The sequence below is a fragment of the Ursus arctos genome, unplaced genomic scaffold, assembly GCF_023065955.2.
Source record: "Ursus arctos isolate Adak ecotype North America unplaced genomic scaffold, UrsArc2.0 scaffold_29, whole genome shotgun sequence".
In the NCBI taxonomy this organism is placed as follows: Eukaryota; Metazoa; Chordata; class Mammalia; order Carnivora; family Ursidae; genus Ursus; species Ursus arctos.
In genome coordinates this window covers 26,906,950-28,060,382 of record NW_026622974.1, presented here as the reverse complement: position 1 = coordinate 28,060,382, position 1,153,433 = coordinate 26,906,950, and the positions used below count along the sequence as shown (strand labels likewise).

General features: G+C 39.7%; 11 protein-coding genes, 1 long non-coding RNA gene, 1 other non-coding gene and 3 pseudogenes across 24 annotated transcripts; 6 read left to right on the top strand and 10 right to left on the bottom strand.

Moving 5' to 3' along the window:
• Positions 1-61,028: 61,028 nt before the first annotated feature.
• Positions 61,029-68,114, bottom strand: LOC113261341 (protein SET-like; annotated as a pseudogene).
• A 123,331-nt stretch (positions 68,115-191,445) lies between these two features.
• On the bottom strand, positions 191,446-320,616 carry CD109 (CD109 molecule). Its single transcript, XM_026507073.4, has 33 exons — positions 320,373-320,616; positions 319,099-319,271; positions 298,705-298,733; positions 292,055-292,285; positions 285,973-286,098; positions 262,629-262,668; positions 260,057-260,141; positions 256,227-256,323; positions 255,835-255,976; positions 254,962-255,071; positions 252,214-252,438; positions 251,029-251,130; positions 250,879-250,941; positions 249,870-250,046; positions 246,706-246,858; positions 241,580-241,654; positions 241,103-241,163; positions 236,778-236,919; positions 235,753-235,870; positions 232,490-232,603; positions 230,620-230,838; positions 229,703-229,847; positions 227,188-227,364; positions 216,908-216,989; positions 214,429-214,657; positions 211,062-211,227; positions 209,351-209,541; positions 208,728-208,883; positions 207,560-207,625; positions 204,073-204,215; positions 200,306-200,453; positions 198,083-198,185; positions 191,446-196,054 (listed from the first exon to the last, which is right to left on the bottom strand). The coding sequence occupies exons 1-33, from the start codon at positions 320,444-320,446 to the stop codon at positions 195,879-195,881; spliced, it is 4,338 nt and encodes a 1,445-aa protein (XP_026362858.2). The 5' UTR covers positions 320,447-320,616; the 3' UTR covers positions 191,446-195,878.
• Positions 320,617-346,715: 26,099 nt separating this feature from the next.
• On the top strand, positions 346,716-392,097 carry SLC17A5 (solute carrier family 17 member 5). Of its 2 annotated transcripts, XM_026507078.4 has the most exons (11): positions 346,716-346,900; positions 354,027-354,223; positions 356,175-356,408; positions 359,724-359,811; positions 361,728-361,814; positions 362,825-362,943; positions 367,505-367,663; positions 371,023-371,155; positions 372,586-372,733; positions 388,822-388,912; positions 390,726-392,097. In XM_026507078.4, the coding sequence occupies exons 1-11, from the start codon at positions 346,807-346,809 to the stop codon at positions 390,861-390,863; spliced, it is 1,488 nt and encodes a 495-aa protein (XP_026362863.2). In that variant the 5' UTR covers positions 346,716-346,806; the 3' UTR covers positions 390,864-392,097. The 2 variants fall into 2 exon arrangements, with proteins under 2 accessions (XP_026362863.2, XP_044243049.2); XM_044387114.3 differs by lacking the exon at positions 354,027-354,223 and having other exon boundaries at positions 346,841-346,900.
• Positions 392,098-404,971: 12,874 nt separating this feature from the next.
• LOC113261114 (uncharacterized) lies at positions 404,972-447,391 on the bottom strand. 4 transcript variants are annotated; one of them, XR_008956204.1, is made up of 6 exons: positions 447,202-447,391; positions 437,920-438,001; positions 427,713-427,847; positions 422,605-422,722; positions 420,169-420,368; positions 404,972-408,068 (listed from the first exon to the last, which is right to left on the bottom strand). It is a non-coding gene; the product is annotated as an uncharacterized LOC113261114 (long non-coding RNA). The 4 variants fall into 4 exon arrangements; XR_008956201.1 differs by lacking the exon at positions 420,169-420,368; XR_008956202.1 differs by lacking the exons at positions 420,169-420,368; positions 422,605-422,722 and having other exon boundaries at positions 435,099-438,001.
• Positions 447,392-450,139: 2,748 nt separating this feature from the next.
• On the top strand, positions 450,140-454,605 carry EEF1A1 (eukaryotic translation elongation factor 1 alpha 1). 2 transcript variants are annotated; one of them, XM_026507080.4, is made up of 8 exons: positions 450,140-451,111; positions 452,121-452,298; positions 452,578-452,757; positions 452,875-453,171; positions 453,271-453,421; positions 453,511-453,767; positions 453,852-454,086; positions 454,184-454,605. In XM_026507080.4, exons 2-8 carry the CDS (start codon positions 452,155-452,157, stop codon positions 454,306-454,308), a joined length of 1,389 nt encoding a protein of 462 aa, XP_026362865.1. In that variant the 5' UTR covers positions 450,140-451,111; positions 452,121-452,154; the 3' UTR covers positions 454,309-454,605. The 2 variants fall into 2 exon arrangements, with proteins under 2 accessions (XP_026362865.1, XP_057159946.1); XM_057303963.1 differs by lacking the exon at positions 450,140-451,111 and having other exon boundaries at positions 451,949-452,298.
• A 13,964-nt stretch (positions 454,606-468,569) lies between these two features.
• On the bottom strand, positions 468,570-496,098 carry MTO1 (mitochondrial tRNA translation optimization 1). Of its 3 annotated transcripts, XM_057303962.1 has the most exons (13): positions 495,772-495,840; positions 492,043-492,154; positions 489,286-489,485; positions 489,088-489,205; positions 483,346-483,635; positions 481,206-481,318; positions 480,928-481,118; positions 480,562-480,692; positions 479,396-479,600; positions 479,145-479,316; positions 473,909-474,027; positions 470,235-470,395; positions 468,570-468,837 (listed from the first exon to the last, which is right to left on the bottom strand). In XM_057303962.1, exons 3-13 carry the CDS (start codon positions 489,478-489,480, stop codon positions 468,676-468,678), a joined length of 1,857 nt encoding a protein of 618 aa, XP_057159945.1. In that variant the 5' UTR covers positions 489,481-489,485; positions 492,043-492,154; positions 495,772-495,840; the 3' UTR covers positions 468,570-468,675. The 3 variants fall into 3 exon arrangements, with proteins under 3 accessions (XP_057159945.1, XP_026362866.2, XP_026362867.2); XM_026507081.4 differs by lacking the exon at positions 492,043-492,154 and having other exon boundaries at positions 495,772-496,098; XM_026507082.4 differs by lacking the exons at positions 492,043-492,154; positions 495,772-495,840 and adding an exon at positions 494,420-494,608.
• Positions 496,099-501,715: 5,617 nt separating this feature from the next.
• Positions 501,716-522,501, top strand: CGAS (cyclic GMP-AMP synthase). Of its 2 annotated transcripts, none has more exons than XM_057303986.1 (5): positions 501,716-502,443; positions 508,427-508,646; positions 514,490-514,732; positions 517,612-517,714; positions 522,445-522,501. In XM_057303986.1, exons 1-5 carry the CDS (start codon positions 501,793-501,795, stop codon positions 522,482-522,484), a joined length of 1,257 nt encoding a protein of 418 aa, XP_057159969.1. In that variant the 5' UTR covers positions 501,716-501,792; the 3' UTR covers positions 522,485-522,501. The 2 variants fall into 2 exon arrangements, with proteins under 2 accessions (XP_057159969.1, XP_026362868.2); XM_026507083.4 differs by lacking the exon at positions 522,445-522,501 and adding an exon at positions 519,209-520,749.
• LOC113261392 (small nucleolar RNA U13) lies at positions 508,952-509,055 on the bottom strand. The gene has a single exon (XR_003318374.1). It is a non-coding gene; the product is annotated as a small nucleolar RNA U13 (small nucleolar RNA).
• An 832-nt stretch (positions 522,502-523,333) lies between the features above and the next one.
• On the top strand, positions 523,334-523,880 carry LOC113261342 (sororin-like). Its single transcript, XM_044387077.3, has one exon. The coding sequence runs from the start codon at positions 523,404-523,406 to the stop codon at positions 523,767-523,769; it is 366 nt and encodes a 121-aa protein (XP_044243012.1). The 5' UTR covers positions 523,334-523,403; the 3' UTR covers positions 523,770-523,880.
• A 13,961-nt stretch (positions 523,881-537,841) lies between these two features.
• On the bottom strand, positions 537,842-553,068 carry DDX43 (DEAD-box helicase 43). Its single transcript, XM_026507085.2, has 16 exons — positions 552,819-553,068; positions 551,209-551,264; positions 549,207-549,336; positions 548,103-548,234; positions 546,603-546,684; positions 545,537-545,693; positions 544,966-545,084; positions 544,427-544,537; positions 543,896-544,037; positions 542,993-543,093; positions 541,661-541,748; positions 540,301-540,428; positions 539,773-539,882; positions 539,132-539,270; positions 538,556-538,643; positions 537,842-537,958 (listed from the first exon to the last, which is right to left on the bottom strand). The coding sequence occupies exons 1-16, from the start codon at positions 553,066-553,068 to the stop codon at positions 537,842-537,844; spliced, it is 1,950 nt and encodes a 649-aa protein (XP_026362870.1).
• Positions 553,069-579,419: 26,351 nt separating this feature from the next.
• Positions 579,420-582,447, top strand: OOEP (oocyte expressed protein). The gene is made up of 3 exons (XM_026506940.4): positions 579,420-579,689; positions 579,909-580,088; positions 580,458-582,447. The coding sequence occupies exons 1-3, from the start codon at positions 579,500-579,502 to the stop codon at positions 580,556-580,558; spliced, it is 471 nt and encodes a 156-aa protein (XP_026362725.2). The 5' UTR covers positions 579,420-579,499; the 3' UTR covers positions 580,559-582,447.
• A 1,945-nt stretch (positions 582,448-584,392) lies between these two features.
• LOC113261343 (protein FAM32A-like) lies at positions 584,393-584,851 on the bottom strand (annotated as a pseudogene).
• Positions 584,852-593,226: 8,375 nt separating this feature from the next.
• Positions 593,227-594,726, bottom strand: KHDC3L (KH domain containing 3 like, subcortical maternal complex member). Its single transcript, XM_026507509.2, has 3 exons — positions 594,558-594,726; positions 594,221-594,400; positions 593,227-593,954 (listed from the first exon to the last, which is right to left on the bottom strand). The coding sequence occupies exons 1-3, from the start codon at positions 594,724-594,726 to the stop codon at positions 593,227-593,229; spliced, it is 1,077 nt and encodes a 358-aa protein (XP_026363294.2).
• A 9,352-nt stretch (positions 594,727-604,078) lies between these two features.
• DPPA5 (developmental pluripotency associated 5) lies at positions 604,079-604,958 on the top strand. The gene is made up of 3 exons (XM_026506941.2): positions 604,079-604,190; positions 604,278-604,457; positions 604,900-604,958. Exons 1-3 carry the CDS (start codon positions 604,079-604,081, stop codon positions 604,956-604,958), a joined length of 351 nt encoding a protein of 116 aa, XP_026362726.1.
• A 54,726-nt stretch (positions 604,959-659,684) lies between these two features.
• KCNQ5 (potassium voltage-gated channel subfamily Q member 5) lies at positions 659,685-1,149,152 on the bottom strand. Of its 4 annotated transcripts, XM_044387115.3 has the most exons (15): positions 1,147,441-1,149,152; positions 827,630-827,720; positions 790,058-790,184; positions 759,879-760,054; positions 759,084-759,209; positions 748,023-748,133; positions 742,237-742,332; positions 731,606-731,700; positions 727,590-727,616; positions 722,760-722,816; positions 718,842-719,062; positions 685,590-685,698; positions 666,842-666,973; positions 664,552-664,678; positions 659,685-664,106 (listed from the first exon to the last, which is right to left on the bottom strand). In XM_044387115.3, the coding sequence occupies exons 1-15, from the start codon at positions 1,147,845-1,147,847 to the stop codon at positions 663,144-663,146; spliced, it is 2,865 nt and encodes a 954-aa protein (XP_044243050.1). In that variant the 5' UTR covers positions 1,147,848-1,149,152; the 3' UTR covers positions 659,685-663,143. The 4 variants fall into 4 exon arrangements, with proteins under 4 accessions (XP_044243050.1, XP_044243051.1, XP_057159889.1 ...); XM_044387116.3 differs by lacking the exon at positions 727,590-727,616; XM_057303906.1 differs by lacking the exons at positions 827,630-827,720; positions 1,147,441-1,149,152 and adding an exon at positions 794,846-794,899.
• Positions 1,064,910-1,065,008, bottom strand: LOC113261387 (U6 spliceosomal RNA; annotated as a pseudogene).
• Positions 1,149,153-1,153,433: the final 4,281 nt, after the last annotated feature.

Sequence of the window (1,153,433 nt, the reverse complement as noted above, 5' to 3'; positions counted from 1 at the left end):
CCTTAGAATAAATGTCCTTTACTTCACTTATTTCACCCTGCTTGGCCTAATCCACCTTAAGCAATAATAATGCCCAAGTAAATGACATGAACTGGGAGTCAAAGTACTAGTTACCGATCCAGTCATCATGGCAGCTATATCATACTAGGCAGATTTGCTTAGACCTGTGAAGACTCACTCTAGAAACTGGGATGAAGTCAATACCCTTCCCCACCCACTCAACCCCCCTCCCCGGCAAAAAAACAAACAAACAAACTGCAGAGCTGCTACTCATTAGAGGGGGTAGTTCTCCAAAAGAAATTAAGTGGTGTTGCAAACGGGAGGTATGGTGCCGGGCAGGCACCCAACATATGTGCCCCTATATACTCATATAAAATAAGTTTGTAGGGGTTTAAAACTAAGTCCAAAGGTTATGTTCATCTTTGGTTTGAGTGATATGTTAAGTCCAAACCTGCAAAAGGTCAGAGATTTTATGCTACTTTATAAGCTTACAAGTTAGCCTGCCATGGTTATACATATATACATGTGTATGTAAATGTGGATGGATGGATAGATGATAGATACATAGATAGATAGATAGATAGATAGATAGATAGATAGATAGATAGAAAGACAGACCAGGCTTCTGGATCAGAGAACAGGACATTTATTACTCACAGCAAAAAGAGCATCCAGAGTAGCATCATGCATCGGTTCCCCTCGCCCCAACTCCCACAGGGTAATACAGTGGGTACCAGATGTTCACCCACACATGCATCATGGTTCGTGCCATAAGAGAGGATCCTTCAAATTATGAGATCCATAGCTTATATAGGGTGGCTGGCACATATGCTCCTATCCCCCGCTGCTAAGAAAGAGAAAGAGAACTTCAAGACCCTGGAAGGTAAGTTAATGTCTCCCCGACCTCTAGCTTCTGAGACCTTTGCTATTCAAATATGCCCCTTGTTCAGAAAGCCCAGACCATGAAGAACTATGAGAATATACATGGAGAATTATCTTCCAAAAGGATATTAGCAAATTAATCTCCAACTCAGCAACCCTACCACTAAGTTTGGAACTGGTTCCTCAAACATCTACCACAACATTATGAATTTTATTTTAATAAATTTTTATAAGGTAAAATTTTATCCCAAAATGTTATTAAGACAAAAGCTTTGCATTTTGGTTCTAATTTACATTTCTTGCTAATTAAAATTAACATATTTTTTGTGAAATTGCTAGTTTAGGCCCTTTGCCCATCTTTCTAGTGTTCTAATTTTCATTTACCACTGATTTAGAGATTTTTAATAATCATTCCCTGGGATCCTCTGAAAGCAAAGCCTTGAGAAAAAGGTTAATGTAGGCATGGTTTATCAGGAATGTAATCCCAGAAAGTAAGGATAAGTGACAGGAGAATACATGTGGAAGAAGGAAGCATCAATACAAAGACCAGTTTTCAAGTTGCAACTGGAAGAAATCCACAGATTGTCTAAATCTTACAGAATGTGTCTCAGGAAGGAAGGAGGAAGCATTTATCTCTAGGCTTGGAGACTGGTCAAGGGTTGTCTTGCTGAGTGTGAACTCTCCCACACTTCCTGGCATTTGTGTATGCCTGAGTGTTGGACGGTTCCTCTGGGTCCCCAAACCCCAGTGTCAGCGAAGCTCCAGGGCAGGAAGAGAGAGACTTACAACATGGGCTTGGGGCGAGCCTATGTCAGAATACAGCCTCGGAGGCAGTCAAAGACAGTCCAACCACAGCCATGATTAGTCTGTGGGATGAAGCTGGAAAGAGGTACCACTGCGCACAAGAAGCATCCAGCATACCGGCGTGCCACGAAGTAGCCTATGAGGAACTTCCTTCCAGCTTCCCTGCCAATGAAACGTCTGTCCTCTACCTTCTCCTCTTGCTCCAGGTTTTAAATTAGGGCAGGAAAAATCCTCCAATAATTTCTCTGGTTTTCTACTACTAAAGTTTTAACCCAGCATCATAGATGGATCAGGAGGTTCAATTAGCATCACTTTGAATTTCTGGCACATTTCAATGGTTCCTGTGAAGCATTTCCAAAGGGCAGCATTTTATCCAAAAGATCTCCATGCCTTTGTATCTGGTAATAAACGGTACTTATCAGAGTTCATTTGTACAAGTAACAATTTTTAGAGATGCTGAATGTACTCTCAGGTAGCAATAAAGCTTCATAAATAATTTGAGAAAAGGCAAAACATGTTGTTTTTACTATTTGTGTATAAATTGGTTTCAACTTCATGATTCAAAGGGATGAAACATAAAAACGTGATTGTCATCAACAAAAACTACATATACCCATAGAATGAAGCTCTACCCTAAGCCATCCCTAATAACTCAATCAGTGGTTGGGGTCACCAAATACCTCACTACCAGAGTAAAGACCATAGTCCTTGAACTAAATTGAGAATATATTTGGAGAAGAAGAATGATGTTAAACCTGGAGTTGTCCAATTAATTCTTCTTTCATAGGGACCTTGAGAAAGCTTTAAATGTTAAGTGCAAGAATTTGCCACTGGGTAGGCAGCTTGCCTGGGACTAAATTTAAGAGGTAAGGCCCTGGACCCTTACAACAATATAATATTTTCTGTACAGAGCCAAATTTAATGAGAATTGGTGAAAATCTGTCCGGATCACACTAGCTCTGGGCTTCCCCATTAGATTCCTTCCCATTTTATAACAGTCCAAGAAAATATTGTTGCTTCCCTGGGCCCGACCTTCTTATCAGGGCATTTGGAATATAGTTCATGGGTCTGAATGAGCATGCTGAACATTTGTGGTAAATCAGGTATTTACCCACAGTCCAGACAGGTCCTTTGAGGCCAGGAATGGACTCAACTAAAGCCCTAAGCAGAACCAGAAACAGAGATGGAAAACCCCATTCTTTTCACCTGGTCATGGATATATGCCACTTAATTTTCCTTCAGCTCACTTCTTAGGTTTTCACAAATTCCTCTCTAATCCTAAATTGGGGGGGGGGGGACTTAGTCCCCACAATTACACCAGAGGAAGGCTGTTCTCGAGAAGAGCTGAGTTTCTATCCCTAACTCAGCAGCAGCACCATGACCTTCGAAGCCAGCTACCCTGACACTCCCATGCACAGAGCCGTCCACCTTCCCTGCCATTCCAAGCTGCTTTAGAAAAGTAACTAAAACAAAACAAATGACAGAAGGAAGAAACCATGTGGGAGCCTGATACTCTTTCTACTGTTGCCATCAACTCCCGGGACTTGATTTGTATCTGCTCATTTCTGTGGTGCTGACAAGAGTTGGGTACATGTGTAGGCAGAACCTAGGCTTCGAATGTAACCTATTTGTTTAAATTCACACTAACATTTAAACCACTTTAAAATGGGAAGTCTGGGGGCGCCTGGGTGGCACAGCGGTTAAGCGTCTGCCTTCAGCTCAGGGCGTGATCCTGGCGTTATGGGATCGAGCCCCACATCAGGCTCCTCCACTATGAGCCTGCTTCTTCTTCTCCCACTCCCCCTGCTTGTGTTCCCTCTCTCGCTGGCTGTTTCTATCTCTGTCAAATAAATTAATTAATTAATTAAATAAATAAAATAAAATGGGAAGTCTGCCATCTCTTGTAACATAGAGGTCTTCTGGTTTTAATGCTGTCTTGAACCAGCTTTAAGGCCCTGGTCACCCAACTCCCCTTTCTTGAGCATCAGTTGAGTCTATACCCCAACCACCCCCCCCAAACAAGTTCTCACACTCAGGCCCACCATATACTGTCACTAATCACCGCAGACCCAGGCACCAGACAACCAGGGACAGCGCTGTACCCAGAGTCAGCTGAAATTATTTAAATTAGACAATCCACGGGGAGCCATGGAAACCTAGCTACCCCACCCAACTTACCACACAAGCTGCCCAGGGTTCAAGCTGGCTGTGACCCTGTCGCTAGGTGCAGTCCCCTGTGTGGCCCCGTGCAGGAGCAGCCTTCTCTCCCTCAGCAATTATGAATAACAGAGTTGTGCCTGTCATCTATCCCAGTGGACACGTTGTTTCCTGCCCCCACAAGAATCTTTAACTCTTACCAAACATCCTTGTAGTCACACCACCAGAAACAAAGTGCAGACTTTTTCCTCATATGTTCTTAAAGAATGAAGCCTCATTTTTAAAGGAAAAACCACAATCTATTTCCATGTTCTGTGAAATATCAGGAAGGTACTAGAACCCAGCAATTTAAGACACCACATCTAAAAAGCTACTTCATCCATGCTTCAAGTCTCAACTTCCCCTTTGTAGACAAATCTTCTTAAAAAGGCACCTCATTATGTCATCTTCTGAACCTGAAGATGATGTAATGATACATTCTGTTCACATAACTTTTAATTCTTACAATACATTTTGAATTCTAAAAGTAAAAACATGAAGAACAAACAACCACATAGCCCTCTTCATTACCCCTTCCAGGAATCAGACCTTATCTCCTAAAGCCCTGCGACAGATGTCCACAGGGTTACACAGAGCTAGTATCGGACTCTGCAGGTGCTGAGTCTTTCCACTTCCCCTGAAACCTTCAGTTTTTCCACACATACTCTGTCTTGACAAAGAACCATGAGGAATAAATACTTTTTAAAAGCAACATCCTATAATAAAATGTACTAACTCATTTCTGCCTTTGGATACCATCCATGCATCATGACACTGTGCAAAATTCCCAAGTGGGGCGGGCAGCCTGTGTGGCTCACCATGTGAGGATGAAACCAAATCACCTTCCCCAGGACCACAGAGATTAAATTTAAAAGCCAAAACGTATTGGGGCGCCTGGGTGGCACAGCGGTTAAGCGTCTGCCTTCGGCTCAGGGCGTGATCCCGGCGTTATGGGATCGAGCCCCACATCAGGCTCCTCCGCTATGAGCCTGCTTCTTCCTCTCCCACTCCCCCTGCTTGTGTTCCCTCTCTCGCTGGATGTCTCTATCTCTGTCAAATAAATAAATAAAATCTTTTAAAAAATAAATAAATAAAAGCCAAAACATAAAAAGGGCTGGATGATTCATTCTTCTAGAACTTTGGGAGAAGAGCTCTCCTTTCATTTTCCCTCCTAGATACAAGGGAAAACAGCTGACCCTCTCCATAGGACTTTCTCTTTTACCAAGTCCCCACCATCCCACTGCAAATTTCTTCATTACAAAGATGTAAGTACTAGGGAACAGAGTTGCTCTGTCAGTCTGTGGTTGTCTATATTTTTAAAACTCTCAAATACAGAGTTTGGCGAAAAAAAATTTTCAGCGGGGATAATGGAATGAAAACAGTGAAAGGTAAACTTCAAACTGAAAAGCCTAAGGACTAAAGATTTGAATTTTTAAACTTTTCTTCCCCTATTAGAATGAAATTAGGGGCAATTTAAATGGTTTCCCTAGATTATTGGTGCCATTCTCATCACTCTGGTTTCCTAAGGAAAGTACAGGCAACTAAGGATTATAGTTATCTTTGCATAAACAAGGGTAGATATAAAATGCTGAGCATGATACCTGAAATATAAACACCTCTCATATTTTTTATTATTATTATTATATCACTATTACTATTACTATTATTATTTCCTCACAGGGCTTTCCCTATCCACACAAACTTCTATAAATGCTTTCTTTGGCTCAACTGTACTAATCATATCAAAAGTCCTTAGTTTTAGGTCATGGCCTTTAAGGAATTAATAGAGAAAGTATTTGCCATGTCATCTTTTTTTCTATAATTCTATAATGAAAGATAATCATTCCGGACCAAAAAAAGTATCATGAAGAAAAGTAAGTAGAAATCCTTTCCGGGGCGCCTGGGTGGCGCAGTCGTTAAGCGTCTGCCTTCGGCTCAGGGTGTGATCCCAGCGTTCTGGGATCGAGCCCCACATCGGGTTTCTCCGCTGGGAGCCTGCTTCTTCCTCTCCCACTCCCCCTGCTTGTGTTCCCTCTCTCGCTGGCTGTCTCTCTCTGTCAAATAAATAAATAAAATCTTTAAAAAAAAAAAATCCTTTCCGTCCCAATGTGTAGACATCATAGTTTTCCTTGACAACTCAAAGAAAAAAATTCATGAAAAAAATCTTTTGCACTTCTGTCTACACTTGTCAACATCTCTAAAGTTGGCAATCAATAACTCAGATGTCCCCAAAGGTATACAAATCATGGAATGTGTTTTGCACTCCCTTCTGTGTGCAAATACAGCATGTTCTGCTAACAGAAAGTCAGCTGATGACAGCAGAGCCATTAAAACATAAGTGATCTTTCATTCCAGATCTCCTTGAAATTATTTTGCCAAGGAAATGGAACTTCAGTATCCTCAAAGGTTAGGAGGGAGGACATAGAAGGGAAAAAAAGAGAAACAGAAAAATTCTTTGAATTATTATAGACCTCTCTCTTGTATTCTTGTATTCTCTATTCTATTCTTCTTGGAACACAATTGTACAAATGTACCCAGAATTGATCCTTTCTAAACTCTAGCTTACCTTAGAGTTATTAAAGAATATGTATATATTTTTTAAAGATTTTATTTATTTATTTGACAGAGAGAGAGACAGCCAGCAAGAGAGGGAACACAAGCAGGGGGAGTGGGAGAGGAAGAAGCAGGCTCCGAGCGGAGGAGCCCGATGTGGGGCTCGATCCCAGAACACCGGGATCACGCCCTGAGCCGAAGGTAGACGCTTAACCGCTGTGCTACCCAGGCACCCCAAGAATATATATTTATAGATTATAATTCAGAATGACAAAACTAGAAAATACTCTTCCTTACTAAATTGTAAAAGGCAACAAAACAGTCTATCACAGTTATCACACCCGAGAAAACTGCACTGGAAATGTTTCAAACCAAAGACTAATTATGCAAATGAACCCAATGAACAATATTAGCTTACAAATTTAGTTCAGAGCAGTCTCCCATTATTTTAATTTTGTATTCTTTAAACTTCTAATGTGGGGCTTTTCTGAAAGTTTAGCAACATAAATCTAGGGCTGTTTTACTATATAACTAACGAATATCAAGATCTCAGAAACAACCTATAGATTCCCCAAACTTATCAGAGTAACTGAGACAAGATATAATATCCTTATTATTTTAAAAGGTAGGTAATGGGAAATGATGGGAAGAGAACAACTAGAAGAACCAGAGGAGATGATTTTCCAAATTCCGGAGTTATCTAAGATGCTGACTAACAAATGTGAGATACAATTCCTAAATCATTTCAATTTACCTACTCAACTCAACAATAAATAATTATTGACTCTATGGCCTTTATACTGACTATAGTAAATACATAGGACTTTGTGTATTTCATAGGTGATAACAGAAAACCACCTTAAGTCCTTGACCAAGGAAAGCAATGAAATAAAAACAGTTCTTGTGGGATGTTTTTCTTGCCATAGTGAGCAAGGATCTGCAATGCCCGAATGAGAGATATGGAGACACAATATAGAGATTTCATAGGAAGCTTACTGCACCTGTGGAAGAGTGATGCTGTGGCTGGGGAAAGAGAGGGTGACTCCTAAATTAATCTAAACGAAAACCCAGTATTTGGCATATAATAGATGCATTTGCCAAAGAAGAAATAGTTAGAAATAGCTCTGAGATTGAGACTGGAGAATGAATTTTCATTGTTATAGTAGCATAAGCAACCAGAAATTGTTTCTTGTTTTGACCTCATTACAGAAAATTGAAACTTTCTTGTCTTGACCTCATTATAGAAAATTGAAACATTCAGGGTCACAGATCATTTTTCATCATAATTTTCTTTTGCCTTTCATGCAGAACGAAATATAGCCAGAACTTTTTGTTTCAGTCACCTCACATCATCTCACTACACATGCAATTCCTCAAACAACATTTTTTGAGAAAAGACATATATGGTTTATATATACAAACATTTAGCAAGGAACTGTGTTGTGCAAGCTTAATTTATCTTTCCATCATCGTCTCCCATTCCTCAACACCCCCAAGCACAATAAGCTCTAGACTTTCCAAGCGACTTGCCACTTCCTGAATACTTGTTCATGCCTCTGTGCGTAGCACATGATTCCAGACGATGTTCCTTCTACCAAATACTCATCCTTCTCCTGGTTCACCTGGAAAGTGCCAGCCCATTCTCCACACACAGATCACTGGTTCTTCCTCGGTGATGCTTTCCTCACATCCTTACCCCTTTCTCAATAAGAATTTTTGCTACTGAGCTTGATTAAAAACAAAAACAAAAAACCTTCAGTATACAGAGATAAAATGTCATGGTCTCGCAAGGAGCTCACAGTCTTATAGACCGACAAACATAAAAATAAGCAATTATAATACAATATGAGATGTTCCATAATAAAGGCAGAGTTTGAACAAGGTACAGTAGCAAACATAAGGGAAGAATTATTTTACTTTCTTTGTGGAAGGCAGGAAAAGTGTCCCATTAACAGTCTACACATTTTCCTAATTATAATTGCCAGGTTTTTTATAATTTGTGTGTGTGTGTGTGTGTGTGTGTGTGTGTGTGTGTGTGTCTGTCTGTGTGTCTGTGTTATCAGTTCAAGCACTCTGACAAGCAGGTGCCAAGACGGAATATAAGAAATTTATTGGGGGTAAAATTTATGAAACATAAAGAAGGTGCAGGAGTCCATAGGGACAGCTTCTATGCCTGATGCACGGCTGACATCTGTGAATGGAAAGGAGAGGGAAACAGGCCTGGGTAGGAAGAGTTTCGGACCACTGGGCAGTGCTAAGAAAGTCTTGGCCAGGCAAAAGGGGAAATCTGGCATAAAGATTACCCTTGAAGGATTCCTGCTTTAGGCAAAATGGTCGGAACTACACCCCTACCATTCTCAATCATTGACTGGGAGCTAGTTGTGGGGAGTTTGACCTCAACTCTAATACTGCTTTAGATCCCAAAAGCACGGGAATGGTTAGGTAACTGTAAGGAGCTACAGGTTCTGTCTCAAAGGGATTGCTGAGAAGTGCACCAACATGGCTATCCCAGTCTGACTTGCTAAAATGCTGAATTCTTCCAAGCCACAGATCATGTCCTGACCTATCTATATTTTCAGCACTTATTATAGTGCCTAAAACTCAATAAGTACACAACAAATGCTTGATGAAATGACATTTTTAAATGCAATACGGTGAGTTAGGCATTATGGATACAACATGTATAAAAATGTATTACTGATTTGATCATGTAAATCTTATAAAAATATAAATGACACTATCAGGTGTCAAAACCTGGGTGACACAGGAAAAAGTACAAACAGAAATTGCTACAGATCCATAGATCTTACACGGAATGGACCCGGTGGCAGTTCTAAAGGCCTGCCAAATTCCAGATTCCCAAAGACATCTGGATAGTAGACTTTTGTGATAGCTTTACAGAAATTAACTTAGGAATATGTTTGGCCCACACTAGAATAGCTCTGGAGGTTGAAAATGATACATAGATGTTCAGGGCTAAGTGTCCTGAGTGTACAGTGTCCTGCGCCTCTGCAATCGTATCGTACATCGTGCAACTTTGAAATTTATGAGATCTGACATGATCCTTGCTCATTCGAACTTAACACGTGCAACCGTGTGTCTACTGGTAAATTCCATTTGACGGTTCTATAGACCTACACCTCCATCCATCATTAAACAGTGCTGTGATTTCTCTATTGTGTATTCTGATTAGACTCACTTCCTTATGCTCATTTGAGATAATTAAATCCCAAGTGGTATATGTGTATGGCTCTCTTCAGCAATCTAAGCCTATTAGTAACATTATGCAGCTGGTAGCAACAGTGAGATTGATACAAAAACTCTGATACCTATCATAGCTACACCTCTGAGAAGAAAGTTCTGGCTAATGGAGGACAGGGGAATGAACCTGTGATGGCTAGTTGCTTTGCTGAGATGACTAAGACCTCAATACAAGTGATCCAAGGTAAAACTCTTCAGTGATGAATAAGCTGTATGCCATTAACTTTCAAATCTCTGGGTCATCTGGGTAAAAGTAATAAAAACTCCCTATGGCCCAGTAATTTCTGGACACAGTGACAAGGGATTCATTAAAACTTGGGGAATGATAGGAGGGATAACAAAGGTTGCAATCAATATAAAGATTTGTACCACCTTAACAGTCATATGATGGGCTGGGACAGTCAGAAAATGCTTGAAGAAAGAGATGAATTTCAACCTAGTTCTTAAAGACAATTCATAAAGAAGGAGGTGGGCATTATGACAAAAAAAAAAAAAAAGAGCTACAGAAATAGAAGGGAGCTTACCATGATCTAAGTATGGTAAGGAAGTCTTTGCAAAGAATGTTGATAAATTATTTGTTCATTTATTTTGTCTCTTCCAAAAAGCATTTGTGGCAGCATATTGGAATATTATATTGGGATAAAACTGTAGGGCCTTGAACTTCAGGCAACAGGATTTCTTGACCATTCCATGAAGAATGAAGAGTGTCAATCAGAATTGTGTTTGATGAATTTCCATCGTTCAGCAGAGTGTGGAATGATTAGATGTGAAGATATAATACACACACACACACATATATATATGTATATATTATGTATTATATATATGCACACACATCCATGCACATTTATATACATAAAACATTAATTTCTAAGAGGCACCTTTAAGAGGGATAAACATCTTTTCAGTCTGTATCATAAGTAAAGTAAATGTATTTGTGTGCATCTATAATACAAACAGTTTCCTTTTATGCTGTAATTTGTGAGAGTTATAAATAGCTGCATATAAAAGTAAAGTCTGGACAGAGTGGATATAAATGGGCTACAGACCAACAGCATGATGTCAAACATATGAATTTATTTATAAGGCACCGAAGTGGGTCAAAGGGACCCCAAGGAACTATACTAAGGGACACCCAGGAAATATGGTCATATTGTGACAGTTGCCAAGTTCCTTGGGATTGTTCAGTACTGCTGGAGCTGAGGATTATTGGGCCAGTAAATTTGGAGTGGTGGGTATTCATGAATCCCTGCGCCATGAGTTAAAGGCTGCTAAAAAAGATGGAATTAAAACAATGTTGGTTTGCCCTAACCCTGTAGACACGGACATGTTCAGAGGCTGCTGAATCAGTAAAGAAATTGAGCCTTTTCTGCCCCGTCTGAAGCCTGATTACTGTGTGAAACAGGCCATGAAGGCCACCCTCACCGACCAGCCCATGACCTGCACCCCCCTGCCTGAAAATACATCATGACTTTCATGAAGAACATCCTCCCTCTGGAAGCAGCTGTGTGCACGTACCGGTCCCTACCAGCACACAAGTGTATGTAACCATTTCTTGCTTAAAGAAAACAAGCCACAAACAACATTGAAGCAAAAACTGGAATCGAAGAATCTTTTTTTGGATGGCATATCATTTCTATCAGAAGTCGCTGATTAAGGTGTTTCAGTCTGATCCACATCAACATTACTGACATTCTCTGGATTCTAAACCCATGTTGGCTTTTTTTTTTAATCAACTTAAAAAAAAATGAAGTGTAAATTAACCAACTAGAATACACTCAAGAAAGCATACCTTCTTAGACCATCCTTATAATGCAGTGTCCTTATCCAATTAGTACTCTCCCAATCATTTGTGCCTTAGAAGCAAGCAACTGGCATAGATCTATAATCCAATCATTGTTTTTCAAAAGCTCAAACTCAAACAATGTACATTAAGAAATCTCTTATAAAACCATTGACATGTTCAGGTAAGAGTAAATGAAAGTGGGAAAATACATTGGAAATCGAAGAAAAATATAAGAAGTGTGAAGAGTGCGCAGGATCTGGCAACTGATTAGATGTGGAAGTTGAGCGAGAAATCAAAGACCAAAGGTTTGGGATGATGTTGATGACAGAACGGCAGTTATTTTATCAGAGGAGGAGGAGAAAGAGGAGGACATTAGTTTCCAGAATGGAATCTATGTGAAGAAGAGCAGACAGAAACAACGGACCTGAGAGAGTTTGGCCCTTAACTGCCTGGAATCTGCACCTTGAGATGAATCTGGCACCACCCAGTACACACCATCTGCTATCTGAGATGACCCACGGATTCTCTAAAGCCATTTGCAGAAATAATTTCAGATGTTTACTGCTTGCTTTAAACTTGCTTCCATTCAATCTTTTCTGTTTGTTTGTTTTGTTTTGAACTGATCCTGACTTTTGGTTCTATTCTCCATTTATATTCCTGTTTCTAAGCTAAGCACTTAACATTTATTTTTAGAGTCTCCAGTTTGACTCTTGACTCTTGAAGGATTTAACTTGAAATAACTCCTAGAAGTTCTTACTGCCCCAGAGATCTTCCTCTGTCTACAGCTCCCATCCTGGCCCATTTTTCAAGCATGCAACTGTGTCCATTCAAGCAACCATAACGAAGAAATTTTTTTTAACCTGGAGATGGCAATGTAGGAGTCCTCCCAGAGTTAAAACTGTAGGCATGAATGAGACCATCAGAGCAAACTCACAGAGATAAAAGCATTACATAACTTAAGAAAACATCCACTTTAAGGCATAAGGAGGAGAGCATGGAACGAAGTAAGCATGAAAGGAACCATCAAAAATAGTAAAATGACCAGGATATGGCAGGCGATGGAGTGTAAGGAAGGAAAGAATTTTAAGGAATAGAGAAGGACAGACACTGCGGAAATCACATACAAGAGGTTACACCGGAAGAAAGTATAGATAAACTAAACTCAAGAATTCTGGAGTGAAAACAATGTGAGAAATAGGACAAAAACTTGTGGAGAAATCAGGCACAAAAGAAGGATTTTTCCTTTCTGTGAACAGAGCATGTTTTCAGGGACGTGGTCACTGAAAGATGAAAGCTTAAAAATGAGAGAGAAGGAACAACTGATGGCACAAGCTCACAAGGTTAGCAAAGGCAAAGAAAGCAAAAAGAATCACAGCCATACTTAAGGAGGAAACAAAACAACGCAGCATCACAGAGGATGAAGAAAAAGACATTCGAAAATGGGTAAAGAGGTATTAACAGCCTCAAATGCTAGGAAAAGATGAAGAAGTCAATGTGAGAAAAGGACCCTGGGTTGCCTATTATTAAGAGACCAAACTGTGCCCTTGAAAGGAGTTTTTTCATCTGGTTGTTGGGAACAGAAGCAAGACTGCAGAAGGATAAGAAATGAAAGGTAAGAGGTAGAGGCAATACACGTAGACCACTCTTTTGAGAACTTTTGTGGGGGAAAAAAAGGCAGACAAATGGGTAATAATTCAAGAGACGCAAAAGGAAAAGATATACACGAATTCAGGGGGACTGAGTGTGTTTGCAAAGGAGAGGAAGATACCAACAGAGAAAAAGACACTAACTGCACCAAAAAGGAACAATTGCTGGACTGAGGCATGAAGAAGTTGGAAAGAAATTGAACCCAGAGCATAGGCTAAAAGATTAGTCCTAGAGGGAGGATAAACAGCTTGCCTCTGAGAAAGAACAAAAAGAAAATTCAGTGAATGCATGTACTGAGATATTTTGAGAAAGGGAGTGACTTCAAACTTAGTCCAAATTCTCCCAAAGTCTTTATGAATGGTTGTCATTAACGAATCAACTATGTCAAGTATAAATCATGCATAACAATCTTAGGTTTCATTTGAATTTTTCATGTAAACGGTTTTGTTTGATTTCTGCTTTGTGTGTGGTGCCTTGTCTCTATGCTCTATTTGCATTGGATTGAGAAAGAATAATATGCTTAAACAATTTAAATTGAGAGACTAGAGTCATAATGATGAAGCAAAAAAAAAAAAAATCACAAGATTTAGGGAATTACTCACTGCAGTAAACAAAGCCATAGGGAACAAAGGCTTTGTCTTCCTCCTAACAAAAATGAAAAAGAGGAATGATGAGTTTCGAGAATAGAAAGGAAAATGTGTTCACTGGGATAGCATTTCAGACCTGACTCCTATTTTCAGAGATGCAAGTCAAAATTCTCTGTGCGGGGCCAACCCAGGTAGTGAGAGACCTAAGAGAAGGCAGAGAAGGAAGAAGGTAGCAAGTGTGGCAAACAGATTTGTTCCATATAAAATCTTCTCTTTTTATAATCAGCTCTCCACATTCTGCAGAAAGCTGAAAGCTCTGCTTCTTAGCCCCCTTGCAGTGACGTAGGCTCTGCCGAACGGATACACATGCAAGAGACTTATATTCAGAATTGATTTAAATGGAGAAAGAGAGAGAGCACTTGAGACATAACCAGTGGGTGCTGATTAGCAGACACCTTGTGACTCTGAAATCAACAGTTCTCGAAGTGGCTCCTGGATTCCCCCATTCTCTTCCAATGGTATGTTCCTGGAGAGGCTGAGGAGCATAATACTGGAGACAGAGACTGGGACAATGGTTTCCTTGGCAGGCCAGTTCTGCCACGTTGTTCAGGGGTTCGTTCTTGGAAGTCTAGTGTAAAGCCTACCCCTCCAGCTATTCCAGGGATTTTTATAAGCACGTAAGTCTCTATGTTACATCCCTTTCTGCAAGTGGTTTCTGTTTCCTGAAACTGGAGCCTGAATGATACAACAGGGCAGAAGGAAGCAAACTACAGCCTGTGGACTTAAACTGGCCAGCCACCTGTTTTTTTTGGTTGGTTTTTTGGTTTTGTTTGGTTTGGTTTTTTTTATGGCCAAGGAGCTGGGAATAGTTTTCACATTTTTAAGTGGTTACATTTTAAATTATTATATAAGGTACAGTGGCCAGATTTGTTCAATAAAAATACTAGATGCTGAATTAGATTTATATTTCAGATAATTTTTAAATTTAAGTATGTCCCAAATATTGTAGAGGGTATACTTATACTAAAAATATATTTTATTTGGCAACCCTCATGTAAGTTCCTACATAATATCCTTGACGGGCTTTTGGCCTGCAAATTCTAAAAACCTTAATATGTGGCCTTTAGGAGGAAGACCTAACAGGGATTTGTAAACTTCTAAAATAAATGACCTCTCTGCACACACATTCATAGCTTTCCAGGGCTCCTGAACCAATTCTGTCAGTTCAGGCAACATTTAATGAGCATCTTAGTGCTTCTTTGGGAGTAAACTGGAAAAACCTGAGGTGGCCAGAACGGCTTCGGGAGACTCCTTGGTAAAGGATGCTGAGGCTGGAGGAGTCAGGCCTCAGTAACGGGACTCACTAACAGAGATCAAGGAGAAGGGGACGTTTCTCTCTGTGAGAAAGCATACGGGTTCTAATCTTGAGAGAACTAGAAACAGAATAATCTCTAGAGCAGAAACATCTCTTATGTGCTAATTTCCTGCATTCTGCCTGGATCTGGGGAGACGGCCCAGGAATCACTGTGGATCCACCAGAAAGGATGAAACCAAACACAGGAGGACCGAAAAAATGGAAAGCAGTTCATGTGTTGTGCCAATTATTAAAGTCGTAAGTTACTGTCTCTCAGCCCCATACCCACCCTTCTTTCTTCTGCCTTGTGATGCTCCATTTGGGACTCCACAAACCCCACTTCTGCTCTGTTGCCTCCTTCCCTCAGTAGGGATGCAAACCTGGAGGAGGAGAAAGGGACTTGCTCTCTCCCACCCATTTCCTGAGGATCTCCTGTCTATGTGATTCCTTCCGGCAATGCTTCCTTACCTCCTGCAACAGCACGTGAACTGAGTGTGCAACTTCCCCAGTGCTCTCCAGACCAACCCCCGATACTAGCACCAGCCAGCGGGTACCTCCCCAGGGACTTGGAATTGCAGCTCTGTGAGGCCCCTTCTCTCAGTTACTACATTTTAATGATTCCAACCGTATTAAGCTCGAATCCCCTTTAAGAGAACTGGCTGTGAGGGGCTTCACTGATGATAGCCCCAGCTGTGGCTTTTGCTGCGGCTGCATCACCACAAATGAGCTGAGGTCAAACCCCTACCCCACTCTGCCACTCTCCCCCAAGCCCTGGTCAACTGCTGCTAATGCCTGGACCCAGAGTGCTCCAAGTGCTAGCCCGTTCCTACAGGATGCAGGACTTCACTAATGGGCAACTTTGGCTGAGGACTCCTCACCATCCTGGTTGGAACTTTTTTTAAACTGCCCCATTGTCTGAGAATTTTCTGCCCTCCCTCTTTATTCATGGGTATCAGACCCATCCCAAGATCTGAAGGTTGTTTCTGCCTACTTCTGCTTGCTTCCTACTTATCCCTCATAGGTGTTTCTCCCAATACATCTCTTATACACAGAATCTCATCTTGGTGGCTGCCTCGCCAATGAACAAACACAGAAGTAATTGTAGTCGTCCAGGCAAGGGATGGTCCCAGCTTAGAGGAGGACATCAGCAGGGCACATGGAAACGAGTGGACAGCTAGGATATGTACTGACATGTATTACAATGAAAGAATGTACAACACCTGTCTGCTGTGTGATTACATGTTGAGGAAAGTGGCACGTATAACCACCTCTTGTATTACAAAACAAGGTTTCCTTTAGGATTCATAGGGGTTAATGCCTCTTTTCAAGATTTAAATCATGGGAGAGCCTAGGTGGTTCAGTCAGTTAACCATCTGCCCTCAGCTCAGGTCATGATCCCAGGTCCTGGGATCCTGCTCAGCAGGGAGCCTGCTTCTCCCTCTCCATCCTGCTCAAGCTATCTCTCTCTCTCTCTCTCTCTCTCTCTCTCTCAAATAAATCTCTAAAAAAAAAAAAAGATTTAAATCATGATAGATAATGTTCCAAAGGGAAGTTGCATCAGAGATATGCAGAGACAACATGGCCAGTTACTATACTCATATTTCTCTCCCTCATCCTTTATCATGAGTTCTTCCTTCCTGAATTATTTTGTGTGCTTTCCATTTAAACCAATTTATTTTTCATGACTCGCTTTGCTCTCAGCAACGCTTGTCATCAAGGGTCTCTCACGGTTTCATTAGCCACTCAGCTTCTGGCATACCACACACTCTGGGCTTTCTTCCTGCCACACTGGCAATGCCTCCTCAGTTTCTATTGCTGGCTGCTCCTTCTCTGTTAGACCTCGACATGTTAGAGTGGCCCTGGGCCCAACCCTCATGCTTCTTTTCCATTCATACTCACACCTCTCACCTCCTAGATTATTTCATCCAGTTCTAGGACTTCAAATACCATGAATAGGCCCATGACTCCCAAACTGATAGAAGGAACCCTGACTCCCAGACTTCCTCCTGAGCTCCAGGTTTGCTATCCAACTGCCAACTCAGCTTCTTCACTGTAGTATTTAATAGGCATTTCCAACTTAACAGACCCAGCAGGAACTTTTGACTTCCCACTAGCACTCCCCTAGATCCTTCTGCTACCCTCCTTCTTTTCAGGCTCCCCATCTCATTAAAAGCACCAATACCCAATGGATTCCCATCTTCTATAATTGCTCCCCTTCCTCCCCTCTGGACCTCCTAACCATAAACAAATCCTCACGTGTCCTGTCCGACCTAACCTCCCCTGGCACTCTCTATTCCCTTTATTAGCTTCCTTTTTCTTCAGGGAAGCTTTCACTCTACGTGCATGGATATATATTTGTTGTTTACTTGTGTCAAAACAAAACAAAAACAAGAATGTAAGCCTGTCTCTTTGTTCACCACTATTTCTCCTGGTGCCAAGAACTGTACCTGGCACATGGAAGGCACCATAAATATTTGTCAGATCAGTGAATGTTTAAGGGAATATACAAATGCATCAAGGAGAACTCCCCCCTGCTTTTAATGTTACCTCGTTTTCTCTCTTTAGGATTTACGTTCTAAAAATCACTTCTGGCTTGCAAGTGCAAGAACTTACTAATAGAGCTCCAGGTCACTGAGACTATTACTGTAACCGTCATCACTTTTAACACTGGAAACTCTTTCTGTTTGTTTGTTTTATACTTCACAAGTATCATCTGCAAATTGAACAAGTGAATAGATGCATCTCTACTTTTCAGGACGCCCCAACACTTACCAAAGGCACAGACTCCCAGCCAGCATTTTCCAATGAAATTCAAATCTCGATCAAAAAAAAAAAAAAAAAAGAAAAAACAGGGGCGCCTGGGTGGCACAGCGGTTAAGCGTCTGCCTTCGGCTCAGGGCGTGATCCCGGCGTTACGGGATCGAGCCCCACATCAGGCTCCTCGGCTATGAGCCTGCTTCTTCCTCTCCCACTCCCCCTGCTTGTGTTCCCTCTCTCGCTGGCTGTCTCTATCTCTGTCAAATAAATAAATAAAATCTTTAAAAAACAAAACAAAACAGACAGGTTCATTTCTCACATCTGTTAGTTGTCTCATAAAAGTAACCATCTCCCCATTTTCTTCTAATGGATTATTTGATGATTTCTGATCAATGTCCTGCAAACGTAAATGTTGCCAATGTTATCAGTTGTTACCAGAAGGAGTGCACCAGTCCTCATTCCTTACTTCCACCCCAGAAACCTGTACAATGTATCCTTGAAAACACTCCTTGCCAGTACATTTGGCCTCCTAACGCACATTTGATTTTTAAAAGCAAAACTACTTTTTCTGGCTCCAGTAGCTTCCTAAGCAGATGAACCTAGAAGCTATGCCATGAACTGATTGTTCCGGAGCCATTTTAAGGTAAGAAAGTCTGAAAGCAACATATAGAAGGGTCAATATGTTTTCCAACCAAATGGTTTTCCTAAAGCCTTTGGTCAAAAAGCCTATTTTTCCATTCCAAGTTTCTGGGAGTTTCTGGGGGAAACAACCTTTATCACCAAGCTATCAGAAAATCCTAGAACCCAAGGAAGAAGAAACCAGAACTGTAACCAAGAAAAATGCTTTTAAAGAAAAATCTGTTGCTCCACCTTTGAAATGGGAAGCATTCCTTATGCTACAGAAAGCAATTTACATGTTTAGCTGCTGTTGAAAATGATGGATGTCCTAACTTGTTTAAATACAACTTCCTAAATAGACAAGAATGTGTCTTTTGTAAGAGTAATTTCTCCTGTTTATCTCACACTTCCTTAAAAAAAAAAAAAAATAGTAACTCCACAGGAGCAAATTCAGATATTACAAAGATCAAATAAACTTAAAAGTAGTTTGATTCCTCAAGACAAGAATATGTAAGGTTCCTTTTAAAAAAGAAAACTATATATTTTGTAAATTAATTTCAGTTACATGTTTGAGACAGAATTTAAAAATTGAGGCTATGTCATCGCAACATAGGGAATCTTTGATTTCATTTTGGATAAAGAGGTAATTTATTTAATGTTTGATTTTTACAACAAAATTGCCTTTTTTAACCTTGCTCAGTGTCACTAGTTACTGGTCCTTACTTTGGTTCTCCTCTTGTGTGTTACCTTTTCTCTATTTTGGCCTTGTCCTACTAAGCTTGCATCTTATCATTCCTTCATTCACTCATTCAGCAATCCTCTATTGACCTTCCACAGTATGCCAGGAGCTACACTGGGTATTGGAAATATACTCATAATCAATGCCTTTGGGGTATTCATAGTCCAGTTGTTTTTTACTACAATGCCTAGAATTGAGCATCTTTGAGGAAAATGTTTGGTAAACACATATATTATATTATTTATTGCCCTGTTTCTTTCCCCTGCCAGACTGGGTGCTCTTAGAGGCAAAAAACATAAAATAGTCCTCCTGGGTCCTCATTATCTATCACAGTGCCCAGGTATATGTTAAGTGCCCAGTAAACACAGATTATGTCTTCTCACCCTAGACTTGATCAATTCCAAATGTCTCAAGAATATCAGATAAAAGACAACGGCAAAAATCAATTGTGTTTCCTCTACTGGCATCTAGAAAGGATCAAGGAGTTTTAGCTCAAATTAGAAATCATCATGACCATCCTGAAATAAATTGAAATATGAAATGGAGCTGAAGTTTGACTTGGCCTGGAATGTTATATTTCTGAGAGTAATCTGATTGTTCATAAAACCAGGTTTATAGAGGTATACTCACAGATATGTTATGGGTTTTTTAGGACTAGATAGCTCTAGATATCTAGATATCTCTAAAGGACAGAAATTTGATAGGAAACCCAAATCCCCAAATCTTTGACCAACCGTTTTACTATAGGACAAGGTCCACCAGTAAAAGAGACATCATTCATTCATCCAATCATCAGACATGTACTGAGCACTTACTGTGTTCTTGAGAATGGGCTGAAGTCGGCGTTAGATACCAGTCACTGTATTTAGTAATTTATACAATTCCAGTAAAAACTGTGCTAAATAGTTTGGCCTATTGGGCCTCCAGAGCACCAACTTCCCCTTCAGCACAAGGCTCAGACAGCAGGCAAGGAACCTGCTAGTTCTTCTCTACTTATGCTAGAGTAAGCCAACAGAGACCCAGACAAGAGCCATCCGTACACCAAAGAGCTCAGCTAGCATGCGGAGCCAGAGTATGTGAACAATCCCATTTCCCACTGGTCTTATCCTGATGCTGATTAGGAATTCCAGAAGTTGGGATATCCCGTAAATGGCAGACACCATAAAGTCTGGTATTTACCCACCAGCATGACTGGAGGGTAAAGAATGAAAGCATGTACCTCATCAAAAACTTTCTATAGTAAGTTTTTACTGATAATCCCTTATTCCTCCCACCAAAAGCACCGTGGTATTTCACTGAGAATTCCATGCTGACTCCTTTTCGGGGGCACTGGAATAAGGAAAGCGAAAAGGCTTTAAATGTACATACCCAATCGCCCACATACTACAGATACTGGAGACTAGAGCCAATGCCATTGTGCTCAGAGTCTTTTGACCAACCCAGGCCTGGCCCCAGTCTGCTGAGGCTGAGTCATAGCAGGCAGGAAGTTATAAAGCATGCTGTGTCTTCTCCTACCCACCCCTTTCCCACAGAACTTCATTTCACCGTCACCACAAGCAAGCCAGGCCATACGCTACCATCACCATGTATCTCTGTAATCAGGTTTCCCATTAAGGGAATAGCAGTTATGTTACATATATAAAGTGTCCTAATTTTCAAAAATGTACTCAGAATGTATTTGCCACTTTCTCACAAACATACTTTGGTATCAGAAAAAAACAGAATCTTCCTGTCTGGTTCTTTTACATGCTAAATTTTTCTTTCCCCATCTTTTGCCCCCCTAGCCATGATGCCACCTGTCCCACCAATGTTTTCAAGTCAATGCTGTTTGCATTTCTTAAAATGAAACCCCCTTCATCTAGTGCTGTGATTAACAGTAAGTGGCAGTGTGTAGCTTCCCCATTTCATAAAAAGATGCACTAGGATCACATGGCTTGGCAATCAGCCATCAAACAGAATAATTTCGGTTGGAAAACCAGCACAGTTTTGTTTTGTCCTTTTCCTTCTTTGTCCCTAAACCACTTCTTTGGACAGAAGATGCAAAAATTTCATTTAACCATTATTTTTCTGTTTTGTAGTTCATGGCAATTGCTCCCAAAGAGTGGAAAGTGTGTTATTTATGTCTCTTACCCAATATTTGGCATATTATTGGGACTTCTTAAATACTCTGTCATAAAGATTTTTTGAAACCTTACTATTGAAAATCCATTTTGTACCCATTTACCAAAGTAATTTAGAAATCCCAAAATCTCAACAGATTAATCAGGTATTCAAAAATCACATAAAGCTTCAGAATGTATACTCTAGTATCTTCTATGAAAATGCTTCCTGGAAATCTTTCTTTAAATAACTCCTTCCACAAAAGCCTGAAGTCTTTTTTCCAGCTTCTACAGAAGTTTCCTCTTTCTTCAAGCAAGTAGGTCTGACATGTACTCGGGACCCATAACCTTCCTTAGCCTGTGTTCTTTGGAAACACACAACTATTTCTGACTGGATTCAATCCTAACAAAACTGAAATCTTAATATTAAGAAATCAGAGTAGTTACATAGAAGACGGCTTCATGTAAGCTACTTGTAGTAAATGGTCCTATTTCTTCTCCCCAAGATTCACATTCCCTCTTTCACAAAAATTTCTGGAATTGTTTTGAAAATTTCAATGAACCCTTCGCAAAAATGCAAAATTATCGTATCTTTACAAAAAATGCTAATATTATCAATTTGAATTCAAAATTTAGTAGTACAAAGCCACTTATTCAACAAAGATGACATGACCCAAAATGTTTACACTATTATAGGCTACACTTCAGAATCATTATGGCAATAAATTAATGGTTGAAAAATAATTAAAGCCATTATTCCCATTAATAGGACACAGAATATAAAGCTAACTTTTAAGAGCTGGTTAATTACTGAAGTCAGATATAGTACTTCAGGAAAGATTCCTGTCACCTCCACACACTTCCACAAAATAACTGTCCTCTCTTTTTGTTTGTTTGCTTGCTTTTTCTTTCTTTTCTCCTTATTCTCTGGAATTACATCTAATTCAGTAGTTTCCATCCCTATGGTTTTGGCCAAAGAGAAAAGTTATTTTTTGTTGAGAAAAAACTTGCTATGGTACTTTGTTCTTCTACATGTGACCCTTACTGCCTGTTGTTTCACACTCTTTTCAAGAATGAATATAAAGCAAATAGCCCTGTGGGATAGAGATGGCTTCATCTCTCTCTTGACCACAGGGCAGGCATGCTCATTATCCATTATAGAAGATTCAAGTTCCATAAACTCAGGGTTCCAATTTTTTTTTTAAGATTTATTTGTTTATTTATTTATTTATTTATTTGACAGACAGAGAGGCAGCAAGAGAGGGAACACAAGCAGGGGGAGTGGGAGAGAGAGAAGCAGGGTCTTGGCTGAGCAGGGAGCCCGACGTGGGGCTCGATCCCAGAACGCTGGGATCATGACCTGAGCCAAAGGCAGACGCTTAACGACTAAGCTACCCAGGTGCCCCAGGGTTCCTCTTTTCTAATGCTACTCATTGCATATGCTAGTGCCCTCTGGCCCTCTTTATATTGCCCTTAGGACTCAGGGAATGGATGAAAATATGCTGATACCCATGCTGTTTATTGTGCCATGAAAATAAAGTCTTTTGTCTCTAACTCATGAGTCTCTTGTCTTCTGCCAGGATCCATGAAACTGTAACATATTAACTTTTTAGCTTGCAAGTACAGTAAAACCTAAAACCCTTCATAGTTTTTAACAGTTTTTAAAAATACTGACCCAAATAATTGCCAACTTTGTTTCTCTAAAATTTAATTTAAAAAATACAAATTTCTACCATATCCTATTACCATCTTCATATGAAAGAAAGTAGAAAAGATAGAGTCTCATAATAAAGGACAGAGCAGGAAAAATTTGGTCAAGGACTAGCAACCTCCCAGGCCAAAGCCTTGCAGGATTTTGGGCAACACATCCTACATAGTATTGCCTCAATTTCAACTCTGCATGGCCCTAAGGGATAGTGCTTCTGGAAATCCAGCAGCTTGTTAAGTAAAATCTGTTGCCTTACCTACAAACTGTGCCGCTCTCACCAGACACCTTCACATTCATGAAGGTAGTTTCCTGTAACAGTGAAGGAGGAAGACATGAAGACCACCCAAAGCTCAGGAAAGACACTGGCTTCCCCACCATAAGGTTCAGGAGTCTCTGAGATGGCAAACAAAGAGGAAAAGCTGCGGGGAGGGGGCCTCCTGCCGTCTGCTTTGTCTGCTGCAGTGGCAGAAGCAGGCAGTCATTCTGGGAAGCTGCAACGGCAGGTAGCAAAATCCCTCTGTTTCCGCCAAGTCTAACATTTGGTTCCAAAAATACAGCATCTGGAAATACTTTTTTCTTCTACTGGATGGTATTCCATACGGACAGTCACTTCAAATATATATTGAGAAGCCAAAGCTTAAAACTACATCAATATTAAGGAAGAAGGAAGAAAAAGGAAAACTTGGCAGAATTTTTTTCCTAAAATAAGCATTCTATATTCTAAATCCCTAGAAGGAAGTTTGGAACTTATCTCAGTTACTCCATCTCTCCATACGAATTGGACTTGATGGTCCCTTGGAACCAGTTAAAGAGCTCCTCAAATCAAACTAGTGTTCTTCAAATTTTGGCTATTCGGGTGAGAAAGAAGGCAAAGCTTCCTGGTGGTAGTTCAAATCCTTCTTCATTTTCCTCTGTCTCTGCTCAGAATTGTACGGATTTTGAGTCACTAATAATGAAAAATGGTAGTGAAAATATCTAATTATGATTACCAACAACTGACTTGAAAATTCTCTTTTAAAGCAGTTAACGGGGCGCCTGGGTGGCACAGCGGTTAAGCGTCTGCCTTCGGCTCAGGGCGTGATCCTGGTGTTATGGGATCGAGCCCCACATCAGGCTCCTCCGGTAGGAGCCTGCTTCCCCCTCTCCCACTCCCCCTGCTTGTGTTCCCTCTCTCACTGGCTGTCTCTATCTCTGTCGAATAAATAAATAAAATCTTTTAATAAATAAATAAATAAATAAATAAATAAATAAATAAATAAATAAATAAAGCAGTTAACAAGATTTCAGATTCTTCAGGCATTGTAACACCCATTACGTCCCATTCCCCTCAACACATCACATTTCTTATTAAAAAGAATTCTGAGCCCCACATCAACAATTTATCTACAGTTCCATTCTACACATACAGAAATACTCTTCTCAGAGGAGAATGTCTTGGTGCAGAAGTACTCCCTTCCAGCCACTGGGCTCAGTAACTCTTTCACTCTAACTGTAGTGCATGCTCATATGCTTAAAAAAAATCCCTACGAAGCTGGAAAGGGACAAAATCCCTAACCCTACTTGATGTGAAGAATAAACAAACTCTGTATTCTAAAAAATCTTGGCTGGTTAACTTGAAGGTAACTTCCTCCTTAAAAATCTTTCTTAAAGAGGAGGAAAAAAACACAGAGAAACAAGAGCTTCGCTAGGGAAGAGAAGACCTTCTCCTTAAAGTTCCAAGCTTCTCCAACATGGCTCCGTACAGAACACCCTGGGAACCTATACTCCTCAACCTTGCCTTTCCCTCTATCCCTGCTCCCACCTCCCCATCCCTGAATTCCAAGATTGCTCTCTCAGGACATTCAGCACCTGTTGTCCCCTTTGAATAATATCTCATTGTGTTCATCTTCTTCTAAAAGTCTTCCCTAATACCCAGGTTGGTTCTAGATAGTTTCACTATAAGGATCTTTGTGGCAAGCATTTCCACCACAAGCATTTTTGCTGCGTAACTAATTACCTGTAGGGCAATTTCGCCATCAAAGACAAAAAAAAAAAAAAAAAAGCTGGTTGACAGTTTGTTGGTTTCATCAATTGGCTGACAGTTTGATTTCATTTCTCCATTGACACAGTACTCTCATTTTTATATTATTAAGCCTTAGCCCTCATAATGGTCTACACAGTGGGTGCAGAGTCTTGAATTCACGTTTCCCATAGAACTTTGGAACATCTGTCAAGGGACAATATGCTAAGAAGAGTGTAGAAGGCTTTCACAACACAATACAAAGCTGAGTTATAAATACACATCCTAGTATTTGGAAATTGATACCTCTCTTAATGAAGGAAGAAAATTTAGCAAAACAAAAGAAAGAAAAAGTGAGATGCCGAACAAAACAAATCAACAAGCAAAAAAAATGGATATTATAAATGAAAGACTTTGAAGACAAGTGCTTAGGTACAATCCACAAAATAAAATCAGTTGCTTGTACAGTATGGCGATGAACCTACACATATTTTAAATGTATTCAAATATTTTGTAATTCACAAATCTTTTTAATTTTGTTATTCATTTTTCATGTTTCATAATGTCCTTTCTAACGAATGGTCCCCCTTCTTTGTGATTTTTATCTTTTACAGCAAAATTGCCCTATAGCCAACTAGTTATGCAACAAAATGTTGTGGCAAAAATACCGGACATGGCCTAGGTTCACTGTATTCCCGAGCACATTAGAGCTCTTCTATCTCCGCCTATCACAATATGTGTACGCTCTATGCTATAATTGCTGGTTGTCTTTCCTTCATTTCTACCTAAACAAAGCTCATTAAGGTTGGGGATTTTCTAGGAATTAATACAGTATGTGAAACCTTGTAATCACAAAATAGATACTTGTTTAATGAGTGAGTAAATTTTTCAAACCTTGTTTTTGCATTTCAAATCAGATAATATAAACCTGCAAGTTGAATATAGTTCTATCTAGGCTTTCAGGAGACACACAATAATCAAGTCACATAATAACCTTGCTGTACCTCAATGAAGAAACACACGGTAGCTCAGAAGGTCATTACCAATCAAAATGATAAGGCAGACTCTGATTTAACATAGTACACGACTGTCTAAGTTCAACACAGTACAGGTAGAGCAGTAAGGAACATTCTAGCACAGGATATTTTTTCTGTTCTGCAATAATATTTATACTGAAGGGAAGAGGAATTTAATTCATTTATAAACATGAGATAGTTATAAATACTTCCATAAAATATCTTCATTAATCACAGACCCTTCTTTCCAAAATATGAAAAGAATTTATTCATCTGTACTAAAGCAATTTACATAATATATTCATCATTTTATTTTTAAAAAGGGATTTACTCCTCAAAGAAAATGTGCTTAATTACGTATATATATAATTCATTTTAAAGTGAAACTGTATTTTAGAAAATATTCAATTTTAACCTAAAGTGATAGTTTAAAAGCCATATGCCTAAATGATATTTTTTATTATTCTAAAATGCTGGCAGAAGTAATACTTTTGATAAAAGCAATATTCCTCATCACTTACTGTATATTTTGTGTCTGTGGTAGAAATAATCCAATTGTCTTAACTCAGGCTGCTATCATAAATAACCATAGGCTAAGTGGCTTACAAACTATAGACATTTATCTCTCACAGTTCTTGAGACTGGGAGTCCAAGATCAGGGTGCAGCCGTGGTCGAGCTCTGGTGAGCCCAGTTTTCGGGTTGCAGATGCAGACATCTGCACGCAGCTGAGCACAGCAAGCTCTCTCTTTACTCTTAACAAGGGCACTAATCCAGGTATGAAGGCTCTGCTCTTTGACCTCATCTAATCCTAACTACCTCCCAGAGGCCACATCTCCTAATGCCATCACATTTGGAGGCAGGGTTTCAATATACGAATTTGGGGCGACGCAACCCTTCCTTCAGTCCCTAACAACAATTGTTGAGCCAAGAAACATACTTAAAACAATGAGTAACGATTAAAAGTGGTGATGGTGGTGGTGGTGAAGACAATTCCTTGCATTGGGCTTCCTGGAATGAGTAATTAGGTAGGAAGATGAAATCTGGGGCTTCACAGAGGAATGGGGACTTTATTGAGATCAGATGAGATTCAGTAAAGTGGGAAGAGAAAGAAAGTCACTCCAGGCGGTGGACGGTGGACGCTCAGAGAGCACAGCAGGAGCGGTGCAGGGAAGGCTGGGAAACCAACAAGGAGGCCAAGCGGCCCACCTGAGAGCTGGAGCGTTGGGAGTAAAACAAAGCTGGAAGCATGAACGCACGGTGTTTGGGTTCATCAGAGAGGCATCTGCAGGTTTTTAAAAGAGAAAGACATATATACGTCTTTGGTGTTTTAGAAAATGTATTTGCCTGTGGTTTACAAACAGATTATAGATGGGAAATGATGTAGGGAAGATGTTAGGGTTCAAAGCCAACGGCCAAGAAAGAATTCTTGAGACATCTTTGGTGCAATAAAATCACCTTAGAGCACAGGGACAGGACCCACGGGCATAAAGAGCTACACTGGGATCATGAGGAGTGGCCCATTATATACCTTCAAGTTGGGAGGGGGTTAGGGATAGTGTAATTCTCCAAGGAATTTTGGAAGCAAGGTTTCCAGGACCTTGAGAGGGCTAGCATTTGTTGGGGAAAGGTCACTTATTATCATGTAAAAAAACCTTAGTCATGAGACCCTTCAGATGTATATCAGTGGGCCATATGCTTGGGGGATGATTGCCAACACATATCTTGGGGAGGTTTAGAGATAAAGGAAGTTTCCAAAGGAATTTTTATACGTTAAAGTAGACTTAACAGGATCCTGGAGTGGGGGAGGGGGTCAGGCTAGAATTGCCTTTTGCCCTTAGCAAAGTATTAACATCAAGGCAGTTGAGTCCCTAGAGGACTGTCACTCTACCTCTTTCAAGGACTTGTCAATGGGCTGTAGGTAGCAAGGAAATTTAATAATTTTTCTTCTGCCTTTGTTTCCCACACCAGGAAAGACCTAAGGAAGAAAGAAGTTGTTTTTTGCAAACACACTAGAAATGAAAAAGTAGAGGGCAGATGATGGAAACATCCCAAAGGATGGCTGGAAAAGACTTAATAGTTATAGCTGGAAGGAGAAGGAGTCCGGAATGCCCACTTATCTAGATTTCTACAACAGGTCATTGACTGGTGCTTTCATCTCCACCCTTGCCAGCTGACCCCTAACACTAATCAAAAATCCCCTCCTGGGTTCATTCCCCATTACCCTCATGCCAAAGCATGGATCTCTGGCATGACCCTGAGTGATATGTTTCATGCTTATCTCTGCAGCCTCGTCTCTCCAGCCTCACTTCCGAAACTCACTGAACTCCAGCCACATCGAGGTTCCCACACATGCAGCTTCCTCTGCCTGGAATTTTGGTAACTCATTCTTGCCTTCCTGACCCAGCACCATATCTCTCTGTGTCTCTCTCACACATGAACACACACGCCGCTTCATTTGGCTAACCCCCAGTAGTCCCTGCTTTCTCAATTTGAATGTCACTTCCCTATACAAACCTCTCTCTTACCCAACTGGATAAGGCTGGCTGGTTATTTGATTCCATAACACTCTGAATTTCGGAGAACTACGCATCTCATTCATAATCACTCGTTCATCTGCTTCTCCACTAGACTGTAAGTTCCACGGGGGCAGAGTTCTTGTCTGACACTTCTACAGTTATATCCACAGTACCCAATCCAGGGCCTTGAAATACAATTTGCATATCAAAAAGGTTTATTATGTAAATTAATGAGACCCAAAGTATTATTAGTGATTGGAATGAAGTTCTGACCACAAGACTTCACCCAAAATTTAGATCTTGGGAGAGGAAGCCACCATGTAAAACACAAATAAATAACTACCAGCACTGCTACACTGGTTTCTACTCACATATAATTATCTCCTTCCTTCAGCTTCATCTCCCCAGTATTTGATTGCCTTTTATTTATAATACTCATGAATATTTTCCACCTATTACTACCTAAAGCCAAAGAAAGTAACAGTTGGCAAATCTAGCCTCTATTTTATCTCCCCTAATTACCTACATATCAAATTATTTTGAACAGTAAGACACACAAAATTGTAAAAATAAAGCATTCTGCATTTTTAATGTGCCAAAGGTTATGTTTATAAAACATATTTTTTCTTCCTATCTTGAGAGGATTTTTCTCATCTGCTATAATTCAACTTTAGATGTTATTGAAACAACCACAAGAATGATTCAGCATTTAAATGGCACCGGAAGTATCCTCCCTCCTTTGGCAAAATGCCCAAATTTTTATTTCCATTATCATGGAATTTCCTCTTTTTTATGAGGCATTGCCAACTGGGGAAATTGGCAAAGGAAAAAAAAATGCCTTTTCGCTTTGACTTTATCAAACAAGTTTCCAAACATACTAGGAGAACACTGACTGGAGTGTAAGCTGCTAGAAGAAATCGTGCTTTGTGCATGGCACAATTCAACAACTTTCTCAACAGTGACAAAAATGTTATTAAGTTGCCAACCTCAGAAAGCAATTCTCTGGCTTAACAGAACTCTCTAATGCTCTGAACCCATCTAATTAAAAAGAACTTGCAAGACTTTAACTCTCAAAAAAGAGATTATCAAAAGGCAATTCAAAGATTAAAAAGGAAAACTGGAAGAGAATGGCTGAGGCAATGGGATTTTTCCACCAAACTCTGACGTTTAACTTGGAGAAGAGAATTATTATTACCATATTGATACCACCAACATATAATTGAGTCCTTACCATATATGTGTCCTGTTTCGGTTGTTTTACATGAATGGTTTGAGTTTTTCCATCCTCAGGACCACCATATCAGCTATAAACCAGGTGTGCTATAAACAATTCCTCTTCTCAAAGAATGAAAATAAACTAAAACCACTGGATTACAGAGGAAGAGTCTAAGAGTAAGGATTGTATAATACTCACAAAAGTTGTCAGAAGTAGGGGCACCTGGGTGGCTCAGTCAGTTATACGTCTGCCTTTGGCTCAGGTCATGATCCCAGAGTCCTGGGATCAAGCCCTGCATTGGGCTCCCTGCTCAGTGGGGAACCTGCTTCTCCCTTTGCCCTTCCCCCCTGTTGTGTGCTTGCTCACTCTCTCTCTCTCTCATAAATAAATAAAATCTTTTTTTTAAAAAATTGTTAAAAGTACAGCCAAGTTCTCCTTATCCAAAGTAGTCAAGAAACAGAAACAGCTGGCTGATGAATTAGTATCCAGTTAGATCTCACATTTTAACCAGATACTACAAATGCCCAAAGATTTAGAAAATAATATAACATGCTATAACAAAAACGATATCTACTATAATCTAATCTATACTTGATTCAAACTCTCAGGATCTTTCCCAGTCCCATGACCATCACTCAAAATGTTATTAGTCATTGCTGTTTGCAAGTCAGAAGGATAAAAAGAGAGGGGTCAAGCTGCACCCACTCCAAAAGGCATCTGGAGTGTTTTGCTATTGATTAATAAGTCCCTGATCTTGATGGCAACTTATTTACTTGGTCTTTCTTACTTTTCAGATGACAGTTTAATGTCAATTCTGACTCCAAATTAAGTAGTCATGAAGCCAGGAACTGTAGATTTTAATCTTGAATCTGCTACTAACTTTGTGACCTTGAGCAGATCAAATAAGCACTTTGTAAAATAAGGAGACTGTTAAAATAATTGATCAAGGCCCCTTCTACAATAAGACTCTACAAGGGTAAGAATAGCCATTCTTAGAGCGTTCGGTTTAGAAAATCATTAATGTAACAATTAAAAAAAAAAGCTTCTAACTACCCCTCTACTGCAGGAAAAGCCAGGAACTGTAGTAGTGGAGTATTTACCTCTCCTGAAACTTCTCTAAGGGGGAAATCTGGTTGTGATATCTGATACATGAAGTTAGGCTTTACGATGAGCAAAGTCAAGACTGAAGGAGGGCTTCAGAAAGAGTTCAGGACAGGTTAGCACCATCTGACAGTACTGGGAAGCCCCAGTGCTAGCCCCCTGCCTGTCTGGACTCAGGACTGACCCACACACTCTGCCTCCACGCCTGTCTTGCTTCCAGTTCAGCACTTCTTAATCACCATCCTCATCCTGATATCTGACACTTAGACACCATTGACTAAGGCTTCAATATTCTCATCCAAGCTCCCTTGGCTCTTTAACATTTCTGCCACTCCAACCATTTGCTACTTTCTTTTCCCAAGCTAAGGTTGACAGTTTTTACTAGCCACCCTCTGCCACTAGGCCCAGACAGAAAAGAAGTGGTCTATGGAACATATTTTGGGCCAATGTTTTAAACACTCTAAAGTTAATTCATTCTTTCAACAAGCAATTATTAAGAGCCTACTGTGTGCCAGGTACTATGAATGAACAGGAAATAGTAGGTAGCAACAGGTGCTAACGTGAAATGATACGGGGTGATATTATAGGAATGTTAAAGACTACGTTGATTGGTCAGGAAAAGTCTCACTGAGGTGGAAATATTTAAGCTAAGTCCTGAATGACAGGAAGGAGGCAGCCATACAGAGAACTGGGGGTAAGGAGAAAGGTATTAATGGCAAAGGGAACTGTGATGGCAAAGGCCTTAAGACAGAAATGAGCTTGGTGAGTTGAGGAACAGAAAGAACAATGTGGGAGCGCCTGGGTGGCACAGCGGTTAAGCGTCTGCCTTCGGCTCAGGGCGTGATCCCGGCGATCTGGGATCGAGCCCCACATCAGGCTCCTCCGCTATGAACCTGTTTCTTCCTCTCCCACTCCCCCTGCTTGTGTTCCCTCTCTCGCAAGCTGTCTCTATCTCTGTCGAATAAATAAGTAAAATCTTAAAAAAAAAAAAAAAAGAAAGAAAGAAAGAACAATGTGGCCAAAACACAGGGAGAGAGCTGGAGGGAAAAGAGGAAACTAAAAAGTTACATTGAGGCAAAGAAGGGAAGTCATTGTAGGCTGGACTAAGGCGCTTGGATTTTACTCTAAGGGTAGTGGAGGTTTGAAAGCAGTGATACGACATGATAGATCTACTTTTAAAAGATGGTAAAGGAACAACAGTGGAATCCACAAGGTCCTTTAGAAGCCCATTGCAATGATCCAGGCAATACGGTACTGGTAGTCTAGACTAGGGCTGTAACTATGGAGATAGAAAAAAGTGGATATGATTTGGAGGTAGACCAAATAATTGATTTGCAAGACCAGATAATTGATTAGATATGGGCATTAAAGGAAAGATGAACCAAAGATGACCCCTAGGTTTTCAGCAACTGGGTGCACGGTCATGCCGCTTACTACGATGGGTAAGTCCGTGAAAGCAGTGATATACTGGTAAATGTTTAACAACCAGCTCTCACGAGGAAAAATCCTGATTTATGTTCAATTTCAGAATGCAAATACTCCTACCATTGCCAAATTCATGCTACAGGAATGAGAATGGCATGAATAAGAGATGGTCCCAAGTAGACTTTCAGGACCTGGGAGAAAGAGGCGTCAGCACATCACTGCTGGTAACAAGTTTTAAAGAGAAATAAAATCAAGAGGTCTGCTGAGTCTGGACTAAAGCTAAAACCCCTATTAAATATCCAAGAGTCAAGAAATTGATTGTATTTATATATGAGAACTAAGTTGCATTTTTGTAATCAAAATACCTAGACTGCAGTATCTTAATCTCTATAAAAATATCTTTCTTCTCTCTCTTCTTTCTCTGCTCTTCTTCCTGTTCTGTGTGTGTTTGCATATTTCTGTGTGTGTGTGCCTTTCTGTGTATATGCACGTGCACACATGTGGGCAGTTGTTTTCTACGCTGCTGTAATTAATTCCCAAAAATGTAGTGGCTTAATACAAATTTATTATCTTTCAGTTGTATAGGTCAGAAGACTGACATGGCTCTTGCTGGGCTAAAATCAGGTTGTCAGCAGGGTTGCATTCCTTTCTGGAAGCTCAAAGGGAGAATCAGTTCTCCTGTCTTTTCTAGTTTCTAGAGATGTCCTACATTCCTTGGCTCATGGTCCTCTTCTTCCATCTTCGAAACCATAGTAGCAGATTTAGGCCTTTTCATATTGCATCACTGACCTCCTCTTCTCCCTCTCTCTTCCAATTTTAAGGACCGTTGTGATTACACTGGACCAACCCAGACAATCCAAGATAATCTCCCCATTCTAAAGTCAGATATTAGCAACCTTATTTCCATCTGTAACCTAATTCCCCTAATCTAACATATTCACAAATTCTAGGGAATAGGATGTGGACATCTTTGGGCAGACGTTAGTCTGTCTACCACAATATGCATATATGTATGCATGTACGCATGCATGTATGTATGTATACACACACACAAGCACTATTGTGCATGTTTATGTTTGCATATCTGTACATATATGTATATATGTGTGTATATGTGTGTGTATATATATATATAGAGAGAGAGAGAAATGTGTATCTATACCTGCATATATTTCTGTAACATACAAACTTACACATTTCTTCTACTAGAATTTTTGTCCAGAAGAATCCTCTTCTACAGTAACAACTTGTATACTCTTTCAGTTTAGAAAGGCTGTAAAATCCATCATATCATCCTTACCTTGTTTCCCAAGAAGCTCAAAGTTAAATTTAAATCTCAGAGGTAATAACTTACTCATCCTAGATAATCACTATACCTATTTATCACCATCTACTTAACTTCAGATCTGTATTTGAAAGTCTTTTTTATAATGGTACTGTTATTATATTTATTTCATATTGGAAACCATCTCAAATGCATTTTTTGGAAACAGAGTAAGTTAAAAATTATACACAATAACTGGAATAACAGAAATCCCAGGAAAGCAAAATGATAGCATGATGCATTCTTTAGTCCCATGTAGACCACAACATTAAAAAACAAATCATGGAAAGCTAAAACCATAGAGTAATAAGACGCCAAGTCCCTGAAAAGGGAAAGAAGGTTCAAGCTAGCTTTCCATTTTCCATCAAGCTCTGCAGCATTCCAAGAAAATCAAAATGTGATAATCCCAGTCAGATAGAGTATCCGAAAGAAAAAAGAAAGAAAACTTTCCAGGAAGAAATGGAGCCTGAGTGGCTGGATGCTCTCACTAGGCGGAAAGCTTTGAATTGCCCCAAGCCTTGCCACTCCATAGACATTCATCGTTTCCTAATACTTCACCTGAGAGGCCCACGGGCATTTTAAAAGGTTTTAGATGAGCCACTGAGCATGAAATACTTCACACACGTAAAAAGCCCCAGTGCACCTGGAGCAGACCTACCCTCCCCTCTCCTGCATGTAGGAGATCCTGCCCCTCTGCAGGGACCCGACATGCATCAAAGAAAGGCTTATAACCAGAGGGGTCAGGAAGGAAGCCATAAATGTGTACAGAGGAAAGAAGCTCTGACTGCCACACTGCCCACCCAAGAGACGAGCTCACCTTGAAAATATCGCCTTTCAAACACAGGAGACAGAACTGAGTACAAAACCGGGCACCAAAATCTACCAGCACGTGGGCCAAATCACTTAAGTCTCAGAACCCCAGGGTCCTCATCTCTAAAAAAGAATTACTAATAAGGCCCACCGCCCCAGACTTGCTGTGATGATGAAATGCCATGGTGTACGTAAACTCCCTGGCTTACTTTCTGACACAGTAAGTGCTCCATGAACGTCAGCTTGGGTATTGATGAAAATAGCAATAAAAATTAATAATGCCCCATTTCATATGCGCATTGTACACTGGGTAGTCCAACAGAATCTGTGTGCATTCTCAAAACCAAAACTCTAGAAAGAAATCTGGTTCATAGAAAACAACATAGCGAGCATTTAATCTGCAAATGGCCTGCAGCAATAACACCCATCATTTTTTGCAGGGTATACTCTGTACCTGTTACTGGACCAAGTAATTCTTATTAAAAAAACTTACCATAATCTTTAGAACTACCTAGATTTATTAGTTTTAAACCCAAAATTACTCTTCTTATCCATAAGTAAACTGAGGTCCAGAAAAGTTAAGTACTTACCCATACAGCTAGTGAGTTGTATTTTACTCCAGGACTGTTTGAGGCCATGACTTTGTTGAGTTTATTACATTTCAAAGAGAAATGGGGAATCCTACCAAATGCCAATATTTTAAATGCTTGATCATATAGTCACCACAGGGTCTCTCCCCAGAAGAGATCTCCCCTCACTGAGGCTCATGTTCCTTACCTTGCTTCTCAAATTATGGGCCAAGCTGCCTATTTCACAGCCTCTGCCAGGTCTTCGGCTGAGTGCCCTGGGACCCAGCTCTAAAGGATCTTCCTCTGCAAATTCAGTTTTCTTGATTCCCTGAGGTCCGCCGTTGGCAGGTAGCCCAACTTCTGAATGGTGAAGACAGAGTCTTTTTAATTCCTTTCAATGATGACACCATGTTTCTCTGTCTCCTTCTTCCTTCCTAGAAAGCAATAGCACTTTAACATTGGCTAAGAACATCAGATCAGAAATTAGGCAAATTTTTCAAATCCTGGCTCCAACATATATTAAATGTGTGACCTTGGGTAATTTATTATGTAACACTTAGTTTCTCCACTTGTAGAAAGGAAGTAATAACAGTGTTTATCACACTGGTTTCTTGAAAATATTAGACAACTAAATTAAGATTAAACATATAGCCTTTAACATAATACCTGCACAAAGTTAGCATACAATATATGTAAGATATTATTATGACACTCATCACAATTTTAATGTTCAACGTCAACTTCCCTAACAGACTACAAGTGCTGTTATTTATTATAGTGTCCCTATTTCCTATCACAATGCCCAGCCCCCAGCTGGTACTTCTGCAAACCTGTGGATGGAATGAATAAAAGAATGCTGTGAATGAACCCTTTATCATGCAGATCACAAACTACTCTCACACTCCCTCAACACTCCCCCTAGTGGTGATCTGATGAATTCCCATACTTGGGGATTCCTAACCTTGTTGAAGGGCAGAGGGACATGTAGAAATATTTTTTAGGAAACTTTCTGCATAAAGTGCTGTAAGAAACCTCTGCACTATGCTCTTTCAAAACCACTTAAAGATCAACACTATTTATCTTGGCTTCTAGAGTCAGACTGCTGTTTCTTTGACAGTGATATGACACAGGCCCTGGGCCACATGGGACCCCAGGATACTCTGATTATGTAAGTATTTCCAAAGCCTTCCTTCCAAAGAGGCCTCTTATCCAAGGAGGTTTCACTATATGCTTCCCTAGGTTTTGGTGTGTCGTGGCTAATGAGTAGCCACTCTAGTGAGAGAAAATAAACCAGAAGAATAGAAAGAGGTGAAAAGAAGAGGAAGAGCTAGTGTAGATTGAGTTTGGAAACTGAATACTATAGGAAGTTTCGAGAAAGTATTATAGGGGGCTGAAGTAGCTGCCAAACAGTAATGTTTGAGGTATTGTGAGATGGATGGAGAAAGTATTTCAAGATAGTTTTCTGCATGATAAATGGAATTCACCTTTAAAATCTCTTCACTTGGCTTTGGACACATTTAAATAGCTTTTCAAAAATATTTGAGAGATCTAAGTTGTGTCTCTTTTGAATATGAACCCTTGCTAAAACTGTCCAAAAGGATCCTTTACTTTCATACACACCCAGTCAATGAACATCTATTACTATAAACGGACTATGTAGATATGGATAATTTCTCTTTTTTCATCACCCTTAACCATACATATCTTCATATGGAGCCCTGTTTATTGACTTTCTCCCTCAAAGCTGTCCTTTGAATCCATATTTGTTTCAGCTGCATTATAATGACTACTGGAAGAAGTCAATAACTCCCCAAGGATCCATTCCCTTTTAAAGTCAAATTTCCAATAAAATTGCCTTCCATGCCTCCCTTGCTGTGCCCTGTTGAATGAGTAGGCCATTGCTGGCCTCCCCCAATGTCCACAGAAGCGAGGAGTGTGAAGGTTTTAAGACTGAGTACTTCTCTCCTCTTCCACCTACTACCAGTGTAACCCTAATAAAATCACAGAAATTCTCTGGGCCTCTGAGTCTTTATTGTTGTTGTTTTTTTAATTTTGAAAAATCTGTATTGGATTTTAAATATGTATTATGCTTATAATACATTAAACATGTATTATGCTTATTGTAAAACTTTCAAACAATGTGAAATTATATAAAGTGAAATTCTGTTCTTTTCCACTTCCCACTCTCCCACTCTGATTAAAGCTACTACACATAGTTGTTATCTTTCTACACTTTTTCTATGCAAATGTGTGTGAAACAGTATATAATTTTTACAAATAAAAATGTGTATTATATTATATAGCATGTAATTTTCTTAAAAACTAGAATATACCAGACATCATATTCTACAACTTACTTTTCCATGTTTTCAAATAGAAACATGAATAGAAATAAGTTTTTGTGAGTCTTAAGTGAAATAATATATGTGAAAACACTTTGATAATTACAAGGTATTATGTAAAGATATCAAATTATTGTTACAACTAAGAGCTCTTTGTTCATGGTTTACTCTTCCTAAATTGTACTTAGGGTGACCAGTTTTCCTTTTTCCTCCTGTTTACATGAAAATAAACTTTTTCCTCAGTTCAAAAACACAATCTTTAAAACATATATAGTTTAGGGCACCTGGGTGGCTCAGTTGGTTAAATGTTTGTCTTCAGCTCAGGTCATGATCTCAAGGTCCTGGGACAGAGCACAATGTCGGGCTCCCTGCTCAGCGGGGAGTCTGCTTCTCCCTCTGCCCCTCCCCCCTGCTCATTTTCTCTCTCACAAATAAATAAAATCTTTAAAAATAATAATAATATAAAATATATATTTTTAACATCTCTAAAATAATGGCACATATTACAATCAATAGTGTGTCCTCATTTAATTTGGTAGCATTTTTTCCTATCTAATGGCATTTCAGATTTGATGCGATAGGCTTATCTCTTCTCCCCTTATTCAGTTTGACTACAAAACTGGCACCTCGGGTATACTACTCGTTTCCCTGTTCCTCCACATCTTCATCCATTAAATGGCAATAATATTTAGAAGTGTTATTATGAACAAAGTAAATAGCACAGAGCATGGCTTAAAATAGGCACTTATTAATTATAAATTTCATTCTTTCCTTTGCCCCTCTAAATTAAAATCAAAATCCTCAGGCTGATATATAAAACCCTAATCACATCACTGTAAGTCATTCTTCATCCTTCAATCAATCTGTATTACCTCCTATTCCCTAAATCTACTCTATACTTCCCCAGTCCTGTCCCCTCAAATAGTTGTCTATCAAAATCTCAGTCACCTCAATGCCAACACATGTAGAGTTTTTTCTGATATTGTCGGTGAAGATGTGATCTCTTCCATCTTTGAGTCTCCACAGCACCTTATTTGTGCTAAGTCATGCCTTCTTTTATCTTTGGCCTATCCTCACCCCCCCACCTTCTAGAAATTCCTTCAGAACATACAAGTTCTTCACCTGTGTATTCCATACATCCTATCTCACATAAATGTTCAGTACGTAACTTTTACATGGAAATTAAATTTCAACATTAATGCCTATGGTTATGAAGCATTGATGCCAGAAAATAACATTTTCAATATTTCAAACCTTGTATAGTTTCAAATGGAATTTTTATTAGTCTGGAAATATATTTAAAGAGAGCTAATAGGTAAATATTCTCTTCATTTGTACAAATCCTTATTTTAGGAAAAGGATTTTTCTACCCAGTTTTTATTTATTTTGAAGAAAAATATATAAGTTTTTCCACATGTAGAATGAGATAAGATAAATCAGTTCATCAGTTACAGTTAGTGCTTTGTCACTTCTCTTACGACAAAGCTACTTGAATATTCCTGAATGTGGCTATCCGTCTAATCTCATACACTAGAAGAATCATAAATCTTGCCCATTTAAATGAAAGCTATTAGAACTACATGCATTTTCTAACTATTAAAGATAGAAATGTAGCCCATCAGCTTCTCTTATTCAATACCAATGTGTTTTTTATGGGAAGAGTTCTTTTCATAAATAATGACACACACTCATCTTGCTAAAATTGTACAGAGAAACAGAGACCTCCAGTGGCTGAATGACTTTACACAGAGAAGTGCAAACTGTGAACAGCATGAAGCAGATGGAAAAGACATAATTGATTATTCACCCAAGGGTTCTTCAGTCTAGCCTTTCTTTCCTGCCATGCATTTTAGTACTTCATCAGTTCCCGTCCAAATGTCTAGGGAGAACTGTATTCTCAGCATCACACTAGGAAATCATTTTCCCATCCAATAGAATTTGCTTCTAGAAAGTTTACTTGATACCTCTTTTAAGTTATTTTTATTAAATTACATTACATAAATTAATTTAAATCACTATATTTTCCAATTATTTCCTATGACCTTTACTATTTAGTGTCACTACTTATAAGCACTGACGCTTAAATATATTAAAAAATTCTCAGTTGACCTTTGTTAGGTAAACTACACAGATTATATCTATGTAAGAATAAAAATACAGGCAGAGACAAATATGACAACTTTTTAATAATCCAAATTAATGGAATTAATACAAGAAAACAAGATTCTACTACAAAATATATTTCCCAAAATTTCATTACTTATATTTATTACATAATTCCATTAAGCTTAAAAGTGTTTCTGAAGAATGATTAATAAGATACATGCTTTAATAAAGTCAAAAGCAAAACATAAATATAGAATATAAATAAAGAAGGGTATTTCTGAAGGGTTTGGAATCTTTGGAGACAATAGGTTCTCAATAGTACGTTAAATGTTTATCCCAGGGGATTAAAAAAAAAAAACCCAACAGTTCATTATCCTTTGCCCTATTTATATTAGGGCCACAAAGCTCCACTAATTCAATGAATAAGGACTTGGCTAGGTGTTAAAAATACAAAGATGAATTTATTAACTTTTTAAATGTTCAAAATCAGTTTTCACCAAACACTAAAGTAGAAATTGAGATCCACCAGTCACTCAACAAAATGAAACAATGTATGTTAAATGCTTATTAAGAAAGCCCAGTTCTAGCTGAGACATTATTTCTAAGTCTGATTTTTAAAATAAAGTTGAAGAGAATGATAAAGAATGCCTTCCAAACAGTTTCTTTACAAATATTCACACAAGTTTCTTTCCCCAAATCCCCCTGCAATGAAGGTCTTCTCTCTAAACACAACTCTGAGGCTAAATGCACAGGACACAAAATAAAAAGATGTTTAGTTAATATAAGATATTAGCATAAGCACACAGAATTACATATTTGTGCATATTTATACATAAGATCAAGACACCTGAAGTCAACGCTACTCAAGACAGAGGCCATGTCTTTGCATTTACGGTCCCAGGCAAATGGCAGTCACTCAATGAATGTTCTGTCAGTGACTACATTTAATAAAGTTATATCACCCGTCTCCATCTTTCCCAAACATATCCAATGGGTAAGTCTGTTATCCTTTCCTCAAAGCAAGGGAGAAATATAATTTTTATCAAGTGAAGTATCACATTGTATAAATCTGAACTGCTGACTGGTGTCAGCAACATGGGCTACTCAGTACAGGTGAACACTGTCAAAGTATTAGAAAAGCCAATTCTTTTTTTTTTTTTTAAGATTTTATTTATTTATTTATTTGACAGAGATAGAGACAGCCAGTGAGAGAGGGAACACAAGCAGGGGGAGTGGGAGAGGAAGAAACAGGCTCATAGCAGAGGAGCCTGATGTGGGGCTCGATCCCATAACGCCGGGATCACGCCCTGAGCCGAAGGCAAACGCTTTAACCGCTGTGCCACCCAGGCGCCCCTAGAAAAGCCAATTCTTGATTCAGGGATGAAAAGGAGGAAAGAGATGGCACATTTTTAAATCCCCCTACTTGAAGGATGATGACCAAAACAAGACTGCTCTCCAGTCTTCCCAGATTTCCTTCTTGTTTTTGCCCGCTAATGGAAATACTAAGAGCACTAAAGTAAGAAAAGGGGAAACCATATGGTGGGGTAGGTAATAAGAAACCAAAATAATTCATATTCTACACAATCTATTTCTAGATGGGTGTGAGTATTTGCCCAAATAACCAACCAATTCAACAGGCAGAATGGTCAAGTCCATTGTTGCATCAATAGGGAAACAGATTTTTCCAGTGAAAAATCCTTGTAAGACTCAAATAACTCTTTGTCATTAAACGAGTTATGACTAGGGATTCAATCAAAATGTGGTTTTTCTAAAAATATCTTAGTGCTCTTAAAAATGGAAAATCATTTGCATTATTAGTTTGTTTCTTACTTCACTCTAAACTTCTTTACAGCCATACAGATTTGCTGTTTTCTTCACTATTTTGAGCTTAATAAGAATGTTTCTGTCCTTTTATGTGAGCCCAAAATGACATATTTCTGGACTCAGTAAATGGCGAATGAGAACTTGATGTCACATCTCTGAAAGACCAGGGTAGTAAACTGCTTTTCTTTTTCTTTTAATGTCCTATATCTCATACTATATCCAATCTCTCTTGGCTATTTCTAGATCTTGACATTATAAAAATATGATGTATCTAAGACTTTTCCATCACAACCTAAACATTTGGCTCATATCATATGAATGAAAAAAAAATGAAGGAAGGCCAAAAAAGAAGATACATTTATAAGAAAATATATGTAAAACATTATCAAAGAAGCCATTTCACCTTCTATTTTAAAGCACCTTGATAAAAATGCCCTACCTACCAATGTCACAAATACACATTTTTTGTGTGTGTGAAAGCACATGCAGGTATAGGGTAATATGGTTAAAACTAAGGACCAGGAGATAGAAAGACTTGTTCATTTACCAATCGTGACTTTAGATAAATTATTTAACCTCTCCCTGCTCATCTGCTGAACGGCAGAAAAAAACTACATACTTCATTATAAAAATTAAATTAAGATAATGTGGATAAAGAACTTAGTATAGTGCCTGCCCATAAGAAAAATTCGCATATAGTTATTAGTAAAGAAGTTGAAAATGCGACTTTATACATTATGTTTTAAACTGTGTCTTTTAGGGCAAATTGTTAAAGCAAGCTGCCTAGCTTTGGACAAACATGCATTACGAATGACCCAGGCCTCCCCAAAAAACCACTGAAGTGAAAAATATAGAGGATTTGAAACCTAAATGGACAAATATCACAATTCAATAGTCTTTTCCCCATTTTCCCATTCTCATCTTCTTTTTGTCTACTTTTCCCTCGACCTCCAGTGAGGAACAGTTCTCTGGGTCTCCTCCCACAACTCTGCTGATTTCTTTCTTTTTTCTTTCTTCAGCTCCTGAAATGTGGGTCCTTATGATCCAGATTTCATTCCATTTTCACCTCTGTTTACACAACTATCTCCCTCTTAGAAAATTTATTCAATCGCCTGTCTTCAGCTAACACTTCTATGAATATTCTTCCCAAATCTGAAATGCAAGTCATGTTCTCTCTTCTAAACTTCAGTTCGGCTTGTCCAGCTGCATCCTAGAGCTCTCCACCTGTCCCATTTTCACTTCCCACTTCCCTTTTCCACCCAACCAGCTACTCCTCTTGACTTCTCCATTCCTACTATGTGTGGCCATCTTCCCAGGTACCAAGAATTACAGTTCGGCATCAACTCTCATTCTTTGTTTCTTATCCTCCATACCCAAGTTTTAGATGAATTCTATAAATTCTACTTCTGTGATATCTTTCTGGATAGGTCTCTCATCTTTGTTAGCACTTCCTCTGTCTTAATTTGCTCCTTATCACCTATCATTTATGATAGGTGGAAAGGCCTCCAATGGATCTCCCTGTCCTCAAAATATTCCCCAGTCATGATCCATTTTACAGTACACTCTTCCTAATTACAATTCTCATATACAATGCACATACAGTACATCCTAATTATGTAGTTTATTACCTAAACCAACCTCTCCTTCCTAGCATTCTCAGACCTCTATGATATGGCCCATATCCTACGACCATATGTTCTCTTTCCAACATTATTTCCCACATGCTATTCTTAATAACTCCTTTACTCCAGCGCAACTGAATCACTTATTCGTTCTGATACACACTCTGAAATTTCTAATATCTCAATTTTTTCATGTTTCTTTTGCCTTGAATCCTTTCCCCTATCTCTAATGAGATCCTAACTTCCATCACACATGCATGCAAGAAATTTCTCAGGTCCTCTGAATTGCCCAAACTATCCATAATATTTTCACAATACTTTTCATTTTCTACTTTCTCGTCTAATTATTTGGGTACATGTCTTATCTTCCATATGAACTGCAAATCAATAACTGCCAGGATCTATTAATAATGCAATTTTATATTCACTATTATATCCAGCACAGGGTTTTACATATACCACATCATCCCCGATTTATTTTAATTGTCACAATAGTTAGGAAATGCCCTTCTTGACTTTGATTCTGTAAGCATAAATGTAATTGCTAGCTCAGGATCCTATTCACCTTGGACAAGAGCATAGCATCACTAGAATGTTATATGGTCTTTGCACTATCTACTGAAAATTCCTTAAAAATAAGTAGACATTGTCACAAAAATGCAGTCAACAATGCCAGTAGACATAAGCACAAACTCAGTGACAAGATAACACAAGAATAAAAAAAAATAATCCCATAATCATCTTTGCAAAAATATCTTTCTTCACAGCTCCCAGCTCCAAATGCCACTTTATTAATGGGTGGCACAGGCACCAAAAAAAAAAGGAAAATAGAAAAAGAAAAAAGTGGCACATCTTTCAAAACATATTGATTTAAGTATCTGTGATGCTGTTAGATTTTATTATTCTTAATTAAATTTATTTGCTGTGTGTTAAGTCATTTTCATTTCTGTCTAACCTCCTATTTAAGGAGGTTTTGTTCTAACATCCCATCAAAATCTAGAGGGATCACAAAATAGAGGATAAAGAAGACTGTACTTTCTTTGCCTGTCCAGTTGTACTTGTAAAATCAGAGTTTGAGGTCTATTTAAGAACTCCCAAATGAAGAAGTTAAAATTCAGTCCTTCCTAGGTGCCTCCCAGGCCTGCAGAGCTGAACTCCCAGTTCCCGGGCTCTGATAAATTACCTTACAAATTAGTGCAATCGTCTCATCATCATATTTGCAGGTTTTATTCCTTCTTTGGAACTTACAGAGATTAAAAATAAATTTCACAGTCTTCCAGCATAGTTTCCAAATTTACTGCTCTTCTTTCCTTCACATCTGACTCTAAACCAAGCCAAAGGCAGAGTCCTCCCTCCCTGGTGACGTCCCTGATCATCCATCATGCCTTGCTGATGCGATCCAGTGCCATAAGCTGTCTTCAGGGAGCTTGGGTGGCCAACAGACATGAGCCCATGAGTGAATGGAAGAAGTGCGTCTCGTGTAAGGAACGTGCAAGGGCATGTTTGCCAGATCTCCTGGGTGCTTTATGTGGATGGTTTGAGTCTCCTCCTCAAGAAAAAGAATTCAAGTTGTTTTCACCCTTCCTTTCAACATGGATTTTAAGGGCCTTAATCATTTTTTTTTTTTTTACCTAAGTTTAATTTACATGTGCTTTTTAAGACCATGATTAAAAGTCCCCCTAAAAGATCTGGTCTATAGTAGAGAGAGAAATTACCCAGATAACTCAGTTAACATCTTTTCTCCCAATCTACGTACACTTTTTGCCCTAAGCAAAAAAACTAAGCCACAGTTGAAATAAACCTCTGTTTGATTTACATCAATAATTGTTCAATTTCCATTCTACCTCTCCCACCAAAAACTCAGCTCCAAAGTGAATCTTCTTGTATTTCTTACACTGAAGCACATCCATATGCTGTTTATGAATTTTGCTTTCAAATTTCATATTTCAATAATGAAAACTAAATGTTATTTATAAAGGGTATTTTACAATATAAGGTTTTATTTGAACATTTGGTATGTGTTAATTTTATTATTGTTGTAGGATTTCTTATAATAGGCTGTTAGCTTTGCAACTAGGAGCCCTATCACAGCATTTTCCTTCATGGAAGCAACGAAGTGGCTAGATATTCTGTCCAGGCATTCAAAAGATCTTGCAAAGCATGCGACCTCTACTGGTTTTGCAGATCTTTGTCACACTGAACCTCACCCTTGAAAATAAGGAATAGGGGACTTTTATTTCTTAAAGCCGTCCCTCTTCTGCTACGCAGAGCTCTGGAAAGGAGTGGGCCAATTTGAAAGAGGAGCCAGTGACTTTCTGGAATAGAAAGGACCAGAGACCCCTTCCCTGTCCCCAACTTCCTTCCATAAAAGTCAAGATAGATTTGCGTGGCCTCAGATGCGGTGATGAAGAAGACTCCTGGAACAGAGTTAAGACAAGGGTAGAAAGGGAAGGGGCAGTGAGCAAGACCAAGGCCAAATCAGGGTGTCATCTGTACTTCCTGAGTCGTATGGCATGGTGGTCATGAAAATGTGCCTGGTGGACCTCCACCTACAGGACTACAATCAACTGAGTCCCCAACAGCCCATTCTGAAACCCATCCTTGGCATTTGTGCCAAGGCCACACCTCCCATTGGCTGCTCCCTGCCAATGGCCTATTTCTGGAAGACACAGAACTCCTTTTTTGGCTGATTTTAGTTCAAGAACTCCCCTAAAGCTTTGCCAAACCTTTTTTACACCATACAGCAATCTAAGCAGTTTTCTCTCTTTCCTTCCCTTGGGATCAGACTAGCATCAAATTCTGATGGCCCTCCCATTTCTCTCCTTTCATATAGGCATTTCTCCCTAATAAAATCCTGTGTGTGTAATTCCATTTTGACTTCTGCTTCTTGAGAGACCCAAACTAACATACAAGGTATAACCCAAAGCTGTCTTGACCTTCTTAGAACCTTCTTAGAACAACTGTGTCCTGGGAACGATTAGATTGAACCTTATAAAATTGCCAATATCCAACCATTTGTGACCTACAAAAATGACAATCCCATACAATCTCATAATTTTGACAGAGCTCTAGCACTGGGGGCCCAGCCCCACAAGGCATAGCATTTCCTTGAGCTTGATATAGGGCTTTGTACTCCCATTATTGGGAGGGCTAGAGCTGGGAGAGTAAGCCCAAGCTCTGGGCTCAGGACAACTTTGCTGCTTCCTGTTTCCCATGTTTCCCTCAGGAGACAACATGGCTGTTCTTAATCAGTTTTACCACAGGAGGAACCTCCTGTTTTCTTTGGAGTCCAGCTCTCCATCACTACTCACCTGTAAGATGAAGGGCATCAAAACTTGTCCTAATTCCACTCTCCTGGGTCAGCTTTTACCCATGGAAATGACAGAACACTGTTAGACTCTTGATATGAATCTTCAAATATATTTTACTTTCCTATCAGCAATCCATGAATGTTCCCACTGGAGACATAGAATAATATTGAAGAAGGGTATGGAAGATCATGGGACATTCTTAGTTTAAACATCTTTTCTGATGTGAAGTGAAAACTGGCATCTCATTTAAATTTGCGTTCCCATACTAATGATATTTAACATTTTCCACCAAGTTTGTTAAATAATGTACATCTCTACTCTTCAGTATAACTTCAGACTTCTTATTCTCAAAAACTCAAAGGTCATCTCTTCCTGAAGATCTCTTCAATTATTTAAATACACAGATTTTAAATAGGGCTTTTAACCGTTCTGTTTCACTCAACTCATTTGCCTCAGCCTAAGTGCTACAGTGGACTTTACATTACTATATGAAGGGATATACAGTTCTCTGTGTGTGCGTTTATACATTTATCATCAATGAACAACAGCAAGCTAATCTTCAATCTCTCAAATCATAAGAATAACTAGCATATCACAACCTCAAGCTAACTCATGACTAAATTCATTGTCTTTCTCAAATTACAACTATTCTTACTGCTTCTCACATTTTCCAGTCTGCCCTAAGAGTTTCTTATATCACTATTACCAATATGGTAATGTTACCAATATGGTAAAAAAAAAAATCCCCAATATTAAGAATTAATAGACCATTTGATTCAAGTTGGCTTCTTATATTTTCTCCATGATGATGTATGTCTTCGTGTAGAAAATTTGATACAGTGTTTTTTTAGATTAAGTAACCTAATTTATTTTCTCCAGATTGTGTATTGGAAGTTGGATGGAACACTATAAATTAGTGTGGAAAGTAATTTTGCCAAATTTCATTCCCAATCAATCTCCATCAAAATTTTATCTTTTTGCTGTTTCAATACATTCATGTGACATTTTTTAAGTTATTAAAAACTTTATTTATTTTAAAGTGTCAATGAGCATTCTGGATACCAAATCACTTTTTTTAATTTTGATGATATGAAATAAAATGAATTAAAAACACATGGAATCAATGTTCTCTAAAATATATGTGTTTTTAAAGTTTGGAGAAAGAGGGTGAGAAGAGGTGCTTGGCAGAATGTTTGGGTTTTCATAAATCCAAAATTTTTGAAAAATTGTTCCAGATGTTTGATAAACCCCTTAGTGCCCCTAAGTTTCACCCAAACCTGCTATAAATAAAGATAATTCTAAACAGCAATAAAGTGAGATTAAGGTACCATGTAATAGATTCCCAAGGAATCAAAATTAACTCTGAACCAGATTAAGCCACAGATAATAATGGACGTGTATGTGCTGCAAACACCATGGAGAAGAGGATAGTTCTACAGCATGTCTACATGAGGGAAATAGAAAAATAAAAACAGAACTATTTCACACATAAAAATCCGACAGCATCCTGGCATTTCGTCCTGGCATTCAGAAGTTCTCATTATCTTGCCCAATGGTTCTTAAAGCAGGATGATAAATCTTCCACTGAGAATATTTGGAAACTTGCAGGGCATTTTTGGTTGTCATAATGACTGGGAAGAGCTACTGGATTTTACTACCTAGCAGCCAAGGATGATTAATCTCCTACAATCCCCATAAAACGAAGAACTGTTCTTACAAGTGACCACTGTGTCCAACCAAGCTCACTCTCCCTCTCGAAACTCTGAGTTCTAGCCTCACTTAGCCTCCTATCATCTCCCTCATATCACAGCCCTTTTGCCTTTACTTTTCTTCCACTGTTTCTTTACTTGTAATCGCTTACTTCTCCTCTGCAATGACGCACATTTACGATTTTCTTCAGGAAGACACTTATCTACCTCAGGTCTTTCCTCAAGGACCAAACTCCATATTGAACTTTTATGTTCTCTTGAAATCTTTTTATAGCCTCATTATTTCATATTTTTCTCCCTGATTACATTTACTACAGGATAATTTGTATACACAGAAGCTACTGAATTTACCACTGCTGACCTTTTTTTGATCAAGATGTTTATGGTTATGTAGAGTCAGACATAGTTGAACTTCCTTATTGGCCTTTACTGAGAGAATTTTGTCACATGTGCGTATATGCGCACATGTGTATGTACATTGATTGATATGGATATAAACATAGATGCAGATATAAACATACATATTAGATACATTTCTCTAAGCAAAACACAAAACACTGTCTTCTCATTTAAGGATGACACTGAGTCCTTTAGCTAAAAGACTGGGTGAGAATTTGACTGTTGGTTCCATTCCTTAGCTAATCATTCACCTCTGATTCTGGTAGCTTTACCTCTCACTAGTTGCACCATAGCACAAAGGAATCCTTAGAGGCTCAAAGCACAGGCAGGACGAGTTAACTTGGCAAAATATGATCTGATACTTATGGGGGGAAATAATTCTCACAGACATTTGCTGGAAGATATAAACTATACATCTGGACTGTGGTAATGCCTCGGGCTGACTAAGGAGAGTTTCATCTTTCAAGCCAGTGAGAATGTATTCTGTGCTTCAAAACACAGCCTTTTGCTGGAGTTAGGAGAGAGTAAGGAGCCCAGATGAATAGCTTCGACTTTAATTTAGGGTTGATATCACTTTGTGGTGATGTTTAATACAAGCAGCATTTGTCTTATAAACATATGACTTTTGAATGACCTTGTCTCCATCACTGGAGGCTTCCTGCCCTCCTGAGCACCTGCCAAAGTGTCCCCTGGCCACTGCAGTGGCTGTCACCAAATAGAACCCACTTAGTCCCTTGCAGCCTCAACATCCCTGTAGCCTTATAGTACACACAGGATTAAAAGCTCAAAAGATTCAAGGTTTAATTTCAGAATACAAAGGAGACTTTCAACACTTTCTCATAGTCTGTGTGAAATAACTGACTATGGAAACTGGTAATATAACAATCTCTGATTAACAAAAATACCAAAAGTAGTGCTATTGCTTTTTTCTGACTATGAAAGCAATACTTTCTGGGGCCCCCGAGTGGCTCAGTGGGTTAAACTCCTGACTCTTGACTTCAGCTCAGATCATGATCTCACGAGTCATGGGATCGAGCCCCACGACAAGCTCCGGGCTCTGTGGGGAGTCTGCTTGAGATTCTCTCCCTCTGCCCAACCCTCACCCCACCTCCCCATGGGGCGCGTGTGGGCACACTCTCTCTCTAAAATAAATAATTAAATCTTAAAAGAAAAAAAAAGAAAGAAAGCAACACCTTCATTATTTTAAAATAAGAAACGCATACAGCTAACAAAATAACTACAAAATCATCTCTAATTCTACCACTTAATATTCTGGGGAACATCTGTCCAGATTTTGTATTTGTACACACACACACGTAAGTTCCAAAATGGGATTATAAAGTATACATACTGTCTTTAATATTGTTACTTATTATTGACATGTTTCCATGCCAAACACAAATAAAAAAGATGTAACTACATTTTTAAAAGCTTTTTAGTATACCACCATATTAAATGCATCATGATTTATTGAATATTGCCTATTGTCTAACATTTGAATTGTTCTCAGTATTTCACTATTACATGCAACGTTGTGATTAACATACTTACACACATATTTTGGACATTTTTCTGATCATTTATTTCTGAAGGATAAATTCTAGGAGTGGAATTACTGAATCTTATTAGAGGAGAAAAATAATATAATTTATACTGCCAAATTCATCCCCTCTCCAAAAATACCACACCAATTTACCTTGCGACCAGAAACATCTTAAATTCTGGGTTTAAAACTATTAATTTTCCCCAAAGGCAAGAGAAACAAAAGATAAAATGAATTTATGGGACTTCATCAAGATTAAAAGTTTCTACACAGCCAAGGAAACAGAAAAACTAAGAGGCAGCCCACGGAATGGGAGAATATATTTGCAAGTGACACTACAGATAAAGGACTGGTATCCAAGATCTACAAAGAACTTCTCAAACTCAATACACGAGAAACAAATAAACAAATCAAAAAATGGGCAGAAGATATGAACAGACACTTTTCCAATGAAGACATACAAATGGCTAACAGACACATGAAAAAAATGTTCAAAATCATTAGCCATCAAGGAAATTCAAATCAAAACCACACTGAGATACCACCTTACGCCAGTTAGAATGGCAAAAATAGACAAGGCAAGAAACAACAATTGTCAGAGAGGATGTGGAGAAAGGGGATCCCTCCTACATTGTTGGTGGGAATGCAAGTTGGTACAGCCACTCTGGAAAACAGTGTGGAGGTCCCTTAAAAAGTTAAAAATTGAGCTACCCTATGATTCAGCCATTGCACTACTGGGTGTTTACCCCAAAGATACAGACGTAGTGAAGAGAAGGGCCATATGCACCCCAATGTTCATAGCAGCAATGTCCACAATAGCTAAATCGTGGAAGGAGCCGAGATGCCCTTCAACAGATGACTGGATTAAGAAGTTGTGGTCCATATATACAATGGAATATTACTCAGCTATCAGAAAGAACGAGTTCTCAACATTTGCTACAACATGGACGGGACTGGAGGAGATAATGCTAAGTGAAATAAGTCAAGCAGAGAAAGACAACTATCATATGATTTCTCTCATCTATGGAACATAAGAACTAGGAAGATCGGTAGGGGAAGAAAGGGATAAAGAAAGGGGGGGTAATCAGAAGGGGGAATGAAACATGAGAGACTATGGACTATGAGAAACAAACTGAGGGCCTCAGAGGGGAGGGGGGTGGGGGAATGGGATAGACCGGTGATAGATAGTAAGGAGGGCATGTATTGCATGGTGCACTGGGTGTTATACACAACTAATGAATCATCGAGCCTTACATCGGAAACCGGGGATGTACTGTATGGTGACTAACATAATATAATAAAAAATCATTAAAAAAATAAAATAAAATAAAACTATTAATTTACGTTCTTTTGGAATATAACATACTCCCAATTTTGGAGCTGCTCGTGTGAATATTTCAGAAGTTTAAAAATTGTGATTCTGATTCATTTCTCTCTTGTTTCATCTGATTTGTTCACTTCAGGAACCAAGGACCTGGAGGAAGAGGTTTCGGGAAGGGGACTGTCATTTCTTCCTTTTTAAAGGTTTGAATTAAAACAGTTTCAGCTTTCATGGATTTGTATACAACTGGTTTTGAGAAAGATTTAATAAAAGAGTTCAAAATCTTTGGTTAAAAATACGTTTTCACACAATGCCAGGGAGAAAAGGAGAGTTGTTATTTTACGTTGCTGTCCAACAAATAGCTCTCAGGAAGAGTACACTTCACTATGATTTCAGGATAAAAGAAAAAATTGCTCTAAAGGTGTCTGACTATACATTTGAATGGTCTTTAATGAGCTGTCATTTGGGTTTTGTTTTTTTTTTTTTTTTTGAAGATTTTATTTATTTATTTGAGCAACAGAGAGAGAGCACATGAGTGGGTATGGGAGCAGCAGACTAGGCAGGGAGCCCAACGTGGGGCTCAATCCCAGGACCCCAAGATCATGACCTGAGATGAAGGCAGATGCTTAACCGACTGAGCCACCCAGGCGCCCCAATGGGCTGTCATTTGTACAGACAGATATATAAATAAAGGCAGTACCAGCAATTTAACCAGTAATTAAACTTTATTAAGGCAAAAAAAGCACTGGGTCTATATACTAAGTGAATGAGATTGTTTCAGCAGTTCTCATCATGGTAGTTTTGATAATATTAACAAGATAATGGAAACCGTGAAATTGAATATTTTCATTGCAAAGGCATAAAAGACTCTATCAGGGTGAAGCATTTTAAAGCATGATTTTCACAGAGATGGAGACAAGGGCAAGACAACAAAGGAAGGACACATTTGCTTTCTCAGTATACCGGAACAGGAACAAGCAGGTTGAGTGGTAAGGAGCCTGAGAGAATAGACAGAACAGGAAAACAAACAGAACTACACACCCAAGCCGTAAGATATGAGGTCATTCCTGGAGGCCTAATAGAACACCAGAGGCTCAGGGTATTTGATGCAGCACCAGGAAATGGAACAGAGTCACACCAGCACTCAATCTGTCACTTGCATGACAGTCTAGCAGGGGACAGTCACAGGAAAACTAAAATGGGCACTCTGGGACACATACGGACAGAGCCAGGGAGAATCACAATTTTAGGGACCATAAGAAACACTCCGCTTCCTGTTTAAGCTTGACTTAATGTTTAGAGCCATGAGGAATTTGTTTGGAAAAGGAAAAGAAGAAAGTAGCCCCATTGTTGGAAAAGGAGGTACCAGACAAACAGCTTTGTGGTCTCTAGACTGTGAAAATAGCCCTAGAAATATTTCATTTGTGTTCAACAATGGAGCATTCAACATAGCATAAAACATAACTTGATAATGTAACAGAACAGAACATAGAACTGAAATTCCTATATTTGCCAAATCAAGACTCTAATTTAGTAAAACTATTCAAAAATCAACAGAGACAAAATCATCAGCCACTACACAAACTTGGCTCCAGAGTCTGGCAATTCCTTAAACTCTCTAGATCTTAATTTTCCCACTATAAAACTAGAGAGTTGGATGTCTAAAAAAATCTTCCAATTCCATAATTATCTAATTCTACAATTCTTAGAATCAAAAAAAAAGTAAAATTAGAAACTTTTTTTCCTCACAGAATTACTTTAAGCCCCATGAAAGGAAACGTGTTTCCCATATAGCTTCTGGAAATAGAATCAGTCCCAACTCCATCCCCCACCCCTTAGGCTTAGTCACCAGCAGCTGCCAAAGCTGCAGAAAGTGGCCCAAATCCAAGGGGCTCTTTTCCTTCTAGCACAGGAGTAAGAATACTCAAGAGCATCTGGAAAGTTTGGTTAATATTGCAGTCACTTCCCAGGGTCTCATGCTGCTTCCTCATGGTAGCTAATGATAGCAACAGAATAACGTCCAGGATATTTTCCCCATCACATCCTGGGCTTCACCTGTTCTAATGGTGTGACTGGGAAACGTTTGCTTGAGGACTTAAGTGGCAGGTGACAGGTGGTGATGCTGTTTACCACATAAACATCTTTTAACAGCTAAAAAACTAATAATAATAATAATGCCTAAACTCAATCCAGGAAGAAATGTTCCATGCTAAAACTTCCTTTAAGAAAAGCAAATATTTGGTTAGCAATTGAATTATAAATGTGCCATCCAGTCTGCATCCATATGCTTAGCAACTTGTAACATTTATTCAAACCAGGCTCTTACAATCTTTGTGTAGACTACTAAAGAGATCCATTTTCCTGAAAGTTGAAAGTCATTGACTTAGAAATGATTCACTCATTCTGTAGTTGAAGGGAATCAAATCGCAAGTCGCTGGAGTGTTTGAGAAACACATTTTACTGGTTTGGAAAGAAGTTAGATCAACACTACCCCAAAAGTGATTTAAAGGGACTTTAAATCAATCCAGGAAAATGAAGGGGGCGAGCCTAGGTTGGATCCAAAAATGCTTCCTACTGACTTTCTCATTATTTCTGCAAAGCTGGCTATTAACACATAAAATCATTTCTCAGCAAGGTCAGAAAGTAGGTGACATTTTAATACAGCCCTTCTCCATCCTCCTTTCTCTGGGTTCCTTTTGCTTTCTCCACCAGACTCTAATGGTGACATATCTTATGTTCTTCTCTCATTTGTAAAAAATACAAGAAAGGATTTTATCAGCTCTTTCACAAAAAGGTAGAAATGACAAATGAGGCACAATTGTTTCTCCGTTCCTTGCTCTCAACAGAAACAAAATCATTACCAAAGAGATGAAGGACAAATGGTAGGAAGGAGTTTGCAAACAATAACTATGTAAGTAATCGCCTTCCTCTCTTAAGTATAAAATGTTCTTGTTAATGGTGTCGATAATGTGTTTGTCCACCATCCTGCTGGAAAATCAGAGGACAGTGATAGAGGTAACTTTAAAACCTAAAAGCAATTCATGGGGCGCCTGGGTGGCACAGCGGTTAAGTGTCTGCCTTCGGCTCAGGGCGTGATCCCGGCGTTATGGGATCAAGCCCCACATCAGGCTCCTCCACTATGAGCCTGCTTCTTCCTCTCTCACTCCCCTGCTTGTGTTCCCTCTCTCACTGGCTGTCTCTATCTCTGTCTAATAAATAAATAAAAAATCTTTTTAAAAATAAATAAATAAATAAAACCTAAAAGCAATCATTTCACTGCTAAAATGATATAGTATATATATATATATATATATATATATATATCTTAAAGCAGAAGTGTTAAAAAAGAGAAATTGGAGTTCACCCACTCTACCATCCAGTGTTCCTGGAAAATCTACTGAGGTTAGTAACTTCTCTTAAAACTCCAAAACAGTGATAAAAATGTGAAGAATTCGGTGATAATTAAGTTACATTCGTCATCTTATTGGCTCATACAAGAATTTATATTTTTCTCAAAAATTTTTAATTGAATAAAATGACCTAAAAGTTATTTTAGTACAAGAATCTTCAGAATGACTCTTGCAAGGAAAGAGCTGCCAAGTCCCTCACTATTAAGCTGGTGTGAGTCTGGTCTCCATAGAGCAGCAACTCAACAATACAAACGAACCACTGCCAAGTCACATGTCAGAGTTTGTAAACGCATTGCTTCAGTTGTTGTTATTTATGGTTTTCTTTGGGTTATTGTTTTCCATAACTGTTCTTAAATTTCATAGGGAGCTCTTAATGATTTTTAACATATTAAAAAGTTGAAGGAAAATAAAATAATAACTATTTAATAAAGAAACACAGGAAATACCAAATGCCATAATTTTCCTCCATGTGTTTTACTGGAGTGTTTGATCTTACTTCCATTACCACTTATACAAACATTTGCCCCTTTGCCAACACACCTGACTTTATTCTTTGCAAGCAAAGCTTTTATCCCTTACAATCTATACAATAAGGTGGCTTATCTTAAAGGTACTTCACTTTGACTTTTCCTTTTTAAAAAGTTATAAAAACTTGCAAACTTGATTTTTATAAATCGATAGTATTGTCTCATGGATTCCCACCATCATGTTAGGGATGCTTTCCCATCAGGTGTGGGAAAGAACTCTAAACCCAAGACGCCTAAAATATTTTAGATCAAGAAACACCTCTTCTTAAGAATGTGGCAAATCACTATTATTTTATAGGAAAACTAAATAACTGTTTCCAGTGAATAACATTTTAATTCCAATACTGTACAGGAATTCAGCTCAATGTTCATGATTGTTACGGATGTTTGGTAAAAGAAAGGCTTTGTTTAAACAAAACAGAGCAATCTTTAGGGTTAAAAAAAAAAATGTTCTCATACAGTTTCCAACACCTATCTTTTTTTTTTTTTTTTTTTTTTAACTCTCTGGCCCCCTTCCATACAGCTTTACTACAGATGGTGAGGCCAGAGGGAAAATGCAAGGCTTTGGCTTTGCATTTGCAAGAGAAATGTACCCAAGTTAAAACTTCTGCCTCTTCTGCTACATTACCCAAAGTGGTCTTATCTCGACCCTAGAGCAAATTTATAAGCCCAAAGGGGGGAAAAGCCAAATTTCTTAAAACCCATGTAATAGAGTGGAATACAAAGGAAATTAAGAGAGTGGAAGACGGAATCAGCATGGATGGTGGAAACAAGAATCGTCTAACTGCGAAATAACACATCTAAAATAGTATAGTGACCCTGGCAGAAGCTATTTAATTGTACATATTGAATTATTTAATGCATAATCACATCCCAGATTGTAATTTTAACTACTAAGAAAGAGCATATTTAACACATGAAGAAATCCATTTACATATGAACTGAATTTGATCTATACTGGACATGATTATTCTAATTATTTTTCATTTCCAAAAGCAATTATAAACCAGCACAAATTCAGGATAAATTAGTTCATTAAAAACAAAGACAGGTTAGGTGCTGTAGCTGGCACTATACTGCTCACGGAGTTCTGGTTCCCTTCTCCTCTTATGGTTGAAGTTGAGTGTGCCATGTGACTAGCTCAGAAAACTGCACTACTAATAGAAGGAACTCCCCAGCTTTTCCCACCTGTAAAGATGGAGCTCCAACAGTCTGGGTTCCTACGTGACTAAAATAAGTGTCTCCTCCCCCAACCTGCTTTGGACATGTAGCTTGAGCAAGAAATAAACTTTGTTGTTTTAGCTACTGAGATTTGAGGGCTGTTTTTTATTATTGCATGACCGACCTCTAATGACTAATACAGAAAAATAAAATTGATAAGAGAATCTGCCCTTTAGCATATAAATACATCCCTCTGGTAGTATAGTAGTGGTACTTGTTTTGCTGGTGTTATCTGCCAAGACTAATTCTTTGTTAAAACTAATTGGTTCTCTATGCAAAGTTTCTCTGACAGAATATTCAGGAATCAAAAATGTCTTCAATAATAATTTACTTACATACAGTAGCTACCTAATAGGTATATAATAAATAGATTTAAGAAGTTGTCTAACTAAAGGGCAATGATATTTATCTTAGCAAATGTTCCCGGGTTCATGGGTATACTGAGTCTTTAGTTATAAGTATCTACAGTATAACTTGTTATAGTCAAATCCATTTAATCTCAGGGAAAATCAATAATACATTTCTATTTAGCTCCAATAATTAAAGCAGAAGTGAATATTTCCTGCCACAGAGAACCATTTTGGAAGTGGCTTACCCTGGTCCAAACCCTAATGTTACCACTTACCCTGTGCATGGCCTTGGGCAATTGCCTAACCAGACTGCATCTTGGTTGTCCCTTTTCTGAGAGACTCCTCACAAAAGGATGTAAAAATAAGATGCTTTTAAATTATACATGAAGTGTTGAGTCCACTGCCTGACATACAGTACACTCTTAATAATACTAAATCCTGCTTCAGATATCAAAAGTGGATTTGGCTTGGAACTTTCAGTGTGCAATTTATAAAATAATTATGTGACTCTTTGTAATTACAATTTCCAGTCCTATCATTGCCACTAATGAAATGCTCTCCAAATACAGACAGTAAGCAAAATTATTTTGGTAATAAAAAATTCATAATTTTAATAAAATAATCTGACATTCATAGTTACAGAATTATCAATAAAACACCTCTCTTTCTGTTTGAATTCATCTACCAGAGAAAAAATATGGTCCCATTTAACAAGGGAACAAGGAATTAAAAAAAAAAAAAAAGCTTATTTTCAAATACACTGAAAGACTACTTGGATGCAATGTAATTCTTACAAAACGGAATTTTGATGACAGAGCCAAACGAATCCAAAGCATGTGAATTAAATTTCCCTTAAAAAATGACATATGGTTTAAAAATAAATAAATATGGGGGGATATACTGGGTACAATGAGCTTGGACTTCATTAAATGTCAAATATTTTAAAATAATTTGTGACATTTGTAAACTTAGAAGATTGTGTGCTCATCAGATATTTCCTTGGTGTTCACATACATGTTTAAATTACTTCATTTTTACCTCAGTCTCAGTAATTCCCATTTGATTTAAGCCTTAGGCCTTAACAATATGTTTATAAATTTTTAATTCACTGATAGTGTCAAATTTTGTTCTACAGCTATGAAAAGAAATTTAAAACTCAGGGTTTGTTTGTTTTTTTTTTTCCAGTCAGCTGAACATGAGAAAACTCATCATAATAGAAAGTGCTGCTAAAATAAACCTAAATGACAACAAACAGAAAGAATGTTTTGGCAAAGAATTTGACTGAAGGAAAGAACCCAACTGCACAGCTTGGAATCATGGTTGCTTTTATTGCACCAAGACATTTCTTAGAATCAGTCCCAGTTTATACAGACGTAGTGAAGAGAAGGGCCATATGCACCCCAATGTTCATAGCAGCAATGTCCACAATAGCTAAATCGTGGAAGGAGCCGAGATGCCCTTCAACAGATGACTGGATTAAGAAGCTGTGGTCCATACATACAATGGAATATTACTCAGCCATCAGAAAGAACGAGTTCTCAACATTTGCTGCAACATGGACGGCACTGGAGGAGATAATGCTAAGTGAAATAAGTCAAGCAGAGAAAGACAACTATCATATGATTTCTCTCATCTATGGAACATAAGAACTAGGAAGATCGGTAGGGGAAGAAAGGGATAAAGAAGGGGGGGTAATCAGAAGGGGGAATGAAGCATGAGAGACTATGGACTATGAGAAACAAACTGAGGGCCTCAGAGGGGAGGGAGGTGGGGGAATGGGATAGACCAGTGATGGGTAGTAAGGAGGGCACGTATTGCATGGTGCACTGGGTGTTATACGCAACTAATGAATCATCGAGCTTTACATCGGAAACTGGGGATGTACTGTATGGTGACTAACATAATATAATAAAAAATCATTAATTTAAAAAAAAAAAAAAAGAATCAGTCCCAGTTTAGAGTGCCTGGGTGGCTCGGTCAGTTGAGCATCTAACTTTTGATTTTGGCTCAGTTCATGATCTCAGGGTCATGGGACTGAGCCCCACATCAGACTCCGCATCAGCGCAGTCTGCTCGAGTTTCTCTCTACCTCTGCACCCCACCCCACGCTCGCGCGCTCTCTCTCTAAAGTAAAACAAATAAAGGGGTGCACGGCTAGCAAAGTTGATAGAGCATGAGACTCTTAGAGTAAAATAAGTAAATAAAAAAAAAAAAAAAGAATTAGTCCCAGTTTTACAATATGCCCCACCTCCATCATCTGCCTCCAGCGGTTTTATCATAGTTGGCCGGTTTTCCAAACATGAGGCATTTTAGTCACATACTGCTATTTCAAAACCCGAACAGTTAGTTCCGTACTAAAACTATCAACTTGGGTAGCATTGGGCAGGACATACACAGAGGCCCTAGTTTAAGACAGCTTTTTGAAGTTAAGCTGATCTGTCCAGGGTTAAGTTCCAGTTATGATCTGGAGTCTCTAATAGGTTCTGGGAGAAAAAAAACTCATCTATAATGACTCGTGTCATTAATACATAGAAGAGGTTAGTATACTGCATAAACAGCTATGGTGACAATTGTTATTTCTTGGCTCAGAAATAGATCTCAATCTTCCACCAGGGAACATAACAGGACATTAAGTGCAAGTTTTCTGATTTTCCGGGAACCAATGTCAAGGCCCATAGCTAAGGACCATAGGTGCTGTCTACCCCATCTTCTAGGTTCTGCAAACCTATGATTTCCCTATAAGTCCTACTAAGAAGACTAATTCAGAAATATAGCTTTACAATGAATCCTGACCTCCCATACACACTCATCAAAAAATACAAGAAAACAACTGAGAGATGAAAGTCATCTTGGCAGGGGGCATGAGGAGGGCATAGGCCTATATTTTTGGAATCCATTCCTTCTATCCTGTGACTGAGGGAAGCCAAGTGTTTCCTTTGTCCAAAGCCAAATAAAAGAATTTAGATGTGAAGACAGAGGCTCCAGTTGAATGCTTGGCCAGAAGTCTTGCCAAACAAGGGAAAAACAACATGAAAAGACAAAATGGTAGAGGAGTGGGGCACCTCAAGTCTCTGTTCAAGGAGATATGTTCTAAGTATTCCCATAGGCCCACAAGTCTGAATGCTGGTCTGGGAGGGTAGGTGAGATTGAAGGCTACAGTCCCATTGGGGCCACTGTGGTATAGAGGGGAAAGAAGGGAACACATGGTGCCTTCAGCTGGGGGTAATCCAAAGATGTGAACAAATCTCACTAGGAGTCACCAGTGCCTAGGGGTGCTACTTGCAGGTGCACCTTAGACCCACTACCCAAGCCAAGCCCTTGGGTAATAAATTCAATAGCATCTAACCCAGGGGAGGCACCAACCTCATCAAGTCAGAAGGCATTTGCCTTCTCCTCTGTGCCTTCTCCACCTCCTTTCCTCCCTAGCCCAACCCTAGCCTGCACCAGGATCAGGAAGAGATCTGTTATGAAGATAATCAATCAAGGTTTTCACTTGTGTGTGTGTGTGTGTGTGTGTATGCGTACACACATTTACTTTTATTGTAACGAAGCAACTTGTACACTTTTAACATTTAAAACTGAGCATCATCTTTCCTCTCCAGTGAAACAAAAAGAAAATTTAAAAATAAACAGGAACAAAATTACAACAGAGAACGTCAATTCCAAATAAGATCCTACAGGTTCTGCTGATTCTCCAATTGAGTGGCAGGGCTCAAGTCATCATTAGGAGAGAATTTTATTTTCAAAGTGTCATCTTAAACTGCAAGGGTGTCCATTAAACATCACAATTAAACATGCCAAAGGAGAAGCCATGTTGTCAAAATGCCCACTTAACCCACCCAAACATCTCAAACCCACCCTTTGCTGACTTTCTATAACTCCGTTTTTTAGGGTTTTTTTCCTTTTTTTAAACAACACAAAGTAGACAGGTACATGTTGGTAAATGCTAACTGTTCATATTCACATGGAGACACAGTGTAATCTCTGAGCCCAATATACAGAGAAAGGAGGAAAAAAGCTAGAATTCTATGCACTACTACATAGGGGCCTAGCACCCTCCAGCTTCCAGCAGAGCTAAGGGAGCAGGTTTTTCCTTTTTCCCAAAGAACACAGTGGTATTGATTCCATAAAGGAAGGCATAAAAATGAATTTGGAACAGAAAAGGGCAGAGATTCTTCTCCTACTGTATTCTGCTCAAGGTATTTCCCCCCAAAATAAGTTGAGAACCAACTTATTGGTATAAAGGGAGAGAAAAGAGACTTCAAAAAACAGGGCAAATGAGCACAAGAGGAGGGAAAAAAGAGAGAGAGACTGCAACTTGCTCCCAGGGACTGAAGAAAATTTAAAAAGGAAGGTTGGAATCCATCAGTGTTTCGTTAGTCATCTTTTTCTTCATCCTCCTTCATCCTCATCTCCTTGATCAGTATCTTCCAATCTTTCTTCTTCATCATCATCATCATCTTCTTCTTATCCTTCCCCTTCTTCATCATCCATATCGGGAACCAAGTAGTACTGTAATGGATTTAGCCAAATATCATCTTTGATGACCTCTCCTAACTCATCTGCACCTGCATCAGAATGGTGAGTAAACCAGGTGAGGAAACTCTCTGGTTCCTCATGCTGTCTCTTCCTGCTGTCTTTATTCTGTGTTTGACTTGAATGTTTCATCAAATCCCTTCCCGATTTCCATTTGATTTCGGTGGACTTTGAAGATGGATCACCACCCTCATTCAGATGAAATTCTCTGGGGAGAACTTTATTTTCGAAGTAAGGGTTTTCATCAAAATAAAAATCTATTCTGTAACCTGATTTAATAGCTTCAAATTCTGTCACTTCAACTCTTGTCAAATGATGCAGTGCCTCTTTGTCCTCCTCCCCAAGCAGTGCAGACACTTGTGGATGGTCGACAAATGTTGTTACCAGAAATTGGGGATTTTGGCGATCAATTCCGACCTCTTCTGAAAAACTGGTTAGTGGAGTTTGTTATAGTTCTGTTCTACTTTCAAAATCTCCTCACTGGCTTGTTTATTAAGTCTATTTCATTCAGTACTTCATCAATATGTTCAATTACTTTTTGCTGTTCTTTTTCTCCCTTAGGCAAGTGCTGAGAGAAGGATACCTTCTCTCACTTGGGGGCAGGAGACAGTCTGGGTTTCTTTGTTTAAGACTGGCATTTGGCGGCCATGTTGTGAGGAAACTCCACAAAACCAGGAGAGAGGCACGTCTGGAAGAAGCTCTGATTACTCCAGTCAAGGTTTTTAAATAAAAAGATGTAAATAGTAGACACTAGAATGAGACCATTATAATAATGTCTAGAAGAGGCTGAAAAGTTACAGAATCTAGCTTAAGATATTTTAAGAGTTTCTAGCTGATGGAAAATGTGTATAGCAGCGGGGGGGGGGGCTGTTATTAGAAAAACAAAGTGGAAGTGTTTCTGTATATACCCAAATGAATTAGGCTACTCAAAACAGTTTAATACTAATGGCTTTGTCTTCATTTTTGTGATTGACAACTGGGGAAAAAATATCTAATCCAGGAACATTTAAATTTCAGGGTACAGTAAAATCATCTGGGGCCATTTTTTTAATTGCAGTTTCCCAAGTGCCACCCTACACTCAGAGATCCAACTCAGTCAACCTGTGGCAACACCCCAGAATCTCCACTTTTAACAACTTGATCATTCAATGCTATAAATTTCCCTCTATGGACTGCTTTTACTGCATTCCACAAATTTTGATAAATCGTATATTCCATTTTTATTTAGTTTGAAAGATTTTTTAATTTCTTTTGAGATTTTTTTTCCTTTGGCACATTTTTTTTCTTTGATATTATTTAGAAGTGCATTGTTCAATCTCCAACTATTTGGAGATTGTCCAGTTATCTTTCTATTATTGATTTCTAGTCTAATACCATCATCATCTGAGAATATACATTATATGATCTCTATTCTTTTAAATAAGGTTGTGTTTTATGGCCCAGAATATGGTCTTGGTGAATGTTCCATGTGAGCTTGAGAAGAATGTGTAACGTGTTGGATGAAATAGTCTATAGATGTCAATTATCTCTGGCTGATTGATGGTGTAGTTGAGTTTAACTGTGTCCTTACTGATTTTCTGCCTGCTGGATCTGTCCATTTCTGTAGAGAGTGCTGAAGTCTCCAACTATGATTATGAATAGTGGATTCATCTATCTCTCCTTGCAGTTCTATCATTTTTTGCCTCACATAGTTCAACACTCTGTTGTTAGGCATATACACATTAAAAATTGTTATGTCTTTTTATGAAATTGACCCTTTTATCATTATGTAATACCCCTCTTTATCCCTGATCATTTTCCTTGCTCTTAATGGTAATTTGACTGTGATACTGCTAGATCAGAGGGCCACAGCTGGAAAAACATTGGCTACATTAGTTTTCTATGGCTGTTGTAACAAATTACCACAAACTTAAAAGCTTACAAACAAAAAATCTTACAGTCCAATGCAGGCTACAATCAATGTGTCTCCAATGCTATATTCCTTTCTGGAGGCTATAATGGAGAATCCATTTCCTTGCCTATTACAGTTTCTACCCACAGCCAGAAGGGACCCCTGTGATGAGACTGGGCCCACCCAGACAATTAAAAATCATCTCCTGCTCTCAAATTCCTTAACTGTAATCACATCTGTAAAGTCTCTTTGCCAAGTTAGGTGATATATTTGCAGGTTTTAGGAATTAGGATGTGAACGTTTCTGGGAGATGTCATTATTTTGCCTCCCACAGCAGCCTAATCCTATTTACTCTATGATTTAAAAAGCATTTCAAAAGTATGTTGGTAACCCTTAACCAATTTCCAATTTCCAGGTGTATCATCAGAGAAATAGTTCCAATTTCTTACCTGGGAATGTCATTTTTGACATGGCAACAGGATATTATAATAAATTTGTTAATAATGGTAACATCTTTCTTTGAGATTGGCCAGGGCTGGCTACATTTAATGGAGTCCAAAACAGCTTCCAATATCAAGGGTTCTAATTTTGATAGAACAGATGAGTACAGCCTTGAGGAGGTATTGCTGATACCAAGAAAGTGTTGATTTTTCAGGCCTGCAGTGGCCACCACTTCGCTGGTGGAGCGATCAGACAGAAAAGGTCTAATTTAGGGGAACAAAAGAAGCCAGACCTGAAAAGCACCCAGCCCAAGAACTTGAGGGAGGGGGTTACATCAAATATGTTATAGAACACAGGAAACCATTTTGAGGCTTCCAGACAATCACCCTTTGTCTGAAAGTTTCCCTTGCACAGTTAGAGTTTTTAATAGACTCTTCACGTTGTTGAGCAAACATGCGCTGCAAAGCGAAAGAGCTGTTCATTCATTCCATAAGAACTTATTAAGTACCCACATTTGTTAAGTATTTTCCATACCGAGGCAGTAAAGTAAGTGTGGACTTTAAAATCAGATTATCCAAGTTAAACCAGGCTCCAACACTTACTAAAACAAATTACCTCACTTCTCCATGCTTGGTATCACCATGTACAAAATAGGATAATAGTACTTACTTGATGAGATTAGTAGATAGAATGCTTGGAACTTCCCTGAGATAAAGCAAATACTCCAAAACATGTTAGTTTTCATGACTGCTTCAATTAGCTGCCAAGCACGGGGAACACAAACTGAGGAAGACAAATTGCTGTGCTCAGGAGCTCACCATGTGGTAGGAGAGACAGGTGACTGCAACAAGGCAGCTTACGAAGTATCATGTCAAAGTAGATACAAGACGCCCTAGAAGCACATCAACACCTGACCAGTGCAGGCAGTGGTCGCACACAGCTTCCCAGCCACCGGAGCCGCATCTCAGAAAATGAGCCAAACAAACAATGAAGGAAAGGGGCTTCCCAATGGGAATAGCATATGCAAAAGCAAAGAGGTGTGAAAACAGGCTGCGTTCAGGATGCTGGGAATAGGGCACAGTGAGTATAGGACAAGGAGCAAGCTCAAAATGGAGACTGAGGTTTGAAAGAACTTTATAAGAAGGAAAAAACAATTTGACAGGGCCAGGCCAAGTGTCACTAACACCAATAAGAGAATAGCTGATGAGTTCCCAGATAAACTCAATTTCCTCTATTTCTCACAAAGACTTTAGTTTCAAGGCTATATAAGAACTGTGTGCAAGTCTGAGTGTTTGTGCGTGAGTATGTCAGAAGCAATAGCTCTGGGGAGAAGGGTACTTTGTTTTCTGAAGCTTTGGGAACCACCTGTTTTGAGAAACAAACTGAACCGAACTCATAGTATCTGTAGTTTTTCTTCCCAGGACATAGTAACATATTTAAGAAAACATGAAAAGTCAATAGAAATTTAAAAATAGAAACAGATTTATTTTATTGCTCAGTTAATTAAATGCATCATACATGAGATAAGATATTAAAATTGAACTTTTCCTCTTCTCAACTTCTGTGGAAGACCCAAAACTGAAAATAAAGGATGTTAAAGGTCCATATATTCTAGAAAAAATGAGCCATACATCTACGGAGAATTTTCACTTAAATACAGTCCCCAAGTCTGCCCCACCCCAAATGTAGATCCTTAATTGGACACCCACATGAAGGATCTATAAGGAGAGTCTTAAATATTGACAGTGAGTTTGGTAGTACTAAATTTCTTAAAAGAGTTATCAATGTGTTGCGGTCCTTTTCCTCTTCTTAGTTTCTCCTTTTCATAAGCCAAGTAAGGAGGAGAATCAGAGACTCGCCCAGAAAACCTGACCTGTGACCTCAGGAGTTTAGAAGGCATGGAACTAGCATGTGACAGATTCCTGAAAAGTCTAATGAGAAACCGACTAGGGCATATTTGTTCCCCTTGAAAGGGATGTTACCAAAGAACCAGATGGAAGGGTAAGGTAATCCCAAAGAGGAATCTTTAAGGGAAGGAGCACCAGAAGCCAGAAGCTAAGGGATGATTGTAAGCAGCCAGGAAAAAGAGGCATGCACACCCTGTGAGGGCACTACTAGCAAGAGACCCGAGCAGCTAAAGCCTTTCAAGGGGGTCAGCATTTAGACACCTGACAGAACAGAGAGCCCCATCAGATTACAACTGCACCAGTCCAGGAAGACTTTTCAGTCCTTTTCTTCCCCTCGTCCTTCAATTCAACCCTGGAGAAGCCACAGACCACATGGGAGTCTGGGAAGAGGAGATGAACTAAAGTGGGAAAACTGTGAAGAAGACACCAAAACTTATGCTTCTGACCAAGATGTGATAACAGGGGTTTAATTTAGCCTCCCATCAATTAACAATTAAAAACCTGAATAAAATGTACAAAATTGGTCTCCAGACTTTGGACATTGGGCTACAGAGGACAGTAATCCCTGAGAGAAGGGTAAGGTGGCACCCTATGATTGCCCCATCTTGCTGACTGGAGAGTTTCCAAGCCACAGTGCAGGGAGAGAGAACCCAGGCAGAGCCCAAAAGCTCACAAAGTTAAGACAGAGAGGGGTACCTGGGAGGCCCGTTCACTTGAGCCCAGCAGCAGAGTGCTGGGGAGGACAGCGCCACACAGAGAACTTTGAAGACTTCAGTGAGTGCAGGTCAGGGAATGTGGGTGAGGAAACCACCCAAAATCGGGAAAACATCATTCAAAAGTAGCAGGAGGGAACAATCCCCAGAGCTCACCCAAGGTCTGACGTAGTTCATGCTACCACCAGCCAGAGTAAAAACATGGTAACTTATGCAGTACTGAGTATCACCTCAGAAGGACGCTGGGGGAGGGAACTGGCCCTAGACCAAAGGCTGCACTGGTTCAGCCTAACAAAGCTTTACAAAGAAGCCTCAAAAGGATCAAAATGTTTCCAAGGAACAACTCTCACAATCCAAGATGTGTTCAGAAATCAAACGGTACCCAAAATTCTCAGGCAAATGGCTTTACTGACCTCCTAAACAGCTAACCCTGTGTACCAGGCAACAGATTCACTTAGAGTACATGCGTTATTTGCTGGCACTGAGATTACTTCAAGATGGTTGAGGAATTATCTCTATTTTCCCTGTTTTCTTCTCTAGGTTTTAAAATGTGTGAACAATTTTGGCCTCTATTATCAAATAAAAGCTTCTCTTCTTCAATTTGTAATAAGAAAAAGGAGAACTCAAACTTGGCTAGAGCTGATGAGGTCACCTGAGTTGTTCTTTCCTTCCTCTTTCCTTTAGCTTTGTGTCTCCTGAGGCCACAGTAATACAGGGGACTTTTTAGAGTGTACCTGAATGCTTGGGGGACACTTATTTCTTGTAACTTTCATCTGTATATAATTTCAAACTTACAGAAAAGTTGCAAATATAGTTCAAAGACTCCTATACATTTATTATAGACTGAATTATGTTTCCCAAAATTCACATGTTGAAGCCTTAACCTCCACTGTGACAGTATTTGGATGCAGGGCCTTGAAGGACATAATTAAAGTTAAATGAGCTCATAAGAGAGGAACCACAATCTAATAGGACTGATGCCTTTATAGGAAGAGGAAGAGACACCAGAGATCTCTCTTTTCTATCCACTCACAAAAGAAAGACCATGTAAGGACACAGCAAGAAGGTGGCCATTTACAAACCAGGAAGACAGGCCACACCAGACACCGACCCTGGCTGCACCTTGATCTTGGACTTCCAGCTTCCAAAACTGTGAGAACATGTCTGTTTGTCTCGTGTAGAAACTCCAAAAGTTCAGGAAGGAGACTCTGCCTATAAATTGGCAAAAGCATGAGTAAAATAATCTAGGACAAGGGTCAATAAACTTTCCTGTAAGGAGATAGATAACAAATATTTAAGGCTTTGCAAAGTCCCATGTTGTTCTTGTCTCCTAGTGGTGGGGGGGGCGGTGGTGATGGTGGTGGTGGTGATGGTATTTAACTCTTTAAAAATGTAACAGCCGTTCACACAGCTCAAGGACCATACAAAAATAGGCCACGGGCCTGCCTGCAGACACGAACCTGAAGTAAAGAACCGCTTCCCCACTCTGGATACCACATTAGTGCATGTGTCTGGCGAAGGGAGGGATTACCACCACTTGCCCACTCAATCACCTGGCTTTCTACAGGGAGAAACATGAGGAAGTGAGGAGGCCTTCCCAGAGCATTAGCCACCCGACTTAGGAGACTGTTTCCTGTTACTGACCATCCCCTCTGCCAAGATAAAAGACAGACCCCTGGGCACACTAACAAAGACAATATGCAAAAGAGAGAAGAATAAGAAGTTTTTGGGTCTGAGCTATTTCTAGGAATAAGTAAATTAGAACGGAAGTAGAATTATGAAAATCTATTACCTTGAGCGAGAATGAATGATTTTATAAATATGTATCTGTCACTGTGGTTTATCGATGACAAAAGCTCTAGCAGCATCTTGGACCATAAGGATGATAGCCACCACGGAGACAGCAGACCCAAGATGCTGCAATGAGCTTGGATTTCTGAATTCAGAACATCGTGAAGCTGTGACATCAGCCATAGTCAGTCTGCTGCCACTGGACTTGATTTTCCTGAGTTCAAGACAATGTTATTTTGTAGTCTGAACATAAACAGTTGAAACTACCTCTGACAAATACAGTTTGAAGAACAGACTATTTTTCAAAGAACAAGGCATAATAATGCCTTCATTCCTACAAAAATTCTTTTGGAGGAGTAAACATTTTGGTTAACAAGTTTTAACAAGCCTACTGAGTAACACTTGCTTTAAATTTTTAACAAGTTTTTCTAAAGAGATTTTGAAAATTATTATTGTACTTATAGAACATTATAGTAAATGCAGGGAGCTAGGAAGTCTAGAGACCTGGGATTTATCAAGCTCAGCCTCTTAGTAGTTGTGTGAACTTGAGCAGTTCTGTTTCTTCTATAATTGGGGCAGGTACCTTAAACAGTGTGGCTTTGAAATGAATGATGGTAATTATCTTATTTGATCATCACAAGAGGCTTGGAAGCAGAAGCTGTGCCTCAGGGCCAAGGAAGGAACCCCCAAACAGAAATAAGTGTTTTAAAACAATATTACTGAACGGATGCCACTTAACCTATGCTTTACACAATCTGATATGTACTTTTTACTACAATTGTCAAATAGGTTCACAGAATCCAAGACTTCATGAAAATGGCCCCCAAAGGGGGTGGGACTTAATTAAGTACCACTGAACCCACTCTACAAAATGTATACTGTATACATTGTATTACAAAGTAGTTTATTCCTGATCATAAGCAACAGTTACAAAGAGTACCTGGTAGATTTTGACATCCACTTCCAAACTCCCCTGTTGCCAGCAAGGGAAGAGTATGATTTCTGTTCTGATCCAACTAGTTCACTCTTTCAGGCTCTGTTCCACTACTCCTCCATGTTTGCTTGATTCTCATTTCATGTGGCCTGCATTAATCAGGGGTTTTTTTGTTTGTTTGTTTTTTTGGGGTTTTTTTGCTGCCTTGATTGATTACTATTTGCGCAATGTCTTTAGTGTGCCTCTGCAAATTCTTGACCTTCACTTTCAATCCCAAGTCCTTATGGGGCACCTGGGTGGCTCAGTTGGTTAAGCATCTACGTTCGGCTCAAATCACGATCCCAGGGTCCTGGGATGGGGCCCCATGTGGGGATCCCTGCTGGGGAGTCTGCTTCTCCCTCTCCATCCGCCCCCACATTCATGATCTCTCTCTCTCGTTCTCTCTCTCTCTCAAAATAAATAAAATCTTTAAGAAAAATAAATTAAATAAATAAATCCCAAGTCCTTATCAAGTAATTGTTTCCTCTAGTGTAGTCTATACCATGCTAGACACTGCTTTTGTTTATCAACTACCAATAGACTCTTTTTGCATATCTCCGCCTGCCTCTCCCTTTCTCTCCTCATACTCTTCACCTCTTCATCTGTGACCACGAGCACAATTAGTGGTCTTTGCCACAATGTGTCCACTATTGAGTTTCAGTGATGGAAAGAATTATAAAGTCCACTTGTTTTGGGTGGGAGCGATCAGTTACAGATAGTGGTATAAACTAAATCTATATTCCCCTCACTACCTACCACTACCAAAGTTTCTGTATAACCACAAGAACATTTCCCGGGAGCAGTGGTACAAAGGTATTACTTATTAACTGCTTTGTGATACATATCATATGACCCCTATCAGTACTGGACAACCAAAAATCATGTAAGTTTATTTGTATCCTAAGTCAAATCCTCCCCACTGGCTTCTTCCTCTTGCTGTATATCCAGATGAATATATCATGTTCTCTATCAATTTCACAGTCCCAGTAGCAAAAGTCTCATTATGGCAGATAAAAGGGGAAAACTCAAGCCACGTGTGCCCTTGCTGTCTTTTCCTCTGATTTTTCTAAGTGGATGAATTTCTCCCTAGTGTTATAATATTGATGCGAAATTGATAATATTGCAAGCATATTCCATTCGTGGAACTCAAAATTGAATCATGATGACCAAGATTTTTTCCCCTGAATCAGACTTGTAATTCATTCTAAAAATCATTTTGCAATAAGAAAAAGATTAATCATCTCATATTTTTTTAAAAAGGCAACCAATGTAATCATTTAAAGTGTGTTCTGCATATATTAAAAAAAACAGATGTTGAATATGATGTTTCAGGATAAATAATGTCAAGAATATTCCTCTGCAGTATTTGATAGCTATGGGAATTTTTAAAGCACATAATGTACTGTACTAATCTTAATCTAACATGTATGTTGAACTATCACCATTTGCCAAATAAAGTACAGTTATTTACATTCGAGGAGTTCCAACAATGCATTAAGTTTCATCCTGCAATTTTCTAGATACTGTAGAGATTGTAAAATTAGATATTGTCTCTATTTCACAAAATGTAACCCAGGTTTCTTTTAATTTTGGCAAAGATAGAATTATAAGTCTCAATAAGAGTAAAATAAAACTAAACTGGGTAATTGCATAATATTAATACATCTCAGTTTCTGACTAACATAGCCTGCTAAACGTGGTACCTATTAGAAGCTTCTAAAAGATAGAAAAAAAATAAGAGTAAAATTTTTCTTTCCTTTGTGTTAGAGAATCTCCTACCTATTAGGTAGCCTCTAATATAATTAACATTTAATGCACAGTGCAAGTCCATTGACTGTGCACATATTGCATAAAATCTTACACGCAGTATATCTAATTGCCTGAACATTTAAAAGATTTATCACCTTAAACTATTTTAAAACAAATTCAATCTTATATATTCAAGTTCAGTTAATTGCAAAATCAATAGAATATAATCATAGATATCATACCTGGATTCCTATTGCTCAAGGAATATTCCTCAAATGAATATAATCCTAAAACTATATTTGATATTTTCTGATGATTCTAATGGCAATTTGGGGTCTTAAAAATGCTTCAGTGTCATCATTATGAACACTGATTATCATTATATAGTACTCTAGAGAACACGGTGGTGCTATTTATGCTCAGAGTGTTAACTTGGATCTCTAATAAATAGGAATTTAGCATATCACCTTTGAAAGAGTAACGATTTATTCTGATTAAGCACTGAAACATAATTTTTTGCTCCTCTGCTACATAAGGTGTAGAAACCTGAAGAGTGTCACCCATTACCTAACACTGAGAGAAAGCCACGTAAACTACAAAATCACTTTTTTGAACCCATCACAGAGCTGACATTTCGGGACAACCATAGGTCTCACCTGTGACAGAACACAGGAGGAAGATGAGGCTTCCATTCAAATGGGCAGAAAGAAATCAGCCAGCTTCCAATCAAAAAATGATTAAGTTCTGGGGCTCTAACGCACAGCAGTGTGATCATAGCTAATAATACTGTGCTATGTACTTGAAAGTACTAAGAGAGTAAATCTTAAATGTTCTCACCACAAAAAAGAGATGCTAATTATGTGACATGTGGGAGGTGTTAGCTAACACTACAGTGGTAACCCTGTGACAATATATAAATGTATCATGTCAATTCACTGTATACCTTAAACTTTCACAATGCTATATATGTCAATTATATATCAATAAAGCCTACAAAATGTATACCTAAAAAAAGAAATCAACCATCATTAGCATAAGCAACCACGATAGCAAAAGGAGCCACAAACATAAGGGAGTCCCCACACACCTGCAGGTTGTTTGTTTGTTTGTTTGTTTGTTTGTTTTTTAACAGTTGTTCAGTTGGTACTCACAAGAAAGACTGGAAACAGGCAAGAGACTGGAGAAGACTCCCTCTGCGGAACAGACGTGGAGGAGAGAATCAGCCACTGCTGTTGGAAGGCATGAAGCCGCGCTCCTCTGCTTGGGCCTTTCTCTTAAAGGCTTAAGCTCTGGGGAGGGGTAGTTATTGCTAGCACCTGCAGCACAACAGATGCATTGTTTCCTGAAAGGATAGAAGATGATACCTCTATCCCTGCGGGGCCGGCAGGAAACAGTCCTGAGCTCAGGATCCTGTGTCAGTACTATTAGAGGTCTCCTGCCACTGGACTAGAGCAAGAAAACCTCCTGCACAACACCTGCCAAAGACAGAAGCAGAAAATTGGCTGCTTGCCACGGGAAAGAGGTATAGTGAGAAAACTCCACCTCCAGAGTCCTAGGTATAAGTGGCCTGGCTGAGGCCGGGCCAGAACAATAAAGGACCCTCCTGCTCTGTTCCTTACCAGTCTAGGAAACACTGAGTAGCAAGCCACGGCAGTCCACCACTGTGGAAGGGTCAGAACATGGAGAAAAGCCCATCTATGGAATAAAGAACAGCTAAAAACTAAGGGTTGAAGGCACACATTGAGATAAACCTTCAGTCACCCAGATCTTCACCCTAAGCACATCATTAGAGAAATCTGAAGACTGTAGCATGCTGAAAGTAACCGAAGCCTACTATTAAAACTAAGCAACTATTGGGGCGCCTGGGTGGCACAGCGGTTAAGCGTCTGCCTTCGGCTCAGGGCGTGATCCCGGCGTTATGGGATCGAGCCCCACATCAGGCTCTTCAATTATGAGCCTGCTTCTTCCTCTCCCACTCCCCCTGCTTGTGTTCCCGCTCTCGCTGGCTGTCTCTCTCTTTCGAATAAATAAATAAAAAATCTTAAAAAAAAAAAAAAACTAAGCAACTATTAAGCCTAAACCCATTTTCTACATTAACTCCTATAACAAAATTAAATTAGAAACCAACAACAAATATATATGGAAGATCCCTGAATACATGAAATTCAAACAACAAGTTTCCAATAACCCATGAGTCAAAAAGAGGGTTACAAGAAAAACTAGAGGATACATTGCACTGAATAAAAATGAAAATCCAATATACAAAAATTGTGAGATGCTGCTAAAACAGTGCAGCTAAAAAAGAGGAAAGGTCTCCAACCAATATCTAAGTTCCCACCTTTAAAAAGAAGCTTCAAAAGAACAAATTTAACCTACGGCAAGCATAAGGAAGGAAATAATAAAGAGTAAGAGTGGATATCAATGAAATTAAAAACAGAAAAATCTATAGAGAAAATAAATGAAACCAAAATGGGTTTCTTGAAGAGATGAATAAAATTTATAAACCTCTCACCAGAATGACCAGGTTAAAAACAAAAAAGACAAAGAACAAATACCATGAGTAAAAGAAGACATTTCACTACAGACCTCACAAATATTTAAGGGATAATAAGGAATATTACAAAAAATTCTATGCCTATAAACTTAACTTACATAAAATGGACATAAGAAACAGGAAGATCGGTAGGAGAAGGAAGGGAAGAATGAAGGGGGGTAAACAGAAGGGGGAATGAGCCATGAGAGACTGTGGACTCGGGGAAACAAACTGAGGGCTTCAGAGGGGAGGGGGGTGTGGGAATGGGCTAGGCCAGTGATGGGTAGTAAGGAGGGCACGTATTGCATGGTGCACTGGGTGTTATATGCAAGTAATGAATCATGGAACACTACATCAAAAACTAAGGATATACTGTATGGTGACTAATATAACATAATAAAAAATTATTATTAAAAAAAATGGACAAATTTCTTGAAAGACACAAATTCCTGAAGTTCATTTCAGAAGAATTCCTATATTCTATAGGAGTTTATTAGTCCTAAATCTACTAAAGAATTTGAATTCATACATAAAAATTTCCAAAGAAAACCTTTAATGACAAACACTATCAAACATTTAAGGAAGGTATACAATTGTTTTCAAAAGCTCTTCCAGATTACAGAAGAAGGAGCATTTGTCAACTCATTTTATGAAGCTAACATTACCCTGATAACAAAACAGAAAAAATTATAAGAAAATTACAGATGCCTATCTCTCATGAACATAGACACAAAGATTCTCAACAAAATACTAGCAAATCAAATCCAGCAATATTTTAAAAACAAATTTCATGATCAAGTGTGGTATATCTATTGATTGGAAGACTGGGTCAACATTTTTAAAAATCAAATTAGCCAATATAATTCACCATATCAACGGACTAAGAAATAGAACCATAAGGCCAACTACATTGTTGCAGAAAAAGCATCTGACAAAATCCAACATATTTTTCTGATTAAAAAAAAAAAACTCTCAGCAAACTAAGAACAGAAGGAAGCTTTCTTAACATGATAAAGATCACCTACAAAAATATCTACAGCAACAACATACTTAATGGTGAAAGACGCTGCTTCCTCCCTAAAATCAAGAACAAGGCAAGGATATCTATTCTCACCACTTATATTCAACATCACACTAGAAGTACTAGCCAATGTAAATAAGGCAAGAAAAAGAAATAAAAGTCCAATAAAAGGAAGAAATAAAACTAACTCTATTCAAAGGCTACAAGATTATTGTCTTAGTTCATTTGGGGCCACAATAACAAAATACCACAGACTGGGTGGCTTATAAATAACAGAAATTTTTTTTCATAGTTTTAGACGCTGGAATTCCAAGATGCCAGGATGGACAGGTGAGGGCCCTCTTCTGGATCAGAGATTCCTAACTGTATCCTCACAGGGTGGAAAGGGCTAGAGATCTCTCGGAAGCCTCTTTTTTAAGAGTAGTAATCTCATTTGGGAGGGTTCCAGCCTCATGACTTAAGCACCTCACAAAAGCCCCACCTCCTGATACCATCACCTTTGGGGGTTAGGATTTCAACATATGAATTTGGGGCAGGGGGTGGAGGGAACAATCATTTCTACCATAGCAATTATCTACACAGAAAATCCCAAAGGTTCTCCAAGAACTACTGAAAGTAAAAAATGAATTTAGGAAGTTTGCAGGATATAAGGCCAGTATACAAAAATTCAACTGTATTTCTACATACCAGGAAAGAAACACTGGAAATTAAACTTTTAAAAAGGTATCATATATAATAGCACCAAGAAACATAAAATATTTAGGTGTAAATCTAGCAAAATAAGAAGATTTATATGCTGAAAACTACAAAACACTGATACATTAAAGAAGACCAAAATGAATGGAGAGATGTGCTGGGTTCAGGCTTTGGATGACTCAGAATTGTACAGATGTCAATTCTCTCTGAACTGTCCCATAGATTTAATGCAATTCTAATAAATCCCAGCAGGATATTTTTATACAAATTGACAAGTTGATTTTAAAATATATGTGGAGAGGAAGAAAAAAGATGGCAGAGGAGTAGGGGACCTTTTTACAGCTGGTCCCCTGAATCGAGCTGGATATCTACCAGACCATCCTGACCACCCACGAAATCAGCCCTAGACGCAGGAAGATACATCTGTACCTCTACAAACGAACATCTCAGGTGCTGAGTATTGAGGTACAAAGTGGGCAGCCGTGAATCTGCGCACAGATATCGGAAGATAAATGGAAGGGGGAGGGAGCTGCCCCACTCGGGCGCCAGGAAGCAGTAGCCACCTGCACTGGGGAGCAGGCCGCACTCCCAGACCAGTGTCACCCGAGACACCAGACTGAGACTGGGAGTTCCGGAGCACTCACTGAAACCAGTCTGAAACCCGGAGCTCCAGAGTGCACAAGCAACCAAACTGAAAATCGGGAGGTCAGGAGCACGCGCACAAACTAGACTGATACCAGGAGCTCGGGAGCACTTGCGACCAGACTGAAAACTGGAGCTCCCGAGCACATGCGACCAGACTGAAACAGGGAGCTTGGGAGCACACAGGAACGGGGGCGGCTGGCGATGTTAGAGGCACAAAGGACACAGACGTGCCAGCCCTGGAAGCAAGGGCTGGGGGAGCGGCTGTGGGGCGCACATCCCGGGACGCTGCAGGGTTTTTAGCAGCACTGACAGAAACAGAGTTAGAGTGGCCAGGAGAGCTCAGTGGAGAGCGGACTGAAATCTCTCTGTTCTGAGACAGAGGCTAGGATACGGCCACTGCTGCTCTGACTCTCAGAAGAGTCACAGAAAACTGCCAGGGAAAGCCACCAGGGAACAAAAGTCCGGAAATACCGGTTCACATTGTGCCCATCCCCATCCCCCCTCACAGGGGACGGAGCAACTCTACCCAAGCAGGGTTGCCTGAGTATCAGCGTGGCAGGCCCCTCCCCCAGAAGGCAGGCTGAAAAATCAAGAAGCCCATATCCCTAAGGTTCCTATAAAACAAGTGCACATTGCTTGGGTCCTGGTCAATAATTTGGGCTCTGGGCATCCCCGCAAACTCTCCTCAGCAGAATGACAAGAAGGAGGAATCCCCCCCCCAACAAAGAACTAATGGATATGGATATAACCAAACTGTCAGAAATGGAGTTCAGAGTAACAATGGTCAAGATGATGTGTAGGCTTGAAAAAAATATTAACAAGAATATAGAATCTCTAAAGGTGGAAATGAGAGTGAATCTGGCAGAAATTAAAGATGCTATGAATCAAACGCAGTCTAAACTGGATGCTCTGATGGCCAGGGTAAATGAGGGACAAGAACGAATTAGTGAACTGGAAGATGGGAAGATAGAAAAGAAGGAAAAAATGGAAACTTGGCTCAAAAAAATCCAATCTCAAGAATGTAGATTACTGGAGATTAGTGACTCAATGAAACGTTCCAATGTCAGAATCATCGGCATCCCCGAGGGGGTAGAGAAACAGAGAGGTCTAGAAGAGATATTCGAACAAATTGTAACTGAGAACTTCGCTAATCTGGCAAAGGAAACAAGCATTCATGTCCAAGAAGCGGAGAGAACCCCTCCCAAGATCAATGAGAACAGACCAACTCCATATCGCATAATAGTACAATTCACAAATTTTAGATCTAAGGATACAATCTTGAAAGCAGCCAGGGGGAAGAGAATCCTCACCTACAGAGGGAAGAACATCAGAATAATGTCAGACCTATCTACAGAGACCTGGCAAGCCAGAAAAAGCTGGCAAGATATATTCAGATATTTAAGTGAGAAGAACATGCAGCCAAGGATCCTTTATCCATCAAGGCTGTCATTCAGAATGGATAGAGAGACAAGTACCTTCCAAGACCGGCAGAAACTGAAAAAATATGTGACCACCAAGCCAACTCTACAAGAAATATTAAGGGGGGTTCTATAAAAGTAAAAAGACCCCAAGAGTGATACAGAACAGAAATTTACAATCTATAGAAACAAAGACTTCACAGGCAACATGACATCACTAAATCATATCTCTCAATAATCACTCTCAATGTGAATGGCCTAAATGCTCCCATAAAACACCACAGGGTTGCAGATTGGATAAAAAGACATGACCCGTCCATATGCTGTCTACAAGAGACTCATTTTGAACCTAAAAATACATCCAGACTGAAAGTGAAGGGATGGAGAACCATTTTTCATGCCAATTGACCTCAAAAGAAAGCTGGGGTAGCAATTCTCATATCAGACAGATTGGTTTTTAAACTAAAGACTATAGTTAGAGACACAGAGGGCACTATATTATTCTTACAGGATGTATCCAACAAGTGGATATGACAATTATAAATATCTATGCCCCCAACAGGGGAGCATTCAGATACACAAGTCAACTCTTAACCAGAATAAAAAGACACATAGATAATAATATGTTAATAGTAGGGGACCTGAACACTCTGCTCTCAGCAACAGACAGATGACCCAAGCAGAAAATCAACAAAGAAACAAGAGTTTTGAATGACATACTGGACCAGATGGACCTCATAGATATATACAGAACACTATACCCCAGAACAACGGAATACTCATTCTTTTCGAATGCACATGGAACGTTCTCCAGAATAGACCATATACTGGGTCACAAAACAGGTCTCAACTGATGCCAAAAGACTGAGATTATTCCCTACATATTTTCAGACCACAATGCTTTGAAACTGGAACTCAATCCCATGGAAAAATTTGGAAGAAACTCAAACACTTGGAAACTAAGAACCATCCTGCTTTAGAATAATTGGGTAAATCAGGGAATTAAAGATGAGCTTAAGCAATTTATGGAAGCCAATGAGAAAGAAAACACATTGGACCAAAACCTATGGGACACTGCAAAGGCAGTCCTAAGGGGAAAATACATAGCCATCCAAGCCTCACTCAAAAGAACAGAAAAATCTAAAATGCTGTTTTTATATTCTCACCTCAAGAAGCTGGAGCTGAAACAGAAGAAAAGGCCTAACCCACACACGAGAAGGCAGTTGATCAAGATTAGAGCAGAGATCAATGAATTAGAAACCAGGAGCACAGTAGAGCAGATCAACAAAACTAGAAGCTGGTTCTCCGAAAGAATAAATAAGATCGATAAGCCACTGGCCAGACTTATTCAAAAGAATAGAGAAAGGATGCAAATTAATGAAATTATGAATGAAAGGGAAGAGATCACGACTAACAATCAAGGAAATAGAAACAATCATTAGAAACTATTATCAACAACTATATGCCAATAAATTAAACAACCTGGAAGAAATGGATGCCTTCCTGGAAACCTATAAACTACCAAGTCTGAAACAGGAAGAAATTGATTATCCAAACAGACCGATTAATTATGAAGAGATTGAAGCAGTGATCAAAAACCTCCCCAAAAACAGGAGTCCAGAGCCTGACGGATTCCCCGGGGAATTCTACCAAATATTCAAAAGAGAAATAATACCTATTCATCTGAACCTGTTTCAAAAAATAGAAACAGAAGGAAAATTACCAAACTTATTCTATGAGGCCAGTATTACCTTGATCCCCAAACCAGGCAAAGACCCCATCAAAAAGGAGAATTACAGACCAATATCCCTGATGAATATGGATGCCAAAACTCTCAACAAGATCCTAGCTAATAGGATCCAACAGTACATTAAAAGGATTATCCATCATGACCAACTGGGATTCATCCCTGGGATGCAAGGGTGGTTCAACATTCGCAATCGATCAGTATGACAAATCACATCAACAAGAAAAGAGTCAAGAACCATATGATCCTTCCAATAGATGCAGAAAAAGCATTTGACAAAATACAGCATTCTTTCCTGATTAAAACCCTTCAGAGTGTAGGGATAGAGGGTACATTCCTTAATTTCATAAAAACCATCTATGAAAAGCCTACAGCGAATATCATTCTCAATGGGGAAAAGCTGAAAGCCTTTCCCTTAAGATCAGGAACACAACAAGGATGCCCACTCTTGCCATTATTATTCAACATAGTACTAGAAGTCCTTGCAACAGCAATCAGACAACAAAAAGGGATAAAAAGTATTCAAATCAGCAAAGAAGAAGTCAAACTCTCTTCGCAGATGACATGATACTCTATATGGAAAACCCAAAAGACTCCACCCCCAAATTACTAGAACTTATAGAACAATTCAGTAATGTGGCGGGATACAAAATCAATGCTTAGAAATCAGTTGCATTTCTATACACGAACAGTGAGACTGAAGAAAGAGAAATTAGTGAATCGATTCCATTTATAATAGCACCAAAAATCATATGATATCTCGGAATTAATTTAACCAGAGAGGTAAAGGATCTATATTCTAGAAACTACAGATCACTCTTGAAAGACATTGAAAAAGACACAAAAAGATGGAAAAACATTCCATGCTCATGGATCGGAAGAATAAACATAAAGTATCTATGCTACCCAGAGCAATCTACACAATCAATGCCATCCTGATCAAAATACCAATGACATTTTTCAAGGAGCTGTAACAAACAGCCCTTAAATTTGTGTGGAACCAGAAAAGACCCCGAATAGCCAAGGAAATGATGAAAAAGAAAAACAAAGCTGGGGGCATCACGTTGTCTGATTTCAAGCTATACTACAAAGCTGTGATCACAAAGACAGCATGGTACTGGCACAAAAACAGACACATAGACCAATGGAACAGAATAGACTCCAGAAATGGACTCTCGGCTCTATGGCCAACTAATCTTTGACAAAGCAGGAAAACACATCCAGTGGAAAAAAGACAGTCTCTTCAATAAATGGTGCTGGGAAAATTGGACAGCTACATGCAAAAGAATGAAACTTGACCACTCTCTCACACCATACACAAAGATAAACTCCAAGTAGATGAAAGACCTCAATGTGAGATAGGAATCCATCAGAATCATAGAGGAGAACATAGGCTGCAACCTCTTTGACATCAGCCACAGCAACTTCTTTCATGACACATCTGCAAAGGCAAGAGAAACAAAAGAAAAAATGAACTTGTGGGACTTCATCAAGATAAAAAGCTTCTGCACAGCCAAGGAAACAGTCAAAAAAACTAAGAGGCAGCCCACAGAATGGGAGGAGATATTTGCAAATGACGCTACAGATAAAAGACTGGTATCCAAGATCTATAAGGAACTTCTCAAACTCAATACATGAAAAACAAATAATCAAATCAAAGAATGGGCAGAAGACATGAACAGACACTTTTCCAATGAAGACATACAAATGGCTAACAGACACATGAAAAAAAGTTCAAAATCATTAGCCATCAGGGAAATTCATATCAAAACCACATTGAGATACCACCTTATGCCAGTTAGAATGGCAAAAATGGACAAGGCAAGAAACAACAAATGTTGGAGAGGATGTGGAGAAAGGGAATCCCTCTTACACTGTTGGTGGGATTGCAAGTTGGTACAGCCACTTTGGAAAACAGTGTGGAGGTCCCTTAAAAAGTTAAAAATAGAGCTACCCTATGATCCAGCAATTGCACTACTGGGTATTTACCCCAAAGATACAGATGTAGTGAAGAGAAGGGCCATATGCACCCCAATGTTCATAGCAGCATTGTCCACAATAGCTAAATTGTGGAAGGAGCCGAGATGCCCTTCAACAGACGAATGGATAAAGATGTGGTCCATATATACAATGGAATATTACTCAGCCATCAGAAAGAATGATTACCCAACATTTGCAGCAACATGGATGGGACTGGAGGAGATTATGCTAAGTGAAATAAGTCAAGCAGAGAAAGACAATTATCATATGGTTTCACTTATTTATGGAACATAAGAAATAGCAGGGAGATTGGTAGGAGAGGGAAGGGAAGAATGAAGGGGGGTAAACAGAAGGGGAAATGAACCATGAGAGACTGTGAACTCTGGGAAACAAACTGAGGGCTTCAGAGGGGATGGGGTGGGGGATTGGGATAGGCCAGTGATGAGTATTAAGGAGGGCACATATTGCATGGAGCGCTGGGTGTTATACGCAAACAATGAATCATGGAGCACCACAACAAAAACTAAGGATGTACTGAATGGTGACTAACATAACATAATAAAAAATTTTTAAATATAAAAAAATAGGGGCACCTGGGTGGCACAGCGGTTAAGCGTCTGCCTTTGGCTCAGGGCGTGATCCCGGCGTTATGGGATCGAGCCCCACATCAGGCTCCTCCGCTAGGAGCCTGCTTCTTCCTCTCCCACTCCCCCTGCTTGTGTTCCCTCTCTCACTGGCTGTCTCTATTTCTGTTGAATAAATAAATAAAATCTTTAAAAAAAAAATAAAAAAATAAAAATAAAGGATAATAAAAATTAAAAAATTAAAAAAATAAAAATAAAAAATAAAATGTATGTGGAAACACGAATATAGGAAGAAACTAGATATAGCCCATTGATTTTTTACAAAGGCCCAGAGGCAATTCAGTGAAAAAAAAGGAAAGTTTTTTCCACACATGGCGACTTGAAAAATCCATATACAACTGGATATTTAATAATCATGTGCAAAAAACACAGAAAAGAACCTTTGACTCACATTTCACATCTTATACAAAAATTAACTCAAAATGGACTATAGACTTAAATGTAAAACCCAAAATTACAAAACAGAGTAAAAATTTTGTGACATCAGACAGAGTCCTTAGATACAACGCTAAAAGCATGATCCATAAAGAAAAGCTGATAAACCGTATTTAGTCCAAATTTAAAATATCTGCTCTTCAAAAGATGCTGCTGAAAGAATGAAAACTATAGGAACGGAAAATAGGCTGAAGCTTGCCAAAGGCTGAGTAGCGAAAAAGATTGGCTATAAGGGGCCTAAGGGAACTTTGAGAGTGTTGGAAACATTCTATAGTTTGATTTGATGGCGGATATATGGCTGTATGCATTTGTCAAAAGTCTTAGAACTGTACACCTAAAAGAATGAATTTTACTGTATGTAAATTTTACCTCAATAAATGGTGTATATATATATATATATATATAATGTTAATATACTTCACCACCCTTGTGTTTTCTTGAGATAAATCCAGAAAAGTACTTTTTTTCTGTTTAAGAAAATCAACAAGAACAGCATGGTTTTGGCAAAATTTTGACAAGTAGACCAATAAAACAGAATAGAGAGTCAAAAAGAAGACCCACACATTTATGGAAACATGATTAAAGACAAAGTTGGCCCTATAGCACAGTACACAAAGCCTTTTTCATGAATGGTTTAGTGGCAATCTGATATAGTCATAATCTTTTTTTATGAATGGTATAGTGCCTGATATTTCTGGCAATCTGATGTAGTGGAACAAAGTGTAACTTAACTCCTACATCACACCATACACAATAATCAATTCCAGATAGATTATGCACTGAAATGAAAAAAAATAACAATAAAGTGTCAAAGAGATAACACAGACTACTATTTTTACGATTTTTGAGTCAATTATTTCTCAGGTAGGACATAAGATGTAGTAATTATGAAGGAAAAGATTGATGAATTGGGCAATATTAAAATCAGTAAATTTTGTTTATCAAAAGACACCATAAAGGAAATGAAAAAGCAAGCCACAGGCTGGTAGAAAAGCCTCACACACATATAATCAACAAAGGGCTTGTATCCATAATACATAAAAAGTTCTTTTAATTAATAAGAATAAGACAGATAACCTAATAGAAAATTGGGCAAGAGATTTCATAGGCATTTCACAAAAAGGATATCCAAATGACCACTAACCACAAAAACGTGTTCAAACTCACTAATTATTCAAGAAACCCAAGATAAAACCACAATGACACACCATTTCACACCTACCAGAATAGCTAAAATAAAGTGAATGAAAATATCATGTTTTAACTTAGATGGGAAAAATGAGGAGAGCTTGGATGGGGAGACGCATTTGCAACAATTCCCAGAAGAGATGCAAATGAAGGAGCAACAGGCCTAAACAGGCAGCCGCAGTAGAAATGGAAAGAAAGGAATGTGTGTGACAAAGCATGGAGAAGAATTGCCAGAAACTGTTAACTGATTAGATAGAAGGGGAAAGGAGAATGAGACAATAATGTTTCAAGCTAATAAGGGAAGCCTAACCACCACAGACTTCAAAGAATTTTTATCTTCTTTCATTGTAGGAAAAAGGCACCATGAATTACAACCAATACTTTCTTGGATCTTTTTCACACCAAGTTTTCTGTTGCATATGAAACAGGATGCCAGAATGATGCACATTAGAAACCCTGCATCTGCATATTTATCTAGAAAGAATAAATTACATATTGTATGTTAAGTTTTTTATCTCCATCTCCTGTTAGCATTTTTCCATATATATGCAAACACTGACAAATCATTGTCTTGTAACTCTTTTAATTTTGTCACCAAAAAAAAATTTCATCCTTTACAAAGTTTTCTAATCATGAAGACCAATAAATGACCCCACCATGTTTCTCTGTTGGACTTACATCAATTTCCCAAGAACTTATCAAGCCTAGTCAGAAAGTTTATTAGAGTCCATTCACTTAAATATTTGCAGGCTAAATTAAGATGCATCTTATTTATTTTACGGTAAGCTTTGTTTAGCATTTATCATTTAAAATTCCCAGGCCACCAAACTTCCAAAACAAGACCCAGCTGCTTTATGTCTTAAGTGAGTGGTTACTGGTCAAAGGGCATGTTTTGGAAGTCAGAAGTCTAAGTGTGAATCAGGCTGAGTCTGCCCTGGGCAAAATTTGGAAGATAGCACATGTCTTCCATTACTTGGTTTTATTTTGGTATGCTTTGTTTTGAGGAATCCCCCCACATGAAAATTTGATCCCACTTTCCCAGTCTCCCAGTGTCCATATCTTGCCCCATAATCCTTCTTCCTGCTTTGCCTTCATTACAGTCGCTCTGAGGCTGCATGCTATCATGTCTGAATGTCTCTCTCTCTTCAAAATTAACCAGTTGCCTCACACTCTTGATAGGTAACAAGTTAGATCATGGGTACGTGTTACTGTTCAACAATATCTTCTTGAACACTGCTATTGAAAACACCCGTCTTTTTCTTACATCCTTAAATAAAAGTCAGTGGTACAAAAGTTCAGGGTAAAGGATGTATTTTAAAGCAAAGATGTCTTTCAAAGTTCTCCGAATAATGGAGTGTTAATCTTTTGTCCAGTTAGCCAATAACAATGATTAGCAATATTTGTTCGTAATAATTGCCATGTAACAGGGATAAAGAAAAGAAAGAGAAGAAACAGATTTCAATAAAGGGCACAAAAAAGAGTCCATCCCAGATACTGCTCGGGATGGCTATAGGCTGAAGATGGTAGACTAATGAATGGTGACTGCAGAGAAATAAAGTAGAAAGGGGAAAAGAAAGAAGATGAAGGAAACCAAAGAACAGAAAGGGGAAAAGAAAGAAGGAAAAAACCTTAGAGCTACAGATTTATCATTTCTAACATAGAACTCTCTAATTGTCTGCTGGAAGGAAATTGCAAAAGTAAACCTTCACCTTTGTTTAAATGACAAAAGCAATTAGATGTTAATTACACAATAAATGCTCTAAGAAAGTAAATCATTTGTAAACGGAGGTGTCCCAGACCTCATTTGATGACCGAAAAATGAAGCTGGACTTCCAGAAAAAATATTTTGTCAATGACTTTTAGAAGTTGCCCCTCTGGGTTCCCTTTATTTCAGACAACCAATAAGAGATAACATATTCCAACTTCTTTTCTTGATGTTTATGCAATGGTGCATTCTTGTGAATTTCCCTGATGAAACAGTAACCATAGTAGAAAACAGATGAGCTCAGAGTGAAAATTTTTGTGTGTTTTTTACCAATACATGAATATCAATTGAAAATTATAATGGAAATTTTCCAAACTGTCCGCTATAAATAATAAGTATTCGAAACTTTTTTCCAATAAACTAAAACAAAAACTGTAATCAGTAATGTGCTGGAACCCGAAATATAATGCCAATACTTCTACAGAATCAACACATTTGAATTACCTTCATAGTTTGAATTTGGTATTCTCCAAGCCTCTGCTGTGGTGTTCAGGGCCGATATATTCTAAACTAATGGTGATGGCCTCAGGGAAGAAATTCAGCCAAGTGGACAGGGCGGGGGATTTCAGATGCAGAGCTCTGTATTCCCTAGACCCAATTCACAAAAGAGGCCAGCACTTGAGAAAGCTGCACAAAAATGCTTGTTGAAATGAAAAAAGTTAATGCAACCTCACAATTTCACCCCTACACTCTAGCCTGGACAGAAAATGTGTGGCCCTTTCTAAATCTACTCTGCTGGTAACAGCAGAAACATCAAAAGGGGGAAAGAAAGGCTTGTGTTTGGGGTTTTGTTTTGTTTTTTTGTTTGTTTGTTTGTTTGTTTGTTTTTTAATTTGACCTATTAAGAGAAACAAAATTACTGAAGTTTCAACTACACATTAATGTGGCTATGCTAACCCACACACAACCAAAAAGATGCAGCCACATTTTGGAAAGCATCGTTTTCTTTATTTTTTTCAGAGTGAGCCTGGAGCTCTGGAGTAACGTTGGTCATGAAAACAGGTATATGGAATGAATATTTACAGAAGACAAAGTGATGCAAATCACAAAACTCCACTATACTAGCAGGAAAGAAAATATCAAAAGTGAAGGAAAAATGCAAAGCAGAGGGAAAGAATAAATTGGGAATGGTAAAATAAGGGATGTTTGAAAGTGTCATTGAGATATTTTAGCATCACTCATACTATAACTAAATCTAACTGTGAAGAAAGAAACATAAACTGAGAGATTCCATCAGCAGCTCAAATTCCCTGATTTGTCCCCCAGTTTCTTCCACACTACTTTTTTATTTCTTTAAGATTTTATTTATTTATTTTGACAGAGAGAAAGACAGCACGCACATACAAGCAGGGGGAGAGGCAGAGGCAGAGCAAGAGGGAGAAGTAGGCTCCCCGCTGAGCAAGGAGCCCAAAGTGGGACTCGATCCCAGGACTCTGAGCCGACGGCAGACGCTTAATTGACTGAGTCACCCAGGTGTCCCTCTTCCAGACACTACTACAAATATGCCTGACTTTCATTAATGAGCCCAATGAATGTAAATATCAGCAATAACATCAGAGACCACGTCAAGCAAACAAACTACACAAAATAATTTCTGATTAGGAACATATTCAGGTTATATTAAAAATACACATGACCCTCTTGGATTTTTATGTGTATACTCTAACCTTTAAAATTTGCAATCTAGGCAAGCACAAATTGGTGGTCACACTCTTAAAGTTGCAAAAGTCAGAAAAGTCAGAGTCTAAAGAAAAGGCAAACATGCTGCTATTGAGCTAGGGAGCTGGGAAGAAAAGGCAAGTCAGGGGGTATATTTCAGGCAGAAAAAAACAGCAAAGAATCCTGACACATCTCTTTACATAAAAGATAGACTGTCCAGGAATATCTATGGATACTAATTACCATAGGGAGTTTGTTTCTATTTGATTCATTATTTTTATTGATAATTTGGAATTTAAAAATCAAAAATTCGTTTTTATATTTATAAAATATTCCAAATTAGATGAATTACTATCATACCGGGGGGGGGGGAATAATCAAAAAGACTTAGCCTGAAGAGAAAAATATTACTATTCGAGGATACTGAATACCATGTACAGCTTCGCATGAGGAAAAAAATGAACCATACAAATATGAGAAAGGGAAAGAGGAAACAAGTAAGAATAAATAGGCATGAGTTGAACATAAATTAATAACATGAAGCTTTTACAGAAGGAAATAATACAAAATGATGATATGCAAAGATTACTTCTAAAATATTTTGCACTATCCAGCTCCTATAACAGAAATAAAACAAGCATACCTGGGACAGCCACTATTATTTTAAAATTTTCTATATGTCCTAAAAGAATTAAACCAATAAAAATTAAAAGAGTTTTTTTAATTTGCCAAGAAGGAGAAAAAGTATTATTTGCACATGATACGGTTTCTCCCTCCTTAGGAAATTCAAGGTACTAACTGGAAAAAAACTATTGGAAATAAACAGAGAATTAAATAAGATGGAAAAAAAACCCTTCCTAAGCATGACAACAGAGGCAGAATTCACAATGAAGGACTGGCATATTTAACAAACAAAAATTTTCATGGCAAGAAAATATTTTAAAATACCTTTAAATAAATACAAAGGGAAATGACATTTGGAAAAAAAGTTCTGAAACATACATGATGAACAGTTAATAGGCTTTATTATATATACTTAATATGCTTTATATGCTTTACCATACATAGCTTAATTATATATCATATAAATATATATGATCACTATAATTAAGATAATTATTCCAATAGAACAGAACAGGAAGCATAAAGAGATGTCTAAAAATTGTCAGTGGCTGATAAATAGCAAGATGTGCAACATCAGCATTAATCAAAAAATGCAAACTTTAATAATATCGGATCATATTTTAGCTCTCCAGTTGGCAGAGTTTAAGGATTTTTTAATATCTGTTATTAGCAAAGGGCTAAAGAAAAAAAGAGATTTCTGCTGGGTATAGTTGGAAATGGTCATTGGTGTAGGCTTTCTGGAAGTAAATGTAGCAATTTATCAAAAATTTAAATGCACATACAAATTCTGACCTAGCAATTTCACTTCTTTCTATCATTAATCACATAAATACCAAGGGCATATAAACAATTTTGTTCACAACTGAAAACTGGAAAGAGCCTAGATATTCAGTAATAGGAGATGAATTAAATAAACTATGCATAGGATAGGCCAGTATTTGTTTAAATAAAAGCATGCAGTAGATAATTCTCCTGATATATTCCCATGCATTGGGGGAAAAAATGGAAGGATATTAACCAAAATGTCAACAGTAAAAATTTCCAAATTGTTTCAGGGTCTGCAGTTGTGACATGATCAAATGGCCTCTTGCTCCCTATGGAAAATGATAGAATTTTCTCTTTTGGCTTAAATATCAAGTGAGTGCTTTGTTTCTGCTTAGTCTAACTTATTGTCTTCATTGTCACAGAAAACTTCTCATTTTCTCTGAGCACCATTTTTATAAAATAAGAGTTTTGTATAATAAACTTGTATTAACTAGAATGGTTAGAATACACTTTCTTGACAACTGATCAACTAGCCCAGAGATTAGTTGGATCATGAAGGCACATATATCAATTTTATGGAAAACATACTTTTATGACTCTCGAAAGAGTCTGAGAATGGAAAAAATAATGCTAACAGCAAATCAACTTGAAGCCTGAGGGAAGCAGCCCTAAGTGGCAAGAGTGCCACATGCCCCCCAGAAGCACCAGGAGAGCAACTGTGCCTGGAGCAACAGACCCATGGTGAGCACCAGCATCAGTGACTTCCCCTCCATCTGGAAGCTCACGAGGGGTTTGAGATAAAACATGACATGTAGCTCTTCGTCATTTGCAAATGTTGCAGGCAATTAACCTGTGACATGCAAAGATATGTAATGTTACAAAAATTTGCAATCCTTTATAAAACACACACACACACAGACACACACACACACCTTCTAAGGAAAGTGTTCTAAACTTTCTCAGTGAACCACTGGACCTTTAGGAGGCAGGTGGGGATGTGGTTGGAAAGGAGAGTGGTGCTACGGGAAGGGCCATAGGTTGCCGGGCCACATCCCAGAGTTTCTTATTCGTTTGGTCTAGGGTGAGCCTTTATAACTGGCATTTTTAACAAGTTCCCAGTAATACTAATGCTGCGGGTTCTAGAGTCCAAACATAAAGAACCAGTAGACTACAGCTAAAATTATTTTCATAAGCAACAGATGAAAGAGAAGCAGAGAAAGTAAGGAGGGTCTGTAAAATTCATATGAGGAGGGAGGCTAGATAAATAAATTTTTAAAAAGAAAAAGAAATGAGGGTGGCCTTGAGAAATAATGAAAGAAATTTCAAAAAATCTTCCTTTATCCTATGTCTTAAAGTTCCCTGTCACCAACCCCTGAAGAAAATCCACATTCAATTTATTCTTCTTCAAAGCATTTGTAGTCAGATGTGGATCTTTCTGAGCTTCTTTCATTTGTCCAATATTGACTTACTGAGCCTATCATCTATGCTAAGTACTAGTCAAGGCCCTGGGGTAAAACACAGAGATCAAATCCCAGTGAACTTGAAGCTCACATTGCAAGGAAGGGAAGCAGATTATAAACTAAAAGGCCCAATGGTGTCAAGTGCTGTACAGGAAAATAAACCAGAGTAAGAGGATAGATAGTGATGGGAGGTGGGAAAGATGACTGTGCAATTTGAGACAGGATGGTCAGAGAAGACTTTAAGAGATAACATGGGAGAGGTAGCAGAAAGCCAAATAATATAAAGCCAATTAGTCCTTAGTAAGAACTTTGACTTGTACAGAGCATGAAGTAGAAAGCCATGGTATGTTTTAAGTTAGAAGGATGACTATATCACTTCTTTTCTTTTTTGGAAGGATCCCACGTACAGGGATGTATGTATGGGGAACAGACTACACTGGATCAAGGACAGAAGCGAGATTCTAGTTCGAAGGCTGCTACCATAATCCAAGTGAGAGATAATGGTGCTCACACTGGGGTAATTGCAAAGACGGTAGTAAGAAGTAGCTGGATTCTGAGTATGTTTCAAAGAGCGTGCCATCAGGATTTTCTGACAGATTGGATGTGGGATATGAAAGAAAGGAATCAAGAGTAATTTCAAGGGTTTTGGTCTGAGCAACTGGAAAATTGGAGTTGTCACACATGGATGGGGTGGCATGACTGTGGAAATAGTAGGTTCGAGGCCAGAAAAGAAGGCTATGGGGTGTGGGGCCAAGCAAGAGGTGAAGAGAAGTGGGCAGCAAAGAGATTTTAAAGCCAAGATTTAGATGAACTCACCTAGGGAGTAAAAAAAGAAATGACCCAAGGATGCAACCCTTGGAGGCCTTCTAACCTTTAAAGATTGCAAAGATGAGAACAATCCAACAAATGAGGCTGGGAAGGAGCATTTGGTAAGACAAAAAAAACCCTGGAGATGAAGGGCTCCACTACCGCCTAACCAAGAAAGTGTTTCAAGGAGAGAATGACCGGCTCTGTCCAACTCTTTAACAGGAAGGTGAGATGAGGGATAAGAATTAACCACTGAGGGGCACCTGGGTAGTGCAGTCGTTAGGCGTCTGCCTTCGGCTCAGGGCGTGATCCGGGCATTCCGGAATCGAGCCCCACATCAGGCTCCTCCGCAGGGAGCCTGCTTCTTCCTCTCCCACTCCCGCCTGCTTGTGTTCCCTCTCTCGCTGGCTGTCTCTATCTCTGTCACATAAATAAATAAATAATCTTAAAAAAAAAAAAAAAGAATTAACCACTGGATCTGACCATTTGGAAAATCACTATTGATAAGGGCGGTTTGGCTGAAATGGTGAAAACAAAACTCTAGCTGGAGTAAGTTCAAAATAAAACATAGTTCTCTTTCTCAGCATTGGGTCAACCTTTCCCAAGCCAGAAATTTAGAGTTAATCCCTGACACTGCTGTCTTCTTCATTACAATGATTTAGCAACTTCAGTATGATTCTCCTTCTGAACATCTATCTCTCTGCCCACTTCTACTCATGCCCAAGTCACCATCCAAGTCTGCATATGCAAGATCAAATGTTATTTAAGGAAGCCTTTCTGCTCACACCCCATCCAAGCATTTCTATTGCACATTCTCATAGCAATGTGCGTGTCTTCTGAGCATGTATCACTAATGGTTAATTATTTGTAGAATGCCAGTCTTCCTGATAGAGCCTAAGTGCTACCAGGGAAATCCCATCTGTATTGTTCACTACTCTGTAAACACCTAGTGTGACACATGACACAGAGTAGATGTTCCATAAATAGCTGTTGGATGAATGAACCAATGGTACCCACTGTATCCTGATGATTTAATGCCCCATCAGCCAAAGCCCAGGTTTTTTTTGTGCCGTTTATCCCAAGTCCTTCCTTCACACCCAGTTTCTGAATAAATCATACTGTCTCACATGTATCCCAAGAGAAAGTGAGCTCTCTGCTTTCTTTTTTCATTTAACAGCAATGTGTCGAGTGCCTATAATGCACCACACAAGGTGTTAGGGAGGTCACAGAAACCATCGAAACCCCCTTGCCTTCAAGGAGTGTGCAGTCCTCAAAATAACAACATGCTGTTCATCACAATAACGAGATTCCCCTACCTTACCTCTGCTCCGTATCACTGAGTTCCCAAACTTGCTGCTGCTGAGCCCTCCAGGTCCATGTTACCTGCACTCACTTCCGCTAACAGAAGATGCCTGGGTGGTACTACCTGTTAACAGTGAGTATAATCCCGGCAGAGACCAGCACAGTTTGGACCTCCAGATAGGCTAGTTGCTTCACTTTCAGATCTTCCTTCCACATATTCAAAAATCAGGCCCGGTATCTTATCTAAACATAACGGACCTTGGATTCCTGTCCTCAGTCTCCTCCCACTTGTCTTGCTTAACCACAGACCTAGCCCCGACCTTGTTGTAAAGGGAGTGGGGATGAGAGGTGGAGAGGATATCTGCTTACTTCAAATTTCTAGATACTTGGATTCTAGATAAGTGGATGTCTGCTATAAAGATACATTTGCTAAAATCTAGATAAACAGATGTGTGCTAGAAATAAAATCATATTCCTGATATGCTCACTATAGAATTTCTGTCCACACAGAAAAAATAACCTTTCAAAATTTCTACCTTCTAAAACATAGAAAGATATAAAATTCACACCCTAGGAAAAGGGACATTTTTCTAAGGTCATTCCCTTCTATACTAGTTTTTTAGAAACACACAATGGAAGGAAGAAGATTTGGTTCTCTGCAAATACATGCTTTTAAAGAGGCTGTAAAAAGAAGTCATTCATCCATAAAGGAAAAAATCAGGAATATAGGGAGCCAAAAGGGGCTATCTTCATGCTTTTTGGCAATCTTCCTTCATGGCTGGTTTTTCTACTAAAAATTAAGTATCTTTTTTTACAAAACAAAATATACTTAGAGATACTACTGTGAGTAAAAAGTGTTTGCTGATGTAATTTATAAAAGATATATCACTTTGGTTAAATGTATCCGTAACAATTAAAAGATGCTCAGTTTTCCTTCTTTTCAATAACAAGCTAACTTGAGGTAATAATTCCTTAATTAACTACTCCAGATCATCATGAGGAAGTAAGAAGCTTAGGAGCCTATTCTCCCAGTAGGTTATCAGGCAAGTGCTTTCACTAATTTAGTTTCTTTTTTTTGTTTTGTTTTGCTTAATTAAAAAATAATTAGCATTGGCTACAATTCTCAGTTTTCTCCATTACATTCCATTCATCATACTTTCCTTGGAATGATGTTCCAGCACGTGTTAAATTTTTCAAGGAAAGAAATAACACTTTTAGGAACTGATTAATTTCAAAGTGTGATTCCAATTAGAACAAAATCATTTATCCTTTTTAATCTATTGCTATAAATTATTCTATATTAAAACTGGACACATATTATTCTATATTAACATTTGAAACTTTCAGAGTCCTCCAAAACGGAAGTCTCTTGCATTGATCACTGATCTTTTCTGTTTCCCTGCCCAAGGAATGAAGGAGAATTACCCTCTTTATTAGTTAGGATTCTTTTGGTTGCAAATGTCAGAAAACCCAATCACAAATGAGTTAAGTAAAAAAGATAAAATATTTGTCTTCCCTAACTAAAAAGTCCGGAGGAGGACTTGCCTCAGGCTCTATTATGATTGATATTGTAAATGATTGTAACTACCACCTTCCTTTAACCCAGTGGTCTTATGTCTCTGCTCCTCTTTATAGCAAAACTCCTTGAAACAGTTGCCCATACTCACTAACTTCATTTCTGCGTTTCCCACGCTTTGGCGATAGTGCTGGGCATGAGAGCTATGTGTCCACCACTGAGCTGGTCACAGGAATACTCCTAGCCTTGGTCGGGGGATGAGGCCTCCTTTCTTAACACAACTATCCCCCACTTTCTAGGGTGTCCCAGCTTCTCACCACCACCAGCTTTCCTCTCCAAGATCAGGTGCAGGTGGTGAGTTAGGGGAGGATCAGGGAGAGGAAGCACCAGACACCAGGGAGAGTGTCTGGGAACAGTATGTTCACTCGGAGCAGAGTCCCCATTCCTCAGCTCCCAGGTGGTTCTTCTCCACTTCTACCCCTCCCGGGTTTTTTTTCCACATTCCTTCCTCTTGTGAGTAGTTCCTTTGCTTTCCTTTCCCTGTTCTCCAGTCCAGGCTTCTGAGAACTCAAAGAACCTCTGAATCTCCTAGTCTGACATTTCAGCTACTGGCCTTTCTCTATAAATTTCCTAGTCTTTGGGGCTGCTTCAGATGCAGATGACACTTGTCCAGAGACAAGGACTGGGGAAGGAGGAGTTGTCAGGGTACTCCTTCTGACAATGGAAGGAATATTCAAGGTAGAGATTAATACCTTGAGATATTATCCAGCCACAATTTTTATGTTGTCATTATTCTTTTGCTATTATTCCAACTGATGTTAAATTAACATTAGCATCTCCAAAAATCATACTTCCAACAACATAAGTAGAGTTGAATTTTTATTTTCCAGGGGAAAAAAAGGAGAGAGGTAAGTTTAAATTATATCCTTACCTTGGGAGAAATATCTTCAAGCCAGCATGATCCATTCAGTGGGTCATTTATCATCTTTGAACTACTAAATCCCTCACTGAAAAAATTATTCTACATTCCTGCAATAAAAAAATTATGCAGTCATTATAAGAATGAGGTAGGTCTCTATGTGCTATGATGAAACAATCTTTAAGACATTATTACATTTAGAAGAAAAAAGTATAAAATGATTTAATCCCATTTGTGCATATGCATTTTTAACATACTGCTACTTAGGGCACCTGGGTGGCTCAGTTGGTTAAGTGACTGCCTTCTGCTCAGGTCATGATCTCAGGGTCCTGGGATCAAGTCCTGCATCAGGATCCCTGCTCAGGGGGAAGCCCACTTCTCACTCTTCCACTCCCTACCCCCTGCTTGTGCTATCTCTCTCTCTCTCTCTCTCTCTCTTAAGTAAATAAATAAATAAATAAAATAATGCTACTTAAATTTTTAACATGCTTTTAAATTATGCCATCATGTATATACATGAAAAATTTCTAGAGGCATACATTAGAAACTGATGAATGGCATTACCTCCAGTGAGTGACACTGTGGCTAAGGGTTGACTAATCACTCTTAACTGTGTAGACTTGAATTGTTTGATTTTTTTTTTTACCATGTGTACATCATTTCACAATATGAAAATAAACAAGATTCAACTCTACTCAACTATATTTGAAGGTCTATGTTCCTTCAAAGCATATGCAAGTTATGTCAACAAGGGGTACAGATTTTTGCTTACAAATATTTTTTTTTAAGCGGCTCAGGCATGGGAAATTAATTCAAAATCCTGTCCTTAAATGGTCTCCTCTCCCTGCAGGGTCTCTGAGAAATACATATACACAGAGGAAAATACATGCACAGAAGGCAGTGGCCATCAAGTAAATACTTTATTGCTCTGAGTCTGCACCCCTGCAGGATGCTAAGCCATAGTAGACCACCTGGAGACTCCTTATGCCTAAGTTAGGTAAGCCTATGTAACCTGGCATCAAAACAACAAAAATGGCCTCTTTTGCCCCTTTCTGTCTCATGCCTTCAGCCAAATATGAGGTCCTCCCGCTTCAAAGCAAGGAAGGCTGATACAGAATATACCAGAAAGAAAAACTGTCAAAGCACTAGGGCATTTGCCCATGCCCAGAGCAGTGAGAGCTGATCTACAAGTCTGAGCCCAGACTGCTCTTGAGAAATAGGCCATCAACTTGGTGGCCATCAGCAGGAGGCTCCCAAGAGAGTAGGACCCCAGGATGGAGGCAGACATACCGGGTACTATTGCCCTAGCAACCGAGGACTCAGATGCCGACGCTGAGCCATCTGCAATCAAAGAATAAGGAAGACAATCCACTCCCGGTAGAAGCCAGCCCCAACTTTACTCTGTACAGAGCATTTCTTCAAGATCCAGCTGTTTGCATGGAGACACCATCTGGTTGGCAAAGTCACTTTTTAAAATGTATTCTCAAATAGTCACCAATGTATTTACCTTGATTAAACGTGTCATCTTTCATTTCAGAACTAATTTGAGTTAAATTTGGCTTGTATTCTAGAGGATGACAGATTATTTCAGTCTGGTAGAAACATTAACATTGAATAGCCAACTGACAAAAAGCATCAAATCAAATGGAACTCTGAGGACTACTTCGTTGAAATAACAACAACATCATCTTTAAGTGTTTTTCCACACAAGATAGCACTGTAATGCCCAGCCCCCAACATTATCTCACCACAAGAAAACACACACCCAAAACAGTCAGAGGTCCAGACTGTGGCAGATGTTTCAAATGTCTGTTGGGCTAATATTTGAAATACTGGTCACAGATATTTATTCATAACATCTTTAACATCCATGTATTCCAGAATTTCAAACGGTGCCTAGAACATAGTAGGCCAGCAACAAATATTTGTAGAATGAATGAATGAACATTCAAAAGTTAAGAAGTCTTAAACCAAAAGAATAGTGAACCCTGTTTATTAACAGTTTTATTCAGTTATCTCAAGCTTTTATTGTATCTCTCTTATATTGTGCTTTTGATCATCTTCAGAACTGAAAATATTTCTTGGTAAAATAACAGGCAATAATATAGACATGCTGTGTCACTCCACTCCTCCATCAACTACATATTTAAGAAATTTTGCTGCTATTTTGAATTTGCCAAAAAAAATAATATGTTTAATAACTCAGAATTGAAAACATATACAAATTTAATAAATTTGACTATTAAAATTTTTTAAAAAGAAAACATATATAAAAATATCAGTCTGAATCTTTTACACAACCCATACCTATGGATATGTCTCAACGTGTCCATTTCCCGATGACAGCTCTATTGGTTAAATAAATAAAAAAAAATTGCTTATTAAGACTGAGGAATTAGGATTCCAACTTCATGGCAATGCCTGTAGAATCAAAGACCTGATCCTAGGCCAGCGACAGCTGTAGCAAAGATGTTGATTTATTTGGGGAGGGCAATATACCAGGGCCGCCAAAGACCAAAAGCCTTGGTTGATGGATAACCCACCCAGGGTATGATCAACACAATATACTAGAAGATCATTTGAGATGTGTGTAGCTAAAAATAATGGTGATGTAATAGGCTGGGGCCAGACTATGAAGGGTGCTGTATACCAAGCTAGAAATACTGAATTTTATTCTGTTGCAATGGGAAACCATCAAGAAATTGTAAGTAACAAAATGACATGAGTTTGACCAGAAGTCAGCAAAGTGCTCAAGGCCCGAATCTGGCACACTACTCTTTATATATTATCTATGGCTGCTTTTGCTCTACAACGTTAGAGGTGAGTAGTTGCAATAGACACCAAGACTATATCACCCACAAAATCTAAAATATTTACTGTCTGGTCTTTTACAGAAAACATGTGCTGATCCCAAATTTAGACCAGTGCCTTAGAAAGAATTCTGATGGCGGAAGACAGAAAGTTAGACAGAGGCAAGGAAACAGCTTATGAGGTTCATCACTTGTGAACATTTTCAGCATTTCAGTGACTAAAAGGTGGGGCGAGGAAAAGACTTGTTTGGGAATGAAAATCTGCATTCTTACTGAATACAGCCAGTACCTTGTAAAACCTGGGGTTGAAAGAATTCTGAATAACAACTTAAAAATTATCTTCCCAAGAAGGACAGGTATCAAACTGCATGGAATGTATGTCTTTGTGTGGGTTAGAATATGAGGATGTTTTAGGCTGTTTGGTTTTTGTTTGTTTGTTGTTTTAGTTTTGCCTATTACAGCACTTGTTTTCTGGAATTATATATTCTTAGAAGCCCCTCCTCCCCATCTCCCTTCAGTCATTCATCACAATAACAAATGTTTACTGAATGCTTACTGTGTGTTTCGCGGTAGAGAATACACCGCAAGAAAAGACAAAAATCCCTGTCTCTGTGAAGCATACACTTCAGTGGAAAGAGACAAAATGAAAAAGTAAATTATATGGTATATATTAAATGGTGATAAGTGTCATGTGGAAGGAAATAAAACAAGAGTATAAGAAGTACAGTTGGTGTACAAAGGAGGAAAGAAAAGGAAAACAGCAAAGTCATGTTGGACCTTGTAGGCCTGTGCAATAATTCTGGCTTTTACCCTGAATGAGATGGAAAGGCAGTGGAAGGTTTTGAGCTGCAAAGTGACATTATCTGACATATGTTTAAAACCTCATGGTGGCTGCTGTGTGAACAGACCAAGAGGGTAAGGATAATTATAGAGACTACTTAAGGAAGCTATCGGAAAATCCAGGTGAGAGATAATGGTGACTTCAACTAAGGTAATAAGGGTGGAAGTGGTCAACAAGTGGTCAAATTCTGGGAAGAGTTTGATGGTAGATCTGAAGGGTCTTCCTGATGGATTGAGCATGAGGTATGAGAGATGAGTTAAGGGTTACTCAAAGCTTTCTGGCCACAGCAAGCTGGAAGTATGAGGTATTGTTAAATAGAATAGAGAGGACAGCTATGGGGGTTAGAAATCAGAGGCTCAAATTGGGATATTTTCATTTGAAATGTTTATGGATATCCAAATAGAGTGTAGAATAGGCAGCTGGATATAGAAATCCAGAGTTCAAGGAAAAGGTCCAGGCTGAATAAATAAATAAATAAATATATATATATATATATATATATATATATATATATATATATATATTCATATAAATTCACAGCATATACATGGTTTTTTAAATGCTGTTGGACTCAATATGATCATGGAAAAAGAGAATATAAATGAATGAAGAGAAGAGGCCAGAGTCCTGGGCATGCCAATATTAAAGGTTAGGTTGATGAGGAGGACCCAGCAATAAGAGATGGAGAATGGATCTCCATTGATAAAAAGAAAATCAAGAGAGTGTGGAGGCTGTTTTTGACCATCTGTATTGTCTAGGTTTTCTGTAATGAGCATGTAAGGCTTTAAAGGATTTTTAAAACATAAAGAATCCTTATTTAAAAAAAAAAAAAGGTATTTGTCCCATTCCCTTATTATCACAACCCAGGCCAGCGACGATAGATATATTTTAAGAGGAAATGCACTTTCCATCTTCCTAGATAAATCAAAAGGATCCAGTATTTATCCTTAGAGCAAAAGCAAATATATCAAGCCAAATATTTTAAATACTTATTTAAACCGCTAGAACTCTTTTGTTCCCTAAGACTATGCGTTAGATTTATTGGTTTGAAATCTCCCCACGACCGCAGTAATAAATAAGTAAATGCTCCGGTCTGAGTCTTCTATTTAAAGTTAGACTTCTGAGTGTTTTTTAGTTAATTACGATCAGCAGTTCCCCATAAAACTTGAGAACAGAGCTGAAGAGAACGCCAGCTTCCGGGGTCCTACCATGAGGTTTTATTTGACGTCCTTTATTATTCAAAAGAAATTTGTTTATAAAAGGAGGGATCCAAACCATCAGAAGCAACAAACAAATGCCCTGCATGGCTGAGTCTATCAGCTATCGATTCAGGAATCATTTGGAAAACTCCTTTGAAGATCCTCAGGCATCACAAATTTTGTTCAGTTCTGCTTTGCTATTTGCACCAGAAATCATGGTCTCAGGAATGGAAAATGAAGAAAATGTTCTCTGGACTGTTTAAAACACACATGCAACTGGATCCATAAGGCGAGACTGAAGTAACAGCAGCCATTTTTTGTGATGGGTTGAGAATCCCATCTATTTTAGGTTTATGCCTTGTGTAATCACCACAGTACAGCATCACTGATTTAGAAGATGGTCGGTAACATGAAGCCGTGACAACCAGCAGCTTGGTGTGAGAACAAAACCTCTAAAGAGACTGAAAACGATAACATGACTGCTTACATCCCCAACCTTCTGGAGTAGAATTTATCATCAATTCTTCACGGAAGCATTGTAAAGGCCTCTGATTATGATTACGGGAATTCAAGTTCCTTCCACATGAAGCTAAGCATGTATGATGTGGAAACATTCTTAATGCGTGTCTCCCTGGGTGAACCCTGGCATCTGAAATCCTATCCAGTACTGGGGGCTATCCCCCACAGGAAGTAAAGACAGCCCGATCTCCACAAACTTCTCCCCAGAGGTCCATAGCAACTGGGGTAGTCATATCCAAATGGTAGGCTTCTACCCACTAGTAATCTGATATTTTCCTCTCAAAAGAAATAAGAAAACTTTTGATTATCAAAAGAAACCAAAGGATTTTCATTTTCATGGTTTATTCAATAGTAATTTGAAGTTATTGATTCAGTGTACATTATAAAACTTATTTTTTTAATTATATAATTACTGGATCTACTTACAGTTCTAGGATAAAAAGAAGCCTTCAAATTGTATGTGACTTCCTGAAGATCTTCTTTCCAATAAAAATAAAGATTCTACCTACTAGTTGGTGTCTATCCAAAAAACATTAGTGTCTCATGCTCAGGGTTAAAAGAGCCAAGCTTGCTGCTTGTAGTATAATAGACTTGCTGTCAACTTCTTTCCGTTCCCTCTTTGTCAGTCCAGATGATAGCCAGTCTCTTTCTTCAAGTTCAGTTTAAAGTTCTTGTCCTCCTAGAACCATACTGTGAAGGCTCCATCTGTATAACCTTTAGTTCTGATGCTCCCACTCCCTCAATGTGCCAGTGCTCCCATTCCCAACCTCCAAACATGGAGGTCTCTACTCCATATTTTCTCCCAGCTTTCACCTCCCTTCCTATTTCACTTCATTGCCTTACCTGCTAGACCCATCTTTTGCATTGTTCTCTTGCTGCTGTCCATAACCCTCTGAACCTCTGCCCTAACCTGACAGCAAAACTCCAACCCTGGGTAACCCAACTGGTCACTCTCCCTGCACTCACACACAGGCCACTGAGCACTTCTGGAGAATAGCCCTTTTTCCTATTCATACCAAACTATTTATGATTTCTTGTTATGTTTATTCCAGGCCCTATAATTTACCACATATTATTCCTCCTACGTAAGACCCACTTTTCTTCCCCTATTCTTTGCTAACCCTACTCTTAGGTCAAGACTTGCTCAGGAATGCAGCCTTGGAGAAGCAGCTCCCGGCTCTATACATCTTAAGAAGAGGCAGTTCAGTTAGATGTTAAAGATAGAGGGAAAGTAGAGGTAATTATGGATCAAATCCTAGACGATCTGCGGGAAAATGCGATCTACAGTTAGACAACAGACTGTCTTTGAAATCAGGGATACTGCCACTTTTGTAAGAGCTTCCTTGGGTGATTTTGGTAATGAACAAGATTTGATATTTGCCAGAGTACATTTTATAGTACTTAGTACAAAACAGTTAACCCCTTTGAAACAGAGGAGACTCAGATATGGGGAATGAGCGCCTACTTAACATCGTAAATGGAGAGTAGAAAGATGAGAAGCTTACAGCTGTGATACTTGATTTTATTTAATGTGATTTCCTGAAGCAAGAGAAAGAGGAAGGGTAGAGGAATATACCAGATGGGCAAATTCTTAAATGATAAGAATGAATTTAACTGGTCAACGTTTATATAGTTTCTTTTGACAGTGATCCTTACACAAGACAGGGTACTTGCTTTTCCTATGAAATAAAATTTGAGTTCTAGTAACGATTTCTTCTTTACAAAATGCATCCCTTAAGTTTCTTTTCTATGCATACATTCGTTTAGTTGTACTGCAAGAATTCTTTAAGCCCTATTGTGTCTATGACAGATCTCTAAAGTCACATATAAAATTTCCACTGTATAAACTGGAAGAATAGCAGAGACCAGCAGCTCACCGTTAAGGCTTCCAGTTGGTACCAATCATCTGGAAATTAGTTTCTGCAGATATATCCTTAAATAGGGCCATTTTAAATGAAAATGTTAGCAGTTACCCAAGAGCAAGAATTATTTCAAATTCATAAATTGATTTTTTGACATTATGACTAGGTGTGAGAATGAAAATCAACACATATTATTCAAAATCTATATATGCATTTTAATAGCAACAATAATAGGAAAAAATGCATGGAATACCTTCATATCCCAGTCTTTAGGGGACTTATAATACAGTTGAGGACATAAGATATACAAACATAAAAAGATAATCTGAATTTTAAGATGACATAATAAGAACAAAAAATTGTATGAATCTGACAAGAATGTTAAAGCATTACAGAGGGGTCATAACTACATGCTAGGGTGGCTGCGAAAGTTGATGTTTAAATGGGGTTTTGAAAGATGAAACAATTTGCAAAAGCAGAGAGGGAAAGCATGCAATATTCAAATCAAAGGAAACTTTTTTTTAAAATGCAGGGAATATAAACTGTGTCATTTTCGGAAGCCCATAACCAGACAATTTGGCTTACACACAGAATGGAACACCTACTGCAGTCCAATCCTGTTCTAGGTGCTGGGATAGCACAGTGAAGAGGTCAAAGAAGTGAAAGGAGGCTCCACTCGCAGGGAGCTCAGAGTTCAGTGGGTAGAGGTAGACAATAAACGAGTAAACCAAAAATATAAATTTCAGATAGTGATAAGCCCTGCAAAGAATATAAAGTTTGAAAATAGAATCAAAAGTATACAGAACACAAGCTTATATCAGATGGTCAGGGAAGATCTCTGTGGGAAGACAGCATCTGAGCTGAAATTTAAATGACCAAAAGAAACCAGCCACATGAATCTCTCGGGAACCAACACTTCAGTCACAAGTGACAAGAAGCAGTCACCTGGGTGGCTTAGTTGGTTGAATGTTCGACTCTTGGTTTCAGCTCAGGTCATGAACTCAAGGTCATGGATTGAGCCCCGCATCAGGCTCCACAACTCAGTAGGGAGCCTGCCTGAAATTCTTTCTCTCTCTCTCTCTCCTCTGCCCCACTCCTAATCACATGTTCTCTCCCTCTTTCTCTCTCTCTAAAATAAATAAATCTTTTTTTTTTAAAGTGACAAGAAGGATGAAAGCCAGGGGGAAGGAACAAGCTGGCTTGTTATGAATAAAAACATCCAGCCTGCTGGAACATAGTGTGAACTAGAGAGGATGATAGCAGAAAAGGGGAGCCAAGTCATGCAGGGTCTTGGGGTCATGGTATGAGTGTAGACTTGAATCTAGGTGATATGAGGAATCACTGGAAGGTTTTAGAAGGGGAGTCTATAATCTGATATGTATGTTTTAAAGATTCCTCTTTATATGTGGAAGTTGAGATTTTGGAAGGAAAGCACAGAAACTGGAAAATGTCTAGGAGGCTACTAGCACCATCTAGTAAGAGAGATGGTAACTCATATTAGATGGAAGCAGTGGCTGTGACAGCAAATAGTCCAATTTGAACGTATTAATAGGTAACCTGAAAAGAACATGGTGATGGGTTGACCATGTCGGGTCATTAAGAAAGTGGAGGAATCCAGGATGACTTCTAACCTTTTGACCTGATGGCAGATGATGATACCATACACTGGGATGGGAAAGGCGAGGGGAGGAACAGGTGAGGGAAATGGGAATCATAGTCTTTTTGGACATATAATATATAAGACATTTATATCTAAGCTGAGATGTCAAGTAGTCTGCTGGATTTGAAAATTAAGTGTAACATGTAGGGCTACATATGAGTTAAGCAGTGTTACAAAGATAAGGGAAAGTTGATACAGATCATGCAAACCTTGAATAAATGTTGAGGATATGGGCTTTAATCTGGAGGAATAAGAAGTCACTAAGTGTTTCTATGCAGATAGTGACACAGATGTTTTAGGAAGGTTTATAAGACTGCAGGGTATAGGGCTGGAAGGTCCTAATAGAGTCTAGGGGTGGGAGAGCCCATTAGAAGGTAACTAAGGTCATCCATACTTAAGAGGATTAAAGTTATTTTCCATAGAAACATAATTCAATTGAAATACTAGCAAAAAAATGAAAAACTTTTTCTGACTATGACCTTAAGAAGGCCATAAAATTCAGATGTTTTCCCACAATTCTGCGGCATCGTCTACTGTTTTTCATCAAGTGGACTATAAACATGACAGACTCTACATGTACAGCTGATTTAGCCATTATGGTGGTCAAAATCCCTATAAAACCAGCTACCTCTGTCAAACAACCCATTGTCTGCACTCCCTCTTGCCCAGTTTTTACAACTGATCTGACCAAGGTGGTATTTCCATATACTTCAGCATGACCTGTGTGAAAGTGGACAGAGCACCCTCCCCTCACCCAGCTCACCAGGACTGATGCAGTGGCTTTTCCTGGCCAGTTAAATCTTGAGTACAGAGCTAGAAATCAGCATGTGTCCTGCCCCACAGTCTTGCCAACTCTGAACTTTTTGGTCCATCTCTTCTACCTTCCTCCCTTGTTTTCTGTCCATCTTCAAACTATGGCCCCTATTCTCTAAGTTTCTTTTTTTAAAGATTTACTTATTTATTTGAGAAAAAGAGAGAGAGAAAGAGAGAGCACTCAGAGTGAGAGGGAGAAGCAGACTCCCCGTTGAGCAGGGAGCCCGACCTACGGAGGCTTGATCCCAGGACCCTGGGATCACGACCCGAGCCAAAAGCAGACGCTTAACTGACTGAGCCACTGAGGCACCCCTATGTTTCTAAAGTGAGTAGAAAAAGAATACAGAAGATGCCCTTCTGAGTGGACTGAAGAATGATGCCAGTGGAAAAAAAGATAATAAAAATTTTTTCAGACATCTGCAAGTAGAAACAAGCTCCAAACACGGCTATTCCCCAAACATTCAGAGCAGAAATAATCCCCAATCTCCTGCAACTCAACTTTGGAGCTGGTATCATTAGGAAACACTGAAGGAATTGCAAATACCCCAATTCTGTCTCATTTTTTCGTTTCTGCATATCCACATGTTTTTTGATGCCCGTGCAGGTAAACGAACAAAAGACAGTCAAAGAAATAATTTATTTTTTTAAATGTTTATTTTGAGGGGGGATTATCAGATGGTGATTTTTTATTTTTTTATAATAATTTTTTATTATATTATGTTAGTCACCATACAGTACACCCCTAGTTTTTGATGTAAAGTTCCATGATTCATTAGTTGTGTATAACACCCAGTGCACCATGCAATACGTGCCCCCCTTAATACCCATCACCGGCCCATCCCAATCCCCCACCCCCCTTCCCTCTGAAGCCCTCAGTTTGTTTCACAGAGTCCAAAGTCTCCCATGGTTCAGTCCCCCTTCTGTTTACCCGCCTTTTCTTCTTCCCTTTAAAAGAAATAATTTAAACACATTTTCCCTAGCCCTGTGTACAACTTTTTGACAAAAAAGTTTCCATAAGTTACACATTAAAAATAATCACAAAAACCATAGGTATAGCTATATAATACTGCAAAAGTCCATTTATCTCTCTGAATGACACCTCTCTCGCCGGCAAAAGTACTATATTAATTTCACCTTCACAGAGTTTTTGACAAGATTAATATTTCTACGCTGAAAGTGGTAGAGTACTATACAAATATTATTTAATATTACATCATGAAACAGTAAAGGAAAATAGTTCAATAAGTATGGAATTTCCTATTTAGCCCCGTGAGATAAACTCCCTTTTAAATAGAAACGTAACAACACATCAGTTCAAATTATACAATTAAAATATTTATAGTTATCGAAACCTATTATCCACGTGGTAAGAGCTGTAAAATGATGCCTGACTCCTTGTATTCACAACTTCATGTAGTCCCCTTATATGTGGGTTGGACCTAGTGACTCACTTGTGAAGTCAGAAGTGACGGGACATCACTTACAAAATTAGGTTACAAAAAGACCCCTACCTATCTTGTTCACTCTCTCTTGCTCTCCAAGTGCTCGCTCTGATAGAAGCCAACTGCCATGTTCTAAATTGCCCTACGGAGAACTCAATGTGGAAAAGAACTGAGAGAGGTCTCTGGCCAGCAGCCAGCAAGGAACTGAATCCTGCCAACAATCACATGAGTGAGATTAAAAGCATATCCTTCCCCAGCAAACATCTTGACTGCATCCCGGAAAAGATCCTGAGTTGCACCCTGATTCTTGACCCAAAAAAGCTGAGAGATAATAAAACGTGTTGTTTTAAGCCATGAAGTTTTAGAGTAGTTTGTTACACAGCTATAGGTAACTAATGCAATCCATAATTAGCTGTGTCCATAGAATAAAACTGTGAGTAAAGAGATTTCAATGTTTGCACATGATGGCTTATAATTAGTTATCAATTTTCAAGTGATTTTGATTGAGAGCCCATGAGTACACGAGCAAGCAGAGCTCCTTGGAATGGAAACAGACCCGAAATGGGCTACACTGTTTTGTCAAAGGAAATTTATTCCCATCAATTTATTTTATACATGGTAATCCACAAATCTAAGCCTCATTTATAGAACAGTATCTACAGGGTCTTCTTTTACTTGGAATGGACCTTTCTGTAAAACTTTTGCCAAAACTTCTGCCAACCTCATATGTGTCACTAAGGAGCCTTTCCAATACACCAAGGCTGGTTACTTGATCTTCTCCCGATGAAATAGTCTGCTTCCTTCTACCAAAAAAATAGAATCTCATAATCATGATATTTGCATTTGCCTTTCCTGCTAGAAAAGGTAAAATTAAGCTTAGTATGGAAAAGTAAAAAAAACATAAAATTTCTGTCCTTTGAATCTCTAAAGTAGAATAAGTAGTGGATCACCTATACCCCGCGCTGGGCTAAAGACTCTGATTTGTAAACCACCAGTTGGTTTTATCAAGACGGCACGAAAATACCTTGTACCTTCATTCTCTCTTCCAATAATGAGATCATAGCTTGTCAGGAATTTCTCTGAAACGAGTATCTTTCCTCTTTGGTACCAAAAAGAGATAACGCTCATCTTCTGTCCCCCACTTGTAAGGTAAAGGAACTCACTGAAAATGTAGCTCAACACCAAAGGCAAAGCTGAGGACTCACAGAAGCAAGATAGACCACACCCATGCCTAGAATCTGAATCTACTAAAATGCCAACTTCAGTCTCCCAAGCTTTGACCAACATCTGGTGATGTATGTGGGGACCCAAATGGTATATATTATCAGAGAAGAATATAATTGACAGTATGAAGAAAGAGTGAATCTCTGCTTCGGGGAGTATCACACAACACTAAACAATATAAACCAAAGCTGTACAATTCCCAAATAATTGCCAAAATACCTTAAATTTCTGGATTTTTCTGGGAAGTATACTGTATGTCGATTTAAAGGAATTATTCCATCATTTAAGGACTAAGGAATATCTAGAGATGATTCTTTTTCATAAATGTCAATTAGGTTCCAACTGAGATGTGGATGCGACAGAATCATGCCTTTCATCAGGGCTTTTCTAACCAGACCTCCCCTCCACTCCCTGACAACGGTTTCTGTCCTAGTTTTTTCAGTATATTTTGGCTCTGGAATGTCCTTGGAGACGGATTTAAATGACAGGTTTTGGTAAGAGAAGTGACCACAGTTAATTCCTCTCCTCATTGCTACGATCACAAGCTAGAGCTGTGAATTGACCTATTTTGTTAGGAACACTTTAAGATCAAATTCTGCCCTTACTTATTTAGTAAAAGCGAATTCCTGCATTTCAACTACTACTTAAAGCTGAAGACAGTTCTGAATCACTGAGCCACCAGCACATTTTATTTGCTTCTGAGTCCACTTTAAGTTGGAGGAGCAAAAGGGTTATCAAATATTAAGGAAGGATAAATTGTATTATCTCTGGGTGGCTGCATTCTTCCTACTAAATCGATCACATATCCCAAGTTATATAAAACTTGCTGTCATTCTGAACAACCTAGTAACATTGGCTTTGATGGAGTACAGAGTACAGGGGCAGGACCAAGTCTTCGTGAGTTCCCAACCACCTAGGAAAAACCACATTCAACACGAAGTCCGATGACTCCGCTGAATTCCCATTATGGTTGTATTCATTTGCTGGAGCTGCCATAACAAAGAACCACAAACTGAGCAGCTTAGACAACATAAATTTATTGTCTCATAGTTCTGTGTCTGGAGGTCCAAAATCAAAGTATTAGCAGGACTGTGCTTCTTCTGAAGGCACTAGGGAAGGATTTGCTCCAAGCTTGTCTCCTAGCTTCTGGTAGTTTCTTGTCTTGTGGCAGCATAACTGCCTGTGTGCATGTCTGTTTCCAAATTTCCCTTTTTTAAGAACACCTGTCATATTGGATTAGGAGTCCACTCTAGTCCAGTATGACCCCATCTTAACTTAACTAATTACATCTGCATCCACCCGATTTCCAAAAAAAGGTCACATACTGGCAGTTAGAACTTCAATATATGAATTGGAGGAGAGGGGCATAATTCAACCATAACAAAAGTCACTAAGCATTTTGCTAATGAGTTATTTTGGCAAGGCTTGATAGACCACAACGGCTACTTTAGAAGGGAGATGTTGCAAGAAACATTCCTGGAAGAGAAACTGGACCTGGTAGCCAAGACAGAGGGGGAGATTTATTTACGGAGAGGTTATCTTAGTACCTCTTTAAAAGTCAGAGGTAAGCCCTGGGATGAAATTGAGTATTGAGTAGGGCCCGGGGAAATGGGGCAGAAAAGAAGAACCAGCTGACTCACAGGTTTTAGAAAAGAAATATTGGAACCACTTAATTTTTCAGATGAAGAAAATGAAGCCAGAGGCCTCAAGGCACACAATTAATCAGTAACAGAGCTAAGACTAGATACCAGATGTGCTGATACTCTGTCGTGCCCTTTTCCCGACACTATAAAGATTAGAACTGCAAAGTGAGTCCAGGACATCCAGGCTCAAAGAAAGTACCAACCCACAACATAATTACTTATCCTTCTATGTCTAGAACTCCAGGAAAAGTGGATGTCCAAGACATTCAGTACTGTTTATCCCATTTCGCCTTAGACGCAGAGTTTGGTGACGACTCATAAGGTAGCACTGCCCTCTAGAGGCCTGATGCCAGTGGCTCGCTTGCCTCTGTCTGCCCTGCCCAGGCCCCTAGCTTTGCCTGGACTCAAGAGTAGCACTGTCACCAAGAGGCCTTTCCTAAGGGGAAGCATCCAGGCCACGTTTCTCCCAGCAGCACATTCTGTACATAATTAAATACACACAGCCACCAAACAAGAAGGCAAAAGCACGTTTTCTCAGTACGTGGGAGAGTTATCCCTCACTTCACAGAAATTTTGCATCATTCATTTGAGCTCATTTATCTGGCCTCAGTTCCATAAACTGCCAGAAAATAAAAGCCAACCCCTAAATCCAAAGGAAACATCCACTTTAATTATGTACAAAATTAAAAGGAGGCCAAATTATTAAACTGCGGACACAGAAAACAGGTTGCTACAGATGCATCTCAGAGAAGGGTAATAAACTGAAAGTGGCTGAGTAAATGTGACACTTCTCAGCTTCATCCCCAGAAATCCATTAAAAAGCACCTAAGAAAGCCATTTTTTAGCTCTTGGGCTTTTTTCATTTAGCTCTAACCCTTTTCAGCATATGGTAGAAGGATAATTAAACTGGGAATCAGGAGTCTTAGACTCTACACAACCATTTCTTTGGCTAAAAAGATTAACTACTTTAACTCTCCCAAGTCTTAATTCCCTCAACTTTAAAACAGAGAGCTGCTTTAAACGATTTCAAGGACATCTGTAGCTTCGACCCTCTATAATTCCCTGAAATCAGTTCTGCTGGTCTAGCAAACCTCTATGGTCTGGAACATTCCTACTTCCACACCATACAGTGGCCTATATTATAAATGGGGTTGCCTTGGCAATGACCCAAAGAGCTAGGGCAATCAAAACGATGATGCCCAAATAATTATCTCAAATACCAAAATCATTTTTTTCCTTTTTTTAAAATTTATACCATTGGAATAAAAATAGCTTCCCCAGGAATTTGCAAACATTCAAAAACATCTTGTGCTCTTGTCTCATCCTTTTAGACCTGACAAATAAACTGCTAGGCAGCAACATTTCAGTGTAGCAAGCTTGCCACGTCCACAGCGAGCAGCTGTGACCGCTAATGGGAATCAAAAGCTCGAGCTGGTCAAACTCATAAATACTTTCCCTCAAAATTTGAGTTCATAAAGCAGAGTCAAATAATTTTATTTTCACTCAGCTATTCCCAAATTGTTTCTAAATTATTAAATTAGTGACTGCTTCCCACTGCAGCATATAGAAGCTACAAGACTGTAGGCAGTAAGTCTAATGTGCAATTCATCTTTGGGGTTATTTTTGAACAAATAAATTGAAGCCACCCAGAAATGACTCCATGTGTTACAAACAGGCGATTAATTAATTAACTTCCCCACTAGCTCTGGCAGAGCAATTTACCATGCACTTATTACCTATTAAAGACACGAAATATGTGTAAGCATTTCTGTTGATGTGGTCAGCTGTAATTCTAAAATGTTTTGTTTCTGGAACACTTACTTTCTTATATTTCCAGGGGAAATATATGCCAAACAACTAAGACCCTTTAAAGATTCTATTGCACAACCCCAAAAATGTCAGTAACCTGATAGCTCATTTTCCTGGTTGTCAAACAACAGTTCCTTATGGTTCATCTGGCAGAAATTCTAAGATTTCAATGGTAGTCCATAGGAAAAACTGAGCTGAAGGATGGAGTTATGAGTCAATGGTGACCTGGAGTTCAAATTGCAAAGAAAGAAGATATATAAATCTTGGGCTCAATCAAGACTGATGTCTAAATCCCAAGGATCAATCTGGGGGAAAGGAGCTAATATCAGAAGTCTGCAAAGTGCATCTATACTTTTAGTCTGGTTAGTGAAAACATCATGGTGCGTTGAGGTCCATTCCCTGTGAAGTTAGACGTCAGACACTGACCAGGCATATGGGGACCAGAATCCAGTATCTATCGTAGAGAGAAGTAAGAAGCTTAAATAGCTTGGTAGAAGGTCAAGGTCTTCTAGTGCCAGAGTGGAAAACTGGGGCATTCTCAGAAAAAAACCTAGGAATTGAAAATTATACCTCAGTAAGCCAGAGCTTTCACAAGAGCAGCAGATACCAGAATTAGGAAGAGTAATTCAGATACTGCTCACCCACCTACCCACCCACTCCCCCTCCTCCTTCATCCTTGGTGAGGATGGAGCTCTTGATGGCTATCTGGCTTCGTTCCCACTGTCTCGAGAACTCCACTGATGCTAGAAGATAAATCTCTTGACACTAAGCACCAAGATGGTGCCAGGGCAGGCATGAACTGTACAGCTTTATGAAAACTCTATGAATAATCCCCTCCTTTCTCTCTAACATGCAATGCCTCTTCCCTCCATCTTCCAATCCTCCAAGTTCTTCTGATGAGGTAAGTGGAGAAGAATAGAGCAAAGTGAAAATGGAGCTCATTATTAACCACCATTCAATAGCACTAGTAAGATTCCTAGTGTATTTAAGCTGAAGATTTTAAAAACTGAGTCCCAACCATTAGTTTCTAAATGAAGAAACTAAAGCACAAAGAAGGAATTGTCTGACTCAAATTCACACAGCCTGTTGGTCACAGAACCAAAACTAGAAACAAGGTGTGCCGCCTCTTAATCCAATATACATCCCACCATAAGACGTTGTCATCAAAGCAGATGGCACCAAAATAAAGTTCTGGGGAAGGTAAACACCCACTAATTTATATGAGCCTGACTGTATTCTTTTCTAATTACTGCTGTGTTGATTTTAAAAACATATCAGTCCCACACTGCATTTCATGAAATCTACAAACACACACACAGAAATAAAGGATGAATTTGGATCTGATACCTACAGAACACTCTAGGAGGAAAATGACAGAATCCTAGAATGAAATGGTGTGCAGTCAGCCTAAGAAGTCCCAGGAAGCCCAGATTTATGTGTCAGAGATGACATGTTGCCAAGCATACCCTTAGAACATGTCTGGAGCTTGAAGGACACCACTTGAAAAACAGTCCGCCAGATGCATTTTTCATATACAGCACTCATAAAGATGTGTTTCTACAACAAGCTAACATTTTTCTAATTCCCAAATGCAATGCCAAGACTTGAGGGAAAAATACAGATGCCAGCAACATATGTTGGAATGACCTGGTATATTCAGGTCAGTAAAGTAGGATCCCAGATGACTGCTCACACGAATCCTAACATAAGTGGTTGGATGAAGGAAAACTTGGTTTCCAGATGAAACACCAGTTTCAGAAGCCAAAATGATTCTATATCCCAGATGGGATATGGTGGGACACTATAGGCAAATGATGGGGAAGAAAATGCGTTTCCCTTTCTGCCATGTCACTTTAGTCATGTCAGGACCCACCCTCTGACGAGCTCGTGGCATGCATCAACTGCCTGACCAGGGCAAACTTCGGCTAATTGCAATGTGAAATATACATCAGCAATCACCAACTAAAAATTCTTGGCAAAGTAAAGTAATGCTGAATCTGTCCCCTGGATTATAATCCATACGCTCTACAATGATTATAGGAAAACAACCTATTAAGAATATTGACAATTTCAAAGTAATTTATTAGGTAACTTGCATAGGAATTTTGTTGTTGTTGTTGTTGTTGTTGTTGTTGTTGTTGTTGTTGTTGTTGTAAGGGAATACCTTCCCTGAGAAACCTAGATGCCTTGTTCACAGGGGAAAAAAATGGTGATACCAAAGAAACATTTCATCTCTTGGCTATCCATTTCTGAAATCCTGAGAAGTGAATTCCTGTGAATTCTTTTGATCTCCACTCTCTGGAACACAGGGCACCTATAAGGCAGATGCAGCCACAAATGAAAGTCACACAAATGAAAGGCAAATATGGATAAAATTAGTACTCACAACTTGCAACATATGTTGCATAAGAATTTTCTCTTTGGCCAAAGCCTGCAGACATTCTATTCTAAGGAGAGCCCAGCTCCTGTCCACTCGTATTTTTGATCAGATTTGGGGGAGCTTTGGGGTTTGGGTTTTTTGTTTTTTGTTTTAGTTTTTCCTTTTTCTTTTTTCCTGGCTGCAACTCAACAAGTATAGGGGAACTTTCATTTATTTACTGGTTCAGAGATTGTGATCTATCTCCTTCAACTTTAGTCCATTCCTGCCAAATCTATCGGCAATGGAAAAATGTCTAACGGGCACACAGAGACTTGCTGGAAGAAATAAAGTTTCACTAGTCGCTGCTCTATTTAATGTTCTACCTATTACCAAAGCACTCGGTAGTTCAATACAATCAACCCTCTATATATTATTCTAAAATGAAGATGATTCTCCTACAACAGCAGTTCTTAAACCTTGAAGTGTTTCAGACTCAGCTGAAGGACTTGCTAAAACATAGATTTCTGGGTCCTACCTCCAGAGTCCTGATTCAGGAGGTCTGAGGTGGAGTTTCAAGAATCTGCCTTTCTAACAACTTCCGAGGTGACGGGGATGCTGCTGCTTGTCCAGGGACCACACTCGGAGATCTACTCTTCTAGAATATCTTACCTGACTCTGCAGGTCATACAAACAAATCCAAAGGAGTTTAAGTGTAGATATTGAATCATACACGATGATTAGTTTCAATCTTGTTTTGTGCAAACTGTGATAATGGCATAACAAGGACTATTATATTTTTTAAATATAAGGTGTGAATTGGGGCAGGGTTTCTCTCCTGCACATTGTATGAATGTATGCACATAAGTATGTAAGCTAAGGAACTAACTTGATGATCTGGAATCCCAGATTTCAGGGGAGTACAGAACTAAAACCTTGACCTGGGAAGATTAAGGTCACCCAATGGTGCCTAATGGTGTCCTTTGCTAGCAGTCTACACTCCATTGTGGATCCATCTCATGACAGGAACCAAGTCTTAAGAGGAAGCTCCTCAGCAAGGAGAACTGAATAAGGAAAAAGACTCAGCTTAAGGAAGTTCCTATTTGCTCTTAAATTCAGTAAGGTATCCAAACTGAATATTTTCCAGATGCTGAGGGAACAAGACAAAACTCAAGGGCTTCACCATGAACAGACAAGAGACTTGGAATGAAGGAATTTGGGTATGGGCAACTGTATGGCAGCCTGTTTGGGGCTAGAATAACTCCTTATCTTAGGATAAAGGCATAACGGAGTGTGAAGCACAGTACAATTTACTGTTGCTTTTACTGGGACACAATGTTAAAAACTGTTATTTTGAGGGCTTGCTTATTTTTATTATGTTTGTAAATTTTGTGGTTATTACTGGTCCCTCCTGGCTTTTCATTTCTTTAAATTGTAGTTGCTCTTTGTATCACCTATTAGAAAAGAATTCTAGTCTCTTTTAGCTGAGTATAAAGGAAGCAAATTTTTTTTTCATAGTTAGGACAAAGAGAAAAACTGAACTATAAGGGTCAAGAACTGTAGGAATCAAAGTGATAGGTGCCACAAAGAAAAGCAACTCAGGAGGAAGGTTATAGAACACTTACATCTCACACTTGGACATTCGCCACCAGAAGGTTTCTTTACTCAATCGCCAGAGGGTTTTTGTATTTTTATACGAGCAACCCATTTGGGTGCTCTAGGCTTCCTTGTTCCAGATCAAGTACTGCCAGAGGGAAGGGTACATTTCATTGTCTCAAAATCTTAATATGTAGAGGATATGGTCAATAAATATTTGTTTAATAGCTAATTGTTCTATGTGCTGGATGTATTAGAGCAGGGCGCATAGAATTCCCCCCGCCTTCAAAGAGCTTACAGTCTAGTGGGGCGCATAAGCAAGTGAACAAACTGTTATAATGGTCTTTTATTTTTTTTTTTTTTAAAGATTTTATTTATTTATGTGACAGAGAGACAGCCAGCGAGAGAGGGAACACAGCAGGCGAGTGAGAGAGGAAGAAGCAGGCTCCTAGCGGAGGAGCCCGATGTGGGACTCGATCCCGGAATGCCGGGATCACGCCCTGAGCCGAAGGCAGACGCTTTAACGACTGCGCTACCCAGGCGCCCCTATAATGGTCTTTTAAATGCTACAATGAGAGAATGCTAGGGGGGCTAGAAAGTAAACACATGGAATACCACGTAAGCCTTTATAGAAGAAGTTCAACACAGGCTGACACCTGAAGAATAGATTGGAGAAATAGGAACTAGCCGGCCAAAAGGGTAAGGGAGAAAGAAGAGAGTGCCCAAAAGCCCAGCAGTGTGTGATACACATGAACTGAAAGGAATTTAGTATAACCAGAATGCAAAACAGTGAGGTGTTATAAGCAGAGCAACTATATACATTACTAACTAACCCAGGACACTTTGGAAATGTAATGGGGTTGCTATTAATAAACATAGTGGAACAATAATGGTTTAAACTTAGATGTATGATCACTCTAATTATGGTGCACATTAAGGAGCTTGGACTCATAAAGACATAGGAAGTCCTTGGGAGAATTACAAACAAGAACACAGCATGATCACATTTGTATTTTAGAAAGATAACTGTGGCACCTGAATAGGCTGAAGGTGCCATACTGGAAGAAGACAGAGCAACTGACGACTGTCCAATAGTTCAGCAAAAGATGATGGTTAATTAAACTAGAGAAATGCCTTTAAAAAATGGATAGTCATGGATGAATTCCAGGGTATCACGGAGGCTGACTTGAAGTCTTCTTGGGAGCTATGGAAGGTACTAATCAGGCCAGGGAGAGCACTATCAAGAAGATGTGTTTGACTTGTTTTGCCTTCAAAATCTGGCAATCCATTCCTGGTCATAACTTTAATTAAGCAACGTTGATCAGCTTATGCTTTAAATAAATGAGAATCAATCACGTTACATACTGAAAACAGAAATAACTGTATTGGTAACTTCTGAACTCCTCCAGAAGTTTAACTGATACCAAAATAAAATAATATACTTTGTATAAATTGGGAAGACTAGATGTCCCAATGTTCTAATATCAGTTTTTATTTCATTTAAATTCACCCTGGTCAATTTCAGTTAAAAATCAGTAACTCATCTTGGGTTAAGAAAAAGTTTTTTTGATACAATAAAGGAAGGATGATTCATAGAAGAAAAGATTAGTATGTTGAAGTTCATTAAATTAAGAGTTCGCCTCTTCAAGACACTGTTGGTTTTTTTAAGATTTTATTTATTTGAGAGAGAGAGTATGAGTGGGGTGAGAGGCAAAGAGGGAGAAGCACGCTCCCCCCTGAGCAGGGAGCCTGATGCGGGGCTCAATGCGGGGCTCAATTCGGGGCTCCACGAGGGTTTCGATCCCAGGACCCTGGGATCATAACCTGAGCTAAAGGCAGATGCTTAACTGACTGAGCCACCCAGGTGCAGCTTCAAAAGACATTGTTAAGCAAATGACAAGAAAAGTCGGACTTGGGGAAATGTTATTTTTTTGGGGGGGTGATGTTTTTATGTCACATACCTTATTAAAGACTTATGTTCTAAACACATATTTTTTAAAACTCTCAAAGCTCAATAATAAGAAAACAAACAATCCGATAAAAGACAAAAAATCCCAACAGAAACCTCACCAATGATGATGTATGGATGACAAATAAGGACATAAAAAGATATTTGACATCAGTAGTTGCTAGGGAAAAGAAAATTAAAACCACAAATTAAAATTGCTACACATTTATTACAATGGCTAAAATTGGACCAAAAAAAAAAAAAAAAAAAGACTGACCATAGCAAGTGTTGGCAAGGATGTGAAGAAACTAGGACTCTCATATACTACTAATGGGAATGTAAACTGATAAAATCACCTCAGAGGCAGTTTGGCAATTTTTTAAAAGTTAAGTCTTTCATATAATCCATCCATTCTACTCCTAAATAATTTATCCAAGAGAAGTGAAAATATATGTCCACAAAAGAATTTATACACAAATGTTCATGACAGCTTTATTTGCAATAATTAAAAACTGGAAAAAACACAAATGGCCATTGACAAGTAAATGTATAAACAAATTGTGGAATATCCATACAATGGAATACAACTCAACAAAAAAGGAAAGCAACAAAGTGGAAGAATCTCTAAGAAACCAGATCAAAGAAAAAAAAAAGGATAATATACAGTATGATTCCATTTATACAAAGTTCTAGAAAATACAAAATAATCTACAGTGACAGAAAGCAGATCAGTGGTTGCCTGGGGATGTGCAGGAGAGGTAAGAGGGACATATTTCGCTTTGGGGAGATGGATATATTTGTTATCTTGACTGTGGTGACAGTCTCACAAGAGTATACATATGTCAAACCTTATCAAATTTTACATTTTAAATGTCCCGTTGTTGTATGTCAATTCTACCTCAATAAAGCCATCGAAAAGAAAAAGAAAAAAAAAAAAAATCACCCAGAGTGCTGAGACTTTCTGATGCTAAAAAGAAAAGTCAGAAAGTCTTTTGTGAGATCATCAAGACATTGGAAGTGATTTATCCAAATGCTTTTACTCTTTTTTTTTTTTTTAAGATTTTATTTATTTATTTGACAGAGAGAGAGACAGCCAGAGAGAGAGGTAACGCAAGCAGGGGGAGAGGGAGAGGAAGAAGCAGGCTCCCAGCGGAGCAGGGAGCTTGATGCGGGGCTCGATCCCAGGACCCTGGGATCACGCCCTGAGCCGAAGGCAGATGCTTAACGACTGAGCCACCCAGGCACCCCTATCCAAATGCTTTTACTCCTAAATGTGAGCAGAAAGTGCAAGAAAAAGCCAGGCCAAAAACGGGCCATTAAGTAAAGTGGTCATACCTCCCAGTTTGCCAAGGATAGTTCCAATTTACACCTATTATCTGGTGTAATGATTAGTTAAACGGCCTTGCATTCTCTCAAGTGTCCTGATTTGGAAACAACAATTACAGATATTCCCCCACATTCCAAAATTCACATTACACTACTTTGCTCTTAAAAAAGACCCACATAGTACCTGTTTTCAGTAATCGAAACAAATCCGAAGAGGATTTTTGCTTTTGCAAAAACTGAAAATAACATTCAGGTTTGTGTTGCAGTGAGCCCTTAAGAGAGCTAAGGTGCGCCACAAGCATCAAGAGTGGCGCCCCCAAGCTCCTTCCCCGGGAACTACACTCAGCAGCTCAGCATCAAAGGGCCACAGCTTTGAACTGTCTGTGAGCATTTATGCTTTTCAATTTATTTTATGCATCCGTTAGCAAGATGTGTCCTAAGGTAGAAGAAAAGCCTAAGGTTTGGGGGCCTGGGGATGTTTGAGAATGTTTCCATATAAATTAATGGTAAGTGTTTCTTCACGTCACACCATTTCGACTTATAAATGGCTTCATAGGAACACTCTACTTTCAGATAACGGGGGAGCTGTTTCCAGTCACTGTACTCTTAGGCAACCTAGGAAGATGTGATCATCTTCCTGGGTATTTAAGGCAGAAAGCCAATCTGAAAATCACCAAAGTGGCTATTTTAAAAAGAATTTCAAATTAGGCTTCAGAGCATCCAGGAAGACGTTAACCAAAATAGAATTTGGTTTCCAAACTACAAACATAATAAGGAAAGCAAGACATAACTGCACGTTAAATGAAAAATCAAAATATGAACAAGAGGGTCAACAGCCATTTCTAGAATCAACAGCATGTTCATGTGTTTAGCACCCACAAAGTATCAGGACTGTGCTGAATGCTGGGAATACACATTCTGAATGAGCAGCATGCTTGTAAAGCAATCATTCAAAAACATGCACAGACTGGGCCACCTAGTTCTTAATAGTAAGATTATTTCTAATGGTGTCAGAAAGTCTTGAGGACAAGGGTAGGACTCTGCCGCAAGAATTCTCAGCTCACTGCCTTCTACTTCTTTCGAGGAACTATTTTGTTTTGGCAATATTAGACACTAAGTAAATATTTACTAAAGAACAAATTAGTTAATTAATTTGCACTCAATGTATTTTCTTGGGCTAAATTAACAGCTTTTGCCAAAGGCAAGCGTCAGCTTGCTGCCTGGACAAAGCCTCCTTATTGGGTCTACGTACAAATACAGTAATAGTTGTAATCGCACGTTTGTTGTATTCTCCTGGATATTACATCATAGCATTTGCGGGAAAATTAAAATAAATTAGACATGGAAAAAACAGATATTAAGTGTACAAAATATAATCCAGTAGTGTTGGTTAATTTGTCAGAGAGGCAGGGAGGAGATCAAATTAATGATCTGGTCTTTGATCTCTTCATATCCACCAAAAATCCTTCACAGCTGAGGACGGTAAGACATAGGTACTGCCCTTGGGTAAGGAATGCCTTCAACGCCAGGCACGCACCCCTCACTTACTGCTGAACACTCTGCCAGGAAGAAAGCTTGGATCACAGAGGTGTGTGATGCATATGTTGCTCATTTCTGTTCTCATGACATTCCAAATTTGTCTGAAGAGATGCGCTTAGTATTGTGTCAAATTCTCCTAACTCTAAAATTTCAAAAGGCTTATTTACTTAGCTATTATTAGAGATGCTCATTTTCAACTAACTAAACTAGGTATGGTTGCGAAAAATGATGACAACAAATATAAACCCTGTGATCAGTCCACATATAATAATATCTGTGCAGTAGTTTTTTAGATACAACATACATAAATGCTAAGGGATAACTCTGAATGCCATAAATTAATTGGTGGATTAATTTACCTCAAGTCTCATCCATAGTGGGGGAATTCTATGCCTCTAAAGAAGCTATGGGAGCACAGCTGAATTGGTCTCATTCATTCTGCTTAAATTAGCAGTACAAGTAGAGCTTTTCAGGTCTTCTCTGAATCTTATCACCATCCCTAGAAGACTGACCACATATGAAACATATAGAAAAGAAAAAGAAAAAATACACACAAGTAAGGTACAAGGAGCCTGGCTAAGCCAATCTAGAGGTACAAACACTAGCATGCTTTTCTCACGACTTCGGGAGGTGAGTGCACACATGGAATTGAGAGTTTTCCTATGGAATTTACAATCATCTCAAACATTCACAGCAAATACCAGGTGGAAGTGCTGATAAACATAAGACACTGTCCCCCAAGTTCTCTCAAAGAGCCCTTAGACACTGTAGACAAAACTGCATTTCCCTTCGTTGTTTTAAAAGCTAATAATTCTTCAACTTTAAACTGCGTATTTCAGTTAAGTAAGAATTTGCGTAATTTCTCCATCTCTCTAAATAATGCATCCCTTCTCACTACAATTTATTTTAATCCCCATGGTAGGTAAGAACACCATTTATGGTTTAAGAAAATTGGGGGGAATAAAAGGTCAGTCTAGAGTTAGTTGTGGTAGTGGAAAAATATCTGGCCAGTGTATTTCATGGAATGTTCTGCAATCACTTTTAAAATCTCTGGAAAGCTAACACTGAAGAACTTTATAGAAATTAAGGAGTTATTGGCAAGCCCTGTTGACTGAGACAGCTCAATGGAAATATACCAATCCCAAAATATAATCATAACTCCAATTCCCCTTTTTCTTCCTCTAGCAATCACCTGCCATCTAGTGGATGTAATGCAACCTTCATAAATCGTTTTCTCTAAAAACAAGCAGCAGTACTCATTGAATAATGTAATAATGTTTTTAAAATAAGAACAGGGGTAGGAGCTTATACCACTACACCCCCCAAAAATAAACACTTCCGGTAAGGACATAAAGGAGCCATGGTGGAGTCCTTTCTTACCAAGGCTTTCAAAAAACATAAGTTTCTTGCTTGACTAATTAAAAACCAATTCCCATTAAATTCGAGCAAAATCACACTAAGTTTTAAAATAGAATTGCTGTTGGGGTGCCTGAGTAGCTCACTTGGTTAAGCATCCGACTCCTGATTTCCCCTCAGGTCTTGATCCAGGATCCTGGGATCAAGCCCCACCCCACCTCCGGCCCCTTGAAGAGCTCCTCCCTCAGCTCCTCCCTGCTTTCAGGATTCCCTCTTCCTCTGCCCCTCCCCCCCAACACGCACACAAGCACTGCCCCCCCACCCAATAAATAAATTTAAAAAAATTGCTGTTTTCACATTTTTGTGTTATTTTTGTGCTTAGTTAAGGAATGAATTTATTTTACTTCATTTAAATTAGAAATGAATTTACAATTTTATCATTTGTGCCAAAAATCATAAAATCAGTAATTATTTATTGAGCACCTCTAATGATGTATTCTATGGGAAATACAAACACGTAAGAGATGTAAACCCAGCTCTTACATTTACAGTCTAGTCGGGGAGAAACAAATAACCCAAATGGAGTAATTAGCTACCATACTAACTACTTGGTCCAAAGTAAGAAGAGATCGGTGAGGACTGGAGTACTGGGGCAAGTATGATAGTTACACTTTAGGTGCCTTTTATTAGAGACAAATGATCAAATCCTTGGGCTTAGAGACAGTGAATATACTTTTTTATGGGAATGGGGAATTAATATCTTGACGTAAAGGAAAGGAAAATGGATCAGTAATGATACAGACGCATGAGAGTTGGCCATATATGTGAAACGGAGCTGTACTGTGCATTGATGAGTTACCACCTGAGCAAAATTTGCAACATCATGAAGATATGTATGAAGGAATTAAGTTATAGCTACTACCATCTGAGTCATTAGACCCTTCCTTATTTGCTCTCAGTTGAGCAACTACTGGCTGATTGTAAATGGAATCAAATTCCTGTAATTAGACTCTAAGAATACTCTTGCAAGCCTTCCCATTCACCAAAGAGAAGCTCCTGATTGCCAGACTCTTAAAATGTCCAGAAAGGGAAATTTGAGTTCATAGAGCCCGTGCATTAGTGAACTCCCCACCCACCCCTCCAGGTGAGGTGTTCCCTCTGCTGAAGTGTAGGGCCAGGCTTCCCTTTGCAGACTCATGCTGCTCCCTGGAGGGCCAGAATGAAGGCCCTCACCCTAATCACAGGCCACCAATGACTCTCCTGTCATTCCCCGCCACCACCACCAATGGCTTTTGTTACCTGTAACTGCTGTTGATCTCACCTTAACATGAATTTTAATGTGCTTAATATTTTAAAAGAAATTCTTAATTCTAGAGTTAAATTTTTACCTGCTCAATAAATAGAATTTACGGAAATAGAGGAGGCTATTAGCATTGCGACCATCACTAATTGTCCACTGACCAAAACAGAAATATCTAAAAATTTTAAACTAGTAGAGCAGTCTTTCTCCATCTTTACCAACAAAATCACCCCCTCCAGATACTCCAGAGGGCTGCTTGATATTTCACTCACCTATCAGCCCCAGAATCACATCAAATAGGCCATTTCAACACACATATCCACAAAGTCAGCTTCGAATCTCTAAAAGGTAATGCAGATCCCACCAGACATCCTACTTAAAAAAGTTGCTAAATCCTCATCCGGTAACAATCACCTGGGACAAGCCTGTAGTGTGACAAAGTCCGATTTATTGACTGGATACAGAAAGGGAGGGTGCTCCGGAGCAACCTTGGGATGCCACTCAACAAAACGACGGAGGGAACTGTTTTATCTGAAGTCTGACTTCTGTGAAAGATTCTGAGAAATATCTAAGGAAATAGGGGCCAGTTCTGTTCTGGTTGCTGTTTCTAGGGCAAGATTAGGAAAAACGGAGATTTAACAAGAGACTGGGTGCTGTCATGTGGTAAATACTCGATATTCCCAGTATAAAGTAGGTGTAAAAAGCCAACTTGGGAGCATCATTCAGACAAATGCATTTACTCAAAGAGGGTCATTACAGCATTTGGCAGCTGTTGCATGACCTTGGGAGAAATAACGTCTCCCGTTAGTTTTGCAACTGACTTATCTGGGTCCATACGAAGGCTGCTTTTTCTTTTTTCACTCTCTCTGTCCTACATAGACTTTTCTTCTTTCTAAGTGGACTCCTAGAAACTGGGTGTGGGGTTGACTAGAACTCTCTGTGCTATCTCTGCAACTTTTCTGTAAGTCTAAAACTACCCTACTTTTTAAGTGGCCTTTACACAGCCACTAACACATGCTTATTCAATCTTCCTACAAGCACCGCTTCACAGGAAAGTAACTCCATTTCATGTTCTAACATCTAAAAGTCTTAATTCTTCTTCATTTTCAGCCAAAATATGCTTTGTCCAAAGCTATCCTTCCAAGGTCCCAGATAGGTTTCTGCAAAACTTCATGGAATAAGTTTACTTCCTTTTCCAAAAGTTTTTTTGTTTTGTTTTGTTTTGTTTTGGGGGGGGGGGGGAGTTTTTTTTTTTTTTTTTATGATTATATCCTTCATACTCTTCTCCAAAGTAAATCTCTGCCTCAACCCCCTACTTGCCCACCTCTGGTTTCACATCCAGTTGCCAGTGGACCCTCTTTAAAGTAGGCACCCTACTGGACAGAGCACTCTGGTGTGGTCTGACCTCGTCAGTTTGGGGCATTGGTGGTAAAGTCCATACCCACATAGCCCTTTTCAGCAATAGATTGTGCTGTTGGCTCATATTGCATTTGAGGAAGTAAAATCCCCTACCTACATCTTTCCCATATGAACTGGGGTTGAGCCAGCTTTCCTCTGCACATTTCTAACAAAGCTATAGTCAGTTTATTTTTTAAGCCAAGCATAGAACTTTACTGGTAGCGTTCATCTTGTAAGTTTCTCCTACCTGTCAACACTGCAACAAAATTAAAGCAGACTAGGAATCAGAAATTCTGGGTGCAAATTCTACTTCTCTAACTACATGCAAACTTTAAGCAAGTCATTCTACCTCCGAGTCTCATTTATTTGCCATTAGTCAATCTCTAAGATCTCTTTATTTCATGCCCCTATCACACTAAAAGTCAGTCTATTGAACTATGCTTCATCTTCCTTTCTGATGAAAAAACTGACTCAGGGGGTTAATTAACTTGCCCAACACAGTATAGTTCCAAGATTCTAGCAAGCACTGTCAGGGGCTAAAGCCTGTGCTCTTTACCCACTCAAAAGAGTTCTCTTACATCACTGATCTTTCCTCTGCTTCTCCACACAAGGCTATCAAGAACCTTCTTAGCCTGGGAAAAACTGTCTGCCCCCAGGAAACCTCCACTTGCTGCCCATCCTATTCCCCCTCTACCATACACCTGCTGAAGGTCCATCTGTATCCCCTGTTCACATCTCACTGTTCACTTGTTTCTTTGTCCCCTGAAACTCAGGATTGTTTTCCTACACACCACTGAAACTGATCTCTCAGCCAGTACACCCAAGGGCCTTATCTTAGTCATTATCACCATTGACTTTTCTGAACCCACTTCCTTCTCTCCAGAGTTTCCCTAAGGTTTTTGTTTGAACTTCTCTCTTTTCCAGAAAGCTTCAACTATCATCTCTAAACAAACAGCTCCCAAATCTGCATCACTAGCTCTGACCTTCGGACATATATGACAGGATCACTAATTGTGATACTAACTTCAGATGGACTCTCCCTGTATTTTCCTTTTTTGCTATTCCAAACAGGTAGCTTGGCCCTTAGAGAATTTTGCCGTGTGGAAATGTGAAGGCCCTACTACATAGAAATTCTGTCCAATGGCTGTAGGCAGGCTTGTAGTAGCCTTTGTCCAAAGCACTATTAATAACTCAAAAGCTATAAAGCAGGTAAAAATCCACAGTGATATTTAGCAGGAGGTCAGAGTGCTAACAGGCATTTTGCCAATCTCTCATAAAAGTACAAAAATATTCTCCTTTCAGCTAGAAGAAGAGCAAGTGATAAAGCTTAAGAGGAGGTCTGGTTACCTAGATGTGTAAATAAATATGGTTTGTTTTAGGGCCGAGAACATTTTTTAAAATCCTTGTCCATTTGCATGTCATGGAAACAGTCAAAACAATCCATATGACAACCTTTTAGTGCAAACAAGAATGTGCTATACGCATTGCTGAAACAGAACAGAAACGCACCAGGAAAAAAGTGAGAGGCAAAGCTCAACTGAGGACTCACCATGTCTAAAAAAGGGAGAGAGAAAAAGTCTTCTTCATTCAATGATGTACTTATGAATACTAATTAAATGTTCTTCAATGTGTTTCATTTTGTGAAACAGATGGGAACTTTATTTGGTGTGAAAATGTAGAGATAATATGAAATAGAAGAACAAAGCTTAGAAACCCAAAGTCCCCACCACAACCACCCATTACACCCCCCCCCAAGTTGATAGTCAATAAAAAACTAAGTTTAGACAGATGTTTATAAGAGACTACAACAATTTAATTTTATAGTACAATAAAAGCTAAAGATTAAGGATTAAAATATTTCTATAATTCATCTATAAATTCTTGTATAAATCTTAGACTATTTTCTGAAGATCTTCTCATTTATATTTTCCAGACTATTCATGCCAGCATGAAGATAGGTCAGTTTAAAATCCATACCACATGTTGCAATGGAATAAGAGTTTTTTCTTTTTTTAGTTAGATCATGTATGGATTATTTGACAGCTTTTTCATTTCTCTTGAATTCATTTTTTTCATTAAGAAAACATGTTCATGGTAACAGTACCACATTAGTAAAGAATTTCCAACATCACCCTGCTGGCTTGGAATTCTTAATACCTGAGGTGGGCCTCGTTTTTCAGTTATGGGACTACGTAGACTTCAGGCTGTCAAACTGAGAGGAGTGTGTTATGTAAATGAAAATATTTTTAAACTAACCAAGTAATATCACATAGTGAAAATTACAAAAATATGGTTCTGACCGTCCTGGAGAGAGAAAACATGTTAATGGTGGTAAATTCGGGTTAGGAAAGTTAAGAAATAATTTGAAATTGCATTCAAGCAGAGAAACTAAGAAAGTGAGCAGGTGGGAACATTCAGAGAATACAAGTTGTCCCTAATATCCATCTCTCCCCTTCTTTCAGCATACTCTACTTTTTAGCTGTGCACATAGCCACCCAGAATAAATACTATATTTCAAGAAGCTAGAGGTAGCTATGCTTTCTGCTCTATCCAATGAGAATAAAGTAAAAGTTCCTGTGACAGCTTTCGGGAATCCTTAAGAAACAATTGGTATTAGTACCATCCCGCTGTTGGAATGCAGATATAATGGTTTGATCTCCATTTCAAACTACGAGGACAAGGAGCATAACCTCCTCTGAATGACAAAGCAAAAGGCTACAGGTGGGTGGGTCTTGAGAACTTTGTGGCGCCAACTGCCATACTAGCCATGGACTGCTATATTCATTCCCTAGGGCGGCCCTAACAAATTACCACAAACTGGGTGGCTTAAAACAATAGAAATTTATTCTCTCCTAGTTCTGGAGGCCAGAAGTTGGAAATCAACATGCTGGCAAAGCATGGTCCTCCCAGAGCCTCCAGCTAGCTCTTCCTAGCTTCTGGTAGTTGCTCATATTGAGGATATAGCATTTAAAACAAAATCTTCTCTCAACCCAGGAAATCTCCCCATCAAGGTAGGAGAGAAAGAAAGAATTTTATTATTGACTAAGCATTAAACCAGAATGTGATGCACATCACAGGCAATCCACTAAGAGATGACAAAAACAGAAAGCAAGCTCACACTTTAATGTAGCCAAGCAGACACAACTCATTCCATGCATGTTCTTGAGATAAACAATGACTAGTCCTCAAGTAAGAAGACTTGACAACTTCATTTGTCACACACAGTTCATCCTAGATCCACCTGGTAGCTGAGGCAGCCATCTGTTTGCAAATTGGCTTTATCCAAAGGAAAAATAAACTTCTCATATTTTTATGGCAGGAGGTGGTTTTGGAGGGAGTTGTCTACCCACCCAAGGAAACTGGGAAAAAGAGATTCTATCTTAAGGACTACATTTCAAAGAGATGGCACTCAAGTCCTTGAGAAAGACATTGCTGTGGGGCATAAAGCTGGCAAGGGGTTTATTTAGCTTTTAAAGAGATTTACATACATCTCAAAGAGATAAAGAACTTACAATTAAAAGTTTTCTGAAGTAAATACTGTAAGAAAAGGGAGGAGCGGGGAGTTTCTTTCCTTATTTTCAAATGAGGCCTCTTATTTTTAATTTATATCTGCCCTTACATTGGCAATCTTAGGCATTCCTTGGCTTGCAGACGCATCGTTCCAATCTCTGTCTCCATCCTCATTTGGCATTTCCTTGCATGTCTCCGCATCCAAATTTTCCTCTTCTTTCAAGAACTGTCAGTCATTGGATTAGGGCACACCCTAATCCAGTATGACCTCATCTTAACTTGGTCATATCCACAAAGACCCTATTTCCAAGTAAGGTTACATTCACAGGTACCAGGGGTTAGGACTTCAACATATCTTTTGGGGGGACACAACCCCTAACGATGACCTTTTCACAGAATTGTATGTTGGAGGAAAACATAACATGGTTAAGGCACCATTATTTTTTGTCTTTGTCACAAATAGTTCTCGGTTCTGGAAGAATCTGGTGACAAAATAAGGTCTTGCAGAATCCTCTACTAAACCAGGTCAGCTCCTATCCCCTGGGGTGCAGGGAACACTCTTCAGAAGGTGCCCTGGGCCACCTCTTGTGTCACTTATCCTTTACCATCCCAATCCCCATCCTAGTTACCCTTAAAGCACCAAATCGGTTTACGAAGAAAAATAAAACCTTTTAATTTCTTAATTAGCATGAAAGCCCTAATAGACATATGCTACTTGTGGCAACATTTTATAGTGAATGAGTTTCAGTCAAAATGCAATCAAGCTATCAATCAACGGGTATCAATTACTGAATGAAAATCTTGACTCTTTTTCTAGGGAAAAGCAAGTGTTGAGAGCAGGAAAGCTCTGTTTTCCAAAGGTTATATACAGAATAATACGATTAAAGCAAAAGCAATTTTTTAAAAGATAAAATGGAAAATAGATTCAAACTCCTAAAATATTTAAATATTAAAAATTTATTACTAGACCAGCCAGTGAAATCCTGAACATACTATCATAACAAAACAAAAAGCCCCCTTGTTTTGGTCCTGTGGTAATTCCAAACAGCCTGAGGCAGACTTACTCTTTGTTGCTGTAAGACTGTAGAACAAAATTCATGCCAGGGCAGAAAAGTGAAGGACTTAGAATGAAAGCAGATCTGCAGGGGTAAACTGCGCAGATCAGCCAGCAGGAGGTCGCCTGCAGCAAGCCCTGGGAGATGGAGCGTCTGAGCTGGGCTCTCTATTGCTTAAAGAAAGTCTTTTCAAAGGTCCAAATGTTTAAAGAAAAAGAATCTCAGAATTCTAGATTTACACTGGGTTAAGCATCACCTGTGTAAGGTCCAAAGCAGTACAAGCAATCCTCCAGAAATCAAATATCTCGAATGCACAGGGATGTGAGAGAGCAGGTAGGCTGGTCAACAAACCCGTGAGCAATAACACACAACATGCGATTGTGGCAGAGATGGCAAAATGAGATGCACTCCAGGTGATTTTTATTAAGTTTTTATTTAAATTCCAGTTGGTTAGCACACCATATAGTATTAGTTTCAGGTGTACAATATAGTCATTCCACACTTCCATACAACACTGGGTGTTCATCCCAACAAGTGCCCTCCTTAATCCCCATCACCCATTTCACCCATCACCCATTTCACCCATCCCCCCACCCCCTTCAAGGTAATTTTAACCTCCCTATAATATTTTCTCTCTGAAGCTCCTCATGTGTCCAGGGTCATTTTCTAACCAACAATGTTAATAGGTACCGCCATTTCCATAATAGACGTGGTACTGAAAAAAATGGCTTTGAATTCTACATTTTATTAAGCTGAATTCCATTTATTAAATTTGTTTGTTAATAAAAGAATAATATTCTAAATCATTTTGGAATGCAAACAACACCACTGTAAAATATGCGGTAAAGTACCTCCGACTTTCTTTTCTGCATAGATCTGGACGTCATACTTGCATTTTGCTCAGCAGACAAGAGACACATAAAAGCTTCTCCAAAAGAGGTATTTCACATGAAGAAATCAAAAACTCTTTATGGCAAAAATAATGAGATTGATACTAAACAACAGGGATTTTAGGGTTCTGCAAACCTCGCATTTTACTTGGATTAAAGTCTCCAGGTGTCTTATTGCAGTACCTGCTCATGCTCTCTACCTCTCAAAAAAAAAAAAAAAAATCCTGCTCCTAGAATGACTGTGAAAGGTAAAAATAATACACGAAAAACCTAAAGCTTCTAGCATGATTTCAAACATCTTGATAATGCTGAGTAAGGTCCTCAGGACACCCCTAAAATATAAAATCCCCGAAATATAAAATAAGAATCCCTGAAATATAAATTGAGAATAATCAATTTGCAAGGAATATGAAAGAAATAACTTTTACATTTCTGTAACTTGCAGAAAATATGTATAAAGGCACAAAAATGCCATCATGTAGAAAATAAGTATATTTAAGAAGACAGGAAGGACTGAATGACCTTCTTCATGCTATTAAAATACCTTCTGGTCTTGAGTTTATGGAACATCATTATTGGAAATCATGTTTATTTAAAGCATCTCTAAAATATGGATAACCATTTTAACAGAAAAGGGTACTAACACTCTATTGGAATGCCCCATGCTATTTCTGTTGCTACAAATCTTTAAGTAGGGAAAAAGAAAAATTCTTATTATGAGAGGCTACAGTGAAAATAATGAAGCACTACAGAATACATTTTCATTTACAAAAAAAGCAGGTGCTATTATACTGCATGTGGCACTGCCAAACAGGCAAAAACCTTGTTAGAAATCTTTCAGTTGTATGCTCCTTTCCAGACCACAATACTTTTAATATAAACTTAGATTTACCCATCTTGGGGACCTCTCTTTGGATGTCTAAAGGTATGCTTTTAATTCAAAGCCTTATAAAGAAAACAAAAGGAGGTGAGCCTGGGTGACTCAGTTGGTTAAGCATCCAGCTCTTGATTTTGGCTCAGATCATGATCTCAGGGTCGTGAGATTGAGCCCCCGCGTCTGGCTCTATGCTGAGTGTGGAGCCTGCTTAAGATACTCTCTCCCCTTCCCCCTGCCCCTCCCCTCCCCTCTGTCTCCCTTAAAAAAAAAAAGAAGAAAAAGAAAGAAAACAAAAGGATTGCTTGACAATTACAGAACCCACATTACTGAATGCATTGTGAATATTTTCCAAATATTTGATATTTAAGCAAATACTATAAAAGACAACAAAACAATAATATTTTATATGCCTATTAAAGCCTGGTGTTACTAATACTTTTTTTTAACATTTTATTTTTAAGTAATCTCTACACCCAACATGGAGCTTGAACTCACAACCCCAAGGTCAAGAGTCACACACTCTACCAACTGGTGGAGCCCCTGGTGTTAGTAACTCTTTATAACTAGAATATCAATGAGATCTTCATAATAAAATAAGTAAAGAATGTCCTAGACCTGTTCAGATCCTCTTCTCACATCATCCATGTCATTACCATCTTGGAAGGAGAGGTCACTGGAAACACATTTGTCAAAAAGCAAAATATCAAAAACTGGAAAAGAAGCCAAAGAAACTGCAACCTAGAGGAACTAAGCCAAGGACAAACAAAAGAGCAACAAGAGGTCAAGTGTAGGGGGTAGCCAAAAGCTAGAGGAAGTAAGGTCGAGATTAGAAACGAAGACTAGCTGGTGGTATCTGCGTGAATGCCAGTCGTGTGATAGGTATCTGTGGGTCAGCATGTAGCACTGGAATAAAGTTTGACTCCGCAAGGAGTTAAATATGCTCAGCCACCATCTTTGCCCTCAGGCTTCCTACCACCATCCAAACCCCCATACAGACAACAGAAAGAGGCTGATGCCTTCCCAACTTTATTTTTTGTACAACTGTCTTGTAGTCCAGGGCTCATTTAAGTTCAGCCAGAGGCTCCCAGATATGCCTCTTCAGTCTGCATCTCTGAGGGCCCACAAGCCCAGCTGAACCGGTTCTCTTCAAACTACTGCTCCCAGCCACTGCATCTCCTCTCTCCCTAAGGAACTCCAGGGCCAAAAGGCCACTGCCGGCAGCTCCGATTCTGGCTTCTCCACCCTGATGACTGGGAGTGGGCGGGAGATTGGGCAAGAATCTGCTGCTGGCCTGGCTGAAGGCAGTAGACCCATGAATAGGGAAGCTGAAGATCATCAGCTGTACAAATGACTTCTTGTTCCATGGAACCAAGTACAAGAATTGTCCTCTCAATCACAAAGGACTGGGGCATGGAGGTGTGACAAAGAAAAGACCCTAACCTGGCTCTACTCCCAATTACTGTCCTATGTTTCCAGATCTTGATGGCCACGGCCTAATGGCAAAAATATTTCATGGAAATATGAATTTTTCACAGGTTAGCCTGCTTTACAGTCTTTTCTTAATTATAAGTTTAGGTATAGCAGTCAATAATGATGACAATCACAAGTACTTGAACCAGGATCACAAGCCCCGTCTATAAGGAACCTCATGACTTCTGCGCATTCTAAGCTTCACTTACTTTTTTACTCCTTTCTTGGGTGGACAAGGAATACCATTTGCTTTATCCCATATGCAAAATATGTGGGTTGGAAGAACATAAACTTTCCTATCACCTCTAGGTCATTTATTCATTCAACAAAGATTTATTGAGCAGTAATAATGTCCCAAGCAATGTGCCGTGCGCTGGGGATTCAAGTCATGAATAAGTTACAAACTCATGTGTCGCTTGGGCAATATCTGGGGAGCAGCTCATTATTTTCTGGGCAACAAGCAAGGCTATATGGCATCCTGGCAGTCATTATCCTGAAGGCATTCAGTGCCTGGTGGGCTCTCCCAACTTCTCTTTTCCATCACCCCTCTTTTTTGGTAACTTGCATTTCCACACATCCCTCCCATCTCCTACCTTGACCACTGCCAGGCACTCTATTCTCACCTAGCCATACCCCAACCCTGAGCTGTTATATTTTAGTGCTCTTCTCTCTTATCCACTTTGCTGTCACACTGCATTTTTCTGTTGAACTTATTCTTCAGTCTCACTGAGTCCTCCCATATGGTTCATTCCTCCACTTACCATGTGTCTTCCCTATTTACTATAACCATCACTTAAAACATTCCTTAACTAAAACCCTAAAGTCCTTGCCATTTGCTGTTCCTTTTTGACTTTCTAGAAATACTCCAATTCTGGACCAATCCAGCTATTCATCTTCTTTCTTCCATATACAAGTTGCTAAGTACCATCAGATGAAAAGATTGCACAAATGAGCTGTGAGAGAATTTGAACACCTACATATTTATGGTCTAGAACCCCAGCTGGATTTTCAATGCTGACAGACAATCCTCTATCCTTGAGAGGCTTTTTCCATATTCTGTCTTAAGGATATTACAGATTGTTATCAGTCTAAGTAAGTATTCGGTCCTGCTACTTCTCCCTTCCTTTCCCAGTCGATGGTCTTACCTACTGCTCAAAGAAAATAAAAGTCACTAACATTAGCTGCTGTCAGTGGGTTTTCTAATTCTATCCAAGTTGATGCATATGTACAGGCAAGACAAATTGAAGGACTATCCTAATCCATGACCTTGCTCTGCATGGCCAGTGTTCAGAGTGAGAAAATCTATCCTATTTTTCCCCTTCATCTTTATACAATTGTCTTTCATTCTGTTTGTAGTGAATCCCTCACTTTATTCTATATCCCCACCCCCTCCTCCTCTTCAGGAGCCCTATCACATCTAGACTATCTCAATACTTCTTCCTCACCACTGCCTTTACTTCTCAGCCTATCTAGGAGCAAGGCCATTCTGTTTAAGACCCTCCCCTTGACCCCAAATTTCCCCCTAACTACAGTCTGTCTGTTCCTTTTCCTTCTTAGACAGTTTCTAAAAAGAGCAACCAGGAAAAAAATATTTATCGTATTTTTATCCTAATAGTACAGTAATGTCTTCATTTTAGAAACTCTGAAAAACAGAGGAAATAAAAATCACTCTCAACCAACTATACAGAGAAAACCACATTTAATATTTCGATGAAGTCCTCATCAATCATTTATATCTATCTCTACATTCCCAGCATCTAATCCTATGCCAGGTGCCCAATGCATATTTGAAGAACAAATTAATAAATAAATGAATAAACAGATGAATCAATAAACTCCTCTTATTATTAAAAGCGAGTTTTTTTTTTTTAATGATTTTTTATTATATTATGTTAGTCACCATACAGTACATCCCCGGTTTCCGCAAGTCGAGTTTTTATTGTTCAAAATTCACAACACATTCTCACTGCCAGCTGACTGTCATTCGGCCCAGTTGGAATAAATTTCTCTAACAGTCAGAACAAAGACCACCCATGGGCCTGTTGCTCTCAGAAAAAAAGAAAAAAAAAAGTCTTGTACCTCCCCTTCCTCTCAGACCTCAAAGATGGTGGAAGATGAAGCAATCCGGAGTTTGAGAGCAGTTGGGGCCTCTTCACAGTGACATATAGAGGGCTGTTTTGGGAGTAGTACAGCTCATTTCTACAAAACTCCTAGAAGAGAACCCTAGGCCTACTTGGTAGTTAATATTCTTGTCCATGATGGCCCTCAAGAAGTAGAGAGTATTGATCAGAGACTGAAGAGGGAGAATTTCATGAAACAAGACACTGTCAGGAAACTTGATTGTCACAGAATGAAATTCACTACACTAAGGAGAGTCACACATCTTAAATTTCTTGCCTTGCACTGCTCAGGGTGATTGAGCAATCACCTGTTGAAGACTAAGCATTACAAAATTCAAATGGAATAGGATACATGAAGGATTGCTTTCACCACATTAAACAGGATACCTGAAATGGCATCTTCTATTTTCCTTCCCAACGATGGCCCTGCATAAGCTGCTGAGGGTAAAGATACTAGAATGTAAAATGTTGGTTTCACAGGACACAATGAGAGGTGTGAGGTAGGAAAGGTATGCAAACCCATAAAATGGGGCTTTCCCCCCTGCTGTTAGAGATGGAGATAGAAAACAGATGGGAGAGGAGGCAGGGAACTTCTAGAAGAGTGTCAGAAGTATGAAGGGTTTGTCCCTGTTACCACTGATCATCTCCACTCCCCACTTCTGAAGCTGAGTGAAAGGTGGGGGGTTCAGAGAAGAGAGAAGTAGGTACAAGTGTGTTCCTATGAAGTTTGGGGCTCCACGGAACAGGGGGAGCTGTATTCTAAAATACCCCCAAAAAGTTTCTTCCATAAATTTGCTGTAGGAGAATCTGTTCACTTCATGTGGGCCCAAAATTCACTGAGAAAGAGCCAACAATACATCAGCAATTCATTCAGCAGAGTGGTAGGCAGCCTAGTTTTTAGGATTGGGGGGATTGGGAATGCTGCATCTAGGGGAGTTAACCTAACCCATGTCAGGAAACCATGCAGGGGTCCCAGAGGAAACCCCCAGAACACCTAATGACCACATGGTGGAGTCTATGTGGAACACCACCATCCCCTCAAAGACCCTAGCACATGGTGAAACCAAGCAGTGGGCAACAGCAGAAAAGCAAACACAGACACCAAACAGAAATGACCACCCTGTGAGACCGAGGAGATAAATCAAAACCTACCACAATGGGATTTCAAATCATGAAGTCACAACTCCTCTCAAGTATTTTACTATAAGTCTAAGTATATTAAATTGGATTAACAATTAGATTATGAAAGTTTTTTAAGCTAGTCATAAAAAATGTGATCAAATTATAAGAAGAAAACATAAGAAAACAGAACTTAAAAATCAATCCACCTGCTTATCTAGCACATTTATTGTGTTAGTTGATCATATTGCTCATTGACAGGGGTGGATAAGACAAAGTCCCCAAATTCCAGTAGGTTACTCTTCACCTTATAGCACAACCATGCATGGAAACTGCAAATAAAAACACCCTCTGCCAAAGTTAAGAATTATGTAAGAGATGCAGACAAGGGAGACATTAATCAGGTCTAATTAGCAAGGCAAAACTTTATAAAGGACATGAGAACCAAGCTGAATCTTGAAAAGGTAGCTTAGGATAGTTCTGGCACAGCCAACATACTACAGAGAAAGAATTAAAATCAAGGGGATATGATCTCACTGCTTTTAACTTCATCATGTGTCAATTTTTATGTAAATAAGTGAAAAATAATAATACAGTATAGGGTATTTTGACATTTTAGCTCCTACCACGGTTCTATACATGTTAAATAAAAAAATTTTAAAAATAAAAAAACAAAGAAAGAGAGAAAAGCAGGATAGCTGCATGTAAGGCAGAAAAGCTCTAATTCCAAGAGCATTTATAGACGGGAGTTTATTCAATTTCAAGTCCTAGAATAAAATTCTTAAAATAGGAACCATGTCAAAATATTACTATGTGTATCTATTTGTAAGTTTTTTGTGTAGGGATTAAGTATATCTTGGAAAAGAAGAGAATTTTCCTAAATGAAGCCTCTTACTCTGTATTATACCCCAACGGACTATTATAAATGCTAATGCTTGAAACATCTTAAATGAACCAAGATTATCACTGGCAAATGCACTGTGGGGACAGCTCTGGCACTAGGCAGAAGGATGAAACCAGATGATCTAATGGTGGGTCTTTTCCTGTCCAAAAATGATGAGTCTGTAAAGTGGGCAACTCATTTTTAAATGAATTAAAAAAAAAAAAAGAAAAGAAAAGCCGGAGAGAGAAGAATGAAAGTAGCTGTTTTACCATTAAAATGCAGCTACTTCGAAATGTACACAAGGGATAATTATACTCCAGTAAAGGGCAAGGGCCACAGTACTTTTTTTTTTTTCTTTTTTCCTGGGGAAGAAAAAATGGAAACATCCAAAAGCAGTCTGGTTTACATGCTGTCTGCTAACATTTCAGCTGGGATGGAGACAGGAAGGAGGCAGGTTTGGGGGAAGATTAAACCATGAAGAACATAGGAAACAAAAGAAATTCTAGGGATGTTTCTATTGTCAGTAACAGATAAATGGATTTAACTGAAAGTGAAGTTGTAAGGCTTGTTATGCAGATGAATACAGTACAAGAAATATGTTAGCCTTTTTGTATTTGAACATGGTCCATTTGAGTATTCATGGTTGAACTATTCTACAGAGAGCATTCTAGCAACAGAAGCGGTCCTGAAACAGAAGGGGACAAGGCTTAGTGCATACTGCAGCACGTATGCTGAAAATGCCCTTAAGATCAGGGGTTTGGTTTAGTTTGGTTGGTTTGGTTTGGTTTTCTACCACTTGCCTCTTTCTTAGCTATACAGTATGTAGTATGTGCAGCAACGTGACTTTTGAAGCATAATTCATCTGGAAATTTTACTCTGTCACATCTGATAGCCAATCATTTTACTACATGACCCTGAATCAGCTTCAGCAGTCACCACTCCCCCAATTTGAGGATTTATCATCCAGGCAGTACTAGTTGTCCATGCCAGTGGAGGCAGGCTCCCCTCTCAGAACTGAGGAGACTAGCCATTCCTTGCTTGAAGCTCATGTAATACTTCACCTAGGGCAGATGTCCTGCCAGGGGTGTCTATTCTTATCGAGACCCACCCCAACTGTATCCTTCGTTGCCATCAGACACACAAGTAGGGTCATATTTTATCGTGTTCTAGAAGGGAAGGATAAAGTTCGACCTAGAAGAAAATAGCTTATATACCAAAAGATTGCAAAATTTTACTAATACCATATATGTATTTACACACACACACACACACACACACACACATACCTGTATGTACCTGAGACCAAAGAAAAGAGACTATGACCTTAGATCAGGTGAATGTATTAGTACGGGTGCACTCACCTGAGAGCCTGGATTGAAGGCTGTAGCTTACACAGCTGGAAGGGGTTCCAACAGCACACTTTGTTGTTGGTTAAAACCCTCTTCTCTGGTGCTCAAAATCACAAGGTCAATCAAGTCACAATTAAGGTCTGAGTCAAAGGCTTTCTCCTGTACGAAGTCTAAGGATCCTTCTGAACCACTTCTATCACTCTTTAGCGTAACACCATGGTGACCTCTGCTCTTTATTCCCCAGGATGATGATTTTAACTTTTTAGCATCTTTAGGACAATAGGATTTCAAAGCACAGTGAAGATTTTGGTTCTATTTCTTGTTTATTTTTCCTTTAATTGACTTTCTCATCAAGTGAAGTTAAATGATCTTTCCTTAAAGCCAGACAGGTTTTTGACAGGCAACCGTGACCTATCTGTGCAATAATCCCCCATAACACATGAAAAGATTATAGCAACCTCTTCTAGCTTTGAAAATTCTGTGATCTACTGGGAGATACTTGGCAATTTCAGCTATTTCTCATTGTACTGCCTATAGAATAACATTCATTCTTTGGCACAAACAACTTTTCGCTTTGCTGCTACATTATTGTATGAACTTTTTTCCAATACATTTTGTGTGACAATGAAGGATACAAATTTAAAACCCAAGCATGTGTGGAGGTAATAATGGCATCATTATGCTGAGGTGATAATCATAAGAACTGAGGACATCTTTGCATAGCACAGTCCCTGCAAGTACAATGACAACTAGGTCATGCGTTCTTCCTATTCCTGGCAGACAACTTTTCCACATTGCATTCTAATTGCAGATATATTAAAAACAGCGAAATCTTAAAACTGTGGGAATTTTATATATATATATATATATATATAGCCTAGATACAATCTATTACCGTGTTGTTCTGCAACTTCCTTTCTCTCTGGACAATAGAGGATAGTTATTTTTATATCCAGTATACATAGATCTACACATTCTTCTAGAAAAGTATTTTGTAAAATGGATATATCAGGGCGACTGGGTGGCTCTGTCAGTTAAGTGTCCAGCTCTTGGCTTTGGCTCAGGTCATGATCTTGTGTTTGTGGGACTGAGCCCAGTGTCAGGCTCCATGCTCAAGGTCGAGTCTGCTTCAGATTCTCTCTCGCTCTCTGCCCCTCCCCCCAGCTCATGCTTGCTCTAAAATAAATAAGTAAAATATTTTTTTAAAAATGGATATATATTGGGGCGCCTGGGTGGCCCAGTCATTAAGCGTCTGCCTTCGGCTCAGGGCGTGATCCCAGAGTCCTGGGATCGAGCCCCACATCGGGCTCCCTGCTCTGCTGGGAGCCTGCTTCTTCCTTCCCACTCCCCCTGCTTGTGTTCCCTCTCTTGCTGGCTCTCTCTCTGTCAAATAAATAAATAAAATCCTTAATAAAAAAATGGATATATATTTACTTAACAATATCCAAATGTATGTGCATATGAAAAATTTCTTTTATTGTTTTAATTACAGATAACGCCAAAATGAACATCCTTATACAAATACCATATAATAAATTTTCAGAACTGAAATTACTGGTTTCAAGGATCTACATGTTTTTATTATAAATTGGTACTGCCAATTTGCCCTCCAAAGATGCTGTATTAATTTATTCTCCATCCAACAGTCTATGACAGTGTATGTTTTTCCATATGCTCACCCTATAACTATATTACTAATCTTTCAAATGTTTATCAGTCTTTAAAATGGTTACAATGAGGCAAAAGGTACTACCTCATTTTATTTTAATTTACATATTTTTCAAGCTTTTTAGCTGTTTATATTTCATCTGAATTGTCTATCTTTCATCATTTTGCTATTACACTGAAAGCTTCTTTTATGACATCTCTTTATTTTCTGCATATTAAGCCTGTGTCTTATATGTTACAAATATGTAATCCTGAATCTCTGTCAATTACTTAACATTGATTACGGTGTCATTTGCCATATTAAAGTTTCAAATTTTATACAATTAAATCCATTAAATCCATTAAATCAATATTTTTCTTTGTGGTTTTCAGTTATCTAGCTTTCATAAGTCTTCCTTATCCAAAAATTATGAAAATATTCATTTCCTACTAAATCCCTTTAAGACTAAAACATTTAACGCTATTTAGGCAATATCTTACAGGCTTTTTGTGGTATTAAGTGGTCTAATTCTCATTTACTTCTAATAGATAATTATTTTAATTTTTATAGAACTCATTAGTACTCTTTAAAATACATTTAAAATATATTTTTTAATTTCCAAATGTGTAGGTTGTTTTTTAAAATCTTTCTATGTTAGTTTTTATTTTCCTTTCCTGTGTTCAGAAAATGTAGTATGTACTATTTTTACTTTATGGAAATCACTGAAATTTTTGTGTGACTAACACACAGTCAAATCTGTTTTCTGATAAAATTACATTCTGCTTATTCTGAGTCAAGATTTTTCAAAATACTTTTTGAATTTATATTCAAAGATTTGGAAAGGATCACTCTTATAGTCTCCCTATAGTCCCAATTTAATAATTAATGGCTGAAAGTCACATCAGCTATTTTGTTATGAAAAATCCGGTGAATCTGAAAAAAATTTTATCAAACATTTTTTATCAAATCACTTATATTACTAAATTTTGTCAAATAATTTATAACCCTTCTTTGCCTATGCCTTAGTAGTAGTTTTCATGAAACCGTGTGATCTCATTGGGCAAGGTTAGTACAGTCAGAAGAACAGGGTTTCATCCCTGGCTCGCCACAAATATTACAGGTCTTTGGCAAATTATTTCACCCCCTTAAAAGTTGGTTTTATTACCTGATACGGGGAAAACACCCACACAGAATGTCTGTGGTGATGATCAATGAGAAATTTATTTTTGTACTGTTTAATGTACATTACATTCAATAACAGTTAATTGGTGACTGATTAATACTAACTGGTTAATAATGAAGACCACCCACTAGACCAGTAATCAAGATTCTTATTTAAGTGAACCCAGAGATGGCGCCTAGTTGATTTCTTCTGACTTTGTCAAAGTGACATCCTGTCACTCCCTTAATATGCTATTTTGCCAACTGATGATCAAGACAGATGAGGAATAAATAATGGGTAGCATTTTTATATCGTTCTGTTAGAATAATTTTTATGGGAGCAAGATGTCATCAAAATTACCAATCTTTACCCAAATATTGCTTTCAATATGGTATTTGGTTCCTCAATGTGTCACTAAGTCTGTGTAATGAGAGACCAACACACTTCAGATGATGAATTTCTTATAGTTCTCCCCCCAAAAATATTCTAACCACAAAAAATAAACTAGCTTCTTACACTGTCTTCTCTTTTTGAAATCGTGTTCAGTAGTCTGCATAAACTCTACTGATTCCAAACAAACACATTAAATTCAGGAACCACGTCTCACTCATCTTGTATTTCCATCCCTAAGCAGAATACTCAGTACACTGTAGAAGTCAGTGGGAATGAGCAGCATTACAGCAGCATTCAGCTTACACAAGTTTCAAGCATATGGTCTCTGGAAAAAAAGAAAGGAGGAGAAAGAGAAGGATGAGGAGAGAATTAGCAACTAAAGTGGAGGTAGTTCTTCCACCCATTCTAGCGCATATATCTATCTCTTCATCCAGAGAAAGAGAGCGAGAGAGATTTCTAAGTGAGTATGGAATGGAAGGTGTGAAATTGCTTTTACCACCATTCTCAGTTTCTGGCAACATTTCAAGGTATAAACATGTCATTGAGCTGAGTGATTTTAGCATTGAAATATTCACATTTTTCATAAAAGATGACTCCAGAGTAAAGCCAAGTATGTCATGTATTAGAAAGAAAGAAAGAAAGAAAGAAAGAAAGAAAGAAAGAAAGAAAGAAAGAAAGAAAGAAAGAGACTATTTGTTCCAATACCAGAGGAAAACTGGCTGTGCTAAACTTCATAAAAGATGTGAGCTCATCTCCAAAGTGGCATTTTCCTAAGGGCTTTTGATCTTCACGGCCTAGCTTTTCCTGTTAGTTTTAAAATCTATGCCAGCTGGCTACTTTTTTGCCCCCTCTCATGTCCATCCTACTCACATCTTCTACTGTGTTCTGCATTTCGGAGAACTACAGCTCCCAGAGTCTCTTGCCCTCCACCTTCTGGGTAGGTTTGGCCAATGGGAGGCCCTGGCAGAAGACTGGAATGCTAGAGTAGTGAAGCCAGAGTCTTTTTCTCTTTGCCTCTCTGTTTTCAGTGGTGCCACTGGCAATGGCTGTGCCTCCAGAGTGGTTCTAGCTCCCACAAGACCTTCCACCATGGTTCAGAGAACCCCAAATTTTAAGATATGGAAAACCATTTCTCCCCCTGTCCCTCTGACAAGATGGGGGGAGCAGTGTGCTATTGTTGCTGTTCTCTGGATTGCTCCCCCATCCTCTGTTTGGTTGCTGAGTTCTTTCATCCCCTATGTGACCAAAGCCTTCGTTAAATTCCCTCTGCTGAAAACCTAGATTGTTTCCTAGCTGGATTCTGACTGATAAAAAAAACCTAAGTCATGCACAAAATGAGACCACCCTGCAATTTTTATTTCTCATTATGATTATTTTGAAGTAACTGGGAAAGAATAGATACTGATCAGAAGAGTGAAGGAAAAAATGAGCGATAACACAGCAGCAGGAGTCACTCTATCTGTTTTCACTTCTGAATATCTTATAAACAAATTAGAATCTCATCTAGGAATAGGTAACCCATATGGGACCCAGATAATCTTCAAAACTGGAATGCCCAAATACGGAAATGTGCTATTTTTTAAGTCACTCATTTAATGCTAGATGATTAATTTGAATTGGACTGAAAAAGTACTATAAGCCTAACTTCCACTAAAAATTGCATGATTTTACAATTAAAGTCATTTGGCTTCTCAGAGACTCGGTTTCCTCAACTCTGTAGGCTAGGAAAATTAGGCTAGATCAGTGGTTCTTAAGTTTTTGGGGGATATCAACTCATTTGAGAATCTGATGAAAACCATGAACTCTTTTCCCTGAAAAATGGACTCAGTTACAACATTTTGCGTACCACTTCAGGGATTCTCAGACTCTTTGAAGCTCATCTGTGATTCTTCAAACAGCCCATGGACTGATGTTTTGAGCCTATGGACTAGATTCTAGATTCTCCAAAGGTCCACTTAATCATTAAGTTTTGTTAAAACAGAAATTTATTGTCTTAATTCTGGATGCTGGAAGTCTGAAAGCAAGATGTTAAGAGGGCCAAGCACCCCCTGAAATCTGTAGGGGTAACTTGCACATGAGTTTCCCTATATCAGGTCAGGAAGAGAAGACTGGAGAAAAATGACTTGAGAAGACTGCCATGGTTATCTTCATTGTTTCCTAATAGACTGGGCTGACAAAGATTTTCCCAGTCCTAAGACTTTCCCAAGTGCCTGAGATGAGATCAGCTTCTTGGAGTTATCAACTTGCTGGCAGGCACATGGAGCACAAGTGTGGAGACGCAGGCTCGCTGGGACAATGGAGCAAGGCTGCTTGCCATTGCCTGCCTAGTCTGTAAAAGGCAAGGATAGACCCCCAGGGGAGGCGCAGAATGCTAATATTTCCAAATATCAGGACAGAAACGGGAACCCAGAAATGAAGCTCAGGTTTCACTTAGCTATTCTTATATCATTCATTTAGAAAGCTCTTTCTCTGTTCCCACTCCTCCTCTCTACTCACTCCCACCCGTAGATCTCCTGGTCCCCATCTGTTTCTGAATTGCCTTCTACAGGGACAGAGAATGCCAAAATTTAATGGCAACACTTCTCTTTCCTGAAAAGCAGGCACAGTTCCGGTCAAAAAGAAAATTCTAACAATTCTAGAGAGTGTTATTCAGATAACAGAAAGAGCATTGGTTTTATATTTAAACTTGAAAAATACAGGCCTAATTCCTTTGTTTTGGCACAATAAAAATATATAATTTTAAAAGCTTTGTTTTCAAATGTAAGTTGTACAAAACAGTTGACAGTAACTATGGTGGACTTCTGAAGACCTGAGCTTTAAGTTCAGGTCTGCCATTAATTATTTGTGTGACTTCAGATAACTCAAAGCCTCAAATCATTTCTGAATTATATTCCAGCTCTAAAAGTCCTACCATTCATCTGGCATTTCTGTCTACGGCCACACCACCCTGAACGCGCCCGATCTCGTCACATCTAGCATTTATTTCTTTAAGTATGTTCTGGAAAACACTGGACCTCAGGATGTTTCTCCAAAATAAAAAATATAACTATGTAAGTAACCTTGGGAGACCCTATAAATGTCTTTCCATCTCCATCCTATCCCTTAGAGATTACCTATACGTGTCAACTTACAAACTATGAGAAGTCCTTTAAGGAAGAGAAACATGCTTAGCTTTGTCTATTTCACCATTTCCTAAAGGTACTTGGCCTCAGAAGTCTCTCAGTAAATCATACCTTTTGACAGCTCATGGAACACACTTTCAGAAATATTATCAAAATATTATCAAGTATTATCAATATTATCAAAATATTGGTGTTGGAAAATTATTCTCAAGAAACTGAAGCTATTAAAAAGTGGAAGGATTTAGAGGTTTTAGATAATGTGTAAATAAATAGGAAAAGAGCTAGCATTTTGTGACTCGAAGTCAATGTCAATCAAGATAAAGGGCTTTAAGTAAATCCCTTGATAAAGTATTTAATCAGGGTCAAGCTTTTTGAAACTGGAATGACTGGCTGGGAGGGGGAAGCACTTCTAAGAAATGACCCTGCTACCTCCCACTTTACAATTAGCAGCTAACCAAATTCTGTTTGACTGACCCCCTGCACATAATACCTTCAGACCACACAGAGCCATTTGCAAATGGGTGAGATTTTCTTAAATCGGTAGAGGCCTAGCAGGGATAGTTTCTTAGGGCTAATGTAACAAAATACCACAGACTTGGTGAATGAAAACAACAGACATTTATTATGTCACAGTTCCAGATGCTAGAAGTCTGAAATCAAGGTGCTAACAGGATCATGCTCCCTCTAAAATCTGTAGGGAAAGCTTCCATGCCACTACTTAGCATCTGATGGTCTAATGGCAACCTTTGAGGTTTCTTGGCTTGTAAGCTCCATATACTCCAATCTTCCATTTTCATATGGCATTCTCTCACCTAGAATATTATACACCTTAAATTCTATTAATTATGAGAACAACTAAGTTTATCACCTTTTTGTTCACTCAACACCTTAGATTTGTCACATTGACTTTCTCCATCTAGGAATTTTGAACAGGCATGAAAGGGATGGTAAGAAAGGGTATGGAATATTTTTCTTTTGCTATGCACCTAAGCAGCCATCATCTCAATTATATCCAATTGGGAATATTTGTGTGAGTGATGAAGTTTGTGCTGCAAAGGATCTAAAGAGAACAGAAAACTCCAAACAGCTCTCTAAACCTGTGATTTAAAGCATAGTTACAGGATATAGTCATCAGCCTACAACAGCCAACATCACTAAACAGAACCCTGTGACATAAACCACTAGGATAGGTATCATTACCACAGGGCACATGCAGAACGGCCACTGTCCTTTTGCTCGGAATGCCCTTTCCCATTTGTAGTAGTTTCCTATTGCTGCATAACAATGCCACTAACTTAGTTGGCTTAAAACAACACAAATTTATTATCTCACAGCTTCTGTAGCTCAGGAATCTAGGAATGTCATGGCTATATTCTTTGCTCAGGGTCTCACTAGGTTGAAATCAAGGTGTCTCCAGGGCTACAGTTCTCACCTGGAGTACAGGAGCCTCTTCTAAGCTCATTAGTTATTGGCAGAATTCATTTCCTTATGTTTATACAACTAGGGACCCCAACTTCCTGACTGCTGCCAGTCAGGGTCCATTCCCAGCTCCAAGAGGCCACCTTCAGGTTCTCACCACATGGCCACGATAGGCAGTTCACAACACAGATGTTTATTTTCTTCTAAGCCATCCAGAACACATCTGACTTCTTCTTCTTTAGCAGTCAAAAGAACAAAACAAAACAAAAAAACAATAAAAAAAAAAAATCACTCTGCTCCTAAAGGGCTCAGATGATTAGGTCATGCCCGCTCAGGATAATCATCCTTATAGCATAAAATAATAAAAGTGGTATCTCGCTGTAGCCACAGCTTCCACTCACAATCAAAGGGGGAGGGATTATACAAGAGTTAGGGTCATCAGGGATCATCTTAGAATTCTGTCTTCCACATCATTCAAGGTTTCTCTTCCGCATATCCTGGACATTTTTACGGCCTTGGTGTAATATATTTTAGAAGTATGAACAATGTGAAAATGCATCAGAAGCCATATATTCATCAGCAAGGAAGTGTTCAAAATGTTTCTAAAAAGTAACATGTTTCAGTTATTCAAAGTTACCTGAAAATCTATCATTTGGCTGCTGCTGTCTTTGCTGGTCTTTACCCAAAACATAATTTGAGAGGGAATAGTTTCAGAGAAATAGGTCTCACTGTCTAATTATATAACACAGCAAAAAGAGGGTGGGAGAGACGGAAGAATATTATTTATAATTTTTTTAGTTCCGAAAATACCGAGTTGTAGCTTGGGCATAAATTTAAATACAGGAGGAAGCAAATCATCTTCAGACTAAGAACATTTGGAGTCATATAAAAAGAGTTGAAAATGACAGGAAACAATCTTTGATGCATACACACATTATTGATATTTTCTTATACCTAGAAATAAACATCTATTATGCACAGTGAACATCTATAATGCCCTCATTCCATGAAACCCCACCACCAAAGTCCTCATCTCACCAGACTTCTTATTTTTCTAGTTCAAAATTCCATCTTTCAGACATTAGCCTCCCTCCCCCATCCAAAGCCCCAATATTCACAACATTTGCAAATGGAGGCTTAGCAATCGTAGGACTCAAAACCAATGACTGCAAACCCTGTAACAGACCTTTGAAACAAACAGCTCACATGAGATTAAGAAGAAGCATTAGGTGCCATCCCCGATCTTGTGAAAATGTGTCAGAGAAAAATATAATTACTCTTATTTAAAAAGATAATGATACAAATAAATACACTTTATTATATATTTGAACATTATATTTTGTTTATATCAGCAATTGCTATATAACAAAAACAAGGCTTTGGAACACCATTCTAACATACATCATTCCAAGAGAGACACTCCAGAATAATGCCTAAGGCATTTTTCCACAAAAACAGTCCACTTAGAGCACAATGGAGTATCCAAAGGAGAAGTGAAAATGTATTAGATCATACATTTGGATCTGTGATGACTAGCTGATGTTTTATTTGTGATAAAAACTTACTAAGTATATTAAATCAAGACGGGGGTTGGAAAAACATGTTTCACTTATTAGACAGACTTTGTTTCATCTGGACTCTACTTGACTGCAGGTAAAAGAATTCACAATTCATGATGGCTCAAACCATAAGGATATTTACTGATACGTGACAAGAAGTTCCAGAGGTAGGTGGTCTCAAAGTGGATTCAGCAATGACACTGACTTAGCCTCTGGCCCCTTCCACTCTTCCCATCCGTCATCCTCAGTATCACGACAATATCTTCACTCATGACTAGAATGGCTGAAACAGATCTGATATTTACCCAAGCAGGATGGAGGAGAGCAGATGGAAAGTGGCTCTCTCCCACACTGTTCTTATCAGAAAAGATCTTTCTCAGAAATCCTCTCAGTAGATGTCACCTACATCTCGATGGCCAAAAGTAACTTCCATTTCAACCAAACTGCTTCACTTTTATCCACTTTTAAAGGTACTTCCTAAAAATCTCTTGGGAAACTAAAATAGGATGGAGAAGGTTTTGCTACTAAATGCCACTGCCAAATTGAAGCTTTGTGTTCCTACCAAGAGAATGGATAGAGGTCCCCATCTACCTGAATGATTTGCTTTTCGCAGAATGAAAACAAACTGACTTCTTAAATTTGCTCCCAAATATTTGCTGCTTACTCTCTGAACATATCTTAATGAAGGGAAAGCTATGGGAGGAGAAATTGCAAGACAGCTCTGGTTCCTGCCAAGCATTAATCTAGGACAAGCTACTGGCTCCCTCCTCTAAAACCAACTCTAGAACAACTAGAGCTGAAGGGGAACACAGGGTTGCAGCAATGAATAACAAAGAAAAAGATAAGAAAATCCCAGAGACTGAAGCCGGCCATAAACTGGTTTATGTGAGAGTTGAGTGACTGAAGTCCAGGAGTCAGCAGCAAGAGAATGGGCTGCACGAAAGCCTTTTAATTCTGGTCTTGCCTTGACCCACTTTGTCTTGTTATACTCCTTTCCCAACACTGTATCCACAGGAATCGGTAGCAAACACCAGGGCCATGTGTGACCACGAGGAGGAAATATCAGGGAAGTACGCAAACCCAGTTAAGGTGAAAAGGTTTGGAAAACAGACAGTGATTGAGCACCCACCCTAAACTCCCTCAGGGCTGAAGATTATAATTCAGGAGGCTGTCTCTCCAATGCTGCTTCTCCCCAAGGGCTTCAAGATTAAGTTCCAGACCAGAGAGTGGGAGAAAGGAATTACCAACAAGGATTCTGTGACTCTTGGTTTTCTCTCTTCCCCCTTCTGTAATGTACTGGTACTGACACTGACCAGGGACTAATTCTCATCTCCCCAACATTCATTACCAGACAGAATAGAAGGCAGCCCCAGAGGAACAAGAACTCACAGGCTCGAATAGCAAACAAGACATGTGAGGAGTATAACATCTATTGTGTGTGTGTGTGTGTGAACAAACTGGAAAGCATATACCATTTGAAGTAGAATTACTGGGAAGGACAAATCAAAATTTTAATTTAAGCATACTAGATATTCTTTAGGAGATAAGTGGAGAATAAAATGAAACAAGGACAGAAATTTTTTTAAAACAGTCCAGTGCAAATCTTAGATAGGAAGATAAAATAGTCAAAATAAAGACATAGTGGATTAAGAGTAATAGAAGGCAGATATTTTAAAGATGAATTGTAGGAAGACTGGGTTGAGGAGATCCCCCAAAAGGCAGAAAAAAAATAAGATAAAAACTTAAGAGATATGGAGGGCAAAAGCAGAAGTGCAACATCCATATAATAAGAGTCTTAACCAAAGGAGACCCACAGAATGGGAGAAAATATTTGCAAATGTCGATAAAGAACTTATCGAACTCAACACCCAAAGAACAAATAATCCAATCAAGAAATGGGCAGAAGACATGAACAGACATTTCTCCAAAGAAGACATACAAATGGCCAATAGACACATGAAAAAGTGTTCAACATCATTCAGCATAAGGGAAATGCAAATCAAAACCACAATGAAATACCACCTCACACCAGTCAGAATGGCTAAAACTGACAAGTCAGGAAGTGACAGATGTTGGTGAGGATGTGGAGAAAGGGGAACCCTCCTACACTGTTGGTGGGAATGCAAGCTGGTGCAGCCACTCTGGAAAAACAGCATGGAGGTTCCCCAAAAAGTTGAAAATAGAGCTACCCTACAACCCAGGAATTGCACTACTGGATATTTACCCTAAAGATACAAATGTAGTGATCTGAAGGGACACCTGCACCCCAGTGTTCATACCAGCAATGTCCACAATAGCCAAACTGTAGAAAGAGCCCAGATGTTCATAGACAGATGAATGGATAAAGATGTGGTATATATGTATACAACAGAATACTACTCAGCCATCAAAAAAATGAAATCTTGCCATTTGCAACAACATGGATGGAACTAGAGGGTATTATGCTAAGCAAAATAAGTTAATCAGAGAAAGACAATTATCATATGATTTCACTCATATGTGCAATTTCAGAAATAAAACGGGATTATAGGAGAAGAAAGGAAAAAATAAAACAAGATGAAAACAGAGAGGGAGGCAAACCATAAGAGACTCTGAATCATAGGAAACAAACTGAGGGTTGCTGGAGGGGAGGGGGGTGGGGGAATGGGTAACTGGGTGTGGATATTAAGGAGCACAAGTGATCTAATGAGCACTGAGTGTTATATAAGACTGATGAATCACTTACCTCTACCTCTGAAATCAATAATATATGTTAATTAATTGCACTCAAATTTTTAAAAATTTAGAAAAAACTTAAAAAGTAAGTGTCTTAAAGGAGACAAAATATAAAAATGAAGGAATGAAGAAATATTGGAAAAAATAAATGGAGATAAATGTCTTAGTATTAAAGAAAGGTAAAAGATTTCATATTGGAAGCGTCAATTCTGTGCCCAACAGAAGAAACAAGAGAACCACACATTGATATGCTAAAATGAAATTAGAATATTAAAGACAGGCAAAACTTTTAAAGATTCCAGAAAAAACAGGAACAAGAATCATACTGATACTGGCCTTCTCACCAGCAGAATTAGATGAATGAAAAAACTAGTGACATTATTTCTTAAAGTACTGAAGAAGCAAAGATCTGAACCCAGAATTTTATATCCAGTCAAAATGTCATTCAAAATATTTTAGTATCACTGTTGCTGTTTCAGCAGCAGCATCATGTTTCTATCAGATGTCCCTCCTTTGTCAACTAATTTTATACCCATCCATGAACAACAGTATCTCTGTGGTAGTTGTGGGATCTGGGAGCACACTCCTAGGAGGAGTCTCACCACCTGTGCATTAGGTAAGGGGCAGGCAGACCCCAGTTGAGGCTGCAGAACCAGTCGGAGCTTGAGAACTGGCCACAGCCCCTCTCAGCTGCAGTTGGGGAAAACCAGGAAAGTGATGACTTGAGTAGACACCTACGGATGAGAGAGCCTTTGCAGAAATCCAGCCTTCCGGAGGAGAAACAACAGCATTCCAATTGAGAAAAAAAAAGTATGAGTCTGGATGCACTGGAGAGGGAAGAGGGAACTTTGCCAGCACTGCCCCTCTTCCAAGGCAGCACAGCGCAGGGCTGAACTAGCCAGAGACATCCTACTCCACAGGGGAAAGACAGAGTGGTCAGGGAATGCCCAGCTACCCAGCCCTGTGGGACACTGGCAGATAAACCTTATCTCTCCAGAACCCTGAGTATGGATGTGAGAACTCCATGACTGAGGGAAGGAAGACAAGGAAAGAGGAGGACAAGAATTTAAAGGACATTAAAGGCACACAGTTCCTGCTAACTTTCAGGACTCCAGCAGGAAGCCTGCCCACAAGCTACTGGGATAACGTCACCTGAAGATCCCTACACCTGACCTGTGGGCACCCACAATGCCCACAGAGCTAAACCCACACCTCCCCCCACTATTCAGCCAGCCCCTGTGTGCACTCCCAAGTAAACAGGAATCCCCTTAAAAAACAGGCCAGGGTCTGGGGGCAAGGAAGAATCAACAATCTTGAGCTTTAGTGTCACTTTCTGAAAAAAAAGGGGGGGGGGAGAGATTCCCAGAATCAGCCTGAAGAGTTGTGAGAACCAGAGAAGATACACAAGCTTAAAAATTCTGCAACAAGAAGAAGTGTTATATCCATATAAGGTTGGAGAAAGTCCCAGATATAAACAGGGCCAATGAAAAATATCTCCCACCCAAAGACAAGTAAAGATTTCAGGAGGTATCTGCTATTTTAAATGAGAAACTCCAAAGAACGTGAAGAAGCAAATATATCACCAGCAAAAGATAACAATAATCTTCCAGTAACTAAATTCAAAGACACAGAATTCTGCACTTAGCTGACAAGTCAAAATAGCTGTTTTGAGTAAACTCAAATTTTTCCTACGTTCTTTCCAGAAGCTGGTCAATCTTATTAATCTGTTCAAAGAACCAGCTTTTGTTTTTGTTACTATTCTCATTTTTTAATATTTGTTCTCCATTTTATTGATTTTTCTCACTGTCTTTATTATTTCTTTTGTGGTTGCTCTTTTAAGTTTACTCTGTGGCTCTTGCCACAACATCTTGAGTTGAATGGTTCACTAATTTATTTTAACCTTTCTTCTTTCTTAATAAACGTATTTAAATTTCCCTCTAAGTACTGCTTTAGTTATGTCTCACAGAGTTTGAAAAACAGGGTTTTCATTACCCATCAGTTTTAAACATTTCCTGACTTCCTTTTAAACACAAGGATAATTTGGCAACACATATTTCCAAACATGCTTTTTAAACTATTTGTTATTGATCTTTAACTTTATTGTATTACGCTAGAAGATACAGTATGCAAAATATTGATACCAAGAAATGTACTAGAGCTCAATTTACTATTTAATTTTTTAAATCCTTACAGTATGCTTGTAAAGACTGAATATTCCTGTTGAGTGAAAAGCTGTCTATATATCTAATAGTTGAGGCTCATTTTTTATATTGCTTAGGTCATAGACATTACTGTATATTTTTTCTCTGCTTGATATGTTAGCTTCAAGGAAAGTATGTTAAAATCTACCATTAAAATTGTTGATTTATCTATTCTTCTTACAGTACACTCATTCGTTGAAATATTTCTGTTATTCTTGGGGTTTTTTTCAAGTAATATTCCTCTTTGTCCACTATGATAGTTTTTATAATACATTTTAATTTTTTAGATACTATGTCATTCCATCTTTCTAATATTTATCTGTATAACATTTTATCCTTTTCAATTTTTCTGCATCTTATTTTTCATTATTTTTCTTGTATTTCTTATTGACAAAACTAATATTTTAAAAATTCAATCTAGGGGCACCTGGGTGGCTCAGTCGTTAAGCGTCTGCCTTCCGCTCAGGGCGCGATCCTGGCGTTCTGGGATCGAGCCCCACATCAGGCTCCTCTGCTGGGAGCCTGCTTCTTCCTCTCCCACTCCCCCTGCTTGTGTTCCCTCTCTCACTGGCTGTCTCTCTCTGTCAAATAAATAAATAAAATTAAAAAAAAGAAAAATTCAATCTAAAGGCCTGCCTTTTTATTTGACAAGTTTAACCATTTGCATTTATTGTAATTACTGTTATAGTCGGTCTTTTTTCTATTATCTTATTTCATATTTTCCATTAAAAATATTTTCTACTTTTGTTTCACAGAATTTTTTCTCCTTTTCGGTTGTCAGACTGATCAAGCCTTCTTCTTCTAGTTTAAAAATTATGTATTTTATTTTTATTCTGATAGTGATATTCCTTAACATAAGATTCATCCACGTTTATTAATTTCTATTGGTTTCTTAAACTTGTCACTATGTTTATCTTCCCTATTACTTGTTAGTAATCATCCATTCAAGTTCATTTGATTTTCAGTCTCTTTTCTTCTCCATCTTTCTCCAGATGTTGTTATTTTCTAGAATTTTAGTTCCTTGTTTTACTTAATAGATTTTCTTTTTCTTTTCTTAGTTTTAGATTTTTTTAAGAGGATTCTTACTTCCCATATTTCTTACAGATCTCCCGCATTTTTCTTCTTTCATTTGAAAACTCCTAAAAAATATGCAATGGGGATATCTGACTATCAAATTTTTTAGGCCTGTATGTCAGAGAATATTTTTAGGATACAAAAATATTTTTTTAAATTGAGATTTATGACATGCAACATTGTGTAAGTTAAAGAGGTACAGTGTGATTTCATACATTTATATACTGCAATATGATTACCACCATAGCATTAGCTAACACCTCTATCATGTCACCTAATTTTCATTTTTTTGTGGTGAAAATAATCAAGATCTAGTCTTTTAGCAACTTTGAAGTTTATAAAACAGTATTGTTGACTATAATCACTGTGCTGTGCATTAGATCTCCAGAACATATTTATCACTAGTTATAGGTTTCCACCTTTAAGCAACATCTCCCCAATTCCCCCAACTACAGGCCCTGGCATCTACCATTCTACTCTCAGTTTCTAACAGTTCAGCTTTATTCACACATAGTGATACCATACAGTATTTGTCTTTCTTTGACTTATTTCACTGAGCATAATGCCCTCAAGATCCATCCATGTTGTCACAAATGACAGGATTTCCTTCTTCCTTGTGGCTAATATCATTCATCCGTTGATGTATACTTAGGTTGTTTTCATGTCTTGGCTATTGTGAATAACACTGCAGTAAACATGGGAGAGCAGATATTTCTGATATCCTGCTTCCATTTCCTTCAGATATATACCCAAAAATGGGATTGCTGGATCATATGGTAGTTTATTTCCAATTTTTTGAGTAAATTCCAACTGCTTTTCACAGTAGTGGAACCAATGCACATTCCTACCAGCAGTGCACAAAGATTCTTTCTCCACATCCTTGCCAATACCTGGCGTCTCTTGTCTTTTTGATGACAGCCATTCTAACAGGTGTGAGATGATATCTCATTGTGATTTTGATTTGCATTTCCCTGATAATTAGTGATGTTGAGCACCCTTTCATGTACCTGTTGACCATCTGTATACCTTCCTTGGAAAAATGTCTATCCAGATTCTCTGCCCATTTTTAATAGGTTTAGGGGTTTTTTTCTATTAAGCTGTAGTTCTTTATATATTTTATATATTTCCCTTACCAGACTTATAGTTTGCTAATATTTTCTCCCATTCCGTAGGTTTGCCTTTATTTTTTTATAATTTCTTTTGCTGTGGAAGCATTTTGGATTCATGTAGTTCTATTTGTTTATTTTTGCTTTGTTGCTTGTACTTCTCGTGCCATATCTAAAAAATCATTGCCAAGATCAAATTCAAGTAGATCTTCCCTATTTTTCCTCCAGGATTTTTACAGTATCAGGTCTTATGTTTAAGTCTATAATCCATTTTGAGTTAATTTTTGAGAGTGGTATAAGATAAGGGTCCCATTTCATTTTTCTGTCTATGGTTATCCAGTTTTTCCAACACCATCTATTGAAGAGACTATCATTTCCCCACTGAATGTTCTTGGCTCCCTTGTCCAATACAAGTTGACTGTATATGCATGGGTTTATTTCTGAGCTCTCTATTCTATTCCATTAGTTTATGTGTCTGTCTTATACGAGTACCATACTGTTTTAATTACTAGAGCTTTTTAGTATGGTTTGAAATCAGCCTGTGTTGGCAGGTAGGGCCTCCAGCTACACCCCACAGTTGGATAAGGCTGGAGGCTATGCTACATTATCTAGTGGGGTCAATTTCTAGACTCCCTGGTCAGGTAGGGCTGCAGGCTATGCTCTGGAATTAGCTACTGTCACTGGCTGAGCTCCACTCCTGGGTGAGGCTGCAGACTGGGTGAGGCTGCAGACTGGGCTCAGCAATTGGAGCAGTACTGTAGGCTTCATTCTAAGGCTGCCCCAGGTCACTGTTTCCCTGGTCAGGCAGGGTAGGAATTTATGTTCCACAGCTGGGCAGGGTTGCTGACTTGTTTTTTTGGCCTCAATGGGGCTGTAAAATGGGCTCTGCAGCTGCCCAGAATCTCTAGCCAGCTCTTCTAGTTCACCAGGACTGGAGGGTATCCTCAGCAGTTGGGCAAAGCTGCCGACTCTCTTCCCTGTCCAAGCTGGGTCACAGAATGGGCTCCACAGCCAGGCTAGCCCACCGGCTGGGAACCTAAAACAGAGAGAAATGCTGACCAAGTTCCTTGTCCAAATGGGATCTGCAAATGGGTAAAGACACTGACTAGGATCTCTGCTCAGGTAACACCACCTGTAGAAATGTGGTCCACCAAGATCTACAACTGATTGCTGTAGCACTTCCCCACTTTTCCATCTCTGTCTGATCCCTGATGGTCCAGCCCCTGGTGATCCCTGTAAGGCAAGATCCAAATGGGCTTTCTAAGAAGCATGCAGGAGAAACTGGATGTCCATCTTGGGCTTTTACCCCTGGAGAAACCATAGGCCCAGTGGGTCCTTATCTATGTGGAGCTATGTCATCATGGGGGAGGGACAATGCAGTCAGAATGAAAACACTCTTATTGCTCCTCTAATACAGTCCTTCTTGGTCTCTGTAGTCCATGGGGTGCTCTGAAATTTTCACAAAGGTGTCTTGTCTATAGATAGCTGCTAGCAGGTCTATGAGGGAAATGATTGAGGACCACCTATTCTGTCATTTTGCTGATGTCCTATATTTTGTTAATTTAAGGAGAATGTCAGCAAATTAATAAAAATACCAATAGCCATTCATATCTGTAGGCAAATCACAAAACTATACTGCTTTGACGGGTATTGAAATGACCTTATATAAGAAATATCTCCTCAGCAACTTTGAAATTCTAGGTAAGTGCAAAAACCAACAAGGTATTTTATTACACAAAATGATAATATACAGATAACACGTACGAATGAAAAGACTGGCTTACTACATTCATTTCACTTATTCCAACAGCATCCACGTTCCATGATGTAAGATCCAAAGAAACAAAATATCGAAGGGCAACTGATAGGAGTAGGCTTTGTTCCCAGCAAGACTGGATACTGCAGCCAGGTCGGCAGGCCTGTACTAGGTCCCTGGAGTAACAACCCTGCTGACTCTATGCAGACTGACCCTGTTTACATTCCAGAAACGTTAAAACACTAAAACATGCTCATCACCTCTACCAAAATGGCTGCTGGGGGCCAGGGAGTACTTAAATGCCAGGGCTAATTTTGTATTTTTCATCCTGGTCTGAGTAATTCTAATTTTTAAAGAGGAAAGAAACTAGTTTTCTAAGAAGTTATTCCATAACAAAGAAGCATTGTAAGTCCCTTCCTTGTGTCCAGAAAAAAGTGGAGCGTGTACTTAGGCTAAATATCAGACCACATCCTGTGTCATGTGGAGTGGTATGGAGCAACGCCTGATCGCTGGCACCAAATGGTAACTCTTTGGAAATAAGTCTTATTCATTTGTCCTTTTTTAGGGGTAATTACTTTAAAATTTTAATGAAGCTATAATTCTCCAAGAAAGAAGGCCAGACCAATCTATCCTGCCAGGCAGACAAAAATGAATTCCTCAATCTACTTCTACCCTCCCTCTAAACGCACACACACACACACACACACACACCCCAAACCAGGGGAGCTGTATCAGAGCATGCTCCTGGCACAACCCCAAGCCACAAAGCACAGAGTACAGAAGGCACCAAGATTTGGGGATGCCAAACCACAACTCAGGATTTCCTTAGTTTATTCTCGTTTCTTTCTGCATTTCAGGTGGAGGCCAAAGGAAGAGCAGTCTTTAGTTGAATGCTGTTTCTAACCAGGTGCACTGTTACCAGGGTGAATCAACTCTACTTCACCTAAGTAGAAAAAATCCTTCCTTTTCCCTTAAAGTTTATAGGGAGTTTATGTTCTCTTGTAAAAAGATGAGGCAAGAATTAGAAAATCCTAATTAAAAAAAAAACCCACAACGGCAATCTTAGGCCATTTACTATCAATTTCATTTTCATTTCCTCAAATTTGTTTTTACAAAGATCAATATAATTTTTACATAAATCTTAAAATCCACAGGATTGTATGACAGGAAGAAGTCCAAATCAGGGCATTTAATAAATAAGGAAGCTGCAGAGAGACTCAAAAAGTCTTCTTTGAGGACAGAGCCAAGACTTGAACCCATATGTTCTGATCACCAGTCCAGAATTTTTTCCACTCTACAAGTTTCTTTTCTGATAATGATGCATATAAATATTTTTAAAGATTTTTTATTTATCCGTTTGAGAGAGAAAGAGAGAGAGTACCAGTAGGGGAAAGGGTCAGAGGGAGAGGGAGAACCAGACTCCCCTTTGAGCAGCAGGTTGCCGGACATGGGGCTTGATCCCAGGACCCCCAGATCATCACCTGAGACAAAGGCAGATGTTTAACTGACTGAGCCACCTAGACACCCCACATATACATATTTTTGAAGATAAATTTTTAAAGGAAATCTCATTAAACTCATCATGTTTCAATTCACAAATAATTTTGCTGAACAATTAGAACACATGTGTGTCTCCCTATAAAACCATCAAAGGTATTTACAGCTTTACTTAAATAAACACAGCAGGAATAAATGACAACTAATCAGAATTTCTTACCTGGGATTTGTACTGAACAGGCCAATTATATTTTCATTTATTTGGAGAAAAATCATCTCAATGCTTATTAACATCCGGAAACATAAGAAAAATGAAAATTCATGTTCTTAAATGGTGAATGTAGTATGTGACAGAGAAAGGAGGAAGGATCTAGTATCTAATAAAAGTGCCTTACACCTGCCCAGTGACTCTCCATGTAAGTTAAACATCATATCACATCTTCATTTGTGATGTTGTTGTCACAATCCACAATGATGCTACCGTAAGTGCTTTTCCAACTACTCCATTCATTAAACATTGCCATTATTTTGTTTATTCATTTATGGTAGATTTAAAAAGGGAAAGAGGGGTGAACTGTCAGCATCTGTAAAGGAAGCATTACCTTCTACTATCTTCTATTTCCAATTCTTCTGTTAACCTGCTTACCAAACCTAGTGTCAGTGCCAAGATTACAATCAGATAAAACTAAAAGCAATGGCCTACAGCTAGAAAGGAGAACAACAGCAATACATTCTTTGACTTAGAGGCAAGAGTTCTGATTAAAGCAAATGATTAAAAAATATCTTCAAGTTTGCCTCCAAGTTTCTCAGTCTGCTTGGACTAGCCAACTTATGTCATCAACTAGGTCCTAAATTAAAGGAAAATTCCTGTATTGACTAGACAGCTGTCTGTTCAACAATGAAAGCTGTTGGAAATTGTTTCCTATCTCAAATTCCCTCTAAGCTCTTCCTATAAATGACTGAGCTATAATCAGTTCATCAATTAACATGCCACATGATGGCTTAAAAGAATGTCCTGTTTTTTTCCTAAAGATAGGTTTTAACATGTCTGTTTATATGCACACATTAAAGACTCTCCGCTCTTTATTTCCTCTTACATCAAGCTCACAGAATTTCAGAAGGCCCTTGAGACCATCCAAGTTATGCCACGTGACAGATGAGAAAACTGAGATAAAGAGACCCTTACTTACACTGGCCCATTTTTTGTTCCCTGACATTATATTGCTTTTATCCATTCTCATTAGTAACCATAAGAATTTGCGGTCATCTAGCAGTAACATAATAGGTACTATAATAAAAATAGCTCGTTTCATTATCCTACATTAAAGTATACCTAGGTAGTTCCAATTCTTATCCAAATGGTCCAATTTTTTAAAAAGATTTATTTATTTATTTATTTATTTATTTGAGAGAGAGGGAGGGAGGGAGGGAGGCAGGGAGGGAGGGAAGGAGAGCATTAGCAGGGGGAGGGGCAAAGGGAGAGGGAGAGAGAATCCTCAAGCAGACTCCCCACTGTGTGCAGAGCCCAACTTAGGGCTTGAGCCCAAGGCCCCCAAGATCGTGACTTGAGCTGAAATCAAGAGACAGAGCTTAACTGACTGAGCCACGCAGGCACTCCCAAATGGTCCAATTTTAAAGAAATATTTGACTATAAAATTTTAAGTCAAAATATTTGGATGTCTCCTTATAACTAACTGTGATTGCATGTAATTTATTTATTTATTTATTCAACTACCACTTTTTGAATACCAGACACTATTCTAGGAGTTACAAACAAAAGTAACTCACTGAGTTTTTTACAAAAGTAGATCACTGAGATGTGAGGTAAATTTATAAAGGAATCTGTATCATTTCAACTAATGATAAGGACTGCACAGAAACAAGTAGCAATGCAACAGAAAATAATTGTTTTAGCAATGTGGAAGATGGGATAATCTTAGATTGAGTGAACAGGGAAACCCTTTCAGAAAAATGACATTTGAGCCCAGACCTAAATGACAAGATGTAGACAGAAGGAGTATTCTAGTAGAGACAGCAGGGTAGGGTTTTACCTATGAGACAGCACACATGTCCTTCTCTCTAAGTAGCTCTTCTTCAAACTCTATCTCTAGGCCTGCTTCTGGGCATTGGATAAAAGCAAATTTTGTCCTGGGAGTCTGAAAATCCTTCTACCCATCTTTTCGTTCCCTCTCTACCCTTTATGCCAAAGCTTATATCATATGGCTCTGCATGTGCCTGATCTGTGCCATATGCTATTAAGGCAGATATGGAAACTATAAATTACAGGTCAGGCTCTGGAGAAATGGAGAGTCTGATTAGGTAGAATCAGTGCACAAGTAACCGTCACAGAATCCGCAAGAGGTACATTAACCATATGGTAGAGACTAAACACGGGGCTAAGTCACATTAATATGAGTTCCTAAAAAAGGAGACACTGCCATGGATAGATAAAGGATGTATTAACCTAGGTACATTATTTTGACACTGCATTTTTTAGCCTTACCTCCCTTCCTCAAAGGCAAGAATCGTATCTCATATTTCTGTATAACTCTAAGACCCTCTTCGTGTTCTCAACATCCTGGTGGCTCTTATTTCTTATTAACTAAATAATTTTGAGTAATACTCTAACTTGCCATTATAATAAGTTATCCAAAAACTTCACCAGTTTCACATAAGAGCTATACTTGATCGTGAATAATGAGGAAGAAGGAATGACAGCATTAGGGCATAATATATTCACACTAGCATTTTTTTACAAAGTACTCACATACTATTACCTCATTAATCCTTAAAGAAACTCTTAGGTAGTCATCATTATCCCATTTTACAGAGACGGTAATTAAGGCTTAGAGAAATCCTGTGATTGCCCAAGAAAAAGGCACGCTCAGGCCTTCTTGCTCTAAGTTTGTCCTATCCACTGAATTGAACCGTGACTTACTACAACTTATCTAAGTACAATATACACAGAGTTGGTATAACATCATATAACCTTAAAAAGCAGTTACCGAGGGGCGCCTGGGTGGCACAGCGGTTAAGCGTCTGCCTTCGGCTCAGGGCGTGATCCCGGCGTTCTGGGATCGAGCCCCACATCAGGCTCCTCCACTATGAGCCTGCTTCTTCCTCTCCCACTCCCCCTGTTTGTGTTCCCTCTCTCGCTGGCTGTCTCTATCTCTGTCGAATAAAAAAAAAAAAATCTTAAAAAAAAAAAAAAGCAGTTACCGAGGGTGGATAGGAGAAAACGCATCATAAGACCTAACCAAGAAGAATCAGGATGAAACCTCAAAGGCACAGAGTCAGAGCCACAGGGACTGGCGACAGCAAACTAGCTCAGACACAGACTGAAAAGGCAGATTTTACAACTGTCCGAACCTACTTTAAGGTATCATTGACATTATCAACTGCACGAACTGAAAAGTTACCAAACATAGCTATGTCGAGTACAGTGACCATGGGCAAGGCCCTTAACTGCCCCCAAAGAGGTTTACGATCGAATGAATGAGGTGAGCTCACTGAATTCAGTTTTAGCTCCATAATTTTATGATCCATTAATGTAGCACCACTGACTGTGAGAATGTTCCCTTGGAAAAAGGAGAGTTTAAAAAAAGGTGGAAACTGTTTTTAAATGCACTCAATGTACAGGAAGTCAATAAAGCAATAGGTAACTCATAAATACTTGCGGATGCTGGGATTACACATGATCTACGTTCCTCCTCTCCTCACTCTTTCTCTTCATCGTTTTCTTTATATTCTGTATTTCAATAATGTGCATTTGTTACTTTTAAAATACAAAACACCTTTTTAAAAATGAAGGATTAAAAAATAATAAAAACAAAAATAAAAATGAAGGGTTAGTTGATGAGTATGTATGGCAATAATGGTAAGACCCTCAAGATTAGCTGGTTTTTGTGCCTCATGAAAGCTCAGACTCATCAGAGGCATCCATTTCCACCAAGAAGGCTGTCTGCCTCAAACCCAACTTCCACTCTCACATTTAAGACAAGCTTGCCCCTTGGTCTTCACTGCTTTCTGATGGAGAAGGGCAGGACTCTTCTGTCCTCACAAGGGCGGGCCATTCTGGCTCTGCCTGATCTGGACTGGGCCCACGCGCCATGGCTTGCTCTGAAAACCAAGTATCAGAGCCCCTCTCCACCTTTTTATTTTACTACAACTACTACTACTATTATCACCATTATGATTAACATTTTTGTAATAAAGTTTGTACTTGGGAGTTCAAAAAATGCTTGCAAAAAATAGCATTTCTAAGCTATTTGACGTATTTCTGCTAAAATAAATACATTGAAAAACGCAATAAGTAATAAACATGGTGATAAACTGTTTACACAAACAGCATTAAGTGGAACCCTCATGAGTGGATGGTTGAGGAGGGAGTTTAGGAAGAGAAGCTGACTGTGTAGTCTATTCCCCCTGGAAGAAGTCAAGGGCCCTGGATCCCAACTGCCTGAATGCAAACCTGCAAACCACGCACTCCAAGCATAGCGTTTAAACTTGTTTACAAGTGCCTGGTAAGGAATTGAACTTTGAAAGAGCCTTTGATGAAACTTGGCTTGGCTTTCTCAGGTCTAAGAGAGTGGCATCTGGGGTTTGTTTACGCAGAGTGGGATAAGGAGCTATTTACATTTCAAATACATATTTGCTTTTAAAAGAATCAACTTCAGATGGTTTGGAGGTTTTATTTGGAGACCCAGCCAAAGGAGCACTACCATCCTCTAGTTTTGATTGTCACAAGGCAGTGAGTGGTGTTTCCAGAGGCATCTAGTGTTTGAAAGTCACCCACAGAGCCAAATAACATGCAAGGGATAGTCACAAACAACCAAGAATTGTCCCACCCAAAATACCAGTCAAAAAAAGAAAGACACTTATGATTCCACTTGTATGAGGTACTTAGAATAGTTAAATTCATAGAGGCAGAAAGAATGATGATTGCCAGGAGGCGGGAATAGGGAAGAATAAGGAGTTATTATTTATTATTTAAATAAAACAGTTTCAGTTTTGGAAGACTAAGAGTTCTGGAGATGGAGAGTAGTAATGATCATACAACAACGTGAAGGTATTTAATACCACTGAACTGTGCCCTTAGAAATAGTTAACACGGTAAACTTACGTGTATTTTACCACAATTAAAAATAATGTTTAAAAACGCAATGGCACCTCCAATTGAGGCACACTGAATCCCAGCCCAATCCTGAATCTGCCAAAGTGGACTTAAGAGCCAAAGAACAGACTCTGTTCTCTTAATCACTTAGCACTAACCGGGGGAAGAGTTCTAGGAGTTAGCTGTCATAAAAGTCCTGAAGCCAAACAGGCTAAAGTCCCATGAAATATAAACAACGAGTGAGCACAGTTCAAATCCTTGGGAGATACATGAAGAGACTTCATTCCATTTGGTCTAAAAACTCAGAGAACACCTCACTTGGTACCAAATGTGATTATGTGTATAAAAGGTCCTTTTGAACTGTAAAACAATATATAAATAATCATACTTTTTATTCAATACAGATTCTCCATCCTGTTCCTTCAAATTAAGATATTCTACCACAAGCAGAATTGGAAGGGCTTTATCTGGCCTAAGTTTCTCAGAACACAAGAGTTACTATGTATTAGGTAGAAAACACACATTAATTCTGCATGATGGCATGCACTATCAAATTTGGTGTTTACACTTTTACAAATCAGCAAGGAAAATATGACATGCCTACAGGAAAATGGGAAGGAACTTGAACAAGCAATTTTCGAAAGATATACAAAGCAGCAGACAAATGTACGGAAAAGCACTCGATTTCATTAGTAATCCGAAAAGTGCTAATTAAATAATTAAGATAATTAGGCTGCTTGGCAAGATTGGAGATGATGTAACTGGACTGGTGGCCCTCCTCTTGCCTTCCTCCAGGTGAAAACAGAGGAAAATAAACTCCTTTTACTAAGAAAAAGCCTCTCTAGAACTGTCATCTCACAAACTGCCTTTGTATATGCAAAGAGAGAGAAAAGAGAATTAGATCCTTTCCTATTCCTGCAGTCCCTAAGGCATGGTCTGAAAACAGCAATACAAAGAATACTAACCTGCACAGAAAGAGAGTAACACGTTGCAAACTGGAAGAGAAACAATTTCTTCTTTAGTTTAGATGATCCAGTGCCTGAGAATGAAGCTTTACCTTGGGACATATGTACTTGCCGCGTTTCAACACAAGTAACAGTAAAGAAATAAGCCTGCGGTTCGCTCACCACCCACGCAAAGGCCACAAAGGCTAGAGAAAGGGACCCTCACTTACCCGGATCCACTGAGAATCTTATGCTCCACACCGTCTCGGGGAGAAGGGCGGAACTTCTTTCTTAACTACTCCCGACCAGACAGAATAGGGAAGCGCTGGATATTTGCAGGAGGAACAAAAACCGAGGAACTGAGTCTGACACCTGACAGAAAGTCTGCAGCGATTAAACAAACTTGTGACACCTCTGAGGCTTCTCATGACCACAAGCAACACGTAGCTGCCGCGCAAGTCCATGACACGCATGCGCGCAATGACCCAGTTAGCCTGAAATCAGAGTGCGCCTGCGCATAGTCGTAAATGTAAAGCGTGTGCAATGTTACGCAGAGTTCCTAGAAATCCCCGCCTATGCCCCAGGGCCCTGCGTGACTACTTTGCCCCGCAACTTTAACCTCCCATAAAAATCAGAGCCTCACATCTGCGGGGTGTGACTCAGAGCCGCTTTTTGAGTACACCGGCACCCTCTCACCCCTCGCTTGGAGTGTGTAGTCTTGCTTTGCAATACAGTTTTTCTAGTATGCTTTACTCTGGCCCTTAAATTTTTTTCTCGCAGCCAAGTGAAGAACCACCGGCTAGCGGTTGACCTCGCAGGTCCCGAGAATTCCCCGTCTCCAGTATCACTTACCTTTTGAGAAAATCTTCCAGAGTATGCTATTTTATTTTCTTCTTCCTTTGCTTAAAGTCCTTTTTATTTATTTACTTTTATTATGTTCAATTAGCCAGAATATAGTACATCATTAGTTTTTGATGTAGTGTTCAAGGATTCATTAGTTGCACATAACACCCAGAGCTCATCACCACGTGTCCCCCTTAATATCCATAAGGCAGTTAACCCATTCCCCCACCCCCCTCCCTTCTGTAACCCTCAGTTTGGTTCCCAGAGTCCAGAATCTTTCATGGTACATCCACTCTGGAAAACAGTATGGAGGTTCCTCAAGACATTAAAAATAGAGCTACCCTCAGACCCAGCAATTGCACTACTAGGTATTTACCCCAAAGATACAGACATAGTGAAAAGAAGGGGCACATGCACCCTAATGTTCATAGCAGCAATGTCCAGTATAGCCAAACTCTGCAAGGAGCCAAGATGCCCTTCAACAGATGAATGGACAAAGATGTGGTTCATATACACAATGGACTATTACTCAGCCATCAGAAAGGATAGATTCTCTTTCATTTAAAAGATTGCCTGGGCCCTTAAATACAGAAAATTGAAAACACCTGAACAACTAGTTTGGCGGTTTGGGGGAGACTGAGTCTCCACTGAAGCTTGTGCAGTAAGGAAGGGGGTCAATGATCTATCAAACAGATTGTGTCATATAGGTCCAGCCAGTAGCCAACAATAGGAAGGCCTCACCTACATTGAAAATTTTCCATTGGAAGGAACTAATCTTTTCCATTTTTGTATCTTGTTCAGCATTAGATCCAATGCCTTATCCATAAGCAACACTCAGTTCTTCCTACCTCCACTTTGATGGTAACTACCAAGTGGCATTTTCCTTTAAACAACACAAAAACTGACTCTTTTTTTCTTCCAGACATTTCACTTCTAATTGGGAGTTTAATAAATCATTTTATTAATTAAAATATTTCAATGATGGGTTACAAATGGTCCTGAGGACAAGAGTAGGAAAGTCCCCTGAAACAAAAACATCCCATTCCCATTTCTTCTGGGGTGAATTGCATGGGGCCCAATTTTGGTCAGGACACCTTACATCACTTACGGATTGTAAGGCTGTGTTTCATTAGGAGATGGCTGGGAATTTATGTCAATCTGGATTCTGGTCAGGTTCTGTAAGCCAAGTGCTGACAGCGGGTGAGACACTATATGCCCAGCTCTCCTGGAATGAAAGAAAACAGCTGTGTTTGTAGAAAACAGGTGGACATCATTAACATGTTGGCCAAATATTCATTGGATAAAAAGCAATTTCTCTCCCCTTACAGGAGGCAAAAAGATGAGTGTATCAGGGAATGCTCTTTAAATTGGAGCCTAGAAATTTGGAGAAACTCTCTTCATTACTGCCACCTCCCTGGAGTCCACAAGACTTTTAATAATGACACATCTAGTGGCTTCGGTGCCATTTAGTTTTGAGAAATAAGTGGAATTCCCTGATGTAATATTTTCCTTTATTTAAAATGTTAGCCATTTGTCAAGAGCACTGTCTTAGCACCAGATGTTTAAAACTATCTTAAGGATGGATGGTACCTCAGGCCAGGAGGGCATCTTTCAAGTACTTGAAAGGGGAAAACAGACGCACATTCCAACGCCGTACATCAGAATAACTCCAGGCATGCTAAGAATCTTCCATGACATCTGTTACAACCACTCCACTAATAAATGTCGCCTAATAAATGTTTTCCCTTTGGCCCCTTAGGTGATGCACCCTTCCTTGTCAAGAGCCATAAAGGCAGAGAGAATGGAATGGGGAGTATTGGTGAGCCCACGGTCAGGACTGCTTTGCAGGATTTTGTGTCCCACTGACCCTGTCACCTATACATTTTAATTCTTGGAAATATGCCCTTTGTCCCTGGCCTAGATTACTGGAAAGCCCTACACTCACTCCAAATAGAGCCTTTTATCTACCCCAAATCAGCCCACCTACCACATTTGCCTTTATTTTTAAAGAAAAGTTTACAACAGTTCATTTTTGGCACTCTCCAACTCAATAACAAATAATTCATTAATTAATTAAATAAATAACAAGAATAAAAACATTGCTTGTAAAGTCCAAATGCATCACCACAATATCCAGGTGAGCTACCCCCCTCCTATCCTAAATGTCTGCCCACAGGATATTAGGGTTGGATCACTAGACAGAGCTCACTTCACTGGCACTACAACACAAAGTTTGGTCTGACTGCCTCAAGCGGGCTTAGATCTCTTTAGGCATTGGTGGGCAATTGCGGCCTCAACAAAAGTGAGGTGTCCAACAACAAGACTGGCCTTCAGTAAAATGGAAGGGCAAATGGGAAGCAACATGAGTAGGGCTGTGAGCATTCTGTCAAGGACATGGGGCTTCACACTTGAATCGAAGGGTGAGTGAAATATAGGGATAAGCTGAGCCAAATGACAGGTGAGCTCTCCCAGGCAGCCTCAGCACACAGCTGCAGAGCTTACCTTTGAATTTGTGGATCGGAGGGAAATGGCAGTGGGAAGAGGGGGTAGTGCCACAGGCGTCCCAACAGAAGCCAGCGATCTACTAAGGCAGGATGGGGTAAGGATTCAGTCATTGTTAGAATAGATTCTTCCCTGGTCCTTTAGCCTGTTGTGTTTCTCAGCCAAGTCTGCAAAGCAGCTGAGTTCCATCTGTGCTACTGAGCACTCTCAAGGCTCTAGATGTAACTCTTTAGTGCTGGGACTAGGTAAGCAACACTAGACTGGCTGCACAAAATTTCATTTTGCATTTCCAAGGAGAGAGCTGTAGCATGACCAATCTCAGAGTTTGTCTATATGTCTACAGTCACCCACAGGCAAGAGCTATCAAGTAGGTTCTGAATTTAAGCACACATGAGAGAGAAGGTTTCCCCAAGAGGCCGATTTTACATGCCGAAGCAATTCCACACAAAGAGGTAGTGGAAACAGCTACTAGGGTACAGGAACAAAACGTCTACACACAAGAGAGAGGGCTAGGGCTGCCACATTGCACATTTCTATAAACTTTGCAAGAAGACAACAACATCTCAAATACCACTTTCTAAGAGCGGGGAAAAGATGGATTTTTCCCCCAAACAAAAGTGGTGAGAAATTTCTCCCAGCTGACTTTAAGTCATTGTGGTTTCCGAACAACAGGCATTAAGTGGCATCCCTGGGAAAGTAGAACCAAGTTTTTGTTAGTGTCGTTTGTTTGCTTGGTTGGTTGGTTGGTTGCTATTGCTTTGTTTTGTCTACATTCTTGGCCTCTGATACTATTGGGTTTCTTTCATGACCTTTGGCAACACTACATACCGGATTCTGGGAAAATAATTTTGCATAGGTTATTTTCTAGAGTTGTTGGGTGTAGGATCAGTACTATGAGGCCCTATCGACTCATTGGACCCTTTTTTTAAAGGAGGTTTGCCAGAGAGTTAGCATCAGAGCTTCTGAAACCCTGAACCAACTACACTCATTCATGCAAATGACACCTAGATCTAGATGTCCACACAGGGACCAAGTGTCACTTCCCTCTGTCAAAGCAAGCAAAACGCAGTGACTTACATGATGACCAAATTTGGGGAGTATGCCCAGCTCAGTCCTTTCCTTTTTTTTGGAGTAAGCTGCCTATGGACATCATCCGCTGTGCTTCTCCTCCAAAAATCAAATAGCAGGGCTTCCGGCTCTCACACTAAACTAAAATCGCAGACTTAGTCTTTGCCCGAAATCAAGATGATACCATGGTTTCTCATCTGCTGCTCCTTTGTTTTATTTGTTTGTTCAACGTGAGGGAGGGAAGGGGCGGCACTCTTTATTGAGACTCCTACTCCTCTTCCAACGTTACCTGCTAAAGCCATGCCTACTGTTGATTCTAAGCTTTTTTTTTTTTAAGATTTTATTTATTTATTTGACAGAGAGAGAGACAGCCAGCGAGAGAGGGAACACAAGCAGGGGGAGTGGGAGAGGGAAAAGCAGGCTCCCAGGGGAGGAGCCCGATGCGGGGCTCGATCCCAGAACTCTGAATCATGCCCTGAGCCGAAGGCAGACGCTTAATGACTGATCCACCCAGGCGCCCCTGATTCTAAGCTTTTTACTGAGCAGTTCCACCTTCCTGAAGAGGACTTCCTTCTCACTTTCCAATTCTTCAAGACTCTACGACTCCACACATCTTCTCAAACATTCCTACACCCAGTACCCAACCTAATTTCCACTCTGCATATTAATGCAGAGCCATTATATATGGTTTTCTCTTCTCTTCCCAGATGTTCAGTTCCTGAGCAACTGATACCTGGCTTATGTCTACTTGTAATGCCTCTATCTTTGTGGCACCGAACATAATGTATGCATGTTGAAAGTAATTGATAAATTATTTTTTTTAATAAGTGAGTACTTACTCTGCATTTCCCTAACATTTAGAAAACGCTATAAGATTTCCTTTCTATGTAACAGAATGATAATAATTTCAGACATTTGAATGTTTGGACGACAAAAGGCAAAATTTTTAGGAATATATTGCTTGTTGCAACATGTATAAATTGTGTGTAAGGAGTCAAAGGAATTACGTATTTCTACAAACTGAACCTAGGAAAATTTTTGCCATTTATTTCATATTTGTCTACTGGGCACCCACCATAAATCTAGCCCCATTCTAATAAAGGGGATGCAAAGAAAAAAGTTAGAGCCTGGCTCTCAGGGAGACCACTCTTGAGATGAGTGAGATTTCAAAGTGTGGCCCAAAGACTAACTATCTCATCAGAATCTCCCGTCATTTAACATTCAGATTCCCAGGTCCCAGAACCTACTGAATCAGAATCTCTGACTCTTATTAAACGAGTTCCCTGATGTTTTTAAGTATATTTAGAACCACTGTTGCAGAGCAAGACAGAGACGAGTAAGTGCTGTAAATGAGTTATGAACCCAATACTGAAGGAACACAAGGAGGATCTAGACTGCTTTTGTGGGGAAGCAGAGAATCTTCTGCTTGAGCAGAGGTTGATGATGGATAAAGAGTCAACCAAACTGACAAAAGGGAGAAAGTAGTTCCAACAAGCCGCAAAGCTTTTATTTTTATTTTTTTACTTTAATCTGCAATGGTTCTTACTCAAAATAAATTCACCCAACAGGATGTTGTTTTTGTGATTGTGGTGGTTGTTGTTAACACCTGCTATCTGGATAATGCAGCATTCCATTTAATTCTCACAACAACCCTCTAAGACAAGCAGGACTAATATTTTTAAATCTATTTTATAAAAATAAAAAAAACTAAGGTGAATAGCTTATCTGTCATACACCTGGCAAATGCCAGAGCCAGGACCAGAAGAACTAGTTTTCTTATCCCAATACCTGTGCCTTCTACTTCACCATGACACGCCATCTCTTCAAGAATTTATACCAACTTTAAAATACATTCTACCAACCAGCCTCCCCCTTCCAATTAGGGCTTCAAAAAGGATTTGTGCATGCTCCATTACCTATGATGTCCACCCTACCACTAAAATTCCACAGATCTGCAAAAAATTTTAAACCTCGTTAAAATGAGAGTTAAGATCACCACCAATAGACTCATTCATGAGACATTGCCCTTAGTTTCCAAGCATGTGTTTATTTTCAGGCAAAAACCATGGTCAAATTGGGAAACACCAGCTGGTGTTTCAAAATTTTGAAATATCAAAAATTAATGTTATGATTCAAGTAAGAATGCAAAGATAAAAGAAAAAGGCCACCATGACTGAATATTGTGACATGACATGATGTCATATGAATATTATTCTAATACCAGTACATTTTTAAAAGGAAAATATTTAGCTACTTGTTGAGTTGGTTCTGATTTTGAAATCATTTATTGGACTTAAGACACGGCCTTTATTATTTTGACCTACTTCAGTCCAATAAATGAATAGTACAAAAGCCAGACGCGGGTCCATCTTTCAAAGAGCATTGGTATTTGCTTCAGGTGTAAATATTTTTAATTTGTGCTAATTCTTAATAATTTAATTTGTTTCAATAAAGTGAGCTTTAAAATTGGGAGGAAGAAAGCAGGATAAGACAAATAATTTAATATGCTTTTAACTTAAGTAACTGAAAACTTTGCTTCAATTGATTCAATCAATGAGGAATTTATTATCTCACACAATAAGAAGTCAAAATACAGGGCTGATTTATTTAGCAGCTCCCTGGCATTATTAAGGTTCAGTTTCATTCCCCATTTTTGTTTAGCTCTATTTAGCAAATCACCTCATCCACAAGCAATTGGAAACCACAGTTTGCAGACATCATATTTTCAAGAGAATGGTCAGACACAGACAATCAACTGTTCCTTCTCATTTTATCGATGTGTTAAAATTTTCCCAGAAGCACTCCAACAGACTTCCTCTTTCATCTTATTGGTCAGAATTGTGTTAGATCCCCATGCCTATACGAATCATTGGCAAGAAGAAAAGGGCCTCTGTGATTGTCCTAGATTGATGGTTCTCACATGGGACTACTACTACCGAACCTCAGCATGCTTTTTTACTCTCTCCTCCCATCCCCTGCTCACATGGAACAACTAGAAATGTTTTGGAGTATTTTTAGTTGTCACAGTAACGGAAGATGCTTTGGAATTTAAACAGTGAAGATCAGGGATGTTAAATGTCCTGCAGTACATGAATTAGTCCAAAAAAACAAAGAATTAGCCTACCAAAAATGCCTAAAATATTCTCTCTCCAGCTTCAAAAATCACCAGCATTGGCCCCAGCGGCTGGATACAGAGCCTGCCTTCCCTAAAACACATAGGCCTGTGGAGGGTGGGTCCAGGGAGAAGTCAGGTTTCTGCTGGGTCAGCAGGTACCATCTGTACCTGCTGTGGAGTACAAGCTAGTAAGACCATTAGGAGAGTGAGAATACTGGAAATAAATTCAAGGTGTTCTTTCTTCCCAAGCTCTTAGGTTTGCACTTCATGTCTTCCACAGTTTTTACATGATTTGATGACGTAGGTAGAAAAGTCAATGTTCTAACTTAATGAAACAATGATCATAGTGACCTTCAAACTTAGTCCCTACAATTTTGACAAGACTGATAATTACCAGTGCCCTACTTAGTTGTGAAATAGCAAGTTACGCTCATCCCTAAATTGCTACAAAGAAAGTATATATTTTATTTACCCAGAAGTACCGACTTTTTTCCATTAGAGCAACAAAGCACTGTTGGCTATGGAATCTGGACTACACCTGCACTAAGTTGACTGACAGGAGGGGCTGCACCAGGCAGTGGGATGGGGAAGCTACACCTGGCTGGTAGAACCAGCAAATCTTGTTCTGATTTATGGAATAGGGGAACACGTCCTGAACTCTGCCAGTTCTCCTTGTTTACCTTTTCTGCTTCCGTTCTGCCTCTTGAATTGAGCCTTGGGTTATAGTGATGAAAGATCCCAATTTATGAAAATAAAATCACACTGTCTTTAAATATTTGAAGGCCGGTCACATGGAAGAGAGATAAGACATTTCTCTATGGTGCCAATGGATGGGACCAGGATAAGTAGGCGATGATTTTCTAGCAGTTTTCTAAGGATGGAATGATATAAGCCTTAGGTAAGAATGAGGATGTAAGTTTGACAATCTTTGTAAGAGAGAGTTAAAGAATTTTGGACTAGATGAAATTAAAGGTGCCAGGGGCCTTCTATTTTAGCCCAGTGATGAAGTAGCCTAAATGAAAAACTTGACTTGGGACACCAATTTCCACTCCCCACTGTCTGGTCTCATGTACTACTGTGAATTTTATCAAATATCTTCAGTCAAAATCCAAAAGATAGCAATAATTTATACCACTTTAAAGAAGTAGTACATTGTGGGCACCTGGGTGGCTCAGTGGGTTAAGCGTCTGCCTTCAGCTCAGGTCATGATCCCAGGGTCCTGGGATCAAGCCCCACATCAGGCTCCCTGCTCAGCAGAGAGTCTGTTTCTCCCTTTCTCTCTCCCTCTGCCTCTCTCCCTGCTTGTGCTCTCTCTCAAATAAATACATAAAAATCTTTCAAAAAAAAAAAAAGCATCAACTCCCATATTTGAAACATTCCCTTAGAATGTTAGATATTTCATTCCAATATATCTGTTGGAACTACAGATAGATATGTAGATATATGATACTTCTGTAAAAGTGATTAAGTGACTTTTCAGTGTTCAGGCTAGAAAAATATAACATAAAATTCATGCTCATCTGAGATGGTTGTATTAACTATTTATAAATTCATTTAGCTCTTTCCTATTTAAAAGGCATAGATCTTAAATAATATTCTCTTTTCTAAATACTCATACAATTCCAGAAGATAAAAATTATAAGTATGTTCAGGAAAAGTAGATGTGATTCATACATTACCAAAAGCAAGTATTTATTATTTAATGAAACTGACAAATATTTAGATACCAAATATTTGGTCAACACCCTTAACTATAAAAAGTATATCTGGAAGTTTCATTTATTTCTAAAATGGCATTTGTCAAAAAAGTTTTATCAACTTTAATAGAAATCCATGACATAATGCTTCAAAAATACTCTTACTGAATTCATGATTAAAAAAGAAATATAAAGTGAAATAAGTCAGTCACAAAAAGAGAGAAATATATGATTTCACTTATATGAGGTACTTAGAGCAGTCGTATTCATAGAGACAGAAAGCAGAATGGTGGTTGCCACAGGCTGGGAGAATAGGGCAGTGGGAAATTGTTGCTTAATGGGTGTAGTTTTCATTTTGCAAGATGAAAAGGCTTCTGGAGATTAGTTGCACAATGTAAATGTACTTAACACTATTCAACTATACACTTAAAAATTATTAAAATGCTAAATTATATGTGTATTTTACCACAATTAATAATTATTAAACTTTAAAAAAGAACATCTTAAAAATATGATCACCACTTCTTGTTACATTTTAAGTTATTAAAAATTTACCTTGAAAAAAATAACTAGTTCTAGTTCTAGTTTTGCGGCACCCCAGTAATACCTGTGACATGAGCTATTTAACAATCATTCACTGTATTCATGTGTTATATTTCAGAAAATATGACTGAAAGAAAAGTAGATCTAAATAAAAGAAGAGCTGCTAATACCCAATGTTCTGAAAACTTAATTTCAAAGCACATTCTATGATGAAAAAAAAAAGCACATTCTATTAAATAAATACACCTGATGTCATGGGTGTTAAAAAAAGATACAAATAATTATCCAAGTCCTTCAAAGAAGATGGAGCACAGGGGAGTCACACACTTCGTTCATGCTCTGCCAAGAGTCTGCCCCCGATATGCGCACCAGGGTTTCTCCAACTCAGCACTCCGGACGTTCAGGGCCAGATAATTCTTCATTGTGTATGATGTTCTATGCATTGTGGGATGTTTGGCAGCATCCCTGGTCACTACCCACATGGCCAATAGCCACTGGATGAAGTAGCACCTTTCCCAGTCATGAGAGGAGTTGCCAAATGTCCTTTGGAGAGGAAGGCAAAAGAAACTCCCTTTTTAAATACCAATTATCTAGACTGATTGAAAAAGAAAAAGAAAGCTATTTGCTAATTCTCTACTTTTTTCTTGATTTTACTGTTAAATATCCTGATTTTTGTTAAAAATTTCAGAACATAACGTATTATACACTTGAAATTGGCCAAGAGAGTGTATCTCAAGTTGTCACACCACCAAAAAAATAAAAAAGGAAACTATGTGAAGTAATGCATACATTAGTTAGCTTGATTGAGGCAATCAGTTCACAATGTATATGGATATCAAAAGATCACCTTAGATATAGACAACTGTATGTCTTAAGTATATACACTCATACACCCTAAATATGTACAATTTGTATGTGTCGATCATAGTTCAATAAAGCTGAGAGAAATTTTTCAGAACAAAAGTCAGATCTCAACAATTATTCAAAGTAGAATTTGTACATTGAAGTAAATGAAAATAATTCAAACTTTTATCAGTCTTCCTAAGGCCCAGCCTTCATTTTGTATCTCCTCTACTCAAAAGTCAACAATAGTTCCTGCCAAAATAGGTTCAAATTCCTAGTTCTGCATTTGAGACTCAAGACAATTTCATCAACCTTCCTTTCTACGCTTATCCTAAAAAGCTCGTGCTTGGATCAAATCCCCCTCAAAGGTACACACAGGTGTCATATTCCAATCCCAAATCCCCAAACAATAACTTTGTAGACTGAAAGGGTAATTCTTCTCCTCTTGGTTGTGTCAGTAGCCTTGCAAATCCAGCAAAGGATAAGGATAATTATAGAGATGATGAAGAAATAAATCAATCACATCATAATTATTGGGAGAGGTGGATTAAATAGTGGTGTTCATAAGTTTTGTAATTATTGTATTACTTTGTGTATATTTCATTCTTTAAAGATTTTTAAAAACACTAAACATGAACTGACATACCAAGTAGATGAACTTTATAAGCCTGATTCATAATATTTATAAGACACAAGCCTACTTTAAGTTTATAAGATAGATTATGCATTTTAAATGTATATGTCACACAGAGGAGTATAGTAGTATGTTATCTAAAGTGCATTGCTATAATATGCAAATAAAAGGAATTTTTTCATATTAGGTACTCAATAACTTTCTCTAATGACTACATAATACTTAACAGAGATTCATCTTGTTATGTTCACTTTCCCCTATATATCACAGCCCAGATTTTCAGTATTAATAGTTACACTACAAGCATTTAATTGAAAATGTCAGCTTTGAGCTGGAAATACATCTAATCAATCTAAAAAACTAGTGGGCATCATTTCCTAAAGAGGTATCAAACCCACTTTATTGAAGGCAGATGATTTGCATGAAGATATCTGCCAAGTTTAGCACTCAATCCGAATTCACAGTTTTCATTTTTGAACTAAGCTTAGTTCTTTGATGTTATACTTTGGCAGCCCTTGACGAAGCCAAGACTTCCTAACTTCTGAATCAGACTCCAAAATGGCCAAATTTAAATAATCAGGAAGGAGCCCATCATTTTTGGACCGAATAGCTTGGAAAAAGTAACCTCTGAGATTTTAAGTGTAAATTATACCCCTGCCAACTTTAAGATTCTATGTTCTGTGAGTGAAAAATATACGGATTCCATTTCTCCTTCAGAAGGAAGAGAATTTGTTTAGAATTGTGGGTTTTATCTCAGCTTAACATTTGAAAAATTGAACTAATCCTCTAGAATCTGGGTTCATCAACGAACTGTTGTGGCATGTGCTATTTAGAAGGGATATCTCATTTGGGAAGTGATCTAAATGACTCCCTTTCCTATAGAATAGAGATGGAAATATTTGCTCTAAAAGTAGAAGACATTCTCTAATTTTGGCTTACTTTACTACAGAGTTTCTCATAATTGAAATGTGTGTAGCCATTCTATTCTTTACTTTTTCCACATAAAAAGTAGAAAAACTTTACAAATTAGATGAGTAATAAAATTAAAATTAATGCACTCCAGGCAAAAATTTTACTTTACTTGCATGGAGCACTAATTTCATTTCCAAAGTTCCAAGAATTTGGAATAATTCATAATATTTCCCACTCTGATATCATTCACAAGCTCTGGGGACTAAAGAAGCCAAATATAAATTTGACAAAGAATCTTTCCTAGAACTTTAAGAACATATATTCAGTACAATAAAGACACCTGGCTGGAAAAGAATGAGATCAATTTAAGAGATGTAATATATGAGAGATTTCAGATAACCTTAAGATAATGTGACAACATATAATTTTATTTAAGAAACATGTATATGATTTATCCTTTAATTAATCTGATATAACTAATTTTTCTCATTTGGAAAGTACATAATGGTCAGTACCCTAAGCTACATAGAAAGTGACATTTATATTATAGAAATTGCTCCTTATAAAAATTTAAATAATTCAATATAGAATTTGGAACATATGCACTCAATTATGTGTGCCTTGATAGCAGCCTATATAACCTCTATTCTCTCCTTAATATATGGGATTAGGAGGCACATTATTTCTCTCTAGATGAAACCTCTAGAAGCAATATGCTTTAACATAATTACTACGGAATTGTAACCATTTCTGAAGGAAACTTTAAAAGATAAGTAGTCTATTTCTAGTACTTTAAAGGCTAATTTTATGATCTTGGTTAATAGATCTTCTATATTCTGTTGTAATATTAAGGAATCTACATGGCTTAAGATAGGGCCATCTCTACAGGTATGAACTCACCAACCTCTTCAATCATCTGCTACATCTCACAATTTTATATAAGGCAAAATGAACACTTAAGGTAGATTTGAAGGGAAAACTAATAACAAGGAGAAGCATAAGAGAAGGGTAGAATTGGAAAAGAAAAGAAAAAGCCCCACCCATTTTCTTGAAAAATATTTAGTGGACTATGATATACCAACACCTGAAAGAACCCACTGCTTCAGTGAACCTCTACCTTGTCACTCCCCCTCACCACACCACTTTGATCCTACTCAGTAATGCATTCTATGAAGCACTTTGTCCTAGATACTATTACTGCAGGTGCCAACTATAAAGGAAACAAACCCTCATCCAAGCCTCGCTGTCACACCACCTCTCTTAGGATGTCACTCTTTGGCTAACCAAACACTATTGTTATCTACGCATTTCTAATTTCACATGGAATACATACCCTTCCTTATTCATATCTGATTCCAACTTCTGGTTATATCCTGAGTATCAGGTGCAATGATAGACTTCTTATCCCTTCTTTATAATTTCAGTTACAACAGCCTTAATGGAAACGAATTCTAAACTGTTCCCCTATCACATTCACATCACCTTGAAAATCCAGAAATCTCCCCAGCCCACTAAGCAGATACCTGTTGATTGGTAGTAGATGGAAGGAAGAAAGGACAACAGGGTCAACGGACTACACCGTACAAATAAAAGCCACAAGCAAGAATATGAAAAGCATTTGCCCAGGAATTTAAAGGTGGAAACACCAAATGACAATACTAGATTCAAAAACAAAATCTGAGAAATACACATAAGCCTAAAGCAGAGATCTCCAGAGCACCCTAAGATTGATTGTGAAGGGCAATGGCAGCTAATTCACATCAGTTCTGCATTCCATGCGTTGTCATTCATGCAGATCACGCAGGTGTCTTTACTTAGCTAGAAATCACCATAAAGGAATTGTTTGGTATTCTGATATTATCCATCCTCCTCACATTTCTTGCTCACAAAAGTCAACTTTCTATGATTGTTATTTCTACTAGCTAATGTTCTTGCCTCACAGATTCATTGTTGGAAACTATAAGGCTAGTCTCTTCTCCATCAGGAAATAACCCAAAAACAACTAGGAGAATGAGAAACAGAAAGCTAAGCTCCACTTTTAATAAAATTCAGAGACTTCTATAATTTCAAAACATAATATGTGAAGATGGGCTGCCAAATGCATTAAAGGTCAAACAGAGGTATGGGAAGACACCCAGAGAGGAAGCACTTAGCTAACAATCTCAAACAAAACAAAACTATCAGAACACAAGTCTTCAGGGCCAGTAGGATGACTTGAGAGGGTATATAGTCTGTATCAAGAAGGTAGGGAGCCAGGAATCACTCATACACACCATATGTTTAGGAAGCTTTCAGGAAGTGTGGCAGAATGGAATACAGTAGGGGCAGTGCTGTGGCTTCCAATCACAGGTGGCTGTGAAGAAATAAAAGCTAAAAGAATTTACCCACACAATCTTGTATCATAAGGAATTTTACTTGCAATAAAAATCTTCTACAAGCTTAAAAAATTCTCTTCTTTCACATAACCCTCATGTAATATATTGTACAGAAAGAACTCTACTCATTATGAAGAGAAATGTAAACGGAATCATTAAACAAACTTCCCCAAATTCCACCAAAAAGTGTGTGAGAGAAAGACAGAGAGAAAGAGGGAGGAGGCTGGAGGGAAAACAGCAAAAAATAATCACAAGAAAAATATTTTCATGGAGCAGATAAAAGCAAGTTTTAAAAACTTAATAAACTACATCTGTAAAACAGGGACTCAAAGCAAAGATCCAAGAGTCCAAGTAAGACAGTTTTTATCAAAATCCCAATGACTTTTTTTTTTTTTTTTTTTGCAAAAATAGAAAAATCCATCCTAAAATCCATATGGACTCTCAAGGGACCCTGAATAGCCATAAACAATCTTGAAAGAGAACAAAATTGGAGGTCTCACACTTCCTAATTTCAAATTTACTCAAAACTGTGGTACTAGAATAAAAACAAACATATAGATAAATAGAATAGAACAGGAAGCCTAGAAATAAACCTTCACACACCTGGTCAAATTATTTTCAATAAATGTGCCAAGACTGTGCAATGAGGAAATGAGTCTTTTCAGCAAGTGGTATTAGGGAAACTGGGTACCCACATGCAAAAGAATGAAGTTGGGCTCTTACACCATACATAAGAATTAACTCAAAATGGATCAAAGACTTAAATGTAAGAGCTAAAACTCTTAGAAGAAAACATAAATGAAAAGCTTCACAACATTGTAGCTAACGATGATGTCTTAGATATGACAGTAAAAGCACAGGCAACAAAAGCAAAGTAGAGAAGATGGACTACATCAACATTTTAAACTTTTATGCCTCAAATGACACTATGGAGAGTGTGAAAAGGCAACACGTAGAATAAGAGAAAATATTTGCAAACCATATATCCAATAAGGGATTCAGAATATATGAAGAACTCCTACATCTCAAAAACACAACAAAAATCCAATTAAAAAGTGGATATTTGTATAGACATTTCTCCAAAAAAATATTTACAAATGGCCAATAAGCATGTGAAAAGATGCTCAATATCCTTAGGGAAATACAAATCAAAACCACAATGTAAAACAACTTCACACCCATTTGGATGGCTATTATCAAAATAACAGAAAATAACAAGTGTTGACAAGGATGGGGAGGAATTGGAACCTTTGGCCACTTTTGGTGGGAATGAAAAATGGTGAAGCCACTGTGGAAAATGATATGGCAATTTCTCAAAAATTTAAACATCAAATTCTCATTTAAACAGAAATGCCACTTCTGGGTATGTACCAAAAAAATCAAAAGCAAAGACTGAAACAGGTATTTGTATATCCATGTTCATGTTCATAGGAACATTATTCACAATAGCCAAAATGTGGAAGCAATTCAAGTGTCCATTGATGGATGAATGGATAAACAAAATGCAGTATAAGCATTTGATGAAATACTGTTTAGCTTTAAAAGGGAAGGAGATCCTGACACATGCTATAACATAGATGAACCTTGAAGACATTATGTACATAAATAAGTCAGTCACAAAAGGACAAACATTGATGATTCCACTTACATAAGGTTCTACAGTAGTCAAAGTCACAGAGACAGAAAGTAGATTTGTAGTTGGGGGAAGAAGAAAATGGGGAGTTACTACTTAATGGGTGCAGACTTTTCATTTAAGAAGATGAAAAAAGTCCCAGAGATGGATGGTAGCCATGACTGCCCAACAGTGTGAATGTACTTATGCCACTGAACTGTGAACTTTGTAAATGATTGAAATGGCAAATTTTATGTTTTATATACTTGACTACAATAAAAATGTGACTATTAACAAATGATCAGAAACTCAATAATTGAGCAAAAAGGCAGAGGAGTCTGTCAATGCCAAGGGTAGAGTTACAAAAATCCTAGGGAATGGGTGAGGAAAGATGGTGACTAGAACACTGGAGAGAGCTAAAAATTTCTAGTTCTCATCTCTGCCATGCTCTAGCATCTGTCTCATTATTCTCTCTCACTGAAGTCCTGGTGTATATCTCTTTTATTTAGGAGAACATCTAACTGTCTAGAATCTCTTGGTCTCAGAGCTTTGAGAAGGGACGTATTGGCCCACTTTTACCCAGTCAACTGTGAAGGCAAATGCATGTTGTGTGAATTTGGCTTCTCCCACCAATTACTTGGATATGAAAGGAGGGGTAGGAAGCTGGGACAAGGGATGGAAGGTTGCCAAAAAAGGGAAAATCACCATGAGCTGGGAGGGCAACTACATGAATGCCCATTACAAGTCCACATGCATATTTAGCTTTTCCCACTTTTCCAAATTCCTCTTCACCCCCCCCCCCGCCACGCTTACTACCACCATCCACTCTCTTCAAGGCTTTCCCACCCTTCAAGCTCACTGACCTACCCATGCATGCCTAAAGTGATATGTCTGCACTAAAGATGAATTTATCTATCCCTTTCACCAAGGGTTCTGCCTAACTCTCTGTAACTTGAAGGAACTCATTTGGCTAATACAACACTCTTAATACATGGTCTTCCTGGGATGACCTTATCTGCAGAGAACTTTCAGATATAACACTTTCTTTCTCTATGCCATTAACAAACATTTTAAAGCAGACTCTTTTCTATGTCTTCAGATCATGCCATGTGGATAAAGTAACATTGGCAAGTGAGTTTGGATCAGTTTTGACAAATCATTCACAAGGATTATTGTAAGGCCCCAAAATTTATCAATTTAAAATTATATATCCATTTATATCATTTTTCCTGAAAATATCCATCATAGTGCTATATAAATTCCATTATTGTAGTGAAAAAATAAGACTTCAAAGTAGTAAAACATGTATTATTAAATTAACTACAAAAAAAATGGTTTCCATAGGAAAAGAAACTAAAACAATACAAATCGCATAGAGGAAAGAGTTTGAGCAAATCAAAGCCAGATGATGAAAGTTGAATACTAAAGAAAGAAAGAATGGTACACAGATGGTTCAAGAGCAGAACAGAATCACCAAAACAAAATTCGGGAACAGGAGACAAAGACTATACTGGTCCCAGTTTTTTCAGAAAAGCTAACTAACTTCAGAACAACTAGGATACCAATATAAGTCAGTGGCTAAGAATGTGGGCTCTGGGGTCATAGAGTTGAATTCAAATCTCACTTTTTTTTTTTTTAAGATTTTATTTATTTATTTGACAGAGATAGAGACAGCCAGTGAGAGAGGGAACACAAGCAGGGGAGTGGGAGAGGAAGAAGCAGGCTCATAGCGGAGGAGCCTGATGTGGGGCTCGATCCCATAATGCCGGGATCACGCCCTGAGCCGAAGACAGATGCTTAACCGCTGTGCCACCCAGGCACCCCTCACTTCTTTTTAAGAAGCGATACAACACTGAGAAATTATTCAATAACCCTAAACTCATCTGTAAATGAGGGACAATAGTATTTACCCCATTTGGTCACTGGGTAGATTAAGAGGTACTAAATAATATTTCAATAAATATTTGCAGTGTCATTTGAAAATAATATTAATGAGTTAAATATAGGGAGTGACTTCCCAGGTCGCATTATTCTTGAGTTGGTATTGGAGTGATTTTTATCATTAAACTCTAGTTTTTCCTTTGGATTGCACTCCCCAAACAGGAGTAACTTTCATGTATGTGATCACACCAGAACCTAAGGGCTGTGGATTAATATCTCTGAGTTTTAATCTAGGTCCATAGGGTTTCATGAAAGTCAGGTGAATGCTACCAGATGACAGCATGGTGTAGCAGTTAGGAGCACATGCTCTGGAGCCAGAACGCTAGGATTTGAGGGAAGGCTTTCTACCTACTATTATGATATATACTTCTCCTCATTTTGTCAGCATCTCCATATGGAGTACTGTACCTATATTATAGGGCATTTGGAAGAATTATTTGACATACAACATGTAAAGAACTTAGAACAATGCCAGGCAGAAAGTAAATAGCAATCAATCCACTGTCACAAATGCCACATGCTGGCCATGGAGAGCTGTCATACAGGAAGAGGACGGATGTTACGGAAGAGCAACCAACAATCCCATACAATGATTTTGCTTTTTCACAGGAACACAGGGGGCCAATAATATCAGTTACTAAGAAATTGTCATCAGCATCTTGGTGTTTCTTTCCCACGAGATGAACTGCACTGAGGAGGAGAAAAGGGAACACCCGGAAGCTCCCGCTCAATGGCCCCTTATTTGGAATTGAGATGGTTCACTGCTTTCATGTCTAATTAACAATAGAACGGACTTGGCCTTTCAGTGTGGTGGATGAAGAGTGATGCTTCCATGTCCCCTCGCCCAATATTTCTTTCCCAAGGAGGCAATAAAAGGAGTCTCTCTCTCTCTCTCTCTCTCTCTCTCTCACACACACACACACACACACACACACACACACACACACTCCTCTAAAGCATTAATCTTGCCACAGCCTCAGGGTTTGGCTGTGGGGGTCTAGGAGAAACTTCTGCATCTGTCCCTTCAACCAATGAGCCACACAGCTCAAGATCCCAGAGTCCTTGAAAGAATTCCGCTTTCAACACAAAGCTGAAGACGATGCAATTAGTACCTGATATTGTTTAGCACTGCCTTGGGTGGAAAATAAAGAATTAGTAGAAAGCTTTTTGAACTGGTCTCTGTCTCTGGGTACCCTGAAACTTCTATCGGATTGCAGAATAAGACTTGGCCAAAAAAGTGGACACATCCCTATGTGGGGCCATGTGAAAACAACTTGGTCTCAGGAAACCTGAGTTTTGGTCCCTGCCCTGACTTTAACCCTATGACTTTAGGAATGCCACTTAACCTCTCAGAACTAGTTTTTGGTTTACTTACCTGAAAACGGCTGGGTAAAGGAGTCAATTTTGAGTTGATAATAAATATAGATAAATCACCTACTTGATTTTTTCATCCCAGTAGCTGATGGATTAGAAAGAACTTTGTCAAGGGAGAAGCTTAAGGGCAGCTCTCTGTAGCCTTTTGTGTGAAAAGAAATGCCCACAGTTTCCCTTCCACATGCCCTATTCTGGGTGTCTGATAGGACTCCATCACCCGGCAAGATGGCGATGCACAGGGCTGTCATGGACGGGGAAGGACTGGCCTTAGTGACCCTGACACTCAACTTCCGACTTTCAATGTCTCTATTTATTAAAGCTATCACTTCCACATTGGCCTCACAGAGAGGCATGGTTCTTACCCTACAGTTTAAATCACTTTTTAAATTCCCTTCAGTGCAACCAAAATAAGGCCGAAACATTTAGAAATCACTAACATCTAAAAGTTAACAGGAAGAGAATAAATGGGCAACCGGAAAATCCAGTTATGTAGTATAATTCACTCATCTTTAGCCTCCTCCCCGTCTCCCAGGCTTCCTGTGTATGGCGGAGGCCATCTTAATCCCCTCCTATCTGGGAGCATCATCAAGCAGGTCTCAATACCCCAAGTCCCACCCAAGAGAGCAAAATCCAGAGGAAGGCAAGAATTTCCTCCCTCACTCCTATTATCCATTTTCCTGTCTGAGGACACACAACTTCTGACGATGGCCCCTGGGAATGACTACGGTTCAGGGAGATGCAAACCCCATCCTAGGATCTTCTCACCAGGAAAGCTGTATAACAAACAAGCATTCACTTTAGGGAAGGGAAGAAGAGAGTAGGCGGGCGCTGTGGAGGGGAGGTCCCTTCCGTATAGTATCAAACCTGATAAAGCTCTTCCCTATTAGAAAATTTCTAGACAATTCTCTCAGGTGAGAGGGGTTTCCTGGATTCTCGTGAAACATTTTTATTCAGATAAGCTAGTTCATGATGAAAAAGAACTGTGGGAGTCTGGGGCTGTAAGTGAAGACAGGCTTTGAGAAGCTCACCAGGCAATCAAAACCCCACTACCAAGCCCGTTCTGCTATCTGTTCTATTTGTTCTTCTCCAGCTGTGATTATGAAAGCAGCAGCACGGGGAGGAGAGAAAACACTTCAAGCGCACAGCAAAAGTCAGCGGAGAAAGATAGTAATAAATACATGCTAGAGGATTAATGGAGAGTCTTTAATTCCACTAAGAGATAAAATTCCACAAACTAGGTCAAACTCGACTTGCCATAACTTATTCCCTAACCCAAAAAGGCTAGAAGAATGATAGTAGAATATGGCAATAGTATTTCTTTCTAAATTTCCAAAAGCTAATGATCTCTTCAGTTTTTTAAAATCAGGATTTGTTTTCATAAAATCAAAAAACAGGTCCTATTCTGGATATGTTTTTTACTCTAAAAATAAATTATTATGCATAAATCACATGCCAAAGAACAAAATGCATCCTAAGACATATACGGAGTAAGCAGAATATCTTAATAACTTTATTCTCTGTTTGCACAAAAAAGAGAAAAAGCTCTAGGATCCCATTTCATTTTTAGTTCACAACAGGAATTTTTAAATTAGGCAAGTTGGGGATTTTCTTTGTTCTAATCCTCTTCTGCCCCCTAGTGGCAGCATATTTTTATGTAACTTCTCCAGCTTCATTGACGCATAGTTGACAAAAATTGCATATATTTAAGATGTTCAACATGATGATTGATATATAAATAGATTGTGAAATGTTTACCACAATTAAGTTAATTGGCACATCCACTCCCTCACACAGCGACCTTTTTTGGTTTTTGTTTTGTTCACTCTACTAGAAAATTCCAAGTATACAATGCACTATTATTAAGAAAGCCACCATGTTGTACTAAAATTCCCAGAACTTATTTGTCTTATAACTGAAAAGTTGCCCTTTAACCAGTATCTCCCCATTTTCTCCACGACCAGCCCCTGGTAACCACCATTCTGCTCTCTGGTTCTGTGAGTGTGACTCTTTTTTTGCCATTAGGAATATTTGGTTGTTACATTTCTGCCATTAAAGTAACTTTGTCTTTTATACCTATTATAAACCTTAAAATCAACTTCATAAACACATTTGATTGTGTGATAAAACTTTATGGTAAAACTTCATGATCATTTTGGAACTTAAGTATTATTACAACAGCTTTTCCCAAAATACTTTCCCTGGAAAACTCTCAGAAAGATATATTCTGAGAAAAGAACATTCATGTGCTTGTCTGAAGGTTTAGAAAGCACAGAATATCATATCCTTCTCTTAGAATTCGAAATATACATTACCATATTAAAGATAAATCCTACAACTATGACACTTTTTGTGATTTCCTGAACTTTGCCATTAAACACTTTTTCCACATGAGACCTGTTGTCATTCTGTAAATTACACCTTGGGAGGTGTTGGTATATAGGCATCGTTCCCAACCCCGCTCTTTTCTCCTGAGCATGACTAGGAATTTCCCTCTTTATGATTCTTCTTCCTTTGTCATACTTATTATTCCCTATTGTGTCAACTTGAATTCATTTGAATATTTTACATCAAGTTGGCAAGGCCATTCACACTCCATACCCAGAAGTCTCATAGACTCTCAAAATCAAATCTTGCCATACTACTCAGCAGTTAAAGGGAATGAACGTCAATACATGCAACCGCTTGGATGATCTTAAGGGCTTTATGCTGAACAGGGAGAAAAACTCAAAAGGTTCCATACTATATGGTTCCCCTTATATAACATTCTCGAGATGAGACTTCTAGAGACAGAGAACAGATAAGTGGTTGCCAGGGATTAAGGAAGGAGAGAACGGTAGACTATAAAGCTACAAGAGGGAGTTCCTTCGTAGTCATGAAATGGGTCTGTATTTTGGCTGTAATAGCAGTTATTCAAATTTATTTATTTATTTTTAAAGATTTTATTTATTTATTTGACAGAGATAGAGACAGCCAGCGAGAGAGGGAACACAAGCAGGGGGAGTGGGAGAGGAAGAAGCAGGCTCACAGCAGAGGAGCCCGATGTGGGGCTCGATCCCAGAACGCCAGGATCACGCCCTGAGCCGAAGGCAGACGCTTAACCGCTGCGCCACCCAGGTGCCCCAGTTATTCAAATTTATAAGTCTTAGTCCAGTCAAGCTGCTTTAACAAAACACCATAGATTGGGTAGCTTATAAACAACAAGCATTTATTTTTCATAGTTCTGGAGGATGGAAAGTCTAAGATCAATGTGCCAGCAGATTTGCTATCTGGTAAAGGCCTGCTTCCTGTTCATACATGCCTATTTTTTCCTCTATAACCTCACACAGCTGAAGAGAACAAGGGATCTCTCGGGTCTCTCTAAAAAGGGCACTGATCCTATTCACAAGGGCTCTGCCCTCCTGACCTAATCACTTCCCAAAGGCCCCACCTCCTAAGCACTTGAAGGTTAGGTTTCAACATATGAATTTGGGGGAGACACATTCAGACCATAGCACTATAAAATGTCCTAGAATTATATGTAAAGACACATAAGAAAATAAATGCATGTAAAAAGGTCATGAAAATGAGTAAGGTCTGTAGTCCAGTTAATCGTATTGCACTGATCTATGTCCTTGCTTCGACAGTGCACTATACTGAGCACGTGACCACTGGGAAGCTGGGTGAAGGGCACACAGGACCTCTGTGTAGTATTTTACAACTTATAATTCTCTCAAAATAAAAAGTTTTTAAAAATCAAATCCTATGGTTCATACCAATGAGTTTGCTGTATGAATTCTTTTGGATTTTTGTAAATTCATCAAAATTACAAAAAAAGGGGGGGTGTAGATTACTGTATAGGAATAATTAGGTAATATGATGTTGTTATTCTTTGCACTGGCAATATTAAAAGATAAATTGAGGCATATTTTAAAATTTTAAGAGTTTATTTGCACAAAAACTTGATCCAAGTTGGGCAGCATCTAATCTAGCAGATAGAAAGGAGCTCAGGGGGCGCCTGGGTAGCTCAGTCATTAAGCATCTGCCTTTGGCTCAGGGCGTGATCCCAGGATCCTGGGATCGAGCCCCGCATCAGGCTCCTCTGCTGGGAGCCTGCTTCTTCCTCTCCCACTCCCCCTGCTTGTGTTCCCTCTCTCACTGGCTGTCTTCCTCTCTGTCAAATAAATAAATAAAATCTTTTTAAAAAAAAAAAAAAGAAAAGAAAAAAGAAAGGAGCTCAGAAGAGTTGTACAAAATGAAAGACTTTTGTAGCCAAGAGGGATCAGGAACAAAGAAATCATACTAGATTTAAAAAAAAGAAGAAAAAGCAGGTTGTTTATTGCAAGGTTATTTTTCTTTAGGGGATGGAAGGGGTCTATCATGAAGATCGCCTAACCAGTACTGACCGGGTAATTCCTGACTGACTGGTTTAAGAGTTCATTTCTTGGAGAGTCGATGCTGTAATTAAGTCTCAGTTTGGTAACATGAGGCTTAGCACAAGCAACTCCATTTGCGACCCATTGTCTTGTTTTTAACAGCAGATCACTTAGGGTCATAACGATATGTCGCTCCTCTTTGCTGGGAATGGAATCAGATAAAATGTCCCAAAATGGAATCTTTGATAAACACACACACACACACACACACACACACACACACACACACACGTGCTTTCCTTTCTCCAGTCTTTTTTCTTCATCTCAGTATATGCCTCCCCCCGCCCAGCCCCCAGTCCCTAGTTTGTAAGGCCAGACTTTTTTGATCCCTCTCTTCCTCACCCTCTACATCCAATCTATTCCAAAGTCTTCCTGATAATACCTCCAAAATATCTCAAGTCTGAATTTTAAAAATATACAGAGGGAAATGAGAATTCAAAAGACACTAAGACAATGCATCTGACAGATGGGAGAAAAACCAGGAAAGCGTGCAGACATGTAAGACGAAGGACAAAGATCCAGGAAGGAGGGTGGTCAACAACGTCAGATGCTCCTAAGACGTCAAGAAGAGAAGGAAGGAAAATGTCCATTAGATGCAGAGAAGAAGAAAGCAGATCAGTTTATTCAGAGTATCTTTTATAGAGTAAGACTGGGATTTCGTGGTTTGAAAATGGATACAAAATTACAAAGTGTCGATAATAAATATAGAGAATTCTACCCAGAAGTTTGGCTGGGACAGGAGAAGAGACAGAGCTGAGAGGGACAGAGTTTTTAATATGTGAAAGCCTCAAGATGTTTAAAAATTCTCCTGATGAAGAGACATGATTACTATTCTTTCATAGATCTTATTTCAATATATTCTGTATTTTTGATATATTCAATAATAACAACTATGATATTCATTCCTGAAATCAGTTAAAATTAAGAAGAATCAAAGCTTCTTCCTCCTGCACACTTGCACAAGGACAGCCAGAAATCAGCCAGTGCAATAACACACAGAGCCACAGTCACTCATCACTTTATAAATTAAGGTTAACTTTTTACTCAGCACTTAAAACACATGACTTCAAAACCTATAGTGTTTGGGAATCTGTCAAAATTCTCCAAATCCCTATAACTGAAATTTAGTAAGTCAAATAATGGTTATAGCCTAGAAGTCTTCCTTGTTTCTCCATCTCCTGCATTTCTTTCTATCCTTTTCCCTCTTTACTTCCTCTATCTCTAGGCCTGTATCTTTTATTTATTCACGTGGAAAAGTCCTTAACTGCGGGTTCTTCAAATTCTATTATTCAGTTAAACATTTCTGAAAATCTAGAGTGTCAAAGATAGTGCTAGATGCTGTGAGAGATAAAGCACGAGTGTGATATTATACTGTTCCTTGTAATTAGTAGCTGGGATATTGTGATTTATAAGAAAAATATATATTTGATCTTTGTCCACAGTTCCTGACTCCTGGGGGAGGGGCCCTAAACCCTTAGAATTTCTTAAGTTTAGAGAGTGAGAAAGATATCTTCCGTTATGTGAATAAATGCCTTTTAGCACACAGGGCAATGGGGCCTGGTTGCCAGTGGAGAGAATTGGAACTTTCAGTCCCACCCTCACCCCCCACCCAGGGGAGGTGAAGAGGGGCTGCAGATTGAGTTCAATCACACCAATGGTCAATGACTTAATCAATCATGCCTATGTAATAAAGCCTCCATAAAAACCCAAAAGGCCAAGGTTCTGAGAGCTGCCAGGTTAGGGAACGCACACAGGTGCTGGGAGAGCGGCAGGCCTGTGGAGGGCATGGCAGCTCCCCGCCCTTGCCCCGTATCTGGCCCTATACATCTCCTCCATCTGGCCATTCCTGAGTGTTCTAATAAACCTTGTCTAAGAAACCAGTGATCTAGTAAGTAAACAGGTTTTCTGAGTTTGGCGAGCCTGTCTAACAAATTAATTGAACCCAAGAAGGGGGCTATGGGAGCCTCCAGTTTGTAGCCTGTCAGAAGCACAAGAAACAGCCTGGGCCTGGACTGGCCACTGGCATGTGAAGGGCACAGACAGCCTCGTGGGGCTGAAGCGGGAACCCGTGCAGTCTGATGCTATTTCTGCCAGAACTGAATGGAGTTCTGGACACCCAGCCACTGTCCCAGCATAGCTTGGTGGTGTGGAGGAACTCCTGACACACACGTTGGAATTGGTGACCAGAACATTTGGTATCTGGACAAATCCACTGAGGTTCTGCGGGGATCAGGCAACGAACGGGCCTGAAAAATAAGTAATATTCTCTTCATTCCCCAAAAAAGTTAATTTTTTGCTATCTATCATATTGAGTATCTACTATTTGCCAAACTGTGTAAGTGCTGAAAGTTAAAAAATAAGGCATAATCCCTGCCCTTCAAGGAACCTGCTTCTCATTACCTCTGATACATGGAGTAGAGAAAAGATTAGGGCGTATGAGAAGTGAGCACAGGACTTTCCTAAGGTGCTGACAAAAAAGACACAGAACTAGTTTAAATTTCCCAAGAATGGAGGAAAAAATCCGATATACTTCTTTAAAATAAATGAGAAAAAATAAAACCTTCAAACCATGAGCTTTTACTTGCCCAGTTTTATTATAAAGATTTTTTTTAATTAATTTATTTATTTGACAGAGAGAGAGACAGCGAGAGAGGGAACACAAGCAGGGGGAGTGGGAGAGGGAGAACAGGCCCTGCCACTGAGCAGGGAGCCCGATGCGGGGCTCGATCCCAGGACACTGGAATCATGCCCTGAGCCAAAGGCAGACGCTTAACGACTGAGCCACCCAGGTGCCCCTTTACTTGCCCAATTTACCAAATTATCTCCTATGCTAAATAACTCCTCCTGTTGTTCAACATCTGTTAAAAAATTCCTAAGAAAACAAAATGTATAACTTGCAGAGGAAAAAGAAAAACCACTAAACCTGGAAAATCAAAGCCTTTAAAAAATAAACTGTCCATTCTCACTTGTTTAGAACGCCAGGACCTTTACTGCATAACTTTATTATTGTTGCTGGTGCCGTTCTTCATAAATCTACAGTTCGGAACCTACAGAATGCACCAAGTACATCAGGTAGCATTTATCGTAAATATGCTGATAGAGGTAGGTGATAGAGACATCAGACTGACATAGACAGTCTACGGTATGGGGTAGAAAATTCTAAAAATTAAGGTTTACAATGTAGTAAGTGAATCAAGACCAGCACGAGTAGATGCAATTAGTTCACAGTAGAGGACAATGTGATGAAATGCTACACTGTGCAGTGCAGTCCCTAAATCAGGAAAGGCAAATTCCCAGCTCAAGTGCACTGTCTCCTCCTTGTAGATATTCACAGCTAAGTCTAGATCTTGTTCCCATGGGGTTCAGAAGTGGCCTCAAAATCCCTATAGAAGCCCTCTGAGTGGTCCAAACGATGTCAGCTGGTATTCACGAGGAAATCTATTGGCCATGACTGCCATAAGGGTTTATAAAGAAGACAGTAAGTTAGCCTAGAATGGAGGCAATTCCAGCTCTCCCACCTGTGAGTGCAGGCATGGAGGGAGGAACGCCAAGAGCAGAGGGTAAATGTTGGGGGCTAGGCCATCAGCACCAAGCCCATGGGAAGGAAGCAGGAGCTAGGAAAGCCATCACCATAGTAGAATCCAAACTCAAAGTAAAGCAGTGGGTTAATTCATGCCACGATACTTATTTAGTGCCTGCTACTCGCCAGACAGAGGTCCCAGTTTTGCTCTTAAGAAGTTGTGGAGGAGGAAAAAAGCTGTAGAATGTGTGTAAGGCACTTAATCCCCCTGGCTCTTAATAATATTGGGGAGCTGTAGCAGTCTACGACTGCTGTAACAAAGTATCACAAACTAGGTGGCTTAAAACAACAGAAATGTATTGTCTCACAGTTGTGGATGCTGGAAGTCTGAAATCAAGGCAGGGCCATGTTCACCGGAAATCCTTCTGTGCCCTTCCTGGCTTCTAATGGTTTGCTGGCAATCTTGGGCATTCCTTGGCTTGTGGCCACGTAAATCCAATCTCTGCCTTTGTCGTCGTATGGCATTCTCCCAGTGTGTCTGTCTTCCCTTGGCCATCTTATTATCTTATAAGGACACGGGTCATACTAGTATAGGAGCTCTCCCTCCTCTAGTGTGACCTTATCTTACTTAATTACATCAGCTACAATCCTATTTCCAAATCAGGTCACATTCGGAGGTACTGAGGGTTAGGACTTCAACATTCTTTTTTGGGGAACACAATTCAATCTGTAAGGGGAGCTAAACTAGAAAACCTCTTGACTCTTACCATTTTTAACACTCACTGCAAAAAAAGGAATGGATCCTGTACCATTTCAGAATGACCGCCATCAGGGATCAGCCTCTGCCAAACCCCTGTAGGGACCATGTAGTCACCATCTTCTGAAATAAGGAGGTTTTATTTAATTCCTCCTGATGTTGTGCCAAAATCTACCCACTTGCAACAATTCTGCAATGTGAGCTTGCAGGTGACAGCCTTTCAGATATTTAAAGAAAGTGTTAAGAGTACACATTATTTCTTTCACCAGCTGAGCCTCCCCACACCCTGTGATGTTTCATCCTGACACCACTAGGGCCACTCTGTCTCCATATGGACTCCAGGTGTTCTTACCTTCTTAGACTGTGACCTTAGTACTGGGCACAACACCCTGAAACGTGCAGGCTATACTAGAATTAATACCTCACTTGCTGAGCAACTGGAGGCATTGGCTCCCTGGTCACTGACTCATACTTTGCTTAACCACCAAGTCTTGTACGTGTATTCTTTTTTTTTTTTAAGATTTTATTTATTTATTCGACAGAGATAGAGACAGCCAGTGAGAGAGGGAACACAAGCAGGGGGAGTGGGAGAGGAAGAAGCAGGCTCATAGCAGAAGAGCCTGATGTGGGGCTCGATCCCATAACGCCGGGATCACGCCCTGAGCCGAAGACAGACGCTTAACCGCTGTGCCACCCAGGCGCCCCTTGTACGTGTATTCTGCCATCTAATGTCTCCCTCATCCTGAAATCACGCAGTTGTCTGAACTTTTAGATCACCAGGATAACATAAAAGAGAATAAAAGCCAACTACCAATCAGAGTGGAGAAGCATCCAAAGGGTTTTCATCACTCATCCACTCTCGGGACCAGGCCCAGCAGCAGAACAGGCAGAAGACAGAAAGCTTTGGCTGGCCACCCACAAGAGACCAAGAGAAAACTGAAGACAGAAGGGAAGCTTAGTATTTGCAGACTTCTGAGAGGAGAAGTGGAGAATGTGGGAGCTTCAGGATGAAGAACAGAGATAAAAGTGGGGGGAGGAGAGAGAGAGGGACCCGAGAAAGCTGAGAGAATCCACCCACTACTTCCTCTGCTGGCAGTGTCCCTTGCAGGGACGCTGCAAAAGTCTGGGGTGATGTCTTGTGTGCCTATGCAGCGTGACCAGGTCAAGGGACACAATACCCCCATTCTGAATCTCCTTAATCTGGAGTTACCACTAGTGACTGCCAATAAATTGTTCCTTTTTTTTTTTTTTTAAGGTTTTATTTATTTGAGAGAGAGAGAGAGAGCATGAGGGGCAAAGGGTCAGAGGGAGAAGCAGACTCCCTGCTGAGCAGAGAGCCCAACGTGGGACTTGATCCTGGGACTTCAGGATCATGACCTGAGCTGAAGGCAGTTGCTTAACCAACTGAGCCACCCAGGTGCCCCCAATAAATTGTTTCTTGAACCTTCTTTAAGGTCCATTTTTACATCACCTTAGCAGAAATGATGACCCAAGCAGTGGCAGGAAGAAGAGAATCCAACAGCTCCCAAGCCAAGCACCACCTCTGGTCCGTTGTGAGAATTAAAGATAACCTCAGACTCAAAGGGACCCACCCAGAGACAACAATCCACGCCTCCATTTTCCTGTGTACACAAACTGTGCATTCTATATTTCTATATAATTTCTACATTTTTTATTGGTATATCACTTACCTCTCTGCAGATCCCACTCCAACCCAAAAGCAAAGCATAAGGAGGGAGGTGAAGCAGGTTGGTTGTCATTCCTCACTCGTGTCAAATTCCTGTAACACCATAAACCCACTCTCCGACATCTCGTTTCTCAGAGTTAAATAGGTGTAGGTAAAGGATGTGCTGTAGATGTGATTGAAACTAAAATAAAGGAACACTGATGATAATAATAGACGGGAATTTTAATTTTTTATTGATAAACCATGATTTCCTGCGGAATATATAATAGAATACAATTAACAATAACGTAACATTCTAACAGTTAAAATTTAAACTTTCGGAATCACTTTGATCAACATACGATGCTTTAATTTGGGGGAAAATAATGTTTTATTTCAACAGTATTCTTCTCATATGCAAAAGAGATTCTTAAAATAGGGGATTCAGGAAAAAAATTTTATAAACCTTCCTGTGTAGAAAATAAATTGACTCTACCAAATCAGCTGTACCCTAGTAAAAACCCAAAACAGGAAGCCGGGAAGGACCAAAATAGAGTCATATACTACTGAAGCTATCAAAGATAAATCTTAAAAATCTACAAATGGAACATGGCACTACCCTCTACCACGAATTCAATGCACCGGGCAGAAGAGTGGTAAATCGTAGCCTCATGACAACATGAGATAAAATTAATCTTAAATATGGAGCCACACGTCTATCAATATCATTCATCCCTGTTACAGAGATATGCACATACCAGTGTGTAAGCGTCCTCTGAAGTAAAAAGCTCAGAAATCATCTACAAAACATCTGTTTTCCTGGGTGACAATAACTGAAATGCAAATGACATTTTATGGAATGATATAACGTGTTTTGATGAGGCAGAGGAAAACACACTGGCTAGGAACAGTTTTGAAACAAGCCTACTCTCACTAATGCATACTTCATTAAAAATGTATATTTACTGTTCAGTTTCTGGAAGAAAGGAGGATAACAGTCCTTTATTCAAAGTAGTGATAAAAATAATTGCACCTCAGATTACTCCCAATGTAGCTTAAGATATTTACTATTCATAAATATCATTTGAATAGATGATATGAAATTTTTAAGTTCTTAAAAGTGCTATGCTTTATTGGAATCTGAAAACAAAGGAAAATGAGGAATATATCTTCTGTCTAACAGAAGTCTCTACTGAGAGTAGAATAGGTTCTGAAGCTAAGCCAAGAGCAAGTACTTACTCTAAGTATCTCAGACTTCTACTGTGCAAGAAAATGATACCCCCAAGAATATATAATGGCATTTGGACCCAAGGTTTGCCACTTGGCAAACTCAAATAAGTACTGTCTTCATCTTAAGAAACCTTGTCAAGTAGGTATTTACAACGTATTTCTACAGAAATCAGTACTAAACTTCAATGGAGCAAATGAGAAAAAAGTAAGGCTGTTACAAAAAACTCCAGTAATGATATGCCAGCAGGAAAATACCTTGTTCTAAAAATGACAAAGAAAAATGATAGCTCCAATTTTCTTTAAATGTCATAGGACAGCCAGAAATGCTGAATTAAATAATTGATTTAAAGATAATTGGTATTATATCGCCAGACTGTTTATAACTATATTTTACATATACAGAAATTAGGGCTAAGTATAACGTTTTAAAAACAATAACTATACCCAGGCTCAAAAGAATGGGAGCAGGGAGAATTATGCTACCTACAATTCTGAAGATCCCCACGTATAGGATATGATATTGCATATTTAAGTAACAAGTTGTTAGCTAATAGATGTGTATCTAGATTTTATATTAGCACAACACTCCTCAGATTATACTATACCCAAAATACTAAACCAAAGATATTATTGTTACAGTGTTTTGAAAAACATAAAGTATAATAGAGTAATACAATAAAAAAAAAAAAGCATTTTGTTAACCAGACATGTTTTTTTCTGAACTCATTGATACAGCAAACAAATTGTTAGTTGCCTTCATCGCTTTTTTAGAATTCTAACTGAAGGTGGTAGGATGGGGAAACTGAATATAAAAGTGTTGCTCTGTCTTTGAATCGTTCGGCTACGAGTGATTCAGTCTCTGGAACCACTGGCCGGTCAAAACTGCTGGTGTCTTAGCAAGGTTCCCGCTCAGTGAAAGGGAAGGGGAGATTTCCAATTAGTTCATCTCAGGAAATGAAATGGACAGCATTCTAAATGTAAGAATCTCATCATAAGCAAACATAAAGGTAAAATGGGGTTTTTTAATACGATCATTCATAGCATACGCAGAAAAGAAAATAGTCCATACTATTAATTAGTACTGCTACATGTCTTCTTTCCCTTCTGCCTGTGGCTCATCAATCGCTTTTAATGCAGCCTCACAGGTTGTAACAAAGCCAGTTCTGTTAGAAAGGTGTGAAGGAGGACGAGGACAAGGCATCGCCACAGCCTGTGCACCGTGAAGCACCACTAACTGACTTTCTCCTCCTCTTCTTCCTCCTCCACTCTTAATAAATTTATAACAAAAAGATGCATTACAAGAAAAGTTACAAAATGACTTGTTAATCTCAAAACCTGAAGTACTTCACAAAAAAGTATTCGAGTTCTAGTTTTTAAATGAGGAAATATGGCCTAAAAAAGATACAAGCTATCTTCCCTTGGCCTTTCCATTCTAGTGTCTCCCAATATACTACACTAGAAGTTCAGTATAAATTATTTGCTGAAGAATATAAGGTACCGATGGCCGGTATAAGGTTCCCTGGGCGAGGCAGGCGACGAGGCTATCCTGTGCCAACACCCTCCCCCAACTTCATCAGAAGATATTTTCATCTTAAAGAAGTCCTAGGACATAAAGTCCGAAAATACCATACCTGAAGGCCCAAACGTAACAAACACTATTTTTCGATCAGACTGTTTCAAAGGTGTAACAGAACTAGAAACTTATACCCGCTTAAGAGTAAATACAAGAAGATTATTTATTTGATATTTAACTTCTCCCTCTCCATAGACCACTCGCTGAAGATCTACTTTCTACATCTAGGTTTCAAGCTTTAAACCACTGAAATGTTGGTAACTCCTCCCTTGGTATCCAAAATATCCAAAAACAATATAGGAACATCTACTCCACTATAATTTTGTAAAATTCACTAAGATAAAAAAAAAGTTTTAAAAATTAACTTTAAAAGATATTATTTGCATCTTTTATTTTTGATGGATTTATTTTTAAACAGTTTAAATACCATAATGCAGACTTTTTGGAGCTCATGGCAATTATTTTTTCCATGTTCACTTGAGAGAAATGGCATGGAATTAAGGAGCAAAATTAAACCATTTCTAGATTTAATAAGAGATCTTTAGTTTATTTTTGATATATCTAAAATATTTCAATGTATTTAGAAGGAAAAGAAGAAAGGAAGAAGGAAGGAAAGGAAGAAAGAGAGAAAGGAAGAAAAGGAGGGGGATGGAAGGAAAGGAATTTTTCTTTAAAAGTTTCACCCAGATAAATGAGTATTACCCTTCAGAGGTTACAGGGTAACCAATTATCCAGGTGCTCAAAGTTCAGAAATCCTAAAGATCCACACAAGCGTTAGATGTCACCAGACAGCTGGCTGTCTGACGTTCCAACACCTGAGTCTAGAAGAGCTTCTATAGGACCCTGGGCAATACCCTCCCATACCTGAGGTCAGCAGTCATGTTCACTTCTCGGCCCCTGTCAAGCCCCAGCTTCTTTCCCAGGTCACAGGGAGGTCAGCCTGCGGCATCTTCAACAAGATCTTGTACCCTGGTTACTAACAACGCTGCAGCTTCTGGTCTAGGATCTTCTAGTCTGAATCCCCTGGGGCACATACTGCCATGCCCTCTGACTCTGATCCTGGAAACAGAGCCAATGTGGGGGGCTGAGGCAGTGAGAGGGAGGGCAATGCACCCAGGACTCCTTAGGGCAGTTTTCTGTACACTCCCCAAGCTCTGAATCACACATTCCCTCTCTTCTTCTCTCCAGAAGAAAAACAGGAAGGGTAAAGGCTGGGGGATGAAATTACAATTGGAGTGGGGAAAAACACACACACACACACACACACACACACACACACACACACACTTCACTAAAAAAAAAAAAAAAAAATTCACCCCCTACTAAAAAGGAAGAAGTGATATCCAATTAGGAAGGATATACTGAGACCACTGGGGGGTGAGGCAGGGCAGAGGGCTAGGATGGGTGGATGTGGGATGGGAACAGAGAGAGCTCCTCCTTCTGGTAGCTTTCTCCCAGTTCCCAGACATCTGTCTTTAATGCTAAAGCCAACACTGGTGTATAATAATGCTTAAGATCCTAGGCTCATTTCTTCTAGAAAATAAAAAGAATAGCTAATCTAAAATAACACATTTATTCTGGGGAAAACAACACCTCCATGAAACCACTCCTGAATGATTTTTAAGAGGGGGGAAATAAAGACGCACGACTGCCAAACTCTGATTTTCTGTTCTACACAGAAGTCAGAAGACATCCACGCAGCTATACATCCTAGGACCTGTTGGGCACCATCCCCCATAACCCCATAAAGAGAGGAAAAAAAAAAAAAAGTTTTTCAAAAATAGTAAAAATACTTGATCATGAAAACAAGATGTGTGACTTCTGGAAATGTCGGTGTTACATGAAGTCCTTAAAAAATGAATCACAGCCAGTGCTGCGAAGAGAACAGCAGCGTGCCACAGAGCGCGACAAGGACTGAAGCGTGATAAAGGGAGGCTGCAGCTCCTCTCTCGCAAGGACCACATCCGGGAGCGTTCCCACAGAGGTCACAAGAGGACAGCTTCACTTCCGAGTTGTAACTCCTCACCGCTTGTCTCCCTGTGCAGAGGCAGACATCAGTTTACACGGTCCCTTGTTCGGAAACATTTACTCTGCCAAACCTTAAGACCACTTCAGGACTGAGTTTCAATACTCTGAGATTTCCATTCTTCACATAATTTTATTTTACTTTACAAGAAACAACTGAAAGGCTCAGGAGGGGCCCACACTGCTAACCAAATCCAAGAGAGAAACAATGCCTTCCCTGCACTATGCCCCCCCCCCCCCCCGCCCCTACCCCCCACAGCTGGCCAGCACTGCAGGGGGCAGGGGGTGGGGGACGACCAGACCACAGCTGCAGGCTGCAGCCCCAAGCACACTCGAATCTCTTCCTGGAACAGGAAAGACTTGAAATTAAGGCTTGTTTAACCTCCTTGAGAGTTTATTTTCGAGTGTCATTTTCTATGCATTCAAGCAAAGCTCATTAGAACTACGAAAAGAGATTTACTGTGGGCTTTATTAAAAAACACAAAAATACATAGAGAAGCCTGCGTAATGCGTCTTTTGTAATGCATCTCAATGTTTTAAAATGTTGAGCATATAGCATCGAATTTTATAGTATAAGCTAATATGTTGGGGTAAATTTTATAGCATAAGCTAATATTTTTTAAAAACTATATAAAGTACCTATGGCACTAGAGTAAACTTACTATACAACATAATTTTTTATTTTTTACAATTTTTAAAAACATTTTATTTTCAAATTTCTTCATTTTTTGACATTATTATATTTTTAAATATTTTTTATCATTATATATTTTTTAATTTTAGAATCTTCAAAACTGGGTTGGTAAGGTTTTTATTATTTCTGACCTTTCCCATATTTTCCATTTGAAAATGTCCCCCTCCTAAATAAGTTGCTTTCCACAAAAAAATGTACAAAGAGTGAATCTTTTTTGTTTCTTGAATGTTCAAAATATTCTCCATTTGCTGAAGAAACATCAATTGGAGAACTTCCCAACTAGTTTGAATTCCAAAGTTGGATAACTGGGCACTACCACTGTGTCTCCACTGTGTATCTGTCCTTCCACAGAAAAGAAGGGCTGTCCTCAGTGTTACCCCCAAACCCCCCACAAGAACCTGGGTAAATGCTCTTCCCCAATTCCACCAGGAGGCTCTTCCCCAATTCCACCAGGAGGCAGATGAGAGGAACTGGCTTGTTGACTCAGAAGGAGAAAGAACTGCTGTGCTTAACCTTAATCATCAATGATACTCTGTTGAACACTACTGACGACGTGAACAAGTTCACTTTACTTTAGAGTGTAATTATCTACAACTCCCGAACACGTCAAGATGTTAACGATTCTCATGCATTCTGATGATTCTGAGCCACCAGAATAAGACTTACTACAATTACGGAGATCATACACTCACAGAATGTCACTCTGTGAGCATAGAGTAGGCCTAACCTGGGTGATCTACAAACCAGATCTCTGCTTTCACACCCTAAATTTTTAACATTTTATAGTGTGAGAAATTACCAGTAAAATTGAAGAAGCTCAAGTTATTTTCCAAAGTTATTTTTCTTGATCCGCTAAACAAAAAAACTGATACAATGTATAAATTTTAGCAAAACAACAGACTCTGCTAAACCCATCCCAGTCTCTATACTGCAAATGAGGCTCATGGTCTCTCCTGAAGAAATCCCTTTTTAAAACAGAACAGATGGAAGGGATGCTTGGGAAAGAAGCGAAACCTTGGAAACTGCACATAACCAGACTCACAGTTATGTCAGTTTTCCTTGTAAATTTTGTAATTGTTAGTTAAATACCTAAAACATGAGGAAAAACCTAAAATTATTAGGAAAAACATCACTTTTTTGTGTTCATCTGCTAAGTGCTATCATGTGACTTTTTAAAATTATCAATTATCTTTATTTAAGTGGAAAGCTCACCTCCTACACCCCACCTCCTATGCTCTCCCCAACAACGCTCCCCACACATGAGATAGGTGGCCATGAATGAATGAATGAATGAATGAATGTCTGGCTTAACTTCTGAAGTATTAGAAACTCTAGAACACACTTACTTGGTTCATAGTAATCCATGATGGACACCAAAGCATCTTGTGTATTTGAAACTTTAAAGTTTCTCACAGCAGGAATATCCACACAAATCTGGGTTTCATTTACCTTGAAAAATACAAAAAACTCTTAAGGGGTTGACAGACGATGCGTTCATGGCAAAGCAAAAGATGTTTCTTTTTGTTACCATTTAAGGAAAACAAATAGAAGCTAACATTTAGGGAGGATTTCTACCTACCCTGTATTACGGTAAGCACTTTATATAAATTATCTCATTTAACTCGCAAAATAATTCTTACAAGATAGGTAATTTCCCACTTTCATTTCACCAAAAGCAATACTGAGACTCAGAGGGGTTAAGTAAGCAGCAAGTCCAAGGATTCCTGCTTCTGGGCCCTGGTGCCTCACTCAATCCGCGTCTCAGGCGACGTACCCACCTGGGCTGCTGCTGATAGCTCACACAACCCCGTTCTCTGAAGAACTGCCCTCAGCTCCCAGGAGGAACCTCACCCTAGTGAGGTAACCCCAGGTGGGGGTTGTACCCCACAACCAAAAACTGGTATGGGGTACAAAAGGCCAGCTCCTTGCCTCCAGGAGCAGCCAAACTGGCAACTAATGTTGTTAAAGGAATCTGAGAATTGATGAATTCCTTCAAATATTCCATTACTTCCAATAGCAGTAAATGAAAAAATCAAGTTAATCAGTCAGAACATACTGAACATTCAAATTAAGATAACCATTAACAAGTACATCACATAAATAAATACATACATACATACATACAAGTACATCACAGATACGGGACATACTCCAAGAACCAATTACATTATAAATAAAAGCCTTAAACTTGTTTTTCACATTCCAAATCAAGTCCACAGTAGTCAAGCGGTATGTAATATATGAAAACTCCCGAACAGAAAAAGAAGCTAGAGACTTTGAATGAGTTTTGTTTTTTTTTTAAAGATTTTATTTATTTGACAGAGGGAGAGACAGCCAGAGAGAGGGAACACAGGCAGGGGGAGTGGAAGAGGAAGAAGCAGGCTCCCAGTGGAGGAGCCTGATGTGGGGCTTGATCCCAGGACTCTGGGATCACGCACTGAGCCGAAGGCAGATGCCTAACGACTGAGCCACCCAGGTGCCCCAAGACTTTGAATGAGTTTTAACAGAGTTTTGGCCAGAGTAGTTTTTGAAGTCCTAAAACAAATGAGAACATTCAAGAACTAATTTTTTTAAAGTATATATATTGCTAAAGCAATATATTTCTGATTCATACTTGGCAAAACTGGAATAAGAAACATAGGTATTCCCCCAACATAACATGAAATCCTAAGAACACTTAGAACTCAATTTCGATTCAACCTAAGACTTTCACATAGGTGTTGGAAAAAAAGAATAAATTATATGCCAGCAGTTTCGAGACATAACTAGTACAGTCGAGTTCTTCACTTCCATTTCTCTCACATACTCTACACGCCTTATTCTTGGATCAGTAATTTTCATACAAAGAGAAGAGTATATGAAAGTTATAAAATAATTTGTGTAAAGACCTCTGAGAATATTCTTCTATGATTTAAGCACCTAATATATTATTCATTGGAGAAATATTAACCCCTTTGGGATTTATTAAAAGCTCCACAAAAGCATTTTAAAACTCACAATTAAAGCTTTCATCATCAGAATTTAAAGAGATAATTTTAGGGATCCCTGGGTGGCTCAGTCGGTTAAGCATCTGCCTTCGGCTCAGGTCATGATCCCATGGTCCTGGGATCGAGTCCCGCAGCAGGCTCCTTGCTCAGCAGGTTGCCTGCTTCTCCCTCTGCCTGCTGCTTCCCCTGCTTGTGCTCTCTCTCTCTCAAATAATTTTTTTTTAAAAAAAGAATATTTTAGCAATTCCCTGAGGCAGAGGGGTTCTCAAACTGAGACCTGGACCAAATTTTTGAAATTACAATGTCACAGTTCCTGCATAGTTTACAGCTGGCATGAAATAAGGATTGAGTTATCAAGACTTTCATCAGGCTCGTCATTAACATCATTCTCTTTAAGTTTATTTTATAGTGATGTCTTCTTAGTGGGGACAAAAACAAGGTTGCCGTGTTAGGGTCAGTCAGGGACACAAAAAGCTGAAATAAAGACAAAGGAAATAGGCCGAGAGTAAGGCAGACCTTCCAAGACAATAAATGGCACCTTGTCACCAGTCACCTATGTGAAACTTATGTTTCACTACTTACAGAATCTAAATATAGGTTGACTTTTCCATGATCATGTTCCACTTTCCTCACGGTCTCGCTCAGAGGAATTGCGTCCGAAGGCACGGTAAAACCGCTGAGGAGGTTCACTTCCATAAGGGCCATGCCACTTCTAGCTGGGCCCAAAAACCTACAGCAGAGAGGACGGGATGGAAGGAAGAAAACCCTTTAGGAAAAACCTAAAGCTGCTGGCAAATTCTCTTCACATAAAAATTAAGACTGACAAGTGTTAGTCCAATACTTACTGTTATGTTGAAGTAAAAAAGCACTATAGAAAACTATTATAAAACTGGCAAGCCTTTCTTTACGGGTATGAAATTCTTATAATTTTCAACCACATGAGGAATAATGATTTAGCAATGCATTCACGTGACGTGAAATGCCTGCAGTGTATCAGCCTTGTGCCCACAGATTTGTAACAAGTACAACCTGGACGCCCTTTCAGTGGGCAGCCCTGTGTTCTAGGGGTGATTCCAAACTGAATCGCATTTTTCATTTTCTCAGAAGTTGACAGCCCTGAGCTTTCCAGCTGAAAGCCAGGAACTGAAAAAGAAACCGAAAAGTTGACCACTTAAGCAGCAGACCACCGCCAAGTCTTTGGCAATCTTCTCTTCATCTGGTTTTAGAAAAAGACCAAGAAGGAGAGTCCTTCCCTTTGTTCTCCAAAATGTACTTGGAGCACATTTTGTGTTTTCTTTGGCCACCTGGCGAGAATTCCAAGTCTTGGAAAATTCTGTGACACTACCTTGTTCTCTCACCCTGTTGGACACAACGTGAGCATCAAAGGATCTGGGCACCAACGGCATCTTGTCTCCTTTAAAGTAAACAGTTTTCGAAAATGAATAGGTGGCAAGAGCCTTTTGCTTGGAGCAGAAAGAGCCCAGTGTGGTTACGGAAAGGAGTCTGTCTACAACGTGAAAGGATCGGAGCACTGTTACGGGAGTTCCCGTTGTCCTTTCAGACGGCGAAAGCAAGGAGGGCTGGTAGAAGAGCTTGCTTTTGAGAGCAGCTAACCGATGGCTGCCAAACACGGCTGACTGAAAAGCCACACGGTCCCACTGCCGACGACAGCTGGCTCAGCATCGCAAACAAGTGAGAACATCTGCGGAGTGATGCACGCGGCCAAGAGAGATGCTGTTGGAAACTAGTAAGGGCAGTGCTAGCTAGAGGCGTTTGTGTCGGGGCAAACATTAAAGAGAAGAACAGCCAATCTGCTTAAATACGATGACTTTCGGGACACCATCAAACGTGCCTCGGTTGACCTGGTCTTCCTACCAGCCCGGGGCAGAATTTGTTAAATGACTACGCCACACACAGAAAACCTCGTCTGAGGTGAGTAAGGGCTTGGACCCTACGGATGGGAATAAAGCACCTAAAATACCAGCTTTTCTTTTTATTAAGGGCCACTGAAAAACTTCACTGAAAATGTTATTTGTATTCATAACGGATTTTTCTCAGAAGACCAGGAGCAGAATCCAAATCCTTTTTACCAACCGCTACTCGCACACGAAAACAGTTCCCTTCTCTAGTTTCCCCCCCATAAAGGGAAAAAGATATATATATCCTCTACCTCTCAAAGTCTATCACCCATCTGATTCCTGATGACAGGTCCAGATTTGGAACCCTATATCCTTTCATGGGCCCTTGTAAGAAATGAGGCCCCATCCTCATCTGAATCCTAGTTTCACCTGATTTTCCTCATCTGTTTCTTCAGTTGATCTCCCTAAGAGGTAAAATCCCTCTTACAGCTCCAAAGACTTTTCTTCTTTGCCCACTTCAAAACTAGAAGTTTAGACTTACTTAGAAGATTTATTTTTACGAATTTCTCTCAGTCTCCCCTCCAAACAGTAAGTTCCATGAAGACAGGGCCTGTGCCTTTTTGATCACCGTCATATTCTAACATCTGACACTATGCTTGCCACATAATGGAGACTCAACTGATATTTACCGAATGAATGAAGGAATGAGTGCGTGAATGACAAAAGCAGGGATAATAATACCACCTACTTTATAGAGTTACCATAATGATTAAATGAGATGCATGTGGAAGTGTTTGACGTAAGTTTGTGATAAATACAGCTTATTATTACTTAAAATAATAATAACAATGCTATTATTCTGGAAAAGAAACCAATCATAAACTTCATAAAGAAGAGTGGGAGTCCTACTTTCTTAGTGAAAAGGGAAGCCTTTGAAGGAATTCTGCTATCCCCCTGCTATGAGTCCAAATTGCCCAGGAAGGGAACGGATGGGACAAACACAATGACATTTTATACCAAAATCATGAACATGAAGGCCCAAGGATAGTACAGATGGTAGCAGTAATGGAGGAGATTGGATTCAAGCGATGGCTAAGAAGGTTGGCCACCTGGAGAAACACCCAACAATGACCTTGAAGAGCATCTGGCAGCTCAGTACCACGTCAGTGACTTCCAACAACAAGCCAACAACAAGCCACGTTCAACCAGAACACTAGGGGGTATTTCAAAAGAGCAGACGGCAGCTCCTCAATATCAGGGCATCTTCACAGTAACTCCCAACTTCACAGCAAATCATGCAGCGGTAAGAGGATAGACTGACAAGGAAGCAATTGTGAAGTCTCCCCGTTCAAGACCCTTCTGAAGGATTTGCTCTCAAACCTGTGTGTGCATTAGAACAACCAAGGAAGCTGAAGAAGGCAGCTTCACAGACTCTCAACCTGTGAAGTCAGCAGGTTTGAGCTGGAACCCCTTTTCCTTTTGACTTAACAAGATCCTCAGATGCTTTGGATACAGACTGAATTTAAGAATCACCTTATTAAGTACTCCCAGAAGCTAAAAGTGCCTATTTATCTAAGGTGAAGACCTTCTAAACTGGAGTATTTTAACTGTGTCTAAAAACACCATTCTCTTCATTAAACTTGCATGTTCTTATGAAGTCTTGGGTTAAAAGTTATATTTAACTAAAAGTTAAATATAAACCTGGAATATTCTTTAACAGAAAATTACTAACCAAGGAATAATGGATTTTAGAGTATTAAACATGATTGGTTAATTTAAAGTTTTCATAAATTAAGACCTACATTCTAGTAAATTTTTCTATTCAAAGTTATTATAAATATAAGAAGAACTTGTAAATCATTTTGAACACACTAATACTTAAATGTAATTAAGCAGTATTTCTAGTTTGTAATCTGAAGAGTATTAAATAACTGAAATCTTTGTTAAATGTAACTCCTTATATTTTTTTAAAGATTTTATTTATTTACTTGACAGAGAGAGAGAGAGCACAAGTAGGGGGAGCAGCAGGCAGAGGTAGAGAGAGAAGCAGGCTCCTTGCTGAGCGGGGAAGCCCGATGCAGGGCTCAATCCCAGGACCCTGGGATCATGACCTGAGCTGAAGGCAGAAGCGTAACTGACTGAGCCACCCAGGCATCCCCTGTAACTCCTTATATTGATATAGTCAGATAACTACATATATATAAATTTCCAAATCTGGGGCACCTGGGTGGCTCAGTCAGTTAAGCGTCCAACTCTTGATTTTGGCTCATGTCATGATCTCAGGATCATGAGATCAAGCCCCACCTCAGGCTCCGAGTTGAGCATGGAGCCTGCTTAGGGTTCTCTCTCTCCGTCTCCCACTGCCCCGCCCATCGCATGTGCTCTCTCTCTCTCCCTCTCTTAAATACATACATACATACATATATAAACAAATAAATCTTCAAATCTATTTTAAAAAGAGAGAGAGAAAGGGCTTAAAGCAATACCAACCTTGTGCACACATTCAAATTCAAGTGATTGGTATCATCTTTATTGTCTCTTACAGCAACGTCTAAATCAAAAGCTTCTTGGTCTTGAATAGATCTTCGTCTTCTGGAGGAACCCGAATCTTTCACATTATAAATTACATTAAACTGCAAAAAATAATAAATGAGCATAAGTAATAAGCTCGTCATAAATTATTACCAATAAATTGCCATCATTACGTATTCTGAATATTAGGCAATGATTCTCTTTGGGATAAATGCAACTAGATTTATAATCTTCGACCAAGAAAAAAAAAAAAAACTAGTTTTACCAGCTAAAAAGTATCATTGTTAACAAATACTATAGGGGTGCCTGGGTGGCTCAGTTGTTAAGCGTCTGCCTTCGGCTCAGGGCGTGATCCCAGGGTCCTGGGATTGAGCCCCATAGCAGGTTCCATGCTCCACTGGAAGCCTGCTTCTTCCTCTCCCACTCTCCCTGCTTGTGTTCCCTCTCTCGCTGGCTGTCTCTCTCTCTGTCAAATAAATAAACAAAATCTTTAAAAAAAAAAAACAAACAAACAAATACTATAAAAGTTTATAAGCAATGATTTTTAAAATTGAGAAAATTGTTAGGTGAGACTCCAGAACAGGTACAGACCTTCATGATATTCATAGGTATTGTATGGGGTTTTTTTTTCAAGGAATGTAAAACATTCTCTTTAGGGAAAAAGCGAAACTACAGCCTATTTCTTTCTTGAGATCATCCACTAATTTCTAAGCTCTGCTGCCCAACTGGTGTCATTTTTCACAAAATGGAACCTTAGAAACTCAGTAAGCTAAACCAAAACTAAAACATTTAAGAGCCCTGGTTGAACAGAAACCTGTTCAACGGCTCAGCATTCTTTCTGGTTGTACAATACTTTTAAAAGATGATAAAACGACAGATTTCAAGACAACTGGGTCTTTTTCAGCAAGTACTCTGTGCCTACCACCAGGGCAAGGTGCTGTGGGGACACTGGGCAAAGGTGAGGATAAGTTGGTTTGTTTTTCCCAAAGGGTTCCTAAGATCGGAAGCTTGGGAATATAGTCAAAATTTCCTACAACTGCCTCATGCCAAGTTGAACTGGAATCTATTTCTTCCACCTTTTTTGATGCCAAGATTCAGAAGCTTTACCATTGCTATGTAATGTTGTATTTTCTTATACTTAAATCACACACACGCGCACACATACACACACACACACACACACACACACACACACACACACCTCAGAACTAAACATCTAGTACCCTCTGTAGATTTTCACACTTTAAAAAAAGTCTTCTTTCTGGGGCACTTGGGTGGCTCAGTCGGTTAAGGGTCCGACTCTTGATTTTGGCTCAGGTCATGATCTCAGGATCAAGGAATCGAGCCCCAATTCGGGCTCTGGGCTCAGCATGGAGTCCGCTTATCCCTCTCCCTCTGCTCCCCCCCGCCACCCACCCACACACTCTATCTCTAAAATGAATAAATAAAATCTTTTTAAAAAATAAATAAAAAATAAAAATAAATCCTCTTTCTAAGCCTTCCTCTTTCAAACCTAAGAGTTCCAACTTTTTATTCTGCTACACCTAGCTCATATAATCCCTTCGTCCTCTTGATCATTCTGGTTATCTCACTCTAGGCATTCTCTAATTCTTTCTTAGCTACAATTAAAATTTTAGAATATTCTTGGAGGAGGTGAAGAACAGTTTCATATAACTGGAGAGATGGTCTCTTATTTCCATCATCCCCTTTCCAATGGCATGCAATTGTCATTTAGAGACCAACGTCATCAGGAAACAAACAAGAACTACTATATTTATCCTCTGGATCATAATTAATACTCATCTATAACTTAGTATCGGGATTAATGTGTGACCCATGAAAAGCTCAACTGCTCATTCAGCGAACTTGGAGACATCTTGCAGTTTATTTCCAACAGCTTAGCATTTTAGTTCTTAAAAGGGGCTAAGAATTTACTGCAAACCTGAGAGGTTTCTTTCCTTTATCTAGAGTGCTTACAAAAATATCAATTAAAAGAATCTCCAAACATATTCCCAGGTGTCCATCTTGTTAGCAATTTGTTTCTCCATCCTAAGAAGCGCCTGTCAGTCCCTACCTTTTGTGTTCTGCATATTGAGGCAGGTTTGGAGTAGTGAGCATTCTGACCAGTAGGAACCACATTTACTGCTGTGTCCTTCAAAGTCCAAGTAAAACTCATCTGGCTTCAGTCATTTATCTACATTTGATTTAATAAAGAATAAATTCCAGCCAATTTGGTGACTTAAGTACATATAATTTTTCAATTGTATCTAAAATATCCTGTGTATTTACATTTGGATTTGCTGTTTGCTTTGAAAGACAGCTTGGGAGTGGAAATTTTCACATGGCCTTTGTTAAGAATGACAAATATAAATTATTCACTCTTTTCTCTTTCTACCCTTTTTGTTGAATACTGTTCCTTTTAACTGTGATCATTTTTCCTTGATTTTTAAAAAAACATTTACTACTGTGTTTTGAATATTACACAAAATAATCTTAAGAATTATTTCGAAGTTTTGAAATTATATCTGACCATCTATCTGCCCTACTTAGGAAGTATACCTGTTCTTTCAACTAGAACAGTTGTACTGGTTTTTGGGAAAGTACCTTTTCTCTATAATAGCCTTTTTTTTAACTCTCTCGGTAAATCTTTCAAGGGTTTAGTTTGGTTTGTATATTCCAACCAAGCACATAACCATTTCTGGTCCTATATAAAATATTATTTTTGGTTTCCAATAAGATATGTCAAGTCCCTGTAATTTTCAATGTACTAAGACAATAACTATCCCATTCAGGATTTTACATACTACTTCCATTTTATTCTAACGCTACTGTACCATTAAGGGTAAGTTTCTTGGATTTTATTCTTATAGCAAAGCATTGAACATATCATGCTCTAATTGTTTTGTTTACTATTATATAAGATTTTCTTTTTTTAATTTAAATTCAGTTAGCCAACAATTACATAAGATTTCACATTAAAGGGACATTTCCTCTTTTCAAGTCAATTCCTTGTAATACCATGTTGACCTTCATATTGTTAGATGAATATTAAGAAGTTATAGGCAAAATCTGTTGTATTATCAAGTTACAGTAGAAACTTTACCACCATTATGATTTCTGAGCTGTATTTTCATAAAAAAGATGGGGAGTTCCCAACAGCTCACAAGAATCATATCGGAAGAATTTAATCCTAACTTCAAAAAGCATATAATACTCAAGAAATATTTTTCCAAGATTGTCAGTCCATTTGGTTGCTATCTACTGACCAGTAGTAACATCTCTAATACTTTTTATTAAAGAGAGTGATTTATCTTACCTAAGTCACAGACAGAAACCCTTAAGAATTTTATACATTATCTAAGTTACAGATTGAGCAGTACCCCAAACGAAAGGATTATTATAACAAGTCATACTGAACTAAACAAAAATGAACATTGTTACATACCTGACAAATAGCAAATCCAAAACCACTTGCGGAAATATTAACTGCAGTTGGCTGAACCACAGCAAGCTGAATAAAGATGGGAAAAGAGTGAGTAAGGCTAATCTTCCATATGCAGGTCCTTCCGGCTAGCACTAGAAACCAGTGTTACCCCTCACTAGGAGTGTAAGGCATCTGCAAAAGCTCTAAGAATTTCACAGAGCCTCACATGTCAAAAGCTAGGGGCCAACCAGGTAAGAGAGGTGAAGGCAGAGGAAGGGCCCATTCTCCATGCACCCTCATCTCTACTCTTTGAGAGAGGGGACAGGGCTGCCCTTCTAGAGGTGCGGGAAGCAAGAGAGACAAGAAACAGAAGTCCTCTCACTCCTCCCACCTCCCTTAGCGCCTAATCCTCCGGCCTTCCCGTGACACAGTGGCACATGATCACAGACTATGACTCACACTACTCCTCCTTTTTCTTTTGCCACCAGCCCTCTTCCTCAGTTTCCAGCCTTGAAGTTATCACTTTCACCCATTACTCTCAGCTTCCCCCAACGTTAACCACAGGAATAAAGTTAGGGTCGACAATAAGCCTTTATCCTATTTTAAAATAAGAATCCAAAAAAAATTTTTTAATAAAATTTTTTAAAAATTAAAAAAAAATAAAGTAAGAATCCTACTACTGATTCTATCAATTCTCCTAAGAGGACATGTGGTGCAGCTGGGAAGAACACGGTCTGAAATCGTGGGTTCAAATCCTAGCTCTACTGTTACTAGCAACACAATCTTGAGCAAGTTGCTTAACCTCTCTCAGCCTCAGTTTTATCACGTGTACGGTGGGGATGAAAGTACTTACTTTCTTTGTGTTGGTTTGAGAAGCAAATGCAATAGCACATGTAAAGAAATCTGGCACACTGCCTGCAAAGAATAGGAACTCAGCAGGTGTTCGTTCCTTTCCCAATATGGTAGAGCCCATATTTTCTCCTTTTCCAAATCTTTCCAAAGTTCCCATCCCCTCCTCTCTTCCCCAGCTCAGCAAATTCAACCAAAGGAGGGCACTCCTTCCTCCCAGTCTCTTTACAGGGCTCTAGGAACAAGTCTTTGTTGAAGTCAACAGAATGGAAATAAAACAGCATTCCAGCATAAGGAATCACCTACACGTAATTTTAAATAACCACCCCCTTGTCCACACCTCTGCCGTCTGGAGAAGAAAGCGGTTCTGTGTGTCAATCCAAAACTTTACAGGAGTTGGTGAACTGGGCCCCATCACAGTCACTTGAATGTTTGTCCCTTCTGTGTTCATTAGGGCTGCAAATTCAGATAGGGCCTTCAAGGCTACAATGGTGTCCTGTTGAGGAAAGAAAAACATGTGTGCATATAAGTATATATCCAGGTCACCAAAGAGTCTTTAAAGTTAGTAATGTTTAGGACACCTGCTATGCATTCACCCACCTTTCTTGGGAGTGAAGCTCTCCTTTATTCCTTTTTTGAATGTCCTTGACCTACAGTACAGGACAGGCTTGGAAAGTACCTGCTGACTGAAACTGACTATCTACTATATCAGTTACCCCACGTGAAAGATGGCCAACATAGAGGGGAGCTAATTTATTCCATATGCGTACCACATATGATGTTTATATCCGTGACCAGAAAAAGATTAAAATCAGTAACTTAGACCTTTGACTTACGGTAGTAAATTTTTAAATTGCCAATTTTATGAAGTCATGAAAAAAGCAACCACCTACTTTCTTTAAAAAATTACATATATATTTAAACTAGATTTCGTTTAAAAAATGAAAAACTATCATCACTCACCTGGGTAGACGCAAAACCTCCCAAGCTATTTCTCTGCCTGCTGAGCCACCGCATAATCGGGATTCCGTCAGACACCTGATACTGCAGGAAGTGTGAGAGCAGCGCATAGGCCGCAACCTCAATATCCAGGGAACGTGGCTGCCAGGACTCAGAAAGTTTAGACTCTGATGACACCCAGAATTGCATGCCTCCTGCACCAGACAAGTAAGAACAGTCTGACCAATTGAGCAAATATTACATTTTATACCATTAAATATTCCTACACTGGTCCAAGTCCTACTTGACTAGCATAAATAGAGATAAATTTCCAAATATGACCATATGTATGCCATGCAATAATATGGGTATTCACAAACACAGACACACAGGTAAACATGGACTTATAGGTCACTTTCTAAACTATTACAACTTATAAATTCTCACCCTTTTCCTTATATTTGAGGATGTTTTGATGAAAATAATTTCCCAAGGGAAATTCCACATGTTTGGCTCAAGACTAAACAGCTATAAATAAAAGAAAAACATACTATACTCCAGAAGATAATGTACATAACTTTTCTGACCAGGCCATCCTAAAAATATCTTAGGACACATTAGAAAGAACCCTGTTCTGGGAATCTGCCGTTAACCAGCCCTAATGTTCCCGGAAACCTCTCCTTTTTTTCATTATCTGAAATTTGGTGTTATGAGTTCAAAATCCAAGCCCCCAAGAAAAAAAATGAAGGACGCTGGCCAACTCAACAATCTTCCTAGAGATATTTCTGCTACCCACAGAGGAGCATCTCACTTGGAGCCCCCTCCCCCGTCTCAAATACTACCCTTTGGGTGACGATCACACTCAGGTGGAATGTGCAATAACTACCAGCTGGACAAGCAGAGCAGAAGTGTCAAGGCCTACAGTCTCCATAGAACAATCTAGTCCCCAGCACTGCAATAGGCAGTAAAGATAATAAGAACTCGATCTAAATTATTGCTAATAATAATGCAATATTTTTTAGACTATTAAAAATCTCTAAGCACTTTCAACATTTATCCCTTCTTGACTTAACAAGGCTTTGCATCAGTGGACATTACCTAAAATTATTTCTGCCCACTCATCCCCATCTCTATGTCTGTCTGTCTCTCTCTCTCTCTCACGTGTACACACACACATACACACCTGGATCCCTGACCATAGAGGCCATTTGGGAAGCAACACCTGTACTTTTTATCCTGTTGTAGCCCATTAAAACAAATAGTCATCCAACTCACTAACAGCACTTTTTGGCATTTGCATTTCTATTAATTAGCATTTTAGTTCAAATCTTGAACATTTGCTAGGTGTTACTCCCATTTAATAGTTACGAAAACTTAAGCTCATAAAAGCAAGTAGCAGCAACAAAACCCACATCTCTTCACAACCCTATGTCCTAATGACCACTCAAGGCCACCACACCAGAAACAGTATCAAAGAACTCAAAAGGTAACTGACACAGGGCAGAACATATCTAAAAGAAGGAAACACCCAAGCCCTGAAATTCTCTAGAAAACTCAGGGAAAGCAGAAGCAGCCATGTCAGACTCATCTGATCTCATCTGCATTTCATTTATCATCCCATTCAGAAGAGGGAAATGCTATCAACGTCATATCTGGCTTACAAAACTTTCTCACATAATTTGTATATTTCCTAATGCATAGCAGTCTAACAATCTCAAATGACCCCATGCATTACCTTCTTGTTCTGCTCTCCGGGTCAGCATATTCAAAGCTTCCTTGGCTTTAGGGCTCCCCACAGATGACAGCGCATAAGTTATAAGAGCTAGAGTATAATTGTCTGAAATGCCTCTATTAAATTCAGACTCCAAAAAGTTGATAGACTCTTGCACATCAATATTAGGCTTGAAAAAAACACACACATATATTTTACCATGCAAAATAACCCATTACCACACATTTAAACAAAAAGTATTTTTAAACATTCATTCAAAAAATAATTTCAGTGTCTGTTTAAGCACCTTATTTTGTCCTAGGCAATGGGACTCGATGATGATCACTGACATTTAAAGATTTGCTATTCATTTTGAAAATAATGCTGCTTTTGAAAGAAAAATGAAGGAATTATGTCTATTGAAAACTGCACCAAAAATAAGAAGATACCTAGGAATAAACCTACCCAAAGAGATGAAAAACCTGTACTCTGTAAACTATAAAACACTGATGAAAGAAACTGAAGAGAACACAAAGAAGTGGAAAAGACATTCCATACTCACATGGAGGGGAAGAACAAATATTGTTAAAAATGTCTATACTTCCCAAAGCAATCTACACATTTAGTGCAATCCCTATCAAAATACCAACAGCATTTTTCACAGAGCTATAACAAACAAGCCTAAGATTTGTATGGAACCACAAAAGACCCCGAATAGCCAAAGCAGTCTTGAAAAACAAAAGCAAAGCTGAAGGCATCACAATTCCAGACTTCAAGTTATATCACAAAACAGTAGTAATCAAAACAGTATGGTACCGGCACAAAGATAGACACACAGATCAATAGAACAGAATACAAATCCCAGAAACGAACCAACAACTACATGGTCAATTAATCTTCAACAAAGCAGGAAAGAATATCCAATAGGAAAAAGACAGTCTCTTCAACAAACACTGTTGGGAAAACTGGACAGCAACATGTAAAAGAATGAAACTGGACCACTTTCTTACATCATACACAAAAATAAATTCAAAATGGATTAAAGACCTAAATGTGAGACCTGAAACCATAAAAATCCTAAAAGAGAACATAGGCAGTAACCTCTTTGATGTCGGCCATAGCAACTTCTTTCTATATATGTTTCCTGAGGCAAGGGAAACAAAAGCAAAAATAAACTATTGAGACTACATCAAAATAAAAAGCTTCTGCACAGTGAAGGAAAGAATCAACAAAACTAAAAGGCAACCTACTGAATGGGAGAAGATATTTGCAAATGACATATCTGATAAAGGGTAGTATTCAAAATATATAAAGAACTGACTCAACTCAATACCCAAAAACCAAATAATCCCATTAAAAACAGGCAGAAGAGGGGCACCTTCCTGGCTTGGTCATGGAACGTGAACTCCTGATCTCAGGGTTGTGAGTTCAAGCTGCACACTAGGTATAGAGATTACTTAAAAATAAAAAATCTTCAAAAAAAAAAAAATGGGAGCGGTGCCTGGATGCCTCAGTTGCTTGAGTGTCCAGCTCTTGATTTTGGCCCAGGTCATGATCTTGGGGTCCTGGGATTAGGCCCCGCCTAGGGCTCTGGGCTCAGTGGGGAGTCTGCTTAAGGATTCTCTCCCTCTCCCTCTGTCCCTCCCCCTGTTCGCATGCTCTCTCTCTCAAATAAATAAATAAATCTGTAAAAAAAAAAAAAAAATGGGCAGAGGACATGAATAAACATCGTTCCAAAGAAAACATACAGATGTCCAACAAACATACGAAAAGATGCTCAACATAACTGATCATCAAGGAAATGCAAATTAAAATTACAATGAGATATCACCTCACACCTGTCAGAATGGCTAAAATCAACAACACAAGAAACAAAGGTGTTGGTGAGGATATGGAGAAAGGCATTCCCATGCCTGTTGCTGGGAATGCAAACTAATACAGCTAGAGCTACCCTAATTCAGCAATTGTACTAAGAACACAAAAATATTAATCCAAAAGGATACATGCACCCTGATGTTTACAGCAATGTTGTCTACAATAGCCAAGATATGGAAGCAGCCCAAGTGTCCTTTGACTGATGAGTGGATAAGAAGATATGCGTATGTGTACACAATGGAATGTTACTCAGCCATAAAATAGAAGGGAATCTTGCCATTTACCATGACATGGATGGAGCTAGAACGTCTTATGCTTAAGTGAAGTAAGTCAGAGAAAGACAAATACCATATGATTTCACTCAGATGTGGAATTTAAGAAATAAAACAAATGAACAAAGGGGGGGGAAGAGAGAGGCAAACCAAGATACAGACTCGTAACTACAGAGAACAAACTGATGGTTACCAGAGGGGAAGAGGGTGGGAGGATGGGTTAAATCGGTGATGGGGATTAAGGAGGGCACTTGTGATGAGCACTGGGTGATGTATGGAAGTGCTGAATCACTACGTTGTACACCTGAAACTAATACTACACTGTATGTTAACTACCTGGAATTTAAATAAAAAGAAAGAAAAGATTAAAAAAGGTTTAAAAAAAAAAAAGAAAACACTGCTTTTTCAGTTTTTATGAGTAAATAGGCACCACTCCCAAGAAGGAATAAGAAATAAAAAGTAGAACTTTTGCCAATGTTTCTACCATTGAATGTCATGAACTCAGATGAGAGCAAATTTGAGAAAAATATTATTCATATCTGATCTCAGGTGTTAAAGCTCTAAGGTCAGGGGAAAGTTTATTTTCCACATGCCTAGTACTGGACTAGGGAAACAGGAGGAACTTACTATCAAGAATGGCTGTTTTCGATCATGTGAAATGTAGTTGCCATTAAAGCAGTAAAGGCATCAATCACTGAAACAGCTCTGGAGCAAAATTAAGTTCATTAGCATAACTTTCCATGCATACTCATTCTCATCCAGACATCCATGCCCATTTAACATGATTTTTAGAGTGTGGGTATACTTTGCACTAAATTAGCAGACACTTTGCACTAAATTAGCAGACATTGTAATTGCTCCATGATAGTTTAGAAATTTAAAAAAAAATCCTTCACAACCTAAACGTTCTAGAATGCATTCCCCAATTCAAAAGAATTTTCTTAGTCCCCTAAGAAATGGACCTTTCCAATGAGAAAATATGTATTGATTTATCTTACCAATAGCAGTACAACAACATTTATATAAGAAAGCATTCTGAGTTATTTGGAAAGAGTGGGTTCATATTTCATTCTCAGATTTTAGAATATGGCCATAAATGCAAAGCAAAAAGGTGCACGAATTCAGACTTCAAATGTGATGTAAAATTGCAAAACTCTTAAATTTCCAAACACATTCTTGACTCATCAAGACCTACCTTCCTTGTGATTTCCCACCCACCATTTATTAAATTAAAGATTAAATACCTGATACTTTTTATATCCCAGGAGAGAAGTCACAATATAAGCTGTAAGCATTACTGGACTTTTATTGCCACCTTGAAGCTCACTATGGATCACTCTTCCTGGCTCCCAAAATTCACCATTGGATTTTTGACGCCCTTTGAGCCAAGTATACGTTCTGTGTAACACATTCTGATCAATATCTATGTAGGGATCAGCTTCAAGGAAACATCTTAAGACAAAAGCTGACAACCTAGGTTAATAGGGAGAAAAATTACATAAAATATACTTTAGAAAGTCCTCTAAATAACACTGAGCAAGAAAACACCAACAATAACAATATTTTCCCCCATCACAAGATTCACAAAAAGATAATCACTGAAGAAGGAACAAAGGGAAGAAAGGCAACAAAAAGACAACATAAACATCTCAGCCTAGCTTGAATTCCACTTGAATATGGCCAAGAAATTCCAGGTCAACTCCCAAAATATCAGATTTGGAAAGGAACTTAGAAATCACCTAATTCCACCCCCCCCCCACTATTTCATAAGCTGAGAATTAAATTGTCCAAGGTCATCATCTTTGGAGTGTTCTAGGTATTTACCAAGGAAGATCCCATTACACACTCGGCTCGGCCCTGAAGCCACGGATGAAGTATATATAGTTCACAGTCAAACTGTAGTACTCTTAACTAGAGAAAACGGATATTTTCTCCCCGATAAGACAGGAGTCAGAAAATTACAGCCTATGAAACAAATCTGTCTGGGCCAAATCTGGTCCTTGTGCCAAATCCAGCCCAGGGTCTGTTTACATGAGTCTCCCTTCCATCACCCACCACCTGAGAATGATTTCTAAAGGGAGAACGAAAGAAGGAAGGAAGGAAGGAAGGAAGGAAGGAAGGAAGGAAGGAAGGAAGGAAGGAAGGAAAGACAGAGAAGGAAGGGGAGAGGAAACAACATGCAACAGAGACTCTCTGTGGCCTGCAAATGCCTAACATATTTACTATATGAGCCTTTACAGAAGAAGTTTGCCAATGCCTGCTACAGAACAATAAATATTTAGGTGAAAAGATCATCAAGCAATAAAACACTGAAACCTTTCTATTTATGGATCTATATCCTGACACAGGCCAAAAGAAAATTTGAAGCAGATACATCTCATCCTATGAAATGTTTAGGTGTGATAAATATTACTAGTATTCAGTAATATCTGATCCCCTTTTGAGTATGCAGAGAAATTCACTTCTTCACCCTTTTGAAGTTAAGCATGGCCATGTGACTAGCTCTGATAATGATAAAGTGAGAAGCCATGTTGCACCCGGGCTGAAGCACCTGATTACCAGTGTTGCATGCTCCAGCCTTCTCTTTCCAGGCTGCAGTAAGCCTAGAGCCTCCTGGGGAGATGCTGGCAGCTGAGCAAGGACTACAGAGCCCCCCGCTGACCCACAGCAGAAATGCAGCATGAGCAAGAAAGAAGCTTTTGTTAATAAGCTACTGAGATTTTAGGGGATTGTTGTTACCACAGCGTGCCTTGTCTAACCTGACTGCTACAGTTAGTCAATCTTCTTCTGGGTGAAATGTGTAATTGACAATAGTGCAAAGAGAGAAAATAATCATCCAAAATCAGCCACACAGAGATTCCATTCTGGAAGAAATCTGGATGCTTATTACTTAATTCCATCACTGTTTTTCACAAAAAATAACCTTAAAGAAATTATGTTGACTGTGTTAATACAAAATTTGTATTGATCATGTCTGATTAAGAAAAGAACTACGTCGGGCTGCCTGGGTGGATCAGTTAAATGACTGACTCCTGATCTCAGGATCATGAGATTGAGCCCCATCCATGTGCACTTGGCATGGAGCCTGCTTAAGATTCACTCTTCTCCCTCTCCCTCTGCCCCTCATCCGCTGCTTGCATGCTCTGTCTCTCAGAAAAAAACAAAACAAAAAAAACAACTGTATCACAATCACTCAGTATTTCAGTATTTCTAACCAGTTTTTCTTGTCAACTGCACCATCATCATAAAGTATTTTTATTACTTTTCCCACAAAAAAAAAGATTTATAGCTTATCTTTAATAAATAAAAACATTTTACTTATTAGTGTTTTAAAACTGTATTTAAAAAGGAAAATCTCTTTTAAAGCCAGGCTATAAGAAAAGCAACCTACAAGCCTATATACATAGGGACACGTCTGTCAACCTCATGGCCATTTTGACCTAATAAGAGCCCATTCATGACAGATTTGTTCTGTTAGTAAAAACACTTACCAAGTGGGGGCCCTTGGGTGGCACAGTCAGATAAACATCGGACTCTTGGTTTCAGCTCAGGTCAGGATCTCGGGGTCTTGAGATCAAGCCCTGAGTCAGGCTCCAAGCTCAGTAAGGAGTCTGCTAAAGTTTCTCTCTCCTTCTCCCTCTGCCCTTCCCCGCACTCACTCGCACTCTCTCACTCAAATAAATAAATAAATCTTTAAAGAAACAAAAACAAAAACACACTTACCAAGTGCTCCCAGAAGGGTCATCATTCCCAAAAGCACTAAAGGAGCCATCTTCCCTCTGATAGAGAAGTTCTCTCTGATAACCTGAAGACACAAAAGTAGACAGATCATCAATGTAATCACAACTTGAAATGAATGGAAGTTTCTAATCATGACTGCATATTAAGGAAACATGAACAAAGAATGGGAAAGAATATATCAAATCAGCAACTAATTCTGAATACTTTCTATATTAAGCGCTGTGAGAAATTTTAAACACCAAGACTTTTCAAGCAGAATGTGTAAAATAAGAACTGTAAAATAACAAATTAAATTCAGAAGAATACTAAAACAGAGACAACAATTCTAGCCAGTTAAAAGGAAGCAAACCAGTCTGACTCTTGATTTTGGCTCAGGTCATGATCTCAGGGTCGTGAGATTGAGCCCTGGGTGGGGCTCCACGCTCAGTGCAGAGTCTGCTTAAGATTCTCTCTCCCTGCAGCAGCTCTTTCTGCCCATGGGTCCTGTCCCCGTGCTTTAATAAAATCACCTTTTTTTTTTTAAGATTTTATTTATTTATTTGACGAGAGAGAGAGACAGCCAGCGAGAGAGGGAACACAAGCAGGGGGAGTGGGAGAGGAAGAAGCAGGCTCCCAGCGGAGGAGCCTGATGTGGGGCTCGATCCCATCACGCCGGGATCACGCCCTGAGCCGAAGGCAGACGCTTAACGACTGAGCCACCCAGGCGCCCCAGTAAAATCACCTTTTGGCACAAAAACAAAACAAAACAAAAAGGGTGCCTGGGTGGCTCAGTCAGTTAAGCCCTGCCTTCGGCTCAGGGCATGATCCCAGGGTCCTAGGTTCGAGTCTCACATCAGGCTCCCTGCTCAGCAGGGAGTCTGCTTCTCCCTCTGACCCTCCCCCTCCTGCTCTCTTCCCCTCTCTCTCTCCCCCTCAAAAATGAATAAAATCTTTAAAAAAAGAAAAGATCTCTCTCCCTATGCCCCTCTCCCAACTCGTGCTCTAACTAAACAAATTAATAAAAATATTTAAAAGTAACCAAACTAAAGACTAAGTTTTATTTAACTCTGCAGTGTTGACTACAATAGTTTCCATGCTTAATCATCTAAAATTGTTTGCTATCTAAGAAAAATACTATCTAGAGTATCATAATTAAAGTTTAGGGCTAAAATGAAAAGAAAATATTTCCTATTTTTAGGCCAGCAACAGAAGGGGGAAATTGCTAAATAATCTAAGACAATTGCTTTAAAATTTTGGGGGGATGGCCAACTGAGGTAAACCAAAGGACCAACCAGCTTACGCACCACTCAATTCCAAATTCTCACACACACACACACACACACACACAAAGAACGCAGCAGTGGTAATGAAGTCTCACTGTAAAAGTAAACTGAGAAGGGGGTTAAGGCTCATGTAGCTGCTTTAATAAAAGCAGATGTTTCATATTTGCAAATAAATGGCTGCAAATAAGGCAGGCGTTTCATATTCACAAAGCAACGCATGCAGGTCTCAAAGACCAATGACTGAGAAATCATAGACCAAACACTACAAGAGTCACCCAACAACCCACCACAAACTAAGCTGCTAGAAATGAAATTAAAATAGCAATAATTTATCATTAGAAAGCAAGCAGAAGCAGGAGCCAAAAATTTTTCCAACTCAAGGCATTATCAGTGCTTCTCTGGTAACCAAGAACTCTTTCTGAAAATTACACGATTCTACTACACGCAGGTGACGTCACACAGTATGAACTCTGTGGCATGGTCACAGACAGCCTGGCCTCCATAAGCATTTATAAAATGTTGAATTCAATCCCTAGTAAACTCTAGGAACAAAAAAAGTTTACTTTATGAATGTCGCATTTTAGAAGCATTAATAACTGTAAGTAATTAATTCATATTTAACAGAACATGAGCATTGATGGTTTAAAGTTACCGTTAATCTGCTCTTGCCATGTCCCAAACTTTCCTCCTTGAGCCCTTCCCCAGAAACCCCAGATCTGAGTATCTGATTTAAGGTACAATAAGACAAAGCATGTAAAAAGCAAGACACTGTTTCATGGTGATGTTTAAGACCTACAGTAAAAGAAATAGAACCAACATTTAGGTGATGTCAGAATTTTGCTTTAATTTAAAAACTGAAATATTATGGTACAATAATTAAATATCCAGTCTTGATCCAACACTGACTATATGTCAGGAACAGTTCAAAGTCCTTTCAGGTATGAACTCAGGTAATTCTCACAACTCTAGGATGTAGATGCTATTTAGAGATAGCAAGATCACACAGCTGGCAGGTACTGAAGCCAGAAACTAGTGAACTTCTATGACCAGATATAGCCAAGGTCTATGTCTCTAAAGCTGCTGTTTCCTGCTAACTCACAGAGCTCCTTCAGTGGTTCATGTATGAAGTCCTCAGCACAAGCACCTTTTACATGGCAAGCCCTCAGTAAACAAGAGGTATCCCTCCATACCACGGACATGGGAAAAGGCTTTCTAACACCCAATTTTTAAGAAAACATGTAATAAATAGGACCACAAAAAATTCTTTTAAACTTTTACATGGCAAAACACACATTAGCAAAGTTAAAGGATGACAAATTAGAAGAAAATATGTGCCACATACACATAAATGGCTAATGTCCCTAATATTAACATACAAATTATATATATATACATATATATTATCACTACATAGCTATACATATACTTATATAAAGTACCTTTTAAGTTTAGAGAAAAAGAGTAAAATCCTACAAAAAGAAAATGGACAAAAGACAAGAAAATTTTCACAAATAAAACAGAGATGGACTTCAATATATGGAAAAACGTTCAACTTCTTAATAAGTGAAATGCAGGTTAAAACTACATTGACATAACATTTCTCACCCATCCTGTTAGCAAAGATTCAAAAGTGTGACCACTCATCCTGTTGGGAAGGCTGTAAGGACACCAATACCTGTTCATTGCTAGAGGGAACTCAGAAAGGTACAACTGCTGTGTAAGGGAGTGTCTATATCTTTTGACCCAATAATCCCACTTTTAAGATTCTACCCTGAAGATATCCTCCAACAATACGAAAACATGCATACAGAAGATGGTAAGATTATTCATTGCAGCATTATTTGTAATTGCAAAAATACTGGAACTACCTAACTGCCCCCAAATTGGAAACTGGTTGAGTAAACTGTAATATGCACACACAGTGGAGTCTATGCAATTGTGAAAAAAGATGAGGAATATCTCTCTGAACTCATACAGAGTGATTTCCTGGATGCACTGTTAGGTAAAAAAGGCAAAGTCTAAAAGAGTATGTATAGTATACTACCTTTTGTGTAAGAAAACAAGGAAATAAGAAAATATATATACATATGCTAATTTCTGCAGAGAGAGGGAGAGAAAGAAACTAGAAACTAATGAAGTTACCCACAAGGGGTTGGGAGAAGAGATACAAGAGGGAGAGATACCCCTTCGCATATACCTTTTAGAATAAAGTTGGACTTTTGGAAGCGTATTAATGTTCTACATATTCAAAAAAGAAAACAAACAAGAATAGAAAAAAATGATAGGTGTTATTAACACTAGTTCACTTCAACATGTTTTAGCTTTCATAAACCTTGAAAAAAACACAGCATATAATCTCTTCCTCTTTCAGAGGCAGTCAGGGTTCACAGAGAAGCAGAAAAGCTTTCAAGTGTTTACAAAGGAAATTAGCAAGAGTCCAAGACACTCTCCTTCAATTTCCAATTCAGGACTAAATCCACCAGATAGCAGAGTTTAACTGTGAACTCAATCTGACAGAGGAGGGGAGGAGAGGGGAAGGCAGGAGAGAGAGGAGAGGAAAGGGGTAAAGAGGAGAGGAGAAAGAAGACGAGAAAGCTTTCATGACCCACCATCACTATAGGAAGTGTTTCTGTAAGAAGGACCAGCTTCTAAAGACAGGACCATGTGCTTCCAAGCCCCCAAATCACGTCAACAACTGCAGCTCCAAGTGTGAGTTATTGTAAAACCAGAGAGATGAGATCATGCAGATGAGATCAGTGCTTATGGAAATTACCCCTCAAGTGGCTGACCTCCAACAGTCCTCATTAATATCAACAACTAGCACCATTCCTCTACCAGGGGCAGCCAGCCCAGAAGAGGGGGAGGACTCACAGACGATCTCCAGTTGTGCAGTGCATTTCTTGAGCTGGCTTAGGGGAAACTGAGACTCCAAACCTCCAGCTCTGCTCCCACAGCAAAACAGAGGAGAGAATTAGAACCCAGACAGAGGAACTTATATGACTCTCCCAGTGGGAATACCCTGTGAGGTTGCCTTCCTCACCTAAATCAGCCATGCATCGTTACAGACCCCTCGGCTGCTTCTCCTGCAAATCAACCGTTCCACAGGCAGTAGAGGACACCGCTGACTTGGCTGTGATGTTTACTATCAGTACAACAATTCAACATACAAGTGTAGTCACCTCAGTTGGAGACTTTTCATAATAGGTGAAAAAGGCAAAAATATGGTTTTCTCCAAAAGTTTATGAGGAAATAAGAATACTGCCCTAAGGTCATAGTTTTATGAAGAGCTCTTGAGTTAGAAAGCAATAGTACAATAGGAATTAAGAGACACTTCTGAAAATTAAAATACAGAAGAAGTCAAGAGGCTGACAGGATAATGACCCCTGAGTTGCTGTTTATAAAGGGCCAGACAAGCTATATACTTCCTGGGTCATGAATTTTCTTTGAAATAGCCATGAGTGTAAAATATTTATTTTTTGTCACAATAAAGATGAAAATACTGTTCATAGAAGCACACAGAAAAAATTCTGAACATAATTTGACTTCGTTTACCCCAAGTGTCAAAATTACATATAAATGAAAGAAGTAAAATCAGCTCCTTGTGACTCTATCACTCACTTCCTCCGGTAAAAAACCCGACAAAAATAGTTGCTGTACTAAAAGAGAAGGAGTCATCATCAATGTCCTTACTCTGTACGATATGGAATATGGAAAGTAAGAACTTACTTCCCCGGGTTTTGAGTTTTTCAGCAGTTTCACTATTGCCTCTAGCCATTCTTGTGATGACCACAGCAGCACCAGAATTCTGAAACCCATTCCTCCTGTTTTAATTTCAATGGGAAAAAATATATAATGTGTTTTCAACTAGTCTTGGTCTGAGTCTCACTTGAAAAATGGAGCCACAGGTTCCATTTTTACATATTTGAGGAAAACAAGTGGTTTAAATCCCTAACAGGATTTCCAGTCCTTATCAGAAACAGTTTTCGTTTTACGGTTCTATTTTTCTTTTTGACAGCAAAAGAGACTTTATTCAATGATGTAGCTGTTGTTTTGACCCAAAAAACAATGGGTTAGGTTACAAGGCTCCTGGGCCAAGCATGATTTAAGTAAAACAATGCCCTGTTCATAAATGACATTTAAATAATATAATCATGACTCATGCCAAAGCCATTTTAATTTCTTAAAAAATAAAAACAACTACAGTATATTTAAAGGACTTTGGCAAATGTGATAGCAAAGGAAAAAACAAAGTCTCTGAAATGAGACACTGATTTCATAATGAAAATCATTATACCAAGAAGCTTTTGTCCACGACTCTGAAATACAATTGAGTTCAGCCGGTGAAATGATGTATTTGGGGGCGTGCCATTGCGTCGACTTCCATGAGCCACTTTGCCAGCTCAGAAGGTGAGCTGAAACCACGGGCCCGTTTCCTAATTCCCAAAAAAATGCCAAGGCCAGGCAGAACCTTTAGTGTTTATTAACAATCACTGCATTGTGGAAATACTTGAGAGATGTTCTGGGCCCAATCTCCACATTAGGATGATGAACCGGAGGCCCAAAGAAATGAATATCGACAGTAATTCATTCATCCAGTCTGCATTTATGGCGGTGCTTATACAGTGATACGATAGCAAAAAGATTAAACACGGCCCCCACTGTCACGGAGCTTCCCTTCTAGTGCAGGAGACACACAGATAACAGGTAACCGAGATCCTTTTAAATAACGTGAAGTGTGGTAAAGAAAATGAAATGGAGTTCTATAAATGAGAGCTCCTAAGTGGGAAGGAGGGAAGGCCACTGGAGGGGAACACCACCTAAATGATGAGAAGGAGCAGCCATGGGAGGATCCCAGGAGAAGGAAGAGCAAGCTTAAAGCCCTCAAGTACCCCGGAGCCGGGAGTGCTCCAAGGGGAGCCACGGGGGAGCCAAGACAGGGCAGCCTCAGTGAGGAGAGAGATGGAGGCCAAGGCCAGGTCACCCACTGCAGAACCCATTACAGAATTTTAAGCAAGGAAGTGACCTGATTTTAACATTTTCAAAAGATCCGTTTTATTGGGACGCCTGGGTGGCTCAGTCGGTTAAGCATCTGCCTTCGGCTAGGGTCACGATCCCAGTGTTCTGGGATCGAGCCCCACATGGGGCTCCTTGCTCAGTGAGGAGCCTGCTTCTACCTCTGCCTGCAGCTCCCCCGCTCTCTCTCGGACAAGTAAATAAAATCTTTAAAAAAAAAAAAATCCCTTTTATTATATGTGGAGCCTGTATTGAAGGGGAATGGACACAGAAGCAGAGAGGCTTTCTAAAAGGAGGCCACTGGAGTTGTCCAGCTGAGCAATGACGGTGTGTGAGCGGAAGGATTTGCCACGGGATGGAAAGTGCGGAAGAACCTCATGTTTGTTTCTGAGGCAGATGGACAGGGTTTACTTGTTGACTGTGGACTCTAACTCCCCGGTCAGATGCTACTAACTGTATACAGTATGGCTAACAGTTACTGGGCACTTACTGTATTCAAGTGCTAAAATATCTTATTTCATCTCCAAAACAGCCCCCATGAAGTGGGTACTTTATTACATATCTTACAGGTGGGAAAACAAGACTTGGAGGAAACCAGCCCAAAGCGGGAGGCAGGATTCAGAGCCCCGGTATGACCGCCTCCACAGCTGGCACGGTAACCACGGGGTTCTCCTGTCCCCCAAGGTGGGGTTGCCTACGTCCCCGCAATAGTGATCTTCATGCCCACAGCAGCTTGCAAGACTACGTGGCCTTCAGAGAACCATGTTTTCTCTGCCCTGTGGTTCTCTGCACTTTCTAACAACTAGCAAGTGTGAAGAAGGCTCCCATACATCAAGGAGATGCAGCCCTCCCCCCCCCCCCCCCCCGGGGGACGGCTTTGAAATACTGCAGGTTGGCCCTCAGCCTGGCTAGGGCTGGCCTGAGGGACCAGCGCTCCTTTTGGGGAAAAAAAACAGACACCGGGGATTTGGAGCATTCATTATTTAGGACCTCTGCTATCCCAGAGCAAAGTACCTAGAATACAACTCAAATTATCTTTAAGGGATGATTTTATCATTTTATCATTCCTTAAATGGTTCAAACTAGAAAATTCATTCTGTCTTTTTATAGCACTAATATTTGATGAGCCAACATTACAATTCATAAAGCATATAAAACACTGAATTATGGGGTACTTTTTAAAATATTTTATATTATTTTATTAAATTATCCCAAAGAATACGTATCAAATTATAAAGCAACAGTCTAGTTCCTATCTATTTTCTACTTGAAGGCAGTCATACTGAATTTTGAATACAAGCCAGAATCTTGTTTTTAAAAGATGCAGTTAAATTATGACAATTCCAAATATTTTTCACCTCCTTAAGTATAACCATTATGGTAATGTGTAAAACCTCATTTTTCTTTTTAGCATGGCACTCACTGTACCACAGAGAGCACTCAGTACTGCTTCTTAAACCTAATTATAATAGAACTTGAAAAAAGCAGCTCTTGTATTTATATGTTTAAATATGACTAATCCACAAATATATATATGAAGGAGGATAACCTTAAATGGGCAGCTCTGTATGGAAAGTACCAATTGGTAGATCTCTGAGAATTTCAAGACCTAACCACATCCCAGGCCTGCAGGACCTGGCTCTAATCTGAGGGAAAATACACCACTCTCTCCTTCCCCACAGCAGTACTCAGTTCATACTCAGCTCTGATTCCAATCCCTGGTCTCCCTCAGTTTGTCCACTCCTGCAGCACGTGGTTCCTGACTCACAACCCCCTTCCTCCCTCTCAGCCCTTGTCTGTGCCAGTCCACCCCAGGGAGAGCTTTGGACTGTAACCAGTTCATCCTCTTGGATCCTACATCTTACAGCTCATTCTGCTCTAACCTGACACTTCAGATTCTAACGGTTGCTGTCTCCTTCCCTATAGGAGCCCATGTTCCCCCCTTACTATTTTATCAGAAGGTCCACTGAGAGCTCTTGTACACTGGCTACACTCAATCATCTTGGCCAATTACTGGACCTTTTCCATCCTAAGCTTATGGCTACTAACAACCTAAGAACGTTGCAAAGTAAACTTATCCCATTCCGATCTGAGGAAAAACATGAATTCCAGAACCAGACCACCTGGGAGTAATCATGGGTAATTTATGTAACCTCTCTGTGCCTCAGTTTCCTCATCTGTAAAATGAAAATAATATCAGTACACTCACCTCCCAGGGTTTTTGTAAGAATTAAATGAAAACATAGGACACCTGGGTGGCACAGTCAGTTAAGCTGTCTGACTCTTGGTTTCAGCTCAGGTCACGATCTCAGAGCATGAGATCAAGCCCCACATCAGGCTCCATGCTCAGCGCAGAGTCTGCTTAAGATTCTACCTCCCTGTCCCTCTGTCCCTCCCCCCATGCACACACTCAAGTGTGTTTGCGCACGCGCTCTCTCTCTCTCTCAAATAAATAAATAAACAGAGACTCTTAAGGGGGAAAAAAAGAACTAAATGAAAACATTTGTAAACCCTTTAAACAGGGTTAGTTATTACCATTATTACATAAAATTTAGTTTAGGGTAAACAAGTCCCTACATAACGAGGGAACTTGGAAGAAAAGCTCACATCAAAATAGTGTCTTTAAGCTTTCTAATTCTTAACTGTGGAAAAGTCAGCAAAACCACTAACAACTTGCCTCTATTTGCATTTAACCCATTCCTTCCAAAAAAGTAAATAAACGAAACACTTAGGAGTTGGGAAGTGTTGACTTGATTTTTAGATTATATTGAACAAGGGGTTATTTTTTTAGCATTCTGCATAAACCATTCTAATCCTCATGAGTTTGAGGGGCAGCAGGTATCCCAAATTGTGTAGACAGATAAACTCAGCCACACAGAGATTTTGCTAGAAGTCCCCTAACAAGGAAATGTAAAACCAAGACTGTAACTTTAGGGGGTTGGCTTCTGGAGTATTTAAGGAAAACAAATTTACATTATTATTATTAAAAACGTGTTTGTCTAAGTATGGACATGAAACGCATGGACTCTGGGGTCAGGCAGTGAGTTCAAATCCCAGCTCTGCCACTCCCTTGCTATTGACCCTGGGCAGGTTGATTAACTTTCTGTATCTCAGTTTCCTGATCTGTAAAAATAGGAGGGCAGCACTAACACTGTGAGCATTAAATGAGACATTAGGTTTACAGGGCTTAGAATACTGTCTGGCACATCGAAGCACTCAGCTAATGACAACTGCTGTCATTTGCAAGGGGCAGACACAACGCATATGGTGTCTGCAAACACAGGCAGCCTAAGAGTCAGGGGACAGTAACTCCCAGTGTGGCATCTTCTGAGGGACCAGCAGGGCCTCCCCATACAAACTGTGCCCTCCGAATTCCCACCTCCTTGATTTTAAGTGCACTGAGAAGGTGCCCACCCCATGACACTGCCTGCGTGTGTGTGTAGAGACTGTCTTCCCTGAGAAGAACCACCCTGACCTCCTCCGTTTCCTCAGTGGCAGAGCTGACGCCGGCGCCAACAGACCTCCACAAATGCGCGATGAATAAATGAACACTCTGCGCTGAGCATGGAGCCTGATGTGGGGCTTGATCTCATGCTCTGAGATCGTGACCTGAGCTGAAACCAAGAGTCAGACAGCTTAACTGACTGTGCCACCCAGGTGTCCTATGTTTTCATTTAATTCTTACAAAATTTCAGGTCCCTTCTTAAAATACAAACCCCTCTAGACACTAACTCCTTAACGTGTTAGCTGCAATTAGTGACAATTAGCTGCAGGAAGAATGGTGACAGCTTCCCGCGGCTTGTACTTGTAGCCCATTCCAACACCATCTAGCCCTACAGTCACACAGCAAGGATAAACTGGTCTATACTGAAATATGGTCTAGAGTAGACTCTGCCTAAACAAAAAAAAAAAAAAAAAGGAAAGGAAAGGAAAGAGAAAAAAAAGGAAAGAAATTTACAAATGAAAGTATATTTCTAAAATGCTTACCTTGCCTCATAAATGAAAGGGCTTTTTCTTTTAAGTTTTCTGTCAGTTGTCTCTTTTTAGTCAGGTAATCCAAAACATAAATATTGGGAGCAAAATTTATCATGTTCTGTTCACCACAGCCATAAGGCATCCGAATCAATGAGGCTAAGCCATTGATGGAAGAACCGAGGATATCCCCTGAAAGCACAAGAGATTCAATACATTCGGCAAATACTCAATAACCATAGCTGCTGGTGGCCAAGAGACTTCCTCTGAGTCCAGGAGGCAGCTGACGCTGAAGCAATGATCACTCCACCGCTCAGAACAGAGTACAAACTTCACGTCAAGCTTTCAGAAGACTGGTCAAGTGACTGAGAACACAGTGGCACTGAACTTGTAGATTATGGGACAAATCAGACGTTTAGCTCAGGTAAAGATGTGGCATACACCAGGCACAAAATACGTTTAAAAAATCACTCTGGAACAAAAATGTCAGGAACTGATCATTAGGAAACCATCATTTTTATATAGGAAAGAAATGTTTTATTAGTAGTATTCTTCACATAACTAGAACTTCACTCTGATTTCTTACTAATACACTACGAACACTTGAGAAATGATTTTTTTTTAAGGGCAAGGATTGTGGTATTTTTCGATGTGTTCTCTTTAGCAAAAACAAAGTAGAATTAACATGTAAAAGTATTTCAAAGAATCTCAGGATCAAAAAGGATTAGGAATATTTTTCAAAATTACTAATATAAAATTAAACAAAATGCCTGCTTAAAAGACACCTCTACCCACATTCTAACACTCTGACTCAGGGAAATAAGTAAAACTTCAGAAATACAGAGGCTGAGTTCTAATTCTGACCCCACTATGAGGGGCGCCTGGGTAGATCAGTCGGTTAAGCCTCTGCCTTAAGCGTCTGCCTTCGACTCAGGTCATGATCTCGGGGTCCTGGGAGGGAGCCCTGCATCAAGCTCCTTGCTCAGCAGGAAGTCTACTTCTCCCTCTGCTTGCTGCTCCCCCTACGTGTGCTCTCTCTCTCACACACACACACAAATAAATAAATAAAATATTTTTTTTAAAAAATCAAACCTCAAGAGTATTTCAATAACCAAACATAGACTCATTCCAGTGTAAGGAGTGATGGAATACATTTGAACTTCAAGGCTTTTCCCTTTGTGTGTATGTACATGTGCACACATGCATGTGTGTGTGTGCGTGTGTAACTGCATCCCCCCATGTGTATGCTGCACTTCCTAGCATCCCAACACTATGGGACAATTTTATTCCCCTGAGTAGAGAGCTTAGCTAATTCTTCTTAAGAAGTATACCTAAGAACTAGGAAGATCAGTAGGGGAAGAAAGGGATAAAGAAAGGGGGGGTAATCAGAAGGGGGAATGAAGCATGAGAGACTATGGACTATGAGAAACAAACTGAGGGCTTCAGAGGGGAGGGGGTGGGGGATTGGGATAGGCTGGTGATGGGTAGTAAGGAGGGCACGTATTGCATGGTGCACTGGGCGTTATACGCAACTAATGAATCATCGAACTTTACATCAGAAACCAGAGAGGTACTGTATGGTGACTAACATAATATAATAAAAAAACATTAAAAAAAAAAGAAGTATACCTAAGGCTCCCAAAAAGTCCTCTTTTGGAGGACTGGTTGGTTGAGTTATAATGGAAACCATTACACCTACAGATGAGATTTAAAAGAATCTCTGAAAAAGTGCTTTAGGTCCTGACATCTTGAAAACCTAACAAACTATTGAGATTCCTTAATCTTCATTAATCTAAACATTTCCTTCAGTTATTTGTGAAGTGCAGCTATATAAACAAATCGTTTGTGTGGAAGCTATGTTTAACAACTGATGAAAAAATATTTGGGGTTGCCAGAAAGTGACTAGGAGAGGGTGAAGTCAGTTGCTTCCCGCTGTAACCTTCTGCACAGAGAACTGCTTTAAGCAATAGTGCTCAACCTTTGGTCATCAGAAGCACTTGTGAAACCTTTTCAAAATACGCACACCCTAGCCATAGCTCAAGAAATTCTGATCGTGTAGGCTGAAAGTACAGCCCGTGTTTTTACAAAGCTCCACAGAAAATTCTGATTAGGCACCGGCGGTCAAGAGCCACAGAAGCCAGAAGCTCTGCTCTTAAAAATACTCCCTCCCTCCAGCCACGTTAGAGCGGGCACTGCTCGACAAAGAGCGGTCTATCCAGCTGAAGCATCAGCATCAACTGGGAGCTTGCTAGAAATGCGTAACCCAAGGCCCCACCCCAGGCCTATTACACCAGCATCTTCCTTTAAACGAGATCCCCACGTGATTCAAAGGCACACTGTGATTAAGAACTGATCTAGGACACATATCTGCTATTCTTTCTATTGTACTCATCAGTTGGTACCAGCTAAAAGTTTTTGCGACCTCTTCTCATTAGGACTAAATAAGAAAACACATCTATAAGTACATATATAGACACATGTAGTCATATACAAATAAATCAGTAGTGATGATGATATACTGTATTCTTACCAATTGCAGTGATCTGAACTCGTTCACTACCACTCACTGTGTTGGGAGGAAATGAGAAACTCAAAGTTTTCACGGGAGTTTGTAACTTATTGTCAGTCAAGTCTAACAAGATGGATTGTGAATACGACTTTTCTATTCCTTCAGCCTGTTGGAAGAAAAGGAACACAATTAAATTCATCTCTACTCATCTGTTTACAGAGAACTTTATGCAAATAATAAGATAAACATCTTGCCTACTGTGTCTGCAGTATGTGTACAATTAGATAAATAACTACTGGTTTTGATTCCAATGTTTACTTTCTAGTTAGAGTAAACAAAACATTTCATGAAATGGCAAATGAAATAACAAAGGAGAAAAATGCAAAGGTGATGAGAAAAACCTTCTGAGGTAAATCCTATTATTATCCAAAAAGAGATTAAATACCTTGCCCAAACTCACACTTGACAGAGCTGGGATTTGAACCCTGGCTGTCTCATCCCAGAACACAAATGCTTATCCACTAGGCTGAGCTGTCTTTTACTGCATAATACCATCTCTAAAAAAAAAAAAAAAAAAAAAAAAAAAAAATCCTACGAAATTTCTCCTAACTGTATTGAGGAACTCCAAAATTCAAAACGTACGTATCAACTTGGCATGATCTAACAGGACCCCAACGTAACGTAGTTTCTAAATGTAATTGACGGCAAAAGAGATTCGCTATACAGGCATACCATAAAGCTAACGAGGAAATTGGCAATTACTTCCAAAACATACTATATATCTTTACTTACAGATAAGAAAACAATCAGACAATACCAGGAGGGGGAGGAGATGGCCTACTAGATCTTACCAACAAATTTAACCAAGAGAAAAACCACCTTCTGTCTCCTTTTCAATTATGTATTTGTCTCATTTATTGGAAACTTCAAATATTTACCTTTACTAAAATCCTCTGGGTGACGGCATCAGAAGCAGTAGGTGAAATGGCTGTGACTGTGACAGGGATTTCCCCCAGATGTGTGGGCTTAACCGGGAAAAGAACAGTTGCCCCATCCTCACTGGGAACCAGAATGGTCTGCTGGTGTCCCGTGGCATTTATTTCATTTGAAGCCATGAGAATATCAAATTTGTCACTTTTCTCAATGATTACTTTAACCTGGAAGGAAAATTATCCAAAGTTTTATATAATAAATGTTCCTCAGGAAAGTGTTGGTTTATTACCACGTTAAGAACTGTTAAATCCCTGAGGCTCAAGACTAGAGGAAGATGAGACGGAAATGCAGCCAAGGACAGGACGAGAGAGTACCAGGGACAACTTCATTTCTCTATGCTCTCCTCCTCCACTCAGGATATGTGGGGAAAGGGCACTCTTCAGTTCCATTTCTAACATTAAACTCCCACTGACATTAAACTGTTACTATCCAAAGCCTTTGAGTGGGAAGGACGTGCCCAGAAAGGTTATTTCATGTCATGGTATTGCCACCAGCCTGGTTTAACTGCGTCATCCTATAGACGCTGGTCCCATTTAAAAAACCTAAGACAAACAGGATGAAGTGTTATTACATCCATTGAGAATCGCTGCTAAAATTATTCCAAGGAAAGAATGACGCAGACTTTAGTCCTGAAGCATATGTTGGTTGCAAACTTTTGTAAAGTATGTCAAAGTTGCCAATCTTACCAAGAAGGGCATTTATCTAGGCCTTACGCTTTATGAACTGTTTTCCATTTATTGTCTCATCTGTTTCTCAAAATATTTTCTGTAGGGATAATTATTAGTCCCATCTTATATATGAGGAAACTACTATTAACTTATTTGCTGGTATTAGAGCAGGACATTGAATCCAGGCCTTCTGATTCCAGATCTTTTGCTCTTTACAATGTATCACTGTTGACTAGGTTAAAAAGTACAATTTAGGGGCACCTGGATGGCTCAGTGTGTTAAGTGTCTGACTTCGGCTAGGGTCATGATCTCAGAGTCCTGGGATTGAGCCCCACATCGGGTGCCTGTCCCTCTCCCTCTCCCTCTGCCCCTCCCCACATTTGTGCTGTCTCTCTCTCTCAAAAAAAATAAATAAAATCTTACCCCAAAAAAATTTTTTTAAGTAGTTTACAAATAACTATTTATAAACATAGTGCTTAAAGAGATTGTGGCATTTTCATATAATGAGATTAATTATCCCTACTTACTCTGAGGGCAGAAAAAAATCAATCACTTGGTTAGTACTACACTGGGCACAACACCAACAGTGGCCTAATCCTGCCTTCCAGGGAACTGACTAACTAAGGAAACATAAAGCACATGACTCAAAAAACAAAGCCTTGTTTTGAATACATGGTATTCAAAATGGAATACACTATATAAACATGGAAACAACACATAACAGAAGGGGTGAGGAAAAGCATCCTAGTTTCAAGCCAGGTCTTGAAAGGAGTAAGTTCTTGCCAACTGCAAGGAGCACAGAACGGCAGTGAGAAGAAGCAACACCTTCTAGATGCTAGGAGGACTAGGAAAAAATACAAGGAGGCAGGAAAGAGAAAGACGTGCCTCAGAGACAGCAAGGAAGTCATGTGGCTAACGTGGAAAACCTGTGCTGGAAATGAAGAAGAGAATGTATAGATGCTAATACTATCCTTAGACATTAATAACTAGAAAAAAATCACTGACAAATTATGTTTATTTTCAGTCTCTCAGAAATGGATAAAATGTCTAGATCCCCAGATACCCAAACATTAACAACCCAACCCCTGTGTGTTTTCTCCATTCTTTCCTGAAGTGTGAATGATTAATAAAACCTTTAATATATTACCTCAGTGGCATCTTTCAAATAATTGAATATGGTTACTTCCAAAGCAAATTCTTCACCTCTGATAACAGAGTAAGGAAGATTCAAAAAAATGAAAAATGGTTGGAAGGCTTGTAGCTGGAAAGAACACAATGAATACATAGTTTATTCAAGTCAAAATGCTTCACATTTCATGCAATTAAAAGCAAATCTCACAAAACCTGTGAAGCTTATAATTCCACATAGAAATATCCACTTGCTTATCAATGGAAAACAAACAGCCAATTTATTCCAAGTCAATGACGATAAATTGATGTGATTTATGTTATTTAACATAGTAATCACTACATTTTATTAAGTGCCTACTAGGATCCAGGGACTTTATTTTTTAATCATTTTATTTTATTTTATTTTCATCATGATAAGTGTACTCCTTAATCCCTATCCCCTGTTTCTCCCATCCCTTATCCATCGCCCCTCTGGTAACCATGTTTGCTCTATAGTTAAGAGACTGTTTCCTGGTTGTCTACCTTTTTTTTCTTTGCTCATCTTTTTTTTTCTTACATTCCCCATATGAGTGAGATAACATGGTATTTGTCTTTCTCTGACTAACTTATTTGACTTAGCGTTATACTCTCTAGCTCCATCCATGTTGTTGCAAATGGCAAGATTTCATTCTTTTTATGGCTGAATAATATTCCATTGGGCATGTGTGTGTGTGTGTGTGTGTGTGTGTGTGTGCACGCGCGTGTATCTCACATCTCCTTTATCCATTCATCTATTGGCGGACACTTATTGGGCTGCTTCCATAATTTTACTATTGTTGATAATGCTGCAATAAACATGGGGGTGCATGTATCCCTCTGACTAGTGTTTTTGTATTTTGGGGGTAAATATCCAATAGTGTTACTCCTAGAGCATAGGGTAGTTCTAATTAATCTTTAGAGGAACCTCCATACTGTTTTCCACAGTGGCTACACCAATTTTCATTCCCACCAACAGTGTAAGAGGGTTCCCCTTTCTCCACATCCTCGCCAACACTTGCTGCCTCTTGCGTTTTTAATTTTAGCCATTCTGAAAGGTGTGAGGTGATACCTCACTGGAGTTTTGATTTGTATTACCCTGATGATCAATGACATTGAGCATCTTTTCATGTGTCTGTTGGCCATCTGTATTTTTTCTTGGGAGAAATGTCTGTTCATGTCTTCTGTTCGTTTTTTAATTGGATTATTTGATTTGGGGGTACAGAGTTTATCAGTTCTTTATATATTTTGGATACTAAATCTTTATCGGATATGTCATTTGCAAATCTCTTCTCCCATTCAGTAGGTTGCCTTTTAGTTTTGTTGCCTGTTTCCTTCACTGTGCAAAAACGTTTTACTTTGATGTAGTCCCAACAGTTTATAGGTACTTTACACAGATTATTTCATTTAATCCTTACAACTCCTATGAGGCAGGTTCTATGTTCATATTTTACAGAAAAGAAATCTGAAGTTCAGAGATCTCTGTAACTAGTACAAGGTCACATCACTAGTAAATGAAGGAGCCAGAAAAGGACGCCAGCATGTCTGATGCCAAAGCCAAGCTCCTCACCTACTATGCTGTAATGACTCCAGCAATCTGCTTTAGAGCCACTGGCCAGACCCAACAGCCCCTGTCTGAGACTCATGTGGAAAGTCTAGGTGATGTTCTGCTTACTACCTTCTAACATATACGTGAGCATGTACTTTCTCATTGGTGACCCAATCCTGAGACCTTGACCAAATCCTACAGGGAAGCTGAACTACTATCCTGCCTCTGAAAATAAATCATTATTAGTTTAGGCCCATGGTTGTCACTGGCCTCTAGAAGTGTGACACTGTGGGAGTGTCTTAGATTGTCACAATGACTGAAGGGTAGTGGGTGAAAGTCTGTGATGCTCAGGACAGTCCCAGACAATGAAGAACTGTCCCGTGTCCCTCATCATTCTTGAATGTCTCTTCAGACATTTCCGTAGAGTATGTGCTTGTAATGACCTGAACTTACAACCTGATTCCAACTTATATATAAACCCAAAGCATTTTTCAATACACACTGAATTTTTCACAAATACAACTATCTTGTAATCAAGAGAAGACTGCACTTTGTTTTGTTTGTAACTTTACCAAAAGTTGTTCATGGTTTCAAAGATCGACATCACCACAGGCAGTACCGCTCACGGTTGCTGAGTTGCTAAAACAGTACATGTATATCAAACTTCACTTGCAGCTGTTACACACAGGGTGGGTCTATGCATGGAGTAAATATTTAAAGAGTTATGCCTTCTGGTGCAGCTATGTCCAACCACTTATAGAGTGTAATATATACTATTTTACTACACATTGCTTTCCTTTCATTTCTCCTGAATATTTCACTTAAGGCATCATAGTGACTTTTTGAGTATACAAGTATACCATATTTTCTATGACTTTCATTCCAGATGGTAAAGACACCATGAAAGCTTACGTCAACAAAGTAGGAGAACTAAAGAAAAAACATGGAATATAATGGACTGGATTTGGCTGCCAGCAGTACATTTCATCTAAACTGATTTAATGCCTTGTTTTTCTAATACTGTGAAATAATGCAAACAGCCTGTTAACCTAGGTCCTGAAGATCATACAGGACATGGCTTCAACAGAGCAGGGGCTGCCATGGTTGCTGACTTGCCCTGAGTAGTTTTTATCTGCAGATCAATTAAAAGTACATTTGTTATTTAAAAAAAAATTATATATATATATATATATATATATATATATATATATATATATATATATACATACACACACACATATATATATATGTTATAAAAAGGGGGCTTCAGGTATGAAAGAGGTGAGAGCTACTGGTCTAAGACCAAACATGATCATTATAGTCCTCTTGCCAGCAACTGGTTTAGGAAGTAACATGCGATGCAATTTGACCAGAAATGGGAAGGCATGTCTGCTAGGGCACATCTTGAGAAGGTCTGCCCATCCTTTTCAGAGGGAATACACAGAAACTCTCTCTCTTCTGGCCTTTGGAAATAGCTAGATTCAGTCAATAATGAAGTTTTTATCCAAATCTAATCTGGACATAGCACTTTTAGGAGTTTAATACAGCTCACACTCTAAAGTATAAAACCGATGAAAAACAAAAAGGAAAAGCCAAGGACTCTCCAAACACTGATCAACATCATAAGCAATCATTTTTTGAAAATCCGTCGAAGAGTTGACACTTCCTTTGCTTTGGGCGCTTTAACATGTGCAAGCAGGTCTTTAATATACTACCTCCACTGGAGTACTCGTTAGTCCAAGACCTAAGTCTTCAGAGATCACGAAAGCTGTGGCTACCCAAGAAGTGATAGAATCAGGCACAGTAACTTCAAATTCTTGGTAAATCCTAGAACTGAAGTCAAGATAAAAATAAAAATCACAACACCAAGGACTGACGCATTTCAAACAAAAGTCAACATAACCTAAACCATTTTTAGAAGTTTTAATTTTCCAAATTATTTACATATCTAAAATTTTTTAAGTAAGCATGAAACAGCAGATCCCAAATTCTCAAGCAACAGGTCATTAATAAGGCTGTCACACTGCTTCCTGACCCATATTCCCCTAAAAGCTTTCTACACTGTTTGTAGCTTCAGAATGACCACTATTTTCATAAATTTGTATAGAGACAATAAATATCTATTTTCAAATTTAACTTGATTTATTTCTGTCAATTTGCATAAAAGTTGCCCCCTGTATCCCAATCAATGACTTTTTTTTTTTTTTTTGAGGTTTGACTTGTGTCTTATTTCAAGTTTCCATACACGGCTGACTATAAAATATGTGAAGATCTCATGATTCATCTGCTCACTCATCAGGCCGGATAGCTCAGGGTCTGTCAACTACGCTGAATCCTCCCACCACCTGCGCTCCTTCTTCCTGTGGCTCCCGGGGATGTTTGACAAGAAGGCGCAAGGTGGAGAGAGTAATTGTGAGTGCTTCCCACCCCAAAACAGTAAGTGTACTCTCAGCAATTTTCTCAAACAAGAATCATGAAACTTCAGGAAAGTTAAACACACCCTTCCTTAGAAGAGGGTCTATCTTCTCCTTAATGGTACGCTCACTGCCCCAATTTGCACGTGGCTTTATTAAACACTACATTTAAATACAATAAATATCATTCTAAAATAAAAGCCTCTTGGTCTATTTCGTGGTTCATCACAATAAGTTTGTACTTAAACATTAGAAAGAACACAAAATTTATTTAAAACAAACACTAAACAAAACAGGTATGAGCAAAGAACATGATAAATCTTTACCCCATATTGGTGTCTAGCCAAATCCAAGTCTCTGGGAAATGCTTTCTGATACGTGGATTGCTAACCGAAGAGAAGTCATGAAAATCTACCAAGTATCCTTCAGTTTCCTCCGCAAACCTCTCGGCAAATTCTACACTGTCATCTAAAAATCAACATTGACGACTGTTAGGGAAAAAGTCACATAGAGGATGTTTATAAACTTAGTCCACAGAACCGCAACACCTCTCAGCTGAATGGGACTTCAGAGTTCATCTTATTCAACCTTCTCATAAGACACCTGAGACCCACAGAAGTCAAGTGACTTACCCAAGGCTCTGAGGCCAGTTACAGCAGCACCAAACTAAAAAAAAAAAGTTCTCTGCCTGTACAACCAATACCTGAAAAACTACTTAGAGTACAGTTGCTAAAAAACAAGTTAAATCACATTTTTAAAGTTCCCTTTAATTTTGCTATTCTTTTTTCCGTTCCCTAATGATCATTATCAATGGCTACACCAGCCACAAGATGTTACAATCATCCAGTTTACAAGCTTAAAAAAAAGTCATGTTGCCATACAGACTGACACATTTCCAAAAAAAGTCAATATAACCTAAGCCATTTTAGGAAGAGTTTTAATTTTCCAAATTGTTTACATATCTAAACTTTTTAAAAATAAGCATGAAACAGTAGATCCCAAATTCTCAAGGAACAGGTCATCTAATAAGGCCGTAACACTGCATCCTGTCCCGCATTATACTAAGAGCTTTCTTTCTATTTCCATCACCTATTTCTACTTTTTTCAACTTTTCTATAAGTCTAAAATTATTTCAAAATAAAATGCAAAACAGGGGCACCTGGGTGGCTCAGACTTTAGGCATCTGCCTTCTGCTCAGGTCATGATCCTGGGGTCCTGGGATCGAGCCCTGCATCAGGCTCCCTGCTCAGCGGGGAGTTTGCTTCTCCTTTTCCCTCTACCCCCCACCCCACTCGTGTGCACTCTCTCTCTCAAATAAATAAATAAAATATTTAAAAAATAATAAAATGCAAAACAATATACTGTAGCAGTTACCAGGGATACAAAGATGAATGCAGTGAGTTCTACTCATAGAGTATGGAGGAGACAAATAGAAAATGGTAATAAACAAGGTAAGAGTGATAAGAGGCCTATATAAAATGTCTAGTGTGCACAGAATGGCTGACCTTACCCAGAACCTGGACGATGAAAATAATATGGCTGGGGGAAAAATTCATTTTGCAGGGTTGTTGTTGTTTGCTTGCACATTCCATTTTCTCTAAGTCTCCAGTTAAACAGACCCCATACAGGGGCAGGGGAAAAGTAAGCTAAGCACAAAAGTACGTCCAGAACATGACAGTGAGTATTAGGTAGTGGCATAAAATGAGAAGAGAAAGAATGGCTAGGTCCAGACATTAAAACATCACATATCCCACACTGAAGGAGCCAGATTAAACCTTTAAGCAAATTTGACCTCTTGAAGGTTTTAAAATAAATTAGAAACATGATGTAGCCCATGTTTTATAATGACAACTCTGCCATCAGTGTGAGCAATGGTTCAGAGGTGGGGGAAATGAAGGCAGGCAAAAGTTAGTTAGGAGGCCATTGCAAAGGTCAAGGAGACACTGACAAGGGCCTGAAGCCAAGCAGAGGAGAGGAAGGATAGGCTCAAGACATGATTCTGCTCTGCCTCTTGGTTGGATGACTTCTGTGTGTGCCCATGGCACGCTGTACTTCTCCCAGCCCAGTCCTAGCACACGCTTCTAATTATATGTTGTTTTGCCTCCTAGACCAAGCGGAAACCTCATTGCCCCGTACATGCTAGGCATGCAATTAATACTGTCACTGCTAAATAACTGATGACCAAACTGGATCTGAGGAATAGATAATAGGTTAATTGCAGACTTCTTAGTGCTAAACATGTACTAAGCATTTTATGTTTCCGAATTTAACCTCATAATGGACCTGTAATACCAGTAATATTAGTACTCCTATATTTTGGTGGAAAACCTGAGGCTCAGGGAGATTGACTGATTTTCCCAGGTTCATAAAGCCAGAAGTATTTGATGTCTATTCCTTTCCCAACCACCATGCTGTTCCACCTCTGACAGAAAGAAAGAAGGGAATTAAGGATGAGTTCTGGGTTTCTGATGTAGACATCTAGGTAGATGATGATTTCATTAACACAGCTTTGAAATTGTATCAATTCAAGGAATCATATATCGATAAAATTATATTAAGGAAAAGCAAGGTTTAATGAAAGAGAAGATCGTAAATTTGGTTTGTAACATGTTGAATTTAAGGTATTTGTGGGATATAGAAACAGAGGGGTAAGATAAACAGTCAAGATATCCCAGAGAAGATGTCATGGAAGGACAAGGCACTAGGAAAGAATTCTACCAAACTGGTTAACCATATGGTCCAGGCCAGGTATTGGGGGAAAGAAAAGGCAGAAGGAGCTGATAACCCAGAATAACCAGGAGAAATCAAGACCAAAGAAGATATTTGGTCTCTAGGAAGGACAAAGAAGATATTCGAAAGATTTAAGGGAATGAAGGAATACACAAGGTATATTAGGCATTTGAAATTTTAAAAGTGGAGCAGTGTTCCAGTGATAAAAATGACCTTTGGTAACTACTGATGCCACAGTGGTGATTGCAAGATAGTACACATTAGGGGCACCTGGGTGGCTCAGTCAGTTAAGCATCTGCCTTCAGCTCGGGTCATGATCCCAGGGTCCTGGGATCGAGCCCCGCATCAGAGCCTGCTTTTCCCTCTCCCTCTATCTGCTGCCCCCCCTTGCTTGTGTGTGTTCTCTCTCTCTCTGTCAAATAAACAAATAAAATCTTAAAAAAAAAAAAAAACATTAAAAATGGAGCACCATGCAACCTTTCTTAAAAAAAAAAGAAAAAAGAAAAAAGATAGTACACATTAGATGGATCAATCACAGGGACAGTCAAACCCCCAGGATGACAAGAGGAGTAAGACTCAGAATCTTTTGTGAGAGTCATCAACGTGTACAAAGGGAAGGGGAAAGCAGGGGACCTAAATGTTGATTGAAGGAACTATAATTGAAATTTTTGAGCCTCAAAGGATAAATGGCTCTTAACTGAGGGTTGCTGAATAGTGATCTTGAAGTAGTCAAGATAACACTGAACACTATGGACTTATGAACCCTGACCCAGAAGAGAAGCAGAAAAATTAAGGTCAGTCACTTGAGAAGGTTTCTAAGGACACGGAATGCTAGTACGGGTATCAAGTTTCTTCTGTTACAGGGGTAAAAAGGTAGAAGAAAGTTCTCAGGAAAGTAAAGGATATACAATAAATATTACTAACATTAGAATGAGTATTACAGTGGAAATCAGGATTTGATAAGTAAAGATCAACAAAAATAGACAAAAGCCGATACTTACAAAGAGAGAATGGAAAAAGATTGCCCAGAAGGTGTCTAGGATAGATGATTATATGAAGAAAGTAACTGTACCATATTGTCTTTAATACACAAAGATCACAATGACTTCATAAAATTTTTAAGACTATAAAATTATCTTTTTAGCTTCAGGACAGAGGCTTGGGTATCCAGTGGTGTCAAAAACCAGCCCAAAGCTGGAGAGCCTGGGGCTTAGTGTGGAGTAACTGGGAACACCTGACAGGAATAGGGAATTCAGGGATAGAAACTGTGACATTAGTACAAGGTTACCTGAAAGAAAAGAGAAGAACTTCTGGAGTCAGCCATTCTCATTTATACACTTCCTTTAGTCAAAACATTTTGATTTCTTCCTAAAAGCACATTTATTTGTAGTTGGGTGGCAGCTCTACTCAGCAATACAGGGAAATGTACAGCTGTGGCCCTTCCCAGGAAGATGAGACACACGCACGTGTGTGTGTGTGTGTGTGCGTGTGCACGTGCATGCACCAGCATACTTTATGGCATCTGGGTTATATTGTAGGTAACCATCAACATGCTAGAGGACAGAAATGTTTCAAAAATATGTCGCTCCTTTTATCTAATTCCAAAATAACAGCACAGTTTGCAATATAAATTGGAAGCATAGGATCTTCCAATATGTCTGAGAATATAACCATCTCAAAGAACTACAGACAGCAAATGGAAAGCATTCATTTCAAAAATCTAGACAGAAGCCCAGACAAACATTCCATGTCATGGCTCAGATGTACATTAAACGCCAAAGACTTTAGGATAAGAGAACAGAAAATGAAAATCATGATATCCATGTCCAACCAAAAAGTGTTCATACCTATGTAAGTAATTTTAAATACCCGAGATGAAAGACTTAAATACATTAAAAGCACATTGCCAGGTTTTACTTACAAACACCATCGATGTAATCCTTCAAAAGGTTTGCATCCGTTAATACCCAGAGGCCACATTCCTAGAAAGAATCATTTTAATTTCCTTTTAAAATAAAAGTTTAAATGCTATGTAAAATGTCACAGCAGTTTCCCATCCTCTTAACTCACTCTTGTTCATTTGTTTTTATGTAAATGTGAGGGGTTTTTTTTACTCTATCTCATTTTTTAGAATTTTACATATATACATGAGCATTCTCTCTCCCTCTCATACACAGAACAGACACACACACACTCACATGCACTTTTTCCATTTGCTTTTAAAATTGGAAGGATGATTATCTTTCCATTTCAAATTACACTTATATAACACTCTGCACTTCAGCAACACATTTAAGAAAAGTTTAACATTTCATAATTCAGATAATTAATTCTGAACGTGTTTGCAACAGCAAAAGATATTAATATCTTTTCAAATTATGTAACAAACAAAACATACCTGAAAAACTGCAAAAGAATTCATGAACATGCCTAAATAATATCCCGTGTTATAAAGTTCCAACTCATGGACCACCTAAGGAGAAGATAAAATACATGGAATGAACTGAATCATATCAACCTGTTCTGACCTCTGCCATATTTCTTGTCCGTTACTTAGATAGCACACAGCCCACAAGCTTATCTAATTTGAAAATGACACAAATGGAGGAATAAAGAATATCTGAATGCCTTGTTCATTATTCGATCATCCAAAAATACATTTCTTCTTTTAACTTACTTTTACTCTGTTCAGTAACACAGAGTCCCTAAGAAGTATACGCTTGAGGGGCACCTGGGTGGTTCAGTTGGTCAAACAGCCAACTCTTGGTTTCAGCTCAGGTCATGATCTCATGGTCCTGGGATTGACCCTTGTGCCAGGCTCCACACTCAACAGGGAGTCTGCTTGTGATTCTCTCTCTCCTTTTCCCTCTGCCCCTCCACCTGCACTCTCTCTCTCTTTCTTTCTCTCTCAAATAAATAAATAGGGGCGCCTGGGTGGCTCAGTCAGTTAAGTGTCTGCCTTCAGCTCAGGTCATGATCTCAGGATCCTAAGATCAAGCCCCAGGCTGGGATCCCTGCTTAATGGGGTGTCTGCTTCTCCCTCTCCCTTTGCCCCTCCCCCTGCTTACGTTCTCTCTCTCTCTCTCAAATAAACAAATTAAATCTTTTTTTAATAAAGAAAAAAATAAAATAAAGTATATCTTAAAAAAAAATAAAAAAAGAAGAAGTGTATGCTTAAGCTTTGCCCAGGAGGAACTTAAATGTCACCGGTTGACTAAATCAACACATAGGAGTAAGCACTGAAAACTACCCATACTTTTGACAGATAAATAAATGGGTTAAATTTGATGGTTAATATAAGTTCTGCTAAATGACAGTTAACTAAATTTTTTAAAATAACAAAAAGAGGCAATTCACAAAAAAGAAACGCAAATTATTAAGTAGAAAAACATTCAACCTCATTGATAAGCAAAGTAATGCAAATTGCAACATCAATGAGATAGCTTTTTCAATATTGAGATATTTGCATTATCACATTAGCAATGCTATTTTTTTAAGAACAGCACTCCTTGCTAGCAAGAGGGAGTAAAATAGGCTAAAAGAGTTAGTAAAGTTGGCAGCTCCTAAAAAAGCTAAACACAGATTAGAATATGACCTGGCAATTCCACTCCCATGTATATACTGAAAAGAACAGGGACGCAAAGAGATCCGTACATGCCAGCGGTTTATTGCAGCATCAGTCACAATAGCCAAAAGACAGAAACAACTTAAACGTCTATCAAGAATGGATACACAAAATGTGGTAGATACATACAATTGCATATTATGCAGCCATAAAAAGAAATAAAGTTCTAATAGGTGCTACTATGTGGATGAACCCTGAAAACCTTAAGCTAAGCGAAAGAAGGCAGACACAGAAGGACAAATTTCATGATTCCACTTACATGAAATATCTAGACTAGGCAAATTCATAAAGACAGAAGTAGATTAGAGGTTGCCAGGGGGTGGGGGGAGGGGGAAATGGAGGGTTATCACTTCATGGTTACAGAGTCTCTGTTTGGAGTGATGAAAAAGTTTTGGAAACAGATAGTGATGACGGTTGTACAACATTATGAAAGTAATTCATGCCACGGAATTGTCTTTTTTAAACGGTTAAAATGGCAAATTTTATGTCATATATATTTTACTACGATAAAAAAGTCATGAGATGATACCCTTTTTGGTAACTATTGCAAAGCGTCTCCCTTATTTACATGAGCATTAACCAGACAACTTAAGACAAAGGCAGGAATAAAAATCATGAAAGATTCTAAGTTTAAAAAACACACCACGTTTAAAATTAAACATGTGTATCCACTGTTTCCGCCATGCTGACCACCACCACCGCTACATCCCTGGTAAGCGAACATGGGGCAAGAACAGGCACCAGGAAGGAAACAACAGAATGAGAAAACATGAAATGTCATACTATCTCAACAAGCTGGCAAATACAGTCAGCCCGACTACAGGCAACGGAGCCAGAGCCAGACATCGTGCAGAGAAAAGGTGTTAGTCCCATGACTCAAACTCCACTGCGGAACACAAATGCATGCAAGATCACCTTCTGCTGACCCTCCGGCGTGAATCAATGGAATTATCCAGGAAGAAGCCTCTATCTCGAAAAGAAATTCTCCTTTTCTCAGTAGCTCAATAAAGGGGCATTGCCAAAGCTGCAGCAAAGGCTAGTGTCTGAAAATTATTCCTAGAAGATCTAGCACACTTAAGTTTTCCCAAGGTGTTCTGGGCACCACTTATAAATTTAACAATAGCAAAAGAAACCCAAAATGGTCTATGACCACAGGCTCCTGACGCCCTCCCCCAGAGCCAACTCTGGAGAAATCTGAGGGGGTAGCCTCAGGACAATCATTCTTGCATTTTCACTGCCCAAATCAGCAGCTGCAGCAGCTTACACTGCCCGCTGTCAGGAAGAAAAACCAGGTCAGCACCTCTGCCCTTGGGGTGTGAGACACTGAGGAAAACCTGTGGACAGATGGATGGACAGTCACTGTTCCTCTTGTCCTCCAGACTCTCAGGGCTGCTGGATCATAATCTCAAGAGACCGCCTCTTCTTGGTGATGCTTTTCCCTAAGAGCTTAAAAGTAAAACACTGAATAAAAGCCAGCAGCACACAGGGAGGATCAAGAGTAGTTCTCTAGTCCCTGGAGCTTGACCCCTCCCTCTCTTTAAACTCACAAGACTTATACAGATTGGAATGCGCTGTTCAGCCTTCCTCAGTAGACATTATCAGAGTAGCTGCCAACTCAACCACACCCAAAGAGCATGACTTCCATAAAAGACACCCAAGTAGACAACACACAACACGTGAAGCAAAATATTGAAAAGGCCAGTTCAAGAATTTAAAATAAACATGGTAAATATACATAAGGAGGTAAGGAAAAATATGGACAATATAAAACAAGAACAAAAGATAAGAACCAAATGAAAAATAATAGATATTAAAAAAATAATGGCTGACATAAAGAACCCAATATAAGAAATCGAAGTAGGATAGATACAACCGACAAATGATCACTGAGCAGAATCACCGGAGGTGCTGTCTCAAAGGAAAACAGAAAAGACAAAGAGATAGACAACGCAAAACAAAAGCTAGGAGATACGGAGAAAGGAAGCAGACACGCCAATCTCCGAATAACTACAGAAGAGAAAAATCTAGAGAAGAGAAAATATATGAAGAAATAACAGATGTCAATTTCCAGAATTAAAAAATGAAGGAAGAGCACAGATCGAAAGGGCAATCGATAATGACACAGAATTACAATCCTGTGCAAGAGCAACATGGTCTGGCCGGGGTTGGAGAAGGTGGTAACAGGTGAAAATGAGAGCATACGAAAATGCTTGTCTTGTTAGATAAAGATACAAATATTGGCAGCCATAAGAAACCAACAAGGATAAATAAATGTGAGTGGTTCGTGTGTTAACGGCATGTGTCATAGGAACAAAAGCAGAATGTACAACTTCAAAATCAGAAGAGCAAAATTTTATCTAACCCATTCAAAGAAGAAAAATAAATAGAGGGGGGAAAAGAAAATAATCACATTTAAAAATAGGAAATAAAGTAGAAATAAATCCTACTTAGAACAAGAATTACCACACTTGTAAATGGGTTTAATAAGCTTAAAGACATGGACTGTCAGACATTAAAAAACAAAAGCAAGGCACGTCTGGGTGGCTCATTCAGTTAGGTGTCTGCCTTTGGCTCATATCATTTCCTCAGGGTCCTGGAATCGAGCCCCACAGTCGGGGCTCCCTGCTCGGCAGGGAGTCTGCTTCTACCTCTCTCCCTGCCCCTCCCCCCCAGCTTGTGCACGCTCTCTCTCCTCTCTGTCTCAAATAAATAAATAAAAATCTTTAAAAAAAAAAAGCAAAATATAATATAACATGCTATCTACAAGATAAACTTGAAGGAAAAACTTAACAAAACTTTGAAAATAAAAAGGTGGAAAAATACACCAGCAAAGTATGAACTAAAAGAAAGCTGGGATAGCAATCTTAATCTATAACAAAATTTAATGTAAATATGTTAAAAGAGATAGAGACAAAGACAGAGATGGAGTACAAGCACTAGATAGGGGTGTGTGTGTGTGTGTGTGCGTGCGCACATGCACACATGTGTTCATACATAGGGAAACAAAAATGAAATAATATATTCAAGAATTTAGAAACCCAGAAAATGAGAGATATTACTAAATTCAGTTAAATCAAATGCAAAATGCTATAGACTTTTTAGAATAATGTGAATTTTTAAAAAGTCAAGAGAAAAAAATGATCAATTAATTTTAAAGGAGTTTTTTTAAGGGATTTTAAAAAATTAGCTTTATAGACTGAAAATTATATATAATTTTTCTCAAGTGAATTAATTTACAATAAGATGACCAAATTAGCCTAAACATGTATATCTTTCCTCCTATATGTTGTTAATCACTGTACTTAAACAATTAATGGACATAGGTTATACAATCTAGATTTCAACTGGCAATGACACACAAGGATATATCATGAACTTACAAATAAACATGAAATGATTAATGGAGAGGGGATTAGTTTATATAACACTAGATGTTCATATATTTCTTGGTTTATAAGTTTTCTGCAGATTAACATGATTTCACTCCCTCAACATGCTACAAATTCCAGATTCAATAAGACTGTAATTATATATAACCATTTGTATAACCAAAATAAAAAAGTACTTCAAAATTATCTGAAGCTCTCCTCTCCAATGTCATCCAGTCAATTTCCTAGGACTTTCTCAAGAGTCTTAAATTCAAATGCAGGATGAAAATGAGGGAAAACTCTAGATGGCATCTCTCATGTAAGACAGCAAAGACACTTCACCACATGAAGCCTCTTTCCAACATAACAACCAGAATGCAAATCCTTTTTATTTGGAAGCCTTACTGAATCCTGACATATACTTAAGAGGAACTAATGAAATTTTCTTTAGATATTTGAAGTAATGCAGTAAGGTTTCCTTTTTGCTCTTTTAACATGTATTTTTGTAAGGAAAAAAATAGCTAAACTCACATTTTCCATTGTAATATCATTTGAGACATTCATCAGATTCACGCTTTTGTCAACAGCTACAATCCCAACTGTCGAGTCTGGCTGTGTCACAGAGATCCTAAGAGAGACTTTCTCAGATGGTTCAGCATGAGCTTTACTCCAAAACAGCTTTATCTAAGAAAGGGAGAAAACAGGACCGATTTATTTGACTTTTTTAAAAGCATTACTTAGATGTCTTACCAACAGCAATTCAATCACTCAAAATCTAGCAAGGATACTGCATCTGCCTTGACTCAGGGATCATTCTAAAACCACACATAAGCCTTCTGCAGGGAAAGAAATTTTTTTAAAAAGTTTACACATGGTGTTTACAAGTCATAGGACTCCCACAGTGGTATAAATCTGATTTAGCCTTCATTTCTCTACCCCTCCTCCACCCTCACTCCATCCCATACCCCCCAGCCCACAGCCAATGCTAAAGAGAAGGCAATAGTGTCTGGGACACCTGGCGAAGGCCAGTATCCTGGAGGAGGAACAGGGAAGGGGAAAGAAACCAGTGATGCTCACATGCTGGTAACCTGAACTTAGAAGTGAGTCAAGTGAGAGCTCCCCTGGGGACTCACACAACTGCCTGGGCTGGGGGCAGGGGAATGTCTTTCCAAGGGAGGAGGTGATCAGACCAAACACTAGTTAGGACCAATGTTCTGTGTCTCCATGGCCGCCTGAACTTCCTCTGTTCATTACATTCATCAAAGCATGGTCCTAACTAATACTTCTTAAAGAGGCTCGATCATCTCAACACAGTAAAACTGAATGGCTTTGTCATGAGGCCCCATCCCACTAGGATTGTTCATCTTGTCTAGCTCTATTTCAATAGGCTGCTGCTGTACAGTGACTGTAACTCCTGACCACAATGGCCTTAATGTTCCCCTCGGCTTGACTGAACATCAGACGGGCTTCTTCCTGACCATAACCCCCTGATACTCCCTTTTCTTTCAGCAGTTACTTTAGAAAACTTGCAATTGTAAATTCTTTCTCTGCCCCTTTGAAATGTAAGTCTTCTCCCAGCCCCTTGACAGTTTTACAACCCAGGACCGTCTTTCTCAAGGACCTGGGAGCCAATCCTTTAAAATGTAATCACCAAAGAGACAGTCCCTGACGGATCTTCCCATCTCTGTGGAGGACAGGAGTCTAATTTATATGTTGCCGGTTAGCAAACACAGATGGCCTAATCACATTGACCAATCTCCCTTCGATGTCCTCCAGTACTTTTCCACAAGCTCATGCTCTGCTTAAAAGTCTCCTGCCTTTTGTTTCAGTGAAGTTGAGTTCAATCTCTTTCCCCCTACTGCAATAGTCTTGAATAAAGACTTCCCTGTTTAACTTGCCCAGTGAAATTTTTTATACCACTGTATCTAGTTTACTTTTAGTTTAAGTTTCTCCACCTATACCCAAAAGGAAGGGGAGGAGAGCAACACGTTCCAACCTTGCACTTCTCACGTTTTTTTTTAAAGATTTTATTTATTTATTCGACAGAGATAGAGACAGCCAGCAAGAGAGGGAACACAGGCAGAGGGAGTGGGAGAGGAAGAAGCAGGCTCATAACAGAGGAGCCCGATGTGGGGCTCGATCCCATAACGCCGGGATCACGCCCTGAGCCGAAGGCAGACGCCCAACCGCTGTGCCACCCAGGTGCCCCTGCACTTCTCACTCTTTACTCTGCACCTCCGAGACCCCATGGCTTCAAGATACACTTGCGTGTGGGTGATTTCTAAACCTCCATCTCTCAAGACTTCCACATCCCATCCATTTATTCCACGGTCTTTACTGAACAACAAAAAGACTCGCTAATTTTCTCTTGCTTAAATATACCCTCTTTTCAAATTTGTAGTTTCTTTGTGAGTAATGTAATAAACATACAAAAAATAAAGAAAGAGCAGTGTCTGGCTGGCTCAGTCATTAGAACACGCGACTCTTGATCTCAAGGTTGTAAGTTTGAGCCCCATGTTGGGTGGAGAGATTGCTTTAAAAAAAAGAAGGCAGAGAAAGATATATCTTTGCAAATATAGCTGAAACTATATTTCTTATCTTTCATAGCTAAGGAATTTCTTAGAATCATGCTATTTATATGCTCTGCTTCCTCAAAGCCAATGACCTCTTACACTAACTTTTTTAATACTTGGCCTCATTCTCAAAGATGTACGCCTCCTTATTTAAGCCTGACTCCTACTTTAAAATTCATCTTTGTCAGGGGATTAATGGAATCACTAGAAGTCAAAATCTGTGCTCTAAAAACAACAGAATATAGCACTCTCTTTGAAAAACTCTTCCTAAAATGAAAAACAGAAGTTCATATTCTATCTTGACAATCAAAGTTAGTTAACCATCATCAACAAAATGACTGGATAACTACTGCAACCTCTCAGAATTTTAACAAATTAAGCAAACAGAAATGCTTTCAAAGGAACTGTACTCTGCAAATCAATACTTTCAAAAATGATTATTTCATTTAAAATGAACTGAGAAGGCAGGTTTCAGTGAGAACAACGGCTCATTTTATCACACGGGAGATGATTCAATTCCAGCAGGCACTCTTGCAGCCAGGTTACTTTTCAAAGCTGGGGTTCGAGGACAAGCTATATATCTTAAGCCATAAAAAATCCCTCGTGCTCTTGGAGACAAAACTCCACACAGATCTCCACACGCAAGGTAGCCAAGCTTACTGTAAATCTGTCCTGGGTTAGTTTCCAGGCCGATGAAATGGATAAACCAAATCCAGGCTCTGCTTCCACAGATCACTGCTCCCAGCCTCCCTCCCTCCCATGCCCTTCATTTCACTCTCACGCCAATATCAGCACCACACAAATTCTATAATCGCTGCTGGAGTTCCATGCCACAGCAAGATCGACTCCACCATTTGAGAAATCCTGAAACAGCCTCACGGAATTGAGTTAAAGTCCTAAAGCCAAGAATCATAACTTACAAATAAGACCCACACTGTCCAATAATTCTGCATGTGAAAATACATCTGTAGTAACAATATGAAGAGGTTTAACCATAGTTCTGGAAATGAATATCAATTCCTAACCAATTTTGTTTAGTGATACTTTTCTAAAGAAATATTAACATTACTCAGACTTCACTAATATGAAGTTTTGTTCTAACACCGTTACCTTAAATCTTACCTTATTTTTAAAAACAAGCTGAACAGGAATTTTTAGAACATCATTTATAATTTCCCCATCATCGTCAATATAATACACAATAATACAGGCTTTTGGAGCCCAAGAATTTTCTGGTGTTAAAGAGAAGGTTGTTGAATTTTGCTTGCCTACAGCCACCAACTGTCCCCTGGATACGACCTGAAAAGAAGAGGAGAAGAGTTTCATCTTAGGCCAAAGCTAAAAAGAATCTCAATGGCAGCTACAGTCATCATAATTTTAACCATACACACAAATTGTTGACTTAAACCAACTTCAAAGCCTCTATGAATGCAAGGAAACCTCCCTGACCAACACAGAGAGGCTAAGCTAGGCAACAGAAAAGATAAGATAAAGAAATACTGGGGCGCCTGGGTGGCGCCGTCGTTAAGCGTCTGCCTTCAGCTCAGGGCGTGATCCCGGTGTTCTGGGATCGAGCCCCATATCAGGCTTTTCCGCTAGGAGCCTGCTTCTTCCTCTCCCACTCCCCCTGCTTGTGTTCCCTCTCTCACTGGCTGTCTCTCTCTGCCAAATAAATAAATAAAATCTTAAAAAAAAAAAAAAGATAAAGAAATACTGACTGAGACAACAGCTGCTTCACAGTCAAGAATCTATTTTTGAGTGGGAGGAATATACAGCACCACTGGGGAAAGCCAGGGTGAGCAAAATTCAAGGCTAGGGGTAGCAATTTTTGGGGTTTTTTTTGTTTTTTTATTTTTTTGTTTTTCTCATACTTTATAATTCTCTACAATAAACATAGATGGATTATCTCATAGAAATTTAAATTTTAAACATAATGAAAGATTTAATTATCCATCTTAAGTTGGAAATGCAAATTAGGTGAAGGAAGAAAAAAAATTTGATTGGAATATAAAAAGGGCAGGCTAAAAGATACAAGACTGAATTTTAAAAACTAGTGCTTTAGACATAAGGTAGGTATCATTCGCAATGATCCTATTAAGAGGTGATAAATTTCGATTCTGTAAGACATTACCATATAGCTTAACTCCTTCAATCGCTTGTTGCCACTAACCACCAACTCAAAAGGTGATCCCACCTAGAAAAAAAAAACGTAATTAATAAACACATATGAATGGCAAAAGAGTACAGTTATGTTGTAATTATAAGTGATTGTAAGCATTACCTTTATATTTTCTTCTCTTGTCTTTAGCTGGATGTATGTTTTACTGGGAGACTTAAACATACCGTGAACTGCCATGCTACTCACACTATTAAGAAAAGAGGCCTGTAACAGAAGAAAGGGGAGCTATAAATTGTCATCTTCAGTAACACCCTGAGAAAGGATACTATTTGTTGAACAATTCCTGAAAGGCAGATTCACTGTTCCCCAGACATTGGATCTTCACTTTATAGCTTATATTATAAAGAAAGTGACAGAAGAGGGTCTTCACCACCATAATCTAAGAGGAAAAAGCATAGTCCTAACTTATTTCAGAAAGAAAATTTCAGAAAGAAAAGTACATTATCAAGAAACACTGAGAGAGAGAGAACATGAGAAGAGAGACAATGAGAAAAGAAAAATGAGAAGAGAGAACAAAATGTGTAAGGACACCTTTCCTTCTCACCACAACACAGAGTTCATTTACAAGCAAGGAATCAGACCAACCCATGTTATCTACCAATAGTCAGAGTAAAACTCAAAGGACAAAACCTGTGGCAGGGCCAAGTAATGAAAAGAAAGATAGCAGGAATGGTTGGGGTATCTCAGATGAGCCACTGTGAGAAAGAGCTCAGCAAAGAAGTATAGATTTAAAAAATATTTTCTTCTTTCATTTCAGCTCCTGCCAAATACACTTTCAAATGATTGAAAACCAGCCTAGGCTGGGAATCTGAGAAGCTTCTTCATCATATCTTCAAAGCACTATATTTTACTGTGCTCTTCAAAATGAATTTATAAGGAAGTGTTCGGTCCACCCCTTAGCCACTGTTACTAAATTACTTTTAACACTTTCCTCCATTTTTAAAAATATAAACGTGTGTCTACTTCCTACTTCCTGTGCATTCTGACCTCTAACGGTTTGATCAAGCGCCTATCATGAGATTACAATTTTAATGATCTTGGGGCACCTGGGTGGCGCAGTCGTTAAGCGTCTGCCTTCAGCTCAGGGCGTGATCCCGGCGTTATGGGATTGAGCCCCACATCAGGCTCCTCTGCTATGAGCCTGCTTCTTCCTCTCCCACTCCCCCTGCTTGTGTTCCCTCTCTCGCTGGCTGTCTCTATCTCTGTCAAATAAATAAATAAAATCTTTAAAAAAAAAAACAATTTTAATGATCTTATTATAGTAACATGATGAGAAACAGATGGTACCTTCAACTGTAGCTCACTGGAATCATCCAGGATTGGGAATTCAATCTTTAAGATTCCATTTTGGGGGACAGTATAATTTATGATCTGGACAGCTTCTATGTCCTGGTTTCTACTGTCCCATCTGCTCCAGTGCTCAGAAGAATTTTTCTGTGTCACTGTTATAACTACGTTATTTCTTCTTTCTTCAAAAGTCAGTCGATTGCCATCGGCACGGGTTACCTTCACCTAATTGTCAGAACACAACATTTTAAAAACAGATAACAAGAAAAGCAAAGGTTTTAAGTTCAGTTGAATCCAGTCCCCACCTGTACTATTCCGATGAAACTGAACTCTCAAAAACTGTTGGCAGTACCTAACTTCCAGATGAAGTAGTCTCTCTCTAGAAGGCTTCCGACACCACTGACCGTTCCCTTCTTGATGGTATGGCTTCTCTCGCCTTCCATGGCTCCACAACAACCTTCTTTATTTCAGACCCCTCTTTCTGCATCCTCACAGTGTCCTTTTGGATTCCACCTCCCTCTCCCTAAATGTGGGAATTTGTCAAGGCCAGATTATCAGTTATCTGTGCTTCTCTTTTTCTCAAAGGTCTCCACACTCGTACTGCTTTCCTCACCTTGCTCTGGACCTCATACTCAACACCTCTAACTTCCACCTGGAGGAAATTTCTACTTACATATCCCTGTCAACTCAAATTTAGTACATCCGTAGCTGAGCAATCATCTCGCCCCTCCTATTTTTGCTAACCACAATTCTGCCAGACTTCACATCTCTCAGTTTCCCCTTCCTCTTCCCACCTCCCAAATCCAATATACACCAAGTCTTGTACTTCTTTCCTGTGTCCTCTCCACTGGCACATCCACCCCCTCGAGCTACCTCGGCACCTCACACCTGAGCTGCGGCCACCCCCCTGCACACAGCCCCATCCAGCTCCCTGGAATACCGCTTTCGCCATACGCCTCCCACATTCATAAGGCTCCTAGGCTCTTCACTGCCAGAGCATAACGTTCAAAAATACGCATGAGCTATTTAGGATCCTCGACAACTCCCCACACTTTGCCTCCTGTTTTCTTTTTTTTTTTTTTTGTAAAGATTTTATTTATTTATATGACAGAGGGAGAGACAGCCAGCGAGAGAGGGAACACAAGCAGGGGGAGAGGGAGAGGAAGAAGCAGGCTCCCATCGGAGGAGCCTGATGTGGGGCTCAATCCCAGGACTCTGGGATCACACCCTGAGCCGAAGGCAGACGCTTCACAACTGAGCCACCCAGGCGCCCCATCCCTCCTGTTTTCTCTCTCACCACTGCCAGACACAAACTCCCTGCTACAATTGTACTGATCCAGGTGAATGCACCCAAACTTGCAAAGCAGGGCGCTTGCCTTGTGTCTCAGCTCATCTTGTTCCCCATCTGCCGCCCCCACACCAAACATTTAAAATCTTACTGCTCTTGGACCCCTGACTGGCTCAGTTGGTTAAGCGTCCAACTCTTGGTTTCAGCTCAGGTCATGATCTCAGGGTCATGGGATCGAGCCCTGAGTCAGGCTCACACTGTCTGCTTGAGATTCTTTACCCCCTCCCTCCCCCTCTGCTCCTCCCCTGGCCCTCACATTCGTGCACGTGCTCTCTCTCTCTAAAATAAATAAATGAATAAAATTTTTGAAAAAATAAAATAATATCCTACCGATCTTTTAACAAATAGCTTAAATCTTCTCCTTCCATAAAGTATCCTTTAATGACCCTCATCCCTATCCCAAAGACAATTCTTCCTCCCAGACACTCATTGTTTCACTCTGCTCATTTGGAAATTACCATTTGCAGCCTCAAGGGTTTTTTCCTTACCTTTTCAAACTAAATTATACGATCATTGAAATCAGAAACTATCTAAAACTTCTCTTGAGCCACTGAATAAGAACTCAAACCCTCTTTCTTCAAACCAGAGGTCAGCAAACTATGGCAGGCAGGAAGGCCGAATCCAGTCTTTTTGTAAATAAAGTGTTATTGGAACATAGCCACCCTTACTTGTTACAAAGTAGTTAAGGCTGCTTTCAGCTACAATGGCAGAGTTAGGTAGACATCACAGAGACCATATGTCTCACAAAGCTAAAAATATTTATTATCTAGTCCTTTGCAGAAAAGTTTGCCAACCCCTGCTTTAAATAACTACAGAAATGTATGCAGGACATTAACCTCATTCTGCCTTAAGTCATACTTGTGTGTATGTTTTCTTGTCACCATCACAAAAACTGTGAATCCAGGGTAGGGACTGGGTTCTTCTTAGCTCTGTAAGCTCCACCCAGCACCCTGCCTTGTACATTGTCAAAATTCATTCAATAAGTGTTAACTCAAAAAAAAAAAAAAGAGTAAATTTGTTGATAATTTTTAATGCAACATCTTTACTAGAACTAAAATTAGTCATTATGAAAATCAAACTGAAATTGAAATTTTTTGACTAACATCTAATTCTTTCAAGTAATTTATAAAAGCTTCAATGTAGCAATCCAAATCTAACTTAAATTCCTTATTAAATAAATTTTGAGTAAAATACTTTTGTTGGAGACTATTTTTTTAAGAAAACTTACACAAAGGTCATTTGGGAACAATTCTACATACTTCATATATCTAAAGGGGAAAAGTAATCTATATACTTTGGGTTTAATTTTTTTTTTGAAAAGCACTGAAAATATTATCTGCCATTCTGTTTCATTAAACTGAACTTGCTGCTTTAGATCATTAATAAACAAGCTAACTTACAGTGGCTGTGAAGTTGAGAGATGGCTTCAAGACAGTAGCATAATCAAAAAATTCAATGATGTAATCATGTTGCTTGAAAAATACATTAGAACTTGCATTTCTTGAGATACCTGTTTTGGAAATTGCACCATTTAGAAACCAAATGTTATACTTCACCAACAGCTTCTATTCACCAAATTTTCTATCTAAGCTACTTCCTCAAGGGGTTGATGGGGCACAGAAGCCTCATTCCCACACTGGCTTGGTCATAAAGAGAGCCATACAGTTCTCTTACAGTTCTACTACACCCTCCATGGACCCCCTTCTAAGCATCATTACTGCTATGCCCACCCACAACAAGGACACTGCAGATTAAGGCCACTGATGAATCATTTTTTGCCCTTTCGAGGTTGGAGGAAATCTGTGGATAGCACCAGAAAGATCCAAGCAATTAACCTTCATTTTATTATTGAAAAATTGTCCATGAGCAGATAAGAGCTCAGAAGATGTGAAATGATTAAAAACAAACAAACAACAACAACAACAACAAAAAACAGAAGGTGGTTAGTCAGCTGAAAAGGTAGGCCTTTCCATGTAGTTTCCAGGTTGAAAAGAAAGCAGAAATGGAGAAAATTACAAATACCTATTACATGTGATTGAAGCACAGACTGGGATAGAAAATAGGTACTCCCCCCAAAAATTTAAAATTAAAATAAAGAAAGAAAAGAGGTTTCCCCTTCATAATGAAAACATTCTGCAAGTGACACTAATTAATAGTCATGACAATTTCAGAATTAAGTAGCATCTTTAGAAATGAATGTGCTAGTTATAATAAGAAAGGAGAGAGAGCAGCACCACATAAATAGCTTTACCTTCACTTCAAAGTCTACAAACCTGTAAGTGATTCTGTCACTGTGGCTAAAATTTCTACCGGCCCAGGGGAAGACAGATACATGTGCTCAGAAAGCCCTTCTGAAAAATCCATTACTTTTTTCATCTCTTCATCATTAAAAGAGAAGTTTGTAGATCCATTTATCTGTTTTGTTTAAAATAATTCAATTTTATTCTTCACTTTAGCAATTCAAATTTTAGAAATAAAATTCAAACTAAGTCACAAAAATATGATGGCTCTGGAGTATAAATGGGTAGATTCTCATTTGTCCAATTCTAGAAAACTCTTTTATTACACTCAATTCTTTGTTAATTCAGTATGAAATTTTATTTCTAGTAAAAGTATACTTAGAGTGTTTCCCCATTAGAAGGTGTAAGATCTCTGTAAAAGTTACCTTAAAATTTTTTGTAATATTTTTCTTCATGCCCCAAAAGGATAAAGGTAAAAATGTAAGTGTTACATCTCCTTTCACTGGCTTCCCGTATGTATACCTGAAAAATAGTCAATGTTGGTTTTTTTTACATTTTCAATTGATATGATCAAAATAGCACATGAAAATATTACTTTCAATAGCATACATTGGCAATCCAACTTAAAAGAATTACATTTTTAAAAATACTGTCACTGCAAATTTTTAAAACTAATCACAGCTAGGAATATCCTTAATAAATGGTGATCCTTGAAATTAAGTCTCCAAAACGAGAAGACTTTTAATTATAATACTTCAAAACAGTTCATAATACATACTTTACCTCTAACCATTTTAGATACTCAAGAGAAAATGTGATCATACTTGCAAGTGCAGCTTCCTGTCCAAAAATTATGTTGAAGTTACGAAAATGTTTTATTCCTAGAAATAAAGACTGGCCCATTAACTACATGCCCAGGACACTCTGAAGCTTTTAAACATTTTTAAATGCTAGTTGAAATTGCAATTGCCAAGGCCCATTGTGGCATGTTCCAGTATTAACCAGAAGGGTTTATCAGACCAAACACACTGGGGCACCAAATATGTTCGTGACTATCAAAAGCTGGATTTGTGCAGAAAACTGTAAAAGAAGAGTAATATTTTTATCCATAGCACCAAAATCATCTTCTTGAGTCAAATCTCATCTCTGCTGCTTTGTATTCTATGTATTATTTTATCCCCTCTCATGATGGGAAAACCGCTTCATGTGAAAAAGAGAGATTTTTCATGTGAAAAATCTCTGCAAATATTTTAGTGCCAGAAAGCCTTTTTTAAATGTGTTTCCTGGGTTCCTTCCATCTCTATTGTGTAATAAACACTCAGCCAAATGTGGAAGTCCATTTGCTCTGCACTCTATAAATCTAACAGTAAACTCTTGTTTCCTGAAACCATTAGTTGAACACAGAAACAGCCCCTCATCTGGATCAACTCAACTCAAAAGCCAATGGTAAAATATAGAACATTCCAAATTAAGGAGAATAAAACAAATACATTTCAAATGTATCACCTTCCAAACGAAAACAGTAAAGTTAGTGGAAACCCTGGTCAGCGACTTCAGCACCAAATTCATTCATTCAAACAAGGAGTCCTCAAAACTTAAGAGTTCTTGCATCTTGCTAAAGACTAAATAAATGCATAAAGATACCAGAACATTATATTTTAAAAGAGTGCTATCACATGATAGTACAAGGGGCTTGAAAATCCAGACATAATTTAATGTATTCTCAGACACAAGTATTTTTTATTTTGGTTTAAATGTGAAGCAGATTTAGCTTTCTTTGCCTCAAGCTGATTATAATAACTATGAAACAAGGATACTGACAATTATTGTCCTAAATAAATCTGGAAGCATTTGGAATAAACTAATGAAAATAATAGTTTGACAACATTTTGAAAAACAAATCAAGCATCTTCTAGTGTAGTACCATTAACAAAGCAAGGATTTTTTTTTAAATAGCCATAGCACAAAAGGTTTACAAAATGATACCTAAAAAATTGAACCTTCCAGTATAGTTCATGTTTGTCCCAACTTTTTTTCCATGTCATTTCCAAGATACAAATGTCTCAATTCATCAAACAATAAATACACTTAAATAAACCTCAGCCTAGAGAATATTTTTTTTAGATTTTACTGTCTGCAGAATTATACAGAAATAACTAGATGTGTGCTATGTTTTCTTTACAATCCTCTAGAACCCTCTGTGGTTAGTGGAAAGAGAGTCTATTATTTATTTTAATGAGGTGGGAATAGTGAGCAGATGTTCACATCAAAGCCAATAAACAAATGCAGATTTTTATTCATCTCAGTTAAAGATTTCAAAGCCAAAAAGAGACCGTTAACCTTCTTCTCTGGGAAATTTCCAGCAGTGCTCTTCACCTTCACTGTGCCTTGATGGGACAGACGGCTACTAGCAAAAGAAAAGCCCAAACTCTTTATCATCCACTCATAGGATCATCATTCTCATCAACATCTCCATCTTTTCTGGGACATAGTATTTATAGACTAGGTCTATGCCAATTTTTATAGACTGATAAAAGACTCTGCTGGTCAAAAGATTTCCTTAATCTGTTGCAAAGATATAAAGTATAAATGTAAATGTAAGCCAGCCCCCCACAACCACGTAAGCCAAATTCTTGCAACAACCTCTTAACATATATCTCCTACTGGCTCTACTTCTCCCGTGGAACCTTGACTGACACAGGTCCTAAGGAAAATGATGCCAGTACAATGTGGCAAATGCTAAAGAAATACCAGGGGCCATCACAACGGTCATGTTGTTCTCAGCCACTAGCTCAACAAATGAGAATCCAGATGAAATTGTAAGGGTTCCTTTTTTTTAAATCTAATTGGCTTTATTAAGCAATTCGTGAATCGGCAGCATCCCATCTAACAAGTAAAGAGATCCTCCTATAAGAGTTCTTATTGGACTAGCAGAGAAGAGGATGTCAGGGGAGCCACACCCCCCAAAGTTGTATATAAAACTTTCTGAAGAGTTAGCAGAGCTTAACAATCACTGTTTTAACTTATTGTAGTGAATCCCTGGCACAGCCCTGAAAACCAAAAACCAGAAGCAAAGAAGGGATCCACACACAACCTAATCCATGAAGACACTGATGGTTTGTGTGGATTTGCACTGTTTTATAAACTCTAGTCAAAGAACTCAAAATAAAACCCACACAGAAACCTTAGCCTTCAGCTAAGATCAAGGGCAGGATAATAATTACGTAAAATGTAGGCATTTATGTGTTTTCTAACCTATAAATCTATCCACAGTACCCAAATTCATATTGGAAGCCACCTCTTGGTTGAACACAGGCAGAAAACTAAGTTGGTATATAAATTGTAGACAGATTTTTGCCTTTGTGTTGCAGGGTTTTCACATTTTTTTTCCCAAATAAAATCTAAAGCAGGAGTCCCCAGAACGCTTCCACCAGGAGACTCACTGCCCATCACCTGTCACAGCCACAGACTGTCACCAAGAGAGGAATACGGCAATGAGAAAGCAGTGAGAGGGAGCCAGTGTTTATCAGCTATTACAAATAAATTCTGAAACTAAATCAATTTCAGGAACCAGAGCACAGCTATTCACATATCAAAAATGAAAGCTACATAAGATCAGTCCTGGAATAACTCCAGCCTACACTTTTGAGAACTGGTAGTACGGGACTCTCAGGATGCTTTTTACCTCTGCAAAATGAAACACTATGCTGTTCGAGCCAGTGGATCAAAATCATGAGAGCCATGACACAACTATCATACAGGTGGGCCGGAATCTCTCCGTGTACACCCGCGGAAATGACGAGGAGTGTGACCTCCTTACTCGTTTGCTAACTGCAGTAAGACTACCAAATTCCTCCCCCAAGATTCAACCTCCATTATTGACAGAAAAAAAATTAAGATCGAAGAAAAGGTAAGTAGCCTCGATCCCTGTCCACTGAATGAGGGATAAAGATACAACTTTTTTTAAAATGTGGAACAATCTATAATGTAAATCCCCTGACTAGTCTCAGAAAGATACTCATCTGTGGGAAATATTTCAGGACTGGATCAGCCTGGAAGCAGGCAGTGGACACAAAGACCTGTACAGAGATGTTCCGTGCTTAATTATTTATTACAGATATTTGTTTCCAGCTCACTGGAAACAATCTGCGTATTTTAATAAGCAGAACATGGTGCTAATATTCTGGAGTATATAATGAGCTCTTTGTCAGACAGTTTTATAACAGTATGTAGCCATAAAAAAAATGATACTTACTTTGCTATGACAGTACCATTTAAGCTCCTAGAATTCAAAGAACAATATAATGGTGTCTGCAAAGTAACTTCAAATTTGGGCAATACTGGAAAAGAGAAGCAAGAGTAAATATGTTAAAGAATCTATTTTACTATCATTTTTAGCTTAACAAAATGAAGACTAAATTATTCTAAAGAAGTCAACAATTAGTATTATTTGAACTTAGAGTCCTTAGAATCAAAAGACACATAAACACACAGATGAAAAGCACTTCATTTCACCCAAAATGAGAAACCCTTACGAGGCTGATGACTAGACAGTGACAGTGGGAACCAGTTGCTATGGACACTTGTGTCAGTGGAAGCTTCTCATCGGTAGAAGCTGTACTGTATCCAGAACCCTGAGCTAAGGCATCTGAATGGCGGGAGGCCAGGCATCACCCATTAGTGCTTCCTTATTGCTTGTTAAAATACTTCCACATCATGAGGTAAATAGTTGCTTCTAGAGCAGCCCTTTCCCTAGAGCCATTCTCCAGTGTGGTTACTAAAAGCACATCCTAGGGCCCCAAGACTCTCCTTCTGCATGGTACCATGTATGCAGTCATACAGAACCCTTATTCCTTCAGACAATCCAAGGTGAATCTGGTGACAGTCAAATGTAATGGGTTGCTATGAAGAGAAAGTTGTGTAGTAGGATTTCTAAGTTAATCACTAAGCTACGGCTACAAAGTAATGATGCTTTTCTTGTGTGACTGATTCCTGAAGGCAATCCCAAAGTTAAAAAGCCCTACTTTGGTCCGCTTTATAGAATTAAGACGTGAAATATTTTACGAATATGAACACTATTGGATATAAAGCATACCAACAGAGTAAAAATAATTTGCATCCTTCCAGTCTATTGAAATTTTTTTCTCAAACTTCACTAGCTAAAGATATAGATCAGTGTCAATACAAAGCATCTCGCCATTCAATCAACACAAGACAAGTTAAGAAGGCCAATGGGTCAACAATATAGATCAGACCTCCGGCTCCAAACCAGGCCAAAGGCCCTCAGTATGTCAGGATAGTCCTGGACAAATCTAGGACTGGAGGGCCACATGACGCACTCAGAGGTGGAATTTCCCTAGAACAAAGATTTCAAATGGCCCCTCCTCAAACATCATAGGCCGGCAATCAATTCCCCACCTCCACCATATCCAATTCAACAACATATAACCACCCAGCACCACCTCTATGAAATGAAAATAGCCTATAAAAACCTTGGCCACCTCTGATTTCCTCTAGATCAGGGCTGTCCAAAAGAAATAAAATGTGAGCCACATGTGTAATTTTAAATTTCTAGCAGCCACACTTAAAAAGTAAAAAGCAGCATGTGAAATTAATTTTTATAATATTTTATTTGATGCCATATACCTAAAATATTATCATTTCAACATGTAATCAATACAAAGAATTACTCCTAATGAGCTATTTTTCTTTCTTTCTCTCTTTTTTACCAAGTTTTCAAAATCTGATCGTTCATCCACTTAGAACACATCTCCACTTGGACTAGCCACACGTTAGGTAAGTGACTCCCAATTTGAACAACATGGTTCCAGATCAGGGGTCCGTAAGTGATAACCAGCATGAGCTAAGAATAGTTTTTACATTATTAATTCGTTGGGGCAAAAAAAATCAAAAGAATATTTTATGACATGTGAAAATTATAGGAAACTATTTCCATGTCTATAAATAAAATTTCGCTGGATCACAGCCACATTCACTTACATATTGTCGATGGCTGCTTCCTGCTACAGTACCAAAGTTGAGTAGTTACGACAGAGACATATGGCCCACAGAGCCTATATTACTATCTGGCCCTCTCTAGGAAAAAAATTTTGCTGATCCCTGTTCTAGTGGATCATGAGACTTAGAAGTGACAGTGCTCTATGAGATATGTGGACCCTGAGCCACGAAGGTGTAAACAAACTACTTTCCAGAACTTCTATTGCCTGAATGAGACACAGTGTCAAAAAGTGACACAAATCAAATAAAAAGCTCATGTGTAACCTCAAAACAGCCATCCAAATTATAACTAATAGTCAAGTCCTACACTAACAGATGAGATCCTATTCTTATCTTTCCTTCCTCTCCATCCACCAACAAAACAGGCAGGCCATGCTGTTTTTATCAATGCATGTCCAGCTGTTATATAAATGTGACACCTGCAGGAAAAGGATTTGCCCAAGTTAAAGAGACTGTCTTCACTAAAGCTGACCAAATGAAAAATATGGGAAATAACTGTTACATAAAAAGAAATTACAAAAATTAAAATATGTTAAGATCACAACAAAGTAGAAAAACAAAAAAAATATGCATAAGAGAGACCACATACTGGGACTCCTGGTGATCTGTTTCCTATATTTTTCTTTACAATCACCTTTTATATCTTTTACAAAGGAAAAAATATGTTTAGGTAGAACTGTAAGAAACACCAGGAATGTACCTTCACTAGCATTTTTACTTTAAATAACGTATCTCTTGGAAATTTCTCTTATCTCTGTGGAAAGTAACAAAAATTTTTTTTCTTTCAAAATAAACTGAAGAACTCTTACCATATTCTGAAACCTGAAATGATTGATAGTACGTCTGGTCCTATTGGGAGGAAGGAAAAAAAAGACAAGAAAACATATGAGTTATTTAGTTACTTTGCTTGCTTACTTACCTAAAAAGATTTAGGAAATTATTTTTAATTGCATTTATAATGATTTAATGAGCAAAACAGTTCATTCTAACTTGTGGAAGTTTATTTTTAGTCATCTGTGACATGAAGCCTATGAGATTTCATGAGTTTTTCTTGTTAATTCACTAACATAAAAAGGTGACCTGTCTCCATGTTTCACTGCAGGTCATGTGAACAAACTGCTTAATTTGACTTCCATCATTTGTGAAATGAAAACTAGATTAAATTAGTTTAGAAATTTATGAAGCAAGAATAACATGTGTCAAACCATAACTTCAAATTTGTTTTGAATCTCACTCTCAAAAAAACCAATGGAGAAAATAAAGTTACACATAATTCAAGTACTTAGACATAATCAAAAGTACAAAATCATCTTGGACCAACATTTTCTACCTTTCATTTTCTTGTGCAAACCTTAAAACAATACAATACATTCTACCCTATTTTAACAAACGTTATTTCCTTTTCCAAGATTAACATAAAAATATGTGGCCTATTATTATATCATTTTTTCTAATTCCCCATATTTCTGTCCCACCTAAATCCATAAGTAACATATTAAATAGAACTTCTTCGATGGGGCGCCTGGGTGGCGCAGTCGTTAAGCGTCTGCCTTCGGCTCAGGGCGTGATCCCGGCATTCCGGGATCGAGTCCCACATCGGGCTCCTCCGCTGGGAGCCTGCTTCTTCCTCTCCCACTCCCCTGTTGTGTTCCCTCTCTCACTGGCTGTCTCTCTGTCACATAAATAAATAAAATCTTTAAAAAAAAAAAAAAATAGAACTTCTTCGAAATCGCTAAGTAGCTCCACTAATAAAATTTGTATTCTACATCTGATTCCATATGTTTATCCACGCAAATACACAGATGCAGCTACAAAATATTAGGTTTTTAAAAAAATCATCCTTTCTTAATCTAAATCAACTGTACAAGTTATTTTTTAATCCTAAAAGAAGGATACAGTTCATTTCAAAGTGTAAGACAATTATGCCAACAAAATAATCGTCTAAAACTTGTCTTCGATGATATCATTTAAAGTGGATCCCAAAGAAATTGTGTTGATCAAAGTCTTAAGAATCTATGCATCTGTGGCTTCTATCTTAAATTGTTTTCGTGTCCTATATAAGAATGTTACAAATTACACGTATTCGGTTCATTTATAAATTCTAATTTGTCATCCTCAAAAATCAAATCGAGAAGGTAATCTACCTGTGTTGCCTATTTTACTTATAAACATCAGAATTCTGGTCATTGAACTAGTTTTTGCTTTATTACTGAGGCCAGCACAGGTGAAGCTATAGAGTAAATAATTTCATGACAAAGATGATGTCTCCGTCAAGTTAAATTCATATTGCAAACACTCAGTGAGCACTACATGCAAAACACCATATAAGAATCTGTAAAGATAAATTACAGTCTTCAGCAGAGGAGGGTCAATCCAGAGATGGAGACAGACATAGTAAAGACCAATAATGCATGACTGACAGCGTCCTGCAGTTTCATGCACTGTGCTTCGGCTCCTATTCTCCCCTAAGCTTGACCTACACATACTTCCATCTCTACTCATCTTCCAAGACTTAGCTCAAATATTACTGCTTCCCTGAATCCCCAATCTAAAAGCAATCTCGGCACTCTAAGCCTCCATGCTCTTTAGTTCTTCCTTCTGTCCCTTTTCACCTTGTAAAAAGTGTATCATAAATATTTAGGTATGTAGTTTATCTTACTGCGAGTTCTTTGAGGGCCAAGCCCATGCTGGATCATTTTTTATCCCTCATAGTTTATCCCTTGAGGTGCCAACTTAAGAGTGTCTAATACCAAAAAAGTGCTCAATAAATACGTGCTAGATTAAGTAAATAGTAGTAGCTCTGAAAAAATGTAGGAAATCAACTAATTTGTTTGGTCCTACTTTAAACAACAGCCTTGAAACCAAGTTTTAGGCAATTATTTGTTTAATATATAAGTAATTACATGAATTATATTTGAAATGAATTCTCCTTTCCTGCTTCCTATATTACTCATCATCCCTGAAAACTCCTGGATTTTCCATCTCTCTGTCTACCATCTCCTTCTCCTTCCTTCAGTCTATAAACATTTTCAACTCTTCTGTTCTCTTGGTACTCCCATGTATCTTTCTGACCCCTTCCTTGTTTCCTTAGTGGTCTTCTCTTTCTGCTCCTGAAATGTTGGCCCTACCCACCCTGAGCCTGATGCTCTTCCCATTCTTCAGACCCCTTAAGTGATCTCATCAATTCGCATGGTTTTTACCTGCCATCTCTATACTAAAGACACCTAAATCTTTATCTTTGACCCGTACCTCAGCCCAGGGATTCAGATACAAGTCCACTTTCTGGACATCTCCACCCAAATGTCCTACAGAATGTCTTGGACTTCTTTAACAGGATTTGGCCTCCCCCAGGGACCTTTTCTTATTTGCCTTCCCCCCTATTGGGTTAGATACCATTCCCGCCCATAATAACTTGTATATAACTCAATTGTTTTACCTAACACAATATATTATAATTATCTGCTTTGTATCCATCTCCTGGAACAGACTATGAAATCATTGGGGGCCCAGCACCTAACTCAGCATGCCTTCAATGTTTGTTGAATGAATGTATGTATAAATAAATGAACAAATGGATTCTTGTCCCCAAGCTGGTTCTCACAGGGTTCCTCAGCTTAGCCTCAATTATCATATAGTATCTCCTGCCAGAAATTGAAATAACCTTCTCATGAGAAGAATCAGACAACCCTGAAGAGACACAGCCATTTGTCAAACGGCCCATAGAGTAACCTTAACTCTCTACCTTGTATTTGGAAGGAATATAAATGCCAAGGAGTAGAGGAAGCCAACTGCATGGAACACTAAAAAAAAAGGAGCAAAAAAGTGCTTCTTTTCACTGTCATTTTCAATTGTTCCAATAAATCACGAAATCATTTTGTAACTTTGTGCTGACAGGGTGCTTTGTCCTAGGTGAGGTTCTCCCAGGGTGTTTATAAGTGGTCAAATGCAAATCAAGAAATAAATTATTTTACTTTCCAAGGGGCTTGAAAAGCAGAAATTAGTTTTGTAATTTTCAACATATTATCCATTAGGCAATCAGGTCATACCAATTTCCACAATGAGTTCAGTAATTTTTATTAAATATTTTTTTAAAACATCTAATCAGGAATGATAGAAGATATTGAAATACTTGAAACTAACAATAATTCAGAGAATTAGTAGCAATTTATGTCATATATAACCATAAACTACTGATACTGAGTACTTTCATAAGTCTAGAACAGGTATTTGCAAAGTTTTTCTATAAAGGGCCAGACAGTAAATATTTTAGGCTTTGCAAGCCCCTAAGGTCCCTGTTGCAACTATTCAACTCTGCATTTTGACAACAAGTAAATGAGACTGAGTGTGTTCCAATAAAACTTTATTTACAAAAACAGAGGTAGATGTTGGGCTGGATTTGGCCCTTTAGGCCATGGTTTGCTGTACCCTGATCTAAAAAATAAAATGTTTTCCAAATTGTTCTATGTTAACTTTAGCTGAACTAAATTGACTAACCTTAACTAAAACCACGGAGAAGAAAGAAAATGAAAAAGAAAAAAATACAGCACTTTCATAGGAAGCACAATTTCATGTGCTAAAGAATTTTCCTTCAGTTCCACAGAAACAACCTGCGTCAAAGTGAGTTTTCATGTTTATTCTAGCTCATCAAATACTGTTTTTGCTCATTCACTCTGCCAACAACTGGAAAGGAAGGCTGACCTGAAAAAGTAAATACTTGAGCAGCATGTCTCCTAAGCCAACACCTTCCCAGGTGCAAGAATACATGACTCGTCAACATCTTCTGAGTTCTGCTTGTCCCAAGTGGTCACTCTTCCATGGGGAAAGCGCTCCCTTACAAAGCCTGCTCTTAGCACATACATTCCCTCTTCATTCGTATGCGATGGAAGCCTGTCTCTATTAGACTTTCTAAACAAATTCTAAAGCAGAAACAGAAAAGATGAACCAGGAGGTATTCAGTAATCTCTGTAATTTTTTCATTCCCCTTATCCCTAAATCAATAGTTCATTGTGACAGTGTATGTTACAAACACCAATCAAATGAAAGAGAAAAGAGAAAATACACTACCTTTACTAGTTTCTAAAAAATATGCTACAACTGGATGCAAATTAAAGACATGTGAATCTCTAAAAACATCTACTCCAGTTACAGAATTTCTCTTCCCTAACCACGAAGCCATCCAACTCTTGAGAGAATTTCTATTTTTAATAAACTTGAAGGAATATGGCAAACTACATGACCATTTAAAATATATATATTGTAAAACGCAGGTCAGCTTCTTTTAACTCTTGCTTCTGGAGTAAAAAGCAATGCCAGAAACAGAACTAAGGTGCTGGGTGGATTTTTGCTTGCACATTTATGTTCATTCATGATCATTTCAATTTCCCAAAAGTCTGCTTCAGCACTGATCGCCAGTGTCTGGATTTAATTTGTATTTAAAGATTAAGAAAGGCACTGAACTTTTTTAAATCCACATATAACAAATATGGAATTATTTCAGACTCAGTTTTGGCTCTGTCCCCCAAGACAAGAGATGCCAACTACATCCACATTCCCAAGCCGGGTATAAGTCTAGCACACAGGACTTACAAAGGAGGTTTCCAAAAACTAGTTTAGCAACTCTTAACCAAAAAGGTCAAGATGGAAATACACTAGAAAGGAATTTTAGGAGAAAGTTTTTGATGTGCTTTCACACATCAGAGGCTGTAGGCAGGCACTTGACATGCCTGAACAATCTAAGAGCAAAATACTGGTATTGGCCAGCTGTGCAGACAGCTAAGCTAAGACACAGTGCTGCACTGGGAGTGGTCTGTGACTACCCAGATGCAAGAAGCAAAGAAAGGATAAGCATTTTCCCTCAACTAAATATGCAAAAAAAAAAGAGAGAGAGAGAGCCAGCATGGGGCTGTCTTGTACCCTAATCAAAAACTTCTGGAGGGGAAGCTGGTGGTATACCATAGATGCCCAGGTGCTGAAGACAAAGGTAAGAGCTGCCCGAGGAGGAGACAGATTCAAAAGCCTCAAAGACACTAAATGGAAAGCCTCCCAGCAATGGTAGGGGTGCTCCAACGAACCCACAGAAGAGTTTTATGAAGGAAAGCTATTAGTTTTAAATGCCTGCCAAGCCCGGATGACAACAGTATTACATTGAACCGTATTTTTTTTTTCATTTTTTATTTAAATTCTAGTTAGTTAACATACAGTGTAATACTGGTCTCAGGAGTAGAATTTAGTGATTCATCACTTATATACAACACCCAGTGCTCATCACAAGTGCCCTCTTTAATACCCATCACCCATTTAGCCCATCCCCCCACCCACCTGTCTCCATCGACCCTCCCTTTGTTCTCTATCATTAAGACTCTCCCATGGTTTGTTTCCCTCTCTCTTTCCCCCCTTCCCATATGTTCATCTGTTTTGTTTCTTAAATTCAATTGGTATTTTTCTTTCTCTGACTGACTTATCTCACTTAGCATAATACGCCCTAGCTCCATCCACATCATCGCAAATTATAAGATTTCATTCTTTTTGATGGCTGAGTAATATATGTATATATACACACACATACATATATATGTATATAAATAACCACATCTGTATCTATCCATCAGTAGATGGACATTTGGGGCTTTTTCCATAGTTTGCCTATTGTCGATGCTGCTATAAAACATTGGGGTGCATATATCCTTTTGAATCTGTATTTTTGTACCTTTTGGGTAAACCCCTTGTAGTGCAACTGCTGGATCATAGGGCAGTTCTATTTTTAACTTTTTGAGGAACCTCCATATAGTTCTCCAGAGTGGCTGCACCAGTTTGCATTCCCACAGCAATGTAAGGAGGTTCCCCTTTATCCACACCCTCACCGACATCTGTTGTTTCCTATTTGTTAATTTTAGCCATTCTGACTGGTGTGAGGTGGTATCTTATCGTGGCTTTGATTTGCATTTCCCTGATGATGAGTGATGTTGAGCATCTTTTCATGTGTCTTGTTGGCCATCTGGATGTCTTTTTTGGAAAAATGTCTATTCGTGTCTTCTGCCCATTTCTTGACTGGATCATTTGGTTTTTGGGTGTTGAGTTTGAGAAGTTCTTTATAGATTTTGGATACTAACCCTTTATCAGATATGTCATTGCAAATACCTTCTGAGAGAAGGCTGCCTTTTAATTTTGTTGACTGTTTCCTTCTCTATGAAGCTCTTTACCTTGGTGAAGTCCCAACAGTTCATTTTTGCTTTTGTTTCCCTTGCCTCCAGCGATGTGTCTAGTAAGAAGTTGCTCCAGCTGAGGTCAAAAAGGTTGCTGCCTGTGTTCTCCTCTAGGACTGTGATGGTTTCCTGTCTCACATTTAGGTCTTTCGTCCATTTTGAATTTATTTTTGTGTATGGTGTAAGAAAGTGGTCCAGTTTCATTCATCAGCATGTAGCTGTCCAGTTTTCCCAACACAATTTGTTGAAGAGACTGTCCTTTTTCCACTGGATATTCTTTCCTGCTTTGTCTCAAAACAGTTGACCATATAGTGTGGGTCCATTTCAGGGTTTTCTATGCTGATCTATGTGTCTGTTTCTGTGCCAGCACCATACTGTTTTGATGACTACAGCTTTGTAATATAGTCCAGAATTATGATACCTCCAGCTTTGTTTTTCTTTTTCAGGATTGCTTTGGTTATTTGGGGTCTTTTGTGGTTCCATACATATTTTGGGATTGTTTGTTTCAGCTCTGTGAAAAATGCTTGTGGTATTTTGATAGGGATTGCATTAAATGTGTAGATTGCTTTGGGTAGTATAGACATTTTAACAATGTTTGTTCTTCCAATCTAAGAGCATGGAATGTCTTTCCATGTCTTTGTGTCCTCTTGGATTTCTTTCAGAAGTGACATTAAACCATATTAAATTACCATTTTTGTAGGACACATATTGGCAAATTGATATGACTTATACATCAAGTAAGGATTTTTTTACCCCTTGCCTCTCTTCCTTCCACCCCATTCAATCCTGGAGTTGTCAAACACAGCTTACTGAGCCAGAGAGAGACAGCCAGACCAGAGAAGACCCAAGCTGAGAGAAGATAGCACTTGACTTTATTGGACTGGACATATTAGTTATTGAACATAGACTCTTCTTTGTGTGTAAATATAATAAAAATGACACAACCTTTATTACCAAAAAATAACCAGAAAAATGGTGGGATTTGCCCTACATTTCAACCAAGTAATAGGGAAGAAGCGGTCCCAAAGAACAGGCCTAAATGGCAAAAGAATAATGCTGTGGTTTTCTTATTGTACCTTTCAGTTATACATGCTCACCCTCACAGTCCCAAACTGGCCACCTGTTTATTTTAAGAAAGGCTGGGGAGCAGAGGGTATCGACAATTCTAACTCCTATTTTCCCACTAGAACCATAATGGGTAGATTTCTTGATTCTTCCACAAATGTCTACTTTTCCATAATACGAATGAAATCACATAGTATTTTTGCTGCTGTACCCACAACATACTATATTAATTCTCCCCTTAGAGAAACAAAAGTTTCAAATGAGCTGTCTATACTCTTATTGTCCCCGCCACCGGACTCTGTCTCCACCATGTCACTGGTGCTCAGTAAGTGGTGGCTGCTTGCCTCTGCTAACTGCCCATGGCCTCTCTCTCAGACCTGGTTCTCCTGGAGGCCTCTGCAGCACCTAACACTGAGGCCACCCTCTCTGAATCCCTTCTCTGCTCTGTGCCTACACTCTCTTAGTTCTCTCATTCCAAACCTGGCTGTTCGTTCTCTGTCGCTTTGGGTGGCTCCTCTGTTTAGCTGCTAAATGTACTGATTTCCCTCTGATCAGCCTGCCCATCTCTCTCCCCTAAACCAAGCTTCGGCCCCAACTTCCCTTGTCATGGGTGATACTTCCAGAGACCACACCTGAAATTCCAGAGTCACCTTGTCAAAAGGTAAGCTAAAACACATTAAAATTTTTAAAGGGTTTATGTGAACAAAAACCGATTGGCATTGGGCAGTCCTGAACTGCAAGGGTCCAGGCATGCTCTACCAACAGCAGCTCAGAAGAAACTTGTATAGAGAAAAGGCAGAAGCAAAGTAAGGAAATTATTGACTGACTTTAACTTCAATCCTAGTTGGCTGTTTGTGACTGGTTATCCCCAGCATTTTGATTTTGTAACCTTGAGGGATTTACAGACTTAGATTTTGGTTTGCTTAAGTAGTCTGCCATGGCAATAGAGCCACATCAGTCTAATGGCCTTCTTTAGTTAATTCAACACCCTTTACTCCTATTTCTCCCTTTCACAATCACAATCCAATCAGTTCCTAAACCTAATGAATCTTCCTTTAAAGTGTCTCTTGAATTCACCCCTTCCTCTTTAGTTTGTGGGGCTCCTCTAAAGCAACCCTCTATTACCTTCAGACTAGACTATTATAACCTAACGCAGAAGGTAGGCTGTATTTGCGAAGCAATGATACTAACCTCTTGGCCATCTCCCTGACTTCGGTTCCTCTCCTTTTAATCACCCCACATGCTATGATCTTCTTAAAATACTATTGCAATGTCATACTACAAAAATCAACAAGACAACAAATATCGATTGGGGCGCCTGGGTGGCTCAGTTAGTAAGCGTCTGCCATCGGCTCAGGGCGTGATCCCGGCATTCTGGGATCGAGCCCCATGTCAGGCTCCTCTGCTGGAAGCCTGCTTCTTCCTCTCCCACTCCCCCTGCTTGTGTTCCCTCTCTCACTGGCTGTCTCTATGTCTGTCAAATAAATAAATAAAAATCTTTAAGAAAAAAAAAAAAAGACAACAAATATCAATGACATATTTTTTTGTCCAGAGGTTTCTCGTAAGCGTGTCATCTGTCTACTGAATAATGTTTCAGTGTTTTACATTGAGCATGCATTACTTTTATAATCAGAGGAAAATAATAAAAGTTTAATATTTGTACCTTTTATAATGAGAGACTCATTAACATACAATTTTCGCTTTCTTTGTCCTCAGAAGTCTTACATGAAATTTATAACATTAACATTCAAAGTAAAATAAAGTTTTTAGAGTCCCCCACTGTCCACAAAATGAAATCTAAAACATGAGCCTGATATCCAATATGTTCCACAGCTCGACCCACACACTCTTCCAACATTCTCTTTGACTATTACTCCCTGCAGGACCTCCACTCCAAGCAAGTGCCTGCTCCCAACTCTACCGCTATAACTAGCTCTAAGCCCCATTCCACCTCTACCCCCATGGTCCCCATCGAAGTCCTACAGTGCCCTCTACCTCTGTCTAGTTGAAGCATGGAATTCTGAGGGCACAAAGACGCTTACAAGTCCTCCGCCCCAAGCCCCTTATTTTACAGCTAAGGAAACAGATCCAGAGCTGACACGACTTATCCACAGTCCCTCGACTACAGCATAAGGCCCCACATCATGTAACTCCCAGTCTAATGCTCTTTGCATTTATTACATGAAGCCTTCCCTGACTGTAAGCTCCTTGAAAGTAGGGTCTGTGTCTTAATCATCTTTAGATGTTTACTGACTGGTGTTTCTTCCTACCTAACATATAATAGGAAAGTTCCGTATTTTTAATTTTATTCAGATACCTACTAATTTTCCTATGCTTAACCCTAATACTTACAGAACAGTAATTGTGTAACAGCCCATTTTTTACCCTCTTTCATATTCACCATAAAATTAGCAAAGAACTTAAAAATTATCAAGAAATCACAATGAAAATATAAACCACAAAAGTGTCTGTGGATGTATATTGACCTGCTTGGAGAAATGATAGATGTGCAAAAGAACGGAAATGTCTGTTAACATTCACGTTGTCCTTGCCTTTCCTGTTTAGAGTCTAAACATCTGTGGTCACACTGCAGTTGCAACATATTTCTCTAGGGGTTTTCAACCCAGACATCAGGATCAGCTGTAGTAGATTCCATAAGCAGAGATGCCCAGTTCCAGAGCTACTGAATCAGAGTTAACAGAACTGCAGCCCACACAGAACACATGCATGCATCCACCCATCCGTCAGCAGAGAAGTACTGCACCTGAGTGCTCTTAGCATTGTGCTCAGAGACGGAGGTACACTTTCCCAGGATGGGGCTTTTAATCTGGTGGAAAGAAGATATTTATCAAATAATCACACATGTGAACAGATAATTATAGACAGACAAAGATAAAAGCTGTGAATTAGATTTATAGGGAATTATGAATTCTGAAGACAAGGGTGGAAAAGTAGTGAGTAGCAGGGCCTTGTGCAGGCCACAGTGAAACACATGAATTTTATTCTGAGGGCAATGGAAAGCCTGTGGGGAGTTCTAAGCTGAGGAATAACATGATCCAATTTAATGTTTAGATTACGTTCGCTGCTGTGTAGGGAACTGACTGCAAGGGGGAAAGAGCAAACTTAGGGAGATGCATTAAGAGGCACTGCAAATATCTAGGGAAAATATGAGGGTGGCTTGGACAAAAAAAATAGAAATGAAAATAAAGAGACGTAGTAGTAGATGGATTTGAAATATATTTAAGGATACAATCTATGGGAATCTGTGAAGGTCTGGGTAAGGGTTGTGAGAGAGCATGAGATGTCAGAAAACTCCAAGGTTACCAGCTTGCACAACTGGATGGGTGGTAGAGTAATTCAATAAGCTAGAGAATGCTGGAGAAGAGCCAGATGTGGTGAGAGAAGATTATAAGAATGATACCAGACATGAGGAGTTCAGGAAGGCTTTAAAACATCCAAGTAGAGATGTTAAGTAGGCAGATGATTATAAAGGTCTGGAACACAGAGGCCTGGGTTCTCTCAGACAAATTTGAAATCATTAACGTATAGATGGAAAATACAATCATATCTACGGATGACATGGTCTAGAGTGAGAAATGAAAGAACCTTAAAGCCAAACCTTATGATATGCCCATATGTAAGAAAGAATAAATGACAAAACAGGATAAGGAGAAGAATCCAGACTAACAAACCAATAGAAAGAAACCTAAGTGCCAAATTGGAGTGAGCTGAGGAAGTGGGAGGCACAGAGATTAGACAACATATTTTTTTTTAAAGATTTTATTTATTTATTTGACAGAGATAGAGACAGCCAGCAAGAGAGGGAACACAAGCAGGGGGAGTGGGAGAGGAAGAAGCAGGCTCATAGCAGAAGAGCCTGATGTGGGGCTGGATCCCATAACGCCGGGATCACACCCTGAGCCGAAGGCAGACGCTTAACCGCTGTGCCACCCAGGCGCCCCTAGACAACATATTTTTAAAGGATTGTCTAGAATGGGAAAGACAAAGAAAGTGAAGTTACTGCAAGGAAACTAGGGTCAGAGTTCAGTGACCCTTCCCAATCTCTCTCCCCTCCCATGTCTCTCTCTCTCTCCCCCTTTTTCTCTCTCTTTCTCTCTCTTCCCCCCCCCCTTAATCATGTGAGAGATTTGAACAGACTAGATTTTGTGGAAAATTCCAGGAGAGAGAGAGAGAGATCCAGGTTGAAGATTCAGGAGAGAAGAGATCATTAATATTGCAAGATTTCTGAGAAAGTGGAAGGGAGAAGCCAGGGAAGAGGTTGAGGTTTCCGTCTTAGATATGAAGAATTACATCTTTTCTGGAAAGAGGATGACCCTGAGATGGGCACATACACAGGTAGACACGCAGACCTGGCCAAAGAATTTAAAGAAATTCCTATCTGACAAGTTGTGCGTTGTTTATGAAGTAGAAAGATTACCTACTGAGAGTGAGAAGGGAGGGGCCAGAATCTCCTGCATGAGACAGCATTTTCCTGAATCCCTTCTCTCATTAGAAAGAATGACAAATATTCTGGCACTCCTCAAGACTGGAATTAAACTAAAGCAGAACTTAAGTTGTTCGCAATTGTTGGAGAGGATATGGAGAAAAGGAATCCCTCCTGCATTGTTGGTGGGAATGCAAGTTGGTACAGCCACTCTGGAAAACAGTGTGGAGGTCCCTCAAAAAGTTAAAAATTGAGCTACCCTATGATCCAGCCATTGCACTACTGGGTATTTACCCCAAAGATACAGACGTAGTGAAGAGAAGGGTCATATGCACCCCAATGTTCATAGCAGCATTGTCCACAACAGCCAAATCGTGGAAGGAACCGAGATGCCCTTCAACAGATGACTGGATTAAGAAGCTGTGGTCCAGGGGCGCCTGGTGACACAGCGGTTAAGCGTCTGCCTTCGGCTCAGGGCGTGATCCCAGCGTTGTGGGATCAAGCCCCACATCAGGCTCCTCTGCTATGAGCCTGCTTCTTCCTCTCCCACTCCCCCTGCTTGTGTTCCCTCTCTCGCTGGCTGTCTCTATCTCTGTCAAATAAATAAATAAAAAATCTTTAAAAAAAAAAAAAAGTTGTGGTCCATATATACAATGGAATATTACTCAGCTATCAAAAAGAACGATTTCTCAACATTTGCTGCAACATGGACAGCATTAGAGGAGATAATGCTAAGTGAAATAAGTCAAGCAGAGAAAGACAATTATCATATGGTTTCTCTCACCTATGGAACATAAGAACTAGGAAGATCGGTAGGAGAAGAAAGGGATAAAGAAAAGGGGAGTAATCGGAAGGGGGAATGAAGCATGAGAGACCATGGACTCTGAGGGCTTCAGAGGGGAGGGGGCGGGGGAATGGGATAGGCTGGTGATGGGTAGTAAGGAGGGCATGTATTGCATGGTGCACTGGGTGTTATACGCAACTAATGAATCATAAAACTTTACATCAAAAATAAACAAATAAATAAAAATTTTAAATTTAAAAAAATGTTTAAAAATTTAAAAAAAAGAACTTAAGTTGTTCTATACCTAATAGTTACTCATAGCAATAGGACTTGGGGAAAATGGATCTAACCAATAACCAAGACATAGACCATATAAGACTCCAGTTGAAGGATAGTGGACCAGACACCCAATGCCACAAGTACATGCATACTTCTAAGATGTTTTGCCATTTGTAGTACAAATATTATGCTGTACAAGAGACAAACCGGTTTCCTTAGCAGAAAAGCTAACTAGAAGCACACTCTCTTTAAAACAAGCAAACAAACAAAAATCATCCACTTAACCCTGTTTCTACTAAAAATTGAAAAAAATAAAAGTTTTTAAAGATATGCCACATGACCCCCTTTCTTGGGCGCCTATCTCAAGCAAGAGGAAAAAGTATAAGTGTAGCTACAACTTTGTACTGAATGGGAAAGGTACCCTTGAGGCAAAATAATTCCATTTCTTCCTCATTTCTCCTTTCTTCACTCCACCCAGGGACACAGTACTCATTTTAGTGACCCACCCTGGTACCCAGGGCTGCCACTAGCAGAGTCCAATGAGCTGTAATTTTCCAAAACAACCTCTGTCATCAAAAACTAAGCATCTTATAGAACTATGCACACACATCCTACCAATGTAAAGTTACTGTTTTTGATGTTATGCTATAAGATATAACCATTTGGTACACTGAGTACTAGCATAAAAACAGACACATAGATCAGTAGAACAGAATACAACACCCAGAAATAAACCCATATCTAAACTTTGACAAAGCAGGAAAGAATATCCAATGGAAAAAATACAGTCTCTTCAACAAATGGTGTTGGGAAAACTGGACAGCAACATGTAAAAGAATGAAACTCAACCACTTTCTTACAGCATACACAAAAATAAATTCAAAATGGATTAAAAACCTAAATATGAGACCTGAAACCATAAAAACCTTAGAAGAGAACATAGGCAGGGGCACCTGGTGGCTCAGGCAGTTAAGCATCCTCTTGATTTGAGATCATGATCTCAGGGTCATGGGATCGAGGTCCGCATAGGGCTCTGCACTCAGTGGAGAGTCTGCTTGAAATTCTCTCTCTCCCTCTCTTCTCTACCCCTCCCCTCACACGCTCTCTCACTCTTTTTCTCTCTCTCTCAAATAAATAAATCTTAGAAGATAACATTGGCAGTAACTTCGTTGACATCAGCCATAGCAACTTCTTTCTAGATATGTCTCCTGAGGCAAGGGAAACAAAAGCAAAAGTAAACTATTGAGACTACATCAAAGTAAAAAGCTTCTGCACAGTGAAGGAAAGAATCAACAAAAGTAAAAGGCAACCTACTGAATGGGAGAAGAGATTTGCAAAAGACATAACCGATAAAGGGTTAGTATCCAAAATCTATAGAGAACTTATCAAACTCAACACTCAAAAAACAAGTAATCCGATTAAAAAATAGGCAGAAGACATGAACAGACATTTCTCCCAAGAAGACATACAGATGGCTAATAGACACATGAAAAGATGCTCAACATCACTTACCATCATGGAAATGCAAATCAAAGCTACAATGAGATACCACCTCACACCTGTCAGAATAGCTAAAATCAACAACACAAGAAAAAACAGGTGTTGCCAAGGATGTGGAGAAAAAGGAACTCGTGCACAGTGATGGGAATGCAAACTGGCGCAGTCACTGTGGAAAACAGTATGGAGGTACCTCAAAGAGTTAAAAATAGAACTACCTTATGATCCAGCAATCGCACTACTGGGTATTTACCAAAAGATTACAAAAATATAATTCAAAGGGATACATGCACCCCAATGTTTACGGCAGCATTATTTACAATAGCGAAATTATGTAAGCAGCCTAAGTGTCCACCAATTGATGAATGGATAAAGATGTGACATATATCTATGGCATATATATACATACACATATATTAAATGGAATATTATTCAGCCATTAAAAAGGGTGAAATCTTGCCATTTGCAACAACATGGATGGAACTAGAGAGTATAACGCTAAAGCAAAATAAATAAGTCAGAGAAAGGCAAATACTATATGATTTCATCCATACGCAGAATTTAAGAAACAAACCAAATGAGCAAAGGGAAAAAGAGAGAGAGACAAACCAAGAAACAGACTCTTAACTACAGAGAACAAACTGATGGTTACCAGAGGGGAGGGGTGGAGGGATGGGTGAAATAGGTGATGGGGATTAAAGAGGGCACTTGTTGTGATAAGCACTGGGTGATACATGGAAGTATTGAATCACTGTACTGTATATCTGAAACTAATATTACACTGTATGTTAACTAACTGGAATTAAAACAAAAACTTAAAAAGCCCAAAAAAGGGGGGGAAAAAAGAAAACAAGCCAATGTGTGAGGAAGTGATTGTACGGCACCCTCGAGTCACGTCACAGCAGTGGGCATCTTCTCCACCAATGCGTATGGCAAGCTCTGTTGACATCTAAACTCAACCAAAAAGGTGACCATCTTTAAACAGCAACTGCTGCACATATTAAATAATTCGATGTTCTACAGCGGTTAAGTGTCAGGAGATCTCGCTTCTAGTCCTGACACTACCATAACATCGTGTAAGTCTAACCAGGTCACATCACTTCTCTCCAGTTCCTCCTCCATAAAATGAAGAGATGGATCTGGGTAAGCTTGCTACCTGCCAGCAGCTTCCTAAGATTCTCCATTTCACTGATGAGCAGGACATGCTGACGTCTAATCCCAGAGTTTCTGCCTGATGCCAAAAAGAGGTACCTGAAGAGAGTGGTAGGTAAGACACGCTTGAAAGGAAGGGCACTCCTAGGGTAGGTTTTGGAGGGGAAGAACAAGACAAGGAACTCCTCATAAAAATTAGGTTGGGGTCCAGAAATCAAAATGCACACCACTGGGCACCTGGGTGGCTCAGTCAGCTAAGCGTCTGCCTTCGGCTCAGGTCATGATCCCAGGGTCCTGGGATCGAGCCCCAAGTCAGGCTCTCTGCTCAGCGGGGACCTGCTTCTCCCTCTCCCTCTGCCCCTCTCCTGCTTGTGCGTGCTCTCCCTCTCTCTCTCTCTCTTTCAAATAAAAAACTAAAGTTTTTTTAAAAAAGCGAAGGATAATAATCAATGGCCATAGCCTAGGAGAAACCGTTCATTTACTCATTCTTTCATCCCACAAGCATGAACGAGTTCCCGCCACAGGTCAGATACTGTATCAGAGAGAATAAATATGAAAATTAATAAAACAGAACTCCTATCGTCAAGGAACTCACAGTCTAATAAATGAGGCAGTCACATTTTTAAAAACTACACTGATCACAGTTTGGAAAGATGAAGCAAATTCTGGAAATGGGTGGTGGTGACAGATGTAAATGCACTTGATGCCACTGAACACTATACACTTAAAAATGGCTACCATGGTAAATTTTATGTTATTTATATTTCGCCACAAAAAAAACAAACAAACCAACAAGGAAACAAGGAAACAACTCCCCTGACCGGTAAGTGCCGTGGTAGAGATGTGTATCAGGGCCCTGGAAGAAGGGAGAACGAAGGGCGCACCTCCGCCAGTTGCTGCTGTAAGAAGTGAAAATCCTAAAACTGCCTTCCCTTTCTCACTGCACATGGAAGAACTTGAAGTGTTTCCCAAAAAAGCAGTCTTCCTTCAAGCGGAGGCTAGTGAAAGTATTTTGGAAGCTCCATCCACATTCCAGAGGATGCCACTGTTTTCTGACCTGTCACAGTTTGCTCCATGCTTTCTGTTAAGCTGTCAGCACAAGCCAGGGGACGGGTCACCAGATGCTACTTGCAGGGAACTTCAAGGACAGGAACTGTCCAAACAAAGATGTGCTCCCTTGCAAAGGACAAACGGCTCCAGCCGAAGCGAACCGAGCCAGGCAGCAGCTAGGCAGGAGGGCGGGAGAGAGAAGGAGCAGGCTGAAAGGCTATGAAAAGCCGTGAGGTGCTGCTTGCAACCCTTACGAACCTTGCCACGGCAACTAAGTCAAAAGAATGGACGCAACTACTATAAGTGAGGGAACAATTCAGTGCAGACTGCTTCTGAATTACACAACTTGACACGCACGTGTATTAGACAGGGCTCCAGAAGCCTCATTCCCAGCCTCAACCACTGAGCTGTCTACCTTCTCTTTCTTGTCCCCACCCCAACACTGCTTCGGGGCGACACAAGGCTGAGAAACCACAGCTCCAAGAGACCACAGGATTGCCTCGTTCGGGGGTTGCCCCGCCGGCTGGGCATCTAAATCACTTATTGTAAAAATACAGATTTGCCCAAAAAATCTGATGTGACGCCAGAGAGCTCTGGAGAGCTAGTTACCTAGAGAGTGAAAGTCAACAGCTCAGAGTCTCCCCACTAGAGAATTAAAGAAGGGGTCGGGGGCCTGTCTCCCGTTCTGCACATTTTACACCACCCGGCTCTGCCTCTCAGCAGGACGGAAAATAAGGCTGCCTGGCCGAGGACAGAAATCAGCACTTCTCCAGATGTGGTCCAGAAGACGAATGGAATTTCCCAGAGTGCTTATTTAAGATGCAGATTCTTAGGTCCCATGCCAGCATTACCGACTTGTGATCTGCGGGCGGGGCCTGAACCCTGCACCTTCAACAAGCTCCTCAGTCAGCTGGTTCTTAAGTGCAGCCTCAGTCAACTCAGTTGCGCGAACTCCTCCGGCAGGGAAGACAGACTTCCATCTTCCATCGCCCGCGGCGGAAAAGGGCAAAGGCTACGATTATTAACCGAGCAGGATTCTCTCTGTGACGCGCTCTCCCTTCAGGTTCTCAGAGGAACGTGAGCGCCAATGCTTGGGTCACCCAGAGGCCCGGAACTCAGGGCTGTGGGTGCCTCCGGGGAGAGGGCTGGGACGGCCAGATCCCTCCCCGCTCCAGGAGCCTGGTGTTAACACACCAAATTAGCAGTTCTTTGAAAGAACCTCTAAGCCAGGAATACACTTTTTTGTATTCTAGTTACCTGGAATACAATTTTTAAATCAGAGATGCTAGACCATTCGTAATGAATCCTGGTATACACGTACAACAGAGTATTTTTCAGCCTTAAAAAGGAAGCAAACTCTGACACGTGTGACCATAGGGATGAACCTTGAGGATATTACGCTAAATGAAATAAGCCAGTCACAAAAAGACAAATACTATATGACTCCACCTACATGAGGTGCTTAGAAGAGTCAAATTCCTAGAGACAGAAAGGAGAGCGGTGGTGTCCCCCGCTGGGGAAGAGGAAGAATGGGGAGTTAGTGTTAAGTTCCAGAGTGTCAGTTGTGCTAGATGGTAAGAGCTCAGGAGATGGATCCCAGTGACAGGCACGACCATGTGAGTATATTTCATACCACTGGCCTGTACCCTCAGAAATAGTTAAGATAGTAAATTCTGCATGTATTTTACCACAATTTTAAAAAATGAAAAAAAAAAGTGCAACTATTTGGGAGAGCCAAGGATACCAGTGAAGAGACAGATACTCTAGAGAGATAAGGCACCTAGAGAAGTACTACAAAGAAATGAAAATACAAGGGGCGCCTGGGTGGCACAGCGGTTACAGCGTCTGCCTTCGGCTCAGGGCGTGATCCCGGCGTTCTGGGATCGAGCCCCACATCAGGCTCCTCCGCTATGAGCCTGCTTCTTCCTCTCCCACTCCCCCTGCTTGTGTTCCCTCTCTCGCTGGCTGTCTCTATCTCTGTCAAATAAATAAATAAAATCTTTAAAAAAAAAAAAAAGAAATGAAAATACAAGCAATGTCTCACTTTCACAGCAAGTTATCTGCCCAAGGGATATTTGTAAGATGATTATTAAATTGGAGAACATTTCCCCACTTGTCCGTCTTCTAATGTACCTGAAATATAGCAACTCTGTAAAACACACTTCTGTGAAGAGGTATTAGAGCTAAAATAAACTTCTTCCCTCTGAGGGGAGGTCACAGGGCCCCTGGAAGTTAAGGGAGAAAGGATGTTGGGGCAGGAGGCTGGAAGACGTAGAAAGGATGGTGATTCTTCGCAAGAGAAGCACAGTGCCCAACGCAGCAAAGAACTATCCACATTTCAGGCAAGTATACAAATTAGCACATGCCTAAGTAGCACACATAAGAAATCAGTGATTTTGGGCGCCCGGGTAGCTCAGTTGGTTAAGCGTCTGACTTCGGCTCAGGTCATGATCCCAGGGTGCTGGGATCGAGTCCCACATCAGGCTCCTTGCTCAGTGGGGAGTCTGCTTCTCCCTCTGCCTGCTGCTCCCCCCTGCTTGTGCTCTCTCTTGCTCATGCATTCTCTCTCTCAAATAAATAAAATTTTTTAAAACATCAGTGCTCTTACTCAATTTTACTAATTTTAAAAGAGCTTAAAAGTTATCATCAAGAGTGGCTTTGCAATTTAATTAAATTAGCATTGTAAAAAATGCAGGTCTATGAATATATAGCAAACTTACTATGCTCTACCATTATATACTGCACAAAAAAGAGGTAAAAATTAGACTAAAAACCTAGAAATTTTACTAAATCAAAATAACTACTCATTATTAAAAATCCTGAACGTGAAAAGCAATACTTGAAGGTCAAAAGCAATGTAAGTAGTCCAGAAACGTTAGCATATAATAAATGACTCATTCACATAACGGTACATGTTACAGTTGTGTAAACGCCAAGGAACCCACCAAGTGTGCTTTACCTAAAGGATCCTTTTTACTGACCTAGCAAAAAGGGTGATTTAAGAATGCCGCGCTGATTATCTGCACAGTCACTACAAATCAAAGCTCTGATAAGTCTAATACTAGGATCATTCCATATTTTTTCTAGAGACAAATGGAATTTCAAACATTCTTCTGAAATAAGTATTTTCTCCTCCCTGAGATTTATACTGAGAATGGTCACTGCCTTAGAAAAACAAAAATATAGTTTACCGTGGTGGACTATTTAAATAATAAATACATTTCCACCATAGTCATTATTCACTGCTGGGGAAAAAAAGAGTTTAATAATAAGCAATAAACAGTCTTTGAACGCTATGCAGGAGTCACGGAAAGATAAAAACCAGAGACAAAGACTGGGTCTGGGTTTCCTTCCCATAATATTTCTTTGACTATACTGACCCCTGGTGGCCTTTAAAGGACTTTTTTTTTTTTTTTTTTTTTTTTTTTTTTTTTTTTTTTAATAAACGTGCTTATTTTCCCTTAGTGTGTGTGCCTTAACATTATATCACCTGGAAGGGATTCTTTCACAATGTGCATGTATATCAAATAGTCACATTGTACACTTTAAATATCCTATCACTTTATTTGTCAAATGTACCTCAATAAAATTGGGGGAAAAAAGACATCACCAATAATAAGTACTTGACCAATATGCTTGTCTTCTAAAAGACGAAGATGCTTTACAGAATGTGGAAAAGGGGAAATTATATTTAGTTCAACAGAAATGATGATCATATAGCTTTAATACACTCACCTAATAAATACTGACTAATATCCAAGTGCAAAACATGGGCTAAGTCACGGAGATAACGATGCGAACAAGCCCCAAAGACCAGTATGTTAGGTACCACGAACTAAAAGTGACATGAATGAACCAAGAGAAGCACAGAGTGCTCTGGAAATGTCCAGAGGGATCAGGCCATTTTAGATGATGCCCAAGGGGCAAAAGCAAGCACCTAGAATTACAGAAGAGTGTTCCAGACAGAGGGAACAGCATGGGAAGGTTCTGGGATCAGACAGAACTGTGAGTTTAAGAAACTTAAAGGACATAATATGTCTAAAGCACAGGGTTCAAGGATAAGGGTGGCACTTAACGAGGCTTTAGAGGCGGGCAAAGGCCAAATCTTGCCAACTATTTGAATTTTGTAAGCACCTACATTTCCTTGTCTTTTTTTCCTACCAAAGCAACATGACAGTTCAAGTCCACAAACCACTGCATGAGAAATCCTGTAAATCTTCCAACCTACGATCTCACATCTTCCAAAGTCTTTCTCCACTATTCTATCGCCCTCCGTCTTCTGGTACATATTCTGTTCACCACTCACTGAACAAATTAACCCCTTGGAGGCTGTGACCCCACCTGGCCAGGGTGCAGAGGTGCCTCTGAATGTGCCAACAGTGGACACCTGACCCAAGGCAAGCCCAGGAAGAGGCTGGCTTGTAGGGCTCTGAGATGATGGTTACTTAGTGGAGCCCCTGCAACCAGTTCAGATTTAAAGGTAGGGAGAAGAACAAGAGGAGAATGACACAGGCCACAAGAGACAGAGGGAGCCAAGGCCCCAAAAGCATCAGTGCTCGTCCTTACAATAAACCCTCTTTGGGGCACCCCGGTGGCTCAGTCGGTTAAGCATCTGCCCTCGGCTCAGGTCATGATCCCAGTGTCCTGGGATCAAGACCCACATTGGGCTCCTCGCTCAGTGGGGAGGCCTGCTTCTCCCTCTCCCTCTGCCTGCTGCTCCCCTGCTTGTGCTCTCTCTCTCTCTGTCAAATAAATAAAATTTAAAAATAAAAAACTAAACCCTCCTTATCCCACGCTAGTGCAAGTCAGACCGCAGCCTTAGAAGCACCGGACAGATGTCGCTGACTCAGCACCTTGCAGCTCGTCCGCTGCTGGCGGCCTGTTTTTCCGTCATGCTTGTGTTATTCAGCTTGTACCCAACTCTTCACGTCAGCACAACGATGGTCTCCAGGGGCAGAGATTCTGCGTGTTTACTTCCTTGTATCCACCACCGCACTAAAAGCCCTCAACACATATTCGACAGAGGGACAGATGGAAAGATGGACAGACGGATAGATAAACAAACAACAGATCCCGGAGAGTTTATAGTGAAATCAAAGGTGGGAACTGAGAATAAACCCCGAACTCCCTCAAACTCATGTGTATGTCCTCATCTTCAACTCCCATCATTCTCCACACGTGCCAGGAACACCAAACTTCTCCCACACCCCCAGACCTGTGAGGTTCTCTTGCATTTTCCCTGCCTCTACACACAGCTTTCTCTCTCTGAAGTCTCCCAAACACACACTCTCCTCTCCTCTGTAAGCAGGAGCCCTCCCAGGGCTCGTCACCCGCATCCCCCCAGCACCCCTCCACATTTTCTTGTTGCCTATGTGTCTCCACAGCAAAACCGCACCGCAGGCCGACAGCACTCTTCTTCTTTACGTGGGTTTCAAAACTCGTGCTGGCGAGGAGGGGCTAGTTCTGCTTTGAGGACGTCACCCCAAAATGTGTTAACTAAAGGGGAAATTTTTTTTTTAATTTTTATTTATGAAGTCCTTGGTACTTTCATCTCACTTAAGGTCCTAGGCTAACAAATGACTATTTCTTCTAATAAAGTGGTTCTCAGTGGTGGAGAGAAGGGTGTTTTCCCCCCGGGGACACTGACGATGTCTGTAGACATGTTTGGCTGTCACCCTTGAAGGGAAGGGAAAGCCGCTCCTGGCATCTAGCAGGCTGAGGGCAAAGATACCGCTCAACACCCTCCAGTGCACCTGGCAAGGCCCACAGCAAAGAACTGCCGTCCCAGATGGCAACTGTGAGAAGCTATTTAATAGGACTATTTTTAAAAGCTCTTCTTCATATACTTATATATTTTTTAATAAATATCAAAGAAAATGGGAAAATATTCCATGAGTCTTCAAACATCACACAGTGATACTCAGGAGACAACCTAAGGCAGAGAGATGAGGGCGTAACCGTGTGCCTGCCCTGTTAGGTCTCAGAGCTACAAAAGCTGGCATCGAAGAAAGAAAGAAGGTACAGAAGTTGGAAAGGAGGAGGACTGGGGAACAGAAAATTGGTGTGGTTGTTTAAAATCACTGTGGTTTTTATTTTTAATTTTGTAATTGAAATTCAATTGAGTTTACACGTACTGTACTATTACTTATAGAGGTAGAATTTAGTGATTCATTAGTTGCATATAACACCCAGTGCTCATTATATCAAGTGTCCTCCTTAACGCCCATCACGCAATTATCCCATCCCCCACCCACCTCCCAAACTCACTGTGTTTTTTAAAACAAAAATAAAGTAGGTTAGTCCAATCTCATCAGGAGTCATTATTCAGAGACATAAAATCTGCCAAACAATAACTATGTATTCATTGCTTAGTTTTAAAATACTCAATGTATGTATTAAGTAAAATAAATATTATTTAATCAGTTTTACACTAAAATGCAATGATTTAACCTTCAAACATTATATTACATTAAAAAGCAGTAGTGACTAAAACTCTAATTTGTTACAATGAAAGCTGACCCATTGATAAACACAGTAAATTAAAAATAAACCACTTAAATTGTCTAGACATTCAGATTAACATTTTTCTGTTCAATGAATCAATGACTTTGGAGGTATTTCCCCACCGGACCTATTTAAATCATTTTAGCATTCCCCCTAAAAAATATGTTGATACTCACATTCACTTGAACTTGAATGGACCAGTCACCAAGTATTGGATGGGAAGATAATTGAAAAGTTTTGGAAACGACGCCAAGATCACTTTGTTCTGACAACCACTGTTGGATCAAATTTGACTTGGGGTCCTACAATGAAAACCATACACGTTACTAGATAAAGACTGCCGTGTGCACGTGTATTCTATCTGGTCATGAATGACGCCCTGCACCCTCCCGGGCACATCCAAAATATGGCAACAGAGATCATTTTTGGAAAACGTCGGCTATGTATTACTAGACAAGAGACAATCAAAATTTCTTCCTTTCTCATATGCTTCATCTTTATTCTGCTCCACCTTTTAATTCTTGGTACCATATTTCCCTCTACATGGAACACAATGATGTGTACCCCACCAAACCTGTGTTGTTATTGTTAACTGTAGAGATCACAGGCCTTGTGTACTCAAGGTCCACCAAGTGTCAGGCACTCCGTCTTATCATTACAACTCACACGTCACTCAATCATTATAATTCTAGTGGTGCTTGGGTGGCTCTGTTGGTTGAGCGTCTGCCTTCAGCTTGGGTCATGATCTCAGGGTCCTGGGATCGAGCCCATGTCGGGCTCTCTGCTCAGTGAGGAGCCTGCTTCTCCCTCTCCCTCTGCCTGCTGCTTTCCCTGCTTGTGCTCTCTCTCTGTCAAAGAAATAAATAAAATCTTTAATAAAAATTTTAAAAAATCATTATAATTGTCCCCCAGGGGAGGACTGTCCTCACATTATAGTAGAAAACTGATTCCTAGAGAGGTTCAGTAAGCACTCAACTGTAAGTAATACGTGAATTCAGGATCCAAACCCATGTGCCTTTTAATCCAGCAAAATGTATCAGAGAGATGCTTAGACAAGGGGATACGTGACAAACACTTCAGTCTTCCCATACTCTCTCAGACAACGATCTCCTCACGCAGCATTCATCCAAGCCAAGCCAGCAGACATCCCAGATTCCCCTCACATCCCCGGCCCTGTCAACTCCGTCTCTTTAATCTCTAACTTGCCTCCTCCTTTCTAGCCTCACCTCCAGCTACCACATCCTGTTTTCTAACCATTACTACTCATCTACCTCCTCCAGTGTAGCCCTGCCAAGACACCGTCCCCACCACCGACAGTGTTACCCACCTGAAACACAAATCCCAGACTGAGGCAAAGTGGTCAACATGCTTGGCCCCGTTCTTGACATACAACGGGCAGTGAAGACACAGGGGCTATGATCCTGATGCTGGACCACTAGGTGATGCTGGCTCTTCTTTGCCTACAGAATGAGGTCTACACTCCTTTACATAGGGTACAGAACTGAGGACTCTGACTCCAGCCACATTTCTACGCTCATCTGCCTCCAAACATAGATTTATTTGCAGTTCACCCCCAGAAGCCCAGGTATCGAGGCCTCTACAATGGCTGCACAGAATGCCCTCCCTTCCTGTCCAGTCGTGCAATAAGCTCTAGGCCTCCTGTCCATGCCTCCAAAGATAAAATGGCCGCTTCCGGGAGAGCCCCCAGTACATCTGGCGTTTACCCCTTCTGAGTACAGAAGGTACTCATGGGCGAAGGTACTCCTGTAAGGTACTCATGGGTGATATATGCGGTTTTTTGTTCCCAACTAGACTGTGAGCTCCTGAGAGCAGGGATCAAATATTTTCCCATATTCTTATTCTCTATCCTTTGACCAGAGGTAGTGGGTGAGCTCAGTTACTAGAAGCCAGAAGAAACCTCTCCTCCTGAGTGGGGGAGAATGCGAAAGTCAGAGGTAAGTACAATGCCGAGAACTGAGTAAGGCATAGTCTGGTAAGCCAGAAACTAATTGTTAAAACCAAAGACCAAAAGCGAGTCAAGACTAAGCAGGTCACCATCCTTGGCAAACTCCTGGGACGGGCATTGGAATCAGCAGTGGGCTCTCCTGTGGCTGCCATAGCACCATGCAGGGGAGGCCCACACAGTTTAAATGCTCAAAAACAAAGGAAAAAATACAAATAGCTAATAAATATATGCTGTCCAATAATTAAGGGAATGCAAGTGAAAACCAAAAAAATACCATTTTTCTTCGGTCCGTCTGACAAAAGTAAAAAAATAACAATAATTCCCAGTGTTATTTAAACTCTCAGGAAAGGAATGTTCATACTCTGCTGATGCATTATTTTGGTGAGGGTGCACATTTCTCCCAGGTGGGGCCACGGCCCTGCAAACAAAGGAAGTGCTAAATGGAGTCTTTGATGACTTTGTACCCCGAGGACTTGCAGGGTTGGGAGTGAATGAGATAATTCACTGGTTGCTCAAGAATGTCTCAGACCCAGGCCTAACTGTCACCAAAAACAGAGAGAGCGTAGAAACACCAGAAGTCTTCACACATCAGGATGCAAACGGGCCATGCACGGTGGCATCACAGCAGAACCCAGCATTCGCACGTCAGCATCTCCTGCAAGGTCGCACACAGGGCAGTCAGGTACCACCTGATCAGTGTCCCTGGCCCAGCCACCACAGCCACAAGCGAGAGGTGCTGGAAAAGTGACCCCTTGTGCCCTGAGTCACCTTTAGATGACTCTCGATCTCTGTCAGGTGCCTCAGTTCAGCACAGTATCCACTGCCTGGGCCAGACTGTCTCCAGCAACAAGCTCCCTGGCTGAAGAATGTGTCCCCAAGGAGAATTTCTGCCACTCATCAAAGTCCTGGATTATGCACCTCGTGTCTGTCTCGCATGTAGAACTGAAGAACAAGGGGGCCCCCTCACCTCACCACGGATGAGGTCCTGGTTTTACCACAGCTGCTCCAGGCCACAGTGTCAGGCCACAATCACAGGATTTATCCCCCAGGCAACAGCACCTCTCCCTATGCAAGGTCATTCACCTGGACAAGGAGCAACACCTTCTTCGAGAAGGAAGTGAGGACAGAAGCCAGCTAAGCCAGCTGCCAGGCCAGTGTCGAACGTACTTATTTCCATAGAGGTAGCCCAGATTAGCTGGAGGAGGTCAGAATTAGGGCATGTTTTTACCACGGCCAAAAGGGCTCTGAAGGCCCTTTCATCCTGAGAAGGTCAGTTACCGAGGCAGGCAAAATGAATAATACCCAGTGACCAAAAAACACCAAAAAAAAAAACAAGAAAAACAAAAACAAACCACTGAGCACCCCTGCATATGCTGTGACAATCAATATTTTAGCTACACCCTACAGCCATTCTTTTTCTTTTACAACTTTGTGATTTGACAAGTTTACACCTTATGCTGTGTTCACCACGAGTGTAGCTACCGTCTGTCCTGTTACATCGTTGTGACAGTATCACTGACTGTCTTCTTGACTGGGCAAGATGGGTCCTGAGAAGTCAGCCTCTTGGCCATCGGATGCACTTCTCCACCGTACCCTGCAGGTGGTGCTGTACGAGGGAGTACAGATGGATTCAAGTCAAGGGCTCTTTCATTACACTAAATTCTTTTTCCTGGAAAGCACTACCAAGAAACCAACTATTCCACACTGAAAGGTGGAGAAAACATCACAGTCTGGCCCAAATGACTGTTTTCAGGTGAAGGAGGACAGCAGTGTGGGCATCAAAGCTCTGATCTGGCCTCTGCAAGTTACGGGGAAGGAGGCAGCTGGACCAGAGTTCGTACCCCAGCCTCACTGGCCAGATGCACAGAGCAGAGTAGGGCTTCCCGCCCAGTCACCTGTGCCCAAACACTCTGGGTTCCAGGTGGAATCCTAACAAATCTAAACTCCCCTCCCCTGACCAAGAGGGCCACACGTTGGCCAGGCCACTAGGGACGAGAGATTTCTCTGAGCACTTCTGAGAAAGCCAAACGTGCAAGCTAAGTTCAAAATTGGAGAGAAGAGCCCAAGAGTACAAATCGGAGGTTTCAAAGGCGATGCGAAAGCAGCACAGGGAAGCAAAATAATAAAAATGCCCAGACCAGCACAGTTCTAAATGCTTTACTTACATTATCTCACTTAATTCTCACAAAAACTCCTGCGAGGTGTTTGTCCAGCATCAGCAGGGTTAGTTCTGGATTAATGCCTAGAACAGGCAATTTATCCAGTGCGGACTTTTATTACCACAAGTAGAATGAGGCAGACTGGAGAGAAACAGCCAGAAACAGGCAGATGTTGACTTCCAAGTCCTCCACCTAACACTTAGTAAGTTCTCATTATATGTGGATAAATAATGAAAGACGGTATAAATGCAGTCCGTAAAACCCTGCTTAGAGAGCTACTTGAATTTAGAAATGCTATTTACTGGGGAGCTTGGGTGGCTCAGTCGGTTAAGCGTCTGCCTTGGGCTCAGGTCATGACCTCAGGGTCCTGGGATTGAGTCCCACGCCGGGCTCCCTGCTCGGCAAGGAGTCTGTTTCTCTCTCCCTCTCCCTCTCTCTCTGTTCCTCCTCGTTGCTTATGCTCTGTCTCTCTCAAATAAATAAATGAAATGAAATCTCTTTTAAAAAATGCTATTCACTACATCAACCTCCTTTACAGACATTCCAATACATAGCAAAGGGAGGAATTCACAGAGCCGCAATTCTTGGAAATTCAGGAACTATGCACTGAGAAGAACCATGCCGACCGATGTTGTATTTACTACAGACACAAACTGGCTCAAAGTCACCTGTATACATGTTTGTTTGCTGGATTTTTGTTTGTTTTTTAGTTTAATGTATAACAACAAAGAAGTTAAAAGTAGGAAGATACTGAACTAAAAAAGCCTGAACTTGACTTCCACTGTAGTCTTCATCAGAACATCTAGGTAACCAAGAGGGTTCCCAGGACCAGGGACTTTCGGTTGTAATATCAAGAGAGTCCCAAGAAAACTGGGATGGGTTGGTCACCAGCCTATTTCCATGTAGTGATCAAATGTCTCATATTCTCCTCAGCGTAAATGCAGAAAAGCAGGTCCAGCCAGATCTCAATTGCCCTCAACTTGGTTCTCACCGGAAAGAACTCAGTGTAACTATGCTGCCTCCAGACCATCAGAGCGTTCAAGGAGCAGAGGCCACGTGACACCCTGCTGAAGGGGATTCCCGTCAGCCTAACAGCTAATGTTTAGTGAGCATGTACTCTACGGCAGGCATAATTCTAAATGTTTTACTTGGATTATCTCACGCATTTTAGAAATTAAAAAAACGGGCTCAGAGAGATTAATTTTCTCAAGGTCACACAAGTAGCATCTATTCTTCTTAGGGCAGACAGTGATCCTTTTATAGGCCAAATCACATCATGCCTATCCTCAGAATTCTCCAGTGAATGCTCATTTCACTCAGAGTAAAATCCAAGGTCCGTATCATGACCCATAAGAAGACTCTGTATGACCCCTCCTCCAACCCACCTACCTATATCTCACCTCATCTCCTCACTCCCTGGGACACTATCAGCTTCTTTATCCCCCAATGCACCTAACAAGTTCCCACCTCAGAGCCTTTACACAGCTGTTCCCTCTGCATGGGCTCATTCTTTTATTTCCTTGAGTTCTCTGCTCAAATAGGACTTCCTTAACAACCGTAGAGAAAATAGCAAACATAAACACTCACTTTCTCTCTCTCTTACACACACACACACACCAATTCCTTTATATATATATTTTTTTAACTAGGCTCCTTGCCCAGCAGAGCCCAATGCAGGGCTCGAACTCACAACTGTGAGATCAAGACCTGAGCTGAGATCGAGTTGGATGCTCAACCAACCGAACCACCCAGGCCCCATGCGCCCCACTTCATATACATATTTATGTGTTTATTTAGTGCCTGTCTCCACACTATTCACTGAAATATAGGCTTGATGTGAGCAGGGCACTTAATCTGTTCTGTTCACTGCCCCATCCCAGGGCCCTGCACTAAGAAGTTCAATAAATGTTTAACAAATGAATTAATCAACAAAGAAGCGAGGACTGGAGCCCAAGCTGGCCAACTCCAGAGCCTAAGCTCTGAACCCATTGTTCTACCATCTCCGCTCCGAGAGACAGCACTCTCATGGTGGGAGGGAAGCTTATCCATGGTGAATTCTAAAACATGAGCAGGACTTCGAAGACAGCTTCAGTAAGATGACCTGAACTTACTTTATTTCTGTCTGGCACTTACCTTAATTAGAATGTTTAAAGAAGTTTTATAAGGTTTAAAATCTGAGAAGAGTGTAACAATACGAAACTTCACTTCCTGCTTTGGCTTGTATAGAGACTTGTCTGTTTGAATGAAGACAGTCACTCTCTTGGTCTCAAATGATAAGCGCGTGCTATTAGAGAATAAAATCTCATCCTGGGCCCGTCCAGTTACACGCAGCTCATAAATCCCATCTGCACTGTTCAGAGGTAGCTGGAGAAAATAAAGAGATCAGACAAATGACATTCTCATTTTACCTTAAAAGTGTTTTTAATTATAAGCCAGACTAGAACATTTCAATCTGTAGTATTATTAAAAGTAATTGCCATGTTGAAAAACTCGCCCCTCCTAGGCACCAACATTAAACAATTTGTTTTCCCTCCTAACATCCTGTAGTTTTCTCTCCAGCTAAATTGCAGGGTTCCTGGAATGGAGGGTTCAGCAGCAGTCACCTAGTCATTTCCTATTCCAAGTGCAAATTCTTCCTCACAGTCACTGTGGGTCGGGGTATCTAACATCTTTCAACTTTTTTTTCCATGTCTCCCTAGTTGAGGCAGTCGACTGGTGAAAAGCACCTTTGCACAAGACTCGTTTCCTTGCGGTACTCTCTCTCGAGCTCTTTCCTACCACACACACACACACACACACACACACACACACGCGCGCGCGCTTCCGGCACCCTGCACATCACGGGTCATGGTCCCTGGAAGGATGGGGGCACTGCCACTCTCCTGCTGCGCTTACTAACCGAATTCCTTCCTTCCAGCAGGAACAGGCCAGAGGCCCGTACTCAGCAGTTTACGTGACCTGTGTCATTTCATCTGACGACAATCCTTCAGGCGGTGCTCTTACTAACACTGTTTTATAAACAAGGAAACTGGGGCTCGGAGGAGTTTGGGAAGTCGCTCCAAGTCACAAGCAGAGATGCAAACCAAAAATGAGCAACGCTACTCTAATAAAAGCTTCCATGCATGGCTTTGAAACATGTCTGACCGTTCTCTGACTCTCTACCCTTCCAAAGGTAGAGTCTCCTTCTCCAGGCTTAGGGACTTGCTTCTCAAGAAGAGAATGAAGCTGCGTCATAGAAAGAATAGCTTCTGCCTGGTTCTCTCTTTCTCTATGGGATTCTTCACTCTGAGGGAAATGAGCTGCCATGTGATGAGGACAAGTAGGAAGCCTGTGGAGAGGCCCACATAGGGAGAAACTGAGCCTCCCGCCGACACCCAGCACCAGCTTGACAGCCATAATGAATGAGCTACCTTACAAAGGATTCCCAGCCCTGGTGAAGCCTGCAGGTGACTGAAGGTCTAACTGACATCTTGACTGTAGCCTTGTAATATCCCAGATCAGAACAGTCCAACTCCTCATATTCCTGACCCACAGAAATTGTGAGAAGCAATAAAAGTTTATTACTGTTTTATGCCAAAGCTTTGGGATAATCAGTCACACAATGGACAAATGGCATACCTGACTTTCAGTTGGTTTTTGTGTTAATAAACCTGTGGTTCTAAAACTAAATTCTGACTCATTTTTGCAAATAAGTTTTGTCCACAGCAAGCGCAGAGATCTTCCTGTCACAGCAACTACCTGAAAGCTAGTGAGATGGGTAAGAACACAAAGGAAATGTAACAAAGCACCAATAAAATGGTCAGCAAAACATATTTAGGGAGAGAAGTACCGATGTCCAAAATTTACTTGGAAATACATTTTAAAAATAAGATGAATTAATGGATGGAGAGACAGATAGATGGACATGTCATAAAGCAAAATACGGTAAAATGTTAATAGGAGACTGTAAGTGGTGGGTATAGAAGGGTTCACTACGAAATTCCTTCAAGTTTTTTGTATATTTGCAAATTTCTTAATAAAAAGTTAGAAAAAATAAACAGCAGCATCACATTCAAATAACTTCCAGTGCCGATTTCTGCTTTTCTTTAATAAACGTTTATTGAGCACCTTCTAGTTCCAGGTCATTCTAAGTCCTTGGGATTCAACAGGAATCAAAGATGTGTGCCCTTGTAGGGCTGGGAGTCTAGCCTTGGAACCTGCATTCTTATATTCGACTTTCTCAAATGGTATTTCAGCTCTCAGAGTCTTTTAAATAGAGATCTTAATACTAAAAGCAGGACACTGTATATGCCAGCGTATCATATACTTACATTCGGCAAAGATTCATAAATACTTCATGTTTAAAATATGAAATTTGATAGGATTGTTTTTCCTGATTTGGATATAGTTGGATCATTTTTAGGCTCCAGAACAGATAGTAGATGGAAGATTTATGGCAAATTAATGATGCAGAGGCCCAAAACTAAAGAGGCCCATTACCCACGAGAATACCAAAGAGTTAAAGAAGCAGAAGTAACAGAAAATGTGTCCAAAAACATTCTCCCTGTGCCCTCCTCCATCCTCCTGCAGGGAGCTGGCACTGCCTCAAGAGGAGGTAAAACTATCTGCTCGTTTCAGCTACCCCGAGTAACTTGCTTTCTCAACTGCCCATTAGAAACCTTCCTTCCCCTTCTCGCATACGTAAGATTTAGGTAATTCAGGATGCTCAAAGCCTTAGTGTTAATCCCAGAGCTGGAAATTCAGAGATGACAAGTGAACTGGGTGTATCAGTAGACCAGGGTGACTCTATAAGCCATGGGGCATCACTAAATGCCCGGGGGTGTCCCCACTCACTCTACATGGCACTACAGATCCGGAGCTGCAGTAGAGACCTTACCTTTCTGTTGTTAACAGTAGAGGGGCAGAATGAGGAGACTGAAGAAAACACCGTGGATTTTAAGCACTCTCTATGAAAGTTTCTCTCTGTACCAGACCTAGGATGGGTTGTGACCTGCTCCCCACAGTGGAAAGGACACCAGAAGTAAAAGCTCCTGAATTCCTGCTGATCAATTGCTTTCTGCCTTCTTGGGGTCACAATTACTGAAAGAGTTCCCAGAATTGTTAATAAAGAGGTTTCCTTATCAGAGATTTCCATACCTCTTATACAAGAACCAACTATTTACCCACAGAGATTTGGGATTCCTGTGTGCTGAGCCAAGAGCACATGGCTGGAGAAAGATTCAGTTCCCACAGGTAGACACTGTCTGGCAGCAGGACAAGAGTCTGGGAGTGTACAACATCAAGGGGCTTTGATCAGCAAAGTATCGATCAGCATCTGAGTTGGGCATGCAAGATTCTCATTATGCTAAGTCTATTCTGTGTATACATAAATGCAAATTTTCTGAGGAAATGATTGCTCTTTGTCCAGGATATTGAAGGAAGGTACACCCAAAAAGGTCCTTTGTGGGGGGGGAGGGGCACCTGGCTGGCTCAGTCAGTGGAGCATGTGGCTCTTGATCTCGGAGTTCTGAGTTCGAGCCCTACATTGGGAGTAGAGTTCACTTAAAAATAAAATAAAAATAAATAAAAATTTTTAAAAGATCCCTTGGTAGGCAAGGAACTAATCTGGTTTGACTAAAACCATCTTGCCCTCTCTAAAAGATCAACTGTCAAGGAAACTGAGACAACACAATAGTATTTATCCTACTCTATTTCATTACTAATGCTAGTTAGAGTAGTAGAGATTTCAAATAATTTTCAAAATAAAATTGAGGAATTTAAGATGACAGTTTCTATTTAAAATATTTTTTAAAATATTAATTATGCATAAAATAAACTTTAAAAACATTTCTAACTTTAAAAGCCACCCCTTCATTTTAAGTTGGACTTATTTACAGAAAGAATAAAAGAAATCTCTCCTAGCACATTTTGTGCAAAAAAAAATCTTTATATTGGGACGCCTGGGTGGCACAGTGGTTAAGCGTCTGCCTTCGGGTCAGGGCTTGATCCCAGCATTATGGGATCGAGCCCCACATCAGGCTCTTCTGCTATGAGCCTGCTTCTTCCTCTCCCACTCCCCCTGCTTGTGTTCCCTCTCTCGCTGGCTGTCTCTATCTCTGTCAAATAAATAAATAAAATCTTTTAAAAAATAATAATAATAATCTTTATATTAAGCATCAATTTTTTTATTTACTTATTAAAAGCTGATCGTAGTGTATCAAAAGTAGAAACAATGGGCTAATCGGATATTAAAAACACATTTGTTTCAATGCAGTCAAAATATATTTTACAGCAAAAATTCATGAGAACCTTAAAAAACAATTTAAAATATTACATTTACAAACATCAGAATGCAAGTGCACACTCTGAAAGTTGGGTCTTCTTTAACTGAAAACTCATAACAATATAGAACTTTCTATTTTTGCCAAGCATGATCACATTTTCCCACTTTATGACTAAGTCTTTAAATTTCTGTTTTACTAGAAAAGGGATTGAGTCCTAAATATAATCTCTTGTACAGCTTTCGATAGATAATTGCTATATCTACAACAATAGAAATGGCATTAATATTAAAGACAAATATAGGATGTTGGAGTTCATATTTCACATAGGTAAGACTTAAAAGAATCATAACAGCCAAATTCCAGCTTAATGATAGTTTGGACGAGTACAGTTTATAATAAACTGACATTACTGGAACAAGCCCAGGTGCCCTCATCTCGCCTGATGCCTTCTCTATTCAGCCTTTCTGCACACCTGCAGGCTTCTCTGATGAAACCAGACAGTTGTACTTTAAACTGTGGTTCCTGGGGGCGCCTGGGCGGCTCAGTTGGTTAAGCGTCTGTTTGGCTCAGGTCATGATCTCGGGATCCTGGGATCAAGCCCCACACCTGGCTCCCTACTCTGCAGGGAGTCTGCCTCTCCCTCTGCTCCTCACCACCCCCACACCTTGCTCTCACTATCTCTCTCTCTCTCAAATAAATTATTTCTTTTAAAAAATAAACTGTGGTTCATGGACTTAAATCCCAGCCCCTTCTGCTGTAGGACAATTGTATTACACGGGATTTATTTTAATCATCTCATTGGAATATTCTTTCAACAGCATATGGCCAGCATCTAATGTTTTAGGGCACATGAACACAATGCAATGTTTTATTATCACTGAGATTGGGTTTTCCTCCCTTTTCCATCTGCTTTGCCTCTTTTTCCCTACTTTCTATTTAACAGTAGAAAAGCAGTTATATTTCTTAGTAAGGAAAGCACAAACATAATAGGTAAGAAACAATAGCTATAGAATATAAATAATTTTTATAAACTACTGTTTGGGAGCACTGTATTCTCTAGGAACGACCCCTTCCCTACAAAAATGAATGTGGTTTCTGAATATGTTTTATAACCTCCGATAAGTAATGGAGGAAATGGGGGAAGCTGGCTGATCAGGTAATGCTGATCCTACAGTAAGTATGAAAAGTATCAGGGCTAAAGTTGTTCAAAAGAAAACCACAGACCCCATGCGAACTAGTTTGCCCCAAGAAGACCAAACCGAGACTTAATTGCTGTTTCAACCTCTCCAGGAGTGGACTTTCAAGGCAATCAATCTGGAACTTTCTGACAAGCACCAATGAGGTAATCTGTCACATGGGCCCTCTCCATCCCCACCCCCTCAAAGGAAGATGAGGTAATCTGCAGGATAAGACCCCCTGCCCTCCCCCCCTAAGGGAAGGTGACCTTGCCTGGAACAATCCTTTCTTTTCTTTTGCTAATAACTTCCTTGCCCCACCCTCCTTCCTACAAAAATCTTCCATATTGTACAACTCTGGAGCTCCCCTCTACTTGCTAGATGGGATCCTGCCCAACTGCTTAATAAAGCCAATTAGATCTTCAAATTTACTAGGCTGAATTTTGTTTTTTTAACAAAGTCATCAGAAAAGTATACCATATGGCATCTCTTGTTGGATGCGCTGGACTCCGTTCTCTGTGGTACATTCAAACTGTGACACTCCAAAACAAAACATAATAATAAAAGTACAAACTCCCAAATCAAAGCTACGACAAGTAGGATCAGTTCACAAACAGCAGGTAATCATCAGGTTTTATGACTTTCTCAACAAAATAATAACCCCTTTCCACTTCTATAGCAAAGTTTACAGCACTTTCACATCTTACTTCACCTCCAGAGTCTTCCCTATAAAACAGAGGCAGTTTCTTTACCCCCTTTTCCAGGGCTGGGACAAGGGTGAGGTGGGGGAGGCCCTTGCCTCAGATGCAAAACTTAAGGAGGACACAAAAAAAATTCAGTAATCAAGATAAATAAATTTTTAATATTTTAAATATTTTAAAATAGCAAAAGTAATGCAAAAAATTAAATGATGAACAACAACAACAAAAAAAAAAGTTTAAACAAAGACAGGACCAGTATCACCAATGCCTCAGCCTTCAATATGGCTCAGCATGGCACTCCACTTTTCCAGGACAGAGAAACTGAAGGACAGAGTGTTCATTACACACTGTCAACTGCAAGGTTCTTTAAGGCAGATGCAGGTGTCTGTGGCAACAGTCCAAGCCAGCAGCCCTCAGTGAAGTTCCCTGTTTTACAAGAGGAAAATCTCTGCTATGAGTTTGAAACGGCTAATAACCAATCTCCCTGAGGTAACAGTGTTCTTAATCTAAAGGTGGAACTGAACTCAAGCCAAACTCACAAGGAATGTAAATTGATATAAAGGTCAACAAAATATTAATTTGTTTGTTTCACTGATCAAAGCCATGTATATTCCTGAAACCAAATTTTTTAAATGGATACTTACTGATGGAAGAGTAAGTGTCTTGAAAGAGCCTAAAAGCAAAACAGGGAAGAAAATAGAGTCATAATTTGAATATGAGATAAAATACACAACTCCGAAGACTCTCCTAATACTCTTTCAGATGTAGAAGGAATCATAAGCTTACAGGATCATAAACTTATTTGGTCAAAACAAAACAATTTTATTAAAGCCCAGAACACCTGAGAGATTACTACAGAACCTTGTGCCAAAGAATTAAGGAAGGCTGAGCCAGACTTGAAAAGCTGTCAGTGGGTGAGTCCCCCCCAAAATTAGTTTAAGTTCTGCTTCTCTTTTCCATTATCATTTTTGTTGTCATTGTTGCTGCTATTCTTCTTGCTGCTTTAAGGTTCTACACATTTGAGGGACACTTCAATCCATGTTGAGAAAGAAGCTGAGGTTTATTTCTTATGTTCTCAGATCCTCATGATAAAGGAAGAAAAGGAAGGCATTAGTCATATCAGGGCTGAGCTGGGACTCATAACTGACTCACTGGTATTAGAGTGATGCAGACTTCTTTTCATGTACAGTTTCTAAACATAGGACTGCTAATTTAACTCATGCCAATTTCTCATCAGATCTAATTACTTCAAGGGAAAAAATGTTTCAAGTTAAAAATAAAAGAGTACTTATCCAAAGTTCCCATTTAAGTGACATGAATTCAAAGGTGACGGTGGACCCTCACAGTTTCTTCATTTAAGAAATACTTGTGAAGGGGCGCCTGGGTGGCACAGCGGTTAAGCGTCTGCCTTCGGCTCAGGGCGTGATCCCGGCGTTATGGGATCAAGCCCCACATCAGGCTCCTCCGCTATGAGCCTGCTTCTTCCTCTCCCACTCCCCCTGCTTGTGTTCCCTCTCTCGCTGGCTGTCTCTATCTCTGTCAAATAATTAAATAAAATCTTAAAAAAAAAAAAAAAAGAAATACTTGTGAATATTTAAGAAGTATTTACCACAATGAACAAGACAGACCGACACCAGAGCAGAGCACACTACGGAGCCGGGCCTCTCTCTATAAGTGGCCTCTGGACTTAGACACCACCAGTTCTACACTCAATCAACCACGTACTAGCCCCATCCTTGAAAAAGTTACCTGATTATCTGCATTCAATTTTTTCATCCATAAAATGAGCATGTTAATAATAGTACCAATCTCATAAGGTGGTTGTGAAGAATAAGTATGTTGATACCTATAAAGTGTACAGAACAGTGTCTGGCATGTAGGAAGCACTCGATAAATATAAGTCATTGTAGCGCCGACAAACTTGGAAGAGATATCCGCCGGGGATGTCAGCATGCCTCTACGGCAGGGTCTTCCAATTTTCATCACGGAGCACTCAGTCAATCAGTACACATCACCAATGTCAAGTTAGATTATAAAGTCATATATATATACGTATATATATATATATATATATATATATATACGTATATATACGTATATATATACGTATATATATACGTATATATATATGTATATACACACACACACACACACATTCTCAACCAAAATATTAAATATTAGAAAACCTTAATTTCTTAGTTTTGCTCAAAAAAATAATAGAAATAAAAGTTAGTACGTTTTCTGCCTACACCCTTACAAATGGTCTTGCACAATCCCCAATGTGTGCATACCCACCTGAAGACCACTGCCCCAATGGCTTCAGTGAAATACAAATATGTTTTCAGCAGCAGATAAGCAATTCATCAAAATCCCTTATCACTGAGCACAGATCAGTTTGTCCAATAACTGTCACTACAGGAAGCAAAAAGCAGGACTCTTAAATAATAGGACATTGGACAGAAAGTGTCTTTTTTTTTTTTAAAGATTTTATTCATTTGAAAGAGAGATGGACAGAGAGAGCACAAGCAAGGGGAAAGGCAGAGGGAGAAGCAGACTCCCTGCTGAGCTGGGAGCCCGATGTGGGGCTCAATCTCAGGACCTGGAGATCATGACCTGAGCCCAAGGCAGATGCTCAACCATCTCAGCCACCCAGGCGCCCCAGACAGAAAGTGTCTTGAAAAGGTGAAGAAAGAGAAACAACTGAACAGATACAGCACAACATGGAAGGGCTGCAATCAGAACAGGGCAGAGCCCACCTCACAGGGATCATTGGAAGACTCCTAGAGAAAATGATGCCAGAAGTTTAGGATTGTAGGATTAAGGAAAAATTAGCCAGATGAGAAAGGAAGGGAGGAGTTTCCAGGCAGAGCAGCAGCAAATGCAAAAGAGTGGAGCTCAGCATGAGTCTACAGAAGCAAAGAGCTGGCAGGGAGAGGATTGTAGAGATGAGGCTGGACCAGATCCTGAAAGGCCTTTTACACAGAGTGAATCCTGGCCAGGATCATCCCAGGTTATGCTGCTGTCCCAACAGCCTGATGTAGCACTTGTCCTGAATCTTTTTGGTTTAGTAAAATATTGATATGAGATTGGTTTAAGTTGCACAAGATTTAACTTTGAAATATTGTAATCATGCTTTGGTAATATCTCAACCTGTGGGAAGAAACGTCTCCTCACTAAGTTCTTCTTTTTAATGGAACAGGCATATTCTATAGTGAACTGAAGTGAAACTGAGAAGCCCTATGATACTGCAGCAACTAAACTTGGTGAGACATTCAAAAGAACCATAAGTACAGACAATTTACTTGAAAAGTTCTGTGTTGTAAAAATATTTGTTGAGGGAGTCATAGTACTCTCCAGACAAAAAGACAAACCCTATAAAATATCTGGACTGAAACACTTAAGTAGCTCAATATGGGGGAATAGATGGAATTGAGAATATCCTCATGGAGCAGAATTTGCTCTGATCTTAACACATACCTCAGCGCATGTGAAGACAGTGTGTTCTCAATTAAAAATATACCAACAATGAACAAGTGGAATTTGAAACTGAAAACAATACCATTTACATTAGCGTCCCCCCAAAAAGAAATATTTAGGTATAAATCTAACAAAATGTGTGCCAGATGTGTATAAAAAAACTACAAAACTCTGATAAATGAAATCAAGGAAGGATTAAATGAGTGAATTCATTTATATTCATTCATATTCAATGTTCATGGATAGAAAGACTCAATATTGTCAAGACATCAGTTCTTACCAACTTCATCAATGCAATCCTAATCAAAATCCCGGAAAGTTATTTTATGAACATCAACAAACTGATTCTAAAGTTTATATGGAGGGGCGCCTGGGTGGCTCAGTCATTAAGCATCGCCTTCAGCTCCAGGCATGATCCCAGGGTCCTGGGGTCGAGCCCCACATCCAGCTCCCTGCTCCGCTGGGAGCCTGCTTCTTCCTCTCCCACTCCCCCTGCTTGTGTTCCCTCTCTCTCTGGGTCTCTCTCTCTCTGTCAAGTAAATAAATAAAATCTTTAAAAAAATAAAAATAAAATAAAGTTTATATGGAGAGGCAAAAGACCCAGAATAACCATCACAATACTAAAGGAGAACAAAGCTGGAGGGCTGGTGCTACCAACTCTAAGACTTACTGCAAAGCTACAGTAATCAAGGCAATGTGGGCAAAAGAATGGACAAATTGATCAATGGAACAGAAGAGAGAGCTCAGAAATGGACCCGTACTAATATGGTCGAATAATCTTTGGCAAATGAGCAAAAGCTATGCAATGGAACAAAAGATTGTCTCTTCAACAAATAATGTTGGAACAATGGACATCCACATCCAAAAAAGTGAATCTAGACACAGATTTAACCCCCTTCAGAAAAACTGACTCAAAATGGATCATAGACTTAAATATAAAATGCAAAACTATAAAACTGCTAGAATACAACATAGGAGAAAACCTAGATGACCATGGCCTTTTTAGATATAACACCAAAGATACAATCCATTAAAGAAATAATTAAGGGGCCCCTAGGTGGCTCAGTTGGTTAAGCACCTGCCTTCAGCTCAGGTCGTGATCATGGGGTCCTGGGATTGAGCCCCATGTGGATTCCCTGCTCAGTGGGGGGGGGGGGTGTCTGCTTCTCCCTCCCCCCTCCACTCGTGCTCTCTCTCTCTCACTCTTTTTCAAATAAATAAATAAATAAAATCTTTTAAAAGAATTCATAAGCCGGACTTCATCAAAATTAAAAACGTCTGCTATACAAAAGACAATGTCAAGAGAATGAGAAAAAAAAGCTGCAAATTGGGAAAAAATATTTGCAAAAGACACATCTGATAAAGGACTATAATCCAAACTCTACAAACAATAAGGAAACAAATAGCCTACTAAAAAATGGGCCAAAGTCATTAACAGACAACTCCGCAAAGAAGATACAGAGATGGCAAATAAGCATAATAAAAGATGCTCAACGTTGTAGGGAAATGCAAATTAAACAATAAGATCCCAGGACACTGGTATCAGTCACTGACAACACCAATGCTGGCCAGGATGTGGGGCAGCAGGAACTCTCACACGCTGCTGGTATGCGATGCAAAATGGTACAGCCACTTGGGAAGACGGTTCGGCAATTTCTTAAAAAACCAAACATACTGGGGCACCCGGGTGGCTCCGTGGGTTAAGCGTCTGCCTTCGGCTCAGGTCATGATCTCAGGGTCCTGGGATCGAGTCCCACATCGGGCTCCCTGTTCCCCTCTCCTGCCTGCCACTCCCCCTCTTTCTCTCTCTCTAATAAATATATAAAATCTTTAAAAAAAAGAAAAAACCATACTTTTAGCATACAATCCAGCAACCACACTCCTTGGTATTTACTCAAAAGAGCTGAAAACTTAATGACCACACAAAAATCTGCACACAGATATTTATAGCAGCTTTATTCATAATTGCCAAAGCTTGGAAGCGACCAAGTTTCCTTCGGTCAGTGAATGGATAATAAACTGTGATACATCCAGACAATGGAATATCATTCAGCTCTACAAAGAAATAAGCTATCGAGCCATGAAAAGACATCTAGAAGAACCTTAAATGTATATTGTGAAGTGAAAAAAGCCAGTCTGAAAAGGCTACACACTGTATGATTCCAAATAAATGACACTCTGGAAAAAAGCAAAACTATGGATACAATAAAAAGATCAGGTTGCTGCAAGGTGGTATGGAGAGACAAACAGGCAGAGCATAGAGGGTTTTCAGGGTAATGAAAATGCTCTGTATAGTATTATAATAACGGTTATGTCATTATACATTCACCAAAATCCACAAAATATACAACACCAAGAGTGAACCCTAGGGTAAACGATGGACTTTAGTTGATTACGATGTGTCAGTATAGGGTTATTTCTTGCTACAAAAAAAAAAAAAATGTACCATTCTGGTTAGTGATGTTGATAATGGGGGAAGCTGTGCATGTGTAGGGACAGGGATAATATGAGAAATCTGAAAAAAAAAAAAAAGCCTTTATTTGAATATTCAAATGGTCTGATCTTTCCATTATATATCTGTATAAATTATATATATATAAATAATATAAATAAAAGATTATACATATAATGATATACATAACGGAATAGTCAGACCACTTGAACATTCAAATAAACTATGGATTATAACCTACTGAATAAAGTAAGAGTCCTGAGCTCATACTGCTCTATAATTAAATAGATGACTAAATGAGGGAAAAGAAAAAGTTCTTCTTTACCACAGAATTCCAACTAGTAAATATAGAAGGAATCATAGAATTAGGAAATTTCACAACTATCACAGTAATAATTGATTCAAGCAATAATCATCACCAGTCCTGTGTGTACAAGCTGGGTGAGACTCGTGAGAAATAATGAACTACCGTTGTTTTAAGCTGCTAAGTTTTGGGGTGGTTGACTCACAGAAATGGTTGAATGGAATACTCTTGAAATAAAAAGATTAACTAGCAAACCTCTAAAGGTACACAGTGCAGAACAATAGCCTCTAGCCACAGTGGCTACTGAAATGAGCAACTGAAATGTGCTACAAATGCAAAACACACTCCATATTTCTAAGACTTAAAAAAGCAAAAAGAATGTAAACTATCTCAGCAATAATTTCATAGTGAATACATGTTGAACTGGTAATATTTATGATTATTGGGTTAAATAAAGTATATTATTGAAATTAATTTTATCTGGATTTTCTTTACCTTTTTTTTAAAGATTTTATTTTTAAGTAATCTCTACACCAAACATGGGCCTTAAACCCACAACCCCAGGATCAAGAGTCACATGCTCCACTGACTAAGCCAGCCAGGCACCCCTATTTTTTACCTTTTTTTTCCAAAGATTTTATTTATCTATTCCAGAGAGAACACTTGAGCGAGCGTGGGGGAGGGGGGTCAAGTGCACAGGGAGAGGGACAAGCAGACTCTATACTGAGCGCAGAGCCCATCCTGGGGCTCGATCTCAGGACCCTGAGATCATGATGACCTGAGCCAAAACTAAGAATCAGATGCTTAACCAACTGAGTCACCCAGGTGCCCCTATTTTTTACTTTTTTATTTTGGTTACTAGAAAATGTTATATTACATATGTGGTAGAATCATACTTCTATTGGATAATGTTGGTCTAGAGGATAGAAGACTCACATTTCTGCTCAGAAGCAATAAAACAACCAACTAGATCTGATCGCCTACAATTTTTTAATTTGGTGAATAAAATAATAATAGCTACTATTTATAGTTATAAAAGCATGACATATATTAACTGATCTAATCAGCATCGTAATCCTATTAAGTATTATTTTCCTTATTTTACAAATGGGAAACCAGAGTCACAGAGACATTACGTGACTTGCCCAAGGTCACACACACAAAAGAAGTAACAGAGCCAAGATTCTAACCCAGGCAGCCTGGCTCGTGGGAACTGCCACCCTGTGCTGCCACTCAGCACAAGAACAGCAGCTGTACCTCTGTGCTTTTACTCTACATACCCTTGATTATTGTAAAAGCTCCCCAGCCTAGAGAGCCTCATTGTGCACAGTAGCCCCACTCTGTCCCAGAGGTTCAAAACCTCTATTATCTCAGGACTCCTCTCCTCGGCTCTATGCCAGTCATCAGAGAACCTAGAGATTCTTCTTCATCCATGTTTCTCCCAAACTCTAGAGTTCTGCTATAAGCACTGCAATAGCAGAACTAATTTTAAAATAATTCACGTTATACAAAAACTTCTGAAAAGGATATAAAAACTAGAAAATTTCCTGACTTTCATACCACTTCTTCACACTACCCTTTCGATACATTTGAAGTTAATTTCAAGATCTGAAAAATCCCTCTTTAAAGGAAAGTTAGACAATAACCACATCTGTCTACAGCTGGGATCCCAGGGAACCAGGGGTTTTGTGGGGAGTGCTCCTGTGATCAGCACCTGAAGAAGGGAAGGGAAAGGAAGGAGACAGGACTGGGGGCGGGGGAGACAGGCAGCAGGCAGGCTCCAGAGGTGTGAAGCAGCCAAGACCCTTGAGAACTGTCCTGAGCCAGGGAGACAGGGCAGGCCCTTCACCCAAGGAGGGGGCCCCTCGGGCAAGGCAGGCGACTCTCTGCAGCAGATGCAATCCCCACAGGGGGCTGGCTGTGAGGGCAGTCTGCCGCAGCACTCCCAGGAGCTGGGGGGAGCCAGTCCTTCTCTGAAGGGCTCTACCTGGGTGGTACAGCACAGCATCCACCACAATATCCCTCGCTGGGAGAAAATGGACAAAATGAAACTGCAGAAAGCACAGCCCCAACACACCAGTACCCTCGATTACGGAGAGGTATTTATTTTTCATTACTTTAGGATAAATCATCAGGGTTGACCATTTTGTCAGGCCAGTGACTTGGAGGAAACAATGTGCTTCCTTTCCATCATGGCCTGACACACAGTCTACCTCCTGTCACTGGCAAAGACTGTGTGTGTGTGTGTGTGTATGTGTGTGTGTGTGTGTGTGTGTGTGTGTGTGTGTATGTGTGTCGGGGCAGGGGGCTGGGGCGGGGGTATTTATTTTTATCTAAGAGACACTAAACAAGGAGAAAGTAAAAAAACAGCTGTGAACGTACAATTCAAATAAATCCAGTAGGTTGATTAATCGGAGGGCAAGCATTTCAGCAACTCAAGACCAGCCACCCAGATCTGAAGTGCAGGAAATCCCATTTCATAGGACTTTTTTTTTTTTTAATGTAGCTCTTTTGGGTCAAACCTTCGAGGGGTTTTCTCATTACAGAAAAATTGGAAGAGGAGGTTGACCGCATGCCTGGCTCTCACTACTCTGACACATGACGGTGTCTGTTCATAGACCCAGGAAAAACAGAGCCAGAAAGAGAAGCTGTACCCAAAAGCCAGAGCGTCAGGGCAGAGATGTCCCCCACACCCCTAATTCTTGCTAGATTGAGGGAGTGGCTCAAAGGATGTGCAGAGATCCAATTTAAATCCCACTCACTGGTCTCATGTGTCGTTATTAAAAGGTCAACTTTAAGTACTTGACTTATTTTTTCAACTTGTGTTCTCTCCAAATTTACAAACGCAGCTTGGAATGCCCTAGGCACTTACTCAGCCTTATGTGAAAGTCTGAACATTCTAGCAATAATTTACAGAGCCAAAACCTAAAACTGGGAGCAGAGTGGTGGGAATGTGGATGAGGAATAGTAATGTCTTTCTGCGCTGTTGCTAGGTTGAAGATTAAATAGACAGCATTTGCAAATTGTTATGACCGTTTCTGCTCCACTTAGATGCGCGGAAACAGGCACCACTCTGGAAACGCTGGCACTCCTTTAAATCAGAGACTAAAGATCCGCTCTGTGACGAAAAGTCCTTCTCACCATTAGTGTAGATAAGCCTGTAAAACTCAGGTCATTTTTGTGTATAACCACAGAAAGTCAATCTTAGAAGCCTTTCAGATGCTTTCTCCTTCCCAGCGAAGCCACTCAAAAGAAACCTTGTTTTAAGACTTCACACTTGGCACAAGCCTGAGAGCTGACCGTTTGATTTACAAATAGAGTCAAGCTATTTTTAAGTTGTGTAATAAGCATACACAAAAACTAACCTTCCCTTAGCTTTTTAAACACACTCTATAATGCCATATGCTGCCTCTTCTGACATCTGTGCTCACCAAATAGCTCAGTGGAGAATTGCTGAAGGGAAGGGGTGATGGGCAATTGGAAATCCACCAGATCCAAAAATATTTTCAATGGGAAACAAAACAGCTTTTCCACTATACATATGTATATATGTATATGCATGTACGTATATAAATATATATGCAAATACATAGACACACATATATATTTATATGCCTGACTTAGTATTTACTGCTTAATTATTTTTGGTAGCTCTCTGCTGTTCAGTAATATAAACTTAAGTATATAACTTTCTTAGCTGAAAACTTGGACCTCCTTACCAAGTTACTAACTATTCTCTCATTACTCAGCATTTTCTTTGATCACAGATAGACAAAGTGAGAAATGGGGTTTTCCACTACAAATCTGTGGAAGACAAAACCTTAAAATATGCTTCTGCTTCACAGTTTAATGTCACTTTAAAGCTAAGTAACTCTTCAGTGCATTTAACCTATACAGAAAAGACAGGCATTTCAAGTAAAACAAAGCAAAATTACCTCCTTTGGTCCCTTACACACGCCTTTAATTTTTTTTCTCTCCTGCCTCTCCTTATTTACAAACACCTCAATAAACATGAGTTTCATAAATAACATTTTGTTTCATTTAAACCACTGAGCATCAATAGGTCAAACAAAACCCGCTAAAACTAAAATAAATACAATGGTACAGCATAAACTAAACGTTAGGTTCAATACATGTGAAAAACCAAGAGTCAAACAAGGCTCTGGGCTACTGAATGTCCAGGGCACTTATGATGGCAGGGTTGGCAATTTATGGCCCACAGGCCAAAGAGAGCCCCACCTACTTTCTTACAGTTTGTGAGCTAAAAATGGTTTTGCATTTTTATATAGCTGGGAAAAGAAAAAGAATAATATTTCATGACACATGAAAATTATATGAACTCCAAATTCAGGGCCCAGAAAGTTCCATGAGCACACTCATTGACTATGCACTGTCTCTATAGCTACCTCGCTGCTACAAAGACAAACAACAAAAACCATAAGGCAGCAGAACCTACCATGTTTACCATCTGGCCTTTTATAGGAAAAGTTTACTGTCCCCTATGGTATGGTGCTCTTTTTAGAGAGATCTCCTCCTTTCTCAAAGGATAAGGAATAAGGTTGAAGGCCTGCTTGAGTCACATTCAAACTGCCATCAATGGAGATCTGGTCTGATGCCACAGCTGGAGCTCACAGGGCGGCATCAGTAATAACACGTGTCACTCAGAAATGCTACGGACGACACAGCTGACATTCCCCAGTGCTTACTACGTGCCAGACAATATGATAAATGTTCTAAAGCAGTACACCAAGAAAAAAAAGGAAAAGAAATGGATAAAATTAATTTGAATAACATAGTTTATTTAATCCAATATACCCAAAACATTACCCTTGAAGGTGTAATCAATATTAAAAATTTACAAGTTTAAAAAGAGTTCAGCTTTGTTGCATTTTTTGGTATTAAGTATTCAAAATCCAGTGTGTATTTTTTACTTGCAGCCCATCTCCATTTGTACAAGCCACATTTCAAGCACTCAAAACCCACAGGTGGCTCATGGCTACCAGACTGCACAGAGCAGCTCTGAAGCACTGTCTCATTTAATACTCAGACCGACGCTCTAAGGTAGGTACTATTATTATTATTATTATTGCCATCATACAAATGAAGAAACTGAGATTAGATGAAATGAAGTGACTTGCCCAAGGACACTTCAGTAGTAAGAGATAGCGCTAAGGGTTCGACACCAATGTGGTTCTAGAGCCCCCAGTCTGACCCACTGTGCCTCCCAAACCGCACAGATCAGACCTGGCTATTACTTTCAAAATATTAGTCCAAACAAAATCTCATGTTCCCTCCCTGCCCCTCCTCTGTAGCTTAGTGCGTTCTCATGGTAGTATTTGAACACACCCACTCTTCGACCTTTTCTCTCTCATCATGCTGTGATTACCTCAAGCCCCCATGCAGCCCTGTAGAAGTTGAAGAAGTCTTCAACCCAACAGGCTCCTTTGTAGCATTCAGACCACACTCCCCATTCCCATGCGCAGGGAAGACACAGCGAATCCATCTACTCTCTATTCTGGTGAACCCAGACTTGACCTTGACACCACCAACACACACTCCAAGCAGCCTCTACCATCAACTTGAGATGGCACATGAAATGAAACCTACTTTGCATCCCTGTGAGGAGCCAAACATTTGCACCACCCAATACTGTGCCATATACAATGTGATGCCTAATAAATATTGGGAATTCTCAAAATAGTAATGGCCTGTCTCAACTATATTTATGAGAAGATTTAACAAGATTTCAGTGAAATTTAAATTTATAATACTAAATCATTTCTACCAGCTTCATTTTCATAAATATAAATTCCCAACATTGCCCTACCAAAAGGAAGCTACCAAGTACTCTTAAGAGAATGTAATTCCCTGTTTATTTCTAAGCTCTTTACCATTCTGGTTTTTAGATTAATTCAGGAGTCATTTCTTCAAAACTAAAGACCCAGGGACCTTCCCACTACTCCCCACCCAACTCCCTCCACCAAATTTTCTTTGGCCAATTTTACCCTCACCCTGGCAAGGGAAGAAAGTCAAGTCATGGAATCTTCCTAAGAGAAATGAAGAACAGAAGAGACAAAGCCAGACCAGAACCCACTATAATTTCCTTCTTCTCAAGTTCTGTCATTGCACCTTTGGTCTGATGATCATCTTAGCCCAGACCAAGAGATAATAAATTACAATTCCACTTCTTACTCACACTGACAATCTCATGGCAATAATAAAATACCCACCCAATGCCTTTGGGCTTCAAGTGAAGCATACTACCACATAAATACCGCTTTCCCTTCTCTATTCTCCTGTGTTCCTTCCCTTGATCCCAATACAAGTATCGGCCCTTGCATTCCAACATTCCACAATCCAGCAGGGACCCATTTGGACACCACCAGGGAATATCTCCAATTCTGTGTTTCTCTCTCCAATGGACCACTACTTGTAATATATATCCCCACTCCCTATAAAGAGATGATCAGACATGTACATTTTAGAGGCAGGTAAATAACTATTGCAAAGTTTCCCTTAAACTGTATTCCAATTTTATTCTTTATCTCAAGTTTATACCTCAAAATATTTCTTTCCTTATTCATTCTCTTCAATCTCTTTCTTGCATCAAAACAAAAAGTACACTTTTTTTTTTTTTAAGGATTAATCCACTTACCTATGCTCCTAATCTGGATCCCACCACTTCTTATCCATGAATTATCTACCCCTTCCTTTTGCATCAACCACTTTCACCTCTCTACTGGGCATTTTAAGAGAACATCTACCTCTCTCCTTTCAACTGTCAAACTTCAGTAAAGAGTAGTCTACACCCTTATGTATTCTCACTACCCATTTATTACTTAAAACTTGGCTTTTGCTCCCAACATTCAACTTAAAACCATTCACTTAAGGATCACCAATGTCCTTTTCTCTGTCTTCATCTTCTCTTCTCTGACCCTCTGGGACACTGAGTACTACCAAAACTTTCCTTCTTGTAACTTTCTTCCCTTGGCTTCTGAAACATCTCACCATCTTCAATCTACCCCTGTCTCTGGCTGCTCATCTTTTGTCCATTTCATTGATTTCTTTTCCTTCATCCAAGCTTCTGTCAACCGTCTTGCTCCATAAGCTTTGTCTCTCTTGCACATCTCCTGCATTCCCACCAAGACTTCGAGTATTGTCTGCCTCTGTGTAAACAATGCCTTAAACTCTCTCCCTAGCTACATTTTCAAAATTATCTGCTGTACATCTCCACCTGGATGTCTCCCCAAACTTACATCTAAAGCAAAATGTAGCATCTTTTCAGAAAACAGACACACAAACCTCTATCCCCTCCATGGCTGCCACTCCCAGCCATCAGCTCTTTCCTCCAGCACACCCTCCCCTCCCCTAGTATGTGAAATAACTGTTCCCACTAAATGCCAAATATATCAGCAGGAGTGGAACACGTATGAGTGGACATTTGTATAGCTCTGGATGTAAAAGGTAACAGCACCAGGCACAGGGTCACACACAAGAAACGCTATTTACAAACCACACTGAATTTTTTATACAAACAAAAAGCAAAAACTCTTCAGCCTTCTGCACTCTAAATCTTATATGTTATCCTTCTGGAATCTCTGAGCCTTTTCTAATCCTTTCTTCCTTTTATTCCCCACCTGTCCCCATTCATCCACAATCACATACAACAAATAATCAAGAAATAATAAATTAATGAGGAAAATGTCATTGGGCAAACAACTAGTTTCAGCATTGTAAAGCCCTCTTAACAACAAAAAGGATCAAACAGTAACCCAGCCCAAATTCTTGCAGGATCTGATTTCTATTTCCACCACAACCCCTCAGTGAGTCACCGTCCCAGTGACTCATTTCGTGTTAGAAAAGGAGCAGCACATGTTTAACTTGGAGTTTAAAGAATCAGTATGTTCATTTTCAGCTTCACTCAATCACTGATTCATAATCAAACCCCAAAATACGATTATCCATCGCTTAAAATGAACAACCACGCTTAGGATTGGGGGCTGCTTGAAAGCAAATACAGAAGTCTGGGAGGGGACTTCTCTCAGCTGCCATGAATCATCATAGACTTGCAAAGGCACGCCTCTCACTCTCAGGCTTTCCAGCACTCGGTCAGGAGCCATTCATGAGATAGTAAAGAGTAGTTGTTCTCATTTTAATGTGGTTAAGAATCACTTGTGATGACTGCCTGAAATAAAGTGTAGATTCCTAGATCTTACCCATGTCTTGAAGGGGTGGCCACGAGTCTGCACTTTATTGAAGATTTTATTTTTAGGTAATCTCTACACTCAATGTGGGGCTCGAACTCACAACCCTGAGATCAAGAGTCACATGCTTCCTGACTGAGCCAGCCAGGCACCCTGAGTCTGTGCTTTTAATCAGCACAACTCACACAGTGAGAAACCCAGCAAAAGAATTTAGTGTTAGAAAGACCTATGAGGCTCCTGGCCCCACCCACGCCCCATGAAGAACCATTAGTCCATAAAGAGCAACTCCACCTTGAGCTGAAATAAGAAACTTGCACAAATATGCAGGTAAGCATTTTAAAACTCCTTAGTTAGCCTTATTTTCTTCCATATCAGAAAAATCAACATTTGCAAATATATCCTAGGTCTTAACACACAGTTCTCCATATGTTAGGAAAGTTTCCTAGAGTATAATGGAAACAGCACTGGACTGCAAATCTGGGGACGTGTGAGGTTTTCAGCTCTGCTACCAGTAAGTGATTTCACCTTGGGCAAATCATCAAACACCAGGCCTCAGTCTCCTCAGCCATAAATTAGGCGACTGAATTGGCTTATCTCTGAGGTCCCATCCAGATCCAAAATCCTTAAGACTCCAAGAAAATTATGGGGAGAGCTAGCACTGCACTGTGATTCTTCAGCTCCAGATTCGATTTCATTAGGTCCAGGACTAAATCACCACAATCAAACATGACAATAATTTTAGAGGAAGATGACCAATACAACATTGTATCAATATCCCAAAGTAAGACAAACAGAAAACTATGTCATGCTCTTCCAGTCAGTCTCAACCTGCAAATTCAGAACCAATAGAACCAACTTCACTCTTTACCTCGTTAACTCTGGAAAATTATTATTTTTTCCTCTCTTAGCCTCAGTTTCTTCATCTCTAAAATGAAGATAATAGCGCCTTCCTCACAAGGTTACTGAAGTTAAGAATTGCACATTAAGGGGCGCCTGGGTGGCACAGTCGTTAAGCGTCTGTCTTCGGCTCAGGGCGTGATCCCAGCGTTCTGGGATCGAGCCCCACATCAGGCTCTTCCACTAGGAGCCTGCTTCTTCCTCTCCCACTCCCCCTGCTTGTGTTCCCTCTCTCGCTGGCTGTCTCTGTCAAATAAATAAATAAAATCTTTAAAAAAAAAAAAAAGAATTGTGCATTAAGTCCCTGGCACAATAAGGAAACTCAGTATTTAATATGTTAAATCCCCTCCCAGCCCCTCCTAGTGATGTGCCTTTTATAGAGTTCCCAGTACACGATCACCCCAACTGATGATTAATAATTGCCTCCGTCATGATTGTTGCTATTCTTTTCTAATAACAACAGCTACCATTTTCCTGAATAATTCCTATGTGTTAAGTGCTTTAAACATGTTACCTCGCTTAATCTTCACAACAACCATGTAATTGCATAAGGCAGGAACCACTATTCTCCAGATAATAAAACTGAAGCCTGGTGAGATCATGACTGCCCACAGTCACACAACCACTAACGGAAGGACAATCAGGTAGCCTGGCTTCAGAGCCCAACCACATCACGATTACACTATGGTCCTTTATCTTCCGGCCCCACCTACTTGTGTGTGTGTGTGTGTGTGTGTGTGTGTGTGTATCTCACGCACAATAGCAAAGACATGTGAATGAAGAGTCCACACCCTTTAAAAATAATTCTCATTAACTACAAGCTCAGACTGAGTTCTACTGGCAAAGCTGCCTGTGAAAACCTGCCCTGGGAGACCCGCCCACACGCTACACTAATTAATCTACTCTCATAAAAACCATGGGACTGATTTTGATCTACAAGCCATGAAATATATGTTCAGGAGCTTTGTTTCCACCAGAAAGCCATCCAAACTGAATCGGGTGATTTTTTTTTTTTAAGTTTTTCAGCTAATAGCTCAGACTTAAGAAACACTGATTTCCCACCCTTACTGGATTAAGATGGAAAATAAAATACCCCTTCATCAATGTGAGAAAGACAGAAAGACAATAAAGGACGAAGAAGAATTTTTCACTCTTAAAAAATAGAAAGTAAACACCCCATTAACGCTTCAACATTTTAAAGCAAAAGGAAAAAGCAATTATTAAAGGATACAGATACACTCATAGAGTACATCTCATGCCAATACCTCAGTGGGAAGATGGAAGTCGGCTTGGCACAATAAACAAATAAATGTATTTACTGTATTAATAAATGTATTAAATAAATGTATTAATAAATAAATGTATCCCAACCAGCAGGCACTCACCACGAGATGCCTGCCCCGCAGAGCACTCACGGCTTCAGCTAACATTTTGTTTTGGTTTTTTCCCTTTCTTTCTTTTTTTTTTTTTAACTTTATTTATTTATTTGTCGGGGGTGGTGGAGAGAGAATACAAGCAGGGAGAGTGGCAGGCAGAGGGAGAAGCAGGCTCCCTGCTAGAAGGGAGCCCAATGTGGGACTGGATCCCAGGACGCGAGCCAAAAGCAGATGCTTAACTGACTGAGCCACCCAGGCACCCCCTTGGTTTTTTCTTCAATCAGGTTTATGTGAACCAGCCACAATGAATTCATTAATGAGGGGAAAGGGTGCATTCATTATTATTTGAGGCAAATCTCACTCAAGAGAAACACTGAAAGTTTATACATGAACATTTCAAATTATAGAAAGAGGAGGGGAATAAAGCAGAAATAATGATATCAGGGGCGCCTGGGTGGCACAGTGGTTAAGCGTCTGCCTTCGGCTCAGGGCGTGATCCCGGCGTTGTGGGATCGAGCCCCACATCAGGCTCCTCCGCTATGAGCCTGCTTCTTCCTCTCCTACTCCCCCTGCTTGTGTTCCCTCTCTCGCTGGCTGTCTCTATCTCTGTCGAATAAAAAAATAAAATCTTTTAAAAAAATAATAATAATGATATCAAGGACGTCAAAAATAATTCAATCATTCCATATGCCTTCACAGATGAGAAGATAGTTCTCACTTGTGACCCATGAATTCAAACGTTCTTAAACTTTTTTTCTTTGATCTAGCATGGAACTCCAGGGTGACATCTCACTAATGGAAAAGATAAAAACCAAGAAGGGAAGAAATAAGGGGACAGACTCACCCTCTACCCAACATGCAGTCTGATTTGATTTCAAATGCCAAAAGCGACTCCATCTTCTTACCTCTGGTAATTACTACCTGCTGAACTTTTAACATGTTTTGTCAATTATGACCACTTAACTATTTTATACAACAGAAGACTATGGACCTAGCTCTATTCACTATAAAGGGGATGATGGTATGGGTGATGATGGTGATGGTGGCAATGAGGGTGATGGTGGTGGTGGTGGTGGGGTTAGTGGTGGTAATGGCAAGCACACTTCAGTGTCTGAATCTCACCACTGAAGAGGCATTAATATACCTTTAAAGAATGCCACAAAGTTTAGTAGAAACAGTTTTTCTAAAGGGCTACTGTTCACCCCAAAAACCTCATAACTGATCCCCAATAAATGGGGACTTCATATATTTAAAAATGAATTAACTATAATGTAATCAGTGCTGCTGGCGTCAAGGATGGAAATGTAAATAAAATCTTCCCTATATCTGTCAAACAAATAAATGAACTCTTCCTTGAGGACATGCCATACGTTTCTGTCTTTTTTCTTTTTTTTAATTTATTTATATTTTTCCATTTTTTTTTTATTTTAATTCCGGTGTGGTTAATAAATAGTGTTATACTAGTTTCAGGTGTACAATATAGTGATTCAGCATTTCCATACATTACTCAGTGCTCATCAAGATAAGTGTACTCTTAATCCCCTTCTCCAATTTCTCCCATCCCTTTTTTAAAGTATATTCTGCAATTTGAATCCTTTTGCTATAACCATTTCTTTTTTTTTTTTTTAAAGATTTTATTTATTTATTTGACAGAGAGAGAGACAGCCAGTGAGAGAGGGAACACAAGCAGGGGGAGTGGGAGAGGAAGAAGCAGGCTCCCAGCAGAGGAGCCTGATGTGGGGGGCTCAATCCCAGACCGCCGGGATCGCGCCCTGAGCCGAAGGCAGACGCTTAACAACTGAGCCGCCCAGGCGCCCCTATAACCATTTCTGACACAAATTAAGCTACCAATGCATTCTGGTTACGGTGAAACACTGCTCAGCTTCTAAAAAGACCCGGACCGTTAGAAACAGCCACTCAGAAATAATACCCCTCTATACCCAGCTTTGCTGGAAGATGAATCTTTATTAGAACCAACCTTTTCTTGGAAGCCCCCATAAAAAAGTAATGAATAAATCAGACTTAAAATGTATTTGTGTTTATGTGGCAAGGGAGATAAAAATGAAACCTGGGAGAATCTCTGAATTTAGAAGATCCATTGATTTAGAATGCTCATTTGTCTACATACTGCTGCAACTGGAGAAGTCAGATTTTTTTTTAAATGTCTTGGTCCTTCAGTCCTAACGTTACATGAAGCATCTGCTTTGAGAACAATGACTCACAGCCTCTGATAACAGAGTAACATTCTCCTTTGAAAGAGAGAGAGTGCTCTTAGCCATGGCATTTTCAATGACACTATATGTCAATAGAGTCAAAAAACAGCCCCTGAAAGAAGTACATTTTCTCTTCCTCTTTTTCAAAGATTCATTCTGCTCTCAGGATAGTGTTATCTGACCCAGTCTCGAGCACTTTAGCCTTCCCAGAGACATACAACCAACTCTCTTCCCAAAAGAAAAATCTAAGAAAAAAGTTTTAAAATGAGCCACAGCCCCCCCACCTCCACTGCAGTGTTGGTACTATTTGCAGAAAAAAGAAAAGAGACTGATAAAGGAGATTGCAGGAAAGATAATGCAGTAGAAATTCTAACATGAGAGTATACAAACATCTGAGCAAAGCCCAAATATTTATCAAAATCATCCACGTTATTCAGGACCTCTACATTGCAGTAAAACTGCCACACTAGTAGAGCCAAAATGATAATGCCTAGTGAATAAATAATGAATGTGGAACTACATTAAGTATTGTCTGCTCTGACTTAGTATTTCAATATTTTCTTTAGCCATTATCATAAGACTAGGTCATTCATTTTCAGAAATAATAGTTCAATAACAAAAGCAGAAGTCTACCCTCATATAAAAGGAAATTATGCATCCTGCATCTTCTTCTTCAGTATTACTACTTATAATATTAAGAGCTGGTGTTGAGTTCCTCATAGGTGCTGGATACTAACTTTCACTTTATACCTGCTCTGGAAAGTAAGTTTCATTATCCCCATTTTACAGGTGAGGAAATTGAGGCTCAGAACAGTTACACAACCACATAAGATCATACAACTGGTGCTAAGACAATCTCAGATTTGAAGCACTAATCTGTATTTCCTCTCCAGGGAAACAAGGCCTTGCATTTTCCTGACAGAACTCCTATGAAAGACAAAGTGGCTTGGCCCCCATACACAACACCTCTTCCTGACTTCTACCCCAAACTTACCCCCCTAGTCAGTCAACCTCCAGTGGAGGAAAAAAACCACAGATATAGATAAACTGATTTTATCTCCTTTCATGATGGTGTTAATTTCTCTATGTTGGTAGAGGATAAACATTTATAAAGTGAACTATTGTGGAATCCCTTCCACCCTTCATTATGTGTTCTTAAATTAATTTTTTCAGATAACTCTTAACATTATAGGCATTTATGCCTCAATCTCTGCCCTCTGACTAAACATCTAAACAAGCTTCTAGTTAACTGTGTTCATAGTTAGGTGGTGGAATTATGGGTCATCTTGGTTTATTTCCTTTACTTCCAGGATGTAAGCACCAAGTATATACTACTTTTGCAGTTAGAAAAAAAAATACAATAAATGTTCATTTTAATGGAAAAAAAGCTTAAGTATTTACCCCTAAAATTATTTTTCCCTTCATATTAAAAAAGAAGATATTCATCGATCCAATTTAATCCTAAACCAGATTAGAATCCAAATTTAAGAGAGATGGGTTCTTTTATAAATGACTCCCACATTTATATCCTTTTCTTCCTGTACTTTAAAAATTAAGAAATATTCCATAAAACTGAACTTTAACACTGTGTAGCTCTTTTCCTTTCCACAGGCCTACTTAGTAAAATCCTTAGCACTCAATAAATATAAAAAAACATGGTTACATATGGTTTATGTAAACTATATATAAATATAGTTCTGCCTCAGACTGTTGACCTTGCCCATCTCCCCCTCTCGGCAGTCACTGGCCTACATTTCCCAGCCTCCTTTGCAGCTAAATGTGGCCATCAGAAGAGGAGCAGAAGTGATATGAGCCACTACTAGACCTATCCCATAGAAACCTCCCACATGAGAAACTCCATGCTCTTCCCCTTCAGACTTGGAAGCCACATGTTGATGGTGAGGGAGCCACAAAGTGGAAGGAACCTGGGCCTCTGAATCTCCACTTGGGAGGCCACTGGGAACACCATTTTGGACTCTATGTGAACAAAAATTAAAAGTGTACTACATAAAACACTGCACTCAGGTGTTTCTGTTACCCTACCTAACACATGGCTTTATTAACATATTCTAGTTATTACTACAGAAGGGTAAGACTTCGTGCTGTTTATCTTACCTTTTTCAAAGACTCCTTCCGCTTCCAGGACAGAGACAGTGAGGTTGGCTGCCATCTTGACCAACTCCGCCTTCACAGTGACCTGGGAGGGGCTGTGTTCCAGAAGCTCCACCCCAACAGTCACATTTCCTCCAGGCCTGACGATCCCTGGGGCTGTCACCAGAAACCTAGGCCTAAAGAGTTCCCGAGAAGAGAAAAACACAGTTTCTTATCTTTACATCTCCATTCCTTTCCGATCCCCAAATTTCATAGATAGTGAGATACACTCTCCATACTGTGCCATTTGCAATTGTTTCAATTATTCTAATATTGCCCCACTGCTCCATTTAGCAACTGCACTGAAACGCTATTGAAACAAGAATTCCCATAAATCAATCTTAATGCAGTAATTCGTGCACCACTAGAGGAGAGCATGTGTTATTATTTCCATTTTATAAACCACAAACAGCACACGATAAGCCTCAGTGTAAATGGCTTACACTGGGGCGTGCAAAAGTAATTGGCAACGTACAAGCCTCTAAACTTCTCCTTTACAGACAACCTCATCCCAGCGTGATTTTTTTCTTGGCTTAAACACACACACACACACACACACACACACACACACACGCATTTTGCGGTTTTTATTCAAACCTTCACCCATGGGCATCTGCCCCAGAAAACATCATCTAACAAATACCACTGGTTGAAATATACCATGGGAAATGAAACGCCCAGTGGTAAAATGTCCAGGTGGAGCAGCGCATGAAAGTCAGCAAAGCAGCACTTTCTCGGCCCAAGTCAAGGGTAAAGGCTTGGCTGCAAAAACCCGTAGGAGTGGGGCACTTTCCATTCATGTGGGTGTCTCATTAGTTATCTTCCTACAGTGTCTGCACCCGAACCACTTCACCTCAGCCACACCTTGCCAACGGCGAAGCTGAGAGACCTAGTTTGGGGAAAAAATACATCACACGCCTTGGAGAAAAGAAGGCACGCTCTTTGGGAGAAAAAAAAATGTTGAGGGAAAAGCAGAGGCAACGTGTACTAAAACTAAAACGACTCTCTAGAAAGCCGTTGCGGCCAGAAAGACGCTTCAACAACTTCCACCGGCGGAGAAAGTAACTGTCCCACGGAGAACCCAGCGGCAGCGACAGACGGTCTAGCCTCCAGGCCGGTGCCCGGCTGGGGAGTGCGCCGCGCGGCGGGTTCCCAGCCGCGGCCGCACAGCCGCCGCCCCCTCCGCCCGCCGGGCCGCCCGCCCCGCGCCCGCCCGGCGCCCGCGCCCGCGCTCCTACCCGGGGGCCGCGGCCAGCACCGCGCTCCACACGCACACGAGGTGGGCGGAGGTCAGGAACGCCCAGCCCCGCATCTTGGCCGCGTCTGCCTGGGCCACCGTCCGCTCCTGGGGAAATTCGCGGGCGCCGCGGGGTGTGGCTTTCCACCTCCTCCCCGCTTTTTTTTTCCCCTGACTCTGGAGTTTAGCAATCTGAAATGGGCGCGCCTAAAAGCGGAGTGAGAAGTCTAAATTGAGACAGGACTTGGTGGCTCCACCCCTCCCACCGGCATCACAATGGCGCTTCTCGCTGCTCCGGCCGGCACCGAAAATCCAGGGGGGGTCAGAGAGCGGGCTCTAAATGCGGTCCAGCCCAACCTGGCCCCGGCATCCCTGCTCCCCGCGGAGAACACAGGGCGCCCACTTCCCCAGCCCACCGCGTTCCTCGGGCTGTTTACACTAGCGCTCTACCAGCGATGCCCAGAGTGAATAAACAGGCCCATCCTTGTGAGGAGAAATTCAGAGCAGCTATGCGAAGTGGAAAAAAATCAATCATTGTCCCCCAGACTATGAGTCATAATTTTAGAGAAATGGCAAACACACACACATGCACACACACTGAAGCCAAACCAAGGTATTTGCTGGGGAGTTGTTTAATGTATATGAAAGGACAGGAGAAAAACTATTTTTACTTAAAACACAAATTAAGGTATTTTGTTTGCCTCTCCAGGAAAATGTTGTGGTTTCTCAGTTGAAAAAAAGCAAGGAAGGAATTCTGGCACACGCAAAAGTTAGGTGTTGCTACTTGGAACTGTGAGAAGCAATTATCTGGGGAGATGCTTTACATTTTTGGCTGTCTCTAAACACGTTTGCTACGGACAGTATTCTTTAGACCTGTAAAGCTGGGAGAAATTTGTAGAAACACAAGTAGGATTGGGGTGGCTCTCCTGTCCCAGCAGGACGGGAGCCGTGGTGCCACAGTTCCGGAGCGCCAGCTCCTCACCACCCCGGCTTCTCAACAGCTCCTTCTCCAGTTCTTTGGCACTGGCACCATCTCCAGATGTCTCAGGTTTCACCATGACTACACCATAAAAGCAGAGAACTGCCAGAAACTGTTGGAAAACAGGCACATTCAGTCCCTGACAACTTAAAGTTTCTAATTCTAATTCGTGGAGAAAAGTTTTAGATGGTGACTTTTTCCTGTGGGGCAAAATGCAAAAGGAAAAGAGGTCAGCAAAGGGATGTCACGTGACAAAGCTATGTGCTAAATAAGGGAGAAAGTAGCACCTAGACAAACTGTGGTTTTTGGAGTCCAGGAACTTGCTTTCCTCCCTTTCCTGTTCCACCCATTTTCACCCTGCCGAACAGCTCGCAGAGGTCCCTTATGCCCCTATGTCTTCTACAGGCAGCCTATCTTTAGTGGCTGGCTTCCTGTGCAGGCAGGGCTTGAGGATAGTGCAAAGTGTCTGAGTGGATCCTTGGGTACAGATCCTGTCCCTGACACAACTATTACTGCTGATCCAGTCTCCTTACCTCTGTTGTTCAGAGCGGAGGACCAGGGGCAAGTGTGAGCCAAGCCTGGAGGTCTAAACAAGTGCTTCTCAAAATCCAGCATGTATGAGAATCACATCGGAATGCAAACATTGTTTCTGGGATGGGGACTGAGATTCTACTTTACTTCAGTATACAGGGGGTCAAAGAAGGTCTACAGGTAAAGGCAATTTGGGGGCACACTGATTTAAAAGGGAAGTTGGGAACATGGAGAAAATTCTTTTCAAGCTTCACAAAGTTGGATCAATAAATTCAGGTTTATTCTAGAGGTAAGCAAATGTCAGAGGACTCCAAATGTTGCATTCCAAGAAGACCTATGGAAAAGTTTAGAATAACCTATTTTATAAAATTAAATCTACGCAGATCTTAAATTTATGTACCTCTCTGTTTATTTCTTCCTTCTCCCAATACACACTTGTTGCAAAACTTAACCATGTAGAAATTTAGCCATGTAGATTTGCATGGAGATGAAGCTACTACATGCCTGGTACACAGTTACTCAATAAAAATTTGTTAAAAGGATTAGTAAAAATGTTCATCTCAGAGGCTTTTTAAGAAAATTTTTTTTTATTAAGTGATCTCCACACCCAACATGGGGCTGGAACTCACGACCCCAAGATTAAGAGTCGGATGCTCTACCACCTGAACCAGCCAGGCACCCCTCAGTCTTTTTTTAATTAAGAAAAATTGAAAATAGTCTGAGATTAACAATAAGAGATTGGATTAAATAAATTACGGTATATCCATGCAACAGAATACTGTGAAGTAATTAAAAATTATGTTCTTGAATTGGAGACTAATTATCTAGAGATAAATATTCATGATATGCTGTTGGGGGGATAGAGAATCTGTTTTATAAAACAGAATTTAAATATGATTACTTTTTTATAAAAATCAAGTGTATTTCTGTATACATATACGTGGTAGATATATGCACTGAGAAAGCGTTGAAGGTTGCTCACCAAAATGTTGTCTATATCCTGGTGATTACCTGAATCTGCCAAGTTTTCTATAATGAATATAAACACCATTTTCATTTATGAAGAAAACAACCAAATGGTACAGTTTTACTAAGAGGTCTATAAGGTAGCATCTTAGAAACTTTTTTTACATAAAATTCATGAATTTCAATACTAAAAAAATTATGAGTGTTCCTCCCATGAAAACCGAAAGGCCTTTGGCTTAAGAACTCCCCCCAGTTCCCGTGTCCCTCCTGACCTGTCTTTAGGGTGTGTTTCAACAAGAAAGCAGAACCACTATGAGACTGATCCTACCCAATCATGGCAGCCAGTGGAGCAGCCACGGCCTCTGCGTGAACCTAAAGTCGCTCAAAGTCAGGCAGGGGGAGAAGAGCTAACTGTGGACAAGAACAAGGAGACATGAGGGAGAACTGGAACCCATGTCTCTCTTACCTCCTCCTACTTTGTTGTCTTGGGTAACCAGCGAGAGAAGCTGCTATCTTTCACCAAGGGCTGCATATGCACCTCGCCCAGAATTCAGAAAAGCTCAAGGAGGAGATCTTCTAAGAATTGGAGGAGCGCAGGCCTCACTGCCAGCCCGCACCCACAAAGTAAGCTAGCAGATCAGTAACAATGAGGGCCAGTGGCTCACCTGCGGAGCACCTTGCACTGACCTTCAGAGAGTAAACAATATGGCTTCCGCTTCACTGCTGGCTTCCAAGTTCACACAAAATGTCTCTTGGGCCAACACCAACTCAGAACCATACAGGGAGGGAAATTCTGAGACATTTAGCTCCGTCTTAGATAAGCTGCCATAGTACAAAGCTACTAAAGTTTGTGCCTCATCAACTTGACGTCTATATATACCCTTTTTAACCATATTTTAACCATATTTAACTTATAAAAAAAAAACAGAAAAACAGAAAAATCATGCTTTCGCCTACAATTTTCTCTCATACAACCAAACACAACCTAACCCTCTCTCTAAAAGGGGATACAAAGTTCCTTTAACTGTCTTTGGACTTTGTTCATGCCTCTTCTAGCTGAATCACATTCTTCCTTTGAGATCCTAGAACTTCAATGCCAAGGTATAAGGTTAACTACTAGTAATATGGTAGAAGAATGAGAGGGAGAAAAAAATATTGGTTAATAATGTATACAAATGTATTTATATAAAAACAAGATGGAAATGCAAATAACTAGTACAGTCCTCATTTCTGCTACTGGTCACATGGAAGTAGATGGTATTTATAACTACCTTTTTCCACCTATTTCTCTGCCCTCAGTTCTTTGCATGGGTCTTTGTATGGGGAGGTGACCCAGATCTTTATTTCTGAAGGGTGTGGGCCATTAGCAGTTCTCCCCGTATTGTATTGTTATTTCCTATTGACTTTAATCACGGAACCCGGGAAAAGAACTAAGAGATGCCCTGGTATATCTTCTGCATTCCAGAAATACTTCTTATTTTTCCTGCGGAGTGGCAACTCCTTGACAAAATCAGGCTCATTCACTCACTCCTGCCATTAGAGTAACCTCTTCTTTGGCTATTGATTCACTGGCATGAGGAGCCCCAAGTGACCAGGTGGATATCTCAACTGCCAGTCTGAACGGCAACATTGCAGTGTCCCTCCTGGAAGCATTGCTGTCTTGGAAACCGAGACCTCTGCACTAGCAGAGCCCAATGCCGCTCTGGAATGGGAAACGAAACTTTCAGTAGTGGATCACTAGGGGTAAGAGAGGAGCCACTCATTCCGCCCCTTTATTCTCAGTGAAGCTGCCTTTGGGAGAAACATTAGTTGCTGATTTAGAACATATACCACATCCTAGAGCTTGATTTTTGATTTTTACACAAATTTGTAACATTTCAGAAATATTATATTTGAAATTAGTGTCAACTTACATTCATCATCTATTTGAGAACTACTTCGATAGACTCCTGCACAGAACACCAGAATATTCCCTGAGAATCTTTTTTAACCCAAGAGCAGAAGGAGAAATTCCCTGTCCACTGGAATACAAGGAATGATATTGAAATTAACAAGAAATAATAATATTCCTTGGAATAATAAGAATAAGACTTATCCTTAACTTTCTGTATGACAGTCCAGAATTTAAAATTAGAGCTCTATGTCCAACCAAACTATCAAACAAGAGTGAACATAGAATAAAAATATTTTCAGAAATGGAATGGCTCAGGAACTTTGCCTTCCACAAATTCTTTTTAGGAAGTTACTTTAGGAGGACATATTTAGCAAATCAATGAAAAAAAGCCAAGACAAAAGATGTAAGAATCAGGAAAAAGTATATATAACCCCAGAGAGCAATGAAGAAAGAAGTTTCAACCGGAAGAAGAATTCCAAGAATAAGGCCTCAAGGGGAAAAAGGGGATCTTAATAGAATAAACATGATGGAAAACTGGGGGGGGGGGGGGGGGTGAAGACTGCAACAACGTAAAGTAGTGCAATAAAAGGGAAGGGGAATTAGATACTCAGGAAAAGAACGCTGAATAAAAAAGGAAGTAGAGCCATAACTCATCAGTTGGCTCTGCCATAAACAATAATTACCTAATTATGTTGATGTAGGAATGGTTCATTGATTTATAACTTAGAAAATTAAACTCATTAAAGGGAAAGAATTAAGCTTTATTCTGCTTTTCCTGTATGAACTGTATCACTGGGTAACCAAAGAGTAGATATGAAGAAATTTCTCCTTACAGAAGTTTTCCAGCTAATAAATGTAAAATGATTGTTAGAAAAGCACCATATCACAGTCCTTAGGAATCAACAGATCTAGACCAGTGCTGCCCAGGAGAACTTTCTGTGATGATAGAAATGCTTTATATCTTCCCTAAAGCCACGAGCAACACGAGGCTCTGAGCATTGTTGACATGTGGCTAGGGCAACTGAGAAACTGAACTTTTAATTTTATTTGATTTGAATCAATTTAAATGTAAATAGCAACATGTGACTAATAGCAACCATAATAGATCATGCAGACCCAAACAATCTTCATAAATGACAGCTAGTATCACAAAAGGAGACATCCAGATACTATGTCTCCCAGTAGAAGAACCACCTAAGAAGTGGTCTTGCCAAAAAATTGAACGTGAATCAGATCAAGCTTCTAGATTCAACTACCAATTGCAAAGAAATATAGGGGAACATATTAAGCACAAGGATGTATTAATAAAACTCAGACCACAGGAAACTACCAATCTAATTTCTTCAACAAATAAATTGCAAGGAAAATAAAAGAATGGAAAGAAACCATGCATTTAAAGGGACATAAAAGACAATTAATAGCCGGGCACCTAGGTGGCTCAGTCACTTAAGAGTCTGCCTGTAGCTTAGATCATGATCCCAGGGTCGTGAGATGGAGCCCTGTATTGGGCTCTGTGCTGGGCGTGGAGCCTGCTTAAGATTCTCTCTCCCTCTGCCCCTCCCCTACCTCTCTTTCTCAAATAAATAAATAAATCTTTTTTTAGTGGCGCCTGGGTGGCACAGTCATTAAGCGTCTGCTTTCTGCTCAGGGCGTGATCCCAGCATTATGGGATAGAGTCCCACATCAGGCTCCTCCGCTGTGAGCCTGCTTCTTCCTCTCCCACTCCCCCTGCTTGTGTTCCCTCTCTCGCTGGCTGTCTCTATCTCTGTCAGATAAATAAATAAAAATCTTTAAAAAAATATCTTTTTTTAAAAAATAAAAGATTTTTATTAATCATTGATGTTCGAGTTCTATTCTCTGAAAGGGTCTTCATCTTTTGGAAATGCATACTGAAATATTTGTGGGTGAAATATTACATCTGGGTCTGATTTGCTTCAAAAATAATACAGGAACCAATTCAGACCCATTAGTATGTCAATTATAAAAACAAAACCAAAAGAAAGAAAGAAAGAAAGAAAGAAAGAAAGAAAGAAAGAAAGAAAGAAAGAAAGAAAGGAAGGAAGGAAGGAAGGAAGGAAGGAAGGAAGAAAGAAAGGAAGAAAGAAAATAGCAAGTATTAGAGAGGCTTGTAGGAACCTTTGTTGAAACGCTTGTGCATTGGTGGTAGGAATGTTAAATGGTACGGCCGCTGTAGAACACAGTATGGCAGTTCCTTAAAAAATAATAATAATAAACGCAGAATTACTATATGATCCAACAATCCATTTCTGAGTATATGCTCAAAAGAGTTGAAAGCAGGGACTCAACAGAAGCAACCCAAGTGTCCATCGACGAATGGATGGATAATAAAATGCAGTGTATCCTTACAATGGGATATTATTCAGCCTTAAAAAGGAGGGAAATTCACGCTACATGTTGGGACCTTGAAAGCATCATGCTAACTCAGGGAAATAAGCAAGTCATGAAAGGATAAATGTTGCATGATTCCATTTATATGAGGTGCCTAGAGTAGTCAAGCTTATAGAGATAGAAAATACATTCGACTAGTGGTTGCCAAGGGCTGAGGAGAGGGGGGAATGGAGAGTTATTGTTCAATGAGCAGGGAGAGTCAGCATGGGAAGTTGAGAAAGTTCTAGAGATGGATGGTAGTGTTGGTTGCATAACAATGTGAATGTACTTAATGACAAAGAACTTTACACTTAAAAATGGTTACAGTGGTAAAATATATATTATGTATGTTTTACAGCGAAAAATGTTAATACGGGAAGGGCAAAAGCAGGTGGGGCTAAGATGGAATTACTTGGCTTGAGTTGAGGACTGTTGCAGCTGGATGATGGGTACATAGGGATTCATCATACTCTTCTCTCTACTTCTGTGTATGTTTGAAATTTTCCATAATGAAAATATTTTTTGTACCAAAACAACATTTATACAAAGAAACAAAAAATCAGTTTAAATTTAAGGGAAAAAAAACTAAAACAGAAAAATAGCTAATAAAACTCACCAGAGGGGCACCTGGGTGGCACAGCGGTTAAGCGCCTGCCTTCGGCTCAGGGCGTGATCCCGGCGTTATGGGATCAAGCCCCACATCAGGCTCCTCCGCTATGAGCCTGCTTCTTCTTCTCCCACTCCCCCTGCTTGTGTTCCCTCTCTCGCTGGCTATCTCTGTTAAATAAATAAATAAAATCTTTAAAAAAAAAAAAAAAACTCACCAGAAAAATATTATCACAGAGAAAATAAAAATTATGACCAAAAATTGAGTCCCAAATTACCACAGCCTAAGGAAGATATTTAGGTAAGTCTTCACTGAAGAAATGGAGAGCCAATGGAAAGATGAAACTTGAGCTAGAAATGCAAAGAAAGACAATTCTTGGTTTAAAATTACTTTCTCTGGAAATAGTTGTAGGGGAAGGGGACCACTGGTTTTTCTTTTGTTTTTCTACCAAGTCTTGTAGAATGATTTGAACCATTAAACTATGTGCATATGAAATTGTTTTAACACTGTGTCAGATTTTTAGACCTTGCCAACATTATACACACACCAAAGGTTAATTGTCACATTGACCTAATACATCTGCTTTGTTCTGTTAACTTCCTGGCTTCTCCTTGCTTTTCATTTTCATTGTTCACTTTTGGTTTTTGGACACCTCCTGTGTAACCTTAGAATGAACACTGTAGACTGGCTACCAAAAAGCAATCCTGGGTGCCTCAGTCGGTTAAGCGTCTGCCTTTGGCTCAGGTCATGATCTCAGGGTCCTGGGATCAGCCTGAGTTGGGCTCCCTGCTCAGCGGGAAATCTGCTTCTCCTGCTCCCTCTGCCCCTCTCTCCCCCCCTCCCTACTTGTGCTCTGTACTCTCTCTCAAATAAATAAATAAAACCTTTTTAAATTATATAAATAAACAAAGACAAAAAGCAATCCAAAGCTTCCCTCTGCCACAAATTCCTTTGTCCGAGCAGCCGCAATGCTAAAATACACTTTTCTAGGTTCAATCTAGCTAGATGTGGCCATGTGACATAATTCTGCATGACGATACAGAAAAAGAAGACTGCAGAGAATGCATTCTCTCCCTGAATAAAAAAGCAACACCTCAAGAGAACAGGCCCTTGGCTCGTCTGCTTCCATCCTGCCCAGAACACAGGCATCAGAGCTCGCAACTCAGAGGATGAAAGCCACCTGAGGAGAGTAGAAGGAAAGAAAGGGAGGAAGTACCTGGACCTCAGAGTGCACTAGGAAGCAGCCACGGCAGCCCTGGAGGGCTCCAAACGCCCCCTTTCCTGTCTGTTCGTCTCCCCGTGAGAGGGACTCCTGAGTCAGCTCCAGCCTGTCAAGCCTTTCCCACCTGGGACTCTCCCCTTGGGCGAGCTTGGCAAGCTGTATGGCGAGCCTACTATTGCCTCAAAGCTCTCCACTGCCCCTTCCCTCTCATTGCCTTTCCAGAACGTGAAAGGTGATCTTTGCCTCCTGTCCTGACCCCACAGAACTAACACACTCTGGAGGTCAATGGTTTTCACCAAGATTAAGCCTTCTTGGAACAGAAGGCAAGTTCTCCACCTATTCTTCAATATTCTTTTCTTTTGAGTACGGCATACCTGTCCACTGTCATGTTTTAATCATAAGTTTCATCCAATCAAACTTTGGGGGCTGTTATAAGAGTATATTTACCTCCTTGTGCTAGAATGTGTCTGCTTGTTGACCTTCTATCAAATCACAGATTTTTGCAAAAAGGAATTGTATAACAGAAAGAGAAGAAAAACTACATAAATAGTACTACATAAATCTGTTTCCAATATATTTAGAATATAAACCAAGTATTCAATGTACAAAAATAAAAATGACTTGAAATGGAAACAAACGAAACAGAAATGAATCACGAATCCACCCGTATCCTTGGGTTTGTGGCACCCAGTTTTACTCTCTTTGCTGACCTGCCTCCAGACCTTAGACTGAATTCATCCATCATGACTTGATGTGCTTGCCTCCAGACTCACCCTGAGCCCGTGCGCATTCATGCGTATTTAGCTCACTTGGGCCTCTGCTCCCCTCCCGCGGTCAGCTCGCCCCAGAGCCACACACAGTTGCTTTTCTCAGTTCCTTGCTTTCACAGGCACCAAATATACACTTTGGCTTCTATAGGGCCTGTCACCCCACCACCACCAAACTAGTCTTGCATGTGGTCTCTCAAAGAAAGACGATGTTTTCATTTTCAATATGTTAAGAAATCAGATACTAAACAGGACTTCATTTCAGATGCATCTTTCAGTTACTGAAATAATTTATTATTGCATACTGCCTTTTTTCCTTTTAATTTTTCCTTTTCTTTTTTAATTAGCTAGGCACAATCCATGGATCAGGACCATTGGATACTTCATCAAGAATTCTTGGGCTTTAGCTGGGAGGACAGCCTGCCAAGAGAGAGAAAACAAATTGACTCAGGTATCCTAAATGCCCCCAGGAGTCAGAGCTTAGCAGAAGCTTATTGAAGACGACAAGGAAAATGGCATGCTCTCCTTTTGCAAGGTTAAGGAATGAGCAGAGGTCTTCTTCAAAAGTCAAGATAGGATTCCTGCATTTCCCTTCCTAGGGATATGGCAGCGAAGAGAGGTAGAGCTACAGGATTTCCGCACAAATGATGGGCCACCCTCCTCAGCCATGGCCTTGTAAGGGACCAGGACCAGGACAAAGGCAGGGACGACTGTCCCCTCTACTCTCGGTCATGCACACAGGGACTAATGGGTAAGCAGACCTCAGCGCATCCCATCCAAGAGTGTGCAAATGAGGTTAAGAAAAACCCAACTGAGAGGGCTTTGTGATTTGGCTTTGTTCCTCTCTTATTTTTTTTTTAATTTAAAGACTAGGAATTATGTGGCAACTCCTGACAAGTTCAACACCTCTTTGTTCTCTCCTCCTTCCTCTTCCTCTTCCACTCGCTCACTAGATATTTGACCTTGTCTGTCCAGAAGCAACCATCATTGTCATTTAGAATACATCCTTCCACTCAATACTTGTACTAGCAAAGTTGAGTACCTTTTCACATATTAATTGCCATTCTATTTTCATCTTCTATAAATTGCCTCATGAGATCTTTTGTCCAGTTTGTATGAGGTTGTTTTTTTCCCACAGATTTGTGGGAACTTTCTATGTTCCAGATTCTAAAATGTTATCCTAACACGTAAGTTAAAAGCATCTTCCTCAGTCTCTAGTTTTTGTTTATTCTCTCCTTTGTGGTACAGAAGTTTTTTATCATGGTATGGACAAATTTGTCAGATTTTTATTTAATCGGTTGTGCTCTCTGTTAAAAAAAAAATCATCTCTTCTTACTGCAAAGTCAAAAAAGATGTTCTTCTACATTTTATTCAAATTGTCTTAAAGTTTTTTCACTTTTAGATTTTTAATCCATGTAAATTTTTCTTTATGTACAGCGTAAGCTAGGTATCTGAGTTTACTTTTCCATATGAATCCACTGTCCCCATCAATGTATTAAATAATGAATCTTTCTTCAACTTATTCATATTACCACCTGAGAAAAATCTTCGAGTTCTTCAATATTTTTTCTCCATTTCCTTCTATAGTAACAAAAATTTTAACTGGAAACCTGGGCGCTCAGAATTAACTACATTTCCCAGCCTTACTTGCAACAGAATATGGCCATATTCTAGCTAATGAATTGCTAGAGGAAGCAGTGTATGCGACCTTCAGGAAATGTCCCCAAAAGGAGGAAACATAACTTTTTCCTTCTTTTTTTTTTTTTTAAAGATTTTATTTATTTATTTGACAGAGACAGAGACAGCTAGCGAGAGAGGGAACACAAGCAGGGGGAGTGGGAGAGGAAGAAGCAGGCTCATAGCAGAGGAGCCTGATGTGGGGCTCGATCCCATAATGCCGGGATCACGCCCTGAGCCAAAGGCAGACGCTTAGCCTCTGTGCCACCCAGGCGCCCCATAACTTTTTCCTTCTTAAACCTCTTTTTTTCTGGCAGAATACAGACAAGTTGGTTGGAGGTAGAGAAGCCGTCCTGAGTCACTAGTTGAGTTTAGAAAAGTTGGCCATGAGTATTGGTATAAAAAGTTAGAGGGGGGTACCTCAGTCAGTTAAGCGTCCTATTCCTGATTTCAGCTCATGTCATGACTCAAGGTCTTGAGATCAAGCCCTGCGCGGGGCTCCGCACTAAGCATGGAGCCTGCTTGGGATTCTCTCTCTTCTTCTCCCTTTCCCCCCGCCCCTCCCCCTACTCATACTCTCTAAAAAAAAAAAGTTAGAAGAAGTCTAAGTCCTTGATTTGCTCTGCATTAATAGGTGAGAAAGAATTACACATCTATCCCGTTTAAGCCACTGCCGTTTTGAGTGTTCCGTCACTCATAGAAATTCTAATATTTATATTGATTTCCCGTAAATGCTTCAATCTATTTCTAAGCTCTCATTTCTCTTATATTGACCTATTTAGCTACCATTGGACCAGACACCACATGATTTAATTAATATAATTGTATGGTAAGTTTTGATGTCTAATAGGTAAATAGCCTCTCCTAGGTCCTTTTCAGAATTGCTTTTGACAGTTCTTTGACTATTACTTCCCCATATTAACTTTAAAATCTGTCTAGTTCCACAGGGGAAAGTGTGATGGCGTTTTATTTGAATTTCCTTTAACTTAGAGATAATTTAAGGAGCATCAACATCTTTATGAATTGAATGTTCCCATACATGGTCATAGTATAGCTCTAGATTTCTGCTTTTATGTTTTACAATAACATTTTTCACTTTTTCTCCATAAAGTTTTGCATATCCTTTGTCAAATTTATAGTCCTTGATGTTATTGTAAATGGTATTTTTTATTGCATTGCCTAATGGTTTACTAAAAAAAGATACCATTAATTTTTGTATGTCAATCTTATATTCAGTAACACTGATGAACTCTTATTTGTTCTGAAAGTTTTTCCACAGAGTCTCTTGAATTTCCTATTAATTAGCTTCCATCAAAAAACCACAAGGATGTGGAAAAAGTAGAGTTGAATTGACTCAGTGGGGACAGCCTTAAGAGTCTTGAAATAGAAGAGTAGTATAGGCAAGAAGTTTGGGAGTTAACGGTAGAGACTAGCCAGTAACGTGGTGACAGGACAAACAGAGCAGAGTTGGAAATCTGAGCAAGGATACAAGCTAGCACACTTCAGGGAATATGCTAGCACTGGAGCCAGAGGTAGGGCCATGAAACACCAGAGCTGACGGAGAGGAAAGTAGGGTCTGGGAAGATAAGATTCAAACATCAGAGGCAGTCACTGAACCAAACAACATCACTCCCATGGAGATCATTTAAGACAGATCAGTTTGGGTCAAAAATATACCTTGTCCAATCTAAAGAAACATGGGAGCAAAAGTTGCTTTGTCTAAGTCGAGACACTGAATGCCACTATTGGAGTAAATATCATCGCAATGCAGGAAGGAGTATACCGAAAGAGAAGAACTGGATCCCAACCAGGGATGGACCAGTGCAAACCACTTTAGACTGAAACCTTTTGACTTCTCATAAACCCTGAAAAGAAAGGTAATTTTGTCCTGGCTGCAGTGTCCGGGGATTGTAGTTCATAAACTCTTCCTTACAATCCTCATCACCACTTCTGAATTCTGTGGTGTTTTTACATTTCCATTACAGAGTTATATGAGTTTTAATAAAAGCTTCCAATGTTAGAACTGTGACCCATCTGAGTTCTAGATATCTACCTAAGGACCCTGAAATCACATTAAGATAGGAAATAGCTCTATCGTCTGGAATAAGACCCTTAAAGGTCTAAAAGCAGAAATCAGAAGGAATGGTAATTGGGACTATAGGTCCATAAAGTGAGAGATGCCTGAATTCATTTGTCTTGCATTCTGAATCTAGAAAAAGCCTGCTACAAATGGTCATCATCATCTCACAAGTGGCCAGGTAAGTAGCCAGACTTTTAACACTGTCCAATTACCCAGGGTGCCGCCATTCTGCATCAGCCTGCCACCTAGTGGTCATAGCAGTTGATGCAACATGTTACTGGAGTCCTCACACGCTCCATATATAGCCTCATCCTTTTCTGGGCCTCTGATTCCATGTTCACTGGGTCAAACCAAGGGAGAGAGGGAGTAGACACTCCTGTTACAATGTGACGAGGTAACGCAGTTGGCGATAAAATTATTATGAAAACCTATTTCCGTTAATTAAGAAATGTAATTCTTACACTTGTTATATAATAATTGTTTCAATGTCACTCGCTTAAACATCAGTGAAATGGACCATCAATAACCACAGCTTATGCCACAGTTCGATGATGGGCTCAGCCATGGAGAATGCTAGCAAATGAGACCTCAGGGATTTCAGAAGTACCACCCTGATCTTAGGGAGCCTTGTATTCATCACTGTAGACATCATGTGAAAAAAGAATTTCAATTTCCCTCAATAAAAACTGAAGATAACTTCAACTTAATGCCAAGCTCAATCTTAGGACAAATGCCATCCATCCCAAAAATACCTTACACTTGTACTTTTTGGAGAAGAGTTTCTCTAGGACCTGAAAGTAGGACTAGGGCGTTTATTCTAAAATATTTTCCATTGTATTTAGACTTTTGCTGTGAAAAAAAGGTTACTCTGAACCAACACAAGGACTCTCAGAGCAGATCTGAATGATCTCTCAACTGCAGGTATCTCCAGAAATAGCAGCTGTGGAGGACAGCAAGTCACCAGGAGCTGAGTAGCAATTTCAGGCCCAGACCTTAATTTGGAGCCCAATTCATGCAAAGTCATCTGTGGTAGGGACCATTCACAGGCCATTCATAGCCCTACATCTAGTTTATATGCATTCAAAAGGCACCATCAACCCAAAACTCCATGATGATGATAATCTCTAATTTGGAATTAATCAGTGCTATCCTCTCATATATTAGGCTTTTATGTATTTTTACTTTTTGTTTTGGTTTTAGACCATTAAAGTTTTTCACTTCTTGTTAACTGTAAATCATTTATTAAAATAAGCCCACTTTAGAATAATGCTCAGTAACAAACTGATCTTACACGTTTAAGTGCAAAAACGGGAGGAAAGAAAAATGCACATGAAGAGGGCATCACTCCTTCCCATACCTTAGAGGGATAGGAAAGGAAACAAATCCCCATGCATGGAACACTACCCTGCTCCAGATATTTTGCCGTCTTGTATATTACTTAAACCTTCAGACAAACTTAGGAACTTGAGAAGATGGTACCTAGGTTCAGATCCTTCCTCTACTGCTTGTCATCTGTGTCCATGAGCAAATTGCTTACCATCTCCAAGCCTCCAGGTCCTTGTCTGTCAAACAGAGAGAATACCTTGGAAGAGCCATAAAAATTAAATGAGAACCTAGCACAGAACAATCACATAACAAACTGTAGTAGCCATTCAACTGAAGCCAGGTATTAATTCCATTTTATGGTTGATTTTTTAAAAATGTCGGTTCTAAATTGTTTTAAACGCACTGCAACTTAAAAAAAAAAAAAAAGAAGAAGAATATCAAAAATCTACAACGGGAGCCATTATCTAGAAACAAAACAGCTAATGTTCCATTGATCACTACAGAAAATAAAAAGAAGTGCTAGTGCATTTCTTTCTTTTTATATAGATTTTTTTTTTTTTTTAAGTAATCTCTACACCCAAGGTGGGGCTTGAACTTACGACCCCAAGATCAAGAATCACATGCTCTCCCAAATGAGTCAGCATTTCTAAAATCTACTTTCAGGAGACTCAGGTTTGTTTGTTTGTTTGTTTGTTTGTTTGTTTGTTTTATACATACTGGGTTTAGAATAAACTATCTGAAAGGAAAAGATTTCTCTTTTCTCTACTTCTCCCCAGCTCCTATCAGAAAGTTTGAAAAGATTCTTCAAATTTGAGGAAATAATTGCTCATGCAATTTTGTTTCCTCAAGACAGCTAAAACTATCTCCAGCAATTCCATTCATTCCCAAGGATCCAATTACAGGAATGCAGGGTTTCCTTAAGCAACACTGAAGTCCCAAGTATATTTCTGTGAGATGCTTTGTTACTGCCTTTGTATCCCTTTTGTTAATAAATCCCATTGTTAATAAATTAATTAATATACATCAACCCTGGTCAGGAAGTAGCAGAATGAACAAGTTCTATCATTTGCAATGGGGTAAAGAATGTAAAAGACCCCTTATGTGTAGGAATTGATCTGAGTAGCACCAGCAAGTTTGCCTGGACTGAGGGACAGTTTCCATAGAAATACCAGGCATCTTGATAAAAATCTGTCAATCCCCAAAAATACATATGACATGGGAAGTTTGGTGATAAAAATATGCATTAGATTTTATGGTTTTCACTAAACAAAATCTTTTTTAAAGTAATTTGTTGCTTCCAAACAAATAAAATGTGTAAAACATTCTGTTTAAAACACAGAAAGTTCTTGATAACTTAATTTTCAATCTATTTCATGCATCAGGCCATAGATCACCAACAACACTGACAATTCTTTCCACGTTGCCATTAAAATGCAGGAATTAAAAGGGTAATAAGCCATAGAGGAGTTGTAGACACTTTATTTTTAAAAATTGCATTGATCAAGAGAAATTGTTGCCTCAAGGGACAGAAGCATCATGGCCAGGACACGAACTGTAAACCAATAAGTAAAACACTCTAAGAGAACACCTTTGAATCTATTCTTAATCAGATATTTCCCTTGAGTTCTCATTATTCCTGAAAAGAGCTAGAACATGGCTTCTTCAGAATATAGACTTAGCCAAAAGCACTTTTAGAAAATTATATTTTCAAAATGTATGTTCTTGTGCACTAGAAGTCCTGGAAATAGACACCATTGAGTAAAATTGAAAAGCATTAACTCTGCATTGGTCAGGGATTTTTTTTTTTTAATTCCATTAGTTACATAAAATCAGACAAATTACACAATAAGAAACCTATCATCTGAAATGTGTGCGAGATCCCAAAGGATATTATGCCTGTCTATCCTATGTAAGCAATATATTTTAAAATATTAAATTTAAATGCTAATATATAAAATATAGTAGAATCTTAAGGTCTTACCCATCCAACAGGATCTTTTCTGTGTGTTCTCTTGCAAACGTGAAGGTGATGATACTAAACCTCTATCAAAAAGGCCTTACAATCATGATTCTGTCAGCATGTGGAAAATTCTACAAAATAAATGTATGGTTTCTTTAGCAAATAAATGGCATGACAAAAGAAGAAAGGTATAAAACTGTTACAGAGGGGGAAAAAAGAAAGACCTAGAAGGCTCAACATTATATGCCATTAGGGGATTGCAAATTAAAAAAAAGAAAAAAAATGAGACACCTCTATAGACCAATTAGAATGGCTAAACTCCAAAACAGTAACAACACCAAATGCTGGCACAAAACTAAAATACTCTTGGGGCGCCTGGGTGGCACAGCGGTTAAGTGTCTGCCTTAGGCTCAGGGCGTGATCCTGGCGTTCTGGGATCGAGCCCCACATCAGGCTCCTCCGCTGGGAGCCTGCTTCTTCCTCTCCCACTCCCCCTGCTTGTGTTCCCTCTCTCGCTGGCTGTCTCTATCTCTGTCAAATAAATAAATAAAATCTTAAAAAAAAAAAATGATAATAATTAAAAAAAAAAAAAAACTAAAATACTCTTACCACGTGATCCAACAACCATGCTCCCAGGGATTCATCCAAATGAGCTGAAAACTTATGTCCACAGAAAAACCCAATGTTGTGGGTTGGGAATGAATGGTCAAGAATGATTTCTTGAGGTGTTTTATAGTGTAACTTAGTAAGTTCATTTAAGTAGCACGGGAACAGGACCCGAGGGCAGAAAGAGCTGCCCTTTTGCTGTATGAAACTAGTGGTTATATGATTAGTGCTCTGGGGGGCGGGGGGGACGTGCAGGGAGTATTAGATCATAAATATCTTCTTCAAATTTCTATTCGTAAAACGACTTTTGCAAGATTTCTCTGGTGCTTATCATTCAGTTCAATATTAACGCCCGGCAAGATGTACAAGCAGTCATGAGACCCTTTAAGAATGTAGCAGCAAGCACTATTTGACCCTATTATCAAAGCAAGCACTTACTATCAAAACCATGCAGAGCCAGCCGTCTGGGCTAAAGGTGAAATTTTTTCTGCTTCTATCATATATATATATATGAGCTTTATTCATAACTGCCAAAACTTGGAAGCAACCAAGATGTCCTTCAATAGTTGAATAAACAAATTACGATACAACCAAAACAATGGATTAGTATTCAGCAATAAAAAGAAGTGAGTTATCAAGCCAAGAAAAGATGTAAAGGAATCTTAAATGCTTACTGCTAAGTGAAGGAAGCCTGCCTGAAAAGGCTACTATATGACTCCAACTATCTGTCATTCAGGAAAATGCAAAACTACAGAGACAGTAAAAAGATCATTGGTTTCCAGGGGTTGGGAAAGGGGGGTACTGGGAATAGATAGGTGGAGCATGGGGGATTTTTAGGGCAGTGAAACTGTATGATATTCTCTATGACACTGTAATGGTGGATACATGACATTATGCATTTGGCAAAATCCACAGAACTGCACAACACAAAAAGTGAACCCCAATGTAAACTATGAACCCCGATGTAAGCTATGGACTTTAGTTAATAGTAATATATCAATATTGGTTCTTCAATGGTAACAAATGGACCACACCAATTCACCAATACAAGATGTTTATAACAGGGGAAACTGGAGGGGTGGGCAAGATTGGCGAGTAGAGTCAATATGGGAACTGTCCATATTTTCGTTCAATCTTTCTGCAAACTTGAAACTGCTCTAAGAAATAAAATCTATTAATTTTTTAAATGAGAGAGATGTAGAGACATATCAATGAATTTCAATTAAAATTATTTTATTGATCCTGATTCTACCTAAACTAGCTATAGAAAGATATCTTTGAGACATCTGGGGAAATTTAAATATGGATGAATGATAGATGATATTAAGGAATTACTGTACAATTTCTTTTGTATGATCATGGCATCGTTATTTTTTAAACTCTTACCTGAAATGTATGAAATAATGTCTGGAATTTGCTTTAAAATAGTCTAGTGATGGTTTGGGGGAAGGGGAGAAATACAAGTTGGTAGAATGGGAGATAGATGAAACAAACTTGGCAAAGTATTGATAATCATCAGAGTCACATAAATAGTCAATAGAGGTTTATTATCCTATCCTCCCTACTTTTGTACATGTTTGAAGTTTTTCATAACAAAAAAAAAGTTTTTTGGCAGGTACTTCGAAATGTTTTTAAGGACTGTGCTGACCTGTTTCCACCATAACTCAAGGGCATGGGAGACTGGATTAGAACATAGTCTAGGTTTCGAATAGGACCACCTGGTGCACAGCAAAGAAGGGGGGCATGGTGGGGATGACTGAGTGCGAACTGGAATTCCTACTGGTACTAGGTAGCTACTGGAATTCCTTTTCAAATTTCATGTTGTACTCGCAATCTACTCCAAACGTAGGGGAATTTCCTTAAACCAGCATTCAATTTATTCATCCCTGTGCCTTAAGTAATTGGAAAATGTCGACAATAAAAACAATGACTCTGAGATACAATTAAAGCTATCAGAAGTAATAGGTCAGCGGACAGGCACCCTACCCCAGTCCAAACCTGCACCATTTTTGGACAGCCCTCTGCTGAGACTGAGTTTCGTTTTCAAAAATATCCTTTACAGGCCACTCAGTACTTTTTAGGAGAAAGTGTCTTCTAAAGTTCTTTTATCCTTGGTTTTTTTTTTTGTTTGTTTGTTTGTTTTTTATTTGTGTCTATCTGCCTTCTAACCCTCTGGGGTTCCCATTTCCAACCCTTGGACTTAATGGAATCTGGCCTCCTAGTTTTAAGGCAGCCCCCCCAGCATAGCAATTAACCCCATCCTCAGACCCTTCCCATTGATGATGGGTTCAGATGCTAGGCCAACAAACTGACTAACACCTAAGCAGGCAAACTTTAGCACCCTGCCAACAAGGAGTTACATAGATGATCCACTGCAAGACAGCATGGGATCTGGAGTAAGACAAACACACACTCTGATCCTTGTGCTTAAGAAAGTTACCCTCTCTGAGCTCGGGTTTCCTTAGCTATAAAATGAGAAAATTGATACCAAGACCTACAAATGCCTTGATAATTAAACAATATGTGCATTACTGTGGTGTCTGACACATAACAGGTAAGGAATATTAATTTCTTCTATTTCCTATTACACTGGATCAAAGTGGGAGCGGGTGTGTTTTTACCACAAGTGCTAGCTTGCAAGCACCGTTGGCATAGAGTTATTTTTAAAAATGAATAACCTTGGGGCACCTGGCTGGCTCAGTCAGTAGAGCATGCCACTCTTGATCTCAGGGTTGTGAGTTCAAGCCCCACATTGGATGAAGAGCTTACTTAAAAATAAAATAAAATTTAATTTAATCTAAAAAGAAATTAATAACCTTAGTTTCTGGCTTTACTCTGATCATCTCTTCTCCTTCAGGTAAAAGTGTTCCCCACAGCCTCACCTTGTAGTCTCCACGAAAGATATTTTTTTCCTTATCAGTTCACTGGTGCCCTTCTCCATGAAGAGTGTTGGATGGGGTCTGCCTCTGTTGACAACACTGTAGCTGAGCTGACAGCCCAGCTACACGACAGGCAATCTGTGACAATAATGCAAGAGACTATTGGGATTTTTTGTTTCAAATACACACATAGTGATGGAAAAGGAAAGGTAAATTTTAACAGATTAAAAACCTTTTCTCCAGTTTTTCTATCCCTCAAAATACTTTTGGAAGTTTTCCCCTAAAACTACCTTAAGAGCCTATTTTTTTTTTAATGATTTTTTATTATATTATGTTAGTCACCATACAGTACATCCCCGGTTTCCGATGTAAGGCTCGATGATTCATTAGTTGCGTATAACACCCGGTGCACCATGCAATACGTGCCCTCCTTACTACCCATCACCGGTCTATCCCATTCCCCCACCCCCCTTCCCTCTGAGGCCCTCAGTTTGTTTCTCATAGTCCATAGTCTCTCATGTTTCATTCCCCCTTCCGATTACCCCCCCTTTCTTTTTTTTTTTTTTTTTAAGATTTTATTTATTTATTTGACAGAGAGAGAGACAGCCAGCGAGAGAGGGAACACAAGCAGGGGGAGTGGGAGAGGAAGAAGCAGGTTCCCAGCAGAGGATTAAGAGCCTATTCTTGAATCTTTGTCTTTCACACAATCTCATTAGTTTATAGTCACATTTTGTAAGTTAAACTGAGACCTGGTTTAAGTGCTTTCTTTTATGTGTAAGGATGGCACTACACAGCTCATTAATTATGTATCTCACTGTGGGCTTTTATTTGGGGCTGGGGGAGTAAATCAATCACATGCTGTAGATGGGTTTTCTTTTGGTCATTGGATTTCTACTCTTTGCTGTTTGTTTGTTTGTTTCCACACAAAGGGGACTACTGATGGAATTGGAATCACCTCACCAACATGAAGTAAGCAGTTCTTTCGGAATTTTTTTAAATAGGAAGGATTGATTTTTAATATTCTGATTTATTAGCATTACAACTGATTTGCTGATTGCAATTTTTACTCCTGAGAAACTCAATTAGAAAGATTATCTAAACATAAGTGCTTTTTCCCCCCTTAAATTTCTGGAAGAGAAAAACCAGTGTAAATGTTCTCTATTAATAGAGTACATTAAAAAATGAAAATTCAGCTATCCCTCAACAAAAGGATTAATCATAGTTTCTCTAAAAATAGCAAACTCTCATGTGTCATCTTAAATATGGTTGACTTTGTAGTTTAAAACTTTAGAAACACATCCATTGGAAAAATAAGGTATTGTTGTATTAATTAACAGGTTATCACGATGCCCTAGCACTTTCTATCAAGATTCCATTGACCTCAGATTTTCTTTTCTGTTATGAAACAAGTTATTTTCTAAACCAGCATATCTTTCCTTAGTCAGAAAATATGAATGTATGTGTGGACAGAATTCTGACCAAAAGGGTTACCAGGAAGGGCTGACTCAACAGAGCTGTGGCTAGACATCTTAGTTAGAAGAACAGATTTGAACCTTAATCTTCTAATCCGCCTGAGTCGTTCAATTTTAAGTTGCTTTGCATGCACTTTTAGCTCATTTCCGAAGGTCATTCTGTTTCTTGTGCCTCTTGTGTGTTTAGCCAGCTGATTTACTATCTGCTTCACTGGTATTTCACAACATCTGCAAAATTTGGTCTAATTTCCCTGAATTTAAAGAGACAAAACTATGACATACCCTGTTTCCATGTATTTCAATTTTATCTGTCAGTCTTTTCCAGGCTTTTCACAGAGGCAACATTACTCATATCTTTTTTTTAATAAGGCTGCTTTTTCAGCTCCCCTACAGAAAGGAAAGATTGATAAAGAAAATGTCATATAATTTGTAATCAGCAGTTGACAACTTCACATATTATATACTTATCATTGAAATGACTTCTACAACTAAGTGAAACTGTACTCTAGAGTTTTAAGCTGCAAAGTTAATATATAAGGCGGAGGAAATTAAGGAAATAAGGGAGATACACCATCCTAGAATTTGAATACCGAAAAAGAGACTATGTCGGAATTGTAATAGTGGCTTTCACTGATCCAGAACAAATCACTTCATTCAATTGCCACCCACTAGTTTCCCTCTTTAAAAATGGTTATAATAACACCCATGTCTCTGTGGATATGTTCCAAGAATTACCCAATTATTAGGTTATAAAGCACTGAGGAAATTTTAACCCTGCTGTGAAAACAACTGAGTGCATGCTAGCATATAAACATGACAGAAAGCTGCACATTTACCTATCTTATTTTGTTTATATCTTGATCACTATCCGAGAACATCTGACAGTACAGCTGCCTAAAGTTAACAGGATATGGGAAAGTATGTCCAGACTATCCATTTTTGAAATTCCTTCCTAAAAATATTATTGCTCTTCCTCTGGAATATATTAATCATATATCACTTGCTCTCTAGAAAATGTAAATAAAAACTATGTCCTCTAACTTTCATAATTGTTAGAGAAATATTTATACTTGTCTTGGACGATAATTAAGAAATGTTTCCTTCAAGGTACATTTTACTTACAAACTCCTTAAAAGCAGAAACCATGTTTATACATCTTGTATACCCCCTTGGCAACCAGGACAGGGCCTCTCACATAATATGAAGCTCCATAAATAATTTTTTCATAAATATTTCTTAGGCTGTTCTCTCTGCTTAGGGCTGGAAATGAAAAATATTTAAGTCAACGTTCCTGTTCTCAAGGAATGACACACACTATTAAACAGTCTTAGATAATAACTCTAGTACTATTTGCTATGATAAGAAATGGAAAAGGGAGAGATTGTCAAGAAATCTTTAAAGAAGACATTTTAGCCTAAGGACAAATAAGAACTCATTATACACCAAAAAAGCAAACAGGTAGAGGGAACAACACAAAGAAAACATTGTATGCATAAGGTTCACTGAGTAGTCCGATGTGTAAAACACAGAGCAGATGGAGGAAGTGGTGGAAAATGAGACCGGAAACGGGGGCCAGTTTCTAAGGGTCCCATGTTCTATACCAAAGAATTTGGATTTTATCCTAGAGACAAATGGTCTCCAAGGTGGGGTGCATTCACCCAAGAGCATATGCAAAATTATTCCAGGAAAAACCAGAACATCTATTTATATTTACCTTTTCTCATCCTTTCACATTTTGAGTGTCTGATGAGTGTAGTATGTGTGAGTGTGAGTGTGTGTGTGTGTGTGTGTGGTTTATAAGGAAAAGTACAGGGGCTCCTGGGTGGCTCAGTCAGTTAAGCATCTGACTTTGGCTCAGGTCATGATCTCAGGGTCCTGGAATTGAGTTCCATATTGGGCTCCCTGCTCACCGGGGAGCCTGCTTCTCCCTCTGTCTGCTGCTGCTGCTCTCCTTGCTTGCGTGCTCTCACTCTCTCTTTCTTGCTCACTCTCTCTCTCAAATAAATAAACAAAATCTTTTTTTAAAAATTCTCTTTGGGGGGTACCTGAGTGGAGCAGTTGGTTGAGAATCTGACTCTATATCTGACTCCTGATTTCGGTTCCAGTGGTAATCTCAGGATCCTGGGACTGGGTCCTGCACTGGGCGTGCAGCCTGCTTGGGATTCTCTCTCCTTCTCCCTCTGCCCCTCCCCACTGCACTCACAACGCTCTCGCTCAGTCTCTCTCAAATAAATAAATATTTTATTTAAAAGTCCTCTTTGGAATATTATAAAACAAAACAAAAGTACTTTCTCTGGGTTTAGAATCAATGACAATGCAGTAGCAAGAAATATCTCCAGCACCATCTTGGTTTCTAACTCATGCATTCTGGAGAAATGGCAGGAGCAGAGGCTATACAGAATGAGCCTCAAACACCTTTTCCAGAAAGTAAGGTAGACCACATAGGAACCAACTGAAAGATTTTCCAATCACCAAGCTGGAACAATTTGAGCAACAAAATAAATAACATAGTGTTGGATTATAACCCAAAGTACAAAATAATAAACATGGGCCCATAATAATATAAACAAATACTTGAATGAATAAGTAAATAAGGGAGAATAGACAAATCTCCCATACAAAGGAATACTGCCCCTCACAGACTTGGGAGAGTAACTCCCCTACCCCTTAAGTGAAAGCCGCACTACTGACTTCCATCCAAAAAGAAAAGTATGGAAAGGGAGGGGAGAAAAAGGAGTGACTTTATGGGGGAAAACCTGACAAACATTATGTGATGAAGCTTAACATCACCAGTGATAATCATTAGTGATAAGTTATATTGACAGCCCATTCCCTTCAAATTATATCGATGAGCATGGCACTTTACATCTGCGGTCTTCCTCCCAAAAAAACCATAACCCCAGTTCAATTATAAGAAAAATATCAAACAAACCCAAATTGAGAGACTTTCTACAAAACCTACCAGTACTCTACAAAATTGCAAGGTCAGCGAAAACAAGGAAAGTCTAAGAAACTCTCAGTCTACAGGGGCCTAAGGAGACACAATGACTAAATATAATGTGTCATCCTGGATGGGACCCTAGGACAGAAAAAGAACATTAGGTAAAAACCAAAGGAATCTAAATAAAGTATGAACTTCAGTTAATAATAACCTATCAATACTAGCTAATCAGTTGTGACCAATGTATCATACTATTGTAAGATCTTAACAGGTCAAACCAGGTAAAGGGTAGGGAGCACTCACTGTACTATCTCCACAACTTTCCTGTACACCTAAAACTCTTAAAATAAAAAGTGTATTAAAAGAAAAAAAGGACCTCTTCTGATTTGAAATCTTTCATATCTGTTAGAATCTTTATTCCCTGGTCCAAGTCTTCTATAAACTTGCTATTCATAATGTGATCACCTGTGAGCTTCTTAGCAATACAGAATCTCAGGCCCATCCCAGATAATATTAGGGTTCTCCAGAGAAACAGAACCAAAAGAAAGAGACAGCGAGAGAGAGAGAGAGAGAGAGAGAGAGAGAGAGGGAGAGGGAGTTATGTAAGGAACTGGCTCATGCAATTATGATGGCTGGGAAGTCAAATCTGCAGTGTGAGCTAGCAGCCTACAGACCCAGGAGAGCATGTGGTTGCAAATGAAGTCTAAAGGCAGTCTGCCTAACAACTCCCCCATGACTGGGGAGGGGTCTTTTGTTCTATTCAGGCCCTAGACTGAATAAACTCAACACACATTATGGAAGAGCTCACCAATTTAAATGTTGACCTCATCCAAAAACACCCTCCAGGCTGACACATAAAATTAACTGTCACCCCAGACCTCATAAATCCGAATCTGCATTTTAAAAAGATCCGATGGGTGATTTCACACATACTCAAGTTTAAGTGGCATTGCTGTAGAAGACTCCTAAAGGGCCAGAATCCCCCCTTAAAGAGCTTAAAAAATACATGATAATTTCACTAACTCAGAAACAAGGCTTGATTTGTTGTTGTTTTAACTTGATAACTCTCCCAGCATTTATTGATCTGGAAGTGAGGGATGCCTTCAGAAATCCCCACCCTCCGTGCTGGGTAAGGGTAACTAACCCTCTCATTTGTTCCCACCTGGACCTCACCAAGCTTCTTACCTGGTTTTTAAAATTAGTGTCCTGTGAGTCTTCCCGACTACAATGTGCTCCCCAGGGGCATCTAGCACATCTTATTTTTCCCATCTCCAGGTCTCTATTACTCACGATAACAGCCAAACTGAAGCCTGCGGTCAGGAGAGCAGGCCCACATCTGTCCCACTCCCACTGCCCCATTCCCCAACGCTTCCACCTCCAAGACAGACTGGTACATTTTCCTCTTTCTCAGTCAGCATATGCCAGAAGTTACTATTCGAACTAGACCTAGGGAGACATTATACACACAGATTAGAGAACTCTATAGATTGAAGCATATAAAATTGACAATATTGGCTTTTTTTACCACAAAATCAGCGATCTAATAGGACTGAACAGTGTGTTTCCATTTAGTGTTTTTCCTTCGCAAAAACTAGGGACAATATGCTGTCACGGATAGATAATACCAAGATTGCTAATATTCATGACAATTTACTATTGATAAATTAACGTCAAATACACACCATCCACTTCCCAATTTCGATCCAAGCCCTCCCCTTAATCATACGCGATTCAAGCCCTCGCGGCCGCCTCCCGGGTCCCAGTCATCCCGGAGGGGCAGCCCCTGCGCTGTACAAGACAGCACAAGAGGGGAGAGCGTTGCTCCTCAGAACAACGGCGACCTGGCATGCCCAGAACCCAAGGGGCGAGATGAGTCAACTCCCACCGGCCACTCCCTCCAGGCCACAATGCCCCGAATTCTGCCTTCCCCCGCCCAACCCCTCCACAGTTGCCCGAACCTAAGATGGCGGCGGGGGCGGAGTCGGTGAGGCCGCCTCTAGGCGGGACCGCGCTGACAGAGCGCAGCGGAGGGGCGGTGCCAGCGCCGCCACCCCGCCCCGCCAGCGCGGCCCGGGCCTTCGGCTGTCCGGCCCCCGCTCTCCTTTCTGCCGGTATCTCACTCCTGCTTCTCGGAGGCGTCATGAGGTCCCCGATTCGGGGCCTGACCTCGAGCGATGGCGAGGAGGGCTCAGATAGGACACCCCTCCTGCAGAACACCCCACGGGTGGAAGCCGGTGAGCCGCGGAGCTGTCCCAGGGCGGGGGTGGCCAGGATACCCACGTCCTTGGCCGATGGGACCAGAGCTGCTTAGGCGTGAGGGGTTTTGAGGAAGGGAAGCGAAGGCGCGAGAGAACTCGAGGAGGGGGAGTCCGTTCAGGGCCCCGCTTAGCTCCCGCCTGCCCCGGTGCCCAAAAGCCGGTCTGGGGTCTGGCGGGGACCGTGAGGCCGGGCCGGGCTGGAGGCTCGGGTGGGGCCTCGGCAGGTGCAGCTCCGCGGGGTCTGGGCGGTTGCTGCTGGGCGCCGCGGGCGCTGGGCTCCTGGCAATTCTCGATAATATCGAGCAGGAGACCCCAGGGAAGAATGTATTGTAGGAGAACCTGTAAATCAATGGGCAAAGGGCCAGGGAGAAGACCCGGAGGAAGAGCAAACTGGGAGAGAAACCTGCATATCGGTGCGCAAAGGGTTGGACGGAGCTGGAGCTCTTTCTCCCTGTCACCTCCAGGTTTCCGCAGCTGCCGTCCGCTGGCTTGTTAATCTGGTAGCGCCTTGGGCGAGGAGCTGAAACCTTTTCAAAGGGCTGAGGTTAACATTTGTGTGTCTGTGGAGAAAGGCTATTGCATAAGCGAGCCAATATCTTGAATTTTTTTCCGTATGGTAGTCTACCATTACATCGTAGCCGTCTCCGATTTAAGTTAGAAAAGTTATCTTCAAGATAATATAAAGTTCTAAGATAATTTGCCAAAGGTCTTGCAACAAATAGAAAAGGAAGTATTTCAGAGCGTTATCGTCCCTGAATTTGGAGAAATTAAAATATATTGCTATTTAATACTTTTATAAATGTAACTTCTTTAAAAGTAATTAAAACTAAAGAACAAATCCGTTTGTACACATTCTATAATTTCAAAGATGTGTGCATGAGAAACAGAGTTGAATTAGAAATTTGACTTTTCCTGACCAAGGACAGGATCGTCCTGTGTTATCTTTTTCATTTTTAACATTACCAGATGGTGGCAGTAGATGTGGCAACATAAGAGCTCCATCCGGCAGCTTGGAGCTTATTTTAGAGGACGCTCAGTGTAAATACTGTACCAGTGACGTTTGACCTGGAAGTTGGACTGGGTTCCATAAACTGAGCATTTTCTGTGGCATACACTGTTAGATTTCTAAAATCTTCTGTAAAATAATCTAGTATGGAAATACAGAAACAAATGCCATAATCAAGATAGTCCCTAGAGACTACTATATTCTATTGCAGTAGAGAAAATACATATAGCTGTACCTTATCTATGCCTAAGTGTACAGTTTTGATTTTCAGGAGAGAAAGGCAGATAAAATGTCAGTCATAATATTTTACAGTAGTAAAAAGACCTTAGAAACTAACCACCGTCTGGTGGTGCATCATTTTGTACATAGACAACCAAGGGCCATGTGGTTACATTCCCAAAGGTTGCATGTAGCCACATTTGTGTTATATTTGAGAAATTCCTATTTGAAAAATGCTTAATTTGTTTTTACTTGATCCATTACAAATTTGGAAGTTCCCCATTCCACCATGAATACGAGGACATGGTTTTAAATTATACATAGTGTTTCTTTACTAAGAGAGCTAAAATTAAGATATGTTTCTTTACTGTTAAGAATTAATGCCCCTTGGGTTGATGTAATATGATGGAATTTTCAGTAACCCAACTATGGTTTGCCCCTCAAGCATTTGCTTTTACTCAACCTCATGGATTTCAGACATGCACACGAAAATGGTGGCGGAAGGCTGGCTTGACACTGATAAACAGTAGGAAATCTATAGATTTTTCCGCCTAATTTAGGTAGGAGGAAGGGAGCAAACTAAGCAAGGAAGAGCAAAGCTTCCCCTCCCACACATAAAAATTCTTCATTCCTCACACTTTATACCAGTTGAAGGTTTACTTTTGTATGAATGACGTGTAGTCTTGTATTTGATTAAGTGAATTTTCAAAATACTGTTGCACCAAAAATGTGCTCATTTGTGTTAGGAAAAATTCAATTTTACGGCTTCTAAGACATTTCTTTGCATTTAAAGACAGAGCATAGATTTGGAGCCAGAGTCACTAACTGCCAAACCAGCTCTACTAACTAGGTGTGTGAGCTTTAGCAATTGCCTACACTCTCTATGCTTTCCTTGTCAATAAATCAGGGAAAATAATATACCTAACTTATAGGGTTATTGTGAGGCTTAAATGAGCTAATAGGAAGTGCTTAGAAAATTTTAGCACATAGTAAATGTTAGTTACTATTATTATTATCATTATTATCAGCAAAGACTATTTGGATTTTGCATTCCTCAGAGAACCTGGGCACAGCAAAATGAGGTCCCCATTCTTCATGGTCACACTGTATTGGAACTTGTGATTTCTAGCTTGTAATATAGGTCATTCTGTGCTTTGTTTTCACTGATGACAGAGGAGTGTTTTGTTTGTTTGTGGTTTTGCCTCTACTACTCTGTTGGGGAGGTTACATTCAAGGTTCAGTTACATGAGCATTGAGTTTCACAAATATACTTCTTGTGTGAATATAGTCTTAAATATAAGATATGGAATGCTGGTAGAGAGCAATCATATTATAGAACGAAGGCAAATGGCCTTGGATCATTGATTCATTGGGTCATGTTGTGATAACCAATAGTAACTGAATCCATTTAGTAGAATTTGGTGTTTTCACATAAATGGGTATTAATCTGGGAGCTGAGAATACGTAAGTATTTGTCAGGAATTAATTATTCATAAGACAGAGTAAGACTAGTTGAATATTACCCTTTTTAAACTCAAAACATATTGTATTCATGTTAGATAGGAAATGTTTTTTTCTTTTTTGGAAGATTTTTATTTTTTTTAAGTGATCTCTATGCCCAACATGGGGCTTGAATTCACAACCCAGAGACAGAGAGTCACATGATATACCGACTCAGCCAGCCAGGCAGCCCCAATAAGAAATCTGTTTTAATGCAATTCCTGGGCCAAGGGGGCTCACTATGTCCAGTGCCCATCCTCCTCTAGGAAAAAGCGTCATCTGTGTGGGTCAGTGCTCCTAACCATGGATTTTCTACCTCAGTCTCAGCCTCTCACTACTCAGTACTCCTTGCTCCTCCCACTGCCAAACCCTTCCACAATGAATAAATGCCTGGCATTCTAGGGTTTTCACCAGCCTTCCCTCTACCCACTTCCTTGCTTCAACAGAAACCTGGCCTTCTGGGCATATCATTCTCACTCCTCACTGTTGCCTCAAGGGGTTATTATTTTCTCTTGATGAGATTGACTCTTCCTTATTCCACATGGATGATGCTTCCAGACAATTACCCCTCGACTCTCAATGCCTGCAGACTTCCTATTCATTGATGAAGACTAAGTATAAATGTTCTTTCTCCAAGAGGCCTTCCCTGACCCCCACCCCACACCCCACACATACACACATACAAGCAGTTTAATGTGACTGCTTTGCCCCTTGTTACATATATCGTAGCACTTTATCTTATTGGTACAACTTTCTCCAGGGTAAACAGGAAAGGAACTCACTTTTGCTGAGTGCTTATCATAACTGCCCTAAAGTATTTCATTTAATCTACACACAACCCAGTGAAGTGGTTATTGTTTGCCTCATTTTAGAGCCAAGAAACCTGAGAATGAAAACTTTTTTTTTTTTTTTTTAGATTTTATTTGTTTATTTGAGAGAGAAAGACAGGGTGCAAGTAGGGGGAAGAGCAGAGGGAGAGGGATAAGCAGACTCCGTGCTAAGCAGGGAGCCTGATACAGGGCTGGATCCCAGGACCCCAAGATCATGACCTAAGCCGAAACCAAGAGTCGGATGGACGTTCAACCAATTGAACCACCCAGGTGCCCTGAGAATGAAAATTAAGTAACTTCTCCCCAAAGACACACGGCCGGTGAGATTCAGGACTGAGATTCATTCCCAGGTCTGCTTCTCTCTAACTTAGCCTGTGTTCTTTCAACTACACCCACTCCACATACCTAAATTTAAACCATATTTTAGAAGCTGATGTTTGTTTTGATGGGTGCTCTGTTCGTTATGCAAGCATGATTTTGCTTTGAACTTGATTTCAATGTGACGGGTGCTTGATGGATGTTCTCCCTCTTCATAATACAAGCATTCTTTTGTTGGACCAATTTCAAACGTTATCCAGGTTCACAGGCACATTTTGTCTCATCGCCATGCTTTATTGAAATAAAATTTTTCTGATTCATAAGCAACGGCCATTTTTTGAAGTAGTGACCATATATTTTTAATATCTCTTACAACCTCATAGCTATATATTTTGTGACATCTGCGTTGGCTTTTTATTTTCTGATTATTGACTGTACCCCAGAAAGTTATAATTGCCTGATCCATAACTTTTAGGTCAGTTTTTCAAGTAAATGTCAAGCTGCTTGCCCCACATCTTCATAGGGTAAGGTATAGTCATAGTCCAAATCAAGCATCACATGGGAAAAGCTGATTACAGTAAAATAAGGTAACTGCAAATAGGATAGCGAGGAGTAATAACATTACAAGTCAGAATGGCATAAAATAAAGTTGTCTAGACTAATTAATAAATTGAATTACTAGTAACTTCATCCTTCCCTTTCACTTACTCCTGCATCTGATAGGTAGGCAAGGCCTGTCAGTTCTGTTTTTAAATTTATCTCAAATCTGCCCATTTCTGGGGTGCCTCGGTGGCTCAGTCAGTCAAGCATCTGACACTTGATTTCGGCTTAGGTCCTGATTTCATGGGTCCTGGAATGAGGTCTGGGCTCCTCGCTCAGCGAGGAGTCTGCTTGAGGATTTCTCTTTCTCCCTCTGCCCCTCTCCCAACTTGCATGCTCGCTCGCTGTCTCTCTCAAGTAAACAATAAATCTTAAATCTTAAAATCTTAAAAAATAAATCTTAAAAAAAGGATCTGCCCGTTTCTCTCTATTGCCTCTGCTTTATCCTAGTTTAAGCCACCTTCATCTCTTCCCAGGAAAACAATAGTCCCCTAAATGATCTTTCTGAGTCTACATCTTCCACCACCATTCACACTCCTCGCCCTTTGTAATCTGCACACAGCAACCAGAGAAGCCCTTGAAACCATAAATTACCTACTGTCATTCCTCTGCTAAATTAGATAATGAACTTTGTCAATAGTACCTTGGCAAAGCAGACAGTACATATATCTGGAGTTTTCTTGTTCCAAGTTACTCCAAGTAACACACTTTGGTTGTCCAAATTTGGCAAGATTATGAGTCTGCCATCCAGACTTCTGTCTATTACTGTCCCACACAGAGCGATGATAAAGAAAACATGACTTACACTATCCAAAATCTCCTTGACTAGACAGAAGCCCATTTGGTTGGAGCAGAGAGCAAATGTATCTAGATTCAGGTAACAGAGACAGCACAAATGGGCCCTTAGAAATACAGTTCTCACCAGTCAAGATCTCACTACGGCAGTGGTGCCGTAATTCTAATAGCTGTGCTCCTCCGAAAGGAGTCAAGAATGCCAAATGAAAAGTTCTCTGGTAAATGATGTAATTCCTGCACAGAGGAAAAAATTGATTGCAGTTGTTAACTGTGTGAGGGCTTCTCGAAATGTGAGATGGATCATAATACATTAATATATCCTAAGTAGAGTTGTGCCATATTCTTTAATGCTTCAGTCTGAATCAGTACTAAGACCTCTGTGCTCTGAAAAACGTACTGTTGCTTAAGGTTGGGTCAATGAAAGCACCAGGATTCCTGAGTAGGGGAAACACACACACATATAGAGTGTTAGTATGTCATTGCCAAATAAAAGCATACTTATATTCATGCATATGTATTTAACTTTAGATTGTCATTACCAAGTAAAATAGATGTTCGTATCTTTTGACAACTATCAAACACTTAGTGTTTACCAAATTTACAGGTGTAAAACCCTGGATTAGCCACTCTCTCTCTGTCACTAAGGGCTCAATCAACCTTAACTTCCTAAATTCCTGTCCCCTCTCCAATTCTGCAACTCAGCAAAAGAAGAAAAAGACAAAATTATGTGCATATGCCTGTAATTAAAGTAAAAAATAGATCAAAACTCCTCCTCTCACATGATCTTTCTTTCATTGGTTCCTCCAACCAATTCCACCTTCCTTTTTTTTTTTTTTTTTTTATCTTTGTGTTACATTCACTTACTTCCTTTTTTAATGTGGGCCCTTTAAGCATGTTCAGCTGAGCAACTGTCACAGATGCTGCAACTGTCATAGATTCTGCAAGTTTGCTTCTGGATTCTTAAATACATTTAGTTTAGGAGGGCCTTAAGTATTAATCATGGCTTCTGATTCAAACCCAGCCTCCGAGGATACTTTTCCAGGTAAGAAATTTATCAAGAGGGGTTTCATGGCTAGCCTTGGCAGGAAATTTTTTGTGCTGTGCTACAATTACAATGAGATGGCTCCTAATCCACAGTCCACAGTATCAGTGCTTTGCTGCAGTGAGTACTCTAGTACTAGAGTACTCCAGTACTGATTGGCCATGTTTTAAATCATTTTTCAGAAATAATGATGCCATTAAACCCCTTAACTGTTTTTCTTGAATCTTTGTCAACTGACAAGGCCTAGGGATTCAGTTTTGACTCTGTGATGGAGATTTTTTTATTTTTTAGAGAGAGAAAGAGCAAGAACGCATGTGCACACAAGGGGGGAGGGGATGGGGAAGGGGAGGGGGAGGGGCAGAGGAAGAGGGAGAGAGAATCTCAAGCAGGCTCTGCACCCCGTGCAGAGCCAACATGGGGCTCAATCTCACAATCCTCAGATCGTGACCTGAGCCAAAATCAGGAGTCAGATGCTTAACAGACTGAGCCACCTAGGCACCCCTGGAATGGAGATTTTTCTGAGCAAAGTTGATAAAGCTACTGCCTTAATGTTTTAAGAAACTGTCTTATAGTTCAGGCTCTGATGTGTTAAATGTTTATCAAAACTACAGCTACCGAAAACAAATTCTCTTTGATAAATGTTTTTAGATATGCTTAATCTGAAAATATTCTCAGAAAAATATTCATGATTTATTAATTTGTGTGCTTCTAAAAAGTAACCTTTTTAGTAATTTAGACAATATCATCTAAGTTATTCTTCTAGTGAAAGTTGTCTCCCATTATTTATTTCAGCTCCAGCGTGCTGCTCTGCTCGCTACAACTTAGCAGTTTTGGCTTTTTTTGGTTTCTTCGTTCTCTATGCATTACGTGTGAATCTGAGTGTTGCATTAGTGGATATGGTAGATTCAAATACAACTTTAGCAGATAATAGAACTTCTAAGGAGTGTGCAGAGCATTCCGCTCCCATAAAAGTTCTTCATAATCAAACGGTAAGTGCTACTTTTTTTCTTGAAGAATACCCATTTATTCTTTTTTTTTTAAGATTTTATTTATTTATTTGACAGAGAGAGAGAGACAGCCAGCGAGAGAGGGAACACAGGCAGAGGGAGCGGGAGACGAAGAAGCAGGCTCCCAGCGGAGGAGCCTGATGTGGGGCTCAATCCCAGGACTCTGGGATCACACCCTGAGCCGAAGGCAGACGCGTAATGACTGAGCCACCCAGGCGCCCCTAAGTGCTACTTTTTTAACAATCTTAATCCTAAAATATGTCCAAGTCAAAATATTGAAAAGTCTTTCTTCATTCTACAGAAACCACAAACACTTTATTCATGGAAGCTCTGAATCTTTTTCTTTTGTGCATTTTTCAGGAATTGGTTGAACAGTAACATAACTGCACCTACTGCTCTTGGTGTAATATACTTTGATCTGTTTGAAAAGTAGTTTCTCAGTTTCCTCTATAAACATACCAACCATCCTTGAAGATAATTTGGAAAAACCTGTTTAGCATACCAGGACATTGTTTTAAAGTTGCTGAATAGTTTTTATGGGACTATTCTGCAATAGCTGTTTTACTTAAAAGGTTATGGTTGCTAGAGAGCTTAGGTCACCTGCAGGCTGAAGAATAAGAACAGGTCAGTTTCTTACGACATTCTTTTCCAAAATTTATACATACCTCACCTAAGCTGCTTAGGTCACTTTGCCTGCTTCATGTTTTAGTGGAGTTGGTAAGTGTGTGTTCATCATTTGTTCAGAATTGAGTTTTACATACTTTAAATATTTTATTTTGCTTATTCCACAGGGAGATAGAAAAGGAGAAAAGGCTGGTCTCCTTTTTTATGAGTATATCTTCATCCATTTTCTGTGCTCACAAAGGAGCCAGATCACACTCGGGTTAGTCTCCTCTGCCGTTTATAAACAAGAGCATTCAAGCTCAGAAGAAGGTTTCTGCCCAAACAAGAAAACATACAACATAATGACTTACCAAAAAAAATTTGTATTTGACTTTAATAACATTGCTGGATACATAGTTGCGTACACATCACCCACTTTCCCTACTTCAACCTGTGACTTATAACTGCTGGACGGTTCAGGAAGTCCAAGAATTCTACAGATAAGCCACAAATTGGTACTTCAAACAAGGATAATTAGAGGGGTGCTTTGGATCTTTCCTTTTGTTGATTGAGCTGGTTATCTTCCTCTGCCTTATATCAGCAGTAAAAAGAAATCCTGAGATGGTTCTTCACACATTGGCTCAGTGATACAACTATGTGAATTAAAGATGTCAGATATTCAGATGAGTCACTAACTCTTCATTATGACCTTACTATGTGCTGCTATGAATTAAAGACATCTCCTACTCTCATGAGGTCTATGGCTTGGTTTAAATTCTTGCTCTTTTGTCTTGTTTTATATGTTTGTTCAAGTATTGTTCTGAATCAGGGAGCTATTAATGATCTATATTTGTGCATACTAATAACCAACATTAAGTGAAACTTAAGCGTGTGTCAGGACTTTTTCATTTTATCTTCCCAGATCCCAAATCCAGTAAGTAATAGAGCTAGGCCTAGCTCAGCCACTACAATATTCTGTTTGGTAGAATTTCTGGATTAAGTCTGTGCCTTTTTTTTTTTTTTTTTTTTTTTTTTTTTTGGAGCCTTCTTGGTTATGGTCATTACAAAGCCTCTACAACTCATCATACAGTCCATAGTTTCATAAAATAACAGTCCCTCTTGAAGTTTATGGCTTTCAGTTATTTTCCATTCACTTCTAGAAATTGCCCTGTACTGTGGTGACTCACCTATCTGGTAGAAAGTTTGCAAGTTCTCCAGTCCAAAACAGTGGTTCAAAATTACATTTATATGTACTAACATGCCAATTAGACAAAGGAGCCATTTAGTCAAGGTCTTAAAATGTTGGGTTTTTTCCTCCTCCTCTTTATAGGGTAAAAGGTACCAGTGGGATGCAGAAACTCAAGGATGGATTCTCGGTTCTTTTTTTTACGGCTACATCATCACCCAGATTCCTGGAGGATATATTGCCAGCAAAGTGGGGGGGAAACTGCTGCTAGGATTTGGGATCCTTGGCACTGCTGTCTTCACCCTGTTCACTCCCATTGCTGCGGATTTTGGAGTTGGAGCCCTCATTGTACTCAGGGCACTAGAAGGACTGGGAGAGGTAAGTTTTTTTCTCTTTTGTTTTTCCTCTGACCCTGGGGATCACTTTCTTGTCTTCTTAAAGATATTATTTTTTGGTATGACTAGAAACCAAAAATTGACATCAGAAGATAATAGGGATTTATCTTGGTTAAGCATCTGCCTTTGGCTCAGGTCAAGATCTCGGGGCTCTATAGAGCCCCGCATCAGGCTCCCTACTTGGCTGGGAGTCTGCTTCTCCCTTTCCCACTCCCCCTCTTCCCCACTCGTGCTCTGTCTCTCTCAAATAAATAAATAATAATAATAAAAAAGAAAGAAAGAAAGAAAGAAAGAAAGAAAGAAAGAAAGAAAGAAAAAGAAGGAAGGAAGGAAGGAAGGAAAGAAAGAAAGAAAGAAAGAAAGAAAGAAAGAAAGAAAGAAAGAAAGAAAGAAAGAAAGAAAAAGAAAGAAAGAAAGAAAGAAAGAAAGAAAGAAAGAAAGAAAGAAAAGGAAAGGAAAGAAAAGAAAAATGATTAACTAGAAAATAACCTGAGTAGTTATCAATGAGTAGTGAATGAGTTCTCAAATAGGAGCATGCAGAAAATGGAAGTTTTGCTAAAAGATCAGAGAAAACATTTTCCGGGGACACTTCACAGCTCCTCCCACTCACTCCTACTTCAGGGGAGAAGAAAATAAACCGCTATTAACATGGTTAAGATGGACAGACCATCCTTACCTTTTGAACTTTGGCCACAGTTTATCTCTGTCTTATCATTGATTGTCCAGACCTAAAGCACATTTTACACAATGGGTTATCAAATTGCCTTGTTTTACTTTAGATGTGTTGTTACTTATAGAGCTTTCTCTTCGTTCTTTTTTCTGGTTCTCTAACTTAAAGACAAATATTTTATCATTTTATGTAACTATCTTTCTTTAGTTTTGTGATTCTTCTGACTTTTCTGCTGCTCTGAGAATTATCAATTTTTATATTTTTTTTCCTTTCCTCTAAGATTTTTATCACTTGAAAATTTTAATTCCTTATCTTTTTTCCTTCCCACTTCTCTTTTGCGTTTCGTAATATGTACCTCTATATTTTTATTTATTTATTTACTTACTTATTTTAGAGAGGGAAAGAAAGAGAGGCAGGGAGAAGGGACAGAGGGAGAGGGAGAGAGACCATCTTCAGCAGGCTCCGTGCCCAGCGCAGAGCCCAACACGGGGCTCGATCCCACAACCCTGAGATGATGACCTGAGCAGAAATCAAGAGTTGGACATTCAACCAACTGTGCCACCCAGGCACCCCTGTACCTCTATCTTTAAATAATGATCTCTTTTTGTTTCTGACTCTGAGCTTCTACCTATGAAACTGAGACGTAGGTTTATTTTGCTCTTAACGTTTCTTTAACTCAAGCGAAATAGTGTGCTCTGGGTTTGGTGTATAGCATGAAGCTTATGTTACATAGCAATGTATCATGCTGTGTTGGAAAAACACTGACTGGAGTCATAAGATCAGAGTTTGAATAATAACTCTACTGTATCTTATGGTGAAACCTTAGGTAAGCCTTAATCTCTAGACCTCAGTTCCAACGTTTTTAAAGTTGGGACTAAAACACCTGCCCCATCCTCAGTCACAGCTCAGATGTGATAATGGTTGCTAGAATACCTTGGAAATTGCCAAGTACTATTTAAATTTAAGCTTTGATCACTCATCTGAGCATTCTTATTTTGTCCTTATCAAATAGAGATGTAACTAAATAATCTCTTTTGACTATAAAATAAAAATTACTCCCTTATTACCAGGTTCCTCTTCTTACATCAGTAAAATATACTTAATTTTAGTATATTTTCCCTGACCAGATATTGAATCTCCTCGCTGAATGTAATCCTATATGTTAGCTTCCTGTCTGTTTATGCCACTAATTTAGCATTATAGTACGTTGATTATATTACTACTGCTGTCGCAAGTAACTGTGTTACTTCTGAATAGAACTGAAGTTGTGTTTATTCTTCTTTTGTCTTCTCTGTTCCTCCAGTATGTATCACATGTACATTGCCTTATCCATAAACTTAGGTCAGCATCTTTCATCTTTAGCATCTGATTCACCATAAAAATACCTACGTGGTCCCTAGGGTTTTATAATAAACGTTTTCACAACATAACCTCTGTGGATGTTTCCTGACACCTTAATCTTTATTCTGTAATGACTCATCCTGTGGATGTCCCATGATACAGATTCTTATCAACTTGCAATGCTGCCTAAATCATTTTTTTAAAGCGTTTATTTATTTATTTGAGAGAGAGAGCGCACAAGCAGGAGGGGCAGAGGGAGAGAGAGAATCTCAAGTGGACTCCCCACTGAACATAGAGCCCAACGCTGAGCTCCATCTCACTACCCTGCGATCATGACCTGAGCCAAAACCAAGAGTTGGATGCTTAACCGACTGAGCCACCCAGGTGCCCCTGCCTAAATCATTTTTGCTCTCCATTGGAATTTCTTTCTTCTTTTTTTTTTGTTTTTTGTTTTTAAAGGACTCAGCAGAAAGTCCAAAGTGTTAAAGCATTTATTCTAGTCTCCATTAATAATAGCACTAGCTACCCATTAGCTTTACAACAATCATGTGAGATTGGGAGTATTATCTTTGCTTTACAGATAAAGAAACTGAAGTTCAAGGAGGTTAACTCATCTTTGTGAGGCTGCACAGTTAGTGAATGTCCAAAGAGAGCTGTGAATCCACTGTTTTGAATCTACCAGCATCTATTCCCTCCTACTCTCCTCCAGCATCTCCTCCTCTCCCAAGTCTCTGTGACCCTCCTGCCTCCACTGTTCCATTGCCTCTTCATATCAGTAATTGACATTTACTAAGCTAGTTATCACCAAGGGAAAAAAAAAAGAATATAAACACTCTAATTGAATTAGAGTAGGACAATTGTAGGACAGTTTTTCTTATTGATTAGGGTCAATTTGAATTTTCTTCCAGTATTCCAAAGTATTAGCTCAGCATTTTTTAAACTTACATATCGGTAGTAATATTCCCATTTCATTCAGACCATTAATAAAGTGAATGAGTAAAATTGACCATGAGAGGGATTCCTTTATGTCATCATGCAGTGTATTCTTTTAGATTTATTGTAAATCCTTACCTTGTAGTCCTCAAACCAGTAGGCAGAATCTACAAATTGGAAGTACTTCACTTGAGTTATTTCACTCAACACTGTGGAAACATCTCTCTTCATGGAACCCAATTCTAGTTTGGTTCTTATCCAGAAATTTCTCTTACAACAAAAGACTCAACTGAATTTCAAATATCAACAAAACTATCTTGTATTTCAGCAGAAATATCTTTTTCCCCTCCTCAGGGTGTTACATTTCCAGCTATGCATGCCATGTGGTCTTCTTGGGCTCCCCCTCTTGAAAGAAGCAAGCTTCTTAGCATTTCATATGCAGGTGAGATAACTATTATAAAAATTTTGCTACAACCTGTTATGTGTATATAAGCCTTTTATTTAAAAAAAAAAAAAATGCCTGCACACCAGAATGATGTCAGATGCCTCCTTTGGGTGAAAATAAAGTTTTGGCTGTATAATTTTATTATTCATTTTTCTCTTCGGCTCAGCAACATATGGCAATGTGGCTTAGTTGACTAGTGTCATTTTCTCTATCTGCCATCATTTATTTCAAAACATGTTGCTCATTCAGATGTTTATATAGAGAATGCTATGGTTTTTTTTTTTTTTTAGATCCAATAGCTGGAAAGTTGAACACTTTGGTCCTTAAATTCTGATTTCTAATCTGATTGTCTAAAGAGCATATCATGACTCTCAGACCCTCTCTTCATACATCTTTTTTTATGCATTTATTTGCCATCATTTTAATCAATGGGTGAGATAGCATGAGCTTTATATGTGAATTATAGTTTTACCAGATCACACACCAAATGAAAACTTTTGGACCTGACTGCTTTTAAATACAGTCGTTGAGAAAGTCCTCTCTGTGGCACCTTTAAGCTAAAATGCACAGGAGAAGAATGAGCCAGTCATGCAAAGAGCAGAAAGAGGAGCATTCTAGCCATCCAGAACAGCACGTACAAGGGCTCTCAGGCGGGAAATAGCATAAGAGTTCAAAGAAATGAAAAACCACTGTGAGTGGCTAGAACTTAATGAATAAAGGGGAGAATGGCATAAGATGAGGTTGGAGAAATAGACAAGAGCCAGAGTATACCAGGCCTTACAGGCCACAAGGAGGAAATGTAGTTGTTGTGTTGTGTTTTTTTCCTCCAAAATGCAATGGGGAGATATCAGGGGTGTTTAACCAAGAGAGAGACATGATCCAATTTACATTTTAAGAAGATGGTTCTTACAGCTATGTAAAGATCAACCTGAGAAATCCGATGGTAAGTTCATGAGCAGGTACTGCCTATGTTCCTGTTTACCTATTGAGTCAAGTCTACGCTCGAATCGGGGGTCAAAATTCTCTACAGTCTTCACCGCTTCATTTCAGCTCGCCTAATCCCTAGCACATAGTACCCAAAGTGGAGTAGATATTCAGTACTAGCCAATCTATTTTTCTAACCTTTGTCTTCTGTTCCTTTCCTTCACCCAAGCGAAGTTCCCAAACCCCACTCTCTGCTTCCCTACTTCATTCCTTTACTCGTCCTATTACATCTGCCTCCACATCTTCTTTCTTATCTTGTTTATATGGGACAAAAATCTTACCCATCTCTCAAAGTCTATTGCTGCTTCTTATATCTTTTCCTGACCTCTGGAAGTCAGAGGTCATCGGTCCCCTATTTGAACTTCCACATTGCTCTGTGACACCTAATACTTTCTAACATGTAATAACTATTTATTTTTATCTCCTCTAAAACTTGACACCAGAAAAAATATCTGATTATTTTAACTGCCACTGTACCTACTAAGTCGTCTTCTATTTGGTGATTAAAATGAATTTCATTATTTATTTAACTGAAACAATTATTTGTAATATATTTTGGGGAAATTAGATTACTAAAAGCGTCATTCTTGTTTCATCAGTTGTACTGCAGTACATTATGTTTATCAGCCTCAGAGACCATCTTTGAACCTTTCTCTAAACACCTGCATTTCTAACACATTTACTGGTAATGCGGCATTTACTAGCTTATGTTATAGCAGGTCCTATACTGAATGATGCATCTAATTCATCAATAGCTACAGAGTTGTAACTAATGTAGTTACAAATTAATGTGTATGTTTTACATATTGTGGGTTTTCTAGTAAATGATTCCTTGAGAGAATCTGTTGCCCATCTTATTTAAGCAGTAGACCCATCCCCTCCTTGTTCATCTCTCTACAAAGTTTACAAAGTCTTTATTGTTGTTCTAGGAGCACAGCTTGGGACAGTAATTTCTCTTCCTCTTTCTGGAATAATTTGTTTCTATATGAATTGGACTTATGTCTTCTACCTTTTTGGTAAGTTTACTAAAAAATTTAACTTAAATCATAATGTAACAAATCCAAAATGTAATAGTAGTCTAATAATTGGTTAAAAATATATATTCCAACTAAAGTTACCGACTCCTAAACCACAAAGTTCTAAAATAATTACCGATAATCTGTTTTTTAGCTTTATATGGTTAAAATGATCTAGTTGAGTTATGATGTGATGTTAATTTTGGAGTATTTCTCAATATTAACTGCTGTTGAATCCAAGATTTTAATGCTATACTCACTACCAAAAATTACACTGTTGGTTAGTATAAAAATTTATATTTTGAAAAGATTTTTTCTCAAGCAAAGTAGGATGCCCTCACTTGGTGACTTTAATCTTTTTCTCTTTTTATTCAGTCCCAGGGCCTTTCATTTTGCAATCTCATTAGCAGGATGATACATGTTTTTATTTTATTTTATTTTTTTAAAGATTTTATTTATCTATGTGACGGAGAGACAGCCAGCGAGAGAGGGAACACAAGCAGGGGGAGTGGGAGAGGAAGAAGCAGGCTCCCAGCGGAGAAGCCCGATGTGGGACTCGATCCCGGGACGCCAGGATCACGCCCTGAGCCAAAGGCAGACGCTTAACGACTGCGCTACCCAGGCGCCCCTGATACATGTTTTTAATAAATAGATTGCCACATAGACATTTCATGCAGAAAATACATCTGCAATCTAAACAAAAAACAAATCAATGAATGAAAACAGATATCGGTGGAAATAATAGATTGTGGAAATTTATTTTTTAAAATATTTGTCTGGTAGACTCTGCTAGGCAGAGTCATGTGGTTAAAGTTGTTCTATTCAAAACTTATAGGAAGTAATACAGATAGCAAGTATCCCATTAGGAAACTATGAGTGGAAACTTGAAATCAACACTAAACTGAAACCAATTTTACGTTGGTAATTAATAATTACATAATTTCTTCAAGACATGTAAAAATTGTTGTTGGTGCACTCTAATTTTATTTAACTTATTTTCCTATTTTAAGGTATCGTTGGCATCATTTGGTTTATTTTATGGATCTTTTTAGTTAGTGAAACGCCAGAAACTCACAAGACAATCTCCCGCCATGAAAAAGAATATATTCTTTCATCATTAAAAAATCAGGTATGGACTTTGGCACATTTTTAAAACAATTTCAGAACTTTTTTTCCTTCAGAATTGAGGTACCAGTTTTTTAAACAGATATTTCTATTGTGCATGTTCTGGGCAAAGTAGAGAGTGGGCAAATGAAATTAATAAAGTATTGGTTTGTTTTATCTGAGAAATTCCAATTCATTCAAGATTAAATCATGAAAAAAGTTACTTTTATAAGTAGCTTTAATTTTTGTTTTTTTAAAGTCATCTCTGCACCCAGTGTGAGGCTCAAACCCACAACCCTGAGATCAAGAGCTGCATGCTCTACCAACTGAGCCAGCCGGGCGCCCCTGTAAGTTGCTCTAAACCTTCTAGAGTAATGATTTTCAGTGAGTCTTAAGTTTGTCTTCTTAATCAATAGAAAATAAAATGTTAGTTGTTAGAAAACTAGTGTTTTTATCTGCATTTTATTTATTTATTTATTTTTCTCTTTTCTTCCCCCCTCCTCCAACCCCTTATCAGTATTTTAAATGAGTGTGATTTAATAAGGAACACAGCACATTTTTTATGATATATAATATGATATACATCTACCTATCTGCTCCTCTGGAGTAGATCTTGGAAAAAAAAATGTATATGTTATTAAAGCTAGATTTTTATCACTTAATCGAGCACAATAGCATGTCAGAAATAAAAGTCTGGGGGCGCCTGGGTGGCACAGCGGTTGAGCGTCTGCCTTCGACTCAGGGCGTGATCCCGGCGTTACGGGATCGAGCCCCACATCAGGCTCCTCCGCTGTGAGCCTGCTTCTTCCTCTCCCACTCCCCCTGCTTCTGTTCCCTTTCTCGCTGGCTGTCTCTATCTCTGTCAAATAAATAAATAAAATCTTTAAAAAAAAAAAAAAAGAAATAAAAGTCTGTCGGGGTGCCTGGGTGGCACAGCGGTTAAGCGTCTGCCTTCGGCTCAGGGCGTGATCCCAGCGTTCTGGGATCGAGCCCCACATCAGGCTCCTCCGCTGTGAGCCTGCTTCTTCCTCTCCCACTCCCCCTGCTTGTGTTCCCTCTCTTGCTGGCTGTCTCTATCTCTGTCAAATAAATAAATAAAATCTTTAAAAAAAAAAAAAAGAAAGAAAAGTCTGTCATAATTTAATACAGTAAATCTTCAGGTCATGGAAACAAAATATTTGTCTTTTGAAGGGAATAAAAAAGAACATGAAAAGTCAGGAAAAATTGGGACACCTGGGTGGCTCATTCGGTTAAGTGTCTGCCTTCAGCTCAGGTCATGATCTTAGGGTCCTGGGATCGAGCCCCACATCGGGCTCCTTGCTCAGTGGGGAGCCTGATTCTCCCTCTGCCTGCCGCTCCCGCTGCTTGTACACGCTCTCTCTCTCTCTGACAAATAAATAAATAAATCTTAAAAAAAAAAAAGAAAAGTCAGGAAAAATTAAAATATATAGTCTTCTTTAGCATTTAATGGCTTCATCGTTACTTTATTAGTTTAAGAACAAAATATTTTATATAAAACTTTTCTCACCCATTAAGTTATTATTGATATTTTCAGTTCTTATATATAGTATAACCGGGCAACAATTAAATACTCATTCACCTTTCTTTTTAAGTTTTTAAATTTAAAAATTAAATTTTGCTACAGCTGTCTGTACAAGCTGCTGAACTTTAAGAAATACGGCACCTCTTGATCTTAAGGTCGGCAAAAACTCAGAAGAAATCACAACATAATAAATAAAGTTACTTTGAAACCTTGGTGTCCTCTGTGATGTTAATCAAATGAATCACCCATTTTCCCCCTAAGGAAGAGATAAAAGTAATTTAATGCATTGTGAGCAGATCTTGCCATATAAAACCTGATACATCTTGTCACATTTCCTCAGCATTGATGGTCAACAGCTACTTATTTCAATACTTCATTTTTATCATTATTTTTATGAACTTATGAAACCTTTTAGTTTATTTAGATTTTTTTAAAAGCTTTCTTTCTCTACCTCGATATGTGTCTAAAGCTGTCCCTTATCCAAACTTTAGGTTAATTTGTTTTTCCATATGCTTCAGAAAATGGAATATTCAGAACAATAGGAGTTAGGAGGATTACGTTTCATAGAATTCCAAACTGCATTCTTAAACTAGAGGATGTTTTGGTTAAAAATGTCATAAAATAAAGGTGCCTGGCTGGCTCAGTTGGTAGGGCATGCGGTTCTTGATCTCAGGCTTGTAAGTTCAAGGCCCACATTGGGCAGAGAATTTACTTTAAAAAAAAAGGAAAGAAATGTCATAAAATAATGATATGTTACATGAAGCTCCACCTTTAAATCTTGCATCTAAGAAATGTGCAGCATCCGCTGTACTTCATTCATTCTTCAAACATTTTTTGAGAATTATCACGTCCTAGGTTCTTTGTCAGGTACTGAGGACTTAAAAATTAATATGAGAAAGAAAATGAACAAGACATGGTTCCTGTGGTACCTGTGATCTCCAGAGGGAGACAGCCCTGGGTGAACATAATTTCAATATGATATATGCTGCTATATAAAAATAAATGTTCCCTCTCCTTCTCTTCCCTGAAACCCCCTACGTCTTTGACACAGAGTGGAGAACACAAGAGTGTATCTACCAAGTCAGATAAAAAGTCCCTGGGGGGAAAAAAGCCACAAGAAGGTTAATAATAGTTCTTCCTCTTTTTGAAATAACCATGAACCCTGGAAGCAGAAACATAGATTGCTCTGTTAGCTTTTCAGAAAGAAACCACAGAGCCTCAGTGTATAGGAAACGTAATAATCTGATGCTTCAGGCTGGTAGATTCAGGCTTCTTAATCACGCATCAATAAAAAGGTGGGGGCGAACATGCTGGGCCAATAAATAAATACATATATTTATTCATGGTTATCTATATGTACTGCTGTGCTTATATGTATTATAAAAGATATCTAAAAACAGACTTTTTGAAAAGTAAAATGAAATAAGCAGTATGTACATGAATTTGAAATTTTAATAGGAAAAGCCTTTTTGTCCCTTAAAAATTAGCAATAATAATATTTAATGGGAGCAGTGTTGAATATGTTGAATTTGATGAGCCCACCATGCATTTGCTTGGTGATGTAGCTAACAAAGGACTCAGGAGGAAAAGCGTCAGTTCCCCTGTTGTCTTAGTGTTCCTCTGTGCCCACATTATTAGAATTCTCTTCCATGACTTTCTCTACAGTAAGAGTCTTTTGAAGACACTGTCAATTTTGTAGATTTGTTTTCACTAAAACTGGCTAATAAAATCCATAAACCCAACTTAAATAACCCCTTCGAACTGGGGAGATCATACAATATGTGACTGTCCGACATACTCCAGGACCAACCTAGTTATTAAATATTGATGGAGTTTAGTTTCTCTAGAATAAAAGCGAGTGTAGATAGTAGAAGTTTTAAAATGGGGATGCCTGGGTGGCTCAGTTGGTTAAGTGTCTGCCTTCAGCTCAGGTCATGATCCCAGAGTCCTGGGATTGAGTCCCCTGTTGGTCTCCTTGCTCAGTGGGGAGCCTGCTTCTCCCTCTCCCTCTGCTATTCTCTCTGCTTGCGCTCTCTCTCTCTCTGACAAATAAGTAAAATCTTAAAAAAAAAGAAGAAGAAGAAGTTCTAAAATGTTTTTCCATATAGCAAGTGGTCATCTTATATCCCCCTCAGGTGCTTACACCCTACTTTGAAGACCACTTCTTCAGATGCTGCATAAACAAACCTTCTGTGGCACCCTTCTTATAAGTTATTGTAATTTAGTAAAGATTGGATAGCGAAATGGGAATTCTAATAGGACTTCCAGTCTCATTCCTATGCCCTTATGTCAACCTCTGAATTTTATTATGAAACTATTCTCTATTTTAATAGATGGAGAAATTAATACTGCAGGTGAATTCTGACATTCATAAGGAATGTTTAGGGTTCACATTATACCTATAAGATTACATTTCTACTTTTTCTTTTAACTTAAATCATGGACTCTCTATTGCTATTTACTTTTTTTTTAGAAAGATTTTATTTATTTATTTGACAGAGATAGCGACAGCCAGCGAGAGAGGGAACACAAGCAGGGGGAGTGGGAGAGGATGAAGAAGGCTCCCAGCGGAGGAGCCTGATGTGGGGCTCGATCCCAGAACGCCGGGATCACGCCCTGAGCCGAAGGCAGACGCTTAACCGTTGTGCCACCCAGGCGCCCCTCTATTGCTATTTAATATTTTGGAAGAGTTGGTTTAAAACTCTGGAATTTACTGGGACGCCTGGGTGCCTCAGTCGGTCAAGTGTCCAAGTCTTGATTTCAGCTCAAGTCATGATCAAAGAGTTGTGAGGTTGAGTCCTACATTGAGCTTCACACTCAGCGGGAAGTCTGCTTCTCGCGCTCTTGCTCTCTCCCTCTCCCTTCCCTGCTTGTGCTCTCTTTCTCTCTAAAATAAATAAATAAATCTTTACCCCCCACACACACACACAAAAACTTCTGGAATTTACTAATCATGGCTGATAATGTATTCTCGATGGAATTTTGGCTGATAAAGTACAGATGCAAACATAGCATATACTAACTGTGCCTGTTGTTTTTTCAGCTTTCCTCACAGAAGTCGGTGCCGTGGATGCCCATGCTAAAATCACTGCCTCTTTGGGCTATCGTAGTTGCACATTTCTCTTACAACTGGACTTTTTATACTTTATTGACGTTATTGCCTACTTACATGAAGGAGATCCTAAGGTTCAATGTTCAAGAGGTAAGAAAAAAAAAATCATGTCCTTCTTATATAAAGAATACATTTTTAAACTACACACAGAACTTGTTTTTATCTATATAAAAGTCAGTTATTTTGTATCTTCCCTTTTACACTCACCTACTGAATTCTAGAGACTGCCTTTTTTGCTTCACAGTTGTACCTTCTTTGTTCAGTGTGTGTTCTTGATTCAAGGTATCTTTTGGCCGGTATCCCCCTTAGTCAGAAAAGTCTTAGTAGGCCCTGGTAACACGCGAGGCTATCAGATGACAAATTCAAGTGTACCCGTATTCACTTCTCCAAGGGCTGGTGGTGGGACCGCTGGCAGCTGAGAGGGAACCTGGGAGACCTGAGGCCCCTGAGCACTGGTTGCGCTGCAGCTTTATTCAGGCACTGGCAGAGCTGTGACTGCAAAGCTGTGTAAGAAGGAAGGGCCTTCCTGGGGGGCCTGGGGGGCTTTGTCGGTTCAGCATCTGCCTCCGGCTCAGGTCGTGATCCCAGAGTCCTGGGATCGAGTCCCTCGTCGGGCTCCCTGCTTAGTAGGGAGTCTGCTTCTCCCTCTCCTTCTGACCCTCCTCCCCGCTTGTGCGCCCTCTCTCTTTCTCTGTCTCAAATAAATAAGTAAAATCTTAAAAAAAAAAAAAAAAAAGGAAGAAAAAGAAGGGCCTTCCTGAAACTGCTAGTTCTTTTGAACCCATAGAATTGAGGCAGTTTCTATCATAATCTCTGTGCTGATGGGTTTTGTCTTTAAAGAGATTGAGGAAAAGCCTGAACAGAAAGAGGCAGTTTGTAAGGAAAACTGGCGGTGTTCTTGCCTTCAAAATAAAAGACAGATCAAAGACCTAAATGTAAGAGCTAAAACAATAAAACTCTTAGAAGGAATACCTCTTTGAGACCTTGGCAACGGTTTCTTATATGTAATACCAAAAGCATAAGTGACCAAAGAAAAAAGTACATAAATTAGATTTTTGATTACAAAATTTTGATTACAAAATTAAAAACTTTTGTGACTCAGAGGACACTATCAAAAATGAAAATACACACACACACACACACAAATGAAAATCCACTAAATGGGAGAAAATATTTGTAAACCAGAATCGTTTATCTTGCATTTTTATACAAAAAGGTATTTTCTTTCAAAATTCAAAGAAATGTGAATAAACTTTAAAAATAATTCTCTAGTTGTATAAAAGCCCCTTTTTATTTTTATTTTTTTAAAGATTTTATTTATTTATTTGACAGACAGCAAGAGAGGGAACACAAGCAAGGGAAGTGTGAGAGGGAGAAGCAGACTTCCTGCCAAGCAGGGAGCCCGATGTGGGGCTCGATGTGGGGCTTGATCCCAGGACCCTGGGATCATGACCTGAGCTGAAGGCAGACACTTAACCAACTGAGCCACCCAGGTGCCCCTAAAAGCCCCTTTTTAAAATGAATTCCTTTTTGATCTTTGTTCAAAATAAAGCCTGCTTGGAGAAGCATTATATTTAAAATTATAATCTCATTAATTTAAAATTTTAAAGCTCTTAATCCTTTGTTATAAGCTTGCTTTTTCATAGAAGTTTAGCTCACTTTTCTTTTTTTCCTAGTTTTTTCCAATTCTATTGTTCCTATTTCTTTTTTTTTTTAAGATTTTATTTATTTATTTTTGCAAGAGAGCGAGCACGAGTGGCAGGGGGTGGGGACAGAGGCAGAGGGAGAAGCAGACTCCCCACTGAACAGGGAGCCCGACATGGAACTCTATCCCAGGACCCTGAGATCATGACCTGAGCCAAAGGCAGATGCTTAACCAACTGAGCCACCCAGGTGCCCAATTTTGAAGATTTACAGTAGTTTGGAGAAGGTAGTTTTAGGTTTTTAGGAGAGTTTTTAACATTTGAACCTTAAGTGGAAAAATTCAGTAACTCTGATGAATTATCAGTCTTATCCCACCAGAGAACAAGACCAAGATCAGAAAATTCACTTCTCTATTTGCTTCAGTTTATTCACGTGTAGGATTCTGCCACAAATAATGATAGCTGTGATCCCGCTCTGCAGAAATCTAAATAGAATAAAATTTAAAGAGGAAATAACTCAGCTCAGTGCGAGAAAGAAACAAAAATCTTAGCTACGGCGGTAGAACTGTAAGCTTACAGCATCTGAATGTAAAGGACCACAAACTATGATGAAAAGAACTGAATGTTTTCTTAAGCACACTAAAATTTAAAATACCAACAGGTTTTGTTGTTTTGTACCATTCATGATGCTTAAATGGAATTATTACCAGATTTAAATACCACTGATAAAATATCTTTCTACCTTTTTTGTAAAACACTACCTTAGTTGTAAAATACTAGAAGGGGTACCCATCTTTCTCAGACTATAAAAACATTTGTTCTTATCAAAATTAGGCCATTTAGTTTTGGCACCCCAGGTTTATGCTGGGGAAAAGTGAGTAGAAGAAAGAAATGTCTTCTTTTTTTTTTTCCACGTATGTGTTCTTCATTTTACAGAATTTGTGATTTCCTAAAACGCTGACCATCGAATCATTTCCTACAAAGCAAATAGCACATTTCCATGATAAATTGTTTCATATCTCGTGGTGCTTTTATTTTTTTAGGTGGCAGCTTAAAGGAAAAGAAGAGGGAAAAATAGAGGTCTGTCAGCTCACTACCTGTGTCCTCTGCTCATAGCATGTGGTAGTGCAGTGGACACTTGACCTAGATGGTGTGCATTCTAGAATAATTCATTAAGCTATACATTTGACTTATGTGGTTTTCTGTATCTGCATGTTATTTTATCATAAAAATATTTGTATAAACACAAATATAAGTATTTGTAATTATATATACTATATAACAATTTTATATAATTATAAATATATTTTTAATATTTTCTATCTTTACATTTGTATAAATATCTTTATATAAAATATAAATTATATCATTTTAAAATTTAAATATAAATTGTAAAATATAAATAAAAGCATAATTGCTTATACATAAATAGAAATATTTACAGTAATTGTAATAAACTATATGAAAATTTTATATATGATAATTTAAATATAAATATATAATACATATATAATATATAAGTATTATGTAAGTGTATATATAAATAAATAAGTGAAAATTGACCCATAACTAGTCAATAGGGAGAATCTGTAGCTAATAAGTTTGTCTTCTCTTACTGAAGCTGCACCCCAAGTTCTAAAATAACATGCAGGATTACCTTGAGCAGACTGGACTGTGTAAATACCAACAGAATATTGCTATGAATTTCCTTTTTGAATGGTAGTGGATGTGTGTATATATATATGTTGTTTTGGTTCTTCCTCCCCCCACTCCATAATTAGTTCTATGTCTTCTTATTCCTTCCAGAATGGGCTTCTATCTGCACTGCCTTATTTTGGCTGTTGGTTATGTATGATCCTGTCTGGCCAAGCTGCTGACAATTTAAGGGCAAAATGGAATTTTTCAACAATATGTGTCCGAAGAGTTTTTAGCCTTATAGGTAAGTGGAGTGAATCGGGGTTTGTTTTGGTTTACAATGATTTACTGCGCTTATAGTGCAAGGAAAAATAAAAATGATATTAGACATTTATTTTGTTCACATATTAAAACACTATGTTTTAGTGCCTGTAGTGCATTTCTGCACAAGATGGCTGGTTCTTTCTGAGCCATGCACTTTGACGGTTCATATTGATCAGATCCTATTATCTCCACCATAGTCTTATAACTATAAAAATTGGCTTGCTTTGCTGAATATCATTTCCAGAATTTTATAAATCACTGTTTCCAGTTCTGAGTTTGCAGTGAAAATAATTTTTTAAGCCTCCATCCCTTTTCTAAATGAATACATTTTCAACTTCAATCCAAAAACATTTACTGACATCATTACATTAAATGAGGAGCTATAAATCAGAGAACTCAAAGGAACCTTCAATAATCACATGTTTCAGACTGTTTTCATAAAGGTAAATTTTGAAACTCTCTAGGACAATTGCTTCCCCCCCCCCTTTTTTTTTAAAGCTCTTGAGTAAGTAGAGACCCTAGAAGTCTCTGGTGGCTATACTTCAGAAATTACATTGTAAAAGGACCCTATTAATACAAGATAATTCTGATAATACAAACACCTTCTGAGCAGCTACTGCTGGAAGGTGCTGTCCTGTTCTATTCCTTGCTTATTTCAACTCTCAAGAAATTTTTCCACACCTGCAAATGAACTAGATCCCATTTGATTCAACCCAATTTTCTCTTTTTTGGCTTCCTGTTCACCGGCTCTGTCCAATATGGTAGCCACTATCCACATATGGCTATTTACATTTAATTGAAATTTAAAAATAAGTTCTTCAGCTGCAGGACATACAAATACAACATTTCCATCATCACAGAGAGGTATTGGATAGCAGTGCTGTAGAACAGAGAAAAAACGGCAGCCCACTCATTAAGTCCCTTCCTGTTGCGTGTATTTTGTGCTTAACTGCCTATAATAAAATACCTATATTGCTATCAATTGCTAAAACCTAGATGGAGTGTTTTTCCAGTTTTCTTCAACAGTTTATTTAGTTTATCTTCTTTGGTTATATGAATTTTAAATCTCATTCTGTATCAACTATCACTTCTCTCCAGAACTGTATTTTTCAGTCATTCTCTTCCGGTCTTTGTAGAACTTTAGCTGAGTCTTGGTCACAAGAAGATTTAATAATATTGTGTAATGATATTTTCCTTTTACTTTTACATTAGTTGCATTTTGTCTGTGCGTTTTCCAGCAGTTTTTGTTTTGTCATGAAAACTGTACTTTAAATTGAGTCTTCTATGCAGTACAGCATTTCTACAGTAGGTGGCAGTAATATCAAATCTCAGAGTTACACTATATTAAGACAGCCCAAGCAAATACTAATACTGGGGCTTCTTTTCCTGTTCATAACTTTTTAACTCCAGGAATGATTGGACCTGCGGTATTCCTGGTAGCCGCTGGATTTATAGGTTGTGATTATTCATTGGCTGTTGCATTCTTAACCATATCGACAACACTGGGAGGCTTTTGCTCTTCTGGATTTAGCATCAACCATCTGGATATCGCTCCTTCGTGAGTACTAATATAAAGATTGGCTATGATTGACTTTACATTCATTTTTTTTATTGTGGTAAAAAATATATATATAACATGAAATATACCATTTTAACCATTTCTAAATGTACAGTTCTGTGGCATTAACTACATTCAGGTGAGAAGATGGAATGCAACCATCACCACCACCCACCTCCAGAACTTTCCCATCCTCCCAAACTGAAGCTGTTCCCATTAAACACGAACTCCCCGTTCCTAACTTCCCCACAGCACCTGGCAACCTTCATTCTACTTTCTTTCTCTAGAAATTTGACTACTCTAGGAATGACTTTAAATTCTCAAACAAGGGCACCCGGGTGGCACAGTCGGTTGTGCGTCCCCTTGGTTTCAGCTCAGGTTGTGATCTCAGGGTCGTGGGATCAAGTCCCCGCACAGAGTTGGCCTAAGAGTCTTTCCTTCTCCCTCTACTCCCCCGACTCTCATTCTCTCTCAAATAAATAAAAAAAATCTTTAAAAAAATAAAGATAAATTTTTTTTAAAGATTTTATTTATTTATTTGACAGAGATAGAGACAGCCAGCGAGAGAGGGAACACAAGCAGGGGGAGTGGGAGAGGAAGAAGCAGGCTCATAGCAGAGGAGCCTGATGTGGGGCTCGATCCCACAACGCTGGGATCACGCCCTGAGCCGAAGGCAGACGCTTAACCGCTGTGCCACCCAGGCGCCCCTAAAGATAAATTTTTAAACAAGATTTCAGTTTACATGATAACACATGAAATTATTTTTAAATTTAAACTTTTAACTGTCACCACCTCTGTACACAGTTTCCCATAAAAACATCACACATAACGCATGATAACTTGTGTCTGTCCACCCAGCTAGAATAGGAACTCTGAAGGCAGCTGCTGTCTTACCATCCTCAAGTCTCACCATGGTGCTTGGCACATAGTGGGCATTTAGTTGGATGGATGAATGCCCAAGATCAGACCAAGTTATTTGTCCAATTATTATCTTACCTATGTGCAAATATGTTTGTCTAGCACTTGATAGCTTGCAAATCACTTTCACAAACATTACCTCATTTTATCCTTAAAGCATTCCTAATGAGATAGATATTCTTCACCCATTTTATGACTAAAGAGATTCAGATTCAGAGAAGTTAAGTGATCTGTCTTATGCCACACAGTTAATAAATGTTAGAGCCCAAACTTGAACCTAGAATTCTTACCTTTATGCCCAGAATTCTTTTTACAGCTTCTTCTCTGGATATATTCTTTGGGCCACATACTTCTAGGATTCTTTTGGGCCAGTTGACAAGTTAGAGGAGGGGACTGTGTAAATATTTTAACCCAGAAGATTTGGTGCACTCAATTTTTAATGGATATGTATTTTTGGAGAAAACGGTGGTCCTGTACCATGTTTCCCCTATCCCAAATTCTTCACACCTGGACTACCACAGAATTTTCTGGTTCCTATTAATCCTCAGTCTCCCATCCCTTCAATAAGTACCTTAAGTAATAAGTCCGAGAAGGTTCCACAGCTCAGACTATAAGTGTTCCCTGTTCTCTGCTGAGTCCTGTCTGCCACTTTGCAGTGCCTTCTACTAAAGGTTCATTCTCAGCCCCTGTGGCAGTGCTGTTTCCTCCCCACCCCTCTGCACCCTTCCCAGTTCACACCTCAGTTCTCCATTAGGCCTTTCCAGACCATTAATGCCTACTTTTTTCTCTTCCTCTTCTCAGTGCATTCCGGTTATAATTTTCTGCTGGATGCATTTATATTCACTGCCTTACCATGATTTGTAATGATTTTAAGTGTGACTCTTAATCTTTCTCATCTCCCCAATTTGAATGTAAACCTATCAGACTGAGACATGCTCTATATCCATATCACAGCTTCTGCACAAGAAGAGGCACACCCAGTCCATCCTTACTGAGTGGCTGATTTATATAACCATACCAAAGGAGTAGGAACTTCAGAGCTACATATACCCTCAATGGTGAGGAACCAAGAAATAAAACCAGCGACACTTAGGCAGTGGACCAAGAAACCATTTGATATCAAAGATAGCCTAAGCAAAAGCTCTGGGACTATAGGCACTGAGAGCACCGGGGCCAAGTCCATCTTATTGACCCCAGGCATACCAGAACCTGGCCCTGTGCTGGGTCATGGTCAGTGCTCCATCAATGGCACAAATGGAAGAATGAAAATAGCCTTTCACATTTGGTACCATGTTAAAGTCTTTCTAAAAAAATATTTGGGTATTGATTTTATTGTATGTCAATACTTTCCTTTAAAGCTCTCTCTTTACTGTTATATAATAAAATCAATTTTTATATTCACTATTAAATTTAAATACAGAATTCTCAGCCAGCATGGAAAATCCTCCACATTGTGGTCCCAATTTATCTTTATAACTTTATTCCTACCCCCCCCCACCTGCCTCATCTAATTTGTATTCTTTGCCCCAGGTGAACTAAACTACTCTTTATATTCAAAAAATATCCCCCAGGACACACACACACACACACACACACACACACACACACACGCATCCTTTTCCACCTTTGGCCCTATGCTCATGCTAGTCTATATACCTGGAAACCCCACACTCTATTTGGATTCTTCTCATGTCTTGTAGTGATTAGATTCAGATAATGTATCCCTGACTAGATTCACTGGCCTGTGACCTCAGGGAATCACAGCCAGCAGCCCCTGGTAATATTAATTTTGATCACCCAGTCAAGATGTTGTAGTTTCTCCAGTAACTACTTACTTTTTCCCCGTTCAACTAATAAAGCATCTCTGGAAAATGCTTTGAGATCATACAAACATCCTCCTCATCGAGCTCCCCTCACCACCACCACTTAGATTTAGTATCTACTATTGACCCATGCCAAACCAGCGTTTACCATAGTAGCTTCAAAACAGTGGTATTTCTGCCCTGTCTTTCCCTCCACATTTATCAGTTGGCATTCTGTTGTAAGGAAGATCTTCCCTCCTCCGCCACTTTTTTATCTATCATCGGTGAGGACTCAGAGATTCCTAATTTATTTAATGAGTTATAATCCATTATTGTCGCTGTGTTTATGCCCGCCGTTATCTCAGATTTAGCCATAGGTGTCCCTTCAAGCCGGCTCTTGTAGCCTATCCACAATCCCCCCACCCCTCAATGCCCCCCACCCTGCTTCTTTTTTGACCACTTCTTTATCGATGAAACAACTAGATGTTCCAGATTCATGTTTTATCTTCCCTGCCTTGAAATATCTTGGAATTAGCGATTTCTCCAAGGAACACTGGTTCCTTTAAGTGAAGAGTGGTGTTTAGAAACCAAGGCCCTGGCAGGAGATCATATGCTTTCATTACTAAGTTACGTTGCCTGTCCTAAACCGATGTAGTTACTACTTAGAAATCACTTAAAGCATTATCTGTTGTCAAAGTTTTATTTACAAATAGAAACCCAAGTCCGCAATTTTATCAAATTATTTGTTTTACATCTTTTGTATGCTGAATATCACATACTAGGCCTTGTTTTAACCTTTTTTAACTTTCTTATCTTTGGGATGTTGAAGTGATCCTTCAATCCTTCATAGAATTTTAAAGGTACCAGCACAGACTTGTAAATCTTTTTAGAGTGAATTGTAGGGACACCTTTCTCCACAAAGTAGCAAAAGATGAGGGCTTTAAATGTATATTACTTTTTTTTTTTTAAAGATTTTATTTATTTATTTGACAGAGATAGAGACAGCCAGCAAGAGAGGGAACACAAGCAGGGGGAGTGGGAGAGGAAGAAACAGGCTCATAGTAGAGGAGCCTGATGTGGGGCTCGATCCCATAACGCCGGGATCACGCCCTGAGCCGAAGGCAGACGCTTTAACCGCTGTGCCACCCAGGCACCCCTAAATGTATATTACTTTTATTACGATGTTATTATTTCCTAATTCTAGTAAATGAAACTCGTTTAGTTATCTCTTCATTTCCATAATCATAACTGTTAATTAGAGAAATTGATGGGTTAAAGCTGAGTTCACATATCAGCTACATGTATATGTATTTAAAAAGCTCTAGGGGCACCTGGGTGGCACAGCAGTTAAGCGTCTGCCTTCGGCTCAGGGCGTGATCCCGGGGGTCTGGGATCGAGCCCCACATCAGGCTCTTCTGCTGGGAGCCTGCTTCTTCCTCTCCCACTCCCCCTGCTTGTGTTCCCTCTCTTGCTGGCTGTCTCTCTCTGTCAAATAAATAAATAAAATCTTTAAAAAAATAAAAAACACAAAGCTCTAACAAGTATCTGCAGGGACCACTGTCTGGCTCCGTAGAGCATGTGACTGTTGATCTCAGGGTGGTGATTCCAAGCCCCATGTTGGGTATAGAGCTTACTTAAAAAAATTTAAAAATAGGGGTACCTGGCTGGCTCAGTCAGTAGAGCATGCAATTCTTGTTCTTGGGGTCATGAATACAAGCACCTTGTTGGGCATAGAGCTTACATTAAAAAATAAAATTAAAGAAATAAATAAAAATTAAAAGTTTCTGCATAATAGTGAATTCCACAGGGTACTATGTAAATTTATATTGACAATAATATTGAGATTGAGGTTGAAAATATATTTGCTGAAATTAGGAATAAAAGGAAATAGTATATCTAAATGAGATTTTAGTCATTAAGATATTTTGTCCTCTCAACTTCTCTACTTTATACCCAAAATAATTTAAATAGACATATTTTAATATTTAGCCATACCTTATGGATATTATGTTAAGTATTTATTTTTATATATGTATTTACTTTCACATAATTCTTTCATGGAATTAACTACATTAACAATACATGACTGAATATTACTTTATCTCACTAATTTATACCTTGCTAACCTAATCATGGACCTGGGATAGAAGGACCTTCAAGACTCAGAATTCTAACAAAAGTTAAACTGCATAAGCCTACAGAGCCTATCATTCTTTAGCGTGGTTTGAATCTGGCAGTTGCTTATTTAACTAACAATGGTAACTACCTGCCTTAAACAGTAATATTTTTGTTGGTAATTAGAAATTTATAGGAACAATAACTGGTTATATACTAACTAAATAGCCACCCATTTTACAGAGAAAATGATACCTTCTTGAGTTAATTATCTTTATAGTGTTTCATATAATTAAAATCAATTTAAACTTTCAGAACCAGAAATAGATGTGATTAATTATTAAACCCATTAGCTATAATCTTGGCAGTATTTAAATTCTGAAGTTCAAACATCTTTTGTATAGTTTCACATGATTTTTATCTTTAAACTATAAGTTTACATTAATTCCACTTTAAAACGTTTTGTGTTTTTAAGGTAATGCTGAATTACGTTTTTAAAAGTATAAGGATCTGATAATCAGAATAGTAAAAATATTACACTGTATGTAAAAAGTCTATTGTGATTAAAAAAAAAGACTCTGAATATGTCTTATCCTATCTAGCAATGTAATCATGTTTTCACATCCCAAGATTGATCATGCATGAAAGTTTTATTACAATGCCTGTCACATAGAGTGTGCTCAGTAAACATTTGTTGAAGGAATAAATCTCTGGTTTTCTTACAAGACCAAATGTCTAATGTTGAAGTGTCTACAATATACCAGAGTCCTTTGTCAAAAAAAAATCAAAACAGAGGGAAGAATTTTGTGAACCTTACAAGCTAGGAAATGCTGAGTATACTTATTGGTGAGTTAAGAAGTAAAGAAGTTTAGGGGTGCCTGGGTGGCTTAGTCAGTTAGGCGTCCGCCTTTGGCTCAGGTCATGATTCCAGGGTCCTGGAATCCCTTTCTAGGGCCCCTGCTAAGTGGGGAGTCTGCTTCTCCTTCTGCCCCTACCCCACTCGTGTTCGCACACACTCTCTCTGAAATAAGTGGGTAAAATCTAGGAAGGAAGGAAGGAAGGAAGGAAGGAAGGAAGGAAGGAAATTTCTGACACAACACAACAGAAGTAAGAACCCCTTGAAGCTGAAGGAGTAAAGGCATGAGATGTCATTTCTGAGGAACAGAGGATAGAAGAAGCCTAAGCAGACTGCTGCACAGTGACCTGAAGCATGTTTTTGAGATTTCCAAAGTAGGAACAAAGACTGAATACCCAAGAAAGGATTCAAAGAAATAGCAAATAATTAAAGGACTGAAATATGTTCCTTTATGCTATGGATTAGAGAAGGAATCTGGAAGGGATTTCTCTTGAAGTGAGTTACACAAAATGACATTGTTCTGTTATGTAGTTTATAGAATGATAGAAAGTGGGAACCAGAATGGATTTACAGTAACTCCTCCCTTACTACTCAAAGTGTGGTCCACAGCCCAGGAGCACACCAGCATTACGTGGGAGCTTGTGAGAAATCGAATCTCAGGCCTCACCCCAGACTTGCTGAACTGGAAACCTGCATGTTAATGTCCTCAGGTGATTCTTGTGCCTCTTCAAGTGTGAGGCCCTGGCCTAGTCAAGTCCTGTCATTCCTACAACAAACATGTCTGGAGGAGCTGCTATACATTGAGCACACTCTACATGACACTACAAAAAATAACACCCAGCTCCTGCATGAAGGAAATTAGTCTAGTTCAGGAAATAAGCAGTAAAAAACAAAAACGAAAACAAAACAAAACAAAACAAAAAAACCTGTAATATATTATGATAATTCATTCTTTTGACAAATATTTCTCAAATGCCTGCCAATTACCAGCCATAACAGACACAGCCCTGGCCTGTATAGCTTTTTGTCTAGGGTGGTAGAAATGAAAGGCTCACACAAATAAAAAACTTTCTGAAGAAAAAATGAGAGAATACAATAGAGGGACGCCTGGGTGGCTCAGTCGGTTATGCCTCTGCCTTTGGCTCAGGTCATGATCCCAGGGTCCTGGTATCGAGTCCCACATTGGGCTCTTTGCTCAGCAGAGAGCTCGCTTCTCTCTCTGCCTGCAGCTTCCCCCTGCTTATACGCATGCATGCTCGCTCTCTCTCTCTTTCTGACAAATAAATAAAACCTTTAAAAAAAAAGAATACAATAGAGAGATATAATGTAGATCAAAGAGTAAGGGAAGGTCTCGCTGAAGAAATGACATTTAAGCTAAACGTCTGAGGAATGAGTACGAAGTTAGCCAGGCAAAAAGGTAATAGTGTTCCTAAGAGAAGAATTTACGTGAGTAGAAAAAGAAATCAGTGTGTGTCTTAGTCTACTTGGGCTGCCATAACAAAGTAACATAGACTGGGTGGCTTAAACAACAGAAATTTATTTTCTCACAGTTGAAGTTCAAGATCAAGATGTCAGCATGGTTAGTTCCTTGTCAGAGAACTCTCTTTCTGGTTTGCAAATGGGCTGCTTTTTGCTCTGTGCTCAGATGGCCTTTCCCCAGTGTGTCTGCAGGCATGCACACATGTGTGCAGAGAGAGAAAGAGCTCGTGTCTCTCACTCTTCATATAAGGGCGCCCATACAATAGATGGGACTTGACAATAGATGAGACCTGAAGAGTAAGGAGAGATCAGGCATGATGAGTTCCAGGCGTTCTTCATGTGCGGCTGGATAGATGGATGTGCCACTTATTGGAATTGGTATACCGGAAGGAGGAGGAGTCTTGAGGGAAGATAAAAATTTCAGACGTGATAATTTTTAAATATTTGTGAAAACATCTAGAAAATAGTAGTTATAGGCAGTTGGATTTATGGATCTGGAACTCAAAAGAGCATTCTGATTGGAAATGAAAATTAGGGAATAATTATCCACATTTTGAAGTATTGAAAGATAAGAATTGCCTTGGGAGAGAGTGACAAGTGATCCCAGGACTGGATCTTGGCAAACACTTGGCACCCAAAAAGAGGGGCAACAACCAAAAAAGGAAACTAAAAAGGAGCAGTAAGAGAGATAGAAGGAGAACCAAGAATGTGTTGTCAAGAAAGCCAAGATTATCCAGTCTTCAATTCAAGAATGGGCTCCGGATAAGAGATTAAGATTTAGGAGTCAACATATGGGTAGTAGATAAAGCCATGGAATTGGATAAAATTATTCAGGAAACAGTGAAGAAAACCTTGGGAATTCATCAAGAGAAAGAAGAACGTGATGCAAGGGTAATCGGAAAGAAGCAACAGGAGAAACAGAAGGAAAATAAGTAGACATTGGGATCCCCAAAGGGAGGGCTTGATCAACAGTGTCAGACACCACAGAGAAGTCAAGTCAAGCAAGAGTGAAGATGTTCCTCTCCAGATGGAGAAATTCATTAAACATCTTGGTGAAAATGCTTCCATAGAACAAGGAGAAGGAAGCTAGGCTGCAGTGACTTAAGGAATGAATGGAAAGATAAGGAAGTGAAGACAGTCAACATAAAGCAGTGATTTCGAAAGTGTGATCCTTCACCCGTCTGCATCCAAATCATCAGGCGTGCTTGTTAAAAATAAAGCAGAATAATTGACCACAGGGCTAGGGAAGGAATCTGCATTTTGTTGCTCCTCCAGGTGGTTTTCATGGACATTAAAATTTGAGAACCACTGCCAATAAACAATTATTTCGAGACCATAAACTATGAAGGGAAGGAGAAAAAGCTAAAGATGGACACATATTGATGGAAGATTGTTTGGGGTGTTTTTTAAGGTGAAAGAGACCCAGATTGTTAACATAGTGAGAAAAAAAGTCCACTAAACAATGAAAGGTTAAAGCTGAAAGAAAGAAGCGACAATTACTGGTTGGTAGAAGTGAGTGAGGGAGGAATGAAATTCAGAGCCCAAGTGGAGGGATTAGCTTTCAAGAGAGAAGAAATGAAAGGTAGTAAAGTGGGTTCAGTTACAGAAAAGTTTTGAAGTGAGTGAGATGAGAACTTGAGAAATGTAGTGATTCAAAATATGTCCACACATTCTTCAACACGTCTCCCTTTGGAAAACGGGGCCTGTTTCCCCTTCCCTTGAGTGTGGGCTGGATTTAGTGACTTGTTTCTAATGAATATGGCAAAAGTAGTGATATCTGACTAGGTCATAAAAGGCATCATAGTAGCTTCCTTGCTCTCTGTCTCTCTCAGATGACTCAACTACCATGTAGGGAGGACACTTAGGAGCCCTGTGGCAAGGCCCACATGGGGGAAATTGAGGCCATCGCCAGCAGCCACACAAGTGAGCTTAGAAGTGGATAATGCAGTCCCAGCCAGCATGACTGAGACTTCATGAGAAATTCTGAGCCAAAACCACCGAGCTAAAGCACTTCTACATTCCTGACCCACAGAACCTGTGAGATGATAAATATTTGTTGTCCATAGCTGCAAGGTTTGAAGTAATTTAGAGTGCAGCAGTAGATAACTAACTGAAAAAGCTTGACTGTTAGTCTTTGATTTCTCTGCAACATGGGACTCAGGTTCATTACTGAGACTAAGAAAGAAGATAGGTGGAGAAAAAGACTTGAGAATCATGAAAGTTTGAACTAGCTACTGGGAATTGGGCACAAAAGATGTCTAGGCTGTGTTATCTCTCAGATGGTTTTAGTTGAAGTACTAGAAATTCTAATTCAAGCTGGCTAAACAGCATAATCTATTGATTCACTTTAGTGTAAAATCCAGTGACAACATGCTGCAGGCAAGAGTTGACGTCAGCTGTCCGCTAATATTATCAAAGATTCATTTCTTTTCCACTCTGTAGCTTGCATGATATTAGTTTTATCCTAAGACTGGGTGTGCTCATTAAATCACACAATGAAATGATTGCCAGTAACTACCAGAATTGCAAGCTTCTTTACTCACATCAGTCAAGGAAGAAAAGGATCTCTTTCTCTCTCAACCGTGGAAGTAAGTCCTGGGCTTCATTTTGATTGAACCGGAGCAAGTCACATATCCACCCCTGAACCAACCCCTATGGCCAAGGGAATACCATTTGACTTTAGGACAGTTAGCACCCACCCTGAAGTTAGAGGTGAAGGAGTCAGTATCCCCCAAACCTCATGGGAATGGATGCTGAGGCCACTGGAATATCCGCTACATGAAGATGTGAACACAAAGAACTCATTTTGAAGATGAAGCAACTCGGGTACAGAAGAGTTTTGTGGCTTCCGAAGTCACCCCTAGTAAATGGCAGACCTGAGACTTGAAACCAGGTCTCAGCAACATGATTCAGGGATCTTTCTGCTACATCAGGTTGTCTCTTGAAGATCTTAAAAGGTGGTCATTATCTAGTAGTTATTTTGAGAACTCAGGGAAAAGAACTCATTGCCAAGAACAGGTACATACTCTAGTTGCCTCGGTTTATATGACTTTATTTTAAAACTAAGTAAACAAATAAGAGAAGTAAAAATGGTAAGGAACATAAAATTGGCTCACTAGCCAGCTAGCCAGAGAAGGTAGTAAGCCACCCGCTCCATTTCATGGAGCTGAAATGTAATTCAGGATTCATCAGGTGCCTTCAATCCTTCAGAAGCTCTGGAATCTGGCAAGAGCTTCTGGGAAGGAGAAAAAAAACCAACAAATATACATAGTACCCACCATATAAGATTGTTGCAAAGATTAAATAAAACACACATACACTCAAATATACACTTAGCTCATAATGTAGTAAGTGCATTTGCACATTACGCCGTAAACTATTATTTTCTGGCAAACTTTGAGTCAGGCGCCATGACCAGGGTCACAAATCAATCCAAGTAAAATATTAAAGGGATGATTGGGGAGCTCTTAGAAAAGAAAATACTGATTACTAAGGAGCAACCTTTGGATCATTAATAGCCAAATAGCAAACAGCCAAACTAGCAAATATGGTCTAATTTCTCGATATTTTTAGCCTCATACATAGAGGGAACACAGTATATCTGGTACATCAGGATTTCAACTAGATCTCCCGTGATAATCCTTTTGGGTAAGTTGCACAAAGATGAATTGGATGTACAATTAGGTGGGTGTGTAATTACTAAATTGCAGTGTCATAGCATGCTGATTAATGGATCTAGTCATTTAACGAACACTGTGCCAGGCACTGTACCAAATGTTGAAGACACAAACATGAAAGTAATATGGCCCCTGTTTGCATCTGTAGAAGCTTCTGGTAGCTTGGAGGGTGATAAGGTCATGTCCTGAAGCATATACTAGATGATGGGCAGGCAGGATCCTGGAACTGGGCTTCAAGCATCAGCTGAGTGGTTGAACTTCATATCTTGAAGACTCTGTTGCAGCCCTGACATTTTGTGAGTCATAAGTCAAAAAAAGACATTTATCCGGATATAGTATGAAGCTAAACAGTTTCATAACATAAATAATGCCAACAAGTAGTTGTAGAAGTTGGGAGAATTGTAAGTACATATATGCACCAGATTTGTGGTTGTGATCAACATATGTATGTATGTGGACAACATATGTAACTTTAAAAAATATATCGCTGTACAAATGCAAGGTAGTCTCATCCAAGTCAAAATTACTTCCCTCCCTTATATTTTGATTCAACCCTTCAGATGAGCTTGCAGTCTTTATTTTCCAAATACAATTTCTTGGTTCAAAGGATGCGAGTTGTTTCTAGTTCTCCGTGTCTTGGTTAACTGGGGGAAAATGTTTGTTTTAAAAGATTTTATTTGTTTATTTAATTGACAGAGAGAGAGAGGGAGAGCACACAAGCAGGGGGAGTGGCAGGCAGAGGGAGAAGCAGGCTTCCCGCTGAGCAGGGAGCCCGATGCGGGACTCGATCCCAGGACCCTGAGATCATGACCTGAGCTGAAGGCAGGTGCTTAACCGACTGAGCCACCCAGGCGCCCCTGGAATACATATTTTTTTTACCATGTCTTTGCTTAGTTGCTTTTTCTTTGGTAACAGCTGAGGGCCCATGTACTGGATAACACTCTGATAGTTAGAACAAGAACATTTGAGGACCAGAGACTTGTAAGCATTCAGTACTGGAGCTTATGGTGAAAAATTAAGCTTGAGAAAACTGGTATTTCCTACAGATTGAATTCAGTGATGATTCTGGCAGCGTTATAGATTATAACCTTATAATACTAAGTACTGATTTGGAATCAGACAAATTGGGTAACATTTTATAGTCTTTCTCCATCTGTAGTATGGAGATAGCAATCCCTATCTCATCGAGTGGATTTTACTATTAAGATAGGATATATATAATATACTTAGAGCCACGACTGACATAAGGTTTTCAATAAACAATCAGTATTCTTATTAACATAAAGATGTGTTCGTGGTATTTTCCAAGACTTTTCCTCTCTAGTTTAAAATAGAGATTTTCTGTGGATAATTTCGTTGATCAGATACAAGGGAATTGGAGAGATTCTTAATGATTAATCCCACAGCACTCTAGTACTCCACCAGCACAGAATGCAGACTGAGTCTGTACAACGTGTTTTTTTCCCAGCAGCCATCCGCCTTTCATGGCCCTTCCTGGCCAAGTGTAATATAAATACTTGAATGAGTTTCTTGGTGCTGACATTTAGGATTTCACAGTGTTCATCTGCACTTAATATCTGTCACTGAAAAGGCCTGGCAACTTTGCAGTTGGTTCCTCCTGCTGCCAAGGTGTTAATGGTTTAAAAAAAAAAAAAAAAGACAGGTTCTGCCAAGCTTGGTTAATTTAAGATACACTCCCTAAAGGGCATAAGCCAAGAAGACCTGTGTCGTATGCTTTTGTTATTATATCCAGTACAAATGAGTTTTGAGCATAAAAATTTGTGATGTTTGTAAATCATTGACTTCGGTTCAGCAGGATGTTTTATTAAGGCACAGCCAACTCGGGCTGCCGTTCTCAGTGCCATAGACTAGGTAGCTTAAAAAAATAGAAGGTTATTTTCTCACAGTTCTGGAAACTGGAAGTCAGAGATCAGGGTGCCAGCACAGTCAGGTTCTGGTGAGAGTTCTTTTCCTTGCTTGCAGACGGCCCCCTTCTCCCTGTGTCCTCACATAGCCTTTCCTTGGTCAATACTCACAAAGATCAAGCAATTTCTCTCTATTCTTAGAAGGCCACAAGTCCTATTGGGTTAAGACCCTACACTTATTTAACCTTAATTACCTCCTGAAAGTTGTATCTCCAAAAACAGTCACGACAGGGGTTAGGGCTTCAACATACAAATTTTGGGAGGACACAGTTCAGTCCGTATTATGCACTTGTCCATATGCAAAATAGGGAGAGAAATTGCAGATTAGTCATCTGCAGCCAAGATATTGGATCCTAAATACTAATAGAAATAGTAGTATCCCTCAATAAGACTGTATGGACTAATAAGGATTGAGCTTCTTTAATTTGGACCAGAACTGTATTTTATTTTATGATATCACTGATTATTTCATGAAAATGAAAAGTTCTTGGGGTAGCTGGGTGGCCCCGTCAGTTAAGCCTCCGACTCTTGATTCTGGCTCAGGTCATGATCTCAGGGTCCTGAGATCAAGCCCCGCAACAGGCTCTGCACTCAGCATGGAGTCTGCTTGTCCCTCTCCCTCTGCTACTCCACAGCCCCGCCCCCCACCCACTTGCACTCCCTCTCTCAATCTCAAAAAAAAAAAGTTCTAACTGGACTTTTTATATACCTAGATGAATTTTATGAAAAATAAATTATAAATGCCATTTACTTAGTTAACCAATTTTTAACTCCATCACCATCTTTAAATTTTCTTGCTAAAAATATCAAAGCTCAGGGGCCGCCTGGGTGGTGCAGTCGTTAAGCGTCTGCCTTCGGCTCAAGGCATGATCCCAGGGCTCTGGAATCAAGCCCCACGTCAGGCTCTTCTGCTGGGAGCCTGCTTCTTCCTCTCCCACTCCCCCGCTAGTGTTCCCCCTCTCTCTGGCTGTCTCTCTTTCTGTCAAATAAATAAATAAAAGCTTTAAAATAAATAAATCAAAGCTCAATCTAATGCACCCTCTGTGATTAGAGTCTAGATACTATCAGTGTACAGGAAATACAGGGAACATAAGATTATGCTAAATAATATCTCAGGGATGCAATCTACAAAATACAGAATGTAGGACTGTCTATAGGACAAAATCCCAGTTTCTTCAATTAAAAAGAGAGAGAGCAATAAAAAATGAATAAACTATGGATATGCAGAACTTGGGATGATGTTTAGCAACCTCAGTATGTAATCCAAAAGGTTGCATAGTGTGTGGTTCCGTTTCTATGTAATTCCTGATCAGGAATCAGCACCCTTTGGAGCCAGTACCCAAGAAAGGTATTTGTGTCTGTGGGACAAAGCTCCAGCAGCCAGCTCAGGGGTCCGTGGACAGGGCCTGGCACAAGGGCGGGTCACATGCCACTTCTCTGGTCAGCATGTATTGAATGAGCATATATGTAGTGGCCCTGGAAATAATATAGGGGAGTAAAACAGGAGTTTGCAGTGGGACTATGGGATCAGAATTAGCAAACTTGAATTATAGAATAATTACCTCTTTTTTTTATGGTTTGATGTAAACTTTTTTTTTTTTAACATATAATGTGTTATTTGTTTCAGGGGTACAGGTCTGTGATTCATCAGTTTTACACAATTCGCAGCACCCACCATAGCACATATCCTCCCCATTGTCCATCACAACCCATAGAACTAATTTAAGGACAATAAAGTTCTGGGAAGACATAGCTCATTCTGAGCCGAACTAGACAAAGAAAGCTTCCTGGAAGAGGTGCTAAGCAAGTGGTCTCGACAGAAAGAGTATGGATTTCAGAGAGCGAGTAGAGTCTGAGTAAAGATAACTAAGAGGAATGAGCATAGCAGATGTGAGCAGTTGGAATGAGAGCTCTCTCAATCTGAAGTTACATATTACACAGCACTAGGTAATAAGACTGGGTAGATGGACCAGGGCCAGGCCATTGCAAATCAGACAAAAGATTACAATCTTCTTAGGGTAAGCATGAAGCCATCCTTGTAAGTTTCTGAATAGGGGTGACCTCACAAAATTATGATTATTCAAATTAAAGCTTATACAGTCTGAGAGGCAGTTCAACCATATGTAAAATGTCCTTAAAAATGTTTATTCCGGTAGATTCTGTTTCTGCTAGTGACATGGTTCTGTTCACTTTCTAGAAATTCATCACACTGTATGCTTATGGTTTGTGCACATTCCCAATGTATGTTATGCTCAAAAATAATGTTTTAGTGTACTTGGTGGGTTGTGGGGGAACTCACATGGGACCAGCAGATATGTTACATGTGTACGTCTGTGAACCCATGAGTGATAAGGGAAATAATCTATCACTAACGGGCCAAGGTCCCATAGATGGTCAAGAGTAGAACGAGGAGTCACAGATCTTTAGGTCTCCTGATTAGCAGTTCAACATGACTTCTTTATGGAAAATAAGCATTTCATTCAGCCTTCCTTAGTCTACGTACATTCCTTATGTATTAGAGAAATCAACAGATCATTAGCACTTTCCAAATACAAGCAGGAATTCTTTCTTTAAAGACTCACATCTGAACATAGCTAAGAATATCCCACTCCTCTAAGGTTTACCCTTAAAATAAATCAGCTTTTCCTGAGCTTATAAAAAATGCATTTTTTGTTATATACACACACACTATATATACCAAACTTGTCTACTTCTGGGAAGTCAGCAAGTACTTAGCTATAAGCATATACATAGTAAGTAGAACAAGTAAGTGGTGAAATTGTTACGTTCAATATTATCTCATTTCTATAATAATATATTAGAAGTATATACATATAAACAAAAATAATTAGGCTATGTAGCAAAGTGTTCATGTTGATTATCTCTGTGTGGAAGGACTATAGGTAATTTTATTTTCTTCTTAGTTTTTTTTTTTCATTTTCAACAATGAAATGGATTTTGTAATCAGGAAATAAATTCTTTTTTTTTTTCTTGCTAAAGAACCTTAAGACGCATCAAGCTTCCTACCTAATACAGGCATGTACGAAAATCAACCTCCACACTTTTCTAAATCACTATAAAAATGACTTTCATTTCAGTGGCTGCGTTCCCCTATATAATGTTAGAATGCTTATTAACTATTGAAATCCAAGTTTTTCACCAGCTGACTATATTCAGTCCAACTTAGTAAGACATTTCATTTAGACATGAAATTTCACAAGAATACGGAGTATGCTGGAAGTAGTACAGCTCTCTGTTGAAGAAGCTGCTTAAATGTGTACCACAATAATAAACCTCTATGCAAATGTTTCTACAGGTATGCCGGTATCCTCCTGGGCATCACAAATACATTTGCCACTATTCCAGGAATGGTTGGGCCTGTCATTGCTAAAAGTCTGACCCCTGATGTAAGTAGATAATTTGCTTATAAACTGCAAAGGTCTGCACAGTTCACTTGAGCCTGCACATCTGTGTCAAAATTGAGTATATTTTAATTAAGAGTAAAATTCTGAATGTTTATTCTTATGCAATTCTTTATATAAACAAAGAGCTAAATGCCATAATGGACAGGAAAGTATATTTTCAAAGAACACTCCTTGGTTTTTAGACGAAACAACAGAACTAGTTCAACAAAGATGTTGTAGCTGACGCCTCACCAGTACTTAAAAGTGGTGATATGATATTATACAAGAGAAATGACGTGTGTCTTTGGTTGGATCAAAGAAAAACTGGCAATGTAAAATTATTCAAGAAGTGGATCCACACTGGTGAGGCATCAGGAACTCATGTGGGAGTGAGTAAGAAACAGGGGAAATGATCACCACTGAGAGGAACAGAAGACTTGCGAAGACACGGTAGGTGTCTTCACGTATTGAAAGACGACCACATGAAAGAGAGTGACTTACTCTTGGCAGTTCCACAAAGACAGATGAAAAGAAGTAAGGAGGACACAATAGGAAAATTCTCTGTTTCAAGGTGTCTACTATATGGAATGGGCTGCCTTATGAGTTAGCCCTGAAATAGTCAAACACGGATTCTACGGGCATTTCATGAGTGATTATTAATATACCAGATACTGAGGATCCAAAGGTAAAATGCCAAGCTTCTACGCTTGTGAAACTCATCATTTAGAGATTTTTTTTTCACCAAAATATATGCATCTCAGATAAGCATAACTTAACAACAGAGTGCTTTCTTTCTCCATGATTTTCCTTTTTTCCTAAATGAATGACTTCACACTAGCTTCCTAGTGCCTTTCCTTTTGCTTCCTCATTGCCAATTCCCCTGCTTGTTTTTTTCTTTTCTGCGTGCTGCAGATGTAGCATTCTGGTTTGACTGACGTTGCAAAATCCAAAAAATGGTTGTTTAAGTTAATCACATGACCCAGAAATTAGCTAACTGCCTGGTGTTTTTATACCGCTGTATTCTACGCTGAACAATTAGTTTTTGTTGATCTCATAACTGGCAAATCCCATCCATGTCCTGTTTTGTGGGCCATTCAGGAGCTCTGTGTGCCAGGCCTCACACCTGAAATTTAAAGTCCATCTGAACTCATCCTTACTTAATCTTGTATCTCCCACCTAAGATCCTTATATCTCCCTCCTAAGAAATGGGGAGATGATGGGCAGGCATACTTCTTTCCTAGTAACATGATTGAAAGACATGCCACATATTTTATTTTGAGTAAACTTTGAGTAAATGGTATTGTAAAAATACACAAATCCTAAGTATACGGCTGGATGAATTTTCAGAAAGTTAATACAGTTGTGTAACCAACACCCAGTCAAGAAACAGAACGTTACCTCTCTTGCAAAGCCCCTGGGTACTCCTTGCTGCCATTCCCCTTTCACCCTGCCAAGAGGAGCCACTACTCTGACTTTTAACACTATGGATTAGTTTTGTGTAATTTTGAGCTTTTATATAATGGAATTTTATGTAACACAATCATTCAATACCTACTCTTTTGTCTCTGGCTTCTTCGTAACATTTCATCTGTGAGATGCATCTGTGTTGTTGTATTTCATTCATTCTAGTTGCTGTATAGTATTCCGTTGAGCAAATACACCACAGTTTCACTGTTAATGGACATTGGGTTGTTTTCAGCACGAGGCTTTTATGAATAATGCTACTGTTGTAACAGTCTTGTGACCCCACCTTTTCTATAAAGCAGACTATAAACAAAATTTTTTTTCATGTGCATGTTTTTCTTTCTTCCTGTAGAACACTATTAGAGAATGGCAAATAGTTTTCTATATCGCTGCTGCTATAAATGTGTTTGGTGCCATTTTCTTCACGCTATTCGCCAAAGGTGAAGTGCAAAACTGGGCTCTCGATGATCGACATGGACACAGAAGCTGAAGGAACCAATAAATAATCCTGGTCTCTATTAATGTATTTTTCTTTATCATGTAACCTAAAAGTGCCTTTGATATCTTAAATGTGTATGCATTCTATGTATAAGAAAAAATTGGATGAAATTTTTAAGGCTTGTAATCATGAAATGTCACAAGTTGCCAGATTAGTAAAATTAGCTGTTTTTAATGATTAATAACGTGTATCCTGGAACTTACACTCGAGGGTCACGTATCCGGCTGTAAATCAGGCAATATAAAGTAGGGGAGTTCTATTTATTTTTAAGGAATGAGCTGAAGTAAACCCCTCTATACCTTTGCTTAATTAAACTAGATAATAATCTCAGGTCTTGGTAAACACCTGTTTTTGACCATTTTCCTCATAGAAATGATTTGTTGGGGGCCATCCCTGACACTTAGGTCTCAAACGGTAGCATCTGCACAGAGCTGCCAGCCCCGGTAGAATTCGGCCTGGCAAACACACAGAGGAAAGCACGCCCCGGCAGCTGCCAAGCATTCCCTCCCTGACTTCAGGGACAGTGCCCGGCATTTATCAGAGGCAGCATCCAAGACCAGGGTCAGCGCCGGTCTTCAGATGGCGTTCTTCCCCTGGGGCTGTTCACGTGTCGATAAAGCTGCAAGGAGGTCCGGGCAGCAGGATCCACGGCCGTGGTCTCGACGCATCCTCACGCTTTTCCCTTCCCGGCACTCTGGACTTCTGATTGGCATGTCACCGGCAACAGAACGGTGTGATGCCCAATGAACCACAAATAAAATCATCCTTGATGAAAACTATAAAATTCCAAGTTCCTGTGTTCTCTGGGCTTCTCCAGAGTAAGTAAACAATTTTTTAAACCTCTCACTTTGTTTTCCATTTGTCTACATGTAAGCTTCTTGTTGCAGCTGAAAGTCTTTTATTTGGGCCACATCACCTACAACCAGTGGTGGAATCATTCCTACTTCCGGTTCCTGAAATCATATTTTACAGTTTTTCCGTGAACCGTCTTCCAGTGGCTTTGGAGCATGCTCTGGGGGCATTTATGTGATTTAGAACTTGATTTATGTTTTGTTATGTTTGTTGAACACTACCTGTAACATTTTAAATAAAACTGATTCATGTAATATGATGTGGATACATTTCTGTAAATTTATTTTTAAATTTGTAAATAGCTTTAAGTTGCTATAATTGCTATGGTGATATTTATTTTATGAATCATCAAAATAAACATTTTTGGATTGGTTTTTGGATCTGACAGTCCTATGGGACTCTCTAGTGTCTCGAGTGGCTATTTGACATCTCTGCCGTCCTCATCAAGCCACCAGTCTACCTCCACGGGCCCCTCCTTGTGCCACCACCAGCCAAGGAGACTTAAGTCTTCTAAGGGAGAGAGCATGAGGAATCTCTGTTGCCATCAAGCTGCCCTTCCTAGCTCTGCAGAGGGCCCACTCTTCTCCCTGAAGTGTATGCCTATGCCACAGACTGTACCCTCACCTATTTCCTCTAAGACCTTCACTTAGAATTCCTATGTAATTCGCTTCCTCAATCTCCACCTCTCTTGTTCTTTTCCTTCTGTCTCAAAGACACTCAAGTCTTCTCTAGCCTTAAAAAAAAAAAAAAAAAAATTCTTCTGGGGACATAAAACCACAGATACATACAGAGTATCTCTACCATGATATTCAAGAAAACGGAAACAGTGGTTACCTCTGGAGAGTGAAAACTAGGCAACCAGGGGTAGGAAGGAGAATTAATTTTCACCTTACCAAATGTGGCAGTGTAACTATTTAAATTAAAGCATCATTAAAAACAAAAACAAGAAACAAAACACCTATTGCTCAAGCTACTGTGTAATCACCACCAGGTTTTCAGCTGCCCACTGGACATCCCCGACTGGCTACCTTCTCAGCACTTGGGACTTCTTTAAATCCAACCTCTCTCCCTCACCCCCACCCCCAATAAAGCCACTGTTCCCCTCACTTTCCTTATTCTTGTTAGGAGCTCCATTTCCCCAGTCACTTCTGCTTGCGCCTGGACTCATGTTTTATTCCCCCTCCTCCAGCCTCCTCCTCCCCGTGTTCAACACCATGTAGAATTAACCAACTGTCTTTTCCATTCCAGGTTTTCAAGTCTCTGGAATTTGTTTTAATCCCTCTCCCATCTTCTAAATACCATCTCTGTGACTTTTGTTTCCACCCGGGATAAAAAAGCTAAAAGGTCTCACTGCCTGGAGTCTGAGCTTCTGCCCAACTCCCCACCCATGCTGGGGTGTTGGTCCCAACACACCTTATCTCCCTGATCAGGATATTCTCCCAAGCTGAACCCCCCTCCACCCCCCCCACCCGACTTCCCTTTGCCTACCCAGTAAACTCCCCCAGCAGCCTACCCTCCTGGCTCCTGGGCCAGCGCTCCACCCTCATTCCCCCACCACACTTTGTCTCAGCCACATCCAGCTACTTAACTCTTCCCCCACCGGCTCTCCATGGTCCCTCCCCTCCACACCTTTACCAACTTCATTCCTTGAACCTGGAAAGTCACTCTCCATCCCCACCTCCTTCATGACCCTTGACTTCCTCTGATCTCCCTGATCTAGATGTGGTCTCTTCCTCTGATCAACTGAAACATCATATTATTTATCTTCAGTTTTATTTTAAGCTCAAGGACTTAGCCTCCGGGAAGGATCATTCATTCATTCATCAACAAAGAGGAAAATGTACACTTGCTGGGCAATAAAGATATAGATAAGCATTTGACACAGTCCTTTCCTTCCCTGCAGGCCTTCCTGGAGCTCAGTGAGACTCCCTGGACCCCTTTCTTCTCCATGGCCTTTTCTGTATAACACGTATGAATGCATCTGTGGCCAATCTCCCTATTAGATCATTGAAAGCACCTTGAGGGCAAGGTACATCTGATTCATCTCAGCATGGTCTCCCTCATAACAATGCGTGCTTGGTCTCAATATTTCACTTGCTTAATAAATATTGAGTAAATCACCCTTTGGTTAAATGGACTATATACTGAATTCTTCATCTCCTGTATTGTTCTTTTCTCAAAAAAAAAAAAGTTAAATGTGCCAACAACAACACCTTTTAATGAAGAAATGATATGCTAGCCTCAAAATGAGTTTAAGTAGCAGTCATTGGTAAATGGTTTTGAAAGTATTTGAGAATAGCTTAGTTCTAGATAAACAAAATACTTCTCTCAGTTAATGCAACAAATATTTATTGAGCATTCATTACGAGCCAGACTTTGTTCTTTGCACCCGGGATACAAGAAGAAAAGCAAATCCTTCTCTCATCGACCTCCCGTTCTAATTTACCCAACATCTTCCTTCATAGGTTCCAGCCTTTGAAACCTTTCGTGTAAAAACATCATTATCCACCCAACAATCAAATCCAGTGGGGGTAAGTGTGCCAGCCGACCTTGAGAATCAGTTAGGAAAGACGCAGAGGCAGAGACTGAAGTCAGCAGATCTGTAGTAACCATCGTCATGTCCCTCGTGCTTTCAGCCTGTGTTTCATTTTCAAGAAATCAGAAATAAGAGAGGCTTGAATTTGACCCTGGTGCAAAGTAAAGAATCTCCTCTCTAAGGGCAGTTTATTGCTGTCCTAAATAAAATTCCCTGAACAGGAAAATATCAACAGGAGTATTGAGAAGGCAGGAAGAGTGCCAGAGGAAGTGGCCTGGTTCTCCTCTGGAAAAGCACCGGTTACTGCCTCAGATGAATAGACCTGAGGTAACTGTCTCATTTCGGCGAAAGAATACATTATCTCCCTCATAGAAATGTAAATGAAGATGGATCACAAAGCCTTTTCAGATGCCTCTGCCTTTTAGAGCAACCATAAGCAGAAAAGCCAAATGTAAAAGTTTGTGCTCTCAGAGAGTAATATAGAAAGCACTTTCTAGAAGCTCCTGCTATAGAAAGCTGTGAGGACACCCAATATGGAAGACAAATGACATGTCACAAATTCTCTGCCACCCTTTTTCATGTGCTCTGATGAGGAAAAACACTAGTAATTTTCCAAGCGCCTGTTTACTTTCACTTTATCTTGATGTTGGAGGAGGAGGAAACTTAGAAGTTCCACGTCATTGGCAGTCCTGTGCTGGTAAAGCGAGAAGCCATTATTGCACAACGGAGCTGAAAAGTATTTCAACGACCTGTTTCCCCTCACAGGCCTTCAAGTCAGGAGAGGCCGCGCTTCAGGCAGGGGGAGCCCTACCCTCTCAAATATCGCATTAAATCTTTTCCTGAAGTGCTCTTCTTGGCAGAAGCCGCTGAAATGAGCCGGCATTTCAAAACAGTCACGGCCTCCCAGCATCAAGCGTGCACACTGACCCCCGTCTTCCGGCAGAGCACCACCAATAGCCCCGGTTCTAAGTGTGTCAACGACTTCACACTCACTCCACAGTCTGAAACTTGAGCTGCCTCAGGACTTGGGTCCAGACTGAAGGTGATCTGGGTGGGATACGCAGTCTGGTCCTTCTCACGCTCGGGAACTGCTCTGCGTGAAGTAACGGGATGCCGTGACAGGAAATTCGAGTGTGCGTGTTGGATAAATAATCACCCACACAGTGTCTGTTATAATGCAGGGGGTTTTTAACACCGAGAAGCCACTTCAGATGTCTGCGATGCTTTGAATCGTTCCATCATCCACGGCAGGAAGCTGATCCGGGGCATTCACGGGATTCTCTTTGCCATCGTCGCCAGCTACAGAGCAGCGCAGAGAGAGAGCATTTGTATCGCACTGTCCCACACCTCCCCCACTTAATACACCCACCTGGCAAATGCAGGGACGAGCCCTATTTAAAGCCGGGATCAGAGACACTCTCTGTTAATGGAGAGGTCTTCCTTACTCTCTGTCTCTAGCACAGAATCAAATTATTATTTGAAGGACAAAACTAGTTCTTTTTTTTTTTTTTTTTTTAAGATTTTATTTCTTTATTGGACAGAGAGAGACACAGCGAGAGAGAGAACACCAGCAGGGGGAGTGGGAGAGGGAGAAGCAGGTTTTCCACCAAGCAGGGAGCCGGATGTGGGGCTCAATCCCAGGACTCTGGGATTATGACCTGAGCTGAAGGCAGAGGCTTAACAACGGAGCCACCCAGGCGCCCCACAAAACTCGTTCTTCTTCTTTTTTTTTTTTTTTTTTTTTTAGAGACAGCACAAGTGGAGAAGGGCAGAGGGAGAGAGAGAATCTCAGAATCTCAAGCAGGCTCCATGCCCAGCGAAGAGCCGGATGTGGGGCTTCATCTCACAACCCTGAGATCATGACCTGAAAGGAAATCAAGAGCTGGATGCCTAACCAACTGAGGCACCCAGGAACCCCCAAAATTGTTTCTTATTAATTGCAAAGATCCTTTAAGAAGCCTTGTGCATAAGGGCACACTTAAGATTTTCACCTTCTCCCTAGTTATAAAATTAGCCCTGCCTCAAAGCAACTCCAGTTGGGAACCTATTGTATCATTATCTTCTCTCCATGTATGATATTAGGGACTATTTAATTATTCTCTATTTGTTCTATAGGACTATGAATTTTTTTCAATGTTTCCTATAAACCTAAGCATGCCAAGGCACAATTCAGTTGCTTCTGTGAAAACACTTGAACGCATGATTTCTACTGACATACTAGTTTGAGATTTGCAATGACTGGGACATGGTGTGGTGCAACAGACCAAAACTCCCACTCTGTGCTGTTACTGAAAAAGAGATTCCCTTCAGAAGAGCTGTTGATATTCCAGTCTTGGCTCCATAAACCTTGCTATTTCAAATTATGGGATGGGAAGCAAGAACTGGGGGATCTCGGTTCCCACTGGGAAGTGAAAGTTCAGAATGCAGGAGAGAGGGGCGCCTGGGTGGCTCAGTCGTTAATCGTCTGCCTTTGGCTCAGGGCCTGATCCCAGCGTGCTGGGATCGAGCCCCACATCAGGTTCCTCTGCTGGGAGCCTGCTTCTTCCTCTCCCTCTCCCCCTGCTTGTGTTCCCTCTCTCTCTGGCTGTCTCTCTCTCTCTCTCAAATAAATAAATAAAATATTAAAAAAAAAAAAAAAAGAATGCAGGAGAGAAAAATAAGTCCAAAAACCTCACCTTGTGTTTTCTATACCTCCCCTCCCACATCTTCCTCACTTCCTGCCTCTGTGACAGGCTCCCCTCCCAGGGGAGGGCTCTAACCGTCACCCATTTTTAGTCTTTGCTGTTAGCCAGAATCACAGCTGCAGAGCCACTGCCCATGCCCCTGGCCTCTGTTCTTTCTGGAAGGGTCTCTCAAATACCAGACCTTCTTTCTGCCCTTGCGTTTTAACCCACACAATAAAACAGAATTTAATGAGGCTGATGAGGAACAATGGTGATTTTCTCTCACCAGGTTTAGACTGACCAGAAGAGTGGGCAGACATGAGGTACACATTATTCAATCTTCTGAGTCCCCCATTCTTCCAATGGAAGTCTGAGGAGATTGGAAAGAAGAGGAAGAGGGTGGAATAGATTGAACAGGACTGAGATCGCCAACTGAATAAAAACTAAATTAGTTGAGGAAATAGTGAAGACGTGTTCAAAATTGGGTATAGAAGCATCTAGTATTAAAAATAACAATATTTTCTAAATTTCCCAGAGTAGAGAATTGGTGTCTGATACTGTATTAGGACTCTACATTTAATGTTGATTGATTTCTCCCCACAGCCCTATGGAGTAGGCATCAGAGCCACCATTTACAGATAAGGAAACTGAGAAAGTCACACAAAAGTGGCAGAAATAAGATTCAAACCAGGTTTCTCTGATGTTATAACAGACTCTCTTTACTCCTATGCTATGCTGTCTCCATTGGAAATCATGTTTGAACACTGTTGATGGGCATAAAAAACATTACAACATTTTTGTAAAGTAATTTGTAGGTCAAAATTAAATAAGTATATTCAATGAACTGGCAATTCTACTTAGGGTAATCTAGTCTAAAAAATACTTGAACAAGCACTAAGCATTTTTTTTAATACTGTCAATTTTCCATCAATAAGGAAATTGCTAAATAAGTTGGGGTACATTCATAGAAGAAAATACTATGCAGTCATTAAAAAGTGAGAAAGATCTGAATAGAAATACAGAAAAGTCCATACATTTTGTTGGAGGATGAAAAAGAGTTATCTAACAATATACATTGTTTTATCCTATTTTTGTTGCCAAATTATATATGTGTTGATAAATATATAGAAAAGATTTGTTAATAGTAGCAATGTAAAATTAGGAGCTAAATAGAAAAAAGATTGGAAAATATCTTTAGAGACTAGAAATGTGGCAAAATTAGATGGATTTCACAATAAGTACTTGTGTTCAGCAGAAGATACCAAAGTAAATGGATGACAGACCAGGGGAGAGATTGCAACATCTTGTCAGTACAGGAGATTAATATCTAGAATATTCAAAGAGCTCCTGCAGGTCAACAAGAAAAAGTCCGAAAACCCAAGAGAAAAATGAGCAAACAATGAATAGACCGTTCACTTAACAGAGGACTAGATGTCAAACAAGTACATGAACAGATGATCAAACTCCCTAGTAATTATAGAAATAAACAGAAATGTAAACTAAAACTATAATGCGATATTACTTTAGATCCACCAGATTCGCAAAAATTAGAAAGTTTGATGCTACCAGGTGTTAGCAAAGGATGTGGGGAGATGAAAATTCGTGCCCATAAGGAGAGCAGAGAGAATATAAACTGGCATATCTATTCCAGAAAGGGAAAAGTTTGTACTTGCATAAGAATATGTCCTTTGACCCTGTATAATGCCCCACACTGAGTATACGTCAAAGAACAATTCTTGCTCATACGTAAGGGAGCATATACACCACACTTTATTGTGACACAGTTAGAGGCGACCTAGGTGTCCCTCATTAGGGAAACCTAAGTTAAATGTGGTGGATGTCTACCATGAAATAAGAACACTCAGGAACACGCCAAGACCTCAAAAGTGTTGAGTAAGAAGATTTACAACACAATACCGCTTCCAAAAATTAAAAACCTATACAAAAAATGTGATATTTTGGGGCGCCTGGGTGGCACAGCAGTTAAGCGTCTGCCTTCGGCTCAGGGCGCGATCCCGGCGTTCTGGGATCAAGCCCCACATCAGGCTCCTCCGCTATGAGCCTGCTTCTTCCTCTCCCACTCCCCCTGCTTGTGTTCCCTCTCTCGCTGGCTGTCTCTATCTCTGTCGAATAAATAAATAAAATCTTTAAAAAAAAAATGTGATATTTTGCAAGGATACTTGCATAACTAAGAATATACAATAAACATATTAGAGTGGGTGACAATGCAGGAAAGGAGCATGAGAGTACAGATGGGGGAAGGGGAAATTAAAAATAAAACAAGAGAGTGGGCTTGCCCTGAACATAAATGTCTATGAACAGAAGAGAATGAGAAAAAGTAATTTTTTTTCTAAAGATTTTATTTATTTATTCGACAGAGATAGAGACAGCCAGCGAGAGAGGGAACACAAGCAGGGGGAGTGGGAGAGGAAGAAGCAGGCTCATAGCGGAGGAGCCTGATGTGGGGCTCGATCCCATAACGCCGGGATCACGCCCTGAGCCGAAGGTAGACGCTTAACCGCTGTGCCACCCAGGTGCCCCGAGAAAAAGTAATTTTTAAGCAGTACTCTGAAAGTGTTGAAATTGGGCGGAGGAGGAAATACTTCACTTTCTATTTGTCACTATTTTGCATTATTCAAATTTTTTTACAATAAATGTGCATCAATTTGGTAATTAAAAAATGTCAGGGGCACCTGGCTGGCTTAGTTGGAAGAGCATGCAACTCTTGATCTCGGGGTTGTGAGTGTGAGCCCCACATTGGGTGTAGAGATTACTAAAAAAAATGAAAAAGTTACAGAAGGGTAGTTATTGGGAATATTAGAGAAATATTCATAATATATTACCAGGTACAGCACAACTACATTTTATGTTAATTTTTCATGACAACTTTATTGATGTAAAATCCACCTTTTTAAAAGGTACAATTAATGGGGCGCCTGGGTGGCTCAGTCGTTAAGCGTCTGCCTTCAGCTCAGGTCATGATCCCAGGGTCCTGGGATCGAGCCCCACATCGGGCTCCCTGCTTGGCAGGAAGCCTGCTTCTCCCTCTCATACTCCCCTCGCTTGTGTTCCCTCTCTCTGTCAAATAAATAAATAAAATCTTTTTAAAAAAATAAAACTAAAAAAAATAAAAGGTACAATTCAGGGGCACCTGAGTGGCTCAGATGGTTAAGTGTCTGCCTTCATCTCAGGTCAGGATCTCCAAGTCCTGGGATCGAGCCCTGTGTCAGGCTCCCTGCTCATCAAGGAGTCGGCCTCTCCCCCCCCCACCCCTCCCGCCTCATGCCATGCACGCTCCCTTTCTCTCTCAAATGAAGAAATAAAATCTTAAAAAAAAAAAAAAAAGTGTACACTTCTGTAATTTTTAGTGTATTTGCAGACTTGCGCAACTGTCCCATATCCAATTCCAGAACATTTCTTCACCTCACAAAGAAACTCAGTATACATTAGCTGTCACTCCCCACTTTCCCCACCTTCCAGCCCCTGCCAACCACCAACCTACTTTCTGTCTCTGTAAGTATGCCTATTCTGGACATTTTATATAAATGGAATCACATAATATGTGGTCTGTGTGTCTGGCTTCTTCCTTAGCATAATGTTTTCAAAGTTTATCCCTGTTGTTTATCAGCACCTTATTCTTTTTATTCCCAAATAAAATGGATAAATAAAATGGAAGTGGATATACCACTTCTTGCTTATCCATTCATCAGTTGATGAACATATTTTGGATTGTTTCCATTTTTTGGCAGTTAGGAATAATGCTACTATGAACATTCACATACAGGTGTTTTTGTGTAGGGATATGTTTTCAATTCTCCTGAGTAGAGTGATTCCACTCTTGTTTAAATAAAACATGCGTAGGAAGGAAAAAAAAATCTGAACACATGCACCACGATGTTAACAGTGATTATTTCTGGAGAGTGGGATAATTGGCAACTTACATTTCTTTTCTCTTTTGAGCTTTTTTATTTAAGTTTTTGAAAATAAAAGTCGATTTTTTTCCAATCAGGAAAAAAAACCCCAAACACATTGCTAAAAAAACAAACAAACAAAAAGAACCAAACAAAAAACCACTCAGGAATCAGCCAGGAATTGACTGTTCCCCTGGCTTTTCAACACCAAACCCAGGGTCTCGGGCACCAGCTGGAGTGCCCTGCCCCCGGCTTCATCACCCTTCAAACTTCACACCTCAGCCTGGGCATAAAGTGATTTCTGTGGCCTACAAAGTGGCCCTTGTTGATATTCACGTCAGGCCACAGGCCATGCCAAATGACCCATATTTACTTGCCAAAAAACCAGACGCTGTGGACGATGCCACTTAGTTCTGCTGTGTTCTCCACTCCCTCACTCCAAGATAATGTCTACCGTTTTCATCATAAGGATTCTATATTTTTAAGAAATACTTTTTCAAAGAACTGATGCTTCAAGCACACACACACACACACACACACACACACACACACACACACTCATGCTCCTTCGAAAGCGCGGAATCCGCCGCGGCTTCACTGCCCACGCACCGCGCGGCTGGCTTTCCCGCGGACACCAGAGGAATCCTCCAGATTGGAGCCGCTTGGCGGCGGAACAAGAGCCGTGGGCACTTCCCATCAGGGTGGAGCAGATATTTATAGCGCTCCGGAAACTTGGGTTTGACTCATATTTTAGCCGACTGGTGAATCAGAATTATCGAAGACTAGATTTCTTTTGTCCGAGGAAAGAAGATGACAATTGGAGCAACCATCTCTGCGCGCTCACGAGAGAAAACACAAAGAGAAGAATTTACAATGACTCAGCCCCCGCCGCGCGGCGGGCGCGGGCCTCACGAACAATGGAAAGTCACAGCGGGGCCTCTCAACCGGTCCCCAGGCGGCGTCTACACCCGCGGGGCTGCCCGGAGCTCGCCGCAGCGGGGACGCTAAAAAAAAAGGAAAGAAAAGAAAAGAAAAGAAAAGAAAAGAAAAGAGAAAAGAAAAAAGAAAAGTGGTTATTTCTTAACCCTCTTTTGCTTTTTAGCCTAAAATACAGAACTAGCTCTTAAGATTACAGTATAATGGTGATGATTTTTGTAAAATCCACAGAAGCTATGGGACCCGACAGCAAAGCCTTTCAGACTTAATTTTCCAGAAAACGTGTGCAGGGTTCTGTTCATCCCCCCTTCCCACGGTCCAGCCAGGCGAGTGGGCAGAACCACGTTTTCTTAACTCGTCTGAAAACTATCCTGAAAAAAGACACTAGGGCCCCGCGTAGCAAACCTTTGCTTCCAGATCAGGGAAGAAGGATTCGCTCAAGTTGGGGGAGGCCAGCGTGGATCTTACAAGACACGAATTTGCCCTTGCAGCGGGGGACAGGGTCTCCGGGATGAAGTTGGCCCGAGGCCTGTTGGTTAGGAGATCATTTGTGGAAAACGTAGTCGTTCACCACAGGATGTGTTAGTTCGGGATTTCTCGTCCGGGACTCAGTTACTCTCGAGGAACATAGCAGCTACAGCCAAGATTAGAAAATCAATAGAATGCTTTTAATGCCCCGGTTTTTATTGTCGACGTGTTTGTCGGTGCGTGCGATGTGAAGGGATGCGAACATCTCCGCGAAGCCCCACCAGTACCCCCAGGGCCAGCCAGAGCCAAGCAGCCTGGGCGTTTCCTGCGCGCCCCAGGGCAGCCCACGCAGCTCCTGCGGGGTATGCCGGCTCCGAGTGTGGACTAGAGTGGCACCAGGACCCAGAAGGACGTGCTGGAGGAGGGAGTCATCGCCTCGGCGTCCAACCGAGGCTGGCCGGTGCCCTGACCCCCCGCGTCCCGGCCACCCTGCACCCTGCCCGGGATTCCCGCCGGCCTAGAAGCCCAGGACGCTATCCAAAGTCAGAGTCACCCCCCTAAACTCCCTCTCTGCCTCTGAGTACACGCTAACCCCCATACACTAATACTCTCAAACCCAGATACCCTAATACATGCAAGGCCTCTTCTTTTCCTGTAGATGAGAGGACCGTGGGGTTTACCATTCAAAACAAGACTTTTGAGAGGGAAAAGTGATGGCCCCCAGACCACAGAAAACAAACAAACAAAAAACCGTCCGAGGCAAACCAGGATACTAGCAGGCACACAGGATCACCTTGGGGGACTTGAGCAATTTACATAAATTTATCCAAATTCAGAAAACATTCTGCACCCCTTACACTGTCCTAGTGAAAAGGAAGGAGAGAGAGAGTGAAGCACGTGGAGGTGCAGTTTTAAAAGAAAATAAAGCCCAATTCAGCACTGCATTTTGAAAAATACCCTATTTTGTTAAGAACACTCGGACCTCGTTAGTATATGTGGCACGGCTTTTGTTAAGTACTTGAAAATTATTTGTAAGCGCTGCAACAATTTCTGTGGACGTCAGCAAAGCTGAGTTAGCCAGCGTTGCAGGGGATGGGGCACTAGCCTCACTGTGCCACGCTGACCTGGCACTGCTATTTCTTCCCACGAGTTCTCTGTGCGCATTACCTTTATGTACATATGTGTATAGTTTATATCTTTATATATACCTACACAGTTATAGTTATTACTTACATATATGCAAAGTTTGAAAACAGATTTTTTTTTCTAGCAGTGGCATTCTTCTAGCTGCCTAGCTATGCGTAGTCAGCAATAGCCAACCAGGTTTTTTAACAAACTTTTATAAATATTTTTTTAAGGATTTTATTTGTTTATCAGAGAGAGAGACGGCACAAGCAGGGGGAGCAGCAGGCAGAAGGAGAAGCGAGCAAACTGCTGAGCAAGGAGCCCAATGTGGGACTCGAATCCAGAACCCTGGGACCATGACCTGAGCCGAAGGCAGACGCTTAACCGACTGAGCCACCCAGGCATCCCTTTTTTTAACAAACTTTGAAAGCACATACTTTGTGCATGCACCAAGTCTTCTAAGAACTTTATATATATTAACACATTTAATCCTCACAACAACCCTATGAAGTAAGTATATTGTTATCATGCCGTCTTTCAGATAGAGAACCTGAGGCAGAAAGGTCAAGTAAATTGCCCAAAATATCACCTCTAATATATTGCACAGATGGGATGGGGGCCCAGTATTAAAACCCTGGCCAGCAAGAATGGCCCCAAGCATGAAACTATGCTATCTGACCTGTGAAGTCTTCACAGGGGCACTAGGAGAGATGTGCACTGGGTGAATTCAGCTCATGTGCCAAGTGACTTAAGGATGTGTTTTACTGTTGCCCATACCTCTTTAATAAATGTTTGCATCAGGCCTCCCAGAATAAAGTTGCTACTAGGATTCACCCCAGTGGTGTAAGACTTTCAGCAGTGTGACTCTGTCTTCTTTTTCCCTAACCTTCGGCTTCAGCTAAGCTAAAAAACCCTAGTTTATACATTCCTGCCTCAGCATTTTCTCTGTGCTTTTTCCTTTACCTAGAATGCCTCCCAAGCCAACTCTCACCACTTGACTTCTAACACCCCACCTACCTTCAAGGCTCAGATCAAACTGGCATTCCATTGTCTCACAAGACAGAAACTCTCTCTTCAAAGCCTAAAATCCTACAGCCTTTATTATCTGCACCACTCACATGCCTACATATCTTATCTCCCCTACTCAGTCAGCAATTTCTTTTCCCCCACAACACTTAGCACAGCACATTTTCACATAAATAGTTCTCAGTGAATGTATAGCCCCACATTGTTTGCCCTTCATCCATCCGCTGTTAAATATCTGCAAAGAAAAATGATGCATTATTTCAAGGAGAAAAGACTTCTTCCTTCTAAAAGAACCATGATTTTATTCAGATATCTGTCCCTCTCTAGTTCTAGAAGTCAACGCAGAGCTGTCTGAGCCAGTGCTACCCAATAGAAACAGAAGACCATTGCCATGTATCATTTTAAACTTTCCAGTAGCCACATTTAAAAAGTAAAAATAAACAGGTGGATCTAGACTTGAATCACTATATTGTACACCTGAAACTAATCTGACACCATATGCTAACTAGGTTGGAATTAAAATTTTTGAAAATTTAGTCAATGGAGTCCCACATTTGAATAAATGAAGAAATGACTAAATAATAGGTGGAGTTAATTTTAATAATTTTTTAACCAGATAGACCCAAAATGTTATTTCACTATGTAATCAGTATAAAAAACATTCAAGAGATAGTTTACTTGTGAGAGAGAGACAGAGACAGAAGTGTTTGGAATCTCATGACTATTTTACACTTAGAGCATATCTCAATTCAAACCAGACACATTTCAGGTGCCCAGTAGCCACATGTTGCCAGTAGCTCCCATACCAGGCAAGGCAGGTTTGAGCCCTTCGACGTGTCATTCCCAAGGCAATAATATTGGTCCAGGAGTGTAGGCTCGAGACCTCAGCTGGGCCCAGGAGACTGAAGCAGAAGATTTACAGTCACTATTCAGGAGACTTGTCTGCCTGGTGGGAGTGACCAGGGAAGTCTGTAGCTCTGATGGCCTGTCAGCCTTAGTGGGAGCCGTGTTGGCACATGAAGGGGAAGTGGCACGACTGGTGTTAGGATGGCACCAACATCAAGGATGGTAGGAGTGGGCAGACAGAAAACACCTTGTGTCCTTAATGACATCAGTGAGCCACTGATCACGCAGGGCCCAGAGCTCAGCCTACTTCCGGTTATGAAAAATAATACATTTCTCTTTTGTGTAAGCCAGACCAAGTCAGTTTTCTGTAGCCACCAAGAACACCCCAACATCAGAGCCAAGCCTTGATCCAGGTCTGCAGGCTTCCCCAGGCCCAGGCTCCACTACCAAGATGCTCCTCAAGAAAGATTTTTAGCTAATTCTTTCAGATATCTCTTAGATCTTCCAGGCACCGGGGTGGCCACTGCCAGTGGATTCGAGGTAAAGATCCCCAGAGATGGTGGTGGTTGTGCAGGCCTCACGCACCAGGCAGGTCAGTTCAGCGACAGGCCTCATCTGGGGCACAGACGTCCCTTCCCGGGGCAGCTGCTGCTGTCCTGCGCTCTCCAGCTGTCCACCTGCCAGGCCAGGCATTTGTCACAGCCCTTCATCACCTCTCCTGGAACCCGTAGACCTTGGGTCTGGCCCAAAGCTAGACAAGCAAGAGCTTTTGCCAGGAGGCAGCTGGGAAGCCACTCTTTCCACTGCGATATGGCAGCTTTTCCTGGCAGGGGGCTGAAGATAGGATCCGGTGTCCTAGGGCAACTGCTGGTGCGAGGAATCGGGAGGAATGGTCAGAAAGACTGACGGGAGCACTAACAACCACAGGGCCATAAAGCGAAGAGGAGCACCAACCAGGAAAATGGCCGGGAAAACGCCCCCGGGAAATGAAAACGCTCGTGAGCTCACGTCAGCGTGCGTCGCTGGTAGGCGGCAGCAGCGTGTGACTGAGCGCTCCGGGGCCGACTTCCGGTTCGCTCCCAGCGCACACGTCCCACAAGGAGGGAAGGCAGGGCTGCCCGTACCCAGGCCACCCTCCCACCCGCCCGGAGGATGCCCGCGGCGCACCGTGGGCGGAGAAGCAGCGGCGCGGGTGGTGGGGAGAGTGGAGCTCCAGGGCCAGAGACGTGCCGCGCAGCAGCGCGCAGCACAGCGCAGCGGGACCAGGCCACGCGGCCTCGGCCAGGCTCCGTTTTCTCTCAGAAATGAGCCTTTGGTATCCCTCTCACAGCTTTGGAAGGCTTATGTTCCAAACGGCATGTGAACCCCCTTGTAAGCTAAGCGCTGTAAATGTTCACTGTTAGGATTTCTCTTACAAAAGAAAAACTCCGATAATGTTTTTAAAAGGTTTTATCCATTTGTCAGAGAGAGAGAGAGAGCACAAGCAGGGGGAGCGGCAGGGAGAGGAAAAAGGAAGCTCCCCACTGAGCAAAGAGCCCGATGCGAACTCGATCCCAGGACCCTGGGATCATGACCTGAGCCGAAGGCAGATGTTTAACCAACTGAGCCCCCCAGGATCCCCCGTAGCACTTATTCTTATCATTTACTGCTCTCTGTGCCTCTGGTTCCTGATTTACAAAATGCGACCTCAAATACTTGTCCTGCACACTGCTGGGGCCTGGAGTGAAGGCCAGATGAGGTTGCAGATCCAAAAGGCTTCCTAAGATGTAACGCTTATAGCCAGGGGTGTCACCCCCAAACATCTACAGCATCTGATTGCAAAGAGCTTGCCCGAGTAGAGGATCCAACTCCTGTTTTGTGAAACATTTCAAATATCGAAAAGTGCCAAAAATAAGCTGATACCCATATTACCATCTGTTAAATCTGGGTGATAGTCATATGCGTGTCATTATTTTCTGTACTTTTCAATGTTTGAAACATTTCATAAAACATTTTCAATGATAACTTTTTAAAAGACCTACGTCAAGTATCAACATCTCTTGCATACATTTTTGCCTCCAAACCCTCCATACACTCGATCCCCGATGCTATTTCTCTGTATCTCTGGGACACTTGGAGGTGACTTCTGCTAAACTATTTATCATATTTCATTGTAACTTTTTCTCACCCTTAGTTTTGAGCTCTCTGAGGGCAGGAGCCTTCTCTCTGCCCCCTCATCAAGCCTCACACCTGGCTTACTGTTGGTTTAATAAATGTTTCGTAAATGTTAACTATTAAGTAAATTCATATGAACAGAAGACTCTGGTTTCTCTCTAAGCCTTCACCAACAACCAGAACCTCCCCTCCACTCCAAGACGGGCTCCTGTCAGTCTTTCTTTTTTGTGCTAGACATAACTTCCTCTGAATGTTGTAATTCTATGTTTGTAAGAAAAATCTGACAGCCACAGATCAGAGCAGAACTGTGCTTTGCTATATATTACTATAGACTGAGTGGTTGTGTTCCCTCCAAAATACATATCTTGGAACCTCATCTCCAACGTGATGACATTTAGGGGTGGGCCTTTGGGAGGCTATTAGGCATGAAGGAACAGCCCGTGAATGGTATCAGTGCCCTTGTAAAAGAGATCCCAGAGAGCTCCTTCGCCCCTTCGGCCTTGTGAAGACATAGCAATGTGACATAACCAGAAAGAAGGCTCTCACCAGACACCAAACCTGCCAGCATCTTGATCTTGGACTTCGCAGCCTCCAGAATTGTGAGAAACAATGTTTATAAGCCGTCCAGTCTGTGGTATTCCATTATAGATAGCAGCTCAAGTAGACTAAGACACATATACTAAAAATGCAAAAGAAAAGACAATTAGAACATCACTCTTTCTCTAGATATTCAAGACTTTTTTAAAATTTTTATTTATTTATTTGAGATAGAATGAGAGAGAGAGAGAGCACAACCAGGAGGAATGGCAGGCAGAGGCAGAGGGAGAAGCAGACTCCCCACTGAACAGGGAGCCCGATGCGGGGCCACAACCCGAGCCGAAGGCAGACACTTAACTGACTGAGTCACCCAGGCACCCTAGATATTCAAGACTTTAAATACACATTTGAAAAATATGGGAACTTTCTAATATTGATAATCCAACAAATCAGTCCCATGGCACGGTTCCTCTGCTGAGAGGACAAAGGTCTATAGACTTGGAGAAGATTTATATTGTTTAGTCCATGAGAACAAACTCCTTTTGTTAAGATCTTTGTCCTTTTTCTTATTATGGTTACAATATCCAAAGAATATGACTGAAATAAGAGAGTAGAGTCTGTCTACCACCATCCTACAGAGTACTGAGCTTTTTTGATCACTGAACCTGCCCTTCCTAATGCACATTTAGCTGAATACGTGTTCTCAGTTTTTCATTATAAAACAAAGGCAATTGTCTTTAAGGTTAAAATTAATGTTAAAAACTCCACAATTAGCTCTCTCACACTTCCTGAAATGTCCCTACTTTTATTTAACCGATCTATTCAAATTACATTATCCTGGACCAAAGCTGGTATATCTGGTTATGGGTGCAACTGTTTCATTTGATGTCCTTGCTTACCTTTCTGGTCCCATCTGGGGCCGCTCCCTAGCCACACCCTGCAAGGCAGTCCTGCTGAGTAAGTCATTCTCTTTCTGATCTTGCCTTTACAAGTATTGTTCCTTTGGCCTAGATTAGAACATCTCCACTCATCCCCCAAGACTCAGGTCCATTGTACCTCCTCTGGGGGGTTTCTCTGAGCACTCTTTACTCCATTAGTCATTGTACATACTTTCATTTCAATATTCACATCTTTGGGGGCACCTGGGTGGCTCAGTTGGCTAAGCTTCTGACTCTTGATTTCAGCTCAGGTCCTGATCTCAGGGTTGTGAGATCAAGCTCCACACTGGGCGTGGAGCCTGCTTAAGATTCTCCCTCTCCCTTTCCCTCTGCCCCTCCCACCTGTCTCCCTCTCTAAAAAACAAACAAACAAACAAACAAACAAACATATAAACAAAACCCTCACATCTTTGGTATTAGCTGTTTCCATGCCTTGTCTCCTCTCATACCCTGAAAGCCCCTAGCAGTCTAAAACTGTACTGTACTCATCTTTGTGGTTCTAGTGCTGAGTGCGGCACCATGACACTGAATCAATGTTTAGCAAGGAGTAGCTGAGACTGAACAAATGAATGACGCAATGAATGTATATTCATTGCAACAAAGCTGTATTTTTTTTTTTAAAGATTTTATTTACTTGACAGAGAGAGACAGCCAGCGAGAGAGGGAACACAAGCAGGGGGAGTGGGAGAGGAAGAAGCAGGCTCCCAGTGGAGCAGGGAGCCTGATGTGGGGCTCGATCCCAGGACTCCGGGATCACGCCCTGAGCCAAAGGCAGACGCTTAACGACTGAGCCACCCAGGTGCCCCAACAGAGCTGTATTTTAAGTCACTGCTCATGTGACACTAGGAACCTACAGCTAAATGGTTAAGTAAAATGCAGACACTCAAAGAAGAAGAATTTAACCAAGTACCCATTAAGTTCGCTGGTTATGTCTGTCCAACAGAGGTGAGTCAACACGCTGGGGCTCTTGGCCCTGGTAAGTCCCTGGCATCGTGTGCTTCTGGAGTTTGGAGCAAGCTCGGTGCACAAAGGTAGTAATTTTTACAATGATGCAGGACTTTCTTTCTTTCTTTCTTTCTTTTTAAGATTTTATTCATTTATTTGACAGAGAGAGAGCACGCATGAGCACAAGCAGGGGGAGGGGCAGAGGGAGAGGGAGAAGGAGGTTCCCCACTGAGCAGGGAGCCCGATGTGGACTCGATCCCAGAACTCTGGGATCATGACCTGAACCGAGGGCAGACACTTAACCAACTGAGCCACTCAGGCGCCCTGATGGAGGACTTTCTTGATTGAAAGCCTGCTTGCTCATCATGCCTTGTTTGAATCCTACTATTCTGTTCCCAAACTGCACCGTCCCACAAGCTTTCCAGATATTGAAAGCCAGTGTGTATATTAAGTTGAGCAGAGGGGAAAACAGCAACACCCAGGGAGCCAGAGAAAGTGGTAGGTTACACAATGAGGAGGTATTGCAAGATTAGCTACACCTGGAATTCTACGGGATCCCACAGGTTTCAACCACCGGCTTTCAGACAGTAGTCCAATTAGAAGAACTGTCTAATACTCCACTTTATAAGCATGCATTCCTTGAAATTATCCTACAATCAATGTAGTGGTATTCTTTGCTTATAAAGACATCATTATATCTAAAAATATCCTTATGCAACTATTGCATTAAACATGCACACAAACTAACTGGGAGACTTGTAATAGTGCAAAATGATGAGGAAAGAGCCTCTTCTCAATGATTTTTTAAACCTGGCACGATTCAGAGCAGGGAGAGGCTTGGGAGTATGTAGAACTGACCCTGGAACATGCTTTGTGACTATAGGCAAGCTGCTAGGTTTCTAGGTCTGATCTCTAAGACAGATGATCTGTTAAGAAAGTCACCGTATTCATTGATGCCTGGCTGGCTCAGTTGGTGGAGCACGTGACTCTTGATCTTGGGGCTGTGAGTTCAAGCTCCACGTTGGGTGTAGAGATTACTTTAAAAAAAAATTAATCTTAAAAAAAAAAGAGGGGCACCTGGCTGTCTCCATTGGAAGAACATTTGACTCTTGATCTCAGGGTTGTGAGTTTGAGCCCCATGTTGGGAGTAGGGATTACTTGAGGTGCTGGAAGTTCCAGCAGGAGCCCAGGGATAAAGACCCTGAGCCTTTGGAACCAGGCATCCCCAATTGGCCTGTTGCCAGAATCCACTTTCTACCTCAGTGCAGGACCCTTGACGGTCTAAATGCTGTTGGTCCCACCCCTAGTCCCCTCTGCTTGGCTTCCTCTCACTCACCTTCCAACGTATCCACACGCCATCAACCTCTCCGCAATTTCCCCAGATATGTGTAACAGACCAGATGAATGCAAACCGAAGCATTACATGTGCACTTTGCACCCTGCTCTCGTACACAAACTCAAACTGCCACAAAGCAGCCAGAGCTCAGGGAACCTGACTCCACCCTGGGAACCAAGACCAGGCCAGGGACACCTCAGGAGGTCGCTCTCCCGGGAATCACTGCAGCTATCCCGGTTCCCTCGAGGTAATAGGAAATCACATTATACAATGTGATTTTTTTTAAAGCATTATATCATAGCTTATATTTTTATATATTTGGTGGAAATATTGCTGTTTGCTACCACTATATAGCACTTTAAAAATATTTTTCATGCTTTCTTTTATTACTTTATCCTGAGGTGAATGCTATGAAACTGGTTTTTAAAAATCAGAAAGTATCATTGTTTTAAAAGTTTAAAAAAAAAAAGAAAGAAAGAAGAAAGAAAAGAGTTTCCGTGATTTCTGCAGACTCCGCTGAGAGCCGCCTGCAATCCAGGGGCGGCTGCTGAGGGCCTGCAGCACCAGCCCTCACGGGGAAGTCGGCCTACTTACAAATATATTTGTTTCTGTTTGAATTCATCTTCCACAAACCATTTAATCATGTAACAACCCACCTCCCCAGTTAATTAAAAGAATTCCACGGCTCCAGAAAAACGCGCACCCACCCCCCGCCCGGCGCTCTAAAGCCGCCATAAGCTGCCTCCATGTCTGCGGACGCGTTCCTCCCACAGCCTCTGAGCACCGCGCTGTCCCGCACTGCGCGGCTTCGAGCGCACGAGCACGGGGAAGGTCACCACGGTTCCTGCCCTCACAGAGCCTACATTCCAGCTTACCCCTCCTTTCAGCCCTAGTTCCCACAAATACCTGTAAAATTCCTCCCTCAAGCCAGGCGGGTCTGGACTGGGCTTTCTAGTCTCCCGCCCCCTGCCGGTGTTCCTCTTGGAGGCTCCCTATCCTCTTCCGGCGTAGTGAGCTCCTCGCCTCGCTCCAAATCGAACTCAAAGAAACAGCGCTTTCCCTCCAAATGTTATAATGCCTGATGTGCTTCAAAATACTGCAGTAGAGAGGGGTAAGTAGGAGTAAGACGAAAGACTGACCATACGGTCTTAATAGCTGCATCTGATGATAAAACACTGTATGTTAACGGCACTGGAATTAAAATTTTGGATATAGGGGCGCCTGGGTGGCTCAGTTGGTTAAGCGTCTGCCTTGGGCTCAAGTCATGATCTCAGGGTCCTGGGATTGAGCCCCGCATGGGGCTCGGGCTCCCTGCTTAGTGGGAGTCTGCTTCTCCCTCTCCTTCTGCTGCTCCCCCTGCATGTGCCCATAAAAAACAACAAATATCTATCTATCTCTATATATGTATATATATATATATATATGTGTGTATATATGTGTATATATGTATATATATAAAGATTTTATTTATGTATTTTATATATAAAGATTTATTACTTGAGAGACAGTGACAGAGCATTATATATATATATATAGTATAAGGATGGGATATATGAGGAGATACAGATATATCTATATATATATGCACTATCCTTTAAGTAAAAAGAATATAGTTTCATCTGATGGATGCATGCAAGGGAAATAGGGGGTGGGGGAAGAATTATTCTCCCATTCTTTCTACTTTTGCATGTTTGAACTTTTCCATAATAAAAAGTTAAAAATATAGATAGATAGGGGGCGCCTGAGTGGCCCAGTCGTTAAGCGTCTGCCTTCGGCTCAGGGCGTGATCCCGGAGTTACGGGATCGAGCCCCACATCAGGCTCCTCGGCTATGAGCCTGCTTCTTCCTCTCCCACTTCCCTCTCTCACTGGCTGTCTCTATCTCTGTCAAATAAGTAAATAAAAAATCTTAAAAATATAGATAGATAGATAGATAGATAGATGCTTTAAAATAAAAAAGTTTCTCAAATTTTCTGTATCATTTTCAGCATTTCCATTCAGTCGTTCGTTCCATTCTCTGTGCTTGTCCAAAATGTTGTTCTGTTATTTATTATTTGACATGCCTATCTTCCCTTGAGACTGCCAAGTTCTTGAATTCAAACACTTTTGTTCTGTCTTATTTATCTATATATCTTGGGGTGTCACACATTCCTCATTAGTTGAGCAAATGCAAAATTGTCCTTAAATATATAGTATGTTAATTTCTAGAAGTAAATTGGGACTATAGTCTCAGAGAATGGAAATATTGTGATGTTGAATGGCATATAATAACAGGGTATTGCTGTAAACTTCAGTGTGGTTTCAAATTAGAGAGCATTAAACACTTCTTTGAATTTCATCATAAAAAAGCTAATTAGAAAGTGGTCAGATATACTTTTCCTTGCAGAGTATCTTTGAGGGAAGATTGCAGGCTACACCAACTTCTTCACTATTATAGCATTTGCAAAAATGCCTCAGCAAAATATTTGAGCTTCAGTCTCTTGAAACTTCCCTACAGTAATGCTTCAGGCCAATTTCTAGTGGAATGGGCACTTCTGCTTGTCAGACAGCCCTTTTTCTGTCTGCAAATCACAAATGGAGACTGGAGATGGGAAGCTGGATCCCGGCTAATTTGATTATACTCCTGGTCAGCTTTCTTCAAAATGCCATGGCAATACACACTTTAATTATAAGAAGTGGTGCAGATTTGTATGTTAACTTGTATATGGCTTTCTGTTCTCTGCGTATTTATATGCAGGAATCCCAAAGGCCTGGGGCAGGAATGTGTGGTTGCCTGTGCACAGTTAAATGGCAAACATTCTTTAAATGTCTGTCAACCCTGTCCCTTTGCCCTCTGTCTCCTAATCTTAAACCACCCACTGTCCTCTTGCAAGATTTGCGGTCCTCCAATCCTTCAGCAGAAACAGCACACTCATGTCACAGTGCTTCTTATGCTTGAATGTGCATACGAATCATTTGCATCTTGCTAAAACGCAGATTTGGATCCAGCAGGTTTGGGGTGGAGCCTGAGACAGCCCTTTTAACAAACTCCCAGATGATAGTCCTCGTTAAGACCGTACTTGGAGCCCCGAAACTCCACAACAAGAGTCAGCAGATTTTCTGTAAGGGGCCAGAAAGTAAAATTTTAGGTTCTGGTTCTAATAGAGTCTCTGCCCAGCTACTCGAGTCTGCCATGGTAGCATGAAATCAGACTAACAACATTTAACCGTGTGGGTGTGGCCATGTTCCAATAAAACTTGATTTAAGCCCTGAAATGTGAATTTCCTAGAATTATCATATGTTAGGAAATTTTATTCCTTTTTTGATTTTTCCCCCTACCCTTCATTTTTTGTTTTTAAGATTTTATTCATTTGACAGCACATGCACACACACAAGGGGGGGGGAGCAAGAGGGAGAACCACACTCCCTGCTGAGCAGGAGGCCAATGTGGGGCTCGATCTCAGGACCCCAAGATCATGGACTGAGCCGAAGGCAGACGCTTAGTCAACTGACCTGCCCAGGCGCCCCTCCCCTCGCCTTTAAAAATGTAAAAACCATTCTTAACCTTGAGGGCTGTATAAAAATAGGCAGTGGGCTGGATTTGGCCGGTGCACCATAATTCATCAATCCCTGCTCTAAATAGCAAACTTTGGAGGCACAGACCCACGTGTGGGTACCAGTTCAGCCTTTTACTAACTCTTTTGCTCAACCAGCCACCCTATCTCTCAGAGTCTCATTTTACAATACTGTTAAATGGGAGCAATAACTCTTGTTCCCTTAGGGCTGTTGGCCAGGTGCCTGGCACACATCAGGCCCCGAATAAGCAGGAAACCAATGTTATTGTTGGCATTTCCAGGCTAACTTCCTTATACATTATTTTCCTCAGGTTATTCACCTTATAAAACCCTCAGTGGCTCCCTATTTGCTATTGGGTCAAATTTATACTTCTGTGTGACCTTCAAGGCTCTCCATGATCTGAGCTCACTGCCTTCCCCATTTTATTCCCTGAGACTTCCCACTCTCAGCTTAATCAAGCAGATCTCCCATTGCTTCCGGCCTAATGTGACACTTCCCCTCCCTGAAATAGTTTTGCTTCTCCACTTTGCTTATTATGAACTAAGCATCTAGGATTCAGTTCAGTTCTGTCTCCTCCAAAAAAGTGACCTTAGGATTATGATTGTTTTCCACAGTCCATTTCCTGCACACAGTCTCCCATAGCATATCTTATGAACTTCTTGGCTAACAATTATCTGAATGGTATTTACCTGGTCAAGGCAGCAAAACATGTCAATATATGTTGGTACTTTTTAGAAGAACTATAAGATAGCTGTTAGTCATATTTGTCCGTTGTAATTTGGGGATCAACTTTATTTCCAAAAAGATCATCCAGAAGACCATTCATTCATTCATTCATTCATTCATTCATTCAACAAATATCTATTCTACATTTATTCTACAAATATCTATTTATTTGTTATTTTAGAGCAGCTGTTAAGAATCAAACACTATTCTAGGCAGCTCTTTCTGCCCATGGGTCCTGTCCCCGTGCTTTAATAAAATCACCTTTTTGCGCATACACACACACACACACACACACACACACACTCAAACATTACACTGGGCTCTCCGGATACAAAAATTTGTTTTGTTTTAAGATTTATTTATTTGTCAGAGAGAGAACAAGCAGGGGGGATGGCAGGCAGAAGGAGAGGGAGAAGCAGGCCCCCTGCTGAGCAAGGAACCCTATATGGGACTCGACCCCACGACCCTGGGATCATGACCTGAGCTGAAGGTAGACACTTAACTGACTCAGCCACCCAGGCGTCCCAGGATACAAAGATTTTTAAAAACCTATTATGTGACAAATTTCAAAGCAATTTCTTTGTTGAAAATCACTTAAATAAAAACTGATTGTTTTTGACAAAGCAGAACTAATGTCAAATACATTTTATTTACTGATTAGATGTAATTCTCTCAAATCTTGGTATCAAATCCTCCTGGGGTATTTGATTGAAATGCAGATTTGGGTCCCACCCCAGAGTTCCTGATTCTTTACTTCTTGGAGCATATGTTAACCTAAACCATTTGGCCATTTGGATGGGTCACAGGGTAAGAAACATTGAAAGATAGTTTGCCCCTTTTATAGGAAGAAAAAGATGGTTTTACCTGTAATGATTGAGTAAAACCAAGGATCTGAAGCACAAATTCCAAATGTCTGATGGCACTTTTCTGTAGGCCTTTTTTTTTTTTTTTTTTTTTAAACACATAAGCTCTAGGCCCAACGTGGGGCTTGAACTCATGACCTGGAGATCAAGAGTCAAGAGTTGCATATTCTACCCACTGAGCCAGCCAGGCACCCCTCTGTAGGCCTAATTTTGATAAGACCCATTCCTATTTTCTAACTTCAGGAGAGCACCCTCCCTTCTACTCTTACCATACTCAAATAATCATTGACATCAGTGAGTTTGACTATAAATTTTGAGAAGATTTATAATGAATTATTAAAAGGGATAGATTGCAGGCACATAGGAAAAAAAGTAGTGGGGCGCCTGGGTGGCTCAGTCAGTTAAGCGTCTGCCTTCAGCTCAGGTCTGATCCCAGGGTCCTGGGATCGAGCTCCACATCAGGCTCCTTGCTCAGCAGGGAGTCTGCTTCTCCCTCTCCCTCTGCTGCTCCCCCTGCTTGTGCTTTCTTTGTCTCTCAAATAAAAAAAAAAAAAAATAAAATCTTAAAAAAAAAAAAGTAGTGATTACTTTGCCCTTATGAACTCAATGAAACATACTGCAGGAGCACCTGGGTGGCTCAGTCGGTTAAGCATCTGCCTTCCACTCAGGTCACGATCTCAGGATCCTGAGATTGAGCCTGGCATCAGGCTTTCTGCTCAGCAGGGAGTCTGCTTCTCCCTCTGTACGCTACCCCCCAAATAAATAAAATCTAAAAAAAAAAGAAGAAGAAGAAGAAAGAAACATACTGCATTTCCTTCTGTGACTGGTTTGTCAATCAGGAAAATGCAGAGAGTGCATATCTGAAATTTGGTGATGTATTTAAGGGGGTGAAAAGGAAGGTGATAAATTGCATGGTGAAGAATAATTATATCTGTTGTAAAAATCTTCAAAATACTGAATCGATGTTCTTGAAAAATGGGATGGATTCCTCCAAGAGGGAATTAATTTCCTGTTAATGGAGGCATTCTAAAACAAGATGGACAATCAATTGGCTAGGATGTTGGAGGTGGATGAATAGTATTAAAAAAGAAACAACAAATCCAAAATGGAGTCACATGTGCTAAGACCCACACCAGCAAACCAAGATTTAATACCTAACCTAATTGCAGTTTCAGCCTCTCCCCCAGAATGTGACCTTTAACTAGTCAATCTGGAATTAACTAGTTAGTACTAGTGAAGTAATCTACCTAATAGAACCCCTGCCTTCCCAAAGAAAAGTGGCCTTGCCTGAAATAATCCACTCTTTGCTAGAAACTTCCCTTTTCTGCCCCCTTCTTCCTATAAAAACTTTCCATTTTGTGCAGATCCTCAGAATTCCTTTCTATCTGCTAAGACGGAATGCTGCTTGATTCATGAAGCATTAAATAAAGCCAATTAGATCTTCAAATTTACTGAAGTGAATTTTGTTTATAACAACAGTATTGATTTAACTGAATAAGTTTACAATCCCAATTGAGATTGCTCATTCTGTTCTATGATACTTTGATAGTCATGCTCTGTAGACAAATAAGTAAATACCTGATAATGTTTACAAAATTATAGATACTAAAGTCCCAAAACTGTAATGTGCAGAAGCAGGAATCTAAGTTTTTTCTTGCATTATAAATCTTCTCAAAAGAAAAAAAAAATCCTAGTGGGAACGAGATCCTGCCCATTCCATCTGGGGAATAGTCATTAGGCCATAGTAGGGGAACAGGATTGATTCTTTGTTTGCCCATTCCCTATTGACCTTCTTTTTTTTTTTTTTAAGATTTTATTTTTAATTACTTGATACAGAGTGAGAGAGCACAAGCAAGGGGAGGGGCTGAGGGAGAGGGAGAAGCAGCCTCCCCTCTGAGAGCCCGATGCGGGGCTCAATCCAACCCTGGGATCATGACTGGAGCCAAAGGCAGACACCCAACCGACTGAGCCACCCAGGTGCCCCCCCTCCCCCCCAATCCACCTTCTGATACGATCACTTAGGTTACTGCCCTCAAGAGTGTTTGTTCTTAAGGAGGCCGAAATTGTTTCCTGGTAATACTAGCTATTCATGCACTATTAGATAAACTTGATCCCTCTGAAAATTTTCAGTGGCTAGTGATCAATATTGTGGACATGATTATTTTCTAAGTAGCAATGATAATTTTCCAGTTACAAAGGGACATTTGTTGAATGTCTGGGGAACGGTTAAAATGTTACAGGCTTCCATAATTTAGAAAATTCTAAACTTTAGAGATAAAACTGCAACTATTAGCATCAACACTTAAATGTTGTTCCCTCTGACGTACAACAGACAAGTATCAGGAAGACTGAGGTAATCAAGTGATGGAATTAGGGTGTTTCCTGATACTTTGATCCTTAGCTATTTGAAGTTGACTTTTGTTTACTGTAAGCCAATTATTTTGCACAGAAAATTATAGAACTATAATTATCATATATATAATTTACCTCTGCCCATTCCAAAGACAGAAATAGGATTAGAAATTGGTGGCAGGGGGTGCCTGGGTGGCGCAGTCGTTAGGCGGCTGCCTTCGGCTCAGGGAGTGATCCCGGCGTTCCGGGATCAAGTCCCACATCGGGCTCCTCTGCTGGGAGCCTGCTTCTTCCTCTCCCACTTCCCCTGCTTGTGTTCCCTCTCGCCGGCTGTCTCTCTGTCACATAAATAAATAAAAAATCTTTAAAAAAATAAATAAATAAATTCGTGGCAGGAAGGAGGGCTTCTCAATGATTTGTATCCCAGAAACTGTACTTGAGAGGAGACTTTGAAGAATAAAGGCGAAAGTTTTTTAGATTTTGCTTTTTTTTTTTTTTTTTTAAAGTAACATCTCTCATTTCTATTGTGGTCATAAGCAGTGATTAGCAGTTCTTGAAGGACAGAAGTAGAAAATTCTGGAAACTGCTCACTATCTTATTTCACCTTTGGATGCTTGATTCTCTCCATTTCTATCTGCTGACAAAGCACACTTTCGCCTGAACTAGCCACTGAATTTTCTTGTTAAAGTAAAAATATCTGTCCCTAAGCACTGCGTTTGGGTGCTTAGAAACAGAGGCTACTCAGGGGCGCCTGGGTGGCACAGCGGTTAAGCGTCTGCCTTCGGCTCAGGGCCTGATCCCTGCGTTATGGGATCGAGCCCCACATCAGGCTCCTCTGCTGTGAGCCTGCTTCTTCCTCTCCCACTCCCCTGCTTGTGTTCTCTCTCTCGCTGGCTGTCTCTATCTCTGTCGAATAAATAAATTAAAAAAAAAAAAAAAAGAAACAGAGGTTACTCAAAGAAGGTAAGTATTCTCTCTCTTGAGGGTAGGATAGTATGAAAACACAAAGCAAAAGAGGGCAGGAGATTGGTTAATTCAAAGGTTAAGTAATTTAAAAAGAAAAGGAAACATGACTTTTTGTCACATGTACTGTTTGTTGAAAAACCTAGCGGTGATGGTGGTGTGGAAATAGTCCAAGACTAATAATCAAAGACCTGCATTGACTCTTCGATCTGGTACTTGGTGTTGTGGAAATCTCAGACAATCACCTCAATCCTCCTGTCCTTATTTACCTGGTATTTAAAACGGGGAACAACATGGGGCGCCTGGGTGGCTCAGTCAGTTAAGCATCTGCCTTTGGGTCAGGTCATGATCCCAGGGTCCTAGGATTGAGCCCCACATCAGGCTCCCTGCTCAACAAGGAGCCTTCTCCCTTTCCCTCTCTCTCTGCAGCTCCCCCTCCTTGTGCTTGCTCTCTCTCTCTCTCTCTCTCTCCCTCTTCCCCCTGGCGCCTGTGTCAAATAAATAAATAAAATCTTTTAAAAAATAAATTAAATAAATAAATAAAATGGGGAACAACAGCACCTACCTCACAGAATGTTTTAGGACTATTACCATATAATGTTTTTTAAAAATCCTTCAAAGTTCGAATGATTCTTGTGGGCTTTTCCTCGGTTTCTGTGATGATGCCACAGATCCTAGGTCAATGGAACATGTGTTTCTGTTCATTTCGTTAATGCCAGGAGTCAACATGGAGAAAAATCAGGTTCTAGGTAGAGTTGGTAAAGGCTTTAGAAAAGGAAAGAGAGAGAACCGATAAGGATAGAAGGTGGGAGCCTTGGCTTATATTTTTCTGATCAGAGAAAGACAAGACCAAGTGTAACCCTAGACTCTAGCACCTTACAAACCAAGCCAATCACTCGCTGCACACCCCAGTTTAGGACTTCGGCAATGCACATTGATTGTTTTTGTTTAGTGAGAAGATAGGAAGGAGTGGAGTGGGGAATGAGGATGGAAAAAGAAGAGAACGGTGGCAGCAGAGGTCAAAATCAGTGAAGACAAAAAATTGAAAAAAAATCAGCCTTTGTCTTCTGTGGAGATGAAATGCTTCGCGGGGACCCCAGGGCTGTCCCCCCCCCCCCCAGAGGATTGTGGCTTTTCTCCTGCACACTGCAGCTCTGCGGGACAGAGCAAGACAACTGCTCAGCTCAGTCCTACACACCGCATGGCATCTCTTCCCTGAGGTGCCCAGACATCACCCATTTTGAGAGAGGAAGATGTAGTGAGCCCGTGAATACCATACTAAAATACTTACCACTTCCACGTTCATACTTGTCTCCTTCGGTGCCCTCAACCCACGCCCACCAGCCCTCCAGAAAGTGAAGGACCTGGTCTTCGTGTTTCTGAATCACTAATGCTAAGGACACTTTCTGGGGACATACTGGGTGGATTAATGTGGATGAATGACATCAGTAGTCATTCTTTGTGTGAAAGAACAAAAAATTCACCTGAGTAAATTTGAAGATCTAATTGGCTTTATTAAACAACTCACGAATTGGGCAGCATCCCATCTAGCAAGTAGAGGGGGCTCTGAGGAGTAGTACAGAATGGAAGGTTTTTATAGGAAGGAGGGTGGGACAAGAATATTATTAGTGAAAGAAGAGGAAGAACTGTTCCAGGCAAGGTCACTTTCCCTTAGGGGAAAGGGCAGGGAGCGGGTCTTATTAGGTGAATTACCTCATCCTCCACGGAGGGATACTGAAGGCCCCGGTAACAGATTACTTCATTGGTGCTGATCAGAAAATTCCTGACTGACTAGTTAAGACTGCATTTCTGAAGAAGGTTGAAACTGCAATTAGGTGAGGTATTAAGCCCCAGTTTGGTGACTTGGCTTAAGTGATGCCACTTGGGGCCTGTGGTTTTCGTTTTAAAAAATTGGAACGCCGAAGTGTGCACTAGGCAATCTTTTGAATTCTTTTAACTGGAGAAAGTCAGCATACAAGTTCTATTGATTAGAGAATCTGGTCTCACATAGGTTTTTTTCTTGTGTATGAATGTAGCCAACAGCGAGGTTTGCAATCTATCTACGTTTGGTTTATAAGTATACTGGGCAATTCAAGTTAAAATAGTCCTATCAACCCAAAACCCAGATAAAACTTATTTTCTACATTTTACCGAAATCTCTCCCACTAGCCTCTAATGTGAAAGAGTAATAATCCCAAATCAAGAGAAAGTTGAGGGCAAGTGTGGTTCAAGTCTACCCTTGGTGGCTCGATAGAGGGGGAGCCCTTTACAAACGGATCGCAACTGTAATGGTAATGTACCACCACAGCCACTCTCAGAGTGAAAATGCCTAAAACGATTTTCCCATTTTTCTGAAGACTCAAGGGACTTCTGCTGTCAGTACTAGTTTAAAATATTTCAAGGAGGTTTCCGCACTTCTAAGAAAAGCCTCCACTGGAGATAGCTAAAATAATCCCCATATACCTAAAAATCCAGCACGGCCTTTAGCGTTCCCGTTAATTGCCCTATTAGAGAGCGAGGCACAGGCAAGGCGGCCGCAGCCCGTCGGGTTTTGGGGTGTTCATTTTCCGCTCTCAAGGGCAGCTCAAGGGCAGCCGGCAGCGCTCCCGGCAACGGTCCTGGCAACCGGGCCCGCTCAGCGGCGCCTTCTCCAGGGGCTGATTCCGCTTCTCGCTCTGCGCTATGTGGACAATTAGAGCCCGGTTGCAAGTCCTGACTGAAAAATTAACAGTCTCTAGAGTAATGAGGGGAATTATCAAGGCCACTTGGCCCGGCGATTGAGAGCCCGGAGGGCCTGAGCCTGCAGGGGTTTTCGCCTCTGCTGGAGGGACCCTGCTGTTCATGCTCTGGGGCTTTCTTCATTCTTGCTTAGAAGAGGAAGATGATTCTAAGACCTTTCCCCGCAAACAAATCAGTATACACCTATTTTCCTGCTTGCCCCAAGGCCTTTTTCATAACGAAGAGGTCTGGGTTCTTTGGGAGTGTAGCAAGAAATTCTTACCTAAGACCACTTTCTAAACCCTCTGCAGATGCTCTGTGTTACGGGATCCAGGAGAAACCAGCGATTTAGGAAAACTTGGGACCAGCTCAAAGATGCAGGGCCTGGCTTTCTCCTTACCCTGTAGGGATGTTAAAAATAGCAGTGGAATTATAAAGAGGAATCTCAGTCCTGCAGGAGAAAGAGGCTATACATCGATGCAGTGTGGTTTCTGCTGTCAGAGCAAGACCAGACAGTGGCTCTTTCATTCCAGCTAGTGTCATCCAGCTGCTTCCCCAACACAGAGTTCACAGTTGGCGGGAGAAGACCCGACCAGCAAGAGAAAGAGAAAAATAGGGCAAAAGAAGAAGAAGAAGAAAAACCAACTAAAGAAACAGTTCTCATTTTTCTTTGCTATTTTCAAAAAATACACCTAACAGGTGAAGAAACACAAAGATAAAAAGTAATTAGTCTTGCCCTGCTCTCCCTCCTTTTAAGTGAGCCAGCGGTTCCGGGGTCCCTTCCATAGATATCTCCATTCTCATACGCATGTGTTTTGTTTGGTATTGTTAAGATTTTATTGCTTTGAAAGAGAAAGAGTGTGCACACGTGGGGCCAGGAGGGGAGTGGGGAGAACACAGGGAAAGGGACAGACTCCATGCTGAGCTCAGAGCCCAACATGGGGCTCAATCTTACAACCCTGAGATCATGACCTGAGCCAAAACCAAGAGTCAGACGCTTAACTAACTGAGCCACTCAGGCACCCCGTATTACACATGTGTTTTTTAAAATTACAAATCGACATAACATTGACAAACTTGAAAGCAGAAAGTAGGGGAAAAGAAAGAAAACCCCCTGTTCACAGCCCTATTAACTAGAGACAACAAATGTTAACATTTTAGTGTATCACTTTCTAGGACTTCTAAAGTAGAGAGGAAAAAGACACCCGAAAGAAGAAGAAAAATGAAGGCAGATGAAAGGGGAAGGAGAGATGGAAAACATTTACATCATAGGTAGCATTGGTAAGTGTTGAAAGCTTCTTGCCTATCTAAGAAGGCCAAGTACATTCATCTATTCTGGGACCAACTGAAACAATGAAAGGTAAAAGCTAAGGAATTGTGTCCGTTTGCATTTAAGAGTGATCTGGAATTCCTAACTCCTGTGACTGATATTATTTGCATTTCTAAACTGGAAACTCTTGCTTGCCTAGCAACCTGGAGTTCAAGGCTGCCTACAAAGTTCCACCAAAGCGAAGTGATCGATGGTGAGAGCTCTTGGCAACAGAGGTGGGAGAGCATGAGTTTAGAAGTGTGGATAGAGAATTGAAAAACACCAACTGTTTTTTCATGCTTGAATGTCTATAGAATTACTTGGGGAAGCTAGTTAAATGGGCAAATTTCCAGGCCCCTCCTCAGAGATTGTTATCAAATGGATCTGAGGTTGGGCAGGGCCCCAAAATTTGCAATGTTAGCCTATATTCTGGGTAATATCAATGCGTATCAGTCATTGACCTCACTTTGAGAAACACTGCATGGCACTAAATTTAGCAATCACTTAAGTGAGAGGAAGATTTTTTTTTTTAAGTAAAACTGAGTTAAACAGATTTTTTACTACAGGACTTTTCAGAGCCTTTTCTAAGCTAATGTCCGATGCTAATATCCCAGTAGAGATAGTATGCTGAATTTCTCAAACTTATTTCACCAAGAAAGACTTTTTTTCTCCCCCAAGGAACATCTTTGCATTAATTTTCTGTGGGATATACTTAGCATTGCCAATTTATTTGAGAATTACTTTCTTCCTGTTTTCTGTCTTGTGTTAACTGCTGGGTTGTTTTTTGTTTCATTTTTTTCTTCTTCCTGGGTACTCTAGTAATAAAATGTAAGATGAATCAAGAACTTTCTCTTCAATTTGTTTCCATTAATACACCATTCTCTAACCTATCCAAAAGTGCAGCGTGATACCAATATCTGGGAATTCCAGTGTAGACACTGTGGGAAGAATATATTTTAGATAAGGGGAGGAGTGTTAAATTTCTTGCCAGACCTCCTGGGGTGGTGGCAAAAGGCTTTGGAGTCTGTCAGACTGGGGATCCAAACTTGTTAACTAGCTACAGATCTATAAAAGGTTAATGTCCCTGAATCCTTGTTCCCTCACAGCAAACTGAAAAACAGCTACCACACTGTCAGGCCCTTTTGTGAAAATGAAATGAGACAGCATTTGTAGAACACTTGGGCCTCAGTAAATAAATGTTCGTTTACCCTTAATAAAGGTTTATCTCTGTAAATCATTTACTGGAAAGAGTTGGAAACTCTGTAAAGACTTCACTCTAGTGATTAAGCTTTCATTTCTGTTAGGTTTGGATCTCAAAAGAAAAGTCAGATGAGAGGCTATACTTGGGTTTTACATATGTAAGTCATTAGAATGTGTCTGATAATAACCCATATCCCTTTCCTTATTCTCACAAGGCCTAAGTTGTTTAAAAATGTAAGCAATGGAATATTTAATAGTCTATGTTTTATAGATGAGCTAGAAAAACTTTATTACACTAACAGTGTAAATAAAATTAAAACTAAAATTCATTCCCAAGTGAGAACAAATATTGATTATTTATGTTTACACATAGGGTGGTTTACTTCTTGGGGTAATTTCCCAGTGGTTTTATTTCTAATGGTAAAAGGCTGGTAGGGTTTCCTGGGGCTTACAGAAACCATTGTTGGGGAAGGGAGTTGCTTCCCACCTCCCCACCAAAGGAAGTGAGAAATAGTCAAGATGTCATTAAAAGATTTTTTTTTACTTGCATTTTGGAATAATTTTAAATTCACAGAAAAGATAGTACAGAGAATTCCCACATACTCTCACTCAGTAGAAGATTTATTTTATTTTATTTTTTAAAGCTTTTATTTAGTTATTTGAGAGGTTGTGTGTGCGCATGGGCAATGGGGCTGGGGTGGGGGAGGGGGAGGGCCAGAGGGAGAAGGAAAAGCAGGCTCCCCACTGAGCAGGGAGTCAAAGTTGGAGGCCAAAGCAGGGCTCCATCCCAGGACCCCGGAAATCATGACCCGAGCAGAAGCAGATGCTTAATCAACTGAGCCACCCAGGCGCCCCAGAAGATCTATTTTTAAAAATAACGTAATAGGACACCTGGGTGGCTCAGTTGGTTAAGTGTCTGCGTTGGGCTACGGTCATGATCCCAGGGTCCTGGAATTGAGTCCCCATATCCAGTTCCTTTCTTGGTGGGAGACTGCTTCACCCTCTCCCTCTGCTTGCCGTTTCACCTGCTTGTACCCTCTCTCTCTCTCTGACAAATAAATAAATACAATCTTTAAAATAAATAAATAACCTAAGTACAGGGCCACCTGGCTGGCTCGGTCAGAAGAACACGTGACTCTTGATCTCAGGGTCATGAGTTCAAGCACCACGTTGGGTGTAGAGATTACCAAAATAAATAAGTAAATAGACTTAAAAGAAAAATAACTTAAGTCCTTTGTTATGTGTGACTCACAACACCGTATTAACATAATCTTGATGAGTTGGTTGTTTTGCTGGCCCCTCTAGGCTGGGTTTTCTTCCTCTTTGTCCTTTCTGTACCTAAGGTATTATTTCCTAACCTCACTATTTCTCTGGACAAAGCTCTTCAGGGGATGGTCATCCTCTGAGCCCTTCATTCTAATTCCTAAGAGTTTGGGTATGTAGCATAGTACAGCTATGCTGACTTTTTGACCAACACCTTCTTCCCTGAAGCAGGTCATAAGACCCTCTAGCGAAAAGTATTCAACTAGCAGCCTTGTTGAATACCTTGGTGGCAGGTTGGCCCTGACACTATCAGTGCTGACCAGCATAGACCTCAATGAAAGGAGCCAACACTTTGAAAAATCTAAGTAGGAGACATTCTGATTTCTTTCCATTCTCCCACAAACAAAACTTAGAGGCCTCTTGTCATGTCTTCTGGGGACTGACTTAAGTGATCTCTGCAAACACGACAGGCATCAAATCACATGTCTACCTTCCTTCATGGATTCCACCACTCTAGCTTTATTTTAAAATTGTAATTAAATTTAGACAAAAAATTTTTTAAGTTTATTTTTATTTATTTATTGAAGTAATTTCTACACCCAGTGTGGGGCTTGAACTCACAACCCTGAGATCAAGCGTCCCATACTCTCCCTACTGAGCCAACCAGCCAGGCACCACTAGATAAAATGTTTTTAATTGTAATGTAAATATGTTTTCTTTACAGTGTTTAGCTTCATACAAAACACCTTCTTGTAGGTCAGGTTGTCTGGTATGAACTTCTTACATCAGCATGGCCTTTTTGCCTAAGCACATTATCCTCACTAAACTGAATCTAGCAACAGCCATTATTCATAGGTCATTGAATTAGGAAATAAGTTATTTTTCCCATGTTAACTCTGTGTTTCCTTCATGTAGGAGATTGGACTCGATGATCTGAGTGGTGAGGGGCAAACGAATTTGCCTTGGAGTCAAGTAGTCACTGGTGAGTTGCCACTTTGAGTAATTTTTTAAATTTCTCATTGCCAGAGCACCTGGGTGGCTCAGTCAGTTAAGCAGCAGCTGGGGTCATGATCTCAGGGGTCCTGGGATGGAGCCCGGAGTTGGGCTCCTTGGTCAGCAGGGAGCCCGCTTCTCCCTCTGCCCCTCCCCCTGCTCCTGTTCTCCCTCTCTCTCTCTCTTTCTCTCTCACAAATAAATAAAATCTTTAAAAAAAATTTTTCTCATTGCCTCAGTGTCCTCACCTGTGAAATGGTTACCACATCTCATTTAATAGTTGCAAGTGACAGGGTTTAGGACATACTACCCCAAAATGTGGCACCTTAGCAGATTGAATACTTCAGACTGAAGGAGTTCCAGAAGCAGCAGGTGTAAGGACTTTTTGACCAACACCTTCTTCCCTGAAGCAGGTCCTAAGACCCTCTAGTGAAAGGCACCCGCTCGGAACTTCAAGGAAAGGAGTAGCTTTATCTTCAAAGGCAGAGGAATGTGGAGAGGAATCCGAATGAACAGGCCTTGCTACGTTTCCCCCAGTTTACTACCTTTTAGCTCATACTCTTTTGTCCTATGACATTTTTCCACAACTTTCCACTCTTCATCAAACCTAGTATAAAAATGCTTACCTCTAATTGTTTCACGTCTTCATTTCCTTATGAGGCTCCCGTGTCACATACAAATTAATTTCTATAAATCTGCATACTTTCCTCCTGTTAAACAGCCTTTTGTCAGTCTGATTTACAGGGCTCAAGCCTGAGAACCTAGGAGGGTAGTAAGAAGAAGAAATTATCCCTCCTCCACGTTAGGACCCAATGATATAATATATAATGCAGTTACTTGTAGCAAATGGGAATTCTCAATGAATTAATAATGAATTCATTATGGTTTCTTGTACATTCATCTTATCTTTCCCACTGAACTGTAAGCTCCTCAAAGGTATGGTTCTTTTCTGTCTCCACTGAACCTAGCAAAGCACTCAACAGGGAAGAAACTCCAATTGACTATATTATTGTGTTCTCATTCTCCAAATTACCAACCAGTTTGATTTTTTTTTTTTTAAGATTTTTATTTATTTATTTGACAGAGATAGAGACAGCCAGCAAGAGAGGGAACACAAGCACGGGGAGTGGGAGAGGAAGAAGCAGGCCCACAGGGGAAGAGCCTGGTGTGGGGCTCGATCCCACAACGCCAGGATCACGCCCTGAGCTGAAGGCAGACGCTTACCGGCTGTGCCACCCAAGCGCCCACCAGTTTGAATTTTAATGAAAGTTACTCATGAGGTGATATTGACTCACCAGACTCACAGTTGCAACATAAGCCACACAAATTGAGTAATGTTTCAGCTTAAGAAGAAAACACCACCAACAAAAACTCAAGCTATTTAATGAGCTTATTACAAAACTACTTTTCCTGTACTGGAATAGTTCAACACTGATGAAGATAAAGTTAAAAAGCGATTAAGTGGGTCAAAGTGTGAATGAATTTGGAGGGTACAGAGGATGAGATCATGCCTAATGTGGGAGGCACGGTGTGAGTAATTTCAAAAAGATCTATTAGAAAAGAATAATTAGCAAGGCTGTTCGTTAACGTGCAGTTTATAGTCCTGTGTTAAAGAAAAATAAGTTGAGTAAGATCTTGTTTTTTGAGCAGTACTTTCACTGTTCAAACATGAGTGGGACTTGACATCCTAAAGAAATGTTACGATGTTTCATCAAGTGTGAAATTCAGTGGGTCTAAGGAGGCTATAAAGACCTCAGTGCAAACGATGTATTAGTAAAGAGCAGAGGTAGGGAAACTGCTGGAGCCCACCGGCCAAATCTGACTGCCCGTTTGGTTGGGCCTAAGCGCTAAGAAAGGTTTTAACATTTTTTTTTAATATTTTATTTATTTATTTGACAGAGACAGCCAGCGAGAGAGGGAACACAAGCAGGGGGAGTGGGAGAGGAAGAAGCAGGCTCATAGCGGAGGAGCCCAATGTGGGGCTCGATCCCATAATGCCCTGAGCTGCGGGCAGGCGCTCAACGACTGTGCCACCCAGGCGCCCCACTGTGCCACCCAGGCGCCCCTTAACATTTTTAAATAGTTGAAAATGAATCAAAAGAAGAATAACTTTTTACGACATGAAAATTCTATGGAATTTTACTTTCGGGGTCCTGTGGGACACAGCCATGCTCGTCGTTTCCTATTGTCTACGGCTGCTAGGGAACTACAGTGGCACAGTTGTGTAGTTATCACAGAGGCCACGCGGCCAGCGAGGCCGACAACACTCCCTACCTGGTCCTTTGCCAACCCTTGGTAGAGGCTCCGAAAGAGGTTTAAACTGAGCTCAATAAATGACTTACGTAAAATATATTATTCTTTTTTTTAAATAATAATATTTTTTATTATATTATGTTAGTCACCATACAGTACATCCCCGGTTTCTGATGTAAAGTTCGATGATTCATTAGTTGCGTATAACACCCAGTGCACCGTGCAACACGTGCCCTCCTTACCCATCGCCAGCCTATCCCATTCCCCCACCTCCCTCCCCTCTGAAGCCCTCAGTTTCTCAGAGTCCATAGTCTCTCATGCTTCATTCCCCCTTCTGATTACCCCCCCATTGTTTATTCCTTTCTTCCCCTACCGATAAGAACTAGGAAGATCGGTAGGAGAAAATATATTATTCTTAATACGTTATTAATATTTACTATTGAATGTCACTGAACCGGGTAAAATTCTGCTCCCCCGCCCGCATGGCACCCAGGAAGGGAGGGGCCTGGGGCCCATCCCACGGCTCTTGCAGGTGCAGCAGGGCCTGGGAGTTTTAAAGATGTATGCAAGTTGTCATGATAAATGTTTGCGGAAAACTCCCTGGTGCTGGCTGTCAAGAAGCCACCAGGAGCACGACCGCGTGGTGCAAGCATGCGGGCGGCGGCGGAAGAACGTTCACTCCTCAGCCGCGGTGGGTAAGCATTCTCATTGCCTTCAGTGTGGCGTGCAGCACGTTAGAAGGAAAAATGAAGAGGGGGGCGCCCGGGTGACTCAGTCGTTAAGCGTCTGCCTTCGGCTCAGGTCATGATCCCAGGGTCATGGGATTGAGCCCCACAACGGGCTCCCTGCTCCGTGGGAAGCCTGCTTCTCCCTCTATACTCCCCTTGCTTGTGTTCCCTCTCTTGCTGTCACTCTCTGTCAAATAAATAAATAAAATCTTTAAAAAGGGGGGGGGGGGCGCCTGGGTGGCACAGTCGTTAAGCGTCTGCCTTCCGCTCAGGGCGTGATCCTGGCGTTCTGGGATCGAGCCCGGCATCAGGCTCTCTGCTAGGAGCCTGCTTCTTCCTCTCCCACTCCCCTTGATTCTGTTCCCTCTCTTGCTGGCTGTCTCTCTCTGTCAAATAAATAAATAAAATCTTAAAAAATAATAATAATAAAATAAAAATAAAAAAGGGGGGCTTGGTAAATGTCAGACTTATCCCTAAGGGTAAGATAAATAAAAATGTTTTCCTGAACAGCTTTAAAACTTAAATCTTAAGAATCTGGTCTTTAAGGGGTGCCTGGCTGGCTCAGTCAGAAAAGCATGTGACTCTTGATTTCGGGGTTATAAGTTCAAGCCCCACATTGGGTGTAGAGATTGCTAAAAAAATAATAATAATAATAATTAATTTAAAAAAAATAAGAATCTTGTATTTAAAATGCTCTCTCTGGTAGAAAGAATAGAGGTTACCAGAGCCTAGGGAGAGAAGGAGGGGGGAGAATTGTTTAATGGGTACAGAGTTTTTGTGAGGGGATGATAAAACTTTTAGGTATAGATAGTGGTTGGTTACCCAACATTGTGGATGTATTCAATGCCACTGAATTGTGTACTTATGAATGGTTAAAATAAAAAATGTCATGTTATATATATCTCACCACAATAAACCCTACTCTCCCCACCCCTAAAAAAGCTCTCTCTGGGTTATTTCAAAAATTTAATTATTTTTTCTATGAGGAAAGTACCAGACCCTATACTTTGTGTACAGCACAGAAGGGAGACAAGATACTTGACCTCGTCAAGCTCATTCTTTATGGCTATTTTTATCCTATTTGAGGTAGTAATCAATTACTCTTCAATTCTCAAACTCAAACTTCAGAACCACAAACTATAAAACAAATCAATATCAAGACCCAAAAACCAAATCCAAAAAAGCACACAATTAAATAAATCAGCAACTTGGAGAAGCAAAGTAGTGGTCAGAGCAATGTGAATGATAACCTCTTCTCCCTACTGGATTCTAAGAACTTCTTTTTCACTATCATTTCTTAGAAAGAGGTTATTTCAGCTTTGGGACCGCAAAACTGATCACGTGATTTCTAGCAACATAGTCATGATTTAAAATGTCACTAAACACGACTGGATGCCCAATGTGAATATCAAATTAACTGCATATGTGAGCTAATGTCTATTTTGTGCACATACTGTCAAAGATGAACAAAGCTGGACACTAACTAAAATGGTAAGGGCAGATTTTAATCAGTGATACACCATTGCAATCAGAAAGCTCAATGTGAACTGAATTCAACTTGAACTTGTACAGAGGTGACTGAGCATTTTATTTTGTTTTGTTTTGTTTTTAGGATTTTATTTACTTATTTGTCAGAGAGAGCTAGAGTGAGCACAAGCAGGCTTCCCACTGAGCAAGAAGCCCGATGCAGGACTCCATCCCAGGACCTTAGGATTACGACCTGAGCCTAAGGCAGATGCTTAACCTATTGAGCCACCCAGGCATCCCTGATGGGGCATTTTAAAGGGAGAATGAAGGAATAGGGAGGGATGTGAATGAAGATTCAGCAGAGTCAGGGAAGTGAAAAATTACAAAATGTAGGAAAGTGGGGTTTGTCCATGTGAAACCCATCTGGCTTTGTTAACTGGCTCTTATGGAAGCTAGGCTCCTACCCATCCCCAGAGGTCGGGAGACAGGGGACTTATCTTCAGGTGTTGGCTGGAACAAATAGTAAACTCTCTTAGCCAACTTAAGTTTTCTCAGTCAGGCACTTTAAGGGGGAGGATGGGTCATCCTAAGGATATGACCTTGAGCTGTTAGAAACATGTTAGTATTGGGGCACCTGGATGGGTCAGTCAGTTAAGCGTCTGACTCTTGGTTTCAGCTTGGGTCATGATCTTGGGATCCTGCCCCATGTGGGGCTCCATGCTCAATGCTGTCTGCTCCTCCCCTCTTGAAGGAAGGAAGGAAGGAAGGAAGGAAGGAAGGAAGGAAGGAAGGAAGGAAGGAAAGAAAAAGAAAGAAAGAAAGAAAGAAAGAAAGAAAGAAAGAAAGAAAGAGAAAACATGTTAGTATTCTGTTCAAGCCTTTTTTTTTTTTTTAAGATTTTATTTATTTATTTGACAGAGCAAGAGAGCACAAGCAGAGGGAGCGGAAGAAACAGGGTCCCCACTGAGCAGGGAACCTGATGTGGGGGCTCGATCCCAGGACCCTGAGATCATGACCCGAGCCGAAGGCAGACACTTAACTGACTGAGCCACCAGGCACCTCTTGCTCAAGCCTTTACAGACCACGGTTGCGGTCTAGTCAAGTAGAAGGCCCAGGTGAGTGTGGAGAGTCTGGAATCACTGACTCCCAGGCCCCAGCTCTTTTCATTAGATTAAGATGTTTTATTTATAAAAATGTGACTCCTGACCCCAGCAAGAATAAGGATTCTGTTGTAGTCCTACTGAAGTCTTTAGACCTTGCTGAAGAGGGAGGTGGTGGTAGGAGAGATGAAAAGAATGCATGTAAACTGCTAAGTGCCTAGATTGTCGGGAATGTGTGGGAAGTACTTTATCATTCCAAATTTGTTTTTCTCAATTAATCAGTATCAGCCCTTCCTTTCAGGAAACAAAGACCTACTGGAAAAGAACAGAAAATACAAAATCAATCTAGGCTAGCAGTTTGTTTTTGCTGTGTGTTACCCTGCACTTAGGGATTTTGCTCCCTGACCTACATATAACAAATATGAAATGACCCAAACACATTCTTCCTTTTTTTTTCTTCACATTCTCTCTTCTTGATCAAGAGTGAGTTACTCGGTGTTGACTCTGAGAAGAAGCCTGTTTTCTTTGAATGGGATGAAAAATATTTTTATTCTTCAGACCTCTAAATTGTGAGGGCTCCTATGAGAGCATCCTTCCTTCCCTTGCCACCTTCCAAAGTCCGATAGTTCTTTGCGCCTGACTTGCTCATTCTGGTTTTCAGTCAAATTTTGTTTGTGTTTTTTTTAACTTTTTTTAATTTTGAGACTTTATTTATTTGAGAGAGAGAGAGAGAGAGAGCACGTGCACAAGCAGGGGGAGGGGCAGAGGGAGAAGCAGACTCCCCACTGAGCAGGGAGCCCGACACGGGCTCTATCCCAGGACCCTGGGATCACAACCTGAGCCAAAGGCAGACGCTTAATCGACTGAGCCACTCAGGCGCTCCCAAATTTTGTATTTGTACTTTGTTTTCTCAGATTGATCCAGCGTCAACCCTTCTTTTCTGGGAACATGCTTATAACTCAAAAGAACATAAAACCTGCCTCTCAGCATCAGGCTAATAATCCTTCCAGCTTGTGTTTATTTAGGACCATAACACTAGGAGAATTTTTTTTTTTAAAGATTTTATTTATTTATTTATTTGACAGAGAGAGAGACAGCCAGCGAGAGAGGGAACACAAGCAGGGGGAGTGGGAGAGGAAGAAGCAGGCTCATAGCGGAGGAGCCTGATGTGGGGCTCGATCCCAGAACTCTGGGATCATGCCCTGAGCTGAAGGCAGACGCTTAACGACTGCGCCACCCAGGCGCCCCAACACTAGGAGAATTTTGTAAGAAACCATGGTATGAATCTCAAAAAGACTGAGCAAAACACATGGATCTTAGGGTTCATCTGGTCTAATGCCCTCATTTTCCAGACGAGAGTCGAGAGCTGCAGGAAAAGTATGAGACCTGCTTCCAGCCAGTCAGAGGACCCTGTAACCTAAATCCTCAGATGATGTTTTCTCCCCTGATGCTGCCTACTTGCAGTGCTCCTGATAACCTGTGTGTCTCTCACCCACGAATTTATCTCCACTCTTCTCAAATGCATTCATAGTTTCTTACATCTTGGCCATGCTGCATTGTCAGGATGTATATTCACAACCACAGCAAAAACTACCATTAGCCAAAATGGCACCAGTACAAACTCTATTAGCTGCTTCGGTCTATGACCTGCATAAAATTTTTAAAAATTTAAAATGGAAATAACTTTATATTCTTATAGTTATATGATAAAAAGTTGGTTACCATATGGTTATATTTAAAAACACCTTATTCCTGGGATGGCCGGCTGACTCAGCTGGTAGAGCATGTGACTCTTAATCTCAGGGTCATGAATTCAAGCCCCACATTGGGCATAGAGCCTACTTTAAAAAAAATTAAAAATTAAAAAATAATAAAACATTAGGGAGTACCTGGCTGGCTCAGTCATGCAACTCTTTTTTTTTTTTTTTTAAAGATTTTATTTATTATTTATTCGACAGAGAGAGGCAGCCAGTGAGAGAGGGAACACAAGCAGGGGGAGTGGGAGAGGAAGAAGCAGGCTCATAGCAGAAGAGCCTGATGTGGGACTCGATCCCGTAACGCCGGGATCACGCCCTGAGCCGAAGGCAGACGCTTAACCGCTGTGCCACCCAGGCGCCCCTCAGTCATGCAACTCTTGGTCTCAGGGCTGTAAGTTTGAGCCCGACATTAGGTTTAGATATTACTTTAAAATAAAATCTTAAAAAGAAAAATCTTATTCCTACTAACCATTGTTAAAATATTAGGGTATATCCTTTCAGACATTCTGGAGTACAAAAAGTGACACATATTCCTTCCCCCCCAAATTCAAACATTACAAATATGTATAAAGCACAAAGTGAAAATACTCGTTTTAACTCCAGCCCTGTGGAGGGCAAAATTCTTAGCTGGCCCCCAAGATTTCCTGTCTCCTTGGTGTGCACGTCCCTGACGTGCACGAATGGTGAATAGGAGAGATTTTACTCACGATAGTCAACCTCACCATAGATGATCTGAGTTGGACCCAATCACACGAGTCCTCTAAAATCAGAGTTTTCTCTGGCTGGTGGCAGAAGAAGAAATGAGAAATCTGCAGGATGAGAAGGATTAGGTACCCCTGATAGAAGGGACCGCCTGACAAAGAACGCAGACAGCTTCTGGGAACTAACAGCAAGCAGCCCTCACTGACCCGCAGCAAGGAAATGGAACCGCCATTTCACAACTACAAGGAAAAGAATTCTGCCAGTAATGATTCTGGTCGCCAATTCCCATGGGGGGAGGGGGTGGGGTATAGTTTCCTCACACCACCAAGCAATTCTCAGACACCAGCTGGGGATCTGTCCTACAATTCAATTCAATTCTTTTTTTTTCCTTCAGATTTTTATTTATTTATTTATTTTTAAGTAATCTCTCTACCCAACATAGGGCTTGAACATGCAACCCTGAGATCAAGAGTTACACGCTGTGGGCACGTGGGTGGCTCAGTGGGTTAAGCACCTGACTTTTGGTTTTGGCTCAGGTCATGATCGCAAGGTTGTGAGATGGAGCCCCGCACGGGGCTCCGTGCTCAGTGTGGGGTCTGCTTCAGATTCTCTCTCCCTCTCTCTCACTCTCTCCCTGTCTCTCAAATAAATAAATACAATTATATATTAAAAAAAAATAGTTGTGTGCTCCACTGACGCAGCCAGCCAGGCGTCCCACCCACTTTTTTTAAAGTAAGCTCTATGCCCAGTGTGGGGCTTGAACTCACAACCCTGAGATCAAGAGTCTTATGCTCCGCAGACTGAGCCAGCCAGGCACCCCTCAACTCAATTCTGACACAATATATATATTGTGTATATATTATACCCTAAGTAGCATCAGATCCCACAGATTAGGGCCCCATTTTGAGATGCCAGTCCCAAGTCCAGGTTACCACCTCTGCTTCTGACCCATGATTGTAGATTGGAGGTTCCAACAATCCCCACCCCCTCTTTGGGTTCAATCAATTTGCTAGAGGGGTTCACAAAACTCAGGGACACATATTAAAGGATTAGCAGTTTATTATAGAAGGATATAACTCAGGAAGAACTAGATGGAGGAGATGCCCAGGACGAGGTATAGAGAAAGGAGGTGGGGCTTCCATACTCTCTTCAGGTGCACCACTCTCCCCAAATTAACATGACCCGGGCCACTCTGAAACCTGTCCTAGGTTTTTATGTAGGCCTCATTACATAGGCACAACTGATTAAATCCTTGGCCACTGGTGATTGTTTCAACCTCCAGCCCCTCTCCCTTCTCCGAAGGTCAAGGTAGGGGTGGTGGGACTAAAAGTCCCAACCCTCTAAACACGTGGTTAGTTCTCTTGGCAACCAGCCCCTACCCAGAAGTGGGGGGAGGGGTCTCCAAAGTTACCTCATTAACATAGCAAAAAACATCCTCACCGCTCTCGTCACTTAGGAAATTCCAAGGGTTTTGGGAGCTCTGTGATAGAAATGCGATGGAGACCAAATATGTATTTCTCACTGTAAATCACAGTATCACAGCCAGCTTGAATGAGCTTGGAAGAGAATTCCACATGAGATCTCCACCTGGCTGACAATTTGATTTCAGCCTTGTGATTCCCTGTACAGGGAACCAAGGCACCCTGTGCCTGACTTGTAACCTATAGAAACCATAAAATAATGCACTAGGTGTTAGTTTCTGTCCCTGAGTTTGGTGATTTGTTACACGGTGATAGAAAACTAGTAAAACCCCAATCCCACTTCTCAGGAGGTAATCACCTAATACATTTTGGAGAAACTCTTCCGGATATTTTGTGTTTTATACAAGTCTCTATTTAAAGGGATCACTGCTATTATTGTAAATTGTTTTCTTCATTTAATATACTGGCAGCATCTTCCCATGTAGCACTTGTGTATTTTTTTTTTTAAAGATTTTATTTGTTTATGTGACAGAGATAGAGACAGCCAGCGAGAGAGGGAACACAAGCAGGGGGAGTGGGAGAGGAAGAAGCAGGCTCCCAGCGGAGGAGCCCGATGTGGGACTCGATCCCAGAACGCCGGGATCACGCCCTGAGCCGAAGGCAGACGCTTTAACGACTGCGCTACCCAGGCGATGACATTCTGGAAAAGGCAAAACCAGGGAGGCTGTAAAAAAAATCAGAGTTTGCCAGGGGTTGGGAGGAAGGAAGAATGAATAGGCAAAGCGGAGAACATTTTTAGGGAAGAGAAACTACTCTGGAGGATACCAGCATGGTTGATATATGTCATTATACATTTGTCCAAACCCATGGAATGTATTAACACCAAGAATGAACCCTAATTAGACTATGGACTTTGGGTGATGATGATATGTCAATGTAGGCTCATCAGTTGTAACAAAGGTACCATTCTGGTGGGGAGGTGCTGATGTGGGGGGAAGCTGTGCGTGGGAGGGGACCATATATGGGAAATCTCTGTACCTTCTGCTCGATTTTACTGTGAACCTAAAACAACAATAACAACTGCTCAAAAAAAAAAAAAGTCCTTAAAAATAAGCATGGTCACATCACCAACCAAAGATGACACATCCGTCATGATGAACTGTGTGCGAACCTTAATATAATCCAGTAGGGAGTCCAAACGGGCAAACCCTGTATTGTCAGACAGTCCTTCCTGGGCCTGTTTGTCAATGCTGGGTAAGAGAGTCAAGGATACAAAGCATTCATAAAAAAGAAAATCATTTTGTAATAGGAGAGTCTGACTCTAAAAATAGCCACCTATATAACTAATTATGGTGTGTGTAGAGTAAAAGAAGTTCGGGTCCCTGAGGATGGTGTGAGGACTTACCCATTCCCTGGAGGCTCTACCTTCTCCAGTCTCTGTAGACCATCATCCTGTGTTGATTTGCTTCTAGCGGTGAAACAGCCTTCTGTAAGAAAAGTATTGTTTGGGGGAGGGGGGATGTATTGTTTCAGTATGTGCAGTGTCAAGTGCTTCCATTTGCTCTCACTGAAATCTTTACACAGTGCTTGGGGTCACTTATAAATCCCCAAAAGACAACATGGGAATAACCATAAGCCAGAACAAAGCAACCCATTCATGTTGAGATTAGTTATTTCATGCAGACATTTGCATTTCAATAATCTGTGCTTTACATCGTGTTGTGATAAGACCATGTTCTGATTCTCCACCTACCAGCTGTGCGTTCTGTCTGATGGAAATGTTTCCTCTTCTAGTCGGGCATTATAGAAGAAACTCTGTAGCTTTAAGAGTTTAACCTTGGACTTCAATTTTTTTTTTCAACAAATTAAGGCAAAAATTGCCTTTACATAGAAATCAGTGAGTGTAATTTAGTAGTGTTTTACAATCTCTAATCCCGTCCATTAGAACCTCTTAAGTGATGTGACCACAGTAGGAGACCCTACTTTCGTATCTTGTTTGCAATTTTCAGCTTGACTTTGTATACCTTTTCTATACCACTGTATGTATATTTTAGTTGTTTTTCAATTCAGTAATCTATCTTTTTACTTCTAAAAGGAGCCCCCAGCTCTTAACCTCAGAGGTCCAAATCCATGCTTACTTAGGTAACTGCAAAAAATAATTTAAGAACAGCTAAATGTGCAAAGAGTTGTGGGAGTTTGGGGGGGGGTTATTTTTTTTGCTTTTTTAGAGAGAGTGAGACAGAGGAGCCAGTCAGATTTAACTAGGACTAGGGGTTCCCCCAGGCCCTGTTGGGAGCAGACACCATCCTCAGACACTGTTGCCCTGAGGAATTTATAATCTAAGGAAGAGATGGTCCTATCAGAAGTACTTTCAATGTGGCAAATGATCTCAAGCATCGCAAAAGGTGATGGAGAAGCACAGAAGGGGACTCTTAGCTCAGTCTGGGGAATTCAGGAAAGACCGCTAGAGGCTTTGTTACTTTCATTTCACAGGTATAAACGCTGAAGCTTATGCACCCTGCCCAAGACCACAGAGACCTGATTCAGTCCCACATCTCTCCATCCCCAATGCCGTGCTCTTCCCACTCCTCAGGCTTCCTCCCTGCAGCACAGCACTTGGCTCATTTCTCCTGTTTAGCACTGACTTTGTCCTGACATGTATTATATGCAACGCTTCCCCTAATTTTAGGACAGTATGTAATTTTGCTTAAATACTGTTTCATCATGATGACATATGTCAAAAACGATTTAGAAAATTATTATCATTTTAGTAACATTATCTATGTGACTCTAAAAAGATTGTCAGCTCCTTCTCTAAGACCACTGAGCAATAATGCTTAAAAAATCGTTATCAGTTTTCTTATTTATAAACTGGGTATTATAACAGTGCGAACCCTTAGGGTAACCAAAAGGATTAATTGAATTAACATGCATAAAACATTTAGAACAGTTCTGGGATAGGTCTGAGCTTAGTAAATGCTGTGATTGCTGAATGAAGGGATGATCGATGAAGGGATTCGGGGGATAGATGAAGGAGTAGGGACATGTCATTGTTCTCAACGAGCTCCCTCAGCCCTTACCACCTTCTACTTGTTTCTAAGTCAAACTCAGTTATGGGTGCAATCAGCTCCTTTTTTTTTAGGTCACATGAAAATGTTATTCTCTGTTCTAAGCAGATATCCAGACAGAGATGTCTAGGGATGTTCCCTGCCCTCACCAGGGCTGGGGTCAACCTGTCACTCCAAGGCAAACCTAAAAAAATTGAACAAGAGGGGCACCTGGCTAGCTCAATCGGAAGAGCATGAAACTCTTGATCTGAGGGTCATGAATTCAAGCCCCATGATGGGCGTGGCGCTTACTTTAAAAAAACAAAAGAAAGAAAGAAATCAAGCAAGAAAACATAGTGCAAGTCCAAGCTCAAACAAGAAAAAGACCAGGACACATTAGGAGGGCTACTGGAAAACATAAGAATTTTGGAATGATTTGTAATACTAAAGAAAGGTTTTTTTGTTTTTTTGTTTTTTTTAAAGATTTTATTTTTTTATTTGACAGAGATAGAGACAGCCAGCGAGAGAGGGAACACAAGCAGGGGGAGTGGGAGAGGAAGAAGCAGGCTCATAGCAGAGGAGCCTGATGTGGGGCTCGATCCTGTAACGCCAGGATCACGCCCCGAGCCGAAGGCAGATGCTTAACCGCTGTGCCACCCAGGCGCCCCCTAAAGAAAGGTTTTTATGGTTGATTGGTTAATTCTCAAACTGGATATAGCATATATGTGTCAGTGGAAGAAATTTACTTAAGGAGAAGCAGATTGCAGTCCCAGATTTCCTCTTCATTCATTCATTCATTCATTCATTCATTCATTCATACATTCATTCAACAAATGTTTATTGACCATGTATTATGTGTCAGACACCAGATGTCATGGTAAAAAAAAAAAATCAGACAAGATTTTTGTGCTCATGGAATTTACATTCTAGTAGAGGAGGCAATGCTGAAATGGTAGCCAAATGAGTAAGATAATTACATGTTGCAATAAGCCTTAAGAAGGAAACAAAGAAGGGGCTATAACAGGGAACTTTTGTAGACGTGATGGAGAGGATCCCTCTGAGAATGCAGTGTAGGAAATGACACCTGAGTGAGGAGGTGAGCCAGCCGTGCTTGAGTGAGTCCTCTCCTTTGCTCATCTTAGGAACTCCTCTAGCCATCTGTGCCATACAAAATGTTGTGTGAGCAAAATATTCCTGTACTATTGCTTCATTTCATGATTAACCAAGATAAAATGCATTTCTTCCAGTTTCATAGCATCCTGTCTTCTAATTCCAATTAAGCATTCTGACCCTGAAGGCCCCCAGGTTCCATTCTGGAGCTGCATGTTTTTATGTTCTTCCACACTCCCGTCACAAGGTGGACTTGGCCACATCTAAAGAGGGTTTCTGCTGACAACTTTTGCTTCAGGTTAGGAATCTAATAATAGATTCCTTCTGCTGGCCGGCTCTCATTTGCTTCACTTGATTGCTAACATTTAGTGTCAGAATAAAATATTTTCAACCATAGGAAGACTTTGATGGAAGGCAATTTAATTTGGGGGCACCTGGGTGGCTCAGTTAGTTAAGCATCTGCCTTCAGCTCAGGTCATGATCCCAGGGTCTTGGGATAGAGTCCCACGCTGGGCTCCCTGCTCAGTAGGGAGCCTGCTTCTCCCTCTCCCTCTGCCCGCTGCTTCCCTTGCTTGTGCTCTCTCTCTCTCTGTCAAATGAATAAATAAAATCTTAACAAGGAAAAAAAAAAGAAAATGTTTACATTAAACATTGATGAGTTTGTTCAGAGTGGAACAATAGAATGACTATAGTAAAATCATATATATTAAGTAATTATTATAAGGAAATGATAATGCCACCATACAGTATTTGCAAAGTCCATTATAACCATTTAATTCTTTTTAACCACTACAATCTTGGACAGTATAATTATTCCTGTCTTATAAGTATAATGATTGAGATAGGCAAGGTTTAAAAGCCATTTCTAATGTGCCAAAATACATGGATTCTATTACATAATAATTTAATAGGTTTTTTTAATATTTAAAATGTGTCTCTTGTAAATAGCATATACTCGGGTCTTGGTTTTTGGTGTTTTCTTTTTTTTTAATCCATTCTGACAAACTCTGCTTATTAATTGGAGCGTTTAGTCCATCAACATTTAATGTGATTATAGAAAAAGTTGGATTTAGGTCTATCATTTTACTATTTGTATTCCTTGTCCCATCTGCTTTTTGCTCCTCTTCTCCTTTTGGATTATTTAAAAATTCTTTAAAAATTTCACTTTATCTAATGGCTTTTTAACACTATCTCTTTGCATTATGTTTTTAGTGTTTGCTCTAGGGGTTACAATAGACATACTTAACTTTTCACAGTCCATACAGAGTTAATATCAGTTTTTTTACAGCGTAGAAGCTTTGCAACACCATAGGCCCATTCACCCCAAACCTGTTAAGATATAATTGCTACATGCACTCAATCCACATACGTTATGAACCCTGTAAGACATGTTAAAATTTTTGCTTTAAGTAGTTTTATGTATTTTAAAGAAATTAGGAGAAAAGGCAGTCTTTTATATTAACCTAGATATTTGTCATTTACATTTTATTTCTTGCTGAAGATTTGAGTTTCCATTTGGTATTATTTCTCTTCAGCCTGAACAATATCCTATAGCATTTCTCATAGTGCAGATATGCTGGCAACAAATTCTCTTAGTATGTATATAAATATATACATACTAAGAGAATATATATGGTATATATTTATACACATGTATATATATCCAAAAACTTATCTATTTTGTTTTCATTCTTTTTTGTTTGTTGTTTTTTTCTCTATTTTTCCTAATTTTATTGAGGTATGATTGTTATCTGATAAATTGCATGTACTTACTTAAAGTATACAATTTGATAAGTTTTCATATATATATATATACATACCCACGAAACCATCATCACAATCAAGAAAACAAATATATTCATCACTTCCAAAAGTTTCCTTGCACCTCTTTGTAATCCTTCTTTTCTATCCTCCTTTATCCCCTCCCCATCCCCTAGCAACCATTAATGTGCTTTCTGTTGCTACAGATTAATACGTATGTTCTAGAATTTTACATCAATGAAGAATGATTCACCGTGTATTCTTTTTTGTATTGCTTCTTCAGTCAGCACAATTATTTTGAATGTCATTCATAGTGTTACATGTATGAATAGTTCGCTTTTCTTCGCTGCTGAGTAGTTTTCTATTGTATGGATATACCGTAATTTGTTTATCCAAATTGTTGATGGACACTTGGCTTGTTTTCAGTTTTTGGTGATTACAGATAAAGCTGCTATGAGTATTTGGCCCCAAGTCTGTTTATGGATATGTGCTTTCATTTCTCTTGGGTAAGCACCTAGTAAAGTGGAAAGGATGGTCATATGATAAATGCATGTTTAACTTTTTAAGAGTTAAAAACAGCTGCCAAACTGTTTTTCTAAGAGAATGTACCATTTCACATGCTCACCAGCTGTGTGAGAGTCCCAAATGCCTGCCAAAAGTTGGTATTTTCAGTCTTTTAAATTTTAGCCATTTTGGTGGGTATGTAGTGGAATCTCATTAGATGATTTTATCGCCTTCATTCATAAAGGATATTTTCACTAGATACAGAATTCTGGGTTGACAGGTTTGATTATTTTTTTCTTTCAGAACTTGAAGATGATGTTCCTCTACCTCCTTGCCTCCATCCTTCCGACAAGATATCCACAGGCATTTCGGTTGTTGCTCCCTTATATGTGTTCCCCTGTCTTTCTCTGAGCACTTTCAGTTTGTTTGCTTTTTTTTACAAGATTTATTTATTTATTTATTTATTTGGGGGAAGGGGCAGAGGGAGAGGGAGAGACAGAATCTCTAGCAGACTCCCCACTGAGTGCAGAGCTCAATGTGGGGGTCAGTCTCATGGCCCTGAGATCACGACCTGAACCAGAATCAAGAGTCAGACGCTTAACCAACTGAGCCACCCAGGCTCCCCTAAAAAATGTTTCTAAAGCAACAACACCAACTACAAAAAGCAGATGGTACTAGAAAAACAGAGATAACATCACAACAATTTAAAAGATACTATACTAATTTTTTTTAAAAAGGATGCAGGACATTTAATCTTAGAAAGTTCAAGGATGTGACAGGGCTTTAGAATTAGGGGTGATGTAGCGTTATGGGATCGAGCCCCACATCAGGCTCCTCCGCTATGAGCCTGCTTCTTCCTCTCCCACTCCCCCTGCTTGTGTTCCCTCTCTCGCTGGCTGTCTGCCCTCTATCTCTGTCGAATAAATAAATAAAATCTTTAAAAAAAAAAAAAAACGAATTAGGGGTGATGGCTTATGCTGCTTTAATTTTGAGAAATCCTAGTTAAATAAAAACTGTTTTCTTTAACATTTTTAACTTCACAGTTATTCAAAACATGGCATCTTTAAGATTCCAGAAAAGGGCCTATGAGAAAAACTAATAAGCAAAACTAAAATGCAGGGATGTTAAATACAGAGCTGAAAGCAAGGTAATTGTGGCATTTTCTTGGAAAAGAAACTTCAATCTGACTAGATTCCAGTTAATGAAGACTCTCAAATAAGAAAAAATAAAACAACAAGCAACAATTAAGATTTATTGAATGCTTACCAAGTGCCAAGGCACTGGGTTAAGTAGCTTACATTGATTGATTGATTGAATCTTCACCACAATCCTCTGGGGCAGATACTATTTATTATCATCTGCACTTTATAGATATGAAATCTGAGGCTTCAAGAGGTTAGCTCACTTGCCAAACATCCCCTTGCTAGCAGTGGGAGAGCCAACAGGGATTTGAGTGGAGGCTTTCTGACTTCAGAGCTGCCTCACTCTGAAAGTGCTATACATTATAGACAGTGGGTAAACACAAACCACCCCCTGACAACTACTGTTCTAACTTGGTGAAAAAACCATTTTCTTATCTAATTTTCACAGCAGTGTTATGGGGTAGGTATTATCATTTTCTTTTTTATCGATGAGAGAGCCAAAGCTTAAAGAAACCAAATACCTTGCCCAGAGTCACACATTCAGTAAGTGATGGATACCAGACTGGGACCCACGTCTGTTTGTCTCTGAAGCCCCACTATTTCACACAGGTTCCTTGGGGGCCTCAGTGAATACCAAACAGTTTTATCTCACTCTCTGCTCCTGTCTGCAGAGGGGCAAACTCTTCCTCCCACCTTCTTTTCTGAGGCAGTCACCCAAAACATCTCCCCCTCTGTGGTGTCCTTCACTGGCTGATTCCGGCAGTTCCTAACCAGCCAAGGTAAGAGTGGACTCTGAGAAGCTTTCCCTGCTGCTGTCCACCTCCCCTCCCCCAGTCTGAGTCCTTCGTGAGTGCTCAGGGACTCAGTCCCTCGTGAGTGCTTTTCCTGGTTCTAGCATTCACACTCCCCTGGAGTCAACTCTGTTAGTGTCCCCTTTCCCTTCCTGTCCAGGGCTCTACCACATACACTGTCTGACAGTGACTGGCTTTTTAATCTCCTCAGTGTCTAGCTAAGTGCCTGGCACACAGTTTATGCTCAGTGAATGCTTGATGGATGGATGAATAAAAACTGACCTCTGAAGTCCTCTACAATTACCAACATATAATGAATGCCATAATTCAAAAGTCCCTGCCACTTACAGAACACACACAGTGTATGTCATATGTATTGGTGAATGTATATAGTCCTAATATTTAAATGAAATGGACCAAATAGTACTCATTGGGATGAATAATGACATGTGTAAATTTCTCTATATTTTGAACAGATTTTTCTTGTTTCTTAAGAGTAATGATTATTTTCTAATCATAATGAGCCTTAACATTTGAAAAATAGTCTGCATCTGCAGATACATTATTTCATTTAATCCTTAAGATCACTTCTGTGAAATAGGTATTATTAGATAATGTATGATAGCATAATGAGCTCAAGGGTGATATATTCAAGATCATATAACTAATAAATAAAATTGCTAGGAATAGACTCCAGCTCTTGAGTCCAGTGTTCTTTCCACTACGTTATCTATGAAGACATAGACATACTGAAAGTGAATATTGCCTATAAAATGCAGATTCACAAAAAATAGTGAGTGAGGGAAGATTATCCTTTCTTTCATACTGAATGAGAGAGCGTTTACTCTGGTGGGCACTGGTCTTAGAATCATGAGAACAGTCGTAGAAATATCTTTAGTTAATTTTCCTAGCATGGTCTTCAGACTGTCTTTAAACTGATAAAAAAAAAAAGAAGTAACATTTCACGGTATAACATCTGTACAATGTTTCACCACGTACATGTATTAGCTATTCCAAAATTTTTACAAATAAAAAGATTCTAATAAGTTTATATTCTTTACTGAGTCAAGTTAGTGTCATGACGCATACCAACTGAGGGCAGGTGTTCTCCAAAAAGCCTCTAGAAACACCATCTTTACTAGATAGATAATTGAATGCCCCCATATCTTTTCACGTCGTTGCATATTAGAATTGTGAGGTAAGTACTAAATACAAATAACGAACAGTCTCATGTTACAGATGCACTGAGAAGCCAAGAACTGCTGGCTACCACACATCTGTAAGCAGCAGATCAAGGACTGAATCCCTGATTTTCTGACTCCAAAGCCACTGCTATTTTAATTTTCTAGGCTGCCTAGACCTGCTGGTCAAACTTACAACTAGCATTCTGGTCAGATTACCGGGTTTCCAATATTGATTTGCTGGGCCCTAAAATACTCATGAGATCTGCAGGATCAAGAAGCAATGTGATATATTGTATTTCATCATTTTGTGCAAAAAAGTGAAACTTTTAAAAAGAATACATGTCTGCATTTGCTTATTATGCATACACTATCAGTTCCCTACAAGTTCCCCATCTGTAAAATGTTGGTGATGGGATTTCATTAAATATCGCAAATATTAGAACAGCACCTGGCACACAGAAGTACCATTTTATTTGGATTCTCAATCCAAATACTTCCTTGGCTTAATCATATTCTAAAATACCCCTTTAAAGATCATTTTCAGGGGCGCCTGGGTGGCTCAGTCGGTTAATCGTCTGCCTTTGGCTCAGGTCATGATCCCAGGGTCCTGGGATCAAGCCCCAGGTTGGGCTCCCTGCTTACTGGGGAATCTGCTTCTCCCCCTCCTTCTGCCTGCCGCACCCCCCCCCCCCCCGCGCTTGTGCTCCCTCTCTGTCTCTCTGTAAAAGAAATAAATAAAATCTTAAAAAAAAAAAAGATCATTTTCAATTGGCACAGGCAAGATGAAAACGCGGCAAGCCACAGCAAAATGTAATTACTTAAAGCTGCTTTAAATTAGGTCCAATAGAGTGATTAGCCAATACTGAAAGATGTTTGGTGAACCACAATTACAGATAACAAAGAACTATTGCAGTTCACCCTTTTACTAAGTTAATAACTAAAACCTCCCCCCCCCCCGCACCCGGCAAAAGGGGTCATGCAGATGTTTACTACAATGCATTTTAACAGTTTGCTACTCTAAAGGGTATGAACAACTTTAAGGGAAATCTTAAACAAAACACGACCTTAGAATACAACCCCAAAATACATTTACAAGTCTCAACAACGTTACTGTTACCATTTTAATTTTAAGTTAGTAAAATGCATACCGTATCTGCTGTAAAGTCGTGGGGAGAAAAACTGCATTAGGATTATGTTCAAAGCACAGGAGCGAGGGAAAGGGGCTTTTTAAAAACAGAGTATTTGCCTCAGTAGCCTCTCAGAGGCCACGCCAAGGTGACGAAAACCGACCCCCACCCTGAGCCACGTGGGGTTTTCTGTCTCCTCCCGCGCCGTTTCTTCCGCAGTCAGAGGAACCAAGAAAGTGACCTCAAGGTGGGGGCGTGTCCGGGGGCGGGCCGGGGTGGCCCTGGTGCTGCGGAGACTCGAACCCGCGGGTCCCGGCCCGCCTACAGGTTCCCCGTCATAACTAGCGTGGGTCGCTCGGCCCCGGGAGCGGGCGCCGGGGAAAGGCGGCCCGGTGTCCTTCTTGCCGCCGGGGAGCTCGGCGTACTACCGGCGCCGCCCCAGTCCCCCTTCCTCTGAATCTGGGTGCGCCCGGAGCCGCGCGCGACTTCCCCGGGACTCGCGGTCCCGTTGTGCTGTGGCCCGGACCAAGACCAGAAGGGGATCTCTGCCCTCTGAGAAAAGTCTGTGGCTAGTATCTAAATCTAATTCACAATAATGGCTCGAGACACCCCCGCCCCTCAAAGGTCTGGGCCATTATCGCACCATGAATAAGAGCATCTAGTCAGTGATGCCCAGTAGGTTACTTAGATATATATCAAGGAATTATGTACAATTTTGCTTTTCCTTAGCTTCTATTTTTAAAAAGGATTCTCCATTAGGTATTTGTAAATGCCTTGTATACTTTATATACTCATCTGCAATCACAGGACCTTGGATAAAACTTGCCTACAATCTGGGATGGCTTTGGAGTCCTACTTCTTTAATTTTCCTTTCTCTTCTGGGTATAATAATCCAAGTCTGGCTGTCTTTATTTGCTTCTGGAACACTGTTGGGCCATTTTGTTACTTTATTTGGAATATTGGATTATTTTTTTCACCCACTGTCCAGAAGAGCTGTAAGGAGGAAGTACTAGAAAAATTAAAAGGTGAGATTTGAATCAGGAGTTGTAGTTTTTATAAACTCCTTTGGAAATCTTTGTGCACATCTGTTAAAGAATTCCAGTGTCCAGCGTAGTGCTGAATATGCACACATATCTATAAAAATTAGTTAGAATTATAGTAGGTCCCTATTTTCAAATAGAGTCATTCAACTGAGAGTACACATATCTTGGATTATTACAATTTTAGGATTGTATAAAAGTACTTGAGTTTGCAATGTTGCATTTTAATGAATTGTGCAGATTTCACATAGATCACTTTTCTCAACTTTCACTTTATTAAATGGAAATCATCTTTGATACTTTTCCCTCTTACCAACAACCACTTTCATTTTGACTCTTCTTAGATGTTAACTACAATTTTGGATTCCATGTAAAGCTTTCAAGTACTCAACTTTTAGTCTTTTTAGTCTTTAGTCTTCCCTCATGTCACTAACCATTTCTTTACATTTTCAAAAATTTGCTATTCCTGTTAAAATATTTATATGACCCAGTATTATCTCCAATAATGTTCAAACCTAAACCATTTGAGGTTTGCTCAAGAAGGCATGGAAAATAATCTAGTGTGGCATCCTAATCTTAATCTGACATAACACAGTGTGCAGTTCATATTACTATGATGTACAAATATGACTGATTGTGGGAATGTTTCAAATAGAATAGTCATTAATATTTCCAAGGAAATAGACAAGAGCAGAGGTATTTGCATTGTTCTATTGGTAGTGACCGATTTTAATTGGTATTTCTTACATTTTTATTATATTGCAAACATTGACTAGCGTATCAAGATTTTATTCCACATGTATATGACTGTGTAAGGGCACTAGGAAAAGGCAATGTGAAAAAAGAATTTATGAAGTGAAAGAAGCTAGAAATATAGACATAGAAAAGTCTTTTTTGCCAGAAAAAGATTAGTAATATGAATTTCTAGGGAAAGTTAAATATGACCTAGTTCTTTCATGAAAACTCTCTCAAAAAGAGAAGGCTAGAAACGTGCTAATGAAGAAATTTTAAAAAACGTATTTTTAGAAGTTTATATCTACAAAGCATAGTAAAACAAAAAGATACAGGAAGGCTATTCTGAAAGACTTATTTCATTTACAAAGAAGAAAAGGGATTTGGGTTCTGAGAAGTTAACTGAAAGCTAGGACTAGAACCATATTCTACAATTAAGTAAAAAGTAAGTAAGCACCATACAAGTTTGCCGTTAACTGCTTCCCAGTTGTTTTATATATGTTTTCCTCTTCCAATTTGATTGTGGGTTCCTCTCCGAAAGGAAGTATTTCTTTTGCACATGCTACAGAACTTCGCTTAGCACTGGACACATAGTAGGTTTCAAGCATTTGTTAATTGATTGGCTGGAGGAGTTGCAGTGATGTTCCACATATGGAAGAGACATATTGATATATTAACTAGCTCATTAAAAATAAAAGTTCTTGGGGTCCCTGGGTGGCTCAGTAGGTTAAGCTACGGCTTCCAGCCGGGGCGATGGTCCCAGGGAACTGGGATCAAGCCCCACATAGGGCTCCCTGCTCAGTGGGGAAGTCGGCTTCTCCCCCTCCCCCTGTTCACACTCCCTTTCAAATGAATAAATAAAATCTTAAAAAAAAAAAAAAGTTCTTTCTTGGAAGGAGTATTTCTCAGTCTGCCCTGATTGCCAACCAAAAAGACCTCATCTGGTTTCGCCCTAGATTTATGCTAAAATTTAGTTAAATCAATAGGACAGAAAATGAATCCATTTATTTAGATGCGATAGGCCACTTTTTAGAAGCAGTGATTTCACAGCAAGAGTTGAGGATAGGAAATTGGGTGGATAAGCTTGTTAATGCTGTAGATCTTAGTTTCTACATGAGATCATGTGGAAATACTGAATTTGAAAAATTCTTTTTAGGTTTCTCATCCTAGCAATCAACTGAGTGTACACTGGGGAAAAAATGTATCACGAGAGTAGACGCACACAGGGTCTTTTTATAGCGTAATAAAACTAGAGTTAAAAGACAAACTGGGATTGAAATCTATTCTAAACTGAAAAACTAGACGTCTGGAGTACCAGATGGGGTGAATGTGTGATATGGGCTTCGATAAAACCAGCGGACTTTGAATGGAACAAGCCAAAGGGCCAGCCCAAGAGCATAATCATCCTGGTCACAGCCACCGAGCCGAAACCCTTACGGAATCTCGGGCTGTGAAGGCGGCCCTTGGCGTTCTCGACCCTCGTTGCCCTGAGTGCCGGGGCCTTGTGCAGCTCTCCAACCGGGACGGGATCTGAAGCCAGGGACGGAGGAGGAGCCAGCCCCGGGCGGACCTGCGACGAGCGGAGGAAGCGGCTCAAAGGGGCTGTCCCGGACCTTCGGGAGGACTAGGCTAAGAACTGGAGGTATATAGCCGAGGGAAAGCATACTCCAATCTCCACACCATCTTTACAGTTAATCCAGGAACCGTAGAGGGAAAACTCCGTACTTCCTCGCCGGGCCACCCCCTCGCCCCGCCACAACCCAGCTGGAGCTGAGAGTAATTCATACAAAGGAGGACTCGCCTCTGCCTTGGGGAATCCCAGGGACCGTCGTTAAACTCCCTCTAACCTAGAACCGAGGGTTCGCTCATCCCCGCCTCCCCACCCACTCGCTCTCGTCGTCATCGGGGTCGAGAAGAGCATGCGCGAGGTGGTGTGTGCTCTTCAGTGGGCTGATCGTACATCGCCCACGGTCCCCGAGAAGTAGGGGGAGGGGACGGCGATTGAACGGGTGCCTGATGGAGTTGGCGCGGGGTAAACTGGGAAAGTGGTGTCGTGTGCTGGCTCCGCCCTCTTCCCCGAGGGTGGGGGAGGACCGTATATAAGTGCCGTAGCCGCCTTGAACGTTCTTTTTCGCAACGGGTTTGCCGCCAGAACACAGGTGAGTGCCGGGTGTGGCTTCCGCGGGCCTGGCCTCTGAGCCGGCTGCGGCCCTCGCGTGCCTCTTTTAACTGCCGCGCCACCGAGCCACTTCACGATGTTCTTGACCCCGAATTTCGGGTTGTGAGTGGGTGGGAAGGTTCGAGGCCTTGTGCTTTTTTTAGGACCCCCTTCGCCTCGTGGTTGTTTTGAGGCCTGGCTTGGGTGCTGTGGCGGCCGCGTGCGAATTCCGCCGCACCTTCTGGCCTGCCGTGATAACAGCCGTTAAAGTCTCCAGACATCTGACCTATCAAAAAAAAAAAAAAACCTTTATGGATTGCTCCGTCGACGTAGTTTAGCGGAGGTTGGTCAGGATATTAACGGGGTGGGCTTTTTCACGGTCGCCGGGTCCTTGGGGTTGTGGGGCTGCCGCGAGGCGCGGAGGGCGGCGGCGAGGCCCGCTCGTCCCGGCGCACATGTCCGACGAGGCGGGGGGGGGGCGGCCCACGAGCCGTGGCTACCGAGTCGGACGCGGGAGAGTCCCGTGGAGTGGGCCGGGCGGCTTTGGTGCCCAGCCTCGCGCCGCGATGTGCCGTCCCACTCGGGGCGGCGAGGGCGGCCCGCTCGGCACCAGTTGCGTGCGCGGAAAGATGGCCGCTCTCCGGCCCTGCTGCAGGGAGCTCAAAATGGAGGACGCGGCGGCCCGGGAGAGCGGGCGGGTGAGTCACCCACACAAAGGAAAAGGGCCTTTCCCTCTTCGGCCGCTGCTTCCTGTGACCCCACGGTGTACCGGGCGCCGTCTTGGCACCTCCGTTCCTCAACGCCTTGGAAGCAGGCCGCCTTCAGAGGGGGGAGGGGATTTTATGCGGTGGAGTTAACCCCACGCTTAGTGGGTGGAGACGAGAGTTGGGCCAGCTTGGCACTAGTTGTAATTCTCCTTGGAATTTGCCCTTTGCGAGTTTGGGTCGTGGTTTATTCTCAAGCCTCTGGGACAGTAGTTTAAAGGGTTTTTTTTTCCCCCTTCAATTCAGGTGTCGTGAAAACCACCGCTTAACCTAAACCAAAATGGGAAAGGAAAAGACTCACATCAACATCGTCGTCATTGGACACGTAGATTCGGGCAAGTCTACCACTACTGGTCATCTGATCTACAAATGTGGTGGGATCGACAAAAGAACTATTGAGAAATTCGAGAAGGAGGCTGCTGAGGTAGGTACAATAATGTAATGAGAAAGACAGTTCAAATAAGTCAACCAGAAAGTGTTAATTTTCTCCAAACTAGTCACTAGATTAAATCTGAATGTCCTACGTAGGCGGAATAAAACTACTTGCTGTTGACAGTTCTTACCTATGTAACTATGGGAAATAAGTTAAAGCCGCCTAATAGCTGTAAAGTAGAATTTAGTGTTTCTGCTTAAGTGGGAGTAAGGGATTTCAGGTTGAAGTTTGATGTTCTGGTTACCAAGTAACCATTCTGAATCCTTACAGATGGGAAAGGGCTCCTTCAAGTATGCCTGGGTCTTGGATAAACTAAAAGCTGAACGTGAACGTGGTATCACCATTGATATCTCCCTGTGGAAATTCGAGACCAGCAAGTATTATGTGACCATCATTGATGCCCCAGGACACAGAGACTTCATCAAAAACATGATTACAGGAACATCTCAGGTTTGTAGGATCAATAACTTGAAAATAACTCTAGGTTTGGCATTCTGCATCGGAAAAGGGGTGAGTTCATTCTTTCGAGGAACATTTAACAGGGTAATGTCTTGTTTTCTTTCAAAGGCTGACTGTGCTGTCCTGATTGTTGCTGCTGGTGTTGGTGAATTTGAAGCAGGTATCTCCAAGAATGGGCAGACCCGTGAGCATGCCCTTCTGGCTTACACACTGGGTGTAAAACAGCTAATTGTTGGTGTTAACAAAATGGATTCCACTGAGCCACCCTACAGCCAGAAGAGATACGAGGAAATTGTTAAGGAAGTCAGCACCTACATTAAGAAAATTGGCTACAACCCCGACACAGTAGCATTTGTGCCAATTTCTGGTTGGAATGGTGACAACATGTTGGAGCCAAGTGCTAACGTAAGTGACTTCAAGACTTCAGAGAAAGCGATGGAAGGGGCAGATTTTGACACTAAATGACAACCGTTTGGGAAATGCTAATGGACAATCTTGTTTTAGATGCCTTGGTTCAAGGGATGGAAAGTCACCCGTAAAGATGGGAACGCCAGTGGAACCACACTGCTTGAAGCTCTGGATTGCATTCTGCCACCAACTCGTCCTACTGACAAGCCCTTGCGTCTCCCTCTCCAGGATGTCTACAAAATTGGTGGTAAGTTGAACATTACTATCAGAATGTAATTTGTATGGGTTGCTGTACTTCACATAAGGTATTTGACAACACATTTGTAAATATTTTAGGTATTGGTACTGTCCCTGTGGGCCGAGTGGAGACTGGTGTTCTTAAACCTGGCATGGTGGTCACCTTTGCTCCAGTCAATGTTACAACTGAAGTAAAGTCTGTTGAAATGCACCATGAAGCGTTGAGTGAGGCTCTTCCTGGGGACAATGTGGGCTTCAATGTCAAGAACGTATCTGTCAAAGATGTTCGTCGTGGCAATGTGGCTGGTGACAGCAAAAATGACCCACCAATGGAGGCAGCTGGTTTCACGGCTCAGGTAACACTTTAAAGTGGCAATGTTGTCACTCACTGCCAGACTCTTGCCTTTTGAGACTTACTAAATGCAAATCTTTCCTCCAAGGTGATTATCCTGAACCATCCAGGCCAAATCAGTGCTGGATATGCACCTGTGCTGGATTGTCACACAGCTCACATTGCTTGCAAGTTCGCTGAGCTGAAGGAGAAGATAGATCGTCGTTCTGGAAAAAAGCTGGAAGATGGTCCCAAATTCTTGAAATCTGGTGATGCTGCCATTGTTGATATGGTTCCCGGCAAGCCTATGTGTGTTGAGAGCTTCTCTGACTATCCTCCTCTGGGTAAGGATGACTTGAGTGTATTCAGGACATTTACTGGAGCTGGGAAATCTGCTTGTGTAGAGAGTTTCTCATGGTAATCTGAAATTTATTTTAATAGGCCGTTTTGCTGTTCGTGACATGAGACAGACGGTTGCTGTGGGTGTCATCAAAGCGGTGGACAAGAAGGCAGCTGGAGCTGGCAAGGTCACCAAGTCTGCCCAGAAAGCTCAGAAGGCTAAATGAATATTATCCCCAATACCTGCCACCCCAGTCTTAATCAGTGGTGGAAGAACGGTCTCAGAACTGTTTGTGTCAATTGGCCATTTAAGTTTAATAGTAAAAGACTGGTTAATGATAACAATGCATCGTAAAACCTTCAGAAGGAAAGGAGAATGTTTTGTGGACCATTTGTTTTTTTTGTGTGTGTGGCAGTTTTAAGTTATTAGTTTTTAAAATCAGTACTTTTTAATGGAAACAACTTGACCAAAAATCTGTCACAGAATTTTGAGACCCATTAAAAAACAAAAGTTTAATGAGAAACCTGTGTCTTCTTTTGGTCAACACTGTAACCTTGTATTAGTACTATACAGGTAAAGGAGTAAGAGTTGCACAGACCGAATTTCTAATGTTAAAATACTTGGAAACTAAAGTCTGGGTTAACATTTCCTGGGTGGGCACTTGAATTTTTCATCTTGTCTAAGGAAAGAAACTGTTAAAAAGTACATAGGAAAAGGCTATGGGGGAAAAAAGGGTCTATTGGTGCAACACATTTTAGATAAGCCGAGTAACACCACAAGGTAGTTTATAAAACAGGTTAAATTCTGTAATACCAAAGTCAATGTGTTGCATATAAAACTTATATTCTGTCACTATGGAGTAAAATTGTTGATACATTGTCACTTTTAGTTTCCCAGGTATTGGAATGCTTTGTCACATTTAAAAATTTTGTAGTTTAAAGTACCCTAAAACATGTCAATACCATTATTTTACTTAATGGTTGAGTTAATTGTATCTAAATTGTAGGAGAAGAAAGTCTACTGGAAGTTTAATGTCACTTAAGAACTAGAAATCCACTTCCAGTAGGAATTTTATCTTTAAAGATCAAGGTTGGGTGAGGAGGGATTGTTACGCACTAGTGATTTAACCCAAAGTTTGAAGAGGTGCAATGGCAAATAGATAATGAGAGGACCCATTTTGTACTGGAGTGTAGGGTGCTTTGCTTTTAAAAAGTTTGAAAACATGTTAAGTCATTTAAAAAATGAGAATCTTGAAAGATGACTATTAGAAGATTTGATGAGCAGGATGAAAAGTGAAAAGCTCTTTAAAAATTAGTGTGATTTTATAACTTAAAATGCATAGTGATTGGTAAATTTAACAGTATTTGGGTGACAAGCATCCAATCCTTCAGATAGCTGGCAAATCTCAGAACGCTGGTGCTGTGCGTTTAAGACAACTGAATCTTGACTATTTGAGCATTGATTCCCTGAATAGGCGCTTTTTGCTTATGAAAAGTTTATCGGGTAGCTTCGAAGGATGGCAAAAAGCAGACAGGACACCTGGTTTAATGCAAGCAATGCTAAGTGAAATGTATCCTGCAATTGAGTGGCCATAGGTGAGAAATCACTGTAGTTGAAAAAATTGTTTCATTTTAGTTCTAAGTCTTAACGGTACTACCAGGGGCACTGATGAGGCCTGTAAATTAGAAACTAATAAAAGATTTTGTCCACAACTCATTATTTTTCACTTATTTGTACAAATGTGCTTATTGTTCAGGGTTAGAGGAGCTCTAGGTAGTAAAGTTTCTTAATACATTAGTAAATGGTAGCTGGCACAAGAAGTTTGAACTGTAATGTTTACTGGAAGGGATTTGTTATACCCTCTAGAAATCAAGCTGCAGAAGATTGTTCCCACGAAGTGGAAGGGTAGGAAGAGTGGGGTAGTGTCCAGAAAAGCTTCAGTTGGGCCTGTTGGGATGCTAACTCAGAACCCAGTGTGGATGTGCCATTGTCTGGCATGAGCACCACCTACTGGTGGTCACTACAAATTAGTTTGAAACCTGAAACTAAAAGTTGAGGATATGGCATTTTACTTGAGCTCTGCTGAGGTTTATATACTGATTTCATTTTGTGTTTGAATTGAAATGTAGAGAGTTGTTTTTAGACCAGAATGCCTCAAACTGGTGCTTGACCTTCATGCTTTAAATTGGCCAGCTGTTGGAATTACCCATGTTTGGAAGGAATCTCTATGGGAGCTTGTTGAAATTTGTCCCAGAAATTCTGGTGAGATTTCAAAATATGAAACAGGAAAGGCTTTCTGGTTCAGGAGTTGAAACAGGTTGTCAGTAAGGTGTGTGTCTCTCTTTTTTTTTTTTTAACTCTCCTGGCTGTTCATCCAGCGGCTGGAATAGGCAGTCCAAAAATAAGTTAAATTCGGCCAGTTCAGAGCTCAATTTTATACCCTTTTCCTTTAACACTTGGTCATTTACCTCCCAAGAGCATGAGAATTCGTCTGGTTACTTGAGTTCTGCCCGATAATTGATTGTACAAATGGTGCAGAGTCCTTGGTTTTAAGTAGATTTCAGTGTGGGGTATAAAAACCCTGATGAATATTACAAGGACTGGACTTCATGTGTATTTAAATTGATTTACCTTCTTACTTTGCTGCTGAGCACGGAGCACAGCCCAAAACAAACTTTGTGGCCACAGTATTCACAATACCTGAAATGGGCCACTCAAAAGGGTGACAACTATGTTTCTATGTTCTGTTCTTGTGTTAATGTGGCTTTTTACATACACTTTAGATTGGTAGTCAAATGTTTAGTTATCACAAAATGCTGCATAGATAGATTTCAGTTGAAAGTTAAGATACCATTCTGGAGTTAATGACCTGTATCCTCGGAGTGAACAATGAGGTCAAGGTCCTGCAAGGGAGGAGTGCATGATGTTTTGGATGAGGAGTAAAACCCTTTGGGTTACCCCTTTTTTGGTTTACCTTCCTGAAGTTTCCTGATCTGTTTTATCATAATGTCTTTTTTTCACGTGTCTTCTTCATCTAGGTGGTTTCAAAGTGCCCTCCATTATTTGCAAGTCTTTGGGAATTTCCCTGACTACTTAAAACTAGGGTTGAAGCCTAACAAGTACATTGTCTTGGTGATTTTTAGAAGAGGGAAAATTGAGGAAACAGCCACATGTTTCCTGAAAGGTAGTTGACTTCTGATCCAATGGAAATCTTTGAGAGGGACAAAATCTTTGATTTTTGTCCTTTTGTTTTCTAAACAGAAATAGGACCTAATGTGATATCCATCAGTCGCTAGCAGAAATGAGTGAAATAAGGAAAATGGACTGCCCTTAAAGGGGCCCATGGGTCTCTTAAGAGTTTAGAGCTCAGGTTTCTGTGGGAGAGACCTCATGATAACAAAGGTAAGGCTAAGTTAATGTTACAGTTACTTTCCAAGTAAGCAAAAAATAGGAAACTTTTACTAATGGATTTAAAGGTTTTTCCTTTTTAAATTAAGATATTTTACATGAATTCACCCTTTTACACAATTTTGTAAGTTTGTTTTTTATTTAAGATTTTGTTTGAGGGGCGCCTGGGTGGCTCAGTTGATTAGGTGTCTGTGTTCAGCTCAGGTCATGATCCGGGGGTCCTGGGATGAGCCCTGCGTCAGGCTCCTTGCTCAGCGCGAAGTCTGCTACTCCCTACCCCTCTCCCCCTACCTCTGCTTGTGTCCTCTCTCTCCCAAATAAAATCTCAAGTCATTTGAGAGAGCATGGGGGGTAGGATGGTGGGCAGAGGGACAAGCAGACTCCTCAGAGTGGGGAGCCCCGACCCAACGTGGGCCTTGATCCCAGGGCCCTAAGATTAAAACCTGAGCCAAAGGCAGATGGTTTAACTGGCTGAGCCACCCAAGCACCCTTAATTCTGTAAGTTTTGACAGATGTATGGTTTACCACAATCAAGGTATAAAGTAGTTACACCATCTTCCTCCCCCACCCCCACCTAAATTCCCCTATACCTCTTTGTAGTAAAGCCACTCCTCTACCTCTAAGTCTTGGTAACCACTCCAGATCTATTTTCTGTTCCTATAATTTTGCTTTGGCAGCAGTGTCATACTTGGGCCTTTTGAGTCTTTTTTTCCCCCCACTTAGCAGTTCGATTAATCTGTTTCACAAATACCTGTAATTTCTTCTTTTGAAAGATTCGAGTGTGTGGGCATGAGCTGGGCAGAGGGGGAGAGAGAGAATCTCAAGCATACTCCCCGCCCAGCACCAAGCCTCATGACCCAGGCTGACATCAAGAGTTGGGTGCTTAACTGACTGAGCCACCCAGGTGCCCTGCAATCTATTGCTTTTTAATGGGACAGTTTATCCATTCCCAGCTGAGGGACATTTGGTTTCCAGTTTTGGAAGGTTAGGAATTGAGCCACTTTTAAACATTCACATGGAGGTTTGTGTATGACTGTAGTTTTCATCTTGTGTAAATACCTAGCAGTGGGATCACTGGATTGTATGTTAAATGTATGTCTTTTATAGGAAACTGCTAAACTTTTCCAAAGTGGCTAAACCATTAGTAATCAATTTTTTAAGTGAAATTTTTAGTTTTATTTTGCCATAGTCAATTATTTTAAGGAAGAAAAGTGTTAGATTCTATAGATCAGTGAAAGACTTTTTTTAAAAATTGTGCCTACTAAGTCACTATTCTAGGCACTGGGGATAGAGTTGTGAACAAAATGGGCAGGTCTTGCCCTTTGAGTTTATAATTCTGTGGGGGAGGTAGAAATTAGCATAAATAAGTAGGTAATTATGAGTAGTGATGATGCTATGAAGAAAAGGATACTATGAGGGAGAAGAGTAAAAGGGACACAGTTTGGATTGGCTAAAGAAGGTACTTGTCAGGAATAATGGAGATCTGGAGGACAAGTAGGAGTTACTGGAGAATATGAAAACATTACTTTTTAGGCTTTTTAAAAAAGATTTTATTTATTTATTTGACAGAGAGTGCAAGCCCAAGCAGGGAGAGCAGCAGGCAGAGGGAGAGGGAGAAGAACCCCGATGTGGGGTTCAATCCTAGGACCCCAGGATCATGACCTGAGCCAAAGGCAGATGCTTAACCGACTGAGCCACCCAGGCACCCCTCTTTCTTAGACATTTAAATGTCTATGTCTTGGCCTCATAACAATTACATAGAATCAGAAAAATATACAGAATCTAAAAGCCTCTTTTAACCTACTCAAATCAACTTTGAAGTATATTCATTGAACTCTTCACTTGATTACATCAATGTGTATATCACATATTGGAGGGCAGAGACCTCCACAGCCCCTTAGGAGGGTAGGTGATACCCTCTTTAGAGATGGCAGACAGGAATAGAGGGTGGCTGCTAAGTCCTCCTACTGCTGATGATTTTTTTTTCTTAATGCATTATATTTCCTTGCTGGTAACTTTTAATATACTTAAGCTCTTCTCTAGGATAATTGAGCTATTTCATTCTATTTACAGGAACCACTAATTCAAGATGCTATTTTAAAAAAAAATTTTAAGTAATCTCTACACCCAACATGGGGCTCGAACTTACGACTCTCAGATCAAAAGTCACATGCTCCTCCAGCTGAGCCTTGCCAGGTGTCCCCAAGTAATACCCTTTAGTCACATCTGACCTAAACACTTAACATCTGTTTCTTAACCTTAGGTCACATGGTTTCTAGATTCTTTCCATGCCATTCTCCTTTCTAGTTTATAGCTTTTTTCTTCCTTTTTCTCCCCAGTTTATAGCTTTTAAAGTGTTTGCACCAAAATTAAATATGTTATAGCTGTGGATGCATAAGTGGATGTAAATGTGGTGTCTCTTAGAGTGTGCTTTTATTGACCTAAGAGATAAGTCACCCTATTTGGACTCTAATTTCCTAAACTGAAGCATTTGGACTAGATGATCAGAGTTGTAAGTGGGGAAAAGCTGTCCCTTTCATTATCTGTCTAATGGACGTAATACTGTCCATCTCTTAGGATTGTGAAGATGAAATGAGTTAGTGGGTATAGACTCTGTACCCAGTACCTGGCCTATTGTAAACAGCCAATAATAAAAGGTAGATTTTATTATACTTGTTTGGAAGATCAGTTGCTATAAAGCAACTCCGTTTACTTCTGGATTATGGTCAACAAATATCACCTGATTATTTTAAAATCTTCTTGGTTTTTTTTTTTTTTTAAAGATTTTATTTATTTGAGCGAGAAAGAGAGAAGGAGCAGGGGGAGGGGCAGAGAGAAGCCGACTCCCCACCAAGCAGGGAGCCATGACCTGAGCCTAAAGGCAAATACTTAACCTACTGAGCCACCCGGATGCCCCATCACCTCATTTTTTAAATGTAAATTATACTTTAACTCTCCTTTAAACAATTTACTGTGTGAAGGTTTTTTTTAATAAAAACTTACCTTTTATTTTTGGAGTAACTAGATTTATAGAAAAGTTGCAAAGTTAGGATAAAGAGTTCCCGTAAACACCCTCACGTAGTTTGTTTCCCCTAATGTTATCATCTTGTACTACCAGAGTACATTTGTCAAAACTAAGAAACCAACATTGATATGTTACTATTAATCTCCAGAGTTTATTCAGATTTCATCAATTTTTTTTATTAATGGCCTTTTTCTGTTCCAGGAGCCAATCCAAGGCACCACTGTTTTGGTTACTTTTAAAAACTCAAATGTTGGGAGTTTACATTTATCTCTGCTGTGTCTTATCTTGAGGTAATTTTGAATCTGGAGCCTGCTATCTAGCATGTTAAATAAAAATGTGGACTTTGCTATTTATACATCTGATATTTATAATATTTATATTTCTGTAGTTCTACTTAAATTATTGGTGAGTACTAAACATACCAGGTCCAGAAACAGACCTGAGGTATTGCACTAGAGAACTGTTCTTTATGATGGTCCAGCCAATTGCAAATTCACCTAATATTTAATAATCCAGATCATATTTCACCATTTTGATCACAAGATAATCATGATGAAAATTTTGGCAAATGCTTGGTAAAAGCAAAAGCAAGGTGAAATAGGTAATAGCTTTAAGTTTACTTTCCCTTTTTCAGTGACAAAAATAATTTGCTGTGCCACTAAAGGTCAGTCAAGGTGGGAGTAAAATCTGTACTAGGAATTTAAACTTTAGTCTTAACCAATCATGATTTACCTAAAAGAATTCAAGTTGTTTTAGCTTTTTGTCAAAATTTACATCCAGAAGTGATCAAAATAGCAATATATGCAGTCTGGATATTCCCTGTAACACAGTCTCTTTTGAGACATTGTCTAAGATGTAGTTTATTGCTTGCATAAAGCAGATTAGGTTTGAAAATAGACATAAGTCAAAAGTAGGTAGTTTCATTTATTCTAAAGAGAGTAATTGGCAGCAAAGACGACAAGACTGTATGGTTTGATCCTGCAAATGTGGTTTCCAGAGGTTAAATGACTTGGTTGAATTTTTAGTAAAATCATATAATTAGGGAAATATTCTAGTTGGTGGTGTGATAAACTATAGGGTTGCCACATAAGCAATTTGAGTTTTGAGTTCCTGGTCTGTCTGGAGCCACCCAAACTGAGGAAATGGTTCTCTCAGTTCTGATGAGACCATCCGCAACATTTTCTGATGCTTGGGCTGTAACCATTAAGTATAAGGGATGCAGCTGTATTCAACAAAGGAAGGGCAAGACCCAGCCTTGACCTCCAGCCCTTCTCTTTAGCTATTGTCAAACCTTGATTGACCCTTTGGCCATCTCTCTTGAGCCTCCTAAGAGTCTGCATAGAGCTGGCAACTCAGTAAATGTCTAACAAGAAATGAGGTGATTTTTATTGGGTAGAGGGAACATTTTCTTATAGGTAAGTCTTTTTTTTTTTTTGTAAGATTTATTTGAGGGAGGGGCGCCTGGGTGGTTCAGTCATTAAGCATCTGCCTTCAGCTCAGGGCGTGATCCCAGCGGTCTGGGATTGAGCCCCACATCAGGCTCCTCTGCTGGGAGCCTGCGTCTTCCTCTCCCACTCCCCCTGCTTGTGTTCCCTCTCTCGCTGGCTGTCTCTATCTGTCAAATAAATAAATAAATAAAATCTTAAAAAAAAAAAAAGATTTATTTGAGGGAGAGAGCACAAGCAGGGGGAGGAGCAGAGGGAGAGGGAGATCATCTCCAGCAGACTCTCCACTGAGCCCAGAGCACACAACCCAGAGATCATGACCTCAGCCAAAACCAAGAGTCGGACTCTCTTTTTTTTTTTTTAAGATTTTATTTATTCATGAGAGACAGAGAGAGGCAGGGGCAGAGGAGAAGCAGAGTCCCCGTTGAGCAGGGAGCCTGATGAGGGACTCGGTCCGAGGACCCTGGGATCATGACCTGAACTGAAGGCAGGCATTAAACCGACTGAGCCACCCAGGTGTCCCAAGAATTGGACTCTTAACTGACTGAGCCACCCAGGCACCCCTCTAGTTAAATCTTTATATTGAGGTTAGGGAATGCACCTCTTGGAACTCAGTATCTCAAATGTTTTTCTTCAAAGCTCTGAATCTGTCTCTGAAGCTTGTTAAACTGCCCTCCCTCCCACCTTTAGGTTGTTCTGTGTGAAGTTGGAAATACAGTAAATTCAGTTAAGTTTCCTTTTTATGAAATATGGCATCTGTGCTGGTGTTGTCTTACATACAGTCTAGAATGTTTCCTTTTAAGTTTAAATAGTCCATTGTTTATGTATCTTAACATGTTTTAAATTTTGATTGTTGTGTTTTAAATAGTGTAGACCAACTCTGAAAGAGAATTCAAAGAGCAACCAACATAAATAAAGACTAAATTTGAATTAATGAGGCACTGGATTTGAAAAATAGTTGTTGAGCCTAGCAAACACTTGAAAAGTATTATTGTCTTCAAGTACATGAAGAGTATTTTAAATTTGCAGAGAATGATGTTCAGAGTGAAATTCACATTCTAAATTCCCCTATAGCCTCTAAACTCTGAGATAACACTTAGATTGAGTTGTGTAATGATTCATTAACCATGGCAACTCCATAAATGCTTAGCATGAAATAGGCTCAAAAGGTGGGAGTGGGAGGGAATTGAAGGTTAAGCCCTGAGAAAGAGATTGTTTGGGAGAGCTGGAGAAACTTTTCATCTAGTGGAGGACTTCTGGTCCTTAGGAGGAAAAAAAATCACTGAAGTGGCAGAAAGGTATCGTGAAGTCAGAATACCTGAGATCCATGCCCAACAACAACTTGCAATTATACTTTAATCACATCACCTAACCAGGCTATAGCATAGGGAGAGACCAGTAAGTTTTCCTACTTTGAGAAATACACACATGTTAAAGAATCCTAATATATGGGCTGCCTGGGTGGCTCAGATGGTTAAGCGTCTGCCTTCATTTCAGGTCAGGATCTGCAGATCCTGGGAATGAGCAACACATTGGGCCTCTCCCCCTGCTTTTCCACTCGCACTTGCTTGCTCGCTCGCTCCCTCCCTCCCTCCCTCAAATGAATAAATAAAATCTTTTAAAAAAAGAATCCTAATATATTGGGGTCTTCCCATTAGGGAGTAGTGCTATTCAGATTGGTCTTTTTCAAACCTTTTTGACTAGGATCCATAATAAATATATTTCTATTGCAACATAGTATATAACACAGTATTTCATTGCATCTAAGATGTTTTCAGTTGGAAGTCACAAATGCTGCCACTTTTTAAGATACTATTGATTATAGAATATACAACAATTTAGAGATGACAAAAGGAAAAAATAAATCTTAAAATTGGTGAAATATAATTTGTATGTGAAGAACTGAAACAAAAGTGTCAGAGGATAGTAGTTTTATTACCTACGACAAAATTTTCATAGCTCGCTATTGAATTGCAACCAGCAGTTTGAGACTGTTGATTTAGAAGTCAGTGACGTCAGTGACAGTCAAAATGTGGTTCTAGATCAAAATAAATGCATTCTTTCCGTAGGGCATAAGAGCATAGGGTGTCAACCTATACTTGTCTGGAGAGGCATTCAAGCATGCCCAAACCTTACATTTTTAAAAAAAGATTTTATTTATTTATTTGAAAGAGAGAGCACACGTAGGGGGGGCAGAGAGAGAGGGAGAAGCAGACTCCCCACTGGCAGGCGTCGGCCTCGATTTCAGGACCTCAAGATCATGACCTGAGCCAAAGGCAGATGCTTAACCCACTGGGCCACCCAGGCGCCCCTCTCTTAGATTTTAGTAATGGGAAAGCATTTTCTTTTGGTCCCCTTGATGAGACAGAACTATACCACTGACAGGAAGCTCAGAAATTTAACATTTAAGTGTGATCTGCCTTTTCCTCACCTGATCCTTAATTTTCTTCTCTTTAAAATGTCTCAAGTATATTTTTAGAAATAAGCAGGGGATAAATTATCAGTAAATAGGATTTAGAGCTGAGATACATACACAAATTAATTTAGCTTTTAAAACTATAAAATAATACACAAAAAAAATTCACCATCTTAACCATTTTTAAGTGTATAGTGGCATTAAGCACATTCACATTGTTGTGCAATCATTACCATCCTCCAGAACTCCATCTTGCAAAAACTGAAACTGTACCCATTAAACAATAACTCTACATTCTTTCCTCCCCCCAACCACCACTCTCCTTTGTCTCTAGGATAATCTGACTACTGTAGGTAGCATATATAAGTGGATTCCTAAGGGTGCCTGGGTGGTTCAGTTGATTCAGCGTCTACCTTCAGCTCAGGTCATAATCCCAGGGTTTTGGGACTGAGTTCCACGTCGTGCTCCTTGCTTAGCGGGGAGCCTGTTTCTCCCTCTGCTGCTCCCCCTGCTTGTGCTCTCTCATGCATTCTCTCTCTCAAATAAATAAATTAAATCTTAAAAAAAAAAAAATAAGTGGAATCCTAGAATATTATGCTTTTTTGGCTGGGTTATTTCACTTAGTGTAATGTCCTCTAAGTTCATCCGTGTTGTAACATGTGTCAGAATTTCCTTTCTTTTTAAGGCTGAAAAGTATTTCACTGTATTTATATACATTTTATTTATCCCATACATCTGTTGATGGACACTTAGGTTGCTTCTACCTTTTAGCTATTGTGAATAATGCTACTATGAACATGACCTTTGAACCAGGGTCTTTAAGACCCTGCTTTCAATTCTTCTGGGTATATACTTAGGAGTGAAATTGCTGGATCATACAGTAGTTCTTTTAATTTTGGTGGAGGTCGCTGTCATACTGTTTTCTGTAGCAGCTGTACCAGTTTACTTTTCCTTTTTTTTTTTTTTTTTAAGATTTTATTTATTTGTGTGAGAGAGACAGAGCACAAGCAGGGGGAGCAGCAGGCAGAGCAGGCAGGGGGAGAAGCAGGCTCCCTGTTGAGCAAGGAGCCCAATGTGGGATTCGATCCCAGGATCCCAGGATCATGACCTGAACCGAAGGCAGATGCTTAACTGACTGAGCCACCCAGATGTCCCCCAATTTACTTTTCTACCAACAGTGCATTAGGGTTCCAGTTTCTTCAGTCTTGCCAACACTTGTTTTCTGTTTATCTGATAATAGCCATCCTAATAGGTGTGAGATGGCATCTCATTGTGGTTTTGATTTGCATTTTTTTGAGGACTGATGCTGAGCATCTTTTCATATGGTTATTGGCCATTTGTATATCTTATGAGAGAAATATCTATTCAAGCCCTTTGCCCGTTTTTTATTTGGGTTGTTTGGGGTTTTTTGTTGTTGCTGTTGTTGAGTTGTGGAGTCTTTTATATATTCTGGATATTACCCTGTTATTAGATACATGATTTTTTTTCTTCCATATGTGAGTTGCCTTTTCATTCTATTGATTGTTTTCTTCATCTGGCTCTTACATTACGAAATACTAAAAATCCGTTTCATAAATAAAATGAGTATCATAAAAATATACTTCAATTTCCTACTAGGAGCAGGAAAAACAGAGATAGTACAGGAAAATAGGGAGGAAATGGAGCCGAAGAGAATATGAAAACAGAAGAGTTATAGAGACAAAGACAAGCACAAAAGTATATAGTTCTAAATATTTGTGTCAAATATTTTTATCCCATTTAATTATTCACTTAAGTTTTAGTTTTGTCATCTATTGCCTTTAGTAATATTCATTCATTCAAAAAGCATGCCCTGAGTACCTACAACTATGACATTGCAAGCATTCAAGAGGTTTATATTTTGTTAAGAGATTAAGGCAAGACAGATATTAAAAATTAAGGTAGAACGAAGGAAGTGCAATAATAAAAGTATAGAGGGAGCCTAAGAGGAACAGGTTATTTTCCCTGTGTATCCCCCAGGATAAGCAGCTCTGCCAGCTCAGAATGATCTAGTCTCTGTTGATGACTTCCTAACATTTCACACCACTTCTGGATAGGGCATTCTTCTAGGAGTTGAAATTTCTGAAGTGAAAAAGCCATGGCTATTCTAATCTAGGCTGAAACTAAAAAATGACCAAATATTTTTAAAAATAATAAAATTCAAACTCTGGCTATAGGAGGTAACTTCACAATTCAAGGTCTTAATGGCTTAATTTAGCATAGGTTCCTATCTTCATCTTCCCTCGCTCTCTCCCTGAACCAATGATTTTACAAATGCTTCGTGTTCCTTAGCTGTTTCCTCTTCTTAATTTTGGTGTTCCTGTTGAACTTTAGTACCTAGCTTATCTAGCTACCAGGCAGTGTGGTCTGTAGTGGGTAGAGGAAATCACGAGTGTGGCCAACTTCTGTTAGAGACTGACTATTGTCATTATTGGGGGAGATTTCTTTCTTTTTTTTCTTTCTTTTTTTCTTTCCTTTCTCTTTCTTTCTTTCTTTCTTTCTTTCTTTCTTTCTTTCTTTTCTTTCAATTTTATTTCTTTCTTTCGATTTTATTTCTTTATTTGAGAGAGAGCACAAGCGGGGTTGGCGGGGAGGGACAGAGAGAGAGGGAGAAGCAGACTCCCTGTTCAGCAGGGAGCCTGACGCGGGGCTTGATCCCAGAACCCTGAGATCATGACCCGAGCTGAAGGCAGACACTTAAACGACTGAGCCACCCAGGCATCCCTAACCAGAAAAAGTTTTAAAACAGTGATTTCCCTCTGGTGCTAAACAGGTAGTGCAAAATGGCCTTTTAAAAATGTAATATAGTATTGTAATCAATACTGCCTCTGTATTAAGAATTCTGCCCAGGAATAGCCATAACTAAAGTAAAAGTTACCACTTTTCAAAATTACTAAATCAAGTATCAGAAAGAATTCATCATTGTTAATGATCCAGCATTACAAATACTTTTTACTTTATACTGACATTGACTACTTTAATGGAAAGACTAAAATTAGATGAAACAAATCTATGAAAACTAAGCTACATCCAAGTAGCCATATCTGATTATAGCAACAAGATATTTGGCTGCCTCACACCCATAATCGGGCTTAACACATACTTAAGACAGTACAAAGGGCCCTGAAGCCAGAGTGACTTCAGGGCCCTTTGTACTGTCTTAAGTATCTGCTTTGGCTTGAAGCTGACATGGGAGCCTCTCCCTTGACTGATACCAGCTGATCCAAGACTGATACCAGAGATCCAAGTTGGCATTTCCAGGGATAAGCAAGGCTCTCTGGCCCGCTTGTCTGTATTCATCCTCTAGTCTATATGGAAAGGTTGAGGTGTCTGAACCAGCCAGCCAAAGGACCCAGGTGGTCATCCCACCCTAAACTTTGTGACAACATAGAATCAAAGTACGGAAGAGGAAGAGGAAGGACTGCCAGAACCATTTCCGTTTTTCTGTCACTTCTGACTTAAAAACAAGGAAACACTAATCACCAGTTACTACAGATTTGTCTTTAGTGTTAAGAAATCATGGCCATAACAGTTTCATAAGAAAATATTATATGATATAAAATAACTACCTTTACTTTATTCTTCCTTAACCAGGTTGCCAAAAAATTTTCCATATTGTGGATCATAGGAAAGTATGATAATTTCCAATCTTCCTATTGTACAGAGTTTTCATTAATGGTCAAAGATAATTACTAGTAAGAAAAAAAAAAAGATAATTACTGGTGAGGATTTCCTGCAGAAGTAAAGGAATCTTAGAAGTCAACTTTCACTCTATGTACTATATTCCAATGCTAGAAATCAGCTGAATGATTCTATGTGATTTTGTATCTTTTAAAATTTGTAGCCCTGAGAATTTGGCGGCTTTGAAATTGCCTCATTAACCAAGCAAAAGACGACTACCTTTCAAAACAAGTTGGAATGTAAGACTTTCACTTTGGTAACATTTAATGGACAAGGTCCTTATAAGTAGGCAAATCTGCAAGCTGAGATTTTTCTTCAGGTTTAGCTGTGGGTCCACTATTATCTCTCTGATGAACACTGCAGTTATATTAATAGGCTCACTGTATAAGAGCACCTAAGAGAAAGACTATAAATGAAGACTTTATAACATTTCAGATACATAAAAAAGCAGTTATAATCTCTGCCCTCTTTATAAATTAGTGACAAATCCATAATAACCTAGTAAGTTTATTTTATTATTTTAATAGGTGCTAAATATAAATACTTCTTATATCCTATCTATACTCTTGTACTACTTAAAAGTCTTCTATGAATATAAAGCTATAACTGTCTCTCTTCAAGTCTGTCTGTATCACATAAGGATTGGTCAGTTTTGGGCAATTCATTCATAGCCATCTGTCTTTGCTGAGTGGTCTTCACAAATCGAAGCAGATTGATGATGGCAGCAGGTGTCACTCCAGGTATACGACTAGCAGCCCCAATCTAAGAATTTAAACCAAAAGAGAAACATAAGTGAGTTATATCAAATCAAATCAAATCTATTTTGCTCCTAATAACAATCTGTATATTATAGTTTATAAAATATTTTCAAAACTTATCTTAATGTATCTTCTAAATAAACTTACTTAATGTATCTTCAAAGTAACTATAAAGTAGATAAAGGGAATGTGATTATTATTAATACCTTCATTTTACAAATAAGGGAAAATGAGGCTCAGATAAGTTAAAGTGATTTGTCAAAGATCACATAACTAATAGATGTTAGACTACCTACTTTTTCTTTTCATTAAAGTAATGTAATCTCAGCAGTGTGTTGGGCAGCACCCTATGATCTCATGAATACTTCTGTGGTTTATTTTTACAGTGAAATGTATGAATATTCACTCTAAGTGGTATAAATAACCTTATGTCAATTCAGGTCAGGTTTGCTACCAAATGAGTCTGTAGCAGAGCTTGTCAGAGCTTTTTGTATCCTAGAATTGTGGCTACTGAGTACCTGAAACATGGCCAGTATGACTGAAGAGTTGAATTCTGAGTTTTATTTAATTTTAGTTAATGTAAATGATCACATTTAGCTAGTGGCTATCATATTGGGCACTGCAGCCTTGACGATTCATAAAAACATAACAAAAAAAGGAACAGGATATACAGAGTTATAAAATGTAAGGCCTACATGCTTAGTTTCCACGGTGACTATCACTAAGAACATCATGTTTATATTGATGGAATCACTCTTCCCTTTAAAAATAATTTTTTTTCAAAAATTTTTACAGGTTATGTTTTTGTTAAATGCCTTTTATCATATGAATCACCACTAAAAAAAGCCACTGCCCATTAAACTATGATATACCATCTATTTTTAAGATACAACTCAGTTGCAGAGATGTTAAATGTGCATCTCAGAATCAGTCAATATAGCCTCTTAGTCTTCAAATATTTGTAATTAGAAGTCCAATACTGTATACTATATAATAAAATTTTTAATTTGTTTACAGACATTTACAGACACACATACACACAAACTTAGATGGAAGCATGGGGTGAGGGACCTTTTTTGGCTCCCCTCTTCCTCCTATGGCTTCTAAGCCAACACTATGGAACTCCTAGGGTAGGGATCCAAGCGGTGATTTGAAAACCATTCACATGTATTAACCTAATGTGGTTTCTTTTATGTCATGCATTATACTAGTTTCCACAGTGGTTTAGCACATAGTTGGGACTAATCAACTAGTTATTTATCTAGACTAAGTTTTTTTGTCTCTCAAAAACAAACCAACATCTGTCATACAAAGAGATGTAATTATGTGACCACTGTAAATCCAGGTTTAAAAAATTAAAGCACTGGCTCTTTATAACCTGTCCACTGCCTGGTTTCTTACCGTTTCTGGGCGACTGAAATGTAGCTTCTCTCTAACTTCATAAGACAAAGACACATCTCTGAGGGTTAAATAATCTAGGTCTTTTGGCAGTTGGAGCGCTTCATCTTGCTGAACTTCCTTTATTTCTTGTTGCTGATGGAGCAACACTGATTCGTAAGTGGCTGGTGAACAGAATTAATTATGTTATGATACTCAGACTATATTAGAAACTTGTGTTTTTATAGCTTTTTACAATTTACAAAAAACTTTTGTATACATTATGTCATTCAACACTTTTCCCATTATGTCATTCAACACTTTTCCCAACACCAGAATATAAATGGGTAAGTGTTCCCTTTTGTAGATGAGGAAATTGAGGCTAAGTGAGAGGGAGTATCTTGCATACCAATTACAGCATTCTGTTTGGTAGCTTACTGCATGTCCTTTTCATTTCAAAAATCTGGAAAATTGGGGCACCTCAGTGGCTCAGTTGGCTAAGCATTTCCCTTTGGCTCAGATCATGATCCCAGTTCCCGGGTCCCTGCTCAGTGGGGGGCCTGCTTTTTCCTCTCCCGCTCCCCCTGCTTGTGCTCTCTCACTCTCCCTTTCTGTCAAGTAAATAATATCCTTAAGAAAAAAAATTTGGAAAATTAAGGGTCTCCTTGCTGGCTCAGTCAAGTAGAGCACGTGACTCGATCTCGGGGTTGTGAGTTTAAGCCCCATGTTGGGTGTAGAGATTACTCAGAAATTTAAAAAATCTGGAAAATTAAGATACTGCTTTTCTCTCAGTGCAAATTTTCCTTCTCAGTGTAAACCCTCAACAGGCTGTGGGTTTGAATTTTAGGTCCTAAAGATCAGCTGTTTCTTTAAGAAAATGGTTTTCAGAATTATGTCCATATAAAGCTATAATTTTTAAAAGTGGAGATTTTTAGATGTAATACATAATTTAAGGTTTTATTCAGAAGTGAAGTTAGAAGGATAATTTAGCAATTATTTCGTATAGCATTCTGTTCTTTGAAAAATAAACTCAGAGCCTGTTTTAAAATCTAAATTGAGGTGGTGGTCATTGTATCCTGTTCAAGAAAGCCAGTCTTTCCTAAAGGTTTTGGTAACATCTGCTTCTATTACTGACTCTATAGGAGTCAGAAAATCTCAGCTCTGAGCCTGGCTCTGTCAATGAATTACCCTCTGACTATGGGCATATCATTATCAAAAATTATTATTAAAAAATGTATCATTAACATTCTGGGCCTTAGCTTCTTTTACCCTTTTTTTTTTTTCTTTGTCAGTAGGCTCCACACCCAGCGTGGAACCCAATGTGGGGCCTGCTCTCACAACCCTGAGATTGAGACCTGAACTGAAATCAAGAGTCGGACACCTGACTGATGGAGCCATTCAGGTGCCCCATCTCTAGAAATTGTAAGGGCTGACTCTGATGACTTCTGATGGTCTTTATGGCAATAAAAGATAGTTGTGAAGTGCACAGGCCTCACAGTTAGACAAGCTAGGTTCAAATCCCAGCTCTGCCACTCACCAATTGTGTGATCTTGGGCAAGTTACCACTTAATGTAAAATTAAGACAATAATGCTAATACCTGTCCTTCACAGGACAATTCTAAATACCAAACAAAATACTGCATGTAAAGGGCTTAATACAAATTATAATATGACAAACTAATACAAAAAACTGTAATATAATTCTATGACTCGTAAATAGACCCTATAGAGGATCATGGAATATAAATGAGAGATAATATATATGTTAAAGGTATATTTATTTAAACTTCCAAATACATAGCAAAACCTGAGAGGAAATACAAAGAAGAATCTGAAGTTGATTTCTGCCATCAAGAAACTTATTATCTGGTGGGGGGGGGTCCATGTAGTGATTTGAGAATCAGTGATATATTTTAACCTAATGTTTCTTTTAAGCCATGGATATAAGCTAGAGCCTTTATATATGCCAGAGTCTTTAAAAAACAAAGCAAAATAGTAGCTACTCTGTGGCTGAAGTCAGGGTTTTCTATGAACAAGTTAAATTATTCTGGATTATTCTAACTCAAATCTGGGGATTTATGGAACAAAGTAAAATTGCAAACCAAGTTTAAAATATAGAATTTAGGGGTGCCTGGCTGGCTCAGTCGAAGAGTCTGTGACTCTTGATCTCAGGGTTGTGAGTTCGAGCCCCACACTGGGTGTAGAGATTACTTAAAGAAACTTAAAAAAATAATAAATGAAATACAGAATTTAATCACCTATTCCCAAGTGATAACAGCCTGAATGTTCAATAAGTAATTTTTACTCAATAGAGAAATCATGATGTTGAAATAAAAGGTCATCTTTCTTTCTTTCTCTTTCTTTCTTTCTTTCTTTCTCTCTCTTTCTTTCTTTCTTTCTTTCTTTCTTTCTTTCTTTCTTTCTTTCTCTTTCTTTCTTTCTTTCTTTCTTTCTTTCTTTCTTTCTTTCTTTCTTTCTTTCTTTCTAAGATTTTATTTATTTGTCAGAGAGAGATAGAGCGAGTAGCAGCGGGAGAAGCTAGCAGAGGGAGAAGCAGGCTCCCCACTGAGCAAGGAGCCTGATGAGGAACTCAATCCCAGGATCCTGGGATCATGACCTGAGCCAAAGGTAGACATTTAACTGACTGAGCCACCCGGGTATCCCTGTCAACATTATTTCTCATACATTAGTATGTGTATAGTGTCTGGTCATTTGGAATAATGATTCTAGTTTTGGTGAAGTTTCCCTTTGTTTCTAGACTTCTGTTAACTTGCATGGTGGGATGATAGGTAGCACTTGGGTCATCCTATATGTACAGCCAAAGCATAGCAAAGTGATAGATCTCTCTGGAACTGAAAGAAAATGCCATTGCTAGAAGGAATACAGCATTCTTACCACTTTGGCTGGTCTCCAAGGAATTTAAAGTCCTTTCCTGTTTGAACAGTACATCATTATCCAACTTTTCCTACCCTTCTCCCCAGCTCTTTCTGTTCCCTGCCTTTTTCTCCACATAATTTGCCACCCCAGGAAAAAACATCTATCAAAATGCAGAAGCTGATATTATTTTCAGTATTTTTATGTCTGAAATTTTTCATAATGAAAAACTTAAAAGAATAGAGTACAAGTACAAAGTCATCTGTAGCTTTGATGGTCAGTACACTTACCGAGAATATGAGAGCACAATATATGTTAAAATGTACAGGGCAGGCTCTGATTTGCCTGATACAAAGTATTTTAATGGCAGAGCATTCCAGTATATTGTTAAAGCCAAAGACAGTATTATTTTTCTCATCGTTAGAACATCAGATGGGGAAAATGTAAAAGGAAGTTTAAGGGAAAAAAAAGTTTCGTGTTTTGTGTTTTTTTGGTTTTTGGGGTTATTTTTGGTAAACCTTATAGCATTTCCCAAACTTGAAATGTGCTCACAAATTACCTAGGGATCTTGTTAAAATGCAGATGCTTACTCAGTGGGTCTGAGGTAGACTGAGATTCTGTATTTCTAACAAGCTCCCATGTGTTGCAATGCTGCTAGCCTGGGAACCCCACTCCAAATAGCACAGAGCCTAAGATTATGCTGGTTCTACGTTAATAATGGCTTCTCTTAACGCAGAGCTCTTTCTTAATGAATCTGCTGTCCATTCATAATTTGCACAAATAAGAGAACGTATAGGCATGTTAAATAAAAAATTATTTTCTACCTTCTATTTTCAGTCTTTCAGCTAGCTCTCTACATTTAATGTACTTCTTCAAGGGCTCTGGAACAGCCTTGGCTAACAACTTCATGTCAACTTCTTCATACTTCAGAACATCTAGAGCTCTGCAAATACACCAAAGTTTCATTAGTGTAGGGGTAAAAACAAACAAAAACCCAAAACAAAATATAGGGGTCTATATCATACAAGCCAGATTAAGAACAAGATTCCTTGGAAATAATGCCAAATCTCAATTAATACTAATATCAAAAGATATACTCCAAATTGTTTCCAAGCACAGTCAGCAAATGCAGATTTGCAACACAGAACCTCAATAAGACTAATTTGTAATTCTCCCCAACTCCTTTCCTTTATCATGAGAAATAAGTTGTTGGTAAAAGTTGCATTACTATAATCCTTTTGTCCTCCCTTTCTTGTAAGGATAAAATATCCTATGATAACAAGGGCTTGAATTACCTAAGAATTTACATCTACATCATGTTAGGTCCCATGTCCTGTGAAGGAGTCATCCCCTGCATGCTTGAAAGCAGCTGAATATCTCTTTCTTGCTTTTGCAGAACTCCCCAAGTAAAAACAAGAGGCCCCTCCCTGTATGTTTTAAGGCTCTGTAAAACAAACTGATGAAAATGGTGGTCAAGGGTTCCTAAGTATTCTTCCAGTCGGATATTTTCTAATTTAGTATAATCTACATTTCAATTTTTACTGATTGGGAACTCCAGGCAGCTAATTCTCAGTTCTACTTCCACTACTCTGGTTAGGCTAAGGCCTCCTGAGCCAAAGCAAGGGGAGAGGAGAGCAATCAACACACGCAGCTAGTAGAGACAATTGCTAAAATTGCAACTTACATGGCTCACCAAGAGAACATGTCCCAGTATAAATGCTGACAGGTAGATAAGGTGAGATTTGCAATAACTTGACTCACTGACACTTGTTAAGATCCAACTAGAGAGAGAAACTTCGGGTATGTTTCATCTCCAGAAGTTCTGGTGCTCCTTTGGCCAGTTTAATCCCTTTCATAGTGATCTCAGATTCCTTCTTGATATCAGCTACCCCCACCCCCTAAGGTGAACTGGACCAGACCAGTTGCTGCTCTGTACATTATTACTGACTTCATTTACATGTGACTTTTTTGGTTATAATTCATTCAAAAGGTTATTGCCAGGGTAACTAAATGTGGAACATAATGAGTTCCATTGTTGCCAAGACCTTGGTTCTACTTAGTTGAACTATGGTACTGCCCTTGGCTCACCTCATTCCTGGGGTCCCAAGACTGCAAAATACCCTGCAGTTTCCTTCTCATTTTGTTTGGTTCTCACAAGACTCACTGATCTGTATAATTTCCCCATATTTACTGCCTTAATTTGTTTTACTTCTATTTACTAATTTTGATCTTTCCCTCTAATAGATTACATTTTTGATAAATTCTGTCCACCCAAAATCAACTAAATTAATTATCAAGTCAACAGAAAGTCAGATCTGTCCATCCAGGGTTGCCAAGTCTTCCCAGACCTCCCAACCAACCTTCTTTACTGTTTATTACCAATCATGCATGATCAACCTTTGCAAATACTTGACTCATTTCTTCCTCAGACCGCCTGCTCTAGGAATGTCCAGAAATTCTGGGCAGTTTTGCTGTTCTTCAAGAGACAGATTAGGTCAACTAACTACAGAGGCCTGATCTCATAAGCCACAATGAAACCTTCCCTAAGCTCCAAAAGGGAAATGGCTGGGTTGTCTTTTCTTTTCTTTTTTTTTTTTTTAAAGATTTTATTTATTTGACAGAGATAGAGACAGCCAGCGAGAGAGGGAACACAAGCAGGGGGAGTGGGAGAGGAAGAAGCAGGCTCCCAGCGGAGGAGCCCGATGTGGGGCTCGATCCCGTAACGCCGGGATCACGCCCTGAGCCAAAGGCAGACGCTTAACCGCTGTGCCACCCAGGCGCCCCTGGGTTGTCTTTTCAACTACAGAACAGGGCGCCTGGGTGGCTCAGTTGGTTAAGTGTCTGCCTTTGGCTCAGGTCATGATCTCGGGGTCCTGGGATAGAGTCTCCCGTTGGGCTCCCTGCCCAGCAGGGAGTCTGCTTCTTTGCCCTTCCCCTGGCTCGTGCGTGAGCGCTCTCTCTCTCTCAAATAAATAAAATCTTAAAAAAGAAATAAACTACAGAACATACTGGAACACAGCTAATGACTAATCAAAAAAAATGTTATCTTGGAATCTAGCAGGATGGTGACGACCTCAAAGAAAAGCCCTTGACCATCCAACTTAAAAGAAAAAAAAATTTTTTTAAGATCTTATTTATTTGAGAGAGAGAGAGAGAGAGAGAGACAGCAGAGCGGGGGTGGGGAGAGGGAGAAGCAAACTCTCTGCTGAGCAAGAAGCCCAATGAGGGACTTGATCCCAGGACCCTGGGATCACATCCTGAGCTGAAGGCAGACGCTTAACCAACTGAGCCACCCAGGCATCCCCCAACTTAAAAATTTTTTTAAAATAATTTGTTTATGGGGCGCCTGGATGGCTCACTCGTTGGGCGTCTGCCTTCGGCTCAGGGCGTGATCCCGGAGTCCTGGGATCGAGCCCCACATCAGGCTCCTCCGCTGGGAGCCTGCTTCTTCCTCTCCACCCCCCACCCCCGCCTATGTTCCCTCTTTCGCTGGCTGTCTCTCTTTCTCTGTCAAATAAATAAAATTAAAAAAAAATTTTGTTTATAAGCCTTGGAACTGTTCTCAAATCCAAACTTCAAGACTTGCTTTGAATCAAGCCTAAGCCTCAGAGTTCAGAGCTCTCGCAGAGAGAGGACAAGTTAGCATACCTCAACAGAACACAAGAGAAAAATCTAACACATCAGCGTACTTCCCTATAATCCTGACAGGAAATGTGTATGCAGTTACTTACGTATCTCTTCTGTTAAAATGCCTGTTCAAAGTCTGGTTCAACTTGTGAGTGCTTAGCACAGAGCCTGGCATGTATACAGTAAATGCAATAAATGTATTTTGACCAATTTTCTATCTTTCTAGCTATATATATCTAGGCATTGATAAAGTGAGTTCATTTAGGGAGACTGAATGCTAGACTGTAAATACTCTGCTGAAATCAAATATGGTGACTGGGACCCTGGTTTCTCCCGAAGGGAAAGATACCTGAATTTTTTTTAAAAAAGCACTTGGCTAAATTATTATTTTTAAAATCACTTTAATAAAATGGCTACTCTTGGGATTAGTTTGGTAAAAATGTAAAACTGCTAGCCTTTTCATTCACATTTTTATTCATTGATTAGCATTTTATTTTATTTTACTTTATTTTATATTTTTAAAGATTTATTTATTTGACAGAAGGAGAGAGAGATTACAAGTAGGGGAGCAGCAGGCAGAGGGAGAAGAAGAAGCAGGCTCCTCACTGAGTGGGAGCCCGATGCGGGGCTTGATCCCAGGACCTGGGGATCATGACCTGAGCTGAAGGCAGACACTTAACTGACTGAGCTACCCAGGCACCCCTAGCATTTTAAACTGTATTAAAAATAATCACTTACTCCGCTGGCAATGTTACCTCAATACACATTAGTCACATTTAATGCAAATTCTAGTTATATAAATTTGAAATAGTACAATATTTGTCAAAACGAAGCATGATGTTATAAATTCTTTGCACAGGGTCTGAAATAATGTGAACTTTCCTAAATTTAAACAAACACCAGGAATACTGAGTAGATTATAAGCTATATACTACTGCCACCTCCCAGTGCCACTTAGCTGGTAAATATATCCACTGGCCTCATTTGTCAATCAGGCTGTCACTCCTGTGAATAAGAGTTCTTGGTTTGGGTGACTACAATGCAGGTTCTTTAACACTTACTGTTACTATAATTAAAGATCTGCTTAATATCCTCTAACAGTAGTGTCAGTGCTTTGGGAAATTCCTATGAAAATGAAAACTTGGGAATAGAAATGATAAGACACCATGATGAGATGAAAGTCAAACAAGGACTCATTATGCCAGGCTGTTAATCAAGGAGAGAACATTCGAAGATTAGCGATAATAAAAAGCAGCATTAAAACGGGTACACCTTTAAGTCCACAAAATCCCTCACAAGGAAAACAGGGTTTAAAAAAAAAAAAAGGAAAAATATAAAAGAAAAATATATTGGAGACATAGCTGCAAGATCAGTGCCACCATACTCGCTTTTTTTTTTTTTTTTAAGATTTTATTTATTTATTTGACAGAGATAGAGACAGCCAGCGAGAGAGGGAACACAAGCAGGGGGAGTGGGAGAGGAAGAAGCAGGCTCATAGCGGAGGAGCCTGATGTGGGGCTCGATCCCATAATGCCGGGATCACGCCCTGAGCCGAAGGCAGACGCCCAACGACTGCACCACCCAGGCGCCCCCACCATACTCGCTTCTAAGCGAGTATGATTTTATATTTATCCTTCTGGGCACCTCCCCACCTGAATTAGCTTACATTTTCTTAAACAGGAAGAATGAGTGGTGAGATATGCAGATTTTGAACTATGCAATGTCCTTAAGAACGTATCTATGAAGCAAAAGCTCTATATTAATGTGCTTTAGATTCAGAGTCCATATAACCAGAATGATAAAAGCAAGGACAAAAAAATACCCCTAACATGTAGCAAGGAACTCTGCCAGTAAGTCCACAGAATTTAAAATACTGTGTCTAACCAAAGAGGTTTTTGGGGTGCCTGGGTGTCTCAGTCGGTTGGGTGTCCCACTCTTCATTTAGGCTCAGGTCATGATCTCAGGGTTGTGAAACTGAGCCCTGCATTGGGCTCCACGCTCAGTGCAGAGTCTGCTTGAGATTCGCTTCCTTTGCCCCTCCCCACCCTCACACGTGTGCACTCTTTCTAAAATAAATAAATAAATACGTTTAAAAAAAGAGAGGCTTCCAATTATTCCACACTTATAAAAGAAGGCAGATTAACAGTATTTCTGGGTTTGTACCCTCTAAATCTTCGGAAAGCCAGAAGAACTCAATGGGAGCCTCAGAAATATTTTTTTAAAAAATAAAAATAATAATTTAGAATCATAATAAAGAGATGAGTTACATCTAAAGGATTTTGAAAAAAAGCCAAAAGTAAGCTAAATTCATTTAAAATAGGGGATCCAAAAAAATAAAAAATAAGTTAAAAGGGGAATCCAGAAGTAATGTCTCTCTGATACAATCTCACTTTTCTGTAAAAAGTGAGAAAAGTCTATATTAAAAGTGCATACCTGAGAGGCAGACTTTTACCAATACTTATAGAAGCCTCTGGAATTAACTTTTTCCATTTAGAACTTGAAAACTCAATGGATTTTAGCACAGAAATGCCTTCTTCCAAAGTAGACTTCATCCAAGAAGCTCTTTCATATCGTTGTTGGGACACACAGCCAACTTCCTTATACCCTAGAAGAGGGGGGAAAGAATATAGTGAGAGAGGTTTTAAAGAAGAATAAACCTGGCTGAGGACTCAGTGAAGGGCTACCTCGGAAGGTGAGCCTGCTGTCGGCATTATCAGGGCGCAGTGACAGACGGAACTCTGCTCGGCTTGTAAACATGCGGTATGGTTCGTTGGTACCCAGCGTGGTGAGGTCATCAATCAAGACTCCTATGTAGCCTTCTGTTCGGCTGACGACAAAAGGAGGCTTGCGTTTGACCCGAAGACTTGCATTGATTCCAGCTATTACACCCTACGAGAGGACCGAAATGTTTAAAAGGCCATTATGAACTGAACGAAGAGCTACCCTACTCAGAACACTACCTGGGAAAAGCCTCATTGGGTAGTAAGAAAGCAGGCACTGCCCAGAAGAGAGAGAACAGAGAAAATGTGATACATATTTGAAAACAGAATACAGGTAATGTGCCACTTTAGCATGCTATGTTTCATTGTTTTCAAAAATATTTAACATTCCTGATAAGCTCTAAGTGGGCTAACATATTCTTTAAAATCCACCCATAAAACTCTTCTAGCCTTTTCTCACTTACAAGTAAAAATAACATAACTTCTCACTTAAAAGGAATATGATAATTTGCAATAAAGTTATGTTGAAAGAACTAAATTTTCTTTTTCAAAAAATTTCAGGGGCACCTGGCTGGCTCATCAGTAGAGCATGCAACTCTTGATCTTGGGGTTATTAAGTGTGAGCCCCACGTTGGGTGTAGAGATTACTTAAAAATAAAATCTTTAAAAAATTTCAAAATACAGTAAATCTAATCAAATATGATAGACCTAGGAGCTCAGAAAAGAGAAAACCACAAGTGTTTAGCGCAGCATAAGAAATACCGCCAATGATACTGTAATAGGGATGTAATGGGGCGGATGGTAGCCACATCTGTGGTGAACACAGCATAATGTATAAAATATATATATGTCAAATCGCTCAGTTGTACACTTGAAACTAATGTAGCACTGTGTGTCAACTACATGCAAATAACAATATTAAAAAAAAAAAAAACATAACCCCCAAGTGTTTTTTAAATTCTATTGTATATCGTAGCCATCCCTGTATACTCTGAAACAGAAATAAGTCTTCTATTACAATTTATGAGTTGTATCTAACATCTGTATAGTTATCACAACAGAAATTAAAAGGAGGAACACCAGTTAAATAGTCCTTTTCTGTTTACAGTAACATTCGAGCAACCGCTTACTTGAGCTGCAGCTTCCTCATAACCAGTAGTGCCATTTATCTGTCCAGCAAAGAAGAGCCGCTGCACCAAATGAGTCTCAAGAGAAGGAGTGATCTGACGGGGGTCTAGGTAATCATATTGAACACCATAGCCTGACCAAAAAATAAATGATACAAAATACGTAAAAACAGAGCTGGATTTGTCTCAAAGCAGAGATGCAAAGCTTATCGTTAAATGCTCTTGAAAAACAAAGAATATTTTAAATGCATAGATGTTGGGCTTTGTCTTCTGAGCCTCTAGGCAACTATGACCGTAGCTAAGACCTCCTCAACTGTCTGCTAAAGCAGTGGTGAGCTCATATGGAAGGGCAGCTGTGGTTCTCTTTACCTGGCTGAATCATTTTGGCTTTCTCCAAGCCTTTGATGCATGTGATCATTTTCTCTTGTAATTCAGCTGGTAGTGTCACAGATAACCCTTGGGGGTAGATGAGGTCAGAATCCATTCCTTCAGGTTCCAGCCAAACCTGATGTAGACGGTTTGGAAAACGCAAAACCTTTGATTCAATGGATGGACAGTATCTAGAATAGGACAATGAAATTTAAAAATTTAATGAAGCAAACAAAATAGGGTTGACAGCATTCCTTAAAGTAATGTTTTGTCCTTACCGGGGTCCTCTTGTAGTTTCCTTAACGTGACTATTAAGGTGAAGGTTCTCAAGGACAATCTCATCCACTCGAGGGTTGGTGTGAGTCAAGTAACATGGCAGCTGATCTTCTGGCTAAAATATAGGAACTACTTATAACAATGTTTGCTTCTTTACTAGTTTGCCTTTTACTCAAATAAATTACACACATGATATGCACTTATTTTCTAGACATTAAACTGATGCCTAATGCTGAGTACTACTAATGAAGTATTCTTGTCAAAAACAACCCAAAAGATGAACCTAAATTTAAACAAGCCTCTAGGGGCGCCTGGGTGGCTCAGATCATTAAGCACCTGCCTTCGGCTCAAGTCATGATCTCCAGGTCCTGGGATCGAGCCCCACTTGAGGATCCCAGTTCAGCAGGGAGTCTGCTTCTCCCTCTCCCTCTCCCCCTATTTGTGCTCTCTCTCTCTCAAATAAATAAATAAACTAAAGCAAAAACAAAAAAACGAGCCTCTAGATCTACCAATTTACATAAGATATAGAAAATGGAAGAAAATATTTAAGGCACCAAAAGGAAGAAATCAGAGAAATCTAGAATGTGGGAAATTCTAGACAACAGATGGCTCAGTTTCTTCCACATATGTAAAAAAAAAAAAAAAAAAGGAGGGGAACTGTTGTTATAAGGCATATCATCCAACTCAATGTATGGTCCTTATCTGGTCCTTATATTCTGGGTGTGATAATGATATTGTGGTTGGTTTTTTACAAAGTTCTCATCTGTTAAAGACATATACCAAAGTATTTACAAGTGAAATGATGTGATATTTGGGACTGTAGCTTTAAAACTTCACAAGAAGTCGGGATGCCTGGGTGGCTCAGTGGGTTGAGTGTCTGCCTTCAGCTCAGGTCATGATGCCAGGATCCTGGGATCGAATACCCCACTGGGCTCCTTGCTCAGTGGGGAGCCTGCTTCTCCCCCTGCTTGTGCTCACTCTCTCTCTCTCTGACAAATAAATAAATAAAAACTTAAAAACAAACAAACAAAAAACTTCACAAGAAGAAAGTGTTAAGAAAAGATGAAACAGAAACGCCAGAAAATGTTACTTGTTGAAGCTGGGTGATGGACACAGAGATTCATTATGCTATTTTTTTCTACTTTCCATAAACTTGAAATTTTATAATGAACAGTTTAAAAATATACACACTAAGAAAGTAGCATCACAATTTACATTTTACCAATGCAAAAATATAAAAGTGACTTGCTCAAGATAGCAGAATATTTGGAGCCACTTATCAAGATAGCACTCACCAGAAACTAGGACCGTCAATTATTAGTCCTCAATTTTAAACACACAATATACCTTTTTTTATAATTTCAAACGTAGGCAAAAGTAGCCTGTACTCTTCAAAAATACCAGTGTCATGAAAGACCGAGGAACTGTTCCAGATGAAAGAGAAATGACAATTAAACACTATATTTTTTCCTGGATTGGGGGGAAAAAAAAAGTTGCTATAAAGAACAATATTGGGACAATCAGCAAAATCTGACCATGAACTATATTTATATTAGATAACAGCACTGTATCAATGTTAAATTCCCCAAATTTCATTACTGCAGTGAGGTTATATAAGAGCGTGTCTCTGTGCTTAGTTGAAATCCATACTCAAGTATTTAGAAGTAAAGGGTCATGATCTCTACAACTTACTCTCAAATGTTCTGGAAAAAGAAAAGAATAAGGATAAATGTCTTTATTACTGTTTTATAGATAAATATAAACATATATCTCTGTATTTCTATATGTAAAGATAAATATGGTAAAATATTAACAGTGGGTGAATTTCAGTGGTTTACAAGAGTTTGTTTTAATGGTCTTGCAATCTTTATGTAAGTCTGAAATTGTTTCAAAAAAGTTTAAACTGGCAAAATTATTGAAGTAATGAAACTTAAAGAACTTATGGGAAACACCCAATTAGCCAAATTAGCTAATCCTTTTAAAGATCACTCTTTTGTACCCTAAGTGAAGGAATGAAGGGAGGAAGGGAAGAAGAGAGAAAGAAGAAAGGGAGGAAGAGGGGGATGGAGGGAAGGTTAGGTTATGTTCTGCTGTGAATAGCCACCGGCAACTGTAAAGTTAAATTTTCATAAATTATCTTACCTTAATCCACACTGTCTCATTGATAAAACTGAATGGTATGGATGGATTATCTGGCGTCTGCTTCTTTAGAATGCTGAAATTAACCGACTCTTTGGCAATTCGGGGTGGAGTCCCAGTCTTCAATCTTCCCACCACAAACCCCAACTTCTCCAGAGTCTGAGCTAACCCTATGGAAGGCTGATCACCTAAACGCCCCGCCGGATGCGTCTCCAATCCAATTACAATCACGCCTCTCAGGAACGTCCCGGTAGTTAGAACCACACTCTCTGCATGTACTGTGCTTCCATCCGCTAAAGGATAAGAAAGAGTAACATTGGGACCTGTTACCATGGATCTAATTGAAATGTGGCTATTTTACATTAGAACTACAGAGAAAATTTGTCTTTAGAAATTTGAGAAAGAATTTTAAATGAGTAAGAGGGCTGAATGTTATTAATACCAAGAATCCGAGACAGCTGGGAGAACATAATAACATATAAAAACTAATTCACATGTTCCTAAGATCATGTTAGTGTGTTGAAAAGTTAATTTTTTAAATTAATTTTAGACTCCTGGTTAAATATGACAGACTACCTCACATGATGTCTTCCCCCTCCTAAAACTCCAAGAAAATGAAATAAAGGGGCAAAAAAAGGTGGAAGAGCAATAACTGATCCAGCAGAGGGGAGAAGGCTATAACTCAGGAATCTGAGGAGAACGTACCAATGAGAATGAAATAATTTGCTCTGCAAAGCTTGCACTGGAGAACTGAGAATGAGAACTAAAGAACGTAGGAACAAAGGTTGGGGCTGAAAACGAGAGAAATAGTTAAAGCTATATATAAAGGTTTTGTGTGTAGACAGACCTATCTCACAGGAAAATGTTAAGCTTATTCTTTGGGTAATGGGGAGTTACTGTCTAGTGGGTACAGTTTCAGTTTAGGATGATGAAGTAGTTCTGGAAATGGGCGGTGGTAACAGTTGTACAACATTGTGAATGTACTTAATGGTACTGAACTGTACACTTAAAAACGGCAAAAATAGCAAATTTTATGGTATTATATTTTGTCACAATAAAAATTGTGCCTATAAAATATAAACAAAGTCAAAAAATAGCATTAAAACATTTTTTTAAAGATTTTATTTATTTATTTGACAGAGAGAGGAAGAGAGCACAAGCAGGGGGAGCAGCAGGAAGAGGGAGAAGCAGGCTCCCCGCTGAGCAGGGAGCCTGATGCAGGGCTCGATCCCAGGACCCCTGGGATCATGACCCGAGCTGAAGGCAGTCCCTTAACCAACTGAGCCGCACCCCAAAAAATAGCATTTAAAGTTACTAAATTAAGTAACAGAAGTATAAACAAATTAGAGGTATAAAGGTCTTCACTAATAAAAATATAATCATTTAGTCTGTAGAGGAAAGGAGGAAGGGGAGAGAAAAGGAAATGAAAATAAAACTAATTTAGTAACTATTCAGAGAGGAAAGCCAGTAAACACTGACAGAAGAAAGAGAAGATTAAGCACATTATATAAAATCAGTTACTAAAGTAATCACCAGAACAAAAACACAAACTTAAAAAAAGAAATAGCTCCCCAAAGCAAAGACACAGATTAAGTGGTTAAAAAAACAACAGTACAGAACAGTGTGGATAATATGCTATTGCTATGTGATAAAATACATATATATCTGTATGCATGAAGATATATACATATCCAGATGGAGAGACTACACAAGAAACTAGAAATGCTCCCGAGGAAGAAAACTGATTGGCTGGGGGACAAGATGAGAAAGACACCACCTTTTCACTCCACATTCTTTTGTCTCCTTTAAACTGTTTACTATGTATATGTATTCCCCATTCAAAAAAATTAATAAATCGATAATAAAAATTACGTTCAAAACAGGGGAATTAAGTCAAAAACTGTATTTTAAATGATGAGACTCTCTATCCCAGCCCTCTCACCATTTTGTTCCCAGAATGCCAGCAGGTAGCCATATTAGCCCTCTTGGCAGAAGACTGATTATTTTACCGAATCAGTCATCAATGTTTGGTAGCTCACCAACAAAAAGGCCAGTCCAACACCTAATCACCAGATTATTATAGAGTAGGGCGAGAAATAAAGTTTAACGGTACACACATGAATCTTCCAGTGTTTTACTGCCTCATTTAAAAATCTGACAGCCTAGGGGCTCCTGGGTGGTAGTCGGTTAAGCATCTGACTCTTGGTTTCGGCTCAGGATGTGATCTAAGGGTCCCGAGATCAAGCCCCGCGTCAGACTCTGTGCTCAGTGTTGAGTCTGCTTGAGATTCTCTCTCCCTCTCCCTCCTCCCCTCCCACTTGTGCTCTCTCTTTCTCTCTAAAATAAATAAATGAATCTTTAAAAAAATAAATAAAAATAAAAATCTGACAGCCAAAGTTCCCTAGACACTTGAGGAAGGCCATGTACATGAAAATAAGCAGCCAAATAAACAGGATAAAGAATCTGGAGAAAATAACACATAGATCAAAGGAACCTTCAAAAATCAATAATTAAAATCCTTTTATGGATTAAAGAAGATATTAAATTCAGAAACCAAAACAAGATGCTAAGAAACAATCAGAAATGAAATTATAAATGAAAATATGGTGAAATTTAAAAAATTCATTACAAGGATTTGGACAATAAATTTAAGGAAGTTGTCTAAGAAAATAGGTCAAAATGACAAAAATAAAAATAGACGAAGCCCAGAAGACCAATCCAGAAAGGGATAGGAGTTACAGAAAGAAAGCATGGAGAAATAATAGAAGAAAATATACAGATCAAGGACAGATTTCCAGATTAAAAGGGAACACTTAGTATCCCACCATAATGAATGAACAAAGAGCAGACTAAGGGACACTACTTCAAAATTTCAGAAGACCAAAGACAAATACAAGATCCCAGCTTTTAGAAAGGAAAAAACCTTTCATATACAAAAAAATATAAATATACATTGAGCTTTTTTTAATTGTTGGTTTTTGTGTTTGTTTTTTAGTAGGCTCCACTAAAGCCCCCTAGTGTGGGGCTTGAACTCACAACCCTGAGAACAAGGCCTGAGCTGAGATCAAGAGTGAGACATTTAACCAACTGCGCCACACAAGCACCCCAAGTTTTTTTCTTTTTTAAAGATTTTATTTTTGATTCTAGTCCATACTGACTTAAAAAAATTTTTTTAACGTAATTTTAGTTAGCTAATATACAGTGCAATACTGGTTTCAGGAGTCAGTGATTCATCACTTGCATACAACACTGTGCTCATCACAAGTGTCCTCTTTAATACCCATCACCTATCTCGCCCATCCCCCACTGACCTCCCTCCATCCAACCCTCAGTTTGTACTCTATGGTTAAGAGTTTCTTGGGGCGCCTGGGTGGCACAGCGGTTAAGCATCTGCCTTCGGCTCAGGGCGTGATCCCGACGTTGTGGGATCGAGCCCCACATCAGGCTCCTCTGCTATGAGCCTACTTCTTCCTCTCCCACTCCCACACTGTGTTCCCTCTCTCGCTGGCTGACTCTGTCTCTGTCAAATAAATAAATAAATAATCTTTAAAAAAAAAAAAAAAAAGAGTTTCTTGGGGCGCCTGGGTAGCACAGTCGTTAAGCGTCTGCCTTCGGCTCAGGGCATGATCCCAGCGTTCTGGGATTGAGTCCCACATCAGGCTCCTCTGCTGTGAGCCTGCTTCTTCCTCTCCCACTCCCCTGCTGTGTTCCCTCTCTTGCTGGCTGTCTCTCTGTCACATGAATAAATTAAAAAAAAAAAAAAAAAAAAAGAGTTTCTTGTGGTTTGTTTTCCTCTCTCCTTCCCCCACCACATATGTTCATCTGTTTTGTTTAAAGATTTTATTTTAAGGGCACCTGGGTGGCTCAGTCGTTAAGCATCTGCTTTCGGCTCAGGGTGTGATCCCGGTGTTCTGGGATCAAGCCCCACATCAAGCTCCTCTGCTGGGAGCCTGCTTCTTCCTCTCCCACTCCCCCTGCTTGTGTTCCCTCTCTCGCTGGCTGTCTCTATCTCTGTCAAATAAATAAATAAAATCTTTAAAATAAGAAAAAAAGATTTTATCTATTTATTCTAGACAGAGAGAGTGAGAGAGCACAAGCAGAGGGAGCAGCAGAAGGAGAGGGAGAAGCTGGCTCCTCACCAAGCAGGGAGCCTGATGTGGGGCTTGATCCCAGGACCCTGGGATCATGACCCAAGCCAAAGGCAGACGCTTAACCATCTGAGCCACCCAGAAACCCCTAAAGATTTTATTTTTAAGCAAGCTCTATATCCAATATAGGGCTCAAACTCACAACCCCAAGATCAAGAATCGCATGCTCCAACTGAGCCAGTCAGGTGCCCCAAATATGCAATGAGCTTTTTAATAGCAAAACTGGAACCTAAAAGATAATGCAACAAGACTGTCAAAATTCTCAAAAAAAAATTTTAACTAAAATTCTATTCTCAGACAAATTAAGAAGTCAAGTCTAAGGAGAGTTTCAGATATGCTTAAACACAAAAAAACCCTACCTTCCTTGCCTCTTTTCTTAGGAAGCTACTGGAAGATGTGATCCAGCAAAATGAGGCAGTAAGAAAGAAACAGAAGTCTCAAGAAACATGGGATGATGTAACACAGCAAAGTAGTAAAAGGAAGGCTCAAAAGGAAGGCCTAGAGAGCAACTGTCCTGATTATAGCAGATGGACTGTGAGGGGGCTGAGGAAGTTGATGTCTCTGGGAGGGAAGCAGCAAAGAAAACACAGAATTGACAGATTACTTGACTACTGAGAAAATGATAGTTGTTTTTTTTTTTCCTAAGGAAAAAGCTGAACAAATCCATAAGTAAAATAAGCAAATAAAAAATAAAGCAAATATTAACCCCAGGCAAAGTAAAGAGGTATATGAAAGGAAACAAACATAATACACTACTTGGATGGGCAGTGAACAATATTTAATCACAATATAATCATATAAATACTATCAGTCAAAATTTATAGTATAATTACATTAGAAGGAGAGAAGGAAAGTAGGGGATTAAAGAGAGCTACTATAAAAAATTAATATATAATGTCTAATACTGATAATTTAGGGAGTACAAATACGAGCATATTATTTAGAAATATGTTAAGTACATACCAGAAGTGAAACTGAAATGGTTAAGGAGGTAACAGAGATAACTTTTTCATACAAACTCTTAAATTCTATTTGATTTTTGTAAAAATTATATGCATGCATTATTTTGATTAAAAAATTAATTCATGGGGTGCTTGGGTAGCTCAGCTGGTTAAGTGTCTGACTCTTGATTCCGGCTTAGGTCATGAACTCAGGGTCATGAGATCAAGCCCCACATCGGGCTCTGCCCTGGGCATGAAGCCTGCTTAAAATTCTTTCTCTTCCTCTCGCTCTGCCCCTCCCCCTCTCTAAAAATTAATCCATAACTCCTTTAAATAAAAAATATATAACATTGTATAATATAAATTAAAAAACTTAAAGTCAGGACTAAGAAAAATAAAAATTACAACAGAAGGATCAGGAGAAAAACACATTTATGCAGGCTATAAGGTACTATACTAAGATGGTATAAATGAGCCCAGAATTTGATGGAGCTTCATGAAGATGAAAGAAGCAAAACAATTTTTTATGCAGTCTTCCTTTTCCATGAAGAGAAAACAATTTCCTAGAATAAGCAAAACATCTCCACGTTCTGCTCTAAAGTTAATTTTTCACACAGAGTTTGATACTGTGATTATCAACTGCAAGCAGTACACACCTAAAACCACACCGCTGACACGGCATTTCCCAGTGTGCTCAGGCTCTGGTTCTGTAAGAATAAGGTCTTCTACCGCTCCCTCCTGAACAGCAAGCAGCGGTGTGTTTAGGATTTCTTTCTGCCAAAAAAGAACACAGGTTGAAACCTAACAGTTAAATAATCACGACAGTCTCTCCTGTTTTCAAGCCCCACCCTTACCTGCATGTTCTGCTTATAGAGTTTCCTATCAATCTGAGCTCTCAGACCCCAAACAGCCGGTCCCTTACGCCGGTTTAATACTTTGTAATGTACACCAGACTGGTCACAGATTCGAGAACACAGGCCATCCAAGGCATCAACTTCCCTCATTAAATGCCCCTTGCCAATGCCACCAAAGGAAGGATTACAGGACATCTGACCTAAAGAGAACAGACATAAAATAAATAAATATAGGAGCACTCTCACGTAGTGAGTGTTTAATAGGGAAATGTCTATACATGTGATTAGAATCATCTCATGTAATAAAAAACTTGAAACAAACACCAGAGAAAAAATTAGAAAAGCCCAATGGGATGCAAGAGTCATTCAGGGCATCCTGGAAGACAAACCATTGACTGTAGTTTCTTTTGAATCTTTTCCCTGACACATATTTTTATTGGTTCATTAGGTTGCCTTTTCCTTTAAAATGTGGCTTTCAAATGTTTACTTCATGAAACCTTCCCCAAATCAAGCATACTTTCAAGAAGTCCCCTGGCACTGATTTCACTGTTATGATCAATTATGTCTTCCATAATGCCATCTGCTGTTTTCTTTTTGCTTATTTTGTAAAAATAATTAAATTATAAGCTTCCTGAAAGTAGAAACCATATTTTATACCTTCTCCTTAAATTCCCCTAGTTTTATTTGGAGGTCTAAACTCATGTGGTTACCTCAATGGTTTTTATGGGAAGTGGAGGGATAGGAAAGCTATGTCAACATCTGTAGGTCCACTATCGCCACCACCAAGCCCTCTGCAAGTTTTTATAGTCTCCATAAGGAGGCTGAAACATGCTGTGATTAGGAGTATGGGTCAGGAGTGAGTGGAAGGGATCTGGCTCAATTCTTAGTTCTACCACTTAAAAGCTCTGTCATTTTGGCAAGTTATCTAATTTTCTCTACCTCAGTTTCCCTACTGTAAAAACAGGAATGATAATCGCAATAGATCATTTCCCCCTTCCTCTGAAACAGAATCACAATTTTATTTAAGTAAACACTCCTCTATAAGGCTTTGTGTTCAGGGAGTGTGACCTAAACTCAGTAGGAATAAATCTTTGTTGATCTAAGTAATCATGGTAATCCTGTTTCTATTTGCCACTGCCTGGGTTAGAGAGGGGAAATAAGTCATGAGGGGTGACCTATTGGGGAGGGGTTTCTAGGAATGGGTTGTTTTTCCTCTTTAAAGAGATATAAGGAGGGGGGGGAAAACCCTTCTTAGGCTGAAAGTTGTCATATCTGGATGTGACACCTGGAACTATTACAGCCATTTTGTAATCATGAGGCTAGCTAGCGTGAAGACAATTCAAGAATGGCATAATGGAGATATGGAAGGAATGAGTCCTTGGACATTGTGGACTGCTGAATTAACCAACCTTAAAACTGATCTACCTGCAAATTTCTTATTAAAAAATAAATTCTTGGGGTGCCTGGGTGGCTCAGTTGGTTAAGCATCCGACTCTTGATTTCGGCTGAGGTCACATCTCAGGGTTGTGAGATCAAGCCCCATATCAGGCTCTGTGCTCAGTAGGGAGTCTGCCTGAGATTCTCTCTCTCTCCCTCTCTCTCCCTCCCCCCACTCACTTTCTCTCTTTCTCAAATAAATAAATTTTTTAAAAAATAAATTCTTTGTTTAAATTAATTGAATAATAAGGATTTGTTACTTGCAAAGGAGAGAGTATACATAAAGCAACTAGCACAGTATCTGGCACAGAATAAGCAATGAATAACATTTACTAATAACTGTTTTATTTGCCAGTGTAAAATATTTCTCAGTGTAAAATACTCTCTGCTTCTGATTTTCACTTTTTCAAAAATCACATAATTTCTTTGAATTGGCTTTAAAAATTTTAATCATAAATAATTTTCCAACAGCAACATTTAAAAACTTACATGACTTTCTCAAACATGTAAAATATTACTATTGACATAAGTATCCTTACATGGTTATCTTAGAAAGTGCTCCCTACACTGCATACAATTGATAAACACAGTGAATATTTATCCTATCATTAAGTTTATATGAAAGCAACCAATATGCATTCCTGAGTTTCTAATTCAACACACTATTTCACATACAAATGTTAAGCTATTTCTTTTTTAAAGATTTATTTGAGAGAGAGAGGGAGGAAGTGTGAGTGGGGGGAGGGGCAGAGGGAGAGAATCTTCAAGTAGACTCCCCACTGAGTGCGGAGTCCCACTTGGGGGTCTATCCCACAACCCATGAGACCATGACCTGAGCTGACACCAAGAGTCAGATGCTTAACTGACTGAGCCACCCAGGCACCCCAATGTTAAGCTATTTTATTAAAGAATAAGAAAGAATAGTGTAATGAATTCCCAGGTATCAGCTCAGGTCCAATCTTACATCTTTTATAGTTCAACACACTTCCTTCTCTTCCAGACATTATATCAACTATAAATACTTCCGACAAGGACTTTTTTGTTTAGGAAAAAAAAAAAGACCCACAATAACTTAATCACACTTCAAATATCTGAATTGTTAATGAATAAGTAATCAAAATAGAAACTAAGTATGTGAAACTATATCACCAAGTATGATTTTTTTCTATCACTCAATGCTCTTAAGTAATCCTCTTCCAATCTTTAGAGAGGATACATTTCAGATACTTTCAGATCAGAGCTCATAACTCAGTGATTTGCTGGTGATGCTTTGCTTGGTATACATGAAGCTTTTGTTAAAAACTAACAAAACAGGGGCACCTGGGTGGCTCAGTCAGTTAAATGTCTGCCTCCTGGGATCGAGCCCCACATTGGGCTCCCTGCTTCTTCCTCTCCCTGTGTCTCTATCCCAGCTTGTGCTCTCTCGCTCTCTCTGTCAAATAGATAAAAACAAACAAAACAATGAATGAAGATATACTTTCCAGCTCACCACTGTACCATTATTCCATGTTGTTTTACACATTTATTTATTTTAAAATTTTATTTATTTATTTGTCAGAGAGACAATTTTACAATTTACAATTTCTGTAAGTCAAACCATTATGCTGTATACCTTAAACTTATACAATGATATATGTCAATCATATCTCAATAAACTGGGAAAAAACAGAGATCTATTATATGCACATATTTTGCAAATGCAAAAACAGTTAACATATTGTACTTTATGCCAAGCAGAGAGCCTGATGCGGAACCCCATCCCAGGACCCTTGGGATCATGACCTGAGCTGAAGGCAGACACTTAACCGACTGAGCCACCCAGGCGTCCCTATTTTTTTTTTTTCCCAAGATTCTATTTATTTATTTGACAGAGAGAGCAAGAGCACTAGTAGGGGGAAGGGCAGAGGGAGAGAGAAAAGCAGATTCCCTGCTAAGCAGGGAGCCAGATGTTGGGCTTGATCCCAGGACATCAGGATCATGACCCAAGCCAAAGGCAGATGCTTAGCCAACTGAGGCACCCAGGTGCCCCAGCTTTACACACTTTTTTTTTTTACACATTTAAATTATGTGTCTAGCTCCTAGAGCATCTGAAGCTGTGATCCCTGTCTTAGATATTGCTACTCATCAAAATGACTTAGTTTTTTAAAGATTTTATTTATTCCTTATTTATGAGAGAGGAGGCAGCGACAAAGGGGGAGGGAGAGGGACAAGCAGGCTCCACATTGATCTCAGAGTACAAGTGTATGTTGGGGCGCTCAATCCCACTACCAGGAGACTATAACCTGAGCCAAAACCAAGAGTCAGACGTCCAACTGACTGAGCCACCCAGGCACCCCAAAATGACTTGGTTTTTAATTCTCATTATAAATCAGTTAATTTTTAAAAAATCTCTAATCCCACTAATTCCAGACATTTTTCTCAAAGTTTCATCCCTAGAGATGAGTCTCCTTATACATAGGTGGGGAAAAAAAATTACTGAAATTCTACCACTTTCTTGTATCTCTGAACTAAACAACTTCTAGGTCCTTTATTGAATTACTGTACATTATATACCTACTTATAAAACTTACATTTGTGAAAGGCACATGCAAAGAAATCCTTGTCTTTTTAAATTGCTGAAAACTTTTTCTCAAATATATTTATCAATGTTGAGTCCCTCTCCTTAATGGGCATAAAAGTTGAACATGCCACTTTTCTTTTGCTTAACCCTCAACATCTTTCTCTACATAGAACTCCAGGAAACTAGCCTTCATTCCCAATCATTTGGAGTTGGAATAAGAAAGTTTATTTGTCGGGGCGCCTGGGTGGCTCAGTCGTTAAGTGTCTGCCTTTGGCTCAGGTCATGATCCCACGGTCCTGGGATGGAGCCCTGCATTGGGGTCCATCGGGCTCCCTGCTCCGAGGGAAGCTTGCTTCTCCCTCTCCCACTCCCCCTGCTGCTATTCCCTCTCTTGCTGTGTCTCTCTCTGTCCAATAAAATAGTAATAATAATAATAATAATAATAATAATAAAAGAAAGTTTATTTGTCATCTGTGTTCTTAGGTAGAGACTACTAACATTCCAAGTATGGTATCAGTATTTGGGGTTGACCATGGTAATAAAAATGTATAAATCAGTCCATTTTTCACTCTACCAAAGAATTTAAGTTGGCTATTTAGAAAAGTTTATGGTAAAAAAAATAGTATAACATCTGAACCACTTAATGGGTCAGGCACTGTTCCAGATGATTTGCATGTATTTTCTGATTTAAACTTTACAGCAAACTGAAGTTGGTGCTGTTATTTTTATTTCACACAGAAAGAAACTGAGGGTTAAATAAACTGTCCCTTGTCCACGGTAACACAGCTAGAACTCAGTGAAGCCTGGATTAAAATTCAGAATGTCTAACAATCTCTTTAATGGTGAACATTTTCCATGAAATGCATAGGTAATACGACACCGAATAAACAGGTGCACAAGGCTTTTCTCTTTGATTGTGAAATGCAAAACTAGTTGGCCAAAAAACATTATTTTCCAGGTTAGTAGAAAATAGAAGACTTTCTGCCTCTAACTTCATTATTGGCAGATGATAATGATTAAATCACAACAGGACAATTCCTGCCTTTTGCATTCTTAGGTCAGTTGAATCTTCTAAGTCAAAGCTATCTTTCTGAGGCCACGTAGAAATATTTAAGATACTCCACTATATTAAATTACCTTACAAGTGAGATTTTGATTCAAAACCAAAATTGTCGGGGCGCCTGGGTATCGCAGTCGTTAAAGTGTCTGCCTTCGGCTCAGGGCGTGATCCCGGCGTACCGGGATCGAGTCCCACATCGGGCTCCTCCGCTAGGAGCCTGCTTCTTCCTCTCCCACTCCCCCTGCTTGTGTTCCCTCTCTCGCTGGCTGTCTCTCTGTCACATAAATAAATAAAATCTTTAAAACAAACAAACAAACAAACAAACAAACAAAACCAAAATTGTCATCCACTAAGCTCATCTATAAGAGTTATTATCTCTGAAGTGCATTTATTTAAAAAGGAAACGGACTGTATTGTGTTGGTAGAGTAATATGAATATGGATTTTGGTAAGAATCCCTTTATCCCTCACAGAACTACATTACTTATATTTAATGATCATCTTAGTTCAATAATACTTTTTTCATTAAATTTTAAAATTATTATTGAAAGGTAGTATCTAGTCTTTTTTTTTTTTTAATGTGAACAACACTGAAATGTATAATAAGCAAAGTGTAATGTTTTGGATAATCACATCACTCCCCTCTAAAAGAATCACTCTTAACAGTGTATATTTCTCCACAGTTAGGAGCTAAATGGTAATTTTTAAAAAGTACTTCAGTATCAAATATGTGATTTATTCACAATTTTTGCAAAATACAGTTAATATTTCTACTGTTCACTCTTAAGCAAAATGAAGGAGAAAAAAGACATCAGCTTGCATGATTTACAAGATGATATTTTAGCTAGCATCTATTATGGTGCTAGAGAGAGATCTTGCTTTAAATTACAGCCGTCCACCCATTGCCTATTAAGTGCGAAAAAAGCACTGCCAGTTCCTGAGCACAAAATTAGGAAACAAACACCAAGTAGACATATAGTATGCAATAAAAAGTAGCATCGTTCTTCAAAAGGGCTTCCCCAAATCTCGAGTAAAACACAACAGTCGTTTAACAAATAATTCCTAATAAATGTTAATTCACTCTATTTCCAAAGCAACAAGCTAGTAGAGGGTAAATGACAACAATGAAGAAACTATTAGCTTGTATTCTTAGTTTCCCCCTTTCCCAAGGCACTGCCCCCAACTTCCCCAACTAATTACTTCTGTCAGCAGCAGCACAATACATGGTCCACGGAACAGCCTAATCCAGGGTTCTGGGCCAGGCCTACCTCATCTGTGAAACTCAAATTAGGATAAAACCACAGACAGTAGGATTCTCACTAGCCTTCTGGAGAGGAGAGGCTGCCCGCATCAGGCCACTGGGAAGCGGTGAAGGGGCTTACTGGCAGCTTGCGTCCTACACTAAACTCCACGCTACCCGAACTCCTCACCGATCGTGTCCACGCGGTGGGTGAGTAGCAGAGTCCGGGAGCCGCACCGAGCAGCAGCGGCGGCTGCCTCGGTCCCGGCATGTCCTCCGCCAATGACTACCACGTCAAAGTTCGTAGCCAAGGGCGCCGCGCTTTCACCGATGAACCGGGCCAACGAAAGGTGGTTTTTGGTGAGGGAAGACGCGACACAGAGACCACAACCTCGGAGAGAAAACATAGCTGGAGAAAGGCAGAGTCTGACCCTGAACCTGACACGAGCTAGGCGCAAAACTTTAGGGTACCAGGGAAAGCCTTCAGGGCGCAGCCATCTTTGCTCTGATGTCACAGCGTAGCAGTTTACGTCCAGCGTCAGCGCTGATTGGGGCTTTGGCGCGACTTTACTGGGGAAGCGAGACCAGGTAACGGTGCAGGTGGCCCAGCTGGTGTGAACCTTGTTTCGCGGTCGGTGAAGGCTTTTGATTACATATGGCTGTGATTTGGTGGCTCCTCGTTGGTAATTTTCTGTCCTTTTCAGCGATTGGCGCCCTAATCGCCAGTTGGTCACCTACAGGCAATGATTTTGATCACTGTGCCTTATAAGATTCTTCGAATTTTGTGGAGAACTATCACCTGGAGTTCTGTTTGTTTATGAAGACTAGCCTCTGAATAGGAGGAGGTTCAAAAGCAGTTAAAATATATTTGTGGATGGAAGATTCATGATGGGTAATTAGGGAAATCGAATGGTTGAAGATGAAATGTCCAGCCTTTGGAAATTGACTATTTTTAAAGCTTCCTTACAGAGGAAACCTTTAACTGGTTAGTGAAACGACCTATGTGGCCATTTTATTAATCTGATTATTAATATCGATTAAATAGAAATTGACAACTTTGAGACATAAAGAAGCTATAACTTCGTCGGCCCTTCTGATCCCACCTCTGTAACCACTGGCAGCATTTTTTTGCTAATGCTTCCTAGTCTTTTTTTTTTTTTATTTAAGGATTTTATTTATTTATCTGTCAGAGAGAGAGCATAAGCAGGGAAGAGAGAGGCAGAGGGGGAAGTGGCAGAGGGAGAAGCAGGCTGCCTGCTGAGCAAGGAGCCCAATTTGGGACTCGATGCTAAAACCCTGGGATCATGACCTGAGCCAAAGGCCTATTCTTTGGTTGACTGAGCCACCCAGGTATCTCGCCTCCTAGTTTTGTTTTGTTTTTTATACAAATACTCATGCTGCTATTATTTTGCACATGTAACACTGTGATTATATTATTTTTCAGTTTTTTTTTTTTTTAAAGATTTACTTATTTGAGATAGAGAAAGAGAATGTGCATGTGTGGGGGGACAGGCAGGGGGAAAGGGAGAGAATCCTCAAGCAGTCTTCCTGCTGAATGTGGAGCTGGACCTGGGAGCTGGATCTCACAACCCAGAGATCATAACCTGAGTCAAAACCAAGGGTCCCATGCTCAACTGACTGAGCCACCCAGGCACCCCAGTTTGCTTCTTTTTTTAACAATGTATTTTTTTAAAGATTTTATTTATTTGACAGAGAGAGACAGCCAGCGAGAGAGGGAACACAAGCAGGAGGAGTGGGAGAGGAAGAAGCAGGCTCCCAGTGGAGGAGCCTGATGTGGGGCTCGATCCCAGAACGCCAGGATCACGCCCTGAGCCGAAGGCAGATGCTTAACGACTGCGCCACCCAGGCGCCCCTAACAATGTATTTTTGACCCTCTGCCATGTATATATGAATCTATCACATTTTAACCATAATTTATTTAGTCAACCCCCAATTACTGGGCATCTGAATTGTTTCTAATTTTTTGATATTATCATCATCGTTGTGCATATATCTCTTTTTATTTTATTTTATTTTTTAAAAAAGATTTTATTTACTTATTTGACAGAGAGAGAGAGAGAGAGAGACAGCCAGCAAGAGAGGGAACACAAGCAGGGGAGTAGGAGAGGAAGAAGCAGGCTCCCAGCAGAGGAGCCCAATGTGGGGCTCGATCCCAGGACTTCGGGATCATGCCCTGAGCCGAAGGCAGACTCTTAACAACTGAGCCACCCAGGTGCCCCCATATATCGCTTTTTAAATTTATGGGAGTCTTCCTATAAATGAAGATACTGGGTAAAAGGATTCCTCAATGTTTATATTTTTGATAACGGCTAAATTGGCTTCCTGAAAGCTTTGTGTCAGTGTTAGACTATTTCATTATACTGTAGCCAGGACTGGATTTTTAATTAAATTTTAAGTATAAATTTCAAGAAGATGGATATTTTATATGTGAATGCTTTTTTCCCTTCACAGCCATTTCTTGATACACTTTCTTTACCTGTCTTCCAAGACATCAAGCTATTCTGGTTTTCCTCCTGTTTTTTCTGGCTGCTCCCTCTCAGTCATTTTCCTGGTTCCTCCTCCTTGAGCACTGTGCTCAAGCCCAAGGGCACAACAAAACCAATTCCCAAACCCCATCTTTAGGCCTCTACCTCCTGGGACCCCTCCCAATACTAACTCTGTAGCCAGAAGATGGAATCATAGGACGCCTGGGTGGCTCAGTCAGTTAAACATCTGCCTTCACCTCAGGTCATGATCTCAGAGTCCCAGGATGAAGTCCCACAAAGGGCTCCCTGCTCAGTGTGGAGTCTGCTTCTCCCTCTGACCTTCCCCTGTCTCATGCTTTCTCTCTCTCACTCTCTCTCTGTCTCAAATAAATAAATAAAATCTTTAAAAAAGAATCACATTATAGATATTTAATATAAGAATAATTAGCTATACTGGGGTACCTGGCTGGCTCAGCTGGTAGAGCATGCAACTCTTGATCTTGGGGTTGTGAGTTCGAGCCCCATGTAGGGGGTGGAGGTTACTTAAACGAACAAATATTTCACTCTAAAAATAAGAATAACTATAATAAAAGAAATAACACATAAAGAAACTATATATGGTACCCTAGGGCTGAGGGAGAGTACCCAAGTAAGAATAAATTCAAAAGGGGTTCAGATCTCAAGTGCAGAAGGCCTTCAGAGAGTATGGGCTACATAACATAGGGGGCTTGCAGAGAGGACAGCAGCTCTCTGTGGCCCTCCTCAGCCATAGGCAGGCTGCATACAAGGCTTGTAGAAGGATCAACTTCTTGGTATGTGATCTTCTGGACCACAGGCCAGGCAGGAATCTTCATTTCCCTGTTTAGTAAGTTGTAGTTGGGTTATGGCTGGGCCAAGGTGGCAAGGCCCCGCAGGGATCACTGTCTGGGCCTATAGCTGGGGTAGGCCCTACCAGATGTTCTCATATCTATGTGTCTGACCTTTGCCCTGCAATCCCCTTCTACTCCCTCCACTATGTTGGAAATTGCAGGAAACCTCTTCCTGCTACAATGTCCTCCTGTAACCTCAGTATACTGAGAAAGGTTAACATAGTGGGCACTTTAAAAGAGAACTGCTTAAAGGAATTCTGTTGTTTATAAGACAGCATATATTGAAGGGTGTATTAAGGCCTTGTCTGAGAAGCAATAAGTTGATAACTGATGCAACATCTCAAACTTCACAAGCTCCAGCCACACTTGCTGTTGTTTGAACAACTAGGCATAGTCTTTCCTTAGGTCTTTTGTATTAACTTTTATTTTGTATTTACTTTTCCCTGAAATTGGTTTGCTTGAGAACAAGCCTGACTACACAATAGTCCTCCTTCCATTTTACAAAAGGAAGATACAGATTTCTCAATCTCAGTGTATTCTCATGTCACATTTCAAACTAAGGCTCATTTCCCTGGGTGTTAAAAAAAACAAACACCTTTGTATTAAAGAGGATAATATATCAAAATATTGGTTTTAAGGAAAACCTTTTATTTATTTATAAGATTTTGTTTATTTGACAGAGAGAGACACAGCGAGAGAGGGAACACAAACAGGGGGAGTAGAAGGAGAAGCAGGCTTCCTGCCGAGCAGGGAGCCTGATGCGGGGCTCGATCCCAGGACCCTGGGATCATGACCCGAGCCAAAGGCAGATGCTTAACGACTGAGCCACTCAGGCCCCCTTAGGGAAACCTTTTAAAAAGAGTAATCAAGGCACTTTTGTCCACTGACAGATGAATGGCTATCAAAATGTGCTATATACTTAGAGTAGAAGTATCCAGTCTTAAAAAAGGCTGACAGGGGTGCCTGGGCTCAGTTAGTTGGGCGGCTGACTCTAGATTTCAGCTCAGGTTATGATCTCAGGGTCTTGGGATCAATCCCTGAGATGGGCTCTGCCCTTGTTGGGGAGTCAGCTTGAGGATTCTCTCTCTCTCTCTCTCCTTCTGCCATGCTCTCTCTCAAATAAATAAATCTTAAAAAAGAAAAGGCAGGCTGACATATGCTACAATATGCATAAACCTTGAGGATATTATCTTGAGTGAAATAAGCCAGTCACAAAAGGACAAATATTGTATCATTGCACTTACATGAGGTACCTAGAGTAGTCAAATTCATAGAAACAGAAGGTAGAAGGGTGGTTGCCAAGGGAGAGGGCGGGAATGGGGAGTTATTGTTTAATGGGTAGAGTTTCAGTATTACAAGATGAAGAATTGGGGAGATGGATGGTGGTGATGGTTGCACAACAATATTAATGTATTTAATGTCACTGGATTGAACACCTAAAAATGCTTAGGATTGTTTTTTAAAAAGTAATCAAGGCATTCTAAACCCAGGGGTTTCGTGTCTAATATGTATTTCCGTAAAGGGATTGGTTTTAGAAATAGACATTTGAAAGCCTGTATGGAGAACTCTGGAATCACAAGGCCAAAACAGTATGAATTGAAAATGTAAGTGCCATTTTTTGATGGACTTTTGAGAACCAATGTATAAAACTCACAGATAAGAACTTCTACACAGGAACGCTGGGTGGCTCATATGGTTAAGCATCTGCCTTCGGCCCAGTTCATGATTCCAGGGTCCTGGTATTGAGTCCCCCATGGGGCTCCCTGCTCAGCAGGGAGCCTGCCTCTCCTTCTGCCTGCTGCTCCCCCTGCTTGTGTGCTCTCTCTCTGACAAATAAGTATATAACATGTTTTTAAATTAAAAAAAAAAGACCTACACAATTTAAGACTATGTGCTTTTACAAAGTCAAATAAAATGAAGTATTTATTGCAATTGCAGTCCTCATTTCATTTCCACCTTGTAAAAGTTGGACATTTTCTATTTCTCATTAATTAAAAAAGTACCCTTATGGGGCACCTGGGTGTCTCAGTCATTAAGCGTCTGCCTTCCACTGGGGGTGGGGTCCCAGGGTCCTGGGATCAAGCCCCACATTGGGCTCCCTGCTCCGCTGGGAGCCTGATTCTTCCTCTCCCACTCCCCCTGCTTGTGTTCCCTTTCTCGCTGGCTGTCTCTCTCTCTGTGTCAAATAAATAAAATCTTAAAAAAAAAAAGTACCCTCACTTAAACTTACACTTAAAAAGTTTCTGTGTCAGGGCGCCTGAGTGGCTTAGTCAGTTAAGCCTCTGCCTTAGGCTTAGGTAATGGTCTCAGGGATTGAGCCCCGCATGGGGCTCCCTGCTCAGCAGGGAGTCTACTTCTCCCTCTACCTCTGCCCCTCCCCCTGCTCCTCCTCCTCCTCCTTCTCTCTCTCTGTCTCAAACGAATAAATAAAATCTTTAAAAAAATGGAAGTTTCTCTGTTGGCTTCAATGTGGGAGAAGCTCCGTAGTTTCCCAAAATTCTTTTAGGCTGTATGCCAGCAAACCTGTCAAGCTTTCAACGCTCCTTGAGAGTGTGTTCTGCTGCCCTCTGGTTGCGTTCAGTGTGCTTGCCGCCGGGGGACCTCGCGTGCACTGGAGGGTGAGAAAGTTAGCATCTCTCCAGGCACCGGCACCGTGGGCCGCCCGCCCCTTGGCGGCCGGGGCGTGGCTCCCCGTGACCGCCCAGCGTTCCGCCTGGGCTCGTGCTCCCACTCCGCGGTCCCAGCGTTCCCGCCAGATATTTAAGTTTCATTTCCCGCTGCGACTGCCGGCTCCTCCTCCCGTGGCCTTTTCCGAAGCCGAGGCTCCCTCCTTTCGCGGAACAGAGAGCGCAAGCCATGGATCCCCGGCGCGGAAAGGCCACGCGGACAACTTCGAGGGCCGGAGCCGCCACCCCCAGGGTTTTGGCGCAAGGAGTGAAGGGTCCCCGGGCGGACCCCAGCGAGCATCCAGCCGCCCTTGGGGCCGCCGGGCCCAAAGCACAAAAGTGCGGCCCCGTCGGGGCATCTGGATCCCGGCGGAAGAAGAGTGCCCCAAGTTCCCCGGAAAGACCACAGGTGCGCGCGCGGACTACCCGCGCTAAAAGGGCGCCTCTGGGCGCTGAGGACGTGGTGGAGGGGCTGGCGGTTCCCGCGGAGAAGATGGCGCCTCCTGCGGCCCCGGGGCCGCCCCTTCCCAGGACTGGATCTCGCCGCGAGAGGGGCGCGCGCGCCGCCGGGGAGCAGAGAGCCCTGCCAGAGCCCACGGAGGTCTCCGGCCTCGGCCCTCTGGTTCCAGCCTCGAGTCTCAGACGGAGGGGGGCGGCGCCGGGCGCCTGGAAGCCCCGAGCGGTGCTGGAAAAGTTGAGGCTGAGGCGCCAGGAAATCTCAGAGGCGGCGGAGGTTGTGAACAGGGTTGTGGACCACCTGCTGCGGAGACTGCAGAGCTGCGAGTCCGAATTCGAAGGTGTGTCGCTGCTGCGCACCGGAAGCTACTACGAGCACGTGAAGGTGAGCCGCCCCGCGCCTCTCCTCCCGCCGACTCCCTCGCCCCTGTCCCCAGCCGCCCGATAGTCCCCGCTCCCGCAGGTCGCGCGGTCCCTCACTTCCCTTCGGAAGTAACTCAGACTCTTGTTCCTTTGTGGCCTGTGACATGGTTCCAACCAAAAAGAGGAACAGTTGTTCGTTCATCCATCTATATATCCAACGAACGTACAGCTAAACCAATATTGGTTGCCCGCTCCTGTCAAGACACTACTATTGAGGGAATTCAAATGTATATAGATTCATTAGTGCAAGCAGATTTGTGTTGAGTTTCTGTAACGGTGCTATACTTGGTGTGCCCTAGTCAAATTCTGACTCGGATAATCAGGAGTGCGAAAAATTCCACAAAATTAGTATATGTAGGAACATTCATCCCATGGGAAAAACTCTATAGGAAGAACATCTTCAGTCAGTCCCCAGTCCCTGCGAGCTTCCTGTCTCCCCAGTTTCTTATACTGATGTCATGGGAACCTCACAGTGAGTGATTAAAAATTTTTAAGAAAAAATCTACAGATCCTAAAAGTGTACCTCCTAAATACACATAGTGTGATTGTTTTAGGGTGTGTATTCCACGGCTCCATTTATTTGTGTGTGCCTGAGTTATTAAAGTCTTCATTCCAGTATGAAGTGAAGATTTAGGAGCAGGTTCCTGACTGGAGATTCTTTCCTGACTAGTGGTGGCTTTTTTTTTTTTTTTTTTTTTTAAGATTTTATTTATTCATGAGAGAGAGAGAGAGAGCACCGCACAACCGGGGCTGGGGGGAGGGAAGAGGCGGGGTCGGGGGAGAGGGAGAAGCCGACTTCCCGCTGAGCAGGGAGCCCGCTGGATCCCAGGGCTCTGAGATCATGATCTGAGGTGAAGACAGACGCTTAACCATCTGAGCCCCCCGGGCGCCCCCAGTGGCAGATTTCTTTAGTTGTGTTTTCACCCAGTCTGTCAGTTTTTTCAGGGCTGGGCTGTGCACCTCCAGTAGATGTGTAAAATCTTGGAGGTAGCATGAACAGAAATAGAGGCTGAGAGCATTTAGGTGATCATAATTTATTTTGTAGTTACATATTGGCTTTATTCAATTAACTTCTGTCCTTCAGAAGTAAATGATTGTTAACCTCTAGCCAAATATTATGCATCTTTGTATTTCTAAGCCTTAACACATAGCAAGTATTCAAACGAATGAATGAATGAGTGTGCTCAAGAAGAAAGGATGGCTGATTTCTCTCAAGACCTCTGCCTTCTAGGGTAGCAGAGTCAGATTTCATTCCCATGATAAGCATTTAACCTGGTGGCTTTCAGTGGAAATTAAACCTTTCGTGTATTTTTCTTTTGGCTTGCCACCTGGATTGTAAACTCCCTTGTCACAGAATGTTTTACATAAATTGTAGCCTAAACAGCTGCCCATTTCACTGGTGTGGACTCAGTGATATTTGTTTATTGCTAAAAAGACAGTGTATGTATCAGTCTTTGAATTTTTTTTTTAAAGATTTTATTTATTTATTCGACAGAGATAGAGACAGCCAGCGAGAGAGGGAACACAAGCAGGGGGAGTGGGAGAGGAAGAAGCAGGCTCATAGCGGAGGAGCCTGACGTGGGGCTCGATCCCACAACGCCAGGATCACGCCCTGAGCCGAAGGCAGACGCTTAACCGCTGTGCCACCCAGGCGCCCCGAATCTTTTTTTTTTTTTTTTTAAGATTTTATTTATTTATTCTACAGAGATAGAGACAGGCAGCGAGAGAGGGAACACAAGCAGGGGGAGTGGGAGAGGAAGAAGCAGGCTCGTAGCAGAGGAGCCTGATGTGGGGCTCGTTCCCATAACGCCCGGATCACGCCCTGAGCCGAAGGCAGACGCCCAACCGCTGTGCCACCCAGGCGCCCCCAGTCTTTGAATCTTAAACTCTTTTAGCACTGAAGACTATATGATTCCATCTAAAGTTTTTTGAAAGCCAAGTGAGCAAAATTTTCATTAGATTGTCTGGCTTAAGTATGATCCTTATTACATAAATATCATTCAGTTCAGGAACAATAAGATGTTTAAAGCAGTTTCCAGTCAGAACCAGTCTCCCTTTTTTTTTTCCCCTTAAGTGAGCTCCACATCCAGAGTGGGGCTTGAACTCAGGACCCTGAGATAAAGAGTGGGACAAACTTTACTGGCTGAGCCAGGCCAGGTGCCCCAAAACCAGTCTCCTTTTTATTTTTATTTTTTATTTTTAAAAAAGTTGAACTTATATTAGTAATCTCCACACCCAAAGTGGGGCTTGAATTACAACCCTGAGATGAAGAGTCATGTGCTCTTCTGACTGAGCCAGCCAGGTGCCCCTCCTTTTTAAAAAATCATACACTGTTGGAAGAAATAGAATGAAATTTGTTTTACCTAAAACCTGTATTGATTTTTAAAACCGAAATACTTTCATTGTAGAGTTGATCCACTGCCTGGCTCCACCAGTTAATTCAGTAGCAGGCTCCCACAACTGCCCACCCTCCCCCACCACTTTTCTCAGCCTTTCCCATATTCACCCCTTTTCCGTGTTGATGGCCCTGGAGAGTTAGGAAAAGCATATAGAAGAGCAATATTATTCCTGTTTATTTTATTCACTGTTATCATTTTGGTGTATTTTCTTCTGTTATTCATACACTTGGATTTCAAAATTAGATTCCAAACTCTTTGTAATTGATAAAAAGGATAGACACACCTCTCAGTAATTTATTTACTTGGTTCTATATTGACACATTTTTATTCATATATTTTATTGTAATATTGTCAAGTTCTAGGTGAAAATTTGGAAGATTTCTTATAGAAATTCTCTGTGTAATTGCCATCCCATAATGTTCTCTTTGTCTCTTTGCAATTTACCAATCATATAGTTTGGGCTGAGTGAAAGGTTATATAGAAATCAAGTAATTGTAGTGGTTTTAGCCGGTAATACATTAGCCAGTAAAGAAATAAACTACAGCCACATGCAACAATGTGAATGAATCTTATGGTCATAACTGATCAAAAGAGGAGGTAAAGGAGTACATAGAGCCCATGTAACAAGGCAGGAAAAAGAAGCAAAATGCATAAGATCAGAAAAGGAATAATAAAACTTATTTATGCAGATGACTTGACTTTTTGTACAAACTATTAGAAAAACAGTTGGCCTTTAAACAACACAGGGACTAGGGTCACCAACCCTTCCCCATCCATGCAGTCAAAAATCTGCATATAACTTTTTTTTTTTAAGATTTTATTTATTTGTCAGAGAGAGAGCACAAGAAGGGGGAGCAGTAGGCAGAGGGAGAGGGAGAAGCAGGCTCAATCCCAGGACCCTGGGATCATGACCCCAGCCAAAGGCGGACACTTAACCGACTGAACCACCCAGGCGCCCTTGCATATAACTTTTGACTCCCCAAAACCTTAACTACTAAGAACCTAGTATTGACTGACTTTTTGATGAACAGTAAGAGTTACACATACTTTGTTCATTATATGTATTATGTACTATGTTTTACAATAAAGTGAGAAGAGAAAAGAAAATGTTATTAAGAAAATCATGAGGAAGGCACAATGCATTTATAATACTGTAGTGTTTAAAAAACAACAACCGTATATACGTGGACCTGTCCAATTCAAATCTGTGTTATTCAACTATTATCAGTGAATTTAGCAGGATTGCTGGATACAAAGTCAGTAAACAAAAATCAAAGTACTTCAACATATTAACAACAAAAAAAGTGTAAATGAAATGCAAAAATGCCATTTATAATAGCATCAAGAACATCAAATATTTAGGAATAAATCTTGCTAAAGATGATAAAAATTTCAAAACATTGCTGAGTAAATTTGAAAACAGACTAAATAAATGGAAATCTATATCATGTTCAGTTTTCCTCAAATTGATCTACATAGATTCAGAGCAATTCAGTCAAAATCCCAAAATCAAAAAATCAATTTTTTGTTTAAATTGACAAGCTAATTATGAGATTTAAATGAAAATGCAAAGGGGGGGGGGTGCCTGGCTGGCTCAGTCGATTAAGCATCTGACTCTTGACCTCAGCTAAGGTCTTGATCTCAGGGTCTTGAGCCCCATGTTGGGCTCCATGCTGGGCATGGAGACTACTTAAAAAAATGAAATGAAAGTGAAGACTACTTTAAAAAATGAAATGAAAATGAAATTGAAATGAAATGCAAAGTACCTAGAATAACCCAGGCAATTCTTTTTTTTTTTTTAAGATTTTATTTATTTATTTGAGAGAGAGAGCAGAGAGAGAGGGAGAGAGAGAACATAGGGGTGAGGAGGGGCAGAGGGAGAGGGAGAAGCAGGCTCCCCAAGAGCAGGAAGCCGCATGCGGAACTCAATCCCAGGACCCCAAGATAATGACCCTAGCTGAAGGTAGACGCCCAACCAGCGGAGCCACCAAGGTGCCCCACCCCAGGCAGTTCTAAAGGAGAAAATGTCAGAGGACTTACCCTGTCAAAAAGCAAGACTTACTATGAAGCTACCCTAATTAAGCAGTTATTATTGGTGCGATGATAGACAAATAGGCCAATCGAGCAGACAGTTCAGAGACAGACCTGCATATATAATTCAGTTGAGTACAAAATATATGCAATAGTGTAATTCAATGGGAGAAAGGATGGTTTTTTTCAATAATCGATACTGGGCCTATTGGATAGCTATGAGAGCCACCTACCACACATAGACAAAAATTAATTCAAGATATAAAATAGACCTAAAGATGAAGGGTAAAACAACAAAGCTTCTAGAAGAAAGCATAGAAGAGTATCTTCATAACAATGGGATGTACAAATATTTCTTAAATTAAAAAAAACACCAAAATTGCTAACTATAAAAATAGATAAATTGGACTTCATTAGAGTTGAACTTCTTCTCACCATTGAGAGAATGAAAATGCAAGCCACAGACTGGAAGAAGTTACTCTCAATATGTATATCTGACAAAGGACTAGTGCAAATCAGTAAGAAAAAGACAAACCAATTTAAAATTGGGCACAAGACTTGAATAGATGCTTTAATATATCATCCGAATAACAATAAACGTATTCAACGTCATTAATCATCAGGAAAACGTAAATTAAGGTCATGATGAGATTCTACCCCACATCTATCCAGTAGAATGGCTAAATTTTTAAAAGACTTGGCAGTGCCATCTTAGAAGATGTGGAGCAACTGAAACTCCCTTACCTTGATGAAGAGAGGATAGGTTGGTATAACCTCTTTAAAAAATTGACACTGTCTTCTAAAGTTAAAGATATGGGGGCACCTGGGTGGCTCAGTCATTAAGCGTCTGTTTTCGGCTCAGGTTATGATCCCAGGGTCCTGGGATCGAGCCCCGCATCAAGCTCCCTGCTCAGCGGGAAGCCAGTTTCTCCCTCTCCCACTCCCCCTGCTTGTGTTCCCTCTCGCGCTATCTCTCTCTCTGTCAAATACATAAATAAACTCTTTAAAAAAATAATTAAAAAAAAATAAAATGCTGGAGTTCAAAGACACTAATGTAGTGCATGACTTGGCACTCACAGTTACTTGGGTGACCAGCAGCTCTGACAAGATGGCCTTTGCATCAGCACATGACTACACACATTTTTTTAGACCATTGTGACAGGAGGATGGCTGCAGTGTGTATCTTGTGACATAAAATATAGCACTTTATAGGTTTTTAATTAAGTTTTAAAATCAGAAAAACCTGGTATAGATTTTAAAAGCTTGCATGATATTTAAAATTGTTCTAAATTATAAAATAATGCATACTCTTGGTTAAAAAAAAAGAGTATGGAACCTACAAACCACAACAATAACACTCTCCTACTTCTACTCATCCCACTTCCAGAGGGTATAAATCTTAGGAATCTTGCTTTTCAAAGTAGGGTGTTAAGTGGATATTTCAAGAAAAAAGTTGCAGTTGCTTGGAAAATATGCACAAACCAACATTTCAGTGCTATTTTTACTATTTCTTAGATTTCTGCTCCTAATGAATTTGATATAATGTTCAAACTGGAGGTCCCCAGAATTCAGCTAGAAGAATATTGCAACAGTGGTGCTTATTATTTTGTGAAGTTCAAAAGAAATCCTAAAGGAAATCCTCTGAGTCAGTTTTTAGAAGACGAAATATTATCAGCTTCTAAGATGCTGTTGAAGTTTAGGAAGATCATTAAGGAACAAATTAAAAACATTCAAGGTAAGATTTTTGACTTTTGATTCTTAAAGTTCTTTTTTTTTTTTTTAAGATTTTATTTATTTATTCGACAGAGATAGAGACAGCTAGCGAGAGAGGGAACACAAGCAGGGGGAGTGGGAGAGGAAGAAGCAGGCTTATAGCAGAGGAGCCCGATGTGGGGCTCGATCCCACAACGCCGGGATCACGCCCTGAGCCAAAGGCAGACACTTAACAACTGAGCCACCAAGGCGCCCCTGATTCTTAAAATTCTAATCATACCTACTAATTGCCAATGTACACTCCTCTCCTGATTTTTTTTTTTTCCATATCAGACAGGTAAAGTGCCGAGGTCATAACAGGGTTTGAGGGAGGCATATGTCACACAACAGCGTGAACACCCAGTCATCACACTTATGAACTACAAAAGGATCCTCTCCTGATCTTTCTTGACCTCTCTGCAGCAGACTGTTGATGACTACCTTCTAGAAACAACTCTTTGCTCTTGATTTTAGTTTACTACATTTTCTTGGCATTCTTCCTAAATGTTGATTAGTTCTATTTTGGTCTCCATCGAATATTCACTGGACAGCTGCCTTATGTCACTGGGTACATGTGGTTGCATAAAATCACTGGGATCGCCCCTTGAAGCTTGTAAACGCAAATTGCACTGAGTACTCTGAAGGGAATGAACTGGGAGAAGTAGTAGCAATTGGGGTGGAGTAAGACCCCAAGGCAGAAAAGAGCTTGGCAGGCTCAAGGAACAAAAAGAGGCCTATGTGGACAAGGGGAAGAGTGCCATGAAATGAAGTTGAAGAGGTGGCCAGGGACCAGATTGTGCAAGGACTTGTAGATCCTGGAAATGAATTCAGATTGATTTCATGTTCATTCAGGTTTTAATTAAGGAATAATGATTGACTTTGTATTTTTAGGTGTTTACTCTGGCTTCTCTGGAGAAGATACTCTAAAAAGACAAATAGGGAAAAGAAAAAGGAAAATATTGAAGTAATTCAGGTGAAAGGTAGTGGTGGCTTACCTGGAAGTGGGGATGGAGAGAAGCAGACACATCCGAGCTTGCTGCAGTGCTTACTTCTGGATTAAGTGTAGGGGTTGAGAGAAAGGGTTGAATTAAAGAAGGCCTCTAGGTTTCTGACTGGGCACCTGTGTGGATTGATTGTACCATTTTCTACGATGGGAAGGACTGAAGAGGAATGTATTTTGAGGTATGAATTAGAGGAGTTTGGCTTGGGATATTTTAAGTTAGAGATTCCTATGATACACTGAAGTGAGTATGTCAAATATGTAATTGGATATGGGTTTGAAGTTCGGAGGATATGTTTGGGCTGTATGTAAACATATAAATGGCATTGGTAATGGATGAGACCACGTAGGCAGAGAGGGTTGATTCATTTATTCATGAGTCAGTATCCATCGACCAGCTAATGTACCAGATGTTCTAGGTGTTTGGGATACAGTAATGAACAAATAGATGAAGACCCTCACCCTTCTGTACCTATGGTTACATAAGGGCAGACATATAATTAATAACAAATGGAAACCATAATTATCTTATATACTAGGAAGTAGTAAGTTTTATGATGAAAAAGTATAGCAAAGTGAGAGGGATGAGGAGTTTTGGGGATAGGATGGGGGAGGAGGAGTTGCAGTGTTAAGTACAGTGGTAAGGGGAGGAGCACCTGGGTGGCTCAGACGTTAAGCGTCTGCCTTCTGCTTGGGTCATGATCCTGGCGTTCTGGGAACCAGCCCCGCATCAGGCTCCCTGCTCAGTGGGAAGCCTGCTTCTCTCTCTCCCACTCCCCCTGCTTGTGTTCCCTCTCTCCCTGGCTGTCTCTCTCTCTCTGTCAAATAAATAAATAAAATCTTAAAAAAAAAAAAAAGTAGAGTGGTAAGAGAAGGATCCTGTTAGAGGTTGGGAAGAAGAGAAGGAGGTAAGGAGACTAAGTGTTTTGCAGAATGAGCGGTCAGTGTGTAGCGTGCTACTGATGTCCAGAAACCATTGGATTTGGTCTACAGTTTTGTAGGGTTTGTTGGTAACATTGACTTAGCAGTTCCAGTGGGGTCCTGAGCACACAAGAGAGAAAGGGCAGGGATGCCGTAAAGATAGCATGTGTAGGCATGTCTTTATAAGGTCTCAGCTGCGAAAGGCACAGAAAGATGGGTAAGTGTGGGGAAGAGGCAGGGTGGGGTCAAGAGAGAGGTATATTTTAGAATGAGACATACTAGAACCCTTTATATACAGATAGGAATGATCCAGTAGGGAGGGGGCAGCCACTGTTGAGGAGAGAGGGAACAATTGAAGAAACAAGGTGCTTAAGAAGGAGAGGGTAGCCTTTGTGCAAGGGTGCCTTTGAAGGGTAGATGGACACTTCTTTTTTTTTTTTTTTAAGATTTTATTTATTTATTTGACAGAGAGACAGTGAGACAGGAAACACAAGCAGAGGGAGAGGGAGAGAAGCAGGCTTCCCGCTGAGGGAGCCTGAGATCATGACCTGAGCTGAGGGCAGACGCTTAACGACTGAGCCACCCAGGCGCCCCTAGATGGACACTTCTTAGTAGGAATAGGAGGGTAGAAGGATATCATGGGCGAGAAGTGGGTTTTACAGATTAAGTAATCAGAAAATGAGGGCCTTCTTTAAGATTTCCTCCTTGGTCCTCTATCTTTCTCTCACTGTGGTCCCTTCCAGAAGTCTTATCTAGGAGTAGTCTTTAACTACTGCTTGTACAGCTCCCAATCCCAAAACCAGTGTCTCTCATCTAGAGGCCTTTCCCGAATTTCTGACCACCACAGCCACCTATCCAATGGCCATCTTCACTTGGGTGTTTTCCACACACCTAGAGCTCAGTGTGTGTAAAATGAAGTGCATCTCAACCCGTTCTTTCTTCCTTCTGATTATTCCATTTTGAAGAATCACATCAACATCAGCCATTTCCCAGGTCAAAATCCTGGGATGGTATTACAAACTTCTACCTTCTTTCTTACCTTACAGATTCAGTCCATCTACTAGTTTTGTCAATTTGGACCTCTTTAATTGCTCTCATTTCTGCTACTTGTGTCTTTTTTTTTTTTTTAAAGATTTTATTTATTTATTCGACAGAGATAGAGACAGGCAGCGAGAGAGGGAACACAAGCAGGGGGAGTGGGAGAGGAAGAAGCAGGCTCATAGCAGAGGAGCCTGATGTGGGGCTCGATCCCATAATGCCGGGATCACGCCCTGAGCCGAAGGCAGACGCTTAACCGCTGTGCCACCCAGGCGCCCCTACTTGTGTCTTTTTAAAAAAAATAAAAACTGTACAGTTGATCCTTGAACAACAGGGCAGTTGGGGCACCAACCTCCCCGCATTGTCGAAAATCTGTATATAACTTAACAGAACTTAACCACTAGGAGCCTCCTGTTGACTGGAAGCCCTACTGATAACATAAACAGTTGATTAATATATACTTTCTGTGTTATATGCATTATACTATATTCTTACAATAAAGGAAACTAGAGAAAAAATGTTAAGAAAATCATAAGGAATGACTACATCAAAATAGTTTCTGCACAGCGAAGGAAACAATCAGCAGAACTAAAAGGCAGCCTACAGAGTGGGAGAAGATATTTGCAAATGACATATCTGATAAAGATTAGTATCCAAAATATATAAAGTACTTATGAAACTCAGCACCCCAAAAAACAAATAATCCAATTAAAAAATGGGCAGGGGCGCCTGGGTGGCTCAGTTGTTAAGTGTCTGCCTTCAGCTCAGGTCATGATTCCAGGGTCCTGGGATCAAGCCCCACGTCAGGCTCCCTGCTTGGTGGGAAGCCTGCTTCTCCCTCTCCCCCTCCCCCTGCTTGTGTTCCCTCTCTCACTGTGTCTCTCTGTGTCAAATAAATAAAATCTCTAAAAAAATAAAAATTAAAAAAAATTAAAAATGGGCAGAAGACATGAACAGACATTTCTCCAAAGAAGACATGCAGATGGCCAAGAGATACATGAAAAGATATTTATCATGACAACATCAGAGAAATGTAAATCAAAACTAAAAGATATCACCTCACACCTGTTGGAATGGCTAAAATCAAAAACACAAGAAACAGCCGGTGTTGACAAGGATGTGGAAAAAAAGGAGCTCTCATGCGCTGCTGAGGGGAATGCAAACTGGTGCAGCCACTCTGGAAAATAGTCTGGAGGTTCCTCAAAAAGTTAAAAATATAACTACCCTTTAATCCAGCAATCGCACTACTGGGTATTTACCCAGAGAATACAAGAACATTAATTCAAAGGGATACATGCACCCCTGTGTTTATAGAAGTATTATTTCACAATAGCGAAGATATGGAAGCAGCCCAAGTGTCTATTGATTGACGAATGGATAAAGGTGTGGTATATATACAATGGAATATTATTTAGCCATAAAAAATGAAATAATGCCATTTGCAAAAACATGGATGGAGCTAGAGCGTATAACAGTAAGTGAAATAAGTCAGAGAAAGACAAATACTATATGATCACACTCATGTATGGAATTTAAGGAACAAAATAAGGAGCAAAGGGACAAAAAGACACAGACTCTTAGCTACGGAGAACAAACATGGTTACCAGGAGAGAGGTGGGGGGGACGGATTAAATAGGTGATGGGGATTAAGGAGGGCACTTGTCAGGATGAGCACAGGGTGTTGTATGGAAGTGCTGAATCACTATATTGTGCACCTGAAACTAATATTACACTGTACATTAACTGGAATTTAAAAACTTAAAAAGAAAATCGTAAGGAAGAGAAAATACATTTACTGGACTGGACTGTATCTACCAGAAAAGTCTGCATTTAAGTGGACCTGCGCATTTCAAACCCATGTTGTTCAAGGGTCAGCTGTATTTAAGGTGTACAACTTGCTGTTCTGACGTAATATACGTAGTGAAGTGATTACCACAGGCAAGCAAATTAACATACCTTCTCCCATACTTGCCTTTTGTGTGTGTGGTGAGAGTACCTAAAATCTACTCTCTGAGCTCGTTTCCAGTAGTTAGCGTAGTAGTGTTGACCGTCACCATGCTGTACGTTAGATCTCTGTACTTACTCATCCTACATAACTGTACTCTGTACCTAACATCTCCCCATTTCCCCCGCCTCCCCACCCCCGGTAACTACCATCCTACCCTCTGCTTCTATGTATTCTGCTTTTTTAGATTCCACAGAAAAGGGAGGTCATACGGTATTTGCCTTTCTGCATCTAGTTTATTTCACTTAGTATAACGCTCTCCAGATCCATCCATGTTGTCACAAGTGGCAGGATCTTCTTCGTTAAGGCTGAATGATATTCCACTGTGTATATGTAACCGCAATTTCTGTGTCCGTCCATCTATCCATTGACACTTAGGTTGTTCCGTGTCTTGGCTGTTGTGAGTAATGCTGCAGTGAACATGGATTGCTCCCTTGTCTTCATGCCCCCTGCCTCTGTGGTGCCACAGGCACACACACCCTCTGGGTTGGACTGTTCCTGTGGTCTTCTCCGTTGCCTGTCTCCTCCCTGCCAGTCATCTGCTCTTTTCTCCAGGCTTCTCTCCATACTGCCATCCATACATTTAAGTGAAAATTTAGTCACAGCACTCCCAAAACCCAAAGTCTTCAGGGGCTCCTCATCATTTATACCAGACAGCATTTTGACAATGCTTCCCTATGGTAGGTATCGATAAATATTGGTTAAATGGGGAGAAACACTTTGCTTTATGGAGTCAGTTTCTACTTTTGAACTCATTTTCACCTTAGACTTGGCACTTTATAGATCTTCAATGACAGGTGTGTTATTTTCACAGAAAATTGGATTGATAAATGCCATCTTCCCCTTTTATACCTTTAAACAGATACAGATGTCATTATGGAGAAGAAGAAGAGGGGGAGCCCTGCTGTAACACTTCTTATTAGAAAACCTAAAGAAATATCTGTGGATATAATCCTGGCTTTGGAGTCAAAAAGCAGCTGGCCTGCTAGCACCCAGGAAGGACTGCCCATCAGTCAGTGGCTTGGAACAAAAGTTAAAACCAGTTTAAGACGACAGCCATTTTACCTGGTACCCAAGCATGCAAAGGAAGGAAATGGTTTTCAAGGTATCTTGAATGTGAAGGTTAACTTAAAGACATAAAAGTGTGGTCTGTCCTTTTTTTTTTCTTTTTTTTTTTAAGTGAGCTCTATGGGGGCACCTGGGTAGCTCAGTTGGTTGAGTGTCTGCCTTCAGCTCGGGTCATGGTCCCAGGGTCCTGGGATCAAGCCCCACATCAGGCTCCCTGCTCAGTGGGAAGTCTGCTTGTCCCTTTGCCTCTGCCCTTCCCCCTGCTCGTGCTCTCTCTCTCTCATAAATAAATAAAATCTTCAGAAGAAAAAAATAAAGTAAGCTCTATGCCCAATGTGGGGCTTGAACTCACTCCCTCAAGATCAAGAGTCACATGCTCTAACCGTGGAGCCAGCCAGGCTCCCCAAGCGTTGTTAATGTTATATACTAGAACAGTAACTATCAAGAGCCATCAGGCTAAATGGACTGTAAGATGGGAGTTTGGTGAGGAATGGAATTGAAAAAGGCATAGTTGTAGTAGTACTATCAAATAGTCAGATTTAAAATGTCTTCTAACCCACATTTGAATGTTACTTTTTGCTTGTTTATTTTCAATAGAGAAGGGCAGTACTGGTCTTGGAGTCAGACTACCCTGGATCTGAATCCTGAGGTTTCTTCTCCTACTAGATGTGTGATCTTGGGCTAGTTAACCAAGCCTCTCTAAACCTGTTTGCGCATCTCTATACTGGTTTGATCAAATCTACTTGAAAGTTTCTGGGGGTGGGTGCATGCCTGGGTGGCTCAGTCAGGTAAGTGTCCGACTCTCGGACACTTGGCTCAGGTCATAATCTCATGAGTCGTGAGATTGAGCCTGGTGTCGGGCTCCACGCTCAGCGGGGAGTCTGCTTGAGGATTCCCCCCTCTGCCCCTCCCCCACTCTCTCTTTCTCAAATAAATAAGTAAATCTAAAGAACATTATATACATATTTTTTGTTAGATTTACTCATAGGCGCTTGTAACTTTTTATTATGAGAAGTTTTAAACCAAAAGTAGATTGAAGAATATGTTGAACTTACACCTACCTGTCACCCAGCTTCTTTTGTATTTTCTATATACACAGTTATATCTTCTATCAAGAGTAATAGCTTTGTTTCTTCCTTTCCAATGCTATGTCCCTGTTCTTTCTTCCCTCACTGTGCTTGTTAGGATAACCAGGGCATGTTGGACAGAAATGGGGATAACCAACATCCTGCCTTCCTAATTGCAAAGGAAAAACCTCAACTTTTTACCTTATATTACGTAGCTATGTGTTTTTTAAATCTACCTTTTCTCAGATCAAGTTTCCCTCCAGAATTAAATTACTGAGAGATGTTTTTTATTTAAATTTTGAATAGAATGTTAAGTTTTATTAGCTGCATTTCCTGCTTTGATTGAGATGATCATATGTTTCTCCTCTATTCTGTTGAGACAGAGTATATTGATTGATTTTTAAATTATAAACCAATCATATATTTCTGGTATAAAACCAACTAGATAATAGGGTAGTCAGAATGTAAAAGAGCTAGCCATGGTAAAACTTGGGGAGAAGGGCAGAAATCATTCTATTCTTATATAAACTCTCCCAAGGAATAGAAAAAAGGAAATGTTTCCTTGTTCATTCTACATGAATACCAAAACTTACAAGGATGGTATAAAAAAATTAACAAAAAATTTGAATCAATTGATTTAAATTATTATTGAAACAAAATATTAAAAAAACTGAACTTAGCAATATATAAAAGGTATTACATCTTATCAGGGCTACCTATATAAAGTTCCCTGCCACTCCCCACCATTTTTTCCTATCTCAGCCCATTGTCTGCTTCAAATCACTTGTTTTATTTTATTATTTTAAAGATTTATTTATTTATTTTAGAGAGAGTGGGGGGGCATAGGGAGAGAGAGAATCTCAAGTAGACTCCCCACTGAGTGTGGAGCCCCATGTGGGGCTCAATCCCATGACCCAGGAGATCATGACCTGAGCTGAATCACGAGCCGGATACTTAACTGACTGAGCCACTGTTCTGCACAAAAGATTCACAACAGCCGTGTTTCAGTTTTGAAAAGGAAAGAAAACTTTATTATAGAAACCTCAAAGAAGCAGGAGAGGAAAGGAATCTACACACAGATGAAGGTAATAGTAGGCAATAAGTAAGAATAAGGCAAAGTTACATCAAATCGGGTATTTACCACATCCAGCCTCATCAGCCGGGGAACCCGGTGGAGACAGTCCGGCTGGAGTCCTGATACAGAGGCCTGGCTGGAACCTCCTCCCCTCGCCTGAGACTTCCAACTGACCATCCCCATAAGGGCCATATTTATGGGGCAAATAACAGGGTTTGAAATCAAACATTTGTTCGCCTACGTGCAGTTTGGAACGAGCTGCATTTCCATGTATCATGTTTCTATATTTTCAAGGAACCTGGGCTATGCGTATTTGCCTCCCTTCCCGGATTCCATTCTGGGGGGCCTGCCCAGCCTGGAGCAGGAGGGGATGTGAGGCAAGATTTGTGGCTCTTGGCATCCAGAACAGAAGGGCCGGTTCTGAACTGGAGGCCAGATAATATATTTCAAACAAGTAGGCTCCCAAGGTTATTCACACAGCCTGAGTCTCACAAACGATACTCCTCAGCCTGCCCGTGTATATGCACGTCCGGGTGGTCGGCTATGCGCGACAAATCACAAACATCTATCCATACAGAACAGCAGCCCAGGCACCCTCAAATCACTTGTTTTAATATGTAATTACATTATTTATCTATTCACTTCTTTTGGTCTGTCTCCCCCTAGAAATTTTCCAGAGTGATATTTTAGTGAAGGAAATCACTACAGTATTGTGTTGTTCGCATATGAATGTTTTTGGTAAAGTGCTTTTCTATTTTTCTTTTGGAAATTAAGAAGAAACATGGCGGCTATCCTTCTCTCACATTGAAAAGGACCTTTTGAAAAGTCATGGACATTCCAAAACATGCTGTGAAACTGATGGAGTAAAATGTTGCAGGTAACTTCCTTATTTTGTTAAATGGTGGATTGTCTGTGGAACGTTTAATCCTTTTTTTTTTTTAAAAAGATTTTATTTATTTATTAGAGAGAGCACGAGGAGGGGGAGAAACAGAAGGAGAGGGAGAAGCAGGCTCCCCACTGAGCGGGGAACCCAACACGAGGCTGGATCCCAGGACCCTGGGATCATGACCTGAGCCGAAGGCAGACGCTTAACCAACTGAGCCACCCAGGCGCCCCTGAACATTTAATTCTTTATTGATTTCATAGCTCTAACCTGAAGATGATCATTGCCAAGTTGAGTCCTGAGGGCAGTGCATGGCTGGATTGACTCTGGAGTAGTATCTAGAGGATGAGCATGAAACCAGGAAGCCAGATCCAAGGGCCCAAGGAAATAGTGTTGTTAGAAGGCAAGGCCAGAGAGCATATTCCTGAACCTAGATCAGATAGTTGTATGAAGTATGGCAGAGTGAGAGGATATGAACACTCACCATGGCTAGCCACAACAATTGGGTGTGTCTTAGTATTCTGGTGGCTTCAAGGTCATGAGTATTAATGTCAGAGTGGGAGGAGGCCAAAAGATCACTCTTATTAGGTACTGATACTGGTGCCTTCTAGATGGTTTGTTTGTGTTGAAGGCCAGCGACTGACTAGCTAAACTTGAAGCAACACTGAGAGGTGGGTAATTATTTTTCTTGTTAGCATACACACCATAAAGAACTGAGATTGAAAGAAAATCATTCGAGTTTCTAAAGTTGTCCGGTAGAAGGTTCACAGAAGTTAAAATGTCAAAACAAGAACATCCAAAGTGCTGGCGTGGGAAGTTCTTTTTTTTTTTTTTTTTTTTTAAGATTTTATTTATTTATTAGGGAGAGCAAGAGAGAGTGCTAGCACAAGCAGGGGGAGTGGCAGGCAGAGGGAGAGGGAGAAGCAGGCTCTCCACCGAGCAGGGAGCCCGGGAGCTTGATCCCAGGACCCTGGGATCATGACCTGAGCCCAAAGCAGATGCTTAACCAACCGAGCCACACAGGCGTCCCATAGGAGGCTTTTTAAGGCTTCATATGTAGTCTTTGAAACAGGCATTAAGAAAAATATATTTCTGATAAGACTATAAGCATTATGTTTTGTCAACTACTAAATAAAAATTAAAACAAGATTTTTCTAGGTACTAAATGACTGAATGAATAGTATAAATACCTGCCAGTTTCCTATAGTTGAATTCATCCTGATAGAAGATTTAAGCTAAAAATAGGAAAGAGGGAAGAATAAAATGTTTTTGAAACTTCAAAGCATATATTTGAAAACATAACCAAGTTTTAGGATGACCCTATAATTATATTTATGCGTCTTTATTGTTTTTCGTATTTATATATATGTTGTCTGTATTGTTTATTGTATCTTCATATATTTTTCCTGGAAGATACCTAAAGCTTTTTGTGGAATGAAGCAGGTTGTAAATAAATAAAAATAAGTGGTTTTCCTTTTTATTCAATAGGAAGGATTGCTTAAAACTAATGAAGTATCTCTTAGAACAATTGAAAACAAAGTTTGGACCCCGAAAGGAACTGGATAAATTCTGCTCCTACCATGTGAAAACTGCCTTCTTTCATGTCTGTACCCAGGACCCGCAAGACAGTCAGTGGCACACCAGAGACCTGGAGCTCTGCTTTGATAACTGTGTGACATACTTCCTTGAGTGCCTCAAGGACGAACAACTCCAGCATTATTTTATTCCTGGCTTCAATCTATTCTCTCGGGACCAAATTGACAAAATAAGTAAAGAATTTCTATCACAGCTAATTGAATATGAAAGAAACAATGGATTTCCAGTTTTTCATGAATTTTGAAATTATATTTTTAAAAAGAATCAAGAATTAGAGTGACTTTTTAATAATTGGAATGTTTGAAATTTGTCACATCAGTGATCGATTACAATACATGTAAATAATGATTAGCTCTCAGCTGTCTAAACTCTAATCAGTCTAAAAGGATTGATCATCCTAGGAAAGAAAGTAGTCAAGGAATAAGAAGCAAAAGGAGTATTTAAAATCGAAAAGCTTTACCAGTTTGGAATATAAAGAAGGACAAGGGGTGCCTGGCTGGCTCAGTGGGTAGAGTATGTGACTCTTGATCTCAGAGCTGTAAGTTTGAGCCCCATGTTGGGTATAGCGATTACTTACAAATAAAATTAAAGAAAAAAAAGGGCAAAATACATATCACCTGAGTTAAATTCCTCAAGCACTTATTGAACAGTACTTCTCATCTAGCACAAATGTGTGTGGAAAGTTGTAAGAGACAACATTAGAAATGATCATTGCCTCCATAAAACTGGTAGGCTTTGTTCAATGTTCAAATATATTTGGAGGTAACGTCCTGTCTTATGCTAGAATAGGCAAGAAGGAAATGAAAATGTAAGTCCTACGTTGTCTCTACATATCTCAGGAAATCCATAAAGTCATAGCAAAATGCCGAATAATGCACGTGGCCAAATATGAAACATAATTTATTTTCTTTTATTATTTTTATTTGTAGTAACACTTTTTAAAAAAGTTTTTATTTATTTATTTGACAGAGAGGGCACAAGTAGGGGGAGCAGCAGGCAGAGGGAGAGGAAGAAGTAGACTCCTTGCTGAATGGGGAGCCCAATGCAGGGCTCGATCATGACCTGAGCTGAAGGCAGATGCTTAACCGACTGAGCCACTCAGGCCCCCCTTTAGTAACACTTTTATATGTATTTCTGAAAAGGCAATACATGCATATGGTACAACACCTAAAGGAACAGATGGAATCACCCTTTCTCCTCTTCTCAGGCAACATTCAATTTAGAGGCAGCTGCTGTTCATTAACTTTTTCCTACTTGTATATTTTGCACATTTTCTTATTGGCTATTGTACTGTTTTCTCATTGTTTTGTGGAAGTTCTTCATATATTTTGGATATTTATGCTTTGTTGGTTGTCTGCATAATGAATAACTTCTGTTGTGTGGAGCGTCTTTACCATTTTTGGTGTCTTTTAGTAAACAAGGTTTTAAAATTTTAATGTTGAATTTATTAGTCTTCTTTATGGTTTGTGCATTTTATACATCTTGTTTAACAACCTACTTGAGCATTCTAAGAGAAAAGTTAGACATTTAGAGGGGAGTTTTGGGGACAGTGAATGTAAATAATAGAAAGCTACACAAAAAACAAACAAAAATCCAAACTTCTTTTAATTTCAGGGGAAAAATGAATGCGTGTGAGGAAAGTCTGATTTGAGAATATTGCTCAGCTGTATTTATATATGAAGTCAAAATAATATAACCATTGACTCTTAGTCTTATCAAAATTATGATGAGTTGGGAGAGCCTGTGTGGCTCAATCAGTTAAGCACCTGCCTTTGGCTCACGTCATGATCCCAGGGTCCTGGGATCGGGTCCCACATCAGGCTCCTTGCTCAGCAGGGAGCCTGCTTCTCCCTCTGCCTGCTGCTCCCCCTGCTTGTGCGTGCTCGCTCTCTCTCTTGCTCGCTCTCTGACAAATAAATAAAATCTTTAAAACTATAAAATTATGATGAGTTATTTGGGGAGGATAAGGGAACAGGCTGAGTGCTTGTATGGTGACAGTGGGGTAGAGGGGCTGGATTCTATAGTTTCCTATTGCTGCATAACAAGTTACCACAAGCCTAGTGGCTTCAAACAACACACATTGATATTCTCAGTGTGTGAGGGCAAGATCCTGGGCATGGCTCTGCACAGGGTCTCACAAGGCTACCATCAGGGTGTCAGCTGGGGCTGCAGTCTCATCTGAGGCTTGACCAGGAAGGATCCACCTTTACTGGCAGTATTTAGGTCCATATGTTTGTAAGGCTGAGGACTTCAGTTTCTTTCTGACTGGCAGCCAGAGGTTGCCCTTAGCTGCTAGGAACTGCCTTGGGTTCCTTGCCATGTCAGCTGCCCAGCACTGGCAGCCCACGCAACGTGGCTGGTCACATCAGAGCTCAAGGGAGGGAGAGACTCCAACAAGAGGCTGTGCTACAGTCTTATTTAACATAATTGCGTGCACATAATCATGTACCTTCCATCTCCTTTACCATAGTTAATTGGTTGGAAGCAAGTCACAGGTCCCACACATATTCCAGGGGAAGGGTCTCACTCAGGAGTGTTGTGCCAGTTTAGCCAACTACACAGGGGAAAAACAGCCCCTACAAGACCAGCCTCACTTCTGACACCAATTGCAGTTTCAGGAGATTCCCATAAGCACTCTTAGGTTTGATAATTCGCTGGAAGGACTCAGAACTCACTGAGACCGTTATACTCCTGGTTACTGGTTACAATTTATTACAGGATAAAGATACGGGTTAAAATTAGCCAAGGGAAGAGCACATAGAGCAGAGTCTGGGAGGATACCAAACAGGGCTTCTTTTCTCCCTTCCCTGTGGAGTCATGCATGCATCATTCTCTTGGCATTGGCAATAACAATACACATGAAATATTGCCAACCAGGGAAGCTCATCTGAACCACAGTGTCCAGAAGTTTTATTGGAGCTCAGTGGTTGACTGCCTACAGGTCTAACCTCAGAGTCCAACCCCTCTGGAGGTCATGACTCAAAGCCCCACCATAAATCACTTTGATAGACTTCCTGGCATGTTCCAGGGGCTTAGTGATTACCTACCAGAAGCTAATGGCAAAGGCAAGACTTCTCTCTGAGTTAGGTTACTAACTTAAGTTATATGTTCATATCTTTATTACCTAGATACAAATCCCAGGAGGTGAGAGTCATGGAACCACACTAAGAGTATAACCATCACAGGTATGAATGGGCTGAATTACTTCTCTTATAGTGGGAAATGAGTAGATAAAAGCAAATTGAAAAACCAAGAAAATGCAATATAAGCATGTTATTTAGAAATGGCTAAGGGGTGCCTGGGTGGCTCAGTTAAGAAGCATTTGACTCTTGATTTTGACTCAGGTCGTGATCTCAGGGTCATGAGATCAGGCCCTGGGGCAGGCTCCACACTTAGCGAGGAGTCTGCTTGGGATTCTCCCTCTCCTTCTCCCTCTGCCCCTCCCCCTGCTCATGCTTGCTCTCTCTCTCTCTCTCTCAAGTAAATAAATCTTTAAAAAAAGAAATGGCTAAAAGATAAAGTGGTTGCATCTTGTGATGAAAAATAAAGGGGAAAATGGGAACTACTTTTTAAAAATAAGACATGTAGGGTCTCCATCAGCCTCTGGGTTGGTGTGAGCCCAAGTGGTGGCAGAGACAGAGACCAAGACTCATGTGTCTAAGAGGCGAATGTGGTCCAGAGGGGCTGCCCGGTGCTCCAGGCCCAGGGTCCCATTCCTACTCAGTCTCTGTGGAGGTCCCAGCAGAAATCAGGCCCTGATCGAGCACCCTTCCTGAAATCTGGCCAAGGCACCCCATGTGGCTCTAGTCAGAAAGTCATTTTAAGGGGTGCCTGGCTGGCTCAGTCAGAAGAGCGTGTGACTCTCAATCTTGGGGTCCTGTGTTCTAGTCCCATGTTGGATGTAAAGATTACATAAATAAATAAAACTTAAAAAAAAAAGAAAGCCCATCATTTTGAAGATTGTAGCCCATACTGTAGAGATCCTGTCTGTCCACATACCTCAAAGGAGCCCAAAGATTGCTTTCTTCTTGGAGAAGGAAAACAACCCTCCTAGCAAGGAGCCTGCTCTGGAGGACCTCTTCAAGACATGTGGTATCCACATCACCCCCACCACCAGTCCTGTGACGTTGAGTCCAACTCCAGGGAAGAAGACCTGGACACTGGAGACTTGGAGATGTCCGTCTCTGTCCAGGCGGTCCTCCAGCGGCTAGAGACCCGGGCTCTGCCTCCACCGCCACCCAAGGCTACCCGTCTGCCTTGCTTTGGTTTCGAGGGGCTGCTGGGGTCAGAAGACTTGGCCAGAGTCTCACCTGTGGTGTGTTCAAAGTTAACTGAAGTCCCCAGGGTCCCTGGGAAGCCCTGGGCCCCAGATACAACTCCCGGGAATCCCCCCACCAGCCGTGAAAGAGAAACGGGAGAAGAAGATGCCGGAGACCCCGAAATCAGAGCCTGATGAGTGGGCTGCGTCTATGAATGCCAAGTGGGGAGCTGCTGAGTTTGACGTTTTGGTTAAATGAGATGGCATGGAGGTGTACCTGGCTATACTCTCCCCACCCTGTACATAGCCCCCCGTCCCTGTGGAGAAGACACTTGGGGTCCCCTCCCCTGGCCTTATTACCTGTACACCTGCTATTGCTACAGGAGGCCTGTCCTCCTCTGAGGGCTCGTGCAGCAGCAACAGCCAGCTCGGGAAATGGGGCTCGCCTGGCCCGGCCACGCACTGCTGTCCAGTGTCTAGTCTGACCTGGCAGCCTCTCCCAGACTAGCCTGGCCACTTTGCAGCTGGGCCGCAGACTAGGGGGCAGGAGTTACTGGCACAGCCAGGGGAGGTGAAAGGTTTGGGATTGAAGGTGAGAGAGGACTTGTGCCCTTGCTGGGAAATGCAGCTGCTCTGCAGGGGCCACCGCTGGCCCCGGGCAGTACCCCCTGCGTTGTCGTCTATTGGTCGCAGCCACAAGCCCATCTATATGTAAAGAGGCTTGGGTTCCCTCTTAGATTCTGTAGATGGTCGAGGAGAGAATTCATGGACTGGGGACAATTCTATCTGTGAGGAAGAAGCTGGACACACTTTTGAAGGAGGGAGGGAAGTCTTGGTTGGGTCTCAGACCATAAGCGTTTACTAGGAGAAGCTGGGTTTCATAACTCTGTTCTGCTGTTGAGATGTTCGGTTCAGTGCCCGGCTGGTGGAACCCTGGCTGCTTGGGGGCAGGGTGTGGCCGCCAGGGGCTACAGAACCTGAGGCCCCAGCGTCTGGACTGGGCACCAGCACAGGGCAGGAAAGGAGGCTATGGCAGGAGGTGCCCCACTTGTCACTCATACAAAATAAAGTGCAGAGTCTACTCCAGTGTCGGGGGAAAACAGGTTGAGCGGTCCTAGTCCTAGTCCCGCTAGTGTCCTGCAGCTACCCTTGTGAAGTGCTGGGAGGCGCTTTTCACCTACCAGGAAGGGGCAAGGGTCCGTAGCAGTTTTAACTTTGAGCTTCCCTTGGATCCTCTCACACCAGAAGACTGCCTGAGGAGTTGCTAAGAGCAGACTTGGGTGGGGCAGGGTGGGAGGGGGCGGGGATGTTGTCTATTGTCTCTGGGGGAACCCTGCTTCCCCTGCTCCCCCTCTTTTAAAATTTAAATTCCATTTAGTTAACATATAGTGTATTATTAGTTCCAGGGATAGAATTTAGTGATTCATCAGTTGCAGTGATCATTACATCATGTGCCCTCCTTCATGCCCCTCACCCAGTTACCCCTTCCTCTCACCCACCTCCCCTCCAGCAACCCTCAGTTTGTTCCCTGTAGTTAAGAGTCTCTTATGGTCTGTCTCCCTCTCTGCTTTTATCTTATTTTATTTTTCCTGCCCTTCTCTTATGTTCATATTTTGTTCCTTAAATTCCACATATGAGTGAAATCATATGGTGTTTGTCTTTCTCTGACTGACTTATTTCACTTAGCATAATACCCTCTAGTTCTACCTGTGTTGTTGCAAATGGCAAAATTTCATTCTTTTTGGTGGCCAAGTAATATTCCATTGTGTATATAATACCACATTTTCTCTATCCATTCATTTGTCGGTGGATATCTGGGCACTTTCCATCGTTTGGCTATTGTAGATAATGTTGCTATAAACATTGGGATACATATGCCCCATTGAGTCACTGTTTGTCTCCTTTGGATAAATACCTAGTAATGCAATTGCTGGGTCGTAGGGTAGTTCTACTTTTGACTTTTTGGGGAAACTCCATGCTGTTTTCCAGAGTGGCTGCACCAGTTTGCATTCCCACCATTCCCCTTTCTCCACAACCTTGCCAACATCTGTTGTTTCCTGACTTGTTAATTTAAGCCATTCTGACAGGTGTGAGGTGGTATCTCATCACGGTTTTGATTTGCATTTCCCTGATGATGAGTGATGTTGAGCATCTTTTCATGTGTCTGTTGGCCATTTTATGTATGTCTTCTTTGGAGAAATGTCTGTTCAGGTCCTCTGCCCATTTCTTGACTGGATTATTTGTTTTTTGGGTGTTGAGTTTGAGAAGCTTTTTATAGATTTTGAATACTAGCCCTTTATCTGGTATATCATTTGCAAATATCTTCTCCTATTCTGAAGGTTGCCTTGTAGTCTCATTGATTGTTTTGTTTGCTGTGCAAAAGCTTTTTATCCTGATGAAGTCCCCATGGTTCATTTCTGCTTTTGTTTCCCTTTCCTCTGGAGAGGTGTCTCGCAAGAAGTTGCTACAGCCAAGGTCAAAGAGGTTACTTCCTATGTTCTTCTCTAGGATTTTGATGGGTTCCTGTCTCACATTTATGTCTTTCATCCATTTTGAATTTATTTTTGTGCATGGTGTAAGAAAGTGGTTCAGTTTCATTCTTTTGCATGTGGCTGTCCAGTTTTCCCAAGACCATTTGTTGAAGAGACTGTCTTTTTTTCCTTTGGATATTCTTTCCTGCTTAAAGATTATTTGACCATAGAGTTGAGGGTCCATTTCTGGGTTCTCTATTCTGTTCCACTGATCTATGTGTCTGTTTTTGTGCCAATACCATACTATCTTGATGACTACAGCTTTTTAATATAGCTTGAGGTCTGGAATTGTGATGCTTCCAGCTTTGGTTTTCTTTTTCAATTTTACGTTGGCTATTTGGGGTCTTTTCTGGTTCCATACTAACTTTAGAATTGTTTGAGCTCTGTGAAAAATGCTGGTGGCATTTTGATAGGGATTGCATTGAATGTATAGATTGCTTTTTGTAACATATACATTTTAACAATATTTGTTCTTCCAATCCATGAGCGTGGAATGTTTTTGCATTTTTTGGGGTCTTCCTCAATTTCTTCCGTAAGTCTTCTATAGCTTTCAGAGTACAGATCTTTTGCCTCTTTAGTTAGCTTTATCCCTAGGGATCTTATGGTTTTTGGTGCTATTGTAAACAGGATCGATTCCTTGATTTCTCTTCTGCTGCTTCATTGTTAGTGTATAGAAATGCAACAGACTTCTGCGCATTGATTTTTATTTTATTTTATTTTATTTTATTTTATTTTTTTTTAAAGATTTTATTTATTTATTTGACAGAGATAGAGACAGCCAGCGAGAGAGGGAACACAAGCAGGGGGAGTGGGAGAGGAAGAAGCAGGCTCATAGCGGAAGAGCCTGATGTGGGGCTCGATCCCATAACGCCGGGATCACGCCCTGAGCCGAAGGCAGGCGCTTAACCGCTATGTCGTGTATGTAATGTCGTGTATCATGTTGATTGATTCGCGGATGTTGAACCACCCCTGCAGCCCGGGAATAACTCCCATTTGGTCATGGTGAATAATCCTTCTAATGTACTGTAGGATCCCATTAGCTAGAATCTTGTTGAGAGTTTTTGTATCCATGTTCATAGGGATATTGGTCTGTAATTGTTTCTAGGACTTTATCCATTTCTTCTACATTGCCCAATTTGTTGGCATATAACTGCTCATCATATTCTCTTATAATTGTATTTCTTTGGTGTGGTTGTGATCTCTCCTCTTTCATTCATGATTTTATTAATTTGGGTCCTTTCTCTCTCTCTCTCTTTTTTTTTTAAGATTTTATTTATTTATTTGAGAGAGAGAGAGAGAGGGAGAGAGCACAAGCAGGGGGAGCAGCAGAGGCAGAGGGAGAAGCAGACTCCACACTGAGCGAGGAGCCTGATGCAGGACTTAATCCCAGGACCCTGGGATCATGACCTGAGCCCAAGGCAGATGCTTAACTGACTGAGGCACCCAGGTGCCCCTCTGTTTTCTTTTATTTTTGGTAAGTCTGGCTAGGGTTTTATCTATCTTGTTAATTCTTTCAAAGAACCAGCTCCTTGTTTCATTGATCTGTTCTACTGGGTTTTTTTCTTTCTATATCATTGATTTCTGCTGTAATCTTCATTATTTCTCTTCTCTGGCTTGATTTAGGCTTTATTTACTGTTCTTTTCCCAGCTCCTTTAGGTGTAAGGTTAAAAGGTTAAGTTATGTATTTGAGACTTTTCTTGCTTCTTGAGGAAGGCCTGTATTGCTATATAGTTCCCTCTTAGGACTGCCTTTGCTGCATCCCAAAGGTTTTGGACTGTCGTTTTCATTGGACTGTCATTTGGACTGTTTTCATTTTCATTTGCTTCCATGTATTTTTTTTTTAATTCTTCTTTAATTTCCTGGTTGACCCATTCATTCTTTAGTAGGCTGTTCTTTTTTAAAAAAATTTTTAGAAAGATTTTATTTATTTGAGAGAGAGAGAGAGAGCACAAGCAGGGAGAGCTGCAGAAGGAGAGGGAGAAGCAGACTCCCCACTGAGAAGGGAGCCCAACATGGGGCTCAATCCCAGGACCCTGAGATCATGACCTGAGCTGAAGGCAGACACTTAACCAGCTGAGCCACCGAGGCACCCCAGTAGGCTGTTCTTTAACCTCCATGTGTTTGTGATCCTTCCAAATTTTTTCTTATGGTTGGCTTCAAGTTTCATGGCATTGTGGTCTGGAAATATGTACGGTATGATCTCAATCTTTTGGTACTGGTTGAGACCTGCTTTGTGACCCAGTATGTGATCTGTTCTGGAGAATGTTCCATGTGCACTCGAAAAGAATGTGTATTCTGCTGCTTTAGGGTGGAATGCTCTGAATATATCTGTTAAGTCCATGTGGTCCAGTGTGTCACTCAGAGCCCCTGTTTCCTTGTTGATCTTCTACTTAGATGATCTGTCCATTCCTGTTGAGTGGGGTGTTAAAGTCCCTACTATTATTATATTATTATCAATGAGCTTCTTTAATTTTTTTTATTAATTGATTTATATATTTGGCTGCTCCCAAGTTAGGGGCATACATATTTACAATTGTTAGATTTTCTTGTTGGATAGGCCCCTTTATTATGATATAGTGTCCTTCTTCATCTTTTATTTGGTTTAAAATCTAGTTTGTCTGATATAAGGATTGCTACCCCAGCCTTCTTTTGATGTCCATTAGCATGATCAATGGTTCTCCACCCCCTCACTTTCAATCTGGAGGTGTCTTTGGGTCTAAAATGAGTCTCTTGTAAGCAGCATATTGATGGGTCTTGTTTTTTCTTTCTCCACTCTGATACCTTATGTCTTTTGATCGGAGCATTTAGTCCATTTACATTCAGAGTAATTATTGAAAGATATGCAGTAGTGCTCTTGTATTACCTGTAAAATTGCTGTTCTTGCAGATTGTCTGTCTTCCTTTCTAGTCTTTTTTACTTTTGGTCTCTCTTTCCACTCAAAGGGTCCCCTTTAACATTTCTTTCAGGGCTGGTTTAGTGTTCACAAATTCATTTAGTTTTTGTTTTTTCTTGGAACCTCTTTATCTCACCTATTCTGAATGACAGCCTTGCTGGATAAAGTATTCTTGGCTGGATATTTTTCCCATTTAGCACCTTGAATATATCATGCCAGCCCTTTCTGGCCTGCCAGGTCTCTGTGGACAGGTTTGCTGCCAGCCTTATGTGTCTACCCAGTAGGTTAAGGACTACTTGTCCTGAGCTGCTTTCAGAATGTTCTCTTTCTCTTTGTAATTTGCAAGTTTTGCTATAATATGTCATAGTGTTGACCTATTTTTGTTGATTTTGTGGGGAGTTCTCTGTGCCTCTTGGGCTTGAATACCTGTTTCTTTCCCCAGCTTAGGGAAGTTCTCAGCTATAATTTGTTCAAATAAACCTTCGGCTCCTATTTCCCACTCTTCTTCTTCTGTGACTCCTATTACCTGGGTATTATTTTTGCTTTATGGAATAACTGAGTTCCCTAAGTCTACCTTTGTGATCTGATAGTTTTCTTTTCCTCTTCTTTTTAGCTTCATTATTTTCCATAATTTTATCTTCCATATCACTGATTCACTCTTCCACTTCATTCATCCTTGTTTTTATGGCCTCCGCTTGGGACTGCATCTCAGTTATAACATTTTTAATTTGGGCCTGACTAGATTTTAATTCTTTTATCTCTACAGTAAGGGATTATCTAGTGTCTTCTATGCTTTTTTCAAGCCCAGCTAGTATCTTTGTAATCATTGTTTTAAATTTTAGGTTACACGTAGTGATTAAATCCCTGGCTGTGAGTACTACCTCCTGTTCTTTCTTTTGGGTTGAATTTCTCCATCTCGTCATTTTGTCCAGAAAAGAAGAAAGAAAAGGAAAAAACATCAAAAACAACAATAGCAACAACAACAACAACAAAAACACCCCTAAATCCTGGGTGTGTTTTGGTCTGCTTATTAAAAGGAACTAGATCCCAAAATAGGAAAGAAAGAAAGAAAGAAAGAAAGAAAGAAAGAAAGAAAGAAAAAAAAAAAAAAATATATATATATATATATATATATATACGCACACACACAATGAAAGGAAACGAAAATTTTAAAAATATATAAAGTATATATAAAAATTTAAAAAGAGTAAAAAAGAATTGAAAAAATAAAAAACTAAAGAATAAAAGTACAAAGATGCTAGGTACTATTTTCCCCTAGAGCTGAAGCTTTGCAGCCCTCTATGACCAGTAAACTTGCCGCGAGCGAGCTGTTTGTGCTCGTCTTCTGGCGGAGGGGTCTGTGGCGCTGATTCTCAGGTGGACTTGCCCTAGTGGAAATGCTCCTCCCGAGCCCGGGAAAGCAGGGCTTGGTGTAAGCCGCGCCGGACTCCACTAGGTGGTGCTGTTTTGCTCCTTAAAGATTTTCAGTACAGATGCGCAGGATGAATATGATGGTGCCCTGCTCTCTAGCCCCAGAGCTGAAAATTCGGGACCCCACTCTTCAGCAAGCCCTCACAGAAGAGTAATCAATCACTCTTGTCTCCCCGGTTTCCGTCAGAACTCTGTGTTAACCCTGTATGCATGAGCTTTTTTTTTTTTTTAATCTCAGGCCCAGGACTGAGTTTAAAAACTCCAAATTTTAGGGACTCTCACGGTTCGGACCTGTGCTGTTCCTCTTGGAGGGGAGGGGGTCTCACCATGCTTCTACCTTTTGCTGGACCTATTCCAGGAAAGCAGCTGCATGACCACACAGCGGGTCGCAGTTAATGGCAACACAGAACAGAAAGCTGGCACCTGGACTCACTATTCTCAGCCAGCTTCCCCACGCCTGTGCCTGGTAACATGAATCACTTACACACCACCCCTTCTTCTTGCGACCCAGGGGATCCTCAGATCAAGGTATCGCAACTGGGATTCTGCCCTGCTTTACCACCCGAGCACCTTTAGGCGAGGCGCGTCCCCCACTGGAGCAGACTTCTGAAAGTTCCGATTTTGCGTCCCCAGCTTAAGATACTTTGCGATAGCTTCCTTAAGCGGTCTCTGTCCCCCACGCGATATCCGCTCAACTATATCACTCTGGACTCAAGTCTCTGCACCTCCTGCCTTGCAAAAGGTGGCTGCTTTTCTACCTGTGGACGTGCAGTATTTGCTTTCTCAGACCTCCAGTTGATTTCTCGGGTGTTCAGAATGACTTGGTATCTAGTTGCATTCCAGGGACAAGACAAACTTAGGGTCCTCCTACTCCTCCACCATCTTAACTACACACACACACACACACACACACACACACTCTCTCTCTCTCTCTCTTCTATCAATACTCGCTAGTATGGTCTCAAAGGCTGCCCCACCACAACTTCTGCCATACCCCAGGCTGGTGCATATTTTGACATTTACAGGGTCCTGAAAGTAGGCTAAGAGGAGTGTGGCAGGGCTAGTGGGTAGCAGAATGTCCGGGAAGATGAGCGCATGCTTGGTTAGGGTACTAGATGAGCCAGCACAGGCCTGGTGGGCACTAATGAAAGCCTTTGCAAGGCCTGGGAATCCTGGACTACCTGTGCAACGCTTCATGCTTTGTCAGACCCTGCAAGCAAGCCCCCTTGTCAGGGCCTCAGATGCTTCTGGAGCACAGCTGAAGAATTCTTGTCCTCACTGGCTAGGGAGGCAGAACTCCTCTTAGCCTTGCAGAGTCAGGAGTAGCCAAATGACATGGAGTTGATGTCATCATAGCAAATTCTCTCTGTCCCTGAAAAACTAAGACTGTGGAGTTTAAGGGAAAATTGTGTTGTTGTTGTTGTTCATTTACAAAATCTGATTAAAGGGGCACCTGGGTGACTGAGTCAGTTGAGTGTCTGCCTTTGGCTTAGGTCATGATCTTGGGGTCCTGGAATAGAGCCCCGAGCCCGTCTCCCTGCTTAGCAGGGAGTCTGCTTCTCCTTCTCCCTCTGCCCCTCCTGCTCGTGTTTGCTTGCTTGCACATTCTCTCTCAAATGAATAAATGAGGGGCGCCTGGGTGGCTCAGTCGTTAATTGTCTGCCTTTGGCTCAGGTCATGATCCCAGGGTTCTGGGGTTGAGCCCCGCATCCGGCTCCCTGCCCAGCGGGAAGCCTACTTCTCCCTCTCACACTCCCCTTGCTTGTGTTCCCTCTCTCGCTGTCTCTCTCGGTCAAATAAATAAATAAAATCTTAAAAAAAAAAAAAAGCCATGTAGAACTTTTGCCTTTGTATACTGCATGCATAGATGACTCTGATAAAAATGAAAAAAATTAAAGTGATATGTGTCCACTGTAACAAAATCAGATGCTCACATTTAAGTGTAAAGAAGAAAGTGAAAATTGCTTATAATTACACAGAGACATAGCATTACTAACCTAATGTCTTTCTCTGGGTGATTTTAGGACTTTTGTCTTTGGTATTCTGGAATTTCATTATGATATGTATAATTGTGTATGTCTTTTTATTTATCCTGCATGAGATTCATTGAACTTGATTCTGTGGATATTTTATATGGGTTCTGGAAAATTCTCAGCCATTATCTCTTCAAATATTGGCCATGACCCCAATCTCTCTCTCTTCTCTGGGTCTCCAGTTAAATGTATGTTAGAACTAACTGAATTTCCTATTATTTAACCCTCTTTTTTTAAAAATTAAGTTCAGGGACGCCTGGGTGTCTCAGTCATTAAGCGTCTGCCTTTGGCTCAGGGCGTGATCCCAGCGTTCTGGGATGGAGCCCCACATCGGGCTCCTCTGTTGGGAGCCTGCTTCTTCCTCTCCCACTCCCCCTGCTTGTGTTCCCTCTCTCACTGGCTGTCTCTCTCTGTCAAGTAAGTAAATAAATAAATAAATAAATAAATAAATAAATAAATAAAATCTTAAAAAAAAATCCATTTAAAAATAATTAAGTTCAATTAGCTAACATATAGTATATCATTAGTTCTTGATGTAGTGTTCAATGTTTAACCCTCTTTTGTATTTTCCATCTTTTCTGTCTTTCTGTGTTGCAATCTGGATTCTGACTTACAGGCTCAGGTATTCAGTGTTCAATTATGTCTACTCTGGTAAACTCATTTTTTATTATTTTTATTATGAAAATATTCAAATATACACGGAAGTAGAGAGGATAATATATTATTATATATCTATCACCTGGATTCAACAATATCATCATTTCAGTTTTCTGGTTTCACCTGTGGTCACTGAGTTTGAAATTTTTTATTATTATATATTTTTTTCATTTCTAGATGTTTCATCTGGTTCTTATTCTCATATGCTGTGTCACTTTTATAGTTACTATTTCTGGCAGGTATTTTGAAACTTGTGTTTTGTTTATTTAATCATAGTAAGCATAGTCGTTTTATAATCTGTCTGATAATTCCGTGTTTGTAGTTTTGCAGTTTACTTCTGCTGTTTCTGTCATTTCTTCTGATTCTCACTTGTGGTGCATGGTTAATTTTTTTTACTGAGTACTGTTCATTATTCTCAAGGAATTAATTGTGTAGATTTTTTTGGCCTATCGTGAAGGTGCCCCCCTCTAGAGATTCGTTTGCATTTGCCAGCTTTCTGGGGGGATGTTTGCAGTCAGCAAAGCACCTCAAATTAAGATTACATCTCGGGGCACCTAGGTGGCTCAGTCAGCTGCACAGTCTGCTTCAGATTCTCTCTCCCTCTCCCTCTGCCCCTTCCCCTGCTCACGTGTGCATGCGTGCTCTCTCTCTCTATATATATAAATAAAATCTTTTTTAAAAAGATTACATCTGGAGCCTTCTTAGATCACCCAGGCAATATGAACTTAGTCTTCACATCTGTGTGTCCAGGGTTATAATGCTCAATGTTATTTTTCACTTTTCATTTTGACTCCTATTCTCCTAGCGCCAAGGTCTTCTTGTTGGCAGAAAGTGGGAAGAGGGTTTACTTTCGGTTTACCTTACCTTACCTAATAGCCCTTTGGTGTCCTCATTTAATGTGAGGAGGGTCTTATTTAAATTCTTCACCTTTAGTTGACCTCAGCCCTTCATTTTTTTGTCACCAAAGTAAAAATCCAGTTTTTCAGTATGGGAATCTATGCCTGTGAAGTTTTTACTAGAGATAGTGGCTCCTGTGGGTCATGGAGCTTCCAAGTCAAAGTGGACCTCAGACCCACCAAGGTGGATCTCGTCTCTTGCCCCTGGACTGTCCCTTGAGAGCGCCAGCGATCCTAGCTCCAGGCTGGTCGCGTGGACTTCCGCAAAGGCTGTTCCCATGAATACCCAGCAGTGCTTTTCGGGCAACCTGAGATTCCTTGCATAAGCTCGGGAGTGAATTTGATGCTAAGTGTGGTGGCTGGTGGTATTGAGTGTGTACATGCAGTTTAGCCCAGGAAGTTGCCGCTGAGCCTTCCTCCCCGCTGGTCTAGCAGAACAGGGTCATCCAACGTCAGCACATCCAAAAGGGTTTAGAGTTGCCTGCGCTCTGCTTCACCCTCTTGGGCTCCTTACTATCCTACCAGCTCTTCTGCTGTTAAGGAGACTTATAAAATAAGAGCTCTGTGGGTGCCTAGGTGGCTCAGTGGGTTAAGCATCTGTCTGACTCTTGACTTCAGCTCAGGTCACGATCTCATGGGCCGTGGGACCATGGGTTCGAGGCCCTCGTCAGGATCTGTGCTCAGGATAGAGTCTGCTTGTGTTTCTCTCTGCCGTCCCTCCGTCCCCGTTCATATTTCTTCTGTCTGTTTGGCTTAACTAGTTGCGTTATTTTTGGTAACTTAGGAAAATACAGTCAAGCTGGTGAATTTATACTTTGTTGATATAGTGTTATACAGTGCCTTTAAAAGTTTATGCCCCTAGATCTCTAAAGGTAGCTAGTGAAGGGACAGCCGTTCCCTCCTTCCCACTCAGACTTACTAGAAACTTATTTCATGAGTTAGCTATAAGAGTCAGCTGTTGGTTTTCACTGAACTCCATTTTGACTCATTTCTGCTTTTACTTGTATTTCTTTTCTGTTCTTTTTAATCTTCCTATCCCTATGCCAGGAAACTATTATTGTGTAAGATGAGGTGAAGCCCTAACTAATTGTACACAAATATAAATACCTATATAAATACTAAGTGTTAATACAAGTAACAATCATGTATAGAACAGGAAACTACTCAAAACTGAAGTTGGAGAAATGTGATTAGTCAAAGCAGCTTTCGTGAAAATGAAATTATTTTCCTAGGGTTTATTTTAGCCTGTGGGCTGAAACTTAAGTGCTGTTGCCGAATTTGGTCTCGTGAAGTCCTTTTATTGTTTCATTTAGAAGTAGGTGAGGCGTAATCCCTTAAGAAAAGTACTCCCAAATAAAATACTATTAGCAAACAAAATTAAAGGGCTATTAAAAAAGACAGAAATCATCTTACCTTTTTCTCATAGAAAAAAATTTGTTAACAGTATCTTTCACTGCCCTGACATCTGAACAGGCTTTCAGCTCTTTAATGACCGACCTTAATACAGCAACGTGACAAGAGATAAAATTTACATTTTTAAATAAAGATAGTAAAAAGTGAAAAAAAATTTAATGCTACATTCCTTAATATCCATAAAAAAATTTAACTCAAGTTTAAATACTTTTGATTTTAATAAAGTATAAAATACCAAATTCTATATTTTTAAACACTATTATTTAAGAATCACTAATTTCTTCATAGTGCCAGCATGTTTCTCATACTTCCACGTATCTTGAGATCTGAAAAAGAGCAAAAAATGTAAATTGCTCTTCCCAAGCCTTTGAATTTTAAACTGATAAAATTCACATAAAATTTGCTATTCTGACCATTTAAATATGCAGTTTGGTGTTCAGTATATTCATTGTTCCCACAACCAACCTCCAGAACTTTTTCATCTTACAAAATTGAAAATCTGTATCCATTAAACATCTCCCCATGGTCCCCCTTTCACTGGCTCCTGAAAACCACCATTCTACTTCTGTGAATTGATTATTCTAGGTGCCTCACGTAGAAGTGGAATTACATAGCATCTGTCCTTGATGGGCTTATTTCACCAAGTACAGTGTCCTCAAGGTTCACGTGTGTTGTACGTCGGGTCACAACTCCCCTTGACGGGCCAATCTGTTTATCCATTCGTTCAGGCCTGGGTTGCCTTCACCTCTTGGCTATTATGAATAAAGCTGCCGTGAACACGGATATACAAATATCTCTTAAGGACCCTGCTTTTATTTCTTTTGAATTTATACCCAGAAGTGGAGTGGCCGGATTGCATTTAATTGTTTGAGGAACTGCTATATTTTGCATAGTGGATGCACCCTACATTCCTACCAACAGAGCAGGAGGGTTCCACTTTCTCCACATCCTTGCCAGAACTCGTGATTTTCTGTTTGACGGGAGCTGTTCTATAGGAGTCATCCTAATGTGTGTGAGGCGATCTCAGTGCAGCTTTGATTTGCATTTCCCCAGTGAGAGCAGTGAGGCTGAGCATCTTCTCGTGTTGGCTGGCCATCTGTGTATCATCTCTGGAGAAATGTACATTCAAGTCCTTTGCCCATTTTTTTTTTTTTAAGATTTTATTTATTCATTCGACAGAGACAGAGACAGCCAGCGAGAGAGGTAACACAAGCAGGGGGAGTGGGAGAGGAAGAAGCAGACTCATAGCGGAGGAGCCTGATGTGGGGCTCGATCCCATAACGCCAGGATCACACCCTGAGCCGAAGGCAGACGCTCAACCGCTGTGCCACCCAGGAGTCCCCCTTTTTTTTTTAAAGATTTTATTTACTTTGCCCATTTTTTAATCAGGTTGTTTTCATCCAGCTTTAGGAGTTCTCTATATTATAGGTGCTGGTCCCTTATCAGATATATGATTTGCAAAAATATATCCTCCATGCTAGAGTATTACGCTAAGCGAAATAAGTCAGAGAGAGACAAATATCATATGATTTCACTCATGTGGAATTTAACAAAACTAGGGCAAAAAAAGAGACAAACCAAGAAACAGACTCTAAAGAGAACAAACTGAGAGTTACCTGAAGGGAGGTGGATGGGGGGGGATGGGGAAATAGGTGATGGGGATTAAGAAGGGCACTTATGTGAGGACCACTGCGTGATGTATGGAAGTGTTAAAAAAAAATCTTCCAGAATTTATTTATATGGTCCCCTACTGGCCATTTAGGTTATAGTCTTTTCCTACTACAAATATTGCTATAAAAAATCTTTACTTACATATGCAGAATACGTATTTATAGAATACATCCCTAAAGTCATTGCTGAATGAAAAGGAATTATGTATTTATAACCAAATTGCTCAGGGGTTCTACCAACTTATACGTCTACCAATTCCGTTATATGCTTAATGAGATTTCTGTACAACTTAAAGAGTTTATTTTCTCAACTCTTGAATTAATACTTCTAACTCTAAATAAGATATTAACTGGGGGCGCCTGGGTGGCTCAGTCTGTTAAGCATCTGCCTTCGGCTCAGGTCATGATTCTCAGGGTCTTGGGATCAAAGCCCCAGGAGGGCTCCCTGCTCAGCGGGGAGTCTGCTTCTCCCTCTCCCCCTCCCCCCTGCTTGTGCTCTCTCTCGCCCTCTCACACTCTCAAATAAAATCTTTAAAAGAAAAAAAAGATATTAACTGGAATTTCGGTAACAGGTAAAGAATTACCCTGAATAACTTATTATGTTAATGACTCTTTGAGATAATGCTGATTGCAATAAACACACTAACAGCGTAGTTAAGGAAAGCAGGCATTTGAAAGTCCAAAATCTGAAAGTGTTGTTTACCTCCTCTCAGTAGGCTGGTACCACTTTTCAACAAGGACATTAATAATAAAACCTTTGGGGTTTTCCTTGGGGTTTCCCCAATTTTTCTTCCATTTCTTTTTTCACTTTATTCGCCTCGTACCTCTTGGCCATTGCCACAAGATCCTCTGGGATACTCTGAAACATTGATGTGTTATTTAGGAATGAGATTTTTCTTTCAGAGTAACAGCTTTTCTACAATTTGCTAAAATGCCTCCAGATCATCTCAGTCACAGAATCGTCCCAATTCCATGACATCTTTCCAACAATGAAATGTGTCTCCTTGCATGCTAAACTCTGAAATCTATCTTCAAGCTAGAAAACCAGACTGACCTTAAACTTCCCTGATGCTAGGACTCGCTGCTCGCATGGCCCTTCAGTGGCTTCTCAGTGGCCTGACCATGCCTTAACTGGTGCCACATTCTGTTAGGTTCCTACCCTTGGGCCTGAATACGTCCCCCGGTGGAACATGTACCCCATTCTTGTCCGACAGTTCTCCCACCCTCCACCCCACCGGCTTCTTCCGCAGTATGATTTCCACTGATGCTTGCTCCCATTAGCTTAGGTTCCCCAACCGTGTATTACAGCTCCTTGTCTTTGCTATGCTACGGCCCTCATAACACGTTTAACATCTGTTTTCCCTGACACGCAATAAGCCCCAATACTCGGATCAATGAAATTATTTGAACATTATAAAAGTGACACAAGGTACAGTTCTGAGTTGTATAATCTTACCTGTTGTGCTCTTTCCAGAATATTAATTAACTCGCCAGCAACCCTCCAGTCATTTCTAGTGAGGAGAGTAATAGATATCCCGGTCCTCCTATAAAAGGGTGGGGTGGGGAGGAAGGAACTCATGTAATTTGATCTCTGATTTATACTCATAATCCAGTTAGTAAAACACTAAAAATAGCAGCCAAACCCTCAACTTTTTCACAAGCCCAAATACGTATTATGTATTAAAAGTCAGCCTCCCTGAAACAGCGATTCGAACAGCGTGTTTGCAGGGGATCTGAGAGTACTGCTCTCAGTGGGGAAAGAGGTCCTCTTGCGCGGGGACGATAGAGGAGCCACTGGGCATAGCTCGGGTGACACTACAGAGAGAAAGCAGAGTGGAATAAGAAACAGCTACAGCTAGTCAGAGGGCTCTGGCTGAATCTGGAACTGGCCGGTTAAGACAGGGATAGAGTAGCAAAGCCGATGGACAGACAGTTCACAGGCAATAGAAAAAGAAATGTTTTCTAGCTAAGACTAGTCTGTGAAGGGAGTCATGACAGTTGGCTTCTTTCAGAAGTAGACGTGCTGCCTTACCCTGCTCTTCCAGTGCGCCCTACTCGGTGCACGTATTCTTCGATGTTCCGCGGGAAATCATAATTATACACGTGTGTGATATCAAGGACGTCAAGGCCCCGAGATGCCAAGTCTGTGGCAATCAATATTCTTACTTTACCTAAAGAATAAAACGAAAAGAATATACATTCTGGCATAAACCAACCTGAGACATAGCAGAAAAGTATAATTTTCCCCCAATATCTAATTAGCTGAGGCATTATTACATTTAGTATTAAAACACTTAAGAGAGTGAAAAGGAGAAAGGGGCATTTATAGCCCTTCTTCTAAACTGCTGGTGAGTTACAACACAATATACACCATGGTTCAGCAACCAATCCCTGATCATCTGAACCATGTCACAAAGATCTACGCCTTTCAGGTGAATTAATGGCAATAACCCCACTGCAAATTATTACCTTGATATCCAGGTCTCCATATTTGCTCTTTGAGTTTGGATAGTTCTGAAGATCTGATTAATATTCAGAGCTCTAACGAGTGTAGTTTTGGGATCTGCGAGCTGAGGACAGATCTTACAAGTGGGCGCCGTGAAAAGGAGCTGTCACTCAGCCATGCCCAGGCCTTGTACCCTTCAAAGGCAACAAATACTTGTCTAAATGTACCTGTTTTAAAGTTTTCTAAAGCCCTCTCTCGGTCGCTCTGCTCCCTGTTACCGTGAAGGGATTCCACTGACACATGTCGCAGAATGAGGTCGCTTGATAGGTGGTCAGCACTGAAGCGAAAGATGAAGTCAGTGATCTGAAGTGCCTCTTCTAATACCACTATCAAGTCACTAGTTTTTGTTTTTTTTTTTAATTTTATTTATTTATTTGACAGAGAGAGAGAGACAGCCAGCGAGAGAGGGAACACAGCAGGGGGAGTGGGAGAGGAAGAAGCAGGCTCATAGTGGAAGAGCCTGATGTGGGGCTCGATCCCAGGACTCTGGGATCACGCCCCAAGCCGAAGGCAGATGCTTAACGACTGAGCCGCCCAGGCGCCCCTCAATTCACTAGTTTTACTTCTGTTAGCAAAAGACTGAATGAACATCCTATAAGACATACATACCCCTTTTGAAATTAGTATGCAAATAGAGCTAATGCTAAACAAATCAATTTGATGATTTAAGGATGTAGAAGAAAAAAAATACCTACGTAGCTTTTCTGCTGACAAACACTATGACTTTGTCTTTGGGAGACATGCTTTCTAGAAAAGTTTGGATATGAGAGCATTTCTCTTCTTCTGTGGTAACAATTATGTTTTGTTTCACTGTACTTACTGCCTAAAGGAATAAAGAACACAATACATCAAAATTGATAGGCAAACCCCATACATTGGCTCAGAATACATCTATTTCTATCCCTAGTTAAGTTTTAATAAACTGCTAACAAGAAAGAGGCAGGTCCTTGCAAAATTGCCTATATCTACTCAAAGATTGTAGCTTTCGCTTCTTGCTCATTCACCTAAGCTGAGTTGGAAACTTGAATGCTTAGCAGTGTGTTGAAAGTAATTGGTTACTATGGTTGAAAAAGAAAGAACCGTGGCATAAGGCCAAACTTTCATCATGAATTTGGGTACAATCCTTACAATAAAGGAAGATGATTAGCTTAGGACACAAGAGGTCCCATTCAGGATTTTGACAACTTAATGCAAAAATTTCAAAATATCATTGATACAATTTTTTTAAACCCAGTGATAAAATAGGTTTTAATAGCATTTAATGAAAGTAAAGAATGACATACCTAGCCTCACTTTTCATAAAGTCTAATGAAATGAACCTAAGCGATGACCTATCACTATTACTGGTGATTAAGTAAAAGGTCATTTTTTTCAACAACGATTAATTGAAAGGTCGATTTCAATCAAGTGAAAGGCCAGATAACTTTATAAAGGAGATACATAACGGAGACCTTTATAAACTGTGTAATTACTGACATATGAACCCAATGATCCACCATGACTTCACCAAAAGAGAACATCAGACTTACATACATGCCCCTATGTTGACCTTGTTTAGAGCCGTATTTTAACAGGATTAAATAAAAAGGAGATATCAGGAAAATAGGAACAAGGAAAGGATATTTGATGGTATTAAAGATTATTAAAATTTTAGATGTGAGATCACAATAACATAATTATGTTAAAGTTATTTTTTTTTAAAGATTTTATTTATTTATGTGACAGAGAGACAGCCAGCGAGAGAGGGAACACAGCAGGGGAGAGGGAGAGGAAGAAGCAGGCTCCCAGCAGGAGGAGCCCAAGGTGGGACTCAATCCCGGAACGCCAGGATCACGCCCTGAGCCGAAGGCAGATGCTTAACGACTGCGCTACCCAGGCGCCCCTAACGTTAGTCTTAAGATGTATACTGCAGTATTTATGAATAAAATCATATGTATCTAGGGTTTTCTCTATAATTAGGGAGCAGGCAGAGTCGATACACCAAAGCACAAAGTTATTAAAATTTTCAAATTTAACAAGAAATATTTTTATAATAGTAATAAAAAACAAGCTTACCACTAGATCCAAAGTACCAACATATACAATCATTGGCTCTTTCAGATAAGACTGTGCAAGGCGACGGACAGCATATGGCCATGTTGCACTGGAAATAAAACGTGATATAAATGTTAAAATTTTATTATAAATCAAATATTACTAAATTTCCCTAAGAATGCTATGAACCAGATTATCCATGAAAGACAAATTGAGTATTTTTAAACAAGGGAGACTTTGCAGAAAATGTGTACTTCACAAAGAACTGCTCAACTATAGCAAAGCTACTACATGAAACCTTGACGTTTAATAAACAGGTTTATAAACCAAAGGTGAAGGAGATCTATACCTTAAATTCTAACCTAAATTCTAATCTGAAATGAGTTCAAGGGTTAGATTAGTTTTTTCTTGGCCTTTATAAAAGACAAAAAACAAACAAACCCCAAAAAACCCCTAGTATTTTTGGTCAGCATTCGTTGTCAGCAGGCAAAAAACCAAATGCTTATGCGAAATAAAGGCATAGTAAGTGTACTGATGAAAGGACATGTAAATTCAAATGTTTCTTCATCCATATATATTATGAAAGTAATCACGTTTTATACTTTCACAGTACTTACAATAATGGAAAGATTAGTAAAAAAAAAAAAATGAGGAGGGGGTATTAAAAAGAAAACAAATGAAGAAATTTACTGTATTTTCCCAATTATATACTATTCTTTTTTATGTTACTGGCATGTAGGTTATATAAGCCCAGGAGATAACAGTCTATAGATCACTCTGCATTTAGGTAACAATCATTATTTCTCAGTTTTATCTTGGGCAAAAAGGTAGTCAGTAATCAACGGTTTCTCTCTAAGGACGGGTGATCATTCAAATGTGAGGCCACCACTATGAAACACAATCTCCCCTCCAGGGAGAGATCCCCCTTAAGTTTTTATAGAAATCTGTTATCTGTGGGGCACCTGGGTGGCTCAGTCGGTTAAGCGTCCGCCTTCAGCTCAGGTCACAATCCCAGGGTTGTGAGATCGAGCCCCGCATCAGGTTCCCCTCAGAAGGGAGCCTGCTTCTCCCTCTCCGCGGCTTCCGGGGCTGGTGCTCTCTCGCTGGCAAATTAATAAATCTTTAAAAAAAAAATCTGTTACAAAAAATGTCTCTATCTGTAACTTAGGAAATCCAGTAGTCATCGTTAGGCGATTAACCCTGAGTTGCTACACTAAGTGACGACATGTCTTTCACCTGAGGATCTCAAGGTGCCTTCAAGTTCCGATCTAAAATCCTCTGGGGAAATCAAGAAGAATGGAGTCCAGGCCACTGATTTCTATTTTACAGACTAGCAGTGAGGCACACACCTACCTTGTCATAATAGTCTGCCTGTCTGGGCGCACATCTAATAAAATCTTCATTATCTGGGGTTCAAACCCCATATCTAGCATCTTGTCGGCTTCATCTAATACCTGCATCAGAAATGATAGTGGTTACGTTAGATACGGGAGGTATGCTCCCTTTAGGAACATAATACTATGGTAAGGTAATTTTTCTTCTCATTTCCCGTTACGTAAGCCACTAGTTTAGTTTCTTCGGGACAAAGTAAGTGATCTAGACTTGTAACAGACTGACTTGACCTTTTAAGCCGGCTAACAGTTTCTAGATCTAGCTAATGAAAAACTGTTAGGTGTCTGAAATATCCACATGGAGGGAGGGGCGCCTGGGTAGCTCAGTTGCTGGAGCGTCTGACTCTTGATTTCAGCTCAGGTCATGATCTTGGAATTTTGAGAGGGAGCCCCAAGATGGGCTCTATGCTCAGTGCAGAGTCTGCTCGAGATCCTCTCTCTCTTCCCCTCCCTTTCCCCTGCTTGCACGTGCTCTCTAAAATAAAACTTAAAAAAAATAAGGGTAAAAAATAATCCACGCGGATTTAATTTTCTTTTGTGCTTCTCTACATTCTCCAACATTTATAAAAAACATTAAAATAGAATTCTTAAAATCCTTATTTTAACATACTAGAGGGAATGGAAAGTATTCCTAGGATTTGAAACCATTATAAAATGGACAACCATTCTAAAGGACTATTTTAGGAAGAGTTCAGTTCTGTGGTGCCTCAGTCGGTAGAGCATGTGACCCTTGATCTCAGGGTTGTAAGTTCAAACACCATGGTGGGTGCAGAGATTACTTAAAAATCTAAAAAAAAAAAAAAAAGGAATTTAATAAGAACTCAGCTCTTCCTCCTAGTATCCCAAACCCTTACTCCGTGATTACCAAGTAGGTTACACTTCTGAGGTTAACAAAGTTATTCATTTGTAGATCATTCAGTCTCCCAGGAGTTGCAATAATAATATCTACTCCTTTTTTCAGATCTTGTATTTGTCCATTTCTATCTCCGCCGCCATATATACACACACTAAAAAAAAAAGAGAGAGGTTCATGTTTAGGCAAGGAATGTCCCATCACAATGCAAAATCCCAACCAACCAAAGCATTTTGGGTATAAAGTAACAGAGTAAATAGTATATAAGTCAGAAAGAGTTATCAGATACCTTCTGGGTAGTATTTGCCCCATTCTAAGAACTATCCATACCCATCAACGCACAGTGATGTGTCCTGAAGAGCCATATATGCATCACTGTTACTTGACCTCACTGCCCTGGCTACCACTGATTTGGACTGGGGTATTGCCTGACCTGTGCTAAGCCATTCGGATTCTCTACATGTGTGAAAAATAATGGGGAGAATGTATAAAACTATGATTTATTAAAATGCTGATGCAAGAATGGACAAAGAAATGACTCACCTTTTAAGGCCTTTATATGAATACTTAGAACATTCCGCTTCCACTTGAAGGGCTAACTCCCGTGTAGGTGTAAGGACTAACATGCCGGGTCCGTTCCTTTGTCCTCTAATTCTTTGGAGAGAAAATAATTATTAAAGTACCAGACTCAGACGCATAGTAGATTCATTCAGTGCTTTCAGAATTTGTACCAATAGATGTGAAACATTCACCACAAAACATGGAAAATACTGAAGAACAGCACACCAAAAACCCCCAAGGGCCCAGACACCAGCCTTTTTGTTTAACACGGTCAGCATTCTCTCACACAATTGTCGCGGGCATGCTAATTTAAACATTTCCAGTATTTGAATATGAAGACTACCTATTACTTCCTAAAAATGTTTTGACAATTTATACTCTCACCAGCACGGTACGAGTGCATTTCTCCGAGGCGTGGCATTACTTTTTGACCAATGCAACAGACAAAAAAGAAACTTGCGTTTTCGGTATCCATATCTATTAACCCCCTATGAAGAGAACCCAGCTGTAGAAATTCTTACACAGGCTGTGAGTCCAAGTGTATAAATCCAGGCATTAAGTAGGACAACGTCTTCCCTGTTCCAGTTTGGGCTACTCCTATAAGATCTATGCCTTGTAGAACTATCGGCCATGACTGTGACTGAAAAAGAAAGATTAACGTTAAAATTAAAAGTGCATCTTTTAGTCAAGTGCCCCTCCTGCCCTAAGCCCAAACTTCTTTCAACAAACATTTTTTGAGTGCTAGGCACTGGTGGTCCAGGGGCTTCTAGGGGAGTGCTCACAAGGGATAGTTACTCCCTAGTGATTTAACTTCTAATAATCAGATATTGTGGACCCTGCATGGCTCAGTGCAGGGTCTGCCTTGGGCCCGGGTCATGATCCTGGGGTCCTGGGATGACGCCCCAGGGTGGGCTTCCTGCTCAGCCCTCCCCAAGTAAATAAAATCTTTTTAAAAAATCAGATATTGTTTTTTGGGGGAAAACTGTCAGTAAAATATTGGAATTAAAGAAAGAAGAAGAAGAAGAAGAAGAAGAAGAAGAAGAAGAAGAAGAAGAAGGAGAAGGAGGAGGAGGAGAAAGCAAGCAAGCATACCTGGATCGGTGTTGGTTTTTGAAAGCCTGCCTTTTTAATGTTTTCCATAACCTCAGGATAACACTGGAAAGCATCCTCAAATTTACAAGTAGGATTGGGTATAGAACGCTTCTCACTTTCTTTCAAGTCATCACACATTATATTATAATTTTCTTTCCTTTAAGGAAAAATAGAACAAATCTTAGCGGCTTTGGTCACTTTAGTCCCTAAGGCAGAAATTATTGCCAGCATTAGCTCATCATATCTAGAAATTCAACTGCAGCTGTAACTGTAAAGCTACAGTCAAATGTAATAACAAAGAAGAGAAATGAGCCCATCTTTTTCTTATCAGAAGAGTTACCAGAAAGGGAAAAAATTACATTGTATGGATGGGCCAATGAAATTTCATGGAAATGTGAAGAATAGAGCCTGGAAAATCACACACTTCAGGATTCAAATCAGACTTGGCAGACACAAAGCTCTACAATGTTCCATACACATTTTCTTAACTTATCCTCAGCAGTCCTGTCAAATGGGAATTATTCTCATTTGACAGGTGATCATTAGCTACTTATCCAAAGTCTGAGCCCTACCCCAACCCTAGAATAACTGTTCTTTCTGCTATACCATACTTAGTTTTATAACAGACTTTGATAGGAAAACAAAAAAAAATGTTGCTGTTAGGACCTTTAATTCCAGATAGTAAGCACTGAAGAATAAGAAATGCATTAAATCAACTTATGATTTTCAACAGCTGTAGAACTAATTCTCTAAAAGTTCTCTCCAATACAGCAGGCACTAACCACATAAGTCTATTAAAATTTTAAATGGAAAACTCAGTTCCTCAATTACACTGGCCATATTTTAAGTATTCAGTAGCTATATTTAGATAGTGACTACTCTATTAGACACAAATATAGCCCGTTTTCCATCTTTGCGGGAAGGTTTATTGGCTAGCAATGCTCTAAAATATCATGTGGGATGCAACCAAGTTCATGTGGGTACCAGAGACGCAGTCTCCAAATGCAGTCACTTCGAATGTTTCGCTAATGAGTAACAACCTACTTAAAGCAATAAAACTACCCACCTCCAAGTGTCTACTTGCACTTGTGACATTGTACTGGTTGCTTCTGACTCCACGTAAAAGTTTTTCTTAACTGGTGGTAAATCTGGGACAAAGATGAAAATTAAAACTTTGATAAATTATCAGAATTTATATCTCATTGAAACTGATTCAAAGTAACAAATCAAAGTAAAATATTTATTAAATTCACCTTACAGTTTTAGCTAGTTGTTCTTTGCCAGTCAGCCTTACGCTAGTCTCTAAAAGATCTCTGTTTTGGTTTGCCTTTTGATTATATTTTTTACCCAAGAAAGAGACCCTTAATAATTAAGTTTAATATAAAAGAAAGTATGCTTTACAAGACAATCATCCCAATTGATAAATCTTCTCTCAAACACATTGGACTGATTTTTTCTTTTCTTTGAAGGTCCATCCCATTTCTGTTTAGGAATAGAATATTTCTTATTCCACTTTCTGAGGCTACTTTGTTTTCTTTCTTATATGCCTAGCATACTTCCTCCAAACTCAAATCCTTTTTCTGGCCCCCCCATTCCAAATCTCCCCACCACATATACTGTCAAGGTGGCACTGGTAACAACATGCAGGTAGACTGACCACTGAATTAATCATTATTAATATCTGTCACTATCAGTGCATTAGCTTTTAAATTTTATTTTTTTTTTAATATTTTTCTTTTTTTTTTTTTTTTTTAAAGATTTTATTTATTTGACGGAGCAAGACAGCAAGAGAGGGAACACAAGCAAGGGGGGTGGGAGAAGGAGAAGCAGGCTTCCCGCTGAGCAGGGAGCCTGATGCGGGCTCGATCCCAGGACTCCATCCCAGGACCCTGGGATCATGACCTGAGCTGAAGGCAGCCGCTTAACGACTGAGTCACCCAGGCGTCCCTTAGCTTTTAAATTTTAAATGATGTTGTATTGCTGCCTCACTCTGCTAGCCAGAATTAGTACCTGAATTTACCCTGAAATTTAGTGACTATGACATGAAACATTACACTCTGTATGTAATTCCAGGTGAGACTCTCATTTAAAATTAAAACAAATGAAAAAACCCCAATCTCTTCTCAAGAACTACATGTTTTTCTTATTAAATGGTTTTCCCTTTTTATCTTGCCCCTGTGAGCCGGGACACCACAGGATCAATTTTGCTCACCCATAGCCAACTTATGGTTGGCATGCTCATTGCCTTCATTTTCCCCTTATGCCTGATTTTCTTTCCATTTTATTAAACTCCTACTGTGAGTTACCGCATATAAGACAAAATGTAAGTATAATATTTTAATTTCCCCCTTATAGCATAGATTACGGCACAGACAACATAGAAACACATCTTGTCCTGGAGACTAACTGCAGCACTTAATATTGTACTATTGTTTTTCACATCAATTTCAATACTAGAAATGAGACACATTTTAGAGGATAAAAACCTCAAGAGGTAAAAAAAAAAAACCAAAGACCTCAAGAGGTACGTCAACACCACATGTAAATGTTAGGATACAGCACTAACCTTCCCACTTTTTTTTCCCCCATTTCAAAGCATCTTCTCGAATTTGATCCCAATCAATCAATGGCTGATTCTCTGTAACATTATTATCTGTCTTTACATCTCTTCCAACAGAAGGCTGGAATGCACCAATATCTGTTAAAATATTTTTACTGAATTAGTTTCAAAACAAATCCTAATTGTACAAATTCCCCCAAAGCACTTTACTATTTTGTGTTTAAAAACCAGACAATAATGCTTAAAATATAAAATGTGGGTTTTAGTGCTACAACGCTATGACAGTACCAGCCATGGTTTGTCAGTTACCAGACTTATGAGATGGAAAATACACTTATTGAAGAGAAGGGAAATAGTATGAGAGTCTAGTGTTTGCTAATAAATCATATGTTAATCTTTACAGTAATCCTGTGAGGCAGATGCCACCCCAGGTTCCCAGATGACGTCTTAGAGGCTTCCTAGGGTCCCCTTCCCAAGAGACACTAAGAGGCAATGCTGCCATCTGAGCCGAAGCTGCTGTTTTTACTTCCATGTTACTTCTAGAAATGGCTCAGTTGTGGCTTTTTCTGTAGTCCAAGCAGGTCTGAGGTTGTTTTTTGTTGTTCGTTTTTTTTTTTTTTAATTAAATCTGAGATTTTTTTTTTTTTAAGTAAACTCTATGCCCAGCCTGGGGCTTGAACTCATGACCCGAAGATCAAGAATCACATGCTCTACTGACTGAGCCAGGCAGGTGCCCCAGAGATGTTTTAAATACCAAATAATTGGACAGTTTTCAAAGTCAGTCACATTCCAGGGACAAGGAGACCATAGAATCAGAAGGCAGACTAATCCTTCTTCTATCATTAATAGTAAGTGTATTAAAAGGTTGTCGTTGTTTTCCCACCTATCTGTGGTTAAAGGTAAAACTGCTAGGCTTAACCACAGAGATTAAGTGTTTTAATTTGAGGGAAACAGTATTCTGGGATTTCAAAGAAAAAAAAAATCCCTAACAGACAAGATTTAGGGTAATCTGAACCTCTGTTATCAGAAAAAGCCTCAATTATAATGTCTTATAACACTGAATGCAATTTTGAAAATTTTACAAGGCTGTAGTAGGCAAAAATTACTTACCAGTTCTGAGTTTTGAACTGTAATTTTCTTGTTTTTTAACAAGATTATCTATCACTGTTTTGGCCTTTGCCTGCATCACCTTGCTGCCAAAGATTCTGACCTCTGCTTCTTCCGGATGACCTTTTATTATCTAGATGCAGGGGAAAAATAGGTGAGACCAAAGTCCCCTTACCATGCTCCCCCCCTCCAAAAATCACTCAAATTCAAACAGTATAAAAATTTAAAGTAAATATAGTATTGCTATTAATCAGTGTCTTAAGTGCTAATTTTTGAGGGCATTCTACATTCAACAAATTTATCCTGAGATTTACCCCCTTGGATGAAAAGGAGCAGGACAATCTAAATTTAAAAGCTGTGACAGGGGCGCCTGGGTGGCTCAGTCAATTAAACGCCCGACTCTTGGTTTCAGCTCAGGTCATGATCTCACCGTTGTGGTATCGAGCCCCGCGTTGGGCTCTGTGCTCAGTGTGGAGTCGGCTTCAGATTCTCTCTCCCTCTCCCCTCACTCTCTTTCTCTCTCAAATAAATAAATAAAATTTTTTTAAAAATAAATAAAATAAAAACTACTGTGACCGCTAAGGAATAAATTCACCAACTAGTTTTAGAAGGTTAAGGCATTAATCTGACCTCTTAAATGTAAAATAATAATTTGGCAAATCTTACACAACTCTAGGGATTAATCCATGTGCTACAGAAATAGCAGCTGGTTGAACTGTCACGTTACCTACATGAACTTTTTTTTTTTTTTTTTTTTTTTTTTAAAGATTTTATTTATTTATTTGACAGAGATAGAGACAGCCAGCGAGAGAGGGAATACAAGCAGGGGGATTGGGAGAGGAAGAAGCAGGCTCCCAGCGGAGGAGCCTGATGTGGGGCTCGATCCCATAACGCTGGGATCACGCCCTGAGCCGAAGGCAGACGCCTAACGACTGCGCCACCCAGGCGCCCCTACCTACATGAACTTTTAACTGAAGGGGATGCTCTACTTCCACCACGTATATGGTAATGGAAGCAACTTGCTACAAGGCTGAGACGACATTTGGAGGATAGGATCTCCAGGTCACGTCTTTCAATGTACATGATCTTAGATACCCACACTGATTCAATAATAACTAGAAACCGCTCCACCAAATGCTGTCTTGAGCTGGTGATTCAAACAAAGCTTGGCATTTGCACTGTTAACAGACACAACTCTGTAGAAGTTCTTAAATGAGGCTGAAACGGATGCCAAGAAGTTGGAAAAGAGACCTACATAGAATGGGGATACAGGAGGTCTTAGACGTCCCTTATGAACAGGACGTCTATCAGCTATGATGGGAGAGCATGGCAGGAGTCCAGCTGGTGACACTCAAGAGGGAGTTCGGAGAGGGAGTGCAGGAAGAGGAGCCAGATCAAGTGGACGATGCTAGGAAGTCTGGACTTCTTAAGAGCCTGAGATATTATGAAAGGTTTTTATGCAGGAAAAGAAAACAAATTATGAACACAATTTGTGTTTTAGTACTATTGTCTTGATCATAGTAGAGAATGGTTATGGGGGTAAGACTGGAAGCAGCGTGGACAGTTAGAGGAGAACACCCCAAATTATGTGATTCTCCCTGAGAAATACAGGAAATAGAAAGGACTCAGTGATGGACTGGTTGCAGGATAAGGAGAAGGAAGTAATCTGAGACTTCCGGCTTGGGGACTGGGTGAGTGATGTCGCTGCTGAGACTGGGAACACAGGAGCAGGTCAAGGGATGACAGCCAGGAAGTTCATGATGATATTCCCCCAAAGATTTCATTTGTCAGGGGAGGGTATATCTAAAGATTATTTTTACCTCCAGGAGTCACAAAACCTAGACCTGGAATGGACCACAGAGTGTGACCATTCCTGGAAAAGAAGAGCAGTCTGAAAAGCTTTGGCAACTTCTCTAAATCACCACAGTATGTTAATAGCTAAACAGAAATTAAGAGTTAGAAATGAACTATGCTCTTTGAGGATTTCAGATCACAGACCACTTACCTGTATTTTCGTGTTTGTTGTACTCTGAATGTCTTTTATTTTTGACCCGCCGCGACCTATTTTTAAAAATAAAATTTTTTAAAAGTTGTAAGCAAAATCACAACTGGGTATCACTTCACACTTGTTAGAATGGCTATCGAAAATACAAGAGAGGGGCAGGACACCGGGGTGGCTCAGTGGGTTAAGCATCTGCCTTCAGCTCAGGTCATGACCCCAGGGTCCTGGGATCGAGACCCCCTGCGTCTGGCTCCCTACTCAGTGGGGAGTCTGCTTCTCCCTCTGCCCCTTTCCCCCCGCCCACTTGTGTGGGCTCTCTCTCATTCTGCTCTCTCACTCTCAAATAAATAAATAATCTTTAAAAAAAAATGCAAGAGATAAGTGTTGGTGAGAATGTGAAGAAAAGGGAAGCCTTGTGCACTCTTGGTGGGAATGTAAATTGGTGCAGGCATGGAGGCTCCCCAAAAAACAAAAAATACAACTACCATATGACTTAGCAATTCCGCTTATGGATATATATCCAAAGGAAACAAAAACATTATCCCAAAGAGCAATCTATACTCCCATGTTCTTTATAGCATTATTCACAATAGCCATGAGGTGGAACCAACCTAAATGTCTACCAACAGATGACTGGATGAAGAAACATGGTATAAACATGCTAGAGAAGATTTCAGCCTTAAAAAAGGAAATTCTATCATTTGCAACATGAATGAAGCTTGAGGACATTATGCTAAATGAAATAAGCCAATCACAAAAAGCAAACAGTGCATGACCTTCTTTGAGGTATCTAATGTAATCAAGCATAGGAACAAAGAATGATATTTGCCAGGGATAGGGAAAAGGGGACATGGGGAGTTAGTTGTTTAGTGGGTAGTTTCAGTCATGCAAAATGAAAACATTCTAGTGATCGGTCACACAACATTGTTCTTATAGTTAACAGTACTGAACTGCACACTGCACACCTAAAATTAAGCTTACATTTATGGGGTTTTTGTTTGTTTTTACCACACTAAGGGAAAAAAGTGGTTCCAGACCAACACTGTGCTCTCCAGCACAGTGCCTGCATAAGTATTGAGAGTGATTTTTAGTGCAAACCTAGTGGCTTTCACTTATGGAGTGTCACTCTTCAGATCTTTGTGCCTGAGCCCTCTTGAGGGAACAATGAATCTCTAGCTGGTCTAGCAATCAGTCTCCTAAAGCTCTATTCAATAGCAGGCTAAAAAAAAATGTGGTCATTGTTTTTCAAAACCTTCTTTAATGGCTCTAAATGGTGCTCAAAGAAACGGATTGTCCTCAGCACTGCTTTGTTCATTTTGGGGTATGTAAGCAAGCTGCGAAAAGACCTGACCTTTCATCCCAAAGATTTCATAAATCGAAGTTTGTTCTCCCAAAACATCGTCTCCACGAAATAGCAAAAGGTGCATTAAATGACTAATTATAGCATCAGAAGGTATTATGAATATCACAGGTAAAGACCTTAATCTCAGTAGGTGGCAGCTGATTGGAGGCTAGGAGAGTGGGGCGTGGATGCCCTCGCCCAGGCTCCGCCCCTGGCCCCACCCATTCTTCGCCCCGGACCCTGCCCAGCACACCCATCCTCTTTCGCTCACCGATCACTGCTCCCACCCACGCGTTCTTCAATCCAAAGCAAAGCGGCGGTTCTCGGAGGCCAGGGGCCACAGGTTGCTGGAGACCGGAGGGATTTGTCCAGCCGCCACCTCTGCCGCCCCTACGGGCCTCCTGACCTCTTCGATTCGGGTCCTTCGCCGGCCTCCTTTCCGGAGCACGTGACACTGCCGAGCTTTGCCGGGAAGCAACGACCCATGAGGAGGCGTTGGCGCCTGCTTCTTGCTTCGACATGGTTCCGTGAGGAAGATCCGGCGCGTCCAACGTCGCTCCCGTCTGGCTCTGCACCACTCCAGCGTGCCGTCGTAGAGTTTTCTACTAAGGCATCCACGCAGCCGCTACTTAAGGAGCCCGCGCGAGGCTCGTCCCGCCCCTTCCCCGCCCCGCCGCTCCCTTGCCGCACATCTATTGGTGGATGAGACGTTGTGGGCGGGACCTTTGCGGTTTGACCAATCCACTCTCTTTATCGTGTGAGCGCTCCTTGAACGAGTCATTGCGCCTGCTTTCTGTTCTTTTTTAGACGTGGGACTCTCGGATCTCTGTGCTTTGCCCTACTGAACTCCCACCCCAAGTACCCCCCATCTCGGTGACTCGTAAACATCAGTCCCTTTTACAACATGACCCAGTACGTACATAAAAAATTTGAAACAGAAGGTTGACAAAACACCATTTACTATTGTATCACACACAGCAGCACTTGATGCATTTAAGCCTATATTCATTTTTAAAATATTGGTTGTAATCCACAAAATAAAATGACCCACAGCTTAAAAATATGTGGGCTGAAAAATGTTGCTTCAGCGCTTCACACAACACTTGACCTGAATGTTTGCTGTAGTATTAGAGCTAACGAAATAAATTCAATAAATGCTTGAAGCACTCCCATCATTGCAGGATGGCTCTGTGGCTGGACATAGTATTTCAGTGATGTAAACCAGCTAGGAGTGCCCCTACTTTGATTAGGATCTCTGAACTGTCTAAACAAATCTCAGTTCACTCACCCATCAAACAAAGTAGTTATCTATTATGTTGTGCTGAGGAATGAAAAAAAGAAAAGAAAAAACATAATTAAACCTGGTCTATACAGGTCGAATGGGTTAACTCACACGGGATTAACTGTAATTCTTAATGTAATCATCTCTGGAGAAATAGGATTACAGTGCTATTAAAGTACCCAGAAAATAGATAAAAGCATAAATGTGTCTTGTATTTAATACCCATTCTCTAATCCTTAACCTGAAGTGGATAGTATTAATGATCTTTAGAGAGGAATTTTGTTGCATTAGATTTCTAATCCAGTCTAGTCTAGTCGAATCTAATCTAATCCTAATATTCTGTTGAGAATTTTTGCACCTCGGTCCATGAGAAAGAGGTCTGTAGTTTTCTTGCAATGTCTTTGGTTTGGGTATTGGGTTAATGAGTTAGGAAGTTTTCCCTTTTCTTCTATTTTCTGGAAGAGATTGAAGAAAATTTGTGTGTTTCCTTCTTCTTCCTCCTCCTCTCCTTCTCCTTCTCCTTTTCTCCCCCCCCTCCTTCTTCTTCTCCTTCTTCTTTGCTTTACCCTATTCTTTTATTGATTGTATAGTGTTTCATAGTGTTCCTAAACATAGATGTTATTAATTTTAGCTACTTTTATTGTGAAATATATCATACATACAGAAAGTACATAGAACAAAGATATAACTTAATAAATAACTATGCAGTGAGGGGAACCTGGTTGGCTCAGTTGGGGGAGCATATGACTCTTGATTTGGGGGTCATGAGTTTGAGCCCCACATTGGGTTAGAGGTTACTAAAGTAAATAAAACTTAAAAAATAATTATTATGCATTGAATCGTGTGTAACTACCACCCAGATCAAAAAAATAGAACTTTGCAAACACCTCTGCTACCACTTCTTTAACCAGTCCATTCTTTGATGGAATTTTATATATCTAATTTTTTCTATTTTAAACAATGCTACAATATGGTATATTTTCTTCTTTAAATGTTTTGTAGAAGTCAAGTTTCTGTTTTGTAAAGTTGTTAAGTGTTGATTTAATTTCTTTATTTCTTTCCTATTCAGTTGATTTCTTCTTGTGAGTTTTTGCAGATTGTGTCTTTCAAGGAATTGATCCCTTTAATCTTTTTTTTAAAGATTTTATTTATTTATTCGACAGAGAGAGAGACAGCCAGCGAGAGAGGGAACACAAGCAGGGGGAGTGGGAGAGGAAGAAGCAGGCTCATAGCGGAGGAGCCTGATGTGGGGCTCGATCCCATAACGCCGGGATCACGCCCTGAGCCGAAGGCAGACGCTTAACCGCTGAGCCACCCAGGCACCCCGATCCCTTTAATCTTAATTGTCAAATTTGTGGACGCAGAGTTGTTCATAGTACTCCTTCATTATCTTTTTAAAGTCCATGGGATATGTACTGATGTCCCCTTTTTCATTTTTAATATAAGTAATTTATGTCTTTTCTCTTTTTTTCTTTGTTGGCCTGGCTAGAAGTTTATGATTTTATTGCTCTTTTCAAAGAATGAGCTTTTTGTTTGATCCATTTTCTCTATTGATTTCCTGTTTTCATCTTCATTGGTATCTACTCTTTTTTTTTTTTTTTTTTAGATTTTATTTGTTTATTTATTTGTAAGAGAGACTGAGAGAGCAGGAGTGAGGGCTGTGGCAGTGGGCAGAAGGAGAGAGAGAAGCAAACTCCCTCCTAAGCAGGGTGCCTGACTCAGGGCTGGATTCCAGGACCCTGGGATCATGACCTGAGCCGAAGGAAGATGCTTAACTGACTGAGTCCCCCGGGAGCCCTGATACCTACTCTTAATTTTTATATTTCTTTTCTTCTGCCTACTGTGTATTTAATTTGCTCTTCTGTTTTTTTAGTTTCCTAAGATGGAAACTTAGATGATTGATTTTAGATTTTTCTTCTTTTCTAATATATGCATTCAAGGCTATAAATTTCCCTCTAAGCACTCTGGGTCTGTGGCTTGTCTTTCCACTTTTTTTTTTTTTTTTAAGATTTTATTTATTTATTTGAGAGAGAGGGAGAGAGGACACACAGCAAGGGAAGGGGCAGAGGAAGCAGAAGCAGACTACCCACTAAGCAAAGCAAGGGGGGGGGGGTTGACCCTGGATCCCAAGACCCTGGGATCATGATCCAAGAGCCGCAGACAGACGCTTAACCAACTGAGCTGCACAGGCTCCCTTTGTCTTTTCACTTTCTTAACAGTGTCTTTCACAGAGCAGAAGTTTTAAATTTTCAATATCGTTCTATTTTGTTTGTTGCTTTTTTTTTTTTTTTAAGTAATCTCCACATGCAATGTGGGGCTTGAACTCATGACCCCTAGATTAAGAGTGGCATGCTCTATGGACTGAGCCAGCCAGGCGCCCGCAGAATTGTTCTACTTTCCGAAGGCCTTCCTTCACTTCATCCTGCCACATAAAGGTGAGTTCTACCAAATATGAGGAAGAAATTATACCAATTCTCTACAATCTCTTCCAGAAGATAGAAGCAGAGGGAATACCTCCTAACTCATTGTATGAGGTCAAAATTACCCTAACACCAGGAGTGAACCCTAAGGTAAACCGTGGACTTTGAGTGATAGCGATGTGTCCGTGCGGGCTCCCCATAGCAACAAATGTACCAGTATGTGATGTAGGATGTTGATGATGAGGAAGGCTGTGTAATGGGGGGCTGGGGAAGGGAGGTGGTTAAGTATATAGGAAATCCGTGGACTTAGGGATAAACTTTGCTATGAACCTAAAACTGCTTTATGAAAATAGCCTATTTTTGAAAAGAGGAATTTTGTGTCAAGCTTTTCATTTTAGTTTTGTTTTTTAGTTTGGTCAGCTAATTTTTGCCCCTTGGGCACTCGACCAACAAATAATTTAACATTCTAATATTCTATTTTCTCACTTGGTGAGAGGTGCTGAGGAAAGGCATATCTAAAATGGTAATTACAGGTATTTTTCTGTATTTTAAATTATTCCCAAATTAGGGCAAAATGTATCCCCTGTCCCCCCAAATCTGTGACATTAAGTCTTTTGCGATGGGGGGTGGGGGTGAAACCTTTTACTCTAGATCCCAGCTAGAATTTAGAAGAACATTCTCTAAGCAAGTAGAAAATCAGGATGATTGTCGGGCTTTCAGGTCTGGCCTACCATCTCCTTTCCCCCTCCAGGCACGGATAAAGATAAAAAGCAGTGCGATTTTGACCGGAGGACCCCTCGAGCTTGCGCTCTTTACGCTGCACGGTTTCCCTCGCTCGCACCTTTACCTCCGGGGCGGGGCGGTGACGACCAGCTCTGGAGCGGAGACGGGGGACTTCTCCCGCTCTGGAGCCCGAAGCTCAATCAGCCCCGGTCCGCAGCTCTATTTCCTCTCCACCCGCTCAGCCTCAGAAGGCGGGCCCGGAACTTTCTCCGCGGCCAGCGGTTGCGGCTGGTCGTCGAAGCTCCCGGGTCGGGAGCGGGGCAGGCGCTCGGGGGCCCGCCCTCTCTTTGGCGCCGCTTGCCCCGCAGTGCGACGCTGTAGAGGCTTCCGCCCTGGTCCCCACCCGGCGGTGGCTCCTTGTTTGCCCAAAGGCGGGTCACGGGGGGGCCCCGCCTGCATGGGCTGCCTGGACGGGATTAGAGGCCCCCTCAGTCCTCCGAGGAACGTATCTGGTCCCCACCCCACCGGGCAAGGAACCACCATCCCTCAAACGGGCAGCAGACACCCCCCCTTGGCTCTGGAAGCAGCTGGATGATTTCAATTTAGGCACATACCAAGGTGCGAATTCAGTGGGAAACCTAATTTTGGAAAATAGACCCTGCAAGGCTTAACTTGTCTGATTCAGGGAGAGTGGCATTATCTCATGTGGAACACCTCCAGCCAGCGAGGGTTGTCTTCTCGTTGAATTCTTAGAAAACTCCTGTGAAGTCGTGCGGGTGTCCCCATTTCAGAGATGAAGAAACTGAGGTCAGGGAGCTACTGTGCTTGGGAACCCGGGTGGATGTGATGCCAAAGCCAGGCATATTTTGCTGCGCCAGTTTGCCTCTCAAGAACCCATGGGCGCACTTCCAGGAGGAAGGGGATTTCAGCCTCCAACTGCAATCCCTACCAAGAAAAAACTACTGTTTCCCCATCAATGAGGATAGTTAACTTTAGCTTCAAGATGATTATAGAATTAATATGTGTTTACACGATTTCAAAAAATGAAAATATAACCTAGATATAAATTTATTCCTTCCAATTTTTTCCCCAGGGAAAATTCTGGGATTCTACTATTTTTTTTAAGATTTTATTTATTTATTTGACAGAGACATAGAAAAAGAGAGAGAGCACAAGCAGGGGGAGCAGCAGGCAGAGGGAGAGGGAGAAGCAGGCTCCCCACTGAGCAAGGAGCCGCATGCAGGACTCCTTTCCAGGACCCTGGAATCATGACCTGAGCCGAAGGCTGATGCTTAACCAGCTGAGCCACCCAGGTGTCCCTACCATGTGTTGTTTTGTAGTGTTTTACCCTCAAATTTTATAAAATAGGAATTTCCCCATGTTGTTAAACATTTATTTCTTTGTTATATACTGTATGTTCATCTCTTTTTATAATTTGTCTTTTTATTTCACATTGGGAGGGCAAGGCATAGGGGAATTGTTTTCCATCAAAAAGAGCTTTAATTCTAATTCAACGAAAAGCTATCATTGTTCTTTTATGGTGACAGCATTCGGTGCCATGATCTGGTTCTCTTTGCCCTCAAATTATATAAACATTGACCTAAATATTCTGACAGCACTGTCTTTTAAAAGATGCAAAATTTGGAGTGGGGGCCTGGATGGCTCAGTCGGTTCAATGTCTGACTCTTCGTTTCAGCTCATGTCTTAATCCCATGGGTCTGAGTTAGGTTGGCTCCGTGCTCAGAAGGGAGTCTTCTTGAAGATTGCCTCCCTCAGGCGCCTGGGTAGCCCAGTTGGCTGAACTTCGGCCTTCAGCTCCAGCCATGATCCCAGGATTCTGGGATTGAGCCCGAGTCAGGCTCCCTGCTTTTCCCTCTCCCCAGTCCTCAGTTTGTTCTCTCTCAAATAAATAAATAAAATCTTTAAAAAAAAAATTCTCTCCCTCTGCCCCTCCCCATACTTATACCCGTGTGTGCTCTCTCTCTCAAATAATCTTTTTTAAAAATGCAAATTTTTTATGTGCATGTCAGATAACCATCCAAATTTGTTTTCAAAATACCCAGTGCCCTGTCACTGTTTTGAAATAATTTTATTATATACCATACCATTTTGTATATATGTATATGTTTGTTTTGTTTATTTCTGGACTTCCTCTTCTGTTCCACAAAGACAAGGAGACTGACATGAACTCAAATTTTCAAGAGATCACTCCTGCCCCCATCAGGAAAATAGGTGTTGAAGGGGAAATATTTTGATCTCATAGAAAAGTTGTAACTTAAGCAGCTGTAAGACTATGTGGAAGCTATTATAGAGGCAAGGGATAGTGATGGCTTGGACTGGACTAGTTTCTTAGCAAGTAGAAGTAGTTCTATTTTAGATATATTTTGAAGGTAGAGCTGACAGGATTTGTTTGTAAGTGTAAAATGTGACACAAAGAGAGGAGTCACCCAGGTGAATTGTTGTGGACTTTACTGAAAGAGAGAATACTGAGGAAGGGAAGATGTGGGGAGTAGGTTAAACGAGAGATACCTATTATAGTGCAGGTGTCAGGTGGGGAGTTGGATATAGTAAATAAATATTTTTCTTCTCTATGATTCTTTGTAGTTTGATACACAGAAAGTTGCAAAAGAAAAAAAGCAATTTTCTAAGGAGAATAAAAAGTTTGTGATCTTTGAACTAGTAATTCTACATCTGAGGTTCTTCCCCCCCCCCCCAGGTTCTTTTTAAATAGAAATATTTATAACATGAAAACAAGTTTATGTATGCAGATAGTAACAGCTGATATTTATTATTGAGTGTTTTCTACTTCCTTGGCACAATTAAGGGCTTTATATGTATTAACTCATTTAAACACCACAGTTCTAGGATCAAGGTACTGTTATTATCATCCCCATTGTACAGATGAAAAGTGAGGAACTGAGAGGTTAGACATCTTGCCCATAGTTAGTGGTGGTGGAGGAAGGAGTGTAGAAAGAGAGATAAAAGGGGAGTGAAGCATATTCTCGAATTCACAGCAACCTTGTTGTTGACAGCGGACTGTCGTAGACAGTCTAAACGTGCCAGTGCGTCATGGTGTATAGTGCTAATTGAACTAGGAAAATACTATGAGCCAGAAATTGTCCTGAGCTCCTTGCATGCATTCCTGTCCCTTAATTTAATTTAATCTCTTGAGCAATCCTACAAGTACTACTATTTTTATTGGTTCACATTTTACAGAGGAGGAAATCGAAGAACAAAGAAGTTAGGTAAGCAGCTCAGAATCACAAATCCAGTAAGAGGCAACGCTGGAGCTGAAATCCATAGTTCTCCATTCCTTCCATAACATTTTGTGCCAGGCGCAGTACGACGTGCTAGGAATAGCTAGGGAGAGAAGACTTGGTCCCCGTTCTCAATGAATTCCCGCCTATCTGAGCAAACAAAGGCAGATCGAACCGTCCTTTGCATCGCTTTGCCTTCGGAGGTCCCAAACTGAGAGTGTCAGCCTTGCCTGTGTGACGGTACTTCCCGCTGAAGGTGCGGCGCTCCTCCGGCGCCGGGGCCCGAGGGAAAACCAGCAGTTCGAAAGCCGCCCCAGCCTTCCAGAGCTCGGGATCTGGCGGCTCGGGCGGGTCCTCGTCGCCGGCGTCGCGGGCTCAAAGGGCCACCCCTCGCGGCGAGCGCGCGCGCTGAGCTGCCCTCGGGGATGTCTCCCCGCACGGCGGGACCCGAGGCAGCGGCGCGCCCTGGGCGAACCCTGGCCACCTGGGCACGCCGGCATCTCGCCTGCAGCACCGGCCTGCGGGATTGGGCCGCTCCGAGCACCGCGCTAGCCTACCGCGCCGAAACGCTCCCGCCGCGCCCAGGGCTTCCCGGTTTCCCGCGGGCTGTGACTTACAGCTTCCTCCGGGCCCTCACGGCGGGCTCGCCCAGGAGGAGAGGGAGGGTTTACCTATAAGGCCCAGGACGCATCGATCTGCGCATTTTCCCCGACTGGTTTCAAGAGGAGCACCTGCAACGCCGGCGGTGTTTGACCTACCCCTAGAGCAGGCGGCAGAAGATCTTTGATGAGTGCTTGGATGAGGTCGCCCCCCACCAGGCCTCCTTAGACGAGCTCCTTCTCCTCCGGCCACCTCTGGTACGATCGCTCGGCCAGCTCGGGCCTATCCACTCCATGCCCCCGACTCACCACGCGCACAACCCAGGCACCAAATTCCACACTTCTCGCAATGGACCGAGCTCCTGCTGCAAGTACAACTTCTGGACCCCAAGGGTACGGCCCGGATCTCCGTCTTCCGACAGCCCCAGAAGGAAAAGGTTTAATCCATTATTGTCTGCAGAAGAAGGCAACTCCTCGTGCGTGAGTCGCCTGAGGATAGGAGGGACCGCTGCGGCCCCGGGCGTCTGGGCGAGTCGGAGTACTAGGGCAGGGTGGGGATGGATCGGGGCTCGGGCCTGGGTGGGCAGCGCAGTTTGCCTTTCCGCAGGGCCTCGGGAGCTTTCTAGAGCCCGAGTCCCGCCCACTCTGGAGAAATCGCAATCCGAGCCCTGAAGATTTAGCAAGGTTAGAGGGAAGGGGAGAGATCGGTGTCACCCTTTGCATCCCCTGTACCCGCCTAACCTCAAAAGGTTCCCACCACATGCCCAACTTAGCCCCAGGAAAAAAGAACGGTGCAGGCTCCCTCCGGTTCCACTTATGATGGATGAGGGATTTGCGACAAGTCAGGATTGTGGGTGGCCCTGTGAACTACTGAAAATCCAGTTGTATTTTTTTCCTTTCAGAGGCAGAGAAGAAACTGATGGAATCCATGAGGATCGTCTATATTAGCTGCTGGTGAGAAAACTCTAGGATGCCAGGGCCTTTCCTTAATCTGAATGCTCACCTCAACACAAAGTGAGGGTGGGTGGGCCCTGTGGGTGCACAGGTGTGGGCACCAAGAGGCCTAGAATCAGTTTGGAGTTCTGTCACAGAATGTGCCTGTCCTGCTTTGGTGTGTGTTGGTGGTGGTGGGAGGTGGAGTGGTTGTAATTTGCCCTCTACTCTTTCTGAGTTCTTAGCTGAGACCCGCGTAATAAAAGATTAACAAGAGAAAGCCGTCCAGGGAAAAATAAGCAGCAGTCCCCACCCCCTTAGGATTCAGGCTTAAATACAATTTTAGTGGGGTAAGAGAAGGAATGTAAGCCTCTTAGGGGAAAGTAAGTCATTTTTAGGGAAGATGAATGGGCACTTTGAAGAATAGATGGGAGGAATGATAATTTGTGCCAAAGCTTATCTGGGTGTCATGTCCATTTTTATCAATCTCACCTGGTTGAGGCGCCTCTCAGAGAGAGGATTTGTGCCAGTTGAGTTTCTTTCGGGGCATTTGCCTTTAGGCAGAAAAGGGGAGTTCAGAGAAAGCCTCTCCCTGCATTTGCTGTTTTTTAAGCACCTACAGCTCAAAACAATATATCGAAGCAGCTTATTTGGGGATGGCATGTCCTGAGCTCCTACAGTCATTTTGAGGTGACATTCTGTTACCTTTCATTTGTTACTAATAGCAACTTGGTTTAAAGATAATAAATGGGGGGAGGGGTACTTGGGTGCCTCAGTTGGGTAAGCGTCTTCTGCCTTTGGCTTCTCCCTTCTGCTCAGGTCATTCATAATCCCAGAGTCCTGGGATCCAGCCCTACATCTGGTTGCCTGCTCAGTGGGGAGAGTCTGCTTCTCCCTCTCCCTCTGCTGCTCCACCTGCTTGTGCATGCTCATGAGCCCTCTCTCTGTCAAATGAATAAATAAATTTTTAAAAAATCACAAATGGTTCAGTTAAGAAAAACACAATTTCACTTCTTTAATACTGAGTGAGAAGATAACTCACCAGTTTTACTTTACATAACTTTATTTTTATGTTTTTTAAGAGTTTTTATAGTTTTAGCTCTTGCATTCAAGTCTGCAGTCTTTTTCCAAATTAATTTTTGTGTATGTTTTAAGTTAAGGTAAGGGTCTAAATTCATATTTTGAGTTTTCTAATCCATGCATGAAATACCTTCATTTATTTAGATATTTAATTTTTTTAAAGATTTTATTTATTTGACACAGAGAGAGAGAGAGAGAGTAAGTAAGGGGGAGCTGCAGAGAGAGAGGAAGAAGCAGGCTTCCCACCAAGCAGGGAGCCCAACATGGGGCTCCATCCCAGGACCCTCGGATCATGACCTGAGCCGGAGGCAGACGCTTAACCAACTGAGCCACCCAGGCACCCCTAGATATTTAATTTCTTTAAGGAATGTATGTAGTTTTCAGTATACAAGTCCTGCACTTACTAAATTTATTTCTAAGTATCTTTTAATGCTCTTATGACTGGAGTTTTCTTAATTTCATTTTTAGGCTGTTTGTTGCTAGTATATAGAAATACAATGGACTTTTGTGCATATTGATCTTGCATCCTGTAACCTTACTGAACTCATTTTTTATAGTAGTGTTTGTGTGTATTCTTTAGGATTTTCTACATAAAAAATCTTTTTGTTGGTGAGTAATGAGTAAAGACAGCCTTACTTCTTTTCCGGTATGCATGCCTTTTCTTTCTTTTTGTTGCCTGATCCCACTGGCTAGAACCTCCAACGCGATGTTAAGTGAAAGTCAGAGCAGCCATCATTACCTTGTTCCTGATCTTTGGGGGGGAGATTCAGTCTTTCATCATTACGTATGATATATGATGCTAGCTGTGGGGTTTTTGATAATGGTTTTTATAAGGTTGAGGAAGTTCCCTTCTATTCCTAGTAGTGTTCTTATCATGAATGGATGTTAGATTTTGTCAAATACATATTCTGCATCTGTTGAGATGATCATGTGTTCTTTATTCTATTAATATTGTATATTACATTAATTGACTTTGGAAAAAAGTTTTTATCTATTTAAGTCATCTCTACTTCCAATGCGGGGCTTGAACTTAAGACCCTGAATCAGGAGCTACACACTCCTCTGCCTGAGTCAACCAGTTGCCCCTACATTATTGACTTTTGAGTGTTAATCTAACCTTGTATTTGTGGGATAAATCTCACTTGCTCGTGGTGTATAATTTTTCAATGTTGCTGGATTTATTTGATTTGCTTGTTTCCTGTTGAAGATGTTTGCATCTATATTCATGAAGTATATTGGTCTGTGGTTTTCTTGTGAGGTTTTTGATTATGGTATCAGGGTAATGCTGGCTTTGTAGAATGAGTTGGGAAGCATTTGTTCATCTTTTTTAAATTTTTTTTTTAATAGTTTGCTTAAGTATTGGTATGGATTCTCTTTTAACTGTTTGGTAGAATTCACTAGTAAAATCATCTGAACTTGGTCTTTCCTTTGTGTGAAGTTTATTTTTTTTTTTCATTACTAATGTGGTCTCTTGTGATAGGTTTATTCGGATTTTGTTTATTCTGAGTCTGTATCAGCAGTTTGTATCTTATTTATTTTTCAGTAATCTCTGTGCCCAATGTGGGACTCAAACTCACGACCCCGAGATCAAGTCACGTGCTCTACCAACTGAGCCAGCCAGGTGCCCCAGCAGTTTGTAGTTTTCTAGGACTTTCTCCATTTCATCCAGGTTACTTAATTTGTTGGCATATACTTGTTCATAGTAGTCCCTTATAATTCTTTTTATTTCTGTAAGGTCAGTGATAACATCCCTTCTTTAACTTCTGATTTTTGTAATTTATTTTTTGTTGTTTTTTTTAAATATTTTTTTTCTTTCCAAATTTTTATTTAAATTCCAGTTAACATACAGTATAATTGGCTTCAGGGGTGGAATTCGGTGATTCATCACATACGTACAACACCTAGTGCTCATCACACGTGCTCCCCATAACACCCACCTATCAGCCACCTAGCCCACCCCCACCTGATTTTAGTAATTTAAATTTTATTCTTTGTCAATCTTGTTTTTCTTTGCAAAGGACCCACTTTTTATTGACTTTTTCTGTTTTCTATTTCATAGATTTTGCACTCTTAATCTTTATTACTTCCTTCCTTTGGCTTGTGTTGCATTTACTCCTCACACCCTTGTCATTTTCCCTGTTGTCAACCCTTCCACTTCTCACTAATAAGATCATGCCTCCCCACCCCGCCAGCCCATAGGTGGTTTTACAAACTACTTGATCAAGAAAACAGAGGCAGTTGATACAATGCCCTTAACATTCCCACCCTTAAGAAATGTACTGGGCATATCGTTTCATAGAGATGGTTTCTTTTACTTCACAATTACAGGTGACTTTCCAGGTTTTCTGCAGCACTCATCGAGCCACCTATTTCTGATCAACCTGCCCCAAGTCCTTCCATTACCTCTTGAGTGGTGGGCCAAAGAAAATCTTTCCCCTAAGAAAGTAAAACCTTACCTGGCCTCAGGTGCTATTTGCCCTGTTTCCTTGAACACCCAGGCTACCGAGAAGTCTGCAGTGGCAACCCCAAATTCCTCAGATCGTGCTCACCCTTGGCCTTCTTCAAAGTCAATTCTGCACCCTTTGACAAAGTGAGAGTTCACTTTTCTCGACCTTGCCTCCCTCCCTCTGCTAAGACACGTTTTCGTTAATGATTTTCAACAATTTTCAATGGCCGGATTTGCCAACGTGCAGTTTTGGCCTTCCGCTCTTCCCCCAGGCTAGTCTGCATATCCAAAGTGAAGCTGTCCAGTAGCTGAAGCCGAACTCAGACTCAGACTGAAATCCAACAGACCGATTTCCAAAACTTTGTAAACCTGGGTCTCCTTTTCTCCTTTTTTGATCACTGCTATCTATCTCTTGTGTTTTGAGTACTTACTCTGTGTTCTGTGGCCTCTGTGAAATAAAGTTTCAACTTTATACATAAGTCAGAATTTATTAAGACTACATACATGCTAATTGTACTTGATCACTAGATCTCTAAACATTTTTAAAAATAAGTTTAATCTACCTACTTACATGTGTAAATCATGAGGCTGAAGCTCAATGAATTTTCAAAGTAGCATTGCTGTAACCACTGTCCAAATCAAATGAAAGAATATTATCAGAGGACATATATTACCAGAGGATATTGGACCTTTCCTTCTCTTGCATGTTTTTGAACTTTATATAAATGGAATCATACAGTATTCTTTTTTTTTAAGATTGTATTAATTCACTTGAGATAGAGAGAGAATGGGAGCACAAGCAGGGTGGAGGGGCAGAGGGAGAGGGAGAAGCAGGCTCCCCGCTGAGCAGGGAATCCATGAGGGGCTTGATCCCAGGACTCGGAGATCATGACCTGAGCTGAAGGCGGATGCCCAACTGACTGTGTCACCTAGGCGTCCCGAAAACAAAGTTTCTGATTTAGTAAGAATACAGAAGTCATTCAAAGGAGGGAGGGGAGATTATTGTGACACTTGGTGAATTGATGCATGCAGCATGTCTTTGGGAGAAATACTGTTGTTAACTTGGCAGCTAGCTTTATCAGCGCCCGTCCTCTTGGCCCACCAATTGGCAGGGCAGACTTACGTTTCTTTCTCATACTAAGCTACTTTTCTCCTTCTCCTTCTTGTTTTCTTTCTCTCCTCTGTTACCTAAGAAAAGGTCGATGCTGTCAGTGAAGAGACGGTTGAAGGGGACTCTAGGAAGGGTGAGAGAGCTCAGCTTCATCTTTCATATGCCAGAGCCACTTCAAGTCAGGGTGTCAGCAAGGAAAATCTAATGTCAAAAAGAGAATTAAGTACAAGGTAAGGTTCTCCTCCCCCATCGGTCAATCCAGAGTTTAAGAAATGCATTTTTGATAGTCCCAATAAAAACTCCAGACTATAATCACATAGGCAAATATAGGGCGTAAGGTAAGGTGGAAGAATGGGAATGTGTTTGTCTACAGTTTCAGGACTGGGACCAGGCCTCTCATCTGAACCTCCCTTGACACCTCAGCAATCATTAGCTTTTGTAGTTTGGAGGATTCTGGTTGGCTTTGGCTTTTGCTCCTATAGATCTGACCATCTTTGTGCCATGTAAAGTGGAGTTCTAGATGCACACCTGAGTTGGGTCCCCAAAAGGGCTCTTGTCACTGTCCTTTGGGCTCTGGGGTTCCACACGACCAGATAAAGGTGTGAGTATTTTCATGGGCCCTTGGCACCTATGCCTTCTTGTGGTTTAAAAAGACTAAGTAGGGGCGCCTGGGTGGCTCAGTCGTTAAGCGTCTGCCTTCGGCTCAGGGCGTGATCCCAGAGTCCTGGGATCGAGCCCCGCATCGGGCTCCCTCCTCCACTAGGAGCCTGCTTCTTCCTCTCCCACTCCCCCTGCTGGTTGTTTCCCCTCTTGCTGGCTGTCTCTCTCTGTCAAATAAATAAATAAATAAAATCTTTAAAAAAAAAGACTAAATAAATATTGTATTTTACCATGGTGTTGGCATAAAAATGAGTATCAGGGTTCATTATTACAATGCTCCCTTTTTTCTGATTAAAATTTTTTTTGAAATTTTATTTATTTATTTGAGAGAGAGTGAGAGAACACATGCAGGGAGGAAGAAGCAGAAGGAGAGGCAGTCTCCTCATTGAGCAAGTTGCCCAATATGGGACTCGATCTCAGGAACCTGGGATCATGACGAGAGCCCAAGGCAGACGCTTATCTGACTGAGCCACCCAGGCACTTAATTTAATTTTAATTAAATTTAAAAATTTTAATTTTTTAATTAAAATATTTTCGTGGGTCCCAGGCACTGTGCCTACCAAGCCTATTGGAGAAGTGGGCCCTGGCCTAATCTTTCTCCCCTCCCTGTCACGCCATGATGCAGTTTGAGGTGGAAAGCAAACAGCTCTACCCGCCAGGACCTGGATCACCAATCTGGCTTTGTCCCCGCACAGCAGGGACCGAGCTGGAGTTTACAAGCCTGAGCCTAACTCCGGTCACTTTCTCGATTGTTAGGATTTGCTCAAGGTTGAAGCCCGTAGGAGGGAAAAACACGGGTCCAAGGGGGGAGTTCGGACAACCTGAGCGGTAGCTGGGGGAGATCCTGGGAGGAACGCATCTCAGACTGGGGCTCCGGGCGCCGGCTGACCCAGGGAGGAGGGACAGGGCCTCACGAGCGCATCACCTCTGGATTCACCGACCAAAAACCATTTTAGCCAGGCCTGCTTCCAAGCGGAAGAGAACACCACCCTATGTCCTAAGCTTCCCCGGTCGGGTCAAGTGCAGGCGTGAATTAAAGTCAGACCTATCAGGCCAAAGGAGGAACCAAAGCCCAACTCCCTAGGGTGAGCACAGGCACCACCAGAAAAGAGCCGGCGAGTGGCGTCCCCCGTGGCTCCGGAGCCCGCAGTGCCCGGCCGGGAGGGGCCGGGGCCGGAGCCGTCCAGTCTGGGCAGCCGGCTGCTCCCCTACGCGCTCCGCAGTCAGCGGTATCAGAGAGACGGGTCCGCTGAGCTGGAGGGATTTTCTCTGTCTTCTTTTTTCTGTGCTGGTTATGTCCTTTACTTCAGTCCTAGCAGATCCGTCGGTCTCTGAAGGCGCAGAAAAGGCCACCGTGAGCCTGGGTCCTGTGCGCAGGTGCCACTGCCCCCGGGGTCCCGGGGCGGCGGCCGTGGCGTGGCCTGGCCGCGAGGCGCCTCGTCCCTTGCACTTCTCCGCATCCGCAGCGCCAGTCCTGCGGCTCCTGGAACCGTCTGTCTCTTGCTGGGATCAACTCGTCTCACACTCGCACCCTTGGCTTTGGCCCCATCGTCCCGCGGCACTCCGGTGTCTCCAGCCTCGGCTGCCCTCGCGGTCTGGTGCCAGAAGCATTAGTCATGGGTATTGAGCACTTCATACAAAATTGAGGTCATGCCGTTCGAATCTATAACTTGCTCTTTTTACTGAACAGTACATCAAAGATATTCTGTTCATTCGATCTGTTGTGTTATTTTTAACGTTTGCAATGTACTGTATTACGTGTATGTAGTTTAGGTAATTGGTTCCCAAATTTTAATCATTTTCTTTTCGGACATTTGTTCAAAACTTTGACACTATAGCAAACAAATGCTGGGGGGCGCCTGGGTGGCACAGCGGTTAAAGCGTCTGCCTTCGGCTCAGGGCGTGATCCCGGCGTTCCGGGTTCGAGCCCCACGTCAGGCTCCTCCTCTATGAGCCTGCTTCTTCCTCTCCCACTCCCCCTGCTTGTGTTCCCTCTCTCATTGGCTGTCTCTATCTCTGTCAAATAAATAAATAAAAAATCTTTAAAAAAAAACCAAAAAACAAAAAAAACCAAAAACAAATGCTGGAATGAAAAACTTTGTTCATGTTGCTTTGTCAGTTTTTGTAAGAGGGAGTCCGAGACATTGAACTACTAAATCATAAAGGCTACAAACCAGAGTTTTGGTAGGTGATTGTCAAATTATCCTTTTAAAAAGGACTAGATCTTTTTTATTCGAAGTTGGTGAAGAGCACCATCCCACAGAAGTCTGTCCGGTGCTTCATCATTTCACCAGGTATGTGGGGATGGGTAAAAGGGAGTTGATGAAGATGCTTCAGGGTTACTATTTTGGTCATCTGTTCTGGAAAGCAAGTTAAATGGAAGGAATGAGATGCCAAGTTGACACCGGAAACTAGAGTTTCCAATATCTTGAGGACTTCATAGTTGGTGGATCTGGTAGCATCAGGAAAGATGTTCTGGGTGGAGATCAAGGTTTAGAAACCTGGTCAAATTTGGGAATCAGTAAGAATTCTTGGGAAGCAAGTAAGAAGAGAAAGAAGAGAACCAGAGGATGGGATCTTCAGGACACTAAGCTTTAAAGGGAAGGTCATGGAGAAGTTAGGACGGGTAATAGAGAGTAGAGGAGAATCCATAACCTTAATGCCATTATCATGTTTGATAAAATTCATAGCAGCTCATTAATATATCATACCCAGACCCTGTTCAAATTTTACAGTTAACTTATTTGAATCCAGATGTTAAAGAACTCCCCAACATATTTGATTGATGTCTTTCAGTCTTTTTAAAATTTAGAACATGTGTATGACCTAGAAAACCAGGATATTCTTCCATGCTTCATTGGCTGATTGTATCCTCATTTCTCCCATCTCCGGGTTTCCTAAACACTGGTAGTAAGAGCAAGAAGCTTGAATAGTCTCAGCTTCAGTTTTATTTTTGAAAGGAAGACTTTAGGGATGCCTGGGTGGCTCAGTCGGTTAAGCGTCTGCCTTCGCGGCTAATGTCATGATCCCAGGGTCCTGGGATTGAGTCCCGCATCAGGCTCCTTGCTCAGCATGGGAGCCTGCTTCTCCCTCTGCCTGCCGCTCTCCCTATTTCCCCCTGCTTGTGCTCACTCTCTCTCTCTGACAAATAAATAAATAAATAAATAAATAAACAAATAAATAAATAAATGCTTTAAAAAAAAAGGAAGGAAGGAAGAAGACTTTATATGTAGTGCTCTTTAGTTCCTGTTGCAAATCATGAGGCATGTGTTGTCTTGTCTGTACACTTCTAATATTAAAATTAATCAGTGAGTTCGAGTGTTGCCATCCTGATTCACCTGTTATGAATTTTTCCATCAGTCTTTCATCTAACAGTTTTTGTGTTCATTGATGATCATTGCTTAGGTCTGGTATCTCATCAGTGATTGCAGAATGGTAATAATTTAATTCTACCTTTTATCTTTCTATTCATTATTATTGGCTTGAGTTCTAAACAAAGTACTTTCCTTATCTTGATGATCCTGAAACAGAGCTTCTACAAGAAAGGTGGTGTGCATACTTGGTTCTTTCCCTTTATATGTCAGTTTTCAGCATAATGAGTTAATGCCCTGTCAGCGTCCAGAATGACTAATCTGTTGGGAGTCTGAGAGAATTTGATTGGTTTTGAACAGTCATTATGTTCATGAATGGTATAGTTCTTTGTCTACTGAGGTCCTTTTTTATATCTTGAAGTAAACTTTTATCATTTTATTCATACAGGTCTAGATAATTACTAGGTACTTTGTGGTTTTGATTATTTGAGATTTTCTTTAAACTGTTATATTTTCTGTTTATCACAGTGTGCTGGTATACTAGTGCACTATTGGTTTTGGTATGTCATTCTTGTATCTGATAAACTTGCTAAACTCATTAGTTCCAATAGTTTTATTTTTAAATTTATGTATGTATTTATTTATTTCTCTCAACAATCATATCATCGGCTAGTAATGACAGATCTTCCCCTTTCTTGTCAGGATTTGACCTGACATCATTGTGGGAGCTGGTCAAATAGTCTTTGTAAGGTGGTTATCTTCGCAGTGGGTGCTGGAACTCAAAGACTTTAGGGCAGACAGTTGGAAGGAAAGAGAAGATGATATAAAGCAGGGAGAGCAGGGACTAAGTAGAACCAACAGGCATGAGGCAGAGAACTGATACAGCTTCTCTGGAAGCCCAGTCCTAGGGGCCTCTTAAGGACTTTGTGACATGACTATCACTATTGGTGCTTTTTCCCTATCTTATGTTTAATTCTCATGCCCAATATTCATTTCATATTACTTTCCTTCTTGATGGAATACAAAATTTCAACCATTTAACATTTCATTTACACAAGTTATTTATGCCCTATTTTACTTTGTCCTGGAGTTGGGGTGGGTTGCCCTTTTTCTAAAGGCATGTGTTCACTTCAAGGTTCATTTATTTCCTCACATTTTTAAAAAAATATTTTATTTATTTATTTATTTGACAGAGAGAGAGACAGCCAGTGAGAAAGGGAACACAGGCAGGGGGAGCAGGAGAGGAAGAAGCAGGCTCCCAGTGGATGAGCCTGATGTGGGACTCGATCCCAGGACTCCGGGATCACGCCCTGAGCCAAAGGCAGACGCTTAACGACTGAGCCACCCAGGCGCCCCTATTTCCTCACATTTTTAAAGACTGAAAGCATTTAACATAGGACTCTAGAGTGCAAATCTGGACATGTATCATTAGCTTCATATATAAAATATAATTTAGATATTATTTAAAATTTAAATCCTATATCTATACCGAAACTATTCATCAAATATGAGGGAAGATTATGGGGTGCCTGGATGGCTCAGGTGGCTAAGCGTCTGACTCTTGATTTTGTTTCAGGTCATGATCTCAGGGTTGTGAGTTCAAGCCCTGAGTCAGGCTTCGTGCTGGGCATGGAGCTTGCATAAGATTCTCTCTCTCCTTCTCCCTCTGCCCCTCCCCCTCTCTCTAATTAAAAAAAAAGTATAAGGGAAGATTAAAAATACTAATCACGAAAGACCTAAAATAAGGACAGATTGAAACACACAGCATTCGTCATACACCCTGCCAAAATCTCTCTAAAATGACAGTAAATAGATTATTAAAAGACATAAATGCATAAGAATAAAAAATAGGCAGGATGAAGGAAGCCAAAAAAAAAAAAAAATACTGGAAGCTAGAAAGCAGATGAAAGTGTGGTATTTGGTTAAGACCAGAGAAAGCCATAAACTAAGCCTTGAAAAAAGGCTGTTTTTCTTTGTAGAATCTCAGTCTGCCTCAGAAATAAGAGACAGAAAGGACCTCTCAAAGTGAGGATGAGGGCAGAAGAATTAGTTGAAAGTCTATATTAGAGGCAGAACCATTGCCCCCCTTCTACCATTCTGTACCTGACACTGACTGAAGGCCTATTTGAGATTGGTATAGATCCAGGAAGGTTTTTTTGGACTCTGGGCCAACAGATGCTGGAAGAGTAAAGAGGTGAAAGAGCAAATAAGGAGATTAATACAACGCCTCTGTCCCTATTTGGCTCACGTAGTCCTGGGACACAGGTTTACCCCTTCCAGGCAGAAAAGTGAATGATTCCTCTCAGGTGAAACTGATTAATTCAAGAAAACACAAACCCTGATACTGAGGAGGAAGGGCTTGCCTACTAGGTTTCCTATGCCACGAGCAATCCTTAGGAACACCTTCCCACTCTGGAGATAGGGAATTGGTGGTGGGGCAGTAATGTGTGTTTTAACTTGCCCTCCAGGTGATTTTGTTGTAGCTCAAGTTTACAAACTATTGAGACGGCTTGTTTTACAAAGAAGCCCTTGAGTAAGCCCCCCACCCAACAAAGCTGCCAATCAGGTTTTTTAAACTGGAACAGCCATATATAATATGCAATGTTCCACGAAAATCTCTAACAAAAGAGACAAAAGATAAAAAGAAATCTGAAAACAGAAACAATGTAGCAAACAGAAGAAAACTTGAAAAGGCATTAATATCTGAAAGATATGACATTAAATTCATGAAATAAGAACAGAGTATAAAAAGAATATTCAAAGACTAAAAGAGGTTTATCAAATAGGAAAGAAAGTATAAGAAAAATATGGGAAGAGTCTAGAAGATCCACTACAGAATGTACCAATCAATTAACAGAGATTTCAGAAAATAATAGAGAAAATGTTGAGGAGGAAATTGTCAAAGAAATAGTTAAAAAAGCCACCTGGGTGGCTCAGTCAGTTAAGTGCCTGACTTTGGCTCAGGTCTAGATCTCAGGATCCTGGGATCCAGCCTTGCACTGGGCTCCACGCTCAGTGGGGAGTCTGTCCGTCCTCCTCCCTCTGCCCCTCCACTGCTTGTGCTCTCTTTCTCAAATAAATAAAATCTTAAAAAAAAAAAAAAAGCTCAAAAAATTTCCCAGAACTGAAAGAGAAGGCACACTTAAGGCACACTGACCGATCAACACAATGGATAAAAGAAAAGTACACAGCACGTCATCAGGACACTAAAGGACAAAGAGAAGGTCCAAAGCACCTACAGACAGAGACAGAACAAGAAAGTGACATGCAAAAAGAATGGAAACCTGTTCTGTGTAATATCGTAATGGTGGATATCATACATTTGTTAAAACTCGTAGGATGTACAAGAGTGAACGCTAATGTAAACCACGGACTCTGGGGGATAATGATATGTCATTGCAGGTTCACTGATTGTTCACCAATGTACCACTCTGGTGCGAGATATTGCTGGTGGAGAGGCTGTGTTGTGTGGGGTGGAAGGTGGTATGTGGGAACGCACAGCTCAATTCTGCTGGGGACCTAAACCTGCTCTAAAACAGTCTTAAAAAAAGGAATGGAAATCAGAATGGCATCTCAGTTCTCTAGCGATGTTAGAGGCCAGAAGACAATGCGGAATTGCCTTAAAAATTGTAAAGGAACATTATTTAAAATTCAGAATATAACCCAACCGAACTATGGACAGATGGAGAATTTTAAAACATTTTTGGGCATCCAAACTGTCAAGGCATTTACCTCCCAGGAGAGGAGAATATATTCCACCAAAAGAAGTCAACTGAGAAAGATTCCTTTCTGAGAAAGTGCAGCCAATGCATTGCAGTCTCAGCAGGGAGTTGCAGTCAAGGACTCGAGCCCTTCCACTCCCATCAAGCTCTTTTGAATATTTACATTCCTAGGTCTCTATCCGAGGTCCTGGTTAGAGGTCTTTCTCAGTAGGAGTTGAGGGGGAAGTGAGAGGAAGGAGGGAACCCATGAAGAAATTTTTCCCCACTCTAACTCCGTAGTAGCTAGTACTTTCCCACTCTGAGCCCTTCCTTCTTTCCCTCCTCCTCTGCCCCCACCCACCTCAGGATCCATAAAACTGCCAGAGCTTTCTGTTTTCCCTCAACTATGAGACAACACCTACGTCCGTGTTTACGTATCTGATCACATTCCGTGAGGGAAATGGAACTGAGGGAGGCCGAGCTTCCTCTGCTTTTAGCCTCTTGCTTATTCAACTGCAGCAAGTGATTAAAGGTTTAACTCTTTCCTTTTTGGCTTGTGGCTTTAAGTGGCTACTCTGACACCGGGCAGCTCAGTTCTCGCTCCCTGCTGAGCTGAGCTCCTGCCAACCTCCTTCCCTAGGTTATCACTAACTGCAAAAAGTCATTTCATGTAATTTTGCTGAGTGATCCAGACAAGCTCACCGTCTACAGGATTCATTCTCTTGGCCTGGGTGGGGCAATTAGGATTCCCGATTCCAAAGCATTTTACAGGGATTATTAATTGTTGTCGTTTTTGTCGTAATGGTCCTGATGCTGCTCTACTGCATTTGTTAAAGGAGGCCACGGTTTAAATATACCTACCTCTACATCAAGCACTCATCGTCATGTCACCAAAACTTAAAACTATGAGGATTTCCCTGAAATTCTGACTCTGACCTGAAACAAAACCTAAGCCTTTTTCATGTCAGCATTACCTTGGAGCTTCCTAGCTAATCAGGTACAAACAGGTAAGCTTATGCAGTACTACTATCCTAAAAGGAGTGTATGTTTCTAGTAGCCAAGGTCCTTCATTCATGCTTTATAAACCGAGCTTCAAGCCGCTTTCGGTTCGGAAGTCTCCCTATTTTCCAATAGTTTGTTTCCCACTCAAAATATTTGTCTCATGTAAAGTTTTCTGAATTTTCTTTTGACACATTCTCTCCAGGGTCCTGTGCTTCTGCACGGTCACTCTCTCACCACATGATCTCCAAGGTGATCCATGAACAAAAAAGGCAACAAGATCTTACAATACAGTTGATTATGAAGGCTCTCCAAACAGTGATCTCTAGTTTTCCCTGAACTGGTCAACCCTCAAAAATGAGAGAACGGGGGCGCCTGGGTGGTTCAGTAGTTAAGCGTCTGCCTTCGGCTCAGGGCGTGATCCCAGGGTTCTGGGATCGAGCCCCGCATCAGGCTCCTCCACGGGAAGCCTACTTCTTCCTCTCCCTCTCCCCCTGCTTGTGTTCCCTCTCTCGATGGCTGTCTCTCTCTCTGTCAAATAAATACATAAAATCTTTTTTAAAAAATGAGAGAATGGCCAAAAGTGGAAACTGAGAGACTGAATATATAAGTGAACAATGGCCAGAAATGCTTTTGTATATGTTTAGAATTTTCCACAATACAAAATTTTAAATGTTTTTAAAATGTCAATGTCATTAAAGATTAAACAACAGAGAATGATACTAGATTAAAAGAGACTAGAGATAGAAGTAAATGCAGTGCATGTTCCTTGATTGGGCTGTAGCTTTTTAAAAATTAGCTATAAAGTACATTATTAGAAAAAGTGGGGAAAGTGAAATTGGACTGTATATTAGACAACAGTATTGAATTAATGTTACATTTCCTGGATGAACTTTATAAGGTTATGTAGGAGAATGTCTTTGTTCTTAGGAGATAATGTTGAAATAGTTGGGGCAGAGTGTCATGATGTTTGCTGCTTCACAAATAGTGTATGAAAAACTATATGAAGGTAGAGATAAAATAAAGAAAATGTTAACTAGTGAAACTGCAAAGTATAGAATGTAAATTTAATGTTCTTACAATTTTCCCTATGTTTCCCATACGTTTTTTCAAAATAAAAAGCGGTGGGAAAGGAGTACAATAAAATACATGTAATATTACAAAAAAGTAAAAGCAAAAATTCCCAGGTACTTGTATCTACATTTGTTGCAATGGAAGGATAATCCAAAAATGAATAATAGTTAACTATATTGGGGAGGAGAATACAGGATAAACAAGAAGGGACTGAAAACTAGATTTTTCTGAATGTACATTTTCCAAAATGTTTTTGAAATGTACTTTGTAAATTATTCTTATATTCTAAATAGCCTATCAGTGATGATTTTCATTTCTTACTTTATTTGAATATTATTTAGTAGTGTGGTATAATGTCTTCTTATCTATTCATCCATCCATCCATCCATCCATCCATCCATCCATCCATCCATCCGAGGGAAGTAGTGTATAATCACTGTTTGTAAATGCTCTTAAACATTAGAAAAATGTCCTATATTCAGAAATATTAGGCCTTTATTATATTCCTTTTCTGCATGATTGCTCCTTGTCTGTGATTTATTAAATATCTCTTTACTAGTTTATTTTCCTCATTTTAACCATTTTTCCTATCTGTGACATATATTTTGATGTTATTTGATGCAAAAAATCAGTGTTATGTTTTCATTAGGCTTTGTAACGTTTTTCATTGTACAGAGATTTCTTAAGAGTTGAAGATTACAAGAAGTAAAGTTATGAAGAACAAAGCTTCTCAATGAGAATCAATTCTCTCACATACTTTGTCTGAACCCAAAGCTCCTCAGACTGGTTCCTCCAGGGCTAAGCAATGAAAATGAAAGAATGCTGTCATCTTCTGGGTAGTATTTTTTTTTTTTTTTATGGGGTACAGATAGCTTAAATAACTTGCACTCAGCCACAGAGCTAGAAAATGTTGGAGCAGTATTCAAACCATGCTCCGTCCCTGTAAAAGGTAAATTAAGAGCCTTGGAGGTAATAGAGTGATTCATCTTGGCAGATTCTGCTACATCCCAAAAAATTCCATTTGAAGCTGGCATGAGGTCAGCAAATGAAACTCAAGGCTTGCTAGATGTAGGAAACTTAACATGGAGTTTCTGCATAAAGCTAGGACCCCTAATGGCTATACTTCCAAAATAAAACTAAATCAGAAATAAACTGCCATCTAGATGGGAATGGTAAAGGAACATGTCTAGACCTTGCCTTTCTCAAGTATGTCTTGACTTCATAATTAATTACTACAAACCAACCTTGTGGCTAACTCATGCTATATGTAGGCGTCTGAAAATTTTCAAGGAGATCATTGGGAGTGGCCTCAGGTTGGATGCATCCTCAAGAGAATGGCTGAAGGAAAAAACTATCAATTTATGAAGCGATGAAATTATATCCCTTATGCCTAAGTTTAAAAAATTAACTCCAGATGGTTCAAGAATTTACATGTTTAGAAGCTTTAGCATTCTTAGTAAAAAGTGTAGTGAGTGTCTTTGGACCTCAGGGCAGTGAAGGATTTCTTTCTTTCTTTTTTAAAGATTTTATTTATTTATTTATTTATTTATTTATTTATTTATTTGACAGACAGAATGAGCTAGAGAGCACAAGCAGGGGGAGCGGCAGAGGGAGAAGGAGAAGGAGAAGCAGGCTTCCAGTCGAGCAGGGAGCTGGATGTGGGGCTCAATCCCAGGATCACGACCTGAGCCAAAAGCAGCTTAACCCACTAAGCCACCCGATGAAGAATTTAAGCAAGACACAGAATGCACTTACTATAAAGATTAACAAGTCTACCTATATTAAAATTAAAAAATTTTGTCAAAAGACACCTTAACGTGAAAACACAATTTAAACTAGAAGAAGACATTCACAATACACACAATTGGAAAAAGATTAGTAGGAGAGTGAGGGAGAATACCTCTAAGAGAGAACTTTCATATATTTTTTTATATCCTTGAGAACTTTTGTTTCACAGTGTGAATATATTGATTTTTAAAATTAAATTGAAGAAATAAAAATATCCACTAAAGTTAGAGTCAATATCTCATAGAGATTATCTGACAACCTTTGAAGCCTAGATGATGTGGATGAGGGAATTCAGGACATTAATACTATCAGCCTTTTGTAAATGATCAAAAATTCCCATTAAAAAGATTTTTAAAACAAACACATCGTAGCTAATTGTAAGAACAAAATAGTTTGCACAGCATAGTTGGTAGAACAACTACCAAACAAGATTTCTAGAAATGCACTAGAAAAAGTATAAGAACATGCATGGGATAATACACACCAGCTTCAGGCCAATGATTTCCTGCGGGGAGGGAAAGGAAAGGTGCTTTAAGTGATATCTATTTTTTAAAAAGATTTTATTTATTAATTTGACACGGTGGGGGGGGAGCAAGCACAAGCAGGAGGAGCGACAGGCGGGGGGGGGGGGGGGGGGGCGACAGGCAGAGGGAGAAGCAGGTTCCCCGCTGAGCAAGGAGCCGGCTGTGGGGCTGGATCCCAGGAATCACGACCCCCGAGCCGAAGGCAGCCGCTTAACCGAGTGAGCCACCCAGGTGCCCCGGTGATATCTATTTTAAAGAAGAGAGAGGTGAGGCAAATGTAGGAAAATGTTAACATTCTGTTAAATGGGGGCGGTGATGGGGGTTGTTACATAGGTATTGGTTATATAACTTTTTGAATGTGTGAAATCTTTCATAATTTAAATTTCTAACTAAAATTAAGAACATTGGGAAGAAATGTGCATCAACACTAGTTGTTTTAGGATGTTGGAAATAAATGGGATTTGTTTATAGTCCCTACGTGTTCTGTATGACCACCTCTGACGTTTATATTTTAAAACACGACACACTTGCTTGAAGGATTTTGTAGTAACCAAACGGAGAGTCGGAAGACAACAGAGAGCAAAAGGGAGAAAATACAGATTCGACGAGCCTGCCCTCGGCCTGATCCGCCTACCTACCCCTGGAAGGTAACGCCGAAACCTTAACCCAGGACGAAAGTGATTCCAGGTCAACGAGGCCGCCGACCCAAACCACGCTGTCAATCAGCGGTGTGCCGGGGCAGGGACCTTTGAGGCTACGTGATTTCTGACTCAGCGGAGATGATCACGGATAGCCTGAGAGCCGGCTGAAACTCAAGTAAATGCTAGTTTCCGATCCGAGACGAAGCCCTTGTGGCGGGCTTCCCGGTGCCACCAGGAAAGGCCGCCCAGTGTCAATTGCGTCGGTCACCCGGAACGGATGACCAGGAGCCGCAGGAAGAGGCGGGGCTGGCCGGAAGCCGTAAAAGGGGGCACAGCCTTCGCGCCTCACTGGAGTTCCGCCGGCGCTACCTGGACTTGCTCTTCTTGGGCTGTTGGACCTAGCATGGTCGACGACGCGGGTGCTGCTAGGGCCCACGGGGACGAGTGGACGTCCGCCCAGTCCCTGGACACGCTGCTCTGGTCACCACTTCCACCACCGCGGATTCGCACGCGGCCGTGGTGGTTTCCTGTGCAGGAGCTGAGAGACCCACTGGTGTTTTACCTGGAGGCATGGCTGGCTGACTCGATCTTCGGTGAGCCACCCCAGGGGTGCCGGTGGAATGACCCCCCTCCAGTCCAAGAGGAGAGAGACCCCGCAGAGCACCTCTCAACAGTCTCTGCCGGATTTGCAGGCCACCTTTGACGCCACGATCCCCACCTTCCAGCTCTTGCCTTTTCCTGCCAGCATTCCCTTCAAATTTAGACTCACCTTCAACCATGCTTCCCCTCAGAGTCTCTCTTTTCCTGTTTAGGCCCAGACCGAGCCATAATTCCTGAAATGGAGTGGATGAGCCAAGTCCTGCTGACGGTGGACATAGTTAACTCTGGGGACTTCGCTGAAATCACCATCTTTGGACGGCCCCGTGTACAAAATCGGGTGAAGAGCGTGCTGCTGAACCTGGCATCCTGGCACCGGAAGCATCGTGCTCGAGGTGAGGGTCTCTAAACACCTGCATGTGGAGGGAGCCACCGGTGAACGACCTGGCTGTACCAGGCTTTCTTCCAGCCTTTATTACCTTACCAAAACTTTTTGCAGTTTCCTAACTGCAGTGTTCTGCATACAGCCCCTGAGCATCCCTTTGTGAGAGGAGTGCCAAGTGGGACCTTGGGAAAGTAAACTGAGATCTAACACATTCAGGCCCGTCACTGCCCCATGCAGCCTCAGCTTGGTTTCACCAGGATTTCCAGATCTCAGGGTCAGAGCCTCCACCTGAGAAGTGATCCTGCTAGCACCTCCCCTCCTCCCCTGCTCCCCTGAATGATGGAGTAGTTTGGAACAGAAAGCATTTTTCCTTATCCAGCTGAGAGGATGAAACAACTTGAGGAGTTCTTGAAGGCCGGTGCACCAGGTCCCCAGACTTCTGAGCCTCCTGTTGCAGAAGTATTTTCAGGAGCATTGTGAGAAACAGTCCTTCTACTACTGAAGTTCAAGAGAAGCAAGTATCCATAAATCTCTGCATTCTTTTTTTTCCTGTGTTTTGATGAGTAGTGCTTTGGTTATTTTGATGCAAAAGTGAGTTTGTAGTGCCATTCTAGTAAAGAAATGAACTTCCTTTTTGTCCAATGGCATAAAAATCTTTGCTCACTTAAAATTAAGCAAATATATAAAAGATTGATTCTGTTCATTCATGTCTTGATGTGAGGGGTGGGTAAAAGGCTGATAGTAGTGGTTTTATTTTTGTTTTTTCCTTTGCCTCTATCATTTTGAATCTACTAACCCTTTTATGATTTTATGGCCAGAGTCAGGCCCTCAAGCGCAGGGCCATGAATTTGCATTTCTAATACGCTCATAGTTAATACCAATGCTTCTCTGAGGCTCTCACTTTGAAGTTGGTTGTTTGGCCCCTCAGTAGCAACTAGTGTGCATTTTCTTCTTGGAGTAGAGGCTTCCTGCCTGCACATGGGTGGGTGCTCCAACACAAAAGCTGAGGCAATCGGTTATTTATTCTGTTAGCATTGTGATTCATGAGAGAACAGCCAGGGTCCTTGGCAGCTTGGCTGTTGGAAGGCATCCTGCCACGAAGCCAGCTGTCTCCTTTTTCTCTGAGTCCTGCACAGGTGCCCTGCATGAACTGGGTTGTTTTTCCATTACCCGTTACCGTGCTATGACCAATGCGTGCAAAACAGCCCCAACCTCTTGCCGCCTCCACTTTCAGGAAGCAGGATGCTTGGGGGAGAGAGGTTGTCAAGAGCTCTATGGCCTCAGCACAGAGTTGGAATTGATTTAACTCATGAAGTTTCTTCTCCCCTATGCAGTAATGGATTCCAGCTGTTTGCAAGGGTTGTAAACACACACGAACAAGTCTTTTAATTTTAAAGATTTTGTTTATTTGTTTAGAGCACACGCACAAATTGGGGGGAGGGGCAGAGGGAGAGGGAATCCTAAGCAGACTCCGAGCTGCTTCGCAGAGATAGATGTGCGACTGGATCCCACCACCCCGAGATCACGACCCGAAATCAAGAGTCAGAGCCTTAACCGACTGAGCCACTCGAGTGCCCTGCACAAGTCTTTTAAAACGTGCTGCTTTGATTATAAGTGATACTGAACGTTGTCCTACTTTGCTTAACATTTTTATGAAATGCTTTTATGTTTTTCTTTATTCATTCCTATATTCTTTAAACTCTGAAGATATGGATTTTTATTACCCATGTAAGCTTTTGTAACAAATAATAGTCTGTTAAACTGGTATTTTCTACCCCTTTCCTTCTCACATTTTTTGTATATGAAAAATTTTCATTGTATGTAGTTAAACTAATTACTGTTTTCTGTGTGATTTCCCTCTCCTCCCAACCCCTTACTTTTAATCTTAGGTACTCCTGCTTTTTCTCCTTCTGCAGAAATTTGATAAAAATATTCCTACAGGTTATTTCTAGTGGGAAATGCACAAAACCATTAAACATTGTTTTACTGTTATTTGGAGGAAGAGGGTTATGCTCAAAACATTCTAATTTTTAAAAAATTATCCAGAATTAAATTACTAAATGATCCTGCATATTTTTCATCCTTTATATGCATTAACATGTTGAAGCCCTAACCCCTAGTACCTCAGAATGTGACTGTATTTTAGAGAGGCCTTTAAAGATGTAATTAAAATGAAATGAGGTCCTATAGGTGGGCCCTTTTCGAATATGACTGGGGTCCTTATGGGAAGAGGAAATATGCACACAGATAGGTGGGTATATAGAGAAAAGACCATGTGAGGAGACAGCAAGATGGCAGCCGTTTGCCAGCTAAGGGGAGAGGCCTCAGAAGAAACCAGCCCTGCTGACACCTTGATTTTGAACTTTCAGCCTCTAGATCTTTGAGAAAATAAATATTTGTTGTTTCAGCCTCGCAGTCTGTTACTTTGTTATGGCAGTGCTAGCAAACTAAAACAACATTTAGTATGGTTTTTCTGTGTTCCCTTTCATCATGTGCTGATACAGCATTTTTACTACCTTCATAACTGTTTTTGGTGAAGATTTTATTTACTTATTTGTCACAGAGAAAGTGCACAAGCAGGGGGAGCAGCAGGCAGAGGGAGAAGCAGGCAGAGGGAGAAGCAGGCTACCTGCTGAGTAGGAAGCCCGATGCAGGGCTCGATTCCAGGACCCTGGGATCATGACCTGAGCTGAAGACAGACACTTAACTGACTGAGCCACCTAGGCATCCCCCTTCATAACTTTTTAATAAAAAGAGTAGTTCTGTCATTCTACTTTTCAGAATTTGGGGATAATATTAGCTAGTTATTAGAGTTTATATCACATACCAGGCCCCGTGCCAAGCACCTAAGTAGGACATGATTAGTTTGCTAAGGTCACAGAGCTAGGATGTGGGGATGGATGAGTGAGATTTGAACCAAGACATTGATTCAAGGATCCAAACCCTTTATAATTTCCCACTGGCTTTTATTTTTCTCCACACCTGAATTTAGACTCCTTTCTCATAGTTTTTATTTCTTTTTAAGAGGAATTGTAATAAACCTCTTAATTGTAAAGAATGAACAGTATTTGTTCTTCGATTGAGGGACAAGACTGTTTTTTCTAACAAGTTGCTAGAATAGAGCTATTTATTAGTACCACACCCAAAATAAAAATAGCATTATTGACTTTTTTTTTTTTAAGATTTTATTTATTTATTCGACAGAGATAGAGACAGCCAGCGAGAGAGGGAACACAAGCAGGGGGAGTGGGAGAGGAAGAAGCAGGCTCATAGCAGAGGAGCCTGATGTGGGGCTCGATCCCATAACGCCGGGATCACGCCCTGAGCCGAAGGCAGACGCTCAACCGCTGTGCCACCCAGTCGCCCCTATTGACTTTTTTTAATAACTGTTTTTTCTTTATTCTGTTCACATGTGACAGCCCCCAAACCCAACACTTGGTTTTTCTCTTTTGACTTTGTTATTCTTTCACTACCTATGTCAACAGAAACTTTCTCCCACTAGTATACACATTTTGATCCTCATCCCATAGGTCCTCAAAGATCATGGCTCTCCAGCACCAGCACCTGGGTCCCCCCCTTTGTACCCATGTCTGTCTGTGCTGAGGCTCTGCCCTGGTCCCATCACCCCTGAGGTGCCTTAGGCCAGAAATGCCAAGCAGGCTACATGTTATATGCTAACTCTGAATAAATACAAGCGCTGCTTGGACCCTAGGATGGAGGGAAGTGAGGCAGGCTGTGTCTGGGTTCCATTACAAAGACTGCTGTGCTTGATCAGTGATCTCTGCCATGGAATACCCTCTAGACCTGTCTGGAATGGAGGACCCTGTGGGCGGGGGGGGAAGCTGCATGCTGGCCACAGGCTCAGACAGGGACAAAATATACATTCCATCCTTGCCTTAGGTGGTGGTTTTACTTCCCAGGCTGTACTGGCTCACGGGCCAGGTGGCTGAGAAGGCATTCTGAAGGTCATGAAGGTACAGGTGGCTTCGCTAGGCCCTCGAAGGAACAGCAAAAGCCCCAAGCTAGAGGGAGCTTGTAAGCATAGCTCACTCAGGGCCCAGTGGGGATCTGCAAGTTGTAGGCCATGCTGGCATTAGCTCCTGATCCTCTGGAGTCTGTTTCATGCAGGGAAAGATAGCTGGCTGGCTGTCAGAGTTAGATGCAACTTGGGGCTAAAAACACTTTTCTGTGACACACAGAAATAACCTTAATCTTGCGATAATCTTTCAAAAATTTCCAGTCCAAATTAAAAAGGTATGTCTTCTTTGTGCTACCTAGAAACCAAAATAGAGTAAACGGACCATCTTACTTTAATCAAGTTCCAGAAAGACGGCACACTGCGTTGGAAAGCACTGTCTCAGCAGAAAATAGCAAAGGCACAAACATAACCCCAACTTTGCTTTCCACTTCCCCTTGATACCCTGGATGGGGAGGCAACTTCTTCCAGCTGATTCTGGGAATGTCGTTCTCCGTGAGAATGTCCAGGGGTCAGTTGAAGTCTTCCACTCTCTGTGGGTTTTGGATGCTTCAGGATCCTTTCCGTTTGCCGCTTCTCCTGCATCTTCTCAATGGCTGCCTGCGGGTGGGTCCACTTGTTCAGGCTGTGCTGCTTCTCCTCCTTTCTGTTCGTCCCTTTTGCTCATTCCCATTGCTTCCAGGAATTTTACCTTTGTCCATCTTTTTCTTCTTTGGCTTGATCATGCCAAGCTCTGCCACGCTTTTCAGTTTCAGGGGCCCCTTTTGGACCTGCTTGTATGCCTCCACGATGCCCATCTGTTCTGTATAGATGAATGTTTTGTGATTTGTCCCGTATAGCCAACCACCCGGACGTGCATATACACAGGCAGGCTGAGGAGTATCGTTTGTGAGACTCAGGCTGTGTGAATAACCTTGGGAGCCTACTTGTTTGAAATATATTATCTGGCCTTCAGGTCAGAACCAGCCCTTCTGCTCTGGATGCCAAGAGCCACAAATCTTGTCTCACATCCCCTCCTGTGCCAGGCTGGGCAGGCCCCCCAGAATGGAATCCGGGAAGGAGGCAAATACACATAGCCCAGGTTCCTTGAAAATACAGAAACATGATAACAGCTCATTGCAAACTGCATGTAGGCGAATTAAACAAATGTTTAATTTCAAACCCTGTTATTTGCACTATAAATATGGCCCTTATAGAGATGGTCAGTTGGAAGTCTCAGGTGAGGGGAGGAGGCTCCACCCAGGCCTCTGTATCAGGACTCCAGCCGGACTGTCTCCACCGGGTTCCCTGGCTGATGAGGCTGGATGTGGTAAATACCCGATTTGATGTAACTTTGCCTTACTCTTACTTATTGCCTACTATTACCTTCATCTATGTGTAGATTCCTTTCCTCTCCTGTTTCTTTGAGGTTTCTATAATAAAATTTTCTTTCCTTTTTGAAACTGAAACACAGCTGTTGTGAATCTTTTGTTCAGAACACTGTCTCAGCATTATTGACTTTTTTTTGAAGATTGTATTTATTGTCAGAAAGAAAGAGAAAGTACAAGCAGGGGGAGCAGCAGGCAGAGGGAGAAACAGGCTCCCTGCTGAGCAAGGAGCCCGATGCACGCATGCATGTGGGACTCCATCCCAGGACTCTGGGATCATGACCTGAGCTGAAGACAGATGTTTAACTACCTGAGCCACCCAGGCGTCCCATTATTGACTTTTCTGATGATAAATGTACTTATGTGCTCAAATATTAAAAAAAAATAAGACAATATATAAAGTATTAAAATAATTATTCAAAAATCTCACTGCCCATATGTTACCTTCAAGTAGCTTTCCGTTACTCCATATATTTTTCTATTATTTTTTTCTATTATTTTAGTAAACATTTTATTGATACACAGCATTCATACAAAAACACACAAAGTGTGAAAAGATCCATCAGATGAAATAAAGGGAATACATCCATTTAGCCAATACCCAGAGAAGAAACTACTAGTACTCCAGAAACCTCCATTTGCACCCTCCCCAAGGATAATTACTGTTTGACTTAAATATAAATGAAAGTATTGTAAGATTTATCCATGTTGCAAGTATTGTATGAGTAAACCATAATTTAGTTTCCTATTCTGTCGATGTACATTTTGGTTGTTTCGTGTTTGGGCTTGTAATGAATAGTGTTATTCTGAAAATTCTTACACATGACTTGGTGCATGCATACATACATTTCTGTTGAGTAGGTATCTAGGATTGGAATTGCTGGATTTTAGGATGTGTGCAAGTTCCAATTGCCAAGGTGATTGAACCAATTTACTTTCTGTTTGGCAATGCATGAGACTTCTAATTGCTCTACATCTTTGCCAACTGTCAGAATTTTCATTTTGGAGAATTCGGGTATTAGTACAATTGCACTCAATTTAAAAAAATTGAGTTGCTTAATTGGTTACAGTTTACATACTATAAAATTGTGAATGAACAACTCCGTTTTCTTTAGTGAATTTCTGAGTTGTTCCACCATCACCACAAAGCAGTTTTTGAACATTTCCTTCCACTTCAAAAAATTCCCTTGTGCCCATTTGTAGTCACTTACCACTGTCTCTAGCCTCAGACAACCAGTCTGCTTTCTGTCTCTGCAAAGTTGCCTTCTCTTAACATTTAGTATAAATAGAATAATAGAAAATGTAGCTTTTTGAGTCTGGCTGCTCTAGTTGGAACATCTCTGAGTTTTGATTGAGGATTTAGTCCTCTTAAATTTAATTATCAACATGATTGGGTTTATGTCTGCCATTTTGGTATTTGTTTCCTATGTCTTTGGTTGTTTTTTCTCCATCTTGTATTATATAAATACATTTTTATATGCCATTTAAATAGCTTTTTAAAAATATTTTTTAGTGTTGCTTTAGCGGTTATAAAAATCCCAATTTATTCTACTTCAGATTAATGAAAATTTATTTCTGAGAAAATTAGAAACTTTATTCCTTGAACTGACGTATCTATGACTAAACATAAAAAGGACAAAGCCTAAAATCAGTGACGACACTTGAAGGAGGAGATGGAAAGAAGGAGGAAGGAATAACGACGGAATAAATAGAGATGCTATCTCCTCAGATAGCAAAGTCCAAGGTGTTGATAGATGTGGTCGGTTCTCAGATTAATCTAAAACCTAATGCAGGGGCGCCTGGGTGGCTCAGTCGGTTAATGTCTGCCTGTTCGGCTCAGGTCATGATCCCAGAGCCCTGGGATTAAGCCCTGCATCAGGCTTGCTCCCTGCTTGTCCCTCTCCCTCTGCCCCTCCCCTCTGCTTGTGCTCTCTCTCTCTGTCTCTCTCGTGCTCTCAAAAAAAAAAAAAAATCTTTAAAAAAATAAAAAACCGAATGCAGTTCCAATTAGAGTCACAACCACTTTTTTAGGGGGTGATACTGTAAGGTGAGGGTTCTTCTCAAAGCCTGCTTATACAGGTGCTTCAGAAGGACCCGGGGAAGCTGTACATAAGGTTTTTCCTGGCTGTCTAGTGAAAAATTCTGATGAGGTAAATAGTGCAGCCTTATATTAACTAAGTTTAGTTACTACCAGAAGTATACAGCCAGAAATAACAGAGATAGGATAACATATGCTCCACAGCTAAATTCTCAACGTTTTCCAGACAATCCATAAACAACTGAAACTGTATTCTTTTTTTTTTTTTTAAGATTTTATTTATTTATTTGACAGAGAGAGAGACAGCCAGCGAGAGAGGGAACACAAGCAGGGGGAGTGGGAGAGGAAGAAGCAGGCTTCCCAGCGGAGCAGGGAGCCCCACGCGAGGTCACGCTCTGAGCTGAAGGCAGACGCTTAACCACTGAGCCACCCAGGAGCCCCTGAAATTGTATTCTTTTATACATTTAGTGAGTTCACTCAAAGACACTGTCCAGGCTAAACTACTTCCTGTCAGCCAGTTTATCCTGCTCCCAAAATGTGAGCAGGATTCACTGTTCTCAGTCTGCAGTTTTCTCTTTCTCTCGCTTATAAATCCTGCTTTTGCTTTTTATTGTTCCTCATGTGAGCTCTAGATTATGTATTTCTAGCAAAAATACTACATAACTCAGGAGGCACATGTTTTGTTTTGTTTGTCCCACTCTTAGTGATATTTAAAAAGGCCTTGTTTTGATCAAAAGTGTGAAATTGAGAGATTCTGATGAGAAGTGCCAACCTGGCTTAACTGAAGTGGAGCTGCAGGAAAACCTGGAGATTGGCTACCATGTGTGACCCACAGCTAACCTCCGAAGTTTTCTACAGATTCTGTCAACAGTGAATTTTTTTTCCTCGATGCATTTAGTTAGCCTATTCAAAAATTGTACAGACTGGGGCGCCTGGGTGGCTTGGTCGTTAAGCGTCTGCCTTTGGCTCAGGGCGTGATCCCGGAGTCCTGGGATCGAGGCCTGCATCAGGCTCCTCCACTGGGAGCCTGCTTCTTCCTCTCCCACTCCCCCTGCTTGTGTTCCCTCTCTCGCTGGCTGTCTCTCTCTCTCTGTCAAATAAATAAAATCTTTAAAAAAAAAATTGTACAGACTGATCTCTTTATTAGCCCTCAGTAGGTTTACCTGCAAAAATGTACAAACAAATGTCATTGTTTCCAGACTTCTGCAGTTTTGCTTTTGTTTCTTGACAACTGTTTCACTGACTGCCTTGGGTCTTAGTTTCCAGAGTCTTCCCATCTAATTCACCACCTAAAGTATACTCTTTCATGCAAATATAATGTACATATAGTTTAAAGAATGAAATGAGCACTCCAGTGTACCTTCATAGAACAAACCCAATATTTTGGAAGTATACACCTTTTCCCTCGACCAATTTTCTATGTTTTTTAGTAAGTTGCTTCATCTGCAAGAAATAATTTCCAATGGAAAAAAGACAGTCTCTTCAACAAATGATGTTGGGAAAACTGGACAGCCACATGCAGATGAAACTGGACCACTTTCTTACACCATACATAAAAATAAATTCGAAATGAATGATAGACCTAAACGTGAGACAGGAAACCATCAAAATCGCAGAGGAGAATACAGGTAGCAACCTCTTTGACCTTGGCCATAGCAACTTCTTACTAGACACGTCCCAGAGGCAAGGGAGATAAAAGCAAAAATGAACTGTTAGCACTTCATCAAGATAAAAAGCTTCACAGAGAAGGAAACCGTCAACAAAACTAAAAGGCAGCCTACAGAATGGGAGAAGATATCTGCAAATGACATTTCTGATAAAAGGATAGTATCCAAAATCTCAACACCCAAAAAACAAACAATCCAGTCAAGAAATGGGCAGAAGACATGAGTAGACAGTTTTCCAAAGAAAACATCCAGATGGCCAACAGACACATGAAAACATGCTCAACATCACTGATCATCAGGGAAATGCAAATCAAAACTACAATGAGATATCACCTCACACCTGTCAGAATGGCTAAAATTAACAACAGAAGAAACAAGAGGTATTGATGAGGATGTAGAGAAAGGGGAACTCTCTTCCACTGTTGGTGGGAATGCAAACTGGTGCAGCCACTCTGGAAAACAGCATGGAGTTTCCTCAAAAAGTTGAAAATAGAACTATCCTATGATCCAGCAATTGGACTGCTAGGTATTTACCCAAAGGATACAAAAATACAGATTTGAAGGAATGCATGCACCCCAATGTTTATAGCAACATTATCAACAATAGCCAAACTATGGAGAGAGCCCAAATGTCCATTGACAGATGAATGGATAAAGAAGATGTGGTATATATACAGAACGGAATATTACTTAGCCATCAAACAGACTGAAATCTTGCCATTTGCAACAACATGGAGCTAAGCTAAAGTGTGTTATGCTAAGCAGACGATGTCAGAGAAAGACAAAGACCATAACGTGGAATTTAAGAAACAAAACTGATGAACATATGGGAAGGGGGGAAAGGAAAAAAAAAAAGGGACAAAGAGGGAAACAAATCATAAGAGACTCTTAATGATAGAGAACAAATTGAAGGTTGAGGGTTGTTGAAGGGAGGTGGGGGGAGGGGGTGGGCTAGATGGGGGATGGGTGTTAAGGAGGGCACTTGTGATGAACACTGGATGTTGTATGTAAGTAACAAATCACTGAATTCTCCTGAAACCAACATTGCACTATATGTTAACTAAAATTAAAAAATAAGTTGCTTCATCTGGAAAACAAATGACCAAGACTGCCATTTGAACAGTGAGAGTAAGCTTGCCTTTTCAAATATTAAAATATTTTATAAAGCGACATAGTTAAAACAGTGGTATAGGTATTGAAAAAAAATAGAAAACTGACACATGTGGACATAAAATAGATTGGTAACATTGAATTTGGGTAAGTATAGTGAAAATAACTTTCATATCTTGTAGTGGGAAAATAAATTGGTATGACCATTTTGTAGGGCAGGTTGGCAATATAATTAATTTTATTTATAAATAAGATCAAGATCAAGACCTGAGCTGAGATCAAGGGTTTGACACTTAACCGAATAAGCCACAATTTTAAAGGTGCTCATTCTTCAACCCGGCAATTCCATTTCTAGAAAGATTTCTATAGGAATATTCCAACATAGGGGCGCCTGGGTGACTCAGTCATTTAAGTGTCTGCCTTTGGCTCAGGTCGTGATCTCAGGGTACTAGGATCAAGCTTCACGTGGGGCCTCGAGTTGGCTTCTCCTCTCCCTCTGCCTCCACTCGCCCCGCCCAACCCCTACTCATGCTCTCACTCACTCTATCAAATAAAATTAAAAAAAATATTTCAACATAGATATGAAGGCACAAGTAGAAATTCAGTGCAACAGTTTGTAATTGAGAAATTTGGGAAACAAACGAATCAACCAGTAATAAGAGAAGGGTTAAAGTGTACACTTAGGAAACTCTAGCTGCTGAAAGAAAAAAAAGTATGTGCAATTATGTAAAAGTACAAGTGAAACTGTAAAAAGTGATTTCCTGTAAGAGAATGGGTTGAAAAGAGCAGATAGGGAGCTCTGGGGACCTTGAGCTGGGTGAAAACTCAGGTGGCACTGCTTCATGCTCTGCTTTGAGAGGAGTCTCCTTTGAGAGGAGGAGGTTTTTTTTTTTTTTTAATTGAACATTTGTTCTTTATTTACTGTGATATTACCCTTCTGGATTAAATAGATTTTTAAAAAATCCAACACTTGATACACATAAAGAATTTTACATAAGTGTCATCACACCTAAATGCTTTTATTTCAAGTTCAACCTCCCTTCTTTTCTTGGCTCTAATCTCCTACCAAAGATGTTTACTGCAACTTATCATTTTCTTCTTTCACAAAATCATCTCAGACAAGTCTCTGTGTGTATGTATAGGACGTTTTTGTCTGTTTCAGAATAGTCATAGACTCTTATGGCTTGTATCTGCTGCCAGTTATCTTTCTTGTAAAGGAGAAAATCTGATGTGGTCGTATGGGTGCTACTTAGAGGGGGAAAAGAGTCAACATTGAGTCTTCATTCTACTCTGATGTGGCTTCGGTTGAAACTGAATCTGCATTGTTTTTGAGTCTTAAATCTTTGAAGTTCACTCTGCCTAGGCTTTTCTTTGCTTCTTCTAAAAACAGTTAATAAACTATTATAAATTCAGCTTTGCATTTTATTTCCCTTATAACTGCTTATTTAAAATTGGAGTGGTCAGGGGGCGCCTGGGTGGCACAGCGGTTAAGCGTCTGCCTTCGGCTCAGGGCGTGATCCCGGCATTATGGGATCGAGCCCCACATCAGGCTCTTCTGCTATGAGCCTGCTTCTTCCTCTCCCACTTCCTTCTCCCACTCCCCCTGCCTGTGTTCCCTCTCTCGCTGGCTGTCTCTATCTCTGTCAAATAAATAAAATCTTTACAATTGGAGTGGTCATCTGTTAGCGGTGACTAAAGGGTATATGATAGATATACCACTCCACACCCTTGCTCTTTGAAGTTAGGTTTCCTTGAAATTTTAAAAAATATTTCATTTATTTATTTGAGAAAGAGAGAGAGAGAGCAAGGGGGGGCAGAGGGAGAGGGAGAAGCAGATCACCTCCTACCCCCTGCTAGGCAGGGAACTCAAAGTGGGGGGCTTGATCCAAGGACCTGGAGATCATGACCTCAGCCTAAGGCATACATTTAACCAACTGAGCCACCCAGGCGCCCCAGTTTCCTTGAACTTTTTAAATGAAAATTTTCATAAACACAAAGATTGCTGTGTGTTGGGGTTTTTTTATCCTAGCACCCAGCTGTTAACAGTTTGCTTCCTTCTGCTAGCCTTGCACTGGAGTCCCAGCTGCCAGGAGTAGAGCAGGAAGCCAAAATGATAGAGGTGCTAAAAGGCAATCATATACTATTTAAATATATCAAATTAACATGTACACCTTAAATTTATACAATGTTATAGGTCAAATGTATTTCAATTTTAAAAAGTGGCAAAGAGGACTAGCCATCACGCGGCACCAGGACTCCTCGATGCTGAGGTTACTAAGGGAAGAATCACCTGCGCTGCTAGCGTCTCACTTGCAGCAAACCTCGCTGAAGGTCGGGTGACCCCCAAGACTTGAGGACAACAGCGGGGCAGTCCTGGCTCTTTCTCCCAATTTTCCCCTTGCTTGCCGTCAGGTGTACGAGCTGGGAGGTCGCTGGCTGCTTCCAGTGCCACGATATATCCAGCCACGTGGATTGGATTGGAACCAAGTTTTCTCATCCCGCATCAACTAGAGTAGAAACACCACAGGTTTAAGAAGTTTTCCAGTGAGGACGGACTCGACCAGCTGGAGAAGCCTCTTAACCGGCAAAACCAGATTCCTGCGGTTAAGGAGCCCGAGGGAAGCACCAGCCGGTGGCTGGGAAGAGTGCTGCCTCCGTCGGCTAGAAAACCAAGAGGTCTCACCTGCGTCTAGGTAGAGAGCAGCCTAGGGCAGATACTGGCTACTGGAGGAAAGGCCTCTCCCTCCCCTTTTACCTACCAATTAACAGACGCTAGAGAAATCCAATTCTTTATTAGGGAAATTCGATTCTTTATTAGAACTCTTTAGATCAGTGTTTGCAAACATTTACCTGGGGACGGGGACCGAGAACTACCCACACCATTCTTTCCCCAGCTTCTGCCTGAAGAAGCGGGACTTAGATGAATAGGGCAGCAGCAAAGTCTTCCACTTTATCCTTGCCTGGCTCCTGCTCCCCGGCGGGAAGTGCTTTCATGACCTGGTAACCGGGTCCTGGGTAACGTCGGGGGACCGCTGGGTCGCCGCCTCCCGGACATCGTCGGGGGACCGCTGGGTCGCCGCCTCGCGGGCTGCGCCGGGGGACCGCTGGGTCGCCGCCTCGCGGGCAGCGCCGGGGGACCGCTGGGTCGCCGCCTCCCGGGCTGCGCCGGGGGACCGCTGGGTCGCCGCCTCGCGGGCTGCGCCGGGGGACCGCTGGGTCGCCGCCTCGCGGGCAGCGCCGGGGGACCGCTGGGTCGCCGCCTCGCGGGCAGCGCCGGGGGACCGCTGGGTCGCCGCCTCGCGGGCAGCGCCGGGGGACCGCTGGGTCGCCGCCTCCCGGGCAGCCTTCGGGGACCGCTGGGTCGCCGCCTCGCGGGCAGCCTTCGGGGACCGCTGGGTCGCCGCCTCGCGGGCAGCCTTCGGGGACCGCTGGGTCGCCGCCTCGCGGGCAGCCTTCGGGGACCGCTGGGTCGCCGCCTCGCGGGCAGCCTTCGGGGACCGCTGGGTCGCCGCCTCCCGGGCAGCCTCGGGGGACGGCTGGGTCGCCGCCTCCCGGGCAGCCTCGGGGGACGGCTGGGTCGCCGCCTCCCGGGCAGCCTCCGGGGACGGCTGGGTCGCCGCCTCCCGGGCCGCCTCCGGGGACCGCTGGGTCGCGGCCTCTCGGGCAGCCTCGGGGGACCGCTGGGTCGATGCGTCCTGGGCAGGGACCTCCTCTGAGCCTGGAAGAAGAACAGTGTGGAGACCTTTCCTGCGTTCCCATACTCTTTCCACAAAAGGATTCATCCGTATGGGCTGGGGGGTTGGGCTCCGGAACTTGAGAGTACCAGGTCAACTTGGCCTTCTAGATCCCTTTTCAAGAAGGAATCCCTCTCCTGGACAGACTGAGAGGATGAGACCCATGCCCGGTTTCATCCAGGAAGCATCAGGATCCCTCCCAAGGAACCCATGGCCTGCCCAGGGTGCCCCTATTTATCCGTTTCCGTACTTTGTGCCCGGAGTTGGCGGTGATAGTCAGCCAAATTCATGATCATCTTGGCTACATCTTTCTGGTAATAAGGCCGACCAAATATCAAGATCTCAGCTTCGCCCTCAGGGTCCCACTGATTAACATGAAGTAGGGTCTGCGACACACACTCCACGTGCGGGATGTGCTCTCCTCCCCGGCCTGCGCAGGAAGCAAAGAGGCTGTGAGGGGTGGGATTTGGGAAGGAGAAGGCTGCGGGAGGAGGCAGCGCTGGATTGCGGCGAGGGCCACTGAAAAGGCTCGCCCTGGGAGAGAAGCGGGAAAGGCCGCATTGGCCACCCCTCTCGGACCCACTCACCGAAGATCGCTTCCACCAGCCACGCCTCGAGGTGAACTGCCTTCGGACTCTTCAGATACTCGGAGTGGAACCAGTAGGGCCGCTTGCTGAGGTTACCGAGCACCGTGAATAGAGTCCCTTCTCGCTGCTCCAGCTGCACGAGGGTTGGAAACCGCCTGGGAGTGGCCATGGGGCAGCGGGCCTTGCTGGTTGGGACCAGCGGCCGCATTTGCGGCAGGGCCAGGGCCTTATTTCAAGGGCTTTTAGCAAGCCCCTCCCCATCCGCGCCCTTTTCATTGGATTCCAGCCCTCGCCTCCCAAACCCCGCTGCTGGGGCTTCTTCCCCAGCTCGCCCGAGTGCGCGGAGCCGAGCACCTGGGCGCTCTAGGAGGGGCCCTTGCTGGGGACCCGCCCTTCTTCCAGGCTCTGGGAGCCAGAGGCTGAGCGCCCGCGTGGGAGCTGTCTGGAAGGCTGGTCCTGGGAGGTGAGGACAGCCGCATAGAGGTAGGGAAGATCCCCCGTCAGGACAATACCTTTAAGAGAAGCGAACTGGTATGTGCGGAGACACACGTGCTTTCCCGCGGTTTTAATGGGACCAGCGCTCCTGAGGGGTTGGAATGACTTTTTCATGGAAAGCCTAATGAAATACATGGAAAAAGTAAAAGCTTAAGGAGTAAAAAAAAAAGGTATTCGAGGGCTAAAGTAAGTCCCACTTTCTTCTGAACCCTGACCACTGAGTTCCCTCTCCAGGCGCCATCGCATTTCCAGCTGCTTCTTCCTTAACCTGTGAGAGACAGCTGAGCATACCCAGCAGCAAATAGTCTATGTGGTTTGGACGCTACAAGAGAATCCATTGAAACTTTTTTGAAACTTTTTTGAATCTATTGAAACTTCTTAAAAATTCTCTAAGTAATATAATATTTCTGTGTCTTGGGTTCCCCCCTCCCCAGCCCCCAGCTTAAAGCATGACCCATTGACTGCTACTCAGAAAGATAAAGCTGTATTGCTCTTGAGTCATTAGTTTGGGTGTCATGCCCAGACCCAGCAGTGAGAGATCCCCAGAAACCAGGCTCATCCTTTTATCCTCTATGGGAATTTTGTAGGCCGAAGAAGTGAGTGAGAAATTTGTAGGTGTCTGACAACATTAACAGTCTTGAGAACTAAGCAGAATATGAATTGAGAGCCAAAGAAGGGCTCCATTCAGAGTCCTCCATTCAGAGGGTTACAGGATGGAGTTATAAACTTCTGTGGGTAGGCAGAATGATTAAGTGTGTGTATAACTGACACTCAAGGATCTGGGCTTCATAACTGTCCCCTCTGGAGGTTATGGACTCCCTAACACAGCAACTATAAATTGAATTTTAAGGTCCCATCAGTGTTACCAACAAGAATCCAATCCAAGAGGTATTTCCATGAAAATCTCTACTCTGGAATCTCTTTGATGATGTAGGATGATACATTGTTTCTTAGTTGGCATAAGAGGATACTTAGGGTTCTATGCATGTTATTGTCATTTATCTGTACCTGTGGGGAGTGCATGGGTAGAGATCTTTTACTTCATTGAAGTTTAGAATTGGGTATAGAAATATTTAAGAGAACTAAAACCATAGTATTAGTAATTTTGTTTAAAAGTGATCTATCATATAAAATCCTAGAATATGCAGACTAATCTATTATGCTAGAAATCAGGGAGTAATTGCCTGGGGATGGTAATGGAGGGAGGGAGGAAGGGATTGGAAAAGGCATTTGGAAACTTTTGGGGACAATAGAAATGTGCATTATCTTGATTACAATGATGGTTTCACTGGATGTGGTTTATATGTCAAAATTGGTCAACTGTACAAAGTTTAATATAAGTAGTTAATTGTGCTTTATTCTTCAAACTGGTTAAAAAAGAAAGGAGGGGTGCCTGGGTGGTGCAATCATTTAAGCCTCCAAACTCTTGGTTTCCACTCAGGTAGTGATCTCAGGGTCAAGGGATTGAGGCTGTGTGGAGCTCCTGCTCAGTGGGGAGTCTGCTTCTCCCTCTACCCCATCCCCCCACCCCCCACCTTTCCACCCCCACCCTCCCTCATGTTTTCTCTTTCTCTCAAATAAATAGGTAAAATCTGAGAGAAAGAAAGAAAGAAAGAAAGAAAGAAAGAAAGAAAGAAAGAAAGAAAGAAACCCTAGGCATATGAATAGGATAGTAAGTTTTGAAAGTAAAACTTGAAAGCTTAAGGAAGCTCTAAAGTCTTGGTTTTTACAATTTTAGGAAATAAAATATTAATTTCCAAAGAAATCTCTGAACACTCTTGTGTATGCATAAAAATCACCCCCGGGGTTCCAAGAAAAAAAAAAAACAACCAACAGTTTTCACCCCTCTCTCCTAGCTTACCTATATGTATCAGACCTGGGAGCCTCCCAGTTCAGTCATATGATTTTGTTAGATCAGTGTTCACGTTTATATTATTATGACCTTGTAAATAGTATCTGTAGCTGCAAAAGTTTACTACAATTTCTTGCATAAAGTTTTGTTTTTCTTGATGTCATTAATTGCTCTTTTGTTCAAATGCTTCTTTTTCTTTTAAAATGCTTATTTTTCTATGTCCTTTATCTCCACACTCCCCAGCTGTGTAAATTTCTTCTCTGGACCTTCACGCACAGCAGGAACTTTATCATTTCATCTTGAGAGTACTGCTCCTTCAGTCTTGACTGCTCCAGTCTGAGTTAGCTGCTTTCAGGCCCACAGTCCTGTGGGTTACTATAGCCTTTCCTGGTCTTAGATCCTGGGCTCTCTGGATCCCGTGACTTCCTTTCTTTTGTGTGTGTGCACATTTGGTTTTGTTGTTGTTGTTTGTGAAGTAGATTTTACAGTAGTAGCAAGAGCACCCTGGCAACAATTCCTGAGTTGCTCTGTGATCATCTCCAAGAGGACCCTCGTGGTTTTTACTATAGTTCTCTTTCCCACTTTGTTTCTGATTAGCTTCCAGGAAGCTGAGGATGAGGTAGCTGAATTCCAGGAGGGAAGCAGAAAATGAGAGACAGAGTTGTGGGCACAATTAGTTTAGGCTGAACGAAGAAATAGAGACTTGCAGGCTGGTAAGGAGACTGAAGCTTGAAGTGGAAGCTTTGAAGGCAGTGGTGGCAGTGGGTGCCGATGCCTAATGTGCTAGGTTTATCAAAATGAGAAATATACTTTTTCAGGTGGAACTGAAGAGCGGTCGTCAACAGCAACAACAACAACAGAATAAGCGTCAAGTGAATTTTTGAAATGAAATGTTTTCTTTCACGGGACCAAGGGAAAGTGGTTTAGAGTTTAGAAGTTCACTTAGAAACTTCATAGCTGTCAGTTTTCTAGCTATAATGTTCCTATAATTTTCAAAGGCTGTCTGATTGTTTTGACAGACAGAGTGCCTCCTTCTACAGGACTTTAAAATTACATATTTGACAGACACAGTTATTTCATTATTGTTCATTGTCCCTTCAGTTTTGGAGTCTCCTTTGGGTTAAAACGTTAGCTTTAAAAATGAATTTTCAGTAGTAAAAAGATGAACCCTTTTCGTTGCTCTTTACTACCCGACTTAGTCAAGGCAAGAGTATTTCTGTGTCTGGGGAGTGAATGGGTTTGGAGAAGGTAGTGGGAGACTTCAGGTAAGGGGTAAGGAATTTGGACTCTTAGTGGTAGTTTACACTGGCCTTACCCTGGGCTGCGTTCAGCCTGAGAACCCAGAGGTTCTCTCACCTGGTTCACGGTATTTGAGGCAATGGTTTCATTATTTTACTTCTCTTCAGAGAGAGACTTCCTTTCATTTTGATAGAGCAAATCTATTTTTTTCTGAGGCCTTGCATGTTGGAAAATATTTTTATTCTATCCACACAGTGAATTGGATATTTGGCCTTAGAATTCTTGATTGAAAAAAAATTTCCCTCAAAATTTCATGCTTCACTTCATTGTCTGCTAGCTTCCAGTGATGCTTTTGAGAAGTTTAGGCCATTCTGATCTTAATCTTTGGGAGATGTTTTTCAATTATTTTATTAAACATTTTTTCTTCCTTGTGTTTCCTCTTAACCTCTTTCTAGAACTCCTGTTATTTAAAAATTGGCCTTCTGGACTGCTATTCTTCTTTTTCTTTTCCTTTTCACCTGTCCTATGCTGTTTTTGTTTGTCTAGTAAAAAACTAATCGGAAGCTCTGAGCATGTATGTTTGTCTACACCCAACATTCACTGAGGGAGATATGATTAGAACTTTTTCTTGAGGGGCGCCTGAGTGGCTCAGTCGTTAAGCGTCTGCCTTCGGCTCAGGGCGTGATCCCAGGGTCCTGGGATGGAGCCCCACATTGGCTTCTCCGCTGGGAGCCTGCTTCTTCCTCTCCCACTCCCCCTGCTTGTGTTCCCTTTCTCGCTGGCTCTCTCTCTCTCTCTGTCAAATAAATAAAATAAAATCTTAAAAAAAAAAAAAAGAAAAGAAAAAGAACACTTACAAGTAGAGAAAGAGAGACTTCAAGTTCAGAAGGAAGGACACTCGCCGTGATTTATCGCGGTTGCCATTTAGCAAATGTTTGTAAACCATAGGTTTTTCTCTATATTGGGTAATATAAAAATGGTTGCAAGATTAGCTATGGGTTTTTTTCCTGTTTAATGTCAGTGTTTTCAATAGGAAAAAGATAGCTATGTGTGGGTAACTGTATACTTAAATAGTACATTACATAAGAACTGTATGCCCTAGCATAAACAGTATAGCAAAAACTATTGTGCTGTACTCTTTGTTTTTTTTTTTTTTTAAAGATTTTATTTATTTATTCGACAGAGATAGACACAGCCAGCGAGAGAGGGAACACAAGCAGGGGGATTAGAAGAGGAAGAAGCAGGCTCATAGCAGAGGAGCCTGATGTGGGGCTCGATCCCGTAACGCCGGGATCATGCCCTGAGCCGAAGGCAGACGCTTAACCGCTGTGCCACCCAGGCGCCCCTGTGCTGTACTCTTTGAATTAGAAAAACTGCATAGAATCTTGTATAATCTGTGCACTCAGTTTACAATTATGTCTATGTAAAATTCTAGCTTTGTGGTTCTCGATGGGGGGAAGGCTAATTTTGACCCCCAGAAGACATTTGGCAACATCTGGAGACATTTTTGGTTGTCAAAATGGGGAAGTGGGAAAGGTTGCTACTGGTATGTAGTGGGTAGAGGCCAGAGATGCCTACTGATATCCTGCTATGCACAGAACAGCGCCCCACAAAGAAGAATTATCCAACACTAAGTGTCAATTTTCCGAGGTTAAGAAACCCTTACCCAGCTTATGTGCCTCTATAGCTTAGGTTTATAGCTTCAGATTATTAAAACCTCAGATATTTAAGATATTAGGGTAGTTACATAAATGGCCAAAAACTTTAACTATGTAGCATTACTGTGAAGTATATTGAACATAGAAAGTGATGAAGATTATAGGTATTTTATTGCTATGTTTCCATCTATAAATAACCTGAGATTGAGAAAGTAATACAGGGAACATCAGAGATTGTCTAAAATGGGTCACTTTGAAAAGCAGTTCATTCCTCTAGCTATTGATTCTTTAGAAGCAGCACATACTTTTTAAGGTTTAGTTCCCTTTTTTCTTTGAATTTATCATCTTAGTTTGGATAGAAAAATTGTCATTTCAGCCATGTACTGAAGTCTTAATATAAGTGAATGGTTGAAGCTAGTAAAACTGGTACCAATATAAAAATGGTACTAGTGGTCCATGAGCTTGAAATCAATGAGTGGTTATTTTTTTTTATATTTATTTTTAAATTTTTTAAAAGATTTTATTTTTTTATTTGAGAAAGAGACAGAGATAGCAAAAGCAGGGAGGAGAGGGAGAAGCAGGCTCCCCACCAAGCAGGGAGCCGGACATGGGGCTTGATCCCAGGCCCCTAGGATCATGATCCGAGCTGAAGGCATCTGCTTAACCAGCTGAGCCACCCAGGCGTCCTGAGTGGTTATTTTTTAAATAAATATTAACAGCTATATGGGAGTCAGAATAGGGGTAGGGGGAGGATGACCTCTGTATCAGATAATGATGATGATGATGATGGAATAATGATAGTAGCTGATGAATGAGTTTAGGGAAGCACTTATCACACACTATCTGATCTAATTTGTAGAACAATTTTGAGAGTAGCATTATTATTCCTGAATCTGAGGCTCAGAGAAGTAACACAGTAAGTGAGAGTCTGATCTCATATCACGGTGTATTTTGTCTTGCCCCTTTCTGAGGAACGGAGTTTGTATCTTCAGTCCTTTTGGTATTTATTCCGAGACCAAGGGCTTGCTTAACCTGGTGATTTGCCTTCAGTCCCCTGAAGGTGCTTTTTCCACAATCCAGATTATTCTGATGCACAGTAAAGTTGAGAATCACTGCAAGAGATCGCTTTGAATTTTCTGATTTCTAGGACTGATAATGTAGCTTTATTTTTATTTTTATTTTAAAGATTTTATTTATTTATTTGACAGAGACAGACAGCCAGCGAGAGAGGGAACACAAGCAGGGGGAGTGGGAGAGGAAGAAGCAGGCTCCTAGCAGAGAAGCCTGATGTGGGGCTCGATCCCACAATGCCGGGATCACACCGTGAGCCAAAGGCAGACGCTTAACGACTGGGCCACCCAGGCGCCCCTGATAATGTAGCTTTAATACAACTCCTCTGTTAACAGATACTACTTGGATTCTGCATTTGTTCCTTGTTAATTTAAGAATGTCTTGAAACCATACGTGATATTTGAGTGTGGACATATGAGAAAAAAATATATTTCTGCTTCGTTACCTTGACTTTGAAACAGTGTTATTTTTCCATAATCAAAATAAATGCTGCTATCGTAGAAATAAAATTTGCCTATACTAACTAAAACAACAACAAAGAGTATTTCTGATTGCATCTTTTGTTCTATTTTAGGTTTTTCTACTCCTGTTTTGTATCTCCTCTTATGGTCTAGGTTCAAAAACACCAAAGTCCACTCTAAAGAAAGCTTTATCATTACTCACACATCCCACTTGAAATAATACAAGTAGTAACTGTCAATATGGATGCATCTGGCTCCAGTGTCCACACAGTATGTTATGGGTCTGAAAATACATAATCAAAATTAATTTTTTAAAAAGATTTTATTCATTCATTTGACAGAGAGAGAGAGAAAGAGAGAGAGAGAGAGAATGCACAAGCAGGGGAGCAGCAGAGGAAGAAGAAGCAGACTCCCCGCTTAGCAGGGAGCCTGGTGAGGTGCTCAGTCCCAGGACCCTGAGATCATGACCTGAGCCAAAGGCAGAATCTTAACCAACTGAGCTACCCAGGCTTTAATTCTTTTAAAGGTAAAATTAATTAATTCTTTTAAAGGTAAAAGGAGCCACCAGCTGCTCTGGAACGCTATTCCCAAGAAAACTGTGATCTCAGCTTTTTGGAAGGTATCTGTCACCTTCCCAACCCCTGCATCACTCCCATCCTACCTTCTTTAGTCAGGAAAGTATTTACTTTTATAGCTAGTGATGAGTGTTGGGGGGTAGAGAGTGTTTAGATGATGGAAAGGCCTAGCCTAATAACATACTCAGATGATTTAAAAGTTTTCAGCCAAAATTAAACCTGAGTGGATTAAAATATCCAATTATTTGCTACTTAATAGAGACACTCAATGCAAAAGGATATAAACATTCTCCAAGAAAAGTAAAGCCAAATGAATTAGACAATAAGAAAGAAACAAAGCTGGAGTGACAGTGTTTAAATAATATCTAGTAGACTTTAATGGGAATGGCATTAAGCAGAAGAAGATCTTTACGTGAGAATATAATGTTAATCATTTTGTACCATAACGTTCTCTTTAAGTCTCTTATCTATCCAGCTTTCTTTACCAACAGAACACAATGGTGTATGGCAGCTAGAAAGGGGTCCCAAGATGGCAACTGAAATTCAGACAGATTTTGAAGTTTTTAAATTCTGATTTATTTTTATTTTTATTTTTATTTTATTTTTATTTTTTAAAGATTTTATTTATTTATTTGACAGAGAGAGAGAGAGACAGCCAGCGAGAGAGGGAACACAAGCAGGGGGAGTGGGAGAGGAAGAAGCAGGCTCATAGAGGAAGAGCCTGACGTGGGGCTCGATCCCAGAACTCCAGGATCACGCCCTGAGCCGAAGGCAGACGCTTAACCACTGTGCCACCCAGGCGCCCCTGATTTTTTTTTTTAAATTAAACTTTTTATTTTGGGATATTTGTAGATTCACATGCAGTTGTAGTTTTTGTTGTTGTTGTCGTTGTTGTTGTTTTTTAAAGTAGGCTCCACACTCATGGAACCCAATGCAGGGCTTGCACTGACAACCCTGAGATCATGACCTGAGCTGAAATCAAGAGTTGGATGCTCAACTGACTGAGCCACGCAGGTGCCCCAAGAACCCACAGTTTTTTGACTGAATGCGAAGAAGTCTACCCTAAGAGATAGTCGTAATAGTCCTCTAATAGGATTGGAAGTTACCAGAACATGGTCTTGGGAAAAGTCAGCTTCATTTCCACATCTATCAAGCTATAAAACCTTGAAATCACACTCTCATCGTATGAATCTGGTGCACCAATTCAAGCAATATGTTTTTTAAATGAATAAAACTATTTAGAAGCAGAAGTCTGGCCTATACAGGGGCACCTGGGTGGCTCAGTTAAGCTGCTCGCTTTTTATTTGGTTTAGGGCATGATCTCAGGGTCCTGGGATTGAGAGCCGCATCAGGCTCCATGCTCCTCAGGGAGTCTGCCTCAGGATTCTCTTTCTCGCTTTGTTCATTGGCTCTCTCTCAAATAAATAAATCAATCTTAAAAAAAAAAAAAAAAAAAAAAGTCTGGCCTATACAGTTTGCGCCCGAGTGTCCAGGTGGGGCACTCATGAGTTCTGAAATCGGGATAGATTTAAAAGTTACAGACTTTGGGGCTTCAAGAAAGGCAACAGTAAGGGCACGTTAGCGACTCCATCGCGTGCCTTGCAGTAAGGAATTTCCGATTTCCTTTTCTCCTGTTTAAATGGCAGGAATTACTCCTGAGTCCCCGGAAGTTGTAGGGTGTCTCAGTGAAGTCTCGGGGTTTGGCCCCCTTAGGCCCAGGGGAAGTGCGACCCTCCTTTGGAACGTGGGAGGCAGGAACTTGATTTGGCAGCACCCCGATGGTGCTCACATCCGCAAGCCTTAGATTTTCGTCTTTCCGGGGTTCAGGCCCAATTACTTGTTCCCCGGGGAAGAGCTGACTTTGCCCTCGCCCCACACACTGCCAAGGCCAGGAGGTTCCGGTGTGGAAGGAACGAGTCAATACAGGTGGAAACCCTTATAAACTCAGGGGCACTTGGGCCCATAGGTGCTGGGGAGAAGGTGAAGTGACGGAGATGGTCACGTGCAAGACCTAAGCGCAGGCGGGCCAGCGGAGCGTTCTGAGTGGGAGACTGGGCCGCCGGGAAGGGGGCGGGGTTTATTGTGGGCGGGGCTTGTCGTGGGCGGGGCCCGCCCCGCGCGACTCAGGCCTAGCCTAGGTTGGAGCCTGGTTAGTTTTGAGGCACTCCAGATGGGGACGCTACCAGAACGAAAAAATATTCCACCGTGGGTGAAACCTCCGGAAGACTTGAAAGATCCCGAGGTGTTGCAGGTCCAGACGCAGCTCTTGGAAGCTATGTTTGGTGAGTGAGTCCGATCCTGACCTGGGTGCCCCGGCCGGGGCGTCTTGGTCTCCGTGGGCCTGAGCGCTCATATTCTTCCCCAAACAGGCCCAGCTGGATCTCGAATCCCGTACATCGAGCAAGTGAGCAAAGTCATGCTCGAGCTAAAAGTTCTGGAATCCTCGGGCCTCACGGAGGTCGTGGTTTATGGCTCTTACTTGTACAAGCTCAGGGCCAGGTGGATGCTGCAGTCCATGGCCGAATGGCACCGCCAGCGACAGGAACGAGGTGAGAGGCCTGGGGACGCGGGGGTGGTTTTACTCCTTCTGTAGCCCTCCTCTCCCTTCCTCTCTTCTCTCCGCAGCCACCACCAGCACCTCAGGCGTCACCAGGGGCGGCCCTCCATATCTGGGCTGCCCCTGAGACGACTGTAATGCCGTCTGTTAGTTCTAGAGACCCTGGAGTAAGACCGGGATGAGAGGTGGCCTGGCCTCTTAGGGAAGTGTTACCTGAGACCTGATCCCCGTTCTTCCCCTCCCTCTCAGCACTCCCCCTAGCTTCTTGGGGGGAATATTGGAATGGGCTTGGCGGCCCAAACTTCTGAGATTCCCAAGAATCCCAGGTGCAGAATGCCAGGCTGGGAAGTCCCAGAAAGGAACCTTGAAAGAGGCCGAGAACTGTCCAGGCTCTGCCCTCTCCCCTCATGCACACTTGTTGCTTTCTGGTGCAGGGATGCTCAAACTTGAGGATGCCATGAAAGCCCTAGAGCTAGGTCCTTGGAGGAAGTGAAGCCAGTTTGCAACCAACGTACCTGGAATCAGGATTTAAAGAGAGTAAACTGTGTCTCCAGAGCTGGAATGGATGTGGTCTGGTTGAAATTCTGCTCCAGGCTGACAAGGAAAAACCAGCTGATTTTTGGGTCTTCGCCTTTGTCTTTGAGTCCCAGTGTGGCTTTCCCCTCAGATTTGCTAATTAAAGAATAAAATTTTAAATAAATAGCTCCTTGATGTTTGAAGTACTGGAGATAACATGCCAACCAAGGTGGCCCCTGAGCTTAACCCTTAAATAAAACTTTTAAAGCTAGAAAAAGGTCCAGGAGCACACATGGTTCGGGTTAAAAGGTATAGGAGTTGAGTTCAGAGATGCAGCTTTGATCAAAACCCAGTCGGTTTTATGGGAAATGTGATATTGTCTGGAACCGACCTCGATTTTTTTTTTTTTTTTAAGATTTTATATATTTGTCAGAGGGAGAGCACAAGCAGGGGGAGTGGCAGGAAGAGGGAGAGGATGCTCCCCGATGAGCAAGAGCCCAGATGTGGGACTCATCCCAGGACACTTAACCGACTGATCCACCCAGGCATCCCTGACCTGGATTCTTTTAAAAAACAACTCTAACAGGTTGACATAATGTGTAAAGTGAAAAACAAATATTCTCCCAAACATTGAAATGCCAATACCTTCTCAGTGTAGTAGTTTTATATACTTGTAAGCTTAATGGAAGACCACTAGCTGATAGGCAATATAATGAGACTGAACTATGGACTAAGTGGAGAACACTTGTCACTATATTGGAATAAACAGCATTTTCCTAAGTAATGCTAATATTTACATTTACTTATAAATTTTTAATAGATACTACATTCATATGGGTCAGAATCCCAAAATGATAGGAAAGTCTCTCCTATCCATTTATAGGATTATAAAAATTATTATCTGCATAGTTGTCCATTTATGCACCTGTTTCTACTCTCCAAAAATAAAAAACTTTATTTCTTTTGAACTCTTCCAGGGTTTTTAAAAAATAAGATTACAATCATAATTGTAGATTCTTTCCTTCCCTTATAGTTGGTCATGATTCCATATGATTGGTTCCCTACCAAAGGATTTTTGGGTTGTTCCCAGTCTTTGGCGCTTCATAGTTGTGGTGAATACCTACAAGGTCATTGTTTTGCAAGTGTGCAAGTTTTCTGTAGGCCTATAAATAGAGGGAAAATTGCTGATCCAGAGAGGAAAATTGTATATATAATTTTGCTCGATACTACCAAATTGCTTTCCACAGGGGTTGAAATAATTTTACACCCACCAGCAATATGAGATTGCCTGTGTCTCCACAAGCTCACCTAGAGATGATTGGCGAACTTTTTTTGCTGATCTGTTAGGTGCAGTCTTCCTGAATTCAGTACTTCTTGCTTGAGTCTGCTTTATTGACCGGCAGTCGTGGCTCCCTCAGACTGCCCTCCGCTAGTTCACTCTTCAGTCAGTTGGCAGTGAGTATGTGTGAAAATGTAAACTAGGAGAGAGGGGAATTCAAATTCTGCAGATGCGAATGAAATACAATTTTCCCTTGCCCTTAAAGTTCAGAAGTTCTGCCCTAAGGGCGGTGCTTCCAAGTGTAGAAAACAGCTTTAGGTTAATCTGTGTCAAAGTAGCAAAATTTGGAAATTTAAGCATATGCCATAAATTCCATGCATGCCCTGGGACTGAAGATTTTTCAGCCTTAAAAAACACAAAACTTTGAGAAAATTCATAGGAAAAGTTTTGAATAACCTGAAGATTAAAAAAAAAAAGGTCTTGGGGTGGCTGCCTTTTTTTACTCCCTTGAGTTTTAAACTTTTGGCCTTGTTTTCCACCAAGGGTAAGCACAGGATTAAGAGAAGCAAAACAGCTTTCATTATAATGGAAATAGAGGTCTGCCCTACTGAAGGGCGGGCTTGAGCACTGCGGAGAGGGAGAGGGGCGGTAAATCTAGGGCGGGGCGTAGTCAAGGAAAGCCAGGACTGCTTACAAAACAATTGATAAACAAGCAAAATCCAATCTAAGTGGAATCCTTTGCGCGGAATGGTGGCTAACAACAGCCAACGCTGACTGAGAGCTTCAGGCCTGCTGCGAACTCCACCAGGCTCTTGGATTTAGTGACTCACCTAACTCCAAATATTGTTACCGCTTTACAGATTAGGAAAATGAAGGTTCATCAATCACATCCCCTGCTCACGATTCATATATTCACATTTAAATAGGTATATAAATTTTGAGGGTCACAACTCTGCATGGAATGGGGAAGGGGGAGATTCCGAATGGGTGTAGACGCCCCTGGGTGGTCCTGGCACGGATTGCCCAAGCAGGGCTCCCTCCCGCTGAGGGCTCCCGGGGAGGCGCGGCCAGGACTCCAGGTACCCAGGGCGTCGTGGGGAATGGGGCTGCCCGGCCGCCAAGTGTTTGGAGGAGTTTGAGGGTGCCTGAGATTGGACCTGGGCAGGGGGGTCAGGGAAGGTTCCCCAAGGAAGTCAATTCTGGGTGAGAGGCAAGTTAGCTGTCAGCAGTCAGCCTGGCCAAGTGGAAGGGACTGGAGAGCCGCGCAGCCCAGTAGAGAGAACTCGGGAACCGGCGCTAGGGCCGCGTAGCTGCGGCCGGAGGAAGGCGGAGCAGACGGGAGGCAAGGCCGGGAACGCTGGAGGGCTGGTCCTCCCAAGGCTTTGCAGACCGCGCCGAGAGCAGGGGGAGGCACCCGGGGGTTTTAAGCCGGTGATGAGTTGTCTAAGAAGCTCTAGTCCCTCAGAACCACTCCGAAATTTAGTTCCTGTCTCCCCTCCAGCTCGGATCTCAGTTTCCGTCCTGATTTCTCTCCGATCCCTCTGTTTTGCCTCCCCACTGCTCCCATCCGTTCCTTTAATCCGGAAACTTTTTATTGTCTGCTTTGCCCCCTCCCAGGAACCTTGCTCTAGAGAGAGAACAAAAATGAAGATGTGGCCAGGGAGCATTTTCAGGACTTAAGGAAATCTTTTCAGAAAACCAAGTGTCTGGAATGTTATTTACCTGAACGAAATCTGAAACATTAACTCGTATGGTTAACTGATCAGGAATAAGAGGTTTTCTCTGGCACGTAGAATTTGGGAATTAGTGTTTGTGCAAAGAGAGGTGGCTCTACCAGGTCCTGCAGCCATGTTTTGGAATCTCTGCAGCGCTTTTGGAAGCACCAGATTATCCTGACTTGACTCCAGCCATCAAAAGCTGGACCTAATTTCATGGGATTTTTTTCCAACTTTAATAGAAAGCATGGTTATTGTCGTTGCATTGGGGATATCTAGGATTTAACTTTATTAAACTGCCAGATTAAATAGTGTTCAGTTGTATTGCTGAAAAAGGAAAATAAGAAAAGGTCTAATCTTCAAGGACTCCTAGCTTGAATTGCCACAGGCATGGGACTTCAATGAGGGACGAGTACAACAAAGGAACTAGAGTGGTGTGATGGATCAGGACTTTGGGTCTGAAGAAAGGAACTAAAAGGGAGAACAGATGGATAATTCCTCTCTTTCTATTTGAGGCTTAAGGAAAGTTTGAGGGAGAGGGTCCCAGGCTCATCTTTGGTGAAGGGTAGGGGATAATCTGCTGGCGCCGGGAGTCATCCCCTGTGTTCAGTGTGGTGGCTTTGTGGGTGGGATGGGCCCACGGAGCAGGGGACATGTGGGTGGTGAGAAGATAGGAATTGCCCAGGATGGCTCCTTCTCACTCCCATAACCTGACTTTTCAAAATGATTACTTTGGATTAACTTTCTGGCTTTTTCACACTGGGTGATATATTTTGTAACACTGGCGAAGACTTGTCTAGATTGATTTAATAAATCATTTTACTCCATTCGATAAGATTATAATACTTTGGAATACATGTAATGAAAAAGCACTTCCATATCTTTATTTTCATTAATCCATAGAACATAACTATTGCTCACTTCACCAATGAGAAAATCCAAGTGGAAGGAGGTCAGCAGTAGCAGCCTCACCTGAGAACTTGTTAGAAACACACATGTTTAGGTCCATCTCAGGCCTAATTCAGTCAGAAATTCTGGTGTGGGCCCGAGCAACCTGTGGATTAATAAGCCACCAAGCTTGAGAGCCATTGGCTTAAAATAAATGAATTTGGTTAATCTGACTCTACTCCCATTTCTAAATCAGTTGAGAAGGAATGAGGGTTCTCAATTCTTATTATTTTGGGTTCCTGGGTCCAATTCCAACATGTGTTTTGGGGAGGAGGGGTCTTCTCCCCACCCCCAACAAGCAGTTCCCCAAGACACCAATCTCCAGACTATGAGGTCTGTCAACCTTCAGCACTCTTCTCCTTCCACCGTTCCCGCCCCCACCATACACACGTCATTCTAAATTGGTACCTGTATTAAGCAACCTTAAGGAATTTAAAATCTGGCATTCTCATCTCAAGTACCTCTTCAAAAACTTCAGTAAGCATAAAGTCACATGGCATGCTTATTTAAGCAGATTTTCTTTCATACCTACTCTCAGAGCTTTAATTTCATAGTTCTAGGTGAGGAATTTTTATCTTACATCTTTGACATTTCGATTACTAAGTGTTGTGTGGACCTCTTTGGGTTCATCTTTTTTGGAGCTCTCTGTGTTTCCTGAATCTGGATGTCTGTTTCCTTCCCCAGGTTGGGGAAGTTTTCAACTATTATTTCTTTCGATAAGTTTTCTGCTCCTTTCTCTCTTCTCCATCTGGGACCCCTATAAGGCGAATGATTGTTCACTTGCTGTTGTCCAAGGCATCCCTTAACCTATCCTCATTTAAACATTTTTTTAAAAAAGTATGCTTCATGCTGGGATGCTGGAACTCATGACCCTGAGATCAAGAGTCGGAAGCTTAGCTGACTGAGCTAGCCAGGTGCCCCTCCTCATTTTTGTTTTGTTTTGTATTTGTTTTTGTTTTAAATTATTTTTTCTTCTTTGCTGTTCAGCTTGGGTGCTCTCCCTGACTCTGTCTTCTAGATTACTAATCCTCTCATTTTCTGTTGATTCCCTCTAGTGCATTTTTTATCTTAGTAACTGTATTCTTCAATGCTTTTTGGTCCTTTTTTTATACTTTCTCTTTGTTGAAGTTCTTACTGAGTTCATTCACTCCCTCTCTCCAATACTTTGAACTCTTTATCGGGAAGATTATCTCTTTCATTCAGATGGTTTTTTTTTTTCCTCTGAAGTTTTGTCTTGCTTTTGTTTGGAACATACTCCGCTGTCTCCTCAGTTTGTTTGACTTTCTGTGTTTGTTTCTATGTATTAGGCAGAACAGCTCCTTCTAAACTTGAAGGAATCATCTTGTGCATGTCGTCCCCTGTGTGGACTGTGTGTATGTGGTGGCTTCGGCTGGCTGGCATGGCCTCAGAGTCCTGGGGTGCTCTGTTCTGGGGCTGCCCTGGTGGGGTGGCTGGAGCTGAAGTGAGTGCAGGCTGGAGCAGTCCCTGGGCCGTCTGCACAGAGTGCCCCCTAGTAGGACAGCTGGAGTTGAAGTGCGTGCAAGCTGGGGTGTCTCAGGGTGTTCCATGCAGGGGGCACCCTGGTGGGGCAGCTGGAGCTGAGGCAGGGTGGGCTGGGTACCTGGGGTATTTTGCTCCTGGGGTGCCCTGGCAAGTTATCTGGAGGGAAGTGCTATGGGCTTGGAGTGTTCCTGGGGGCTTTGCACCTGTGTCACCTTGTCCAAATGGCTGGAGCTGCGGTGAGCACTGACTGGGTGTGTTCGGGTGTGCTCCTTGGTGGGATGGTTGGGACTGGTGTGGGTTAGGGGCCCAGGGCTTGCTAAGGTGGCAGGCTAGCTATGGTGCCAGCACCCTGCTTCTGTCTGCAATCAAGGTGACCTGGAGTGACTTCCAGTAGTTCCCTAGACAGTTGGTAAGGTTCTAGGGCTGGTTTCTTTATGTTATAGTTGCCCTTTTAAACTGCAGGCTTTTTTTTCCCCCCCTGTGCCCCAGGGCAGAGAAATCTCCTCACAGTCCCTCAGTACTATCCCTCCCCACTGTAGTTCTCAGCATTGGGGAGGGTGAGGGTTCCCTTTGTAACCCTCTCTCAACATCGATTGATTTTTGAATGTTGAACCTGACTTGCCTTGCCGGGATTATCCTTCTTAATTGTGATATTTTATTCCTTTTATAACTTTCTGGGTTTGATGATGGTTATAGCTTTTTTGAGAAATTTTGCATGTATATTTAGGTGCTATCATTTGGTTTTAGTAATAGGGTAATACAGGCCTCTTAAAATGAGTTGGGAAATGTTCCAAATAGTTACGCCAATTTGTGCTTCCCTGGGTAGTGTCTCAGAGTTTATGTTTGGCCATCATTTTGTCTTGTTAGACTTTTAATTTTTTTCCACTATGGTAGATATGAAATGAAGTTTCATTGTGTTTTAGTTGCATTTCCTTGATTACTAATAAAGATGAGCATTTTTTTATATGTTTACAAGCTATTTGTCTTTTCTTTGAAATGACTGTGTCTTTTGTTCTTTTCTATTGCGTTGTCATTTTTATTGGTTCATAGGGGATGAATTTGAATATATGTTCAAATACATACAGACCTTTGAAATATATTATATTATATTATATTATATTATATTATATTATATTATATCTATCCATGCAGATCAGCCTTCCAGAACACAGAGTGGGGCAGAGAAGGGAGGAGGGTGAATACAAAGGAGTAAAATGATGACATCCAGCACAGAGCCAGAAGCTGATAGGAGGCTGGAAGAATGAAGTGGACTCAACATATATCCCTTTGGTTTTATAAGGGGTTAGCAGAGTGGTCTAAGGTAAATGAAGACTGGGAAAATCTGCAAAGTTCTATGTTACCACCTTTCTGTCCTTGCTACATGCTGTGAGTGATGTCCTCAATTTTGCCCCAGTGGGCCAAGGCTCCTTTACCCTAATTTAATGTGTTTTAGGGTTAGTGACTGGCACTAACGTTACCCCTTGGAAGCTATAGTAGAAAAGCCATCTGGGAACTAAGCAGCAGCATTGAAGTCAAGGAACAATGTCATAGAGAAAGCGAGGTTACGGGGAGCCGGCTGTGTCTTGTATAAGGGTATCTGGTAATAGGCCTCCATTTATAATCCGTTACTACTACTGTTTATTTTGAAATTCCAGTTATCCCAGATTTGGCCAGGTGAGCCTTCAGATACTGATGACGTGGCTTTTAGCCATATGCCCACCATTTTCCCCCAAGTATTTGCTTACTTTCTGGCACGACAAGATGTTTCGGACATGTTTTGCACCTTCCCTGTTCCAGTCCTGGAATCAGCTCTCTCTCTAATGACTCCTGTTTTCGTTTAGTTGGGAATACTATTTAGAAACCAAGATTGTGTTCTAGGTGTGCACTCGCTATTGCAGGGCGGGAAAACTTTTCTCTTCTTCCCTTCTAGGTTCTTTGGCTGGTCTACTAATTAAATTGACTTAAGACAGATTAATAGGAGAACAACATTTAATTTCATACATACAGGAGCTCGTGAAAATATGAGACTCAAAGAAGTAACCAAAACAGGTAGACTTTATATGTTTTATTTAGACAAAGAAACAATAAATTTGTGAAGAATTGATAAGACAAAGAAGTTTGTGCTTGGGGTGGTAAATTAGTGAAAAAGTCACAGGGTTGGTTTCCACAGTGTTCTTGCTCCTGAATTCCCTGTCTCTGGTGATGAGGGTGTGTCTTTACCTCCTGGTACAGGGAGGGTAAGGTTTGGGAGATGTATTTTCTGCTTTCAGGAGGACAAAGGAGGGTCAGAGTGTCCTTCTTGCACTTTCATTTAAAATAATCAGTATGCCAGAGTGGCATATTTTGGGTGTGCCAGCCCTGAACCCCGTCACTATCGATGTGTATGGGTGTGTGTGTATCCTTTTAAACATTTCTTTTTCCACTTAAAAGATTAGCAGTAAGATCTAGAAATCATTTTAATAAATAAGAGCTTCCTCGTTTTTTTGATATGGTTGCATAATAGTCCTTTGTGTGCCAGTAACATATTTATTAAACCACTCCTATTTTTGGCGTTTATGTAGTTTCCAATATAGTGCAGTTGTAAATAATGCTGTAATAACTACCCATGTGCATATGTGTATTTGTATTCCTGGATGTGGTATCTTCAGAGTACATTTCTAGAAGTGGGATTGCTGAGTTAGTCAATGCATATGTACTTTTGTTAGATATTTGACAAATTCTCTTCCGTAAATGTGGTGTCGTTTTATGCGTCCTCCCCCCCCAGCAGTATATACGAGTGTGTTTCCCTAAAGCCTTACATTCTGAGTGTATTATCATACTTTTGAATTTTGGGATAAGAAATTGCCTCTCACATGCTCCTGGGGTGGCCAGGAAGGCCTGCCAGATATTTGTGAGAAATCTCCCATTTTGATTTTACATGGAAGATGCTAAAAGATAAATTCAAGGAATGTGGCCATTTGCTGTGTGCCTACATCAAGATGGAGAATGGAAATCCAAGGGATGTGGTATGCTTAAGTTCGAGTGGCCAGAGGTGGCTCAGAGAGCCTGCTGGGTGATGAGTGGGATGAAGCTGATCGGCCAAGAGACTGATGTTCAGATCAGTAGACATGCTGAAGCAGTTGCCCTTGTAAAACATCTGAACCAGACCACTGCATTTGTAGTTTTGCTTGTTAACCATTTTAATATGTTGGCTGGATGTATAAAGATGTCAAAAAATTCACTTGCTTTTTGGAATACTTTGCATTTGAATTTTTTAATGACTGGGGTTCCATTTGCATTGAGTTGCAGTGTGTGTGATTTTTTTGTAGTTGTGGCATCTTGGTGACATTGAATATGACTTTGAAAATAAATACTAGTTCCTGAGAAAGAAAAAAGAGAAAAGAAGTGGCCTCTAGTGTATTTTTAGTTTGCACTCATCATGAGTAAATTTGAACATCTTTTCATATGTATAAGGCTATTTTAACTTGTCTTTTTGTAAACTGTGCCTTTGATCATTTTCTATTGGATTTTTGGTCCTTTTCATTGAATTTTAAAAGTTCCTTTATGTATTAGGTATATTAGCCCTTTGTGATATATGTTGCAAATATTTTCTCCCAATTTGCTGTTTTCCTTTGATGTTATGGTATTTTTTGATACTCAGTTTTACTTATTTTTATGAAGTGAAAGTTATCAATATTTTCTTTTATTGAATCTGAATTTTTAGTTTTGGTTAGGAAGCTTCTCTCTATATACAACTTATAGAGGAATTCACTCATGTTTTTCTCTAGGACATATGTAGTTACATTTTTTAAAAAAGATTTTATTTATTTATTTGAGAGAGAGAGGGAGCACACAAGTGCGGGGGAGGGGTAAGGAAAGGGAGAGAGAGAATCCTAAGCGGACTCTGTGCTGGGCATGGAGGCCCATTCCGGGCTCAGTCTCAGGACCCTGAGGTCATGACCTGAGCCAAAACCAAGAGTCCAGCACTTAACCGACCGAGCCACCCAGGTTCCCCTGTAGTTTATCTTTTTACATTTTTAGATCTTACCCATTTGCAGTTTATTCTTGTTTTGTGATTTGAACGGATCTACTTTTCTCTACTTGCAAATGGCTACCCACTTTTCCTAAAATATGAATAGGAAAAGTCCATCTTTGTCCCAGTGATCTGATTTTATCACAGTCTAGATATCTCTATGTTGTCGCATCTACTTCTGGACCGTCTGTTCTGTTTTACTGGTCTGTCTGTTCGTGTTGTGATACCACACTTACTAAATTACGAAGTTACGTAGTACATTTTAGTTTCCGGTGGGGCTTGTCCCCACTCATAGTTCTTCCATTGCAGTGTTTTCCTAGTTTTTTTCTATTTTCCTAGCTATTCTTGCATATGAACTTCAGTTTCAGTTTTTCTAGTTTTAGAAAAAAAGCGTATTAGTTTATTTTTTTCTATAGCTTGAAGCCATTGTCAAGAATTTCCTTCATTTTTCCCCTGGAATTATGTTTGCTTGTACTTAGGAAAGTTAATCTTTCCTTCCTTTCTACCTTCTTCCCTTCTTTCCTGCCTTCTTTCCTCCTTCCTTGTGTGTTTATGGAGTTGTTGTCTACTTCCTTGCAAATATGTAGGTAGCTTTGTCAGTTTAATTTTTTCCCCTGAACCTCAAGGTCATGATACTTCTCAGTTGAGGATACATGGGCACCGCAGGTCCATATAAAGCCCTTCTCTTGTTTCATATATATGAATATTTTTCCCCCTGACCCCCTATCTTCACATTAATTCCAGGTTCCTACTCAAATGTGCCACGTATAAGACGTAAAAATATTGTATGGCTTTGTGTATGTATATGATTAAAATTTACACAATGTTACTGGGCTATAGATGCAGTTCTTGCTTACCTTTAAAACCCAGTGCCATGTCCTTAAGGTCGTCTGGGCATATCTTTAGTTAATTGCTTTTGCCCTCTGCTTGGTGTTCATTCATCACTGATCTTTTACCCTAATGATGGACATTTAGATTGCTTTTCTTTCCTACTTCCACAAACAATGCTATTACGACCATCTTTGTACATGCCCCCTTGTGGCCATGTGGGGAAACTCCCCAGGCAATTAGCTAATACTGTGCTTTCTGTGCTGTAGGTTATGTCCATACTTCTCACGCTTCACTTCACTAAATACTCCTAGGCTGTTCACCAGAATGGTCATACCAGTCTTAATTTCCACCAAAAGTGCATACACGTTCCTTCTTCCCATTGTCACAAAAATTTGATATACTCAGGTTTGTTTGTTTGTTTGTTTTTGGCTAGTCTGATATGAATAAAATAGAATCTTACTGTGTTTTCTGAAATAAATTCCTTTCTTGTTTCACCACCAAAACACAAAAAACAAACGAATCTTAATTGTGTTTTGTATTCTCTTTCTTGTCCTCATCTCCTAAATCTAGTCAGTCTTAAAGCTTAGCCAGGTTTTGCCTCTTTCTCAGATTTTGCCTGAATTGCCTCTTTTCCGTATCTACTTCCACTTTCTGAGGTCAGGCGCTTAGCACTGACTTTGAGCTTGCACTTGATATTGTGATCTGCCTGGCCTGTCTGCTTCCATATTTGGCTCCATCTTACCCAGCCCCGTTGCCACCAAATCTGATCCACTTTCAGCAGTTTAAACCCTTCAATGGCAGTGGCATCCAGTCCCACGGTATAAAACCTAATCTTCCCAGCATTATAGTACACTGAGATTATTAGAATACTTATGTCTTCTATTGGCTCAAAAGGACAAAAATGGGAACGCTGTCTAATCATTTTTGGGACTGGCACATAATACAGTTTCTCCCAAAAGCACTTGATTTATGTCTCGAACTCAACTCTTTTTTTTTTTCTTGCCTGTCTTCACATTGTCACCTGGGTGACAGTATCAAAAGGTACAAACTTCTAGTTATAAAATAAGTAAACCATGGGGATGTAATATATGGTATGGTGACTATAATTAATAATACTATTACATGTTTGAAAGTTAAGAAAGCTAAGTAGATCTTAAAAGTTCTCATTAACAAAAGAAAAAGAAAATTTTGTTGTGCTATGTGTGGTAACAGATGTTAACTAGACTTATTGTGATTATTTTTCAATGTATACAAATATTGAATCATGTATACGTGAAACTAATGTTATATGTCAATTATAGCTCAATAAACATAAATAAATAAAAAGTCATCACAGACCCATGGTCATCTAAATTTTCTCCTATGTTATCTTGTAGGAGTTTTATGGTTTTGCATTTTATTTAGCTCTGTGATGCTTTTTTTTTTTTTTTTTGTATGTGTTTATCCAGTTCTTCCATAACTATTTGTTGAAAAAACTATCTTTTCTTCATTGTGTTGCTTTTGCTTCTTTGTCAAAAATAAGTTGACTATACTTTGTGTGGGTCTGTTTCCGGACTTTCTATTCTGTTCTATTGATCTATTTGTCCATTTTTTTTTTTTTTGGACAATGCCACACCATCTTGATTACTACAGCTTTATAGTAAGTCTTGAAGTTAGATAGTATCAGTCCTCTGACTTTTTCTCCATCTTATTGGTTTTTTTTTTTTAAGATTATTCATTTATTTGAGAGAGAGAGAGAGAGTGAGAGAGCACAAGCAGGGGGGAGCAACAGAAGGAGAGGGAGAAGCAGGCTCTCTGCTGAGCTGGGAGCCCAATGCGGGCTCCATCCCAGGACCCTGAGATGGTGACCTGAGCTAAAAGCAGATGCTTAGCCAGCCGAGCCCCCCGGGCGCCCCTCCATCTTAACTGTTTTAATATGCACTTCTCAACAGTTAGGTAAATCATCTCATATACTTGTAAGTCATTTATTTTCCTTTTCTGTGAATTGCCTAAATATATTCTTTGTCCATTTTTTCTATTGGGATCCCCATCCTGTTTTGGTTTATTTGTGTTTTTTTTTTTTTTTTTTAGTTTTCAAATATCTTCTTCAAATCTATCAATTTAATAACATTGTAGTGTCACTTTAATTTTTTTAAAATTGAGATGTAACAATATCAAATTGTTGACATATAACATAATTGACATATAACATAATAGCTTCGGATGTACAACATGTTGATATTTGTATATATTGCAAAATGAGCAGCATAATAAGTCTAGTTAACATCCATCACCACACATAGTTAACGGTATTTTCCTTGTACTGAGAACTTTTAGGACCTACTATCAGCAATTTTCAAATATGCTATACACTATTTTTAGCTACAATCACTATGTTGTACATTATATCCTCAGTATTTATTTAATTTTTGTAAGATTTATTTGGGAGAGAGCATAATCACCAGAGAGTGGGGAGAAGGGGAGAGGGAGAGAATCTCAAGCAGACTCCCTGCTGAATGTGGAGCCCAACATGGGGCTTGATCCCATGACCTTGAGATCATGACCTGAGCTGAAATCAAGAATCAGATGCTCAACCAACTTAGCCACCCAGGTGCCCCCTTATTTATTTTATAATTGAAGGTTGTACCTTTTGACACCCTCACCCATTTCTCTCACCTCCCATCCAGACCACCCTCCCTTCCCCACCCCGCAATCTCTCATTTGTTGAAAAGAACTTCTTAAGTTTTAGGTATTTGAAACATATAAAAAATTATTTGTTTATCTAAATTTAAAATAAAACTGGGCATCTTGTATTTTTTTTTAAAGATTTTGTTTATTTATTTACCTATTTTAGAGAGAGAGAGAGAGCACAAGTAGGCAGAGCAGCAGGGAGAGGGAGAGGGAGAAGCAGGCTCCCCGCTGAGTAGGGAGCCCGGTGCAGGGCTCGATCCCAGGACCCTGGAATCATGACCTGAGCTGAAGGCAGCCACTTAACCAACTGAGCCACCCAGGTGCCCCTGGGCATCTTGTATTTTATCTGGCAATCCTGGCTACGAGGATTTTCTGCTCTTCCAGACCCTCTTCTTTGCAAGGGTTTCCTAAATAGCCAACTCTCTTTATATTTAGCTCTACAATACAGGGTCAACAGTCAACTCTTCTTGGGCATCTTTTAAGAGCATAGCTGAAAAGCACAAGCCCTGCCATATTGAACATTTGGCCACTCCTGCTTTACCTACTGCCCTTTTAACCTAACATATGGACATTCCCCCCTTTCTTTTAAGAACGTTCACATCTTTGCAAATTTGGCAAATTTCTAGTTTCAGGAGTTAATCCCAATGTTGGCCACTAGGTAGAGCTAGAATATTACTTATGCTGATTCTTATGTACCCTATTTCTGGATGTCCCATTTAAGAGGTAAAGTGGCCTTTGCCTTACAATTTTTTAAATTATTTTAATTTTTTAATTTTTAAACTTTTATTAAATTATTTTATTTTATTATTTTTTTAAAAAAGATTTTATTTATTTATTTGACGGAGAGAGAGACAGCCAGCGAGAGAGGGAACACAAGCAGGGGGAGTGGGAGACAAAGAAGCAGGCTCCCAGCGGAGGAGCCAGATGCGGGGCTCGATCCCAGGACTCTGGGATCACGCCCTGAGCCGAAGGCAGACACTTAACGACTGAGCCACCCAGGCGCCCCAAATTATTTTATTTTTTAAGTAAACTCTGCCCTCAATGTGGCGCTCACACTCACAACCCTGAGATCAATAATCTTATGCTCTACTGACTTGGTGGGCTAGCCGCCTTGTCTTATAATTTTTGAGACACTTTTTCAAAGCAGTCTTCTTAAAATTCCCCACAGATCATCAAGTATATAAAGGATAAAGAGGAAAGGGAAGAGCTTTCAAGTTCATCTACCACTCATGTTTCAGCCAAAATAACTATCACTTCTTGTGGCCAAGCCTCACAGCTGCGCTCAGGGTCTGGGGAGTTCTGTGTTCCGTCTGGCTTCTGCAGTTGGTCTAAGATGGTTTAGGTAACTTTGCCAGCCAAAGATCAAGAACGCTTTTCTTTACCAGGTCCTAAACTGATTATTCCTTTTAAAGATTTATTTATTTATTTGAGAGAGAGAGAGAGAGAGAGAGAGAGTGTGTGTGTGTGTGTGTGTGTGTGTGTGTGAGCAGGGGGAGGGGCAGAGGGAGAGAGAGGAGAGAATCCTCCAGCAGAACTCCCCGGTGAATGCGGAGCCCCACCTGGAACTTGATCCCAGAATCCTGAGGTCAGGACCCGAGCCGAAACCAAGAGTTGGATGCTCAAATGACTGAGCCACCCAGGCACCCCTGTTTTTTTTAAATAGCAGTGAGTGTAAGATTGAGAACTTTATAGACAGATATTATTCAAAAAATTTTTTTGGTGAAGATCCTTTTATTTGGTACTCAGGATACTATTTAGTAATAATTGGATGTCTAAACCTGCTGCGTCTGGCTCGTGCAAGAGCTTCCTGGTACAAGAGCTGCTTAGAATCTTGGCTCTGCAGAAGGGGAGCAGTGACCACAGCATCTGCTATAATTCCAGAAAAAACAAATCCAGAACATCAACTGCCAACAACAAAAACACCCCAAACTCCCAGCACTTTGCTTATTTGGGGCACCTTTATTCTCTGTAAATGTACTTTTGTGGGGCCTTTTCAGTTATTAGAATGTTTTCCAAGATTTCATTACCACCTTCCTCGATCCCACTTTATAAAACAGTACGGTAGGCTGGCAGGTAGGAAGATTTATTTTCCCTTTGCATCAAAAAATGATGTATTTTATATAAAACAAAACTTTTTCTGAAACAAGATGTAATTGGTTTTTTTTGTTTTGTTTTGTTTTTTTAATTCAGTGAGTCTGTATTACACACTGTTCCAGGCAGGTGCTAGGTAAACCAGCTGGACTGCTAAAATATAGGCAGGAAATTCGTGGGATTTATGGTCTGCTCATTACAAGGAAGCCTGTTATTCTGTGTAAAAGGTTTAAAAAGACACCTTGAGATTGAAGAATCAACTAAAAATGTAATTGTTGTCATTTGGGCTTTTCTTCTTCCGTAGGGAGTGTGCCAAATTACGAGATTAATCTATTTTTAACACACATGTACAAACATGAACAGTACAGAGGATATAAGATGATAAGTAAATTCCTTTTCCTAACCCACTCTTCTTCATAACCTACTCTCAGACTTCTTTTGTTTCCCATATCTGGGCATATAGATTTAAGTCATTCTTTTTTCTTAAACTTTCTGTATTTAAACATAGAGGTAGAGGGAACAGTGTAATATTCTATTAGCCAGCTTCAATAATTATCAGTAATCTTGTTTTCCTGTCTTCCCTGTCTCTAGATATTGAGGCAAGTTCTAGACATATTTCGTTTATAAATATTTCTATTTAATTTTTATTAACAGATTTTATTTTTTATAAGGCTTAGATATAGAGAACACTTGAGCAGATAGTAGAGTTCCACACCACATACCCTCCAGTTTCTGCTGTTACTAATATCTCCTACTCTTAAGTGTACCATATACATTGTTAACAAATTGTATTTGTTTAATTAATGAACCAGTAGTGACACATTATAATTAAATAAGTACATACTTTATTCAGATTAAAATTTTTTTTTTACCTACTACTATACCTTTTCTGTTTCAGGATCCCATCCAGGATACGTTATATTTAATTATCATTGTCTCCTTAGGCTCCTCTTGACGGTGACATCTTTGTAGATTTTTACGGGTTTTGATGACCTTGACAGTCAGGTTTACCTAAGGCTGCCCCTATACTGGAATTTGTGTGACGTTTTTCTTCACAACTGGACTGGAGTTACAGGGTTTTAGGGGAGCATCACAGAGGTCGAGTGCCCTTTTCATCACATCACGTCAAAGATGTATACTGTCAGTATGATTTATGACTGCGACGTTGACCTTGATCGCCTGTCCCCGGTAGTGTTTGTCAGGATTCTCTACTGCAGAGGCACTCTCTCCGCCGTGCGCTGCCCCCCTTCCATCTGTACTCGTAGGAAGGAGGTGAGCAGGCACAGCCCACACTTAAGGTTCATTTGATATTCTTCTGCATAGACTTGTCTGTTCTGCCTTTATTATTTTATGTGATCATTTATATCTGTATAGACTCATGGGTATTTATTTTATACTTTGCGTTATAATCCAATATTTATTTATTTAGTTCAAATTATTCTAGTTTTGGCCATTGGGAACTGTTTCAGTTGGCTCCTGTGTTCCTTCAATGTACATCTGTCTGTCTATCTATCGATCTGTCGCTATCTGTCTAAAACTTCTTTATTTTATGGCACTTCAAGATACTCCAGGCTTATTTTGTATATTTCCTGCCCAGTCCTAGAACCAGCCAATTTTCCAATGAGCCTTATTAATGGAGAATGGTATCAGAAACCAAAATCTGGGTGCTAGATGGGCTCGTTGCTACTGGCATGTTGTTTCTTTTAGGCTGTCTCAGTTGATGGAGCAAAGAAATATTAAGTGTTTACTAACGTATATATATCTACAAATATTTATATATTAACCATCTGTATCTATTAAATTAAACACGAGTTCTTACTGATGTCTCCAACTCGAATCCATTACTATATAGATCATTCTATGTGATATAGATCATTACTTATTTGTAAATTCCTACTCCAATAATGAGAAACCTGGTTCCCACCATCCACCAACTTAATTGTTCCGGTCCAGTGTGTATGTACAGCAGTATCAGAACTGTTAATTTGTACCTGCGTGGGAAACAGCTTTATCAACTAGAGTACATAGCTTCTGTGCAGTTTCTTTTGCTTTTAGTTTTGCAGATTTCATTCATTTTCAAAGTTACGTCTGTCAGCACCTTTCCCTTCCTTCCCCTTCCAATGACTTGTTTCATACATTTGCAATACAGTTAGATTCTCTTGTCACACTCTGATTTATTTTATGGGATTCCCCCAAAGCTCCTAAATGATTTCTCTTCCCCCTCCCCCTCCTCCTCTTCCCTCTCCCCCTCCTCATTCCTCTTCCTCAGGGCAAGGGGGGGCGGGGGTGCAGAGGGAGAGAGAGAATCAGGAGAATCTTAAGCAGGCTCTGAGGCCGAAGCGGGGCTCCATCTCAAAGATCCTGAGATCGTGACCTGAGCCGAAACCAAGAGTCGGATGCTTAACTGACTGAGCCACCCAGGCGCCCCAGTGATTTCTTTTTAATCTGCATAAAGTTCCATTCTTTGCGTTGTAAAGTTCAATGGCTTGACAATGAATAATGTCATGTACCCACCTTTATCATATCATACAGAGTAGTTTCACTACCCTAATAATGTACTCCATCTATTCATCCCTTCCCCACACCCCTTGCAACCACTGATTTTTTTTTACTGTCACATAGATTTGCCTTTTCCGGAATGTTATATAGTTAGAATTGTACAGTGTCACATTTTCAGACTGGTTTTTTTTCACTTAGCCAAATGCATTTAAGGTTCTTCCATAGCTTTCTGTGGCTTGGTAGCTCATTTCTTTTCATTGCTGAATAATAGTCCATTGTATGGAGGTAGCAAAGATTTTGTTGCTTTCTAATACATTGTATAACTTATTCACGTATTTTCTCTGATGGACATGTAGGCTGTTTTATTTCTTCCTTGGTGCCCCTTCCTGAGGGGAGAGTATATATACTTCCTACTCTATTCATGTCACGTGGCAAAGCCTGACATCTTTTGACCAATGAAATGTGAAGATGTTTCAAGACCTATCACATTTATCTGTCTTCTTATCTGCCATATGACTTGCATGTCTTACATGGAGGCTGTCCTGTTAGCTGATCCAAGAGTGAAGACAACTTACAGATTAATAAGAGAAAGAAACCTTTGTGGTTGTGAGTCACTGAGATTTTGTGGTTCTTTGTTGTATGTGTAACAAAAGGAAAAGCTGACAAACACATCTCCAACTTTGCTTTTCTATTCCAATGTCCTCTCCCCTCATCTTGGATTTTGTTATTCTTTTGGAAAGCTGTGTCTGTAATTCATTCAGTAGGGAGAAACATTGAAAGGATTTGTTTCAATTTAATATCTTGTTATTTAATTTTGGATTATTATATATTTATGAAAAAAAAATTTTTTTAAAGATTTTATTTATTCGACAGAGATAGAGACAGCCAGCGAGAGAGGGAACACAAGCAGGGGGAGTGGGAGAGGAAGAAGCAGGCTCATAGCGGAGGAGCCTGATGTGGGGCTCGATCCCAAAACGCCGGGATCACGCCCTGAGCCGAAGGCAGACACTTAACAACTGAGCCACCCAGGCGCCCCTATGAAAAATTTTTCTAAAGTCTAAATCTATGCTTATTAATTTTTTGGGAGGGGTAATGAATTGCTTAGAATTGCACTAATACAGTAGCTACTAGTCACATGTGACAATTTAAATTAGATTGAATTAAAAAACTCAGTTCCTGGGGTGCCTGGGTGGCTGATTGGTTAAGCATCTGACTCTTGATTTTGGCTCAGGTCATGATCTCAGGGTTGTGGGATCAAGCCCCGAGTTGGGTTCTGCACTCAATGGAGAGTCTGCTTGGGATTCTCCCTCTCCCTCTGCCCCTCTCTCGCCCTCCCCCAAATGAATAGATCTTAAAAAAAAAAAAAAAAACTCAATTCCTCCATTCCTTAAAGCAGTAGCCATATTTCGAGTGCTCAGTAGCCTCATGTGGCTAGCGGCTAACATATTGGACAACACAAATATATATTTCCATCAGTGCAAAAGGAAAGGTCTCCTGGACAGTGCTGCCTTAAGAGAATTTTTTGAGAGTTATGTATGCAAATTTGAGACTTGCCCAGACTCCATGACTCTAGTATGGATCTGAAGTAAATCCCTTGCTGTAGTTAGTATGCCCTACCTTATTTTGGGGTCAGTGACCTTGAAATCACTGAAAAATTATGAGTCTATAAAATTCTGTGATTGTCTGAATTTTGACCTTGGGTCCTAGACCCATTAATCCATGTAACATCAAGCATCAATGACAGGAGAGAAGCTAGTCTTTAAAAATGTGCTTTAGTGCCTTTGGCTCAGTAATGCTGTATCTTAAAAGTAGCTATTGTAAATGCAGGGTGCGAAGGCGGGTACATTAAAAGAAGAGGCTGCCTCCATCCTTTCTTACTCACCAATGGAGGAGTGGATTGTGTGTGTGAGGAAGACAGGGGAGGCATTTTTCCTGACATGTAAACACTGACATGTAAAATTAACACCAGCGATAGTTTATGCCTAATAATCCTCCAGTACTTAAACTCTTTTTTTTCTTTCTAATTCTTGCAAGGAAAAGATGATTATTTTCCTTTTTAGGCTGGAAAACCCAATCTCGTAAGTAAATTGCCCAAGATCAAACAACATGTAAATGACCAAATTAGGACTTTAAGGTCAGCCTAGTGCTATCCCATATACTACCTTCCCAGTTTGTTCTTACTTCCCGGCTGTTAGTAGGCTTATGGTGAACCATGGAGGTTGTTCGGGCACTTCTGGTAGTCCTGCTCGTGTGCCAGGAGCCATCCAAACGCACACTTGCCGATAGGGGGCTGCAGTGTCTACCAGCAGCTGTCGCTCAGCCTCTTGGGCCACAGCGTGAACGAGCATACACAGACCTGAAAATTCCAGCATGGTCGCAGACAGAAGGTAAGGTGAAGGCTCAAAGGAAGGGGTGAGAAAGTGTGCTGGTGATTGAAGGAGAGGTACTTTGTCTAAGGTGAGGAGGTCTTTTGCCTTACAAGGCAGAGGGGAAAACCGAGAAATATTTAGTTTTGTCAGAATGTAATAGGAAAATAATCTGTGCTAAAGAGGGTAAAAGACCCCGTGCTTGATAAAGGCGAGGTCCGGGAAATTATTACAGACCCTGCAAAAAACTCCAACACATAACTCCACCCGTTGAAATAACGCCACTTACGTGTGAATTGCAGCAGTTACACAACCACAACACAAACACTAAGTATGTGTTTCACAGTTGATCAGAGGTTTATTTTTTTTTAAGTTTTATTTATTTATTGGGGGGGTGGGGCAGAGGGAGAGGATCTCAAGCAGACTCCCCGCTGGGCCGGAACCCGTGGGGGTCCATCCCACGCCCCAAGAGATCAGGACCTGAGCGGAAACCGAGAGTCTGTGGCTTAACCGACTGACCCACCCAGGCGCCCAGATCCGTGGTTTAAAGGCGGATGATAAATTTTACCCAAATCCTCCAGGCTGGTGAACCTGGTGCAACCTAACGCTGAGATGGTTCCAAAGAGCCAAGGACTGGGGCTCGCTACCTGCTGCGCTCGGTCCACATCCTGCTCTGGGTCTGACGGTATCGTTGATCGCCAGGCATTACCCGGCTTCTGGGTCGGAGAAGCGAGGGAGGCCGAGCCTTGCTGAACACCGTAAATGTTGGGAGCTGCCCAGAAGCAGAGCACAGGAGGGGCGTGGGGCTGGCGGGGCGGGGCGGGGCTGGACCCGGAACGTAGTGCCCGGGGCGGAGCTCACCTGCCTCGAAGGTTCCGGCGGGGTCGCTTTCTTCCGGCATCTGCTTTCTGTTCACCCCCAGTCTGGGTGGAAGTTTGAGTCTGTAAGATAGAATGTCCACATAGGGGAATCTGATACCTTACTGACAGCTCAGACCTTCCAGCCACAGGGCCTTTGCTCCAAGTGCAAACTCCCCTCTTTTCAAACTAGTTGTCTCAGTTTTTGGAGCTTCGGTTTTAGGTGGTCATGATTTCAGCCGTCAGTCAACGCTGCTCTAAGTCCCACGGCCAGGATCTGAGTGTGGTTGCGGGTTCTCCCCGGAGGGCAGGTGTGCTTCCTGCGCGGCTGCCGGGACTCGCACGACCAGGAGAGAAGGGCCTTCTGGAAGGCGTGGAGGCTATGAAGATGGTGGCATTCTAAGAGGCGGCATGGATTCCACTCTTAAGCCTTCTCTCCCTACCCCCTTTTCCGGATTCCCTCTGCTCGACACCCCAGCCAGCTGGTCCCTCGGTGCCCATGGCACTTCCTGCGCCCGGTTCCTCGGTCCTAGCGGTGCCAGCCGCACGTGGGAGAACCGCAGGCCGGAGGCCCTCGCAAACTCTGAGCCTGGCGGAACTGTGAATTATTCCACGACCCCTAGACGAAGGGTGGGCTAACCGAGTGGCACAGGCGGCGACTGAGAGCGGGAAATGCCCGTTTCGAGGGTAGAAGAAACAGCGGGCGGGCGAGTCCGCTGCCAGGATTTCAGTTCAGGTGCGGGGCAGAGGCGCGGCCGCGGAAGGGGCGGGCCCAGCGCGCAGTAAAAGGACCGCGCGCCGCGCCCCCTATCCCGGCGGCCGGGGAGGCACGTGGCTCGCAGCTCCCCGCGCGCTGCAGTCTGAGGCCGTCGTTAGATGACAGCCACAACCCAGAGATCGTTTACGTCGAGTCATGGATGTCACCAACATTGTTTGGTAGTGCGCGCGGAGCTCCTGCCCTTCCAAGTCACGCGAGTCGCAACTTTTCGGGTGCCCGCCTATGTTACCCCTTTCACGGGGTGGGGGCCTTCATCCAGTGGCCCTCGAAATTTCCTGGAACTCTAAACTACACATCGATACAGTCTGGGTGGATTCTGACCCTGAGAGCTCCTTTCTTTCGTAACCTAAACCTCAGAATTGGCCCCTTCCTGCCGGCTGGCCTTGCGGTACCCGGGGCTGTCGGCGGCGGTGGCTCAGCGCCCCCATCCCTTCACAGGCCCGGATGGCGAGCTGCTGACTGCGTTCAGTAGGTGGTTCGAGGTCTTAATCCTGGTGAATGCCCTCCCAGGATGCAGAGTGCTGATGTTCATTATCGGATGGTCTTACCAGTACCTTGCGATGCTCCTGATTAGGACAATGGCTTTTCAGCTTCGGATCCGCGAAAATCGAGGTGAGTAGCTTCAGGGGCCCTGGTACGGAACACTTCATTTGCCCAGGGATCTGGGCAGGTGGAGGTTTGCTTCCCTCATGTTTCTGGCACACTTAGTTCTTTAGTGTAAGGGTATGGGACAGTTCTGAAAACAAACACTAAATCTAAAAATCCCTGGGTGCGAGTCCGGCGTCTGAGTAGGAAAATGAGATGCAGTTGGGAAGGAGCTAGACCGAAATGGTGAAAATCCCAGCTCCTGGGAGGTGGAGGAGCACATGTAACAGGAGGCCGGAAGGGTGAGGATTCAGTGGGGCTTTGTGTGCACGCCAGGGTTAGAAGTTCCCCAAGAGTTCTCCGGACACCTCCTTTAGGGAACCATCTTTTGCCAAATCTCTTTTGTGGGCTGCCCACCAAAGATAAACTAGGACAGCGGATTTCAAAACATAGTCTACCAATCAGCAGAGTCAGCAAACTCCGGCGCCCACCCCAGACCCACAGAATCAGGAACTCTAGAGGTGGGGCTCGGTAACTTGTGTTTTAACAAGCCCTCCAGGTGATTCTGATGTGTGCCAAAGTTTGAAAACCACCGCTCCAAGGTCATCTCCACCACCGCTCCAAGGTCATCTCCACAAAACACGCTGGAGACCAGGTGCTTTTTTTTTTTTTTTTTTAAAGCCAGAGCTCGGACCAGATGGCTGCTAAGTTCTGCGTGGACTTGGGGGGTGCTCAGTTTAAGGCTGGGGCCTGTCCAGGATCCCTTAACCAGACGACGTGCTTGTGGCTGACCTCAGGACAGGAATGACATTGCTTGCAGAAGTGCTGGCCTGGACATAGGAGGCAAGGCTCCATCCAGTTTTGTTTTTGTGCCATGAAAACTGGGGATGGGTGTGGGGGCAACTGTTTTTAATTGTGTCACCTTCAAGTTTTTGTACACTCAAATTTTTAAGAGACGTTTCAACGGTTTTATAATAAATAATTTTCACTGGTTTTGTGATGATCCGTGTTCCTACCAGATTGTGATGGGGGAAAGACAAAAGTGTTTTCAAAAAGTGATTTTAGCTTCTCACAGTTTGGGGGCCTGTGTGAAATTTTTTTGGAGTAGTTCCCCAATCCCCCCTGCTCTAGAATCAATCTCTCTTTCTTGCCTGGGTCCCTACCAGTAAGTGTGCAGAGTTTAAAGGAGGGAGTTGTCTGTTGGGAATACTGTCCAGCAGTCCAGCCAGATGAGGGCAAAGAGTTGATCCTTGGTTTGTGTACACAGGGCTCTCTGCTAGCTTTTGTAGAACTGTTCAGTTGCTGTTGTGAGGTTCTTAGAAACTAGGTTGGAATGGGTTGAAGAACTTAAATGGAGATGCACGTGAAGTGTGTCTAGTGGACTTTTTTGGTAAGCAGAACTGAGGAAGCTCCTGGGTAGTAAAACCTGGATACTTTTTTTTTTTTGTTTTTAATGAAGATTTTTCTTTCTTTATTTGAGAGAGCATGAGCTGGGGAGGAGAGGGGTAGAGGGAGAGGGACAAGCAGACTTCCTGCTGAGCAAGGAGCGGGGCTCGATCCCAGGACCCTGGGATCATGACCTGAGCCGAAGGCAGAAGCTTAACCAGCAGCCACCCAGGTTCCCCCAAACCTGGATCCTTTGTGTTGAGGTGGGGAACAAAGAAGTAATTGGCAATGGAGAAAGAACTTGTTGTCTGCTGTGAAAAAGGCAGAATGTTGGGTGGGGGCAGAGATGACCATCTATAGGCAGATGGGGATAATTGAGGCCTTCAGGTGCTCATGAAAGCAACAGGGATGTAACCCAGAGTGGAGGGACCAGCTCCTGGGAGGTGGAGGAGCATATGTAACAGGAGGATTCAGGGGGCTTTGTGGAGAGATTTGTTCTGCTTTCTAAAAAGAATACTCTTACATATACCTGTTTGATATCCGATTACTAATTCCAAGACTATTAACATTTCTCTAAAAAAACTAAAAACTTACATACTACTTCATAGCTAATATATCAAAATGTATGTATTTACAGTGTAATCTCAGATTTTAAAATGTTCAGATATTTTGAATGAAACTTCTAAAATTTAATTAAGTCACAAATCTAATATTTTAGATTCTCTTAAATGCTAAAAACTTTAAAAAGGAACCAAAAGGTTTTCGAAATACATTGGCTAACATTTGAGAGTTTAAGTGCTAGGTATGTTCTGTTTTAGATGTGTGATCTTATTTGATATTCAAAACAATCGATCATTCTCTTGAAACTTGGACACAGAGAAACTAAGCAACTTGTCCACGGTCACACAGCCAGTGAGTGGCAGAGTTGCAGTTGGATCTAGACTCTTATGTTATCTTGCCCTTTAATTACAGTAAATGCAAAAGAGATGGTAAGTTTCATTAAAACCAGTTAGAGAAATGCTAGTCTCAAGACTTTAGTTTCTTCATTATGTCTATACTTATTTTAATACCTGAGTGGAGCCCAGTTGTTTTATATGTGTATATAATTTTTTCTCCCCCCCAAGTTGTAATAATATTACCAGGAAATATGTTTCTGCTTTCTTCAGGTTTCAGTAAATTTTTAAGATCTCAGAAGGAAAATAAAACCATCCCAGATCAGACATATTGGTAACTGATGGATTCTGGAAGGAAACTGGACATTGTTTCATAAGGTGGTTCTGTGAAACCTGAACCCATCATTAGGCTCAGTGCCTTTTTATAGTCAAATCTAGCAACCACTCATTATGTCTTTGACCTCACAAAGATTTTACTAAAAATTGTAGTTTCAAGGAGTGCCTGGCCTGTTCGGTTGGTAGAGCATGTGACTTTTTTTTTTTTTTTTTAAAGATTTTATTTATTTATTTGACAGAGAGAGACAGCCAGCAAGAGAGGGAACACAAGCAGGGGGAGTGGGAGAGGAAGAAGCAGGCTCATAGCGGAGGAGCCTGATGCGGGGCTCGATCCCATAACGCCAGGATCACGCCCTGAGCCGAAGGCAGACGCTTAACCGCTATGCCACCCAGGCGCCCCCCTTTTTTTCTTTTTTTTAAGCATTTCCTTATTTTTTGGCACCACAGGATCTAAAATACCCAAATGAACATCATGTGTTTGTATATGCACATGTGTATCTTACTATGTGGCAACACATTTCATATATTGATGTGTGTATTTTATTATTTTTAAAAGATTTTATTTATTTGGGGGGGAGAGAGCATGAGAGTGTGTGTGGGGGGTAAAGACAGAAGGGGAGGGAGAGGGAAAGGGAGAGAATCCCATGGAGATTTCGTGCTGAGCGCCAGCCCGATGTGGGAATTGATGTCACGACCCTGAGATCATGACCTGAACTGAAACCAAGAGTCAGACACTTAACAGACTGAGCCCCCCTGGCCCCCCTGATCTGTATATTTTAAACATAATTTTATCTTGGAGATTTTTCCATATCAGTACATATAGAAATAAACCATTTAAAAATGCTAAATAATATTTCATTATATAGATGTTGTATTATGACTTTAAGATGACTTGTTTTGCTGGTCTCAGCTGATGGGCATTTAGGTAATTTTTAACCTTCTAGTGAGAGAGCATTTGTAACATGAATTTCTAGAAAAGTGGTTTTTTTGATACTTTGTCATTCCCAGAAATATTTAAAATTTTTATTGTCGAATATAGTAGTAAAGTGCAAAACATGAATGTCTAGTCAACGAGTTACCACAATGTGACCATACATGTACTAATCATTTAGATTAAAAAAAGATAGACCATTGTCAACAAGTACCTTAGAAGTCCCTCTTGTGCCTTTCCCAGTCACTACCCTTCTTCACGAAAGTTCTTTTATGGTAATCACCTCATCTTTGTAATTTTATCAACCTAAGCATTCATTCCTAAACCTGACACTTAAGTTTTGCTTTTTTAATGGATGTTAAATACATATCGTTTGCTTTCATGTCTAGCTTCATTCACTTATTATTTTTTAAATATCTTTATAAGCTTAGGGAAGGCAAAGATTTTTTAAAGATTTTATTTATTTATTTGACAGAGAGCACAAGCAGGGGGAGCAGCAGAGGGAGAGGGAGAAGCAGACTCCACGCTGAGCATGGAGCCTGATGTGGGGCTTGATCCCAGTACCCTGGGATCATGACCTGAGGCAAAGGCAGACGCTTAACCGACTGAGCCACCCAGGCGCCCCGTCTAGCTTTATTTATTCAGCACGAGATTTATCCATTTTGTTGCCTAAGCTGTTTTATTTTCCTTGTCATATAATATTCCATTATAGAAATATGCCACAATTCATTTATCCATTCTAACACTGATGGGTTGAGGAGTTGTTTCCAATTTGGGGCTATCATAATGAATGCTACAGTGAACACTCTTGTATGTTTTTGTATTTGTCACCTAAGGCCGCCATAACAAAATACCGGACTGAGGGGCTTAAACAACAGAAACTCATTTTCTCCCAGTTCTGGAGGCTGGAAATCCCAGATCCAAGGTGCTGTTAAGGTTGGTTTCCGGTGAGGCCTCTTGGCTTGCTGATGGCTGCCTATTCATTGTGTCCTACACGGCCATTCCTCTGAGTGTGTGGAGAGAGCAAGAGTAAGTGCATGAGCTTGAGCCTGGTGTCTCTTTTCTCATGAGGACACCAGTCTATCAGATCTTATGACCTCATGTAAACTGAATTAGGTCCTAGCTCTTGGGGAGGACACAATTCAGTCCCTAACAGTCTCCCAGTGTACACGCACGTGCACAAGCACGTGTGTCTCTTGGGGGTAGGGCCGTACTAGAGGCTTATACCAGGTGGTATGCCTAGGAGTAGAAGCGCTGAGTCAGCATATTTTTCAAACTTGAAAAGCTGATGCCAAAGTATTTTCTAAATTCGTCCTTTACACTTTTCCTAACATAGTGTAAGAGAGTCCACATTGTTCAGCGTCTTCGCCAATCAGTATTTTCAGTTGTAAATGTAACTATTCCCATGGGCAAGTAATGGTGTCTCACAGTGGTTTTGTTTCATATTTTCCTAAATAAAACTGAACACCTTTGGTAGTTTTATTCTGTTGTGAAGTGCCTGCTTGTCTCTTCCCCACCTTTTGATTGGGTTGTCTATATTTTTCTTACTGATTTGTTGGAGCTCTTTATATATTCTGGATATGAGCCCTTTGTTCATCATGTGTTGTGAATATATCCTCTGCTCTGTGGTCTTAATGGTATCATTTGAAAACATTCTTAAATTTTAATGCCCTTTAATTTTTATGGTTGGTGCTTTTTGTGTCCTGTTTAATAAATTTTTCCTGTCCGTGAAGTCATAAGACCCTGTTTATCTTCTAGAAACTTTATTGTTTTGCCTTTTGCATTTAACCTATAATCTAAATATAACCTATATTTTAATTGAAAAATTTACTGAGATAATTAGATTCACAAAGAGTTGTATGTAAGAAGTAACACAGATTCTTTGTACACTCTACCAATTTCCCATGATGGTAATATTTTGAAAAACTAGTAAAATATCACAACCAGGATATTGACATTGATACAGACCTCTTCCCATTTTATTTGTACTTGTTTGTATGTGTGTGTGTGACTTCAGGTCTATACAGTTTTTTCAACTATAGGCTTGTGTATCCACCACTACAGTCCAGGTACTGAACAGTTCCAGTACCATAAGGATCCCTTGTGTTGCCCTTTTTATAACCACAACCACCTCCCTTCCCTCTCCTCCAAATTGTTCTGTGTATAGTTTGAGGTAGGATCACATTTCTTCATTTCCTATCCATCTATCATCTGTCTGTCTATCTATCATCTATTTAAAAGTTGTATTAAGTAATCTCTGCACCCCACATGGGGCTCAAACTCACAACCCCAAGAATAAGAGTGACATGCTCTTCCAAAGGAGCCAGCCGGGTGCCCCCTTTCCTTTCCTTTTTAAATGATATATTCAGTTGCCTCAGCACCATTGATGTATAAGACTGTGCTTTCCCTACTTCCCTGAAGTGCCTCTTCTGCTGTAAATCAAGTCCCCATACGTGCAGAAGTCTATGTTTTAGTGTGCTTTCCTTTGTTTCATTGGTTTATTTGTCTATTCTCATGCCAAAACCCACTGTCTTAAATACTGCAGTTTTAAAAATGTCTAAAAGGGTCTAGACAGGTAGCAGAAAAGCTCTACCTCCCTATTTTTGTTCTACAGGAGTGTCTTTGCTAGTCTTAGCCCTTTTTATTTCCAAATACTTTTAGAATCAGCTTGTCATTTTCCACAGAAGGACCTATTGGGTTTTTGAGTGGAACTGCAAGATCATCTATCTCAAATGGCCCTCCCAGTTTGCCTGGATTTTTCTGGTACCCTCTATTCTCTTCAGAACTAGTTTTCACCTCTTTTCCTTTTAATGCTCAGCCAATGTCCTTGCCTCATCTTCCTCAGAACAGAAGTCATCAATTTGCATTTCTCTTATCCTCCTTCCACCAACTCTTCTGTCAGTGAGGTAGTCGTAAGATTAATGATACTTCATTCTATAAGAAATATAGTGAATTCACACCTAAATTATTTTTTCTAGCTCTATCACAAACAGTGGCTCAAGAGCAGCAGTGCGGTTTGTTCCCCATCAGCATTCTTTTTTTTTTTTTTTTTAAGATCTTATTTATTTGTCAGAGAGAGAGAGAGAGCACGAGCAGGGGGAGCGGCAGGCAGAGGGAGCAGGCTCCCCACTCAGCAAGGAGCCCAATGCAGGACTCGATCCCAGGACCCTGGGATCACAACCTGAGCCAAAGGCAGAGGCTTAGCCGACTGAGCCACCCAGGCGTCCCTCCCTCTCCGTCAGCATTCTTATGAACATCTACCCCCCGCCCCGGTTTTGGTCTCTAATACTCTTCTGGAAGGGGCCAGGACACAAGGAGAGTGGATGCTTCCAAACCTTTGACTCCGTTACATCCTGCCTGAAGTGAGGAATGAAAAAGCCTAGCAGACAATGTCAAGTTTTGACTTTTTTACCCTATTTTTGACTGGAATTGTGTGACACCAACTTGGTAACTAGTTCTCTCTGATGGATCTGAAGCTGTGAGTGGCGGTTCACGAGAGTGTCAAGAAGCCTGGGCGGTCTTGTCTCACCACGAGCTGCAGTTTGGGTTCCTGGGAAGCAGGCGCTGTGATGCACACCCACGTGAACGGTGCTCATCAGGGATCAGCATCGGGGTCGGGGGAGGAAGGCAGACTGGCAGAGGGTGTGCTCCCCCTGCACCGGGCAGTGGATGCGGGATCCCTTGGGCAGGCATTCCTCCGTGAGGCCGCTCTCGTCACTAGAGCCTGGGCCCATATTGCTGACAGCTGAGGGCTTCCTGCCTCAGGCTCTTCAGCTTGGGTTCACTGTTGGAAGGTGACTGGGTTGACACAATCCAGAGCTCACCACACTCAAGTTTCTTTCTTCATTATGAACAAAGACAGGCTTGATAAAATGCCACTAATTTAGCCTAGAAAAGCAGGATTTATGCTGGGCAATTCATGAGAGATTAGACAAGTTTTATCAAGCAGAAGGAGGAATGTGGGAAGGTGAAAGCATTATGGTCCCTCAGAATATTTATATACTGCTTTTTGTCAGGAGAAGTTCTGCATGCTCATCTTATTTCTCTAGAGAACAGAAGAGGCGGGACTCTCGGTACCTTAGCTGATAAAAAGTTGATCTTGTGAGTGACTGTCATTTCAGGTATAAACAGGGAAGAAGTTCAGAGTTCTGAATTTTTATATAGTTCAAGATAAGAAAGCCTCAAGAGCAGAGGGTGAGAAGTCAGTGTGGGTAATAGCTAATTATTACCAATACCATCTTATGTAAACTGTATAAGGGACTATTTTGGATATCCCCTTTGATATATTTCTGTTACAGTTCTAAATTTTTCCTTCACTGTTTAAACAAACAAACGACAATGGCAAAAGGCAAAACTAAACTAAACTAAGCAAGGAACAAGGTTTCTTACTCCCTGTGCCATTCTGGTATCTGGCTGCAGGATTAGTCTGCGAGTAGGTACAGAATTCTCCGTGGCTACTCAGATGACTGGTTAAGTCTTGCCGTCTTGAGCAAGAGGTCTTGCTGAATCATGTAGATAGATAAGCTTAATAGTTTTTCCCTTTGCCCTTTCTCTTTTTAAATATGGTTATCTATAGGAAATTTTTTGAAAAATTGGACAGCTTTGGAAACAGCTTAAAATCTGAGGCAAAAGACCTTTCATTTACCTTTAAAGAACTTGCCAGGAATGTAATTAAGATTGCATTCCATCTGGTGGCTAACTTTGGGGTCAGGTCTGGGAACTAGGAATTGCCCAAATTTGGAAATGTCATAATTCTTTTAAAAATAATAATCGAGGGCGGGGCGCCTGGGTGGCACAGCGGTTAAGCGCCTGCCTTCGGCTCAGGGCGTGATCCCGGCATTATGGGATCGAGCCCCACATCAGGCTCTTCAGCTATGAGCCTGCTTCTTCCTCTCCCGCTCCCCCTGCTTGTGTTCCCTCTCTCGCTGGCTGTCTCTATCTCTGTCAAATAAATAAATAAAATCTTTAAAAAAAAAATAATCGAGGGCAACCCTCTCGAGTCCCCTCCCTCCTTGGGAGCTTTGTACTACCTCTTTGCTACCGCTCAATAAACCTTGCTTTGCTGCCCCCCGCCCCCGGCAAATAAATAAATAGGTAGATGATATAGATAGATGATAGATAGATAGAAATAATAATTGAATAATGACATGAAAAATTTGTAATAAGCATGCAAAAGGGCATGGAGGCCACACCATTAGGGTCCATGTACAGCCTTTGCCAGGGCTTGTGGAGTTCTTGCCAGGACTTTAAAACAAGATCAGTAACAAATAACTAGCTGTCCTTCTATGGCAGAACAAGCCCCTGGAAATTCAGAGTGGGATATTTACAATGCCGATGCACATCCTTCATAGGCAGTCTTTGAAAACAGGAAGGTCTCCAGTGCTGGAGGAGCCTGATATCCCAAGAGAAAGAGCAGCCAAGAGCAGACCTGAGTCTGACATACAAGCCCTGGCAGTGGCTGCTGCCACCCGGCAGTGGTTCCAGAGCTCGAGAGAGATCCTTGAATGGACGGAGGGGTTGACGGGGGAAAGTTGTAGATCCCTCCCCGTACTGCAGTTACCAGAAAGGATGAAAACAAAGGAGGTATTCAGTTCCAAAAATTAGAGAAAACAGAATAATCTTAAGGAAACAAAGCAAATAAAATGATTAAAGCAGAAAACAATGGAATATGAAACACAAAATAGGAATAACAAAACCAAAACCTGGTTTTTAAAAAAGATTAGTAAGATGTGAATCCATACTGATGCAAATAAATGACTGAATAAATGAGGGAGAAGAGACAAATCTATGCAGAACTCCAAACAGCTTACGCGGATACTGCGTGCCCCGAGGAGGTCAAGCACAGCTCCTTGCGCCGAAGCGTGGACTGCATGTAGTGACTTCTTCCAAGAGTACCGTTTGGGAAGGGGTGGGTGTGTGTGTGCAGCGGGGAAGCCTGTTGAAGACTACCTTGGCTAGGTGATCAAGGTCAACATCGAAAGTGAAGTCATCTGGTGGTATGTACCTTTGATATGATGTGAAGTGGCAGGTTACCTCTGTGGCCTTCCCCCATAACTCCAGTCTAATCTTGAGGGAAAAAAGTCAAACAAATTACAATAAAGGGGCATCTGATAATATACCCGACCAATACTCCTCAAAATTGTCAAGGTAATTAAAAGCAGGGAAAGGCTGAAAAACTTTTAACAGCCAAGAGGGGCCTAAGGTGAAGTGCTAACTAAATGTAATGTGGGATCCTGGAACACAAAAAGGACATCTGGTAAAAACTAAGATCAGAATGAAGTATGGATTCAGTTAATGTACCCATACTGGTTCATCAGTTGTGTTAAAAAATAAACTGAAGCATATTAAAAATTTTAATAGTTTGAGTAAAAATCGACAGGAATCAGCCAGCATCTAATCTAGCGGATAGAAAGGAACTGCATGGAGCCGTACGAAATGGAAGACTTCTATAGGGCAGAAGGGAAGAGGAACAAGGAAGTTATACTAGGCAAAAAAGCAGGTTGGTTATTAGAGTTAATCCTTTAGGGAATGGAAGGGGAACTATCAGGCAGATTATTTAACTAGGTGCTACCGGGCAATTCCTGATTGATTGGTTTAAGATTCTATTTCTGGGAAAGCTGAAACTGTAAGTCTTAGGGCCGCCAGTGTGGCTCAGTCAGTTAAGCATCTGCCTTCGGCTCAGGTCATGATCCCAGAGCCTGCATGGGCTCCCTGCTCATCAGGGAGTCTGCCTGTCCCTCTGCTCTTCCCCCTGCTCGTCCTGGCACTCTCATGTGAGAGCATGCTCTCTCTCTCTCAAATAAAATCTTTTAGCATAAGCAACTTCATTTTGGGCCTGTTGTCATTTTTAACAATTTTAGTAAACATATCCTAATAGATGTGGAGAATAGAGGAAACGGTGTGGGGTAAATGGATATTCTCTGTATTATCTTCACAATTTGTCTGTAAATCTAAAGCTATTCTAAAATAATCTAAATATTCTAAAATTGTTTATTTAAAAACAATTAGAAAAATTCTGCTAAGCCTTACCAAGAAACTAAGAGCAAAGATACAGATAAAATCTATTATAAAGAGGGGCGCCTGGGTGGCTCAGTTGGTAAAGTGTCTGCCTTCAGCTCAGGTCATGATCTCGGGGTCCTGAGATGGAGTCTGGCATCAAGTTCCATATAAGGCTCCTTGCTCAGTGGGGAGCCTGCTGCCCCCTCTGCCTGCCTCTCTCCCTGCTTGTGCTCTCTTTCTCTTTCTGACAAATAAATCAATAAAATCTTAAAAAAAAAAAAAGATTAGTGTAAAAAACAAAATCTAGTATGAAGAGAGGTAAATACTGACAAGTACCACAGGGATTAAAAAAATTAGACCACCTTTCCAGGAAGCATGGGGCTTTGTGCTACCGTATGGCTGCTATGGGCCTCAACAAGGGACATCGGGTGCCTGACAATGTGAGTTACCCAGGCACAGCTGCCACTGCCACAAGCATACCAGGTTTCTTGGGACAAGATCTGGGAGGTGTACAGCTTCACCCCAAACGACTGGCTCGCCATGGAGCTAAGGACAAGCGGGCCCAGGGGTTCATCGAGACAAGGGTGGAGACATACATTTGCCAAGAGGAAGAGAGGGGAGCTGAGCACTCTCTCACCTCTGTGCATCATAAAACCTTTTCAGGAGAAAAACAATTAGACCAAGCACAAATCTTAATTAGCAGTGGCAGCCAGACCCTCTAAGATCGTTAAAGGGCTAAGAGAGAATAATAGTCAGCTGAAGATTGTTTATCTAGCAAAACTTTCCTTTTAAGAACACAGGTGGAACGAAGGTTTTTTCCGGAGGAAAAATAAGTTTGCCATCTAATAAACCCTCATGAATGGAACTTTTAAAGGATATACTTTAGGAAAAAGAAAAATGTTCCCCAGCCGGAGGTTGCAGGGAAAGTGGCAGATGGAACAGATGTATCTAATTTTACATTTAAAACACCATTAGATTCCAGTAAGGAGATTAAAAAAAAAAAAAAAGATGTTAAACCCAGGAAATAAGGAGCACACGACAGAAGAAAATGGCAACGTGTTGGAAGGTGGAAGACGGGCGGACTAACTGATTAAGGATTTGGCTTTCTCAAACAGCTAAGCCAATCCAGCCTGTGTTGTAGAGTTCTAAAATGCTCAGGACCTGGAGGCTGCTGGGGGCTGGGGACTGTGGCATCTAGAATTGAGTGAAAGATGTTTGAGGAAACTACGTTATTCTCTGGGGAGAGTAAAACAAAGGGAAAGTTAGGGTGCACAGACTACACCTTACACAAAACGATTAAGAGACCAACTGCTTACTGAAAGCTGAGGTACTTAGCCTTCTTCCCTTAATTGGCTCCCAGAACTTTGGAGCCAAGCCTTTACTACCCAGGTAGGATCCTTGAGGATTCTCCAGGGAATCGGACCAGCTCACGATACTGACATCAGGGTTCCTGAACCAAGGGACACTTTAGAGTAGAGCTCAACGTTGCCAAGCTGTACCCTGGGCTAAAAGCTGCCAATCAGGGGCGCCTGGGTGGTTAAGCGTCTGCCTTTGGCTCGGGTCATGATCTCGGGGTCCTAGGATTGAGCCCCGCATCCGGTTCCCTGCTCAGCGGGGAGCCTGCTTCTCCCTCTCCCTCTACTGTTCCCCTTGCTTGTGCTCTCTTGCTCTGTCAAATAAATAAATAAAATCTTAAAAAAAAAATAAAAGCTGGCAATCAGCTTTTTAGTCTTGAGGGGGAGCAGAATATGCCTCCAGAATATACCCCAGAATATGCCACTTGGGCATAGAGATTATTTTAGGCTGAAGACAACTGAGGCCCAGCAAATTCAGGAATAGCGTTTCACCTCCCCTTAACTGCCTAAAAGAATTTCAATAGATACCCATACGATAACTTTTTATATCAGAAAGACTTATCTATGAGGCTCGAGGCTCGGCAAACATTTTTTTTTTTTTTAAGATTTTATTTATTTGACAGAGAGAGAGACAGCCAGTGAGAAAGGGAACACAAGCAGGGGGAGTGGGAGAGGAAGAAGCAGGCTCCCAGTTGAGCAGAGAGCCTGATGCGGGGCTCGATCCCAGAACCCTGGGATCACTCCCTGAGCCAAAGGCAGACACTTGAAGGCAGACACTTAACGACTGAGCCACCCAGGCGCCCCTAGGCAAACATTTCTTTACCAAACATTCACTCTTCACATTCTTGTTTTCCTGTGAGTTGTCTTCTCCCCTTTGAAGCCTAAGACCCCTACCCCTTTCTCCTTAGCTCAGGATGGCATATAAGCTTCCAGTGCTCGAATGTCTTTGGGTCTCATGTCTTCGGGGCTCTTGTACATACGAAATTTGTTTTTCTCCTGTTAATCTGTCTTATATCACTTTAATTATTAGACCAAAGAAACTAGAAGGTTAAGAAGGGAAAAGTTTTCTGCCCTTATAGTCTCCTACTCTTAGACATGACCTAAGTGATAAGTTAATGCACAAACTTAAAGATAATTGTGATTCACAAATGCCCTGTATATATTGTTAAATATATATATTTAACATAAATGGATATGTTTAACCTTCACATTTGTTGGCAGGAAGGTAAATATCTGGGAATTATTTCTTAAGTATAGATATAGCTATCAAATATAAATATGTACATTTTCTCTGTGTAGGATGGATTTAGTAAACTGTGAATAGGCCAAAGGAATATGGGAAAAGCTGGAACTATACCAAGAACAAGGAAGGATGAGCAACAGTGATGATCAGGCACAAAAGAACAAAATGGAAAGATGGTCCAACGGTACCTCACAGTAATAATGGATTAGTCGGATGTCCTAAGAAAACAGCTACCATGCAAATTTGATACAGAAATTTTTAAATATTAATAGGCCAGGTTAATACCTAGAATGACAAAGATAGTATGACAAAAACTCTTATCAAGCAAAGCCTGAATCATTTAAGGAGAAAAACAAAAAACTTGGAAGTCCCAAGGCCATAGCAAGTGACTATTGACTATAAAAGGGGGCCCCGGCAGCTCCAGCTGGAAGCTTTCTCTGCCATACCCCCAGGTACTCCCAGGAGTGAGGAAGGGGGCGAGGGTAGAACCCTGAGGTTACTGACAAAGATGACAAGGCAGAGCAGAAAGAACGCTCCTGTGGCAAGGGGCCAGTCTTAGACCCCAGCTACCAGATGACTGAGGTCCCAAAGCACCTGAATGCTGCCCTAGACTGAGACTACCTCAAATCCTAATTCCTAGGAGTCTGTCTGATCGTGGCCAAGCCGAACGATATGCAAGATTGTAAAGAAACGTTCCACATTCATGCCTGGGTAGGTCTTCCAAGTGGCAGGCCATTGCTGAGGCCCAAGGCGAAGCCTGGCCTTTCCGTCCTCGGGTTATGTGACATGACCTAGAGCCAGAGGAGTTTCCCTGGAACCTCCTGTTTACTCACCCTAAGCCTATGAGCTAGGGACTAACCCTGGCCACTCCTAACAGAGCTGCCTGGGTGGGCCCCAGGCACCTACTGCCAGAGGCATTTTTAAACCCAGCCAGTCGCTTCCTGGGTTCTTTAGGCTGGATCTGGAGTACCATGTTATTGCTAAGGGAAATGGGGAAAAAACAATATATACAGGGCATATATAATATAAACAAGCATATACAGGGATTCATGTATGATCAAATGGCCACAGGGTAGACCTGGTTTTTATTCATGGACACCATTATTTGTACTAACTAGGGCTGACTGGTTGGTAAAGAAGATAATCACTGTTAACAGTCAATAACCCAGTGTTTAACTACGTGCCTAGGCCCTCAGGGGTAAAAGAAAACTGAAACACCATCCCTAATGCCATCAAGAGTTTATAGTGTAGTGTGAACATGTATCAACATGAAAAGTGACAAAGAGGCAGGATACCCATTATTTGATGTTCCCACCCTGTCCTTTCCTCATCTGTAAAATGGGCATAATCACATCTATTTTCATAGATTATGATTTCATAGGATTATTATGAAGATCAAGTCAAATAATGTATGTAAAGTACTTAACAGAACCTGGTCTACACCAAATGCTCAATAAATGGTATTCTTGGGATCTGACCCAGAAGTAATTGGTCAGTGAACCAAGGATATGCAAACTCAGTTGAGCTGAGATGGGATCCTTTTTCTTTTATTTATGGTAATACTCTGAGAAAGTAAAGCAACTAATAAAATTGTTTAAATCAGGAAAGGTATTCTATTTGGAATTACAGGCATAATAAAGAAACATATAGGTGCTTTTGTTCTAGTCATAATAAATTTGGTACTCATTAATGTACTCATTTGCCATGTAAGCTATTAAAAAAGACCACAAAGAAACATCAGACTTCTTTTTAACTAAATGCCAAAGAGAATGGAATCAGCTTGTCATCAATGTTTCAACGCTTAACAATCGGGTTTATAAAGCTTGTTTAACATCAATGTAACATTTTTTTCAAAATTAGCATTAATGAAAGAATAAACGGTAGAGTTCTTCCTTATCTACAAAAGCTCCCTGGGACATTAAAGATCCTAGCCACAACCACTTAATACAACACACTATGAAAAAGCAGAACCATTTGTCAGTTCTTAGGTCTTTTCCATCTTGGGAGCATGCAAAGCAAGACTGCCTTTCTTGACAATACTAATCTATACCTCTATATGTTTTTTAAAGTTGATTTTTTATTAAAACTCACATCTGAATCTTTAAACAACTGTCTATGCGGAAGAAAAGTGTGTAGACCACTAACAATACTTATTTCCCCTTAGCCACAGGAACAAAGGCAGAGTTCAGACTGGGAAAGGCTCTAAGGGAAAGGCTCCTGACCCAGACTGAACCCCCTGCACTGAGACCCTAATCACAACAATCACACTGTTTTGGTAACAGGTTCTTGGACAGTCTCCTGACCTATTTCCAGTGACTGCATGGCTTCATCCAGGCTGCTCATCACAGTGGTGGAGAGGAAAGCACTGGAATGAACATTCTCTTTTTCAAGAGCCTTCACGGTTTCCAGGCTGAGCATCATTGTGCCTGGAAGGAAAGCATGGAATTGAGCAAGTACACTGCCCAGGAGAACACACAGGGAAAGCGACTCCACAGGAAACACTGCCGAGTCTACCTCGCTGGTCATCTCAGAGCAGACCACCTACAACAGGATCACCCAGAACACCCAATAAAATAATGATAGCTCACATTTATCAAGAATTTTCTATGTATCCTAAGTGCATTATTGTATTCATTCATTTAATCGTCGGGAAAAAAACCTTTATGTAGGCGACTATGACTAGACCCATTTTATAGGTGAGGAGACTGAGGAACAGATAAGTTTTAGTTTGCCAACACGCCTAACTCCTGGGTGGGGTTGGAGGGAAGTCGTGGTGCGCAATCTGCATTTTTACAGAGCTCTTGGGTTCCTTCTAAGTCATCACTGAGCACAGGACCTCCCAGGCTCGAGTTTTATCTTGGGAAGTGGGGTCCAGATGGCTTCCCTCCCAGCTTCTGAAAAGGGCGATGAGGCCGCCAGACAGGTGGGAAGGGCCTGGGGTAGCACGTTCCTAACGGCTCTTCCCTTCTTGGGTTCGCCAGCTGTCTCCCACAGTGCTGTATTCCAGGGTTTCCGTGACTCCCCTGGAAACCCAGGAATTCCAGCACCCCAGGACGTGAAGGAGTCCCAGGCTTGTGGGAGGGGAGTGGTGGAAGTGAAAGTTCCCTTAGCGCAGCCTAGGTCTGCAGCATTTAGTGCCTTGTCATATGACGCTCCTTACCTTCACACGGCTTCCTTCGGGGCTTCGTGGCCAAAATGCGAATCAGCCTTTTGGCACGCTTACGGTACCGGCGTCTCCCCATGATGAAGATTTCAACCTTGCCCTCGGAGTTGGGCTCTCTCATCTGGAGCAGGACTTTGAACTCCCGTTCGAACCCCGGGAGGAGGGCTCTGCTTGGACCTGTGGAGAATGGAAGATTCCCGAGGGATTAGGGGGGCGGCGGGGGGGTGGGGGTGGGGGGTGGCGGAAGGGGACAAGACTTGGAACAAAGGATATTGGCTTGCAGGACACTAGCCGCTGCCTTAGGTTTGCAGTGGGTGGCTCAGGGTGGTCACCAGAGACCAAGGTGGGGCTGAATGGTAAAGATTTCAGTGTACTCACCGAAAATCTTTTCCAGGAGACGTGCCTCCACGTGAAGCACTGATGGCTTCAGAAAGTGCTTAAGCTTACACCAGTACTGCTGAGTGTGCATAAGGAGCCAAGTCTTGGAATAGGAACACTTCTTGCTGGCTTCTGGACTGTGGGATCCGTTCTGAGCCTTCATCCTGAAGGGCGCCATTGCTCGTACCCAGGACCGGATCTGCAGGAAAAGAGAACCCCACGTGGCCGGGAGGCGGGACCAGACTGCTCACAGTCTGTCTGCAGGCCTGGTTGGTCCCTTCGCAGGCTCCGCCCCCTCGAAGAGCGCTTGCTCATTGGCTCCCTCAAATCCGAGCAGGCCAACGGAACGGAGTCCCAGCAGTGCCTAGCGCCAACCTTCCGCCAGGCGGTTCGGTGTTGTCATGGCTGAGGGTGGAGGAACCTGGATTGCAACACAGGCCTTCTTTGAGTTCCATTGTTTCCCCGATAATAAATCGACAAAACTGTGGGATTATGAAAGACACATTGCTTTCCAGCATTAGGTATATTTCAGAGAGATTCATGTTCCCCAGAACTGGATGCACCTGTATGAGGATCACTTCTGTAGTGCCAACCAGCTAATTTTTTTTTTTTTTATTAAGATTTTATTTGACAGAGAGACAGCCAGCGAGAGAGGGAACACAAGCAGGGGGAGTGGGAGAGGAAGAAGCAGGCTCCTAGCGGAAGAGCCCGACAGGGGGCTCGATCCCAAAACGCTGGGATCACGCCCTGAGCCGAAGGCAGACGCTTAACGACTGAGCCACCCAGGCACCCCCCAACCAGCTAATATAACTTAAGTTGTGGTCTAAGTACTTTACAACAACCCTGCGAGGAAGATGCAGTTATTTCTATTTTTATAGATTAGGAAGTGGAAGTAGTGGGACTGGGACAAAAACGCATATATTATATAGTGACCATAGATTCCCAAACACAGAATTTAGGCTCCTTTATCTTTCGTCAGGTTGCTAATCCTTGAGGAAAGGATATCTTAAAAAATCATGGTTCTGACTGAACAGGGCCCATCTCCCTCCCAGGTACTTTTAGAGAATTCTATGTCTTATTCAGAAGTTATTTGCTTGGTAGGATTTTTTTTTTAACAATACAAATGTCAAATTAGTATGTCATACACGTGAAACTATGTTAATAGTTATTAGCTATGTTAATAGTTAACTATGTTAACTAATGTTAAATGCCAATTATATCTCAATAAAAAATGACATTTCCAGGGGCGCCTGGGTGGCTCTCAGTTAAGCGTCTGCCTTTGGCTCAGGTCACGATCCTGGAGTCCCTGGATCGAGCCCCACTTCGGGCTCTGCACTCTGCGGGAAGCCTGCTTCTCCTTCTGCCCCTCCCCACTGATGCTCTCTCCCTCGCCCCAAATAAATAAATAAAATCTTAAAAAAAAAAAAAGACATTTCCAGATGCTTTTCAAAGTTATCCACTAGAGTGTAAGGTCCTTCAGTTGCAGGAACCAACCATGGGTTCCAATGTTCTGCAAAGTGCCCTTTCTTTGGAATCAATAAATATCTACTGAATAACATACAAAATCAAATCATACAGTTAAATATATGCAATATATATTTTTTAAAGATTTTATTTATTTATTTGACAGAGAGAGCCAGCCAGCGAGAGAGGGAACACAAGCAGGGGGAGTGGGAGAGGAAGAAGCAGGCTCCCAGTGGAGGAGCCTGATGTGGGGCTCGATCCCATAACGCCGGGATCACGCCCTGAGCTGAAGGCAGACGCTTAACTGCTGTGCCACCCAGGCGCCCCAAATATATGCAATATTTTGAATCAATAAATATCTATTGAACAACAATCAAATTGCACAGTTAAATACATGCAACTTTTATTTGTCAATCATGCTTCAATAAAGCTGGAGGGAAACCCCATGATATGTAAATTCAAATGGGAAATTGCCAATAACAGTAAGTCCAAGGATAGCATGTCAGGGCTCAGATTCAGTTTCTGTGTATCCCTCCCCTCCCACTTCATATTGTGTTGGCTTCATCTTCAGGCTGGTAGCAAGATGCCTGCAGCTCTTACCCAAATCATGTCCGGTCCCAACCAACAGGAGAGGAGGAGGGACAAAGTCTTTTTTTGTGTCTCTTTTCAGAAGCGGGAAAACCTATCCTGGAAGCTTCTTAGGCTTTACCTCATTTCAAAATTAGGACATGTGCCATATTCTAATTGGATCACTGGCAAGGGAAATGAGATTATTATGATTAGTCTAATCATCTGGAATTCAATTGATATTAGGAGCTACTCACATCATCATTACAGGATTCTTTTTTATATTTTGAAGTCATCTGGGAGTTGTAAATGTTTCTGTTGTCCACCAGAGATTGGCAGAGCGCTAGAGACACTGAGTAAGAAATGGACTTCCCTGAATGATCTGGGAACCTGAGAAGTCATATTAAATGAAACCCATAAATTTGAAGCTGTTTCTCATATATTGTCTATTTGCCCAAGTATAAGGAACCTCCAGAACAGGATATGGTAGAAACCATATTTCTTTTGAATGTGTTTGTTAAACACATTTTCCTGCTTTTTAAAAACTCTGCAATCAGAAAACTGATACTTCTGGCTTCAGCCATAGCTATCTTGCTGGGAGCCCACATCTATTAGGAGACAGGCAAACCCAAAGAGCATTAGGACTCCTGTTCTCCTTGTTAGGCACACTCACATGACTGTATTAAATAAAAGTGATCATTTCAGGTTATATTTGCAACTCAGCTTTTTCTATTGCTCTAAAATGAGGTAATGAAGACTGTGCATTACTGGTATTGGATAATCAACTGCACAGTATCCTACTCCTGTTTCTGGCCCTATCCTGGTACCTTGGATAATATTATGTATGTAATTTTGCATGAAAAAAAATGATGTGTTTTTTTAAAAATAATTTTTCTACATTGAATCTGATTTTTTTTTTAAATCCTCACCACAAAAGTGAAACAGTTGCTTTATTTCACCAAAGGGCCGATATTTGAGAAAGTGAATATTAACACGTGGTTAAAACGTTCTCAAAGTAGAAATTGAAGCCTCCTGATAATACTGGCATCACTTATAAATGTTTTGAAAAATCTTTTGCCGACCCCTCCCCCCCAGATAAAGGCCATACCTGGGAACCTCAGGAAAGTAATAATCTATTTTTAAAGCAACCCCTCAAAGTTCAGGCACGAACACATCATTAACACTGACGTGCAACACCAAGTAGGCTCCCGGGACAGAAGGAAACAGGAAAAGTCAGATGGTTGCACTTAAAAGCAGCTGCAATTAAGCACTTGAAGGTGGTTTGGATCGTTGGATAATTTTGTCCCATTTGAAGGAATCAAGTGAGAGTTAAAGTCTCTTGCAAGGAGATCACATCAAACTTGATGCTTCCCCTCCGACAGCGACCGCGAGCAGGCTGGCGCTTATTCAATGTAGTTGCTGTCTTTGCCCTAATTTCCGCGGAGGTGTGTTCTAGACTTCTCCTTTCTTCACCCCACCCCTTTGCTCTGGAGAGAGACGAGGAGAAAGAAACCCTGTGAGTGCTTAAGATGGGAGGAGGGTGCGGGAGACAGGGTATGAGAGGGGCGAGATTGCGATCGGGCACGCGGGACGGAGGAGAGGAGGAACGAAGGAGCGAGAAGATGGGGACACTCCGGACTTGGTCTTGGGAGCTGTGGCAAGGGCTTTCGCGGGAGATTCACAGCAGACTCCCGGGGCTCCCTCCCCCGGCTTCGGTCTCCTCGCACCTGAGGAAAGAAATATAGGAAACCTCCTTTAAAATGGAGGGGGGAGGACGCAGCGGGAGCTCGCACCCAGTGACCACCCCTTGCAGCCTGCAGACCGGCAGCAAGTAGGAAGATAATAACCGGCTATTTTCTTTTTAAGGCTGCCACGCTACAACCCAGTGTATCAAGAAGAAGATCTCGGGGGCGGATTCAAGTAAGTAGGCACAGCAAAGATAGCCTCGCCATCAAGCTGGCCGTCTTACAAGGAGGGAGGCCCAGGAGGTGGTGCGGGTCTCAGCCTCCAGCACTTTCCTTGCGCGGACCGCCTGGGCTCTTGGACTTGAAGCCTGCAGCCCAAGAAGGGGGTGGGGGTGGGGGTGTATGGGAGGTTTTGCAGGGCCCCCAGCTGGTCACAGCTGGCCGTCTCCACCCTACACACATCCCTTCAAGGGTGCTGAGCCCCCCTCTAGGCTGAGCGCCACCCTGGGGGGGATGCAGGGGGCGGGGCGGGGGGCCGACTCACTGCAGCTGCTGCGGGAGTGGAAAAACGGGGGCAGTGCTCAGTCTCAAATAAAAAAATATTTTTTTTTTTGAGCCACTTGCCTAAAATCATTGTTAGAAAATCCTGCTGCCTCTATCTTCAAAATAACCTCAAATCCATACATTTCTTTCTATTTCAACCACTAGCATTCTTGTTTAAGTACCTTATTTTTTTTTTTTTCTAAAATCCAGGCTCCAAATCCAAAATAATCAAACTTCTAAGATACTTTTTCTTTTCTTTTTGCTCTTTTGGTTTATAAAGGAAAGAACAGAAATATGTCAGGTTTGCTTGACCTTCTTAAATTTTGAGTAACTCAGACATGAAAATTTTTTGGTTACCAAATTAGAATATAAAAAACTGACAGATCAAAATAAAAGTTTTTTCTAGCTTAATTATAATAAAATGATTGTGTACTTCTAAAGTGAAAAAAACCACCCTTGTTATATAGATTGACACAATAACTGTCAACACGTTGATTTTAAAAAAGAAAATTCTGCAGACTGGTGAGTTCCTGGACCCAATTCCAATTTCTGTGTGTGGGGGGGTGGGATCCCCCACATACAACACAGTTCTTGGACACAGCAGGATGTCCAATCAACTCGCTTCTGACATATCTACCAGGAGATAGAATCAGGTCCCACAGGTTAAGGATTCAGTCCCACAAGACTGTCCCCCACTCCTGCCCCCTTCAGATGCCAGTAGCAAGCCCCAGGCTGTTACCTGTGCTTCTGATAGGCCCGCTACTGATTGGAAGTTCCAATGACATCCTCCTTAGGTTTGATTAATTTACTAGAGCGGCTCACAGAACTCAGGGAAACACATTTACCAGTTTATTAAAGGATATGATAAAGAATACAAATCAACAGCCAGATGAAGAGATACATAGGGTGAGATCCTTAACCAAGGAGATTCTGTTCTCATGGAACTTGAGGCCTGGCTCAGTAGCATGTGGGAACTTTCTGGTGCCCCAAGTGCGGAAGCTGTCAGGGAAATAAAAAGGACCAAAAAGCTGTCCAGTTGGGTTTTGATGGAGGCTTCATCACATAGTTATAGCTGGCTAAGTCACTGACATTGGCTGAGTCAACCTCTAGCCCCTCTTCCTTCCACAGAGGTTCCAGATGGAGGGGGTGTGACTGAAAATTCCAACACTTTCATTCACATGGTTGGTCTTCCTGGCAACTAGTACCTACCTGCCTTTGGATGGGGTCCAAAAGTCACCTTCATTAATAACAAGATAGCCATTTCACTTTTATGGTTCTGAAGCATTTTTAGGAACTGCGGATGAAGACCAAATATATCTGAGAAATATGTATTTGGCCATCTGAAGAAGGCTACTTTATTTATTTATTTATTTTTATAATGATTTTTTATTATATTATGTTAGTCACCATACAGTACATCCCCGGTTTTCGATGTAAGGCTCGATGATTCATTGTTTGCGTATAACACCCAGTGCACCATGCAATATGTGCCCTCCTTACTACCCATCACCGGCCTATCCCATTCCCCCACCCCCCTCCCCTCTGTAGCCCTCAGTTTGTTTCTCATAGTCCATAGTCTCTCATGTTTCATTCCCCCTTCTGATTACCCCCCCTTTCTTTATCCCTTTTGAAGAAGGCTACTTTAAGTGTGATGACCCAGAATCCAAGGAAATACCTGAGCTTAGCACTATGCTAAACAAGCATTGGCCAAAGCAGTTGGCCCCAGTGATGGTGTACGTGCTGGCTCTTGTTTATTTTCAGGATGGATTGAGGATATTCCTGATGGATAGCCGAAGTTCTGATGGTAAATTGCTTGATTGTTATTCTGCATCTAAGGAAATTTAACCCATTTCTTTGGTAATGTGGGGTATACGTTTCACTGTGGTTGTTACTAAATAGCAGCTCCAAAACGTCCTTTAGGAAAAGGCCATACCAGGGAACCTCAGGGAAGTCATAATCTAATAATTTATAACTGCAAGCTTGCAATTCTAAGTATTACAAAGGATTCATTTGCTGCGCCCAGCTTTATCATCAGTAAGTATAAGCAATCTTCCCCAAATAGCCACCAAACAGCCTCTGCATGACTGGGAAAGTGGAGATTTAGTGTTTTTTTTTTTTTTTTTTTTTTTTTTAAAGATTTTATTTATTTGACAGTGAGAGACACAGCGAGAGAGGGAACACAAGCAGGGGGAGTGGGAGAGGGAGAAGCAGGCTTCCCGCTGAGCAGGGAGCCCGATGCGGGACTCGATCCCAGAACCCTGGGATCATGACCTGAGCCGAAGGCAGACGCTTAACGACTGAGCCACCCAGGCGCCCGAGATTTAGTGTTTTGAAAGGGACTAAACTTGCAAAAATCAGGGGACACATTACCCATGGCCTCAATTGAAAGGATTTCATTGGGAAATCATAAAGGATTCTTACGTATCCTCCAGGAATAACTGATCTTTGGAAGAAGACTACCAAACCAAGAACTTCAGGTCAAGCCAATGATGATGTGGAGAACTTCAGCCCAAGGCAATAAGGCAATAAAACAAAATACGTTTTTTTTATATCTCCGCCCTCCTTTTTTCATTTTGCTCTACTGATCATTGTACTTTGGTGCCCCCTAGAGGTGAACCAAAAATTTCATAATTCTTTCACAAAGCTACTTTTTTTTTTTTTTTTTTTTTTTTTTTTTTTAAAGTAGGCACCACACCAGCATGGAGCCCAACACAGGGCTTGAAGGCAGGACCCTGAGATCAAGACCTGAGCTGAGAGCAAGAGGCGGATGCTTAACCGACTAAGCTACCCAGGCACCCCCACATATCTACATTTTGATCTGAATCCTCTAATATTTCTCTGCCACTTGAGGAAAGGCAAAACTCTCCTGTGTATGTGTGTGTGTGTTTTCAGACTATAGCTATTGTTCTAAATCTAACTGATTACTGCATTTGTTATTCTCCACCTGATTTGACTAACAAAAATTTAATTACTGTTCCTTTCACACTTCAAAAGATAGATTTTCTTCTGCAGGTCTCTTCTGGAATTTGAATCTTCCTCACAGTATTAAATTCTAACCTTCGGTTCTATCAAAACTGGACACTGAACCCAAAATCCTTATGCTTATTACAAAATACTTATGCTAACTCAAGAAGCAAACTTACAGGAATAGACACAAATATCGAGGCTATCCTTGCTGTATTAATCTGTTATCGTCAGTGATTCCCCAGCCTCCACTCAAGGAATCTTTACATATCAGGGGACTAATGATTGTCCTGCTTTCATTGGGATCAATGATACTGTACCCCCCATTCGGTTTGTGCGACAGTAAGCTACTATGTTTTATGTGCACCTTATTACACAAACCTATCTCGTGTACGTGGAATAACTTTTAGAGAATTGGCAATATTTATAACATCTATTCCTGTAGGAAACTGCTTTTCCTGAGAAAGATGCTCAGAGACTTAAACGAGGGAAGCACGGACGATTGAGGAGAGCTCCCAGGAGAGGTAACTGACTCCCTCTTCATCTATACTCTGGGTGCTCCAATTCCAATAGCAGGAATAATACGGCAAGAAAAGCTGGCACAAAATTTGTCTTCGACCCTCACAGAAGTCAGAAATGACACTACCTCTGCTCTGGAGGCCCCACAAACTAAAGTTTACATTAAATGGTGGTTATTAAAAGGTTAAATAGCCTTTGGTTTCTTCTTGTCTGGGTAAGAACTTTGTTTTATAGCAAACACTGCTTGCAGCGCCTACCCCAACACCATCGGTAGGGTAGAACAGTTTGTGGTTAAGTTAAAAGAAGGACTATCTGGCTCTCTAGAACAGATTCCGATGGATTTGGGGACCTGATTTCACGGCCCGGTTTTGGCTCTTTCCTTGGCAACCTATTAATAGGACTAATGATCACTTTGTTTCCAGTAATTACGTATTCTAGCTGACCCATGTATCCTGTCCAGTCTTAAATGCAACTGTGCCGTCATTCTGATTTTAAATAGTTCAATATCTCATCTTGCAACAAAAGGCTCATGTGAGACTAACCGCAGTGCAAATGTGGACAGTGTTCTCCAAATAGCCTGTGATCAATGGATTCTGATGATGGTGTGGATCTGAACCATGCAGATGAATGTCCTCAGGGCTGGCCAATGTCCTTTGGCCAAAAGGGGAGATTGAAAAGTGAAAAGAATAGACCTAGGAACTTGCAGCTGGAAGTTGGCAGGTAAACTCTAATGTTTCCCACCACGCATAAACAACTCTTGCAGAATACTTTAACCAGTGAAGACCACTCAGTGACTGTAACGCCACAAGATGTAGAAAGGCCATTAAGGCCATTTACTCCCTAACTATGTTTAAAACCAGACGGAGACAATGACACTCCTCAATCAAGACCACATTAATCTCCCTGCCTCCTACATAAAAATTGCCAAGATAATCACCAAATTGCCCCCTTTTTACAACACTGGCCTCAGCTCCTCTAAACAGTCCTTAGAATCACCCAGCCAAATACTGTAACAGGCTCCCCACAACTCTTCCCTATAAAGAGGCTTTATGTTCCTGGATTATTGCCTCTCTCCTTAGGCAGCACGTCAAAGAAGCTCAACTCTGTCTGACTACACACGTGTCATCATCTAGTAACTGCTATGGTCTGAACATTTGCGTGCCCCCCAAATTCGCATATTGAATTCCTAACCCCCAAGGTGATGCTATTAGGAGGTGAGGCCTTTGGGAGGGTTCCTCCTCATTAATGTGATTAGTGTCCTTGTAGAAGAGGCCCAGAAAGCCTAAGCGCCCCTTCAAACATGCAGCCATGTATGGACCAGGAGGTTCTCACCAGACACCAAATCTGCCAGTGCCATGATCTTGGCCTTCCCAGCCTCCACAACTGGTGAAATAAGTGCTTCTTGTTTTTAAACCACCCCAGTCTATAAGGTTTTGTGGTGTGAACAAGCTAAAACATGCCTGTCCAAATCTAGGGAGGCTATTTTAGAACCTACCTGGTACAGTACTTTCCATCCCTCAATCCCTGCCCTGGCTCATGCCCAGTACATCTGCTCCAAAATCTTCTGAAATTAGAATGAAGGTAATTTTGGATTCTTGGGCATTAGAGAAGCAAGCACTGGTGAGATAATTCAATTTGGCATGAAGGGGTTAAGTTCAGATTAGACAGTTACTTGGAATGGATTCTATCGAAAGGATGTGTAGGCATAGGCTGCCCCTCCCTAAGGCGGTCCAAGATGTGGGGTTGTTCAGATGCCAATATTTAGCACAGATTCCAGGCCTACCCTGACTTCTTCCGAGTTCTTTTTTGACAGGGTGTTTGAGCTTGCCTCTATTCTGACTCAGGTAGGTGTGGTTCAGGACATGGAAAGGAGGGCTTGCAGCGAGAAACCACGGTGGGCAGTATCGGAGACCTTGGACCTTCCACTGGTATTTTACATGGAAGAGGACCCAGAGGAGCCCATCTTTCCTAGGTGGCCGTTGCCCATACCTCCTCCCGGGTTTCCCACCTTCCCTACTTCCCCCCCCATCTGTCCCAGACCACCCCCTGTCAGCGCCCCCCACCCCAGGGGTAGAGGTTCATGACTCCCTCCTCTGGGTGCAGGCCACCTTGACACAGACCTTCACAGCATCAAGGCGCAGGCCACAGCCTGGTTCACAGCCGCAGGCCACATCCGAGTCGCTGTAGTTGGACCGCCTGAGGCAAGGCGGTGGCTGTTTGATATGATCTGGAGCTTGGAGAGCTGGCGCTCTGACCGCCAGGCCCAAGGTAGGTGCCCTTGGCTGAACTGTGGAGCTGCGTGGCAGCTTGGTTTTTTCAGTGATCGCCGGGGTGGCTGGAAATCCAAGTGCTCCGTGAGTCCTTGAAGAGAGTGCCCAGAGCCACAGCCATGTTTGTGGTCTGCTGTCAGTTACAGGAAGGTAGCGGGGAGGTGTGTGGGTGGGGCAGCCGGGAAGGCCTGGGTCGGGGTAACACCCCTCAGTGTCTCTGCGCGGGGGTCCCAGTTGTGAGCCCTTCCTCACCAGGGCAGTGTCTTCACAGGCCTCAAGATGCTGCAGCCTCAAGATGCTGAGCCATCCCCTGACCAAGGACGACCTGGCCGTCTCCCCCAGCACCCAGCTGTTCGCCAGGTGCAAGTCAGCTTGCCAGGGTGGGCCGGACCGTCTCTGCGGCTTTCCCAGGCTTCCCATACCAAATGGTAGCTTATCCTCGATTCCCTTTGATTTCACTCTATTAGTAATAAAGGACTGATACCCCCTGGACAATTAGGAGGTGAGGGGAAGTTTTGGCTTTGGTGAGAAATGGCATTGATAGAAGTTTTAATCTGTGACCCAATGTGCAAAGCCTCTGTGCTGTCTTCTTTCCTTCAGATAAGCTTATCTGGCCCAGGAGGGGCTTTGAGCAGGTCCGGCACTGAGATCTGCGGAACCATGATGAGCCAGCCACCTGTGCTGCCCCCCGGAGATGCTGCCCAGCACCGGAGTATGAAACAGAAAAGACAGCCCTTCCACAAGCTGCTTCACACACCTGCAGCCGGGGTGGAATGAAGACAGGCGTTTCTAGAAAAGAAGGTACGTTCTCCAGCATTCCCCTGGATCTTAAAAGGCAGACTAATGAGAGAAGAAAAAGTGTGTGGGGGGTGGGGGATGGGGCAGGGTCTAGATGGAGACGGAAACTGGTTCTATTCCAACTGCCTGGTGAAGTAGGCACCCAGGCAGCCCGGCGAACCTTAGGTCCCCAGGCATTGTCCCTGATCGCTAGAAGTTTGCGGGTGGTGACGGGTGTTCTGGGAGCAAAAGATCCTGAAGTCACGTAAGGTATGAATAAATTGATGGTAATACTTCCTAAATCTCCTTTCCAGAACTTTCCTGAATGCCAAATTCACATTTGGATCTCTAGCCAAGATCATGGCAAGCTAAACATGTCCTCACTTAAACTCTTTCTGTTCAGGCTTCTCCTCTAGCAGCCTGTGTCTCACGATGAGGCTCTTGCAGGTGAGAGAAGACGGTGCCCTGGACTGCGGCGCGGTGGTGGACGTGCTAGGAAGTTGGTGAATTTGGACTATGTTTTAAAACCAGCAAGATTTGTTAATTTCATGGTTTTTGGCCGGTTTTAAACAAATGGTAAGATCAGGATCATGGTAGAAAAACACTCAAGAGTCTGGTTGGAAAAAAACCAACCATACTATTCTCAAAGGGAAAATTACGTTTACTTCTTAATTGATAACTGAAAGATTAGTGGCTCAAAATGTAGGAGGAGGGGCGCCTGGGTGGCTCAGTTGGTTAAGCATCTGCTTTCGGCTCAGGTCATGAACCCAGGGTCCTGGGATCTAGTCCCGCATCCGGCTCCCTGCTCAGTGGGGAGTCTGCTTCTCCCTCTGCCTTTCCCCTCCATCCCGCTTGCACTCTCTCTCTCTCAAACAAATAAATAAAATCTTAAAAAAAAAAAAAAGTAGAAGGAAACCTTTTATTTTTTTTTAAAAGACAATTGCAAAAAGACTGTTTTCTCCCTCAATTAAGTTTCATACTAAGAATTATCAAATTAACATTCTGCCTTCTTGGGACTGTAATTCTGATCTCTAAATCCATTTCAGCAGAGATTTCTGTATGGGCACAACTCATATATTAATACGTAGAAGTTAGTATCTCAGATACTGGATTGAGACTACATGTATTTAAACCCCAGCTCTCCCACTAAATAGCTTAATGATTTTGGCAGGTTACTAATATCTCAGTGCATTAGTTTTCTCATCTAATACTAACTATCTGTAACTATACAGGTATAGGAAATATATATATATATATGTATAATTATTTTATTTATTTTTATTTTTTTGCCTACATTTCACTGTTTTTCTTCCAATGGAACTGCGGTTTTGTGGGTCGCTCCTCCCTAGTTCCAAAAGGGGAGTTCTGACTGGCCAGAAGGGCAGATACTTAGAGGCCACTCCAGGCTCAGGAATGATCATGTGACCCGTGTTAGTCTAATCAAATGTCAGGAAAGGATTTATATTCCATACTTGAGTGGAGAGCTCCCCTCTCCTGTTAGATGTGAGCCAGGAGGTTTTATGGCAACAGTTGCCTCTGGCAGCCATCCTGTGGACAATGAGAGGAACCACCCATAGTATCCTGCGGACAGGGAGGACAGCTGGAACCTTGATGATGTAATTGAGAAAAATGTACTCTGCTACCCTACCTTTGGATTTCAATTGTTAGATAATACAATCAACGAAGGATAGTTGGAAGAAAAGAAGACAGGGACAGGGACAGTCACCCCCCCCCCCCTGCCAAGAGGAAACCACTATTAAAAGGATTTTACACCACCCTGGAAGGAGCCCTCCACCCTTTCCCACGTGATAGATAGATGACAAAAACCTGATTGGATGACAGGCTCATGGAGGATTAATCAGATTAAAACAGCCCGCCAACAAGTCCATAAAAACCCCTAGATTTAGAAACTCCGGTGGCAGTTATACTGTAGCTCCATAAACTGCTTTGCTGCCCACCACTCTTCGTCTGGTCTGCCTCTCCATTCTTCAGAGCGTGTGGCCCGGAACCGCGGGCACTGAAGGAAAAGAAATCCTGCAACAAAATGTTCTTATATTCTTAAGCTTGTTTCAGCCAGGGTTTTCTTATACTTGCAACTAAATACATGCCTGATATAGTGCCTGTGGTAATGTGAGGATTAAATGGCAAAATACCTGGGAAGCATTTAGAGACACAATGCTGGGCAGTCACTAAGCATGGGCTATTATTCTAAAGGCTGGGATCCAAAAAATCTGTAGGTTGGCTCTGGCTGTGGGCCTGGCCTTGGTAGGATATAAAGAGATGTGGGGAGTAAGAATGTGCTCAGGGGTGGGGGAAGGGAGACTAGACTCCCTGTTCTGTGGAGCCTATAGTAATGTTTTAGAGAAGTCAGTCTTCCTGCTGAATGGAGAGAGTCTGGGCAAGGGTGTCAACTATGGAGTCCGAGCCAACTATGATTGAGGAATGGAGAAGGGATAGGCCAAGGATGCCAAAGCCTGGGGTGGGGGGAGGAGGGAGGGGTTGCTCCTCCCGGTTTTGTAAAAATATAGATTACTCATTATTCGGCATTATTAATTTCTTCCCAGGCTCTTTTGGAAAAGTACTTTGGGAGAAGTAACAGATTGAATCTGCTTAATTCACTGTGTGGATGAATTGTTGATCTCTCCTTGACTTTAAAGACCTCTGAAGTTAGGGGTTAGAAGTTGCTGAAAGCTGAGTAAAGGGTCAGAGAGACCAAGGCACTTTCACTCACTCAGCATGATTGGGTGCCTGCTGCACGGCATGGTGTGAGAAGCCTGAGGCGTTGTGGGGGTAAGATGTCCCTGTTCTCAAGTAGTTTTAATTCAGTCTGGGGTACCTGGGGTGATGCTCAGGAGAGCAATCCGGATGGAGATCCGTGACTGGTGGGATCATCCAGTAGTTGAGGTGAGAGATGAGACAACCTGGGGCAGAGTGTGAAGGGAGAGGAGGAAAGGGAAGAAGCTGATGAGGGAATTTGTGGAAACACCGACAGCTAAGGGATTAAAAGCAACAGGGAGCTTGGAAAAGTGAATAACGGTTGGTTCGGAGAAGGTGGGAGAGAACTAGGAAGCAATTGTAAGAGAGAGTCGCTGCCGTGTCGACTACCTCAGAAAAGCCAAGGGGGATGCTGATGAATGTAGCCATTGAATCAGCTTTCTAGAAGGTCATGGGTGAACTCATGAGTGGTTTTTCTGGGGTGTTGAATGGGCATGGGTCTGATTGTCATGTGTTGGCTAGTGGATGGATGCTGTGGGAATGGAAATGCCCTATTTTATAAGTAGTTTGGTTCTGAAGGGAAAGTGAGATGTTGGGTAAAATAAAGAGGAAGATAAGTTCTCAAAGGTTGCTGGTTAACATGGACGCCTACTCATGTTTATGAGGAGAAAGAGTGAGAGCGAGATGCAGCAGATATGGGGAAAAAGGGGTACGGGAATGACCCCACCCAATTGTGGGGACAATCAGCAGCTTGGGGACCGAGAGAAGAAGAATTGGTCTTCCCAACACGGAGTGGCAGAGGCCTCTCCACCACCAAGTCCAGCAGTAGGATCTCTGGTAACAGAGAGCGGTACTGGATCATTGCCCAGAGGGCTTAGGCAAGGAGCTTCGGAGATACTCAAAAGCATTTCTGATTGGGGGTGTGTGTGGGGTGATGTCCTCATGGGTCACATGAGGCCGAGTGGCATCCTGAGCCGCAGCAAGGGGACGCACAGGTACTTCGTTACTTGGGGTTGCAGGATGGGCAATCCAGGAAGTCAGTCACGCTAATGCACGCCAAGGAAAAGAGAAGGAAGAAGAAACAAGTAATGGGGAGACGAGCATCACTACACATAAGAAAAAAACCATAGAGTTGAAAAAGTGTAGGTGTTGAGGCAGTGTGTGAGAGCCCTGGGAGAGCATGCTAGACTTCAAACAGTCACCAAAATTATGATAGGCATAAAGTGAATCATGTGAACGGGTAAAGAGAAGTCAGTCATACGAATGTACCTTTGGATTATCTATTTATTTATTTGAACAAAAACATTTTGCCATTTACCAGTTTTGTGGTGCTGTAATTTCCAGGGCCGTGCATAAATCTATAGTTTATACACAATGTATCTGATGAATTTCTGCTTTGAAATGTAGTAAAAGCTTCAATAATTTGCAGTTAGGTAGGCTAGAAGGTGACGTCTTATTGTAATGGAAATTTAATTTAAAAAATCACAATTTTTACTTGCACCACATTTTTGAAGCAGTTAAAGCCAGGCTAATAAAAGTTGCCGCTTCAAGAGATGGGAACCTATTTTTATCAACGGTTAAGGTAGAATACTCGTCATAAGTACATTTTGCTTTTAAATGGTGGGGGTGAGAGATTGTGCTACAAACTAATTCAAAATGTTTGGAAATGATTTACACTTTTAAGTTGGTCAAGCAGGCATGTTCCATACACAAAATTTTATTTCACTTATCTCTAGGCACATAGCTGTTGGTCACATTAGAACCATGGTGGGAAGTCCCCTCGCCTTATCCTCCAGGATAACATTCCCTCATTGTCTCCTCCTCCTGTCTCAAGTGCCTCTGTTAGAGCTTTGTTACTTTCTATTGCAGAGTCCTAACATTCTGAGTCCCCTTTAAAATAATTCCACTGGAATTAATCACGAACACTTAGCACAAAATTGCTAGGAGAACAGAAGGAACGGGCCATCTCAGGGAAGAAGGAAAAGATCCCTTTCGGAGAAGTCCTCCCCTGGTAAGGCAGAGCTGGCTGGGTGCTAAACATGGTAATTCTGAGTAGCCAGGGGCTGCAGGTTGGGGCACTTGCCCGCCACCCCTGCCGTGATTTCCTATTACTTGTCTACACACCCTTTTATTATAGTTCATCCAAAGCTCACATGCATTGCTTTCTGAGTTTTGATCAATATTGAATTAATTTTTCTTATGATACACCCTCAAAAACATTTGCAAATCTCCCCCTCCCCAAATTACCAATGATTTCTTCACTGACACTGCAGGAAGATAACTTTGATATTTCAGCCCCAAATCTGTACAGCCAGTTCGGTTGACCGGGACCAGTCAGTTCAGAACCAATCAGTTAGTCCCAGATAAAAACAGTCACACTGTTTATAGACATCTTTTTAATGTTTTACTTTAAAACAAAGGAGCCCAGTAAAAGAGAGCAAAGGAGATTACATTTCAATGATAGCTTGAGATGGGTATGATATTCCTGATTGGTTTGTTCTCAGGAACAGACAACTGTATTGTCATACTTGACTTTTAGAACTGCTCACTTAAAATGCACGTAATTATATTAAGTTTCTCTTACAAAAACACAACCATGTCATTTAAGGCAAAAAATATCAGCTTCGGGGGAGATAAGTTAATGTTTCTGACATTTTCTCAGTCTGGTTGGATGAAGTGATCCATTAATTTAGTTGCTCAGGTTTCATCCTTTCTTGTAGTTTTGCTTTGCCAATGGGCATGAGAATTAGTCACTGTGCCTGATTTCCTCCTATTAGACTTGTTTCACCTGCAAATTATGAACTTTCAGAATCACTGAGTCAATGGGAGGTGAGAAAGGCACCTTTGAATAGGAGATAAAGACTTAAAAACTCAATAAAGTGTCTCTTACTTAAAACAAAACTTGCAACCTACAGATATTAATTTAATTGAACAAAATGCAAACATTTAGACCAGACACAGCAATATTTTTAGTCAACCTCATATAAGGGATGTTTGCTAGTAAGTGTTAGCTTGATCAACCCTACACATTGAAGAAGGCAGACAAACTTGAACTGAGAAAGCATGTGGCTGCTCAGTGCTCAGCTAAATTGTGCTTCAAGACACCATTTGGCATTGACCAATGGGACTTTGCTAAGTGTAAGTGGGAGACCCCTCTCAACTCCGTAGAGAGTAACACAACAGACAAAACCCTACAGTTTTCATACAATACAACTATCTTTGAACATCCAAGAGTTTTTGTGCTAGAGTAAGATATAGACACAAAATGGTCATGGCTTCAATGTATAAAAGTTCTTCACATCATGGTTTATCACATTTTGCTGTAATTAAGACCTCAGTGATGCATTTAGGACTTGTTTCTGAATCTTCAGGCTTCAGCAATGCTGGCTGAACTGTACTGTGCCGGAGGCCTAGAGGCCTAAGGAGGGGTCCCCAATACATTCAGAATTCCTGCTGCCAGTGGGGTTCGACCCAGGACAGGGTATGTCCAGGAATCAGTGCTACCTGAAAGTTGCTGCCTCCCTCCTCTTCCTTGACTAATAATTGGAGAGAGTCTGCCGAGTGCATGGCAGGTGGTGTCTGGCTTTAGGTCAGTGGCATGATGTGTGTGTGTGTGTGTACGGGTATGTGTTGTGTGTGTGTGTTGTGTTGTGTGTGTGTGTGTGTGTACAACCTCCTTGGGAGGGTATATCACAAGTTCAGGTTGAGTGGAGACATAGTAGGTGAAAAATTGCATTTCATAATTTACTAGAATACTGTGCTTCAAAAATGAAAACCTTTGCTTCCAAAGCTTGATAAAATCTTTTTTCGACTGGAGTGTAAAATTTAGACCCTAACTTCTGCGTGTCTCCAGCAGCCAAGGAGATGCTGAATGAAACACTCCAAGGGAGTGTGCTAGAATCCAGGTGGGTTGAGAAGAGGAGGCTTTTAAAATTTCAGTGTTTATCAAAAGGGACAAGGACTTTCAAAGGTTGAGAGGCCTATCTGAGGAAGAGCGGCGAGGTGGTTTACTTGGGAGACCGGGGAAACCTGGCGAAGTTCGGGAGCAGAACAGTGGCAGGGAACTGAGACGCTAATGGAGGAGCAAGGTAGGGGAGAGTGGGGGACTGGAGCCGGCCAGCTGGGGGAGACAGTCGGGAAGGAGGGGGGATTTCAGGGCCTCCTCCTGCCTTTGCACAGCCAGTTGCTATGGTGCTTTGTCTTCCTGGCTGCTGAGGGGTTTTTGGAAGAGCGCTATCTGCCAAGGAAAAAACTTCCTTCTGTACGTCCTTCTGCGGCTGGAGTGGAAGCGAACGGAAGTGCTCTCTGGCTCCCCCTTGCCTTCTGGTTGCCCGTTACCTTGGCTGACGTTCTCAGACCGCTAGACAGGGTCCAACAAGCAGTGGGCGTGGTTGGCTTTCTGGTCAATGCATCTCTCGCTTTGTTTCCCTTGGGTCCTTGCTGCTGTGCTGTATGATTTAGGTGTTTTGATTTGCAGACCCCGTGGGGGACACCTGGCTTCTAACTGTGAACGTGTGTACCAGGAAATGGAGCCCCTAATTAGAGGTTTGGGGCAACATTCTTGGGGGAGCATAGAAAACGTTCGCTACAGTATAAAAAGTAAAGGAAGTTTAGTTATAACCTTCCATATGCAAAACGTACTACGTTAATAGCAAAAACACTCAGGGCTTAGTAAAAAATAAATACCTTGCAAAATTCTCTGTTTATATATAAGAATAAGGGAAGTTTAGGTAGTTGAATTCCCTAGCAATATTCATTTTCTAAAAAGATCAAGTTCTGCTATTTTGGTTTGTTTTTCTCCCTCTCATTGCCCTCTGAGGGTGAAGCTATTTTCGTGAACTTCGCCTCCTTCCTGGTGTTGTGTCTGGATTCTTTTCAAGCCTTTCTCATCTCGGTCTCACTCAAATGTCTAATTCCCCGGGGATCCTGCCTGTAGTGTCGGTTTAGCGGGAATGGTTTCTCACACTTCCTCCTTCCCTGGGCAGTCCTGGCAAGCCGGGGGTGGCGCCACGGCAGGGACATCGGCCCCAGCGCACTGGCCCTTCTGCTCAGCAGTACTGCGTTCGCGGGTGTAGAAGTCGACCACGTGTAATGTTGATTCAGCCATCGGGGACTATGTTCCCGTGAAGTCACCTGTGTCAGATAGTCTATTTGCCCCACTGGCCCTGAATTTCATTATTTGCACGCTTTCTAATTGAAGAACATTCTCGTCATAAAGAACAACATGAAAATGATGTGCAAAATTGCTTGCCACAGCGTCGAATCACCGAAAGCACACAGACTGACATTCAAATTACATTAATAATAAAATGACTGAATAGGAATGGGTTGGCAAATACATCTTGAAAGAAGCAGCCATTTCTATTATTCCCAAGTTCTGCTTTACTTGATACCTCGTTAGCAGCGGTTGATGGTAGCCATTGTGTTTACGTATATATTATGGCCTAATTTTGAAAATGTATTTTGTATTTAATCACAAAGCAGAAATGCCTGAAATTTGAAGTTGTTTACTCCCGTAATTTCAAAACACAGAGTCAAATCTTCTAAGTGACCTAATCTTGACATTTTCACACACCCCATAGCATTAGCAGTGTTTGGTTCTCAGGATTTTTAACGCAAGGTACGTTACTAAATGAGTGGGTTAATGTTGATGTACCTTGGAATTTCAGCCATCCCTAAACATGCATTTTCATGCAATGAAAAGATAACGGGCTTATAAACTGCCTTTCATGTTCTTCCTGATTCTTGCAATTTCAACTTTTTAGAAGGGCTTTCAAAATAGTTCATGCAATGATATGTATGGCTAAAGGAACTGCTACGCTAGAAGGAGACCGGAGAACTTATTTCAGTTTGACATGAGGCAAGCTGAGGGCTTCTGTACTTTCTCCTGCCTTACAAATGCTCTGAGATGATCGTGATCTTCCAGTCCTTAGAGAGTCTGACGCAAAAGCAGTTTCCCTGGCAGGCTGTGGCATGGCATCAAACGTGTCTGTCTCAGTCTCTTCGGGACCCACCTCTTCATCAGTTATAAACAATTTGGATTCCCTCCATTTGGGGTAAAAATCTTGGCTGCCTCTGGAGCCACTTGACTCACTCCCAGAAAGCTGTATATTCAGTTCCTCTGTCGACCTGATCAGGTTTTGTACCGACAGAGATTTGCCCAAGTCCTTGGGCACCACGGGGCGGACAGATAACAGAGTCTCTCCCCCCATGTCAAAGCTTTTCCTTAGAGAACGGTCCTTGGTCAGATTTGACTGTGCAACCTGAACATTTTCCTTGGAGGCAACAAGGCAGGTGGTGGCATCAGAAATGCTTTCCTGTAAGCCTGCGGGGTTCGGGTGCAGGGTCTCTGGCCTGGGCAGATGCTTGATGGCTGGGAGAGGAGGCGGGATCTGTAAAGTTGTTGGGGCTGCTGGCTTAGGTGCCACGTTTATTTGGTTTGCAATGTTGCTGGCGGCCGCCGCTGCGGAGCTGTCACTTTGACTCATTGGCACCTGTGTGGCTTGACTGTGCATAGTAGGGCTAAGCGCATAGAAAGTCTGAGCGCTGAACTCATTTGGCGTCAGAATGAACTGCAGGCCTCGAGAGATGTTGGCACTAGCTGATCTGGATAAGCAGCCACTGTTCTGTGCGGAACTGGAGAGGTCTTTGCTATCCACGGGGCTCTGGTAGTCAGATGTCTGTTCACATTCAAAAGGTGGGATCTGGAATGAGGCCAAGGTGAGGGCGGAGGCAGAGCCTTTCCGGAGGACCTGTTGGTATATATCGAGTAGGCAGTCCAGCTTGGACTCGATGGACTGCACCTGAAAGTGTGGAAAATAGTCACATATGAGTACGTGGAGAATCTGCAGTTGCTTCCGGCTCAAGTATTTATTGATGAGATCAAATTGTTCATTCCTTATATGGAAATCCAAGTGTTCCAGAGAACACTGTCTATGCACAAAAAATGTAGTTTCATTCACTCTTTCTTGATTTTCTTTTTGTAAATATATTAATCACTGGGGCGCCTGGGTGGCTCAGTTGGTTAAGCATCTGCCTTTGGCTCGGCTCATGATCTCAGGGTCCTGGGATTGAGCTCCGAGTCAGGCTTCCTGCTCAGAGAGGAGCCTGCTTCTCCCTCTGCCCGCCCCCCCAAATAAATAAGTAAAATCTTAAAAAATATATTAATCACGAAAATACATCAAATGACCTACATTTTTTATTTAAAAAATTCCGATGGAAAAGTTAGCCACTACAGTTGAACCGTACCTGCTTCTCCACCTTGACCACCCGGCCGAGCATACTGAGGTCATCGGGGGTCTCGTGCTCTGCTGTTATTTTCTCCCGGCTCTTCTTATCCGACGTGATTTGCCCTTTTCCAAGAATTTGGTCAACACTATTGGAGAAAGAGGAGATCTGATTATAAAAGCTGAAGATGGAGATTGCCCCAGGCCAGAACGAAGTGTTTTGAACAGAAAAATTAAAGACGATTATCTTTAATTTATGTAAGATGACATAAAAGCAAACTTGTTGCTGTTTGATGTGCTTAACGTGAGAGTTACACATGAGATTAATTTTCTCATTACTCTGGTCCGTGATGAAGTCACTCATGGGCAATCTTCTGGAGGCGAGATTGTCCTAAACTACAAAGTAATTTGTCTGTTTCCATCTCCGACCAGGCATTTCCTCAATTTAGCTGCTGAAAATAGGACAAAATGGTAATTATGATTATTTCATGTTAATAGAACAGATTCTTCGGTGAACATTCACCGCACACCTGCTACGCGGAGCTAAGCAGATAGAAAGTGATTGTCTCCGCCTGTCGGAATTCCAGTTGCAGAAGAGACACCGCATGAGCTGGAAACTTAATAGCTCTACAGCCCCTGCAGCAGTTCAACTTTATAACAACCCTTGTTTTATAATAGTTCTAGTAAAGGACTTGGAAGACCATGGCCACGCAGGCAGGGATTGTCACACGACCACAGGACGAGTTCAAACCATTGCCAAGGGGACTTGCTCCACTGAAATAGGAATTACCTTCTTCTGTGTGTGTGTTGGGGCGGAACTGTCATGAGTACGGACTCAACATTCCAGTTTACAGGCAGTGCCTACCTCCTGTCATGACATCTACTCTGTTACACTGCAAGCTCGACAAGGACTAAGTCATTGTTTTATTAATCTCTGAACGTCCACAGCGCCTGGCACACATTAAGGGCTCAATAACTGTCTGCTGGATGAATGAATGAATGAATGAATGAACGAATGAACTGTGATTTCTAGAATTGATCACCAGGCACACATTAAGGGCTCAATAACTGTCTGCTGGATGAATGAATGAATGAATGAATGAACGAATGAACTGTGATTTCTAGAATTGATCACCAGGCACACATTAAGGGCTCAATAACTGTCTGCTGGATGAATGAATGAATGAATGAATGAATGAAAGAATGAACTGTGATTTCTAGAATTGATCCCCAGGCACACATTAAGGGCTCAATAACTGTCTGCTGGATGAATGAATGAATGAATGAATGAACTGTGATTTCTAGAATTGATCACCGGGCACACATTAAGGGCTCAATAACTGTCTGCTGGATGAATGAATGAATGAGTGAATGAACTGTGATTTCTAGAATTGATCACCAGGGCCCAGTACATGCTTCCTGCTGGGCTAAGTGTGCTGTGCGCATATAAACAAATGTTTAAGACTCTCTCCTTGTGTTTTAAGAACTCTTCAAACACAAACACCGGTAATTTGTGCCTGAGAGTGAAGCGAGACTCTTAAACTGAGATGACTGAACATTCTGGCTTCAAGATAACACAATCAAACGTGGTTGGAGTAACAGATCGAACTCATTTTTTTTAATCACTCAGTAAGGTGCTCACCAGAGAGACACTGTGTATCTGGCATCGTCCGGGAGGCTAAGAAAGGCAAAGGCCCCCAGTCTTAGTCATGAGCAAGGGGAATAAACTTGCACCCAGGAAACAACACCAGAGCCAACCACTCGTTTTTGAGTCCGATTCTCCGGCACAGTAATTTCAAGATCGTGAGTGTCTCTGTGCTCTGTGGTAGCTCTCAGTGCCGTAGGAGGTCAGAGAAGGGAAAGGCCTGTTTTTGTGGGCCAGGGAGTCAGGTAAAGTCAAACAAAGGAGAAAGACGGCTTCTCCTTGAAGAATGGTTGGGATTCCGAGAATAACAAAACAACAATAGCAGCAATCATTCGAAGGACATCAGCGACAACCATTACCAGTTACCGAGCGCTTGGTTAGCGTGGAGGAACTCATTCAATCCTCTTGACAGCCCTATGAAGCAAACACTAACATTATCCTGATTTTTACAAATGAGGAAACTGAGATACTGCACGCTGTAGCTGGAGGCTCGAATGCCTGATTTATACCCTGAAGTAAAAAAATCTACATTAAAAGCAAAAGCCCAGTTATCCATGAGAAATGAATTAGAAATATGAGATTCAAGAGTTTTCTCTACATGGAGAAGTTACTCTCAGATAGTTTTTATGCCTATTCCTTCACAACAAATCACATTTATACTGCTTACCGTGTTTGGAGACTTTTAATTCTACACAACATGTCTAGATGACCAGCCGAATATTGTTCAATGACATCTTTTACATCATATGGGCGTAATGTTTCCTTAAATTTCCGTTTTGCAACATGGAATTTCATAATCCTGTAAGAGCAACATATTCCATATTAATCTCCATAACTTTGCTAAAAGAAGTTACCCAAATAGCTTGCTAGTAAACATGAGAACTCTGGGGGAAAAAAAAAGTCATGCATCAAATTATTTTAGGTTCCTCCAGAAATGCAACATAAAAGCCCAAGACTATAGTGGGCAATTTAAGAATATCTCATGGGAGGCAAACATTGAGAGTAGAAAAACACACAAAAGAGACTTAATACTAAGTGTTACACCTTTTTACTGTTCACTGAAACCCCGAATTAAAATTGAAGTCAAAATGCAATTCTGCCTTTTCTATGTGACCCTCAGAAGTTTAAGAAATAACATTTAGTGACTGCCTCCCTTAAAAAATATAAAAATTGTTAAAATGGTCTTTTATGTAACCATGCAATTTCAGACGCAGATGTGTCTACAAAACCCTCTTATTCTCTCTAGAGAAATGTACATTTGTATAGAAATTTATGAAAATTCTGTTTCATAAGTTACTTTTGCAGAATACTGCTCCATTAGGTAGCCAAGTTCCTTTTGTTTCAAATGTAACACACTCATCCACTAGGCTTGGATATCTAAGATTTCAGAACCAGAGATCTCTTTTATTACGATACTTCCCCCTACATGGACCTCATGCTTTTTTTTTTTTTTTTAAGATTTTGTTTATTTGAGAGAGAGAGAGTACGCGTGTGCATGCTTGAGCAATAGTGGGGGGAGGAGCTGAGGGAGAGGGAGAGGCAGACTCCCTGCTGAGCAGGGAGCCCCCATGTGCAGAGCTCCATTCTAGGACCCCGAGATCATGACCTGAGCTAAAGGCAGATGCTTAACCGACTGAGCCATCCAGGTGCCCTAGACCTCACTTTTTTTTTTTTTTTAAGATTTTTATTTATTTATTTGATAGAGATAGAGACAGCCAGCGAGAGAGGGAACACAAGCAGGGGGAGTGGGAGAGGAAGAAGCAGGCTCATAGTGGAGGAGCCTGATGTGGGGCTTGATCCCATAACGCCGGGATCACGCCCTGAGCCGAAGGCAGACGCTTAACTGCTGTGCCACCCAGGCGCCCCCAGACCTCACGTTTTAAAACAACATTTCATCAATAAATCCCATGATGCCGTAAATAGCTAAGTTGCCTAAGATAAACAGTTACTGCAATAACTTGATATTATTCCCGAAGAAAGCAAAGAAGCATAACATTTTAATGAGTCTGTGCAGTCTTAGCGCAGGTAAATATTAAGCCTGCCACTGTTTTTTCAACTATTAAATGGCTCATAGACTCCCGTTACCACACTCATGGATCCCAGGCTGGGAATCAGTCAATTAGGCTCTGGAAATCACAATTTGGTGTCCCTTGGTGGAAAGTGGGACGATTAGGTATAAATGTAGGAATTAAACAGAAAATACTCATTACCTATCCTAACTGATAGCTGATTGCAGGAAATCCAAATTGTCTTATTGGTTAAGAAGCCCCAAGCTCTATCTTGTAATTATATTATTATTATTATTATTTTTAAGATTTTTTATTTATTCATTCGACAGAGAGAGAGAAAGCCAGCGAGAGAGGGAACACAAGCAGGGGGAGTAGGAGAGGAAGAAGCAGGCTCCCAGCGGAGGAGCCTGATGTGGGGCTTGATCCCAGAACCCCAGGATCACGCCCTGAGCCGAAGGCAGACGCTTAACGACTGAGCCACCTAGGCGCCCCTGTAATTGTATTATTAACTTTAAATTAACTGTATCCTAATTATTCTGGAATCATTTATCCATAACATTCTTACTCCCTCTCTCTACCATATTTTCTCCACCAATCTCATCTTTGTTCAGGATAAATTTTTTTGGTCTACTTTTCTGTCTGTTTTTGTTTGCAAAAACACTGAAGCATTATTCAGAGGAAAGTAAAGGAAATCTGTTTTAATTTAACTTCTTAGTATTTAGCTTTAGTTCCAAATTTGTTTATCAAATTTGTTTGGGGCTCAGTCTTCTATATTAAAAAACCCGAGAAAACTAGTGAAATACCTACCCTGTGAAAGTTTTGGCCCTGAGTGATTATTGTTTAAATACCTCTTTCCCCACACTAAATTGTCAGCTACATGAAAGCAGGGCTGGGCCTCTTTGATTCAACAGGCGGTGCTTAATAAGTGTTAGCTCTTGTTACTCCAGCTACTTCTACCCTGTTCCTATCACTATTCTTCTTCAACACTGTGTCCTCAGAGCTGAGCACAGTTCCCAATACACAGTGGAAAGAAACATTTGTTGAATAAGAGAAGGAAGGAAAGAGAAGAAGAAAGATGTGCTCATCCAAGTAATAACAAGAATAAAACCAGAAGAAAAATTAATCTAACAGTCCAGACCCTCTTTACTTATCTTCAGAGTAGCTAATGGTGCCTGGGTGGGTGGGGGAAAAAGGAAAAAATCATCTTTATACATCCCTAGGTGGTTTTTAATTGTTGTTGTTTGGGTTTTCAATAATATTACCATTGGTTATGTGAAGTCCTTTTTTTTTTAAAGATATTTGAGAAAGAGAGAGCAAGAGAGACAGCATGAGTAGGGGGAGGGACAGAAGGAGAGGGAGAAGCAGGCCCCCCACTGAGCAGGGAGCCCGATGTGGGGATCGATCCCAGGACCCTGGGACCACGACCCTAGCCAAAGGCAGACGCTTAACCGACTGAGTCACCCAGGCGCCCCATTATGTAAAGTACTCTAGATGTCTTATCTTCAACAGTACTTAAGACATTCTTAGTTCCCTTTCATATTTGGGGAAACCGAGATTCAAAGAACCTATGTGACTTGCCCCCACATGAGCAACCAGTAGGAGGCAAAGCCAGGATCCCACCCAGATCCGTCTGGTTCTCTCACGTCACCTCCTGGTTTCTCATGGCATCGATTCTGCAGATGTTGAGGAGATCGGCTGGCATCTTCCGCAGTTTTTTTCTTGGCTATGGCGCAGAGCGACGAGCTCCGGCACGAGCTAGTGCGTCCCCATTGCCTGTGGCTCAGGCATTTGTGGTCTGTGGCGTGGCTGCCCAGCGGCGGACCCACACACCTCCACACTGAAGGACCCGCTTTGTCCTCACGGGGGCCTGCCCCTGTTTCCTGTAGGGAGTCGTGCGAATTCCCTGTGGTACTTTGTCTCACAGCTGCATGGTGCTTTCCTTTTCTCCTTTCCCAAGTACTTGGATGGAAGGACAATTTGAAGGCATTCAACAGACGGTTTTATACTCTGGCCCATACTCGGTCATATTTTAAGCAGACCATAGATAATTTCACTTTATTTACATTATTTACCATTTATGAGCTAGCCAAATTAAAGGCAGATCCATTTTTAAAAATAATTTTGATCAATATTTATAATTTTGATTTGTACTGTTTGCCAATTTCCATGGTATAAGTACTCCTACCATCCTTCATATTTCAAGCTATCAGTGTGACATCACTGAGCAAGAAGCTGGGAAGAGATGTGCAATATATCATTAGATAGTATTTACACCATACAGATACAACAGATGTGTATAACTCAAGACTATAGAGAGTAACATGCAGTAAAGTGACTAGGAAGTAGTGAGTGTTGAATGTGGATTGCCTTTGTTTTTAACCTAACTTCTTTTACTGTGAGTTTATACAATTTAATTTTTAATAATGGCTGTATTTAACAAGCAGCAAAATTCCCAAAAATGTAACATTCAGCTCCTGAGAGTCAGTACAAGCTGGCTCCAGCCCATCCCTGCATATACTCCTCCTTTTCAAATAATTGAAACGGTATTATTAATTCATTTTTTAATTCCTACACATGAAAGTAGGAAAATCTGTGAGTAAAGCCCCGAAGGAAAGCAATACCCCCAAGGAGTGATACAATGTATAGGAATCAATGGTAAGCCTATTAAGAACTTTAATATTGACTCGGCTTTGCATACCTACCATCACGTGGCTATACCCAAACACCACAGAAGACAAGCAGTTTCCCATCTAGGACTGCTGGTTGCTAAGCATTTATCAGGGCATTACTGAGTGTAAAAAAACCATTTTACCTATTAAGAATTAAGTTTCCTAAGACGGACAACAAATAGATTTTCTTTTTAAAAAACTTTTATTTTATTATAGTTTTTCGTGTAATCTCTGCACTCAACATGGAGCTCGCACCCACAACCCCAAGACCCCCAGGAGTCGCATGCCCCACTGACTGAGCCAGCCAGGCGCCCCTGGACAACAAATAGATTTTCTTAACTGTCTCTGTTGTAGGTCGAAAATGAAAACACTGAAGAGGTCTGAGGTGAGATAGGAAAATTCTAAATTGGGCAATATGTTTTATAAACATGGAGGGAATGTTTAATAACAAAAGTATTTTTGAAACCAGTAATTTATATAAAGGATGATGACAGTCATTTTGCCTTTGCCAAGGACAGACCAAGCATGTACTCATAGCCGTCAAAGCTGTCCTCTCCTTTCTATTTGCAATGGTATAGCCTTAGAAAGAATAAATCTTTCAAAGTGAAAGTGAGACCACATTGCCCCCCTTCCTAAGACCCTTCATTGGTTTTCCACAGCCCCTCAAGTAAACATCAAATTTCTTAGCATATAGTATAAGGCTGTTTATGGACTGGCCTCTGTCTACTCCCCTCTCCTCTCCCCTTCCACTCTGTGTTTGGAACTTGAGGTTCCAGCAACAACAACAAAAATATTTGCAGGTCCACAAAACACCACTCAATTAATCACATACCTCAATGATTTGCCTATGCTATTTCCTCTTCCTGAAATCCAAGATACCTTTAAGACTCAGCTCTAAAGTCACTTCTTTTATGGAAATTTCTGTGATTCTTCCAAAGTAGTTAGTCACTTGCATATCAACCTCTATTTCAGTACTTAGCATATCACACTGTAATTATTTACTTAAATATCCACCACCTTCACAGACTGTATGAGGTCCTGGACTGCAGGGTTATGTCCTCTCTCCTTGATAACCCAACACTTGGTGCAGAATTTAATGAGCATGAGAGGTTTGTCTAGAAGTGCTACCAAGGAGACTGGGTGGGCGACCTGAGGGAAGAGGGTAATGGATGGGGACCTCCCACCTTCTCTTTCCAGATGCTCATCTCTATTCATTCCTCTGCACGCAGCCTGCACTCCAGCCCTCCTGCATTTTTTTTTTTTGATACCAAAGTGCTCATTTCTCAGGATTCTTTGAACTCTACCTAAAATGCTAACTGTTTCATATTCAGCCCAAGTGTCGACTTCTCTAGGCAATCTTTCCTGCTCACCTTCAAAGGGGTAGATGGTCTTGCGTTGTGCCCTCAAGTGCACTGTCATGTAGGTAAGTCTGAGGCACTGTATCCCACCCACTGGACTTTGTCAATGTCAGGGGCTATGGTTTTTACCCTAGCTTCGTGCGCAATCTCGGCAAGTATTAGAGGTTCAGTAAATGCTTGCTGGAGAACTGAATGGGGATTAGCTACTCTCTAGTTGCTCAAAGTCGTTTATGTTGTTTTGTGGCAAGGCAGGCTCTTGCAGAGGTCTTCTTAAAGAGTGCCTTAGAATAAGTTGAAGTTCTTCAGGCATATTTCAGGGGGCGTAAATCCGGAACTATTCAAAGTGTAGACAAGGGGCAGAAAGTTCTTTCTGTAAAGGGCTAGAGAGTAAATATTTTATGCTTTATATGCATTGCGGCATGAGAGCAACCACAGACAATACGTAATCAAGTAAGTGTAGATGTGTTCTAATAAAACTTTATTTACAAAAACAAGCATTGGGTTGGACCTTTCCCATCCCCCCCCCCCATAGTTTGCTGCCCCATGGTGTAGATAAGAGTGATGAGGAAATGCCTTCAGGCCAGGAAAAAACAAAAACTCATGAACTGTCTTGGGAAAAAGAAGCAGAAGACTTTGGTGGCCTTCTACGTGCTTATAAATAAGTTTAGTATGATCTATATATTGCCTGGTAGAAAGGAGTGTTTAAGCAAGTCATTCTAGAGTAAAATTAGGACCTTTAAGAAACATTTAACAATTGAGGCACCTGAATGGCTCAGTTGGTTAAGCGTCCAACTCTGTGGTTTTGGCTCAGGTCCTGATCTTCGGGTCTTGAGATCAAGCTCCACAGCACTGGGCTCTGTGCTCAGCAGGGAGTCTGCTTGAGATTCTCCTCCTCTCCCTCGCCCTCCGGCCCTCCCCCACTCTCTCTTTCTAAAATAAATAAATAAATAAATATAAAAAAAAGACTTAACAAAAAAAATTTAACAATTAAGATGATAATGCCAAGTAGTACTTTATAGTATCACCCTATGAGAGGGATATTACTGTGATTTCCATGCTGTAGATAAGGAAACTGAGGCATAGAGAGGTTAAATAATTAGCCGGAAGTTACATAGCTAGTAAATGTGGAATTCGGATTTGAACCAGTGTGGCTCTAGTGCTGAGCTCTTAATCACAATATTGTACTATTATCTTAATATTAACTTCTTATATATATATATATATATATATTTTAAAGATTTTATTTACTTATTTGAGAGAGAGAGCAAGAGAGAGAGCGCGAGCGAGCATGAGTTGGGGGGAGGGGCAGAGGGAGAGGGAGAAGCAGACTCCCACCCCCCTGGGCAGGGAGCCCCACACCCAGCTCGATTCCAGGACCCTGGGATCTCTACCTGAGCCGAAGGCAGATGCTTAACTGAGACTGAGCCACCCAGGCGCCCCAGATCTTATATTTTAACACAGAATAACAACAACAAAAAAGATACTTTGATCTGATACAAGATCTTTTCACTCACATGTGCCTGGCACATAGGTTCTCAAAAAGGCTGCCTAGCCAATGGCCTGTCTCACTGGTCTGTCGAAGGTCCTTTGGAGGACCAAGAAAAGGCTGAGGAGTAGGTTCTGCTCTCACTGGCTGCTTCTTTTCATGAGCGAAAACGGCACCACTGGAACTAACACAGCAGCGAAGAGCAAAAACTCTGAAAGTTCGTTTCCCCGGATGCTGTGGGGCAACCAAGAGGCTAGCTACGAGCCCGGAGAAGGAAACCTCTTGCACAAAGTGGACATGCCCCGTGGTACCGCTAGAGGGGGGAAAAGATTCATCACACACCTAGTCCACGGGCCCCTCCCGTTGACGCTGAAGGAAGTCTGTTCAGACAATTTTCTGAGCACGAAGAAATAACTAAAGCAAAGTTAAACTCTGGGCAGAATCTATCTATATATACACACAAGCACATGTGCACTTATAAGGAAATGTAGGTGCATTTGTTGTGCTGCCATGAGTTATAAAATCTTGCAAAAGTCTGGTTCCAGCCGTCTAAATCAGGGTAACGACATTGCATATGAATATGCAGAGATAAGAGCGATTAGAAGACGAGCGGCAGCGACTGTGGCCGCCACCGAACAGATGGACGAGCCCGGCCGGCAGCCAAAGCGCGGGCCGGGCGGAGAGGGCTCAGCCGCCTGTGAACTGCAGAGGCAGCTTGATTGACTGGAAGGACAGCAGTACTTCCCAAGCGTGGCTGCTCCCGGGAGCTGCACAAAATGCCGGTGCCTCGGTCCCACCTCGGTTTTCACGGATCCGGGCTGGGGCCCCCGAGATTTTGTAAAACTCTTCAGGTCACTGCACCGGCGCAGCCCAGGTTGAGAGCTTCTGAAGCGGAGGTGGGGATGGGGAGGGGCAGAGTGATCTCCCTGCTCCCTGCCTCTATGCAAAGAAGTGATGGTGGGCTTGGCTAGGTCTTCTTTGTCACACATGGCATGGCCACAGGGCAGAGTGTCAGTGTGCTTTGGTGGCAGGCCTCCAGGCAGAACCTGAATGTCTCCCGACCCCCTTCCCTGAGTGATGCGGGAAGCTTCGTGCAAGGAGTAGTTAGTAAGTTCCGTTTGATTTTGAAAGGACTCCCTCGGAAGGGAAAGGGCGTGCTGGGTGACGGATTCACTTTCTTTCAGTAAGGACCCATCGAGAGCCTACCATGCTGCTGTGCTGGGCTCTGTGCTCGGCGCTGGGGAGCCCTGGCTCCCCTGAAAAGGAGCTGGCAGAAGGGAAGGAGCCTCTAGTGATTACTTGTCTCCAGTTTCTTCCTCTCTCCAGTCCTCGTGGAAGGCAGCAGTCACTGGGGCCAGGAGCTCCGACAGGATCCAAGAGCCTCATTTGTCCAGAGCCAGGAGCTCTTAGGATGAGCTCTGTGTGGCCGCCTCCCTAAGCGATGCCACAGGCGCGTCTGATGCCTGGGACTCAAGAATTCACTCCTGGATTCTTTCGCTCACCTATCACACGTTTACTGAGTGCCCAGCACATGCCAGGCTCTGTGCCCAATGCCAGGGATACAGCGATGAAGAAATAAGTGCTGTTGAGTCCTTCCCGTCTGGTGGGGCAGACGGTGTGTGAGTGGAGGGGGTGGGCAGCTCAGGCCAGCGGGAGTGCGGAAGAGAAGCATTTAACCCAGATTGCTGTAAGTGATAGGAAACAATTTCTGGGGAAGATAGTCCTTTACCCTCTGCACCCCCACCTCTGGGGATTATATCACCAAATTTGTCCAGGCTGCAGAAATGGTCCCTTAAGTGCCCAGATTGTGTTTTGGTGTGGATGTTTCTCCCTCTGACCTCTTTTCTTACCTTACGCTGGCCAGTTGGGTTGATTTACTCTACTGACATGCGTTCCCTAACCCCCTCCTTCCCAGGGTGGCTAATTCTACCCCCTGACTTCTGACTCTCTGCAAGGAACACAGCATCTCTCTGCCTTAAGAGCAAGGGTCCTAGGGCTCATTCTTGAAGTGATCCAGGGCCCTTGGATTACCAAAACGTCCCCAAGGCAGCCCTCTTTTTGCCTTTCAGAGATAGTCAGGGGATGGTGCTGATCACGGAGTAAACAGACAACCGGACTGTGGAACTTCATATCTGGGGTCAACATTAAAGGCATATGTGTTACTTGTTTGGATGATTTATTACTTCTCTGTTAATATGTAAACATGACTCAGTAATGCAGATTTGCATCTGTGTCTACAGTACTGAGACTCTGAAAACCCTTCAAAGCTAGTGATAGAATTACATGTCCACTTTACCTTTCTTGCCTCTTACGCTGGGCTACTAGCCAGTGACTAAGGAGCCCCGGGAGTTCCTGGATGCACTGGCCAATCTCATTTTCTGGCTTTCAATTCTCGCTGGAGACTGTAAATTAGCAGCCCTTGCACACAGCCCATTAATGCCTTGCTGCAGTAAGCCCCACCTGGCTGACTTAGGGAGCAGGACCAGTTCTGTGGCCACACGGTGGGCACATGGATGTTGTTCTTCCAGTGTGTGTTGTTATTGTGTTTTATAGTCAGGATTTGGTAGGTTCTCCTACACTTTTTTCTTTTTTTTTTTTTAAAGGGGATAAGAATAGTAGAACTCAAGCAAGAACTTCTGGATTCAAGCAAGTCTGCAAACGGTTAACTCTCCTCTTAGGATTTTCTGACCATTGATCCAGTAACTAAATTTGGGAATTTTGTTTTCCCAGGAGTATACAATTCTGTATAAACCTTAAAGCATGAAATGAAGAAGTAAACACATAAGTGCCCATACCCACTGATTGCTCTTGAATATTTTTAGTCATAGCATTGAATAGGAGTTTCAGTTTAAATTATAACAAAATAAAAGGTGAGAAATTAGATACTGTGAAGTAAGTGTGTCTTCCGTGAAAACACTAGTTTAATGCGGCCTCAGAGCAAAATGTGGCCACAAGCAATTATCTTCAAAACAGAAACAAGCAAAAAGAATATTCCAGGGAATATATTAGCTGATTTTAAAAATATGTGTTAAATGATCCATAAAATGTTCTTCTAGCAGCGTCCTTTACTGTAACGTGCCATAGACTTGGCTGTCAAGAATGTCTTAACAGTGACTTGCAAACAAAGACTCATCACCTCTGTTAAAATAGCAGAGACGCTATCAGCAAAATTAAGAACGGGCGATGATTAAACAGCTTGTAGGTTTAACAAAAACCCACAACGGCAAACATGTGCCTCTGCTTCTCTATTTGTGGAGTATTCTTGTTTCAAGTATGGAGCGAGATTTAAGAAGGATTCGGAGTCGAGAATGCATTTTAGGGGACAGTCCAGGCCATGGTCCCCGCACGTGCCCTTCAGCATAGGAAGAACACAAGGGCAAGGAAACTGTAAAACCTTGTCACCCAACCCAGGGTGACAGCAAGGCCTGATTTGCATATCCGCCTGAGAAACTCTGACAAGTCATCATGGTTCTTCTCTTTGCTGATCAGATCTGAGCAATTTTAGAAGAGTTGATGAGTCTTTGCTAGTTGCAAAGAAATTCTTGACATTTTATCTATGTTCTTACTAGAGCAAAAGGTTCTGATAGATAATTTAGAAAAATGTTCTGTTTACCATCTGGCTTCAAACCCTTTTGCCTCTATTGAATTTTTCTCCAAAGTCACCGGTGACTTCCTGGTTGCCGATGCCAAAGGATCTTCTCACGCGTTGTCTTCTTGACCTCTGAGCAGCACTGAACACAGTGGAGCTCCCGTGGCTCAGCGCGCTGTCTGCCGGCCCCTCCTTCTCCGCGCCCGCTGTTTTCTGCGGCGTTAGTCTCCACCACAGTCTTCTGCCTTTTGCAGCTCCCTACAGGTTCGTGAGCCTTCCATTCTGGGGTGACCGTCTTCTGTCTTCACGCCCACACTCCCCTCGGGGTGATGCTTCTGCAAAGCATCTATGTCTGTACCGACGACGACCAAGTTAGTCTCCATTCCAGATTTTTCTCCTTGGCTTCTGAAGCAGGGCTTGCTGGGGCCCACTGTGACCCCGCAAACTCTACAGTTGCAACAACTCCCCCTCTTCCCACAAGCCAGCCTCTGCGTGGCCAGCCCCCAGCCCCCAACCGTGTACCATCCTGATTCTTCCTGCTCTTTCACTCTGTCTTCTCTAACCAGCAAATATCCAAATCTTATCATTTTCTCGTGTCTGAAGAGTTCCGAAATCTGTCATTCAGGACTTTTCATCACCACTGGCTGGCCCCGGGCAGAGCCAGGTATGGTCACAACAATGGTCCCCTCTTTCCAATCCATTCCTTGCAGTTAGTCATTGTCCTAAGTATTAGAATAAAGCACCAGGCTGATAAATTTCCTTCCTTCTGTAGCCTCCACACTTTCTTGCTCGTTATAATGGTTCCTGCTCCTCCCGAGTCTAACCTCTCCTCCCCACGTTCTCCACCCCCTACCAGCCCAGATGCTTTGCGATACCGTCCTCAGATCTGGTTCTTCGCAACTGCGCTTCCCTCTGCCTAAACTCACACCCCTTTCAATAACCTGGCTGTACCTACAAAGCCACCAGATCCCTGCTAGGACGCCCCTTCTTCCAAAAAGCCTTCCTGAATGCCAACTCCCACGTAAGTGCTGACACTCGATCTGCCCCAACAGCCCGGACTTCTGTTATTGTCCCCATCTGCTGCTCTATATTATAATCGACTCTGTACTTTTTTGGCAGCCCTTCAAGATTCCCAGCAGGGATCCATCTTTCTTGTTAATGTCTATTCTGGTGTCTGGTGCGGAGTAGAAGCTCTGTCCTGATCACTCTCTCTCTCTCTCTTTTTTTTCAGAGTGCATGAACTGATCCTTTGGGAGGAACCGAAGAGTTTATAGCCAGGCTTCTGTGTGTGTAGGGGGGGTCGGGGGTGGGAGGGGAGAGGAGAGGTAGCTTCTCCCTTTCACAGTCCTCTTCTTGGGAGGGTGCCTGGGAAGGCGGCAAGCTCACCCTGAGGAGGAAGGGGGAGAAATCTACCCGGAACATGGGCTTGTGGTTGGGTGGAGATATTGCTCTTCCAGCCCTGAGTGGTGCTGCTCTGAGTGATTCCTCGATGCAGGTGGTGAGGACATAACTTCAAGGGGTAACAGCAAGTGCTTCCTGAGGAAGGGGATGCAGGCAGGCAAGGCCGCAAACTTTTGGAAGTTGGGAACACCTCTCAGAAGAGAGAAAGAAGCACTCCTCTCCGGTGACATACCGTGGGAGTCAGTGGAGCTCAGAAAGGAGAGGGTCTGGCCTGAGCAGAGGAAGGGCACAGTAGGCAGCATGCTGGGAAGGCAGTAAGGAGCCCAGAGACCCGGAGGTTATAATGGCTAGCATTGACATAGTGCTTACCATGTGCCCAGCACTGCTCGAAGTGCTCTGCAAGTGTTAATTCAATTAATCCTCACCACAGCCATACAAGGTCAATACTATTACCTTCCTCACTTCACCAGTAAGGAAACAGGGCACAGAGAGTTGACATGGGTTGCCCAAGGTTGCACAGAGGCTGCCATTTCTTGGATCTCTTCTCTGAGCAGCTCTCAGGAGGGTGGAGGCTGGGGGTCGAATTAGCTAATGGTGCCAGGGCAAAGTTGGCTGCAGCTTCAACTAAAGAATTCTTTGAATTTTTATCCCAGACTTTATTTATTCATTTGATTTTCTAGAAGGCTGGCTTGGGTTGGGAAATACAAGGTAGTGTACAAGAAAACATAGCAAGCATGGTGATCATTGCATCGAGATGTTAAGAGAAGTTAAGAACATGATACAATCAACAGCTTCTCGGTCATTTCTGTTCAGAATAATGAGTAATCTCCATTGGGTTGTTTCGGCTGTCTTTACAAGAAGAGTAGGTTGTATGGTATTCTGATTTGTTTCTTGACACCTGACAGAACTAGTTGTATAAAACAAGCTGACGAGAGAACAGTTGTTGTTGAGGATCTCGTTAAGAATGGCCTTGATCTCAGATAGAGTAATTCTATGAAAAAGTGCAGGTAAGAGGCAGGTGAGCTTTGCATTGCATCATTTTAACAGACAGAGCTCATTCTCCAATTGTGTAATAAATCCTTCACACAGCACTTCTACGATGCCTTGGTATGTATATCTAAGAATTTAGCCAGTTCAGTACAGGAAAACAAACACAAACACTTCTTTTTATTTTTACAAATTATTATTCTGAGAGCTAAAATAACAAAGAGATAAGAAATAACAAGTGTTGTGAGGATGTGGACAAAAAGGAGCCCTCGTGCACTGTTGGTGGGAATGTAAATTGGTGCAGCTTCGGTGGAAGACGGTATGGACGTTTCTCAAAGAATTACAAATAGAAATAACATATGATCCAGTAATTTTACTACTGGGTATTTACCCGAAGAAAACGAAACACTAATTTGAAGAGCTAGATGCACCTCTGTGTTTAGTGCAGCATTATTCACAATAGACGAGATATGGAAGCAACCCGAGTGTCCATCCATAGACAGATGGATAAAAAAGATGTGAGATGTCTATATCTATATCTGTATCTATATCTATATCTATGTCTATATCTATATCTATCTATATAATGCAGCCATAAAAGGGACGATATCTTGCTATTTGTGACAATATTAATGAGTCTAGAGGGTATAGTGTTAAGTGAAATAAGTCAGACTGAGAAAGGCAAATGCCGTATGATTTCACTCATATATGGAATCTAAAAAGCAAAACAAACGAGTAAACAAACAAAAAGCAGAATCAGACCTATAAATACAGAGCACAAATTGATGGTTGCCAGAGGGAAGTGGAGTGGGAGGCCGGCTAAAAGAGCAAAGAGAAAGGGGAGGGACAGGCTTGCAGTTATGGAATGAAGAAGTCACATGAATAAAATGCACAGCATGGGGAACAGAGTCGATGAGACTGTGATAGCTTTGGGGACAGACAGCAGCTACGGTCGGGGTGAGCACAGCACAATGCATAGAGAAGTTGCATCACTACACTGTACACCTAAAAATGCAGCATTGTGTGTCAACTATACTCAAATAAAAACTTATTATAAAAATAAATAATACTCAATAATACTCAAAATAAATATACTCAAATAAAAACTTATTATAAAAATTCTGAAACTCTTTTATAACTATAGACTTGTATTGGATATAACTTTAAACACTTATGATTTATCTATTATGTATTTATTTATATTACTTATTTTGAATTAATGAGCATATATTAATTTTTGTGAGAAATATTGTGCAAGATTCTCACTTATGTAGTGTTTACACAATGCCAAGTACAAGGTTCAAAGGTAACAGTCAACCTCTTTAGATATTCCCAAATATCCAGATGTTTTATATTGTGAGAGAACATATCTAAGGTAATTTATGGGTTTATTTTTACTCTGAAAATTTTGATATTGTTCCTGAGAAAGTATTTGTTAAATAGTGATAGGAGAACTAGTATCTTGCCATGTGTTATCTGAATTGTTATTTCACATGTTAAAGCGCTAGCCCCTAGTACCTCAGAATATAACTGTATTTGGAGACAGGGCTTTAAAAGAAGTGATTAAGTTGAAATAAGACCCACGGTAGGGTCTAATCCAACCTGACTGATGTCACTGTAAGAAGAGGAGATTTGGACCCTGTGGGTGCACAGCGGAAAGACCACGTAAGGACTCAGTGAGAAGGTGGCTATCTGCAAGCTAGAGAGAGAGGCCTTGGGGGAAACAACCCTGCCAACACCTTGATCTTGGGCTTCCAGCCTCCAGAACTGTGAGAAAGTAAAGTTTTGTTGTTGAACCCACCCAGTCTGTGGTATTCTGTGGTGGAGGCCCTAGCGAATGAACACACCATGATATGATGAAAAGTAAGTGTGTAGAATGTTCAAGAGTTTGTCAATTTGCTTGTCAATCTGTTTACTTCCCTGCTAATGTCATCTTTCTCTTTATTTATTCATAAAAGATTTTAATGATTTATTTGAGAGAGCACGTGCAGACAGGAGGAAGGGAGGGGGAGGGGCAGAGGGAGAAGAAGTCTTCCTGCAGAGTCGGCTCAATCCCAGGACCCTGGGATCATGACCTGAGTGGAAGGCAGACACTTAACCCACCAAGCCACCCAGGCTCCCCTCATCTTTCTATTTAGAAACTCTTTGCTATGAATGAATGAAAAGAAAATTAACATTGTTTGTATTAAATCATTAACAAGATACAGAACACTTGTGAAAAATAAGTACAATCTACACTCCCAGTAATGAGTTTAAAACACATTTCCAGCAACTTTGTGCACTCCCACTAAATAACATTTTGAGAATAATCTGTGGTAATCCTGGAGGAATTATACAAAACTAAGTATTCTTCTAATTTTTAAGGCATATTTTGGAAATGTCTAAGAATAGCCATTGTTCGTTACTATAAAAAGTGATGCCAGTCACTGAAAAAAAAAAAGTCTCAAAGTGCATGTGGGTAATACAATCCAGACAAGTACTGAGAGTGGCTTTAGTCGTCTCAGAGAGTCTTCACTCCCCAAAATAACCAGAAATTAGAAAATGGCAGATGCTTAGTAAATATTAGTAACCAAAGCAAGAACTTCTATTTTGCTCTTTGGGGATGCAGTGGTTTTGTTTTCCATGTTGTCATCTTTGCAGTAGAATACATATTTTCTGTTACACATCTTAATTTTAATTTGGCTCTTAGGAAAAACTATCATTATTGTAAGAGCTACTGGAGGACAAAAGGCATATTCAACTCTTCATATTAAATAATCAAACGACCAAAAAATAACAAGGAAAATACCAAAACAAGGTTGGTATTTTAGAGGGTGAATAACAGATGGTTCGCACTTACAATCGGTACTATATATATTTATATATAATATATATTATATATGTAAAATACCACTGTAGGTGAGCTGTAAGAAATGGTATGTTCTGGTCAAAGACATTCCCATCAACGGCAATGCAGCTTACTTATTTTACTGAACTCAAGAAAAGGACACTTTTACATAAGATTTAGGAATTTACATCAGCAAACTCCTTTTCAGAACTGCCAGTTGTACTGGTGGGTCTTTTAATCATGTATTTTTAGAAATTAAGTAGTATCACGAGTCAAAGATTTCCAATGAAGTTATTAACTATTGAGCGTAGCTACTGAGTTTGTAGAGAATCCACGAATTTTAAGGGGAACTCAGAATCAGGATATGGGGAAGAAAAACATTCCCCTCAAGTGTCACGAGGAGCCAGCTGAAAGCTTCAGAAATTCACAAAAAGGAGATACACGTAAATAATAAAGTCCTGTTAAAAATAAGAACCAAGAAAGAATTCTGAAAAGCAAGGGAATTCTGCAAAGGACTTTACAAAAATCAGGCAGGTTTCGAGAGGATGGTTTAAAAGTAAATCTTCAGCTGCCGCTAGAGTGCTTAGCTAGCAGAATAAACCTATTTCGTTTTCTTTCTTGTGGCTCACAATTCTTTTCATAGGTTGTGAGGCAAAAGCAGAAAGCTTCGGACGGTCTTGGGAAATGAGCAAATTGGGTTAACTATGACTTTTAGGAAACCTAATCTGTTCCCATTAGATAAGATTTTATGGTACTTGTTCCAAGTCAGACTAATCTGTGGATGAATTGCCCCACCTTCACTCTAGGGTCTTTGAGGCATATAATGAATGAATGTAAAGAATTTCAAGGTGACTTCTTGACCAGCAATGTCCAATAGAACTTTCCGCAATGATGCAAATGCACTATGTCTTCTGTGCCCAGTCTCGTAGCCACTTGCGGCTATTGGGCATTTTAAATGTGGGTAGTGTCACTGATGAACTGAATTTTAAGTTAAATTTAATTTAAATTAATTCAAATTTACCTAGCCTCATGTGGCCACTGGTCACCATATTAGACAATGCAGTTCTAGACCCTTTCTGTCCCTTTTAACTGAAGGCTTCAGGCATCATTTTACTACATATCCTTGGGTTTTCTGGGCTTAAACATTACCTAAGGCTCCCCAGGGGTAGGGTAATCATATAATTGTCCAAACTGGGATACTTTGAGAAAGACAGGGAGTATCGACAATGAACAATTATGATGAGACAAGAGGCATAATCTAGGATGGTCCAGGGCACATAGGAAGGTGTGGTCCTCCACCCATAGGGTTTGTTGCTCAAGGGTTCCATTGAGAAGTAACTGGGTTTTACTTCACTTCTTTTTAGGGTGCCGTTACAGACAAGGTTTAAGTATCTTCTTGGGTACACATTTTCATCAACCATGATTTTCTTTGCCTTAACAAACATTTATCAAAATCTTTATAACTCATTTCTGCTTTCCCAGTGATTCCCAAACATCAAGTAAAGCAATGTCTAATGATACAAAATGACCAACTAAATATAGACGTAAATATCAGTCATGCTGATCTCTGAAATTAGACTACATATCTGGACAGCTAAGTTGGGTTGGATATTTTAAGTTTTCTTCTGGCTTTTTGGTAAGAGGCACAGAGAGCCAAAAAGATCAGAGGTATTTCTTTGCAACAAAGTCACTCAGGGTTCACGGACAGATTAAAATTCTCCCAAAGGGATTAAACTAGGCAGGCGGAGCTTGTAGCAGTTTATTTAGTCCAGATCCTAAGTTTTGGAGGGAGTGGATCCTGGAAATAGAAAGGTGAGTTGCTTTGGGTACTCGTTTAGATTCTGCCATTGGAAAGGAAGCAGATTAACATCAGCTTTTAAACTGAATATCTAAAGAGTATTTAGAGCCCCAAGTCCCTTCCTTTTCTCATCTCGTGGATGACTGCCAACTGTACTCTCACCCCAGCGGAAGTATGGGGTTGTACTGTCTGGAGAGATCTCTGCACTGCAGGATGCTGGACACCTCACCTAACCCTAACCCAGATCCTAACCCTAACCCTAAGCCTGCTCCTCAACGCTAACCCCTAATCCCTAACTCGAAACCCTCCGGAGAGGTCTCTGAAATGCAGGATACGAGGCACATACCTTAAGCCTAATCCTAACCCTAACCCGAGATCTGAGAAAAAAATCAAGATGTGGTACATATACACAATGGAATATTACTCAGCCATAAAAAGAATGAAATCTTGCCATTTTCAGCGACGTGGATGGAGCTAGAGAGAATTATGCTAAGTGAAAGAAGTCAGTCAGAGAAAGACAAATGCCACATGATTCCGTTACTATGTAGAATTTAAGAAACAAAACAATCATAGGGGAAAAAGACAGAAAGACAAACCAAGAAATAGACCCTCAACTATAGAGAACGAACTGTTGATTACCAGAGGGGAGGTGGGCGGGGGATGGGTTAATTAGGTGATGGGATTAAGGAGGGCACTTGTGATGAGCACAGGGTGTTGTATGCAAGTTCTGAATTACTATATTGCGCACCTGAAACTAATACAACACTGTATGGTAACTTAACTGGAATTTAAATAAAAACTTAAAAAACAAAAGAGCAGCGTTTAACGTTACATTCAGCCAGAGAGGAGCAAGTCATTGCAGAGGGCTTTAGGCTTCCCCCTTTTAGAATTCAACCTGTTTTGAAATAACTTGGTGGGATTTTTCTTTGATGTAAGATACAGAACACGGATCAGAGCATCAAGTCATAAAAATAATTTTAAAAATCCAATTGTGTCTATACACAAAATGTCCTGAAAGCCCACAAATTCTCATGAGAAGCCAGTTCTCACTGAATCTCTCTGGCATGGCCTGGCATTTCGAATCCTCCTTTTATAACACACTTTGTGCCGAACACAGTAGAGTTTTGTACTAAGAAAATATCTTTCAGCATTGAATAGGCATGTGAATGAATAGGAGCAGAGAAATGAATTATTTCAGGAGGTTTACCTGCAGGAAAAAGAACTTCACAATATAAATTCAAATAATCAGAGGTAGGTCTCTGGCTCATTTTGTCAAAGGTTTTCCACCAACCTGATAGCTCGAATGACAGTTTTAAGCGGTGGGGTGAGGTCTTCCACTGATACATCACACTGGCATCCCTTCTCATCGTATACATCATCAGTGCCGAGCGCCGTGTCAGCTGCAAGAAAAAATGGTCAGTTACAGAACACCACCACCAGCAACTGACAACATGTTTGCCGAACTGGACTCACACAGGAACGGGGGGGACTCAGAGACGAAGCTTGTTAAGTCAAGAGAGGTAAGGTCAGCCAATTGTTTTCCCCAATAGGATTCCTTCTTTTTTTTTCCTACAACCTTATTAATTTTATGTGATTCGACACGGATACCTTTCTGAGCTGTTTTCCAGTGTTGACACTGTCTTTCCAGTCGTGGTGATGGATTTCGTTGATCTACCCATGCTCTGTTGCCCAGTTCTTTTGAAACTAACTGCCAGTATTTAAATAACAGCTGTTTCGAGTTAGGCAAATAGTCTTTGGATACTTAACTGGCCTGTAAACATAGAGCTTGAAGCCCATGACATTGACCCCATTAGCCCCATGCCCCAAACAAGTGTGGAAGCAGCCATGTCCAAGAACACTGGCTACTTATTAGTTACTGGACAGAGGCAGCTCAGAAGAGAGCTTGCGTAAGATAGTATAGCCAAAACTGAGAAGATTTTCAGATTGGACAATAAAATCGGTTCCTAATAAACCAAGCAAATTAATTTTCGGGTTAATTGCAAAGCTTGCAAAAGGAGAAGGGTGATAATAGATAAGAAATTAATAAAGATTTATAAAATTAGTAAGAAATCAACTCATATCATTGCAGCTTTGTTTTTGGCAACAAGATATTGAAAACAAGTTAAAATTTCTGGAATGGGGGATGGGTTAAATAAATATTGGTATGTTTATATAATGGACTATTACGAAGCTGTTAAAATGATGTCGAAGGCCAATGACTGAGAAACATCACAATTGATTGTTTTTAAAAAATCTATCGATCTGGGATTAGCAATGATTTTATTCTTTTTGCTTGGCTGTATTTTCTAAAATTCCTATAACTAATATATATTACCCTGGTAGTAAGTAAATAAAGTAATGAAAGCACACTCCTGAGAGATGGGTTACGTGGCCTCCAAATACTATTTAAGCCTCTTTAAATGTTGAGGTACACCAAAGCATTAACACTGCTTTCGGCTGCCTTTGCTCAGCCCAGTGTTCATTTGCTAAGTCACGAAAAGAAGAGAATTTGCCATGGGTTGTCTTGGTTGGGTTCGAAATCCTGAAAGGCTATTAGAAGTCCGTTCATTGAAGCAGTGCTTATATCTGGGCTGCAGCGGGGGCGTCATTTAGTGAAGCTATTTGCTGTGTGGCTGCCCAGTCTCCCGTGTGCCAAGAGCGGGAGGAGTGGGATGGGGAGGGATGTAGATGGGTCTTCACAGCTCCGCTTCGTGGTCCTTTTGGCCTTCTTACCCTCCAGCCTAGTAAGAGGGAGAGACAGAGCTGCCACCTCACAATAATGAAAATAACAGCAACCACTCATTGAAATTTATGCCAGGCATTTAAGGGAAGCTTCTGCCAATGTTAGTTTTCTTACTTATAGCCACTCTTACAAGTTAGTGGTGATATCATGCCTGGTTTTTAGAAGCCCAAACTGAGACTCGGAGAAGGGAAGTATCTTACCTGAGGCCACACAGGTGGTCAGGGGAGCGAGTGAGTTGCAGAGCATGTTACTAAAACCCAGTTCCCCGAGGCTCTTACATTGTGTCACCCAGTGTCAGAATGCATTCGGGGTTCCACAGTGGGTTCGGCAGCGGCATGCAACGTGTCGGGAGAGAGCAGGGGAAAGAGCTGGCCGCGCATGCTGCCTCATTGGGGCAGCCTATCCCTGCTGGGTATGTTCAACTTCTCTCCAGAGAAGTCTGCCACCATCTAAATGAGAGTACACATGTTGACTCTGTCTGACACTTGGTTCGGACTCAGTGACGCGCTTGAGGGGAGCTGGCCCATTTCGCTGGATTGACCACCTACGCAACACAGCCCTTCTAGTGCACAACATGCCCAAGTTTGGATGACACTCTTCCAGGAGAAGTTGGCAATTTCTTCCCCTGATTTGATCCTAACCTGCTTTCAGTAGGTATAGTAGGCTGAATCGTATTGCCCTCAAATTCATGTCCACTTGGAACATCAGGATATGATCTTATTTGGAATAAGGGTCTTTGCAGATGTAATTAAGGTAAGGTTCAAGATGAGACCATACTGGATTAGGGTGGGTCTCAATCCAACGGAAGTATCCTTACGAGACAGAAAAGGAGAAGGTACAGGAAGAAAGTGAAGATGGAAGCAGACACTGGACTGATGGGTCTACAAGGCAAGAACACCAAGAATTTTGGGCAACCACTGGAAGCTGAGAGAGGTGTGGGATGCTTTCTCCCTCGGAGACTCCGGAAGGAACCAACCCTGGTGATGCCCTCATTTCAGACACCCTGCTTTCTCGAACTGTGAGAGAGTAAACTTCTGTTGTTTCAAGCCACCCCGTGTGTGGTCATTGGTTACGGCACCCCTAGGGAACGAACACAATTGAGAAAACTTTTCTTCATCGTTTCCAAATCTTCACTCAAGGACAATAATGACGACGATAATAATAATAAGTGCTTTTTAGGGAAATCTAACGACATGCCAAGAACTTTAATTGCTTCAAGCCCCACAAGAGGTATGCATTATTATCCCCTATTTTACAGATTATGAAAGTGAGGCACAGAAAGCTAAGAAACTTGCTCAAGGACAAAGGAAGGGTAAGTGACAGAACCAGAATTTAAATCTAGGCTGTTGGGCTTTGGAGCTGCCCTATTAAATACTGCCTGACTCTGAGCCTCCCTTCTGCCTCCTTCCAGACTTTTCTGTCTTCTCTCTTGTTGCCATTTGGATTCCCTTCTCTTGCATTACATTTGCATCCATGTGGCTGTGTGCACCCGGCTCTTATGGTCTCAGGTGAAGTGACCCCAAACACTGAGAATCGTATTTGGAGGAGTGTGGTTACCATAGCCATGTGCTAAGCCAGTGCGTACCCTAAAGGAGACCTGGATATACACATACCCTGGAGTTGTGAGAAGGGTATGTGTGGGATGAGAGATGCAGGGGGCTCACGTATAGGCTGGATGATCACCAGGTGCCATTATGGAACCCTCTGAGATACCCAGATGTTAGCTCCCTAAAGGAAATAACAAATAACACACTTACCAGGATTCCTGGTACAGAGTTCACAAAAGTACTTTTTAAAAAGATTTATTTGTTTATTTTAGGGAAAGAGAGAGCACAAAGGGGAAGAAAGGCAGAGGGAGAGAGAATCTGAAGCAGACTCCACACTGAGCGCATGCCCGACACGGGGCTCGATCTCACGACCCTGAGATCATGACCTGAGCCAAAGTCAAGAGCCAGATACTTAACTGACTATGCCACCCAGGTGCCCCATTCACAAAAGTATTCTATGCTGCCCTTCAGAAAAGAGGCTAGTGACTGCTTTCCCTCATCTGAACTCTAGTGAGAGGCATTTCTAGTATGGTCCCATTTTTTTTTTTTTTTATCTCAGAAAACTGGGGAACACTGGAGAGGCTACAGGAAAGGCAGATCCTGCAATGCCTGTAGCAATGATTTATCTACTTGAAAATACCATGTAACCGACATAACACAATGATGTGTGTCCAAAACAACTAAACAGCATAAAATACGGGGTCCTTTAATTATGAAGTTAATGGAAAACTTTATCAGCAGGTGTGTACTGTCACAATAAGCACAAACGTAAAGACAGTGGAACCATAAAGTTCACACGGTCTGTCAGTGAACCTGGGAACATTCCAAATGATTACGAGACAGCTTCCCTCCAGCCTCACGCAGCTCCGCCTCGCCCCTGTCCTATGCCCCAATAAGAGCGTCAGCCAGGCCGTTCTGTTTAGGAACAGGCTGGACAGAAGACGGGAGTCAGTCCCCAACTGCATTATATTCCAAATGCCCCTTATTGTGGAATATTATTATACATTAATGACTTGATTGTTCAAGGCATAAATTCTCAGTCCTTAAAAATATTTTTTGTAGGTTTGGTCAGAACAAATGAATAGGAAATATATTTTTGCTGGCATATATTGAAGCAAGGGCTGATTTAGGAAATTTTTTTCCTTATTTCAAAGCCACAAAAAATGGGGGAAAATGCTGTCTTTCTCCTTCATAACTATCTTAGGATGTCCATTTTCTTTCCAGTGAGGTTAATAACACGTTAAATGTCTTTCACATGATTCCTAGAGGCTTTAAACCCTTAGTGAATTTTAAGACACTTGGGTGGGGCTACATTTTCAGCCAAGGGTGGCTCTCTGCTCTCCAACCACACCTGGCTCTTTGCCCTGGAATTTTGGGAGGTGTGGGTTATGGGTATATAAGCTTATGGGATGGGGTGCCTGGGTGGCGCAGTCGTTAAGCGTCTGCCTTCGGCTCAGGGCGTGATCCCGGTGTTCTGGGATCGAGCCCCACATCACGCTCCTCTGCTGGGAGCCTGCTTCTTCCTCTCCCACTCCCCCTGCTTGTCTCTCTCTCACTGGCTGTCTCTCTCACTGGCTGTCTCTGTGTCAAATAAATAAATAAAATCTTTAAAAAAAAAAAAGCTCATGGGAGCATCAGTCTGCACAAAAGATAATCACGAAAAACAAGATGCCATAGAGTGAGGTGCTCCCCCAAGTCCTGCTCCCTGTGGACAATCCTGCCAGGTGTGGTGAGCTTTCTCCAGTGTGAGGTCTGTGCCTGGAGAAAAAAGAAGTTTAAAATACAACCCTTTATCTCTCCTAACCCTCTCTAGTTTCCTATTAATTAGCAGGATTCAAAATTTGCTTTCAAATACTTCATTCTCCTTGGAAAACCTATTTCACTGTTTGGAAAAGACCATGTGAACCTCAGAGGATGAAGAGAGAGGAAGTAAAGAACATTCTGGAAACTTCTGCTATGTCCAAAGAATGTTTTTCTGTTCCCACTAGGAAATTCTGCCATCAAGATGCAGGTAGTTATGAGAAAAGAAGTGGTTTCTAGTTCTTTCTCTTGATCATCTCCTCTTATGGATCAGATTTCTTTTTACATTTCTTGATGAAATGATTACAATGGTTTTCTGCCTTGCCTGCATGTTAGAATCAGTTGGGGAGTGTTAAAAAAAAAAACAACAACAACTCAATACAAAGAACACCTTCAGGACCAGTAACATGAGGAAACTGAGGGCTGAGACCCAGGCCAAAAAATGGCATTCCATGGTTTCTCTCAGCCAGAGCTGAAGAGTGTGTTTGACTAATCCGCCATTGGATTTGGACTAATTCTCCATGTCTCCCCCAACAGCACTAGTGCACTGGAACAATCTGAGACAATGCAGGTGCTTCACAAGACAAGAGGAAATGATTGCATCTTAAAAAAAAAAAAAAAAAGAAAAGAAAAGAAAACAGAAAAAGAATTTAAAAATACCCCTTGACAAATTGGTGATATGGAAGCAAGATTTCATCTTTTTACTCAGCTTTCAGAATCCCAGTTCTTGCTTCTATTCCTCAGCCATCTGAAGCACCCCCCTTTTTAAAAGAGTTTGTTTGAGAGAGAAAAAGAGAGCGAGCATGCAAGGGAGAGGGTAGAGGGAGAGGCAGAGAATCTCAAGCAGACTCCCTGCTGAACATCAAGCCCCAAGCGGGGCTCCATCTCACAACCCTGAGACCATGACTGGAGCCAAATCCAAGAGCTGGTCGCTTAACTGACTGAGCCACCCAGGCGTCCCTGAAAGCCCACTCTTTACAGGCCTTGGCACTGTTCTCTTTGAAAGGAGTCACTACTGTTTTTATGCACAAGGAGCTTACATGTTCAAAGATCAAAATAAAATCAAATTGTCAAAACGTAGCAGAAAACATTTGTTCTGTCTGTAGAGGAAGGAAAACGTCCTGATGTTTGGGTCAAAGAAGAAATTATAGAGGAGACAGCTGACAGTTTGATCATGAATACAGACACTGCTAGTACCTAAAATAACAAAATTACAATGTAAAGAAAAATGCTTGATTGGGAAGAAAGTGGAAAGATATAAAAAGGCTTAATATTTATAATGAGTAAGGAGCTTATTTGAATGGATCACAATCCAAAATATAAATGTATAAATAAGCCTATCAGAAGAGACCATTAGTATCAAAAAACGGCAGGATGGGGCACCTGGGTGGCTCAGTCTTTAAGCATCTGCCCTCGGCTCAGGGCGTGATCCCAGAGTCCTAGGATTGAGCCCCACATCAGGCTCGTCCACTGGGAGCCTGCTTCTTCCTCTCCCACGCCCCCTGCTTGTGTTCTCTCTCTCACTGGCTGTCTCTCTCTCTCTGTCAAGTAAATAAATAAAATCTTTAAAAAAAATGGCAGGAAACTATTCAACCTAACTAGAAATGAAAAATATATAAATTAAAGTTATGTGAAAGTATGGACTTATACCAATTTAATTAGCAAAAGAATAATAGCTAATACTAACAAAATTGAGGTGAATCTGGTATACTCCGACATTGCTAGGGACGATGTAAATTGGATAAAATTTTATAATCAGCAATCTTACAATTTTACATCAGAGAAATTTTCTTTGGAAACTAATTTCAAAATGGAAATAAAGGTAGCTTAATGCAATAATATGAACTGCATTATTGCCCATTATAGAGAAATATTTGTAGAAATTTCAATGTCCCAAAGGAGGAAACTAAATTATAGTAAATTACAGTATTTGACCATGATGGTACACTACACAGCTACAAAAAAGATAATTATGAGCAGCGTATAATAATATGGAAGTATGTGTTTTTAAATGTTCAGTAAAATTAAAATATGAAATGAAATATTCATGTTGATTATAACCGTGTACAATGATATACAAAAAGAAAACCAGCTAGAACAGGATATATAAAAATAAAAAATAGCTGTATTGGGTATGAAATTATAAATGATTTGTATTACTTTTAAAATTCCATAAGGCATTTAAAGATGTTTTTCTATGACAAAAATATTATATGCTTTTTGAAATAGAGTACTTGAAAAATAGAAAAACAATGAGAGTGAAGGAAAAAAAATCTTCCCAAGTTCCAGAACTTAAAGGAAACCATTATTACAATGTAATTCTTACAGTGAAAGTGTGAGGGCTAGAAGTTCACAATCCATTTTTATTTTGGGAATTTAAACAAAGCATATTATGATTCTATTCTATTATGCTATGGGGAACACACATTAAAATGGCCACTGTTAATGGTGATGATAACTGTTGTGAATTAGAATTTGTTTTCCAAGGGTTCCTTCCTTCTGTGGCTGGTTGTATTTCAATTACCTTTCCCCGTGATCATTTCCCAACACCTTAAATATCATCCTAAAATTAGAGATTGCATTTTAGCCATGGGCTAGTCCAAAGGCAATTCCCTTAACCCAACTAGAGTTTAGAATGACTGCTTGGGCCCTGCTGGGGTAGCGTGCTTCATTCCACTAGTCCTTGGCTAGAGCCTTTCCGTTCTGCGTTAGCTGCTGCTAAGTCATCAACAGGATGTACTGGGTTCTCCAGGTACTGTTAAGGAACCCAGAAAAAGACTCCAGATAATATGTTTTGTTCTAGATGTTTTTCTTTTCGAGTGCTTTTTTAAACTTAGTTTTCCTCTTATTATAATAGTAATACATACTATAGAAACTTCGAATTTTAAATTAAATCATAAAGAATGAGAATAATTTGTTTATAGTTTTAACACTGAGGGAAAGCCTACTAAATGTTGGCCCATTCCCTTCCACGCTCTTCCTCTGCATTATCTGAATTTTAATGTCAAAGTCAATCTCTCAACCCAGATGGCAAGTAGGACAGCTCTGGTTGCCCTGTGAGGGAACTTTATTCAGATAGCTCAGGGGTCCTCGTTCAACCTCACCCCATGACAGCCTTTCCATCCCATAGTCCAGCTGCATCAGACTACCAACGGTTTCTCGAGGCACTATACACCCCCATCCACTCTCCTCTCTCTCTCTTTTTTTTTTTGGAAATCTCTGGGTGTTAAATTTGCAGTTGATGGATTATATTATGTGTAGGGCACCACAAAAGCAAGGTGCCCTCTTCCCTATGGGGAGAACATCAGAATATTCAGAACAAACCATTTACATTTCAGCACGCATACAAATTTTGTGCCATTTTGAAAACTTGAATTTTATTTTGAAGTTTAGCAATTACTGTTATTTTGAGTTACCCAAAGCAAAGAGGATGAGCTATAGAGGGAAGCACGACAAAGCTTAGAGTCTCAGATCCAGCTTTGCAATTACAAGCCCTTCAGGAGTTTACCACCTCCATCAAATGCAGACTGATCCCTGACACTGACTCAGCCCTGTCTTCCTCTACTGTGAACATGTATCCCTATGACTGTTATTTTTTTTTAAAAGATTTTATTTTTATTTATTTGAGAGAGAGAGAGAGAGAGAGCACGAGCAGGGTGGGGGGAGAGGCAGAGAGAGGGAGAGAAGCGGACTCTTCACTGAGCAGGAAGCCGCTGCAGGGCTCCATCCCAGGACCCTGGGATCATGACCTGAGCTGAAGGCAGATGCTTAACCCGCTGAGCCACCCAGGCGCCCCTCTATGACTGTTATCACATAGTATTATACTTGGTTGTTTACAAGCTAGACAGTACACTCTGAGGGCAGGGACCATGTCTTTTCATTTATGAATCTGTCTCTCATGTATCTTCTCATCCACGAGCCTCCTGCCCCTAAAACACTCCGTGGTGCAGAGAAGACACTCAATGAATGTTTGCTTCGGAAAGCATTTCCCTCAGGCCCCCGGACAGTGGTCCCTGTCCAATAATGCCTGGATTTAGGATTTTCAAACTTTGTGGTTGGGTAAACAGCACTTCACTGTGTTCTTGTTTACTGGGTGAATCATCTCCCTAAGTTGAGAGACAAGTGTCTTCACTGAAGAAGTTGTCAGCTGAGAGGTCATGATGGCCCTAGTCGCTCAACTTTGTGTTTAGAGAGAGATGAATTCAGGGCTTTTGTCTCGAGCACTTTGTGGCCTGGAGGCATGGGCCCTTTATCTTTTTTTTTTTAAGATTTTATTTATTTATTCGACAGAGACAGAGACAGCCAACAAGAGAGGGAACACAGCAGCGGGAGTGGGAGAGGAAGAAGCAGGCGCCCAGCGGAGAAGCCTGATGTGGGGCTCGATCCCATAACGCCGGGATCACGCCCTGAGCCGAAGGCAGACGCTTAACCGCTGTGCCACCCAGGCACCCCGGCCCTTCATCTTATTAATGATAGCTATAATTCATTCAGTCCTTGGATGTGAGGTGGTTTACAAATACAAACTGGAACTTAGAATAGAATACTGCCAGTTTGGAAGTGTTATGCTCATTTTACAGATGGAGGAACTGTAGCTCAGCAAGGTTAAATCACGCGCCTGAGACACAGGACTGTTTAGGGCAGAGCGAGCCTTTGAAAACTGAGAACATGTCTCTCTGTGTGCAAGTCTCCAATGGCTCCCCATTTTTTTCCAGAGTAAAAACCCACATCTTTACTAGGACTAGAAGGCCCCGTATGTCTGTCCCTCCCCCACTTCCTGTCTGTCCTTATTTCCCATCATTTTTCCCTTGGCTATTTTCCCTCCAGGCTTCCCTTCTCTGTCCCAGCCCTCCTAGTTGCTCCTTAAGGAAGCCAAGCACCTCTCCTTAGGGCGATCTTGGAGGAATCCTCTCTGGAAAGCCTGGAGGCTCTTTAGCTGCTATGGTCTCTGCTCAGTTTCAGTTCTTTAGAACTAGCCGGACCCCCCTATGTACGGTTACTTACCTCCCTCCTCCACCAATCTGTGTCTCCTTACCCTTCTCTCCTTTTTCCACAGCACTCACACTCTAATATACAAACAATTTACTTGTTGGTGTTTATTATTTCCCTAGTAGAATGTAAAATCTACAAAGACCAGGATCTTGTTCTCTGATATATCTCAAATACCTAGAGGAGCGATGTACTAATATTTAATAAGAGAACCATCAGGGTAAGAGAGGTTCCTCTTCTACTCTAGCTATTGATCTTACTGATTACAAAGTGTAACTTACTGTAAAAAAAAAATCCAGTACTTCCTCATAATGTTTAATTTTTACAGGATTTTAAAATAGAGTTTTTTTAGGCATGAAAAACTCACAGCTAACATCATACTTGATGGTGAAAAGCTGAGATTCTTTTTTTTTTTTTTAAGATGAGGAACAAGACGAGGGTATCCACTCTTACCACTTTTATTCAACATAGTACTGGAAGTCCTAGGCATGGCACTCAGACAAAAAAAAAAAAAAAAAGGTGCACCAAACATAATAAAATACTTAGGAATCAACCAAGGAGGTGAAAGATCTCTACTCTGAAGACTATAAAATTGATAAAAGAAACTGAAGATGACACAAACAAATGGAAAGACACTCAATGCTCATGGATTGGAAGAACAAATATTGTTGAAATGACCGTACTACCCAAAGCAATGCACAGATTTAACGCAATCCCTATCAAAATACCAACAGGAATCACTACATTGTACACCTAAAACTAATGTAACATTGCATGTTGACTATACTTTCTCTTTTTTTAAAGATTGATTTATTTATTTGAGAGAAAGCATGAGCAGGGAGGGACAGAAGGAGAGGAGACAGAGAATCTGAAGCAGATTCCATGCTGAGCACAGAGCCCGATGCGGGGCTCAATCTCAGGACCCCGAGATCATGACCTGAGCTGACACTGAGTTGGACGCTGAACCAACTGTGCCACCCAGACACCCCAACTATACTTTAATTTAAAAAATAAAATAAAATAGGATTTTCTCCCAGGGGTCCATGAAAATATTTAAGAGGCAAAATAAGTTTCAAGTAAGAGAAGGAATAACTTCTATAGCAGAACTCGGGGAATATCTGTTGAGTGAGTATCACATGCTGCACTTTCATTTTTAGGTGGAATGCAACCTGTAGGTCCACTTTAAATTCTCGGGTCTATAAGTTTATAATTAGTAAATAATAGAAAAAAATTAACATCAGTACAATAAGAGGGATCTCTGTCTAGCTATCTAAATCATCCATACTAATATAATAAAGAAGGCAATCCAGACTTATTTTTCTCTTCAGGAACAATGTAACATTAGTGGAAATGTAATTATATTACAGTGAGACATAGTGTACCGTCATATGTCACTTTTGGATATTCACTCCTTTGTGCTTCTCCAAATATGACCTTTATCCTAGTAGCTTATATTGCTAATATTGTAGGGACAAATTATGAAATTTCAGTCATGTGACCAGTGTTTACTCAATTCTGATTTTTAGGAGATTTGGAGTAAATAACTTAAAAATGAGTTTTTATTAAGGATTCAGAAACCATCTCACTGAATTCCCACAGAAATAAAAAATAATGTCACAAGAAAATTTTTCATGCATCTGTGAATATATTCCCATTATTTTTTTCTAGGCTGTTGAATTAAAATGCTACAGTATTTGAAAAAAATTCTGAAAACCCCAAAATTTCTTTTTATTGGAAAAAAAGTCCAAGTATACACATCTGCAGCATACATTGATTTTAAAATAAAATATCCTCTTCAATTTTTAAGGCAATGTTCTAGTTAAAGATATAACTTTAATACTTTGAACAAGCAATTGCATTTTCCTGTGTATTTTTTTTTTACCAGAGTAGATGTAATTTATATAGCAAATCTTGCTAGCACAGTTGAAGATTACATAATTTAGCTGTGCTTTCTGTGTATTTTATTTTATTTTATTTTACTTTATTTTATTTTATTTTGGTGTTACGACGTTCTTGACATGAAACAGAAAATTTGGGACCCAGAATAGTTCCAGTACCCATAACAGAAATGAAGAGGTACATTCAAATACACTACCAGAGAAAGTGCAGCTTACCTCCCCTCTCCCCCAAAGAGGGTTATACCTAGAGTAGCTTGTGAATATCGCACTCTGAAAACATGGCCCTACATGCCTTTAAAACTCCCTTAGCTCCGTGGAAGATTTTCATAATAAAGAGAAAATACAGTTAACCTTCGACTGGACTTGACCACTCTGTTGTTGGCATTGCCTAGCAGTGGTTTCCAAATTTTTTTGATTTCTAACCACAGTCGGCAATACACCTGGGTGGCCCAGGGACACCTGGGGGGCTCAGTCGGTTGAGCGTCTGCCTTCCACTCAGGTCATGATCCCAGAGTCCTGGCATCGAGTCCCGCATCAAGCTCCTTGCTCGGTGGGGACCCTGCTTCTCCCTCTGCCTGCTGCTCTCCCTGCTTGTGCTTTCTCTCTCTCTGACAAATAAGTTAAATCTTAAAAAAAAAAAAGAAATACACTGAATGCTGTGATCGAGCACGTGCATGTACACATGCCTACACACACACACACACACACACACACACACACAATTAAGACAGAAATTCCCTTCAAGGTTAAGATGGTAGATTGAACATACAAGTTTAATCTTGATCCCTCAAAAACCCACTAAAGCTATAGTGATGAGATTATTTTTAAAAAGACATAAGCCCATAAAAGGAACAGAAGAGGAGGCAGCAACAACATAATTTTGGAAGTGGGAAAGCAGATGGACAAGTTAGGTAACTGACTAGCTGATACCAGAGAGAAAACCCTATGCCAACACTGGGAAAAGCTGAGAAATAACAAAATTTACACTTCAGAAAACTCAAAAGGCTCAGGAATTGGCAGCACGAGGCATCTCTGGGAATAACTAAGATAAGGAAGGTTGTGTGCAATCTGCCCCATACCCTCAGGCATATGCTCTTCTCCTTTTCCAGCAGGAGACTGACTGGAAGCCTTTGGACAAAGGGTCATCAGGCATGGTTGAAGAAGGGGTATTATACCCCAAACCTAGCTATCAAGTGACCATATACAGCCTGAAGTTTGAAAACCAACTGGCATCCTGTCACCATCATAACAATGGCAGCAGGACCTTTATCCTCCAGATGGCAGTTTGGATAGCTATTCCCTGCAGAATGTGATCAGCCCGAGAAAAGAGCTAAAGGTACTGACACTAGACATTTCCCAAGAAATGGCAAACCCAGGTCAACCCATGCTGAAGATCAAAGGTGATCAGCCCCAACCATATGCTTAGAAGTTCCAGTCACGGGGCGCCTGGGTGGCACAGCGGTTAAGCGTCTGCCTTCGGCTCAGGGCGTGATCCCGGCATTATGGGATCGAGCCCCACATCAGGCTTCTCCGCTGGGAGCCTGCTTCTTCCTCTCCCACTCCCCCTGCTTGTGTTCCCTCTCTTGCTGGCTGTCTCTATCTCTGTCGAATAAATAAATAAAAATCTTAAAAAAAAAAAAAAGAAATTCCAGTCACCTTCGTCATCTTCCACACTTTGTTATGAAAAGACATGCACGAAATGCATGAAAATCCCTGAAGAAAATCTCTCAAAGACGAAGACAAAAACCAGCTAGAAGGAAACAAACTAAGAAAAAAAAATTTCAAAACATGGTCATTAGTATCTTTACAGACATGAGGTAAGAGACTATCTATGAAACAAAAGTAGGAAGTTAGAATAAAGGGACACAGTAAACACCAAAGCAACAAAGAACCCTAGCAGTGACAGCAGAAATAAAAATCTCAGTAAGAGGCTGGACCATGAACTCCCAGAGTTGCCCCAAACTCCTAGAAAGTAGAGCAAAAAGGTAAAGAGGTGGAAAATGAGAGAGGAAAGAAGAAAATCAGAAGGCCAGTCCACAGGCACAGCTTATGGATTTCCATAAGAGATACAGAGAAAATGAAGGAAGAAGATAATTAAAAATGAACAATAGAATATTCTAGAACAGAAGATCATGAATCATCAGTTTGAAATGACCCCTTGAGAATCTACTATAGTGGCTAAAAATATATCCATACCAAAAAAAACATCGTTATGAAAATTCAGAACACTGGGGACAAAAAATGGATTCTACATAGTGAAGATAAACAATACACCATTGGTCACATACAAAAATCAGAATGGCTTTGGCTTAACAATGCTGAAAAGAAGCACACAGGGGTGCAACGTTTTCAAAATCCTGAAGGGACATTACTTCCAGCCTAAAATTCTATACCAAGCAAACTATCAAATAGCATGGGAATGGAAAAAAAGCCATTATCAGACATGCAAAATCAAAACATTGTTTTTTGCTTTCCCTGCATTCTTTCTCAAGAATGTCCTGTTTGATGTACCTCATCAAAACAGGAAAGTAAACCGACAGAGAGGAGGACCCGGCACAGGAGACACAGCAGGGGTCACAGGATGATGGTGAAGGAAAACTCCCGCGTGATCACAGTGATCCGGGGGAAGACGGTCATCCGTCTAGGTAGGACAAGGGACAGGCACGCTGACAGCTGTCAGCGTCATGCCTTCCGTCCTCATACCCTATTTTTACCTGAAAAAGTATTAGAGTTTTACTATCTGAAATGAGAGTAAATCAAGGAAGACATGAACGTGAGACCCCCGTAAACGGGGAATTCGATCTAGAAAAAAAATCAAAAGAAATTCAAAAGATAATGGCTGTGCAGCAGGCTTGAGAACAGTCAACCTAGCAAAAAGGAGGAGGGAGGTCTCCAGGATGCATTCTCCAAGAGAAGTCACAACAGAATTGATCAGTTACCTGATGAAATCGATCCTGTGGAAAATCTTATTGACAGATTACTGGAAGATGTGAGAAGAATTATAAAAGGGCATCTATTTACTACGGGGAAAGCACAAAGTAAGAAACAACTGTAGTACAGTAATACCACACATACACATCACGTAGACACTGAATTTTGGCTTACCAAAAATTAGAAAACCGGAAAATGAAAAAATAAAATGAAAACAAAAAAATAAATATAAAAAAATACAAAACCTAGACTGGAAGGACGGGAGGATCTGCAGAAGAGAAAGAGTAAAGAAAAGAGCTAAATCTTCATTTACTAGAATTGGAAGTGAACAGAGAATGTTCAAAACTGATTAATCAGAAGTTAGTTATACACACCTACTATCAAACATATGGAAAAAAACAGAAGAAGAAGCCTCAGAAGAAACAGCCAAAAAAAAAAAAAAAAAAAAAAAAAAAAAGAAAGAATTGCTTCTGGAATGGAGGCGTGGGGGTAGAGTGGAAACGCTGAGCAAGGAGTCATCATATTTCATGAAGGGATGAGATTATTGGACTTCCAATTTTATAAGTTGTAATCATAAATCTAAATTTGTAATTGTAGATTTACATGCAGTTGTAGGAAATAATACAGAGTCCCCGTGTACCCTTTTTTCAGATTCGCCCAATGTTAATATCTTGCAAAGCTACAGTGCAATAGCGCAACTGTGATATTAACATTGACACAGTCAAGACAGGGAACCTTTCCATCACCGCAGAGTCCTCACATTGTCCTTTTACACCCCCCACCCCCCCGCCCCATTCTGTAGCCATGACCCCTGGCAACCACTCAACTGATCTCCATTAATTTGATCACTTCAAGAATGTTATGCAAATCATATAGTCTGTGATCTTTTGGGATATTTGTTTTGTTTTACTCTGCACAATTCCTTCCAGATTCACCCAAGTTGCTGTGCATACCAATAGTTTGTTCACCTTCATTTCCGAATAGTATTGTACAGTTTGTTGAAGGACATCTGGGTTGTTTTCAGTTTTGGGTTATTATCATTAAAGCTGCAACAAACATTCATTGGAGGTTTTATATGAACATAAGTTTTCAGTTTTGTGGGAAGATGCCCAGGCGTGCAGTTGCTTGGTCATACAGTAGCTGCATGTTTAGTTTCATAAGAAAAACCAAATTGTTTTACAGAGCGACTGCAGGCTGTACATTCCCATCAGCCAGGTATGAGCGAACCAGCATCCCGAATCCTTCCCAGCGATTGGTGCTGTTACTGGTTTTTACTGTAGTTGTTCTGATCGGTGTGTGGTGATATCTCCTATGGTTTCAGTGGGTGTTTCCCTAATGCCTAATGATATTAAATATCTTCTCATGAGTTTATTTGCCATCTGTATACCTTCTTTGGTGAAATGTCTGTTGATGTCTTTCACCAACCTTCTAATGCATTTTCTAATTCAACTATTTTCTTTAACTATTGCGTTTTGAGAGTTCTTTATATATTCCAGACACTAGTCTTTTCTAGACATGTGGTTTGCAAATATTTCCTCTCATTCTGCAGCTTGTCTTTCATCCTCTTAACAATGTAGTTCTCAGAGCAAAAGTTTTCGATTTTGATGAAGTTCACTTTATCAATTTTCCTTTCACGAATAATGTTTTTGGTGTCAAATGTAAGAACTTTTTGCTTAGTTCCAAATCCTACAGATCTTCTTTTATATTTAAAAAAAAAATTTGCATAGTTTCATGCTTTACATTAAGTCCATGATTCCTTTTGTGTTAATCTTTATTATTTCACTGTTAAAAGTAGGCATATGTATTACTATGGCAACACAGAAATTCTTTCAAAAAAATATGAAAAGACTGTTGAAACAACACTCCCCGTGACACATTGTAATTCCTGTTCTGTCCTACCCTCTCCAGCCCATCTAACCCCATTCCTTCCCATCTCACCTTGTTTCATTTCATGAGAGAAGTGCTAATCGTAACTCATTAATCTGATTTCATGGCACTCTGCCATGGATTGAAAGTAGTCTTTCCTGCCTGGTGCACATCCTCATTTTTTACTCTTGTTCAGTATTTCTTTTTTTAACGTCTTCATCCATTCTATTTCAGATGTTTAAAAAAAAAAATCACCCACTGCTCCTTAACATGAAGATAAAAAACTCTTTCTTCCCCTGAGGTTCCTTACCTGCTTCCTTTTCACGTGTGTCCTTAGGAAGCAGCACACGGTACCGCACGCCGTCGGCAACCCACCTCCCGTGAGTGCTAGGGTCTAAGGGGAGAGCACCGGCACGTTCGGGGCCAGCTCAAATACCTAAAGGCTGGCAAAATGAGAGGTCCTCTTGTTTCTTTCTCTTTAAAGTTCTGTACCTTACTACCATCACCTCAGAAATAGAACACCATCTTCTTACTCTTTACAAAACCACATTCTCATTAACTTCCTAAAATATTATTTATCTCAACTTTCAGTACCAACTCTTAGTGCATAGCTGATTATTCCAAGGCAGGTAAAACGCGCCGCACGGGGCCTGCCAACTGTAGGAAACTCGACCGCTGGGGGATTCAATCGAAATACTTATGTGACCGTGCTTACCAACTACACTCACCAGTACTCTTGTGATTTGGCGATTTGGTTTTTATTTTGTGTGTTTAGAGGTCTGTTAATTAGCAACATCTAGGATTACTAATTCACACTAATGAGGGATCTATTATGTGAGATGCTACTGCACCCGAGCATTTTCTCTTTAAGATCAAAGACCCCACTTAAACTGATTGAGTAGATAATGCACGCATTTTCAGCATCTTAAATCACGTTAATTATGATACGAAATTCTCTAAGATTCTCTGTTAAGGATTGTCTATTGACCTTACTTACTGGCTAACAGAAATGCTGGCAAAATCTCATGGAATAATTCCTGACACTTCATTAAAAGGAATCTTTCTGTTTTGAGTGATGATATGAAGCACCAGAGAGTTTTCAAAAACAATTAATATGGTCTCTACTGCTAAAATTGCTGATCGCACCATAATAGTGGCTTAGTAACTGCCCATAAGGTAAAAAAGAAAAATATAAAAGTGTTTTTCTTCTTTTTAATTGAATATGTTGCTATTTTGACTGTCTTTATTCAAAATGGGAACACTGGAGTATATGTTCTTTCAAAATTATTGCAACTATAAAGCAACCCAGGAATTTCATTATCTTCTTAAAAATCACTCAATACCCCCTTTATTGAATACCTCAGCACTTAGGGATTCAGCAATAAACACTTTTAATAATATCGCACTCTAGGCTTTGGTAATGCATCTCATTTGTATGGTGGCTTTTTATAATCCCAAAGCAATTTTTATCAATGAGGTTTAATGAGTTGACTCTTGAATAACTAAATATGAAATCATTTATTTGTTCATTATCTGTTCACTATCATTCACTCACTAATAAATATTTTCTAAGCAACTATTATGTGCCACACACTGTATTGTCACATAGTGAGCCAATGCCTCTCTTTCCGAACAAATGAACTATTTCTGTCATCTCTAATAAAGGCAATGACCCCTGGATAAATAGTAATGAATAGCATGAGGTATACTAAAGATAACTTCGTCTTTCTGTGATTATATAAATTATTTAGCAGGAGGACTCCTAAAATTCAGTCTGAGGAATAAAGGAATAAAGTTTGTACAAACGGGGGCACCTAGGTGGCTCAGTAGTTAAGTGTCTGCCTTCGGCTCAGGTCATGATCCCAAGGTCCTGGGATCGAGTCCTGTGCCAGGCTCCCTGCTCATCTGGGATCCTGCTTCTCCCTCTCCCGCTGCCGCTCCCCACTGCTTGTGCTCTCTCTCTCTGTGTCAAATAAATAAATAAATAAATTCTTTTTAAAAAAAAGTTTGTATGAATGTATAACTTTAAAACTTCCATTTACCATCAACAGGAATTGCCACCAAGCATTGGATGAAGGGAAGATGGAAACATGCAAATCAATCAAGCCTAGGACTTCAACATTAAAATTAATGCAGAAATTGGTATTAATGGGGGCACCTGGGTGGCTCAGTTGTTAAGCGTCTGCCTTCGGCTCAGGTCATGATCCCAGGGTCCTGGGATCGAGCCCTTCATTGGGCTCCCTGCTATGCTGCGAGCCTGCTTCTTCCTCTCCCACTCCCCCTGCTTGTGTTCCCTCTCTCACTGGCTGTCTCTCTCTCTGTCAAATAAATAAATAAAAAATCTTAAAAAAAAAAAGAAATTGGTATTAATGAAATAATAACATTCCACTCAATTTACTGAGTGCCTACTCTGTGGTGGGCACCGTACAAGGATTTTACACATATTGTACCCCATTATTACACACACACTCTATTAGGTAGTTCTTATTTTTGCTACTTGACAAAGAGAAAGAGGGTAAAGGGGAGGGTAAAGCATGGTGAGGTTAAGTCACTTGCCTCATCTCATTCAACCTAGTGGGGAAACTAGGATTTGAAACAAATTCCATCTCATTCCAAAACTGGTTTTTATTCAAAAAGTGGTTTTTCTAACCACTGTTAGATTAATTCAATTTTCATAAAAAAATTCCTCGAGGACTCATCATACTCAAAGCACTGTGAGTTTTTCCAATTGAAAACAAGGACGTAAAACTCCCAACTTTGTGAAAATAGTTATTTTTTTTTAAAATTCATACACACACAAATCTACTTCTGTAGACTTTTGTATTTCCATTAGTAAATCATCTAAGTGTTTGTACTCAAAGCAAGGTAAATCCTAGTCTAGCAGGACTGCCTTTATTGGAACAAATGTTCAGAAAATCCTAGCAAAGCCAAGTGATAACAGCAAAGCAAAGGTCAACCACACACAGATAACCAGGATAGGCAATGGGCTGTGCCTGACAGCATCATCTCAGACAGCCTTCCCATACAGGAAAATAACTGAACTAGGTCAAATTACAAGAGACTGAGACTTAGACAGACAGGACTTTACTGTAGGGAGAAACATTCTGAATCAATGACAAAGTGACTTAAAAGAATGTATTTAATCCTATCTCCAAAAGGATGAGATCTGTCTTTGTTGAATCATATTCAGAGACACCTGACCTCAATCAAGGCAGTCATGGTTGACAATGGGCCGACAAACTACGGAACTACACATTTGCATTATTCATTAATCCAATCTGTTGGGGAATTCAAAATAGATCTGGTAATTTTTTTTCTCAACTTTCAATTCTTATTAGGTTAGCAGTGACATTGTTTGGAAATGCCAAGGTGTAAACCTCTCGGATACTACTTGGACTAGGTTGGCCAGAGACAGCAACGTTCAAGTGTTGCTTTAAAAAAAAAGGGAATTACTGGTGCGTTACCTTAACTGACACTTGAAGGGATGGGGAGAGTATATGCAGTGTATACAGTGACAAAGGGGCATGGCTTGAGAAGATTTTCCACATTAATTGAAACGGAGGACAGTAAATCATTTGACTAACACTAGACTTACAGCTGATTCATACCTTGTTTCATTCATTCATTTATTGATGATGTGACCCATGTGAAAGAAAACGTGCTGAGCAGCATGGAAGAACATACGAAGAACTATGGAGTGATATCTAAACGCAATTTCAAATCCCAACTTCGGCATTTAGACTGACCCTACGCAGGCAAGTTATTTACATTTTCTAGGTCTTGATTTCCTGATCTGCAAAATGGCTGTGCGGGTATGGAAGGAACCAACAGAAAATGCCTAGTCGATGCCTGGTCTATATTAGGTGCTAACAATGCGGTTTTCCTTCCCTCTCCTTCTTAGGCTCTAGGCGTGAAGCAAAGTACAGGGAAGAATACAAATTGAATCATACACTCACACATTGGTTTATAGAACCGACAGCATATGGCAAAGACTAAAAGTGAATAAGCTACCAATGACTAGGGCAATAGATTGCCACACTACCCATGATACGTGTAGCTCCTCCCCTTAAGAGGTGGAGCCTCTTTCTCTACCCCTTGCATTTGGTCTGGTCCTTGTGATTTCTCAGGGGACGTTACTCCGGGAGAGTTTAGCCTGACCCTCGATAGGCCTTGCAGGTTGGTCTTGCTCTCAGGAGCTCACCCCCACTCTGAACCAGCCCAACCTGCTGGAGGTTGAGAGACCACATGGAGCAGAGATGAGTCAGCCCAGCTGAGGCCTCCTCGGGCCAGTCAGCCCCCCAGGCAACCCAGTAGCTGATCACAGATGTACCAGTGAGTCCAGCCAAGAACGGAAGTACTGCCCTACAGAACTGCGGCCTAAATAAACGGTTGCTGTTTTGAGCCACTAAATCTGGGGGGAAGGAATAGTTTTGCTATAACAGATAACTGATACAAATGTGAAAAGACACGAGGTCATGACATTTTTCAGCCAAAACACAAAATCATGGGAACACAGGTTCAAAACAATTTGGGAAAGATTAGTCACCGACCCCAACAGAATGATGTGGTACACCGGTTGCTACTGCATTAGATTAATGAAAAATGCAAATTTATCACCAGCAGGGAATTAAGGGTTTCATGTGCAAATGAATCTTTGTAACTGGAGGTACAGAGATTAATTTTCCCCAGGCAATATTCTTGTGAGGTTTCTGTATTTTCGGAGTCCAGGAACTGTTGTTATGCATTGTACATGGCAACAGAGGAAAAAGATGGCAAGAGAAGAAAAGCTGGGGAAAATTAGACATTGAAAATAAAAGGAATTTGGAACAATGTAGTGAGTTTCACAGTGCAGACAGCAGAAAGGAAGCCTGGCTAGCTCATCTCGTTCCTGTATTAGCTGCCCATTGCAAAGAAAGGACCCTGGCCTTCCTCTAACCTTTTATTTTCTTCTTTACCAACTGGAGCACCCCATGACAGCGATTAAATATAATTTTAAAATTGTGTCATATTGGTTTCTCTTTGTGGAGCAGACAACTAAGTGTGCCTTTGAAGGAAATAATTTGAGATATACGAATGAAAAATCACCATGCAGCTGGAAAGTGCTTCTCTGAAATATGGGCTAAATCCTGTGATTTGTGTAATGGCTAACTTTGCACTTCTTTCATGCGAAATTCAGAGGTCACCCACAGGTTATTTCTGAAGAGTGTGAAGTCTGAAAAGTGAAGAGGATGCCTTTTGTGCCCCCCAGGTGCCAGTCAATACTGTAGGGGGGGGCTGGGCAGTGAAATTTCAGGCAGATGGCAAGTTCTTTGAGGTGGCACTCACCATGTCTAGTCATTTTGCCCCTTTGGTGTCCAGGAAAGTGCTAGCCCTGAGCAGCCCCCCCCCCCCCCCCAGATACCTGTTGACTTGAACTGAAATCTGCCAGTTGCAGGCATAACCGAATTCTTTTTTTTTTTTTTAAAGATTTTATTTATTTATTCGACAGAGATAGAGACAGCCAGTGAGAGGGGGAACACAAGCAGGGGGAGTGGGAGAGGAAGAAGCAGGCTCATAGTGGAGGAGCCTGATGTGGGGCTTGATCCCAGAACGCCGGGATCACGCCCTGAGCCGAAGGCAGACGCTTAACCGCTGTGCCACCCAGGCGCCCCATGCATAACCGAATTCTGAGAATGCTCCACGGTGGAGCACACACAGACACCTTCTAAGGATAGGTGGGGCACACCCAACACACTTCTCAGCAGCTGACAGTGAGAAGGGAAGTCGAGGAGTGGGACTGGTGAGAGGGAAGAAGCCATGGGAAGCACGTTGCATCACAGAAAGAGGAGACCAGGGTCAGGAGAGAAAATGAGTCCCTGGCGCGCCCCTTAGCCAATCTACTTCCCAACCACCCTCCCTGTCTTCCACGTCTCAGTTTGGGATTGCCAGGGAGGATGAACGGTAAAAGGGAAGAGCCAGACGGCAGCGCTAGAAACCCGGGTTTGCAAGAAAATTTCTTTGGGGTCGATCTTCTGAAGAGCCTAGAAATCCTTGAATGTTGATCATCCAAGTTCTGTTTGAAGGTTTCCAGTGACGGACTCCACTCCATCAGTGTGAGGCCTTAATTGCTAGCCTGCCATGAGACTGAGGGAAACACTGGTATTGCACACTTGGTTCTGGTTCTGCCCTGGGAAGTGCCCAAGAACATCTCTTCAGCCTCTTGTAGCAGCTTATGATGTGCCGCACATCCTAAAAGAACATGTGCTCAACAGACAGAACGCTGTGGTGTTGCTACTGACTAGCTGGTTTCCTGCTCCCTCATCTTCTTTTATTTTTTTGTCACACTCACTGAATGCTCAATATTTTGTTAATATCACTTTTGGAAAGGTTGCACTAAGAATGGAATGTAATAGTCTAGTTATAATGTGATCAAGGTCGAGGGTCAGGACGTGATTGGGGGCGTGTGTGAGAGTGTGTGTGTGTATGAAATATAATATATAGGACACTGGACATGAAATGTTAGAGGTCACAAACCCAAATGCCTTTAGAGGCAGGAAGGTAACAGAAACATTTAAAAGAGATGGGGAGGTGGTGGTTGGAATTCCTAGAAAGACGAGAGGGAGTGGTGGGTTCTGTGACTCAAAAGACATATCCAATGTAAACACATTTATGGTAGCCGGCCACTAAGAGAGTTGCCAATGACCCTCCCTCCCTTTGCATCGTCTCCTTCTGCACTGCACCAGGGTTAGTCTGTATGACCGCTAGCATATGGAGGAAGTGACGGTATGTGACTTCTGAGGTTAGGTCATAAAAGGCTGCAGCTTCCGTCTGCGGTACCCTCTCCCTCTCTTGAGCATGTAGTCTCTGTTGAATTACTAGCTTTGGGGGAAGTCAGATGCACGTCATGAGGACATTCAGGCAGCCTATGGAGTGGGTGATGTGAGGAAATGAGGCCCGCCAGCAAATGGTTGATTGAGCCTGGAAACAGATTCTCTCCCGGTTGAGCCTTAAGATGACTTTTGTGGCGAGCAAAAGCTTGACTGCAACCCCATGAGAGACTGAGCCAGAGTCACCCATCCAAGCTGCTGCTGGATTTCTGACCGCAGAAACTGTAAGATTATGGGTCTCTTGTTTTTAATTGCCACGTTTGGGGCAAATTGTTACGTATCAGTAGATAACTAATACAGCATTCCAATTTACTTTAAAGCACCAATGTACACATGCGCACCCTTGGATGTGCTGGTGAAACAAAATTTAGAACTCTGGTTTACAACCCTGGGTTTCTCAGTAAGACCCGGATCTGTGGAAGTCCAAAAAAACATGGTTTAAAGCTGTACTCACAGGTCATTTGGCAGCTTAGTTTCTGCTGGAAGGAAGGAGTTGGGATTCATTCAAAGCCTACATCTTAAGCAGGAAGCTATTTTCCTCGCCAATAGGAACCAGATATGATTTTCCCTATCGCTATAGGGTGACAACAAACACTGGGGCAGAACCTAGAGAAATCTGGACAGAAATTCCATTCTATAATACAAAGAGTACTTGGATTAGAATAGAAAGCCAGGGGAAACTCCAGTCCATTCAAAATAGAAACACATTTCTTCAGGAATTAAAAACCAGGAAAAGGCGTTTCACAAAAAGTATTGGAAAAAGCAACCCTTACCAGAAATATGATAAATATAGGCATACTTGCTTTATTGCACTTTGAAGATTTTTCTTTCTTTCTTTCTTTCTTTCTTTTTCTTTCTTTCTTTCTTTCTTTCTTCTCTTTCTCTCTCTCTCTCTCTCTTTCTCTCTTTCTTTTCTGATCGAAGGTTCAGGACTTCCACGGAGGACGTGGAGCCTGAGGATGTGACTGAATTGCTGCAGTCTAATGAGCAAGCCTGAACAGATGACCAATTGCTTCTTATGGACAGGCAAAGAGAGTGGTTTCTTGAGAAGGAATCTACTCCTAGTGGAGATGTTGGGAAGATTGTTGAAATGACAACCAGGATTTAGAACATGGCATAAACATAGTTGATAAGAGCAGCAGCAGGGTTTGAGAGGATTGACTGCAATTTTGAAAAAAGTTCTGCTTGGGTAAAATGCCATCAAACAGAATCTCATGCTACAGAAAAATCATCTGTAAAAGAGTCAATTGATGCGGCCAACTTCATTGTTGTCTTATTTAAGTATCTGCCACAGCCACCCCCACTGTCAGTAACCACCACCCTGACCAGTCAGCGGCCATCAACATTGAGCAAGATCCTCCACCAGCAAGATCATAATTCTCTGAAAGAACAGATGATGGTTCACATTTTTTAGCAATGAAGTATTTTTTAATTAAGATAATGCATACTATTTTTTTAGACATAATACTTTCCAACACAGTAGAGTGTAAGTATAACTTTTATATGCACTGGGAAACCAAAAATTTCCTTTGACTCTCTTTATGGTGAGATTTGCTTTACAGGGGTGGTCTGGAACCCAACCTGCAATATCTCTGAGGGGTGCCTGGACTTAGTCACTTAGTGTCTATAACCAGAGGTTGAGAGATCTCCCCTTGCCCTCCATCACCGCCCCCCATAGTAATATGAACGCCGGAATAAAGAAGCAGATCTTAGGGGGACAGGAACAACAGTACAGGACACACAGGAGAGGACTAGGATGTGTCTCTGAATGAAGAATAACGGACTGAATGGATAATGAACTTGGACAAGTGAAGGAAAAAGAAACCTATGGACCAGAATTGAGAAACTTTCTCCAGGTAACGGTTTTCACCAACTCCTTAGTGAAGAAGGACCAAAAGTGTGTTTCAGAAGCCTACTGAATACCCTCGGTAGGCGTTTGCATAGAAGGATATGCTAACAGTGAAGGTGGGCATACAATGAGCTACGTTCTATCGTGAAAGAAAGCCCTCAGGTTTTGTTACAGTTAGAGCTCCCAGAAGTGGGCATGCTTCTCAGGCAGGGATACCCTGTCAGGGATATGGACAAACAGGTTAAGCTGAAGCCCCAACAGAACACCCCCCCCCCCGCCCTTGACAATAATTGCTTCTGTCAACACAACGCAAAGTCATTATCAGGTAATTTCAGAAAGTGCCACGAAGCATCATATTTTGTGGAAAATTATAATCAAAGTCTGGCTGAAGCTGGGCCATCAATATGGAAAAATCAGGAAAAATGTTAAGTGCCATGCAATGCTTGGCATTTTGTGGAAACACAGAAAATGTCAACTGGGGAGACTGAGAAAAACACGAGAGAAGATGCCATTGGAAAATAAGTGTAAAAGAGGATTAGTAGAAGATGAAAGGTCCGTGTGTATGAATTAGTCAAATATGAAATCTCCATAGCTTGTGATCTATACTGCTTGGAAAAAAATATCCCATTGTCGATACAAAAGTCTGCTAGTTCAGGGTATTGTGCAAACCACTGCACTAAAATGCTTCCTTTTTGTCAGTATTCTTGTCGATCTTATACTGCTAATCTCCAGCCAGTTTTAGGAGACTGGTGGGCCTGGGACCTGGAAGACAGAGGTTAAAGGAGAGAGGAAGGGGATGGACGGACCTTGCTGACTTTGAGGAGTCGAGGCTTCTGTCACCTCATGCTTTGATTTCTGCTCTTTTGCTCTCTTTAGGTGAGACCCCATTAGTTATTATGAGCCCAAAGGGAAGAAGGAGTCTCCAAGGAAGGAACTCGAGGACGTGGTGAGGAAGGCAACTGCCCCCCGTTTCCCTCGGTGGAGGGCGTGATCGGAAATGTACTGGCTGATTGTGTGTGGGGAGGGATTAAATGATCTGAATGGGGATTCATTTATTTTTCCCTAGATTCTCCTTTACCCATTTTGTCCTTCTTTGGAAATTTAAGAAGTTAGGCCAGTCTGTGCTCACTGCCTCATGGAAATTATGCGATAAAAGAAAGGAGAAAAAAAAAAGATTTCTAAATCTGGCTTGTATGTTTAAAAAGCATAGACACTTAGGAGAACAGAAATGACATGTAGACAGAATGTTTGGGAGAAAACATGCTTAAGGGCATTCTTTCTCTTCACCCTCACAAAGGAGAAAAGATTGCTTGGCTGTATCAGACACGGCTGGAGGTTGCTATCCCAACAGCCAATTCCTGAACATAAATCCTCAAATCTATCCAGTTACAATCTCCCTTTCCCCTGCTTGATCCACGGGCGTCAGGGGAGACTGGCCCCGGATCCAGGTGCTGGCTCCTGACCCCTGACTGCCAGTGCTCATTCTCCTGGCCAAGGTTCATTTCGGGCATGAGACCCACTTCCACGAACTAAGATGGGAATGGACAGTTTTCCACATTTTAACAAGAGATAGCAACGCAAGATGGTCCCCTTTCTGCCTCTCAAAGGGTTGTGCCTCATAAGATGCTTGGGGCTGCTGCAGCCATCTTGCTCCCAGGAGGAGGTGGGCACACAGATGGGCAGAGTCAAAGAAGATCCAAGAGAAGCATGGAGAAGTCAAGTCAGGATCTCGACGTTTGTTGCCAGGAGTTGTTCTACCTCTGAATTTCTTTTTATTATTATTATTATTATTATTATTATTATTATTATTTTTAAAGATTTTATTTATTTATTTGACAGAGATAGAGACAGCCAGTGAGAGAGGGAACACAAGCAGGGGGAGCAGGAGAGGAAGAAGCAGGCTCATAGCAGAAGAGCCTGATGTGAGGCTCGATCCCAGAATGCCGGGATCACGCCCTGAGCCGAAGGCAGACGCTTAAGCTTAACCGCTGTGCCACCCAGGCGCCCCTGAATTTCTTTAGGTGGTAAGATACACTTATTGTTGAAGGCATTTGAATCTGCTTCTTTTGTGTCCTGCAGCCAAACGCATCCTAACAGGCACACTGGCTGAGGGAAGAAAGGAGCGTGGACGAGAAGTGGAGAGAGAAGAGAGACCAGCAGTGCCTGGAACAAGGGAATAGGTCACCAGGGACCCCTGCCCCCAACAGTTGCAAATTGTTCCATATCTTCAGCCCACCCGGGCTCTGGTCAGGTGAACCCCATGTGTCTCCCGCACCCAGGGTCATGCCAGTCTTTTTCATAAGGATCTGGTGAGTATGTGCCTCTCATAGCAACCAGCGTGAGCCCTGAGGATTGTTCAGCAGAATCGATACGTTTCCTCGAAGCAGAAGCAATATCAAACATGTTAAAACATGCAGCTTATATGGGTATGTGGGACCCTTCTCTGTCAAGATTATCGTATTCTTTGAAGTGCGGTTCTGAAAGGCATTCCCAAGGACAGCAGGGGCCAGCAAGCCTAGCCCTCCTTGACTGCAAACTGGCCACCGGAAATCCATGTCTACTGTCGTTTCATTGCTGTAGATTTTGGCTGCTTGGTATTCCTCTAACTTGCAGCCTGCCCCTTTCCATTTGCTTGTCTGTTGTTGATAGCTGTCCATCTCCTGACACTCCCTTTTGCATCTGAAACCGACCTCACATGACCTCACCATTTGCCTCCCTCCATGGGTAAACAGACTCAGATCAGCATGGCTATTATCCTGAGGCTCTCCCCAGATACGCCATCAAAACAGAGAGGGTCATCTAAAGGCCATTTCCTCAATTTGCCTAATCTTCCACCTCCGGCGTCTTTGAAGATGATACAGTTCAGAGGTTTGGCAGCGGGGTTGGGAGAAAGACAGGATGGGATGGTGGCAAGGTCAAATGGATTCTATGGGAAGGAGATTTGACCAACTGAAAATGGAGGAGTGCAAGCGGGTGGGGGGAGGGTGGCAGGGAAAAAGAAGAAATGAAAGAGGCCTAAAGGGGGACTGATACGACATCTGGGAGCACTTCTATGAATGTTTCTGAAAGCAAGGCTGTGAAATTAGGTTGCCGGGGTGCATACTGTGACTCCCTTACTTATATCTGTTAGTCTTGGGTAAGTTATTCAGCGTCAAGCCTCAGTTTCCTCATCCATAAAATGGGGATAATAATGAACCTACCTCATAGGGGTACTGGAAAAATTGAATGAAATAAGAGAATAAAGCACTGAGAACATTGCCTGCCACAGAGAAGGATCCAATAAATGTTACTTTTATCGTTATTATTTTATATGTTGAGAGAAAAATATCATTTCTATCCTACCTAATTTTTAAAAATTTTATTATAAAAGTAAAAATTGTGGGGCATCTGGGTGGCTCAGTTAAGCATCTGCTTTCGGCTCAGGTCATGATCCTGGGGTCTTGGGATCAAGCCCCGCACTGGGCTCCCTGCTCAGGGGGGAGCCTGCTTCTCCCTCTCCCTCAGCCCTGCCCCCCACTCATGCTCACTCTCGTCTCTCAAATAAATAAATAAATTCTACAAAAAAATAAAAAAATAAAAATTGCATATGTTTCAAGTGTACAACATGATAACCTGATATACATATACAGAGGAAATGAAATTGTGGTATAATTATATAATGGAATATTATTCATCCTTAAAAAAGAACAACATCCCATTTGCAACAAAATGGATAAACCTGGAAAACATTATGCTAAGTGAAATAAGCCAGACACAGAAAGAAAAAAGTGCATGATTGCACTTAAATGTGGAATCTAAAGAAGTCATATCCTACCTACTTTTAAAAATTATATGAAGTGGCTTAAATACTATTGGTTGACCAATGGAAAATTTCTCTCTCTTATTATTGGATTTATGAACTAAAAATACTATTCATACCATTATCAGTCAAAAGTAATTTGCTATGGCAATACGACACCAGTCCCTTACAGTCTACTTTTTTCCTTTTGCCATTTGTAAATTTCTAGCTTCAACATCTGCTTATTACTTTCCACTTCTCTGTAGACATGAATGTGCACTATTGGAAGACAGTATTGCCCTTTTTAAGTGTAATATGTAAATTTCACAAAAAATTATAGCAAAAAAGCCCAACATGCGGTATTTAATAGCTTTTGTAAGTCATTAAATTATAAAGATATACCATCTGTAGTAAAGGGTATCAGATTTGGCAGGAATTATTAAAGCTGATGGATTAACCCTAAATTTCCTTTGTTTTTCTATGATAGTATCTTTTAGTTACAGGTCCATTGTTTTCCAAATGTAACTTAGTTATTAACTTAAAGGCCAATTAGACTTTTCATTATTCTTTCTGCTCTTCACTCTCTTTGAGCTGTTCATGGGCAATGGAATGCCTAAAATATCTACAGGAAAGAGAGAAGTAGAAGAAAAGAGGCCCAGAAGTGAATGAGCAAATAGATCTGGAATAATTGGGAGTTGGCTGTGGTGTTATACATTATATTCTATGGGTAGTAAGTGGTTTTTAGACATACTTAAAACCGGGAGAGGCAGTATAAATAAAAATGTATAATTGAAGTCTACATTTATTTGCTAGCTACTTCAGTTGTTTTTTTCCCTCTAAAAAGAAATTTCCATTTTTCCCAAGCCCTAACGTTGAGTTAAATCGGAGGTGAAGATTCTGGACTATTGGATAAAATGAGGAGTCAGGCGTCGTGATCTTCTGCAGGTGGGCACCGACAAAGCTACCTTGGCAGAACAGCAATCAGGCCTCCTGTCACTTGGGGCACTCAGAACAACTGAGATGGGCATCAACCAGAGAAAAGCAATTCCTTTCTAACCAAATAGAACTGCACTTGTATGAAATGATGTACAAAATGGATGGCAGGAGACCTTTCCAATTTGTTATTTGTTTAAAAATGGGACTTCTGTTTCTATCTGTCTGACCTCTGAGACATCTTTGCAGTAACTAAAATACTGTGATGGATAGTGCCGACGCTAGAGTCTTTGAAAAATGCTTTCCCTCTGGCCAAACATACCAGTAGAATTCATTTTCCATATTCGGAATTCAGATCCTATTGATTTTTTATTTACATGTGTTCAGCCAACCATAAAGACCTCACAGCACAAAGTCAAATAGTTTTTGAAGCCCCCATTGGAAGACTACAGACTCCACTGTGGGTCATGCATGCATATCTAGCACCCTGTGAATCCAGGGTTAGGTTTAAAGATGTGGGCACACCCTGGCTTTCCCAGGGATGCTATGACATGGGTGAGCAGGAGCTCTGTTAGGGGCTGAATTACAGTCCCACCAAAATTCGTATGTTGAACTCCTAAGCCACAGTACCTCAAAATGTGACTCTATTTGGAGATAGGGTCTTTAAAGATACAGTTTAGTTAAAATGAGCTCGTTAGTGTATGCTGTAATCCAATATCACTATTGTCCTTATAAGAAGGAGAAATCTGGGGTGCCTGAGTGGCTCAGTCGGTTAAGCGTCCGCCTTTGGCTCAGCTCATGATCCCGGGGTCCTGGGATTGAGGCCCGAGTTAGGCTCCCTGCTCAGCAGGGGAGTCTGCTTCTCCCTCCCTCTGCCTCTTCCCAGGCTTGTGCACACTCTCACTCTCTCTCTCTTTCTCACTTTCTCGCTCACTCTCTCTCTCAAATAAGTAAAATCTTAGGGGCGCCTGGGTGGCTCAGTCGTTCAGTGTCTGCCTTTGGCTCAGGGTGTGATCCCAGAGTCCTGGGATCGAGCCCCACGTCAGGCTCTTCTGCTGGTAGCCTGCTTTTTCCTCTCCCACTCCCCCTGCTTGTGTCCCCTCTCTCGCTGGCTGTCTCTCTCTCTCTGTCAAATAAATAAATAAAATCTTAAAAAAAAATCAGCAAAATCTTAAAAAAAAAAGAAGAAGAAGAAATCTGGACACAGCTGTGCATGGAGGGAAGATGAAGTGAAGACACAGGGAGAAGGTAGCCAGCCATCTATAAGACAAGGAGATTCTCGGACTTCTAACCTCCAGAACTGTGAGAAAATACATTTCTGTTGTTTTTGCTACCCCAGCTGTGCTACTTTGTTACGGCGACCCTAGAGTCCAATACAGGTCTATCTGCAGTACGTTAAACTTCATTAGACAATCCACGTCTACACTCAACAAAGGCTGGTCCCCAGCACTAAGACAAGGTGGTCCTTCCACCTCTTGGCAGGGGTGCGTGTGTCTAAGGAGAGGGCTGTTAGACCAAGGGCCTCTAGAGTTGGGGAAGGGGAGAGGGTATTGTATGAAAAGAAGGCCCAATTTTTAAATAGAAAAATCATCCTTTGTTTTCTTTTGCAAAAGCTTTACATGTTCATTGTAGAAATAATAGGAAATACAGATGAATAAAATGAAGAAAGTATAACTATGACCTCATCACTTGCAGGTAAATGTTCATACATTGTTATAAATATTTCCGGACTTTTCCCTCTAAGTACATGAATTTATACACACACACACAGCAAAATGGAATAACTTATTTTTTATAATCATCTTTTCACGTCAATAATTTTTGCTTTCTAGCACCATTTCTAATGTCTGATATTATTTCATTATATTGATTATATCCTAGAAATGGAATTGGTGGATGGGATGTGTCCAAGCTTAGGCATATGTACAGGCTTTTGATACATGTTGCCAAATTGCCTTCCAGAAATGATGCATCCATTTATATTCAGAAAGTCTATTTTGAGTGCAACATAAAGCCCTGTAACGGGTAACTCTTGACTCAGCTGTTCATGGGCTTTCAGCCAAATTCCTAGGGAGGAGACTGTGGAAACCAGAGGACACTGAAAATCTGTGCCTCCAGTGACTCAGGACACTCGGAGGCTTGATGGGGGAGTGTCCAGTGCTGGTGGAGGGGGCATTTCCTACCTTAACAGTGTGACAGGTGGAGGGAAGCCTGGCAGGATCCGCACGTCCTGCCTCGGAGACAGGAGCTGCAAGCTCCACCAGGAGGGGCCCATCGGGTAGGCAGCGAGGCGTCTACTTGGAGAGCATGGCATCCATGACGTTGTGGAGAATGAAGAGGTGTGAAGAGGGGACTCGTGTTGCTCGCTTGAGAGTGGGAGTAGTATCCCTGGGGATCCCTGAATGAGCTGGGAGGAACCCGTGGGCTGAGGTTCCAGGGATTTCACTGCAGGGAGCCTGAGATCACTGAGATTATGACCCCTGGTTGTTAATTTAATCCCTCAGGCTTTCAGAGCCTGGGAAAATACAGGTTCTACTAGGGAATGAGAATAGAAGGACTGATAGCCTTTGCAGTTTTTATGCATTCATGAAAGATGCTATTTGACTTTGGTTCTTTGCCCAGTATAAGAGATCCCAGGGGGGCATACTTAAAAGGAAAACCAAGCTAATCTTAAACGAAAAAGAAACTGTTTTATAAACATGAAAATTATATGGCACTCAATAAAATGTGTTGGCAAGTGAACTTCTGACACATTGTATGATAAATAAAGTAGGTTAGCTCCTCTTGGGAGAAGAACTTGAATTCCACTTATCATTAGATAAGAACTTTCAACAGGAATCTCGCTAAGGAAGATAAGCGGTGGTCTCTGATTTACTGGTGGAGAGAGTATAGTAGAAAAGGGAAGAGCACCTTCATGGTTGTCCAGAAAGGTATTGTTACCCTTCTTACTGTGTTTTAAAGACATTCACAGAGCACCTGGTCATCTTTGGCCATGGGCCTTTGCTCGTCAGACATGACCTATACGTGAGAAGGACAGTCATGTTGATCTTGATAGAGACTTTGTCCGAGAAATAATGTGTTGTAGATAAGAGTAAAGAAGGAACAACATTTTGTTTGACTTCTTTGAAATGTAGATTTAGCTGCCAAAGTTGCTCCCAAAAGTAAACTTACGTTCTGTACATTTGCCCAAGGCAATGAATAAATTTCCAATAAAACAAACAAACAATTCCTTCCTTGGGGTTGTTTTCTTCTATCTTCAAGTGGTACCATGGAGAATTAATTACTTCATAATCTTGCTCACGATAGCCTATCAAATTAAACACAGTTATGGAAAAACAGGGCTTACCGTCTATCACTGGTTTTGGCTGAGAACTTTTGAGGCGCAGCGAGGGCCGGAAGCGGGTTCGGTCATTGAAACTCCAGCTCTTCTGCACTTTGGTGGGGCTGCCCTCGGCGGTGATGTCGGTGCTCGGGGACCTCCTGTCACCTACTGAGGCTTGTCTGCTCTTAATACTCTGGCCCCTTGGGCTAGCCATGCGTACTCGCTCCTTAAAACTTAGCTTCTGACTGTGGACAACAGAGGCATGATTATTCCATTTCAAGCAATTTCTTCCACTCCACTTGGGTAAATACTTTGATGAAACTCTATATTATATTTCAATAGACAAAATGGTTTCAGCGAGTAGGAGCATAGCAATATATTCTTCCCTTATTTTAAACTGGAGCTTTATTTAATCTGTTTGCATTCGTTTGAACTCACTCTCACTGTACAGGTAGACACACCCTTCCTGGATTCATCACAGAAAGGACTGACATCGGGTAGGGTAGTTTGTACACAATTAAACTGGAAATAATCAAGAACTGGTTCGGTGTTTGCTTTAGAAATAGATTTTAGCTTTAACCTCAACTTTTGAGATTGAAAGAAAGTAATTTTTTTTTATTTGGGAGCGTATCTCTGTAATTTCTAAGCATTTCTACACGGATGACAGTTACATATACCTATATATCCACATTCTGCATGCATTTCATATCCCAGGCAAGATTCTGATATCCATAAATTCATGCAATCTCATAGCAGTTGGTAGTACTGCATACATAATATTAAACATACAACATTTAACACCCATTCCTTTTATGCTTGCATTCATTCTTGGAGACAAAAACCACACAACGTAGAACAGCCCCAACATATAATGAATGTGATGACTGATTAACAGAACGAGATGTTATGTTCACTAACACAATTTCCTGCTATTAAACAGGTTATTGATTTGCTGTGGCAGCTACTGGTAAATTATATTTGTTCAGACATTCAGTTCTCAGATGCCAGCGAGGACTGAAATGCTGTGGGTTGATAAAGGAAACATTAACAACAACAACAAAACCCAAAGTGCATCTCCATGCTTTCCTCATCAAAAGATGTGGTGTGATGTGGTGGGAAGGGCAAGTTGGAATCAAAGAGACTTGGGGTTTGGAGTCCTCATCTCTAACATAAAGATGAAAATAGCAACACGGCTAAGGGATTTTTGTGGGACCCAAGTGAACTGTAAGAGGTGCTGAGTCCCCATTTGGTTTGTGTTCTGGTTTCATGTATAAAGCCCTGTGTTATTCATCAGAAAATGACACCGGTATCTAGTGAGAGGCCCAGGACTCTTCGGGGTCTGAAGAAACAAAGGGTGAAGGGGCTGAGGGCAGTAACTTGGGGCAGCTACTCTGAGAGGCTGAGACCCGCAGTCATGCTGCAGTCTTTGTGGGGCATGAAGGAGGCAGTGTTCTCATGGACACGGATTATCTGAGACGAAGTGGAGCCCTTGTTTTTTCCACTTACCGCAATGTCCACTGTCCCCAGCTGCAGCATGCCAACAGCAAATGTGTTTAGTGGTTATGTGTTTTGTAGCTAACAAGAAACAGTAACATTTATTTTTCCATGCCTAGTTGCTTAACAAATGATATTCTAAAAAAACACCACATTTTATGTGTTTACATGAAAACAAATCAAATAATGAACTATGGTGATCAGAAAGTCCTGGTAACAATAAACAAGTCGACCATGCAACTGACAGCTCCCCTCTGAAATGCAGACGTAGCTATGTCCAGCATGACTAGCTGAAGGCACATGCAGAGAACAGGCTGGGCAGTTTTGTGATGGGGTCAGGTGGGTTCAAGAGTTCTTTAAAACAATCCCGTCAGTCCAAGGCTTTCTCTGCACTTGACAAATGCATGATTAAATGGTAGATCACATCAAACAACAGCAATGATAACATATAAAACTGCATCTTTTTATGCCGAGGCTAGGCTCTCCATGTCATCCCAAACTTTTCAATCATTTAAACAGATCTTCAAAGGGATAGGGCCCAAAATGTCACCTCTTCTCAAGCTTCGTTTTTTTTTTTTTTTTTTTTTAATTGTAAAAATTTCACATCTCTCTTCAGTTTCAGCACATTTGTTCCATCATTTCAATTTATGGTGATCGGGTTTGGGAACATACGCTCAGCTCTGCACCTTTATTTAGATTAACGAGTGGCTGAAGTTTACATAGCTATCACTACAAGTGTTCTCCCTGTACTTTATCTGGTTGATTACCTCTTCCGGAACCCAGAGATGCTAATTACTACAGAAGGTTGAGTTTCGTTAATATCATTGTCTCAAGCTTTAAAGACGTATCTCTTTCTTATACCAACTAAATGAAGAGGAAACTGATGAAAACTTCATAAAACCATTTAATTTGAAATTTAGTTTTTCCTTTTTAAAAATTTCAATTACTGAAAAAGTAAAAAAATCTGAAATAACTATCAGCGTCAAACCCTCCATGGCTAATTTACAATAATGAAATATTTAAAAACAATTGCTCCTATGAAAATATTTTTAAAAGTAGCCTCTATGAAACATTTTGATAACATCTCTGATTATTCATGGAAGTGGAGATAATATTTTTCTCTGAATCTTAGTACTATTTAAAGCACTTAAAGTTGATATAAATGAGTTCTAGGTACCATGTCCCTTTTTGTCCTTTTTAACTGCATGGATATTTGCCAATGTCTAATATTAAAAGAATTATCAAAAGTCATTTTAAAGCAAATCCAACAAATTACATATGAAATTAGAAAAAAAAAAGATGAACATTTTAACTCTCTCTTTTGACATAAATGTATGAAGGTCAAGAATAAAATCTTAACCCAGAACTTTTTAACCAGGCAAAATTTTGTTCTCCAAGCAAAGACCTGGTCTTACAAAAAAGCTCGTTCCTATTAGTTTTTCTACTTCTTTTCCCCTTTGGAAATCAACAGAGCATCTTGATTACATGACTATTAAACTGATTAGATGGCTGTTATTGAAAATGCACATTGATTAAAAATAGAGACTCTTCACTGGTCCATTCAAGTTTTCATTATTTTCCTACTTTTTTTGTCACATCTATAAACACATTTTTTTTTTTTTTTTTTTTTTAAGTAGGCTCCATGCCCGACATGGGGCTTGAACCCATGACCCTGAGATGGAGAGTCACAGGCCCTGCCAGCCAGGTGCCTCTATAAACATGGTTTTTGAGGCAGATTTATGTACGTGTTTTTAGGAAGATTGTCAAAGATTATTCCTAGGAGACCAACAAGAAGCCCCCTTTCTGGAGAAAGTAACCCAAAGGACATGGTGGTCACTGACTGTGGCATCTTTGAGTAAGCGGTCACCTCCCCAGCTGAGGACTCTACTAGGGGGCGCCTGCACAACTATGGGGAATTGTGCAAGGGAATTCTTCCCCCTGGAGAAACCAGACGTACAAGTTACACAAATGGCTCAGCATGCAGGCTACAACTGGATGTTCCCTGCCAGGGAACTGTGTGGCATTACCGTAACCCCACGGTAATCCTCTTGGACTTTGAATGCTGTAGTCCTTGTTATACTTAATCAGGGTTTTAGCCCTTCAGAGGATAAGCATTCTACAAATTCTCGCCTCAGGCACAATATGGCGACTGAGCCGTAACAATCCAGTGCGTGCAGCAGCTCAGCAGCTGTCCCACCACAAGGAGGCGCCAAGGGGCCGACTGCCAGGGCTGTGCGGGACCCTGCCTATTTGGCCCTGGGGTAGAGTATCAAAGCAGGCAACAGGCAACAAGGAAAATTACAAGCGGGTTGAAAACCTCATTCAAGAAGTCCTTAGGAAGAGTGAGTCTCTGAGCAGGGCTCAGGTAGGATGGCGGTGTAACCTGGTCATGCACCTGAGGTTAGTTGGCATTCTCAAATTCATGTCAATAGCCGGGATGCTGGGTACCTCTGCTTCCGTGAGGTGTACATTCGGAAGAGCTTCTGCTTATTACTACAGAACTTACTAGGAGTGAGGGAAATAGAGCAGCACATTACTAAGCATTTCACCACCTCGAAGTGCTTAGGGATTTTTCTTTTTAGAACAACAAAGCCATTTGGCTTTATTGTTTTTCAGATACAAGTATACAGACTATTTAAGCAGTAAGTACTAATACGGAGTTTAATTGTGCTGCTTGGAATATAATCAGTGCACTTAATGGTGAGGTTGAAATAACTGGATGTGAAACAGGCATTAAAATGATGGTAGCCTGTGTGTTAGCATCGGATTCATAGGAAAATAAGAACACAAATATTTTAAAATATAGCAACCCTTGTAATAAATAGCAATGCAACACAGTATAAACGAGGAATAAAATATTGCAGTATTTTAGAAAATAAATATTGATAGGAATCAATGAAGTTGGTAACATTAATTGCTCTGAAATGTTAAAAAAGGTTCTTGATTTGTATAAAATACCTGCAGTTAAAGTTAATATCGATAACTAATTGTCCGAATACATTCTCAAAAAAGTCAGAAGAAAAGAGTCTAGGTCACTAGCTTGTTAAAAAAAGAGTTTCTTATTTTAAGTCTTTTGATGTGTTTTCAAAGACTAAATCCTTTCCCTCTATCAATAAATACGAACAGAAGGAGAGCCCATTTTCAAAAGATTGTTTTTGAAACAATCTAACATTTTGCCCATAAGGACACAAGTTGATTATGCTGAAAAAAAAAAAAGTCTCGTCTTACTTAGTTTAACAACACATGCAGATCATTTACTGCACACAGAAGAAAGAAAATGTAAATAATGGAAAACAAACACCCAAGAAATACAAGAACGCACAGTCTTTTCCGTCAGCATCCTCGAGTTCTCTCCTGAGAACCACACATCTCAGAACCTAATAGAGCCAACCACGCAGGAGCCATTTGGACAAAGCACTCAGTGGATCACCGCAGAAGATGGTAACGTAATAAAAGAATATAATTTATGCTTTAACTTTTAAGACATGCGTCTTTGTAAGAGTCTCACAAGACCCTGTTAAAGCAGCTTTAGATAGTCTAATAAGTCTGACAGGGTTCCATTTAACGCCTAGAGACTGTGGTCAAGGCAGCTTAACTATGAAGCACACACACAGGCAACAACTGTTGATTAAGGAGACAGGGTAGGCAGAGGTAGCGAGGTTTAGAGACAGTCTCTGAACTTCCGTTGGCATGATCTATTCTCGTAGCGCTCAACCTGAATAGGCAGGAAGAAGTAAGAGCCTTTTTGTGGCAGTGTGTACAAGATGGCTAACTGACCTCCTTGTCAAGGAGGAAGGGAGGAGGACAGAAAAATCTCAAGGTGAGAATCCTGGTTTAACTTGGTTAGATGGGTTTATAGGTAAATTCTATTTTCTGAAAGTGACCATTTGTACCACAACTGAGAAAAACTATCCAGTTTAAAAAGATGAGTTGGACAAATTACTTAATGGGATGATTAATTACAATGCAGTCAATAAACATATTCACCACATATGAGATTAGAACTGCTTTAACGGGAAGACAGAGGAAAACAAATGAATCATTAAACGATACTAGAGAAGCTGCATTTACGATGTAAGCAGAGGAGGAACAGAGCAGGCTCAGTTGAGTCTAACAGTAATTTGTACCTGACCCTGTACCGAAGACATTACTTTAATGTCTCAGAGAGACACTATTTCAACTGTTGTTAAATTTAGCTCCTCTTGAGACCGATGGTTTGTATTTTTAAAGAAAAATTCTGGACCCGTTGCAAACAATGCAAAAGCGTGACGGAACTGGATGTCTTTCCCTAGGCCAAATTTGTTTAAACATACCCTAACCTCAGTGTAGAAAGACAAAAATCTCTCTACCCAGAAAATTCCAAAGCAGGGACCCTCGTTAGCTATGGGGGTATATGGATGTGTGGGATGCCTCACTACATTCTGCAGCAAGAAAAGTCTCTCTGTGTCTGGCCCGGTCATTCCGAGGGAGCAAATGCCAGGCACCGGGAGACAGTTCCTGGCTACTGTGCTAAACCCATCTATGCTTGAATTACTCCCAGTTCTGAACACGCTGAAAAGCCATGAGGAAAGATTTAGGAGACGCCAGGCTCTGAGATCTCTGGAAGATAACAGAGTTGGCTGAAGTTTCTCTCTCCTGCTTATCGGAATCACCATCAGTAACCCAATGGCCCCAAACACAGTAAAGGGCTTTGCACTTGGGTGGTGTTAATCAGTCCATTTGAAATCGGGTCAGGGATTAATCAACAAAAGTCTGGACCCAAATCTGCTCTCTTCCAAGAAACAATCCACATTATAAATGCATTTTCCTTTGTGCATATTTTGCTTGAGTAAGGGAAAATCTGTTTTCCTTAAGATGGTACTGTTGCTATTGTAGTCTTGTTGCATTCATTATGCAGCACTATGAATTCCATTGCCTATGGAACACAACATGGTGAAAGCTAAGGTAATATTAAAATGGGATCTTCAGCTTGTTTCCTTCAGATTATTGAAATGTTTTTACTTTTTCATTGTCTCTCTTTTTGTATATTTCCTCTTGCCCATTTTTGTTGGTGTTTTCTCTTTCTCCGTGAACTACCTGAGGTCAGGGACATTTCATTACTCTATCCAAGAATTGTTTAGGGAGCACATTCTCTGTCACAGCTCTGTACAGGGTGTTGTGATACATAATTGGGGGACAGAAGACCTGAGTGTACCAAGTAAGGCATGCATGCTAAATGGTAATACAGGACATGTTTCACGGTGGTTTTGCCAAATGTCCAATGACCATAGAGAAGCAAGAAATCTCTGTGTAACATACTTCGGTGTTTCTGTATATGTTCAAGACTACAGGTGAGTCATTTTTGACACCCTTAGTCATAAGCATGTAGAATAAATTTTGATGTCTTAGGTGTATGTGAACATCATGAAATTTAAAAAACTTTGGTCGGTAGTCTTTTTGAATCTTGAGAGCTGATTCGGAGTTTCATTTTTGGAGTGAGGAACAGAAGCTCCAGAATTACACTTTAATTTTGTCTTTGCTTCCTGCCTTGGTAACATCTGGAAAAAGTGCAATATTGTGTCAGCCCAGGGGGACCCCTCACTCAGGACTGCCATACAAGGTCACACTTTTGCCAGCACCTCCTCATGATTCAGATTTCCCCTTTAGGTGTCAATAGCTCTGTTTTGGAGGATGAAACCAAGACAGGTTACCTTACTCTCAGGTAGCTACGGAGTTGGTGCCAAAGACAGTCTCTGCCTTTAGGATTTGGAGACAAATTACCCTTTGACATAATTTGTAAATGGATAGCTCCTGAAACAGGAAAGCTTTTCAAATATCACCAAATAGATTAAATGGCTTATAATGGCTATGATTTATTTTGTGTAACTCTTTTCAAGTAAAATTGCCACAACAGGAGGACGGAGGGATTTGCAGGGAGTCTAGACAAAAGAGGACGAAACGGTCAGAATTGTAGAGACTGCCTCTTCTAGAGTCTATTCAAAGAATGTTCTGAGTCTAATGACCAGAACCTCTCTTTGGGCAGAAATATCTCTAAAGTAGACAAGACCAAATCTTCAGGCTACTAAAACTTTCTGGAAATATCACTGAGGAATATCTAGTGACCTTGGCTCTAACTCTTTGTCTACCAAGTAAGAGAAGGGTCTTTAATGCCATCCCTGTGTAGGCTTACATACCTCGGTGGAGTGTTGTGTGTCCTGCCACATCTCTCTCTCATCACGGATGCATTTATGTTCTGGCTTGTGAATCTTTTAAGTGTTAATATAATGCAGAAATGGATGACCCAGAACCTCATCACCCCAAGTGAACTTTCGAAACTAGTTTCAGTACTGTATAAATATAATTAATGTCATTAGTACGACAGTACGAAACTAAAGCAACAATCCCTGGACTCCCATTGGTCCCCACCCAATGGCCAACTCTGCGCAGGTGGAATGCCTCTGTTTCCTTGTTACTGACACAAGTAGCGATGATAGGAAAAATTTTTTTCTTCTTCCCTTCCAGGCACCTGGGATTCTCCTGCTGGTTCTGCCTCTACTACTCCTCACACCATCAGTGCTAATATTGGCTCTGTCCTTCGGGGCTTTGCTCCCAAAACCAGACTCTTTCTGGCACTCACTAACACAGAATAAAATGTTCTCTTTCACCTCCCATTCTTCCTAGGTCTAACTCTCTGCTCTTTAATCTGATCAAGCATTCCCTTGAAAGGCATGAAAGAATAGCCATAAATTATTTGGTGGAGTTTCTGGGAGGATTACCTTCTTCCTAAAGGATGGGGTGGTGGTGGGGAGGAGGCCCTTCTGAATGTTACTCAAGTAAACCAGTGCTTAATGAGCTGGGCATGTTACAGAGAGATTGTTCTTACCTCCTGTACACAGTGTTCCTTTTGCCCAAAAAACCCATTTTCTTACTCTAAAAGCACCCTGGTGAAGGGGAATATATCTTACACTGCTTCCCAGAATTGGAATACTTCGGTAAGGCTTCTGTCTGAGAAAATGGTAGCACGGAATAACCAAAGGCCATAATTATTATTTTCCCCCCAAGAATGTTCCATGACCTGCCTATTATAAAAAGCAGTGAGTTAGGGAGACACTGATGCTTCCAAGGGAGGGAAAAAAAAAAAAAATCAATGAAACAGTAACCTTGCAGGCAATTTTGTGAAAGGTCACTTTTAATCATCTTGGTATTTGTTGATCAATTTTACTCACACGAGATACATTTAAAACATCGGTTAGGCATCAGATTTATAAACAAACATGGAGCAGAAGAGAAATCACAAACCTGCTTGATGTTTCCCCTTGTTCTTTCCTTCAGGTGCGTGCAGGCAGAAGAGAAATGATGATAAACCAGTGAATACATTTATAGCACTTGATAATGGAGGATGGGGAATAAAGCACCTTAAGTAATTCTTTTCAAGCAAGATCCACAGGAGCAGTATTCCTTATAATAAATGTACCCAACTTTTAAACATATATTCTTTGTGGCACAGACCTGAGCTGGCACAATTACTTAGCAAGACCAACAGTGTCCACAGGGAACCCAAAACTGTAGACTCCACGTTAACTAAAGTTATCCGTGGTTAAGAAAGTGGTTCTGATCTAACGGGCATGAACAAGGACTCTTCGAATGGTGCTGGGTTCCACTGTGGCTGTAGTCCCTGTGCTTTTTGGGTACAGGTTTTTGGGTTCCTAAATCTGGACTCATTAATGGGTGACTGTGGCCTTGTACTTCAATCACTAGTTGAGGAAGATTTTGTTTTCATATCGTATACAGTATGAATTCTCTCGGAGTAAATTAGGTGCATGGGAAATTGATCCCAACTGCCTGGGACTAGGGTTGGATGGTATTTTTAACAATCCATTTTAGCGAATTCAGGTCTGTGCAACAGGGTGTAGGGTCCCTGTACAAATGAGCTGTGTGCCCTCGGGCAAGCGCCTCACTTTCTTGGAGGTCTTGATTTTCTTACGAATAAATTGAAGGCCCTGGATTAGAGAACGTCTATCGTCTGACTTCTGACACTATCACACGGCATCCTTGGAGCTTGATAATTCCCCACTGCTTCATAACATATCAGACTCACTCCCTAAAAGAGCACATTTACCTGCGTTACACACTTTGCACAGCCTTCATTTTCTCTGAGAAGAAAATCAGGAAAAATACGTTCCCTCTGTAAATCCTTCTGTTATTAAAACAAAACTTTGAAATAGCAACTGCCAAGACCTTGAAAGCCTATGTGAGACCAGCCAGACCAGAAAGGAGAGTCGGAAGCTGCAGGTATATCCCTGGCAGGACTGAGTGGGTATGGCATGCCCCCTCACCCTGCCCCTGTCTCCACTGCACACTTGTCACACCTCTCTTCCACCCTACTCCCTGGAATAAGGTTGAGGAGTCAAAGCATTTCATTTTATCTCTAAAACTGCTGGGAACAAGAGCATGAGTTTGTGTTTTTCAATGACAGTGATGTCATTGATGATGATGCTATTGATAATATGATCTCTTCCTTGACCACCTATTTAAAATTACAGTCTCTAATGTCCCCCAAATTCCTTCTCTACTTTACTATTCTCCTTAGCACTACTGCCATCTAATCTATTACTTATTTTATTTATTTATTTATTCATTCATTCATTTATTTATTTATTTATATTCTCTTCCCAGTGTCCCTTGAATATACATTCCCTGAAGCCTGAGATTCTACCCTTTTTTTTTTCCCCTTTCACTGCTACATTTCTTGTGCCTGGAACAGTGCCTTGCAAAATAATGGCTGCTCCATGAATAGTTATTTAATGAATGCACAAATGAATGAATGAATCATCTCTTTAGAAGTTCTTAAACTCTGAACGTTATAGAAAATACACTATGTAAATAAAAAGAAGTTTCGGTCTATTTCTTATTACATCACTCTGCATTCAGTAAGCCAGTTAATTATAAATGTAAAAATATCCCTCTAAGTCATTGTAAATTATTCTCTTCACGGATCTACAAACTTGATTAAAGGAGGTTTGCTTTCTAAAGCAAAGGTTCTGAACTTGGCTTCAGGGGGCCTGTGAATACATTAAAATTGTAGGAAAAATTTTGATTTTTTTTTTTTTTTGCATTGAGTATTTTTTTGTGGGGAAGAGCCCATAATTATTATCATGTTCTCAATGGTTTAACAAAAACAACAGCAATAATAAAGACTAAGAACCACACAATCTGCAACAATAACATGTCGCTGGAGGGAGAGACGTTAGGGGATTCAGGTTCCCATGAACTTTGCCAGGGATGGCTGTGTCATTCAGGACAAGTACCTGTTATGCGGTAAATGGGGCCCAGACTCAGAGGTTAATGGGGGGTGCAGGGAAAGGACACAATGAGGCGGATAGCTGACAGCCAGAGTGGAACAGGATGAATATAGGTGTTTGCATAAATTCTCCTCTCCCTTCCCTTCCTTCCTCCCATTTAAAATGGAAAATTTCAGAGGAAAAGAGAGAAATTATGTGAATAAAATCACAGTTTATGGACCAGGAGAATTTCAATAATTTTTTCCAGGCTTCAGAATGACTTTAATCTAAAAACTTCGGGAACTGGAAAGCCAAATTATCATGTGATAATAGACCACTCTCTTCTGTCACTTGAGAACCTTCTTTTGTGTCTTCTACCAGTCTTCCTCTTACATATATACCTAGAAACCTTCGTGAGTACCAGAAACACAATTTCTATACAATTCCCATTTCCAATTCATACCCCCAAGGAATAGATGTTTTGTTTTTATTACCACAACTTTGAAAGAGTCTCATATTCAATAAAGGAAAGTCAACTCAATTTTAAGATCTACACCGAGAGAGACTTCTCATGCATGCATTCTTTCGACAGCGTCCATGCCTCTATCCTTGCTAAGGGTCCGTCCCTTTTGAAGACCTGGGGTTCTATGAATATCTGTATCACAGGTGCTGAGGAAGTTTAGACCCCAACTTTTAGGAGACATGTCCTATCAGAGCTTAGTAGTTATCTTGCTCACCTCTCGTCCTTCCCTTTGTGGATGGGGCCCAGGGAAGATCAGGAAAGCAACGTAACAGATCCTGATGGTTAGGGGCAGATGTATGGCTTCCTAACAGCACGTACTCTGAATCAGCACAAACCTCCTTTGAGACTGAAATTCCAGGCAACAAGTCATGAAAATTTCCCCAGTTGATTTCCCTTCCACATCAAGTAAGAAAGAGGTTTCTCTGATTGAATCACAGTGGCTGGATGCCTTGAATCCCATGAAACCACTAGGATTAAGGTTTTGTTGGACTACGAAGGGAAACAGTAGGTGCTCTAAAGTACTAAGTAAATAAGCACTTTGGTAACTTCTGAACAACCCGAGGAGCTGGGTGACGCACAGAAAGCCTTTCCCTTGGCTTCCATGCTTTGGTCGTTTCAATGAGGGTTTCTTCAGTTAGATGGTAATTTTGATTTAGTATGTTCTGCTAGTTGAACTGGAGTCCGGGATTCCAGAACTAAGGATTTTTTTTTTTTTTAAATTAAAGATCATTGCGGTAACCATCAGGGCTATTCATAATTTTTCTGGTTCTCTTCTCTTTCCAGGCACATGGGAGGACTGCACTCTCCCATTCTCTCTGAGTTGAGGCCTGGCGAAGTGATTTGTTTGGGCCAATGAAATGTGAATGGAAACCATATTACTTTCAAATTTTGCATGCTAATTTCAAATTTTAATCTGATTAGTCCCATTGCTTCATTGTACACTGTAATCCCATTAGGACTCCAGCTCTTCTTTTGCTACTGATATTAGCTTGATCAGCAAGTGAAAGCTCCAGGACCATCGCCTAAGAGGATCCAGATGAGAAATGACTTTGAGGGACTTTGTGCAAAGATACATTGCTCTCAAAGTGCTCCCCACTTGGGGTCAGGTGAGGGATGCAGTTTAAACAATCATTGTTTTTCAAGAACCGTGGTGGTTACTTTTAGAATTTTGGTGGGCTTTGTGAAATGATTTATTAGAAAATAAGCATGAAATAGTAGAAATAAAATCTCTATAAAAGTTTGAATTCCTTTAATCTTTAGGCTCAGTCTGTGAATGGTGAGGAACGATACTGAGTCCATTTAGTTTTGTGCCTGACTTGCTACTGAACAGGTCTGAATCTCTCAAAGGGCAACAGAGAATAAGACAAGCCAAAAATCAACACGTGCATGCGTGTGTGTGTGTGTGTGTGTGTGTGTGTGCGCATGTGTGCGTGTGTGTGTGTGTTTGTGTGGTTTGTTTTGCGAACGTGAAGAGGCTTGAAGACAGCACCAGCTGTCACACTGATACCTACTTGGTAGGGCTGCAGGTGTGCAAGGCCTTCAAGTGTGGCTTCCAGGTTGCAATGGAAACAGATTTCTCATCAGCTGCATAACTACGCCAAACGCACTGCATGTGGCATATGTGGGGACATAAAAAAGAAAAACAAAAGAGAGGAGAAAATAGAATAAAATGAAAAGGGAGATTATTAAGTTAATATATATTAAGAATCTTTTCCTTGTCATACTCGGCCCCGATCAATGCCCAGGGGGTGAAGAAGACTACTTTGGCATTTCCAACTGGCTATTAAACCTATTCTGCCACATAAGTGGAATTGGTTTTCAAAACAACTCACACCAGACAACAAAAGTACCAAAAAGTATAACATAAAGCAATCTGTGAGTTGGCTAGGAAAAAAGAGGACAGTATCCGAGGTAAACACTCTGAGCAAGAACATGCATTCCGGGAACCCACTGCACATCTTTAGTCACTATTTGATCAGACAGTGACTACTGACAACCCACAATGTAACTAGTAAACTAATAGTAAACCAGCCAGTAAACTAATGGTCGCCAGGGTCATTAATGTACATGAGCTTGCGTAATTCCCTGACACTGAACTGTGTAATACTTCAAATGCTAAAAATGGAAACAGTGATAACAAAAAGCAGGGCTAAAACAAGACAAGGAAAATGTACTGTCTAGGAATCTAATTGGAAAGTTAAAAATTTAATGTCATGGTCTAAGAATATGTTATAGCTTTTTGATGTAAAACATCTGAGCTCTCTCTACTTGATATAATTATACCTGACATATGTAATACAATGTATCTTCATGTCATCCTCACACTCAGAGTGTGGATTCAGACTCTCATTTTGTAGGAGAGAAAAATAAGGACTCAGATAAATTAAGAGGTTTACACAAGGTTCGTAGAGTTGAGACATTATCTCAGATTGCCTGGTTCTTGGTCTTAGAATCCCTCTGTTGTCCTTTGCCTCCTACTTGATGGCTGTTGCTGGCAAAGTTTCCTTCCAACCTGTCCATTTGAGAGATTGCCAGAACTTACTATCTATATAGATGTTAGTGAATTTTTTTCCTTTGTAATAAGTCTGCAAACATTTCTAATGACCAAGTGTTTACTCCAATATCCTGAGAGAAATTTTTTTTATTATAATTCATAAATCAAAGCATTCTACTTTATGTGGCAGATTTGTTTAAATGGGTCATATCCCTACTGAATAACCATCACTCATGATTTTGAAACGTAAAATGAAAAAAACAGTGATCTAATAATATACCTTTTCTTGAGAATATCATTAAATAAATATGCCCTGAACAAAAGAGTTAAAAGTTGACCCAACAACTTTGGGAAACTGTTGGCAGTATCTTTTAAAGCTGAATGTATACATACCCAATATACATATATGAATATACCTATATACATACAGGCCCAATATGTATATTGAATGTATACTGAATGTATACATATAGGAACACTTTCCTACATACATACATACATACTCAATAGATGTGTTTATTTATGTTCATCAAAAGATATGTACTATAATGTTCAAAGCTGCACTGCTCTTAAACTGAAGCTGGAAATGCTCAAACGCCTACTCACAGAAGAATAAATAGGTAAGTTGTGGTACATTAACACAGTGGAATAGTCCGCAGTAATAGCACACTAGAACTCTGCTCAACGATGGATGAACTTTATATGAATCATGTTGAGTGAAAGAGACAAGACCCAAAAGAGGACACGCTATGTGATACCATTTCATCTATGCTGTTCGAAGGCAGCGCAGTGCTTACCCTCGGGGGACAGTGATTGAGAAAGGATACGTAGGAGATACCGGTCATGTTCTGTGTCTTTATCTGGGTGCTGGTTACACAGCAGTGCTCAGTTCTCTTTAGATACGTGCTGTATTCTGTATGCTCATCGTACTTCAGTAAAATGTTCAAGAAGTGATATAAAAAACTGGAAAAATATATAGTAAGACCTGAGGGTATTTTAAGAAATATATTATTAAGGGAGGTTTAAATAATTGAACAGGGTTCCTTGCCTGGAGCTTTGCTTACATGGCTCACTGTTGATTTATCCTACAAATCTGTGAAAACGTATGCTAAGCATCTTGGCATCTTAAAGAGAGTAAAACAATTATATCATCTTGAAATGTTAGTTTTTGCAAATAATGTTTAAACACAATTTACAGAGTGACCTAGAGGAATCAATGAAAACACGCGGATTTATTATTGCAGGTCTTATGTAGTGAGGCCCAGGGAACCTCCAATGCTCTGATGGCATAGACGGCTGCTTTAATTAAGCAGTTTTCATAGAAGGCATCATATAGATGTGAACTCAGATGTGTAGAACTATAAGCACCCAGCAAGTCCGTGCGTTATTAGATACCAGTGAAAAAAAATCCCAAACAATACAACAAAAAATGGGACCAAGACATTACCTGCCAATATTACAAAGAACTAGGGATGAAAGAGGCCTCTTTCAGAAAATTGAAGATTTTCTTAAAAATGAGACCTGATTTCTTGCTCTTTTTCTATCAAATTGATCTCAGTAGCTAAGCTCTTATTCCCTTCATTACTCTTCTTCTAAAAATGTCTTGTAAATGGGAGATACAGAAGGGGCAAGAGGCATCTGTATCGGAGCTGATATTAGGTAACAGTAAAGATGGAAGCGGAAAGTGTGACTTCATTAGTCTTACAATCTTAATAACTTTGTCCCCGTTCTTAGCTTGTTCTCTCAACAGATTGCTTCAAGTACCTGAACCTCAAGGCCACGACCATATGACCAAGTAGCTGGTATTCCTACATTTAAAGCCAAAATCACATCGTGGTTGGCAAGAGAAAAATAATGTCCCGGAGGGATTTAATTGACATGGCATAGATATTCCAAAGGTAAGGGCAACAAGAAGCAAAATGAAAGCCAAATTTACCATTTATCAGCTGACCCTGGTGTTTTTAGGCAGCCAAACAAATTCAAACTTTGGTCTATAACTGTAAGTACAATACCAGTATAATTAAGTTTTTAAAGGGAGTATTTAGTTTGTATTGTCTGGGGTATTACAGCTATGGCACATTTGACCCTTTCTGGAAATTTTAGTTTCAGGTCACCTTCCAAAGGTATAATTAACATGGAACTGATTATTTTCAAGGCACAGGATTTAAGAAGTCAGAGAACAAAAAGGTTTAGGGTGAATACCAGCAAGCCCTTTCCCCACCTTGCTTCTCATTAACTTTTGTTCCTTAGAGGTAAAGCCCCTTCAGCTCTTACAGCTGTGTTGCTTCTATTTTTTAAGAATTCTTACTTTTAAGGCTTGTTCTCATATTTATATTTCTTGATATTTCAATTTTAGGCATTACCAATTAGCTTCCCACCAGGAAAAATAAATGGCAGCTCACTCACACATCGCTTTCTTTCCTCTTACCCAAACAGCAATTTTTAGTTAAGTTGCTATCTAGCATTTGCACTATTATGACCTTGTAACTGCTGTTCCTAGTTCAGCAATGTGGTGTACCAGGAGTACTTTTCCTTTCCTATATATAGAGTTTTGTTTTGTCTTAGTAATTATTGCCCTTCCTCAATTTCTCAGTTTGCTTTTATGTGCCTCTTGTGAATATCTGGAATCTGTCATGGAATCAATCATGGAATCTGTCAGTTCATTTTTTTTTTTTTTTCCTTGGAGATCTTTTTTCTGGAGCTCTCCAGGCTCCTGCTTCCTCTGCTCTTGGGGCCTGCTAGAGCTTCTCCTGGGACTTCCCTTCCTATCATCCCAAAGATTCCCTCTGCTCTTTCTTGAGTGGGATCTCTTCTTTCCTGGATCCCGTGTCTCTTTCTTGGTTTATCTTCTTGTTTTAGAAGAATAATTCTATCCAAGTAGCTGCTGCTGCTTCTTCTTCTTCTTCTTCTTCTTTTTCTTTTTTAAGTTCAGCTTTATTTAGGTGTAACTGACATAAAATTCTAAGACATCACTTGTACATCATGGTGATTTGATATATGTATTTATTACCCCCATGTTGTCGTCGTATTCTTCTTCTTCTTCTTCTTCTTCTTCTTCTTCTTCTTCTTCTTCTTCTTCTCCTTCTCCTTCTCCTTCTCCTTCTCCTTCTCCTTCTCCTTCTCCTTCTTCTTTGGGTGAAAACAGTTAAGTTCTACTCTGTTAGCAGGTTTCAATGATATAATACAGTGTTATCAACTATAGTCACCATGTTGTACATTAGATCCTCAGACCTTATTCATCTTATAACTGAAAGTTTTTACCCTTTTACTCTATTTCCCCTACCCTCCAGCCCCTGGCAACCACTTTTTTCTCTGTTTCTAGGAGTTTGACTTTTAAAAAATTTAGATTCCATATATAAGTGAGACCATGCAGTATCTGTCTTTTTCTGTCTGGCTATTTCACTTAGCATAATGCCTTCAAAGTCCATCCATGTTGTCACCAACTGAAGGATTTCCATGCTTCTCATGGTTGAAATAATATTCCATTGTATACATATACCACTATGGAAAACAGGATAGTGGTTCCTCAAAAAATAAGAAGTAGAACTACCGTTATGATCCAGCAACCCCATTTCTGGGTTTATAGCCAAAGGAAATGAAACAGGATATCAAAGAGCTATCTGCACTCCCGTGTTCACTGCCACACTATCCATCACACCCAAAATGTGTAAATAATCTAAGTGTCCTATTAACGGGATGAATGGACAAAGAAGATATGAGATATATATATATGCCAAGTAACTTCTTAAATAAAGGTAAATGGTAGGTAAAGTTTTGATATCTTCCATGTCTAAAAATGTCTTTATGCTACTCTCACACTCAGTGAATAGTTTGGCTGAGTGTAGAATTTTAGGTTGGAAATAATTTTCCTCCAAAAATTTTGAAAGTATTTTTTAAAAAAGATTTTATTTATTTATTTGTCAGAGAGAGAGAGAGAGAGCACAAGCAGGGGGAAGCAGAAGGCAGACGGAGAAGCAGTCTCCTTGCTAAGCAAGGAGCCCGATGCAGGACTTGATCCCAGGATGTGAGCTGAAGGCAGACGCTTAACAGACTGAGCCACCCAGGCGTCCCAAGTTTTGAAAGCATTGTTACGTTGTCTTTAAATTTACGGTTACTAATGAGAAAGCTAATGCCATCTTTTTTTTTTTTTTTTTTTTTAAAAGATTTTATTTATTTATTTGACAGAGAGAGAGACAGCCAGCGAGAGAGGGAACACAAGCAGAGGGAGTGGGAGAGGAAGAAGCAGGCCCTCAGCAGGGAACCCGATGTGGGGCTCGATCCCAGGACCCTGGGATCACGCCCTGAGCCGAAGGCAGACGCTCAACGACTGAGCCACCCAGGCGCCCCAGCTAATGCCATCTTAATTCTTGACCCTTTGGATACATCCTTCCCAGAAGGCATGTGCGGTCTCTCATTTGCAAGTGTTCTTTTGATTGCCATGCCGGGCACTTGGTGGCCCTTTTACTGGGACCACTCAGTTCTGGAGAATCGTGCTATAAAATTTCTTCACTAAAATCCTCCCTTAATTTCCCTGTACTCTTTTTGAGGCATTATTTGGATATTTGATCTCCTGGTAGCGTCATCCAACTTTCCTTTTTTTTTTCTTTCTTTCCCGGTTGGGGTGTGTGTGTGTCTTATTTTCTATCTCTGTCTTTTTCTTCTAATTTCTGGGAGGCTTTTACAGCTTTAGCTCTGTTCCATTTTCTTTTTTTCCCCCGCCATCATGTTTTGCACATCTAGGAAACTTTTTCTCAGGCTGTTCTTATTTATGAATAAAGCACTAAAAAAGATTATATAAGCTCTGAATAAGGCTTGAGCATATTGACTGGTGGCCTTACTTCAGGATAACTGGGTGAAGACTCTGGTGGAAGCTGAAGTCTCAAGATATAATTTTTTTTTTTTCTTTTGGGCCACACAGCAGTATCTTCTAATCTCTTCCCTTCAGGAGAATAAACCTGTTGGTCGGCGTCCACTTCACGAACTTTCACTTAATTCCCCTGTTTCTGTTTCCAGCAAGCATCTTGGCTCCACCCCGAGCTGGTCCAATCTTTCTCAAAATAAACCCTCTAACATGGCATTTTTTGAAGTATCTTTAAATGCTAGCCCCAAGACTTCAGAGATACATAAATGAGGATGCAACTGCTGCTATTTGAAAGGAGAAATGCATTAGGATTCAGACACCAGGGACTGAGTCCTAGCTCTTCCTAGGCTTGGTCTGGAGATCAAGTGACATCACGTATTAGAAACACCCTGCAAACTGAAAAATACTTTGCAAGTCTTGGGCATTATTAATAAAAGTTCTGACATTTGGGCAGGTATTCAAGCTGCTTTCTTTTCCCAGACCACTCCACTTCAAACGAAAAGTTAATTTAAATAAATCATGCAAAGATATTGACCCAGCTAAATTTGCTGAAAGCTGCTGGGGTTTTCAACTTTTCTTTAAAACCCAGAAAGGCTGGTTAATTTAATTGTCTTACCAACCAAATGACAAAGCAATTTGGGCATCCTAGCCTTTTTATTTTTTATTTATGTTAATTTTTAATTGAAGTATAATTGACATATAACATTAGTTTCAGGTGTACAGCATAATGATTTGATATTTGTATGTATGTGAAATGATCAGCACAATAACTAGTCTCCTTCTGTGCCCTTTGAGAAAGATAGTGGCTCTGGCTTACAACAAATGACATTACTCTTGGTCTTGATGCTTTGTGTGTTCAGCAAATCAAGGCAGGTTTATTGGGTGAGAAAACAAATGGATCAGCAAGTGAGGGTTGCTTTTCAATCTACTGCACCCTTACAAATAAATTTCTGCCATATATAATCAAAGCTTAAAGGTCTGAACTCTGGCTAAGGATTACGGCAAGGAAGAACAATGAAAACATTTAATAATTATGTTGTTATTCCTATGTCTAGTAAAAAATCAATTGCATTTGGATGGGGGAGAACAGTTGCCTTCTAAATTTGTAGACTCTGCTTTGATTAATGAAACTATGATTAGATTTTAAAGGTATTCTTGAACATTTTAAGCCTTTCATTTTATACTGTTTTTTTTTTTTCAGCATAACACATGAGCTGGAGTTTTAAGTAAAAGAAATATTAATGATTTCACAAATATTACCTACATCTGCAGGAGTTTAATTATAATTTTTTATTGAAGCATAGTTGACACACACTGTTACATCGGTTTCATGTGTACAACATAGTGATTTAACAACTCTATACATTATGCTGTGCTCACCACAAGTGTAGCTACCATCTGTCACCATACGATGTTATTATAATACCATTGACTATTTCCCACACTACCTTTCATCCCCCTGACTTACTCATTCCATAACTGGAAGACTGTACCTCCCACTCCCCTTCACCCATTTTACCCAATCTCTTACCCTCCTCCTCTCCGGCAACCATCAGTTTGTTCTCTGTATTTATGGGTCTGTTTCTGTTTTTTGTTTGTTTGTTCATTTGTTTTATTTTTTAGATTCTACATATAAGTGAAATCATATGGTATTGTCTTTGTCTGCCTTATTTCAGTTAGCATAATACCCTCTAGGTCTATCCTTGTTGTCACAAATGGCAAGATCTCACTCTTTTTTATGGGTGAGTAATAGTCCATTGTATAAGTACACCACATCTTCTTTATCCATTCATCTATTGATGGATACTTGGGTTGCTTTCATATCTTGGCTATTGTAAATAATGCTGTAATAAGCATAAGGGTGCATGTATCTTTTCAAATTAGTGTTTTCGTTTTCTTTGGGTAAATACCCAGTAGCGGAATTACTGGATCATATGCTATTTCTACTTTTAACTTTTTGAGGATCCTTCATACTGTCTTCCACAGCGGCTGCACCAGTTTACAACCTCATCAACAGGACACAAGGCTTCCTTTTTCTCCACATTCTCGCCAACACTTGTTATTTCTTGTCTTTCTGGTTTTAGCCATTCTGACAGGTGTGACGGGATTTCTCATTGTGGGTTTGGTTTGCATTCCAATGATGATAAGTGAAGCTGAGCATCTTTTCATGTGTCTGTTGGTCATCTGTATGTCTTCTAGTCAGGTCCTCTGCTGATTTTTTAATACGACTGTTAGTTTTTTCTGGTGTTGAGTTGTATAAGTTCGGTATATATTTTGGATATTACCTCCTTATTGGATATATCATTTGTAAATATCTTCTCCCATTCAAGTAGGCTGCTTTTCCATTTTGTTGATGGTTTCCTTGGCTATGCAATTCCATAAAATGAAATTCTAGATCTCTAAGCAAAACTGTTCAGTCAGCCTCTCACCTTTTACGGGTTACCTGAGAGGAAGGCTTTGTCTGGCTTTAGCTGTGGACATAAAAATACCTCTGGTCCAATGATTTTCTACAAGAGTAGCAATCTGTTTTCAAGTTCAATTGGAAATTGTTTTTGCACAATTTAGTAGTTGATAAGTTAGATCAGGGAAGCTCCTCCAATATTCTGTACATCTGTCTTGTACAATATGGTAGCCAGTATCCATCATATTGCTACTGACCTCTTGAGATATGGCTAATGTCACTGAGTAATTGAATTTATAAATTTAAGTAGCCACATGTGGCTATTGGCAACTGTACTGGGCAGCAGAGTTCTTTTTCACCACGAGGACACATGCACGAGAAATGCCTCAAAGGGCTCACTTTCTAACAAAACAGCTGATACTCCAAAATGTTTTTTGATATATAGTCCCCTTTTAATATCCAGAAGTATCAAAGATCTGTACCTAGAAGTGGTTATATTTTGTGTTGATTGAGAAAATATAAGTAGAAAAGCTAATAAATAACTTAGTAAGGATTTTAAATGCATTTGAACTTTATTTATGATAACAACATCTCCATTCTCATGAGAGCAAGGAGTCCTGATATGGGTAAGATATATGATGGTTCCATATATAGACAGGGCTTGGTGCCCGGATGGATGTAAGGAACCCATAGAATAACTTCTGCACTCACAGGTTGGAAAATGCTGTTCTAGAATTAAAAGATGAGAAGTAAAGATAATTAAAAGATAAAAATAGTAAGAAGAAAAATTCTTTGAAAGTGTTAGCAACATTTCATAAGCGGTTAAGAAGCACCAAAGGAGGAAAGGCCACCAGCTCTGGGCCTCAGGAGTTCTGGGTGCACACTAAAGCGTGTGACACCTCTTTCCATTATGGGGATTTAGATCTTCAACTTCTACTACTTAGGAATCTTTTCTTTAAGACAACAACATTTCTGGGGCGCCTGGATGGCACAGCGGTTAAGCGCCTGCCTTTGGCTCACAGCATGATCCCGGCGTTATGGGATCGAGCCCCACATCAGGCTCTTCCGCTAGGAGCCTGCTTCTTCCTCTCCCACTCCCCCTGCTTGTGTTCCCTCTCTTGCTGGCTGTCTCTATCTCTGTCGAATAAATAAATAAAATCTTTAAAAAAAAAAAAGACAACAACATTTCTCTCTAATGCTCTTTTAAAACCCAAACATTACAAGACAGAGATGGCTGGCATTAGAAGTCCTGCCCGATGGTCTGTCAATACTTGCAGGGTAGTTTGATGTGAAAACTAATACTTATTCAGTTACTAGATGTCCTTCATGATATAACTGGGCCAGCTCCCCTCCTTTCCCCTGCTCCGTTTCTGTTGGAGGTCCTGCATATTACAGCCACAGACAAAGGCTAACGGTAGGGTTGTGCAGTGGTTACCCCTCACCAACGCGCCCACTTACACCTACAATCTAAGTTAAAACAGTGCGCTTGTCACTACATCATCCTAACAAATCTCCTAACATCTCGGATCGCCACTCCAAATCCCTATAGTTTAGAAGTTCTGTGTCTCCCACTGCTTGGCAGGAAGGAAAGAAATTTCAGATTGTATAATCATTGTCTCCATAATTAAATACCAGCTTCACGGCATGGATTTAGAGAAGAATATATTTTGTGATTCTTAAGCAACCCGTTTTAGGATGGCTCTATTCTCAAAAGATATGGATGGCAATAGGAGAAGCATTCCTTTCTAATGCTGAAGCAAACCCAGAGTTACTGAAAAGAAAATGAAACATTAAACAGCCTTATATTATGAGGCGGTTTCAAATAATATGCTTATTATTTCATATTCTCCAACGTTGACATATTCCATAATCCCACCAGCCCTTAAAATGGGACGAACTATTTCAAGTTATTGCTCTAGGTGGCATTAAAAGCAATCCCATGGGCAGTAAACCTTGACATCCTAAACAAACGCGCTGTGCTTCAGAACAGTGGCATACATCTGCCCGGAGAAAGTAATCGCAATGCAGGGAACAATGCCGTGTTCTGCTCCATCACTTAATGATCAATTATGTTTCATCAAGTCATCCGTAAGATACATGAGGTCATTCCAGGACCGACACGACTGCTAACCTCCGCATGTCCTCGCTGGCACGATTCATAAATCCGAGCAACGCACGGGCCATTTGCTGAAAATATATATTCTTCTCTTTGGGGGGAGGGGGGAACGTCTACCCAAATCCAAGACTGTACATTAAGTTCCAATTTCATTTTTACGAACAAAACAAATCAGTAGCTCTACCAAGCAGTGAAGCACAGACTGGAAAATGACCCAGCAAGCACTCACAGAGACAGGTGCTGCCATCAACCTATTACACTGACATTTACCTGAATGAGGTTGGCAGCTGGGTTCCTTCTTTTCTCGAAGTGTTTCTGGCGGTGCTGTTCTTGTACTTTTAATGCAAAACCTGAGCCAAGAATGCCCTGGAACAGAATACAAAAATAGTACTTAAAATTTTTTTTCAAAAGGTCTATTAAGTAAGACAAATATTAAAAAAAAAAACCTCTAAAATGAGCCTGAGAAAAGATAAACACTGTGCAACCTGTTCGTAAACATATTACTTATTAAAACAAATACTATTTACTGCTGTTATAACACCATTGGCAATGGCATGTTCTGAGGCAAGACTGTCAAGAAATGCAACAACTTTGTTCTTTAGTAAATCAAGGAGGCAGTGCCATTTATGATTTCTAATAGTGTGGTAAGAGGCACCCCAATTACAAATAACAATCGCAATTTTGAAAAATGTTTTTTGTGTGGCCTTCTCTGTGACACTTCTTTATGCTTAAGTTAGAGTAAATGGTCGTATCCATTTGGAATTAGGGTGCATGGTGGAATTTAAAGGATAGGAATTCTGGTTTTGGACAGAGGTGGGTTTAAAATCCGGGACAGTTAATGTCTCGCTATTGTGGACACGGGAGTTTTTCTAGCACTTTGATGATACTATGAAATGTTATATTTTCCATTCTTGAAATGGGGGGGTTATATTTAAAATCTGTCCCAGCTTAATTCTCCATGATGCTATAATTCTACACCTACCAAAGTAAAGTGAAAGGGGTGGGGGGAGGCAGCTCTCCAGCCACTCAGACAACAAGTTTTCCATTTTGCCTGTTTACATAATAAAGACAAGAGCATGGGTTATTGCAAAGCACGTTCCTGCTTCCCTGAGTTTTAATCTCACACTTTCAGCATTCCTTTTTGGTTTTAGCTCACCTATTTAGATTTTGGGGTTAGTAAGAAGAGTTGTCTCTCTTGTTTATGTTAGCACTTTGGGCTAGTTTTCTTCCTTTTGCTTATCATTTTGATCTGCCAAAACCCTGGCTCTTTGAAATGCCTCCTTCTTTTCAGTTTGCTTTGGTCTTACATCCATGGAATCAAGATGCTTTGTTTCAGCCTTGGGTTGGCTTTTGGAGCTTGCTAAATTCGGTCTCTGGGCTTTGTCCATAAGTCTCCACTTTATTGGCATGGGACGTGGAGCTCCCCTGCTTTCAAGTCATTGATTTTACTTGCTAGCTATAAATTATTACCTTTTTATTAAACTTCAAGGAGTCTAACCCTTAGGCTAGAGATGGATGTCTTATAAGCATTGAGTCAGTATTTGTTGTAGGTAGGGAATGGTTGTTTTTCTTTTCTTTATATTTTTAAAGTAGCTCAAAGATGGTCTAGGCTACTGGGGCAGGTGCGGTTCTCATCGATAGGAGATGTGAAGTCTCAGCTGAATGACAACTTGGGAAAGACATTTTTGGGCTATAGGTCACCTTTATTTTATTTTATTTTATTATTATTTTTTTATTTGACAGAAAGACAGCTAGAGAGACACAGCAGGGAAGTGGGAGAGGGAGAGAGAAGCAGGCTCCCCACTGAGCAGGGAGCCTGACATGGGGCTGAGCCAAAGGCAGATGCTTAACAATTGAGCCACCCAGGCGTCCCTCTAGGTCACCTTTAACCTTCTTCCTTATCTTAGATGTCACAATTCTGAGCATATCTGTGACAATGACCAGATAATCGGTAATGCAATTATGTATAAAATACAGTTATACGATAATACTGTTTGCTATTAATGGGCAGTAGTCGACTCCATTATTAATTAGGATGAATGACTGTACCATGATATTAGCAATTACGTCATGGGTTCTGTTTCCCATCTGTCTTTTTCTGTGATTGTCTCATGCTGTCTAAGATCTTCACTAGGTTGGGGGTGCATCAACCAAACGTTGTGCAAACATAAAAACCTGGTCTGTATGATCTTGTTTGTCGATTTAAGCAACATTTCCCTCCATCTAGAGGTTATAAAAACGACCTTCGAGCTCTAGTCATTTATAACTCCTAAATTTTTTCCTGCTATTTGAAATCATTTAGGAAAGATTTATTTTCCTTTTAATGGTATTTCTCATGAAGTATAAACACGGAAGAGAATAGAAAGCATCAGAGTCTCTATGACATATTTGTTGTATGTATCGTGTGTGTGTACATTACATGTAAGCCACTCATGAGCAGCATTCAGATTCTGTAGACAAGAATTTAACAGCAAGAGCTACCATTCCGGGGCACTTATGTGAAATGAGGTTTAGAGTCAGATCCCTTTGGAAAATAAAGACAGATCCTACATAGCACGAACTCAGCATTTGCCCAACAAACTAAAATGTGCTAAAAATCACACTGGCATTGCTTAGAAACATATATTAGTAGTTGGCAAATGTTTACTACGTATCTCTTGCGCCAGACTGTACATTACAAAAGTTATTAAACCAGCTCTGCTCATTGTCTCATTATGGCTCCATTCCAATTTTCTTCCACCTCTTTGAGTACACAGCTCAGTGAACCTAGCTAGAAGTCTGCTAAAATAAAGTCCATTATGTTTTATATATTTAACTTATGAGAGCTCTATATGATATATACGTACATAATCCTTGTGCGGTCCCTTCAAATATCAACATCGGTATGATGAAAATTCTTAGAAACTGAGTTCTGTTTTAATTCATTATCTAAGATCATGGGACTTAAATTTTTAGGTTTTACGTTTTAGTGCTATGTTGAGAAGTGCTACATAAACAGTAAGTACAGAGAAAATATGGTTCGGTAAATATTTTAAATATTCATCCCTTTTTACTTTCTGGATTGAAGGAGCCCACTGTGCATCTCACACAGGCACACAGGCTCGACTGAACGATGCTCTTCGCAAGAAGGAAGGGAGCATCGAAAGAGGAGAGAGGCCTGTGCCCGAGAGACGCTGAAGAGCAGAGTGCCTCCGCCTTGCTGGGCCTTGCTGGGCCTTGCTGGGCCTTGCTGGGCCTTGCTGCGGGCCTCAAGTGACCTCCCCGTGGAGTTTGGGAAGGGGGGCCTGGGGGCCTCTGTGATGTTCGGGAGAGTCCTTCTGCTTTGAAGAAAGATGGGGGCAAGGCTCTTCTCTGTCTTGGTCCTTGGGTTTCCTGGGTGGGAGGAACCCCCAGCAGGGATGGCTTACGACTCACCTCTAACTCTCCTAGCAAGATGTGCTCTCCTAAATCTTAATCACACAACGCTGTTGCAGGCAGGTACATAAGACATAATGGCATTTCCAGCCACCCTGTTTTTTCTTTTTTAAGGGTATATATGGACTACTGAGTCTTTCACTCCATAAATAAGAACTCGGCACCTAATGTGAGGTTGCAATAAAACATTGCAGTAAAGCCAACTTCTCTTGGCACTGTCAGGGAATGTTCTGTTCTGTGCAAGCAAGTTTTTCACATTTCCAACACATATTAATTTAATTTGCATATATGAAAATTGTAATCACTTTATTGGGAAACGTTTCCAAGCATGACTACTTTGTCTCTGACCTTTACCCTAACAGAATGACACAGTTTAAGCTTCCTGCGGTAGTCCAGAGTCTCGTTATGGGGACTGGTATTTGGCCGGGCTGGATGCAGCCAGCTTCCCGAGGGGGGTCGACCCTAACACTAACTGGCCCCAGGTCCTTCCACATTTCGAACACTTGCGTCTGCTTGCCCCTTACAGACTTTCCCCCTCCTTTCTTGTTAGTCTTCCACCATCTCTTCCTGTTACAATGTTTGTTCCATCAGCCTACCTCTCTATCTTTGTTGTTTATAATCTTCAGAGAATTGTGAAACTATGTAGCTCAGCTTACCAGAATTTTCTCTAAATTAAGAACAGGTTATGAATTAGGTCTCAAGAGGTTCTCCCATGAGGGCAGCACACGCACTGCTGTTGATTTTAACAGCCCAGAGGTTGCCTCCATCCCTGTTCGTAGCTTTTCACTGGATCACAGAGGTTGTTTTCTATGTGGTCTCAGGATAAGCATAAACACAAAAGCAGCAGCTATTCTGGTTAAAAAAAAAAAAAAAGCCCAAGAATGTATTTTATTATTTCTAAAAGTATTTTCATGTAGGGAATTTGATTATTGAAAGACTCTCTGCTCTGTTCTGGATTGTTTAGCTTGCCAGATAAGTTGATTCTGGATAAGTGAGATGTTTTGACTCTCTTTGATTTTGTCACCTCATAAGAGGAAACAATATATCTGGATTCATACAGAAAATGGAAAAAATACTTCATGAAAGTTTTCTTCATGACAAGCATTTGACTTATATTACCACATTGGTCTTCACAACATTTCTCTGGGTGCCATAATTCTTCCTCTATCTTACAGATGAGGAAACATACTCAAGGTTACTGTTATTGGCTGAACTGTATCCTTCTGAAAGCCATACGGTGGAGTACCTTAGAATGTGACCTTACTTGGGGATAAGGTCTTTACAGAAGTAATCAAGTTACAAGGAGGTCATTAGGATGGGCCCTAATATAATATGCTTGGTGTCTTTATGAGAGGAAATGTGGACACAGACAGGTACAGACCATGTGAAGATACAGGGAGAAGACTGCCATCCATGAGCCAAGGAAAGAAGTCTGGAACAGTTCCTTCTCCCATGGCCCTCAGAGGGAACCGACCCTGCCACCTCCTCGATTTTGGACTTCTGTGAGGTAACAGATTTCTGCTATTTAAGCCAGCCGGTCTGTGAAACCTTTCCAGCAGGCCAGCAAACGAACACAGTCACATTGGTAGTGCGTGACAAAACCATGTAACGTGTGGCTTTACACTCAAGCTAAGAGCTAACATTCAAGCGCTTGCATTGTCTTTTCAGCGTCTTCTCTGTGGTCCTGTACGGTCTGGGGCAGAAGCAGCTGGTCAATCCAGAGTTGAGCTCTGGCCATGGGAACGACACGAGCATCCTCTGCGCTCATTCCCGGGCAGAGGAGGAACCCTGTGAGCTAAAGGCTGGGGTGCCGAAAATCCCTAGTCCCTTGGCTTCCTTTGGAGGGGTGCTCTGGGGTCTCCGCTCAGCAGAGGCTGTGACGCAACTCAGCATCTGTCTGGAGCAAGAGTGAGGCTATTGTTCCTTAAGCATGACTGCTGCCAAGACCGCCACGCTCCTTTTTGTTGGCTCTCTTCCCCTACAAGAGGTGGAGTGAACGCAAGTGAGAGTTTGGGGATGGAGGCAAAGTGTAATATTTTGACCAACTGCCTCTGAAGAAACAAGAGGATAAAATGATCAGAAAGCAAACTTCACCTGTTAAGGAGAAAATAATCAGAAGCTTGGGAGAAGATAAATGTGCTCTTCATTCTGATAAAATGCAGAAGCTGTTCATTAGGAAAAATCAATGACGATGACAGAAAGAATAAATCATCTGACACATAGAAACCCTTTAAGGTCATGTGCTTTTCACTCAAATGGATCTGGAGAGGTAAATATGCCACTTGTCACATCCGTCTCTTCAGCAGCACACGTTAGAAGCCAAAATGGAGAGATCAGTTTAAAAAGAAGGTATCTTTAAATCTTTACACATATTTTAAATGCATTAGTAGCACGTTGACTGAGAGGTGACGCCATCTGAATTATTATTTAGTCATTAAGACGTAGCAGGCATAAAACTCCCAGGTTGAGCATCTCCAAGGGAAGACCATATTTCATAAATTTCCCAACTAGATGTACGTAGAAAAGTCAACATATTTGTAAGCGATACAGATGTGTTCCCAGGCATTCCAATTTATGAAAGCTCATGCTAATAAACCTCTAAGATCTACTTTAAATTGCTTTATTTTTGCAAAGATACTCACGGCAGGAAGTGCAAAGAAAGAAATGCCAAGGAGCGCAAAGCCTGCAGAAAGCAATCTTCCCAGCCAAGTTAGGGGAGTTTTGTCTCCATAGCCAATCGTTGTCAATGTAATCTAAAAACAAAATAAATATAACGTGCAGCTTAAGTACTTGAGAGGAACGTTAGGACCTATGAACAGGAGGCAAAGCAACGTTTCCACTAAATCATTATTCAACAAGCCTCGTTGGCGCATTTTATTACTGTGCTTTAATTTTCCGTGACGCATAACAGAGCTTCTCTTTGTTTAAGGAAGGGAATAACCTACATACTTGTTCCTCCCTTATAACACAATTTTCCATCTTTTCTAAGTGTATTCAAAGAAAGGTTATTTAAATAAGTGGATAACCATCAGTGATACAGAAATGATAGCACCGTGGATTTAGGACTGGATCAGTACACAAAGCAATAATTTATGTTAATTAAGGCTGTCTATTTATTACCTTGGCAGGCATTTCCTGGAGGTCCAGTGTGTGCAAGGCACGTGTTATGATTTGTAGTGGAACAAAAATGAGAGATACATAGTTCTTGTCCTAAGATATTTATGGCGTTAAGAGGGGAGACACATCACACACAAATCATTAAAACACAAAATAAGGCAAGACAGGTATTATGATGGACGCATATGTAATCTGCTATGGGGATTCAAGGAACCGATTGATTATCACCAGCTTGGGGGGGGGAGGTCAAGGAGGCTTTACTAGGGACACGTCAGCATCCCTAGGCTTTGAAGGAGAAGCAGTACTTTCAGAGGCAGAAATGATGAAGAGGGCGATCTAGAGAGGGAAAAAAGGTGACCAGCTGCACAGCAGTGAGGACAAACAGGGTAGGTTCTAGAAAGTATACATTGTTCAGATGGGCTGGAGCATGGTTGGTCTGAAGACCATTAGTGGAAGAGGAGATTAACTAGATATGCTAAAGCTAGATCAGGGAGTGTCTTGGAAAAACGGTGTTTGGATCATGTCTCTGCAATGATCAGACTGCTCCGGGATCTTCCCATGAGTCTTAGAACAAAGTCCCAGCTCCTCTCGAGGGCCCACAAGGTTCTGCATGACCTGGCGAACAATGGGGTAAGTGAATTGGAACTGTAATGGAGGGCAAAGTAAAGAGGTGTGTTAGGAAGTTCAATAGAGATGCATTTTTTAATTGTCTGGGATGAAAGGGAAGACTAAGTCAACAAGGACTTAAACATTTCGAGGGGGAGAGGGTTGCGCCATAAATAGAAACATGATAATGGGAAATAGAAGATTTTAGAGCAAAGACAGAGAGTTTGGTTTTGCAGATAAGTGTTTTTTAAATGTTAGCACGACTCTGATCTAGAAATGTTGAGCAGGAAATTGAGATAGAGAACTCAAGTCTTGGAAGGAGAGAGATTGGGTTCGGCATGAGATTTGGGTTTTGGAATCAGGCACAGGATGATTGTTGAAGCTTTGTGAATAAATGAGACTGCAAAAGCTGCAAAGAAGGGGTCCAAGGACACCTCGGGAAACAGACATTGAAGGAATGGAAAGGAAAGGAAAGTCAGAGAAGAATAAATATTTTAAAAAGCAAGGGAACTAGAAATGGGTTATATAAATGGAAACTCAATGGAGAAAAAAGAGTTTCATAAAGGACCAGGTGATCCCTGGTATCACAGTACCATAGAAAACAAGGACAAAGTGGACTGAGAAAAGATACTGGATATGGAGATAGATGGCCGCTGATTTCTAAGAAAGTGGTTGCTTTGGGTTTATCCTCTTACCTGGGCTTTGAGGGCAGGGTTACATTTGAGAGGCAGAAATGATACAAGGAGATGATGCGCCATGATGCCAGACCTTTCAGAAACTTTCAACTCAGCTGCTGAGCCCTTCCCAGCTTTCTTCTCTTCTCACTTCCATGGTTTTTCTCCTGATATCTCCATGGTTGCCTCTCTAAGATCTTCCTGATTTCACCCTTGCTTACTGTACTTTGACCACAATGTCCTTTCAGCTACTCAAATAGGCCAGGCTAGTTCTGCCACAGGGCCTTTGCATATCCTGTTTCTTCAGCCAGAACTGCTCTTCTCCCCACCCTTCCCAGAGTTCCTTCTCATTCTCAAGTCTTATCCAAAATACTCCATCATCAAAGTGGCCTTCCCTACCCACCCCATCCACAATAGGGCCTCCAGTTCTTTCTATTTCAGCCCCTTGTTTCTTAATAGTGCTTACCATAAGTGGCAGATTTCTGTATGTTTCTTTGTGCAGGGGTCCCTGTTTCCTTTACCAGAAGGGAAACCATGTCGTTATTATCTCGCTAACATCTAGCATGATGCTTGCCACAAAGTAGGAGGAACTCAGTAAATATTTAGAAAATAAATGAAGAATCCTTTCAAGAACATTAGCAACAAATGGAGTGAGAAAAATAGGGCCAGAACTCCCAGAAACCTCTGACTTGAAGGTGGGCTTTCTAGGGTATATTTGTGCATGTCTGCTGAGAGAGTGAGACTGAGTGGGGAGGAAGAGTGGTAGTTTTATCACAGGGTAAGGCAACCATGGAGGAAGGAAAATAGGATCAAGGGTACAGTTGGAAGGGTTAGCCTTGGCAGCGTGGACGGACGTGTTTTCTGTCATGGGGGAAAGATGTGGACACAGTATGAGGGAAGTGAAGCACTGGGAATGCCTGAGTTGGTTCTCTTCAAGTCCAGTAAAGGCGAGGGTGGGGTCAGCTGTGGGGAGTGAAAAGCTTAGAGCTTGGGGCAGTGACAGTGTGAGAGGGTGTCAAGGACAAATCAAGAGGTTTACAGAACAGGGGTGGGGGGTGGGGGTACTTATCCAAGGTTGGAGAAAGGGAATTTGTAGTAGAACCTAGTAGCCTAGTTCATCACACATCACTAGCAGTATGGGGGGTGCGGCTCTCCAAGGCATTCCTTGAGACTGCAGAAAAAATATTCCTGGTTCAATTGTATTATAGGTTCCTAATCTTAAATATATAGGAAAGATTTTAATCTATATTTTTTCTTCCAAACAGCTTAATCCTTTTACAGCAGTTTAATCATAATAAACTGAAGGAGATATTTCATGGTTGGTAACAGCAATAATGATACATTTCATGGTAAACTTTACATTCTAATAATACAGTAGTCCCCTCTTATCCATGAGGGATACATTGCAAGACACCAATGGATGCTTGAAGCCACAGACAGTACTGAACCCTATATATACTATGTTTTTTTTCTATACACACATACCTATGATAAAGTTTAACACATAAATTAGGTACAATAAGAGATCAACATTAACTAATAATAAGAACAATTACAACAATATACTCTAACAAAAGTTATGTGAATGTGGTCTCTCTTGAAATATGATACTGCACTCATCCTTCTTGTGATGATATGAGATGATAAAATGCCTACGTGATGAATGACGTAGGCACGGTGACATAGCGTTAGGCTACTGCTGACCTTCTGACTAAACGTCAGGAGGAGGACCATCTGGTTCCCAAGTGCAGATTGACCGCACCTAACAGAAGCACTGGAAAGAGAAACACGGATAAAGGGAACTACCATTCATTTGCGTTATTCTCCTTGGCTCATTGCTCAGAGAGTGGGTTTTTTTTAAAAAAACCACTGCTTTTAAGTCCAAAAAACGAGACACAGCAACGTGACGATGTGCCCGGTGTTTCATTTTGAGTAGAGAAGAGTGCCTGCTCTCTCTCATTCTGAATTTAGAGTTGCCCTCCTTCTTACAGGCGTGCTTTGTCAGGGAGAAAAGAACCCCATGAACTCTGAGAGCTGCCCCCTGGAGCCCCTTGGGGGATGGCAAAGACCCTGCCCACCTTCTCTCAGCACTCGGTTCAGGCTGGCAGGTGACCACGTGTGACTGGCTGCAGGGGGCTGGAATGGCTGGTGGCCACACTCAGGTCCAACAACTTCCTCCACTCCAATTTCAAAGTCTCTCCTCCACGTTGCTTGGTTGAAAAGGATCTGGCAACAGGGTAGCAGTTTTGTCTCAGTCCATGCTGGGGAGCGGGACTTTCCTTTGTTTCATGCCTGCTGGGAGCAGGTCACTTTTTGTGGCTGCAAACGGGGCAACTGGGCTCCCTGATGGGGACAGACGGGGATGAAACTGACATTTCTAAGATGCACTTACAATAAAACGAGCGAGCCGTCTTTATGAATTTACACTGTCCCATCAGCTTGATCCGGTCGCTGACTTTCTAAGCAATGACCGGTTGCACGCGATGAAACCATCTCAGATGAGGCTGGCAGAGATGTTCGTTGATTTTTCTGGACTTTTAGGTCAAGTTGTCCTTGAAATTCTGGTGTGTCTCCCGGAACAGTATAACTACATTGTTTCTTTTCTTTTCCTAGCCTCGGGAATGCCCTGCTAATGATTATCTGCTGGTCCTTTGTCCATGAACTGAGTAGCAGAAGCCCTCGTGGGGCTTATTCTTCCACCATTGTGCCAAACAATAAACCCATTGCGTCGTCCAGAAATCTTGTGAATCTTCCAGTGGCTGAACCTAGTAATGATGAGTTTCACTGGGATCCGAAGTCAGAGAAAGGCAGGCTCACACAGAAGCCAAAGACACCAGCTAGTCAGAGGAGCTCCTGGAACAGCGGCTTGTGTCAGAGAAACTGGACAGGCTGCCTGTGTGATCTTCAGGGGCTGGGGGAAAGCCACCATATTGGACGTAACTCCATTTTGGACCTACTTCCAGAGCTTAAAAGAGAGATGCTGGTTAACGTATGCTGAATAGATTAAATTTTTAAAATGTATTTATGAATTTACTAATGTACTTACATATCGATTATTGATTCTTACTGACTTTTGACTATTGTGTTTACAATATCCTTGGAAAGTCTGTGAAGTTTTGAATTTACTTATAAACATTAAAATATAGATTAAAAAAAATGTCGAATATCTCTTCCAGTACAGTCATAGGGAGATGACCAGTTTCACTGAGTGGAGGATGCCGTTTATCGCCACACTTGGGACCAGAGGTGGAAACTGGCAGGTGCCTTGTCAGGTTGTAGCCGGACGAGACGGATCGGGGTCCGAGAGGGACCGGCCCACCTCAGCCTGCTGCTCACCTCAGCCGACCTCAGGAACGCGGGCTGTTTGTGCTGTCTCTCCCGTCGGGCATTTACTTGAAGGTGATTTGGCAGATGGAAACAGTTCAGATAAATTTTTGCCCTCATATTGCACGTACTCGGTTGCAGCCACGCAGGCGAGAAAAGATATTTTCTGAAAACTCTGAGGGTTGCAAATGTTGGTATAAATGTGTAATTGTGGTAGCAAAGGTGGACTGGGGGTCCTTGGTGTGTTTCGTCATCGAGAAGTCTTCCTCAGGAATAATACTGCAGAACAAATGCAAATTGTGGCCCAAGCTTTCTTGATTTTTCTTTCCTCTTCCTTTCCTTTCTTTTTTTGTGGGATGGCAGATGCTATGGTCAGATTATAATTTGGATGCTGGGTAGGCTGTAGTTTTTTTTTCTTTTTCCTTTAATAACAGAATTAATTCCAGACCAGTAGATATAAACTCATCCTTCTTCCCTTCAAGTAACAAATCAATAAACATTTATTGGCCTAATTTTGAGAATACAATTATGACTACTAGTTTACAGCTAATTCATTCATGTGAACGAGTTAAGAACATACTACTTGGAGATTTCCAAAGCACAGTATAATTTCCCCATGAGGCGGTCCTTCAAAGGAGGATGATTCACATGAACAGTTTTTCAGCAATCTCTTCCCCCACCCTCTCCTCTCCTCTCCTCTCCTCTCCTCTCCTCTCCTCTCCTCTCCACTCCTCTCCCCTCTCCCCCCCTCCCCTCCCCTCCCCTCCCCTCCTCTCCTCTCCCCTCCCCTCCTCTCCTCTCCTCTCCTCTCCTCTCCTCTCCTCTCCTCTCCTCTCCTCTCCTCTCCTCTCCTCTCCTCTCCTCTCCTCTCTTCTCTGTTCTTCCCTTCTCTTCTCTTCTCTCTGGGCTACTTCCTGAACACCTAGTTTCAGGGAATGGGTGGTCTAGAACCTGTGTAGAAATTTGTTCACCATAAACTAGATGAGACAGGTTTTGAGTCTGCTGTTTGCAGACGTCATCTCGTGGTGGTGGCGTCATCTAATGTGGGAGCTGCTGTGGCAGGCAGCTCGGGGCAACAGCATTCTCCGTTGTTCTTCCAGGCTCGTTGTCAAATACGTAACAACAGTAGGGACTAACATCTGTCCAGTGCCCGATAAAGGCCCTACATATACTAATCGTGTTTACTACGCATAGCAACTTTGTGTTTGGGTAATACTATTTTCTCAATGTTAGAGACATAGTAAATGATTGCTGAATACCACACCTCTGCTAAATCACAACGACGGGGCTGGAAGCCAAGTCTCCTGACTTGAATTCTTCTGTTCTTTTCCATACAGTATGCGCTCAATGTTTATAGACTAACACTGAGCAAAAGTATTCAGAGCCATGTGTGAGGTGACGTTACTAATGGAACAGACTTCTTAGGAAAGGCTTCCCTGACGAGGCTTATGACCAATATATTTCATACATCTGTGCCATCCGGGTAGGCACAAGACTTGCAGATGCTCACAGCAGCTAAGATGTTTCAGTGGGTAGCAGCTTGGGTGTGTGTGTGTCAGTTTTTGCTTGGTACTTAATAATGTGCTTGAATAGTTAGGGGTTGGTGTGTTGATTATCTCGTGGCCAAGTAAAGTTTTGATACCATCAGATAATGCTTTGGTAGTGAGAAATAATTGTTAACTTTTATTTAATGTACCAACACTGAGTCAGAAAACAACAGCTTATAAAAGTTGCAGAAAACATTTTGTACTGGTGAGCCCAAGGTAAGGAGGGTTGATTCTCAGTATTATGAGACACAAGGGTATTTTTGTTCATTCCACAAATTTACACCATTGCTTGTTCTTAGATTTTGCAGGGGGATGAAACTCATGACATCTATCGGGGCTGTACAGCCTGCTGAGTGTACCATCCACTACACTATCCATAGAGCCTTCTATGTTATTGGCTTTGATAAAGACTGAAGGTTTCCAGCATGAACTCTAGGACTAACTGGCTCATACCAAATTCTTCTACATGCCTGAAGTAATCATATCAAGCACACGGTCCCAGGTGGGGACTGTACTCGGATGCTGACTCAAGAATACTTGTACTATTTGCTGCTGTATGCTTCTTAATAAACAAACCGCCCATAACATTGTCTTCATCACAGAAATAGCAGTAAGCAGAGAACAAACTGGCCTTCAAGAACGGATCATTATCTGGCAATATTACTTCAGGAAGACCTGATCTTGAGTTATTTCAGAATCAATCTAAAGCAAATCAAAAGGAGGAAAAACAATAATAGGAAAGAAGAGGTAATAATAGGAAATAACTCCAGGAAGACTTGTTCTTAAATTATTTCAGAATAAATCTAAAAGCAACCAAAAAGGAGGAAACTAATAATAGGAAATAACATCAAATGGAGTTCTGCCTAACAATCAGAAGATCCTCTTTTCCTGTAGCTGCCAGTGCCTCAGCCATGAGAGTTACTTCCCCTTGACCCTCTTCTACTTCCTTTGTCCCAAATGTGCCTTCAGAACCGAGAACATATTTTCATCATAACCCCCAATCCCCAAGCCCCTTCTGTGCTTAATCTGTGAGTCTGCCATGAAGTATATAGCTCTTTGTTCCTTTTGTTAGAAAGGTGCTTCCATCTAACATCCATAACGATATGTCTATGCCAACAGTAGCCACCATCTTGGATTGGGCACTGGCTGTGGTCTGAGTACCAGGCCCTTTATACTGATTACTCCACTTACTTAATGAGCTAAGTGTTGTTATTCAATAGTATAGAACTGTTTTCAGGGGTCAGAATTCTTTGAATTGTTATTGGCTTTGAGTAGTGCTGATCACACCATGAATCCCTCCAAAAGTTGGTCTTGGGGCTAGCCCTCGCTATTTTCTTCATGAGAGGAGGTTACTACTTAGTATTCAGAATTGACTGAAATATTGTATCCATAAGCCATGAATTGCATTTTGATACTTAATGTCAATAATTTGGGCTTTTTTAATGAAGAGAATTTCCTATTTTTTAATTGAAGTCTAACACTTAGAAACACTCCAATTCAGGATGCTTTCATTTCTCTATTTATTCTGGATACTTCCATAGTTAGCAAGGTGTCCATTGTGTGCAACATGGACAATTTTAACTAGAAAGTATTCGGCCACATATTTATTAAGGTCTTGAACAATATAAAATAAAAGATATAGTGTTCTAAATTTATTTTATTTCACACCAGAGACCCAGTATATGTTCTTCTTATAAAGAATAGAAATAGGGGTGCCTGGGTGGCTCAGTCTGTAAAGCATCTGCCTTTGGCTCAGGTCATGATTCCAGGGTCCTAGGATGGAGCCCCGAGTCTGGCTCCCTGCCGAGAGGGGAGCCTGCTTCTCCCTCTCCTTCTGCCTGCTTCTCTCTCTCCCTCAGCCTGGCGCTCCCCCGTTTGTGTTCTCTCTCTCTCTGTCAAATAAATAAATAAAATCTTTTAAAAAAGAATAGAAATAATAAGCACTCTTGTTTGCTTTTTTGTGTATTTTTAGGCTTTAGACAATTTCATTAATGACTCAGTTAATATCAACAAACCCACTGCGGACCAACAAGGCCTTTTCCTAGAAGCTTGACATCTTAGAAGATTTTTACTTTGGTATTCAAAACCAGATTTTTTTTTTAATGGAGACATAATTAGGCCATTCAAAGAACCTGTTAAGCACAGGTTAAGCTTCAGTCAAAATAGCACTACTGAAATGGAAATCAATGAAAATATGTTGCTTCCCCTCTGAAAGTCACAGATATGACCTTTGAAAACCTGCCACGTGGGTTATTCTGGCAAAAGAAATAAGCTAGTGACTAAGTGAGAAGTATATTAAGAGTTTCCCACACACTGTTTAACATACAATACAGCACTTCTGATTAGTAATAAGGAGAAAAGGAAGAATATTGGAAAGAAAGATGAAGAGCTGCCAGGCTGAACTCATCAACGACCACATCTCAATGGGACAGGTGCACCTGAACGTCTCAAGAATTTAAGTACGTTAGAATTATCAAAGAAAAACAAAAACTAAACTTAAATTCAAATTGTTGCTTTGAAGCCTGGGATAATAAACTGTCTTCCCCTTGTTAGCTAGAAGAGCCTCCTATTTTCTCAGTTTACACAGTTTATCACACAATGAGTCATAAATTTTCACTTGCATTCCACATATAAAGGTATTTTAAGAATGTCACATGACTGCTCTTTTTCAGGTTTTCCACCTTCCTTCTTTCAAAATGTCCATTAATGCTTGTGGGGTAGGAGGGAGGAGCTGGGAACCAAATTATTACACCACCAGATTGCTTTGTTACCAATGGCATGATCTTGAAGACACTGACTTTGATAATTTAAGAAAAAAATCCTAAACCAATAAGAAATGATTCTTATTCATTTTACTGCTGCTGTGTGGCCAAGAAACATACTGAGTTTTGCTTAATATAAGCCTGACAAATTTTCTTTGTCCTTGACAAGAATTCTAGCTCTCACTGATGTGCTTTTGATGAGTAGCAAAACAATGCAACAATTGGTAACTTAAATCTATGTTCCATAAAACAAACAACCAACTTATATATATATATGTATATATATTTATTTTCTAAATAGGTTCCATGCCCAGTGTGGAGCCCAATGTGGGGCTTGAACTCACAACCCTGAGATCAGATCTGAGTCAGACCCTTAACCTACTGAGCCACCCAGGTGCCCCCCAACTTATAAATATTTTGACCACAGTTTAAGAAAATGATGTATTTTAATTTTGGTGACAATCTAGCATTCAAGAAATATTACTAATGATTTATTAGAGAATTTAACTTTGTTGGACCAAAGAGATCGGTAGCTGTTTAGACAATTATAAATGCTGTGCATTTTCACAAAACACCCTTTTGGGATGTCTTAAGGAATAAAATAAAAAGAAATATAGTTTCTATATTGCAGAAAGCATTCCCCCATCCTGTGACATTCTTATTAGGACCCATGTTTCAATGACTGTTTTATAAAGTCTTTACAATGCAGACAAGATTTTTTGCTTTAATGGAAAACTACGCCCTGTGTAGAGCACACACTTCCAGGTTATCAACTTTTGACTTTATGGGGCCCTGCATTTTTCATGGCTTTTGAGCTATTTTGCAACTCGGTAAGTTGTAGATAACTAGTAGCATTGCAAAATAATTCTTGTCTATAGACATGTAAATAAATTCTCTCTAGGGGAGGTTTAATTGACTTCCCTCTCACACTGTGGAAGAAGCCAGCTTTACTTCTACTTGAATTCATTTCAATATTCTTGATCTTTCTATGTTTCTGTTTCTTGGATAGTCCTTTGAAACAGATGTAACATTGTACTGGTTCCCTCATTAATAATGACAAGTTTTAAAAAAAGGAGTTAAAGTCTTTAGCATGGGACTGTATGAGGTCGTGATTGTTTTATTTGTTTGGTGGACTATCCTTTAATAACATTTTAAATGAAAAGTAGGTTTTTGAGTGGAAAGTTTTGAAATTAGGTGCCTATGATCTCTGACCTCACAGATGGTGACCAGTTTTCACTTCTTGTGCCATAATTTTACTTTAACTTCCATTCAGCTACTATTTCTTTTTTTTAACCTCAGATAAACTTTTTGATGAGTGGTAAGCCAATGCAAAATTGGTCATTTAAAATCTGTGCTCCACGGAGTTAAGACAAACAAACAACCCTGTCAAGATTTTAATCACAGTTTTAAAAAGTAACGAATCCTTATTTTGGCAACAATCTAGCACTCAAGAAATACTTCTGATGATTTATAAGAGAACTTAATTTTGTTGAGCCATAGAGATGGGAAAACTCTTTAGACAATTTTAGTGCTGTCTATTTTCACATAATTCTCTCTTGGAAGTGAATGTTTTTATTGAGACCTTTCATAAATGATTCATAGAAATCATTACACTGTATTCAAAGGAAACATTTCACAACATCCAAAAAACAAAAACAGACTTTTATACTTACCGTGCCCCACCAGAGAGCATCTGCATATGTAGAAAACTCCTTATTGGCATCCTTTTCCACAAGATAGACCAGGAAAGATGAAAAAATGAGAACCAAAAATCCTATGTACCAAGCTGTGATTAATTCCTAGATATAAAAGGAATGAAAGACTGTTAGAGGTAAAAAAATCTGTGAAGAAGGAAAAAAAAAAATCTATGTATTCACTTTACTACTTTTTGGATATTTATGATAGTGTGTATTTATGGAATTTATGGAATTTACTTTTTCTTCAGAGGATGTCCCAGCGAACAGAACTTCCTCAGTCTTTTTTTATGGTTGCACAGTGTTCTAAAGACATGGGTTTACTACAATTTATTCGAGGCATGAAGACTTGAAAGACGTTATGTTTTATCTGAGTAACGTTGACACACAATGTTCTTAGTTTCAGGTGTATAGCACAGTGATTCCACACGTCTGTAAGCGAGGCTGTGCTCACCACAGTGTGGCCGCCACCGGTCACCACACGACGCTGTCAGAGTATCACTGACTATCCCTGCTGAGCCCTTGATTCCTGTGACTTAGTCATTCCACAGCGGCAACCCCGTCTTTCTCTCTCCCTTTCACCGATTTTGCCTCTTCTCCCACTCCCCTTCCCTCTGGCAACCGTGTGATGACTTTTAAATAATCCATTATACCTTGTGCTTTAACCGACTTCTGAAATGACTACGTTTGCTTGATGGGTTCATTAAATATTCCACAGCAATCAACGAAAAAGTTTCAAAAGTCTTGTTCCGTAATTTAGAAAGTGAATCGTACCTTGCTGTGCGCATAAACCACTGAACCTAGTAATTTCCAAGTGCCTCCCCTTCGGTCCATGCGCACCATGCGGAGGATCTGTAGGAAACGGAGACTTCTGAGTGCGGACGTGGCAAAAATATTACCCTGAGTTTTTGCAGAAACAACTGCTATTGAAGCGATAAGAACAATGGTATCTGAAAGAAAGAGGTTGAAATAGCCGTAAGTAGCAGGACGTGGAAGTCGTGTTGCTCAACTTGTGAAACACTAGAGTGTTTCAGAAAGGTTCGCTTTGACCTCTTTGAGGCACAAATAAACAGATCTTGAACCCCAGCTTGGAGTGGTGCTACTGGGGGTCTGTGACAACTGAAGAGTGAAAAGGCAGAGAACAGGATCTACTTATTGCCTTGGTTCTGACCCTTTGGCTAGTCTATGCTTTACCTATGCAATTCTGAACCATCTGCTACGTAACCTTGGAAGAATGGACGGACGGTGGCCTTCGGAAAGTTCGGTGTTCCAGGGAACACTCAGGCTGCTTTGGCTCTGGTTTCCTTGGTAGCCCCGTCCTCAGCCCTAACGCGGTGGATTCCTGCTTGATGCCACACAGGCATCCTAGCCGGCACGGCTATGAAAGTGCTGCTCGGTGTAATCATGTCTCTTGTTTTCTCGCCAAAGAAGCTTGTAGCTCCTTTCTGCAAAAAATTCCCTTGTGTTGTGGAGTCTGCGACTTCACACACTAACAAAGGCCTCAGCTGAGTTGGATACTCTAAGCTCTCTGCACAGAGTACTCTTTATATCTGGCTGGTCAATTATGTGTAAGTTTGGTATACAAATGAAATAATAGTACATTTGTTACAGTAGAGTATTAATTATATTCACAGTGCGTTGCATGGGAATGGATATTTGATGTTTGACATATTGACATCTGACTTAAAAAAATATCTGCCCTTTTGTAAGCTAAGAAAGAGAAACAGAGCAGCTAATGAAAGCACAGAAAAGATAAAAGGGGACTTAATTGCTCCAAGGGCAAATATCTGAGTGATGGGAAGAAGGCTTTGAAGTGGGAGAAGTGAAGTGGGGATGAATGGCCTCCTATGGCAATTTTAAAATAAGTTAACTTGACCTTAACATCCTCAAATAAAATTTCTTTCCTGCTCCAAGTGGGCTGTGCATGACTGGGCATCCACACTCTAGGGAGGAGTTCCACTTCAAGGGCACTGGATTTCTAAAGTTTCTGTGACCCTCAGGGTTAACTGCTGGATGAATGTGTATTTATCATCCCGTGCGGCCCTTCTCCCTGCACTGACAGAAGTCTGGTCTCTGGGGGTGGATGGAGCAGATCTTTTGAATGACTCTCCTGGCGCCCCTTTTGGGTCAGGACTTAGAGTGGCTGGTGGTACGAGGGTCAGCTGAAGGACTTTTACCAGTCAGATCTAACCACTATAGGACTTTATGGGTAAGTACGCAGAAAGCCACAAGCACATCCTTGAGTTACAGCTCTCTGCAGCTGTTGGAAGAGAAGGAATTAAATGTGTTGACACAGACACCAAAGACATATTTTAAGTGAATAAAAAGACAGTTGCAAAGCTGTATGTGCAATGTGATCGTATTTTAACGAAGAATAAATGACCAGGAAAATCATGTGGGAATATATACAGATTCTTACCATTAATTCTCTCCAGAGGTAGAGAGAGTGGGGTGAGTAGGTGGGTAAAGGGACTTTTTACTTTCTAAGCTACTAATTTCTGTAATACGGAATTTTATAGCAATGAAAATGTCTTTTGAAATTGGAAAAAAACTTTAGAGAAGAGTTAAGTGTGAAAAACGTCTCTTAGTTTGCATCATTTGGAGGGATTTACTCCTGAGACAAGTGGTTTACACACAAAGAGACATTTCTTACATGGCCCTGCTAATATGTACTTGCTTCTTTTCTCATTGTAATCCTGCTTCCTTCCAAGTGTACAAAGGAAAGAAAAAGGAACAACACCACCTTTATTATGTTAAAATGTTTGAGATAGGAGAAACAGGTAAATGACTGGCAGGGATGCAGAAAATACAGCACTTAAAACTTACTGTGTGCCTGGCACTTTCTTCAGTTCTGTTTTTCTACAAATGTTATTTCATCCTCACAACAACTGTGTTGGTTAGATGTTCCACAGATCCCATTTTACAGATGAGAAAAGCGAGGCATAGAAAGCACATACGTATGAGTGTAAAAGAATCAGCCATCAAGCTGTTAGGCTACGGCGCAAAACATATGAAGCTATGAAGTTTGTTCATTAGAGAAAACCTAGACAAAGTAAAAGCAACACTGCTGGTTTGAGACAATTTAAAAAATTATGCACACAGTGAATCATAATCTAAGTGTTTGAAGTCACAAAATATGCAAAGGTAACTACAGATGTGATTTAACACTCTCATTGTAATTCAGATCAGACGAGAAAGTTGGGAGTTCAGTAAAATGAAATCACAGATGAGCAACCAAATGGCAAACGATGAATGCAGTCACAAAAATGTTTCTGCCTGGATTCAGTGGAGTCCTCCACTGAATTTTGCTGTCAGTACCACCTAGACTATTTCCCAGTCTAATATTTTAGAAGTTGTGACTACTCTTTATTTTTATATATGTATTTATTATTTTTGTAGTCCGTTATAGACTGGAGGCTCCACAAGTTTGGATACTTGTATCCCAAGTACCTAGAACAGTGCCTGAAACATGGTAAGCACTCTCTAAATATTTATAGAGTGGACTTAAATACTCAAGGTAGCTTGAGCTTTGTTCTCTTACCATATCAGTGTTTCAATAAGTAGAATAAGAATCTGGAATAGTCTTGAATTAATCAAGGGATCCCTTCAATATTCCATCTTGAATTCTACTGCAACATAATAATTCATAGCTATCATCCATTAAAGTTTATAATCTCACTAAGATTTCCTTTTTGAAAAATTAGGTAGGGGGAGTCTTCAAAGACAGTGACATAGGAGACTCCTGAACTCCCTTCCTCCCACAGACGAGCCGAATAAACACTTGCAAATGGAGTAATTCTCTGTGAAGGAAATCCAGAAACCAGCAGAGGGACTCCTAAACATCTGGCAAATAAGATAATACCCACATCGAACTGGGTAGGAAAGGCTGAGACATAATCTTGCCTTACACCTCACTGTTAGCACGGGGTCATACAAATGGGAGGGAACTCCCACATCCCAGCTTCTCCCTCAGAGGCTAAGGGTTTGGACTCCACATTTAGCCTCCTAACTTTAAGACTCCCACTTGAGGGGCAGGCCTTCTAAACAGCTCGCTCTGAAAGCCAATGGGGACTGCATCCACAAGATCTATAAGACTATATGGCAAACCAAGAAGCAGTTATTAATGGGTGTGAGCACTGCTGTGGCTACCATCCCAGGGCTCCATGCAGAAGGAACAGGCAGAAATGCCCGTCTTAGTCTTTCTCTAAAAGGATTCTATTTGCTACTTTAAAAAAGTTTTTATTTAAATTCCCAGTAGCTAACATACAGTGTAATATTAGTTTCAGGTGTACAATATAGTGACTCAACACTTCCATATATCACCCTGTGATCATTACAAGTGCCCTCCTTAATCCCCATCACCTATTTTACCATACATGACAACCCCATAGCTAACATTACAGTTAATGATAAAAAAATAAAAGCTTTCACTCCAAAATAAGGAACAAGATAAGGATGCCCACTTTCGCCACTTTTATTCAGCACAGTATCTAAAGTCCCAGCCAGAGCAATTAGGCAAGAAAAAGAAATAAAAGGCATTCAAATTGGAAAGGAAGAAGTAAAACCATCACCATTTGCAGGTGACATATTATATACAGAAAATGCTAAGGATTCCACCAAAACATTACTGGAACTAATAAAGGAATTAAGTAAAGTTGCAGCACACAAAATCAGTATACAAAAATAAGTTGTGTTTCTATACACTAACAATGATCTCTGAAAAAGACAAATAAAAAAATCCTCTTTACTACAGCATCAAAAAGAATAAAATAATTAGGAATAAATTTAACCAAGGAGGTGAAAGATCTGTTTGGTGACAACTATAAGACACTGATGAAAGAAACTGAAAGAGACACAAATAAATGAAAAGATATTCCACGCTCATGGATTGGAAGAATATTGTTAAGATGTCCACACTACTTAAAGCAATCTACAGGTTCAATTCAATTTCTATCAAAATTCCAGTGGCATTTTCCACAGAAACAGAACAAAAAATTCTAAAATTCCTATAGAGCCACAAAAGACACTGAATAGCCAAAGCAGAAAAAAAGAACAAGCTGGAAGCATCATGCTCCGTGATTTCAAACTATATTACAAAGCTATAATAATCAAACTTGCATGGTATCAGCATAAAATAGAGTCAGAGATCAATGGAACAGAATAGAGAGCCCAGAAATAAACCCATGCATAATGATCAATTAATTAATGATGAAGGAGCCAGAAATATACAATGGGGAAAGGATAAACTTGTCAATAAATGGTGTTGGGAAAACTGGACAACCACATACGAAAGAATGAAACTGGACCACTATCTTATACCATACACAATAATCAACTAAAGATGTATTAAAGATGTAAGTGTAACACCTGACTTCCTTCCTTCTAGAAGGAAACATAAAGAGCAGGCTCTTGATATTGATCTTGACAATGATTTTTCTGAATTTGACACCAAAAACAAAGGCAACAAAAGCAAAAATAAACAAGTGGGACCACATAACCAAAAAAGCTTCTGTACAGAAAAAGAAAGCAGCAACAAAATGAAAAGGCAATGTACCATAGGAGAAAATATTTGCAAACCACTTATCTGATAAGGCGTTAATATTAAAAATATAAATTACTCCTACAAATCAATAGTAAAATAACAAATAATCCAAGTAAAAAACAGGCAGAGGAAATGAACAGACGTTACTCCAAACAAGACACAGAAATGGCCAACAGATATATGAAAACGTGCTCAACATCATTAATCATGAGATAATGCAAATCAGAACTATACTGAGATTATTACTTCACCCCTGTTAGAATGACTATTATAAAAAAGACAAGAGATAACAAATGCTGGTAAGGATGTGAAGGAAAGGAACGCTCGGACACTGTTGGTGGGAATGTAAATTGGTATGTTCATTATGGAAACAGTATGGAGGTTCCTCAAAAAATTAAAAATAGTGGAATAGATAGTGCAGTATTTTTCAGCCACGAGAAAGAAGAGAATCGTAATGGTTGCAACAACATGGATGGACTTTGAGGGTATCACGCTAACTGAAATGAGCCAGACAGAGAAAGACAAATAACTGTACATCACTTATTGTGGAATCTGAAGAAGTTGAACTCCTAGAAACAGAGACTAGAATTATGATTACCAGGAGCTGGGGGGTGGGAGAAATGGGGAGATGTTGGTCAAAGATTATAAACTTCCAGTGATAAGATGAATAAGTTCTGGGGATCTAATGTATAGCATGGTGATTATAATTAATGATACTGTATTACATACTTGAAAGTTGTCAAGAGAGTAAATCTTAAATGTTTTCCCCACAAAGAAGAAATGGTAATTGTGTGATGTGTTGGCGGTGTCAGCTAACAGTTTACAATATCTGTGTATCAAATCAATAGGTGGTACACCTTAAACTTACACATTTTTACATGTCAACTGTATCTCAATAAGGCTGGAGAAAAACTGGGCAGAGTAGCTTAAGCAGTGCAATTAGTCATCTAAAATGTTTTTTGAAAGAAAGGAGCCTTGTCCTAAGTGAATATACCACATTTTAGTACATGGTAGAAATCATAGACAGCCCTCAAAGCTCATTGGCTTCATATTTGTTTGTTTATCCACTCATGAACTAAGCAGTTAATAGAACATCAAATATTATAGTGGATGTTTGCTTTAGAAATGAATATTCATTAATCCACGAGATGGTCAATCTACCACGAATACGTATTAAATCTCCACCATGTACTAGGCATGGTGCTAAATACGTACACCAGTGTTGTCAGCGGGGATGATTTTGCCTCCCAGGGGACATCTAGCAATGTCTGGAGACATAGCTGGTTGTCTTAATTGGGAAGGGGATTACTACTGGCATCTAGTGGTAAAGGGGATTACTACTGTCCTCTAGTGGTAAAGGTTGCTGCAAAACATCCTACAATGCCCAGACTAGTCCCCAGAAAAAAGAAGTAGCTAGTCCCAAATGCCAATAGCGCCAAGGTTGGGAAACCCTGATGTACATGACTTTATTTAGTACTCCTATGAGCTAGATAATATCAGGACCATCTGCTTCTTGCAAACGAAGAACTAAGACTTGCAGTGATCAACTAGCCAAGGCCCAATATCCTAAGTGGCTGAGCGAGCCATTCCTTGACTCCAAAGCTGTGCCCTTAAAAGTTATGGTGTACCATTCCTTGGATAAAGAAAATCCAGGGTGACATGGGTGGGGTGAGATGGGGAGAAGAGGGTGGGCTGGGAAAGCACGTAGATAATAGAGCCGGAATAAACTGTTATCACATGAAGCACTCAGGAGAGAGCAGAGTGCAGAAAGAAAATGATAGTGAAAACAGATGGTACTTTTATGGATACATCAAGAGAAAATGGGGCTAAAGGAAGAAACAGAAGTGTTAATAAACAAGGGGGAGCTCCAAACTGCATGGAAAGAAAGCATGTCATCCTGTGCTCTTAAAATCTACTTCTCCCAAAGGAAACAGATGTGAACAAGTTGGGAAGTAGTGAAGATAGTTATTGATTACTAGCAGCCCATTAGAAATGTGAAATATAGGCTTATAAGGTTCTAGGAAGTAGGTTCACATACTCACTGAATCACTTAGAATGATTTACGGATGAATTCTTGAGATTTGATGAGACTGCAAAGATTTGGGCAAAGTAAATACCGCAATGATATTGAAGACACAAAGGGACTGTAAATGAACGTATTATTAGACTCCACTGGAACTTTGCTCCAGTATGACTTAGTCAGCAAAATCAATATGAATTGATCACCTTGGACTTTGTGTAAAAGGGATTAGTCCCTGTAATACTGAAAATCCCTCATTATAAGGTGGATTCATATCTAAGGCTACCCTAATGTGGACCCAAAGATTGGGTTAAAGCAAGATCAACTGCATGGATGGATCTAGAGAGCATAATGCTAAGCAAAATAAGTCAGTCAGAGAAGGACAGATACCACATGATTTCACTCCTATGTGGAATTTAAGAAGTGAAACAAATGAGCAAAGGGCAAAAGAGAGAGAGAGAGAGGGGCGCCTGGGTGGCTCAGTCGTTAAGTGTCTGCCTTTGGCTCAGGGCGTGATCCCGGCTTCTGGGATCGAGCCCCACATCAGGCTCCTCTGCTGGGAGCCTGCTTCTTCCTCTCCCACTCCCTCTGCTTGTGTTCCCTCTCTCGCTGGCTGTCTCTCTCTCTGTCAAATAAATAAATAAATGAATAAAATCTTAAAAAAAGAGAGAGAGAGAGAGAGAGAGAACCAGGAAACAGACTCCTAACAATAGAGAACAAACTGAGGGTTACCAGAGGGGGAGGTGGGTGGGGGGATGGGTGAAGTAGGCGATGGGGATTAAGGAGGGCACTTGTGTGAGGAGCACTGAGTGATGTATGGAATTGTTGAATCACTATATTATACACTTGAAACTAATGTAACATAGTACTAATTAACTGGAATTAAAAGAAAACTTAAAAAAAAAGCAAGATCAACTGCACACCTGAACTCGATGGGATGTATTCTGTTGCTACAATTACATGACATAGTACATGTATTAGAAAGTGTATTTTACCATACCTGGCTTAATTTCAAATCATAATGGGAAGAACTAAATCATATGGATTAAGCAAATCATGGTTGAACACTTTTAAACTAGTAATTGTAAGGACAGAAAAATTCTGTAGAGATAAACCACAAAGGGGGTACATCTTGATTTCTGGAAACTGTCTGGAGAATTTAGGCTTTAAAAATTTTTGTAAATTATGTTAGAGTCTCAGAAAGTTTCCCCCGAGAGCTAACATAAATTTCCCTCTTGCACTTTAAACTCATTTCATGGGGCGCCTGGGTGGCTCAGTCGTTAGGCGTCTGCCTTCGGCTCAGGGCGTGATCCCGGCGTTCTGGGATCGAGCCCCACATCAGGCTCATCCGCTGGGAGCCTGCCTCTTCCTCTCCCACTCCCCCTGCTTGTGTTCCCTCTCTCGCTGGCTATCTCTATCTCTGTCAAATAAATAAATAAAATCTTCAAAAAAAAAAAAAACTCATTTCATCTTATCTCTGGGAAAAACAGAAATGCAACAAATAAAACATTCTTCCACCACCTTTTTTGTTCTAAATCCTAGTGGCCTCACTGTAAACTAAACTCTGGATGATTTAAATAAAATATATGTTTTAAAATTGTAAAATAGTAGCTGCTATAAGATATGAAAACACTAGACATAGGTAGTATAAGGTTGGAAGGAAATTTATTTAATTAGCCAATTATTATTAATGAATTTCAGGTTACTTGAATTTTTGCTCTTAAAATGATGCTGAAATGAACAGTTTAGTACACGTATTTTTGTAGGTTAAGGATAAATTCCTAGAGATTGGATTGCTGGGTTGAATGTTGGCAGGTTTTGAGTTTTGATATCCAAACGCCCTCCAAAGGATGGTACCAATTGTTACTAACAATGTATGAGAGTAATTATTTTTCTGCCTCCTTGTTAATAAAAGTAATGCTAATAAAAATAACAATAGTACTAGTAACAGCTAACACAGTAACAGTTTACTGTGTGATAGATATTGTTCTAAGCATTCGCAGGTTATTACATGGAATATCACAAATTTGTAATCTTTGCCAACATGATAGGCAAAAACATCACTTATTTTTCTTTACTCATTCTGTATTTCATGTTTTTTAGAAGTCAAAGAAGTCACGTCATCTAGAAAGACTTTGCCCAAGATTATAAAAGTATTTTCCTAGATTTTATTTTGGTGTATTTAGATGCTTGTTTAGTTAACATATTTACTTTTACTATTCAGGAGAGTCTTCGTGGCAAAGTTACCTAGCTGTCCACCACAGATCACGCTTCTCCTCTGAGGTATAGAACTATCCCTGGGAAGAGGTGGCCCGTCCAGAGACACCATCCTCCAGGTCTGCTTGCCTCTGGGTGGGGTCATGTGACTAGTCTAGCTAATGGAAGGTGAGTGGAAATAATGTGTGCCACTTCCAGGCTGAGGGGACGCACAGAGCCTTATGCCTTCTGTCTTTTCCTTTCCGCCAGCTGTGTGTTGGTACTAAGCATATCCTTAGGAGCCACGTGCTAAAGATGCAGGGCCTTTGTCACCTTGGGTTCCTGAATGACTGCATCGAGCAGAGCCTTTACTACACACCCCACACCCAACAAGGAGTACCTTCATTGGACTACCACCCAAGTAAGAAGTAAATGTTTTGAGATGTTACTGAAATTCGAGGATTAGTATAACAACCAGCATTGCTCTAACTCATCTAATCTTTAACTTCTATGGAATTTGTCTGTCTCTGTGGTGGAGTAGAGAACTCGTCTTACTTGTATCTTATACGACAGTCAATTTTTCCAGTATTACCTAAATAAAAATCTATCCTTTTCCAAATGTTTCCACATACTCATGGAGAGGTCTATTTTTGGGATCTACCCTCTTTTACTGTCTCTTCCTATATCAGTGTGACACTAGACATTAGTGTAAGATCCCTTCAATGTTCTTAACTTTTTAAAAAAAAAGTATCAATTATTCTTGGGGTGCCTGGATGGCTCAGTCGTTAAGCATCTACCTGCGGCTCAGGGCGTGATCCCGGCGTTCTGGGATCGAGCCCCGCATCAGGCTCCTCCGCTGGGAGCCTGCTTCTTCCTCTCCCACTCCCCCTGCTTGTGTTCCCTCTCTCACTGGCTGTCTCTCTCTCTGTCAAATAAATAAATAGAATCTTAAAAAAAAGTATCAATTATTCTAAACCTACCTATTTTTCCAGGTAAGTTTCAGAATAAATTTATCAATTGAAAAGAACTCCGAGTTCTGATCCAGATTGCATATTAAATTTATAGATTCACATCTTCTTTATTATCTCCCTCATCCCATTGCTACTGAGTGGTTCAGCTCCATTGAGTCTGCCTCCAGAATATGTCTCATCTCTACCTTCCTCTTTCCATTTATCCTGTCTCCTCACTAGTTCAGGCCTATGCTACCTCTCTCCTGGCCATCCCTGCCATCTCTGACCTGGTCTTCACTCTGTAAAGAAACTATTCTTGAAACTATTTTGTATTCTCTCTCTCTCTTTTTCTTAAAGATTTATTTATTTATTTTAGAGAGAGAGGGAGAGAAAGAGAGCATGAGCAGAAGAGGCAGAGAGAGAAGGAGAGAGAGAATCCCAAGCCGACTCCCCACTGTGTGTGCAGCCCCACATGGGGCTTGATCCCATGCCCCTGAGATGACGACCCAAGCCAAAACCAAGAGTTGGATACCCAACTGACTGTGCCACCCAGGCGCCCCTAAACTATTCCGTGTTCTAATGCAAGATTAAAGTGTTAAAGTGACTATATTCCTTCTCTGATCAAAACAATTTTTTCAGTACCTAGAATAAAGATCAATTGCTAATGCCTGGCATTCAAAGTGCTTTAGAAAACACTCCCGCTCTGCCTGGAAAGCCCCTGTCCGAAGGCTGCTTTCACACTACTAATGCCCAGAGCTCCGACGTGTACTATCACGAGCCCTTCCTACCACTGTCATAGCAGTGGTCTGTATATATGCTAGTCTTGTCCAGGAACTGTAAGAAACTGAAAGCATGCAAAACCACTTATATGTCCTTGTAACCTTGGCACCTAGCTTGGGGCCGACCACAGCCTAGGTGTTCAATACTTATTTGATGGATGATTATTTGATGGGTTATTTGCTTATAGCAAGTGAAGAAATAGAATAACATTTTATTATTCCAAGAGCCTTAGAAATAATATAGTAAAATAACCCATATTTTGCAGTTGAGAAGCCAAGGTACGAATATATGAAAGTTAAAAATTCCATATGTTAAAAAAAGCCCCACATAGACTGAAATGCAAAAAACAAACCTGGAAAAGATATTCTTTAAAATATAAAAATAAATGAATAAGAAAACATCCTGGTAGAAAATTGGACAGAAGGCACAAATACAAATTTACCTTAGGAAGAAGTAAAAGTGGCCAATACAGATACGGAAAGAAGTTCTTTATAATTTCTCGCTTTGAAGTTTAAAGCGGTAGCTGGTACCAGTTTAATCTATCAAACTGACAACGTCTATAAAATGAATAGTCAATATTGGCAAGGAGAAAGAGGAAAAGCATTTTCATAGACATTTTGTCTTATAATAAAATGGTATACCTCTTTGGGGGGAGAATTTTGGCATTATTTGCCCGAAGTATTAACTATTCAAAACCTGTTATTTTTTCAGAAATTTTACTTCTAGGAATGTAATCTAATGAAAAAAATGTGGTTGCCAACACAGGTTTATGTAAGAATGCTTATTATACTATTATTAATAATGTAAAAATTAGATATAATCCAAATTTCTAATAAAAATGGATTTACTGGTCTATCTATTCAGAGCAAGCACCGTGCATCTCATCTGCCTGAGCTCCAGTCCTGGCTCTGCCTCCTCCCGTCTGGTTACCCAGGTGAACTTACTGAACTCTCTGCCTCTACTTCTTTATCTGCAAAATGAGAATCATAGAAGTACCTATTTCACAGAGTTGTTGTGAGAACTAAATAAGTCGATGCATTTGAAAGATCTTAGTACGGTGCTAACGCATAATAAATTTTATCTAATTTATTATTAATAGTAGTATTATTACCATGGATAACTATGTAACCACAAAACATCATGTTTTAGAAGAATATTTATTAGATAAGAAAATGTCTCCTCCAATATATCACTATGTAAAGAAGTGATTACATAGCAAGATATATAGATGATTCCAATTTCGCCTTCAAAGGATTTTGTGCTCTTACAGTATATATAAAAATAAATGCTGTAAGTACCTATACCTGCATGCTAACAAGGATTGTCTTTGGGTGGTAGGATGATGTGTAAAATTTAGTTTCTTTATACATATCTCTTTTTTCCAAATAATCTATAATAAGCATGCACTGCTTTTTTTTCTTTTTATAATGGATTTATTCCTTTATCATTTATTTTATTATTTGTGGTGGTTTTTTTGTTGTTGTTTTGGTTTTTTTATAATAATATTTTTTTTATTATATGCACGCACTGTTTTTGTAATAAGAAAAAGGATAATTATTTATTTAAAAGAAGAAGCTATGGCCCAGGAAAGTTAGCATATTGGCCAGGTAACTTATCAGTGGCGGGAAAGAGAAGGGAAAAGCGCAACATTTACTGACCGTCTCTGACGTTGGGGCTACGTGGGGTGCGTAGTACACAGACTCTATTTCAATCCTTCTCCATAACTGCCCTCCAAGGAGGCGCAAAGATTGTAAGTGTGAACTTTGTGTGAGAGAGCCCAGGTGTTCCTACTTCTGTCCTTTACTAGCTATGTAACCTCGAGCCTATTAATCTTGCTGAATCTTGGAGCCCTCACTTGTAAATAAGGACTAGAACCATTTTCCCCACATGGCTGTTATGAGGATTAAATGAGATAACATACCTCAAACTCTTAGTCTGCCTTAACGTGCCTGACATCATGTTAGCTCCTTACTTTAAAAGCATTTTATACACACATCCATACTTTTATAGATCATAAATTGTTACTAAGAAAGTTCAAGAATTGTATCCAGGATAATTTAGCTAGTAAATCGAGCCAAGATCAAATCCACGTATGTCTTATTACAAACCGCCTACATTTCGTTCCACGCTCTTCCTTTGATAACTTTTCTCTAGTAAGCAACCAGTAAACAGATACACAGGCAGTCAACCAAGGCTTACACGTGAAACTCCAAGAAGTAAAGTGTTATTAAGAACAGGGAATATAACGACTTGCAAAGAGCTGACATTCAGACAAATTTAGCACAATCTTATAATTAACAACTTTGTATATTTTAGCTTGTCCCAACCAGATAGAAGAATATAACAGAATGGTCAGCCTCTCCTGTCCATGTGGGACCATTTCTGCATGAATTCGTAATTTCTTAGTGCCCTATGCATATCATATGCCTGATGCTTTATTGCCAATACAGTAGCATGACAAGGAGGAACTAAAATCTGTGGTTCCATTATATTTGCCTATGTATACAACATTCTAACCTCTCAAAAGGACCAGAGATGTGTGGAACAAAGTGTGACAGCATAAAGAACACTGAACTATACCTAGTTCAACTATCAGTTCTGCCGTTAACTAGTTTTGTCACCACTTCTCTCTTGGGGCTGGTTCCCATATCTTCAAAATGAGATGCACTGAAGTGGAACATGGCAAGGAAACTTTGTAACTCCAAGTTCCTATAATTCTAAATGGTACATTCTTTGTTGGGACATTCAACGTTTGGATGATAATGCAGCAGTCGAACTGTTTTGGAAATGATTTTTCTCATAGTAACTGTTAAGGCAATTCATTCATCCATGCACTGGTTGATTCAACAAATAATTTTTATTGCATGACTGCAATAAGCCATGCTCTGGAGAGACAGCAGTGAATAAAACAAGACTTTTCTGCCCTCAAGGAGCTTATGTTCTTTTGGGGTAGACTGACATTAGGCAAGTAAGTGAGTACAGAATACAAAGCCAGGTAGTAACAAAGTATCTTGAGAAATAAAAAAGCAGAGCAGGGGGTGGAGTCATAGAGGAGCATGGAGTGCTCGCTCAGATGGGATGGCTAAGGAGGACTTCTCTGAGGAGATGGCATTTGAGCCCTGATCTGAAGAAGTGAAGGGCTGATCACGATCGTATCTCAGAGAAAGGACTCCAGGGAGAAAAGAGAAGACCTCGAGGCAGAAGCATGGTCTGTGCAGTCAAGGGGAGGTAAAAAAGGTTAACTTAGTCTGAGTGGAGTGAGGAAGGGAGTGGGCCCTGGCCAGATCGTGGTGGCTTTGGCAAGAGCTTTAGATATCCTGGAGTTGTGATGGGTCTGCAGCCCACGCGTGCAGGATCACATTTGCATTCTACAAGATATCAGAACAGAACAAGACGGGCTGCATGGCAACAGTGGAAGCGAGAGGCCGGTTAATAAGCCACTTCACGGTTTGGACAAAAGGGAAGGCAGTTTTAGAAGAGCAAGATTAGTGAGGAGAAGCTGAGAAGGAGCTGGATTTGGGACATGTGAAGACAGGGATGTCAAGACTTGCTGAAGGATTGATGATGGGGTGTGACACAAAGAAGGGAGGCTGAGGGTGACTTTTGGGTTTTTGCCCTGGGTAACTGGGTGGAAGAAGTGCCATTTATTGAGATAGGGAAATACTGTGGGGGCCATTTGAGGGGTAAAATGGACAGTTCGGTTTATGCCTTGTTAATTTTGAGATGCCCTCTAGACATCTGGTAGACAGTGGGTGAAGCTGGAGTTCAGACAGAGGTCAGAGCTGCAGAGTCAGGCAGTAGATGTGTGTGTGTGTGTGTGTGTGTACTGTGTACTTGTGTGTGTGTGTACTATGTGTGTGTGTGCGCGCACAGGCACATGTGTCTTATGCTATAGGACTCACCTCCTCCAGTATTAGTAATATACTGAAACTACTGCTTCAGAGTGATTGTAAATATTTAACTTCAGATATGGGGTGCAGGTCGGAGGACGTAAGGAAGTTGTGTTTCTGTATTTATAAAACAAGAAAGAAGCATTTGTCCTCTGCGAATCATTGTAATGAGTAGGAGGCAAACACATCCTATTTAAGGCACACCATAGTATCTTGAGTAAATTACCTAGGTGTAATCCCATCGGTTCTCAATAAATCAAAAGATGAAGAGTCATGTGTATTTCTGGATACTCAGAACATGTTTTAGGACACTGACATGATGGCTTTATATTATGTTCCTTGATACAGAAAGGACAATAAAGGCATTTAGAAGAAACAGTTTCCCACACTGATATCCTCAGATGTTTAAAACGTTCTCCTAGTATCTATTCGCATACCTACCAAATGGCAAACCCGCAGTCAGTTTCAATTCAACAGAGCCCCATACCAGTATTTGGCTACAAGTCTAAAAAAAGACTTGGATCCCCACCAATGAATGATCAAAGTTGAAACTGCTACTGGAAACCCCCTAACATCCTATGATGAAATCCAATGCTTAGATATCTCGTTCAGTGTCATAACCTGAATGTTTATACGTCAATCAAACAATGCCACTGCAGGTTTAAATTTACAGAGTAAAAACAAAATTCCTAACTTTCAATACTCCCTTTTTGCACTTACTTCAAGCAGTTGAACGACATGGACTCTCTGAATCTTGGCAACCAGTTATGGTTAGTATTGGGATTTGTAATCTTTTCTTGAGAAACTTGATACCTATTTCCAGATGACATGCAAGTTATGATTAATCATCACCTACTACTAAAAGTTTTTGAAAGAATATCTTCAGGAAGTTCTTTGAATAGACTGTGCTATTTGGATTTTGCAGATGGAGATGCCATTTCAGCTAAAATGTCACTAGGCAAAGGACGCCTATGGATGGCAATTCATTCTAAGTATTATCTGGGGAAATTGAGAATTACCTGGTACACCTGGCTCTCTTAATCTTTTTCAATGCACAATCTCTTATTTTTAGAAATAAGAAATGGATAAAGTTTAGGCTTCTGGATAATCCTTAGGGATAAACACTGGGGTGTGAAAATGGACTTTTCCTTCTGTGAAGAATGAAAAGATAGTGCTTTAAAGGAGTGAATTTGAGTAACTACATGTCACAAATGGACACCTGACACTCATTATAATTTTGAAAATCCTACGTGCTACCATGTACGGATTTATTATGTCCATCTATCTGGGTTTGTAGGGGGATTATTAACCAAAGAGATCTTGTTCAATTACACATCCAAGTTCCATCTTTAATTATAAAATCTTTGCCAAATTTGCCCTCATTGGCACTAGATAAAGAGCAGTTTTAAGAAATTCAAAATTCCACATTTGCTTTTATGTGTTACTGGTTATGAACCTTACAAAGTATATTGCAGTTCTTATCTGTTCCTTAAAAGGAAAGAAATAGCATCGCAGAGACGCTCATATAAGATAATACAATGTTACTTCCAGAGACAGGATCAGAATTCGGGGCGACCACCTCTGGAAGCTGTGGCTCAGACTGCAAAACACATTGCCTCATAACAAATCCTAACACTGAGGAAAAAATCCTACTTTGGACTCACTTTCTTTTCACTATCAGTTCCTTCCCTGCCGTCACGAGCTTTTTGAATAAGACACGCTCTGTTTAAAGGAGAACAAAAAACAGGGTTTATTGAAAACATGTGATGATACAACCTAGGAATCCTTTATAAAGAGGCTGGGGAGGGTTTGACCGAGTTTGATACCATTCAGGAGCAGGATATTTTCCCACAAACTAACTACAGAGAAGTATCAAGAAAATGTAAGTCAAAAATAGTTTCAGATGTGCACATTTTAACATTATGACTGGTAAATACTCCAGAAAACCACAGAAACTTGATAAGAGATGGATTCTTAAGTCACACGATGGCAAATGTCCTGGGGATTAGCTACAGTACTTGGATCTCCAAATTCCAAACACAGAGTTGGAGTCTGTGGTAGGGGCTAAAATCAAATATTTAAAACGTTTTCAAAAGGCAGGAGTAAAAATATTGAGAAAAAGGCAGCATGGGAATAGAAGAGCCTTCTGTAAAGGAGCCTACAATTACAAGCAGGCAAAGTACGCGCTTTATTAAAAAATGTCAGCACATTCACATGACCAAATTGAAGTAGGGAACTGAAGCAATTAGACAAAAAAAAGGCAGGCAAAAATTATTCTCCTGAAACCTCCTGATAACTGAGGCAAAGGTGCTATTTTCTAGCTTTCATTCCTTAGATAACTGCCACCCAGTTTTTCTTTATTTCCTCATATTGTTTTTACATCGTGTGCGGAGAGGGTGCAAGGGCTTTGAGGTTCTGCGTATGAATGTCTGCTAGATGGCAACGTTTTGAATTTTTTATTCACTCCCTACACATTTATTGTGGCCCCAAACTGCTAGGACCTGGGTATATAATAGTAAAGGGTATGGATAGGGCATGGGTGGAGGTGGTCAAGGCAGACACCTTTGGCCCACACAGGGGTGAAAAGACAGTTGACAGAGAAGACACTGAATGGAGTGGCCACAATGCCTGGTGATGGATGCTAGGACAGGAGAAATACAAGGAGCATAGTGCAGAGTCAGTTAACCTAGTTAAGGGGCCAGGAAAGTCCTCCTGGCGGAAACACAGGTTAAGCCACAATTGATAACCAGTCAAAAACAGCTACAACCCCCCTCGTGTTACCCCAATATCCTTCAGGTGCTGTAACACAACCGTTTTTGCAATGATCCCACCTAAAGTGCTGTAGACTCAAAAAGTTCCCGGTGTGGTTCCTTCCCTTCCTCTTTTAAAATAAAATTTATTATTGTTTAAGATACATAGACTCTCAAATTCTAAAAATTTAGTATTGAGGAAGATAACTTGAGAAAAAAACAACAAAAACAATCAAAGAGGTCTTAACGAATTGATCATTTTTTTCCGATTATGTTTATTAATTCTACGATTGATGAGAATACACTGAATCCATTACTATTATAATTCCGTTTACTATCACTAATAGTTGAGTATGTATTACATGCCAGGCCCTAAGCGAAGCACTTTGCATGTATTACCTCATTTAATCTTCTTGGGCAACCTTTGAAAAGATACAACTGAAATTCCAAGCTTAAAATTAAAGAACTATATAGAAAGCAAATTAAGGTAAATCGTAGATCACCTTTTAGAATAGGGCTTTGTTAAGAGAGTTAGAAATGCTATTGAAATTGAGAGTTAGAATGCTAAATGTTATTTCAGCTTAGGATTGTGGACATTCATGTGAAAATCCTACGGTAGGTTATCTTTGGCATTGTCCTTCTTTACAATGATAGAAATGCCTTGAGTGAGTGAGATTTTGCACAACTGTACATTATATGAACCAATTGACCAAAATATTGCTATGCAATGAGAATCGTAATAAACATTTACACTGTGCTTACTATGTGCAGACAACAGTTCCTTTTTAGTTTTGAATAGTTAATATATTTATATGGTTTAAGTATCAAAATGATATAAAGAAGTGAAAAAGAGGAAAGCTGAGAAACAGAATCTTATCTGTAGAGAACAAACGGATGGTTACAAGAGGGGAGGTCAGTGGAGGAATGGGGGACGTAGGTGATGGGGATTAAGGATGCTCTTTTTGTGATGAGCACTGAGTGTTTTGTGGACGTGTGGAATGACTATATTATACACTGAAAATAATATTACACTGTATGTTAACTAACTGGAATTTAAATAAAAACTTCTAAAACAAAAAAGAAGTAAATGACGAGAAATCTAGCTCCCCACAACTGTCCCCATTCACTTTGTCCTTACCCATTCTTCCAACGTTGCTTTATACAAATAAAAGCAATATGAATATATACTCTTAGTTTTTTACACAAAAAGTAACACACTCTATATGCTATATTACAATATTTTTTTTTCTTTTACCTAATATATTTTGGATCCTTCTACAGCTATACAGAAAGATCTTTATTGCATTCTTAGTTTATTCAGCTATACTGAATACTTACCATACATTGATGGAACTATTAGGAAGTAGAATTCCTGGGTCAAAGAGTAAATGTGATGTAATTTTGGTAGATATCGACACTTTTTCATAACAGTGATTCCACTTTGCATTTCTATGGGGTACCAGTGCCTGTTTACTTATAGTAACTGAAAAACATTGTGGCCAGATTTTGGATTTTTACTCCCCTGATAGGTGAGAAAATGTTATCATTTTGTATATCTTTTCTCTCTCTCTCTCTCTCTTTTTTAAGATTTTATTTGTCAGAGAGAGAGAGCACATGCAGAGGGAGCTGCAGGCTGAGGGAGAAGCAGGCTCCCCGCTGAGCAAGGAGCCCTGATGCTGTGGGGGCTCGATCCCAGAACCCTGGGATCATGACCTGAGCCAAAGGCAGATGCTTAACCGACTGAGCCGCCAGGCGTCCCCATTTGCATTTCTTTTTTATGAGTAAGATTGAGTATGTATCTGTGAACTGTCTGGTCAAGTTCATTTCCTATCTTTTATTTTCCACTGGTTTGTTGGGCTTTTCTTCTGGATTTCAGTAGTTCCTTTATAGTTTAGGGTGAATAAGTGTCTCTGATAGAAGTTGTAAATATTTTCCCACATTTGTCTTTTGATTCTGTTTGTTGTTTGTTTTCTTTTGTTTTATCATGCAGAGTTCTTTGATCTTATGTAGCCTAATTTTATCAAATTGTAATTATTATGTAGCATAAGTTTATCAATATTTTCTTCTATGGATTCTTTATTTTTAGTTATAGTTAGAAAGCCCTCTTGGTTCCAAGGTCAGAAAAGAATTTGCTCATTTCTGCATCCAGTATTTTTTGGGTCTTACTTAATCTAAATCATTGATTTATTTGTAGTTTATCTTGGGATAAGATGAGACAAATATAGATCCAACTTGATCTTCTTCCCAGTGAGTAATTAGTTGTTCCAACATTGCTTATGACCAGAGTGAGGATAAAGTTGAAATTCATGAATGTGGCCACATGGGGTTGTTACTAGCTTTTGACTTCTCTCTTAGTTATGATGGAAGATCCACTGGGAGACATTAAGCACAGTTTTGGAGGAAAAGTAGTCTTAGAGAATAGTTTTAAGGATAGGGGGATTTTTGAAAGATTTGGGATTAAGAAGGACAAATGACCCCTTTTTTTAGATCACATTAGGACCATGAATATGGGGTCCAACTTGCTATAAAGCACTATTGGGCCTTGGTGGCAATTTTAAACATTTTATTCTGCAGAAATCATCCTTTGAGGTTGCAATGTGATTATATGCATCCGTCAGCAGGCAAGCACAACTAGTATTGGTCTCAGTAAAGTTTACTTGGATAAGGATTTTCTACAAAGTAAAGTTTGCTTTAAATAATGGTGCTTCAGAAATTTGCACAGTATTGGCTTTTTATATGAATTGCTCTCTCAACACTTCACCTACATAAACATCAAATTTACATTCATTTGCCAGAGCATGAAGAACTCTTCCTTAATGGGCTACATTTTCATTTGTTTCTTGACCAAGTGTGTAAATATGAATTTCAGAAACTTCTGCTTATTAAAATAATTGTCATAGAAAAACAGAGAAAGCAGAAATATATATTTTCTATGAAAATAAAAAATGTCATTTAAGTCAGCATAGATGTAATTTACTGTCATGAAATGATCTAGGCATTTCTATATTTTAAAAGGAATGGTCATACTCTGGAAAACAGTTTGGAAGTTTCTGATGAAGTTAAACATACACTTACCATATAGCCCTGTAATCCTATTCCTGGGTGTTTACCCTACAGAAATACAAATTTATGTTCATTCAAAAACTTCTAGATGAACATTCACAGCAGCTTTATTTATAATAGCCATAATCCACAAACAAACCAAATGACCTTTAACAGGTACATGGACACACTGTGGTACTTCCATATCATGGAATACCATTCAACAAGACAAAGAAATGAACTATTGATACACACAGTGACTTGGATAGATCTCAAGAGCATGATGCTGAGTGCAAAAAAAAAAAAAAAAAAAAAAAAGAGCCAATTTCAAAAGATTGAATGTATGATTGTATGATTCCATTTATATAACATTCTAAAAATGACAAAGTTATAGTGATGGAGAACAGATTAATGGTTCCCAGGGTTTAGGATGGGGGGAAGGAGTGACTTTCAAGGGATAACACCCCAAATTTCTACAGGAGGATGGGAAAGTCTGTATCTTGATTGTGGAGGTGATAATTGCACTATACTTATGTAAGATGTTATCATTGGGGGAAGCTGGGTGAGGGGTACATGGGTGTATGGGAACTCTGTGTTATTTTTGCAATTTCTAAGTAAGTCTAAAGCTATTTCAAAATAAAAAGTTGAAAAAAAGCCCAGATCTTAGGAAGATGACCATTGAGAGAAGGAACTGCACCTTTTATGATACGAACATCTCTTTTCTTTTAGACTTCATATTAGTTAATGTCTCCTGTGGGTTGTGGGGAGGTTTGGGGGTAGGAATCAGACCTCATCATATGGTTTATTTGTTCCTCTGCTACCAGGGGGTTGTGCAGGGAGATAATGGGATGTCATAGAAAGAAGTCTGAACTTGATGTGAGCAAATCCTTTCCTTCCCTCCTCCCTTCCTTCTTCTTCCTTTCTCTCTTTCTTTTTTAATTCTCGTGCTTATATGCTGTGTGACCCTTGATAAGGCCTTTACGCTAAGTTTTAGTTTTTCGATATATAAAGTAGGGATCATAATCTCTACCAACTTCACTAAGATTATTATGAGCTATGTGAGATAGTCCATAAGCATGATTTACAACTTAAACCATGAAATTTTAATCCTATTCATGTAACACCAGGTACCCCAACTCCTAATTTCCTGCTATTTTTAGCTTCGAAGGAAGATTTCTTATTTAAATGCAGCTCTTAAACTATTGTCTCTTTTCTAATGTGCATGCAGGAAATAGACAATTGATGGACTGGCTTGGACACAGCCACAGCGAATTAGTGGAAAAATGATCAAAAGCAAAAAATGAAGCAAAGTCTCACTCATCACTTCCTTTTGTTTCAAGGAAGGCTGTTAAGTTGTGCATTTAACTCAATGTGGTTCTTGCTTTTAACCCAGAAGGAGCACGGAGGGGAATTATGTGTGATTTTCTCTCTTATTATTTAAAAAAAACCCTTACGCTTAATTTCTGACAATAAAGATGGTTCTGCAGCATTTTCAAGTGGAATCCTTACTTATGTTTCAAAGCAAAAAAAATCAAGAAGTTCTTTGTTAACTGTAGCCAGTAGAACAAGGGTCATCTTTCCTGGCATCAGATACCAACCAGAACATGCTGAAAATGTGGATCCTGAAAAGAAAGTTGCTCATCTATATAACACGGTCTCTCACCAACCTGTTAATGAATTCATTTTTTCCTGCTCCTTCATTATTCTTCCATGTGTAGATTAAACGGATTATAGTGTAATTAAATCTGACTCTTGCAAGAGGCAGTGCTTTAGAGCAGTGAGCTATGGGGAGGTTGGCGTTCTATTCCTAGCTTCACCGCTAACTTAAGGGCTGAGCACAAAGCACCCCCACTTTCCAGAGCCTCAGTTTTTTTCTGTCTATGGAGGGAGATAAACAATGCCTCAGAGGAACATGGTGCTGCTTTATGAGTTCTATATTCTAATTGAGCTCCAAATTCCTTTATAGAAAGGTACTCTTGGAAGAATTAAAGATGCATTTATACTGTTGTTGTGATTCTTAATAGGAATAAAGCTTTAAAATCTAATTTTAAAAGCCTCCTACTGCATAGTACATTATCCACGTTCTTAAATACTGCAATCAGCTGTGCACTGAGCTGCTCTGTGGTATTTATTAAGAAAAAAAAAAAAAAAGCAGCACCATGAAGGCATACTGTAGAACATTTTCAAAGCCATGTGCACTGGTTTTAACTGCAGGACTTCCTCTGAAGTTAATGGGACTCATACTGGCAAATTTCAAGCACCACTTTGAAAATTTACCCCATAGTGATAGTTTAATGCTTCTAATTGATCATACGTCTTCAGATAACATCTCAAGGCAAAAAGGGACAATGTCTCAAAGGAAATAAATAATCTTTAATGACATAAATGTGCATTGCAACCATCATAACTAAGAGTATGCAGCAGAGTCCTGCGGTAAGCAGGCCCTTTGGGAACTGCTCATTGGTGACAGTTACCAGTCGGGCTGTAAAAGACTTTTCATGACATGCTCCGAATTCCAGTTGCTCACAGAAGAGAAGACATTTTCTTTTAATTTTGAAATTTCATGTTTCTAAGGGTAGATATGTATCAATGCATGGAAAAGTCAGAGGGAATAGATTTATATTCTTCTGAATAAGGAATAATTTAGGAAGGAGTGATGATACGGAGTTCAAACAGGTACTAAAAAACCCGGAGCCTTATATAGCCATACTTTTCAATTGCCTGACCACGATTTTTTCTTTCTTTTTTTTTTTTAAACCCGAATATTCACCATTAGGCCTGTCAGCAAGCTACTGGATGCTTGCTAGGGGCCCATCTCAAGAAGCTGTCCTGTATCAGGCAACTACCATATGCCCTCAACTGGCTTACATACTGCTCAGGGTGTGACGGTCCCTGCATCATTTCCTACTACTCTGCCACTGTTTACAGAACTCCAGCCACAATGACCTTATGTCTCTTCCTTATATAAGCTCTTGGGTCACAAGAATACTTGCAGTTACTATCCCCTGGCCTGAAAAAAATCTGTGCCTGAATCTCATGAATGGCTCCTTCTTAATAGTCAGGTCAACTTGAGTGTCCACTCCTTAGAAAGACTCTCTTGGGACACCTAATCTAAAGAAGCCCCTCATCTCTCTGTTTTATTTTTTTCATTGCAATTATCTCTAGTTGACACAACCTTATTTCTAAAAAATACATTTGTGTATTATTTTTCTGCATCCACTAGAATATTGCTCTACAAGGAGGCCCTTGCCCATTGGGTACAACACAACCTCTCCAGCATATGGAACCATGGTTGGACATGGTGGATGTTGCATAAATATTTGTTGAATTACTAAGCTCAAAACCTTGAGTATCTTTCGCTTCTCTGTCTTGTATAATCAGTCATGATACTCTATATCCTTCTTACCAAGACTACTTCTACCTCCATCACCTTTGTTCTGTATCAGCATAATTAGTCCCCCTCCTACCAGTTTTGCCCTTCTCTAAGGACACGGGGGACCATATTCTCACAGGCAGGTACCTTGTTTCATTCATCTTTGTGTCTTTTGCACCAAAGATCATGTCTGGCACATAATAAGTGTTCTGTGAATGAATTTTCTTACATAACTTAAATAACTTGATAGTACATAATACTAGTACAATATATCATAGTGCTCTAATGAAATTTCTAGAAGGTGTGGAAAATAATCTTTAGCTATTCATTTTCATCTAAGGGCATTGTCTATATGGTCAAGTCTTATCTGCTAATCAAGCTACTTTATAAGTTCACATTTTGTACTAAGTCAACAATTCTGTTTAGACATGTCTCTCTATAGTCTACTAACATTAACAAACACCAGAAGGCATTTCTGGAGTAATATCACTTCTCTGGAGATATCCCCAATTAAGAAATACCCAGAGAACTTTATGACTACATTGCTCAAGAAAGTAAGCAATCTTATACAAAGCAAGTAAGTCTATTTTAGAGCCCCATTTCCCTTTTAGGTTAGAAAGCTGCAATAGATAACCTGATTTAGTTGATATAATAGGGCTGATATATAAGGCCAGTACTGCAATTAATATTTTGTAAAGTCTGGCTTCTCATTCAAAGATCTTGGATTACTAATGATGAATATGAAAGTATCAGATTCTTTGTAAGTTGATGACAGTGGACAAGCTTCAGTTAAATTTAATTTTAAAATGCTAATAAACAATAAGGTCAATCTTCTTACAGTTGGGTAGTGTGGTACAATGGGAAATAGATATCTGGTCATTGTCCTGGGTTTTTGGCATACAGCTCCTAAAACCCTTGGACTCTCTGGAGTGGTAATTATCTTTTTATGCTAATGAGATGACTGGTAGCTGGGGGTCCCTGGACAACTTCAGGATGAGGGCTGGTTACCAGAAAGACCAAGGCATGATTAGAGAGTTGGAACTTTCAGCCCTACCCCCCAGACATCTGGGAAGGGAAAAGGGCCTAGAGACTGAATTCAATGACCAATAGCCAATGATTGAATTAATTGCATCTATGTAATGGAATCCCCATGAAAATCTCTAAACCACAGGTTTCAGAGATCTTCCAGATTGCCAAGGTGTTGGAAGGGTGGCATGCCTGGAGAGGGGATGAAAGCTCCATGTTAGCCATTCCTTTGCCTCAAGTACCTCACCCTATGCATCTCTTCCACTTGGCTGTTCTTGAATTATATCTTTTATAATAAACTGGTAATAGTAAGCAAAGCATTTTCCTGAATTCTGGGAGTCATTCTAGCGAATTATTGAACCTGAGGTGGGGGAGGGTTATGGGAACCCCCAAACGTGTAGTCAGCCGGACAGAAGTGTGTGTAGCCTAGCATCTGAAGTCGGGGGCTGGGGGAGTGTCTTGTGGGGCTCTCCTTCACCTGTGTGGTATGTGCGAACTCCAGGTAGTCAGCATCCGAATTCTCTTGAATGGTCGAACACCAAGTTGGGTGAATCTTGATTCTTTCACCTACTGTATTTCTTTTTTTTAAAAAAGATTTTATTTATTTATTTGTGAGAGAGTAAAAGAGCACAAGCAGGGGAAGTAGCAGAGGGAGAGGGAGAGGGAGAAGCAGGCTCCCCGTTGAGCACGGAGCCTTGACACAGGACTCAATCCCAGGAGGCTAGATCCCAGGACCTGGGATCATGACCTGAGCCAAACACAGAATGCTTAGCTGACTGAGCCACCCAGGCACCCCTCACCTACTATATTTCTAACATTGAACAAGTTTCTTAAGCCCAGTCTTACTTCATCATCTATGAAATGGGATATTATACCTATGTAGGATTAAAGAAGGCAATATTTATAGAGTGCGTACAGCAGCACCTAGCATACAGCAAGTCTCAATAAATATCAGCTATTAACTAGAAGGATTGATCTGTGATCCATTAATCCAACAGGATTTAATCATTCTCAGATGGTCCAACCACTCATATTGAAGGAATCTATATGCACTGAAGGAGTCTGAACACTTAGAAGAAAGAATGGTAGCAGAAAATCATCTGAGAGAAAGGAATTTCTACTAAATGAGAGGAGAGATCGGAAGATAAGGAAAATGATACAATTCGAGAGCATGTCTCTTAGAACAAAAGACGGGGAAGGCAGAGAAATGGAAACACGATGTTTCAGATCTTGAGTTTAGAAGCCGGTGGCAGTTCAGGGAGTCTCTGGTATAATTTCTGAACACATTAGTGGCTTCAGTTGCCTTTTAATAAGATGAACTCACAGATATAGTACAGTGGTCTTGGCTGTGCGGTTGATTTTAAAAAGGGATTCGATTTGTTTTTAGCCAAAGCAGAAGTTGATTTTTTTTTTTCATTAAAAAAATACGCTCGTTGGCATTTTCCTGAGTGACTGTTATCTCATGTCAAAAGCATATATGCTCAACTCATGGGGGAAACGTCTGTGCTGTGCTTTGCCTCTTTTGTCCTCTTGTGGAAAGATTACACTGAAGGAAAACATTAAAAGGAAAAGAAGAAATTGACTATATTTAGCATCAAATACAGATTCAAGATTAATAACAGGCTGGTTTTATTTGCTTCCCTGAGATGCACTGCAAGACTGAGAAATATGGCTCTGTTATATCTGTCTTTAGAAAGAGTCACCAGGGAATCCAAAAAAGCCACTGTTAGAAGTAATTTGTTGGCTTCCTGACACATCAGGCTCATTATCGTGATCTAAGTACCAGCCTTTGGTACTATTTGCAATTTTCAGGGAGGTCATTAATGAAAGCTAAGAAAAAGAATGACTACGAAATCAGTGTTGGAGGTTATTTCACACATTCTCAATACTGAGGTCATTGAGTGAGTGTTTGGTGTTTGAATGTAGAGAAATCATAAGGCAGCCAGTCTAGATAAGTGAAGGGCAGCTTGGGTATTCAACCCGAAAATATACTTGACTCTCCGAATTGCTAATGCAGTGATTATTGCCCACGGCTGTAGACATGTTACTTCAAAAGATTCTTCAAGGAGAGAGATAAATTGAATGCACAGGTATAGGAAGAATTCTCTAATTCAAGATGAAGTTTTACCAGATTTCAAAGCAAATTTCCAATACCAAGCAGAGATAAATCAATATAGTAATGAAAGAAAGCACCTAATTAAAAAAAAACCTGAATAAAAATGTTTCCCCTTAAGTTAAAGATGTTTAAAATATGCTGTCCAAACACAAGTATGTGATGATTTTGTAATTTAAAAGGCTCCCCGTTCTGGCTAGAATGCAGGGCTAGGGAGGGTAGGCAGTTCAGGAGAGGGGAGTTCTAGTCTTGGGGACTCAGCCAGTGGGGCCTCTAGCAGCTTGTGTCCACACACTATCAGCTGGTCTGTCGGGCTCAATTCTGTACGAGGCTCACTAGCTGACCGCTGCCATAGCTTCGTTTCCAGCTGGAAAGGACAACATGGACGCGCCCACGGAAAGCGTTTCCCACTTGAAGAACAGCCCGGCTGCCACCGTCTTTTCCATATCCTTTTCTTGAATGCTCAAATGGCTGAAAACATTTGGGTGTGTATTTGGCGTGTTCAGGGTAATCAGATCTTACAAATACATGGAGCCGTGAGAGACGAGCCGCATTTGCAAACTCGGAACAGTTTTCACAGATAGATGAGAGACACGCTATTCCTTTTCTCTTTTTTCTTTTTTTCATTTTGCCACGATGAATTCGGCTGAACAAGGGAATTACAGGGTTCACTTTACGTTGCACTTTATCATTTTACCAATGGTATCAATCATCTTTATGGACCTATTCAACAGGCCTAGAATGGTTTCCACAGTCACCTGCTCCAGCCTGCTGCCTCCAGGCAGACGACATTTGGTTCCTCTGTGTAGCTTAAATTTTACTGACATCACACTGAAGAGCCCCCTTTGAACATGTTCCACTCTTGCATCAGTTCAGCTGGACCGTGATAGGGCCAACGGTGATGAAGATTACAGACATCCTAACATCATGTTTAGAACCACGTAATCTACCAAGACCACAAGGATCTGAGACAGGAAGAGAACAATTAAGGGACTAAGATGTGCTGGAGGTACCCACAGTGGAAAACAGCTATCAAAAGGCAGCAGGCATCTGGGAAAGAACTTTCTTTTTAGCTTGGAGGCCAGAAATACGTTGGCATTGCCCCTGGAATTGGAACAAAGCCAATTTTTAATTGGTTTTCAAATCTCGAATGGAACATTCCTGCAGTCATCCATGAACCGACCTCATCCTGTAGAAGCTGAGTGAGTCTTGGCCAACCATCTGCCTTGTGAATTGTTTTGTTTGGGCCCCTTATAGGACAGAAAGTACTTGTGCAATAGTTTCACATGAAGTTAAAGTCCTCCCGCATGTCTCCGGAGCAGAGAATTCAAAAAGAGAAAACGGTCTCCAGCGAGAAAAATCAAATGCCTTCATTGATATGCCTTGGGGGCTGGGTGAACCTGCAAGGCTGGGAGTTACTACCTTCTCTCCTCCTAGCACAATGGCTTCTGAAAAGGACTAAAGCCTATTCTTACAGAAGACAGGCAGCTGGACAAACAGATTGCATTAGTGAAAGCCATGCAAGGTATTTCAAGATAGGTTTAACTTAGAATTTTACTAGATTCACCATTATAACTCCAATGCTTCACACACAGCCACATCTCCAGAAGGTTTGGTTGAATGAACGGTGACCCTCTCAAAATGTGCCTACTCTGAAATTAACTCAGAGTTAATTAACTCAGAGTGTGTGGGGAGCCCACCTTTCTCCCATCCCCAGGACAGTGCTCCATCCTACACAGCAAGGATGGAGTGAAGGATTCTTCTCAACAGTGCCCAGGGATAAGCAGACACTTTCTCCAAGTTCTTCATAAGCCCACCCAGGGGTTATTGCAGGGAATAGGGGAAAGGAGGAAATGAAGAAGATTAATCAGCAATTCCTGACACTGCAAATGAAATGGAAAACTGGCTGTTGATGAAGACAGTCTAGATGAGCTCATAAATAAAAACATACTTCCTCAGATGGGAAGTAGTTGAAATAAGTAAGCCTCACCAAGAACTTTTAGCATTTGGGTTTGAATGGCTGCCAAAGAAATGGGAAGAAAAAGAGCAAGGAAACCAAATGTAAATTTTACACAACAACAACAACAACAACAACAACAACAACAGTGTTTATATTTAGGGTTTTCTTTTTTTTCCCCCCAAAAGGAAGAACATTCTATCTTTAAAAAATAGGCTATCTACGTCAAAAATGTTAATGTACTACAAGACAAAGAAAGGCTGAGGAGCTGTTCTAGATGGAGGACACTCGAGGGACAGGACAGCTCAGCGCAGTATGTCGTCCTAGACGGGACCTGGCACTGGAGAGGCAAGCATGCTGTGAAGGACATTACTAGGTCAATTGATAAAACTGGAACAGAATCAGCAGATTAGCTAAAGTATTGTATGAATGTTCAAGGTATGGAAGTTTATGTAAAAGAATGTCCTTATTCTTAGGAAACCCACACTGGAATATTTAGGAATAAAGGGCTATGAGGCAAGCAATTTACTCAAAAAAATAATTAATTAATTTGAAAATTGAGATATAATTGAGTGGGTTTTCATTTTTATGGTAGACTTTTAAATATATTACTGGGGGATGCCAGGTCTTAAGTCCAGAATGCTGTATGGCATCGTCGTCATTATAAAGTATAATGTCAGGCTGGTTCCCAGGTAATGGAGTCCCTCTGAAGCCGCCACAGCGGGAGAGCCGCAGAGAAGTGGTATTCACTCGGGGGCCGCCTACAGATATCCGTGCATAAAGTAAGTCACACTTGTCATCATTCTTGAGGCATGGTGACCGACATGCTTTATCAGGGCTAATACACTGCTGTACACGCCCATTGATAGAGAGCATAAAAGTATTGCTCAAATCGTAGAGCCAAAAGGGGCTTTTATACTTACTAAAATCAATGCTTCCTTAATTCAGAACACTGGAGAACCATACATTTTAGAATCACTTAATATGATAAAAGTGGATATTCTAGAACCAGACCATCTGGCTCAAACTCCCAGCTCTACCACTTCCTATGTGTAGGACTTGCAGAAACTTACTTCACCTCTCTTTGCCTCAGTTTCCTCATTTGTAAAATGAGGATTAAAAAAAAATAACTTACCTCATAGTATTATGGTGAGGATTAAATGAGTCAACACTTTTAAAACACAGAAGTGTCCAGCCCATGGCAAATATTCCAGGAATGTTATCTTTTAATATTGATTAAATATTGCAATAGAGGAGACAGAAGAAAAAAAAAACGTAGTGCCATAAATCCAACTCTAGGGCTTTGATACTCACCTATAACACAGAAGGGCTTTCGGGCAAATCTCAGTCTTCCTTGCCATCCTCTATACCGACAACAGCAGCCTGCAGACCAGATTCGAATGATGAACTCCAAACCAAAGACGACAATCATCACGAACTCCTAAAATGTGAAATAAGACATGTTAGAGAGAGGCACTGTGGAGCCAACCACAGCGAGAAGCTCCACGGGCACTTCTGGCCCTTGAGGGAGTTCATCTAAAATATAGTTGTTAGTGCCCCGAGTTAACATCCCCTCTTCTTCAGAGCAAACTAACCCTGGAACACAGGTGCACCTCACGTGGTCTGCACTTCCCATCATGGAATGCTATTCCTAGTCAAGTCCCTAACACTGTACGAATTTAGGAGTCAGTTTTAATACTAAATGTGCAGGCTGAATTACAGATCTGCCTTGTGTGGACTACACAATGTTAACTGACTTCAGCCACCCAGTAACGTGTGAAATATTTGAAACGAAGGAGGCGACCCTGAAAACACAGCTTTACACTTTTACAAAACAGAGACTTTGATTTTGCTGCAAGAAGTGATATAATTCTTGGGGCGCCTGGGTGGCTCAGTCGTTAGGCGTCTGCCTTCGGCTCAGGGCGTGATCTCGGTGTTCTGGGATCGAGCCCCACATCGGGCTCCTCCACTGGGAGCCTGCTTCTTCCTCTCCCACTCCCCCTGCTTGTGTTCCCTCTCTCGCTGGCTGTCTCTCTCTGTCAAATGAATAAATAAAATCTTTAAAAAAAAAAGTGATATAATTCTTAAGTCCTTAAGAGTCGTTCTTAGAGAAAAAGAAGTAAACATGTGGAAGTATACGGAATTCTTTTGTTATGGTGTCAAAATCTTCTGATAAGACAGAAAGTTTCAAAAGCATTATTACGTGTGTGACACATATATTCTTTGCCTGAAATGAGACCCTGAATCCTCCAGATCTGAAGCTTGTTAATTCTTCTGTTGTCTTTTGGTGAGAGATACTCAGAATGTAACACCTGCTCCAGCAAAATGACTGAGATTATTTAGGAATAGCTGTGAGTGAACGCTGGGGAAAGGCCAACTAATGTGGCTCATTCTGTAGTGGGTCATAGAATTTCTCGAGAAGCCAAATGGAATTTGTAAGAATAAAGCATCTCCGGAGCAAGCGTGTCATAGTCACCTTGTTGTCCCTTTAGAGGGACAGGCACTGAGTTTATTGAAATTTATTTTCCTTTAAAAAATAATTCCCTTTCTTGTCTTTAAACAATGGTTGACTTAGCATTTATAATGCTAACAATGTATACTGATTTTTATTATAACTAATTACTTATAAGAGGGATACATGGTCTTTATTAAAACATTCAAACATCGCAGAAATATAGAGCATAGAAAGCAAAGATCCTAATCTCCCACCCCACATTCCAAGATAAAAACTGTTATCAAATTTAGAAAAATGGCATTTTTGTTGCAAGTTTCAGGCAAATGTCTCTCTCTTCAGTTAGCACACACGATAATATGTTGCACTTTTGCAGAGCCCAGTAGAGATAGATCATTCTACCCTGTTATTCTGTACTAGGTAACCCACAAATATTTCTCATGATGAAAAATGAGTCTCCAGTGTCATCGCTGCTTACTTACAGGGACTTAAAACTACCTAGGGAGTAAATCCCCAAAGATGACTTTACATACAGATAACCAAAACTATGGTCAACATACACTCATTAACGATGTGAGGCTTTCGTTTTATTTTGGTTTTGCTTTGCTTTTGAGTCTGCATCTAGGTAGTTGAGTGTATTCATTCATTAAGGTGGCCAAAGTTGCCAGACCACTTGTATTCAATCCAGCACACCTTCCCACATAGAGAAAACATGGCCTAAGATGTCCACGTAGCTGTGCCTATTTCCAATCTAGTTTTTATGGCAGGTCCACTTTTTTATCTCTGCCTCTAACTCCTACTTGTGCCAAGAAGTTCAGCACACCACCGGTGAGAGGTCTTATTCTAAGGGATACCCCAGAGCTTGAGCGACTAGGCACATCATACAGTGGTTTTCCTTTTTCATAGGAACAGATGACACTAATAGATGCATGGCCATTATTCTGAAGTAAGGCAGGTCACCACTGTGTCATTTCTACGTTGCACTGAGGCAGGACAGATTACACCTACAAATTCTTTACTCGGGGCCCCTTGTTCAGAAATATTCCTTGCTGGTTTCTTTCTTTCTTTCTTTCTTTCTTTCTTTCTTTCTTTCTTTCTTTCTTTCTTTCTTTCTTTCTTTCCTTCTTTCAAGCATTAGGGGGAAATATCCTTCATTTCCAAATAAAGCAAGAGGAAGTTATAATTGGATTTTACCACGGGGTCACAATTTCTGCCTTGGGGGATGCATACTAGGGTCAGAATTCTCTCCTTACTAGACCATTACTTGGGGTTCTCTACAAGGGCTAAAATTATTTTTTAAAGATTTATTTATTTATTTGAGAGAGAGAGAGAGAGAGAGAGAGAGAGAAAGCATGTACTCACAAGCAGGGGGAGGGCCAGAATCTCAAGCAGACTCCCTGCTAAGCATATAGCCTGCTGCAGAATTGATCTCACCACCCTGAGACCACGACTCTGAGATCATGAACTCAGCTGAAACCAAGAGTTGGACACTTTAGTGTGCTATTGAATCAGAGAAGAGAGAGCACCCCAAATCTGATAGGTAGGGAATAGATTTGTCACCATGCTGTGTATTAGATCTCCACAACTTATTCATCTTGCATGACTAAAACTTTGTATCCTTTGACCAACATCTCCCCTTTCCCCCTAACCCTCCAGTCCCTGGCAATCACCATTCTACTCTCTGCTTTTATGAGTTTGGCTTTCTTAGATTCCACATATAAGTGAGATGATGCAGTATTTGTCTTTCTGTGTCTGATTTACTTTACTTAGCATGATATCCTCCAAGTTCATTCATGTTACTGCAAGTGGTGGTGTTTCTTTTTTGTAAAGGCTGAATAATATTCCATCATATATGTATGTACCACATTTTCTTTATCCATCTGTCCACTGATGGACATTTAGGTTGTTTCCATATCATGGCTATTGTGAATAAAGCTGCAATGAATATGGGAGTGCAGGTATCTCTTCAAGATCCTGACTTCATTTCCTCTGAATACATGCTCAGAAGTGGGCTTGCTGGATCATATTTTTAAGTTTTGGAGGAACCTCCTTCCATGGTGACTGTATCAATTTACAGGCCCACCAACAGGGTACAGGGTTCCCTTTTCTCCACATCTTTGCCAATACTTGTTATCTTTTGTCTATTTGATAACAGCCATTCTTACAGGTGTTAAGTAATAGCTTATTGTGGTTTTAATCATCAGCATTTCCCAGACGATTAGTGATGTTGATTGAATGCCTTTTCATAAACCTGTTGGCTATTTTCATGTTTTCTTTTGAGAAATATCTATTCAGGTCTTTTGTCCATTTTTTAGATCAGGTTACTTGGTGGTGGTGGTTGTTGTTTTGCTATTCAGTTATGGAAATTCCTTATATATTAGGATATTAACTCCTTATCAGATGTTTGATGTACAAATGTTTCCTCCCATTCTGGAGGGTGTCTCTTCACTCTGTTGATGGTTTCCTTTGCTATGCAAAAGCTTTTCAGTTTGATGCAATCCTACCTGTCTATTTTTGCTTTTGTTGTCTGTGATTTGAGGGTAGTGTTAAAAAAGTCATTGTACAGACCAATGTCAAGAAGCTCTTTTTCTATGTTTTCTTCCAGCAGTTTTATAGTTTCAGGTCTTACATTTAATCTTTCATTAATTTTGAGTTGATTTTTATGTATGGTGTGAGAAAAGGGTCCAATTTCATTCTTCTGCATGTGAATATCCAGTTTTCCCATTCATGGTAAAAACTCTCAGCAAGTTAGGAATAGAGATTTATTATCTCAATTTGATAAATAGCATCTACAAAAACTTACGGCTAATGTCATACTTAATGGTGGAAGACTGAATGCTCTCCCCTAAAATCAGGAACAAGGCAAGATGCTAATTTCATTTCTCTTATTCAACATAGTTAAGTAATACAGTCACTGCAGTAAGGTAAGTAAAAGAAATAAAAGAAATAAAAGGCATACACACTGGAAAGGTAGACATAAAACAGTCTCTATTTGCAGATGACATGATTGTCTCCAGAGAAAATTGCAAGGCATATTAAAAAAAAAAAATGCTTAGAACTAGTAAGCGAGTTCAGTAAGGTTGCAAGATTTAAGATCAACGTACAAAAATCAATCACATTTCTGTATACTAACAATGAGGATGTGGAAACCAAAATTAGAAGCACAGTATTATTTATAATTGTTCCAAAGAAAATAAAATGTTTAGCTATGCATTTAACAAAACATGTAGCGGATATGCATGCTGGAAATTGCAAAATGTTGATGACAGAAATCAGAAAAGACCCAAATAGATGGAAATACAATGTTCATGAACTGGAAGACTCAACTTTGCATAGGTTGAGCTATAGGTTAATGAAATTTTTATCAAAATCCCAGCAAGCTTGCTTCTTGCTTGTTTGCTTGATTTATTTCTTTCTTTATTTTAGAGAGAGAGAGAGAAAGTGTGCATGCGAGTGGGGGAGACACAGAGGAGGAGGGACAAGGACAGAGAATCTGAAGCAGACTCCCTGCTGAGCACAGAGCCCCATGTGGGGCTCTATCTCAGGACCCTGAGATCATGACCTGAGCCGAAACCAAGAGCTGGACACTTAACTGATTGAGCCACCCAGGCGCCCCTCAGCAAGCGTTTTTTTTGTAGACACAAACCAACCTTTTCTAAAATTTATATGGAAGGTCACAGGCCCTCGAATAGCTTTAAAATATCCTGAAAAAGAAGAATAAAGAGGGAGGAGTTAATTTATCTGGTATTAAGGCCTACAATATAGTTTTAGTAATCAAGACTGTGTGGTACTGGTGGAGGGTCAGACACATATAGAGAAATGGAACAGAATAGAGAACTTAGAAATATACCTAGACAAATACAGATTTGGATAAAGGTACAAAGATATGGATTTTTTTTGATAGAGGTACAAAAAGCAATTGGATGGAGGAAGAAATAGCTTTCTCAATAAATGATGCTGGGGCAAATGGATATCCATATGCAAAAAAAAAATGAACCTCAACCTGTATCTCACACCTTATATAAAAATCAATTCAAAATAGGCCATAGGCTTAAATGTTAAAGCTATAAAACTTTTAGTAAAAAACACAGGAAAAAATTTTGGAATTTGTGTTAAACAAAGAGTTTTCAGATTTGACATCAAAAGCACTAGAAATAAAAGGAAAAGCACTGATAAACTGGACTTCATCAAAAGAAGGGGATGAAAAGACAAACTATAGACTGGCAGAAAATATTTGCAAACCACATATCTGACAAAGACCTTGTATCTAGAATATACAAAAACTCTCAAAACTTAACAGGAAAAAAACCCAAACAGTTCAATTAGAAAATGGGCAAAAGAAATGAATAGATATTTAACTAAAGAGGACATAGGGATGGCAAATAAGATATTCAGCATCATTAGCCATATGCGAAACGCAAATTAAAACCACACGAGATAACACTACACACCTATCAGCATGCCAAAAGTAAAAAATTGTGTCCACACAAAATGTCGGGGAGAATGCAGAGAAACTGGATCACTCATGTATTACTGGCATAAGAAATACTCATGTATTTCTTATCATTGTAAGAAACTGGTATAGTTTCTTATAAAACTAAACATGTAGTTACTGTGAGACTCAGCAACTGTACTCTTGGGCATTCATGCCAGAGAAATAAAAACTTACAAAAACCGGTACATGAATGTTCACAGTGGATTTATTCATAATGACCCAAAGCTGAAAACAGTCCGGATGTCCTCACCGTGTGAATGGCTAAACAAGCTGTGGTACGTCCACACGTGGACACCTACTCAACAATAAAGATAAATGAACTACGATACACACAGCAATTTGGATGAATCTCTAGGGAATTACACCGAGAACATAACATTTTTGAAATGAAAAAAATTTAGAAATGCAGAGCAGATTACTGGTTGCGAGAGGTCAGGGATGGGGAGGAGATGGAAAGGAGGATGTGGGTAGAGTTATTCAAGAGCAACTTGGCAGGTCTTTGTGGTGATGGAACTACTTGATGTCTTGACTGTTGTCTTGACATGACATGACACGTGATAAAATTATAGAACTGAGTATCCACATACAAATACATACATACCCACATACAAAAGCCTCAAGGAAAACTGGGAAAATCTGAATAAGATCTGTGGATTGTATCAATTTATTATCTGGCTTGTGATATTATAGTTTTCCAAAATTTGGGGGAAAAATTTGGGGGAAAATTTGGGGAAATGGGGTAAAGCGTATGTAGGATATCTCTGTGTTATTTCTTACAACTGAATGTGAATCAACAATTACTTCAAAAAAATCTCAATGAAAAAAAAAGCCATCACCCATCATCTAGCCAATCGGTAGACTCAGAAGAGGAAATGTATTCCTCTTTGAATTGAGATACTAGATATGATCTTACTGTGTTTTGGTTTAATGGTACTCTCTAAAGACCTTTTGGATGGAGTCTCCTTATTTTGTTTTCAAATGACTTAAAAAGACAAATATCTGCTATACTCGGTTGAAATGATTTAGATTAGGGATGGGTCTTCTGATCTTTGTCGGACCAGCCTTGTGACAGGTTCTGGTGCCTTTGCTGCTGTACCTCAGGATAAACAGTACATCTTCTTTCGCTTATTTTTAATTAAAATAAAATGTCCATTATTTACTCAAATGGTTGTTGAAGAGATTAGTGAATAATTATTGGAGTACTTGACCTACTTGGAGGAAAGCTGTAACATAAAGTTGGTGTTACTAACAATGGTTCTGTCCTTCTTTATTGAAGCTTCTAAAAGCTTGGCTTTGACAGCTCTCTATAGAACAAAGGCACTGTTTATGATTTTTATCAACTGTCTTGAAGAAGTTATAGTGTTGCCTCATTTGTACTCACAGAATTTTGGAAAAACACAGAATACCTTTCCTATTTTTCTTAAAGACTAAGAAAATGCATATAGAAATTAAGAAACCCAACAGGCAGTGGTAGAGCTAGTCTTAGGTTTTATCTAGAATATTTATTGAGAACACTAACTGGCACTCTCTTTTCTAGATATTGGGGAACAATCTTTATATCACCCACCAGAGAACTGTGATGCTATTTCATTAATATAGATGACTTTGCTGTACAATTCAAGATTTAAATTCTGTTCTTGCAGCTACTTTATTTTTGAGTTACTCAGAGTGGTTTTGGGTATAGACTGATTTTTTTTTTTTTTTACAAATTCACAATGCCTAACAGCTCATGTTCTAATTGTTTTCTCATTAATTAATAGCACTGTTCAGTTAAACATTGTGACCTTTGTCTAATCTACAAGCTGTCTGCTGTGACCATTAATTTTTTCTGGTTTTATGCCATCAAATGGCATTTTTGTGAAGATGAAATGCCAACATTATAAACCCCATGACATTTGCACCAATTCTTGAAGAGCTGTGGCTAATTAGACATACAAAATTGGAACTACTGCCTTTATTCAGAATAGCAACACAATCAATTTCTAGCTATTTTTGTTCCTTTGTGTGTGTGTGTGTGTATAGTTAAAGTCACATAGGGCTAGCAGGCCAGCATGCCTCCTCACATAATCCCTGGAGAGAAAGGATCTGTGACGTAAACTGAGTCATAAATTTTAAAGAAAGGCATCAGTCAGAGGGTTGCAGTTATAATTCTTTGTAATTTGGAAAGTTTACTAGCATAATACATGTTAAGGAAATGAAATTAAGATCTAGAGATCATTCCACATTTATTTTTTTATTTTTATTTTTATTTTTTTTAAAGATTTTATTTATTTATTTGACAGAGATAGAGACAGCCAGCGAGAGAGGGAACACAAGCAGGGGAAGTGGGAGAGGAAGAAGCAGGCTCATAGCGGAGGAGCCTGATGTGGGGCTTGATCCCGTAACACCGGGATCACGCCCTGAGCTGAAGGCAGATGCTTAACCGCTGTGCCACCCAGGAGCCCCTATCCACATTTAAATCAGAATGTGGAAACAAATACACAAAAGCAAGTCATCTTCTGGATATTTGTCTCTTTCTAGAACAGAAAAGACCCTAAACACAAGCTTACTGACCATTACTTAGTGGCCATTACATGCATCCGTCGTCAATCTAACTGCCTTTCACATTTCTTCTTACTTTTTGGGGTGGCACATTAACTTTTAGTGTATTGGAAGAGAACTGGAGAGAATGAATGTTTCTTCCAATGGGACTAATTTGACTTGAAGTTGAAGACATGTCAATACCTTCAGGATTATGCTTGTATCCAGGGAGGGGAGTGATGAGACTATGACGGAACTTTACTAAGTTGCTTAGTAGATACTGAGTGGGGATGTGAACAGAAAGGGGATATCACACTAGGAGTAGGGTAGGGATGGGGAGATCAGAACAAGGTGTGAAGGGGCATTAATGCTTCCTGCCTTTGGAAACAGTGATTGAGATGGTTTTGAAAGCCAGTATCTGGGGCTGGCCTTTTTGCTTGGGAGGCTTAGGAAGATACTGATAGATGAATCCATTTCAGGAGCACCAGGAAAACTCAGTGCCTCCTAAGCTCTTCCCTTTTTTGGTTGGTTGATTCCTGAAACTTGTCTAGCAATAATTTATCCTTTCAAATTTTTTATACCTGTTAAAATGCAAATCTCTCCCTGAAAAGTAATTCATTAACCATATTTATATGCAATGTTCATTTTTTTAAAAGTAATCTCTGCACCCAACATGGCGTGCAAACTCATAACCCTGAGATCAAGAGTCACATGCTCCACCGACTAAGCCAGCCAGTCACCCCTGCAACGTTCATTTATCCCAGAGGATTTTCAGTAGGGCTTAGGGAAGGGAGTAGTTTGAAATTGTCTCATCCCAAATGACTGATTTACACTTTATTACCAGAGAAAGACCTGGGGCAGGTTTTTTATCAGGTGTTGGGGCCACAGTTTGAGAATAGATAGGCCTGGGATAGGAAGCGGGTGCCCCCTTGTTGGGGAGAAGAACAGATGGACAAGAGTGGACAGAGGACAAGAGTGAGGAACAGAGGACATTCCTCATTTCCCCCCAGTTCAGCCTAGCAATGTTCCTATGCACCCTAGTTGCTAGGTGAGATGCCATGAGGATGTCTGCTATCTTATAGTGACTTCAGACACTTTGGGATAGGTTGGTTGCTGTTAAGTGCTACATAATGCCTGCCTGGTATGAGGGAGCCATCCAAGTGACCCCTTCTGTGTTCATGTTTTGTGTTCTTAAAGTCACATTTAAATCAGGGCAAAGGGTGGGTTTCCGCTCCACCTGTCACATTGTGGGCTGGGGAATTCTGTCCTTGGTACAGAGCCATAGTGATGCTGTCTGTACCGAGGTGCTCAAGTTGGCGGTAGGGCTTTCTGCACATTCTCCCCTCCCCTCCCCTTCCTTGGGAACAGAAAACAGGCTCACTGAGTTCTTTTGTGGTTCCCCACCCCAAACCAAATTAAACCTTACTGGGTTTGAGATTTATATATGGGTGCGTCTACATGCAGCCACATGTGTATGTAGCAGGGATCAGAACTAAACCTCTGAATCATGCAAGCTAGAAAAATTGGAAACAGTTTGCTGCACCTTGAACTGAACCCAGATAAACATTCTGCTATGGTTTTGCCAAAAAAAAAAAATCACAAGCGAATCAGTTAAAGTTTGAAGTGAAGCTAAAAGCTCTGAATCAGATCAAAATGGGAATACCGAGAGAGTCTCCAAAATGAATGAAATCAAACCAAGTTTTTATTTGATTTGACATGCTAGTTTGTCAATTTCTCATTATCTTATAGGCTTTTCTTTCTCTCGGGAACTGTATGAGCTTGCCCCCAAACAATAGCTATAACAGTTTATTCCCCCACACTCTCCCCCGCCTGAGTAACAATTTAAAATTAACACTGCTACCAGAAATAAACTTAACCCGTTCTATTGGTTCTATAATATGAAAATATGCAAAGGCAATGAGTTTTTCTTACTTATAAAAATTTAAAATACTTATAAAAATTTAAATAAAATTCGTTAAAACAAACAAGTAATATATTTCAATAAAAAGACATCCCAGGCCTTAAGAAATTAGTACATATCAGCTAAGTCGATCGTAGAGCAAATCTTATCTTTTCCTGTTGGTGAAATTTGTCTTGCAGGTTGTGATGAACACCTGTGACAAGATGAGAGTTAGGACAGTTCTAATGGACTGAATGTTTGCTTCCCTCCAAAATTCAGACGTTGAAGCCTCAGCCCCCAATGTGATGGTATCTGGAGATAGGTCCTTGGGAGGTAATTAGGTTTAGATTAAGTCATGAAGGTGGGGCTCCATGATGGGGATTAATGCCCTTATAAGAAAAGGAAGAGAGACAGGGCTGCTCACAGGCTCCCCCACTCCTCCCCCTCCCCCACCCCACTGTAGGGACACAGGGAGAAGGCAGTGGTCTGCAAGCCAGGAAGAGGGCCCTCATTGGGGAATAAAATCAATCATCACCTTGATCTTGGACTCGTAGCTTCCAGAACTGTGAGACAGAAACATTTGTTGCTTAAGCCGCCCAGTCTACGTATTTTGTTATAACAGTCCAAGCAGACTGAGACAATGGCTTTTGTGCTACCAAGAGGCTGAGAATCAGGTCAGGGCTGGGCGTGTTCTTGGAGACCTTTCAGAACTTTTTACTTTTCTTACCTGGGAGTTACATTTCTGCCCTTATAACTACCCTTGCTTGGACCAAAGAAAGTGTTCTAATACCGAGAGGTCCCTTGATTTTCAGAAAATCTGTACCTTCCCTCATCTTTTAGGATATTTGCATAGTTTAGTATAAAACTAACCGTTCTGCAACATTTCTTTTATTTATAGGTTTTCTGCTTCTCATGAATTCCCTTTACAAATGTATACCTAATACCATAAACATGCAGGATATAGGGATGGGCAATGTGTCTATCACCCTTGAGTTTATAATGTGTTTGGGACGATGAGACACGCACACTAGAGGACTCAAAAACGGATGTGCAGTAAGTGCTGTCTGAGTGGCAGTCCCTTGAGAAAGTCCTCATTCACTGTGCCAACTCCTCTATGGAGGCAGGCCCTCACTAAACGCTGAAGCTTCCTTTAGTTCAAAACTTCAGGTTCAGCAAAAAGTAATTAGCATGCTGCTTTATCAATTCATTAAGATCAAAATTCTGCAAAGGGGCTAGCTAGAAGTAGAAAAATTAGAATAAGTTAATTGGCCTATGATTTTTTTTTCTTCGAACCTGCCTATTCAGCACTATTACACTAATTGCAAATGCAGAGCCAATGGTTTCTCACTGCAGGACGTCTTGGTATCAGTGTGTGCTTACTTTGATTAATCGAAGCTACGGAAGAGTAAGAGTAATTACCTAATATCACTCCCACGATTTATAGCGCTGAACAATTTTGTTTTCATTTGGGGTCACCTGATGATATCTCTTTCTTTTTACTATCTTACTACAATGATAGGATTTTTTGCCATTGGTTAAGAAAGGTTCTTTTTTTTTTTTAAATATTTTTATTATCATCAAAACCAAAATAGACCAGAAGTAACCATATGTACTCCAATGTTTTTTAAGCAGGTTTTGCTTATAGAATATCAATATTACTCCACATAGCAGATATTCTGACTAAAATAAGGACTATAAGGGTCATTATGAACTCAAATGCCATCTTAGCCACTTGGTCCAGCCAAGCAGTATAGGATTTTATTAAATTCCTGGTAAAGGGTATCACTTATCTTATTAAGACAGGATTACATCATGAATTGGCAGTGACCTAAACCTTAAACATACATAAGAAAATAGCTGCCATGGGGCGCCTGGGTGGCACAGCGGTTAAGCGTCTGCCTTCGGCTCAGGGCGTGATCCTGGCGTTATGGGATCGAGCCCCACATCAGGCTCCTCCGCTATGAGCCTGCTTCTTCCTCTCCCACTCCCCCTGCTTGTGTTCCCTCTCTCGCTGGCTGTCTCTCTCTCTGTCAAATAAATAAATAAAATCTTAAAAAAAGAAAAGAAAAGAAAAGAAAATAGCTGCCATTGTGTGGTAAGAAAACTAACAAATACATCAGGAAGGACAGAACAATGCATCTGTATGACAATGACTTCAAGTAAGGCCTTTGTCCTCAAACTTTCTCAAAATCCTTTGATAGTTTTTTGAAACCAGTTCTAACTACCCTATGCCTGGTGAACTGAAGTTGACCAGACTATCTCTGGTGAATAAAGATAAGAAAGGTTCTTAAGACAGGCTGGGAAAAGAAAGACAGTGAGGGACAGTTGGTTCCCTTTACCTGAGTCTATTTCAGGTGGAATCCTCAAATATTTTGGGTTTTGGAGGAAGTGGAACTTCAGGAAGCAGGGGCTCCTGAAACAGCCAGTGTTTTATTTACTCAGTAACGAGGAAGGCAGAGGTTGTGGGGACAGAGGGTAGAGCTCCGAGGGCCTCAACTGTTGGAAGTGTCCAGTGGGAAAAACACTACTTGTGGGTAGATTGGGAAAACAGTAGGCGTAATCTGGAAGAAACTGAAACCTTTGAGACCATGGCTTTCAGAGGAGGAAAGGCGATGGGCAGGATGATGGTGGAGTCTAGCACAAATCAGTTACTATCTTGCTTTCTTCCCACGTCCACAAGCTATAAGGCTGCGTGGCAGACCTCCACATGCTACTGAGAGAAATCCCACGCTTTCTTGGGTCATCTAACCCACCTTTCTTCTAGGCCTCCTGATAGAACAGGAGTTATTTTTATTTTATTTTATTTTATTTTTTTAGAGAGAGTGAGAGAGTGCAAGTAGTGGTAGGTGAGGGGCAGAGGGAGAAAGAGAGAGTCTTTTTTTTTTTTTTTTTTAAGATTTTATTTATTTATTGGACAGAGAGAGACATAGCGAGAGAGGGAACACCAGCAGGGGGAGTGGGAGAGGGAGAAGCAGGCTTCCCGCTGATCAGAGAGCCCGATGCAGGGCTTGATCCCAGGACCCTGGGATCATGACCTGAACCGAAGGCAGATGCTTAACGACTGAGCCCCCAGGCGCCCCAGAGAGAGAGAATCTTAAGCAGGCTCCACATCCAGCATGGAGCCTGACACAGGATTTGATCTCATGACCCTGAGACCGTGACCTGAGCCAAAATCAAGAGGCTGACGCTTAACCAACTGAGCCACCCAGGTACCCCTGAACAGGAGGTATTTTGATTTAAAATAGTCTTGGTTTCCTCCTCTCCTACACATAATAATTATTTTCTTTATAAGCATCAGAATGCATTTTGTGACCCAACACGCACATTTTCTCTACTACCACAGTATGTGTTACTGGTGTGAGTATACTCTGTGGTAACGAGAACAATACCCTTTGGTGAGTATTGAGAGGCAGGAAAACACACACCTCACTCTGTGCATATTGCACACCCACTAGCACACACACTTGTATGTGCACTTGCACAAAAGCTTTCAGAATTGATACTGGGATTCAGTCAACCAGGCTCACGTACAAGAAAAGGAGAGACAAAAATCTAAGAATGAAAATCTACAGGAAACCCTATTACTAAAACATCCCACCACAAATAGAAAATGCTATCACACTCCCAAACTATTAGAAGTTATAGAGCAATTCAGTAACGTGGCGGGATACAAAATCAATGCTCAGAAATCAGTTGCATTTCTGTACACGAATAACGAGAATGAAGAAAGAGAAATTAGGGAATCCATCCCATTTACAATAGCACCAAAAACCATACGTTACCTTGGAATTAACTTAACCAGAGACGTAAAGGACCTTTATTCTAGAAACTATAAATCACTCTTAAAAGACATTGAGGAAGACATAAAAAGATGGAAAGATATTCCATGCTCATGGATCGGAAGAATTAACATAGTTAAAATGTCCTTGCTACCCAGAGCAATCTACACTTTCAATGCTATCCCGATCAAAATACCGATTACATTTTTCAAAGAACTGGAACAAATAGTCCTTAAATTTGTATGGAACCAGAAAAGACCCCGAATCTCCAAGGAACTGTTGAAAAGGAAAAACAAAGCTGGGGGCATCACAATGCCGGATTTCGAGCTGTACTACAAAGCTGTGATCACAAAGACAGCATGGTACTGGCACAAAAACAGACACATAGACCAATGGAACAGAATAGATAACCCAGAAATGGACCCTCAGCTCTTTGGGCAACTAATATTTGATAAAGCAGGAAAAAACATCCAGTGGGAAAAAGACAGTCTCTTCAATAAAAGTGCTGGGAAAATTGGACAGCTACATGCAAAAGAATGAAACTTGACCACTATCTCACACCATACACAAAAATAAACTCCAAATGGATGAAAGACCTCGATGTGAGACAGGAATCCATCAAAATTCTAGAGGAGAACATAGGCAGCAACCTCTACGACATCGGCCAAAGCAACCTTTTTCATGATACATCCCCAAAGGCAAGAGAAACAAAAGATAAAATGAATTTATGGGACTTCATCAAGATTAAAAGTTTCTGCACAGCCAAGGAAACAGTCAGAAAAACTAAGAGGCAGCCCACGGAATGGGAGAGGATATTTGCAAATGACACTACAGATAAAGGACTGGTATCCAAGATCTACAAAGAACTTCTCAAACTCAATACATGAGAAACAAATAAACAAATCAAAAAATGGGCAGAAGATATGAACAGACACTTTTCCAATGAAGACATACAAATGGCTAACAGACATATGAAAAAATGTTCAAAATCATTAGCCATCAAGGAAATTCAAATCAAAACCACACTGAGATACCACCTTACGCCAGTTAGAATGGCAAAAATAGACAAGGCAAGAAACAACAATTGTTGGAGAGGATGTGGAGAAAGGGGATCCCTCCTACATTGTTGGTGGGAATGCAAGTTGGTACAGCCACTCTGGAAAACAGTGTGGAGGTCCCTTAAAAAGTTAAAAATTGAGCTACCCTATGATCCAGCCATTGCACTACTGGGTGTTTACCCCAAAGATACAGACGTAGTGAAGAGAAGGGCCATATGCACCCCAATGTTCATAGCAGCAATGTCCACAATAGCTAAATCGTGGAAGGAGCCGAGATGCCCTTCAACAGATGACTGGATTAAGAAGTTGTGGTCCATATATACAATGGAATATTACTCAGCTATCAGAAAGAACGAGTTCTCAACATTTGCTACAACATGGACGGCACTGGAGGAGATAATGCTAAGTGAAATAAGTCAAGCAGGGAAAGACAACTATCATATGATTTCTCTCATCTATGGAACATAAGAACTAGAATGATCAGTAGGGGAAGAAAGGGATAAAGAAAGGGGGGGTAATCAGAAGGGGGAATGAAACATGAGAGACTATGGACTATGAGAAACAAACTGAGGGCTACAGAGGGGAGGGGGTGGGGGAATGGGATAGGCCAGTGATGGGTAGTAAGGAGGGCACATATTGCATGGTGCACTGGGTGTTATACACAACTAATGAATCATCGAGCCTTGCATCGAAAACCGGGGATGTACTGTATGGTGACTAACATAATATAATAAAAAATCATTATAAAAATAAAATAAAATAAAATAAAATGCTATCAGCTCTCAGTGCAATCTCTGATAAATGTAAAGTGTTAACTACCCCCAAAATATGTAAATCAATGGCACCGTAACAATATTCCATTAATAATACTTTCTAAATTAGAGGAAAATTTGACGTTTTCTGACCTTTTGAACATTTGGATCATAAAGAAAAATCAAATATATGCCAGATCACTTATTTTAATAGCTTCAATTTTATTAATCATGGGAATCTTCATGTGAATCTTTCATCCTTTATGAAATTTGTCATGACTCTGGGGTATTTATTTGTGTCTCTAATTGTTTCTAGGTATCCATCAAGATCATTCAAGACTAGTCATGCTATAAATCAAGTGTACTCTGAAATTGAGTAAGACGAAGGGCTTATTCATTGATAAACTTGAACAAATTTAATGAGCTCCACTGTCTGTTGTTCATTTGAACCATTAAACAATAGATTAAGAATGAGTATGTCTTCTACACCCACTGGCTTAAGAAAAACTGAGATGAGGATAAAACAAGAAAGCTATTTGGGAAATTTCCAAGTATTTTAGCACACCAATTTTTAGGATCCATAGGCACAAGACATAGCACATGGCAAATATTTATCAATTTGATTTAATGGTGAGTTATCCTGACAGCTAAATCCAAGGAGTACTGGAGGTATCCCTTGTTTCTATCATAACCTATTTCTGTGTTGTGTTATTCACCAAGCCATGTCCTGATCTTAATTTGTTTTTCTTTTTTTCTTTTTTAAAGATTTTATTTATTTATTTGTCAGAGAGAGAGAGAGAACAAGCAGGGGGAGTGACAGGCAGAGGGATAAGCAGACTCCCCTCTGGGCAAGGAGTCCAAGTCGGGACTCGATCCCAGGATCCTGGGATCATGACCTGAGCAGAAGGCAGACGCTTAACCAACTGAGCCACCCAGGCGCCCCTAGTTTGTTTTTCTGAAGTTTCTCTGCTGGAGAGAAAATGACTTCTCTTGCTACATCTAGCCTTTATCTCCGAGACGGTTCCTATCGTCCATAAACCATTACTCTTATTTGCCCATAATGGTATTGAGAATGCAGTTCCTGCCAACTGTATCTGGTCACATCATCAACATATCTTAATTAATATATCACCGACCTCTTGTCACCCATTATGCCAAACAACCTCTGATCCGCGATGGCCTCCTTCTGCAAGATGAATTGCCATCACTTGGACTGATTTGGAAAATTACTTAGTGTAGGAGGGAACTGATCTGTCACAGTCATTTGAAACCCTCCTCTGCTCTCCTGCTCTTTTATTTGGTTGTAGACTTATTCCTACCTGGCAACATGACACTTGATTTGGACACGATGGTAGTAGTATAACAATATATGAGAGGACCGATTCACCCAATTTAGGCTAATAAAGCATCCTGCACACAATTTGTGACCAAAGTCATGGAGATACAGATCCATACATTGACTTTACAGGACACGAACAACAAGTGGGCTCTGAGCAAATATAACTGTCTATTCAGAAGGAAGGCTCAGCCCCAGAAAAGAATGCATTGGAGAAAGTGCATGCCTCACCATTTCTGAAGCAGCATGGAATGCCTGAATAGACGGAAAGTGATACAGCCGTGTCGGGTTGACCTTTTGTAGAATTTAGACAAAAGAAGTCGTGGAGCAAGCTGTGCTGAAAGTAAATTGGCTCAGAGTGAGGGGGGTGGGGAGGCGCTGGGCTGAAGGGAAGAGGAACAAGGAACCTGCAGAGGGGGATGCTTCTGTGGAAGCAAGGAGGGCTCTGGGACATTGTCTCGGCAGAAAGGGAAACGGCTCTCTCCTCTCTCTTGTCTGTGTCTCCCTTCATCATCCTTGCTTGCCTTCCAGGCTGGTCCGTGAAGCCTGAAGCCTCCACGGAGGAAACGCTGTCAGGCCCACCTCAAGGTAGCCTGACTACAGCGCTGGGGGCATCACAGCCTCTTGTCAGGGCCAAAGCCTGAAAAGTCGCTCTGCAGGTGTGCTTGTGGGGGAGACTTCCCTGCTGTTCCCCCATCTCTCAGCCCCATATCTTGACAGGCAGGGAACAGAACTGTATCAAGGGAAGGATTTCAAGCCCCCCCCCCCCCAATTAAGAGTATCTAAAAGTCACTGAAGGTAGTTTTCAAAGACTAGTTTTATATATCTAAAGTTAGTTATCTTATCAGAGAGTATAAATTGTTCATACTCCTGAAAGTTCCCACTTTTACAACTTCTTCCATTATTCTACTCTGCATGTCTGCATAGTAAATTCAGGTTCAGTGGAATCTTATCTTTTTAAAGAGCACAAATACAATTCATTACTTCCATTTAGACTTCCCTAATTCAGAATTTGTGATAATTTCATTGGAGTCTGGGCAATGCTTATTTTTGTGCCATTTATTAAAAGAGGATTTACTAGGCAAACTAAGAACAAAAATGAGAGGACAAGAGGGAAGGTTTAAGATATTTAAGAGGAAACAGTTTTCAAGATCCTTAATAGTACTTATTTGCACTGAAACAATTAATGGAATAATTACAACCAAGCCATCTCATTGATTAAAGAAAACCCAGCAGGATCTTTATTTGGCAACAGTTTGTTAGCAGAGATTCTCTAAGTATCGACTCAATGGAAAATTGGTAAGAAATATGCCTCCTCCCGAATTCTAATTACCCCCTTTCAATCATCTTAAATGTTTCCCAAACATTGAGGTAAACATTCCAATAAGCTATAGCTAGCTGCATAAATTAGCATACGTCAGTCTGGGCCATAGGTATCTCGAGGATCCTGTGATCCCTGACAGCAGCCTCCAGCCTCCTAGAAGCTCGACAAGGTGAATCAGAAAGAAGGGTCTATAGCTCATTCCACGGGCTTGTATGTTCTGTTCTGATCCTTTTTGTATCTCTCGTGACCTGACCTGGTAGATAGGCCTACTTGCCTCTCCCTCCCTGAAACAAGCCCCTCGATTCCTAATAAACTGCACGTTCCCCTTCCGAGGAAGCAGAGGGCCAGCACAATGACTTGATCTGGTCACTCTCCAACACTGGGGTCATTGATTTGGTCCTAGTGGGATGCTTAGGACGAAGTGCAGAAAATGTAGATTCCGCTATGTTTCATTAACTCACGTAGCACAGAGCAGGGATTCGGAGCACAGAGGGGCTCTGCCACTTGTGAGCTGTGCGACCTTGGGCAATTTAACTTAACCTCGCTGTGCCTCAGTTATTTTTTTTTCTCTATAAAATGGGGATAAAAACTCCTTCTTTATAGGGTTGTTACCAAGGTTTAAATGACCTAATATTTGTATAGTGCTTATAACAGTGCCTGACAAGTAGAAATCACTTTGTAAGTGCTAAGTAACATGAATTCATTCATCCAATATTTATTAAGTGCTTACCAAATGCCAGGTCCATTTCTAGATGTGGAAGACACAGAAGTGAAAATAGTGTCAAAAATTCCTGTACTCTGGGTGTTTCTAGTGAGGGAGGCAGATAATAACATCATAAAGAAGTTCATCATTTTTTAAAAAAGATTATTTATTTATTCATTCAAGACAGTGACACAAAGAGAGAGAGCAAGGAGGAGGAGGAGGAGGACAAGCAGACTCTGTGCTGAGCACAGAGCCCAACCTGGGGCTCAATCCCAGGATCCTGAGATCACGATTGGAGCTGAAACCAAGAGCAGGACACTTAACTGACTGAGCCATCCAGGTGCCCCAATAAATAAGTACATCTTATAGACATTAGAAGATAAGTGCTACAGAGAGTGATAAAGGAGGGTAGAGGTGCTGAGGAGAGCTGGTGGATGTCCAGCCTTAAATAGGAGAGTCGGGCTAGGATTTTCTGAGCAGACTGGAGGTTGTTAAAGGAGTAACAAGCCTGGTGCAATGAGGAACAAGGAGACAGGGTGGCCGAAGTAGATGGAGTATGAGGAGAAGGGCAGGAGGTGAGAACAGATGGGAATGGAGGGCCAGACTATCTTTAAGGGTCATTGTAAGAACTCTGGCCTTTCTTCTGAGAGAAATGGGGAGTGCTCTCCAGGACAAAGGCCTCAGGAAGAACCAGCTTGCTTTCTGTCTCCTCGCCACAGCTCCTTTGGTCACTCACTAGGTTTTGGTAAAGATGGGAGATCTTTCTGACAGGGGTTGGGCACCCACCGACAATGCAAGAAAGAAGGGCGTGGAAACTGGGATGGGACCCCTATGCCTGTCTGTTCTAGGCAAGAGGACAAGAGTGAGGCTGTAAGCTGAGAACAAGGTTTTCCCTGACATGTGCTAAAGTAGAAACTTGAGGCTATAAATACATTATATCCTATCCTCATTAGATGATTTCCATAATTATCAGAACCTTCAAGTGGATGCTCTTCTGCTCACTGCCAAGTGCCAACCCACAGTTGTTCGTTCCTCGTCTTCACGGTGGCCCTGAACTGACAATCTTCCAAGAGCTTCCTCTCTGAGAACATGAGAAACAATGTTAGATTTGATATGATTTACTGGCAGTACAGGAAAGAAGAACAGCAGATACAGAAGGAATCATTTTATATTTAATTTTTAGGTATTTCCCAAGATTCCTTCAAATGGAAATTCAGAACACTTGAAATGTTTTTATTTATAAGTTTGTAGGATATAAAGCCCTACAATGCTTGCTTATCCTGTTCTTCTGCTTAAATCCTCACCGGGAGTCCAGAGTATCAATAATGTTGCAACAGTTTTGGTAAAATTGCCACTTTTTTCTTCAAATTTGATAAATGTCTAGCTCAGAAGACTCGAGATAAGATGAAGAGAATGAGAATTAGATTAGTCTTTACATTTCTGACAGTTAAGCCAAAGTTGGGGAGAAGAGACTTTAAATTTCCCTTATTTTTTGACTTTAGGGCTACCTGTAAAGGAGGGACCATAAAGTGAAAATATTTTTAAAGAGGTTGGGGACAAAAGTACTATCTTCCCCTGTCTCTCAACCAAATGTCCAGTGTTCAAGACATTAAGGAAAACATGTGACCTGCAATTGATACTATTACATAAATGTTGAATTCTTCTTTTTTTTAAAGGATTTTATTTATTTGACAGAGAGAGAGTGTAAGCAGGGGTAGCAGCAGTGGGAGGGGGAGAAGCAGGGAGCCCGATGTGGGACTCGATCCCAGAACGCTGGGATCATGACATGAGCCCAAGGCAGATGCCCCAAATGTTGAAATCTTTTGAGTGCTGAGAGGACTGTTTTCAGCAGTGCCGAGCTGTGGGTGCCTACTGGGCACTCAGAGTGCTCTTAGCATCTCAGCGCCCTCAGGCTGGGACACGATTCACAGAAGTTGAGTGTGGTTATTTGCTTTGGTGATTTTTTGGTTTGTTTTTTGGAAAGAGAACCTACTTGAATAATGTTTTTGTTCATCTGAAATGTGAGTCTTATAAAAAGTGACTAGTCACCACAGTGGTTAGAAATTTCCATCTTATAATTAAAAAGAAAAAGTTGTTGGCTGTCAACAGAAACATAAAAATGAATTCTGGCTCTGGCTAGGGTCAAATTATGTTGAGACTTTATTTCATCCCTCTATATTTCTGAATGTTACTGAGTCAAGAGAAAGAGTAATCTCTCATTTCAGATAGATTTTTCTTGGAGATTTTCCCAAGCAATTAATTCCCCTCCTCTTTGGCTTTCCTGCTTTCATCTCCTAAAAATCTCAAACTTTGTTTTTTTAAATCTCCAGCTATCATTTGATGACACACCAAGGGAAGTGTACATATGTGGGTAAGCCAAAGCTTTTTTTTTTTTTAAATAATTGTTTCCTTTGCAATCATTCTGTCCTAATGATGCAGATGCTTGTGCCAGTGATTGAACTTTTCTACTGATAATCTGTTGCTCAGGTGATTTGACCACGATTATTTATATTAGAGGCTTAAGGTTAGGGGCTGACTTTTTACTGTTCACAACAGCTTAGGTGAGTGGTTCTCAAGAGGGCAGGACATTACCTATGATGTGTTAGGAAGTAATTTTGATTCAACCAATGATTGCTGGAAAGAGAACTGACATTGGGGAAGATGCTAGATTCCTGCAAAGCACTGATCCCACACAACCTTACACATTTATGGAGAGGAAAGGAAGTAGGCTTTCCAAAGTGCTTCATGTCCTGGAGAATTCCATTCCTCTGTCCCCTTGGAAAATGAACAGCATCAGGTGATTGCAATCACCCTAAAGCTTCATGTTTTTTATTTTACATTTAGGTTTAAGAATAGTTCTTACTGAGCCATTTTAAATTTTATTAATTTAAAAACTAATTGATTTCCCTGGTCTTCCGTGCAGTGTTGCTCTATACGTCCTTCAAAGGAAGAAGGCTCTATCCACAACTTTGCTTCCATCACTCAGGACTGCCAAGACATTGGATGAAGACTGCTGTAAGCTAATACTCTAGTTAAATGCTAGCATTGAAGACGATGCAGGTGGTAAGCCATATCCTGGGAAGGCATCTAATAAAATGCTGCAAGCCTAAATTTTAACAGGAGGGGTGCTTGGCATTAAGATTTCTAGCAGAATGACACAAAGAAGAGTGGTAATATCAGGTCTGATCTCAGAGTGGTTTACTCATCATAATGGTGGCTACTGTTTCCTTGTATAAATTTTTCTCACTTTCCACCTCTCAGGGGGTCCTTCAATTCCCCTACATACCCATGATCTCCACATCTAGACTGCCATATCTCCTGGACTATAGATAAATATTTCTAGTACTTCCCCATGGTCCCCAAATGAATGAAATGTGATATATTTAAAACCAGCCTATCTTTCTTCTGAACCTGTCAAATGCTCTGTGTTCTCAGTCTTCGGTAATGACATCATTATCTAACCACAGCCCAAAGTCAGAGAGTGCAGGCATCCTCACCTCCAGTCTCTCACCTCAAACACCTCCCCTTACTGGCTCGGCCTCAGAAACATCCCCTGACTTCAGCCTTTCCTTTCCATTCCTTCTGCTTCTGTTTTGGTCTAGATGTTCACTGTATGGCTCAGGGCAATGCCTCCATTCTCTCTGATCCCCTGCTAGTCCTTCTCTATTGCAGTTTTCCTCCAAGGTGTAGTCAGAACTTTCTTTCTCAAACCCAATTTGATCAGGTCATTGTGCTACTTATCAAAGGAAGATTTTCTTTTGATTCCCATCACTTACAGCATAAAATCCAAACGACTTGACTAGAAAACTAGGTTTTTTTCAGTCTGGTTCCAACCTCCTTCTGAGCCTCTGTTCATGCACCTGACCCCTTGAAATCTAGCCAGACTGACCCAGACCTTTGCAATTCCAGACCCAGCTCAAATGCCCCACCTCTAGAAGCCATCCCCAACTGGCCATGGAGAATCCATTACTTCCTCTGCTGTAACCAATTGTTCACTTTACACGTTTCTATTATGTCATCATATTTATGGGTCACCTAATCTCTAATTCTACTTACTTTTGGTTCTCTCACTCACCTTTACTTCTTTCTCTCAAGGTAAGCAACTGGATCTTTTAATTCAGAAAATGGCTTGGAATTTCACTTTCCATTAAGCACAGGAGGAGATAGGATAATCTAAATGGGGCTGGGAGGAGGCTAGGGCATAAAGCCTAGCACATGACAGGTACTAAAGAAATGCTTGTTTAATGCATGGTTTAGAGCAAAACACATGTTGAAAGTGAAATATGAGTAACATTCTTACGGGAGGCCTGAGGAGGGAGTGATAACCATGTCTTAGTTTGATTAGGACCAGCTGATCTAAAATGCCATCATAGGAAGCTGTCTGGGGACATCAGTCCCTATTCCTTTTGCCTCTAGACATCATTAGTGAATGACTTAGTCATTACTAATTGACTTTTTAATTAAAATGTTAGTGTTGAATAACTGCCTAGGTCTGTAATTCTCTCTTGTTATATGATCCTATTCATTTTTAATGTTGGTTACGGACTCATTTTATACTATTATTCTTTAATGTTAATGATCCGCCTGCTTTGATATTTGGTAAGATTACTTGCTTTAATAACATAAATCCTTGATTATCCCAGATTCAAAAGGGTAATTGAAACTCAGCAGAAAATGAGAATGAGTGGAAAAAAAAGAGGCAAAAGTTCGCACATAATCATTGTATTTTAGATTTCGAAACTTGGGTTCTACAGTACTTAATTATACTTGCCTTTATAGATCTTCCAAAGGGGTGAAAAATTGTTTTTGGAATTTCATACTGCTAAAATTAAAGGATTAATTGAAATCACAGGGTTTTAATGTCTCCATGGAGACACTGAACTTAGATACTAATTATTAAAAAGCTTGGTACCAGTAAAATCTGGATCTAGTCATGCATTTAGCATAGTTAATAGTTTCATTTTGCACCTCTTTTCTTCCAGATGTTGAGTACCTCTTTTGTCCCAGACACTGGGGAGAAAGTGATGAACAAAACAACATGGGCCACTCTTAATGGAGCTTGTACTCTGGTGACAGAAACCAATAATGAATAACAGTGACAAATAAGCAAGAAAATATCAAATAACAGGGTGCCTGGGTGGCTCAGACGGTTAAGTCTCTGACTTTTGGGTTTCCGCTCAGGTCACGATCTCAGGGTCGTGAGATCAAGCCCCACATGGGGCTCCTGCTCAGGGCAGAGTCTGCTTGAGATTCTTTCCCCCCTCCTTCACCCTCCCGCTCCGCTCCTCCCCCGTGCTCATGCTCTCTCTCTCCAAAATAAATAAATAAATAAATAAATAAATAAATAAATAAAATCTCAAAAAAAAAAAAAGAAAGAAAATATCAAATAATGGTAGATGCTATGGAGTCAACAAAACAGGGATACACGTGGGAATTATTGCTGGCTTCTGTAGCTCGGATGGCCAGGACATTCAGTTTTCACACATTTACTGAACATCTTACATGCTAGGCACTGTGCTACATACTACGAAATACAAAGACTACTACATAGTGTCCCAAAATAAAATCTATTTTTGGAAATCAATGATCACAGAGCACAATGAACGCTGTTGAAGACCATCCGGGGTATAGACCATTCTCTCCGAGTTGGGCCGGACCTGGGAACACAGAGGAGGGGAACAAAACAATTCCCGGAGAGTCCGGGAAAACTTCCAGAAAGAGGGGATCTGACTGGAGACTTGGAAATAAATAGGAATTACCAAGGCGGTAAAAAGAAATGGGAGAACTGGGCTCCTCAAATGGAGGAAACACAATTTATATAGGTGCAGAGGCAGCGTGCGTCGGCACTATGGCCGGCTGAGCTCGGCCGCAGCACCGGGCGGATGCAAACAGGCTCCGCCTTCCGGTGGGCGCCCTCGCTGGAAACCGGGGCAGGAAGAAGCCTAGACATGCAGGAAAGAGCAGAGAAGCCTGTGTGTGGCAAGGTAAAGAACTGGGTCTTTTAATTTCAAAAATTATCTGAAACTTTACTTCAGTTTTATTATTTTTAAAAATTTTATTTATCTACTTCTTAATAAAGTAGGCTCTATACCCGACGCGGGGCTTGAACTCACAACGCAGAGATCAAGGGTCATGAGCGCCACTAACTGAGCCAGCCAGGTGCCCCTTTGCTTTAGTTTTAAAACAGGAAAAGATAGAATAATCCGAATATTACAGGTTTCACATACTGAGAAGGCGTTAAAATACTTAGAGTTCAATAAAGTGAAAAATGAAGTTTACAATGGTTAAATTATCTTACATTTTAAATAAAATATTCTCAATTTGCTCTATTGTAACAGTGCTAAAATTTGTTTCTGTCTGCAGGACTATTATTTCTCTATCTAAACTCCGTAAATGTTTCCTTTATTAAAATTCAGGCTAATTGAAAAAATTTGAACTTTTGATGAATAGGTTTGTAAAGCTTAAAGATTTCTTTAACAGAGCTTGACAAAGGGGAAAAGTTTGGATGAAGAGTACTTCAAGCCATCATCTGATACAGATTTTTATACTTTTGATTTATTTGCCCTAAGGATGACACCTCCCAACCTTGTGCCACTGATGACTTTCATTTGGAAAGCCCATATTATCACGTAGGATGTGACATGTGTTCCCAAGCAGGCAGCATGGATAAACTCATACCCATTTACATCCTGGCTTTCCTGCCACAGTGCAATAAACTCATTGTCGAAAAGCCAGGTTTTAGGTAAGATTGCTCACTGAAAAGAACAGGGCTTATGGTAAAGAGGGCAAACCTGTTCAAACCGATGGAACTTTAAAAAAGAGATCCAGCAAAAACGTCAATCCTAAGAAGATTGTTAAAAAGATTCGTCAAGGGGCGCCTGGGTGGCACAGCAGTTAAGCGTCTGCCTTTGGCTCAGGGCGTGATCCTGGCGTTCTGGGATCGAGCCCCACGTCAGGCTCCTCCGCTATGAGCCTGCTTCTTCCTCTCCCACTCCCCCTGCTTGTGTTCGCTCTCTCGCTGGCTGTCTCTATCTCTGTCGAATAAATAAATAAAATCTTTAAAAAAAAATAAATAAAAAGATTCGTCAGATTCTAACAAGGAGATGCTTCAGTCATCCTGGCCTTCACCTACACCAATGTGGAGATAGCTTGATGGAAGGGGACGTCTGGAAGGGCACAGGCTGCTGGGTTATGGAGACAAGGGCCCTGCATCACATGTCATAGGTAGAGAGAGAGGCGTAGGCTTTGCACAGAATGTGGTGATGCTTAAGATGGATCATTTCCTTTGTCACCTTACATTTGTGTCTTTTGTATAGATGAGGGAAAATTGACTTCTAAGTGCTTCTAAGAGAGAGTAAGTGTCCAAATAAGTGTCCAAAATAAGAAGGAGGATATGGGCAGTATTGTACTTCTTCAGCATTGCTGCGTTTAGCTAGGCTGGTACGCTTGATACTCAGCTGCTGAGTTATTTGGGAAAAATCATCTTTAACTTCCATGTTACACTGACATCGTTACCCTATTTACAATTGCATATGAGGTGATTTGCATTATGGAAACGTGAGGAAAGAGAATAGACTGCATATGCATAATACTCGAAATTCTCCACCTGATTTAACTAGAAAAATAATCTTAAAGAACCATCACAGACAAGGATGGGGACCGTGTGAGTATCTCGGTGTACAGCTGGTGTGTGATGTGTGCGGTGCCTCTGGCTCACAGCATACCTGGTAGGTGCTTAGTGAATATGTGATGAGTGAATAAATGAATGAATGAATCAACAAGCAGCTCGAGATAAAAAAAGAAAAGAAAAAAAATACCCTTCCGTCTGCAGAGGTGACTCAAGGCAACATTTGTCCTCACAGCCTCTGGCCTCTGACCTCGCTGGATGTTTCTCATTTCTGACCCCAAGCCTAGAGTTCTCCAAATCTACAACCAGACAAGCTTCACACAGTCCACTTGCCTCTGCCGGTCCCTGCCTGGCTACGGTGACCCCGAGCGTGCAATTCTCCACTGCCGTGGATCACAGGACAGAACCAGACAGTGACTCAGGAAGGAGCGTGCTGGGGAGAAGAAGATGGGTCAGCCAACTGGGACAGGAAACCATCCAGATTGATGGATGTGTTAAGGGACTCGCAAGCTCTCCAGTCATTATTAGCATGAAGTCAAAAAGAAAAGGATACTCGCCACCCCTTCGCTTCTGCATAACGCCCTCAAATTCTGTTGGGATTTCTCTTTCTAGTAAGATGGCGTTTGATGTTGAGTTGTCCTTGATTTCACCTGATTTAACAAATAATGTTCAGGAGAGTCGGTGCTGGGGAGTGAGAGAGAGAGGGAGTCCTTTCTGGCACCTGCATTCCCAGGGGTGGTGCTCCCTCACTTTCCGCACTCCTGGCCTCGCCCGAAGGTGGGCTGGGTCTGGGGTTTGCATTTCTTTGGGAAGGCTATTCTGCTGTGTTCTTCCAGGAGAGCTTCCCAGGTTTTCCAACGGTGCTGTGATCTCACGGCACTGAATCTCCCTCCATCAGTGTGCAGCAAGCCGAGGCTGGAGGGCCTGTCACACTCGCAGCCTCTTTCCTGTTCTCCATTTTCCAGTAATGTCCTGTGGATTCATTGTGATTTATAGCCCTGGAGGAAGCCAGGTCTGCAGCATTTTCATTGAATCCAGCCTGTAATGGTGTTTGTCAAGCTGCCATTACAGCTTGGAAAATTTTTCTCTAATCTACTTTGCAGAAGCATGGTTGCCTCTCACCTTAATTGTGGCCCCTGATGTCTGCCTGTGTGGGAAAGGGGACCCACCCCACCGCTTCCAGCTTTTGCCTTTCCAGCACCAACCTGATGTTCAAGAGAGGAGTGCAATTCATAGTAACCTATATTGGAAATAGTTTTTGCTAATATTTGTGACTTTCATAAGAAATAGACGAGAGAGGTCTAGTCTCTCATGTGCATATATCTTAAAGTGTGAATTTTTAAAAAATGACATATTCACCCATTTTTATTTCATCTCCTAATTTCACCATTTATTCTTCATAAACCCATGGTTTCAAGGTTTTTAATTTTTTCTAGACCCCGTCAGAGGTTGTAGATGAGAATATTCTTCAGGATATGCTTCTAGGGCAGGACAGTGTCTTATTCATATTTGAGACTCCGGTCCCTGGCACCGAGGCTGGAATGTAGGAAACATTTAATATATATTTGAGTTAAAACTGCAGTGAATTAAGGGACCGGGCCTGGAGAAATTAGGAGAGGGGGTAGTCAGGATCTAGGAACATATCTGCACATCACGGAGAGCAGAGAGCACCTGAAATGCGGCAGGTGGCAAACGATTTGGAGCTATGGAGCATGGGAGGGGCAGAATCTCTCAGTTCTGAGGAGAGCCCTCCCCAGACTTTCTGTGAGGCACCAACCAATTATTTGGGATTTACAGTTTTGACAGAACCTCTAAACCATATTGCTCCAGTTCATCTCCTGTCCTCGGTTCACACTGCCTCTGTTTTGTTTAGGGCTCCATCATGTTTCATACGAATGACTTCAGTTGCTTTCTAAATGGCTCCATTCCCATGACTTCCCTACTCCAGCGATTTCTAAGGACAGGTGTTGCATCTTGTTTTAATGTTGGTACCATATCCATGATACTGTGAAATTTCAGTATTAATGTGCAATTAAATAATTGGCCCTCTTCTCTCATAAAATGCTTATTGATAATTTGTACCAGGTACCATTATATTAAGTGATGCTGAATTGACTTTGGATTTCCTTCCTTCCTTCCTTCCTTCCTTCCTTCCTTCCTTCCTTCCTTCCTTCCTTCCTTCCTTCCTTCCTTCCAGATTTTATTTATTTATTTGAGAGAGAGAGATAGCAAGAGAACACAACAGGGGGAGGCGCGAAGGGCAGAGGCAGGAGCTGGCTCCCTGCTAAGCAGGAGCCAGAAGGGAGGCGATCCCAGGACCCTGGGATCATAACCTGAGTTGAAGGCAGACGCTTAACTGATTGAGCCACCCAGGCACCCCTGGATCCTCTTTCAAATAAATTTATAGTCCCTCTGGTACCTCATTTCCCCCCACTCACCCTCGCTTAGTCTCCTTCAGCTGTTGCTGGTCTTCTTGTCCTTCCTTGGCTCAGTAGGTGCACTCCCGCCCAGGGCTCTTACCCTTGATGCTCCGTCTGCCTGGAATGTTCTTTCCCCAAATCTCTGCATGGCTTGTTGAAGTCTCTGCTATAATGCTACCCTATCCAGTGGACTTCTCTAAACATACTAGCTATTCCTCTTTTCTGCTTTACTTTTATTTATAACACTTAATATACGGATCTCCCAAATTGTTTATTGTCTGTCTTCCCCATAAAAATGTGAGTTCCACGAGGACAGAGATTTTGCTTGTCTTGTTCATTGCTATCTCCTCAGGGCCCAATAGAATGCCTTGCTCATACTGGTGCTGCATAATTCTTGTTAAGTAAAGGGATAAGGGAGGACATACAATGTCAAGTAGCCTGTACTGGGGGAAATTAGAGGGAAGAAACAGCTTATTTGACCCCGCTTTGAGCCAGATTTCAAATGGCGGACATTCTTTAAGCCTGGAAGGGCACTAAAGGTAGAGTGTTCTTTCTATTGCCAATCATCCTGCGCTATTATTTTCCAGCAACTCTCTGCTGTTTATTATTTCACCTTGTTTCTCTCTTTCTCTCTCAGTTGAATATACTTTTGTGGAGCTCAGAAGGACACAGGAGATGAGCATCAGCGTGAACCTGATGGAATGTGGTTCACGCAGAGCACTAAGGATGTCTGCGGCACGTCTCCTCAAGTCTGGAAACAAAATTGCTCAGAGCAGCTCTCTGTTGGACCGGCCACTTGGTCAGACACCAGTGCTCATATCAGAAACGTGTAAAGTTCTTTCCTTCCTGATTATAGACAGAGACACGGTCTTTTTCAGGCACAATTTCATTATCTTTAACTCGAACAAGTCTTTCCCCTGATATGCGAAACACTTTTCACAGGATAACTTACTATATTATTATCCCTCAGTTAAGATTCAGCGTAGGTGTTCAACTACTCCTGCTTTTTCTTTTCAGTCATCAGCAGATTGATGAGGATTGTTAGTCTCCATGAATCATTTTAAAGTTTATTTGCATTTTCCTTGATGAAAGACAAGCAAAGGAAAATAATTGCAGTTTTCAATGTTCATTGGGGTATTCTGAGAGCTTTCTGCAGTAAATTACAGGGATGTGATAAACATAAAGAACCATCACTCATTCCTCCTATCTGATTGCTTAATATCTCATACGCTGTCACTTCCATTACAAACACAAGATTTAATATCCTCAAATGGATTCTTATCCTTATACTCTGCTATCCTCTCTTGCAATGTTTAATGCCACAACTTTAAATGTAAAGACTTAATGTAATCTTCTACATCAAACCCATCTAATTCTATGCACAAACCTTTCTACTTTTCAGGGACTGGTAGATGTGTTTGTGGCTGGTTGCCCCCCCCCCCCCTTTACTAATACTGACAGGTGGGAAATGGCCACATCTCTAATTCTTCAATACCATGTGAAATAAGGGATGTTCATACAGCAATGAAAAAAAAAAAAAAGAAAAAAACCAACCAAACACAACAAACCCACATGCACCCATCTTAGAAAAAGAAAACAAACATGCAACACAGATTAATTATGTAGTTATTAGCTTTTCAAGGGGACTGTTCACTTTACAAAAGGACTCACTACAGATTTTCTTTAAATAGTAAGCTCCACTAGTGCATTTAAGATATAATTAGATCCATCTAAATTGGATTTGTACACATTTCAGGAACTGAGTCATTGTGCAAAGAAACAGCAAACCCATGTTTTTTTTACTACATGAAGCAAAACCAGCAAAACTAGCAAATATGCCTATGCTGTTTAGAAGGTGCCAAACACCCAGATGTTTGGGAAAACCTGAATATTTGACCATGTGTTTGAGTATTTGACCAGACGCTTAGCACAATCCATTTGTGGTTTGGAGTCTTTTCTAACACAGCAGGAGGGTAGAGAAGCGACTATACAGAGACATTCTCTATCTTGCTAAGATGATAATGGCATTCCTTTTATTGCTTGTGGATGGGAGATTTTAGAAATGACCACCTTTGATGAAAATGTGACATATAACATATGTCACTTCCATTAAGTGGAGAGGTCATCTATTTTCAATGGGTTGAACAATCTACACTGAAAGCCCTAAAAGGAATACTTGGCCAGATTATTTAATAGAAAGGAAATGCATTCTAAACAGCATTGTTCCTAAGAAGGTGGGACATGAAATGCTAAAACATACAATCTCAGGCTAACGAAATCAAACCAAACCAAAACAAAACTTTTCACGATAGTTTGACCTGGAAATAAAAGAGCCCTTAATGTTGCTCACCTGAGCAATGGAAGCTGGGAATAGAAGGCACAACTTTATGCTTGACTATTACCCCAAAGATCAGGCTTTTGATTGTTTATAAAATAATATTTAGAATTCCTGATACAAAGAACTTATAATGGTCCCAACTGATATACCCATTTGTGGTAACTTAGTAAGTATACTTTCTATGAAAGAAAGAAACTCACTAATTCTAAGTAAAAGGACTGTAGGCATCACCACGCATCTATGGAGCCCAAAAGAAGCCTTGGACCTTTGTGACTGCTTCATGGAGCAGTGGCAGATGCACTTTGGTAGGACTTGTCAGTCCCGACTAATCAGCAGGAGAATTTGGGCTGCTTGATGCCGTGAAGACAGCCCAGGCTTTTCATCAGCCAGACCTAGGCTGGAATCTTAGCTCGGTCTCATACCCAGTGCACGATTTTGCACAACTTAATTAGCCATTTGGTAAATGAGAGGACTAATACTTAAACTGAATATTTCTTATGGTTTGTTTTGTCTTAATAAGAAATCCGTGAGTCTGGGGTGCCTGGGTGGCACAGCGGTTAAGCGTCTGCCTTCAGCTCAGGGCGTGATCCCGGCGTTATGGGATCGAGCCCCACATCAGGCTCCTCCGCTATGAGCCTGCTTCTTCCTCTCCCACTCCCCCTGACTGTGTTCCCTCTCTCTCTGGCTGTCTCTATCTCTGTCGAATAAATAAATAAAAATCTTAAAAAAAGAAAAAAAAAAAAAAGAAATCCATGAGTCTGATCAATGAAAGGTACTTAAATAATGCTAGCGCCCTTTCAGTTTCGAAGAATTTACAACACATAGGAAATCAACACCAGCTTTTAATTGTCCTCGGTATTTGGGTACACAGCTTCGTATTATATTCCGGAGTTCATATATTTTATCCCCAGAGTGAGGGCAGAGCAAGCAGTTCTGTCAGACCTCGTTATCCCTGCCCAGCACTCCACCCAGCCGATGCAGACACTGGGAGAAGTACTTAGAAAGCCATGAGCGTTTTCATCAGATGCATTTACCAGAGAACTACAACAATAAGAATCTGTTCATTAGTCACCAAAAATAAGTGGTTATTATGAACACATGCCTCTCGCTGAATGTGTGCCACTGAGTCACTTTTAGTTAGATGAACGTGTTTGTATAGAGAGCTGCCATAAAAAAAAAGCTGCCAAAATTAGCAGTGTTTGTGGTGAGAATATTCTAGCAAAGATACTTGTTTGCTATTAGAAAAGTGTGATATTTTCTCAAATGTAGCATTTTCAGATATTCCACTGTTCACTGTCCTTATTAGGCTTCATTATATATGAAGAACCAGTGATTACACTATTTGCCAACTTCCCCTGTGCTGAGCTCTGTTCTAAGCACTTGAACTTAGCTAATCCTCACAACAACTTTATGAAGTAGGCTGTATTATTGTCCGCTTTTAACAGACGGGAAAATGAAGACACAAAGCAGTGATTTCCCAAAGGCACGCATATAAAAAGTGGTAGAAGCAGGAATTTGAACTCATCGTACCCAGCTCTAGGGTCTAGATCCCATTCTCAAGTGTGTCCTCCACCGTTTCTGTGGAGAGAAACAAGGGAACCTGGTGTACAGCATGAAGCCCCAGCCCACGCAACTGAGAAGAATAAAAGAGCAAATTCCCACAGAATTTGTGTGTCTCTGATGAGGGAGCAGAAGGCCAGCGGAGGATAGAGCAGAAACTGACACTTCACAGCACCCCCCCCCCCCCAGGGGATCTGTGTGACATTCCTCAGGCACTCCTGGTGCCCTAAAGCTAAGGAAAGGAAAAACAATGGTTAACTTATAGACATCTCAGTACTGCAGGGCATGAGTCTCCCTCAGTTTACAAACGTCCTAGTGATTTACAAGAACAAAGCATTTCTATCAATAACCTAGCTTCCGGAAAGAAATGTAGATACAATTAAATGTCCCTTATAACCTGCAGCTCATTGACAGATACTTGAAGCAGGCAGAGTTCTGTTCCTCCAGGAAGCTCCCAACTATCTCGACATTAACGCCTTGCTAGAAGGAAAACACACCTTAACTTGACAATGGCAAGGCCTCTGGTATCCTGGGAGTCTTCTTTAGCATATGAAAATCCTTTTGAAACCTTCCTTTTCCTCACCTCCCCCAGCTCCCAAGTATATAATCAGCCACCCCTCCACAACCCCCGAGCAGCAGTTCTTTCTGCCCACGGGTCCTGTCCCTGTGCTTTAATGAAATCACCATTTTGCACCAAAGTCTCAAGAATTCTTTCTTGGCCCTTGGCTCCGGACTCTACCCCACTGAACCTCACCTATATTCCAAAACCCCATCACATCCATTTGGCTTGTAACCAAGGCCCGTAAGTTACAAGTACGTAAGTAGCCCTGGGAGTGCAATTCTAGATGAGAATGACAAGGCCTCTTCCCTTGGGGTGAGGAAGGAGAGCTGAAGACTTCATGGGAAGTCCAGGAGGTGAGCAAGACCAAGTCCAAAGCAATGGCCTGCCCCTGTATGCTGGTCCAGGTGCAAAGTATGAGTGTCACAGAGGGGCCTGGAAAGTTTGTCCAGGAGCCAGCTTGCCTGCTCTGCGCTCCCTGTCAGAAGTGTGGGTGCCTTTTACTTGCACAGAAATGGAATTACAGTTAGAGAATAGGGACATCCTTTAAAATGTTAAAAACAAAAACACATGGGACAGAGCTACGAAAAAATATACAATCGTTATGTATCATTTATATATGGTTCCTCTAAATTTATTTTTCTGGTGTTCTATTTGTGGCCAAAAGCGTACAAAAGTGACGTTATTATAAAATTTTTGCAAACATTTAAAAAGCCATATTACTATTTGGATGGCAGTTTTTAGATCTGCTTCATAATAAGATGTTCACTAAAAACATTGCTTGTCAGAATCGTGGTCTCTGAATTCTGTTCGATTAGATATTCAGAAGACAGACAGCTTTTGAAATCAGATTAACTGTCTCAAACATACACATTAGAAGAATAAATAGCCTTCCCTAAACCATTTAGATATCTCTCGGGTTTTTCCAATATTCTACAGCTGACTGAACTTTTATGATACACTATGTTAACTAATCATGAAAAAGAATTAAATATGCATGGTTTTCCAATTTATTAATTACTAAATAAGAAAATAAAAACAAAGCCTAGACTTGAATTTTTTTTTTTTTTTTTTGGTCCACATAAAGCATAATAATTTTTTAGCATTTGCCTGGCTAGCTCAGTCAGGAGAGCATGAGACTTTTAAATAAAACATACTTTTCGGAGAAACATTGTGAAGAAGAATAACATCAGGGGAATCTTCGACCTGCAACACAGCCTACATATGTCTAGGTAGGTTTTAAGAATACACTTTGGTTTACAACATACACCTTGACCATTTACCCCTAGAGCCCAACAATAGGAGGGTAAGCAAGCACTCTTCCGAGGGAAGCAGGGCAACCTTTCTGAGCCTGTGGCTCTGCAGTAATCACACGGTATTGCATAAAACAAAGGCCTCGTTTGCATAATGGCACTGGTTTCCACTTTGCTAAATTCAAAGGCATTCAAGACTCAGGGAGGAGAGAAGAGACAAAAATGGCCAAAAGGTACAGGAAAAGGTGTTCAACATCACTGATCATCAGCGAAATGCAAATCAAACCCACAAGAGATATCACCTCACACCTGTTAGAATGGCTACTATAAAAAAAGACAAGAGGTAACAAACGCTGGGCAGGGTGCGGAGAAAAGGGAACCCTTGGGCACTGTTGATGGGAAAGCAAACTGGTGCAGCCACTGTGGAAAACAGTATGGAGGTTCCTCCAAAAATTAAAAATAGAACTACCATATGATCCAGCAATCTCACTTCTCGGTATATATCTGAAGAAAATAGAATCATTGTATATATACATACAATGGACTATAATTCAGCAATAAGAAGAAGGACATCTTGCCATTTGTGACAACATGGATGGAACTTGAGGGCATTATGCTAAGTGAAATAAGTCAGATAGAGAAAGACTAGCACTGCATGGTCTCACTTACAAGTAAAATCTAAAAAACAAAAAACCCTGAACGCATAGAAGCAGAGTAGACTGATGGTAGCAGGGAGGGGGGTGGGGTGGGACTGGGGTAAGGGTGATGGTGGTCCAAGAGCACAAGCTCGCAGTTGTAAGACAAGTAAGTTCTGAGGCTCTAATGTCCAGCATCGTGACTATAGTTAGCAATTGCGTAGTGTACGCTTGAAAATTGCTGAGAGCAGATCTTAGGAATTCTCACCGCACACACACACACAGAACGGTAACTGTGTTAACTAACTTTACTGTGGCAATCATTTTGCATATATATGTATATAAAATCATCAAATGATACACCTTAAACTTACACAATGTCATATGTCGATTATATCTCAATGAAGTCGGCAAGCAAAACAAAAAAACCCAACTGAGGGATATGTGAGAACATCTACTTTATCTACTCAAATGTACCCTAGTTACTAAACTGTAAAGAATTGTTCACTGCTCAGAAAGTTTCAAAAATCAAGATACGAATCAGCCTTGGGCTTTTTAATAACATATGTAGAAACTCATTAGTAATGTCTATTTAGACTATTTAGAAACTCATTAGCAATGGAGAAATTTATTTTGGAGATTTGAAGGATGGAAACCTAACATTTTGAATTCTTGACTTGGTCATGAAAAATTCCTTTTTATGGGATTCTTAATGCTTGACTCATTCATAATATGTATCATCGGTCTTGCAGTGGACCCAGTTTCTCATGTTTCCGAGTCTAAAAGTCAGATTCACTTTTTCAATCTAAAATTCCTAGTTGTAATTCTGTATATGAACCTAAAAGCCAGCTGTGCCTTAGACCTTGGGCTCAGGTCATTTGTTGTTACCAAAGGGGTACATGAAGCTAAAAGCCCACTTGCTACCCAAACGGAAACCTCATAAATGAAACAAATCCCCCGTGTGCTTTTTGGTCTGTTTTCGATGTTGGGTTTCAAAATAGTAACCTTACCATTAACAATATACCGCTGAGCACAATTTGTATGGAAACAAATTGGGATAGATTTGTTCCAGGCTCAGAAATGATTTCTCCCTGATGTAGGACAGAGACTTGATGAAGTCTTAGTAACTTTAAGCACAAACTCGCCATCTGAAAGCATAGGTAGGAAGAACAGCTGCCCTCAGCTCAGGTTATAGGAGTTGAGATCTTTCAGTTTCACCTTCAAGGTAAGAATAATTTTCTTATATTAAATGCTTATTGCTGTATTTAACCAACATCTCTTTATATTAGGGCACAGAAGCCAGCTTTCCCCATACCTTTTCTCTCTCCTCCTCTGTAGTCCACCAGGTTTTACAGAAGTGAGTTGTTCCAATGTGTAGTTCATTCAGACAGTTCTGAGACTGTCAAGTCTGATATTTTTGCACTAAGCGAAGGGATCAAAATGGATGTAAATGAACCGAACTTTCAATCAGATGTGATTTCGGTATATAGTGATATAGTTTAGTTGTAATAGAAAGTAAAAGAGCTTAAAAGGCCCAGAATAATTCAGACTAAAATATCTTGGGGTCTTTTTCCATTTTAAAATGAATTGAGCAATTCTGTGTGGTTGAGGATTGACAGCATAATGGAAACAGAGCTAACTGCAGAATTTCTTACCAGGTAGGTAACTGCATTAGCAGCAAAACCCATAATGTAGTCTGTTGGTTGAAAAGAGCATGAAGGAGCCTTCTGTTTTCTTATGAGGTGCTATATTCTCATAGTTCTCGGCTAATTACACTTACCTCCTGCCAAATTGCAGTTATTGGAAAATGCTCTCTATTCCGTAACTTTTAGCAATATTATGAGAGACCTCATGGATATTGATTCTTCTTATAATTTATTACCATAGATAAACATAAGCAAAACTGCTTCCAAGCCCTGCCTTCTATTTTTGACGTAACGATAACACAAGATACTGCTATGTAATAGTAACACTGAACATCTGTATATTCCTGAGGACTGACTAAACGTTAAAATGGAGCGCCAATATTTCAATGATCTTTGCAAGCTTCCTACTTTACAGTAACTCTCTTCTTTCCTAGACAGCACTTCTCGTGGGATAAAACGCATAGCATAAATATTAAGGACAGTTCTTACACAAACTTTATGTATATTTTTGCTCATATGTTTCACTTACCAGAATCAAGAGGCAACTTGAGGCCAATTTTGTGTGCTCAGGGATGGTGGAAAACACTGACAAAATCAAGCAACCAAAGACAAGGAGAAAACTGTAAAACAACAACAAAAAAGAGAAATCTGATAAGAACTTTGCCTTATCATGACAGACTTCATTTCTTGTTTCTATAGTTTAAAGCACCAGACCCATTGGAATTGGCACTGATTAAATCATAAAAGCCTTGGAAGGGACTAGCCATTTTGAATATCAGAATATAATATGGAGGGCTGGGTAGCTCGGTCACTTCATCGTCCGACTTTTGATTTCAGCTCAGGTCTTGATCTCAGGGTCGTGAGATCCAGCCCTGCGTTGGGCTCTGCGTTGGGCATGGAGCCCACTTAAGATTCTCTCTCTCCCTCTCCCTCTGCCCACCCCCCCCACACACCCTCCCTCTGTGTGTGTGTGTTTGTGTGTGTGTGCGTGTGTGTACATACGATGTATGATGCACATGGAATCCCTTTACAACTTCATCGATGAAGAGAATGCTGCGTGTGTGTTGCAGACCATATTTAAACATCTGCATCTGAGAATGTGTGAACTTCCCATAAATCCTTTCACAAGAGGGGAGAAAGGTCCCGAAAGGGTGTTCTTGCTTTCCTACCCTGAGAGCACGTGCCACAGCGGTTCTCTTTTCAGAGAAGCAGAATCCACCTCACATTTGGCAGTGCTGGTGACCCATCAAATGTTCTCAGTGGCTGTCACTAAGCCACTGGCTCATTTTCACAGTCTAATTTTGCTCATGGATACTTGTTTGTCATTCCTTTATAATATTAATAAGAATGGAGAAGGATGGGAACGATTTCTTCTGCTCCTCATGTACTTTCCTGGCAAACTGCTGAAGAGATGACCCCTCGGCTCTGTCTACTCAGACCACAGTGCTAGGGAGCAGAAGAGAGGAGCAGCATTTTCTACCAATCAATCTACAGACATTTTTATTCCTCAAATTATGGTACTCTCAGGATCCGGGGGCAGGGGGGAGCTGAGTTCCCCCAAAAAAGGTCTAATAAAAAGAGAAGGCTGTGTTTTAAGTTGAAGTTACTTATCCTGAAATGCAGGATTAAAACAAAAACAAAAACAAAAACAAACAAACAGGGGCGCCTGGGTGGCTCAGTCAGTTAAGCGACTGACTCTTGGTATCAGCTCAGGTCGTGATCTCAGGATCTTAGGGTTGTGGAATTGAGCCCATTGGGGTCCATTCTCAGTGCAGAGTCTGCTTGTCCCTCTCCCTCTGCTCCTCCCCCCAAACCCCCACTTGCACACTCTCTCTTTCAAATAAATAAATAAAACCTTAAAAAATAAAAAAACCCCACAAATACCTGAGTTCTAGGACATATTTTTTACTTTTACATATCTCTGGGAAGCTCACACAGTAATCTCCCCTAAAATATCAGTTTCCACATTCTTTTGTATGGCATTGGAGTTAATCTCTGCCTCCTTTGGCTTGCCTTGACACGTCATCTAAGTCTTTCTACCGCACTTGACTGGGAGCTCCCAAGGACCTAAAGCCAGGGATTGATAAATTATGGCCTAGGGAACAAACCTGGCCCCTAAAGCCTGTTTTTGTTAATAAAGTTTTATTGTCACATAGCTACACCCATTTGCTTATGTATTGTCTGTGGCTGCTTTCATGCTACAGCTGCAGAACTAAATAGCTGTGGCAGAGACAATTTGGCACACAAGACCAAAATATGTACTCACTGACCCTTTTGGAGGAGAAGTTTGTGGACTCTTACCAATATCATGATTCCTTATTTCTTTATATCTATTCCAACACAGATCCAAGCAGAAGTTCATAATTGCTTACGTTCTGTATGCTGATAATCATTACTAATATTCACAGAGGGTTTCCCATAAGCTGGACATGGTGCTAAGCACTTTCATATGCATTATCCATGTTATCCTCACAAATTTATGGAGTAGACATATCATCATTCCCATTTTACAGATATGGAAACTGAGAATTAAGAACATTTTATAACTCCTCCAAGGCTGTGTAGCAGAAGAGGGGTCAGCCCTGTTTGTCCTTGAGCTGCTGCACAGTGTTGCTGAATGAGTGCTGATAGATGAGAATGGCAGTAACGTTGTTGGTTCTGTAAGACCTTTGGGGATACTTCTCTATCTCGTCAAACTGAGAGGGAAGTAATTATCATTTCACATAGAAGAGGTCTCCAAGGAAAAGGAGTCTACAAGTGAAAAAAACCTAGTATACATCAGTAATAACTACTCGCTATACTTCTGACTCATGCATCTAACAATTCAGGGTACTCTGGATTATACTTTAAGTTGGCCTTAATGGAATGGAAATTGTAAGCCAGAAATGGAATTCCAGTGCACCTACAAACCCCCAAACTACGAATGAGGAAATGAAATTCAGGGATCACTAAGATAGTTAGGAGGATGATGTGGGATCAGGTAAAGACTGCAACAGATGGTTCCCCTCTCATGAGTGGCTGTTACCTAGGTATGCTCTCCTTGTCCTGGCTTACCAGAAACCATCAGGAAAAGCAAGCAGGGCATTACTTAATCACTAAGACATCTTCTTCCTCTAAGAGCCTCCCAGTGGTATCTTCATGGTCTCTATGTTTGTGTTCAAAACAGAACTATAATATGAGTCCTTTTTCTAGTTCCTTCTTCATTAATATTTGAGTGTTGCTTAAATTTTTTCCTTCATGTCACTACTTTGCCCCCTTTCTTTCTTGAGCCGGTCTTACACTGTTTCCTAACAAGAATAGTTTCTGTTCTAGAATTCTGTTATGTCTGTAGGGTGCCATCTGAAGTCAGCAAGCCAAAGACCTCCACTGTTCAGGCTGCCCAAAGGGCTATGGATAGACAAATACGTTAATTAATTCACTAATTCCTCCATTACCCCACTTCTATGGATAGACAAATACGTTAATTAATTCACTAATTCACCCATTTAGCCAATCAGCAAATATTGATTAAATATATAATAATAGGCTGAGTCATTTTTTACCCAGACAGAGTTTAGGGTCTACTGAGGTATACAGACTAGTAAACAGAAAATTAAATTAAATAAATATGAAATTTATTAAATTATTTTAATTTATATTAATTCAGTTTAAATTAAATAATATTAAGTAAATAAACATTGAACAAGTGCAAATAGAAAATTAAGATTCTGAGTGATGATTGCAAAGTTTGGGAAAATACAGGGGATGAGAGGGGTGTATACGAGAGAAAGGGTTAGGCAGCAGTGTTCATGCCATTTGAGGAGTCAAGTGCAAAGTAAAAATATGGGCCCTTGTTAAAAAACTGTGAAGCGGCACCTGCGTGGCTTAGCTGGTTAAGCGTCTAACCCTGGTTTTGACTCAGGTCATGATCTCAGGGTTGTGAGATCAAGCCCTGCATTGGGCTCTGCAGTCAGCATGGAGTCTGCTTGGGATTCTCTCCCTCTGCCTCCCCCCTGCCCCTCCTCTTGCTCATGCATGCTCTCTCTCTCTCTCTCAAATAAAAAAAATCTTAAACTATTAAGAATTTCAAGATGGTGACAGCAAAGTATGGCACCAACTGTGGCACCCTTATAAAAGTGTTGGGCTCTGTGGGAACGCACAGGTTGCACACCTTGAAGCCAGACTTGGGGTTAGGAAGACTTCCTGGAGAAAGTGACAGTCAGACTGAGCCCTGAAGGCACAGCAGGATTTAGCGCAATGGTTGGAATGACTGGGGAGAAGGAGCATTCTAGTCCATGAGACCATGTGGGTGAAGGCCAGGTGCAAGCACAGCATCACTAAAATTTACCAATTAATCAATAAATTAGCGTTAGCGAATGCCTGCTTGTCCTTCAGCGGTACATGAAAAGTGTAAGGCGGGTCAACCCTGCAAATTCGTTTTTTGCACAGAAATAATTTCAGTTTAACTGAAAACATGTACTGAGTACCCACTGTAAAAAAAAAGCAGGGTACCAAACACTACTGAGGTACAAGGGAGACATTAAAGCAGTCTTTATTTTTAAGGAATGAAAAATCTAATGCGGCTGGAGTTGAAATAAAAACTTAAAAAAAATCTAATGCAGTTGGTAAGATGAGCACACAGTAGTCCCCCCTTAGCTGTGGCTTTGCTTTTTGTGGTTTCAGTTACCAGTGGTCAACCATAGGACAAAAGCAGATGATCCTACTTCTGACAGGTCAGGAGGATCCTAGGCTACATCACAATGCCTGTGTCATTCTCCTCACTTCACCTCATCCCATAGTCATTTTATCATCTTACATCATCGCAAGAAGGCGAAGGGTAAGTATAGTACAATAACGTACTTTGAGAGAGGGAGAGACCACATTCACGTAACTTTTATTACAGAATATCGTTATAACTGTTCTTATTATTATTTATTGTTGTTAATCTCTTACTGTGTCTAATTTATACCTCAGTCTTCATCGTGGGTATGTATGCATAGGAAAAAACTGTGTATATAGGGTTTGGTACTATCCACGGTCTCAGGCATCCACCGTGGGTCTTGGAACATGTCCCTTGCAGATAAGGTGGGGGCTATTATACTGGATCATAATGAAGGGTACAGGCTGATAAATGCTAAGAAAAATGCTATAGAGGCTGAAAGTGGGGAGGGGGTTCTTCTATTCAGTTGGGAATGGTGGAAGCATATGAGGAAAGTCTTCATAAATGGGTGATGCTTGAGATCTTTGAAGGAAGGGTAGGATTGCAACAAGAGAATCTTCTGGAGAAAGACATTCTAGAAGGAGAGTACAATACGAGAAAGGCAAAAAATAAATGAGGTAAAATATCTGTTCCTTGTTTCATGAACAAAAAGTTATCAAGTTTGTAGCATAGGGTGAGACAGGTGCTGAATTGGGAGTCTGGACCATGAGGTGCAGAGGCTTGTATGGCAGGGTCTGTCTTTAGTTCCATAGATAATGGGAAGCCATTGAAGCCTTTGAAGACTTCTGATTATCATCAGAGTTGCACTCCGGGAAAATCAAGTTGGCAGCAGTGTGTATTAGTTGAGAAGCAGGGGCAACAGTAATGGTGATTCAGGTTAGGTTGTAAACTAACTCGTGGAAATGAGAATGGATTAGAGAGGGAGACTGGAGGGCAGCTGTAAACACAGGAGCTCCCTGACTTGGAGAGTTATGAAAGTGGGCGGAGTTTAGGAAGGGGTGTGGTAGCTGAAAGGTCTGAAGTTTTTATACATAGTTACTGCGACACGCCTAAGAAGTCAGGAGGAGAAAAGTCAGGAACGTCAGGGGAAAAAATTCATTTTGAGATGAAGATAAATCCAGTTTTAGACATCCACATGGAATTGTGGCACAAAGTCTGTTTAAAGAGATGGAAGTACTTTTTTCCTAGAGGAAGGGAATGTACAGAACGTGTCATCCTGAGGAAAGTGCAGACCAAGCATACAAGGTTTAGGTAAATAAGCATAAAGGATATTTGCGGAACATTTCCTGATCTTGGAGAATGACATCATAGGGAACAATGAATACATTCTGCTATGAATTGGCTTTTGGTAGCATTGCCAGAGGAAGGCTCCCTGGCTGGTGAAAGCACTGAACTGACAAAATGACGCCTCTGAGGTGACAGTGTTCAGACGTTGGGCTCATTGGCAGTGACATGGTACAGCACTGGGGTTTGAGTGTGGTTCTGCTGACATCATTGCTTTTGAGGGTCCCACACAGATGTATGCTGGCAGCTGACCATTACCCCACTTCACCTCTCTACTGACTGGATAAAAGTGGGAGCAGTGGCAAGAGTCATTAGATACAGGGCGCCTGGGTGGCTCAGTTGGTTAAGCATCTGCCTTCACTCAGGTCATGATCCCAGAGTCCCAGGATCGAGCCCCACATTGGGCTCCCTGCTCAGTAGGGAGTCTGCTTCTCCCTCCCACTTCCCCCTGCTCCTTTTTTCTCTCTCTCAAATAAATAAATCAAAAAGAGTCATTAGATGCAGAGTGTCTTAATTCAGGGTCCATGGACCTCCAAGGGGTCTGTGGACAGAATTTAGGGGGGCTGTGAGCATGGATGGGAAAAAAATGACCTCTTTGTCATTAACCATGGCAACAAACCATGATGGTATTAGCAGTACTTGTGACTTTGTTACTAAAAGAAATCACAGATATTGTCATATCCCATTTTATAGTTGTAGATGAAACCATAATTCTACTTGCATACTTATTTTGCTCATCACTATTTTATAATGATTTATGGTAGTTATTAGATACACTTCTGGGTTTAAAAAAATGTATTAATAAAGAAGCATAGGTATTACTATACCAGATACTTGTTCAAAATTTTAATAACAGCATCACCATATAATTTTTTCTTTTGTAATCACATGTATTTTATACATTCAAAAACATTATTCTGAGGACTGGCTCACAGGCTTCACCAGACTGCTGAATGGTCCATGGCACACATGAAAAATTAGGTGCCTGTGGTGGGCGTGGGGGGGATTAGGAAGGCAGGGGCTGGGAGCTGCAAAACGGTCCATTTTGGCATGAGTCACCAACTTACTCAGGTAAGTTTTAAGATCAGTTTGAAAAAAAAAAGGATATTTTTTTCTTTTATATATTAATCCTGAAAGATCATAAGATCCATATTCCTTCAAAATTATTCTGTTATCACAATTGGCAATTTATTTTGTCTAAAGCAATCATTTATAAATATTCTGTTTCTGAGGAAATTATTTTCGATGCAGATCTCTAAAACTTCTCTAGAAGGCAAAGATTATTGCATGAGGAGGACATTTATGATACAAAAATATTACCAGTTCAAAGGCCTCTATGTTCATTCAAGGAAATTACCACCAACTTCTCTCGTGGGTTAATGAAGAATCAATTTGTCAGATTTAATTTGGTAACCAAAAAAAAAAAAAAAAAGCTTTACTTGGAACTATCATGGGTGCTTGTGGAACAGATGATGTCCAGCTTCCAAAGCTTATGCTTCAAGGATGGGTTTGTTTAGCAAGAGTTAAAATGATGTGAAAATAAGGCATTCAGAAAAGCTCTGCTGATGCTTCGCCAAAGGGACCATGGCAAGTTACACAATATCATTCACACAAACTCACAACCCCCAGCCACTCATAAGCAATTTTGAATAATGCAACGAAGACAGGAGAAATGGAGCTGCTGTTTAAAGTAGACATCTCAATGAACTTAGCTCAATGAGGAGCCCAACTAACAGCATGGGCTTGACAGATTGAAAGAACGGCACATTTCTACCTAGAAGGTGTGCTCTCCAAGTATTTTGGTGGACTATAAGCTTTCCATAGTTTAAATGTCCATGTGAGTCAACTACGAAGAAAGCATTGGGAGAGGGGAGATCTGAAATGTTTGAAATGGGATGGAATCGTGGCATTAAAATAAAGAATGCTAACAGGAAGCAGATATAGAGAATTTCAAGAAAACAATTCTTCAGAAATATCTTCTGAAGGAAATTCCACCCTGCCTCTGACTTTTCATAAATTTTTGAGTATTGCTTTGATAAAGTGTATGTTTCTGTACGTTTGATGGAAGGCCTCATGAGTGCATCATGAATTGGGATGACTGGAGTTCACATGCTGGCATTAGTGACCAAAACTGACCCATTGGCTGACATGGGACTTGCCTGGAGGACATGCCGCCTAATGAAATCAAAGTCTCATTATCAGAGGAATGGTTGCAGCCCACTTTTTTCTTCTAGCCTCCTAAATTTACCCCTTCTTTCTAAACTTGGCATTTTGCAAAATGTCCTTTCTGCATAATTTTTCCATAAAAGAAGGGCATTTTGCTCATGAAATCCATCCATAGCACACCCAGCTTCCATTGCAAAGCAATAAAAATTAAATACAACATTTTTGGTGTCTTTAAAGGTGATTTGGAATATTTGATTAAAAACACTGCATGTAAAAACTGGAAACAAAACAACCCCCCCCACACACACAAATATACTACACTGCATGATTCTGCTTTTTAAGTGCAATGAGCTCTAAATATTAATAAGTTCAAGAGTCCCTCTCAGAGCAGTCCCTGGAACTGACTAAACACAGAGGGCATGCTCAGCCTGATTCTCACCCCAGGATCAGGGAATCCGTGTGGCTTGAGGATTTCTGACTGAGCGCCCTCTCAAGACAGGGATTATTTTTACATCGCTGATAGACCATTGTGCAGCTCCTCTTTGAACCTCTCCGGTGTCCAGAACTCTCCCAGCCCTAAGGCAGCATGATCCTGTTATAGACCACTCTCCTACAGGACGACTACTTTCCCCTCTGAGTCAAGTCTCCTTATTCACACCCTTTACTTCCAGGCCCTCGCTCAGGCTCTGACCACAAGGACCTGTGCTCCCTCCTCCCCATGTTCGTTGTGCAGATATTTGAGGTTAGTTTTATCATCATGACATTCCTGTCAGTCTTCAGATTACACTCAGCCCAGTTCTTTGTCTACTCAGTATATGAAACAATGTCCACATCTGTCACTCTCCCTGTCACTGTTCTTTAAACATACCCAGTTTGGTCCTACATCCCTTCAAGGCTATTGATGCAGGCCCATTGTTATCCCCCAGTCTAAGCAAAAGATTTAACATTTAGTTGTCAACATAAAGAATCTGCACTGTCGCTTCTTGTCAGGGAATCTAAATTCAAACTGTTCATGCCCAGTTGTTAGCAAAAGTATGGTTTCAAAAAGAACTGTCTTGAAGATATGCATTTGCTTATTTTCCTGTATCTTTTCTACCACAGCAAATGTGACCATTAATAACCTGTGTATTGGACCTAATTACCTTCATCAGTCATGGAATTCCTTTCACTAAACTGTGTTTGATTCTTTGCTATTTTCTTGAAAAGCAAAAAGCATTCAACCAATTTACTATGGAGTTTCTATGGAGTTGAAACTATGGAGTTACTATGTAAGAGTTTCTCTTTACTTCGCATTATATTTCCTCTGTGAGGTAGCAGGTGAAAATTTTTCTCCAGGAGATTTTTCTTGCAATACGGTGAGTAAATTTGGCTACTTTTAATGAATTTCTGTTGCTGGGTCCGGATTTATTATCTTAGAAGCCATCAAAGGATTTGTGGATGAAATTGAAGAACTTTTACTAATAAACTTGAATAAATCTTGAAAAATACAATAGGAGCCAAATGACCAGAGAGAGGAAAATATTCTGAGTGTCAAAAAAAGAAAAAGAGTAAAGCAGGGACCTTGGATTTTGTATACTGATAAACTCAATTACAACTCCTAGAAAGACTCCAGATAGAATACTAAGCAAATGATTTCTAATAAATTCAAATGAATGACTATGATTGCTAAAAAGAAACTCAAATTCACGAAGAGCAAGAAACACTATGCTTATTTCCTATTTTGCTAGGTTTGCCAGTTTGCTCTATCAGGGGAATAGGGTAGATGAAATGTGTCGATTTCAGCAAAGCACTGGGAAGTGTTTTATAACATCCTTGAGGAAAAGAAGGAGAAATTCAGCTGGGTTGATATGACTCTTGGGGGGACTGTACCTGGTATGAGAAGTCTCCAGAGATGAGCCACAGTTTTTTTGTAAGAAAATTCCGAAGACAAGTGTAGGACACTTGGAGATTTCCTGGAGTAGGGAGTTGGTAATTCATGCTTGGAACAAATGAATCAAGATTAACATAATAAAATGTAAAAATAACAAATGTAAAAAACGTTTCAGTAATCCAAGTGAGAGAAATCTCTTAAGTTTGGTTTACATTGAGTTAAATTTGAGCCAACGTTGTCATTTGCTTCATTAAACATACTGTAACTTTAGGCTGCATTAAAAATACTCCCATTTCAAGGGAAAAGTAGTGATAGACAAAACCACATCTTTATCACTTTATCACTTTTATAGTTAGTCAAGTATATCCCAAATGACCTGTATCATTTAGAAAGGACTTTGAGACTGCTAAAAAAACACAGAGGGTGTAAGTGGATAAAAATAAGCCAAGGTCTGTTTTCCCACTAAACTGAAAACCCTGTTAGGACAGACCACCCTGAGTTCCCAGTGCCTGTAAATATTTGTGACTGAAATGATACAGTGAAGATAAGGTAATGGTGGGATATACGAAGAGGTCAGAAACGAAGTTGATCTGCAGGTAGGTATACCAGAAGGAGCTGTGTCATTTTCAACATGGGTCACAAATCTACCTCTGAGCTTCCTAGCAGCCAAGACAAGGAGACAAATATGTTCAAAGATACTGTCTCCATAAAGTAAAATTCCATCTTTTTTTCCAGAAGCAACAGATAATGCATTGACTTGATGGATTATGGGATTTCACTTGCCTACAGAATTTTCTTACAAAAAAACTGTGGCTCATCTCTGGAGACTTCTCACACCAGGTACAGTCCCCCCAAGAGTCATATCAACCCAGCTGAATTTCTCCTTCTTTTCCTCAAGGATGTTATAAACACTTCCCAGTGCTTTGCTGAAATCGACACATTTCATCTATTCTATTTCCTTGATAGAGCAAACTGGCAAACCTATCAAAATAGGAAATGAGCATAGTTTAGTGTTCTTGCTCTTCGTGAACGTGTGTTTCTTTTTAGTAATCGTAGTCATTCATTTGAATTTATTAGAAATCATTTGCTTAGTATTCTATCTGGAATATATCTAGGAGTTGTAATTGAGCTTATCAGTATACAAAATCCAAGGTCCCTGCTTTACTCTTTTTTTTTTTTTTGACATTCAGAATATTTTCCTCTCTCTCGTCATTTGGCTCCTATTGTATTTTTCAAGATTTATTCAAGTTTACTAGTAAAAGTTCTTCAATTTCATCCACAAATCCTTTGATGGCTTCTAAGATAATAAATCCGGACCCAGCAACAGAAACTCATTAAAAGTGGACAATAATTTGCCCATCATATATTTTCATTTTCTCTGAATCACATTTAAAAAATCCCTTTTAGTTTAAAAATTGTTTTTTATGGCAAAGAAGGAATAATAAGTTATATTTATTATATAACTATATATTATATAACTATATATTTATTTACAATAAATAAATATAAATAATATATATTATATAAATTTTTAATAAATATAAATAATTTATCTATATAAATACAGTAATAAGTTAGGTATTTGAATAGCTCTGCTTTCACTGTGTTATTGTAACAATATTGGTCCTCAACAGTACGACTGTATCTTTTCAAATTCCTGGTTTGTTGTTGTTGTTTGTGTGTGTGTGCCTGTGTGTGTGTGTGTGTTTGTGTGTGTGGCATGTTCTGGTTTATCTGGTCTTTAGCCTATCTGAAATTATTCTTACAGACTGTGATTCTTTAAAAAAAAAATGTGTTCTTAGTTACATGCCCTCCATTTTCTCTATCTTGAAAAATGCAGAGTAAGTACCAGAGTTCTTTAAAGAATTTCTGGGTAGACAAGATTAGTTTCTTTCAATGCTCCTTTTAGCTCCTCTAATAGGTCCGTGTCCAGGGTTTCAAATCTCTTGTTTTTACTGTTATTAAGTAGTGTTTTCCTAACCTCTAACCATGTTTCCTTATCTATAATCTGTCTGCTTTAGTCTGTTTCTTAAAAGGATCACAACCTACCTCAGAAGTGGCCTTGAGATGGGAAGGTTTAGGGTCACCTCAATTGCTGCCCCATCTCTGGGTACCCATCACAAGTTTGAGTTCTGTGAAGACACTCACTCGATCTAGAATGAATTGAATGGCTCATGGCCTATCAAAACTAAATCAAAAATCTCTATTTCCGATAGCAGTAAAGAAAGCACATTTTTCATTCTAATAGACCATGTAGGCAGCTGATGGTTGAATGGAATGACTGGGAGTGGTGGTGCTGAGTAGAAAGAACAAGGAAACAGAACATTATTTCTTAAAGGGCCTGAGGTGAGCAATTCAGAAACCCATTAGTCAGGTTCTTGCCACTGCAAGCCCTGTTCAGGAAACATAGCTGACACTAGACATCAATGGATATTGTTCAGAGACAGTGGACTTAAAATAAAAAATAAAAAACAAAAACAGTCTTTCCTACTGTCACATAATCAGTGCATGCAATAGGGGAGCATTGTATTTAACATTTTTTTAAAATTTTATTTATCTAGAGAGAGCATAAGCGCATGGGCGGGGGGAAGAAATCTCAAGCCGACTGTGCCGAGTGCAGAGCCAACCTGGGGCTTGATCCCATGACCCTGAGATCATGATCTGAGTCGAAACTAAGAGTCCGATGCTTAAGCTTAACCGATGGGGCCTCCCAGGTGCCCCTTAACATTCTGTATTCTTGTTATGCTGTTGTATTTTCCTCTGAGCATAGTACCATCTGGAATTCTTATTTATTTCTTGTGTCTCCTCTTCTAGAATGTAAGTTCCGTGAGGGCAGGAACCTTGTCTCTCTTATTTGCCACTTAATGACCAGTAAGCAGGAATCAGGCCTGGTACAGGTGCAGGTTTCCTGTTATAGGAAAGTAGAGTGCTACTGTGAAGCCTTTCATAAGCCCAAATGGCATCAAGAGGAGTACTTCCTGCTTTCCGAAAGGGCGCCGTGCACCACTTTGCTTTTAGGGAAGACCTATGTTAGTACGGTAAGTGGCTTTTTTCTTTTTTTTTTCTGGTAAAAGTGAGAATCCTCTTCAGATTTCTTTCAGTTAGCCAAACAGGCAGTGATGTAGGTCTTTTGTAAAAGCAAAATGGTGTAATGCCACCTTTTGGAGAGCAGGGATACGTGTACACATCAATTCACTCATTCATGCTGCACGTATTCCTCAGGGCCTGCCATGCACAAGGCAGTGTTCTAGGTGGTGGAGGCATGGTAGTGAATAAAACAGACAAAAGTCCCTGCTCTTACAGAACTTACATTTTAGTTGGAGAGCTGGCTCACGAACAATGTAAATAAATAAAATACATACGGTGTCAGAGAGTGATAAGTACTAAAGAGGAAAAAACTTCACACGCAGCAGACGTTGGGGGATTTGAAAGTCTGGACAGAGTGCCAGGGCAGGTCTTACTAAAAAGGTGACATTTATTGAATTCCAACAGTGAATCCCCTGATGGAATTCAGCCTGCCGAGGCATTCCTGCGCCTGCCCCCTAAAGGACTGCTTTTATCACGCCGATTCCTTGTTTTAAAACGTATGGTTCCTCTCTCGTCCTGTCACATCCAAACTCCTTTGTCTGGATTTTGAGATCCCCACCAGAACACGAGCTCCCCCAGTCTTCCAGAGAGACCATGTGGGCAGGCCCACCTCCTTCCTCTTTTCTGCACAATCTCATGCTGTCCTACCACACTGTGATGGGATAGGGAGCTGCTTCCTCTGCGCGCACCTCGCCTGCCTGCGGCCACATGTCAGCTGGGCCCCAGGCTCATGCCTCTTCCCCTTCAGCCTCCTTTCCACAAGCCTCATTGCCTTTCCCCCAGAGCTGGTTTAAGGATTAAATGAGATAGTGTTCAAGACATTTGAAAGTGAAACACATGAAACTGCACAAGAAGGTCTGAGTTGCTCAAGTAATTTGTGCGTCTAACAAACCCATGTGAATGACAATGTAATAGTTGGGTTTGAACCTTTGCGACAATATTCTCAAGGTTGACTCGTCATGGCATTTTCTTGTTATTGACAGCAGCTTGGGTGAGCTGGACCTCTGTGTCCTGTTCCTCATTACTTTAGTTTCTGGGAAAGCATGTGAGGCTGTCCTAAAGAAATGGGTTGTGGCATTGAGAAGCTGCCAGGCTGCAGTTATACATGCAACGAGCCTTGGCTGAATTGACCACTTAAAGATTAATCATAAAAAATGATCACTAATGGGGTGCCTGGGTGGCTCAGTTGGTTTAGTGTCTGCCTTCAGCTTAGGTCATGATCATGGGGTCCAGGGATCAAGCCCTGCTTCAGGCTCTCTGCAACGGGGAGCCTGCTTCCCCCTCTCCCACCGTCCCTCCCCCTTGATGTTCTTACTCTCTCTCTCGAACAAATAAAATATCTAAAAAAAAAAAAAAGTTAAAAAAAAAGATCATTAATGACTGCTGACCGAGGCCATCACGCTAAAGAAGAGGCAATTTGAGTGTGCCAACTGAGAAAGGGGCGACATCAGAATGTGCTAATTATAGCCATGAATGAAATAAAAGTTACCCATAAAGGGTGAGGGAGAAAAAAACATTTGTAAAATCTATGTGACTGTTCCTTTTAAAGTCATATTTTCAAGAGATAATTTCGGTGCTGACACCATGGAAAATAATCCAGTCTAATAGTTTTGATAATATGAGCCCATGTGGATTAAATTTTCCATGCTTTGTTTCAAAAGGTCTGTTTATGCAAGAAGCTATGGCAAAGGTTGAAAACATATGTTAAAAGATGTTTGACAATAGTTGTCTGACCTGAATCATTTTTTTTCCACAAAAAAGGTTGTAAATTTATTAGGCAAATAATGACTTAATCACTGTAATTTTACATAAATAGATGATAAAAACCATTATAATATCTGAAAATGAGAAACAGAAATTCTGAAGTACATTTATTTAAATATTATTATTGAGAACAAAAGTTAAGAGGGGCTAAAACTAGGCTGAAAGTTATTTTTCCCTGCAAACAAAAGCTATTTTATGGTACTATATTTGATAATAAAAAAAATCAATTATAAATTTTGTTCCTTTCAACTGGTGAGACCCATGTGACCCACTTGCTTTCAAAGCACATTTTCCTTGAAAGGTTTCCTGAGAGCATTCACACTGCATGGGAAATCTCAGTGTAACTCTTTGTTACACATACACACAAGGGGACCCCTCACTTCTTAGGCAGTGAGAGTTTCAAAAGCTCTGACAAAATAGAAGCTTGCAACCAAATGGAGCCAGGTTAAGCTATGGGGCTCTGGAGTGGGGAACTGCTTGCTACTCATTCTCTCTACTCCATTTGGCCTACAGAAATAAAGTAGTAAAGCGACTAAAACAACAGAAAACAAAATCTTCCTGAGCAGTTAAAGGACTCTTGGCAGTAGGACTTTATGATGTGGTACCTCAGGAAAAAAAAAACCCAGCAGACAGATGTCTCCAGAGAGTACTAACCATAGACTCTGAACCTGCATGTAGGTAGCTGCCCAAGGGATACGGAAGATACATGTTTCGCTCGGGATGGGCCTACAGTGGCACTTGTTGCTCTTGGTGACTCGAGCTGAAAGGAAGCTGAAAGCCAGCACCATACTACGTGGAGTCACTGAAGTATTTTATGGACCAGCAAAGTTGGCAGGCAGCGAACAGACACTAGACAGGACGTACTTCCTGCCTCCAAAAATATATTTGCAGTCAGCTTTAAAGACTGTAGAGACTCCTCCGGGGCCTGGTAAGTAAGTACAGTGTGTGTGTTCTCTCGCCGCTGCTGTCTAGTTAGTCACCAACATTTTTTGTATGTTTGTTTGTTTTGTGACCAAAACATTGAAGTAGATGAATCCAAGTGGATATAAACACAACGGGGGGGAAAAAGGGAGACAAATGTGGGTGTATCTAATGTAATATTATACCCTACACTGAAAATTCTAGAGATGTTAACCTGAATTTTGTTGTTCTTGTTTCAGGTGCACAGTTGAAACGAAAACAAAGTAAATGGGGATGAAAGATGTAAAAGTCAAAAGTAGTTCACAGTATGGATCCTCAGTTTTCATGGGCGCCCATCCTTCTATCTTAAAACAGAAACACACCTCAGTTTTCTCATCAGGAAGGTGGTAGGAATGCATTAAATGAACCCACACATTCCCAACAGCTAAAAATTCTAGGTTCGGATACTCTGATGTCCCGCTTCTATTCAGAGGACAGTGGCAGTGGACAGGGACGACTTCTGATTCCCAGGCCCTTCAAAATACATGAGGCTGTCAGGGACCCAGAAATATCACCTGCACAGTTCAGGAAAAAAATGCATTATGTTCTGCTTCTTGCCATAAGAGAGCTTAGGCTATGTCTTTTCCTGCTAGTTATTACCATCTGCAGGAGAGGAAGGAAAGGAGAAAGATTTACAACATGGTTGGCAAACTTTTTCTGTAAAGGACCAGATAGTAAATATTTTAGACTTTGTGAGCCATATGGTCTCTCTTGCAGCTACTCAGCTCTGCGGTTGCAGTGCAAAAGCAACCACAGACTATATATAAAGGAATGAACGTGGCTGTGTTCTAATAAAACTTTATTTAGAAAAACAGGCAGTGGGCCAGATTTGCCCTTGATTTAGAGTCGAGGGGCAACAATATGACTTCCACTCTCAGCTGCCAAGACAATTGTAATTCTCCTGCTCTGCAGTTCATCCTCCCAAAGGTTTTCAGCATGTATTTTCCTACTCAAGTTCCTGTGATAAAGCGCCCATCATGAGTGTACTTTTACTCCAGAATTTGCTTCAGATTTAAAGGTTGTCATTCAAAATAAATTTAAAAGATAGGAAAAATTTTATGTATAGGACTGAATGCTTTTTGTCTCTTTGAATACAGAAATAACCAAAGGACAAATAGACGCAGACAAAGCAATGTCATATCCTTTGAAATTCTGGGGGGCAGAACTAAATTCAATACTATTTTGCGATTGACAGAACCAGGAGAAAAGCAGTTTCCTTTCTTCATTATTCCTGTTTTATCATTTGTATTAGATGAAATGGGTATCTGCCTATCAGAAGAGTATCTAATTTTTCTCTTCTGTGTTTAATGTTGCTTGGTGGAAAATCATCACTTACAGAAAAGCAATAGGAGAGTAACCAGGTACTATTATCTGTAATGGATGTCAGGCAACCTTTCCATCACTGTAAAATTGTAAGAGCTTGAAAAGTTTTCCAGAGCATCTCTCTTTGCCACGAAGCTTTGGGAAACAGAAAGTAATTTAATATTCTCAAATCTCAGAATGATTTTCCATAATAATCGGTCTTTTAAAGGATTTCTACAAAACCCTTACCTTCCAGTAAAAAAAAAAAAAAAAAAAAGCAAAAAAAAAAAAAAGCAAATGCTATAATGTGCAAACATACATATATTAAAAATGCATCTGAGAATAACTTTCCAATATTAAATGTATGAAAAAAATCTATAGCATCTCTAAAAAGTACTGTGGACCCCAAGGTTTTAACATTTTCTTTCCACTGAGTAAAATAAATTTTTTTTTAGAGATGGAGTTTCTTTTTACTCACTAAAAAATTTACAGTCCTATCAATATGATATGACTATGATAACCAATAGTCTATGACAATAAACTATTAACTGAGGGCCATGTGTTGTTGAAAGTGCGACACCTTTTTCTACTAATTTCTACTCCGTGAATGAATGAAAGGATATTGCTTTCTTCTGTCTGCCAAGATGCTTCCTCATCAGTTTGATTTAGTGAGGCAGGGAGGTTTGGTTGAACTAGTGTTAGGTGAGGCATTAGAAGGCCTTGATTTTAGTTTTGCTTCCTTAAACTAACTAGGAACCTGTGATGGTTCATTTTACGTGTCAACTTGATTGTCCATGAGATGCCCAGATTAAACACAATATCTGAGTGTGTCTGTGAGGTTGTCTCCAGATGAGATTAGCATTTGAACTGGTAGACTCAGTAGACTGCCCTCCGCCGTGAGCGTGTGAGGGGCATTTTCCAATCTACTGAAGGCCTGAATAGAATAAAAAGCAGAGGAAGGAGGAATTCACCCTTTTCTTCCTGCCTCTCTGCTTGAGCTGGGACATCTCATTTTCTCCTGCCCCTGGACTGGGGTTTACACCATCAGCTTCCCTGGTTCTTAGGCCTTGGGACTGAATTACGCCACCAGCCTCCAGCTTGCAGATGGCAGATCATGGGACTTTTCATCCTCCATAATTGCATGAGCCAATTCCTCACAATAAATATCCTTTGTGTTTATCTTTCCTGTTGATTCTGGTTCTCTGGAGGACCTGACTAATACAGAACTCTTGGCTAAATCTCTTATCTCTTCTGAGTTTCAGCTTTCTCTTTTGTAAAATGAGAAGTCTAATACCTGTGTAGGTAGGATTTGATTATGTATGTCAGGAAATGAAAGCATTTTACAGACACATGGTACTCCTGCAAGAAGATTATAAAGTCCTTGAGAGCAGGCCTTTGTCTTACTCTTTTGACTACAATTTAAGAAAATTTCATTGAACACCTACTAGGCCCCAATATTACCCACCAGGGCCTTACACAAAGAAGCAGCTCAAAAATTACTCATTGACTTGTACAAGTTAAATGCTATATTTAATGGCAAATAGCTATTCATTTATTCACTAATGAATAGAAAATACAGGTCCTTTTAGGTCTGTTTCTATACTAGATTTCCGAAAGGAAGAATCCGAAAACCCAGCTTTTTGGCATGGAAGTTTGCATTCAGATTGATAGTAGTTTTTGGAGGTAGAGGCTATGACAAACGCTGTTATGGTTACAAGATTTCTTTACAAAAGCTAAGAAGGCAGTGCAGCCTTTGACACCACGCAAAAGCCATAATGAACAATTGTTTTTGTTTCTACTAAAAAATGTCTGTTACAACACTCATTAGGTCATTTTGAGCACCTGCTATAAAGTCTAATTCTCAACTGGGTAATTTGATTTGGTATTAGTGAAACGGCATGCAGAGAAAACCCACTGCAATTTTCTATTTTCGGATCATCGTGTTGACATTATACACATGTGCGTACGTAATACATGCATGGTGGTAATCAAACTACTGAACAGTCACATCAAAATTTAAATACTTAATCCACGGAAGCTGATAGTTACTTTGTTCTGTAATTATAGAGGGGGGCAACGGAGAACGAAATATAGGGATAATAAAAGAAGCATGCTTGAATTTGGGGGGAATATTTTCTCAACAGTGTTGGTCCCTGAGCCAGTCTTCTACACAGGCCTTTAAAACTCCTGCCCAGCAATTTAGAAGTGACGACAGACAATCAGAGGTTGACATCTGGACAGAGTGCTCTTGGGCACCTGAATTTCTGGGACCTTCTGGATGCTCTTAGACAACATCAAGAGTAATAGAAATAGCGTCAGATATAGCGAAAGAGCAACAGTAGTTGACAGATTCTATGTCCGTGACACTGAGCTCGACACAGGGACCTCCTCTGACACTGGAGGTCTGAGGTCTGAGAATTTGCCAACCAAGAAATGGATTAGCATAACAGGACTGCTATAAGTAATCACCCTGTCCTGTAACGTTTAGGAGATAACACGAGAGAGAATAAAATGACACAGCTGGAAGAGGCCAGAAGAGAGGAATTCTGACACAAATTGGGAAGGTGTCAAAATACCATCCCAACACAACTGGCAAACTGTCTACTCCAGTGAGGAGAGACCACTCAGGAGCGAGCTATTGCCATTACCAGATGTCAGAAACAATTGAATTTCAGCAATTTTACATGGTCCGACCTTACCTATTATCGCTGTGTTATGCTTATACTTTGCTGCACATACATGTGTATTCATTTATGTATACACTCAACACGAAAGTTCATATGTATCTTTTTCCTAGATTCAGAAAATGCCCTTAACAACAATATGTTAGGGAGAAGAAGAAGAAGAAGAAGAAGAAAGAAGAAGAAGAAGAAGAAGAAGAAGAAGAAGAAGAAGAAGAAGAAGAAGAAGAAGAGGAAGAAGAAGAAGAAGAAGAAGAAGAAGAAGAAGAAGAAGAAGGAGAAAAAAAAACGGCTTTTCAAGCTGACAACAACATTTATAAAATATTTCCTCTGTCTAGAGGGTTTTGAGTTTAGTTACCTTCAAACTTGGTTATACTTCCAGATCAAAAACATATCTTGTGCCTTAGGCATAAGTGGCTTATTAAATATTAAATAACTGAATTTGCCATTTTTAAAATAAAGTATACTTAAAAAATGAATACACTGAAATTGACAACCATCAAGTTCCTACAGAAGCCAAACTATAGTTATATTTTCAACTTAGCCCCCAGCTCAGTAGTTCCAGGTATAAATTCATCACATAGTGGCTGGATGACTAAGCACAAGGGAAATTTAGTAAGAGACCACATTGTTCATTCTTATCCCCGAAGTCAGCCACACTTGAGAAGTAAATAAACAACAGGTGCTGCCCACATTTGCAACACAGGTTGACCTTGGCGTTTCAACTTGTTTTTGAGTAAGATATTATATTTGCCCACCTGTTTGTAAATATCGTGTGTGCACGTGCACACACACACACACACACACACACACACATTATGAGGAAAGATCCATATATATTCTTTGTTAATCTGATAGGTAAACTTTAGTCTGTTTTAGGGAAATATTATCTGATTATGAGAACAAGCCAGTGTGTTACAGAATAAGCATTGTAAAAACAAGCACATAAATAATGCAGAAATGTATAACTTAGAAAATTAAAGTTTCTAGTAATCGTTGCCTGCACCTTTGCCTGCTTCCCCCTAACACCCAAAATAATCAATCTCACCATTTTGGGAGTTATGATGTGAGTTTCCCTTTCTTCACCCCAGTGTTCTGCTTTTTTTCAGTCACACTTTCATTTCTTTTAAAGTCCAACATCCTCTGAGATTCTTTTCTTCACTATATAATATCATAATGATCTATCTCTTCCCTACAGTTTCAGGGCTTTGAGTCTACACTCAAACATTAATAATAAAATGTCTTTCGAGGCTCTTTAATCCATAACTTCCTAAACTGTTTCCATGGAACACGAGTATCCCAAGGGATTTTGATAGGTCTGACTAAAAAAAAAAAAAAGTTTCTCTGTCAAATACATCCTAGGGAATGCTGGGTTCAATGGCAGTAACAGGTTTCCTTATCATAGGACATCTGAGACACCTTTATGTGAATGGTGAAGTTATAGGGGAAGTTTGTAGTATACTATGTTTCTGAAACTTGGATCAAGGAACACCATTCTTACCCATTCTCTTAGGGATATCTTAAGTGACACTTATATTTCTTAGAACCTGTGTGGTAAACGTTACATTTTTGAAAGTAGGGAACCTGTTCTTTATTCTTTTGAGACCCTTGCAGTGCATAGCATCGTTCTGAAAACATCAAAGTATTCAATATTATTTGTTGACTGCTTCATATGGATGAGGAAAATAAGAAGAAAGGAATGAAAAATACAGTGGAAGATGTGCCAAAGGCTTTTACCATACATTGTTTTCATTACCTTTAACTAAATAAACTCAGACACATGAAAAGATGCTCAACATCACTCATCATCAGGAAAATGCAAATCAAGACCACAATGAGATAGCACCTTACATTTGTTAGAAAGGCTATAATCAAAAAGACACGAAATAACAAGTGTTGGCGAGGATGCTGAGGAAATGGAACCCTCATGTACTGTTTGTTGGTGGGAATGCAAACTGGTGCAGCCACTGTGGAAAACAGTATGGAGGTTCCGCAAATAATTAAAAATAGAATTACCATATGATCCAGTAATTCCACTACTGAGTATGTATCCAAACTAAATAAAAACACTTAATTTGAAAATATATATGCACCCTTATGCTTATTGAAGCATTATTTACAGTAGCCAAGATATGGAAGCAACCCAAGTGTCCATCCATAGACAGTTAGATAAAGCACACGTGGTATACATATATATAATGGAGTATTACCCAGCCATAAAAAAATGAGATCCTGCCATTTGCAACAACAAGATGGACCTAGAAGGTATAATGCTAAGTGAAATAGATCAAAGACAAATACCATATAATTTCACTCGCATGTGGGATTTAAGAAACAAAACAAATGGACAAACAGAAAAAAAAAAGAGACAAACAGAGAGACACTTAAGTACAGAGAACAAACTAGTGGTTGCCAGAGGGGAGGTGGGTGAAACAGGTACAGGGGATTAAGAGTATACTTACAGTGATGAGCACTGAGTAATGCATAGAATTGTGGGATCATTATATTGTACACTTGAAGCTAACATAATACTGTATATTAACTATACTTTAGCAAAAATAAAAAATAAAATAATTATTACATTAAATAAATAAACAAAGGGATGTCTTTTGTTTTAGATGTATGTTAAAATGATGTCATGTCATTATCTTTCACCATGCTGACCAGAAGTCATTGCAGCAGAAGGCTGCAGGGACTGGTTATTAAATCATTTAAGAACTTGAAAAATTTATTGACTAAAATTTTCACAGGGCAAGAAATGTGTTTCTATCCTAAAGAAGGTTATAAAAAGGAGGAAAGAAAACCCTACAATTAATACCATTAGGCTGATGGCATTTCATTTCCTATGTGTGAATAGAGTCTAATGGAAAATTTCATAACTGTGGACCTTCTCCTTTGTCGCTGCTGAAGGGAGCCAGTGCTGAAATTTTGCTCCATATAATAAAATGTACAGTAAAAGAAAAATACAGTACCTTAAATATATCTCTGTCCTTGCATTTCCTCCGACCACTATAAGATATAAAACAAATCAGTTCTCATTCCTTAATTCCTCCAACTCCTTCCAAAAACAAGTCTTCAAGGCATAATTGAGTGGGTTTTATTGGACTCAGCTATTGGTAGAATCTGCCCATCACCTGTGCCAGTTACTGAGTCATGGAGGAAGTGCTGGGCTCGCACAAATAGTCTGTATGGAGTAAATTCTTCTCAAAGCATTTCCCTTGCAAAGTTCCCCTGTCCACGGTGTCTCCCACCTTGACCTGCTCAAGATCCAGTGGTGAGTTTCAAACTGAACACAGTTAAGTTTCTTTTTTCCTAATAAAAGTTCAGCTTTAATAAAATATTTGAGTGTTATCACAAATTAATAGAAGGGTACCTTTCAAAATACTACTTCCCTTTTTCAAGTGAGAAGATATAAATTCAGATTCTAATTTAATTGGGAATATGTGACTTCTGTTCATAAATATGCTTAAACTAATGAGGAAGAAAAGTATACCTTTATGAGATAACAACAAGAAATTCCTGTTGGGCTTGGGATGACATCTCAAAGTAGCAAAAACTATTCTGTCCTCTGGAGTTGGCATCAGGACTTCACAGAAAGGGTGATGTGATGGAGAGACGCACTCCGAGGCCGGAAGGCAGTGCCTCCCCAGCTCTGCCCCAGCATGTGGCCTTGTCAGGCACCTTAACCTCTCTGGGCCTGGCATTTCCCTTCTGCAAAACCAAGAGGCTGATCTGCATAAGCTCAAACATCATTTCCAGCTAAATCCAAGTCGATGACACTATTATTCCACATAAGAGCATTCTCTAGACCCTCTCAGACACAGAAAAAGCAAATCACTATTTACACAAGGCACTTTGTTAGGTGTTGCTAGCTCTAAAGCAACAGGAATCCATCGTACTTATCCCAGTTATGAGCCTTGCCTAAAAATTTAAATGATGATGTCTAAACTTAATAAGTCCAACTTTAATAGCCTGATTGTGGAAGTTTGGGTTTAAAAATGTATGAGCATCCAGGGGTTAACAATTCTGGAGACTACTGAGCCACTTTTCTCCTGAAAATTGTTTGATGCTGTGGGTCAATGGATAGTACAACAAAAGTGGCCACAAAATCGACTGCTCAGATGACACATTTCACATTCACAACCAGGCCATATGGCTCATGATGAAATATTGGGAAAATGGCTTCTAGGAAAGAAAAAAAAAATAGATGATATAGTTGATTCTCATTATTCGTTGTAGTTATATGCTCTGTAAAGTTGCTTTGAACATGGAATTCTCTACTACTGAACCACTGTTCCTAGGGAAAATACGGAAGTAGGTTCCTGTGAGCGTCTGGTCACACAGTTTTTTCAATCATTCAATACAAAACCTTGTTATATGTGTATTTCTGTTTAAAGACATCTCATTTAATATGTATCGTTGATTCATTAGCATTGAACTCCTGGTCCGTAGCACTATAAATGCCTGACAGAAATTTATCTAACACATGTATTTTCTCTAGAAGGCACATCACAGGTCTGTTTATTGGTTTGTTTGAATGTTTTAAAGGAACACCAGACAGCACTTTAGCACTACGCTTGGGGACCATTTTAAAATAGTGAAATCATCATCAAAAAGCACAAAACTGCAAAAAATGTGGCAGTAAGTAGACAGTGAAAAGGATGCCTGTTTACAATATGGGAACTAAAAGAAGAAGGCAGGGAGGACCTTGTCCAACCCTAACTGGAAACGTGCATGTCGGGAGACTGAAACTTTTCACTGCTCTACCATAACCCATAAGAGTGGTCTAAGTATTGATTTTCAGCTCACAAAAGTATTTTTAGTGAATTAGGAAACTTGTAAATATGGAATCCATAAATAACAAGGTTTGGCCGTATGTCTAAATTGCACAGAAATTCAATATGTAAACACCTGCATATAATTGTATTTAACAAGAATGCTATTACCAATATTGATTCATGTAAAGTATAAGCTTAAAAGTATCTTCTTGTAAGTATGGAGTATATGAAATCAATAAAATATTTATAGTTCACATAAAAATAAGATCTTTCTGTACCATAACGGATATTTCCACTGTGGTTTTAGAATCAACAAATAAACAAGAGTTACAACATAAAAAAAAAAAAAATGGCGGCTGCAAATACTCTCAGGAACTGGAGAGTAATGAGTCTTACACCTTCTATCGATGAACACAAACCATTTAGCCATGTCCTTACAATAATCCACATATAATTGTAAGGGTCATAGAGAAAAGTAAAGTGTGCGCAACCTAGACAATGCGATCCTTCTTAATGTTTCACAGCTTACACTTAAAAAGTCTATCAGGGCACAGTTACAATTACTGAGTCCATTGACCGAGTAAGGACAAAGCTGCCAAAGCGCTCACTCTGTGACTTGAGAACTGTTGCAAAGGTGGTCAAGACGGCACCATTGTAATCTGTTTAAGTAGATATCCATTCTTTCTAATTTTCTCAAACAAGGGATAATTGTGGGAACTCAAACAAGGCACTGAGACTCATTATCACCGACTTGACAAGAAATATAAGCTTGCCATCTTAACAATTAAGAACGGTGATTAACAGCCTTAGCAATCTAATTGAAGGTTTCAAATTCAGTCTTTAACATCAGTGTTTTCTACTCTCATTTAAGTAATGTATATTTGCTAAACGATGCTTTAAAATTTTAGGCATTTTATGCTATTAAATATACTGATGTCTGCTCTTTTTCTCTGGCATTTAGGAAAAGAAGAATCATCTATTAAAATAAATAGTAAATTAAATTCCAGTAAGGGTAAGGTTTGTTCCGTGGAAAACAAGAAGTTAAAATATATTAGTTTAATCATATTTTCACTCAAGGTTTAAGGAGATTATTCACAAATATGAATTCCATGTATGCAGTCTATGTATTGCCTCATAGTTAAGCAGTTTTTTCCTCCCCTATCTCCATTGGATAACTTTCTGCTTTTTTATAAACAAATGTAAGGAGCTCTTCTAAAATATTTTCCTTTAGATCTGCAGTTTAAACCAATACCACTGTTTCCAAAGGAAACTGACTCCAAAATGTCTGAAAACAATGTGTCACTTAAACTCAACCAGCTCCAGGATGTTTTTTCTTTTGTAAGTCAGTCAACCTTTTTTTTTTTTGAGTAATAGGTATAATGTTTTAGCTTGTAAATATTAAAATTTGGAGGAAACTCTGTGTTTTCCTCAGAAAAGTATAAAAGATATAAATCTCATCACTGTAGAGGAAAAAAAAAGGAATTAATGGTATCTACAATGAATCTAAATCCTCAAGTAAAAACATCCGTAAATGCAAGGTAGTTGTGGACTGTAGTTGGGCGTATCATAACGACAAGTTTCGAGGCCCCTGCAGAGGGACTTGCGTGGCTCCAGGAAGCAGTAAAATTGGCTCCATCTAGTCTAGGCTCCAAAAGCCTGACAACTAGATGCTGCCATTAGCTTCTTATCAGTCTCTCTGGCTCTACTTTTTCTCTGCTGCTATATAGTCTACAAACTGCTCCTAAATTCTCCTTTTATCACTCGCTTTCTCCTCCCAACAACCTTCAGTGGCTCCCTATGGTCTCTTGAACTGAACAGGGTTCTGCCTGCCTTCCAAGGGCATCACGACTAGACCTGGTGTTTCTGTTCTCTGTCAACCACTGTTCCGCGGGTGCACAAATCTCTGGGTGGGTCTCTTCATTTTCATGCTCATTTGGCATCTTACCTCCAGTTCACACCTGAAATACTTTATCTCGTCATCTCAGCCCATCCAAAATTCCACCAACCCCACCTTGTCCAGTGTTCTGCCCTCCACTTTCTCCTATAACATCTTCTATTATCTCCTTTCTCCTATTATATCTCCTATAATGCCCGTTGTCTTGCACAGTTTGACATATGATTAGATGCTATGGTGGGTTGTTATCTAAATCCTCGTTTATGTCATTCTTGTCCACAGTAGATGATGAGGGTCAGCGTCATGGTTTACCCTTTTTCACTTTACAGAACTGTGTCAGTTTAGGAAGTGAATGGATTAAACCATTAATTTAATTAATTAATAAGGATAGTCCCTTTTATGTTCCAAATGATAATATTTCTGTATCAAAATAACTCTGGGGGAGTGTAAACAGAATATTGAGGGAAACATTTAAATATTTGTTAAAAAGGTAAGAAAATAAAGGAATAGAGAAATCTTTTTGATGAATATTTTCATCAATCAATGTTGGGTGGTTTAAAGGTTATGTTAATGGGCTACTGTTCAATCTTGGTCACTTTTGCCAGTGATACTTCGGCTAAATGTCTGTAGGTCCACTTGGGTCCTCCATCGCACCCCTCCCCCCAGTTCTGAGTCCTATGTTGGTAATTCGAATTATGTGACAGCTCAGATGTCACAGTGCCTGTGGAAGGACTGTGTTGTCAAGCTTCTTTCATTGTGATCCCAGTCTACTGCAGATGAAAACTCAGCACACACAAAATAACATGCATCAAAGCATTCCTTTTCACTCTGGTCCATGGCTGGCAGGTTTTCAAAAATTCTTAGCAGTGCAAGATCACTCTATATTATGGTTATTTGTTTTAGAGTGTTAGATGAAAAGAGCTATTGCTGAAAGTTTAGTTAAAAAATTAAACACACTCAAGACACTTGCCATACTTTTGTGTTCTGGGATGTCATTCCTCTAATTAGATTTGAATTGTATTGTGATTCTCCGAGATCCTCAAGTTTATAAATAAACTTTTATTCACCAGCAATTTTAGTCTGAGTTTTCCCCAAAGCATTTTTTTTTTAAAAGATGAAACTTATCATTTTGAATTATAAACTCTGAAATGAGAAAGTGTGATTTATTTATTCCCCCCATTTTTGGGGGGAGAGTTCTTGTTTTCCTTAACATTTCTTTTTTTTTTTATTTTTTTTTTAAAGATTTTATTTATTTATTCGACAGAGATAGAGACAGGCAGCGAGAGAGGGAACACAAGCAGGGGGAGTGGGAGAGGAAGAAGCAGGCTCATAGCAGAGGAGCCTGATGTGGGGCTCGATCCCAGATCGCCAGGATCATGCCCTGAGCCGAAGGCAGACGCTTAACCGCTGTGCCACCCAGGCGCCCCTTCCTTAACATTTCTGAATCTCAGGGCTGCCCAGCACATTATATCACCTAAATAATATTGGTTGCTGCTCTCTAGATTCAGATATACTGTATTAAACCATGTCTTTTAAAATTTTCATGGCATCCTTAATTGATAGCACAATTCTAGAATTAAGGATGTGTGTTGAAATTCTTTATAGATAATCCATATATATGCAGGTTTTCTAAAAATATGGCAACCTGAACCTTGTTTAGAAGCTATGTTCCTTGGAGAGTTTCTTGGGAGTTCCTGAACTCCAGCAACTTGTAAGCATCTTTCTTTTCTTGCCCAAATATGAGTTAGTGTTAATTTGATGCATATAAATGAAATAGCAAATATGAAACAGCAAAAATGACAGCCAGAAAGGCTCTGGGCAAGATTCCCAGGCAGAGAGCATGTAGCATCCCAGCTCTGATTTGCAGGATCATTATTGGCCAGACCTACCCTGAAAGCTAAATGTGTTCTATTCTGCTTATCGATGTAGGCTCTGCCTCATAACAAGACCACAGATTACTAAACTCATTTTCTCCTGCAAAAAATCTGATTTAAAGTTAACATTTTCAAAAGGGAAAGCAAAGAGTACTGGCTGGCTGGTAACATCCTAGTATTAAAATACAACCCAGAAGTATAGGAGAAAAGAAAAGGATAAACGCTTTTGAAACTCTCCTGTTCACTTTTACTGCAGTAAACAGGGAGCATATAAACAGGCTTCTGTGGAGTTTTGTATTCGTTGCTGTTATTAGTAAAATGGGTCGTATCTGTGATAGAGGAGCATTAATAGCTATCTACTGCGGTACTAATCGATGGCCACCCCATGTCTTCCTGTTTTGAGAGAATGTATTGTACTTTGAAAATGTACGAAACCGTGTTCCGACAGTGCCAATTAGAGCGACTCTCCCATTAATGTCAGTAGAATTGCTACCTGATTCTTGACCTTAGCGTTAATGTCTGCTGAACTGAACATATATTGTGTATCTCATGTGTGAGTCCTCATATGCTCTTCGTATTTTGTGATACCTTACTGTATCGACATAAAATATCTGAATTCCTCTACCACACTGTTCAATACAGAGGCAATGTTTGACTTTAAGAGCCTACAGACAGAGACTTACAGTGAGACTCTAGAAAGTGAGCATGTTTTTGAGAGGAGAATGCTTCGTTTGTGCCTCTGGGTATGTTGGGAGGGAGTGTAGAATGCATTTCTGGGGCTAGACGGGCAGAATATTATACCCGAACTCCAGCAACTTGTAACTGTTGTTGTGTTCAGTTTATGAACACTGTTTCGAAACACTGTTATGAAGCGCAACATACACTCTGCTTCATGTGTATGAAGACCAAACACAACAACAGTTTTGCGCTTCTACTGACTATGTTATAGGTTATTTGAGACAATCCCTTCCTCGATACTGTAATTCCATCAAATCAACTACTGGTAAACTTGGGGTAGGGGTGAGGAGGCTATAATACTGAGTGTTTCAACTGCCCGTTTGTAGTATGATCAAACTGTTTTCTTCCAGGGGGTAGAGGTTTCATGAGGAAACCATATCCACAGGACACTATTCAGCTTTGGAGATTCCATTGGCTAAATGGGATACCCTTCATTTGTTAGGAGAAAAAACCCAAAACGGAGCACCTATTATGTACCAGGTACTTCCTGTATTAAGCACTGGTACACATCCACTCATAAGGCACGTAAAGCCCTAAGGAATCTAGTAAAATAATGCAGTCATTCTCAAAGAGGGCTCAGAATTTTTCTTTTTCGTAATTTGTGAGACTTAGCATTCAAGAATGATTGATCCATGAAAACATGGAAATGACTTGGAGAAGGAAGATGAGAAAAAGAATCAGATCTCTTGCTGAGGAACCCGTGAAGCTATCAGCGTTTTTCTCAGGCTTTCTGTGGAAATGCCAATCATGTGATTTACTCCAGCCCTTGAGAAATATGGACAGTAGGAGAGAGAAATGTATAAAAATGAACCTTAAGCTCCCGATGCTATGCAGTGGAATAGATGGGATATTTAAGAATGTCCTCATTAGCGTTTCAATGACAACAATTAGTTTAGAAATGGAAGGACACAAGGCGATCATCTAGTACGGTGGTTCTCCATCCTGGCTACACAATTAGAATCGTCGGAGGAGCCCTTGAGAAGTATTCCTGGTCAGGCTTCATCCAAAGATGTAAGCAAATTGGATTCTTTGGGCGTGGCACCTGGGTACTGGAAATTTATTTTTTATTTTATTTATTTTTTTAAAAGATTTTATTTATTTATTTGACAGACAGCCAGTGAAAGAAGGAACACAAGCAGGGGGAGTGGGAGAGGAAGAAGCAGGCTCCCAGCGGAGGAGCCTGATGTGGGGCTCGATCCCAGAACGCTGGGATCACGCCCTGAGCCGAAGGCAGACGCTTAATGCCTGAGCCACCCAGGCGTCCCTGGGTACTGGAAATTTAAAAAAGCTTCCTACCCATGTAGAGCCAGGGTTGAGATCTACTGTTCTAGGCCAACCCTCACTCATTTCAAAGCTTAAAAAACCCAGATCCACAAGGCTAAGTTATGCACTCAAGATCATACTGTGAGGTGGGAGCCGAGCTGAGCCCGCGCACTAGGTTCTGGACGCTGTAATGAAATGGGTCGTAACACCAACCGCTCCAAACATCGTCGTTTATCTGTGTTGACTTTTGAGGAAACTTTGGATCACCTACCAACAGTAACTCTATTAAACGTTCAGAATGGCTGACATCACCTAAAGCTTTGAGATGTCAAAAGTTCATTTTGGCGAGAGAGGGGGGTAAGCCAGAATTTTAGGAGTTTAGCCTGCCCTGCCCCTCTCCACCTCAGATATTCAGAGTATCTCAGTTTTTCTCTGTTTAAAATGCAGGTTTTCCCTTAAGATTTCCTGTCAAGAAAAAAGCTAAAAAGAAGCTTTAAAATGTTTCCTCAAGGAAAATAATGCCTTGAGTTCTTATTTAGATATTGTTTAAATTATATCTCCAATGCTTGAAGGAGCATCTATGCATGAGGGAGTGCTAGACATTAAAGGGAAGATAATTATGAGATTGCTAAATGATTTGGTCCTGGTTTGGATCTTTTCTCTGATAATTGACTTGCTGTGTGTGGCTTTGAACAACCTCTTTGAGTCTCAGTGTTTTTCATATGTAAAATACAGATACGGTCACGGCATGATTGCCAAGTATTACATGAAATGATTAATGCAGTAAAGGATTTAGCACACAAAAAAAGGAAATGTAAAGCACCGAGTGTAGCATCCAAGATGAAAGCGTGTGTTCCAAGTTTATTAGTTTCATTCCCTCTCTTCTCTTTTAGTTGACAGCAAAGGAAAAGTTTCTATTAAGTGCTGACAGGATTTATAGGCTAAAGAATTTAGCACTTAAAATATTTTACGGTCGGCCTTATTTTGAGAATTATTGTTTTTGCATAGTACCTTTAGAAAATATAACTGTGGAAGACCCATTTTTATGGGGCTTTGCTGCATCACAGTGCTTCCAAAGTACAAAACACAAAATAATTCAGTTTCAAGATTGTTAAAATCTGAGACACTTTCCAAGAACCAGGTCTTAATTCCTTCCATATCAACCTGCACCACTCCCCAAGTAACCCAACAATATGTGGTGGATTAAACCACCTACAATATATATCTTCGTCTTTTTATTAGAGGCACGAAGTTCCTACTGGCAGCTATAATAGATTAGAGTTAGCATGCATTCTGGCAACACTCAGAGCAATTAAAAATGATTTAAAAGGCAAAAGGACAAAATTACCAGAGATGAAATATATTAAAGTAATCCAGTTGTTCAATTTCTTATTTAATCAAAAGCCTCAATTTGATTTCTGCATTAACTTTAAAGAAGTGTAAACCGGATAATTCAGTAGGTCTCTGGATGATTTATTCATGTTCTGCCATAATGTTTATGTGTCCAATTTAAATTTAAATTTTAGGATTACTCAGACTACACAATGATAAGAATGGACAAGTGGGTTCGCTTTGGGAATGATGGTTGTGAGTGACTATGCTAACTGCTACAATAAAGAGATGAAAAATCATGGAACAATTTTCGTGAAAATAAGCTAACCTAATGTTTAGATCTGTCCTAGTCCTAAACTCAATGCCAAATTTCCATGATGCTACTGACTTAACTGCCTTTGAAGAACTCTGCCAAGCAACTTCTCCTATCTGTAGGAAGAAAACAAAGGAGACCTTTTCCATGAGCTAAGAACAAATCTCAAGTTAACAGGATCCAGATAAAAAGGTAGTAACAGCTGACAAGACTGGGAGAGCGTTTGAGCTGGGAGAGTGTGTGAGCTCATGCTTACTCCCTTTCACACGTGCGCGCACGCGTCTGCACGCGCACACACCACAGACTCCCTCACATTCAATACCAAGGTCTGCTCTTCTTTTCAAGCATCATGTGCTTATTAAACAGATGTCAACATAATTTTACCACACATATGAAACCAACCATTTAAACCAACTTACTGTGGTAAGTCTGTCTGGGGGAAGGGCTGGATATCTAGAAAAGCATGTTTTGTCACTATCTCACCCTTTCAACTTAAATTCCTGTCACCCTTTACTATACAGTGACATTTTCTATAACCTATGAGACAGATTAATAAGAAATAGCTTATTCTAAGTTTACTAGAAGTGAGAGTTTTATCAACAGCACCCCTCCCCCACAAGAGCGTCTTGAAAATTCATCTTTTGAGAATACAATTATGCTCTAAGTTAATTCCTCCTCCATGAAAGTATAATTGCATTAATAACCCTTAAGTAGATACACTGAAATGCTCTTAGTTATCTCAAATTGTTTTTTTGCAGCATTATTTTGTACTTATTTTTGACTCATTCTTTACCATCTCCATACCCACCAAGCCTCCTATGACCGCGTTTCTCCCTTCCCCTCCTTCCACTTTCCTCTCTAACACAGCACGAAGTCAGGCGTATCTCGACATGACACGCTTGATTTTTCAGGTAAGCCTTCTAATACAGACCCACAGTTGGAACCAGAAGCTTGGCATGCTCTTTTTGAATCGTGTACTGTGTCACAGATAAGAAAGCTGGATAAAGTACCTGGAGATGAACCCAGAGACATTCTTACTTAGTGTGCTGAGGTCTGCCAAAGAAAAACTTTGAAAGATTGCCAAGGACTTTGAACTTTAGTGCCTAAGGCCTTTTTTTGACTCAGTTTTGCTACTGGTCTTTCTTGGTGGATAGTCATTACGATGGAAGTCTCATTAATCACCCCAGGGAAACATCTGGGGTCAGAAAGATGATACAAAGAGTAATGATTATGGATAAAATATTGGCTGCGTTGCCTCCTCCAGCCATTTGCTTTTTCTCACCACACTGCCTCTATTTTCCTAACATTCTTTTTTTTTTAAAATTTTTGTTTGCTTTTGTTTTGAATAGATAATACATTCTCATGTTTTAAAACTCAAAACTCTGTAACACCTGTAAATTGAGGAAGCCTCATGCCACTCCTGACTCTGTCTACTCTGCTCCCACCGCTGCAGATAGCTGCAAAAATGAGAGTCCTCTTTTGAAGCAGGTACAAATAGCCCAAGATTTCTTAGTGACAAAGAAGGGATAGACACAGAAGGATCTTAACGGAGTAGAGGAAACAAAATATGTCACCTCAAAATATGCACTTTGGCATAAGAATTATTTTGAGCTGATTATTTTTGAGAAGCAACAGACACAGGAGAAGCTTGGAAAACAGAGTAGAAGTTGCCTTTTTGTGAGGAAATCTCCATTTGCAAGGGTGTCTCCCTCTCAGTACCAGGAAAAGAAGGACGACTCTAAATCATAAAAGACTCTTATCAATGGAGAAGGCACCCACTTAAATCTATAGGATAAACTTTACGCTTGTTAATAGTCCTTTTCCTGGTCACCTTCCCATAACTTGCCTCCCTCACACCCTTCTTTGTTTTAGCTAAAGATGGCATTTAAGCCCAGATTCTAGGCTACACATTTGAGTTTACTCATCTCTGAGTTTCTCCCATGTATATATGAGTATACATATTAAGAAGCCGTTTGTTTTTCTCTTGTTAATCTGTCCTTTGTTACAGGGCCCCAAATGAGAATTTAGAAGGGCACAAAGAAAAGGATTTTTTTCCTCCCCTATCAGGGGCAGCAGGAATAGAGCAGGAGAGGGGAAGAGCTGTCCTAAGAGGACTCTTGCTTGGTGGGGAGGAAGAGACAGAGAGGACAGGTTAGTATGATTCATCAGATTTGAATGTGAATTTAAGTGTAATTGTTGTTTCAATGATATTAGATATTTTACAATTTGTTGATGTCATTTCCTACAATATGAGAAAGATATTCTGCAACCCAAACACATACAAGTACAATACCAATGGCCTTGGTAACATTGAGTTAATAATCTCCCCTATTAGAACCAAAGAATGAATTACGATCTCTTATTCTGAGGGCTTGTGAGTCACACTTTGCCAACAGAAACTGCTATAGAAGAAATCTTGGTTTATAGCTAGCTGGTTGCAAATCAGGCTGAAGTCCACCTGGGAAAATGTTAATTAATCAAACTTTTTATACAAATACATGTGTTTGAATCAGATGTGTGTCAGGAGAAGTTCTCATTTTGTATACATCATTACTGGACTGTAAGATCTGTGAGAGTGGGGACCAAACCTGATGTACTCATCTGGTGTATCTAGAGCCTCGTATTATGACTGGCACACACTATGTACTCAACAAATAATCACGGAATAAATCAATCATAGAATCATATGGAACAAGCGTATTGGAAAGTTCTTGGCAAGCATTTATTACATTCAGGAGTACATTACTGGGTCCTCAGAAGAAAAAGTAAAGGCAGGAAAGAGAACAGATGACTGTTTCTGGAATTTACAATCTAGACGTAGCATACAAATTCATGACCTTTGACTTAAAAGAACAAAATTGGGCTATTTAAAGACAAAAAGTTTCAGGTAAAGAATGATTTTGGCAAGATGATAAAAGAGGGGATGAATGGTAGAGAAGATTCCTGATGAAGGTCTTCAAGAACTTTACTAATTAGATAATTACTAAGGAAGAAAGGGGTTACTATCAAAGTAGAAAAGGTAATTTCAAAGAAGGTGGAATCTGGTATTTTGACTTTGAGTTTCACAATGTCTAAATGAGTTCAAGCTGGAAAATAATTTATAAAACACACTTAGGTTTAGAATTCAGCATTGGTGTAGGAGGCTGAAGGGAGCAGAACTGTCACCCCCAAGATATGCCTCTTTGGCATAAGGATTATTTTAGGCTGATTATTTTTAAGAAAGAGCAGACACAGGAAAAGTTCCAAAACCCAGTGGAAGTTACCCTTTTGTAAAGGAAATGCACATTTATAAGGGAAATCTCTATTTGTAAGGGTGTCTCCCTCTCTGTACCAGGAAGAAAAAGATGCCTCTAAATCTCTAGAAATTATTGTCAATGGCAAAGTCATTAAATCTGCATAACAACCATACCCTTGTTTACTGTGCTTTTCCTAGTGACCTCCCATGACTGGCCTACTCCTCCCCCACAACACTTTCTTTTGCCTTTAACTGGAAATGGTATTTAAAGTGGTGGCTTGAGCCACCTCAGGGAGTTACTCAGTTTCCCTGGGTATCTGCTGTGTATATGGGAGGTATGTATGTTAGTGAGCTTCTATTTATTTTTCTCCTGTTAATCTGTCTTTTATTACGGGAGTGTCTTAGCCAAGAACCAAGATGGGTAGAGGGAAAATTATTTTTCCTCCCTTACAAGGTTAAAATATTTTTGTTAAGTTTCCAATTTGATTAAGGTTCATACCACTATAAAACTATTTTATTTCTAAAATTTTGTAGTGCTTTTTGAAACAGTTTCAAGACACAAATTCTAGAGTATTGTGGTCTACAAGGAGAAGTTCTGAGCTATGTATGTTAAAGAAGTGTTCAATGCAAGGTCCTAAACTGAAACTAGCATCAACAAAATTTCTTTTCAATGTTGTAAATGATGAGGCAGCTCAATAAAAAAAGAAAACCGTGGGTTAAATGAATAGTAAAGTTGCTGGCACAGAAGAGTGTACTGGGCATTTGTGTTTGCTTTGTGTGTATATGCATATGTACATACCTGCGTGTTTTCCAGCAAAATTTTCTTTGACATTGAAATTTGAAGTCAATTCCTTTATGTGATACATCAGTGTCCTCATTCAAAAATACTTTAATAATGTCCCTGAATCTTTCCTCTTTGCTTCCATTTCACTACTCACCCTTCTAACTTATTTCAACTTGGCAAACTTACAATGGCCATATTTTTCCCCACATGGACAAATTGTTCTTAAGTAATGACTTCAGTTGTCAGGCACAAACATTATCCTTTCATATCTAACCACAGTTATAAGCCAAACTATTTAATTTCAGGGATATCACCCCCATTTTATTTGGTGAAATGTTAACTACTTTCCCACCCAGTTCCTTCAATCTCTTTTTTAATTTAATGGATTTGGATAGAATATGAAGTTCTTAGGGGCGCCTGGGTGGCTCAGTCGTTAGGCGTCTGCCTTTGGCTCAGGGCGTGATCCTGGCATTATGGGATCAAGCCCCACATCGGGCTCCTCCGCTGGGAACCTGCTTCTTCCTCTCCCACTCCCCCTGCTTGTGTTCCCTCTCTCTCTGGCTGTCTCTCTCTCTCTGTCAAATAAATAAAATCTTAAAAAAAAAAAAAAGAATATGAAGTTCTTAAAGTACATTTCTCTACACTCTTCAGGAATGAGATCAGCTTTGTCATGTATTAAAAACTAAACTTTGCCCTTTGTTCTAGGTGCATAATCCTCATCCCTAAAAGGCATTTGTTCTTTGGGATGTTCTATAGGAAATGGCTGTGAAATAGGATAAAATAAAGATACCATCACCAAATAAACAGTGAGCACAGATATCTATTTTCATGGTTACTGACAAGTTATGTATCTTAGAGGAGGATATAGGTTTCTACACTAGGAGTGCAACCAAGGAGTAAAACTAAGGAAGAATAATTTTTGAGAAAACAGGGTCTGGGAAGATGGGTTGAAAATTCAGATCATGGGGAGAATATCCCCACTCTTGCTCCAGTTCAAATGCTTCTTCTGCATGTGAAAATATTCAAATTCTCAACATTGGTTTTTCATGATTTGGGGAACAGCGGAGGGAAATGGAAATCAGGCTCAAAGTTTTCAGAAAAACAATTTACATTCTCAAATCTAAAAAGCAGCAGCAGAAAAGGCTACAGAAGATTGTTTTAAGGTCTGGGGGAATTGGACAGCTAATCTAATCATTAATAGAAACCTGATTTCACATGATCTTTTGTGGAGCACAGAAACTTACACTTGGCTGATTAATCCTTGTGACATCATCAAACACAAAAAGAGTCAATATTTGGGTTTCCCCCTTTCATGATATGGCCTTCCTCCAAGTTATGAAAACATATCCTTAGGATTCAAAATGGACCATGCCAGACTAGGGATTGCTCTACGGCCCCAGCCCTTGGAACTTACCCCTCCCCCAGTTCCCTCTCACACATGGACAGCTGTGAACCAACTGCCCTCGTTGGTGTGGCCATTGCTGCAGCAGCCACGAGTGTCTTAATTATCACTGTCACCGGGTGAATACAAGGCACAAGGCAGTGAGACAGCTGAGAGAGGGTCTCTGGTGCAGCCTGTGGCTCCTGTGACCATGAATGCAAACCATGCATACAGTTAGTTTTACTGACCAGCTGGGCTTTTCTTTCATGTATCACGCAAGCTGGGCAATAATCAGTGAGGATTTTCTGCCTGAGTTTTGGACAACAATTGTAGTTTTCCTTTTTGTGAAGCAACAGCCTCATCAGCTCCATTCAGTGACACCAGACTGTACCCCGACTCCAAGCAAGTGAATCAGTGTAGAGGATGATGAAATTCTGGGTGACAGATAATCTTCTAATCAGTTTGTTTACCAAAACTGGCTGCTAAGGGCTGTTATGAAAAAGTGATATTGGATTCTCTACTAGTTTCTTTAAAATACAAATGACTATCAAGACAGACCTTTAAAGAGCAATAAGGGGTCAAAGTTTTAGTGGTTCTTGAGAGCACAATTTTGTTTTCTTAGCTATTCTTGAGTTTTACTGATCTGTCTTACAAAGATAGCTGTTGAAAAAAATATTCAAGAGACATTTCTGTGATATTCTTACGCTGCTTCTGTTCCGAAAAGAACAAAAGCAAATTTCTTGCATCTCCTTTGGGAATATTAAAAAGGTAGAAAGTTTTGAATAAAAAGATTATGCAAGACAGTTTTTTAAAAATGCAAGACAGTTTTGAGTAAAAATTAATTTGAGAGGGTAGAGCATTTAGAAAAAAAAAGTCTTGTTCTTCATGATTAAATACAGCAATAGGTTGGTAACCATTTATCTAAATAAATTTAGTTTACTGGGGTAGGGAAAAGGGTAAAGCAAACATTATTCTTGCTTCCTAGATTACCTTTGCTGAGACTAGCAGCTAGACTTATTCCCATTACGATTTATGAAATACAACGGTAAGAATGATTTCTTAATCATTGCAGAAGAGACCAGTCATAGTCCATTGAGCAAAACTGATGAAATTGAATATGATATTTATTTGAAGTATATGTGAAAATTAATGGAGTAAGAATACTTTTAAAGCTATACCAAAGTAGTTAAAATTTTTCAGTACATTTTGTAATGTTGATATTATGATAAGCATGTAGCATATAAACTCAGAAAAGTCTCACACTGACTAATGCTGATGCTTCATAATCAATTTTAAAGAAATAGGCGAGACATAGAAGTACAAGGGTATTTACAGCTGTCCTTGCCCATCACTACACCAGGAGGCTCTGTTCCAACATGGCGGATCCACGTGTCCTACTCCACTTCACATGGTTGGAAATGCTATTTGCCACATGTAATTCTATTCTGTGCCCTTGGACTCCAGACCATGAAAAACAAGTGCCACAATATCTCCAAGAGAGGAAACAATACTTTCACTATTCATATTTCCTGTGGGACAGCACAGGCAGACGATTTGTACAATGTTGTAGAGAATTAATATTCAACGCAAGCCAGGGCTCAACTTTCCAAACTGGAGTGTCCATTTGAGAGAGCCAAGATTTTGTATCACTGTCCTACTTTAATTTGAATGAATTGAAAAGTAAACCCTTTCTGCTTCTTTCTAAATCAATATAAGTAGATACGAACACTGCCAATCAAAGAAAAATTTTGATCTAATACTAACCAGAAGAGAGTGAAAAAAAAATAGTAAAAAAAAAGTGGTGAAGGAAGTAGAGAGTCTAGCAAGATTGTATACTTGTACTTGCTTGCTGTTTAAAACTTCCATTGGTCCACAAATCTGCTATCATCCTCTCCTATGTAATTTCAAAAAGATAATGTTGTTAACATTGATTATTAAAGTAATCACATAAAATCTGCATCTTCTCTTGATAAAAGTTAAGCTCTTCGGGCCTTCCTTTCTGAATCTGTTTAAGGAAAATTAAAATGAACCATTGGCATGTGTTAATCTGTTAGTATGACAAGTAACCTAAGAACTGAAATACAGACAATAACTTCAGGGAATATTTTTCATAAACATAAAAACATACATTACTTAGGGTTAGGTTCAATCTCAAATAACTGGAAACTTTTGTAACAGACAAGGGTATAGGATGGCATAAAATCAATACCCACTTTCTCTTTTCTCCTGATACACACTTTGAGGGGAAAAATTAGTACTGACCAGAAATCCATGGAAAAGAATTATCCATTCCATGCGAGAAAGGAAGCCAAATCTAATAAAACACTGTTTATATGTTAATCATAGAAGATGCTCGATGCTCACTGTGCATGGGCACTTGGCCAGAAGGTTCAGAACAAGTTGTTCTCATGATTCTTAACTGTGAAGTATGGTAACAACAGGTCAGTTGAATTTGTAAGCCAGCTGGTTTTAGAAAGGTCTCGGCTGTTTATGAAGTCAATCCATTTTTTTTTTAATTTCATAAGAATGACCTCAAGGAAACTTAACATATTTCCTTCAAGTTTGTGGTACTATTAATCAAAGTTCAATCCAGCAATTATTTTAAATCAAGCATCTGCCCACCATGAAATCTGACCCAGAGATGATGGTGAAAGCTGATTTCTTTTTAAACTGATGTGGTGCTACATTAATTAATTTTTTTTTTGGTATTCTGGGAAAACTCTAGCATTTGGTATCTCTTCATAACATTGTATAATTGGACCCCTAGGACTTATATGAAGCTTTTTAAAATGGTTGTTTATAGTTCTACTGTATCTAAATTGTACAGAAGCCAAAGTCCTAGTTAGAGTATTATCTTGTAAAACAAAATTAACTATAAACAATCTCCATGTAACTTATCTGTATAACTTTACAAATAGATCTGTCCTTTGTGGCTGTAATAATAAGTCTCATTTGACATCTGACAGAATAAATGTGGTCATTATAGAGAGACTGATAGATAGTGACATATGACATGGGGCCCCTTTATAAGATAAATCACATTTTTTGCTTTTTGAAGTACAGAAGGGTAAACAGATATTGCTTCTGGATGTGGCACCATTATATCTATTAGGATTCTTTACTAAACTAAGAAACCTTTAATACGTCTAGTGGTGTTTTGTTAGAGATACTCCATGACCTTTAGATGTCCCAAGTCAGTCCACAAGAGGCTCATGACCTATTAAGTACACAGGAAGTCTTATATCTCAGCTACATTTAATAGTCCAAGCCTTGCCCTTCTTCCTTGTAATAAATATTATTCGATGACGATGATGATGATGATTTTAGATTCTCCAAACTTTCCCTCCTGACTTAGAGTCAAAGAGTAAATAAAAACTGCCCGGCAGATTTGTGGTGTGAAACAATGCTTATTTCATGTTCAGAGCTCAGGAGAATCAAGCTGTCAAGTGGAGTGTATTTATTAGTTTCAATGTTAGAACAAAATTTTACCTTTTCTTCGTTGAACTTCGTTATTATTAATTATGATCCATGACAGCCTAGGACAAGGCCCTGGCAGCTCACTAATACAGTCGAAGTTAACATTGAGATTTAAAGGCTTTGTGGGTGTTAGTCATCTAGGGAGATGGTTAAAATAATCACTGGTAGAAGACTAGCTGCATAACCTAGGAATAGGAAGAGTTGTGAAACTCTGCCCAACTAGAAGGCCATCAGACTCAAAGTCTAGGGACTGGGCACACCTCAAAGGGGCCTTGCGTGTCACCTTGTCCTGCTTCATTTTCACATGGAGAAAATAAGAGAAAGGAATTTTCCTCCCCACATGTTGCACATGAGATAAATATTTTAAATATTTTAAAATTTCTGTATGCCAGTTTTTCTCCAGTCAAAATGTAATTAACAGCAAGATCAAGCACTTTACCAATCAAAGTCCGTATTTATTTCTTTTTCTCTTTGCTTTCCCAATTAGATTTAATAGATGTTTAGGTAAGGAAGAAACAAATGGGTTTGGTTTTCTGGAAGGAACCATTTAATTCAAAGGCACACAAAATATACGTAGGCTTTTGATTTGTTTCCACTCTTTCTACAAATGGATACAAAAATACTCCAAATCAGTACATAACATTCCTATTGTAGTTAAAAATGGCTCATGAACTGTTAAATAAGCAATAAATCTGGCTTTGCCTGTATCTTAGTTATGCAGTCCAAACCCTGCTCTTCTAGGAATTACAGTGTGTAGTATTATTCGAGGACAATGATGGATTTAAAAGGTATATCAGAAAATGAATGGGAAAGGTGCTAATCTCATCTATGCCAATTACCTTTTTTTTATTCCTTTTAATGGATCGTCAAGTAATTTGTTAAAAATGTAGCACTTCATCTGGGAGGTATAATTGATTTACAATGATTGCAGATGGCTATTAATTCAATGGTTTTTTGATGAATTACACGAAAGCATTTAGAGAGGGTTCTTCATGCTAGTGTTAATGTGATATATGTAACAATTGAGTCTATAAAAGACTCTTTCCTCTTTTGAACAGCAGTAATCTTATAATCAGCTGCATAATCTCTGTTCCAGTCAAATACTATTCAATGAAAAGGACATGTCCATGAACTTTGGACACAACTGGTCTAGTCCTGGCTCTGCTACCTTCAGGAACATGGGCCAGATACATGGCATTCCGGAATCTCTACTTTCACGTGGTTAAATGAGGGCTAAATGTACTTGTTTCCAGAGTTGTGAGAATTACATGAGATGATGTATATTAAATTTGTGAGTGGCCAATATACGTAAGTTTCCTTTCTTTCCCTTCACCTCTTAAGAATAGGTCACCAGAATTGCAGAATAAAGAAACAAATGTTCTCTCCCCTTAAATTTTTAGGGTATTAAATTTTCTATAAATCCAATAATTTCCTCTCAAATAATAAATAATAAATATAATAATAAATAATAATAAATAATAAATGACTGAAAAAAGTATCTTGAATAATATTGTTATAATGATGAGTTGTTTCTTTGTATAGTCACAGGACATGATCTGATACGAAAAGCCTTCACTAATATAATTAATCATTCCATGCAATTATCGATAATGGCAGAATATGAGAAAAACCTTTAAAAAGGAATAAATGCAAGAGAAAACAACATAAGAAAATAAGATCAACAGATTCTACTTTCAGGAGTCTGAAATCCTCAGCCTCTAATTTGGAACTCTGATGGCTTTTCTCCATGCAGTTATGAGAAGAATGGGTTAACTTTTGAGATGTCCACTCATGTGCCAGTGAAGAAAAACATGGCCAGCGCATTCTTTCTCAATGGGCTTCGTTTATGATTGAGGTTCTCAGAGATCCTGGAATGCCTTCTCTTACGTGCATGTGGGAAAAGCCAGTGATATAGAGTACCGTGGCCTGTGTAATGCATCACCCTCCTAATGTCCAAAGTGTTTAATGATGGAAGATTTCAATTTTAGTTGTGGCACTGTTTCCCAGGATTAAAGGCTCAAGTTGGAATTGAGTCAATGACAAAATGATTTATTAGGAGGTAAGCTCTGTGACAGCCAGGACTTTGTCTGTCTTGTTCTTTGCTGAATTCCCTAGAATAGGTTCTGGAATCATGCCAGGCATGTAGTAGGTGCCTTATTCTGCAAATAAGTATTTGTAGAAAAAAAATGAGTGAATGATTTAAAAAGAACTGACCTTGATTGTTTCTACACTCTGCTGTATGAAGTTAGAGAAATAAAAAATGCGTGATGTCTTTTAGAATACATTGACCTCAAAATAACCTTACCAAATCCTACAAAACAAAGCTAAAGATGGTGTAAAAAAGAGAAAATTTTAGTGGAATGTTAAATATTTAATGCAATGAAAGAGACAACATATAGTAAAATATGATTTATAAGTTTCAAAAAACAATAATAATAATTAATGCTCATTGAATATTTACTAGAAACAGGCAATGGTGCAAGTGGTTTATGTTATTGGTTATATTATCCTTGATGCCTACCTGACAGCTACAGAGCTGAGGTGTCAAGAATGACTCCACTTCTTTTTTTTTTTTTTAAAAGATTTTATTTATTTATTTGACAGAGATAGAGACAGCCAGCGAGAGAGGGAACACAAGCAGGGGGAGTGGGAGAGGAAGAAGCAGGCTCACAGCGGAGGAGCCCGATGTGGGGCTCGATCCCACAACGCTGGGATCACGCCCTGAGCTGAAGGCAGACGCTTAACCACTGTGCCACCCAGGCGCCCCAAGAATGACTCCACTTCTTGATTTTTATACGGTAATTATAAAATCCTTGATGAATATTTGGTTACATATGGGGGTAATTATTGATAATTATGTTAACACAAATTTATGTAGAACCAGAGAAATAGGTTTAATTTTAAGGAGCATCAGGCGTTGTAGTAGGTGGAGGACAGACTTTGGGGCCAGACAGCCTGGCTCTCAATTCAGACTCTGGCACTTAGCTGCCTCTGGGAAAATTGTTTTACTTCTTGGTTTCTCGGTTTCCTTCTCTGTTAGAAGGGAAAATAACAGTGCCAACCTTATATGGTTGTTGTGAAGATTAAAGATGTAATTGATCCTAGAATTGTACCAGGCATATACTATCTATTATCTCCCTGTTTGTCTCTGTCTGTCTGTATCTCACTAGCTTAAAACAGTGCACGATGAAACGTAGGAGCTACGTGAATGTTAGCAACCTTTGTGTATTATTATTATTACCACCCCCATTTTACAGATGAGGAAACTGAGGCACAGAGAAGTAACTTGCTTAGGATCACACAACTAGTAGGTATTGAAACTAAGGTTGGAATCAAGGTAGTTTAACTCTAGAGCTTGCGCTCTTAACCTCTGTGCCCCCCCATCTCCCCAAATGAATGTACTGAAAATGTAGTTCACTCAGTAATAAACTGCTCCTAGAATTTATTCAATAATTTTCAAATGATAATTTGACACTCTTTGACTAGCATATCATTTTGAAGACATCGGATGAATAAGTACAGGTGTTTCTGTACTTCTGTTATTAATAAAAATATGCTATTATTAACCCAGTTGCCTGATTAATTTTAAGAGCCAACGCACTAGAAAATGATTGCTATTTTCTGTAATTTAGTCTTCAAAAACTGTTAGTAACTATAAATAAACCTCATCTCAGTGAGACCAGCGTTGCATTCATTTGACACTAACAAATTCCTACTGTTCAATTCCCACCTGAGGGGACGGATCCTCAACGACAGCTGCCCCTCAGGATGCCTCCAGGCAGACTGCACGCCACACAAGGAAAGGCAAGATTTCTCTCAGTGACTGTCTTAGAGGCTGGTGCGTTTGAGGAACAGTTAAGCCACACATTTAATTAAAAAAAAATAATGTGGTACAATGACACGTATTACTAACTGTGCAGAGTATATTTAAATAGTAAATGAGAAGAAATTATGTTTGTTTAAATGTCAAATAGACTCTTTAGGGGCTTCAAGGATAGGATCATGGAAGGATAAAACAAAATCTAACTTCCAAATCTCCCCTCAAATTATTTTAACTTTAAAAGTTTAAACAGCCTAAGAAACTTGGCCAAGTATGTCAAATACACTATTTATAAAGTGAAAGACTGAAACTTCAGAAAGATTATTTTCCATTAGAAATTACAACCATTTTCTTTCCTGAAATCAAATAGGTTTATACACATAGATCCTGGCCAAGGCTGGAGAGATTAACTTCTTGACTAATTTAATTTGTCACTTTAGCTCAAGACACTGTCTCTACTGAGCCATTCCGTGTCACTGTAGAGTCCCTACAGTACCACAGTGAACATCTGAAAAAAATAATTCAAAGAGACCTATATTGCTACTTTGGAAAACTCAGTTATACTTCGAAAGCTTCAACTTTCCCACAATAATATTCAAATTTTCCCCAAGCAATCTGAAAAGTTAGAAGGCAATTAGTGTATTGAAAGCAGAACCTCTCTGCAACTGAAGTTATGATTTCTTTTACTCTTTTATCTGTCAATCTCTTTAATTTTTTAATCTGTAAAATATATTTTTGAGCCTATTCTGGATGCCTACCTGACAGCTACAGAGCTGAGGTGTCAAGAATGACTCCACTTCTTGATTTTTATACGGTAATTATAAAATCCTTGATGAATATTTGGTTACATTTGGGGGTAACTATTGATAATTATGTTAACACAAATTTATGTAGAACCAGAGAAATAGTTTTAATTTTAATACTCCAGGTCAATTAAGAAATAACAATATATTTTTAAAATGCATGATTCTGTAAATGAAAAAGAAACTCTTCTTTAGGAATAAATCACAAGCTACTGCTTGATTATCTGTAGGGCAGAGTGACTTTTTGTTAGCTATTGCCACACTTCCCTCCAATCTCTCCAGTGCATCTCTCTTCTGTCTCACCACCATCGCCTCGCTCCTCGTGCTCCGGTTCCATTCCAAAAATGGCCACCCGGCCACAGGTCTCTGTATGAGCTACTGCTTCCACAGAGAATGCCCTCCCCTCCTGTGGGCCTGGTGAAGTCCCTCACAGCCTTCAGATCTAGGCTCCCATCATTCTCTTACAGGTCAAGTTCTTCTGACACATGCCCTTACAAAACAGTGTTCTGTTGGCTCAGGACACTTATCTAAAGTTTGAAGTCAGGCCTTCATTAGTGAGGTAATCTGATGAAGAACTTTCTCCTCCACTAGACTATAAGAGAGTCAGAACCATGTTGGCTCGTTCCCCAATTTCATCCCCAGAGTCCCCAAACTGCCCGGCATGGAAGAGAAAACAAGTGATCACTGGTTGAAAGAGAAAGAAAGAAAGGGAGGGAGGATGGGGAAGAAAGAACGACGAGGAGGGGGAGGAGGAGAAGGAAGGGGGGTTGAAGGAGGAGGAAAGGGGAGGAGAAAGAAAGAAAGAAGGATGAGATAGAGCAGGAGACATCGAGAAAGGCAAATAAATATAAAAAAGAAAGTAAAAGAAATATAATTAAATACATTGGACAAGGGAAGGGAACAGTTATTGAGACCTACACCTTACTCTAGGTACTTTAAAATCATCTCCTGTTGGTCTCATGACAATCTTATAGGACAGAGATTTTTGAATCCATGTTCCAGAAGACCCCATCCAACACCAGTACCCTTTATGTTATACCACGTTTACCCTGCCCATCTAAATGTTCTTTTCTGTGGCTTAATTTTAATTTTTTCCACCTGAAGGTATAACACACAGATAATTAACACAGAGTGTTTATCATGTGCTAAGGACTTTTCTAAATATTTTACATATACTACCTTATATAATCCTTAAAATAGCCCTATTATTATTTCCATTTTACCAATAGGGAACACCAGAGCTGACATGTGCCAAAGCCATGCCTGAAAGCCAGGTATTCCAGATTCACAGCCCATGTGCTTGATCACCATCTTGTATTTGCCTCTTTGTGTAGAATGAACAGATTGTGGAGCACACACGTGATATGTCTGAGTAGCCTTTAGTTTTCTGGCCAGAATGGTTTAGCTGGACATACACACCAATGCCATCTCTGCCCCTAATTGGGGAATGTTGACTGACAGCGGCTAGCATCACAGAGTCTGGTCACACCTGGCTTGTCTTCCCACTGGCCCAAGGACTCCACCAGTGGTTAGGCATGAACACTGTAGTTCTAGCAGTGTGAGGAGGGAGGAGGATACACTCTGTCCGAGTCAGACAAGACTCAGGCCAGATTAGGTGATCCCCATCCTATGCATGGGAAGAAACAGAGCTGAGCAAAAAGGTTTTTCCTGCTGAAACTTTAATAATTTGACTGAAATGATAACCATTTCACTAATAATGTATAAATAACTCAGCTTGATAAAATGTTTCCCCTGATAGACATGCTCAAGTTATTAAGCCTTGTTTTGGGGAATAGTCAGTCCCATTTGGTTCTTCGTAAACCTGCACTTCTTGCTCTGAAGCTTCGGGCTGAATTTGGCATATTGAAGACTGTTTAAGCTTAAAGAGTCCTTGGGGATCATGAATCCAACCCCCTTATTTTAGAATAGAAAAAATTAAGATCCAGAGAAATAGTTTAAGAGGAATGAATATTTCTTTCAAAGCTTAAATGGCTCAGAGAGAAAGACACCATAGAGAATAAACATTTTTTATACACTGCCCTTAGGTTTAGTTACAAAATTGAGAAAACCAGTAAGTAACCATTGTTGCTATTAATCTTTTTACTCATTTTCATATTTTATCCATCTTTCACAGAATAGAATATAAAACAATGCTGACCTCTGCTAAGAGAATATATGCCGATGAGGTTGTCGGGGGCCAAATTCAGGGTCTCAGTTAGGCAATGTCCATGTAGGTTATGTGGTTTGGTACCAGAGACATTACCTGATTTCATAGGCGTGGATAACTTTTAAGTAGATACTAAGGCCTGATAAATATTTGTCAAGCGAATGAAAGAATACATGAATTAATCAGTATGCATATGTGGGGCTCCTCTCATCTAAGGTGTACAGATCAAGCTGGAAGAAAATAATATCCAGAATCCATTCAGGGAGGCACTTTGTGGAGAGACATCTCTCCAAGGAGGACGTGTCTGTAGCTTAAAAATGAGTCTGGGGTGTAGGATTTAAACTAAGACAATTGCTGGAAATACAAGAAAACTTAGAAGAGTTGGGATCCAATTTCAAACCCAGAGAAAGGGAGTCCTTTATATTTTCCTAAAGCAGAAAGTGTCTCTGGAAATAGAAAGCATGGACTGGAATCACAGACTCATTCCTTCCAAATGGAAACAGAGCTCCCAGCTGTGGAGGGTCTGAGGTCGCCGCTCTACCCACCCCCATCCATTCTGCTTGCTCAGTGATGATCTGGGAGGCTTGCCAGGCAGCATTCCTGAGGGGCTGGGTTCAAGCAAATGAGTATGCCAGGGCTCGGCTGTTCCTCCTCAGCCTGGCCTCCACCAGCTCTTCAAACCACACTAAGGTTCTGTTATGCTCAATGAATGTAAAATTGACAACATTGGCGACATTTCCAGACATGTCAAGGCCTTGTTTCTTAAACTAAAATCTTATGCATGCCAAGTTCAGTACAAGGGTTAATGAGTTCTTCCAAATTTTAGATATTGTATGTCTCTCAATAAATCATAAAATCTGTTCTGCGTTTGAACCGCTATTTCCAATGCCAGGAGTACGATAAAACTTATTTTTTAATACCAAATCATTTGAAGTTTCAATTTTATACAACTGTAAGCCAACAGCTTCCATGTTTCTTCAGCATATTATAGTACTTTTTTTGTTTATCTGTAAGGTTTTCTCATTAGACTATAAGCTTCTCGAGGGTAGGGACTATGCCTTGTTTATTTTTTTTAAAAAGCTTCACTGAGGTTTAATATACATACCATAAAATTCACCTGTTTTAAATGTATAATTCTATGATGATTTGTTATCCCATCCCTCTGGGCAGATTCTTGCTGGTTCAAGCAAAGGATGACACAGGTCCTTGCCTGAAGTGGCTTGGGCTTCAGCAGGCAGCTGAATTTGTCCTGGGCTTACAGAATATCACACAGGACCTTCAAGTCCTGTTGCCCTTGAATATCCAAAAAGTGAGGGGATGTAAGCTTCTTGGGGCAACTAAAGCTGCAAATCCTTTTTACAGAGCATTATTGTAAATTACTACAATAAAATTTTCCTTTACTTCTTTACAAGCCCAGCTTACATGTATAGCTCATCAGCATGAATAGTTTTTATGAGTTAGTTTGTTTTGTTTATACTCCCAACCTCCTGGGGACTCTTATAGCCCCAGTTACTGTTACAGTTATGTTCTATCCTAATTATGCAAAATGCACGATTGAAATTGTGGGGTAATGACAGAGACATGCAAACACATGAACACATTTATAGGATATAATATTAAGACAGGGTCAGAGAACTTGAAAACTGCACCAAGTGCAAGGATGAGAAAACTCAGGTCCAGAGAGATTAAATGATGTGTGGGAATTTAAGCTGAGGGAGAAAGAGGCAAGAAGGAGGTTTTGGCAAATGCCAAGAATTTGCTATAGAATTTAGATTTTAATAAGTTAAGTAAATGTATTAATTTATAAAAACAGATTAATTTAGTATACATATAAATTTTGGACTGATCTATAAAAACATATTTTATACTATATTTTATTAATATATAATAAAGTATTTGCCATGGCTGAAATTTCAGTTGTAGGAGGTTGGAAACAGGGTAAGTTTATCAGCTCAGAGCTTTGCATGTGACTCATTTTAATACAAAATCTAATTCTATGCTACTTTCTCTCATTGTAGGAAAACACTTCATGTAGATTGAGTTAAATTTAAGGTTAAAGCTGAAGCATCTAAGTTTTCATTCATTCATTCATTCATTCATTCATTCATTTTACACTAAGTATCTACTGAATGTCTGCTCTGAACCAGGTATTGCTCTGTGCTCTTGGACTAAAGCCAGAATAAGTCTGATGACCTCGCTGCCCTCACGGAGCTCATATTCTAGTAGGACAGCATATATACACAAGAAAATCAATAAATGAGTAAGAATTTCCTTCCTTCCTTCCTCTCTATCTCTTTCTTTCCTTTCTTTTTTTCTGTAGAGCTTTTTATTTTTTTCAGCGTTATTGAAATATAATTGACAAATAAGGTTGTAGATATTTAAGTACAACATGATAATTGTATACACTGTGTAAAAACTCCCCCCCCTCAAGTTATTAACACATCCATTACCTCACAAATCTACTTTTTTTTTTCTTTTGGTGAGGACATTTAAGTTCTACTCTTCTAGTAATTTTCAATTATACATTACGGTGTTATCACCTATACTCAGCATGCTGCACATTAGATCTCCTAACTTTATTCATCCTATAACTAGGAGTAAGCATTTCTGAGAATGACATGTACAATGAAAAAAATTAAAAAGGGCAGTGAGATAGTGAGTGACTGGAGAGGCTATTTTAGCTAAGGGTGGTCAGGGAAATCTTTTGTACGGAGGGACATCTGAATTGAGACCTGAATGTAGAAGACTGTTCTAAGAAAAGCAAGGCATGGGAGGTGGGTGAAATGGTGTAAAGGGGTCAAGAGGTAAAAATTTCCAGTTTAAAATAAATAAGTCTGAGAGATGTAATGGACAGCATGGTAGCTTTGGTTAATAATACAATACTGTACATTTGAAAGTTGCTAAGAGAGTAGATCTTAAAAGTACTCATCACAAGAAAAAATGTATAATTATGTATGGTGATGGATGTTAACTAGACTTACTGTGGTGACCATTTTGCAGCATATACAAATATCAAATCATTATGTTATATACCTGAAATTAATGCAATGTTATATGTCAATGATATCTTAATATTAAAAAAAGAATGTTATATAAGTGAGAAAGAAAGTGCAAGGTGTGAAAGGCCTTCCGTGTGGAATGATCCTCAAGTGCAAAGATCCTGAGGCAGAAACAAGCTTAATGTGTTTGAGGAATGAAAAGATCTGGAAATGAGTGAAGGAGGAGGAAATTGTAGGAGCATATGAAGAAATAGTCAGGGACCAGATCATGCATTTTCTTGCAGGCCATGATAAGGAGTTGGTATTTTATTTTAAGGGTAAAAGAAAGTCAAGAGGATTTTATGTAAAACAGAGTCATAATCTGATTAACATTTCTACAGGTTATCTTGGCTGCTGTTTGGATTATAGGGGGCAACAGTGGAAGGAGGGGAGTAGTTAGTATGCTATTATGACAACCCAGGCAAAAAAGATGGGAGCTTGTGATGGCAGCAGGAGAGGGGACAAGTGAAAAGTTAGAGACACGGACAGATTAAAAATATTTTAGACATAGAATTGATAGGATTTGCTGATGGATTGGCTGTACAGCAAAGAAAAGGGAAGAATCAAAAATATTTGTAGTCAGTATAAACAACCAAGTGGAAGGTGCCAGTCACTGAGAGGTGGATCACTAGAAGAGGAATAATATTTCTTGTGTGTGTGACATTAAGAATTCTTTTTTTGGCTGTGCTAAGTTTAAGATGACTCTTAGACAAACAAATGGAAATGTCAAGGAGACTTCTAGTTGTATGAGCCTGGAGTTCAGAAGAGAGATTAAGACAGCAAAGAAAAGAGGGGCATTATCAGCATAGAGATGAGATTTGAAGACACAGCATCAGAGGAAATTTTCAAAATAAAGAAGGCCCAGTGCTGAGTCCTGGGACAATCCCAAGTGTAGAGGTAGGTTAGAGAAGAGAAGCCATTAAAGAGGTGGAGAAGGGTTCTTCCGGGAGAGAGGAGAAAACCAGAGAAACATAGTCTCAGAATGCAAGAGAGAAAAGTTTCTACAAGGAGGCTGATCATCTATGTGAAATGATGCTATGAGGTAGAGTGAGAGGACAGAGGTGATGCCATTGAATTTGGCATCGTGATGATTTTGAATTTGGCAAAAGCAAAGATGGAAGCCCAATGGGAATGAAATAGTGACCAGGAAGCTAAGGAAATGGCCAGGAAGAGGAACAGAGTACGCAAAAGCTGGATGGGAATCTGAGATCTGAGATGTTTGCTTTTTTAAAATTTTCTTTCTCTTGTTTTAAATGAGAAATATTAAATCATGTTTAACAGCTTCTAAGAATGATGGAATAGAAAGGAAAAAAAACCTAATCATGCAAAGGAGAGTAGGTTTGATGCAGCTGTCCCTGACTGTTGAGAAGTATACTTAGCAGGGGTGTGAGGACCCATTTGAGACAAACGATCAAGAATTGGAGGGAGACCGGTCAGCATGGTGTGTAATTTTCTCAGATGAGGATAGGAGGAGGCCACTACTTGGGTTTAGTCAAGGTTGGAGTTTTGTTGAAAGAGGGGAATGCAAGGAAGTGTCATAGTGAAGATACAGGGGATCTACACTAGTGAGAAGAAGGAAGCAGGCACGTATGGGTGGTGATAGGTAGTGCAAAGTGTTAGGGTCACTGGATTGGAGGCTCCTATCAGCTGAAGATTTAGTGGCACCGGTGACAGTAAAGTTAAGTGTTGCAAGGGTATCAAGTTGCCTGAAATCAAGTTTTCAAGGCTGGTGACATTATTGATGGCTGGAGTAAAATAACAAAGCTGAGCTATGGAGGGGACAAGAACCCACGCAAAAGGAGAAGATCAGCTTGTTATCAAGTTGGAGTCCAGGGTCCTTCCACATAGGATACTAATTCCTGTAGTGTGGGAAATGCTTAAGGAGTCTTGGAAGTTGGGGGATGCCTGTAAAGATAAGCCAGTTCTCTAAGAGCACCTCTGATATAACAGCCAAAAGCCAAAGTTCAGGTCACCTTTAAAATCCCACTGTTAGTAAATATTTTGGTTTGGGGGCTGTATCATTTACTATGATGTGACCATGGGCACTCTATTTAGTTTTTGAGCTTCATTTGTGAAAGAAACGAACTACCGCCACCACCACGGTCATCACTAACACCATCATCCTTATCCTCATCCTCATCACTATCATTACCATCATCACTATATTGTCGTCATCATCATCATCATCATCACCACCACCACCACCACCACCACTGCCACTGCCATATATAGGTGGCTACAATTTATTTAGGGCCTTTCTATTGGCTCTCTGTGGAACATTCTTTCCCCAGATCTTCGCTCAGAAGGTGTTCTGTCTTCATTTCAAATGCCAACTCCGACTTGAATTGATATTTTTCCAAAGAAGACATGCAGATTTTTCCAAAGAAGACATATAGACATATTAAAAATATGTTCAACATAATTAATCATCAGGGAAATGCAAATCAAAAGCACAATGAGATATCATCTTACACCTGTCAGAATGGCTAGAGTCAAAAAGACAAGAAATAATAAGTGTTGGCAAGGATGTGGAGAAAAGGGAACCCTGTGCAGGTGGGAATGTAGATTGGTGCAGCCACTGTGAAAAACAGTGTGGAGTTTCCTTAAAAAATTAAAAATAGAAATACCATACAATCTAGTAATTCCACCACTGGGTATTTACCCAAAGAAAATGAAAACACTAATTTGAAAAGATACGTGCACCCTTATGCTTATTGCAGCATTATTTACAATAGCCAAGATATGGAAGCAACCCAAGTCTCCAGTGATAGACGAATGGATAAAGAAGATGTGGTATATATACACAACGGAATATTACTCAGTCATAAAAAAGAATGCAATCTTGCCACTTCCAGCAACATGTACAGACCTAGAGTATATTTTGCTAAGTGAAATAAGTCAGACAGAGAAAGACAAATACCATATGATTTCACTTATATGTGGAATCTAAAAAACAAAACAGCAACAACAAATGAACAAGTGAACAAACAAACAAAGCACAGAAACGGAATCATAAATATGGAGAGCAAACTGGTGGTTGCCAGAAAGGACAGGGTTGGGGGATGGGCAAAGTAGGTGAAGGGGTTAAGAGGTACAAACTTCCAATTATAAACTAAATAAGTCATGCGGGCCTATGTGGCTCAGTCAGTTAAGTGTCTGACTCTTGATTTTGGCTCAGGTCATGATCTCAGGGTTGTGAGATCAAGCCCCAGGTCTGGCTCCATGCTGGGTGTGCAGCCTGCTTAGGATTCTCTCTCTCCCTCTCCCTCTGACCCTCCCCCCGTGCATGCGTGCTCTCTCTCTCTCTTTGTCTCTCAAAAAAATTTAAAATATTAAAAAATAAAATTAAATAAGTCACAGGACACGGGGCGCCTGGGTGGCACAGCGGTTGAGCGTCTGCCTTCGGCTCAGGGCGTGATCCCGGTGTTCTGGGATCGAGCCCCACATCAGGCTCCTCTGCTGTGAGCCTGCTTCTTCCTCTCCCACTCCCCCTGCTTGTGTTCCCTCTCTCGCTGGCTGTCTCTATCTCCGTCAAATAAATAAATAAAATTAAAAAAAAAAAATAAATAAGTCACAGGACAAAAAATACTACATAGAGAATATAGTCAATACTATAGTAATAACATTGTATGGTAACATATGTAACTACTAATATAATATATGAAGTATATGATGATATATAATACAATGTAATATAATACATGAATAATACATGAGATGTCAACTATACCTCAATAAAAACAGAAAAATAAAAAAACCCCAAACTAATGTCACCTTCTCAGGGAAATCCATTCACTCCTACTAAAGGAAGACCCCCCTGCCTTCTGACATTTTCTATTCCTAAAACACCTAGTTTTATTCCTTATTGCACTTAGGACTGTCTGGAATTATCTTTTTAATGGGAGATGTTATACATTTATTTACTTGTTTATTTATATTTATTTGCATACTTTATTGTTTGTATTGCCTCTTTCAAGAAAAAATTCTATGAGATCAGGGACCTTGTTTAAAGATTAGAACAAGGACTAGCTTTTAGTAATGATGAATGAAAAGGTAAACTGTAAAATCCTCTATGGTTACTGTTATTATTGGGAGGAGATTTGTGACCTCAATACAATCAGCTTAAACAGAGAATGTAGCAGTTTGTAATTTGAAGAGAATATACTTAATTTTTATGTTGTATTTTTGAAGCATGATTGTTATTTATTTTAAAAAACTCTCTAGACAGGCTTATGAGTGGAAGACAAGTACTGGTCAACTCATTAAAGCTCATTTGAAATAATCAGGTAGAATTAATTACCTGTGACAGATGACAGAAGATCATTAGTTGGTACTCACTGCAGAGACTGAGCTAATATAATGTGGTCAGAAGCAAGGTGCAAATCCCCAAAACGACATGGGGATAAATAAACATGCTGCCGCCCCCCTCCCCACACCCACACTCCCAACACACACAAACTGGGTGGGATGCTCATCCTATAAGAATTACGGATGGGATCTGACTAGAAGCAAAGGCATCATCCTTCCACAAGTGATAGGAACTAGCCTGATACGGAAAGGTGAAACATCTGGCCAGGAAAGAACAATTTCATAGCTCCGTTTGACTCTCATATACAGTTTTCATAATACCTCTTAAGGTAAATCTTAATCTAATGAAGACTTTTAAATTTTTAAAATTCTTAACATAATACCTTCTATTCAAAATTCTGTCCAATTTGAGCATCCAATGGTGATTTTCATTTAACATACTCCAAAACATATTGGCCTTTAAAAATTTAGATTTTTTCCCTTCTTGCTGCTTTATTGAGAATAAATGGCACTCAGGAATGACGACTGCTTCTTAAACCTGTTTTAGAGCAATATAATTAACTTGTGTTTCATATAAATCTTAGTGAATTGACAGACTTATAGTCTTAGTTACCAACAACTTCATACATTAGTTCATGAGAATATTCAAGAAACTCTTGAAAAGAAGAAATGTCTTCTAGACATTTTAAGAACAATTTTAGTGTAAAATAAAGTACAGAAAGGCTGGTGATGCTAACAAATCAACCATAAAGGAAACGGATTCCTTAAAGCAATAATGACATAAAAAGCAAAATTTTAAAATCCTATTAAATTTTATACCACATGTAATTTATATTTAATGTAGGATATAGACGTGTTTTAAGCTATGTAGGATGGGGCATCCAAACATGATAATTCCTAGGTCTATGTAGGTCTTAAGATGACAGACAATCATGAGGCATACATGAAAATAAGTTATAAAAGTCAAACAGGGAAATTGGTAAAGAAGGAATAGCAGCTTTCTCTTACTCTCTTTAAAATGTTTTTAAATGAGAACTATGTAAGCATCTATTATAGTTTTAAATTTAGTTTTTATTTTTATCAAAGTGATATGTGCATGTAATTGAGAGAGTCACATAGCTACTTCCTCCCAAGCCAACTGCTTTCAGATCTAACTGATGTAAAGAAAAATCTAAATAAGATGTCTATTTGCTGCCTCTTGGTTATTCAGGCATTATCTATTGACTTCCTCTTAGGATGATAAAGATATGGCTTTCTCTCTCCTCATCTCCCTGCCACCCTCACCACACACACACACACACACACACACACACACACACACTTACACTCACACACACTCACACACACTTTTTTCTGTGCCCAAACTCTCACTCTCACAAGAAAGCTGGTTCGTATTTTTGGTAGGATCCATGTTCAGTGTTTCTATTTTTAAGACCATACAATCCCTATCCTCAGTTGATCTCAGTGAGGCGAGTAAAAACTGATTGAGAGTTCTGTTGAGCTGGGGGGGCTGTAGCATTGGGTGATCCAGCTGGGCCTTTTCATCAGGAACTACCCCTTTCCTGTGCCCCTCATTTCCATGGAGTCAGGTTTTTGTTCCTGGCCATAGAAACTCCTCAGAGCGCAGGTCTTCTAGTGTCTGGGGTGTGTGTGTGTGTGTGTATAATCCTCTTTGTCCACATTTTGCGTGTCAGCTGGGAGAGAGCTACCCATAAAATCTTAACTTTCATTTTACCTGCCTGTTCTTAGTACGGTATTCCCCCCTCAACTGTGCCTGGGGACCACAGTCTGGACTCTCTCTGTCGCAGTCTCTCCGAAGAATACACCCCCCATTTTTGCCAGGGTTTAGGAGGGTCAATTCCCCGGTTATATGGAGTCGGGGAGGAGAGCTGGGGTCTAACCGCCTCTTTGACAAACTTACAAGAAAAGAAGCCTTTGTGTTAGCTCTCATTTCACTTCCACTGCCCGGGGGGGGGGGGGGGGGGGGGGGTCTAGGGTCAAGAGTCCTGAGCCTTTGGTTGTAGTCTAAGTCAGCCTTTCCCTGCTGCTAACTTAGAATTTAACTTTCTAGGTTCTGCTAAGTCAATTACCTCTTGTCCATATGCTTTCCAGGGTTGGTGCTTGTGTTTTTTATTTGATTTCCTGTGTCCTAATGAGGTAGGATCTTTAAAAAAACTGTTTATAGTCATTTTATTGGGATTTCAGAAAGGAATCTGTGGCTAAAGCGTGCTTCAGTTCACCATCTTTATCCAGAGATTCTGAAATCTGACTCTTAGCAAAAGTGATTTAAATAGTATTTAAGAAAAATAATATTTTTCAAAAATGAGAGAGTGTAGTAGTAGGTCATTGTCACATTATATTCACCAACATGGTACAGATTCAGGGAAACAAACTGCTAAAATTAATAAAGGTAAACTTTTGTCTTAATAAAAGATGCATTCTATTATTTAAAAAGTGTTATTTGTCTATAAGAGTCATCTCTCTAAACACAAACATTAGTACCCAATCAAAAGTGGCCATAAAGGACATCAAGCATGACATAGTCCGTGTATTTCCCTATAAGGACCAGGTATATGTCTGATTGTATGAAAGCACACATTCTGTCACAAAGAAAGTAAAGCACAGTCAATAACGACCCGATTAACGACACAGAGCAGAAGATGGAGACAAACATAAAGGTTCATGACTCTATTACTTAACTAAGGATGACTAGAGAGTGATTACAATGGGAATTACATGTTCATCACTCCCCAAGTGTCTTTTCTAATGTATTAAGACACAGGACAGCTTGAGACAGCAAATTTAATTTAAACAAGTAAACCAATGGTTTATTCATTTATTGCCTTCAATCACTTCCACAGCTGGTGTGAACATTTGTTAAGTTTCAAATGAACAGAAGCCAAAGTGTGTTGCAGTAATTAACTTATAAAAGCAATTAATGTAAGCAACATATGTATGAACATTATTACGTAGTAGTGCGTATGCTTAATTAAAGTTTAACATAAATTAGATCTATTTAACCTTATTTCAAGGATCATTGGCACAGGTTTTTGCAAAATGCCCATATGTCTTAACTAAAGTGATTAACTGCATTATATTAATGACCTCAAAAAATTAGCTGACGCCTTGTGATTTATTACTTAGTTAACAGCAAACATGGCTCAAACGCTGTTTGTTTTCAAAATGATTTAGAAAGCCAAGACTGGCTAAAATACACTAACGCCAAATCAAATATCAGTCTTTCCGGAAATAACTGATATATTCCAAATTAAAAAAAAAAACAACTTTCCTTTGTCAATTTTAAGGTTATAAAACATACCATAGTTGGTCTTCTCAGTTGAACTTGAGTTGCCTTGAACAAACTGGTGTCTTTTTCTCTTTATTTACTTCATTTATGAAAGACTCAATGAATTTATGCTCAATGCAGCAAATGTGTGTTCAGCTGTGACATTACATAAGTTGAACTCTATTCAACTCTGTGATACCAAGGGAACATTTTTTCTTATTATATATCACCTCGTTGTAAAGATGACTTAAGATAGCTTATCAAAACGGTCATTCACCTAAGGATGAATGGCAACAGAGGAATAACAAAGGAATAACGAAGGAAACAGAGAATAACAAAATCAAATGTAAGACCAGGAGGAGAGCCCAAGTAGTTACCAATTACTATAAATGTGCATCAAATGTACACCAAATTTTCTAACATTCACGGGGAAAAAAGCCCCAAACAAGTGAAATGATACAGGCTTCATCTAAATAAAAATGAGTAAAATGTAGTCCCTACTAGTGGTATTTCCTATCACAAGGCTGTGTCTAATATTAACATCTACCAAGTGATTTTCTTGATGTTGGATATTAATTTTATTTACACTTAGATTTAACAAATTGTACAGACTTCAAATTATCCTGGATGAATGAATAGTTTTAATGTTCTGGATTGTGCATATTCTTATCCTGGGACATTTTCCTCTACCCTATTAAATATCTGTTCCAATCTATTTTATTTTTTTTTAGTCCATCGTACTCTATACATTCCATTCAGTATAACCAAAGGTTTGTAAATGGGCAACTCTGCAGTTTAAAATCTCATGAAACACATGGAGTTGTTTTGTAATTCCAAAAGATAAGATTCTTAATAAATGTATTTCAGATATCAATAAAGAAGAGACTATGCCACATATTTCCTTGCACCCAGATAAGTGGAAGTGCACTTTCTGGCAGTCACTTTATGTGTCTGTGGGAGGCTTGGGAGGAGTGGGTAGTTCACACTGCCCATTTGGTCTTACTCCACTAAACTTTATCTTCTCTTCCCTCTGGTTAACCAACACAAGCTTTCGGCCCTCCGCTCCTCATCCACATCAATGAGGCATTTGATTAACAATCACTCTCATCTCAATTTTATAAATACAGAAGAAATCTTAGTTTCAGCAGTGTATTTTGTAATTCAAATACATCAATTCATTGGGAGGTGAAAGGACTTGTTTATGGCTTTACAACTAGTTAATCAGCCTCAGTTATGAGTCAGCATTTATGAGGCTAGGGTTTTAAAATATCACTTGCATAACTGATTAATTATATAATCATAATGATCCCCCTAAACTCATACGCACGTGATCCTCCTACACTCCCATATACATGATTCAGGATGGGGAGCTCGCCTTAGGATGTTTTGTGAGTCTTGGAATGCAGTGGCCCAGTCTTATTTATCTTTATGTTTCCAACACATAGCGAAGTGTTGGGCACAGAATGTTTAATAAATGCGGGTTGATTAAATGAAGAAGTTAATGAACGGAAAATCAAAAGCATATTAACATCTGCAGAGTAATGTGTTGGGGGAATAAGCAGTTTATTTTAATGTCTAATTTCCGTATAGTTAGAATTATTTTTCTTCATAGATACACATGTAGACATAGACTAAAGAATACTCTATATCTGTATCTACCTATGGATTTCTTTTTTCTAAATTAAGGCTTATTTGAAAACGAAATGAAGATTTTTCATGGCACCACAGAACTGAAAAATATGGTGTCTTTTGTTTACTTTCTCTTATTAAAATTAAGTGAATTTTTAAAAAGAAATTTATGGAATGAGGTGGTTAAAAGCTAACAGAAAATTAATTTATGCTAAGATTCTTCTTATGTAGAAAGGATACGGATTTAAATATAGCCCACAGAGCAATTATGAAGCATACTATGTGGAATCTCCAAGATTTCTCAGAGTTTTTTGGAATGGGTTCTTATATTTGCATACGGTTCTCACACCATTAGGTGTTCAGGCATATTTTGGAACATTCTCTTTCCTAAATTCTATGAAGCAGCCAATAAAATATTTGCCCAGTGTAACAGTCTAAAAAAGCAAAGTTGTATTTCTTATTTAGCCAGTTAAATCAGAATATCACAAACTAAGAACTTTGCAAACTTTTGTATACCTAAGGATTTGACACATGTTTAAGAGATTAAGATGAAGGATTTGGTTTCTTCTCAGGTAATCTCACCTGTCTGTATTTAATAGAAACAAAAATATTAGTGCTTAAGTAGTTTTAATGGTATACAGTTTTTAACGTGTAATTTTTCCATCCTTCCTTCTATTCATATACTTATCCCCTGGACTATATTTTTTCAAAGGTCATATTTTTTCTCCCTCTAGCACTTGAATGTCTCAGGTATAGGAATGGGAACGAATGTTTGTTGAATACCTGTTGTGGCCAGGAAGAGTCTCTAGAGATTTTAAGTCCAGAATTACCATTTGCAAAAATAAGTAGAAAAAAACCCCCACTTGCATTGGTCAATTATAAATGACTAAATAAATGTCGATATACTTAATTAAAACAATACAAACTGAAAAATGCAATGCAATCCTAGGTAGAAAATTCAGTTTCTGATAGCAATAAAGTATGCAACGTTAAAGAAAAGTAGAGAATATGACTGAGTCGGCATTCATGCTACTTACACCATGATCTTTAAATATTTTCTTCCCCAATAGGAAGAAACTACCCAGATTATCCTTCTTGTCTCCCCATTTTCTCACTTCCAAGTACTGAAATGATTGTATGTTTTGAGACACTGAATTTATTTGAAATTCTTTTTGTGTTAGTTTCATTGTCACCTACATTGGGCTTAAAGCCATTGTAGAAATGTCTAGGATCTCCAGAGTCATAGGAGACACATGAAAAAATAAGTTATAAAATACGAGATGACTTGCTTCTGATTTGTACTATGAACAAATTAAACAGTTTTCCAAAATGAGATATGAACAAGTCACATTTTCTGAAAAAAGATTTAAGCTGGTCATAGCTGAAATATTTGAAAAGCTCAGTGGGACTTAGGCCAGGGATATTTGCCACATATTAAAACTACAGAATTCTAGGTTGTAAAAGTTTTAGCATTTCCACATGGCTAATAAAGAACCACTAAGTACTACTGAAACGACTATAAAATTTCCTGCTGTGAGACCAAAGTTAGCCAGTTCTGTAGAATTTAATTCCTTGTGTCAATGTTTTGTGAGGCTTCAATTTTTATTTTTTAAATGAAGCCTCTGAGTCTGGACTCTATCTAAACATTTACCAAGTAGTAAAAATGATTTGTTGAACTTAAAAGATAAGAAGTTGCTATGGTAATGAGAAACTTGTTGGAGCATATCATTCATCCCTACATGTTTTTAATAAAAATACAAGCCTTATTTTTCCCTTAAAAATGTTACATGAGGAGGATTCTGAATTTTCACAATTAGAGGCATTCCTCCCCACTTTCCAAATAATTAAATTGAAAATTCTAAGGAATGTTAGGGTTGTTGGCACCTCTTAGATATTGCTTATTGCTTTTTAATATAATTTGAGGCTTAGGGAGTCATTAGGTACCATTGCTTACATAACTAACTACGTGATCAGAAGTAATAATTATAGTTAAAAATATACGGACTTCCAGAAACCGGAATATAATGCCAGAGAGAAGAGAGGAAAGTGGAAAGAAATGATGCCTCAGCAGACACTCTGAACAGATGTTTCCCATAAACAAAGTAAGCATGTTAGTTTTTAACACAGTGCAACTTTTCATGAGCTGATAATTTCTTGCCGCAGTAATATTAATTAATCTTTCTCTATCCAGTGCTGTGTCCCAAACTAATAAAATTCCATGAGGCGGAGCTGTTTATCATCTTCCCGGGCAATGAATGGGATGAATGAAGGTGGCTCCCTGAAGGTCCAAGAGCAAGCAAGCAAATTCTCCATCTCTGCTTTCAGTCTCCACCTCCTGCCCCCAGAGGACCATTCCTGGGTCCATTTGCGGAGATGCAGCCTCTTTGGGCTTCCTGCTACTTCTCTTGCCTTTCCAGATCTGTTTTCACCATGGTAATGGAGTAATCTTGTTACAACATCCACTGGACCACGCATCTAAGTGTAAAACCCTTAGATGGCATCTCATTTCATTTCATATAAAATGCAAAGCCTTTACCTTAGCTTATGAGGTTCTAGGCAATCAGTGACTATCCTTCAGCAGCATCTCCCCGTTGCCTGCAAGGCTCCAGTTGGGGTGTCTCCCTCAGGTTCCTTGAACTACTAAGCGAGCTCCTCCCTCACACAAACTGTTCCCTCTTCCCAGAATTCTCCTTCACCCCTGCGGGAATGATGGCAACTTTTAGATTTCAAAAAGGTCACCTTGTTTTTTCTCCCTTCTGTTGTAACCATTTATTTTTCCTCCAAAGCCCATAGCATGAGTTTTAATTATGTATCTATTGGATTTTTTTTTTTTTTTTTTTTTGGTTCTATACCCTCAGTGTATTATAAACTCCATGAGGCCAAGTACTGAGACTTGCCTGGATCATGCCTAGAAGAGCAACTGGCACATAGTAGGTGCTCAATTTGAACATGGCTAAATATACGTATAAATGAATGATTATTTGCAGATCTATTCGGATGATCTTGGTCTCTTAGGGATGTTATTACAAGATACAAAAGAACTAGATGTGTTATAAAGCATTTAATTAATTGATTTAGGTGCTAGACAGCTGTTTTGACTGATTTTTATAAACATCTTTACTGATTTGACCGATTTGGATTTAAGATCTCCATCTGGGAGCTCATCTAGGTTTCCAGAGCTCCGCATACACTGATATTTTGCCACTTTCCCCTTCTCCCTTATTCACAGTTAGCTACGTGAGAACATCCTTATTCAGAATGTTGGACATACTTATTTATACACCTTTCTGAAAGAAAATCATTACAAGTATTCTTCTCTTTATTAAGGCTTGTTAACATTTTACTGAAAGACATTTCTAATGGCAGGTTCTGCCATGTATTATCAAATAAAAACAAACATTTTCATGGTTTATAAAATGGATTCAGAGGATCATGCCTTAAAATGATAAATTATGAGAAGAAATAATTGAATACAAGCACCCTTTCTTTTTTCAAATACTCTAGGGAACAGAAATAATTAAAACTTGGCTCAGATCATGCACACAGGTCTGTGAGATCTGAAAGCAAGAAAAAAAAAGAAGAAAGATGAGGGACTGCCAGAGACCTCTTACTACCTCTTCTCTTATCATTCTTCATCTATGGTACCAGGTGTCCTGGTTTTAGAACTGAATATACCACATCCCAAGAGACTCTTTAGTTGTGGGCAAACTGGGACAGCAATTGCTCACCCTATGAGACAGGTCAGAGGGTGAAGGTGTGTGTCATGGGGTAGAGAAGGGAGCGTGAGAGAAGAGAAGAATCCTGCACAGCTCTGGGATGGGAAGGGAGCGATCTGCTCCTTGAGGGAAAGCTTTGAGCTTGATTTCAATGTAACACACTGAGTTCAACACAGAGCTGGTAATGTGTTGTGGGTGACAGACTGGGGTGTCTGAAAGGACAAGATGGTATCCATAACCAAAGTGGGAATGGGATTGATGGGATACAAGACACACTACCCTCAAAATATGGCACCTTGGCATACTGAATATTTTAAGCTGAAGGAGTTTGAGAAAAAGGAAGAAGCAGGGAGGTCACTCTGACCTTCCCACCCCTTCTTCCCTGAAATATGTCATAAAACCCTCATGGAAGAGATGCCCTCCTTACACCTGGAAGAAAGGAGTATCCTGATCTCCAAAGACAAAGGGACCTGGAAGAATCCTAACAAACAGGTCTTGCTAAGTTTCCCTCAGTTTACTACAATTACCCATAAAAATATACGGGTCTAACTGTATCCTTGGGTCTTCATTTCCTAATGAAGGATCCCGTGTCACATAAAATTTACATTAAATAAATTAGTATGTTTTTCTCCTTTTTATCTGTTTTTGTCAGTTTATGTTTCAGACAGTCAGGGACTCTAACTAAGAGGGTCAATGAAAACTTTTTCCTTCCCACAGGATCCACCCAAGGAGGCAATTTTACCTCACACTGAAAATCTCTAAGTGGGATTTTAGTGACCCTCCTTTTGACATTTAAAAAAAAATTTATTTATTTATTTATTTATTTATTTATTTATTTATTTGAGAGACAGAGTGGGAGGGGGGATAGTGGGAGGGAGAGAAAGTCTCAAGCAGGCTCTGTACTGCGTGTGGAGCCCAACCCAGGGCTCCATCTCAGGACCCTGAGATCATGACCTGAGCTGAAACCAAGAGTCAGACACTTAACCGACTGAGCCACCCAGGCACCCCTTGACTTTTATATAGAGCAGTAATTATATAACTTGATAGTTCCAATGTTAATTAATTAATTAATTTCTGTTCAGAAGAGAATTGCTATTTCTGTTGTATAGTTTCAGAAAAATGTCATGAGCTCCCCTCTCAGCTATACTGGAAGTTATTTTGAAAATGGTAAATTGCAGATCAGCATGTAGCAATTAGAAGATGAACTGCAAGAAAACTTTTCACATTAAAAATTCTTTGGAAAAAGGAATTAAAACGGAAAATAGTTTAAATATCTCCCAAGTTGAATGTTATTGATGTTACCCACGAAATATCAAGAAATGTTCTAGTTTAGTAAACTGTGACCAAATTATTTTAATCCCTTTTTCCAAACTCATCTTGACCTGCAAAGGAAACCACTGTGTTTAAAATCATCCCTGAAGACAAAAACTGTGTTTGTAATTCTCTTCTATTTAAAGTAATTAAAGCACAGGTAGAAAAGTTGCATGCTCTTCTATTAAATAATCCACCAGTATAGACTGAACATTTGCTATATGCTTAGAGCTGTTAGAAGTTTATACATAAAATATGATCACAGACATGAAGTCAGTCTTAATACAGGTCTGGGGCTGGTAACTCTGATATCTTTTGTGTGAACTGCTAGTTATGCACCACTGTCATTGCTCAGTAAGTTTTAAGTAGATGAGGTTTTCTGGCACTGTTTCCTGGCAAACCTCCCCTCCCCCACTTTTGGAGTGACACCCCTTGACAATACCAAGAATTTCAAGCTGAGGGAGCCATATGTCCTAAATTTTTCTTTACGTCCTTAATTGACAAAGTTACTATGTTAGGGTCACAGAGCCAACTTAGGTTTGGGTTCAGTGATTCAAGGAGTTATGAATTACTGATACCCAGTTTTGATTTGGTCCACTGGAAAATTTACTGCCAAAATGTTCAATTCAAGTCTCTCTAGGATAAAAGATTAGCTAACAAATTTTGAGTCTTATTATGAGTTCTTACTGGTAAATATTTATTGAGTACTTATTAAGAATTTAACATGATTTAGATCATGTAATTTTTACTACAACCTAGTGAAATAGATCCTCTTAATTTCCCTATTTTACAGAGGAAGAAACTGAAGCTCAAAGAGATTCTTATATGTAAGAGAGGTTGTACAGTTAGTAAGTGGCAGAGCCAGGACTTAAACTCTGATATTCCTGGCTCCACTCTCTTGCTCTTTGCCACTCACTACACCTCAGTTTTCGAAAAGTACCCCTGGTCAATTATTTTTGGCCCATCTCCCACTCTTCCCTCATCTTAAGTGTTATTGAGCCCAATGAACCCTCACACCATTCTCTGAACTTGTCACGTGCATTCACATTTTCCTATCTTTGCTCATATATTTGACCATTGGTTAAAGAAGATGGCTGATGGATCCAAATCTTAGTGTGCAGCGAAACCACTATATTTTTAAAAAAATCAGACTAAATATAAACATAAAAAGAACTGGCTAAGATTTCATTAGGCAAATATTTCTAAAACACAGACTGGAATTGGGCAAAGGACCGGAACTATTAACATTAATCTGAGCAAAAATGTAGAACATAGAGAAAGAAAAGAGCAATGAGCTTTTTCTTCACTGAAATTAATGTCAGGAAAATGTTAAAGGTTAGAGCTTCCTGATTCTGAAATAACATCTGAGTGGCAGAAGTCTTCAGGAAGTAGCTCTAATGGCTACCCTATTAATAATAGAAGTCGGGGGAGTAGAAGTGATCTGCATAAGGTCACGGATTTTCTTAGGTGTGGATTCCCACACCCTGGTTCAGAATGCTTCATTACATTTAAAGGGATCACACTATTATTCTGATGAACCAATGAAGAAACAAGACACAGATCACGACACAGGCAGGCTGCAAGATGAGGGGGGAGCCAGGATTCCCTCTCTCAGCGAGGTGAAGGTGGAGCTTGCTGCAAGACCATTTCAGTGAGCAGCTGGGACTCGGCCGGGATTGTGGAGAACGGTCCCCGGGCCATGGGCTTTTGGGCTCCAAGCAATAGGCACACTCTAAGCACTGGAAATTACTAGTGAGGTCATATAGAACCCATCTACCTTGGGCATGGAAATTCTGACCCAAACTACATGATTGATCTATAACCACAGGCAAGTTTCCTTTAATAAAGGCTGATGATTTTTCTGAAATACCTGTCCACCCTGGACAGTTGCTGAAATCCAGGCATCCCATTGCCTAAAGTTATATTTTTCTTTCTGATTTTAAAAAAATATTTATTTATTTATTTATTTGAAAGAGAGAGAGAGAGCAAGCAGGGGGAGGGGCAGAGGGAGAGAGAGAGAATCTCAAGCAGACTCTGCGCTGAGCGGGGAGCCAGACTCGGGGCTCGATCTCATGACCCTGAGATCAGGACCTGAGCTGAAACCAAGAGTCGGACACTTAACCACCCAGGTGCCCTCTTTCTGATTTTGTTTTCCAGAGAGGGAGATCAGCAGGGTAATGAAGAGCATAGACAGAACCAGATGCCTAGGTTTGAATCTAGGTTCCATCATTTATCAGCTGCCTGATGTGGGGAACTTAACTTCTCAAGTTCTGTGTTTCCTCACTGGTAAAATGGGAAAAATAATTGTAACTACTTCATAGGTTTGTTATGAGAAAATATGAGGGAACCACTGAAAAACACTTAGAAAAGTCACCTGACATACATACAGTTAGCACTTAACTGCTCAACAAATTGCTAGTTGTTATTATTATTATTACGGCTTCTGTCAGCACGTTGTTGTAAACTAAATACAACAGTGTGTTGTAACAGCTGTGTTTGGGGTTTTTGTCTCATCCATAACCTCTCTCTTTAAGACCTGCCTTGAACCTTATGGTCTGCTAAACGGGCAGGTCTGGCCAACCCCATAAATAATTTCTGCCTGTCCCCTCTTCCTTTGGCTGCAGATGACCAGACCAGAGGCAAACACCCGTTCCAGGGCTAACTAGTCCACTGGATGGCCATGGACACTCAAGTCATTTGTGAAAAGGTCACATAGAACCAGAGCCAAAGTCAGCCCCAGGACAATATAAAGTCATGTTGCGAGTCATGGGCCAAGTGAAGTTATGAGGACCGGGACAGTGAGAAAGCAGAAGCCTGTCCATGGAGAGGCGGCTGGAACAGAAGAGAAGAAAACCTATGAAGAGAGTGAGAGTGAGAGTGACAGCGAGAAAGAGAAGGAAGGCAAGGCAAAGCAAGTAGGGCAGGACGAGAGAGAGCTCTCTGGCCCCTGAAGAGTTCCCAGTTCCTAGCTATAGTCTCTATGAATCCTTTCTGGAATCCATGCAACTTTTCAATTTGTTGTGTACTTGAGCCACTGGTTCACTTGTCATTTGTTCACTTGAGTGTATTTACATGAATTTTTGGTCTTTCATTATAATATATTACAATATCATAGACATATGTAACTGTCAGTGGATTTAGAGGTACTGGCAGAGGGCAGTACTGTTGCGTATCTTCCTCTCATTGTGTTAATTTGCTGTGGTCTGATATTCTGGAGGGGAAAGGGATGCAAGACAACCAGTATGCAAGTTCCTTTGAAGTTCCGATTAGGACCTTTGCTGTCAGCTCCATCTCTGTCTCTCCTCTGTGCTCCGACTCATCCTCAAATTTTCAAGGTTCTGGAAAAAAACAAAATGTGTCTCTCCTCATAAAAAAAGACCTCTCTCTCGTGACCTTGAAACACGTTCACAAAAATGGTTATGTTCGTGTTCGGAGATTTTTGATTACACGAAGCATCAAATTATAATAAGATAAATTATTCACTGTATGAGGCTCTGTCAGTCAAAGCCCATCCAATGTGTGTTTCAGGGAAAAAGAGCCACAAAATAACTGACGGATGTTAGTGGAAAACAGGGATACCATGCTTAAATATATTTGGCATTGGTTTAAACAAAGTTAGGCTGGACTTCTGGGAGATTTTAAAATGTTAATGTACAGGAGGAATTTTTAAGAGGAGGAGACCGCCTGTGCCAGTTCTTAAGGTACCACTTTCTCATGGAGAACTCAGTTTGGCATGCCTACCCTGGATTGATGGTTCTCAATCAGAGACAGTTCTGTCTCTCCCCCTTCTCCAACCTTCCCTGGGAACTCTTGGCAATGTTGGGAGATATGTCTGGTTGTCACAGCTCGGGAGAGTGGGGAGTTGCTACTGAATCTAGTGTGCAGAGGCCAAGGGTGTTGTGTAACATCCTATAACGCACGGGATAGCTGCCTACACAGACCGCTATCTGGCCCCGAATGTCCACAGTGATGAGGTTGAGAAATCCTGATCTAGATCATAGGAACTTGATCCGGTAATACTAACAGTAACTTGACGCATAGGGTGAGGGGGGGTGGGCAGCAGGCTCTCTGGGCACAGCTTTCCTTCTCAGGGCAAAACGCCTTGTGCAAATCTCTTAAATCTCCCCGAATCTGTCCCAGAGTAAGTTCTCTGCAGGTCCCTGATGTTCCTACTTCAACAAAAAGCCTTTTTTTTTTTTTTTTTTAACATTTCTCGGTCCTATTATATTCATTCTTTTAAGACTATTTCAAATTTTACAACACAAAAGGGAAAATAAGGGTGAAATAAGTATTGGTATTTTTTTTTTAGCCTCATGCTTTCTCGAGATTTACTCAGGCTAATTTATTTCTACCGCATGCCGTGGGAGATAAGCAGCAGCCGAGGTGTCCGTGGTTACAACAGCAAGGCAATTTTGAGGACCGCTGCCTCCCTACCTTCTTTCTGTCTCACCTCTTTCTTCAGTGCCCTGACTCTCTTCTCAAACGGAGAACTCACTCCTGTGAGTGTACAAGAACAGTAACACCATATTCCTCCAGGGCCAGGGCGGAAGTTCGTGGTGTAGGAAGGGAACAAGGAAATGCAAATTCACAAGAAAGTATTAGGCGTCTGTTCTTCAGTGTAGGGTCTGCCTAGCACTTCTCAACTCTGTCCTGTAGGTGACTCTGGAAGTGGAAACTTCTGGCTGAGGATGCACTTCAGAGGCATTATTCATCAGTAGGAAACGTCATTGCCAAAGGTAGAAACGGCCCAGAAAGCATAGGGGTGTGGATTCTTTCCTTGTACCCAGGAAGGCATATTCAGACACTCCGTCTTGCCCTGTCCTCTAGATCACTAGTCTTCCCAGCCTCCAGGGAGGTTTCCCAGTTTGGAACCCCGGGAATGGTAACACTCCTATGAAAGGCACCCTCCCGGGGCTGCAGGGGGGTGGTCCCCACCTAATGTAACACTGCTGCCTGACCACTAGAACTGGCCAACTTTATATAGAGAAGCTGTGTCCCCACAGATCGGACAACTACTGAGAGGTATTGAAAAGTCAGGTGTTTCAAGTGATTAAAGGTTAGATTTTTTTCTATTTTTTTTCAAGCTCAAATGAAATAAAGCTAGAATAGTCTTTCAATCTGCTCCTTACTATGTCACTGTTAATAAATTAAGATTAATCACTTTTTTGTTTGTAAATAAAACCAAAATTCTGATGTCAAATATCGCAGAAGACTGCTTGTATAGGACACCTGTAGATTTACTTAGGAGTTAGGTATGGAGGGGAAGAATTCACTTCCACCTCAATGGAACTGACAACAGGGATCTTTCAGATCTGAGAAGGTTTACTGCTAAGACCTAGAGTTGGAAGAATCAAGGTAAACAAAGCATGCTGCTGTCCCCTGACGCTCAGGAAGCAGTGGTCTCGGCACAACGGTTCCTAAGGAGGAGCGCTATGATTGGGGACACTGGCTCCCATTACAGTAATCCTCTTCCTCCTCGTCATCAGTACAGTCCCTATATTTTATGCCCTTTTGGCTCACTTAGATTTTTCTCCTGATCTATTTCTCCTGAAAGGTCTAAGAGAGCATGCTACTATCAGTTTCATATTAAATATTTCCAGGCAGGTACAATATCTGGAAATTATTGGGTTATGGCCAGGTTTAATGCTGAGGGTGAAACATGAATTGTTTTTACTTTGTGTTAGGAATTAATACCCATTACTAATCCTGTGTAGTAATAAAGCTGCTGCGAAGAAGACATAAAATGAGAAACTGCTGCCATAGAAACTGCCGATAATTCTGCTCTGTCACTGTAGTTTTTGGGGTTGTGTAAAAGAGCTCAATTTTAATAATTTAATATTAACAACGAGTTAAATTTCTTCAAAAGATTGATTTTATTGCTATGTCTCAACTCCCCAGCATTATCTATCAGGGATAAAACCAAAGCCACTTAGTATACAGAGTCTGGGGAAGGATTCAATAAGCAAATTCATGTGTGAGGCTCTGTTTGCACTCGACTTTCTGTGCAAATTCTGATTTAGGTGAGCACTTTCGTATTTATCATGATTTCTAGTAGTGTCTATGCATTTCAAATATCTTCCACTTCAAGCCTGATTTGTTTTTGTGTGTTAATATTCAAGAAGGATCCTACGTAAATAATTACACAAGGTTAGACACGTAAACAGAAGTACAGTGAATAAATTTGTCATTTTTCTAATGGTTGAAGATTTTTGACAGCACTTACAATTTAGTTCCTGTGCCTGTGTGTGCTTGTGAGTACGTGTATGTGTGCATATACAAATGAAGCTCGTCACACAGGAAAAGGTCTGTTATCCTACGAACTTTTTAAGCCCTTAGTATAAACACATACACGTCTTATTTTAAAGAGATAACGTTTTCCAAAAATTTAAATACTTAAGATAGAATCTTCTATTTTCAGGAAGATTTCAGGAATGAATATTTGTTTGGGGTGAATTAAAAAAATTAGTATGGAAGCCATTTGATGAGTTTTTTTCTGATTCCTTGGGGTCATTTTTTCAGATGAGCAAAACCAAAAAATGTGCACCTTTTTATTTGGGAGCAAAGAACCAATAGTTAGTTAACCTTTTAAAAATCAGAGGCAAAACATCTTTGAAGCCAGACTACATCATAAGCAGCAAAACTATATTCCCCTTTTAATTAGAATAGACATCCCTTATAACCTAAAAGTCCTTCCTCATGTCTAGCCTATATATGCCTTGCTGCCACCTCTGGCTTCTTATTTTGCCTCAGTGGTTTAAAAAAAAAAAAAAAAGATTTACATTTTCACTGCAACGTATTTGTTTTTGCTAAAAGCCATTATTAAGTCTTTCCTTTGGCATTTCTTCTCTTAACTAAATAGCCCCAACTCCTTGACCTTTTTTTAATTAATAGGTTCTATTTTTTGGTGCTTGTATTATTCTTTCTAATTTCTATATCTTACCAAAGGGGCTAGCTTGAGAGTTTCCCAAGCTTGTTTAGTATCAACAATACCACTGATCTAACTTTTTTTTTCCCCCCATATTTTTTTTGAAAATGCAGAGCCATAGAAAAAGCAACATTCTCTGTTGAGTGGGGAGAGCAAGCCAAAGACAGCTGAGTGTATTTATTTGGTCTAGGTTTTGCATGTTTCCTTTGACCAGGAGACATGCTGAGTTTGCATTCTTCCGAAGGCTCTCTGCCACCACCCTCCAACTCAGGTACATAAATACACAGCTGCCCAAGTCCCTGGCTTGAGGCTTGCGTGTAGGATTTAGCCAGTGGCTCTCCTATGGCCGCCACTGGCTGCAAAGCTGCCCCATCTCTCCTGCCCCCAACCCCAACTCCCCCAACTTCTTATCTTCATAGAATGCTCTTTTTGGTAAAGAAGCCAAGATTTATTCCTTCAGCTCTTTAGGATCTTGGTGGCTCTTCTATCATAGCAACATAAGTTTTCCTGTTTTATTTTACTTTTTTAAAAACCTGCTTTTACTGAGCTTTATATTTATATTTTCACACTTAAAATGGGAGAAGAGAGAGCCCTGAGGAATGGCAGATGTGACGGTGGGAAGCTGGGCCTCAAAATGTGTGACCACCTTCCTCCCGCTTATCAGCACTGAAGAGGTTAAGCTCACAAGGGCAACCTGGTCTTGAAAGACAGCTTCTCTGCTGACTTGATAACCCCACCTCTGAAGGACCTACTTCTGGTAATAAAACAAATTAATACATTTGCAGGCTAAAAATTATCTTGCTTCTTTCCCTCATCAATAAAGCCCATGCATCCTTTCTAGCTTTTCTGTAGCATCTTTAGTATTCTATTTTATTAAGTTCCTCATGACATTATTCCCTAGCTTGGACTATTAGTAACCTCTCCAAATGCCATCTGGACATGCCATAACTTCTCTGTTCCAAGTTGCTATACTCCAAGTCCTTGACCTTCAAGCACAAGGACTCTGTTAAAATGTCAAAGGTTCTGTATGAGAGCTGTTGTACTTTATGCAACTATTCACTGAGAAAGCACATAATGAAACACTACTCAAACTCAGTGATGCCTTCGAATGAGTTTTTCTAATCCCAGTAGCATCCGTACACCTTTGAAAAACAGCTGTACACATACGTGGGATACGTAATACTGATTTTCTGCAGACAACGCTTAGCGAATCCACGGACTCGCACACCTCTTGCCATAACTCAATCTCCCAGTGGTCCTCAGGATACACAATGGGACACACTGCTCAAGAGTACAGGCTGACACAGGGCCACTTACTACTCTCAACTCTCATGATGATCTGGTAGCCTCAAAGATGAAATTTACTCTGAATTTCTATAGTCTTACCACAGGGGCTAACTTGAGAGTTTCCCAAGCTTGTTTAGCATCAACAATACCAGTGATTAAAATGTGACTGACATCTACCGGTGGTGAGAAAGGAGAAAGTGGAAAATACACTTGATTGCTGCTAATACTCCAAATACTTCAAGTTAGTATTTTTATGTAAATTAAATTAAGCTTAATGTCTGTATTATGAAAGAATGCAGAGTGCATGCCATTTTTAAAGAATTTAATGAGATAGTCTGAGTAGAAATATAGAATTCAAATAACAGCAGTCTGCTTACCTTTGAGATTCTACTTAAAAATATTTTTAGCCCATCTAATGTTTTAAATATGACAAAGATATCTTTGCAGAACTTTTTTATTAGGTAGAAGGGTCACAAAGGCATATATTATATAACTTTTATTAACTTCCTTTTAGGTGCCTGGCATTGAGGTAGACTTTTTAACATAATCTAGTTAAACCCCTCAAGCACTTATTTGAGACCGTGATTATTACTTATAAGATAGGGCAAAGGCTCAGAAAAGTTTGACAATTTATACATGGCTGCCAAGCTGAAGTGTCCCAAGACCCAAATCAATATGCTGAGGAAGCCTGAGCATTTTGCATTATATGAGGCTATGAACTCTGATTACTTCAGCAAAGAGGAAAACGGTTGTTGCCAGTTCTGGGAAATCACAAACATCTCTGAAACTAAGCAAGAAGGACCCTGGATTAACAAGGAGGTAGAAAGCTTTATTGTCTAGTGAAAGTACCCATAAGTTTAGTAAACAGATCTAATTCATTCATGTTCATTATCAAAAAGTTACAGATTAATAAACCCAGTAAGTCTTTTTCATTTGGCTTCTATGCACACAGCCCTGTGTTGCCAGCAACACATGATCTCCCACAAGTAATTAACTATATTTGGTGATGGTGAGTATTTTGAATCCTACCCAAGATCGATCTGTCAACATTCAGAATGATAACGCCATCAATTGATACAGATTCTCTACAATAACTCACTAGGTGTGCATCTGCTTACTCTCAAATGTTTGCTCTCCAATCTCTTCCTCCCCTAGATGTTAATAATCAGAAAGCTTATGTGTTTGAACCTTGCTGTGAAGAATGAGAGTAGAAATGTGCACTGCCAAACGGGAAAGAAGAGAATGTATGGGTAAATCTTCCAAAGCACGGAAGCCGTCAGCAAAACTGTCAGCTCAGAAGTAATGCAACTTAGCGGTAAAAGACAACATCTTTAAGGAGAGGAAACTGCTAAAAAGGAAATGCTATCTTGTCTAACAAAATTGAGAACTTTTTCTTTAGATACGGCATGCAACATAAATACATAAGATGTTCTTAGCTTCGCAGACACGTATTGGACACTTAATCCTAATGCACATTTGATGACAAGCTACTATGCTGGCCCAGTAAATCTTTCTCCTGCCTGGATTTCTGCAACAGCATCATAATTGGTCTCTCTCTTATCACACACGCTCTCCTATTATTTATCATTCCCTCTTATTTGCCAGGCACCATTCTAGGCATCTGTCTGTCTCACCATTGACCCCTCTGACCACTGTGTCTCCATTTTTCACATTACAGCCAGAAGGAGATTCCTAAAACAAATCTGATCATGTTATCTTCCTGGTATAAACTCTTTATGGGCTTTCCATTGCTCTTGGGATAAAGTCTGAAGCTCTTTCATACAGCTAGCAAAGCTGTTCACAACCCGAGTTTGGCCTCAGCTGGAGTCATGGGCACAGGCCTCATATGTGACCTTCCTTAGGTCCTTCTCACCCATTCCCCCTTGCAAATATCTAAGAAAATGTGTGCTTTCCATCTACGGCTGCCTGAGGTGATCAGCTGATGTAAAGTTGATGAATCTCTATACTTGCTTCAGTGCGGTTCATACAGTGAACACTAAGTCACATTCATGTTTGCCACTTTATATATATTGTTACTCGTGTTCATTCTCTTAAATAAGAGATTGAAATTTGTTTAAATAATCCTGGGGGTGCCTGGCTGGCTCAGTTGGTTAAGCATCCGACTCCTGGTTTCCACTCAGGTCATGATCTCCTGGATTGTGTGTTCATGCCCCCCCGTTGGGCTCTATGCTCAGCAAGGAGTCTGCTTGAAGATTTTTCTCCCTCTGCCCTCCCCCCACTTGCATGCACGCTCTCTCTCTCTCAACTAAATAAACAAATCTTAAAAAAAAGTAAAGTAAATAATCCTGGAAGACATAAATTTGGGGCTGAACTGTCCTATTTATTTATTTAGGTGGCAGGGGGAGAGAGAGGTAGAGGGAGAGAGAGAATCCTAAGCAGGCTCCATGTCCAGCACGCAGCCCCACTTGGGGCTTGATCTCACAACTCTGAGATCATGACCTGAGCTGAAATCAAGAGTCAGATGCTTAATCAACTTAGCCACCCAGGCGCCTCATGTCCTTTTTTACTTTTACATTTTTAAAATTGAGGTATAGTTGGTACATAATGTTGTATTAGTTTCAGGTGTACAACATGGTGATTTGACAACTGATTACATTATGCTGTGCCCATCACAAGTGTAGCTACCTTCTGTCACCATACAATGCTGTTACAATGAATTCATGTTCATTTTTATTCTCTTTCAGCTTCTCATTTACAAAGTAGTTCAGAGACTCAGAGCAACCAAATTCAGAGTCCAAGGATATCTGAGTAAGAAGAGAGGGGGATGCTGGCAAGGGGTGAAGAAGTATGTGCAGGAGAACGGTACGCAGGGGACAATAATTTATCAGCCTCAACACACAAAAAGTCCCTTCCATTCTGTAAGAATGATTATAAATGAAAAGGTTTAAATTTATGAGTGGCAACACATTAATCAGCTAATCAGGTGAAGAATGATAGCTAAGAGAAAGCTTCACAGGTGATAGTAATAAAAATTTAATTCTTATTCTATTCAATATAAGCATTTATATGCACTGGTAGATGGTTCCTTTCTATCTCTGTCACTAATTGTGTAACAACAAAGATTTAACCTTTATGGTTAAAAAGAAATGAACTTTAAGGTCATGTCCAGTTCTAGATTCAATAACTTTATTGGGATTTTCTTAGAAATGTGTTAGCAATAAAAACATAATGAATCCCATACTTCAATGTAAGTAACGATCAGATTAGCAGTATGGTAAAATACTACTTCTGCAATTTAGGTGTATCACCATTAGGTGGTAGTAATGTGCATGTATCATGTGAATCAAGTAAAAAACTGAGTTGTATTTGATAAAGGACTTCAACTATTTTCTTACATTTTATTATGGAAGCTATAACTCTGCGTTAAAGAAATTCAGTAACTTTTAACAGTAAGAAAATTCTGGGACTGTTTTCACTGATAATCACCTTTTACTTTATCCACTGAACATGAGTTTGATTTCTGAAGTTCCGATGGTATGTCCTAGATCTTTGATCTTACTTAATGTAAAATTGTCCATGATTGATTATCAGTTTGGAACTTCTTCTTTTCTGCATTAGCCACAGTCTATTTAGAAACCCCTAGATATTTTTTTAGGTATCTCTACTTGAAATTGCCTATACTCTATATTGAGGAAGCTAGTAAACTCCAAAAAGAGGCACGGTGATCTCCCAATAGGAGCTCGGGCCCTCATCATGGCCCTATCTTCATTGCTAAGGCGTTAGCCCTGAACGCAAGCCATGGTGTATGCCAGTCATTTTCCCACTTAAGGTGCTAAAATAGTCACTTTTTCTTAGCTCCCATTCATAAAAACAATCTGATGCTGACAAAGGTCATCATTCTCACTTTGGGAAAATTTATTCTTAGTGCTTTAAAGTTCTATCCGATTGACCAACGAGAAAGTGTTGGGATCCTTTATCTTTTGATTTAATCTTCTCTTTAATTCTTGTTCTTTTTCTGTTATTACTGTTTCTGCTTTCTTGATTTCTAAAACCTCACTATCACACCTCATTTCTCTTGTGTCTTCCCCAAAGCTATTTTCTCTAGAGAATGCTATCAGTTTTTGTCTGATATTTCTCACAACTATTAAATCTTATTACCTGTAACTTTTCCCCTTACCCATTTTTCTTTCAAGCGATTTAAGATCTGACTATGCCTCTATAGCTTTATCTTTTTTTGAAAACTTTCCCATTGAAATGTTATTGTTCCACTTTTGAAATATCTTAAGATTTAAAATATCACAAGGATGCTAATATAGAAAGGTCTATTGAGGATTTTTCTTTCTTATATATTTAATTTCATAAGAATATTAAACCATGTGTATATATTTTTCATTGCAGAGAATGAGGAACATTTGTGAAATTAAATGCATTTTTCTCAATTTATATTAAGAAACTGTTGAACATCAGAGAAAAGCAGAGGTGGCATATTCAAATTAGCAGATATCTTTAATTAAAAAAAGAAAGATTTATAAAAATTTCTTCATTTCATTCTCTTCCATGTCACCAAATTAAACATTCCTGAGTATCATTATATATTAACTTACAGAGTTTTGGTTCTCTAGCACAAAATAGTTTCCTCTATTTCTTTGATCTCCTGTTTTTGAATAATTCACTACAGCTTGTTGCATCCAACACTATTCAAAAGTCTCTTAAAGTTCCAAAAAGGTTTTCTTAATTTTAGAAAGTCCATATGTTTAGCTTCTGTTGATAAATGCTCTCTGGAGCCATAGTTAAATGGATATGGAAAATCTGCCTGTGGATAAAGTATATTCTTTGACATATTTTTAAATGTCTAGAGGAAAATAAAAATAAAACATCTGAATTCTTGATGATAGAAATGTTGAACAAATGTACATAGTAGGTAAAAGCACTTGAGGAAGAACATGTCTTTGCTTGTCAACACATTTCTATTAATATTACTGGTTCAGACTGGGCTATGTTGTATGTTTGTTTTTCAATATGAGAAAATATACATCTTCTCCTGGATGAGAATGGACTACTATCACTCTGTCTCAACGAGGCAACAAAATAATAGCATGGGAAGATATGAAAGTGGTGAGGGCAAGGTTGAAAGAGTAATGAAGTGGTCTTCAGGACGTGTGGACTCAAGCCCTAGCTTAGCCAGTACTGGTTTTGTACATTTGAGCCCATTTCTCACTAGGATTTTTCTCTGTAAACATGGAGGTGGTGGAGCAGAGGACCTCCTCCTACCGTGCTAAGATAAAATGCTGGCACTTGGACAGGTTTAGAATTAATTTGAAGGCTAAGGATTTTCAGGCTATGTTATTAAAAAGATTAAGTAGAAAACAATTTAGGAGATCTGTTTAAAAATAACACTGTGGCAATGTTCCTATATATTAAAATTTCAAGGGTCATAATAATTACTTGTCATGGTTCATTATGTGTACTAATCACTTAGGAAAAGAAAAAGCCTACATCTCCTTTGGTGTCACAGCATGGAAGGTGGTTAGAAATAATTAACAGAAAAAGACACTACTAATCCTTTATTCTCATAATGATGTGGGTTTGGAACATTCCATCTTTTAAGTGATCTCTTGCTCTTGAAAAAAAAAATACCTAAAACTCACTTTTTATGAAAAGTCTTTACTTGATTACTTAGAATCCTGAACTAACCTATTTCACACATGAAGGTCGAAGCTCAGAATTTCTAGTTCAGATGAAGTAAAATTATTCTGATTTGCTATAAACTGTTTTGATAGCTTCTTTTTAATCAAAAATATAAAGTATAATAGTCAAGATGGTATGCAATATCATTAGACATATCAAAGAAGTAAAAGAGATAACCTAGACTGAAGTATAAACAAAGTTCATTTTGCTTAAAATGAAAGAAATGTAACAGTTAGTGGAGAAGGAAAGGATTAATAAATTGTTGTAGGACAAGTGTCTGGCTATTTATGAAAAAATCTAGAGTCTTTTTTTATACCATTCACCAACAGGAAGAAATTCCATGTATACTGGGAATGGCTGTAAATAATAAATCCCCAAACAAACTTATTCTAAATAAAAATATAAATTCTTAATTACAGAAAATCAATATATGGGTGTAATTTGAAAGCATGTGCAAAATAACACAGTAAAAGTAATTAAAAAGTTTAAATGTCTATGTGATTAAAGAGAATACATTGAAATCTTTAAAATGTAGATCACAGTCTGGTTGGGGAAAAATACAGTATGGTCCACAATATGATGACAGCCATAGACGATAAAATTCTTCAAAATCTTCAAGAAAAACATGATCGCAATTAATAAATAAGCAATAGTACAAATAGAAAACTTACAACAAAGGAAAACTTATGGGTAAATAGGTTTGACTCAACTAGTAGTCAAAGTGATGTAAATTAAGAAAAACAAACATAATTTATTATCAAAATAATAAAACTTGATAAAGTTAACATACTGCAGAATATGTATAAAAGTGTACAACTCTATTTTCAAAGTAATCTGGAAATACGTATCATGTGTCTCAAAAATACTCCTAATGCTTGACCCAATAATTTTACTGTTATGAATGTATCCTCAGCAAACAACAGGAAATAAGGGAAAACATTATGCCTAGAAAGATTCATTTCAATATTATATGTACAAGAAAGATAATTTTATTTTAAAAAAGATTTATTCATTTTAGAGAGAGAGAGAGAGCGCACACAAGTGGTGAGGGGGAAGGAGGGAAGGCAGATGGGGTAGGGGGAGGCTACCTGCTGCTGAGCAGGGAGCCCCATGTGGGGCTCCATCCCAGGACCCTGAGATCATGACCCGAGCCGAAGGCAGACGCTCAACCAACTGAGCCATCCAGGTGCCCCAAGATAAAGAATCTTAAAGTGTATCAAAGAAGGGTGATGGTTGTTGAGAAATTTTGGTATAAGTTGGAATAGCATATGGTTATTAAAAATTACTTTTGAGAAGAACATGTAATATCAGGAGAACATGCTTTTGTTAAAATGTTTACTGAAAAATTGGGACATGAAATGATTTGCTTGATAATATATACATATGTAGACAGACATTTTCCCCTCATGTGTCATTCATTACTCATTAATAAACAAGAAATGCTTTGCACACATATGAAGCTAAACAGCAAATTGTCAGTACTTTTAAATTTATCACTGATGATAAACAAAACAATCAAGGAAAATATTCCTTGGTCTATACTGGTAGTATGGACAGGAGAGACAGGTTTTTGGTAGACAGGAAAGACACAGCCTTGTTGTTTATAAAGGCATTGTCAATTGTCAGGTAAAACTATTTTCTAGAAAGTTCTTTAATCTTAAAAATCAGTCTTAGAAAAGTTTCCACTCCATTCCCCTCCACCCTACCAACAAAGCCATGAATTTTAGCCTGTGGTCCTCTACTTCCTCACACTTCCAGGATGTCCTGATGTAGCCCTGGCTTGCTCTCAACCATTTCATACTTCCTCTCTTCCTTTTTTTTTCCCCCCTTTTCTTTCTCTATCTATTCCCTTGGTTCTATTTTTGTTGAACCCCCAATGACCCTGATAATGGTTCATAACCTTTATTGTTTACCAAGTATTTTCATATGTACCAAGAAAAAAAGAAACAGTTTCAGCTCATTGGCCCTCTTTTTTTTTAAGATTTATTTTTTATTTGAGAGAGAGAGAAAGAGAGCACAAGCAGGAGAGGCAGAGGAAGAGAGAGAGAGAGAGAACCCCAAGCAGACTCGGCACTGAGGATGGAGCCCATCACAGGGCTGGATCTCACGACCTGAGCAGAAACCAAGAATTGGCTGCTTAACTGACTGCCACGCAGGCACCCCTTGACCCTCATTTTCTTATAAAAAATCTTTAATACTTCTCATCACAGATAGGGTGAAACTCCCATTTTGAGCCCCAAAGTGGGCCAATCTACAGTTTCACCCTCTTCTATTCCTGCAGTATTCCGTACTCACTATTACCCAAATATGCTCTGCTTTCTACATATTTATATTTGGTCTTTTATTCTTGTTATCCATTTTACTTAGAATGACTGTAATACTAGAATGTGGAAGTTAAGAACTTACGAAGAAAAAACTGGTTTCTGAGGATTCCCCAGCAAGAGAATACCAAAGGAGACTTCCTTTGGAGTAGTTTCTACAGTACTTGAGTTTTCTGTGAATTTTTGAGAGATGGCTCAGTGAGCATCACATAGCTGAATGTACCAATGAATACGGTGGGAGGGAGTGTCTAGGAATTCTAGGAGCATACTTTTTACTACTTGGGAGACTTTGGGAAATATCAGTTACTTTAAACTTCAGCTGACCATAATTTATCATTCAAATGAGTACACTAAGAATAGAAGTGGGTGTTATTAAAAATTATACCAGGACAACGAGTGAAAAGCAAAACAGTTATGGGCAAACTTTTACAGTCTTTTACTTTGTATTTGTTAAAAATATAGACTCCTAGATTTCTGACCTTCTGAATATGAATTTCTGCAATTCGAGCTCAAATCTCCATTTTAAACAGGCTCCTTAGTTGCTTATTAATTGAAGTTTGAGAACTACTACTCCAAAATGTTTTTTAAACATCTAGGTATATGTGATTTTCTTCCATGATCTTCCTCTAACGTATAATGGAGATCATTATCAATACATTTTATTGAGTAAACAATTATAGAGGGTGCCTTCAGGGCACCGTACACATAGAAAGTTAAAATTTGCTTTCTGTATGACATTAGCAATGATGCATTTATACCCACTATAGAAATCAATGTAAAGACTTGGTTTAAATACTGTGATTATAGAAGTATTGTTTTTACTATTTTTCAGGGCAATTATATAACATTTCAATTACAATGTGACCTCCTTTACAAGCTCTTATTGGGCATTTTATTGTAACTTACAAATAATCTCATTATAATTTAACAGACTTGCTAAGAAATGAACTTCTGGAACTCAAGTCATGTTTATATTGATACTATCAAGTTTTGTGACTCAAGCACATTGTTTTAAAATGAAAGAAAATTTTCTGCAATGTCCAACTTCTGGAATTTAGAATTTGTCTAGTTCACCCAGTAAGGATCTCACTGAATTTTCTAGTAAATAATTATATTCTCTGGAGTGGATACAAAAACCTTCTGAGCTTCATAAATCTTTGGGAATTAATATTGGATATTTTGAATGTAAGAAAAAAGGTCTAAGGTCCTTTTTCCATTCTTTAAAAAGTTTCAATATATATCTAGTTAAACATTAAAAAAATGTTTAGGCTTATTACAGGTAGGTTATGGATAGATCATCACAGGTTGAATAACATGTAAATTGACTACATTACACTGTACACGGTAATGAATAATTCAGAGTATCAGTTAATGTTCCTCCTAACTCTGATTCTCTTTGGTGCTGTATTCTCTTAAAGAATCCTTTAAAATGGCATGCATTTTTTTTTTTCCTCCTCAAGAGGTCTTATTCCTCTCCCCGCACGCCCCCCCCCCCCCGCCAAAAATCACACTCTCAATGGTATGCTTCTGAATTGTTCATCATATGGATGGCCAGCAATCTTGTCACCTGGCCACTCGGCTGAAATTAAAGTAGCAAGTGTGATGGCTCTCAACCGGGGATAAGCATCTACATCACTGTGGAGCCTTTTAAAAAAATATAAACTCCCAGACCCCACCTTGAACTTGTATAAGGATGTATGTACCTGAGGCCTATGTGTGTATGCTCTCATGGGCATGCTCAAGTGACAACCAGAGCATGTCCTTCTTCATTAAGAAGGAAACCACTGATGGCCACGAGTCTGTCCAGGGCTTTAGTTTCCAGGGGAGGATCCAGTTAAAATCCTTGTCTGACTACAGGGTAGTTGTGTGACCATGTTATATACTCTGAGATTAACTGCTCCTCTGAAGTTATCATATCAAATTAAAAATGCTATTTTTGATAATTAAAATAAGACAACAAATGTAAAGCACCTGAATTTCCCTCTATGTAAGACAAAATTTCTTCTTTAGCCTCGAAAAGAAATGATTTTATGTGAATAATATTCTTTATACAATCTCCTTCTGCTAGTTTTCACTTAATCAGACAGCTCTGACAGTCTCCATGAGGAATCATAAAAATAATCAACCTTATCCCAAAGAATTGTCAACTGAGACAAAGCTGGAGGGAAATTCATTTTCACCATCTCTTAATATTTGATTTACAAAGAAATTTGTTTTTTTTTAGCCTTTCTTGCTTTCAGAATAAAAACCTGTGGCATAATCTTCTGGAACAATTTGTATATCATTTCTAAGAAAGATGTTATGACCATCTATCAAAGCTCAATGCCACTCAAGTTGCTATACAAAAGCCAAATTACTACAGAGGTAACAGTGAGAGCTGCTGGGTTGAATGCCAGAAAAGAAAAAGAAAATCTTCAAGGCACTGGGTAATTCTGTGTATTCATGGCTGTTTTCTAAATCACTTCCTCTTTAAATGTAATATTCTGATCCCGCGGGAGAGGTAGGGATGTATATAAGGTATGTTTCCTAGGAAGTATCATAGGTAACATTTCAAGTGTCACAATAATTGTTTTAACTCATTTGAGTCAATAGATACGACAAATGTTAAAGGGACTCTGCTTCTGCCTGGAACAGTTTTCCTTCAGCTGTTTCCACAGCTTACTTCCTCACCACCTTCGAGTCTTAGTTCAGATATTTCCTTCTTAGCAAGGTCTCTTTGTGAGCACTTACTTAAAATTAGAATACCCTGTTTGCTCAAGCACTGTCTCCCTACCCTCTTTTATTTTTCCATAATACTTGTCACTTTCTAATGCCCCTAATAATTTACTTATATATTATGCTTATCGTCTCTATCTTCCTACACATACACACAGATACTCAGAATGTGGGCTCCATGAAGGCAGGGTTTTTTTTTTCCTTTTGCTTGCTGCTATATCCTTAATGCCTACGAAAGGGTACTTCGCAGCAGTAACTTGGTCAGAAAATATTGAATGAATAAATGAATAAATAGGTGGTTGAATGAAGGACTATCCAGTAATGCAATGTGGTGGGAAAGTAGGACATCCTTACCTATGGCTAAATGATGGATATTCATCAAGGCTAGGTGAAGCAGGAAACTCAACATCTGGACACTCCAGAGAGAAGGGATGACCCACCAAATGTGGACTGACATGCTTGGTTTTGGATTTGCTGTCACTACTGCATCATCCTGAGACCAGAAACATGGTTCCTCACAGACCCAGTCTGGACCCCATCTAAGCCACTCTGCCCAACACCACCAGAATTCTTGATCTCAAGACAAAATTTGATCACGACTTTCATCTGCTTAACAGTCTTCACTGACTGTCCACTTCTTCAAGATAAAGTCTAACAAAATGTATAAAACTCCTTGTAGTTCTTTATTTTTTCCTCATTATTGCCTGCCCTCTGGGCACTGAGTCATATCAAAAGTACTTGCAGTACTTTGTTCTATGTTTTCTGTGTCCGTGCACTTGTTTTCTTTTAACATTTCTATCTTATTTATCTGGCCAACATTTGGAATAATACAAGGGCCTTTGTACATTTTAACCCTGATTACTACCACCACCACCAACTATATGCCGTTGCCTCGGTTTTTTGTTGTTTTGTTTATTGTGAAAATTAAATACTATTTTTCACTTACTATCGTCAGTGTTTATTTAGATTTATCTACGTGTTTACTCTTTTCTTTGCCCACCATTCTTTCTTGCATCTCAGATTTTCCTTTGAAAAAATTTTCCTTCTTTCTTAGAACACTTTTGTTCTAATAATCTCTTCCAAATTTATTGCCTATTGTTTTTCAGTAGTTTTTTTAAACACTATGACAATTAGTTTTTAAAATTTGCTTATATTTACATAATTATGCTCACCATTCTTTCTCATCTTTCAGACAAGATACCCTTTCTAGGATAATTTGATTTTTAATTTAAATACATCTTTTAAAAAAATACATGTGTGAGGATTTCTTGGTAATAAATTCTCTAGTTTCAGGTTTTTATATATTTTTTTTAATGACTAAAAAGAAGTCTTTTGTCTTTGTTCTTGAAAGACATACAATTATACTTGCCAGTAATTTATCTCTTGGAACTTTAAAATCATCCCACTACCTTCTTTATTCCACTGTTGCTGCTGGAAATCAGCTGTAGTCTAATTGCCACTCCTTCTTAGGTTATTCACTTTTCGCTTTGGCTTCTTGTAGGAATCTTCTGTGTTCTATGGTTTGTATATGTGTACAGATTTCTTCGTATTAATCCACTTAAGATAAATTTGGCTGCTTGACTGATACTGGCATCTTTCTTCAATTCTAGAAATTTCTTAACAATTATGTTCTGGAATATTGCCTCTTCCCCATATTCTTTGTTTTCTCTGGATTCTGATTAAATGTACCTCTTTTGGGGTGCCTGCGTGGCTCAGTTGTTAAGCGTCTGCCTTTGGCTCAGGGCATGATCCCAGAGTCCTGGGATCAAGCCCCACATCGGGCTCCCTGCTGGGACCCTGCTTCTTCCTCTCCCACTCCCCCTGCTTGTGTCCCCCTCTAGCTGGCTATCTCTCTCTCTGTCAAATAAATAAATAAAATCTTAACAAAAATAGATGTACCTCTTTAAAAAATTTTCATATTTTTCTCATTTATATTGCATTCCAGGTAATTTCTTCACATTCATATTCTACTTCACTAATTCCCTTTCCAGCTGTATCTACAATGCTTCTAACATTTATTACACACATACACACACATCCCATACATATCTAGAAGTTTTGTTCATTCTTTTTTCTTTTCTTTTTTTTTAAGATTTTATTTATTTATTCGACAGGATAGAGAGAGCCAGCGAGAGAGGGAACACAAGCAGGGGGAGTGGGAGAGGAAGAAGCAGGCTCATAGTGGAGGAGCCTGATGTGGGGCTCGATCCCATAACGCCGGGATCACGCCCTGAGCCGAAGGCAGATGCTTAACCACTGTGCCACCCAGGTGCCCCTGTTCATTCTTTTTTCAACACGGTGCCTTGTTACCTCTAATGTTCCTTTGTTTCTTAGTTATACTTGTTTTATTTCTTTAAACAGATTTAATGTATCTATTTTATATTCTGAAATGGCAAAAATACAGTAGGTGCAATCTCTGAGGATGTGATCCTGGCATTTGTTTCTTTTGCTGACCCTCACTCATGTTAGGTCATGGGTATATAATGTGAGAATTCTTGAAGTTCTGGGTTAAGGATTTCCTTTGAGGAAATCCAGAGAGCATTTTCTTCTATTTATGTCTGGTGTAACCTTAGATTGTGGGAGAACACACAAGTCATATAAACTTGAGTACATACTTCATGTAAGAGTTGGTTTGTAGTTCTCAGTGGAGACTTTTTTCCTCCCTCTAGAAAGAGCTACTGTTGGGACAAATTAATTTCATTAGTCTCTTGCCTCGCAGATTAGTTTTCCTACCCTATTTTACTATTTCTCTGTGGTAGTTACCCTTAAAGTTTTTGTTTTACTTGAGGCACTTCTGCAGCACTCCCATCCCCGCCCCACCCCCGCCCTGGCTTTTCCTCCTTTCCCCTGTGTATGCGTGACCAAGCACTAGGCCACTAGACATTGGCAACTGCCTTCTATCTGGATTCATGATTTCTCCTTAATTTTGGCCTTTGAGAAGCTCCCTTACTTTCCTGCCAATTCAGCTATGTGTTTTTTAGGTGATGCTTTAAGAGGAATTTTCGGGATATCTGTCCATCATATAGTTAGAAAGGTAAGTCCTTCTTTCAGTCTTCTGAATTAACCATTTGACAGCATTTAACACAACCTTTTATAATTGTCAGTTAGGTTTTCTATTTGTCCCAATTGATTATGTTCATCCTGGGGGCAGGAACTATTTCTTAATGTGTACTAATTTAAGAATATTAAAAATTATTTATTCAAGAAATACTCAGTTTCTATTACTTACTATGCACTGATACACTGAGTTAGTTGTATATAGAAAGGTGGTCTAAACTGAAATGTCTCTGAACTTAACATGCTGAAAATTAAAAATAATAAAAGCTTACATTTGTTGAATCATTTCTAGTTACTAAATGGCCAGCTGTTCTGATAAATGCTTCATATTTATTGTCTTATATTAATTTTCACAATTCCCCTATGAGTTTGCCATTGTTATTATTTCATTTTAAAGATGAAGAGACAGATGGGGCGCCTGGGTAGCGCAGTCGTTAAGGTCTGCCTTTGGCTCAGGGTGTGATCCCGGCGTTCCGGGATCGAGTGCCACATCGGGCTCTTCCGCTGGGAGCCTGCTTCTTCCTTTCCCATTCCCCTGCTGAGTTCCCTCTCTCTCTGGCTGTCTCTCTGTCACATAAATAAATAAAATCTTTAAAAAAAAAATAGATGAAGAGACAGAGGCTGGGAGAAATGACTTATATGTGACAAGAGAAGAGTGTGATAATTATTATGGCAAGCTAGCCATGACCTGATTTTAAAAAATGCAAATAATCTCTTTTTATTGAATTCTCTTAATGTTACCTATTGCTAGAGACTCAACATTATACACAGTTTCAGAGATTCACTTGAATGTATATAAAGGAAAGCAGGGCAATATCCCTAAGAATGGACCCAATCATAGGCTCTAGGTTATATCCAGGATCAGAGTATCTTCAGGCAAGAACACCATTCAAATCACAGAATGAAACCTTTTGCTAAAAGAATTCAAACCTTGGTTATTTTGCATGTACCAGAATTTTTAATTGAGTCATATCTTTGAACACCTACTTGATGTGGCAGATTTAACTCATCATGTAAATTCTAAACGAAGAAGACATATTGTACATGCCCTTAAAATTATGGATTCTTAAAATTTATCAAGGAATGACAATAGTCATTTGCTATGTAATATATACTTGCATTTTCTTTCATTAATGACATCCTTTCCATGGCAACTGGTACTTTATTCAGCCTCACTTGTACTTGACTTTTGAAGTCCACTCCTCACCCCCCTCACCCCCCCAACATTTTAATGTGCCTTATTGTAGGTTCTAGTCTCTTGCATTCTTTGTTCTCTCCACTTCCCTATCTTCTGTGGCAGCCCAGGCGGCTGTCTGATCTCTTATTCTCAGTCATCACCTGCTGTGTGATGAGCTGTAGCATGAGATTTTCCTGCAGGTAGCAATGGGAACTTTTCTTTTCAGTTCTCCTGTACCCCTGGCCTCAATGCAAACATAATGCTCTCTTTTTGATGTTATCTCTCCCCCTTTTTTGCAAATGTTCTATTCTGATGGCTTCTTCTTCTTCTTTTTTTTTTTTTCTGAGTCAGCTCCATCCCAAGTATGTTTGTTCATATTGGATTCTCCCTTCTTCTTCTCCTTCTCCTTCTCCTTCTTCTTCTTCTTCTTTTCTAAATCCTTTAAAAGGTTTTGGTTCTGAATTTTCAAAATGAGTATAAAATCCAACAATAAGTGCTTCAGGTATTTTTAATAGAGCATGAGCTCAGCAGGAAAAGAAGTCTTATCAGAATTTTTTACATTATAATTTTACACTTTGTTTTATGAAGACGGTACATCCAGAAAAAAACACATTGTTCATTTGAGTATGGGAAGCATCAACTGTTCCAGAAGGAATGGTGGTATAAGTAAATCGATGAAAACATTGTCAGAGGGAAAATCATCTGTTTAACATTTTGAAAAGTGCAGAGACCATAGGTGCTGTTCTTATTTCTGGCAGATCTCATCAGACAATGATAACCTGGTACACCTTAGAGGTAGAGTCTAAGACTCAAGTGCTAGAAATCTCACAGAAGAGTGGGTTTTGATTAATTACGGACCAACAACTGGATGAGTCATAACTTGTTAGTCACATTAAAACTCTCTACCTAAATCAAGTTGAAAATAAAATATAGATCTATTTTTCCTACATAAAAAAGGAAAAGTGGCTCTCGACCTTAAAGACCATAAAGCTCCTACAATTATGCTTACACTGTTGTCAAACTTCCCTCAATTCTTCAGAAAAACGTCTCACAATCAACACAAACCCAACAGAATGCACATAAATTAGTTAAACCATCCCCAGAATGTTTGTGAAGTGTACTGATAAGGAGAGAAGAATAATAGTAATATACCTGATATTCATAATTACTCCAAAATTCTCAATAGTAAATTTAAAAAGTGATGATTTTTAGAAAAATGAATTTCTCAAAGTTAAAGACAAGCCAAGTAAAAGTGTCAACATTTTTTATGTTCTCTGGTTCTCTTAACAACTTTATACAATGTCAGTGCCGTCTGCTTTTCCTCAAGACATTACTGATGGATTCTTTCATTTCACTCCACACATTTGGTGGCATTTTTCTTTATTTTTATGACATCTTATGTATTTAGAAGTTTACCAAGATTTGCTTGTGCAAATTCAGGCTTTTTAAAAAGAGTATTTCCCAGTTGATGCCTGTACCCTGTTATGCATTACTAACAATTATGCAAATGAATTTTAGAACCACCCACGTCCACTTGTAACATGAAGCTCCCTCTGTACAGTAGGACTAAAATTCAGAGATTAAATATATCTGTAATAGTGCTGAACTTTTAAAATTTAAATTGGGATGTTTTGGCTTTTGAAGTGGCAATCATATATTTTATAAAATTATTACTTAGTGGGATGGCATATTGGTTTTCCCCCCTCTATTCTGTTCATTAAAATACTCATGTGAATGAACAAGGCTCCACAGAAATTCACCTATCTCTATCCTTTTATTTCTTTTATTGGTGAGTGAACAATCAAAAAGCTGAAAAATAAAGACTGAATTGCAGAATTACCAGTTGGGAAGAGTCTCAAAAGGTAATCTAATCTGTTCCTTGGCTTTTATCCCAAGTAGCATTTTGCTTATACTTTACTTATAACATTTCTTCTATTCTGCCTGAAATTATAGTTGGTCATATCCTTATTTGTCTGCTTCAGCACACTGAAATCTCTTTAAAGACATTTTAGCTACCTTTCAATGTATCATCATGCTTATCACATAATAAGTGTTCAATAATTGTTTAATTGCAACCTAAGAAACATGAGTTTTATCCTGTTTTTAAAAACGTCCAGAGAAAAGAATCAGAGATATAGTTCAGAAAAAAGTGAACATGAGCTTAAAATGATTTATGCTGGAGTTAAAGTTTATTACTTCTATTTCCTTCCCTCACAGAACTAAAGAAATTAGCTAATGGTCTAATGTTTTGGGTTCTAAGGGAGATAGCCTGCATTTGCATCCTGTATTCATCTATCCTTAGCTGTACGACCATGAGCAAGTCACTAAACTTCTCTAGGACTCATTTTCTCATTCCTAACATAGTGATAATAACAGTTTAACAGTTACCTTCCTCAGATGGTTTTCCTAAGGATTAAATATGATACAAACACAAAATATTTAGTGTAATTTCTGATATGTAGTAACACTCACTCATTAAATGTTGACTATCATCATTGCCATTATCAACATCATCCAGCTGGATTACCATAGTCAATAGTTTAAAATGTAATTTTTAATTCCTTAATTCCTTTCTATTTGATAAACTTTGAAAAAAATCCAACTGCCCATTTTTTTTTTCTCTTGCCATTTTTCCTTTGAATGCTATCAGTCCTACTATCTTAAAAAATATTTTATTTATTTATTTAATTAGAGAGAGAGAGAGAGAAAGCATGTGCGATTGGGAGGGAAAGGGACAGAAAATCTGAAGCAGACTCCATGCTGAGCATAGAACCCAATGCGTGGCTCAATCTCATGGGCACAAGATCATGACCTGAGCCAAAACCAAGAATCAGATGCTTAGTCAACTGAGCCACCCAGACTCCCTCAGTCCTACTATTTAATACTGCACTAGAGATGCTAGCCAAAGCAATAAGACAAAAAAACTGAGTTGGGAGGGTACAAAGAACAGTTGGGATAACTGATGGACTTGATAAGATAATCTACATACAAAATCTGAGATAATAAAAAACTATCTATTAAAACTAGGTAATTCAGCAAGGTAGAAAGATGTAAGACCAACCAATAGTGTTTCTATACAACAGCAAGAGCAAAAGAAAAAATGAAATAGAAAAAAGATACTATTCATAATGGTGACAACACCTTTAAGATTCTTAGGCAAAAATATAACAAAGATGTGCCTGTTTATGTGATATTTATTGTTATTCACAGAAGACCAGAATGAACTGCAAGCTAGGACAAATGAATGCATAGGAAGACATAGTATCATTCAGATGTCACTTCTTTCAAATTTTTCAGTAAATTCTGTCAACTTTCAAGCAAACCCTAGGGGGGTGTTTTTGGGAGAGGACAAACTAACAAAGTGATTTTCTTATCATATAGAAGACTAAAGGTCCAAAATTGGACAAGACAACTAGAAAAAGAAAATAAGGAGGGAAAGATGCCCTACCAGATGTTTTAAATATATCATAATTAAGAATAATTATGGGCACAGGGACAGACAAGAAGTAGATCTGTGCAAAAAAAATTGAAAGCCCATAGCCTATTTAAGTATTCATGGATCTTGGTGTGTCATGAGGAGGCATTACAAATCAGCAGAGAAAATAGGAAAATGAACTAATGGTGATATTGGGACAATTGCCTTTGGAAATGAAAACAAAATGAAATTAGGTTTGCTTTTTTATCCCATATATAAAAATAAACTCCAAATGATTTAAAGACCCATATGTGAAAAAAGAACTTAAAAAAATCTTGAAAATGTAGAATATCCTTATTACATCAGGGCAAGAAAAAAAATTATTATATAACACATAAGATGGTTAAAAAATTGATAAATTCAATACATCAAAATATAAAACTTCTCTACAGTGAAAGACACCATAATGCTAAAAAGTGAAGTCTCTGAAAGAAAAATATGTTAACATATAAAACAACTGGTAAATATTTAGAATATATAATATCATTTAGAAAACGACATAAGAGAAAAGTGGGCAAGGAAGAGGTTAGGAAATTCACTAAATAGGAATCCCAAGTGGTAAATGAATGTATGAAAAGATGCTCACTCTCATTTGTAATCAAGGCAGTGAAAAGTAAAACAATGAAGAGAAGCCATTCCATGTTATCAGAAGTAGCAAAAAATTAAAAATGTCTGACAGTGTCAAGTATTGATAAGAATTAGGAGAAATTGGAAGTCTTATATGCTCCCGGTGGAAGTAAAATTGTCAACCCAGTTTGAAACACAATTTATCAATATTTAGTAAAGTTAAAAGTGAACAGAACCTATAATCCAACAATTAAACTTCTAGATATACACCTCAAAGACACTCTCATACCGGGTGACAGATATATTTAAGGATATTTGTTTACAGCATATTTTTAATAGTCAAGAAGTTAGAAACCCTCTAAATCTCATGGATCAATAATGGTATACTCATATGAGGGACTACTGTATACATATAAACATGGAGGGATCTTGAAAACATAATATTTATCTAAAAAATAAATGTAAAATGATGATTTACATAAAGAGAATACTCAGTTGCATCTGAAGTGAATATAGGATCTAAGTAAATCACATCTAATTACATAAAGGTTAGACATTCTCATAATTTAACTATATAATTTGATATGATAACTTATTATATGGTGTATTTAGACTGGTGGAAAAAAATGATAGTCTGAAAAGAAAAAAAGTGACAAGAAAACATTTATATTAGAACAATATTTTTTAGCAGAACTTAATAAAATTGAATTTAAAGATATAATAAACTTCATGAGGTTCACATAAATTTCAAAAAATGTCTCTCCTAGCTCTGTTATTAAGTAGTCTTGGAAAATGCCACCATGTCTATCTCCTATTCTCAAAAGTCACAATGCGACATGGACCCCTGGTACCTAGATTTTGGTCTCTTTGTTCCATAAAGGAGTCAGGACTCCCTGAAAAGTAGTTGCTTCCCTCTTACAGAGTAGGGGAAATAAAGTTGTACTTGAAATGCATAGTGAGAAATGCCTTCAAAGCACTGAAAGTTAGAATGCTTTCAAAGATGTCTGAGGGCAGTTTCTATAGGGAAAAATATGCGTCCGGGGTTGTGACAATCAGAGCACCACAAAAGAAAATAACAATTCTGTCAAAAGCTATGCATTTATAATATTACTTAAAATAGGTAAATCATATGAATATAAAGAAGCAACAGCATCTACTGATTTCCGGTACTGTCTATAGAAAGTACATATATCAACAAACTATGTAAGTATACTGTATTTTATTTTCATCAGTCCCATTAGGAAAAATTCAGAAGGCAAAAATTTAAGGAGGAAGCTATGCTAAAAAGTTATGTATGAGATGCTAAAAGGAAAATGGGTAAGGGTGACAATTAAGGGATGCCCATAGGACAGGATGTGAGAAACCATTTCTCAGCAATAGACCAATTGACATCTAGTAGCAGGTATATTGTAACAAGAATCCCATCCCAATAATCACTGGCTCCGTGGGACCATAAAGGAAAGCACACTCAGCTCCTATGTTTTGGTCTCAAATCTCTGGCTAACAATCTAAATCTAGAAACATATCAAAGTCCTAATGCTATCATATGTAAACCTCATCTCTAATTACACAGCCATCTTAAGATGGTTATTTTATTTCCATGACAAATAATTTTGACACGGGATGGTATGACAAATAAAGGAACTGGTGGAGAAACATATCACATTCTGAGTATTAATACCTTTTTTTTTAATCTCAGAGAAATATTTTATATATATATATATATATATATATATATATATATATATATATAATGTTCAATTAGCCAACATATAGTACATCATTAGTTTCTGATGTAATGTTCAACAATTCATTAGTTGCATATAACGCCCAGTGCTCATCACTACACGTGCCCTCCTTAATACCCATCACCTGGTTACCCCATCCCTTCACCTCCCTCCCTTCTGTAACCCTCAGTTTCGTCCCCAGAGTCCAGAGTCTTTCATGGTTTGTGTCTTTCCCTGATTTCTTCCCATTCAGTTTTCTCTCCCTTCCCCTGTGGTCCTGTGTGCTATTCCTTATGTTCCACATATGAGTGAAACTATATGATACTTTTGTGTTAAGTGCAAGTATAGTAATGATTTGTAATTACTTTGCTAATTTGTATTTGTGCTATCTGCTTTTTAAAGAGAAGCATTTGAAGAAACCTGACATAAAGAACTTGAGATTCTAATTGAAATACTTAGATTTAACTTAACTTTATGGTCAATGTTTAGATGCTCAAGGCAATCTGATTTCTTAGAACCATACATTTAGATTTATTGAATGTATAAGCAGTGTTTGAATGCTTTGTAAGTTTTTTTTTTCTTGTATGTGAAAGTCGGCCTTCCTGGATGTTTCAAGTGCTTGAAAGAATCAGACATATCAAATTTGTTGTTTTATTTAAAAATGTTTAAGACAGTCTGCTTAACTTTTCTTCAAATATTTTAAAGTACTTGAGGTACTTTAAAGTAATTCAATAAATTGAATATTAATTCAAGGACAAATAAAAATTAATATTTTAATGTGTTCACAAAATCGCTGTTTTAGAAAATATGATTTGGGACGCCTGGGTGGCTCAGTCACTTAAGCATCCAACTCTTGATTTCAGCTCAGGTTTTGATCTCAGGGTCAGTAGATAAAGCCCTGTGTCGGACTCTGCACTACGCATGGAGCCTGCTCAGGATTCTCTCTCTTCCTTTCTCTCTGCCCCTCCCCCAGCACTCTTGTGCTCACACTCTATCATATAGATAGCATTAAAAATATAAAAATGTGAACTGAGGAGGGGAATATAGCAGACATCAAATTTTATATGGAATATTTAATTTGTGAATAAATCTGAAATAATCATAACAAAATATTGTTTATTGGGCAGGTACATGGTCAATTATTATATTATCCATTGTAGTTTCAATTTTTCTCAATTAAGATATCTATAATGTGAAGACTCAAATAATAATACAGGAAGAACCCAAGGGACCAGTAAAAATGGTGAACTGGACATACACTTGGACTACTGAAATGGATTAACTCTGAGGATAATGGCTAAGTAATTAAAATTATATAACAAACATTTTTGATTAAAACAAAACAACTTAAGAATGAAGTAAAATTGGAAGAAAAAAAAGAATGAAAGAAGATATTGAGATGTCTCACACATTATGACTGATGAACCAACACAGTGACAATCTGAGATTTGCTGTGTTCTCTCAAGTGGACAAAATAATGTGTATTTGAGGAAAATAGTAACTGGTGATGAAATATGTCCTCTCCAATAAAACCTGGAAGTAAATCATAAAAGTCTGCAATGGGGGGTGCCTGGGTGGCTCAGTCGTTAAGCATCTGCCTTCGGCTCAGGTCATGATCCCAAGGTCCTGGGATCGAGCCCCGCATCGGGCTCCCTGCTCAGAGGGAAGCCTGCTTCTCCCTCTCCCACTCCCCCTGCTTGTGTTCCCTCTCGCTGTGTCTCTCTCTGTCAAATAAATAAAAACCTTAAAAAAAAAAAAAGGTCTGCAATGGAAACTCCAACATGGAGAAAAGTTTATTTGCTAAAATCTAAGTGAAATAAAGAATGATTTAGTTCTGTGATATCACAATGACACTATTCACAGAAAATTCATATTATTGGGTAAAATACTCAAATTTATTGAGATGAGGAAGTCATGATGCGTTTGGGAGAGTCCACATAAAACAAAGCCAAGGGATTAAGGCGCTATGGCTGACTTCACTAGGATGATGATGTCACAATGAACTTGTAAAAGAGTTTTTGAGCGGGTATTGTATTAATTGCCTTAAATACCCACCTAATGCATAAAACAAGGTTCTAAATATTTTCAGGTTGCTTCTAAAAACAAAATCATCTCTAACAGACAAAAATTTACCAGTGGTGAAGACAGTCAAAAGGAATGTGCTGCAAAATTTGCAGGCAATTCCGAAACTGCTATGGTTTTGTGAGGAATTTGTCCATTTTGTACAAATTGGTTTTATGTTTTTTTGCGACCTTTTAAAGACAAGTATTTCAGGGGAGCATATAATTTAACAAAGTACATGGGCCATGGATTCGACTAGCGATTGAATCCATGTCTTGCCTCTAAGTAGTATAAGGGACTAGAGTTTCTCTATCTGTAAAATGGGGATGAGGACTTCAGTGGGCTGGGAGGCATGACATGACGTGAAGTACCTAGCATAGTGTTCATGCCAGATACTCAACAACAGGTAGCTATTGTGATTCTGACTGTTATTTTTTATGATATTATTATTCATTTGACAAAAGGCATGTGAACTTTTTTTCTTCTCATTAAATTACTCCCTTGGACTTGATAAATAATAAATGTTTCTGTTTTGGTTTTAGTTATTTCAGTGATTGAAGTGAAAAGAAATTTCCATGAAAAATCTCATTGTACAATTGTTGAATCATTTGCAATAAATGATTATGTTGACGTACCAGTTAGGTCTCAGAGCTGTATTTCCCACCACTTCTATAACTTTTCCGCCTTATTTACCCTAAGATATTGAGTATGATGATTATATTTATCTCTTTCAGGTGAATGAATGTGTCTACTTTAAAAATTTTTTCCTAAAAACAACTACCACCAAAAACAACCACCACCAAGCCTGTATTTAACTTATCTAACTTAATAAAATTATTGATAGGATGTTTTCCAGAAAACTAAAACTATGATATTCCTTTTTTTTTCCCACTTTGAATATAGCAAGGATGAATTACACTTTATATTATTAAAATATTTGTCCTTTTAGGTTGGGAGAAGCATTCTCATTTGGGTTAAATAACTGATTTTTAATGCTTAAATGATATCATAATGAAGATATTAAATATAATACCAGCTAGATTTAGGTTTACTCACATGTAAAACGAGAAACTTTAATCCAAAGATACATTTTCAGAGTCTATATATTACAGAGTGTCATGGTATATACAGTCTTTTCTGAACTCATACTATCACTATACTTGCTGACTGTCATTAAAGTTTTGTAAAGGATATATACATAGGTATATTGGGAAACACTTCAAAATATACACGTGTGCTTATTAAAATGACTACCTTAGAAGGTTTCTGGTTGATGAATCTTAGCTCATCTCAGCCTAGGAAACAAAACTGGTATTTTTCTGGATTATTTTTAATGTAGTACACACTACTACTATTGAGATGCTTTGGAAATATAATTAAATACTAAGATGGCTACTAATATCATTAAGGAGAAAGTACAGTTAGGATTTTCTAAGCCAGATGAAGCCATTGTGCCAGCTGTCTCACTCAGTAATAAACCATATCTGATATCTAGAAGCAGAAATACCATGTAAGCATGTTTTTTTTTTTTCTTTTCCCGTCCATAAAAGTTTGGAGGATTGTATTAGAATAGGATTTCTGATAGGGTCAAAAGAAGTATCACCCAGACTGCAAGTACCTGCTGAACTGCTTTTTTTTAGTGGGATTTGAGTTTGTTTTGCAAAATCGGTGGTGTATTTGAGGAAGAGCATTACCGTGTTTGCAGTGGATATAATACACAACTATAAACTTCAATGATTGCTCTTAAATTACCCAAACTGAGCATATCTTACAAATTCCATTCCTTACAACCTCCCCAATAAATATGAAAATTACCTTCAATTGGTACATTTTATTTTAGCTTTAGTAATATTAATGCCAGAGAGAAAAGATAGATAGGAAAATTATCTAAATACAAACAATCTATAGAGAATGAAAATCTGGTCTCATAGATTGAAAATAAATTGAAAGCTATATTAATTCTAGAAGAGTTTAGATTAAAAGGAAAGGAGATTCTTTCTCGAAGCATGTAAGGGTCTCTAAGAAAAATGTGAGTACTCCATTTCTGGAGAATTTTAGAGCAGAAAAATTATGCATATCTTTTGGAATGGTTCTAGCAGAAAAGCTATTTGTTAAGCCTACAAGGATTATACAGGTTTTCCAATACCTATATAAATGAATGAGTCTATATAAAAATAATTGTAAAATATAAACACCAATTTCAAGATTTTTTTTTGAGAAAACAATAAAATAGAGTGAAAACTCACATAAATTGCTACTCCTCCAGCCAAGCAATTGCTTTAAAAAATACTGTAACAGATTATGTAGTCAAATATCCAATACATTGCATCCAAAGAAGCATCTTGTAAGTTATGGCTATTATATATTTTCACACATGACACCTCTGAAGGCTCAGCACTATTTAAATTTCTCTCAAGATTCTTTTTTTTCCCAATTTTAGTCATAAGATACACAATTTGAATACTGCCCACAGATGGCAATAATGAAGAATATTTCATAAGGGCAGTTTTGAATGTAGACCCCCCCCCAGCCCATGTTTGTACAAACTGGAAAAAGAAAAATGTGCCTTTGTAAAGCAGCAAAGCAAAGGCTTTGGTGCCAAACAGCTTGGGTTCAAATCCTGAATCTATCATTTACTAATTGTGTGACCTTGTCTAGTAACTAAACCACACTAGGCTGTAAAATGGGGTAACGATAACTACGTAAAAGCACTCTTGAGAGTATTAAGCGAAAGAAAGTATGCGAAGCTCTTGGAAAAATGGCAGGCATATAGAAATTCGTCAATAAATATCAGCAATTACTACTATTTCAGAGCAATAGTCCCCAACATTTTGCTTTAGCTGAGACTCACAAGACAGAAAATGTTCACAGGGGCGATAGATCCTGTTGGCCCATCTTCTACAGAGCACACTTCCATACTCTTTCACGACAAATATATTGGATTGCAAATAAGCAAGAGTGACATTATTATAAAGATAACTCTGAATCTGTTCTAACTTAAAATGAGAAATAATTAAAAACCTTAGTATTTAATTTTAGCAGCAGGTTAATAACAACACATGTCACAGTATATTATGACACAGTAGTGCTGAGAACAGTTCTTTTAGGAAGTAAGGGGAAAGGAGAGAGATATGTGGTGAAGCACAGGCGAGAGTTTTGGATAAGGCTATTAAATTATTATTATTTTTTAAAGATTTTATTTATTTATTTGACAGAGATAGAGACAGCCAGCGAGAGAGGGAACACAAGCAGGGGGAGTGGGAGAGGAAGAAGCAGGCTCATAGCGGAGGAGCCTGATGTGGGGCTCGATCCCATAACGCCGGGATCACGCCCTGAGCCGAAGGCAGACGCTTAACCGCTGTGCCACCCAGGCGCCCCAAGGCTATTAAATTAAAATCAGTTCCTTTCCCATTCATCACCCATCCATCTGTCTGTTCATCAGCCCATCCACCTATCTATCCAACCATCCTTCTATCCATCAAATATTTACAGAAAGTCTATTTATGGTTGGCAATACTGAAACACTTCCCTGGAGTACTAGGTTTGTTTTGCTGTTGTTCTTTGTCTATTTTTGGCTTTGGTTTTTGCTCTTTAGGGGAACTTCTCATCCTAGCAGAAGGGAGGAGAGAGTAAAATTTCTCTTAATACTCTAAGAATGAACATTCATCTCTTCAATGCTCTGTTGGAGGAAAAAAAATCTGAGGTTGCAGATGAATGCCTGCCCAATCCCAGATTCCGCTACATGGAAAGTATCCTTGGATCAATATCCAGAGAAGTGGGAGAAAGAGGGAGACACATCTTTAAGTACAGAATCAGAGTATGTTTCATGGAACCTGGGGAACTTTCTTTGATTTTTCTCTGGCTTTTATTATTCTGTATTTAATAAACCAGCAAGGTGGTTTTTAGATTAAATTTTGGTTAAATATTGCTCTTTTGGGGTTAATATGGCAAATACAATTTAGAATATTTTTGTTTAATTTTGCTTGTTCCTCCTATAGGGGAGTTACTGTAGTCAAAGTAAAATAAACCTTTAATTTTAGTGAATAGCTACTTCTTTAATAATTCCAGCACACGTTTATTTAGCAGATTAAATGATGAAGGATTTGGCAGCCATCACAGTATTTACTATATAAATATGTAAATCTATTATATACAGTGAGATAAAACAGAAAATGGAAAAGCTAGCAGTCTACTTCTATTTGTTTCCCAGAATTTCCTGCTAGGTTTTACATAATCAGTAACAGTATGTTACATGGTCAAATAAAAAATTAGAAGTCAAAATATAGAAGTAATATATATTTAAGTTACTTCTTGCTCCAAATAAAAAAAAATTAATTAAGAAGCCCTCTTCTTGGTGCTGTAGTTTTCTTCTAAATGAGGATGCTAGTTCTTTTCTCAGAAATGTATGGTGATAATCAAGGATACAATTAGTAGAGTAATTAGGACTCTGCACTTAGTACAGGAAACACCAACAATGCCTACTACTGTATGTAAGCATTAGTCAGACCAACCTGGGGCCAATGTATATGAATCCTCTGGGCCTCTACTTGGAAGCTACTAAATCTGTTCTTTTCAAGTAGGTAAAACATCAAAGGAAAAATTAACAAGAGGAAACTGAAGCAGCAGAGAAATAGCGACCATCTTCTTCTGAGTGTTTGACTTAAAAATCTACATATCATACATAGAATAAATTATAGTTATTATGATCATATACACAAGAAACCTGCATCACTGGATTTTTTTTTTTTTTTTAAGATTTACTTATTTATTTGAGAGAGAGGGGAGTAGGCCAGCAGGGGGAGAGGCAGAGAGAGAGGAAGAGGGAGAGAATCCCAAGCAGACGCCCCTCTGAGTGTGGAGACTGACGTGGGGCTGGATCCCATGATCCTGAGATCATGACCTGAGCCGAAATCAAGAGTCCGATACTCATAGGACTGAGTCACCCCAGGTTCCTCTGCAACACTGGATTATTTGTAGATTGTATGATTTTTTTTCCTTTGGGTATAAAATTTCTACCTGGTTACATGTTAGATAATTTTAACATGAGTTAAATGAGTGATGTCTTTAAATTTTGGATGTATTATAATAAAGAGGAATTTATTGTATTTTTTGCCAAACTTATAGGGTGTTATCAGCATGGAATATTAAGAGTCATAAAACATGTCAAGTAGCATGAGTATCCTGATGTCACTGTAATCACAGCGAAAAATCCAGTTATCCGATTACATAATGTAATAGTTATACCATGATTCCAAATTTTAATATTTAAAAAAACGTAGCCAAATAATATTATAATCAGAATGCCAGCAACTCAGAAATAGTTGTACTTTACGGTATGAGCACAAGCAGGTGGAATTTTAGATATGGCCATTTTGATGCTGTGGACTTTTCCAACACAGAAAAGTTGGCAAAGGAACATTTTGATATGACCAAAAGAGCAAACCATTAAATACTTAACTTCTTAAAATGCCAAGTTCTTTGCACAAAAACCATCCACACCCTCTCCTGGACATTCACCACACCCTGTGCATGAACGGTCCTGGAGTCATGCTGGAACCCACGTCTGTCCTTGACCTGACACTGGGCCTCACTTTGTGGAGAATATCATGAAGGATGGCATGAAATGGGAAACATCTTTTAAGCTCATTACTTGAAAACATCATCCCCATCGATAAAAAATAATTTTGGGGCGCCTGGGTGGCTCAGTAGTTAAGCGTCTGCCTTCGGCTCAGGGTGTGATCCTGGCGTTCTGGGATCGAGTCCCACATCAGGCTCCTACGCTGGGAGCCTGCTTCTTCCTCTCCCACTCCTACTGCTTGTGTTCCCTCTCTCACTGGCTGTCTCTCTCTGTGTCAAATAAATAAATAAAATCTTAAAAAAAATAATTTTACATCTTGAAGTGACTGAATTTCAACAAGGCTGTGTCAAAATGTTCTGTTCTTATAAGTACTATGCTTGTAAAAGACGAGCAAGGAAACCTACAGAGGAAAAGGCATTTACCCTAAGTACATGTAAAAATGGAAAAGCTAAGTGCAAAGAAGTCCATATATTATTACAGTACCAGAGTATTTAAGCCTGGAAAATACCTAAAAGAGCCTGTAGTCTAAACACTGATCAGGCACTCGAATTATCCACATGTTGCCTGGTGCTATGCTCTCGGTAGGCCACTCCCCAGGCAACTTACTTGACCCTCCCCTGCCATGTCAGTCTGCCCCGAGCCAAACTTCCCAGATGGTGAGGATAAAAGGAATCCTGGCTCAACACGCAAGAAGACTTGGCCTCATCACAAATCTTGCTCTAGAGGTAAGCATTACTTTGAACTGGGTATTTTTCTGATATCTGAGACTAGTCTTGACCAGATCTTGGCTCTTAAAACTGTTTCTTGTGCATGCATCTCTGTTTTCATGATCCGCCTTAGGAAATGGCGGCTACCTCACTCTCCTCAGGTCCCTCAGAACACCACCTTTTTCAAAAAAGTATTTTTTATTTTAAATTAATTTTTATATTGTTTTTAGTTAATATATTCTTTGCCTAACATAATTACCATTTTGTGGTTGTTACAGTGATTTACTCTCTCAGCAACTTCCAATATACAATATGGTATTATTAACTATAGTCACAGTGCTACACATTAGATCCCAGAACTTATTCCTCTCATAACTGGAAGTTTGCACCATTTGACCAACATTGTCCCAATTTCCCCAAACCCTAGGCCCTGGCGACCACTGTTCTACTCGGCCTCCATGAATTCAGCTTTTTTTAGATTCCACGTGTAAGTGATATCATACAGTATTTGTCTTTCTCTGTCTGACTTATTTCACTTAGCATAACACCCTCAAGGTTCATCCATGTTGTCGTAAATGGCAGGATTTCCTTTTTTATGGTTTGGATAATATTCCATTATATATCTACAGCATACATATATATATCATATATAATATATATATCATACCATCTTTATCCATTCATCCGTCAATGGACACTTAATTTGTTTCCATATCTTGGTTATTGTGAATAATGCTGCAATGAACATGGCAGTTTAGATATCGCTTCAAGATCCTGATTTCATTTCCTTTGGATATATGCCCAGAAGTGGGATTGCTGGATCATATGGTTGCTCTATTTTTAATTTCTTGAGGAAACTCTATTACCGCCAACAGTACACAAGGGTTCCCTTTTCCTCACATCTTTGCCAGCATCAGAATATCCCCTTTTAATGGGAGCTCTGTTACTTCCTGGCGTTATTTTTCTGATGTAGACTACCATCCATGTGGCTGCACCTGCAGGCTCTCCTGGTTCCAGTCTTTCTCATGACCTTGTTCCAGCTGTCTTGTTACTTCTGCTGATCCTTTCTGATACTAGCTACAACTGCTGCCTGTTTCAGTACTCACTGAATGCAACGTGGCACCTGCCTGAATCCTATTTTCTCTCATTCCAGCTAGGCCCACTCTCTCCAAACACCTCTGCCAGTGTTGGAGTAGAGGGTCAGGTCCCCCTTCCCTGACTACCTCTGGTTACTATGCCTCTCTCTATCATGATTAGGGTGTCATTTCTATTAAGTGGTCAACCAATGGCTTGAGCCTTAGAGGCCCAAGGACCCACTAGTTTTTGAGGAAGTCCATTTTATTAATGAAAACTGATGGCTAATAGAAATATTTTTATTATATGAATTTGACATCGGGGCCTACATAACACAGGGTGCTTTTATGCCTGGTTCTGCTCTACTGAGTCTCAAAAAACAGGTCAAAATAGCTCTCGCACCAAAGAATTCTCTCATCATTTGGTAACAGCTACTCTGTTGCCTCTGCAGTTTCTTTCCTTCAATTATTCCTCTTCACTACTGTTTTCAAATCCCGTCACCTCCCTGGTGGCTGTCTGGAACATGCTTCCATTTATCTATATTTTTCTTTTAGCACACTCTAAGCAAAGCCAGCAATACTGCAGGTTGGTTTTACCAAGGTGGAGTGGAGTGGGGTTCTAATTCCCCTTGTTCTACAACATTCTGTGCTGCTTTTAAATTAATCTTAGGCTGCAGAGTGTTGGAACAGGCTGGCAGGAGAGACTCTGAGCTTTAAATAGTCAAGTATTCTAAGTTAAATAACCATCAAACAGAACAAAACCAAAGCCATATTTTCTTAAGATCATTTTTAAAAAGGACTATGGGGAAAGTTGTGAGTTACTCTGAGAAGGCAAAAGCTAAGCTGATTTTGTGTAACAAATCTAATTAGGTTAAAGTTCAATAACTTATTTTCTTCCATAAAGCAAATGCTGATTTACATGCATATTTTCAAACTATCTTCCTTCAAGTCTATGTACACACATATATTTATCATTCAATTATTAAAATAATATGCAATCTGTGCCTTGTATCAGCTGTAGCAGTGTCATAGCTTAATGGGTTAGAATAATTTCATAAAGGCTAGACAGAAAAACATTCAAATATATTTTAGGTGCAGATAATTTGAGCTCATGCAGACAAAGGGGAGATGGTAAAAATGAAGAGGCTTATGCAGTTTTCCATATTAAGGAAGAATCTTCTAATTATGCTTTGAGTGGTATTGAAAATGTTGATGATAGAGGTCATGAACCTTGAAAGGTCCTTAGGCAGGGTGGTTAGATCATGGCACAGACTGAATTCTGAAAACTGTTCCTGTGCTTTTAAATTAATCAACTGTTTGATGATTTAGATGCATGGCAAGTACTGAATTGAACTAAAGAGTCTGACTAAAATGTGGTTTGGAGGCAAACCTATGCATCTAACTGTTAACACATATCAGTATCATCTTTTTGGCTTTTTTTTCTTTCTTTTCTTTTTTTGGTAAATCAGACTAAGATCCTCATAGAGGAGAACAAAGAGGGAGATGAAATTAAGAGGGAGGGAACAAGAATCACCATGATGATTGGAGGTGGCATAATAAAGTGGTAGCACAGAGACTCCAAACAGACATGGTTTCCGTCTTGACTCTGTCATTTTATACTATGTGACATCTGGCCAAATTATCCAATTCATCTGACTCTTAGTATTCCTACTGTGAAATGGGGTTAAAATGAGCTATTTTGAAGTAATGTTGGGAGAATTAAGATTATATTATGTAAAGCTCTCTGGATATATACGGTATGTGTTTGATAAAATATTTGTTATTATCTATCAGTGAAGTTGACACAGGCAATATGGTACCAAGGGTGACTAAAGCAGTGGATAGCTGGGTTTAGATCTTTAATTTGTAATTTTTGTTGGTTCCAATGCTGGTTAGAAACACCAGTTTGCATTATTTCACTTTAAATGGATGTTCTTCTCAGTCTCTACCGACACAGAGTAGCTATGTACACCAGCCCTCATCTGCAGAGAAACAGCACTTCTCTTCCCATTGTCCCATATTAAAGATTGTGGGGACTTAAAACCTCCCCATAGTCAGAGGGTTAAATGACTGCAACACATTGATATGATGACTTAGAATCCTCCTGGATGAGGACACATATGCATAGAAGACATTATTAATAATCTCCAGTTGTCAGTTGTAAAGTATGTAGCCAGGAACTAAGTAAATGATATGTCCTAATTTCAACACACTATTGGCTTTGGAATTGGGGCCAAGTTTTCCTGACATTTCTCCAGCTGGCATCCCAGTAGCGCTGGTTTTCTGGATGGCAAAACATCCTGTTCAGGATCTCTTATGATCAAAAGAACTCAGCATGGGATTATCCTGTCAAAGAGATAATGCACTGAATCTTACAGAGAGTAGGACTGTGACGTGACCCTTAGTCAGGTTCAGTATCTTGTAGTGAATTCACCAATTCCACTTAGTTCTTTTAATTATGGTGGATGAGGGAGATTATATCTTTGAGTTAGTCTGTCTATTAATTTTTGTATTTTGACCAAGACTGTCTTTCAGTATACATTTTCATAGTGACTTTCAGACACATCCACACTTGAATGACACCAGAGTCTGTACGGAACACATCAAAAAGGAGAATGGCAACACGATGGCACGAACAGAACTTGACATTCAGTTCTAGAAGATTTGGGATTCAGGTCTTGGTTTTCACATTACAATATTTAATCATGGTAAAGTCACTCCACTACCTTTGACTTCAGGTCCTCATCTACAAAGTAAAGATGACGATGTCTACCTCCAAAAATGCCGTAAGGATTAAGTGAAGGAATATAAGTAATGTAATGTAGACTCTAAAGGTAGAAGGCTCTCAACAAGTGTGTCCTGGATTAAAGACATGAAATATGGCTCATGGGGTGGTTCTCCAAATAGCAGAAACTTTATTAGCTGCTAATTAAAACCATGTTAAAATATCGACTCAGATGTGAAAAATTCTGTGTAATTCTTAGGACTCTAGCTTTTCCATTTCCATGAAGTACATATTAGTCCCTCTGAATGAAGGTGTCAAACATCTAAAACAAACAAAATCGAAACTAAATTTTATCATTCGAAATTAAAGAAATTAGTAATTGAAAAAGAAATTTAATTAAACTTTCAAATGATGTTTTCTGTAAGTTTGCAGGATTGAAGCATTTATATTCCTAAGTCATTTAAGTCTAAAACTTCACTAAGACTTTTGGGACTCTGTGTGTGTGTGTGTGTGTGTGTGTGTGTAACTACATTATGTATTCATGCTAGTACTGATAGAAACTAGCATTTTTAAATAATTCCACACAGCTCCATAATGTCAAATTCATTCAGGCTTTGGTTACTGCTAACGTTTTAATATTTAATAAATATTACCTTATGAGAATATCAGGTTATGTTGCAAATAACCAGGCTAATATTGCAGGAAAAAAACCTGAGATAATAAAAAGACAAGCAGCTTAACTAAGGTCAGGTACTGACCCAGATTTTCTCAGTGAGGAAACATTGCTTCTGGGGAAAGAGTTTGGTATCCTGGAATTGGCATTAAGTTAGTAAGGCTACTAAGATAATACTTAGTAATTTATTACATATGCGTACTAAGTAGCTTTGCGTCCTGAATAGTACTGACAGTCCAATAATACTTTATTGATTATAAAAAGAAAAGCAGCACAGAGAGTCAGGTAGCATTGGAAATAGCATTCATGGGACATAGACAAGACCAGCGTGTGTGCTGCATTTCTCTGAGGCATGGGTAGAGTACAGGGAAAGGGCATAGGAATAAGAAAAGTGTAAGTAAAAGTAAAGCATACAAGAGAATGATACATTGAGATACAAAAATTTATGACATGGCCAAGCAGGGTCTAGACATAATTTTGATATTTTGGGGTACTGAGCTACTTTTGGGGGGCTGTGATCCCTCTGCAATGCTGGTTCTAGGTAGCTTTGCCATAAGCATCTTTGCTGTCAGCATTTTTGCCGCTAACATTTTTGCCTCATAACTAATTGGCAGTAAGGCAATTTTGCCAGAAAAGATAAAATCACAAAAAAAGAGGGACATTCATTTAGAGAGACATAATGAAACATGAAAAATGCACAACAAAATTAAAAAGACTTACTGCAAAACACAAAATATTTGAATACTTTTAAAATCGTGTAGATTCATGACAATACTTCACAAATAACTGATTCTATTTTGTGGATTGTACCTAAGCGCTTATCTTTAAAGTTTTTTGTTCTCAGTATTACACAGTTTTTAATACATTTTTTTGCTTGTTAATTCATCAAGTTGTTTGGCATCACACTTGTTCTTTTTTCACTAAAATTTCTTCCCTATTAAGAGAGTTATGAGTTTTTCATATACTAGGATGCATATCTGTAATTGAGCTTTGTATTGTGTTGTGAAAGCCTTTTACCCTGTTGTTTGTTCTTGGCGTGTTGTCACATTGGAATGTTGACAGAAGTTTCAAAGTTCTGTGGGAAATGTGTGCTCCAAACTCCAAGCTACTGTATACACCATTACGAGGGCTAAGATCTATATAATATAAAAATGGGAGTATGCCATCAGTGGGGAAATGACACTACACTGTCAACCAGTTGATGAAACCAACAAACTTGCAAACCAAAGTGTCAACCATTTATTTTTTAATCTTTTACAGCAAAATTGCCCTACAGCCAGTTAGTTCTATGGTGAAAATGCCTGTGGCAAAGATGCTTATGGCAAAGATGCTTCCAGTAAAGGCACTGGGCACCTGCCATGCCATCAGAAGGAGATGAACATGGCCTGAAACATGGGCTGCTCCTGCTGGGCAGCATCACCCCCCTGGTAGGAGAAAGTGGTGGTCAAAAGAAAGTTCATATTTCCATCGTTTACTTACAACACACAACACTTACAATTATTTGTGCAATATAAAGTGAAATATTTTATATTTTCAGCTGTAATTTTAGTTACCCGTATCCAACTGTAGTTTTAAAGAAATTCATTTCTTTGAATAAACAAAACACCCTAAAAATCTTTACAAAACAATACTAAAGAAGTATTTGTTATAGAAATACCTGTATCTGGAGGAAACTAATGACCTACTTTGCTGCCCAGGTAGAAACTGGCCAGTATTCTTTGGGTCTACCTACTCCATCTTACTTACCATGAGCTATTAAAAAAAAATAGTTTTAATTATTTCTCAGAATGGTTGTTTAACTGGCTGTCTTAGCAGCTAAATTTGCCTTTCCTTAAGCCTTCTAGATTCTTTTCAATAAAATATATTGGGTTTAAATGAGAAAAATTCTGTGTAATCATATGCAAAACAGGAATCTAAAAATGTAAATTTTAGGAATGCATTAAGAGAAAAGACAGTTGGATCAAAGCAATACTTATTTCTAGAGTGGGTACGATTGATCTAGCTGTTGAATGATATATCTTGCCTCCTGAGAACAGACTTGTCTGGCCCTGTTTGTGATGAGGTATCTGGTAACTTGCTCATAAGAATTAACATATAAGGGAGGGTCTGGAAAAATGGTCGTCTCTTTGTGGTTGTGTAGTATGGGCATACAAACAAGATCAGAAAAAGGCTGATTTTCCTAGGAGTCTGGGATCAATCAGCCTTTCCTGTATTCCCACCTAACCCGTTTAAGAAATATTTGTTTGCTAAGAAATATATCCTCTGCACATTATAGAGTATGTTTACACACACAAAATCAATCGAGTCAATTAGTCTGCCATAAGCCACTTCCAGGTTTTCAGCCTGTGTTGTCCAGAAGATAACACCATTTCTCTTCTTTGGCTCTGTTCCAAAGAATAACAGTGCAAAAATACTTAGCTTAGAGAAAAACAAATAAGTATTACTATCTTTAGATATAAAAAAGACATTGGTTAGGTTTTTTCCCTCGCCTAACAGAGTCACTGGTCGGGTGCTAGAACACTAGACTGAGATTATGAGATATTTTGGAAATTAGTAAAAATCTTTTTTGAAAGCTATTTGCAGAGAGATTTGAAAATCGTAAAAAAAAATATAAAAAGAAAGACTGCAGGAAGAGAGAGGTTTCCAAGCACTATGTGAATCACAGTGAGAAAGCAAGCCATTTGCTATCGCCCTTCCTTGTTCAGTTATTAGTATATCTTAAGAAGATTAAAAACACTGAGTCAACTTCCTTTTTAAATACAGTAGACATGACATTCATGCCAACCCACTCACTCCTCCTTAGAGAATTTGACTTCCTTACTCCCCAAAAAACAGTTCTCCTACCTCAGGACAGGACCTTCTCCAACTAGCCCAGTCTCAGCTGATTGGATCAAGGTGACAAGTGACCTGAGCTGGAAAAGTGGGGACCCTTTCTGAGGAATTTAGAATCGGAGCTTAAGGGCAGGAGTCAGTTACTTGCCTGCAGGGGTTTGGTTTGAAAGTTCATGTAGCGTCGGAGCCAAACTTAGCACCACTGCCAGCCAGAACTACACCCAAGCCCAGAGACCTCGTAGGGCTGGGAAGTCACGAGCAGGGCAGCAAAACTGTTTTGCAGAGGGGAGGAATAGGGAGCAGAGTAAGAGGAGCGGAAACAAGATAGAAAGACTCCATGAAAGAGGAGTTCCTTGAGTTGGTTTAAACAAGTTTTTATATCTGACAACGAGGGGTGGATCCACATTTTGTGGGGTCTGAAACATAGACCATTTGGGGAGTCTCTTTTGGAAGATTTCATAATTCAAGTTGAGAATTTGGTTATAGTGGCCCATGAAGCTTAAGTGAGAGGCCCTGAAGCTTAAGCTCCGTTACTTTACCTTCATCTCTGCTCACGATCAGGTGGTATCTGAGGAAGATAGCCAACACCACATTAAGGGGGATTTCTGCAAAAGGTCAGAAGGAATCAGGACTGATTTTTAAGGGAATCTTTCTAGAGACCCCTATTAGGGACCACTAATTCTGGCGAATCCTTTCTTCTGGCCATTCCATCTTAGGAAGTGCATATGCTCCTGTGATTCTGAGGGCAACACCCATTAATTCATTCTCTAACTCCCCACACATCTCACTGGTCCTTCTACTATTTCAGTTTTGCTGTTGGCCCTCTGGGAATTTACTTGTGTTTTAAATTATCCTTTAAAGGGATCTGTGATGCTTATTTTCTGTATTTGGAATTTTGCTGGTTGGTCTGCATAGTTAAAACCATCTGCTGTCTTCTTGAGTCATTATTAATAAAAAGAAAATTCATGAGGCACATGCTGTTTCCCTGTTTGGCTGGACTTCATGCTAGTCACATCCTAGACGGATTTCAGATGGATTCACGGCCCCTCTTGTAATCCTACAAGCCTGAGAATACTTTGAGACCGGGTAGAAATACTCATGTTGCTATTGGAAAATGTGAGCTCTCAACCCCAATCTACACGGGACGCTTCTGCTCAACCTCTAACCCTGTATATGTCAATACTAACATCCATGAAAATGGACAAGAAGTACAATCACAGGGAAACTCCTCAGAGTGGTGGGTGACCTCTTTTCCCCCAACACACACACACACACACACACACACACACACACACACACACACACAATTAGAGAGCCGTAAAGAGCATCAGTGAGCCAGAAATACATTAACACTAAGACCAAAGAAAAAGAAAAAAGATCACAGGAATTAAATTCATAACCTAATATATGAAATACAATGATGTTTTTGAAGGAAGAATTATACTTGGAATGAATGGATTTTTTTCCAGGGAAAGTAGATATTGCTTGATTAACATTCTGAGAGTAGACAATGAATAAACTGATTCTCTAAATTTCATTGATCCTGAAAATTAAAAAAAAAAAGCAAAAAATCATATACGCAGGGATGTGCTAATTTTTTGGTACCGTACTAAGTACTTTCCATGAATTGTTCCACATAATCCTCAGAACAGCTCTGTACTATTGTCCCCATTATTTGACAGATGAGGAAATTGAAGCTTAGGAAAGGTTAAGTAAGCCAAACTCACACTCTGGGTAAAGGTGAAGCCAGAGCTCATGTCACGGCTTTTTAAAAACATTTTCCCCCAGGGAAGACTGGACAGTTTGTAAATTTCCTGCTGAAATGATCAGACTGGATTATAGTTTAAAACAGGATTGGGGTGCAGGTGTTTGCTATGTTTCGCTACCTTGCCAGTGAAACTCCAGAGGAAGACAAGCTTGGTTAGAGTAAACCTGGGGATAGAGCTGGGGAAGTGTCACCACACATGTGACATTAACCATTATGAACCTCATCTCATTTGTATTTGAGTACCTGTCTTTCTTATCTCCCCACTGGGCCTTGGCTTTTCAGAAAAGGGCATTGTCTTCCCTTTGGTGTCCTGTCTAGTATCTTACACACAGATCAATAGTTGAGTGCAGAGAGAGCAAAAGGAAAATGAGATTTTTTGATCAATAAGATTACAAAATTATAAAGAAATAACAGAAGAGAAGGACAAATAACTATTCAAAAATCAGGAGTAAGTGAAGGAGGCAGGCAAAAAGATACTCCTCCCCCCAAAAGAACCCAAAACGCAAACCCAAACCCAAACCAAATAAACAAAAAAAACCCCAAATAAGTACAGAGCTTAAATATTTTAGGAGAAACAAAGATAAAATTGTATTGGAAGATGTGATAGATAATGTAGTCAGTTTGAAAGAAAAACTGAAAAAATGTGGGGAGAACAATTACAAATCATTTGTCAGCCATTTCTACACACTGGAGTAAAGTTAATCAAACAAATGTTACCCGTGTTAAAAAAAAACCATATTATTTCTATGACTGGATTTTTAAAATGCCATTGATGAAAATTTTTTCTTACAGGACTATGTAATAGGAGGGCATATGTAGTTAAATGGAAAACATTATTATTATTATAGACTCTATTATAATAAAACTTTATTATCATCGGAGAGAGCCTTGGAATTTTTTAATGAGAGAGTTCATACACTCTTTGAGTATATAAACCTTTCAAATTTATATGGTATAAACATGCACAATTTGAAGAAAGATGGGAATGAGAGAACACCTTAAAAGTTTTTTTTTTGAAATAAGTATAGACTTAATAGAAGCTGCAAAAATAGTATTGAGAGGTCCTATGTACACTTCACCAAGCTTCTCCCAATGGTATCATCTTAAATAACTATAATGTTTTATCAAAACCAAGAAATTGGTCTTGGTACAATACAATTAACTGAACTACAGACCTTACTCATGTTTTTATGCTCATTTGAACGTGTATTTTTTTTTGAAATTTTATTTGTATGTATAGATTTCTACTACCACCAACACAATCAAGATACAGGATCCTTGAAAACGAGGGATCCCTGTATGGTGACTAACATAACATAATAAAAAATTATTATAAAAAAAATAAAACGAGGGATCCTGATATTAGAGAGATGCCATATATAAGAAAGCTATTTTAAGAAAGACAAATAAATGTGGATCAAGGCCAGAAAATTTAGAAGAAAAATTTAGAAAAATTAAATATAAAGGAAGGATATATAATAAACTGAAAATATAAAAACAAAGGTTAAGAAGCAATGATGTAAAAATCACATTTTGAGGGTTACTACCTTAAGAAGACTTGGGAAGCATAAATATATATGTGACATGTTGTACAATGAGAGAATGGTCAAACCACCCCCAAATTTTCTTGTGTCAGGAAAACAGCCTTTCTTCCTGAAAAATGGGTATGAAGTGATAGAAACAGAAACAACTGATGTCATTGTAAAAATGCAAAAGAATTTTTGAAATAAATTTCTATGGACATAGAGCTATAGATATTAAGAAAAATGACATAACCAAGAGCATTACTCATATCAGAACAAATGGGTGATACAAAAGCCTTGTGGAATATACATTTTCATAGCTGGGGAAAATGTTTACCCCAATGCTGCAAACAGTATCTATTTTTCCAAGTTTCTTTTTTTCCAACAGAGCCCACCTCCTGCCACAGAAGTTGAACTTGCTTTCTCAACTTCCTTTGCAGTAGGGATATGGATATACCATCCAACTCTGGCTGATGGAAGCTGGAGGAAAGCGTGCTACAAAGCATTCCAGGAAAGAATTTTTTCATGGATTAAAAAAGGAGAGTGAGAAAGAGACCGAGGAAGAGGAAAAAGAGATACGAATCCCTTGTCTCCTTTCCTGCTATTGATGTTCTGTGAGGACAAGCTGCTTGCCTGAGCCATCTTGCAACCAGGAGGTGAAGACAAGAGTCGCAGAGAAGCTGAACCACAGTTCTGTCCATTGAACTAATTTTGGATATACCCTGTGACCAGACTTCTTGTTATGTGATCAAATAGAATCCTACTGTTTTAGTCAAGTATGTCCAGACTCTGCTACTTGAGGCCAAAGCAAGTGACTAAGTCAGCTAAAAATCATGCACTAATGCAGTAGTCACTTACTAAGTACCTAGCAGGTGCCAAGCATGACACTAAGCCCTTTACCTATCCCTTCCACTGAATTAGCTGTGAATATATGTAATAGAAATGACCAAAAGCCAAGAATGAGCCAAAGAATGACAGTTTTATCTTGGAGATGGAAAAGAATCCATAAAGAACATTTTTTTTTCTTTTACACCAAGGAATTTATAATTTGGGGGCTGTTTTTGTTGAAAGCAGGTATGAAAAGGGAATTGGAGTAATAAAGAAGAAAAATGTAAATATGCATTTTAGGACTACTCCTTTGTAAATATATTCAATAGCTAAATATATTTTGTATCTTCAGAACCTGGAAATCTTAGAGATAAGCTCTTTTTTTGGCAAGAAAAAGACCATTTTCTGGCTTGATGATTATGAATGGTTCAGGCTGCATGCCACATATGTATCTATATACACATGTACATATTATGTGGGTCTGCAATGTTTTCTCTCTCCTGAAAGGAGAAAAAGAAGATGTGAAATTCTGTAAATACAAGATAATCACTAAGTTTGGATGAACAATGTTTGTTCTCTCCAGGAATACTATTCTCTCAGTTTTACCGAAAGTTTGCACTTGTCTGGAGAAAGAAGTTGAGTGCTCATATTGAGACAGGGTGGTTTAAGGCCATTAACTTTATTTGTTTTTTTTTTAATGATTTTTTATTATATTATGTTAGTCACCATACAGTACATCCCTGGTTTCCGATGTAAGGCTCGATGATTCATTAGTTGTGTATAACACCCAGTGCATCATGCAATACGTGCCCTCCTTACTACCCATCACTGGTCTATCCCATTCCCCCACCCCCCTCCCCTCTGAGGCCCTCAGTTTGTTTCTCATAGTCCATAGTCTCTCATGCTTCATTCCCCCTTCTGATTACCCCCCCTTTCTTTATCCCTTTCTTCCCCTACTGATCATCCTAGTTCTTTTGTTCCATAGATGAGAGAAATCATATGATAGTTGTCTTTCTCTGCTTGACTTATTTCACTTAGCATTATCTCCTCCAGTGCCGTCCATGTTGTAGCAAATGTTGAGAACTCGTTCTTTCTGATAGCTGAGTAATATTCCATTGTATATATGGACCACAACTTCTTAATCCGGTCATCTGTTGAAGGGCATCTCGGCTCCTTCCACGATTTAGCTATTGTGGACACTGCTGCTATGAACATTGGGGTGCATAAGGGCCATTAACTTTAGATTATGGCCTTTGAAGGGAAGAACTTAATGAATAGAAATTACTTCGTTCAATGGCTGTCATGAATTTCATAAGCAGAGAGAACTTCATGATGGCTGCTTCCCTTGCAATGCTGCCCTGTGTATATTTTAGTGGAAACATAGAAATAATTTTAAAGCATAGATGAGTATCCGAAAGCTTTTTCTCTATATTTATAAATTTTTTAAAGCAAAAGAGAATTTTAAAGCTAAATGCCACAAGAAAGTTTTTGAATTATTTTATTCTAATGTCTACTCCATATACAGTTGTACTGGTTATGATTCAGCTAAAATTCCACTTTTCCAATGTGTTACCCCTTACTACTTGCTCTCCTTTTTGAGCTATATAATTTTTTACTAAATTATACTTTCCTTATTTATTGCTGTGGAATAAGAATGCACGTTCTCTGAGGCAGAGTTCTTTGTGCATTTTGTCCTCTTCCGTAATTCTAAGAGATTGCCTGATGCCTGGCACGTGGTGGCCATTCAAATGCTTATTGAAAAATTAACGAATATGTTTTTATTCTCTAATTAAATTGCAAACTCTTTGAAAGTGGGGTGGGGTCTATGCCATGTAATTCTGTATCCTCTCCTATATATACATAGTGGGCTATTAGTAAACGATTGTTAATAAACAGGTTGGATAATGTAATGCATACTGAGAGAATTCCTATTATTTCAGGTCACACACAAGTCAGTGTCTTGGGTCAATAAGCTCACTAGTTTTCTCTCCCTTGACTTGTAAATATTCAATAAACACAAATTATTTCACTGGGCAAATGCTCATTTATACTCTAAAGTCATTTAGAGCAGAGTCACACAGCAGGAGTGTGCTAGGTCCATAAAGTCATTTAGTTTTATGCTTATTGAAAAGGCAGAATATGAAGGTCAATATGGAGGCAACTGCAAAGGGTTCATCTAGCAAACTTGCTTGGTACCTAAAACGGTTCTTCCTCTAGAATATGCCGACATTAGAAGTATACCGGCAGTCTTTGCTTTGCGTAGTAGCACAGGGCTATGAAAATGACTGCAAACTGAGACCATGCAAAGTGATCTTAATAATCAACGGAAACCTTAAAATTGATCTTAAAATTCTTTGTCAAAACATTCAAGTTTCTCATCGTCAGCTACAAAGGTATAGGAAAATGGAAAGGGGGTAAAACACTTTTTTGTTAGTATACTGTAACTTAAACCTTAGAAACACTGTGGATTAAAGTGTTTTACTTCTTTGTAAAAAAAAAAACACAAACACACACCAAACATTGATAGTTTGGATAGCACTTTCTCCCTGTCATGCAATTTACCATTGGGAAAGGCAGCCACGCGTGGCTTCTTCCCCCATGCACGGTCTCGCGAGTGGCCTTGGTAATGAACGCACCCATCACCTCACACAGTTAACATGGGTAGCTTTTTGGGTGTGTATGTGGTGAGAATGAGTAAGATTTACTCAATAAAGTTAAAAAAAGTCATTTAAAAAAAGGGTGGCGTTAGGCCCCAAATATTTTTTTTATGGGGAGATAGAGTCCTCAAGCTTATACAGGGCTTATCATCTGCAGAGGGAGTATCTTTCTCTGTTCTGGGCCCGATGTAGACTTTTTTGTTCTTTTTAAAGCGAGTGCATCAATGACCCTCAAGCACACCCCCAGCCTTCTGTATTTCAGACCCAGGGGGAGGGGGAGGGATCCTTCGACTCCAGCATGAAGTGCGCAGCTCCACTGCCCGAGTTGGCTGTGGAGTGGATCTGCTGTCTATGGAGGACTGATGTGTTGTAAGGGACTGGATCCTGGGCACTTTCTCTCTTCTCTTGCTCCAAGGAATGCTGTACCACTTTTGCCTGGTGTTGTGCTGCTTGTTCTCAGCGAACCTGGATCACGCACTGGTCTTCTGGCTGGGGGGCACGTATCTGCCTTTTAATCACGGCTGCACAGCCTGGCTACTCAGGGACGAGTACAACACTTATAATTTGGGGAAAGCATCTTTTCTATGGCTTGGAAAATTGTCATAGTCCTTGCCAGGTTTGGATTAGCTTCCAATATTTTGTCCTTTGCACTTTCACGGCATGAAATATCTGAGAATTCCCTTAATGCGCGGGCGCGCGCGCGTGCGTGCGTGCGTGCGTGTGTGTGTGTGTGTGTGTGTTTCTGGCGGCACTTTCTCTGGGACATCTTCAACTTTGTCATCGCTGCTACTTTCCTCATGTCTATCGATGGGTTCGCCTTAACGACACACCTCTGGCAGCATATCTAGAGTCTGTCAAATGGGGGCAGTGCCAGCATCCCCAGTCAGCTATTATTTCCATGACTCCATTTACATTTGATTTGAATTTCACTTCCAACATTATTACTTATTGTTTCCTTGCTGCATTTTCATTTTTGTTAGCATTTTATTTTCATTGTTCATTTTTGTGTGTATATGTATTATCCATACAAACATATACATTATATATATTATTATTAAGGATTTGGTAAAATTACAATTGACCTACTTCTATTATTAAATTCTTCTTAAATCACACATTTTCCACCTATGTAAAAACTCTTATCTAAGAGACTAAAATTTACACAGGGAATATTTGAACCGTTTAAGAGAAGAGGCTTTCCCCAAATGATGTCACTATCAACCACGAACATTATTGTAATAAAAAAATTCAGCAAGTAAATACATGTCAGGCAGGCTCTGATCTAAACCAAAGTTTCATGTGTATTGACTTCTCAGACGACCTCTTTTTAGAATGCTTAATGAAATTGAGGACAACAGTCAATGACAGAAATGACATAATTTCTAACAGAACACAGCCAAAATAGAAACACCATTTGTATGTAGCTGTGTCTAATAAACATATTTTCACATGTTCATTCAAAATTTAAACAGTAGGAATGCATACTTTCCTCAATTCATAAGCAATAAAACCCCTCATTTTAGTGGATTTTTTAGAGAGGTATGAATATGAATTACAATGACTTTATACAGGATCCCATATTCAACTTCTTGGTTAATTAAAGCTCCAGGTAAACTCAGATATACTGACAAATTCAAAACAACATTTTTAGTTTAAGATTATCAGAAGATAGGCCTTTAGCTATATTTAATTCAAAATCTCAATTGTGCCAGAGGGTGAAATTTGCATGGTGAATTTTATATCTCAGCTGATAGCACTCATTAATTCTATAGCCTAATATATTCCTGACTCATAAACCACGTACTTCCAAGACTTTGGTTTCCAAAACACTGCTTTTTTCTCCCAGGATAACAGCCAAAATTTTACCAGAGTGTCCTTCCAAACTACACTAAGTCATATGAATATCATTCCTTGCTGTCTTGTCAGAATAACTGAAAATACTTAACTAAACTGAATGAGATATTTGTATTCTAGCCCGTCTACCAATACAATGGACAGTGGTATACAGAATTAAGACCTTTTGCTGAAATTACTTTTTGTGTGTGTATGCACGCATACTCACATAATCAAAAACAAAGTTTGCCTTTCTTTATTTGAATTGCTATTTGTTTTAATAATTGCTTCTTAAAAACCCAGCATTTTAGTAAAATAATGCATTTAATGTAACTAAGACTTGATAAGCATTTTTCTAGTTTCTAGTTAATTTTTAACAGCAAGTTCATGTTCCTTAAAAATAAACTTTTAAATTTCAAAGAGTGTTAATTTATCTTATTTAAAATGCTAGACCTCGGGGTGCCTGGGTGGCTCGGTCGGTTAAGCGTCTGCCTTCGGTTCAGGTCATGATCCCAGGGGCTTGGGATTGAGCCCTGGGTCAGGTCCTTGCTCAGTGGGGAGCCTACTTCTCCCTCTCCCTCTGCTTGCCCCTCTGTCTGCTGCTCTGCCTACTTGTGCTCTCTCTATCAAATAAATAAATAAAATCTTAAAAAAAATAAAATGCTAGACCTGACAAAAAATATTTTGGTCTACCATGGTATAGTTTCTTATTGTCCTATCAAAAGCACGAACTTAATTTGAATGTTTGATACTGGTGAGGCTTAGTGAGAACATAATAATTTGCACTGGGTGAGGTTTGGTGCTGTTTCTTTTCTAATGTGTGATAATTGATGATAAAACAATGGCCATTGATGAGTGAGTGCTTATAAAGCACTTCTTGTTCCTCTGAATGAAGGAAGAGTATCATTATCCATGGTACAAAATGTCAATATCAAGAGCCGTTTGCTCAGTGAGGCCAGGGACACTAAAAATGATAATTATGTCTTTTCTTCCACAAGGCCATGCAATTACAATAGGAAAATTGTGAATCCATAAATGACACTTCTCATCTGGCATGATAAAATTAATACACTTGTTCTATCACCCATGTAACATGGTTTTGTATGTGTATGTGTGTATAGATCTCTCTAGATACACAAACACATACAAAACCATGTTACATGGGTGATCAGAGCAAGTATATTAATATTTATAGTTACTATAGATACACACACGTTTTTTTCTGTTACTAACTTTTTAGCAAGTCATTTAGATAGGATTTATTCATGGTTTGACATCATAAAAAAGCTGAATAGAAAATACAACCACTCAAAGAAGTGAAGTCTGACAAAACAATCCTTTAAATTTTATTCACATGATTATTTGCTCTTTAAAGAATTAATGATAGACATTATAAACTTTTTCCCGATTACTTAAAAAAACTATGATAAAGTTTTAGAATAACATAGGATTTTTTAATATAAGTAAATAAATATATATGTAGTAAAAAAAATTTCCATCAATTAAAGCTACGTACTCTCCTAACAATTTTGTCACCATGGATAATATTCTGATCCTCCCACATTTAGTATTCAGTAAGTGTGATTATTAAGTGTTGTATATGTAACATCAGTTAGTTTTGAAATTTAAATGCAGCCAGATTATGAAGAGACGATTTACTGACATTCATATACCTCCTCCCCCTCTTCTTCTAACTTTACTAATTGGGAAAAGCATGTTTTTCCACTAAGTTGTAAAGATCTGTACTTAGGAGGAGGACTCATTTAAGAATCAAATTTAAATTCTGAATGCAATGCTGCATGCAGATTTTTAGAAGTATTCTCATTGTATTTCCATTTATTAGGTCATTATAACCTCTCTGCACAGACACTTCACTACAAAGTGGGCACTGGCATGATCTGCTCTGTTGCAATCCCACTTAGAAATGGTTTACACAAAAAGACAAACTGACTTCATCCAGAAACTGTACAGTAGGGCAAAACTTTTACTTTAAGGTTGCAGTGTATATGTTAATTACAATTGCCCATTTTTCTAAACATGTATAAGAAATATGATAATACAGTATAAAATGAAAATGAATGGAAACTGAATTGTCCGGGCTTGAGCCATTGTTGAAAAGGGTACTATTGATCAATTATTTTCATGAGATACATTTAGACCGAGAACCCTTCTTTTTGCCTAAGGTCACTCTTTTCAGTGAATGTTAACTGAACTTCGTTCCTGCCAGTGGACACAAGGGCAAGCGGAAAACGTGGCTGCACATCAGCTAGGGCTGCCTTACGGACAAGTGCAAAAATTATTTGCCAATCTACACTTGACATGAATTTTTCAATGTTGTCTAAGATCACACTTGATTTTCAAGTTTAGAAAGAGGGCTTAGAACCATAAAATCTCAAAGCATTTTTTACAGATCAGAATATACAATATTATCCTTTCCTCATTTTCACTAAAGTCACCTGAAGAAGGATAAATTGATAAAAAGAATCAATAGACTTAGATATTTATGCAATAATTTAATTAGGATAGGTCAGTAGTATGCCAGTAAACGTTTTAACAACCAACTCTCTAGTGAAAAAAATCTTCCCATCTATTTGATTCGCTGATTTTTCAGGTGTAAATAGCCCCCAACAGAGCCAATATCAAGCTACTGATGTGAGGTCACTGAAAGTGAGGTTGGGAAGAGATGCCCCGTGGCTCATTAATACACAATATTTCTTCATACAGATACAGTAAATAACTTCAAGAGCATAGATTAAAAAACTAGGGATTAATGAGCTTCGAGTATTTGTTAATTTTGCTTTAAGTGTGCTTTATTTATTTATAAATTTATATAATTGAAAATTTAATAATGCGGGGGGCTTGGTGGCTCACTCAGTAAAGCATCGGACTCTTGATTTCGGCTCAGGTCATGCTCCCAGGGTCAGGAGACTGAGCCCTGCATCAGGCTCTGTGCTCAGTGGGGAGTCTGCTTGAGATTCTTTCCATCTGCCCCTCCCCCTGCTTGCGGGAGGGCTTTCTCTTTTTTTCTCTCTTGGATAAATAAATAAGTCTTAAAAAAATTAATAGTGTGTATTTAACAACTGGCTCACAAAATTCCTGAACATTTAACATTCAGCTTTTACAAGCCGGTGTGAGCCACTTCCAGCACACTGCTGAGCCGGGTAGACTAATGTTTCTACAAATACAGGGAAGTATGTTCTACTGATGCTTAAATTACTGTTTATGTTTTCTTTAATATTGTTACTGAGTTCATTTTAAATATTATTAGAAACTCCACCAAGGAACTTGCTGCTTAGTAATTACTTTTTTCTGGAAGAAAAATGAGAAAGGAAAAAGATAGTTTATTACACATTAATACCATGTACATTGTGTATTTCTATAGGTAGTGAAACATCCCCATCTCTCTGTATCTATATTTATAGTCTGCCATCTATCTAGATATATAGATTAATATGGTAAAATCTACCTATATTGATCTACATATGATATAAACTTTGTTCTGGAAAAAGCATCTCAATTATTTCCAAGAAAAGTAACTCTACAAAGTATAATTTTACTAAACTAATCATAACTATTCTTAACTTTATTAATTTGTATAGATCATGTTTAAAAGTTAATTTTCCCTTTTACTGTTTACAGAATAATTTAGATTTTATGCAGACAACTGTAGTGGGCCTCAAATTGATTGAATATGTATCAAAAATCTAAACAACCTGTAATCCACCTTACGTTTTATATTTTGCCATGTACATGCCAGTTCCTTCAAAAAACGACGTTTTCAGTAAATTGCAAGCAGTGGCAATAATAGTGTAGGTAATAAGAAAACAAATGGGAATAAAGCTTTCCCCCCAAAGCATGACATATTATGAACTGAAGGACCAGTGGCCAGACTTGTTTAGATCATAGGAGTCTTTGTTGAGTTGGTCCCAGATTAACAGCTGGAAATGAGCTCAGTTCCTGAATGCTGAGTGCTAATTAACACTGCTAACTGTCGACACACATTACAAGAGGCACAAAATTGTATTTTTCAAAAAGTGTCATTGAACTAATAATTTCAGATGTATGTTGACAACTTTACGTAGTAGAGGTTTTCGGCAACTTACAAAATAAATTTGCAAAATGTTCAGCAAGTCTACTAAAAAACTTGCATATGAATTGCTTTCTAATGTTTGAACTACTTGAAAACGTGATAACAATATGATCCTTAATGGGATAATGCATCATTTTAATGCGATAACTTAAATTGTTTTGGAATTCAATAGGACTTAAAAAATATTCCCTTTGAGGAGGCAAGAATATACAATAGGGAAAAGACAGTCTCTTCAACAAATGATGCTGGGAAAACTGGACAGCTACATGCAAAAGAATGAAACTGGACCACTTTCTTACACCATCCATGAAAATAAACTCAAAATGGATTAAAGACCTAAATATGAGACCTGAAACCATAAAACTCCTAGAAAGAAACACAGGTAGCAATTTCTTTGACATTGCCATAAAAACGTTTTTCTAGATGTCTCCTCAGGGAAGGACAACAAAGGCAAAATTAAACTATTGGAACTACACCAAAATAAAAAGCTTTTGCATAGCAAAGGAACCCACCAACAAATCAACAAAGGCAACCTACTGAATGGGAGAAAATATTTGCAAATGATATACCCAATAAGGGGTTAATATCTAAAATACACAAAGAATTTATAAAACTCAACACCAAAAAACCCTGAATAATCCAATTAAAAATGGGAAGAAGACTTGAATAGATATTTTTCTAAAGAAGACATACAGAAGGCCAACAGATACATGAAAACCTGCTCGACATCGCTCATCATCAGGGAAATGCAAATCAAAACACAATGAGATATCACCTTATACAAGTCAGAATGGGTAAAATGGAAAAGAAGAAATAACACATGTTGGCAAGGATGTGGAATGCAAAGGGTGCAACCACTGTGCAACACAGTAAGGAGGCTCCTCAAAAAACTAAAAACAGAAATACCATATGAGCCAGTAATCCTACTACTGGGTATTTACCCAAAGAAAACAAAACACCAATGCAAAAAGATATATGCACCTCTAGGTTTATTGCAACATTGTTTATCATAGCCACATAATGGAAGCAGCCCAAGGGACCATCCATAAATTAATGGATGAAGATTTGTGAGTATGTATTTTATATATATATGTGTGTGTGTGTGTGTGTGTGTGTGTGTGTATATATATATATATATATATTACTCAGCCACACACACACACAAAAAGAGAGAGATCTTGCCATTTGCCACAACATGGTTGAACCTAGAGGGTATACTGCTAAGTGAAATAAGTCAGTCAGAGAAAGACAAATACCATACGACTTCACTCATATGTGGAATTTAAGAGAGAAACAAATGAACAAAGAAAAGAGACAAGCAAAAACAGGGCTCTTAAACACAGAGAACTAACTGGTGGTTGTCAGAGGGGAGATGGGTGGGAAGACGGCTGAAATAGATAAAGGGGACTAAGAGGAACAAACTTCCAGTGACAAAATAAATGTCACAGTGATGAAAAGCACACATAGGGAATACAGTCAATATGACGGTAACAATGTTTGGTGACAGATGGTGATCACTTATTGTGGTGAGCACTGAGTAATGTATAGAATTACTGAAACATTATTTTGTACACCTGAAACTAATATTACGTTATATGATAATTATACGTCAATAAAAAAAGAATCCAACTACTATCTCAAAGAACAACAACAAGAAATTGACTTTGATTATATGTGAACCAACTCCTAAGCAATTGATTAGTTTTGAGTTTTGAACATCTTTGAAGAATCTTTCTGAACACAAGGAATATTTGTTAGTTAAGAAGCAAGATTTTTTCCCCTTTTTCCCTTTCTTTTTTCCCCTCTTTTTCTCCTTTTTACGTACAATGAACCATGAAGATTTGAAGCAATCTACTCAAAAGAAATGAAAGAGATTAGGAGACATTCAGTCCATTTAAAATATAATTTGATCTTTATATCTCTACCCTCTACTGGGCCATGAATCATGGACACATATTAACAAAGGCACATCAGTTATTTCAGAATAACATAGCCCCAGGCAAGTAGCATCCAACCAGGAAAACCTGGTTTGTTAAAGAGCTCTAGACACAGGCTGTGGCCTGGAAAGGCAGCGTTCTTCCATGTTTATATAACACGTTCATCTGAGGATTTCACGTACTTCACAAACATTCCCTTGTCAATTTTCACAGCATCTCCAGGAACGAGAGTGTGTGAAAGATTATTATTCTCACAGGGGAGCTGGGGTACTAGTCATACAGGAGGTGTGTTTTCCAGGAGTCACAATGATATTGGTAGACTGCTTGTGCATCCAGTAGGCTCTCAAAAAATACCATCGAATGGAGTTGAATCAGAGCCTGAGTTAAGTAGCCACAGCTCTGGTTCTTGGTCCTTCCTTTCTCTGCCCCTTCCTCCCTCTCTGCTTTCCTTCTTATTTTCATGCCACCATAGCTAATTTTATTTGCTCAAGGGCTCTATATTGAAAGAATTAAACCAAACCTGGGCTTTGATTCTGTGAGCCCAGATTCACATATTTAGAAAGATGAAAGTACTGTGATATATGTACATGGATGAAAACTGAAGGCTCACGGTTAATCACATTGTAGTTTTTAAATGTCCACAACCTAGAACTCAGAAGTCACAGATCTTTTAGGTCCTTCTGGATGTCCTACAGGACAACTACACTTTTGAGTTAAACAACCTCGTTATCCTTTAGCTTTCTGGTTGATAAGTTCTTTACAATGGAAAGGAGACCCTGAGCAATTCTGATATAAATATCATTGTAGATCATGCCAATTGGGCTGATCATCTCAGAGAAGTTAACTTTTAGATCCAAAGTAAAGGCCACTGCACCGGACAGTGATTCTGTTCTCTCTATGAATGGTTGATACAAGACTGAGCCAGCTTTCTATCTTTTACCTGATAATAAACCTCACTAGAAATCAGAATTGTTTCTAAATAAATATTTTCTTCCTTGAAAAAACAAAAACCTGATGTTATAAGATTTCTTGTCTTTAAAAATATCATGAATTGATTATATTTCCAAGGGAAACCAGCAAAAATGTGTACCTTCAAGAAACGCAGTCAGTAGGCCCATATATTTAGATAAGCAAGATGTCTGATGCAGAAAAATGTTTTTAAACATTTGAGTATTTAAGATTTATTTCTGAGTGGTTATTCTAAATTCTAGGGCTATTTGTGGATTACTAGAAATGAATCTACCATGGAGTGGGGATGGGGAGCATTCATGACTAGGGAGTGAAGACAGAATAGGATCAATGGTTCATGGACTCTCCCACTATTGATGCAACACTCTTGAAGAGGACCCCACTCTCTATAATCATGAAAGGCCAAGTAAAAAGAAGCATAGCCACACTGTTTCCATTTTAAATCACTGGAATCTTTCAGTCCTCTCTTCTTGCCCCCTTTCTGCAGAATCTGTTTGGTGGGCACTCAGGGTTAGCTCCTGCCTCGCCGTTGGTTTCGCACACATCAGTATGGAGCCTCAGAGTAGTTGTTTATGATTCACCTATAATTCTCACAGACCTGCTTAAAACCAGTGCCTCTGGAGGAATTCAGAAGTATCTGCTTCATCTTCTTATGCATTTTGACAGCACTGATCCCAGTACATTGCTTTGGTCCTCCTCCACTTACTTGAATATTTAATGACTGCTTGGGAACACTTAGATTTAATAATTCAAATGTCAAATTCTGTTGGCTATCTGGCTAGTTAAATTGTCCTACCCTTCTTTTTTCTTTCTACTGTTACACAGTTGGCTGTCTCACAGTGAAGGAAATTTAGATAAATATGTTTAACCTCATCTACCAGCTATCTAAAGGCTGGAATGATGTTTTTATAAGTTGCCTGCTAGCCACCTTCCTTTAGGGTTAGACAGACTTTTGGGGATCGGTAAAGAGTTATTTAATTTACAAAGCCAGGTCAGAATACCTCTTTCCTTTTTTTTTTTTTTTTAAGATTTTATTTATTTATTTGACAGAGAAAGAGGGAGAGAGCACAAGCAGGGAGGGTGGCAGAGGGAGAGAGAGAAGCAGACTCCCCGCTGAGCAGGGAGCTTGATGTGGGATTTGAACCCCTAGGACCCTGACATCATGACCCAAGCTCAAGGCAGACGCTTAACTGACTGAGCCACCCAGGCACCCCCAGAATACCCTTTTCTTGATTCCAAATCCTATAAGAAAACTTTATTTTTAATCTTGTTAACAAGCACTGTTGTTATTAGTGAATCAGCATTGACCACTACTAATATCTTGTGATATTAATGTTATAATCTTGTGAATAGTAAACCTTATCAATACTAAAAGGCTATCTGAAGAGTTTTCATAAAGCTATCAAATGAGGAGGCCACTACTGGCCCTTCAAGTGCCCAGCAAATATCACAGCTCTAGTATCCTTGCCCCCTCTAGGACATGGGCTAGACTAGTTTCAGATATTTCCTTTGAAACTGGATGGTTTTCATTGGGGGTTGTCTGTCCTAGCATTTCCAGATGGAACTGAAATTCAAGCTTCTCTTCAGGTATTCACAGCTTATGTTATATTATTCTGGTTATACAAACAAGTTAATTCAAATTTCTAAGCTAATTGGTTTTCTCCCTTTATAGAAGGGGCTGTCATTCTTTCTGAAGGGTTTGTGAGTATCCATCAATTTACTCTCTGGTAAAGAGGAATGGGTGCAGAAGATAGAGGCATTCCTCTGTGGTAGAGTTAGACTGCTTTTTCCTTCTTTAAAAGTTCCTTTGCATAACGCAAATATTAGCAGTTGGTCACATAGCAAACCATCATTAGCTAGTACCTTCCTGACACCCATCATAGGACAAAAATTGAGATGCTGGGGGGGTGGGGAGGAAGAGAAGATTGAAGGGTGCAGTCTCATTAGGAGAGGAAAGAGGCTGGGGGAAGGAAGTAAATAGGGGTTCAAAAAACAAAGTCTCTACTTCTAAGCTTTGCCTAAGACCAATTCCCAACTGCTACCAAAGATCCTTTCCTCTTCTACTTTTAGTAAATCCTTGTTGACTACCATCACCATCTATCATCACCATGACAATTAAAAGACTCAGGTGGATGGCAACGAATTCTTCCAGGGACCTCAATCTTATAGCATTCTGGGGGAAAAAAATCAGACAATCCTCCCTACTCTCTACTCCATCCCTTATTTTCTAGTAGGGAACATAGAGCAAGGCTGAGGTTTTCACACTTGGATTTTTAAAGAACTGGCCTAGTTTTGGGTCTTCTGAATAATTCATTTAATCCAAATGAATAGGATCCCCACCAGAGCTTCCAACTTAGTGGACTATTCCTTTATAACAATGGCTTTATTCCTCAAAACAATTTTGGAACTGATTAAAATAAACGGTGACAGATCCCTTTGAATAGTCTGACACTTGGCACATTTTCACCCTTTGAGGATGGATTTGAGTCTCTTAACAGCCAAGTGTCATTCAGAGCCAACTCTGGTGAGGAATGTGCATAATCATGCAGGATAATCCTATTTGGTTAAAAAAAAATGGGGAGACTACAAAGCTATTAGGTTAAGTTGTGTATGTTTGTTTATTATAAATTGGCTTTAAAGTCAATCCTCAAGGATAGCTCCAGAAGTGTTTTGAGAAATGGTGGGGCCATTAGTGTAATAAGATGACTGTCCCAAGGGGCATACTCTGAAACTATCTACACATGAAACCAATACGATGTATTTATTTGAAAACAAGCTTCATCATTTTACCATCATATTCTATTATAGTTTGATGTCTTCCTCTAAGCTGGAGTATCATTCATTTATTCACGTGCTCAATTTAACAAGGATTTGCCCATCAACATAATGCCATTATGTACATAATAATTATTAAGAGAAGGACCTTAAGCCATATCGCTGGGTTCAAACTCAACTATGACCCCTTGTACTGTGTCACCTTGAATGTGGTTACCTCATTGGTCATGTGGTTACTTTGTTTCTCAGTCTCCTCATCTGAGTAAATGGGTATAATATTAGTGTCACCAGGAGATTCGGTGAGTAAATGCATGAATTGTTTGATGCTCACAGTAAGTCCTTCACAAACGTCAGCTGTTACCAAAGTTTTACTGATAGCCCATTTTGTGCTACTCACTGTGCTGCCAAAATTCTTGGTGTGGGATTAAAATGAATCATCATAATTAATAACTTAAATAAATTCAAATAAAAATAATAATTAAATAACATCACTTTCATAGGATTATTTATTTAAAATCACAAGGATTAAAATCTTCTAAAAATATCCACGGAAGACTTATCTAGGTAATTGCACATGACCAAAACATGACCTGTTGTGACAATAGTAGATAGATGACAGTTACTTTAAATTCATATATGCTAATGGCCCTGAAAAATCCTCATTAAAAGCAGCTGATATTTTAATCTGAAAGCTCTTAGCATTTAAACTAGAAAAAGCATATTACCTGCATATAATATCTGAAATATGAGCTATATAGAAATATTTTGCATTAAACCCCACACCTATTCTCTTGTAAATGCTGCACATTTACAAATTAAATCATTTTTGGATTAAATGATAAGTGAGAAGATGCTCTAATAAGACCTCTTCTGGTGATTCTGAGGGGTGAACTTCCACAGCCGGAACCCACAGCTGACCCATGGGCACGTGGCGCTCTGCTTTAGAGTTCAGTAAGACAAGACTTGTGAAGCGTTCTTTTCTAGTCACAAAAGGCTGATGTGCACATTCATGTGTTTCACTTGTATGTGCTTACACATTTACTGCATAGAAATAATGCCCCTGAATTTCTCATAAAGTGGGCAGTATTAGAAGAAGACAATGTTGAAGAATAATAAAGCCTTTCCATAAGGTTTTCCAAACAATAGTTTTAGTTTAAGATTGACCCCACCAAAGGTATGATTTCCCAGTTATTTTGGCAGTTGCGATTATAGTTTCTTGGGCTTAAATGCTTAATTAGGATCCTTTGGAAAGTTTCATGTCAAGCTAAAAATATTTCTAATGTACACTCTCTGCTTACTCAAAGCTGTGTGGAGCTGTAATTTACAAAGGAAACTTGTTTCCTTAATTGTTGTGTCAGTCAGCAAAAGCACAGGGAGCAGGCACCGAATAATCTGTTTATATTTAGCTGTGCCAGTGGCCATGAAATGTCACAACCTTCATGTAATTTAGGGAAAGGTTAGGGATGTTATTGCTATAGAACCAATTGCTTTACAATGTGTTTTATTTTTTTTAATTGTGTACTTTGCAGGATTTTTATGTAGGACTTTTTCTTCTATCATTATAATTTTGCTTTTATATAATATTTTAAAGGGAGGGCTTGAGTCAGTTTTATTAGATTGATTCCTGTATTTCTGTATTACAGCTAATTGTTACAAAAATGAGATTAATAGAAAATGTAGGCTAACATGTATGGTTTGAGTTACAGAGGTTTATTTTATCTGAATTCTCTTATTTTTACACTGTCTTCAGTTTTTGAAGAGTATGTTTCATTACGGAATAGATTTAGAGATGAATAAACTGAAGAGAAGCACACATTTTCAGGATGACTCATCTATTTACCAAGTGTGATGAGAGAAAAGGGTAAAAACAAAGAAAAATGGGCAAACAAGAAGGAACAATGCCTTGCATCTCTACAGCGCTCTGGCTTTCAAAGCATTTTCACATCTATGATTGCCAACACTTCCAGAAAGAGCTTACAAGGTATGTTCGTATTAGCTCTTTCCCTTTATCATGTAGTGGTTACAAGTTCAGGCTTCAGAATTAGACACATGTGGTTTATGATCCCCTTTCTACTGTTTCCATCAGTGTGACCCTGGATAAACTACATAATGTCTTTGAGTGTCATGTTCCTCCTCTGAAAAATGGGGATTAGAGTAACTGCTTTACAGACTGTCTACACAAATGGCTGTATGCACACGGTACTCACTCAATGAATCACAGTCATTAATTCTTCTTGTTATCATTGCTACTGCTATCTAGTCCTACAGGCAGAGAAAATACTTTCCAGTTATTGCTTAAAGACAGAGCCAAAGTGGAACGGGCATTCGAGGCTTGACAATGGACTTAATAAGAGAGAAAGGTGTTTCATCCCTTTCCGGAAATCATTTCAACAAATGATGTCAACATACTGGTATGCTTATTTCCACATCCCATTATCTTCCAAAAGTTATGTCTTAGAGTTGACCCTCCCCCACCAGAAAACCTTTTGGCCTGATCTCTAATGCTTTATGATGTGTGGGAATCTCTAGTTAATGGGATCTTATGATAAGTTCTTATTTATTCTGTTCTTCAGCTAGTTTTGATTGAAATTATTTTTGTATTTTATGTGCATAAATCAAAAGTCAATATGAATATAGCAATCAGGGAGTCCTTGAGATCCAAAACCAACCTTCTAAAAGTTGCTTCACTTCATCATTTTTTAGTACATTTGTTTGATACTATATTCAACTTGAATATCAATATTCCTTAAATATTTCATAATAATTGCAGTGATTTATAGAATTAATCTGTTATTGATACAAGTAGACATATGAGTTCTACATCTTTCAAGAAATAAATACTGGGATTCAATGTTTAATAAGCATTATGCATCTAAATGAAAGAAGGAGCATATGGTTCCTAAGGAATAATCAGGTGTAATATTGGCAGAGAAAGAGCTAGGGGTTTATGGTGAATAAAAACAGCATGTAAGAAATATGGCACTGCAGTCTTTAACAATGACAGTCCTGGGGGAATAAAAATAAGAAAGAACATAGACATCTACAGGTATTTCTTTCAATATACTAAGCATTTTATAACAAAGGTCTGGATAAGGAATGATTTGGAATATCCATGACAGAACACAGATGGGGGCACGTTCACAACCTGGTAGAAGAGAAAGTTGAAAGAATAGATAAATTCAGTTTAAGAAGTTCTCTTTAAGCTAGAGACAAGTTTTTACTCGATGCAAGTCATAAATACTGGGCTAGTCTTCATCATTGGAAGTTTACAATCAAAACAGTGTTTTTACAAAACTAATGGGAATTATGATAGCTTTAAAAAAAGCAACCAGTGAACAATACCCAGCGTGATCGGAAAGGGGGAACGTGAAGAGGCGTGGAATCTAACTTGCAGGTTGTGGCAGTGACAGAGGCAGTAGGCTAGATTTAAGTGAGATTTTCTTGGCAATCCTGCATTTAGTATTGCAGTAGATTCTCGGAATGTGATGGAAAAATTCTCTTTAGTTATTTGAGAGCGGGACTGAATCTCAGCAGTCTGGGTGCTTCAGGTGAATGTCTCAGGAAAGGTGAGGACAAGGGACAAAAGTAAAACATGGCCTTAGATTTTATGTAAAACAGTCACCCATAGGTTTACTGATGACTGTATCAAAGTAACTGTGGGTTTGCAACATAATATGCAAAATATGCATACAACTACCAGGGCTGTTGCATACACACAGAGGGTTGTAAACTGCCTAACCCTCAAGGGAGCCATTTAGATCACAGATTTCATAAATTTAAATGTATTGCAATGTGGTTTTGGCAAATGATAGTAAAATGTTTTGTTCCGTAAAATCAATAGAGGAGTTTCCATTTCTGGTGCGGAAAACAAGCTCCTAACCGAACCTCTTGCAAATTACTACAAATTTCGGTCAAAATACAAGAAGACTCTGGAGAGTGAGCAAAAGGAGGAAAACTTTGATGGGGAGTAAAAATGTGCAGGAAGCAACTAGCAGAAGTTGAGTTTCAGTTTTTTTTGCAGTTTTACCCTGAGTTTATTTAGCTGGGGCAACCAAAGGAAGGAGCCACCAAGAAGTGAGGGGGACATTTCAGAAAGGAGAGGGTCTAGGAAGGGGGGGGCTCCAAGGTTTGTGTATAATTCTACCCAAGTCCCTTACTAACCCTTGAAGCATGCTCATGTGCAGGACACATTCGAAGCAGTCTGAACGGTGATATAAGCTGCCCACTACTGCAGATGAGATGGTTGATGGTTTGAGTCTAACCAAGACACCCACCTGCTAAAACAAACACGTCAGAGCCCGTTAGAGTAATATAATAGAACCCAGAGTCTCTACAACATAACATTCATGATGTCCAGGATATAATTCCAAATTATTGGACAGAAAGTTAGGAAAACACGACCCATTTTCAAGGGAAAAACAACCAACAGATGGCAACCCTAAGATGACCCACATGTTGGCATTATAAGACAAGGATTTTAAAGCAGCTGTTATATAACAAGCTCAAGTTGACAAAACAAAATGTGCTTGTAAAGAAGAAAATGATATAGAATCTCAGTAGGGAAAATTTAAAAATAAACCAGTATATTACAACAATCTCTAAACCACTGGAAAAAAGTATCTGGAGAAAAGGGTGTCTTTTCCTGATTTGCACAAAGGCACTATATGGGCCATCAGTCAAATACATTATCCTGGAAAATACCTAAAGCCTACTGCACTTGAAAGGCCATAAAGTAGTTAAAATTAACCCATGAAAAATTACTTTGAGATACTTGGATCAATCCTATATAAAAAGTGAGCTAAAACATAATTTAGCAATGCTATGTGGGAAGTAAAATATGCAAATTTCCACTAAATTCCATATTCTAACAGACTTCCAGGAAATATACTATATGAGAATATTTATAAAGGGAACACCAACCATATATATATATATATAGTGGTACAAAGTTAAGTCCTCACACATTTTTGGTCTCTAATTTTTCTTCCTTCCTTTTTTGTAGTTATTCTTTTTAAAATGTTGGTGTTTCTTTTAGGTATGATACAAAATACATAAAAAACAAAATTCATGAAAAATGAAAGTGACATAATTTGTCAGCAATGTTATTATAAGTTAAGTTATGGTTTGTATATATTAGAGCAAAGATGATAGAGAATATTTGTGAATGATTACTGAATTTCATTTACTGATTTCCTTTCACAAAGTAATATTTAGTTCATTTCTTCAAGGAACATAGAGGTCTATTTTGTAAACTACTTTGATGAGAATTTTCTAGGATACCACATAAGAAGCATAAAAAGCAAAGGAATTACTCAGTGTTGTGCAGAAGAAAAGAGTTACTGAGGTCTGGATGGTGACACCTTATTCGGAGAGTTGTCGTTTGAAGAAACTGTGTAAGAGCCATCAAAAAAGCTGGCGTCCACGAGATATATTACCAGGTTTCTATTTAGCCACATTAATTCAACCTGTAGTGTATTCTCCAAATATTATGGGTAGCAACACATGTGTATGATGACTTCTCAAATTTACTTTGTCAGGATTGATAATATGAAGGTTTTAGACTGGCAAAAGGAGACAGCAGAGTAACGGAAATACAGTATTATACAAACTGAGAGGCAAGCTCTTTATTTCTGCCTTTTATGTTTGGTGTTTCACATGTGTGTGTAATGTGGCTCAATGGATATAAATTGATCTTTTTTATGCAACCATTCCCATGTGTCTTTTCTCCAATGCGGGTGAGAGTTCTTCAATATTCAGAACTATGTTATGTTCCTCTGACATTCTACATAGCATTTAGCACAGGTGTTAAATTTAGAAGCTCAGAATTAAGAGACGCTTATCTGGGATAAGATCTGGACAAGTAACTTGAACTCTCTAAACAATAATTTCCTCATCTTTCAAATGGGAATAATAACAGCTACCTTCTAAAGTTACTGAATGTTTTGTATAAGATAGAACAAGTAAAGTGCATATGTATATTAGAACCTTGAACACAGGAAGTACTAAAAGAGTACTTACCATGCTTATATTATTATAGTAATTGATTAAAAAAATAATCGAATGAATGAACAAATGAATGAGTAATGACATAACTTCATTAACTTGAAATTTTTACCTCATATTGCTCTCCAAAGAGGTGCTAAATGGCTTACTGAAGGTTCATATAAAAGTGAACTAAAACACTATTTGGCAATCCCAGGTGAGAAAAGAAATATGCAAATTTTCCACTCAGTTCTAAATTCTAACAGACTACCAGGAAATACAATACATAAAAACCACATTTATCAAGAGAATACTGGCCATGAATCTTATGACCAGATGAATTCTACAATTATTTATCAGTACCTACAAACTGTAACACGTCCAAAGACAGAGGGTAGAATAAAGAACGGAAATTTAAAGATTAAAAAAACACGGCCCTGTTTTCCAAAACTCATAACTTTTGTTTAGAAATTGAAACAACAGATTGTCTGGTATGGACGGTGGTTCTAGCCACTGCAGGTAGCTGGAGATTATCAAATAAATCATCATGCTCATATTAAAAATGGGTATGTATAAACTACAATATTTGCAGATCTCCTCTAGCTTTCCTCTAACAAATACAATCTAAATTTCAGATACTTATCTGAGGTCGCATAGTCATTAGTTTATGCCTAGGAGCACAATTTTCTACTTTCTTATTTGTCACCTAATAAATATTCCTGTTCTTAAAATTCAGGCCTCTGTTGTTAGTAACCTACAGCTTGACTAGACAATCTAATGAGGCTCATCATTCTTCTCACTCTCTGATAAGACACATTCACCAAAATCTCAACTCACCCCAAATTATGTCAGTAGTGAGGAATCCAATGCAGGCAAAAACAACTATGAAAATAACAAATAAACAAAAACACCACCACCACCACTAATATAGTCATTGGTGTGCTGGTACATATTTAACAACTGTCTTTCAAACAAACAAAACAAAACCCCGATTTGTAGCATTTGCCAATTACTGTGGCATAAATTCTCCATCCATGGCTGGTTTCAAGGTACCAACGTGATGCCACTAAATGTAGAGTTAGGAAGACAAGTGCAGTCATACACTATTTCTAGTCCTCCCACCCTAAAGACTCAATGGATGCAAATAACTTCAAGTGTTAAAATAGTAAGGTGTAGTTAAATAATTAGGAAGAGATGGACTTTGAATATTTATTACCTTTGTTTTTAATGTGCTTTAAAATTTTTATAATTTAAATTTTAATAATGGCCACGTTTAACAACCAGCTTGTAAAATTCCTAAATTCAATAGTTGGCTGTTGCGAGCTAGCGTAAGCTGGCCCCAGCACACTAAGGGAGTCTACTGGTTAAAGGGCATGGCACATGGATTTGAAACTGAATGCAGCTACTTTCAGTTAGGACTGGTCAAATGATCTACTTTCTCTATACCTCAGTGTCCTCATCTGTTTAATTACAGTCCCTAACTCATAGAGTTGTTGCGAAGATAAAATGAAGAAATATTTGTATGACACTTAACACAGTGTCTGAAACATAATAATACTTGACTCAGTGTGTTAGTATAAATTGTTACCACCACAATACATTGTGGATAAAATTACTCTGCTGGAAAAAAAATGAGTGAAATTTTATTGATGAAAAAAATATATTTGTTTTGGGATCTACAAAGAGAAAGTCAATTTTGCTACCTACACAGCAGATGGTAATCTACTACCAGGAACTAAAAGGGAAAAAATGGTTTCAACCAATACAACTGAAGCAATGTTTTATTAGCTGGATTGTAGCAGAAAACCATTCCGTATGTTCTGGATTACATCTGCAGTAAGAGGTTCCACCGGAGGTATTAATTGTGATTAACTGAGCATCAGACTGAAGTTGAATGCTGAGATGGATTCTGAGGCTGCTTCTAGGATTGGCTTGGCAGAAAAGAGCGCTTTAATATGTAAGCAATAGTCACTCTGGTTAATAATGGAGAGGAAAGAAACCATGATAAGCATCTAATATCATTGATCTAGGTCTATGCCTACAATGTTTGTAGGTAATTTATGTTGTAGTCTGCTTGCAAAGAAAGGAAAAAAAAAATACTGCTCGACATGTTTCTGAGTTTGGGGTATATTGCGCATTTGAAATGGAAGTGGACTAATATTGTGGTGAGCCTATAAAAAATTTGCATAATTTATGGTCAGACGTAAACAAGACAACGAAAGTGGCTCAGTTCAGCAGTTTTTTGGGGGGAGGGACAGCTGGACAATGATATAAAGCAAATGGGACTTGGAATCAAAAGAAAAATCAACATTCCTGGCTATTTTTCCATATTCCATTTGAGAACCATACAACAAAAATAGCGGGGCTAGAATATTATTTGGGATATGTGCATTTTAAGAAAAGATTACAGGCCTTGCTTCAGCTTTCCACACTGTATAACAATCCCATTTCCACATAAAAGAAGCAAGGCCAGGAGGCTCTTGCAGCAGAAGGCCAATTCTAAAGTTTCCTTAAGGGAATAAGGTTGAATTTAATTGTCTTGGCCTTTTTATCAAGAGGCAGCTTATGTTCTGTGGGATGATTTCGTGTAAGACCCTTGACAGGTATTATACTATCAGGAATCAGGTTTCTGAAATTATAAAAATCAATTCCTATATTCTTTAAATCTCTTCTAGGGTATTCTCAGAGTTTTTACTCAAAAAACAAAATCTTTGTCCTATTTAGGTACATACTTCAGAGTCAGATGAATACCCATAATATTCAATACTGAAACTCTTACAAGAATGGAAATAGGTGTTAACTTCTTTTGAGCAGTATAGTTCTTGGTAAATTATCCTAATTTAGGGGTAGTTACTTTGCAGTCAGTTCAATCCTTCTTTTCTACCCTCAAGCTCCATTTAATGAAATTCTTTCTTTCTTTTTTAAAGTTTAAAAAATACAGCAAAGTACAGAGAATAATACAACAAACATCCATATACCTAACCTAAATTTACAAATGTTCATATTTTGTCATTTTGTTTCTATATTCACTGGTTTTATATAAGAACTACAAAACTTTTCGTCAAGTCAAGGTGCCTCTTCCTAGCTTACTCTCTTCCCTCACCAGACATAATGACTATAGCAATTAGGTATGTATCTTTCTAGTCTATATTTTTATAGCTTTACTATATTCAATAATCCATAATCCATTTATAGGTTTCCCCAGCTATCCAAAAGTAGAGCTGTCCTATGAAACTTTTCATAAGCCAAAATGGTATAAAGTGAAGAAGCAATTATATGGAAAAATTATATGGAAAAATTTTGAGCATTCCCGGGCCCCCGAAATACACTCTCTTAGGCTTTTCTGTTACCTTAGGACACATCTTGCTAATGAATGCACAAAAAAAATGGGAGATAAAGCACAGATACTCACAGAGTACAAAGCTATGGCTGCCGATGCAGAACTGAGGAGTGTAGCTTCCTTCCCAGGGAAGGAGCTTGGCGGTGCCACTCTGGGAATGCTGCCTCTATAAAGGCTTGGGGCAAAGCAAACACTGAAAGCTATGTTCACTTTTCATCTTTTTCTGTAAAAGTGAAAATCCTCTTTAGATTTCTTTTGGTTGGCAAAAACAGGTACTAATGTGGATTCATAAACGTGAAGCGGCCTACGGTGAACTTTCAAAAAGCAAGGGATACCTGTAAAGCATTATTTAACAGTTCTTATTAAATTTACACAAGTAATATAACTTTACATACTACTTTGTAACTTGCTTCTTTCATTCATTCAACTTTATGTTTTTGAGATCTACTGATGTTGAAAATATGGATGTATTCTTTTTAATTGCTACATAGTTATTCCATCATATAAAGATTCCACAATTTATTTTATATTTTCCTATGGATGGATGGACATTTAGCCATGTCCTTTTATCTAAAAGTAATCCTAAAGAGAAAATAACCCATGTAATTTGTTATCTTTAAAAATTTTGTTTTCCAATTTCTGATTTAAAATTTAATTCCAACGCAGACCATGTAGACACCAACCAAGGGAAAACCAAACAAAACTTCTGCCAGTCCATAATCCAGAAGTTAAATGAATACTAATACTCTATTAATATTTTCCGTATGGGGATCTCCAAAGATACATACACACTTACAAAAATGACATCCCAGTATACAGGCTACTTGTCAAGGAGTTTGTGAATATTTTGACTCTTTCACATTTACTTTTTGTTCTAGTTTTATCACAACGAATTAAGCAGGCACCTACTGAGGAAATCGTATTTCCAAGGGCAGAAACACTAGGAACCTGTGCGATGCAGTGCAGGCATAGCACAGCCCTCACGCATTGCTGCTTGCCCTTGGCTGGCAGGCAGGAAGGCTCAAGGGCAGGCTGGGGCTGCTCAAGGACATGAACGCATTCTTTACTTACCATGTGCATCTGTGAATACCCTGGACAAGTATGACCAAGTGTGAACTTGCTCCTGGTGTCCCTCCCAGCGGTTTTACCATATATGTGTTAAGTTGGAATGACTTGAAAAAGATGAGTGTGGACTTGCTTTTGTGTCAGCAATTTGGTCCAAGGCTGGTGTTCTTAGGTTGAGTATTTAATTTTTCTTTTATGGGGAAACATGGGGAAGAGTTGGAGAGCCCTGTAGACAAGCTTATTTGCTTCTGAAAGGATTTCTATTTTTTAAATTCTTGTAGGAGATGAAAGCATTTGGGAGACAATGTTCGTCTGACTGAACAAGACGTTGAAGGGATTTTCTTTTGGCAAATACAGAGCAGGGTTTCTTAACCTTCATGCTACTGACATTTTGGACCAGGTAACTCTTTGTCGTGGGGCTGTTCTGTGCATTGTGGGATGTTTACCTGCTTCCCTCACCTCTACCCTTGGGATGCCAGGGCATCACGCCCTCCCCCGCCTGCGCTTTTAACAAAATCCACTCCCAGTTGAGAACTGCTAGGATAGAGTCACCTAAAATAGGGAGAACAGGAAAACCTAGGTCTGGTCATTAAAATTCTCTTTGTTCTCATTCTTTTAAATATCCCATCCATTGTCAATCTCATCAATTCTTATCTCTATGGGAGTGACTCTCAAATATGCACCTTCAGTGCACTCACTCTCAAATCCTGACCCTATCTTTCCTCCTGTCTGTTGGATATTTCTCTATGGGTGACCTATTATCCCTGTAGGAAATCGAGAATGCTCTCTTCTTGATTCTCCAGTTCCATTAAAGGCCCCACTGGGATCCATACCTGGGTTACCTTAGGCTTCTCCCTCTCTGTTACCCTGCATTCCTCCCTCACAATCAAGTAGACTTTGCCTGCCCTGAAAGTCTCCCTGAAATCGGGCCCATATCACCTCACAATAACCCCACTCCAATCTTCTCTGTACACCAGTTTAACCCTATTAAAGGACCTCTCTGATCACGTCACATCCTCAGAGACATTCTTCATGGCTCTCCTTATCAATCAATACGCAAATCTAAAGTCCCACAGCAGCCCGCGCTTGGGATTATCCACAATCTGTCCACTGCAAATTGTTCTAGTCCCACTCTCCCCACAACTTCTTTGAGCAACCTGGTTTATGTAAGCTTGAAAACCTGCCTTGTGTCAAACATCTATTCAGTCTCCCCTTTACACGGTTTTTATCCTGTCTTCCCTTACCCTAGAACTCCTTTGTCTTCTCCTCCACATACTGGGCTCTTACTTACTCTAGCAACTTCCTTGCTAGTTTAGATCCTTTGGGCCCGAGCATTCTTCCTCCTGGAACCCTTATCGTGTCTGCATGGGAAATTCACACTGTAGAATTTTGGTATGTGTCTCATGAGTCTAAAGCCTTCCCACAGTTTCTAGCACTGTCCCTTATGCATAGAATGTATTCAGTAAGTATGTTTTGAATGAATGAATGGAGGAGGTGAGGGAGAGAGAGGCCTTTAATACTATTATAAAATCACTGGCAAGCAGATCCAAGAGGGCCCTTTTACATGATGTGTGCTATGAAAATGCTTTGGGCCAAAATATCTCTCATCTATCTAACTGCTGCATGAAATCCTACTTTTAAAAATATACTCCTTTGTTGTCCTGTTTTTGTTTTTGTTTGATTTTTAAGAATGTACTAAAATGAGTGGTAGCTAGTTGATAAGGGCCCCTGTAAGAGGTCCTGTGGCAGAATGGGACAACTGTTGGGTTCTGGGGAGGGGAGTAGATAAGAGCATCCCTGGAGAGCCAGGGTACACTGTACACTGGGAAAGAAATGAACAAGCAACAAGTCGACTCAGGCCAAACCAATCAACTGAGCTGATTTACCATGAATATATCATACAAATATATACCCAGACACATATACATATGTGTGTGTGTGTACACACACATATATAAGTTTATTTTGTGGGTTGTATTCAAAACAGAGGTACTTTTTAAAAGACTTTTAAGATCATAGCAGGAACACTTCGGAGATAATATTAAACATAACTATGTATATTTAAGCAGAGAGACATGCAAGATTGCTGATATAATAGCCTTTTTTTTTCAATTAGAAGCATAACATACCTCTTTTTATTCATTATTTCCTGTAGCGTTCTTATAGCTTCTAAAGTGAAAAATTGATAGAGAGACACTGACTTTCACTATTTCTAATCCACAAAAAAAAAATGTTGTTTCTAAATTTAGCTCATTATAATCATCTGGTTTTTCCCAAGGCATTAACGAGCCTAATCAGGGGGTTTAATGACTAATCTCAGAGAAAGAATGACTGGTTGACTGAAATATTCCTAATGTCACATACGAGTATATGTATCTTTTGATGATTAGAGCAGATTAAACTGGTGTCTTTACCTTGCAAGCGTGTAGTTTTGCATTTATACCCTGAACTGGCTCATGTAAATTACAGTCTCAGAGCTGAAGCTCTTTGCCATGGATCTATGGAAGGGAAGTGGTGGGAAAAAGTTGCCAGAATCAAAGTGGCTATCAACCAGGGAAGGGCCATTGCTTGCTGCCCAATACCCAAGGTTGACCCCATGAAGGCAGATGTAACTGGACAATTGATTTGGCTTCCAGGCCCCAAATATCCCTCCTTTATTTGTTGACTTTTGTCCACTGGAGGCTTTCTCTCTACAATTAAGAATAAAGCATTCCATAACATTGATTTACTTTAATATACAATGATGGGTTTCATTTATTTATCATTCATTCGTTTATTCATCCATTCGATAAATGCAGTGCTTCCTATGTGCTAATGTGGGCAGACAAATAGGAGTGACCCTAACAATTACTCCGAGGTTGCTTAGGAATGAGGTACCTGGACTGAGGGACTCACCTCCCCTAAGCAGGAGGGCCTGTTCCCAAACTCAGCTTATCATGGGCCCTCAAGATTTCACATGTTAGACAATGGGGACCCCGTAAACTTCTGTAAAGGACTGATTCCTAAGGCCCGATTGGTTGTTACTCTAATTTAAGCTATATTTGTCTTGCTTATGGACTGTTCTTACCCTTGCTTATAGGACTGAAGACCATTTGAACACCATTTCTATTGCTTAATTACTTCTAAAATAGTAGGTAGGGAGCTATTTGTCCCTGGAAAGAAGGGAACTCCCCCAGGGGAGCACCAGCTGAACATTCTGGCCCTTACTTCCAGTCTGCACCCGGTGACTAATGTTGCCATTTGATCATGCCCTTTGCCAGCACTAACTATTTCAGTTGCTGAGGAGATATGTACAGGATAGACAAAAGTCCTTACCTTCAAGAATCTCACATTCCAGTGGGAAGCCAAAAACAAGTACACTGAGTAAACAAGTGAAATATATAGTATGTCCAAAGGTAATAAGTGTGATGGGAAAAACAGGAAGTAGGAAAGGGGAACAGAAAGCATTGGGACTGTGGCAGGTGTCATACTCTGTTTGCAGAGTAGATTTGGAGGGGTGATAAGGGAAAAGACAGCCTAACAGCATGGGACATGTGAAGGTGGGGGTGAACAGGGAAAAAGGTGTCAGGGAACACAAGAGGTGCACCAGGCCAATATGCTCTTTTGCTTTTTGTTTCTCCCCAGGCTGCTCTTACAGCGAAGTTCACCTGGCAGTTACAGATGACAACATTGCCCAGGGCTCCTCGAAGATGCTGAGGCTTGAAGAGGTCTCTTCCTGTGTCAAAATGGGAATATTAATGTCTCTCTTGCCCACCTCTCAGGGTTGTTGTGAGGATCGAAGGAGAGAATTGCTATAAAGGTGCCTTGAAAACAGTGAAAGCTCTCCATACTGGCAAGGCATTATTATTGTGGGATTGTCTTAGAAATAGTGGGGTGACTGTTCCTGTATCCAAATATTATTAATTGTAGCATAAAGATGAGAGAAAGAATGGGCGGGGGAGATAGTAAGAGAAAGGGAGAGAGAAGAAGAGATTTAATATGGGCTTGGCTTGTAAACATATATATCAGGCTGTTATTGGACTATTTTATCCAGGTGAGGTGACACCCTTCCTTCCTCACCTGCAAGTCACTGCTGTTGGCTGGCACAGCTTTATGCCTGCTTCTGCCACACCACTGAGGGTGCTCTCTTTACCGTTAGACTGCAAAGCACAAGCTCAATTCTGGGATAAAAATATTGGCTTTACCCTAATAAGTAAATGTGTAAATTGAAAGGCAGGCTAATTTTGCAGCGTCTTAAATTACTCAGGCAATAGAAAATAATAATAATTGCCAAGTGGAAAAGGAGGAACAACGATGAGAGAAATATGTCTTTTAAGAACACATGTCAAATGTCAAAATTAATGAGTACTTGATACAAGAAATAAAATTAACAATTTCTTAATTTAGTTATCATGTTTGTTCTCTTTTAAAAAACTCAAAATTTTTCTTCTTCGTTATGTCACAGACCTTACCACTCTAAATTTACCGGTGATCAAGAACTGAAGACAATTTGCACACCATTTCTATTGCTTAATTACTTCTAAAATAGTAGGTAGGGAGCTTGTAATTAGTTTATGATTCATAATCTTCAAATATTAGTAATTATTTAAAAAGGAAACAAATTTTCTGAAATATGGGAGCCTAACCTCTGAGGTTTAATTTTTGTCTCACTGGAATTCAGTGATCCTGTTTTAAACACAAATTAGAGGAAAGAACATTCAAAATGGTACTTATTGATTGAAATGATTGGGAAAAATTGAATATAAACCTAACAAAAACACATGAAAGTATTCTACATATTGTGTACTATGAAGGAAAAGTAATTAATCAAAGACAAATGTGGTGGGTGAAGGAGATCAAACTAATGATTTGAAGTTGGCCAGACTTCACCTTAGGAAATGTATTCGAGTGTGTTGTCTTCACAATCCACAATCTACCCATGCATATTTGACAAAGTTAATTAGAAGTTGTTTTTTTTTTTTCTCCACTTCAATGTTCATCTTTGAATCCGTGAGCTAGCATATGGTTTGGCCCACAAAAAGCAACCTTAGTGGTGTGGCAGGAGCAAGACGTGAGGGAACTGTGAAGCATCTGGCAGGAGAACATGCTGGGGTCAGGGACTGACGGGAGCCCTAGCGCCTGCCAACAACATGCAGGGTTTCCTTCTGCAGCTGTCATTGGCTCAAAGGTTGTTACAGGGGAAAGTGTGTGTGTCCAAAACAAATGCTGAAAAAAAAAAACCTCAGGCAGGGTAAGAAAAAGTGTCAGTGGGAGAATTTTTCAGAAATGTGACATGTTTTCACATTTGAAAATTCTAGAAGATTCCTATAATGCATGTACTTGTACTGAATAGAGAGGTCTGGTATTTTTTTTTAGGTCTTGTTCATTTTCTTTCTTTCCTTTTTTTTTTTTTTTTTTTTTGAGAGAGAGATAGAGTGAGTGAGAGCATGAGCGATGAGCAGGGATTGGGGCAGAGAGAGAGGGAGAGAGAAAATCTTAAGCAGGCTCCAGCCCCAGCACGGAACCCGATGCTGGGCTCAATCTCACGACCCAGAGATCATGACCTGAGCCGAAATCAAGAGTTGGACACTTAATCGATTGAGCCATCCAGGAGCCCCATGGTCCGGATCATTTTCAACGCTACATACTATGAATATACCTGTAATGTATAAATGTTTCAATGACACTTTGATATATAACCACCATGGTGTATCAAGAATAGGTGACGAATATTCTTCCATTTAAAAAAAGCACAATATATAATGCACCTGTTCACTGTAATCTTAAAAGTCTTTGCTCTCTTCATTTGAATAATAATGTTTACTTTCAATTTAGTATGTGAAAAGTATTACGCACAAGTTCAAACTGACAACTAAATAGAGTGGGGGAGGCAGAATAATGCCCTCTCAAAGATCTTCATATGCTAACCTCTAGAACTCATGGATATGATATCTTTCATGCCAGAGGGACTTTGGAGATGTGATTAAATGAAGGATGTGATTAAATTAAGGATTAAGGTAAGGATGGGGAGATTATCCTGAGTTATCAGAGTGGGCCCAATGCAATCATGAGGGTCCTTATAAGAGGGAGGCGGATGAGTCAGTCAGAGAAGAGGCAATGGAAGTGGAGGTCTGAGTGATATGGGGTCATGAGCCAAGGAATGCAAGCAGCCCTGGGATCCGGTAAAGGGAAGGAAATGCATTTTTTCCTAGAGCCTCTAGAAGGAATGCAGCTCTGCCGACACTTGATTTTAGTCCTGACCCATTTTGGACTTCTGGTCAAGTAATACTGGTCAAGTGTGGTGTTTTAAGACACTAAGTTGTGGTAATTTATTGCAGCCGCAATAGGAAATTAATGCATTGAGTTTATAAATTGATTTGTCCTCCCATTTTCCAATAGATGTTAGAATCTCAGTAAAAATAGAAAATAAAACTTATTTAAGGAAAAAACCCAAAGAAATAGAAATAATTACTGAGATGCGTAGCTTAAGAAGCACACTTTATGGAGGCATCTGTGGACATCTCTCCAATTGCCACACTTTGTGATTTAACTCCTGGTCACCATGGTGCAGACTATCATTATGAAGAAAGCTCAGCAGACACTATGTAAGGAAAGGTGAACAGAGAAAGTTCTGAGGAAAACATGATATGTCACTCTATGACTTTATCAAGCAGTAAATCCCTAAGTGTTTCTTACAAACATCCTTTGTGGCTAGCGCAGAGTTTGCCAAAATGTTGTCACCCAGATCACCACACACAAGCAGAAGCTGACTGGGTATTATGGACTGAATGTTTATGTCCCCTCACATTCATCTGTTGAAGCCCTAACTTCAAATGGGATGTTATTTGGAGGTGGAACCTGTGGGTGGTAACTGGGTTTAGATGAGATGATAAGGATGAGAATGGCATGATGGGGGGGGGGAGAGAGAGAGAGAGAGAGAAAAGAAGAAGGAGGAGGAGGAGGAGGAGGAGGAGGAGGAGGAAGAGGAGGAGGAGGAGGAGAAGAAGAAGAGGAAGTAGAAGAAGAAGAAGAAGAAAGAAAGAAGAAAGAAAGAAGAAAGAAAGAAGGAAAAAGAGAAAGAAGAGGAAGAAGAGGAAGAAGAGGAAGAAGAAGAAGAAGAAGAAGAAGAAGAAGAAGAAGAAGAAGAAGAAGAAACAACCAGAGCTGTCTCTCTGCCAAGTGAAGATAATAGTGAAACGGAAGCATCTGCAAGCCAGGAAGAGAGCGCTCATCAGGAACTGAACCTGCTGGGACCTCGATCTCCGATCTCTGATCTCTGACTTCCCAGCCTGCGCGACTGTGAAAAATAAATAGCTGTTGCTTAAGCCTCCCAGTCAACGGCATTTTGTTAGAGCAGCCTGAGCTAAGACACTGGGCAATAACAATGTTTCCTACGAGGACAATTCAGGTTGACCTTGTAGAGCAGGGAGGCTGCACCTTTAATCATTTCAGGAATTCGACAGTCTCTCGAAGTTGGTCAGGGAAGGATGCAAGCAAAAGATAGATTTTCCAAGGTTCCCTGAGGGACAAAGGAGGGTGGTGTGGAGCATGCTATGAGCTTAGGTTCTTGGGGATAAGACTGACAAGGAAACTAGTAACTTCTCTGAGAGTGGCAGACAGGAGGCATAAGCCCTGCAATGGGACAGTTCAGGGGGTGTGATGACAGCCTGAGTGCAGAGAACGAATTCCTTGATCCTGGTTAATTAGGAAATAAGAAGCATCGCAAGGGGTTTGCAGAGGAAAACTACAGATTGTTAAGTAGAGTTCTGTGAGGACAGTTCTGGCAGCAGTGCTACGGAAGTTCAGTGAGAGGGCACTAAGGTCCTGGACCCCAAGAAACACAATAAAGAGAAGTATAATAGTCTAGATAGGAAAAAGAAACCTGGTTTTTAATAAAAGTAGAAGCAAAGGAGATGGAGAGATGAGTTAAGAGAAGAGTAATGTCAGAAATTACCAGCTGACTAGAGACGTGGAGAAAACCGTAATATATTATCTTAAAATCCCTCGAAACTTCACGAGTGGCCACTCTGCAACAAACATTATTTGGAAGGAGAGATAAATGACTGTGGCATTTCAGTTGTGATAGAATATTTAGCTCCAAATGTCTTCCACACTGACAGGACATAATATATGGAACTCAATGAAAGACAATTTGGGAGGAAGACAAGTAAATCTGTCTCTCATTTAAATGCATGCTACAGTCGAGCTCAAGGAAAAGGATATGTCTGTACATGTCCAAATGTTAGAGAGAAGAGAATTAGAATCCAGGACTAATCTTTGCTATTCCTTCCTTGGGATGGTTCTTTCCCTTTCTTTCTTTCTTTCTTTCTTCTTTCTTTCTTTCTTTCTTTCTTTCTTTCTTTCTTTCTTTCTTTCTTTCTTTCTTTCTTTCTTCTTTCTCTTTCTTTTTTCTTTCTTTTCTTTTTCTTTCCTTCTTTCTTTCCTTCTTTCTTTCCTTCTTTCTTTCTTTCTTTCTTTCTTTCTTTCTTTCTTTCTTTCTTTCTTTCTTTTGGAGTGACTCTTTACTGGGGGTGGGGTGGCTGGGAGGGTGTGTGGAGCAAAAATTTTAGTAGAGAGCCCCTTTTGTGAACAGATTTTGAATGACTTAAAACACTAATACTAGGTAACTGTGTGGAATATTCCACCACTTTTTACAGCCATATCTGTAACATCAGTCCCACACAGTTACTAGAGGCCTTATGAGTCTCTTTATCTCAACATCTCCACATTATTATCTTCACTGTTCCAACAGTCTTTAAAGTCACACTGTCACTCTGTGGTACCTGCCACTTTTCTTTCTTTCTCTTTCTGTTCTTGCATGCATACTTTATCATAGAGCAGCTTCTCTTCCCTAGAAGTCCAGCTGAAAGACCAATGGGATCATTTAATGCAGCTTCTTCACATTTATAAATGTGGTCATAAAGTAGTCCAGCAATCACAGGATGCATGCATGCAACCTAACCTTCACACGTGCATAGCTCGAAGGCTCCTCTGGTGCTCAGAGGCAGACCCTCAGGGCAGAAGGCAATGACACATTTCATTGCTGTCTCCAGGGTTGCCTATGTGTTTTTTCTAAGCCTGTCTTTGACTTGATGCCAGAGAGAGCAAAAAACTGCCATTTTTCTGAAGTCTTCCCCCAGGCCTACTCTGTTGTTCTGTTTTTAATGCATTTTATTCTTCCCACTACAGGAAAATGAGATATTTAAATACGCTCCTTACTAAAGAACACACCTACTTTTTGGAATTTATACATAAATTCACAACCTCTTAAACCTACTTACAAAAAAAGGAAAATAAGGGCTTGCTGGTGACTTGTAGTGGGTTAGTAGATTTGTTAGTAGAGTAGTCCCCCAGTATTTGATCCCCCCCCACTGACCCTCATTTACCTAGGTAAATGTTTAAGAACACACACTCAGGCATTCCAGCTCTCTGGGTTGGAATCTCAGGTATAATTCTCACTACCGGGTGATCTGTCCAAGTGACTTAACCCATCTATGCATTGGTTCTGCCATCTATCCAGTTTGCAATGGTAGTATTTTAGCCCTCAAATGGGGACCATGAGGTCCTCTATTTGGTCAACCTGAACTTCCACACACTATGCTAAGAGCAGTTGATAGATGTCCTCAAAGACAAATACAGACTAAAACACGATTACTGTGGCAGAGAGTGGAAGTACCTGAGCCTCGGGGGCTCCCACTGGTATAAGGGAGATGGGCTCCAAGGCTCTAGACGGCGAGAGTGAGCAAAGTGGAGAGGTAGTACAATGCCTGGTTGGAGGAGCCTTTGTTAAGGGGATCTGTAGAACACCGGACAGAGGAAGGAAGGGAGCAGAGATCGGAAAGGAATCAGAGAAAGGGTCCAAGAGAGAAACAAAGTGTGGGGCTATCTTCTCAAGTCAAGCCGCCCAGGAAGTGGAAATCAGGTGCTATTCCAACAAGCAGACAAACAGGAAACTTAGATCACCTTCAGAGAAGCTCAAGAGGCAGCAGGCCAAAGCTGAGCTGGCAAAACATGATAGGTGAGAAGTTACTCCACAGAGTGAGATGTGCCAACCGGCACGATGGCTCATCCCAGATGAGTAACACAGAGTCCCCCGGGGAACTGGACTAGAAGGTGGGCGATGAGGAGAGCTGTCTTTCCTGGAACCGAACAACCCACCTACAAGGTCCTAGAAGTTTTACTGAGTACTCATCCTGAGTATTCAACTTGGGTTGCTTTTGGAATATCAGATAATTCTTATTTTTGAATACTTTTGGAAGAAACCCCGAACAGCTATGATTTTAGTAGTGATTTTGTAAAAAAAGATCTTCAAATTATGAAGAATGTGATTCAAGTTATGTGATGTCATCATTTCATTTTAAATTCTTGGTATTCTTATTCACAGATTTACTTTTTCTTTTTTATTAGCTTTATTGCTGGGTGAATATTGATTCCCTGTATCTATTATACATGATACTAACTTCTCAAGCTTTCAAATCACGAAATAAAGGACATCAATAGCAGTTAAGAGCTTCCTCTTCCATAATGAATGAATGAACAGACATAACCCCTCGTCAGTGTGTATCATGTCTAACAAACCACATGCATGCATCTGAAATATTACTGCGAAACTGGAAACTAATCAAGTCAACTAATTCTGTTATTACAAATTCTAAAATACCTCTAAAATAATTCTTGACACAGAAGGGTCAAGAGAATCACACATATGATGTAATATTTATACATTTTTTTTTGTAAAATACAAGTCAAAGACGACACATTCATTTTAAGTCATGCGTAGATTTTAGTTAAATATTAGTGGCAATGTTTATGTAAATTTCAAATTAGCTGACCATAGCTTTCATAAAAACAATGATTAAAACAGTCATATAGGCACGATGAATATAACTAAAATGTATAGTACTAAGAAAAATACCCTTCCTAGCTGTTTTCTCCTGCAATATGCTTACTTTGTGTAATAAACAAATGCCGATTCTTAAAATTATAAAAATCTCTTAACAGTATCCACAACAATGCAGTCTGTATTAATCAGTGTCCATAAAATTATTGAATTCGGAGATTTATGGCTTTAATAAACAGAGAAAGGAGGTTAATTTTTAAAACCCATGCTGAAAGTAACATGAATTCTCAATGGAATTTTTTACTAATCAGCATTTCTTTGCATTCAATACAAGTTTAAATAACTATGTGCGTAAATGCTTATTTACAACTTTTTCTTTCTTTTTTTTTTTTTTAAAGATTTTATTTATTTATTTAACACAGATAGAGACAGCCAGCGAGAGAGGGAACACAAGCAGGGGGAGTGGGAGAGGAAGAAGCAGGCTCACAGCAGAGGAGCCTGATGTGGGGCTCGATCCCATAACGCCGGGATCACGCCCTGAGCCGAAGGCAGACGCTTAACCGCTGTGCCACCCAGGCGCCCCCTACAACTTTTTCTAACTCATGATATAAAAGGGCTAATTCTTGTAGGTTTAGCTTTATTCAAACCAAACTTAGAGGGGCACCTGAGTGGCTCAGTCGGTTAAGTGTCTGCCTTCGGCTCAAGTCATGATCCCGGGGGTCCTGGGATGGAGTCCCACGTTGGGCTCCCTGCTCAGTGGGGAGTCTGCCCCTCCCTCTCCCCCTATGCCCCTCCCCTTCTCCCTGCCCCTGCTCACGTTCTCTCACTCTCTCTCTCTCAAATAAATAAAATCTTTAAAAAATTATTTTAAAAAACCAGAGCTTAGATATTCAAAAAAATAAACTGATAAATACACAAACATAAAATCTGTCATAGTTTAATGTGCCCTATTGATTTATTGAAGGGGTTTTGCTTGATTTATCTGAGTATACCTTTAATGAGCCTCTTGGATACCATGGGCCTCAATTTGCTCAGTTCTAAACCCAGGAGTTTGCCAGAAGAACCTCGCAGGTCCCACACAGCTTTAATTCTGGTTCCATCACCACGCTGGGCGGTACTTCCTTCACTTTGTGCTCAATCTTAATGCATTTTTTCTGGCATATTATCCCTACTGTTACATTGTATTTTAGTGGCCTTTGCACTTGTGCTGTAGCAACGTGCTTGTTTCATATTTTGAATCTAATTTTGAGTAATGTATACTGAAACCAGTACTGGAATTTCGGGGTTTTGAGTATTTACAATGAACATGCTATGATCATTTTTCTCATATAAATTGAATCATTGTTAAACCAGGATAAATTGCACCTTATTCTCACCATTTCTCAACTAGATATATAGTAGCAAGTGGGAAGATATATTTTCACCATTTCTATTAGTGCTGATAATAATATTAGTAATAGTAATCACATTAATTGTAGTATTTAAACTTATTTACTCTGAAGCAATTTCTACTCAGCACTGACAGTAACTGCATCCCAGCAGTTCCTGGACAATACCCCAAATATCTTTCCATATTTCTTAGGCCAGTAATATTCTTGTACTGATCCTGTCTTTCATATGCAAGGCAGGTTCTGGGAGGACTCTTTCTCCCTACTCCTCCTGAGTGCACTTTGAGAGTCTGGTTTCCTTTTCCATTTTGAGGAACTCTGTTGTGAAGAGATTACTCAGTCTGTTTCTCAGATACCACTATGGTATATGACAATGGTAATGGAAGGGCAATGGTTTGTTTGTCTTCTGTGTGAAGACAGGCCACATCCATAGGCAACTACATGGCTGGATCATAAAATGACTCGTCCATCACTGGGATTCTCCTCTTGGCTGAAGCTAAGATACCACATTAATTGTTACAATAACCTATATGCTTCATGTTATAATAATTCATATGCATAATGAATTTCATAAAATTGGAACATATTAACTATGTTCTTGGTTCCATATGTTCCCACTTTCTTTGAGATCTTTTACACCCACTATTAGTTTTCAAATTTACTCCCTTATGGTGTACGGGGGTGGGGGGTGGGGGTGGGGGGGTGGGATTCCTTTCAGTTTATAACTGGTTACCTTAAACTGCCAAGTGAAGTTGGTGACTTTTAAGAGAGTAGTAGAATTAAGATAATTATAAGATCTCTTTCCTTTTACTACCAAAGATCCTGAAAAAAACCTTCTCTGCCCATTGCTTCCACTTTTTCACTACATGTTCCCTCCTTATCTTTTACACCATGCCCCTCACTACTCTTGCTCTCATGAGAGGTCACAAGTTTCCTGTTAGTCATCAAATTCAGCATCTCCTCTCAGGTTCCATATTTATTTGCAACACTAAAATTCTTGTCTGTCCTTTCCTTTTGACACTTTCTCCCTCTGTGACTTCCTGGACGTGCCAAGGTGTTCGCTTCATTTTTTGCCATTCCCTCTTGGTGTGTGCCTACTCTGTAAGTGGGAGTATTCCTTACAGATCTTTCCTTAGTCTTCTGTCCTCAAGCCTTTCTCACGTTGTAATTAATTCCAAGACTTCAATTATCTTCTGTATGTGAATGATCTTTCCACTGAAAATCTCTCATAAGTTCCGGTGTTGAATGTCCTGCCAGCAGCTTCAACTTAATGCGTCCCTAGTTAAACTCATCATCTCCCTGTCAAGCCAGCTCTTCCTTTTGGGCTGCCTAGCTCTGCTAATGACACCATCATCTGTCACTAAGAGGCTCAAAATGAGTCATATCAATTTCAACTTTTTTTTTTTCTTTTGGATCCATTTCAACTTCTAAGTGCCTCTTGCACTGGTCTCACCCTTTCTATGCTTGTTGCCACAGTACCCATTCTCATTGTATTCATCATTGGAAATCTACTGATCCATTGAACTGATTTGTCTTCCTAAAGCTCAACTCTGACCATGCTACTATCCTGCTCTAAAGTCTTCCATGGGTCCTCATTGCCTATAGAATCAAGTCCAAATTGGTCTGGAGCCAATCTACTTTGCAAGCTCACTTCTCACCACTTCCCTTTAGTCAAACTACACTACTCACAATCACTCCCATGTCTCCTGAATCTCCTACCCTCACTACCTTTGCCCATGTCCTCTCTGCCCACAAAGCCACATATCCTGCACATCAGTAGACCTGGCTCAAGTGCTTACCCTTCACGTCTTTCCCTCATCTCTCCATGGAATTTTACATCTCTCTTAGTGCACTTATAAAAACCTGATTGTAACCTTTTACTGTATTTTCTCATTTTGCTATATTCTGGGGATAAAAAGTGAGCAATTCATAGTTCCCATGCGCCAGGTCTGTGTTGGGTTGTGGGGATGTAAAGTTCCTGTGTACACATTCTATGTCACCTACCCGACTTTGTAAGCTCCTTGAGGATAACAAATATGCCTGCTTCTTTTTTGCATCTTCTAAAACAGCAAGCAGGGAACTCCACCCATACATACATAATTTAAGATGGAAGATCTGCATCCCACACTTCCTGACTGTGGTCCACTCCTCCGCATGAGGTCCACTCCCTTCCCATGCTCTCCTCTGCTTGATATTTGCTCTCTGTTTTCTGAATTCAGTTGTCAAGATTCTACGTCAAAATCCATGAACAATTATGAATATTATACCAAGTTGTTTCCTACTTAACACTCTAAACAAGAGTTCTTTTCTGTTAAATTGTTTCCTACTTAAAACTTTAAGCAAGGGCTCTATTCTGCTGTAAAAGAAATGAGTACAAAAGCAGCCAAGGAAAAGTTACTCTTCTTACTGTCACTGTGGCCTGGACTGATAGCATCCCCAGTACCTTTGTCAATTAACGAGACGAAAAAGGAAAAACTGGAACTGTATCTCCATGCGTAGGTGTTCCACACGAGTAAACCTCAGTGGATTTAATGTAAAACTCAATGTACTGGAAAGAATTTGATAAGGAAACAAAGACTCTTGCAAGTACTACTGGTGGAAGAAAGCCATACAGAAAATAAAGAGTTCCAAAGCATGCCCTTAGAGTTGCAACATACCATACAATGCAAAAATACTTAATTCCTTGTGTTACTCTTTATAGGAATGAACCAGAGTATTTTATATTATCTAAGTAATCTTCCCAGGAATCTCTAGGTTGGTAATGATTTTATAGCCTCGATTTTACAGATGAAGAAACAGGGGCAAGGGGAGCTTGAGTCATCTCCCTACGGTGGCACAATTAGTAAGTAGCAGCGTGAGGCTCTGAAGCCAGGCAGCCTGAGTGCCGGCTGAGGAGTGAACTGCTATGTCACGCTGCAGCCGAGGGCTACAATGGAAGGTAGCTAATTTATCCTCTACTCAGAGGGTCCACATTCCCCACAGGTGTGTTCTTTCTAGGGGACGTGATGGCTCTACCATTCCCCATTGGGAATCTGGCCCTGTAGTCTTCCTTTTGCTGTACCATTCTTTTGTCTCTGTTCCCTGAAATTTCCTCCCACTCTGTTCCTCATCCCTAAGTGTTGTGTATTACTGACCTTGGGGCTGCCGTTGTGCTGGACCATGCTCTTGTTCTGGTTATCAACCCCACCTGCCCTCTTTCTTGCTTTCATCCTGCCTGGTGCCAAAACCTCTGGGTGATGGTGGCACGGACCAGGGCTCAACACAGTCAGCAAGCCCAGGATTACCCATGATAGCCCAGAAACTGCTACTGAATGTCTGCCCTAAGGAATACAATAAAGGAAATTACACAAAAGCCTTCATTTGAAAAGCTGGTACAACGAAGTGGGTGTGAGATAAAGTAATACTAATTATGGGAAGTAAAGGAAGAGGCTCATTTGCATAAAAAGGTATTTTTCTAGGTATGTGTCATATGCTAATAAACCACCGAAAAACCTTGTAAACTCATGTTACCGTTACCCAGCAATAAGCTATGCCTAAGTAGGCTTAAAAAATAACTGTTTCCCCAGCTGGCCTAACATATTCCCAGGGTGAGACCTTCATGCTGGGAGAATCCTGGAAACAAGCTTTTGAAAAGAGGGGTATTTTAAAAGTTTTATTAGGTTTAAATATATATTTCTCAGACTGTTCACGTTAATAATAGGTAGTTGATAAAAACGAATACAGTGAATTGGAAAATATCAAATAGATGAAACACCACAGTTCCTTAAAGGTGAAGAAATAGCATCTCTAGATAAGGAATAAAAAAGAAAAGAAGAAAAAAGACCAGAATGCTCGATTTCACCAGGAAAGCCATCACATTTAGAATATTTCCCAAATAGTGTACACTATCCTGTAATACTATCTTATAAATAAATTCCCAATAGATTATAAATCACTTAGGGAAATTTGTATTTTAGTCCGTTAAAAAAAAAATGTTTCCAGGGGCGCCTGGGTGGCACAGCAGTTAAGCGTCTGCCTTCGGCTCAGGGCGTGATCCCGGCGTTCTGGGATCGAGCCCCACATCGGGCTCCTCTGCTATGAGCCTGCTTCTTCCTCTCCCACTCCCCCTGCTTGTGTTCCCTCTCTCGCTGGCTGTCTCTATCCTGTCGAATAAATAAATAAAATCTTTAAAAAAAATGTTTCCAATTAAAAATGCCCCTCCCTTGATTCAGTTCAGTAATTCCCATGAGAGTAGGTGGGGGCTGGGGGTAAACCTAGCTTGCTGCTTATTTTTAAAATTGTTCTCAGTTGTTCCTAAAACCTTTGCAATGTTTCCTCACAGTTATAAATGAAGCTTGGGGGGCCCCTGGGTGGCTCAGTCAGTTCAGCATGGGACTCTTGGTTTTGGCTCAGGTCATGATCTCATGGGTGGTGAGATCAAGCCCCAGGTCAGGCTCTGTGCTCAGCGGGGAGGCTGCTTGAGATTCTTTCTCTCCCTCTGCCCCTCCCACGGCTCGTGCATGCATGTGTGCGTACTCTCTACCAAAAGAAAGAGAAAGAAAGAAAGAAAGGAAGGAAGGAAGGAAGGAAGGACGTAAAGAAGGAAGAAAGAAAAGAAAAGAAAAGAAAAGAAAAGAAAAGAAAAGAAAAGAAAAGAAAAAATAAAAGAGAAGGGAAGAAATGAAGCTTGGGTGCACTTAATGTGCTGTTCGATGACTGTGGCTTCTCAGTAGATCTTGCTTTTGAAGTCAGTCCAATCATCTTAGCTCCGTCCTAGGATGAGTTAATAAGCCTCCCTGCCTCCATTCTGTCCAGGAATATTTTTCATACAAAGTGGCTCTTTGGTGCTTTCTCCCTGATTTTTATCATGACAGTTCCAAGGGACCCTGTGTACACAATTTTAGCACTAAGTCCATGACAGAAGTACACAGAGGTTTTGCCATTAAATGAATTCTGACATCAAATGCTTTTCAGCATTGTATAAATGGTTTTCCCTGTGGGTTCCTGTTCAATATGATTTCACTCAGTAAACAAGACTGCAGCACCTACTACCGACAAAGCGCTGGCCTATGCGTTGTATGAGGAGTGGGCCTTGAAACTTCGCAACTACAGGCTCACAATCCAGGGAGGCAGAAATAATTCTAATACATGCCGATGGTGAGACAGGCTGTTACCACGGCAAAGCTGGAGGAGCACAGATGATTAATTCTGAGAGGAACCTGTCTTAAGAAAAGTGCTGGTGGAATAGAGGGTTCTTTTTTGGTAGGAAAGAGATGCTTACTTGTATCATTTATCCTCTATCCACAAATATGGGAAAAAGAAATCCTGATCTTTTATTAAGAGAGGTTGCACAGAACCTGACTAGCTGATGATATTCAAATGAGCCTTCATGACCTTCTCTAGAATTCGGAATTTATTAGACCTGACTAGCTGATGATATTCAAATGAGCCTTCATGACCTTCTCTAGAATTCGGAATTTATTAGACTTCCTTGGATTCAGGAAATATAAGTAAAGGATTCATCTGGGAAGAGAAGTAAAAGAAAAAAAAATCTCCTCCCACAATTCTTCCTTTCTACTGAAAGTACGCTTTTCAGAACTGACTGTCAACAGAATTTTCCTCTGCTTCAAACTTAGCACGGGGAATCATTGTGGCAGTTCGATGCCAACCGTGGCAGCCTGCTTTGCACACAGGCTCTGACCCTGGCAACTCCCTGCTCGTCCTGCATTTTAAAGCCACCTGGCGAGGTCTATGCTTGAGCAATGCCACGTGCGGTGATGCCATGCCTACGCTTTAGGCAAGAAGACATTTTCTTGCCCTTGTGTAAACACATGGAAATGAACTTCACCATTTAAAAAAAAGTGAATACTCTGTACCAAGGACAACCAGACGCACGATATTCTTAGCACCTCCAGGTTAGCCAGCATAAAAATATTAACCATGTTGTTTTAGAAAATAGATGAAAAGATACTAACCCTTCATCGTTGTAGCTGTGGAAAATAATGTTAACTCTATATGTCAGAATGAAAAACACATGTTTGTTTCAGATTTTTTTTCCCTGTCTTCATTCTTAACCCCAAAGTAATGACGAAGCATGCCCAAAGAGGCACTTTATTTTTATAGCCATACTTACAGAAAGCCAAAATGGCACCTGAATGACTTTTCCCCCTCTAATTGCTTACAGTCATAATTTCTAGCACTCACATTATATAGTATCTGGGACTGTTTTCAATAGTAAGCACTTCCTTTTTCATTTTCACACACAGCAAAAGAAACAGGTTTCCTGCAGAGCTGGAGGGTGAGAAAGTTAGATAGTCTCGCTACTTCTACGATGGGAAAGGAAAATAGACTTCTACTCTGGTCAGACCAGAAATCTTGGTTCTCCAATTCTCAGAGGAAAGCTCCCCCCAGCATATGAGAATATCATAGGACATGCATTTTGTGCTGTAAAATGTCAAGTCAGCTCTAGGTTTTAGATCTCTGTGCTGTGCCTTTCACTCCCTGTTCCTCTTTGAAAAGGATTCCTTTACTCAACAGGTCAGAGAATATTATTGGAAACAGGGATAGTGAGTGGCAAAGTTAGCCAAAGAATTCAGAAAGCTGAACTATTTCCCTGAGGAAGCATGCATAAATGATATGACATCATGGTTAAGAAGCATTTAGCTGTAAGAACCCAAAAGGAATTATTTGCTATTTCAGACACAGGGAAATGACAAACATATTTGAGGGAGTAACAGCTATGCACTGGGAGCTTATTTAATAGGAACATGGTTTAATGACATGTTAGTTTGAGCTCAAAGTGTAGTAAACATTTACTGCCCATAGTATATAATGAAGCCTTTTATCAGAGGCTGTTTCTTAATCATTCAGGGCCCGTTAACAGTCACAACAGAGGCAAACAGAAACTGTGACATGTGCCTCTAAAAATACTGCTTATTGGCAACTGCTCTCTGGAAGAGGTATTTTGTGTTCATTGGAACCATTAGTGTGTGAGTGAAATTTTCCAGCAGTTCACAAAAATACTCAGACCACATCAAGAGCACATCTGTGAACTTTAGAAAAAAGTGAAAGTAGAAAGCAGCGTATCTCTGTTATCAGAGCAGATTGGCTGTCATTAAATACTCCTTTGTCTTGACATGATGAGGATCAAATTGTAGGGAAGTGCTCTAGGTGCAGATTTCCACCAGCCGTGGTCAGCATCTAGCGCACATGGATTATTACTTTTACATGTGTTCCTCTGTGTGCAAGGTTTTGCCTTGTCAACATGGCTATGACTCAAAAAATGTGGTGTCACTTTCTCAGTCATTTTCATTCACCACCTGGCTTGGGAAAGGCTCCTCTGTCAGTTCCAAGACACAAGACATAAAAATAACAAATAAAATGGGCCTTTCATTTTTTTCGCTTTAAATCGATCTATTTTAAATAGACGCAGTGGATCACCTGCATGGCTAACACACGGAGTAGAAGTAAAGCTGGGCTGATCCCGAGGTAATACGACTTTGGTAAGGTTACACCTCACCCAGAGAAATGGCGACTTCACTAAATATTCCAGACCAGACACAAAGAAACAACTCACCGATGCTTCTTTATGTTGCATCCCACCACCTTCCCACCTCCATGGTGGACGCTCTTTCTGTTTCGGCTCTAAACTGGGCACTCAGTCATTTGAAGTTGAAAATCCAAATTCGACAGATTCGTCCTTAGATATGCGAATCATCGCTCAAATTCACCCATTTCCCTCCATTTCCTTTGCCACTACCCTGGATAAGGCCACCACTGACGCTCTCCTCCAATTTCTGTCCCCAGTCAACTCTCCACACTGCTGCCAGAAGAAGGATTTTTTTTTTTTTTTTTTTTTTGTAAAGCAAGCATTTGATCACGCCTGTCTCCTGCTAGCTCTTCTGCGGCACTTACTGCCCTTAGGAGAAAGTCCGAGTTATTAACACGACTTCCTTCCCAGTTCCCCTTCCACACAGCAGCCTTACTAAATTTCTTCCAGTTACCCTCAAAGAACATGTTCTCTGGTTCTGCAGGCCTCAGAACTTTCAGCTCCCTCTGCCTGGAACACCTTCCTGCATTCTGTCCCAGCTTGCTGCATAAAACGAATCCTTCTGGGGCGCCTCGGTGGCGCAGTCGTTAAGCGTCTGCCTTTGGCTCAGGGCGTGATCCCAGCGTTCTGGGATCAAGCCCCACATCAGGCTTCTCCGATGGGAGCCTGCTTCTTCGTCTCCCACTCCCCCTGCTTGTGTTCCCTCTCTCGCTGGCTGTCTCTCTCTGTCAAATAAATAAATAAATAAAATCTTTAAAATAAATAAATAAAACGAATCCTTCCTATTCTTCAAATCCTACCTCAGATGTCACTTCTTCTGGAAGCTGGTTTTGGTGGAGGCCAAAGAAGAGGTATGTTGGATGCATACCTGACTAACCCACGCAGGAGTGTTAAACAATAATGATTTACCTCCGTGGTTTGTAAGCTCCCGTGAGCCTCACGGTTGCCTGAGCCCCACTATTCAATAGATATGGGTGCATCCTGGATATCTGTTTTTAGGCTCCCCCAAAACTTTGAGAACCAGTGATTCAGCTCAAAAGTATATAATTTAATAGATTTAATCTCCCACTGAGAGAAAAGATGACTACTGTGTAAATCAGTTATATCTTTGAAACATCTATGCTATTGCTACACATATAATAAATACTAAATAAACACAATGAGGTAAGAACAAAAATTTATCGAGTACTTGCTATGAACCTAGTCCAATGGTATGACTATTGTATGTATTAGCAAGAAATGGCTGGTACTTGAACCTAAATATTCTGATATCAAAACCTGCACAAGTTTCAGTACTACTCTGTTGTCTGATTTAAATAACCCCACTAGAGGATTTCCTGACATCAAAAATAAACAGATAAATAAATAAATAACTGGAATAAAGCACTTAACCACACAGATTGAAGGAATTCTCATTGATAAATTTCCAAGAGAAATGATACATAACTGTAATAAATGGGACACAAAGGCTGCTTATACTACTGGATGTTCATTATGTATAGAAAAGAGATTTTCAAGTTGTAAAGCCATCTATACATTTTATTCCCATACCGTGAAAAAATAAGACTGAAAATTAACACATAAAATTAAAAGGAAGAGAAAGATTAATCCTCAAAAAGATAAGGTAAGGTATTAGAGTCAGCTCAGTAACAGCCCTAAGAACCAAAACTGGAAAGAAAAAAAAAAATAGCAGCAGATAAAGTGAGGTGAAAAGAATAGACTAATAATGCTTAGGCAACCGCAAGAGGTCATTTTAAGATGACCTGTATGCGGAATAGAAGTCTGTCTGAAAATACTAACACTCCACGATGTTTGGCCAGTGTGGCTGTAACTAGGGAACTAAATGTCTGTCCTACATGCCCCGTTCTGTCAGTTTGGCCTGTAAGTTTCTCAATGGGCTCCCACTCCTACTTCCTTAACCCAGTCCCACTTCTGCTCTTGCCCTATAAACCACTGCATTGGAGTTCACAAAGTCTTCCTCCTAGTCCATTTGAGGCATTTTTAAGGGGCAAGGGCAGCGTGTGAAAAATGATTAATAGCATGGATGAACATAAAAAAAGAAAAAAGACACATACTCTGGTTCTTTTCTTTAAGACTCATAGAAAAAGCCACATAACCATAAAGAGGAACAAACAAACGACAGCCAACAGCATAAGAAAGGACTATTTTTTCGGTGGCCAAAAAAAAAAAAAAAAAAAGAAAAAGAAAGAAAGAAAAAAGAAAAAGGGGACTATTTTTCAGTAGACTGTACTAAATTCTTTTAGATTCTGAGTGCTTATATCCATGAATATAATGATGTAATTCATTAATGGTAATCAGTGGTACCTGGCAATTAAATGCTTCTTTTAATATTAGCATTTCCATATTTAATGTTAGGTCACTTTGAAATGGCACACCAGGTTAAGTTTCTCTCATTTTCAAAATTCACATTTACATTAGTACTTGAAAACTGACTCGTATCCTGATGCATAGATAGGTTTTGTAATAAAGACTTCCATAAAAGGGGTGGTGAAAGTGTAAACTATAAGTTGCTACACCCTTTGACAAATCAATTTTATACGTATGCAGATAGCCTTCAGAACCAGCAATTCCACTTCTTAAAAATCTATCCTACAGAAATAATCTCTCTCTCTCTCTCTCACACACACACACACATACATGGTTTTAGTACAAAGGTGTTCCCTATTTGTTATAGTGAAAAAATGGAAATAAACAAAATGTTAATCAATTGGGAAATTCCACATGATGGATTATTACCAAGCCATTGCAATAACTTTTGTGAAGAATTCTCAAGAACACAGATAAATGATGATGTTGCAAAGTTAACATAAGTAGAATATATTTTATGACAAAAATGGTCAAAACACATATATTCTAAAAGGACCAGAAGGAAACACAGCACCAAATTAAAAGTACTGGTACTCAAATAGTGGGATTATTAGTAAAGTTTGTTCTTTTCATTTTTCTTAGTTTTCTAATTTTACCCAGTAAATGTATATGACTTTTACAACCAGTAAGATAAGATAAGGGGGCAAACATATTTTTAAGGGCATTTCTTAGATGGTGACTAACCCTTTCCTTATGGTGTGCAGGTTTTGCTATCTTTTGCATTTGTGCCTGCCTTATTTCCTGTGCCAATGGACTCTACTGTTGTTGGGAATGATGCCTCCATCCCCTCTTATGGTTATAAACATACTTAGGAAATTAGCACTACTTGGCAAGGATCTCAACCCATGTCAAGTAAAAGAGAAGCACTCTTGCAAGCTGTAGTTTCTGTCTAGGTGCATGGAACTTGTTTAGCCTCATGAGAGTCAATAAAAGACAACTGTGGCGGACCATCAAAGAAAGATACGTCTAAGTCCAAGATATCTCTGGGCTCCACTTCCACCTTGCTTCTTCCTTAAGGTCTCTCTCACCACCTGCCTCTCAACAGAGTTTAGCCACCAGGATGAAGTGATGTAGACTACAAAGCACCTCTCAAAAATCCAGACCGGTAACATGGAAGGTCATATAAATGTGAGTTATAACTGCTTTTGCTTATGTTCAAGACTCTAGGTGTTATGTTATGCTTTACTCCTCCCCTAAAACGCATCTATTTGTAGCTACTAAAGGGAAGATTATTGGACTTGTATTTCTTAAGAATAAAGAAGATTCTTTCTTAAGGGATCTCTGAAAAAAGACTCCAGGAAAATGAAAAGGATGAGAAAGACTCTGGAATCAAGCATTTAGTCAAAGAATCAAGTAAGTAAAAAGTATCTGATGGTAAGTAGGACCCATACTTCCCAGTGACTACAGTGTGTGAACATACTAGGAATATCTTTTCTTTTTTTAGCAAGTATATAAAGCATTTAAAGCATTAGCACAATGCAGCCAAAGCTCCAGAATTCTGGGGGGAATCTAATATGTGACTAATTTATAGGGCAGATCTAATGTTTGTAGGGATATTCTGGTGTGGACACATTGAGCAGACCTAGCTGGCATAGACAGCAAGCTCTACTTTTGGAAACTGAAACCGTTAAGCATAAACTCTTGGAAAAGCCTATGAGAGTTAAGCAAGGCAGTGTGGTAACTTTTTCTCCATTAAGTGTCTGTTCCTGGTCCAGATTTTATCTTGAGTCCTTATGTAGATTTGTATGTGCAAAAATTAAAATGAGAATGAACCTACGTATGATGGTATTCCACACTCCCTCCACTCCTGAAATTTTCTTTTGAAAGAAGGGGGATCAATGGGAGTATAATGATGCGAATAAAGATCATGTCCAAGACAAATAATGAGTGTCGTTGGCCTGAGATGGAACTCTGCTGTTGCCTGGAAAATAAGGTCAGGTACTGCTCTTAGAGACCAGAACAACTATCCTGGTGCAATCTCTTAAAACAGTTCCCTAGTTCACTCTGGAAACAATACTGGTGCAGCCTGGGAATGGATAGGGCTGTGGAAGAATCACAAGAAAATGGGATCATTAGCTTTAATACAGTGATCATGTTATAGTTCCTTAAGTTCAACAGAGAGAGGCATGTTTATATGAAGAAAGAGTTTACAAGGAGAAAGGACTTTTATGAGACTGAGCTCTAAATAAGACCAGAATGCAGTGTAATTGACTGGGCTGCGGTTGGGTAGGGGGTAAAGGGTCTGGCCTCTGCTCTATTTTTAACTAGCCACAGGACATGAGCTCTTGGACCTTAAGAGGATTACTCTATATGGACTACGAGGCTCTTTCTAAACCAAAATGCTTTGATTCAGAAATATACAAAAAGCCCATCTTTAAAAATGTCTTATACTGATCTTTGTTATGAAATAAGAGTATAAACTAACACAAATAGAATTTTTTGTAAGTTAAAACAATGATTTGGGGTTGAGTTTTGCTTTTCTACATTAGGGACCAGCAATGAGTCAGCGGTTAATTTTATTAGTAGAATATGTAAAAAGAAGGTTTTTTATTTTGTTGGAGAAAATGTTTGAGTAATCTAAAGTTGCTACCACTATTTTGGTGCATAAGGTCTGAGAGGTTAATTAAGACTTAAAAAGCGTGTGGCTTTACTTCTTGAAACTCACACTATAACTTGTGGCGTGTGGCATGCTGATGGGAACGAAGGGAGGCTTTCTTTCATACAGGTATTCCTTGCTTTCAGAATGTTCGGGTTATACCATTGTGCTTTTATGAAAGACCTACATGAGTACCTGTTTTTGCTAACCAAAAGAAATATGAAGAGAATTTTCATTTTTACAAAAAAAGTGAAAATAGTGTTCAGCTTTTGTTTTGCAGAGTGCCTTTATAGAGGCAGCATGCGTCCTCAGCAGTGGCCCCACCAAGCTCTGTCCTCAGAACCACACTTAGCATCTCAGCATCAACCCACAGCAGCTTCGAACAGTGTCCGTGAGCATTTGTGCTTTATCTTGATGTATTTTGTGAATCCGTTAGCCAGATGTGACCTCAGGTATCAGGAAGGCCTATAAGAGGTTATTTTTTGGATCTGGGAATGCTCAAAAATTGTCCATATAAATTAACGGTGATTGTTTCTTCACTTTATGCCATTCAGGCTTATAAAAGGTTTCACAGGAACACTCCACTTTCAGATAACAGGGGAAACCTGTAATTATTTATTAGTCTGACTATTAAGATTATGTGACCTGAAGTGCTTAATTGTAATGGCTAATAATCAAAATAAACTGTTTTCTTCCCCCTCACTGCTTTAATCTGAATTATTCTGAATGGCCCTAAAATGCAGTAATTAGGAAATTTTGATACAGCAAGAATAATTAAATAAAACTAGAAATTTTTTTTTTTTCAAAGGAGACTTGAGACCTGTTCAGCATCACCTAGAAGGACACAAATTAAGTCTGTGTTATGCTATTGGAAGAGTTTTAAGAGGTCGCTGTGAGGAGTGGATAAGGGCATGAAAATTTCGGGCCCAGGGTCTGGCACCTGGGATGCGCTCAAGGAAGATTTGTCTAGTTATCATTCTCATTCAAGAAGAAGACACTGGGCCAGTCCCAGACTTAAGAGCTATTATGCCAATAACCAGTCTCGGTGCCTTCCTCGTATCCATTTCACATTCTGATTCTGGAGCTGGCATGTTTGATCTCAAGGAAGGTGTTACTAGACTGGGCTGTGGAGAATACAGATTGTTTTCTTCAGGAGTTGAAACGGGGTATACGACTCAGTTAAATTTACAAGTGTACTCCCTTTGTTGAAGCTATGCGTATAATTTTTAGGCCAATAAAGTTACTTGATGGGGGTGAGGGAGATGTTCTTAAGCAGAATAGGACACCAGAAGCCACGTGTGATAGCTAGTTTTATGTGTCAACTTTGTGAAGCAAGACTAATCAGTTATCAGTCGAACACAAACCTAGGTGCTGCTGTGAGGGTATTTTGTTGATGTGTTTTAATATCTACAATCAGTTGATTTTAAGTGACAGAGATTACCTTGATAATGGGGGTGGGCCTCATCCAATCAGTTGAAGGCCTAAAGTGCAAAACAGCTTTCTCTGAGAAGAAATTCTGCCTCAACTCAACACTGCAGCACCAGCTCTTGCCCAAGAGTCTCCCACCTGCCAGCCTGCCCTTCAGATTTTAGACTTGCCAGTCCCCACAACTGCATAAGTCAATTCACTGAAACGAATCTCTCTCTCTCTAATATCCTACTGGTTCTGTTTCTTTGGAGAACCCTGACTAATAATACACCATGCTCTCCCATTTATGTAAATAACCATTTGCAAATTTAAAAACATATCCTATACATTATTACATGTTGTGTGTGGCAGTGTTTGTACATACATATATATGTGTATATACACACATATATACAGACACAATATATATGGGGGAGAAAGAGGAAGGTCTTATATTAAATATACACGAATAGGTACCTATGTGGGAAAATGGGACTGAAAATAAGAAATGAAGTGGACAACAATTTTAAACATTAAATATTATATAAAAAGGAAGGAAATCTTTGGATTAACAATGTCAGAGTGCCACAAACTGAGGGCTTGCTCAATTCCAATCTGTGCCACCTGAGAATATTCATATTTATAAATTATATTAGGTATTTTAACATGTCTTATGAAACCTCATGCTTGAAATGGAAATATCAGCTTAAAAGATATTTTCAAAAATGTACACTAACTACATCTAAGGAAATATTACGATAAAAGCTATCTGGAAATACTTGTGAACTTTCAATCACATTCCACTAATATGAACTACAGGCATCTCTCAAGACCTGGCTCAATTCCCATAATAGTTTTGCTCTGTTTTTGAATTATTAGAGCATTCACTCTCTAAGTCACACAATGAGTATCACAGAATGCTTCATATATTGTTATTTTGAGTATTTTATGTCTTGCATCCCATGTAAATTCCTAGAGATTAACAATTTTTATATTTATTTATTTCCCCATAGGGACTGGTTTAATGTCTTACCTATGGTGACATTTTTATTTTAGGCACCCAAGAATTGATTAACAGTAACTAGTAATGAACAGAGAAGGTTATCATTCCAATAAAGAATTAATGAGAGTTTTAAAATTGTATAGAGAAAGCTTATAACTTGATATTGATTTTTTTCCTGACAAAAATACTTGCCAAAATTTGACTTTTACTTTATTATTTATTCACACCAAAATCTATGTTGGAGCTAATGAAACAGGTCACTATACTATAAAAGTCCAATATAATTTCTTGATATGTAACGTATCCTATTCATACAACTAAAATCTCAACTGAACTAAATAATATCACTACAATAACCTATTAAATATATCATTAACTTACTTGGCTGAGCTCTTGTAGCATATTGGGGATATAAATTGCCAATGTAACTATGACAAACAGGACTTATGCTTAAAATTTTAATAAGTAAATTGACATAGTTCAGAGTCATTATCAGTTTTTATTTGATATGCTGCTCTAACATGAATAGTTAATACATAATTAATAAAGATAAATTTAGGATTAAATACAAACTTAGTTACTTCTGTGAAGCCTTGCTGAGATACTATGATAAATGTTTCTGTTTTCCAAAAAGAAATCAGGACTAAGGTATATTAACAAAGCATAAAAATGTAGTGAGTTTATAGAAGTTGCAATATTACATGTCTGCTCTGTACAGCTCATTTTCTTGTTTAAGCTAAGGACTCATCTGCCTCAGAATAATCTCATTACATTCAATGAACAGATTCACCAATAGCTCTTCTTGTCTTTTAATCCTATTACAGTATCTATTTGTATTTCAATTTTGACCTTTGGAAATTTTAAAATCAGTATTTCCTATAAAATTTAATATCACTATCTTTAATATGACAAAGACATCTAATTATGTTGAAACTTTAAACTTTCATGGGTCAGCAAAAAATTGCTTAATACCTTCTCTATCATCTTATAATTCCCATTTATGACGTAAATTCCTCTGAAGAGTCTGGCTACCAGCACAGGACATGCTATGCAGATGTGCTTACAGGGCAGGGGAATGTTCCCCGTTACTCTATCCATATCTTTCAAGTCTTATTCCCTCTAATGACAATGGCAGTGCTATGGTCTGTGGCCTCATATCCGGGTGCTTCAGGCACTCCCAGAGATCAGATCCCTGACCTTGGCCTCCTTATCACCAGCTCTAATGAACTGAGGTAACCAGATGCAGACACAAATGAGTTCCTTTGGCTCCCTGTGGTCCTGACTTGCTTTGCAATATGACACGTGCTTCACATCACTGTCAGGGCTGCAGAATTTGTCCATTTGGGGTTCATTTTGCATCCCTTTTAAAAGTGTATGTTTTCTGAAATGAACACATACACATTTATGGAATGATTATTTTCTGCTAGCAAATGACAGCATACCAACTGTGCCTACCTATAACAACTAGAAATTATTATATCAGAGGAACCAAAATTACTAGGAATTAAAAAATCAGAATTTCTTTTCAAAAACATCTTAGACTGAGTAACAAGTTACTGTTATGATAAAAACTTTAAAATGATAGCATAGCTGGGAAGGGAAAAAAGATGGGATTTAAAAAATTTTTATGTAAGCTTTTGGTAATAACCTCTGTTAAGTCCACTTTAAGAGACATTCCTAAAGTATCTTTGGGATATACAGTGATGCCTTTAATAAAATTCTAATTCATATTTTATAATACTCTTCTTAAGTATATTGTACTGTTGTAAGATAACCAGCTCTTGCCATTAGTGAGATTCAACTTAAAGATGAGTGCATTCTTGAAAATTACTTAAACTGATGGCTTTCAGTTACATAATTTACAGTCTCTTTCAGTTCTAAAATTCTGTCATTCCCTAACTACGCATTCTTACATCTCAAGAGGAAGATGAACAAAATTAGGATTTATGTAACTGTAATATAAGTAAAGCAGATTTTCTCAATACCTGGCTATTCCCTCCAGGTTGGGCCATCAGCTATTGGAGGATATACAATCTCACTTCCTCCAATCTCAGTGCATTTGGTTCAGGTTCTGATGGAGCTGACATGCCTCCCCCTATAAGGCACATGACCTTGGCCTGGCCAGTTGGCATCACCCATCCATTCCCTAGCCCACAGCATTTGCTTCATGGGCATATGACCCAGATTGGTTCAATAAAACACATCCCCAAAGAAAACATACAAATGGACAACAGACACATGAAAAGGTGCTTAACATCACTCGTCATCAGGGAAATGCAAATCCAAATCGCAATGAAATTTCACCTCACACCTGTCAGAATGGCTAAAATCAAAACCACAAGAAACAACAAGTGTTGGTGAGGATGTGGAGAAAAAGGAACCCTCATACACTGTTGGTGGGAATGCAGACTGGTGCAGCTACTATAGAAGACATTATGGAGGCTCCTCAAAAAATTGAAAATAGGAATAGCATATGATCCAATGATTCCACTACTTGGTATTTACCTAAAGAAAATGAAAACACTAATTCAAAAAGATACATGCACCCCTATGTTTATTGCAGCATTATTTACAGTAGCCAAATTACGGAGGTAACCCAAGTGTCTATTGACAGATGAATGGAAAAAGAAGGTGTGATACATATGTGTGTGTACACACACACACACACACACACACACACACACATACACCCACACCCACACACAGGAATATTACTCAGTCGTAAAAAAGGATGCATCTTGACATTTGCAACAACATGGATGCATTTAGAGGGTATAATACTAAGTGAAATAAGTCAGAGAAAGACAAATACCAGATGATTTCATTCATATGTGGAACTTAAGAAACAAGACAAACGAACAAAGAAAAAAAAGAGACGAATGAAAAAAATAGACTCTTAAATATAGAGAACAACCAGAGGGGACGTGAGTGTGGGGGATTGATGAAACAGGCAAAGGGGGATTAAGAGTACACTTAATCGTGGTGAGGACTGAGTAATGTGTAGAATTGTTGAATCACTATATTGTACACCTGAAACTAATATCACATTGTCTGTTAATTACACTGGAATTTTAAAAAAGGCACAACACAGGACCTTTGTGTGTGTGTGTGTGTGTGTGTGTGTGTGTGTCCGTGGGTCGTGTATATGTTTGTTTTGTTTTGTTTTTCAGTTTCTGGAAAAAATAAGTTTTACTCTGCTTGAATAAGGATAATTTAGGCATGATGATTCTGCCAACCGACACGTTGAGAAAGAGTCTACTTCAAGTGAAGTCAACCCAGAGGAAGCATAGCAGAGTCGAGAAATGGGAAAAAAGCAAGGCAGGCACCAACCTAATGACATCATTTGAGTCCTTGTGTCTACCTATGCCTGCAGCAAGTATCTCTTAGACTTTCCAGTCAAGTGAGCTAGCACATTCTCTTTTTTTTATTTAAGCCAGTTTTATTACCAATTTTATTTATCTACAACTTGCAACCAAAGAATATCTAAGAAAAGGGATTTAAAAAGATCAACTCTAGTCATCTTCAGTTTTATTACAGTGGCTGCAACATGCCACCTTTTCAGGAGAGATACGTTCTTCCCTGAAGTTGGCCCCCCCAACATTGTTTTATTCTTTCTTCAGGCAATGCTCTGGTCAGTAAAAAATGAGATACACAAATACACACTCCTTGTTAAACACTAACCTCTAGCCTTACCTGGGCATTTTAAAAAGAAAGCAGTCTGTCACTTACTCTAAATTATAATATGTTTAAGTTGACAACTCAAAACTGTTACACAGTAAAATGATCGTCAAGGCTTTGAAAAGCCTGGACAATAGCTATGTATCAGAAAGGTCGTCTTTCGTCACTCTTTAAAAACTATCATCAACCAACAGAGAGGGATTAGTACTGAATTCTGATAAGATCTAATTTTCCTACAGTACTTTTTAAAAATAATTTTGTGTCAGCTTTATGACTGCCATAGCTCTCAGTCTCTGTTTTTCCTTATTTTTACTTTTTTGGTTCACTTTAGAAATTTAAAATTTTTTGTACTTTCTAAATGCCTGGGATTTGGCTCAGTGGAGATACCACTTTTGAAACAACTCCATAGCTAAAAGTGGATATAAACATATGTGTAGCATTTCAATGTTCATTTATCACTTGCGGATGTGTCCCGAAAGCTATAAATAGGAAGCACGCGCACAGCAACGTGCAGTGACATTCATATGCATATGAATTCGTGTGTGTAGCTACTATGATCTTTTTTCAAACTTCATGATAATACTTCTTTGTGAAAATTTCATTAGCTACCATAAATCAGGCTCTGAGACTGTCACTTACTTAATAGAACTTTTAAATAATTTTAACATTCCAGCAATGTCAAGAATATTCATCTACTCATTTCCTCTCACTCTCGGCTCTCCAAATGTCAAGCAGACAGCTCTGAATGTGGCACTCTGGGGCCAGGAGATTCAAAGCACACATGGCATTTCTCAGTACCATGCACAAAAAATGAGATCATGCATTTGAAGGGCCGGGCACAGGGCCTGACACAGTAGGACCTGAAATCAAGGCCAATTCTCTCATCCCCCTTTCCTGCTTTTTCTTTCTTTGCACTAAAGTGCACACGTGTGCACACGTACAACATCCCACTTTCTCCTTGGAGGGGAGTAACATTTTAGAAGAATCATTCTTAAACTTTTCTCACCTAACTCTCCTCTAAAAACAATTATTTTATTATGTCCCTCTAACACCCTGAAATAAAATTCATAAAGAAAATAATTTGTCTAAACATATAATTCCCCCCAAATCTGTAATATAAAGGAAACATACAAGGAAAGTAATTCATAATAAAACTAAATTTCAATAGGTAAATGTTTGGGCATGATCTGCTTGATGAGAAGATATAATTAATTTGTTGGAGTGTGTCATCTCAACACAGAATCCCCGTGACGGTAACTGCTGCAAACGTATGATACAGGCATGGTTTATTGGCAACTCAAATACCACAAGGTGTGCTGCCGTCAAATGGCGTAATTTTTTTTGAAATGATAACCAAGTCTTTGTAAAGTTCCAAATAAAAGTGACTACAGTCCTCTATTGATTTACACAGCAGTTGCATTCCTACAAAATTCAGTGAGTATTAAAACTTCATAAAGTTACCTTATGTTTATTTGCAAATTGGAGGTAGGCTTAAGTTCAGATGACTATAAATAGGCTTTTTACAATCATAAATGTCCAACAAGATTTCAAAGTACAACTGCCCCATACATTGCAAGACGTTTAGCATTTCTGACCTCTGCACAGATACTGTGACAACCTGAAAACATAGCAGTCATCTAAAAAACCCTAAGGGGGTGGTTCTATCTCCAATGGGACTTTTAGAGTGACACGTTTTATTTCAAACCACACCTTTTGTTACAATAAAATATTTGCAGTATGTGATAAAGTATTCCATATTCTTCCCCAAATTCCTCTGGCATTGCTGTCCTCTGCAATGAAGACATCACCAGTGTTTCTATGCACCTCTAAATATGTATGGATGGTCTCTGGGTTTTGAATTTGCTGAAATGGCCTTGAAATAGAGACATTAATTACATGCTTAGTTGGAGACAATGTAATAAGGTTCCTTTGCCAGCTTAATTGGAACCCTGCAGTTATGTTCTCCCAGTTATTATACAGTAGCTACATGTTTTAAGGCACCTAAAACACTAAAGGCAGGTTGAATTGTAACAGCATCTCAAAGTCAATTGAAAAAATTCTAAATTAAGATTAAAAAAAAAAAAAAAAGCCATGACCTGTCATTGAAATGCTCTGATTCATGAGTTTGTGATTACCAGAATACAGCCATCTGAAGAGCCATATTTACTTAAAAATCTATTTCATCCAAGAGCTGATTTACTTGTAAAACACCTAGAAAAACATCGATTCCAAAATACTGGTACAAGAGGAAATCTCTAATATTCTTTTAGTGTTTCAAAAGAACAACATGGCAAGATCTTCCCTTACACCAACCAAAGCAGAAACAAGAGCAAAAAGAAGTTTGAATTTAAAATGAGATTTTGCAAAAGTTTTGTGGACAGTAACTTTGAGAAATAAACAGATGTGGTAAAGGAAAAAGACTATACAACGAGACATTAAAAAAAGAACAAAAGAAACAAATATTTTAAGATTTTTAGAATATAATATACTAGCTTTCTCCAGAGTCACAAACGTATTCAACAACTTATCACTATGAATAAGAAAGGAAAGTCAAAACAAGGTTTTATACTCATGGTATCCAAAGAAGTTTATTCTCTGTGACTCTCAATTTAGACGATGTATTATATTAGTTTCCTTTCCATGAAAACACAGGAGCCTTCTTTTGCTGCACACCAGCATTTGGAAACTAATGGTTTCCTAATAGTTGAATTTACAAGCAAGCACAGGCAGGAGTCATTGGCTATGACATTCTGAACTAGAGATAAGATGCACATTTCACAAGTCAATATTTTAAATCTTTTTTAAGTCAAAATATTAAAACTTTTCACATGCCTTTGAGATGGGGGAAAGCCATAGGGGCAGGCTAGAAGGGAGTCAGAACACCTTAAAATATGAATCAAGAGAATTTTTCCATTCTGATTTCTGGATACTAGTTTAGCTAATGTTGATCTCTGTCATCGTTCTGTGTGTGTGTGTGCACGTGTGTGTATGAATGCATGCAGGCACACACGCACACGCACAGACACAGACACAAACGCATACGTTAGTATGGACTCTGGCTTCCTTTCTATCTCTGTCACATGCACAGCAGCTATCTTGAACATTTGCATAAACCACTCTGTCTAACAGGCGTTTCCCCTAACTTGTCCTGTGGGGTGGCTCTTTCTTTGCCTTCAGATCTCACCTCAAAAGTCACCTCTTCAGACAAGCCCTTCCTGACTCTCTGTGGAAGGTGCTATTCTCACCTACCAGTCAGTTTCCAAGACCACACTCTATTCATTTCCTTTAGAGCATTTAAAAAGCTTAAATGATCTTATTTGTTGACTGTTTACCTCCACTAGAAGGCAAGCTGTTGGAGGGCAAGGTCCTTGTCTGTCTTGCTTACCATTCTTACTTCCAGACCCAGAACAATTTCTGGCACATAGAAGATACACACATAGGGAAAAAAATCTGTGTTGAATAAGCAAATATGGAATGTAATTCTTTGGACTTAAAAATTCTGTTCTTTATCTACATATTTAATATTTTGTGCTTTATTCTTCTAATTTCCTTAACTTTCAAAACTACTTTAGTATTCCCAAATAGCTTTTAACCCCCACAGAAAAAAACAATTATACAAGTTCTTTTTGTGTATTTCAAATTGATGCTAAATTGCATTAGCCACTAAATCTACCTTTACTGCTTTCCAGTTTGTGAGATACTGGTTGTGGCTTCCCTGGGCTTCACTAAACCTTTCTCTTTCTGTCCTTCTTTTCTTTTCTTTCCTTTCCTTTTCCTTCCTTTCCTCTTTTCTTTTCTTTTCTTTTCTTTTCTTTCCTTTCCTTTTCTTTTAAAGATTTTATTTATTTATTTGACAGAGATAGAGACAGCCAGCGAGAGAGGGAACACAAGCAGGGGGAGTGGGAGAGGAAGAAGCAGGCTCATAGCGGAGGAGCCTGATGTGGGGCTCGATCCCATAACGCTGGGATCACGCCCTGAGCCGAAGGCAGACGCTTAACCGCTGTGCCACCCAGGCGCCCCCTTCTTTCTTTTATTTCCCTTCCTTCCTTCCTTCTTTTCTTTCTCTTTCTTTTCTTTTCTTTTCTTTTCTTTTCTTTTCTTTTCTTTTTTCTTTCCATGTACACAGTTTGTTTTTACTTGAAAAAGATACCTGGTTGACCCTTTCATTTACACAGAGGAACTCTCACTATTTTGGGAGCCTTTCTTGTGATTACTCTCAAACTATGGAGAGTAAAAGATCTAGACCTTAAGGAAAAATAAAGAAAAACTTGGTAGTATAAATTTTTAAGCACTAAAGGTACTGCTTTAAGAAACTGTTAATATTTAAATCAACATTTTAATGAGTTCTGTAGAGACAAGTTATGTCAGCCATTTATCTTGACAAGTTGAGTCTAGTTTTGAGTCTATTTGGCCACCGCAGGATCCCCTCATCTCAATACTATTCTTCTATTCTTTTGAACTGGGACCCATCCAAGTTCATTATAAAATGGCCCTTTGTGAAACATAAGTACATTCTGCTCACCACTCCTATCCAGTGGGTCTTTTCCATCTAGCCCAAAAAACAAAACCAAACAAAATGATAGCTTCCACACTAAATTTATGAGAAATAGCCCTGTAAAATCTTACTGAGATGTCTTAGATGATTTTTAATTATTGGGTACTACCTGTAAAACTTACAAGTTCACCTCTTCATGTACCTTTCTCTGGTTTTCTAAATAAAGAGAATTTCGCCAGAGTTAATTAAATTATTGGCCAAATCAATTGAGATAACAATGTCTGCAGGAAAAAAGAAAACAAGAGATGAAGAATTGTACAAATGTTAAGATTCTATTTGCTGAGAGGGAAAAGAAAGTCAGGATTGTGTCCTATGACTTGGATTCATTTCATGACTTGCCATTCACTAGCCGTGTGACCAAACGCAGGTCTATTGACCTCTTTGGGTGTCAATTTCCTCATTTTATTTTATTTCTAAAGATGTACTTATTTATTTTTAGAAAGTGGGGGAAGGGGCAGAAGGGGAGAGAGAGAATCTCAAGCAGACTCCCCACTGAGTGCCAAGACTGACACGGGGCTCAATCCCATGACCCTGAGATCACGACCTGAGCGGAAACCAAGAGTCAGACACTTAACTGACTGAGCCACCCAAGCGCCTCTCAATATCCTCGTTTTAAAAATGAGAACAGTAATAATTACCCCACAAAACAGACCTAATGATGAAAGTCACCATACCTAACATATAAGATGTGCTTAACTAAATTTCAAAGAATGAATTAAACATATACACTTTAATTCTTCTACTACTGATATTCTCTTTATAGCCATATATTTAAATTAAGCAATAGTCTCTACAGTGAGGTTTTTGTATGCTTCAAGAAAACTGTGCATCCTGAAACTCTAGGCATAGGATTAGCTTGGAACATTGGTCTGGAGGTGGAAAAACTGGGTTTCAGTTCCACCTCAGCCAAGGGTGTGGGCTCCATCACTTAATCTCTGGGCTTCATTTCCCCTCGTATGTTAAGTTAAGAGGATGGGAGAGATTAGTGGCTTCCAATCTTCACTATACGTCGGTATCATCTGGAAGACTGAAAACAGATGGTGCCTGGGCTCCATCCTGAGAGATTCTGGTCTGGAGTGGGGCTGAACATCGGAATTTTAAAAGTATCTCCTCAGGTGATTATCGCATGAAACCAGGGTCAAGAACTTTTGATTCTTTGTTATCTTATGACTATTTTGGTACCAACAAATAGGAAAGGATGATATTTTAAAGGACAATGTTTTCCCTAAATATATAAACTGTGAGTTCACATAAAGTAATTTCCCATCTCAAAACTCAAGAAGCTTTTGAAAAAAAAGTAAAATTTAATGTTATATAAAAAGACACAGGGATTATTTATGTGGTGCTTATACCATGGAAAAAAATCTAATGTTAGAGCCATGGTACGGAACTATAAGGTCAATTATAAAATTTTGTTATTTGAAAACTTGTATTACAAAATATATGTTCAAATAGTAAAAAAAAAAAAAAACCTTTTTACCAGTGTTATAAGTTACATAATTTAATAAATAAGACTGCAAATTACTCAGGGCCTTTTCACACAAAAGGATGCCTTAGCCATGCAGAGGAAGGATGAGGAAACTTTTTATTAAGACGCTATTATGTGCCAGGGATTATACTAAGAACTACCATATTTGGTAAGTCATCCTCACACAACTCTGTGAAGTAGGTGTTACTCTCTTTCTTACAGTATCCAAAGTCTTGTTCTCAGACATGTGAAGGGATCTTCCCATGGGGCTCTCCAGGGAAAGCAGCAGAACTAGGATTTGAATGTGTATACTTTGAGTTTAAACTCCCATTTATACCCACAATACACAGCTTGCAAAATTCCTGTGTATTTTTCCTAACTGTTCTTCCATTCTACCTTTTCTTTCATTCATTCATTCATTCATTCGCTCGACTGCCAATGAAGCTACCCACTAAATACTTAAGTGACATATCAGGCTGGAGATTCAAAAACACCCAAGAAAAGCAACAACTGGAATGTCAGTTGCCAAAGGCACAGGCACTGAGGCAACCAAGAAATAATTTGGGGGGGGGGGGCTTCTGGGTGGCACAGCGATTAAGTGTCTGCCTTCAGCTCAGGGCGTGATCCCGGCGTTATGGGATCGAGCCCCACGTCAGGCTCCTCTGCTGGGAGCCTGCTTCTTCCTCTCCCACTCCCCCTGCTTGTGTTCCCTCTCTCGCTGGCTGTCTCTATCTCTGTCAAATAAATAAATAAAAATCTTTAAAAAAAAAAAAAGAAATAATTTGGGGGGAAAAAAGCTCGGTCCTCGGAAAGCTAGAAAAGCAGCACACACGTAGTGAATCAGAACAGACAAAATCATGTAAGAGAGACAGAATGGCCCCAGGCCGATAAGGCCGGATTAACTGGTGAATGCGCAGGAAGAATGTGTCCATCAGCAGGAGCTGGTTCAGTTTGGAAGTGGAGGAACATCGTGGGCACAGAAGTGAATACTGGCGGGTCTGGATGAGCACTGAGTTGGAAGAATGTGCCTTGGCACGCTGACGCGAGTGGTCTGTGTGCTGACAGGTCTGGATTGACTGAAGACGGGTACTCAAGCTCTCTCCTGACTTGAGTCCATGTTCTCCACACAACCTCCTGGTTATTTTGGCTTCGTATCTGGTTTGGCTACAGTATTAGAATAATTTTTTAAAAAATACCAATGCTTAGTCCTCACCAGAGGCTAAGTAAATCAGTTACTTGGGGTCGGCACTAGATATTTGTACTTTGTTAAGTCTCTTCAAGTAGTTCACATACACAACACAGGCTGAGAGGCGCTGGTCTGTGGCAGAAGGTGGCAAACATTTTCTGTAATAAGTCAGATCGTAAATATTTTAGGCTTTGTGGGCCATATGGTCTCTGTTGCAACTACAAAACTCTGCTATTGTAGTATGAAAGCAGTCATAGATAATACTTAAATGAATGTGTGGTTGTGTTCCAATAAAACATTTATTGACGCGGATAGTTGAATTTCATGCACATTTCATGTATATCAAAATTTTATTCTTCTTTTGATTTCCTATCAACTTTAAAAGTATAAAACAATGCTTAGCTACTGGCTATACAAAAACAGGTCGGGGGGCTGGATTTGGCACCTGCCAAGGGTGCCAAATCCTGGCGCATGGGGATAACACAAATGCACACACCTCCTGACACATTTCGTTGCAAATGGACTTGAATTCTCATTTTTATACACTAATCTCAGAATCTTGTCACTTAGAGGAGCCAGGATCCTGAAATAAATCAACTTTAGGACTGCAAATAAATCAAATCTTTCTAAATCTATGAGGTTGAGAGGTAGACTCTGGGCAATGGGAAAGTCGCTAAGATAAATGCCTACTTTTGGGGAGCCTACAAAAAGAACAGCTGGCTTTCTTCACATGAGACTGCTTCCCTTATTACCACATGCCACGAACCCTGTGTATATTAGACATTTATTAGGCCTAATTAACAAGTTTTATAATAAATCATTATTTAAGGTCTGTAAGCTTAAGAGTAGTGCAGTTGAACGTGGAAGCCACTTGCCATGTGTGGCTAACAACCACTTGAAACGTGGCTAGTCTGAACTGAGATGTGCTCTATCAAATACGCACTGGATTTTGAAGATTTAATATAAAAAAGTAAAATAGCTCACTCATAATTTTTATACGTAATAGTAACAATTATATCAAATAATGTGATTTTGTTATTATTTTGATATACTGTTGAGCCTCTAATATTTAATAAGTATTATTTAAACTATATTTTGGGCATATTAGTTTAAATAAAATGTATTATTAAGATTAATATCACCCATTTCTTTTTACCCCTATTAATGTGGATAATAGAAAACTTAAAATTACCTATGTGGCTCTGCATGGCAGGGGCTGAACTGCTCTAAACCCAGAGTTTTGGGCAGGACATGGAACATGGTGGGCTCTAAGTAGTTTTTTGCTGAGGGAAAGAATGTTAGTCTGATAAAGGCACACAGCAGCTGTGATGTGTGCACATAGGAGGAGAGACTCTGTTAGACCACTGAAGAGGGCATGAGGTGCAAGTGGACTCCAGGGAAGGGAGTTAAGCTTGGACTTGAGGGTTAAATTAATCAGGAGCCAGAGAGAAAGAGGGATGAGAAAAGTAAAAAACTTCTGCCCTGCTCCTGTTTCTTTACTAACTCCCGAGTCTGTCATATTTTCGAGTCACTACCTCAGCTCCCTGGCGTCTCTAACCTTCGCTGCTGCAATCTTTGACCCACAGCAAAGGAGCACCCAGTGCAAGGAGACTCCAAGGGGGCATGTGACCCTCCCCCCAGTTCGTGAGAGAGAACGCTGCCTATATAAGTCATAAAATACTGTTGTCCTATTTTTTCTTCAACTGAGAACAAACAGGAGAATAGAAACATTTTACAGGATAGAAAAGTAAAGCAAAGTCTAAAGCACTTTAGAAAGCCAATGACCTTTAACTGTCATCTTTACCAGCTGCTGTGTGGTTCCACCTGCGTGACCTTTGGTCACTGTAATTCTTGCTTGGCTTTGCATATTTTGGCACTTCGATACATACACACTTTTCCTTTGATTATTTGATAATTTGGCCTTGATCCATTGTGGTTCATTCAAAATCCATGGCCATCCCTTTCTCTCTCAGCGCGGTCCTCCCCCACAGAAGCTGGAAAAGTAAATCCCCAAGTTCTCAGTCTCTCTTACAGGCACGGGTTCCCATGGGACTCATTTCTGGACAAAGGGACATAGGCAAAATCTCTGGAAAAGGATCTTTTCTCATGAAAAGGCAAAACCTTGCCAGGAGCTTCTTGGTCCCTTTGCCTCTTGACTGGAAAGCAACTGTGAGGCTGGAGGCGGAGCAGCCGTTTTGAGGCCACGACAGGACTAACACAGCAGGGACGAACTGATGAGGAAACGGCAGGCAGTCCTTCATGACATTGCGGAGGCTTGACTCCCTTCAGATTCCTTGTTGTGTGAGGAAAATAAATCCTAAACTTGTTAAGTGACTTAGTCTGTTTCCTACAACCTGCAGTGAATATAATCTTAACTAATATGGTAACTATTGTATATAATAATATCATAATGAAAGTCTTTTTGTTCCTTCCTGGAAATCTCTCAACGACTGCCTCTGCTACACCTACCTTCTGGTTGTCTCGGCCCTTGCCCTCTCCCTTCTCTCCTCCCCATCAGTTCTTCCTCATCAGATTCGGAATGCCCAGGGAAGGTTACATATAGGAGAAGCACAGAGCCTGAACAGCAGTGGTGGTTTAGAACCATGGTCGGTAATAAATACAGCCCCAGTGCCCGTGGCCTCAGCCCTCCCCTGACCCCTTGGTCGTGTTCTCCCCAAGCGAAGAGGAATCCATCAGAGCACGTTGCCGAGTGTGTACCCAGAGCCTTGGCCACGCAGGCCCAACTCAGTGGGAGGGTGAAATTGCCACAGAGGAGGAGAGGTGGTGGTGGCCGCTCCCCACACTGGCGTGTTCATCTTACTTCCCCATTTGGTGAGCTCTTGGGCACTAAAGGACATATTTCAGTTCTTTACGGGGACACAGGCTTTTGTGTTCCGTGGAAAACCCACACAAGCCTTGCCATCCCAGCAAAGTCACCAGGCTCTAGTTAGAAAAGCATTCCTCCCCACAGATAAGAAAAAGAAGCCTCCAATCCAAAAACAGCCAAGTCAACAAAGGAAAATTGAAAAGACGCCCAGACAACAGCACAGAGACATATTAACTCAGAAAAGGAAAATGTCTTTTTCCCCTTGAGCTGTTTATTCAGAACTTTTTAATGTAACTAGGTGACACTGGGTAATGCTGATATAGCTACAGTGATAGCTCCTGCTTTCTTTCTGTAATTTCCTCATCTGGTGATACATACCTAGGATATTTTGGGTGACATCAGCCTCTCTTGTTTCCTATATAAAGCCACGTGAGATCAGATGTAGAGAGAGCAGGCAAAGGCACATCCTAGAGCTAGGTAACTTTACCTGAATATTTGCTTGATGTATTTTGCATAGTTTAACTTAGTAATTTCATTTCAAATCTAAATTTTCTTCCAGCATGTTATTTCACGGCATACCACTGCTATATTATAATACCATTACCCATGGAGTATACATATAAACACAGGATTTCAAAATGCATATTTTTGTTGTAAAGCCCTGGAAATGATACTTGGGAATTCATCAATTTCCTTTTTAGAGAGTCTGAGTTACTTGTCACATTTTGTAGGCAAGCTTTAGAAATAGTCAGTTTACATATCCCCCACAACCTCTCTCTATACCTGTCCAAACGACATAACTTTAGGAATTAATTGCACTTTTGTCCCTGCCCCATAGCGGCTTTGTGCTCATCCTTGGGATGCCTCCCTCCTTTATCTTTGCAGATTGTGAAGCCAACCCTTTTCCAACATTACCCAAGATTTGCCTCAGTTTCCCACTAGAGTCCATGCTTCTATTCCGCTAAAGAAACTGTGTCTTCAATGACCTATCACTTCTGCGATGGCTTCTTTCTCTCAATCCTCACTCCATTATGGATCCTAGGATATCTACTCTGCATGCATTGCTTCATTCATTGAATAAACATTTGATTAGCACCAGGTGCAGTTTTAGACTCTGTAGGGAATGCAGTGAGTAAGGCAGGTAAGTGTCTGCTAGTCTGGACAGACAGAAAATAGATCAACCAATAAATTAATAAACAAGAAAACTCAGGTAAGTGTTAATGATTAAAGAAATTGGGGATCTCTGAAGAGGAGATAAATGTCAAGAATCTCCACATCACTGACCCTAAAACCTGCATCCTGTCTCCTAATATTATTAATTCATCAAAACAACCACCACAAAAACCTTGCAGGAATGACTTTTAAAAGGAAAGTGGTAGCTGCTTTGCTACAGTATATTTGTGTTTCTGGAAAATAGGGTAGACATTTTCTTGTTCACTAACTACTAAAATACTCTTGTTCACTGGAAAGTATGAAATGATTTGCATTGTTTGGGGTAAGGGTAGCAGGTGTCGAGAAAAAAGCTCTAAGCAGAACTGCTCTAGTCACCAATTCTCCCTTTTTTCATCAGATTGCACCTCAAGCTCTTGTGGGAGTGTGTGTGTGTGTGTGTGTGTGTGTGTGTGTGTGTGTGTAGGTGTCTCTGTGACTGATGCGTCTGTGCAAGCAGCCCCAGAAAACCTCAAATACATTTGTATCCAGTTTTTTTTTTTTCTGAAAAATAAATGGTAAACAGAGCATTTGTAAAATAGGTAACAAATATAAGTGACGTGTCAATTAGAAAATGGTTTGCAGAGAAAAGAATAAATGATGTAGGGTTAAAGTAAGTCAATGCCACTGTGCTGGTAGAAATGAAAATGTTTTCAATTCCTTTGTTACAAAGGAGTTACATGTCAATTCTGTCTGAATAGCTCTAAAATTCTACAATTCCATCTTGTGGAAACTCAGAGTTTCCAATAAGATGTGAAAAGACTCCCTTTGTGTTTGATTGCTTATGTTGCTTATCATACACTTTGCAAACAGCTCCTGATATATCCCGTCTTAATGACAGCAGACTCTGTTGGCTCCTGGATCAGTGCAAAAGCCAAGCCTAAAGCAGGCTTCTTCACTTTTATAACCATTTTCAGAGGTTGGGGTTTTGGTTATAAAATAAGTCTTACCTTCAAGGTACTTCCAGGCTAGGGTACAAAGAGAATTCTGTCTTTGCAACTCAATATATTTAAAGTGTGGATAATAATATGAAGGTGAAAGCAAGACTAACCTCAGGGAATCCAAATGAGGTTAGTCTATTGGGCAAATGGCAGTGAAATGCAATAAAGATGGCAGGCTCATGAGATCATCAACTGTGGATGATTTTTCCTTCAAAAACCATATACTCATTCATATGCAATTATAAATATATGAGAATATAACCCTATGTGGTTGAGTAAAGAAGGGTGTTGTATTAGTTTCCTAGGGCTTCTGTAATAAATTAGCACTAATTTTTGAGCTTAAAACAATAGCAATGTAGCATTTCACAGTCTGGAGGCCAGAAATCTGAAATCAATGTGCCAGCAGGGCTATGCTCACACTGAAGGTTCTAGGAATGGAACTTGCTTCTTCCTAGCTGCTGGCAGGTCCTGGCAATCCGTGGCTTTCCCTAGTTTGTTGCTGCATCATTCCAATCTGTCTCTGTCTTCACATCCTTCTCTGTGTGTCCTCTTCTTTTCTTACAAGGACACGAGCCATTGGATTTAGGGCCCAATCTAATCTAGTATGACCTCATCTTAACAGCTAGTTCTATCTGCAGAGGCTCTATTTCCAAAAAGATCACATTCTAAGGTTCTGGACAGATGTGATTTTTTGGGGGGGGAATGGACAGCAAACCCACTACAGGTGTCATCAGATCTATGTTTAGATAGAAACAGAAAAACTACAAAAAATAAGAAAACAATGGCAAGAACACTGGCCTCAGATCTAGGAACCTGTGGCTGGTTCTTTCTACTCTAGCTCCACTGCTATTGCCTTAGGCCTGATCCTCAGCGCCTTTTACCCGCGGCCATGGCAATAGGCCCCCAACCAAGATCCTTGCCTTAGCCAGTCTGCCTCTGTTCAAATTCTGCCTCTGCCACTTTTTAGCTTCGAGATTCTGGGCAAGTAATTTAGCCCATCAGTGCCTTGGTTTCCTCACCTGTGAGATGGGAATGACTACACTTTCCTCACAGGGTTTCTATGATGATTAAATTACTGAATCTGTGTAAATCACTTACATGGTGTTTGATCCAGAGCACATAACGGTGTATAGTTTTTATAATTATTAGTCTCCCTTTTGTATAATCCACCCTGCCTGTCACGGGCAGGGTCATATTTGTAAAACTAAAATCTGGTATCCTTCTCTTCTAGATATTTGCAAATGATATACCCTACAAGGGGTTAATACCCAAAATATATAAAGAACTTATACAACTCAACACCAAAAAGCAAACAATCCTATTGAAAAATCAGCGGAGGACCTAAATAGACATTTTTCCATAGACACAGGGAAAGACGCTCGACATCACTCATCATCAAATCAAGACCACAACGAGATACCACCTCACGTATTAAAAAAACAAGAAATAGTAAGTGCTGGTGAGGATGTAGAGAAAAGGGAACCAGTGTGCACTGTTGCTGGGAACATAAGTTGGTGTAGCCACTGTGGAAAACAGTGTGGAGGTTCCTCAAAAAAATAAAAATAGAAATACCATATGATCCAGTAATTCCACTACTGGGTATTTACCTGCCCCCCAAAATGAAAGCACTAACTTGAAAAGACATATGTCTCCCTATGTTTATTGTGCATTATTTACAACCACCGAGCTAGGGAAGCAATCCAACTGTTCACTGCTAGATGAATTGATAAAGAAGACGTGATACACACACACACACACACACACACACACACACACACACACACATTGGAATATTACTAAGTCATAAGAAGAATGAAATCTTGCCATCAGCAACAACATGGACAAACCTAGAGGGTATACTGCTAATAAGTGAAGTGAGTCAGATAGAGAAAGATAAATACCATATGATTTCACTCATATACATGTGGAATATAAAAAAACAAGACCAACAAACAAAAAACCAAACAGAGGAGGGGGTGGGGGGATGGGCAAAATAGATGAAGGGGATTAAGAGGTACAAACTTCCAGTTACAAAATAAATAAGTCACAGAGATACTACAGCATAGGGAATATAGCCAATACTATTGTAATAACATTGTACGATAACAGATGGTGACTACACTTACTGTATGAGCACTGACTAACACACAGAATTATCCAATCAATCGTACACTTGAAACTAATATAACACTGTATGGCGATTATATTTCAATAATAAAAAAAAATCTGATGTCATTTTCTTCTTTAAAACCTTCCATGTCAGCCAGCTGATTACCAAAGTAAACTCTGCGTAGGTATGATGACCTTAGTATTTGCCCATATCTCGCCAACCTCTCCCACCCCTCACTCAAGAGTCACTCTATGTTCCAGGTGCATTGAGCAAAAATGTGATGGCTTCTCGTGCCTTCTTGCTTTTGCACACACAGTCCCTGTGTCTGGAATGGCCCTGACTCTGTCCACCTGGTGAATACTGACACAGATCAGTTCCGTGCTCAGGTGTCAGCTTCCTAAGAAGGCTTCCTTAAAGCTCAGAGCAAGGGGCTCCTCTTCGCTGCTGTCTGAGCATGTCAAACCTTCATATTTGCTTGTGATTATTTATTGTCACATCTTCTTTTGTGGATTAGGAGTTCCCTAAAGCTAGGCAAAATGTTTTATCAATTCTTAAAGCTCTAACTCCCTGGGAGGAAGTACAGCATCTTGGCCAACAACATGTGGTTTGGAGTTGGACAGACTTGTTCTCTGCCTTTTTACTAGCTGTGCAACCTTGGGGATGTTACTTAACTTGTAAATTGGGGTAATAAACATACTCACCTACTGGGGCTGAGGTAATGCTACCAACGCACAATGCCAAGAATATATTAAGGGATAGTTAATAAAGGCCTTTTAAAAAATTCTGTTAGTTGAACATAACTGAAAAAATCATACAAGCTTGCAGATTGTTGCTGTCAAACATTAAGAGTCTCCCACTCTTAGCCTCAGCTTAATCTTTTTATTTTTATCCTTAGTAATTCCCTTGCCTACACTCCTTAAAATTCATCCAAACCCTCACTGCTCTCCGAGGACTAAACTTCTTCATTCTCAGCAGATGACTCTACCTCCTACTAGAAAAAATAAATACGAATAAATAAGTAACAAAGTCTTCAAGCATGATCTTCATCTCCATACTGCCCTGCTACCCTCTCTGGGATAGACAGACGGACGGACACACACACACACACACTCCTACAAACTTGACTATATGTTAATTTATGCTGGCTTCCTTCCTTCTGGAGAAGGAAATCCTCCTTCAACTGTTGCATGGCAGCTCCTCCCACTGTATGTCTTTTACCCCAGTCTCCCCTGCTTTCTCCAGGACCCTGCCTCATTACACCCTCTCTCAACAACACCTGCCTTGCTAGTGGGCATCTTCCTTATAGCCTACAAATAGGCTAAATATCTCATCCCAAATAAAGCAACAAAAGAGTCTCCACTGGCTCTGTCTCTAGATGTTTTCTTGCCTTCCTCCTTTCACTTTTATCCAAACCTCCAAAGAACAGTCTGGAAAAGTAGTCTCCACTTTTTCGTCACCCACATACACATTAACCCACCTAACTGCAATTAAGAACAATCACTCCATTGAAAAGACTCTCACTGAAGTCACCAAATTTAATGGATTTTTTAGGTATGGTTTTTAGTGGCTCTTCTATATTCAATACCACTGATCACTCCTGAAAACTATCAAACTTTTATGCTGTTGGGATACGACAGTCCTTAGGTTCCCTGGTAGAATTTTGACTATTTTGTTGAAACTTTTATTGAAGACTTCACTTCCATTCCAGACGTTGGTGACCTTGCATCTTTGGCTTGCCTATCCTTCCTACTGTTCTTATCCTTGAGAAATGGCATCCACTTTCATGATTTTTTTTCATACTATAACCCTTGACTCTCAGATTGTTCCCCAGGTTTCTGAGTAGATTATCCTACTTTTTAATTTCTGTAACTGAATATTCCACAGAAAATTTGTATTTTGCTTGTTCAGAGCTGAACTCATTATCTTTTGTCCTGATTCTCTTCCCATAATCTCTCTCTTTATAGTCAGCTCAATCATCCAGTCACCAAAGCCTAACATGGGATGCATGAGGGCAGGAATTTCAGGTGTGCCCTTTTGGGGGTATACTTAAAATTTAGGGTGAGCCCTCTGTGGCCTAGGAGGGAAGACAAAAACCTTGGAAGCAAATCCTCTTCACTCTGCAAGGAATCACCTCAGGGGTGTCTCTTGATTATGTGAATATAGGGCAAGAAGGTGCCTTTTGTCCTAGGATGAATTTTATTGTTGTTTGCTTTCTTTTGAATGTTTACCAAAAACTGTTTCACTTGTGGCCATTCAGAGCTGTTTCCTGGGGTGGAGGACAAATGGATAAATACAGCCCAGGGCTTATATGTACTCCTTGAGATCTGAAATTCCAATGAGCTGTGGTGTAGACTAGAGTTGGTCTGCACCTTCATCCACCCACTCCACTCCCCTCAACCCACCCAATTAATCACCCATCATTTTTTAAGTCTATCTTGAATACATATCCTTTTCATATTAACCACCACCTTCCTAAACCAGCCGACCCTCTGTTGTCTCTCATGTAGTGCAGTAACCTCCCTGACAGACTTCCCAGTAATTCGTCTTGTCCTCAGATCTGTCCTCCACAAAACCATCTGAGTGACCTAACACTCAGAATCTCTCAGTAACTTTCCCTTTCTTACAAGATAAGGACTTAGCTCATTAAATGGCACAAAACCTTCTCTGTGGTCTAGCTGCTCCTTGCCTGCACTATTCTGCAGTGACAGCAGACAGCATAGTTGCCTACACAACACACTTTTTCACCTTTTCTGCCTTTGGCTCAGGTGATCAGCTTTGCTTGGAATATCAGGTCTCAGCTTCCTCATCTGTAGAAACCCCGCCTATCTTTGAAAGGCTCAGGTGACACCTAGCTGGGTCAGGTGACGTGCTTCTTCATTTTCATGGCACCCTGTACTGTGTCTAGTGGCTCGCTTCCACACTGTACTGTATTCAACCACTCATTTCCTCGCCTCTCCCCACCCCCACCTCCTCCTCCAGAAAGATAAAGTCTTACTCATTTTTGTATTTCTAGCACCTATCACAGTGCTACACAATCAATAATCAGTAAATGCTTGTTCAACTGAATATGTGAATTCCAGCTCTCCCACCAATTTATTATGACCTTGGGCAAGTCCCAGACTCTCTGGCACTCAGTTATTTCATATAAAGTTAAGGAGCTGAACTAATCTCTTAAATGTCCCTTTCAGTTCCAACTTTCTATGATGCTTCTATTATATTTGTTGAAAGAGTGTAATGGAGTGAAAATTCATTTTTAATAGTCTGTAATTACTAACAAAAACATTCTCTATTTCATCACTCAGCTACTCTGTTTGAGGTTTAATATGAAGAGTTTAACTTAAAATATCCAAGTAAGTTATAGTGCATAAAGCTCCCACCTTAATGTGTTGAAGTAAACAAAAGTAATTCACGTTCATAAAGTTTAATCACTGGAAATACATTCAAATGTGTCAAGAAGGCACAGAATAATTACTGCATTACTGAGTAATGATTACTGGCTATTGGATTATGAAACCAGTCATTGTTTCCTACTCTTGTATTTTCTTATTGTTAATAACTTGATTCCATAGTTTAAGTTTAACCTAGTGTTTGTTATGTGGATTATATTTTTTAAATAAAACTTCTACCTTGAAATAATTTTAGATTTACAGAAAAGTTGCAAAGATAAAACACAGAATTCTAGTACACCTGTACAAGTTTCCCCTGCTGTTAACATCTTATATTACTAGAGTAAATTTGTCATAATTAATGAACCAATATGGGCATATTATTATTAAAGTCCATGTTACATGCAGATTTCCTTAATTTTTACCAAAAATCCTTTCTTCTTTTCCATTTTCCCATCCAGGACACAACATTACATTTAGATGTTGTATCTCCTTAGGCTCTTCTGGGCTCTGACTGTTCTCAGACTTGCCTTGTTTTTGATGGCCTTGACAGTTTTGAGGAGTACTGTCAGGTATTTTGTGGAATGTCCCCCAATTTGAGCTTGCTGATATATATATATATATTTATGATTAGCGCGAGGTTATAGGTTTTTGGAGGAAAACCATAGAGGTAAAGTATCATTCTTATTACATCATATTGAGGGTACACACAATCAATATAACCTATCAGTGATGATGGGGACCTTGAATACCTGGCTAAGGTAGTGTTTGTCAGATTTCTATACTGTAAAGTTACTCTTTTCCTTTCTTCCATACGGTGCTCTTTGGAAGGAAGCCACTATGCCTAGCCTTACCCTTAAGGGGCAGGGTCATAGTCCACCTCCTTGACGGTGAAGTACCTACATAAATTACTTGAATTCCAGATGGGAGATTTGTCTTCTCTCTCCCATTTATTAATTTATTCAATCACTTATTTTTACCAGTATGGACTTATAGAATATGGGTTAGTTTTGCAACATCAAATCTACATTAAGTAGAAGTTAAAGGAGAACAAAATAAACATGAAGCAGAGAAGGGAACAGGGAGCCAAAAAGCATCATGTTTATTTATCCTGATGCTAATTTAATTCTCTTCAAACGATTTAAACCCCTGTGCAGTAAACTACAGTGGAGTAAAATGTATATAGAACAGTGTCCTTACATGTAAGGTTATAACTTTCACAAGCTGCACAAATCTATGAAACCTGTACCTAGTTCAACAATCAATCCTGGTCCTCCAGGAACCTTCCCTTTCAGTTATTACGTCCTCCGAACCCTGGTAACCGTGATCTTCAATTCAAACAGGTAACTTTTGCTTGTTTTTGAACTACATACAAATGAAATCATATGTGTATCCTATTTGTGTCTGGCTTCTTTCATTTAATATTTTTTGGAGGGTGGAGTTGGGGAGAGATTCATCCTTGTTGTTGCATATAGTTATAGGTTATTATTGTTGTTATATAGCATGAAAATATATTGTGTGAATATACAATGTATTCCCTCCTGTGTAATTGTAGATCTTTCTTAATGCTATTCACAGTGTGACTGTATCATGTGTATTTGTTTTTCTGTTGATGTGGATTGGGTAGTTTCCAGTTTGTGACAATTATGGATAGTGCCATTAGGGACACTCTTTTATATGTCTTTTAGTGAACATATGGACACATTCATGTTGATTTTATGCCAAAGAATGTAATTGTTGGATCACAGGATATACTTATGATTACCTCAAGTAGACAATTCAATTTTCCAAAGGTGTTATACCCATTTACACTCTTGCTACCAGGATACAAAAGTTCCATTTGTTCTTCATCCTCAACAGCACTCAGACTTGCCCATCTTTTTCATTTGTGTGTACGTATTAGGATGTCACTGAAGCCTTATTTTTTAAATTTTCCTGATAACTTATGAGGCTGAGAACTGTTTATATGTTTATTGGTCATTTGGATTTTATCTTTTGCGGAGTTTTTTTGTAAAACTTTTATTCAAGAATTTCTTGCCCTTTGTTCTATTGGTTTGGCTCTTTTTAAAAAATCTGTTTGTAGGATGTATGTGTGTGTGTGTATGTGTGTGATTATATATTTTGGATATAAATCCTTTGTTGAATATATTTTGAACATTTTCTTCTACTCTGTGGTGCTGTTTTCAAAATCTTAACAGTGTCATTTGATGAACAGATTTAAAATTTTAATGTAGTCTAATTTATCAAATTTTTATTTTTTGTTACCACCTTTTGTGTTCAGCTTAAGAAATCTTTGCTTACTGCAAGGTCAGAGAGATGTTCTAGAACAGGGTTTGGAAAACTGTGGCCTGCAAGCGAAATCCCAGACTACCATCTGTTTTTGCAAATAAACTTTCATTGAAACACAGAGAGCCTCTTTACTTACATGTTGTATATGACTGGCTTCATATGACAACGGCAGAGTTGAATAGTTGCAAAAAAGACTACATGATCCACAGGGCCTAAAATATTTACTATCTGGCCCTTTAAGAAAAGTTTACCAAACCTTATTATAGAAGTTGTTTTTTTTTTTTTAAACCTTTACCTTTAGGGTTGCAATTTATGTAGAACTGATTTTTGTGTATGTTGTGTTGGGGGGGGGGTGTCAAGATTTGTTTTTTCCATAAGACTATCCAATTGACCCTGCAGATCTCACTGGAAGAAAAAAATCCTTTTCCTGTTGCACCACAGTGTTACATTTGTCATAAAATAGGGGACCTGTATGTGTGGGTCTGCTTCTGGACACTATTCTGTTCCATTGATTTATTGCTGTCTGTCCTCACACCAATACTGTACTATCTTAAATGTTATGATTTTATAATAGTTCTTATATTTTTGTAATGCAAACCCACCAGATGATATTAGCTATTCTTGGTCCTTTGCATTTTCATATGCTTTTTAAAGAAATTTTGATGTTGACTTTGCCAAATATTTTGATTGTTAGGGAAGTAGAAAAAAACCTTTCCATTTAAAATATATATAATTTTCACCTATAGGGGTGCCTGGGTGGCTCAGTCCCTTAAGCATCTGCCTTCAGCTCAGGTCATGATCCCAGGGTCCTGGGATCGAGCCCCGCATTAGGCTGTCTGCTCAGCAGGGGAGTCTGCTTTTCCCTCTTCCTCTGCCCCTGCTCATGCTCTCTCCCCCAAATAAATAAATAAAATCTTAAAGGAAAAAAATATATAATTCTCACCTATCAAAGAAAGCTTCAAACAGAATCTTAATTTTAAATCTAAAATTACTGAGACTAATTAATAGTTTCTATACATTATTACTTTTGTTTATTGAAATGTCAGTACCATGTTTTATAAAGTACAACACATATGTTAAATTCTAGATTATCTGTGACACTAAATAAAAGATACCTTTGGCAATTTAGCTCTATTTTAAAATTTTGTTTGATATTTGTAAAGTAACCCATCACAATTCAGATGCGTGCAGATGTTATATTTTCAGTAAAGACAACTTTCTGGGTAGCTTCAGAGTTACTAGGGAAAAGTTCCACCTGAGTATTTCTCAATGGTGTTTCCTTGAGGGGTGGGGCAGGGAGCACACTGTTGTTATTTTTTCCGAATGCTGTAGCTCAGTGAAGTCTGTTTTAAAAGTAATACTGTCTTTGGGGCACCTCGGTGGCTCAGTCCGTTAAAAGACCAACTCTTGATTTCGGCTCAGGTCATGATCTCAGGGTGGTGGAATTGAGCCCTGTGTCAGGCTCTGTACTCAGTGGGGATTCTGCTTGGGATTCTCTCTCTCCTTCTCCCTCTGCCCTCTCCCTGCTCATGCTTTCTCTCTCTAAAATAAAATTAAAAAAAAAAAAAAAGTAATACTATCTTTTCACCCCACAAGCAACAATTAATATGTTAGGAATTTCAACTTATACAAGGCCTGTTTATTTTACTAACATAAACAAGGACTTTCACTACTTAATATGTAGAATCACTTAACAATTTACAACGAACAATGCACAAATGTTATAGACTGGTGTCCACTTTCTAAAATTTGTAAATTATTATCTTTTTCAACAGTTAGCCTTAAGACTAATTGCAGTTTGTAATAAAGTAGGCTACTGTAATGGCCGATTATAAATTAAGGCCTACATCGTAATTTTGTGTATAATCTTTATAACAATGTATTTTTTGCAGTAAGTATTCTAAAATATATACACTATTTTAAAAAATTTAAGTGTTTATCAAATATAAACTATTTCAAGATATATAATTCACTAATGTAGGGCCAAATTTCATGGAGCAATATTTTTTATAAACACAGAATAATAAGAATACTGAATTGACCAAAAGTCTGCATCAGAAGATATATAAAATAATTTCTTATTTTAAAGCAGAAGATCTCAACTTTTTGGAGCTATGAATCATTTTAGAGTTTGTTGAAAACTACAGACTACTTCCCCAGGAAAAAAAAATACACTCTAGCGTGTGCACACACACACGTTTTGCATACAAATAGTTCAGGGATTCTCGAAGTCCTTTTTCCATATTCATAAATTCCCTGTCCAGAGATCCCATCCTTAACTCCCTTGGACCTGCCTCCCCAGCTTCTCAGATCACAGGAACTATTAAATAAATCTGTTACCAAAGTCATAGAACCCCTGTTTTAATGAGTCTGACAAAAGAAGTCCTTATGTATAAATCGTATTGTTACCAGCAGCCATTTTTAAAACTAAAAACTACTTAGGTTTCCGAATGGGTTAAACATCCCATTTTCAAGCCCCTTTTTCGAATAAAAAAAGTAAGTTTAATTCAAGTGAAAGTATATTGTTATTTTTTTGTTAGAATAAATGAATACATGTCCATCTTGTCTGAGCCTTGAATCTTACTCACCTTTTGAGATCTGCCCCTGTCACAGTCCCCCCAATAATCCCTCCTTCCTAGTCATACAAAAACCTGTATTCATGCAATAAAGCCTTTTTTTTCCCACTTTTTTTCAATCTCTCATTCCCCACTCACCTTTTCAGAAAGGTGGCCCACTCCTTTATCTGCTTCTATTCTAGAAGTCCAAGAACTTCTTCCAGTGCATCTGATTTCTTGTCTATCTTTGATATAACCCCCTTCCCACATCCCACTTCTTCACTTAGGGTCCTTTGAAAACTAAGGGACTCATATTTATTTATATATTTGAATGCCTGATACAATGTTTGGCACATGAGTAAACACTAAAAGTTTGTGGATGAATAAATGAATATAGGAATCTCTGCTGTAGTTGCACATTTATTTAAAAACTATTTTTTAGTGTAGTAAGAACACTCAACATGAGATCTACTCTCAGATTTTTACACCCCAATACAGTATTATTAACTACAAGGGCAAAGCTCCTTTAGGGGCTAACATTACTAATTTACGATTGCATGCACAAAGTAGTTCTAAGGTACCTATTTTTAGTTTTTCAGCTTATTCTATGATATTCACGTGGAAGTACTAAATGAATCTCAACAATGGACAAGGAGCTGTGGTATCTAAGTTCACATGAGGTAAGGGCACCTTAGAGATAAGAAGATGGAACTGACCTACATGTGGGAATAGTGGTTCCTCTCTACTTGAAATAATTATTGACTTCATACTAAATGTTCTTGATTTAAAAGTAATTCAGACCATCTTCGTTTTTAAAAACAAAACCAACTGTTTTGCGGATTATATTTAGTGTTGTATTTTATTCCTTTCAAAGATTGTAATACTTAGTATCATTACATTTCAATCCTTCCAAACCCTTGAAGTAAATCTACTTGTCATTCTTTTCCCTCAGACATCATAGAAACTCCTCACAATCATCTACTGATGCCTTAATGTCTTTAATAGAAAAGCAGAAGAGTAGGTGAGAAGTCTCTGGATGTCTTCGGTGGTAATACTTTCCAATCATCTGGAGAATAGAACTACTCATCCTTCTGCCTCTTTCTCTGTTCCCATTGCTTCTATTTTTAGACTATTGATAACAGAATGATTTCACCCAATATAACTACCAACATTTCCTAGAATTTGTTTCTCTTGAAAAGACATTTCAGTCAAATGAACCATTAAAATCCATTTTTAAACCATACCTCCCATTTAAGCTTTCTCAAGCTCTTCCTTGAGATTGTACTGAGAGAGCTCCATGCTATTGGCTCGGTTTATAGATTTACAGCATTCTGTTTCTTTTATTTTAAAACCATTGAACATGGTTTTAAAACTTGTGTCTACTCTAGGCAAGCTCTCTACAGGAGGGTGTGATAGAAGGTATCACCTATCAGCACAGTACCTAAAAATAGTTCTTCAATAGTCTGGTTGAATTCCCACTTCAATCGAATTAACAGCTGTTGAGTCCTTTGCATCTCTTAAGTCTTTGAACTTTTTCTTTTTTTAAAGATTTTATTTATTTATTTGACAGAGATAGAGACAGCCAGCGAGAGAGGGAACACAAGCAGGGGGAGTGGGAGAGGAAGAAGCAGGCTCATAGCGGAGGAGCCTGATGTGGGGCTCGATCCCATAACGCCGGGATCACGCCCTGAGCCGAAGGCAGACGCTTAACGACTGTGCCACCCAGGCGCCCCAGTCTTTGAACTTTTTATTCTATATTCCCATCTTGAGACAAATCAAGAAAAAGCTGTCATTTTCACTTCCAGTTCTTTATACAAACTGTTTTTAGATCAAGCTATGAAGTAAAAAGCTTCTGAAGGTGTAGAATTGCATTTTAGTGGATTTTTTTCCTTCTCCATGTCAGTAGTAGGCAGTTCACAATGAGCAGAACAGGAGTTTATGATACAGTTCTGTGCTTTTTCTAAGACATTCTCAATGATCAGACCAATGGTTCTCAATTTGACTGCACATGGAATCATCTAGAAAGTTTTAAAAATGGATGCTTAGATCCCTTTCCAGAGATTCTGATTTAATGATCTGAGATGAAGCTTACACATTTTATTTAAAAGCTCCCCTCATGAGTCTAAGACCTGAAAGATACAGAGAAGTTTGTGTATTTTGTGATTGTATATATGATTTTGCATTTGATCAAACAACCCACCGTGTTACCTTCAAGGCTGTATTTTTATTATGTAGATAGCATTAAACACTAGGTCATTGATATATATATATTTTTTCCCATCTTACTTTCAAAACTCCAAAATCACTTTTGAAAAGATGAACAAAATTGAGAATATATGCATTTGATCTCTACCCATGAGTTGGCATGCCGTGGTATCTCTGTTCTATTTTAAAATTATCTTACTTTCTTCTGCTCTTCTACTGGTAGTTCATCTTTTTCTGATCACTGCATAAGTAGAAATAGGAAAAGAAAAGCATTTGGGCAAAGAGGAGTATTTGGGGAATTCCTGGCTGGGGCCAAAGATAGGGAGATGGCTATTTGGGAAGTGATTCTTTTCATCATCCATTCCATGATGAAATGCTTTCCTGTCCTCCACTGCAAGGACTTTTGGCTGAAGCCCAACACATTGCTCCAGTAGTGAAGCAGACAGTGAAGTACTTACAAATGTAAATCATGCGGGTTGGACATGATAAAAAGGAACCGAAAGTTGGCTTTTACAACTGAAAGAAATTCACACATGTACAGACACACACACACACACGACTTTTTTTAAAATAAGGCAACTACAAAGAAGCCCACAAATTTCATGAACTAGACTGTGATAGGATGACTGAGGCCACTTATTTGTACCCACTCTATCTCGTCTGCCTTTTAATTATTTTAGATGAAGAGTTCTAGCTCCTTCCCAAGGTTCATCCCTTTCCCACTTAGGCCACAGATGCCATCTTCTCTAAGAGACTTTGCTCTAGTAATTATCCTCTGTCCCCTGTACATCAATTTCTCCCTCTGTACTAGAATCATCACATCAGAAAACAAAGCTGCCCTACCACAAAACAAAACAAAAAACAAATAAAAAAACAACAAAAATCACTACTTGAACCCAGCTCCCGTCCCCCATCTCACCTTCGAAGCAAAATTTCTCGAAGGAGCTTTCAGTGATTATTTTCCCTTCCTCACCCCTTTTCTCTTTTCCATCCATTCCAGTCAGCCTTCCCTACTCAACTTCACCAAGAAGGCTCTTCCCCAACGGCTGCTAAGCGGCCAAATTCAAAAGTTAATTCTCTGGTCTCTTTGTATTCAACCTCTGCAGTATTCAACCCAGGTGTCTTTCTCTGACTGACTTATTTTGCTTAGCATAATACATTCTACCTCCATCATGTCATTGCAAATGGCAATATTTCATTCTTTTTGATGGCTGAGTAATATCCCAGTGTATGTGTGTGTGTGTGTGTGTGTGTGTGTGTGTGTGTGTGTGTATACATACCACATCTTCTTTATCCATTCATCAGTCGATAGACATTTGGGCTCCTTTCATAATTTGGCTATTGTTGATAATGCTGCTATAAACATTGGGGTGCATGTGCCCCCTTAAATCAGTATTTTTGTATCCTTTGGGTAAATATCTAGTATTGAAATTGGATTTTCATAAAATTTAGAACAAAATCCAAAGTCCTTACCATGTCTAGCCAACCCTGCATGCTCTTGCCCGAGCTAGCCTCCAGACCCCAACTCTTGCCACATGCCTCCTACCCAGTTGTGCTGCAGCCACACTGCTGTTGTTGCAATTCTCGAAGCACATTCCCATTCTAGGTTCTTCTTGCTACCCTCTGCCCAAGTCCTTCTTTCTCCAGACAACTGCGATGCTTGCTCCCTCACTTCATTTATGTCTGATCAGAAATCTTCATTGACCAAACTATCTAATGTAGTCTCACCACCCATCATTCTCCTTGATTGTCTATATTCATCACTGAATATAAACTACATAAGGGAGGGAGGTTTCTTTGCTTTTGATTTTTGCTGCAAGCCTGATGCCTAGAACAGGATTTGGCATGTACAGGCCATCAATAAACATTGTTGAATGAACAAATGAATAAAAAATGATTTTATTCCTAGTTAATATACTAGTTTAAGCTACTATGGTCTCTATCTCTTTTTTTAAAGATTTTATTCATTCATTCATTGTTATTTTTTTATTTAGAGCAAAAAGGGGAAGGGACAGAGAGAGGGAGAGAGAGGATCCTAAGGAGACTCCATGCTGAGCATGGAGCCTGCCACAGGGCTTCATCTCACGACTCTGAGATCATGATCTGAGCCGAAATCAAGAGTCAGACGCTCAACTGACTGAGCCACTGACATGCCCCAAGCCGCTATGGTCTCTTACTGACAATTCAGCAATCTCCTAATGGGTCTTCTTGGCTTCTATTTTTGCCTCTTATAGTCTACTACCCATAGAGCATTTTTTTTAATATGCTAATCATATCAAGTCCTTCTCTAGCTTAAAACTCTCCAGTGGCAACTCATCATATTATACAATACAAATACAACACAATGCATACAATATAATCATATAATACAACCCAAACGCCTTACAAGTGGTACAGGAAGGTAGATATGAGCTATCTCGTACCTCTCAGTATCTTAGTCCACACTTTCACCTTGACCAGTACATTCCAGCTACACTGACCCTCAAGCACATCTAGCTCACTCCAATTTTAGGGCGTTTTTTATTATTAACTGGTCCTTCATCATGGAACACTCATACCCAGGCCTGCACAGGGCTGGCTTATTTTTGGTCATTGAGACTTCAGCTTAAATATCACCTCATCAGAAGGGACTTTCCTAATCACCTAGGGGAAAGCAGACACCAGTCATTCTCACTCATTGCTCTGTTTTTAGTTTTCTCCACAGTCCTTATCTTGACTTGATATTCTTCCTACTTATTGATGATTGCATGCCTCTCCCCACCACCCCCAACTAGAATATAAACCCCAAGAGGTGAGAAAGCATGCTTGTCTGGCTCACCACAGTATCCTTAGTAACTAGTATAGTAGTTGGCATATATTAGATGCTTAATATCTATTTATCACATCAAATGGTTTATATTTTTTTCATCTTATCTGATACCAAGCACCAATTTCTAGTTAGAGGAATATATCCTAATAAAGTCTCACACAGCTTTTTGTTCACTTTTATTTTTGCTTTTGTCATTCCAAATGGATGTAATTTTTAATTCATACAAATTTTCTAATTACACTCGCAAGGTGTTTCCTCATGATTAGACATCACATATTCACAACATTTGCTTAGTGCTCTGAGTATGACCTTGGCAAATGCAGCCTTTCTAGTGACTTGACTTACTTAGATTTTCTATTCTAGTTAGCCATCATCAAAATAATGATCATTAGATCTTGTATTTCTACAGTAACTTGGAGTTTACAGGGTCATTTTACAAAAACAAGCTTCTGATATGCTCCCAAACCCTATATTCATTAGTGTTGTATACTGAGATGGAGATTAAAGTGCAAAGACAGATGTGACTTTCCCAAGGACGCAGGACAAGGAAATGGTGGAGCCATAACTTAGTTCAGGTTTCTTTTTTCTCCTCCAAATGTCTTGTTCTTGCCACAACAGCACATGATTACCCCTCAAGGGACTACTTAGAAACATGGAGCATTAAAAATGTTCCTCCTTGCATCTCCCTCCTTTTAGGCTTTCTCCCTCTTTACTTGCCAAACCTTAACTAGAATATCATGGAATTCAGAGAAAGCACTAGCTGGAACCTTCCTTTTGTGACAGATACTACAATAGAGGTCTCAGACCTGAAATGAACACCTTTCCTTTGATAACATAATTTGTTCCGTACCAAAGCATTAGAATTGTAAGAATTTATGTGATAAGCATTCAGATATTAAGAATCTTTACACAAGACAATAAAGGGCACCAAGCGTGACTTATAATTGACATTTTATGCATTTATTTAAAGGAAGAGTTTATTAAGAAAAACTGGAAATTTGCAAACTTTTAGGAAAGAATATGACAGGAGATGAGTATATGTGTGGGAGAAAGATGAAAAATAGGTTCTTGAACCTGTAATTTTAACTCCCACGCTGTTTCTTGCAAATGTCTACACAGATAGTGTTTATGATAACTCATCCCTTTAAGGCCAACACATCCTGCCTGTGGGGCTATTATGTCTGTTTAAGAAATAATTAATGTACGGTTTGTTAATACTGTTCAATGTGTTGTGAAGTGACACACTGAGGGCCCTGGGCACTAGCACTTTTTTAGAAAAATAAATAAGAAGATATATCTTTATATGAAAGAGAACTTTTATGTTTGTAATAAATAAGTGATGGATGTATTATGTTATTTACAGTTTATAGATAACTAAAATCTACCATTTATTATTGTTATATAAAAATGAATCTGATTCTAGATAATAGCTTAATATAATTGTGTAGGGTTTTTTTGTGTGCTTACTATAAGCACTACTAAAATGGTTTATATCTTGGGAAGATGAGATTAAATGCTTAAATCAGATTCAAATGACAATGATAGGCCAATTTAGCAGAAAGCTTAAAAAGAAAATTTAACTGAAATGGATGAATGTAATACATTTACTTAATTCTTGAGACACAGCAGTAAATGTAACTTGTTCAAATAGTAGCAAACATTGTGCAGTATTACTCATTTACTCACAACACAGTGCCATCCTTTTATTATTTAGACAATAGGTTGTGTTTCTTCTCGTACCTAGGAAAAGCTGTCCAACTTTAAATATTAATATAAATAAACGTTCTTATAGATTCCAATAGTATCACATTTGACCATACTACGCTGCCTTTTGTCCCTGACGCTTACAAAATCCTTCAGTGTCAAGGGCTATTTGACTACTGTGAAAGCTAATGTCTGATTAAAAAGATAAATGATCTGCTATCACACCACTAAATGCATCATCTTTTCAGTTAAAAGATGTGGAGGGTCCAAATTAAAAACATATTTAAAAAAAAAAAAACATTCTAAGACCACCCAGCTATTTAATGGCAAAGCCATGGGCTTATCATTTTTACGCTGTGCTTTCCCTCCTCACCTCTTAATGCATTCTTACAAAATTAAAATCATGCACTAATATTTTTAAATCTGTAAAGTTACACACACACACACACACACACACACACCAGCATTCTTTCCTGACTGTGATATCCTATTTTTTATTTCCCCCCAAACATTTAATGTGATTTTATGAATTCTCCATATATAGAATGCCAACAGATATTTTTGATTGACTGGACTCCTCTAGTGGGGTTCTCTCTGGCTAATAGTGAATACCTCCTGCAGGTGGGGCTGGGAGTAATGAAAATATTTTCTGGACATGTCTCAAGCCCATTCTAGTGATGAAGAGGGGTATGTGTGGAACTCGCAGATTCCTTTGCACAGGCCTCCTGGAGGAGGAAAACCAGGCCTTTTCAGCACCTGGCCTTGGGCATTCCAGATACTATCTAGAAATCTCAGTGACTTCTGCTTATCAAAGGTTTGTTTCCAACTGCCACTACTATTACTGGTGCTAAGAATATCCTAAAATGAAATTTCACCGAATATTTAAGGATAATGAACCATAATTAGATTATTGCATCCCTTTCCCAATCCTTATTTAAAGATATAAATACTAAGCAAGAAAGTATGCATATTGCAATTACTGAAAAGATGTCTTTTAGAACCACAGGTCAAATTAACCATATAAACAGACTCCTGGGTGGCTCAGTCAGTTAAGGATCTGCCTTCGGCTCAGGTCATGATCCCAGGGTCCTGGGATGGAGCCCTGCACTGGGCTCCTTGCTCAGTGGGGAGCCTGCTCCTTCCTCTGCCTGCCGCTCCCCCTGCTTGTGCTCTCTCTCTCTCTGTCTCTGACAAATAAACAAAATCTTAAAAAAAATTAACCACATAAAGAAACGAAATGACATATGATGGCTTTGTATATTATTTAATAATACTGGAAGAACTATGAAAAATTATGACTTTATAACCTTTTATATTTATATTTGTGATGATTAAATCTGATTTATATGGATGTATTTTGGATATCAAGAACTATGTATATACATTAATTAGTTTTTTATAATGTGGCTTAGAAAATACTATTAAGCTAAAGACGAAAAGATGAAAGAATGAAGTTGTAGAATTTTTTTCAATGACTGTCAATTAGTCATTAAATTACTCATATTTTTATCTATTAAACCTAGGTGGAAAATACCTTTATAATTTTACTATACTTCTGTTTTTTGTAATCTTTAAAAATGTTTAAGTTCTTTTGATCTTAGTACCTGTAAATGATGGTGATTGTACCTGGTTATTTTGTTAATTTTTTTTTTTCCCAAAGATGCTATAATTCTAAGAGAAAAGAGACAAATAAACCGATCATTCCTGGCTCTTAATATTTTCTTAAATTTTTACCTTCTGTCTGCAAGTAAAGAAAATAAGACTGCCCGAGGGCTAACTTTACAATCAAATTCAGACTTACCTTCTATCTTTTCATTCTTCTTAGTTTCTCAGAATTAACAAATAAATCCAGATATGGGACCCCCCCAAATGAAAAAAATGTAAAGTAGGGTGGCCATTATCATAGACAAATATATGAGACAAATAATATAATAAAATCTGGCCATGACCATGGACTCAAACTAGGAATTAGAAAACTAGTTGTGAAAACTAAAAGCATAAGCACAGAATGTGAACAAGGTGACACGTGGTTTTGGGTTTTTTTTTTTTTTTTTCTGTTTAGCTTCCCTTGTGAAAATTTTCTATCAAGTATAGTCACTGCTGTACTTTCTTTTCCTCATTAGATAAGTAGATCAGAAAAACTAGGTACCTTTAGGGTTTGGTTCATCAGTTTTGACAACAGATAACAATCCTACGTTATGAGGAAGAGTGATGTGTTAATGGACAGATGTATTCAACCAATAACTGGTGAAAAAAATAATACCCCGCCCCTTCTAGCCCAGAGGGTTTCCATGGGAATCCTGTCTATATTAGCTTTGGCAGAGACATCAGGCTATTTTTAGAGGTTTTGAAAGCAACTAAGAATGCCTTTCACTTTTATTCCAAAGCTGATCTGGTATCTATGATTATGAACCCTCTCACCCCATTCACATAACCACCTCCCCCAACACACTCACTCCTAAAAAAACAATTGTATTCAGCTTTAACTTGGGTGCAGCTCAAAATCAAAAGCCAAGTCACTGGCTCTTTTTTCCACATTGTTCAGGTGCTGACAAGCCTGTCTTTTTAATTATCTCTAATTGCTCTTAAAACCTTACCCAAGAGACTTTGCTACATTGTGTATTAGACCCAAATCTGGAGGCTAACACTGCTCTTCCAATAAGAGCCTTTGTTGGTTCAGCATAAATTACTGGACATGGTTTATTAATAAAAAATTACCAAGTATAGACAAAGTCCAACAGGAGCACTCCCTCATCGTGATGAGAAAGTCTGTCATCTGGAAAAAGGATCCTTTGCCTTTCTCGTGATATTTGCTGAGAGTTCTGTGTCATTCTGGGACAAGAATGCTGAGTGTTTCAGTCAGCTCTGTTCAGTAACAGCTATCTTCTCCTTGCTTCTTCACCCTTTGTGTAACCGTTGTCTCATTTGCACATCTTATCTACTTCCTTCCCTTTTCGTCTAGCTGTAGTTTTAAGTCCCATAGGCACTTCAGGTTGAAAAAAGATTGGACCTTTTATGTGTGAAGCTTTATCTCTTTACTTATATCATGCTTCTTTTGCATTAGTTCATTTAATGTGATTTAAAAATGTATGGCATTTACTTTTTAGCAGTTTTTAATGCTATCTGTAGGTATATTTAGCTAGTAGTTTCCCCTCTATGAAGGAGCTATCTCTTGAGGAGTGGCTCATTAGCAGGGTGACTTGTGGCTTTATATTTTCATCCAAGCTACATTTTGAGAATGAAAGGGCTATAAACTGGGACTGTACCAGGTAAAGTGGGAAGGCTCCTTATGGAAGAGGCAGTCTTCCGTTTATGTATAGGTAAAACTTGGGCAACATTTCTACTAGAAATAATTATTTCAAAATACTCAGCTGCATAATTATCATTCTATTGAGGAACTGAATAAAAATGTAAAGAGGCAGGCTATTATTATATAAAGCTGAACTTAGATATGCTCCTCCTTTAACCTTCGCCATCATCAGCTTGAACTGATCATTCAAACATAAAACATCATTATGCTTTGCTTGTAACTGGAGTGGGAGAGACTGATAGCCTTGGAGCAAAGGAAATCTGTTTGCTGAGATTTATGTCTTTTGACCTCAGACTTACAGCTCCAAAATTTATGGATTGGTTTTTGGGTTTAGACCCCATCTTTTCACATTCCCAGAGAGGAATCTTAATGAAGAGAACAATTATTTCAAAGGATTTTATGCAATTTTTGATTGCTGTTAGTAGTGGTTGTGTGCTGGACAGCCAGGTTTATCTGAGATGAGAAGCATCATGTAGGGCCTTTGACTTTTTAGAAAGTTCTTAAAAGCCAAAGGTACCCCAATATCCCTTCCCCACTTACTAAACCTCTAGTTTCAATGGATTCTTTCTCATAAATATTCATGTTGAAATTTCTGGCTACTCTGGGTGATGTATTATTTTTAAAAAAATTTATTTGAGTATAGTTGACACACAATGCTACACTGGTTTCAGGTGTATAACATAGTGATTCAACTTCTCTATACATTATGCTCTGTTCACCACAAGTGTAGCTACCATGTGTCACCATACGATGCTATTACAATTGGGTGATGTATTAAGTAAACTCTTTTTCTTAACATACTTTCATTCCTTTGGTTATATCTTTAGGTCAGCAAAGTTAGTAAGAACTCTGGACAGGGCCTAGCTCTGACATGCCTCCTTCTTAGAGATGCATACTTTACTAACTTTTTTTTTATAATGGTGAACTAATGGAGATAATAAAATATAAATAAATATGCAACACAATCTAAAGAAGTGAGTCCATTCAATGATGACTACAGGCACTAAATAAATATGTTACTATTGCCCTGAATCACATTTTTATTCCTTTACTTGTTTTTGTACCTCTCACACTTTTCCTAATTGGCAGCTGGTAATGTCAAAGGCTTCTTGCTATATCCTGACTCTCAGCTCAGGCTTCAGCTCTCTACTGTGTCTGGAATTCTGTGGTGACCTAAGCTGTTTATAGTTAGGTTAACTGTTGAAACCAACAAACCTATGGCACAAGAAAAGTGAAAGAAAGTTCTTTAGATGGAATGCTTAAGATACCAAATGGAATTTGGAGTTATACAAATAAACGGTGCTGGAAATGGAAAAATAAAGGTAAGTATAAAAGATTTTTTTCTTACTTTAAATCACTTTTATAGATTATATAGCTTCCTAAAGCAAAACTAGTAACAATGTATTATGAGATTATCTACAGAAGTAAAATGGATGATAACAACAGCATAATAAATGGGAAGGAGTAAATACAGTATGTGTTGGAAAGTTCTTACACTATAGGTGAAATGGTATAAAAATACTTAAAGGTAGACTGATAAGTTAAAGATGTAAATTGTAAACCTCAGAACAACTACTAAAAAAAATTTAAAAGAGGAACAACAATAATAGAAATGAAATTAAAAAATCATAAAAATTTTTAAATTAATCCAAAGATAGGAAAAGAAGAAAAAGAAGCAAGGAATATATGGAATCAATGGAAATCAACTAGTGATATGGTAGATTTAAGTCTACCATAACAATAATCACATTAAATATAAATGCTCTAAACATATTAAGAGACAGAAATTGCCAGCATGAATTAAAGAAAGTCCCAACTGTATGATATGTACAAAAGCACACTTTAAATACTGAGACACAGATAGGTTAAAAATTAAAGGATGAAAAAATACACCAAAGAAACACCAATCAACAGAAAGCTGGAATAATATATTAATAAAAAAGAGTGGATTTTACAACAAGAAATACTACAAGGAATAAGGGTAATATCATGTATGATAAAGAGATACATTTTTCAAGAACTTATAAAAACCTGAATGTACTTAATTACATAGTTTCATAATACATGAAGCAAAAACTGATAGAACTGAAAGGAGAAGTAAAGACTTCAGTTACAGTTGGAGATGGCCACACTCTTCTCTCAGCAATCTACAGAACAAGTAGATAAAAATTCAATAGGAATACAGAAGATTGGAACAACACCAAGTTTCCTAATTGACATGTATACGACAGTCCCCTAATCAAGAGAGTACACGTTTTTTTAATTTGTACATTTGAACATTGACCAAGATAGTCATATTCTAGGCCATAAAACAAATGTGAGCAAATTTAAAAGATCTCAAATCCTATAAAGCAGAATTTCTCAAACTTGACACTGTTGACATTTGGAGCCAAATAATTTCTTTTGTTGTGGGGAAGATTTCCTGTGCAATTTAGCAGCATCCCTAGCCTCTACCCACTAGACGCCAGTATCAAATCCTCCCTGTCCTCCTAGCTGTAACAAAAAACATGTCTTTAGACATTGCCAAAAGTCTCCTGTGGAACAAAACTGTCCCTAGTTAAGAATCATTGATATAAAATACATTCTCAAATACACAGAATTTTAGCAAATAAAATTTAGTGGTATAGAAAAAAGATACTACCTTAATAAAGTGAGTTTATCCCAGAAGTGCAAGACTGATTTGATATTCAGCAGACTAACAACGATATGCTAACAAAATACTAACAAAAATATAATCATCTCAATAGACATGGAAACATTTGACAAAATTCAGGATCCATTCATAATAAAAACCCTCAGTGAACCAGGAATAGAAAGAAACTTCTTCTTCTTCTTCTTTTTTTTTTTTTTTTAAGATTTTATTTATTTATTTGACAGAGATAGAGACAGCCAGCGAGAGAGGGAACACAAGCAGGGGGAGTGTGAGAGGAAGAAGCAGGCTCTTAGCGGAGAAGACTGATGTGGGGCTCGATCCCAGAACGCCGGGATCGCACCCTGAGCCGAAGGCAGACGCTTAACGACTGCACCACCCAGGCGCCCCCAGAAAGAAACTTCTTCAACCTGACAAAGGACACTTACAACAAACCCACAGTTAACAACACAAAGAAAAAATGTTTTCACCTAAGGTCAAGAACATGGCAAGACTATCTGCTCTGACTATTACAACGCCAATAGGAGTAGTGGGAGCGTCATGGTAGTGGTCCTAGCCAATGCAATAAAGTATAAAAGTATAAAAAGGAAATAAAAGGTATACAGATTAGAAAGGAATAGATAAAACATTTTTTTTTTTATTTTCAGACCATATGATTGCCTATGTAGGAAAGCTCAAAGAATCAACACAATTAAAAAAGACACTGTTAAGAAAATGAAAAGCCAAGTCATAGATTTGGGGAAAATATTTAAAACACACGTCTAATATAAAAGTCTTTCATTCTAAATTTATAAAGAACAACTACAATCATAAGTAATAAAAACAAAGAATGTAATTTTTTTAAATGTGCAAGTATGGGTGGTAAGAATCATATGCAAAAATGTTCACCATCATTAGATTAACACATCATTAGAGAAATGCTAATTAAAACTACAATAAGATACCATTATATAACAATTAGAATGGCTAAAATCTTTTAAGCTGTTGCTACCAGGTGTTGGTTTAAATTTTGAGCAACTCAAACTCTCATACATTGCTAACTGGAATACAAAATGATATAACCACTTTAGAAAAGTAGTTGGCAGGTTCTTTTAAACATATACTTACCATAGAACCCAGGATCCCTCTCCTACATATTTATCCAAGGAAAATACCTGATAAAGGCCTATATGAGAATGCTTAATAGAGTTTTAGTCACATCACCAAAACCTAGAAATACATTAGTATCTGACATTTGCAGGACATTCAGAGGGAAAAGACCCCTAAATGAAGCTAATTGCATATAGACATACCAAAATATGAACTCTGCTCTATTCATGAATTCAATACCAGAAAAAAGAAAGATCAAAAAGCAACCAAAAATTAGGTTTCTATCACTATTTCTTCCCCCAAATCTCAAAGTTTTCTATTATCCTATTTTAAATTAATGTTTGACATCCTTTGTTATAACAAAAAATTAGAACCTTTCTTAAATGAAAGCAATTTTTCTGTCTTCTTAGCAAGTAAGAAATTGCACTAAATTCTAATTATAAATTTATAAATAACATTCAAACATTCACAATGGAGACATAGTTTTCCTGTCTCTTCAGAAAGTATTCTAGAATCTAGAAGAATCTAGATCAATTGATTCTTTGTTCCCTGCCCTTTGTCTCTGCATGTGTTTGTTATGCCATGTTTCTAATAAAACCGCACTTTCAAATGAGAGCAGTATAAAAACTAGTAATATTATAGCTTATTGGGACAGAAATAGCTTCGGGAATAGCCTAGGCTAGCTTCCTGTTTTACATGTATTGGCTGTTCCAGTTTGTCAGTTTAAACCATGAGCACCTTAGGATGTTATCAGTTCAGGAGGGTGTGGAGATCCTATACCTGTAAGGGACGCGTGGTCTGACTGCAAGATATAACCTGGAGACTCAGAAATAAGTGGGGGTGATTTTGAGGATGAGTGTCCATATCAATGGGTGGGGCAGAGCCAGAGTCAGACTAGTATGTTCTTGAACACCTTGGTTTTTACTTCCAAGCAAATTTGCCTTGAGATATAGCTAATAAAAAAAAGGAAAAAAAAAATAGAGAAAGCTGTTTTCTTTGCCTAAAATCCTCTTAGCTCTTTTACCTGTTAGTTCTTTTTCATCTTTAGGGCTTAGTTTAAATGCCTGAGGCCATAAGTCCTGCCCTGAGATCAAGTTCTTTCTCCTACGCATTTTCTACTTAACCCAGTACTATTCTGTAGCACAAAGCTTGATTTTAGTGGAGCAATTAGTGTGTAATTAGTGTTTTTTTTTTTAAATTTATCTCCAAACTCAAATATAAGTTCAAATCAAAATCCAAAGAAACCAAAAGCAAAACGATGTACCTTTGAATTCCAACACTATCATTTACTTAATGATTAGTTAATGATTTGGGGGAAATTTATATGAATGCTCTGGTCATAATTTATCCTTAAAATGAGTCTAGTAACAATTAATGACCAGAGATATATAATGTGCCTCACAATGTGCTTAGGTGGTCGAAAAAAACTGTAGAATCAATCCATTGTTTTTTGCACTAAATCATAGTGCTGCTTCTCTCAATTTTAATTGTGTTACATTGTAAGAATCTCTTTTCATAAAACAAGGCAAGGATGAATTTACCAAGGTGAACTATATGACATTTGACAGTCATTGGCTTTCAAAAACGGCAATTTTAAGTGATTCAAACTCTTCGATGATTTTGTATCCTAAATATGTATATTTTCTTTACATTTCTCATTTTTGTAATCAATGTGAATGTGACAAGAAGACAGAAAAACTCAACCAAACTCACCATTCTTTCTTGGTCCCTCATTACCCTTAAGAATAGTCTTAACTCTACAGCTGTCATTCAAGCCTTTTCATCTGGCTTCAACCAACATTTTCATTTATATTTCCTAATCCCTTTTTCCACTCTGAGCCCAAATCGTATCAGATGATTTATTACCTAAATGCACCCTGTACTTTCGTGAGTCCATGCCTTGGCTCACACTGTACCCTGTCCTTTGGAACTACTTTCCAACATTTCTATTAAAAGCATTGTCTATCCCTTAAGACCTAGTTCAAATGTTTTTTCTTAGTCTGCCTCTATGCTTTTCACTCCCCACTACAACTTTGGATAACCCTTCTTGAATTAAAACTAATTTTGGACAGGCTTTTCTATTGAGCTAGCTGTATGCTTCTTAATGGTAAAAACTACATGGTAGCCATTTTTTGCATCTCACTACTAGCTCTATCCAGGCAAACATCTAAAATAATATCTTGGTCAACTGGAATACTCTGAAGATATATACTTTTGAGAAACACAAGCTGATGAAACCCACTAAATACATGTTGAAGAGTTAGGAGTGGAAGAATTGAACAGTAAAAAGTTCTTTTGTAGGATGCTATAATCAGGTAAAAGGATTTATCCTGTGCAAGTTACAACTTTTTAGCATCACTGTAGCTTTGCTTATAAGATACAAAATCAGGGACACCTGGGTGGCTCAGCCAATTAAGTGTCTGCCTTTGGCACAGGTCATGATCCCAGGGTACTGGGATGGAGCCCTGTGTCCTGTGTCCTGCTGCTTGCCTCCCATCCCTCTGCCCCTCTCTCCCACTCATGCTTTTTCTCTCTCTCTCAAATAAATAATGAGAAAAAAATAATTTTCTTTTTCTTAAAAAAAGAAAAGATACACAATCAGTATAAGTGTGACCAATGGATCAGGTATTTTTATTATTTATCTATTTAATGCAAAGCATTTTAACTTAAAATTCAGTGATTTTAATGTATTAGATAGAAGGATATTTGATCATACAGCATAACTCTGCATTCTGAAATGTTCATGGTTTTTATTTTTTTTTAATCAAATGGACTTAAAGTGTATCATACTGTGGCAACATGAAAAAATCACTTCAACTTCAAAAAAAAGTCATCCCTTTTCTATAGCTCAGTCTATGACTAAAATCTACCAAAACCTGATTTCATTGCTTATAAAATTAATAAATCCCAAAGTACTTTGATAATTCATTGAGGGTTATCAGACCTGAGTAAACTCTAATATATATAAATATATAAATATATTATATATTTAACTCTATATATTATATATATAACTCTAATATTTATAAATATATAAATATAGCAGTGCTATATTTCCAGCCCTACTGAATTGAAATAGGATATTTTCTAAAAATTCAAAATGGCATTGAACTTGATTTCTAGTAAATCTTTATTACTAATTAATATCTAATCATATCAGACTTCATAGATTATTTATTTCCAGGGCATTCTTTCACTCTAGATAGAGGTTGTGCATTTGAACTACAAAACACTCTAATGAAATGAATTTGAAAGTCCTTTTCAAAGTTTGTGAATGACCACATTGCATTCAGGTTACTTGCTTTTTTGTCACTTATGTTTCTCCATTTATAAAAAGTACGTAAAATTTACCATTTTGCTATTTTGGATAGCATTTTGATAGCAAGATATACAGATGAAGATTTTATGGAATTTAAATCCATGTTCTTTGCATTTCAATTTTAAAATTATAAACAATGAGGTAATTATAGGTTTCAAAAAAAGGTTTTGCTTTTTTTGGAAGTGTGTTAATTGCAATTATAATTTGACTATGAATGATGAGTACTTCCTTGACAGGCCACATTAATTTTTATGTTTGCTTTTAATTAGATAATGCTTTCTGAAATAAATAAAAAATATTCTGTGAAAAGGAAAACCAAATACCTTGATGGTATGTCAAAAACAACCCTAAATTGATTATGTAAATGGAAATAAAGATATTTTTAAAAATATTGTTAGTGATTGTTCAAGTATCCGTGACTGTTCCCTATGCGAGCTTTTTTTGTATCTTGTATTTTTCCACTCACCTACCTATGTTTGGACCATTTCCCTGCCCATTTTCTGTTGACTGGAAAGCAGAGTATGGCAGGAGAAATATAATGCAATAAAGTTCAAATCCTCTCTTTTGGCTACTTGTGAGCAATTGGAGGAAGTGGTTTAGAGTATGTTTTAATGGCAGGTACTAAGGTTTACGGAATATTAATGATTTTAATTTGCCCACATTATTCCATGAATAGGGGTAGCTGAGGATTAAGCGACTGACCAATGGCATCTGAAGTGTGTTTCTGAACGAGAATAATTCCTACCCCCAACTAAAAAACTAGCCGTAAGTGAAAACAACTCATAACCAGGTGGCTTTAAATTATAAACAAAAATCACTCTTTCCAACTGGCTGGGTAAGTTGGTATTCTGTTTGAACTTTTAATAGAACCTCAATCTAAGTATCAGAATGAGGACTTGCCTTTAAATGAAAATGCTTTAGAGTGTTGAAAATTCTTTTTGTAGTTTATTCAAACTTCTCTGAATTGTAAGGTTCTGTCATGGCAAGGAGCAGTGAAGAGAAATATGAGGAGGAAGAAAATAAATATGTAATTTAGAATTTGTTCAAGATCCAAGAGTTAACTCCCTTTATTCAAGAAAGTTGAGTCATGGGGAAACCACAGGTGGTCAGGGAGTGGGTGAACCATGACACATCTGTTTCTCATAAAACCAGACTGTGCCATTCTAGAGCCTTTTACTTTTTCTGAATGAAATACATTCATGTGTGAACATGTCAGACCTGGTGCGGGGAAAAACATTAATTTTCCCTGGCACACCATGCACTTATGATTTGCCTAAATGCAATACTTGGGCCTTCTTGCTCCCTCTAAACATATTTACCACTTAAATTCACTGAGCTCTCCTGGCAAGTCTGTGGTCTCAACAGGGGCTGGTTTTTCTAATACACTGTGCTCTTCATTATGAAAATCTGTTTACAAGCTCTTCAGGAACATTTGCCTGAGTTAATGAGATTTTCACCCACACTAATTATTAAATGCATTTTTATTAATATGGGTCTTGTCTCTCCTGGTGAAGACACAAACAACAGCTAAAAACTCAAACCATGAAAGAGTAAGGTGTAGGAATTTAATACTCTCTGTTATTATAGTTGAACTTAAAGTCATCAGTGCTTCTCAAAATTTAATGTACATTCAAACCACTCATGGATCCCATTAAAATGAAGATTCTGATTCAATAGGTCTGGGGTGGGGACTCAAGATCTCATTTATAACAGGCTGCCAAGTTATGCTCTAACAAGCTGTTGGTCTATGAAGCAACTCTTGAGTTAAGAGAACTCTAGGGACAGTTTCTTTACAGGAAGGTTACAATCAACTGGGTGATATGGAAGCCAGGCTGGGTTTATCTCAGCTCACCTCCATCTTTTTTCCTAGTTTTTGTGAGTATCTGCACTTAGAAAAAAGTTGAAATGAAAACAACCGCACATCAAGTGTATCAAAGTTCATGGACAGCAGCTACTTTCCCAACCCCCTCAAGTCATTCCCCCTCTTCCTCTTTGCTCTTTCTGTGGTCCTCAAGCCCTTTCATGCCTAAAAAGCTATTTTATACTTTTAAGAAATGTGTAGACTAGACACTAGAAAAGACTGAGGATTTTCTAATGTAGGATTTTTCTAAGGAAACAGTGATGTGAAATGATAGTCCCACTGAACTAAAATTTGGAAGAGCTGACCCTTTTCTTTCTCCATCTCTCTCCAATTAAGGGAAAGTCACTTCTTTCCCTATAAACTGATATGATCTTACTCTACCAATTTAACAAGCCTCTTGGTGGTGTCCAAGTTTGTATTATGTAGGACAGCCTTTGGAAAATATTTTTAAAAATCTTATATGTTATTATTTTAAAATATACAAACAATGGCAATCACGTGCTATGTAGCTAACTGGATTATAATGTTATTGAGAATAGAAATTATGTTATACTTCCATTTTTATAACCTTGTATCTTAAATCATGTAATCCAATGTTAGGTATCATATTCTAAGCTAAATCAGATGATGAATAAATTGACTGATTGAAAAAGGAATGAAGGTGTAGTATCTAATGCTTACCTTTGAGCCTGCTGTTTAACCTGCCATTGTGAAATAGAAGGCACTAAAACTAGCACAGAAGTACTGTTTTTGTGTCATGGGCCCTTGTGGCCGTCCACGAAGCCTGAAGAACCATTTTTTAAAATGCATAAAATAAAGATATTACAATGAAAAATAATTATATAAAAACAGTTAACAAAATATTAAAGTAATTCTTTATGAATGCACTAAATAACAAGGTCCTAGCATCATGTCTAGTAGCTAACATAATTTTGAAGTAGTGATTAGTACAAATGATATGAGATATTTAAAAATATTCTATGCGGGCGCCTGGGTGGCTCAGTCAGTTAAATGTCTGACTCTTGATCTCTGCTCAGGTCTTGATCTTAGGGTCATGAGTTCAAGCCCTGCTAAGTGTGGAGCCTCCTTAAAAAAATAAATAAGTAAAATGAAATAAAAAAATAATCTATGATTTCTATTTGTGGTCAATAATACAATGGTTTGTTGCTTACATTCATAATTAAGAATATATCAACTATCAGAGTTAGTGAAAATAAAGATGTATTTTTTTCTATCTAAGTTCTAGACCTTAGGTTATAAACCCTGGACAGATAAATATTAGAATTACAAAATCACATAATCCTTAAGAGACCTCAAAATCCATATCCTTGTCTCCTTCTAGGCAAGGGTTACAATACAACATATCATCTTTTGTTACTATAATTAAAAGGATTTGCAGTTCTGCTAGGTAGAACCAAGTCATTTTATCACTTTGGGGAATTACTACAGGCCTATGTAACATATGGTATGTATTAGTTTGATATAGTGTAATACAAAAGGATGCTGCATTGGATCTCAATTTATTATCCTAAATGGAAATTTCTAACGGTTTTCCTTATTCTTACAGTCAAAATTATATTAATGTTACTTTGAAAGAAAAGATGGTGCTCCAAGATTCTGCTTAGATTTTTAAAAAACATTTAGCTAAATGTGTCCAATGTAGCTGTTGAAAAGCAAGGAGAAATAATTCTAAGCGTCTTTATTAAGAGCAGTGCAAACCTTGTTTTCTTTTACCACTGCTTCATATTTAGTCCAATGACAGCTACCATTAGTATCTGTCAGCAGATCCCTGACAGAGGGGGGAAACAGTGACTCACCCTTGATCACTGGCATGTCTACTCTGGTTCATCTGAACTGCCTCCCAATGCTTTTAGAAACAAGGTAGATGTTTGACAAGTCCCACTGAGAAAATCAAGAGAAAGAGAAGAGCTGATATCAAGGAACCAGGTCTTAGGGCAAGTAAACAATAATGCAGAATTTTAAATAAAGTGGCAATCAGAAGCAAAGAGAATGATCTTGGTGAAATTAGTGTATGTCATGTATTTTAGGGCTGGGAGGGGAGGTATTCCACTGAATTTTGCCACAGATTTACAGAAAAGTTTCATTAATGCCACTGTTGTGGGTTGAATTGTGTCCCCCCACCCCAAAGATATGTTATGCTAACCGACTGTACCTGTGAATGTGACTTTATTTGGAAATAGTCTTTACAGATGTAATATAGTTAAGATGAAGTCACACTGGATTACAGTTGGGCTCTGAATCCAATGACAGGTGTCCTTATGAGGAGAGAAACAACTGGAGCCAGGAACACAGAGATACACAAGGAGATGGAGGAAACAGCCATGTGACGACAGAGGCAGACTGCAGTGAAGCACCTGTAAACCAAAGAATGCCCACGATTGCTGGGAACCACAGGAAGCTAGGTAGATGTGAGGAAGGATTCTTTCTTGGAGCCTTCAAGGGAAACATGACCTTCTGACATTTTGATTTCAGACTTCTGGTCTCCCGAACTATGAAAGAATCAATTTCTATTGTCCAGTTTGTGGTAATTTGTTATGGCGGCCCTAGAAAATGAATATGACCACTTCCTTTAAAATGAGTTGGAAATCCACTATGATTAGCATCAGGGTGACACCTAAGTTCTGTATCAAAAAGTTGCTTTAATTCCAAAGTAATATAAATTCAGTTTAAAGACAGCACGGCTGCAATTTTCTCATAAATATAAGGCTAAAATTTGGGAAAATGAAGTTACAAGTACCCTAGCCTCCGCCGCTGCCATGATTGAATGACAATACTGAACTTTGGCAGTGGCTTCTAGAAATTGCAATGAGTGTGAAAGTTACACACATTTACTTGATTTAATCATGTAATCTTGTATTGATCTGATACTACAGTGAATTGCTAAGTCTGGAGAGCACAACTCAAGCAATTAAGTGATTACAGGTGACAAAAAAAGTATGGAGCACCCAGTGATTTCCTAACGGATCTTTTCAGTTTTAAGGAGTGATTGAGTACATAGAAATGCACATAGTTCCCAAAATTTCTCTCATTGCTGGACTTTTAAATGGCAAAGCAATAAGACAAAGTGCAGAGAAACAGACAGAGAAAAGCTGAGTCATTAGATTAAAAGGTCCTGATATTTTCACAAAAACAATGTAAATGTACTCATTAAGAACAGCCCCCAAATCAGAATTTCTGTGACGAATTTTTCTTCTCTGTATTTTAGTTCATCACTTCCTCTCCTTCAATCCATGTCCCTCCCATTTTTCAATAGCTGGTTCTTAACTCATGTTTCCCCAAAAATCTTCCCCAGTGTAGTTGTAGGATTCCTCAGCAGGGGTGGTGTCCCCTGCCTTTCTTCCTACTTTTTATTATACAAATACAGATACAGATGTGGATATAGATATTTGCATCTTCTCTCTCATCTGACTCTGAAGTTTGCTGTGGCCATGTGCCTTGCTCTGGCCAATGAAATGTGCGCAGAACTGGCGTGTCATTTCTGGGAGAAAGTTTTAAGTGCCAGTGCGTGATCTACCTGCATCTTTCTCCTCACCTAGTGATTGTAGAAGCACATATTAGCACGGAGCATGCCTTAGCCTGAGTTTCATAGGGATTACAACGAGCCCAACTCCTGTAGCCCAACTCATGTGAAGCATGAGAGGGAAATAAGCTTCCATGATTCAAGCCACTGAGATTTAGGACTTTGTTTTTCCTTAGTTATTGCAGCAAAACCTAGCCTATCATGAGAGATACAATAACAAAAATTCACACTGTACCCAATACTTTATTTCCATCTCAGTTAATGCTTCTCCATAAAATAGGCAAGGTTTGGATTAGAATTACCAGTTCACCAAACGGAAAGCTAAGTTAGTGTTACAGATCTGGTACGAATACAAACTAGAGAGTTGAATCCGGTCCAGCATTCTTTCCTTTATAAGTTGTTTGTAATAGATACAATGTGAACATAAGCATGGTCCTGATAGCAAGGACAGGATCTGGATTTTAAGAGAGCATATGTTTACTGCAGCATAATATTGGTATGGTTACTACTAGACATGTTAATGAATTGAATTTGTGAAATTGCCATTATGTTCTGTTTTCATCCATTATTTGTATAATGAAAAATAAAAATAAAATGGGTTTGTATTTACTACAAATTTATTTAAAAATTCAAATTATGAAGCTGCATGGTAATGTTAGATTAAATTCCATTAAAATTCGATTAACATAATTAAATTACATTTTAATGATTAAAATCATGAAAAATGCTTAATAAAATGCATTATTTATATTATTAAAGATTTCATTAATTGGACTTAATAATATTTGGGCTTATTACCAGTAGAGAAAAACTATAGTTTACTTAATAATGCTTTTACGCATACAGTTACACTTCTTTCCAAACTTTGGTCTTTAAACTTTTTGTTTTTTTAAGATTTTATTTATTTATTTGACAGAGAGAGAGACACACACAAGCAGGGTAGGAGGAGCAGAGGGAGAGGGAGAAGCAGGCTCCCCGCTGAGGAACCAGATGTGGGCTCAATACCAGGACCCCAGGATCATAACCTGAGCTGAAGGCAGATGCTTAACCAACTGAGCCACCCAGGTACCCTTGGTCTTTAAATCTTCTAATGACTGCTGCAATATTACCTAAAGGTCAAGAGTGCATTTCATATCAAAATACAACTAAAATGGTTAAAATGAACATGTTTTTGAAGAATTTTGTGCAAAAACCAGACAGAGTAGCCTTTAACATGGACAATTTCAAGATAAAAACATTATTGGTTGGTTTCACCCTTAAAAGAGTTTTACATTCCAGCTTTTGTTGATTGATATTTTTTTCAAAGAAGCAGGAATATTTCAGGTTTCTTTTAGTTACAGTGTAAGGGGCATAGAAATAAGCAGATGCCCACACTCCTTAGGTCTGAAAGATATCCACAGACTTGGGGCAAATCAGACAGCTGCACTCTACTGAGCACGTTATGTTCATTTCTGCATTTGGATTTCACTGGAAGTCTCTCATGAAAATTCCATCTCAAGGACACGACCTCAAAAGACCACCACTGCTACTTGTTTCTAAATGTCCCTGCAGTGTTCAAACTCAGCTTACCTGCTCATTAGGAAGAGTAGTTTTTTAATAAAATCATTGAGTTCAGGTATAACGGTTATTGCATTTAAATGAAAAGTATTAATTTATATTAGTAACAAAAGCATATCACCACCAAATCATAAATATAAATAACTAGATATCAGTCCGTGAACTACCTGGAAATCTTGAGCAGATCGTACTTAGAGAACTGTAGTTATTTATATCAGATACTGCAAAGAAAGCTGATCTGTAGGACAGCTGATATAAATAGCAGGAGAAAGAGGAGCAGGGAAGGTCACATTTGTATATGTGAACAGATCAAGTAGAACTTTTGCAACCCTATGAACTTGAAAACTACTTCCAAGATTGCATTACAACAGCATCTATTATACAAGGCAGGTCTTACCGCCCTGAGTTTTAAGAGAAATACAAATTCTCTGGTGATCCTTGAACTGTGTTGCATTAAATATTCAAATAACCTATTACAATGAAGGATACTGAAGCTATCTGCTAATCAGCCTTGCACCATTACTCTACCCCAGGGAGATTTCATTACTCACCCTGTACCCTCACGGGATCACAATAGATTATTTGACAGCCAAGTCTAAAATTCACTCACAGGCCAGGAACCTTCAGTTCTTCCTTATTGTATAAAAGTAGCTGAGAGCCAGTGGCAGCTATGGGCTGAAAGGCAGGGCATGAGAGAGTGGGGTGAGAGTTGAGGTGTGAGGGTGTGGCACAGTTCTTTAACCAGATGGTACTAAGTTGCCCCTAAAACTAAAACAGAAGATCATATCCTTCAGAGTTAGAAGATAATGGAGTAAGGTTTGTCTGCTTCTCTAGTAATGGCCATGTTTCCCATTCCTTCCTGATGCACACTTTAAAAATTTGTTTCAGCAAATGTATCTATTTCGGTTTTGGTTATTTCTCACATCTGTAGGTCTTCCTAAAGAGCTCTTTAATTCCTACTTCAGCTGCATGGGATAAACTAAGTTTACTTTAATTTTATGGCTTTATAATGTATGAAGACCATAATGACATCTTCTAAAGTATGATTTCCCTATTCTAATGTTCCAAAATTTTGCTACTTCAAGTGAGGTCTGTGGATCAAAAGCATCAGTATCACTTGGAAACTTGTTAGAAATGCAAATTCTCACCAACTCCATCTTACTAATCTACTACAACAGAACCTGCATTTTAATAAGATTCTCAGGTGATTTATTTGATCATATATGTTCAAGAAACAGTGCCCTAACAGACATGTGAACTCTTGCTTCTGCAGTGGAGAGACTTAGTGTCATGCACCCTTGGGACTCTCTTTCTTGCAGGGCTGCCTCCTGAGGCAGGTAAGAAGTCAAGAAGCACCATCCTTTCAATTAAATCAGTATACCTGGTTATCTATTACTATTAGAAAGGCCACAGGAAAGGAAATATTGTGTGATCTCTCATGACTTTTGAGACCTTAACCATGGAGCTCCCTTTGAGAACACATTACTGGACAATCTTACATCCAAGTTCAAGCCAGGCAAGGTTCAACTCATTGCCAACTCAACTTCCCTGAACATCCCGACTCTTATCTCCCACCCTCAGGAAAAGACAAGTACATCACTGACTCCACCCAAATTCCCATCAGAGACTCTCTTCCCTAACTTATAGGTGTCCAATGTCATCCCCACATTTTTAAGTCCTTCCAAAGAGAAAGCCCTTTAGCGTTACTTCAACTACAAGTTCCATTATACTGTGATCCCTGGAACATGACCTCCATCATCACCAAAAATTCTTGAACAATTCCTAGGTTTCCATTCTGAGAGATACTCAATTCCAGCATCAATCAAGTCACAGTTAGAGGAAAGGGGAAAGGATTGCACAAGAGCTGACAGGAGCTAGCAGCTAAAATCTCTGGGGTTCTACCTAGAGTTCAAGGTATAAGATGGCACCAGTAGCTTGCTGAAGCTTTCAGCATACTCTTCTACCTCCTAGACTCTTTCCTTCTATTTGCATAACTGTGTTTGGAAAAGTCTTCACCTGCCCTTTGATCCTCTCTCAGAATTTCACCCCTTATGGGCTGGGTGAACATGACTGTACCTTCCAACTACAAACACCATCATAAAACCATTGCTTAGGGGCACCTGGGTGGCTCAGTTGGTTAAGCGACTACCTTCGGCTCAGGTCATAATCCCGGAGTCCCAGGATTAAGTCCTGCATCAGGCTCCCAGCTCAGCAGGGAGTCTGCTTCTCCCTCTGACCCTCTCCCCTCTCATGCTCTCTCTCACTCTCTGTCTCTCTCACAAGTAAATAAATAAAATCTTAAAAAAAACAACAATCGTTGCTTATATTTGGTCTTTCATTGAGAATCTCATTTTGGCCTTGAAGTCTGTAACAGTCTTCATCAACTCAGATGACCTCTGCAGACTGATTCATAGACTCTACTTCATAGACCCCAACAGCTGCCCATGACAAATTTATCATTTGCAGAGAATTTCCAGTTACTCACTAGTTGTAGAATCAAGACAATTGATCTTGGTAGTTACTGAGTTTCTTTCCTCTTCTCAAAATGATTCAGGCTTGGTCTCGCTTAACAACCTTCCCCAATCTGCTTCACTACTAGATCATTCATTTCCTAAGATAAGGTCTTATTCATCTAGTATTTCTGGTGACTTGAACAGGCAAATGAGAGGTACTAAATAAATAAATAAATAAATGTTTAATTAATTAATTAATTTATTTGAGAGAGTGAGCAAGAGAGAGCAGGAGCAGGGGGAGGGAAAGGGAGAAGCAGACTCCCCTGCTGAGCAAGGAGCTGATGTGGGCTATTTCTCTTGTAAGTACTTCAGTATTTTGGTGGCCCATACCTTGATTTCAATCAGATAAGACCCAGAGCAGAGAACCCAGATAAGCTGTGCCTATCACCTGACCCACACAAACTGTGAGATAATAAATTTATGTTGTTTTGAGCCACCACATCTGTGGTAATTTGTTACACTGCAATAGATTACTAATACAATCAATTACTAATACAATAGCTTAGGCTTCTAGTGCTGTAAATATTCTTAAAATACAAGAGCTAATTTTATTTTTCTCATTTTAAAGATTTATTGTGTATGAAGCAGACTCTGAATGACATCAATTCCGGGGACCATAAAATCGTTAGTAGAAGAGCTGCTGTGAGAATTAATAGCTTCTCAGCCCTAAGTTCTCGGCTCACTGAACATACCATCTGTAGCTCTGTTGCCTTCTCTGATAGAGAAACAAATTATTTAGGGGGCTATGATTTCCTTTGAATGTTGTGTTTGTAAGAGTAGTGTCTATATTATCATTCCTAAGAAAGAATAAGTTTAAAAATGAAATTTAGTAAAGCAGCCAGACTCAGAGTTTCCGCTATTGAAATCAAAGAAGTTCAGAAGCAGCAGAGACTCAGAGTAAAACCAAAGTGAGAGGTGGCAAGGCCACTGATAGAACAGGATGTGGTAAAGTCTACATTTTTTTCTCTTGTGTCTTATTTATTAGTCCCATATAACACACCACAAATGGTGGCTTCGGTCCTTCAGATGTAGCACCTGGTGTCAGGCTTTTTCAGCAGAGCTACTCCATGGAATTATCCAATGGAGAACTGCTTTCGGTAATTCCCCACAATTACACACTCTTGCAGTTCTTATATTAATCCCTAATTTATTTTTAAAATGTTTTCAACAGACATATTTATTTTTTAGAACAGCTGCAGGTCTACAGCAATATTGAGCAGAAAGCAGAGATTTCCCATATAGGCTTTGCTCATACGTACAGCCTCCCCCACTATTAACATCACCCCCCAGAGTGGTACATTTGTTACAACTGATGAACCTATGCTGACACATCATTATCCCCAGAAGTCCATAGTTTGCATTAAAGTTCACTCTCGGTGTTGTACATTCAGTAGGTTTTGATCAATGTATAATGTCGTGTATCCATCGTGACAGTAACATATAGAAGTTTCACTGCCCTAAAAATCCTCTGCTCTGCCTATTTGTCCTCCATGCCCCACAACCCCTAGCAACCACTGATCTTTTTAGTGTCTCCATAGTTTTGCCTTTTCCAAAATGTCATACAATTGGAATCATACAGTATGTAGCCTTTTCAGATTGGTCTCTTTCACCTAGTAATAATCACTTAACTTTCCTCCGTGTCTTTTCATGGCTTGATAGCTCATTCCTTTTTAACAGTGAATAATATTCTGGTGTCAGCCTGTACTACAGTTTATCTGAAGTATACCTTGGCTACCTACTGATAGACGTCTTGGTTGCCCTAATTCCTTTTAAAAATACTTTTTCCATGCGACCATGCAAGTTCTTACAGTTTACAATGGAAAGTAATGTAATAAATCCAATACAAGAGCAAAAAGAAAAACAAAGTGGAGAAAAATAAGATATTCTAAGAAATATGTGAATTGAAAGTCTTATTTGCATACTGTTTTGGATATACTGAAAAATCTTAAATGGCTACAGTTGAGAACCTAAAATTTAATGTAACATTTTGGTATATTTATAGTCGTTTAAAGAATAAAATTATATTACACACGAAAATATCTGAATTCTATAACAGAGGGAAGCCTCTGAGAATTTAAAGCAGCCCCAGAACTCCTCCCCGAGGTAAGTGAGGCTTCCGGTGCCAGAGGCTGTTTTGGGTCTGAAGGATGTGGAGGGTCAGTGTCCTCAGTCCTCTTGCACTGACAGATTATTTTTGCCCTCTAAGCTATGTTTCAAACTTTTTCACCCAGATTGTAAATAATACATTTCATGTTCTCCATCTCCCTCCTTCCCTTCCAGCACCCCCTATCTCTCACAGCCCTACTACAAGACCCACAGGATAAGACACACCCTCCCACACCTACCCACACTTTCCCTCAGGCCCCCTCAGAAAGCTGCTTCTAACTCTGATCAGTCTAGTGGCTTCCATAAAGAAAAAAAGTCATCTATATTTTCTGGAAGCACTCAGAGTCCACAGGCAGAGACCGTGTCTTAATCATCTTTGTGAGCCCTGTACAAACTGTGCCCTTTGGGGATTATATTTTAACTTCTTACTGAGGTTCCTCAAGTCTAAAGAAGAAAAAGAGAACATGTGACCCAATTCCGCTTGAAAACATTTCAGAGCTGAAAAACTAAAAGACCAAAGCAGTGATTTCCAGTTCAGAGTTCGCTGAACACTGGGTTGTTTTAAATGATCCTAAGCTGTAAAAAAAAATCAAACTGCACTCACTTTTTTCACTTTCCTATTTTCCTCTTGGGATTTTCCTTCTCCTTTCTCACCGCACTTTGAGGAGAAAATGAAAAAATGTTCTTGTCGTGGCAGGGACTGGAAGTCGCTTTCCTGAAATCCATCTCCCCCTTCTTCCTTACTAGCAGACTCCCATATTCTTGGGAGTAGCCCCTTCTACAGATCAGGAGGGGGAAGTGAAAAAAGCGAGGCTTTAAAAGAGGGTTGGTTTAGCCTGGTGGTGCACTTTTTGCCCGGCTCCTCCTTCTTTGTCCTCAAGCCTGAAATGGGCATTTTGGCAAGAGCTTCTTCAGCCATCTCACCACAAGGCAAACTTGAAGATAAAAACCATACACTAAAGATAGTGGCAGAAAAAGAAATAAGGAGCCTACATCACTGACGTTTATGAAATGACCACACCGGGGCTGGAGCGCCAACACCCAGAACTCATGCATAGGAGACAAAAACAAACATCTATCTCAGTTTAAAGTCACTATTATTTGGGATAGCCATCACATGCAGCCAATTCTAATTGATAAACATTCTTAGATCCACTTCTAAATGACAACTGTTCTGCCTTCTGTGGCCCTTCTAGGTACATTGTGCTTTTCCCATGCTGTGTGTGCCAGACAAATCTGGTGGCTTTCATTGGATAGGATGACGGAAGCTAGTTAGCATCAGGTATGCTACACTTCCCCACCTGTCCCCTCATTTGCACTTAAAACTTTCATATGCCTTTTTACTACATTATCTGTTTCTTCTAGTCCTGCAGGAATCTGCATGTAGAGCTAGGATTGAAACAGCTAGCAAGTCCTTCCTTCTCAGCATCACATATGCTAAGCCATACATTGAATCAGAAAGAAAAGCACTTAATCAGAAATCTATGAGGACCACATGGAGAAGGCTTTAAAAATGCTTCTAAAGGACATAAAAGACAACCTGAACAAAAAGAAACACATACCATGTTCTTGGACAGGAACCTCACCATAAAGACATGCATCTTCTGAAAGCTATTTTGTAAATGTAATGACATCCCAAAAGAAATCAATATTTATTTTCCAGGATGAAATACAATTACTCTAAGGTTTATATAGAAAAATAAATAAACAAGAACATCCAGGGAAATTCTGGAAGCAAGAATGAGAAATGAGTAACTACCACATAAAACACCAGAAACCCTCAGTAATGAAACCAATACGGAACTATTACATGAACAGAGATGTGAGTTTAAGGAAAAAATAAACTTCAGAAATAGACTCTAAAAAAACCAAAATTTTAGTATATGATAAAATGTGGCATTTCATATTCATGGAGAAAAGATGGACTATACAATTAAGTGGTATTAAGAAAACCAGGTAGCCGTAAGGATAAAAAAGTGAATCTCTAACTTATACATACACCAAAAATTTTTTTTGCAAGAATCAGACTAAATGTAATAAAACAAAATAGTAAAAGTACTAGAAGAAAGGATAAGAATTCTTTTTATAACGTTAAAGTGGAAAAAGTCTTTTCTGTTATACAAAATCTAGAAGACATAAACGAAAAATTGATAAATTAGGCCATGTTAAAGAAAAATAAATAAAATTCTAAGTAGTTTTTAAAAAACTATAAAGAAAGTCAATACATTTGAAAAATATTTACGATTCAAGTAACCTTAAAAGGACTAATTTCCTAGGTATACATGCAGCTCCTACAAAATACTCATTTACCCAATATCTATTTAAGGCAATAAGACAAAAACTAGCAACACAATGAAACTTGGTCAGTCTAAGAACAGTTAATATAAATTAAAAAAAATACAAACAGCTCCTAAATACATGAAATAAGCTCTTCCTCATTCATAGCAAAAGAAATGCAACTTCATTTTTCACTTAGGAAATTGGCCAAATTCCAAGAGTTTGCTAACATACTATTGACAAGGTCATAGAAAAAGAGGTCCACTCTGTATTATTGGTGGGAGCAATATTGTTAGAAATTCCATCAAAGACAATTTGGTAGTTTCTTTCAAAATTGCACACTCATAAACCCTTTGGCTCAACATTTCCACTTTTGGGTTTTTTTTCCTATAAATATACTAACCAATGTGCCTAAAGACAGGCATACAAGATTATTTATTGCAACATTATCTGTAATAGCCAAACATCTGGAATGCTGTAACTGTCCTTTGACGGAAAACGAATTAAGAACCATGGTATATCCATTAAATGAAATAAAATACAGCTCTAAAAAATTATGAGAGAGTTCTTTCTGTGATGTGAGAAAATCTATGATACCTCAAGTGAAAAAAGGAACATTACATAACTCTTATAGTCTATTACAATTCTGTGTGAAAAAAAGAAGAAAAATGGGAATATACTGGGAGGTAGATGGTTCACTCTATACCTTTGTATAATTTTTGATGCTTGGGTCATTAAAATATATTACCTAGTCAAAAAATTGAATAATTTTTCATAAAAGAAAGATTATGTATACATATCATTGAGACTTTTACGAATCTAGAGACCTGTGTAATTATGTCCTAGAAGATTAAAGAAGAATTAAAAAGCCAAAAATAAATTTAAAAATAAAGGTTTTTTTTCTTTTCTTGTCTTAAAAATCGTGATGCTTCTGAATACACTCACCAAGAGAAGAGTTGCTACAACCTCATTCCCTATTTAGCTAATTCCCAAGGAGCAGAATCAGTACCTAATTAAAGGATATTCCCCTTCTCCAGGATAGGGAGACCTGGCAACATTCATCCAGTGGGATTTCGGAATTATTAAGGACCAGTGACTGCAATGTGCCTCTCACTGTCATCTTTTTTTCAATGGAGTGTTCACAGTGGCTACCCTGTTCCTATTTCACAATTACATGTTGGAAGATTGTTCATCATGGGGGAGGATTAGATAACTTGTCTCTTAAATTCACAAGGTTTCAGATCAGGAAAGGCTGCATCTAGAACTGACACAAATCAGAAAATCTCGGACTTCAAAACTGATTCCATAAATTAATGACAATTCTAGGACGTCTGGTGAAAGGAGATGATTAGAATTAAGGTATTTTGTGTGTGGAAGGCACTTTAGTAATTGCGATCTAGAAGGTGAAGCATGGCAGATTGCATTGTTGTTCCCAATTCCCCACTTTTTTCCAGAGCTATGCCATATTCCACATGACTGTGCAGAACCTGCCACTAGAATCAAATAATTTTTTTTCCCCTCATTGATGTTAGGCTTGCCCATGTGATTTGCTTTGACCAGGAGAATGTTCACAGAAGTACATAAGCAGAGCGTTAAAGGGTTCTTGCCTGGTTGGGCTTTAGCATATTTACTCTGCCTTTTACCATGAGAAGACAATGCTTCACATAGCTTCTGGTCCAAGGAAGATAAAAGAAAGGTACAGTCAACTTAGATCAAATACGCAACTTAAAGCCACGCCGTGCTGAGGGCAGTCTAGATCATCAAAATTTCAACTGGCCCAGCCCATGTGTGAGGAAGAAATAAATGGTTCCTGAATGCTCCTGGAGATTAGGGAATCTATTATCCAGTATTATTGTGGTAACAGCTAAGAGCTAATTAATACCAATTCAGGAATCTAAAGAATTATTGAGGAAATAACAGATGCTAGAAATTGATTCCACCTTATATCAGGGGCAATTGTTGGCAAGTCATTGCTATTCAGTACATGTCTACAAATGTCCAAAAAGATCCAGAAAACTTGTGAAACCAACTGACTGCTTCACAGAAAATGACATAGGGATATTCTCTGAGAGGCAGGAGGCACTAAGTACATAAATGCTATCATCAACTTTACATGTGAAAATATTTTATTTAATATTAAGAACAATGTTTGGATATTACACAATGAAAATCTTTATAACAAAAACTGGAAATTATTACCTCAGAGATGGGCTTGACATTTCCTGCACTTATTATTTCCCCATAAATCTTGATCAAAATGAAAAGTAGAAATCTCCAGTCCATGCGCTAAAAGTGACTCTATGGGAAATGTTACTGCTCAGAACAGCTCATGGCTCATCCCTCCTGCCCCTATGGCAGGTCATACTGAGACCCTGCGGTGCTACATACAGAACGTGATCCCATCACAGTTAAACACTGATGGTTACATCAGCCCCATTTCAAGAAAGCTTTTCAACGTGTAAGGACTGAATGATTATAGTAGCTGACCAGCTGATTAATATTTTGAAAAGAAACTACTTTTCCTGCATGCCATGAATAACAGTGATCTGAACAGCTTATCTTTAATCAACATGCCACAGAACTTAAGGCCTTCATTCTGTCTTTACTCTTTTTTTTTTTTTAAGATTTTATTTATTTGTGAGAGAGAGCAAGAGAGAGAGAGCACGAGCAGTGGGGAGGGGCAGAGGGAGAGGGAGAAGCAGACTCCCCATTGAGCAGGGAGCCCAACAAACATGGGGCTCGGTCCCAGGACCCTGAGATCATGATCTCTCTTTTTATATTCTATTTCTATCTTAGCTAGGGTGGCTATAACAAATTATCATAGACTGGGTAGCGTACATAACACACATTTCTTTCTCATAGCTTTAGAGGCTGGAATTCCAAGATCAAGGTGCTGGAACATCTGGAGGGCCATCATAGATGGCCATCTTCTCATTGTATCCTCATATGGTGGAGAGCAGAGAGCCAGAGTGAACTCTCATGTCTCCTCTCCTAAGTGCACTGATTTCATTCAAGAGTGCTCCACCTGTATAACCTGATTACCTCCCAAAGGCCCCACCTCCTACTATCACCACATTGGGGGTTAGGATTTCAACATACATATTTTGGGAGAACACAGTCCATAACAGTCTCTTAATTTTATTCCTCCCTCGTTTTTCTTTCCTTTAATCACAAAACAGAATTAAATAAATATATATATAAAATAACATTTCATAATCTATTCTCCATTGCTTTCTGATCACCCTTTCACCTCCCTTTGCAACCCCTGCATTGGCCAGTCACCTTTGACGAGAGTTTTAAAAGGTGCCCTATTTATTTTTAACAATGAAATTTATGAAAAGAAGTCATTTGTTGTGTGAAAGTGACAATATTAAAAACCAGATTTTATCGATAGTTTGTAAATATCTTTTCTCTGATAAATCATGTTATTAAGTAAAAAAATTACCAAATTTCATATTTTTTTAGATTATGTGAGATAAAAACTTTTATATATAATAGATGCATGCATTATGCATACAAATTACTTTGGAAATAGGGCATTTTTGGAAACTGTACTAAGAGATGACAATGATGTATTCATTTTTGTTACATCATAAACTGATAAATTATATCTGATTTTATAACTTATTTTCACTGTAAAATTCAAATATTCTAATCTAAAATGGGATTCTTGCTAAGAATAAAAATAACTAGGTTATACTCTCTTTGGCAATTAAAAATGATTCTTATAGAAATTATTTTTTCCTACTACTCTTACTAAAGAAAAGTCAAGCCCACCATATGTACTACTTTAATCAGTGAGTTTCTCAGAGTCCATAGAAACAAACTGAGGGCTTCAGAGGGGAGGAGAGTGGGGGAATGGGATAGGCTGGTGATGGGTAGTAAGGAGGGCACGTATTGCATGGTGCACTGGGTGTTATACGCAACTAATGAATCATGGAACATTACATCAAAAACTAGGGATGTACTGTATGGTGACTAACATAATATAATAAAAAATATTATTATTCAAAAAAATAAAATAAAAATAAAAAAATAAAATTAATCAGTGAAATTCCCCCAAAATCAGCAATCAATATGATCAATTCATTTTTGGGAAACATAGGAAAAATGATGGCTACTTGAACTTCATTAAATATGTTAAGAGTTTATACATTTTGGGAATATATATTTATATATTAAGAGTTGATTATAACTCAGTGTTATTTTGTCACCAACTAGATTACAATATAATTTAATATTGCATTAAAAAGACTATTTGGGAAGATATCATGGTTCTTCTATTAGATGATTTTTTTAAGGTTTGTTTATTTGAGAGAGTTAGAGAGAGCACGTGGTGGGGGGGAGCAGCAGAGGAAGAGGGAGAGAGAGAATCCCAAGCAGACCTGCTGAGCATGGAGCTGGACATGGGGCTCCATCCCACGATCCCAAAATCATGATCTAAGTGGAAACCAAGAGTTGGAAGCTTAATCGACTGTGCCACTCAGGAGCCCCTCTGTTAGATGATTTTTTAAAACAAATTATGTCTAGGGGAAAAGTAGGGAAATTTTTTTAGATAAAAATTCATCCTTATTTTAGTATTTAAGAAACCAATTTTAACATATTCTTTAAGATAAGTTGTTAATTTCATAATGGATGAACTAATACATTAGGATTATATTGAGTTGTTTAAATTTGTTAAATGTAATCACGTTACAAGGTAAAACAAAACTCGTATTTCTGCTCTGAAATCTACGGTAAATTAAACAATATATTTTCTATTTGGCTTCAAATGCCTCTTTTTAATGAGAGAGAGCCACAATGAGAGGGCACAGATGGACATTTTGCACAAGCATGAGCTGTTGCTTATTCATGAGTAAAATTACTCTCACCAAGTCTGTAAAGTAGTATGGTTTTTGTTCAGCACTGCCTCTCACTTCTCAGTGATGGCACTCACGTATTGTGGCCAAGGAGAACACGGGCCCATAAATCTCTCAACGGGCAAACATTTTCTATTTTGTCAGATGAAGTCTCCATTTCTCATTTTAAATTCACTTGGTGTGTGTGTGTGTGTGTGTGTGTGTGTGTGTGTGTGTAAATCTAGAGTCAGAATGTCTCCTTAGGGCAAAATGAACAATTTTCCAAGACACCTGGTCACTAAGAAAGGTTTCCAGGGCTAGCCTGTAACCACTATGATGCCATTCTGTAGTCTAGGAAGAATACACAAGGAATAGACTATCCCACAGGTCATGACGGAAATTCCCAGTTGCCTTTTAAATCTGATCCCCTAAATTACAAAATTAAGTGTTTGAATAAAAGTGGCCAAAGGAGTAAGAAGAGGATGTAATCTTTCTTTGCTTTAAGAATAATAAATGACAAAGCATGAGTTCTGAGGCATCTATTTAGTACATTTAAATAGACTTATTCTTTTTCTTTATGCGAATTAGTTTCATTTTCCCTTCTTGCTTTTAATGACAAAAACATTTACTACCAAATTTCCCTAGCATTCTTGTATTCATACTTCCTTAGTGATATACAGCTATTTTTATGGCTTAAATAAAAATGAGTAATTCCAAGTCTCTCTAAAATAATTAGATGGCAACCAGGGAGAAAATATCTATATAAAATATATAAACATGTATAGATGAAAGACTTGCAAATAAGCCAGAGTTTCTAAATAAGAAATCATGTCAAAAGAAACCCAATTACTTAAAAATCATATTATAACATTAGCAGACAAAGGAAGTGCAGAAAATGTAACAGACCTTAATTTTAGCATAGTCACTTATGAACTCTCATTTGAAAAATGAATTCAAATTAGCTGGGATAGGAGAGCTCTCGTCTGCACTAAAATAGCAGGAAGGGTTGTAAAGGGAAGGTAATGATGAATGGCAATGTATTGAATCACAGATTTTTTTTTTTTCAAAAATGGTTCCAAAATCTAATGTATTCAAAGTACTTAAAATACCAAACTATTCATACAATCACCTGAGATGAAAGAGAGGAAGGAAGGAAGGAAGAAAGGGAGAGAGGGAGGAAGGGAGGAAAGCAGCCAAGTTTTATGTGTTTCCTGCACACTTCTGTAGTTTGAGCATTAATCCAACAGCAAGCCCTAAAAGCCTGTAGGACTCATACTCTGTAACACATCTAATAGCAAACTCAATATATTAGACACATGCCCAATTTTCTTCCCCTCACTTCTCATACCATTGCCATATATAATGTAACAGGAATGTCAAGATTAATTACAGAATAAAGACAAGTAAAAAGAAAATTAAACACTGATTGCCATGGTTAACATGTACTCAACTCGCACCATGTTCTAGGTGCTAAGATTTAAACTGATCGTTTTACTTAATCCTGACATCAATTTTAAGAGGTAAATATCGTTATTATTCCCATTCTACAGATGAAGAAACGCAATTTCTTTTCTTTTAAGACAGCCAGTAAATTGTGAAGCTAGAACTGAAACAATGCCTTCCAAAATCGTGCTCCTTTCATCACTTCACTATTGTTATTATTGTTATTTGTTGTTATAATTACTATCACACTTACTTTCATGTAGTTAACAGACAGGGAAACAAAAACACAAACGCATTAAAATGTAAACAATATGGCTGAATAGCTCTTCAAGATAATAACCAGAGATATGCTGAATGACAATTCACCAACACATACAGAGTCCTTACTCTGATTTAGCCACCACGCCAATTCACTTTTATGTGAAGCATCTCTAGACTTCATGATTTTATGAGGTTGATAGAAACGAAGACACTGAGACTTGGAGGGTGTAAGAAACTTCTCTACACAGTTGTGGTGGAATCAGGATCTAAACTTGGGAGTTCTGATTTGGGAGATTCTGTGCTTACCCATTCCCCAATGGGGATTTTCATAATTGGATGCACAATAAATTGCACAGGTCCTGATTACCTTAGAACTTCAGAGAAGGGAAAATCACTCCCGCCTGACAGACAGAAGGCAAACAACAACAATAAAAAGAGCATGCCTGGTAGGTGGAAAGTGAACACAGCTCAGAGAAGAGAAAGCACAAGGCAAGGTTCAGGGAGAGTGTAAGAACCAGTGAGAGGGGAGCCAAAGATCAGAAAAGATGAGTGGTAGGAGAAAACCAAGGTACTAGTCTTCTATTGCTGCTGCAGCAAATTACCACCAGAATATTGGATTAAAACAGCACAAATCTAGTATCTTATGGTTCCAGAGATTGGAAGTCCAGAATCACTCTCACTGGGCTAAAGTCAAGGTGTCAGCAGGGCTGGTTCTTTCTGGAGGCTGTGAGGGGAGAATTTGTTTCCTTTCCCCTCTCAGCTACTAGAAGTTATATGCCTTCCTAGGCTCAAGACCCCTTCCTGCCATCACTCCAATCTCTTGCTTCTATCTTCACATACTATCTGTTCCTCCTGCCTCTCTGATATGGACAACTATGATTACATGGGCTCACCTCAATAGCCAGGATAATGTCTATCACATGATCCTTAATTTAAGCACATCTGCGAAGTCCCTTTGCCATATTCTAAGTACCCTATTTCCAGATTCTGGATATTAGGACATGGACATCTTTTGGGAGACATTTTCCAGCCTATCACAAGACTAACTAGGCAAGTTCACACAACCTGATAGTGGATGACCCTCTTTACCAAACTGGAGATTAGCAAGAACTACTAATAACTATTTAAACAGGGAAATAGAATAACGAAAGTAATACTTTAGGTTGAGTAATCTGGCATTTAGAATGATTCATCTAGGGGCACCTGGGTGGCTCAGTCGGTTGGGCATCGGACTCTTGGTTTTGGCTTAGGTTATGATCTTGGGGTAGTGGGATCAAACCCCGAGTTGGGCTCTGTGACCAGGGTGAAGTCTGCTTGGGAATCTCTCCCTCTCCCTTTGCCCCTCCCCCTGCATGTACACACTGTCTCTCTCAAACAAATAATCTAAAAAGAATGATTCATCCATAGCAGTGATTCTTAACGATTAGAATGTATGAAAATCACACTTTGAGTTTGTCATAAAATAGAGTGTCCTGGGCCCTTTCATCATAGAGATTCGCATTCATCGGGCCTACTGTAGAGCCTGGGAATCCTCCTTTTTTTGAACCCACCCCTTCAAGTGATTCTTGTGCAAGTGATCTAAGGTCAGGCTTTGAGAAATACTGGTCTGCGACACTTAAATGCCTTTGTAAATACACACTCACTTGTTCGCAACTCCAGGCGGAGAACCAGATCCGGATTAAAAAAACAAACCATGAAAATCAAATGCACACTTTAAACCTATTTATAAACTTATCTGTTTGTAAGACTTATCAAAAACCTAAAATAACAGCCAAATAAGAGAAAGTAATTATTTTAAGCATAAAGGTAAAAAAGGTATTTGTTTTAGATAAAGGAGAAGACGACATTTGATAATTGTTGTACATCTCTCTTATTGGGCTCCTACTATGGGGCCAGGCACTGTTCTCAGTTCTATATAGTAATCAATTCACTTAACTCTCACTCCATGGTTATTTTTATAATCTCTGTTTTGCAGATGAGAAAACTAAAATTTAGAGGGATTAAATAGCTTGTCCAATATCACAGCCAGAAAATGACAGAACTGGTATTTGGTCATTATCTATCCTGTTTCTAAATTTATACACTTCCTATTTTGCTGCTTTATTCTCTGCAAGATGCTTACCCATAGGATTGTAACTACTATACTCATAAATTTAAATGTAAAATATACAATCACTTAATAGATATACCTGACTCTAAGAAGGAGAAATAAGAGTGGAGAGAAGGAGAAGCAACGAACTAAGAACCAGAGGTTGGGGTTTTATCCTGGCTCTAGGCCCAGTACCTCTGGGACCTCGAACATAGCCCTTCATTTTCATGGACTGCTACAGTTTCCTGATCTGTAGACCAGGCCCAGACAAAATAATCTCTAAGATCCTCATTGTTTTACACTTCTAGGAGTTCCATGATTATATCAATTAATGAATCACATCAAATATCATATATCATTCCACACTGATTTGATCATGCTTTCCTTGAAAAAGGATTTCTATGTATTAGCAGAAACCTCTTTGGCTGAAAAATAGCTAAATTAGAAAGAAATTGAAGAAAATTACATGCTCACACCCTGCCTAGACTCTGTGGAAATAAAGGGAAGAAATATCCTTTGCCACTTATTCCAAGGATACAGCAACACAAATAACATGATATACCTGAGTCAAGAAGGAAGCAAAAAAAATTCTCGGAACAGGCAACAATTAATTTGATAGATTCAGAAACTTAGGTGAATGCATAGGAGTCCTTCCCTAGGAGTTTTGTCATCTCTCATTTTAGATAAAATGTGAAAAAGCATCCATTCCACAACAGATTAAAAGCAGCAAGCCTAGCAGAAGGTTAAGTGAGCTGTGCACTCACGTGTATAGCAGTAAAAGGCAAGGGAGAAGATAGTAAAACTATAAAAAGCTGACACAATGACTCAAAAGCACAGGTTCTGATGCTCCTTCATTGGGACAAAGGACACTCCAGAGGCCAAATGGCAGAATGATAGCACTGCCTTGGGTGCAGACAAATAGATGGCTTCGGATCTTGTCTCTAACATTGACTCAACATTTACTGAGTCACCACCAGATTTTAGTTATAGATCAGGCATAGGAAGAATGAGAATTAAGAGGATGATGAGATTCTTGCCACATCCTTCAGTGGTCTGGGACAATGGTGATAGATTCTGGCTGTAAGCCGTAAAGCCAGGAGGGCCTAAGTCGAGGTTGTCTGTCCTTGAGGAAGTGCTTTGGGAGAGGGAACTGCTGCTAGCACTAGAGGGTTCTGGAGATGATGCTGGCACAGTAATACCGTGCTGTCGAATCCCTGAGGAATTGTTCAAGGAAGCAAGGGAGTAACCAGAGAGACAAGAGAGGAACCTATGAGAACTACCCAGAAAGGGCCCACAAGGCGACCACTGCCAAGAAAAGATGCCACCTTCAGAGAAGGACCTCTAAGCAGGATGCCACAAAGTTGTAACATTAAAAGTGTGTATGGCTTTGGAGTCACACAGACCTGGTTTTGAATCCTGACTTAGCTTGGGCGTTCAGTACCCAGATTTTTGACCGAATATCTGCCTTGTCTCATTGGTGAGAACTGAATGAAATAGTGCTGGTATATAACTGGACTTCAGTTACATACAATTTTTTATTTTTTATTTTTTCATTACTTAAGAAGTTTGGGCTGTACTTTGGAGGAACCTAGGAGAGGAGGGGTTTCCAAGCAGGGTTATTTTTGGAAGCAGCAGGTAGACTGGAACAGCCAGGGATGCCTAATGTCTAGAGAAATCTCTGCCTCTGTCTTCTATCTCAATGTCCTTCATCTTTGGGGAAGGGAGACTGTATTAGTCTTTCAAAATACTTCTCCAAGGGAAGAAAGAATAACACTTTTCCATCAGAAAACCTAGCATAGTAGGGATCTAAAAATCTGAGTGGAGTTCAGATTCCTGCTGGTACAGGGCAAGATTCCAATTTTTCCACCTAGATTTCATGTTTTTAAGGGAGTGCAATTATGTTTTGTTCATCTTTGCATGCCCCACAGATCCAAACAAATAGTAGATGCTCAATAGTTTTTGAATGAATGAATGAGTGAATGAATGAATATCCTTTCCCCTAATCCCAGTAGTATCTCTCTTTTTTTTTCAACCGACTATTTTACATCCATGTTTGAACTACTTCTTAGAAGCTATTTTTAGAAAACAAAGCTAGAATATTTTTACATTTTAATACAAAAAGAACAACTGACGAAACACTAGCAATTACAAAAGCAGGCCTAAAGTGAGACTTAAATTGGGGAGTGGGAGAAACTGTCGTTTTTTTGTCCTTCCTTGTCTGGGTACCCCCCAAATATGTGAAAGGATTTCAAATAAGACCGTAAGAAGGAGCAGAAGGGAACAATCTCAAGACCTGGCTTAGCTCCCAAATCTGCAAGTGAAAAGCAAGATAAAGATAAAGGCAGCTGCTGCTGAATGCCACCAACTGCTGAGGGAAAAGTGGCAAGCAGAGTAGGCAGAGCAGCGAAGGACGAGGCCCACGTTCACAACACAACTATTCAAACTCTCTCAGAGATCAGTTGAGAGGAACTCTTTTATAAGATCATGCCTATCAAAAGGAATTGAGAAAAAAAAAAGCGAATGCTGGCTGCCAGGGCAACCTCAGTTTCTCAGGGAAGCTACTCAAGGGAAATTTTTAGCAATGTAAAGCAAGGAAGAGGGCTCTTCACAGCTCTCAGCCAAAGCCAATTAGTAAAAACGTACAGGTACTCCATGCGCGAGGCATTGTGTATGTGTTGGGGTGGCTGTAGGGGTCGGAAGGGGCGCACATATGAAACAAAGTCTTTGCACTCTAGACATTTATGGGTAATGATTGGCAGTGTGATATTTTCGAGAAGGTCATGCAAGGTCATGCTAGGGACGACTCCAAGGCAGGATTCTAGCTACTGTTGGTACTACTGTACTAAAAGCGAAGTGAGTATCTACTGAACAAGTGGTCTTCAAAAAAATTTTCAAACACCTTCTTAGTACTAGGAGTATTTTTCATGTTTTTAGAGAAACTCATTCATGAATGCACGAACAAAAGTATTCACCCAGTTTTTATTTCTGTGGTTTAAATGCACATTAAAATATCCAGAGGCAGCCTCAAGGAAATGGATTCTAAGTTAAGGACTCAGGTGATGCTGTGTCCCTCACTCTTTAAATATGTGGCTAATGTTAAGATGAAAAGTCCAAAGCCTGCAGTCTTTATTAAAGATTGTACCAAAAATAAGTGTTCCTATACTAACATTGCACATGTGCTATTTTCTAAAAGCATATGTCATCCAAGAATGATTTCCCAATGAAGACATTATTTGGTAACCCCTGGGAAGTTCAAGGTGGTCAACCATTCATCTTAAGCAAACTATCACAACATTGGTGAAACAACATTAGGTACTAGGCATTTGAACTGTCTATATTTGCTCAAACTGGGTAAGCAGCACTCTTTTTTTTTTTGTGATACAGTTTATGAAGCTCACCAAGTTATGCCAGTGAGACCTCACTACATTGGGATCATTACTCACATTTTGTCAATAATCAGAAACAATCCTCACTAATACATTACAATATCTTCAACAATCATCATTCGCCCCCCCTAAAATGCAAACTCCATGGGAGCTCTATTTTGTTTACAGCTATTTTCCCAGTCCCTAGAACACTCTTCAGCTTATAGTAGGTGTTTAATAAACGCTGTGTTGATAAAATGCAGAAGTGAATTTAAATCGCTTCTTTGAGATGGCACTGGGGAAACAGTGGCTAAACTAGAACAAGAGGTTTATATGTTTTATGGATAAGCACCCCTGCACTCTCTTCTCTAAAGACTGCTTTTGTTAAGATATGCTTTTCTCTTGTCTCACCAAAGTTGAACATGTCTTTCAAATAACATTTTTAGGAGACCTAAAAATGACAAGGTGTGTGTCTGACATCTGACACCCACTCAGCAGACAGTAACTGAACTCCTATTATATACTGGATATTATGACAGCCATATACCAGCCAACCAAACAGATGTGGTCTTATTTATGTCATAAAAATGTGAAAATAAATTTAATCTTGAGGCTATAGACCCAGCCTTTACAAAAGGTGGTGCCCAGAACTGATTTGCAAAAAGTAAATCTTCTACGGGGATTAACGATTAAAGACCATGGAGAAGCCTCTAAAGTGGGGTTTCACCTGCTTTTGGTATTGCAAAAGAGCCAAATGAATATTCAACTGAGCAAAACAAAAACAAAAACACCCCCCAAAAACAACTTAAAACAAAGGGAAACATTTTAACTGTTTCCTTGATGCTAAGAATGGTTTTACACACTACTACGGTAGTTCATTCATAAGTAAATAAATGAATAAAAACATGTGACTGTACATACATACTATATCTTATACATCCAAATAATCTATTTCCTTTATAAAACAGTTATTCTGTGAGGTAATACATTTACTCTCATGAGCAACCTTTTAAGTATTTCAAAACTACTTTTTAATCTCCTTTGGAACTGTGTTCCATTCTTTTAAATATACTCAAAGAATGAATTTTATTTGGGGAGGCTGTAGAAGGACATTTGGATCCCTTATGATAAGCAATATAAATAATCAAGGCAACTCCAAAAGAAGAGCTCTAAAATAATGGTGAACAACAGCAATACCATTTGAGTAACTAGAGAATTTATTATGGTAGCTATTGTTAAGATCAACTCACACTGTGTTATTGAAACGTATGTATTTTTGAATCTCAATTTCTTATCCTTTAAAGATGCATTCCTAAAAGAATAATTTTATTTCACCACCTTATTATTATGTTATTTTTTCTCTAAAGAAATCAGACATAGGACATTGCTGCAAACCTTTCAAAATTACACATTTAGAAGTGAAACATTATTTTAATAAAGAGCTAAAATAATCCACAAGCCAATAAAATGTATTAAAATTTAAAATATAATAGGAACTATGTCTCCTAGATGGTCTATAGGAAAGGAAGAATTAACCCATGTTTGATCTGGTCTAGTTCTTTAAATTCAACTTAGAATTTTCTTTCCCCCACAACAAATTCTTTATATCACTTCCTTTAATTTTTAGGTCTTTCTTACAAATAGACATATACAGTTTGTCATCTGTTTGTTTATGCCAAACCCCCAATAATAAGGCTTCTTGATATTTAAATATCATTTAAGAGTTCTTTAGAATAGAGGTTTCATTTATCAGGTGACATTCATAAAATTATTGTCCTAAGTTATTATAAATATGCTAATGTACTTTCTTTAAATATGTGTGCATAAAAATGTTTGCATTAAAGATCAGGAAAGATATGGAAAGTTTAAGACCACAAAAGTTTTAAATTTGAGCACTACTGTGTGAGAAAATTAAAATGAATTTATCAGCTATCTTTTAATCTGTTATAAATCATATGACATACTTCCTATGTGAAAATGATCTATTTTTCAAAACTTAAAAAAAACCCATAAAATCCACTGCATTATTTTTTCTGTGATACACATACTGTTTCTGGATGTGGACTCTAATGTTATAAGACAAATGTTCTCACTGTATTTCATCCTTAACAAACTGTTCAAGAGTCCTTATTGACTTAAAATAGGTACTCAGGGGTACCTGGGTGGCACAGTCAGTTAAGTGCCTGCCTTCGGCTCAGGTCATGATCTCAGGGTCCTGGGATCAAGCCCCACATGGGGTTCCCTGATTAGCAGGGAACCTGCTTCTCCCTCTCCTTCCTGCTTGTGCTCTCTTGCTATCTCCCTCTCTCTCTCTCAAATAAATAAAATTTTTAAAAAAAAGGTGCTCAATTACGATCTCAAATATATTTTCATGGTTTTACATGTAACAATATAAAAGTAATTATACCACAAACATCAATCGTGAACTTCTGAATTTCGATATATGCTATAGAGGAAAATTATTTTTAGATACAAGATTTCTCAAGACTCGAAAAATTTAGACACTATGAGGATATTCAGATACTGTGAAATAATTATTCTTTTTAAGACCTCAGTATGAGATATCATTAGAATTCCATAGTATTAGATTTATCATTAAAATATAGCATGAAACCAAATATTATTTTTAAAATATTTTATAAATGTCCTCTTATAATTGATTTCCCTTTTTTAATTTGGATATGTCTGTATTTCAAAGTAAGCAGTTCTGTAGGATGAATAAGTACTAGAGATCTAATGTATAGTATGGTGTCTATAATTAACAACACAGTATTGTATACTGGAAATTTGTTAAGAGTAAATCTTAGGTGCTCTCACCACACACACACACACAGAAAAGGTAAGATGGATATGTTAATTATCTTGACTATAGTATTCATTTCACTATGTATATATGTATATCAAAACATCATGTTATACATCTTAAATACATAATTTTTGATCTAAAAACAGAATTTATTTAACAATACTATATTTTATGTGGATTATTTGGGAGGAATAAGTTAGGCACTGTACTCTGAAATTATTTGGTTCAACTTCACAAAATCTGATTCACAAAATCTTAAGGAAAGGAACTCTTGAACACCTATTGTTCATGAGATCTCTTTTTTAAATTGAAGTGTAGTTGACATATATAATACTAGTTTCAGGTGTACACCATAGTGACTCAACATTTATATACATTACAAAATGATCACCAAGATAATCTAGCTACCATTGGTCACCATACAAAGCTGTTACATATTATTAACTATATTTCCTATAAAACTATGGAGTGCTTCACAAATTTTCACGTCAACCTTGTGCATGCTAACTTTTTTATATCATTCTAATTTTAGTATATATACTGCTGAAATGAGTACAAATGTATACAATTTTTATTAAAAAAATCCAAAAAAGTAAATTACATACACTATTAAGCCAGTACATGGCCTCAGCCAGGAAGAGGGTTTATCCTCTTTACATTTTAGTAAGGTACCAAAGAGGCTAACTACCATGTGTGGGCAGGAGTTGATTCAGCATAATTTAGAATTGCCTTCTTCTGCTCATCACCCATTCCATCCTATGTTTCAGGTTCTTATCTGAACCTCTCTACAAAGAAAGCCTTTGTAATAATCAAAGGGCAAACATTTATTGAAAGCCTATAATATACAAGACTGTAACTGATTAACAGCCAAAATCTGCAAGGTGAATGCGAGAGCCTCAAGGGATTTAGCCTGGGGATTTGGGAGAACCTGGTTGTACTGTGAACACATCCAGATACCAGCCAGTTTGCGTGCTACCAGCACCACATGTGTTCTTTAATGATCTCACTGGTAGGTACAGAGATGGGAGTTAATCTTCACACCCACCTTGCAATGGCCTGCCTGAAATTGGCCACTTTAGGGAGGAATCACACTCTCACTTACCTCAGTCCAATTAAAGAAATACTCACTAGTAAATAATTTGGCAGACACTTCTTTGTCATAAAACATATTTAAACATCAATTTTGGCCCCAACATAAAGACAACTATTTAATGATAAGAACAAATACTACGTTATTTAGCTAAATTGTATGATTTTAAAACTCTTGCCCACATTTAAAAAGTTCCATCTAATTTACAATGCAATTAATCTGCTCACAGACATCGTATTTTTCCTCTTTGTTACATTTATTTGTGTTTGCCCATTTCCTTTATTATCTCCTGTTAGAAAACTGTTTCTAGCATTAATTTGTTTATTCTAAATATGACGGCAAAAATCCATCAGATTTATTGCCCAGACTCCCTGGTGCCCATGAATATGATTCTCAGGATATTAAGGGGAAATCAAGTTTTTGCTATTTTTGAACTGCCTTGATATTAGCAGTTATCATTTAGAAACTGACGGAAATTAGCCAGTATATGGCATTCTGACATATATCCGTTGACAAGCTCTGAATCTGATGGTCATTAGTGGAATCACAGTAGCTACCAAATAATATCCAAGGTTAGCACTATCCATATTTATGACAAAAAGAGATTTTTATGTAACCACACAATATCAGGCATAAAGTACACAAGCAACTGCTTCTGAGCTACAACAGAGAAAAAACGGAAAGCATTCAACTACATTGCATGGGACATTCTATGAGGGTCCTGTTAAGCTTAGTGGGGGATCCATTTCTATTTTGAACTCTGAAGATGGTATAAGCCTTCCTACCAAATGGGCTATAAAAAGCTCCTCATGCTACAGCTCAAGGACTGAGAACTTTAGAGACACTGAGCACAACAGTTACTGTAGCATTGCACAATTGTGGCTAGCACTTTGTTGAACATACTGGAGGGAATCCAGGAACTCTTTAGAAATACATTATTTGATATGAACTTGAAATCTCAGATAGGTAGAGAAATTAAGGCTGACTAATAAGAGGCCTTACACAACAACAGCAAAAAAATGGACTCAGCAAGAGCATTTATATGTCTTTAAGGTGCTCGGAACCTACTCCACAGCAGATGTAAGTACACTTATAGAGGAATAAATGAAGTCTGTGAGCAAACAGGAATGATTTAATTCTTCTTGTGGTAGTGGACAAGGGCTCACAGGTGAGCAGACATTTGTGTTAGGCGTCTAAGAATGAATAGGATTTTATCACATGTATAAGGGGAAGAGGAACTCATTCCAGTTCGAGGGATGAGATGAAGAAAGACACAACTCAGGATGGAAGTGCATATCCCTTCTGGCAACAGCACAGGAGGTACATAGAATATTTATGTTTAGGGTCATAGGAAGGATGTGAGATAAAACTAGAAAGGCAAGAGTTTGGGAATATCATTTTAAGGGATTAAGCTTTACTCACTGTAAATGGGAAGTCTTCAAACATTTTTGAGAAGGACAGTGACATGAGCATATCTAGTCTTTACCTCCTTCTGTAAGACAAAGAGCCCCATTTGGCCTTAGACTATTCTTGAGCCTAGAATGGACACTAAAGAAACTTAATTAATGTTTGTTTATTAATTAATATTCACACTACTTAGGTGTGGAATATATGGAATATGTAATATTGAGGAGTCAAAAGGGAGAGTAGAGGCACCAGGAGACCTTAGAAGGCATTGCAATTGTCAGGAAAAGGGAGTTATCCAATGAACCAGGACAGGGGTCAAGTGGCTTGGAAGGTGGACATAAAAAACATCATAAAGGCAGAATTCATAGAATTTGGTGATTGGTTGGATATCTGAAGAAGAGAGAGGTGCTTTATAACTCAAAGGAGCAGGTAGAGGTCATAAGAAAGGCCTTGAGGAGAAGGAGGTGTGAGGTTGTGGTGGGGGTAGAAAACAAAGAAGAAGGGTGTCTGGGATACTTTGAGTTCAAAGCCCCTTTTGGATCTTCATGTGGAAACATCAAATGTAGGGCTGACACTTCGGGGAAGTCAGTTAAAAATGTTAACAAGCCAAAATGTTTGCCTGGATTTCAAATGCATGACTTGATATCAGGAATTGCATTTCATACTAAATTGCAAACTCAACCAACATTTTATATCTACCTCCACCATCAGGCTTTAAGCATCTATTTATTTATTCATTCTGTAAATATTACTGAGCTCCTACAATATGTCAGGCATCGTTTTAAGTGTGAGGATGCAGCAAACATGAGAGAGACAATGTTCTTGTTCTCATGTACATTATCTTCCACTGGAAGATAATCCAAGACCAAATAAAGTAATAAACATATAATAAAATTTCAAGTAGGGTAAGTGTACTGAAGAAAAATAAAGCAGGGAGAAAGAAGGAGAAGTATTCCTTAAACTAAATATTTACAGTCTATAGTTGAGATCTAAAACAAGGACAATTAATGACTTTTCTCCTTATTCTTTCCATTGCAGATAATAACATGTAAAAGTCAAGTGGGTTATCTACCTCAAGGAAGAGGCCATTCAGATGAAATGGAGAGGCAGGATTTTCTGCTGCATATTCTTGATCTCCAAATTGAAGTCTGTGACCCCAATTTAGCTATAAGAAAACTACGCTCATGAGTATGAGAAATGTCCCCAGAGGGTTTCATATAGCTCTTCTGCAAGGCAGAGAATCTATATGAGAATAGCTAGGATTAGACACATTATACTCATGACCTTGGAAATTAATTAATTAATTAGTCAATCTTTTTGTGGATGGTACACAGGTGGTGAAATAAAATTATTTTTATCATTTATTTAAATCTTAATTATGACTCATCATGTGGCTATGCATGAATCTAGTAAAGTCTTTGTTATGCAGAGTGTAAGGAAGCACAGAGTGAAATAAAAAGAGGGAGGGAAGGAGATAGTAAGGCAAAAAGTGGTTGAGCTTTCATCCAGAGAGAAGACTTCAAGTGAACTTGTCAAGAAAAGCTATTGGTGTTCTATTACTTGAATACATTATTTCCAAGTGTCGTTAAGATCATAATTTAATGCAAAGAATGATGATGTAATTACATACACACCCATGCTGGGAATATGTCGGAGATGTGGTTCTAAGAGACTGTTATTATCTGAGGTAAATCTTGCACATAAGCAATCAAATCTTCTTTGAATCAAAGACTGACAACAGGGATAAATAAATTCAAGTATTTTAAAGCCCTTCTAGTCATTAGGATTCAGAAGTGCTCATTCATAGGCTAGATTTGCTGCTGCATGCCACTCGCTCCAGAGGATAAACTCACCTTTCTTCTTGAAACACTCTTTTCCCCTGGCTTCATGTACCTCAGACTTGACAGATTTTCTTCCTGTCTCTCAGTGTTCCTTTGCTGTTTCTCTGTAAGTTCTGCCCAGCCTATGAATGCTGCTGTTCTTCAAGGTTTCATTCTAGACCTGTTTCTCTTTTCATATGAAATGCTCTCCCTAGATAATCCATTCATTCATTCAACAAATATGTATTGAGTGCCTCCTATACGTCAGCATTTTTCCATGTACCTGGGATACATCAGTGAACAAAACAAATAAAATCCCTGTCTCTAGAGAACTGAAACTATAGCAGGTTTCAATTACTATATATATGCTGGTGAACCCCAAGCTTATATCTCCAGCTTCCATCTGTTCTCTGAGCTCCAGATTTATCCACTTACTCATTCTCCACTTGGATATTTTAGAAGCATCTCAAATTCAACATGTCCAAAATGGAACTGATTAGGTTTGGAGATAAAATTATGAATTCAGTGTTCCCCATCTCAAGAGTGGTATCAACTTTCATCTGCAAGACCCAGAGATATAGAAGTAATCCTTGTCCTGTCAACTTCATCCACAAATATCAATTCACTTCTCTCCATCTTTGTTGCCTCCTTTCCAGTCCAGTCTACTTCATCTCTCTGGGACCTTTGGAGTGGTTCTCTCCTCACTCAATCTTTCCCTATTCCAATTAATTTTCCACAGCCAAATGATGCTTAAAAATGCCTTTAAAAAAAAAAATCATATCAGCCCCTTTAAGATAAAGGCCAAAGTCCGTCGCAAAGCCTACCAGACCTTGTATGCTTTGGCCTCCCTCAACCTCTTTCATCTCTCCATGTACTGTTCTTATCTTTGCTCTTGGAGCTTCGGCCAATGGGCCTTCAGAATCTCAAACACACTATGTGCTTTTCAAATGTAGGGCCCTTGCACATACTGTTGCCTTATGCTACTTCAAGTGGTTAACTCCTATACATCCTTCAGTTTTCAGCCCAAAGGTCCCCTATTCAGGGAAACTGTATCAGTCTGCTACTGCTTCCATAACAAAACATTACAGACTGAGTGGCTTAAATAATATAAATTTATTTTCCCACAGTTCTGGAGGCTGATGTTCACGTCAAGGTGTTGGCAGGTTTTGTTTTTTTCTGAGGCATCTCTCCTTGGCTTGCAAATGGCCAGCCACCTTCTCACTAAATCCTAACATGGCCTTTTGTCTGTGTGCATGGATTCCTTGTATCTCTTCCTATTCTCATATCTCTTCTTATTCCTACTGGATTAGGATCTCACCCATCCACTTCATTTACCACCTAATTATCTCTTTCAAGGCCTTATCTTCAATTATGGTCACATGGGGGGTTAAGACTTCAACAAATGAATTTGGGGGGACACAATTCAGTCCCCAAATGAAGCCTCCTTTAATTCCCCAGGTTAGGTTAGGCTTCCAGATATCTGTTCTTTTAATAATTGTGTTTGTTACAAAGCACTTTGCACAGTTTGTAGTAACCAAAGCTGTTTGCCATGTAAAAGATGTGGCCCCTTCCTATCTCTCTGACCTCATCTTCTACCACTCTCTGTCACTCGCCGCATTTTCCTTGCTGATTCCCTAATATGTCAGACACTTCCTGCCTGGAATTCTCATGACTCATTCCCTCTCTTCATTCAGGTCTCTGTTAAGATATTTCCTGACCACTACGCCTATAAACATATTACCCCAACTCCCAAAATCTTCTATGCCCCTATATAACTTCATTTTTGTCTTAGTAACACCTGCCATGATAATATCTGTCTATCTACTTTTATTTGCTTGCTGTCTTTTTGCCAGTCAGAATGTAAGCTTCCTAGGTTTTGGCACTGTGTCCTCCAACTCTAGAACAGGTCCAGAACACTGGAGGCACTCAATACATGTTTTTTTGAAAGAATAAAAAATGTTTATTTGTATGATTATTTCATTTTTGTCTACTTGCCCTACAAGACTGTAATCCCTGTCAAACAGGAAGAATGTGTGCTATGCTCATCAGTGATTGAGGACTTAAGACTAGTGGCTGGTACATGGTATGTTCTTAGTAAATATTTGCTGAATGAATGAGTAAAAATATAAAAGCAAAGTAGTGCAAGTTTATAGAAAACATCTTGAAACAATTTGCAGAACATGAAGAGAAGCTGTGGCATTTCTAGCTGTTTCACAATTCATTTTGATTTAGCAGGGGTGCACCCTCAGTTTAAACATGGTTTTCTGGGCCAAATCTCTGTTAGTGGCCATAAAACTGCCATTGGAGTGCTATGAAAATTACAGGAAAAAGAGAAGAACAGTATTTTTATTTCTAGAAATATTTCCTTTCCAAGGACCAAGTGTAATCCCAGATTATTATTTATTTGGATGGTTTTTTAGTTTACCAGTGAATGGGATTCCAGGACTAAATTATTTGGATGTTTTGTATGGATTGAAATAAAGGTCTTAAAAACAAGGCAATAAAAGCACACATTTAGAATGACTTCTACTCCAGACCAAGTAATTTTCTCTATGCTTGTTTTATTTTTAGAGAATTTTAAAAGGGAGGAAAACTGATCAATATTATATTTAGATAATATATTATTTTGGAATGTGTCAAAAATAGGTGCAACAATAGAAACTATATATGTAATAATTGCAAATCCTTACAGAACTGCATCCTTTCTCTTCCAAAATATCCTGGTAGGAACCCAATTACTTATGGAAAAGTACATGAGCCAAAAGAGAAACTATACTTTTGCTACTATGATTTGTCCCTCCATCTAGAAGAAAGTTTGGGGAAAAAAGTATTTGGTTAAAAAATTCAAATCTAACTTTCTCTCCCTGCAATAGGGTAAAATTCCAAATAATTTCATGTCTTTAAGACATGAAATCTAAAAGAATTTTCCTTTTTGTATTTCAAAATTTTTCTCAATTTTTTTCTGCCCTCACTCCCTTTAATTTCATATCTTAATACATATGAAATATGTGCTACTATGTGCAAAAAAATCAAATTTATAAATACTTCTCCACTTAGTTGTAATTAAAATTTAAACATCAATATATACGTTGACAGAAACAACCTTATTACAGAAGGTAATATGAATAAGAAAGGGTAGGAACTGCTGAGGAACACAGATCACAGACAATTTAGGAAGAAGTTTTTATCAAAGGATCAAGGTAGTCCCTCTCCATGTTTTGATAAATACAGTGTAGACTCAGTTTATGTTTGATTTTATTGTGGTAGCCATGTGAGGATTTAAAGAACTAGTTTTTAAATCACCTCTGGCTATACCTGGAGCATTTATTTGATCTTCCATTAGTAGCAGGAAGAAAGAGAAGAAATGCATATAATGGCATTCCATAGCTGAATCCCTGAAGGTTCTTCCTTTTGAGGAAATATGTAAGGTCCTAGATTATTTACTGTGAAATGTAACATTTATTTTGGCAGGATTTCTTAACTTCAGCACTACTAATATTTGGGGGGTTGTGATAACTCCTTGTTGTGTTCCCCTGCACTGTTAGAATGTTTGGCAGAATCCCTGGCTTCCACTCATTAGATGCCAGTAGGACTTCCCTCCCAATTGTAACAACTAAAAAATGTCTTCAGACATTGCCAAATGTCCCAAAGTGCCCCTGATTGAAAACTACTGCCTTAAAGTTTCATAATGACCTTTGTAATCTACTCAATAAATATTTCTTGAGTACCCGATATATCTTTTTGTGTTCTAAGGGGGATTAAAAGAAGAGTAAGACATGGTTCCTTCTCTTAAAAAGTGAGTCCATGTTACAGAGATAATATCACTGTAGTACAACAGAAAACATTTATCACTAGTTCTACATGCCCTGTATGCTAATAAATATTTCAGAGATTTAGGGATTATCCAGAGGGGTATCCATGGGTGAAATTTCTGGAAGGCATGACATGGCATGAGCTCTGAAGACTGGATAAGATTCGGAAAGACAAAATTAAGAGGAAAGTACACTTCATGTGTTATGGAGAACATATTCACAAAGGTCCAATGTAAAATCGGGGTGAAAAGAGTATGAGAGAAACCAAAGAAATAAATAAAGGGTGAAGAGAATTATTTAAGAGCTTACAGAAGGCAGTTACTTTGGAAATATGACAGGATGTCAATGGAGGGAAAATAGCAGGAGGTGGGTTTCTTAAAAACTGTGGCTGGAATTGGAAGAGATGTTACTTCCTTAAAGGCAGTCAAAAGTTACGGATGAGCAGTTTAACATCAGATGATAAGACTCACCAAGGGTGGGGACAGCAGCTTTAGGACTAATAAAAGAGAAATGGAGGGGAAGGTCTGAATCGGAAACCAAGAAGAACTACAGTTTTGGAGCTGATTTTGGGTAAAAGGTCCGAGTCAGACTTTTGACTGTCCTGGCTGATTGAGTAAATGCTATGCCAGGCATGGACACTGAACACTTGTCCACCTGCACTGGAGTGCTAGCAGGAAAAGATTTTTTTTTGATTCAGATTTTATTAAGAAGTTTTATAGCTGCTGGACAATTAAACATATACATATAAAATTTTTAATTGGTATCTAGTTTCTATTCTGTGCTTGATTAACTATTTTCAGGTTAATGTATAATTTAAATTCCAGGAGATTCAAGGATCATGGAATAAACTGAACATTCTTAAGCATTTTATCTTAGCTGTAATTTATCTCAAGGGCTATTTCTGGATGTTTTTCAATAATATTCATTTCAATTGATAAATATAAACTTTATTTCATTTCCTACTGTATCCAAGTATATAGTATAATGATGCCATTTTTAAAAATTCTGAAATAAACACACACACACACACACACACACACACAATCAAAAGCTGGAAAACGCCTGCAGGTGGAGGAAGAATGATCACATACAGAACAGTTTTATTATTGATACAAATTGATACTGATGTATATTAATTTAATTAGGCTTTGTACCTTGATATTTGTTAAAAAGGTATGAAAACTGGTTCTCCAGTGGAATAGGCAACATTTGTGAGACTCAAAATTTCACATTTAGTAATGGAAATGGTAATACTTTAAAAAGAAACAGGTGGCTTTGTTAATATACATACAAATCTAAAAAGCACTTATGAAGTTTAATTGCCACTTCCATTTGGAAACCCAAGGTGGTACACATGTCTAAATGGGTATCCGCACATACACACACACTCATAGTTTATATGACCATGTTACTACATAGACACCTGTGTCCTTGATATGGACACCAAGAAATAATTAAGTTAACTATATTCCTTAAAATATCTTAAAGTATAATACAGGCAGGATGATTATGCTGGTGTGGATGTCTTCATGTTTATGAACATGAATGTGCATAGAAGATTATTACATGTGGTTTTAAGTATTATTCTTTTGACAGGAAAGGAAGAGATAAAGATGATACTTCATAATCACTAATGATGTGGAATACTATAGAAAAACTATTCTGTACTTTTCTTTTTATGAACATTTGCAGTAGTTACATTCTCCTTTTTGGTTAAATTATGACTTGGTTTTAATTTAGATATTTTTGGAAGGTACTTTGATACTTTCAAGGCCATCATGAACCAGTTTTGTATGCCACATTAGGAATTTACTAAAATAAAGAATTTATTGCTTAATAGGAGTTGATGCACTTTCTCATTTGTTTGGTATAGTATCAAGAAGTTATTTGGGGGGCGCCTGGGTGGCACAGTGGTTAAGCGTCTGCCTTCGGCTCAGGGCGTGATCCCGGCGTTATGGGATTGAGCCCCACATCAGGCTCCTCCACTATGAGCCTGCTTCTTCCTCTCCTACTCCCCCCTGCTTGTGTTCCCTCTCTCGCTAGCTGTCTCTCTCTCTGTCAAATAAATAAATAAAATCTTAAAAAAAAAAAAAAAAAAGAAGTTATTTGGGCATGGGAAAAATATGAAACAATTATGGCCTGATATCCATAAATGGATTGAAAATATTAATATGTACATATACACAGATTAACATTTGTTCTCAAATTTTTGCAATTATAAAGATATGCATACATATGAATATATTATAGCATATGTAATATGTACTTGAGAACCCATTACAAGGCCATGGGCAAGTATGATCACTATCTTTGTGCTTCCACTATACCCCATACACATAATCTACATAACATTTATTATTTCTGCTGGATTTATTTGGTTATATATTTATTTTCACTCCTTGTATTGTGAATCTCCAAGGAATGATAGTTATAATTTATCTCTCCAACCTGAGTGTCTACCACAGTGTCTGTCAAAGAGAAAGAACCAGTACCTGTCTAATGGATGAATGAATAAATCCTTTTTTGGTTCTTTAAACAGATATCTTTTAAATTTCAGGTGTAACAAAATATTTTATAAAATATTAACTTTATGAGAATCTCTCAAACTTAAACAGAAAACATCTTTTCCAGTTCACATTTTATACTCAGAATATCTTAATGCTCCCACTTTAATAAAAGGAAAGACAGTAATAGGCAGATTTACAGGGGCCAATAAGGTCCTTCTTTCTTGAACCACTCAATAATTCATTCTAAAAAGAGAAAATACAACTACACTATCAGTGGCACTAAAACCAAATTTAATTTTATAATGTTTAATATTTCTGATTTCAAAGTAAATTAACCAAGCTCTTTATGTAGTAAACATTTATCGAAAACTTTTTTCAAAATAATTTATGCAAATGTAATACCTAATTTTAACAGTTTGCTATTTTTCTCTTATTTAACTTTTCACACACAAAAATTCTTTTTTTTTTGAGTAAGACAACAGTATCAAAAAGAATAACGTTTTTTATCTAATACTAGACTTCCTCCTTTGATCATTTATTTCAGGGAATTTGAGGCTGTCAACATCGTAACAATATAACAAATTAGCTCTCAAATGGAAGTAACCAAAGTAAAAAATTTGACAGCTGTTTTTCTGTCAAAAATTAGGACTGGTAATTGCTTTGAAAATCTCCCCCATCCTCCACCTCACTTTTTAAAGGGACATAAACTCCCACAGGAGGGGAAATTAAGCTTTACAAATTTTCATTTATCTTATTGGCTATGCTTTATTTTTAAAATACGTTGACAGTAAAAACGCTAGGTATATTTTTAAGAACAGTTGCACAATTAAATGCACTTCAACACTGCAACCTATTTCTAACTTAAATTTTCTTACTCAAAAAATATGTCTCCACAGAGAAGCAGCTAGTATTTCTTTTAATCTATGGAGGCAATTCTACCATCTATATCTTGGCAAAGTATCTTTCCTTTTCACACTTACCAAACACTGACAAAAGGAGTAAATGGATTCAATATCAAGACATATTCTAGCTTTAGCTTCTGCTGTTTGACCTTCCTGATGATTGATAGGCATGCAGTGAATTCTACTGACCCAGGATGTCTGTCCTCACAACTCAGTCATCTAAATCAAAGGGAGTAAGTACTTATTTAGGACACCCAGGATGCAAGTATCAAGAAAGTCACCATGTATGTGGTAAAGGGAACTGGTGTGAATGGGATTTGGGCTCAAAAAGAGAGAAAAGCACATCAGGTGGAAGAAATAGATTGAGCAAAGGCAGAGAGGCAGAAAAGAACAGAAGTTATTGGAGAAACACTGACTAACTCAGTTTATTTGAAGCAAAGACACCAAGAAAGAGTCAAGTCAGAAATAACTTCAAGACTGGGCGAGGCTATTGCGTGGGCACTGGAGCGCCTCTCTTTGTTTCTGAACTAAGGGGACATAATAAAATCTTCAACTGTAACATCTTCTCTATAAATAATGTTTATATTTAATGCAACAGCATGGTAATCATCTTTTAAATGAAATAAATTTAATGGAGTAGAGGAAGAAAAAGGGAAAGCAATAACATGTTTTATATAGTATCACCAAACCAAGAGATAGGTAAGAGAATAAATAGAGCCAGAAGTCTGAGATACGAAAAGATCAAATAATAGCCTTCCACGTTTAAAAAGACTCCTAATTACAGAAATGGTCGTTCTAAGCAAAGAGGAAACTTAATATCTTATATGAACGGAAATAACTTTCCACCACATACAACAATTATTTTCCAGAAGAACCAAGACCACCTTTATAAAGGCAAGAACAAGACATATAGAAAATTTGAACTCATATTTACGTTCCCTTCTTTTTAGGAAGGAATCCCTTAAATTAAAAGTTGATATTGGCATACATCATTCTATGTGATTTATACGTTTTGTAAAAACACTAAGTATATCATATGAAGCAAAGAAAGTCATTATTGCAGTTGCCTAAAAGAATTTATTAAGCACCTCTTGCAGATATCCCTACAGGGTTCACACTGGGTAATCTCTGACAAATGAGAAGCAGGGCAATTTACAAAGACATAAAAAGAACATGCATGTTGTTAATGTATTTAAAGTCTTAAATAATGACTTGCAAATATTTCAGTTTGGTCCTTACGGATATTAAAAAAAAATCTTTTTGATAAATTTAACACAATTTCACTATCGTTCCATAAATATAAGAAGAAACATTTTTTCTAAAGATTTGTGTTGCATACATTTAAAAAAGGAAGAAAATAGGAGATGATCTTCCCACAAATCTAATTATGATAATGAAAACATATCTAAAAATGTGAAGCTCAAGGCTAGAATAGACGCTATTAATAAAATTTAAAAACACAACACCTTATGTGCAGTTATCAGTATTCAGAGGGAAGTAAGGTAAGATTCAGTTTTATTTTTATAGAAAAGTATGGTTTGGCCATATTTTTTAAGGCACACAAAAATGGAGTACAAAATATTGGTATTTAAAAGCAGCCACAAGTGAACCATTTATTGAATTTGCCCTAGTTTAAACCTTATTTTAAGAGAAAATCTCTTCGAATGAGTAGTTTTACAAGTTCCACAAGAACAGCAAATATATCAAATGTCCTCATCCTGGGTAATTACTTCCTTTGCAGGGCCATGTACATTCTTGCAATGTAGCTGAAAATTAACACACATATTACAAACAGAACTGGATAAATAGAAAAATGCTTTTATAAATCAGACTAAATGAAGGAATATTTAAAAATGCTGACATATATCTAAACTGCCTGAACTTGGTAGTTTATAGACTGAACTGGCTTCTTTGCAAATGCTGCTTTGCAAGAATTTAAGTCTGTGTACCGTGGTTCTGGCCAAATAAAATATTTTTTAAGAAATGGTTTAACTAGACATTTTCAGCCCTTCTGGTTTTGTTGGATTGTTATGACATTGTTCTTATCCCCGACAAGTTAATTTACTGGGGGAGGCAGACACTTAAATAATTACGAAGCAACATGGAAGTGCAGTAAAGGGAACAGGCCCAGGCCGTGGGCTCACAAACAAGGGCCACCCAACCCACATCTGGAGGAGATGACTTAGGAGTGGAGTCTAAAGGAGAAATTAGAGTAAAGCAAAGAGGATGGGCATTAAGGGGCAGCACGGGCAAAGGCAGAGGATGCAAAGGGCAAGACATTGGAAGTAGTTCAGGAATCCTGGAGTAGAGTCCAAAGTTTTAGGGGAGAGTAAATGGAGAGATGGCTGCTTCTTTGCAGAGGGAGATTGCTCTGCCCTGATTAGAGTTTGTCCTCTGCTGGGCTGGGTAGCCACTGCAGGGCTCTGGCAAAGGGGTGACGGCGATAGATCTACACCCTGACAGACTACTCCTGTGGCTGTACAGAGGATGGTGTGGAGAATACTCCAGTTAGGAGACGGATTGAGTGGAGAATTAACAGGCTTGGGGAAGGTCAGGGATGACAAGGATGGAGAGCAGGAGAAAGATTAGTAAAGTATTTTTAAAAGGAATCAAGACTGATTCTAAAGAGATAATAAGGCTAAACAGTTGGAAAAATAGTAAATATAAATAATATTTTTTTACTTGGATCTGCCTAAAGTATAGCTTTATGAAATTGAATTTAATTGTAAAGTCACCATTTTTTTTTCAATTGCAACTAAAGGTAGAGTAATGTATACTCCTTGACAATGAGAATCTGTTTGTCTGTCAGTGTTCTGCATGAATGAGTCACGTGCTGAGGCCATGGGGGAACGACAGCCAAACTTATCTGATTGCTGCACACAGACCTGGGGCTGAGTCTTAAAGTATTTCCACAGAGAGTGAAATAAAACAAAGGGAGTTTTTGTTCCTTAAAATTCAAAAACACATCTTTCTCTACGTGAACCTTAGCTATTTATTGCAACATTCCAAGAACTTAATACTTTTTTATCACTTGCAAAACACTGTTTCCTAAACCTTTTTATATACTCATTAAAAAAAAAAAAAAGAAATCTGTATTCCCTTGAGCTTGACCAATAATTCAGGAATGCCCACCTTTATTTCCCTTGAGCTGCATGGAATTGGTGACTGCATTTGGCTCCTACCTTTCATCTGAGAAGCACGTCACATTGCTACACAGATTTTAGTATTTTATCCTTGATCGGCCTCACTTTCACCCTCATAATGCATTTCATTGAAAAGGCATTAGTTTGTATACTGGCTTTCCTCTGAAAGAACAATCTAGGACAATACATACAAATTAGGAAGAGCAGCCAAGAAAATAATATTGCATTTATTATGAATTATTCTATACCTTTAATGTTTTAAATTATTCTAAAATTTCTAATGTGGAAAGAATTTAACAACTTAGTTGAACATTCTCCTAATAGTGATGTATAGTGATGTAATACAGAGTTTATTGATTACATCAAAAAACAGTCTACAATATTCTTTTTTTCCCCTCCGTATGCATGAAACACAAAATAATTCTTAGCTATAGAATTTATAATACTGCCTACTTAAAAAATTTTGAAATTTATGACTAATTCTTGGACAGCATTTCATTTGAAAAACTGGTATCACAATATTTGGTACTTGTTTTTCAAAAGTTTAAAAAAAAAAGGCGTAAAACAGCTTTTTTTTTTTTTTTTTTTTAGGTTAAACCAAGTGAAATTTGTTTCAGAGGATCTGAAGTTGGGATAAAAAGCCTTAAATATTATGTGAGTTTTGGTTAACCTTTGTACAAAATATAAAAAATTTGGCTGATTTTCTGGATTGCTTGTTAGATTTTCATGAATACAAAGCTTTCACTTAAACATTCTTTTACCTTGAGCCTTCTACAAAGTGCACATATGCAATTTATCAGTTCTCTAAGACAGTTATTTTAGTTAACTCAGCTATTAACAATGTCCCCTATATTCTGGTATTAGAATCCCACCTGGAACTTTTTGCTGTTGTTGATGTTGTACTTTAAAATGAGCTGACACCAGGTAAGCAGCAATGAAGTCAGATGACAGAAGAGCTAAAATGTCATTTGATCCCAGACATACAGGGTATTTGATGATCCCAGGTATATAAATGGTTTTTCCTCACCTGGTCAGTTAAATTGGGAAGAGAACCTCTATGGAAGTTTAGCTGAAGGGTGGTCTGCTCAGCCATTCTCCATCTTTCTCATCTTTCAACTCAGCAATCGTGATGGATGATGGCAAGGAAGACCCTCTCGAAGGTGTGTGCAGATTAAGGGGCTGCAGTTTATGTAAGATTCCCAGGAGACTGTTTTCCCTCTCAAGAAAGCACGTAAGTTTGTAATGGAGTGAACGGGATGTTGTTTTAGGGATAATCTTGTATCTGTTATAATTTATGTTTAAAGAGTCATTTGTAAATGTTAGTTCTTTATTGTACTGTTTTACTGCTTTGAATTAAATTACCTGTTAAACACCCACCACCAGCTGGCACTGTGGTTGAGAACCTCAGAATCGGACATCGCATTCTAAAAAGAAAAACTCAAACTATCCCTGATAAATCTTCTTCAAAGCAAACAAAATCCCCAAAAAACAAAACAAAACAAAACAAAACAAAACAAAACAAAACAAAACCAACCTGAATAAGAGAGAATGGGCCTGGAGAGAGCTAGGATAGTGATGATAGGGATGGAGTTGTTAATTTCAGGGTTTGAAGAATTTGTAATATGTTAAAGTAAAAAAAAAATTGCTATCTAGCTTTTTGAATGAATTAAGGGACTGGACTCTAAAATCAAACATAACTGGGATTTTTTGCATCTCAGTGTTGCCCGTTCCTAGCTGTGTGAGCTACCTGAACGTTAAAAATGGGAATAATAATGCCTATCTCTTATGACTGTTTTAATGAACAAAATAGCTGATTTTAATGTCTTACATTTATTGTTTACTGTTCAAAGTGTTTTATAAATGATTGCATTTATTCTCAAGCAAGCCTTTGAGATGGGTCTAGTTATTATCTTCATTTTACAGATACAGAAGTAGAAATAAGGAATAATTATATATGAAAAGTGAGGTGTGATGCATGGAAACACAGTTAATATTCCAAGAATGTTAACTATTTGCTCACTGAAGTTTAATTTTTTAATGATTTATTTATTTATTTTAGAGAGAGCAAGAATGCATGGGGAGGGGAGAAAGAATCTTAAGCAGACTCCCCACAGAGCATGGACCACCCTGAGATCATGACTTCAGCCAAAATCAAGAGTTGGATGCTTAACCGACTGAGCCACCCAGGCCCAGGCGCCCCCACAGAAGTTTAATTTAACAGTGTAATAAGAGGCACTCCAATATGAGAGTATTTAAGTCTAATCTATTATGTTAAACTTTCAAATTAAGCAAAGTTCCAACTAGTCATTTCATCTCCACATAAACCAAACTAAGTGGCTAAGAATGAAAATTATGTGGTTAAAGGATTCTTATATTAAATAAAACTTCATCTCCTCAAAATATAAATTCTTGAGAGTAATAGAGCCATTGTTTGTTCTTCAATTGTAATATTTATGTAGCTCACGATGAAGTCGGGGGTTTGTCATTCTTCTAACGAACCTGATGATATAATCAGTCAAGTAGGATAATTTAACTCTTATAGTAAAAAAAAAAAATTACCTAAATCATTAATTTTAAAGGTCAAGAGAAAAGCTAAGCAAGGTCTTAATTAATCAGCTGGCATGAATAAAGGAATTGTTTAAATCCCTTTTTGGTTGGTGGAACAATTTACGAATCTCTAAATGGCAGGCTGTCAGCAATTAGCCACTGATCTCATCTTCACTCACTGTTAGTTTGAACCTGACATAGTCATCTGATAAATAATATTTCATACCAGAAAGAAGACTAGAGCAAAACTTTCTCACTTCCTCATTTCTTCTAAATTTTCCAATTCTGAAATTCATCTCAGATTACAGTTTGTTTTGCTGCCCTCACCTGCTTTCTTTGCATATAGTTGAGAGAAAAATGTTCTTCCAGGAATAAACCTAGAATTTATATTCCAAATTTCAGCAGAAGAAGCTGCTGAAATAAACACAGCTGTGACCCATCATGAGTTACTTGATTCTATAACTATTCTACATGGCCCTTCCTTCCTCCTCCTGCATCCCACTTGCTCCCTTCTCATTTCAGATGGTGCCCAGAAATGCATAATTGGCAGGATCTAGGATATACGTGAATAGTCTGAATGACTGGTAAAAACCATCCTAACAGAGCGGGAGAATCAATACTCTCTGAAAAACTGTTTCACAGTGAAAAGGTCACTCAATGATTCTTGAGTAGAATGAAATCACAAAACTAAACCCTGTCTGACTTTAATGATCACCTGATTTATATTAGAGTTACAGAATGAGTTGAAAGAATATCCTGTCAGCCTCACAGTGATAAACACGGCAAGATATGCAAATCAAAGAAGATATTGTGATTGACTACAACTATGAGACTTTAGAAGGGTGCGTAGCAATAGCAATAATCTGGTTATCCTCATCTTCAATAGAGTTTATCACTACAGTTATTAATATGTGATACTTATGTGCCAATCACTGTTTAATACTAAAATTACTACCTTTCAAATTATGGATGTACCTTTCCTTCTTATGCAACAGATGTATTCCTGAAGCATGAAAAAAATAAATTTGGTATATTGAGTCATATTAAGGATATTGTGAATGTCCTTAGCCAAAAGTGTTTGTATCCCTCTCTTTTAGAAAATCCCCAATTTTCTATATACTTAAGCCCATGTTTTAATATGCCAGATTTTCTTAAAGCAGAGAACCCCTAAGTAACACTAATTTCAAGGACTTCTTTGATTGTGATTTACTGAGATAGTATAAGGAGTTGCCATCCAGCATTACATAAAAGCATTGAAATAAAATTGCAAAGTAGATCTTGCCTATTTACTAACCTGCATCTCTTTCGGAGATGCCTTATTTTTCTCCTGTAGTTAGCTCATTCAATCCCAATACACTAATGATGTATTATATGTTGGCTAACTGAACATGATAAATGAACGAATGAACGAATGAATGAATGAATAAGCAAATAAATAAATTTCCAATCCCAATACACTGGTTCAGGGCAAAAATAGATTATTTAAAAATTATAGTGAGTGAGGTGTAAGAGAATATACTTCGCTTTATAAGATTTCAAATTAAGTAATTTTTCACATATAGATTTTCTGAAGTATTATTTGTATATGTTTTTAATAGTTTGATCATTTTTCTAAGATAACCATACACTGCTTTATTAAAATGCTATTTTAGCTGTTATATAGTAGTGCACCATTTGTCTATTTCACTAGATTCCTTCCACGTTTTCATTATTAAAATCACGGCTATCAAACACCTTATTCACATTTTTTGCACACGTGTGACAGTTTCTAAAGATTTTGTATAAAAGTGAAATTTCTGGGTCATAGGGTATACATTCTCTGAAATTTACTCAGTATTTCCAAATTGCTCCACTAAATATTTGCCCAGACTTACCCTCTTAACAGTAATATAAGAAATCACATTCTCTTTCCAAGTTAAAATGAACTAGAACTATATGTGTAACATGAATGAATCTCCCAAAACATTATTTCTGAATGAAATAATTTGTGTACAAGTTTAAATCCTCCAAAACAACGGTAAATGTATATGTGTGCATATATCATATACATACACATATATAAAATAAATATTATAATTATATATATTATGGAAAAACTGATGTGTAATAAAAGGACAAACACATGCATGCATGGGACTGATAGATGCCAACTTAAAGATAATAGTAACACTCAGAGAAGGGAAGAAACGGATGGGAAGGTGGGGTTTCAGCAGTATCTGTAAACTTCATTTGTTTGCAAGAAAATCTAAAGGAAATGATGCAAAATGGTATGACCATTTTAGCTATGAGGAAGGTACAGGAATAGCTATGATTTTCTGTACTTTACTGTAAGCTTAAAAATTCATAATTAAAAATGAGGAAAGAAAACATTATTGAGCTCAGGTTGAAATTAATGTCCTTTTGAAATGGAACTGAGTCATGAAATACAGACATGTGGTGCTTTGTTTTACAACAATGATCATTTATGTGTACAAATATCTAGATAGTACTTGTCCTCTAACAGAGAATGGTGTAGTTCCAATGCAGCAACAACAGCACACTTCTTCAGGTGTTCTCTCCCTGGATCCTCATAGCCATTTGGTGAGGTCATCAGGGTGCATTATTGCCTTTATTTTAGAGATGAGGAAACTCAGACTCAGAAAGCTTCACTGACTTGCCCGTAGAGAGTTACAGGGTTAATATGGGCCCAAGACAGAACTAAAGCCCAGTACTCCATTTTTCTGGGCCAGTGCATTTTCTCCTAACTCTGCCACATAACCCATCTACATCTCTCAACCCGTAAGAATAAAGGACAGACACAAAGAAAGGATGTGTCTGTTACCATGTCAAGCATTCAGACCAAAATGACAGAAACCCTCAGTCATCCAGCTAGTTTATCTGCAAACCAAGTCCGCCTCCCGGCCACAGGGGCACACCCCATGCAAGGCCTCTTGGAGGGGCACAGATGTTGCATATTTCCTGTGAACTATTTCTCATGAAAATGATATCTTGTGAAATATCGAAGAGGGCAATTACCAGAAAAAAAACAACTGTCCATATTTTACACAGTCAAAAAAGTACAATTTCTCACTACCCTCCATGAGCTTGCTGCTTACAACAGGGTGGGCTAGAATGGGACTGTCCTAGTTTTGGCTGGGCAGAAGGCAGTTGGCATTCACAAATAAGGGCCCAAAGGAAGAAATTAAATCTGAAAATGTAAGCTAATCAATGTTCTCCAAAAACCAGTGAAAAGAATAAAGAAAAGAGAAACACGGAGTTCTGACACTTTCAGGAACTAAAACCTCTAAAGCCATATATATTTTTTTTATTATAGCAGTTCTACTTTCAAAATTGAGAACCAATTGTGAAATAACTATGGTTTTGAGAAAGGTTGAAAGACAAGTCTTAGAAACAGCTAATATAAATGTCTCTCTCCAAATTAAATCAGTGGGGTGCTAGTTTTAATATGTCTGCTTATTAGCTCAAAACTTGGATTCAATATAAGCAATTAAAATATTCACCTCTCTGAAACAGTTTAGGTGGGATGTTGGCCTATGGTGGCACAATATAAACAACCAGTAATAGTCTTATAATTCTATGGTTAGGACTTTCTTTAGTGCCATAAGATTAATTTCATTTTCCTGTAATCCCAACTTTTTTCCCTCCAAAGAAACTTTTACTCCATTAGATTTCCTCTCTTGCCCCCTAGAAAATTTCTTACCCCAGTACTAACAGACTTTTTCTTTAACAAATAAGACTTATGAAGTGAATCCAAATAGCACTAAGGTTCAAATGACCTTCTGATTGCCAAGTCCACTAGTACTTTTTCAATTATCATCCTACTTGACTCCTGGGGAGCATTTGGCACCCCTACCAACTCCTCTACTTTAAAATGCGTTCCTTGATTGGCCCTAAACACACTTTTCTGGTTCTCTTCTTTCTAATCACCCCTTCACAGTCCTGTTTGCTTGTTTTTCCTTCATTTATCTACAGTCACATATACTGCTAAACATTCCTTCCTTCTTTCCTGCTTATCTTATTTTCCTTGCTTTCCTTGGTTCTTCCTATCCATGGCTTTAATTATTATGTATAAGTTAACAACTCATAAATTTATACTTCCAAGCTCAATCTCTTTCCTGAAAACCTAAACCCAATATATTCTCCATCTTGGTACTAGAATTATTATCTTTTGAAAAAATGATCACAAGTCTTCTCTTGTTGAAAAATTTGATGGCTTCTCTGCCTGGAGCACAAAATCCAAACTTCTTAGTATTCCGTACAAAACCTCCTATAGTATGTCCTTATAGGCTTAGTTTCTAATGTCAATTCAGTGCCTCACAGGTCCTCCTTCATTCCTGTGCATTTTTGCTACATTTACCATATTTTCTAAATCAAGTGCATCAGGACATAAAGCCTGATAAACAGGATCTTACCAGGGCAGGACGACTCATTTTAATTTAGGTCTGTCTTGGGAAAAAGGAGAAACAGAGGTTGTTCCAAGCTGTGTCTCTAGAGTTCTTTTTCCTCTTTGTCTGGCATCTTAGAAAATGTCAAGGAAAAATAAAATAAGACGAAAACAGAGAGGGAGGCAAACCATAAGAGACTCTTAACCACAGGAAACAAACTGAGGGTTGCTGGAGGGGAGGTGGGTGGGGGGGATGGGGTAACTGGGTGATGGGTAATAAGGAGGGCACTTGGAAGTAATGAGCACTGGGTGCAACTAATGAATCACTAAATTCTACCTCGGAAACTAATACAGTATATGTTAATTAAATTGAACTTAAATAAAAAATTTAAAAAAGAAAAAAGAAAAAGAAAATGTCAAAAACATTCATGCTCACATAGGATGTATTCGCAGAATCTTGGGAAGAGGAACCCATATCCCAGCCTCTCTCTACTTTGGGAAGAAGAATCTTCCCTAGCTGAGTCACCTTCTTTAATCAACAAGTTAATTTCAGAAGTTGAGAGGAAGGAAAGAGACATGCAAAGAAACAAACAGACCAGTTGGATGAACCTTGGTAATCAAGGAAGTGATTCCGCTGCAGGCAGATGTTTCTCACACACATCCATCCACAGCTAAATCTGACAGTCAGTGAACATAGTTCTTCCTCTGTGTTCCCATAACATCTAGTTTATGCCTTGATTATAGCTCACAGTATATTAATCTGAATTACTTGATTTTATGTCCATTTTCCCAATCAGTCTGTGACTCCTGGCACGGAGCAGATGCCAATAAAAGAGTAATGAACTCACCCTTCAAGAACAGCAATGCCTAGGATACAATTTAAGATTTTTGCAATCATAGCAAAGGCTATATTAAAGTAGCACAGTTTGGTCAAAGCAATTATGAATGCTGCTATAAACACTTTCTATTGACTAGGAAAACCAACATGTCCAAAAAACTATCTATTATCTCAACGGCAGTTAGAATTTGCTACTAATTTTCCAAACAGCATAAAGCAATTGTGATGGCAAAAGTTATCTGTGCTTTGAAGGTACGAGACAGAAAGTTGACAAATACCTCAGTATGTATTCCATCAGACTCTCACTTACATTTTTCCAAAATCCACTAAGAACTAAAGAAATATTTGTGCTACAAAAGAAAGTCTTGTGCCAGCAAACGTTGCTAATTTTCTAGCTATGATGGGTGGAAATGCAGAGTACCCAGGAGATTAGGATAGCTATCCAAAATATCAGGCAGTTACTAAAAAACTGCTGATTGTAATTCTCTTTTTGATTTTCACATCTTTAATATTCCTGTTTCTATTCCTTTTTTGATATTTCAAATTTATATGACTTCTTTCTCTGCAATCTAGCTCTTTATTTAGCTCACAAAGTAGGCATTATACTAAGGAGGTAGAGTATTCATCTTTTGGCGTCAGTAGCAGTTGCCCTTAGCAACCACCACTTGAAGGGAAACCTTATTTTCATCTGGTAACTCAAAATAGGACTAAAGGGTCAAATGCAGAGCAATTGTAAAAGGCAGGTCTCAAACTGGCAAATTGCTCAATACAAGACCCTCTTTCATCTGCAGCATTCCAAAGACATTGGGAGTTTTGTTCACAAATACTTCATAAATCACAGGGTTTATAAATTGGTTTCTAAACAATACTTGTAAAAATAGAACTATACATTCCAACTTGAAATCTATTTATTACTGAGGCTATAGAGAGGAACCATATAATTGACACAAGTCTAATGCAAACAGAGAGGTAAAAGAAATAAATATGCATTTCAAATATATTATGTCAAGTACTCTGAGATCTTTTGAATTTACTGATCTTTAACTTGAGTTCAAGCTTTCAAAAATCTATACTAAGAAAAAAAAGCCAATTTAAGCTAATACATTCAATGACTAAACAGTTAATGATTCTAGATATTTCTGAATCATTATCTGATACATAACAATTGCTAATCTATTATTAGGGAAAAAATAAGGGTTGTGTGTAATTTGCATTCTTTTTTATACTCTCTGAAGCCTACTTATATATAACTCATGCATAGTACTCTTCATGATATTTAGTATATACTATACATTAGCATCCTTCTTATGAGTCAAAGAATGGAAAAAACTGGAAAAAATACACTTCCACTATTGCGGCTTAAGAAATCTAAACTATTGGGCTGTTATGCTTTTTGGACACGATTCTAGAAGTCATGTACGTGTTACCCCATATTAAGCATTCTAAGTGCCTGGGGGAGCAGAGACGTTGACATCAGCATTGGCAGTAGCAGCGTTTGATACCACATAGGTTTTGCCTCTTCCACTGTAAGTCTTGTAGGGGGATACCTAGTCATTGCTAACATCAACGTTTTACATTGTTTGAGTCAATTCAACTCAACAACGTATGACAAGAAATTTTACTAGTGGTCTCTCCCCACAACCCTAAATAGGATACAAGCCTTGCTTTCATGAAACACAATAAAATGAAGGAGATAAGGCAAAGAGGAGTGGGAACCAAAACATAGAGAATTGGAAGCAGGTCAAAAATTTAGGAAGAGTAACTTGAAAATATGATGATGATGATGATGACCATGAAATTAATAAGCATGGGAGTGTGACCATGTATGAATGCATGGCAAAAGGATCCTGTAGAAACAGCATGTTTTTCATGCTATTCCAGTTAAGTTTTGAAATCCACATGTTACAAATGTAATCTTGTGGTGTTTAACTCTTAAATAACTTAAAATAGAAGATAAATCAGTTACTGAATCAGCCACTGTCAACTTCCTATGGGATTTTGTTTTATTTTTCATTTTTCCTTCAGCATTGGGGTTGCATCAGGAATAGTTGTCTTCAACTAAAAAAAACTATAATTAAACTACTTTAATTATACAAAGTATAACAAACTGTACTTTGTTTTATATAGGTAAATTTTATCTCAACAATAACAGTGACAAAAACTTAATATGATGAACACAGATAAACTACAGTTTGCTCAATACTTTGTAAGCGTGAGTATATATAGTCTTTGAATTTTTATTTGATCACAACTTCCCAGGTACTACAAAATCTGCCACTTCAGAAATTTATCTTTCCAAGGGACTGAAATCTTCTGGTGTCCATCGATCACAAATGCATTTTACACTGTGCATAAGGATTCTGCTTCAGACCCTCCCCACCCCAGATGCTCCTCACGTTTTGGAGGCAATGCTCAGGGCTCTCTTGCCTAGTGTCCCTTGTAACAAATGTTTATGTTTGGGAAGGGTCTGTATGAGCTTGGGGATGCTGCCTGAGACTACAGAACATCTCTTTTGGTTTAGGATTTTGTTTTGCTTTTCCTCTGTGGAGGCTAACACTATCCAGAGAGGAAGTAGACTCATGACCTTCTGGCCACTAGTCCCTGCGTCTCTGTCACAACTCTCATCATTCTCTTCTGACTTGTGACAGGAGAGATCTCCACACACTGGAGAACAGCTGCACTCTATTTGTATTCTAACCAGAGGACTCCAGAGGGCTGTCTCCATGAAGTTTATTTTAAACTTCAAAATTAACTGTAGAAGGACCATCAGTAAATTAAGTTCCCAAACGCAGGAACTTTGAATGAACAAGAAATGTTTAATCATTTCATGTGACATTTTTAATAGTCAAAATTCTGCAGGGGTGGTTCAATATTCGTAAATCAATCAACATGATACACCGGATTAAGAAAATAGAGGATAGGAACCATATGATCCTGTCAAGAGAGGCAGAAAAAGCTTTTGACAAAATACAGCATCCTTTCCTCAACAAAGCAGGGATAGAGGGAACATACCTCAACATCATAAAGTCCATATATGAAAGACCCACAGCTAATACCATCTTCAAACAGAGGGCCTTTTCCCCATAGTTAGGAACAAGACAAGAATGCCTACCTCACCATTACTATTTAACATAGTATTGGAAGTCTTAGCCTCAGCAATCAGACAACAAAAAGAAGTAATAGGCATCCAAACTGTCAAGGAAGAAGTCAAACTTTCAGTATTTGCAGACAAGATGATACCCTATGTAGAAAACCTGAAAGACTCTACCAAAAAATTGCTAGAACTCATACATGGACTCAGCAAAATTGCAGGATATAAAATCAATGTGCAGAAATTTGTTGCATTTCTATACACCAATAACGAAGCAACAGAAAAAGAAATCGAGGAATTGATCCCCCAAAACAATAAGATACCAAGGAATAAATCTAATTAAAGAAGTAAAAGATCTATACTCTGAATACTAGACAACACTGATGAAAGAAACTGAAGTGGAGGGGCGCCTGGGCGGGCTCAGTCGATTAAGCGTCTGCCTTTGGCTCAGGTCATGATCCCAGGGTCCTGGGATTGAGCCCCACGTCGGGCTCCCTGTTCATCAGGGAGCCTGCTTCTCCCTCTCTCACCGCTCTTGTTCTCTGTTGCTATCTCAGTCTCTCACTCTCAAATAAATAAATAAATAAAATCTTAAAAAAGAAAAAGAAAAAAGAAAAGAAACTGAAGTGGACACAAAGAAATGGAAAAGCATTCCGTGCTCACAGATTGGAAGAACCAATATTGCTAAAATGTCTATACTACCCAAAGGAATCTACACATATAATGCAATCCCTATCAAAATAACACCAGCATTTTTCACAGAGCTAGAACAAATACTCCTAAAATTTGTATGGAACCACAAAAGACCACAGATAGCCAAAGCAATCCTGAAAAAGAAAAACAGAACTGGAGGCATCATGATTCCAGATTTCAAGCTATATTACAAAGCTGTAGTGATCAAGACAGTATGGTACTGGCATAAAACCAGACACCTAGATCAACAGAACAGAATAGAGAACCCAGAAATGGACCCAAAACTATATAGTCAACTAATTTTTGACAAAGCAGGAAAGAATATCCAATGGAAAAAAGACTGTCTCTTTAACAAATGAGTTTGGGAAAACTGGACCACTTTCTAACACACACAAAAATAAATTCAAAATGGATGAAAGACCTTAATGTAAGACAGGAAACCATCAATATCCTAGAGAAGAACACAGGCAGCAACCTCTTTGACTTTGGCTGCAACTTCTTACTAGACATGTCACCACAGGCAAGGGAAACAAAAGCAAAAATGAACTATTGGGACTTCATCAAGATAAAAAGCTTTTGCACAGCAAAGGAAACAATCAACAAAACTAAAAGACAGCATACAGAATGGGAGAAGATATTTGCAAATGACATAACTGATAAAGGGTTAGTATCCAAAATCTACAAAGAACTTAGGAAACTCAACACCCAAAAAACAAATAACCCAGTTAAGAAATGGGCAGAAGACACGAATAGACACTTCTCCAAAGAAGACATCCAGATGGCCAACAGACACATGAAAAGATGCTCAACATCACTCATCATCAGGGAAATAAAAATCAAAACCACAACGAGATACCACCTCATACCTATCAGAATGGCTAAAACTAACAACGCAAGAAAAACTCTTTATTTTTATAGCTATGTTTCTCTCACTCTAAAGAACTGTTTTTATTTTACATGTGCTCTATTTTGACATGAAATATTTCTGAAGGTGATAGGTATTCACTGAGGTTATATTTTTTAGTAACAGGTACAACAAGAAAACGACACACAAAAAACTAATATTTTCAAAAACACATTTTTACAACTGCAGAGATTTTACATTATTATATACCATTAAAATAAGTAAAATGGAAAATATAATAAAAAAATCAATATTTTCTACAGATAAATACAGCACAATTTTAATAATAGGTATCAAAAATGACATTAAATATTTTCTGGAAAACTTTTATATTTTATTTTTTATGTACGCCCAAATCTCAACTATCCCTAGACAACCACTCAACTGTTTTGAACATTGCCAAAAATTAATAATTTTAAAATATGTGATGGCAGTCAGAATGACTGCACAATTTCTAGCCCTACACAGTGCATACGTTTATTTATAAGAAGTCACACTATCACAGGGATCCTGGAACTTTTTTTTAGGCATAATTCTGACTAGCCTCTTCATCTGCTTCCCAAACCACACATAAGCAGCAGCAAATGAAAAGAGTCAGAGATAAAGAAATGCTCAAAATAAACACTTGGATTCCAGTCTAGATTTAGACAAAGAGGGAGAGAGAAAAACTCTTTAAAAGAGTGAACTTTAAGAACCTTGTCACCCAGGAGGTCCTGAATAGCCCCCTGAAAGGTATGTGCTGTACAAAAGATGTATTTGATGGTATTTCTGAAACCCTTTTTTATTGCCCTTTTTTTTCTTTTTCATTCTGTGTATTTATTTGTGCTTATTTGTTTTTGACTTGATGTATAAACAAACAGAAGAGGGGAGGGACAGTGTTGTATGCCAAGAATGCAGCCCATAAGGAAATGTTTTTACAGCATCATGTGGAGGAGGAACAGAGCAATGCCTGGGGCCTGATAGTAACGTCTGGTGGCAGGGGCAGGTCTGCCCAATAGACAGTGATACAAGTTTTTTTAAAGCTTTTACCACCTGTCAGAGGGGACAGAGTTTTCCAGACAAAATAGCTAAGTAACACCTTGGGAGGAAACGTAAATACTTTGCCTGTACGGCTCTCACCTACTATGTGGATGTGCCCTAAAATGGGCAGGGGGCTAGGGTCTTGTCTGTCAGTGACCTCATGTGTCAGGGGAGTGTGAGATGTGGTCTCCACTAGTGCAAAACAAGAGCACCTGGGTCAGACTGAGGACTGACCTTGAATGACAGGAGTGGGATTACCCTATCCAGAATGAAGGGACGGGAGTGGGGGTGGGGCGCTGGGAGAACCACGGTGGGCCTATTCAATTTACTTATTTAGTTTTTGCTTCGTAGAAGCCACGTAATCATACCATGTGCATAACAAGTGATGAGGCCAAATATATATGAGAAGGGTTTACTTATAGGAGTTGAAATCAGAAGACCCGTGTGTTGACACTGACTGTGCAGGTCAGTATAAACTCGCAAAATCTCAGTTTCATTACTGGCAAAATGAAGGCACTAAAAGCTATCTCACAGGTAAGATTCTTCTGTGAGGACAGGCGATGATGATTTATGTGGATGTGCAAAAGGAAAGCTCGTTGTTGACAATTATAAAACTAAGCTCCAGGCGATGTAAATCTGAATGTTTTGACATAATCGCTCTGCTCATCATAATTAGGTAAGTTAATTGGTAAGCAGTTACACAAACAGCTGAGTTGAGACAGTTAAGAGAGCTACACCAAGTACAGCTAAGATAATCTGTGTAAAGGAAAAGGTGTGTGTGCCTCACAAGAACCTGCTTTGAGATACCCCTGAAGACCAGAGTCCAGCAGTGGGTGGGAACGTGTGTGTGGATTTCTCCCTCTTCTGACACAGGTATCTGGAGATGGGGGTTCCAAGAACTTAAGCAAGTCAGGAGGCAAAGCCTTGGCTTTCGGGTTCAGGCACACTTTAGTTTGAGGACCAGTTTCAGCACTTACTATCTGTGACCTTGAATTAACTATCCTTAATTTCTCCACTTACAAAGCTGTGATAAAAACACCCTGCAGAACTGGTTATAGAATTAAAACCAAATCAAATCAAGCATGTGGAGAATCAAGCATGGCATTTTCCAATCACCGCATGGAGGCTAAGATAGACACTGAGGTCCCAGGTCAGATATGGGTGGGGCCAGAGCAGCCCTTAGAGGGGGTGCATACTGCAGGGAGGAAGGAAGTGGGACATCTAGATGTAGGGTAGCAACCAGTCCTCCTGTTAATACCGAAAGAAGAGTGTCCTGGAAGCTAGGGGCCACAGCCTCTCCCTTCCCTTCCATTCGTTGGGCAGTGTTAAAAATAAGAATAATTCTCCTTCCACAGTCCCTTCACCCTCACCACCCTGGCAATCCACCAGCTAAAGAATCACTGGAGTTCATAAGTACTTCCTCGTTCCACCCCACCCCCTTCCTAACAGTAAAGTAAGAAATATTTGGCATTATTCATTCTCAGTGTGAATCAGTTTAAACACTTATTCTCATGGTTCCTCATAGTGATACGCAATTTAGTAAAAAAAGAATAAAGCAGGGGTATATAAGCAGTGCTTTCGACACTGAGGCATTGAAGGGGGCAAGGTACAAGTGAGGCACCATAGCCAAGAACGTGGACAGCCCAGAGCGGGTGGAAGAACTGGATGTCTGGGTACTGAAGTGAAGGGAAGTAGGGTGAAAGAAAGCAAGGAGGGTCTGAGTGTGGGACAAAGGAAAAGGAACCCAAGTCCTATTTTATACACTGGAAATAATCAGAGAATCAGAGAACAGTAGAGCTAGAAGTTTAGAAGATTCTCTCTTCTGGGGGCTTCAGGGGTCAGTCAGAGAGTATTAACTAGGGAAGCAGGATGGACGTGGTCTAACAGATAGCAAAGGGGGCTATGGAGAACATAAGCAAATGTGTCTTTCCCAAAGACAATGTCTGTGCTGTGCTGGCCACAAGAACTTGACTGTGGGAGGAATTTGTTCAGTCCTTTCAATGTTATAAACGGGATTCCTAAGCATTAAAATACATAACAGAATATTTTATGATGTGACCTTATACAGAAATAACTCAGGCTCTTTTCTCCAAGGACTTGAAAGTTGGGTCAGATTCGAAGATCTCACAAGAAATGGATTAGCTTGTGTCACTCCAAGAAATCCTCAAATCCTAGAGAACTCCAGAAGGTTCCCAGTTCCTCAGGTAAGAAGGACTCCTTTCATTCTCCAAGGCAACCCAGCAGTTGAGTTCAGGGTACATCTAGAGATTCCTCAAAGAAAAATTTAAATATTCTAGAATGCTTCTAAATTCTCTAAGTCAGCAATGGGTACTAAAGGTATTAAAAGGGGATGGTTCACTTGTTGATTCCATTAAAACTCTATCCTATCTTCTGAGTAACTTAAGATCACAGCATGAGGGAAGAGGGGAAGCCACAGGAATAAGCCGAAAGAGGCAGCTATGAAGTCGCAAGATCCAGGCAAAACAGATTTCTTTGAGGCAAGCATGCCACCTCTCACCTTTTGGGCCACATAAACCATATTATCATCAATATTATGGGTGTATGCCATGTATAGTTTGGATGTCAAACATTAACTGCCCCTCTCTGACTAGTTCAGAGAGAGGGACTTTGGATGTGGTCCAGCCTGTGTTCGAATTCCAGCTCTGTGACTCATTAGCTGTGCAAAGTAGGGAGAATCGCTTCACTCTTCAGTGCTGTACTTTCTCATCTGTAAAACAGTGACAATACAGCTTATCTTGAAGGGTTGTGAAGTTAAGAGGTAAATTATAGATGCAATGTGCCCTGCAGATTTAGTAAGTATTTGATGAATAACAGCTATCATCTCTTGTAATCTTTGTTTTTGATATCATCGTAGTAGGAACAGACAAGGGCATCACACAGCAAGCCCTCATGCCTGCTTCTCAGCCCCTTATGGGATTTCCCTAACACGCAGGGTCTGTGCGCTCCCTAGGAGACGTATGATGACCGCACAGGTCACTCAACGTGCATCGTGGCTTACAGAAGCAAGTAACAGGATGAACAAAACTTCATGACCTGTCCATTCCTTTTTACTCAAGCTCTTTGGTACACAATTAGTAAGTGGTATTTCTAGCAGCTTGTGATTTGCAGTAAGTAATTGCAGACTAGTGCTCTTTCTTCTATCACTACTTGCTAAACACCCACATAAAGTATCAGATCACAAAATTCACTATAAATTGAAATATATGTTTCTCTTTGGGTTATCTGGGAATAATCCAACAAAGACGATGAGGAAAACACAACCCTAATTTCTACTCTTCATTTCATAACACTACATTGATTATTTTCAGGCTTAATTCAGTGTAAAATAATGAAAAGAGATATTTCTTATATCTTTGTTAGTGTGCATTTTTTGGGGTTCCAGCCAATGAATTTATACTACCAAATGGCAGGCAAAGTAAGGAAAAACAAAATTAACTTGCTGAGGCGTTTAAGTGAGAAAAAACGTTCTCATGGTTCTCTAATTACCTGAATAACGGAAGTCAGGGTTTTCTTTCTAATGGTATCTTCTTTTCATAGACTGATGTTGTTATTATGAGAGAAAGGCAAGAGTGTTAATTATTGTTCTCCAATGAGAAACTAGCATGGGCCAGGGGCACCTGGGTGGCTCAGATGGTTAAGTGTCTGCCTTCGGCTCAGGTCATGATCTCGGGGTCCTGGGATCAAGCCCCACATTGGGCTTCCAGTAGGGAGTCTGCTTCTCCCTCTTCCTCTGCCTCTCCCCCTGCTTGTGCTGTCTTTGTCTCTCTCTCTCTCTCACACATGAATAAATAAAAAATCTTAAAGAAAAAAAAAAAGAAACTAGCATGGGCTGTATTCACGTTCCTACTCTTCAGATTTTAACATGAAAGAAATATATGACCCAAACATCCATTAACTGATGAATAAATAAAATGTGGCCTATCCACACAGTGGAATATTATTTAGCAACACAAAGGAATGAAGTACTGAAACTTCTACACCGTGGATGATTGAAAACATTATGCTAAGTAAAAGAAGCCAGGCACAAAAGACCACATGATGTATAACTCCACTTACATTAAATGTCCAAGACAGGCAAATCCATAGGGACTGAAAGTGGATTGGAGACTGCCTGGGGCTGAGGTGGTAGTGGTAGGAGTGGGGAGTGACTGCTAATATGGATGAGGTTTTTATTTGGAATGATAAAAATGTTTTGGAATTACATAGTGATAATGGTTGTACAACTCTGTGAATATACTAGAAACCACTGAATTTTATATTTAAAAGGGTGAATTGTATGGTATGTGAATTATATCTCAATATTCAATGTAGGAAATTCTTGCCTGTTATCATCACATTCCAAAACAAACATTCACTGCAAGCTTACCTTGTGAGGTTCAGTGAATTCTTGAGTGACACTGCATTAGCAAAACAAGTTTTGAAATCCTTGTATGTAAATCTCAAGTTGGTTTCCATAGTTTTATAAACAAAATTTTCCTGCCAATTTTAAATGAAAAAAAAAACTGCCCTGGGTGATTCTTTCCTTTTATTGGCTTTTCTCATAGGATAAAATAAATGTTTCATATTTCTTTTCTTGTTTGTTTTTATTTTTGAAATGAAGGGGAGTCAAAATGGAATTAAGTAAAAATTATATTGTATGGCTTCTTGGAACCACAGAAGATCAAATATAGAACATACCCAAAGTGGGAAAAAATAACTTACTTAATCGAGCACATTAATAAAAACAATCTCGCAAATTAAATGTTGTTTCAAGGCATCTTAAACACTTACTGAACATCACAAACATATACTGAAAAAATGCCAGGTTTTACATTTTGGTTTTCTAGCAACTTAATGCAATAAAAATTTCCAGAAAAATGACAAGATTAACATAATTTTTATTAAAAATGTACACATAACATATGACCAATGTTATTTATTTATTTATTTATTTATTTATTTATTTATTTATTTATTGAGAGAGAGACAGAGAGAGAGCGTGCAAGCAAGCAGGGGAGGGGCAGAGGAAGAGGGTGAGAGAGAATCCTAAGCAGACTCCACACTCATCATGGAGCCTGATACGGGGCTCAATCTTATGACCCTGAGCTCATGTCCTGAGCTGAAATCACGAGTTGGACGCTCAACTGACTGAGCCACCCAGGAGCCCCTCTTTATTTTTTTAATGTAATGCATTTGGAAGTGCCATTAATGGAAGGTTTTATTTAATATTGTGTAACAATGTGACATTAGGAGCATAAGCCCTGGAATCAGATATGAATCCTGATTCTCCTATTAATGCCCTTGAGAAAGTTTCTTAATCTCTCTAGGTCTGAATTTCAACATCTATGAAATGATAATAACATAGGGTTGTGAGAATTCAATGATGACACATTTAAAGTGCCCTGTGATGCTGGGCATGTGGTCAGCTGATATTACTGCTATCATCATCTTCTTTTTAGCATTACTTAATGCCCTTTTATGGGATCATGTCTTATTCCAGTGACACTGCTGGTAGAATCCACAGATTTCAGCTAGAGAAGCAATGACGCAAACCAATTCAGTCCTACAGAAAGACACTTTCCTCTGTTTCTCTAAGAAGTTCAAATTGTAATTCCAAGAAACCACACATCCTTTTCGCTAACAGGCCTCTAACCACAATTTCATAAAATGTCTTTTTTTCCATAAAGAAAGCCAAACATAATATCTTGTTCATCTGATTATAAGCAGAATAGTTGCTATCTGAGCCCTGCCATATCACAGACAATAATGGCTGTAATTACTAAGCACCTGGAAAAAAATTACCTAAGAAAGACATGTGGTATCCATCAATGTAATGAAATATGAAAAGAAGGAAACAATACTGCTCGTTCAACCTTATATGTTGATATTTGATTTACAGTTCAGTAGCGTTACATAGTCTAAGTAATTCCGAGGTCCTTAACTATGTTTTGAACATGGTAGGTACCCAGAATAAACTTCTCATTCAATTGAATTCCCTCGTATAATGCTAGGTGACACAGAAACACTCTAAAGTTAAAACATGTTCTCTTACCTAAACTTTAAAACCTTATTCTGAAACATGTTGTATTAGTAAAGGCAAGATAAGCATCGGTAAAATGTCCAGGGTGGGTACATCTATTCTCTGTGACATTAGACACAGATCACGTTTCAAGATGAATTTGTTTAGAAAAGTTCATGGTATGGTAAACAGTGACAGTAATCTTTACAAGATTCCTCCCTTCCAAAAAAATTATTTTATGTCATCCCAATATAAACATTCCCATTCCTGAGGTTCCCAAATTGTCTGGGAACTATGTCATCTGCATCTCCATTCCTGGAGTCAATCTCATCAGGTGTCTTAAATGTAAAGCCTGGTACTGGTGTTTCCAAAGGGCAGAACGTAAAAGGCCCAAGTGCTCACCAGTTACTGTGGGTCCAGTGTGAGTAAGCCCCAGCTGGCTTGTCACAGCTGTGGAGCAGGGCTTCAGAGACTAGTGTTGCATGGTGTGCGTTTGATCTTATGAACCAGGTTTTAGTTGACACGTTGCTGGGAAGACAAAATGAACTGAGACCATAATTACTGAAGTAATATGATTTGGTAGCTCAAGGAGGTAAGCCTTACACATCTCAAAGCTTGTTATAGAACACTGGGTGTTATATGTAAGTGATGAATCACTAAATTCTACTCCTGAAACCAATATTACACTATATGATAACTAACTAGAGTACAAATAAAAATTTGAAACAAAAAAAGAAAGAGCCACATAGACACATACAAATGTCAAATCAAAATGAAAACAAAACAAACCAAAAGCCAAAAAGAAGAAGAAGAAGAAGAAGAAGAAGAAGAAGAAGAAGAAGCAGCAGCAGCAGCAGCAGCAGCAGCTGAAGAGACAAATATTGACCAAACCTAAACGCTTAGGCCAGCAAAGACCTCCTAAAATTTGGCCCTTTGTTATTCTAGGTCAGGCTTTTGAAGAAAAACAAAGTGAAAGATCTAGACACATCAATTTCATCTCCACATAAAGAGATTTTAAAAATCAGCATTTGATAAGGGATCAGGATAAAATTATTCTAACAAAGATTTCACCTAGGTTTTTTTTTAATCTCAAATTTACAGGAAGAAGCAAAAATAAGATACTAACAAAAAGATAAGTGATAGCATTTAAAAAAAAATTGCTAGCATGTTGGTCAGTCAATGCCACAACTGCAATATAAAGAAATTAACAGTAAATTTTTTTCTAATTACCAAAGTCTTATTTTCTGTCATTTCCACATAGAAATCTTTATATTCTTTCTTAATCTAGAAAAGTTTGAGATGTTTACTCCAGAAATTCACTTTGGAAACCAAGGACATAGATACTAACCTGTTTCTTCTTAGGCTTGCCATACAACAGAAATATGCTGTCTCTCCTATATCATCCCTGAGTATGCTCTGACTCAGTATAATTGAATTTATAATAAAGTGAAATACTTTATAAGGGGGCTTTTATTCTATTACTTCATGAGAGAGAAAAACAATATTTAAACAATCCAGGAAAAAAAGAGAAAATTTTCCATTCTTCTAGATGTATTGCATTCCCACACACTTCTCCTATTTGTAGCTCACATGCTAGGAGGTGTCTTTGTGTTCAAGAGAAGAGTAGAGAATAACTAGTCCTTTTCATGGAGTGCTAAATGGGATGCATGGTAGTTCAAGGCAGATTAGTCAGCTCCCTGTTAGTAATCTCAAAAGTTAGAAGGTCTTTCTAAGAGTTAATGAAATTAAATCCTATAATAGCCTCTCCAAAGACACAATGCTCTGCATTTATTTAAATAGTTACATAAGGAGTAATACACAGTATTAAAATCAATAAGAGGCTCAGATTGAATATATTTTTAAAACAAAGGAAAGACTGTCCTAGTAAACTAGGTTAAAATGTCCAGCAATTCACTCCCTCCATTCTAAAATGGATGGATTCTTCTAAGCCATTGCTCCTGTCTCATAAAACCACCACTCTACAAATTAATAGTGTACGGCTCCAGGTATATAAAACCTTAAAGCTTAGTTTAAAAGAATCTATAGTGAAATAAGAGAGATGAATTCCCAAAAGGCAGAGTTTCACTAGGGGTTATTCTGGAAAACTGTGACACATATCTTCAGGAAGCATGCCAGGAAAGTTCAGTGATTACCTCTCTGGCAGTTCTCACTATAGTCCAGTCATTCAGTCTCAACCACTGAGGTTAATCTCAGATGGCTGTTGTTTGTCTGTGTAAGAGGCAAGACTGTAAGGCAAAGTGGCAGCAGACACCAGAGCCAGAAATGAAAATTAGAATCAGTGGCCCAGAGACGAAGACTGGCTTTCCACGACAGAATTCAAAAACACAATGTTGTAACTTAAATACTATTTCAATTCCAAGACAAATTAATACAATTTAGATCTCTTTCTCTAATTCTCCCTGGGAATTGAACTTTCAAACTTTAATTTGCAACAGATGACAATTTTATAATTTCTTAGAAAGCCCTTGGATGGAAAGCAAAATTAACTGGATAACTTAACAAATAAGTTCACGATTAAGAATTATGTGTCCTTAAGACAGTTTTGGATATTCAATTTTAAAAATCAAGTGGTCCCCTGATACCAACATATAATGTCTTTAGGGAAATATAAACAGAGAAGAAGGTTTTTGTTTTTGTTTTTGTTTCAGAAAGACCTGAGCAAAGCAAAAAAATACTACTGGATGTTTAAAAGACTGAACCATAGTGCCTTACATAACTAAAATGTTAAGTGCAACTTAGCAAAAAACTTTCTACAGAACAGTCTCTACATAATAATTATATTACTTAAAATAAGAGATCTAGTAGCATCCATGCAGTTATGCTCATATACATATTTACTAACCAAACAATAAAACACAGTTATTCTATGAATCAGAGTATCAAAACTAGTTGATAGCAAAGCCTTACTTAGATTGTCGAAAGACAATTTGCCACACCTACTCTGGACATTTTTAAGGACCTCCATTTAGCATCTATTGATTCTGTCCTCCAACCCATCAAGTTAAGAAATTTAACTCTAATTATTATCAAGATTTTAGGAGATAAAAAATAATTTCTTCTTAAAAAAACACAGGAGATGATAGACAGACAGATAGAAGTATTTTCTTTCCTTTGTTTCCAAAAAAGATCTGGAGAAAAGATCTGGATTATTTATTGCATTATTTCAGTCTTAAAATCTTAAAAGTTAGTTTATGAGGTGATGTTTTATTAGAATAAAATAAATAATTTGTTAATGTTTGGAATGTAACATATTGCACTGAGACTGAAATTCTAGAAATAAAAAGCTGAGTCATGTTAACCTCATCCTATAGCTGAAGTGGAGAACTTTTGATTTGTGAACATTTGGTTTGCTTTCACCCAAAGGAAACTGCTTTGTCACTGCTACTGCAGTCTAGAAAACAATTTCCACTGTCCACTTTGGTGGCCCCCTCAAGTTATTGCACCAAAATAAAGAAATCAGAGGGTTGAAAACCTGGACGAAGTAGTTAACCAGCTAACCGACTTTCAGAGGCAGAACATAAATGGTAACAATGCTGATTTCCACAGTCTAAATGAACAGTAGGGTGTGCCCTTTACTATATTAATACCTTCATTCCACATCCTCCTGCTTTCACCCTCCTCCACTCCTCTTCAATGTACAATCCTTACCGTCTGTCTGAAGCCCCCTGCCTTCCATGGCCTTTCCTTCCTCCCCCATCGCCTGCTCCACTTCCATTTCTTGCCTTCTCCCCCAACTCAGCCACTTTTAATGAATATAACTTTGGAAAGAAGAATGTTTTGGTATTTACTATATTCATTAAATAAATTTCTTTCCAATATTTAAAATAAAAATCAAACATTTTCTTTTTCAAGGAGGGAAATACACTTGATGCATTGTGTACTCAGTGTGTGACTTTCCATTGTTTATTTTTATGTGGATAAACAATCATTACCAGGAAAGTAAGAGGTTCCCTTACTATCACAGCATCCTAGATTCATATGGAAGCACAGAGCAGAAAGCTCAGATGGAGGAGCCCTGGGTATCCAGAATTCAAGTCCCTGACCCCAAGGCAAGGATGGAGGTCAATCTTCCCCAGCCAATACAGCACTTCCACGAAATGGGTTTCTACAACCTCCCCAGAAGCCAATTCTGCTTTGCAGTGATTCTCATTATTGCAAAGTTATTTTGTTTAATTAACCTAAATAACTCAAGCTAAGCTTTCCCATTCTGCTCATCATTATTAACTCTTTGGAATAGTTTCCTTGTGCTTGAAGACAATTACTGAATTATCTATTGGCCTTGTCCTCCTCATGTATAATCTCTACAAATCATTTAACCTTTTCACAAATGTTTTTTTCTTAATTCTATCATTTTTTTACTGTGATTCTGATTTCTCCAGAAGTTCACTATCTCCCTTAATTATGAAATGTGAAGTGATGAATATTAGAAAATAATCACTATTATAATAAGGAAATAATGAATTAAAAAAACATAAAACACTTTACAAAGTCCTTTCTTGGGTATGATGTCTTCCGATTCTGACAAATCTGTAAGATAGGTATGGCAGCAAATATAGCATCCGTTTTCCTCAGATGAAGAAATTGAAGCCCCAAAGGGTTGTCACTTTCCAAAGAATGTACAGCCATGTAGTGAGTGCCAAGGACTAAACTAGAACTTGGGATTTTTGACACCAAAACTTTTATACTTTGGATTTCTAAAAATACTAGGCTGCCTACTCATACCAAACCATATGATACACTGTTAGTGAATCGTTCTTTCTCCTGTTAAAAAAAAAAAAACCTGAACATACATATTAACAATTTTTATAATATACATACCTATCTATCTATATCTATGTATCACCACAAACAAATATTTCCTGCAAAGAATCTGCATGCCCATATGCTCAGCCATTATGGACTGGGTTGTTAAGAAGCATGCTGCCGTGGTTAGTTTGATAAGTCTAATATACTTTGTTATGTATAAATATGAAATTATAGTGTATGAAACGGGTGCTATTTTTTCAATAAATAAAATTAGAAAATTTAAACACTAGAGGCAAAATACTTTTAAAGTGATGAATAAAATGGGTTTACTGTCATTATCTTGTCCCTCTAGAAAACAAAACCCAAGAACACAAAGGTACGTGGTTTGGCGATAAGGTTCAAGACAACCTGAGTAACCCTACTTTACTGAGACTTTATCTAAATGTTGATGACAAAACTATGAGAAACCCTTCTGACTACTCCGATAATAAACAAATCTAAGCCTTCAACACAGTCCTGCAAGCTCTCTCTACAGATTCCCTTTGAAACTCAACAATATCCCTACTTCTTTCTTTCTCAGAAAGTGATTCACCCAGCTTTCTCAAAGTCAAGATTGTCCACTATTATGGACTGAATGTTGTGTACCCCCAAATTTATATGTTGAAGCCTCAGCCCCCAATGTGACTTTATTTAGAGATAGTGTCTATGAAGAGGGAATTATGGTTTAAGATGGATTTTGGGACCCAGAAGTGGGGTGCTACTGTAAGAAATACCTAAAAATGTGGAAGTGGCTCTGGAACTGCGTAATGGGTAGAGGCTGGAAGAGTTCTGAGGTCATGCTAGAGTCAAGACCAAGTCAAGTCAAGTTTACCATGAATGAACTGTTGGTACAACTCTGCCTACTAAAGGCAATTCTGGTGAGAGCTCAGAAAGAAGACCTGGAAAGAAAGCTTCCCTCGTCTGAGAGAATACATAAATAATCATGAACAGAATGTTGGTAGAATGTTAAAGGCCATTCTGGTGAGGTCTCAGACAAAAATGAGGAACATGTTATTGGAAACTGGAGAAAAGGCAATCTTTGTTATAAAGTGACGTATAACATGGCTGAGTTGTGGCCCAGAGTTTGTGGAAGGTAGAATTTATGATCAATGAAACCATATATTGAGCAAAAGAGATTTCTAAGCAAAGTATTGAAGTTGTGACTTACTGCTGGTAAGAGAGGAGAGAGATGAATTGAAGAAGGAATTGTTATGCAAAAAGGAATCACAAATTGGAGATTTGGAGAATTCTCAGCCTATCCCTATTGCAAAAAAAAAAAGAGAGAGAGAGAGAGAGAATGCTTGCTCTAAAAGTGTAGCTGAACAACAATCATTTGATAAAAAATCATGGGCTGGACTAATGGATTTAATCAGCCATCTCAGTAGGCACCAGGAATAGAGACAGGATTATACCAGCAAAGATATTGCCAGTTTGAATGAAAAAGGACACAGAAACCAAGACAGAATGAAGGAAGGCTTCAGACTTCGTGGATTCTACAGGACCAGACAAAGGAGCTATTGGGCAGTGAACATGGGCTATTCTTCAAGGAAAGGGAAGAATGACCCATCAGGCAATTCAGAGATCATTAGGGCTGCCACTACAAGCCCAAGAGCAAGGCTGTTTCCTTATACGTTTCAGAGGGCTGGAAACCTGCATAAAGCTAAGGGGACAAGGTCGCTACCCCCAGCTGAAGGGGTGGCCCCACTCTGCCTAGCCATAGGGCTAACACTAATGGGCCTGGAAGGTGTGACATCCAGCCAAACAGGATTATTCTCAAGACTTAAAATTTTATGGAATTTGCCTCACTAGGTTTTGGACTTGCTTATTAGCATCTGTAATCTCTTCCTTCTTCCCCATTTCTCCTTTTGGAAAGAGAATGTCTATCCTTTGCCTGTTCCACCATCATATTTCAGAAGAACATAACTTGTCTGGATTCACAGGTTTGTGGTTGGAGAGGAATTTTGCCTCAGGATAAGCCATACTTTGAATCTTACCCATGTGACTTAGATGATTCCCTGATGAGACTTTGGGCTTCTTTAGAGTTGGTACTGGACTGAGTTAAGACTTTTGAGGCTGTTGGGATGGAACAAATGTATTCTGTATAAGAGAAGGGCATGAATTTGGGGGACCAAGCGTGGAATATTATGGACAGAATGTTTGTGTACCCCCCAAACTCATATGTTGAAGTCCCAACCCCAAATATGATTATATTTGTAGGTAGAGCCTTTGTGGAGGTAATTCAAGTTAAATGAGGTCATAAGGGTGGGGCCCTGACTTGATAGGATTAATGAAAAGGTTTCTGCTTTCTCCCTGCAAATATGAGGTCACAGTGAGAAGAAGAGAGCTCCTAACCCAGGAAGAAAGCTCTTGCCAGGAATCAAATCAGCCAGCACCTTGCTCTGGGATTTCTAGCTCCCAGAACCGTACATTTCTATTGTTTATGCCACCTAGTCTATGGTATTTTGCTACGGTAAGCCTGAGCTAAGTCATCACTAATCACCTGGAGTAACACACAAGAGTCTATGCTTTGGCAAACTGTACCACCTATTAGATCCAAATACACTCCTTTCTTCCCTTTCCTTATGCTGATCTCTGCCTGGAATCTTTCTTTTCTGTCTTCTGTCAAAATTCAGTCTTCAAGTTCTATCATGTCATACTCAAAAAGCTTTTCTTTTCTTTTTTTTTTTTAAAGATTTTATTTATTTATGAGAGACAGCCAGCGAGAGAGGGAACACAGCAGGGGAGTGGAAAAGGAAGAAGCAGGCTCTGAGCCGAGGAGCCCGATGTGGGACTCGATCCCGGAACGCCGGGATCACGCCCTGAGCCGAAGGCAGACGCTTAACGACTGTGCTACCCAGGCGCCCCTCAAAAAGCTTTTCTAAACCTACTATGCCAAACAGACACACACACAGACACCCCAACAGGAGTTCATCCCTGTCTCTTTTGTGTCAGCTCCCATGTCATTACCTTAATTTATTCTATTGTTCTCACTAAACTATAAATTTTTTGAGGAAAGAAACTGTGTTTACTCATCATAGTACCCTCTGCTGTGTTTAGCACATAGTAGGTACTCAGTAATTATGTTTAGTCGATACAATTGACATATTTATTTGAACTGCCAAGTGTCCTTAATTTAAAAAATAGCTTCTTAAGTTTTGAATTTCATTCTAGACTTATAGAAAAAGAGGCAAAAATAGTAGAGTTCCTACATATTCTTCACCCAGTCTTCCTAATGGCAACATCTTATACATTTATCTGTAACAATTTTTCCTTCCCTGTCATGACCTTGAAACTTTTGGAGTTTACTCAATTATTTTGTAGAATATTCCTCAAGTTGGCTTTTTATGATAGTTTCTTTTTTTAAAGATTTATTTATATATTTTAGAGAGAGAGAGAGCATGTGTGCAGCAGAGGAGGGCAGAAGAAGAGGGAGAGAGAGAATCTCAAGCGGCCTCCCCACTGACAGGGGAGTGCAATGTGGGGCTCCAACTCACGACCCTGAGATCATGACTCCAATCAAAGTCAAGAGCCGGACACTTAACTGACTGAACCACCCAGGCACCCTTATGATAATTTCTTATTATTAGACTGAGATTATGCATTATTAACATGTATACCAGTATATAGGTATATGTATTTCAATACATCCTATTAAGATATATCACATAGATGTATCTTATTACTGGTGGTGTTAACCTTGATCGTTTGGTTAAGGTGGTGTCTTCCAGGTGTCTCCACTGTAAAGTGACTAGTTTCTTCCTTATAATTAAAAAATATTTGGGGTGGGGGTATTTTGAGACTATGCAAATATCCTATTTTTCCCCCAACTTTTATCTATTCATTCTAGCATCCCTTGGCAGATCTTGTTAGAAGCAATCATTTTTGTGGTGTTTATTTACCTAATGGTGATTCCAAACTTTCCTTATTCTTTTGAACTTCCAATTTTCAAAACAAACTGATCCACTACAGTTTTCTGTGGAAGAACAAAAGGCAAAGGCCTGTACTTCTCTGCATATTGAGTAGGGGGAAGTCCAAATAAGAGCCTAACGGATAAATACAATAGGAAGCTCATGGGCACCCACACCCAGAGCAGGAACACATTTCAGACATAAGTAGCTCCCATCACTACTTTCATTTGATGTATGAAGCCCATCACACTCCTTTTCTCTTCCTTTTATGGAGGGATCCAGTTTTTGACCAGAGTTAGCCTGAAGGCTTGTTGTAAAGACAACTGAAAATAGATGCGGGGGAAGAGGAGGGGAGGGAGAGTAAATAGGCATTAGACATATTTCTTATCAGAAGCTCTTTCTCACATCTTCTTTGAAAAAAATTTCATAATAAATGTTTGCTAATGTTATAGTAATATAGTAGTATCTTTTAAAAATTTTATTAAATCTTTTATTTGGTGATTGATCCTGGCCAATATTTTCAGAATGTTTATTGTAATATATACAGTGGAACGTATAATTGTGGAAGATGGAACAATAACCTACAAATTGTACATTTAGTTGGAACCATAACAGTTATCCATTATAACTAAATCTAAATTTTTCTTATTGTGCTTTCTGGTATATTTCATTGTAATTTTTACAATAACGTACTTTAAAAGTTTTTTAAGTACGCACGTTCATAAAAATAAGTATGAGAAAGTTATTATAATTATTAAAATATTTTTCATGTTTGCATGTTAACATTTAACAAAACTATATTTCAGACCACCTTCTAGTATATTTTATGTTTTCAGTCTTTTCATATGGACATGTATAATTTCAATACTTCAAGTCATTCATGGAGGAACACAAGGGAAGGGAGGGAAAACTGAATGGGAAGAAATCAGAGAGGGAGAATAACCATGAATGACTCTGGACTTCAGGAACCAAACTGAAGGTTGTAGAGAGGAGGGGGGTCGGGGGATGGCATAACCAGGTGATGGGTATTAAGAAGGGCATGCGTGGTGATGAGCACTGGGTATTGTACACAACTAATGAATCGTTGGACACTACACCAAAAACTGATGAGGTACTACTATATGTTGGCTAATCGAACATAATTTTAGAAAAAGGAAGAATTTTTTTAAAGGCATAATTAAGATTCAAACTTACAGATCTAAATTAATTCAAAATAGGAGTAAATCACTTATCAGTGTATTAAATTCGGTAAAAAATATTAATCTTCCTTCATTTTTAAATGATTCTGTTTTATAGGGGCACCTTAGTGGCTCAGTCGGTTAAGCATCTACCTTCGGCTCAGATCCTGATCTCAGGGTCCTGGGATCGAGCCCCACGTCAGGCTCCCTGCTCAGAGGGGAGCCTGCTTCTCCCTCTTTACCCCACTTGTACTCTCTGTGGCTATCTCTGTCTCTCTCTCTCTCTCAAATAAATAAAATCTTTAAAAAAAAAATGCTTGTTTTATGACATTGATACTAGTGATTTGATAATATCAAGAATTTGAGATAACGCTTGGCTTCCTTACAAATCCGTATGTAAATTTATTTCATTTTTTATTATTTCATTTGTTATATATTTATAGGTGGCTAAAATGAATACAAGTTTACAGGTGGAATTTTTTTATAATGACATTAACGGCCTTTATAATATCATGTTACATGGCTCTCTTTCTTTTTTTTTACTGTTATTAACTTCTGGAAAAGAAATAATATTTCATTTTATTCTTTAAAGTATGGAAGTAACATCATCAAATCCTTGAATATACAAGGCTTCTCTCGTGGATAAAGTGCAATCATACACAGAAGCTGTAAAATTATTCCTGTTGTACTCCACAGCTGAATCCATCTATGGAGCTATTAGTTTGGAATTATTTCCTTTTATTTTGATTATGGAAATAAAGATGGAGTCATTAGAAGCCAAGAGCAGTGAGGAAGGTGAGTGACAGGTCTGGGGTTTTATTCATGACCAGAAAGTAAGTAATAACTGAAACTCTAATGTGGTTCAAGTGACTGAAGACAATTCCAACCAGATTGAGAAACAGGTCCCTTTGTAATGTATACCAGTGGTATGGCCTTTGGGAATTTTACCTCAGGGACAACAGGGTGTGGGCGACACAACCTCTGGCATACTGCAACTACTTTCACACGGCAACTCTTGATGATCTACACCAATGAGGGTGAACAAGTGGAAATCTGAAAAGGTGGACTATCCATGAAAAATATAGTTAACAGAAAGGAAGTAGCTGATTGCTTTGGGCAGAGTTACCATGCTTCTAATGTCCTCATACAAGTCCTGGTTTTGAAAGTGGTTTCTTATGTAATGGCCAATCTACAATGGGAATAATCCACACTGAGCTAATTGGAGCTTTACGAGGATGCTACTGATTCTCTTGCCAGAAATTCATGGCAATTCTTGGGTAGCTCTAAATGATGACAATAAGCTTTAGACTCTGGGAAATTTTAAACATTAAACTACACAAATGGATTTTGTCCCCAAATTACAGTCAGAGAATTGAATTTTTTTTAAGAATTGAAAACATTTTAAAAAGATTTTATCTATTTGTGAGAGAGAGGAGAGAGAGAGCACAAGCAGGAGGACAGGCAGAGGGAGAATCAGGCTCCCTGCCAAGCAAGGAGCTCAATGTGGGACTTGATCCCAGGACCCTGGGATCATGACCTGAGCTGAAGACAAACGTTTAACCGACTGAGCCACCCAGGAGTCCCAAGAATTGAAATTTTCAATTGTCATAACAGGTAATGTACAATACCAACTTGTGAAAAATGGAACATTTTTATTTATAAGCAAGACTTAGTTGTATTTTTAAAAAGGTTATGTTCTACTTTCAAAAACAATGCTTTTATCCTAAAATATATTTGTACATAGTAAGCCACAGTCTGTCTACTTATCTGCTAATATATGTCATTAATCACTTCCTGCTTTTAGCAATTCAGGGCAGATTAATGACAAAGAGATTTAATAGTAAGAGTGACAATAACAAGCCTTGATCAAGCTTTCAAATAACAAGCTTTATCTCTTTCTTACTTATTTAATTCACATTACTGCAATAAAGTTCTTCTAAGTCATGGCCTCAAATCAAGCATTTGATCAGATGATTCTCCCAACCTGTCACTTCATGAGTTCAGTTTATTCGCCTTGCCTCTCACATAGCGTTCCAGATATTTACTAAAATTGTATTTCATTAATATGTACTGTATTTTTATAGGATACACCTTGCACTTTACCCCCCATAATTTGTAAAAGATATGCCTTTGAAAGAAAATCTTATGTTAGAACTAAAGTATGCATTTTAAAAGCAGCTCCTTTGTGAGAAAGTCCTAGACTTAGGTTACTTCTCAAAACCTTAATTTCTTCATTTGGGAATTTATATTTATCTTTTTGACATGCTATGCCAATTTCGGATTTATTCCTGGCTTACATCCTTATAACTAAAATCGGAACATTACTGTAAGAAAATCTCATTTAATTTTAGAGAAGTGTGACATCCTAAGAACTTAACATTGGGCAGCATCATAGGAAAGAGGGGTGTATTTTCGGAGTACTCATTTCTAGGCACCTATTTAGTTAACATTGTAGGTGGCCAAAGACACCAGAGCAGGGAGTCAGGGGGTTTGATTTCCTAGGAAGTATCCCCGAAGCAACACTGATTTAGGTAACCCCAGGCCTCATCAAATTTCAGTGCAATGATTACGAATGTTGTAGATAAAATTATATTATTCAACAAATCATAGGGATTATTTCTTAAAGTTCCTTCACATTGCACTAGGGTTACATTAAAACTAGGTAGAATCTCTCACAGAACCATAAGGTTGATCAAAGGGAAAAAAATGCAAACTACAAATATAAAATTGAGAAATTAAAAACAGAGCCTTGGAAGGAACTGTGCCAGTGAAGGGATAATGAAACTTAAGGTTCATTGGCTTTATGGAAAATTTGTCTCTACATACCCCTGGAACATGTAGACATTTTGTCACTTTTTTTCCCACCTCAGAAACAGTCTTGCATGAATCCTGGAGTGTCAGGTACCAGACCAAAATATGTTGGATTCTCTTATGCCAGCTACATATAGTATAATATAAGGACAAGTTTAAAATTAATTGCCAAGTACTCCTAAGGCTTCTTCTTCCAGGCTTCACATTACACTGCCAAGGAGCAGTGCTACCTGAATGGCTGGTCTCACTGCTCTCTGCAACCACAGTGATATATTCCATAGGACCTTTCCTTATTAGATCAGTCCCTTACTTGCCCTTCTTACGCTGTCAGGGGTAGTGATAACTCTTGAGGCTTCTTCTTATTCCCATTTTGATGTGTGACGAAAATAATGTAAGGCAGACCTCTGATGGAGTTGCTCTTAGTTTTATGAAACCAGAGAAGTATCCAAAGACTGAATTCTAGATACGTTATGAGATTCCTTAATGAAACGACACTATTTTTTGTCAGTATTGAGGAGCCCTCTAATGACCTGATTGTGGATACTCCTTGGGGAGGCCAGAGCCATCCTAAAGAGAAGTGGGTGGGCTAAGTGGAGCCTGAACTAAAGCTAGCAATGCTGTCTGGTCCCATGGGCTTGCCATACTAATACTGTCTTCACTTCTCTGTCCTCTACTTTCTGTGTGGCAGTCAAAGTCACCTCCGTGCTTGGAGCAGCCACATGAGGTAGATCAGAAACCACGGAATGAGAATAAGAATAGAGGAATGGGAAGACGCTTCAGAGAGACAGACCTCAACACAGCTCACTGTCCTCATTTACATGCAGAAGATAAAATATTTTGAAACCACTGACCAAAAAGGATATCCCTCAAGAAGTGAATTATGCTAAATACCAAGTATGATTATAATTACAGTATGTTATGCTTCACATCCTTGACAAATCTTAATGAAATGAAACTTTAGGCCTCCTTGGAAACATGGCTATTTTAATGATCAGGCAACTACTACTGTACCATGCATAAGTTTTCCGGAAGACCTTTAAAACATTTCATCTTGGCAGGTTTTTAAAAGAGCAACACAAGACTCACCAATATTACTCTCTATGCCTTTATAAGTTCAGAGAAAGTTTGGCAATTATTCTACATCACCATATTTATAGGTTTTAGCTGTCAAAAATAGCCTTTTTAATTTTTCTTTTACCAATAATTAGGGTAGTTTAAACAAAACCAAGCAATGAAAACAAAAAAGCAATCTCCTAAAAGGATGAAGAGTGACTCCATTCTTAAGTTACCCCAAACAGTGTATTTTTGCTAAATGACACCATGAACCTTTTCTAGGGGTAAAAATATATATATATATTTATATATATATATATTTATATATTTTCTAGGGGTAAAAAAATATATATATATTTTATATATATATATATTTTATATATATATATATAACATATATATATATATAAAATATATATATATATCTTTATGCACATTAAAAAAAAAATTCTTTCCCAGGAAGTAACCCGAGTTTTTGATCAATTACTTGTTTCAGTTTAATTATTTGTGAACATTATTTAATTTTTAATTTCTTTTTTGTCTCTCACGGGCACAGTGTAATGTTATCTATCTAGGAGCTGCTCCACACCTGCTTTTCAACAACAACAACAAAAATATTCCAGACAAAAGTTATTTATGTCACCACATCACCATCACACTTCCTGGGTGGCTAAAAAGAATAAAAGAGAAACTAACTACAGATACATGACTATACAGGGAAAGGACAAAATTTTATTTATCTTATTCCTAGAATATAGTTATCTATTTTTCATGTGTAGTACTTTTAATCACTAAAAAATGTTAAACAGTAATCATGCCTAAGGCAAATGTGCATATATGTTTATATACTTTATTCTTGGCTGTACCATAAGGTTCAGGATGTAAATATACTGGAAGGAAAAGAAGTAATAGTAAATATCGCTTTCAAAATAAGTGAACAATATGCATTAGATGAGGAAAGAAAGATGAGGCAGAAAGACCACGTCAAGTAAAGGTTAAGGAGAGTGAAGAAAATATTAACCAAACATCGAATGGAAAAAGATTGCGTGGGCAATCACAAAATATGGTACCGCCTGTGTCACACGGGCTCATTTTGATGTGGTCCTCTCTTAGAGATTAGTGCTATCGTGGAAAAAATAAATAAATAATTTAAAATCAGTGCAGTTCTTCGTCTCATGAACCTTATTCTAGCCTATGATGAGATTCTATAAATTCAAAAAAATAGCCGATTATGTGCCAAGCAGTATGTTAAATGCTTTACACATAATGAATCCACAAAGAACATGGTTAGGAAGGTTATATAAGTTGACCAAATAACAACACCAACAAAACTAGTTAAATAAAAGGTCAGCCTTTAAGCACAAGTGTTTACATCTCTAAAGCTCATCTGATCACTACACTCCAGTGATCCACAATGATGCATGTGTCACTGGAAATACAGGACAATATTAAAAACATTTCCAAGTCTAAAATCAGCATAAAAAAGTAAAGCCAGTCAGTTAAATGTCTGCCTTCAGCTCAGGTCATGATCCCAGGGTCCTGAGATGAAGCCCTGTGTCAGGCTCCCTGCTTAGCCTGGAGCCTGCTTCTCCCTCTCCCCCTCCCCCTGCTTGTGCTCTCTCTTTCTCTCTCTCTGTCAAATAAATTTAAAAAAAAGAAAAGAAAGAGTAAAGCCAAATAAGTGGAAAACATACAAAGAAACGGATTCCTATAGGAAAAAAAATCATCTATGTGCTTATGTGCTTTAACTATGTTAGAGTAACTTGATAACATTATGGATGGTGAGTTAACTTGTATTTTCCCAAGAGTAACTCTCAATTTAAGAAAAGCACCCTGAAGCAGGCATTTACTATTTGTTATTTTGATTATATAATTATGCAATAGTGATCATGCTAAGTAAGTTAAGTTTGCAAAGTAAGACTAAAGAAAAATTAATCAAGTTTTAAAAGTACTCTAAGATGTAAAATCATGTCGATTGTGTTGCACTTCATTCAGTACATTCACAATGTGTGACTACTATAATTTAAATAGAAGTAATAATCAATTATGTAGAATTTTACATTTCCAAAACAATAAAGACCGTAGAATATATTAGTGACTTATTTCTTGGCAAGAGGATTACATTTTATTTTGTATACTGGGATTCCTTTGGACAGTTATTCAGATGTGAATATCTTAATAAACATTGGAAAGAAGAAACATATTAGAACTGGTTTTTATTATATAAAATATATAAATTTATACTTATTTAAACTTCTTTGAAAAATTACCATGATTTTAAAAATTTTGCCGCCCACAAAAAGAAGTCTTTCATACATTTTTAGCACTGTTTTTTACTATATGGCGATATTCGGGTTATAATTATTTTGGTTCCAGTCATCATTATTAGTTTGATAAAATAATTAACACTTCTCAACTGAACTAAAATTCTTCTTTATCTACAATTATATTCCTTTTAGTTCATGCTAGTTCTCACGAAGAATAGAACTTAATGCATTTTTCTGGGAACAACACTTATCACTTATACTCACTTACCACCTTAATGAACAATGATTTTAAAAATACAGTGATGGTGAAAAATAAGACATCAATAGCAGAATTTCAATGAGGACTAAAGTGCAAGATAAACAGTAAAACTTAGCAATGGTAGTTCCAGCAGGACTAAAAACACCACTGGGGCCACTGGTGTCTAGAGAAATATATGGTGGTTACTCAGTATGGAAGAAGGTGCTAACTACTTCTTACACAAACAGAATGCTACGAAACTTTATCACAAAGTTACCCTTCAAAATGTACTACCTGTCATTGTTGCCTTTTCTTCATTGATAAAAATGGATTATCAGATAGATCTTATTTATAAAAATACGCTACCTGAAGAGGTGAAACAGTTACCAAGAAAGAAGAGAAAACTGAACTTAGGTTTTTGGTGTCCCTGCTCTGCACTCTGACTGCTTAAGTTCGAAGACTAGCTCTACCACCTCACTATCTGAGCGATCTTCAGAGAGTTGTTTAATCTTGCTTTAGCTCAGTTTTCTCATATGTTAGATAGCGATGATAAAAAGAGACTGTGGTGAGGATGAAATGAGAACACAGGCGTCAACACAGGCTCTGCCACACAGTAAGTGATCAACACAAATTAGCTTAAGTGATCACTCATAATGCCCATAACACGTCAATGATAACACTAGAGCATTCTCAACAGAGAAAATACATGCTCTAACTTAGGTTGTTAAAGGTTCACTCAAGCTTCAGTATGGAGAACAGGCTAGAGGGGACAAGAACAGAACAGGGGAAGTATGTAAACAGCCACTGTAGTAACTACCAACTTAAGAGGGGAGGAAGTAGTGCAGAGTATCAAGATTACAGGGATATCATGAGGGATTATTACTTTATCGACTGGACATGGGGCTTGAGAGAAAGAAGAGTCAAGATAATTAATTTGTGTATGTGTGTGGAAGGGGTTATTGTTTGTTTATTGGGGAGGCAGGTGGTGACTAAGTGACTAGAAGATGGAGTCTGAAGTGGCAAGATCCCTAGATTGGGATAGTAATACAGATGGAGGTTTGGGATAAGGAGATGAGGACAATTAGGAAGTTGGTTTTGTATGTTCAGGAAGAGATGCCCATCAGACATCCATGTGGAAATGTCAAGGAGGCATTCAGATAAACAGGAGGTAAGGTTTGGGCTGAAGATTTAAAAGTGGATTCACCATTAGTTAAATTATGTTGTAAGGAATGATACTTAAATGTGACATAACAAGTTGAAAGAAGGCAATCCTAAGTGGACAGTTAACTGTAAGGTAAACTAATTTTTCTCTCAATAGGGATTATTTTTAAAACCTTAAAATATCTGAGTAATTGCTGAGCTGTATGCCTGGCACATTTTGGCATTACCTGGATACTGTTAAAAATGTTTGGAATCTCACACTCTTTAAAGTCACAGATCACTATAAATAAAATTCACAATTCTAAGAAATGTCTATCATGAACTGTGCATATCTGAGTAAGAACACAGGAAGTGGCCAATACTCAGGAAGGAGAGAAGTTTAGTCAACAGATCTCAACTGTCGATCCAAGGAACACTAGTCACTGCTTAGTTGCAAGAGTCAAACATTAAACTAACTTTCTACAATCTCCAATAACTTAGCACTTATTCATCTAGTCACTTGGATAAAGATAAAAAGTCAAAGCCAGAGCCTAGAGAAGCCCAGTAAGGGATACACAACTGTTGAGGGAGAAATTCCCATGCGTTCTACTAAGGGATCTGAGGGTGCTCAGAACACACAGGTTTGAAGTCAGTCACTGGATCCATGGGCAGACTTCTAAGAGGAGCTGACTTTTTAAAAGGATCTAAAGGAAGCTAGGAACTTGCAAAGACTGAGATTATGGAATGCAAGAAGCACACTAGAAGAAGGAGTGCAAAATGAAGTACACTTCTCCAAAGGCCTTACTTTTGCCCTCCGTAGCTGTTCTATTCTTAATTTTTAAATTGAACTGTCTTCAAATCACTAAAAATTAAGTGACTAACTTTATAAGTTAACAAAAATAAATGTAACTGATTCACAGAACCAACCCTCTTTATTTTCAAAGGGTACTTGAGCATATCTATTCTTTCAATACAGACATATGGAATGTAGACTGAATCTTCATTGATGCTTAAGATTTCAGATGTTCCAAGAAAACTTCTTGGATGTCCCATCACACTCCTGGCCTACAGACGCTCCAAATACCGTAAGTGGATATGACTCAGTGGAATCTAAGCAGTGGAGTAAAATGCAAACATTACGACAAGTTTGATCATACTTACGTCTTAATGTCACTCAAATATCAGACTCTGAAGACCTTCTCGGAAAAAAGTGATGTCGGAAACGATGCAAGGTAAGACTAACAACTGAGAATGGGTGGATTTGGGAATATCAAAGCCAAACCAATGCAGCTTATAGGCTCCCTTAAAGTCTCTTATAAAATCATAACAATTATAAAAGTTTGACAAATATAAATACTGTGACTACGTCACAACATCATTTGCAAATAAATAATGAATTTCTATCTATACAGGCCTTTATTATTTATTTGAGGGAAGAGGTTCATCGTCTTGGCACATTCTACAACTCTGAATAAACTTATTAAGCACATCCTAGGAACCACTGTGGGTGAACAAGATCCGGTTTCTTCCCTTAGGCTCTAACAGTCCATGAGGTAAACTCCCAAAAGCTTTAAAAAGTAAAATAAGTAATCTCTTTAGCTCTGAGAAAGCATATTATAATACTTAAATCTATTTCATCGAAAAAGCCCTAGTTATCAATTGGGTGAGTTAATGAAGAGACAGATTTTGAAAGACAATGAGAAAAAATTATAAGTGACTCTTTTAAACACAGAAAATCATACCACATTTCTAAGACTTCTCTCATTTGAAAAATATGACCTGATTACTTGCCATACTTGAGCAGAGGCTAAAAAAACCTGTGGAGTGAATTTTAAAAGCAGGGTCTTTTTTTTTTTTTTTTAAATCCATCATTTTATTAGGCTTTAAACTATACCTTGATTCATAAGATTTTGGTTAAAAAATTTGCTTTATGATGTGGTGCAATAATGTCCTAAAGCACCCAATGACAGAGCTAAACACATCCCAGATGCACTGTCAATGGGAGTGATTGGGTCCAGACACCAAAAGTGTCAGAGCCAGAGATAAGGGGCGTACAGTGGACATACATGTATGTGGTGACAAAAGCTTCATGGAGCATAAATATAAGGAATTTGAGTCTATGATGTTTATTTGATTCACAAATGAAGAAAACTAAATTTACCTTTCATTAGGTGAAAGGGAGATAAATGCAAGGCCAAGAATAATTAACTGACCTTTGATTCTTCTTTTACAGTTATTTGTATTAGAAGTCTTATTAAAATTAAGTGCATTTTACCAAAATGTAACAGATATGAATAAATATATCACTCTCTTAAATGATCTTTGCTCTGAGATTATTCTCTTTACTGAGATTCATGAAAAATAAATAAAGCAATAAATCCTCAAGCATACCAATTGCTTCTGATGGAATACCAGGGAGAGATGCATCTGAGAACTAAACCCACAGGGCAAACACGCCATATCCAAGTTAGAGTGGGTGAGAAGAGTGTTTAGTTGTCTTTGTAAAGTAATTAAGAAGTGTCTCTAAACTTCTGGGGCAACCAGTTCATAACACCGTACTGTGTTACACACTCCTGAATCCCCAGTGAGATCTGGTTGTGTGACTGCCCAGGATGAGCAAACCAGAAGCAGCAACTGACTTTATTTATATATCTGCTTTCGTGGTCCTGAGACGGTGAGAAGATCCCATTTTCCCACAACAAAAGTCGTCCTCTATAGCTGAGATTCAGCTGTACAAAATCAGAGCACAGTTCAGTCTGTGCCAAATATCTGAGGGCACAGTGGAAAATTAAAACAACTATCCAGACATGTGCTCTATGGAATTCCACATGAAATGTTTCCAAATATTTGCATTTTGGAAGACCCATTCATAGAGTTTTTCCTTTTTGTTTCATCCTAGTTCACACTTTTGTTAACAACTGGGCTATGACAATAGCTTCCTAGCCAGTTTCCCCAACTCCCATCTGTCTCCACTGCAGACCATACTATGCACTGCTGTCATACCAGTCTTTTAATTGCTGCTTTAGTAATATCATTCCCCTACTCAAAATGCATTAATGGCTCTTCCTTGCCCACACATGGACCAGAATTTCCTCACATGAACACTCACAGTATGCCCTCACACCCTCTTCTACCCAAATCTCCTACCACTCCCCCACTTTTACGTTTCTTTTCCTCTAGCCAACAGGACTGTCATCCCCCAGAAACACCATGCACCAAGCCTGTCTGAATGTCTCTGTTCATGTTGTTCTTGCTGTTGGGAACATAGCAACACTTTCTATTCCTACTCCTCATTTCTAATTCTACCTTTTCAACAAACCTCTCCTTGCCTTCTCTCAACCAAATGACCTCCTTGATCTTAGAATCTTCATAGTCCTTTAGAAATGACTCAGTGATCAACACACTCTCCTTTGAGTCATGGAGACTTATATAATCGTCTCCTTACACTTGAAAATTATGAGCATGAGGTTTGCAGGACCTAACACATTGCTCAAAAATGGGTAGTTAGTATATATTTGTTGATCTGAACTGAATCTAGCACTATTTGATGTCTCTGGTGGCGGGGGGTTGGGTTATAAACAGTATAGGTCCATCACTGTTGATTCTGAAGGCCTCTTCCCCACTTCCTCCCTTTTGTTTGCACTTAGCCACTGAGATAAACCATCCATGATTTTCTTCTTCAAAAATAAAATCCTTACTACTAAACATAAGAAGGTTAACATTATTTATGATAAATATGTCTGGATTACTACAAATTATGCAGAAAATTGTAGTACTAAGCATTTTCAAACATTTGAGCAATGCACATTCAGGATTTAGGCAAAAGCACATTTTTCATTGAATAACTACTTCAATACCTTTACTTTTATGAAAACAACAATTTCATATTAGGATAAGTAGATATGTGTAATCATTTTCATATGTAAATATGGTATATATAAGCCAAGAATAATCTACCTCTATCTTCGTTTTCTATCACTGTACCTTATGAGAATAATCCTAAACTCAAAAAAACACATTCGATGCCTTTAAAAGTGATTCTTTTCAACATCCATAATTCTTTGAAGCTCTCTTCTACCATAGTACAGCACTCTTGATATGCCACCAGACTCTTGTGTTGGTTCCTTAGGGATTTCCTCCTTTTCTCCCCTCTCCTATTTGTAATCATTGACCAACTCTTCATGCCTAACACATCGTTTCTCACTCCTAGCTTTCCCTCAGAAAACTGAATCACAAATGTATGTATTTCCATTCTAGATTTTTCAGCTAAGCACAGCACTTAGTACACAGTTGGCCCACAATAAATATCTCTTGAAAAAAATACGTAAACAACATAAAATTTCTAGTGCAATCCATGAGGTGGCTACAGTACATCTTCACTACATAACCTTCTATCACTCTAAATTCAATGTATCCCAAACACAACTCAGTATTTCCCCTTCTTTCCCAAACTCCCAAACACTCTCAATTCCCTCCCTCTGAACCCCAATATCCTTCTATTCCTATTCTTACATTACATGGAAGTCATCTCTGTTTATTTCCTTTCTGTCTTCCCCTATCTACATGTTAATTATTCCTATAGTTATGTCACTAAGGTCTTATTCTGGGCTATGTTTATAGCATGAACTTAATCATAATATCTAGCTTTATTAAGTCCTTCACAAATGCATTTTATTATTACAAAGATGCATCGTTATTAATTTTCAAAGTAACTCAATGAGAAGATGCTATTATTCCTATTTTACAGATGAGAAACAGTCTTTAAAATATTTATTGAGTCAACGATATGTAATTATATGCAAAACTGTCTGATATCCAGATGTGTATAAGTTTCCAACACATAGTCAAATATGTAATATTTTTTTCTAGAACATTTTCTCCAGTAAACATTCAGGAATAGTTTTCTTGAAAAAATATTAAGATAATATCACTTTACTTGTATAAATAATTATATTTAGCAAGAGAATTAACTCTTTATATTCACACTTAACAACAGGAACTGTTTTTTTAAGATTTTACTTATTTATTTATTTGAGAGAGAGAGGGAGCACGTGGGGGGAGGAGGAGAGGGAGAGGAACAAGCCAAGTTTGCACTGAGCTCAGAGCCTGACACGGGGCTCAATCCCACGATCTGGAGATCATGACCTGAGCTGAAATCAAGAGTCAGACACTTAACCAACTGAACCATCCAGGCACCTCAACAGGAATTGTTATTTAGAACCTATTTGCACTGGCAAAATAAAATGCCACATTTGCAAATACATTATTCAGAGATTGACATTAATGCACTAATTCCAATAACTATGTATAATGACCACAATTATAAAATAACGTAGCTGATAAAAATCACCGAAATAAAGTAAAAATGCAAAAAAAGACATGTTTTTTAGCTTTTCTTTTGGGTACCACCCATTAAATTTTCCTCTAGTACTGAAAGAAAATAATATCTACAAAACAAATTTCACAATTAGAGTTGGAGATAAAAATACATTAATAGACACTGATTAAAAAAAAAATGTGTTCAAACCAAAAGGGATCCTTAAAGCAAAAACTGAAGCACAAGGGGGAGACTCCTTGAGTGTATCTAAGGTACGCAGTAAATGGTGTGCTCCACTGATTCTGAAAGCCTGCAGGCTGGTTACTAAACACTGACACAAAGGCTTCAAGATGTGGAAAAGTCATAAAATGTGGCAGCTGAAAACTGTTGTAATAAAAACCCAAAGGAGATGGCTCTCTTTTAAAATAAATTAAAACTACTCTTGTGGAATAAACAAACTACAGTAAGCAACTGTTATTACGATCTTATAATCTGCAAATACCTGCGATTATCTGTGGGCAAATGGTGCCGACCGAAATGGGGAGTAAGTCCAGGATGCTGTGAACAACAGCATGGAGGAAGGACAGAGGTACTAGGCCCCAGCTGGGTGCATGGCTTTTTACTTATTTCATGAGGATTACATGACACTCTAGTGAGATAGTTCTAACCATTCTCATTTTATAGATGAGGAAACAGGAACCTGGAGGTTTCTTTATTTAAGATCACACTCAGAGTAACTTGTGAAGCTGAACTGAATTTTGTCTTCTGACTATGATTGAATGTTCTTTTTGGCTAGTATAGAGCCTCCTTTCAGGGTTAAAACAGAATACAGAAATTTTGAAATGAATAAATGTTCCTTCCTCCTTTCCAAAGGTCTCTAAGCAATTCCTGTGATGGGGGTGAGGGGAGAGGTGGACTGTGATACGCATTAGAAAACACCTAAAGTATCCAAGGATATATAGGTCTTCCTTTCCCTCAGCACACTTGGGACAAGGTAGGGACCAGGAGAAAGTGAGAATTATTCCCAGTTCCATTCTGCTCAATTCCAGAGAATCACCATCAAACTCTTTGGGCTTTTTGTGGGAGGAGGGAGATGAGAGAAGGGAAAAGGCAAAGCTGGGAAAAAAAGGAGAGAGAGAGAAAAATGAGAGTGGGACTCTAAGTTGGAGAGAATGATTCAGAGGAGTTAATATCCCACTCTGCTAGGGAAGCACATAATTAAAACTTCTTCATCTTCTGAAACATCTAACTAAAAAAGACACAAGACTGTAAAGCCTTTTCCTCTTTTTTTTACTTCTGTCTTAAGCACTTTAAAAGTTGCCTACACATTACAGAATGTTTTAGGTTTGATTTCCTTTTAATGTCCTAGGGAATATTTGGAGTGTTTCTTAATTTATATATGGTGTGCTGTGGTTTACACATAGGTCCCATGAAAAAGAAAAATAAAAAGATGTGTGTGAGTGTGTGCACTGAGACAGGAGGAGGAGGTAACTAAAGGAGATGGAAGAAGCTAATAAAAACCTGTTTCTTACCCTTTCCACCCCCAACACCAAAAAAAAAAAAAAAAAAAAAAAAACACCAACCCAAAAAACCATAATTCATGAAAAAATATAATCTGAGTTTTACATCAGCATTATGAAGATTCTTATTGAGCGTAAGTTTTTTAAGTGTTATTATGTTATAAAATTTAATGGAAAATTTTTCTTTCCCTTAAAAATAAACCCAAATACCACAGACATTTCCCAAAAATTCCAGCTGTCTGCTTGCTCTCCTTGTGTCTCCAGAGCTATTTTATTTTTTCTCCATTGGTAGTTTAAAGGTGTACTCTTTGATATATAATACCATTTTAAAGAGTTTAACAGAATTAAGATTTTTTTTTCCTGTATACTAAGTTTATTTTCACATAATTCAGGTACACATTGCAAAATTAGAGTGTTTTAATTGGAAGGCTTTCTTTTCTAGTTAAAAACTGTCATCTCAGTGAAAAAAATATACTTCCAAATCAAAGGAAAGTTTAGTCCAACAATTTAACAAGTATACTAGTATATGCATGAGTGTGAAATTTTGGAAGAGCCAGGCATAGGAGGAAATAATTTCTAATTTGTAATAAAGTCCAAGAGCATTTCTAGTAAAAATATTTTTACATACTACCACACCCAATGTATTGCATTTTTTTCTTCTATGTTGTTTTTTCCACTGAAGCAATCATAGACCAAGTACATTTCTTTCTAAATACAGAGCATCCATCCATCCATCCATCCAACCATCTTTTCATTCATTCAGTCCAAATAAAAGAGCATTCATTTCATACCTACCAGGTACATGGTCTTATGCTAGGCACTAGGGAACAGAAATGAATAAAATACTGTTCTCACTCTTGAGGACTTTACAGAGCAGTTTAAGGGGTAATTGGGTGGGGCACCTGGGCGGCTCAGTCGCTTAAGCCTCGGACTCTTGGTTTCAGCTCAGGTCAGGATCTCAGGGTCCCGAGACTGAGCCCTACGGATGGTTCTGTGCTCAGCGCAAAGTCTGCTGTCTCTCTCCCTCTGCTCCTTCCTCTGCTCCTCCTCTGCTCTCTCTCTTTCATAAATAAATAAAATCTTTAATGGTAATCAGGTAATTACAATACAATGAAGGGGCAGTTACATTAACTATCTGGACAAATGGTAGGAGAATAAGGCTCTAAGAAGGCAGAAATTTCACCTCTTACCTCACCTCCACACAGGTACAATCTACTGTTCACAAAAGCAGTGCACAAAATATTCTCTCCTGCATTTGGCTCTGTTCCTGCTCCTTCCTACATGTCCCCTCAAACAGGCTGACCCTTTGCATCTTTCATCCACCAAATAAGCATCCTCTCCCCTGACTACCCTCTCTGCTGTGCCGCACAGGGTGACCACGTATTTCATTCTCATAGCATACTGTGTCAGTTTCTTCAAGTTTCTCCCTTAAAACTGGAACTACTTGAAGGCAGGGACCTTTTCTTTCATCTTCATATCAACAGTGCTTATCTTATAAATGTGTGATGAATGAAAAAAGAATAACTATAAGACTCTATATAAATACATCTCACTGTGCCCTCCCATACACATATACCCCCTCACCCAAAACTACTAAGAACTCTTTTTCTTCTTCCATCAAGGTAAGAATTTAAAATATTTTCTCTTTTAAATGCATTTTTCCCCAGAGGGTGAACCATTCATTTACTCCCCTGGCAGAGAAAAATAGTAAAGTGTCAAAATGCCTAAGCCAGTTTGAAAATATTCTGGAATTTCTGGTTTCTTTTCCTTGCTTTTTATACAGCTTTATAAATGTAGACCTGTTCTGAAAGTCAGCTTGAAACACACATTTCAAGGTAGTTGCAGTACTTTTTTTTTTTTTCCTTTTGCATTTCATTTGGCTGGACAGTTGTTTAAAATGTGGTACAACCAGACTGCACCTATTTATATTGGTTATTTCAAAATAGATGTCCATGAGTCACTGTTTTTATATACTTTAGCTAGTCAGCCAGTTCTGAGGGGAAAAAATGGTTAGGGTAAATTATTATAACAACAATTACTAACAATTACTAGATGAATGATTTAATACAGATTAAATTATAAGAAAGACAAGAAAAAGAAACAGTTTATATCTCACATAAGTGCATTTTAATTGTCTGATCAAACCAATAATGATGTAAATGTCATTACAGAAGAATGGAAGATGGAGTTTCATGTTATAAAAGGGCCACTAAGTATTTAAATCATGAATAAAAATGCATAACAGTCAGGAAAAAAACTGTAACACTTGCAATGAGAAAGTGTCTGTATTAAGTATATTTGGATATGTCAGTCATTGCAACATTTCTTCAATGAACCAAGCTTCTGGGATTTCATTTCTCCTTGCCACCTGGTGAATAAAAATGTGTTAAGTTCATGTTGTCTCTGACCTTTTACTAAAAATTTCATTCCTTAGTCATATTCTGCATTGGTGGTCGGAGTTTGATGCCAAGAATTTGCTTGTCATCTGAATTTCCTTTCACATGTAATCCTTAAACTGGATTACACCATCCTAGAGATTGCACTTGAAGTGACAGGACTAGCTAAAGAATTTTCTATGCCCAGGAGCTTCCCTCTTTAAAGAACCATTCAAGAATCATTATAAAACAAAGCGAGGACAGATTCTGTATATTTTGGTCATTTGTGCTCCAGAGATTGATGGTAGTTAAAAGGGTACCTAAGTCAATGCACCAATGAAGTCTCATCGAGTGGCATAGACTCTTGACTGAGTCTGCAGCTCTGTCTCCAGGATCCTGTAAATAGTCACAGAAACTGCACCGTTGCCTTCACTGGAGGATCTGACCAAATTTATCTAAGGTGGTATGTCTATACATTAGGTCCTTAAGGTTCTCAGATCCCATGGTCTACGAATTTCTAGAAACGTATGCGGTCACATGTATATGCACACACACGTGCATGTTTGTTAAAAGAGATGGTTTATAATTTTTTCCTATTCTGAAAGGAGCTGTGGCCCAAAAACGTTTGGAACCATAGCCTTTGTGGCAGAAGTGTTGGCCAAGGATTCCTGACATTATTTGCCAGTCAGTTTTCAAAACCCCTCTGCTGCTATCCACATATGCACAGGTGTACACCTGTGGGCAGGAAGCAGAAACACAACCTTCTCCAGGCTCCATTTATTAGTTTGACCACATGAAGTGGTGCCTTGACTCTACCACAAAGTGAATTTCACTTGGTTGACTAATCGGATTAAGCACACAATAAAACTGAGAAGCTCAGAGCTCGAACTGGGCCGTAATCCATATCATCTGGCCTGGGAAATTGAGTGTAACCATCCACATTTCCTTTCTTTGGTATGTGTCTCCATAAACACACTTAAGCTTTTCTTTTCTCTCTCTTTTTTTTTTTCTGTTCTATTTCAAACAGAAAAGCTCTGAGAATAATATAATGAATGTCCATGTACCCATCACCCATTTTTCTGTATTTCTTTCAATGTTAGGCCTTAAAAAAAAAGAAAAAAGATTTAAAATATTCAGGTACGTTTGAAACCCAGCATATCCTCCTCAATCTCAGTTCTCTCCTTCTTTCCTCAGATTTAAAAGCAATCCTTTTATCTATCACTTCCAAGCAATTAAAAAAATATTTATACCACATATGTATATTAGTCTAAGAAATACAGAAGTATTGGTATCCTTGTTTTAAAATACTATATACTTGGTTTCGTAGTGTAAGAATGTTTTCACACCTTATTTTTGGCTCAGTGTTAGGTTTGAGATTTATCAATATTGATTCACGTAGCTCTAGTTCATTTCTTTCAACTATCGGATGGTATTTTATTATATGCTAGCACTGCCAGTTATTTACCCATTATTCTCCCTATGGATATATTAATATATATTCCTACTACCAATAATGCTGCAGTGGGCATTCTAGTTATATCTCATATGCCCAAATGCCCTGGTCTCTATGGCGGGAAGCAATTGTCCCTTCTCCTTATGAATAGCACAACTGTTCTTCCAAGGTCAAAGGCTCAGCCTCATCCATATTGGTATCCATAGTGCCTGGCATTATATATATATATATATACACACACACACACACATATATATATATATTATATAATATGTATATTATATAATATATATATGAGTCTGCTATAAATATTTACTAAATTTAATTACTGCTGGTTTCTCTGTAGGGTAATTGTTGGTGTATCTGGCTCAACCTTCTTAAAAGATTGCTTATGTTCCCTGGGAGTAGGTGTTGTTATCTACATGTTCTCACCTATCATGCTGTCTTGCACAAGTTCTTTATATTTAGTAGGTCTTCAATATTTGCCGAATGACTGAACAAATGAAATAAAAGAGGAAATGTTAATTTTATTAAGTGTGAGATATCTTCACACTGTGGTGAACATTACATTTAAGTTTTCTATCAACATGGTCCTTGTCCACTACATCAAGTGATTTTCTACCGAAGTTCGTTTATTGGTGTTCATTGTCAATACTGAGATCTATAAAGGGAATTATTTCCATAGTAACTTAGAAATTCCCATAAAGAACTAAATTTGCCCCATCATGGCCAAACACAAAATGGTTTCTTTTAGTCCCTTTCTTTTAATTGCAAGGAGAAGAGCTCCTTGCCTTATATGAACAATAGGAGGTTTATATACATACACCTGTGGATTGGACAGCTGGGGGCTTGAAGAACAAGCTAATCTCTCAACCTAGTCCTCTGTCTGCGGACTATATGGTTTTCTCTCTCTCATTTTAGGGCCTCTATGCTTTTCTCCTGGTCTGTTCTGGTCCCTCTGTTCTCCTGACTAGGTTCCTCTGCCTAACTCAGGATCTCTGCTCCCTCTTGACTTCGCCTTGCACTCTCCCTCACTGGCCATGACCTGAACTCCAACTAATGGCATCCTTTCAGTTTTAACTCTACTGACAATTGACTCACCATGTTTATATTTTCATCCCACGTCTCCTTAAGTCACATGCCAGCAGGGCAAGGACATAGTGTAGAAAAGAGTTTTCTAGCCTATGCCAGATAGTAAACATTTTCAGCTTTGTGGGCCATAAGTCAGATCTACTGATGTAGTATGAAACCAGTGATGGACAATAAATAAATGAATATGCGTGATGATGCTTCAATAAGACTTGATTTATAAAAACAGGTAGCAGGCTGAATGTGCCCTGTGGCCCACAGTGTGCTAACTCCTGGCCTAGGCAATGGCGACCTCACAAGGGAGAGTTACTGGGAGGCAATCTACTGACATCCCTTATATAGAATCAAAACGGGAATGGGCAATGGACTCCAGACCTATAAGACTTGACCAGAATCTGATTTTTCTGTGCCTATACTTACCAAGGCACCTTCTTATGAGGGTTTGGTTTTGCGTGTGGCTTTGTCCACAGAAAGATTATTGGACAGTTATGTGCATTTGAAGGTTCTAACTCATTGGAGAATTTTACAAGGGCTAATACACAAAAGAACTCCTTCAAATGTGACTCATGTGTACAAAGTAATAGTGACTTACATCTCAGAGTTCACAGACATGGCTGGATGGTGATTTGTAATTGGGACAATGCACCTAGACTGTGCACTTGCCCAAAGGCTGCAGTCTCACTTTACAACGTACAGTCATGGAACAAGTGACACTAAGGCAATCACAGTGAACTTGATGCCAACTAGTTACCAGCCAGAGGCATTCTCAATAACTCAAGAAAGCACACTCACTACACACCACGTCTGATCCAAAAAGGTCCCTTTTAGTTTCACTGAAGGCTGCTGTATACAGATGCAACTGTAAACCATGAAGACCAATAGATATCCATATGCTTCTTCCTAAAATCCTTGTGGTTTTGCAGGATTGGCAATGACTACAATCTGTTCCACTTGTGGATAACTGTCATATCTGGTAAGGAAAATAAACGTTTGAGAAATCTTCTATTTTTATTTTTAGAGGTCCATACATTTATGAAGTTTATTCTTAAAATAAACTCACCATTTGTTGCTAAAGTTATTCTTTACAAGCCTGTTATTTTTTTTCAAATGAAGGAGTGTTTTCACACATTTTGATTATATATGTGTAAATGCATACAAACATACTTAAAAGACAATATTCTCAATGTTTGAGAGGAGATACAGTGATGGATGGAATACTGCTGGCAGAAATCCAATTATACAGAAATCTGAATTATTTTAGATTACAAACTAACAATGGGCACAGGGTGACGGTCCATGAGAAGCCATTAATACCAATGAATTCCAGCTATAATTAGATATGAGCATGCCTTTTACATCCTTTTTTCTTTTTTTAACCCATTGTCAGCTTAGCTTCAGCTTGCTTTTAACCAAGACTACAGTACAACACCGGAAATATCTGGCAAAAGTGAAAACCTCTAGATTAATTAGGGAGAAAGCTTTTCAGGGAGGTTACTCTCTATTTAGGGTTTCATAGGTGGCAAAAGAAAAGTGCCATGACATACACAAGTAAGGAAACAGACAAAATTAAAACTTTTCCCTCTTTTCTAAAGTTACAAGTTATGAATGGCAAGACTTCCAAGTAACCCAAGAAACCAAGTATATGAGCTGAGGACAAATCAGAAATGGATGGTCTTGAGTTCTGGACAAGGGGGAACTGAGAACTCTGAGACCAACATGAAGCCAGGGGACCAAACGTGGGGACTCACCACCCCCTCTGTTCACAAGGTGAGGGAAGACCAGAAGCTGAAATTCTACCTGAAGAAAATTTCCACACATATGTCAGATACTAACTTGATAGCTGTCATTATATCATTAATATTATTTAAGTTGTTTTCTACTTATTAAGCCTCCATTCTGACATCCTGTGCTAAGAATTTAAGCAAAAGTATTTGGCAGACTTAAAATGTCCTGAAGTTCAGGCCTTCTCAGGGTGCTGGGAGACAGGGTAATATTCTGTAACACAAATTACCAGAAAACTCATGTTCTGAGTGTCATACTTCACACTGTAAAACACTCTTCATTCGCAAAATTATATCGGCCAACTTTGCCAACAGCCTGATTCAGTGGATATTCACTATGGCAAATTTAGCCCAAATAAAATCTCATCCTCAGAGCTCCTCAGAAAATGCACATAGCTTGTTAGAGAATAAAGATGGTGGTGGTGGTAGGGGAGGATAAGAGAGGACAGAGAAGAAGGTGTATGTTATGTACACAGTAAGAAAAAAGCCACATGGGACAGACAGAGTTACAATAAAAGGTGCACCTTGTCTCACTTCTGCTCTATAGTCCTATTCTCCATCACTTCAACCAAGCAGTTTCTTCTAGTCCTTTCAGAAACTTTCCATTTGCACACATGCATAAATGGGCGTGTTTGTGTGTGTGTACGTGTGAGCATACATAATTGTGATTCTCATTACCTGCAGATTCCATCTTTATGAATTTTCCTACTCCTAAATTTATTTGTGATCCCAAAATCAGTGCTTGTTGGGCACTCATGGTCATTTGTGGACATGAAAAAGGTGGCCCCAAATCTGTCTCCTGATGTCACATTCCCAACTGACACTGAAGAAGACAATTCTTTGCCTTCTTGTTTTAGCTCTCACTGTAAATGAGTATCCTTTTCAAGGTCTATTTAATGCCATGTTTTTCACGTTTTCGTGGGGCTTTTTTGGGGGGGAGGGGGGTGATTTCACTGTTTAAAAAGGCCCCTAGTATAGTGCTGAAGCACTGTCCAGTGTTCTTAAGTACAAGAAAGCTATGGTGTGCCTTCCAGAGAAAATACATGTAAGGTAAGCTTGATTCACATATGCTATGAGTTCAATATTAATGAATCAATTATATATTAAATAATGTATCTTTAAACAGCAACACACACATAAAGTAAGATTACTAATCAGTTAATGAAAATGTGACCAAAGGCTCCAAGGAACCTAACCCTCTATTTCTGCTAGGAGCAATGATTCAGTATTCACTAACTCAGTGTTTACAGTGACTTTATAGACTATAACTGTCGTGAATAACGAGAATCTACTACATGGGTGCCTTTTTTTAATTTACAAAAGTGAATACTAGTGGACACTATATACACTTTTATACCTTGTTTTTTTTCACTACTAATTCATTTTAGAAAGCATGACATACCATGTCATGCATATTTACTTCCTTCTTTTCAAAGAGTGCAGTTTTCCCTTGGACAATTTTGCCACTGTTGATTTAACTAGTTGATAATGACACAGTTCTATGTTGTTTCTGTATTTTTTTAATGATAAAACAATGCTTCAGGAAACATTCCTTTACTTAGATCTTTGTAAACCACACAGATCTCTGAATGAAAGAAAATTCTGGCTTCCGTAACAAATACATAACAGCTGCAGCTGTTGTAGGAGACATCAAGAATTTTTAATAGACTGGTATTATCACATGGAGTGTGGATGTGGCCTGTGAGCTCGATGTGTCCGAGCAGCAGCTACCACACTGAGGATGTTTAACAAATGTCACATAATCAGACCTTCTTCCATTGGTAAGGTCAGGGTTTAAGGACTGCAGGATCCCTTTATTTTAGTGCCAGTGTAAGTGCTTTGCATTTGTGTACAAATCTGCTCCACGACCAAAGGGAGGCCTTTGTAAACTGCTCTTTATCTTGTGGCAGCATAACAACCCTCTGCTCCAGGAAAAATGCAAGAGCCGTGTGTCAAAGAAAATCAAGCCTCTCCTTCTTTACCTGCCCCCCACCCCTGTGTTTGGGTAATGAACGAAGCTCTGCGTAGTGAACGAATAGCTCTGAATCAGGACCACAGTGAGGGGATTATGATGATTGAGGAAAAGTACTGGAGGTATTAAAAACCACGGGAATAACTCAGGGCACAAAGAATTGTTGATAAAAATAAATGAGAGCCATTCGTTTTCTCCAAGTCACTTCTCTGTCTCAAAATTTTCCTAGCCTACAAAGAAGAGCACATACAGTACACATCAACTTCTCAATGTACAAGATTCATGCAAAAAATGGCCATTTATAGGCCAACAATTTTAAACAACCACCAAAATTCCTTTGTTCTCCTAATTCATTAATGAAACTATTAATTTTCTAATGATAATATTAACCACAAAAAGTATATTAGATATAGACAAAGAAATACCAGGAGGGTGGAAATTAAGTTCAAGTTAATTTTAGGCATTCATATTTAAAAAAAAAAATACTGTACTTGCAAAGCTGGAGAGGTGCCTCATCTCTCTTGAAGTAGGGAGAGGAGTTTTCAGAAGTTAGGGTCATCTCATCCTGCTGCTCCTGCCTGTCTGACTGTCATGGCCCAGGCTCTCCTGGGCATATAAGCAGAGTGCTAGGCCTGTTTAACATGGCAAATTTAAATACAGGTGTTTGGGCTCATTTGAATTTATGGATGAACACATTTGCTTTCCCCTAATGAATTCACCTAGTGAGATTGCTCATGGGGGGGGGGCTCTTATCCACATATAATGTTTGTATGTACTCTTTCCCACTCCCACTCGCTCAAATTCTAGTGATATTTCTCCCCAAATTTTGATATGTGAAAGAAATCACAGTGCTGCAACTGAAAGTACTAAGTACTAGTTTCTTACTTAATCTATTCATTTACTGGAGCCTTTAAAGAATAAGCCAATACATATTTTAAACCCCAAAAACCAGGGATGTACTGTATGGTGACTAATATAATATAATAAAAAATATTATTATTAAAAAAAATAAAAAAGAAACCCCAAAGAGCCCCCTTTTTTAGAATTCAACTTCTTTGGAAGAAAGGTCATAAAAATTAATACCTTTTTCTGGCATTTAGAAATGTATAAAAGAGAAATATTTGTTAATATACATAGTAAAAGAGTGAAAATGCTTTTTAAATATTTTATTATTATTATTTTTACATAATCTCTACCCCCAATATGAGTCTTGAACTCACAATCTTGAGATTAAGCATTGCATGCTCCACCAACAAAGCCGGACAGATGCCCCTGAAAGTGCTTTTTAAAAGACTTTTCTTCATATAATAATTGGACGAATGACAGTATCTGTAAAGAATGTCTGTTCAGTTCTTTAAAAACCATACAGAACCTTCACTAGAGCAAGGTTAGGGCAGATCACAAGACCTACAACTGAAGTAATTTCTATAAGGGCAACGGGAAGGCTTGGCCACCAGTGCTGCCTCTGACAGTAAGTGTTTGATCTTGTGCAAGTTACTTAACATTTTTGCAGGCTCAGTTTTCCCATCTAAAAAAAGGACAGTGTTAGAGTAGTCTCCCAAGGTCCTTCCAGCTCTATAGTCTCATTACTTAAATGTGTCAAATCAGTAGTTCCTGACAGTGTTTTCAAATTTACGCTTCAAGAATGTGCTCTTATGATCAGTAGGGGAAGAAAGGGATAAAGAAAGGGGGGGTAATCAGAAGGGGGAATGAAACATGAGAGACTATGGACTATGAGAAACAAACTGAGGGCTACAGAGGGGAGTGGGGTGGGGGAATGGGATAGACCGGTGATGGGTAGTAAGGAGGGCACGTATTGCATGGTGCACTGGGTATTATACACAACTAATGAATCATTGAGCCTTACATCAGAAACCGGGGATGTACTGTATGGTGACTAACATAATATAATAAAAAAATCATTAAAAAAAAAAAGAATGTGCTCTTATCCACATATTCAAAAATAAAGAGGTTATAAAATATTTCTTGATTTCTGAGAAAAATCCTTTTGTTCAATCTAAGAGAGCTTGAACAGACAACAGGAAATTTCTGGCTGTCTAATCTTGGCACTAAACACAATGCTATTGTAAAAGAAGTAATATATTATGGTAATTTATTTATTCACTCATTTATTCATTAAACACATGTTTCACATGTACTTATTATTGCAGTATCTCCTCCTCTGAAGAGGCTAAAAGACTATCTTTGGTTAGGGAGTATAGAAACTACCACTGTGTGTGTGTGTGTGTGTGTGTGTGTGTCTGTGTGAGCGTGTGCCAGCAATTATATAAGGAACTTTCCATAACTTGCACATTTCCACATTTTTCAGATGGTCGGTGCTTAGAGAGGTTAGTGATTTGCCCAAGGTCACACGCGTGCAGGGTGTGTGACTCCGAGAGTATTTTTCATTCCCCGGACACAGTTGCCAGCTCTGGGTTATGGCTCCATCTGCTTTTTAAATTTTCTCTGCACACCACTGTTGGAGAAATTCTCAGAATCACACACACTGAGTCTTCCACCTGATCATGCCAAACTCCATCAGAGCCTTGCTGTTGTCAAGAAATTGGCTATTCACCTCTGGTTGCTGCCTTGTTATAACCCAAAGCTGCCATCCCAAATTTTTATTTACCATAAACCCCTATCTCTCTTCTTCTAGGATCTGTTCCTCTCAATTACGCTAATCTTTCCTCTTGCGGGGCGGGGGGAGGGGGGGCTGCTTTCCCTAGGTTTTTATATTTGTGCCGACCTCCAGCTGCCTGGGGAAATAAAGAAAAGTTTAGTTTTAGTCTGTTGCTCCCTAATCTACCATTCTCCCTCTCTCCTTACCCATTTAATTGTCAATTATGCAGCCTAATCTGTCTCCTCCTTTTCCCCTCCAAGCACTGTTTGGTGCCCTATCTCAAACTCTTTAGAACTGCTTGCACTTATCAGCATCTCTCTCAAGGGCTGCAACACTGCTTTCAAACCAGATTTCCCTGCTTTCACAGGAGGCTCTCTGAATACCACCCTCTCTCCTGGAGCCCCCATTTCATACCTTCAGAGACACCCCTCACCCTGTGGATGCCTTTTGAGATGCTGATTGCTGTGCCTGCACCCTAACTGGTTGTTGAGTTATTCTGGCCCTTTTTCTAAGAGAAGATTTTTCCCCCTGTGATACTGGATGTCCTCCTAGCACATAATGCCACAAATGGTGTTCACTCCTACCTAGATCACTGATTTTTCTTCTAGGTTCTGACCCCTCCGCTTTATCTTGGCTTTCCACATTACGGTCCCTTTTTACATGGACATTTTCATTTCTCATCTTTATAATCCTTTCACTCCCCTGCAATCCTTTTTGAGCTTTGGTTCTCCTATGGACACTATATTGCGCTACTCTTCCTCTTCTCTGTCCCTTTCACCAACCCCTCTTTTTCCTCTTTTCTCCCCACATGCCAGTAGTCCCTAAACCTCTCCTGCTACATTATTCTCCCAACACTCTATTATTTCTTCATCCATCACCTCCACATTGATAACTAATGACCCCCAGTCTTGCTCTCCAAAAGCCCAAACAAGTTACGCGTCTACGCATGCATCCTGTCTCTCTGGAAACCGGATTAAGCAACTTCTGCTTGCTCATAGTCACATTGCTTGAAACCTTGAAACTTTTGATTCTTTTATCTCTTTGCCTACTAGAAACTAATCAAGGACTAAGAACTCCAGTTCTGCCCTCGAATTCTGTTTTCCCCTCCTTCACACTCTCAGAGCAAACACTCCAGGCCAGGCCCTTGTCTGGCCACGTACGTTGCCGTACCACTCCCAGACACTTATTCTGGAGTAATCGCTAGCTTTATGAGTGGCTCTTGAGGCAAAACAAAACAAAACAAAAAAACCTCACAGAACAGATTTACAGTGAATAGGTCTTTTAAATGTATTATCGTGTGCTTTGGCAAATCTATATTAAGACCTCAATGTGAAAAGGGTTTGGACCAACAACCCAAAAAAAGAAAAAAAAAAAACAATTCAGGTCATTGTTTTTAATCTTTTTTGGAGGAAAAACATATGTTCTCACCAATAACACTTGTGAATTAGGATATCCACCTTTAAATGAGAGGAATATTATGTTTTCTCCACACAATGTGATAGTTTCTTGACTATTCTTGTTTAAGGTTGTCTAGGCTACCTCACTTAGGGCCATCTATAAACTTATTTTTATTATCTACTTTTTGCCCCAAAGCCTGGAATAAAACTCCATATCCATGAGCTCTGGAAAATAGCCCTCGGCAGCATGATCCAACTAGTTTGGGAAGAGCAATTTGTAGAGTAACTCTCATCAAGTCCAACGCTGGGAGTGACAACTCTGGAGCCATGTAAGGGAATCTTTCCTGCTAAAGGTAGGTTCCACTTTCTGTGATGACTACTATTCCCTTCTACTGAGAGAAAAGAATAATGGGCCACTGAAGCATGACAGTCAAACCAAACTGGTAGCCTGAATAGTCTAGAAGTCACCATGATTGGCACAAATATGACGACTGGATACTTTTTTTTTCCGTTTGTGTCTCCTGTCCTACCTTTGGAAGATCTGCAGGACCACGTCAGTTAAAGATTAAAGTAAGTCAGCATAATTAGTTAGGGTAGCTCGTTTCCTCGAGTTCATTCTGAAACATCACATTGCGTTTACCCCTTGGTGGATCTGAACCTAGAGGAATTTATCCGGCTTTCCTCTAAACGCAAAAACAAAACCAAAAAACATGATGCTAATGTGACTGTGTAAGCTTGGTAAAATGTTGTCCCTAACCAAAATGACTGTCATTTCTTCTAGTTGTCAAGGACCACAAGAGTAAGAGTAGATGCTCCTTGGGTGCAAGATTCTGTCTTAAAGGTTATAAATGGGTTCCCTCAAAGTCTTAGGCATTGCCATTCAGTTTCTCTACCTTTTCCAATTAATGAAGCAAAACAGAACCACAGGATTTTGTCATCTGGCATGGCAAATTCAAAACTAATTTAATCATGCCTTGTAATGCCTTAACCTGACTGCCTATCTAGTTCAGAAATACATTTGAAGGTTCAGCTGTAGTCTTAAGGAGATGAGTGAAGAGCACCTTGGAGATCACAATGAACACACATTCTTCCACTTATTGATCTTACTTTCACTCTGAAGTGCTACTCTCTAAATTGGAGAAAAGAGCCATTTCGCCTGGAGAAAGTAGATAAAATGGGAAGCAGTATTTCCAAAGTGTTCCAAGGACATGATATGTGGTGGGCACCCAAATACTGAATGAATGAATGAATGAATGAATGAACACATGCATGCATGAATGAATGAATGAATGAATGAATTCCAGGCCTCATGGAAAACTGGGTGTAATATTTTCCTTCCATGTACCAGAATAAAGAAGTTAACAATATTAGAAACTTTAGAGTATATACTGAAGAAAGGCATTTCATTTGATTTTTTTTAAAACAAACTTTTGATTTACATTATTGTTCTTCAGCCATTTTGGGAAGAAAAAAAAAAACATTCCTAAACAAAGTGTTATGAAGCAGCACTGATTTCTTTTCTATTTTTAAAAATACTTTGGAGCAAATTAAACATACTCAGAATGTTTTATTAACTAAAACATTTAGTTTAACTAGTTTAATTACTACTCTTTGAAAATTACTATGATCAGTGGGAACTCCTGTGTTTGGTCTTTGTGTGGGAATGCCCTGAACAGAACGCCCACCTGCACAGGCAATTGAACACCCAGCTCCAAAGTTTCCCAAGAGGTCAAGAGAATTGGCAATCAGCAGTTCTTTGTATGGTGATCCTGGAGTTTACCCTGTAAATCCCTTCAATAGGAGCAATAGCTAAAAACCACTGGAAAAGGGCCAAACTTTGCTTTTATCCGAAGTCAATTCAGAGAAATGTTTTTTGTAGCTCAGTAAATAGTAAACTAATGTCTTTCTGGAGCAAAAATTCCTTGAGAGAACAGGTTGTGTTTTATTTCCATTTAGCCCTCATAGTTCCTACTCAGGCCCATACACATAGCATGAGGCCAGGTTACTGAACAAACATTGAAGAATTATGTCCTAACTTTACAAATCAGAAAGCTGAGAAATGCATCCACTAACTCAAAACATGGGGAGAAGAATCCAAATTCTCAATTCCATCCAATCCTAGATTCATTCAGGGGTTAGAGAAAACAGGTTTAGAGAAATGGGACCCCTAAAAAGGTTCCCATTCTATAAAAGGTTGTGGAAATAGCTTTCATATGGTCTATGCTTTGGAAAAATTTCCAAGTAGGAAAAAATACACGTGGGTTTCTATCTCATATATATACTCTGATGACACTTGCATTTTGAGTCCATGTTTTAATCTCCCAATTAAAGAGGAAAACTACAGCTCTCTGTTGCCAAATTATAGATCTATTTCTTGGCTCAATGAGTAAGGAAACCCCTAATGACTTAACAGTCTATGTGCTACGTAATTTTAAGTTATCCACTATTCAACTATATGTTACAAATAGATTTAGACTTCTTTAATGTACCTTTTTCTGTAATAATTCCATCTGGAATAAAAATAATTTTCAATTTATTTCTCAACTGTGTATAGTGGTCAGTTTCCAAAATGGAAAATATGATTTTTTAAAAACGATTTATTGCATATCTGTCTGAATATATCCAGATTTCAGAAATAATAAATAGATATTAGAAAACCTCAGGGCAATTTTAAGACTTCACTCCCTTATTTTCTAAGAAACCTAAGCATAACTAAAACTCCAAGAAAAGTAAAGTTCTCTAACCCTCACATCTTTCTGGAGGCCTCTGTTAATTACTGCAGTACGATGTGTAAATTAGGTAGTCCAGTCTACTTACGCAGTGCACTCTTGGAGCTTGTAAGCAATTACAGGGTCAATGCATCTCTTGATTAAGAGCAGACAGGTTTAAGAGGAAAGAATTAAATTATACAACATGGCAGAAAGATACGTGCAAAAACACCATTCCAGAAAGAGGCATGGAGAGGAAGGAAAAACAAACAAAAAAGCTAAGAGTAGTTTAATTTGGGAGGAGAGGGAGAACAATGGGACAAATGGGAAAGAGAAAAGAAGAAATGTCTGGGGGGGAAAAAAAATATATATATATATACACACACACACACACATATATACAATATATATACATATATATGTGTGTGTGTGTATATATATATATATACACATACAAATATATATATACATATATGAGGAGAGAGAGGGAAGCATGGAGCAGAAATGAAATGTATTTACATCAGTGTGAAGAAAACAAGCATATTTTATTTATTAAAGAAAGAAAATCCTATAAAATCAGTTTGGAGCAAATGGTTCTATGTTCAGCCATTATTGCAACTTTAAAGAAGCAATTTCTGTTACTTCAAAATGAATCTCAGGTATTCTGCACTGAAGGTATAAATTAGAAATTTAATGTTCATAGGAAATGGTACTAAGAAGTTATAACAGCAATTTAGGTCTTCAATACAAGTTGCTGTACAATTTAAACTAGAAGAACTTAAAATTCATGTTTGGAAAAAAATAGATTATAAGATTCAAATAGTCCTATTGGTAGCAATAGGCAGGGTGAATTTCAATTAAAAATACAGAATGAAAATCTGAGAAAGACAAAAGAAGGTACTTAGGTTTCTTTAGACAGAAATTATTTGTGAAGAATTTGATAAATGATCCAATTTGAAGACAATGCAAAACCGTAATTAAGGGCTAAAGTAAATGATCCAAATAATAAAAGCTATGGGAGCTTAATAAAGGTAAGGAAATAAGCCAGAACTATCAAGAAAAACTTTATGGAAAAATTACAACTTGAACTGGTTAGAATTTGAAGACAGAGGGCACCTGGGTGGCACAGTGGTTAAGCGTCTGCCTTTGGCTCAGGGTGTGATCCCAGTGTTAGGGGATCGAGCCCTACGTCAGGCTCCCCTGCTATGAGCCTGCTTCTTCCTCTCCCACTCCCCCTGCTTGTGTTCCCTCTCTCGCTGGCTGTCTCTATCTCTGTCGAATAAATAAATAAAATCTTTAAAAAAAAAAAAAAAGAATTTGAAGACAGAGAAACAACCATTCCTAGTACTACTAAATTATATGCGATTCTCTGGTACTAGGTCATAAGGGATTTTAACTACTGTTCATTTTCTTCAACAAATATTTATTGTGCATATACTATATCACTAAGAGTGATCTATATGAAACCCAAAAGCAGTTTTTGTAATTATGCTATCTGACAGGAGGACCCCTGGGCCCACGGGTATCATCACAATCAAGATATAGAGGCCAAGAATATGGGCTCTCAGCTATTCTGCCTTGGTACAAAACCCTATTCTGCCATTAATTCAGCGGCTGACCTCAGACAGATTACTGAGCCTCTCCCTACCTCAGTATTCTGATCTGTTAAAGGGAGATGATTAATACTAATAGTATCTTTTAGGGCTATTCTGAGGATTAAAAGAGAAGATGTGCATAAAGCATTTAGAACGACACCCAGCACATAATCAATAATTAAAACGACTACTGGTGGTGGTAAACAATCTTCTTTCCTATAGCTTATCCTCTCCTGCTTTCCCCCTTTAGTCTTGTATTTCCTTCTAGCTAGTGTTCCCATCTCTCTTCTTATATTCTTGCTAAACTAACTGAATATATGGCTTACATTTACTGTTTCCTCTCTTCATTTCTGACTCATTTCTCGATTAAGAGCATTCTGACTTCTGCCCTAACCACTTCACTGAAAGTGAACAATTGGTGCGTTTAAAAAATCCCTGAGGACTTCCACATTACCAGATCTAATAGTAACTCCATGGTCCTTATCTTACTAAATGACTATCTACATTTCATGGCTGACTCTTTTTTGGAATATATCCTTGGTTTCCATGACCATCTGACCATCTTTTTGTCTAGTGTTTCCTTACACCTTGCTGTCTATCCCATTAAATGCCCCCTATTTCCTCTGCTTACCCTTTATATGTTGGTAATCCTCAGGTTTCCATCCTTTAGCTACTGCCCTCTTTACACGCATTCCTTGTATTTTTAACTCCTGTCTACGTTTTTATGTCTTTTAAATCTTTATTCACAGTTGCTGGAAATATATAGTTGGAAGTCCCAGTCACAAAAAGCTCAACATCTCCAAAGCTAAATTCATTTTATCACCCCCTAACATTCCACTCATCCTGTTGTTCCATCTGTTTTCGTGATCTCAGTTAATGGCCCCCACTTTCTAGCCAACCACCCAAACCAGGAATCCAGAAATAACTAATCTTTCTTCATTTTCCATAATTCACTACATCACTAACATATTTCAACTCCACCATCATGTTTTTTCTCCATCTTTACTACATTGCCCCAATCCAAGTCCAAATTATCTCTTGCCTAAGTTGAAACAACATTTCAAAAGATCTCCTACCTCCAGTTTGTTCCTTTCAGGCCAGCATTAATAGAACTGACAGAGTGACCAATCTAAAATGGAAATTCAAAATCATTATTACCTACCCAAACTCCACCTACCTCAAAGACTGCCTATTACCTACAGGATAAAATCCTGGGCCTCTAATGTAGCAATATAGCCTCCCGCTACATTATTTCTATTTTTCTCTCTAGTTTTAATGTCACCATGCCAAGTGTGATTATACACATATATAATATACATGATGCCATAATACTTTGATGGAATATTATTATGTCTTTTTTACAGATTTAGTAGAGAGTACTGGCAGTAACTTGTTCATAGGCATCAAATCAGTAACTCGGATAACTGAATCCAAATGTAATCATATTCCCTAATGGAATTTCCTTGAGGTCAAGGGCCAGCCACATCGTTCCCTTTTTTGAACCACCAGTATACAGCACATTAACTGATTCACATAATGGCTATTAATTAAATATTATACTGAACTATTAAAAAAAAGAAAAGAGAAATAATAACATGATTGTAAAAGATCATCTTGCCACTGAGTGAAGGAGTAGAGATTCTAGAATTACCTCACTGGTAAATGGAAGCAACGAACACTATGACTGAGTTTGTAAAAAGTGTTTATATACACTGAAATAGCTTTCAAATTATGATACAATCTCCATATCGCCAAGAGTAACTTTAAGATTCTCTTTATTTTTAAACTGCATTTTATTCAAATGCCTTATTTACTTTTAGAGGAGTAAAAAGAAATGTAAATATTTGCATTAACAAGTTCTCTGCTAAATGATACTCTGTGTGTATATACATATTGTGTGTGCATTTGTTCATGTAGCATATATGTGTGCATATATATACATATATAAAAGTTCAAACTATTTTTAAATTTAGAATTAGATGACTTCAATAACATTTAGGAAACTCATTCTTTGGACAAACTGATAACAAAGGATCAAAAGAATAAGCCAAAACTCTTGAGTCCCATCAAAAAATTTCAGTACTTATGAAGAAAAGCAGATGCATGGCTAATCTGTCTCCCAGGTTGCAACAAAATAAAAGTTCAAATGGCATACTTGTAAATAGTTGAAGAAAAGGAAATTAAAATGGAAACATCTACAAATCATTAAACATAACTGAACTGCGGCTATTCAACAATTGGACTTTAAGTAGTTTCACACCACTGGGCTAGGATAAAACATGCTCTGCTGGCATTTTCATCTGCCAAAATAGCCATTTGCAATTAAAAATTAAAACTGGCACCATTTCTTTGCAAGCAATTATCAAAAGGCTGCTGGCAATCTTCCTTGTTTATAGTGTTTCTTATATCAAAACTTCATTCCATTTTGAAATATTCTTAGATTTTATTTCTCTTAGGCCATATTTCTAATGCTCATATTTTAACACTTTCAACATTTCTAATTGCAATATGATCCCAAATACTGCAGCATTGTTTAAATTTCTGAAAACAGACTGATTTGAAGAATATATGTAGCATTTTATGTTACCATATTAGCAAGGTATAAGGCAGTATAACTTGTATAAGCCCTCTCTACATGTAAGGGAAGTAAGTGATTTTTAAGGAATACAGGAGTAAAAATAAAATGCAAGCATCAATTTCTAAGGACATAGACCTAATTCCGAATAGAATATACATATAAATAATAAGGTCATTCTTTGGGTCTGATTGAGTCTTGACACAGGGAGTTACCAATAGTGTGAAATCTCATTTTCCACCCAGGAAACCAGTGGTATATTTTGGAGATTGGGGGTAACAGTAAGTGGATCAATCTGTATGTATGAGCATCTTCTATGTGGCAGAACTGTTGTAAGTGCTGGTGATACAGCAGAGGACAAGATGGAAAGAGTCCCTGCCTTTAAGGAATTGGGTAGTGACAGCCAACAAACTATTCCTCCTCCAAGCCTAGGAGGGATGTGTCCAGTTAACTCTTTAGAAAGATCACTTTGGTTACTATGTGGCACACAGGCCTCACAGGAGTTAGGAGCAAAGTTAAAGGAGTTAGGAGTAAAGTTAAAGTGACCATTTAGGAGGTGGTCCTGCAGCTCAAAAATGAAGGGAAATGATAAAAAAAAGATCAGATCCGTTCTCATTACAAATATACCTTCCCTATTTACTCTAGAATATTAGACAATCTGCAGTATCCCCCACCATCTTGGCTGGATCACAAACACTGGACACTGATGTGTCCATTTCACAGATAAAGATTTGGAGACCCAAGGGTAAAATGGCTTATTCCAAGTCACAAAGCTAATTAGTGGGAAAGATGGAAGCAAAGTAATGGTCTCCTACTTCTAGCCCCCATACTTTCTCCTCAGAACGAATCATCAGTATCTTCTAAGAAAATAAAAAAGATTTAGTAGTTCAAGCAACTTTAGTTCACTCTGCAACTCCTTTATGAAAGGCTTCTAAGGAAATTTATTTACTTACTCATTAAACAAGCATTTATTGAGGGTCTACTAGGTACAAGGCATCTTGCTAGGTGTTTGGGATTCAGAGATAGTAGGAGATTTTCTGTGTGGGAAGTTTGCCCTCCTGTGGGAGAGCCAGACCAAGTAGCTCACAGTGAAAACAGTGGGACAAGCACCATTACAATGACATGCTGAAGTGCCATGAAGCCTAAGACAGGGGGCACCTAAATTATTCTGGCAGTGGGGAGATGTGCCTAAGAGGAAGCAATCCTTAAACTGTGTTTTGAAGAAACAATGGGACTTAGCCAGAGTGCACAGAGTGGCAAGAAGTAAAGGAAACAGCATGAGCAAAGGCATAGCATTGAGACACAGGATGGAGTAATTGAGGAAGGCTGGACCCCTGAATGTACATCAGAGGTGAAGAAAGAAAGATGGACAGAGGCCATGTCATAAAGTATCCTGTGTACTGTCCCAAGGAATTTGGTTAACTTACACTATTGTCTCCATTTTCCCAACTCTTAACCCTCCTCAATCTACTTAATTTCCATTTTTGACCCTCACCACAAAGATTATAGGCAAGGGGATGACACGATAAGATTTACATTTTAGGGAAAACACTACGGTGCCAGGGTGGAAAGCTGGAAGGCTGAGAACAGAAGCTGGATGATTAAGCAAGAGAATATTACAAATAATCCAATGGAGGGATACTGAGAAACAGAGAGGGATAGTAACGACAGCAAAGGAGAGAAGGGACTAGATATGAAAAATATTTATAAAGTGAATACACAGAATTTAATACACAAAAATAAAGGTGTTAAGGATGACTTGCAAATTCGTAGCTTGGGTGACTGGACTATTTCTTCTAGTTTAAAATATCTAGAAATTCTGATCCATGGCATTATACCAGGCAAAGATATATTGGACAAAGTAAGGAGTTACAGATATCTGTCACCTGTTTCCTATGCCAGAGCCACATTTATTGTATCAATGCAAATGAAGCCCATCATGTGTTCTACAACCATTATTCTTCTAAACTTTTCCTAAAAAGAATATGAATTTAAGATGAACAAACAACCTTCAAAGAAATATATCACCTCATATCTGAATAACTCATCTATTAAACTAAAGAACAGCTGAAGACAGGAAATGAGGAATCACAGCTGTCTGGTAAATCCTAAAGAAGAGCAAGGGAACAGACTCTCCTAATCCCTCTAATTTACAAAAATTGGAAGAAAGTATTTGGAGTAGGTCATCTCCTGCTTTTGCCAGACATCTCATCAGTAGATTAGGATATCTACACTTGGAAATACATTTTATACCATTAAAATACCATTATAATAATGATTTTTCCATATTTAACAGAAACTTTTCTTTACCTGAAACATAACTTTAAACAAATTTTTCTTGCTTCTTGGCAGTGAAAACACTGGTAGACCATGTAAATCCATCCCTGAAGTACCTCATTAATCACATTGCACTTGCTCTTGGCAAGAACATTAATGTGTTACAAAAACTGTTATTAAAGTAAGATTTGGGGATTCCCACGCTGGCAGGGAATTAGTTAGTTACACTGCTTTAGAAATTGTTTTCATATAATTTCCTTTATTATTAATGGTCTTGTTAGACTTTCAGCTCAAAGTAACTTTCTTTTATTCACTGAATGTGTAAAGTCCAGCTTTCTACATAAACTGTACGCAGCAACTGCAAAGATGCCTTGTCCCTCGGGGTGGGCTATAGTTGTGCAGAATCCTCCCAGAAGATGATGCTAGCCATTCCCTCTACCTGCTAATGTGGATCTAGCACCCCTATCTAATTGCTCAAGCATTACAGCTTCAGACTCTAGAAATGTATAAAGCAAAACTTCCTACCAGCACATGGTATTGACAAGCACATAATTTATTTCAATCTACCACTAAACCCATTGATAGGCTGATAAAAATCTGATGAGTAGAGAATTATCCACACTTGAGTCTCTTGAAAAATCACTTCTTAAAAATTTTAAATTCTGTAAGGCCATAAAAATCTGTTAAACATTAACATATTGAAAAGAAAATGCCATATTACAGTAAGTCCTCACTCATTTTCAAGGGCAAAACTTAGGAGATGCAAAGCATGAGCATCAGCCAAAGTTGCTTCTCTCTCCAAATATACAGTGCATAACTTACCAAAAATTAAAACTCACAAATGGCATCATACTGTAAATTCAAATCTACAAATATCCTGAGCATACTCTTGGGGGTAAAAAAAGTCATTTTCCATACAGTATATATTTTGCTGCCAAATTGAGCATAGATTGTTATTGCTAAATGCTTTAGTAGATCCTGACACGTTAAAATAATTTATCAGGCTCAATAGGTAACAGGATTAAATATATGTATCAACTCAGAAAGGACAAACACGAAAAGAATCTGTAGTATCTATGTCTATCATTTATTACAATAACCGCATCAAAATCAATGTGAATCTTACATTAAGTGAATAGTAAAAGTTATACCGTTTGATGTAATAATGATGCTACACAACGTTCTCCTTGTGTACACTGTAAGATGGAAAGTTGGCTGGAATATTCTACCTAATGCTACATATTCACATCAATCTGAGACTGTAAAATTTTCCAGACACCAGAGCCCCACGGATTGTAGACTCCACCAATTTCCTGACTCCTACGTGGTCAAATTCCAGGTTCACCTATTTACAAAACCAGCCCCTTCTTCCATTTATTTAAAAGGTGCTTCTGTTGTTGACGCCAATCCTCCATCCCAGGTGAGAGCTATGTTTGGGTGACATGCCTCACTTCTAAAAGAAACCTAATTCACATGTTCAAAACCTATTTTACTAGGAAACAAGGAACCGAACAGTGAGTGCCTGCAACTTTTCTCTACAGGTCTCCTAAGGCTGATGTCTTTATATTTCATTTTAACATAAAGAAGCAGGAGAAAGAAAAAAAAAACAGGAAAAGATGAAAAAATAAGAAGTAAAAAGAAATAATTAGGATATAACGGCATAAAGACTACCTTAAAACGTCCAGATAAACCTAACTCTAACAGGAGACTGAATGAATGGACCTTGTGGGAAAAACAGTAGTAAACTTTAAAGCCACTGAAAGGTTTTAAATGCCTAAGGGAAAAATAAACATTTGCTTCCAATCATTTTCTCATTAAGCATCTCTGCTAGATGGTGAAGGCTTACTTACACACACGCGCGCGCGCGCGCGCACACACACACACACACACACAGACACTTTGACTCAGCGGCACAAATGCCTACTTAACCCACCGCCTGATCCCAGGTGGCCCATTTGCGCGTTTGCTATTGCACTCTGGCCGGGGATCCTGAGCCCCAGGCTCACCACTGGCCTCTGCCGCTGCGCGGGAGCATCACCTCGCCCCGCCCAGCTCTCCTTTTCTAGACCTTGGCCACCTCTGTGGCAGGAAGGGCTACACGCATTGACAGCTTTTCCGTTAGTGGTGGAGGTGGTGGCGAGGCGTGTTTCCGGGCGCACTTAAAACCTAGCTGCTCTCCCCACCAAGTAGCAGCTTCCCCAGCTCCGCCCCAGGGCTGAGGACCCAGCCCTTCGTTTCTCCTCTCACCACCCGGTGCAACCCTACCATCACCTCCTAACCTCTCCAATACACTCAAAAGCCTCACACCGGCGCACGTCCTCCCTTTGCCTTTCCCAGCTCCCGGGCGCCCCTCGCGGTTGAAATTTACGTATCTCGGGACCTAATCGCTCCCCATTAACCGCGCAGCCTAAGTCCCAGGTCTGCCTGGCTCACGCCTTCGGTGCCTAAAACTGCGGGGCAGCTCATTGGGTGTGTTCGGGGAGACGGTAAAATCTGTAGAGGTGGAGGAGGTGGGGCTGAGGGAGGTGGAAGGCTCTAGGAGGAAGACCATAAACACGTGCAAAGAAATAAAAGCCACCACGTGTGCGCGCGCGAGTGTGTGAGAGTGTGTGTGTGTGCTCGCGCGCGCGCCGGGCCAGGGCGTGGGCGCGGAGCGCGTCCCAGGGGGCCAAGCATACAGACCCCCTGGAGCAGGCATGGCGGGGGGCGCGCGGGGGCCGCGGGTACTCACACGAACGCGTGGTAGATGAACGCCCAGCCGCGGGGTCTCTCCAGCACGTTGTACAGATAGTTCTGCACCCGCCGGTACTTGACGTTGCGCCGGCAGCTCTGGCTACTGGTGTACGAGAGCGGCTTCCCCAGCAGGCTCATCCGGGCCCCCTGCTTGCCCCGGCGGCTCTCCCTCAGGCCGCCGCCGCTGCCGCCGCCGCCGCCGAGCGCGGCCGCGCGGGTGCCCAGCAGCAGCAGGCCGTCGCCCCTGGCGGCGGCTGAGTTCAGCAGCACCCTGCCCCGGCCCGACTCCACATCCTTCATGCCGCTGCCCAGGCGCCCCCCGCCCGCCGCCGCCGCCGCCGCGCCGCTCTTCACCCAGAGCCCGGCGGCGCCGCCCTCCTCTCCTCCCGCGTGGTGGCGGGGCATGGCATCACCACGGGCACCGCGAGGGGGGCGCCAGTGCCTGTGGTGGGGGCAGCGGCCTCATGCGCGCGGGCGGGTTTCGAGGAGGAAGCCGTGGCCGACGGAGCGCCCGCCGGCCCGCGACCTCCGAGCTAGGGGCGGGGAAGCAAGCAGCCAGCACACCGCCAGGGCTTCAGGGTGGGGGCGGAGAGGGGTGTGCTAAGGAGGCCCAATTTCTAGCAGTCTTTAGGTCCAAATTCGAAATCAGGACCTCTCTGGGGCGTCACTTTGAGAGGGTTTCTCTTGCTCCCTCTTATTCCCGCAGCTATCACTCCCTCCTTCCCAAGTGCCCCCAGGGCTGGACCGAGGGAGTGCGGGGCGCTCCGAGGCGCGCTCCCACGCGCGCACACCCAGCCCCAGGCTCCCCCTTTCTTCTCTGGATTCCCCACGCCCAGCCTGCGTCCGCCCCCTCCCCCAGAGGGGACGGGGCTCGGAAGCCCCTCTCCTAGGCGCGACTTTGCTTTAGTTGTCTCGGGGGCTTGAGAGCTGTCCGTAAGGTAAGTCGGCCTCGTGCCCTGAGGAGAAACTGGAGATGCAGGTCTCTGCTCACTCCGGCCGCTACGATGCCGCGCCAGGTCCTGCCATCCTTGCGCAAGGGGTGTGAGCGGGAACAGCCCTGCCCTGCAGGTACCAGCCGGTCCCCAGGCGCGTGGGCCGATGCTCCCGGCAGTGGCGGTCGGGTTGTCGCACAGCTGGACGGTCCCTGCCAGTTCAGTGTGCAGACCTGCAGGACACGACTCCCGAGCCGGAGAGGCGGGGGGTGGGCATCTCCCCGCGGCTCACTCCAGCTTTCGGGCTGTGACTTTCCATCCCAGCATCAGGTAGCAAGCCCTCGAATACCCGGTCTTCCTTCCTAGCCCGGGGGGTGGAGTGTGGGGAGGGCATAAAAACTACAAAGTGGCTCCTCATCAGTTAACGAGCTGTTGCCCAGGGGCTCCGCCTGACAGCGACGCGAAGCATGGGAGAGCGAACTGGGTTCCCTTAAGAAATTTCCATTTAAGTCCGAAAAAGTCATAAAACTGTTAAGTCTCGGCAGTGGCAGCGGCGGGCCCAGCGTCTGGGAGAAAAATCCCGGAGGGCAGGGAGCCCAGAACACCAGCTTCTCGGGGTCCTCACCCCACCCCTGTAGGCTGTACCTTACACGGTGAGAGACGTGTGGCGAGTTAGGACTGGCTGAGTCTCCCCCCACCTCTGACGCTCTGGCGACCCAAAGCGTGCGCGCCCTTGGCGAGGAGGGAGGCCACGGTGCCACTGGCTTCGGCCTCCGGCCTTCAACACAGCGTTATAAAGCACAAGCAGTTAAACCTCACAGTCAGAGTGGGGAAACTGAAAGGAAGCCAGGCTTGGGAACTTCTTCCAACAGCGTGGATTCTCCCCCCAGCCCCACACCCCACCAAAATACGAAAGAAAACAACCACCAAGTTAAACTGAAGAACTAAGGTTCCACCACAAAGCCAGAGCAGGTAGTGATTTCCTTCTAGAAGCCTGAAACCGAGGCAATACTAAAGCAAAAGTCTTATTTCAGCTGTCTCCGCCCCTCAGAGATACTCTCTCAACTCCCTCCAGTACACACACCCACGCCCGCGGCAGCTTTCTGCCTGTGGCAGTAGCTCCATTTAAATGCTTTACTTTGACTTTCTTTTACTTTGTATTGTTACGCTTATTTGCGTGAAGCCCTCTCCCCCGCTCCTGGTCACCCGCAGGACCCTGCTTCCCTCCCTCCTTCTCCCCACTCTCTTCGCGGCGGGCACTAGCTCGGAGCCGCTCGATGCAGCTGGCAGCGGTGCCACGTGACTGTGCGCCAAGCACCAATATCCAGAGTCACTCTCTTTTTCTCCTAATACACTTCACACCCACGCACTGTGGAGGTGCGAGAGATTGCTCCGTGCCCTGCTATTCGAGGCAGATGCAGAGAGCGCCTTGGAGCAAGCTCTCCAATCCTAGAACAGCACGAGACCCCAGCTGAGGGTGGGGGGAGTTTGCTGTTGCTATATTTAGACTCCCCGCGGAGTTTCTGTGCAGGGACTTTCAGGGTGAAAGATCTAGAGACTTAAAATGACTCGTGTGCACGCTTTAAACTTGAATATCTTGGCTATTCTGCAGGCAAGAAAATGAAAACCATTTCCTCTTAACCCACTGGTTTTCTTTCTTGCAAACTTTGACCACCACCACTGAGTAAGGTCAGGGTCACTTCCACCTCACTGGCGCGTGGTCCCAGAGTGCAGGCAGGAAGTTTTGGGAAGGTGGAACACGGACAGGGTTCTCCGGAAGAGAACCTGCTGCTTAATTTCCCAGTGATATTTTCCTGGAGGTGAAGCATGTGATGTTGATTAAGCAAATGACATGAAACTTAAAAAAAAAAAAAAAATCAGATCTAATGATCTAATCAGATCTAATGATCAGTAACTGTTTAGAGCTGGTTTCTTAGTGGTTTACACCTTTGGGATCTTCTAGGGTAACCTCCAGTTAGAGAGCTAGTCTGGGGAAGACCTGCCCAAGGGTTTACAGCAGGTTAGTATGAGGATTGCTGAGAATTCAGAAATCTCACCTCCCAGTTCAGTATCCCATCAAGAAGTCAGTCTTAGTCTCCAACTTTGTTATGTACATAAGAGCACATGGTTTTATTTCAATGTGTCTGTCAATTACCATTCAGAAAGAGGCATTTAGCTGTAAGCCCTAACCTTCCTGCCCTTGCATACTAGGGAAGGAAAGGCCAAGTGAGGCTGCAAGGCCTCTTCTAACAGATTCTCTCTGTGCGTACCTTGCTTCCTTTACTACCTGCTAACTTCCCCCAAAAGGCAGGAATTAACTGTGGGGAAAACAAAGTATTGTCATCAAGCTTCTTCTGTTGTGCCTTTGAATACAAATGTTGCTAGGAAACTGCCTTTTATTTTGCTGAAATATTAAACTCCAGATATCAGAAGAGAGGATGGCATATTGTTTAAAGTAAAATAATATAGGGTATATTCTGTGCATAACAAGTACATTAGAGCATTATAAAGAGATATAAAAGGCAAAAGACAACCACTTTTTCCTAAGGTAAATGTTTATTCCTAGTATAAAGTGTGAATTGATTAGCCTTCCCTATCCTTTGGAGATGAGTTTGCTTTTAACCATGCATTCTCTACACATTGTTAAGATGCTTGCCTGAAATTTGTGACCTTGGAAACTCGTGTTCTCTGTAGTCTACATGGAGATAGTTTCACCTGAAAGTAGTTACCAGAAATATTTTATTTCAGTGTGTTTTCTAGCCCATTGAATTTTTCTTCTGAAGGGTACTCTAAAATATCAGTATTGAAAATTCCATAGAAGAGCTAGGAGATAGATGCCCAGGAAAGACTTTTCAGGCAGAACAACTAGATCTGAACTGGTTTCACAAAATGTCAGCGATCCTATAACTCTCCCCTCTTTCCTTTTTCTCAATGACTTTCCATGTTCCCATTTGCTCAGCCCTACCCCCTCAACATACCTTCCCATCAAGTCATGTTCATGGTTCGTATCAACAAGTGAGTGATACTAATGCTACTTTTTAGTAATCACTAGTGAGTGATACAAATGCCACTTTGATCCAGTGTGAGATTCCTGGGTCAACCATAGTAGTAATGATAAGTAGAATCCTCAAACATTAGAGCAAAAAGGAAATTTACTGAGGAAGAAATGGAAATCCATTTTTTGGCTGCTGCTCAGTGACTTGCTCAAGGCTTAGCTATTTGTCTTAGAGGCCTAGAGGTATAAGTGAAGTCTCCTAACTCTTGAATTAATGTCCTTTCAGCGATACCATCATTTTCTTTAGCTTTTATTTCCCTCCTATCAGATCATAACCAAACCAATAAGCATAGCAACTATAACTGCACTTGTTAGGTATCTTATTATAACCACTGGTTACCTCCTCTTATTATTTTAAATGTATTATATTGTGTACCACAGCACCATTTTTAGTCAATCAAGAATTCTTACCTGTAAGAGATTTGACATTAAACTTCTCAAAGTGTTTCTCCAACAAGCAGAAATTAATCAGAGAACCCAAGGCAACATCAGAGATCATCTGGGCCTGGCCAGAATAAACGAAGATTCTAACACAGTAGGGATCATAGTTCTGCCCTACACAACAGATGCAACTATGGCCCTTCCAGAAAGTCTCTGCCCCAAGGATGCAGAAAGGGTATAGGTGGAGTGTATGTGGGTGTGAAGAGAGGTTGGTAGGGGAGCAGACAAAGAATGGGAGAAAGGCTCAAAAAGGTCCATCCATTTTCATCAGAGCAACGAATCAATATTTATTTTCCTAGGAATTACTCAAATAATGTGCTAAAAACCACTGTCAAAGAAAAATAATACTTAGCATGTGTTACTATGCACTGTGATTCACAAGAATTATTTTGATTCTCACGATAGCCTCACAAGTAGGCACTGCAATCATATCCAATTTATAGGGGAAGAAACTGAGGTGTGGACAAGTTAATAATTTTTCAAACTAATAGTAGTTGAGCCAGGACCCAAACTTACGGGTATTTAATACAAAAACAAAATCAAACCCACTGAAACAAAAACAAAAAGCTAGATTTTTAACTACTGAACTATATCAATTTTTGAAATAAAAAGCTTAGCCTATTAATGTGTGTTAATAATTTTGACAGTTTCTCTCTCCAAAAGAAAAGTATTGGGAAGTTTCCATTCTTTTAAAACAGGATTTGGGGTTTTATTCTAAACATAGAAATAGCCTCAATATTCCTCTTCAGTATACCTGCAGAAGGAAGGGCTTCCTTTCATAGATACTTTTTTCTTATTGAAAATTTTAAAACAGTCCCAAATCTTGCAGTATCAACTTCTTGAAATTTTATTTACATTGTGATCTTTTCCCTAATACTACCTTCACTTTTATTCATAAAACTGTTTGTTGTATTTGTCTGAGTGATACAAGTGCCTGATTTCATTTTTTTCTGACATGTTAGCATGGCAGCAATACTCTTTCTTTCAGCCAACTACTTAAGCTCTTCCTTCTGAAAGTAATTTGAATACAGCTATTTGATCTTTTAAAGATCCATATATTTAGAAACTGTGTTAAGAGATTGATACAGAAGAAAAACAACTTTGAGCTAGTGTACTGGAAAATTCTGTTATAATTCTGTGCCCCCTAGTGGCACTCACATTTTACCAAAACTTTTTCAAAGAGGAAGTAAGAAGGCATCCTTTATGACTCTTCCAAAACTTACTCATTTTTTCAACAAGGAATCATTAATTTTAGGTGCTGTGCTAGCTGGCGTGGGTACAGAGATGAAAAATAGTCCTGAATCTTATGACGTTCATAGTCTAGTAAGGGAGATGGATAAATGGGCGAATAACTATAACATGGTGATGAGTTCAGAGATGTTTGCAAAGGATGCTATGGGAATGTTTCCTGAAGAATGCAATCATAGCTGAGCTAAGTCTTGAGGAGTACTTGGATTTTGGTGAAGACAGGAAAGCAGGGTATTCAAAGAGAAAACATTTGAGAAAATGTGAAGTCTAGAGAGCAGATTGTGCTTCGAGAATGATAAGAAGTTGGATTCTGCT

Bases quoted from the DNA above. Each gene is read 5' to 3' on its own strand.
- CD109 (XM_026507073.4), bottom strand. From the start codon at position 320,446: ATGCGGGGCTGGGCGTTCCTGACCTCCGCCCACCTCGTGTGCGTGTGG. The intron at 227,365-229,702 runs GTAAGAATACAG...TTGTGCTTTCAG, and splicing joins AGTTCAGATCACTGCAATTG to GGGATATCCTCGGTTCTTCC. The intron at 200,454-204,072 runs GTTGGTATTGCT...TCTCTGCTGTAG, and splicing joins AATTTGAATGTGTGCACAAG to GTTTTTGGGCCCAGCTAGAA.
- SLC17A5 (XM_026507078.4), top strand. From the start codon at position 346,807: ATGAGGTCCCCGATTCGGGGCCTGACCTCGAGCGATGGCGAGGAGGGC. The intron at 359,812-361,727 runs GTGAGATAACTA...TTGTTGTTCTAG, and splicing joins TCTTAGCATTTCATATGCAG to GAGCACAGCTTGGGACAGTA. The intron at 388,913-390,725 runs GTAAGTAGATAA...TTCTTCCTGTAG, and splicing joins CTAAAAGTCTGACCCCTGAT to AACACTATTAGAGAATGGCA.
- EEF1A1 (XM_026507080.4), top strand. From the start codon at position 452,155: ATGGGAAAGGAAAAGACTCACATCAACATCGTCGTCATTGGACACGTA. The intron at 452,299-452,577 runs GTAGGTACAATA...GAATCCTTACAG, and splicing joins TCGAGAAGGAGGCTGCTGAG to ATGGGAAAGGGCTCCTTCAA. The intron at 453,422-453,510 runs GTAAGTTGAACA...TAAATATTTTAG, and splicing joins GGATGTCTACAAAATTGGTG to GTATTGGTACTGTCCCTGTG.
- MTO1 (XM_026507081.4), bottom strand. From the start codon at position 495,988: ATGTTTTCTCTCCGAGGTTGTGGTCTCTGTGTCGCGTCTTCCCTCACC. The intron at 489,206-489,285 runs GTAAGGGTGGGG...CTTTTTTGGCAG, and splicing joins TCTATAAGCAGAACATGCAG to AAAGAAATCCTAAACACACC. The intron at 483,636-489,087 runs GTGTGTACTGCT...CTTATCCTTTAG, and splicing joins TGTCAGCGGTGTGGTTTTAG to CGGATGGAAGCACAGTACAT.
- CGAS (XM_026507083.4), top strand. From the start codon at position 501,793: ATGGATCCCCGGCGCGGAAAGGCCACGCGGACAACTTCGAGGGCCGGA. The intron at 508,647-514,489 runs GTAAGATTTTTG...ACCTTTAAACAG, and splicing joins ACAAATTAAAAACATTCAAG to ATACAGATGTCATTATGGAG. The intron at 517,715-519,208 runs GTAACTTCCTTA...TTTATTCAATAG, and splicing joins GATGGAGTAAAATGTTGCAG to GAAGGATTGCTTAAAACTAA.
- LOC113261342 (XM_044387077.3), top strand. From the start codon at position 523,404: ATGTGGTATCCACATCACCCCCACCACCAGTCCTGTGACGTTGAGTCC.
- DDX43 (XM_026507085.2), bottom strand. From the start codon at position 553,068: ATGTCGAAGCAAGAAGCAGGCGCCAACGCCTCCTCATGGGTCGTTGCT. The intron at 548,235-549,206 runs GTAAGTAATTTT...ATATTTTAACAG, and splicing joins CAGTTCAAAACTCAGAACTG to ATATTGGTGCATTCCAGCCT. The intron at 544,038-544,426 runs GTGAGTCATTTC...TTTTTTTTTTAG, and splicing joins TCATATAAAGGCCTTAAAAG to TGTGTGTATATATGGCGGCG.
- OOEP (XM_026506940.4), top strand. From the start codon at position 579,500: ATGGTCGACGACGCGGGTGCTGCTAGGGCCCACGGGGACGAGTGGACG. The intron at 579,690-579,908 runs GTGAGCCACCCC...TTTCCTGTTTAG, and splicing joins GCTGGCTGACTCGATCTTCG to GCCCAGACCGAGCCATAATT. The intron at 580,089-580,457 runs GTGAGGGTCTCT...TTCCTTATCCAG, and splicing joins CCGGAAGCATCGTGCTCGAG to CTGAGAGGATGAAACAACTT.
- KHDC3L (XM_026507509.2), bottom strand. From the start codon at position 594,726: ATGGCCACTCCCAGGCGGTTTCCAACCCTCGTGCAGCTGGAGCAGCGA. The intron at 594,401-594,557 runs GTGAGTGGGTCC...CTTCCTGCGCAG, and splicing joins GCTGGTGGAAGCGATCTTCG to GCCGGGGAGGAGAGCACATC. The intron at 593,955-594,220 runs GTACGGAAACGG...TTCTTCTTCCAG, and splicing joins CCGCCAACTCCGGGCACAAA to GCTCAGAGGAGGTCCCTGCC.
- DPPA5 (XM_026506941.2), top strand. From the start codon at position 604,079: ATGGGGACGCTACCAGAACGAAAAAATATTCCACCGTGGGTGAAACCT. The intron at 604,191-604,277 runs GTGAGTGAGTCC...TTCCCCAAACAG, and splicing joins GCTCTTGGAAGCTATGTTTG to GCCCAGCTGGATCTCGAATC. The intron at 604,458-604,899 runs GTGAGAGGCCTG...TTTCTGGTGCAG, and splicing joins CCGCCAGCGACAGGAACGAG to GGATGCTCAAACTTGAGGAT.
- KCNQ5 (XM_044387115.3), bottom strand. From the start codon at position 1,147,847: ATGCCCCGCCACCACGCGGGAGGAGAGGAGGGCGGCGCCGCCGGGCTC. The intron at 719,063-722,759 runs GTACCCAGCATC...TGTTGTCCACAG, and splicing joins TACACCTCACGGAAGCAGAG to TCAGAAGCTAAGTTTTAAGG. The intron at 664,107-664,551 runs GTACGGTTCAAC...CCACACTTTCAG, and splicing joins TGGTCAAGGTGGAGAAGCAG to GTGCAGTCCATCGAGTCCAA.